Below are 1,153,433 nucleotides of genomic sequence, written 5' to 3'. Positions count from 1 at the left end.
GATGGAAAGACTGAAGCAAGGTATCTGTTGACAACAGAGCTAAGAGAGCAAGATGAACTGGGGTTGGAATTAGCTGCACAAGTAGGATGGGAATGGGAGCCAGGGACAGGAAGGAACAGAGTATTGAAGTGAGCAAGCACAGGAGAGGAACTGTGGACAGGCAATGGGATCACTTGTTTCTGGGGCATGATTAAGGCTGGGTCACAGGGAATGATGAGACTGGTGGATGTGAAGAACAAAACGAGGGAAGGAAGACAAATGTGGTAAGAAAGTGGTTATAGAGAATGACCTGGGAATAAGAAGTAAAAGTGTCAAAGCGGAAATGGATAGGAGGACCGGAATTGAACAGAAAGCTCAGGAAAGCTTAACTAGGCCTATTGACCAGTATGAAAAAACGTGCAGACCATAAATCAAAGAGCAAACTGTCAGAGAGAAACTGTATCTAGTGAGGTAAGAGGCTAAACAAGTTTGAAGCCTAGAAGGCAAGACAAACAAGAAGGCAAGAATAGGGACCAGAGAGGCTGGGGCATAAATAATGTAGAGGGCAGAAGGCAGAGCAGGCCAAAACATGAAGAGGAATGGGCAGACCAACCACAACCAGCAAAGGGCATTTCATAGTGACTTTCCTACAGCATATGGAAAGAACTGTATTATTGTAGGGGATCCCAATGGATTTCCAATTTGAAGACATATGTTCACAGGAGAGCACGGTACATGAGAATTCTTTGACACGAGAGACATGGAAGTCAGAATGAGGCAATTCCGGTTTGGATTTGCTTATGATGTGTGAAGATCGAAGACTGGAAGCTGATGGTTGCTTAGGGACATTTTTCATCATCTAACTGCACTCACTACACCAGAGACAGTATCGACGGTAGTGCATACACTTGACATTTGAGAAGAGCTAATACCTCAGGGTGGTAAGAAACGTGAGGAAAACTAGGAGTAAAAATTTGCAAAGACATCAAGAAAGGTGTGTAAGAACACTGAGGTCAAGTGGTGAAGTGGTCAAGCGGTCAAGCTTTCACAATTAAGGGTAGATTTGCCTGACAACTTAGTTTGTTTGCAAGGCAGAGAGGAGTCATCTCTTAAGGAGACAAAATGCAAACAGAAGGGCAAGAGAGACCAAACAAACAGTATTATAACTTAACAAATTTTAACAAAAACAACGTAGGTTCAAAGAGCGGGGGAAACAGCAGACTGAAAGGGTCAAGAATGATTTATTTAATATAGTAGAAGGAAAAAAGATTTGGCATCAACCTATTATTGGTAGAATGGGGTTGCCAACATTGTTAATGATGCAGAAGCACTCAGTGCATACTTTTGTTCTACTTGGAAAGAAGTTAGGCAACATGTCAGCATCAGATGAAGATGTGAAAGTTCAATCTACAAATACCTGAAGGGTATATCAAATGACTCCTAGAGAGGTTAATATTTTAAAATTAGCTGGTTCAGATAACTAGCATGCAAGAGTTGTAAAAAATTTGCTGAGAGAATTTCTTTGCCACTATTATTTCTGGCAAATATTCATATATGAAGGAAATCCTAGAAGGCTCCAGAAGATCCTATATGATATAAGACAAATCACTGAAATTGATAGATGAGTGGATAGATGAGATTGCCTACTATAGTCTTTAATGCAGCATTACGAAGCTTCCATATGCAGGTGGAATCCCGTGTGTGAAGCACAGGAAACCCAGGAGTCCCACAGGGGGTCACCTTGAAGAATGGACCCCTCTCATCTCCCTGTGTAATTGACCATCTATAAATGGGAATAATTCCACCTCCTTATCTCCAAAAGGTGTTATGAAACTGAAACTCACTGGGACAACATTGGTAAGTACACTAGAATCATAGAATGATTTGAGTTGGAAGGGACTTTAAAGATCACCTAGTTCCAACCTCCCTGACGTGGGCAGGGACACCTTCCACCAGACCAATTTGCTCTGAGCCCTGTCCAACCTGGCCTTGAACACTTTCAGGGATGGGACATCCACAACCTCTCTTGGGCAACCTGTTCCAGTGCCTCATCCATCACCCTCACTGTAAAGAATTTCTTCCTAATATCTAATCTAAACCTTCTGTCTTTCAGTTTGAAGACATCGCCCCTCTTCAACTTTCCTGAAGGTACTGGAATACTGCTCTGAGATCTCTCTAGGCCTTCTCTTCTCCAGGCTGAACAGCCCCAGCTCTCTCAGCTTGTCTTCACAGGACAGAAGAGCCTTCAGGAAAGTGAATCAGTCCATATTCACACTGGGGGCTGAACAGTGTTTGGTGAACAAGGCATGGGGTCTTGTGTTGAGTACAGACCCAGTATAAATAGCTGCTCATTAATTGAGCACCACCTGTTCCATGAGCTGGATGAGGCAGGGGCTCTGTGGGACAAACAGTGCAGAATTATGCTCATGTAATTAAAGACTGCTTCAACGTGTGTATGCACAGAGGGGCCAAACTGAAGCTCTGCAAGCCAGCTCAGCACTGGCCTTTTCTAGCTTTCAGTGCTTGATTTTGCCACCCTTAGTAATGACCTTTCACTGTAGCTTGTGTAATGTCATGGTGTACCCTTCGGTAAAGGACCGAAGCTGATGGGGCACTGTGGAACTCAGTGGAACTGCTTTTAATTGCCTCTGAGACATCACTGATGTGAAGCAAGACAAAGGGTGGTAGCAGGAGTAGACAAAAGTAACTATGAGACCTCTCATATTCCAGAAGACATCCAGCAAGAATGTGGGAAGGAAAAAAGATAGAAGAAATGCCAAATGCAATGCTTGTGTGCAAATGCAAACAAACCCTTCTTTGTCTCCCTAAACCCTCAAACTTCGGGGAAGTTTGCCTTCTGATCACGGTTCCAGCTTTGTGACTCAAGCATCACTCTCCAGTTCTGCAGTGTATCTTCCCATTTATCTCTAACTAAGACAATTTCTGAGTCCTATATGAGTCATCAGTGTGTTTTATATAGAAACCAAAGAAGGTTCTTCCAGTCTCTCAGTGAGATATGCCGTGCTGCCAGGGAAGCACTTTTGGTTGTTCTGACAAGCAATTGTGACTGCTTTGAATTGCCAGATATACTGTCTGAAGAGCAAAAGGATCATTTGCCATCTAAATCCAGAAGGGTTTATAATGCAATCTTTGTGTCGCCTGAATGCATTGATCCCACCTTGCAATCACTGATATTAGGCTTTGCAGACTGGCCAGATCCCAGGGGGTATAATTTTCAGGCTGGCTAACTCACAGGGTTCGAGCGATGCCACTCAGGGGCTCAGAGCCAGCGGAGCAGAGGGGGCAGCGTGCAACACACAGGAAGGGGTCTGAGTCAGGGCTCCTGAGAGCAAGGAGACCTGCCTCCTCCCTCCTTCCTGCTTCTGGAAACCACTCCTTGCAAGCCAGGTCCATTCGCTGACAGCCACCTACCCTGCAGTTAGGTCCTGTCCTTTCTCAGCTGAGACAGGAGGGACAGGTGGCCCATGCCGGAAGCAGTGGCTGCGGCACAGGAGCAAGGGGGGGTTCCTGGTCCAGAGCCCAGAGCTGCCATGTGACAAACAGGAGGCCAGGTATTAACAGGTGGGTGAGAAGACAGGGGCTGGCTGCCTGCTTGGGGAAGCGGCCCTTTTAAAACCAAGGCGGCAAGGATCACGGGGAGAGCATGCACGGTGGGGAGGGCATATTTTGAAGAGGAGGAGGAAGGAGCTGTTTTGGAATTGGGTGTAAAGCCATTTGTTTGGAGGGATGCCAGGGTAGCAGTAGGTGCCCAGAACAAACGCGCGCAGCCATCCCAGCACTCAGAGCCTGCATGCTCGTCCTTCGCAGTACCTAAGTAGGTCAGCCCGTTTCTTCAACCTTTCCTCTTCCCTTTCTCACTTGCTCTCTTTGTGGGAGGTGGCGGTGGCGGTAGCAGAGGGGCTACACCCGTTTTCACTGATCTCCAACACTGTCTACGTGTGAACAAGAGAAGCGGGGAGAAGCTAAAGCTGCTTTCTTATTAACAGCTGGTGACAGTCCCTTTACACAGTGCGTGTCGCATTTCTTAGCTGAGGTAGAAAGGAATGAAAGAGGAAGGCAGTTATTTAAAGTTTAACATTACAGACGAATTACAAGGATATTCTGAGGCTCACAGTCCCCCTCAGCAATCCTGCGAGCCCCAAGGCTGGCCTCGCCACACCTTTGCAAGTGACTATTTTAAGCAAGTGTGCTCATCGGGTTCAGGAGGACAACTGCTCCAAGTAATTCTGGGATGCAGGTTTCGCACCACAGGATGCCAGCGGGATCCAGTGAAGGTTATGGACTGTCTAGCCTGAACTCCATCTGTGCCCTGAAGTTTCCTCTTGCTGGGCACCGCTGAAGGACCAGAAGCAGCCAGTAGGAAGCAGTAGGCACAGGGGCTCTTGGGGAATTTAAGCCATCTGAATGTGGCACTCAGTTTTTGAAGACAACATTTTTTTAAATGCTGTGAACATATTGCACCCAATTATAACTGCATTATGTACTCCATGCCGTGCTATGAGTGCATGCCTCTTCTTAGCTATGGAGGGGCAAATCTGACACATATACAACAAGTGCCCTGTTTTCTCCTATGTAGCTTCTCCCAGGCTGTGTGTCACGATAGTATTTGCATGCCTCCCAGTAGGGCACTGAACTGTGTGGCTAACATCTGCCACGTGTTGTTTGTTCTGTCCTCCTCTCCCACAGAAGGAGGTGAGCGTAGTGGAGCATCTTGTTTTTGCAGTGCATTTGTTTGGCTTTTGCTTTCCCTGCATGGAGAGCTACGCATTTGCATTAGTGAAAAGTAGAGGGCACAGAAATGTGTCCTGCAATTGGAAATTCCTTTATTTTGGTAAGAGGAATTATGGCTAATTAAGTCAAATTAAAAAGGGAAGGGAGACTTGATTTTCTTTATTCTCAGCATACTCTGTTTGACAAATGGGTCTTAACCACAGATGACAGTATTAGCTTCAGCCTTTCAGACAAGGAAATCTTGGCTGCTATTCCCTCTGCCCATTTATCTATGATAATTTAAAGACACATGTCCCTCCTTCCTGGACAAACACTCTTCAACTCTTTTTTTTTTTTTCCATCTAACAGTAAAATCTCTTTAGGTATGTTTTTTTTCCTCTTCTTTAAATGCGTAGCCTTCTACATGATAGTCTCCGTGGATCTTGCCAAACAATAATGCTGGCTCTGGACACAGCTCTATTTCATGGCAGTTTGGGTCTGCACCTGATTTAGTGGCACGGACACTTCTAAAGCCTAGGACCATGACCTATATGTGCTTCTATCTCCAGAGTTTTATTTTAAATATTTTCACCTTTGAGTTATGCCGGGGTTTATTAATAATCCCTAATCAAGCAAATAACTAGTATTATTCTAACAACAGTTCTGGTATTCTAGGGGGCACTGGAACTGACATTTCAGAACTGGAGGGTTTTTGAGCCCAAAGGTAATGTCCTATGCACTGGGTTGTGTGTTTTTTCAGCTCTTACAGGCTGACAGATTTTTATTCAAGCCAACTTTACTTTTCTTGCTATCAGTATAAAAAAAAAATGTATCCGTGTCACTGATTTACACTTTTTTTTTTTGTATTTTGAGAAGACCTTACTTTAAAGGGTCAGAGTGATAATTTCTTTGCTTTAAATTCTAGTAGAATGCTCTGTTTCTTATAATCTTTGCCACTGCCTTCCAGGCGCTCTGTCTCATCCTACACTTGCTGCCTTGCTGTTACGATGAAAAACAACGCAGGTTCACAAAAGCATTACAGGAAGCAAATGCTGGCCTTTAATCCTGGAGGTGTGCCAGCCCAGCTGTATCAAAGTTGAGCCTTCTCTGACCTCTGTCACTGAGGTGGGTCAAGATCGAGCCTGAACTGACGAGGCTAGGACTCAGAGTGCTTCGGGGACATGTGCTGGTAAGGTCTGTGCCACCTCTCTGAAACCCAGCATAGCATGTAGCATTTCTCTGCACTCAGCACCCATTAAAAACTCCATCCCTGGACTTTACATGAACATAAGACTGCAGTTTCCTCTCTACGCTGATCTTAAATGATAAAGTGATTTTTAGAGGAGGAAAAAGTCACAGTAAGAGTGAATATGCTGAATACCAGGACAGGGCAGTATGAAGCCCATCCTATATTTTACCAGGGGCTGATGGAGGAGCGGCCACTGAGCCCAGCCACAGGCATGATGCGAGATGTGCTTCTGCACTGGCCCAGTGCCTTTGGGACAGACTTTCACTACTGGACACCCCTCTGGGTACAGCTGGGCACAACCCTGGCTGCAATGCACTGCACAGGCTCTTCTTGGCTGCCCAGCCCAGCCCTGAGTATCACTGTGCGCAGCTGTGAATCGGCGCCGTGTTCGGACGGGCTAGATGGTGTCCACTCCTCCCTGCCCTCCCCTACAACACTTGTTTGTCTTAAGTTGAGACTTTTTCCCCTTAGGCTGCCACAGATTTTCCACCTCAGGGGCCAACCAACAGCAAGTGAGGGAGGTTCATTAGTGGCCACGAGGGCTGCCGTCTCTCCCAGTGCCAGGCCTTTCTGGTGAGGGAGGTGGGCGGCAGCTTTGCGTAAAATGCCAAACAACCGTCCTTGTTTTCCTTGGTTGTCAGGGTAGGAATTGACATTGTCCCCAGCGGAGCACAAGGACTCCCCGTGACATGGCAGGGACAATGGGAAGGTATGTTTTCTTGACCCGCTTCAGGAAATCCTGTGCGTCTTGCCAGGGAACGCAGCATTTTCCTGCCCTGTCCACGGCTGGGCTGTGGCGCTGGGAGCCCACGGCAGCCTGCTTGGACCTGCCGTGCTTTGACCCTCTCCTAAATTCTAACAGAATTGGCTTGACTCGGTGCTCAGGCAGATCTGTGCCTGGTGCTGGGTGCTGGGTGGGCAGTCCAGGGTTGGCAGAGGACAGTGCTGAAAACAACACTGAGCTTTGCAGCTATTACCTGAGACCAGCCCTAGGAGCCATGCTGTCTCTCCTGGCTGGAGCGAAGCCGATGATTTCCAGTCGGCGTTACTGCTGCTGTTGATTAACTGATTTCGGTTGTTGTTTTTTTTTTAAAAGAAACAATTCAGAAAGTGACGCATTATTTCTGCCTGTGGACAGAGAGAACAGCTGAAACGTGGGAGTCCAGACTACAGCTGTGTGACTACAGCTTTTTTAAAAAAGAAAAAAACACGACACGTATTTTAGTGAATAAAAACTACTGATTCCCTCTGCTGGTGTTTTGGACCTTATTTACTTCCCAAGATTGCGGTGGTGGTAGTTGTAGTTACCAGATTGTCTGTGAAAGGAAAAGTAAGACAAGTAGGAGAAGCCATGACTTCTTCACAACTGGAGGGTGTTTAAACCACAGCAGTCACCCTGTTTGGCCCCCTTCCCCTGCTCCACCCATACATCTCCTATCCTCTTGGTCATCACTTAGAATCCTGTCATGCAAAGCAGCTTAGCTGCCACAGATGATTGCATCCATTGGGGTAATGGTGTCATTGCTAGGAAATAAATATTCACCTGGATAAATTAGCCTCAGAAGGGCTTCTGCAGCCATTTGAAAAATCCACCCATTTCAAGACCTATCAAATGTTTAGGGAACGTGGGAAAAATGGAACAAAACAAATTTTTTCCTATGGTGGCCACACACAGAGACAATGACATTAAGATTGAGTGATATCCATCACAGAAAATGATTAGCCAAAACTCCAAATAACCCATTTACTGGCAAGTCTGGGGGTGGCATTTTTATGTTTCTCTTTTTTTACCCTAATTCCTTTCCAGGCATCTATGAACATCTATGACCATGAACTTGATGCCCCCTGTATGCAAAATTCATGTTGTGAGGAGAAGCTTGCGTTTGTTAGAGAGTCCATTTGCAAAAGCTAATACAGCTGGCTGGAAGTCTCCCTCTACCTTTTCTCTTTTTCTTTTCCCTTTTGGAAGAGATGCAGGAAGAGCAACATCTGGAAACATTTGTACCAGAATTGTGTGATTCCTTGCGCTTCCAAAATAACCTCTCTTGCACTAATGCCTGTAATGGGTAATGCCATTAGAGCATGAGGGACACCTCCTTGCCTACATGCTGTCTCCCAGCAGCAGTGCAACACGGCAACTACCACAAGCATAATCTTACCATTAATCTGCGAATCAGGGACACATGCAGACACAGGCTGCTAGAGAAGGAGAGTGCATGTTAGCAGGACCTCATGTAACAGCTCCACAAAAAAGGTTTTGATACAGAATCTGCTAGTGGACCTCAACATGGGAAACTTTTACCCTGCTCAGATGGGGCTGGCTTCTGGTCCCATGATCAGAACACAAGGAAATGTGTGCTGCCATTCTGGACATCAGCAGCTAGAGAGTGAGAGAACACAGGAGTCAGGACTTTCTCAAGCATTTTTACTGGTGTGGTGTACAAGAGCACATCCTCTGACACAGCATCTAACCATCTACTTTTCCACCTGTCCTTCCTACTGACTCCGCACTCATCCCTGTACCCAGGAGATGAAGCACCTCTGGGAAGAAATGTTTGCACAGAGAACATACAAATACATTGGAGTAGAGTTAGAAATGCCTGAGAGATTTGTTATCTGGCTTTTTGTCCCCCATCTGGTGAATCTTCCCTCTCTACACTTCCTCACTTGCTCTCATTCCTCATCTGTGATTTGTTTCCCTCCTCACTGTGTGCCTTTGTTCATACCTCCCTGCACTTGCCCTCTCTTCCCCTTTTCAGCTTTTCTGCCTACTTCTGTAGTCCTGTAGCCTCTTCCAAATGTTTTGAAAATTAATATAAACCTGCAATATCAACAGGAAAAGAAACAAACAGTTGCAATAAGTAACTCTTCTTGGGAGCCGTCTGACCAGTGAGTCATTCCCAGGGTTTTTGAAACGACAGCAGGCATCTCCTGTCTTTGCTGTTTCTGCCGTTGTGTTCCTCACAGCAATGCTTACCAGCCAGTGGAGAATGGGGCCCCCTTATGCTTGGTGCTGCATAAATCATTCTTTAGCCTGGGGGAAAAGGGAAAAAAAAAAACCCTAAAGAAGATGAATGCGTGATTCAAGGATTTACTGCTCAGATTGCTTTGGGGTGTCTTTTATTCCTCAACCTTTCCTGCATTTCTCTCCCATGCTGCCTCTCCTGCTGGCCTAGCCCTTCACCCCATCCCATCACTCTCTCTTATGTCTGGCTGCCCCCATCTGATTTACCTTCCATTTCACTTTGTCCCCTCCTTTGTCCACAGGCATGCTTCTGTTGCTGTCACTTACTCCGTCTCCCGTGTGGCCAGATCCCCTGATTGCCTTCTCCATTCTGCAATACTGGGTAGCTTTCATCACCTTGCTGGTGGAATCAAGAGATGCAAAATATTCAGTGTGAGGTAGACACTGAATGTTAAAACTTGGCAAAGTTATAGAAAACTGAAAACAGGCTCTCATAGCAGAAAGTGTCAGGTACCACCAGCTCCAGCTAAATTAAATTCTGTCCCTGTAGTGTGTATGCACAGAGACATTTATATTCATATTTTTAACAGCCTTCTAAACTCTGCATTTCACTGACAACCCTTCATGAAGCTATCATTCCTTTTTTAAACACCTGAACTTTAAAATGTCACATATAGCATTTAAAAGGACAGGCAAATAACCAAGGAAACAATCCTAGCATGCATTTTGCTTCCCCTCCTTATGGTTGATCTAAAGTCCATGGAAATCAGTGGCAGCCTTTCCGTCTAGTTCAGCAGAGTTCAAGCAGGTGAGTTGTTTCCTCCTAAAATTTCAGACAAAAAAGACCCCACACAAACGTGAGTTTTTTGAGTTTCCTTTTACTTGTATATCTAGCAAGACTGATGTGCTGTCAAATGATCTTTTCAGTGCTAAATATACACCATTAACTACTAATAAAAAAAAAATCCAGGCTTTAAACATTCATCTCTTTTTGGCATCTGCACAGAGCATTCCACTTGATCTCACAAGATGTATGGTTTGCACTAGGATTGCAGTCACAGTTTTCTTGTTAAAGCTGTCAACCATTCCAGTGTCTATCTTTACAATGCAATTCAAACCTCAGTTAGGAAAACAGGCGGTTTTGCTTGAACTGTGATATTAAGATCCTTTACCAGACCTCTTCTGTATCCATTTGCAGGCTACACCTCCTGTTAAACTAGGTTGCAATGTGAAAACAAGAGAGGGAAGAAGCTGATCCGTTCTGTTTGAGACACTTCCTCTCAGTGGCAGAGATACTGTGGACATCTAATGCTTCCTTAAACATGCTATTTTTTGGAAAAAAGCATTTTGTTAGAACCACTTGCAAGGCAAAACTTCCTTGTCTCATCTTGTTAGAGTTACAAAGGTAACTCTAGGACAGAGCATTGTGTTTTGACTCTCTTAAAAATTCTCCTGAACATTAGATGACTTGCCATAGCATTGCATTGATATCCAACTGGACTCATTAGCAGAAATTTGTTAGTGGCATGGGGAGGCGGAATCAAGTTGATCATTGTTTTCTTGTGAAAACTGATCATCTTCTAAAGGTGAATGCCTAGAGCATTTCTGACAAGCCAGTGTAAATCTTCAGTCAATATTGCATGAAGTGACTTAAAAGTAATAACACAAAGTAAAGAGAGAATATAGGTATGGGATAAACATATGTCTTCTAATGCTTAGGCGCAATGGGGAGCCCCCTTATCTGCTTCCATAATGCGCCTTATTGTGCTTAAGTAATGGGTATTAGAAGCCAAGCAGTATGTTACATCTCCTCCTACATGGTACATTCCCATACTGCCTAGATACATACAAATCCTGCATGTCACATGTCATTACATTTTCTGAGACTATATCTCCATCCATGCTAAAAATACACAGAGAGAAAGAGAGAGAACTTCAGCGTAAGCAACAGATACTTATGCACAGACCCTTGGCAATACCAAAGACTGAGAGATTTATACATGTGTTTATTATTCATCATTGTTTGAAGAAGCACACTTGTGAAGATAACCAGCCCTGGGGGTTTTCATAGCAAGTGGCTGCTAGGTGCTTATTCCCATCCCTTTCCAAGCTGGATACACTCAAGTGAAGCCCTCTCCACCTGCCTTTTAACCTACATGGTGGCCTGCTTTTTTTCTGAAATGCTTAGTTACAGAGCCATTCCCGTAAAAATAACTCCAGAGCCGTCCATAAATACTCTCACTCAGAAATTCCAAGCAGTGAACAAATCTGTGAAACTCGTGACCTGCTGGTGTCCTGCTCCCCTGCTATCAAAATACAGAGCCCTAAGCCTGCTGTGAGGGTGAGCCATCTTCCAGTAACCTCTGCACTGCGACCTCTCCTCTCTGCCAGAGAGGGTCCCCCCTGCCCAGCCACCCACTAGCAGCGTGGGGTAACCTCCAGGAGTCCATGTTGCAGCAGGGATGCGAGACAGATCTTTTGGACCAGACCCCACTCCCCTCCCCCAAAAACCCAGGAAAATCACTAGTGGCCTAAAACCTCGCTTTTGAACCTTCATCGCTGGCCCTCTGGGGTTGGATTTGGTCTTACATATAAGAAACAGGGGAGGAGCAGCAGTCCCCTGGTGACATGTGCCAGGCAGGAACATGGCACATGCTCGAAGTACCCCCAGTGTCCCGGGCTTTTGCACTTCTGCGTGAACAGCCGAATGGGCATACCCCTCCTACTCGGCTGCAGCAGATGGAATAGTGAGGCAGGCTGTGTGTCTGCAGGGCTGGGCAGCAGAGCTGTGCTCTCGAGCTCCAACTAATGAAGCTGATTTGATGAGCTGATTATTCTTGTGTATTAGTGCATCGCTGACATGGTGCTCCATGCTGTACCAGACACAGAAGGAAGGGTACAACATGGGCCCCCTACCGAGCTTTCTACCTAGGCGAATGGAGCAGACAATCCAGAAAGACAGGGTTCTGGATGATGAGGAGGAGACGGAGCCCCTCTTTGTAACAGAGCACTGCAGCTTTCTGAGCTGGAATGTAGCAGCATTCCTAATTTAGATACTCCGTTTGAATTTTAAGTGGAAGTGAACAAAACATTTGAAAAGCTGTCCCTGTTCTCTCAGCAGAGAGATTTCGAGAATTTTCTGGGTTTGAGGAAGAAATACTGGCACAGAACCGGTCAGAGTTTTCCCAGGTAGAGATGTGATTCCTGGAAGCAAGTGCATGTTTTATAGATGTGATGAATGTAAACAAAGAAGGGGTTGGTTATCAGGGGGTCATTCATGATGGAAGGGATAATGATGAATAGGTGTTATGACAACAACTGTTCTGCAGCTGTAGCTCTCTTCTCTGCCACAAAGTGCCAAAACCTCACCAGCTTTCTCCTGGGACCTTCTAATGACAGTAAACAAGGCTTGACAGTGTCCAACACAGAAGGTACATGACTGTTGACCTCCTCATAGCAGGAGAAAATTGGCTAAATAACATCAAGATGTGGAATTGCAAGTACCTGTTAGGTCTCTTTGTTTTTGCAGACAGCAAAACATCCCTCAGAAAACATTATTCCTGGTTTACATAAGCTATTAATTCTGCTAATAATGTTTCTGCCTATGCAATTTCACCAGTTTTAGCCCAATATTCCTTCCTCAAAATGCAGAAAATTACCCTTTGGAAACACAAGGATGGCTTTTTATATGTTTTTGTTCATTTCTACTCCAAATTGAACAAGAACAAGCCCCAGCAGATTTTTTTTTTTCAGGCAGAGTGGCAGTTCTGCTCTTGCTGAATCATCTGTGACAATGATTAGGCAAGAATACAAAAATAAACATTTCTTGGCAGCCAGGCTCCAATCTCCCCTACAAAGTATCAAACTCACCATTTAGAGATCAGAGGCAGAGTTTGAACAATACTGCACTAGGTGAGTTGATCTGTGTTTGGCACAGTGAACAAGTTGTACTGAACGAGGGGAAGCTCAGCAGAGTCCAGAGAAGGGACCAGCTAAACATTGTTGATCAGGTCCTTGAACAGAGGCGACTGTGTAGTCTCCTCCACGGTATCTGGATGCAAGCAGAGTAAACAGGAGAGATTTGCTTGAGGGTGAGGCTGAATGCATACAGAGGTCTGCTGGAAAGCAAAGCTGACATAATGATAAGTGTTGCTCATAATATTTATGTATTCGTATATATTTGAATATCTTTTCCAGATTCCCTTGCTTCAAGTGCCTTGTTCATGTGAGTCCCACGCTTCACCCGATTTGGGCGGTTTCTGCTTGTCAGCTCCTCATCTCTGTCATTCCTCATTACAACAGTCACCTATGAGAATAGGTAGAGAAACAAAAGGCCAGATGCACAGCTGCACAGATGAGTGGAGCACACTGTAACAAAAGAGAGCAACTCTCTTTGGACATAACTAACATGTGTGAACTTGCTTGCTTGTTTGTAATCCCATTTCTTGTTGTCTGTTTTCACAGCTATGCTGAATTTAAACATACAGCGTTTTCCAATCATGTGTCCTCTTCTCCGTAAGGCCCACTTAATCTATATGTTGAAGCATTAAGAATGGGGACTCAGGGAGGAGGAAGGATGAAGAGGAAGGAGGAGTGAGGGTTAGGGCAAAGAACTTCAAGCCAAAGTTATTGAGTTCTTTTCTCAGTTCTACCAGAAATTTTTCTGCACACTGTTGGACATGCCACTTCACCAACATGTGCCTCAACTGGGAAATCTGTCAAATGATGACACCCCACAGCACCCATGATGAGGTCTTGCTGGGTGTCTTGATGCACGTTTGTGGGTTTCTGTGATCCCACTTAGGCTAGCACCATAGATAAGCTTTTAACTAACCACACAGACAAGGAAGCATAGGCTCTGAGACCTGAAAACATCAGTCTGAGGATTCCCACCTGGCTATTGTCAATGCTATTGCCAGGTGTATTCTTTCTGTGAGGTTACTCTTCTCGTTTCTACACAATAGCAAATATCCCCCAAGGTGTGAAAGATGACTGCTATTTACCTGCACATTTCCACTGCAAACCAAAGTACTCATTGACTAAAATTTCAGAGACATCATGGCATGGTGCAAGGAGTGGTGATTTCAAGGACCAAGAGGAAGGGAAAATTCCAGTTTCCTGCACTATTCTCAATCACTTCTACAGCCTTTGTAGATTCAGTGGCTTTATAGCTGGAAAGCTGTGTTGCACGGAAAGGCTGAGTTTCCTACCCAGTGTCTATAAATCAGAACCTTGTTCATGGCAGAGAACCAGCGGACACTGCCTCCCTACCTTGTGCCTTGGAAAGCTGAGATAAGAATGAGGCGCCCAAGCAGGAGACAATACTTGCTGTCCAGGGACCCCTCAGCTCTCTAATGAGATGGGATTGGGTTGGGCATGCAGTCAGTCTTCATAACTTCATGGTGCAGGCCTTTCTGGCTCTCTTACTTTCAGAAGCAGAAGTCTGGATTTCACAGACAGTCCTCTGGCTCAAGAGCTCTGCTGCCACTCCTGAGCTATTGGCCCAGCACAGGAGCTATACAGGGGAGTTACAGAGGCAGAGGATGCCTCTCCCGCAGAGCCACCGTCACCACTGCCTATGATATGATCCAGCAGCTCCTATTCCACTCAGCTTCTGCTAGATATTTTGTGATTGTCCGTCTCATGAAGATTTTAATTGAAACTTCCTGAGCCAGGGAAGTTGGCTGCCTGCTCCATATCTGTGCATTTGTGACAGGGCAGGACAGACACTTTTCAAGGCTGGACAGAAGGAGATAGATAGATAGCTCCAGGAGACACTCTTATCCAAGGCTTATTGAACTGTCTTATTAAATTGTTGCCCTCCAACCTATCTGTCCATTGCCTTCATAGGTTACCTAAGGTATGTCTCAGGGAGGTGCCTCAGGCCACCTCCCAAAGCTTTGGTAAGATAAAAGCAGACCTGAATGTGCAATGCCCTCCACAGTAGTGGTTAATAAGCTGGGTGTACTGTGCCTGTCTCCTTGTGCCTTCAGCTATGTACCTCTGTTTGCTGTGGATCACTCTTCCCCTCCTTCTCCCTCTCGAGCTCCTGTTTTTCATCCTGTCTTTCAGGGATGAATACCTAACTCCCCTTTTTTTTTAAGGAGGTTATACAACACCTAGAGCAACACCCACACATGCAATGTTCTCTGGTCCATGCTGGAGACCTCTCAGTGCTCCTGCAGTCCCTTAAATCTGACCATCCAGAAGTACCAACAGCTCGCTCTGAGTCAGCTTCCTCTACCATCATGTGCATGCCAATTAGCCATATTTTTTTCTGCACAGGCCACAGAGAATAACATGAGTGCTTATTTTCTGAGCCATACTATAGCTGTCTTCTTGGTAAAACATAGACGGTTACAAAAAATAATCATGCTCACTTTAATTGACTACTGAAGGAATGCCTAATGGATAAATTAGGCATATCTTGGCTGTGAAGATGGCACCTTTCAGCGACATCCCCTGATGAAAGCTTTTGGAGTGATGACCTGATATGGTGGCATGTTAATGTGAACAGCTTCTCTCAGTTACACATTTTATGACAGGATCTGAAGAGTGACAGATTAAGAATATATTAGTTATCAACTGCTTTTCAGATGAGTTTCTTAATACAATAAAGCCTTAAAGGCAAGCTGGTACAATGCTGTGAAATCTGCAGATATTTATGAAACAGTGAACAAACCTAAAAGGCTGCATTTTTTGAACATGATTCGGTAATTTTCTATCAGAGCTACAAAACAGAAAAGATTTACATTTGGATCATTGTTTTGAAAACTTGTTGCTTACCCAAATCTTGAGCCAAATTGTTTCTGGCATGGAAGTTGGGTGGGAGAAAATTCTCCTACACCCTGTTTGCGCTCCCTGTGCCCTGCACTGGAGGTGAGGTGTTGGTGAGAGTTGCCAAGAAAATGAGTGGCAGCATTTGAGGATGGAGAGGCAGAAACCTAAGCAGGACACCTGGGAGGTGCTCTGATCCAGCACATGCACCTCCCTGTCAGGGTGAACCAACATACCAGGAACGTATTCATGCCTCATGTTTACATCATCTTCTTCATTCTTCAAAACCCCAAGTTTTGTCATAAATGCACAGCCAAGCCCTAGAAAAGTTTGCTCTGATACCCTAATTCTAAATATTGGGGTTTTTTTCTAGGAAAAGAGGATAAACACAATGGAAAATGGAGGAGACTACTACCCCACTACAGCGTAAGTGGGGTAGAAGCTTGTGTAAGAGAAGATTAACTGTGTCTAGGAAGGGGCCAGAGTAAATCCAGCGTAAATCCTCAGAAAATTAAGCATATGCAAGGAGTAGCAGGCAGTGACTATGGGAAAACCTGTCAGAACAAAGTAGCAGTCTTCCACCCTCTCCTACCTACAGATGCAGCCAAACACACAAGAATGGGGTTGGGGGTTGTTCATAAATAGTCTGGCTGCTGTTTGTCAGAGGCAACTGTTGAAATGTCTCTGCACAATTGCTACTTTAGCATGTGCTAAAAATGACAATGGCGTCCAGTCGCAATGGCCCCGCTGAGAACTGTCGTTCCAAGTCACAGTCATAAAACTATTGGTGGGTGGTCTTCATCTCCGCTTGTCCTCATTATCATTTCATTGTGTTGCTGTGGCCCAGTGCACCATGGCACTCCCTGCATTTTAAAGCATTTCATTGATGGGGCAGTTTGACATTCATATTTATATGTCCTTGTTGTATTGCAGTGGTTTCTTCTATTCTTGGGATCCAAGCCTTTTGTGAAATGGTGCGAGGAAGATCTGTATTCAAACGTTGGACCAATGAATTGGGTATTGTCAGGAAATAACAGAAAGTATTGAGGATTTAAACATCCTGGATCTTACCCTGCTGCTGTGGAACCTAACAGAAAGGTTTTTCTTGCCAGGGACTGAAAGCAGGGCTGTGGAAGAGGTCAGATGGGCGGCACATACCTGGTTTGGGGTTCAAGAGCAAACTCACGGGGTTACAATGTTAACAAGGCAGTCTGCTCTCTCTGCTCCTCTGAATTGAGAACAAAGCTCCCATTGACTCCAAAATCAGAAAGTCCAAACCCTAATAATATCTCTTTTATTTCCTAATTCTTGTTTAATACGCAAGTCAAAAGCTAAGCAAAGCCTATTTGCAGCTCAGTGACTGGGCAAAGCTCAAGCTGTAAAAGCAAAATGTTTGCCAAACCTGTGGAAAACAAAAACAAGAGACAGCTTACACAGTAGAAAAGGGGTAAAGAAAGCAACAAAAACCCCAAAGAAACTACTGAAACCTGAAGATTTACTTCAATTGTTTCACTTGTGCTCTTGGCTGGTGGCTCCTCTGCTTCAGGAATCCAGGCCCAGCAGAGACTCAATGCATGCTGGGTTGCCTTGCCCTAGCTGGGAAGCAGAGTAAAATGGGGACGCATAGGAAGCACATAGGGCTTCTGCCATTTTGCGGGGCCAACACACACATGGTTGGCTTGCTGTGCGGCAAATACCCCAGTTCTGCATACATCGGGCCGCACTACACGGCTCTTCCCACTTTCCAAGTTTTGCTTGTTCCAGGCACATAAAGGAGCAGATGCTGCTCATGTGTGCATGTGTTGTTGCCCAGTGAGGAGCTGAGGATGTGTCTTGGCAAATGGCAAGAGCCTTAAGTTTGCAGGTAAAACACCACGGAAGGGAAATGAAAAAGATAGACCCAACTATAAATGTAAGGAGGGGTTTAAACACTCTACAGATGACTATTCAAAGCAGGGCAAAGCACGGCTTGCAAATCAAACTAAAGAATGAATAAAATATCTGACATGGGCTTTTTCCAAATCTTCCCCCCACCAAAAAGCTACCTGTGCACAAGAAACCAAGAGGATGCTTTTAGCCTCAAGACCATTCTGCTCCAAAAGTTCCTCTTCCTGAGTATGGTTTTTACATCTTACCACCTTCTGAAACCATTATCAAGAATGCCAAAATTGTTAGAAGAACCCACAGCCCTAGAGGATCTTAATTTCTTTGTTTACCTAGAGAATAGGATAATGCAGAAAAAACGTGTGCAGGCATCTCACATTGCTCTTCCAACTTGCCCCAGCCCTTATCTGCAAGCTTTCAAAGCAGGATTCATCTCCCGTGCTCATTCAGTCCTTTGCCTCAGCTGTTAGTGCCAAAAATGAGAGCAAGGAGAGCCAAGTGGGATGACAGCTTTTGTACTGTGCTCTTTGGCCCACTAGAAACTGGACAGTGAGACAGCAATAAAGATGCCTTGCTCAACCATTGTGCCTAAATCCACAACAAGCCACCAGCAAAAATAACTGAATCCTGTACTTTTTCGCTTTTATAACAATGACCTGAGATGGGAGAGGTGGCTCTGGACATGCAGCATGGTCTAGCAGGCATCTCTGTGGAGCATCTCTGACATGTTCTAAACTTAGGACAGGACATCTCTGCCTGACCCTCCTCTGCCAGACAGCAGTCACGCACAACAGAGCTAGCAATAGTAATACTATTGTTTAAATATTATTTGCCATGGTTGTAGCACTTCTGTTGGTGAATGATTGATGGACCAGCTGGAACTGCATTGAGCATATTCGTGAAGTTTTTGGTATATTTTTACTTTTGGCTGTCTGTGGTTTAGACTCATGATTTTCATCTTGTGCCTTATTTATGAGCTGTTTGAGTTGACGGTTTCTTATTTGCCAGTCACCCCTCATAATATTGAGTTGATCACCTAAACCACACAGTACCCTTTCTGTTTCTCTCTGGGTAGGTGAAACTTGTCAAAGAGAACAGTAAACAAGGAAATACCACAAACTCATAAACATTCATGTTTTTTATGTGAAGAAGGGCATTACAAAGAGCAACTAACCACTCCAACAATAGTCAATCCTAACTTCCGTAAGGAAATACCCAGAAGACGCAGTATGGAGTGAGAATTCAAATGGCATTTAAACAAATATTCCCCAGGCCTGTTTTTCAGCACTTAACCGGCTCTGTTATTTGGATTCTCAATCTTTGGTCATGTTGGAGTCTTTTTTTTGAGGTAATATCAGCTTTTATTCTTAATGCTAGTGTGTGCTTTCCTTACGAATTCTGTTACTAGTCATGCAGGAGAGGGGAGAGGTTCACATTAAGGAGACTAACCGATTACTTGGTTATTATTTTGATCTGTGATGTATGCTCTTAGCAGCCAAAAAAAGAAATTAACTTTAGACAAGGTTCTGACCTACATGTAAAAATGAGACCTGACATTTGAAACTTATTAAGCGCTTTAATTTAAAAGGCAAGTAATTTCATCAAATGCAGGTAGCTTCCTCCCTTACTTGGAACTGCACGGATGCTTAAGCCTTCCACCAGACCAAGAGCATCACTCATTTTAAAGGTGAATTGCTTCCCTTCCCCAAATAACCTGCAAAAGAGAATCTGTAACAATTTTGTTGTGATTTAACTTTTATACATTCTGCCTTGATGCATTTAAGAAAGACTGCAAGAACATAAGATTGTAAGAAAGATTGTGACAAAGGATTGTGAAAAGATGAATCTTGAAGAGACTTCACAAGAAAGATTGCTATAAATCATATGCAGAGACTGCCTATAGACTACAGGGTAGTGTGGAAAGGAAAGAATCTTTTTTCCTAAGTACAGAAAAGATAGGTTTAAAAACGGAAGCAAGGGACACCAGAAACACTGTTGCTTTGAATGTTGCGTTATGTTTAGCTGGATTTCATGTAACATCATGTGTCACTGACATGAGTCCTTCAGCATACATTCATAGGCATAAAATTTTGTGCACTGGCATTTTACATTGCATATAGCAAAGAGAAAAGTAGAAATAGCCTTTTGAAAAAGTGTTGCTGGGTTTTTTTACTCTAGTTTTCTTCTATCGTTATCGGTACTGGAACTTCTGCCTGTGGATCCTGCTGTAATTAGGAGAGGTTTTGCTGTGCATTGTCCCCAGTGCCTGGCTGGCTGCTCAGAGCTCACTTAGAAGCACTCAGCAGGGAAGCAGGGTCATGTTGGGAATCAGCACAGACAGCTGTGACCCAGCATTGCCCAATATCTGGCCTTACTTAAAGGGCCCAGTTGTAGACAGGGGAAATGCCCTGTTCCCCAAGCACCGTCACCTGTATTGCCGTATGTACACCCTGACAGGGTGCCAGCAAACACCTCACACTCCCCTGCTCCCTCCAGCCCCATCCCACCCACTTCTCTGGGATGCCTGGTCTTTGCATATCCCCTGACTCAGCAGAAATGTTGCTCCCCAAAAGAATCAAGGTGCCTTAAAGGCACCCATCCCAAGATGACTGAAAGCAGCCGTCCCTGGTCCGGCTGTGCATGTGGAGGCGCAAGCACCGAAGTCTGGTGTCCAGGAAGGTTCCTTCCAAAATGCTAGGAGTCACATCGTGTTTTGAAGGCTTAATTTGGTAATTGGGCAGACCCCCCTGGCCATCTGTGCTGAGCAGTATCCACACTCGCTGGCTGGGCAGAGGCACTTGGCTCCCCCCTGACAACAGCCTGACACCTCCGATTAGGGAGCACAGCCTTCCCACACCCTGCTAATCCCCCCATACTCTCCAGGAGAGGTGGCTCCTGCCAGAGGGGCGCTTAGGTTCCCAAATCCGGGCCAAAGGGTGGCCAGACTGGGTCTCACTAGCAACACCTCTAGCACGGCAGGAGCTGATAGCAGGTGCTGAAGCAGGAGATGGGTACAGTGCTTCCCTGCTGCACCTCTCCCAGCCTTTGGGGGTCTGCAGTTCAGACGGGCAGCAAGGTTTTGTTCACAGCCACAGCTCCCTCGATGTCCACCAAGTCTCTGATTTCAAAGTTTTTCTTCCAGGCCTAGGCACTGTTCCTGTAAGTGGCTCTGAAACTGTATTGAACCTCAGCATCCAGAAACATCAGCAAGAAGCATTTTTTTTGCCGTACTGAGGTTTTTGAATGTATGCTTGATGTTAGACTGTTGCGTCTTCAAAACGGTCCCCTGGAAGGAAGGGAAAGTGAGTGTGGGAATGCCTAGGTAGTCTGAAAAAACCTTTGGTGTTGTTTTGATACAAGTGGCCGCATTGCATTTCATTCTGGGAGGAATATTCATGGCTAAGCTCTAAGCCTCTGATTTATAATGGAAATACTGATAGATCCAGATCCATTTGCAGATGCTATTATAATGTTTCATCCTGGGGAGGGGGAAGGGAGACAGCCTCCTTCCCTTTTCATTTTAAATATCAGTACACTCTGATATTGGTTTCATGAAGCATTTGGATGGGTCCTTATTCACAAATGAATAAAAATGAGTAAAGTCCTTAGAATCAAAGGTAAGCCAAAACTGGCACCCATAAGCACAAGGCAACCCAGAGAGCCCATCTGCAGCCAAACCATGCAGCAGACCCAGACACAGCTTAAAGGCTGGCAACAAGACCGCCTGCAGAATCTGCCAAGGAGCCAGATGCTGTTGCTTCCCAAGCTTGGCATGAGGGTTCCTGATTGCCATCCAACAAAGAGGAAAAAGAGGAATGATATAATGTGGTGGGATAAAACACATCCCACCTCAACCTCCTTTATTGCTCATTGAAAAAAAATTGTGGAAGATACTACTGGAAATGTATCATTGTTTTCAGAAATACATACATTAGCCACAACAATGGCCTTGCCAAATGGGAAAAGTAGGAGCTATTTAAATGTATGTGCCATTTAAAAAAAAATTAAATCTTCATATGCTGTTTTGGGTATGGATGTCTTTGTGTCTTTTGTTAACTGTTACAGTGATAACCACTAAAATGAATACAAGTGTGGCAAAAAGCTTCCAGTTTTTTACAGTAATATTTCAAAATCCCTTGTCTCGGCACAGCTGTCTCAATCAGATAGACCACAGTGATGGCTATTGAATGTAAAGAAGTCAGGTTTGTAAAATGAGGTGCAGAGAAATAAAAAATGAAACTGTAAATAAAGATATGTGATGAGAAAGACATTATGAAAGAAAAAATATATCAGGGCATTATACTGATAAGGGCTCTGCCTCTTCCATGGTTGCACAAGTCTGTTGATGCAAGTTGATTTCATTGGCATCACACCTGAGAAAAACTGGAGTAACATTGGGGAGGATTTGGCCCAGGCAATATAAAAAGAAGTTATGGGTCGTGTGGCTGTGCACCTGAGGATACATAAAGCCATGAGGGCACCATCAAGTATTGCAGTAATGTAAAAATGTAATGTAAAATAATATGTTGCAGGTATGTAAAGAAATAGGAAGCAGTAAAAAAGTTATGTACAAGAAGAAATAAGAAAATGCTCATAGTTACCTGAACAATAACAGCTGTTGTCATTACTCTTATCATCATCATATCATATTTTGGAAAATAGCAGGTGTTTCCATAAATTATGTTTCAGGGCAGCTCAAACATATTTACAAATTCAAGTCATTTTTGCCAGAGACTTTCAGCTGAAAGAAGTACATCAGAACATGGTAGACAAACCAGTCCCATCATTTTCATTGCTAGCTGTTTTAGTATAGTCAAAAGATTCAGGCATCTGTTAAAAAGGGGAAGGCTTCCTATAAAATCAAGGGCGAGGGATCCACTTTCATTAAATAGCACAGTGGATAGTCTAGTCACTGAGGACAAGGAGACTCAGCTTCAATGAAACGTGTAGGGTTTCACATTTCCCGCGTCAGAGTGTTGTCTGAACAGGGCTGTGGTGCAGCTTCACATCTCTTCTGGGCACGGGAGAACACTGGATATTAGAGTCCTCCACATTAACGAAACTACTCTGGCTGCTGCAATACTGGCTCACTTCTCTCCCATTCTGTCTTCCCAGCTTTTACATCCCTTAGTTTTAATTAATATTTTTTATTGTAGATGTTTTATTGCAATTTTTTTGGCTTAGGAAGACATTTTATTTTCTTTACCTGAATCATATAATTTTTAGATTTTCTATTTTAATTCTTGTCTTGTCTGGTTTAGACTAAGTAATTTTAATGCTTTATCAAATACAATTATTTATACTTTCAATAAACACATTCAATAAACCCATTAGGTGCAATCCTTCTTACAACATTTTCAACAGAACAGACTTGGTGAAATATGGGGTATGGAAACATGTTTATTGTAAAGAAAGAATATACAATAGTGACAAATATACTGTAAAGTGTTACATGCTAAGGGATATGAAGTTGTTCTTGGTGCAGCCATCTAAGTTTCATGTTTATATTTACAGACCACTATATGTGATTAATCTATTGTATGTGTAAAATCCCAGCTGTTAAAAATTTTACTGACAACCATGTTTGTACACTGGGAGTTGAAGAAATGTGATACCATGACAAGTTGTATCTCAAATGGTTTCTCTCACCTTTGCAAGCCACTGGGAGATGTTTCCCTTTCTGGACTCGGATATTTAAGATTAGTAATAAGGAAGGTTTCGGTTTGAAAGGATGCTACATGTTTTTATACCTGATCACTCCAGAGTATATGGCCTAAAAAGTATATATTACAATACATTTGCTTCTTGTTCAATGTAACTTTCTTCCTAGGGGACAGCTATTGCCTGCTGAAACAGTATCATATCATAATATCATATCGGAGAATTAATTACAGTATTACTGAAAACACAGGCACTAATGAGTACAGAAGACTATAAACAGCATTGCCCAAGATTTTCTATTGTAAATTCATCCTTTGTTATATTCTAACTTGGTTGAACATTCAACATTTGAGGTAAAATTTTCCATGATGCTTGGCTGTCTAAGGCTGATATTTACAGTTCTTGTTTTCCTAAGTTTTACAAAAAAAAAAAAGAAGAAAAAAGGAAAATCGAAAAACACTCCTTCCTTAAATAGGGTCCTATTCTCCTGTGAAATGAGTTATGAGTTCTTACATTAATAGACTAGCTTAGGACTTCTTTGATGGAAGAAACAGGAAAAAATATCAGTTCTCTGGGATTTGATACCAATACGGTGTATCAACAAAATGCTGCCGAGTCTGACCATGTTACAGCTTTGAAGAAATCAGATTGGTATTGTCTGGCAGAGATGGACTAAAGGCAAGCACCGAAATTCTCTGGGCAGACCTGAGCAGATGTCACTTTGGGGTGGTGCGCCTATCTCCTGTTCCCTCACCCTTGCTGCTGCCCGCAAGATCTCCCCTTCCCAATTTGGAGACTGGGGTTCACCTCCCCAGGCTCCAGCACTGCACTGAAATGGTAGGAAATTTTCTTCCTGAGGGTGCTGAGGCTGCACAGTGAAAAGAGTGGCCTTCACGACAAGATGCTCTGCGCTCCTCCAGCTGCCTCAACCACGACGTGAGGCTCATGCCAAGAGCCCTGCTGTTGCGCTGAACAGTGGGCTGGGGGTCACAGAACACCCTGTCCGACTCTTGTAGCCGGGAAGAAGCTGCAAGGAGGGTCGTACAGATCCTGGAGCCGATCCCCAGCCTCCGTGAGACAGTCTGCTGCTTCGGCACAGCAAGTGTGCCGGGTGCCGGCGCAGGTCCCTCCGCCGAGGACTTCTTGGCCATTGGGGTGTCTCCAGCCGGTGGAGCACCTGGAGAGCTGGCGGCCGGCGGCAGCAGCTGTGGCAGAGGGGGGCTGGCGAGCCAGCAGGCTGGGCAGCGAGCGGCGGGGAGCACCCCGAGGGGCCCCGTCCCTGCGAGCAGAGGGAAAAGCAGGCTCTGAGTTATTAACAGCTTCCCTGGAAGCCGCGCCGGGGCCGGGGCCAGGACAGGCAGCCAGCCAGCCAGCATCCCGGGAGGCTTCCTCGGCTGTCTTCGCCCACCTCTTTTGCTCCATCCAGTGGTGACGAGCCATCTTGGAGCCTCCAGGCTTTGAGAATGAAGCCGAGGGGGACGGGGCGCCTGAGGCCCCCTGCCTGAGTTTCCTGTAGCCCTCAAAGCAGATGCCTTCACCTGCTCCCACTCCTCCCTGGGTACCAGAGTGCCGGGAACGCACACGGCCCCACTGTGCAGCCGTCACCCCCACAAAGAACGGCGGGCTTAGAGCTCCAGCACCTCTCTGGCTGCAGGATACCATCGCTGCCTTATAGTCCTGGCTTTTTGTTTGACCAGCTGCCTGTCCAAGTTCTCCCTGGAGTGGGGGCAGGGAGGAAGGGGCGGCTGATTTCTCTGTCGCTTCTGGGATGAGGCAGGGCACCAGAAGCCGAGGACAGGAGGGGCCCCTTCACTTCAGTGTGAATCCAAGGGGGAGCTCTGGCTGCTGGAGTGAGCCCTTGGCCCCAAGTTTACAGCAGTGTCCAAGGTGAAGCCTGCAGGGCTCCTCGACTACAGCCAGAGCAGCTCTTCAGGTGCTCAAGGTTCTCATCACCGAGGGCAGCATTTGGCCTTGTGTCATCTGTAATTTTCTTTTTTTTTTTCCATTCTTCTCTCTCTTTTCTTTTTGGTGCCTTTGACTTTCATGTCTAGTTTGTCAACCTGTATTTTCACAATAATCTATATGTTGCCTAAAAGAAACGTACTTTGTCTCAGCAGCAGGGACCCAGCAGTGAAGAGTGAGAACCTTCATCACCCCCTCCCCATTCTGTCCTCTCTTACCAGGGGCGTTTTGATGCCACAGGATAAAAATAAATAAACGCAAGTACTTCCACTTCCTCAGAGCAGAGCTGATATGGCAGTAGCTCACTGGATGAGAGCAGCTCAGACCTGAAACGCTTTCTTCTCTGTTGGGATCACAGCTTGAGCGTAGGCTTGTTGTGTCGGAATGGGCCTACTGTACCCAAACATCTGAGCTTGCTCCAGCTCCTAGAGGAACATTTTATACTCATTATACATGCAGCAGAATTTCAAAATATGTCCCTGGGACCAGAATGCAGGAGGAGGACATTAAAGGTTAGGAGGTAGTAGGGGAAAAGCAAAAGGAATGAGTAATCTGGAGTTGCCTCAATAACCCTTAGAGACTTAGCCAAAATTAACCATATCAAGATGTCGTGAAAAGGGGAGACGAGATACTTGACGTACTGGTTACAAAGAGAGGGTTTTATTGCTAGGTACCTTTATGAAGTAAAAAGCAAAGGATCAGCTCCACATCCTAGGTTTCAAAATGTTATGATCTAAGTGCAGAATTCATCACTGCCACCACTAAGAGATCATACATCCTGGAGTGTCATGAGCCATCCGTGATTTGTGTCATTGCAGAGGATGATAAATCACTGCTAAAGACATAACAAGCAGCATCATCGCTGCAACACAATAGATCATGATGCATCAAGATCTTTGCTAAAATATTATTTACAGTTAGCAGGGGCTTGGAATGGCAAAGCAGAAGCTGATATTAATCTTCCTTGCATTGTGCCTTTGTGCACGCTAAGGGCCCTTCCCTGCCCTGGGAAAAACGGGATCTGTAACATTCACTGATGCAATAGCCACTGGTTGTACACACTGGGGCTGAGAGGAATTGAGTGTATATATACATATATATATTTATATATATACTTATGGAGAAAAGGAGTGGTGGCAAGAGCAAGTGAAGTCCCATTCTTCAGAGCATTGAGAACACTGTGCTTACGCTGTTCAGAACCCATCTGTAAATGCAGACATGTAAAGGTCCCTGTTCCTTACAGTAATGCTGGGGAGAGAAGCAACTTACACGTTTTCAAAAAAGCTCTAAAGGTCTGGAAGAGTCTGAGGAATTCTTCCAGCTCTCATCCTATTCAGCATATGCAAAGGCTTAATCAAATTAAGCTTTTCTCCTAAAACTATTGTGGGAATTACTTTAAGGGAGGTGCTAAATTAAAAACAACACTGCTGACACAATCAATGTTTTGGGGGTTTTGCCTTAAAAATAAAATTGTTCAAAAATCCCATATTCCCTTGCCCCCCCCAACCCCCAAAGAAAACCAAACCCAGACAATTCAAACTTCTGAAAACTACTACCAGCTATTTTTATAGAAGACTCTCTGGAAACAGACTTTCACTCTGTCAATCCAGACAAGTGTTTCTGAGGCACTGGGGACTGTGCGTTATTTCTCTTTCTTATGCAGGACATTGCTGATTTAGGTCACATCAACAGGACTAACAGTTCCTTTTAAAGAAACGCTGAGATGGGTAGAAAGTTGTTTAAAAAAAAGAAAATACTTCCTGATGGAAGGAAATGTGCATTTCCAAGCTGTTGATGACCTTTTTGACAACAAAAAAATCCATAATGCTTTACAAGAGTCTGCCCAGCTCCAGCCTTACCCTGTCAGTGCAGGAATTTTATCCCCCTCCTGCCATCCTAAAGACAAAAGACACAAGTAAAGTGCCTTTCAATTTTATATCAGTTACTCATCCTGTGTTTGCTTCATGATGTGAAGCTGAACCCTCCCACAGACTTTAATTGAGTTAAATCATTGCCAGAACCTTTTAGGCTCCCTCTCGTGCACCCTTCAGTGTGTGCATCTCTGATGAGACATGTGAACAGAGACATGCTCCCAGGACATCTGGGCAGCAAGCCACCTACCTGTGGGCTCCAAATATTTCCATGAACTATATTTCACTTGAACATTTCTTTCCTGTTTAGACAATCACCAAAGTTGAGGAGGAGAATAGGGAGGAGCCATGAGCAATTTACTGGAATATATACAGGCATTCCCCAGATTTCCCATCCTCCTCCTTAATTGGATATTATCCCTCATTAATGACTCTGTGAGAGCCTGTAGAGTACTAATTGTCTGCAGTTCCTCTCTCTTTCCCTCCCCTCTCCCCTCACAGAGATTAGTCTTTTGTTCAAGTTCATGAAGTTTAATTTCTGTTCCTCTCACAGAGATGGGCAGCACATCCAACCTTTGTTCCACCAGAGCCCTCAGAACCTGGTGTCACCTCCCTGGGATGGTGTTTTAGAATAAGGGGAAGACCCAGACCCTCCTGCCTCCTTCATTATCAGTCACCAAAGCCCAGCTATGCCAATGGTCTCACTGTGGTCCAGAATAGCTGTGAGGCTGTTGCCACCTTGTGCACCCACAAAGTTCTTGTTACACATCTTGGGCAGGTTGAAACCTAGAAGGAGAGTCAGAAGTCATAGAAGCCTTTCAAAAAAAGCAGAGGTTGGGTGAACATTTGCTGCATGTCACCTCCATTTATCTTTCGAGGGGCTTGTGTTCTTTCAAAGTGAAACAGCTAATCCCAGAAGAACAAACAAACAAACAAAACTTAATTTAAGTGCCTATTAATCAAGGGCTGATGTGAATAAGGAATGGTTTTGAATGGCTAAATTATTTTGCATTGCTGACTGCCTTGGTAAGCTTCTGGTCAGTTTTTGGCATTTTTCTGACTGCTATCTTGCTAGGATATTTTCGGTCCATATATTTAAAGGATGAAACTCAGAAAGGCTTCCACTGGCACTAACAAATCTCCTGACATGATTTTGGGTGTGATAGCCTGTTTTGACTTCCAGTCTACTTGGTCGGGGCCAGGGAGCGTTCCTGCTATTGTCTTCCTCGTTGCTCTGGAGATGCTGGTCCCCGAGGATTGTCCTTGTTAGCACACAACACTGCAGCCATCGGGCTGTGACCCCCAGCGCCTGGGGGAACCCCGCCAGGTCCGGCCATTCCCGCAGCCCTGTCCAGGCATGGCAGGCACTCAGGGAGATGGGGAGCCTCTCTCTTAGATGTTATCTAGGATTTCTGCCATACTTTTGAAGCACAGCCCTCCTGTCCTTGTTGCTTTTTATGATGGGGTTGCTGGAGCCAAAGCCTGGGCTGTGTGGGCAGACAGGGGGACTTCAGCTGGTGTCTTCAGCAGAATTAAAGCATCACTGCCTGCTTTCTGCTGTCCTGGGGACCTGCTAGCACAAATCACAGATACACTGCCTATGCTTCCTTTTTCCCTCTCCTATAACTCTCCTACTACTACAGCCACAGGCTGACTTGCTACTGCCTGCAGCCAGCACAGAGCAGTACAGACCTTGGCAGTACGCAGAGAATATGACAGCGTCTTTTAACCACTGCTACCCAGGGAAGTCTCACTTTCCAACAAGCATCAGATGACTTGAAGGCAATTCTTCAGGAAGACCCTCTATAACAGGAAATTGCTACTTGAAAAAAGAGCAAACCTTAAAAAAAAAAAACAACACACAGAATTTAGCTTTCTGCTAGCAAAACCGAACAGGTGAAGGTGACGGTAAGCTATTTGTCACAGAAACTACAGGCTCTCCAGCCACTGAGTCAGCCTGAACTGGTTCATTGTCCAGGTCATCCCAGGACACTGACAAGGTGATGGCAAATGATCTGGCTCCCATCCGGAGGCCTCACGTTTCAGGCTAGTCTGTCTGTCAGGGAGGTCCTGCCGGTGCCTCATGGCTATCCATCCATTCCACCTCAGCCAAGGTCAGCCCTGCCCAGGCTGCAGGTTCAACCTGCCACTTGGCCCCTGGTTTCCAGCCCCAGCACGGCTCCCGCCCCAGCTGCCAGGTCTGTGCTGCACCCCTAGTGTCGAACAGCTCTCATGGGTCTTCCTCCTCACCTTCCAGCCCCTGGCCACAGGGTAACACTACAACCAGAGCACTTGCAGATGCCTGGGCTTCGTCCCACGCTTCCTGGGATCTGTTTGCTCCCCAAACTCTCATTCTTAGGACAGCGACACCTGGGCTGACCGTTCTACTTTTGCCTGATTCAGCTGTGGAGACAGCTTATTTTTCTGAAGATGACAGACGGAAAGGCAGACCTTCTTCTGAAATACACCGGTGCTGCCTCGGTTCCAGGGGTTTGGGACACGTGGAGCAGGAGTGTTAGTGTTCCCCACTCTCATCCTGAGAAATATAGGACAACAGAGACTACACAGTGGTTAGAAACTCTGCTATAAGGTCTGACCCATTTTTGTCCTCTAAAAGCAATCTAACATCTGCTCTCGGTATTTCTGTGTGCCATTTCAGAAATATATTTGGAAGAGCACTGCTAATTCATGCCCTGTCTACTTTCAAATTCAAAGAGGCTGTATTATTGCAGCCCCTAGTTTATATATGCTTGGGGATGGATCTTTATATAAACTCAAACTTCCACAGAATATTATCTTGGGCATAAATTCAGTAGCAAAATGGATTTGTACCTGGCACTTAAATTGCAGCTCCGTCCAGCTGTCCTGCGGATCCTGCTGCAACGAAGTGGGAAAATATGTTTGTTGCTCTGTGCTGAGGCAGCTTTTTAGAGGCTCTTGGGACTTTACTTCTGCAGGCAGTGATGAGAAAGGGCTTGGAAAGACATTCCCCACAGCTCTCCAGTCAGTGTAGGGAGCAAGCAAGCCAGACCTATCAGCTTACTGAGGTAAGGGAAGGAGAAGCAATGGAGATCACAGAGGTTGCAGCTCCCAGGTTCCCTGTGCTTCAGTGTCAAGACCCAGAAATGATGAACAGAAATCCCTGTGGTTATTCATCAAGGGAGCCCCTTCAGCACTGCACAGTCAAGAAGAGGCAGAAGGGCTTAGTTCCATGTATGAGGTGGTCTTTCATGCCCTGAAAGAAGAGAGCAAAATCCCTGTGTATCCTCTGTGCCAGTCTGAGATCTGGGAGACCTGATGGTTCCCAGAGGTCCAGGCCATTGCTAAAACTCTTCCCTTGTTCCTGAGCAAGAAGCTTTTGTTCTGCAGATATTATCTGCCAATAAATATTCCTCTCATTTGAGACCCATCAAAAATGCTGGCTCCACTTATTTTAGAGTCCATCTTTGACCTTTACTGCTGTGAAATACTTCTAGTGATATTCCACCAGAGGCTATAAAACATCTGGCCTGACTGCACACCAAATAGCTGGAATTTTCTAACCATTTCAGTCTGTGGCATTGACCCCAAATGACAATTTATCTGCACCATTTCTGAGTCCCCTGGAAACCCATGTGGCCTGAGATGTCGGGAGAAACTCGATCCATCAAGTAAACCCAGCCCATGCCTGGGTAAATGAAGAAGATCTGATTTTGAAGGAAGAGCCCTGGTCTCACACAGCATCACGCAGCAGCCTTCAAGGCAAGGTACCGAGACTAAAGGATGTCTGCTCTTGCACACACCCTTCCTGCACCCAGTGTCACCACTGGGTGGCAAAACAATAGGAAAAGTCAGGAGAGAGGTAGATGGCCAGGCAGGGTGACACCAGTTCCCCCTCAGAGCCTGGGTTTCACCACCATTGTGGCTGTGCTTCTGCACTTCCAAACCCTGCAGGGGCCCTGAGCAGCACAGAAAGGAGCCAGGTGCAGCAGTTATTTACTTGGACAAACAAAAGCAGTGACTTTGGCAGGCCTGGGAACAGAGGCAAGGAGAAGACACCTGCGTGTTGGCAGGTGGGCTCAGCTGCTGAGGTGCTGCACTTGCTGCAGCTGCAAAAAGCACAGCAATGCCTCAGCTCAGGGTACCCACGAAATTTGCAATCAGCAGATGATGCCTTGCCCTACACCCTCGGTTTCTGACTCTGTCCCTTTCCCTGTCTCTTCTCCACAAACCATGGGGCTTCTGGCTGGTGAGGCTGGAGAGGACAGGACATAATTTTGATGTAATTTTCTTGGAGAGCAAACAGCACTTGACCTTGTGTCTCTTTTGGTGGGGCGCCAGGAAGGTCAGCTGCCCAGCAGCATTTTTGGTGGTGGCAACCATAGAGGTGAGGCATCTTCAAACTCACATCTAATTCCCTGTGTTTTCTGCTGCAGATGAATAGACAAAAGACCTCCCGGGCAGGAAGGGGGGCCTTGCTCCACTAGAATTTGGATTTTTCACTGTCAGCCAAGCAGAGGATCCAAACTCCAACAATGAGCTCCCTGCTCCAGACGAAACACATTTATAACCTCTCCAAGCTGGGCTCTGGCAGGGCGATACAAACTGTGAGCTCCACAAGCTAATGACCTTGAAAGTATCCATTTATCTTGGCCTTTCCCCCCAGCTTGAGATGCCACAGAAAATGTGAGACTTGCTTTCTTCTTCTTTCCTTTATTTTTTTCTTTTACTTTTTGAGCAAGAGGGATGAACATTCAGGGAATGCCAACAACATGGAAATTGCTCAGTTTCACCTCTCTGGCTGGAGCTCAGTGCTGAGACCCCAGTGGAAATCAAGAGTGAGGGGCAATTGGTCCTCCTGTCCCTTGTATTCTGAGAAGGGAGTCTGTCGGGAAGGGAAATCCTGCCCTGCCTCCACTCCTCCACTACCTTATTGCTCTGCACTGCCTGTTTCTTCATTAATCTTCATTAATAGACAATATTTACAAACATCAAAACTAAATCCTTTGAGCCCATTGCTCTTACTCACTAAAGGTAGCTCATAGCTTGGTGCGATGTGACAGCCTGAACTGCATTAAAATCCAGACAACAGGTTAGAAATGTTCCTGAAACAAATGGAGCTGGTGCACCATAAATGTTATTTCCTCAGGGAGAGCAGTGACTCCCTGGAGTGTTTTATTTTTCAAAGTCAGTGTCTGTTTTCTATGCATTGCCACTGTATGGAAGCCATTGCTTGCCACAGCAGGGTGCTCCCTTTTCTATGGGTTATACAACTTAGGTGTAAAATAATCCCACATCATTTCCTTTGGTGTTCAGTACAGACAGCTTAAAGGGAAAAGGGAAGTCACACAAAGCAGCTGACAATGGACACAGGCAGAAGCTGCTACTAAGAAACATCTTTCTACTTAAAATAAAAAAAAATTACTTGCCAAGATGGTTTCTGATTGCTGCAGGTTTTAGTCCTCTTATAGATATAGTGGGATCCAACCACTTTATTTGCAGATATCCTGCAGTGTACAGCTGGATCTAGCTGCTGCTCTGCAGATGCTCTAGCACCTGAGGGCTGGGATCTGCCACTCACCTTTGTTCTCAGTCAGTATGGTGGGCTGTCTGCTGAGACCAGCATTTGGGCTCCAGAGAGAATTTTCTGGCTGCTGCCTTTGAAACAAGCACCAGCTCATGTTTCCATTTTAGGCATACATGTAATGTACATCTTTGCTTATTGGGCACACTGCAGTGCAATCCAGCCTCAGGAATTCTTGGCGTCCCTCTGGATTGTGATGACTTTATAAGAGGTAGTGTTGTACTGAAGGGGTCCATGGTAGTCATCTCCTGTCTCACTGCCAGCAGGATGGAGACTTACATGAAGACTTACAGAATAGAATTATTATTCTACGCACACCCTGAGCTGCCTGCCCAGTGCCATCACTGGAGATGTGCTGGAGGACCAAACGTACCAAGGACATAAGACTCAGTGCGACTCTGCACTGCAGGTGAAGGCTTCCTATGGCTCTATGGGTCAGATCTGTCCTTTTTGGTGGGTCAGGGAGGTTGAGCCAACGCCTTGTACTTCCTCTGTTCCACCTCCTCAAGTGTCTGGCTCTCCAGATGCTAAGCAAACACCCTTGATCAGTGGATAAGGCCTCAGTTCAGACAGATACTTCAGCATCAGCTTTAAGCAAGCTATTAAAAGTTTGTCAGTATTCAGGGGACTGGCACAACCAGATCGTATTTAGCTTGAATACAGCTATCGGAGTCAGGCCGCTTTAAAAATACCTTTATGATATGCAGGGTTAACTATTTCTTTAAAAATAAAAATCTCATCACAGAAAAAGAAATGCCAAAGCCTTTTCGAAGCTCCTTAACACAGTGAATAAGAAATCAGAGTTGATTTACATAACAGAGATATACATACGTATGTATACGTGCGTGTACATTTGCATGAAAAGCATTTGCAGGGAGTTCTAAAAATAGAAGACAGAGGTTTTCAGGCAAGTAAATCTTTACATGTTTTTATGTTTTATTGTTTCCCTTCAATTAATATTTTAAATTAAGACCCAGTCCTCCTGCCTTCTACAATTGTAAGCCAGTGAACTACGGACTTTCCTACAAACACCTCCCTCTAATTCCTCCATTGAAGGAACGACCAAGAACACCAAAATGAAGGTCAGTAAAGGAGAGATGCCTTTGTATCCAGTCTTGCAGTTCTCCTAAAATAAAATTCACCCCTTAATTTGGAGGGCAATTTTCCTTCAAGGAAGGTAGGAAAATTGTTCCCTGTGAAATACTCACTATTTTACAATGAAAATGTTTGGAGCTTTGAGGTATCCAAGCAAAAATGGGATGAGGTTGGAAACCAGCTCTTGTGAACTGTGTGCTCCAACTACTTGAAACAATGCTTAACCTAAAGCTTAGGCATACCCTTACTGACTCAGGTGGAGTGGCTCTCCTATCTCACACTAAGTGTATATGCTTAACTGCTCCTCTGGGTCAGGGCCCCAATTAGCACACCAAGATCTAATTTTATTCTCAGTTACAGCTGCATAAGACTATATTAAGCAAACCACTTTATACCAGTAACAAAAATTAGATTAAGCTTTGGCTCAGGATAGAAAGGGAGAACACGACACAGAAAAAGGTATCTTGTTCTTGGATGTTGCTGCCTCTGTTACATATGTTTGTACTCTGATAGCTCTTTGTCCTCTTAAAACATCTCTGCTCCAACCTCGTCTCATTCAGACCAGTCTAATTTCTTCTGTAGATCAGCCTCTCAGCAGAAAGTGTTTGCGAGCCAGCAAGATAATGCTGTGCCCAAGGATCCCCCAATTTCTAAACCAAAGCCTGCTAGCTAAAATCTACACAAATCCATAGGTAAAATGCATGTCCATGTGTTAAACCTTCACCTGTGTCCTTGAGTAACTACATGCTGATGTCACTGTAATCTCTTATTTCTTCATCCTTCTCCATCAAGCCCTTTAGACCTTGATCTTGGTGCTTCAGGCACCAGTTCACGTTACTCAGAAGTAAAGCCCACTGACTTCAGCTTAGCTTAAGTGTGTTCTTATAGTTCCTGCTTAGGGAAGCACCCTTTTTAGATGAGCTACACTAAATTATCCAGAATTACACTAAATTATCCACTTACAGATAAATACGTGCTTTGGTGTTTTCCTGAACAAAATGAACATAAACATGAACTCAAGACCAGCTTGAAAGATCAGCCCTTAAATTGTGTGTACCCTGGTACAGGCAACTGCCTTCTGCATGCCAGCTTCAAAACACCTCACACGCTGCTGGATCTGTGAACATCAGCTAGTGCTAAAGTATTTAGTTTGTCTGTTATCTGCACCTGTAAAAATCAGAGATAAATCCAGGACAAATCAGTAACGGGAAGGGAGAGGCTGGCCAGTTCAGTGATCCCAGCTTTCCTGCTTGCTGGAAGCCATGGCAGGACTGGAAGATCCCCTCAGCATAGCAAGGCCACAAGGTTTGACCCCAGAAGTCTTGGGGTTGGTTTTGGTCAAGCATCCAGGATATGATCTGTGTGGCGCAGTGTCAAACAGATCCCGGTGACTCTCAGTGGCTGAGAGGTGACAAATGACAAAGTCAAACCCAGATGTGGTTTACCCCGATCTGTAGCAGAAGCCACTCTGATTTTTAAAAAGACAATTTTGTCTTTATACAAGGGAAGTAGGAAAAAGCAGCATGAACAGAGGCACACTTCAAGTTGAACAAAGCAGAGCTCTTGTCTGAAGCACTGGCAGGAGCCCAGCATCTCTCAGGGGCAGGCACTGGGGTCAGTCTTGTCTGGCTGTCCCTGCCAGGGAAGGACAAGGAGCTTTAAATTTTATTAAATGTGGTTAATTATTTTTTTTTTCAATTAGTGGCTTACCTTTTTTTTTTTTTTTGAAATTGGTGTAGTGGTTGTGCTATGCAATATAAGCCAGAGGGTTTGTAGAATTACTGGTAGGACAGCGTCGATATGGCAAGCCAAAAGTTTGAAGAAAATTCATGCATGCAGGCTCCTAAATATGGATCTACATGGTTATTTTCATCCAGAGTCTTGCACATCCATAGTTCTGGGTTAGAAAACATAAGCCCCAGGTGAAATGCATTTGGAGGATCTCTGCCATCTGATGTGAATGAAGACCCCTGTCACAAAGTCATCTGTATGACCTACTTGCTTCTTGCCGCTAAGGAATTGTCCAGGACTCATGTAACAACTTCAAACTCAGGCACATTCCTCGAGCTGTGTGAGGAAGCTTGCACATTGCCTGACCACATTATATCTGCCTCTAGGCAGTGTTATCACTCCTTCCCTTCCATATGCTTAAGCAGAATTTTTACAAAAATAAATGAAATACATATGTACATTATGCAAAGAGTGTTCTTGAGCCGTGCTATATTTGGTTTTGCATGATACGTATCCAGCGTGTAGACCATTGGCACTCGTTTTTTAACTGTTAGAGATAAGCAGAGTCACAGTAAGCTATAAAAGAGTGTAAAATATGCAGGGCCTGATTCTCCGGCTCGCGGAGGCCCCTTTACATCACGCTGGCACTGCACTGGAGTCTAAAAGCAAGTGCACATGTGACTGGAATCCACTTTCAGGCCCTTTTATACTGCCAAAAGAGCTTAAAGTTGCCTGAATTCAAATGAGATTCAGATGCTTGTAGTACAAGCCGGTAGCCATCATTAAAATCTTCATTAATACTGCTGCTCCTCTGCCCCCCCAGCAGTGGGGTGACCAGCAGCAGTCACCCCTGGACATGAGGAGCTACTGAAGGATTGGGGAGCACTGTCCATCCCGGCGGGGAATGGGGGCATTCCTGGGACCAGGCACGGCAAGATGGATCCAGTGGGTGCCACCACAGGCAGGAGGATGTGGAGGCAGACAAACGGGGGGGGGGGGGGGGGGTGGGGGGGGGGGTGGGCAGCTGAACAGGGAGGAGTATTTGGGGCTGAGCATCCCGCTTCTCTCAGCTGGTTCCCTGCCCAAACAGGAATCCACATTACCCAAGTCTCCCTTTTCATAGCTGTTTTTTCTCCCAACAAAAAGCTGACATAGAACAAGCTGTATGTACAAGTGCAGGTACACCCGCCCTTGGTTTTAATCATTCAGCGCCAGCCAAAGAGGGAGGGACAGGAAGGCTCTGCCACCTTTCCGCTTTCCCTACGGCAGCCGCCTCCACCTTGGCCCAGGTTGGATCCAGCCACCCACCGTGCAGGCTCTGGCTCTGAGTGCCTTGCCCCCGGGCCCAGACTCAGCTGCTTCTGCATCCAGAAGGGAAACCAGAGCTGCTGGCTCGTGACTGGCGCTCAGATCACCAGTTCATGACTCTCTCCTGTGAAAAAAAAAAAAAGTTAGTTTGCATTTAAAGTGTTGGGGAAACGGATTTTTTTTCTTTTTTTTTTTTCCTTTTCCAATCCCAAAAATCACATGGCCAGACTATTTTAAACATTCCTGGCTATTCCCCCATGCACCAGCTCCCTTGGCTGGCACTGGGGTATTCTCGAAGCTTGGGTAGGAGAGTAAACTCTGCATGTATAATTTATCCATTGTAAAGGATGCAAAATCTACTGGGAACAGGAGGGGATAAGAAAGAGCGAAGACACTTGTGGATGCCAAGAATTCCAAGTGCCAGACCTTGCTAGCGCTCTTCCAAAATGGAGGGTCCTACACGGCTCCCGTTTAGCTAGAGCTGAGCCTAGCCTTGCCTGCTGTGTTGAGATTTGGCAGGCTGCAGCTCGCCATTGTTGCGAGCTCTCATCCAGGCGGCGGTGCCAAGCCTTCCCTCCGGCTGCAGCCCTTCCAGTGTTGTGCGCTAATCCCCTAGTATCTGCCTCTCCCAGATCTGGCGGGGGCACCCTTTGGAGCTGGGAAGGGAGAGGAGAGAACCCTCTCTGCAGAGACCCCTCTCCCAGCAAGCTTCATGAAGAAGCCCAATTTGTTAACCTTAACAAATTGCCACTATTCAACATAGCAGAGACATTACAAAAAAGCGGGAAATCCGCTCACCCCGTGCTCCAGAGCTGGGTGGGTCAGCGCCAGCTCTCTCATTGGGGAAAGCAAGGGATCACGCAGCAAAGTTTAACTTCTCACGCTATTTTTAGTTTCCAGTTTCTCCCCTGTTAGCCCGCCTACATCGTGAAAGTTCACAGGAGACACAGGTCACTCGCTCTGCCCAGCAGTCCCTCGGACTGCGTTGAAGTAGTGATGGATGAGCCGATGAGGGCTGCTCATCCTAGCGTTCCCAACAAGACTAGGTCAGCAGCTCTGCACTACCAGGCAGACCCACAGCACTTGAGCCCCTCTCCCCTTCAGCACCTGCACCTGGGACAAGCACAGGAGCCAGCAGCCCCTTCCCCTTGGTAGAAGCACTCCGGGTCCATGAAGCTCTCCTGCAGGGCAGGAGCGAGGGAGGCCACAGCCCCCAGGCACCCACAGCGGGGCCACCCTGCAGCCCCCAGTCCACAGCTGAGGCCAGCCCTCTCTGGGGCTCAGCCTTCATAGCCAGGGGAGTTCCAATGCCATGGCTGTGCCGTTGCTGTAGCTATGTAGGTTTTCATTTTTAACACCATTTAACACTGGGGTTGAACAGTATTTTGCAAAATGTGAATTTTGCAAAAGCAAGACCTAAGCTCCAGATGCTGTCCCCCCACCCTGGCTGCCATCCAAAAGAAATCCCTGAGGGAGGGGATGCAGCAAGCCTCCTCTGCACTGGAGCAGAACTACTTTGCCCTTCTGCCAAGCCTTCTGCTTATTCCTGCAGAGAGGTCTGAGCTTGGCCCTCTTTGCAAGCCACAACAGGGTCTTGCCTATGGTGTGGGAAAGAATGGGCTGCCCGGCATCCCAACACAAGGAAGCAAAGGGCCAGTCATGGGTGCCACACTGTTGCAGTGGCTCCAACCCTGAGTGGGGATAACCAACATCTGGCTACATTAGAACAGCTTTGGGAGCTGATGACGAGCCCCCAGGAAAGAGACTCCTATGCACCATCAAAACCCTTGACCAGAATGGAAACTGCCCATGTGAGTGATTTTCATAGAAAAGGGCTCCTTTTGGAAAAGGGGTATTATCTCAGAACAGGCTGTGCCAATCTGCATCCATAGATGTTTGAAATTATAAGACCAGACTGCTGCTGGTCTGACCACGGAGGCTGGTCAACACAGGGAGCAGCTCCGAGCCATCAGTGGCTTCCCTCCTGGAGAGGCAGGGAAGCAGTGCAACCTCTCTGTCCTATCAGGAGTAAAAAATGCCTTTTTCATCCAATATGATCGTCACCTCCCTTCAGCAAAGCATCTGTTTTTTCTAGCACCACCGTCAAGATTCCCCAACTAGGTGTGAAGGGGTGGCTTTGGCCACAGCTGTGCTCCATAGGCCTGCCTGTCAGCATGTGCCTGGGTGTTTTAGACAGTTCACAGCAATCTGTGCTGAAAATGAAGCCGTGCTGCACCCCCTCACCCCTGCACACGCGGCCCAAGATTTATCTCCATGTCTCCATCCCTGCCAAGTTGCTGGTGCCAGGGTGCTTCGCCCTGCCCCCAGACCGTGAGGAGGGGACTCCGCTTCACAGGGTACTAAGAAGAGCAGGGGACCCCCTGCTCCAAGCCACTCACTGCAGGGCCACCCTCCAGCCTTGCTGTTCTTACCACGCCACTGGGAAAGCCTTCCCGCAGGTTTCTGCTTAGTTGCTTCAAAGAGCTTTACCTTAATGTCCCCTGGTAGCACTTACTGTGGGAGTCAGTATTTCTGGCCTATGCACGTCTGTCCTATGCTTACTGGGAAAGCAGGGCAAGGCAAGAAAATGATTCTTTATTGTCCTATGTCAGTCTGGTAATCGGCAGTAAATCTATGAAAGAAGCAAAGCAGCACCTCTGATGCTAAACTCTTCAGTAACTTGCTTTAGTCCAGCTTCCATCAGGACAGAAAGAGGAGCTTAGCAATCAAAAAAGAACCTGTTCCATGAAGAAAAACAAACAAAAGCAATCTGAAGCAGTCAAATAGCCCTCTGGAAGGAAGGCAGTCTGTATCCTTCAGGAAGGGCAAAGCGCTATCACATACAGCCCGACTGAACCCTTAATTGCAGGCTGTCAGGTACCATACATCTCCAAACTTTCTGAAGTGCAGGGAGTGGTGTGATGGGAATAGATAACACACAAACATCGCAGACTGGGCAGCACAATGGAAAGACAATGTGTAAGTGCTCGGCTCAGCACTGGAATATTCCTGTGTTTTCAGGCTGAGAGGCCGTAGCATGCAGGATGTCAGCAGAGCAAAATGATCGTGCAGAAGGTGTACTGGGTTCACAGCTAAGGCAAGTTAATTTCATCTAATGGTTAGGAGCCAACTAACTAAAGTTCCCTTATAATTCCCATTAATAGCTTATAAGAAATCAAAAAGCTCCAACAGCCTCTTTAAAAAGAGAAGGACTAACCAATGAAATGACAAATTAGACCAGTCTAGAGAAATGTGCCTTTGCTTGCTGACTCAATGGAAGCCAATTGAGCATCTTCTTGAGCAGAAAACAGATAATAAACGTCATCTTGAGAGATTCTCCCAGATGTTGGTTAAAGTTGAGTCTGTAGCAGAAGCTACTGAAATCTCTGTCGTAACTGTTTATGGTACAAGCTGCATTTCAGAAAAAGAAACTGCACTGGGGGTCCCATGAATGTAATGACTCACAGTAAAAGCAGTTAGTGAGCACAGAGAGGGGAACAGCTCCCAAAGGGCTGCCTCTAAATGGTATGCAGCCCCAGGCTGGTGAGGGCAGCAACCCCTTTTGTGGGGTTAGCTGACCTAGGGAAATTTGTCACATTGTGAAAGGTCTGTGGGGTTCTGTGCAGGCAAGATGGGGGGCAAGCAGGATGGACAGCCCTCCAAAGCAGGGATCCCCCGCTGTCACCAGGGACCCTCTCCAGCGGGTCTATGACAGCCTGGCTTGACAAAATATACAATGAGGAACGGAGGGTAGGACTTGTTCTGGGCAGGGGGTGTGTGTTTTTTGTAGCCCATCACAGGGGACAGGCATGGAGATGGTGTGATTACAGCAACAGCTTCCAGGGAAGGCTTTGTCCAAAGTCCTCATCACCCTGCAGAGCTCTGTGCTGCCCTGGAGCCCTGAGGAGACGGAGCCAACATGGAGCTGGAAAACCAGGCATACTCGTCATTGTCATCTTCTTGGGATGCAAATATAGCGTATTCATTCCCAAATGTACAAGAGGAATATTTACTGATTGCAAAGCCTTTTTGTATAATGTTTGACTGACAGTTTATAATTTCCATTTAGCGACACACTGTTATTCAGATTGCCTGTCTACTAATATGCTTTAAAAAACTCCACATTAATTGCCCTTAACTGTAACTTTGTATAATGGTAAGCCATTATTTTTTATTTTACCCTTCCTATGCTGTTCCTTGCTTCTAGACAATATTCATTGCAACTCACTTCCCATTCTACTGCAGGTGTATGGAAGTCCATGTAACACAAACACTGAGACTCCCAGACACATCATGATCAATGTGCAAGTGACAGAAGTTGGAAGGAAGCCATGAAGCCTACCTCTCCTGTTGGCCATTCCTGAAGGCCACTGGTGCGCTCATCCAGTGTCCAGGGAACACTCCACAGCATCTTGTCCCTTACTAGTGGATTTTCATCTTCATTTATTTGCACATGCATTCGTATGTAGGCACACTTCACACATAACCCTCACAAACACATATTTCTTTATAAATGTATACATATAACTTCAGTTAGTTTTATTCCCTTCTAATCAGCTTGGACAAAACATCTCAGTCCTTTGAGTTTAGGAATTTGGGCATTTAAGAGAATATCTTTCAGCAAGAACAATTAACATTTTTCTTGTTCTCTGTGCCAGGTTATTCAGCCCATAATCACTACCAATGTAAGCACCAAATGTCCCTAATTAGTACTGGGTTTTAACTTTTCTTCTTGCACCAAAAAAAAAATGAGGTCATGATAATTTTGTACATAACTGCCAAATTATGGCACTCAATGCAGGACCTCTCTGGGAGCAGCAGGCAGCAAAGCCACCTGACTTAGGAGATGGTCTTTTCCAATGCTCAGACTGCCCACCTCCATGACAGATGTAGCAGGAGAGCACCTGTGGAGACGTCCCCCATGCTCAGGGTTCTGCTCAGCCATGGCCATGCCCAGTCAGTTCAGCAGTGCCTGTGGGGCTGCCAGTGGTCACTCGATTTTCAAGGCAGCAGCTGTCACGTCAAGCCCTGGAACCCTCCATGTCCTCACTAGCAGGGCAATCTAGCCCCAAGGATCTTTGTGAGAAGGGTTTTGCTGCCTTTCTCCCACCCCCCAGCGTGGCTGCCTCCCTCACTGTGCTCCAAGTGAGGAGTGAGACTCCTCTCCCCTTTCATCCCTTGGCCACAAATATCTGTGGGCCGCTGGGCAGCTGGCAGGCACTGGACGGACACCTGTGTGCCAGATCCGTCCAGCTGTGCCTGTGACACACCATCCATCTGCAGCACTTCTCACGTGCTGCCGCCAGTTGCTTTCCCTGGGGCCAGCTGGGAAAGGAGCCGGGGCCAGTGTGAGGGAGGGAGTAACAGTGAAATTTTCAAATAATGCTTTACCTCCAAACTGATTTCCTCCTGTCGTCTTCTTGCAAGGGACAGGGCTTGCAGCTACTGTGACCTGAGGGTGCCTAGCCCAGTAGGGCCAGGTGTTGCTTAGATGCTTGCTCCAGGGCCTGGGGCTGGGAGCATCCCAGTGTCATAGTGCTGGGACATCCCTGGGGGCTCCTTCCAGGTTGACAAGGGCTTCTCACACAGATAATATAGCTGAGATCATTGGTGCAGTTACCCGATCTTTGCATGGCTTAGGCACTTGAGGGGTCTGCTGTACACTTTGTTTTCCCTCCCTTGACCCAGGACAGTCGATGCCAGCAGCAGAACTTTCCCTGACTTTGCAGGGACCGGGGCTGGGCTCTGGGCAGGCAGCAAGGGAGAAGCAGACCATAGATCTTCTGAACTAATTTTTACGTCTATCACACACTGGAAACCGAGACCTACATGATTTTCTCATTTTCAAAGTCTCCATCTATAGCAACAGCTTTGCAGGAAATTAAACAGTACTTGAGCAGGAGTGTGCTCATGGAGATTTGATGCAAAAACTTTTTGTGATGCGGTTGAAGGCATGGGGGAACCACCTTAGCTGCTCTTCTCCAGTTGCTAACCATCTCCCCAGAGGCTCCTCAGCAACTCTGAGCCTGCCACCCCAGCTGTCCAGCCTCACATCTGTGCGCCCTGCCACACCAGATAAAAACAAGGTAAATGTATAAAAGACCTGACTGAAAAATAAACTTCTAAAAAATACACCTCAAGAAATACCAGCCAGGGAAGAGGTTAACCTTGGTTAGCATGAGACATGGCATTCCCAGAGTGAGGCCCAACCACAGGCAAAGATGGCCAACCTCCTGCATTGTGGATCCCTGACCCACCACCTGGCACACACAGGGCCACTCTATTGGCACTTGGCTCCCAGGGTGGCCACTCTCTGAATGTGCACCTCTCACTTAGGCACATGTCCAGGCGGCCACAAAGGACCCTGCAGAGAAAGCAGGATACTCCCGGAAAAGTGCAAGATGTGGATACCTTGGTGGGAGCCAGGCGAGCAGTCACAGCACGTACTGGCAGTGGCATCATGGCCTTGCTTAACCCCTCTCGAGCAAAGGCTGGATGGTAATTAAAGGGATGTCGGGTGCCAGTGAAGCTGGCAAAGTTGCTGCTGATCTGCATCAGTTCAGTGGTGGAAGACTTCACAAAGAAAACACCCATCACTGCATTTGTTGCAGCAGAGGGGTTCACCCATTGCTGCTATGACCTATCGTCCCATTGCTCACCACACACCAGGGGACAGCAAGGCACCCGCAGGCACGAGGGCCCTGGGAAGGACAGCTGGGAGCAGCCAGAGCAGTACGTAGAAGCTGTTTTTCCCCTAAGGGGAAGCTTCAAATCCCCAGTGCTTTTCCACAAACTCATCCACCACCCAAAAACTCCGCATCCTGCTTCTGCTTTTACTTTGCAATCAAAAGGCAGGAAAATTCTCCCGCTACTCTCCCTGCCCTGAATGGAAAAGTTCCTTCCCCCATGTTCTCTGCTATACTGCCCAAATTACTTTTGCATTTTTCCTTTTCTTTAAATACTTGTCCCAGTTGACTCGTGTGGGTCAAACAAGAGCCCACTGGTGCCCACGTCATTACGCTCCCAGATCAGCACATCCTTCTCCTCATCATCATGCAGAGCATAATTTTCACCTGTTATTGAAAATTCAATATTGGGAGTTTTTAATTCCAAAGATTTTGATTTTTCAATAAAAAAGTGAAAATTAATCTCGGCAGGATTGCAGCAGAAATGTTGCAAATGAGCTGCTCACATAAGGCAGAGAGGGAAGAAAAACACGGAGAAAGAGAAGGACAGAGTGAAGGAGAAGAACACACAGAGAAAGCCCATCCAGAAAAGAGCTTAAATAATTCAGGTGAAAAATACGACCCGTAGCAGAGATGTAGTTTTTTGGGCTGCCATGCACAATCCAATGGAAAGTACTGCTGCTCTGCCCACTGCCCCATCAGTTGGTTGGACCGCATCCCACTGCAGCATCCCTGATTGCCCTGCTTACTTCAGTGCTCATGTGCCTACAGATCAGTTTAGGCCACTCGTGTATCAGGGCCCCCCAGATTTTGTAGCCATTCTATCACATCTCTGTAAGTCTTTGTCAATGTCGTCCTTATTAAATTGAATGGGACTTTTCTATCAGGGTTAATTGGATGGTTAAAACAACAGAAAAGTGGTGTTTAAAAAAAAAAGAATCTAATAACCAAACTTAACTATGAGCCTGTTTTCCCTATTGTTTCTAATAACATAGCCATATTAAATATTAACAGATTGCTTTTTGATCTTCTGTGTAGTTGGAAATCTCAGTGGATGAAGGGGATGGTGTTAGTCCTTCATTAGCCATGAGGATATGTTGTCTCCTAGATCCAGTGCTTTACTTGGAGACCTGTCTCCTACCTACATCTAAATCTGAACTCTCTCAGCTTTGCGTGGACAAGCATGAATCAGCTTGCACATAGCAAGGTTAAAACACAGCTTCCCTTCTTTTGCCTCTCCCTTTTGCAGATGGATCCCTCTTTCTGATAGCTCTGCACAACCCCATCCCTCCACCCAGACACCCACCCATCCCTCCATCCACCCCTCCATTCATCCTTCCATCCATCTCTCCTCACTATCTCTCCACAGAGTCACCTGGGCAGCGGCTCCTGTGGGTGCCTCCCCCGGGCTCACATCCAAGTTTGCTCTCTGCTGCTTGCAGATTCTTTCTGCATAACATCTCTGAGATATGGCCTTCCTTACCCATCTGTACAGCTAAAACTCTTGTCAAGACTCTCAGCATTTCACATCTCAATTACTGTAAAATCCTTCTCCTTGCTTGGCAAATGCAGCTTCATCCAGCGCTTCCTACTCCATCTCCCTGCCCAGCCACTACCATATCCGCCAACCACAGCTTAAAATCATTTATGCTCAAAAGGATCACACACAAACACCTCTTGTGATTTATTTTTCTTGCTGGCAATCGCAAAACAACAGTGAAGGCACATCCAGGCTCCCACCTGGATGTTATATTAGAGGTACAGCCCTTGACATTGGGAATGGTGAGCAGGAGCTCGCTTACACATCTCACCATCATGCTGAGATCAAATAAAGCACCTGGGGCTGAACTCAGCCATGAAGTATCACTGCCTTTAGTTCCCCTGGCAATGCTCGAGGGCACCGGCTCTAGCTCAGAAACCCCACGTCCTGCAGTGGCATGTGCCATCCCCCAGTGCTGCCCTGTCTCCAAACCAACACAAGCTTATGCCTTTTGCCGTACTGGTGTGTTTAATACTTACACAAATCCTTCTGCTGTTGCTGTGTAGATTCTCCTTTTTTTTCTCCCTCATCCTCTCTTTGCTGAGCTGCTTTTCTTCTTCCTTCTCCTGCTTCTTCTTTCTTCCCCTTCATCTCCCCTCCACCTTGCGAGGAAGCATGGAGCTGGCTCTCTCATTTCACTCCTATTTATTCTCAGGTCTGTGTGGCTTTTACTTGGTGTTCTCTGTTATGAAGACAGCACACTGAGAGTTTAAACAAATTTGGCTTTAGGTGCTTTAATGAAAAATTAACGGGTTTAATACTGGCTTCACCATCAAAAGAAGAACATTAATGTTTAATATTTAAACAATGCATCTTCACAATAATTCCATCACATTTCACACAGAGAACCCCCAGTAAATGCCTGGGGTAAGGCAATAAAAATACCAAACTGTAACACTATTTACTATTTTAACCATGTCCTTCACAGTTTATACAACACTTCTTTACAAAGAGAATTGAATCATTTTTTAATGACAATTCCCCCTGTCCTCTGCCACTGCAATAGGTAAAAATATTAGATTTCAGATCATAATCCCGGCTGCTTAAGCCTTTTCAAGACTGAGGATATGAAAGTGTTATGCAAACTAGTTGGCCTTTAAATGCATCTTTAGGAAAAAAAAATGCAACAACATCTCACTGAAGAATGATTGAGTTGACATTTCATCTTCAGCACATACTGTCCAAGTACAGGTCTCAAAGAAAAGCTTCAAATGATAGAGTGGCTTCAGCATCCATAAATTTGTGATGTCTCCCCAAATTACTGTACTAAAGGGATTTCTTGCCTTAAAATGGAATTCTGCCTTTCACTGTGGCCAGAGCATCACTCCACATGGGTTCGGATTCCCCATGCTCAGGAGCACCTTCCCTGGAAAGCGCAAATCCATCATGAGCGCCAGCACTTTGGAGCAGATGTTGATGGTGACACCTGGCCTCAGGAGGAGCTGTGGGCTTGTTCACTCTCCATTTTTCCTTCAGCCGAGGGCCAAGACTTCCGTATGCTCATTATTTATGCATAACCTTTTGACTACGCAGTGCTCTCCCTAATACAACATAAACAACTTGAAAAAAACCCCACCTCACAAAGGAGGAAACATCAATTACCTTGCATTGCCTGGATTGGCTTCAAGATCCTTTTGCACGTAAAATGAGAATGATTTCTTAAACTGAGAGTATTTAACTGGAGAAAAGCTTCTCACTTCAGTAAATATCCATCTATAAAAAAGCATGATCCAGTTGGATAGCAAGAAAACAAATCACATACACTATAATAGAAAGGAAAGAAACTACAATGCTTCCAGATGCATATTACAGGAAAATAATTAAATAGCAGCCTTAGTAAGAGACATCATGTTTGAAGTAGATGAAGAAGAAAATTCTGTTGACATGAACCCAGAAATAAAGCAGAGGAGGAAAGCACTTAAATATAAAAAGTAATCAAAGAAGTTACTTGTCTGCCTTGATGGTGCTTCCAGAAAGTTTCTGAGTCATCTGTCCATGAAGTTTTCCTGCTTTCAAATCTAAATTCTGTAGCATAACAACTATTAGACAGGAAAAGATGGACAGTGAAACAGGATGCAGACAAGGCTTCTCAAGCCAAAACAAGAAACATCTCCTTACAATCCTGATTAAAATGTCTCAGTGCTACCCAGTGCACATAAGAAGGTAAAGATATCATTAGAAAAAACACTGGAATAAGACTTCCTCAGCCACAGAGCTGGGACCCCTGCTTGCACAAAATCCCTGTTATCCCATATGCCATGAGGTCATACGTTAAGGTGTTTTGATTCCCCAGGTAATAAAACGTTAAGATCAAGAATGTTCTTCTAAGAGCTGCCATGTCCAAACAGTCGTGGATTATGTGTACTGAAGGTTAATGCTGCTTTTAATCATCTGTCTTCCTGAAGCAGCTTGGACAACTGTTCATATGAAGCCTAACAGCTTCCAGGTGTCACACCCAAAGTCCTGATGTCCCCACACAGCCAAAGTCTTCTTACTGATGGCTACCACATGCCCTCAGTCTGTGAGGCTGTGAGCAATCTAACAGAAGAGCCAACACCCTCCAGTCCTGTTCCTTGCAGTGTTACCCTTTACCCAACTGCCCTTCTGGTTCTGCAGCCTTCTGTGATACCCTTAAAACTGGGAGCACTTCTTCCTGCTCTTCTCCCTGTGAATTGTGCCCTCCGCTCCCAGTGGAGCCAGTTTCCCTCCCCCAGGCAGGCTGATGGGCTTTGGCTGGGGGCCATTTTGGCGGGATGCGAGGAAGCACCCTGCTCAGATTGCAATCAAGTGGAGAACATGCCGTCCTGTAATTATGCAGTTGTGCATGGCGCAGTGCAGAGAGTCCTGCAATTCAAACTGCAGCTGTAATTCATATCACAAGCAAAATGAGTATATTTCTGAAGGGGAAACAGTGACACACATGCCCTGTCTTAACTACGGCTAATTCCACTTTTCTTGGCTATAATTTACTCCCCTGGCAATCACTGCCCCATCTGTGAGGTCTTCAGCAAGAGGAAAACCTCATATCGAGGACCTCAGAAGAGCAATGTGGGGACACATTGTGATGCTCAAGAAACTTGCTTCCATGCTGAATGGCAGTTTCGTAACAGGTTCAGATTCTCGATGGTCTGTATCACATTCAGCAGCAGCATTCCATGTGCAAGATAAAGCCTTTTAACTCAGCTTTATCACTTGTTTCCAGAAATTTTCACTTGTGGCAAGTACTAGGAGAGGGAGATGCTGCTTCCCTGCAGGGGCAGGTGATACCTGCTAGTTTAGGACGGTTTCCATTAGCATACAGGGCCAGGAAAATGTCAAACTAGGAAGGAGAAGAGGAATGGCCTCAGATGCACTCGCTGAACTACTCCGGTAGGAAAAGCATTTACTTCATTCAGTTGCTTGTCACAGCTTTTTTGTGTTGGTGCCATACACAAATATGCACTCAGAGCCAATTTTTGCACACCCTTGCAGTCCCTTCGCCTTGGGTACAGGAACCTGGACCTGCTGTCGGTGTGCAATGCAAATAAACAGGGTTTAATCCAAGAACTTTTTACTGTTTTGTAAGTTTGCAAAGAGCTTCACATGAAAGCCTACATTGTTTTGAAGTGCTAGACATTTTCCTGCTCTAAAGTTTCTAACAGGGAACTTCTGCTTGGTTTTGGATTCAGGTCTTGTCGGTTCCTTGGCTGCCAAAATGACTTTTGTGAGGCAGATAAAACTTGGAATAGATCTGGTTCAACCTTTGCAGCCAGCTCCTACGCCTAAGAAGTTTCTGAAACAAAACCCAGAGTCTCTGCGGGAAGAAAAAAAAAAAAATCCACCTCCACTTTCGATTGCGGTTCGGTTCTCAGCCGGGTTTTATGGTTTGGTCTTGTCGCTGCCCTAAAATCGGTCAGTGAAACCGCCTTTTACGTTGGCCATCGCTTTAATCCTTTTTCCCTTCAGAGGTGCGAGCCCCTCGCAGCGCGGGCAGGGCGTGCGCGTCGCTAACAAAAGAGCGAGCGGCGGCCGGGGCTGGCCGGGAGCCGCTCCGGCGGGCACAGCCGTCCCGGCACGGGGCATCCGCGTGTGCCGCTGGGAAAATTACCTGCGTAACATGGCAGAAAAGAAAAAGAAATAAAAAGACAAAGGCGAGCTAATGCCCGGGGTGCTAACTTTTTCTGAAAGCCCTGTTCACCCCCCCGGCCCCTCTCCCCGGTCCCTGCTGGCCGCGCTCTGGCCGTGACTCCGAGCGGGCCGCTCGACGCGGCAGGAGCGGGCCGCCCTGCGGGGCTGGCGGGCGGCGGAGCGGCGGCCCTGCCCCGGGGGCGGAGGGGAAGGGGAAGGCGGCGGCGGGGCTCCCGGGAGCCGCCGTTCCCCGGCGCCCGCCCGCTCTCCGCCCGGCGCAGTCCCGCCGCCGCTGCCGCCGCAACCGTGAGCGGCGAGGGACCCCTGGCGGCCGCCGCCCGCCCCGCGCCGCCGCTCCGCTGCCCCCGCCCCGCCACCTCCGCCCGCCCCGCTCCGCCCCGGGGTCCGGACAGCAGCCGGGGCAGTCGGGGTCATCCCTGCGCGGCGGGATTCGGGGCGTCGGCGGCCCCGTGAGGCGGGAAGGAGCCCTCGCGTCCCCCTGCGACGGGGTGCAGGTTCCCCCCCCGCCCTCGCGTTGGGCCCTTCGCCCTCGACGGGAAACGTCAAACAAAAATAAATAAGCGTGAGCGGGTGTTGGCGTTGGTGTCAGTCCCCGGGGATGTCTCCCAGCCTCGCAGAGCCGAACCCTCAGCGCCGCCCTCGGGCGAGGGGCAGCCTGGGCCGTTCCCCCCCCCGGGCTGCGCGTCCACACCCAGCTCCTTCCGGGGGGCGCGGAGGGCGTAGGGGATGCGCATTCCTGAGCCGCGCCGCGCCTTGCCCTGGACAGGCGGCGGGAGAGTTTGTGGTTGGGCGGCCTCCGGCACTTTGCAAAACTTTTAAGACTCAGCCCATGCCCAAAAATACAAAAAATACAAAGCGTATGTGCAAGTACAAATAAATATTTAATAAAAATAAATATTATACATAAATATTAAACAGACTTTTGTATGGGAGCAGCTCTGGAGGCCTCTCGGCTTTTTCCTCTGTGCTTTGGTAGCATCTTGTGTGGTCATGGGCTTCCCTATCCACACCTCTGTCTCTGCCCCTGCTCCCTGCTGCATCTCCCTCCCTGGCCTTGTATCCTTTGAGGAAAACCCAAAAGTGTCCTTAAAGACTAGAAAGGTTGCATTTGTGTAACTGCACATGAACTGCAGAGACAATGCTGCGGCAACCACCCCACTCCCTCTCTCTGGCACATACCTCGCTCTGTTGTGCAGGCACAAGCACCTCACTTTTCCCAAAGCTCAGCTGAAGACTCGGCCACAGCTGTCCTCAGCGTGGGGGTTGATACCACCTTCACACTGAGCCTCCACCAGTAAGCAGCCACAACTTATCAGGAACGGTTGATGGCATTGCATTTGTCTGCTTCAGAAATGAAAAGATGGAGGGAGGACACGGTAATGAGGAAAAAAAGAGGCAGTTTTTCATTCTGACTGGAAGCAGAGAGGGGAGCGCCACTCACAGACGTCTGCAAAGGAGGGTATCATCGGGAGAGGTGCTGCTTCTTGGCTCAGCAAGCAGGCATTTACTGTGTTCACCCTTTTTCTCAGAAAGGGCTTTTGAACCTTTTGACCTGGGAAGCAAATGTGCTGGTGCTCTTTGTGCGTGTTTCCCTGCCTTCCACAAGGATTAGCAGCAGTGTTTGGGCACCCACACACCTATGGACAGCACCTGAGTGAACGAGGTTTACTGGTTATCTCGGGGGACCACAAAGTGTGTGCATTTTCAGATTTGGGAGTCCAAGGAAAGCAGTGGCCTGGCCCAAGTCCCCAGTCGCCTCAGCAAAATAGACATCAGAGCTGCAGAACCAGCAACAACCACAATGCCAGAGCCAGAGCCACTGTACAGGCCGATGCTCAGCATCCCAAGCCTCAGGGCTCTGGCATTCAGCATCCTTTGAGCAGGCACCATCCCACTGCCCCTTCTACTCTCCCCACAGTCTAGAACTGGCCTCTGCTCCCTCTACCCAAAATCATTGCCCCTTTTTCTCAGCCTGCAGGCAACCAATGTTTGCCCTCCAAGGAAACCATCCGCAAGCAGCTGTTGAGTACACGGTGACAGCACCACACCTATTTCTGGGTGTTTATGCACTCTTTTACTGCTCTTGTCCTTCCCCTGCTGAAACACTCAACACTTCAGTAAAGCTATTTATGATTCCTGCTCTTTGTCTCCTCTTGTTTGAGCTCCCAGACTGAGATGCTGATGTACAAATACATGGATAATGTTGTATTCATTGTTTTGTGTGAAAGAGGACAAGAAAAATTCACCTACAATACAAAGTGGCGTCAATCTGTTTTCCCACCATACAAGGTAATGTCTGTCTTGCCCTGCGCTTTTTTTGGAAGCCTGGATGGATGACATGGGAGCTTGTCAGATTGAGACAGAGGAGGGGAAAAAAGCAGGTGAAAATTGATTTGCAAGGAAGTCACTTAATCATATTTTTGTACTTTTGGTTGTGCCTTGAGCTTTTGTTTATATCTGCATATATTTGAGAGATGCTTGAGACACATGACAGCCCTGTTGATGCATCAATTAAGGGTCACAATGACAAGTGCCATGCTCTCTGAGATGCCCAATGAGCTCTCCAAGACAAGAATCAATGTTTCTGGAAAACAAACCTCAGAGGGAAAACAAATGTCTTGACCAGGATATCTTATTTCATTTTATCTAGAAAAATAAATGCTTTGTCCTAGCAGCTATATATCATGAACAATGAAACAAGTGTGTCCTTTTATTTCTTTCCACAGAAAGTTTCTTCCAAAACAAGCAAAGAAAAGCTGAAAGAACTGAGTATAGAGGAGGAGAAGCAGAGTTGCGCATGCCACTGCCATTGCACCCCAATCAATCTTCCCACGATTATACAGAAAGATGCAGACATGCACACATGGCCACCTTTGAGCCAAGTACATCCTGAGTTATGCAGAGCCCCTGTGTCCTCCCTGCCATGGAAGTTGTGCTAGACCCACAGTGCTCATAGCCTGGAAGACATCATCTTAAACACAAGGCAGTGTGATGCCCTCTGGGGCTGAAAGCTGCTGGAGGCTCTTTGGGGATGGGGACATGTCAGCTGTCCTGAGATAATGTCCACCAGTTCCTATGAGGTGGTCTCCCAGGATCAGCAGCAGAGAGGCAGAGGGACCATGTGCAGGGACAAGCTTGTGGTGAGGCCTGTAGACCGTTCCCAAATCAACAGTGCCAAAAACTGTGAGGCCCCATCAGCTGAGTTGTGGAGGAGGCAAAAGCAAGGAGGCAGAAGTACAGGAGAGGTATGGAATCCAGGAGAGGAGGAAACAGCTGAGGGTACTGCAAGAGAATGCAACTAAGACATGATCTCCACAGTGACATCATGACCCAAGAAGTTTGCATGGGAGACTGAGTGACCTAGGAGAAGAAAATAAGTCACTCAAGGGCTGATCCATGCAAAGTTACCAATGCTGGCTCCATCCCTGAGCTGCCAGGGAACGTGCATAAGGGAAGCATTGCAAAGTAGCTGCTTGCCACCTGTCTCCCAGTATTGGAGAGACAGGCTGGAGAGCTGTGTGGACCACTCTGCTCCAGCACAGACTTCTTCTGGCTAGGTATCACACCACCTTACAAACGCCAGGACCAGGGTCAGGAGGAGCAGGGAAACGCTATTGCTGGAGACGAACAGAGCCAGACTGCAGGGGAGATGGCAGTGGGTGAGGTTCAGCTTGCATCGTGAGGGAGTGCTGGGCTTCTTGTTAGCTCCACGTTTTCCTTTCCTCTCCCTGCTGGTGTGAGAAAACGCACGCTGCATTTGTTCGGCTGCCAGGAATATGGCAGCTCAAGCACCATCTTGTTAGCTTTGCTGTGTGTCTTTTCCCACAGCATTGCTTTAAATAATGAAGGGAGTCATGATCCACCAGCTGGATTAGACGTTATGAACTTATCTGGCTCAAATCCAATGGTGATATATTTGGCCTCATTATTTTATGCACAAATGCCACAAAACAGCACAAGATTTTTTTTTTCTTTTCCTAAATACTCTTTTTCTTTTAGCACTGACATTTCTCTTATTTGCATTAAGATTTGCAATGAACAGTCTGTGCCAGACCAAATTTGTCAGATACTTCTGCTTTTATGGCTGGTTTGTTCCAGGAAATCAGGGTTGGAATTGTATCCCCTGACCTCAGGGATGGGCCAACGAGTGCTCCCAGGGTGGGGAACATCTTCTCGCCTTCAGGGACCGGCTGTGTGAGGAAATGGGGGAACTGGTGCCTTGGCCAGGACATCAGTTCAGGAAAATTGAAATCGAGTTCCTCATGTGTTGTGGCTTTTAGCAAGCATCTGAGCTGTAGTTTCCCTAGCTGTATGGGGAATATGATAACATTCAGCCTGCTTTATAAAGTACTGAGAGGCTTACAAGACTTTTATTAAATGGAGATCTAGATGGAAGTGATGGGAGGTGCTGTTACATGAACTTCACTTATGCTCTTGCTATTTCCAGTGCAGGTACCCAACAGTATGCATTCAGAGTGATAGATGCAATGGGGCAGGGAAGCAGACACGCTTGCTGTGGAGTGCAAGATTTCCCCCTGCAGTGGGAATCAGCCTCCCTGTCACTCGGGAGACAGAGACTGGGAAAGTTTTGCACAAGAGGACAGAAAACTGCCTGCAAAAGCCAGAGATACAAGAAGATCAGAGGTCAGGGATGGATAAGAAATGCTTTGAGCATAGAAAGATTAGAGGGCAAAAGCCTTCACTGCGGATACTTTGATCTTGCAGCAGTACAGATCCTACAGAGTTTGGCCCTGCCTAAAAAGCATGAAATTGCCTCAGACCAGGGTCTCGTGTCCTTTGCTATTCCAGCAAAGTAAAATAAAAAATTCACAAAGAGATGTGAGCCACCTGGGATAGGAATGCCCATCAGCTTCTAAATTATGATTTCTCAGTGATTAAAGTGCAAGAAATGAGGGTGTTGTGTGGGATGCTTTACCTAGCCATCCTGGCATGATCACGCTGTGTTACAATTCAATTCAGCCTTCAGGCAATGCACTCCTGCTCTGCTTCCGGAACCAGACAATGTCTGCTCTGAGCATTTCATCTGACAATCCAGAGAGAAAGGAAGATTAGAGAAGCAGAAATGTACAACATTTTGGGGGAGGGAAGTCTTTTTTCCCCCCATTTATTTTCTGTTTCATATAGTGTTAGTTCAGTATGTGCCGTTGCGCTGACTCTGCTATTTGAAGTAGTTTCTGTAAAGTCAAGACCAAGTTTGGGAGAATCTGGAAATAACGTAAACACACTGAATCTGAAAAGCAAAATCAGACTCTCCTCATTTTGTTTTTCATTAAGCAGAGAAAGGGAAGAGTGTGCTCCATGTATTCAGCCATTCAAGTGCTATGTACTCGGATACCGTCTGGGTGAGCCGAAGCATCGCTCTGCAAATATTGACAGTCTCTTCATTCAAGCAAGAGCTCTCAGAGTCTAATTTTAAGTGCTCATTTTGTGTATTCCTCAATAAAAGTCAGGCAATTAGGGGAAGAACAAGCCTGAGTGTGGTTGGTGTCTTTTCCAGACATTTCTACCCTATGCCACGAAGCTCCTACTCAACGATTCATCTGCATCATTGCTGTTGTCAAAGCTGAGCCTAATCCCCAACAGTTCAGCTCCTACATGGATGTTTAAATCTTTCATATGAATCCAATGATTTAAGGTGAATTTTAAAAGGTGAAGTTTAAAAGTGCATTCAAAATTTTTTAAATTTATTTTTGGCTAATATTTCAGTCTTTAGCAGACTCAGGGACATTTTACAGCCACATAAAAATGCCTGGAGGGCTGAAGATTTCTTCTCGAGGCAGTAAGCACTGTTCCCAGGCACTTCACAAGCTGAAATGACAGGTTTGGATCTCCTGAATTCACAGTGGAAATATTCCCAGCTCTGGGACAATATGCAGTAACTATTTGATTGCCTACAGTTTAATAACATAACTCAGGGCAGGAAGGAGATACTGCCTCTTTCTTGCAATTTAGTCAGGAAGTAGGATTTAGAAAGCTGGAGTGTATTTCCACCTGCGCACACACCCACACCCACGCAGACCCCTCCCTGAATGTGCTCGGGATGTGGGTGTTAGTCCTGCAAAAAGCACCACTGGATGTTTAATGGCCACAGGTGGCTGGGATTTTAACTACACATCATTTGCAGACAGTTCAATAAAAGAAAGGCTAGTGAGCTTTCTCTGCTGGGACAGTCCCTAATCCCATGGCTCCCGATGTAAATCGCAGGCCATCTGTGCATTAAGATGGCCCTCTCTCTTTTCCTGGGTTACAGAAATGAGATACAATAATTGGATCCTTTGAGCTGAAAGGACATAGGGCTAGTGCTTACTCCTTAATGCAATTATATGAGGCGACGGGCAGAGGTTTCAGCAGCATTTTAAAACCGCCAGATAATCAATACAGAGGCCAAGTAGGAGTGGTGGGGTTTCCAGCTAAACAGATAAGGTGTCGCATCACGTTTGACCTATTTCCCAGCATAAGCATCACTTCTGCCCCAGTTGTCTTTTAAAAGATATCAGTGGATACTGCTACCACTGCAGAACAAGTGGTAAACATCGCAGTCTTTCAACAAGGTGTTAAATGGGCTCCATCAAAGGTTAAATTAGCAACCCCCAGTGCAATTCTTTTGTAATATTTCTTTAACATTGAAAACAAAAATGAATGGCCCAATGGTTCAGGGCAGGCTTGTGGCTTTCACATACCCATAGGTACACCCAGCCAGCATCAAGTGTATTTAGGTCCTTGTCAGGCAGCCTCATCCCTGAGGTAGAATGGGGCAGCATCTCCCATTCCCACCTTCCTGCAGTCAGTCCCAAATGCCACAAGACTCATGCCAGTATCCTGCGAGTGTTGTATTTGGAGGTATTAGGCCACTAGGTTAACAAAGGGGTGGGCACTGAAGAACTGGCTGGGTGTATCTGGGGAGAAGGCAAAAGCAGCCATAAGGATATTTTTCAGGCTGCCCCAGTACCTGAATGGCTGGCACTCTATGACTGCCCCCAGATTTTTTATGTTTCAGTGTACAGAAATACACGGATGATAGATGGTTCTTGTTCCCAGTGAGGGCACAGATGAAATCTGGGTGAAATCCAAGTGCATGCAAAAGCAGGACCATCCCTGACAAGGCACAATGTGCTTTTCACCACTGCAACTCCATGCATAAATAATTTCCTCCTCAGCAAGTTGATCTTACACTGTGCTTCCAAGATCCCTTGCTGCAGGGCAAAGTTAAGGCCTCAGCCAAGATATTTAGAAATGAAGGCAGCAATTTGTATCCCTCCTTTAACATGCAGAGCCAGCACCTTGCATGCTAGGTTGAAATATGAATGACATGGTTTAGATCCTCCTCTGTCATTTAGTGGACTCTGCTCCCTGTGCTACTGGCCAGGAGCAAGGACATTTTGGATATATGCTATTTCAGCTCTATACCAGATTCATAGCTAGCAGGGCTGGAAGTGCCTCAAGAGGACTGAAGAGTGGTGAAGATGGCAGGAGAGAGCTCCACCTGCTTTTGAGTTTGTGCACCTCTCCATCATCTTCTCCCATGCTGAATGAGTTTCAGTCCCTGGATGGAGATGCTGATGGGAAAATCAGATTCAGTTTGAAATTAATTACAAATAGGTACTGCTGGGCAGATGAATGTCTGAAGCTTGGATCCCTGCAACCACATGTCCTGCTCCCAGATTACCTCACGTCTAATGTGCTCTCTTTAGCAATTTCTCCATTTTGTGCTGCAGAAGGCAGAGATCTGCAGCTTCAGTGCTTGTAAATCCCCTTTTCCTCATGGCACCTGGCTAACACTGCTCCTGAGCTCCTGCAGGTCTGGGTTTGTATTTTCTTCTCAGGTGCTTGTTTAGACAAAGGAACTGAACTGCAGGGGCTGAACATCTTTGAGAACATCACCTTCACCAAGCTGGACAGAAAGTTTGGGAGTCATCTGGAGGGAGCTAACAGAATGATTGCCTAGGCCTTGTTTCTACATGAAACAAGATTAAAGAAAAGCCCAACAGACCCAAATTTATAGAGCCCTCTTTCAACCTTAGTAGTGTCCTTTGCCTGTAATCCCCAATACAACCAGTTGGTGCTCTCACCCTTCCTCTTTCCTCCTCACAAAAGTGTGCCAGACACCAAGACCTCACTCTCTGACCTCTGTCTCTTGGCACTGAAATAGTCTCGGTATTTAGACTTCCTTCCCAGCCATCGTGTGTCCCCAAGGGGGACCATAGTCTTATTTTACAGTTATAGACTAATTTGATCTTGTTTTCAAGTTGCTTCCACCCAGCAAGGGTGCTTTCCCCTTGCTGCCACGAACAGAAAGCCAAACAAGTTTCTCTGAGGTGAGAGCTGACTTCTTGCACCCTTTGTTTGCTCCTGCTTCTGCCTCACTGATCCCCCTCCAGCGTGGAGCTACTATCCTAGCATCTTTCCTTTCTGTGATAAGAGCAGCATATGTCTGGATCATATATCTGGATCAAAAATCCAAGTTGTATCTTTATGAATCGCCAAGAAAAGAATACTCCTTGATCCAACCCATGTGTTGCTTCTCCCCCCTGGTGCCAGAGCATATGATTTGAACAAGGCACCCAGCTTACCTCTTCTGGGGAGAGCTCTGCACAAAGTTACACTTGTGCACGAGAGCTTTCAGCCGTGCAGTGCTGCTCCTCTTCCTCTCTTTAAATGTTAGATCCAGGCTGTCACTCTCCTTCACTTTTTTTGCTATTGCAGGTCAGCCCGTCTTGCAGTGGTGGGGGCTCGTCCCTGGCGTTAGGGGAGGGGGAGGCAGCAGCATCTCCAGGTGTGCCTGGCTGACAGCTGGTGCAGAGCTGTGGGACCGGGACCATTCTGCCTCTGGGTGAGCCTCTAAGAGCAGTTTTCCCAGAGCCCCTGTTTGTGTTAAACCACTTACTCTGTTATCTTCCAGAGGGAAATTATTTTGTTTTTTCCACAGATGAAGAACATTAATGCCATTAAAATAATAAGAGATTTAGAGCATCCCTTTGTTTATACAGTGACATGCCACAGTGACAGGCACAATGTAAATAGCTAAACACTGAGATAACCAAACACTTAGACTGATGTAAAAACCCCAGCATTTTTCCCATTCCAAATTCTTTAGAGTAATCTGATTTGACTTCCAGCACAATGCATACTTAATGATGCCTGAATAATGACTAGGCAAGGAATTAACTCCCACAGTGGGTTAATGCACTCACTTTCACCCAGAAGACCTAGGCTCAAATCCCAAATAAATCAAATAGATTTGGTGATCTCATTCCAATTCCTCATGGTCCTTTGTTCACACTCTGCAATTTGATAGAGCCGGCGGCCCCTGCCTGCCTCCTGCAGAGAGGGGCCAGCCTTTGGGGAACAGAGATGGTGTGGGCTGGGGGCGGGGGGAGCATAGCAAAAACCAGCACGTCCCTCTAATCCAGGGATCTCAGCTGCTGAAACAACAGGGGTAGGGGTGGGGAGGGCTTTCACAGATCGACAGCGTTGCCACACCACCTCCTGGGTGTTGGACATTCACTGCTGTCAAACACCTTGATGTCAAAAAACAGCATTTTTAACTGCATGACAGATGCTCGAATATAAACTGCCTAAGTGTGACCAACCGCAGGTTTGTCTCTCCAGGTTTATGCGCGGGAGAGCAAACATAATTCACTTGGCCTCTGGCAGGGTCGAGGGAGGTCTTCAGTAGGTGACTGTGCTGACAGCATTTATGCGTCCTATGAAGGTGGTAGTGCCAGCAGGGTGGGATGAAACCATGCACCTATCAAACAGGGAACATGGAGAAAAAAAATCTTTTTTCTGCTGTCTGATATTTTCTGCATTACTTTTGTGATTGTTGCTAGGGTCACTTGGATGACAATGGGAACCTTTGAGAGGCATTTCCAAATCCTGTTACAGAAAGCTAGACTCCTGGCACCCATATTGGAGCCTGCAGATTATACTGGTGAAAGCTGAAGTTCTCCACAGCTATGAAAATTACATCGCTCCTGCCTCGGTGCTCCACTTTGGTTAAAAAAATTGAAAGGCTTCTTTGTCTTCTTCTATTGTTTTTTATTTAATTTCTTCTGCTAAGACTGTACCCAAATCACAACCAGTAACACTACAGACAAATGCCAAGGAAATAACTGAGTCAGAATATTCTATTATTTTACCTTTCCAAATGTGGGGTGCAAAACAAGAAGGTCGATGAAACAAAGTGCACGTATCCATGCAAATGTAACTAGTATTAAAAACACCATGCAGGTAGTGCTTCATCCCAAAGAAGACAGAAAGAGAAACATTAAAAGTTTTCCATGAAGACTGAGTCATCATGTAAATCTACAAGGACCAAGTGCTTTTTAAAATGTTAATATGGACAAGTTTTAAGGAGTGTGTTTAACTGTGTTTTTCTTTTCCTCAAAGTGCCATTGACTGCAACCCAGAGGCCCACAAAGTGATGTGAAGATAGCTTGTGACAGCTGAGTAGCAATGGTTGGTGAAATTCTGGTCACACCAGCATCCATGAGAGCACATGCCATCATTTAAATAGTGACAGGATGTCATCCCATCTTTTCAAATTCCTGATGCTCATATCAATAATGAAGTCTTTGTGATGATGCACATTACTAAAATACTCAGAAAATAGTTTAGGTTTCAGTTAGGAACCCAGAGGAATGTTGCTGGTACCAAGCAGGATATCCTTCCTGTGCTGACTTGACAGAAAGAAGCTTTATTTCACATGTGAAACATATGGGACAAATCAATGCAGCTGAATTATGGAGCCCACATGATGTCTACCAACTTCAGCAGGCACAGTCCTCAGCCTTTGTAGCATCAATCCTATTTATTTGCAGTGGCAGAGGGGGCTCACGGCTCTTTCCAAGCTGCGGCTCAGCAATTAGTGCCTTCTGGGCTTAGCTCAGTATTTGTGAGCTGTACCTGAGGCACAGATGCTGCTGAGGTGTGTAAGCTGAAGCACGGAGCGATAACGTGGCCCCTGAGCATGACCTCTGGAAGGAGTTACTGCTGGAGAGCAGAGCTGGAAGGCAGTCCCAGCCCTCTTCCTACCCACTGAGCACCAATGCTTCTTGCCTTAGAAGAGCTGGGAAATTCACGCTGTCTCTCAAGGTATGGAAAACCACACCCACCCTGTCACAGCTCCCTACCCTAAACCAGCACAGCCAGTCACCAAGTCCTGGTTACAGGCAGGAAGCAGGAGCAGGAAACCACTGAGGTGGGCTGGAATGGTGGTGAAACCCAGGTACCCAAGTGAATCCACAAACACCCTGACCTTCTTGGTACTCACTAAGGAAAACTTAGCAACACTGGAAGTCCACAGCAGCTCCCAGGAAATGACTCCTGTAATCCAGGGAAGGCTGCAGCAGCAGAGGGAGCAGACGTTTTGAAAATATCACATAGACCTGCAGCAGCCAGACAGGGAGAGTGCAGCCAGAGAAAGGGCAGAGGGGGGACAGACAGGCAGCGTGTGCTACCTCCACCCCTTCCCTCGCTTTGCTCCTGCCAGCCAAGAGTGATGAAGTCATGAAAGTGGATGGTGAAAGACCAAGCAAAATTAATCTCAGTACACTCAGCACACACAACAGGGGCTTGTGCTCTCACATAGGCCGGGAGTCAGGAGTGAGACACTCTTGAAAACGTTTCTCTGTGAGGAGGGCTTTGCAGCGCTGGGCAACGCTGAGCCCTGCAGCTCGAGGTAAACCCCCTGGGCGGTACGTTTGTGGCAGGGTCTGCTAAAGCTCTCTGCTTCCCCAAGGGATTTCCAGAGGCCACCATGGGCAGGTAGGCCGGCAGCCAGTGAGCCTTTCCCTTCGCCCCGTGCCTCCTGGGACAGGCATCGCGGCCCCGGGAGCCACACACGCCGCACTGTTTGTGCTCGCGCTGTTTACACACACGAATTTAAAGCATCTCCCCCGGTTTCTCCGCAAATTGCTGCATTCAGATGAAGTGGCAGCTGCTGTAATTAAGACACAGTTAATTACATATCCCCTTAATTGCAATGATAGGATTTTGCCAATTTGGTAAATAAGAATTGTTAGGTTTCTTCCGGCAAGTGCAGCCTCAGCACGGCTCAGATGCGGCTCCCTTTGTCTCCCGGCAAGTGACGAGCTGACCGGCACTGGGCCGGGACGGTGCCAAAGGTGCTCACTTTCGGCTGCCCAGCAAATTTCAGTTCTCGAGCTGCCTGTCTAAAAAGCCTTTGCAGAGGGCAGCATCTGAAGGGAAACGTTTAGCCTGAGTTTCAATGCAAGTGTAGTGTTGGGAAACTTAGGGGGCAGGGGGGTAAGTTGAAAGGAGAGGAAAACGTTCTCAGTCCTTTCCTTTTATTTAAGAAATGAGTTGATAATTGAAATGAGTTGGGTTCCTTACAATAAGGAATGAAATCTCTCAGTCCCCTGCTACTGGGCACAGACCACGGCTGTCGCAACCTTTTAAATTCCAGCTCTGCCCTCTAGAATGACTATAAAAAAAACTTTGCAGGTTTCTTTATTTACTGTATCTATTTTTCTCCCTTACTGACTGTGCTGAATTTGGAAGTTGCTCTTCTAAATAGCCAACCAAGCAAAGCCCATGACCAGCTCAAGCCAGTGCCCTCTGTCCCATTAGTTTCTAGCTCTCGTCTCCTATGCAGCCCCACCAGTGGCAGGCTGCTCTTCCAGGGACAAGTCTCCGCCTGCACCAAGATTACCACGTTGACACAATTTTGCCTGAAGGGAGAAAACAGGAAGACAGAAGGGTTGCAAAATGCCAGGGCTGAATCTGACCATCACTGCTTGTTTCTGAATGAGAGTGAACTGGACTCCCACAGGGATGGCCAAAGCCTGGAGTGAGCAGAGTGGTCAATGTGAAGAAAATCCATCTTTCCATTCTGCTCTGGAAGCAGCTTGATACTAATGAGATTATGTCCTTTTTGGAATTTCTTTTTGGTGCTTCAGTAGACAGAGCTGTCATCCATATTAATGAATGAATTGCGGTTGACTGAACAAGTATGTTCAGAGTACTCTCACACAAAAAAAAGTGGCACAAAAATCATCTATTTACAGCCAATTTTCTAAGGTCACTCTAAACTTAATATTTTTTAAGTAACTTAATAAGTTATGATTAGCTAGGAATTAGTGAAAATACTGTTTGTATTTGCCTCCCACTTCTTTATCCAACAGGCAAACTCAAGCTTTCTTCTCATGGGAAGCAGCAAGTACCACCTCCAGGTGAGCAAGGCAAACTGGTTTGGCACAAGACTCAGCAACCACAAACTGAAGATCAGGTTATTTTCTTAACAGCATTAGCAAGCTGTTGGTATCAGCTCGAATTGTGACATATTCAGACTTGTAGGATGTTTGCAGAAACAAAGAAAGGAATGTGGTCTAGATAAAACTGCTTTGGGGTAGGTGCAGACTTGATCAGGGGGAAAAAAAAATCACACCCTGGAAAATGGTTCATCATCAAACCAGTGAAATGTTTTCAGTGAACGGGCTCCGCTTTCATATAATTTAAAATTTTGATTGGTGAAGTCAGCAATGGGATAAAGAGTGTCCTCAGTAAATGTGCAGGTGATGCAAAGCTGAGAGCAACTGAAAGTACAACAGAAAACACACTGAGAGTTCAAAATTACTTTAACATTGGAGAAAGGGTCTGAGAAAGATAGGCTGCAATGCAGTAAGGCTGTGGACAAGTTTCTACACCTAAACAAAAAAATATCAATAAAGCAAACGGAAAATGGACCAGAATATGAATCAGCAAAGCTATGACATTAAAAAGCTGGGAAACATCATACTAGAATCCATAATTAAGTTTCCTAAAGCAAGATACATGTCATCCATCCCTTTCACTCAGCACAGCAAACATCAGCGAAAAAACTGTGACCATTTTCAGGTCCCAACTCCTCAGTCACAGAGAAAAATAAACCAAAGAGACAGCCTTGGAGATCTCTAAAAATTATGTCCAAGCAGAGCTTCAGAGAACTGGTCAGCCTGGGGAAAAAACGGGGACACAGCAAATACCCAAAACATTGCTGCAGAAAAAGAGGGAATGATCTGTCCTCCCTATCCATAGCAAACAGACCACCAAACAGCAAGCTTGAACTGCAGCAGGAGGGATCTTAGTGGCTGGTAGCAGAAACTTTCTAAGAGTGAAACACCAGAGCAGATCACCACAGAGGCTGTGAAGCCTCAGGTTAGGCAAGTGCCTGTCTGTATCACTGAAGGCAGAGACCATCCGCTCATACCAGACCCTCATGGTCCCTCCTGGCTCCAGGAGTCTGTGTTTCAGAAGCAAAGCTCTTCCTTCTTCCCTGCCCCACCTCATTTTTCCTGGTCTCCCTATTTCAGTGCTGAGATGTAGGTCGTAGCTCAAGTGACAGAACGGTGCATAAAAAAATCTACTCAAATTACGCCTACATTTCTAATTCCAGAAAGTTTAAAGAAAGCTTTACCTTCTGTCTACAGCAAGTAAGATGTACTGGAGAGCATGTCCAATAAGACATCAGAAAAAGATTTACCCTTTAAGACCAACCCTGGACTCCCTCCTGTACCAGATCATATTTTTTGTTTCTTCTCCCTTTGACTTTCTTCTTTAAAATTCACCAGTTAGGAGATGTTCCTACACGCAGACCTAGGAGTAACTTGAAGAGAATGCAACCTGAGGATTAGCAGACACTACAGTCTAATTTACCAAAGTGCAGCAGCACTCCGGATGGTGGCTTGGGTGTGCAGGGGCACAAGGTTCCAAGTGATTTGTTGATAGATTAATTTTTCCCCTCTCCTGTCCAGCTCTTAAGTCTCCCAAGACACCACTCCATTTTATTGCGTATAGTCAACTGCAACATTGCTAGTAAATTGGCTCAAACAGCACTCCAAAACACACTCACACAAGGCTGACACTGGTGGGACTGCTCCCCTTGCCCCTTCCCAAGTCAATAAGGAAAGTAGGAACTATCACAAAAAACAGGCCTAGAGAGGCAGAGGGACTTGCTCACACCATCTTAGCAAGGGAAAGGGAGCTCAGGCAGACAGCCCCTGTGACTGTGCCTGCAAGCTTTGCCTTTCCTGATCTTCATTCCATAATTTATCGAAGTCTGTAACCTCACTGCATGAACCGTGAAAGGTAAGCTAACACTGCAGCCTTGGTCTTCGTCCAGTCTGTAAGTGGGAATACCACGTAGTTAAACTTTACTGGTATGAGCTTTCTTGGTTTTCAAAAGCAGTATGGATTTCACATTGGAAAAATAAATTTTTTTCAGTGTGTTAAAAGTTACACAGGGTTCAAAAGCAAGATTAGGCTATTTTTTAAATGGATTATTACTATTTAGCACAAGCAAGTAGATTACAGATGGTCCTGCAATTTTAACTCTGTGGCTGGAGCATTTGGACATGCTGCCTTGCCTCCACAGGCTCCCTGCAGGTCCCTACATGAACCATTTATCCTCTGCCTTAAGCCTCTCTCCTATGAGGCTGTCTGTTAAATCCAAAGCCATTCACTCAGAGCATGATGAGGTTTTTTAATACAGCATGTTTCAAAAGCTTCTGAAACTTGTAACTAAAGTTTTATGTGCAAAGTTAAAAGAGAAAGATGTAACCTAAACATTCCAATGGCAAATTTCAAAACTATTTCAGGGTGTATGTCCAGGGCGAAGGATAAATTCTGACATGAGGGCCCTTGAAGTGTCCTCCAGGAGACAGACAAGCTACTCAGGGTTTGGGAGAAACCTTGTCAATTCTGTGGTAGACATGGTTGCTACTGGCACTCTCTCAGGTAGCTGGGTTGGCAACCTGAATACAGAATTCCTGCTGGAGAAAGGAAGATGCAACATCCCCCACTTCCCAAAGACGAGGGATGAAGAACGCTTCCCGCTGAAGCCATGCCAGGGTAAAACTGGAGAAGAAGAATCACCCCCGGGGACGAGTTGGGGAGAGGAGAGGAATCTCTGTTGGTGCTGCTGACTATGATGAGGACAACAGTTATGCAGAACTGGCTGACAGGGATATGGAAATGTTGGTAAATATAACAGTGATTCTCAACAGCTCATATTGTGTGTGAGTGTTGGAGTTGTCACTTTTGTATGTTGTATAGCTACATTTTCCAAGATTGACTGAAATTATCTAAAGCATGAAAATACATTCTTTTGTAGACTGAATTAGATAAGGAGGTTTTACATCATGCTCTACAACTAAGTGGAAGATGCAATGGTCTTAGTTTCAGGAAAAAAAAAATCTAACTGTGCATGTATTCAAGGAGTTTCTAAGATGGCTGTGTCATGACACTATTCAAAATAATAGTCTGACTAAGATCTCTGGTGAGAACCAATTTTAACACCAAACTCCTGGAGCTGCAATATTAATTCACACTCCAGTGAAGTAGTTGCCATGGAGTGGCCAAAACATAAATCACCAACTTTGATGGGCAACAAAGCACAGAAAACATCTACTTTGTTTTCCAAATACTGGTGAGTCAGTGTTTTATATACAGCAGCCAAATTTCATTCTTCAGGAGGTAGAATAAATTATTACTTAATTGTGACAAACAAGCAGACCATATCAGAGCACGGATATAATGAATCAGTCTGCAAAGAAATTCTGCCTTTAGTCACAGAGCAGCACGCTGTTGTCCTGACATAAAATATTCTTTAAAAAGTTAACTGGCTCCTGCATTTGTTTCTACTCTATGACCTGCCACTGATATTGTGCAACTCATTCTAGAAACTCCCATAGCTCTGCAAAATTTAACATTTTGTAGAATCTTTACTATTACATGCAGAAATTGTTTCTTTTCTTCCTGAGGGATCCCTAATAGGCATGCTATCCCACAGGGATTTTGCTACCAAAATGGAGATTAATACATTCAAGCCATGTAAGCAACTTCTTTCAGGTCTATCAGCAGCTCCCTAGAAAAAACCCCAACCAACAAACCAAAAACCCCCAAACATTTAACATCATTGTCTGTAGGAATCTGGCATGTTATACTCTGCAAAGAAACTAAGGGAGTTTATAGATCCTGCACCGATCTTGCCACCAGCCTCTTGAACCACAGAGCACACAGCATGTGCACAGGTCAGGCTATCAGTCAGTTGTATAAAAAAAATCTGCTCAAGACTCTTAGCATTTCAGAAGGGTACTGGTTTTTTTTTTTGGGGGGGGAGGGAGGCAGGGGGGAGAACAATTGCCCAGCTCTTAGTTCTTAAATTAAGAAAACAGTGCCTTCATCTGCACAAACTCATATTTCTTCAAGAGAGGCAAAATTTTGCGTTGTTATCAATGCCATCCCCTTATTCATTTGTAAGCTCTGTACTGGGACAAAAATATTTTTTTTCCATAACTGCCACACAAAATAAATTATTTTTCCACAGCTTGGGTGGGATTCCTGCTCTCTGGCCTCCTCCTTATACCTTCACTAACTTCTTTTTGCTTGATTCATCAGCTCAGCTGTTCATCCTGGAAAGGATATCCAATGTCTATCCCGCACAACTAGGATGGGTCCACAAGGCACCTGCATCCAGAGGAGCTCCAGGGTAAGTTTGAGCATCAAAGTAAACCCACTAGACCTGTGGAATAAGCTTTCCCCTTTTATGCCTATTGTGGACAATGCTGCAACAACTTCTATGATTTTTTTATTACTTTGGTCTACAAGAGGAACAAGAGAATCCAGGCAGAGTAAACCAAAACTACACCCAAAAGTTTTAGGCCATAACAAGAGTGCTCCATGACTTTATCATGTATATAAGAATCTAGAATGGAAATCATTGTAAAAAAAATCTGGACTTCTTCCCACCATGAAAATTTGTTGTACTGCATATTAACTTCAAAAATGTTTAATTAAAAAAAAAAATAGCAGAACGCCACTGGCTATTTCTGTTGGGAAGTCAAGCCTTTGGAAATTCTAGTGATATTAAACTAATACAGTTAGTTGCTTGACTGCAAGAGGCACAACCCTTATCAAGCTAATTACAAGTCAGAGCCAATTGAACAATACTGAATTATTAAGGTCTTACTGTACATTCTCAGGCTGTTAATATCTATTAGATTACAGCTGCATTATACTGAGTGCTCATTTCAGCAGGAGATTAGAAAGTACATTTATAATGCTGGCTACTCTTTGGGTGGATCATGGTATTTACATACCATATGTCAGCATGAGATTACAGAATGATTTATGCTTTTTGCCCAGACCTTTCAGTAAACTGCAACTGGTTCCAGTAAACTACAAAGCTGAAATCCCATTCCAACCTGACTCTGACAATTCAGCTCTCAGGGAAAGATCACTAGCAACTGGTACAATCAAACTTCATAAAAAGCCACATTTGATTTACCCTATCTAAACTCAATTAAGTGATCCATGCTGGTTTTCCTGTCGGAAGGGATACACAAGATGAACTAGGGAGGTCTGCCTCACTGTAAATGAACTAGTCCTAACATGCACAAAAAAAGTTAACAGTCAACTCACTTTTTGAAAAAAAGAGCTGCCCCCAAAGCCATACCAACTACCAACACTCAGGTATCCCAGTTCCCTCTGTAACAATGCAGAGTGCATCCAATGAACAAGGAAAATTATTTGTACTTTGCAGTTGTTATCTAAAAATAGTTACTCAAACACACTGTAGATAAGGCTAGTAGCGTGCATCAAAAGAGCTAAAGACTAAGTACCTGGATGTATGCACAAATTGATTAATCACTTAAAAAATCTAACCTAGTGAAAGAAAATATATTACTTTGATAAATTGATTTAGTGGTTCTAAAGTGACAGTGAAGATCATCAGGATTTAACTCAACTTTATCTGTTTAAAGTTGAATGGAACATATTTGAATGTGTATCTATTGCAAGGTATTTTAAAGGTGATACGTCAGATAAGTTGTAACACTCAGCCCAACAAAAAATGGTGTAAAACTTTAAGTCTCTTCAAATTATGCATCACCTGTGTGTACATGTGCATGCACAGCAGTCTGTACTTTACCTTCAGTAGGTAAAGCTGTCACGCACCAAAAAGAAGTGTGCTTGATTACCGTAACAGCAGGTTTACTAAGTTTCACTGTTTCAGAGACTGGGAACAGTATGGGCAGGAGAAAACTCACCAGATTGAGTTGTCACTTTCATTCCCAGCTACTTTGGCTTTTACTTTTTCTAAACCAGTCAAACCCTCAATTATGGTTCATTAAGGGAGCTGGCCATGACGTCAAAAGCAAACTATCATCTTCTATTAGGATGTAGACTTCCAGGATGATGATAGACAAAAGCAGCTGTCATGCAGGACATCAACATTATCTATCTGCCACTTTATCTGAAGGTTTTGTCCATTAGCTGCATGCCAAAACCCAATTACATGTGGAACACAAATGGAAAGGCTAAGCAGCAGAAGTATCCCTCGCTTTCCTTCCTATCTAGTTAGTAAAGGAGGCTCACTAAACTGTAGGGACTTAAGGGCTATTAATGCTGCAGTAAAGCATAAGCCGGGGAGAATCAGCCTTGTAAATATTTCAGTGGCAGCAAGAACAGAATGAGATCAAAATACCCTGTCTGTCATCAGCCTTGTTGGGTCTAACAGGTATCCATTCCTCCTGAAAACATCCCATTAGCGGGAGGGGATGCTTGGAGGAGAATCAATTTCAACTACTATCCTATGCTGCCATCCTCTCCCCTTACATGCCAACAACAGAAGAGACTTCAGAGATGGAGCATACAGGATGGGCCTAAGAAATATACAAGCATGAATGTTTTTCTTTTTATTACAGCTCACTACTAGCCTGTGACAGACAACTGAAAGCCTTTTGCCACTAAGTGTGGCATTCCTTTCAGACCAAAGGGTTCTTGACTAATGAAGGGGGGCTGGGGTGGAAACAAAGCAAAACACTGGATTTTATCTAGAGGAAAAAAACCACGTGCGTCTTCAAAGCTATTTAACTTTGCCCCTGCTGAACACGCTGCTGGTGGCAGAGTATTAGGCTACTGGTCTCTTCTTCCTTCTTGCTTCCACAGTTGAACATGAAGCTTGAAACAATCTCTGAAACTTTTAATATTTGTTTCCACAACAGTCAGGTTGGTGATAACACATCACAGCCTTTCCCACTACGTGCAAATGAAATAAAAGGTAGAAAAGGCCCCATTGGGGGAGGGGGAAATTCTTTAACAGAAGGAAAGTGTTTGTGCACCAGGTCCAAGAATTTACTCCAGGAAAACTTGGGCAAAACTAGCATGCAGGGACAACGTGATAGCTTTACAGATGCCAAGCTTAACCACCTGAAACTGGAAAAGAAAAATTCTTCGCTCCAGGTCATAAGAGTAAATATACATCAACAGATCCTGGACCACACATATCCTAGACCAGTACTGGTAGGAGGACATTTTCAACTTTCCAGGCCTGCACCTGCGTGGAAGAACCACAGAAAAATCTCAGCTGAAATTAAAAGAAAGCAAAAGAACATAAATCACTATTGCATCCAAGACAATTCTGTTTTGTTTCTTTCAAAATACTGCACAAATACTTTGTATCATTGTACGCTGTAGCTGTTTGCTTAGAAATATTGCTGCATCTGGGAATATGAATTCCTCCACTGAAAAACAACAGTAGTTTGTACAGTGGAGTAACAACAATGGAAGAACTGAAACATGCCCTGAACTTGAAGGTCTCTGCTTCGAAGAAATGGAACAAAGCTACATAGCTGTGCTTTATTTATTACTTACTGCAGAAGGAAATGCATGCCCTCATTTATCTATTTCCTTACTTCTTGAACCAGTTAGACCCCTAGTCCTTGGACAGTAGTTTCACTGATAGCAGAAATCCCTTTGGTGCCTCCTACAGCTACAAGAAAACAAGAATACTCAGTAATTATTACCTATTGTTCACATTGCAAGGTCGATTCTCTCCACTGCCTAGAAAATAGCAATTTTTTTTTTCTTCTAAATACACTGGAATTTATGTTTCACACAATTATATCCCTCCTTCTCTCCATCAGGAGATTAGAATGATATTTTTAATTCAAGATGTCCTTCAGCTAGAAAGGGATGCTATGGTTCCTTCCTGGACTGTGAGGCTGACAGCAAAACTAGACCCTCTTGCCCTCCGAGAAAAAACAAACGTCAAGTTATTTGATTTTAACGCAGAGGACAATCATCTTTACATGCAATGCTGATGCACGGGGGTGGTATCCTACTCCTTCTACACATTACTCAAGTAAAATATACACCCTGCTAACTGCTCTGTCACATGCAAGCAACTCAGTAGAAAATGTTCCTTAAATATCAGTAGTTTTATCCTTCAACCCTCCTGTCTTTCCTCTTACGATAAGCAATTTTATTTCGTGTCTATTTGAATATAAACATTGTGCTGAACAGCTCAACAGCAGATCCAGTCCAACAAATCTATTCCATTTCAGACAGTATATGGTTACTCCAGACAAACCAAAAGGCCTTGTATCTTTTATTTTGTATTAGAAATTTCTTATATTCATCTGCATGGCTGAAATCTACTAAACTAAATCTAAAATATTGCCCTACCCTGATACAAACTTGGTTTTAGGAAACAAAGTAAGTTTTATTTTAAAGTGAAAAGAAGCATACGAATACCATAGTATAATGTGTAAAAACAGTCATTGTCAAGAAATCTGGAAAGGGAATATGCAGCTATTGGGTTGTTGCAAAAAGTAATCAGATTCTTTGGAATATATAGTAATGGTTATAAATTTAAATAGTTCTAGAACATTTTCTCATTACTCAACAATAAAAAGCCAAAATATATCAGATATCTTGAGGTGAACACTTGTTATTTACTCTACATCTAAAGCAAATACATGGAATACTTTAAATGTTATTTCTAAAGCATCTTCAACTTATAATCACAAAGTGTCTGCACTTTGGCAATTCTCCAGAGAAACATCTTCTATTGACTCTAAAGAAAGGAATTTAAAAGGCCACCAAAATGTTAGACTTCTCACCAAATATAAATATAACCTCATTTAATTAGGGAAACAGTTTAAGATCTGCGCCTTGGAAGCAGAGAAGCACAGTTAATAAAATGCCAGAAAAAAAAAGTAACATTATAAAACATTTAACTCAAAATCAGAATAGTTCTTTAATAATCGCAAATGAACTTTTTACAATATCAATTTTCTAACTTTCTGGGCACACTTCCTGGTAAACACTTGAGTATCCTCTGTGAGTTACAAAGAGTAAGTTTTCTGTGTTATACAGATAAAAAAACCTGGACATTCTTAACAACTTGGCATCACATCTTTTAAAAAACAGATCACACAATAATTTAGACAGCATTTATAGCATTATAAAATCGGACTCCCCCTCTTTAATTACTCACAAGAGCAGTCATTTAGAATACAACAGCCTTAGGAATACAAATAATGAGGATGTAAAACTATCTGTGCAAAACTGCATTATTTTTACTGTCTAAAATTTCAGGGAAGTAACACCGCCAAAAGCAGAGAGAGGATAACAAAGACAAACAGTCATGAAAGCAATGCTACCTTAGATTTTCAAACAGGAATTACATTATGAAGTAAGTATTTGGTAAAGAAAAAAAATCTGATGGCACCTTGAACAACGACGACAAGTGTCCTGGAAATTGCAGTTGAACAAGAATTGATACACGTTCATGTTAAAGTCTCTTTCAGGAGTAGCAATTGATTTGGGGGTATCAACTCTAGCATTTCTTTCCATGCAAAAATCTATCTTTCCAACATCTTTGCTTTGCGGGCTACTAATGCATTTAAGAATGAGCAGTCTTTTGAGGAGTGTGCTTTCTTCCATGCATCTGAAATCTTTAAAACAGCTGGATCATTGATTCCCTGGATTTCCCTACTCCAATCCATTTAACTGCAGGAGAGAAAAGCAAACTTTTATTGTAAGTAATACAAAGCAAGAGCGGATTGTATCTTAAGATGCGCACTTAAGATCTTAAGTACCACAGTCTGAATAAAAACACAGCATATACTATTTGCACATTAAGAAATTATAATGATGTCTGTTGTTCTCAAAGAAAGAACACACTGGTAACTTAGAAAAGCAGGTACAGTCTTGAAGTTGCCATAATAAATGAACTGCTTTTCCAGATAAAAAGACAAATAGAAACTGTTAAAAAAGTAAAGATTTGCATCATCTCCTAATTCCCAGCTTTGGTTGGAACCACAGGATCATCTTTATTAGGGAGTATTAGAGAAATTTATTAGTTTAGGAACTCTTACTGTCACATAAAATTAATCATGTTAATTAATAACCAGTAGTCCCACTGACTTCATAAAGTAGTAAAACTAAATTCCTTTGATAACCAATCTGAAAGACACTTAAGCAAGTTATAAAACAACCAAAAAATCTCAGTTGAACAAGAACTATAGTATAAGCCAAAGAAAGAAGTATGTTAAAGCTTCTGAAAATTTTCAGTTCAACAACAAAATAGATGGATAAAAAGAAGTAAAACCATCATCACAGGTGTCACCAGGTACATCACAATTATGACATCTACAAACTAGTTTTCAGTATTTTGCATGTTCATTAATACAAATACCAGACAGGTTTCATGGAGCAGGAATAAACCAAACCAGCAAGAAAATCTGTTTTACTTACCAGGAACACCCAACTCCATTTCTATAAAGCGAACATAATTTTGTGCATTTACAGGCAGCTCGTCAAACGCCCTTGCATTTGATATGTCCGTATCCCATCCTGGGAGTGTCTCATACTGAACCTCTACTTTATTTAAGACCTCCTGGTTGGCTGAGAAGCAAAGAGAAACAAAAATGTTATTTTATATATTCTCTATTATGAAACACATAACTATAAAGCTTTTTATTCTTTTCTTAGACAAAGAGGTTTGCTCATAAGATAATACAGGCATTGAAGGTGTCGGTTTTTTGTTAATATAAGCATAGGGAAAAAATCCAATAACTATCAGGACTTAGACTTTAGAAATTCCAGTGCTCAGTCACATGCATTTATTTTGCTTAAACCACAATCTTTTCAGTTCAGAAAACAACTTTTTGGGGAAAATAATTCCCAAAAATGTTGATTTTTTTCTGAACAAATACCAAGGTCCAGCTTCCCCTTCATAAGGGAATTGTGAATGCAAAATTAAGCACCAGCTTGTAAGGCAGTTAAAACACATTTTAAAATGGCACAGGAGTGTACTTTTACTAAACACAGTCATAGGATGTAGTTTATACTTAAGAGAATTCTGATGCCCACAGACCCTTTGCCCCAAAACTCTACAATGGATTTGTCAACCAGTGTGGAGTCCCACAGGATGTATGAACATAACTGTTCCAATTGCTTCTCAGAATAGAAACAATAAGCACATTCCATTTTGTCCTTCATTTGCTACAATGTTGTCCGTTAACTCTGAACCCTGTGATGATTTCAAGTACTGAAAAAGATGCTAAGCATATTGTTCTGGAATTCAATCACTCCAGTAACTATCTGAACATTAGCCTTGGAATGACACAGGACAGCAAAAAAAAAAAAAAGCCTTAAGCCTGAAAATGGTCAAAATACATTGATTAAAAAAATGGGAGGTGGGTGGCACACATTCATTCTTGCCTTTCTAAAAAAGACAGGGGCCTGCCAGAGGCACTGTAATTAATATTACATGGGCTCCCTGTCTTACATCAAGTTGCTCTTGCAAAGACATCTAGTCAGCCTAGGGGAGGGTTTTAGGTGCAAGAGGCACAGTAGAGGTACAAATACGAAGCCATAACTAATCCCCTCCAGCATGTGCGTAGCCAACAAACCCAGACTCAGCATATTGAACAATTTGTCCTGGTGCAGGCAGTAGTTCAACAGCAGCAAGGTTGTAAGGACAGCCTTTATGAACCACACATTTTGAGTAAGATAGAAAGAAACTCTGCTCTACTGTCCTCAAAACAGCGAAGAAATGTGCCATTTTTGGACTGAGGTGTTCACAGGTTAAAGGCAAACGATCCTGACTCAATACTTGTGGTAATCCAAACAGACAGACAGGCACATTAAGTGTGTTGGGCTGGGGAGGCCAAGAGTAAGCACTTTCTTAACTGCCAGCAGTAACAACTGAGGTGTTGTCTGCTGTCCAGGGGATCTGTAAAACAGAGTAGATATACTCAAAGTGCAAAACCACAAACTAATCTCCAGGCAGTGCAGATGGTCGCTAACCTCTCTTTCTGAAAAGGGAAAGTGACTGAACACCTCATCTGGGACGTCCACAGGCATTTGTACTTTGAAGCCTCTCTGATGAGGTTAGAGGGAGAAAGCTGAAAGCAACTGGAATTGAATGGTCTCATTTTGACTACCATCTTCCATTAGTCTGTATTAGCTCAATTCCTTACTTTCCCATAAGAGAGAAGAAAAAGAAGGGATACATTTCTTGATGTTTCAAATGATTCTTTAATTTTGTTCCAGCAGGTGTGATAAAAGATGTGTGGTAAATATAAGTCATAAACTGAGCTCAATGTAGTAACAGTAACAGATGTAGTCACCATCTAGATTTCTCTCAACTCTTCACTAAGGGGATTTGTCTTTTAGGGTTTCTAGAATATTCCTTAACAGCTTAATTAGATAACAGACAGACCAAATATACAATGATATAATTTGGAGAGTGATGTGATGTTACTTCCAACTCAGAAATAATAGCTTAAGGTTGGGACCTGGCACCACTGTAAGAGAAAGATCCTCCAGCAATTTCCAGAAACTGAACATGAAAACAGTCATATAGATCAAACAAAGGTGCATCTAGAATAGTGTCCCAGTTTTTTGATCTACAGCAGAAGCCCAGGGAAAAAGCACAAGGAAAAAAAAGCAAGCAAGAAGTTTCTCCAAAATAATCTCCCAATTTCCCAATTCCTTTTAAACTCATCAGCTCAGAGCTACCAGAGTTCTATCTTCCATGAACTCCTATGACTGGCCAGCTCCACAGCAAAAGACTACAACCTCAATAATACCAACCCAGGTCAGCTGTAAATTTATAAGACATTTAAAGTTCTTTTTCAAGAAGCCATTATAAAATGCCCATAGAAAGTTAAGCTAAAAAAAAACCCTGAGTGAGACTCGTATGATTCTCTGATCCAGGTGGAAAGAGGAACAATATATGAAATATGGCATGCTTTTCCTGAGATGGTGGGTACTGTGTGTGCTTCTAATTTAGAGACAGTCATTTCACAAGAAGGGTAAATCACGAACATCTCCAAGAGAGTGGGAGGGTAGGAAGGGGAGAGAGAAAGAAATAGTATGCCAGTGAGAGATTCCCAGACTAGAGCTCTTCTAAATTAAATTCAAATGTCAGTGGCAAGTTTGGAAAAAAAAAAAAAAAAGAAGAAAAAAAAGAAAAAAAAAGCACACAGCATGCAGAGATGCAGACATCAGAAACAGTCTAATGGTCTGCAAATCAAAGTGGGAAGAAAGTTACCTTTTGTTTTTTGTGCCAGGGGCAGGGGTAACCTGCAGCATATGTGCTGAAAATGCTGCCAAATGTTGAGGAGTATAGCAAAGAGAGGTGTGGAACACAGAGGCAGTGTGAGAGACAGCATCTTCCAGCTTACCAGAAGTTCAGCTCAAACTCCTTCCTGACACTTTAAGGAAGACAGCATGTCAACAGCTTCTACTAAATTTCTACCAGAATTCTTAATTGTTCATACAGTAAAGAAAAACACAGTTAGGCAGATGAGCCACATTATGCTGCTAAGACCAAAAGGTCAGCTACCTGTTACCTGGGCACATACAAAGGGGGCGAAGTCTTCCTCCTCAGGAGGTGTATGTAACCAGATTCTGGTTCTGAGACACACAATGAATAAAAAAAAAAGTACTGGACAACATGGCCACATGCTTATGTCATCTTTAATGATGACAGAGAGGAGAAGGTCCAGACCAGAGAAGGTCCTCCTGGCTTGAGCAAAAGACAGGCCAAATAGCCTCAGGTTAAATGACAAGGCTACAGGAAAAGCATCTACTGAGTAGTTCTCAATTCAAATATGCAATCTCCATTATGTTCAAAGGCCATTTAAAGCATATACAAATGTCCTTAATGTTTTGATATGGGTATCAATTGGGATTATCTGAGTCTTAAAAAGGGAAAAGCATTCCCTGGTTTAGTGCAAGATGAGTACTAATTTCCTGAATAAAAGTGCATGACATGTCTTTCAGCATGCATTCAGACTAACTGGCACTTTTGTTTGAAGATACTGAAAGGCAAATCAGAGAATTCCCACAAGCACATGGAGAAACAAAAGATTTTTTTTTTAATTCCTTATGAATTCCTCTACCAGGTATGTGCTATTTTCAAGGACTACTGGCAGATCATCACTTACTCCTTTATAAGTAATTAGGTCTTTGTACTTCATAAATCCTGCTGTGAGTTGTATCCAATTACTACAGTTGATCTCACCCACAAAAAGTTCTCTGTTGATGATACCATATGAAAAACTGTAACCTGTGACCAGCATCTACGCACACATTAGAAAAATAAAAAAGCCCTGTCTTCCGTACTGTCTAATGTTCTTCCTTTTTTCTGGAGTATCTCTACTACTGCAAACTGAACAAGATGCATTATCTCTAAAAACACTGGCTCGTGGTAGTTGAATATTTTAACATGCAGGTACACTGATGAAGTAAAAAAGACCACTAAAATGACCACTGTCCCCCTCAGGAGCTACAGTTTCTATCATGCATTAGAAAATAGACTTGCTTTCACCTAAACTAATTGTTCGTTTCCTCCTCCACCCCTTTTCCCTCTTTTCCACTTCATAGGTGTAATGGGTTTTTGGCTGCTCTGTGAACCATTTAAGGAAGTGAATTGTTATAAAAGTAACACACAGAGAGAAAAATGTGGCTTTCCAACAACACCATGTCTCTCATGTGGTTCACAACATGCTTAAATGAGACCTGGCCTACTAAAAATGGGGATCAATACAATAGTGGGAACAAGATAACTGGGTTTAAGAGTATGAATCAAGCTTCTAATTTAGCTTGAAGGTGATTCGGGCTGTATAAAAGAAAAGGGATAAAGTAGTAACAACATTTCTGTTTTAGAAGCTTTATATAGCACTTTGCATCTTTCTAGCAGACAAATGACAGTATTTGGGTACAGGTGTCTTCAGGGTACGGGTACAGGTGTGGTAACAGATGTCCCTGCTGCATCTGGGAAGACACTAATGGTTAGATACTGAAGTAACACATTACTGTCCTAAGTTCTACAAGTAAAATGCACTTAAAGTATCAGATTATATTTCACCAAAATCTAAAATTGTTAAACAAGAAATCTTACCAGGAAAATGAGGTATGATTTCACCATCTAGTTTGTATGCAACGCCAACTTTGATTTCTGGAAATACATCCAAAATATCCAATTTGGTAAGTGCCAATCTACAAAGAAACATTACTCAGGTTAAACAAGTTCAACAACTCATGAATCTTATCACATTGTAAACAACAACAACAAAAAAATCAAATATAACACTGATTTCTGCAAATTGCAATTAATCTCATGTGGCACTAATCTACTATCTGGTCTGACTTCAAAAAAATCCCCAAAAAACAACAACCACCCAAACAAAACAATAAAACGAAAAGCCTTAAACATCCTTTTTGTTGCATCCTTAGATCTAGTACTACAAGAAAATGGCAAAAATCAAAAAACAGGTATTCTCTAGTTGAAGTGATTGTTCTATAGCTTAAAGTGTTATAATTCTAATGATAATATATAATTTATATTTTTAATGAGCATGTTGCCAATATCCATTTGAGTCTCAATATCCATTTGAGACTGTTTCACTTCATGATGCCTGTTGCTGTCTGTTCCTGTTCTCTGCCAAATATTCCTGTCCTACAGCGAAGGCAGCAAAATAATCAAACACTGGCTCTGCAAATACCTGGCTGCATCTTATTTTAAATTAACAATCAACAAATCAGTACTAACAGTCTGAATGTTACTAATTAGCATATGTACAATTTACAGTAATCTGCAGCATTTCATGATTTTATGTCAGTTTGCCAACAAAGCTGTCAAAAATACTCACGCAGTAAATCCATTAATCATGTAGGCGTATCGGAGTGAGACGAGGTCCAGCCAGCCACATCTTCTCTTTCTACCAGTGGTAACACCAAACTCTTTACCTCTCAGTTGCAGCAATTCTCCAATTTCCTAACAAAGAGTAAGACTATCACATAAGTGTGTTGGTTTTTTTGCTTTGCAACACATCATGCAGGTGATTACTTAACAACATTTTATAATATATAGTAAATTACCTTAAAAAATTTTCACAGTGCTGTCTGTTGAGATGAAAACAGAAATACAGAACGCTCTTCCTAATTCAAGAGAATGCCTTTTACGCAAACTTCTCAAAATTTGTTCCTGCTCTAGCCTTCTATTCCACAGAAAGGTTTAAGAAACTTACAACCATATTTGGCAGCCCTGTAACCTAAGTATAGAATCAGAAGACTGAGACATCCAAACACAGTCATCTACTTGCATTTAACCATTAACTCTGATTTAACATAAGAGAGACAAGTTATTTCATCCAGTCACAGGTCACATCTAGGGCTATAATACTCACATTATCTTGTTCTGTAGGAAAGGCACCAATTCCAACTCTTGTTGTATATGCTTTCACAACTCCATACACTTCCCCAACATTCTGTGGTGGCATGCCCAGACCAGTACACACACCTCCAACTGTGCAGTTTGATGAAGTCACAAAAGGATATGTACCTATTAAAAAATAAACTCAATGGTTTTAGAAACTTATTAAAACTTGGGTTTAAGGTGTTGGGTTTTTTTTAAAGATCTAACCTGGTGATAAATAGTACTTGCATTGCACTTACCTAGGTTTTACAACACTAAAAACTAGAACACACAATAAATGTATTTTGCAGTCAAGAACACATTCAACGAGCTCTTAGATTTGTATGTACAGTGTCCACCTCTACTGAAAAAGGTAGAAATCTTACCACTTACTTCAACTGGTACAGAGGGGAAAGTTGACTACATAACAATTCTGAATGATCATACAAGTAAAAAATTGGAGTAAGACACCAGAAAACCATGCCTTGCTATCTTATATAAGATATACTCACCAACAGAACAATGCAAAAATTTAAGTGGAGACTTAAGAAAATAGTATTAAAAGGTTAGAGAATACAGGTTTGCCATTTTTAATACTGGGCGAAAAAATAAAATACAATCTCTACATACTGGTCAGCACACTATAAGGATAAGAAATTGCAATAAACCCCAGAGTTCTGGCAAGAACAACTTTGCTTCCATAATCAAATGAAAAAAAGTAATTTAAAACAGAAGACTCCTGGAAGGTAGTCTAGTTAATTAGTGGTAAAAGTTTGTTTCTAGTTAAATAGTTATCCCTCATTTAAAATGCAGCCTGGACCGCAAAGATAAGAGTTAAACATCTCAAAATCCTTAGGTTTATACCTTTTCTCTCTTTTTTTTTTTTTTCAATCATGGAAAATGAAACAGAGCATGACAGTCCTTAGCTGAATTGTGAACAAATACTTCAGTCTCATAATAACTGCACATAATCAAGAAACTTCTACCTCAAGCATCAGACTTTTTTTTTCTCTTTTGATAAGAGTCAGAGATGGGTAAGAGGGGAACAACCAAGATAAAAAGAACTGAGAGCAACAGAATTCTTTCAGCACTACAGACAACTCTAAAAAGTCAAAATCCTTCAGAGGCTGTTCAGTGACATTTTGCAGATTAGCTTCAGGTATCTCTAGCTTCTTTTGCTTAACTCAAAATAGCTCAAGAGGAAAACCCAGGTTTACAGGTGATATGTAACAGCAGTTCGCAAGCATTAGTCTTTATCTTTCTTAGAACACAAAGTAGTTGAGGTTTTCTTTACTGACAGGTAAATATAGCAAGTAGAGGTCAAAAACAGAGTCAATGAGACAATTCTTACTCACTTTTACCTCCCAGCCTAATATATTTACATTGTGTTAAAACACTCAGTGTTTAAAACAGGAGACCACATATCCCCAGACCTGCACCCCCACCCCCAGACAAATGCACACGTGAGCTTCATTACAGGCTCCAGAAAAGTGTGATGGACTGCAAGGCTGGGGATTTACCAACTTCACTGACAACTCACTTCAGGATTAAGACTTTTATGCAACCAGGCACAGAAAAAGCCTCATTCAGAATGCTTAATGATCAAATTTGGCATTGTCAAACCTTTTGACTATGGTTCGTCTACTGTAAACCCAAGTGTCCAATCTACTGATGGTGTCTACCTAAGGAGAGCAGATATTCTGTGTGTGGGTCTCACGGCACAGGCACGGAAAAAAAAATAAATCTAAGTGACCCAAGCAACTCTGTAAATATCACGGACATACCTGAGGAGTTTCAGATTATTTGCATCTCCTATTTATATGAAATCCAAAATCCTCACCACTTACAAAAAACAACCACCTAGAGTTTTCTGTAAATACCTCAGTTTTGCATCAAAGATTTCCCTGTGACAAGCATATTTGAAGAATTCTCTCCTCTTTGTTTTTTTTACTTGTTAAAAAAGGATGTGTCCTTCTAATATGCAGATAATCATCGGAAAACTTGGTGCGCTTACACTTAGAGTGACTGGTCTAAGACATATCTTTTCCTCTTAAAGGAAGAGGCTTTCAAATTCAGTATGTTTGAAAATGCCCAGTGTCAGAACTCCTGTAAGTTGAAAGCAGAGTGCACGTCAGTTTTATATTTGTTTGACAGCACTCCTTACAGGCTTCAATTCAGGCTTTAGCATCTTTCTAACAATAAAAACGATACAGTTACAAGGCTAGTGAGACTGAAGAAAAATGTGACAAAATGCAGGAGTCAGTCATAGAAGCTATGATATATATATAGAGAGATATATATACACACACACACACACACACACACACACACAGAGGTATAATAAATTACCTGTTCTTACAATATAATGACAACCAAACAAAATCATGTAATAAAACATAAGAAGCTGCTTCTATCTAGAAGCTTCTAATTTTATTAGCAAAATCACAGTGTTTTAAGAAAAACTGCACCATTTTTAATATCAAATTGATTGGGATAACCTTTTCACTCTTGCCTCATTAGCAATTATCGACACCTTTCCTGACATTGTGAAACAGTGGAAAACTAAGTGTTATATAAAGACTTTAAAAAAAAAGCAAGCTGATTTTCCAAAAGTCAAGTATCGTGCGTATACACTTTGCCTCTTAAAGTTCTCCATGGCTATTCTCAAGTGTTTTCCACAGATGTATACAACTGTGAGTTATTACAGACACTGAAGTAATAGGTACACTCTAAGAAAAGCCACCTGATCTTTACTGTTATTCAAATAATTACTTTTGGGAGAGTCTAAAGCTTTTTGAAATATTTTAAATAACACACCCACTCATCCATCCCTCATTATTTGCTAGTCATACAGAGCACTGTTCTTCCAAAATACAAAACACTTCTGCCATAAAAGCAACTAAGCATGGGAGAGTTTATATTTAGTGTTTTTCTTTCACAACGTAAGTGTATAGCAACATGTGTCTCAGAAAGGTCATACCTACCAAAATCTATGTCCAGCAGTGCTGCATTTGCACCTTCTACTAAGATCTTCTTTGGTGGTCCATGTAAAGCCTCATACATGAAATAAACACCATCCCTTACCATTGGTTTTACTTTTTCCATGTAGCCCTGAATAATACAAAAGACTATTGTATAGTATAATTTCATTACGATAAAGACAGCTAGAGTAGAATTGCTATTGTTCCCTCATAACAATGCTCATATTCCTTCTGAAAAGGAAAAGCAAACAAAGAAATCTAAATATGACATAATATGTGAACAAGGGAAGGAAGAACATGAGACTCAGATTTACACAATGGACATGTACGCTCTTCATAGGAGGAAAGAAAGAAAAAAGGGGTGGGAAGGGGAGTAGAGAAATAAAATCCAAACTTCTGGAATATTTTAGAAATATTCAAGCATGACTATAATCACTATAGTTTACTGTGTTTGGTATTTCATTTCCGATTGTTCAAAATTCTCCCCAAAAACCAGGGAATTTCACTTCTGGTCGTCTGAAGCCAACAAATGCACACAATTGTAAATTGTAATTCGTAAGTAAAAGAAAAAAGTTACATATTGGAATTAAGGGTCAAATGCTTGAATGCCAATGAGCAGCTAGATGCAAGAAGCCAGTAATTTTCAGATTATCACTTGGTACACAGTCTTTTTCCCCATTAGAACACGTGGAAGTTCTCATTCTAACAATTTACTTCACATGAAATATAACACTTTGTCTTTCAGAACTGAATGAAGCATATTAGCATAACACAAGTAATTTTCCTCAAGCTACAAATACATGTTGTGTTTCCACCCTAACGATGAGTTTTAGATATTCTGTAATCCTAATGTGTATTAAGTAAACTATAAAGCATTATGAAGTACTCGACTAACAGGTTTCTAGGTCTACACACTGATAAAAATACTACAACTCAACATGTGCAACAGGCATTATTTAAGTAAGAAAAACAGAAGTGCTAAGAACTCCCATATATTCTATTCTAGAGCTGTAGAAATGAGTTTAGTGCCAACTAAGGGTACAAGAAGGATGATTTCTTCGGCCTGATTTTCTGAAAAAATTAAACATGTAATAACTCCCTGTTCCACACATACCTCAATGGTTTTAAACAATGTGTCACATTTGGTTGAAGTTTTCTAAAGGTAAAAAAAAAATCTCATATAGTTTTAAGTTTCTATAAAAATTAACAAAAAGGTTGAGTGTAAGGGTAAGACACCTCACAGTTTTTTCAAATAAGAACTTGGATGAGTGCAAAAAGAAGTTAACACTAGTGAGAAATCTCTCAACTGTCCCAATTGCAGGGAAAACACCAAATCAGAAACTGTAATTAACCACAAGACTAGTTTGCTGATAATCATGCTTCATTAGTTTTGCTGCTATCAACTTACATTTTTTATATTGCTAGACATAGGTTGTTTTTCTTTTCTTAAGGCTTGTTACTTAGAATAACAATTTACTTCAGTTCTTAAGTTTCTGACACAAGGAATTAATATTCTGCTTTACAATGAAACATACTTTCCCCAACTACAATCCGGGTTTTTTTAATCCTAGACAGTATGTTTGAGCCAGGGGAATTAAGTAAAAAATCGTTCTCCATATGCAAGCCTTTTTCTTAAAATTTACAATATTTCTCTTGAAACCAAGTATTGAAATGTTGCATAAAGTGGTGTAAAAAGTGTCCTTAAGGATAGCAGACTCTTCAAAATGGATACATAACGATTTTCCATGATATGTATTCTGTTTTAACTCCTCACACAAGTACAAGCATCAGTCACCAAGGGATTTACGTATCAGTAGCTGCACACAGTGATCACATAATTCAAGAGACAGAAGCAGGCTTACCTTGAGCTTTTCCAATTCCCCTTCAATATCTATCTTTAAGGTAGGATATATTGCTTTGTACTGATTGGCTAACACTTTGAACCTGGAAGGCAAAAATGCTGCATTAAGGTTTTTGTTTGTTTGCTTGTTTGTTTTCCGCCTTAACCCCCCAAAACCTTAGGTTTTACTGGTTACATATCTGCAATAATTTGGTAATTTAACAATTTAAAATAATAAGTCATGCTAAGAATTGACTATATTATTTGATAAAATTATAAAGTTATTTTTATATTTAAAAATAATTTTAATTTAAAAATAAAATTAGGAGGAACCAGATGTAATTGCTTACACAGGGTACTACCCAGAAACTGAAAACTAGGCTTACAACTGTGTATTAAAATACAGAAGTTACCTCTCAGAAAATTCATCAAAATCAGAAACAAGATCACACATCCTGAGTCCACTTCGAGCTGCCTTTGAAGAATATACTGGACCAATTCCTTTTTTGGTAGTTCCCAAACTTGCAAAAGATAATAACAGGAGTTATTCTTGATATAAAACTAAGGTTTTTCCTGAAAGGCAATACATCCTTAGCATTAAATAAAATGCTGTTAATTGTGAGCATTTAACCTTGTTTTAAGCATTTAAAACAAGATACTTCCAGTATGCAATCTAGTTTCAGACTATCACTGTTTATACATGCAAATATGTTAATCTTACACATACTTCTGGTTTTAAACCAGTATCTTTTCATACTTAAGTGAATTCTTAAATATTTATTTGTACACAATTCCCAACTTTCATACTTAAAGAACCAAATGCAAAGAAAACATCCTTCAGTACTAAGAACTGAAACTAATTAAACACCTTCTAAAACATTGTCCTGAAGACCTAAAGAAGTTCTCCATAAAGCAACAGCAAAACCAGTACAGATTTCAAGTCTGTATATAAGAAATATTTCATTTCATTCTAAATACATGAGTTGGAGCCAGAAAAACAGAAAGCACTGCCAAGCATCCAAGAGTGGCAATGATACTCTAAATGCTGTGTATGTTAAGGGTTTAGGAATGGATTTTCCACTGTAGCTGATTCTGAAAACCTGAATTCCTTCTCCCCCTTATCTGCCCACTCTCCCTGAAAACCCTTTTTCAGCTTAAGTCAGTGATATCATAATATATAAATTGCTTGCACTGAATTTACTGTGAGAGAAGTACAACTAGTTCAGAAAGTGTATTCTGCCAGAGTCTTGCTAGACAGCTTTCAAAATGGAGCCAACCTGCACTTGTCACAGGCAGATTATCAAATATCTTCCCCATCACTCTCAACAGATTAAGGAACTTAATAAGAAGTGCAATGGCTGCAGCATTTTCAGAAATCTGCTGTATATTGCTAAGCTTAGCTTTACACTGAGTTTTAACTGTTTTGGTTTGTTTTTTCTGACCAGACACACAACCTTATTTTCTTCCATTATAAATTCTGCATACACAGAGTGACCCATATTTCTTCCAACTGCCTTGAAGGTACTATACCATGCCTCAGTTCAAGAGGGTCTCCATTTCAAGTAGGAGGCACAGGTCACATCTAGATTTTATGTTAAAAAGTATCAATTGATATGTGAGTGAGCAGGAATACAGCTCATTATTCATTTTAGTTAGGTCCTTAGTAGTTTGTATTACATTCAACACAATAATTTTGTAAAAAATACCCGTAATTCTTTCAACTAGACTCAAACCCAAGTATTCTCGGGGAGTGATGTTTACCTCCAGTCCAAAAAACCAGACATTCTAATCAACTTTGCATTACACAGTATCATTTAACCAGGCCACGATATTGTGGATTAAATAACTCTAGCCTCCACCCCAATTCATACCCTCCACAGAGAATCTTTTTAAGGAGGAGTAGTTTCCATTTATTTTGTTTCATTAAGACGTATCAATTAATAAAAAAGTTAAGCTGTCAGAAGACTGTATTTACAGAAGTCATAACAATTGTATAAGCAGAAGATACTGTATTAGATCACCTTTTCTATAACCTTTCTGCAACGAAAACTACATGAGCCTTACTTGTGAATGGTTTTGAGCTACATCTGAACAGGTAAAAGCATTCAGTTAAAATAAAAAGTAAAACTTACCTCTTACAATGTTCAAAGTGTTAGACACACAAGAATTTAAACACCAGATATGCTATGCAGTCAAATCCACATTAAGACATAACAGCAGGCTATTTCAATTCCTCACCCCCAATAAACAGGAGACAATCTTTTGATAATCCATGATAGCCTGTTCTTAGCCAGACTGCAGTACTACTCTCCCCACTACAGTCATATAGACAGCCTTAAAATTTAGGAGGCAATAGAGAGTAGTTTTAACAAGTTTGAAAACTGTATGATTGTTGCAGAAGAACTTCACAGAAAGAAGAAATACAGAATTTTTAAAAGTGACTTGAGTTTTTTAGCTTTGAATGCAGCTTTTTTTTCCTGTGTTTAAAGAAAAACCTAATTGGGCTTTCCCTGACAATCAATAACACTAACCAACAAAGTAGTGCCTTCTCTCAAGTAGCTCATTGACCCACAGTATTTTTAATTGCAAATATTGCCATACAGCAATTTTGGCTTTCACTCCATCAATACTCAAGAACAGCTGATACACACATACTGACTCATTAAAAAAAGTATATTCTTCCATATACATATATACGTGTGTGTGTGTTCTTCCTGTTTGCTTTTTAATTCCTAAAATAACAGGTAAGGAGACAGCTGGTACAGCAAAGTCAAGAGTGAAAATGACCCAGTGTAAAAACAACTGACAATTATCACTCCATAGCAGCCCGTGTGAAGTAAGATACACTCAAACCAGACACTCTCTTAAAGGTTATTGTCGTAGAGGATACCTTTTACAGGTAAGGATGTTGGAACTACTTTTCATCCACACAATATCTCTTTTTGCAAGTTTGTCTAAGTTCACAGGTATCTGAGAAGTTTATAGTGCTACCGTTACTTTCCAGCTGTAGACAGGTCACTGTTAATTCTGCCAGCTTTTTCCCCAACCCCAAGAACTTGGGAGCTACTTAGAAAGCACAAGTTAAAAACATAGCAGATAGTTTCTGAAAGCTTCAACAGCTTCAGAAAATCAGTAGCAGCCTGTAGTAGACAATGTGAACATTTACTTGCACTTCTAACAATAAAGCATTATGAGATACTAAATTAGTTATACGAGAGACCTTTCAGTTATTTGGAGATGACAGAAGTGTCCTTGAATCTTCATAACAAGAAATATATTTTTACAGAAACTAATACCTCCAGTAAATAAAATATTTGGAAGCGGGAACTCTTTTTATAAGGCAAATTAAGAATTAGGAACTTTTTCGTAAGACAAAATATCAAGATAAAACTCTTTAATTAAGAATATAATCTTTCACTAGCCCCTGGAAGACAAAAGTGTAAGAAATGATCCCTGCATTTTCCACACTGAAGAGTTATATGGATAATTAATATTTTTTTAACTCAAACAATAATGGATATTCAATGCATTAAGTCATGTTTGCACTAAGTCATCCCACATTTGACAAAATAAAACTACCTACTTCTTTCCTGCTTGTTCCTGCCTCTGTTGTTCTTGGATGCCATCAGCAGCTTGGTGGAAATCAAACACTAAGAAAATAAGTAAGTTGAAAATTTGTGTGAAACAAATTACTATATCATTATTGATTTCTTCAAATCAACTCCAGTCTATTTTTTTATCAATGTGGAAAAATAATATACACAATGAAGAGAGGCAAATAAAATGAGAAGAGTTTTTTTCCTCCTCTTTTACAAGTTACATTTTTTCACATGGAAGAGTTCTAAGGTTTTTGAGATACTTTCTTTAAAGTGTTTATTTTGTAGAATACTTGCAGACTGAGTAGACACATCCCACAGAATAACTAAGCCATTTCTGCTTTGTAGTAGCCCAAAAAATTATATGGATTAAAAAAAAACATGCAGTAGAAAAAAAATCCTGGAAACAGATTGCAGTAAAAAAAGGTCATACTGGTGAAATTTAGGTGGGAATTTAAAGTGAACATTCTCACTTATTCTAAAGACTTCTTAAACCATTTTACTTTTATGTTTTAGACAACATCAATTAAAACACATTTGGAAATAACAAAAGCTCCCACCAACATCTGTTATGATAACAGAGGTCATCTTCATAAGACCTGATTTTTTTTTAATGCATTACATTGTTATTAATTACAAATATTATGATAAGTGTTTCTTGCATCAAGTCTTTGTCTACCATAAAAGCCAAAAAAATCCCAACCAAAATCCCAAATCTTACAAGACTCATGTCAAACACAAACATCTGTGCACAGTATACAAATGAACAGAAGCTAGCTTAGTTTTCTTAAGTGCTATCCTCCTGAAAGTCAAAAACTAATGTACACATTACACAGGAAAGACTGAAAACTTACAAGAAACAGATTCATTTAATAAGTACTCTAGTCTCCCTGCAAGTGTGGTTTTCCTGTTTGCCTTATTAATTTGTTTTTGTGTTTATTTCCACACATTCCCGTATTGTAAAGGATTATGTTATGCCCAGCAGCTTGAACCTATCTTTGGTTGATCCTTTGTTATAAACTAATTATTCACAGATCAATAACAGCCCTTTTAGAGAAGACATTTTTATCTTGACAACAGATCTTCAGATTGCCATCAAAACTTTCCAAACAGAGGCATTCTGAAAGTTCATTTCTGTTAAGAGGCTGAATGATTATGAGTGACAGTCAGTTACTAATCCTTTTTACTCACAGTTTGTGTAGTGATAAAAACTTTCCAGTATTGCCATTGTAATATAATCACCACAGAAAAAAGTTTTTCTAATAATCAAGCAAGTTCCAAGTAATTCACCTACAGTGAATTCTACCATCAGAAAAGATATTGGTAACTTAGATACAGTTACTAACTATTCCAAACTCATTAGTTACTCCAAAGTAAAAACATTTACAGTGAAATAACATGTTCACTCACTAAGTTACTCCAGCGTTGTTTAAGAAAACAACACAAAAAAAAAACCAAAGAAAGCAAAACCAAAAGCAAAACCTTTTTTCGGTGTTATAAGCTTTTATCTCATACAGTCCTCAACAGTTTGCATCTTCAGAAAATTACTACCAGAGCAGCAATAATGTTAAAATATCCAAAGAACTAATTTAAAGGATGAATCCACATAATAAAGATGTGTTAGGAGTGGTACAGGAAGAGTCTCTGAAGCTCTGCATTAGTGGATTGGACTCTAAACACTATTTTACTCCAGGCTCTGAACTGCAGTGCTGTTTGGAGCATAGCCTGGAATCAGTGCTCGACTGATGAGCGCCTTGTGAGGAAGGCAGTCATTCTCTCCATCCCTACAGAGTCCTTACCATAAAATCTCCTTTCAGAAGCATGTGGCAATTTCCTTGGTAGGGAGATCACTAGTTTGAAGTCAAACCTGGTCATGTGGTTTCCCAACAAAAAAGTTGCTGTAAGCAACACTGTATTTGCACCAAAAGGGTAAATGAATCCTTCAGTCAATTAACTTCTGAATGCTTTTTGACTGCTCTATGCTTCTAATCTTTGACTTACAAAGTGAACCTGCTTTCCTGACTAGGTGATGCTTATGGAATAGGATTAAAGAGTCACTAGAATATAAAACTGGGAGAGTCCTGAGTGAGGAACAGTTTTTTCTAGGACCTTCAATAAACCAAAGCAGGCCACAGAGACTTAATCCAAAGAAAAGTACAGACCTATGTAAAGAGATGGCTAAAAAGGGTCACACTTTTACTGCCACAGAAAGTTCAGAGAAACCAGAGATTAATTAAAAAAAAAAAATCAACAGAAAACCAAACCCCAAACAGGAACTTACCAATATGAGCCCTGTCTGAAATTATTAGTCTTTTCTCCCAGCCTTCTAGCCCTTAAAAGACAAAATTAAATAGTTCAAATTATGTTTTGTATAGCGTTTTTGTCTTCTGATGTATAAAGTATAAATGCTTTTCATGTTTAGTCTTCAGTCAATCTATTTAAAGACTGAGCAATCACATTGCAGAGTGAAAAAAAAAAGTAATTTCAGTAATTAAAACCTGGCATCAACCTGTAAAGCTGAGAAAATCAGGCTTATTCTGAAGAAGAATTCAAGCTATTCTACTAATTCCTCAATTCTAGCAAACAATTAGTAGCTTTTTTGATTTTGAATAATCTAGAGCACTGCTTTACCTCATTTACAGTAGACTGCTGCCAAGCGCAGCAATAGACATAACACAAAGTATCCAAAAACTGAGTTCTGAATCAAGAAGTGATTACCACAGCACTTGTTTACATTAACAAGGTCAAAGTGTACACCAATATTGTAAGAGATAAAACAACTATGAACAGATTAACACACTTGAAGTTGTTTCACTTCTTAAATTCACTTTTTTAAGCAAAGAAAAATGTCTGTAGATAATTTATATTTAGAATATATTCTGACACTGTACAGAGACTTCTTTTATCTGTCTTCCCATGAGGGCCATGAAACTTCTAGCAAGACTCCTGTCAGTATGCAGCAGCTAAAGGGAGTTATGGAAAAATACATTGTATATCACCTCAACAGAGGCATCCTCCATCTAAATTTTTTGAAGAATGCCCCACAAACTATTTTAAAGGTAGTATCTTAAAATTTTCTCACCTTTGCCTTTCTTTAAGTTTTTTTCAGCTTCTTCAAAGAGTCCTGGCAAATGAATTACAACGCCATTTCCTGAAGAAAACCATTACATTACATTAATTTAATGCACTGTTGAGGATGGGAAAAAATATTTCAAACAGCTCAAAAACACTTCATGTTTTGCGTGCAGAGTATTTTACTTAAGTTTTTAAACTTTCAAGATAACACAATTTTTTTTCTTAGGAATTTGTCCAGAAGACAGATTTACTCCTTTCTACAGGCACTGAATCTTTTTAATAAACTCAACTAAACTTTCAATTTAAAGGAGAACAGTAACAAAATCGTGGGACAGTCTGAAATGCAACTTCCTCTTATCTAAAATTAACTTCCTGCTTTATACTTCACTGTATAACTCTCTTGTTTTTAAAAGCTTAGCACATTTCTATGATCATTATAAACACTAGCATCCCCTCAGGCTGTGTTCCTTCTGCAACAGAGACGAGATATTTTGTATATAGATCTGGGGTTGTTAACAAACTAGCAAAAATAACTGAGGAAAAAGATCTGTCCAAAGCAAGCTCACCTTCCTACAGCCATCACATTGCTCAGAAAAAGACTACTACCTCATACAATGAACCAGCATCACTGAGTGCCTAAGGAGGAGCATTCCCATATGGCAAAACTGAACCATCTTAAGATCATGGCAAACTCAGTAGATTGAAAGCTACCAGTGTAACATCTACGTAAAAAAGGGACCTGCCCTTCAAAACTATTTGTATATCACCTAATTTCACAAAGATAAAAGCATTCTAAGCATAAAAATACTTCTTCACTATAGCCTTCATGGTGCAGTCCTAATCAATGGGAATACTTTATTATAATACTCCAATTATTTTGCCCTTGCCATTTTTTGAATCCATAAGCTCTTTCACTGGAATCCTAAGTTGTTTTTTTTTCCCCAAAAAGAGACTTTAAACACATCCTTTTTTACTGCTTTCAAGCAATAATCTCCTTAAGAAACATAACACAGTAACATATCAAAAAAGAACAGAAGTACTATCTGCCTCAGCCCTCAAAACTAGAAACAGTTAACAATCCCAAACTCCCCTTCATCAGCAGGAATCTACTTCCATGCCCATTGACTCAGTTTCTATAGAAGTATTAGGAAAGGCAAGTTGATCCAAAACTATGCCATTAGCAAGTCACAATATAACAGCTGAAAAGAGGCAATTAACCACCAAATCCCATCAAGTACAGAGCTAGTGATGACAGAGTATACAGTCACTACACCTGCACTGTCTATGAATTGAGTAACTTGTGAGAGAGACTCTGGAGCTACTGTTTAGCAAACAGTCAGTACTGTCAATGACCACTTGCTCGTGGCACATGTACCAAGCTGACAGGCAAGACTACAGTCTCAAAGCAATGAGGGACAGGAAGAGCATGGCAATAGAGTCCTAACTTGGACAAGTAGACTGTGTAAGGGACAGGAGTTGTGGATATCAAAAAAGCAAGATGAAAGTGTTGTGAGGTCATAGCCTTTAGTGACCCAGAGATCCACCTTCTTAGTGAAACAGCACTCAAGCACATATACAGTTATAATGCTGTGTACACATTTTATATTTATCTTCATTTTTAAAAGGAAATTGTATGGGCTATGTAGCATTATTAAGGTTGGTCATACAAGCAATCCAAAGAAAAAAAAAAAACAACAACCACATGCAGGATTGGAAACAGGATTCCAAGACAAGGAGGGGAGTAAGTAGTTTTGTAGGGACAACAGACTGAATCCCCTTTCATGAAGAAAACAGATCATAGATCCTGACATCACCTAGTACTGCCACTGCCCTGAAGTTCTAATGTACTCTCCTGAGAGGACTTCTTGGTAAGAACTCTACAGTGATGAAGTCTTTTGGAGTCAACACTCATTTCACAATTCAATGGATAGAAGAGGAAAGATCTATGTTTCAAAAAGTACCAGTAGGTCCTTAGCAGGTCTAAAGATTTAAACAGAGAGGAGGTAATGGGAGAATAAAATAAATAATTGGTAGAGAAAATAAGAGGGAGTGGGAGAATGAAGATATCCTGGGCAGCTAGTTGTTTGTATCGATAGACAAGAACAAAGCTGAACTATCTAAGACAATACAAGAAGTTTCCATAATCCAAACTTCACAAATGAGTTAGGGCAGCATTAGGATGATAGTGGAACAGTTCAAGCCTATGAAAAACGGAAGAAAAAGAATCCTTATCCTCTATGTCCTCAGATACATTATTTTAATGTCAGAAGACTGTAACTACAGTACTCTATCTTTTAGAGATGTCCACTTACCAATGAATGCAGTGACTCTTGGATTGATGATCCCACTTGGCAGAAGGTGAAAGTCATACTCCACAGCATCCACAACAACAGTATGCCCTGCATTATTGCCTCCCTGAGTGGGAGGGAGAGAGGAGAGAAAAAAAAGTGTTAATAGTTTCTGACACTAAAGGCAAATGAACATAGTATAAAGATGGAATAAACTTGTTCCAGCTCCAATTCCACATTTTCATTTCTGTTACTGATAAAAGATCTTTCAGAGATTTCCTTTTCTCAGGAAGTCAGCCAAACTTTTTCTGTCAAACCGGACAATTTCAACATCAGTATTATCTGCCATATAGACTTTGCACAGTGTTTTGGTTCATCAAAGGTACAAAAGCTTGGAATAAGATTAAAATGTTTCTAAAAATTATTGGACAGAAGCATGAATATTCTAGAACATGTAGTCATTTCTGAAAGCCATCATCAGTTTCATTAGCTTCCTGTTACAGTTACGGAAAGTGTTGAAAGTGGAACTGCAACCTTAGCAAAGTAAAAAAAAACAAATCCCCAACTAAACTCTATAAAACCATCCAGTCATTGGGAAAGATAAGTCTAGCTGTTTGGCAACATGCAGGCTTGTTGTTCTGAATTTTGGCTTCAGTCTTTTGAGTGCTTTTGTATGAACAGTAACCAGCAAAGTTAACTGGTTCATTCTATACCTACTGTGTGATGAGAGAGGTTCTGTAACAGTACAAGTAATTGTTACCTTAAGTGTTTTGTTTATGGAGAGAATCTAGAAGCAACTATGACTTTGTGGTTTTGTAAGTTACCAGAAACCATTTACATCAAACTAACACTTAACATTTCTAGGTCTTTTCATTACGACAGAGAAAGTATTAAGTGTGAAATATGTCTAAAATACCAAAAGAAGCTTGTGACCAAGTCTTAAAGAGGGTCAAGAAAGGCTTATGAAACTAAAAAGATTACAAAACAGTTACCAAATATCCCCAGATCTTGTTTATTGTACTTCTGAAAATAAGCTTATACTCTCTTGTGACCCTGTCATTTGTGCAAGTTAAGGTTACATACAAAATGGTTCTGTCTGTCATAACCACAGGAACATCCTTTACAGGCACCTTGCACCAGAAATAAACAAACTGTTTCAAAGAAAGGAAACCTGAAAGACTTTTAAACTAAGCTGCTTTTCAGCACAAGACAAACTGAAGAAAAGCATTATATGATAAGAAGACAAATTATATGAAGTATTAATCCATGGAACTCTAAATCTGAAATATTCCAGAATATTGTCTCACATAAGATCTTTTCTAAGCAATGAACTCAACAGCTACTCACTACTTCTACAATGTTTACAAAGCACAAATCCAATACATAAAGCCGTATCTGACAATACAAATAGATAATAGTTGTAGATATCAAACATTTGTGCCAGTACATAAACACACATGTCATAGGTTTTTTCCATGTAGTGAACATTATCTGGAAGCAGCTGTAAAGATTTCTGGATGTAGAATTTCACTGCAAGTGATCTGACTCAAGCAGAGAATGACAAATTTTTGATTCATGACATGTGAAACATACTGAATGCAAACAAAAACCAGGCCTTTCAAGTTTATTCTTTTAAGAAAATAATAAATGTTCAGGAGTAATCCTCCTCCTCTTGCTTCCATTTTTTTCTACTCAGTGGTAGCTCTAAGAGAGATTATTTCACAATCTACCACTCTACAAATGTATCTTTCATTTCAAAGGATGTTAGCTAGCTACATTAGCAGGTAGACCATTTACAACTATTTTTGAAATGCAGTGCTGATATTCCTCAGCTACTACAAGTTACTCCAAAACTAGATATTATTCTGAGAACTCTAAGTCATATAGTAGTTTTTCTAAGTAACAAGAGACGTTGGTTTTCTACTCAGTGTTTGAAAATCTAAGCAAAACCTTTCCTGGTGAAGAACAGTTATGCACTAAAGTAGCATTTATAGTTAAGTACATCTGCTGAATGTGGTAGTTACCTTCTTCCACATCAGATTCCTTCAAACTGTTCCTTTCTATTAGATCCACTGTTATTATCAGTCTAGTTAATATCAGTTTAACATGAACACCGAAGCACTTTAGACAAAAATTCAGCAGATAGGTCTAAGTACAACACTGAACTACTGAGGTACTAGTAATTTACAAATGGGAAGACAAGTCCAAAGTCTCCCACTGCAGCATAAATAAACTGGACTAACCCATAAGCAATACTAAGATTAGTAAATTCATTTGAAATTCTCTACAAGCTGAATGAGTTAATGTTTTGTTTCTCAATCTAAAAAAAAAATGGCTCTCTAGTGTCAGGAATGTCAAATAAAGAAAAAATGGTCATTGTAGAGATTAGATCATGATCAACAATAAATTCTTAGTATCAAAGTCTGCCAAGCTACTGGTGCCATTCAGATATGGTAACTTAAAGTTCAGCAGTCACATGTGCTTGAATAAGGTGTACAGCATGCAGCCTCTGACTCTGCTAATCACGAGAACATAGCTCCTGACTTTTGGTGGTGTCAAGATTTCTTCTTTGCACTGCTGAGTGATGCAAACTTGTGTTGGTTCCATGCTCACTGAAAAATACCCCACTGTTAACAGAATAAAAATGGCATTTTACCTTTTAAACCTTGAACTACTCACACAAAAGCATTCATGATTCATCTAGAAGGTAGTTGTATTTACTTCTGCATGTTTACTGTGAGCATTCTACTTTAAGAGATTTTGCAGAGACTAATGTAGAAAATGTGCGATGAATCACCTTCTGAACACACTCTTAGGCCATACTAATACCTTAAGGTTTCCAAAAGCTTATTTTCAGACTAGACTCAAATTTGAATCTCAGAATTTAGTTGTTTATAATATTATGATGCCAACAACAGGAAAAGATTCAATCCCAAAAGTGCTATTGATAGCAGCTATCTGGTAGAATACTAAGTCAGTCCACGCCCTGCTTTGGATGTCATTCTGGCAAAATGTGCCATTTTGAAAAATATTTTTAATTTTAAATGCTACTTTAGGAGACCATTAAAATAACAGCATGTCATGAACTCAGTTTTAAAAATTCTTCTGCTGATTTACAAGTAAGCGCTACCCTAACCACAGAAGTGCAAGCCTATGAATTGTAATATATTAAAATAATGGTTCACACTGCACACTTTACAGTGAACTTGCAGTGAAATGTACACATGTTGGTGCTCAGACATTGCCTCAACATGGGTTTGGTAAACAATTCTAATAACAGAAATTTGAACTCCAGAGTTCTACTAGTGGTCAGGTGAAGGGGAGGTTGTTGTTAGGTTATGAGGTTTGACTTTGTTTTGGGTTGTTTTTTCACTCCTCCAGAAAACTGATGTTAATGCAGGCAACTATTGCCTCTGAGGATAACTCCAGCTGTAAATTGATGAAGTTGCTCCCAGCTTCTTTGCTTTCCATCTGGATTCCTCACTTCTTCTCCCTCAAACTAAACTAAATGGGACCAGTTAGGTCATTCAAACTAACTTTGATTCAACTGTTTAAACATTATTAATGGAGAACTAACTGTGGAATTTATTTTCACTATTAGTTAAACAAAGTTCATGCTCAAATGATCTTCAATACCTTGCATAAAGCTTTTGCCAGAGGGAAATTAAGACATACAAGTAGTTTCTGAGGCTGGCATACTCCTTAGTTAACTAAATAAAATGATCAGTTTACCACATCTCAGTAACTTATAGGTACCCAAGCAACAGAAGTTCTCTCCCATAAATGGGAGAGAAAAACTGAAACACCTGTGTGCAAACAACAGAGAGGAAAAGTGTGCAGCAAGACCAAAAGATGCTGTTGCTCAGTCTGGAATATACACATACACGTAGCAGTGGCTCCTTCTGCCTTTTGCCCTGCACAACGACTTCCTTCAGCTGAGCCAACACCCGTGCATGGCCAAAATACTCACTCATGAGGGCCAAGGCAACTCTGCATTCAGCTTCAAATAGATGGATTGCACAAAAGGATAGAGAGGAAATGATGACTTCTTATATCTGAGAGGTACAAGAAGGCCCCAGTAGCACTCTGAACAAAGAGCTTATTTACTAGGATGCTTTCTTCCCATTCTGCAGAATGGTAGCAGAATTCAGAATGCAGGCTGTGAAGGACATCAGGCAGCCTAGACTTTGCCAGAGGAAGAGAAATAATATTGTGCAGGTATAGAAAAACCAGAAAAACTAATTAAGAAGTAAAGGGAATCAATACAATGAAATAGCATGATATAGTCAGCAATGCCTAACAGACTCGACTTTGCTTGCATGGTACTGCAATGCAATATTTTATTCCAAAATTATGCAAAAGACACTTTCTGAAGGACAGCAAAGACACAAATACCTCATAAAAAACACAAGCAGAGAAGCCCTTTTGAGGGGAAAAAAAAAAAGCCCAAAAAACCTCACAAAACAGTTCAGGACAGGCCACATAGGTAGGACCAGAAGAGAGCCTTCCAGGTCAAAACATAGACCCACTGAACCTGCCTCATAAATTTTTGTGTTCTCTCCCTCTGCTTCCACTGTTTCCATGCTCAGATATAGCTGTTTTAAGAGTGGTCTAAGCCCACTGACCTAATACATGAAGGAAAAAAACCCCACCAAAACAAAGCAACCACCACACACACAGAAGACCCACTCGTGTCTTCCCAAAAACATGTTTGTGAAAATTTTCCTTTTTCACTGCTGCATCTCACAGGATGTTACAATACCAGACACAGCATTGTAAACTCTCAGATCACCTGACAGAAAAGGAGAATCAAGATTTTGTACCCAAGTAAGACTGTCTCAAGTCTCTTAAGAACCTTTTTCTTCTCTGCAAAACCTCCTGCCTCTGTCAGTTTAAACACTTACTAGGAAAAACATGTATAATTAAAAAAAATAAATTCATAATACTCTAACATTAATCAGTGAAATTCTTGATTTCCATCCAACCAACAACTGTGCATATTATTTTCTTAAATACAGAATTACCAAAGAGGAAGATAAATGTTGTGTTCATTTCTAATTATAACCCCATGCACATCATTCAAGTTCAGTTACACACAGCAGAATCCCCACACACTGCAAGCTTCTCATTTCAATAGGCACAATCTAGAATATCCCAACATTTTGTTATTTTAAATCTTTTCATTCTGGAATTCATGCCAGAAGGTATTTGCTAGTTACCTGAACATTTTCTTAGCACAGCATAATCCCAGAACATACCGAGGACACCAAATCAAAGAAACACAAGAGAAAAGCAGATGCTTATTGCCCCAGAGGCTGTAACATCTAATATTCAAATTGTGTGAACTGACAGTATATTGTTGGAAAGTATTAGAAAAAATATTAGAAAAAAAAATCAGTTTTTAATATTACACCAGCGCTAGGAACTTAATGAAGTTAATGTGCATAATGCTTAACTTGTGCTTATTTAACAATGAAATCTCTCTAGATTAGGTTATTACTAGGCTATTTAGGTAAAATATAAACAGACTTCTCCCTTTAAGTTCTAATACAGCTCACTTAGAAGAGAGCGACTTTTAAAAAAAAAAAAAAAAAAGCCAAACCATTCTCTTTAGGTTTTCCTTACATTAGAAAATAGTCTCCAGGACTGGAGCTCATTTCATCACAGAAAATTAGTAGGTAGGACAAGAACCAAATTCTCCATCTAGCACAAAGCAGCAACCAAAACAAGACCACTAAGAGCCAGTAACAACACACTATACCTCCTATCTAGATGCTAACACAGCCACTACTTGTGAAGTCCCAAGCACATTTTGCTTCAATTACAGCACCATTTATTTGTGCATCTCTATCAAGGTACAGAACTGCAGTTTAAGCACACTTTGAGGTTTCCAAAATTGGATTTTCTGCTTCAGCAACCTTCTTATCACTAAAAAGTTAAAAGCATTGTTTGTGTGACCCTTCTCCTTTTCTTCAGTTATTTTTTTCCTGTATTTCTCAGCACAGTATTTGGAACAGTTCTTTCCTTTCCCAAAGGATTTTTTGGGACCAAAAGAATCTGCACTGTTCAGCAGCCCAAGATGTACCAAATTATAATGTTAATTGTGTCTCTAATTCAATTTCTACAACTGTTCAAACTGCCAGGAGCATGAACCTTTTAACAGAAAGTAATATAAATACAAGCTGTCCTTCCTTAACTTTTGACTCTACCTTGGAGTCAATACCTAGGACCACTGCTGCTGCTCAAGACTTTGAAACACACCAAAGACAGGGTAGTTGGTCTCATCATTGGACCCAGTCCTCCAGTTTTTCAAGATTCCCAATTGCAGCCTACACTGTTGCCAGCAATGCTGAAGGAAGACTGCCACCAGGTGACACAACACTTGTGCTGGTAACACGGAAAACACGACCTTGCTCAAAGTGAAAGGAAAACCAAACACCTATTTTTTTCCCCACAACAATATCAGTTCAACAATTCATGAAAATAGGAAGTTGGGCATCTTAGAAATAGCTGCTCTAATCATAGTCTTCATGCAAAAAGAAACAAACCAAAACAGAATAGGAAAAACACCTCAGCCATGAAAGCTTCCTAGTACTATTGAAGAGTTGCTGGTTTGGTTGGGGGGCTGTTTGTTTTTAAAGCTTCTGCACATATCCAGCTGAGAAGGGTGCCAGTTGGATTGGAAAGTAAATATTTCTTTTCATTTATCTGAGGACACAGCATGAAAGTCACCATGAATAACAAGTGTGAACTATGCCATGTGTCCCAACATGACATGAACATGTTGGAGCAAGTCCGGAGTTGGGCCATGAAGATGATCAGTTTTGCCAAATCTCTCCTGTGAACACAGGGTTGAGAGAGCAGTGCTTGTTCAGCCTGGAGAAGAGAATGCTTTGGGTGACATTACTAAAGCCTCCCACTACCTGCAGGAGACCTACAAGAGAGCTGGAGAGGGACTTCTGACAAGACCACGTAGCAATAGGACAAGAGGGAATGGTTTACACTGAAAGGGGGTAGGTTAGATTAGGTATTAGGAAGAAAACTCGTTACTGTGAGGGTGGTGAGGCACTGGAACAGTGTGCCCAGAGAACTGGTGGATGCCCCATCCCTGGAAGTGTCTAAGACCAGGCTGGGGCTCTGAGCAACTAGTCTAGTGGAAAGCTTGTCCCTGACAATGGCAGGGGAGTTGGAACTAGATAGTCTTTAAGGTTCCCTTCCAACTCAAACCATTCTATGTTTCTATGATTTCAGTACATGGATTTAGTTTAGGGACTTCTTAGTTGAGCTCTGATGGAGAACAACTAAAAATCCTATTAAGAGACAGCAGCTTTTTTTCTTCTTACATAATCCTGACACTATTGAATTATAGTATTATTTTAGAGTCTTTCAAGTAGAATATTGAAAGTAAGATCAGGTGCATGAGCTTTACCAGTCTATAATATTTTAAGCAAAACCTGTTTGTAGGATAACCAATACATAAGCTGTTTTAAAAGGCATTATTCCAGCTGTACTGGTACAGTATGCTTAAATTGCTTTCGTGAAAAAGCATATGATCCCTACCGGTAGCTGGTAATCTTGAATATCCACGCTATTCAACATGTAGAAAAGCTAAGTATACAGGACATATGACAGAAAGGTGCACACCTAAGAAACCAATTCATCAACTAGTACTGTTAGAGTGACAGCAATCCTTGTAAAACAATCCCGTATTTACCTGATTTTCTAGAAGCCTAATTCCAATAAACATTCCCTATGAAACACTACTTTTGAAATGTTTTACAGTGATAAGCTGCTCAGATCTATTTTTTTAAGAAAAAAAAGGTTTTTTCCTTCAGCTTGCTAAAGAATATTAAGTAGCCCTTAAAATCCTTCTCAGTGTAAGCACCACACCCAAGAATCTGCATATTCACTTTAGATAGGTTGATCAGTACTACACACAAGAACCTATTCTAAACACACCTATCCTGGCAAATGTGAACAGAATCAGTGACACACACACAGAGGTGTTATTAGATAGCAAAGGCAGCTGGAAGTATTGCTCATCTGGGGGCTGTTTGATAAACATTCTTTGGAAACACCCTTTTGCAATAGTTTTGAGTGTCTGAAAATAGTAATTTGGAAGGGAAAAAGTCAGCTAGCTATCTGCTAGCTGACATTGGACTAGACACAAGCTTGAAACATCAATAAATCAAACAAGTGACTCCCACTAGCCAAAACCACTATCAAAGTGCTGGAAGGCAACACTTGCCACAAACACCATGCTTTGCACCTGACACAAGTACACCAGGTAACACAACACTGTGCCATGGTCCAGATGGTACTACTGGAAAACTTACAGAAGACTACCAATAATATCGAAGAGGACACATTTAAACACACTGATTGAACAGTGTTTCTAATAGGACATCTATGGTAATTTTAAGGTCAATTATGTCAGCACTTCCCCCATCTATGCATAATTACTTACTGCCTCTTGCCTTCTATAGCTTTTAACTATCATAACAGTCACCTAAAGTATTTTGGATAAAGAACAGAATAGAGCTAGCAACAATATTCATGCAAGTACCTGACTACAGTTTTATGATTTTTTTTTTCCTTAGAGCTCTGAACAGTGAAACAATTTTTAAAAGTGTAACTCTTAGAAAGTATATTTTGGACCCAGACTGGTAAACTCTAATCCTTAAGTTGTTCATACATTCAAGTCTTCTCCCTTTGAACTCTCCCACAGCACAAGAGAACTTTAACTTGTTATATTCTGTCCATGCACAACAGCTTTCAAATCACATATAAAGCACGGGAGAAGGAGCATTGATATAATATTTAACAGCAATTTTCTTCTGGAATTGCAGTGCTGTACTAGTGAGAGCCCCTAGGGAACATTCATGTATTGAGCTGATTCACTAGATAAGTAAGAAGCACCTTTTTTTCTGGAGTTATGGCAGAGTTTTGACAATTAATGAAGTAATTTGGCAAACAGTGATGACTTATGTTGGTCTTCAGGAAAGTTGTATTGATGACTACTCATCAGCCTTTTTCAAAGTGACCTCTAATGACAGGATTAAAGAGAGATGCTCTTTTTAAACAGAAAGATTATTTTCTTGCTGAATTTAAATAGTACAATAAAGTTTATCAGCTAAGACTTCAAGTTCACAGTGCGCAGCCAGCACTACCAAAACTGAGCTAAGGTAACTAGGCGTTACAAACTCTGGTTTATTCTATATGCCTGCTAACTTAGAAGCTTATCTAAAGCTAAGTGAAGCCAACAATTGAGGAAACATGGAATCTCCAAAAAGACTTTGAAAATGATACAAAGCCCTGCTCAAGTGCTTACACAGGGACCAGAACCTTTTTCCTCTGGTAAGTCTGATCAAAGAAGTTCCTTGCTCCTGCGTTTGCAGCCAATCTCACTGGTTTGCCTGAAAAGTATGCAAAGGACTTGACCAATCAAGGGATAAGGATCTGCAGTTCTTCCATTTTCCTGGCACATGGAACTGTTCCAGAAAAAATGTGCATATTTAATATATCCATTTTTCACTTAATATCAAATTCATTCTAACTTAAAACTTTGGGGGTTTTCCATTCTCTTTTAGAAAAAAAATGCCAACAGTCTAATAGGAAACATGAATGTACCAACTTAGATTTTCAGCAAAACCAAAAAGGAAAGCAGAGTTGCTTGTTCCTAAAATGAAAGCAAAAATACAACTCCTCATTATAAGAAAGAAAAAAAAGACACTCCTTGCTTTCTAAAACCTTTGTGTAGAGCACAAAGAGCAAGACTAAATGTGTGCCACGTGTGCTAGCCAAGGAAGCGTACACTCCCGTGTGACGCACACGCACATACGTAAGTACAACACGCAAGTAAGAAATCACTGCACGTGAAACTAAGATGGAGGAACAATAGTGTATCTTTCTCCATTTTAGATCTACGTAAGTTGACTTACGTTTTTTATTTTCAGAGCATGTCTCCATTAGTCAAGGGCAGACTAGACGTTAGTGTAACAACTAGAACGGTTAAATTCATTTTAGACACATCAAGACAGCAGTTCAAACCCCGCTGCCTCACCTACAGCCAGCAGTACTCCTGTAACTGCTAAGACTGGTTTGCATTACTGCAACTTTACCTGGCAGTGGACGTGCATAGGGAAAAAAACATTTGAGGAAAGCAGACTGGAATTACAATTAACAGCATATTGTGAATGGTTTTCTATACTGGTACTAAATATGAAAGTATTTAAAGCAGCTCTGAAATACTGACATGTGCATGTAAGAGAACCATCAACCCAAAAAGTCTATGATGACAATCACTGCCTTTTCTTATGACATGATCATGCCAAGTTGTCTATCTCAAAAATACGATGCCTCAGGGAAGAGCAAAGAAGTCTTTCAAGTTATTTCCTCCAGAATAAAAATTAGTTGTCTACTTTAAAGAGATGTTATCTCATGCAACGTTTAGGAAGAAGCCATACACTCCTTTCAACTCTCCCCATCAGATGTGTGTGTGCATAATTTTTTCTACAGTTTACTTTTATTGCTACCACATTCCAGCATTCAGTTTTAGCTCAGGGCAACCACTGTTGTTTCTGAGCTAGCTGTCCAAGTGACTGCCAAGTTGGACAAGAAGCAAGTCGATGCTGCTTTGGCATCATACGGTTGTAAACATTTTCTTTTAACTCTTAGACGAAAAGTCAAAAATACTTCGAGAAAGCTGGATACTACCATTACTTACAAGAAACACACGAAAGGTTGCTTCTTGTCACAATCAGATTCTGTGAATGCTGAGCACATCTTTAAAAAGTTCATCAGTCTAGGGAAAAGACACATCTGAACCCCTGTGACACACCCCAACTAGGTACAGTTTTGCAATTTCTAGGCTATTTGCTCTCATTTCAATACATAGTGTCAAAAACCTATTTTGAACTTAAGACTGCAAACAATCCCCCTTTCAAAAATGCATAAATAACTAAAAAGAACTAAAAAAAAAAAAAATCAAGGTTTTGATAACCAATTCATTCTCTCACATCACAGATCTTGTGATTAATTTCTTTCTCCCCCCTCCAACCCCAATTAATTAACAGCTATCGAACTCTACTCTACTCTGAATAACATATTCCTGAATTTCAGTACGAAAAACATCCAGCAGCTAGCCATTTTCTCATTTAACAAATCCATTCATGTTTGCAAGACCTAAACCTAGTTCAAGGAGCCATTATGTCACAGACTTTATGAAGGTGTCTGAAACTTTGGCTAGACGTCAGAAATTTTTGAGCATGTAGTACAAGTATTGCTGAATCAGAACAAGATCAAGAGTATAGTCTGAGGCAGCACATGACAGAATAAACACATTATTTTACACATTCACCTGTGGTCTAACAAATAAAACATTAAGTTTAGTCTATTAATCTCAAAAAACTCCATCCATTTTTCTGTAGTGACAGAATTAGCTCTGATGAACTGCTATTGAAAGACAATATTCAGGAAGACTCTTTAGAGTTAGTTTTGACTTCGTTTTATCTCACTTGCAAAACTTTATATTGTTGCAATGCCTGCATATGTTAGGTAGGCAACAGGAGTAATTATTCAAGTCCAGAATAAAGACCAATTTATGCCAAGAGATAGAAGAGATCAAGTGAGGCAGGCAGATCAGGAACAAGAAAAATGTTCAAAGCATAGATATGTCCAGCGCTACATTGCTTCAGTGCACAAAACCCCACCAGTGTTTCCTACAGTCATAAGAATATTCAAGAAAGGACAACAAAACCAAAAAGTGACTTTGGGAATACTTACAGAGAACACCTTGCAAATGTGTGAGGTAGTACAGTAGAAAGAGAAAAAGCATTTGAAATCTTAATTAATAAGCTGCTACAGAGTACTGCATCTTAACCAACCAAACACACACATTAAGCTTTTGTAGTAACAGTAAGATTGAAAGACCAATAAGAAATCAATAGATCAAGGTGTAATTTGCTCTTTAGTGCTCTTAAGGCTGCCTTTGTTTATGGCACAAACTTTATGAAATGTAAAATCAGATTTCAACTGTATTCTCTTTAAAATAATGCAGACTTTGTGTGATTTTTACAATAACAAGAGATCACCTGTCAGTGATGCTCTAAAGCAGGTCTGTAAAGCATATGACTCACTGATGGAGTAGGCCAAAGAACTCATTTTAGTGACCTCTCTTTCCTCACCAGAGCACATCACTGGCACACTGCCAACCACTACAAGGTCCAAAAGTGCACCCAGCACTGAAAAAAAGAAAGCTCTAGCTAAGCATCACTTACTGAATGCCTGAGCAGCTAAGAAAAAGCACTAATAGCTATAGCTATTGATTCTGCTATTCCTAATTCTGCATGGCTTGCCTAGGCTTTAGACTAAAACATTTTTTAAAATGAGAATATTTAGAAAACCAGTGGGCTTGGTGAATGGAAGATAAAAAAATTCTAGTTCAAAATAAAAAGTGGCCATATACAGATTAGTAATATGGAGGTATCAGGCGGCATTGGTGTAAGGACTTCAGTCAGCAGTTGTCAGCTGGTCGATGGTAACTACTTAACCCCAAGGATCTGCACACTGAAGACTTCTCTAGATCGTGCACTGCAGTTGCCACATATCAAGTGATCAGCAGTGGCGTTGCTAAACACACTGTTGTTGGGGCAGGAGGAAGAGGAAAACGGAATACAAAGACTTCACACACTGCAATTCCCACACATTAGCAGTTCAGGAGTAGGAATCCTGTGACTGCACAGCAGGCAGACCACACTGAAACTAGATGAGAAGATCTGGTAAGAAGCTGCAAATCTGTTTACAAGTAGCAACAAGATGCACAACAGAACTGAAGAAGCAGGAAAATGGGATTCTTTAGCATAGGGAACACGGCATAGAAATGATGTGGAGGCTTAGAAATCTTACCTCTGTGAATTATATTTTCTGAATAAATCAGCTCCCTCCAACAGTAAGAATAGGAAGTGAGCAAAAATTTGCCGATGAAATGAATGAATGAGAACAGATTCACCAGTGCAGACATTACATATTTTGCTGTATGGCATACATTGGTAGATTGGGTGGAGGGGTGGTGTTAATGCAAGAGACACAAAGCGTATTTTGTTACTGTATTTGATAAAATTATTATCTAAAATAATTTGCTTGCATTAATTTGCCACTTCCATCATTCCCACAAATGAATAAAACTTGGTAATTAATTTCCCAATTTGGTTGCATTCTGCAATGGTAGGAAGTCCCTTAAACAGAACAAGAAGCTTTTTCCTTTAACTCTCCATTACCTGGGGAATTGACAAAAATACAATGTATACTTTTCAAAACTGCCATGTTTGATGATAGCAAAGGCTAGCTGCTTACTAAGAGGAAACAATGTCAACCAAAACACACAAACCTACAATTTCTCTGGCAACTATCTGTGAATCTCAAACCAGTTCTTGTTCTATTTTATTGTCTAGACTACGATTTATGTGATAGCAGGTAAACAGACTTTGTTCTTTAAGTCACTGAAAACAAGATGTAAGTTTAAGGGCAAACGTCTCACCAATGCGTTTGTTTTATCAACAGCACCATTTTACCAGATACCTCCTAGAGGTAAATCAAGACCAGTTCAACTTTTACAGTAGAAGAACAAGTACGTGTTATGTGGACATGTTTGTTTAAACTGCATCTGAACCCTTGGCGCTAGCAACATTTTCACAAAACTATCACAGTTGCCAGCTTTAGCAACAACATGTGGCCCCTTGGATGTATTTTAATTTTAGCTTAGCCTCTTCAAACAATTGGATTTGAAAACATAATACTAATTCTGATAAATGCAAAGCTGTCTCCTGAAAAGAAAATACCATTCTCTTGCTCTGAGCACAAGACTCCTTTCCACAAACTCTAAATCAAAGATAAAATACTTAGGAGGGTAGTGTTTAAAAGAAGTAAGTAAGCAGTCATATTGCAACTTATTTCCTGACACACTTATTCAGCTAACTGTGCCTAAGTAAGTACCTGGTTCCAAATGATGGCCAATCAAACAAGTCACTGGAATCATCAGCACACCTGCTACGTAGGAGTCAAGAAGGCATGGCCATAGATTTGAGAGTACAAATGCTTGGAATGCCTTTATAGGCATTGTAAAATTAAGCGATAAGTTGTTTCTCATTTCTGGGGCAGGACATTTTTTATGCTCTGCATCTGCCCAGAACAAGGGTCAACCCCATAGTGTTTCACTGCAAGTATAACCCAAGTTTCTAAGACATCTTAGACCTGCTATAACAACTTCCCTAGTCCTCCAACAGATGTACTAATAAATTTTCCACAAGAACACGTTGGAAATATTTGATGTCATCCCCAGGCATTCTAGCAACTCTGGCGTGATGAACAGAAAGAACCATCGTGGAATACGTAAGAGTACAGTGTTGAAATAAGGATCAGAAGCTCCAGTTACGGAAAGCTGATATTAGCAGGGGCCAGACCAAGTGTGTTGTGACTTTTCTTTCTGGACTTGTACCACTACAAAAAGCACAAGGGTCACACTCTAATTTACCAGCAGTAACGAAAGCATCGCAAATATGCTCACATACATAACAAGATTATGTAATAATATTAAATTATTTAATAACTTAATAATACATTTACTTAATAGCTCAGTACCACTGAAAGAAAATATTCCTATTTTCCCCTCTCATTCTGAGAAATTGTTCTTTGTGCTTACCCTGTCCTGGGCTCTCCTATTCACCCAGGCCCTCCAAGCCAATGAAGTTCAGTTTTATTTTCTAAAACTGCAGCAAGTAAATCCAACAGAATATAGTTTCCTGCCACTCCGATGAGTTTAATCAACTTACAGAACTGTTCAAGTGCCAGAGTCAGGGCATGGGAGGAGACTTGGGGAGCACAGCCATCAACAGGAAAGGGAAGAAAGGAGGAAGAAAAACTCCTTACTTCATCAGAAGCAACAAGCTGTTAGAAATGGCAGAACTGGCCAGGAAATTCAAGCCTGAGATAACACCACAATTTTTCCCTTTTCTTGATCCTTTACCGAGTGGATTCAAAACAAGTAACAAATACATTAAGACATGTGCACACAGAAATTCATGGTTTGCCTCTCTGTCTCTCCTCCAAAACTTCCTAGCATTAAACATACACACTCATCTAGGTGCCCTTCAAGTTTCAAGAACAAAGTCGTAAAGGACAAACTGAGTCACTCTGTTCTATGACCCACAAAGCCAGGCAGTCGTGCCACAGCACCAAATCAGATTATTTAAAAAAAACATGATCTAAGGGAGAAAAAAAATTCATTTGTGAAAACATTATTTAAAAATATGTTTGTTTACTTCAAAATTAAATTCTGTGAAGTTCAAGGTATTGATTTGTCAGCTTTGCAAGGACTTGTTTTTGAAAACACCGGTTTATGTGCAGTTCTCATTGGGAAACACAAACCTTCCTCACTCTCCGGGGAATGGTATGCTCTTCCAAAATACGTTTATTTAAGACCAAATTTAAACAGTGCATTCAACAAAAGCACATACATAACAATACTTACAAGAAGCCTGCACATGTTGTAGGCATTTTATGCTACTGCATCTCTTAACTTTAAGAAAACACCGTGCATGGCTTTAGCTCATTGTGTTGTACTCTACAGCACTACTGAACTAGAGATGTTAAGAAAAACATCTCCTCAGATCTGCGTTGTTTTAACGTAGGCATTTAAGAGTACTGTGCTTGCAGGCTAGACTCGTCTGGTTGTTTGTTTTTCTCTTTTGCTGGAATAAGGCCTCTACACAGAGAAGAAAAATTATAAATAAATAAACAAACGGCTAAACATAACATTCCATTGACATAACAATCTTGAAAGCAAGGGCAGGCGAGTCCTCTAGCAGCTCGTTTTAGCCGAAGAGCCCGAGTTGCGGCGGACTACAGGGATCCCCCCACGTGCATCCTGCAACTCGCTCTCGCCTCCGCGCAGCTCCCGGCGCTGCGGCCCGGGAGGGTTCCCGCCGACACAGCCGGGAAGGGGATCCCGGCCCCGCGGCGATGCTGCGGGAGCAGCCGAGCGCGGCCCCATCGCGGCGGCCCCCCAACATGAAGAGTGGGAAGCCTGAGAGGGAGGGAGGACCCGATCCCGGGCGCGTTCCTCCTGCCAGGGGCCAGCTCTGGGCGACGAGGAGGGCGCCTTCCTCCTCCTCCCCCGGCGCCGGGACAAAGAAGGCGCGGGAGGGCTGCGGGGCAGCGGAGCCTTTCCCGGTGAGAGCCCCACAGCCCCCGCCGATTCCGGCCCTGCGCCTCCCCGGTCCCTGGGGGGAGAACCCTGGCGGGCACAAGCGCCCGGCGGGGCCGCCCGCCTCAAGGTGACACCCGCGGCCTCCTCCGAGCCCCCGGCCGCCTCCTCCTCCTCCTCACCTGGCACCTGCAGACGATGTCGGCGTCCTGCGCCAGCAGATCCACCACCTTGCCCTTGCCCTCGTCGCCCCACTGTGCGCCCAGCACGACGGTGACCCTGTTGCCGGGGCGGCGGGCGGCGCACTCGCCGTTGGGGATGGCGGGGCCGCCGTGCTCCGCCATGGCTCGCGCTGCCCGCTCCGGCGCCGCTCCAGGCACATGCGGCAGCGCGCGGCGGCTCCGCTCCCCCCGCCTCCGCCTCCTCCTTCCCCTCCCCGCCGGGCGGGCGGGCGGTGCCGCCGCTCCCGCGTCCAGGTGGTGCCGCCGCCTACTGGCTCGGCCTGCCCCGCAGCTCCCCGCCAGCCCGACCCCTGCCCTCAGCCGGAGCTCCCCTCGCACTCCCGTGAAAAACCGGAGCCGCCGCCGCCGCTGCCCCCGGACGCCGTTTTTCTCCTGCCACTCCCTCCGCGCCTCGCGGCCGCGACTACATTACCCAGCGTGCCGCGCGGCCTCCCCGCGGGAAGGTCCGCAGGGAGGCGAGCGCAGTGCACGCTGGGGCGCGTAGTCCCCTTTCTGCCACCTGCGGCAGGACGGCGCCCCGGCGGTTGCCCCATGCGGCCCCGCGGCGGCAGAGGCTGAGCCGGGCGGGGGGGAGGGGTCGGGGGCGGCCATGCCAGGGCGGCCGGGACGGAATAGAGGCGGCGCCCAGCAGGGGTGGAAGGAGGGGGCCGGGGGCGCAGATGTTGTGCGTGTTCCCCAGAGGTGGCTCCCGTTACCCCTCGGGTTTCAGCTGCCGCGGGACCCGCGGCCCCTGTCGCTGGTGTCAGCCCTGCGTGTGTGTGTGTGCGCAGCGTGTCAGAGCATCGCCCGCCTGGTTAGTGTTGCTGGATTAATGATCACAGGAGTGTAAATTACAGTTTGGGGAGCCAGGGGGTGAATGTAAGAGGCCATTTTCTCCGGAGACATCGGAACATGGCCCCAAGCCTATTCATGAGACAAAAAAAAAAAAAAAAAAAAAAAAAAGGAAAAACCCATAGCAGAGAAAAGCTTTCATCATGTGTACTTAGAAGTGGAACTGACGTCTCAGTGGCTGTTTTCATTCTTTCCTGCTTCACAGAACCAACAACCCTGGGGGAAGATTTTTTTTTCTTGGTAAAGTAGCTATTAAAAAGACATAAAAATCTGAATGATGTAATTATTGCTAAGACAGTTATTCAAAGACCTGAGTCACTGAACAGTCACAGTCTGCAGCTGTCTGGCAGGCTGTAGTGCTTGATTTTAGTTGGTTCTTTGCTCCTTCAGATTTACTCCAACCAAGAAGTTGGGGATCTATAAAAGACACTGGAGAAAAGTTTAACTGTGTCTTGTAAAGCTAGGGAGACATATAACAGATAATTAAATACAAAGTTGTCAGCATTTTTTTAAACAACTGAAAATATCTAAATCCTGGATGTCAGTGCCAAGAGATGCTATGACCAACAAGTCAGTTCAGAACAAAAATGTTGAACAATTGCGAATTATGGGAGGCAATGGTGTGTATACACTTCAAAGAGCGTAGTTCCTTAAAGGTACCTTAATAGTCCATATTTTGTCTGCTTATCCAATATAGACATGGTTTCTGTATCACTGCACAGAGCTTGTGGGAGTCACTAAAAGCCACAAGGAGCTGCTTAAATCAGTTTCTCCAGTCTTGTTGACACAATGGCAAACTTTGTTTTACTGCACTCACTTCTGAGGCCATCATCTCACCACTCCCCAAACAATGGTCAAGATTCATGTTTTAGGATATGATTTTCCAGTATAGCTGAATCATATTAACACCTCGCTGTTGCCAATACAAATATTCCCTTGCATCTCAAAATAAATTTGAGCCTCTCATAGTGTCCTAGTAATGTGGTATTAGTGTAATGCCACTTTCCAAAGAGTCTCAGGCACAGGAATCCATTCTTCTGCTATTTTTTAGTGTAGAAGAGCTCTAAGATTATGTCTTGGTATGGTTTCTTGATAGGGAAGAAAGCTATAAATACTTCACTTCCAGAAAACCTGTAAGTGTTAATCTTAATGAAGATCGAGTTAATCAATACTGACTGGTACTGTCAAGTTCAGAATTTTTCTTTAATATATGGTATTATGTGCGTCCACCATCCACCCCCTTTTCCTTGCAAACTACATGGACGCTTTCATTCTAATACTAAAAGATACTAAATACTCTTTACTGACACAACTCACTAACTGTATTTATAATATAGTTCTAAAACATGGTAACTTGACCAAAGCATGAACACAATTGGTGTCTAATGCCCCTTACCAAAAACAGGCATTGCACTTGTGATTCATTCACTATAGGCAAGAAAACCACCAAGAGCATGCAGTGGTACTGTACTGGGTTTTCCCTCTAACATACATGGACTATATTAACTTTTTTTGCTACTTGGGCAAGCTGAATCTGCTCTGTGAGAGGTCAGGTGGGTATTTAGAGGTGGCACAAAATAGCAAGAGTTTATATTCGAGGAATGAAGGAATGTGAATGCCTTTTCTGGCATTAGCAAGATGGTATATAGGATTGACTTTGTAAAACTGAACCTATGGTAGAAGTGTACACTGATAAAGTTTGGTTTGTATTGTCTTTGGGATTCTTCAATGCTATTGACTGGGTATGAAAAACTAGAGAGTTACATTTATCACAAATTCACTCTAATATGGGTACATTCAGGCTTTTCATGTGACTGCATTTCTCGCCTTCCAGTAAATTACAAGAGACTCAGGAATTTTTTATAAATGCTGCACAGAAGCAGTATGAGACATGTATTTCATTCAGATGTGTCAAAGATACATGTAGAATTGTTACATCTATATGTTTTCAATTATACTGACAAAGTATCCCACATGTTCTGACTGTGCATTTAAAAAATTATGTACAAAGTAGTTTAGAGGAGAATTTAGGTAAGATCTCCAGTAAATCAAAAGTAAGCATGAACAAAGAGAAAATGCTGTAACAAGCAAGAAGGCCAGCTGGACCTTTAGCTAATGGCTGATGGGTCGTAGTGGGCTATTTCTTTCTCCTTAATAGTACTTCTTAATTGTGTTGAAGGACTACTGAATGATGTTAACACTTTTTTGATACTGTTTCTTCTACTGTAAGCAATTTCTGAGTTTCAGGAAAAGTATAGATTGAAGAAATAACCGTTGGCAGTGAAAATGTCAGGGCATGTGGTCTATGGTAGGAGTTTTCTGTTAAAATTGGTTCTGCCTGTGACAGTGATGTATTACACAGATATTTTACACTGAGGTCTTATCTGCACCAGAACAGTGGTTGCAGAAAAGTAGTCTGTGGGCCATGGTTAGCTAATCTGCATATGTCCTACAGAACTGTGTTAAACAATAAAATTTTGAAGTTTTTCACTAATCTCATTAAAATATTTAATAAAATGTAAGTCAGTTTTACTTCCTGATTATTTACAGCATCTTTAGAGCATTTTCCTCATTTAGTTTGATGCTAAGATGTAGAGTGACTCACAAAAATATATTAGGTATTGATAGTGTCATAGTCAAAAGAAGTCTAAGGATCACTGTGCCAGACATGGTTGGCATCTGTAGCACTTCAAAGTCTCCAGAATGCTGTCAGCTTGGCTTAGGAGGAAGAGAAATCATTCTGCAGTTAGGACATACATAATTTTATTTGGACAGTATGCTAATGTAATTGAACTCTGCTTGTTGCTTGTTATTATTGTTTTTGAATTCATTCTCCAGTTAAAATTTCCCTTAATTATTTTTGTTACCTTTTTATCATTGTTAATATTTTTTATCATTATAAAAATAAGATTAAGAACATTATAACGTAATGGTTTTATATGTTGCCACAAATTATTTGGACACACTAGCAAGTATTTTCAACCTTTTGGTTAGGTGTATCTAGAATATGAAAGAACTTCATTTATTGAATGGGAATTTCCTGATGTATGTACTGCACAAGATAATTGCTGTCTTTACAGAGCAGAAATGAAATGGAGAATTCTGTATGTATGATACTGTAATTTAAATATATATGTCAAATAGCTTTTAATATGTTAAATATTAAAATGGACAGATATGTTACAAGTTAGCTTTTATTACAGTGTTCCCCCCTGATTTTCATTGCTTTTTGTGATTTGAGCAGCAGCTTATCCTTCAGGACAGGTGTAAATAAGTTCCCTGTTCCTTGATGTTACATGTTAAGTGTGTACAAAGACACCGTGTTCTGTCTCTCTCTTAGTCTCTAACAGCATCAGCCACTGAAAGTTTAATAGAATGGATATGTGATACATATTGGGTGATTTTTTTTTTTCAGGACTTTTTAGATTTATAAATTTCTCAGAATATGTCTCTCTGAATCAGAGAGAATGAAGTACTATGTAAGAGAAACAAACAAACAAAAAAATCCCTAATGAAGTTATAAATCCTTTTTGTTGTTTTTATTCACTAAAACAGGATGTCAAACATCAAACAATATTTAACAAAGAAAGATCTTGAATTCGCCTTTTTCCTAGGCCTTTTTTGGTCAGAATAGGTCCCTTATCTAGGTCATTGCAAAGTGTCAGCTCAAGGCAAGGGAGCACAGTAGCCCCATTTTACACAGTCTTAATCTGTTTGAAAACAGCACCCTGAGTTCAGAACTTCTTGAAAGTGCAACTAGGGCTGTGGGTGAGAGCTACTGCATCAACAAAAATTCTATTTAGTTGTTAAATACAGGTTAGAATAAAGACTTTTATCTCTGTTAACCTGTAACCCATATACCTAAGATCTGATAAAGCCTTAATTTCTTTTGCTACTAGGTTTTGGGACATTGTAGTATGATACTAAACTGGTGAATGGGGTGAAGGGTGACCTTAAAGGTGGGTGATCGAGATGTGTCAGCTTTCAGAATGACCCATACCACATTCTTAGAGAGCTCAGGGGCTGGGAAATGCGCCCTGCCAGTTGTCTGTCATTGAGAGACTTGTTTATATACCTGTTGAGAGAGTCATCTTGTAGTTCCCCAGACTGTCACTGATATTGTACAGTAGTTAGGTTGTCTCATATATATGTAAAAAAAACTTGAGCCAAAAGCTTAGTGAATATTTTATGTGCTTTTAGGCTCAAGTTTCTCTCACATTCTTCTTTCTTTTTCCTTTTTTTCTTTTTTTTTTTTTTTTAATTTGGTCCAGTGTGCTTGTAAATAATGCTATAATCATTCAATCTTAGAGGTGTAGATTATCTGTCACTGAAACGCTGAACTGTAGATGTATGCTCTGTTTAATAAAAATGTGAGTTTTTTCTCAGAGGACTCCAAAGTCCTAAATTTTCAAGATTTAATCTAAATACAATCTCTTATCTCACATTAACTAGGGTTAAACATTTGTCATTTGTGTGGTGTTTATTTTTTTAAATTTTAGTTCACCAAAACCAACACTGAACTGTTCATTTGCTGGGCAAAACCACAGGTAAAGTCTAAGGTAAGCTGTGTAAATACATTGTGAGAAAACTAATTGTGTTATTTTCATTGTATACTCATGATAGTTTGGATGCAGATGTCTCTGATAGCATCCATTGCCTGTAATGAAATGGAGCTCCAGAATTGAATATGCTATTTACAAAATAACCCATCTTTATTGCTAAAGGCTGTGAAGGAAAACTGCCAAGTAAGAACAGTTTAACTAGGGTAGAGGTGGTTTATTGAATCAATGAATCTGAGATTTCTGATAGGCTCAGGTTTTTCAGCTGTCTTACAGGAGTTTTTGTAATGACCACTGAGTGGTTTCATACCTCTTTCTGTACTTTCTAGTATGATTAAAGCTTAAAAACAGTATGGGACACTGTTAACAGATTTTAATCTTACATTAAATGAGAGGTAAGAAACCACTAAGCAGACATTGTTGCTATTAAGTAACAATGAATGTAAGAATATGAGAAACCTCTCTTAATTTCATATTTTCTCTTACCAGATGTGATTGCTGAAACTTATTTCAGGAACATCAAAACTAATTGTTGCCTATTTGTTTGTGTTCTCTAACTCTCTGAGTTTCCAAGCATGCTCTTCTGTTTGTAAATACTCTCACTGAACACAGTGACAATTGGATTATTCATAAATCAAAGCTCTTTCTACAAGTAATAAAGCATCATATAGATGTGTGTATTGATACAAGTAAAACATAAACCAACAGCACCAGGAAAAACAGTGTATCAAAGCAAAACATACTTTCAATCAGCTTCACAAACGGGTAAGGTTTTTTTCATTGTAAATACTTTTTTTGGAAATATATAATACTAACAGAGATAATATTTAATGATCTATGTGATTAATTAAAAATCTGACTGTTTGGAATTTAGGATTTTTGGATAATGTTGGATATTGTGTATCTATATACAAGTCAAATTGAGAACTCCTTTGTTTGCATATTGAATTAAAATCCATAGAAGGTAAAAAGAGGAGCTTTCTGTACTCTGGTAGAGGTCTAAAAATGAATGTGAATTCAGATGTAGCACTGAACAAAACCACAGCTCGCCATTGCCCAGGGTAAATCAGTGTTTCAAGACAGAATTGCAGAAGGCAGCTCATGAGCAATAGATTACAGAGAACAGACAAACTTGGGAGTCAGAGTAAAGCTGCAGCTAAAAAACATCTGCTCAAACAAATAGGAATTAAAAAATAATTGAACAGAGGCTGCCACTTGTGTGGAGGGTGAGAGAATGTTCTTGAAGTGTGCTAGATAGGACAAGAAAAAATGAGTAGTGAAGTGTAAGAGCACGTATTTTAGCACAGCAAGACCTGACAGGAACCCTGGTGGTTGTCAGTCTAGGAAGCCCTACCGGAGTTATGATCACCTTATACTCAGAAGCACAAGGAAGAAGGAAAGAAAAAGTCTGATAGTTGCAAGACTACTGAAAAACGTTCTATAGATTTTCCGAATAAACCCAGTAGTTTTTAGGTGAAAACAGTAACTTGTATTCTGCTCCTATTATCCATGGAGTCTGACAGTATTTGGCTTGCTTCATTCATTGCGGAGGAAAACATTTATAATGCTAGTCAGGAGTATTTTTAATGGCATGCTTTTGCTTATGAAATATGTATACAAAGTCCTCTTTCTCTAAACATAATAGAAGTAAATAGCAGTAGCTGTATTTTTCGTGGGTTTTGAGTCCCTCTTATAACTCCTGTGAATACAAAGCATCATGTGCTTGTTCTCAAAGCCATATAAGTGTTCAGTTTATTTGTATAGTAGGCTAGTAAGATCCTTACTTTTTTCTGTTAACCCCATGGTAACCTTCTTGCATGTCTTCTGTTTGATTAGGGTTAATATTTCCTGAGAATGTCTTCCTACATTTACTAGATATTACTGCAGAAAGGAGCACTTAATTGCCTTTTTAAATTTTGTTTTGCTGGAAGGAATGTGCCAACTACAGTTACCAAACTTAAACAAAACATGATTGACAAGAAGGCCTTGATTGACAAGAAGACAGCCTTAATAGTAGCAATCTCTCTCATCCTAGAAGAACTATAGATCAAACTTTTTTTCTTCTAATTCAGTCACAGTAGTTAAAATTACTTGTGTCTTTTTTTGAGAACTGCAGATTTAGTTTTGTAGTAACATGGATTTTTTCCAGCAAATTTGAAGACAATCTGTAGTTACAGAATCACAGAATCACAGAATAGTTAGAGTTGGAAGAGACCTCTGGAGATCATCCAGTCCAATTGCCCTGCCAAGGTAGGGTCACCTAGAGTAGGTTACACAGGAATCCAGGTGGGGTTTGAGTGTTTCCAAAGATGGAGATTCCACAACCTCCCTGGGCAGCCTGTTCCAGTGCTTTGCCACCCTCAATGTAAAGACATTATTCCTTGTTTTGAGGTAAAATTTCTTGTGTTTTAGTTTATGGCCATTGCTCCTTGTCCTGTCACTGAGCATCACTGAAAAGAGTCTGGCAGCATCCTCTTAGCACCTGCCTTTGAGATATTTATACATAGTGATGAGGTTTCCTCTCAGTCTGCTCTTCTCTAGACTAAACAGGAGCAGCTCCCACAGTCTCTCCTCACAAGAGAGATGCTCCAGACCTCTAATCATCTTTGTGGCCCTCCAGTGGACCCTCTCCAATTAGTCCTTGTCTTTCTTGTACTGAGGAGCCCAGAACTGGACCCAGTACTCCAGATGTGGCCTCACTAGGGCCGAGTAGAGGGGCAGGATCACCTCCCTCAACCTTCTGGTCACACTCTTCCTGATGCACCCCAAGATACCATTGGCCCTCTTGGCTGCAAGGGCACACTGCTGGCTCATGGTCAACTTGTCATACACTAGGACTCCAAGGTTCTTCTCTATAGAGCTGCTCCCTAGTAGGTCAGCCCCCATCCTGTACTGGTACTTGAGGTTATTCCCCCCCCCCCCAGCAGCTGCAGGACCCTGCACTTGCCTTGTTGAACCTCATGAGGTTTCTCTCTGCCCAACTCTCCAGCCTATCACGGTCCCGTTGAATGGCAGCACAGCCTGCAGGTGTATCAGTGACTACCCCGAGTTTCATATCATCAGCAAACTGGCTGAGGGTGCAGGTCATTGATAAACAAGGGTTTCAGAGTTTATAAGACTGTAAGAGTTATAAGACACTTATAAGTGTTTATCAAACTGGAGACAGTATTGATCTCTGGGGAATGCCACTGACTACAGGCCTCTATCTGGATTCTACTCCACTGACCATGACCCTCTGAACTCTGCCACAGCTCTTTAACATTCTGCTTGAATGGTGATTAAAACACGCTTCATATTCTAAATTCTGATCACTGTCTACAGCTTCTTTTTCCTGCTTTAACTGATGGGTCAATTCTTGACCTCCTTGCAAGGCAGTGGCTGTTTTAGTGTTGACTTCATCAGATTTAACATTTCATCCAGGATGTTTAATGGGGTTTGATTTCATGCAAACGTAATTCTATTGTATTTCTGACATCCAAGATACAAGTCTCCCTGCCTTTCCCTCACCCGTGGACGTTGCCCACTCCAGCTGCAGCAAGAGTGCAGGAAGACTTGGAGGCCCTAATTTTAACACAAGAAGCACTTTGCTCTCTGTCATGTCATTACAGAAAGGGATGTGTCTCCTTTATTGGAGAAGAGAGTCTTCTCATATAGGGCACAACACAGGGTCTCCATTGCACACTCTGATACAACAGATGTACTTCCTTGCAAGCTGATCTTTTTAATCCGATAACTTTAAAGAAGTAGTCACGCTTTCTTTAAGTAATACATATTTTTGGTCAGAGAGAAATTATAAAAAAAGCCTACGATAGATGCTTAGAGTATGTTTTAAAATGAGAAACATCAGCAAATATGGACCTCTCTTTAAATATTAAAATATTTATGCAGTGGAACAACCAAAGCCAGTATGTTAAAAACATTGTTTTAGACAGTGTATATATATCTCATACAAGCAGATTGATTTAAATTGTGTCAAATACTTTTATTCAATAGCAAGCTTTTTAATGATAATTTAAAGTCATACATAATTTAGTATTTTTCTAGAACAGATCCACTCTCCATCAGTGAAAGCAAGGTAAATTTAAATCTGAATGTGTTCTTTGGCCTTATATCTTAATTTAGCTCCTCCATTTTTTTTTATTTTTATGGAAAACAATTTTGACACAAACTCAGGCTGATTATGGGAGACTTTGGCAGGCAAACCTATTATTAATTTCTTTGAATTTCTGTACTTGTTTGAAATTTTTAAAATGTGTGTGGCATACAATGATTTTGATTAAACATTCCATTGGTACAGTAAACTAATATCGTTTTGCTTATAAAATTCCTTATTTTATAGCATCTGCCAAATTTAATATAAAGAGATGATAACATACATTCTTTCCTGCCTCACCCCCTCTTTGAGAGAGTGTGATCGTGTGGGGAAATATGAAAGCTTTAAATAATTTTAAAAAGTGCCCTTGCTAACAAACTGAATTCATAAGTAGTTTGCAGTCTGCTAAAAATGATTGAACTTCACAGCTGTGGAGGCAAGCCTTATATTCTCCCTGTGCAAGTTCTTCTACTCAGCCACCTCTGAGCAAGCAGCTGTATGATTACTCAGCTTGCCCTATTCTAAGGATGGATTGCAAGTCTTGGCATTTTGATTTCAGTAGATGAATAGGAAACTGCAAGGTGCAAACTGTAGGATGTAAACTTGCAGCATGTCAGCTGTTTTCTGATAATTGCCTCTGTGCACATCCTTACACTGCTATACTTTGTGGTAAATGTGGTGAGTCTATCTCACTGAATGTTTATTCCTCTTGCACATACCCTGAGATGGAAATATCAGGTATTTGTCTTCTTCCTGACTGAAACAGCACTATGTCAGCGATGTGCCAGTCATGGAAGCATACATGATGCATGTTGAAATAACAGCTTTGTAACATTTCTGTGACAAAAAATTCAACAGTGACTAACCTCTCCTCCCCTGCTGCAGCAGAACAAGCTGTATATAGCTGCATGGCCCACAAGAATGGAGAAAGACTGAGGAAGGACTTCTGAGAGAAGTGTGATGTCATCAGAGGATAAAAAATTCTTCTGCATAAATTCTTACTCTTTCCCCCTTTATTTCTGAGACAGAAGGTGCTGCTTCCCTCAAAGAATCACAGAATCTCAGAATGGGTCAGGCTGGAAGGGACCACAGTGGGTCATATGGTTCCAACCTCCCTGCTCAAGCAGGGTCATCCTAGAGCACATGGCACAGGATTGTGTCCAGAAGGTATCTCTAGTCAGGGAGACTCCACAACCTCTCTGGACAATCTGTTCCTGTGCACGGTTATCTGCACAGTAAAAAAGTTCTTCCTCATGTTCAGGTGGAACTTCCCATGCATCAGTTTCTGCCCATTGCCTCTTGTCCTATTGCTTGGCACCACTGAGCAGAGCTTGGCTCCATCCTCTTGGCACCCTCCCACCAGATACTTACAGACATTGAGGTTCCCACTCAGTCATCTCTTCTCAAGACTGAACAGGCCCAGCTTCCTCAGCCTTTCCTCATAAGAGAGATAATCCAGTCCTTTAATCATCTTTGTTACCCTCTGCTGGACCCACTCCAGGAGCTCCATGTCTCTATTGTACTGGGAAGCACTGAACTGGACACAGTACTCCAGGTGCAGCCTCACAAGGGCTGAGTAGAGGGGCTGGATCACCTCCCTCAACCTGCTGGTAATGCTCTTCCTAATGCACCCCAGGATAACATTGGCCTTGTTGGCCACCAGGGCACACTGCTGGCTCAGGGACAGCTTGTTGTCCACCAGGATCCTCAGGTCCTTCTCTGCAGAGCTGCTTTCCATCAGGTCAGCACTCAGCCTGTACTGGTGCATGGGGTTATTCTTCCCCAGGTGCAGGCCCCTGCATTTGCCTTTGTTGAATTTCAGAAGGTTCCTCTCTGCCCATCTTTCCAACCTGTCAGGGTCCTTCTGGAGGGCTGCACAGCACTCTGGGATATCAGCCACTGCTACCAGCTCTGTCAGCAAATTCACAGAGGAGACACTTTGTCTCTTCGTCCAAGACACTGATGAATAAGGTATACAGTACTGGGCCCAGTACTGAACCTTGGGGGACACCACTAGTGACAGGCCTCCAACTAGACCCTTTGCCACTGATTTTGATCCTCTGGGATCTGCCATTCAGCCAGTTCTCAATCCACCTCACTGTCCACTCATTCAGTCCACACTTCCTGAGTTTGCCCATGAGGATGTTGTGAGAGACTGTGTTTAAAGCCTTGATGAAGCTGAGGTAGACTAATATCCTCTTCTTTCCCCTCATCCATCCAGGTAGTTGTTTCATTGTAGAAGGTAATAAGGTTGGTCAAGCATTTAGTGAATCCTTTAGTGAATCCATGCTGACTACTCCCGGTCACCTTTTTGTCATCCCTATGGATAGAAGTTGCCTCTAGAATGGGGTGCTCCATCAGCTTTCCAGGGATGAGGTGACTGAGTCAGTTGTTGTTGCCTGTTCAAATCAAAAAGAAATAAAGAGTACAAGAATAGCTTGCAGCACTTGCATTACCTAATTCAATATTGTTACACTATCTTATGTGTACACTATCTTGTCACAAGAGGAAATACTATCACAGAGATAAATTAGTATTTCTTTAAAAACCATCAATTTGTGTCTCTTTTTTACTTGTTAGAAGTTAATTTTGTGGCTATATGATCCTGAAAGTATAGATGCTTCCAAACTGATCACACTGCAATTATTCCATCACAAGTATGTTGAAATGATGCCACTTAAGAAATAAATGCATGTCTTGTGAAAATTTACCAGTTGAAAGTGAAAATGTCTTATTGAAATATACTGCCTGTGTACATCTTTACTTATTTTTCTTTTACTGTATTACGAAAAATAAATTTGCAGGGGTTTCTTTTCTGTTAATACTGCAGTAATAACACAGGTATAATGAGTGAGGTGAAGCCTATTATCTATTTCATAGGGATAGAATAATTATTAAGTTTTAGTGATTCAGTGTGACAGTCAAACAGAAGTCTCTCCTCAGATTTACTCATGCACCTGCATGGCAAACTGTTGGAAAAACATTTAAGCAAAAGCATTGTGGAAGTCATGATATGTGATAAACAGGGATGTCAATTTGATTGTTTAATTTAGACCTAAAATGTGACAACCTGTTGTACAAACTGATCTATAGAGATTGATCTCTGGACTGAATGGATTGAAGAGATTATCCCCCATGGATTAGTTGTAGGGATTAATATATACAATAAATTTTGTTAGGAATGGGTTTCTGACCTAAACAGTTGGCAGAAAGTAAGTAGTCTTGGCACAGTATCTGTCACAAGGTATGCATTCATGCCATGACAATTTATTTCAATTTTTCTTTATTCTTAAGCTGCCATAATTTATATTTTGGGGGGAGGTTTTTTGGGGTTTTTTTAACCTTTGTTACTATCTGAAAAAAAATATTAATAGTATTTCGAAGTCGTTTTTGTTGCCTTTACTAGATGTTAGGAAAGTGCTTTTGTTTTCTGTCTGCTGCTATGGAAAGAATGCAGTGAAAACTGCACTTGTCTGTGAGTGTTGGGTATTCTGAAATTATTAGACTGAGTAAATATGATTTCAATAGTATGTCATTGTTTGAAAATTTATTTTATAATATCAAAGCTGATTCCAACTTAAGAATTTCAAAAAAGAAATGTAATATACTGCCTTAAGATAGCTGGACAAAAATATAATTAATAATAACCTTTATTTTAATATATTAAACAGAGTTCTGAGATACTCTGCAGGCTGTTTTGGAACTTGAGACAGGAACCTGTTGTTCATACCTATTTGACAAAACAAAAAGTACAATACTCATGAGCCATTTTTCCTTTTCTTTGAAGACAGGTTCAAGACAGCAGATGACAAGCTGTCATCTACACGTTTAGCTGCCCTTTCGCCACAGTACTTAAACTAAAGTTGGCCTTTCTGTCAGTCCTAAAAAAACTCATTGCATGTAATTGCTCACTTCTTTTATATAGAAGCTCATGGAGTAGAAAGCAAGATAAAAAAATCACTAAATCACCACATTTTTTTACTGTAATGAATGATCTTTAAATCTTAATTGACAAGTTCTAGGTATCAGCTGAACGTTCAATATATCCTCCCATTCAGGTGTGCCATTCCTAGTGTTCAGGACCAGTGTGAGATATTATGTCAAACACCTCATCCTCATTTAGAAAAACATCTTGGATATCCACTTTTCTTCACCCCTTCCTAGACTTCTAAGTGAGAGTTGCACAGTTTCAATTTAAGTGCTGATATTTCAGGCACAATTTCAAAAAAGAAGTAAGGTATCTCAGGCAGAACATCATTCAGGTTCATTTAAACTGATCCCAGTGTCTCTGCTAGCTTGTTTTGTATAAAGTTCAGGTATTTGTGCAAAGTATCACATCTTAAACAATTTCTTTTGTCTACTGCTGAAGGCTTCAGTATTTTCTGTGAATCTACAGTTAATTATACCCTTGATGAACAGTAGAAGGGCAATGGCAGTAGTAATATGGTTCTAAACATATGTGATAAAATAATACCCAAAGTGTTAATCCTTTAAATGCTCTCATATTACAATCGTGTTTTGACTGGGAGTTTGCATATTCTCTATAGGACATGGGATAGCAAGGAAGTGGTTGGTAGGTGAGGGAAAAGCAAAAGGGACCTTGCAGTCTTCTCATACTACAGCCTCCACCATGAGGTGATATTCACAGGAGCTTTTTTCTTAAGAGCAGCATAGGATTCCAAAGGATGAATGAGTTTCTTTTCACAAGCAACTATGGTTAATAAATACTAGAACTAATATAAGAACTCTTATACTGTTAGTTGCTCTACTTTTATCACTGCTTATGGTATTTTAGTGCAATTACTTCCTTGCCAAGAGTACGTACTATTCACCATATTTTGCAGCATGCCATGAAAACACAACAGGTCAGCAGTGACAAAAATTCAGTTTTTATTTGATTGTGATTTTATGAGAAAATAGAAGAAGCCAATAACCAACAGTGATGTGAACATACCAGCAGTTATGTGTAGCAAAGGTATTTGTTACAAATTATGCTATCTGTAAAATTTTATCCTACATAGGTCTCCAGTGAAGCGAATCCAAATCCATCAAAGTTAATTTTTGTCATAGGGTAGTGACAGTGACTCTGGTTTTACATTTTACAAGGGGTTCTCAACTGCAGATGTTTCCTGCAGCATATTTGCCATCTGACCCTTACCCATTTTATACAGTCTCTTAATGCCAATTATAAAAACTTCACTACTATTTTGTGACTTCACCTTCGTTTTATTAAAGAGTTTAGCCTCAGCATGTAATTAGTACTATGTATTATACTGCAAGAAATGGGTATGGCTTTTAATGGAGTAAATAGTACTGTTTATGTAGGTTTGGTTTCCTCTCCATCGGCCACTATCTATTGTACCTTTCTATTTTATCACTAGATGGCAACATAGCAACACTCCATATCAAAAGTTACTCTAATCAGAGATGGGCTTTTTCTATCCCATTTTTCACAGCAGAGCTTAAATAATTCACCCCACCCCTTGAAATGGGAACATATGCATTCTGGCAATTTCAATAAATTGCTTCTTAATGGTGTGAGTTCTAGTATTACTTACTAACTGATGCTCTTTTAGACAACCGAAGTGAAGAATACTCAAGTAAAGAGAAAATAAAATTACTTTATTTACAAAATCTTTTTTTTCTACCAAATGAGGAAGACAGTCCATTGATTCATCTAAATCACCTCATATATGCTTGATTATTTTGTGGAAACACCTTTTATTGAAGCTAGTGGCACTTAGGCTCACATCTACAATAGCAGAATTTGCATAATTTTTGACTTTCCAAATATTTCATTTATTAAGATAAGTCTGGAAGTTAATATATCTGTTAACAGAAACGGCAGAAATGAGTTTGGAGTGAAACAACTTGTATCCAATAATCATATGCAAGAGACACCTTACCATCCCTCTTGAGAGCACTGAGCCCATAGACTAATTCAAATTCTAGTCAGACTGGACAGGATGATTATCACTAGAAAAGGTATGAAAACTGAAATTTCAAGCTCAATTTCTCCGGAAATATATTTTCCAGTGAAATGAGAGAAAAAGAAACAAAACCAATCAACTGAGCTACCAGCTTATTTTGCTTTTGGAACCTTAAACAGACTAAACAGTTTTGCTTCGATACATCAAAATACAGAAGGGCTGACAGAAATTTAAAAATCAAACAATTCAGCTCAGTATTAAGCTTTCTAGTTTTGGCCTCTGGAGTAAACGTGATGCAGGATAGAACCTAGTCCTACTCTGACAAACTTTTTTGAGTTTTGAGTTCTCTGAGAAAGCTGAGTTTCAGAGAAGACTTAAGAAGCTGAAGAGCCTCTCACTGTTTACCAAGGCAGCAACATCCAAGAACAAGATACCTTTTTCTGTGTCGTGTTCTCCCTTTCTATCCCGAGCCAAAGCTTAATCTAATTTTTGTTACTGGTATAAAGTGGTTTGCTTAATATGGTCTAATGCAGCTGTAACAGAATAAAATTAGATCTTGGTGTGCTAACTGGGGCCCTGACCCAGAGGAGCAGTTAAGCATACACTTATGTTTTACAACAGCACATTTGGTTATAAAATTTTGGAACTTCCTATACATATGATATATTCAAAACTTAGACAGAAATAAAAGTACCCCCAGATGCTTTGACCCAAGGGCTAAATAACAATGTAACTGTTGTGACCTAAGAAAAAATGGAATCATATTTTTAATAAATGGTACTTTTTAATAAGTCATAAGCTAATAGTTTTTTTTAACTTGGAGTAGAACACAAGCTTCCTGAAAGTGAAATAACTGGAATACAATCAAGATACTGGTGTTCATCTGTCTATCCAGTGCAGGTAGGCCATCTGTAGTTCTCATTTGACACTTTAAGATGTGGATGGTCTTCATTGAATATCTGGATAAACCTATTTTAGATCTACTTTTCATTGATGGTGGTTTTGGAATTAAAAATGACCAGACAGCAACAAGTTTATTTAAAGAACATTTTGACATAAGGTCATTGTGCTGTCTGTTGTTCTCATTGCATGAGCTCATGCAGCCATATGAAATCATTTTTAGGATCACAGCTTAAATTTGTAAATGCATTTCAGTGAAGCGCTTCTAATTACATTAGCTGCAAATGTATCCCAAACCATCTTGATTTCTTAATGTACATCCTTGATACAAACTTTAAGAGAAGTTACTATTCACCTAATCGTGTCATTTTTTTAACAGACTGGAAAAAAAGTATTTGGTAGCATGGACATCTTCTTGGATATTTTGAAACATTTAATAAAATAGGAGATACAGCAAACTTAGAGAAGTTCTTCAATTTTCCATGCTGCTTCTTTATCTATAGAGGCTGCTATCTATGACTCTGTCCCATCTGAATTTATGTTGCTGCTGATCTGCAGAGGCTGCAGCTCCTCCAGATTTTTTTTTTCTGCCTGTTTATAATGAAGACAGACAATTTTGGGGCTTAAGAAATTTTTACTTACCCGTTCCTTGCAGATCTGTTTTGGGTATGACATGCATAAATACAGAATTATCATCTGGGATGATGTGATCATTTTCTACATTTACAAAAACAACACAGCTAATGGATATTTTCAAGTATTTAGATTAAAACCTTCTCCATCAGAAATGTTTCATGGGATCACTATTCATCAGATTAAGTATATAATATTTTAAGTACTTATTATTTTTTTCTTAAGTGATAAAGTAATAGAAATTTCAGGTAGGAGATCACTGAAACTACCTTTTTATGAATGACAGCAGCAGAATAACACTTATTTCATTGGTGTGTTAAGACTGAAAATTCTTACTTTTGGATGAACAGATACCATGAAGAGGGTTAGCAAACTAGAGTTATGTATTCTTCAGATATTGTAAACTTGCATTTGTATAAGTATGATTCTAATAAGAAAATTATGGTTTTCAGGGTCAGCACTTGTTACAGGAAGATAATTTTTTTTCTCAAATTCCATTTGACTAGAAATTTAATGGCATGATAGCTTTGATTTTTCTCAAGTGGAGGTGACTAAAATGGAATGACAACTTTTTCAGTACATCAAAGAGAGATTATTTTGCAACTTTCTTTAAGGCACAAATTTTCAGATTAGAATCACAGCATCATATTGAAAATACCTGGAATTCCCAAGTAGAACACAACTGTTATTAAGGAAAGTCCTTTTGTTCATTATTCCAGCTTCAGAAAACCACATAAAGTCTTTTCCCAAAGTAGTTGCTCCACTTTAGTTGACTGTTAAAGGAGAATTCAGCAGGTGCCATTCACTCAACAGAATGTCTTTTTGGCTGCTTGAGCCACCTGGTAACTGTACAAAAGACCAATCTGAGTCCATCCCTGTGAAGTTCAGAGTTCAGTGGAGCGGTTCCGAACATTACCACAGCCATGTCCTACAAAATTGTTCATGAAACTTGAGAGATCTTACTCTACGGTTTTGAGCTGCTGTTCTATTAAAAAATCCTTCAGACAGCACAGGATCATATGGAAAAAAACTCTCAGACAAAACCAGCCAGTTCCAAAGGCCACAATAAATGTCCATTATGACAAGGCTTGCAAGATGAAGCTATCAGGCTTACTGGACACTCAGTTTTACCTACTGATGCATCTTATGTGACACAGAGGATCAATCCTGACAAGGTAGCCTGGTGATGGCTTGAGAGACAAGCTTATCCTTGCACATACAGCAGCAGCTGAGGCACTACATACAAAGGGCAAGAAGCATCCAGGCAGAGTATGGCAGAACCACCAGCCCAACCATTCCACGGTGCAGGCAGCCAGGCCAAGGGTATTGGCAAGAAAATTTTCAAAAAGGACTTGATAGATATTTCTGCTGAGAATAACCTCTGATACCATAGAAATGCATACTGACAGTGCCATGAGAGGAGGTCAAGTACTGAAGCCATTTTCTTCTTAGTCCTTTTTAAACAGAAGTCAGGCTTGAAGGCTCACAAAAGACTACCTGAGTACCCTTTCCATACTGATTCAGTAAGGAGAAGCATGAGAAGGAAACCGCTTAATTGATCTTCCAGTGCTCTCTGTTGAGAGAGTTTCTGCCACATGGCCACTGCAGCTTCCCTAGCCTGACTAGAGCTGACTCACAGAAGTCTTGTGTTACTACCCCTGGCATAGGCAAGAGAATTCTCTGTCCAAATGGAAAGACAGCTTGAGTCTTTGACCTTTTTTCTTGATCGACTGTGGGATGTTTAAAAATAGAAGTGCACTTTAATATACTGTAGCTATAAACAGATCTACAGGACTCAAAATCAGGTCCAGCACCGTACCCTACATGAGATAATGATTGAGCTCAAATGCAAAACCAAAATGTACAGTAGATGGAAGCAGGGCAAGCTACCAAGGACATGCAGGGACAGACTTGGGAAAATCTAAGCTTGGCTGGAATTTAAACGAGCAAGGAATATGAAGGAATAACAAAGTGTGCTTTTGTAGGTGCATCAATAGCATAATGGAAAAGGTGAGCCCACTGCTAGGTCAGGCTGGAGATCTACTGACCAAGGATAAAGAAAAGGCTGGAGTATTTACTGCCTTCCTCCTTCCATCAGTCTCTATTGACAAATGCTGTTTGCAGTCTTTGCAGGTCTCCATTCACATTAGTAAATTTAGTGGGAGAGTTACTACACATAGTATCAATGGATCTAAGTAGGGACTCCTTAGATAAGCTGGACATGCACAGTTCACAGGATCAGACTGGATACCTTTATGAATGCTGAAAGATCTGACAGTTGTCATTGCAAGGCCAGTCTTTGTTGTCTTTGAATAGTAGTGACAATCAGGGGAAAAAGGCAAACATCTCAGCCATCTGAAGAAGGAGAAAAGGAAGACAAGGGAGAACTATGGGCCAATCAGCCTAACCTCAGTTCTTAGGAGCATTATTGATTAATCGTCCTGGAAGGCACTTCCAGTCACAGAAAGAAGGAGAAAGTGATTCTAAACAGTCAGCACCATTTTACCAGGAACAAATCATGCTTGACAAACCTGCTCACTTTCAGCAAGAGGATGACTGACTTGGGCAAGGGTGTAACACAGACGTCATTTACCTTAGCAAAGCATTTGGTATAGAGTGAATAACTGGTACACAAGATTGGTGGAAAACTGGTTGACCACATAGGGTCATCACTTCAAAATCCAGCCGGCAGAGGTGGTCTGATAAGTTCCACATCTCCATCAGTGGGATGAAATGCACCCTCAGCAAAGTAATGAATAATACAAAATTGGAGGCAGCAGCTGACAACCTGGAGATACCTCCTCATAACTTTGGAACTAGTTAGTGTATTTTTACCACCCCTTTCAGATTATACTAGATTAAGAGAGCCACAGCTAGTTTTCAGAAGGTAATAGGCCATAACAAGTACCCAATACAGGGCCTGGAAAATGTATATACATCTGTGCCAGAAACACAGTCAATGAAAATAAATACACCATTACTGGATTTGAGTAGTGTTTGAGCCATGTGGTTAGGGACAGGAAGATAAAAGTTAAAAAGGGGTCTATTCAGCCATTAATCAAAAAAATATTACTGATAATAATGATGATGGATTGTCACTATTAATTTCTGCTACATTTTCTATTTTGCTTGGCTCAGTCATTGGCTTCACCAGAAGTGTCCCTCCAAGAAAAGACGATCTGATAGAAACCTTCAACAGGGTTTTGGAGCAAACATCTGATTCCTGTGAAAAATTAATACTCGAAACTGTTGCATCCAGAGTAAAAGTTGGAGCAGTATTGCCTCAGGATGCTGACTGACAGAAGGGCAGTCTTCAGTATCTGAGTCACAAAACTTCACTGCTCTGACATTCATTCAGAGTTGGGTTAAGAGCTTCCCTCTGTCAGAACAGCCTGTTCTACAGTAGGAGTTACACTTGCTGCTCACAACTTTCCTAAACTAGATATTGGAGCTTATGGTGATTTGGTTTGCTCATTCACCTCTGAATAAAGGTGGTCACCTCAACCAGTGTGGAAAAAAAAAATATCAAGGCACTAATGGTTGCTTTTCTTCCATGTGAAAGAGTCTTGAACTCGTTCAAAATTTCAACCATATCTGAATTTCATTAGCATTAGGAAATCTCTGTTGTTTCCTAAACTCCCTGTAGTTTCAGGGCTGAGATGGACAGCAGACAGATCTTAATCTGAGCAGGACCAAATTATTTAGACTGTTAATGCTCTGTTTGTCCTAAAATAAGTTTAATAAAGCTCCATAAATAAATAAATGTCTAGGGTTCTCATAATTACTGTATTTTATATTCACAAGTTTATGAAAATTTTCTTAAAATATTATAAAAGCTGTGGAAATCTGACACAAAGAATACATGAGCATTTAAAATAATTTGTTACTGATTTATTTTTCATGATTCATATTCCATCTATTTCTGTACAGTTTGTACCAAGACAGAAATCAGGGAAAAAAATCAGAAATCAACTTTGAAATTTCACCTTCAGTGGAAACAGTCTGTTCCCACTGAACATTAAGTCGGTCTTCCCTTAAGAGAGGATGGTCCCATGGGCTGTTGCATAGATGAGAGCCCTCCAGTTCCTTCTGTAGCATTTGTGCATCTTTGTTCCACCTTAGCTACACCTCTGCCAAGTGCAAGAGGCATACAGGAGCTGCAGAGCAACTTCTGTGTGGGGTGCCTTAGGCTTCTCTAACTTCTCTCTTATGGCTGAAAATTGGTGCTACTCTAATCATGATTCTTTCTACACCTTTGAAAACTAAACAGACAATGACATTTTCCATAAAGACAAGAAACCAGACTGCTCTTTGAGCATATTTCTCCCATAGAAGGATAGGAAAATGTCATGGCATAAAGTAAATGTAGCACAGATTGGTAGACAATGATTTTGGTTTGTGGTGTTCTCTGAGCAGAAGATTTTCTGTGTTCCCATTAAGGGCTCAGGCAGCTTGTCATTCAGTTTTACAATGCAGAAGTCCCTGGGTTCGCCACATTATACTTTTGTGGTGACAGTGCCCATGACTGATCTCTGCCCCTTTACCAAACTGCCAGATTGATGTTTGTGAGCATCTTGGAGTATCGCCATACCATACTTCCTCACTCTCCAAACTACTCAGATATGTGCAAACTGCTAAAACACAAACCACGTACAGCGTAACTTTCTGCAGTATTCACTCACGCTTAACATTACTTCTGACACATAGCTAATCACAGTCTTTTTGCTCAAAAGAAGGATTTTCCTGTTTTTTGCAGATAACTGCATGAAAAGATAAACTGCATCACCGAGGAAGTCAGAGCTGTAATATTGTGTTACTCCGCTATGTATTAAGTCTAGTATTTAAATGCAAAAATTAAATTTTTAAGTCAAATAAATGACACTTTGGGGGTTTATTCTTCACCTTTCATAGAACATGAATTTTCTCTCTCCTGGCTAGAAGTTATGTATTCCTCTCCTCCTTCACGGTGCCTCTTTTAGACAGAAATCAGGAGAGAAAGAAGACCAAGTGACTCACTACAAGTCATTCCAACACTCTGTATTTCTGTCTTGCAGCTAATGAATACTGTTAGTTGAAAATGGAGTCCCTGCCTTCTCAGATTTAAGATACAATCATATTTTCGTCAGTATTCCCTGACATGAAAGCAGCTTTTCCCCACAAAACTTTTTGGTTTAATAACTACCAGATTGTTTCCTAGCTTTCAGCCAAAGGAGCAAAGAACATGACCCAAAGGAGTTATAGATCTGTCCACATGTTTACGGTTTTACCAGCAAAGTAAGGCATTACTGCCAAGTCCTCACATGGCTAAGGTGAACCTCAGTTTCACACACCAGTCTCTCAGGTGCCTGAATTACATATTCTGACAATCAGTAGCCAAACCTGTGGGAAGTTTTTGCAACAATATTAATTTCGTCTAACCAAAGATCACTCCCCAAAGCAGGAATTGCTTTTTCTAACTGCCTACATCAGCTATGCTGTAGTACTCGAAGGATAAGCTGTTCTGCACACAAAATGGAGCTCAGCAGCCAAGTGAAATCTTAGCTAAGAAAGAGGGGCTAACCATCTAAAAGTCTGCAGCCAGAAATGATAGTGAAAGCCAGGATACCCCCTGGGGTGGTACATCCTCCTTCCTGCAGCACCTTCATCTCAAAGGCACAACCACAGCCTGCTGTGAACAGCACCTTTTTTAAAGTGCTATAAAGCGGCAGTAGTAGTCTTTATAAAACTGAATCTGCTGGGAGAGAGAAGGCATCTTTTCTCCTGCTTTAACCAAATGAATTTTTGTTTTGCCGTTGCTTGAAAAGGTTATAGGTTGAGGTTGCCTTACCACCAGGTTGTAAGGCAAGGTTACCCTCGAAAGTGTCTGCAGCCTTAGGAGCGGCCACGCATTCACCAGAATCCACACGCGGATTATCCGCCCATCCACGCGGTTCAAACGTTCCTGCTGTCGAGCCAGTTAAAATTCCCGTTCTTCCCTGAACTCAAACGTAAAATGGCGGTGCCGGGGGACGCTCCGCACGCGGCCACAACACGGACTGGGAACGGAGTAATCCTGCCGCTAGAAGTACAAGCCTTAACCGCGCGTGTGGCATTTGCGGCACGGGACGGGGTGGCCGGGCACAGTCACAGTCCCGCGGCCGTGAGGCGGTGCCGGGGCGGGCTCGGCTGCGATGCAGGGCGGATCGCGTTCCCGCTGGGACTCTGCCGCCACCCCGAACACCTCCCAGGACGGAGACGGGACAAATGGGGGTTTCCACAACCCGGGCTGGGCTCCCGCCGCGCGGGGGGGGCCGTGGCGGCGCCGGGCACGCCGGGACCGCATTCCCGCGCTGCGCGCCGGGAGCTGTAGGCGCCGCCGTCCCGCTCCGCGCGGGCGCTGGGGGCGGGCTGGAGCGGCTCCATCTTGCGCCCATTGGCGGGGCTGTCCGGCCGTCCCGCGGCCCCGGCGCCGCCGCCAGAGCCAGGCAGGGCGCGACCTGCCGCCCGCGCCTCTCCTTCACTCCCTTCCTTCCCTCCTCCCCTCCCGCCGCCGGCACCGCCATCGCCACCGGGGTGGGGCCCGCGCCCGCTGCCCCCCGGCCCCCGCCGCCGGCCGCGGGCTGAGCGCGTCTCCCGGGGGCGCGGCCCGGTCCCTCCGCGGCGGCGGCTCCATGGTGCCCGCCGCCCGCCCCCGCCCCGCAGCAACAGGCAGGACGAGGAGGAAGCGGCCCCCGGGGGTCCGCACGGCCCCGCCGCCGGCCTGAGCGCCGCCGCCGCCGCAGCGGGAGCTCCGAGCGGGCGGGGGGCGCCCGCGGGCCGCCGGCGATGGCGAACCAGCTGGTGATCTTGAACGTCTACGACATGGTGAGCCAGGGCTCGGCACGGCCCGGGGGCGACGGGACGGGCGGGGGTCCCGGCCGCATCCCGGGAGGGCGGCGGCGGGGAGAGCCCTGTCCTGTCCTATTCTGTCTTGTCCTGCCCTGCGGGGGGCAGGGGCGGCCGGGAAACTTTTCCTGCCCTTCCCCTGCCTGTCCCCGCGGGAGCGGGCTCTGTGGGCGGCGGAGCGGGAGAAAGAACGAATCCGGGAAGGGGGGTCGCGGGCGGTGATTTGGGAGGTCTGTCGATTTCTACAGATCTTTCGTGACCTGCGACCAAAGTTTGCCGGGATGGGTCTTCCAGTGGCAGGTGGATCCGCTCCCTGTCGCAGGGCAAACTTCCCCTGCCATGAGCGTCCCCGAGCTGTGTCGCTCCCCTTGCTATTGCCCCAAAGCTCAGGAGCGGGGAGGCCCTGCCTTTCTGCTCACGAAAACCATAAAAGTGTCTAATTTTCCAGCAGGATAGTAGTTGGGGATAACCACTGTCTCTGTAGGGATAAGAGCTTTTTAGTGCGGTGTCAGTAAGGTGACTTTTTTCTGGATCAGAATTTTTGGACGGTTTTGGTATGGCTGCGATTTGGTAGAAATAAAGGAGTCGTTCCAGCTTGATTTGCAGCCCTATGAGCTCACCTTCCCTCCCTCCTGGGTAATCTTTCTGTGACATCTACAGCAACTGTTGTATTGTCTTATGTTCAGCTGGAAGCTGCTCAAATGCCATGGTAACAAATGAAGTGTAAGTACCTGCATGGAACAGGAGGTGCGGATAAATAATATTAAGAAAATATTATCCCTTAATGCGTTTCAGCTGCTGGAAATTAGAACGAGTGGCATTAGTTCTCTGACCAAGTTTTGAGTCTACTGGTAGAGGGACAGTAAGATCAACAACTAGCTTCAGGTGACAGTGTTTGTGTTACTTAGCTTGTTTTGGATAGGCTTTCCTACCACCATTTTAAAGTGAACCTTTGGTGTTTTGAAAGGGTGAAGGTATATAGTGTAGAGTCAGTGACTGCTGGAAGTAAGAAAATACAGCTTATTAGCTTGAGAGCAGTCATGTTCAAACGCTAAAATGTTTGATAGCAATCAATAGGCAGCTATCTGGCCTGAAATCAAATCTATTTATGATATTATAGGAACTAGCCTGATCCTTGTCATCATTATTTCACCCCAATACTTCTCATAAAAATCAGCATCCCTCTCAAAGGAGTTTTTTGGGCTTTTTTTTTTTTTTGTCCACTCCTGTGTTTGAGTTCTGTATCCAGTGAATATAACCTGTTACTTTGACTTTGGTTTGCCGCCTTTGTAGAGAATAAGGGGCGACTGGAGACAGGATCAGTCTGCTCACTGTGATTTTTCTGAGGAGGCGGGGGAGAAAGAGGTCTTTGCTCACCTGGTTGAGCTCATATGTGGTGCTGATATTAGGAAGAAGTCACTGTGTGCCTTACACGAGACTTGAGGAGGGAAGGATGCTCTGTCACGTGCATATATATGACTTCTCTGGATTACAGTGCAAAAATACACATTATAGAATCTCTTTTAGCATGAAAAGAGATGGTTTTACATATATTAACTTTAAATGTTTGTACAGAGAAAGAAGTAGGACTTCAGTTTTGGGACTCTTACGTAAGAGAGTGTCTTTAAAGTCAAGGCTTGACGCACTTCTGACTCACCAAGATGGAGACCTAGTGTTCCGTGTTCCCGCGAAGACTTGCTTAGCTCTGCAAAGTGTCAACTGGGCCCAGTTCACAGGCAGGCTGTGAAAACTTTACAGAAATGGATTGTCTCCTGTATAAATGCCTGCCTGGAAAGTAGGGTCATGGCCTCTGTGAGAAACTCTGTTCTCACTATAAAGGTAGCATTGGTGGGGTGTGACTTCAGCATGCTGTTTCTTTTTTTCTTGTGGTAGTCTGCTCTTTCATTCACATGGTTCTCCTTCATCTCTTACTCCTTAGATTTCTTTGCTGCAACCCATATCCTGCTTTCTTTTTCCTCCAGAGTTGAATTGCTGTGATCAGTTTTACTCCAGCCAACCTGGGAAGGCTGGCAGTTGACACAAAGGGAAGGGACGTAAAAAAGCAACGGGAAAGGTGTGCTCGTGAAAACTAGTGTCATACTTTTCCTTAGGATGTGTTGGGGACCGATCGTTCTCCGATTGCGATTGCTGAAGCTCTGCCTCCATTGAGAAATTACATAGACTCTAAAGCTATGTAACTGTGGAAGGAACTTATTCTCCAAAAAAGCAACCAAGTACATTTATTTGCAGATGTTTGATTTGCATGTAGGGAGTTACTTTTTTTTGCATTAGTCCACAGTTTTAGTATTGGTTAAACCTGTACATCAGCACAAATTATACATAGTATAAGCTGAGGCCATAAAGGAAAGTGTTTCTATTTACTGCTTCAGTCCTGTTTGTTGTTTTATAGCAATGTCTACATTACTTGACCATTAGAGAAACAGATTTCCTTTAAATGTGTAAGAAAAACCCAGGTTCCTGTGACGTCTGAAAGATACCGTCAGTGTACATCCTGCCTCAAACTCTTTTTTTAAGTGATGTCTCAGTCCATTTTAAACTTGTTTGAAGCAGGAATTTAAACCAAAGCCTTACGTTCGTGTGCATAGCAGTCGTTTCAGCCTGCTGAAATCAATGGTACTCCGTTATTTGGGGGCACTGAGAGCGGGTGGAAGAAGGGAAGTGTCTTCTCTAAAGGCTATTTTGAAGTTCTGCTTGTTCATCAAATCCTACCAACCGTGTACTTAAGACATTAGCAGGTTTGCTATTTGCTCCTGACATTCTGTGTCACTTGGAAGTGGATTTGGGGGTTTTCTGTAGTTTAGGTTTGGGATTGGGTTTTTTTGTTTCTCTTTTGGAACAAGAGACCACTGTTACTCACCTGGTTGACAGAATCAAGAATACTGTAATAATTGTAAAGCCGTATGAACAGCTTTATTTTAACCTGAATACTAACTGCAGCTTCATTTCCCAAGCAGCTGCTTAGGTATGCAGGGTGACCTTGCTACTGCTGGATCTCCTTACATCACTGAGTCGGTTGGTTTTGGAGCATATACCCTTCCAATGTCCTTATCACTTGAAAAAACAAAAATCTTTGATAAAAACAAAGAGGGAAGAGGGTTGAGTGTATTGTACAAGAAAGTGGACTTTCAAAGTACTGGTGATTTTATGGAGGGAGAAAAGCTTAAGGCCGCATTTACATCGTGCAGTTCATACCTTTGAAAATCTTTTATGATCATTAAAAGAGTAGGGTGAAGACTTTGATATATTGTGTTTTGAGAATTGGAGTACTTTATAGTTTCATTTTAACTAACTTCTGTTTTTAGGAGTCTAGTTTTTTTGTGCCCAAAGAAGTATCCTATTTTTTCCCCTTATCAAATAAGGTGATAACAAGCTAAAGTATTAACATAAGTGAAAGCTCTGAAGAAAGTACTGTAGATATTTTTGAAGCACTGGGATTAGTGTTTTTCTTTCATTGCAGTGACATGACTTTATTGTGTGCATAGAAAAACACTTCTCTAATATTTTCACTATGATAGTTGCATTAAACCTGAAATCCTGTTTTACAAGACTGACATATTGCAAAATATTGAGGATTTGGAATTGAAGCATTCTACTGTGGCAAAATTCATATCAAGACCAAAGGGAATCCAGTTTGTGTAATGGAAGCAAGGATATAGCGTTTGGGATGAGTTTGGGATTACAGAATTTATGGCATGTTACTGAACCAGTGATTTATATAGATGTCATTTGATTTACAGTCTTTATTTTGTGAGTTATGTATAATCTTTTCAGCTGTAGCCAAATTCAGCCCACTTTGTTGCATTTGTCCTGCATTTCTTCAGTGAGATAAGGCATTGTGTTCAATGAGAAAATATGACCAACCTTCCAATAGCTCATCCAGATTAAGTAATAATTAGATATAATTACTGTTCCTAAGGGGAAAGTAATTCTGCCTCATTGAAATTCTTTTATCTTCAATTAACCTACTCTGTTCTTACTGGAAACACAAAGCGAAGTGCCAGCTTACTTCAGGCTCTTCTTCCAAAGCTCTGCTAACTTTTGTTTCATCTGCCACCAGTGCTCAGTTTTTGTAGTCTACTGAGCCCAGTGGTGGCACCAGTAAGGAGGAGTGTGTACTTGAATAGCACGTGCTGAATACCTTGTTGGAGAACCTTTCCTTCCTGTTCATCTGCTTCTGTGCAGATCGAAGAGAAGGGTTGGTGACTCACTTTTCTGTCCTCTCCCTATACTTTGTGTCAGGTTTCACGGGTTGTGGGTGGGCAGAAGCATGAATAATTTTTTCCTCATTTTTTCTGTCTAGTAACCAACTAGACTTTATTCTTCTACTGCTTGTGGGGTATCTTGTCTAACTTTTGTTCCATTTTCAGAGAGCAGCCATAACCTTGCTTGTCATTAGCAGATCCAATAGGTACATGATGTGTAGGTTGTTTGGAATTCAAAGGCCAAATTCTGAGTTTCTGGCCAAAAGTGTCCAGGAGAGGGAAAGACCTAAAGTACCAGGACCCTGTCTAGCTCAGTTCTAGATTAGGTTCATTTGGATACACCTCATTAGGCAAACATACTTTCTTCCAGTGCTGACAAACTGTATGCTGACTGTGCCTACGGTTCTAACTATAAATATATACCTAAGACTATTTTGGAATGGTCAGCTGGTAAACTGTGGGATAGGAATGGCTTCAGAACTGAAACAGGTTTATGTTGCAGTAGCTTTTCTGTTTTCCAGGGGATTTTGATTTCACCTCATGGCCAGAATCCATTGTTTTATGGTCACAAACCCATGAAGCTGGATGAGTAGTCTTAGCATCATTCTCCTTTCTTCTCCTCTTTGTTTTCTCTCTGTTTTATGTCTTTCTACGCAGAGTAAATCTCCATATATTTCTGGATGTAGCTTGTTCATATGAGACTAGCTCTTTGCTCTTTCCTGGGGAGTGGAAGGAAAGAACTGCTAAGCCCTTTAAATAGACTAAGGTGATGATTTAGTGTAGTCATCCATACCCCACTAGCTAACACAGCAATGCATTGACAAAGGCAGAGATTAAAGCAAAGGGTAAAGTTTAGTCTTAAGCAAAATTTATCCACAGATCACAATGAGCTTTAAATGAATATATGGCACAAAACCTGTCTTCTGTTAATTCATGTTGACAAAATTTCTCACAGACTGGCCTGTCTATTTGTAACTATTGGCACGACATTCTCTTTTTGCCATTGAACTTGTCTTAATTTTCATGAATATCTTGTCAATCCAAGGTTTAGTGTATCATTTTTATTGGAAGCCAACGAGCTTTCAGAAATGCGTGTTATACGCCATAATGTTTGCCATGGCACTGTAAATTACGCAGTAACTCCAGCTAGCACTTCCTAAAAAAATGTGACATCTGCAACCTTTTACATCTTTATCATCAGTTGTACTGTTTTCATAGTGACTTCGCATCAGAAAACACTGATTGTCTCAACAGGTTGTGCAGAGAAGATAGCTTCATTTTTCTGTTTGCTAAACCAGTATTACTTTACCGGCGGTAACACCTCATCCCATATCTGCCTGCCAGTTGATGTTTTGAAGTCTGCTCTGTAAAAGTTTGCAGCGATGCTCTCTGAGGAAAAAAAATCCTGTTACTGGAGTAATTGACAAAATAATACTTTTCTTGTATTTTCCAGAGGTTTTTCTTTCTAGTCAACTTCAGTTTTAAGGGCACAACTGAGACTTTTTTTTTTTTTTAAAGACTTTGTTTGACCTTCTTTTAATTAGGTGTCACTTGAAAATTTTTAATGCTTGGAGACTGATATTTTGAGGGTGGTGATGTAGACAAGGAAAGAGTAATTCTGAGATTTTTGTTTTCCAGAATTCCTTGCATCTTTAAGGACTTGAGGGTAGTAGCTTCCGATAGACACTGGTTGCTGGTGCAGCTTTTGTAAAAAGAAAAGACAAAGCACTAAGGGAAATTTCTCTTCTTTCCTATTTTTTCCCTTTTTTCCCCCCTTTTTTATCACTTCCTGGATTCCTTTTGAAATGCATCTATTTTCTGTTGGCGACAACACGAGTGATATATTGGAAACAGGTGTTAGACCTATGCAAAAGACTTAAACCTGATATGGGAGACCCATGCATCAGCAGCCTGGAGAGAGCTTTGTCTCTTGTATGGTGACCACTGTTTAAGTATTCAAAGACAAAATATAATAAGGTCATTTCAGTCCATCTTACAGATCTCTGAGTATGTCTCGTGCTCGTCTGCTTATAAGCAAGTGTGATCATTGCTATAAGTGACAGTCAGTGTGTGTATATTACAGCCTTACATTGTGATGTGATTTTTTAAAAAATGTGCTCCTTCAAGATTACTGTAATTGATTCTAGAATGTGTTCCACCTAATGGAAAACTTTACAACCTACAACTTGTTGACAAATAGAAAGTTGATCTGGATTTCTTCTGGGTACAGACTCCTTGCTTGACCGACATTGCCAGCACGAAAACACTGGCATAGGACCTAATGGAATTAATTCACTGTGTACAGTTGGGGAATTTTAAAGACATGTTCTGTTCTCATAAAATGAGTTGTGCAGTTTCATTTTGTGGTAGGGTTTAATGCTTTTCATGTGGGGGACAAATACATGTCAGTCTGCTATGAGAAGACAAATCTGTATTGCAAACTAACTAGAGTTGTTCTTGTTTTCTTCTTTCCTTTTAGTATTGGATGAATGAATATACTTCTTCCCTTGGAATTGGAGTTTTTCATTCAGGTATAGAGGTATATGGCCGAGGTATGTACAAAAAAAGCACAACTTACTCTTTGTTTCGGGAATTCTGTTATTTAAAACCATTTTTCAGGTAGTGAGGGAAGTCTGGCTCCTGAAACCCATTTATCTCTTTTCTCATCTATTCTGCCTCTGGAAAAAATCTTGGACAGGAATAATCTGGTAGCCATCATGCATTCTTTTGTATAAAGCTATGCAGCTATGAAAAAGTGTGCAATTTATTCAGCCAGGCATAGAAATCTTTACTTTAGGTTTGAAAACACTTGTTGCAAAAACAAATGTACACTTCATGTAAGCATGGTTGAATCGTATTCTGCCAGCACTTAGTGCAAGGAGTTAATTTTTAGGTACAGAAACGAGAGGCACCCAAGAGTGCATGATGCTCAGGAAAAAGTCTATTCTTTATTGGTTGGTTGGTCTGCTTTAAGGAGACTGTTTCTTTAAAAGACATCTCGTTCATGCTGTTCATAAAAGATACCCTAGTGATAATACAGAAATACATTTCAATTTTGCTAAATAGGTTGTGCTGTGGGACTGCAGCTTCTTGATCTGTTCAGGCCACTTAAAACCTGCACTGCTGCCAGAAGGTGTTTCTGAGGAAGCTGTAGCACAGGCTCAGGTCTGAGGTGTTTCTGCACAGCAGTATAATGACGCTTGGAGGTGATGGTGTTGCTGAAAGTGGTCCATTTAAAGAAGAAAAATCTACTTCAGTTCTTTTTTTGGGAGGTGAGGGGAAGCAGCAAAAGGCATGGCATGCACTCCGAAGACCACACTGCTCAAAGTTATCCTAAACTATGTTTCAGCTACTATAATGGTCACATTGTAACTGGGTTTGCAAGTGTTACCAGAGCAACAAATTGACAATACTATGATTATTGTAAAAACTGGTTTTTTGATTTGTTTTAATCCGAACCAGAAACACCTGACTCTTAATAGTGCTGTGCCTGAAACCCAGTTTTTGAGCTGTGCCAAATACGTGTACCTCCCTTCCTGTTGGGATTATAACAGCTTTCTCATACAGCAGGTCATGCCCCTGCTAGAACAATGACTTGCATTTTTCAAAGTACATCAAACTTTTTATTCATTAACGTGTTGTAAAAAAGATTATCCCCAAAACTGAGTGCTAGACTTGCATGATGTGTTACGAGTTTTGAGGAAAGGAAGCGTGAAGTCATGCTTAAAGCCTTTTATTGCAGTCTGGGCACGGCGTGCTGTGTTATCTGACAGACACAGATGGAAGCTCAGCATACCATGATATTCTCATGTATTCTGAGTGCTTGTGCCAGCAGATGCTATGTGCAGACTTCAGATGCGTGCACTGGTTTACTTTGTTGTTATAGTAAAAAAACTCGTGACAGTTGAACCTTTGCAAATCAAGACATTTAAGAACCTCTTATGCCACTACTTGCTGCCACACTTAGAGCTGTGTAGTGCACACTGAATAGAAGTGCCATCAGACCTTTGAGGATACTATACTTTGAATCCCCAATTTAGACATATCAAAGTGGACCTTTAAAGACATGTATAAAGCATGTATAAAGAACATTGATAGGATTTACAATTTAACTTGTAAATCCTCACTTATACAATGAAAATTATATACTTACTGTAAAGTTATTCAAATTAAATCCATACACTGTAGGAAATTTCCTGTCAGTTTTTACTCAGGCTGACTAGTAACCTAACAAAACTATTCATTTCCAGCTCCTTTCATTTGTAATAATAAGATGTCTGGTTCCTAGCTTTAGATCCACGTGAAGTTGTCTTTGGTCAGTGAGCCCTGCTGTTCTTTGCTGTCATCATATGCTGGTTTTGTTAAATCTGAACTTTCTCTTTTAGAATTTGCCTACGGTGGTCATCCATACCCTTTTTCTGGAATATTTGAAATTTCACCGGGAAATGCTTCTGAGCTAGGAGAAACATTTAAATTTAAGTAAGAAAGATATCTATTTTCTTGTTTTCTGAGAAGTCATATGAAAAAGACAATTTGTTGGATTTATTTTTGAGGATAGAGGAATTGTACAAGGATTTCTGACTTTCTGAGAAATTCATGTGTTTACTTAGAAATGAAAGATGGACAGAGGTAATGAGACAGTGAAGTGTCTACAGCAAAGAACATTTTTTTTAGTATACCATTAAATTTCTTAAATTCATAGAAATTTTATGGACTTGTGGCTAACTTTTATTATTCATGCAGCGTATACAATGCAGTAACTTTTTCAAGGTGAATAATAGGCAAGGAAACATAATCTCTCATGATTAAGATGAAAGTGGTGCCGTAAAATGGAATAGAAAGAATTTATGTTGTTCTAGGAGGACCGAAAGATCTCACCACCCACAATGGGGTGACTTTTGAGCAGTGTATGAACAATAATCCACCTGTATCATGGGAGCCTGATCACTTACTCTCTGTTTCTCTTCTAGAGAGGCTGTGGTTCTAGGCAGTACTGACTTTATGGAAGATGACATAGAAAAAATAGTAGAAGAGCTTGGAAAAGAATTCAAAGGAAATGCTTATCATCTAATGCACAAAAACTGCAATCACTTTTCTTCAGCTTTATCTGAGGTAAACAAACATGAAGATCTAGAAAGGTGCTTCCCAGGTGGCTACAGAGTATCATCTTCCTTTGGAATGTTTGGTCTAATTTCCAACTTCTTATCTCTGATACCTTGGGCAAATGTCACCATTTTTCAGATTGTATTTGTGTTTATGTCCAAAGTACAAGATTTTGCTGTCAAAAATGCTAAATATTGTTCTCATACATAGCTTGTATTCAAGCAGGGGTGCATTCCTAAGTGAGAGACCTAGTAAATGAACTAACAGGATTTCAAAATCATTTCAGTTGCTTCAGAGATTGCTACTGAGGATAGTATTTTGGTCAGTATTTCCCCACAGAAACATCACACTGAAAATAATTTTTAAAGTTATGAGCTACTGTTAAAGAATAACACATTCATTGAAGTTACAACAGACAGTGTTAATCTTCTGCTTGAGAGGCTTTTGTCAAGGTATTGCTCTGCCAGCATCTGTGTCCTGGTCATGTAGATACTTGAGTCATGCAAAGTATCTGACTGAGGAGTCAAATGGGCTTTCCTTTCTTCCCTTTGCAATGTGATCAGTTTGCCAATATGATTGAATGCCTGATCATTCACACGTGTATCAACACAAGGGAAGGGGTCAGGAAAAAGTATCCTAGGACAAAGAGGTGAATGGAAATTTGATTTTTATTGATAGTTGGCAATCTGTGCTTGCCAGAATTTATGATGTTTCACTGAAACACTCCCAAACAAGAATGGCTATTTTTTCTGTAGTGAGCTTTCACAGATTTTAATTTTTTTTTCCCCCAAATAGTTAATGCACTTACTGTATAGCCTGTGTTTTGTGTAGACTGATCTTCCAGTGGTACTGGAAAATTTTATTGAGATGATGATTCGTGTGCAATGCTGGTACAAGTAAGTAGGGTGAGACACTAATGAAGCTGCAGTTGGTGTGAAATCTGGCCTATATGGACAGGGTTTTGCTATACTCTTCAGCTGCATGGTCATATTGTCTCTGTTTTAGTGTTTGTCCTATTTAGTGTTCAAATTGACTATAGAAGTGGGTATAATTACAAGGTAAATTGCTGCTTAGTTACAGCAGAGTAATGCTCCCATTCTCCAAATTTGCACTGGAGTGAGTAATACCAGAAGTGAATGTGGAGGCAGTTAAGTAAAATGGCTCATTCCTTGAATAGTGACAACAGAATTATTTAATGACTGATGTGCAGTACAAATAAGTATTTAATGCTGCATTGTATATTTTTGAGGAGTTGAAACCAGCTATGCAGTGTATATCCTCTCTTGTTCCAGTGAACCTAAGTGTGTGTGCTTGTTTTGTAAGATAGTGACATCTCATGAAAGTCATCAGAGGCCATCCCACTAAAAAGCCTCAGCTGTATGTGTAACTCCACACAGCTATGGTATTTTTGGTCGTTTGATTTCAGGGTGCTTTTTTGTAATAGTGAAGTTTCTCCTGCAATTTCTGTTTCTGAGGAATTAGCAGTGAATGGAATACATACCTTAACTAATTTCTGTCCCTTTCGTAGAAGTTATGCAAGAAGAGTGAGGCTTTCCAGGACTTCTAAGAGAAGCACAGAACCATGTGTCCAAATTTCACAGTGGAAAATAAGTCTCCTTGTGGGACTTAGGATGCTGCTTTTACTGATGGAGAAAACTTGTCTTAGTGCATCTAACTTGGGTGCTTCTTGAGTGGCATTTGTGATAAATAAACTGTAAGGCTACTGCAGGTTTTGGTTTTCATTTAGCACGCTGCAGTTTTGTTACTGCTGAATCCAGAAAACAAATTAATCCTTTCTTTTTCCTTCCCCCATAGATTCTCTGTGGAAAAGAGATTCCACGATGGGTGAATCGTCTTGCCTACTTCAGCTCTTGTATACCCTTTCTGCAGAGCTGCCTGCCGAAGGAGTGGCTAACTCCTGCAGCTCTCCAGTCTAGTGTTAGCCAGGAGCTACACGATGAGCTGGAGGAAGCTGAGGATGCAGCAGCATCAGCTTCCTTGGCAAGCTCAGCATCTGGGTCTAGAACTGGACGCCACACCAAATTATAAGTCCTCCTCCAAAGTAACAAATGGTTTGAAATACTTCAGTTTAATCTCTCCAGCAACTGACTTCCTGACAGAACATGAGAGCTGACTCTAGAACATTGTTTTTATATGCAAAAAAAAAAAAAAAAAGCTCTCAGCAACCCATGTTTCAGCTCAGGATTATTTATGTAGTGAGAAGAATTGCTGGGAGAAAAGGGAAGGATTTTGTGTGAAGCCACCCTTTTCATTTTCACCTGATGTTTGGTAGACCTGGATTAACTTAACATCTTGTATAAAGCGGAACTTAAATTATTTGTTTACAGTATTGTGTACTGCTGTTTACAAGTCCTGTAAGGACTCCTGCCACCATGGAAGAAGAAAGAATTTGAGTTTGATTTAACTGTTGGTGTAACTCAAAACAGTGGTGTGATGCCCTGGATGAACTCTCCCCTTTGTTTTCAAGATTTAAGGCAGGTGAACGTTAAATTGAGAAATGCCAGAAACTGCTGAATACTATATATATGAACAGGGTATTGTGCACTTAAAGTGGCTGATGTAAGCAGGTAGTTTCCAGGATGTAGGGAGACTGGTTCCGTCTAAGATCTGTTCCTAGAAGTATGACCTCTACATTAATGAAACTGTGGATTTTTGCACATATGAAGGGAAATTTCTATTTCATTACAATGCACATCAATCCTTCTTTTCTAACTCAGCCATGTAGTTTACATCTGATCTCCCATCTTTATTTACAGTTTACTTCAATCAGGATTTAGACGTGTGAAAATCATCTGTTAGAAGCATGAAAAATTTTTCGCTGTTTGCTTTACTTGATTTCAAACTTGTATCTACAAGTTAGTACTTGTATTCCTTTTTTGTTTGTTTCATATAGTTTGGAATCGTGTAAAACAAGCCATTTGTGTTTGGGGAATGGCCTTGCTTCCTGCTGCTGATTTTGCTTCATTTGAGTTTGTAAACATTCATGTCTTTTTTTTTTTGAGCTATGAAGTGCTGCCCAGTTGTGCATATCTGCACAAATGATAGAGAAATCCTAATTTATTTTCCCACTGTCTCTATCTGTGGCATTAACTTTTTTTGTCAGATGTAATGAAGAAAAACCTGAAAACTGCTTATGCACCTGCGTGTTTACACAGCAGAACCCACTAATCTGCACACATAATTATATCTGAAGGTAAGAGATATTATTTTCTAAAACACAGAAGTATGTTTGCTGGTAGATTATAATTAGAGCTAAATTATAATTAGTGATCGGAATATATAATGGAATGCCTTATTCTTGTTCACTTACCAAGAGAATTAATGGTTCTTCCAGTCATTAGTGTAAATTAGTGAGGTTCTATTGTGTGCATAAGGCTACAGTAGCACAAACATGAGGGAGGTGAGCTTGTGTATTTTCTAAGAGTTGCTGCCTTAAACCAAAAACATACCATCCCTAAACTGATCAGCTCACAAAGTGTGCATTACTAGAAATATAAATGATTCTTACAAGCTTTATTTTCAGTCTGTTGCTGGGTTTAGTTTTTCCACTAAGTGAAATACTGACTCTACAGTTTCTGCTGTTTAAAAGGAAAAAAAAGTCCTCTAGGGAGGCAGGAATGCTTCATGTTACAAATGCTCCTAGCCATGGGAAGTTGGTGCCATTGAACCCTACAGGAAGGTGCAATAGGCTGTATCCTAGTAAGAATTCTTATGATGGCTTACTGCGACTCGTGTTAGAAACAAGTTTCTCTGCTGGCAGCTGAGTTGAATCCTTTGTCAGACAGACTTTGTTTCCACTTATCTTCTGTGATGCCATGTAGGTACAGAGAGAGAAACGCTCAGTTCTGGGGGGGGGAATCACATGAGACTCTTTGTGGAAAGAGTGAGGTAATAGTAGGAGTCTCCTTAACTGTATTTTGGTACGGATTTTAATAATCTCTTCTACCACATGGGAAAATGCATAAGACTGATGAGTCTGCCACTGACTTCGTTCTCTGATCTCCAGAAGCTGGACATACTTACCCTCCCTGTTGAGTGCTTTTCACTTGGATCTCTGAATTTGAGTTCTCCTTTCCTTTTTTTTCCCTGTAGTGAAAATGAATATGGTGGTCTCCAGTCAACTCTCAAGCATTACAGAACTGAATCTTGCACTACACACAGCTAAGACAACAGGCTGCAGACAGGTTATTTTGTCTCTGCTGTGCAGCTGTGGTAGTAATGTGACTAAGTCTCTTGGCCAAGGCAGGTCCTTTATTTCAGCTCAGGGTTGAGGCCACTGATCTAGCAATGTACTGTAGCTTTTCCTAGGCTTTAGGAAAAATAAATAGAATGAATTTTCATTGCTACCTTTTATGTACCAAAATCAGCTTTTTAGGCTTCTGATACATCCAGAGTGCTAGGTCACAAATCTCTACACTTTCATTAACACACACAATTACAGCATGTACAATGCAAGAACGTGACAGATCACAGCACAGTTTTTATTTAGAAGTAAAACTAAGACTATTTTTTATAAAGCAGACTGGAAAGTTTGTAACAAAAACATTCATTTTATTGGTAGCTGTACAGGTGAAAATACTGTCTCATGCTCCATAATGAGTTTTGTGTTTGTTTCAAAACCATCCATTTGTAAATCCTGTGAGGAAACTGACACCTGAACCCTGAAGGCTGTTGGGTATTGTATCGAAGCGAGCGGTACTGCAACTCCAGTCATGTGCTGTCAGCTCAGCTTCTGCTGGATGCCTCCAAAAAGTCGCCCTGCCAGTGGTTACTCTGATTTGTTAGCAATAGAGCAAGTTACCTTTCACCAGCATTACTACCAAGCAGGGATTACTTTAGTCTACTAATGATCACACTGTGCTAAGACTAGAACACTCCAAAATGCTGTGAGAAAGCTGGACACCTGTGGAATCTTTTCCATCAAAACGGGTAGAAAAATCACCACTTCAGGGTTCTGCTCTGTTTACTTTCTCATTCTTGTTTAGTTTCCCGTGAGATAGTACTTTTGATACTTATTACATTGTTTAACTCGGTCATTTTATTTAAATGCCATTTTCTGTTCAGCAAGCCAAAAAAATCCAATGTACTGTTAGTGTGCACCAATAACTCCAGAGTGGCTTGGTAAAAAAAGCATAGTTGCATTACTTCTAAAACTGACAATGCAATTCTGATCACTATTGATAGATGATAATTTTCACTGTTGGAAGTTGCTTACAAGCTGAATATTCACTGATGCATTTTTTGTAAACTTGTATTCAAGTTTACTGTACTACATAGTATTTGTATAAAATTCGAAGAATTTTGACTTTTGTTACCTGTACATGGCAACAATTTGTCTAGCATCTTAAACTTAAATCCATCAGTTTATTAAAAATACTTTTATAAAAAAAAAAAAGACAGTTGGCTCTGTGTGTTACTCCCCTTGTACCTACCTGTTTTGGCAGTGCCACCCAAGCTGATATTTGGTTTAGAAAGATGGTTTTGAAGGACAGTAAAACTATCCAGGGGTTTCCTATAGTTAAGCTGTAGGCTGTTACACTGATGTGAGCATCAGGTGCTGTGGTTTGGTTTGTCTGAGGTGTTATTAACAGCCACTAGTTTCCATTAGACTAAATTCAAAATGTGTTTAGATTTGGTGTACTAACTACATCTGTTGGGGTATCCAGACACCCCACTGTCCTTGGGATACGTTGCAGGTACTATGTGCCACATTCTACAGCTTTGCTTGAAAGCCCAGCTCTGTGGTCTGGATTTGCAGTGGTCTGAGGAGCCACAAGGCACGTGGGGTCTGTAATGTCTGTGCCCTGCCAGTTCCTTTGAGCAGAGCAGAAGTACCCAGAGTTCAGGCAAGTACCAATGGCAACACCAGCCTCAGCCATGGCTGCCTGTGCTGTGCCTGCTCCTGTGGCAGCAGCACCACTGGTGCACAGCCCAGTGCTGACCCAGACTGGAGAAACTCCCCTGGCTTTGAATTAAAAAGCTGCCAAGCTATTTCCTGGACAGGGCCGCTCAGCAGTTGGGTTGCAGCCTGACAGAACCTGTGGGGTGGTGGCACCTCCGTTTAAAGCTGTGGTTGCTCTGGGCAGCAGAGCTGGCCTGCTCCTTGCAGCCACACTGGCTGTGGGGTGCTGTGGAGCAGCTGCATGGTGAGCTAACTGGCACAGCCTGTTCCCCAAACCTTCCCAAGCTCTGGCTCAGTGTTTGCCAGCACCCAGAGGTGTTGGCACTGGAATTTGCAAAGGGCAGGTGAGTGCATGTGTTTTAACAGGAGAGAGACTTCTCTGCACATTGAAGGCACTGATAAATGGGAATGCTCTCCAAGCTGGTGCTGCTCCTACCTCTCTTGCCCCACAGCTGAGTGTAGTGGGTTGACCCTGGCTGGATACCAGGTACACATTAAAGCCATTCTCTCACTCTCCCTCTGCAACTGGACAGAGGAGAGAGAAAAAAAAAAACAGCTAAGGATTCATGAGTTGAGATAAGAGCTGGGAGAGGTCATTGACTGATTACCTTCACAGGCAAAACAGACTCAAAGTGGGGATAGTACTTAAATTTATTACTAAGAGGATAAGAGCCAAAGAGTGAGAAATAAAACAATCTTCAAAACACCTTCCCCCCACCCTTCGTTCCATGTTCTCCCTCCTCTCCCCAGCAGTGCAGGGGGACGGGAATGGGGGTTACGGTCAGTTGTTTCTGCCGCTGCTCAGAGAGAGGAGTCCTTCCCCTGCTCCCTTGGGATCCCTCCCACGGGAGACAGTCCTTGATGCACCTCTCCAGCGTGAGTCCATCCCTCAGGCAGCAGTTCTTCCCAAACTGCTGTCCTGTGGGTCTCTTCTCCATGGGGTGCAGTCCTTCATGAATGAGCTGTACTGATGTGGGTCCTCTACAGGGGCCACATTTATCACACAGGAAAAACCTGCTCCAGTGTGAGCTTCCCTCTCCATGGGCTGCAGGTTTCTGGCAGGACCCTGCTCCATTTTGGGCCTCCCACGGGGTCACAGCATCCTTTGGGCATCCAGCTGCTCCAGCCAGGGCTTCTCCATGGGCTGCAGGTGGGTCTCTGCACCCCGATGGTTCTCCATGTGCTGCAGGGGCACAGCTGCTCCACCATGGTCTGTACCACCGATGCAGGGGCCACAGCACCTGGAGCACCTCCTGCCCCTCCCTCTGCACTGACCTTGGTGTCTACATTGTTGTTCACGTGTTCTCACTCCACTCTTCTCTGGCTGGAATTCCTTCTGCACAACAACCTTCTGTTCTTAAATATGTTATCACAGAGGTGTTACTATTACTCCTGATTGGCTTGGCCTTGGCCAGCGGTAGGAAGTCCATCCTGGAGCCGGCTGGCATTGGCTCCACGGGACAGGGCAAGCTTCTAGCAGCTTCTAACAGAAGCCACCCCAGTAAGCCCCCTTGCTACCAAAACCCATCCACAGAAACCCCCTACACTGGGAAAGGGATGTGTTTTGCTGTGGTTTGCGTGCTGAGCCTGGCATCGCTGTGTGCATGGCTAATGAAGATTGGCTAGAGCATGACCTGTTGGAGAAGCTGCCCAGACACAGGTGTGTTCCCTTTTCTGACTGCTAAAAGGGACCCTAATCACTAACAAAGATGCAAGGGAGTTTGAGGAACTTGTAACCTATTGAAAGGAAACTTGACAAGAGTTCATCAAATAAAACTAATGTGACTTCCAGGTAAACTCATTTCTGGCATCCAATGGCCAAGAGTGCCTATCCACTTCTAGGAAGGTGATCAATATACAAAAATACATACTGCATTATCATAACTCTAACTGTTAATTGTTGAGTGACTGAATTTAACTGAACTGCTCTTGAAGAAAATAGAAATGTTTCAAATGAAAATTTTCTAAAAGTTTCTTCAGGCATGCAGAAGTACATGACAGATTTGTCATTGGAACAGCTTCTCAACAGGCAAACGTGTTTTTTGTGGCTGAAGGCACCTTAGTTTTATCACATCCCCAAAATAAATATATTCTTCCACAGTACTTCATATAGTGCAATGAAAATGGCTAGTGGACAGTTCTGACTTGCTCTGATACCCTGTGGTTTGATCTAAATCAGATCATAAGAAAACCCTTCAAACTTGTCAATGTAACAACTTGTCAGGGAGGCCATGGCAGTTCTTTGGAAAAGCAGCTGTGCTCCACTGGCAACTCCCGTTCCTGTTGGGCTAGAGTAGGAATCCTGTATTTCTCCCATGATCTGGTCTAGTAAAATCAGGGTGCAGCAAACTAAAAATAGGATCTGGCCATAAAGAAATGCTAGATCTTGCACTGGTGTGGTTTTAGCTTGCTTGGGGATGACAGGGCTGCATCTATCTCCATGTCTCCTTAGAAAGGGACATGGCTCACACCAGAGTGGCTCTCCATCCCTGTCCATCTCTGAGCAGCAGCCTGGGACAAGTAGTACTAAGGTAACACCGCTCCTTTTGCAGGTGGAAGATGGGTGGCCAGCAGTCCTCATAGTCTTTGCAAAGTGGTGTCTTGATCCTGAAATCCTGAAAGCAGAAAGTCTGCTGCACTTGCTGGTTACCTGGTGTGCTGCTTCTAGCCTGTGTGGTTGTGTGAAAGGAGTCTCCTGAATGAGGCAAAGGTGAAGGAGAGGGGCTTCATGCATGCCCCGCAGGAGCTGTTCATGGGTTTCAACTCATGATTTCCTTTTAAGCAGCCTTTCTTAACTCTTTATCCCCTTTCACCTTTACACAGCCTGAAACAAGGCACCCAAATACTGGAATTCAAGAAGCCAGGACTGTGTTGCTGAACTGTTCCTGCTGGGGGCTCACCATAGCTTGAGTGGAGAGGTAGGAAGGGGTTCAAGCCATCTCAGATGAGAGAAGCCTTTCCTGCATCCATGATGCCAGCCTTGTCTTCTGCCTCAGGTGACTGGGGTAGTAGCAGGGTGGAGTTAAAATGCACCTTTTGTGGAGTTCCGGTGTGGTCCCAGTGGGGCTGATGGTCAATATGGGCCCTCCTTTGCAGTGAGGTAAGTGAATCAGACACCCCCTGGCCAAACAGGGCACAGACAGGTTTTTATCAGGCTCCAGTGAAATGTGTCCAGATTCCCACAGCAGCAAGAGGTAAGGGCAGAGGAGACCCAGTGTTCCCAGTGAGTGCCTGAGTGACATGGTGAATGCGGTTTCAGCTGGCTCCCTCATGTTTCCCAGATCTGAACGGTCAATACTGTTAGCTCAAGCAGAGCCAGAGCTTTCCTCACAGAATAAGAATAAAGCCCCATTAAACCCACCTAATGACAACACAAATCACGTTGAACAGAAAATGTCTTGTGTTCCTTACTCGGGCTTTGGAGGTTTGTGGGGTTTGTTCTGGTTTTCCCACTCCTAATTTGCCTGTGGGAAACGCTGCCTTCCCCCAGCCTTCCCAGTGCCAGCACACAATAGCTACTTGTTTTTTGCCTGGAAGGAATTGCTGAGCCTTTAAATAGCTGGAATTGAGTTTATTTTAATTCTGTACTTCAGCTCATTCATTACTCAGTTCTAGCATCCTAAAAGTGAAGATTTCCAAAAGAATTAGAATTTGCCTCCTTTTTTTCTTTACCTCAAAAAGGTGCTCTGCATCTTAAATTCCCTGCACCGGCCCTGCGTTTATCTCTCTAACTAATCCTGCAGCAAAGTGTCAGCTTCCAACAAATTAATTTACATGCCATTAAGCAAACATCAACAGAGTAGTGAGGACCAGCAAGAGCTGATGGCAGTGTAGCTGGCTCAAATACAACTGTAAAGGTCAATTGTTTTTTATGTCAGAGAGACTCGGAAAGTTTAGTAAAAGCACTGAACAAGAAATGATGATAGTAAGGGTGACAGGCTGAGTGGAGGCTGCTTGGGCTGGCTCTTCCCTCCAGCACTTTGGAGCCGAGGGCAGAGGAACACCTCAGGGAGTGCCCAGCTTTTGAGGATGCTCTCATCTCTGCAGTTGCTTTCTATAAGCTGCTTTGCCCTTCTAGGAGCCTTGTGGCTTCTGTGGATTTTAAAAGGTTTAAAGGAAAGACAAGCTCTATGGCCTAAAGCGCTGCCTCTGCTCCACGACTCCCTGCACAAATGCTCCCCCAGTGAAATGCCACACCAAGACATGCACCCAGGGATGCCACACTCGCCCCGTGCTTTTGGAGAGTATGGATGAGCATGGCATGGGAACCTGCAATGCATCCTTCAGAAAGAAAGGCAGCCTCTAGCACCTCTCCAGGTTGCATTGAGCTTCAAAGATGTAATCATTAGTGCTAATATTGCTGAGATTGTCTTCAAATTAGGGGGGAAAAAAGGCTTTTATACTAGCATGTCATTATTTATTGATAATAAACTAATACTGCATAATTAAACTAAGTACAAATGGGAATTCATTCAGAGCTAGACTATGCATCTTCCCAGTCCTGGCCTGTAACATGACCTATATGTATAGTACATCTGGAGCAATTAGCTTCTGACAGTCATCTTTTTCTCCCTCACTCTGTCCACAAATGTTGAACTTCTGAAATGGTCTCTGAGGATCTGCTTTTTTTAGGGTTACTCAGGTAACACTACTGGTCATAAACTTCCCTGACTGTGTCATGAGCAAATCTATACTACTTCCTCCATATCTTCTGGAGAGGTTTACTGAGAATGTCTTGAAGCAGCAGCAACCCCCCCCCCAGAAATGGGCTCTTGTTTAATGTCCACCAGAGGCAGCCTTTGCAGCGTATTCCTGGTAGTGTGGAAAAGCTCGCTCCCTCCTCACAGGCTCTGAGGTGATTTTCTGGCCCAGGACAACAGTTGTCTTTAAGCCATGTCTGCAAACAGGAGGAAAGTGCTGCAGTAGGTTACTTTTCAGCTGATCACCTTCAAATATTTTAATATTTCAGTTTTATAGGAAAGAACCCTCACCCTAAAAGCGCACTTCTGGTGACTGCTGCCTTGACTTTGAGAAGCCAGTCTGTGAAAAACATTAGAAACTCCATATCCATTGGCAGCTGGTGAGGCCAAAGTACTCTATCAACAGCTCTTGTAGTTTTTCAACTGTGGAAGCCTGTTCTGTTGACATCATTCTTCCATGATGACCTTGGAATAAGGAAACCTTTGCCCTCCTGTCTGAGAAGCCCACATAAGCTCTCTTGGTGCTCCTTTCCCAATGGCAACAGCAACTTGCTTTCGGGACAAGAGCCACAGGACACATTGTCTGCAAGGTTGCTGCTATTGGGGTGCTGCAGGGGACACAGAGCATGCCCTGCAAAGGGAACCAGGCCAGTGCCACACAGCACTGAGCCACTCAGATGAGCAGGATGGGCTCCCAGAGACACAGCAAAGGATTTCAAGGGTTCCGTCTTGGTTCCTCCCTCCCCACGGCATCACTTTACTCACTTCAGAAGCTGCCTCAACACAATTGTTCTAGTTTTAAGTGACTTTCCAGGCCAAGGGCAAAAGCTGCTTTTAAAATTAAAATGTTTTTAAGTAATATACTCCATGCTGGTGCCTGCAGTGTTTGAAGAAACAAAACAACCAAAAGCTGCAACTGAGCCTGGGTCAGACAAGTTCCCTCTCTCTGCCCAAACACACAGACAAAACTGGTAGTTATTGAAGAGTGTGACATAGGTTTGTGGCTCCTTAAGGAACACCACAGGTAATGGAACCTTCGCCTGGAAAGCAGATATTTCTGGTAGTAGTTAGGAAGAATTCCAAGAATATTTATAAATTAGGTGCCATGCATATAGGGCTGATAATCAAAAATATACATCTTTTACAAGTTAACCTATAGGAATATTCTAGAAGCAGTGGAATAAATAGGTCAACAAAATATGTTGAGGTCCAAAAAGGAAGGGGCACATGCATGTTCAAAGCTAACCATGAGTCCTTCCGTCACTGCTGGGGCCTGGGAATGATACAGGGGTGCGAGGGTGTGTGAAGACATCTACAGACCCTTCCTCCCTCTGTCCTCCTCCCCTGGTTACAGGACAAGCTGCCCTGAGAGGCAGGATGAGGTGGGATGAGGAGGATGGGCAGCAGCCCATCTGCATTCAGGCTGCTGCTGGTGCAACAAGCTGAAGCCTTTGCACCTGGTCTTGTACACCTCACGGCAATGAGCAACGGATGTGCCCGTGCAAACGGAGGGAAGCCCGGCCACAGGGGCCAGGGAAGGACAATCAGGTCAGCTGTCTTCTTTACTATACACGCTGCCAGTCGTTTCTTGGTTTCCATGGAAACCAGCTGCTGCAGAAATGATGTTATGGAAATTACTTCTGAGATTTAAAGCTCACAGATTTGCTTTGCTGTAACGAGTGCAGAGGGACTTGCCCTGCACGTGGTGTAAAAGCGGTTTCAGAGGAGTTGCAGGTACCCTGGAGACAACCTGCTGGCAGTGAATGCACCTTCTGCCCTGTGCCACTGAGAGCCCATGCAGCCCCAAATCCTAGGCAGGAGGAGGAGGAGGAGGTGGAGAAGGAAAAAACAGAAACTTCCAGATCCCACTAGCTCCCTGCTGTTGGGAACAGCTCACGCCAGCACAAGAGGCAGCACTACTGCCATCTCTGAAGGCTGAAATCTATTGTTTGCCCTGCAAAGGCCAAGCCAGCAGATGCAGCACGTGGCGAGATGTCCAAGAGGCTGCAAGGAGACTGTGCTTCAGCACCTTCAGTGGAAACAGTAAAGGCAGCAATGGTGGCTTAGAGACAAGTGCAGCCACTGTGAGGCTGCCCATCCCTCTTACCCAGATACTGAGCAGGGAACACTTTGTTCAGTGTTTGCTTTCATATTTGACATGGCCACTGAATGGTTAAAAATCAGTCTTGTATGAAGACAAAGTTTGGATAGGCCAACTTATGTAAGTTGCTCTCAGAAATACATGTATTATTGAATAAACCAAGGTCATGCCTCACTGAGAAGCTCTGTAGCAACAAAGCGAGCCAGTCTTTGATGGAATAATTGGCAGAAAAACACGCAGAACTTAAAAAGCTTAACTCTCCCTCCATATTATTAATTACTCAATCAAGTTTCCTTTGGAAGGAGTCCATGAAAATATAAAGAGGCATTTAACCTAACAAGAGAAACACCACAGCCCAAGTTAGGCAGTGTGGCGGAGGCCTGGGGTTGATGCTCAGGACTGGTGGTGTGAAGACAAGCTGTGCTCTCCACCACAACAGCAACTCGCATCTCCTGTGGAAGGTGGCAGAACAGACCCCCTTGTGCCTGCTCAACGTAATGCAGTGCTTGCACCTGCAGGTAATACCTTCAGCAGGAGGACAGCCTTCCTAGTGGATACTAATCAGGCAAATCACAGAAAACATCTGGAAACAGGTGACAACAGGGTGGAATTCACTTCAAGCATGAATTTTGATGTTTCTAGGAGCTGACCCAACATTTTACAAAAATGTTGTCAATAATACAGAAATGCTGAAGGCAGCGAAATCAGACATCAAATATTTTTGTTCAAGTCCTGCAAATGACAGCTGATCATAGCACTAACCAACAAGTGTTTGTTGTTGAAAAGTCTCCATGTTCCTCGGTGCAGGGAGAGCCACATGATCCTGGTACCTTACTGTGAATATTTTTCTGCATCTCTGCTGCAAAATCCACTAAAAATGACAATGCCAGGTTACCCATGACTCCATTTCTGGAGAGACTGCCTCAGAGAGACTCTACAAAAACTGAGGATGTAAAATTAGAAATCCTGGGAGCAATGTGTACTGTGTTGTGGAGTGTTGCATCTTCTTATGCAGTGTTAATACTGGGGAGTATTAACACTAAGTACTGTAGCCACGTAACCGAAGACATAAAGAACTTCACAGTAAGACAAATAAGCAATCAGATGCCTCTTAATTTTGAAGCAGAACTTGATGGTCTGTAGTGCATCAAAGGAGGAACAAGCCCCTCAGAAGACAGGTGTGGTATTTTATGGAAGAAGCGTGTAGCTCACAAATGCTGGTAACTGCAGCATTTGAAGATACACAGCATGAACAGGCACCACAGACTCAATTTTACATGTAAGCTTAGCCTACCAATAAAGTGTTTAAAATAGCATAAAGGTCACTCCATAGAAGAGGACAGCAAAAGAATAATGCAAAAGAATAATGTAAAAGACAGTGATTAAATGTAGAGAGAGGAGCTGTGCTTGCATTCTTCAGACTCAAGCTGCTGGACTGTCAGGGCACTGTTCAGTTGCCTACACGCTGGCATTGGGTCCCTCTTGGTTTAGTACATAAGGTACTTTTCCAGCTGATTTAAATCTGTTATGGGAATAACAAAGCACATATACATGAAAGGAACCTGTTTGGCACAGACAGGATTTGCAGGATTGAGCTCTCTGTCATGTAGCCTTTCCCAGATTTCCTTCTCAACCTTCCTCCCAGCTCATGTCAGAAGAGGCTCAGATGTTCTTTGGAGCCTTGCCAGGGAGAGCAGAGGGTAATGTGAGGGAATCAGCTTTCCAGCCTACTACCTTTCTTCCTGGATGAGCAATTTGTGTCAAAGCACTCCACCTCCTCTGAACACTACTCACCCACGTGGGCATGTTCCCTGGTGGAACAGATCAGTTGTTTTCCTGATGAGCTTGCAAAGTGCATGGCTTCGTGATCCAGCTGGTCCAGCCATGGCTTAGCACTTATAAGCTTCTAGGAAAAGCATAGTGCCAGGTTGTTGTCTAAATGGTTAGGATCAGAACAGAGTCATGAGGTAGATCCCATAGGTCCCATAAAGGTTTGTATCAGTTTGGCCTGGCTCTCCCGCCAAGTCCAAGCTGTCTCCTCCCCCCTCCTGCTCTCCTCAAGCGAGAAAAAAAACCAAACGAACCACAGGGAAAAAAACCTGAAAGAAGTTTGAACGAAATGGGATTATATCAAATATATATATATATAACATATATTTACAGTTACATATACAATTTGAATATATTATACACAACAGGGAGCTCCCGAGGGGGAAAAAGGGAAAAGGGAGGGGGAAAGCAGGGATAAAAAGAAACCTAAAAACAAATATCTCCCAAATATACCTGTTAATAGACAGCTAATGAATGAATAAATATAAAACCGAATTAAATACTTCCCTGAGCGGGCCAGCAGAGCTGTGCAAGGCAGCAGCCAACTCCCCCCACACCTCCCGGAGAGACTGGAGATAATGGCAGGCTGGAGCAGGCAGGCTTTGGCCTATACAAGCAAAACTGTCTGCGAGAGGGACCTGTCGTCTTCAGCCACCGGAAGAGAGAAGAGAGCGGACTCTCTTATCTGCGCCTTTTTATATATTGTGTTACGGAAAGGAATGATATGGAATACTTCCTTAGATTCCTGACCCCATTGCTAAGGACGGCCTAAAAGTTGAAGAAACCAACCCACTACAAGGTTTTGGACAGCAACCAGAGAAGCCAGGTTTTGTATCAAACCAAGGATCTAAGGAGGAAGCTTGGTCAGAAGGTAAGGCGATGTTGAGAAGTCAAGGCAGGAGCCTAGACTGAAAACTAGAGGGACTCAAGGAAACTGTAGAGGAAAGCCTTGTATCTATCTGCCTTCTAAGGGCCCACTGAGTAAAGGATGGATGTGTTTTCGGAATCCCTTTCATTATGTCTTACAATGTAGTTTAGAGAGTTGTGTTGTCAGACTTAGCTGTTTTTCTAGTCTAATAAAACAGCCTTGAACAGGATGTGAAGAAAAGTGGAGAACAGCAGCGCATGGTCAGCCCAGCTCAGCACACTGGGTGCCTCATCCCCGCAGAGACAGCAACCCTGCCAGCTTCGGGGTACCAATCCATACATCCCTGTTTGCTCTCAAAGCCTTTAGTTGCCACTGAGATAGTCAAACCCTCAGATCAGGAAATGAATGCTCATGTCTGACTCCCAGATTGTTCAGCTGGTCTTTCTTGCCTCTGTTCAGCCAAACACATGAACTTTCAAACCAGTTTTCAGACTAGAATTTGCCTGACCCACAGTTGTGATTGGAGTGGAGACTCTGAGTTTCAAAACTGGTTCCCATAGCAGCATGGGAAGTATGGGAAAATCACACATCAGCCTTGTAAAGAGCAACTTGTACAACTTGTTAACTGAGAATTTGACAAATATAATATTTCACACTAATAACTGAACTCTCTCCCAAATCAATATTCTCTCACAACACCAAAGTACTCTTTCAGCTCACTGATAGTGTTGTGCAGACACTGTCCTATAGAAGTGAGACTTGAGTATCCTCAGCAATGGGAGAAGAAACCAGGGCTGGCAGATACACACCCAGAACTGCTGCAGCAAGTTGAGCAAATGACACAGATGAAGTCTGTATATCCTGATGACTGATAAAACAATACAGGCATTTTGGTTTTTTAAAACTGACTCATGCATTCAGTTTCTCTGTCTAAGGGCAATATGTATATGAGAACTTCACTTCCAGGAACTAGGAGAATTTTCCCTCTGATGGGAATTCCTTGGTCAGTAACTGCTGGCAAGCAGCCTGGGGAATTTCGAATGTGGTTGTAAAAGTTTCTGAAGCAGGAAGAGTCTTTGAAAAAGGTAGTAAAACTGAGTATTTCTGAACTATCAACTAAGCCTGGACTAGGTGTGCTATCTTCTAACCATGGAAGATCAATGACAAGATCTGTAAGAGGGGCTTGGCACAGCTGGCATAGAGTGGGAATGGTACAGCGGTACCAAGAAGTCTTTGTGGTGTTTGGACACTTTCACTGACCCACTTCTGTAACTATACATCTGATCTCTGCCTAGAGCTGCACACTTTACTAGTATTTGTATTCTTTGGGGGACCTGGAAGGGGGCAGAGAACATGGCCCAAGGGTTGCTGATGGCCTCTCCTGACCCTGGATGAACAGGTATCCAGAACTCTCCCAGGGTGAAAATACCTGCATACCTTGGTGCTTTTTCCTGCAGAAGGCAAAGTCTGTGGGACAAAAGGCCTATCAGGATCCTACGGGGAGGGAGCATGGGGTATGTGTGGTCATGAAGCTGTCAGTGCAAGGATAGGTAATCTCTCCTGAGAGCTGAAATGGGGCAGAGGCAGAAAGCTATTGATCATGGAGGAGAAGGAGGAAGTTTCCTTGCTGAGAAGATTCCTTCAAACTTTCCGGGGCAGGAGCCATCAGCTCCACCTCCTGCCTCTCTAACCTTTATAAATTTTCCCATCTGTGGCTGTTGCTTGCAGTGCTTTTATTAAGTTTCCCTCCAACCTGTTTTTTCACAAAAGTTATACTAACAACCTCAATAAATTTGAAGTTATCAGTAAGCTTTAAGATTTTATGAGGTTATTGTTCTGGTAAAATATCAGGGAATGTGTGTTAAATGGATTCTAGAAACTTTCCAGAAACTGAGCTGGTTTAATTATGAGAAAATTAGATTTAACCAACACTTACATAAATTTGCAGATTCCGGAAAACTTTTATCTGATGGGCCTTTAGAAATTAGCTATAATCAATCCATATGCCATTCTTCGTAACTACAGACTAAAATTGTCTAGGAATGTGAAATTAAGTGAAAAAGCAGCACATTTGTGGATCATATTAGCACTTTTCTCAACTGAAGTCCGCACGATTTTGTTAATTACCTGTCTTAGCTCTGTATCTGAAATCACAGTCACACAGTGACAGGTTCTTAGCATTGTTGTTAGCAGACACACCCCTAGTAACTAAGGAGCTGATGGTTACTGAGGTTTAAATAAAATCAAAGTGCTTTAATTCTATTCCTCTGACTGCACAGCAGCTTTACATTTTTTGAAGAAAAACCTAATAAGTGAAATGGTGAAGGTTTGGGGACCATTCCATGATTTGACTTAAAAATAACAGTGTAATGCCTGAGGTTCTTCTTAGGGATTGGTCTTTCGCCATGACTTGTCTGAGCAACTAATTATGCCAGTTATAGATAAGATTTTGAAGAAACCTCTAATATGTTCCAAATCTGAGGCTTGCCTGTAGTTAAGTTGGGGGGAAAAAAAGCAAAAAACCAGAAGTCTGAACAGCATTAGTCTTTTAGTACTTATTACAAGCATTTGAAAAAGATGGGGGATTTAAGAAAAACTGCTGTCTTGCAATGATCACCTTGAGTCATGAGTTTGAAATACCCACATAGGAGACAAAAAAAATGTAAAAAGGAAACCATAAACTACAGGAGTGTACTTCTTGTTCACAAGCACAAGAATGAAGAGGGAATTGGATGGAACGGACGCTATTATTCAGAATTATGCTATTGTAAGCCCAAGTTAGTGCTCTGAAGGACCATTCATCACAATAAGCACTCCTTTCCTTTCCTCACCTGAGAAATGTCCCCTCTCTGAAGCACCAGATTTTGTGACGCTTGTTGTTGAAAATTCTTGACAACACAGACTTCCCCAGGACTGGAAGAATAACTCACCAGCCACCTCTGACCGACGTTAGGCTTATTTTAGCTTTAGCAGACCAGAAAAAACAATCTATCAGACATCTATTATATCCAGCTATCTAAGAATTTTAAACAGTTTATAAGTGAGGCAATTAAGCATGTGTTTAGCTTCTGCACTTGTTCCTGCAGAGGTACTGAGAAGGCGCAAGTCAGACATACTGAGAAAATAGAACTACCAGCATGGGAAAGTGTGTGGGAAAATAAAACCATTAGTGTAAAGAAAGAAACCCTTCTGCACAGTTCAGTGGCCACTGAACAGATGCCCATGTTCAGGAGGTCTGAAACTCAAAAAAAATTTAGGGAGCCGCTAGCTGTCTCACTGGTCAGGACAACAGCAGCAGGCTCTGCACTAGGGAGACTTCTGAAGGGTTCCCAAGCAGCACCACTGGGCACATGGAGGGGGACATCAAGAGTTCAGTGCAGAGGATGCTCACAAATCCTCCTGGTCTACTCAGGAACAATTCCCCCAGCAACCCAAAAAGCTCCAGTTGTCCTACTATTTTCCAAAACCTCAGAATTCAGCTTCTGCACTACACGTACCCTCCCTCCCGCCAAATTCTGCTTGGCTGTCTTGCATCAGGTGTTCTATAGAGTTAATGCATAGATGTGATTTTAGCCCAGCACCCAATTCTTTAGGCAGGAAATGAGGATCCTCCAAAATCAAAATATGACAGAAGGTTGTAGCCCTTGGTAGCCAGTCACCAACAGACTGACTCAACCTTCAGGCCAGGTCACAGTGAGGCATCAGGAAAAGAGTGAAAAATACTGGATCCAAAAACATTAAGCAACGAGATATGAGGTATTTTTAATCTCTGCTTCTTCTCAAAAAGCAGCAGAAACCACACCAGGTACAGAAATATTTATATGCTAAACTAACACTCTCAGTGTGCAAGACATGAAGTCATTCCTGTCATGAACGAGAAAAACCTTGAATTCTTGCCAGGGAATCTGGACACCACAGCGGGACTTTAGGTGCCTGCAAATCTGGAACAACTGTTTGGAAATAATACATTGTGTTTGACTTTGAACTCTCAAATCTCAGCCTTGCAGACTGCCTGTTTCTTGTGAGATCCTTCTGAAGCCATGAGCAAATTATTTTCCTTTACCCCTTGCCAAAGGTGTGCTATTTTGTGTAGGAGATCCTGCCCTAGCAGACTGAAACCAGCCTTTGTAGCACAATGAAGCAACATAGGCTGACTTCTCTGAATATTTCCATGTATTTTGGACAGTGGCTGTCTCAGGACTATACTATAACTTCCAGTGCAACAAAACACCTTGCATCTGGCAGGGTACTAGCGGACAGTCTGTTGCCAGATCATGTGAGGTGGAAATAAGTCAGTGAAATCCACTTTAAACCTGATTACAAAATTAAAATCAAACCTACAAACTCCTTACCCTCCCCCACTTTCCAAAGAGAAAAAAAAAAAGAGAGGAAAAAAAATTGAAAAAACCCCCAAACAAAATATAATGAGATCTACCTGATGCATCATAATTTTTTCAAGTTGATACAAGGCATGGCTTCTGAACATCCTCTCCAGCTGTCTGGTTTGAGTGTCTACTTTGACATGCTCTGCTCCTTGAATGTGACTCCTCTCTCCCTCTGTGCTGCTAATTATACACCTTCTTGGACAGCACATTGCATACAAAACATTACCGAAGTGGCTCCTGGCACACCATTTCTTTCCTCTCTTACCCTTCAGTTCAGTGATATCATTGTATTATGTCACTGTCTGTGTTACAAATGAACCAGTTGTCCAGACTATAGTACATTAAAGCAATGAGAAGGTTTTTTCCCTTCACTGGGCTTTAGCCTAATCTTGGCAAAAATGCAAGAACTGCAGCCAGTAATGCAAGAAAGTTAATTTATCTAGTGTTGGATATATAGAGAAAAGTGTAATAATAGGAGAAACACACCTTCTGATATCTCCTCAGAACACCCCTGCAGCCTCCAGTGACTTGTGCCAAGGGAATTCTTATGTCTGAGAGGGTGCCTGAGCATTTAATAACCTTCAATATATTTTTTCACTATGAATTTTCTAATTTTGTTGTGCTATTTAAACACCTTATTTCTAAATAAATTTCTTAGTGGTGCAACCCTCTCCAGTTTGTTATGAATTCTTGGAAACCATGTCCCAAAAGAAACACTTATCATACAAATATCTTGCTAACTCTAGTCTCCAGTTTTGCCTCGGGAGTTAATAAAGATTAAGCCTGACGCATTCATATGACAGACATGGAACATGAGGTGCAGAGTTCATAATAAATCCCCTCCACACTGTTCATGATAGAAACCTCAGGACAGCTACTGTATTTTGAAAAATTAAGATGTGAAATGGAAGGGGAGGTTTAAAAGGAAAATTAGATGAACATGTTAGGAACAAATCAGGCCTAAGGAAAATAGCTCTGAGGCAAAAAGGGAGTCCCTTCCACTCCTGTTTCTATGACCCTATGGTTACTAGCTCATTATTCAAATTTGTTTCAGAAACGGTATAAATCTCCTAACGTCTTCAGTTTCAAAAGAAAAGTTCCGTATCTTACAAAGTTGCAACTTAAAAAAAAGGACCAAAAATGCCAGAAATAAATAGTACCATCATCTGCTTGAAGTGGATTATAGTGAAATACAAGAAAACTTAAGTGTCCATCAGTATTTGCCACTAATGCATTCAAGACATGCCTTATAGACAAAGTAATTTACATTATATGAAAAAAAAGGGTTATCTAAGAAAAACTCTGTTCTATTTTTAGTCAGAATCATCCTTAAGTCCAGTTGATACTAATAAGTCAGGAAATTTTAAATGTAGCTCTACATCTAACTGTATAACTCAATTATAACCCCCACGTTTTATATAAGTCTTCTTTTATAATATAAATCCCTCTTCCTTTATGAATCAAGTGCCTAAATAACATCAACAGATTAGGAGATCTGGCAGAAAAAAAATAAAGCTATTAGGAGCCTGCCCTTGTTTCCTTAGCTTTCAGAGGAATACATTGAATTAAAATCTCTTATGTGTTGCAGATGAAAAGATCATCTGTACAGGCAGATAGGAATAAGTTAGGCAAAGTCAACCTACAGAAACAATCAGTGAAACCAATCCGGAATAAAACTGCCATGCAGTTGAAATGTAATTTGCATTAACATTAATACTTGGGGGAAAAAAAGTAATTTTTTTAATTCAATTGCATGAGTGTGGTTGATGACTGCCTTGGCAACAGCAGCCAGCTCACACTCCTTGTGCCTGCCCTGTCCCCACACGGGTGGTTACTCTGACACAACCTACTGCACAGTATCTCTGCAGCCATCATAATAACCATTTACCCCCACAAAACAACCACAGACACACAGAATCATAGAGTACTTTGCGTTGGAAGGGAATTCTAAAGATCATCTAATCCACTCCCCCACAATAAGCAGGGTCATCTTCAACTAGATCAGGTTGCTCAGAGCCTCACCCAATCTGATGCTGAATGTTTCTAGGAATGGGGCAATTACCAACTCTCTGAGCAACCTGTTCCAGTGTCTCACCACTCTTAGAGTGAAGAATTTCTTCCTAATATCCAATCTAAATGTACCCTCATTCAGTCTAAAGCCATTACCCTTTGTCCTATTGCAACAGGCCCTGCTAAAAAATTCCCCTCCAGCTCTCTTGTAGGCTCCCTCTAAGTACTGGAAGGTGCTATAAGATATCCTCAGAGCCTTCTCTCCTACCAGCTGAGTAACCCCAGCTCTCTCAGCCTGTCTCCACAGAAGAGGTGCTCCAGACCTCTGATCATCTTCATGGCCCTCCTTTGGGCCCCCTCCAACAGGCCTCTATCTTCCCTGTGCTGAGGATCCCAGAGTGGGGTCTCAAGAGACCAGAGTAGATTAGAACTCAACCATGCGGCTTGATACAGTCCGGGACACAGTTGGCTTTCTGGGCTGCAAAGTACTCCTTGCTTTCAAGGTTTACAAAATGGCACGTGGTCAGCACAAGCTACTCTTGACCGGTATTTAAGTAGCTTCAGGGTGACTATGAAGACAGATAAAAAGTCCCACTGGACATCTCCAAAATTTGCCTTGAGGCGTGCCTCAACTACCGATGGCCTGCTACTTAAGAAACATCTTCAACAGAGCAATTTCTTGAGGCACTTGATCTAAACTCGCACTTGCTCTCAAAAAAAAACCCCAACAAACCTGTTTCTCCCCTCACCATGGCCAGGAAGAAGCTTTTTGTGTAGTGTTAACTTTCAGCTTCTCAGGCAGCAGGGCTGGTGGTACAAAAGAGAAGACAGGATTCACAGCAAAGAAGAGGAAGGCCTGGACTACATCTGGTGTCAGCAGTCCCTCTCAGAACAGTTTAAATTGCATGTGGAGCTGAAAGGATATCTATGGATACCAACAGACAGAGCAGCCTTCACTGGTCATTAACAACTGCTACAGACAGACCAGGAGGACCTTTGCAAACTACCCAGGCAGAGCAGCCCTCAGGAGATGCTGAATTCACCATGAAGGTTAGTTATCTGAAAGGTCTGTGGTGGCCATCAACCTAAATGTGGTTATTATCCCCAACCTAATAAATGTATTTCTTAGGACAGGCTGTCACAGCTTTTGCATGTACTTGCTTTTCCACAAGGCTACATAAACAGCTTATGGTATAGGAATAACTTACATGACCAAGAGGTGCTAAAGGTAGGAAATTCCACATTTGCCTGATGGCTTCCTCCTCCTTGGGAGTGTAGCCCAAAGTTGTTTCAGAAGTGACAAGATACATACCTACTAGTATGTAGGTTCAGACATCTCAATAAAGTTTTCTGTGTGATGAAGGAAATAAGCACTGGTGAAGTCAGCGAGCCAGGTTTCTGTCAGCTGCTTCATGTCCTGTACACCGTGGTCTCTTTCCTGCTGCTGGACTGACAAGTGTTTTGCCTGGCCCAACCTTTAAACACAGGCGTGAAGGGTGACAGAACAAAGACTGGAGTCAAAGACCCATCCAAACCATTCCCAAGCTGTCAATTTCAGGATGGACAGGCATACAGCTAAGGATGCTACACTTTATTGATCACTGCAAATAAAAATAAGAACTGCATAAATATAGGAAAAGTTCAAACTGCGGAGAGCAAGTGGCAATCAGCGTCCTATGATTGATAGAATTGAGCATGTATAGGCAGGTTTTGCCAAGGGTATCCAGCTCCAAGAGGAGAAAGAAGAATATTTTTGTATATCTATTGTGTCTTTTAGGTTCAGAAAGCCAAGGCGACAATTCCAAATTTGCATATACAAGATGCCCAGCTTCCAGAAACAGCACAGGTCCCTGTTAGTGGAGGAAGCCATGCAGGGCTCCTGCTCAACCACTGTCCCTGTAGGCACACTGGCAGGTACAATGTTGGGATATGCCTTTGCTGGACCAGGTGTACCAAAGTCTTAAGCCAAGGCTGGTCCAGCCCTTGCAGCAAGTCACGTTGGCAAGGCAGCAGGCATATCCAGCAGCTCTCACATTCCCTGTGCTATCACCCTCTAAATGCAACATGCCCCCACAACCTCATCCTGCTTTATCAACTTACGGACTAAAACCTGCATTTCAGCTAGCTAGAACTATCTATCCGCACTTTTATTTGAATCCAGGATGTGAAAAGAACATCCTATTTCCAGAGTCTCCAGTGGACATCAGGGTAAAAGCAGCAGAAGTATGAGGCCCGCACTTCAAGACCCCTGCCCTCCTCATGTGCCAGAGGACACCAGCCCCTGCCCTCCGCACACGCAGACATCTCAGGCCCCTAGGGACACAAGGGAATGATGGCTGCATGCTTCAGGCTATCCCAAAGTGTCCTATCCGTGGTCCCTCTGCTCTTAAGCTAAGGAGGCTCCAGCTCCAGCATCTTCACTGACCCCAAGCACTGACAAGCAGCCCTCTGTGTACTTCTAACTCCACAAAGGGCAATAGTTATTAATTTTAGAGCGGCTTCTGAATCAGGTGAAGCAGAATTGTGAGGTGCAGCAGTAAAGCAGAGTACTGACTGAATACCAAAAAGAGAGGGAGAAAATTGAATATGTTTATTGGCAATGGATATTTTAGTGTAATTTGTGTGATTTGAATTCTTGGAAAAGGGATACATAACATACAGGGAAAGCCACACACTTCCTAGCCTATTCTTGACTATCAGTCAGAAGATGCTCTGTTTGTGTTCTCTGCTCTCCAGCACCTTAATGCTAAAACCAATTTCCTCTTTCAAAGAAAAAAACATCCTTCCACTCTTTTCCTTCAAAATATGAACTGCTGCAGGCCAGGTCACCTCATCAGCAGTAAAAGCAGTGTCTGTTTCTCACCACTGTGGCCTTGTTAATCTCAGACATACCAACACGTTCTTGCGATTCCTTGTTATGTTCCTCAATGTTTGTCACTGCTTAATTTTTAAACCAACTAAGATAAATCCAGGCATTACAGACTTTTCCAATGAGAGATTATGCCAATAATTTGTTTTTCACATACTACTGCAAATGTCCTGTGTTTGCAGCACTACACACATAATATACATTAGCTTTAAACAGGCCAAGCTACTAACAATTCAAGTGACTCCTACTGATCTTTTTAAAATGGATAGTAAATGTATTGAATCAGTGTGTTTCGTGAATTCAGAGCACTGCCTGCAAAATCTACAAAGATGACAAAACAGTGCTAGATTGGGACTGTTGGGAAGGATTGAGACTTGTTTCTAATCCATCTGGGATTTAAAATAGCTCATGCAAATGTACAGTAGCACTTTTCAGCTAGTGATACATGAAAATTGATTATGTGTGAAAGTACATTGTTTCCAAAATCCTGCAAACATGTAAGTAATGAGATAAAATTCAAATTGACATAAATTTCAGCGTGTGAAAAAGACTGTTTTATTTAGCATAGGATTAAAAATCCCCAAATACATAATAATATTTAACAAGGTCTGAAGACATCTCATGCCTCCTAGGTCAAGACACACTATTTTTGAAATCAAAGAGCAATATTACACATCTCTCATCCTTGTAATACTTCATCGCTAAGATGGAAAAGATCTTAAATTGAACCTACCCTGGAATTCACTTCTTGGCATGTAGAGACTTGTTTTCTTGTGGCAAAATGTATTTTTACAGTATCTTGCAGAACTGTAACTCTGTCCTAAGTCACTTGTTTCTATTTACCTCTTCACATCCTTACTGCAGATACAATTACATACCTAAGAGGTAATTTCCACCATGTTCAAGTGATTTAACACAGATTTCACCCCTTCCGAACCCACTGGGGTTTTGCTTGAAGTAGATGTACATGGCCTCACAAGAGGCCATTTTCCACAGCACTTTCTCTTCAAACAACTCTTCCTCCACTTTCCGCTTCCCGCTGCCACTGGGGTACTTTTCTCTCAGCCGCACAGGCCATCGTCCCTTTCCAGCACTCTGAGTTGCGGAGACGGATAATCAACTCTCCCCTATCTGCCTTTGGGGGGTGTATCCCCGCATCCTTCAGGCTACCTACACCCCGCGAGGGATCCCATCACCTCCTTCTCCCACTAGGTGCTACCCACTGAGCGTGTTTACGTCCCCCACCCCTGTGATTTCTCTTTTGGCTTTTAACAACGCGGCTCAGCCGGACTCCGGCAGGGCCTCTCTTCCAGCATTTGTGGTACACCCGAGCACAGTCTCCTGTAGCCCCGGGTGCCCGCCGGCAGCCAAGAATCGGGAGCCAGGATCCAGGCGCTACACACAATCTCCGCTCGCCCGCGCCCTACGGAGGCGCGCGCCTGGAGCGGGAGGGAGCGGGAAGGAAAGAGGAGGAGAGGGGCGGGATGAGCCCGGCGCTCCGCCTCCCGCCCGCGTGCCCGCGCGCGCGCCCCCCGCTCCGTGACCCATTTCGCCGAACAAAGGGTTTTCGCTGGAATCTCTCTCGGCGCCGGGACCTAAAATGGCGCCGGCGCGGCCGCCCCCGCCCCTTCCGCGGGCGCCATAGAGACGGGGCGGGCGGAGCGGCCGCTCCTTGGTGCCGCTCTCCACGCGGGCGCGGCCCCGGCTCGCTGGTGCGGGCGGGAAGGCGCTGCCGCGTCATGGCGGGCGAGGGCGACTCTGAGCCGAGGAAGGTAATGGAGAGGGGGGGCGGAGAGGGGCGAGAAGGAGGAGGAGGAGGATGAGGAGAAGGAGAATGAGGAAGGGCTGCGCGGGCACCCGTGTCTCCGCGGGAGTCCCGCGCTGGGGACATGGGAGGTTGTCGCAGAGCAGCCGTGACCCTCACACCCGCTGTTTTATCTCCAGGGGAAATAATTAGGGAACAATACACGGAAACCCATGGCAGAACTGAGGCTCTGTAGGGCCGAGTCGGTGGGGTGAGGGGTTGTATGTGTTTGTTTTCCCCCGGACCCCCCCCGTGGGAGTTTCTCTCTGTGGGCGAAACGCCATCGTGACACTCGAACCTCCTTAACGCCGGTGATTACAGTGGTTAGAGGCGTAACAAATGATTTCCAGTTCGGCAACAGGTGAAATGCTATTTTAAAAGAGTGCATCATGCTGCTCGGATGTAGCAGGGATACCTCCTTGGCCAACAACAGCAGCATATCCAGTGACTTCTTCCATGTGAGAGTACTTGAAATTGCTGTTTAGGAGATTCGACCAACAGACCACATCCTTTCTGTCTGGCGTGTACATAGGGATTATGTGGAAACAGCTGATAGTTTTCCACAGGGAACGTGGATAAAACTACCATACTTGCATACAAATCCGGCTGTTGTCAGATGCTTGTCATCCCTATTACCACAGTTTTGTGATGACTTGTCTCAGAGATGTCAGCCCTCCACGAACAGTTGATTGTAGTTCTCCATCTTTAAAATCCACTTTGACACAGAATACCTTTAAAAAAATAAACCATTCATCTTTGATGAATTTAGATACAGTTGCACACACGGCACTTAATGCTCTAAGGATTTAAACACAACAGAACGAAGATGTATTCTTGCACCATCACTGACAAAAGAATGATAGCAGAAAGATATTCAGATGTTACTGTGGTGCAGCCACCTTGACCCTGATTCATATCATCTTTAGGCTTCTTTTTTTCAATGCAGTTTCTCACTCCTGCTTGTGGTGCGAGCCTGCATTTGCAAGGATGTTTGTCAGGTGGGAAATAGAAATTACATGCAGAAGCCAGAGTAGGCGTCTCTGAAATGAAAACCATACTTTTCAGTTCACAGTTGACTTTGTGAATGCCACATGTAATTGCCATTTGAGTGAAATAAAAGGTCAGTTTATAGATAGGAGACAGCATATGTAGTAGTTTGATTTTTTTTTTACCAGTAGGTTAATTAAGAAAATTACTCGTTATGTATAGAAGAATTTCTGTGCCCAGCCCCTGTCTGTCCATAGGGTTAGGTTAAAATTTACTGGTTTATAAACATTTTCATTCGCTGTTCAGTACAAGGTTCTCTATTATATGCTCATTCTCTAGTAATTTCACTTTTTTTTAAAGCACATTTGCCTTTTCATACACTAAAATGACATGGCATAACTAACTGTGTACTTGATTGTAACCTTATTTGTGTGTTGTGATGTAACAAAAATCCTGCATTCTTAAGGGTTTTCTCCCTTCCTTTTTTGGGGAATGTAAAGGGGGAAAATTAAGTAGTCATTTTATAATATTCGGTAGAAAGGATGGATCAACAGGTTTGTAGAAAATTATGTTGCATAAGTTAGTAGTTAATTCTTCCAAAACCATTCCTGATACAGCTGTGCTTGTTGTTCACTTTTCCTCAGCAGTAAATCCTCAACTGTATTTGGAAATACAGTCTATTTGACTACTAAAGTAACAAGTCAGTTTTAGAATGGAGTTGGCATCATAGACTTCTACAAAAGTGATTTTTTTAAGTTTATGGTGTGTTTTTTGTTGTGTCTTACAGTCCTTTAAACTCTTGGGATTTCTTGATGTTCAAAGTGTCCCATGTGCACGAGAATCTGTGCTCTATGGCTCCCTGGGGTCTTTAGTTGTGGGTCTTGGACATTTTTTAGCAACTAGTAAGTACTTATTCCTTCTGGTTATATATTTATTTGCAAGAGAAAAAATTCCTATTTGCTGTTAAGTGTTATTAATAATGGGCAGTGATCCAAGGCTTTTTTTCCTCTAACTTTTTGGAGGATTTTTGTTTTTTTTTTTTTTAGGTAGAGTTAGAAGATCTTGTGACTTTGCAGTTGGTGGCTTTATTTCCACAATGTTAGGATACTGGTATGTAAAATGCTTCTTCAGTTTTAACAGACATGTGTTGGCTGAACTGTACCACATGATCCCCATGTTTGTTTTCAGAAACAGTATTTCACACTGCTTTTGAAACTCCATCAAAAAACTTACCTAGCAAAGCATCCTCTTCTTTCTCCCCAAGATATTTCTCTTTTTAAAGGGAAGCAGTTCAATGTGAGTGAATTTTTATGTTCATATATTTTTTAAAAACTTGCTATTGTTTCTTGAATCCTAAGAGCTCAAGCCACCCAGTTATTTCCATTTTTCTTAATTCTTTCTTTTTCTCCTTTGCATACCCCGTCCTTCTGTCCTAATTCCAAAGGCAGCATGCTGAATTTTACTAGCATTTTTATATGTGACTACAACGTTTCAACTGGCTGAATAAGTCTGATTTGATACTGTGACTCATATAAGGCAGGGAATCATGTTTTCTTTTCACCCCCCCCCCCCCCCCCAGGTTTTACTGCAGGTACAATTTGGCTCAACAAAGGATCCGGCAAAGAATGCTTAAAGAAGGAATGAAAAACAGAATGTTGTTTGAAGGCAGTTATCTTGATCCAGAAAAAACCCAAACTGGCAATGAAAGAAGCGATTCATAGGCTGCTGTGGAGGAGTTGTGGTCTAATACAGCTTTGGGAGAAGGTGGTCCAAAGATGTCAGTCTGCCTTGTAAACATGTGAGGTGTCTAAAACTGACAAATCATGGTTTTCCTGGCAAATCTGAGCAAGAAATTCATAGTGAATCTTTTAAGTCTGTACAAGCCTTGCTTTGTTTCATGTCTGTATGAATGTATGTGTGTGACTGTGCACATAGTTAGGAATGACTTCCTGTGAAACATCTGGGAACTGATGTGTTCTGTTACAGAGAGGATTAATGGCAGTGATTTGGGACTGCTTTTAACTTCCATTGTAAACAGAGTGGTTCATTTTAGCACAGCTGTAATTACATCTCATTTAAATACAGGAAAATATTTTCATCAGCTGTTCAGTAAGTGTATCTTCAGTGCTACTGTTAACAGTGCTGTTAGTAAAACACAAGTATTTAAACAGTAGACGAAGGCTTTGCTTGTGCAAGATGGGTGAGATCAGCGGCCTTTGTAAGATTTCAGCTGCAGGATAACCAGATAACTTATACACACTGTGAAGTTGAAGGATTTCCATGTTTGTTCTGTCTGTATGAAACTAAGAATAAAATCTGAATAAAATTCAGAAGCAATCTAAATTATGTAAATAAGTAATTTTTTTACTTGATTGAAAATCTTGCTATTTAAGACAATCCCTACAGTTGTGGAATAATTATTTACATTATTTGTAAGTACCAATGGTCAGTAGTTTGTTCTTATGGTTTTTTTTAAAGGCGTGTTCTGCTTAACTATTTCACTGTACATTTTATGGTTAAAAGGAATATGACTGTAATTTCAAGGAAACCATCTTATTTGGAAATACAGTTTTAGGTCTAATTGAATATTGTTAAAAAGATGAGTGATGACATCATGTTCCTTGCTTGCTTCTGTCTGCAGGATTGACACACTGTATTTATTTTTTCATAAAATGATTTATAGCCTATAATACTGTAAGAATTTTTTGATCTAAAGGCATTCACTGAGCAAAAATGGTCCTTTCCCCCCATTCTGCACTTAATCTGAGAGAGTTTGTGATCTGTTGCTGACTCAGGTTGGTGGGGGAAGGTTTGAGACTCCAGATGTAAACAGCAGTATTACTCTACTTATTTATTTGGAAAATATATGCAAGAGCACTAAGCAAACATGCTATTTACACTGAAAAAATTAAACTTTTACCCTCTGTGGATTGGCCTCATACAAGAAGAAAACAAACCTGCGAAATCTAATTCTTTTTTCCTCCGTCTATTCCTCCTGTTTCTTCTGGAGGAAAAAATAAAGATACATTTTATTGAGGACATTAATTCCAGTATTTTATATAAAGTGTTCAGAAGACTTCAGTTAGTGCAATGAAACACTTCCTGTCCTCACTGCAAAATCTGAACTCAGAAGTGAATTGGTAGCTAATTCAGGAAAGTGTTTCCCCTGGGTCTGTGCTGGGCAGGGGGCCAAGGGGGAGGGAGGCTCCTTCCCTTTGGGATGGGAGGTGTTGCCTCATAAAGCCCTTAGAGCAGCAGTGGGAAACTGAGCGAGCCGTGAAGCAGGTCTTAGCAAGCTCCTGTTTTAATACATGGTTGAGTTCTCTCCTATCTGACATGAGAAAAGAAAGTGCAACCTAAGCAGGGGGTCTTTTGGCTGTGAGGTCATAGTTCAGCTTGGGGGAGTTTAGGCAACAAAAGCACAGGGATGAAAATTTACTCTTTGGCAAAGAGCAGTAGTAGAGAAAGAAGAGAATGGTGTTCTGTGCTGATGGGAAAGGAGGGAGCACGTGCATCATGGCATCCTTCAAAACACACAAGTACTGTGACTGATTAGGAGAAAAGATAAGCATTATGATACTGTGTAAATCAAAAAATCTGGGGAAAACTGCAGCATTTAATCCTCTCTGGTGTTAATTGGTGTTGGTTTAAGTTACTGCATTTAAGGATATTAGCTCAATAGCAGCTTAACTACAGTATTAGCAATTCTGGCCAGTAACTGTGAAATGCTAGATGTATTTGCATTGTGTAGATAACCAATGTAATAGTTCTGCTTCACTGTGCAGAATGTAAAATGAGCCTGCCAGATGTTGACAGAAAAATGGGGAAAGAGGCAATATGCAGAGGCAGCCTGGCCAACATGTTTGAGCTTCAGGCCGTACTAAAACTTGAGGTGGAATTGAGCTAACTAAAAGTCGGGGCCTTTGCTGAATAGGAAAGGGTGGAGATATAAGACAAGGAAGCTGTGAGCAGGACTCGGTGTGAAAGGAGGGGCCTGCAACAGGAGAGGGAAGAATGCTTATGGCTAAACATGCAGGGGAAAATGTCTCGCATAATTCCTGAAAGTGCTGGCTAGGCTGCTTCCCTGCCAGCTGTGGAAAGTGAATTGAAAGTGACTGATGGGTTATCACATTGAAAAAGGTGAGGGATTGGATAAAAAAAAAATCTCAAAGCTATTAGTTGTCATAAATTAGGATACATGGATAAGAAAATAAAAATTGCAGCAACTTTATAGAAGTAATTTTAACATTTGAAGACAATTACATAACTGTTTTTTAAAAATTAGTGAGCTGTATTGTTGCTCATCCCTTACTGCTAATTTCTGAAATCTGAGTTGTTGGTGGAAATAAATACTAAGCCTCTGTATTTTATTTTCAGACTTGATCTCTAAGTGTTGCTGCTAATGACATGTGATAGTTTTTGCTTTCTGGATGTTCAGAATATTCCTTAAATTAAAACTTACCAGGCAGTTACTAGAAAGGAAGAGAAATAGTGATTTTGAAGATGCTTATTTTCAGCCCTCTGAATGAGCCATGAGAAGGGAGAGAATGAAGTACAGCAGCTTGAAACTGTAGAGCTGTTAAAATCCTGTTCCTTTTACTGACAGTTACGTCAGTTGGTCACTGCACAGTGACTGACAAGCACACTTAGTTTTTATCCCTGAAGTTAGTAAAATCCTTCCTTAAAGCAGCCTACAACACCAGCAAAATAAAGAAATGCGTTTATGGCCCCCGTAGCTTCTCCACACCTTGTCTCTTCCTGTTCCTTGGAGTGGTGATACTCTTGGGAAAAGGTGTGTGCCAGCCTCCTCCGGCAGGAGCGCACACTCGGGACACTTGCGCAAGGGCACCCACCGTGTGTCCTCCAGGTCCTTCAGGAAGGAAAGTCCCTGTTGAGGCAACAGGGTGAAACGTGGCAATCCAAGGTTAATTGCCAACCCCACTGCCAGAGATGCACGTGAGCAGATTGACTCTGCTCTTCAGTGCCTCTCACTGAAGCAAAGGTCTTGCCTCAGCCATCGACAGCTGCAACAGGCTCAAAACTCAGGAACTCTTTTGACGGTGACAGCAGAGGCAATTACAGCTTGTTACATCCCAAACTCATAATTTAGGTCTTTACTCAGGCAGTGATTTTGGAGAGGTGTTGGCCCTCACTGCATTTTGCAGGCTTCCAGGCTATTCTGTGTGTGTCACACAGACCCAAGTCCTCGGGTGCTGCAAAGGAAAGGTCATCTCCTGTCACTGAGTCTGGCTTTTGGTAGGTTGTTTTTTTTTTAAGGCCTGGAGGAAGCACGTTTGTTGTTTCTGGTGTAAGCAACCCAGGTAACAATGAAGTACTGTGTGAATGCAGTTGTAATGAGCTCCCAAGCGAAAGATTTTCTCCAACTTAGTAGACTAATTCCCATACTTCTCTAATTCCTGTTCAGGCATTTAGATCAAGAGCTAAGTGGTTACCAGTGAAAGTTTTTGCTGTGTTCCATTTAAAGTTTGAAACAAATACGTTGTTCTTGCCTTGAAAAAGTGATCAAACCAAAAGTTTTACAGTATATTCAGATATCAGGAAGATGATCCTTTGATGTTTTTTTGTTTTCCTAATTGAAGTACCAAGAATTTATTAAGTATCAGAAATGGAGCTGAGTTTTAATTAAGGTGACTCAAGGCCTTGGAATATATATATCCTTCTTACACTTAAAATGAAAATATTACACTATAAGCAAGTACGGCTGCTAAACCTTCAAATGGGGGCGGGGCAGCAGGCTGATGAGGGGTAGAACTTTGGATGAGACAATTTGAGGAATACTCAGACCTTTGTGGCTAACAGCACCCTGCCTAAGACTGTTCGTAGGCTCCCACTTTTTCACATACTCTGTTTCTTCTCTGCTTAGGTTCATAGTTTGCCTGAGAGCCATCCAGCAGAGAGCCTGTTCCTGCAGGAATAGGTCACGGCATCCTTATGTCTGCTTGTTTTAAAGATTAAGAGCAGTTTGTTCTGAGGCTATTTTAATCCTTCCAGCTTCTGTCATCTATCATGAGCAAGGCTGCGTCAGAATCTTCAACTTTCCTGAACATGCCAGGAGCCCACTGGCACTACCTAAAATGTACTGTGGGAGCAAACAATTACCACTGCAGGGATCCTTTTCTTTAGGCTGGCCACATCTCCAAAAATATCCAGCCTGTATATTGTGCTTATCTGTTTAACAGAACCAAAGGTTCCCCCTCTTCCTGCTCTGGAGAGAAGGAAACACATGCTTTGCTTGTTGTTTAAACTTGTTTATTTTGTCAAATGCTCTAAAATAGAGCAGCAGGTGTGCTCTTGGCCAATGTGAGTTTTCTCCCTGGAAAACAGATCCTCATCTCCTGCTGATGGCAAATGGTTTGTGATCAACTCTGGTGGTCACGGTGTGCATTTATCCATGACACACCTTGGCCTTCAGTCCTGCATATGCAGTCACATATGTGACAGGTCTTTGGAGTTCACTTACAAGCTTTATGACTCTGGCTTATATTCCTGCTTTCTGTCATCCAGGTCAAGGGTTCTTACCACCTTTACCTTTGCCAGGTGGCAAAAAACAGTGAGAAAAATCTTCCACCACCTCATCCCTGTGACACTGCACAGATGCTGTGGAAACAGGATGAGAGATCCACCCAGCCCATCTGCCTGTTGCTTCTTGATCTGAACAAATTCACAGTCCGGGTGCCCACAATTCCCGCCAACAGAGCATTTAGGGTATGTTACTCATGTGATTAAAGGGAAGTTAACATCCACTTCCCGGTCAGAAAACATTCAGGCTCTGGCTGAGATAGGAGCAATATTGCTGAAGATGAAAAGAAAATAACAGGTTTATTACTGGGCAGATACATTAACACAAAAGGCTGTTGCTCCTTCACAGAGCAAGTACAGAGGAAAAAAGCCAGCCAACAGCCTGTTCTTCGAAATAGAGGGGGTAGTACCCTGTTCAGGTCCCCCAAAGAAATCTGGAACTACCAGTGATTGTTACATGCTGGGCTTATAGTGCTTTCATCCAAGATATAAAGCCCTTGAGGGTTGCCCTGAGGCAGCACTGAGGAGGCCATGACAGAACTTGTTTGACTCGGTTTCTTAGCTCTGATAGTAGTATCCCAGTGCCATCTTCTTCAGTAACTGCCGACTAAGACTCCCAAATGGATGAAAAAAGCAAAAGCTCAGCCTTTTCTTCCTACACCTCACACAGTCTCCTTGAACCACTAGAGGGGGTAGAAGGCTTCCTACCCCCACTAACAAGCACAATGGTTCTCCCCTTCCTAAAAGCCAGTCACCATTTATTTCTACTCACCATTTTCTGTATCACCATTCATCCTTCTGCTAGGGACACCATGTCTCAGTCTGTACATCTCTTGTCACCCACACCTGCACTCTCAAGATCTTCTAAGAGATGTACATCAAGAGCATCTAAGTGGGTCACAGAGTGGCCACCTACCAGATGGTCAGGAAGCCGCTCCCTCAGAGCAATGTTCTGTTCCAGCAGAGCGAAGGATAATATGACAGTGAACTGTCATAAATTTGGAGGAGTTCAGTTACTGATACATCAGCAACACTGTCCATCTACTGGTGGCCTCCAGAGGGATTCACACCAATTGGAACACTGAAGACACAGCCACCATTCAAGGAGGAGCCCATCCACTCTCTGCCTTCCCCCATCAGCCCTTCAGTTGCTTACAGCAGTGTAATTTTCATTGGTTTGTTCTGGAACTAGAGGATACTTGTACCTGCTAGATAATACACCTTTCAAGGCAGTAAGCACCTATAAAGGCAAGATCACTCCTGAAAACTTCTCTTCATTGTCTGTACTAGAATCTGCTGAAAGAAACGGTTGGAGCATCTCGTTTCCCTTCCACGGGTGTTTCCGTGAAGGAAAAAATAAAAAAGGACTGGCTGGCTAGTTGCCAGGCTGTGGAGGCACATAAATATCCCATGGCTGTGCCAACACAGTGCTGAAGCAGCAGCAGCAGCCCCCTCCCATGAATGTCCAGGAGCCTCTGGGGAGATGTTGATCTTCAGGAAGTGTCTCCCAGCCTCCACCACTGCCAAACAGACTGTGGAGTTTTCTCAGTGCTGAGCAGGGCTGGGCTCAGCATGCAGCCCTTCTGACTGGAACACTGGATCACAATGATTCCTTCCACCTCCTCCTTTCCTTTGGAGGAAGCAGCTCCTATCGCAGCCACATACTGGAACCAGCCAGTCATCTTGAGCGTCAGCAGCCGGTGTGGCACTCGGCGGCCCCTGCTCCACACAGGAGATACCTTTTGTAAAAAAAAGGGGCAGGCACGTTCATGCAAAAGGTATGATTGAAGGAATGTCCTGAGCCTGGAATCCAGATGTGTTTTTTGATATTTTAGTGTTGTGTTCACTGATGCATAAGTACTGAAATTGTTCTTATTGCACTATTTTGGCTGCTTTCTCCGAGGTCTCCCAAAGTAAACGGGGAGAATACATGAGACATTTACTTTGCACAAGTAATTTAAAACTAATGTTTCTTTGTGATTTGCTTGAATTACTGTTTATCTATTTAATAAGTTAGATTTTAAATATTGCTGTTATTGTTATAGTTATTTTTACATAGTAGCTGCTTGCATAATAGAGTGTCCACTAGAGGCTGGGAAGCAGCAAGCTGAATAGCCGCCCTGCTGAAAAGGATAGGACTTACAGTGGATGCCAAGTTGAACATGGGCCAGGGGAGTGTTCTCTCTGCAAATAAGTCAAGCTGCAGTCTGGGCTCCATCAGGAGGTACGTGGCCAACAAATCAAGGGACGCGCTTATCTGCCAGCATGTGACACTGAGGTGGCAGTGTATCCAATATTGCTGTCCAGCTTTGGGCCTCTCACCTAACAAGGATGCTGAAAAACTATAGAGGCTCCAATGATGGGCTCCTGAGGTATGTCCAGGGAGCTCAACTGCCTACCCTCTGGAAAAACAGTGGAAGGAGTTGGACGTAGTCCAAGGAGGAGGCGGCTGTGGGGTGACCTAGTAACAGCCTAATATTGTCTGCAGGACAGTTACAAAGATGGAGCCAAACACCTCCTGATAGCTGCAGGTGACGTGGCAGGGGCAGCAGCCACAAACTCCAGCTTGGGAGCTCGAGGCCAGGCAGCAGGACAAGCTGCTTTACTCCAAGGGCAGTGCACTGGGCTGCCCAGAGAGGTTATGCAGTTTCCACCCTTGCAGGTTTTCAAGCTTCATCTAGACAAAGCCACAGCTGACCTGAGCACTAGTGCCAGTCCTGCTGCAAGCAGGAGGATGGACTGCATGTCCAGAAACAAAATTTCTACAATGCTACAACAACCTACAGAGAGACAGAAAAAAAACCCAAGGCAGAAAAAAACCAGTTTGGTATAGAGGGCAACCTCTGAGACAGTAACATCCTGTTTTGCTTGTTCCCTCCGATGCAATGCTCCCAGGCTGGGCTGGAGGCCCACAGGTGCTCCAACAGCAGCAGGGAGGATGCAGTGGAGAAGACATAGTATGCACAATGTGGGGGTGCCAGGCTTTGGGGTACGTAGCTCTGCTGCTCGCAACCTGCACATGATGCTGCAGGTGGACTCACCTCTGCTAGCTCAACTTTTCTGAACGTTGTTCCTCAGCATGATGTGAGCAAACCCCAAGTGTCATTTGTTTCAGAAAAATTATTGCAGTAAATCCCTCCTTCTAGGCTTACTCATTTCTTCTCCCCCATCTCTTACTACTTTCTTACCACAAAGACAGAAGTTCTTTTATAATACAAGGTTTATCTTACCTGCTTGCTCAACAGCCCCAAAGAGCTGAAAGTTCAGCAGAGCCCAAATATAGCTCTAGCTGTGTCTGAGTAGGTTACATGGAAACTACGAAGAGAGAATCAGACCTTTCATGTATCTCCCACTTTGTAAACAATCAGTGGTACTTTAGGCATGCATTTACATCCAGAGAGATCTTCAATAGTATTCTGAGCCTTTTTATTTTGCAGCTGTCTTGGGCATCAGCACCATTTCAGAACTTGTGGTCTGTTAAGTGCCAGCACAGACCTCCCTACATCTAAGGCAAACAAGTATTTGTTAAAACCTGGGGGAAAACCTCCAGAGCACAGAGTGGCAGAGGAGTTAACATAGGCTAATGTGACATAAATGAAGGCCACACTCAGACCAGATAACACATACTTGCATTTATATGCCACAGCAGTCACCAGAGGTGTCCTACTAAGCAGCCATCTGATCCTAGCAAAGCGGGAATTAACACTGAGAAAAACAAGTACCCTTTCGATCCTTGCATGCTAACCAGGCAGAAGATCTCCGCATCATTAGTGTAAGTTGGATCTGCCCTGGACTACCAAGTTGTAAAAATTTTGAGCATGAAAAAGTTTGAGGGAAAAATTGGCTGAATTGTCTTACCCATACTTTTGACTTCAGTAACTTCTAGGACCAAAATTACTCTGCAGATCAAAGATTGTCAACCAAACCGGAAGAGGGAACAAAAAACTTGGTCTAAAGTAACACCTGTATATCGAGTCACCCATACAAGTAATTGTAGTTCTAGGTTTTTTACACTTGCCTTTGTTTTTCTACTTCTGGTGTTGACAACGTATTAAGTATTTAGCATCTTTTTTAAGCCACAGTTGAGTTTTTTTAAGCTACAACATAACAACCAATTCATCGCTGAATCTTCCTGCTGCTCCCAGTACTGGCAGAAAGACAAACTAAAGCAAGAGTTGCATCCAGATTAATTGCTGGCCTAGTCCCGATTTCAGCCAGTTCCCTGCAAGGGCTGGCTCTGGAGAGGCCTGCTGCACTGGGGGAGATGGCTCGTGCCTTGCAAAGGAGAAAACCTGCACAACACTAACCACTAATCTGCCATTGTTAAGTGTAGGTGTCCTTCTCCCCTCCACCTGCACGGGGCAGGGGGCTTTGCCAAGGATGAGAACAGTGCATGACTGAGAGAGGTGCTACTTTAAGTTCACCACAGCCAGTTTGTTAACACCTGACTTACAAAGCTGCTCCTGTGTTTCTGCTTTCCCCTCAGCAGCTTTTTCTGACATCCTGGAGCTTTCCTCATCCTCCACAGCGCTTTGGGCCGAATCATCTCCAGCAGTACTTGCTCCTCCCTTGGTAGTTCAGAAATACAGTATATGCACACTTCTTTGCTTGGGAGAGCCCAGCCCCTGGCAGTTAAACATCTGCAGGAGTCTCAAAGTACTTCACCTCTAACTCAGTTTGATTTCTTGTGGTTTAGTCTGAGGTTGCCCTTTTAGAAAGCACTGACCTAGCTTTTCAAAAGGCCATGAACAAGGAAACTTCCTAATCTTAAAAGATGACTTCATCACCTATTCCTAATTAAAAACATCACTCTAGTGTTGCGAGAAATTAAGAAAAATACCCGAACTAGTGGCTTACACCATGAATATTTTTTTAAATGCAAGTGGCTTGGACTGTACGTGGCATTGCCAGAACACTGGTTCATTCTGCTATCTGAAAAATTGGGCACAATGTCTAAAAATGTCTTCACTGATTAAGAGTTATCCCGCAGTAGGCACAGAAAGGAACTTGCGTACAGGCAAGTTTACACTGAGCTCCTACACACGTGGCAGCACTGCCAAGTACTCCCTGTGCAGCACAGGAAGCAGTGCAGCACTGGAAGGGCCAGCTCACGACAGCAGGGCCGGGGTTTGGGGGTGGAGATTGCGTACGGCACCCCAGAACCAAAGCCTGGCCTGGCTGTCCCACAGCTAAGAGTGCATTTATAAAGTCCTTTGACCCAGGACAGAGCTTCTTGCCAAGACTGTTGCATGTCAGGGAAGCACCTCCCTGTACACAGTGTGTATCCTAGCAACTGTTACTAGCAAAGGCAGAAATACAACTGGAGTTTATGTTTTGTTGTTAAATGGGCGCTTCCTCCCAGGATACCCAGCACAGACCTGCCTTCAGTCTGCAGCCAGACGTGCGTGGCCCCCTCACGTGATGCAGGGCAGCTACAACCTGTTCTAGGATGAGAGATGTCGGCAGATTCAGCAGACAGGGCTGCAGCGAGAGAACCACCAGCAGCAGTGCTCCTGCTGCCAGGAGCTGCACAGGCATCATAAGCCATGCTTCTACTGCCACAGAGCCAGGCCCAAGGTTCTCCAGCTTTGTACTCCATTAGGAAAAACCCATCTCAGAAAAAAGCAAACCCAGTTTGCCCTCCAATATGAAAAACACCCAAAAACACAACCCCAAAACCCAGCTGGTATGTCAGTGTCTGTGCAGCTGCTGCCAGCAGCACAGCTGCTGTAATCCAGGTACTTTTCTGCATGTAAACAAGCCCTTGTAAGCTGCAAGAATATGACAGATGGCTCGTCCCTCTTGTTTTGGCAACGTTTGGCTGTGCCTTCCTCACCTTTCTGTAGCCATCAGCCAAGTCTGATATTGTCCTTTTTAAATGCAAACCACAATTTTTTTAATAGTACTGATTTTCTAGGTAATGGTTTTTCTGTAAAAGCAGTTTTCACATGGCAAAACAGATCCCTTTGCTATGAATAATCACAGCTATACTGATGAAGGCTCTCTGGGCAGACCCAGGCTGAACACACAGCCTCACTCAAGTGCTGGTCTCCACTCTACTGTGACAAATCATGAGCAGGATGTGCTTGGGACGTTTCTGTGCCCTCTCTGAACTACACATGCCCAAGTGGTGAATGTGCTAAAGCTTTTTGGAATTCAGTGCTGAAGTTACCAAAACAGCTTTTGTCACACAGGAGCATTTTTAACGGAAACAAGAAAGTCCTCTTTTGAGACACTTGATGTGTGGCAAAGACTTGAACACAAAACATCCCAGACTTTTGAATTGAAATACAAGCTTTACAACCACATAGTAAGTGTAGGCTCTTATATTTAAGACTATATCATTTTATAGAGTACCAAAATAAGCAAAGGATCAGCACTCCATACAAAATGTTAGTTCTCATGAAGAGGGTAGAAGGGTGATGGACTTTAATTACACTAAACTTTTTTTTTTTCAAGTCTAAAGAAAATTCCATTTCAGCAGAACACATTTGGGTTTCAATTCCCCAAATTTCTAGTTCATTAAATAGCGTTTCTTTAAAGACAATTTACATTTTTTTCATTCAAAGTAAAGGGATGATTTAAAGCAATATTAACAAGGAGGTGGTGCTGTTAATGTTTAATGTCAATATGCATCTGCTATAAAGGCTAGAAGAGCAACACAACTTTATCTTTACTTCTGAAGACTACTAGAAATTGACTAACATTTGAGAGAAGTTTGCAGCACACTACACGGACTCCAGCTCTAGGCTGCTGCCAGGGAGCCTCTGCTAGTCTGTACGCTGCCACAAGGACTCGGCCAGCACAGCCCAACGCCCCAGTGCCGGCAGTGCCACGTGTTCTCACACGTGTATGCCGAGTCCCACTGACAACGGTGACATCTCTCCCCTGTCTCATGGCATTAAAACACAAGTCAGCAGCTAACATCGCCACTACAATTTTACAGAAGCGTAAAGCTGAACATAATAGCAATTAAAACAAATTGAAGCTCTCTGTTAAAACTTCATGACAAGCCTCTTTCCCATCCTACTCCCTTGTCCAGTCCCTTCCCTAATGTCTATTTTACAATAAAGAGGTTAAGTGGATTTACATGATGCAAGCCAACTCAAAGACTTTTGCCCTATACATATAACCATGTTAAACTGTGAAATTATACATGTGATAGATCTCTAACAGAGCGACTACCAGTTTAGATTTTAAAGAAACACAAGTATTTGAGCATGTACACAGCAATGAGTTTTAAAACTGTCCAACATCGTCACTTTCATACATTCTCTTCCTCTTTATAGCCTTAAAGGGATTTTAGACCTTGATGGTGACAATCCCAAACAAGAGTAAAATGAATTTATTTTATTGCAAACAAACGTCTAGAGTTAAACTTCTCCACCCACCTTCTTTAAAGAGAAAAGGAATCAGCAGGCTAAGGAGATACACCCATTTGAAAATTGACATGATTAAAAATTAAGATATAAAATGGGTGACTCACAGTTTCATTAGCTTACAAAATGGTGGAGTAACTACTACAAGCACACTAGGTATACAGTATTTTGTGGGGAAAGTTATACAGACACACAGCTAACTTCATATAGATCCCATTAGACAACTGGATTTACAACAAGTTTTGTTTAATAAGAAATGGGCAAAGCCAGCTTCTTTTCAGAATCAAAATGCAGAACAAATGGAAAAGAAATTATGGTGTTGTACCTTCACAAGTTTGAGCCTCCACAAATAAAGCAACCGAGTTTTACAACTTTAAGAGCTTCTACATACACTCCACCTTCACTATTTAGCCCCAGGTTTCTGCTTTGCCCCCAACATCCTAAAGAGTTCCAAGTGTTACAAAAAAGTCCTAGTTATTGCCAGAAACTTTTACCTCCCCCTCCTCCCCTCCCAACCCAAAAGCTTCATAGAGAAGATGGAGTGTAATATGGAGCTTTACATAATCTCACGGTATTTGAGGGCTACTGAGAAGCCTCCGTACGAATCTGGTTGCTAACACTGCTATCGTATTGTGACATGACTCACGACTGTTTCTTAGAAATTGGGGGATGGGGAAAAAGGAGAAAATTCTTTAATAAAAAGACACCAGGTACAAAGCAACGTTTTACTTTTGTTGTGGTAAAAAAAAAGTCACATTTTACAGATAAAATGCAGAACCCTGAAATACTGACACATTCTCTTATCGTGCACAATGCTGAGGTTCTCTTACGAATCACTTTAAAACTGCAATTAAAAATGTACAAAAAAAGAAAAGAAAAAAATCAACCCACAAAGCTTCTAAAAAAGGAACCCGCAGGCACTTCCTCTTGTGGAATGTTTAAAAAGTTAGCCTACTAAAGAAAACAGTCGACTTCTTGTGAAGGTTTTGGAGAAATATGTATCAGTTCATTTATTTGGGTATTCAATAATATCCTTGGTGATAATGCTGACTCCATGGCTTCTGACCCCAGAATTGCTGCAATAAAGAATAAATAGTTAGTTTTAATCTGCAATTGCAAAATGGATACATTTCTTACAGAAAAAAAAAGTACTTAACAAACATCTAGTTCCTCTGGAACTTGAGAAGAGTAAAATCCTCTCCAATAGCAGCAAGTTTCTGAACAACTGAAGGCAGTTATGAGCTCACCTCACAGCAGTAATGTGATGCCAAACACTACATACCATTAAGGCTGTTAAGCCACAGCTGATATTTGATATATCAAGACCATCAAGACAGATTAAGTTTTGCACAGGAAACTATTTATAGTGATATTACCTAGCATTAGAAAATTTTAATATCCAGTTTTGATAACACACCTAATTATTTCAGTCAGCATTTTGAAATATTCAAGTTAAAAAACTCAGTAAAAAGATAAAGTTGGGACTACTTACACCCTGCTGCCACTGGTTGTAGCCCTGAGATTGGTTTTTGTAGCCACGATTATTTCCCCTTCCTCTGAAGTTCTGCAAGAGGACAACAGCTTTTAACAAGTTCATCTATATGTGTTTTTCAGAAGTGTACTAATACCAATCTTTATTACCACCAAAACACCACACACCACATCGAAGCTTTCAAATTCAAGGTATCAGTCTCGGGTTAAAACAAAACAAAAAAAACTACACAAAACAAAACCCTCCCTGAAAAACACTAGAATATCAAAAGCCTCCTCTCTCATAAGCAACTCCTTTTTAACAAGGGGCAAGAGCATCAGAATTAATAAGCCAGCTCAAACTGTCGTTGCCAGTGGTCTGGAAAGCTGGCTAATCCAGTTTTGCCTCACCCTATTTTCAGCTGCTAAACTGCACCAGGACAACTAAAAATACAAGAGCTTGTCTATTTTCAGTTAGGAAAGGCTGTAGTTGCTACAAGGGTATGTTATCTGATCAGACAAAAGGATATGGGTCACACAACTGAAAATAGAAGAGCTAACCCACAGAACTTCAAATAGAAGTTATGGTACGACAAAGGGACATTGATACTAGTAGATAAAACATTTCATTTCTCCTGTTTGTCAGTATTATGCAAACTTGAGCCATGTTTACTGGCTTGGGCTCCATCTGCTGGCTTTTCAGTAATCCAATTTTTTTTTCATGAATTCCACTGATACTCCACCAGGTAAGACCTAGGCTAGCACCTTTACCAGTTGCGTTTGATACCAGACACCAAGACAAAGACTGTGCAGAGTCATTTCCATAAAGTTCCTTAAATATTTGATAAAGATACACCTTGACCCTAAAGCCAAACAACAGTTACTACTATTGTCAGGAGAGGGGGGGACACGTGACAAACAAAAAATCCCAAACACAAGCCTTCACATACATGCCCTAGAAATCTTCGTTTTTATCAAGACAGAGGTACAGCCTTAACATGGAACCCCCACATCCACATCAGCACTTCTTACACAGCATTCAGAGCCCTGCACACATGCACTAAACTGGAAAAGCCTTGCAGTGTGGCAGTGGTGTAGCACCACAACCTAGTGTGCAGCTGTTCACAGCCACCGAACCTTTCAACCAACCTCATCCAAAGTACTGTAGTTCACCCAGTCAACCCCCCTCCCCACCCAAGCATCACCTGGTTGTAGTTCCCCCTGTTGGGCATTCCACCTCTGTTATAGTTTCCTCTGTTTGAGTAGCCACCTCTGCTTGGAAAGACAGGGCCGCGAGGATATGGGTAGCCAATCGCCCCGCTGCTGCCACCGCCACCACCGCCACCTCCACCACCTCGCTGAGGCATGTTGCCTCCCCTTCTGTTGTATCCACCACGATTGCCAGGGACTGCAGGGAGAGAGTTACTTCAGGTCTTACATATTTCCTACTTGAAAATCAACAGTGCAATCCAGGATTTTGACAATTTTCTCATTTAAGCTGGACAATTAACTCTGCACTAGAACGTTTAAACTTGCTGAAATTGAAAGCAAGGTTCCCACTAAATAATAACTGCAATGCAAGTACTACACCCTTTTCCCCCCTCAGTAGCAGCAACCTCCAGAATTCACAGCCTTATTTTTAGGCTCACCTCCTCCTCTGAAGTTGCCCCGCATGTTGAATCCTCCACGTCCTCTCTGACCCCTATTAAACTGATTTTTATTGCTCTTCTTGTTCTTCTTTGAGCCAGTGTTCTGTTTCTTTTCTGGCGGAAGAGCTTTCTTACTTTCTTCTTTATACTGTTCCAAAAGCTTCTGAGCTTCTTCTTTTTGCAACTCTACATAGATTATTTCATCAAAACATTCTGCTACCTCTGGCAGTGTGAAGTTCCCTATAATTGCAAAAACACTGAGTATTCAGCATCTACATTCAGCCACAGTCAAAGCCGCAATTTAACCACCTTTCTCCCATTCTTCCTCCCACCCCCTGCATTCCCTCAAGCACAGGGACAAAATTACATAATTTGAGCATTTAGGAAATATAACAGTGACAAAAGAAATAAACAGGTCTTCATGGAGTTACCAGTACTGTTCCAAACCTCAAAAACATTCTGCCTGTATCTTTTTTTTTCTTTTATAAGCCTCCACTCAGAATACCAGTTTCTGCCAAATATATCACTCATATAGGGCACTTTATGCCAAGACAGCTTTGTGCATCTGCATGAAGCGTATCAGCATAACTGAGTAGTGTTAAGGACTGCAGCAGAGGGAACACAATGTAGTGTTATCCTACCAAGTTACAATAGTCTTCCAGTTTTGTTTAAGTACAACTGTTTAAGATAAAGTGATTTTTTTTTAGACTTCACGTTTACTTAATCCTTTAAACAGATAGTCAGCATCCTAAAACACAGTATAGGATTATGTTCCATGCCTTTCATTTTGAGAACTGCATGCTCTGGAAGATCTTTTCCCTCCACCTCTGCCTTCTTTTGTGTTCTTTGCTTGTAGTCTTCATCTTTTGGGCAAACAACAACTGCTTTGCGCTGGAAGCCTGCAAACAGGCACATTTTTCTCCTCTGCGCAGCTGCAGACACATTTGTCTGAAAAAAATGCAGTAACTTACTACACGTAGCTGTCATTGTAAGAGTTAAGGAAGTCAACTTATGGTGTATAGACTTCACCTCTACAAGAGCTTGCAATGAAGTTTACAAATAACTGGACATAAAGATGCTGCACAATGCAAAGTTACGAACTCATATCCACGTGTTAAAACACTATTCCTCCCACATCCCATAAATCCAGAGAAGTTCAGACAAGCATTTGTAGTAATATCTCAACTTTGAGTCCCCTGAGTAGTAAGTAAGTGAAACTGCTATTATAATGTAACTTTAATCCCAGTTAATTACTATATTACAGCCTATAACAGATTTCCTTAACCGTTTTTCACTGAAGTTTCTACCTGATCCAAAATGAAATTCCGCTTCTTACGAGCTGCAATCTCAATAAACTTCCCAAGACACTGTGGAGCTCTCTGCAACAGTGTGTTAAGTTTCCCAGTGTCTGCCATCTGACGCTTAAAACCTGCAACCTATGGAGAGATTTTCCAGAGTTAAAGTGATACACGTGGCTGACATTTTCTTTGCTAAATGTTCTCCACCTCAATTCATGGATTGTTCAATTGAAGGCTATAGCTGCAAACTCGTAACTGAAATTCTCAAGCCTCCGTAAGACACAGAGTTTTACAAACAAAGACTCTAGGTGAATCAATACAGTTCAGTTACTGTATATACTCATCGCAATACTAATTCCAGCTAAACATTCTATTCTGAGAACAGTAACACAGAGAAATAGAAATACGTTAAAGAGTCAACAACAGCTGACTATTTTTTATACACTACCACAAAAAGCTTTAGAATTCTGCTGTGCCACATACAAATGAGCAGCTCAGCAAGGTAAAAAGACTTTTAACAGTCACTAGCTAACACGTAGCCAGTTTCTTTGACACAAAAGAATCCCACAGCAGCCAGACACCTTGGATTTACACCAAGTTTTTAATATATTAAGAAATCAAATGTCATATTTTCACTTACCATCATTTTGTCCATAATAGTATTTGTCCCAAGAATGTTGTATTTCCCGGGATTTGCTGCTGCATGTTTGGTAACCCATGTAGTCTTGCCAGCCCCAGGCAAACCAATCATCATCACCACCTATGACGACAAGTTCTATACTTGAGATACTAGTTCAAAGATTTTTTTAAGTATGTAACTTAGCCCAGAAAGCCTAATGAATACTGAGAGGGAATGTAGGAGTGTCAGGGGGTGGTGGTGGTAGTGAACAGTCATGGGATACCAAGTATTAAAGCTCCCAAACAACGTCAGAGTGTGGTGTAATAGTCTGCTTAAGTCTACCACTGCCATCCATCTATCTCAACAACTTCGAGATTATCAAGAAGAAACTTACCTCACAATCTTTCTTTTGCTCAGGTCCCTTTGGTCCTCGGACCCTATCCTCCAGGGGGACCTTCTGGATGAAGGTATACTCTTCAGGAACAGGAAAGTAAGGTTCCTCCTTCTGACCAAAGTTAAATTCAACTGCACAGTTATGGCAGAGAACATGTGGAAAGAGTGGTCGCCCATCAAGAACTTCCTTGCTTATTTTGAATGCAACACCAAGCTCTTGTCCATTCTTGGAATACGAGAGTTCCACTTCATCACCATCAAAATTCTGGTTTTCAGACAAAACATCAGGTTAGATACAATTACCTCACTCTATGAAATTATATTAGTCACTTCACTATACTCACTATATTCATTTAACTCCTGTAACACTGCTATATCATAAACGAACTAAAATTTTCTCTTACAATGAGTTACTGCCAATGATCATCTTGTTTAAGATCTGATTTTTTGTTAAAGGCTTTAAAGACATTTGTTTATGAATAAGAAATCACGTTGGCAGCAGCCACTGTTGATAATAGCTGCTTGCTTCTAGTATCTCCCTATGTTAAACAACTTGTCTTGCTCCCATGATTTTAAGTATTTGTTTTACTGCTTATCACATCAAAGAAGTCTAAAAATATTCTCTTTTGAGGAAAAACATCCTTGAATAAGTGAAAACTTACAGCAAAACATCCAATCACATCATTTTCATCAAACTTCTCACCAAAGTCTTCAGTCTCGCAATTGCAAGTCTTTATTCCTTTTAGAGAATACCCATAAGAAAATTCTTCTTCCCCTGAAGAAATAATTTAAACTAATTAAAAAACAGGCATTCCCACCTAACCCTTTAGAAATAAATCACTTTACAGCTACTTATGTAAGCTGCCGTTCAGAATATTTTTATTAATGCCAAAACAAGCTATGACCTTAAGCAGTTACACAAGCTCATTTTTCTATTCAAGAATACTCTCACTTGAGATGGAACGGCAGCATTTCCTCATCCCAGTTTTAAGAGCCTTATGCTGCTGGTTCCAGATTCATCCTGACAATAAAGCTGAACTGCCAGATAAAGACACGAGCAAGTATTTTTAAAATCTGAAGACCTCACATTATGCACTGGTATACCTGCTGTAACATAGTCAGAGAGGCTTTCTGAATTTAGTCTCCAGTAGCACTTACCCCTCCCATTTTAAAGGGAGTTTAGCAGACAGTCAGCCTATGCGACAGCTGAGGATGAAGCTGCAAGGAACAAGCTAACAGGAAGTGTCAAACATAAGCACTCAGGTGGAACTTAACTACTTAACTAGAAAGCTGTTGCTGATGTCAGAACATACCAACTCATACACATTTACCACAAAGATGTGTTTCAGCAACAAGTACGAGCTGTCAGTGTTATTATGACCATTTGCCATATATCTAATGAAGTTGTACTTTTTTCTTTCCAACTACTTTCAGAAATTAGGATTTCCCCCCCAAGCCAAAAGAACGATAATGGAGTTATCCATGAATTTTTTTTCACTGGTTAAATCTTACACTATGTCCCACCCTTGAAGAAAAAAGAGAAGGGGAAGAGAGAAGGGTTGCCCCCTGTTCCCATTTATGCCACTACATAAAAAGGAGAAATCTTTATCTTGTTAGGTATTCCATAATGTTCTCCACAAGCCATACTTGACCACTGGAAGAACTAGCTCTGAAATTATGTACTCCTTACAAGCCTGAATACTTAATGGCTTAATTTGAGTCATTTACAGGACATGGTGTGAGGAACTTTATTACTAGGACCAAATAAAGACTTTTCAGAACACACAGATTACAGTCACTAAGCTTCTCCCACCTGCTTCAGAAAAATATGATTTAAAACTTCAGCCATATTCAGCATACACAATTCAAAAGCAATCAAACATTTAAGCCTTACCAAGCAACATTCCACTTGTGTTCAGTGACCAGCCAACTCGCACTTCATGTATGTCAATATCTTTTGTATACAGGTGTTTAACAGGAATCTTTTCTGTAACCTATTTTTAAATTATTCGGCAAAAGGTAAGTGATATTTATTAGACACTAACAAGATGGAAGCACAAAAGGTAGCATTTGGAACCTTTACACATTGGTTGAATCTTGCTAAGTCTAAGTAATCACCTTCTGCAAAAATAAAACATTGTGAAACCACAAGACTACATAGTTTTATCTCCTGACCTAGCAATGAAGATCGAAGATACCGTATATCTTGATCACTTTGTCAAAGCAGTCCCCCTCAGTGGCCAAAAGCCTTAAGTCCTTATGACACTGTATTAATATCACAAACAAGATGTATACATATTTAAAAAAAACCAAAAGAGCTGCCATAAAATTGGGATTAACAGTAAATTACTTTGCTAAGAAAATATGCAATGGATAAAAAAAATTGCTTTATACAGACTGAGGCAAATATTACACTCATCCCTCTTCACTGTAAGCAGACTTCCTGGGCAAACTGCCATCTTCCTAACAACATAACCAGATTTAAACAAAAAAACCCCAACATACAAAAAACCCCCAACAAACCACCTAAAAGCACTGGAATCTGTAGGCAACCAGCTATTTTTTAATTGCATTTACTAACTTCACCAAATTCGAGTGAAAAAACCATCAGTATCCTACCAGCTTCCACAATTATTTAAGTCAGGTCAAACTGATTTGAAAGCGAACAGGGCAATAGTGACATTAATTTCACTTCAGTGGCCTCCCAAAGTTAAAGAAAGAAATCACTCCATGCAATAGCAAGGAGAACGGGATCACTACCCAGTTCTCATGGAAAAAGTTACATGTCAAAGAACTAGAGGAAGAGAACAGAGTAAGAGAACACAGGCACATCATGTGCAAAGACGCCTTTAACATAGTTTTAAGTAAAAAAAAAAATAATTCAAGCTTTGTGCTCTTGTTACTCTTCTATCCACAAGTTGGAGAAATCAATTTATTACAAGGCTGATTGCTCTTTGCTGTTCTTAGCCTTCAGGAGAACTTTTGTTCTCAAAATTTAACTACCTGCTAAATACTCACATTCAATGCATCAAGTCAGAGTTAATCATGCTGAAAGGGACCTCTGGAGGTCATCCAGCCCAAGTCTCTACCTAGAGCAGGTCAAACTCAAAGACTAAGTGGAAACAGAAAGGACTGCTGGGATAATTTATATCTCCTTTTTAAAAAAGAAATCAAGCTCTCTGTACTCTTCAAAAAGTCAAAGCAAACTTCTGACTAGAGAGTATAAAAGCTCTTCAAGGGTTGATGCATGAGCTGCCAAATAGAATTCTTGGTTAAGAAATGAGACCAAACGTCTCATTCAGATAAAACGAAGGGTTTTGTGGTTTTGGGGGGGGGGGCTTTGTTTGTTTGGGTTTTTTTTGTTGTTAAATGGAAGTTCTTATTAAAGAGGCAACAATTTTGCAAACTGAGCCATCTTTTATCAAGAACATTTCACAGGCACATAAGACAAGGCCTTCCCAGGCCTTGTTCACATGACGTAGGTTCAACTTAGTCCAAAATATGTGACTAGTATAAACAATATTATATTTAAGCATGCAAAACAGTCTCCTGTAAGCATCAGTTTAACTCACCTTCATCTCAAAGCAGACTTTGCCTTTAGAAACTCCATAGGAAGCTCTCCCTCCAGCCCAAAGGAAAGCAAAGCTTTCCATGGTCAGAGAGGAAGCACTAAACCGGTCTCTTGAGATTTTAAAATGCAGGTCACAGTTATCTGTTAACATAAAAATCATTCTGTTTACTCTGATTACAAAATAACACACAGGTGTCCAATTGTATGCATTAAAGGTGACGTCAGCTTTCACAGGTGATATTCAAGACAAACTGCCAGCAAGTACTCATCGGCTTTCAGAAAAGCAACTCGCAACTGAACATGTGCCTAGATGGAGGCGCAGGCTGAAGCTCAGCATAAAGTCTTAAAAAAACTAGCTAACAAGAGCAATTTTTCAAGGTGTTATCTTCACTTTTGTCACCCATTTCCCCTCTATTTTTTCCATCTGCTTAAAAGCCCCTGAATTTCACCTTATCTACCTACTTGAGTCTTCTCTGTTGGTTACCTATTTCGGCCAGTATAGAGCAATCTGCATCATGCTCTTGGCAGTATGTGCTGTTGTACTACACATTTTGAAGTATTCTTAATGCTCACCCCCAAAATTAAGGGCTGCTAAGAAGTAAAAATGAATGTTTGAGTACTGAAAATAGTCTCTGGTTAATACAATAAACTAGCGAGTCCCATTAGATTAAGCCAATTAAAATACAAGTGTTTAATTCAAACGCTCTCTGTGCTTAGCCTGAGAACCTACTTCAGACCAAAAACAAGACCTACACTATGAATTCACCTATCACTCTAAGAGCTTAAGTGGAATCTTGGTTTTACAGGCATCTTCAGAGCTGAACACCATCAAATTGCTAATTAATCTTTTAATAGGTTTCAGAATGGCAATGCCAAATGGTAAGACAGGGTGCAGCACAGAGCACTTTAATTCCCCAGAACAAGGAATCCATAGATGAAGCTCCAAACCTATTTGACAGTTACAAGAAAGAAGCTAAAGGAGCAAACAGCAAGTTCTGCTCTAGTGTAAAACCTGCACGCTGCCTGAGCACACCAAATGCAGTCTGCCCTGTATTACTGGCAACTGTCACGCACAAGATTTTTGCATACAACCATCCCCAACTGCAACAGTGTTTTCAAAGTGTTTTCTCATGAGTACTTCTAACTTTTATTTGTTGTGTGACAACCAGATAAAATCACACAGAAGAAACCCACCTTTGCATGTTATTTATAGAACAGGAAATGACAACAGAATTTCAAATTACAGCTTCCTTTTAAGACATGGGAAATAAAAGGTACTTAAGAGTGGCTAAACCTCTTATATGTCTGGATCACTATGGTCCAGAAAAGAGAATACCTATTCAGTCTTTAAGCTATGTTTGAATCTTATCTCTAAACAGTCTGTTAACACTTTAAGTCACAAAGTTTGTCCAGTAAGAAAACTTTTCACTAGGAATTATTATTATTACTAGAAATAGTAATAATTAACAGCAGCCATTTACTCAGTCATTGGGAATATCCAAAGCTCCCATAGAGGTGGCTACTCACCAGGTTAGCAGCTAGAAACTTGAGATTTAGTTACCAAAATATCAAGGATGGCATATTCAGTAGTTTATGTGGTTGTAAACTAATACTGCCTTCCATTTCAAAGCATTTGTTGTGGGAAAAAAACCATCTGGAACTACCAACAAATATGCTAGATAATGCCAGAAGTTAAGCTTTTCTTCCATGGCACTTTAAGAATCCAACAAGTTCAAGCACTACTTATTCCAGTTTTCTAATATTGCACTAAGTTCTTATACTTACCCTCAAGAACACAAATGTCAACTTTGCTCTTATGGTACATCCCAGTAATAGTAATGTTTATAATCTGTCTCAAAAAAACCCATTTGGAGGTACTTGTCAAAGTCTACGCTCTGCCGACGAATTCCGTCTTCCCACTTACACAAATCACCACCCAACCCCATAAACTCCCAGGCTGCATAAATGGGTCACTTTTCAGGAGGCCTTACCAGATTTTGTTCAATTTCTCAGAAGATGTGAAAGAACACTCCACTGCTTGGTAAATATATATAGCGCAAGTTATGCAGGAAGATCACTTCACCAACCATACTACTGTAATCACTTACACGACTGACTCTCTAAGCTTTCTGAAGCAGCAGTGCTGGACAACTATTTTCTCAAGCTGTTTTTAGGGTGTTCTATGTTCACTCTACATTTGGCCACCCAAGCTTCCTTACTGTGTAAGGGTTTTGGTTAAGATTTCTTCACAGAATTCTGTCATCACAGACTTTGTAGGAAAACAAGCTTCCTGCTGCTAATATACCTGCGTATCCTTCTGATCTCTGTATATTGAAAATGGGTAGAAACAACAAAATTTCTTTTTTTTTTTTTAGTTACCTGATAATGAAAGTCAACAAATGTATTCTCCCCGCATTTCAGAAAGTGTGGCATTAAGATTAAAAATATAACACCACATCTTTCCAGAGCAAAGGAAAGCATGTTTACTCACAAGTATCAAGACAAACCACTGTGTCATCAAAATGTTCATCTTCTTCTTCAACAGGTGGTTGAGGGGACTTGGCCCTGATAAAACAAAGACCAAACAAAAGATAATAAAGCTACACATATTTTCACAATGTTAAAATAGACACTCCTGTACTTTATTCCTCCTCATTCACAAAATGCTACCCAGCATCAAGTCTTTTTACCTGCTATACTTATTTTCCTCAATGTATTCAAAATATCCTCGGCCATGGTCCTCACGTGGTCTTTTCACTCCCCTCTTCTTCTCACCAGGTTTTTGTTCCATTTTACCATCTCCTGCAACAAAATGAATGATTCATTTTAATTATTTTAAGTTTTAATTTAATTAGGAATAAAATCTGAGGGCTGTAAGCTTGTAAATTGCAAGAACCTACAGCCTGAGAAAAACAATAATATGCTAAAAAGGAGATTTGCTTTTTTTTTTTTTTTTTTTTTTTAAGATAAAACCCCGTATCTCGAATTTTCTCGGGAGACTCAGAACTTGTCGTGAGTCAGAAGTAATTTAGAAGACGGAAGAGGCCACTACACCACGCAGCAGCCGGTACGGCCGTCGGTGTTAAGATCCCCACGGAAAAGCCAGAAAAATAAAATAAGAAAAAAATAAAAGGACCAAAAAAAAACCTGGACCCGCCGCGACGCCGCACCCCCATCCTCCCCCCCGCGGGGACAGCGGGACATTCCCGGCCGCTCGCAAGGGCACGGCACGATCCGCACGACTGCGCCTCCTCTCGGCGGGCCGCAGGCGGGAGCCCCAGGGCAGGAATTCCTCCTCCTCCTCCCGCCTCCATTGTACCGCCGGGCCTTCCCAGCGCCATCCCGTGCGCCCAGCCCGGAAGTGACGTCACGCGCGCCGCGCGCCCCTCGGCGCACAATGCACAGCGCGCCCCAGCGGCCCCTCCGCCGCCCCTCCCCCCCCGGCCCCTCCCCCCGCCCGGCCCCCCCCGCCGGGGCCGCACGAGGCGCGGGGCCTCCAACGTCCTCCCGCGCGCGCCCCGGAAGCCGCCCCCCCCTCACACCCCCCCCCCCTGCGGGCAGCCCCCGCCATGGCGGGCGGGGGATGGGATTAATGGCTCCCCCCTCGTCCCCACCGCGCTCACTCACCCCCGGCGCCCTGAGCCCCAGGGCGGCCGCTGCCGCCTTCCGCTTTCTTCTGCTGCTGCTGCTGTTGCTTGGCGGGGCCCGCCGGGCCGGAGGCGGCGGCCGCGGCGGGCCCCGAGGCGCCCCCGGCGCTCTTGCCCGGGGCCTCCTTGGCGGCGGCGCCGCGCGGCGGGAGGAGCGGTGGGGGCTGCTGCGGCTGCTGGGACTGCGGCGGCTGCTGGTCGCCGTGCCCGTTGGCGTCTCCGGCCACGGCCTCCTCCTCGTCGGCCAGCTCGTCCTCCCCCTCCTGGAATCCCTGATCGTCGCCGTTCTCATCCTCCTCCTCCTCCTCTTCCTCCTCCTCGCCGCCCGCCTCCTCCTCCATGGGGCCGCCCCCGGCCCCCGCCCGCTCGCCGTTCTCTTCGCCCAGCTCCATGGCGTCGCCATCAGCGGCCTCCAGCCCTTCCTCGTCGTCGTCCTCCATGGCGGAGGCCGCGGCCTGGCCAGGGCCTCCCCCCTGGCGGAGCTGCGCGGCGCCCCCGCCGCTCTCGGCCGCCTCCCCCTCCACGCTGCCGTTGCCGGGCTCGGCCGCGCCGCTGGCGGGGCCGCCCCCGCCGGCCTCCTCCTGGTCAAGCGCGGCCTGGAGCCGCTCCATGAGCTCGGCCTTGAGGCCCTTGTCGGAGAGGCGCCGCTTTTTCAGCTCCTCCTTCAGCTCCGACACCTTCAGCTTCTTCACGTTCACGGGCGAGCAGCTCATGGCGGCGGCGCTGGCGGCTCGGTCCCTGGGCGGCGCGCGGGCGGCGGCGGTCAGGGACGGGCGGGCGACTCTGGCTGTGCCTGCGGTGTATGGGTGCCCCGGCGGGCGGTGGGAGCGGGCGGGAGGCGCGGGGGGCCTGTGCGGCTGCGGCGGCTGCGGGAGCTGCGGAGCGGGACCCGCCTGGCGCCAAATCCTTTCACCGCGAGCTCGCGAGGGAGACGCGCCTCGCGGGGCCGCGCACGCACCGCCGCCGCGCGCGCGCCGCCCCGCCCCGCCCCCGCGCACGTAGGCCCTCCCGCGCTACCGTAACCACCCTGTTACCGTAAATGCCCGGCCGAGCGCAGCGGGGCCCGCCGCCCTTCTGGCGTATTCCTGCCCGGCAGCGGATTCACCGACACGCAGCTCCGGCACACTGACCCCGCTCGGGGCTGGGAGCCATCCCCGCGCCAGCTCCCGCTCGCTGACATGAGGCCACGGCCCGACCGAAACGCCCCCGCGTTCGAGCCGCAGCCTCGCAGCGCTCTGCCCTGCCTCCCCTCGGTCCCCGGCGCCCCTCTCGGGCCTAGCCCCGCACGGTTTATTGCGTAAAGGCTTCGAAGAGGAGCACTGCCGCCCGAAATAGTTCCCCTGGCACAGCCCTGCTAACGCGGTTATGTAAGGGCAGGAGCGGAGCGAGCAATCCGCGTCCCCGCAGCACCGGGAGGAAGCAGGAGCAGGGCTGATCCTAAAGCAGAGCCCTGCGATAACACAGGTTCTCGAGTGCCTCAACTGGGGCTCGGCACAGAGCCCACCCACCAAACAAAACCGCTCAGCTTTCCCTCCTGTCCCCCACCCCTCTCTGCACAGTATTAACTGGGGGCTTTCCCCAGCCATCCAAGTTGTACGGTGGTTGAATTTTGGATTTTTCCAATTCGGTCAGAACTAACAAGAACGAACAGCAGAGAGAATTTTGTATGAACGCGAAGGCAGAACTGATCTACGACTCAGCTTCCTTAGGGAGCAGGAATAAAAAACTAATTTTCCCTTGCAGGAAAAGGAAAGCAAGTCAAACCATCGGTATGAGGCGCAACAGAAGGGAAGGTGGGTTTGGCACGAAGTTGCCTTGTGTTGGTGCAGATGGCGTGGCCTCCTGAATTAGAACAAATTACTTTTACCTGCCCCGAGAGGAAGGGAGGAGAAACAAGGAAGTCACCCTGTTTTAACTGCACAAGGAAAGGGCTCTATCAAGCACATACAGGCACACACTGCTCTGTCCTCAGTCAGGCTACGTCTACTGGGAGGAAACACGACTCAGTCAGCAAGGTTAGCTCAACAGCCCAGCACTACAGAACAGCTTGTTGGAACACAGACAGGACGAGATGCAATATGTACAGATGACAAAAAGGTTGCCAGAACCTTTCCCTTACTATAAATGCAAGTTAGTAGATTTTATCTCAGTCCAGTAGGGCAGAGTCATCTCAACAGGGGAAGAAGAAAAGGGTAAGAGTGCATCAGTGCAAGGGAGAGGTCAGTGTGTGAGGAAACTGCTCTACTATAAACCATTACCTTTGTTCATTTCTTCATGAAAGAACTCTCTTAGCTAGTCTGCTGAGGAATTCTTGATATATACTCTTCTGCCAAGGTGGCAACAAAAGTAAACAGAGATCACCTAGTTAATATTGCAAGATTACTGACTAAAACTTACAGATAGCTCTGCATTAATTTAGATGTCATCTGCCTACTATATCTGAACCTCAGATGGAGCCCTACATTTAGACCTTGATCTGGCATAGGCCTCTTCACATGTTCAGCCATGTTTCTGGGAGAGCTTAATCAACCCGTCTGCAAACTTTATAGACTGATAGACTGTTTTAGGCCACCTCTGGATCCCTAAGCCTTGCCTTTAATTAGCACATCTGCACACATTCACAGCACCTGTGTATAAGAAAATGCCTAATTCAGAATCACTCCAGAGCTGCAGTCCTAACATATAATCCCATTTCTAAACAATGTCATGTCTCCCTACTTTAGTAACATGCTCATACTGCTTTATACTCCTGTTACCATGGAGAAACAAAACAGCTAACAGCTTTGAGGCACATGGAGAGATTTCTTACCCTAAAGCATTCAAGCCTGTTTATAAAGGCACAAGTATATAAAGTAAAAATCATATTCCTCCCCCTGCCCCCTAGAAATTTAGCACTACTAACCTTTTTTTTTAAGTTACTACAGCTATCTATTTATTAAACCACTTAGAAGGCTACACATATTATTTTTAAAGGAGATTAATTCATACCATCATAGTACAGCTAATGCTTATTATCTAACCACACACTTAATTAACTACCAAACAAGTGTAGCAGGACTGTGTTTTCAGACTACAGTTATGTTACCTATTATTACAGAAGTGAGAAATTTCAGTTGATTTTCAGATGTCAGGTGATTCAACTGTAAATAATAAATTGTAAATAAGTAGTTGCAAATAATCATAAAGCTAATAAAATACACATATAACTGAAATAGAAGTGTAACCTTAATGACTGCCTCTCAGTATAAAAAAACCCCCCATATTTCTTACATATCTGTGCCTGGGAAAAAATTCTAAGATACTCCCCTGTCCTCTTTGAATCCTGTGTTTCAGGAGTTTGCCTTTTCCTTATTTACACTTTGAAGGGGATAAATGAGTTAGAGGGATATGCTCTGCTAATTGCTCTACCCTGTCTTAATTCAGATAGTAAGTAGATGCTTCAACTCTGCTTTTCATAGACCATGCAGATAAATAGATGCCAGCCATGTCAAAAATGAGTGTTTGGTAATGCGAACTCCTGATACGAGAAAGTTCTAGAAGAAAGCATATTAAACTTTAATTTGCAAAGCTGCTACTTGTATGATGATGGCCACATGAAAAACAAAACATCATTGCTGATAACCACAAGTACTCCTCCATTAAAATTGTCTTTTCTTTTGTCTCAAAATATATTTAAAAAAATCTTCCCTTTCATTTTAATTAGAAGTGACATCTCCCCATATATAACAGGTGCAATCCTGTGCACTTTTTACCATCAGATAACATTTTCCTCCTAACTGTCTTGTTTTCTAACCTAAACTGTTCTTCTCTCCAAACCAGTCTCCCCTCTCAAATGTAATTTGGGATCCTCCCTCTGGGACTTGACTTTTCAACAGATCCCTTGCTCTGGTTTCCCTCCCTTCTTTGGACTTTAATTAGTTATCTCCTCATCTTTAATGTTTTTCCCATTATGCACCCTTAGTCCTTCCAAATCTCTCTCCTCCTCCAGTTTGCCAAGAGCAGTCACAAAGGGGTAACAAAAAGAAGAGCAGGCTTTAAGGAGGGCACTGAACAGTCTCAAGAGTCCATCCCACCTGGGTTTTGAACCTTTCCATACACTGTCAGTGTTGCAGGAGAACCCAGGCATTTATCTTTCCCTGTTCCATCCTCTTACAGCCTTGTCCGTCCCTTTGTGGCTCTTCTTCTCATGCTTTACCCTATGTCTAACCATCACTGAACCACGTTCTTGGTCTCTTCTGCCTGTCCTTAATCCATCTACCCTCAATTAATATTGCCTTCAGAGTTCCACATTCAACATACCATTACTTTAAAAGAGAATATCATTCTTGCAATCCTCTGCTGCCTTTTATGATAGCAAGCAGCATGTGGAGCAAGTCTTTTTCTTTCTCCTTTTTCATCTCTCCTTGCCAAATCTTCATTAATCATTATTATAGCCAGTCAGAAATTTTCAGACACTTTTAAAGTGCTAATTTGTCACAAGTGAGGTTGCATGACAAAGGTCAGTTCTGATAATTTCTTAGCCCAAATAACCCCCTGTCTATATATCTCCATAGGCAGGCTCTGTCTGTAGAGCATATTTTTAGGCTATCTACCTATCTGCCAGGAGGTTGGCAGTTTGTTTTGGAGAAATACCACTACCCTTGCCCTGTGCTCCTCTTTCCCCGACACGCACTGTTGCTCACTATCAGAGTCAGGATGCTGATCTAGACTGACCTTGCCTTGCACTATCTATAATCTCTCCATGATATTTTAATATCAAAGGAGTTCAATTAATCTCAGAAATGAGGTGGTCATATGTCACAATAAGGCCTATTATTTGCAGAGGAACTAGATCAGTTAGGTCCTCAGCATGCTTTCAGACCTAAAGGTAGTTAGTGCCTGATTACAAGTAGATCTAACAGTGTTCAAGGGACTGAAATTCACCTTTCTGGCACTGGTTTGGTTAGCCATTTCTCCTCAGTAGCATCTTTCTTTTACTGCACTTTCTGCCATATACCTTTTGGGCCTCCATGTGGGCTGTCAGTCTAGAGTCAGTACACAAGTCCCTTTTAAGATCCTGATGCTATTTTGTTTTTCCTTTGCTGGCTGAAGTATTTGAACAATCCCACCAAGCAAAAGTACTGCAAAGCTGCACTGGGACATCACAAATCAGCCACAACCCATGTTTGTCACTGTTTAAAGGGCAAGCACTCACTAACCCCATAGCAACAAGAATCCCTCTTTCCCCATTTTCAAGAAGTAACTTTTCTTACTTAAAAAAAAAAAAAAGCCAAAACCCAAGCCCATGAGTTTCTGAGAAACAGTTTCTCAATTCAGAGCATTCTAAGACCTACAGCTTCTAAGTCTGGCCTTGGAAAAAAAGGCTGCATTCTCCAACATAAAAGCCAGGATTCATTTGGCTTTATTCAGAACCATACAAAAGTTTACTGACTACACAAGCCTTGAGTGTTACATATGAACTAGTTAATAAGAAGATATTCAGCTCCACAAATCAGACATCTGCAGTTCCTTTAGATTTTTTTTGTAACTTGCCACATATACACATTCACTAGAGTGGAGCTGTGAGCTCTGGAAATTTAGACAGACTAAACTCCTCTGCACAGCAGTCAGTCTGTGAAAGAGGAGGTAGCATTGTAAATCAGCTTCCAAAAAATACAGTTTTCTTGTGAGAAGACAATGTGAAACAACCATTTCAAGAGAGTATCAATAAATCTCTCTAAGGGACTATTAAAACAATCATAAGTAGGTTTTAAGGTCGACTGTCAGCTCCAGTGTACCTTTCTGCTCATATATGAAGACACATATGGTCAATATATGTAACTAAACTGAAACAATCATGGAAGACAGATGCAAAAAGTGTAGGCGACAGGACAATTCACAACAGGCAGCCAATAGACCAGCTCTTGCCTAATGCAACTTTTCTGTTCAATCTGACTTCAAAAAAAACAATGCCCACTAATCCAGATTACTATCTTTTTGGGTGCTGCCTGTTCTGGTACTCTACACCCTCTGTAGTACACACAGTACACACCTATCATAATTTTACTCTTTAAACCTCTTCAATACAATTTTCTCCTTCCCCTCTTGAGATGTTTTGGTCAAAGAGGAGTAGCAGCCACACACTTTTTGTGGCACCAGAGCACTGCCAGCTCTTAGGCCATTTCATCTGTCCCCCCAGTTCACAAAGAATGGCTTCTACAGATTGGGAGGGCTGTGCTAAACAAAATCCCATAAGCACCCTAGAACTTATAAGAATATTGTATGCTAACAAAAGGTACCACTGTGGTCCAATTGCATACCTTAAGTCTATGATGGGCAAAACTGAGTAAGCAAACTATTTCCTAATATTCATTAATCCATGAATTGTTCGCTTATTTGTTTTGAAGTTCTACAGCATCAAGAGAACTACATGCAGAGAGAAGCAGTAACTCAAACTTCTCCCCAGCACTACTTTCTATATAGGAAACATGTCTAGCACATTAGGAAAAAAAAAAAAGAAACAAAGGGAAAAAAAAGCTAGGTGCCATGTAGCTTTCCCTGTTTAGGCACTGCTCTGGCAATCCTACAAGGCGGCTGTTAGAAAATCCTAAGGTCTGCTAAGCAGACTCCAAAGCACCAAAAAATAACTTGGAAAGTACAAAACTGCCTTTCCCCACAGTCTTGGTCTTTGGAAGCAGTATCCCAAAGTCCAGCTACTTTTCTGTTAAGCCCCAGAAGAAGTCAGCTCAGAGAAGAAAACAAAAACCTCTCCACACAGTGAGTGAGAGAAGGAAACGGAGCCTTTTTGTTTCTGCCCACTCACCTCCCATCACACATGCACGGGCTCAGGAACAACTACGCACCAGGGAACAGCAGCTCAAGCATTAGCAACACTTAAACACTGTACATGATATCATGTTTAAATCAAGAAATATAGACAAGCAGGAGAAATAAAGAGATGAGAAGTTTGGTCAGTTGATTCTTTTTAGGAAACTGCATTTTATCTAATTGAGTTAACCTCATTGTAGAATGCCCCCTGGAAAGAAAGTACTTTTGTCATAGACTGCTCTTTAATCCACTCTGCTGGAGCAAATTTGCTCAGCCTTTCTTTTTTTTTTTTCAAACTGAGAAGAACCAGCATCATTTCATATGACAGACTTACGGACAACAGAAACTCTTTTGGCGACACAGTAGAGTAACTGCTAGCAAACAACTACAAGTAATTTCCTAGAAAAGCATCAAAAAACTCAGTCGGTCCCCTGCAAACTCTCTAAGAACAATTATTTGACAATAAGCATCAGACAAAAAGCATCATCACCTAACCTTGCTGTCCAGCATCCATAGGCTAAGGATAGTCCCGGGAGTAGACCCTGGCCAGAAGGCAGGCAGCCTTTCCAGCACGTACTATAAACCACAACCAGGTATCCCATAAGGTCACGCTGCTTTAAAGGAACAGTGCCAGCAAAATCATGGGGAGGAAAAGGGTCAAAAGTTTTCTAGAGCCTTTCTGCTAATCCAAGAGTTAACAAGCTCCTAAAGTATCCAACTGAATTTTTCTGATAGGAACATAAAGCAACCTATCCTTTTAAATAACATCAAGCCATCATGTTTTGTGTAGCGTCCTGAATTATCTGTATTTGCAATACAGGTCTCTCAATTCTACAGCGTTTCCTACGTCCCAGGACCCACGTGACTCTGCTGAGTTCATTACAGGGTCAGGGCCTCAATGAGATTCTGGATTTTATGAATTCTTTTTCATACAAAAGAAAACAGAACTGCCTGGCAGTTTCTCTGTGAGACAAGGCATCTGCACTTGTTTCTCCTACTCTGCACACCAGCAAAGTAAGAGGTCCTCAACAGCAAAACTTAAGAAAGTTAGAAGCAAGGTGAGCACAGCATGCCAGTCTTAACAGGGAACTGTTTTAACAATACTGTTATAATAGACAGGATAGTGTTTCTTACATAAAATAAGAGCTGGTTGCTGTTTCACAACAGTGAGCTTGTCTATCATTTACAACTTGAAGAACTTATAACCAAAAGTATTATTAAAAAGGACTGAAAACAGGCATGCACTTCAAGCACAAATCTAACACCTTCAAAACAGAGAAGAATCATTGTCCACAATATCTAGAAAGTTTTTTTTAATCACCAGTATGTTCCACATGGGAAAGTCTCAGATGCTTTAGTTATGGATAGCACTGTGAAATCATAATATACTTACAAAAAAAAGGCAATTTAGAGTAAAAGAAAAGAAAACAAAACAAAAACCTGACAAAACACTTGAAAAATGAGCAATTACATGAGAAAATAGTGTTATAGCTGTTCAGCTTTAAAGGAAATTAATGCAGAGCATTCAGATGGCAAATCTTTAAATGAATGCTTAAAACCAGCTTTTTTCCTTTATCCTCTATTTCTTCTCTGAAGCTGGTCTCATCACAAAAGCCAACATGTTTTTCTCAGTAGATAGCAAGTATGCTCTCTCCAGCTTCTAGATATTAGCACTTTTATTCTTGATTTCCAAGTGACAATGTAAGTGATTAATTCTGTGCAATTATTTGTGATCACAAAGTTGACAGAAAAAAGGGCTCTTACAGGCTAGATTTGTCTGTGAAATCTTGTGCTTAATATAAAACCAGCTCTTATCTGCCGCAATCCACCAGGCTACTGAAGGATGTGGGGAGGACGGAAAAAAGGATTTGATGATGGCTCTCTTAAAAGCAGATCTTCCCAACCATTGGATTGCTGCTAATGGCACTGTCCCCTTCAGAACCAACCACACCTTATGCAGATGAAATGCCAGGCCTGGAGCTTTGAGTGATCTGTGAATTTATGGAGCTCATCCCCATCCCTGCCTCCTTTTTAACTCTGATATTACTGAAGATTGTCTCTACTGAGAAAAAGAGATGGGTATTTACTTCTTTCAAAGTCTCAGAGATTCTCATCTATGTTTCTCATTTCTCAAATCTATGGGGAAGCCAATAGCTTTGGGCTGATAACTTTATGCATTCATATTTCATGGCAATGAATATAGGTTGGAAAGTGATAAAAACAGAGCTCTGAAAATCAGCTTCTTGCTTCTCCTACTGAATCAAAGTAATCCCACAAAGACAAAACACTCTTTTATTACTTTCTGTGTCATATTTACTGAAGAGGTCTTCAGTTTTCAGTTAATTTGGAAGACTGGACTTCTGAAAATATACTCAAAAAATTGGCTGCTAGAGGTGTTTAGGAGAACAAGAGGTTCTCAGACTTGTCAAATTTTAGATCAGAAGAATCATGTATATCTCCATGGTTACCAGATCAGTTTGTGAGCATCCTGGCAGATATCTGGTAGCCATTTTGGAAGGTTTCATAGATACATTGCTTAGTGAAAAGACTACTGTAGCCATGCAGGCTTGCTGAGGAGACCAAGGGAGGTTGGACCAGATGACCCCATTGGTGGTCTCTTCCAGCCTTAACCGTTCTGTGATTCTGCAAAGGCTGTATGTATTTGACCATCAGTTAGAACGGAGAACATGTTGCTGCACCACCTCATTATCTGACCTTGTTAAACTTGATGGTGTCAGGGCTAGAGATCAACAAAGTGGTCGGTTTAGTGTCTTGTGATCTGGCGATCATGGGTCTGTCTACACGTCTGTGAAGCCTGAACTTCTAGCATGCAAATATTTCACTATGGGAGCAGGAAAAGTGGTGGTGGTGCCACTGAAGGGAAGGCTTTGTTGCGGGTGGGAATAGAAGATTTAGACAAAGTTATTAAAAAGCAAGGCCTTGCCAGTGAGTCTTGAGGTACAGAAAGGACTCCCTTGCTTTCTAAATTCCTTCTCAGAGAAGGGTTTAGGTGCGGTTAAACCCAATCTTAGCCTTGGACTGTGTTAAGGGTTTAAATTTAAAGGAATTATAGAGGTCTGATTGAACCACTTTTGTCCTGCTGTTTTTAATGATTGGCAAAATGAAAATATTTATATAAAATGAATAATTATTTTATATAAATGATCAGACAAAAGATCTTAATCAGAATTATTTACTACACAATATAAACACTAAAAATCTACTAGTACAGTATAATATAGCATAAAGTAGTATAGTGCACTGTAACAAAGCAATTATTGAAGCAGTTATATTAAAGCTGGCAAAAAGAAAGAATTATTAAGTAGAGAGCTGATGTAACTCACCCATACCAACGCTTGTAGGGAGATCACTTTCTCTCAACCTCGAGGAGTATCCTCAGGAGGCATCCTCAGCCCAAGGGAGGAATCTCCACACACACCCCCCAAGAAGGGTTATGTCAGAAGAACCTGACTGCAGGAGAGGGGACTGAACTTCTATAGTATAAAGTGATTGACTGCTAGTCACACCTTTACAGGCCATCTGTCAGCTTATCTGGATGCTAGCTGGCAGTGGAAGGTAAGGTCACCAAGAGACAACAGTAGTGCCTCAAATCATCGCAGCAACATTTTGTCTTCAGGCTTCCAGAACTTGCAGTTTAGTTAAAAACTATTCTCCTTCTTGGACTCTGTGTGGTTGAGTTAATGTGAACTGACAGTAACTATAGCTCTCTAGGTGACAAAGATGTATACAGCAATGCCAATAAATACTGTTGTATAGTGAAAGTATATATAAACCAGATAAAAAAGTGTGTTCTGTTTTAATGATATACTTCAATAAACAATTAGAGGAAAAGAACTATCTCACACTGTGATATCACTTTTAGGTTTATTTTCATAGCCATCCTGTTCCTGAGGGTAAATCCTGGTGCCAGTGACATAGAACTGAGAAGAAGTTACCTATCTAGGATTTACAGATCCTCAATTTCAGGTGGACTATTAAACTTATATTTCCACTTTGTTAAATTCAATTAGCCAGTAAAACTTATGCATATATTAGGTATTAGTACATTTTCACTGTCCTGCATAATCTTAGCCATAGCTCTTTCCTATGCTGCTAAAGTTTATTTGTTGGAATAATCTTACACACTGATCTGCGTATGATCAATGTGTCTAACCAGCAGCTGATCAGCAACCATACGTTAGGCAGTTGTCACTCCCCATCTTATTCTGTGCAAGTATTTATGTGGCTATTCAGAAAATGAGAATTCGTTTCATGGAGAAAAAGCCCATTAGTACTTTGTTGCCTATTTGTTTTTCCTGGGTTATTTTTCATGTTGTTTGTCATTTCCCTGGTGTGGTTCATTGCATAGTTTCATAAATTCATAAGTGATACAGCTCTGAATGTCCATACTGAAGACAATTTAAATGGCTTTATCGAGATATTTAAGTGCCTCTTCTTGTTAAGTCTCCTTTATTTGCATCTATCTACAGTATTGATTAGAATCAGTTTAGTATGCTGCAGTTTTCCCTGCTCCTTAGGGCTCTGCATGTGATAACTGCTTGTCTTTCTGTCCCATAAGGCTAATGTCCTTATCATGTTTTCCTTTGCAAACACTCACCTATGCCTTGCAGGTACCAACTAGCCATTTCACTCCAATAGACCAAATAATGTAACATAATAAAGCTAAATCTGTTTGTAAGTGGTGACCACTGTACTCTGTTGAAGGGATGCAATTTCTGTTTCAGAGCTGAAAAAGGGATTATATGTCCAAAACCACTGGTGGTTGGTTTGTTTGTTTTTATCCCTCCAGTTAGTCTAATAAATGATTAAGTTTCTTCTTCCAAGCCCTGCTTTTGCTTCCTCAGTGGGCCTCTGTGAGAATGGAGCATGACTGGAAGACAGTTCAAGAAGGCAGCCATATGAGTTGGGAGAAGGCGAGCCAGTGATGGAACAAAAGCCCCTTCTTGGAGGATTGTGCCAAAAGTCTCAGGCTGCTCCTTGGTGGCAGTTCTGTGTTTCCTCAGCCCCTGTGGATTGTTCTTTCACTGCCTCTTCTGCTACACTAGCCCAGCTCACAACCTGGTAACCACAACCACAAAGAAAGAGTATTTTTTAGCTGAATCAGCTTCCTACTCAGATCCTTTCATGGCCATGCCTTGGGGCGTGGCAGAGAAGGTGATACAAAAGGAGGGGTGATGCCTCTGCTTGCCCTGGCACAGTGCCTCTGAAAACTCGACCAATCCAAAGTATTTGTTAGTTTGCTCTTAGTTTGAGTTACTGTGTCTAAATGGTGCAGTAGACCCTTCCTATTTCTAGATTTATGCCATATCTAAATAGTTGCAGTGGCAAAATTTACAAGAGGAGGAGCAGTTTTGATAGCTTATTTTTTCAGTTCCCAAGAATGAAGAATACAGCAAAATGTCAACTCTTCCTGGTAAAATTGGCTGAACTTCAGCTTTTGACAGTGTAACAGTCTATTGTGATATGAATATTTTACATTCATAGCCAACATGCAGTCTCTGAGAACAGATTTGATATTCATTAATACAGCTATGTATCTTCTGGCCACAGTGCATCAAAGTCCCCTATCCGTCACAAGGGAGTCAAACAGAAGCTCAATTTCTTTCTTATTCTGAAGGTAGAGAAAATATTTCTGGGATGTGTCTTAGTTCTCTTCCTTTTTTCCCCTCTTAAAGTAACAAAGTATATTTTTATTTCAAAGTAACTTTCATTTTACAATAGTAAGTCTATATAGGAAAGTCTACAAAACATACCCTGTATAGTATCTCTAGTTAGATCAGAGATAACTTTTTTAAAGTATGGAAATCAATTTTAATAACTGCAAAGTTAAAGCTTATATTTCAGTAAAAAATAAAATTCGTGAACCTGGAAAAACAAGCTAGCCATGCAATTAGCCCTTTAAATAAACACTGAGATGAATGAGAATTGAGGTGATACTTATGCTATAAAACTAGTCTTCATCCTGTGCCACTTGTGTCAATGGAGATGAATAAATTGTGAATCAAATTAAAATCAGTCCCCCAGACCTTAACCTTATTCCCACTGAAATTCTGAAGTTAACATGAGCAGGTAGTGGGGTAAGACTTGTAAAGTAAAATTCTGAACACATTAATGGGACTTGTTATGGAATATGGTTTTCTCCCTTACTGTTCTACTGTAGATTTAAAAGGGTAGTGCTACATCAGTTCTCCAAACATTATCTTCACAAGCAGATGGCGTAGAATTTTTTTTAATAAATGAAAATTTGCATTCTGAAGAAAGCAGAATAATCAGAGGTGGTTAAACTGATGGACTCTCTATAGCCAGGTTCATTTTAGTTTTGTTTATTACTAACTTAGTGAGTACAGCAACATCTCTATGCCCAAATAATCTTGACAGATGATGTAAAAGAAAGTAATTTTACTTATGAGCCAGAAGGATTTTCCTGAGTATTAAAAAGTACTGTGTCATGCCTCATGTAAAGTGGTTAAGTGCCATATATGATCATTCAGATGTATAACCTCAGTTCCTTTTCTCATCCTGTGTCATGGCCGACAGCTCTGTAAAATTTGCTTTGGGCCAACTTACCCATGCTATGGCCTTTATACCCTTAAATTTCATGTTATAACATAACGAACAACAAAGTAGGAGCTTTTTTTTAAAGCTTAGCTTCAAAATATTGGTAACATAAATGTAATTCAAGCAGTCAATCACTTTATACTATAGAAATCCAGTCCCTTCTCCTGCAGTCGGGTTCTTCTGACATAACCCTTCTTGGGGGGTGTGTGTGGAGATTCCTCCCTTGGGCTGAGGATGCCTCCTGAGGATACTCCTCGAGGTTGAGAGAAAATGATCTCCCTACAAGCGTTGGTATGGGTGAGCTACATCAGCTCTCTACTTAATAATTCTTTCTTTTTGCCAGCTTTAATATAACTGCTTCAATAATTGCTTTGTTACAGTGCACTATACTACTTTATGCTATATTATATTCTACTAGTAGATTTTTAGTGTTTATATTGTGTAGTAAATAATTCTGATTAAGATCTTTTGTCTGTTCAACTGTTTGTTAATTTGTCATAATAAATTCATTTATATAAATATATCTGTTTTGCCAGTCATTAAAACCTGCAGGACAAAGTGGTTTAATGATACCTCTATAATTCCTTTAAATTTAAACCCTTAACACAGTCCGAGGCTGAGATAGGATTCAGCCTCACCTAGACTCCTCTCTCAGGAGTTTAGAAAGCAAGGGGAGTCCTTGCTGTACCTTAAGACTCATCGGCAAGGCTTTGCTTTTTAATAACTTTGTCTAAGCCTTCCACTCCCCCCCATGGCACTATTCAATCACAATTGTCTAATTATCAGTCTGAAATCTTTGATTTTGTGTTTTCCTCATGTATTTCTATTTTTACACAGCTTCTAGATAGCCACCTTATTAGAGGGCCTCGCTTAAATATTAAGCAATTATCAAATAATCTTTTGCTTTTTTAAGAATACCAAGATGAGCCTTCTGGGACATGTCAAATGTTCATCTCTTTGAGAATCCTTTCTTCTAGTGACGCCTAAAGAAGGTGCTCAGTGGAGAATCAGGCAAATGAGTATCTTCAGTACTCTGTCTCTCAGTCTCCTACAAATGGTTTGTGATTCAAGGATTTCCCAAGCTAGGGACATTATAGAGTATTTCCATGTGTTCAGTGCCACTCGGGTTTTTCTTCTTTTCTTCCTAAGTCCTTTAGTCATTTGATAGTATGTTATTTGGGATTTTCTTTGGCATGGTATTGAAACATGCAAAGAACTTTTTCAAAAGAAACAGAGAAGGCAAGAATGGAGTTTTCGTCGATGTTGCCAACATCATTGCTTTTGTCTCTTGAAAGAGGGATTCCACTGACCTTGTCTCGGTACTCCAAAAGTCCCTCATTCCTGAATGTCAGGCGGCTGGCTGATGCCTTCTAGGCTCCAGAGGAACACAGGCATCTTGGATATAGAATCAAAGGTCTTCATTTGAGGAAGCAGGCTTTCTTTACTGGTACGGGGCCTGTGAACTTGGCTCGGTGCTCAGTGGTGAGCCCTGGCTGCCTGTGGAGCATGGGAAGAAGTACTCATGGCAACCCATGTTGCTAGGCAGATGGATGATTGTGTTTTGTTCCTGCTACCGTGTTCTCAGGGATCCTGGCTTCACTTCTAGATATAATTAATGGTAATAAAGTCTGAAGGTTAAAATATATGGATCCCTAGGGCCATTTTTGTGCCTGGGTGGGATGGGGAACAGCATCCTGACACTTACATATAAAAGAGAGAGCTTTTTTCTGCTGCAGCTCTTTAGGCGTAGTCCCAGAGGCCAAGCACTGCCAGCAACTCCTTGACATTGAAGAATATTGCTGCAGTAAAAAATGCTTTTTTTTTCTAGTAACTCATTTTTAATGTATGTTCAGTCACTTTTCCTCAAGTGTAGCTTTGTTGAAGCTGGACAGGAGGAGCAAAAGATCCAAAAGATCATAGCTGTACATGATAGATATTTACCAGGACAGTTCCAAAGCAATCCCATGGACTGAGAAGGGTTTGAGACGCTGCTATTATAAGCAGACTTCAAACCTGATTTTTCCCCTTTCTTCCTTCTGTGTTTTACTTATGGACTTAGCCAGTCGCTGAGCCTTCTACCTGTAAAAGAATATCTTACCCTTCTTGCCTTCCTCTCTATTTCTCCCTCTCTCCTAATTGCACGGTCCAACTTCCTGGATGTGCTGATTGAGATGCTTGTCAAACCCTTTTCTGAATTTCTTAATATGGCAGAACACTATTCACTTTTTGATGGATTGTTTTTTTAGTACTTTAGTGACTCATATCTGCTCTCAGTGAGTGGCAGAACCAGCACAAGGTAGAAGGAGGTTGTGCAGCCAGCAATAGGGAAGGAAGAGCAAGACTTGGATCTTCCCCTTTCAGCATTGGTATATTCCATATGTGTCAGAGAATCATATGCTGACATTTTATTTAAGAGATCAGATTTTTTGCTTCTAGTTTTTTGACCTATAGAAAAAGTAAAGGAACTCCCTTGCCAATTTATGTGCTTTTTGCTATTCTGTAGGTGAGAACAGGAAAACTTATTTTTTTACCAAGAACCCAAAGTTTTGGCAGATAAGGTTAATATAAACATACCAGCAGCCCAGAGGAGGTCAGTGGTAGAGAAGATAATGGTGGGCATGCTTATATGTCTGAATCTTCCCACTCCGTTAGGCTTCTCTTCATCTGGTCCAAACACAGGATCAAAGCCTACTGTTACAAACAGAACAAGTCAGAGGAGAAGCTGTCTTCCCTCCCACACATCAAGGAATGAGGTAGCTGCTCTCAGTGTAATTTACCTAAATTCTGTAGGGAAAGATACAGCATAGGCAAGGAATAATGGAGTCTTTTTCTCATTTTTATCTGGTTGATGTGTATCATTTGGGCGAACAGACGTTTAGATAATACTCTGTTTTGAAGAGTCTGTTTCTGAGTGACACAAATCTCTGCTAATCCCAGAGAAAGAGTGGAATGAAGGTGCCAAATGCACTTGGTCCATTCATGTCACATTGGTTAGAAAGGGTACTGTGACATGGAAATGCCTGCTGAGTGGTATGGCTATACCCATTTAGCTGCAGAGGAGTTACAGGTAGAGTCCTGTCACAGAATTACAGTTATCCACCTGCTTTCTCTGAGAAGAGCAAATGAATATGCTTCTTTGTGCCTTCAGTTACATGGTCCCCAAGGACCCACAGAAGGAGTCCTACAGTGAAGGTCTTCATTCAGCAAGTGTTTGGTGCAAAGATGTGTCCAAATGCTGCAGCCCTGAAGCCACGGGGGGACACTGTTTTGTAGGATATTACTACACCTCCGTGAACTGCTTTGTCTTTTACGTCACTTCTCCCATTTTAGAGCTGGTTTTTATTGCTGAATAACATTTCTGAACACATGCATGGAAAATATGCAAAATGTGTGATAGGACCCTGATAGCTCACAGGAATCTATGTGATTAAATTAGGTTCAAAAGTAAGGGTACCTTATGTCTATCAGACTTCAGTGGATCCAGGCTTTGTATCAGTAATGCTGGATGCTTCCATATTTTCCCTGAGATATTTTCTGACATTTTTTAAATGAAAAGTTACAATTTTAAAAGGGTATGTTCTCTTCAGAGAAGCTCTGTAAAGATCTTGCATGCAGCAGCTGATATTTCAAGCTGTTGAATTAGTAGTTCTGGGTTTCCTTTTGTACTTGTCTGTGCCAAAATGTGATTAGTTGTTTCAGCCCACTCATACCCTTGGTTTGAGATATCTGTGCATTAAGTTAGAAGGGAAACAGCCATGTGGTTCAGGTCCAATATTTGATCTGCATTATAATTGTTAACACTTTTTTGCTACATAGATTTTTTCAAGACATGTTGCCAGGAAATTTTAAAGCAGTGAGTTCTTGTTTTGAAGTGCTTTCTCATTCCATATTTTGTTCTGCTCCTGAAGACAGCCAAGATATCAGAGCTCTGTGTGTCAGGAGTTGGGAGAAGGAGAAACAGGTGCTGACACTTGGCTGCAAGCTACTGGAAGCAAAAGGAAACTCCACGCTGGAGCAAACAATGCAAAGGAAGCACTTTGATTTACAGTAATTGTCCTGAGTGGAATCTCAACACAGACAGGACAGCTCAAAATACTGTTAGCTGAAATTAATATGAGCTCTGAGTCACTGCAGATTCTTCACCTAACTTAACAAGTACAAACATCCAGGATTTGAGCAATACCTTTATACACTCAGAACCACACTCTCCCCAAGGAGCTATAGTAGCAGCTCCCGAGGGCCGGAGTTGGCTGCTGCAACGGGACATAGATGTTGTGGTGTAAATGATGTGTCATCTCTGTAGCATATTTCACCATTTTCCCTTTCTTCATCAGCTTTTGCCCACTGCTTTCATTAGCATCTCTCTTGGAGGAAACAAAGGAATAGCGAGGAAAGCCAAGTGCAAGCCCTGGTGAAATTGCTGGGAAGATATCATAGGTGGACGCCTGAGTGGAGTTCCTGCCTTTTCACGTCACAGTTGCAGTGACTCACTTCAATTCAAAGGCTACTATAAACACACAATAATCTCAATAAATTTGCACAATAAGCAATATTTGTATGTATTTTAAAGCTGAAAGCTGTTCATATTCTGGGCATAGATTTATGATGAAAACCTGAATAACTAGAACAGGATTTTTTAAAGCTTTGTTTAGGGATATGTAGTAAACACTTGAATCAGTGTAGCATTCGTAGAAGAGCTGTAAGTGTGCTGTGATTAATTAGGTGATCTGGAAAATTACATAAGAAATGTAATGCTGGGTACAATCTTCAAGAACATGAAATTCTGCATTTGGGGTAGGAGAGGGAAGAGATAAGAAAACTCCATCCTTGCCAAAACAATGTATTTCACACTTTACTTCAGTTTCAAACATGTGATTGATCCACCACCACATACCTACAACCATGAAAGACAAAAGTTTTCTGTGTGGAGGGGTTGAGGGAATAAGAAATGGGACCCCTGTGAGACTGAAAGATAAGAGTCTTTCATTCTGCTGCCACTGCATCCTCTAAATTCGGCTGCCATGCTGTTCTCAAAAAAATTTCTGTTACCAATTTGAGAGGAAACAAATCTGTGCTCCTCCTGTGGTCAAATGTAATTTGAAATATTTAGTTACTTTAATAAACTGCTCAAGTCAGTAGATAACCTTTCTGAGGGATCAGCTTTGTTAGAGAGCATAATCAGCTGTTTTCCCAGCAGAGTAAAGATGTATTCTCTTGGGCATCTATTATACCATCTTTATTCAGAGCCACATTCAATAAAAATGCAAAAAAAAGTGGCTGAAAGGCAAATAACAAATGCTAAAATGTTTTAAAAAAGGGGTTTTTTTTTTAAAGCAGAGAAGGCCTCTCTAAGTTCAATGTGTTTTTTGAAATTTCAAGCTTCCATGAATACGGGGAACACTGTAACTGAGAGGTGGAAATGAATGTGTGAGGAGCAGTCATCCACACGGGCTTTGCAAAAATTTAATATCTGACAAACAAGCACCTGCTGTGGTGAGGACGAGGTTTAGTCCTAGGAATTCCATAAATGTTTATTTTCTAGGAATATATGATTGCATCTTGCCAAAATACTAATATTTATATTTTTTTCTATTTTCACAGTTGTTTTTGAGTCAGAAGAACCAGGCATCACAACCCTGTCTGCTAAAACACACAGCTAAATTTAAACTACACAGTTTTATTTAATATCACTAAGACAGAATATTTTAGCTGTTTCGGTGCGATGGTATTTAGAATAAAATGTTCTTTCACTTTCTAAAGCTGAGATACACAGAAATCTCTGCAATTGCTGGGAAAACTCTTTAAGAGAAATGTAGTCCTCTGAAGTGTCAGATTTAAGCGGCAGGTTTAACTTGATTCCTGCCTGGAAGGGCAGTGGGGTGCAGTGGGGGTCAGACATGAGGTTTGGGCACGTTCTCCATCTCTCTAGCACAGCGGGGAGCGACGCCCTACACCCCGTTGGTGTGTGCAGGAGAGGGCCCGCCCGGGCCCGGCCAGGCCCGCGTCGCCATGGCGACAGCGCCGGCAGCTGCCATGGCGGAGAAGGAGAGCGCCGAGGGTAAGGCTGGGCCGGGGCCTGGCCGGGCCGGGCCAACCCAGGGCCTCCCGCCGGGCGGAGTGTGCAGGCGGGCAGCGCGGGGGACGGGCCGCCGCCGGGCGGTACCGAGAGACGCCTGCCCGCCTCGGGCCTCCGGCGGCGGGGTAGGCGGCGGCTGCGGGGTCAGCCCTGCCCGGGGCTGGTGCAAGAGTGGCTCAGGGACACGCACTGAGCGACACAGGCACAGATACGCACACACACACACACGCACACATATATATAGGAGTGTGTATATTGAAGTCTTCAACATCTTCACGAGGGGAAGCAGAGGAGCAAGCACTGGTCTCTTCATTTTTGTGACCAGTGACAGGACTCGAGGAAACGGCCTGAAGCTGTGCCAGGGGAGGCTGAGGTTAGGTACTGAGGAAAAGGTGCTTCACCCAGAGGGTGGTTGGGCACTGGAACAGGCTCCCCAGGGAAGTGGTCACAGCACCAAGCACGACAGAGTTCAAGAAGCATTTGGACAATGCTCTCATTGACACGGTGAGATTCTTGGGGTGTCCTGCGCAGGGCCAGGAGTTGGACTCAATGATCCTGATGGGTCCCTCCCAACTCAGCATATTCTGTGATTCTGTGGTTCTATGATTCTATATGTGTATATATATGTGTGTATGTATATATATTTGCATATATCTGTGTGCATGTATGCACATATGTACATGTATGTGAAAGCACGCACACGTGCATATTTACACACACACAGTGAAATACACCTCCTGCCCCCTGTCCCATTCAGGATGGTCACAGCAGTGCCTCCACCTCAGGGCGAGCAGCTGCTCCCCAGCACTCCCTGCCACAGGGGATGCCGCCAGCTGCCCATGGCCAATGTCACCTGTGGCCAATGCCACGCGCGGGCAATGGCCACAGGCACTGGCAGCCTTATGGTTGTGTTGCTGCCACTCAACTGAGCGGCTGAACCCACTGCTGGAGTCACTTGGTCGTCTCCTCTTGCAGTCATTTCTGGATGCATCAGACTCTCTCTGCCAGAAAAAAAAAAGTAATCTGTGCTGCTGATAGCACTGTGGCTTATTTTTAGAGGCAAGCATGTTCTACTTTAGGGAGTGTTGCCAGAAATTATATTTTACAGGCTAAAGGTAATTCCTTCTTCAAGGATATTCAAGTACCATTTCAAGGAAAACGTATTTTCTGCAAAGCTCACAATGTTGTGACTTCTGAAATCCACCCCTTCTTTAAGTAAACTTGGTGTGTTGCAGTAGTTTGCAAATTCTGAGCATTGTATTTGAAATTATTTAAACAATGGATTATTTCATTTTATTTAGGAAACAAATAATATATTCCACAAGGAAGTCCAATATAAATAGTTGCTGTGGATAGTGCTAGGTGAGTAATTTGATTTTGGTAGAAGTATTTCTAGCTGCACTTTGACACATAGATACCTTGCGGACATTAAAAAATAAGGCCGATGTAGCTTCATTGAGGACTGTTCTAAAAGTGGTTGTTTTTAATATTGGTTGTCCTTTTTGTTTAGTCTTGTGAAAGCATATTTTTTGCATCTTGCGAGTGTTGCAAATGAAACTGAGGTGCAGTGCTGGCAGAGGTGAATAGAGATGTAGGACAGCAGCCTAGATGTCTGCCGGACCGTCTGAGAAGAGAGAATGTGGTGTTCTGGCAGGATAACAGTAGTATTGGGAAGTTCTAGCTCCATATGTTTTGGGCACCCATATGTGTTATACTGAGATTTTGCACCATTTTGGTAATCCACAGCCAGAAACTCTTGGAGAAGAAAGATCATGGGTTTTTGACTGCTCAAATAATGAATTTAAATGCCTTTTTTTGTAGCTTCAAAGTGAGAATACTTTGTAAGAAGTTTAATTATTGTATTACTTAAGACAGATCTCTTGAGTTTTTTTACACTTCATGTTTTTTAAGATCCTGTAAAACACTATTCCCAGAAGAGTATCAGATGTCGTCTTCTAGAGGAAAATTGTACTGTCATCCTAAATGCCCTTGATCCGTAAACTCCATCCCTGGCCCTGCCAATGGTTCATGGAAAGTGACATTTAGTTTCTTTTCCATAGAATGAAGAAAATAACTTGTATCACGAGGAAAAGTCACTCATGAGAATCACAACAGTGTCTGCTGTTAGGCAAACCAGTTGCTTATTGCCCTATAAAGGTGCCTCATTATTATAAAGACAGGTGAGGTGAGCTAAAAGTCTCATTAGCGGAAGCAATCCCCTGAGAATAAGTCACTTACACCATTTCAGACTTGCTATTAGCTTTCTTGCTGAGAGCAGTTAGAGGGTTAATTAGGATTCCCCGACTCCGGATTCACACATTGATTATGCTTTCTTCTGACAAGTATTCCACATCTGTGCAAACTGCAGCTTTTACTTTATTATGCTTCAAACTAATAACATTAGTTGCATTGTCAAATAATTAGTCCTTAGAGTATTCCTCTCGGTTCTTTGTGGAACTGCAGTTCCACCAGCTTTCATGGAAGGGTTTCCCTTAGGTCCTATTATCTTCCAAATTCTGTCTTCTTCAAAGTCAAAATGCCTACTTAAATGTTTTACAGATGTACATGATGTACACAAGGAAAAATGGTGAAAGGCCAGATCCTTCTACCTATTGAACATGTTATTCACATGAGTATTACCCTCTAACTTAAGCAAATGTTGTGAATAAAATCTTGTATGTGCATTAAGTTTTAATGGGATCATGCCCATACTATCTGTAGCTATGTGTTTTATGTATGAATTTATATCCCTACATTTGTGCTTTCAACTATATTTAATGGTTTTTTTCATACTCATCTGATCATGCTAGACTATTTGCTTAATCTTTCATTTTTGTACATTTGTCCCTATCTTCCCTTCTATCATTCTGTTCCTTTCCCTTTTTCTGTTACTTAATTCAGTCTGTCTGTTCTTCCATTTACTCTCAGATACTGTCTTTGTAATTTGACACAACATGTCAGATTTTCTAAGTTTTAATACCTTTGATCTCAATACTGATGTTACCAGAACCTGAAAGCAAAATGCCAGACTGGTAGTGCCTCAAGTAGAACTAGACAGAAGACATGTTTTTTTCCATATGGGATTTAAGAAAGTACATAACGGAGAGAATACTCAGTGTTCCTGTATCATTATGGAAATGTTACATAATTGATTGGTATTAGAGTTTTTGGTAAGACCATATTCTTTGTGCCAGATAGTGCATATTTAAAATGCAACTAAAAAGTCATGAATTTTAATCCAAAAGGGAGTATATTAAATAATCTGAGTTCCTGTTTCATCCACTTACGCCCATATGAAACCAAATAACTAGTTCTGGATAACAGATGTCCTTCAGAAAGTTACCCTATTTGGATGTGAAGACTTATGAAGAATAACCTTCTGCAATGATGGTTTTCTCTGGTAAATGATTAGTAGTTGTTCTGGGTAGTTTGAGTTACAGATGCCACATGTAATTGGGCCTCACAAAGCCTCTTCCTACCACATATGAAGACGCACAGTCAAGTGGATGTTATAAGTGGAAATGGGAAAGAGTTTTCACCCCAATTTTATTATGTAAATACAGTAACAGTGTGTTCAGTCATACCTATATGTCTGCACTTTACCTGCCCAGGTTGGCTGCCTGGCATGCTGATGAAATCAGGAGTTTACTGGAGATAACAATTGGTAAGAGCTAGCTACATATCCCATTCAACTACTACCTTCTTGCAAAGAAGCAGAGTTGCCACTACATCACCTGCCACGCTGAGTCTTCTGGAATTAACATCTAAACCTTCCCTTTCCATGTCACCTGGCTCTGCCTGCCTTTTGATCCTGATAGAGATACTGAAAGTGTGCTATCACTACTTGTTCTGTTTTAATAAAGTTTCAAGTCAAAGCTTAGAGAGCCTAGGAGCTGCCATGAGCACTGTAGGCAGTCGTAACCATTAATTCTGCTTGGAGCACACTTAATTAACATGAGAGTTTCAAATCTGACACAGAAAAGCACTTAAGCCTTGTAAGGCTTTGGGGAATCCTGCTGAATGGGATAACATGATGCACATGACACTTAAGCACATGAGTACATTTAAGGGTCTTGCTATACTGAGGATTTTAAAATATGTTTTTGAGAGTTTCACAAATGAGCATCAGCATTTGAAAGGTACAAAAGCTATAAATTAAACACGATAAACCTTCAGGCTAGAGGAGTCTATCAGACAGATTATCTCAATTTAAAAAGTGACAGTGTTTCATTTATGGGAAAATATACAAAATTAGTATGAGATGTTAAAAATAAGTGGCTTTCATCGTGCTCAAGCAAGCAATATTTCAGCTCTAGAAGAAATCTGAATATATGAGATCACTTAGGAAATCAGCATGCAGTTTTATCACAGTGGAATTTACAGATGAACACTATGAATATTTTTATATTCTCTTGTTGACATTGCTGTAGGAAATTATGTGAGAATAAAAGTTTATAGCCTTTATTAGACTGTAATGCAGTTTAAGATGCACCCTGGCATCAATCTGATTTACGTTTTAATATTTATACTTATTTGAGAATGAAACAAAAAATAAATTTTGTCCATCTCACATGGACAAACACAGGTTGTAGATCTGATCCTCTTGGCTCTACTCCCCCAGCAAAAATTGATCTCGAATGTAGAATAGGTAATTGCAGATTGACATGTTTCTTGTTTCCATGGTGCATTAGACGACAGAAGTTTTTCAGTTTGGCTCTACTTCTAGATGATTTATTGACTAAAAATTGGCTGGTGTGCAGGCAAAGGCTTTAAACTTTTTTGTCATTTAAACAATACCAACCAGCAGATACACAGGGCTGACATGGAGCTTGAGAACCCCCACAAATTAGCTTTCCAACAATAGTTAACATGTTATTAAGAATTTCCATGTCTACATACTAATTACTCTGAGATCTGAGGGGCTGGGAGGTTTTTTTGCAGTTTAGGAGTACCTGTATTTTGTGTGAACAGATACTGCTTCGTTGCTATTGGCAATAAAATTTGTTGGGCTGGAGGTTGTGGAAGGGAAATGGTCTTTTGGGTAACAGAGATCTGGCATGAACCTGTTGTCAGGCCCGGTGTTTAGCCCCTAGGTGGGAGGTGGCCATGCAGACAGTGGTGCTGGTCACACCAGTGCTCTGTCCTGGCCAAATCCTGCCATGGGGTTTGGCTGCTGCAGCTGTTTCTGCCTTGAGATTATGGCTGAGGTGGGGGGGCAGAAGCTGAGAATATCTCCTACACATCCTGTGAGGTGTCCTGAGAGAAGAAGGGGTGTGGCAGCAACATCCCAGCCCAGCCTGCTTGGAGGTAGGCCTTGTACTAAACGTGGCAGTGACGTGGGGAAGGGAATGGGACAGTCAGTGGAGGGGCTCAGAGTTGTGCAGAGGTGGCCAGAGAAGCAGAGCTCACAGATACCTGATGCGAGGGTAAAAGCTAGTGGCACGATGAAGGGCTAGAGTTCCCAAACCTACCTCTGACCCCCACTGCTTTTGAGGTTGGATTAGGTGCTACCTGATGGGTCTCAGAAGATATTTTTATAAATGGTCTTCAGTTGTAAATGTCCATCTTTAAGAAAGTACAGACTACCAAATTTTCAAAAATGACAGCCTGCCTCAAATGATTACAGAAATGTTGTTAATTCATTGTTAAATATATATGTCTTAAATTTGTCAGTTGAAATGCTGTTCAAATTCAGAATATTGCTCTTAGGAAAACAAAAATAAAATTGGAGGTTCATAGTCATTCACAGTATGTAAAGAAAGTGATTTAGGACTGTAAATGATACTTTCAAGACAGCTCCTTAAAAAGGAGCAGCTGCAGCAAACCTCTGTAATCCTTGCCGCTTTGTTTCACTCTAACAGTCTTCCTTGGCGTGGTCAACTACAGAGCAGTGCAGATAGAATTGCAACCAGTTTGGAAACTATTTTTCTAACCCATTTAGCACCCTATGAGGCAAATTGAAGGGCTTGTGATATATTACATAATAACAGCATGTATTAAAAGTCATACTTAAAACCCTCATTCTCCTGTTATATTGTAGATTCAAAAGAAGAAAGTTTACAAACTGTTGTATTCTAGCAGCGGCACTGTGGTACTGCAGATAAACTTCATAATAGCTTATGTTTAAAATACATTAGTTCTCAGAGCACTAGTATCCAGTTGATTCTGGTCTCTGGTTGCGGACCACTTGAGCAGTCCATGTGCAGAGGCAGTTCAGTAGGCATATTCAATTTACGAGATGTTTGCTGCTGCCACATGTGCAATCGGGTGTCCCTTGTCAGTGACAAGTGACAGGGTGCCCTGTTTGGGCTGTCCCATGTCCTTGGCAGAGTGAGCTGCTGTTCAGGGGCCACAGCAGCTTGTGCATTGATGCATTTTGGTGGAGCGTGGGGTGGTGCATAGGTGGAGTAGGCTGTGGGTGTCCGAGTTGTCCTTTGTGGCTCTCCCATCTGCTTCTGGGGCCAGCACTATGGAGAGTCCAGGAGAAACAGAGACAAATGCCTTCTGCGACCACACAGCACGGCAGCAGGGGTTGTGTTCTGCCAGTGTCACAGCCTATGTAAGCTTTTCATTTTCAGCAGCAGCTGGAGGTATAGCGAGACTTGGCATCACCAGGAGAGCTACATATCCTTGCAGGGCAGTTTGGTGGTGGTGATGAAAGAGAATATAAGTATGGGCTAGACATAGCTCTTTCATTATATCTCAGGTGTGGCTGAGACGAAAGAAAGATATAGAACAAATTGCAACAGTGTAGATGACTGTTTTTGCCAGCTCTGAGCTGCCCCAGGGGTGCTGGGCTGATGCCACTGCCAGAGTTGGGATTTCAGGGATGTATGTACAAGACATCCCCGATGGAGATTTATTTAGAGTTTTTGTCTGCCTTATGAAAAGGGACACTGCATGTGGCTGGTATTAACTTTAAAAAAGGTGTCACAATTATTTTCTGCAGGCTAAAAAATATTGAGTGCTGGCATTTCTTCTCTGAAGGAAGGATAACATCCTGACTTTCCTCAAGAGAGGTATAAGATATTTAAATGTATATTACCTGTGAATCACAGGCATACAGGAAGCAATCCAGATCTGTCCATAAATCAGACTTCTTGCTTTCTTTTCTTTGGATGACTGGAAGCACATCTCCACATCATCTGATCAGAAGAGAAGACCTTTGTATCAAAAGGAAAGGATTTCCCCCATCATTCTGTAAGTTAGCGCAGAGCGTGTTGTTTCACTGCCCTCAGTGTCAGTTGCACGTGATGGCAAGTGTTTGGCAACTTGTCTGTGGTCACCAGCTAGCAGAAGGAGAGCTTTGTTGTTAGAGTTGGACCTGTGCAAATGATTAGAGTGAGGGATATTAGTCAGACCTTGCTGCTTTGGCTCATGAAGCTCCAGGTTTTGTGAAGTCAATCTCAGTCACCAGTGGAGTAGCTGCAAAATGATGATGTGCTTGTCTGGCTGAAATTCAGGTAATAATTGAGACCAGTTAGGTTCAATTTGGATTCTTCCTGAGAGTCCTTATTGCATGCTGCTTCCAAAATAATAATCTACAACAGTTGTGAAGCCTGTGGAACTAAAGCAGCATGGGCTATGGCCAACTACTTGGGAAGACAGGCAGGGCCAAATCCCGAGACCTGCAGTTGGACATTTCCTGCTATGCCCCAATTATTGCTCTAAAAATGTTACAGCTACTCCTGACATAAAATGTTTCACATCTTATCAAATGATAATGTGCATTGTTGTGATCCAGGACTCAATAGCTTTCTCTGTCCTGTAATACTACTGTAACTTTCCTATCCCAGGGTCTTAAGGCCCGTCTCATCCAACACTTCCCTCCAAGAAATGCAAAAAGGAAAAATGGATTTCAGGGAAAAAAAAATATGTTTCAACACTTGACCAAATATGAGAGACAAAAAAGAAGAAACTGGCTCTTCTTCAAGGATTCTACAACAACAAATGCAGAAAGTGTGGGCTAACAGACTCCTGTGAATGCTGGGAAGAGAGAAACCCCCATGGTCAGCATAGATGCTGTTGTATTTTGAAGGATGCTCAGGAGGGACTGACAAGCGTTTCTGCTGTAAGTAGCAATGACTCCATATTCTTTCAAGCTCTAAAAGATTATCCCTACTTTTTATCTGAGGTTTGAGTGTATGCAGGGCAAAGCCCATATGCATTCCTTGTGTTTCCCGGTGTTATGTATTCTCCAGAGGGTATAGACAATGAGATGTATGTTACTGTTCACAGCATAACTCTGCACTATTTAAAATGGGGGTGGGGTGACAGTGTGTCAAGGCACAAGGAGTAAGGTGCTTAAGAAGATCAGGTCAGGGCATTAGCCCTCACTATTGAGTGTTTCAGAGCTCAGAAAGACTTTGTACTCATGGTGATAAAAATCTGTAAGCTGCAGCTATAGGGAAAGGTGCAAGCCTGAGCTATGAAGTCACACAGCAGCAGCGAGGTGCTTGTCACTGGACACTGGCCCCCAATGGCCAAGGGACCATGGGAGATGACAGGAGGAGCTCAGGGCTGTGACAAGGTGGAGCAGCAGCAGAGCAACAGTAAGTTGGAGCAGGAGGAGGGCTGGGTGCCAAGTATTTGCTTGCACACTTCCCTGCTACTTAAAGGTAGTAATTGTAGTAATCTTCCTGCCCAGCCATCCTGGCTGGTCAAAACAGAGAGCAGAAAATGTACCTGTGCTGCTGCCTGTGTGGAAATCCAATTTGCTTTGCTATTTTCTGATGGAAGAGTCTCTGCCTGTTACCACCAATGAAGTAGTGGATGATGACCTCCACTGGACTATTTTCCTTGCAGATATAAAAGGAATGCTGTAGCATGGCTTACAAATTACTAGAAAACGCGTCAGAATTTTAAATGGAATTATTCAAATTACAGTTTTCTTTTTTGATTCTTTTCCCCCTGGACATGCTGCTAGGTCCAGAACACTTAATCAGCAGGAGTATCTAGTGCTGTAGCCAAGTCCTGGCCAAGTCTGCAGACTTTGAAGACCTTCCACTTCCCACCTCAGCAAGCTGCTGATATGGGCTACTGCCTGGACTTGCGGCAGCTCAGGAATCCCTGCCAGAGTCTTACCAGCTGGCCAGCCACTGCACCTCCATTTCTCCTCTTTGGTGGACGCAGACCAAATCCAAAAGTGATAAGTCATTCTGTGAAGTGAAAGTAGGAAGGACTCCTTCCATACCATCCCTCAAAAAAAAAAAAAAAAAAAAAAAAAAAAAAAAGAAAAATTGAAAAATTGATCACTCATCAACTGCAGTGCTTCAGATTTGAGAAAATTTAAGTCTTATCTGAGTACAGCCAGGTAGTATTCCTTGATCATTTCCCAGGATTTCAGGCTTTTCTGCTGATGCTTATGAAGGCTGATGTTTCAGTATCTATAGATATATATGCAGATATAGCATATCTCCACAGATTGTGTACTGTAAAAGCATCTGGGCATATTTTGTTGAGCTTCTTCTAGGATGCATGAGGTGCTATCACTGACATGGATTGATACGCACCTGTGTTGCATCATTCAGACGAGCTGCCTACAAAGGAATGATTTTTCCCTAACAAACCATGTGATTGTAGCATTTTGCCTCAGTATGTCCCAGAACTGAGCTTGCCCTCACCAACAAGGTCCTCAGGAACAATTTAAGCAGGAGGAAGGAAGGAATTTCTTGCCTCTGGGGTCATCATCATGGCTGGGCCTCTGGGGTAGGGGAGAGACTAATCACACACATCACACGAAGAGATCTGGAGATTATGATGACAAAAGCACGAAGCTGAGAAAGAAGGTTCAGCAGAGCAAATGGGTGCTATCTCAGAGGGAACAGCAAAGTGAGCAGAGCTGAGGTGGTGTCGGTCACCCTTGCCTTCCTGCATTTCTGTGTAAAGGAGATCCACGAGATAACAGGAGGGGCAGATTCGTATTCCCTACCACATTCTCAGCATGTGCTGCTACCTTTTTTTTTTCAGTGGCACCAGACTTGCAGTCTGTCTTTCATATCTCTTCCTTAGGAGCAAACACTCCATGTGCCCAGCCCTGAAGAGCATTTAGTGGAATTTTAGGGACTGTAAGAAACACTGTATCCCATTAGCAGGATTCTTGCTGGTTGCCAATCCCACTCAGCCGCTCCTAACATTTAACATTGCCTTCACTTGCAAGTTCTACTTGGCTATAAATAGTTTCAGTAAGTTTAGAGAAAGTTTAGTTTGCGTTTTGGGTGTAGGAGGTCCTTACGCCTTTTATTTCTTTGATAAATTGCAACCTTCCATTCTGGGGACTTCCTGAAAGAATTGGGTGGAACCAGGGAAGTTAATGCTTCAGTTTCAGGAGCCTGGGCACAGGGAGGCTGTCAGGGTTGTAGTATAGGAACTGATGCAGGAAAAAATGGTTTATTGGTCCCCTCCAACATATGGACAATTTTGTCTTGCAGCAAGCATCTGTTAATGAATTTGCAGAGGTAGCAAGGCTATTCCTTGTAATTTGCCCTTCTCCATTCCCATCGGCAAATGCCTTATCTGCAGCAAGCCCAGACAGTGGTTGTAGTTCCACTGTGGGTTCATGCTGACATACTTTGCCATCTGCATCCCCTGGCTTTGAGAAATACAGTGCAAGCTCAGGACAGAGCAAGCAAACAGCAGCTCTTAATATAGCAGCTCTTCAAGCTGTTATATCATAATGACTCGAGGCAGACAGGTATGAGTTACCAGGTGAGCTTACTGAGTGATCTCTCTATACTAGTGTGGGGGCTGTCTGCCCAGCACAGACCAGGATAAATAATGGCATCTTGCAGGAGCACCCAGAAGTGACAGCATTAAAATGGGCTTGATGACCTACGAGAATGTGTACCATGAGGGAAAGAAATGTTTTTCCATTGATGAAGAACTGTGTTTGATCCAGAAGGGAGGTCAGCAGTCAAGACTGCCCATGACTCCAGCACTTTTTGTGAGAGATGAATGGGACAAGAACTTTGTGAATGGTGGATAGTCCCTTTCAAATCAATGACATTTTAATATGAACTGTGTTTTGAGGTAGTGTGAACTATGGGTTTAAACACCTTTGGAAATAGAGGGTGGGGAAAGACATTAACTATTTATGCCTTCTTTTCCAGCTTGCCATGGCATCCTCCGTGGCCTATTTTGTTCTGTGTTACAGCAATTAGAAGCTTGTCTGCTTATCAAGGCAGCAATAGTTTCTATACTTTGTTTCTCTACAGTTGAAGTAGTTTGCTAATTGCCACATCAGTTTTGTTAGTTTTTGTTCCCACATGTATTGAGACATCTGCATCTGTGGCAGATTAGAATGCCATGGCATTTAAAATAACACCTACTGAACAGTCAAAACCTGGGATAATATTAAGTATATCTTGTTTCATTAGGTGAAGTTACTGGCAAATTGTAACTTCAGTAGTTACTGCCAACTGACTACCACAAACTAGATATATTTTGCAAATTGGAATATTATTGCATTTTTCAACTTTGAAGTTAAAATGCACAGTTGCTATATTATATTTTATAAGTCTTTAATGAATTTGTCAATTTCTAATGGAACTAAACAAGATATTTCCATTGTGGTTGTTCTGAATTCTTTTTACTTTTTAATGCTCTCAAAATTCTATAAAATAGTATCATTTTCACAACCAAAGCTGGAATCAAGATAGTGCTTAATTTTTTATGTCACTTTATTATATGTTTTGCCCATGTTACAACTGTCTTTTGTAAAGAAGATAAAAAGGAAAAATTGTATTTAATATTTTTGTGTCAGAATTTGAAGTAGCTTTTGCAGTTGACTTTTCCACAGCCATCATGAAACTGACAGTCTGTGTTTTATATCAGACATCAAATTAATTACCTGATTTTTCTAAACTCTATTTGCTGCTGGTGATTTTGTTCTCATGGTTATTCACATTAGGTGCCACGGGGCTGTGCAAAGATTGTTCTGATTGCTCCACTCTGAAAGCTCCATTCTATGTATCTATTTTTAGATATAGTCCCTTTATTTTTATTCTCTATTAGTTTCCCACGAGGCAGTTACTGTGATGGAAACACCCAGATAACTTTTCAGCTCTCACATGTACTGCCATTAGGAAAAGAGGTATGACAGTAGGGTGAGGTTATGCTTTTAGTCCAAGGTTGCTCGCATACGTGATGATGATGAGTGTAGGGTTTTAGTTTTGTTGATTCACAGTGATGATGGGGTTTGCTTGCTTATCTAGATACTACATAGAGTCATAGAATCATAGAATCATAGAATCATAGAATCAGCTGGGTTGGAAAAGACCTCCGAGATCATCAAGTCCAACCCTTGATCCAACACCACCGTGGTTACTAGACCATGGCACTAAGTGCCACATCCAGTCTCATCTTAAAAACCTCCAGGGACGGTGAATCCACCACTTTCCTGGGCAGCCCATTCCAATGTTTGATTACTCTCTCCATAAAAAATTTCTTCCTAATATCCAACCTAAATTTCCTCTGGTACAGCTTAAGACCGTGCCCTCTTCTACTGCTGGTTACCTGGGAGAAGAGACCAACCCCCACCTGGCTACAACCTCCTTTCAGGTAGCTGTAGAGAGTGATGAGGTCTCCCCTGAGCCTCCTCTACTCCAGGCTGAACAGCCCCAGCTCCCTCAGCCTCTCCTCACAGGACTTGTGCTGGAGTCCCTTCACCAGCCTTGTTGCTCTTCTCTGGACCTACTCCAGCACCTCAATATCTTTCCCGAACTGAGGGGCCCAGAACTGGACACAGTACTCCAGGTGTGGCCTCACCAGCGCTGAGTACAGGGGAAGAATCACTGCCCTGGACCTGTTGGCCACACTGTTCCTGATACAGGCCAGGATGCCATTGGCCTTCTTGGCCACCTGGGCACACCGCTGGCTCATGTTCAGCTTCCTGTCAATCCAAACTCCCAGGTCCATCCATGGTGTATGGTGTGACAAACATAAGCAATAGGGAACAATGACATGGCCAGTTCTCAACAATTCTGAAAAACATGAACAAAAAAGCTTTTGCTGTTCTTGAGATTTCATTTTTGTCTCTTTGAAAATGCATGCAAGTGACCTCTACATAAACCAGTTAAGCTTTTTTATTCTTCTACACCAACAGACTAAAATTCAGATTGCCTGAGTATTATTATATTAACATGGGATGCTTCTTATCTAGGAGAGAAAGCATTATCCCTCTCCTGAGTCTGCAGGCCATAGCTTGCATCCCCAAACTGGAGTAGGTACTACTGTCAGTGAAGACTGGTCATTTCTTGGGAAGTGACGTTTACCAAATTTCATGAAGCTACATGTTTTATCTCTTCATGCAATCTGAGTGGCTAAACTCAGGTGACACATTTCCCATTGGTGCCATCAATACTTTGCATCAATTTGTTTTCTTTGTGTTGCAGTTCAGGAATAGGTTTATCCCTTCTTTGGATGACTCGAGCTGCTTTATAAACGTCTTGTTTTTCTTCAAAATATTCTTGATTTGTCTTTCTAGAATGCAGAGTCTTCAACGATCACATATCTTAAATTATTTCATTATGTGTCACAAGACGCAGAGAAACAACATTGCATATTCTGCAAGCTTACAGCTTAATCATATTGTTAATTTCTTTTCTGATACCCAATACATTAATATAATACATGCTATAGGAGGTACAGAGTAACGAGGGAAAAATATTTGTCTTACCTCAAAATTTTTAGAGTAGGACATACAGTTGCTGGTTCAGCACATTATACTGACTGTACGTTAAGCTTCCTCTGGAACTAAAAAGTTCACTAGAAAAAAATCTAATGCATGCCTTTTCCTCTACAGAGCAGAAAGGTCTTGCCAATAAGATTCAAATGGCCTCAGAATGGTTTTCTCCATGTTCCTTTGCCTCAGTAATTTCCTTAAAATAGAATTAGTTAAATGCTGTAAGGTTTTCTTCTTTGAGGTGCAGCAAACTTTCTGAATTATTTTTAAGTCAGTCAAGCTCCCCACATTTAACATGAAGGCAATGCAAGTGTTTGTGGCAGAAAAATTTAGGGAGTTGTATACTTTGCTTTGGATCTAGGAAAGAGAACAGTGGCATGGGAACACCTTACGCTGATACCATCACCAAGAATTCGTTATGACACAACATTGGCTTTCCCTTTTTGTTCTGGAAACACAACACCTTGATAAAACTGATGAGCTTATTTGAAAGTATTTGAGATTTCACCTTTACAGGTGGTGCTGAGTATTGTGACAGCTCTTTAATATCTTGACCTAGGTAATAGTCCAGTTAGAACTTGCTTAAAATTCTGGTTAGATCTCGTAACAGCTGATTAATAACCTCAGAGTTTGAATTGTGAAGTCTTTACTGTTTTTTTTTTTCTTCTTCAAACATCAAAACCAAATCTCTTTTAGTTTTTAGTTCATCTCTTTTATCCTAAAAGGAGTGGTCATAGGGGCCTTATGGAAGAATGTTAGAGCAGTGTGAGGAGGGTGGTTAAAAAGAGTAACTTGGATCCATGAGCAGAAAGAGAAGGTTTACTGAAGTTGAGTGCAGATTGCAGGAGGCTTTAAGACTCTGATTTTTTTGTATGGCTGACTGCATAGAAACATCCCCTTTTGTGTCCATTGTCTTCTTAAAAATGTTCCTTTTACATCATGGCAGTCTTTGTATTTCACTCCCAGTTCAACTGACAGGACCAAGGTCACTGGCCACTTTTTTTTGTTGAAATAATGGTTAGTAGAAAAGAGAAGAAGTGGTACTGTAGTATATAGCCACTGATATGATTCTGTACTTTGTGCTGATAAGCCCCAGTTAGTGGATGGGAGATCTACAAATGAGCTGTTGCTAACAGCACTTTAAGTAAAACTGGAACAACAACATGCAAATGACTCTAAACTACCTGCCACTGAATTGGAGTTACCTGGTTGTGTCCCTTATCCTTTCAGACTGACTGGTTCCAGAAGTCAGCCCCATGTGAGAAAGGGTTCCTGTCAGCAGAGACCTCAGGGGTTTCCTCACACCTTCTTGTAACCATAATATAGTACTATGAAGAGAGGATGGAGTAATTAGTGAGGTGTCCACATACACAGAGGAATTTAAATATAAAATTGACTATATTTATTAAAATATGCTTAGATTAATGTTTATAAAGACTAAATGTGTCAGGTGTGTGAGCAGTAACACTAAGTAATAAAATCAAGTCCACTGGTGCTTCTACAAATCAACCCTTAATTTTACTCTTTACATAGCACGAGAGAGTTCCAGTAAATGGTTAATAGGTTCATCAGGTGGCACAGGGACTAAATGTTTTCCTGTGAGCAGCAGACAGATGCTGCTCCCCAGCATGTTAAGTGGTTGTTTAATGTTGGGCTACCTGTTCTTAAGATAAGTCTTTTTTTTCTGCACATAATTTCTCTTCAGTGAAAGGAAAGGTTAGCTTTTTGAACCATCAGAGCAACTGGCCCAGAAAAGGAAAGACAGCAAGATCATAACAGTTAAATGAGTGGTAGAATCTAGCAAATTGCATCAACTAGAAATCCCCTTTTAAAATCCTCATTACTCAAGAGTCTGGCAGAGCCACATCCAGTTAATGGCTTCTGTTCCCTACAAAGACTTAAGTGTAGTCTTTGAGGAAGAAATGTCACAACCGAGGTAGGTGTGCTGCTTAAGGGCTGGCTGCAAGTGGGCCTCAGAGTGCTGGGAAATAGTGTGCACAAGCTGAAGAGGAGCAATTCAATCTGAAAGAACAAGAATTGATTTGGGAGTCCCAGATCCCTGTCAGTCTTACTTAACTGACAGTGTCTAGAGCTTTATCTAGTTCACACTAAACAAAGTGGGAAAATAGCAAAGGATAATACAGGAAAGAAAACTGATAGTGAATACACTTTCAGTTAATGCGTCTGAGGAATAGATTTTAAGACATTTTGTCTTCTTTTTGCATATGTGGTAGGAAGATATGTTAGAATGAGGCAACAATGACAAAGATCTGAAGCATTTCAGCAGCATAGAATTGGAAATAATATATCATCTCTACAGGACTCATTTGAGGAAGGTATTTGTAGGTATTAGAATACTTTGTAGCATGGTATGTTTCAATATTTATTTATTTAAACAATTAGAAGTAGTCCAATAATTTTATCTTTGATATTGTTTTTCTTGTTAGTAGAATAGGTGAGTGAAGTATTTTAATCAATCATGGTGTAGGTATTTCTGTCCTGAAAAATAGATAAAACATTGTTTCACAGGGCAACATGTAACTTTCATTGATCTACCCATGGTGCAGAGTCTCCTTGTATAGAAAAATTTCAGTACATTAGAGCATCTGCTGAGTTAACTGCATATCTTATTTCTTGTGCCCTTCTTGAAGGTATAATTTTAAAACATTACCCTTTTCTTATCCGAAAACTGGAATCCATCTTCTTTTCCCTCCCAAAGGGAGGTTTAGAGTGAATCATAGAAGTCTTCAGATAACTAGCTTTGCCATCCTGAACTAAGCTGAACATATTTGCCTTTCATTCCTAGAGGGAAGATGAGAGATTTAGGCAGTAGCTTATTAGGTGTTTACTCATCTCACCAAGAGTTTTTGAGAGGAATACAGTATACTATGTTTTCTTCCATGGATATGGCTCTTGAATCAACAACTTTCTCTGAGTTCTTGGAAGAAATATAGATTATCTGGTACCTAGATTAAATCATCAAGTTCATTTCATTTCAGGACCTTTGTTTGTCAGGCCTCTTGAAACAGGTAAGATTAATGTACCCTGTTTTCATGAATAAAAGCTTGAAAAGGCTGGATGCTTACATAGTTTCAGTACTTAAAATCTTTCCCTGACTTCCCTTGCCTAATTTTTATTTCTACAGAAGGCTTACACATCAAGACTGGAATATACAGCTATAAATTTTCCTCCAGCATTTCTCTGTTTCAAATCATAGTATACAGTTGAAGGGCCTGGTCTCAAGAACTAAACTCCAAGTCTACACTGAAGGCTAGATCCGAGACTCTTTGAAGTCACTAGAAAAAACCCTTAAAATTTAGTAGTTCGAGAGTCTTTAGGGACTTCTCTACAAGGAATTAGGTCCACTTGGATTGAACTGTGGGGTTTTTTTAAAGAATTCGGTTTGCATTCTTACTGGCACTTAGGCACAGAAAACATAGGCATTACTGTCAAGCTGTGAAAAGAACACAGTTTGTCCTGCAGCAGGGACTGGACAGGGCTCTTCCTCAGTGAGCTCCAGTCTCCAATCCATTGTACAAGTACCTGCCTATGCTTCCATCAGGGGAATAAAGTCCAAGGGACAAATACAGGATATATTCATGCCTCTCTTCTCTTTACGTATTCTTTGGGGAGTTCAGTGCCAAACACAGATGGAAAGCAGCAGGCAGCTGTAGCTTTAGAAGGGGATGCACCTCTCTTCTACATGAAGAAGAGGTTCCTTGTAGCTGGTTCAATCCAGTGCTGTACTGAACTGTTTGCAGCCTGTGGTGGGATGACCTTGGCAAGCTGCCTCTCTCTGCCTCTCTCTGCTTTCCTCAACAGCACAGAGGAAGAAAATATGATGAAAAAGCTCATGGGTCAAGATAAAGAGAGGAAGATCACAAAGCCAGTGTATCATTCAGCTATGGTCAGTTCTGACACCCTTTGCCAGCAGAAAGATATTTCTGTCATGAGGGCAAGAAATCAAATGAAAAAATTGATTGCACACTACAGCCCCAGGGATTCCCTACTATTGGGATTGTAGAAAACTAGGTATGAATTTTTTATGCCTGTAGAAAAAAAGGTCCAGTGGCTTAATGTTGGTCAGAGCTGCTCATCAGAACTTAACACCACATCAGCTAAAGAAGAAAATAAATTGTCTACTAGAGGAGAGCTGTGTTTTACTTATTATGTTGAAAATACAGAAGAGAAGTATGAAAACGAGAAAACAAGTGTCCCTCATACCAGTCTAATTCTGGCTGTCACACAGATTTTCCTTGTGGCATTGCTGTGGAGGCTGGGGGGCTAACTCAAAAAGTGCTGCCTCATGAGCTGGTTTGCCAGTTGGAGTTTGGGGGTGTATTTAGCCACAGGAACCAAAAGTTCAGCTCCACATGACTTTGCTTCCCATATTCTCTCACTTGGAGTCAAATATTCATAAATGGCTAACCAGTTCACTCTTTATACACCCCGGGTTTCTTACCAAGGAGTTTTTCTTTTGAGATAGACCCTTTCCTCTCTTTACATTATTTCTTCAGAATTTATTTCCTGGTACTTAGCTTGCCCCAAGAATGCAATTTCTGGCTTATACAAGATATATCTGTGATAACTGGTGGTTCTTCTTCCCCTGCTCCTTGAGATTGAGATATGAAAAGGAAATGCAGCAAATTACTCCTTCCCCTTTGCTGAGATTGTCTTCTTTTCCAAACTGGTACAATAAATTATTTACCATGAGCTGTATTCACTGTGCACATATCTTAGCCATCTCTTTATCCCTGGTTCTCAGCTTTTCATGCATTATGACTAACTCAGTGGACATAAGAGCACTTATGTTTCCCTGGATGCAGGAACCTGGATGAAGTGACTCAGCCCTGTCTCAGAGCAAGCCTGGGCCCATGTTTGCCTTTCTCCTTCCACTGACACCATGGCATCCAGGAAGGGCTCAGGCTTGTGGTCCAGAGGGAGCTGTGGCACACTCTGGGCAGGGTCCACACCTAGGCAGCCTTCTGATCATGCAGTTCAGGCACACCATTTTCACCAGACTTGATATGCCTGCAGAGCCATAGCAAGGCCATATTACTAATACAAAATGAGAGATTCTGCATTTACAGTGGTTTTTTTTTCAGAATAACTTCTGCTTTTTCAGAGTACCTTTCCTGTCTGCCCCTTTATCAGTTTTGGTGCTTCTACTGTTGCAAGTCTCAAATTGGAAATAAATCAGTTGCAACAGCACAGTGAACCTTTCTTTTTCTTATGTTTCTCTTTGCAGATGGCATAGTACCTGAAATTGAGAAAAGGATTAGAGAAGCTTTTGAGGTGTTTGACCGGGAAAGCAATAAAACTGTGGATGCCAGGTTTGTAAATATATTCACAAAGAAATATTACAGGATCAAATACAGAGATAAATAACTCCCTAAGCTGGCATCTGCTTTACCAGAAAATGTCATTGAAATAGTCCTTTTGGCCCTGTTTGGACAAGTATGTCTATGGTGGGTTGACCTTGGCTGGACACCAGGTGCCCACCAAAGCCACTCCGTCACTCCTCTCCTCAGTGGGACACGGGACAGAAAATATAACAAATGGCTTGTGGGTCAAGATAAGGGCAGGGATCACTCACCAATTACTGTCACAGGAAAAAGAGACTCGACTTGGGGAAATCAGTTTAATTTATTACCAATCAAATCAGAGTAGTAAACCCAAATCTTAAAAGCAGCTTTCCACCCACCTCTTTACTTCCTAGGCTTAACTTTATTCCTGATTTTCTCCCTCCCCTCCGCAGTGGTGCAGGGAGACAGGGAATGGGGGTCAGTTCATCACATGTTGTAGCTGCCAATCCTTCCTTCTCAGGGAGAGGACCCCTCACACTCTTCACCTGCTTCAGCAGTGGGGTCCCTCCCACAGGAGACAGTCCTCCATGAACTTCTTCAATGTGAGTCCTTCCAACGAACTGCAATTCTTCATGAACTGCTCGAGCATGGGTCCCTTTCCATGGATTGCAGTCCTTTGGGAACAGGCTGCTCCAGTGTGGGTCCCCCACAGAGTCACAAGTCCTGTCAACAAACCTGCTCCAGCGTGGGTTCCTCTTCTCCACGGGGCCACAGGTCCTGCCTCCCTAAACCAGCATCTGCTTTTCCAGAAAATGTAATTGGCCCTTTTGTAGGACTAATGTAATTAGTCCTTTTGGCCTTGATTGGATAAGTTTGTCTTTGCTGGTTTAATAGACATTTTGTATTGTTCACTGGTTGAAATTGGCTTGAGAGAGGAATGCTGGGACTGGTGGTGCAATAGGGCAAGAGGAAGCTGCAGCTAGACAAGAGGTCTGAGGCCACAATTAGTGCTAGTAAATAAATCCCTGCTCTGATAGCTCATTGGCACTACAGGACCTGGATCCTTATGAAACTCCTTGCTTTTAGGGTATTTCAGCACATCAAGGGGTGTCCCTGCCAGTGTGTGTGTCACAGTTACCTGCACTCAGTAGGTGTCTTCAATAGAAATGCATCCTTCCTCTGGGGCAATGTGGGAGGTGGATGTTGCTTTGGCAGGGAGGTGGTTTTAGGAGACTTGGGAGAAACTTGCCTATAATTTATTTATGAATAATAATAATAATGATAACAACAACAGTAATATAAAAATTAACATAAAGATGATCATACTTGATTGCACCAAAAGTCTATTTAGCCCAGTACCTTCAGTTGAGCTACCAGTAGTTTCCTAGGGGAGGAATGTAAGGAATTAAATAAATATTCAGTATTTCTTGTTGATTTTGTACATCTGGTACATTATGATTTGAGTGACCTCTGGTTTATTTTTTTCTATCCTGTGATAAATAGCAAACATTTGTTCTTTATTAATTTTCTCGTTAATGATTTCATACCTGTCACATTTGTCCTCCATCACAGTAATTTAAGGCTGAAGAGTCTGGATGTGTTTAATCTCTTAGGAGATGCTATTCCATAGCTCTGGCCATTCTTTTTTTGTGCTTCTTCGTGTTCAGCTTTCTCCTTTTTGAAATGGAATGACCAGAACTGGGGAAGTAGAGTGCACAGGTGGGAGTCTGGAAGGAGAACTGCATGCACTATACCTTTAGCATGCACCATACCTTTAGCATGCACCATTATGGAAAAACATACAAAATATATGTCTGAGCAAGGGGGTAGAAGTTCAGTGGAAGATAAAAACATGGACTGTTAGACTGACCAAAGCATAACTGGCTACAAGATGCAGAGCTAAAGGATGTCAAATTTAAACAATAATCTTAATTCTGGTATTTTTTAAAGTTTGAATATTTGGCAATGCTACTTAAACTTCATTTTAATATAAGCATTCCTAGACATAACTATGGCATTTATTATAAAATACATAAATTACATGTTTATGTCTCACAGAGCAGGTTGTTATAAGCTGTTGTCATAAAAGCTTACTGGAGTAATTTTTCATATTTCCAATTACTACATTTAAAAGAATATCACCAGAGCTTTTAATTATAAACCAATTATTGAGCATAAACACTACAAAGGAGTGTGAGAACTGGTGAAATTGTTGTCATTAAACATTCTTCATGAAGCCAAATTGGAAAATATCTTTAAATGTTTCAAACATCTTTTCTACATTCTAGAGCAGAGCTGAGAGAGATGCAAAATATTTATGTGATGGTTTTAGGAATGCATGCTTACTAGTGCCTCTAAATTTAAGAAATTGCCAGTACTTCATAGAAGTAATGATTTTTCTGCTATACAAGATAGGGGGAATTTCAGGATATGTCTCCACACTCAGTATAATTGCTGTTCCCTTTTCCATAGGGCTCTTTAGGGAAGAATGATCTTACATCTCTTGGCCCATGCCCAGGGAGGTGCCTGATCCCAGAAGTGGAATTGCCCCAGTGCCCCCCAGATGCCCTGCTCCTGGATGGGCCCTGGCTGCCTGGCCCCCATGCAGAACCTCCACCACTACCATCCCCAGCCCTGGGGAGCCCCTAGCCCTCACTGCATCATGACATACTCACTGCTTATTTGTTTGCCCATTTATATCTGCAGTCTTTGCTAAATAGTTGTAAAATTTTCTACATTCCTCACTCTATTATATCATGGATATACAGCTTGATAAAATGTTACAACAATGAAATGATACAAATAGGCTTTTAAAAAATGTGTTCGTTCGGACAGGAGACGTCCAAAAGTCTATTTAACATAGTAAATGCACAATTTCACATTAATTTTTATCATAGTACAGTTACAGACAATAAACAACAGTTTATTGTCTAATTATTCCTAGGTTCATATTGCAGGGCTGTATCACAATAATGGGATTATTAATAACCGATTATCTTGTATCAGAAGGTGGCAGCACAGCACAATTCTTAACCACTGTTGTAGACGTATGAATATTATTGCCTGAAATATCAGATACCCATGAAGAACATGGAAAATTACACTGGCTTGACAGGCTAACATTGGCATTGCATGACTCCTAATGCAAATTCAAATTAGTAAGAAATTAAGAATGAGGAAGATACTATTGTTTCATGCTGCTTACAACATACTGTTGGTCAAGGACTTTTGTGATTTTGCAAATCTTGCCATTGAAAGTGTTATATGTAGGGCAAAAACAATGACCAAAATTTTATTGTCTCTGTGTTACAAAACGTGTATGATCATGAATTTGATTTTAGGTGTTGTTTTTCTATTCTAGAAACTAAACAGGAATCACAGCTTCTGAACTAAGTGAGAGGAAGTGGCTGGGAGCAAAATACACTTTCCTATCAGGGTTCTTTAAACTCTGTGTTATTACCAAATGGAACCTGACTTTTTTCACCACAGTCACTTCAGACAACATCCTCATGTTGGCACGCATGCGGACTGCCAGATACAGCACCAGGAACGCCAGATTTTGCAGGCTCTTCTAGGGCCTGGCTTACCTTAGTCACATCACAGTTTTGCTGGCTGTGAGTGAGGTGAGGCAGGAGGGTGATGGCAGCTTTACCATCTCTGGCATCTGTGAGAGTAGAAATAGTGTGGGACAGGAATGAGGCAGGATTTGTGTTGGGTGTTCCTCCAGGGGAGGCAGGGAATACTTAGAAATATCTTTTAGGTGGAAAAGGTGAGGGAGTGCAGGAGTGAGAACAACAGATGCAGTATATACATACTAGAAATAGGATGGATGGACAAGGATTATGCCTAAATGACTGACCTCCCTGACACCAATGGCCATTTGCATCCACAGAGGCAGAGTTTCACTGAGTCATTTAAGTAGATGGCTTCATTTCATAACTGGATGTGTGGGATTGGGTTTTGTTTTGTAACTAGTTTTGTCCAGCCTTTTCCTCTCTTTTGTCTATTGTAGTGCTTCTCACATGTTTTCAATCAGAATGGGAACTCCTTGGGACCTGTCTGAGGAGGTCAAAGACTTACAATTTTGCATGTGCTTGGTGTGCTACATTCAGGGCCTTACTGTTATAAGATTTTACAAAGGTCACTGCTCCTTGTATCTACCATTTTTATTAGGCAATCTGATTTTTCCACCAAATGGATTAGGATTAGGATTCACTACTGGTCAAGATGAAGAAACCACAGAGGTTTGGATTATGGGAACCACCAGCACTGTGAATAGATATTCAAATGTACTTAAATTTGTGTTGTTGAATTGGAATGTAAATCACAAGCAATAGTGATGCTTCTGTTATTCTGTTTTTAATCGTACTGTGAATCTCACTAAAGCTTTTTTACAGCTTTACAGTACTTTTGTTTCTAATCTGTGATGTTTTTTATCTTAAATTATTTTGAGGCATTGCCAGTTTGTTCAGAATTTTTTTAGAGCCTCAGAACAGCTGCACCAGGTTCAGCAGTAGATGCAAGCTATGAATATATTTGCAACATAAACAGAGTGGGGATAAGCCACCTTGTTGTTCTGTTTGACTGTTTCAGAGCACAGTAGGGACATAGCAGGGCTGTCTCCTTCCTGACTTTTTGTAATTGTTTTTTAATGCAGTTAGAATTTGTATCTTTATAGCATTTAATGTACACATGTATTTTGTTTGTTTCCAAGTGATTTGTTTCCAGTATGTTTCCAAGTGATTTGTTAACTATATAGATGTAGACTTTACTGAAATAAAGCTTAACAATTAGAGAACAGTAATTGAAAATTAACTTTCACACAGTACATTGCAACACAGTGGTAAAGAATTTTTGGGGAAAGTCACAAGAACAATTGCACTCTTTCAAAGAGCTCCAGAGTATTTAATGTCTGTAAAAATAGACATTGGTTACTGAAACATCATCTTGAAAGTCCACATGCATATGCTTGTGCATACTTTTGGGCTTGTACATGCATATTCCTCCTACAGGCAAACTCTTAACTGGATTCTCCACAGACACTCTTGTATTGCAGACTTATAGACAAAGATGTTCTTTCTTTCTTTCAGAGATATTGGTTGCATTGTCAGGTCACTGGGTTGCTTCCCAAGTGAGGCAGAACTACGTGAACTGCTTGCAAAGGTAAATGCTTAGATCTTTTGTATTTTTTGCAGTCTTAAACTTGCACAAATTTGGCCCTTCTGCCTTGCTGAGTGGGAAACCCAAGTTCTTTTCCCAGATGTTGGAAGTGTCATGGAAGTGTTTCAATCAGACAGGCAATCTCTCAGGTTGCCCTGAAGCAAACCTTTAGGCTGATGAAGTAGCAATGCTGATGGGTTAAAATGAGGAGTCTTTGACTCTATTACCCCAAAGGATCACTGTGACACTGTGCTAAGGTGGAGGAGCATTTATAGAAAATGGACGAAAATTGGTTTTGACTGATGAAAAAGAATTTCAGGAGAATCAGGAGAGTTTAAGGCCTGCCTCCGCCTTCCAAAGAGATTGGACTTTGGTTTTTTACCCATTTTGAACATTACTGAAAATTTGAGATGAGTAATACATAAGAAGGTACAATGCAATGCAGCCACAAGGCAGATGATTCTTGAGATATAATACTGTAACCTGTATGCAAATGTCGATTATAAAGATATTAAAGTACAAATACTGCAAAAATAAAGAGTATATTCAAGAGTAATGGTTAACCTTAAAGAACACTGAACTGGAAATCAAATAGCAAGAAACAGTGCCTGTAAGTGAAATCTTGGCATAGGTTTAGTACTAGAAGAACACTGTCTTCTTGTAGAACCCTTCATATATTATGATAATCACAAATACATCTTAGTTTATATAAGATACCATTATGATTGACTATGGTAATACCATTTCATCTTAACCTAGATAAAGTAAAAATTGTGTCTGTTAGCTGGTTTGTAACTAAGCTATTTCCCCAGTATTGTTGCCCATTGTAAATGGTGATTTGTCTCTCTTTTTCACTACTTGTGCCTCTCAGTCATCTGATCTTCCTATTAGCCTTATTGTAGTTAAACTAGTGTATGCTGCCATGAAATTATTCATATCTGTAAAATCATCATTCATATAATTATGTTATCTCTATAAATTATCATTACTGTCTCCTATATTGCCTTATACTCAGTGTTATACTTAATATCATATCTTTAGGCCTACTTACAAGTTTAAGATTAAATGATAAGCCTAGAGATGGTGAGAGCTAATCTAAGGATCATTTCAATGTCTGGAGTTCCGTACACCGCTCTGCCTGGATCACTCTGGAAGATGTTTTTCTTTCTTTGTGACTCAAGTCCCCCAGTGTTGTGTGGACAGAAATAGTATGGGTGTGACAGTAGAGATACAAAACATAATGGGTGCTACAATACAATTGTTATGGGAGCTATGGATGAACCCAAAGGAAAGGAATAGAGCAAAGCTCACAGTGAACATGCAAATACTGTTATTGTGAAAAAAGGAGAAATTACAGAAAAAAGGAAAACAATAATGAGGAATGAGGTGTAGAACAGGAGTGAACATGGAAAGAGTAAAAGGATACATATACTTGCAAAACCCAATACTTAATGATTTAGGCAAAGTTAATATATTCAATTTATCCACGTATCAATCCATTGTTAGAAATAGGATTAATTTTAACTGTTCAGGATGTTTCTGGGCCTGTAGAGCCTCTGAAAGGGAAGCTGTTTCTTTCATCCTCAGAGGAAACTGAGGTTGCTGATCACCTCCCAGGACTAGGTTTTGCTAGGTATTTTTACATCTTTTCAATCAAGCAAGCACTAATACACATGATTCTATAGTGGTAAAAGGTACCATTTGATATAGCACGAACAGCTTCATTTCCTTGCTAAAGATCCCTTCACTAGGCTCACCAAACAGAAGAGAAAATGTGTTTTTACAAGCCAATTTCCACTCTAAAGCAAGAGGTGATGGCTGTCTTCCCTTAGTGCCCAAGCCCCTTCAAAAGCACTGTAGAAGAGCATGCAGCAGCAGTTGCAGCTCTCCATTTAAGCAAATGGATGTATCAGGAACCACCCCAGCTCTGACCCAACTCCCAGGAGGAAGATTCCATACTAAGTGTTTCCTGGCTCAGTTAGAAGATTTCAAATCAGTGCCTACTTAAGCTTTCCTTCGATCTGAGCTGTGTCTTGGAGAGCCTAGCAAGGTGTTGGCTGCTGTCATGTGAGACCTCAAGGCATGCATCCAATTTCAACACAGACAGGAACAGGCTAGCTCCATTAACAGGGCTCCTTTTGAGAGAAAAACTTGAAATTTTAAGGGAAGGGATGCACCCTGATGACACGGAGCAGTTTTTACCATGTTTCTTATCTCTTGTGGAAGTATGGGAATGCAGTGAGAATGCTGCTAGAAGTCCCTGATGTTTTGGGATTAATCTGTTAATTTGTTTGGGAGGCAAAGGGAAGATTTTCTGTGTATGGCATTTTATGGGCTGCCTTATGACTCTTTTGGACTGCCCTGACTCCGTCTGCCTGCCTCTCTGGTCCTGATGACTCTCTTTGGCTATGAAATATGTAGAGGCAACAAATTCCATCCTTGAGGTGTACTAGACTGGGGCTATGTCCAAGCTAGCCCATTAAATATGCCCAGAAACATCCTTGGGTGTTGAAGCCAGCTGGCACAGAGCAGTTTGTGTCTATCCTGGTAAATCTTTTATACAGAGTGGCAGCACAAAGTATCCTTCCGGGGAAAAGCCCTTAAGGCCCAGCCAGGATCTGCTTAGGGGAATATTGGGTGGCACAGGCTGAAGTCATGCCAGGGAATGTGCTCATGGTTTGCTGTAATGGGTGGTCACATTACACTGCTTGGGAATGTTCCAGATCCTGATAGACTTTACTGGTATGAATTCGGTCTGAACGTTTAAACCTCTGCTGAGTTATTGTGGAAGATAAGATCAATTACACGGTGTTCGGTTACTTTGCGAGAATGGTTTTGAAGCACAAGAGGGCAATCTTGAGTTGTTGGAAGTGTCTATAATAGCGGGCCTGTGTTTTCCCTGGGATGTTATTTCTTCCTCGAATTTCCTTCTGTTTGATCACAAGCATTTCACTCAGATGTTATGGTGCCCTGTGACATTAAAGACTTGATATAAATATTCAAAGTCTAACTCTGTAGTTTTAATGCAAGGACTACCCCAACTTTCTGTTTTTCTGTATCAGTTTGCTAATGAGTCATATACCCTGCGATACTTAAGTTTTATTTTTAGTTAGTAGAAGAAGAAGAAGATGAAGAAGCAACCAGATTCATTCATATGGAAAAATTTCTTCCAGTGATGACAAAAGTACTACTTGACAGAAGGTAATGGAAAGTGAATTTTATGTATCTGTAGTTTATTCCATATCGACAGGGTTGATTCTGAGTAAATATATCTGCAGAAATTTTATATAAGTGGAAGAAGTACAGATTTTATTTGTAATTTAAGATCAGTTTACATTAGCTAGATATTGTTTCAAAATTACTTTGTCTACATAAAATTGTGTTTTATTGATGATATAAATAATACCAGTTTATAATCATGACTTGTGATAACATGTAGCTTTTGTGTTTTTAATGGGAATCAGAATTAACTTGCTATTCAACATGTTTTGTGTATCTCTAAAATGTTTTGTATGCAAATTAAGGTCATAACTATTACTTTCTCTGAACATATGGGTCACAGTTACTGAGAAGCACAGTCTGTTACAGTGTATTTTAAATAAGTTGTGTAAACCAGCTTCATATTCATGTCTCAAAGTGACAGCCAGGTACAGCTGAACGTATACAACTAGCACTCTAAAAGACTGCTGATCTAAAAGTCCCAAACAAAACCACTGTTCATTATACTAAGGTGCATGGAAGTCTTTGCATGTACACAGGAACTTGTGCTATTTTGACATTTCCACTAAAGCAAGATTACTTACAGCAAGATTATTTTCCTTTTAAAGATGGTAGTCAAGGCTTCTGAAAAACTCCGTCTTGTCCAATACCGAGAAGTTATTTTGCACACAGAGAGCCTTTGGTAGGAGGGTGTTCTAGACATGAAATATCTGTGGCTCCACACTGATGTTCAGCCTTTCACACAGTGATGCCTTGCTGCTCTGGGCTCTCTTCTACTCCTCCACAACCTCTCCACACAAACATACACACGCACAAAAACCCACAAAACCCTACATGCTTTCCCCAGGCTAGTTCAGGCTTGTCAAGACCCAGTTTATCTTTTGGGGCACTCTGTCCACGGTTCACTTATCCAAGGGTACATGAGATTTGGATCATAAAAACCAAGACTACTTCTTAGAACATTTGATTTTTAGATAGTAAAAGACTGAGGCGGGTCTGGACAAAGCAATCAAGCAGTTAGAATCTCCCTGGATTCAGCTCCTTCTGTTTAGTATTCTGGGGGGTTGGTGAGAGTCTGTTGGGATATGGAAGCTCTCCTTTGCTACACAGAGCTTCTTTTCCATCTCTGAAATCAAGCACGCATATGCATGCACACATGTGCCCAGTTCTCCCATCTCTCTGAAATTGTTAGTGACAGACCTTTTCTTTTAAAGCTACCAGCCTCCTTTGCTCATCATCAGCTCATTAGACTGCCCAAGTCCCACAGGTGATCTGTTGCCTAGCTACCAGTGTACCTGGACAAAACTTTGTTTTCTTGGTTTGGCCATCTTCTGTGCAGTGCATTGGCTATGTGAGTGATTCAGCTGTTACTGACTCCTGCTAACCCACTCAGCCAGCCCAGACATGCAGAAGCCATTCATCTGGCTCCTCAGCACAAGGGAAGTTAAACAGTAGTACAACAAAAGACAAAAGAGTTAAATACATGGACAGTTCCAAAAAGTCAGGCTCCAATTAAATGTTTGATAGAAAAACTTAATAAATTGTCATAGAAAGTTTTCCTTTTCCTCATGTTTTGTTCTTTCAGAACACTGGCAAACAGTAACTTAACTTTTCTGATTCAATGGTTTCAGCTACTGGCCTATTCGAGAAGATGTTCTTCTACATGCATTTGAGGTCTGTAACTAAATATTCAAGTACCTAATTGTTTGGAAGAAGTTGCTGCTTCTTGATACAATATGATTAAAACCACAAGTTTTATTCTTTTTCTTTAAAGGCTTTGGATGAGAATAAATGTGGATATATTACTAAAGAGGACCTGGTCAAATATTTGACTGAAGAAGGTAACATGACTTCTGTAATATTGGTATTTAAGTAAAAAGCATTACAATTATATATGGCACCTTGAGGTCCTTAGTCTGTGTGCCAAAACCTGTGGTTTTTGTCTTCAAACAATACTGTTAATATGATGAGTGGCTGCAGACGAGGACATTTCACTGGTGAATAATGCAGGGAAAAACATTTATCTGCCTGCTTACAGACATTATAAGATAGAGATGATGATGATGATGATTAATTCAATCATACCAGGATATGTTATGATTCTGTGCACATCTCTGTGCTTACTAAGGATGCGACTCTTTTTCTGTCCTCCTGTAAAACTGTAGCTTAGATTTCCAGATGTTTCAGGTAGTTTCAGTGCTCATTCATTCCTACATTATCTCCATCTTAATTCTAGAGCCGTACACAAACCGAAAGATTCAAGGGCAAGATTTAAGTTGTACATCCTGTAATCCTCAATATCCCTTGAAGAGCCTGCTTTTCTTGCATGGCTGACTCATGCATGCCTGCCTCAAGTACAAAACCTCAGATGGTAACCTAGTTCTCAAAGAGGGATGATGTGGGCCAGAAGCTCCTACAAGAGAAAAACCAGAAGTCTTTCATGATGTAAATACAAGTGCAAGGATAGCCAAATGACAGATAATAATAATATACACATTAGAAAAATTCCTTCTGACAAAAATGGTTGTTTCAAAATCCCTGTGGCAGAGAGGAATAGGCTGTTTTGGAGTCTGTGAACTAGAAGATCAGAAGATCCAGGTCCTTTGCCTGTTTTCCCTTAGACTGGCTCACTTGGTGTGCAGGACTTACATTGGCAAAAGTGAAGGAATCAGATCCTTAGTTTTCCTCCTTTTCTTCTCTGTGTGAGAACCAAAAGGAGATTCTTTGAAGGGAAAAGCAGTATAATTTGCTAATCCTGGAAAGAATACTTACCAAAACAAAATGTTATTCTCTGCTGTCTTTCAGGTGAGCCCTTTACTGAGGAAGAAATGGAGGAAATGCTCTCCATTGCTCTAGATCCAGAAACAGATACTCTTCACTACAGAGACTACCTTTCAAAGTTGGTAGTAGATGAAGCTAAGATCTTCCCCTTTCATGTTTGAGATGCCTTTTGGTAACAAGAGTGAGCTTGGCACATAGTTGAAATATGTATTTTAAAGTATAACAAATCTCAGCTTGTGACTTGCTGCTTATAATTAAAATAAAATCTGTGAAGTTATATTTCCTTGGGTTTCCTTGTGTATGTATATATATATATATATATATATATTCACACCTGGAAAAAGAGCTCTTGACAGAAATACTGTGTAAGGTCTGGAAAAGAAATCATGGAATTTGGTTGGAAAATAACAGGACAAATATTGTTAATGGAGTCAAGAAATTGCTTTACAATTGCTTTTGAAAAACTAACGGAAAATGAGACCCATGGAAGCAGGTAACAAGTGGGTGAGTATCTTAAGATGACTAATACTAGTAAGATAAAGCTTTTATATTTAAATGTAATCCTTGTTTGTGTTTAGCTAGTCAGGCACCAGGTAGGGTACACCTTTTGAAATAATATAATAGATCAAATAAGCTGTCTATTTCTAGTGGTTTTCAAATATTTTTGTTTTGTTTACCATAAGCAATTGAACTGGACCGGTTAGTTCCATTTTATATTACTAACCTACTGACATATGCTTCCATATTTTTTCCTTCCATTTTAAACACGCAGGTAAGACTTCAGCCATTGCCATAGTCAAGTTTAGAGACGAATTAATCCTTGAGAACATTTCTGTTGCTATAGGCAATAAACAGTTCCCCTTTCATAACCAGTTTGAAAGTCAGTAATTTCAAGTCTTCAGAACTTAGGATCACAGGACAGGAATTTGATTTTCATAAACCGATGAAGCACTATTTTTTGAAAGATGTACTGTAGAATAGGTGTCTCAGCTTTCCTTGCTAGCAGACCACAACAGACCTCACAGCTCTTCTCATTTCTAGTTTAATCATTTTCTTGACTGTTACTGTACTGCTCATCCTTAACTTGAGGTCAAGTTCCTTCCCCTCGAGTTCTTGCCTTGTACATCATCTTCTAACAAGTGGCCAGCAGTTGCCCTCAATTGACGAGGTCTCAGTTTCTAGAAGATTTGGTGGTCTGGTCCTCAAGGGCACCATCTTGCACTTTGTACTCCACACCTTCCACCCCATTTGTTTTTCTGCTCTCTATCAAGTTTACTTTCCTCCTGTACTGTGTCCTACCACCTCTCTGTCTTAACTGCATATCCCAGCTCTGTGTCATCCACAGACCCACAGCTGATGAAATCTGGGGAAGACTGACACACAGAGGCACTGAGTGCCTTACCCCTGTCATGCCCTTCTAGTGGCAGAGCTGAGAACAGAGACAGGACTCCTCCTCATGTCAGGGCTTTTGCTTTACCCGTTTGTTTCCCTTGAGCTGGAAGCTCAGACAAGCTGTTTTCATGTACAGCTGCAATGGAGCTGCTGTGCTTCACGAAGAAGAGATTGGCGTGATCTAAATGTGGTGATAGAAGCAGTCTGAAACAGACCATTTGTTAATTCAGTTTTTGCTTCTCTAACCCAAGTTGTCTTTCACTGATATTTTCTTAAACAGCAGGGCAATGAAGAGTTAATGCAGGTAGACAACATTTGCCTAGTTCTAAGCTGGGTTTCCATCTGGGAAACACTGCTGCACTGGTCCAAAGACTCTGCAGTGCACTCTGATTAACACATTTACTGTGTGTTTCACTTCATCGTCAGAAAGAATGAAAAACAAAGGCAGTCATTGGTGTTATACTGGTTGAAGATACAAGTTTTTGAAGATTAAAGCAAGAGCAATGAAGACCCGTTAAGAAAAACATTTATTAGCCTTATTCAGGCTCTCTTAGAAAGCTGAAAATATTTTCCCTAGGTGAATTCTTCTTCCATTTGATATACAGCGTGTTATAATGGATTTCTGACCCAACTGGTGGGAGTACAAGTTTCATTCATATTCTGCAGTCTTTGAGTCCTTGTCAGCCTCATCTGTGATGTCAAGCAGGAAGATGCTAATTTTGGGATGTCATCTCCTAGCTCCCAGTGCTCCACAGAGACCACAATTTGTTTCTAGTAGTGCTGCCCCAGAGGCCACCTCAGCTGATGCTGTGTCAAATCAGGATGTCCATCTACAACAGTTACAATTCATAGTGCAGATAGGTTCTTAACACACATCCTTTTATGATATATATATTTTTTTAACCTACAGTCCTCAAATGCAAGGGAAGAGGGTATTCTGGCAAATGATTGTGTCTGAATTTATCATCTAGCATCTCCTCCAGCCTCGTCTTCTTATATCTGTCCTCAAGAAAGATATGTGCAAACAGGACAGACAAAAACAAGTTGCAGTCTTCCCTTTGGGCATAAGCAAGCAAATTCCATTGCCTAGAGAGTTTCCAAACTGGGGGTGAAAGAATTGTCAAGAATCAATCTCAGACTCTAGGATCCTAAAAGCTGAGTGCTCCCTGCCAGCTAGGATCACATAGCAGTGATCTGACCAGCTCATGAAGGGACTGCCCTATGGGGCACCCCAGAGGCAGCTGCACAGTGGCCACTCATGATTATCCCCCTGCCTGTGTCTTTCATGACTTGCCAGCCCATGCTGTGCCCACCCATTTCCCCATGGTGGTGGTAGGCTGCATAAGGGGACTCTTCAAAGCTCCCTGGGGTGGGTTCTCTGAGTGCCCTGCATCTCTGTGCTCCCTGGGGATGAGCAGGGACCCATACGCTAGGGGAAAGTAGAGGAGACTTAGGGAACCATTTTGCTGTAGCTAAAATGGCTCTTTGTTTCTGTATTTGAAGGGAAAAATATGTTACTTTGTCCTCTTCTTCGAGGTGGACAAATTGAACTGCTGAGTGGTCTTGAGCTATCTCTTGCTACATGCCTCTCCTTGCTGGCTGTTTTGCCTCTTCCCTCAAGATCAGGAACGAAGATAAGGAATTGGATCATAAGGAGAAGTCTAGGGAGGAACCAGCCTAGCACCTGGACTAAATCCACACAGGGAAGTAGAGCCAAGGCTTTGAAGAAACTGGGGAAGTCAGAGGGTTTTTGACCTTGTTGAAGGAGGAAGAGGGAAGGGAACTCATTATCCAGATGTAAAAAAGAAAACAAAATTAAAAGGAAAAGAAGAAATCAAAGAAGCAAACACTGGAAACCATCTACAAGTACAACTGAATCAGCAGACTGTTTACATCACTGCTGTGAGTTGTAGGCTGGACTAGACTTTACTTGTTTAAAACTTTAAGTAGGTTCAGCTGTGTCAGAGCTGGTATATAGTGGATAGTGGAGACCTTCTCCTCCATCTTACTGATGCTGGGGAGAAATTCATCCAGCTGCTAAACTTGTACTTGGGAGTCCCATTGCTTGTATTCCAGGTAATACATTGCTTTTTATGTTTCCTTCATCAGCTTTGAAGTTGCTTCTCCAAAACAGTTGTCTGTCTGCTAGTGACAGTCCCATATACATGCACACCTAAAGACTTCAGTATTTTACCACTGCATTGCGTACCAACATGGTATTTACAGTTCTTTTAGACTCTCCACTGACTGTGGGCACAAGCAGAAGTTGCAGGACTTCCACCACCAAAATGCTAAAGGGCCAGCATGAGAGCTGGGACTCCAGGAAAAGAACTGGGCTGTTCACCTGTGCATCTCCATTCATGTTATCACAGAGGTAAGAGCCTCTAAAATGTTCAGGCTCTTACCTCTATTCAGGGAATAAGAATTTGCTGTATTTTTCCCCTTCTTTCTGTTGTTTCAGTCTATCTTTTCTCCTGGTTCTCTTATATGTTGTTTCATTAATCCAGTTGCATGATAGCCTGTGAGGACTGAAAATGCAAGAGAGTTTTGCTCTGCTCCACACTGCTGATGCCCTGCTGCTTTGACAGCTGCCCGTATCCCATGCCTGGATCTAGACTTGTTGCCACTGAAATCAGCACTGGCAAAACACTCATCACAGGTAAGGGGGAGAAGTGGCTGGGGATGTTGGAGTTGAGCCAAGGCTGTGATAGGCATGGGAAGGTATGATTTTTTAAAGTCCTGTAATACACTGTTATAACTGTGTGAAAGGGGTAGTGTAGTCTTGACAATAAGGCACGAGGTTGGCAGGTTCATTCTAGACTTTGTGAGAGGTATTGGTAAGTCACATAGTCTTTCCCTAGCTGAACTTTCCGTCTAAAAAGTCAGTGTAATTATAAGGAATGGGAGACAGGGAGTATCTGTCTTGCCTACTTGGACTGTTGACTTTTTGTATTGCTAAATCTGATGTTTGCACAGTGTCTGGTACTATGATGTTCTGATCGAAATCAATGCCTACAGACCTCCCTGTCACATAATTAATAAAGGTCTCAGCCTTCAAGTCTTTTGTTCCAGACTGTACATTCAGCTCACAACTTCTAAACAGGTCAGTCTACTGCAAGTATGTTTGTTTTTCATTGAACACCACTCTGTTTCATAGCGTCTCATGGCATGATAGGTTTGACTATAAAACTAACTACTGAAACATCTGGTCTTATTATTGGAGATTTTTTTTGGCAGGTCAGTACTAGGCATGGGGACTATGGTGATTTAAAAGCTCAATAAAGAGGTAGGTTGAAACAAAGCAGATTCTCCCATTCAACCTATTTTGAATCCCTGGGGCTACTATTATGCTTAGTGTAGTTCTGAAAGCCAAGAAAGTGTTACTCATTATGCTCAAAAGATTGATCACAGTATTTATGTCCTGAGGCTCAAATCCTGAAGTCCTTATTCAGACAGAACTCCCATTGACTTCAAAGGGAGTTCTGTCTGCAGAAGAGCTTCAGAAATAGTGATGCACTGGCTCACAAGGCACTGTAAAAACTTGTTAGTGTTTTTAATGAAGCCTCATCTGTGGAGGATCTAACAGAGATATGCAACCAGCAAGCAACTTGTGTCATTGAAATGCCCAAAACTGTAAAACTATGGCCACAAGGAGTTAATTGTTGTCTATAGCAATGCAAGCAAGAGTCAGTGAGAGTCAGCAGTCAGAACTTCTACATATTGTTCCGAGCACAGAAAGTAAAATCTAGGGATGCTACTGCATGGAAATGTAAAATCACCTCTTCCTGCTGTTACCCATCCTAAGATGGCCTTATGTTGTCAGCCATGTCTTCCCCTAGACACCACCCTAGTGATGAAAATAACCAGATTGCAGTTCTAAGGTTTTCTACAGGTGTGATTTTGGAGCTGATAATGCAAGAATTTGAAGCTCTCGGAGATCTTCCATATTTGCAAGTGATCCCAGTTTTCTGCATTACAATAAATTTTACAGTAATGGAATGTTAAGGATGTATTATGGTCCAGATGGAAAGTAGCAAAGACTGAAATTTAGCTTCATTTTCATCCATAGTAACGCAGCCAAGAAAAACTCAGTAGTGCAACTTTAAGGACAACTTCCTTGGAACACCTTTTTGCATGGTGAAGTTGTACTCAGTATTGCAGAGACAAAACTAAAAAAAAACCCTGCTGTAGCCACTTTTGGTCTGAAGTTGTTGCCTTGAGAAGCAATGCCATTCTTCAGAGCTCCCCAAATACAGAGGGGCATGGAAATTCAGCTCAAATTTAATGGAAAACTGAGAACCTGTCTCTAGTTCTTTGGGCATTGTCAAGGTTGTAGTTTGTTATGCTAAATATGATGTTCTACTGTCTTCAAGATCAGTAGGGGAGAACTTTTTGTAGGAATTTGTATAACTAGGAGTGGGAAGAAGACCACTCTAAATACAGGGCCCTTGACTTGACTGATTCCAACAAAGAGAAAAGGAAAGAAAGAAGGAAAGAACAAAAGAAGGCAAGAAAAAAGGCAAGAGGGAAGGAAAGAAGGAAAGAGGGAAAGAAAGAAAAGAAGAGCGAGAGAGAGAAAGAGAGAAAGGAAGAGAGACAGAGAAAGAAAGAGAAAGAGAAAGAGAAAGAGAGAGAGAGAGAGAGAGAAAGAGAAGGAGAGAAAGAAAGAAAAAGAGAAAGAAAGAGAAAGAGAGAAAGAAAGAGAAAGAGAGAGAAAGAGAAGGAGAGAAAGAAAGAAAAAGAGAAAGAAAGAGAAAGAGAGAAAGAAAGAGAAAGAGAGAGAAAGAGAAGGAGAGAAAGAAAGAAAAAGAGAAAGAAAGAGAAAGAGAGAAAGAGAGAGAAAGAGAGAGAAAGAGAAAGAGAGAAAGAAAGAGAAAGAGGGAAAGGGAAAGAAAGAGAAAGAGAAAGAGAGGGAAAGGGAAAGAAAGAGAAAGAGAAAGAAAGAAAAAGAGAAAGAAAGAGAGAGAAAGAGAAAGAAAGAAAAAGAGAAAGAAAGAGAGAGAAAGAGAAAGAAAGAAAGAAACAGAGAAACATAGAGAGAGACAGAGAAAGAAAGATAGAAAGAAAGAGAAAGAGAGGTAAAGGGAAAGAAAGAGAAAGAGAAAGAGAAAGAAAGAAAAAGAGAAAGAAAGGGAAAGAAAGAAAAAGAGAAAGAAAGGGAAAGAAAGAGAAAGAGAAAGAGAGAAAGAAAGAAAAAGAGAAAGAAAGGGAAAGAAAGAGAAAGAGAAAGAGAGATAGAAAGAAAAAGAGAAAGAAAGAGAAAGAGAGAGAAAGAAAGAAAAAGAGAAAGAAAGAGAAAGAAAGAGAAAGAGAGAGAAAGAAAGAAAAAGAGAAAGAAAGAGAAAGAGAGAGAAAGAGAAAAAGAGAAAGAAAGAGAAAGAGAGAGAAAGAGAAAGAGAGAAAGAAAGAAAAAGAGAAAAAGAGAAAGAAAGAGATAGAAAAAAGAGAGCAAAAGAAAAAGAAAGAAAGAAAAAAATAAGAGCTCCACCAGAGCCACAGTTTGTTGACTTTCAAATGTTGTAAGACATGTCTATTTGCTTAGGATAGCTATTATTCAGTTTACAGAGGCTGGCCTGAGCCTGAGGTTCAGCTGTGTGAATGCAGTTTGTTTTCATTGCTAGTCTCCTCTGGCACCTCCTCATTGGGAGGCACAATGCAGTTCTGCTCTCTTTCACCTTTTATTACAGTAGCCCTCTGAAGCTCAAATCAGGAAGAGTGTGTGCTCTAAAAAAACCCCAACTATCTAATCTAAGAACATCTATCATGAGAAGCAGGGGACACACAGCAAAAAACCAGTTACATACTCTTTTTATAGCTATTTAATTACAGTGTTTTACAGTTTATATAAATAAGCTGTGAGTTTCCTCTGCTGTTCTTTTGCCAAGACAGGTTTCTTTTTGATGTGATGCCAGAGTACATATCCTGAAAGCATCTGTAGAAATGCACTGGAAACAGAAGTAAAAGAAAGAAAGAATGTAAGCATTAGTTTTACAGGAATGTGAAAAAAGAGGTTCTTCCTCTTATTTTCTATTAGCATGTGCAGTTGGGTTTTCAGGAAGGTGTTCTCACAAAAATCTTGTGGCTCCCGTGGGTAGAACTGAGTGGCCATGAAGAAGGGCAGTACGTGGAAATGTGTCCTTTGGTTTTTCTCATATAAAGGGCTGAAACTTCTTTTTCCATCTTTAAAACCATAAAGGGATGCAATGTCTTTTGGCAATATGAAATGTGCTTGTTGGTGACATCTCTGCTTTCCTCTTCAGAAATGTACCACCTCTTCAGCATAATATAGTGGATTAGTTGGAGCAGGGCATCTTTCCTCATAACTTAGTCTTTAAAACAGCTAAATGAACACCACAGACAGTAACAGACACTGCAGAGCTTAAAAAAAAAAAAAGGTAAGAGATAAATCTCTTCATATGGATTTTTCTAATTGCCAAGGGTGTGTGTTCTATCTGGCAGAGATGATTTAGCAATACCCACCAAGAGGATGAGTTCAAGTGTCAGAAAGGAGTAATGATAACTCTTCTTTTGGATGGGTTGTCAGAATTTTAACAAGCACCATAAACTTTCTCTGTAGCATCCTTATTTCAGAATCTGGCCACTTGGAGTTGAGGGGAAAGGACAATTTAAATGTTCTGAGAATAGTCTATACCTACAGATATTAGTGCCTAATTGTGGAAGAACACAGTCCCTATGTAAGCCATGCTAGCTGGCCTTCAATAGCCAGAAACTGTTGCTCCCATGGGAGGCAATGTCAGCTGGAAACATACACCTCTAAGATGAAGAGAAAGTCTTTTCTGTTTCCTCGGTTTAACACAGAAGTTGAATATCATTGCTCACTCCCTGCCTGTTCTCACTGGAGAAGTAAAGGCTTTACAGTGATACAGTCACAAGGGGAAATGCTGAACAATAAACTGCAGACATTTGGGACAAACATAGAGTTACAAAAGATTACCTACAGGTAGAGATGTTGAACCCATACACCTTTTACATGCAATGTTCATACCGAAGATAGCTAATGTCAATTGTGCTATTATATGCTTACAAAAAGGTGAGCTCAGGAAACACATTTGAGTTCACAGAAAAAATACACAAATCAAGATGGGAAGTAAAGTCTCATTCAGTGACCAAGGCTTGCCAAACTCGGTTCCTACAAAATGGGAAGAACCAAAAACTGCATTCAAAGACTGAGACACACAGTGAAACAGTGGCTGCCTGGGCTAATATGACAAATTCAGGAGATAAATAACCATGGAAACCTCAGTAAAAGGAATACATCTTCAATGAAATTAAGAAGAGAGAGGAAGAAATGGTAACTGGAGAATCCTTCAGAGGCAAAAGTACATGTATTTCCTTCCCCAGAGATGCTTGTGGTACAAACAGGTTTTACTTTTAAACAATGTATGTTTAAAAGACTTTGTAATTTCTCTTTTATAGAGTTGCCACATTTCTGCATGTATGAAGGCCTTTATTTTAAAAGCTCTTGGACAAACTCATACTCAGTTTTCATTTAAACAAGAAATAAGAAATAATCTACCTTCCTCACTTCTGTCAATAGCTTCAAAAATAATAAACCCCATCTAAAAGTAAGTAGCTCTGGAAGACTACAGCATGCCTTTGTAATTCATATTTAATGTGTGCTGTACTGTCCCTTGTTGGAAGCCAGATTCTGATTGGTGCTGTTCAAATATGATTTTTATTTCTATACTCAGTGTACCTCATATATGCATTTCTATACTCTATATACCTCATAGACTCAGTGAGGTCTATGAGGTACACTGTTAGAAACTGCATGTAAATAATGGTGGGGAAAAGACCAGCTCTCTGCATCAGCTATTGAATATGGCTCAGGGAGCAAGAGAAGAAACAATGCATTCACTACTGCTAAAATTTAACTATGTAACTTACCTTTCGGCAATAAAAATTCATAACAAGGACAATAAAAATGGCAACAGAGGAACATTTTCCCCCTTTCTCTATTGTTGTTTGTCTAGCACTCATGTGCACCGAGCCAAGACCAGCAAGTTCACTTTCCTTTTGTTATGCTCTGAACCAGATATAAACTGTAAGGTAAAACTCTTGCACTAAACTTCTGCTCTGTTGATGAAATCTTTAAGCCTTACAATATTTGTTTAAGAACAACAGATAAAATTCTGTTTGCAGGGCATTTTTCAGGTAGTGGGTGGATTAAATAAATTTGTTCAGAAATGACTGCCTTCAGCCCCTGCTGATCAATGAGTGTTCCTCTGAACAGCGACATTTACAAACCATTGCTGTTCCCCATCTGGGGAGAAAGCCTTGCTCTGTGCCTTTATTGTCCCATGTCAAAGAAATGACATTAATGACAAGCTAAGTTGCAGAAAGTCACAAGTGTCTCACTTAGGATTGTAAAAATAGAATAAACTCTCCACATTCATTCCCGCGTTACTACCAATAACATCATTAATCTACTACAACAATCCATAAGGGGATGGCTTTACATCCATTAAGTGTCCATCTCACAGAGATGGTACAGTTTTTCATTATCCTTGCCCCTCATACTGAGGGTATTTACCTCATACCTTGGCACAGAGGTGCCTCTGGGAGATGCCAGGGAGGGGTCTCAAAATTCCCATCTCCCAGCTCTTCGTCAGAGGGGCTCACAATTTACTTGATTATATATAGTCAGCAAAATCTGTATCTTCTGTGTTCCCATCATAGACTCTATTTTCATATAAATCTGAAGTCAACTGGTTATGTCCCCATATAGGGTCACCGTATGTTGAGAAGAAATCTGTCTCTTTGAAAAGTGTGTATAACTGGGCTACATGTACTGTGTCTGATTTGTACAATTAAGTTCTTTCTGGCCCATTGATACCTGTACAGTTAAATGCATAATTAGGCTGTTCTGAAGGGACCTGTACACAATGCAATAGAGGAAAAGTACCTATACAATTTCAGTTGTATGTCTAATCAACATCAATGTGCACAAGTGCAAATTACAGGAACCATAAGGTGTTTAGCTTGGAGCCCAATCTAATGTGTTGTTGTAAAGTCTGTGCCTTGGAGTTTACTAGAGGCAAACCAGGGGAACACAGTTAACCTATCCAATTTCATGGTATTGTGTAGATCTCTTGCTGTTCTAGAAACTGCAACTCTTAGTATTTCCTTTGAGTTCTCTGTGCCTATTTTGATACTTGGAACATGTCAGACATATGCTGCTGGGGAACAAATAGTGCCAAACTGCTTTCTCATTTTCTCCTACCTGTCCTCACACCATTGCATCCAAAAACCATAATTATTTCCTACACTGAAAGTTCAGGGAGCAAGCTGAGCTGCCTTCAGCAGTACTTAGATGGGTCAAAAGTTCATGGAAGAGCATACTTTGATTGCCACCTTCCTCCTCCTGGAGAGAATGCCTCATTCTGCAGTGTTCTGGTGGTGTCAAGCAGCATACTTTGGATGCCTGCTACTTACAGAAATCTGTAGATAGGCCATGCACTGCTACATGCACAGATTAGAAATTGTTTCCATTTTTGCAGAACAGTCCTTCAACTACTCATTAATTTGGGCTCCATGTTCTGCTTTCTTCCATGGTCTGTATTTGCCAATCTGGTCCATGGGTCAAAGGAAGTTATTTCTTTGTTAGCAGAGTTTGTTAAGATGGATTCTTCCCCTTACTGACATCTTCAAGACCCTGAAGAGAAGTCGAGACTGAGAAGGTAGCCTGGAACCTTTCTTGGAACAGATGTGATGTCAAAGTGCACCAGCAAACAAGTCTCATTAAGATGACTCATCCTGGCACCAACTACTTGGCAGGTATCATGAATAAGAGAATGCAGGCCCTGTTAAAATTTAAAGAACTTCTTAACCTGGTTGAAGAAGGCATGCAGAAGAATTTTAGGATTAGTCTTGTGCTTCATGAAAAAAAAGTCTTTGTAGTTGTGATGTATGCAGGTTATTCTCATTTATCAAGACAAGAGCTATATGGTTCCTGCATTTTAAGGATTGCTATTATCAGTATTCCATGTGGCTAAATCTTGAAGAGCAATCATGAATATACAGGATGTTGAGTTTAGTCAGAAAACTAAATTCTTTTATGTTATCCACTAAAAACCACCTCCTTGGCCTGCTTGGTCAAAGGAATGAGTTGACCATTATTCAAGACTGGTTTTACAGGACCATTGCTGGTAATGCTTATGAGACATATAAAATAAATATCTATAGATAAGTATCTATAATGATTTCTTGCTTCACTTGCTAAAGTTTTCGTATCTCCTTAGTAAGTCTGAATGCAACTCCAGTGACTAATTAACACCAGTTTTGTTTCACTAGTATGCTATAAAGAGCAACAAGTGTCCAGGCAGGCAGGCAGCCTTTAAACAGTTCAGCTTAGGAGGAGACACGGTTATTTTTCTTTCAACACAGAAAATGGTAAACACATACACACTCAACCTTTGCCAGACTCCTGAATGTTATCAGGACCTTCACCTGAAGAAGCATACAAGATTGTAGCCTTCATTTTATTGCTATTTACATGGCAATTAGTAATCCTAAAGTCACCACATGGCCATGGCTGCCCATTCTTTTCCAGATGGACTTGAATTATATGTAGCAATTTTTTTCTGCCTAGTTTCTCAGAGACTCATGCAACAAAGATTCTTCAACTCATGTGGACCCCCCATTTACTAGTTAGAATCTGAGCAGCTTCCTAAAACACTTCCTTAAAAGGTTCTAACCTTCCTTTTGAAGTCTATGAAAAATTGTGTCCAGTCAAGCATGTGAAAGAATGTGAAGAACTGGACAAACCTGACATATACAGGAGAAAAGGTAAGTCAACTCATCTATACTTGCTAGACAAATATGTTTGCATTCCCGATAGTTCTGAGAACCACCTTCATGAGATATCAAGGTGAGATCAGGGTGACTGACAGGAGAACCCACGCAGGTTCTCCAAATGCTGTGTGGCATCTAATAGGAGAGTTTCAACTTTAGACATTTTGACAATACTCTTACTGGTCCCTCTGGAGCTTTCTCCATACTTTTTAGCAACAAAAATGTTTTCTCTGTGATAAATTCTCAGCTTGAAGCCAGATAAGATGAAAATTCTTTGAATGATACAACCTTACACATATTTCTCCCTAGAGAGTGATCCTTGCATCAGCTGTCATCCCTACCCTGAGGCAGAGTGCAGCTTTTTTGAGGAAAAAAAAGTCGGAACTGCTGAACTTCTTTTTCTGTTTTAAGCAGGCCTAACATGCTACAGGAACACTCAGTTTTTCTTAAGATCTTCCACTCAACGGTACTGGTTCATTTATTTATTTGTGTGCAAACAACCCTAAAAGAACACACCTCCCAGGTTTGCAGTGTCTCCTCCAACTAGCAAAGCATCATTCTCACACAGACTAAAGTGTAAATAACATGGGAGCAACAACACCAGCCTCCCACTGCCAACAAGAACACAGATCAATACAAAATCACCAGATCCTTTGGGATCCAAAAGGCACCCTGTCCTCAGGTTGCCTCCCCAGCCCCACTTTGTTCCCGTTAGCGGACAACAACAGCTGCTCCAAGCAGTGTGGAAGGGCTCCTGTACACATTCACAAACACAGAGATTTGCCACCTCCAGGGCACAGATTCCAGCTATTTTGCACCAAAACTTTGTTTCAGTTTGCAGTCTCATTAAAGAAGTAACTGTGTGAACATACTGGCACTCAAGGCTTCTCAGTAAAATAATTAATTTAATTAATAATTATTTAATTATTAATTATAATTATTTTAATTATTATATAATTTATTTAATTATTTAATTATTATTAATTTAAACAATAATTACAATTATTAACAAGTGCCCTCACCTAGCAATGTTCATCCCAGAATATTAGTCCATACTTTCAGATGGGACCAGCCTCAGCTGTCACTGCAGCCCACCCCATTTTTCTAATACCTGACTGCTGCCCAAAACTCCTTGGCCACAGAATGACAGTGTCACTCACGTACAGCACCAGACACTTTCCAGGTTCTCACCCTGCCTGTACTAGGAGATTTGGATCAAATCCATTACTCTAAATTGATATCATTGCATTACTGCAGATCAGGCATCATGTAATAGATACACTGGTTAATATGCTCAATAAGGCTAATTTCATGGGTGAACATATCTTCAATATGGACAAGACTAAACAACCAAATTAAAATGTAGGCGATCATAAATACTTTAAAGCCCTATCTATGCATACAGGGACATCCTGATGGGTCTGAAGAGAGGGAAACCTCTGGGAAAGAGGCAGTGGGGAGCAGTGCCGTCAGACTAAGAGTGCTAACCTTATCCTCCACCAGCACAGTTGTTTGTAAAGTATTCATCTTTCTTCAGTGCAGTAATGTGTGCTGGTTTTGCCTGGGGTAGAGTTAATTTTCTTCATAGTAGCTGGTATGGGACTATATTTTTGTTTGTGATGAAAATATTGTTGATGACAATGTTGCAGTTGCTGCTGACCTGTACCAAGGTACAGGTGCACAGAACCAGGCTTACACAGAACCAAGGCCTTTTCTGCTTTTCACACCACCCTACCAATGGGTGGGCTGGGGGTGCACAAGAATTTGGGAGGGGTCACAACCAGGACAGCTGACCCCAACTGGCCTAAGGGGTGTCCCATACCATACCTGTCACATTCAGCATAAAAGGTGGGGGAAGGTTGCCAAGGGCCCCACTGCACAGGGTGGGTGATGCTGGGCATCAGTTGGTTGGTGGTGAGCAATTGTTTTCATTTGCATCACTTGTCTTCCCTTTTATTTTTTTCTTTTTTTCCTTTTCATTAGAAATTTGTATTATTGCCACATTTTATTTTATCTCAATTATTAAACTGTTCTTATCTCAACCCATGAGTTTTCTCACTTTTGCGTTTCCAATTCTCTTCCCCATGCTGCTGGGGATGGAGTGAGCAAGTGGCCATGCGATGCTTGGTTGTCAGATGGGGTTAAACCACGACGGGCTGTTAGGTTAAGCTGGCTTTTTCAAATGGATGCATCTTTATGTCTGAACACTGCTGCCAGCTTAAAGCTGGCGCTCTCCAGTTCAACTTGCACCTGCTCGCACGGGTGGAAGCTAAGTGGGTGTAACTAGTAAAAGGGGCTTTAAATTCATATAAATAACCATCCAGGTCATGCTGATTTCATTAAGGCAATTCAACTTCATTTAAAACTGGTAAAACTACCACAAGCAGACAAACCCTGTCTACAGAATAGCAGACCTACTTCTGCTGGATTTGGTGACATGCGGTAATGCATTCCACACTGCCAAAGCTTTCCGGCAGGAAGAAATGCCCATCAGTTTCTGCCAGTCCACCTCTGAAGCTGTGTTTGTGTTGGTAGCTTCCAAGGCACTGGATTGTTTTCTCTCTGTCATGGTGTTTAACAGAATAGTTATGGATCAGAAAAGAGCTACATCATTAAGGCAGCGGGTGGGGATATGCTGCTGAGCACAGCTGCCCCTTGCTTGTGTTGCTTCCAGGGACAGAGCACAGCTTGAAGGGGCAGACAGAGACTTTCCTAGAGCTGTGAGTATGCATGCCCTGAAACTGGGTAGCAATACTTTACCCCAGCCTGCCTGGGCCTACAGACAGGCTTCCAGAGTCAGTTCGCCACACTGACATCTGTGCTCAGAGACAAGACTGCTCATTTGTTTAAACCTGAAAGAAGTTCCTGTGCAAACCATGCTCACATGGGGCACGGGCTTCATGGTGTCCCTCTGAGGAACAGGTATGCCTTACTCATCCCATGCTCTCCAGAGCTGTGCTGCCAGATCTGAACATCCCTTGATGGGCAAACACAGAAACTGAACTCATTTGGGTCTAGTCATGAATCCTCTTGGACTTTCCCACTTGGTTATTCATGCAGTCAGAGCAGGAGAGCATGAATATGCTAGAGAAAAACTCATTGCAGTGGACAGGGAAGGGCAAAAAGAGCAGCTCTGTACCTTTCTAAGCCACTGACTTGCATCCATAGGAGATGCAAGGTCTATCCATGGCTCTGCCTCCCCAGCTGCCAGTGAGCAGATGAAGAGAGGGATACAGGAACCAAACTGTCTCTCTCAAGGCAATGTGAAACTAGGGGCAGGTAACAAAGAAGTTTGAGGGAAATGGTAGGCAGATAAGCCAGTCAGCAGCTCTCTGTAGTTGCTTCATAAAGAATACAATCAGTGTGGAATGATGTACAGCAAAGAGAAAAATTCCAAAGAATTTTTTGGAAATCTGCATGCTCTAAAGTTCACTTTTAACCCTAATTGGTGATAAAAGAAATGTATGAAATGTTTGAAAAGGAGTTGAAAAAGGGTTACAGATGAAGCAGATGCTCACAGATCTGGAGTGCCTACTGTTATAAGAATCTCAGGAAGATACTGCGGTGAGACCTCTGACGTAGTACATACATTATCATGAATGTAATTCTTTGTTACTTGAGCAATGAGTTGAATTAGCTCACCTCAGGTGAGCTGAGGGGCAGAAAAGAAATGCCTGCTGCCTTCTATATCATGTTTTGTTCAAGGCATTTACACATTCAAGGCTATGATAAACTATTGCCTATGATGCCAGATCAGTTGTTGCTCTGCACTGCTATAAATTACTCCTGCAAAAAGAAAGGATGCAGCATAAAAATGCGATGACATAAATGCTTCACTGTTTGTTTCTCAGGGCTGCCTGTTCACTTTGCTGCGTTGTCTCCGCTTAGCTCCTTCCACACCATCTGCACTGCTCGCCTGTGTCCCTGGCTCCTAGGGTGAAGCAGGCGCACACGCTGGCTTTGTGCTTGCTATCCTCCAGCAGCCACTTCTCCTGTTTTCTAGCTTTGGCACATGCTGGCCTATGTTCCTCCTGTTAATGCTGTTATTTGCTAATACCATTAATACCATCTTCTCCCCTTTTCTATCCAAAGATGATTACTGAGAATAATTCTTTTGGAAGACAAGCTTTTCCTCTGCCTCTGAGGTTCTTTGAAGAACATTTAAAGGAAAGCCTTTGCCCTCTAATATCTCCAGCCATGTCTTTGTGCTCAGGTAAAAGTGCTAGCAGTATTCCAGAGCCAGGCCCTGGCAGTTCAGGAGGCCCACAGGGGCAAGCAAGGTTTCTAGACAGGAAGCAACCTGTATCTTTCCCCACTAGAGCCTGTGACTGGCTGTTGGTACTCCAATAATTTCTTGCTCTGTTGCTGTTCCATGTAATATCTGCACTGCTAGGGCTTGGTGCTTTGGGATTCACAGGTATTCCCCCCTTTGTTCATTTTTCAGGCTTGTCTTTAGTTCTGGAGTTGCAATAAATGCTCATTGTGCCTGAGAAACAGAAAATGAGATTCTGTCAAATTTCAGTATTTGAATTTATGAACTTAACCAAAATTGGCTGCAGAGTTGTCATTGCAATGAATCCTGCCTGCAAACTTCTTCATGCAACCCTGCTGTGTAAGCATACGTATGTGTGTGACACCGCATCCTTTAGTACTTATGAAAAACATACCAATATTGTATAAATAAGTAGACATTGATTTTTGCTAAGAACGTAAAGATTTATGGAAGGCTGTGCTGTGTGGCAGAAACTACGACAGCAGTTTCTAGAAAAATCTATAAAATATTTTACATTTGAGATATAGAAAAAAATGCCATTAAAAATCAATCCAAATAGACAGGTCCCTTTATGGAAAATGGTAATGGGCAAGGGTAAGTTTTAAAGCAACTGGTTTACAACAAATGAAACTCTTTGTCCAAATTTGAACACAAATGGCTTCCTTTTAGATTCTGGAGATTTTCAAGGAGGATCTCAGTGGAGCAAGAAGAGTACGGGCTAAACACCTGCACAATGGCCCTGAAGCAAAAAATATAAAGTAAGCAAATAGAGAGATGTACCCCTGTCAGGCAGACAGTAAAACTGTGCTGTTGTTTCAAGGTGGAAAAATTACATTCAAAGTTGACTGATTCAGGTCTGCTGGTGACAGCAATAAGTAGAAGCTGTAATAAGGACCACGTAGAGAGTTCCCTGTCCATGATACACCATCCAGGCCTAGGGATTGTGGCAGTGACTGAGAAGTACATGTATTCCAGTGTCAGTCCACTTTTACACTGACACACAAGGTAAATCTTGGGACTGATTTAGAAATTGTGCTACAGCAAACACCTCAGCAGCCAGCTCATACAGAGGAAATGCCCAGCCTTAATTCTCCATGACATCATGCTTAACAACTGTCAAGAGTAAGTAGAAAAACACAGTCCAGAAGCATAGTATATCCCAGATACTCTGGATGGAACATAATCTACAGTACCAGAAATACAAATGCAGTCCATATAGTTGATTTCCTGCTATACTGCATGTATTCATAAACTCTGCAGAATACTTGGGCTGTGGCTTTGTGCGTTTCTACTCATGTGTGGGCTATACAAAAGGATAAGGGACTTAACATGCTTGATGTGCTAGAGCTTTTTGCTGAAAAGGTCCTATACTTTGGGCAAGGGGAAGAGAACAAGAACTGGAATGGTTTTAGAGAAGAAACATATCAAACAGGGAAAGTTCTGGTGATTTGTTTGCAGCTCTTAATGATTAGCTGCTTCTATCTTTACAATTAATTCTTTGTCGGTATTACTAGGAATGCCTTCAATTTCCTCCCTGTCTCCCAACGGACTCCAGCTCATTAATATGCAGCTCTAAGCAAGTATTGAAGCTGTCGTGCATTTCAAATCTCCCCAAGGAAGCTTTTTAAAATTGTAAGTAAGACCTGATACTGAGACTTATTAGCACCAAACCTGGGAAAAAAGCTTCTGTGCAGGCAGCAATGACTCTTCAAGTTACAGTTGCTGTCACCTTTTTTTATCCTGAAATTTATTATAAATGTGAATACCTCAAAGGATTTCTTTGATGCAGCCAACATTTCCAACTCTCAGAAACTGCTGCTTGTGGATAGAACTGGGCTTGTGCCAGCATCTCAGATTTGAGTGCTGAAGCTGAACTTCTAGGTCAGATTTAATTGCACCCACACTGAGAAATACTCAGAAGAAATCCAGTGAAGGCAGCAGAGGGATAGTACACCATGTCAAATGCACTGCGGTGGGATAGAGAAACTGGAAGTTTGTATACTTGCTAAAAGGCAGGTCATAACACTCCACAGATGTGTCAGATTTAGATCAAGATCAAAGTCCAGCTGCAATGTTTTGAGACCAGCTTTCGCTCAAACCTCTGATACTTAAGCTTGCATCCAAGATTTGGATCTTGTCCACTTACTTATGTCTGAACAGCTCCATTTTTTCAGCTCTGTCTTGAATTAAGAAGAACAATCAGTCTAACTTCTAAACTGCTAACGTAAATGATTTGCCAGGACTAAGATGAAGGCAGACTCTCACGACTACAGTTACAATAACAGAAAGAATGTGTAAACTTGAAATTGAGAGGTAGCTGTGGAGCTGCCTGCCATTGGCATGTTGGTGATTTTGCTAACTAATCATCTTTCATTAGTGACACGTGGAGCGTGAGGTTGTGGTAAGAGGAAACCAAACCAACTTCCACATAAGGGAGCCTAAAGAGAGGGAGAAGGCCATTCTTCAACACTTCTCAGAGAGAAAGGTGTTATTCCAGAGAAAGGGTTCTTAGCAGAGCTTTTTGGTAGAGTGATACTATAGTGTCCCAAACATTGTCCAGCACAAAATTACTGGAAAGATTTTAGCAGCAAAATACCTCAAACTGGAATTTGGAATGTCCCTCAGCTTCCGAAAGTGTTCACAACTCAATAAAGCCTTTCTTGAATGACCCAAAATATCAGTAAATACTGACACCTGTCAGGAGGGAGAGCTGATCCAACAGAGCTATTGCCCAATAAAGCTGCAAAACTGCAAGTTGTGAGAGGTGCTCTTCCAATGCACCTTCTTAACAGTTCCCCCAAACCTGAGACATGAAGAAACGCAGGTTTGCTACTGAGACTCTTCAGGCTCAAACGACAATTTCATCATGTCCTGAGGTCCCAATTTCCTGATTAGAGGTGTTCTTCTTCCTCACCAGTCCTGACCCTACTTCTCCACTTCCAACCCAACTTAGCCATCAGCTACGGGCCGAGAAAGCCACCCTCCTCTAGAACCTGCTCTGTGTATAGGATCCACTCCTTTCCTAGTGGGCTTACTCCATCTGCTCCAGCAGCCCTTCAGCCACGCTGCTGGCAGGCACCCAGGTTGCCGCTGCCTCCCGAAGGCCTGGGTGTGAACCCATCTCCTTTGGGATGCTTGCTGCAGCCCTCACTCAGCCGGGCGGCCCCACATCTCCTAAACGGAGTTCCGCCTCGGAAAAGGCACGCTCTGACAGCCCTTCGCAGCCGTGCCGAGGGGAGCCCCGGCTCGGCGGACACTCCCCTGAAGGAGGGGCCCGGTGCCGCCCACCCCTCCCCGCCCGTCTCCTCACGGCCGCCGGCAGAGGGCGCGCGCCGCCCGCCAACGCCGCGGGGCCGCGCCCCGCCCCGCCCCGCCCCGCCCGGCTGCGGGGGCTCCCGGGGACCGGCGGGCGGCACCGTTCCGGACCGGGATCTTGCCGTCGGAGCCAGGAAGGAGCGCAGCCACTCAGCCCGCCTCGGCTCCCGCGGGGCGGTGCCCGCCCTCCGCGCTCCCCCAGCCCGGCAGCCGGGGGCCGCAGAGCCGCCGTGCGCCCCTGCCCCGCCAGCCCCGCGGTCAGCGCTGCCGCGCCGGGGTCCGCCCGCTGCCCCGACCCCCGGGTCTGTGGGGAGAGCGGAGGCCGGGGTGCCGGCCGACAGAGCCTCCCGATCCCGCCCGGACCCAGCGCGCGGGTTGGAAGGGTCAGCCCGCTCCTGCCCGCAGGATTGCCCGCGGGCACGGCGCTGCGCGCGGGGCGACGGTCCCTGGCAGCACACGTGGTTAGGCAGGCATAGCTGGCAGCTGGGGAATTGAAGGTCTGCCGAAAAACAAAGGAAATCTGCCAGCTCGCCACCAGAACTGCCGAAGGAGCAGTTCCACACTGCAGTGTGAGCGGCCCCCCGTCAGCGCCGTGGGGCCAGCGGAGGCTGTACAGCTCTGCACTGCTGCGGGCTCGTACGGCATTTCCCTGCCTTACCTTGTCATCCCTATCACGTCTGCTTACAGAACAAACCACGGGATCTCTGCATGCGGATTTATGTGAAACCTATTCACATGCAACAGCAGCTGGGGTGCACCTCCTTTTGTTTGCCCGTTTGTTCAGCTTTTTGGGGTCACCTACGTAAACGCACAAGGCACTACCCATGTAGCCTGACTATCTTGGATGGCATCACTTTTGTCAGCTTTAGATTAAAGCTTTCCTAACCGGATCAGGAATGGCTGTTCCACTCTTAGGGTGATAACACAGTGAAGTTAAAACACAGCAGAGCATCTTACGTGTCTTTACTATTGTCAGAGTATCTGTGAAGACAGACAAGGACTGGGAGATTCCTTGCTCAGTGATGCTGGTTTTGTTTCCTCACAGCTGTTATGGCCCAGGTACACTAGGGATGCAGGAAGGACGCATTTATATGGAAGTAACAATAGGAGGTTGGAAAGGTGGATGCAAGTCCCCTGTGTGTTCTGCCCTCTCATCTGCATCAACCTATCCATGTTATGACCCTATCAGGGGATCTGGCATTTAGCTCTTTATTGCCTCCATTTCTGATAAAATGAGCAACTTCTTTTGAGAAGGAAGATTTATTAGAGATGATTTTACTATCTACAGGATTTGAAATAAAAAAGGATATGTAACTAGATACACATGACCATCAAATAGAAATCATAATTAGAAGGGGAAGATTAATAGGGACACGAGTCTGTAGAATTTCATTGTTAAGAGATCAATTTATTATGCCCTTGACTGCAAGTTAAATTAATAACATTTAAAATTACAACAAGGAAAAGAGATGCCAGTGACTGTCATAAATACAGCTTGCTTTTCTTTCCTAGTTATTTAGGGAGGATTGGGAACACTTGTGAATAAAGCCTGAATAGAGGCAACTAACCAATAACTGCGGTGAAAGCAACAAGGTTTTCCCCCGCACCCGCCCGCCTTTGCAAGAACAGGGGGAAATCACAGATGTCAATCAAGAAATACTGCAAAATAAAATGGACCCTCCCGTCAGCCGAGGCACCGCACAGAGCAGCGGTGAGGCTCTAGCAGTCTGCTCACAGCCGCTAGCCCTGCAGCTCCGCCGCTGACCGGGGAGCGCACGGGGCTCCGCAGCCCGGGTCTTCCCTTCCCTCCCTTGCAAAACTGTCAGGCACAAATGGGCAGGAGGATATTGGTTGCAAGGGACGCGGAGGCTCCTCCCAGAGACTGGATCCCGATATTTTCGGAGGATTTCTTTTAACTCACTTACAAACCTGGGTGAAGGGAACAAGTTGCCGATATAGCGGAGGCGGAGAAAGCGGCTCCTACTCCTTCTTTCGCCTTCCTAGTGCTACCTTAGATGCTTCGCTTCACTTGCGGATAAGAGCTTGGCTGCCTGCCGGGGGATAGTTCCTGCTCTGGATGTTGCCGTTTCTGTGAAAACAAGGGTTGTAAGGGAATGAGAAGGAAGACAATGAAGAAAAACCGACCTGGAGAAAACCCTAGTCCCAAGCGTTTTTCTGAGAACTGACGGGTGTTTTGGGGCTGAGTGATTCCGTCGGAGGCGGAGGAGGGAGCAAGCCTGCCCGCTCCGCGGGGGACTTCCCAGGACCGGCTATTCCCTTCGGATGCGGAGTGGGAAACCTGTAGGAAATTCTCCCGCCTCCCTACGAAGCCACCATGAATTCAGTGGCTGGAAATAAGGAGAGGATTGCGGTCACGGCTCGGAGCAGAAAATACGGGGTAAGTTGTCGGCGGAGGGGCGGCTCGGAGCGGTGGCCACCGCCGTGCTGGGGCTCCCGCGCCTGTCGCCCGCTGGCTGCCGGCCATCGCCCTCCGGCCCCGCGCAAGTTCCGCGGTGCGGGGCGGCAGAGGCTCCGGGCGGGGGAGGCGCGGGGACCGCCGCAGGCGCGGAGCGTCCGAGCGAAACTTGGCGGCGCCGCTGGGCCTCCCTGCCTGACCCGCTGCTCCTTCTCCCGCTCCAGGTGACCGACCCCTGCTCCCCCACCAAGCCCGCCGCTCCCTTCTCCCCCGAGAGCTGGTACCGGAAGGCGTATGAGGAGTCCCGGGCGGGCAGTCGCCCGGCGCCGGAGGGAGCCGGCTCTGCCCTGGGCTCCTCCGGCACCCCGTCCCCAGGCTCCGGCACATCCTCGCCGGGCTCCTTCAGTGGCTCGCCGGGACCCGCCTCGCCCGGCATCGGCACCAGCTCCCCCGGCTCGCTGGGCGGCTCGCCGGGCTTCGGAACCGGCTCGCCGGGCTCCGGCAGCGGCGGCGGCTCCTCGCCGGGCTCGGACCGCGGCGTCTGGTGCGAGCACTGCAACGCCCGCCTGGCGGAGCTGAAGAGGCAAGCGCTGAAGCTCCTCATCCCCGGGCCCGTCAGCAGCAAGGTGAGCGCAGGGCCGAGGGGAGCGGGGCATCCCTGTGCCCGGAGCAGCCTCCAGCAGCCGCTGGGGCTGTCGGCCATCTGGGCTCCCCTCTAACGGTGTCACCGCTGAGCGCTTTGGGTTTATTTGTGTTCTCCCCTTCTTGGTCTTGTTCCCTTTTCCCATCCCTTCCTACTGCTTCGTGTGGAGCAGGGTGCCTCTGACTCCGGAGGGCTGCCAGGCTTCCGGGGGCATCTGTGGTAGTCCCTGCAGCTCGTTTCTTACCTCCCTCTTTCATTGCACTGTATTGGTTCTGTGGTATTTCCTGCGTGCTTGTTTTTTTTCCTAGTGGGGGGTAAGGGAGTCATTGGCCCCTTCCCTTTCTGCTGTCTTTGATCCCTACAGGATGGATTTACAAAATACCCTGAGACTCGGCAGCCAACTTAGTGGTGAGGTGTATATGTATGGTCTGGTGCCAGTGGCCTCTACTTCCACTGAGGGAGAGACCCTCCTGTAGCTCTGGGTTCAGATGAGGCAGTGAAATGCTATGTGAGCCCAAAGGTCACCCAGGGAGGCTGTGGCAGACCATGGCATTGAACCCAGCTCTCCCAGGTGTCATTAAAAGAAGGATAACTTGCTGATGCTTCTCTGTTATAGAGAAGTGCTAAATTTTTATTTTTTTTTTCATTCTTAAGAGGACTTGAAAATACTTGAAGCTGCTGGACACTGAGCACTGGGTTTAATAATCCTGTCTAAAGAGGATGTAAGCATTTCTGATATTTGGCACCAGGTTTTAAGAACTGGCTGATCCTGAATAGAGCTGGAAGTCTGCTTTCTGCCTCTGTTGGGGAATTTGGTACCTCCAAAGGCATACTTTGAAATTCCTCGGGGTTTTTTTGGCACTGATTTTTGGTTTCCCTGTTTGTTACATAGAAAGATTAAGGCTAACAGCCCTAAACGAGTGACCAGCAGCCCTTGGCTGACCTCATGCTACCAAAATAGTAAGCACAGCGTTCCTCCATAGCAACCCTGTGAGTGTTGCATTGTGAATGGGTCTACAGCTGCTGGAATGTAGTACAATACAATTTTGTTTGCCCTGTTGGGTCCAGGTACTATCAAATGGTAATATTTACTCTTCCACTTCAAAGAGTTTTCATTAGTGGTTACAATAAAGAGGTATCGTGGAAAAGAGCCGACTGCTGAGAAAGGATCCCTGGTATTTGCTGTTGTGTTGTACTCTCCATTATTTATTTATGTGCTTTTGAGAGGGAGTTGGTGCTCTCATGAACAAAAGACTCAAGGACTGGTTACCTTGTCTCAAGAGCTGACTTCACTGGATTATTCATGAAAAGGGAAAGGTAGAACCACCAAAATTAATAGTAAATTTAACCATTAATACATGGTTGATCAACTGTAAAGTGTCCCTGTACCAAAATCTTCACAAATTTCAGGCTGTGTGATTTGGCAGTGATTACCAGCTGTGAATGTGGGTGGGAAATTACTGATACCCATATGGGAGCCACCAGAATAACAGAGATTAGGGGTGGAGGGGAGGATAAAACTAACATAAAGTCACAGTGTTTAAATAGAAATTTTGTGGTCATGCAAGGGTTTGCACAGTGTTCCCTTGTAGCAGTAGTGGTTGACATAGCCTTCCTGAGATGTTATCCTTGTATTACTATTGTTATTTGTTCTGTTGTTAGCTAAGTTTAGCTGATGCTGTTGTACAGGCTAGTCTTCGTTTGTATCAGTAGTAAGCCTTCTGTATTTTAGCCACTCTAACCTATTTTTTTTTTTTATTCTTACACCTCTTCTCCAAACCTTCCAGTTCTATAGGAGTGCCACTTACAAAACTATTGCTATCCAACCTGTGCACTTAGAGGCAAGGAAGGAGGCACAAGTAAGGTGGTCTTTGTGGGCTGTGGTGACCCTCTGCCCTATTTGCTATGCTCAGTTGTACTTGCAGGCTCAGTTCTGTTGAGATACTCCAGCCTTTTGCATACAGTTCTTTTCTGTGCACGGGTGCTACTGGCTCTGACTGTTTGCTGAAGTATCCCTTTCTCTCATCCTTTCTGGCTTATTTGTGACTCCTCAGAACCTTCTCGCCTTGTGGTTTTTTTTTTTGCCTTCAGCGGGTGTTGCCCAGCAGGGTGAAGCTTTGGCCTAGGTGATGTGAGATACAAACATCATGGCTAGTGCCATTGATTTCTTTGGACCAGCTGTGTTGGTCTTGCAAGTTTGTTTTTGCATTGGGTAGCTTTTTCAGTGTCTGCTTTGGGGAAAGTAAGGCACTGGCATGGGCTTGGCCAGTTTAACCAGGGCCTGTGAGCTGCCTTTGCAGGTGTGTGCCACAGGGCAAGATGTAGAGGGTCTCTCAAGAATGTGAAAATGTGTCTGTGTCTGGGGAGAACTTGGTTTGGTTTGGGTTGAGGCAGGAGTCTACTGCACTGTGTTTAATGGAGCTGGCATTTTTTAGGGTCCTGTGAGGTGTGCTCTTGATTGCTGCTATGGAAATAGGTTTTTTGAGTGTAGAATGGATCCTGCCACTTAGTTAAGTGGAAGAAGGAGCAGATCACATTCCTAATTCTGAGTATTCCTTCAGAACTTGCAAAGTGTCTTACAACTCAAGACTGTGGTGCCTATGGGACACAGTTAATTGGCAATATGCCTTTATTAGAACAATTAAATGAAGCATTTAAAATGTATCTGCCATCATCTAGTCACTCAGATCTGACTTACATGTTTTGTTTTGTTGCTGTTGAAGACAGCCTAGAAATAGTATTAGCTGTATCAATACATTCTGTGGCACCTGTTCCACATTTATACTGTATTTAGAAATACATATGATCTGGGGTATTGTGTACTGCAGAACAAGCAGAATATGAGAGTTTATTTTTTTATATGTTTTAACATATATCTAGTAGCAGACATTGAAACCTACAGTAACTATCCAAATGTGAACCTCCATTGATGTTTTCTATGTATGTAATCACATAAAGGTTTGTGTATATCTGTAAACTTCAACAGTATACTTAATTGATTCATACACAGACCAGGCTTTATGCATGAAGTTATGTACTGAAGCTTTTCATTTGACTGAAAAAAGGCCACACTTAACCTAGAGCAAACTGCTTCTGACTAGCTGATTGTTAATGCTGAGGTGTTGAGCTTCCAGTTTTAAATAGAAACATTCTCTCCTAATATGTCAACAGGATGAAAACTTGATTTTTTTTTTTTTTTTTGGGTGAGGCACAAAGGTGAAGAATATATAATTATGGTTGTGCTAACTTATTTTAACCATTTAAAATGCCAGGTTCCCTGCCAATAGCAAAAAGAAAAGTACTAAAAGCTTATTGTTTCTTTTTCCTCCTCTTGTGACACAGATGTGACTTACTGATGTTCAGCAATTATGTGCATATAAGGGGTTATGTTTTATGAGAATTAAACCTTATTCTAGCCCCCATGTGGAGCAGGCCTATGGGAAATAACTGGCACAGGTGGTTGGTATAGTTGTACACTGAGGGTGTATTGGAGCATTTGGTGACAGTTGCTGGTGGGGTTTATGTTACATTTGCATGATGAGAAAGATTGTCTCAAAAATTACTAATACTTTTTTTTTTTTTTAATTTAATGTTTTTCTTAGGCTATATTTTCAGAAGGGCACCAGACAAAATTCTAGCATAGGAGTTTATGGCATCATATTCCCTATCTATCAGAATTGATGTGAAATGTGTTTACCTTGAATTCAGTCCTGTGATATCACCTGTCTTCAATGAACACTAACCTTGCAGGCGTCTAACAACTGAGGAGTTACTATATTGATGTGTATCCAATTATATTGTGTATAAATAATCAGTGGAATGCTAATAAGAATACTCTTCAGCTGATGGTTATAAATTTGTTAGTACAGGATTCCAAAAATGCTGGATAGAGCATATAAACAAAGGTAATTTGAATGTGTAGATATGAATAGCTGCTTAGGTGTGTTGTGATTGCATTTGTAAGTAAGGATACTATTTTAAATGGTAGATGGATAGCACTGATGTTGTTGGGTGGCTTATATTGTGGACTGTCCCATAGCTAAAAAGTCTGTGCTTCTGAATATAAGAATTGGGTAAATTCTGAGCACAGTATGTGTCTGTGACAAAGGAAGGAAAGGGCTTGCACTCAGTGTAAAGTTTTGGGTTTTTTCACCAATTTACTGACGCTGTCTCATTTTTTGCTTGCATATTGTTGAATTACCTCTTCTTTCAGAAGTGCTCAATGGTCAAAGACTTGACTAATAATTATTAATAATGAAGAAAGCCCCAAAGCTGATCTTATGAAAAATAGGTTCCCGTAAGCTTGTAGCTACTTCAAAAACATTCCCAGTAGAGACAGGACAGTAATGAACCCTTCCTCAAAGCTTAGTGAGTGGCAGAATAATGGAATTTCATTTCTGTCCAGACCTTTTAATTTGTGAACAAGCACGGCCCGTCTGTATGGTGACTTAATTCATTGTGCAAAAAATCTCAGGCACCTAATCATTTCATCCCAACTCATTGTAATGCAGATAGGATTATTGCATTAGAAATGTGATTTTAAATGGCCTGAGGCAGTAATTTGTCAGCATTTGGAAGGATTAACTCCATTAAAGTTTAGGCAACAACAACCATTCTTTTGTGTTGCATCACAGGTCACAATACCAAACATTTAGCATAACTCATCTGTGAATCTTCTTACAATTGTATGCTTCCTGGCAAGTTGGGAAGCCATGAGCTACTGCACTTGTGCTGGAATTACAGCTGCTTGCAGAGCTCCAGAGGAGACAAACGGATATGCCTTCACCTCTCATGAATTAATGTAAACCCTTTTCTAGGAGCAGCTGGAAGTCTTGCTGCTGCAGTCCCCAGTGTCAACATGTGAAATAGTTATATAATTTCTTTCAAGCTTGTAAATGTTTTGGAGGTCATAGTGAAGATACTGTATATTAAAGACTGCTCTTTAGAAAGCTGTCAAAACTGTTAGCTCTGTAGCTTTCTCTGTGGGATGAAAAACACTTGCCATTACTAAGTGCCCTGGAAATTAGAAACTGGCCTGTGATCACAGATTATATTTAGTGAATTGAAACTATAGTATTTCCTGTCAGAAAAGAAAATACTTTTAGACCATAGACACAGGTGTTGAAGGTGGAGAGGGAAGTATTGATGTTTTAACTGAAGTAAATCTCTAGGGAGCAGATTTCTTTTTTTGCGAAGACTTGCCTGTGCATCTGAAAACATTGTGTTCAGAAACAGAGTCAATACTGAGTCTGTAACTGGCCTCTTCATGCCAGGCTGTTATTAAATAACAATGTGTCTTCAAGGTGCTTTATGCATGAAATCTGCACAGATCTCAAAAATACCCTTGTATCTTTAGAGAGTCTTATATTTCCTTAGAAGTAAATGTAACATCCGTAAATATATTGTATAATAAGCACAGCATTTTGGCATATAGTTTTGGAAGGGGAGAAGGAAGAAAGGTAGTCCATCTGAGTTACCCAGACAGTGTTTGAAAAAGTGTCAAAGATTACCAGTGTGGGCCATCGGCATGTAATGGGAGTCATGCCTGCATCAGCAGATTATTAGAACATTGCAGTGCTGTGTATGTAGGGCTGAAAGACATAGCAGTTTTGCCACATCAGCAGCACATAGCCTTTGACATCATATAATTGGGGTGCTTCCAAGCACTGAACTTGGAGCCCGCCACCACAATAAACTTGACTGTCATGCTCTACATAATGATGTAGTAGGAACCGTAGCATTCTGTGACTTGTGGTCTGCACGTCAAAAGCGTGAGAGATGTTCTAAGCTAAATTGCTAGCTTAGATCTTAAAGTGTCATGCTGTAGCTTGAGAGGCATAGATGTTATTAAAATGGAGAAACACAAGCATATGTCTTCCCCTCCTGCCACTGAATAAATAATTCCTAGCCCACAGTATTTGTTGTTGAAGCTGCAATTCAAGAACTATCCCCGATTGGAGAAAATTAGATTATATGTTTACTTTGAACTAAGCAAGCTGTAGCTTGTAACAACACCCTGATAAACAAAGTAGGAGCAGAAAGCTCTAGAAGTGTCTTTTACAGTGTGTCCCATTGTACCAAATTTTGGTGACACTGATGGAAGTCACAATGAAAGTATTACTCTTCTAGAAAGCAGTGGTGAAGTAATAACCTCAAGCAATCTGCTGCAGTCCCACACAGAAACACTGGTTCAGCTGGTACATTTGAAAGCTACTGGAAACTTCAGCTTGTACATTTGAAAGACGCGGTAATGTTTCATCCGACACTTTCCCTTAACACAGAGTGATCATTGGAGCTAGGTTGTTTTAGATGATCATACCATTGCTGCATCCTTTATTTGTAGGTTTATAGAACTCAAATCCCAGTGGCTTCTGTTGTTCATCTTTATTTTCAATTGCTTTCTATGCAGCCTTCCTACATTAAACCAGGTTTAAAATGCCCCCAAACATGTACTGAGCATTATGAAGCTGTTAAGAGCTGTGTTTGTCTCTAGTTTTGAAACCTGAAATATATAATCAGACTTGGTACAGATCAGACTCTGTACAGCTGTAAAATCTTGTAGTATCTACAGCCAGAATATGCATTTGCTTATGCTTCTTTTTCCTCCACTCTCCTCTTATGTAATTTTACAGCACAGCTTAGTAACGTTTTGATGGGATTGTGTTTGAGGCTTCTTCAAGTAAAATCAGACCTATGCAAGACACTTAATAGAGGAAAGTTGATTGGATCATTCTGAGCTTGACATGAAGGTTGTTCAAAAGATCCTGCATGAAATATCAAATATTGAAAAATTCTTTCCTTTGTATAACACGAACTATTGCTTGTTACTTATAAAAATAGTAAAGTAGTGCGGAGGGGGAGAGAGAGAAGTAGTCTGGATATGAACCTTGTCAGTCTATTGCCTTACATGAAATTGACCTTAGTGAGGGCATTTTGGACTTCAGTGAAACCAGTAGGATTTCATTTAGGCCACAGCTCTTGTGTATCATATGCCTCCAACCAGGGAATACTTGTATGCATTCAAAGCAGCAGACATGCTGCTCAGGCTGAGCAGGGCTAAGATATCCTGGCTCCCTCTGGCCTTCCCATGTGCCTTTTCTTTCTCTTCTCCATATGAAGGTCATAAGTTAGCATCACGGCAGGTCTCCTGTGTGAATACATGGTGGTTGCTCCCTGCTTTAGTTCTTATAAAAATGATAGATAGTTCAAACACTTTCAATAGCACTGCTTTCTAAACTCAGATCCTTTTGATCAGGATTATTACAACAGCAGATGCGAGGAGCCAGTGATTTCTGAGAAAGGTACTGATGTGAGCAGTGCAATGCATCCAACTGTAGCTTCTGCTAGGGATTACTTTTTAATTACTTTACAAAATAGAAAGTAAAGGAAAATATGATACCAGCTATACAAAAGAATCAGTCTTAAGGAATTGGTGTGTTCAATTTCAGCTCAGATTTATTGTTATGGTATCAGAATTCAATTTATTTTAATTGAAATAATACAGTGTAGTAAGGCTGTTAAAAGCTACTTACCATTCCAGCACTGGTGTACTTCTTAAAAATTATTTTAATCCTCAACTGTGTTTATTGTTATTGTCTGTTATAATTTAACCCCAGCCAGCAACCAAGCACAGCACATCCCCTCACTCACTTCCCCCACCTGCAAGATCAGGGAGACAATTGGGAGGGTAAAAGCTAGAAAACTCATGGGTTGAAATAAAGATAGTTTAAAAGCAAAAGCTGTGCATGCAAGCAAAGCAAAACAAGGAATTAATTCACTGCTTCCAGTGGATAGGCAGGTGTTCAGCCATCTCCAGGAAAGCAGGGCCCCATCGTTTGCAAATGTTACTTGGAAAGAAAAATGCCATTGCTCCAAACATCTCCTTCTTTCCCCCGCTTTATGTACTGAGCATGATGTCATAGGGTATGGAATATCCCTTTGGTCAGTTTAGGTCACCTGTCCCAGCTGTGTCTCCTCCCTGCCTGCTCACCATTGTGGCAGTATGAGAAAAGGCCTTGGCTCTCTGTAAGCCCTGCTCAGCAATGACAAAAACGTCTCTGTATTATCAACCCTGTGTTCAGTGCAAATCCAAAACATAGCCCCATGGTAGCCACTGGGAAGAAAATTAATACTGCCCCAGCCAAAACCAACCCATTCATACTAAGACCTTCTGTTCAGTCTGTATTATTAAATCACATAGTATATGTTGATCTTGAATTTCTTATATAACTTAAAACATTTTGTGTTTTCTGGGAGGAAAAAAAATATTTCAGTCTGATGAAACTTTCAGACTGGTTTCCTCTTCTCACCTTCCTTCTGAAACTGTATTTGGTAGCAATCTTTGGGTTAAAAAAGTTAAATTGCCAAGGAAGATTGCTCAAGAGATCTGAGGAAACTGATGGGATATTAAACTGACCTTTGTTTACAATTCATGATGAAAACAAAAGACTTTGCTCAGAAGGAACTGGATGCTTCTAGAGTCACATAAGTAAAACATTTGCTGATATAAGATTTTTGCATATTTAAAGTTGTCATGCCTTCCTATTAAACAAATAAGGGCTGAGTCTGCTCGCTTTGTTGCCCTACAAGTAGGAGAACTTAACATGTAGGCCCTATGGTGTCTGTTTTGTTAGTGCCTAGTCAATGATCTTATTCAATGGATTTGTCCACTTGGGAAAAGAGGGTCAAATGCCTTTGAAAAATTATTTTATTCCAGTAAAAAAGTACTGCAAGCTGAATTGAATGTGGATCTGGAAAACACTTTAAATTTCTTGCTGGTGATATGTGTTGAAGGAACTGTATGCTGAAGGTGGGATATCTTTATCTAGTGCAATATGACTTATGTAAAGCATCCATCCAGCTCTGGTGTCTGTAGGAAAATCTTAAACTGGGAATACAGTCTGTTTAAGTGCTCTGGCTTCCAAATAACCTTCAAGTGTAACTTGCTTTATATGTCCTTATTTCTTACAAATGTATTTTGATCTGTAGATTTTCTATGATCTATTAATAGCAAACCTCTACTCTAACTTACATTTCCCCATGCCTCCTAAGTCATAAATACTTTGATGTGATCATTTATTTGCACCTGAGTATTCACAACAGCTTCTCTATTCCATGGCCTTGCACTGGAACAAAATTCTACTCATATGAATGTTTGGGGAAAAGTAAATGAAAGGAGACTTTGACATCCACCACAGTAAATATTTTCTTTCTCTGAAGAAAAAGTGAAGTTTCACAGTGGTTTGGGGGTTTCAACTTTGTTCAGAACTATCTGAACAGAATCTGCCCCAGCAGTGCAAATGATTTTCCCCAAGTCGTGCATGCTTCATTCCCTTTCTCCTTACCACCCTCAAAATTGACTGAAGATAAATCAGGACTCAAGATGCAACTCCTCAATTTCTCTGGACCTCTGCGACATTCTGTTGGGAATTGCCCATTCGTTTTACTGCAGGTGTACTTGAAGATATGAAAGAGATTCCTGCAGTGCTGAAGATGGTGGTTGCTCTGAAGCCCTTTGTTAAAAGTGGGGCAGAACTTGGCCTTTACGTATTTCTCTCCCGGCTCCTCTGAGACTCACTTGGGCAAACTCCTGTCTTATCAAAGCTAAACTCAGACTTAGTTATGCTAAAGTTATTCAGGAAAGGGGACTTTTGCCTGCTAACTGATTGTCTGAATGATTGCATGGTACTATTTCATTTGGACAGTTTTATTTTTCTGTGCCTCTTGGCTAAATAAACCTCTGACCTGTTGAGTGCCAAATGCTGAAAGAATTGCCCATTTACTCCATCCACCTGATGGACTCCAGCAGAAAGCCTAGTGGGCAATAAGGCAGTCTTGGCCTTCAGCAGGCGCTGAACATCGAGAATAGAAGTCATTACTCTTCATTTCTCTATTAGTTTCACTGCTCATTTAATAGAGCCAGGCAAAGAAAACATTAATATCCTATTCAGCAGCCAAATGCACCAAAGTGTGAGTTGTGACTTGTGTGTTTTCCTCTTTTCTAATGGTATCATTAAAATTTAACAAGTCCTTTAAATCATTTTAGTATTCCCAGGGTTACTATGCTGAAATTGGTGGCAGCATTCCCACAGGAAGAGTAAACAGGGGCTGAGGCTGTGTGGCTGGCATTTGTTGCTCAGAGGGAGGTGTTGGGTCGGGACAAGCCCTGGCACCAGAAAGGAGAAATCAAGCCTTTGGAGACAGGGGGCATTTACAGTACACGTACATATCCTTTGCTATTTACCTCTCCCTTTTCACTCTCTCCTTGCTTTTCTCTCCCCATTAGCACTAAAGCTGTCATTTCAGCTCATACCCCTTAGATGTCTAATGAAAATTCTTGACAATAAGCCTGCATACATGTGAACTTAGCAGGAAGGCACACAAGTGTACTAGTCAGTGTGAGTGTCAGATTTAAGAGATTGTTAGACCATAGATGGCTTTTACTGGAGGTCGAGAAGGCTAACAAAGTGGGAGATGCAATTAAAATGGTATTTGTTAGAAAGGAATAGCTAGCTGTCTGGGCAGACTGAACGTGGGGAAATGATGGGTAGCTGGAAGGACATTAATGATGGCTTTGTAAGCAGTTCTGCAGCATGGGTGGTAAGCCTAAATCCAGAGCTGTTCTTTTAGTATACCTAATAAGACTTCCTTTTTTTTTCCTGTGTGTCAAGTCCATTTTGAATAATGGATTTGACAGAAGTTCTGTGGATTTTGGTTTAGGTTTAGAGGTGAGTGAAAGATTGGTTTAGATTTAGAGGTAGGTGAGGTAAGAGAAGAAACTAGCTTTTGGAAGCATTCTCAACACCTTGAAAACAAGGCTTCGCAGGATTTTGCAGAATTGGTTTTTGTAAAGTCATTGATTCATTGCTCTTGCAAAGTGGCTGTTTGGTGAGGACTATGAGATGGGGCAGGCAACTCATCAAAATGCTTTCTTGTTTTAAATGAACAGTTGGGATCTGATTCTTGTAAGCTCTTGACAAGAGCTCTGATATTAAATAGTAATAATAATAATAAAATCTTCTCAGAATTACTTTTGCCACAGCAATCATCTTTAATTGTTAGAGGTATTTGATCACATCTCTCCTTTATAATTTTTTTTTGACTGATGGGCAGGTGGGTATTTGGCTTCAACATCATGGTTAACAACTTCCAAAGTTGCAAGGCACTTACAGCAGGTTGACCAATACATTTTGGTGTCCTGAAAGACATAAGCAGCTGTGCATATAGAAAAGGCCCATTACAAGGAGAAATGTGGGGCTTTGAGAGGAAGAAGACATGCTATGGAGACAGAAATGCAGTGGGGAATGAAGTGTGCCTTGGTTCATCCAGGCAGCGAAGCTACAGTGCTTTTATGGGAAAGGTGACACACTGGGGAAGCAGGGAGAAATGGGTGATAAACCTGGGTTCTGTAAAAGCCTGAGCTCACTTTAAAGTTTTGAAGAACAGATTCATATGAAGGTTGTGTTTTGTTTTTCTTTATAAAGGCTATCCCTGTAATTTTTCATCTCTCAATCTTTGTCTCTCTTAAAATAGAAACCAGCAAGCAGCTAGAAGTGTAGAAAGCAGTTAAACTGAAATTGTCCTTGGTTTAAGGCACTTCAGTATTTTTCATTCTGAAATTTATTTTTTTCCAAAGACTGAGGTACTGGTACATCCTCTGATCTAAAGGTGTAACAAAGTTTTCTTTCTTACATCTAATTAATTTGTTTCTCTTTTTACCAGTCATGAAGACATATGTTCTATGCTGTCCATTTGAGATCTGGTATAAAATAGGGATTCAACCCACTGCACTAGCAATTTTACCTAGCACGGCAAATAAATGACATGTGTTTTAGTGCATTAGCAATAGTTATGAATTCAGTCTGGCTTTTCCTTTCTCTGTTCTTGTCTCTGAAGGAAAAAAAAATGTTTGATTTCTAGATTAATTTGAATTCTTATAGTGTTAAGCTTACTAATTCTGTAGTATTATTATACTAGACATTTTAAGGCCACACTATTAAGTAGCAGTACTTGTTTCAAATACTTTAAAAGCAGAATAGAAAAGACTTAAGGTGTGAGAGAAAAGCTAAAGGTGGGGGGATATACATGAGGGCTGAATGCACAGGCACTGATGGCTCTAAATGAAGCACTTTACAGACTGAAGTGCTTTAAATTGCCATCCTTCTTTGTCAGTCCTAGTTACTTAGTTCTTCCTAGCCTGTTCTACCACTGTCTTGCCTGTTTAATATTCCACTTCAGTATAACAAGAGATGAAACATCCAAGATGCCTGTATCCTCCAGGAGTCAGCACTACTGATGTATTTGTGTTAGCTGTTTATAAGCAATGTGCCAAGCAGGGCTATAAAGAGGAGAGGGAGCAGGGGAAGGGAAACTGTTGTGACTTGTCTTAATTTCGTGGTTTTTTTATCAGTGAAGGAAATAAATTCTGTCGCTTTCCTACTCCAAATGCACGTGCTCTGGATAATACAAATTGTTTCAATAAGCACACACTGCTAAGGCCTAGATAAGGGCCTATATTTCTGTGCCTGAAATATCAAGGACCAGTGTGTGCTCTGTGGAAAGCTGGTGTGGAATCATGCTGCTGAGGAAGCTGTGTGTAGTAATGTGCATGGGTGACACTGATAAATGGCTCCTCTAAGCAGGCATCTGCAGCAAATTGTCAGATTGAGACTTCCCAGCATACCCTAGACCTCGACATGAATGAAATCTCTGTTGCACCATTATTTACTCACCTCCATATGAAATGAGAGGATAGGATTTATTGCTTTAGTGCAGCTTTTATATGAATTTACTCTCTTTATGTATGCATGTGTGTATATATTTCTTTTCTCTCACTTTCTGCAGCGATGGCTGCAGAACTCCCAGTGTTTTCTCACTGATTAGACAAACAACATTTTGAAGCAGCAATTGAAACAGGATAAAATGGTTTTCAGGGTAAAGGATGGGTGTTTTATTTCTAGAAACCTAAAATGAATGTTCTATGTATTCTGTTTTTTTGGCTAGACACATGTATAATTAAAGGTAGGTAAGCATGGTTGGCTTTTCATTGTTTTATTTTGTTGTGGCTGTTCTAGTAGAGGTTGTGGTGACTGGGAAAGAAAAGGGAAAAGTCTTATTTTCCTTTTTGAAGAATCATGATTGTGGTCTTCAAAAGGCAGTGAGACAGACTGCAAATCTATTTTGCATTGAAGTAGAGCCTCATCTTTTCCTTGTTACCACTGGACATTACTGATGCATGAAAAGAATCAGACTTGCTCCTTGTCTTCCTTCAACATGTTGTTTGGCTATTCATTTTTTCCTTTTTTGAGGTGATTTTCTAGAATAACTCGTCACTGAAACTGAAACTCTGGTTATTTAAGCTTTGATGGAAAAGTCTCTTGAGATCGGGGTAGAATTTTTGGCCAACCTAGAAAAAGGAACACTGCATAAAGATCCTGATAAGTTCCCCACTCTTCTTAATTCCAGCCAATATGTCAAACCTGAACTCTGAACCTGAAACTTGGGCTCTGAACTGCTGTGAGTTTATCTACAAGGATATAAAATGGTAACCTCTGACAGAACAGCAGAAAGGGAACACAAGTGTGTCAGAGCAGAAAGACTTATCATGCACACAAAATTTAGCTACTGCATTACACTAACAACCACCTTACCTGAAGTTTGCCTTTATTGGCATTGTGAATGTATCTGACAGGGAGGTGAGAATCTGTGTCTTGTCCCACCACCATGCTGTGGTGTTGATGGATGTCTGCGGCTGCCTGCTCCACCCTTCTGCTGCAGCTCTCTTAAATTGTTGCTTCATTATCAGAGCCCTTAGCTTCTTGCTGTCTTAGCCTTTGCCCTCAGACTATTTCTGCGTGTCTTGCTGGCTTTTAGTAAAAATGTTTAATATTTGCAGGTAATGTGGAATGGGACTTTCCACACAGAAGTTTCCACAAGAAAAGACCTTTTTTAATCACTTGGTGGAAGAGGACAGATGGTCTTAGAGTAGAGAAGTGGTTTCTAACACGAAGATGCTCATGGAAGTCACAGGGCTTCACAGAGCTGCAAATATTCACACCAGTGTGCCCATTCCTGGAGTACATGCGTAGATCTCATCTCAGTAAAATATTTGCTTTTTCTGTCTTTACAGCTGAGGAGAAGAGATACAGAGTAACTTGGTGAATTAATTAGTTGCACAGAACAGAGGTCAGGGTTTTTACATGCTTGTGCTCTTGTTGAGAAGGCTTTTCCCTTTCTTGCTAGTGTTGACCATCCTATTCTGCAGCAGCTCTTGTATGCTGGCTCAGTGTTGGCTCTTCTGACTCTGTACAGAGAGGAAGAAGGGAGGTGCAGTTTGCATTTCAAAGCTGTCGGCCTTAGAGGGATTGGAATATGGCAGTTGAATATGTGGTAACTAATTACCTAGTTATGACAAAAAGTCTTTCGGAAAGACCTTGACTTCTGATTCTCTGATTGGTACCAGGAGCTGACTGTTCGTTTAACAGAAAAAAAAAAAAAAGGGAAAAAAATTGCTAATGGGTTTGGTGTGGGGTTTTTTTGTGATTTTTCAGGAATGTGTTTATTAATTCTCTTTCTTTTTCTTCCTACCTTGGACAGTTCATATCTATGAATAATTTAATTGTCCTTGGCCGTCTGCTGTTGTGAATGGCACGCTGTTAGGCATTCTGTATTCATGTAGCATTTGTTAATGTTTGTTTTGTATTCTGTCTGCTTTTCTGCCTTTCCAGAGATCAAATGTATGATGCAAGGCTTGACAACATATAAATGCTATTAAACTGGATCTGAAAGAACAGAAAAGGAGGCCTTTGTCATTTCATTAGTTAGAACATTAATTGGAATAGATTGTTCAGTGTTTTTCTTGCCAGTTGTGAAGTAAATGTTTATGTGAAAGCATTTTTCTGCTTTTTGAAAAGTTTGTCTTGAGAATATGTCTTGAATTTACAAGTAACTATTTGTACTGGCTTACATGATATCTCAAATATGTTCCCTCTGTTTTCTTGCCCTAGACATTCTTTTATACTGTCCTTACTCACAAGTTTTAAACTGCAGAAATTCTAGTTTCGAGGTTTTAATTCTTTTTGCATTGAGGATTGTATTGTTTTAACTGCTTTTGTCATGATGCTTGTTAAGCAAAAAAAACCCACAAAGATCTGTAAATTTTTTTCTGTTTGCGTCTTTTCTGATCCAAACGTAAGCATCTTTATTAGTATTTATTAGTTCTTGTCAGTAACTCTTAACAAGCTTCAGGTTGAGACCTGGAGGACAGTAGGCAGAAAGCACATTCCAAGCTACTTTGTTGTCTACAGTTTTACCAGGTGAGTGGGAAACCAGGTTAATGTTTTATTGCAATTATAGAAAGTGATCTCGTCCTTTTTGGAGAAAGCTTCATCTTTCAGAAAAAAACATGCTAAAAAGAAGAAATAATAGCATTTTTTCTCATGGGTAATTCACTTAATGACTACTTTCCTGCTGTCTGTTATATTAATAGTAACTTTTTAATGTAACATTGAAATTTTTCATCATCCACAATTAAAGAGTGTTTGAATGTATGTTGCTGCTCTGACAGCCTCTGCTTTTGTAACTGTTTTGCCCAAGGTCCTCACAGTTCCTCAAAGCTCTATCTTCATATATTTCCTATGGTGCCTACCAGAGTGACACTACATGTTGCTGGGCTTCATAAAAATGTTACATAGCCCTATAGGCAGCAGAGGGTCTTTTAAAGTGCTTCTGATGCTGGGTGCATCTAATGTAGAGGGATAACTTCCTATAAAAAGTTCACCCCACTGCTGCTGGACACCTGGTAAGCAAGTATGCGATTGTTTTGCTTGTTCTTTAAGTCCAGTCCTATAGCTCTTGTTAATGGCTGTCAGCCAAGTGGCTGTGTGCTCTGGGGCTGGGTGTCAGTGCTGCAGTGTCTCCTGAGGCAGTCGTGTTTGAAACCACCATTCTCAGTGTGGGCAGTGCTGGGTGTGCTGCCTCTTTGTCTGTGGAATGTCTTGTTAGGCTGCCTTTAATTTGAACCATCTGTGGCAACCTGCACGCTCTGTTATAATACTGTTTTTATGTCAGACCTCCAGTGGCATGCTGTGAGAGTGCTGGAGACCAGCATGGGAATTAAGGTAGAAAATCCACGGGAAACATATTGCAGTGCATGTACAATTAACTGGAAAATAATTGTGTTCATTGTGAACTGTACATCCTGCACCAGACTCCATCTTTGTTTTTACTCTGTCAACTGGAGTGACTCTAATGAAATTACAGGGTGTAAAACAAGGATGAAATGTATATGTAATTGTTCCAGTGCTTGTTAAAGGCCTCCCTTCTGTTGGGTGAAGCAATATTGGACTTTGCCCTTCCCTTTATCATTGCCTGTTGAAGAACCCTTTAAGGTAGTCTGAGGCTTGTTAGAGCACCCAAAACATGGAGTTGCTAATTGGCTACAGCCCTGTCCTTTCTTTACATACTGCTGTTTCTCTTCCTGTAGCTAGCAAACATACTGTACACCTCTTCCCTTTAAAAAACTTCTGTGCTGTTTTAGCCTCTCTACCCCATTTTCTGCTCTGTTTTGATAATTTTCTTTTCCCTAACTAATGACTCACCTGGACAGGATTGCTACTGGCTCTGTGATTATAGCAATTAACTCTAACCCTAAGGAAATGTCTTGCTGTGTTTCCTAGCAGTCAGGATCTATGGGAGCTGGTAAAACAGAATGGATCAGACTTCATTTTTCTTTCATTTTAATCTTGCTACTGATTTACAAGGAAAACAACTTACTGTGAAGGATCTTGTCAACTTTTGGGCTGGCTAAGTTATTCAAAAATTTGTTGACTTGATTTTTTCAGAGTCGCTGTGATTTCCTTACAACTTCTAGCAAACTGCAATGGCTTTGGTTGTTCTGTAAACAGGGCTTCTTAAGCCTGGTTTAAAGGAATTGAGAACTGCAACTAGAAACACTGTCATAACAATTTTTTCTTCGACATGTAAGACTTGATTTTACAGTGGTGTTTAGCCAAGCCTTAGTATTGTCTTTCACTTGATGGTATAGAATAATGAAAATCCAGTTTCAAGTGAAGTTAGGACCTTGGGAATACATTATTGTCTTTAGCAAGCTTGCTCACACATTAATAACTAAAACCAGATGTGTAAGCAAGAGTTTTGAATATTGGACAAAATGGGAACGAGCAGTGTTTATATAGGTGTCTAAAAGCAGGCCTAACTCTGGGTACCAGGTGTTATCAAAGAGCACCTCTCAACTCACATCAGAAGTAATAATGTGAACAAGCCATCTGAATTGGGGCAACATGGCACAATTAAATCTTTATAGGGCTAATCTCAGCCTGCTGAATTGGTTGCATGAGGGGAAACAGATCTGCTTACAAACAAACGTAGAGCTATTAAACCTGCAATTTGTTTTTGTACCCCCATTGCCCCTTTTAATCATTCTTTTGCCAAATGTCAGCACAGATGGAAAATTCAAACCAAGCTCACAGAGCCAATTCTATGGAATTGTAAAGGTGTGTAGTACACCAGTGCAGCTCCCCTAGGCTGGAGAGCTGCCAAGCTTGACAGCAGATGTTTTAGGGTTGAAAGAGACTTCTGAAAGTTACTTAGTCCAGCCTCCACTTCAAAGCAGGGTGGACATCAGTGTTAAATCAGCTTGTTCTGGGGCTCATGCAGTGAAATGATGAGCATCTCTAAGGCCAGAGATTGCACAACCTCTTGGGCCCCTGTTGCCCTTGCTTCTGCTGTCCTGTCCTCTCAAGTGCCCATTCTTACCCTGTCTCATGCCAGCAATTACTTATCTGATCTTTTGGTGAACTCGTTAGGGAACTAACCTGGCAAAAATCACCCCTTTCCCAAACCCCTCATACTAGCAAAAAGGAAACTTAATGCATTAAAAGTTACACAGTAAATCAGAACTTGTTTCACCTATGTTCTTCTTCAGTCTGGAGGTATTTGTGTTTTCTAGAGCCAAATCTACACCCAGCTGAGTGATTAAGACAGGAACTGCTTAACTGACATCAGTATATTTGTAAACACTATGATTCTACATACAGCCACAGGCAAGTGATTTTTTTCCCCCACAATATATGACTGTGCAATGAAAAAAATGTGCTTGTAACTAGAGGGGAACAATCCAGCCTTTTCATATACTGCAGTCTTAGTTATTACACATCTGTTAGCACTTCTCATGGTATTTTGTTGGGTTACTTTTTTTTTTGGGTGACATAAAGGTGGTCAGAAGTGCCAATTTAAATGACAATGCCTACCCTTAGAAATCAGTGTGAAGGCAGTGAATTTTCTATGGTAATGCAAGTAGATAGACAAGTGCAGTATTGACAGTAACAGTCTAAATATAGTGTTTCATGCTCTACTTATGTGTGGCCATGGGTGACCACTTGCAGTGACAAATAGTGGATTATATATCACCTAATCGAAGAAAGTGTATAAGAAGGGGAAAAAGTGCTTGAAATCCGTAAATACATCTTACAGACACATCGATGTTCCCCCATACTGAAAAGATGTGATTTAACTCTGCTGAGACAGAGGTGTTTGTGCTACCGGTGTCAGTCCAATGCAGAAGGCTTCTTTTCTGCAGCTGTACAATATGAAGACCTTTACCTTGAGCTGCTTTTCCTAAGTGGCAAAACAGTCTGCTGCAGGTGTCTCTGCCTTTGGGAGGGAGTGTGACAACAAGTACATGGGGCTTGTCTAGGTTCTGTGTTTCTGATCACCACGGGCAACGAGCCGTTAAGCTTCTCTGGGACATGTACCTCAGGTCTTCAGGGCTTCAGCGTTTGTGCTGTTAATTCACTTTCTCTTCATTCAGCTGTGCTGAAAAAAGAGAACTAAATGCAAATCCCCTGGCTATGACTGCTGATCATACTTTGGGATTTAATACAAATAAAGGGCTGCTTCTACCTGTTAGAAGTATTTCAACAAATTCAAGGAATCCTAGGAGTAAACATTGATCTATTTCACTTGCCTCATCCACTGCCTTTTTGTGAACATTTCTGTCCCGTATACCCAGTAACTCTGCCTCAGCGTTTTTTGGAATTACAGCTATTTTGAGAAGCTTACAAACATTCTTAGTAAAAAGAAAACCATACCTCGAATGGTCAAATTTTAAAGAGGTAGTGGGACTGACCTCAGACCTGGGTGCCAGATACCAAGTGTATTTATATTTATCCTTTTGAATTCAGGTGATTCTGAGGTTGATCTGCGCTTGTCCATTTCAAGGTGCAAATCCAGAGACTCACTCACTGTAGCTGTCTCATGGGCCAAAAGAATAACTACAGACTGGCAAGGTAGAAATGAGCTCTGGCAATGGCTTTCCATCTCTGAATGGAGATATGTATGCCTGCCGTGGTGGGAGCACTGATGTGGTAGAGGAATAAGGATTCTAGATAACCATTTTCTAGCTGGGCAGATGCTCTAGGGGCTGGTTGCCTGGGTTTACTGGCAGAAATGACTAATGTTGTTTTGATTCCACAAGTGGCTTCACTGTGGAAGCTTGGTGAGCATGTGTGACGGGAAAAGAAAAGGCCGGGGAAGAGCGGGGGAAAAATCCACTCCATTTTTTTTTCATTGCAGTCAGTTTCTAATGTCTTTTGAGCTGCCTACTTGTACCAATGAAAATCATACTTCATAGGAACCTTTCCGTGTTCAGACAGTTTAATTATTCAAAATGCATGAAGACTTTTTAAAATATCTGGACAGCGTTCTAGTAGTAAACACATTAGTTCAGTTTTGAAAATGCACTCAAGTAATTCACAAGTATTAATGAATTATCCTCCAGCCTTCCACCTGCCTGAGGGATATATGACTAGAGATCAAAGGCATGGAGGAGTGAAATGACTTGTCACAGTCACAGGGAGCCTGACAGTGTGATTCCCAGGACCTGTGTTTTAATGACAAAAAGCAATGTGTCACAGTGAATAGCTGCTAAACTTCTGTGTGGAAGCTGAAAATCTCTTACAGAAGCATAGACAAATCATATGGCCTTGAACAAGCTGTGTTATCTACAAATTATTTTTACCTTTGTTTCTTAGCTCCTTTGTCTCTCTACTAAGACTGTAAATTCTAATTGGGAAAGGCCTCTGTCTTTGTACAGTACATGGCATAAGGGATCTTGGTGTTTTTTTAGCTGTTGCCTCTAAGACCTACCAAAATACAACACATAAAAAAATAAATGTAGAAAGAGATTTTCTGTGTTATATTCTTTCAGGCTTTACTTTCTTTGATGTATTTCTTTGCATTGCTACTTTAGCACTGTGGCTGTCCATAGTGCTCTAAATTGCCATAAATCTTTATATTCTACATACCTGCATACACAATTACTTTCTCCTGTCTAGTTGCTGCTGTTACACAAATTAAATGCTCAAACAGCAGTGTCTTTCACCCTCTCTCATTTACCTTCCTCTTATTTTGAATCATGGAAGAACCAGGTAGATTTAGTTTTGCTACTCCTGCTCCTGTTTTTCTTTTTTTTAATACACTGCATATAAATACACTGACAAATTTAAATTAGCTGCAACAGTAACTTACTGTTGAACCAGAAACTGACTCCATCTTACTGTATCCTGTAAAAAAAAAAAAAAAAAAGCATGTGATAGTATCACAAACACATCCTCTCTCTAAAAGCTCTGTAGTTTTCAGCAGCCTGGTTGCCTGTGTAATGCTTACTGACACTCAGAATTTTGTCTTCTAATTGTAGCAGGGGAAAATACCACCTCTGTCAGAGTCAGTGGTGGGTCAGTGGAGAACAAAGGCAGCAATCAATCCAAGACCTAATTAAAGGCAGTAGTGCCAGGAAATGATAGGGAATTCAACAGCCTGACGCTCAGACTTCCCTAATTGGACTGGTGTTCTTTATAACTGCCCTGTGCCCCACTCCATATTGCCCCAGCTATGATAGCAGTATCTCACTCTGTGTTTAGTGTTTTGCTTTGCTCTGGAGTTCAAGGTGGTGATGGATAAAGGATCAATTAGCAGGGATTGTTGTAGGTTTATACTCTTTCACTTCACTGTTTTTGGTAAAAGCTTGGTTTCTCAGTGATGGTTATAGGCCAGTCAATACTCTATCACAATTGATAAAATGAGATGGCATAGCTAAGAGAGGAACACAATGAGGCTGCTGCTGTTCTCATATTCTTTAAATGAGAGAGCAAGTAAGGGAAATGGTGCTTTTGGATGGAGAAGGTGACTTTGGTTCATTAGCTATTTCATTTGAAATGTCATGTTTTCTACTTCATGAGATTAAAAGAAACTCCCTCTGAAGAACTTCAGGTCAAAAGTTGAGCATAAAAGCCAATATTTGTGACCAAGAAACAAAAATGTTTTCTGCATCCTGTAAGTATATGATAAAGTGCAACAGTTGCTGCAGGAATCTGAGGAAAAATCTTAAAATAATTTCTGAGTTCTCCATAAGTGTAAATACAATAAATACATGTTCACATAAGCTGTGCAATATGTTCTAGTTAAATTATGTTTAGCTAAAATTCTGTCAATCCTGCAGAACATCTTAAGTATAAAAAAGAAGTCCCAATGGAATCTTCAGTAGCTTTGCAGAGAAATATGTTTTGAGCATCAGACTAGTTTGTACTGCAGAAATTCTGTCCCCACACTTCATATTTTCCTGTCTATTGGAGGTTTCTGTACAATAGTGAGAAATAGTTAATTGTTTCTTTCATGCTGAGAAAAAACTGCTTGGGAATGAAGCAGAATTAATGTCTGGAAAAAATGTGAAGATCTAGCTTTTTTTTCCCCCTGGACATGAATATCTACAAATGGGGACAGGGAGAGGATTGTAGGTAATAAATTGCAGCATGACAAACAGTTGATATATAGTTGATACCACCAAGCAGGATTTGATTCTGAATTTTTGCAATTGTATCACTCTTGTGATTCCTTTGTCAGCGATATAATAAGATGTCATAGCACAAGCTAGTCAACTCTGAGTAATTTCATGGACTTCAACAGAATGTTGCCCATGTAACATATACTAACGTATTTTTGAAGGGCTGGGCTGCAGGCTAGGCTGTGGTGTTAGTGTGTTCCTGATAGCAGGGTGGTGGGACAGAAGCCTTCCCTGTGCCAGCTCCCTGCCAGTATCGGTGAAACATGTGCCCATTCAGTTTGCTTAGTAATGTAAATGCCATGTGTAGTGGAGACAGAGATGTTTCCATGTAAAGATGACTTAAAATATTTTTGTTTTCTTTTCAAAGAAATTGCAGGAGTTATAACCACATCTGTCTAGTTACTCACTGGCATAATTAATGACTCTTATTCCCAGGTATTTTTCAACTGAGAGTTGGATGTCACTAAGTAAAGGTATTCACTGTGAAGTGGAAAGACCATCATAAAACAGTGTTTAAAATATAGAGAAATGCAAGCTACAGTATTTGTGTTAATAATGATTTTTTTTCATCCTAGAGCCATGTAAATGTTTCAAGAAGAATTTAATTTTGTGCATAGGTGAAACAGATCTGAGGTAACTAGATGGTCTCTGACACAAATGAAGCCAGGTCTCTAGTCTTTTTACCATGTCTGCCACACCTGACTGCAGAATAAGCTCTAGATGAAATTGTACTGAAGGAAGCACTGAGCAACCCTCTTCTCCATTGTTGACCCTTCTAAACAGTTTTAAATTATGCAAATCTTAATGCAACAGAGCAATTTTTTTTTCTGTATCAACAAATTTGAGCAGAGTTGTTCTCTGGTACCTAATGACAGTAATGAAACGTAATCCAAGTTTGGACTTCAAACCATTTGAAGAATAACCAATAAACACAACTAATGAGTGGGCTTCCTGTGTATATATTAGAAACAGTGTTTCTTTGTATGTTACTTTAAAAACTTGGAAATGTCTCCTTTGCCTGTTATAAGAGGTGTGGAAAACTCTTCACAGACTTGCCTGTCTCCTAAATTGCCCCGACTCCTGCAAATTATGTACCTTGCAGGGAAGTATTATTAATTCCAGTGTACTGGCCTGTGGCACAGTCCAAATCTGTTTATAATCTTTCAGCACTCTGATATTGCCTACGCTTCTAACAAGAAGGATCAGAGGCATGCAGAGGGGGAGAGATGGACCCACATTTCAGTGTGATAAGTACTTAAAAAAAAAAAAAGAGCAGCAACTGCTCTCTGTTAAATATCTGCTGTTTAACTCTGTCTAGTGGCATAGGAGTTTTATAATTTTTCACAAATAAAAAAACAGTTGAATAAACATATCTACACAGCAAGTTCCCAAGAGATGGAGTGCAGCCTTTTTTTGATCTGCATGGTATTCTCGTGGACTAAGATCACGAACCTCCTCTCAAAAAAAAAAAAAAAAAAAAAAAAAAAAAAAAAAAAAAACAGGGGGAGAGGAAGGCAACACTAAACCATAATGAAATAATAATATTGTATCCCAGGCTGTCAAAGACTAGTACCATTATTTATCTTCTTAGATTGATGAGTTTATTATTATGGTTTTTTGGTGCTCTAATAGGTTGTCATGTACTGGGACTTAATAGCTGCATATTATATGTGAGTGTTTCTATATTTTGTGTATTATATATGATATTTAACTACAGATTTAGCTGAGTAGCAAATTTCTTTGAGAAGAAAGACCAGCCAAAATCAGGACTCTTTCTAGTTGGCAGGTCAATAATACAGCTCTGCTTCTATCTGGCAAGATAAGTTTCCCCTGCCTCATTCTGGTTTTCTGTTGTGCAGTGTGTAGTAGATGGATTTGAATCAAAGTTTGGCTGATGTACAGTATAGAATGTCTGTTTAAATTCTCCAAAACTTGGTGCAGAGAATAATGCTGACTACAGTAAAACAGGATGAGTAGTTTTTTGGATAGACTTTAGAGGATTTGTCAACCTCAAATGGAGAATTTTCTCTGGCTTTTGAGCTGATAGAGCACTTCAGTCACAACTGAGTTTCTCCAATACAGAAGTTCAAAGGCATCCATACTACAATTAATCTGTGTTATTACTTGCAAACTTTACATGTGAATTAAATCAGAAAGCTTTCTGATGGAGTCATGGTTTTTCATCATCGATTTGCATCTGAGTCATGCACAGTATTTGATATCTGCTATGTTCTGTGGAATTAGGAAGACTTACTTTTGCAAGGAGTCCATACTGCTTTTTGTGGTTGCAAAGTCACCAGTTGCACTTCAAAATGCACTTTGACTATTCACATAAAAGGTTTGGGTTGTAGTTGAGTTTTTTGTGGGCTAGTGGCTATTCATCCCCATTTTGACTCTGAGTGGAAGTGGGCAAGTGAAAAGTTTTCGGTAGCAGAATTTGTCAGCTGAAGTGCAGCACAGGACCAAGGCCTTTGCATGCCAGCACTTGACCTCGTACTGGACTTAGATGCTTGGAATGGCATTCACAGAGGGCTATTAACTTATGCCTACCTTCTTTTGAAATCTTCTATTTGAATTGGCATCACTGCCAAATTTGTATCTTCTTTCTTGTGTGTTCAGATTTCCACTGCAATGCCTCCTAACCCATAGCTATTACTGAGCTTTTAAACTCATCTCATTGCAATAATGTTTCTCCTTTCAGTTGTGTTTGCCATTAAAAATGAGTATTTGCTGACACCTACACAACATTCAAAGCTGAGGTTCACTGGTGTGAGCTATGAACACTTGCTGTCTATCAGACACAGCAGGGCATTAATTAAAGGGAAATGACAGACTCCTTAACAATGTTGTTATACTTTGAAGGCCAAGCTTAATGTTGTCTGGTGTCTTACATGAGATTGTTGTGTTCATAATAGGGCAGGTTAGGAGAATAAAAAATACAGCTCATTGAAATTGTTTACGGAAGTTTGTACACAATATCATGTTCTTGCTTCATTAGTACTGGTTGAGTTGTCTCCTGCTTTGTTTTACCTTTTCATGCCTCTGGGGCCGACTCCATCATGTTGGCTGTTGTATTTCATTATTTACTTCTCATGTTAAATACTATCTGTGGAAAACAACGTCCTATTATGGTGTGCACTGTGTACACAAAAGAAAAAACTGCTCTCTGCTCTTAAATGATAGCAACAACACTTAAACTAACCAGAATGTCTGAGGGTGTTGCTCTGAGTATTTATTCTCTTGCTTGTGACATGGGAGTACTGATTAGTGATGTTACTCTAGTAGTTACTCACCCAGATAGTTTTCTCCCTATGTTTCCAGAGTGTGCAAGAGGACCTGTAGAAGGATTTTAAGACCGAGGCAATGAGATGGAAATGAAAGTTTCACAGACTTGCCATGTAACTTTCTGCACATTCCACTGCCTGACTTTCACTGCCTGAAATACCACAAGCAAAGGACCTGTTACATAAGGGCCACAGGAAACTTAAACTGTTTTATGTTTTCTGCAGAAATCTTCAGGTGAAATTTGTTGCAAAACTTTTATATTCTGTGGTTAAACTGTATTATCACTCTAACTTATCACCACAATTGTAATAGCATAAATGGATTTGATGATTAAGTTACCATGAATAATTTGACATGGTAATAAAAAAATTAATTCTAAGCTGTGAACTGTAAACACAGCTGTTTATTCTGGTTTTATTGTAGAAACAAATGAGGGATAAAATGCTGTTATATTGATATAAACTTCCCCCAAGTCTCTGAACTTTCAACTGGTAAGGCACTGGAGAGAAAGAAAACGTTTCTTCAAACATATTTGCTCCTTTTTCTTTTCCTCTAGGCAGCTGTTTTCACTACCATAGGGAGGTTCTACTCTGCAAGGGTTATTTACTACCTGGATCATTACAGTGCTGTAACTTTTAGGATGTTTCTACCTAGAGGCAAGAGGAGGTAACTTTGCTAAATGGCCTATAATTCTAGTTCTTGCATCTTTCACCCTACCCTGTATTTAATGCTCTCCTCTGTAGACACAGGTGGGGAGAAGCTTTTGGCCTGAGAAACCAAAAGTAATGAAATGCTCTCACAGGTTGTTACTTTGCTTTCAGATTAGCTAACACTGTCAACACAATCAAACCCTTGTGTTTGTGTGGTGGCAGCATTTTTCTGACAGTTGTTTTTCAGTAGTCAGTGTGTGTGGCTATAGCTCTGATCCTACAAGCAATTGAACTGGCAGAGTAATTCTGTGCCCATGTGTCTGGAAAGGTTGGTAATGGTTCCTGGATGTAGGCAAGCGGTTTTTATGGTGTAAGTGCAATGGCCAACTTGACATGCCAGCAGGCACTTTTATCTTGCCTTCCTCCTTCCCTCCTCTGGTGCCCAGAACTTACACAGCATGGTGTGCTTCTCCTGTAGCATTCCACAGTTTTTGCTAGTTTTGCTGGCTGTGGGTTAACTGTAATGTATGGGCTTCCCCATTAAGCACTGGGAGGCTGATCTATGTCCACATATGTGTCAATTTGATACCCTGTGTTCTGGCATATCTCTTGTCATTTGGTATGTCAATAACACATACATCAGATGATGTATGTGTTACTCCTATGATGCTGATGCACAGCCCCCTCTCCTGCTTCTTGCTTTTGTGTGGACCAGTACAAGTGCACTTCACCTGAATTCTGTAGTCTATGGTCATAGTCTTTTAAAATCCATGGTAGGATGACTGTGTGTTGAAATCCTTGAGTTGTGAATCAGAATGCTTTGTCTAGACTCAGGCACGGCTTGGTTCTTAATCCTCTGTGGTCACTTGGGCTAGAGCAAGATGAATGCAAAAGGGTGGAAATGGTTATTCATGTTTTGTTTAACACAGCTTGGTCCTAGTGAAAATGTGTAATGTGCAAGGCAGCAGGGAGCACAGGGTGCTCTCAACTTAAGTCCATTCTGACATCAGTGGCATCATGTAATCACATTAGATTTTAATATTCAGATTTGCTGGATTTACTGTTATTTTCTTTCAAATGCCTATGAAATCAAGCCTTTTTTTTTTTGGCCTGAAATCAGTGCTGTTCTGAGCTTAACACCTAGTCTGCTGTTTGAGTAGGGTCTGAAGAAATTCTTAAGGCTTCAAATAAGTTTTGCTTGAAGGAGGATATCAGTATTTAGTCCGGTGGATATAGCTGTAAAAGAAATACTTTAAAGGAAAGGACACGGATGGGTTGCCTTTGCCCATGCTGTTTGAAAGGCTATTTCGCATGCAAAGAGCATTAAGTGCTTTACTGACGTTATTGTGTGGGTAGTAGTAGAGGGGAATTACACAAACGGGTGGAAGTGAGTTTTGACTTGACTTGCTGGGAATCACTAATCAGGTGTTGAGTGAGGGACTAAATATTAACACCTTTCAGGACACTAAGCACCTATAAACTCTGCAGTAAATTCCTGTAAGGGTACTTGGCATGGAGAAAGCAGAAGCAATTTGTTAGAAGGGTAGGCATGTATTTGAAAAGGGTTGGTTGATTTGAGAGGTAATTCCTAATTGGGCACAATGATGAGCTAAATTTCTGATTCAAATGCAGCTGTATGTCAGTAATAATACTGAACAAATGCTGTTTTCTGAATGTTTGAAAGGAGTAGGTTATCAAATTAGGTATGTATCACACTTCCATCTAGCAAGCCTCTCAGTGGTGGGCTGATCCTAGCTTGAGGTAAGCCCCTAATGACAGATTTGCTCTTGCCTCCAGCAGGATGGTGATGAGGGCAAAAGCAAGGGGAAAACCCTTGTGGGTTGAGATAGAGTTTAAGAAGAAAAAAAAGGATCCCCCTGCCCCTCACCTTCACCCTGAAAAACAAGCGATGTAAAAACAGTCGCCACCACCAGACCGCTGCCCAGCTACTTTAGGAAACCTTCTTCCCCTGGTTTTGTTGCTGAGCATGATGTTATCTGTTCTGGAATATCCTTTTGGTTAGTTGGGGTCAGCTGTCCCATGACTGTGTCCCTTCCCAACCTCTTATCCACGCTCAGCCTGCACACTGGGATGGCAGAGTGAGAAACAGAGAATGCCTTGGGACTGCATAGCAATAGTGGAAATGTTGGGGTGTTATCAACACTGTTGTGATCAGCCATCTAAAATACATATAGGCTGCTGTGAAGAAAATTATCTCCACCCCAGCTAAATCCAGTACACCCTCCCAGTTGACAGGTTGAAGACTGGATTTCAGAACACAGTAACTTGATGGTTTAGCCAAAGCCTATGTTGAGAAGGACTTCAACAGTCAAGATTGCTAGCGTGTCCACAGCAATGTGATGTTAAAACCTCAATTCTCCCTTTTTTTGAATGACTGTTTTTGTCTGGTTTTATTTAAGTTACTGAAAACAAAGAGGAAATTATATGAAATGCCTAAACAGATGTAGGAGATGGAGAGGAAAGGATGCAAGGCTCTATATGTTGTAGGAATAGTTTGTTGGGCTTTTTGTTGTTGTAGTGTGTTTGGTTTTTTTTTTCTTGGTAAAGTTTTTTATTTGAGGCTGCTTGTAGGTACAGATTATGGATACCCAATTTGTACAGAAAGGAAAGGTAGAAAGCATATCTCCTATCACTATTATCTCCCCTTTCAAATACTAGTTTGTGACTTACCCTTTACTTTTTCCTTCAAGTCTGGTAATTCAAGTAGCTCCCATCACATTTCTAACCCTGCTGTTGAATGACAACTGAAGAACTTGGTACAGACGGGTATCTTGATCTGTCCACCTGCTCAGGTAGCACTGCTTGTTGAAAAAATAAGGCATGTGAACATCTGTATTTGGAAGCACAGTTTTATTTTTATCGCCAAAGCTATGTGAACAAGTAGAAGTAAAAAAACAAGGCCAAATTCCATACTCAGTTAACTACTTATCCCAAGCTGCTGAAAGCATCTATTTTGGGTGAAGTTCTAGATACACTCTCACTCCAGTCCTAAGTTTGAAAAATATCTGAATAACAAAATTATAATTGTCATTCTTCCTCATGACAGAGAGCTAGCTGCAATTACACAGAAAATACTGAGTGTGCCTGTGGGCTTTTTTTGGCATGCAAAATAAACCTAAGCTGTGGCCTGCCTTTAAAAACATCAAGTGCTGTTACTGGAGAGCCTATATTCTTTAGAATGAGCAAGAGGGCGTAGGAAAGGAAGAAAAGGGTCAAATTGCCTACAGCAAGTCTTGTCTTTAGGTAGTGATGGACTGGCAGGTTGTCAAAACACAGACGGATGCTTCTGTAATGTATGAACAACATGGCACCAGAATGAATGAGCAGTGTTCTGCTTTTCCAGCCTCCTTCCACCCCTGTCGAGTTATTAGCTGCATTGCATAATTTGTGTATGTGAAACATTTTATAAAGTCAGTATGGTGCTTGTCAAACTACCTGTCATTATCCCCCTTGTAAGGCAGTTCCTCTGTCTGCTCCTGCTTTGGTCTGTTCCCTTCCCTTAGGGAGGTACAGCACAGCTGACTTGGATTTCAGTTTCAGTGGCTGCCTAAAATTGTCCCTTCTGAAAGGCATTGTTTGACTTTTAGTGGGGGTGTTGTTTGTAGACAAATCTATTGGTAAACTAAGACTTAGGCACCTTCAGACCAGTGAGAGAAAGTTGGTCACATTTTCTTTACTTGAATGACTCTATTAACTTCATTGAGTTAATTGAGTGATGACAGGAGAGATGAATCCCTCCCTCGATTTTGTACATCCCTTTTAATTTTGTTGTTTATTTTTCTATCTTAGATTTTTCAGTTATCTTACAAAAGTGCTGTACATTTTTGCTTAAAATATGTATATTTTATGCTTTGGGTAGTCTTACTAAGAAATCCTATTTTTTTTTTTTAAGTATTTAAACTCATGCTTACAAAGACTTGTAAGAAAAAAGCAGTTCATCACTTACAATTTATAAGACCAGATTTTTATCTCAGGAAATTAATAAGTGACAGTTGAGGAAAACTCCCCAAATCCTTTCATATGTCAGAATGTATAGATGGGGAGTGAATGGGTGGCAAAGGCTGGAAAGTTTCACTGCTGAAGAGAAAGTTAGATGCAGAAGATAAGTTTTCAGGCAATGTTTGCTGATTGTTCTAGGATTTCACTTACAATTGTATTGTAAAAAATAAAAGATACAGCAATACACACAAACAGAGTGTAGGAAAAACTCAAGCCCCAAACAAATGTTCACCAAATTTTCCTAATTACCTCCATCTTTATACTCTGACAGGTTTTGGGGAGTTAAAAATGTCATAAGCACTGGAGGATAGCCCCTGTCAGTAATGTGGACAAGCCACCATGTATGCCACTTATATGCAGGAGATGGTGAAGTACCCAGCTGTTCTCATTTGAGTTTGTGCTTATTTCTGTTATGGCTACTTCTGCCTAAGTAGGCATAGCTCCCTGCAAAAAAAAAAAAGGTTGCAGGTCTGCTTCAGCTGAGGAGATTCTGACATTGCAGTGTGTTAAAATCACAGAAATAGTTGGGCTGTCACCAACCCTATGCCTGTAAGACAGATGTGTGCCAGCAACAGGCAAGGAGGAGGTAGGATGTGAAGGTGTGTGAGGTCAGAGGGAGGGATAGGCTATGGGAATCTTCAGGGAGGATGAAGGAACTGATGGACTTGTGATGTAGGTTGTCTGGAAATGTGAACCATAGAGCCAGGTTATGTGTGGGGAAAAAACATTGGATTTGGATGCAGGTTATGGGAGAGGAGACAGGACATCCAGGTGCTATAGGATGTTTTCAGCTGTAGGTTCTATGTGGTGGTCTCTGCCCAGATTGCTGTGTCCCAGACTGAGCTCTGGCTCTGTTTGCTGTAGGAAAAATAGAGAAGCACTGTTTGTTGCACAGCCTCCATGGTAATCAAGGAAAAACGGTATTTGATCTTGTTGGGTCACTAGGTGTGCTGGGTTGTAGGAGGGCTTGTTGCTTGTGTCCCTCTAAACGTGCCATTACAGGGACTGTGCAGCTGGGGCTACCCGTGCTGCTGCAGAATCAGTGTTTTACTTGCCTGCTGTAGAACAGGTTGTCAAGTTAGTTCACAAATGGGTGTGAAGTGCTGTGTATTATGAACCAAACCAGAAGATTAATCTTGAGAGTAAAACCTAGTTGCAATAAACATCTTAAGTGAAAACAAAGCCTGGAACATGTTTTCTAGACCAGTCAAAATCAGTTTATGAAAGTAACCCATTACTCTGTTTGTAAGTGCTGCCCTTGGTCTTTCAAGAACATTTACTGGTCTTCTCTAGCAGCAAGGTAATCTCTGAACTAGTGTGTGACATTTCTGTGTTGGTGTGGTACAGCTTCAGATCTCTCCTATAGGGAGAATGGTTTTCTTGGCAATCTGTGATACAATTCTGTGTTGAAGCATGCAGGGAGAGACTATTTTCGGCCAGTGATAAAATGACAATGATTACACATAATTGCTGAAAACAATTTTGAATTTTATTAATGAGATACTCCAAACAACATCTTGTAGACTATTGTCTCAGTTAACAGCCAATTCCTAAGAGTTAAGTGTTGTGTAATTTATATTTATTTCCCCTATTGATATTGAAATGACACTTGCTGTCCATAATTACCCATCCTCCAGATACAAGTTGTTGCTTTTCAGTTGCTATTTCCCTTAAAAGAAGTGGAAATAAACACACAATTTAGAGTCATATTGATTAGTTTCATCCAGGGTATAAGTAGAGTTTCTATCGTGCATCTGTTCCTCTACATTTTGGGAAGGCTAGCTGCAGGCACCAAGAATAATTCTAATAAAAATTTAAGTACTAAAGCTGATCACAGGGAAGTGGTTTTTTAAAATGGCATGAAATAGTGGTGGGAATCTTTCTGGTCCTAGTTCTGCAAGGATTTCTATTTTGTGCTATCATTAAGACTAAAGAAAAATAAATAAAGCATGAGCAGGAAAGAAAATGAAGGGAACAATGTTAGCAGAGAGAAAAATTTTAAGTTGACATGTCAATTTATGGTGTGGTTTGGCTCTCTCCTGGGAGGGATAAGCAAGTAGGAGTGACAGGTACAGTGAGGTGATTGTTGGAATCTGATAATTTGTATAAATCTGATAATTTGTATATGAAGTAAAGTGAAGAACGTGTAACTCCCAAAAATCTGTTCAGGAATAAAAGATTTTGTTGTATGTCCTCCATATAAGGAACAATTTCTTCCCAAACTTTGATGTTACTCTTAACTTTTAGGGTGAGCAGAGGGATAACTGCTGCTGATTCTTCACATGTGCCGAGATTTTGGATAGTGGGGCTCATTGGCACTCCCCACCCCTCTTTTTCTTCCCTTCTATCTTCCTTGCAGCGAAGTTATGGATGTACTGTCCTCAATGTAGCTTACTCTTAATTAGTATGAGAAAGTTCCTTGGTGATACTGAAATCAGCTCAGCTGAGTGTATACTCCTATGAGCTAGTCCTGCTTTGGGAAGAAAGTTGGATCTGAGGCTTCTTGAGATCCCCTTCAGTCTGAGGGGTTCTGTGATCCTATTCTGTGATTTGTGCATGTTTTACCCTCCTGTTCTAGCCATATCGAATCCAATGTAAGGAACAGGATTTACTGCCTAGTTATATGTAATGCTTACCTTCTTTAGTAGCAAGTTTATTTTAGGTTGAAGTTGTAGTAGTCATCTGGGATCAAAACATTAGGAAAAGCAGTTCTCCTCCAACAGAACAATAGAGAAGGCTTTTATGTGCATAATTTCTTCCCATAAATATTTTCAAATATTACAGGTTTGAGGAAATATAGTCTATTGCAGGAAAATGGAAGGAAGGTGAACTATTCCACTCTTTTTTGGTTTGTTCATCAATGCTCTTTGTTTCAGGATAGAGAAGACACGGAGGTAAACTTAGTGCTTTGGGTTTAACTCTCTTCCCACTTGTGACAGGTTTAATAGAAATGCATATGATTGATTTCTAGTTTGGTTTGGTCTCCCTTGCATCAATTGCTGATGTACCTGGGGAGGTATTACTGCTCGTTTCCTGCAGGTGGTGTTAAGTGTTGTAGAATGTTTTATCTGACTGCAGGGGACCAAGAAGAGGAATTTCAATTAAGCAAATTAATTTTTCTTTTATGAAATCCTAATGCTAACAGATACCTATCCAGTGCTAGAGGAACTTCCATCCACTGACTTGATAATACCCTCTACAGGGAAAGAGCATGCAGGAAACTTCAGATGGATCTGTCTCAATTGCTGAACCTTCTTCAGATTCTTGTGTATCTTGGTAACTAAAGTTGTGTATACTTCTACAAAAAACATACAAGTCTAAATGCTACCAGAGGGAATAGTATATGGAATAATCCAATTACTTGCTTAATCAAATTCAAAGATATTTTTTCAGAGGGTATGCTGTAATCTTCTCGTTCCCTGACCTCTGTGGGAACCGATATCTTAGTTGCTGTGGAATTCACAAGATGGGTAATAAAGGTTGAGGAAAAAGAACGGAAGACAGTCTTTCTCACTTTCTTCAATGATGTACAAATGGCATGTGTCACTGTGCACTTCTGGTGAACAGCACAGTCTGGTAGACAGTTGAATTTCTTGCTTATATGATGAATTACAGGAATGTTTCCACAGATGCTACCTGATGCAATTAAGAATGGAAGGTACATGTCTCTCTCCCCTTTCTTTTCACTCTTCATTTGCTGCTGCTAGCTTTGCTTTTGTGCTGACTTGCTCAGGAGGAGCAGAAATATGGGATTCAGAAATGTGTTACTCAAAATAAAAGCATTCAGTGTAATTGTTACATCTTTGAAGATGATGATAAAAGATCATCAGCTGATCATTATGAACAAAATAAATTTGTTGATGAATTTCTCATTAGTGAAGTCTCCCAGCAGTGAGTCTAACAACTCTTACCTTCTCCTTGAAACAGGACCTCAAGAGTACACCTTGAACGAAAAAAAAATGTCGTTCTTGTAGGGGGCTGAACTGGTGGAAAGAATGAAGCATAAAAAGCTTGTAAGAGATTAGTTAATCAAACTTTGAACTTATTAATTTAATCATAGTTTCCTTCAGGTTTTTCAGAAAGCTGCAGTAACCGTTAAAATGAAGGATTTCTTTCAACTTTGCAGGTAGCAACACTGGAAATACTTCAGTTGGTTCGGTCAGTTTTGAAGAAACAATGCTATTAAACAGGCTTGTAATCAAACAGGCCTGCAAAGAGTAATCATTGGGTAAGAAATTATAGTCTCTTTCAAGCACAGGGAATATCTAATTAATCCCTGAAGCTATGGGTGGGCTAGAAAACACCTACTGTGATGTCTGGAAGATGACACCTTAGGTGTAAATGGGCAGGAGAGAAGGGATATTAATCCTTTATTATAAAAAAAAATTAAAACAAAATAAAACAAAAAATTCGGAGAAAAAAGACCTCAAACAAAATACAAACCATAGTATTTATTTTTCTCCAAGTTCACTGTAGAATTTGCATTCATATTTCTTCTGTAAGGGTCTGTCTGTATCAGTTTTTGAGGAGTGAATCAGTCCCAAATGCTAACAATCACAGCGTAAATATCTGTCTATCAAGCAGGCCTTGGATTATTTTTATTTTAGGCATTCAAGACTGCACATAGCAAGCATGCAGTTGTTGTACTTGCAGGGGAAAATGGTAGTCTTATGCACAAGGCACCTCTCTGATGCACTTACCTTAATGTGAAGCGTGAGTTGGAGCCTTCCAATTTGGAATAGTTTTGACTCCTAGAGATATGTATGCTTGCCTTGACTGCCCCCCTTTTTTTTGCCTCCCCCCAAAATCTCTATTAAAAGCATCCTCAGGAGGTCTGCAGGGCTTGTGTCACATCGGAGTTAACTGATTTGTAAAACATGAGTCTATGCATTTCCACAGAAGATCTTAGTTTTTCTGTTTCAAACAATAACTTTTAGTCGTCCACTATAACGTCTTCTTGCCAAAGTTGAAAAGTATTGCACTATTAAAAATAGAAACATCTTATTTGCAAGATAATTTCAGCTGTGTTTGTGCTTGGATGTGAACGTGAGGTGAACCAGAAATATGGAGGAATTAAGTTCCTTTTGGGAAGGTATGTACTACTCGTTCTGTGGTGCACACATTACTTTTTTCCGTGTCTCTTTGTGTAGTGTTTAAAACAGTTTCTTGGGTGTTTGGATTTGTAAATTAAGCCAGTCCCAGGGATGGTATGAATCTGAAGTGAAGTAGGAAGGTGAATAAAGGAATTGGGATTCAGGGGAATATATTCTCCTTAATCTTTGTACTGTCTCACACATACACTTCTGACAAACAAGATTTTCCCCCACATAATCCTGATGTACTGTTTTGTTTGGGAGAAAAAATGATGACCTGCTTACAAGTATTAGTGTCCTGATATTTCTTTTAATTTTGAAATAGTTTCATGGTCTATAAAATTTAAAAGGTTGGCACTGAGTAGGAGGTACAGCATCTGAAAACAAAAATCCAGCCCTGGATAGAGACCCTATCAACATCTACCATTTCAAGAGTGGACTAGACCCAAGAACTGAAAAAGTTGCATCATAAGTGCTAAGACACCACCTGTGGCCTGCAGATACTGTATTGGAGCAGTGTAAAAGGGTTTAATTTCCAAAAGCTGTAGTTACACTTTTTCTTTTTACTGTATAGTCAATATTTTTTCCTTATTTTATAAACTATTGAGGATTCGTCTATGGTTTCATGCAGTCTGCAGGTTCAGTGAAGGATGGCGATTACTATCATGAAGTAATGTGTCCCTTTCCTAAAATCCTGAATTGCAGATCTTAAGGAGACTAAATCTGTAGAGAAATTGATAGTTTGTAGATTGCTTCTTGCTTTACTTATTGACACAGCATTACCTATTTTTCTTATAGCTATGAAGTTACGTGCAGGGTACATTTTCCTCCCTTGTTCCTCTGATTTGCTGCTCCAAGGAAGATATGGGACCTTGAAAAAGGGATTTGATTACATGAGTGGAGGAGAATCTGACCTTCAGATGTTTCACCCTCCACAACTGAGAGAGGGGAGATAACAGTTTAAGCATCTACTTGAGGGAAGAGAGATGTGCAAATCTTGCTTAGGGAGGCAAAACTCTTGTGCTCAATTACTGTTTTATTTGAACGAAGCTTGATGGTTTTCCCCTGCTGTTTCATTCAGGAACAGTAACTGATGTGGCAGAGAGAGTAATAAGAAAGAAATCCTTACAAAAGCTTTCCAGAAGCTGACATTTCATTCTGGGACTTTTTTGTCTGGTAGCAGCTGGTTTGCCAGCTTGCAATCTTGAGATCTGGGTGTTGCAGCAACTTTCTTCTTTCCAAAACCCATCCTTTTATTCTACCTCATCTCCTCTAGCAGGTGATGTGTTTCTTTATGTACAAGGGTGCTTAAGGTTGCTGCTAATGGCTGAGGAGTGAGACATTTCTGGGGTGCTAGCTGTTGTCTACACATACATGATGCTTGGAATGAAACTTTGTGACCTCAACTTGAAGTGGTCCTTAATCTCTGTGAGGTAATCTTCTTTGTCTCAGGTCACTATGTGAAAATAAGCACATGAAATATGGTTTTGCAGGCATACTCTTATGTGCCCCTCAGAGTTGTTTTGATGCCAGTTTCAACCACTTTATGATAGTTAATGTCTAAGTGTCTCTGGAGACTTGAAACCCTCGTAGTTTCAAAAGTGTAATGGAACTCTTTATGTCTGAGTGTTTCTGTTCTGCCTGATAGCAGCTCTCTCAACATGTGTTTGGGCCTAGGCTGTTAATCTAGTTGTCAATACAAGGATCAGCTATTATTAAATTTACTCAAACTTATAATCAAGCTTTTATAATAAACCATGACTCAGAACTTAGGTTATTGTTTCCATTGGCTGTCAGAGTGATTTCCAAACTTGAGCCTATCAAACATCGTGTTTCTCAGACATCAGCTTGAAGAACAGCATCAAACCAGCAGGATAAGAGTGCTAGGAAGTGTTAGACTCTTTCTTCTTGAAATACTGCAAGACTACTGCTCAAACACTTATAACTCTTCTTGAATCTGAGGGCTTTCTTTTTCCATTTACTGGATCATTCACTTTTAGTTGGAGAAAAAATGAAATGTCTTTATTTGGAAACAGAGAAATTGTTGCATGTTAGCCCTGGCCTTTAAGGTGCCTGTAACGCTTTTCTTGGACTGATAAGTTCCACAAAATCTGCAAGTGAGGACAGTCTTTTGTAAAATCACTGTTAAAAATATCATGAAGTATCAAGACTGTGAGTAAACCTTCTAGTGCCTTGCTTCACACTTTCCTAGCCTGATAGTGAATGACCAAGAATGATTGATCAAAAAAATTTTTCAGCCAGCTGTGTGCTTCTGTAGCTGTAATTGGATATAAACTGTACTTCCATAGTCCATGAATGAAATATGTGGTATAACTCAATTATATTCAGGTAGTTAAGTGGTACATCTACTCCTTCTCTGCCATAATTTAAGTCACATATTGACTTGACGGTATTTGCTTTCTATTGACTGTTGTTATTCCCTACATGATTCTAGGTTAAGTTTTCTTCTTTTACTTCAGCATTGTTAAGGGTATCAAAGCTATATGGACCATGCTGTCTCATCTCTTCCTTTCTACAGCAAGTAATTTGGTTTGTCCTTTCAGGATTTTCTCTATTCTGTATGAATTCTTAGAAATTAGTTTGTACTTTAAGTGTTCTTGGTACATCTCATTAAACCATGCCAGCCTAAATATATGCTCTGTACCTATGTTAATTTATCTTCTTTCTATTTTTTTTCCTATTTTACTATCCTAGTTCCTAATTTCTATTAAATATAATGTGAAGCCTAAGGTTAAAGTCATTGTCTGTGCTGTGCCATTGGGTATTTCTTCACATTCTCTATTGGTTAACAGAAGACTTTCCTACAGTAATGGATTTGTCTTTTCTGCATCCTTTCACTTCTAACTAACAATCAAACATCCTTATTGTAATTTTTTTATTTCCCTTGGTAGGTGCGACTTATAATCAGCCTGTGCATTAGCCTTTCTGACTTTTGCATCTCTCTGCTTGTACTCTTTATACTCACCCTTAACAATGTATCTTTGTTTGCGTTTTTGTACGACTCCTCCTTTGACTACTAAGATCCTGAAAGAGTTCTTGATGAAACCTTATTGAACTCCTGTTATATATCTTGACTTTCATCCCCAGAAGAACATTTTGCTATTGAGTTTTTTAATGCTACTCTCCTATAGAAAAGAGCAGCTTTTCATTTTTCCCCTTTGAGTTGCTTCCTATGGGATCACAAACTCCCTCACCTCTCCCCCCCCATTCATACTCATTGTTGCAGAATCACTTCAATCTAAAATGCCTTTTATGCTTAGTCTGGCAACTAGAGGCATTTGTTGCAAAGGGGGTTACAAATGTGATCACTAATTTTGATATAATTGACAAACTAGGGTGACTAGAGGCTGAAGGAAACTTGAGCCCAGAAGGGTTTATGTTACTCAAAATCAGATTAAGTATCTAGAAGGAGCAAATTCTCATGCATCAAGGGACAAACGAACCCCTAAATGAATTGGTATAGAAGAGATAGATGGACCATTACTATGATCAGATACAGCTATTCCTGTACTTTGCTGATAACGTGAGGGGTGACAGATTGGTGTATGGTCTGTCAGAAAGAGGGGAGAAAACAATTTCTTCTTCCACTGTCTGTCAACATGTGTGTATTTTGGGGATAAGGATTAAATAATCATAATACACATCAGCATTGCCACTGGTCGTGATAGGGAATTATTTAGGTATGTGAGCTGTGTATGGGACCAGATACCAGTATCTCTAATGGTGGTGTCCATGGAGAGGAATTTCTTTCAAGGCTAGTGGAATTATTTTAAATCTACCCTTGTGAGAATTCATTTGCTTAGAAACTAAATACATACAGCTGTATCTAGAAAATATGTGTGAGGACAGATAACTGAAAATGCAGTAATTTTCAGTTGTTTCAGTTGCAGTTGTTCTGTGTTTGCCAGCAGGATTGGCTTCATGCTTATTGTCCGTTCTATGATATTTGTGTCACAGATACCTGTAGGCACATGGCTACTTCAGCACAGAGTTGAGCTTCCTCAGTTGTTCCCATGTCTGTGTTTGACAAGCACATGGCAAATAAGGATGGCAGCTTCAGCTATAATGTTGATCTGAAGTTCATGATTTTATCAAACCTTTTTCTGCTGAAAAAAAGTACCAACTGTCCTTCAGCTGCTTATTGGTTTGTGGTTTTGATTTTATCATGTTTAAATCATGTTCCCAAATAACTTTTTTTTTTTTTTTTTTTGTGTGGGAGGGATGGGGCTTTTTGTCTTTTTTTCTTTGCTTTTTTGAAATGTCACTTGGTATAAAGTATGTCACAAACTTTGGAAACTAGGAAATCACTTTCCACAGAAACACTTTTTTGGTTTTGTTTGAGGATTTCTGTTTGATTTCTTTATCAAAGAAAAATGATTTTCCCATGTTAAGCACATTGCTGCAGATGAAGGGGTGTTATGGGTCTTAAGCATGGTCTACTGTGAGGAAGACAGACCACCCATTTTCAAAACATTCCAGAGAACAAAAGACGTTCATGCTGACAGATGATGTGTTCTCTCATTGTAACATCAAACTATTAAGTAAAACTGTCCCTCAAGGCAAAGCATTTCATTTATTATCCTTTGAATGAGTATCATGTTTATTAAGATGTCTAAGTGGCTGAATCCAGATTGTACTGCAGGCAAGGAAAATTGATTTATCACAGTGCTTTCTTATTGGATGTTTTATATTTAGTGTAAGTGCCTTTAGTTTTAGACTAAGGAGGATATTTTGAAATACCAAGTCCTGCTCCAGAATAAGCAATTTATTGTTTTTAAACTCTTTCACTCTAGAATTTGTGGTGTTGCCTGATGAGAATGTGGCAGTGGATGCTTTCAGGAGTGAGCAAGGCACATAAGCAGCATGTGCACACCTGTCTTAATTGGAGCTCTTATATTGAGTAAGGAAAAAACTTGGCATTCTTATGCAGATGTTGGATCGTCTTTTGGGGAATGAAAATAGATGTGGTCATGCTGAACTCTGCTTATATAATCTCAGTAGGGGTCATCTAGTCGATGTGGACTGTAATTTCAAGACCTGACGTTAGCTTTCATGTCTGGAACTGTTTACCCGAGTTGTCAGAAGAGATGAAGGGGGGGAAAGGGTAAACTGAAGAAGGCAAAGAAAGAAATTCTGTAAGGCATGGAAGTGTTTGAGAAATTATGTGCTTGCGAGTTACTGTGGAGGTGGGAGGCAAAAATGTTCTCAGTGTTTGCATTTACATCTATACATGGGATCTTGATCTGGCAGAAGGGACTAAAGCTCAGGGGCACACAAGAGTTAGTGGTTACAGTTAAGAATCAAAAGAAAGTAAAATCCCAGCACCAGATGGTCTAACCTTGTGCAGTGCTACTCAGTCATCTTGTGGGGACACATGGTGCTGATTAAGCTTAAAACTGCAAATAATGATATAAATTAGCTGGCTAGTTGTAGACTGTTTATGATTCCTAGCTTAGCAAGATTTTGTTACCTCATCTGAAAAACATCAACTCAGACAATCACGTCTAAAGCTTTCAGGAAAGGGTTTAAGGAAAGCCAGTGGTAACATTGCTAACGATTTCTTTCCCCATTCCCAGATGCTTCCAATCTTCCCCATTTTCTCTCTCCCTTAACAGAGGAGAGTTACTGTCACATATACTGTAGCTCTTGGCATGCTGGAACTGCTCATGGGTTTTCATTCTGTCTGTGGACTTGGTCTCTGTCCTTTGCACTCTTTGAGTTTGTTTTGGGCATGGCTTTGTGACTGAACTATGCCACTGAGATTGAGTAGTAAAACCTTCTCTGACAGGGTGTGAAGCTGAGAAAGCAACAGTGATGCTGAACCTTGTTTCCTCCATCTGTGAAAAGCTGAAGAAAAGGTGGAATGAAATATTACTTGTCTTGTTTCACAAGGATTGCAAGCTGCCCAAGGAAGGGGTGATCTTTAGCTGAGTGTTTGAAGAGTACACAGCACACCCACCTCCTACTTTAGCTGATTTCTCTAAACCATGGTACAAGTGATGATGATAGTTTGTATCCCTTGGTTCTAGAATAGCAACAGGGATTAGCTATGAAGGGATGAGATTCAGAAATTCCTGTTTTCTGATGACTAATAGAACCACCTCAAATATTGTTGTAAGAGCTTTCTAAAACTTGAACCCAAGTCGACACTATAGCTGTCCTGGATGCTATATGTTGGAATCCATTAATTCTGACCTGTATGTGCTGGGTATCTTGCTGTGTAATCCTCCTAGACACCTGAGCAAACAGAGATAAAGCCTGAATCATCTGACTGACCAGGTATATGTCCACAGCAATTGTGTGGAAATCAGGAACACACTGGTTAGAGAACACTAGTAGGCTACAGCTTTGCTTCCCATTCAAGATGTTTCTCTGTAGCACGTGTGTATTTTATCTTTCTCATTTGTACCTTTTAGGAGGGAGGGAGAGGGGGAGAGCAATAATCTGCAGAGCCTTCCAATCCAATTTATTTTTTCTCCTCCCATTTTAAAAGTCTTGTTTCCCCACTAGATGCAGACACAGCCTTGTGGTCTAACTACAAAATAGATTGTAGTCAATTCTGCCATCTGCTGATGATCTCTTCTGGCTGCTTGCCAGCATGCTTATGATGTGTGGCTAAATCCAAATCGGTTGAGGACATTAGTAGGATTCGGCTTGTGCTATAAGAAAAAAAGAGGCAAAATGCGTCCTGGTGTTTGATAAAACAATTATTTTTTGTGCTACTAGAATTATTCTTCATATTCTAAATCAGCATTCACAGACAAGAACTATATATGTTTCTGTTACAGCTTTATTAACTATGTTGTATTAATCTCTTAATTACTGCTGATTGCAAAAAGTAGAAACTAGCCAGTATTTTGAATTTGAATGTCCTCGATTGCTGTGGAATATAGGCAGTAAGATGGGAATTTCACTTCTAAGAGAGTTAAACTTTACCTGTGTTGGTATTGGGACATACCACACTTGCTTCTGTTGTAGTTTGGGCACAGCTAAAATTTCATTGATGTATTATTTGTCTGCTGATGATTTGTCGAGGGGGCCTTCCATAAATAGGGGATCTCACAGTGTTTGTGGTTTCGTGGGAAAAATTAAAGAACAGAGTGGAACTGTATCCAGCTGTTGATTTTTATCTGCATTCCTGGTACTTGCCTTGCCCTGGGTCTCCAGTGAATTTTTGAGTGTCTCAGCATCAAAAGCTACCTCTTGGGCCAATCTCTTCCTAACCATCGAACCACAAAGGCAACAAAATTGAAAGCAAACCTACCATGAGCCTGCAGCACATAACTTACAGAACATGCTGTGAAGTTACAACACTGAAACAATCTCTGAAGATACGCCTCCTTTATTTATTTTTATATTAATTTTTCCTATAAATTAAACTATTACTGTGGCTGCAGCAGTCAGGATGTAAATGCTCTAGACAGGCTGGTCACTGGAGGAGGGGGAAGTGACATCTGATATATTGCGCATCAGGCTGCATTTTAAGTGTTTTGTATCTTCCTCAAGAAGACACAGTTGTTTAGAGCAGAAATTCTAGCTGGGCCGTGTTTCTGGTATAACGTTGCTTATTGGTACTTCTAATGCTATATTTTAACTCATTTTTAGTGGCTGAATATGTGTAGAACATAGAGTTAGCAAAGGAATGATTTTAAAACACACGCTGGCAAGGGTATGAAAACGATTTCAAATAAGCTGGAAGTATGGTGATATTTTAATAAACTGTACCCAAAGAATATGCTTGTTGAGGAATTTGTCCATGAGATCTGCTTAGAAAGTGATACCTTTTAGTCCTGAATTCCCATGTTTTGTATGTCTTGCTGCCATGTTATTCTTTAAAGTATTGCTGATATCTGCAGGTAACACCTGTCTCGGGACAGTGGTAGCTTAGAGATACTTCTCAGTGCTTTTCTTGTCTTTTTTTTACACACTGCTGTTTCCCAGCACAGGCACCTGGAAACTCAACAACAGACTTGTAAGATTTTCTTTCCTCAGGATTCCTCTACAAACTACTGTGGCTTGACCTTACTTTCTACTGGGCATGCCTTAGGTGAAGCTACCAAAAATAAGTGTAGAAGCAGAAAGAAGCCTATAGGAAGATCTGAGTAAGCATCAGATAATGACAAAATAATTGGATATTTTAGCCTCCAATCCTGGAAGTACTTAAGTGTCTGCTTTATTTTATGCACCATGACTAACTGTATGAAAAGCAGTGGGACTGCAGAGACTCTAATGCTGTGCAAGGGACAGATGTTACATAGTTTCAATCTGCAGTATAATTTTGATCTGTTAAATGGTATTTACTCTGCAAAAAGGCTCTCCACCTTCTTGCATCACACTATGCTGATACCTTTGTGTTTTAACTGAAATTCAGAAAGCACCTGATAGTTGAGGAAGTACAAAGAGGGAGAGCATTTTTCACCCACTTTCCAAATACCTTTTGTGCTTATTGCTTTTTAGTTCTAGATACTCCCCTTCTTCCTGCTCCTTGACTGGAGAAGCAGAAAGTTACCCATTTATTAACAACATTTCAAATTCTCAGTCAAAAAGACCAGCTGTAAGTTGGGGTGAGGAAGGGAGGGGAGAGAGTGAGTGGGTATGAACTGAAGAGGTTCTTGGACTCTGCAGTAATTCAAGTTCTGGCTTGGATTATTGCCAGCCACTGAGGGTACTGCCAGTGCTGTGGGAGGAGGAAAGGGATAGGTATAGGGATTTATTTAGCAGTTAATTCAAGTGGATTGTAAGCTTTTGAATGGTGAGCAATCAGCCCAGTAGGGGAGCTCTTCCACTGTGTCTTGTGATGTGTGCTTGCTATTAAGTGTTTATAACAGAATGAAAGCATGTTGTGTTAAAACACTGGGTACTTAACAAGCAGCATGCCTCTTGGCTAACCTAACAGACATCCTGTGTTTGGTTGGAGAAGTATAAGAGGTCAGCATGGCCTTTCTTAAATAATGTCGTTTAAATTCTTGTTGACCTCCATCCTCTTATGAAATAACTGAAAAGTCAAACTCAAAAATTCAGCAGCTTTTCTTAAAACTTTAAGTGGTTCACTGACAAAGACATTGAGAAAGAGGGCATCAGTGTCTCCTTACCATGCCTGAATGCCAGCCAGTATGCATATGTTCTTACTTGAACAAATGTCTAAATGGAATAGGTGACATAGACAAAGTGATCGAGTGCACCCTCAGCAAATTTGCAGATTACACCAAACTGAGTGGTGTGGTTGACATACCTGAAGAATGGGATGCCATCCAGAGGGAGTTGAACAAGCTCAAGAAGTGGAGCCATGGGAATTTCATGTGGTTTAACAAGAGCAAGTGGAAGGTGCTGCACCTGGGTCGCAGCAGCCCCTGGTATCAGTACAGACTGAGGGATGAACAGATTGAGAGCTGCCCTGCTGAGAGGGACTTGGGGGGGTGCTGGTGGATGAGAGGATGGACATGAGCCGGCAGTGTGCACTGGCAGCCCAGAAAGCCAGTTGTGTCCTGGATTGCATCCAAAGCAGTGTGAGCAACAGGTCAAGGGAGGTGATTCTCCCCCTCTACTCTGCTCTTGTGAGACCCCATGTGGAGTGCTGCATCCAGCTCTGGGGTCCCCAGCACAGGAAGGATATCAGCCTGTTGGAGCGAGTTCAGAGGAGGGCCAACAAGTTGATTGGAGGAATGAGGCACCTCTGTGATGAGGAAAGGCTGAGAGAATTGTGATTGTTCAGCCTGGAAAAGAGAAGGCTTAGGAGTCACCTAATTACAGCCTTCTAGTACCTGAAGAGAGCCTACAAGAAAGATAGAGAGTCTATTTACAAGGGCGTGTAGTGACAGAATAAGGGGTAATGAATTTAAACTGAAAGAGTGTAGGTTAAATTAGATAGTAGGAGAAAATTCTTCACTGTGAGGGCGGTGAGGCACTGGAACAGGTTGCCGAGAGAAGTAGTGGATGCCCCATACCTGAAAGCATTCAAGGCCAGGTTGGATGGGACTCCAAGCAATCTAGTCTAGTGGAAGCTGTTCCTGTCCATGGCAGGGGGCTTGGAACTAGATAATCTTTAAGGTCCCTTCCAACCCAAACCATTCTATGATTGTATGATTTTTTAAAGTGGTCTTTAAATAACTGGGATTTCTACCTTTTATTTATTTCTGTTTTCAAGTTCAAACTTTTAAGTTTGCCCTATTCTCTTTTGTGTCTGTACTCTTCATTTGTGTCAGGAATATTAAGCTTATGATCTGTCTTATCAAAGCCAAGCTTAGAAATGCATGATCTGGGATGGCAAGAGGATGTATTAACTGAGGGTAATAAATCTTAGCCAAGGGTGCTTTATCTAAAATTTTAGTCGTATGGTTGTGTTAAATGAATGTAAATAAAATACTTGTAAAGTAGTCTGACATAAAACATGACAGATGTCTATGGCTGTCAGGATGGGTGGTGGCAAGATGTCTTTGGGATACAGGAGACTTGCAATGTGCTCTATGAAGTATTTTTGTGTCAGAGTGAGTGCATGAGGTGCTATGTAATCGTATATCCCCAAAGGTGGTTGATATATAAGTTTGGAAAGACAGAGTAACAGGAAGACTTCTCTGACTAAGAACTGAAAAAGTACAGCACTAGATGTGATTAAAGAGGTGAAAAATAGCATTTTTGCTGATTTATTTGTTTTGTCCAGCTACATCTTGTGAACTCCTTCCTGCTACAAGGAAGCTGTACAAAGGAAAAAATAGTGGTCGACCCATCATGAATCTCCTGTGCTCAGATGGGGAGTTTAAAAATATTTTTCTAGGCTTTCCTTCAGCTGGCTGTAGGCACAAAGCAATTCTTTAGCTCTAAGACTGGTGTTTAACGACTGTGGAGAGGAAAGGGGCAGAGTTCCTGGGAAAAAGGAAAGATCTGTTTCTGCAGAGGAGTTGACCCAGTGCAAGCTGGTCTTACAGCTGTGCAGCTGCCAGGACTTGTGTGTGTTGTGAGGGAGGAAAGAGAGGCTGGTGTCTCCTGACTCAAGATGGCAGATTTCCCTTCTGCTGTGGGAACTGGCTGGCAAGTCCTGAAAAAGTGCAAGTTCCTGCCCACAGGGGCACCCTCTGTTCTGAGACCAGAATCTCTGTTACCTGGTGCATGTAAGAATTAATTGCATTTGTCCCAAATCTTTGGAAAGCACTTCTCCTGCTTCAGTGAATATTGTGTGAAATCTGCTTTGGTTTATATCAGATATATAAGGGAATGGCTTTCTCTTGCAGTCCTTTATTTTGTTCCCCATGCAGCAAATGTTGTGTTTCTACTAAATGCTAACAGCTGCTGATAATAGACAGGTACCAAGCCTTCCACTGGTGCCTGTGCAATGTGAAGGTGTGTTCAAGGTTGCCATACCAAAGCAACAACCATATAGTGAAATACTTACCTCCTTCCAGCTGTGTTTTTTTTTTAAATACCTATTTTTGCCTTCAGAATGTTTCCATCATATTGAATTGAATGTTTTATAGAATTTTAAAAGAGGAAAAAAAAAAGTCTGTTTCAATACAGCTTTCCAAACAGTAGGTACCAAGCCCACTCCACCTTCTTTTATCTGTAATATTCAAATACCTTCTGCAAGTCATTGGTACCACTCATGTCTTTGCACTCTTTAACCTCTGGAGAGGTTATTATTAAAAGTCTTTTCAGTAAACACGGCAGCAGCTGTGAAAGTATGTTTTCCTTACAGGTAAATGAATATTTACCTGCAAGAACGTCAGTCCAGCATTTTAGAGCCAGAAGAGTCCTGGGTGTTAATAGTAAGACTTGTGAAATATGCAGCCAATCTCTGAAATAATTCCAGATCAAGGCTGAACATATTGAATACAACAGTGTTTGTGCTGGAGCTGGATCAAAGCTCTATTTTCTTCTGTTTTAAATAGCTGAAGAACAAACAGGTTAGTGACTAGAGATTAACATTCATTTTAGTAATTTCAGGTCTGCTTGATTAGGAGTGGGCTTCTTTCCAGGCTTCACCTGTTTCATGTTAGGCTACCAAACTCCATGCTGTGCGGGTTCTGCAACCGAGTTTTCAGAAGCAAGAGTCAGTGTTCAGCAAATACAATTCTGTAGATTCACTGGCAGGAAAATATGCTTTAAAACAAGCCAATGTACTTAAAAACTTACAGCTGATCTCTTGCTGTACTGAAGAACTGGCTCCTTCTTTTTATTTCTTGGTTCTTTGCTGATTCAAGATATTTTACTACTTAGTGATTTACTTTCTTTAACAACCTTTAGTAGGAAACTTTCCTGACAGTGTTTTTTAGCAATAGAAATAAATGAGAAATTACTTGCAACTCATTTACTATTTGCATGCTGAGGAACTTGAATAGGTGGTAATAAAAGCCTTGCATGGTCTGTATTGACTGGTATGTTATGCTGTGTGACTTCCTGTATTCTTCCTCCCGCTACAGAACAAATGGTAATGGGGTCCAGAAAACAGAGCAAAATGTTTTCTTGTGTGAGTGGAGGCTTCCACATTGGACACTGCTAGCAGAAGGTATTCCTGTGTTTGTTATCTATCTTATCTGAGGTGTTTGTTCAGGGCAGTTGTGCAGTGCAGCCTCCTGCTGCTGAGGCTCAGGATGAGCCTGTTGGTAGAACGGATGCTGTGAAAGTTTTGTGGTGCCTATAGCTCACCTATCACACACGCACACACAGAGAACATTCTGGGTTGGTGTGGATAATGCCACACAGAGTCAGGATCAAAACTGGGACTAGGAGCTGGGGTAGTGCATGAAACCTGCAGTGGTCCTCGAGGTAAAGCTTTGTGCATTGAGTTTTGTTTGGCTGTTAGTAAGGAATGGAAATAGGACGTGTGGTAGTTCAAACTGCACACAGTGCCTCCATTGTAAAGTTCCTTCTATATTAAATATTGGATTTATCTGGACTTTTTATTACCTAAATCTTTCTGGCATTGGCTGCCCTTTCAGAGTGATTGCTCTCCTAATCAAATCCCAGGACCACTATAGTACCAATTCATGTATCTGGTGGGGGTTTTTATTCTTTTCTTTTTTTTTGTCCCCTTTTTTTTTCCCCCTTCAGCTTTTCATTTCTTAGAGAAAAAAACCCCTGTCAAGCAACAAATTAAAGTAAACCACAGTTGGGTTTGACCCTTGAAGCAAACCTGGCGTACCTTCTACCTTTGAGAAACCTACATGTTCTGCAGAAGTCTAGGATATAGATTTATTTTTTATCAGTAAGATCTAGTGTGGTATTGGAACCTCTTGGTGCTAAATATAGATCTCAATTATCAGTTGGTTATTGATTATATAGGAAAAGATTTAGCTCCTCCTGTGTTAGGAACATTGGTATTGACTACTGAGCAGAACCATTGTTCTGATGTGATGATTTTATTTAAAAAAAACCAAAACCAACAAACAAACAAACAAACAAAAAACAAAACAGCACAAAACCAGTCTTTATCCTTAAGTCATCCTCTGTTACTAGATACAGCACTATGGCACATCAGGAGAACTAGTTAATATTCCAAAGACTTGCCTGTTGGCATTTGAAAAAGTAAACCACTCTGCAACAGTTACTGTATATCTAGATTTCCTTTTTCTAAAGTTAATGAGATAGTTTGGCTTTCATTATTAGATACAGGAAAAAGTTATAATTGAAGTGATAGAGTGACTTTTTTAATGGATTTTCTTTTACTGCTGTGGTTCTATATAGGTTTTTAGAAACAAGAAGAGGAATAATGTAAGTCAGCTGTAAGTACCAGGTTGTAATTTGGTGGTAAATGCCAGTGATGGATATTTTTCCTTACACATACTCTATACTTGAAAAAAATCCTGAAGATAAGTTTAACTTTCTGAAGGGAAGTGTAGGGATCTGAGAGCTGATTTACAGGGCAGCCATAAAATACTTGAGTTTGTTGGGTTTAAGTATACTCACAGTTTTTCAGAGATATCTGTGAGGTGGTGGCAATGCCTTATATGGAAAAGATCTAGCTAATTAAGAATGTGACCCATGGCAATCCATAAGATATTCATATTTGTTTAGGAGAGTTGCTGTTTGTAATGTCTCAAAGAAGAGATCACAAGAAGAAAGTAAAAAAAAAAATGTTGAAGGTCGGGTTTTGTCTGAGTTGTACCTGTGAGTTTTAGGTATATTTTTTAACATCGGAGAGCACACTGAAGGCATCATGTGGTTTACAGACAATACAAATACTCAGTTGTATGGAACTATCTGTTTGATAATTAGGTACAGTTTTGTTCTTGTCAGTACCTACTGTTCCTGACATAATGGCTGAGATGTGAGAAACAAGATAATAAAAAGTTGATTTAAAGTCAGTTATTTGAAACTACACTCTATTTTCTTCCATAAAGTTCAAGAGTTCAGAGCATTTTTGAGAAAAGTGTGATACAAGCAGGAGATGTTGTAAAGAAACGCATTAAGAAATACTAAACCTTAAAAAAGTTGCTAAACTGGTGGTTTCAGAGTCTCTTTTGCAGTTTTCTGATGGTAGCTGGAAACATTTGTCAAGATTTGATTTCTGTTATTCCTGCTTTAGTGGCTCAAAGTCCTTGAACAACTTACTGTTTGTGTTTTCTTTTCCTAAACAGGATGTCCATAAATGACCATTTATTGCACGTCCCCTGGCTTGTGCTTTTCCAGGTTGCTTTGACTTCTGTTTCCAAGCTCTGAATCCCTGTTTTGTGTGTACCAGGAGAGTTTTATTTTGCACTTTTGTTTGAGTCTTAACCTTACATTCAGTATTCATGTGGGCAGCTTGACTGGGCCTCCAAACTGATTTTTGGAAGTAAGGTTCCATTGGAAATACATTGAGCTGATTAGAATGTGTCTGAATTCCCCTGCTTGGGATAGCAAACCTGAGAGAGTCAAAATAATTCTTGGCAGAAGAAGCCTGTAGATGTGCTCTGAGTGCATGATAGGAAAATTGCTTAAACCTCAGTAACGTATTCTACTGAGTTGCTATTATAATGGCTTTGGTAGATTTAACCTTGAAATTTTGTGTCTGAGAATGTAAGGCTAATTTGTAGGACTGAGAGAGACTTCAATGACCCCTATCTTAACTCAGCTGTCAAAAAGACAAATTAACCCCTTTCCAAAATCTTTCTTATCATTCATCACTTCTGATATAGTCTGAGAGCTCAGCTACTCACTTTCAGTTGCCCACAAAAACGCTGCTTGTGTATGATAAGATGACATTTGTTAAATCATTTTGGGACATGAAAGCTTAGAGAGGTAAGCTAATTTTGGTAATCTCTTGGTTAGTTTTCTTCCCTTATTCCCAAAATTACAAGTCACCTACAATACATGGTTTACTTAAAAAGTTACAGTAGTTTTTAGCATGAATGAAATATATGTCAAATTAAGTTAAATTTACTCTTTGAATATTGCAAGCCTATACCTATTCCTTCAGAGCCTAAGTCTAGTAATAGATCTAGGAGTAGAGATAACTTGTAAAGTTCCATAGCTAGTTGAATGTCCAGCATTGGTCACTGCAGGCTCTCGTAGGTTAGTTTTTTGTGTCTGAAGTGGGGAAAAATAATTCCATTGTATGTAACTTTTCCTACTTCCTCTGTTTCTCCTGTATTGGAAAAGAGCTGCATTCAAGAACGGTTCTTATTTTGGGGCTGAGTACTGCTTAGGTTTCTCATGGAGCAGAAGTGGGTGGAGGTGGTTTGTTTTGTTGCTTTGGTATTTTTGTGGTTTTCAATTGTTGACATTTTTTAGTACTGCAAAAATTTACATTGTCAGATTAAATTCTGACAGAGTATTAGAGTTTAATTCAGATCTCCCTGTTACTATGCACCGCTTCTTAGTCTTTGTACATTTTAATAGTGTATGTGAAGGTATATTTGTTTCCTTGCTTCTCTGGTAAGGAGGCAAGCTGGGAGTTGCTTTGTTCTTTACTGTAGTCTTTGACTGATTCTGAGCTAACAGACAGGGAAGCTGGAAGAAGCAAAGTTGATGTGGAGAGTTTTGTCACATCAAAACCAGTGTAAGAAGAAAACAAAGTCTTGGAAACTTGCATCTGAGTATATTTGCTTCTAAGCTGAGTAGTAAGAGTATGGTTTGAGCAAATTACTTGCTATGATCGTGCATTGCTGTCTTGATACATTGGAACAGAAGCTTGGAAAAACAGTTTAGAAGAAAAGTGAGGTTTACAAAGCTTAGAAAGGTGTCAGGAAAAATTATTCTAAGAGCAGTTCAAAGAAAAAAGCAAAATGCAAAGAATCAAATATTACTGAATTATAATGCTGTAATTTTTAGCTTTTTCCACAGACTACATTTTAGTCTTCATGTATAAATGTTAGTGTAGCAGTCTTAATATTATTTATGCAGACAGCTTTTCAGTCACCCAAGTTGATTTCATTATCATGGGATAACATTCACGGTTCGTTCCACTCACTCCCAAATATTCCTTTTTAAAGTTCCACTTAGCCTTACAGGTAAACTTCAGTGTTTCATACCTGTTGCATGCTTCGGGCTGTACTGATTTCTTTGGATCTGCTTGAACAGATAAGTACTTGGCTGCTTAGGAGCTACTGTGGGTAAATCCAGAGCATTTGGTGTTTCGGGCTTCAGACCTCAGCCTTCCTCTGATGTACTTACTGGGATATGGATACGCAGTTTTGAAATCAATAAGCATTCTGTGTGTTGTTTAAAAAACCAAAAAGTGAGAGTTCCTACTCTTAAGTTTGAGAACATTTCAGAAAAAACCCTGAGCTGCTCTATTTTAGGGGGTGTGGTGTGTTCTCAGAGACTATCGGCACAGTAAAGGTGCAAACCCACTGTGTTAAAAGACTGACAGGAGAAAATGGACAATCTACAGAACTTGTGTGGGACAGAACTTCTTCCCTGGCTCTGTTATTGAAGGTCACAGGTTGTTTTTCAAGCACTTTTGCGCAGTGTCCTATCTTGTAACATGAATGAGAGAATAAATAACGTCAAGACTGCTGAACTGGTGACTTATTTCCTTCTCCATAGTTCCAAGTAGTTGCTTTTGGGTTTGTTTTTATTTTTCATTGTTTCCCTTCTTTAATATTTGAATACATGAGCGTGTTCTGTTTATTAACTCTTGAATCTGGAAAATACCTGATGTCATGGAGGCCCCAACTTGTTGCTGACAAAAGTTTAAGAATAAAGGAGAAATATTCTGGGCTGTTATTGATGGAGACTTATCTCAGGAAATTGTTACTGGAAGAAGTTTTAAAGTACACAAATCTTTCCACGGCTTGATGTCATGATGACAAGTACAAAAGTCACCAAGCCTTCAAGAATAAAAAGACTGACATAATGAATACCAATGTCCATAATATGGCACTTTGATTTTAAAAAATATCATTAAAATGTTGGTGTTTCTCAGTGTGAGGAGGAGGGGTGGGGGATAGTGTTTAGATTTTTTGGATGTTTGGTACATTGTCTCTAAAATAGCTCTTACCACCTTCTGGTAGTGTCATGTTGACGCCACACAAACTCCAACAAATGCGATTCTCCCCTGCAGCCACCCTGCTGCTCTCCCAGAGCTTGCTGAGATTTTGGGAAGGATGAGTAGCCATTGGTGGTTCCTTTTCTGGCAAATGGCAGGGCTGAAGGGAATCGTCTTCGGGCAGTCTTCCCTGTCCTTTTTCCCCTGGCCTGCTCTGCTGGGCAGAAAAGAATACTCTCTCCTTCTGCAAAAAGGAAAAAATGCACTTCCCAAAGCCTTGACAAACAGTGGAATTCTACTGGATCAAAGTGTCTCTATCGACTTAATGTTTTTAATGTACTGTTTTTGGAGGGTTTTTTGAGGGAAGAGTTAATGTATTTGAATAAATAAAACAGCTTTAAAAATCATAGGACAACTTTGCCAAAGAAGTGTGACAGCAGCTAGAAACACTGATGTGCTTTGCAGTTACATCAGAGACTGTTCCTGGTCAGTGGCTTGCTCTGGTTCCATAATTAGGAGGCTATTAACTGATTGTATAGTACCTTTTAAGGATTATCTGTCTCTAGTGTAACTTTCATTAAAAAACCCAAACCAAAACAATCCCCAAACAAAAAAACCGCCACACCCACAAGTAATACCTTTTCTGTTTCCCAAAGAAACAATTGTGTTCTATAATTGAACCATTTTAATTTGACTGGTACTGTAAAAAATATTTTTTCTGCTTTTTTTTCTCTCCACTTCCCTAGCTGATAAGCAATGTAATGAATGTAGCCAAGACAGTTTGACCAGGTTTGCTTGAGCAGTGAGATGATTAGTTAGTAAGTAGGTGGGCTAGAGAGTTAGAAAGCTACTATAGGAATGGGCAAGGACCTGAAGAATACCAAAGCAAATCTGTGCTTATTAACCTCAGGTGAGAGAAAGAGAAATCAGTTTCTAAAGGTTCCCTTTTAGGCTCTAGGTTTGGTTTTGCCTCTTACTCACTGGAGATGATAGTTAACCCAGTCTTAAAAGGATAGAAGTCATAAGATCTAGCAGAGAAATGGTGTTTGTATGAGTGTGGACACTTTGTTCTGTCGTGCCTGGGAACTAGTGGAAGTCTCTGCATGCTCTCCCCTATTGGGCCATCTCCCATATTGCCCCATGGCTTCTTTAGCGCCTGAATAAACCTGGTGCTTTAGAGTGTCTCAAGACAATTGGGCATTAGTAGTCTGTTCAGTGATTCCAACCCACAGAGATAATTTAATGGAACAAGAGAAATCAAAATGGCCATATTTCCCTTGGCATATAAATTCTGAACCTGAATTTCTCATCAACTCATAAGCATTGGTGTGTGTACATGTAGGGTACTCTGTGTGTGTCTTTCTCTATATGTGGGTTTACAAAATTATCAAATGGATAAGAACAAGAATAATATATGTATTTGTAGTCCGAGCAGAATTATACACAAATGGAAGATCTGGGGATTTTTTTTTCCCCATTTGTTTGTCATTAATGGGTGTTTTCAAGAGAATACTGTGTTCTAGTGAAAACCTAAGAGTTGTTTTTTTCATATGCATTCATATAATCCACTCAAGCTATTCCCTATTCACCTCATCCAACTCTGTTCCCTCCTTCCATTTAGGAAATTCAGTGTTCTCCGAAGCCCAGATAGGGGATATCAATCATGTTCAATATTAGGTTACTTGCAGAAGAGAGTCATTACCTTTAATGTGTAATAACTGTGCCATGAAGATAATACAATAAAATCTTAGAAATGTAATTTAGAAAGGCTTCCTGCTCAAGCTAAAAAAAAAAATATGTTATAATCCCATCCTTAGGGTCACAGAAAATCTTGTTTATTTTATTCCTTCTACTTCGTTTGTGCCTTTTGGGGCTTCTTGCAGAGTAATGCATCATCTGCCTAGGATGGTTCTCAGTGTGGGTCTGCTGCATTCAGCTATTTCTATAGAAACACCCAAGGTGTTTTAGTGTAACTGCTGTGCTAAGGGCTGTGCAGCACAGAGAGCAACTGTTGTGTTGGATTGGGATCATAATGGTCCTGCTAAAAATCCTCACAATTTCATGGATTACAGGGAATAGGACTACACTGTACTTTTAACATAGGTATGAATGGTGCCCAAACGGAGATACTGGAAACTTGGAAAAATAAGCAAGTTTTTTGTGGTCAAATGTGCCCCCCAGGAAACGAATGGCTGCTTTTTTGGAGTGACTTCAGCGAGAGCAAGGGTCAGGATGTGGAGCTGCTGTTACTGCTTTTGTACCTTTTACTTTGGCTTTGTTCTCCAGCACTGACACATTAGTGTGCCTGGCTGTCCCTCTGAAAAGGAGCAAAATAGTGTCAACTTTAGAAAATAGAAGAGTAATGAGGAGATAAATAGCAAGAGAACTTCTCTATCTTGGGAAGAGCCATGTAACCTAGTTATTAAGTTATTAAACAACCAGTCTTTTGTGAGAGATTCCCAGCTCTGACTGGATTTCTTAGGACCCATTTAAGGCAGTGGTTCAAAGATTTTTTATTATTAATTTTTTTTAACCCAGCAGTGGCAATGGCAGATCCAAACTCTGGTTTTGGACTTTGTGTTTTTCCACTTCTAGAGATGATGTGGCTGGTAGATGTCCTTGGCTGAGAGGGTCATTACTTTTTTTTCCCCTCAGCGTCTTGAATTAAAATTCTGACTCAGCTGCCAGAATTCTTCTCCCTTCATTTACTTTACTGGAAAATATTTACCTTGTCAAATTTTTTTCAAAATGTTCATTTTAGTTTTATTTCACATTTTTTTCTCTCTTTTGGGTACCTTCCCACGAGGCTATATGTTGTTCTACTTACTATAATCCAAATTTCAGCAACTAACAGTTTCTGCTAATTTGATAAATTCAGTTTTCCATGTTGGAGTTTTCAACAAGGAGAGTGCTTCCACAAACTATTCTCTCTAGAATTAAAGATGATGGTCTACAGTTAGCACATGTCTTTGCTGTCATATATTTTGTTGTTAAACTCTTAATGGGGTTCTTACTATTTTCTGTTGGAATATGCTTCCTCCTGCTGTTGTCTCTAGTTGTACATATCTTGGAGAGCAAAGCAGCCTTATTAGGTAAAGATGACCTTCTCTGGATTTACTCCTTTATTGCCTTTAGGTGCATGCCTATAGATAAGCAAGCAACCATGCGAAGTAATAAAATCAGTCAACTGAACTCAAGTCCCTTTGGATCTGAAATTATAACTAAGCAGCTGATGGAGTTTACAGTACTGGTTCTCTGTATTACTAGCAGAGGTATTGATCAATGTTTGAGAGGGAAATCTAAACAAGAACCAGAGTATTACTGGAAAAACTTCACTGAGGATTTTACTCCAGAGGAGGACAGCTAAACAAGCTTCTTACCCACTCCTACATGAAAGTTTTGGTCAGGTTGTGCAGTACCAAGGGGCCTCAGGTTGGTCCCAGTGGGAAGAAGTGGGCTATTAGTAAAGCTTCTAACAGTGTTTTGCCACTTCAGCTCACTTAATATTTAACTCTGAAATGTGATGTTTCAGTAGGCAATATTAGGAATTATGCTTCTTTAACAGTCCTACGTCAGTACAGTTGTACAAGTTTGTAGTTTCATTGGATAATTCTTTATATAAATAGTTTGAAGGAAAACTGAATGAACTCAAATTTTCTCTCTGTGGGAGATGTCTCTTTTCCCCAAAGCTCTGAAAAAATAGCTATCAATGAAAAGCAGAGGCAGCTGAATATACAGAAAGCTGTATCTTCTTTCTTAATTGTATTTCTTCCCACATGTACAGCCAAACCTCAAAATGAACTTGCCTTAACTACTCTCATGTTGCGTTGATGTTGTGTTGTCTCTGGACACTGATATAATCCAGTAAATGTGCTCTCTGCTTAAGTGAAACTCTAATTTGAAAATCATATCCATAGCAGTTCTCAGAAATCCTATCTGAAATTACTAAGCATGATTGCTCATGCTGGAAGTGCTTTAAAGAATCCGTCCAGTCAGATACCAGAAGCTATTTCAAGTGGCTTTTCTAGCCAATCTTTGTTACAAAGCATGGCTCAGAATTAAAGTCCCTGTACATCAAATATAGTCAACACACTGATTATTCTGTAGAGTAGGAATCTTGAAAAAGCACTATGGAGTAAATTCTAAAAGGGAATCATGGTTGATATACCCTAGAAAAATGTGAAGTAGATTTGTCAAATTATATCTGTTGTGAATTAGTGTCCTGGCTTGAATTAATAAGAGAAAATTATCTGGAGACGATTTTTTGGATGAAACTTGTTGAGGCAATGTCATTTAATCTATTAAATATCTTTTTCCTAATACTGCACCTGTTGCTAGTCAGCACTAGTTAGATGTGTCTTATTTTTCTACCCTTAAAACTTTCTCCGAGACTCCAAGAATCAAACTTTGTTTCTCCCTGTAATAAGATAAATGTTGCATAAATAAAATAAATGCTACCTATGTATATGCTTGTGGTAGGCCATCAGACTTTGCTTAACTGGAAACTGCATCTGAGTAAGAACACTAGTCTTTGGAAAGATGTTGGCATGTGATGAGTCCCGACCCAGTACTGATGGAGTGCGTGTGTGGATGGACAAATCAAGATAACTGTATTTTGCTGTAAATTAAACAGGGCTATGACTAAGCTGGCATTTCCTTAAAAGTTCTAAAGAATTTTGTCTCATGTGCTTGGTTATATTTGTTGCTTTTACTTTTCATGAAACCAAGGCACCGTAGCCTTAGTTATAAATTGTTTCGGTTTGTCCTGGGCTTTGCCGGTGTGCCAGTTGGAGAAGAAGATGCCATTGAGTGTATCCTGCAGCCGTTTGGACTCGAATTGATTTGAAAGATAAAAATCTTAAAATTTGCCAACCAGCTGATGTAACTCATCTTTTTCAGGTTAAGTCTCTGCTGAGCTGGTTGCAGATCCTGGTGATTGAGTGGCTGGTACTCAGGTCCCCTGCATTCCTGTTTGCTTCTATGTGAAGCAAAAAGCCTTCAGTGAAGCTTCAAGTTGGTTGGAGGTGGTGTGAAAAAGTTTAACCTAAGAGTAAATCATGCATTCAACTATGCAACTTTCTGCATCCTGATTTCTGGCTCATAGTATCTTTTTGTGGAAGTATTCTATAAACTGTGAGTTCACCAAGAGGATTGAACATAATCACAGATAGCAAATGAATATTAGCACTGCAATTTAGGAGTAATATCTCTCACTTCAGTACTTCTCTTTTTGAGAGTTCTGTAGCGAGAGAAAGTGTTGGAATAGCCTTGAATTGTAGTGGAAACTGGGGATCTTTGCTCTACTGACACCCATTTTAGCTCTGACTATAATTACAGCTAGGAAAGAAGGTAGAGGTAACCAGTTTAGATCTTAAACCATTCGGAAACAGAATGAGATTAACTGTGCTTTGTTAAAGAATGCCAGTCTGGAGATTTACCACTTTATGTGTTGTTGGAGAATTTCCCCACTTTAATTTGATTATTAGTTTTTTGTGTTTTCCGTTTTTAAAATTGAAAAACTTGTTACGAAAATTATTTTTATGGCAAATAACTTTGCTTCAAGTTACTGCCTTTTACTATAAGACTGCATAGTAGTGGATAGTGTCCCTTTTCTTAAGTTTATTTTTTGTGGGATTTTACTTGCTGTGTATAAACCCACAGAACAAAACCAAGACTCATTTAAAACTAGATAGCCCTTGTCTTTGTGTATGTGTGTCTGTGAGGTTTTGTGGTTTCCTCTGAAATGGAAACTGGACTTAGGAGTGTATGCTCTATTTCTATAACTTGGCAGCAGAGTGTCATGCAGGAGACCCTGTGAAACTGGGAAATAATTTTTTTCTCTGAAGGGAGAGGAGATCTAGGACTCCAACTCTTGTGTTCTTCGAATAGCAGTCTGCTTTTGTTTTGCTTTGAGAAAATGATTCTGTGGTCTATTTACTGTGACCAGAATCTCAAGCAAGGAGAGATAGAGAACTGGTAAACCCATCCATGCGGGGCTCCCAAACACAGTTTATTTGGTTTTGTGATTAAAAAAGAAAGACATTAAAATCCTAAAATTACACTTGCTTAAATGGATAGCTTTTACTTTAAACTCTTAATGGAACTGCAATGAGTTAAGGAAAGCTAATTTATTTCCATAGTTTAACCTTGTCTCTGTACCTTATGGTTTCTTTTAACTTTGGATTTTGTTGTGATAGTTTTGCACAATGCTAGTTTAAAATCTGCGCTGGGGATAATGGAAATAGAGGCATCAGTAGTGTCAGGAGATGTGGGCACAACGTAACTCAGCATTTCTTTGGCTACCTTAGCTTGATCTGGTTGCCTGATTTTTATGTTGTTAGGTATCTGTGACTAGACTTCTGTCAAATACATATACACACACAAAGTAGTTCTGCTAAGCTGAGTTTATTATTTTTATGCAAGTCTATGTAACATATTAGTTCATTGCCTTAAGATCACAGGAGATGTTAAACATATGGTGCATGCTTAGTATGACAGGGTAGTGTTAACAAATTCTTCTTTTGTGTTTGCTAGGTTTAAATTGACACTGGTTCCTGAGCTGTGGCTCACAGCATATTTGTTAGTGGTTAGAGGGGAGCAGTAGTGTTCTGTGGCACTGACTGTCTCCATCTGCCATTCACATTAAGAGAAAACCACACACATGATGCCCTTGCCTTGTGTCATTCTGTGGTTCCTATAATTTCTGGACTATCACATAATTATGGCTTGGAGAGATGTAGACTTTGTGGTAGGCACTGTGCCTTCTACTTCCTTCTGGTAAGCCATGCACTGAAAGTGGTTTGGAAGCCTTGAATTGTTGCATTTTATGTTTCTTAAAAAAAAAATATATAAAAAAAAATCCTGTGAGTTTCATCACAAGATTTATTTGAGCTGTTAACTGCTGTGATGAAGGTGATCCCTGAAGTCTTCAGCACAAGCTTGATAACAGATGACTTTGTCAGAGTGGTATATTGAATCTGTTACAAGCAAAAGATATACGACTTGGTCAGATCATGTTTGTCTTGGTTTTCTGTTCTCTTGTAGTGGAAATTCTGCTGCACAGCCCTTCAGCTGATTGTTAAATAAGGACAGATAATCCAGAAGTATGTGCCACATATCCACTACTGTTCAACAAACATTAGACTTAACTTTTTCTAATTTGAATCTAAATTTTCATTTAAGTCTATTGACAAAGGAGTTCTTAAATGAGAGACAGAAAAAGACTTGCCATGTAGTTGATGCTGCTTTTCATAAACCCTGTGGTCCCTTTGAGCTGATTGATCTATTTCTTCCAAAGAACGGGACATGGACTGGTCCTATGCTCCTTGCTTTCTGTTTCTCAGTGGTGACTGTCTTGTATTGGGCTTGGAGTGGGCACTGCTTTGGCCCTTAGTTGTATATAAAATATGACAAAACAAGAAAGAAATACTAATTTTGTATTCATCTTGGAAAAGTATTGTTTTCTTTGTCTGACTAGTCCAGGGGAAAACAACAGGATAGTGTTTGTGAGCCAGGCAAATTGGGTTTGTTCTTTGAATTTCTAACAGAAATACTTATAACTTGAACAAAACCAATTAAAGTATCTGACCTGCTTATGGATCCATCATGTTTTTTTAGTACTTGATGAAGTAAAGCTTGGAGAAAACAGATGGAAAGTATCATGAGAACTGGAATGAATTAGCTTTTGGTAGAAACCAAAATATGATTTGATCTAGTAGCCTTTCTTTTCTATTATTTTAACTCTCACTATTGCATTCAGGGAACAAAATGAGTCTTCCTGTGGGTTATTCATCACCTGTAATTTTCCATAACTGTTTCTCAAAGTCTTCTGGAGTAACTGTATTTGTTTCACATATCAAAGGAAGTGAGAACAAATCCTGTTATGGTGTTCTTTTCCATCAGGTTAGCTGAGTTTTTTCATTTTAGAATAAACTTACGGAGGGGGATGGGCAAAAAGTTAAAGTAATATCCTATCAGCAATTGTTTGCATCTTAAATATTCAAAATAAAATTACACCTTGCAAAGACAAAGTAAGAGATATCTTAGAGAAGATGAACTATGAAAGACATCCCACAAATATTACGTGCATGTAAATATGCTCCATGTGAGTGTTACCATTAGTGGGCTCAGGCAAAGAACCTTGTCAGTATAATAGTGTGTAGGCCCTCACTCTGGTCCTTAACCCGTCCATTATAGAAGGAATTCTATTGTTTCTGTAGCCATTGGAGGGCAAACTGGTCATGCACAACCCTTCTGGCTCTTGACTACCTGGAGACTGCTGATTTCCTTCCCCCCTTCCCTATACATTCACAAATACGAAGAGGTGTTTTTCTTTTTTGTTTGGTTTTTTGGTTGTTTTTGTTTTTTTTTTTTTTTTTAGCAAACTTTTTGTGGGACAACCTCCATGGGCAAAATGTTTTCCTGGAGTCTGAGGTGCAACATCATCTGAGAAAATAAGAAGAGATCCCAGAGAGTAAAATGTGTTGTCAGGGTATTTGGATAAGCGTGTTCACTCACCTTGCCTGAGCGAGCCCATCACTGGACTTAGGAGAAAGGTTGCCCTTTTAGAGCCATTTTGTATGAGGAGATAAAACTCTGTGGGCAAGTGAGCAACTGAATGTATTGCTTGGTGGTTGAGGTATTCTCCATAAGAGTATGCTGATAGGAAACAGCCTATGGCTTACACAAACATCCAGACTGGCGGGTGGGGACACAGAAGACAGAAGCAAAATACTGTATTTCATAGGCATGCATAAAAAAAATGAAAATATTCTGATTCTTCAAACTCTGCAGAGATATTCTCATTCCATCTGCTTAGCAGTGGCACAAAGGCATTCTCTACACTAGCAGGCCAGATTTTGGTGTCTGAAACTTTGTAGTTTTGGCAATGGCGTTCGCTGTGGAACCTGCTGCTCTGTAACTTGAGTTGCAAGCTCTGCTTTTCTGCATTTGTCCTCCAAGTGCATGTCTTGCCTAGAAAAGTGTTTGATAGGCTTTTTTGCTGGGTGCCTTACAGATGCTAATTGCAAAATCTCTCAGCAGGAAGCTGTGAAAGAAGAGGTTTCAAAAAGGATGCATGTTGCATCAGCAGACAAGTAAGGTTAGAATTTCACCATTAACTGAACTCTTTGGTCATTGGTAGCAATGTGAATTTTATCACCATCTTGGATTTGCTGTGTCCTCTTGGAAGTCCCGTTCTTGAGAAGCACAGCAGCCTAGATTTGTCTCTGGTCACTCTTGTACTGTTCTGTGGTTTTGAGAGAAGTCAAAGCGCTGGAGCAGAACATGTAAAGCAGATATAGAGGCATAATTTTAAAGGAACTATTGCTGCATAATGAGGTGTATGGAGAATGGTGGTGGTGGGGATGAAATCACAGTTTAACTCTGGGAATCTTGTTGGCTTTTCCCAATGATTTGACAGCTGCCTGTTGTCCAAAAACTGAGGCAAGACCGTTTGCCTCTGGAAGTCAAGGCATGTCCACAGGTGGCTGGGCTGCATTCTACATGTGGTAGAGAACAGACTCTGTGAACTCTCTCTGGGTGCTGCTTGCAAAGTACCTATTTACCTCAAAGTTGATGGTAATTCACCTCTGTTTCTAAAAGTGAAAGTCTTTTGCCACTCTAGGTTTATGAGAAGAAACCTCAGAGACTGGCTTTCAGTTAAATCAAAAAAACCCCCTATTTTACAGCTAATCTTTCTGTTTCAGTGTCGTGTTTTTGGACCCATTTTTTCTCCCACTTGACAGACAATCAGTAGCTGCCAGATGCTAATAAAATTGTAAGGGATGGAGATGCTGAAATGGCATCCCTTTGGTACAACTAGTGTATTCCAGGGGCAGCCATAAATGCAATCTATGAGAAGCAGGGAGCCATTTCACTCTAGCACAGATGGTTTAGTGTAGCTGGAAGAGAGAGGGGGAGAGGATAAACCCCACCTGAGGGCTGACAGGGGAACTGTGGGCATTGCAGCCCTGCATTTGGGATACAGGATAGACAACATCAGAGAGATGTGACCTGCCACAAATAATGCACCAAGGTGGGATTTACAGCTCTGTATTTTTCTGCCTGGGTGTATGATGCTCAATGTAAACAGAAGCTTACTGAACTGCAGAAGACAATGTGTTGCTTGGCTGTGCTGTGTGCTTAGATTTAATAGAAAAACATAAAAATTCCAACCCTCCAAAAAACACCACCACTAAGAAACTCCTCTTTTAGTCCATGTGCCAGGAATAAGAGCCAGGCATGAAAGCTGCTTGGCACCAAGGATTGAAGGGTTTTAGTCTCTACCCAACCTGTACATTTTGAAGTTTCTTTAATGTCTTCTGTACTCTCTAAGATAATCACTACGCTAACTTTGTTAAAATAGAAACAAAACAAAAGGAAAATTGGCACAATGGCTCTTTTTAACAGGATCATAAGAAGCAAGAACACTTTGTTTCTGGCCCTGAAAACACTCTTTTTATCCTGTTTCTCTGCTCACTCACAGAGGACAAACTAAAGAACATCTACCAGGCTCTGAGCACCCTTCCCAGGTCTAATTCCTGAAACCTGTGGAGGTATCCTTCTGAGACAGAGCCTGATTGTTCTGCAGAAGTTGCTTCCAAAGTCGGGTGCTAAGTCTCCACCGCTGCTGGTGAAGACAACTTAGAAAAAAATAAGCTTTTACTACTGAATGATAGAGACCAGGCTGATGGTTTTTCTTTTCTATCCCTACGTCCATACCCCATTTTCCCAAAATATTTGCTGTTGTTATCACTACCTTGTGCTGGAATTTGTGAACAATTTGGGTGGCTTTCAGCCCACTGTGGTAGCTATTGCTGAAGCCAAAAGGAATGACTTGAGAAGAGGTGCAATAATAGGAGAGACTGGTATTTTTCCAGTGGGAACTATTTTTCTACTTCTTTCTTTTGCCCTCTTCGATACTTTCCTCTTATTTTTGTCACCTAGAGACCTATATCTTTAAAGCCACATGAACAGCCACTAAACTCCAGTAGCAATAGCTACGTTTTATTTAAGCTGCATCCTAACCCTGTAAATCTCATAAAACAGGCATGTTATATTACCTTTGTGTACTGCTGGATGCCGCATTTCAGCTGAAGGTAACTGTGAAGAAAGCAGAGCAGTGGACCAACTTTTGGATAAGTGGACCAACCGTGTGGATAAGTTTGCCAACAAGGTGGACACGTTGGCTGGTTGAAAGAGTCTATTTTTATTATTTAATTTTAACTTCTGTTTTTTAAGCGTCTGGGGCAGTGTATCAAGTACTAAAGTAGCAGAGCAACCGTTATGGCCAAACTCAACTAACTTGCCAAGCTAAGAGTCGGAGGGTTCATTTGTTCAGCCGTGGAAGTGTTTTGCTTCCTGATCTCCATCCTCTTGGGTTTTTTGGGTAGCTGAACTCTGCTGCTGAGGAGCTCAGGGCTGCAGGTATCTTGGTGCTCAATAGCAGAGGGAAACTCTGAAAAGAAGCGTGGGGGATGTGTGAGACTTTGGGCTACTGAGCTGGCAGTAAAACTTTCCCTTTGGAAAGTGATGCAGGTTGCTTCTTTCTGACTTGTAGTACCTCTTCTTTACCCTTCTCAGCACCATTTAGGTTGCCCTGGTGCCACATTTGAAGAAACGGGGGAGATAAAAATTTTAACTTCCTACCTTTTCTGATCATGCTATCTGTCCATAAAGAGCTGAAGACAAGTGGAATCTTGATTCTTGATGTTATGTGTCACTCTTCTGCTCCTTAATGCTGTTGTTCCTGCTCTAGTGTGGCAAAGATGATAGGCTTAGGTCGTATATGTGTCTCAAAGTACACTGCTTGTATGCCTTTAGGTAAATATGCCATTGCATATAGACAATTTCAGTTGTAATTCCTCTTCATCAGGTGTTTAGTGGTGGTCCAATATTCAGTAGCGTACGTGTTTGTGTTCTCCCCAGTACGTAGGATTCCCATGTTATTTCTCATCTGAGCATTAGCTAGACTTTCTCTGTTTCTAAATCAGATAAGTAGCTGTAGTTTGTCCAGCTGTAGGCAGCAGTGGGTTGTAGGCTGTATATAAAGATGCTTTTTAAATGCTGTTTTTCCCTTTTCTAAATGTATTCCACTGTGAAGTGGAATTATTGAAGAGCTGCATATAGTCTGAGAAATTACACCTGAACTGTAGAAATAAAATGTATAAGAGATGTAGGGCAAACTTTAGGAGTACAGTAGGCCACACGTTGAGTACTGTGTCCAATTCTGGGTCCTTCACTACAAGAAGGGCATTTGAGATACTGGAGCGTGTCCAGAGAAGGGAAACAGAGCTGGTGAAGGGTCTGTAGCACAAGTCTTATGAGGAGTGGCTGAGGAAGCTGTGGGTGTTTAGCCTGGAGAAAAGAAGGCTTGGGAAAAATCTTATCACTCTGTACAACTACCTGAAAGGAGGGAGTGGTCTCTCCTAGTAAGAGATGACAGGGCAAGAGGAAATGGCCTCAGATTGTACCAGTGAAGGTCTAGGTCGGATATTAGAAAAAATTTATTGATGGAAAAGTTTGTCAAGTATTGGAGCAGGCTGCCCAGGGAAGTAGTTGAGTTGCCATCCCTGAAGGTATTTAAAAGACATGTAGATGTGGCACTTAGGGGCATGGTTTAGTGGTGGACTTGGCAGCCATGGGTTAACAGTTGGACTCCACAAGTGATCTTAAAAATCTTTTCTAACCTAAATGATTCTATGATTCTTAACTCTCCTCTAATCTGTATCAGCACTGTAGCTATCAGAAACATGTTTGGTGAGGGCAAGTAGGTAATTAGTGAATTTCAGATCAGAATTCTAGTCTTTCTTTCTTTTTTTTTTATAAGTAGATGCTGAAGTCTCAATGATTGTAAGGGCCTGTCCTGTGAGTGATGCTAAAGCTGAAGCAGTTTCATTGTACTGAATAACCACGATAAATTGTTAATCCTCTGCTCTTGAGAACAGGAGTGAGAGAGTGATCCATTCAGGAAGATATATTGCTTTCAAGGATAAGCCCAAAGAAAATCAATCCACAGCCAGCAGAAAAGACCACTTCCATTTTGGTTGGAACAGTTTATTGCAGAAGTTTTAGCCACTCTGGTCTAGAAATTGCTGTAAATTTTCAATTTTACAGTGTTTTTTTTTTTTTTTTTAAATACACTAGTACTGTTTGCTTTGCTGGTTTTGATTATTGTGAGGGTTTTTGTTCTATGGAAAGGTTTGTGTGTGGATTTTGTTTGCTTTATTTTTCTTCTTTTATGCTCCTATGTATCATCTATATTGTTTGGTATTGTGCTTTCACATCTCAGGGAACCATTAAATTTCATACATCAGATTTGCTGTGAGACTATTGGTCATTTCAGAATTCAGAAATTTATATCTAATTTTAACATATTTACTCTTTTTGCAGTATTTCTTTCCTTTTAGTAAATTAAATGGCTGTAATGTTAATGAACAGCAAATTAAGAAAGGACAAAGAACAGAAACGCTCAGTTTCCTGGTTGTTCAGTATTAACAGAATAATCTTGAAGGCATTCTCCTCGCTTAGCTGAAAACAATTGATGACTTTTTATAGGATTTGGAATATAAGGATTTGGTTCCTGAGTCTGCACAGGCTCTCAGTTTAATCTCTGTTCTCTGAATGTTTCTTGACTGTAAATACACCTGCCACAGCAGTGGCAGATTCATCCTCTCATGAGAGAGACAGTATTCCTTTTCCTGTACCTGTCATTACTTGGATCAGAGGGGCAGGAATGCCTGACTCTGCTTTATTTACCAATATTTTACCAAAGGGAAGTCCAACGTTGATATTCAACTTGTGGGCTAATGAAAAAAAAATTACAAGTGTGGAGTTTTTCTGCCATCTCAGGGGTGCTGCAATGCTTCTGTTGGTTATTTCAAACACTTTAAAGGGTGTATTTTTTGGAATAGTCATCTGGTCATTTACAAACTAGGTGAATGAGCCAGGCAATAAACCATACTGTTAGCTTTTGTTGTTTTGAGTAGTTGATGGAGTTATTATTTAGTGCATAAATTGATCTAATGGATGAGAGCTAACAAATAGAAATCACATTTCTGTGGTAATTAAGCTAAGAGTAAGTTGCCTGTTTGTGATTTGTGTTTGACAGTACTGTATGATTCTTCAGAATGCACACGGATGCTGTGTGTGATGATCTTGAGAGCCCCTTTATCTTGGTGATGTTTTCCAAAGTGAAAAAATGGTCTGACAGTTGTGAGGTAAGAGTTTAAACTGAAACAAACTGACACGGTCTGTAGACTTTATCTTGTGCTAGACTGATTCATTAAGTTCAAATCATACTCCTTTTAAAACTGCCTGTGGAAGAGAGAGGTGTAGTATTTCTTATATACTGTGTTGTTTTGTTAAGTTTTCTCCTGTGAAATAAAGTATTTTTTTTCCTTTTCCTTGTATTACTTTTGACCTTTCCTCTGCAGAGATGCCATATGGAGTCATATGGAATCCCCACACTTCTGACAGAATATGAGCAGGGCTGGTCAAAGCAAAGTCTTTGGGCTTTCCTCTCCTTGTGTTTAAGGAAACACAAACAATATGCTCGTACTAGAAGAAATCAGTCCCAGGTATTTGTCTTTTAGTAGCACTAATTAAATCATATCTCCAAAGTAGCTGGACTTGTCGTTCAGGGGTCCCTAAATGAGAGATCCTGACCTTAACACAGATTCCAGGTCAGAAGACTAATGCTTTCTCTGCTGAACTTTTTATGTGATGGATGAGCCTTTTCTTGGTCAATAAAGTTTCACCTTGCTGACTGTTTTGATTTTCTTTTCCATTTGCTTCAACTTCCTGCATCTATTCCATTTGCACTGGCTTATTGTTTTCCCCTCACCATCTTAAGTTTCTGGTCTTATATTAACAGCTTGCTTTGTAAGATACTATAAATCTTATGCTGATTAGAGAAAATAGGGGATCTCATCAGTTCATTAAGGGAATCTTGATAGGGGGGAAAAAATAATGTACTCCCTCCAGTCACATAAGTGCTAGTTGATCTGCCACATGGGCAGGATCTGGCTTTTGAGTGCGGTATAATAGCTTCTAGTGTAGTATGGTCTCCCTCTGTTTCCTGATGGCTAGGCTTTGGTCATTTGGCAGATAAAGTGATGATCTGTATGGCAATATACAGAAGAAGGACTTGCCGTGTACCCTTGCTAATCTGTGGGTTTGTGAGACACTTAACTTTATGGAGATCAAAGCAGAGAACAAATTTTTTTTTCTTAATTATGAGTGCTAGTCCAGTAGACTAGCACTAGTTAATTAGTCTGTACTGCATGGAACATAGTTTGGAAGGCATAAATCTGTATCTTTAGCTTTTATGTATATACCTTAAAGATTTAAGTTAGGCTTTAAAGGTGAAATGGATATGCCTGAAGAAGTGTGTGATGCACAAAGCCTTCAGTTTGACATATTTCTACTATTGCAGAAACGTTTCTTCTACTGCTGAAACATAAGAGTACCTTGGCAATGCAATCTGTCCTCCCCACTTAGCAATGACTTACAGTGAAATACAGTGTCAAACTTGAAGTGCTCAGTGAGTGGGCTTAGCATAACTAAACTGTTAATTAAAATTCTGGAACAGAAACTGAAGATCCAAGGCTATTCAAGAGTGAAACTACAAAACCTGCTTATTTCTGATTGAAATACAGCCCTCGTGCACCCAGCTTCAGGATGAGTCTTAGTAAAATTCATTGCAAATCTCCCTGTAGCTTGTTTCACGAACAAAGTAATTTCTTTGATTTGGTTTTCTCTGGTGAGTGTATTGTGATTTGTGTGGTTGACGTCTGTTGGTCTAAACACCTGGTATGTCAAAAGAAGCATTTGTACTCTATTTCATGTGCTTCTCCATCTGGGGAGAAGATGAAAACTAACAGTTTAATTTTAGAGCTGAAAGATGATTGCATGCTGCTGTGGTGAGTGTAGTAGAATTTAGGCAGAGCAAAATGTCCAAATATCCACTTTCATAATGTCTGCTCACTAGTGTTTGTGTTTTACTTAAATCAACACCCTTCATCTCTTAATGTTTCTGCACCATACCTAAAAGATAAATTATCTGTTGAATCTTCCTTATGTGCACAGCTAAATGGGCAGGATGTTGGTTAGAAGCTCTGTTAAAAAAATTAAAATCTTGAGCAGCAGCTCTTTTAAAGTTACTCAACTTTTCAAACTATGCCTCAATCAAGAGGTCGATATTCATGAGCTGTGTAGAAGTGGATGCTGAGGAAACAAATAAGTATCTGGATGGTAGTAATTTGCTCAGGTTTTTGACCAAAGATTTCTTATGTAAGGAGAACCTGGTAAAAGACAGGAAATTTGCTTTTCTGTTTGTTCCTTTTAAAAAGGGAAAATAAAATGCTCCAAGGAGCAAATTTTTCCTAATTTAAACTTCTCTAATTTTAAATGAGAACACTATTTTCTCCATTTTGCAGAGAAAATGAAAAATTAGTTTATTCTCAGCATGCAGTGATCTTCTAGCATTTCCCTCGAGGTAGCTGTTGTATGCTACATTTGCTGATAATCATTTGAAGTTTCATATACGAAGACATTCTGTGTTTTGTGGAAAGGTTTCTTTAATTCACAGAAGGCTGGAAAGAAAGTAAAGTTGTTCAATGTCTATGCAGTACTTATAGAAGTGTGGAGGAGAAAAGAAAAGCTTTGGGACTCTATGAGGGGGAAAGATGGAAAGAGGCAGTCCTGAAATTTGGTACTAATGGAATTAGAGTGATCAAGACCAGCCCCTGAGTGTTTTAAAGGATATAGAGAACTTTAAAGAGCTAAAGATCTGCTCTTGTTTTCTGACTGCAGTGAAAGTTGTTTTTCATTCAAGGCAAAAAATTGGATACCTTCTTGCTCTTGGAAGATTTAGTTTCTTTTGGTTAGTATTTTACATTAAAAAACCCTAATGTGTTTCAAATTAGGGTAATTTGAGGTTTTGGATAGCAGCTCTCCAATAAACATAATCAAGAAAAGATGTTCCATGGAGTGAGTTGTATAATATCTGGATTTGTAACTGTGTTTTTCTTCCCTGTCTTCCTCACCAACCAATACCAGAATAGTTTACATTTATGACCCAACCAATACCAGAATAGTTTACATTTATTTTTAGCTTTATAGGGTTTCTATTTTATTTTTTCTGGTCACTTACATATTGCAGTAGTATCTTGACTTCTGAAAAGTTTCTGGTGGCTGGAAACCCTGGGGAGCTCTGAGGGGCAGAAGAGTGTTGGGGGGGTGGCAGTGAAGGGAGAGGGGGGGTGGTTCAGTGTGCCCAGCTGTTTGTCTGCATGGTGCCTCTGTGGTCTCCAAGAGCAGAACTGAGAGGGTGGTATACCAAATATCTTCTGAACACTGCATTGTGTACTAGTATCAAGGCCCAGTGGTTCAAGTCAGGGAGCTCCACAGCTGAAAACATGGTCTGTGGCATGGGTACCCAGACACCATGTTTGTTGGCCAAACTTTATTGCGGCTCAGTGACCCCATTCCCCCCATGGGATTTTTCTGCACGTAGGACTGCTGTGATACCACTTAAAGTTATTATCTTGGCTGTTTCTTATACTATTTACTTCTGTTTTCAGACTTGTTTTAATATGGAATGAACAGACCTTTGTGGAAGACAAAGGGACAAAATTTCTGTAAGTCACTGCATGTTATGAGTCATTATGGCTGAAATATGTCCCTCCTTGTGGAAGTGCTTTACAGCCTTATTTGGCTACATGAGGAATCACCAGGTTGCAGACTACTGATTTTACCCTAAAAAATACTTTCTGTTTTAGACAGTGACTTAGGCAACATGTTTCATGTATTTATCTCATGAGCAATGTACTAAAGCTGTAAATGAAATGTGACACAGGAATTACTTTATGGAAATGAGACATAAAGGCATTTTAATACATTTAATTAAGAATAGACTTAAGGCAGTGTCCCAAATCTGTCAGCAGGACGATAGTTGCTTCCCACCCAGGTAGAGTATGCACCACAGGGCTGCGCTGCACCGGTTTGCCCATTTTCTCCTGTTTTGGAGTGTGCCACAATGTATTTGACAGTAGACTTGATCATATGTGTTCCGAGCCCAGTTTGTACATACAATAGGTGATTTCTGCTGTGTCACTGTAAAGGAAGCCTAAGGATTTCCTCATCTGAGGAAGTAAGGGAGAGTGACTTTCAATAGTGGTGGTTGCTGTGGTGAGTAGACATGGTGAGTAAACATAATGAGCACGTATAAAGATGGGGAATCTTTAGCAATCATGTCCCAAATGGTGATTTGAACTCTGGATGGGTTTTGCCCCTTGCGTAATTTGCTATATCTGCTCTGCCAGGTACCACAGCCCACACAGATCTGGATTGCTCCAAAAGACATGAGGAAAAGTGTCAGGAGCTTCTCATCTGAACATCAGGAAACCCTTTCACCATGCAGGTGCCTGAGCACTGGCTCAGGTTGCCCAGAGATGTTGTGGAGTCCCCACCTTGGAGGTACTCGAAAGCTGTCTAGACCTGGTTCTGGGCAGCCTGTTCTAAATGGTCTGACTTGAGCAGGAAGGTTATATGAGATCACCTCCAGAGGTCCCTTTCAGCCTCAGCTGTGATTCTATTGCTTTGATTCTCTCACTCAAGATTCTACAAGTACTCTTGGATGAGCCAGAACTGGGAACTCAGGCAAGGAGAATATAGATACTCATGGTTCTGCATTTTCTGTTTGGGGCTGATGTTGTCAAGGAGTCATCAGAATTATTTATTCATTGCACTGCAAATTCCTTCCTTGAAGTTAAAAACACTTCTAAATGTGATTGAGAGGAATAACTTCTGCTGTCTCCAAGACTCTGAGATGCATTTTTGTATTGTCTTTGCTGACTTTGTATATTATTAAATAGCAAAGGAGATTTTCTGTGCAGATTTTTTAAAAACATAGACAGGAGGAAACTAGCATAACAGAGTTCAGGATAGAGACATTTTGGTGCTTATTTATGTGTAAGAGGACTGGGAGCACCTTATGCATCTGATATGTCTGATATAGCCAAGAATAAATGTGAAAGCAATTGCATACAAAGCCTGCCCCTGGGAACAGGGGCAGGAGATTGGGTGGGAAATGAGAGGTTTACATCTGTTGTGGAGGATGGTACAGAATGTTCTAGCTATGCAGGTATAACTCTCCCTAGAAATAAAATGAACTTAAAAAGTAGTAGGGTATTCAATGCTTATTTAAAAAAAAAAGCCATAAAAAGTCTGAATGTATATATGCATGTCAGATTTCATTAGTTATATTTGCACTGGATACCAAGTGATGGCTCTGTAATCCTTCCCTTTCCACGTCCCTTAAGTTTTACATAATAAATTAGAAAATTCTATAGATGTGGATGCCAGAAAAGGTCTCTGGTGGAATTTTGTAAGCATGCCAGAAAACATTCTGTGGATAGTAACATGGGAGAGTAAGTTAAATTACAATACTAAATGCAGGGTTTAGTTGAGAACACGAAAAGCATTTAAAATTAGGGGAGGGAGGGGGAGTTGAACTTCCCAGTAACTTCAGACTGCCAATCCCTTTGGTAATCAGTGGAGTCCTCAGTGGGGACTCTGTAAGCGTTAATAAAACAAAAAGATTCCAGTGTTCTAGTGTCAGTTCTGGAAAAGCCTTGAAGACCTTACATATAGTTTGTGTAGTGTTGATGATAAAATAATTTCAGACAGAAACTGTAAGCTGGAGCCACAGTTCTCATTTTAATATCAAACTGTACAAATGGTTGCAAAAATAGGTAAAATGCTTGTAATTAAAAATGTCAATTTGATTGTGCAATGCAACTATATTTCCGTCTGCAAAATTGGAGTATGGGTAACAAAAAATCCCCTCCACTTTAAGCATACTAAGTGAAGCCACTGTGTGCTTCCAAAGTGATCTGTTGGCATGTAGGAATCAGGGCCTTACATACAGCTCCCAGTTTGCAAATGCAGTTTGTTTTTTCTATGGAACACACCTCTTATTCCTGCTAGCTTGATTAGCATTCTAGGATTTTTCTGCCTATGTTACTCTGCTCATCGGAAAAAGTAAATACAAAGTAAGAGGGCATTATTGTAGGGCAGTCTCTATCCTTTGCCCAGGTCCTGAGTAGAAGGGCTGACAATGGAGGATTTGTTCCATTTTTGTAGTATATTGATCACTTAGTGATTACTCTTTTTTGTTTTTTGTTCCTCTCTTCCCTGTGCCCCTGCCCTGCATGACAGGCACCAAGTACATGACACCCCTGTGCCAAAAAGGGCACTTGTCATTCTGGTGAGTGGTGCTGCTGCTTACAGCCTTAGTGTAAAACAGCCCATGCATGATGGTGTCCAACAAGGCCTGGAGAAACTCAGGTTCCCTGCTCAAGTTAAGATGGGTTTCTACCAGATGAGGGGATTAAGGCCACAACATTAAGAAATGCAGAGGAGGGAATTCTCTCACCAGCTCCCAGCTCTGCAGGCTATCCCCATCTTTCCTGTTGCAGCCTTTGTAGTTGGCTTGCTCCTTAGGAGCTGCCACACCTCAGTTGCATGGAGAAGGAGAGGTGATGGCAGCACTGACTTCACCTGACCCAGCACTCCTCCACGTCTGCTGTGGTGAGCTGGATTTCGGGACCATGAGTAACATGACGACATGTTTTCAGCTGCTCAGCAGCTCACCATCTGCATGAAGAATAGACAGTTGTCTTACTTGGCCATGTGTGAAGGTCGACAGTGTGGATTGTTAGGAGATGGAGGTTTTAAACCCCAGAAGGCTGCTCTGCCAAGTGGTGTGGGGTAAGGGGGTGCAGCCATGCTGCTGCGTGGAGAGAATGGTGCAATTGGGGAGGATCTAATGAGTGAATCCTGGTAGAACAGCTTTGGAGGTGTAGAACCGCAAGATACAACCCTATGTTTGGCAGATTTTCTTTGAGAGGTTACGTTGTTCGCTGCCAGGTGTCACTTGCTCAAGTATCCCTGTTGCTCCTCGTGGCTTATCTAAGGGTTGCAGTCACTGAGGTCCAGGATGCTGATACTGCTATGGGAGCTGCCGGCAAAGGACAAGCACAATCCTTCATATTGCTGTACTTTGTGAACCTAGCCTAAACCCACAGTGGCACCATTAATCACTGCTGACCTGCTCAGACTGCTTCAGCTCTCCAACTCTCACTCTATCTCCATCTCAGTGCAACTCTTCTGCTACACCACTAGAAACAGCACGATTTGGTGCTAATTCCAGGACATTATGCTCCTTAGCCCCTGCTCCATCTGCTTCAGAGAAAAAAAGAGCAATCTCTGACAGGAACTGTCCAGGTCTGCCTGGATCAGAAGTAGTAAAGATGTGTATGAAGTGTAAATAGAGAGTAATAATAAATTTAAATAAATGAGACCCAGGCTCTGGAAATGAAATTAAGGAAAATAAGGTAACGCAATGGTAGGAGAGCTTTCTATCTCACAGCTGTTTTCTTTCATTATATGTAGCTTTCAGCTATTCAGAGAAAAATAAATCTAAGCCAGTAAAATAACAACTCCTTTTTTTTCCCCATTGCTTACCCTGTTTTCCTTGAAGCATCTTTCCAGGGTGATGTTGACACTATTCTTTTTGTTTGTTTGTTTAGGGATTTTTTTTTTGTTTAAAATCTAAATCCAGATGTTCTCTTGTCTCTCAATAAATAACAGAAATTAGATTTATTTTTTTTCCAGTCTGCATGAATTATGCAGGTATGTAGATTTCATAATGTGTTTACTTAATCAGTGGTTGCTGAAATTCTTAAAAGGCGTTTTAAGAGGCCACTGGATTACTCTACTGATCGTAAATAATTTTTTTTGAGAAGGTATTTCTACATTTTCTTAAATTTAGTTTGATTTCTGGATCTATAGACCTGAATCAGTAGTGGAGAAACCTGGAGCTTGAGTTTAGAGGGTTACTCTGTAGATTAATTGCAGGAGGTGTCCTTGGGTAGAGGGGAGAGGGTGAGTAGCCTTATTCAATGTATTTCAAGAGCAGTGTCATAGTGGCAATGATTGTCTCTATAACTATTAACTTCGTTCTTTCAGATGAGATTCCCGTATTCCTGTTGATTATGGTGTGACTGGGTTGACCAGGAGTCTTGTATTAGTCTGAAGTCAGGATCAGTGTCTTGTGTTTTTAATTTTTACAAAGGTTGGAAATCCATTCTCCTTCCCACTGGTTAGAAAGCTTTTCATCTGACACTGTAGCTTGAGGTACATTGTATTTTGGTTTAAGGACAGCTAATGTTACCAGCCCCTACTGGAAGTTTTTCTCCCTCTTCCTTTCTTTTTTTTTTTTGTATGTGTGTGTATGTGGCTCACTTGGGGACTATTTGGAAAAAGATTTGTAATCTTAGCCTTCATCAGACCACACAAGTCAGGAGGCTGATCCCCTCTTGGGCTTGTCAGCAGTCAGCTTAATCAGGAGAGAACATGAGCTGTGGTTTGAGTGGGGGAGGTATGTTTTTAGCCCACACTTGTAGATCAGTGTCATGGGGGGCCAGCAATACTGTGCTGTTTAGCAGTGAGGGCTCATTATGTGCCTGTCCCCTGTGGTCCCACAGCAAGGGCTTGAGGCTTCTGTTCACAGTGAATGGATGTGGGGAGGGGAGTGCTTGGCCTCCTTTAGCTCTGAATGCCTTCATTGAGACCTTGGTGAGAACTCTTTCCAGCTGAGCCCTGTTGCATCCTTCACCATTTGAATTGCTTGGGAGCTTGTGAGGGTGTGGAGGATGGGATGTAGGCTATGGAGGCTGTAACAGCCTGAGGTTGCACAGTGTGAGTAATTTTGAACAAACCCAATAGTTCTGAACTGAAACAACATCTACTTTTTGAGTTTGGGATACTCTTTTTTAATAAGTGACAACAACAAGAGGTTATTTGCTGTACTCCAAAAATCCCACAGTGTCACAAATCTGACCGTAAAGATACGTATAGAAATAGAGCATTTCCCAGCCTGTAGAAGTGCAGTGGTAAATGTTAGAACATGTTGCATGCTCCTGGCTGCAAGTATTCAGAAGCAGCAGTGTTCTCAGGGGGCTGACCAAGGCCCATGGAATCACATTGTACTCTATACCAACTTCATTTGGCTTTGGGTCCATGAAGGTTTCTTCTATACCCCACATCATCAGATTCCTGGCAGCCAAGTAGCCTGTCATGCTGCTGGACCCCAGCCAGTACTTTCCCTCAGAGCAGCCTTGCATCATGCAGTGTGTAAGCTTGAGTCAGTGCTGGTGTAGTAGGTGCCTTCTGGATCACCTGGCGTGGAAGCAGCCCAAAGCAGGTTCTGCAAAAGCCATAGTGAGTGGAGTTGGAGCTCTCCTCATGTAAAGCCACACTCAGCAGCCCAACAGGGAGTTGGATCTCTCCTCATGTAAAGCCACGCTCAGCAGCCCAACAGCTTCCATCCTGACCATGGCTTCCTATCTTCCCCACACATCTTCCTGCACTCACCAGTCCCTCATACCCAGACTCTGTCACCTACCCTTCCCACAAAATACCAAACCCTGTGCAATCACTGCCTCAGCAGATGCAGGCAGAATCTGCTGAATTGGAGCCGAAACATATGCTGAAGTATATACATTAGCTTATAATTTGTGTAGAAAGTCACACACTGACACAGTGTAATGAAATTTAGCAGGTATGTTTGCAGTGGACTTGAGAGAAAAAGGCTGCGTCATAACACACGTTCTACCATGTGTGTTGGCATAGTTAAACAGTTCAGCTACCCCAGGGCTGGAGTAAAGAGCTTTGCCTGGCAAAAAGGTGTCCTGTGCACAGCAGTTTATCCTTGTGATGTATGTGAGAGAGTTGTGATGGAGTAATTCAGTTCCCACTGAAAGTTGTCAGATTCCTGTTACTTTCATTAGTTTCTTCAGGATTTTGGTTTTTTTCTTTCTTTCCCTTTGCATACTGCAAATATTTATGCTGTGCTAACCAAACATAAGCTGATCTTGCAACTGAAGTGGAAATCTGCAAACAACTTTGCTCATGAAATTATTCCCAACTGAAAAGCTGAGGTGTGCTCCTGCCTCTTGCCCTTTATCCCAGGTGGAATAAATGTTCTTTCATGGCTGCTCTAATGCGTTTAGATTTGGCTGCACAGCAGTTGGGGGCACTCAGCACCTTCTAAGACAGATTTTTACTTTTCTGGTGCATTTTTGTTTGTTTTCATATGTCTGTAATATTTTTCTGCAAGCATAACAATGGTATCAATATATCTAGACTATTGTGCATGAGAAATGTGTATAATGTAATGAGATCAGAAGTGAGAGAATTTTAGAGGGAGCAGTGTACTTACATATACAAATTTCACTTCCAAAGAAAAGCCTTTGATATGTTATATCTCAATTTAGGTGTTCTAGGGATCACAGGCAATGATTATAAGTGATTCCATGTGCACAAAAGAAATTAAGCAAAACCATAATTAGACAATTTGATAATTAGATCATTAACAAGCTCTTAAATAACTGTGTGATGGAAACAGCTATAAATACAAAACTATATCTGGTTACTGTCTGGTATTTTGTCAAAGCTTCAAAGCTGAGGAGCTTTGACAAGCAAACATAACTCATGCTGAGATAATGTAAAACTGTTAGGAAAAATGTCAATGGGTTGTGCTGGGATTTTCCTTAGTTCACAGTATTAATAAAAACAAACCCATGTGCTAATAAAAACCAATGAATAATGTCTTGCACACCTGAAGTCGTAAGTATGGTATCAATTAACCTGAAGCTGGGATTAGTGCACAGAGTGAGGTGGGGCGTGACAGCTGAGGGGCAGGAGAAGGGTCAAAGGGTATCTGCTGGGTTTGGGAGTTGTGCACCTGATAAGCCTGGTGAGCCTGAGGCTGGAATCCAAAAGCCTGTGCAAACCAGAAAAGAGCATGGACATTGTATTGCTGTCAGGAAAAAATAGGATGGCGATGCTTTTCCCTCTCTGAGGTAAAAAGGGGGTTTCCAAGAGGCTGAGTCACTGAAATGTAGGTTTGATCTTGGACACCATTGGAGTTTGCAGAATCCTGATGCAGAAGCAAGCACAGCAGCCCTTGTGTGGGTGAGTGAGAAGGAGGTGATAAATGATAACAGGCCAAATGTTACTGAGAGAGAAAGATTTAACAGATCGAAGTGAGACTGTGAGAGCCTGTATGGTTACACAGCAGGGGATGTTAACTGCCTGTGGAGCAAGTGACTGTCAGCACCTGGTATGTGGCTACTATTTAAAGCAGCAGCTTGCTACAGGCCTGGTATGTGTCAAGGAGGATATTTCAGACAGGTGCTGTCAAACCTCAGAGTTGCTTACAGGGTACAGTTATGCAACTTTTGTCCATCCAAAACAACATAAAGTCTTTTAGGAAAGCAGGGTGGCATACAACCTATTAATAGGAATGTTGTGACCTTCCTTCTAGGTCAGCAATTGAGTATCTTTGCTGACCCCATTAGGAGACCTTCAAATTACTTGTATCAGAAATTAGGGGAAAAAAAAATTCTTTCATAGATCTTTGCCTTGATTTCTCCTCTTTCCCTCCTTCATCCCCTTCCAGTCTCATCATCAACTTCAAGTAGATATTTTGTCTTCTTCTTCTGCAGCCTAAAGAGTTGTGCAGTCATCTAGGACTGTTCTCAACAGTCTTGACTAACCCTCCAACTTTCTCAATGCTCATTTGCTTGATCCTGGGTGCATTCCCTAAAGAAGGCATGTATCAGCTCTGTGGGCATTGAGGTGTATGTTTACTTAAGTCAAGAAAAAAGCTTACAGAAATCCCCAGTCAATACTAGTGTGAGATGTGACTGTCGCTGAGTGGTAAGAGCAGGTTTGTATGCAGCTTGGAATGCTCTGCATGTACAAGGATTTGAGAATTAGTGCAGAGAGGAGACTCATTTCTGTTTCCAAATTACATGTTTGTAACAAGTTATTTATCTAATGAAAAATGGAAACATAAAGAAGAGACAAATACATTTCAGTTTTTCATGTGCCTGTGACTGTGGATGTGCATGGGAGGGACTTCATTATTGCCGTGAAGTGACTATTGTCTTTGTGATCTACTTTCCCAGTGGTTAGGAACAATATGAATTCTCTTGTTTCCTAGACGGCACACAGAAAAGCTCCATCTGATTTGAAGAATTTTATTTGCTAAGATTGAGATTACTTGGGTTGCCTGGTGTTTTGCATTCAAGGACATGAAAGAAGGTCAATTTAAAGTGTGAATTTCAAATGGCCCTGACAAACTTCAGCTCTTCAGGTTTTAACTGACCGTAATTAGTTCTGTACTAAGGTTTGCAATGTTCTAATTCTGGTCAGTCTTTGACCTTCCCAACTCCTCTCCAGTCAAGCTGAGAACCATGGAAATCTGATATGTCAGAAAAGAAACTGGAGAAGAGAGCCTGAAAGACTGTTGCTTGAGGAGAGGATATCTAAGATGAATGAAAGGTAGCTTTGCTGCACCACGTTGGAACATTAGAGTGAAGTGGAGAAAATGACAGAATTCTGTCCAAAAGTCAAGTGATTCAAAACAGACAGAAGGACACAGTAACCCAAAATTAAAAGGAAGACTGGTTGTGCAAAGGCAAAGCTCTTTACCCTTTGCAAAAGCCACCATTAACCTGTATCATTCTATTGACTTTTTTTACTTTTTTCCCCTCCAAAACAGTGATCTTGAATGAAATTTAAAGATACTAATGCCTCTTAGAGTGGAGAGAAAAGCATAAGAGTGAGCCTTCAGAAATGGTTTAACAAAGTAGGATACAGAAGTAAGCTGCAGAGATCAAAAGTTTCTGATTCTATGATGCATGTCAATTGTAGACATGTTGAAGCTGAACAAATTTGACAAAAAAGTAACATATTCAGTAGTTCTTTTGAGAATGTTAAGTTATGAAATAAAATCCACGATAATCTTTCTAATGATTGTTTGGCTAAAATAAAAGATTTTCATGTTTGAAAAGCAGTTACAAGAGGTTTCAGTTTGCTATAAACGTCTTTTTAAATCAGGGGAACAGTAAGTATATAGGTGTCACAAATACTATCCTGACCTTTGCATCTGTGATGTTTAGTTACCGTACTTCAAGTATGACAGTTTTTGAGAAATCACTGGTTGCTGTGTCAATAGTAGCTCTGTGCTGGCATTTGTCAAAGAACTGTAATGCTCTTCTCTCAGGAAAAGCAAGCTAAACTTTGAAAATGTGGAGGTGTGTCAGAACAAGAATTGCTACTGTAACCCGGTTGCTCAAAGAGGAGGTTCAAGTGTTCTGTCGATTTAGTGTTTATCAAAGCTTGGAATAATGGGAAGGTTTGAAAGGATCAAAGAAGAAATAATATTATTCTAGTATTTTAATGTGTCTGGCCCACGTAATCATAGGTCTGTCATGTTTATCCCAGATGGGTTTGAAAGGATGGGGAACGGGGTATCAACTGTACAGAACAATGTCTTTGTGAATGGTAATCAGCAGGATTTTATGAAAAAAGGGTATCATATTTGCCACTATGGCGAGGAGCGAGAGTAACATTTGGTTGATAAAGCAAACAGTTTGCAAGCTCACGAAAGCATCTAATCCTAACCTAGTAGCTAAGTCAAATTTATATCTGGACCCCAGCTGAGTGAAGAGGCATCAATAGCCACCAACTTCCGTGAGGTGACTGGAAACTTGACCAAAAATGCATCTGTAGTACATCTGCGTTCCATGCATGACACAAAACTGCTTATAGCAGGGAATGATGCGGGGAAGTACCAGGGGGTCAAGGTGAACAGTCAGTTGAACACAAGCTCATAGTGTGCTCTGGTGGCTGAGAAAGCAAATGCAATCCTTCCACAGTAGAAAGCAAGGAAGAGAGAATAGAGCTGCTGCGTTTTCCAGCATAAGGGATGAGGTTTCTGCAATTCTAAGTTGTATCCATTCTTTGTTCTCAAAGGGATGCTGGAAAATGCTGCCCTTTCAGCAACAGCTGAGTTTGTCTGCCACATAGCTGTAGAAGAAGCTTCCCTCCAGGAGACCCTGTGCGTGCTGTGGCCAGAGATTTAGTCTGGGCTGCAGGGCTCTAGACAACTGCATAGCAGAGTTCATTGGGCAAGACTTGGATTAGCACCACTGAGTGTGTATTTAGATTTTCCTGCTGCTATTTCATCTCTTCTTCTCAACCCAATTAAAAATCTGGCTGCTGTCTAGCTATCGAATGCTAACACAAACACCTGTGTGCCAGATGTATATAGCTGTAAGTCCGTCAGTGCTGATCCATCACCAGAGCCAAGAGCCATAAGCCAATTCATGGAGCAATTAGAAAACGCTGCTTATTTTTTTCCCCTTTTTCTGTTCTTCCTCCCTATTTTTAATCCTCCTATTTTCTCAGGGTTTTCTCTCTTCTGCTTCCTGCTGCTGCAAGTTTGTAAGGTGAGCCCTGCTCAGACTTTCTGTCTCTTTCAGATAAGAAAACAGCCTAAACCAAAGGAACACATTTTTTTGGCCACAGAGTGGCTGGTTTATACTGACAAGTGTTACATTATAAAAGTCCAAATGTCAGTTGTACGTGCCAGCTCAAGAAGAACGCCTTGAAATACTAATGTTGTGAGTGCTACCCTGGGCAGGATTCAGACTTGATTTTTGAGTTCCCCGTCTTTCTGAAAAGAACTAGTCCCCCAGATGTGTTTTGGAGATACCAACTGTAGGACAGTGTGCATTTTTGAAAGTGAAGACTCAAGTCAGCAGTAGAAAGTTCAAGGGACAAGAATGGTAATAGTTAAAGAGGGGGGATATAATAAGACTACAGAGATTTTACTGATAAGACAGTCTTTTTACATGGGCTTGCTGGAAACTAATATAAAAACTAATATAAAAAGCCTCTCTTATTCTACTATGCTTTCCTCATGATCTCTGTTTCTCCTTTCAGGGAAGTTCCCTACTTACAGCTCTCCAGTTTAGGATTGCCTCCTCTCTACTGTCCCCAGTGTGCAGTGACAGTGATTATGGGGGGATGTTCCTGCTGGGGAAAGGAGAGAGTTTTAGAAGGACAAGAGGGAAATATGTTCTTTTCTAGCAGAAGAGATAAGATAGTTTTATTTGCTCGGCTGGGAGTGATAATAGATGGCTTATGTGAAGAAGACATATTGGGTGTGAGGGATGACTTCTGTGGCAAGGAGGGTAAAGCAGTGTGGTTTTGCCCAGAGAAGGTGCCAGTTGCTATGTACAGAGCAATAGAGCAAGGGAGGCCAGTTTGTTGCCCCGTTGGTCTTGCTTACGTGCAACTTCGGCTTTTACTTACCAAAACACTGCTTGTGCTAGCAGAGATCCTACCAACTTGGATAATTCAGAGGATTCAGTCTTTCAATCTATGAGGGTTACTTACCAAAGCTAACTGATTTTTATCCAAGGGTTCCTGGCTCAGTTTGATGGTACAGTACTACTAATTTACAGTCACTGTTTGTATCCTGTCATGCTTTCTTTAAGCAAAACTCCCATTGACTTCTGTATATTTGAAGATACTTTTGCTTTAATGGAAGTGGTGCCATCATAACAGTGAGGAGCTGTTTTTCAACTGTTGGGGCTCTGGAATGATGAAAACAACAAACCTCTAAAATGTAGCCTAGAAAATTATAGGATACGTTTAAGTTAGGATGCAGAGTTTTGGAAAATAGACCAAGTGCCTCTGGAAAACAAATTACAAGTGTAATCTCTTTATTGAGCTCGAAAGTATACCCTCAAGAGAGAAAGGAGAATGGAGGAGATTTTTTTGTTTAAATTTCCCCCTACCTACATTTTTCCTAAATAGTAATCAACTATGGACTAGCAGGATTGTGTTTAGAGTAGACATGTTTGCACAATCATAGAATAACATGGTTTTTTTTATCAGGTTAAGACTTCCCTCCTACTTAAGTTTCTTAAGTTGTTCTACTCTTTGCCTGTGGAGAGGGAGAATCTGGAAAACATACTTCTTCCTGGGAAGAACTCTGATTGATGCTTTCCCTTTTTCTCCTCACCTTGTGTGATGGATTACATACCAGCAATCATTACTGCCTGGACCATTTCAGAAACAAGAGAACTGCACGAGTCTTTTGTGAGCATCTTCAAGTGGAAGCTGACCTCTGTGATTTAGTTAGTATTGACTCTTTGTTTTTCTGTAAAGAGCGGTGAGTAATATTGGTGTTGAAGAACACAATATGTTCAAAAACATCTTGAGATCCATTGTACATTTGAGTTTTCTCTGAGGTAATGGTGTAGGGTTACAATGTCTAATTTGCATAAGCTGTTGTTGGCCAAATCAAATACAGTTGTGTATGAAATTTTAGAGAGTATGTCCTTTATTAGTTTCTGCCTGCTGTATGCTTGCAAAAGAGTAGAATGTGTACAAGGTGTTTGTATACGAATCTATGATCAACTAGTATCCATATAACATGTAAAAGTGCAAATTGTTCATCTTATTTCTTGCCTGTCTCTCTGTCCAGCAGTTGAGCTCATCCTGCTTTCGTCGTGTCTCCTTGTGAGCTTTGTGTAAATGTATGTGTGAAACAGGTGGTGCTTCATACTGGAAGTGGTTGTTTGCTTTCTCTCCTGAGGAAGATGTCCTCTAAGCTTTGTCATCTGCTTTCTTAGCAGTGGAGTTAAAACATCATGAGAACTATATAGCAAGGCACAGTTTTATGAAGGGAGATGAAAGAGAGGAGGATGCTTCTGCAGTCCCTTACATGATCATACAGTAATGCTGTTCCTCCTCCCCCATGAAATTAGGACTACATTTACTCTGGTAGAGCTGTCTGTGTAAGAAACATTTCAGTGTTTCTTAACTAGTGACTGTTTGCTGGGTACAGGAATTCCTTAGCCTACCTTGCGTCTCTAAAATGCAATATTTTGTTCCCTCTTCTGTATTTCCCATGTGGGTTTTTAGTTCAGTAACAAAGATAAGGAATTAGTTACTATCTGGTTACAGTGGAGAAGATGAGGAACTAAACGTATCTGGAATTGGTGTTTACTTGACCTTGAAAACTCAAAGGTAAGGTGAAAAGCCTTCTTGCAGTGTAGATCAGCGCGCACTCTGTTTAGTTCGCTGCTTGCCTTGTGCATTTATGCCATGGTCTGTGCTATGTCTGATCTCCTGAAGCTTTCAGACCTCTCACATGCCTTCATTTGTTTATTGTAGGAACAGGAGTTTACAGTAATGATGTTTATACTAAAGATGGGTAAACCATTACAGCAAGAAGAGAAACCATCGTGAACCTTTGCCCTGAACTCAAACCAAACTCTTTTGTGATTTTTAAAGTTCTGTTTCAGTTTTCAGTGTCACTGTACTTTGTTCCATCAGGACTAGAAATGAGTGCCAAAACATAAATGGCATTTCCAGTGTCAACCTCAGATTTCACAAGCAAATCTGCTCTTTTGCCAGGGAGTGCAGAGCTTCTTAGACCTCACAAATTTTGGTAGTGAATATAACCTTTTTCAACTTCTGCTACTCAGTGCAGCTAGCTCAAATTGCTTATCTAGTGAGGCTTGCCTGTCACTGTTTTGTATGGGACAAGATACTGTTTATTGAACCATTAAGCATTCCTAGGGGAATGTGTGCGTAAACTCTCTAGGCTCTATCAGTTTTGTTTTGAGAACAAAATGTGACTAATGTGCTTCTGGCACCTGTGTTCCTCCAAATTTATTTGCTGTCCTGTAGGCTTTTCTGTTTCATATCCCAGACTTGGATCCAGGTAGAACTGTCTATCTAGTAGAATCTGATATATTAGTAAGGCCAATCTTTGGAGTAACCAATTCAGGTTTTGCTTGTTTCTCCTTTCTGCTCCTGAGGAGGAACAGTCTTTCATCTTCCCTTCCTCCCTCTCTCTCTCTGTTTATTGTTGTATCAGAGAATGATCTGATGTTTGTTTTAACACTGAGATGAAGCTGAATTCACTGCTGTCCAGTACTCTTTAAAGTTGGTGCGCTACTTGAATATTTATATCATGCTGACATTTGCTTATGTTAAAGAAGGCATTATTTCCTTGGAATATTTATCATAGTATCCTGAAATTTCCATGTTAAACTGCTGCTGGATCTCAATGTTGTATATAATTACCTGTGTCCAAGCCCAATTGCCTTAGGAAGTTAACTTTCAAAGAGCAACAGCTACCTTTGTGACACTTGCTAGCTGAAGGAAGAGCTGGCAAGGATTTTTCCTCGACTGATGTGGAGCAGCCTGGAAAGAAGACACACACCTCACTTCAGCTGTATAGGCAGCTTTGTCTAACTCATTATGGGAAAAGTAGAGAGTCATTTCCCTGCACACCTGACATCACAGAGTGAGTGCCTATATCCGATGTGATCTGTTGACCTAGTTATGGTCTGGGATGGAAAATATGATTTGACATCTTTTGCATCCTGTTTTTTCCCCCTGATTTCCACCAGTCCCTTTCCCAAAGGTTAAGGGGGAAGGGTTGTTACAGAATCCAGTTCCTGCCTTCCTGACACACTTTGAAGCTCTGACCCCCTTTGTGCATAGAATAGAAATGACCAGCTTGAGGCTTGATCAGATCTCAGCCTCCTGTTGTTTCCCATCAGCTTATATGACTCTCCCGGGCTTCTGGGGCTGGAACTACTCTTCTGCTGCTGTGCATAAAGAGGCACCGTGATTTATGAATCAATTAATCACTGCATGCTGAGGAGCTGTTCACGGTAGTTAAACAGTGAAAATAAAATGCTCAAGTATATTATAAAGATGGATCATAATGAATATGACCCTCTACCAATGAATTCTCTCCCTCCCTATATTATACCCCCTACCCACTTTTCCAGCACAGCCACACTATCAAGACATGAAATTTGTCTATCTCGATTGCACAGGGTTCATCAAATTACTTAATTACTTGATAAGGGTACTGCCTATTTGTGGGATTTTTTTCCCCCTCACACACACATGCATTCTTTCAGTCTGATTTCAGTTTGCTGCTAAAGCTATTAGAACCACAAAGATGGAGAGAATAAAAAAGATTCTGATACTACTGATTAAATCTTTTTGAGTAGTCATAAGAAAATCCACCAGTAAGTCTCCAAAAATTAAGGAGGGGCAGGTGAAGTCTGCCCCACTTGGTCTGTAAAACTACAGAAATGTGGTGTGAAAATTCCAAGAAATATTTCCATCAAATCACTGTCACCTTTTTGCTCTGTGTACCACACACATCATTGCTGTGAGTTTCTGAAACTGCGTGATACTGTAAGAATTAGGCAAATTTGGTGCTAAGCCTCTGTTAAGACTGCTGTTAGGCTTCAGAACTTATTGAAGCACTTTGCAATTTGGACCAGCATTCAGATCAGGGTGGCACATTGCTCTGTGGGGAGCACCACTGGTGTTCAAATACCTACCTGTGAGATAAGACTATGAGGCAAAAGGCTTTAAACTTGATTATGTGGTTTTGCACCAACACTATGCTTTCCGAGGAGAAAATTAGTCTTTACAGATTATTAACTCTATACATGTTGTATTTTATAAATAAAATTATTACTTTATTTTACATTATCAGCAGATACCCGAAATAGTGGTAGAACATTTCAGTAACAGAAAAGTGATTTGTTTTCATTTGGATTTTTTTAGGGTTTTTTTTGGGATGGATGGGATTTGGCTGAAAAGTGTATTCTTGGTAAATGACTTTATCAACTATCCATCTGTTTTGAATTCTGAAAAGGATTTTGGGAGAGTGATAATACTTCTGTTTTTTCATTTTGTTTCTTTACAGCAGTCTTTGAAATGTGACATTTTTGTTGCAGAGTATTTCCTGGGTTTTCTAAGTACCAAAAGCTGGCATTGATGAGCAGATGGACTTATGAACCTTGCTACAAGTCCACTGGCTATAGTGGAGTTGCTCTTAATCTCACCTGTGTAACTAAGAGTAGATTTCATTCAAGCCAGAAACTAGGTGCAGTGGTGTGAAACAAGTTAATTCCATTTCTCTGCTATGCATTGAAACTTGCAGTGGAATTATAATATTTGCTACTTATCAGTAAAAGTAAAAGAATTTTTTTCTTTCCAACACAATCTAGTTTCTCAGATTTGTTCAGCTCTGCTGCTGGCATATGTTGACTGTATCTAATGGCCTTTGTTTGCATTCGAAGCTTATCTCATAAACTGGCTTTTGAAATACAGTAATAGTGTTTCACTGTGGTGACCATGGTTAAACATTTCTCTTCTGTCCTCTCCTTACCCTTCTCTGTTTGATTTTTAGGACCTGGGTTTCTCTTCAGTGATTCATGAGAAGCTCCAAGTTCCCAATACCATTCGTAAGGCATGGAACGAGAAGGACAACAGATGTGATGTTTGTGCCACACACCTGAACCAGTTGAAGCAAGAGGCCATTCAGATGGTGCTGACCTTAGAGCAAGCTGCCAACTCAGAACATTACGATGCCTCGCCAGGCTCTCCCCCACCTCTCTCCAATATCCCCACGTTAGTGAGTCCCCGGCACATGGGCAGCCTGCAGCCCAGGGACTGGGCGTACATGCCTTCTCCTTATGCTACATCTAACTATACAGGCTTTGTTGCCAACAAACACAGTGGAAAACCCAACAGTTTAGGAATCGGCAACGGGGTGGAGAAAAAAAATGGCTCTCCTGGACACCAAGCTAAGGTCAGCTTTCAAATGGCCACCAGCCCCAGCAACGGTAATGTTCTCAACTCTGTGGCCATCCAGGCCCATCAGTACCTTGACGGCACTTGGTCTTTGTCAAGAACGAATGGAGTCACTCTATATCCCTACCAAGTAAGTATTTTCAAATAACAGAACATGTTTGTTTCCCTCCCATTAAAGCTTGCATGGGCATACTAACACGGTTTGCTCCTGTAGGGTAGAAGTGGAATCATTTGAATAGGGAGCACCAGAACAAGGAGTGATATAAACTTCTGTTTCCCTGATAGGGGATTGAGTTGGAGGAGACACAGACCAAAAGCAGAGCTAATTAGAACACCTTTTATAAATTCAACTGTTATTAAGAGCAGAACCAAGCTGTTGTTTTTAGTAGCAGATAACTAATACATTATAAGCAATTATTTGCTCATGCAGTTACTTTCTCTCAGAATACTTGGTTGGAGCAACAGCTGGGAACCAATCACATATGTTTACTCGCAAGTGGAAGGTGGCACTAATGCACCAGTGACTTCTGAGTTGGAATTCAGGAAGGATCCAGGAGGTCTTTTATTTCATCATATGTGTATCTTGATCCTTTGACTACATATAGCAGGCACTAACTTCATCAACGTGTTCTAAGTTGCCTGCATTCTTGATGCTAGTGTGCTTGGTGGCCTTCTGCAGGTTCAGCTGATTCTTGGTGTTTTGATTTTTATCAATTCTCATGGATTCAGGATGTCCAGTAACCTTCAGATCTTAGAAATTCAGGGAGATTTTCAAGTACTTCTCAGCACGGTCTTTTCCTTCTCTTTGGCCTGCTGTTTTCTGGTACGCCACAGCCATAAATACCTGTAGAATCCATCTGTACCAGATGGCACAGAAGAAGCTTTTGTACGACAGGAGGTTGGCTTTCTGATGTGCTTAACTGTAGCTGGTGGGATTTTCAGAGTGCTCAAGCACTTGCAGACTGGGACATAAGCCTGTTCTTCCTGTGTTCTCACAGTCATCCCTGTTGGCTTCCTTAGGCCTGTAAATAACTTTGAAAGTTGGTCTTTCTATTAAGTTATGAACATAGTGCAAGATAGATCCCTAAATTAATATTTAACTTTTGTTAGTATAAGTAATTGATATTACAGCCAGAAAAATGTGAAGTTATTCATAAGCATTAAGATATTGTCATGCACCAAAGCAAACTAGGTAAAACCAGAAGTTATTTTATCTACAGTTATTTTATCTGGAAAATATGTGACTTTATGATTTTGTGATTTATGCTCTAGTGAACCTAAATCACATTTGAGTAGGTCAGTATGTGGTCATATTTTTGATCTAAGAAAAAAAATCTGATCTAAGTTTGAACTAAGAAAAAAAAACCTAAACAAAGAATGTACATTAACAAATCTGAATAACTATTGTTTGTATTAGGAAAATTAATTCAGTTTTATTGCATTCACAATCTCTTAGATTTATCTATGAAAATGTGGGTTTTGTTTACTTTTTTATAATTTTTGCATTTCTAGATGATTCATTTTGACTTAAAAATATTCACTAAGGAGAATCTAATATTCAAAATTGTCCAGACTGATTCTGTAGTTTGGCTCCAGTTAAATTAAGGACTCTTCCCTACCCTTCCCTTTCAATAAGCATGAAATAAAAAATATTACCTGCCCTTCAGACCCCCCCCTGCCAAAGAACTCCAAAAAAAGGACACAAAACCCAAACTAACCCCTCAGAAAACAGCAAAACAAACAAACAAAAAAATCTGACAAACCCAAACAAACCTAGCAGTGTTGGTCTTTGATAGAAGGTGTTTATTGTTTCATTGTTTTCTTTAAGATTTTAGTTTCAAATGTTGAAATTCTCACTATACTCAAATTGTCACATTTAATTCTCCAGTTCAGAAATAGTAATAAAGACTTTCATCTTTAAACACATTAAAAAGAATTTAGTGTTTGTTTAGTGTTGTTTAGTGTCTGTATTCTGTATCAGACCGAGAATCAGTCAAGTAAGAAGAAATGCTTTTAAATGTAATTTACTTGTAGTTTCAAATATTGGGAAGATGCAAGCTTTGCTTTTTTTCTGCTTTTGTGTGCAGAAACCAATCTTACTTGCTACACATTTTAGATTTCTGTCCCACATAATTATATTTTTGTTATGCACTTACAGTTACAAAACTCTGCTGGGGAAGAGCACTAGGAAATTGAATCTGTTATCTCATCTTAATTAGAACCCTTCTTGATTTGAAGGTGAATTAAAAAAAGTGTTGCTAGCTAGTTACTTGTGAATGTCTATATATTAATTAAGTTTTCTTGCTTTCCCTTAAGAATAGTGATTAGAAAAACCTTACTGTGCATTAGCTAAGAGGAACAGAAGATAATTTCTTGGGATAAAAAGCCTCGTGCTTCACACAAAGAAGTGCAGTACTCTTTTACATCATAATCTTGTTAAGTAGTTGTTCAGGGAGAAGTCAGTCTCATGGCTCTAGACTTAATGGCACCTGTGGTAGACACCTCCCATTGTAAATTAGCTTTTGTTAGACAGTCTAGATAACTTGGAAGAAATGGTTGAGTACCTTGAAAACTGACTGTGATTTCTTCCTTAAAGTATCATCAAGAAGAGAAAATACTAGTTTGAAAGTGATGTTCTTTTGCTCAGAATTGACTCACTGCAATTTTAGGCATCAAAAATATTCCTAAAATTGTGAGTTGTATGATGTTATTCCTTTCCTAGCATCTTCCTTCCAGACTGCCTAAAATTAGAACCTTGTTATGGGGAATTAATTACATTTTTTGTTTCAGTTCCAGTAGAAAAACAATTTAAAAAAATAAAGGGATTATTGTGATATTGTAAGGCTCAGCTGCTACAGTAGTGTAAGACAAGTCTTAAATGACGTGCCACTATTCAATTAATTTTGCAGAAAGAACACTTATTACCAGGGTAAGTAAAACAAATGTGAATTTATATATTATCAGTTTTAGTAATGTATTATATGTTTAAAATCAGAAAAGTAGAAGAAGTAGCGCTGTCTTTAACTGGAGATGCATGTCGGATGTAAAAGAAAATTTCTAATAATTTCATGGATGCATAATTTGAACTAGTCAATGGATTCTCCTAAGAATTTTGGAGAAGTTGCTACTAACAATTTTGTAGGCAAAACTGATCCTACCTGGAGATTAGGAGATGATGTAGATGAGCCCATCAGTCCCCACTGTCCCTGTTTTATGTGATTCCATATTTAGTCACCCCTTGAAACACAAACAAAAATCTGGTTCTAAAGATCTGTGATGTCTCCTAGGCCTGACAAAAAGGGGGCTGAATCAAATTTCGCTTATAAGTGGTCCTTTGGAAAAAACAGGGAATCAGCTGCAGGGAAATGGAATTATTGATCCTTTAGCAAAGAGGCCTGTTAAAGCCCTTCTATGAATACTGGAATTCTGAAGTGTTTACCTGGTCAGGGTAAAACTGACACCTTGCTGTTTAATACATGGAAAAAAAAACCTAGCCAAAATTCATTAGAATTTGATTGAGAGTCTGAAAACTGTGCTCTTTCAGTGCTTGTCGGCAGGTAGCATTTGTATACCCTGTAGATCAGACTGTGTTTTAACACTTGTAAAGGCCTCTGTTGATCTCCCTATCATTCAGAGGGATTTCAGTCCTTCCCTGCTCTGAGAAAACTAATTTAGATTGGTGAGGTTTTACCTGAAAAGGGCTGCAATTATTTGTGCAGCTGCTGATGTGAATTACAGGATACCATAGTGTTAAGTACACTTCTGTTCCTTACCAATTATTACATAACACTTCTAAAGAAAAAGAAACCTTTGGGCATGGGGTTCTAATATAAGAGCCAAAAGTCCAAATTCCTTAATGAAATGATTGCTTCTTGTAATTTTTATAGAGAATGCGATATTAAATTGAATGCGTAACATTTTCATTACTTTATAATCCCAAGCTGATAAAGTAGCTAAAGCAAAAACGCCACATTGGAGAATAAGATTTGAGTCCTCAGGAGTTCAGACTGATTTAGGATTTGCTTTCAAAGGGAAAGGACTTGAAAATAGTGTCTAGATTAAGCTGGTTACACTTTATCTGGAGTCAAAGCGATCCAGTATTTTACTAAAATATTAAATTAACTGCATGATTGTCGTGTGTTGGTGTGAGCTGTAGAACATAAAATGGTGGGCACATTTCCTTGGTATTCCAGTTGCCCTCCTGGATCTGCGTAAGAATCTTTTCATGACTTTATGCAGATAATTTCAAAAGGCAAACCAAAGGAAATTTAGCACAGCACGTGTGGTAGATTTGAGTGACAGGAAGGTAAGAGTAAGCCTGAGAACTGGAGAAGGTCAACTGTTTCAGGAACAATTTAGGCCACAAAAGGGAACGATGTAGCAGTTGATGTGGGTGAGCATTCCTTACTCCTGCCCTTGAGGATGTGAAGTTTGATTTTGGTAAGGAAAAAGGTAGTGTATGTAAGGATTTGAGTAGGACCATTGTGAACATAACGATATTCATGGAAAAAGTGTTCCTTTCTCCCCTGCAGTTAAAAAGACTCTATTGACTAAAAGTTTGGAAAATGAGATCTTAAACTACTGAGAGCCTCTTGGCCTGGGGCATAATGATCTCAAGCCTATTCAGAATTATCAAAGGCTTTGTTTGTGTACAATTGATGAAAGCCTACAGAATGTATGTGTTTTCTGTTTTCTCTTCATATATAACGTGTGTTTAGAAGAACACTGTTCTGTGAGAAAGTACCAGCTTGTTCTGGAGCTTTGCTGTGATGAATGATTTGTTTGGAGTTTACTTAGGTCATGACTGTCTCATAACACATCAATTCATTCAGAAACAGGCTTTTGAAAAGAAACTGGTAATGATTAGAGTTGGACACAAGATGGAGAATTCAGATACAGAGCCAACACCTATGTGGGGGGTATTCCCATCCAGGATTTTGATTCCAAGCTTTTTTTTCCCAAGTCTTTGCTGTCTAATTTATTTCTCTTCCATTTGCTGCTGCTTCTGTTGCTTCTTCAAGTGTTCAGCAGGATAAAGATAAAATTGATTGCTACATCAGTGCCAGGGTAGTTTAAGTGCCTTCTGAAGCATATAATGCAAGGTAGAGAAATGAAGTTACTTGCTCCATCTGCAGACTAACAGTGTCTTCTCTTAGTTATTCCATGCTTCCTAGAGCTGGACTGTTTTACCAAGGCATCTTAGAAACAAAAGATTTGTATGTTGACCTTTCTAGTACCATGTTTTTATGCAACCACACACGATACACTGAGATACCTAATGCTGGAAGTATTTTGCCTTTTTGCAGTTAGGTTTTGGTTCAGAATTTTTTGAACGGCTCATGTTTCAATAGCAGTTCAGTTGCTGTATGTATGAGAACCACTTCTGAGTGTGGTGACTACCTAAACATAGTCAAAAACTTTTTGTTCCTATTACTGTGAGCTAATGAATGATGATGCTGAGCAAATGTGTGCAAATTCTTGCACTGATTTTTTTTTTTTTTTTATTCTGTGACCTGGGCTCTTAACAACAAAGTGACTCCATAGTGAGACTATACACTGAAAGTGTGGGAATTTTATTTACAAAGATTGTTTACCTGGACCAAGAAGCAGAATGTCAAACAAGTTCATTGGCACTGAAATTATATCCTCGCTTAATTATCTCTGTTGCCCTCTTCCCCCATGCATTAGTTGTTATCTCTGAAGTAGCTCTCCTCTGACTAAAAGCCTTTTTCAACCAAATCACTCATAATTAGATATGACCCTACCAAAGTCAGTGTATGTCATCAGCTGACATTTTGCCATGATTGTTTGATCATTCAATTTGTATATTACAGGAGTTAGCTATTTGTATTTCATTCCTCCTGTCCACCCCCTCAACTAACAGCCCAGTTGTATACTGATTTTCTAATATCATAAAGAGGGGAAACTGAAGTCTATGTGAACTGTAGGAGAGGTTTGGTTTGGTTTTTTTTTTTGCATTGCATGGGTGTGATTTGATCCCTTACGTCATTTTTATGCATGGCTTAATGACCTTAGCATCATTACTTTTCCCCTTCATGATACTGGGGTGACTAAGGGAAGAAAGAGGTAAAGGGTATCCCATGGGCTGAAAAGAGCTAAATAGGCTTATCCTGTGAGTATGAAAACCCCATGACTCAATTGTGATGTGAGGAAGAAATCTGGACTATTATAGGAGCGAGTTAATCCTGTAAATTAGCAAAAGCCAGAAGATCACAATTAGTGAGGATTTGGAGTCTTGGTTTCCTTCCCTGCTCTGTAGCTTAAGGATTTTGTCCACATGTGAGACTAGTTTCTTTTCTGAAATAATAGCTGTGCTGATTGCTTGCATCATTGAACAAAAATATAAACTGAGAGGAGAAGTGATGTTTTAACAGTCAGAAAAATGATGTAGAGATGGAATGGAGCGGGGGGGGGGGAAGACAAACTGATACACTGACACAAATTTGTACTTTTGTTTCCTATGATATAAACAAGGTGCAAGAGTAACTAGAGATAAAAATAGTCAGCTCCTGCTTTCATAGTTCAAGAACATAGAGAGCTAAGACAGCCAATTTAGAAGTAAGAGAAAATATGCTGTTTATGCAATGTACAGTTTTTTGGGACTTATTGCTGTAGAGATAGTACTGAGGCCAAGAGCTTAGGAAAATTCATAAAGGGATTATGTGTTTATGTGGTCAATAAAAAAGTCCCTTCTTTCTGATATTAGCATAAAAAGTAGTAGGAGATAAATTTCTATATAGCATAAGGCAGTTGGTACCTTATATTCTATGGAGAAGGCTTCTTTAAGTACATCCAATATATAGCTAAGGAATAGAATTTCTGAAACTGCCACTGAAGCTTTCTGGCATAGGTGTTACTGGGTTCACTGGGAGGAGGATACTCAGTACTTAGAGACTCTTTGTCCCTGTGTTCTGAAAGTGGGTGACTGGTGCTATGTTTTGGATGGAAGCCTATGATAAACAAATTGGCAAAAAGTGCTTTTCCAACAGTTTCTACAACATTTCTGGAGTTCGACGTAAGTGTGGTATGTTTCAGAATTTTGTTGTTGTTGTTATTATTTCTTACTTAAGTTTTGAAGAAAAGATTCTAAAAAATCTCTTGGATTGAATCATTCATATGAGTAACATTCTGGTCTTTAATTCTGCATAAATATACAGTCCTTGTGGCTGATGCTCCTCCTGTGTCTTACTACTGTTCAACATCTGTTGCAAGAAGAGAGGAAAAAGAAATGTACTAAACCAAGGGTAACTCATTCTAGCTGAGATGGGAAGGAGGGGATGACAAAAGAATTAACAAGCAATTTTTTTAGGAGTTTCTCTTTAAATTCCTAAGGGATACCACTCAAAGAAGACATAAATCAGTGTACTGTCTCATTGACTAAGACATTTGTTTCTCACATTGTTTTGCATAAATGGGATATGGAACTAAGATTAGATTTAGACATGTCATCATACTTTTTTGATTTTTGTGTAATTCTGTTCTAACCTTTGATTTCTCCTTAGAAAAAATTCGAGCCTTTAAAAATGAAGAACTGTGTTACTATGCAAAAAATAAATTTACAAAGCCTTTACTTTGATACTATGCTGCACTTATAGGAAGTAAGGAATAAATTGCTAGAGACTCATCTCACTCTGAAATGTGATTCCACACAGCTATCATGTGGAACCATTGTTTTCTTTTCCCTAAAGTGCTCCTGAAACGGTGTCAGAAAGGGAACATCAACTCGTCTGTTGAGACTGCTCTCTTTAATTCAGTGGATTTGAGTTAAAGTGATTGGTTCTTCCCTTATATTCCGGAGCATTGTGCACTTGAGAGGTGGGTGTTGTCAGATAGAATACATTTGGGGCCAGACGTTCTTCTGTCTCACTCTGGGATAATTGCTTTGCGGTTGACACGGCTACTTTGGTATAGTACAGATAAGAATGAGATCAATGTCAGCCCTATAAGATCTGATCATCCAGAGTGTGAGAATGGCTGTGGTGATTGGAGTAAATGTAGTGTCTTGCTTTCATAGTGGGCTTCACTCCCTTTTGGGTTGGTGAATGGGGAAGCTTTCTTTTACTATACTCTTATGGTCTGACCTGACACTGAAGAGTCTTTTGGAACTACTCTTCTTGACAAATGAAAGCAGAAACCTGATTGTCCAGCATCTTTTGAACTTTGAACGGGCCTAGATGTGTCTTATGAAGAATAAGGAAGGATTACATCTCTGCAGGGGTGAGAAAAAGCCCCTCTCAGCTAATGAAAACATCTTTTAGATCTGAAAACTGCTCTGAGAAGAAATGAAATTACATTTCACCTTTCACTCCCACCTAATCTCTCAAGTTGAATTCAGAACTGCTCCAAGGGTTGAAGGGAAAGGAACAGTAGTGAGCTTTCATCTTCCATAGGGTTTGTTGGTGCTCATGATGGTTAGTGTTGCTAGCAAATCTCAGCAGAAACATCTGTAGCTCTTCCTTGTATGACAGCACTAGAGTCACCATCACTTATGTCATTAAGGTGTCTGAGGACTTGGGTTCTGTACACCAGGAAAGCCTCAGGTCTCTCTGGTAGATGTGAACGTCAGGTGACTAAGCTGCAACCAGTGCAAGGTTATAGTTGTATGGATGGGTGTGCAAGTGAAGTGTTTCTATTGTGACAGCTCTTTGAATCAAATACTGCCAAGCTTTACTTCAAAGTGATACTTTTTAAACTGTATATGTGTTTATTAAATATCTGGCTAAATTTATGTACAGGTGTTTGGCTAATGGGAAAGGCAGGAAAAGAACTGAAGGTTGGAACTATGCTTGATGAAATCACTTCTGTTTCCCTTACTTCACTGTAGCTGCATGCTTGGTGTCACTGGATAATCATAAAGTACACTTGCATTGTGAATCCTGAAATTTTACATCTTTTACTACCCTATATATTACTTTCCAAGAAAGTCAAGACTATTAGTATAAGCAGAGTTTAGGCCTAGTTTTGAAAAAAAATTCTATTTTAAAGCATGTAGAGTGATACATTATTTTCTGTAAGAGAAAGAGAGTTGATAGGTAGGGTTTGTTATTACTTTCTTTCCTGACAGGTTTTAGGCTGCTGGAGCTAGGCAGTGTTGCTGGATTTAAGCAAAAATCATAAGCACAATCATCTCTGTGTTTTATTCTTGTGTATTTTCTCAGTTACTGCAGTGCAACATAGAAGATGGAAAATTAATTCAAGCGCTATTAGAGAAATTGTACAGAACGTATCAGAAGAATATATAGTAATGAGATACTATCAGTGCTTAATTGATCAGACTCTATGATCCCTGAAGACTTTGTATGAAGTTTGTTGCCAGCGTGCAGGAGGTAAAAACAGATGTAACGTGATCCTCAGTTGTGCATACAGATATATTATGGCAGTGATCAGAGACAGGACTGACAGGGAAATTCACTCAGAAAGCTTTGTCTGCATATGGATCAGCTTCTGTGAAAGTCATTGTGAAAAGTCTTGCAATGTAAGAGATTGCAATGTTGTGGAGATTTCTGATTTTTTTTGCTTTGAAGTAATGTAAACAAAAAATATCATCATTTGTCCTGGACAGCAAATAATATAACCAGATACTGTTCAAATGACTTAGGAGAACACCACAGTGAAGGATTTCTGACCACCAGGCTTCCCTGATAAATTATAAGAGCATCAGAGGGTGTCCTAAGCTTACCTATTTTACTTTACTTTTAGATGTAAGTGCTAAATGAGGGATCAAGTTGTTTTCATGTAGCTAAGTGCTTCAGAGGGAAAAATCTCATTCTCATGTTACTGGCTTTTCATTTTTTCTGTCCTTAGTCAGTCATCAGAAGGGTTTTTGCATCTGTAATCCTAAATGATGGGATATGCTGTTTTCAGCCAGGATTCAGTAGTGATGCTTATGATCTCCTAACTGTTGTCTTGCAGTTCAGAACCTTTGTAAAGATACATTTAAACATTGCCAGAGCTCAACTTACCAAGATTTATATATAAGTATTTATATAAAAGTAGATGAAATGCAGACACTTGACCTGGGTTAGATGAAGATTTCTGGAAAGAGGCTTGAGACAGGGGTTATGTATGTGCAGGTTATGTAGATTATGAGATTTGTCCAAGCTAAGTGATGTGAGTTTCTGTGCTTCCTTTTCCATTCACTGCTCAATTACTTTAATCACATATTATGAATATTTGCTGCTTCTCCCTGCCACCTCAATTCTTTGTCTCTGAAGCAGGGAGAGTCACCATTGGTGCAAGGGGCCATTACTTCTGTGTCCTCTACACATTTTATGATTCAATGAATATGAATAATAAAATACCTTATTCCTCCTATGTTCTCCAGTAAAGGTGATTTCAAGTGTGCCAGTGGAGGATTATTATGGCTTGGTTTCCTTTTGAGTATAAGAGAGTGGGAGGGCACCTATTAATTATAAAAGCTTAATAGAAATTCTGGAAAACAGCTGTTTGCTCCTCAGTATCCCATTCTATCTGCTGGAAAATTTTATATAATTCATGATAAAAAAAAATCTTTATTGATGGTACTGCTGCTAGTATCCTTGTGTCCAGTTTGAATAAACTGAGTAGAAATTTTCTCTTTATAATTTTTTGGAGAATCTGTAGTAGATGATACCACAGAAAGCCAAAGGACCTATCAGTAGCCAAACTATACTAGAGCAAGAGAATGGTTTGGGCTTAGGTGATTAGAGAATTTGCTTCCAAGACTTTTTAAATGTTGCATGGGCATGAAGTGGGGAAAAATGAAATTACCAGGAAAGATATAATATACATTCAGCTGAACTGTATAATATTTTGCAGACTTTAAAGTCCATTTCTGTAAAATGATCAAAAATGCTTGGAGGGAGGAAACAAATTTTATTGTGCTGCTTTTTACGTGTTAAGAACTAGATGTACAGGAAAGTGGAAGGATATACCTGAGATGGCTGCTATGCAGTTTGTAAAGAGTTGAGAAAATAACCTTTTTTTCTATTACACTCAGAATAAAAGGGCCATCTTGTCATTTCATATGTCACGGTTAGATTATTCTGTGCCTGCCTGAAAGAATCAATATCAGAGTGAATTATGAAACAGAGAAATTTTAGGGGTCCAGAACAATTTGGAAAAATGTTAGTAACAGAAGGGACTGACTAAAAATATCTTGCTGGTTGATAGTTTTTTATCTTCAAATACAGTTTGAGCTGGAATTTTTATCAGCCGCACAGAGTTCATACACTTTGCCTTTTACAACAAGCTGCTACTGTGCTTTCTGAGAAGAAAAGAAACTTGCAAATAAGGACTTTGCTTTAAAGGGATTCACTTGAAAGCATGCCCTTGGGAAAGAAAAAGACTGTAGAAGTTTCAAATTGACCTCTGAAGTTTTTAGGTTTTAGCATCTTTGAAACATATTCTTTCAAAAAGCTCCTGAGTCCAGGATATGTATTTCTTGTTGTTTATTCTGCCTTAATTTCTGCCTTAATAAATGTAGTTCCAGCAAATATTAAAATCCTGTCATTCTCCTACAATGCACTGTTTTCAGCAAGGGAACCTAACGTAATGCTTTTCTGCTGGAAAATTGAACTTTTTTAACAATAATATTTTTTTTTTTCCTGGAGTTTTGTAATTATCTGTTCCTATTGGATAAGACTGAGCCCTGTGTGAATGAAACCCACTGTCTCTAGGGGACACTCTGTAGGGATGGATGTTTTGGAGTTCCAGTCCTCTGGGTTGGTTGCAGAGCTAATCTGCACCTGTTATACATGGCTCCTGTTCCTGTGGCCATTGTGAGCACAGCTACTTAGTGGTGGAAAGTATTTGGAGAATTATCCCAGAATTTTTTTGTTTGATGCATAAATAATAGGGAGAATTTAATGGTTTAATGCATATATACATTAATTCCACTTCTGACTTTTTGGGGCATCCTTGGTTTGTTTCTTTATTTGTGCATGCATGTATTTATGAATATACATGCACAAATAGATCCTCCACCTAATTTCCTCAAAGAAGGAATCCTCTACTGCTTTTCCAAAAGAAATTGCTGGTAGAGTTCAGTGTAGGTTCTGATCTGAAATCAAGTTCACTCCACTGGTGATAGAGCATCATCATGCTTTTTCCTTTTAGTGACTGCATGCCATTTTGAAAGTGAGTACCCAGGGTGGGAGTGTTTCAGGCCCTCTTTAGAATACGCAGTAAGCATCAGTTCTATAAATGTTTCCGGCTTAGTTCTGTATTACCCTGCATGTGGAATAGTGCTCTACATGTTTTTTTGAGCTAGTTCATGCCCATCTTGTATTCCTTTTGTCCTACTGTTCAAGATGCCTTAGTAAATGCCTATAAAATACATTGTGAAGGGACCTTTTTCTTCAGTTATACGGATTACAGCACTGTACTTCCACTGACCTGTAGACATTGATCCTTCTTTTGACATATCCCCATGGAGCAGCATGTTAGTCCATGATGCTCTATTAAAAAATAATAGAATAAAGAGTTCCTTTCAAAAATTGATTTAAAAGTAGCTTCTGACTCTTTTACATTGCAAACCCATTAAACAAGTTGGAGGGAAAAGATTCAAAACATTTCATGTGCAAATAAAAATTCTCTGAAGATAACAATGAGATATTTATTACAGTTCAGAATGGTTTACTAGAGTTCAGGCATCATTTCAGATGATGCACCGTTTTGTTGTTGTTATACTTGGGCTTCATTAAATGCAATTAATTAAATCTATTGTAGATCTGTTTTATTCCCAAGTGTCCAGTTAATGTAATCTTACTGTTTGCTTATTAAAAATATCAACCAATTATTCTTCCACTTATTTTAATCACTGTTCATTTTTAAACCTTGGTGAAATGCATTTTGTCCATTAAATTTATTGAGCAAACTCCTTGGGGTAGTGACTTTTTGTGTCCTCTGTAGAAGAAACTTTATATTCTTTGTCACTGTGTTTAACTCAAAAAAAGATAAAAGAAAAAGAAGAAAAATAAGTAAAGCAATGCCATTTGAAGTTTATTTAGACTGACTTAAATGAGAAAGAAATAAATGTATCTATAAGACTTGAACTGTCAAACAGTAATAAAAATTAGCAAATGTTGGTAGTAAAAATTGGGAAATAATAAGCCTACAAGGATACAAAAATTAAGAAAATTAGGAGCATCTTAGACAATTCACGAAGTATGAGCCTACGGGAGATTAATGTAGTACATAGACAGTAATTTGTAACAAAAGCTGGAAGAACATTCTATGTATGTACTGTGAATAAGTTTTGCTGTGAAAGTATGCATAAAGTGTAACTATGAGTAAAGAGTAAATAATTGACTGTATTTGCTGTGTGCACTGCATTCCATAGTTGAATGCATTAGGTAGTAAGATGCATAAGACTTTGCATATGACTGTCTTGTATTTGTCTCTGCCGTTTTCCTAGACAGGAAATCATACAAGATCATTAAAGCTGTATGGAGTCTACCCTTGGTTTGGTCTGAGTTCTGTTTTAGTGGAAAATAATCCCTGATGAATCAGGTTATAATATGTCCACTCAAAATTCTCATGATAGGCTATACTGATGAAATTTGAAAGAATATCATCTCTTGAGGGGAATGATTGTTAGTGCTGCAGGTTATGGATGTTCAGTTGTCTCCTCTCCTGCCTTTTCAGAAAGAGCTGTAGTGCACAGTCAGACTAAAGCCTGTGCTCCTTCCTGTCTATAATTAATTTTCCAGAGCTGTGCAATTTTGAGAATACCCATGTCTGTAGTTTGGATCACTGATTTTTTTTTTTTTTAATGCCCTCCAAGAAAAGTAAAGGAGTTCTATCTCAGCATTGTCTAAAAAGATGCATCTAAAGTCACTGGTGAGAAGAAAATATTGTTCTTCATCTGACCTTATTTAGCTGGTCAATGGAGATGGGGACTGGTATTAATTACTCAGTCTGCAAGTGAATGAACATGAAATTCCGGCTGAGAATGGACAGTTAGCATGTTTAAAGTTCTCAGTGTACAAGGGCCCTAAGGGGGAATGCAGGAACTTCATCTTTGTACTGTAGAGCCGTCACAGTGAAGACAGATTATGATGGTTCCTGCAAACCAAAATGCAAGTTGCATATACTGGGGAAAAATCACTGTGTGCATTTGAATTAAATGGTAGGTCAGCTTCAGATAAGTGTTAAGTTAGATCCTGGAAAACTGTGCTCAGCTTGTGTCCCTTCAAGGCTTGCAAATCAAACAAGGCCAGCTGCAACAAATAATTTGGATGGAAAACATGATAGAAGTTGTAGCAAATGAGAGGAGACAAAAACATGATTTGCTTGGAAAATAGAGTTAGTCTAGGAGCATATGTAAAAAGCTGAGGCAGTTTGGTGCGGTGTATGAAAGATCCATCCCATTCAGCAGAGTACACTAGCAAGAATGTGGTGTGGTGGCCACAATTTGATCCTTTGTGCCACTGAAAGGGAACTGCAACAGAGAGAGGCCCATTTAGTGACAATTTTCAATATGCACCAGCAGTGCTTAATTTGTTTAGTTGAGGATGTGCTCCTCCTCTTTTTTGCTTTCATTAGCTGAGAGGGCTGTAAATCTAGAGTAAACAGAAGACAGTGTAACATAACTGAGCACCTTGTTGGCCTATGGAATTCACCCCAGGAAGTGGCCTCCAAGTCAAATTCTTATAGCTGAGTGATTTTTATGATTGTTAATAACAGCTGTAGCTATGCAAACTAAGGTTATAGGGCAACCAAATATATGACTGAAGGCATTCACCTTCAGGGCAGGAGAGAACTATTTCTGTCCAGCTCTGCCCTCATTTGAAGGCTCTTCTAGCACCTTTTGAATTCTTTTCATGTATTCCTGTGAAAAATTATGATTCTTGCTATGGTTTTAAATTATTTTTATTATTAACATGAAAGTAAGACATGCTCATGTATCGTGACAGGGCTTAGAAAGACCAACCTTGTTAACTTTATAGAGGTCTCTCCTTATGATGCGTAACTTCTATAAGGGACTATTTATGTAGGGGCAGAAAAGGGGAAGGCAGCTACACAAAGCTAAAGGGCAGTGCAGTTTAGCATGACTTACATTGTGAGGTGGTGGCTCAGGTTTGTGGAATTCACTGCAAAGGTGGAAGTCTTCAGCATGAAACTTGAGGCTAAATGTTGGTTCTCTGTGGGAAGAGAGGAACATGATATTGCTATGCTTTTTGACTTGAGGTGTTGGTTGTTGTCAAGGTCTTGCAAAGTATTTGCATGGAAAAGCAACTTCTGAAGAGTGTTGACTTCTGAAGAATATCAACATCTGCTTGTAGGGATGAAATAAGAGGGATTCCTAGGAAATGCAAGGCTCACGGTTCTGAGGCTTTTCTAGCTGGAATTCAGCCCCCTGAAAGTGCCTTTCTTGCAACACTACTCTGTTGGTATTCCTCATGTTTCCACATCTCCACATCTTCAGTGCATTTTTGGACCAAGTAATAGCCAATCCCTTGTATTTACATTTAGCCCCACTGTAACTTCTGAGCAGCTCTGCATTCAAGCTTGCATAATGGCTCCTGTTCTGGCTATCCTACCCTAATCTGTGTCTTAGGACTCAGACACATGATCAGCATGATAACTTCTTAGGAAGCTTATTAATACACAGTAACTGTGAATGCATGTTCATACTTTATAGCAAATTCAAGACAGTTTGATTTGGTTTCTTTGACTTAGCTCTAGAAAAGTGATTTTAAGATAAAACCGTGTGTTTGCTATAGGCAAAGCGTGTGCATGGGGACAGCTGTTATGACTTAGCTCAGGAACTTATTCCAGTACCTGAGCCCTCCTAACCTCACAGAATGTCAGTTAGTTAGGATTAGGAGAAAAAACTGACTCTTAGACAGCACTACAGATGATGGTTTAACCTTAATGCAACTTGAGTGATTTTAATTTCATTGTAAGCATTTAAGCTGATAACTTCATTTTAAGAATTAAATTTCATGCAGAGGACTGAATACTCTGCAGTTCTGAATGCTTCCTGGGGAATCAAGCCCAAACAGAGGAAACAGAAAAGATGCTTTCTTTTTCAGAAATGAGGTAAATTGCTCTTTTTAAGATAAGAGATTTTACCTGAATGTGGGTAATATGTGGGAAGATGTGTTTTAGCATTGGTAAAACTGAACTGAAATGGAAGGGAACGATGCACCAACTTGATGACTAGACGCTAAGATCTGAACACAGTATTTTCTTTTTTAAAGCTTTCTTTGCAGGCTGCAGTGAAATTTAAATGTATTTTCAGAAGAGTTGAAGGTACTTGGAGACTTTCACCTGTATTGAGAAATGCAAATTTTACAAAGCACTCAGATCTACGTCTTAACTTTTATTCCACTAAAGATGGATTAGGATTTACAAGACTCTCCTTAGAGTCCTTTCATACACTCCATTGTTAATATTTCAGTGAGGCAGCAAAAGAGAAAACTGCGTAACAACATTATTGGTATCAGAAGTTGGCTTGTATTTAGTCAGTTTTTAAAACGACACATCTATGGGAAGATGATTTAGGAAAACATATGGAAAAGGATATTACAGAAAAAAATCTTCAAGCTTAGAATATTTGATGAGTTGAGAAAGATTTCTCAGTCTCTCTCATATTTCCCAGGCTTCTATATTGCTACTTCCAAAATATGCCTGGTTTCTAAATGACTCTTCTCTGCAAGAAGCTCTTTTGTATTTGTTCAAAAGTTCATGCCTCATGCTAGGTTCAGGTCCTCTGGTCTCTCCCTTTATAAAGGTACGCTACTGATAGTCTTATGATCTAACACACAGAGAAAACAATTTGTATTGTTGTGGTATCTGCCTGCACTAATTAAACCTGTGGCAGCAGTTTATAGAAAAGCTGATATTCATAATTTCTTTCTGACGAGGAAGTCACTGGAATGGTAATAGTTTCCAAATAGATTCAAGGCATTTTCCAGACTCTAGGGGATCAAACCCATGCACCTTTCTGTGGGCAGCTTGGTAAGATGCACATCAGATATGTACTGATTTTATCCCCCCAAAAGGTCTGATCTTGAGGTGATTATGTGTGTGGACTGAATTTGCACTATGCCACATTCTTATGTGGTAATCATTGCGGGAATCTCTTAGACTGTCAGATTTTTTTTGATACTGGAAATGAAGTAGTTCTCTCTCCTCGTATATTCATGGTAGAATTTGACCATATGTGTTTTAAATAAAGACTAATGATCTGGTTCACACATTTATGTGTGGAGAAACTAATTGTATTTTTCATTCCTTACTCTCTTGCTAGCTACAGAAAGAAGTTCCTTTCTGGGTCAATAATGCCATTTAAGTTAAGCTCACATGCTGACACACTCTGGTAGCTTCTAGAGCTGTTCTTGTCAACTGACAAGGGAAAGGTCAGTGGCTCACAGATTTTTGTTTGTGATAGGGAAACACCTACAGTAAGATTTGAACTTCTTGTGATGTCTTGACATTGCTGGCAGTTAATAACTGATCAGAGAAATGAAAGTTTGTTTTCATAACAAATGCATTACTCCTGCACACAGTGAACCAGAGAGACTTGTGCCTCAGCTTTAAAAGTGCAGTCACTTCATGTAGCTGCTGCCCCATGTGTACAGACAGCAGTCAGACATACTCATCTTTTGTAGTCTACACACACTCTTCATTGTTGCACTAGTTATTTTAGCACAATTAGCCTGGCTGCTGAGGACTCAAAAGGTAGCTGATGCAACAAGGGATTACAGTGTAAATGCTGAATCTGGATGTATGAAATCAACTTTAACTGAGTCACACAAAAGAAAGGCCTTTTCTCTTGTAAAATGTTACTAATCTGATAGCAAACAAGTCATAGTAGAAAAAGATCCAATTAATTTCCAGCTGCACAGCTTTATAATGCAGCAAGACAATTAAGAGAATTAACTACTTCATAAAAACAGATTTAAAAAAATCTTCTGAAAGCTAAAGTCAGCCTCAGCTTTCCCACAAATTGCCACGTTATTGTCATCTTCTTGACAAGAAAGGAAGCAGTTTTATTGTGTTGCTGCACAGTGTCTTTTTTCATTGTTAAAATGCTTAGAGACACAAAATTGAGAACAGGACCTCTCTTTGCTAGCTGATGTTCCTCCTTTTCATTTGCAGAGTCAGTGTGGGAATATGCCAACTGGGAAACCTTACATTGCTATTCTGTCATCAGAGGCTTGGCTGGTGGAGCTTTGTGAACAAGAGACGTATGTGGGCCTAGCTGATGGTGTTTTATTGCTCTACTGACAAGGGATGGCTCACAGCCTTGCAGGGGTCTGCCTATGGGCATTCTGCTTTTCTGAGGGACCTCTGGGGTGAGGAGAGTGAGCAGATTTGCACGCCAGGATTGCTATCCAGCCTGTAGCTTCCTTGGAGAGGAATAGGAAAGGGTGGCATAATCCTGAGGGGACATCAGAAAACATTGAAGGTTTTCAGAGTGGTAGTTCTGATAGCTATTGCAGTTTTGGAATAAGATAGAGGCCTTCCTTACCTTTCAGAAAATAGTTTGACAGTTAGGTAGTAGCCAATAGATAAAATTTGCAGGCTGGGTCACTCAGACTAAAGGAGCACTACAGACTAGAATCTTCAACTTCTCTACAAGGGTTGAGTTAACTTGAGGTTAGATATTTGCTGTTCTGAATGCTTCAGATCATGAAATTTCCCCTCCTCTAATATTTTTTTCCTTTTGTTTACTTTTCTGCTTAATAAATATATAAAAAACAAAATGAGGAAGCAAGAAGAAGGCTTGATCGATACGATTTCAGATTCTATACTGATTCCTTTTGGTGTAGGTACAGGATGGGTCAATGAGGGGAGAGCAGTGGGTGTCATCTACCTTGACTTTACAAGGCTTTTGACACTGTTTCGCATAACATCCTCATAGGTAAGCTCAGGAAATGTGGGTTAGATGAATGGAAAGTGAGATGAATTGAGAACTGAATGGCAGAGCTCACAGGGTCATGATCGGTGGAGTAGAGTCCAGTTGGAGGTCTGTAGCAAGTGATGTTCCCCAGGGACCAATACTGGATCCAGTCTTATTTAACTTGTTTATCGGTGACCTGGATGAAGGATAGAATGCACCCTCGGTGAGTTTGCTGATGATATGAAACTGGGGGAAGTGGCTGATACACCTGCAGGCTGTGCTGCCATTCAGTGGGACCTTGATAGGCAGGAGAGTTGAGCAGAGAGATACTTGATGAGGTTCATCAAGAGCAAGTGCAGGGTCCTGCACCCAAGGGGGGAATAACCTCAAGTGCCAGTACAGGATGGGGGCTGAACCACTGGAGAGCAGCTCTGCTGTGAATGACCTCAGAGTCTTGATGGATGACAAGTTGACCATGAGCCAGCAGTGTGCCCTTGCAGCCAGGAGAGCCAATGGTATCCTGGGGTGCATCAGGAAGAGTGTGGTCAGCAGGTTGAGGGAGGTGATCCTGCCCCTCTATTTGGCCCTAGTGAGGCCACATCTGGAGTACTGGGTTCAGTTCTCCTCAGTAAAAGAAAGACAAGGATCTACTGGAGAGGGTCCAATGGAGGACCACAAAGATGATTAAGCATCTGAAGCATCTCTCTTGTGAGGAGAGACTGTGGGAGCTACTCCTGTTTAGTCTAGAGAAGACTGAGAGGGGATCTCATTGATGCATATACATATCTCAAAGGCAGGTGCTAAGAGGACAGTACCAGACCCTTTTTGGTGGTGCCCAGTGACAGGATGAGGAAAAATAAACTAAAACATAGAAATTTTACCTCAAAACAAGGAAGAACTTATTTAAATTGAGAGTGGCAGAGCACTGGAACAAGGCTGCCCAGGGAGGTTGTGGAGTCTTCCCCCGTGGAGACATTCAAAACCCACCTGAATATGTTCCTGTGTCCTGATGACCCTGCCGTGGTAAGGGCATTGGACTGGATGATCTCCAGAGGTCCCTTCCACCCCTAACAGTTCTGTGATTCTGTGATATTAGCTACTTCCCTGGACTACTTAGTTCAGAAGGGCACTGCCAAATTGAGAAAACTGAATTCATTGTTAAACCAGATCAAAATGAGTCTGTATGTGTCATGTCTCAGTGGTGGAGGTTTCTTGGGAGTGAGCATCAACTAGTATTTACCAAGTTGTGGTCTGTGTGGGATTTAGCTAATTAAGCGAATTGTCATAGGCTTAGTAGAGCAGATTTTCCTGTTTTATAACAAATTTCATTGTTGCTAATGCAATTCTTATTTGATACTCTTTCTGAGGGGAGTGTGCTCAAGAAGTAACTTGCAGATTTTTTGGGCATTACTGTTTCCCTGTATAGTTCTGGTTTTGCTTGTTTTGCTTTGCTTTTCATTTCAAAAGCTAGGGCAAAAAGGTGCACAGAGTGAATGAGTGAAAGTGCTCTTCCTCATGAGGAAGTTGTAGACTGTGATGAGGTGTCCCCTCAGTCTCCTCTTCTCCAGGCTGAACAGTGACCTCAGCCACTTCTCGTATGGCATCCTCTCAAGGCCCTTCACCATCTTCGTTGCCTTCCTTTGGACATCCTCTAATAACTTGATATCTTTCCCATATTTTGGTACCCAAAACTGCACACAATATTCAAGGTGAGGTCGCCCCAGTGCAGAGCAGAGCGGGACAATCCCCTTCCTTGGCCAGCTGACGATGCTTTGCCTGATGCCCCACAGGACACGTTTGGCCCTCCTGGCTGCCAGGGCACAGCTGGATCATATTCAACTTGCCATTGACCAGGACCCCCAGGTCCCTTTCCACGGCACTGCTTTCCAGCATCTCATTCTCCAGTCTGGATGTACATCCAGGGTTGCCCCATCCCAGGTGCAGAATCTGGCACTTCCCCATGTTGAACTTCACACAGTTGGTGGTTGCTTCTCTCTTTGCAGGGCCTCTCTGACTTCAGGGGAGTCAACAGCTCCTCCCAATCTAATGTCCCCAGCAAATGTACTTATTATTCCTTCGAGTCCTGCATCCAAGTTGTTTATGAAGATGTTAAAGAGAACTGGCTCTAAAATGGAGCCCTGTGGAACCTCACTAGTGACAGGTCACCGGCCTGATGTTACCCCATTAACTATTACCCTTTGTGTCTGACCCAAGAGCCAGGTGCTCACCCATCGCATGATGTGTTATCCAGCTGTGTGCTGGACACTTTGTCCAGATGGATCCCGTGAGAGACAGTATCAAAATCTTTACTGAAATCCAAAAAGATTACATCAACTGGCTTCCTTTGATCAACCACGTGGGTTACCTTGTCAAAAAAGGAAATTCAGTTTGACAAGAAGGACTTTCCCCTCACAGAGCCACACTGGCTGTGATTGATGACTGTGTTGTCCTTCAGGTGTTTTTCAATAACTCCCAGTATAATCTTCTCTGTGTTTTTACCAGGCAGTGAAGTGAGACTGTCAGGCTTGTAGTTACCAGGGTCATTCCTCTTATCCTTCTTGAAAATTGGGACAGCGTTTGCCAGTTTCCAGTCAATCAGGACCTCTCCAGATTTCCAAGACTCATTTCCAAAGATTGTTGTGCGAGGTCTCATGATGACATCATCCAGCTCTTTGAATAGTACTCCTGCATGAATCCTGTCAGGCCCCATACACTTATAGGAATCCAGCTGGAAAAAAACCATCTCTTTTGTATGGCAGAGCTCTTAGAAGTAAGAATTGGAAGAAAATGTCTTACAGTAGAGAACTCCACCATTATTTGGATGTCCAATTAGACTCTAAGTAGTTGATCTTGAGACATTGTCATTTATGGCAAAGTATTTCATTTAATGGGCTTTTGAGTGTAATATGGAACTAAATATATCATAGCAGCTTTGATGGGAGGATATATCCATGTGTGTGAAAATTTGGATTTCATCTGTCCTGAGGAGTGCACTCAATCTGTAATAACAACAACAACTACAACAATTATCTGTTTTGTAGAGGGATATGGGAGGGGGCTGCAACAGTCAAAGGTCATCCTTCTTTTGGACAGCAGAAAGCTGAAGGTTGCAATTAAGCTCTATGTGCTGTCATGGTAACTAAGTTATGTTTCGATAGAAGTAGTTTATACTAAATACATTTTGACTATTTCTTGTTAAATACAAAGCACGATCAGCATTTTTGCCATGCCAGTGATTCTGCCTTTGCAAAACCTCACTCTAAGATACATTGTTTTGTGTTTAGACACAATCTGTGCTGTTACAGCAGCCCGTTCTGCTAGAAATATTTCAGACTTTGTTAATTTGCTTGAAGTAGGAGCAGGGCACGCCTGAAGATCATCCGTAGAGCTTCAGTATTCACAATGAATAGCAAGTTGCCTTCGCTAAGCAGCATTCAGTATGTCTACCTTCAAGAAGGAGTCTGAACAGAGCAGACTTTATGCATGTCCTTTTTCAGCCTCTTGCTCATAGAACACATTCTTTTGACAAGGAAAGGACTATCAGGATCTTATGTCTTGCTCTGGTTCACACAGAGTCTGTATCAGCAGTTGCAGAGATCTCTAGCTATAGAGAAGCTTAGTATTTTACTATGAGAGAAAAAGGTCATAGTCAAATGGCAAGATGCTATATAAGTTACAGGAACTTGCTACTGTTTCAAAATTATTTTCCCCAAAGGTGGATTTTGTCCTGAATAATTCCTTAAATATTTCCTCTGTTGTAGTGAGTGTTTTTTGAGAGATGAAGGCTATGTCCTTGGTATTCCGTGGTGTATTAAAAGATGACTGACTTAGTAAATCACCACTTTCAAGTTGCTCTGATTGAATGGTGTAATTGTTCCCTTTTGCCCTGTGAAGGATGCGTTAATAATTTGATAGTTGTGTGGGCAGCACAATATTCCTCTTTACCTCTTCATCCTTAAAATCCCACTTCAGTTTACTGGTAGTTCAGTAAACCCTCTACCAGATTTACCACAAAGTATTTGAAGCTGTATTTAACAATTATATTTGAAATTGACTGTTTATTATTTTCGTTTCTTTTTTTCATATGTTAACCTCTCCCAACAACATGCTAAAATGATGGAAACAAAATATAGTAAATGTCAAATTATCCACTGTTCTCTTTTTAGTTTTTGGTACCGAGTACAGTGAATCCCAGCTGCTACCTTGTCCTTTGAATGCTACCAAACATAAATTTATGCTGCACTTTTTTTTATTACTGCACAGAGATTAATGCAGAACTTCCATGTTAGGCAGAAGTGATGAACAATATTACCAAGGGAGCTCAGACAAAATAGCCAAATTGTAGAAAGGGAGCCTGCTTCTTATTGATAAATTCCCTTGTTGAGGGATGCATTCTCCAGGTGAGGTAGAACTCCAATATTTCCTTCATTAACCTCCCTTCTGAAGAGACTCAAGAAGTATTATCTCCTGCTGTGTTTGTTTTCTGATGCTGCTTCCTATAGGCAAGTTACTGTAATTCCACTGTCAGTTTTAGCAGCTGGGAAGCTGGTAACTTACTGAAGACTTCAGATTTTCATCTCATTCTACAATCCACTGCACTGTCACATCAGATAGCGAACACTTAAACACTAAAGAAAGTGGAAGAATTCTTTCAGTTTTCAAAATTAATTTCTAAATTAGATACTTGCCTCAACCTTTAAGAATTAGTAGGTAAAGCCCAAGAAAAACAGCATTGCTTAGTTCTCAGGAAAGTTTTCTGTGTCAGAAGAAAGACACGTGAATGATGTATTGTAAATTGCATCTCCTAGTGCTAGTTTCATCACTCCCATAGACCAGAAACCAGGCTTCTTGAGCCAAACAGGAAGAATAAATTTATCTTGTTATGACTGAGAGTAAACTGAAGAGCCAAAAGGAGTTGAACAGAAGGTAAAAAATTAATATCTTAGAACAACCAGAATACTTGATTGTGTGTAATGGAAAACTTGGTATTAAGCTGTTAAGCTTATGTTATAAACAGGTTTATAAGAATTTATGATTTTTTTTGTGTGCTAAGGCTTTGAGACATCTATCTTTTAGTGCTTCCCTCAACTCATCTTTAAAAGGGGAGTCTTTAAGAAGAGCCTTGTTCTTGGTTAATGTAGACATGTGCTGTCTAAAATAACCAAGGAAGTAATTACATCAGTATTTATTGGGCAGAAAATTCAGTGCTGCTCTGAATAAAGAGTGGATTGCCAAAGAAGGCATTCAAGAGTGTTTGTGCATTTATGAAAGAGAGCTTTCTACCTTCACTTTCTTCTTCCTGGTGAACTTCTCTCCTGAGGTTAGGAACTCTGGACTCTGAGAATTGCTTTATAGTGAATTTGAATTTTTGAATTTAGCTTTGACGTGGATATCTTTCACACATTTCTGTGCATTCAGTTCATTCATCAGTTACTGATGTTAAGTAGATTTTGGGGATGTCCTGAATGCTTCACTACCTCCAGAGCAATGGATATTTCACATCTTTCATAAATGCTAACTTCCATTTGTACAGTAATTTCAGTTGGAAGTCCTCAGTTAGGAGCTTTAGAAACCACTAATGAGCGTGGCTGTAAAATGCCCTTATGTAAATATAATTAACCTCATACTGCATGATGGCAAGTCTTATGCACAGAGAGACTCTGTAATTGGAATAGGAAGAGAATCTAGCCTGGCTGACACCTGTAGTTTAACTGCAGAGCCATCTTTTTCCTATGAATTAGGGAATTTAAATCATGATTTATCTCTAGCTCTTGCTGTATACTGTCAGCAACCAGTGAAAGAGGAAGTTAATGGATGCCTTGCATTTATGAGACAGGAGAAAAAAATGGAGCCTTGGGAGGGATATCTGTCTTGTCCCACATGCACTTAGAAGGTTTTTATTGAGGCATGAAAGGTTGTGTTGTTTCATTCTTTGTCTTTTTGTTCCTTATCCAGGCACTGATGTGCTGCCAGCAATTCTATGAAGGAATTTTTCCTATGTCCTATTAACTGATCTTAAACCTCTTGTGTATGCTATGTGGGTACTCACAGAAGAGAAGGGAAAGAGAATTTAAGAATCAAGTCTTTTCCCCCTTAAATACTGAAACAGCATCTAGTAAGAGAGATGGTGACACTAAAGAGGCAGATTTACTTGAATTGTGCTTGCCAGGCATGCATTAGTGTGGAAAAAGAGAAAGGTAAAAAAGAAAAAATGAGTTTGTTAATGCTCAAAGTGTAATTTTCAACTATGTCTTTGGCAGTGGGACAGGGAAAACCAAATTCTCTAAGAACTTTGGAAATGTCTGTTATGTGAGTGTTTTTCCCTAAATACTTTATATATTTTGGGTGATTTACTTGAGTTTGTATATGTGTGAACTTCAGTGAGTGACGTCAGAAGAGAAAGGGATAATTTGTTACTGTGACTGAAGGACAGAATAAATGAGATGGTAATATTGCTTCCAAAGACCACTTTTCAGTTTGGTTTAACAATTTGAGTGATTTCTACTCTCTCCAATGTATGAGGGAAAAGAAAGTAAATGTAAAATAACTGACTTAAAGCCAGTAGTCTCTGGTTATATGAATTGTCTGGATTTCTTTCTGCCCCTCTGCCTTATGTATATGTATTGAAATCTGGGAATAAATGAGGATTTATTAGTCAAATATTGTGGGCACACATCAAGTGAGGTACTTAGCCCATGGATTGGCACACTTGTAGAAATTTGTGCAGTATGAACAATACTCTGAAAAGTACTGGATGCCAACACGGTTCACAGCACCAGCTTTACCTTTCATCACCACTGGCTGCATGACCAAAGGGATATAAGGAAAAGACAGCAACAGTGACTTGAACTCGTTCAGACAAAAGCTGTTGTTCTGTTAGAGGCTATGAGTGTTGCAATATCACAAGGTACTTCTATGGTCTTTTACCTTTGTACCACCAAGTGGTGTTGCAGACTTCCCAGATGAGGAATTGGAGAATGTTTGAAATTCAAGAAAATATTTCAGCTTTCATTTCTCCTGGAGACATTTCACTGTTAAAAAAAATCCCACATTGGCAGAAAGTAATAAAGTACTAAAACTGGAGATATTCCTACATTAGGAAATCCTGGACTGTGGCTTAAGCCAGATTTTATTTTATCTTGATTTTTCTACATCTTATGTTAGGTAAAACAAAGTATGTTCCCATTTCAGTATCACTGTTGACTATGAAGTATCCCTGCTGAGGAAAAGAGTAAATCAAAGGAGCTCAAGGACAGACAGTATATACATTTAGAGTTTAGTTCTGAGCAACTTCATGCTGAGAAACAGATTTTTTTTTTGGACAGGAAGTGTACCAGCATCTGTAAGGAAACCAGACAGTGGTGCTGGACCTCCGGATCAAGAAGGTGTTTAACTAGTCCAACACGCTGTGTTATGAGTGTCCATCCAGGGCACCTCTAGGAGGGCTCTCAGGAATGCTGCTTTTCGCAGATGGTACATCAATGTCAATGTCAAGAAGTAGCTTCCTGTGTTCTGCAACAAAGCAAAGTGGTGTGAATGAACAAGAAGGAGAGCTGCTGCTTGTCCAGCAGGCTCTGGTGGTCAGTACCATACAGATGTTTCACAGCTTGCAATTTGAGCAGCTGACCATCCCCTGTAGTACTTGGACTGTTGTGCTGGACACACAACAAAGTAGCAAGAGTACTGAAAAGCCTACATTTATATAGAAACAACCCCATTCAGCATCTGCTCATAGTACATGCAATTACTAAAATAAGTATTATTTATCTCTTTTCTCTCAGTCCTATGGATAGTGTGGTACTTCACAAATACAGAATTTGTAAATGTGTTTGATCATTTCCAGCTTCTTCTTCAGTTCCTTTGCATTTTGCTGTAAGAAAATGTGACCTAAATAACAGGCTTTATAAGATCCTCATCCCTATTTATTAAAAAAGCATTAACATTCCATTGGCTGACTAATATTCACTTCTCTCTGAGAGCATAGGTGAGGAGCAGCAGTTTATATTTTTATATCTTTGTAAAACAATCTCATATTTCTTAGGTAAGTGACTATTTTGGAGTGCTTGTGTATAAGAACTAGTTATCCAATAAACTCAGGAACCAAGCATCTAAACAGATTCTGAGGAAGCTTGAGAGTAATACTTTACAGGAATGTGCACAATCAGTTTGAGGCATTTTATTGCTCTGTGCTGGTCACATTAGTAGGACTTGTGGATGTGGACATGGGACACCTCAAAGTCTCTGTAATCACAGAAACCATGTAACCAACATGACATAGGCTTTTATGCTCATGTCACGTTGATTGTTTTCTGATTGTTCCAAATACCAAGATACACAAATCCTTTCCTGTTTTGCAGTTGACTCAAATGCCTCTCAAGCTTCACCGTCTTAAAACTTCAGGGGGTCTGCTGACACCAATAGAAATGTACTGCACCACCTGTGGAAATTCATATTTGGAGCTGTAAACCTTTATTTGGCAGAATATGGAGAGGTTATGATTGCAGTTGACATAAGTCAACTCATCAATTTCTTAACTGCTGTTCAGTTGCCATGGGAGTAGCACTTCCTAGTGACACTGTCAACAATGGTAATTAATTAATGATAATCCATTCTGATTTCAGATATATGAATCAGATGAACTAAAATGAGGTTAGGTTTATATGTATACTCTGCTCTGAAGAGCGGGCTTTTAAAATCTGTCTGTTTAGCAGTTGATGAATTTGGTTTCAGGATAATTTGAGGGGACAGGGCAGAATCTTGTGCTAGTTCATTGCAAATATAAATAGCTGAGTTAGCAAAAATTATGCAGTATTTAAGGAATAATTGCTTAGTGAAATCAAGTGTGTTGGATGCCCCAAGTGGACATACATAGGGTAGCAGAACACTGGTCTGCCTGCACGCTGGAAATATGGAGGTATCCTGGCAGATAGCCTGAATTCCTGCATTCTAACAGTAGTATGAGATGATTTAAGTCCAGAATTTCATCTGTAGCCTTCTGAGAGCACTGCTTATTCAGTGTAGTGAATCCTGAATCCTGTAAATTAGAAGGGCTCAGCATGGGATTAACATGATGGGGGCACTTGCAGCAATTTTACTGGTTCCTCATGAAAATAGAGAGGCTAGTTTAGTATTCCTGCTCTTGAAGTATTACAGTCAATTGGTCTAAAAGTATGCAATTAAGGATAAACACTTAGATTATCTTCTTAGCCATCGTAGAATGGATAGAAATTCTCTATGAGAGAAACAGAGGTCGTGTGATAGTTGGTTTAAAAAATGTTGCCATATCACGTCTTTTTCCCCTCCCAAACACAAATCAGTTCTTCAACTTTGCTTTTAATAACTGAAATGTTTAACAGCTGAAATAAAGCAAGTCTGAGCGGAAAAAGAACTACAGGATTATTTCAAGTACTTTTCTTGACATGCCACACGAAGATGTTCTGTTGTTATTGTGGTGATAAGTAGAGGCATGAAAACTGAAATTGAACTGGTTAGAGACTACCTCTTGCAAACTTTTTGCAGGGAGAAGAAAGTTATGCCTTAGATGATTGCTAGCAATAATTTGAGAGGGCTCTTTTAAGGCATATTTAGCAATTCTGTGACACACATTGGTGAACAAAAGCTATTTGTCATTGAAACGAGGGAAGGAAGAAAGAGAATTTTTTAGGAATTGCATGAAGTACAGTAGATGACATTACTTCATTGTAAATTCATCCAGAATAAGTCAGGAAACTGAAATCAAAGTTTTGAGGAGGTGCTTCGGTAGAGCTGATCCAACTTTCTCTGAAGTCAAAGGATCTTTCAATTGATCTGAGGAGAGCTGGGTCAGGTCAGTTTGAACTCTGGTTCTTTTTCAGACAATGAAAAGCTGAGATGAGGCTTCCTAACAGGGGAAAAAAATGTTAAATGGACCGTCAAAAGAATGAAATCATGAGGTGTTTAAAATCTTTCAGTAAAGCCAATGAAAGTAAGTAGTAATGGTCCCAATTTTCCAGAGAGATGATAAATTGTCTAAGATCCCATGGGACTTCTTCCTATGCTGTGTATTGGGTTTGCTGAAGAAAGGTCAACAAAAATGCTTAATATGCTAGTGCTGGGTTATTTTACAAAGGCCTGAAGTAAAATATAAATATCTTGCACATACCAAAGCTGTCTCTCTTGTACCATAAGGTAAAACCAGGCAAGGATTATGGTTTACTCTTTCTTTTCTGTATGAGTGGAAACCCACAGACATTATTGACATTTATTGATGGGATAAATTTATCCTATTAGTTTTAATGCAGACAAGGTTAGAGCTGAGCTAAGGTACTGTAGATTAGCGTGAAAGAATAAGCTTGTTCACAGAGCAGCAAAGAGATAGTGAGTGAAATGCCTCTCTTACTCCATCTGCAATCTGGAGGTACTTCTGGATTAGGAGGGGTCAGCTAGTGAGCTTTAGCTGATGACACTTCTGTTTTTTTCTGTTTTCAGATATCTCAGCTTATGACAGAGACTAGTCGAGAGGGCCTGACTGAAGCAGCATTGAACCGCTACAATGCAGATAAACCCTCCCTGTACAGCTTCCCTGCTTCCCAGGGCACATATGTTGCCAGTGAAGTATCCACAGGCACCTCAGTGGCAGCATCATTTTTTGCCAGGTAAGAGAGATTTCTCAGATTTTCCTTCTCTGGAAACATAACTTCTTTCAAAGGAGGTGACTCTGTAGTGAAGAAATGGGATTGACAGACTACAGCACGCATGTCAAAAACATGGCTACAGGTACAGACCTATCACAGACTTTCAGGAATTACCACGAAAATATTGTTCAATCCACCTGTATGCATTTATCTGTAAAATGGGGGTAATACTTCTACTCTCTTCTGTAAAACATCTCTTTATGCTTGATTTGGGGTAAAATGGGACTGTGCTCCCCAAATAATATTTTAGCGACATTTTTAGGGCGGTGTATCCCTGAATGAGAAGGGCCCAGCCAGGTAATTTTCTGAGATAGGCAATTAATTGTAGAGCTAACTGGATGTGGGTAGTTCTATTTGGTAGCAATCTTCAGACTTCTTTGTTGAATTTTCCTTCCATATTGGGAAATTATCAAGATTTCCACTTTCAGGCTGAAAAATTAAGGTTTCTGATTTCAGCTCCTGCCCCTGTCATGTCATAAAATTGACCTGAGAGTCTAAATTCAGCCTTGGAATACCCTTTCTGTTTAATATTCAGAAAATGTTAAAAAAAAATATTGAGGTAAAATTTCATTAAAAAATCCTACAGCTATCTTTATTAATTTGTTAGCAAAAATGTTTTGTTAAATTGGCATAGCAGCTAATAAGTGAAATATCAATTATCAGCAATGGAAATATTTTTTTGTGCAGAAATACACTCTTTGCAGAACATAATCTTGTTAGCCCAGTTGAATCCTTATGTAACAAAAGACGTTGAAATAATCCTTGTCTTTTAATGCTTTTTATTAATTAACAGATTGACTTGGGAAGAGTTGTGAAAGTAATGAAATACCAAGAGAATAAGCTATTATTATAGCACTTCCAAACCAATCCAGTGAGAGATCTTGATTTCAAAACATGGAGTGAACTTTGAGTGAATGCCTCAAGCATTTTCAGATTAGTTTCCTTCCTCTGAGAGAGCCAAATTATTAGTAATTCCATATGATTCTATTTTATTTTAAAGGTAAATGGAAAATTTATAAAGTTGTTGGACTCCATAAATCTGGAAAGAATATTTGCATCTCCTATTTTTCCTCACCAACATGAGGGCAACATATGTTCAATCAGTGTCACACAGCAAGGGAGTCATGTGAAAGGATTAAGAGTAGAATTTTAGAAGATCCAGTTGTTTGGGGCAACTCTGCCATTCTTTTCTTTGCAGATGTGGTGCTGCAATAGCACGTGAATGATGAGAGTGGTTTGCTGCCCTTTTCTGTTTAACTGCGGGCAATTTAAATTAAAATTGCTGAACGTACACACATGGTAATATCTAACTGTGTGTGCAGATTGGGATTAGCACATATTTTAGCGTGAATTGATTTATGAAGATGGCTTAACTCATTTGTTCTTCATTGTTTCACTGTTTATGCTGAGGGAATTCATTTACTCAGTATACTTTGCTGAAATGTAGGAAACTAATTAAATTTATTCGAAATCCCTGGTGTAAATCACATTATTTTAAGTAGAACTCTGTTAGCTTCTAGCTGATGATGTGAATTCTTGGGTATGCTTGGCCCTGCAGAGATCTCATGTTTAGGTTGTTTATTCTTAAACTCTACTTAGCAAGACAAAACCACCTGGTTTAGTTTGAGGTATTGCACAATTAGTGTAATATTACTTGTATAAGTCAGTTTTGTCCTGGACTTCAAGTTACATCATCTGCTGGCAATTTAAGCAAATTCAAGTCAGTTGTTCACTGCTTGACCTTTTAACAAGAAAATCCACAATTTGTTTTCAAAATGTGAATAATTATTTTTTGTTTTGCATCTTATGTGTCTATTTGCATTTTTTAAAGTTGGGGTAAGAAGCATAAGAACCCTCATGTATGTGTATTATAAAACATAAGGTAGAAGGCAATGGTTGTCTAACTCACTAAGATGCTGCCCCGTTTACAAGATGCAACAGTCCTTTGTACCAGGCCTATGAATTCCAAACTTTTGCTTTTTCTGATGGTTAGTGGCACATGGAGTGGTGACTAACCAACCATGTCCGTTTTTTTTGAGTTTGTGTCACATACAATGTTTACACAGTCAGTAAGTGAGAAATTATTACAAAGCCAGAGAAATTTGCTAACGCGAAGCTGAAGTTCGAAGTAGAAGAGTGGAACATATTCTTCTGAAATTTGAATAGTGTCCCACAGTATTTCACTCTAGGTTCCCTAACAAGCAAAGCAAACCTCAAATGAGGCTCACATAAAAGTCATCCATCATGAGGAAAAAACCCAATTAACTAAAATACCCTGGTACAGAGGAAATGTCAAGGCATTCATGGGAAGTTTTGGTTGTAATTACTTGAGAAACATCAGGCGTGGAATACTGGGAGCTTATAATTTTTCTGTTCTCAGGCATTACTAGTCCAACAGTGATAGTCACTTGATTGGCCTACAGCTGGCATTGAGCCATGAAGAAGCGTCCTGAGGCCATAGTGACTCTCAGGTTTTATAAAAAATAGGAGACTTATCAGGTATCTCAATAATTGACTGTTATATTTCATGATCTACAGCTGACAGATTTCCAAACCAGCTAAAAGGGCTGCAACTCTTGTGAATTGTCATTTGTTGGGATGTTGCTGCAAAGGAACTTATGACACATCAGGATTCCTGGGGAACAGCATGTGAATGTTTTAAAGGAACAAACACTGAAAAATGTCCAAAGTGCTCAGCTGGTAGGCTTATGAATATTAGATGATACAGGTATGAATAATGAATTTCTAATGGTGATTCTGACACAGAAACTGAATCCAATTAGTTGTGCTTTTAATGACAAGCACCAAATTTGCCTTTCTCTTCAGGGCTATCACTCATTTTTGTCTCAGATACGGTTCAATCATGCTGATTTAGCATCAACTTGCTTCTTAGTGGTACACATTTGTGATGAGAATAATGCACTTAGTGAATGTGCAATAACGTTAAGATTCTTTACAGAAAAAGAATAATTTAAAGAGCATTTTCAAATTTTTTTGCGTGAATTAACTTTTGCCTCCAGTTTGGGTCTTTGTCACAAGGAGCACTGTATCTTTGGGCCATTACAGTCTAAGGTGTTCTAGCCTCTTGCCTTATGTCCTTCAAGCATGATGTAGGAGTGTGCCGCCCCCAATCAGGGGATCAGTATATGGTGGTGCTGATGCTGCCAAAGAGCTGAGGGAGGGACCTTCTTTTGCTTCTCTCCCTGTTAGACAAGTTAGACTCTGTGAAGCTCTAACAGGCCAAGGGACATAGCACTGAATCTTATTCCTATCTAGGCTGGTTTCTACATAGAGAAAACTTCTGGGACTCTGACTTCAGCTTTGGCCTGACTACTCTGTAAACAAACCTGCTCTTCTGAATAAAACTCTTGTGACTGGGCTGTAGAGTTTCAGTAGTCTCTCAAAGGGTGATAGCATGATGCAGAAACTAGAAGTCAGAGCTGGACCAGAGCCTTTCAGTTGTCCTTTACAATACCTAAGAGTTTTTGAGATCTTGGTACTGTTTTCCTTGTTTGCCCCATCACAGCAAGCTTGTTTTCTTGGAGAGGAGGAACTTTTATTGCATCAGGACAAGTGAGAAACATAAAGCCCATTTCACTTGGAGTGTAAAAGAAAGGTAATTTTTTGAGAAGGAGATATTTTTGAAGGTTAGTCTTGAAAGTTGTTTCCTGTTGCTAGTCAGGAAGTGTAACAGTATATTTTGAACAAAAGCCTGCCTCAATCTGAAATCAGATATGGTCATATTTGGATTAATTGAGCCTAATGGGAATATAGATAATCTTGAAAGTAGCCTGAAAAATCTGTTCTAGGGATCATTTTCCATGTCTTTATAGAGCTAAACACTAAGCAGGGCCACACAATGCTACTGTTGTAGATGTAGCAAGGCATGTTTTTAGAACAAAATGCAGAAATTTCCAGATTTTTTAAAAATTTCTTATTTTAAGACAAAATAGGAATATAGAAACTTAGTTTCATGTATAACTGACGTGCAGCTACTCAGCATGGGATAAGTGCTACTTACAGTTACCTGCATTCTTGGAAAAACTGTAGGTGACCCTTTCCACGCTCATTCCCCATCCCTGTGGGGTTTGGCAGCTGGAGAAGGAGGAGGTGAGGCAGTGCCTTACTGCCAAGGGGTACTGTGAATGTGTTCAAAATGCTGCTGAACGTTCCATAGATTTCCCTTCCCCTCCTGAGAATTCTTTTTGAATATTTTTTAAAATTCTCATGCATCTTACATGAGTTACAAAGCTTACATGAGGATGGCATTTGTGGGGCCTCATTTTAAAGCTGCTGTGCTGTTTTGATGACTTAACTCTCCAGAGACTGGAATCTCATCTCTCCCTGGTTTTTGCATATATGTGGTAAACTTCAGTTCATCGTACAACTTGTGTTGTTTGCTGGTTTTCCTTATAGGTACTGTATCATGTGACTTGTGTTGAAATTTGAAGTAAGGAGCTAGTCTGTACAATCTTTCTGTGTGTGTCTGTTTTAAAGCCCTAAGGAATCCAGGAACACCAGGGCTTTAATTCATTAAAGACTGTGTATTGTTTTAAATCAGCCATTCCATCTTAACATCCTGGCTTCAGTTTTTCAGAGGTCCAGGGGGAGTTCACAAAACTGAACTTTTCCTGTCATTGCAACAGAGGATTTGTCAGAATATACACAGGGACAACAGGTAAGAAACAGAGGCAGCAGCTAGTAGAGAAAGAAGAGGGTTGGAGAGGATATCCTTGAACCACAGAGTCCAGCTTTGGCTTGGGAAGCTCCACAGGAGAAACATTTGACTTGTGTCAGTACTCTGGCTGTAGCTACTGGTGTAGCTGAAGCGTGACACCAGCAGATGTGAGAGCCAGGTCAGGAATCTGCTGTTGATATTCCTATAAGTGGTGCAGGCGCACAGCAGGCTGTGCAGGTACACCCAGGGCATTGGTGCTGCTGAGGCCTGAGAGACCTGTGAACATTGTCACAGAGTGAAAGCTGCTTGTCTGTGCCTTTATGAAGAAAGTTCTGTTGAAATTTTGAATGTTTTTGTCTCAAGAGCAAATGACTTGGCTGACTGTTTCTTCATGCTGGAGAGTGGTAGACCCAACTACTCTTTCAAGCCATGCACTAGTTCCCTAGTTTGGGCACTGCTTGGGAAGTTCTTGATGTTAAATAGTCATCACCTCAACATCCTTAAGAGAAAATTATTTTCTGAGACTTAGGTGAAAACAATTTGGTTTCTTGCCATCTAAACTAGGCAAAATCTAACAGGATTTTCTTTCATTAGCTGAACAAACTAAATTTAAAAGTTAAATTGTGGTCACTCCTTTGGACATTTTGAAGAGCCACATATTAATAACTGTAATCCGAATTTCTGCTCTTTTCCCTCATCATCATGATATACTGAATAAGAAATACATAAAAAGAATGTTAAGATAAAAGATCCACAGACTGTCTTTCCATAGGAGTGCTGGCAGAAAGTTTTAAAACCTCTGTAAATAATTTTCACAAGTATTTCTACCTTCAAAGCCGGTCTTGGGCTGACTAGTGGGGGAAATTTTAATCACAATGATCTCAGTCATCCTGAAAGACCATGAAAAGTCTTTTTGGAGTTTGAGTGCACAACTCCAACGTGCTGACTTTTAATACTTGCTCAACATTCCTTAGAAATGTAGGAGATCCATGCTCATAATCATTGCTTCTGTGTGCTCCCTGTTGCTGTGAGAGCCCTAACTAACAGGCTGTTTCTACTTTCTGTTATCGGTGTTATTTCACATATATAAATTAAACGCCAGTGAAAAGGGAATTGTGACTCTCCTTAAGTGAAAGGAGGCTGGCAGTTGGGGCATAAAGAATACTCTTTTTCTATGATTCAGTGTAAACAAAATGAAAATATTGTGGTGAGAAAGACTATGAGAGTTACATGCAAGAATAGCCAGTGTGTAGTAGTGGGGGCAATGATCTGATTAGGACTTAAGTGCCACATTTGGAAGAGGGAAAGCAGAGGTATTTGAATGATCTCTAATTTTGCGTGGTAGCTCTATCTTGGGTCCCAAGCAATTTCCAGTGATCATTTTTTTTTCCAAAGCTGACACATTCCCCATGACACTTTTGTTTGAATCAGTTCATGTCATTTGATTATAGAAAAAAAAAGTTTAACAAGCTTCCAGACTAGGTCCATTTCTAACACAAATTGTCTAAGGTACATATCTGAAACCATGGTGTTTGAATCTTTGCATACTTGTATATGGCCATTATTTAAACAAAAGCTTATGAAAATATACACACTCCTGGGACCTAGGTTGGAAATCTAGTTGTGATATGTTTAAGTTGGCACTGGGGTGTAAACAAAAATAATTTGAACCTTCATGCCAACTAGATCCACTACATGTTGGCTGCAGATTATTAGCTTTCATTCACAGCTTAAAATACAGATAATGGACCTTGATTTTTAAACAGGGTTTTGTGAGTGGTCCGTGGAGCTATAAAAAGAAATAAACTAAAGCTACCCTAGATTACCATAGAATACTATACTTGCAGGGGCGTGCCATCTGCTTAGCCTCAAAGCATGTTCCTAGTATCAAAGTAATCCACTTAAGGTAAACAACTCTGTACATTTGAAGTTAACAAATATAATTTTCCAGTCTAAGCATGTTTTAAAAATATAATTATTTAGAAGAAACTGAAAGAAAAATTACTATCCAGAACAATTTATTTAGCATTGAACAGAGAAATTAAAATTCCAGTCCATGAAAGGTATGTTACTTTGATGTTTTGTCTTTATTGAAAATATGCTACACCTGCTGCTGTGCACTGCACAAGGTGAGTGTTTTCTGACCTGCACTTGCCCCACATATGGTATGTTTTGTATTGATGGAAATGGCAATCACTGAATGATGTTGTTATTGAAGTGGTCATCAAGATTTGCAGTTTCTTGTGTAACTGACCTTTCACAGTTCGGAGAAAACTTGCCCTTTTTCTCCCTTTCTCTTTGGAAAGTTTTGAGATTTGTTGCTTCTCTGTGATGCAATGAATATCCGGTTCTGTAAAGCAAAGGACATATACCACGAAATTTTTTTCTGCTAAGAGATTACCTTAAAATGCATGTCTTGTCTCCTAAGTGAATTTCATTATATTATTTCTTTCTAATATGTATTGCTTGGAAATTAGAATCCCAGAGTTTTTCTCATTCCTGTAAGAATCTGTGGTGTTTAGTTATAACTTTTTGTTTGAATAAATGTGTGAGTATTTTCCACCATTTTAATTTTTACTTTCTAATGTACACAAATTTTAACTTGTGTTTGGAATTAATTTTCTCTATTAATTTTTATATGATCAGTTGTATTCAATTTTTAAATTAAAAAAATTAATCTGGGAATACATTTGTATGTGCTCTTCCCTCCTTTTTCCCTGTCTGCTTATTTTCTCAAGTACAATTCATGAAAACGCATGATAACTGAGGACCCGTTTACCTTGTAAACAAACACCGACCACCTCTCTGAGATCCTAGAGTCAATAGCTGATTGAATTACAGTGAAAAGGGGCAGTAATGCAAACACCTACTTAATCTAGTTCATGCAATGTAAAAGCTTTGTAGAAGCTCTTAAGTGTTATGTAGCCTCTGTCAAGGCAGAAAGAGGTAACCAAGACACTTCCTATCTTCAGTAGTTAGCAATGGCCTTTGTCTGATGTTTCTGAGATGTTACCTTACCTTAAAATTTGCCCTCTCCATTTGTACCCCATCGATTGCTGCTATTACAGATAAGAAACTTCAGACCTGTAAATAACCGTGCTGGGCCCATTCTTGCTGCGACTCTCATGTCTTAGGTGCTGTGTACCAATAAATGCTTCACATTGCAGGAAAGAGTATAGGATGATGATGATATGGCACTGAAGCTCTGATTATTTTAATGGTTTGCTAAGGAAGGAGGGAATTTTTCGTGGATTAGTATTCATAATTCTCCTAGGTGATTTCAAGCATTCAGTACAAAAGTAGCTAGGTGTATGGAAGCTGAACTCCTGCTGCTCTCCATACACTATGCTAAAATAGAGGTAACTTTTTTCTACTTCTTGTCACATCCTGCTGATTTCAATAGGTTGCAAAGGGGGAGGCTAATTAAGCGTAGGTTTTTCCTTTAATTTCTAACAGGTTTTCTGGAGTGCCAGAATACTTGCTACGTGAACATCCACTCCCTGCATTGATTTAAGAAAACTTAAAAGGAACTGAGGCTATTTCCTTCCTTCAGCACGGCCTTTCTCTGAAACCTGACATATACATTGAGAAAAATTGCTAGCAGCATATGCAGAAATCCCTCAGCACCTGTTACCAAAGATTCCTGGTGGTCAATCTTGCTTTTTACTCTTAGGGCAGTGGAAATAAAAATGGTCAGCATTAATCTTCTGACTTCTAGTATAGTTGTGACTGCCAACTGTAATATAGGCAACCTCATGTTGATTTACTATTTTGCATATTTCTTGCTTCCCTTAAACCTTGACATGAGAGTTCTGATTTATAGTGTCTCTATCTTGACTTGTGGAGAGAGAAAGATGAATTGATGTAGTTTCACTGTCTAGAGCAGAAAATTATATGCACTACCAGTTGTTTTTTCCCTATGTTTTTAAAAACATCAAACTAACCTTGACTCAAAGAGATCATAAATCCATAGTAACAAGATTTTTCCTAAACACCTGGAAGTTCAGAGTGGCAAACTTTTATTCTGATTACTGCTTTCCTGTTGCAAATACTGTTACAATGCTACCCCAGCAGTCTTGAAATTCCAGCTCTGCTTTACCTTGTCTGTAACCCTGCCTGGTCAGTGTTTTCTTGAGAGCAATCTGTTCAGTGCTGCATAACTGGCTTTTCCTTACAATTACCAAGGAATACAGGCCATTTTAGTATTTTCCTTGCTCATTGACTAAAAACTCCCAAAAGAAAATATGCTGAAATGTTAAAGTATTTGTTTATTGCCAAATAATTTAATATTAGGTAGACAACTGCCAGTTGAGCTTGTATACATTCATGCCTGTGATGTGCTTATAAGATTTAGGACCACAGTGCACCCATATACATGACTAAGTGTATCATACCAAATAGAGATTTAGAATCTCTTTACTCAGCTGTAAATTGAACATGATGCCCATCTTACAGCTGCTATCCATTGGCATATTTCAGTCAAACTTTTGGTCTCTTCTGAGTTACTCAAGTTTGGGAATACATGAATGCATTGCATGCAGGAGAGGGACTCCAGAGCTTTCTACCACACATCTTGATTTGACAGTACTAGTTGCCTTTCAGGAAACAGACCTGTTAAAGGATAAACCAAGAAATGAATGTACACATTCATAAATAATTACAGGAACATTGCGAATAATGGAGACAATTTTCCCTGTGAATACATTTCTTGAGATTTTGTGAATTTGAGGTGTAGCTTTAGAGATTTTGCTATGATTGGGGAATTCTAGAAGCTTTTTCCTCTAGTGTATTTTCTGTTGTTTAATAAAGAATTTTCAGCAATTTCTTCAATCAAAGCGTTGTCAGGGTCTGCCCCTTCTATGCAGCTGTCTATTTTCAGGAGATGAACAAACACTTAATTTCTTTTATGTCTCTGTTCTTCTGGTCAAAATTGGGCAATGGATTCAAATCTCCTTTTAGGGTATAGTCAGGGATTCAGGTAGATTGTATATCAGTTCATTTTTTTTTTAATAACCAGGCTAAAAAACTACTGCTGATAATTAGTGATGAGATCTTTGGTTTTATTATTCTAAGAGTCATGAGAGGAAGGAACCAAGCTAGTTACTCTATTGTGAAAATTACAGCAATAATCTCTCTGAATCTAAGAATGCTGAATAAGTGAAAACTGGAAATCTAGGCAAAGACAGAAAATGCAACATTAGCGGAAATTATAGTTGTTTCTTTTCCGAATACCTCTTTGTATGCAAATAAAGGGAAAAATCAGAGAGCCTTTCATTAGAAAGGAAAAAGTATGCTGAGATAAATTGGACAGCATTGTGTCTCCTGTTCAAGCCATCTGTAAGCAGGCCGAGTTCCTAACCTGTCCAGGATGAGCATATCAACACTGTATGAATGTTCAAAGTTGCCTATTTATGCTTTTGCTTTTTATTATGGAGAAACAAATTAATGTGAGTCTAAGCTTTCTCATTGCAATAGCTATTCCTTTTCCATCTTATATCATGTTTGTCCTTAACTACAGCAGCATCAACCTTTTATTAAGACAGAACTACTTTAATGAGTTATGTTATGTCGTGGAAATATCAGAGTAGTTGTGCAAGGTGAAAGACATTTGAGTTATGTCCAACAATTTATTTCTGAAATGTACAAGACAGCACTGTTCAGAGATTCCCAAGGGCCTCATGACCTCCTGTTGAGGTTCTGCAGAGATACAGAATGCCATAGAACACTAACTGGAAAAATACTGTTAAACCTTTCAGGTGATGTTGCGAAGACTGCTGGTAAGAGATTGCTTAGTCATTTGTACCAGCAACAGGTGTTACATCAGTGTCAAATGTAATGTCATGAGACCAATAGCAAAGAATGTAGACCATGCTTACAGAATAGGGACCAATGGACTAAAAAGGGCTTATTGGAAAAGATCTGCATGTCATGATTAATTAGTTCCATATGGGCTCACATTGGGACACTTTTGCCAGGAGGGCTAATGCAGCTCTTGAATATCTGTAAGAATAAGAACATATGAAGAGAATCTGGGAAGTTACTTTATTTCTACATTGGGAATAGATATGGCCACTGCTAGAATACTCTGTATAATTCTGATGTCCACAGTCAAGAAAGATATTGAAAAAATGGGGAAGCCTCTGAGAAGAGGCACTAAGATGATTAAAAGTTTGGAAACCATGCCTTCCAACAGCTTGACTTTAGTTTATCAAACAGATTTAGAGAGAGATGCGTTGACAGTGTGCAGGGAACCTCTGCAGGGAACAGAAACGTGATACTAGAGGACTTCAGTCTAGCAGACGAAAGCATGTCAGGATGTAATGGCAGGAAGTTGAATTTAGACAGACTCTGAATCGTAATGAAACGTGCATGTTTTGGAAAGGGCAATGACCTGCTGAAATGAACAAGACTAGAAAGAGTTGTCTTTTAGAGTCTGTTTTTTAAATTAGAACTGATATTTGAAAAAAAAAAAGGCTGAAGTTAATTGCACTTTGGGGGACTTTAAGAGATTTAACGTAGGAAAGATCCGTTGCTTTCGCTATATGGGAAGCTACATTAGAGAATCATAATCGTCTGAACAATCTGGTAAGACATACTCATTTGTGTGTGAAGGTGCAACAACAAGGAAAACTATTTCTTCTGCTCTTTTATACAGCAATGCTGTAACAAAGCTTGAGAAAAAATTGCCATTGAAGAAAGGAGTAAACAATTATTTTTCTTAATTTATTTAGGAGTGATTAAAAATTAAGTATTCTAATTGTTGGGGGGGGGTGATGAACTTCAGAGGGTTTTGCTTGCCTGTTTCTGTTAAACCATCATTATCTGTCATTTTAATTTTTGCCTTTTCATGCAGCAAGATGTGAACACCTTTATTTTTTTCATAGTTTCTTTGGGCACACATCTGTTGTAGTGGTGCGTTGTTTTCCTGTTCTTTTGGAATTCCATCCATTGCTTGTCGGTTACAAAAAGTACATCAATGTATATATCATTAGGGAAAAAAGGAAAAAAAAAAAGACGCCTTCCTAAAGTTATAAATGCTTTACTTGTCCTTTGCTTCTTGAGTTGAGGATGTCAATCAACAAAAGTGATGGATGTTTCACTCCTGACACAAGTAGATGAGTAAAAATCATGAAGAGTGGGAAAAGAACATCGTAATATTTTGACAAATAAATGAAGAGTAGAATTTTGCAGCAAAAGCTGAAATAAAAACATATTGTATCTGGAGGCAAACGCTTTGGGGCAAATGTCTGTGCTTGAAAATTATTGAACTGATTAAAACAATGGGGAAAAAAAATCAAACAAAAAGCCCCTACCAAAAAAATCCCAGCTGTTCCACTTGATGGCTCATAAAATCTGAATAAAATCCTTCAAGGGCTTTTTTTATAGGAAGATACTATTTTTTGTATGCATAGTTATGGTAGCATCTGGTTCCCATCTCTGGGAATTCAGAGAATCCACAGGCACCGACACGCTGTCTGCTGCCGAGAAGCTCTACAACAGAGATAAACGCTTCAGACAAGTGCGCAGTATGTAATGTATGTAATTGTCTGCAAGCTGGAAAGATGTCGGGGTCTGCTGGAAGGAGGCAAAATCTGAATCAGTAAATTTTGATTAACATAGGCAAAAGGAGCAGCCCTTGCATCAAATTTCCTTTGTTCACCTGTGAAGAGTGGACTGATTAGCTAACAACACCTGAGTCAATAAGATTAATCAATCAGAGAAGGTAAGCAAGGAATGCCTAAGGCAAAAGGAATCAGGGAGTTTCCACAGAAGCTGTATACTTTACAGAGTGATCAAACAATGGGATCAGTAAACTAATTGTCCACAAATATGAGCAGGAAATATGAAGAGCCTTTTATGAATAATCACATTTACTTTATTATGAATGACAAAGGAAAGCTGAATCTGTCTCAGTTGTTTCTGGCTCATCACATTTGTCCTTCTAATGCTTTATCCTCTCTATAAACAGGATCTGTGTGTAAGCAGTAATCACACAACTATGTGAAATTATCTTACCTCATGGTGAGAGTTTGTTACACATTGTTGACATCTAGTATCATAGAAAGCAAAATCTTCAGGATGCCTTCAATGTGGGCACAGACACAGCACTGATTTTTTGGTTTATATTGTGCTTGGCACATTGTTTTTGCTTAATGGGTAGTAGGAATGAGAAAATAGAACATATAAAGATTTTGCTTCTCTTATGGCTGGTGACTCCTCAAGAGGAGTCTAACCAATATGACTTAGAGTACTTGAATGAAGCTTGCCTTCATTCCAGGACACAGCTTATATCTATATATACACAGAAGAGGTAATAGCAGATATCCTTTGTGCCTCAGGGAACCATCCTTGTACTGTGTGAATATGCCTGACTTGTGTACTAACTGTGGTTAGGGTACTTCTCCAGGAAACTGGAGAACTGGGTTCTAGGTGTCCCTGAACCTGAAAAGAGTAAAAGATGACAGCTCATGCAACCTAAAAGAATGTCTTTAAATGGTACGCAAGGATGGAGTAGGTGCTTTTTCTTGTCTCTGACAATAATGTCATCTGAGGATGCTTTGCTGCAGAGGAAGGAGTGTGGGATCCACAGGGCCACCAGCAGTGAGTGAGAAGGAACAAGCTCTTGCTTAGATGGGCAGGTACTGTAGCTACCATTCTCTTCCTCCAGCAGCCACATCTAAAAGAAAAGGGAGTTGCCAGCTATTATGTGTGACTTTGTGACTACACCCAGGAAGAAATTTGGGGCTGTGACTTGCTTTTCCACACAGATGGCTAATTCTGTGCTACAAAAGTGCTGTGGTCTAGGAAGGAGACATTGTTTCAGAAATGTCTGTCTTCAGTGCTTCCTATATGTTTGCAGCATGCAAAGCCGGAGTGATGTTAAGCCAAGCACCTCAATCTTCCTATATTCTGTGTCTAGAAGTTAGGTACCTATCTGAGGCTTTAACTGTCCCATTAATAGAGTTGCTAAGAAATTGCCATGCATAAGGATGGCTTGGATCTAGGCTGAAGTTTACACCCAGATCTGAAGGGTATGTACAGGTTCAAAGTTTCAGATTTAACTTGCATTAAAAATGACAAGAACATTGTGAATATGAAACAATATATTCCTCAAGTAAAAATATTCAGGTTTACAAGAGCAGTGAGATGGGAATAATTCAGAAGCCTAGGTCCCATTTTCTAGAACTATTGATGTGCTTATTAGTCCAGTGACGACCACTGGAATCTAGATTCTTGCACATCTAGGTATCTTGCAAAATTGCACCTGTGAAGCAATTACAACTTTTTCAGTACTTCCAGGAGGCAGATCTTATAGCTGTGTTCTGGTTCAGATTTATCTCTGGTTCTACCATAAAGTACTATTCTTGAATTTTGGAAATTTTGTTTAATTCCTAACAAATAGTACACTTAAACCCCAAACACATTATACATTATGTTAGCTCCAAGGGACAATATCCTAAATGAAAACAGATCCTTTTCTTTTTCTTCATGCCAGTTCTTTGTTTAGCAGTATGGCAATTGCACATACATATTCCAGATGTTCATGGAAACAAAATTCCTCTTTAATTTACAGCAGAAATTGGTTTTGTCCCTTGCTGGCTTTGTATTTGTCAAACACACAAATGTTTAAAACCTTATACTCAAATACTTACAGTATTTTCATACTTCTTAAAAGCTAAGCTAATGTTTGTAAAATCACAGAATAATTCAGATTGGGGAAACACCTGGGGTCTTTTAGTCCAATTCTCTGTTCAGAGCAGGTCCGGTTACATCAGATTGCTCAGGGTTGCGTTTCACAGAGTTTTGAATATTACTGGATGGACCTTTTACAGCTTCTGAGGGCAGATTCTAGTGGCTGGCCATGCTCATGGTGGAAAAAAATGCTCTTTATGTATAATTTGATTTCCCCGTGTTACAGTTTGTGTCCTTTGCCTCCCCTTCTGTCCTTTTACACCTCCAAGAAGGAGTCCAACCCTATATTCTCTATACCCTCTCATCAGTCATAGACAGCACAAAGAGCTCTCCTTCACCTACTCAGGACTGAGTAAATCCTGTTGTCATGGCATCTCCTCCCACATTACGTGCTCCAGCCCCTGACCATGCTTGGTGTTCATCTTAGTGGACAAAAGGATCATTGTCTTATTGGAGGGAAGATCATGGAGATAAGCCTTCAGTGAGGTACTGTTCTAGAAATACAAACTGCTTATATGGGAGCTCTGGGTATTGTGCAGTTTATTTTTTTTGTTGGGAGTGGTCTTGGAGATCATGCTCAAAATATGAACTTTGATATTTGGGTTTTAATTTCTGACCCCGACTGTATCTTCCATTGCTTTTACCGAAGTAATACATAGTCAGGAGAGGCTGAACTGCTTAAATATTTGGAAAGATGTGTGATTTCAGATATAGTAACTCCTATAGCTAGTGTTTTCTTTGCTCTTCTAGTAGTCAATATGGGCAATACCGTGGAACACCCATGGCAGATCATTCATATTTGCTTTGCAAAGTTCTTGGCTGGAAGTCAAACAGCCCTGACAGCTGAGCCTCTGTTTCACATACTCAGGAAGTATTAAATATTGATGTTTCTTGGAAAAAGCCATCATCACAGATTGAGCCAATTTGGCCACCACATGATTGTGTAGGCCGCAAAAGAATTTTTATCTGGAGAGCTTTTCTGTGCAGACTGCTGGTGTGGGCTATGGGCGATGAGGGCTTAGCCAACGCCATGGTCTTGTCAGGTGCTGCAGGGCTGGGGGCTCCCCATAAGGGTGACAGGACTGGGCAGCCAGGGCCTGTTCTACCATCCAGCCAGGAGCAGCCCAGGGGCACCGGAGCAGCCCTGGGCATTGGGCTCCTCCCTGGGTATAGGCTGAGGTCGGGCAGCGATGTGGACCCATGGGAAGGCTTGGCTCAGTGGGACCCATGGCAGGCCTGGGCTGTGGGGAGCTGGAGCCCACACCTGCAGTGGATGTGAGGCTAGAAAGGACTGCAAAACACCAGTGCAAGCTGTGAAAATGTTTCTTCTGTGTCAGCTGGTTCATTTGGGCCACAGCGCTGGGGGAGCTAAAGTTTAGCAAAGCCTAGGATTAGGATTAGAAGGTGTAAGCCCAGAGCTGCATCTGTCATGGGGCTGTGAAGGGGCTGCAAAATCATGGAGCAGTCTGCACAAAGATTTTTCTCTCAGTGATTTGCAGAGAAATTTGGCTGAGGATCACATTGATACAGACGATGGGAGGAATTGCTGCAAAACTTGCCATACTGTAAGCATCTACCACATTCTGAGCACATCCCAATCTTGTGTTTGTAGCCCAGGAGAAACACACCAGGAAATAGACCTGTCTGAACTGCAATTTTTTGCTGTGGTGCTCAGTTTGTTCAGTACTCTTTATTTTTTACACTGGAATGAGCATATTCTCAAACTTTTTTTACTCCCTCTCTGGAGAGTCATCAGATATGAATACAGAAGTGACATTCATTTCCATGAACCTTTTTGCATTGGCAACGAACTAGCACTGCTTTGGTTTTCTTATTGCGTCAGCTGCTACTGAAAGGGGGAATAGAGAAGAGTCAGAAAATTCAGCCCAGGCACAATTCATTTTGCATACAAGCCACAGAAAAACAGCAGCAAGTGCTAATTATGTTTTTTAAGTTGAGCTCTAATTGTTTAGTGTCTGTTTGCAAACAGCAAATTCCCTCCACACCAACATAGTTGAACACACAAAGATGATACTGGAGCATTCAAATACATACTTGTCTATAAATTGTCTTCAGGCTTTCCTCCTTAGTATGGGTATCAGAATAGGAGTTTGTTTAGCTTGCTTGGTGAGTCTTTCTTGACTGGTTGAATCTGCTGAATTTTAGCCCACATTTTCTGCCGTGGCAAGCACAGGAAAGAAGAGTTTTAAAAATCCTTGTAAGCAATCAGAGGATGTGGTATTTTGTGTTACCTTATATAAGCTAGATCCTGGGGATTCAAGGGCAAAAGAATTCTTGAGCCTCTGACTCCTTCCTTTGTGCTTTAATAGGCAGAGAATTGTTTTTTTCCCTTGGTGTTTCTGCACCGCTTTCAATACATTGACTTGAAGTTCATAGTGCTTGTAGTGATATGGCCAACAGCATTTCATTAGAGGCCAATACAGATGTCTAACAGTTTGCTTTTGACCTGCAGCTTCTACAGTGAAGTTCTTTGCTGTATTTTTCAGACTTCTCTACCATTTTGAAAACACACTGTTGCTCACGGAGATTCAGTTATGCGCTCCACAAAACAGAGCAGCATATTGAAATTAATAAAGATTAATTAATAAAGAATTAAAAGAAGGCAATATAATTAATGCCAATCAACATGAACCTGTGGAAAATAGCTCTTGTCAAAATGACTTGTAATCTCATCAAAAAGAAATATCAAGTAGAGTTGATTAAATATAATTGCATTGATGTGAAATTTGGTAGTTGATGACTCTTAAGTCTACCGGGTGTGTAAAGACAGGCAATGGCTAGGAAATAAAGAAATGCCTGGAGTTGAAATAAGATCTTTACTCTGATGACAGTTAAATGTTGCAGATTGAAGGCTGGTAAAAGCTTATTAATTATGATTTCTGTAAATGTGCATTGCAGATCTGTGGCCTGTTATATAAGAGAGCATCCATGGTGACCATGATGCTCTTTTCTGGGTATATAAACCAAGAGATCTCAAAATGGGAAGGCGCTGAATTGTAGGCTGGGGAGAGTCAGAGGATGTTGAGCACATCTTGCAGCAGCAGCAAGGAGGTCGTGAGTTAGAGATGGGGCCAGGAGAAAGACCTGAGCTGAGAAGCTATACACTTACACTTAGAGAACCAGCGAAGCAGCTTATATGCTTTTCAGTGAATAGTTATTTATGTTAAAATTTATGAAATTTGTAGTTTGTAAAATTGTTTCTCAAAATGTCTCTTAGTTGCATGAATTTTCAGTTTTAAAATTATGGCTCTCTCTTCCACCTACTGTCACGATGCACAGCACTTGATATTTGACCATCTGACTTTTTTATTTTTCCTTTTTGAGTTAAGTTATTTGTGTAGAAAGTTTCTGCTGAATATGAACAAGGGACATACCAGTTGCACTAAAAATAGGAAAAATCATACAGCTAAATATTTGGTTGCTGCCACTTCTTATTTAAGTAACATCAACAGATATTGTACTGCTTTGGATAAGGTAACCTTAGCTCAGGGCTTCATCTTCTTTCTGGAGTAAGTCTTTATTTGTGGAGAAAGAAGGCTTTAACTCACAGAAACTTTTTAAAAGAACACTCTATGAGGCTATAGCTGATAATTAACTGGATGCCGGACAAGACAGTTTAGTAATACAATAAGAAGAACTCAGACTAATTAACTCCATATTCCTATTAAAATCAAATTTATTTTCTGTCTCTCTTTTTCTTTTTGGCATTTGGATTATGAATTGTACACAATGTCATGGGCCACTGGACAGTCATCTGAGTGCAGCTTGCTCTGAATAAATGATACTGAACAGCATTAGGCAAGCCTTGTTCCTTTATAGACATAATTTTTAATTTAAATTTTGTTTGAAATAAAAACAAGGAAATAAAAATAATTAAAATTATTAAGAGGTATTTCAGTTGGCATAATCTGTCAGTAAGAAAGAGAGAAAATCTATCTGCCACAGAGTTCTCTGGCACCATTTGTCCTCAAAGCCTTTGCATTATGATCTTGATTGACAACTGGAGGGAAGGAGTTGCCTGATTAGTAATATCAAATCAACACTTTTATTCTCAAAGTGGTTCTGAATAGTATTAGTGGAGCATCTTTCTCAGATATATGTTAACCAATGTTTTCTTAATGCATGGTTTTCATCATGTATATTTAATACTGTTCATACAATTCTCTTAACTGTTGTTCTGCTCCTCCTAAGTGTCCCTGAACCAGTGGCTGTGGTAGCACTCACTTTCTATACTTTAGGTTACCTCCAACACTGCCTTACTAGGGCTAGTTGCTAATGAGCATCGTTTGCTGGTTCATTTGTACAAGGTCATTCTTAATTTCCTTGTGGTTTTAGTGTAACCTCAGCATTGAGGAATCTCAGCACTAACATCCCTAGGGTGTTTTTTTTGTCTGGGAGGAAAAAAATGGAATGTGTACATATTTAAATATAAATAGTACTTTGATTAGCATTTAGCTGATGTGTCATCTTACCAGCTTGCTATTTATTTATTCCTCTTTTAATTGTTGAAATATGACATTTTACCAGTTCATGGCTCTTCACTACATCTCTGGGTCCTCCCTGTATACATTTTAGTTCTGCAGATAAGTATTTAAAAATGCCATGGATTTATTGCTGTCTGTCTACCTGTGGGCTAGTGTACGGTAAATGGAGTACTATCAGCATATGATTATATAGTTCTGTCCTTGTTGTTAATACATTAATTGTGCATCATTGTTCTGCTAAGTGACAGACCCCTATCTGACTTCAGCTTTTTCTGTAGGCTAATTAGGCAGCACTCTCTGTTTCAACGTGGCTTTCAGCAGAGCCTCCCTTGCAGCTGCAAGGACAGTGAGCAGCAAGAAATCATGACCAGAACTGCTGAATAGTTGAACATGGTTTCCTTTTTAAAAATGTAGCCTCTTGGAACTGCGACTGAAAATATTATCAGTCCCATTTTAAGTTCCATTAGCATTACAGAGGTCATAGAGCCATGGGAGAGAGAGTTTCTTTGGCCCACATATGCAGGTTTTTCTTCAGGAAGCATGGAGCCGTGTGTGTACCCTTAGTGTGAAAGCAGGAGGCACAAGGCTGCTCACCTATACCAGGGCTCCCTTTGGCGCTGAACAAGTGAGTCAGAAAGGGCACAGTTTTCTTTCAGCTTCAGCATTTTAGATTGGCAATGGAAGAACAATAGTCTTGTGAATTTGAAAACAGAGTTAATTTGCTCAGGGTAATTAGAGGACAGTGAAGAAGGAACCTCATGCTGCCTCTTTTAGCAACATTTCAGAGTGGAAACAGCTAGAAGGTTCAGGGTTTACCACTATGAATGATATGCAAAGAAATTAATTGGTGCTTGAAACCCCTGGCTAACTTGTCCGTTTATTGCACAGGATATTTATTTGGAGGTTATTTACTGGCCTGCCTTCTCCAGCCATTTCAGTGCCAACTCAGAAATCACTTATGTAACCATTTTTCAAAGAGAATAGGAAACCACTTTTGGAAATTCAGTTCCTAAACAGTATTTCAAGTAGATGAGTGAGACTTGCTGAGTCTTCTAGTTCTGTCAGGGTCAGGAAACTAATTAATAACTCTGTTGCAAGTGACATATCAACTGGAGAAAATGGCACTGAGAAGCTGCTTACAGGTTAAATATTTCTTATCCTTAAACATCATGACAAACGTGCAGGAACATAAAGTAATCAGGCTCAGTTATCACTACTGTGTGAGAAATAGAAATGAGATTTCTGGAGTAAAGAGAAAGGCAGCTGAAGGGTAATACTTAAACCTGTTTTTATTGCATCTGAAGAAAAAGCTGCAATTATACCTTAAAAAGCCAAAAATTTTCAGTTTATTTAACAGCAGAAACTGATTCATGCTTCTTTTCATGTCCCATGGTGGTGCGTATGTTGTGTGCATTCATTGTAATGTTTAGTCTGGGACGTTTGATCTTTAAAGCTAAAAAGACCATGTACAAGACAGTGAAAGTCTTGTGAAGACTTTGTGAAGTCACTTTACAGAAAAATAGCTAATTCCCTTGACAAAGAAATGGACGTGTTTCACTGTATATATAATGTCTATTTGAAACCCCCCCCCAACAAACAAACTGTGAAAAACATGTCATATTTGTAAGGATGAGAAGTGTCTGGAATGGAATGTCTGAAGTAGCGATTCGAGTTTTCAAAGAATAGGCATAAAATGGAAAAAGAAGTCCAACATGCAGCTATTTTGTGCTGTTTTCTATCCATAGATGGTGATGGAATACTTCCACAATGTGCCACTGCTGGCACACCACCCCATTTCAGCCTCTATTGAAATAATTAAAAGAAGCATTTGATTCCTTGTCAAGTGATGGTTTGGAAAGAATCTTCTCTGTATCCAGAGTGTGTCCAAAGATTGGTTTTAAATGCCTACAGAAAACACACAAATTTATGAAGGGCGAAGCCATAAACAATAAAAACCGTGGGTTTTTTCAGAGTCTTTTAAAGATGGAAAGCAATTGCAGAATAGTGAGTTGTAAGTACAAAGTCCTGTGGTTTTTTCTCTTTGTCATGGCTGCTGTTTTAGCACTGAGCTATGTTAGCAGAAAACTATTGGCTAGGTTTAATTAGGTCTGCTGGTGAGCAGGATTTGAACAAAGCCAGTGCTAGAGAAGAGGGGAAACTACAAAGCTGATGTCAAGGGAAGAATAATGCTTAAAATCTGCAGTGAGAGGTGCTGGGAGCAGTTGTCTGTCATGAAATGCCCAGTGTTGGGTGGCTCATAAGCATGATGACAAACATGGCACCATCTGCCTATGGCCAGGTGGGTTGCTATGGATTAACTCTGCTAGGGAGGCTCCTTGGATAGAGGGCTAGCTACTGCTGCCTGTCATAGGAATGCCTTGGTTGTGTTGGCCATCAGGGAAGCATTTTCTCTCTGAGAGCATAGGTTGACTATGATCCAGAAGTACCCATTAAGGACAAGAATACTGTTAATTCACTAAAAGATAAATAGCAAGAAAAGAGATAAAACAGCAAAAGGTCTCTGTGTTCTTTCTGAGACCTCCTTTCCTTGTAAATCTTTTAAAGTTAGCAGCTTATCCTCCTACTCATAGGACACAGTCTGTTGCACTGTTCACATGATGATATTAGGATCTTGCTTAGGCACCTGCTGCCATTTGTCTCTAGCTTTCTCTATAGATTGAAGTCTTTCATGCATTGGTTTCCACTGCATCATACAGTCCGGATTTTCTGAGGAAAGGAGCCTTCATCTGAGGAGACTGGCATTTCTTCAGTAGGTAGCTCCTCTTTTCTCTTGTTTTACTAAAGAGCCTGATGTTCTTTCCGATGGCATCTTATATTTGGTGGGGTTTTTTCCTGCTTCTGGCACCTTACAGCTTCCCCTGATTTAATTCTGTAGGGTCAGATTAGTTGCTGTCTTGATCTACCTCCAGTATAAAACTGATATGCAAAAAATGACTAGTGATCTGTTCTCTGCAGGACAGCTATGGAGTAATAGTGTACTCTGTACAAAACAGAAGGTGACTTTAAAGACTGAGCAGAGGGCTCTTGATAGCTGAAGTCTGAACTCTTTTATCACTCTACTTTTGGATGCTTTAACCACATAACCCAACTAATTTTAATACAGTTCTTTTAAAAAAATGAAATGTGCTGTACTATATATTTGCTACCTCTCAATGACAGCTGTCAGATTCCCAAGGCAATTCGACAGTGACAATAAATCATTCTATCAGCCTGCTGCAAGGTGGTGCCATTAGATCTGTGTTACTGGAATTATACATGATCTAAAGTACTTGAATTTCTGTGTGAGCTCACGTTTCTAGTTTCTATTGAACAGATGAGACCAGGGCTATGTACATACTGTCTCTGTGCATGTCTTATCTTGTGACTCTTAACAGTTTCGCACTGGTGTATCTGTTCCTGGTGTTCCTATTTTCTGTGTAGCATAAGCATGTATCAGAGGTAGAGGAATAAAAGCCTATTGCTTTTATTATATTTTTTTAGTGACTCAGACTCTGCATGACTCAGGCACTACATATTTCATACACCTCAGGCTACTAAGGCATGGACTTTAAATGAAGCACTTGTTGGAGTTTGTAGTTGGGCTTTAAAATGTTGAGCATGTTACTGCAGTGATTTCTGGGCCAGGATCTTTCAATAGGAAAGGTGTTTCTTTCAGGGAGGAGCACCAAGTGAAAAAGTACGTCAAGCAATGGCTTCACAAATTGATAAATTTGATTTAAAGCACTCAGAACCAGATGAAAAACAGCAGGTAAATGGTGCAAATCAGTGAAATGACATCAAGCCATTCTGCCATTTCATGTTTGTTTAAGGCTACTTGAAGGGCTAATTTGCCTTTATGGGCCATTTTAACTAGATTGAGTATAATCTGTCCTCCCAGCATTCACAGAAATACCAGCATGAACTCTCTAGACAGTGATTTAGGTAGGTCAAGAGAAATATAATTTGTACTTTTATCCCAGTTAGAGAAAATTGTGCTGCTGAGTAAATGGGGAATATGCAAACATTGTAGAACCATGACTTTAATCTTTAAAAATTAGAGAAAGAAGAAAATATGGAGGCTCAATGATGAAATACATTGTAGAAAAAAATAATTTGAGGAGCTGACTCAAACTTTTGCCTTTTTCACTTGTTCCCAGTTGGGACTGCATGCTGTCCTGCTGATACACAACCACACAAGAAGCTGGATGTGTAGCAAAGCCCAGGCTAATACATCTGCTGGTCTTATTAACATGGGCTCTGCAGTGGCACCACAGGAGGCAGCAGGAGGGATGCAGGTGTAAAAAGATGCTGATGAATCAACAACATGACTCCTGTGGAATGAGGAAACATCTGTGAAGCTTTTCTGGAAAAAAAAAAAGTGAGAAAACCAATACAGTCATGGATATTTGCTGACATTATGAACTTTCACACACCATTTTGTTTTTTCTTTGGTGTGGGTCACGGTCTGCTGCTATCACAGTGGGTGCTTAACAAGTCCTAGTAAAAGAGAACTGTGTTTGTGGAAGCTGCTGTGCAGATTTGGTAGGAAGTTAGGATGGAGAAGCAGAACAACCAGTATTCTGAGACATAGCAATAGACAAAAACAAAGTGAAGATAAATATATTTTTTCTTTTTGATGTGGTGTGAATCTTTGTACTGGGGAGCTCAGCTGTTAAATGCCTTTCATTTTAATTCCAGGATGTCTACTTTTGACCATGATGGCTTCAGAACAATCTCTATAATATGCTGTAGGACACAGTGTCTGCAAAGGCCGTGCTAAGAAATCGGTAATCCTCTATGAATTGCAGTCCTACAGTGTTACTGGTTAGCACACCACTCTTGCTTCACTTTTTTTCCTTTGTAATATATGCTTCACTGGATTTTGAAAAAATGCTGCAAAAAGCTCTGAAGATGGATAACACAATTCCTTTTTCACAACACCACAAGCCTGCATTATGAATGCAAGAGGCAATGAAGTATTCCAACAGGAAACATGTTTAGTGGATAGATGGACAAGAGGTCTGTTCAAATGTATTTCTAACAGTTGTCCAGAAGAAGGAGGATCGTAATGCCAAAGTACTGAGTCTGTTATTGCCATAATTACCCTACAGGTCCCTCTACTTTGGGTTGTTCACAGTGTCTGTTTTACTCAGCAGCCTCATAATAAGCCACATTAGTTCTGAATAAAACTATGAGAAAGTGCCTGTACTGCCACATAGACTTTATGGTACTCAGCCTTTTATGTTCATCAGAGGCAGCTTGTGTGGGCTAGGCCAGAACCTCACGGAGACATTACTGAAGGTTGGGTTGGCAGTTTCAAACACCAGAACCAAAACTGTCAGATGCTAGTTTTTGCTATTATTAGGCTATAGTAATTTTATTCACAGTTTATTTAAAACATAACTTAAAGACTACAGTTTGATTTCCAGAGACTAAAATGAGAATGCTTGATCATTTTGTCAAATTACATGAACGTGTTGATTATTAATATACGTGGAACAGAGATGTAGACATAGAAAAATATACTTGCACACTAACTAACTTATTCCCTTCTGAGTTCTTTTTGGTGAGAAATTAAAGGAGATATAATGAAGTCTTGGAGTGGAAATCAAAGAAATGTCACCCTGTATGATTGGGTGTAATGGCACCAAGGGAGCCTGAAAGTATTGTCTCAATTTATCATTTCCAAGACAAGCACCTTGCATCTGAAAGCAGGAAAGCCTTCAGAAACATTCTTTCAATAGCTCCATTTCTGCATTTATAATTCTCATAGTATATTTGAACTCTTGGCTTTTAAAACAGCCTTTTGGTTGCATTGACTCTCTTCTGGTCAAACATACTTTTCCAGCTAGAAAAGGAAACTAAAAATTTCCTTCCCTATTCTCCTCCACTCTCCACCAAATAAAAACCACTGACCAGAAATGTTCATTCTTCCTTAAGAGTTTTGTCTGATTGAGACCTATAGAATAAGGATCAGCATGAATGCCTCTGGATTACTGCCTACTCAGTATTTTTTATGCTAATATACTTCATGTCTCATGTCTTCCTTTTCATTGGTGATTTTCCATCCATAACATTTTTAAATTCTTCATTCATTTATTTTATACTTAATTTCCTATCAGCTACTAAGGTGCAAAAAGTGAGCTTTTAATCACAATCACAAGATTGGCTTTTCCCTCTGCTTCTCTTCTGCCTTCGCTTGCACTGCTCTGTATAAAAACCCACCAAAATATGAAGCTAAAATGAGTTATTTTTCTAGAACACTTTCCAGTGCTCTTGCGCACATTCTCCTCTTGCATTGCTTCTGGGAAGAGCTGGGGTATTTGTTTCATTGATTAAAAAGTCCTGTAGAATTTGGTGGAGGGCTATATCCTATTCATAGCCCTCTTAAAGCAGCTCATGGGATTTATTAGGGTAATGCCTATCTGCTATAGAATTCAGTCAGCTACATAAATATTTTTTTGAACTCTCCTATGACCCATATGATGTTTAGAGTAATTTCTATGGAGTTTGTTTAATTTCTTTCAAACTTTATTGGTTTCATCCTTATTATACTTGATGGGAATTTCCCATGAGAAGAGGATAAAAAACCCAATGAAGTATGAGTTGAAAAAAATACCCTCTAGTTGTATACATTCTTTGTAGAAGAGATGTGGAACTGTGTCCTTAATTGGTAACATAATAAATTGATGTATGTGCCTGCATTCTCTTAGGCTTATACTGTATTTGGGGAAAAAATGTGAAATTACAAATGTTTTTCAAAATATGAAAAGTTTACTAAAGGATTGAGTGAAAATATTTCTTAAAGAATAAAAAAATCCTTAATGTAACACTGAGATGCCTGCACTATTTTTCTCTACTTTCTGAGCTTCAGATTTGCATCATGATATTAAATATGCCGTAGTATAGATAATATATACTTTGTAAGATAAAACTTTATATCACAGTAAGTGAAAGGCAAGATAGCGATACAGATTGTAGTACTGTATGATCAGTATCAATTACTGTTTCCTACACTTTTCAATATAAATGTAAATATAGAGAGTACCTGTTCTAAAAGCAGTGAATTTTGTTGTCTGTTGCACTTTCCTCTGAAATTCTGAAAATACGGCAGCAGTGTCCTATCCAGTTTGAAACTATCATTAACTTTTTAAATTTAGTCAGAGCTTTGAATCGTGGATGGAAGCACAAAGGACAGATTTATCATACGGCCCACCATCCCTTAATACAAATACATTTTGTCTCCTGTACTAGTAGTTTATATTTCACCTTTGTTGTACATTCAAGTAATATATAACCAAGCTATGGCTCTGGAGCTGGAAGTGCAGTATTTTCTGTTAAAATATTTCGCATATATTTATGCATTCCAGACAGGGGTACCTGTGATGCAATAGTGCTTTTCATTGATTTAGGATAGATACCACTAATATAAAAGCACAGTTTCTTCAGCTCTGCTTTCTTTTTAAGAGACCTAATCTAGGGGTGTTGTTACTTACTTTACATCTTGGCCACTGTGCAAAGCCATCCATTAGACTGTGCACATGAGCTGAAGTAGAGGTTAGTATGCACATAATAACTGGTTTGAACTGTAAGCGAGCACAGCTTTCCCATATCAGGTTTAGAATTTCCAAGGCAAACCCCAGCACCAAAGACTCCTTAGAGTTGTCAGGGTAATTAATGGTTTTTGATACCATATAGGGACATATCTAGTAGAGGAAAACACATGAACTTCACCTGTCTATGTGTGCTTTCTCTTTATGTCAAGACTGCAAAAAACCCAATTCTTATACAACACATAGGTAGTGTTTTCATGTAATTTACACTCCCTTCATGTTATAAGGTTGCACTTTGTGGCCAGATAATTTGGGAGGGAAATGAGGAAATTTACAGAACACTTAACTCATAAAACTTTACCAAATCTACAGGTTTAGAAAAACCTGATTAAGATTTCAGAACACAGAAGATACTGATGCAGTAAAAACACAGAAGACAATTTTGTATACATCCTATATGGAACAGCCAAGCACAGAAAGATCAGCAGATCAATTCACATACCTTTTCAAACAAAGAAGGTGGCTTTTGAACAAAGAGAAATGCAGTGATTTCAAGCCTGCCAATATTTTACATGGGGCAAATGGGAGACTAAAATGAAAATATGTCTGTATCTTTGGTCGTTGAAGTTCTTTTTGCCTTGGTCTTTCTCTTTTCACAGGATTTTGTTTCTGCCACCTACATCTTACCCTCAGTACTGTGGTGCCACTCAGGATGTGTGTCATATTGCACTACTTGCATTTTCAACCTCATTATTCTCGTGTGATTGGAGAAGCCAGAAATTGAATTGGAAACCTTAAGGGCCTCTAAAGTGAAAAGCCAGAGATGTTCAGGTTAACACTGTCAGCTTTGTATGCTTAATTAGAAGTTCAGTAGCAGATTGTCTTTTACTTTAGCAGTCTTGAAACCACTAGAAATGAAACTATGATGAAGAGGAGCATGTGGCAAACAGTCTGTGAACCATAACTAAGGCCTGTTTATCTGGGGCAACCACTGGAGAGAATGAGAAGAGAGAATTGCTATTGCTGGTGTTATGCTGTGTGAATGATTTTAAGTTGGTACTTCTGTGGAGCTGTTGAAATGAGCTTGTAAGGGAGAAGGAAATAGTTTTCAAGACATTATGCTTTTTCATTTCCTTTTTCCTTAAAGCAAAGTATTTAAAGATGGGACAGAAACAACAGAAGTCCAGTGCAGAGCCAGTGCCCAGATACATAAACTGGGATCAAGGTGAATCATGTTTCATGACTGTGAATGGGATTGAGTGATTTTCCTCACAATGGGGATGCTATGTCTCTTTGGAGCCCTTGTTTTAAAAACCAGCTCCCCAGACCACCCAGTACCACATTTGTAGCTAGCAGCTAGTGAGCTTCATCTTACCTGTTCAGATATGTTCTTATTCCTTTAGAACAAAAACAAATCCCAAAGCCCCAAAACCAACCAAGCAAAAAAACCAACAAAACCCAAACCATCCTGGATGTCAATTGTGAGAATGAAGGAGTACAGTCTGTTGGGGCTTGACGCGATGGACCCTTCCCAAGCCTTGGTGAGCTGGTCATCCCACTGTTCATGCAGAGGCTTGTAGGCAGGCTGGCTCTGTTAGCTCTGATAACCACAGAATTTGCATTTTCACCCTCAGCTGCCAATTTACTCCAGTGCTTTTACATCAGATAAAGTATTTAAATAATGATAACTGACAGGTGAGGAGCAATGACTAAGAAGGCTGTAATGGCTTATGTAGGAAGATTTTAAGATGTTTAAGGAAAGCAGATTTTAGTTAAAATCATTAACAAGTAGATGCATAGAGGGTGTACTGCCAGATATTTTCATCATGTTTTTTTAGTGTCATTTCTGTCTATGGTAGATCTCTAGTGTATATTAGCAAGAGCAGGAAATTCCTATTTAGTTTCCTTTAGCACAGACTGTTATATATTGAAACAATTCTGAACAACAGGAAAAGGTTTTTCAAAATAGTGATTGACAAGAGTTGGGTATGTGATTTGGAATTAAATTCTGTTCCTAGTGCTAACATTGCTACTAGCTTAATGGGAGCATTTCAATATAGAAATATATAGAGAAAATAAGATGTTTCTTCTTCTGAATAGAGCAGTGCAGGTGGACAAAAGTCCTGTGGCAATGTTCTGTAAGTAGATATTGTGTAATTGTGTTAGACAATGTGATAAGCAATGCCTGATTTATTCTTATTGCTGCTTATTTTTAAAAAATTGGCCTTTCACCCAAGTAAAGTGAATTGACCTTGGAGCTTCAGAGATCTAAACTTATTATTTTTTCCCCGTTGTTTAAATCCATTAGATTTAAACAAGAAAACTTACTAGATTCATGAAATCCTTCTCTGTATGCCTCTGTTCCAAGAGAAAACTTTCCCTACAAATGTAGTAAGAATATTAGCTGAAGCCTGTTGACTCGCAGAGAGATTTGCTTGTTCCCTTTGCTTGTACCAATGTGAAGAAGTCTGAGAAGACGACAACATACCGAGCAGTCAAAAGTTTGCATCCAAAGATTTATCACGTCTTGCTGGTGCCTGAGTAGCAACGATGCCCGTTCTCTTTTGCAGGCACCTCTATAGCTTGATGTAGCGTCTCCTCTCACGTGACTAAACATGTTTCTATCCCGAGATCAGCCTGTACATTTCATCCATCATTTTACAATGCTGACCTGTGCCTTGTTCATGCAATGGATATACATCAGGCCATGCGACAGGGAGAGGCAGCAGAGCCCTTGTGGGGAAGAGAGTGGACAGGAGTTGTCTGATGATGCTAAAACAATTTGTCTTAATAGAGCCCACTCCCTGCCCCCGGCTGAAGGCCCTGTGAGAAAACAAGGGTGGCAGGAAATCATCTGTAGGTGGATGAAATGTCTTGACATCTTGGTCCTTGCCTGCAGTTTGTAGGTGTGGTGTGCGCTCTTACTCTGGGGCTTGTTCCTTTCTTAGGCTTTTTGAGCTTTCTGGATTGGTGGCAATGGTGTGATGGTGATAGTGCTGATGATGCCAATGAGAGAAAGATCATTTTTTTCCTGAACTCCTAATACTGTGAAAGGTAAATTCAACAGAAGTAATGTGAATGCATCTGATCTACTACCTGTTAACATATTGAATGTCTTGAGCGTGTTGGCAGTGCTTTTGGTATTATTGACAGCAGCTTCATTATTACCAACTGACTTGATTTTCTTTTAGAACCCCCAGAAAAATATCCAAGAGTACCTTGTGGTTTATGTCATCCTCAAACTCCATCACAGTAGAGACAGGCTGCTGCCCAGTTCTGGGATAATGCTGAATTAGAAAGGCTAAGTTGTTACATTTTGAATCATCTGTGAGCTCATGAAGGTACAAAAACATGCTCTAGCCCCAAGTGATAGAGTAGGTAATTGCTTCATGCTTTATAAGTGCGTCGAGTGGATGCCAAAGATGTTAGCTTTGCTGGCACGCCTCTTCCTTTATTTTTTTTTTAATTATTAATTTTTTTTTTTGTTTCTGTATAATATGCACACAGCTGGGACTACTAGCCGTTTTCCGTAGTCTTAGCTGTGAAAGCAAGCTCCTTAATGAAACTTGAAATTAAATTCTTCCCTTTCCATTGGCAAGTTTTTAAATTTTTCCATTTAATTAAAAAAGATCCCACATGTGAAGAGGGAAACGTTCTCCACACAAATGCATTCAATCTGTTTTGTTGTGGACCATATGTAGATGACTCAACATTTTTTTGAATGTAATTTCTTGTTAAAATTATGAGATTTTTATCATATGAAATACCTTAGGCAAATATTTGAGCATGTTTTAATGCATGTATTGTGCGTTTTCTGGTTCATGCCCAGTAAAACTGGATTTACAGTCATCTTGTGTATTACAGCATATACTATTTGTGCTTGTTGGTAATGTCATCTTTGGTTTTCATGCATATTAATTAACTACCTGGGAACATATGTATCTCATCAATGTTCCAAGTATCTGTACAGAGTTAAAGAATGAAGCTCAGTGCAGTGAATAATTTTTTTCCCCTAACATATTTAAATAATATATTGTATCTTAAAAAAAGGTGTGGGCTCATAGCAGTACTTGCTGAGTGAGTTTCCGTGGCCTGTGTTATGCAGGAGGTCAGACAGGATTGTAGGATGATGCTTTTGACTTTAATACAAAAAAATAGCTTCTTCAGAAACTTACTCAAGTCTTTTATTTCGCAAAATTTCATAAATTAGGGTTGTATTATTGCATCCCACTGTTTTCATAAAAGCTTTAAAAAGGCAGATTCAAACACAGACTGTGCTTTGAAAGGAGTATTTGTGTGCTTTTTATACATTTGGCAGTTGCCATGGTTAGTTAGTGTCAGCACAACACAGCTTACAATATAATGAGCTATTTTTGAGAAAATTAATTAGCTGAAGAGCATGAGTTAGTGCATATGAGCTTGTGCATATGCACGCACACAAGCATATGCCAGCACATAGACATTTACACTGGTACATGCTCCTGACCCAAACATCCAGTTGAACTGGCCTGTTACTTCATGCATACATGTTTTGGAAGGAATAATATTGCTTGCTGTATTTGGAAACTGTCTTACAGTAAGAGAGAGGTATTATGTAGCTCATGAATGCTTTTACCAGCATTTGATGTAATTCTGTGTTATAGTTGATTCCCCATTACACAAGATAAAAGGGGAACTGAAATACCCTGAAAAACCCGAATAATGCAGTACTAAGGGGAGATAGGTGAGTGACCATTACTCACAGCCAACTCCTCCACAATTTGGACAGCTTTGTGTGGGAGTTACTAAGCCAATGCTGACTTCTGTGGAGCAGGTAGAAGGCCAGGGTTATTGCTCCGCCAGAGTATCCATCTGTGCTGCTCTTCATAGCAGCTCAGATTGTTTCCAAAAACTTAGAGATCTAGGAAGTATTGCCTGAATGGCTCATGTGGAGGCATGTCAACTTGAGTCTGGCTTTTGAGCTCCAGGTGTCCTTCTGTGACTGATTCCAGCAGCAGCAGATGTATTGTGCTTCAAGGGAACTTGTGGTTGGTGTCATGAGTTTAGTGAAGCTTCAGGGCTTCTAGCTTAGGTGGGTCTGGCATGGCAGGGCAGAAGGGTACTGTGAGAGTCTCTGTATCAGTGCTACTGTTGATCTGTGATGGTTAAATTGTCCTGAAATACTGAAAGATTGACTGAATTTACAGAGTGGTTATTAGGCACTAGAAGGTTTGGATTTTAAAAGCCCATTTTATTACTTCAGCTAAAGGAATTAGTCTATTAATGGTGTATAAGAGTTAGGTTTTGATACTTTTTGAATTCAGCTACTGAAAGGAGGGATGTGATCTTGTGCATTAAAGCAAGCATAGTACATAAAAGATTGCAAAATGGCCTTTTTGTAGCATGCCTTTATTTCCAGAGCAGCTGTGAGCAGGACTTGTCTGAAAAGCAATGCATGTAAATGTTTTTGATGAAAATTTAAAACATTTTATTGCTGTCTAAAATTTAGATTAGGTTTTATATTTTCTATTAAGTTTTTTTGAAGTAGTAACCCTTACTATCTCTTCTGTAAATAAAGAAAAAAAAACAACAAGAAATGAAGCCTATAAAAAGAAAGATTTGCAAAAAAACCTGATACTGGACACTAGCTGGAACTTTGCCTCATCAGAATAGTGATTTCTTCCTTAATCTTTTATGTGGGTTAAGTTCTATACCTGGACTAGGTATTATTGATGGTGAAAGCTGTGTTTGCCTTCCATGAAGGAAAAATTTCTAGTAGAAAATCCCAACCACTTATATTTCCTTAAAATAAAATTTTGAGTTAGATATTTTCCACAAGCATTGTTTGTGACCAACCATGCTCACAAAAGACATTGGAAAAATAATTGGTCCTTCCAGGAAGAATTTCTCTGGCATTCCCTGACTGCAAGGAAAGCTGGTGGCATTGTAACAAATAGTGCAGGGAAGGGGTAAAGAGCCCTATTTTTAGTCTCTCTCAAGCCCTTCAGAGGCGTGTAGATGTTATGTCCTTAATACTTTAGATATTCCCAGCACACACAGGCTGGGAACATGCCCTCAGTGAGTGCTGAAGATCCTAGCAGAATTGTTCCAAGGCTACAGATTGATCTGAAATGAAATTTCAGATAATTTCTCCATATGCATGTTATGGATCATTCCACTGTATCAGTTAATTGTGGTCTAGCGATGTAATTGGAATTCTGGAAATATAAATTAGTGTCATCCTCAAAAAGAACCAGAGCTAAGTGACATGTTTTATTGGTTATTCCATTTAGATGTAATGTAATTTCAGATGCTTGTAAGATTATAACATTGAGGCCTAATATGATAGATTCTGTAAGTGTGTAGACTGGGTGCTTGATAAAAATTAATATTGAGGTAGGCCTTTCTTATTATTATTTTGGTCTGAGGCAGGAAAGATCCTATCAGACTGATGTCTCAATATTCTCCAAAATTCTGGTGTTACTACTTCACCAATCATTTAAACAAATCAAAGGGTATTTTAAAATTTAAAAAATTAGGAGTAATATAAGGATTTAAATAAATGTTGTGGGGTTTTCCACTTTTTCTTACCATGGCTTGTAGTCTGTGAGCTCTCAGTCTCCACTGGAATAAATCCCCATGTAGTTAACATAAGTAACAGAATTTGTCAATACTGCTTTAGATTCCAACTCCAGTTAATGAAGTGGATAATTATTTAATGAAAAATATATATATAAGAGAAGTGAACAAGTAAATAATGATGTACATTCCTCCAGTTAGTTTCCTTAGTACCCTTCTTTATAGTACATGTGTTTGTTCTGTTGATCAAGCACAATATGAGAAGAGGAATAATTGGAAACGAGAGAAAAGGGGACCTGGGAGCACTGCAAAGGTGACTGGGAGAGCCAAGGATGGGGAAATGAGTTCAGTATTTTCTTTGAGTGGTTTCTGTCAAACTGAGTTCTGCTTAGAGACCTGCAGTACTCCTGACAGCTCCAAGGATTCTGCTCATTCTCATCCTAAATTGGTTTCTGCAGTTACAAATCCAAGAGGAAAAGTAAAGCTACTAATTGAATGTAAAGGCTTTCTGACTTGGCTCACAGCTTACTCCAGGGCTGCTGTGTGTCTGCTTGCAGGCCATAAGTAAGAATGAGCTTTGTGTTTACAAACAGTGCATTTTTGGTTGAGACTGCCCATTTAGGAGAAAAAAATTAAAAATTTACTGTCGTGATATATTTGAAAAATTAAATTGCCCATCAAGGCAACACTGAGTTTTTACCACAGTAGGTTATACTACAGTCTAAACTCACTATGCATGCTTCATAGGCACACTGTCAATGGAAAAAATGCAGAGCTGTTTTTGATCTTAAGAGCAGCAACTATTTTCTTCTTCTAAGATTTATGTCTTGAAGCTTTGAACAGTGCAGGTAGTATTTCCAAAGTTAAAACAGTTGGCTTGAAAGAACAAGATAACACTCCAGAAGTGTGAAAAAGAAGAAAAAACGAGAAAAGACATTAGTGATGAAATCACCCTCATCTCCCACAGCCTGCTCTTTCCTTCTGGACCTTGTGACTGTAACATGGACAGGCACGGGCCCAAGCAGTGACAAGTTTGGGTTTAAGAACTTAAAGCACCAGATTATAGGGGTATACAAGCACGTCTTAAGCAATTTTGAAAAACCTCACCACTTCCATATTTACTGCCAGCCTCTTTTTACCTCTTGTAAATCTGAAGTTGAGGGTTGTGTTTTCTTTTTGTATCTTTACAGTCAGTGGGGTACACAATAGGGCAACAGAAAAGTGTTAGTAGTTGCAACGAAACCTTTAGCTATGATGGGAATGGTCATGTGTCTGGGCTCTTTGCTTCTAGCAAGAGGTGGATGAACCAGGAAGAGGACATAAGAGAGAAGGAGCATATCTAAAAAATAAAATCTCCAAGGATACACTGAAAGAAATAGAGCTATTTAAGAAGACTGAGAAATCATTTAATAATGGTCTAAAAAAGTAGTAGAGAATGTCTCCTCCATAGTTGTGGTGAATGGGACAAATTACAGTAAGGATATTTCAGACAGGATATTTGAAAAACTTCCTGTATTGTAAAGATAATGGAGCACTGTGGTAGATGACCTAGGAAAGTTGTGGAGTTACCATCAAAGGATATCTTTAAGAGCAGAATGGGCAAGCATCTGTCAAAAGTGGCTTAGGTACAGTCAGCTGTGGTAGGAAAACTTGGATCTGTTAGTACATAGAAGATTACACTTTTTGAGGCAGGCTTTCCGAATACAAAAATAAATAAATAGGTTCTATCTGGTGACACTGTTATTCATGGAAAGAAGTGACCAGAATACAAAGATATAACTTGTGCTTATTGCAGATTTAATTTGACTTTGAGTGGTTTTACACTGTGGCTGTCTACAAAGAATGATCTTGATAGTGCAGATAATTGCACGTGGAATTTTCTTCAAATTTTTGGCAAATCTTTTCATTCACTGTGAGTGGATTTTGCTGCTGAAAGGTTTTTCCATGTGCAAAGAGCATTCACGATGGAAGATTTCTGTGGGAAGGAATTTCTGCAGAGGGTTGCTCTGGTTGTCTGTTGTGGGAAAGCTCTGTGCAGAAAAGTGTTTTCTGACTGTGGATGCAATATGCATTATAACTTCAGCAGATAAATTGTTCTGGATCAGGCAGATAATGGCAGCTCCATTGGACAGCAGGGTACTCAGTGATGAATTGCATTTTGACACATTTTCAGTGCTCCTTCATGATTTCTTTTACAGTCAGTTGCCTCTATTTGCCTCTACTGTGATTTATCATTCACATCCCAGCACTTCTTACCCTTATTCTCTTCATGTATTCTGGTTGCCTCCTTGCCTTTTGTATGTCCCCAGTGTAGTAGGCTCTGTGTCACTGGCATATCAGGTGCTATAATGTCTCCTTCTCCCTACATTTCCTCTGAATACTCCTTGATTCCTATGTTAGCATGTGCAGTCCGAGCCCCAACAGGACTGGACCAGACTGTTGAAAAACATGTTCTCTATAGCTAGTTCTGATGTTTTGAAGTTACAGTGCTCACTAGAAAGTTCATTGGTTAGTTGTCAATGGCCCAGGAATAGAAGTACTAACTAGGATAAAAATCAGGGATTATGTATATTCCTGTTCCTAGCGGGTGTGCTTATGAATAAATATTTGGTTGTCTAATCATGAAAACGAAATATTTTGCTTCTTGAGACGTGGGCATACATTTGATTAAGGAGCCAATATGAAAGAAAAAATTCATTTTGAATCAGAAAATGAGAACAGATTTTTGGAAAACATGTTTTGGAAAAGTGATTACAAAGGGCAGCAGATACTTAGAGCTGCTTCTAAATTTGAAGATGTGAAGAAAACCTGCATGTGCAACTAAGAACAGAAGTGATAGCCTTGTGATTTTCTGCAAGTCTCTGGAGGACGCCATATCAGTTGTATGTTGTACTATTAAACTTACTTGTATGTGTTGTGGTTTAACCCCAGCCAGCAACCAGGCCCCATGCAGCTACTCGCTCGCTCCCCCACCAGTGAGATCAGGGAGAGAATGGGAAGGGTAGAAGCCAGAAAACTTATGGATTGAGATAAAGACAGTATAATAGGAAAAGCAAAAACTGTGTGCACGAGCAAAACAAAGCAAGGAATTAATTCACTGTTTCCCATGGGCAGGCAGGTGTTCCTGCATCTCCCGGAGAGCAGCGCCCCATCACGTATAACAGTTGCTCAGGAAGACAAACACCATCACTCCAAATGTCTCCTGCTTTCTTCTTCTCCCCACTCTGCCCCCTCTTTCATATACTGAGCATGATGTCATATGGTATGGAATATCCCTTTGGTCAGTTTGGGTCACCTGGCTGTGTCTCCTCCCAACCTCTCATGCACTCCCAGCCTCCTCACCAGTGTGGCAGTATGAAAAGCAGAAGACGCCTTGGCTCTGTGTAAGCCCTGCTCAGTAATAACAAAAACATTTCTATATTATCAACCAAGTGTTCAGCACAAAGCCAAGACACAGTGCCATACTAGCCACTCTGAAGAAAATTAACTCTACTCCAGCCAAAACCTGCACAGTACTTAATGAAGGATATTCTTACTAAGCCAGCTGCTGAAATCCTTAATTTATGGGGAAGCTGAACTCCTACAGGCATCAGCTTAGAGTAGAGACCAAACAGACTCTCAGTGTGTTTTAGAGGAGTTTATCTCTCTCCACACACTGTATAGAGGCTAGAGATACTATTTGGACAGCTAAATCACATTCATGTGGTTCAGCATTATGTGTACACCTAATTGTTTTGTATGCGCTTCTCCTCACTGGAGGTGACATAAATGTGAATTTATGTGCAGACGTGTGGAGACAAAAGGAGGTTACTGATTCAGCATTTGGCTGTCTAATTATTCGTTGCTGCTGTCAGAACTACCTTTCTAAAAGGAACCTAACTGTGACTTTTGCTCTTGGGCTTCTTTCTTGGTTAGAGCATATTTGTGCTGCCTGAGGGGTGCCCAAGGCCCTCCTCTAGTTATATATTATATATATATATATATATATATATATATATATATATATATATATATATAACAGCACTTTTATCCTTTTAAGCTCAGACAGTTTAGTGAATTGTGTAGGTCTGGTGAATTTACTAATAGACCAACCAACATAGAAGCTAGAGTCAATATAGTCATGGAGTGTATCTTCTGTTTTAAATGAAAGGCATTCCCAAATGAAAATTATATCCATTTTAATGAAAAACTCTCAAATAATGTCCTCCACAGACTGTAGTTAGAATAGCTACCTCTAAACAGTGTCTCCACTGATTGCTACTACATTACTTGTTGTAAGATTGCTTTCTTTTCCTACAGTCTTTTCAGAATGCAAATGAATTTAGGTTATTATAATCATTTGCCTCAGATCCTGCCAATTAAAAAAGAAGAAAGATGGAATAGAAGTATTGTTTTGCAAGTGACAATTAGATATCTTGCACTGCCTTAGGTTGCATTTCTGTTTGTTTTCCTTCCTAATTTCCTTTGAATACAGTTCCGTGTTTTTCTTTCTTTTCACCTCTTTTATCTTCTGTGAGGATTGTCAGCAGAAAATTTTCATCTAATTATTCAAGGCTCATGTTCATGCTATGGAATGTCTTTCTCACCACAAAGCCCTTTGATAGGTTCCCCATGGTATTTCTGGCTGACATCTTCCTAGTCGTGGAGTTTTCGTATTCACATCCTGGTCATGTTATTGAGCAGAATGTATAAAACAGCCTCTTTCACTAAAAGGTCTTCAAGATCCGTACGTGCTAGTTTTTAAGTGGCTTGACTGGTGAACATGAAATGCTGCCACCCACACCCTCATGCAACATGGAATGTTGTAGGTCTGCTATGGACTACAGTTTAGAACAGTATGTCTGAGGAGCCAGACGATGGTCACACTGTTATAGCACTGTCCTGACTTATTAGACATTGCTGTGGTCATGCCTTCCAAATCAGAGCTATGCTCATATGAAGCAAAAACCACTTCAGCTAATGAAGCAAAGGATGCATCATTGCAGTAGGCAGAGCCAAAGTAGTATCAAATGGTTAAAGGGTTTCTGCAGAACAGGATGTGTGCTGGTACGTCATCAAGTGGCAGTGAGTTGGTGTGATGTTGCAGAACACAAATAACTTCTAGATCAAGTTCACAGTTGTTTAGTTTACTATCTTCTTTATAATGAGCAATCTGTAGCTTCTGAGGAAATGCAAGAAATTGTGTGGGGGCCAGGCATGAACACATCTTATGACTTCTAGTACAGCACTGTGTGGTTCATTTGATCTGGATTCTTGAGTAAGTAGCAATTCATTCATCATCAGTTTGACCAAGTGTTGCACAGCATTTTCCTGGCCAACACCAGTGGCTGCACACTGTTGTTTTTTCCCTAACAGATAAGGGTAGGGGAAGAAATACCCTGCAGAAATGAAGGAAATATTGTGAGTGCAAGTCCTCAGCTAGGTTGGAATGGCATTTCATCAGCAGTCTGGATTTAGTATCAAGGTTTGACATTATAGTACCTCAACTACAGAGGACATATTAGGCTGTGAACAGCATTAAACTGCCTTTCTCCTTCCTGTTTCTTCAGGTTTAACCTTCTTTATTTAGTATTCTTGTGCACGTAGATTTTTAGCAAAAAAATTGACCAAAATTTTGATACAAATGGTGATTAAAAAACTGCTAACTTCAGACAGAACAAAATCTTAATTTTGGAAAAACATATTTTTTTTTCCCAACAACAACAAAGCCCTTTTTCAAAAGGACTTCTACAACTTAGCCAACTGCAATAGAACAACTGCTTTTATATATTACAGTTTGCCACATCATACTTATAGACAACTCCAGTTTAATTGGATAAAAATTTTGTACTCATGGAAGGTAGGATATAAAAAAGCCATAGGAGATTTTTTTTACAGACAGAGACTAGTACATGAAGGTAAAACGTGGCATGGATCTGAAGGTAAATCAGAGGTTAGTGCGCACAGGCATAGGATATGTCACTGATGTTTGGACTTCATAACAAAAATGACCAGAACAGTCAGGTTTCTGCTAGAGAAAGAATATTATGCCAACAGAGGAGAATATTTCGTTGATCTTTTGAGACACTATTTAAATAGTGATGAGAACATTAAGAATGTCTTTGGAAAACTGAGTTCTTCACTGATATAGTCAAGGCTTCTCTGAGCTGTATAACGTTTCTGGCATACTCTGAAGTTGCAGCACCTGGTAAAGAATATGTTGACCTGTCAGTTAAATTTGGATCTAGTAAATTTATCTTTAGATAGAGCTTAATCATTTCATCCTAGTCAGAGACTGTTATTTTAGTAGCTATGGACATCTGTGCGCAAGATATAGCTCCTATACTCTTAGCCAAAGCTGCTCTGAAAGAGTGGAAGTTGTTTTTCTGATAAATGTTTTCCATTAACCACCAGGGCTGCTCAGCAGATGAGTATTTATGTCACCATCTCTCTTCTTGTCATGCCTTGTGATTTACCTTCTCTTGCTGTTTATATTGCAGAGGTCTCTGAGTATCATTTATGTAGGTGTGGGCTAAGGCTGTGGGAGAAGTGGGGCAGGATGCTCCTTTGCTTTCACACAAAGGCAAAGGAGAGAAGTCAGTTCACATTCTGTGCTCCCTCTTTACTTCTCCAAGGCTACAAAACATCCCAATCCTCAAGGGTGGAGAAAGGGATAAGAATTTGTTCTTTACTCACTCTCTCAATATATGCTGTAGCCACTGAGAAGGATTGATTCTGTGGGAGATAAGATGTACCCTATAAATAGGTGCTGTACCTGTTCCCCAGTCTTTGCCTCTATACCCATCTTTCAAGTCAGTGTGACTCAGTCATCTACTTAGCATTTAAGGGCTTTTAGTGGTGTAAACCAAAGCCACTGATACCAGCAGTGAATCCATATTGTTTTGGTGAGGCAGTGCTTCACTGAATACATAAAATCAATTTTTTTCTTAAATACTGGCTCATTATTAAGAGCATTAGCTACAACAGGGCACTTTTTTAAAAGTCAAGGGTTTTTTTACAGCCAAAATGTACAGAAAGCACCCATGGTGACAGAATCATTGAAATTCTAAAAATAAAGCAGAGCAGTTGTGCAACATAATTATACCTACCTTGTTCTTGGAACTGAACTATGCAGCACTGAAAATACCATACTTGGACAGAAAATTGATTCCTAAATATCAGTCTCTGAATTCTCAAATGTGTTGGCTTGAGCACAATATGGTGTTAATAGTATTTAAGCCAGATTTTAGGTATTTAGATACTTAACATTCAGTAGCTTTAGATACTATTGAAACTATGTAGAAACCATTCAAAACTGGGCCCTTTTATTACTGCAAAAGTGAACATTGTACTAAACCTTGAAAGCGAGAGCAATAAATTAAAAAAAAAACTTAATAGAAGCTAACACAGTTTGAGGTGCAGGTGAAAGCCAACTCTTAATCCTATTTATGGGCTTTGCTCCAGCTGGGCTAGTTGTGTGGGTGAGGGAAGCCAGATTTGGCATTGGGAAGCAATAACACCGAAGAAGACATAGGGATGAAGCGATGCAGTATGCAAGAGCTAAACTACAGTCTATATTTCCAGGAACACTGGGATGAGGAGAGGAGAGTTCCTCCTTACAGTGTCATGATGCAGAAGCATGGGCTACAATGTTGTGAGAGAGACTGAGAAACCAGGGAGTTCAGAGAAAGGGATTAACAGTAATTAATGATCCTAATAAAAAGGACTAAGTGTGTATAGTTTGGCTAAGTGGTGACTAATATAGCCCGAGGGATAGAACAGCCCACAAATTTTTGAGGGATGAAACTCCCCCAAAGAGAGAGAGAAGAAGAATTATTTAGCATAAAGGATGAATTGCAACTATAAGTAAATGGAGAAAACAAGACAAAGAAAAACTTAATCTCAATATTGGGAACAATTTCTTGAATGAGAGTTCAGTTATTACTCCCTGGAATAGTCATCCCAAAGAAGTGTGGGAGCCTGACTTTTCCCTGTATTAAACACTTGGCTGGAAAAATACCACACACACAACTGGAGCAAACTTAATCTTAGTGTGTGAGAATAGAGAAGGTCTAAAGGTCCACTACCCTTATGCTGTCTAAGGCAATAACACGTACATGGACCTTCTTCCCTGTTTGGGAGCTTTTTCTCTGATAAATCAGTTCAAATTTCAAACTATATTGGCAGATGTACCTCTGTAGATGCAGCTGCCCTGGGCAGGAGGAAGCCCTTGTGCCATGGGAGGCCAGGCTCTGGCTGTCTGGGGAGCAGCTGTGCAGGAGAAGACCCAGGGTCCTGCTGGGCACTGAGCCTGCAGTGTGTCCAGCAGCGAGGGATAGCATCGGTGTCCTGGGCTATACTGGCAGGAGCAGAGCTATGGATCAAAGGAAATGATTATCTCTCTCAGCTCAGCACTTGTTAGGCACCATGTCCAGCTGGGGGGGCATCCCCAGTGCAAGAGAGATGAACAAGTTGAAGGGAGTTAATCAGAGGCCACCAAGGCCCTGGTTTGAGCAGGAGGATGTACTAGAGACCACCCATCCAACCTGAATTGTCCTATGTAGTATCAGTCTTGTTTTGCTATAGACTGATGCATACCAGATAACCTTTAGAAGTTTTTATAAAAAGAGTTTATTTCAGTTTATTCCACAGAAAGTATGAGATTATGTCCAAGTTTAGCAAAAAGATGAAGGACATTTTGCTTTGAACAGAACTTGTTCTGTTGGGCTGCACTGCTACACTTTTTTACCTGGAAAAAAAGGGAGCCTCAGAGAAATTGTAAACAGCAGTGAATCCTTGAGACAGTTCTGTCTAAGCCACAGTTGTGTGTGAGGAGTGTGTCACTTCCCCGTTGTCCCTTAGTGACATATTTCTGACACTGCTTTCAGTCGCATCCCCTTCGTGCTGGTGCTGCTTGTGGCAATGCCTTTCTTTGGAGTGGACTGCAAAGAAAGTGTGCTTGCTGTGCCGTACTGTATGCAGTGTGGTACTACTGGGAGCTTATGTAAATGCCATCACTGGAGGTTCTTCCAGCCATAGGGAGATGGTGCAGCGTTTCTCAGAGTGTCTCTTTGCTGATAGGGAGGGCATGCTTTGCTTGCTCTGACATTCTGCCTCTTGTGCAAACATTAATACCTAAGCCATCTGAGTTTATAATGCTTTAACATCTGAATTTTATGCAGGTGTAAACAATTAATGAGTTTGCAAGGTAATGAAAAATCAGGCCTTAGGTCCTCAGAAGCAGACTCCATTGTTATTTGAATAAGGAGACATGGAACAGTGATTTTAAAATCTCAGGAGAGTTTTTGCAAACATGCTTAAATCAAACTGCAGTTAAAGAAATGAAATTGAAAGCTACGTTATGGCAGTGGCTGGGAGAAAGATCAAAGAAAGGACCATGGTGGCACAGAAAAAGAGAGAGGGGACAAAGGGAATCACTCCTCATTATGCTTCTGGCTACCCCTCGATGTCATGTAACAGTTTACTGACCTCTCTTCCCCTTTCTTATGCTTGTTGTGCCACTGTAACTCTTTGTGGGTCAGTGCTGTAAACTGGGTCAGTGGTAGGCTAAAAATGCATCCCTTCAAGGGTGTACTTGCTCTCCTGACATGATAAACCATGACCAGCAGAGCAGCAGAGGCAAATGCAGTTCATCTTGGCTGTTACATGTGAGCCTTGGCCTTTGCACTGAAGTAATTGGATGTGCCCTTTCCATCAGCTGTTCCAATAGCCAAGGACTCCATGTATACAAGAGAGATATGTGCTACTGCTCTTTATGTTTATGTGTACTTTGCTATGTAAACTATATTTAGCTCATTGCATTACAGAGGTAAAAATTACATTCTGTGCATGTGTTAAACAGTGTTAAAGGCTTAACCTGTTCAGCCCTCTGCAAGGGAATTCTTGAGTTACACGTTAAATAGAGTCCCAGCAGGTGTTTGCATCTCTCTTTGCCTCTCCCAGTTACACACATGCTGTGTGTTTTGCTCTTTCACAGCCACTCTTAAACATTGAATAACATGGAAGAGAGAAACTGAGACAGCTTCTTTCAGAAAGCTGCAGGGAGAAGTTTGTAACATGCTATTCAAAACCTCCTACATATGAGAAATGTTTTGCTGGAGCAGGTACTGTGTGGGGTAGGAAGTTAGCATGACATTCAGTCAAGATACCTTCTCAGATAAAATCTGTTAGGTGGTGGTAGTGTTTACCCAGGGAATCGTGACTCTTCCATTCCTTCTGGCTTTGTAGCATCTCTGTGGATTTGGGGATCTTTATGGCTTTCTGTCTTCACCTCCATGCTGTTGCACTTCTGTGAGGGAAGCTACAGCTCTAACCAGGAACATCTGAACAAAATGTTTTATTATCAGACACAAAGAAAAGTTTCTTACATTTGATTTTCTGGCCATAATGTAGTAATGATAATGATGAAGTGGCAGGCAATATAAATAATATGATTATAGTTATTTGGATGGGGAACTGGAGGAGTTTTATTACCTTCTTTGCTTCTTTCATAAGTTTCAATATGCCCATTTAAAAAGTATAACCAAAACAATATGTTTCCTTGGTTTATAGATTAGTCACTATGAAAAGTTCCTAGCAATGAGATATACAGATTTTTTTCATGAAGGGAAAGCTTAATATTACATATGAAAAACGTGCCTAAATGGGTCTTTCTCTTTTTGAGTCAGCATACCAAGAACTAAATGGATAAAACCCAGTAAACATTACACTAACCTTTAGTAATATTCAGTTATTGTAATTTGCTATATTTATTTCTATTTTTATTAGCTGACCTAAATTTCATCCTTTCATCTTTTTTTTCTCCCATTTTAGCAGTCATTTATGGATTAAGAGGCTTTTAGTTTTGTATCTAATTGGGATAAAGAGTGGGACAAATTTCAAGCTTTCCCTGAACCAGCTGTTGTGAAATCATACAGAAGTATTTGGAACAAGGCTAGCTTAGATTTCCTGAAAATTTGCCCCATATGTGTTATGCACAGTTGCATGTTAGTGCCTAAATTGTTTTTTTTTCTTGAGGTTTGCAAAGTTTCTCTGTGGCATTGCTTTTCTGGATAATAAACCTGCACAGCCTTAGGAGAAGCAAATAGTGGCTGTTTGGGGCAAACCTATGTAGTGTCCACACAATCCCTTCTTTAACTCTTTAATTATATTCAATCTGATACACACAATTTTATTTCTCTTTCATGTATACTAAAGTTTTAAAAAAGTACACGTATGTGTTTTTTTTTTTTTAAGGCTCTGAAGTGTTTCACCAGTGTTCTTAAAATTCTAGTACATCCTTTCATCCTAAACACTGTTTATGACCAAAGCTACTAGCCAAATTCTAACTCATAACCTAGAAATGAAGAAACTGAGGACTGCATCCTACCCTCTGTTACACATCTGTGCTCGTAGAGAGGAAAGATAGAGGAGGTGTGTTAGCTCTCTGCACCAGCAGCTCTGGGTGCTACTGTGGCACTCACAGGTTAAGCTGGGGTAGTGATTAATGAGCCAGCTGGTCCACCACAACCTTGAGGGACACTTCTAGTGCTGCAGCTAGATTGTACATAGATAGCTGATGCTTCACTCATTAGCTCTTGGACAGAAAAGTGCTTCTTTACCTTCCTGAAAGTGTATACTCCTGCACTGAAGAATTCAAGCCAGTGTGAGTGCTTGCCACCTGTAGATACCACACACTGACTGCCAATCTCAACTCTGAGCTTGCCATTTGCAAAGATAGACCTCTTTTCCCCATAGCTTTGGAATGATTTAGATATTATGCAGGCTTAATCTCTATGGCACTTTCTTCCTCTAATTCAACCTGCAAGGATTTATATAACCAAAATTATTACAGACTAATTAAAACTAACAGTCTTCAAGTGGTCTCACATACTTCTTTATACTTCCTTTGCTTATGGCAATGTGACAGACGGTGTTCAAGCATCCAGAATAACTGTGCTTGCTTCCTGTTATATAAGATGACTCCTTAAAATAGACTGCTTAGAGATTTTTTGAGTTGGTGGGTTTTTTTTACTTCTCTCCCAGCCAGCTTCCCAATATCACAGCATCGTCTTCATATAAGCCAGTGTGACTGCCCTTCTGCTTCTGCTATAATCTTATTTAGCCTTGGAAAAGAACATACAAATAAGCTTTGTTTTTGCCATTCCATGTTTTTCTGTGACATCAGAGAGAGAAGGGGAGATGGCATGGTCACATGCCTTATATTTATACTCCTTTAATTACCAAATGTCTTACTCTTGAAGTTCTCATGATAGTGAGTTTATCTGCAGCAAAGGCAGCCAACCTCTCTGCTTATGAGCCAGTTTTACTCACAGCCAGGTGTTCAATTCAGTTGTGCTTGAAAAAATTCTGCATCTTGCTTGGTAAATAATGATTGCGTAATCATGTCTTGCACTCCTAACACACACAGTGGTAACTCCAGTTTGGCTGGCTACCCCACCAGCTAACTTTTCTGGGAGCCTCCTAACAGCTGTACTGACAAGCTCCATGCATGAGCTGGTTGTCTTGTGTTCTAACTTTAGGGCTTCTTGTAATTTCCTTCTTCAAGAAAATGAGTATTTTTTGCTTCTTTTTTTTTTTTTTCAGCAGCAATACAGGGCATACTTCGTGGTATTGGATCAGGCCCACAGACAGGAATTGCTTTCATAATTTGAAAAATGCCTGTTCCTGAAATTTGTCCAGCCCCTTAAAGGTCCCATTAGTCTCAGTGAGAGCTAAAAGTGTGCAGCGAACACTGTAGGAGGTGGTTGGGGTCTTGCAAAATTGAACTTGCAGAGCAAATTTATCATACATTCAGAAACAAGTGACCCAAGATTGGCCTCTGTGAGCTTCAAAGCATGATCATATCTCCGAAGAGTCATTGAAACTGCCCCTTAGATTATTGATTCGAATTTAATGTGATAAGAGTGTGTCCCCTTGAAGTGTTAGATGTGTGAAATACAACCATTCAAAAAGGCCCCACAGATACACTGTTTCTCCTGGTACAAAATGCTGTCTAATTGTGTCACATAGTCCACGGGTCTTCTTTCCAGATCTTCATTTTCAGAGGTAGGTATCTAGAAAAGAAGGTAAGCCCAAAGGGGAGTATAAGTGCATTCTAACCAGGGGAACAGAATGGCAAATGAAAGTCTAACTCGGTGCAGTGGGGAGGAGCTAATCATAGAGCAAGGACTACAACATTACTCCCAAATGGGCATCAGCCTGTTGGTGACGAGCCAAATGCATTTCATCCTCCTGCTGTGTTTTCAGTGTTACCTGTTTGAATGAATCGTTGTGGCAGTAATCAGATAAAGTGAAAACATGGCACATATGTAAAATAGCTACAGGAGCACATAATAAAATGAAAGAAAAAAAGGAGTACTGACTCCTGATGAGTCAGTACTGATGACTGAAAAGGAGAGATCTGTAGCCACTTGCTTTGTCTGGCATGGACTTGTGCTGTCCCAGCTCAGGTGTGAAGCAGTGTGGTGGTGTTGGCCCAAGCTAACAAGGCCCAGAATTGGTTCCCTGTTCTGTACTCCACAGTGCTTCTCTTCTTTGGTTTGTTCATGCAGGACTGGTGTGGGTGTTGATCTGTACAGGGGAAAATGAACTTTCTATGTTGCGTGTGTGTGTTCATATATACACAAAGCACACACACACATATATATATATATAAAATACATATATATATATAAAGCAACAATTTTTGTTATGAGTCATATTTCTTTTTGCCAACATAATTGTATCAGTATCATCACTCTTGAGTAACTGCAATTTTATCATTAAGTGGTACTCTGCATTATATTCCCATATTCCTCATGCTGCTTAGGAATAAACTGACCAGAATAAATACTTTCACACTAAGAAGGCTATTTGCTATAACCATGCTACTGTAATTACAGTGGGATAGCTTCTTTTTAGACAGGGGCAAAAAAATCTGTATTTATATAGCATAAGTTAAGGCTTGTCTGTCTGTATCAGCTTCACAGTGCTTCTGCACTGTGGGCACAGTGTATACCTGTTGCTTTCCTGCTGAAGCACCATATCAGGGAGAAGAATAAGATTCATATTTAGAAATTTAGTGTTTCTTGCGGTGTAAAAACATTGTGTTATCAGCTACTTGAAGCTAAAATACTTTACCCCTCTCTTGTCCCCCAATATTTGTAGTCTTCTGAGTTGTAACATTCAGTCTTGAATGACTACTTGAGTGGAGCTGCTTCAGTGATGCAAGTTTATGGTGATGTTGCAAGTGTACAAAACAGAAGATATACTAAAAATAACCTCAGTTCTGAGAGTGTGAAAGGCTGTGTGGCTGTGTACAAAGCTGTGCAGAGCCCCACTCTTTATTGGAGTCTAATGGGTTCTGTTAAAACCAAAGGACTGGTTTTACACTCTGTGGCTCAGTGAGAGGGTGCAGGGTGGGTTTTTTGGTTGTGAGAAATGAAAGTGCTATGATATGCTGATATCTTCTGAAAGCCTTTTAGGGAGGACTGATTGCAACCTACATTTGCTGGGTACTAGTTCACAGAACAATCAGGGTGGGAGGATGAGGGGAGGATCTGCTTGAGGTTCCTCAGAGAGTACTGCACAGATTTGTTTTAAGCCCAGAAGGCCTAAACTGATAAAGTTAGACAGCTTAAATAAGTCCCAAATGGATAAATACCCTGCAGATAAAATGAAGTTTTCATTTTGTTCTGAAGTTTCAACAGGAATATGTTTTACTCCAAAGGAATGGAGAGTTCTTTAATAAAAGGAGGCAACCCCAGACATGACAGATCAGTTGGTCAGCTTAATTTTAACTACGTTACTCACTCAATAAGGTTTCCATCTTCTCTAGTTTAAATCAGATAAAAGCATTTCAAGTGAGAGCAGAGTCTCATGATGTTGGAAACTGAATGCAAAGTTTTGTTTCCTACTGGTTTATGGTTATTTAAAATATAAATATTACCAATATACTGAATGTGTCAGGATGATCAAATTTCCAGAATGGAAAATAGGGGCTTCTCTTGCTGCAAACACAGAGTGAGGGACCATTTGGACTCCTTGTGCCTTGCTGCAGGCAGCTGTAGTAGGGCAGAAGAAACAAATTAATCTCTCTGTTATCTTCTTCTCTGGAAAGTGAAGTATACTCAAATTTTTCTGTATGCAGAATGTGCTCTCTTCTTCTCCTGTCCTCTGTCTGGTATAAAAGAAATATAGTAAAAAAATACAATTTTTGTCCTATTATTGGCCAGAGGGGCTGGGGGTGGCGAGGGATGTGCAAAGAGCAGCTGTTTGTTACACAGAAGAGAGATGGTAGGATCTGACTACAGGCTATCCTATGTCTTACTTCCCATGTTTATAAACTTTTTCTGTATAGCAAATAGGACAACAGGATGAAATCTATTGTAGAACCATATAAACGCACTTTGGCAATTGTAGTAATTTCTGAGGTAGGTGTGCATAGAAAGAAGTACTGGAAATGGTTTCCAAGTTCAAAAGAAAACTGTCAATAATCCTAACTTGACTTTCTGGTTTCCTGACAATGGGATATTTATCATAAAGTGGGCAGATGAACCAATTTTCCAAGCCTTCTCATCAAAGAAAATACTTCACAAAGCAGTGATTGTGCTGTGATGGAGGCAAGGCAGTGACTTGATCTGTGTCAGGGAGCTACATTACTAAAAATGAGGTCTCTTGGAAGAATAATTCTGTTCCTGGGTTTTTTTTAAGTATTCTCTGAATTGTTGGTAGAGGTAATGTTTAGTCTACTGTTTGCTTCGGTGATGAGGACCAGGATCTTTAGAAGAACACACTGTACCAAGATGTTTTAACATGGGGGATGTACCTTTCGATAGGATTGCACCAAACAGTAGGTGCTGTGGGTCAGGAACCAATGAGTCACTGGAGAGGGAAGAACCAGAAGCCCCCAGCAGAGAGAGAGCTGATTCAGCTTTCAGTAGGCCAGCTGTCCAGGAAGCAAAGCTTTAGATGCAGACAACTCTGGGAAGGCTTCAGGTATTCACTGAGCATGATTTGTCTTATGAAAAACAAGAAACAGAAAGTTTATCATGCTCCTAACCATTGACTATAGAGAATAGTGGAGAAAGACAATAGGATGACAAAAGGAGAGCTCAGAGTTATGGCTGAATCTGCCCGCTTGGGAAATGAGCTTTCATTCTGACTGCACCAAGTGAAACATTCATGCCTAGCTCTCATTAGAGCAAACAACAATATTTTGGCCTGCAGATGATAAAAAATATAGCATAGAAAAGCCTATATCCAAAAAGAAATAGGAGGACTATAAAAGGGAGCAATTATAAGAGGGAAAAGATTTTTCTGGGTAATATTGCTCCTTGTATTTGTAATACTTACCATGGACCCATGAGATTCAGAGACTTCAGTCCCTTTGGTGTTCTGACAAGACTCTTTCTAATTCCTCTGATATCCCTTCCCACTGCACCTCTTAGTCTCAGCTGTATTTTATCAGTATTGAACATGAGTTACTGACACTTTTTCAGGTGTAACAGATGTGTGAATATGGGTGCTATCAACAAACCTCAAAAGAGATTGATATCCAAGTAAAATCAAACAGTAAATACATTTTCCTGTTTTCTTTATATGACAGGATGTGTTTAAAAAAACATTTTTGCATAAAATTTTGAGCCACTTTAAATAACTTATTTTTCCACCTTTAGAGGTATTTTCAGGAATTTACTTTCTCTAAGAAACAAAAATACATGTCAAATACTTGTTCAATATAGCAGTATACCCAACTGTCTGAGAAGTGCCCTCAGAACTGAAAATTAATTGGCTTTCACTGAAATTTGTACAGGTAATTAGCAAAAAGCTGCTGATTAAATTCTTTACATTTCTTATAAATTCTGCTTGTTGGTGCCTGTGCCACACATCTGTACAGTTCTTTTTTTTTACTGGCAATAGCTTACTACTCTGTGTGGTGTATTTAATTTCATGGGGTTTTTTTTTCGTTTCACTTTACTGGAAATAGAAAAAAGAGAACAAAAGGTTTGTTTTAAAAATATCAGTAATTACCAACACTAATAGTGTTTTCCAGTTTTATAATTTTTCATATTAATTCATTTTGCAGTATGATTAAAGTAGGTTAAATATTAAGGTCAGCTCCCAAAGGAGGTGGGGTCCGAGCCAGCAGAATGCTGAGCATTCCTGCAAGAGGCTGGGTGCATGGGACTTTCCCTGCAAATGGTAGGATATGAGGACATTTAGTATTGAGTAGAATTACTTTCATCTGCTATCAGTAGATAGGGATAGAAGGTCTTATCACAAAACATTGAAGGGGACTTGGGTGAAATTTGTGTCAAATTTGTTTCTCAGCAAAATACGTGGATTTCATTCAGAATAAATTCATCAGCCTCTGCTGATTAGCTAATGTCCCTCCCAGAAAGGCAACAATAATCAAGAAATTTTTTAATGTGTTTTGGTTAGAGCCTTGCAAAAAGAAGCAGCCATTAACTTTTTCAGTATGAAATTGTAGTTTGACAGTTCTCCAATTATATTTAAATTAATATTCTCAAAATTAAAGCCTTAATTTTGGATTTCATGAATTTCTGAGACTGATGCCAAGTGAGTTTGTTGAAAAATTTCAGAGAAAATACATTTTGAAAGAAAAAATAAAGCATATATTTTATTGCTTTCAGAATTGCAGCAATATTTCTTTCATTGCATCATTGGATCAATGAGGGCTGAAGTGACCTCAGGATGTTTCTAATCCAATTTCCTACTCAAAACAGGTTCAGTTCTGAAGTCAGACACATTGTTCACACCCTTATCCATTTGAGTCTTAAACTTTCCCAAGCAAAAAAAAAGCACCATGTTGTTTGGCTGCCCTCAGGATATAAAGGCCTTTCCTTTTACCCTGTCCAGACTTCTCTCATTTCAACATATGTCCTTTAGCTCTTTTTCTCCTTCCATACCCTGGTATAGAGTGTAACTCCATTATCTTGGTACCCTCCTTTTAGGTACCGGGGGGGGGATGCCGAGTTAGACATCTCCAAAAGCATCATAACTATTTGTGTGAATTTGCTGAGATGATCTAGATTAAATTATCATTTCCCACCATTTGTGAAATTCTTTGTGCTTCAGCCTATTTCCATGAAGGTGGGATCATAAAATTTCTTTCTTTTGTTTTGTCTACTTTGCTTATTAGCTCTTAGGACTGGATTGATTTTAGGATGTGTGCAGTCTGTTATGAGAAGAACCTCATTCTTGGACTGTATCATATTATACGTAGTAATGGCTATAGTCTCCAGTAGTTGAAAACAACTTGTCTCAAAGAATTATCACTATCTCATGGTGGTGGCTTAAATAAGTACAAGACAAGACTAACAGGAACTCTTAGAGGAAATAGTTTTTACTATGACAGGAGATTGCTTGTCAGAGCTGGGCTGAAGTGCATTGAATTTCAGTGCATCTGCATTGTCAGAATAGTTTACCATTTGTACACTGGTGTTATTTTAAATGTGCTGACCTCAAAAATATTGATGAGGTAAAATCCTCTGTAAAACATACCTGCCTTTTAACCTTTTTATGGTTCTGCCAACTGGAAAGTTAAACAATGACAAAATGGACTGTGAATCTGTGTGCTGGCTGCTTTTCCTCCTGGTGTTATGAGAGGTTTTTGCTGAATGGGACAGAGATGAAGCAAAATAGCTTTCCGCACAGTATGTGGTCAGCTTTAGCATCCAAGGTAATAGAATAACCGTAATCATATAAGCTCCATAAAACTTACAGCTAAAGAATTTTCTTTATGTGATTTTAAGGACTGTTATTAAATGGCCAGTGGTTTGTGGGCCTCTCATTGCAAAGCTTCTGTTAGTCATGTTTTTGAACTGTCATGAATGCTCATGGAAAGAGTCAGCTAGGGGCTGACTAATGGTCCTGTCCCACAGTTTGGCATTTGCTACGTTATCTCAGACATAGGGAAAATCTGCCAGCTATTCCTGGTGGAGCTTTTATGAGAAGGCAGTGTAACTGTACATCTAAAGCCCTAATATTTTACAGCTAACACTTGAAGACCGACAGATCTGCATATGTTTCTTGTTTTACACAACAACAGTACTAATACAAAACAGTGCACATCTCCTTTCTTATTGCTTAGTGGCAATGCCAGTGTCTTGCTATATAAATCTTTATTATATATAGGCAATACTTCTTAACATCCAAAGCTTGAGCTGGATGGAACCTATTTCTGACCTTGCCTTGAAAGATACTAGAACCCTTGCCCTCAGCTCTGTGAGCCTGAAATTAAGGCTACTCTGGTTTGTGGTTGTAGTGCTCTTGCCTATGCAGTTTTCACACATGAACTTGAAAATGCATTGTCAAGTAACCATGGCAGTAATTGGTAAGTTCTTACATTTGAATTGATTTGAGTTAGAGTAAATATAGCTGGTTTTCTTCCCCTATTAAGCTAGTGCTAAACATCTGATTTTATTTTACCCAAGTATAATGGTTCAGCTTGCTTCATGTATTAAGCATGCAGTGACACATGTCCAATTGATCCTCAGAGCTTTCCAAGAATAGGATAATGTAGTGAGAACTGTGATCTGTCTGACTACTGTTTTTTATAAAAGCGTATTTCATAAAACCATTTTTAGAGAGAAAAATAAGGTAGGTTAGTAATAAAAAACAACCTTTACCCATTCTTAAAAAAATTGACTAGTAGTTTCTCTTCTGTTTTTGAATGCTGAACATTTTTTTAGAGTTGGGTTCTTCTGCTGATCTCCAAAATCACTCTTTTTTTCTCTAAAGGTGCAGACTGATTATATGTGTCTACAGCCAATAACACAGAAGGAGGGGTGAATCTGGTCATTTTTATAGTGTGTGTAGTGACCTGAGTCAGTAATGCCTGAAATTTAGAAACCATACTAAGAGGAGAAGATAATGATGTGACAAAAGAAAGGAAAGAAATCAGGAATGATCTTTCTCTAGCTAAATATATCAAGATATTGAGTCAAGAAGTAGTTTTCTTGATGGGTAGTATTGAGGGACAAGGGTATGATCTTGTAAAAATTCCAAATGTGATGGTTCATTTGAGTTGTTACTTTTTTTGCCAACATTACCTTGATGCATGAGTGCTAATTAACGATCCTGTTGCCAAAGGCAGAAGGACATCTGTCACTGAATCAGGATTTTCCAGGAACTTTTAGGTTAGATAAGAAGATCTTTACTGGAATACAGTGATTCCTGATGAAGAGAATCTTGTGAATCAAACAATAATGACACGAGAAGGGGTTTGTTTCATATCTTGTAATACCCTTCTCTAAAACTGGGAGTTTCGCTCAAGTAACAGCTGCGTAGAATATGAGTCCTCTGTCCTACAATGTGTACGTACATAGAATTTTGAGCTTTTGATTAAGCTATTGGTCTTCAAACATATTCATTACCTTTGTTTTGGTGCAGTCTAGGACCAGCTCTGTTGCTAGTGAATTTACACAAATTTCAAGTTTATGTAAGAGCGTGTCTGAGCTCTTAATTTTACCACATTTGCCTGTGTGCAGCAAGCCACAGTTTTTGTAAGACCTGTCCTGAATAAAGTCTGAAACCCTATCTTGAATGTTTTAGAATCAAATAAATTGAAAATAATGAGTTTCTGGACAGTTACAGTACAGTTCCTGGGGAGACTGCAGTTGCTAAGGCACTGTGGCCAAAATATCCTTACTACCACCCAAGACGTGAAAGATTACAGCCTGGGACAGCTTTATTGTTGCTATGAAATTGGATGCATGCATAAAAATAAAAAGAACAATAAGGGGCAAGTGTTTACTGGGCATTAGAGAGATGTTTATTATACCTTATACAGCATAAGCAGAAAGCTCAAATTATCTCCAGATTTTAAAGGCATTGTAAAATAATTAAACACAAATACTAAGAATCTTACTGGAAGTACAAATCTAGGAAGTGTTCCTCTGAGGATTCTTATTTCATTCTTCACATATCTTGCTAGGCTGCAACACCACAGCCCTGGGTTTGGCCACACAGAGAATTAAAGTGGAGTAAAGTTGCCCTGATTCTTGTTTATAGCTTGCAACTTCCTGTTGCAAGGCAGGGAATGAGGACTGAGAAGTGACATGGCAAGCCAGCTGCAGAGTTTGTTGCTCTGTCTTTTTGCTTTCACTCTGGATGAGAAAAACTGTTCCATATAGAGGTATGAGGAGAAGCTCTTGGAGGTTGTTCTCGCTCTGCCATGGAGCATGCTTCCCAGATGGTAGCCCTGGTTTGCAGCAGATGGTGGAGAGGCAACGTGGCCCCTTTCAGCAGAGCATAGCTGTTAGCTTGTTGGTTAAAGAACCTGTAAAGCATCTCTCTTTTCTTTGCTTTAGAAGATGCAAAGAAAGGCATGGCGCAAAGGAAACCATGGCTCCTCGCCAGTTCATTGCCCTCCAAACAGAAATATGAGATTTGTATGAAACCACATTTTGTACCACATGCCTCAGATTTTAAGGCTGGGAAAGTGCTTGCCATAGTAATTCAAGTATATTAGCCATGTCAAATAAGTATGATTTAGAGCACTTTTGGCACAAGCCCATTCAGGAGGTTAAAATCGTAGTGGCCAAGCCAAAATAAGTGAAGAAAAAAAAAAAGAAAAAAAAAAAAAAAGAAGAAAGGGAGGGAAAGGAAGTGTGCAGCCTGGGCCATGGCAGGTGTGGGGTTTCCCCTCTTGGTAGTAGTACTCAGGTCAACTTGGTTGTAATGTCACATTAGTAAGCCTGTGTCACCTATAGAGGTGACTGGGAGAAAAAAGAATAATTTTTTGTGATGATTCAGAGAAGGTAGATTAGATCCCTATAACTAGAAAATGTGAACATCCCATTAAGTGCCCTGTGTCTAGTTTTTATAGTCAGCATGTAGCTGACGTAATTCAGTAGTGAAAGATCATAGAGAAGGCAGTATTGAATGACCCTGTGTAACTGAAAATCAAGACTAGCTTTTCTCCCAGAAAACAAGTCTGCGTAGTTGTAAATTTGCTGTATCCTATTGTTTTTTACCTTTCAGCTACATGAGGACCTATGTATGATATGATATGATATCATGACTCATTTTATAGAAACATAATTACCCAAAGCAGAAAATACACTGTGAAACCATTTGCAAACCTTTGAGTTGGAAATAATCAAAACTAATGACAATCTTCCAGTATACCTTTGTTTGACATTCTGTCACTTAAATAAAATACTATACAGACTACGTTTTACTTTGTAGCTGATAGCCAAGAGTTTCTACTTTTTCTGCAGGAAGAATTATGTCTGGGGTTTAAAAAAACCCAAACAAACGAGAACATAAATAGGGTTTTCAATTTGAGGGTGAGGCTGGGTATCTTTCACTTTTAGGTGGCCAACTTGACACCATACGATATGCGCCTTTCATGCTGGGTATCCAACACTTCTGGCCATAAATATCGGTGTATTTTATAACTGGTGATATAGCTGCGAAGACTCATTTCCAAACTAAACTTGCATCGATTTTCCAACCTAGCATTAAGATACAGCAGGCAAGGCAGTTTTGGATAAGTAAAGGTCATGTTTTAGTTGTTAGGGAATATCATTAACCTCCTTCGGGCTTGTCAAACCAGAACATCCTCTGGTAAGCCATTCCTTGCACAGATAAAGTTCATTCCTTACTCTTCGAATGGTGTTCCCAGCCAAGAGTATTTGTGTTACAAAATGAAATGCATACCTCCAAATAAAAAAGAAAAATAGATTTTTAGTTTTAATTAAAATTGTAAATATTTGCATTACATTTAGCTAATCCATGGCTGTTCAGCCTCCATAGCTTGAGAACGATTTTCTCTGTGGAAAATATGATATGAAAATGAGCATATTTCAGTTTCTATTTTGACACAGAAACTAATATGCTAGCTCAGTGGCTCCTGTGATCTGGAATTTTGTTTCCAGTGTTAATAAGTATTGAATGCCTTGTAGTGGAGTATGAATATCCAGTAAGGAATAATTATACAGAGATACACACCTAAGGAAATCTTTTCAGATGTCAGTGATGAAGGAGCAAGTCAGTCAGTGTTACTTATGAATGATGATCTTTGCTGACACAACTGTGAATAATATTTTAAGTATTCACTTAATGTTTCACCTCCCTCTGAATCTAATGAACCTAGTGGCCTTAGTGACCTCTACTTTGACAGTGGGTCCTGAAGTTTTAACTTTGCCTTGGATGATGTGTTGCTGAAAAAATATTTTCTTTTATGAAGCTAAAGAGGTGTCCCTTGAATTTTATTAGCATTAATTTAGAAACCCTGAATTTTCAACTGTTCCTCCCACGGAGTTTCCTTATACATATTATACTATAGGAAATTACCTAATGAGTTCTCTAAGCAAGGTATTTACAGAGCTTTCCATAATGGTTTTTATTTTGTCTTAAGAGTTTCATCAACTTCATTCTTATATTTCTTATAAGTAGTATGAATAACTTAGCAGAGTTATTTCCATCAAGCCTAGAAATGCCTTTATTATGTGTTAAAAATTATTTAATCCATTTATGCTCATTTGTCTCTCTAGACAAGTTTCCAAAGAGCATACTTTGTCCCCTTACATCTCAGAATGACCTCTAAGCTGGTTTACTTCCATTTCTTCAGTGAATTCCATTGAGGACCTTCAGCTTTCATAAAGTTCCTATCAATCATGAATTGGTTTCCAGTGTAGGGGACTTAGCTCTACAATCAGTGTATTTGAAAATCCCAGCCTGGTCGTGAATTTTTAAGGGAAAAAATATATCAACATTTCTGCACAGGTGGGAGGCAAAAAGTATTCTGACTGCCCAAAGATATACCTTATTAGACTTCTATTTTAAAAAACAAAAAGCAGAGAATGTCCTTTCAAAGAATGATCTCGATTTTTGCTATGGATTAGGTGGATTTTCAAAGCAGTTCCCCTTTGCTGCCAGCAATCTATTAGTTTTATTTGGATTGAACTTTAATCTGCTTTCTAATGTTCCTCCTGCAATTTCAGCTCTTGATCTTGTGATTATTTCGTCTGCCAGAAATCTTGTAAGCTTTCAAAAAGTCTCCAGATGCTTGTTTACATCCAGAAAAAATAGTCCAAAATATCTGAAGGTGTTAATCCAAAGTATATTAGCTAAACTGGATTAAACTTGCATTATTTTGGAAAGTAATTCAGTGAAATGACATTAAAGACGGTTCTGTTGTGAATGAATGTGTCCACACAGTGATCTAATACAGTTTAAATTGCGCACTTCAAAAATTTAATTTGGGTCAAGTTCCTTGTGTGTCTCTGGGAACACAATCCCTACCACAGCCATGCCGCATACACAGTGGGGAAGTGGTTTACGATGCACTGGAGCTCACTGCACACCCCTGCATAGTTCATGGCTGATGTCACTGGGCTCAAGTGGGAGCTGATATGACTTTGAGTATGATCAGCTTTTTGTCTGTACATAAAGCCATGCTGCCATCATTGCCATTACCATTATGTAATGGTGTGCAGAGTCTCGAGTGGAAATCAGAGTCCTATTATACTAGATACTAAATGAAAAAAAAAAATAGTTGGCTCCTGTACAAAGAGCAGAGCCTAAACAGCTGCTGGCTGAGCTGGGCAGGCTGTGAGCTGCAGCAGCATCAGGTCTCCCAAGTCCAGCCTGGTGCTTTGCCCGAGATATCTAGTGATGCAGAGAGGGTACATGGGAGAGCCAGGCCTCTGACTCCCTGAAAAAGTAAAATATGAGAATTTCTAACCTCCTGTACTGGATCACAGAGCCAAATCAGCATCAGCTGGCGTGACCAGCTGTGTTCAGAGCAATGCTAGCCACCCAAGCTGAATTATTTTGCTCATGCAAATGTGCTCATAAGGAAGCCACACTCTATGTATTTGTGTCATGTTGCAGCCTACATCTGGTTAAAATATTCTTCTCTTCCCAGCTGAGTGCTCTGGGAATTACTTGATGCTTATTGCCTTTTTGATCCCCTTCAAAATTCAGTCAAGTCTGATAGGACTTGTAATGATTTTCTAACCTGCCATGCATTGATTTTCCTCTCCCTGGGGAAAACCAGAAAACCCCATGAAGTTCTGGGAAATAGTTTATTGTTTTTCATATATTTTACCAATTGCAGGCCAAAAATCTAATGAAAATTCAGGTTATTTCACCTGAATGCAGTCTGAAAGGTTGTAACTGTCAAACTAGAATATAGTTCCAAGATCTTGAAAAGGCCAGGTACCTTCAACAACATTTTTTCTTTAAGAAAATGCCAGTTATGGGCTTGGTTGGGTCAAAAAGTGGTTTGTATTACATTGTCAGCTTTGTAAAAGGAACAGCAAAGTCTGGAGAAGCATTTTGTAGAAGAGGAATAATAGCTCTGTCAGTCAATTCAGAAAACAGCTTTTAGTAAATGTATTTTCACCCAAAGTGAGTCAGTGAGACCAGATGGATGACCACAGTAAGTGAAGCCACTGCTTCACTTTATTTAAAACTGGACTAATGAGCTTGACCACAAGGGTAAATTTTTCAGTATGTTTGGCCAACATTTATGTTTTCAATTGTTGCACATAGTAGAAGATTTTCCTTGAAATAATTTCACAGTGAAACTAAGGCACACAGAAGATCTTGACTTAACATGGACAACTTCACAGAAGTGTTAGTGATGGACAGTGTGGAAGCTGAAATAATTGAATTCTCTCAAACCATTGAAATGTTGCTAGGAACAGGAAAAATTTTTTTGACCAACATATTTTGATTATGTTTTCCTTGAAAAACAAGCAGAGGCTTAAAAGAGAGGGCTAGATTATGAGCATCAGTGTCTAGGGCAGAGTGAAGGGGAAGGACAAGGAGGTGGTACAGAAACTTCTGAGTTCTAATTTTGTGTCAGGTGAATTAAAATCTCCTAGTGTTTTCCTTTTATTAGAAACTAATCTGTCTGAAACTGCTTTTAACTTGCCATAGGCTAAAAGAATATATACTAGTGGTGCACGCAGTGTGCATGTGACCAGCTGACATATGGTAATTTCATGCCCAGCAGTAATTTGTTCATGTGCTTGAGACACATGATACAAACACAAGTTACTTGCATACTGGAATATGTGTTTGTATATATATATATAAGATTCAATCTTTTTCCCTAACTCCTTGGGATAAAATGATGCAATTACTTTTGTAAGTTCAGAGTTGGATAATATATACTGATACCAGTGTAAGGGAACTAAGGCTTCTTAAAACTTAGGAGGATTTAGAATTATTGGTCTTGACTGTCACACTTCAGCAAAGTGAGGAGCTCTACTGTCAGTAGAGACTACTTTTATACCTATCTTAAGTCCCAATTTGTCTGCCAAAGCAAACAACCTGAAACTGTTGTATCTATCTCTCCATTGAAATGGTGCTCCCATTGACCTGCTCTGTTTAAAGTGGTCATTTTACAAAAAGGAAGCCACGGAACAGCATGATTAATTTTAACATTATCCATGGGCAGTGCAGAATGCACAAGTGTTGGACCAAAGCAGCTGCAACAAAGAGTGAACGTTGAATTATCTCTCAAAATAAAACATTTTAAAAACGAAAGTACTGAATGCTTCTGTTCCAGAAAAGCTTAGTTTTTTAATCAAAGTCTATACAAACTTCGGCGTTCTTATGTAAGAATAACCTACTATTAAAAACAGTCTTCACTGTTTTCCCTGCTTAGTGGTTAATGCAGCTGGAGTTTGTATGATTAAACTATTAAACTATGGCATTAAATTATTAATAACGAATGAGAAACAAGAATTATAAAACTGTTGGGATTGATGAGGTCAAAACTGAGAGCCTGTACAAACAGTAACCTGAAAAATACCTTTATTCATTCTTGTTGATGAGTTTGAGGATGCTTTACCTTACTCTTGTTTTTCCTGCAGAGCTGCTCAGAAATTGAACCTGTCTTCCAAAAAGAAGAAGCACAGGCCTTCTGCATCGTCCATTCCTGAATCTCCTCTCTTCTCTACCTGCTTCAGCAGTATTCTTCAGACTTCCCCACCACCCGCACCGCCATGTTTGTTGAGGGCAGTCAGCAAAGTGAAAGACACCCCTGGTTTGGGCAAGGTAAGCCTTGCAAATATCACTAAAACACTTGTTTTCTTTGGAAGATTTTATCCTTGTTCAAAATATTAAGGGAATTGGAAGACCATGTCCTTTCTCAGTTGGATTTACTGCAGTTGGTCCCTGAACACATATACAAAGGCCTAATAAGCTGAGTCACTTAGTGCAAATGAATTTCTAATGAAGTTGACTTGAACACAGACAGAGCTAATTGTGTAGCAGTAATACACTTCAAGACCCAGCTACATTAATGTACCTGCACTGAGACCACAGTGGGGAGGTAATATCCATTCTGCCAGGGTTTCAGGAGCATTTGGTCTCCATAACTGTGTTTAAACTGCATCGCAGTTGCTTGCTGTCGCACGTTTTGTGTTCCTGATCCCCTTGCTTTCCAGACTGATGTCTTGGCTGGAGACACTTTAATTTGCTTCTGGCTCATGTTTCTTGGCTTTCCTCCAGTATATATACCTGAACAAAACCTATGCTGATAAGGATAAATTGCTCCTCTTTCTTTCTGTCACGTTATTTTCTCACTGTCTGCATAATCATTCCCTCTTAAAATGCTGTTTAGGTGCACACTTATGCTGAGGCGATGGAGGAGGTAGCTGTGTAGTTTGCTGTTGCTTTGTAGTTTGTCAGAGAGGCCCTTCCTTTTTCCCTGTTGTAGTTGAAGAGCGTGGCATATTACATCTGGGAATACATGCAGGCAGTTGCTGAGGACAACAGTTTGTTTTAATCAAGGTAGTTTCTTATGCAAGCATCTGTGTGCGTGGCTTTTCCATATTCATTGAATACTAAGCGGTGACAATGAATTTGGTGAAAGTTTTTGTTTAGAGGAGAAATTATAATGTATGACCTAGGAGTGCTGAGGACGGGCTCCAGAATTTTCACTGCTGATTTTGGATACTCCCTTTCTTACACTGTGCAGTTCCAGGGTTTTCTTTCAAAGAACAATGGCATTGCTTTCCTGGCTGCTGTAATGCCTGTTTGAAAAGAGATTCCCTCCGCATGGGGCTCCCTTTCTTTCCTCTGGCCTGGTAGGTGGGAAGAAATGCAGAAATCTGTCGTGATCTTATAAAAGTTTAATAGTGATGCATACTCTGACTAGCAGGGGGAGGAGGAGTAAACTTGAACCTGTTCATTGTTGTAAGAAGTTGCTGTAGAATAGATTTAAAATGGAAACCATCCTTTCAGGAGTCTCACTTTTCTGTGCCTAGGACAGATTACATCTGAATAGAAAGTTCATTGAGGAATAATGAAAGGTGTGTGCTTGAAAACAAGGGGCTAATCTCCCACGTTAAACTTTTCTGGACTATCAGTCCGGGAGACCACAGAGACATAAACATAGCTCTGTCTAAACATTCCAAGCTTGATCTGAGCTGTTCTTGTTCCTCTCATCCCTGGTTTCCACTGGAGAGGGCTTGGAAAACAGTTTTACAGTATGCCCAAACAGACCTGTGATTTGCTTCTTCATCAAGATCATGTACCAGAACAGGCTCCAGGCTTTCCAGCTGCGTGAGTAAAACTGAAATTTTGCAGCCCAAATCGTGAAGATGGATATTTCTTTTCACTTTAGACTTGCCATTCTGAAGCTATCAGGCTACATGATACATAGCTAAGAGGTTTTAGCATACTACTGCTTCAAAGTAGTAACCCCAATCAGGTTATTTCATGTAGTCAAAATAGACAAAATTAATTTTTTTCCACAATTCCATTAGCAAAAATATGTTTAACCTGCAGTTCCTGGAAGCCAGTTTCATTTTTCACCTCTTTGGTTTCTTATAGAAGTCACCCTATAATTGTGACCTGAAGCTTTTATACTTTCATCAAAGTTTCCCATCAGTTTACCTCTGTACCACAGTTTTCATTTTGATATGTCAGAAATAGGTGCGAGGCACAATAAGTAAATACCTGCGGGATAACAATATAATTTATCTGTCAGACTGGGAAAACTTCAGATGAGGTAATGGAATTTCCAGCTTATTTGCTTTTAATTTTCATTGTTATTTATACATATTCTGTTCAGTTTGGTTGGGATATGTTTTGATAGGAGAGTGCTAAAAAACTGTTACTTTTCTCAGCATTTTGTCTCTCTTCTGTAAGGGTATAAATTTACAGAATATGGACCCGTGTGTAGGTAGTGGGTTCAGGGAAACTAAATGTTATTTTCGATCACTTACAGTTTTTCCTTTGTATTTAAATAGCATTTTACCAGCAATCTCAATTTGATAAAACTCTGTTTCACTTTGGATTTAAGGGGGCTGGGCAATTTCTAATATGACGGTTTGTTACTGGAAGGTCTGGTTCACTAGAACTGAAACGGTAGCCTTTACCAAGGATTCTGGATTTCTGAGACTCCAGGGGCAGCTGTGCATAGGCTGCCTGGAAGGCAGGCTCACTGCTACAGGGCTGTGAGCCCTCGCACAGACTCTGCGTATCACTGGCTTGGTGTCAGCCTGAGAGCTGTCTGTGTGCCAGGGGAGGTGGGTATCTGAGACATGAAGATAGGAAGTCAGATACTTCAAAGCTTAGTGTTTGAGGTTAAATTTCATTTCACAGTTTTCTAAAATTAACTTGCAAGATAACAGCTGCTATTTTCACTTGTACTAGAAATTTCAAAGATTCTACTTCTCACTGCAAATTAATGACAATGATTTATTTAAAATTATAGAATTGCTCATCTGTTATATGTAGGCATAAATTTTTTTTTAGTTAAAATAGGAAGATCTGCTTGTCAGCAATATATTTAAAAGTTAATTTGCAGCTCAGTTAGTACAGATATGGGTACAACTAAAGAGTCTAAACTGACAAAGAGAATTAGAGATTATATATTCAGGTTGCATGCTTCACACCTTTTCTTACAAAATGCCTTGCAAATCAAAACTGTACCAGCCCGGACTTTAGAAGAAGTATTATTTGAAATCTAGAGTTCAGCTTCACAGAAACAGGAAGATGATATTAATAATGAAATGGTGGGACTGCGCAATCAGCATTTTACTTTGATGTTAGATACACCACTGAGCCTAGCAGAAAATACAGCAGTGTCAAATGGAAATAAAGTATTAGAGGACAAGATTCTTTGTTGCACTGATTTTCAGATGATGATGTTAAATAAAAGGGTGCGACCATGCTGCAAATATATTAACAGTGGTGCTTGTATGGGTCATAATGTATGCATGTGCTTTAGGTTTGCATTTGCTGTCAGAGGAATATGATCTTGAGTAGTAGTGTGGTATCCCCACACCTGCTTCTTGAGAGCGGAGATTGCCCTTTGGGCTGAGTGACAGTCCTGCTCCATATACTGCCACAGCTTCCTTGTCACTTCTGCTCTGTCTGCTGTCTTTGAGTCATCATATTCTGAGTGGTAGATTGCTTTTACTGGGTTTACAGAGAGTACTACTCTTATGGATGGTTGTACATGATGTTTCCCCAAGTCCCATAGTTTTCCTGAAGACACTCCTTAAGTCTGTTTTGTCCTTCCTCACAATAAGCCAAAAACAGAGAAAAAAGGCTTTCTGTGCATAAAGAACAAATTATTCCATGCCTGCATGAAATGGCCATGTAGGGCCATTCTAGTAAGGTTTGCTCCCCAGTCTACTTCCCTCCTTCCTCCCCTGTACAACCTTTGTCTAAACCAATACTTTTGATGAAAATCTGAAATGTTCTTTCTGTGAAAGATGATGTTTTGCTGATTTCCACATGAAAAACGGCTGAAATGAAAAATTTTCTGCCAGCCTTAAATAAATAGGTTGTTTTCAGGTGGCACAGAGTTTAGGATGAATGGATGTGGTTTCTGTGCTTTCTTTCATTTATTATTTTTCTGTGTAGTCTTATAAACCTTTGTCACTGAGAGGTATTTGCTATGTTTGGGCAGAGATTAGTTTACTTTTCCTTATAATTTTTTTGCTGTGAATTTTATTAGTTAGTACTTGTTAATCTCAAAATAAAATAACAATTCTCGGGCGTTAAAATAATCCCTATGCAAAAGGTTTCTACTAGGGAGAAGCAAGTCACCACTGAACTTTCTTCAAGTAGTCTTTTCAACCTATTAATAAAAGTGACTGTAATTTGTGATTCTATTTACTTTTTATTTTTCTGTAGCAACAGGACTCCTGTTTGCAGACCCTAGCTCTGTTTCGCTAAATTACATATAAATTCAGATTTAAAAAAAATCCTGTTTCTGTCTAGAGCACTTATGATTTCGCTGTAGGGAGGAAGACCAGACAGTCAGAGAGAAGAAACAATTAGGTATTATCGGTTATCTTGATAGTGGTGTCCTCAACCCATCAGGAGTCTAATATTAGATACCCCTTATCAAGCTGTTGTATGTGCTGTAGAAGAGGAGATTATTAAAGTCTTTGAAGGGGAATAATAGGTTATGCTGCAGATGCTTCTGAGAAGCCCTTTCCAAGTGTGTAAGACAGGGTAGGAAGCAGCACAGAGAGGGGTTTTTGAGAGTCTAGTGAGTGAGAGAGCGATGCGTGAGCTGGTCTCCTGGCATCAAGCACAGGGCTGAGCATGGAGTCTGGCTGGGAGGGGTCATGAATGGGAACCAAGCCATGGCCAAATGCCAAGAGTGGCAGTAAGAGGTTAGTAGAAGATTGGCAGCATGATAGAAACTCCTGAGTCAATGTACCTTTCTCCCAAGGACCTGTGTCATGTAGTAAAGAGGGTTCAGTGCATGGCTGAAAAATCTAATCTTCCATTACAGCACAATATGTGATTGAAATAAGCCCGAAATCTACTATTCAGTTTATGGTATTCTGCAGCTTAGCTTTTCTTCACATTGGTTTTGCATAATAATCTATATGGAAGCATCAGAAAGATTTTTGTCTACCCTGAAAGTACCATACCAGCACAGGATTTCCAGAGCACTCAGTTTTGTCATTCCTTTTTGTGAATGTCACTGGGAGCTGGTACCTACTTCCCCAAGCCCAGTGAAGGTTCCACCTTTAATTGCTAGCTGGTGACTATATTGTTTGGTGAGGGAGAACACATTTGTGTGGGGAGAAGTGTGATACTTCCCATATCTTTGCAAGCAGGAGGTCCACAAAGGCAGAATACCACTGATGACTAAAGAGCAGTCTTATGCCTTTGGCCTTAAAAGGCAGTGGTAGTATCATTGTTAAAATTCAAAAGGTGGCCTTATATGGTGCTTTGTAGATTGATCATATAATATGTTACTATCCTTTTGATTCAAGTGGCTATTCAAGATGCAATGTTTATGCAAATTTTTTCCAGATAGAGGTTGTGAAGGGAATAGATAATAGAATCATTTAGGTTGGAGAAGGCCTTTGAGATCACTGAGTCCAACTATTAACCTAACATTGCCAAGTCCACCACTAAATTGTGTATTACGAACAGGACGATTCAGTTCTTTTACAAGGAAATACAAAATCTTTACTACCAACAGAGAAAAGCAAGCAAAGGGAATTTTCCTTCTAACTTCACCAGGCCCTTTCAGCTAGGACTTCAATGTCTCATTCCTTCCTTGGTTTAAGGGCATTTCTTTGTCTTAAAGTGTTTGTTCAGATTTTTCTTCTCTCTGTTGCTTTTTCTGTCCCTTGTGCTGTTTATTGTTTACATGTACCCTTGCCAAAAGTAACAGTGAAGAAAGCTCTAATGGCCAAGCAGTTCAGTTTCTGAATAGATTCACAACTGTCTTTTGGCTGGGACAAAATTGTATGCCGATACTTTGGGTTCACAAACTGCTAGTATTTCAGCTGTCCACTGCCTTAAAATAGTTTTTGTTGACTTTTCACTAAGTAGGGAAACAGTTGTTGCACTGGCCTTGACATGCTTTAATCCAAGCTGTATAACAGCACAATACGTGTGTTAATAATGAGTATTATATTGACTATGACCTGTATGAATCATGATGTGAATAGTCTTTGTCAAAAGATGTTTTCAACAGCTATGCCAACTCTTTGTTTCAGTGCAGCAGGAAGCAAAGAGACATTCTTTAAATTATGTAATTTGCAAAGTTAATTTGAAGGGAAGAAAATTGATGCACAGCTTGATGAAGTCCAAAAGGTACAGGAAACCTCCTTTTCTACTACCAGAGTTTGCATTTTGAGCTGCTGATTGATGGATGTTAGGACTTTTTTTTTTGCAACATTATGGTATATGTTTAGGAGGCATCTACGAAAACCTGTGTTATGGTCAGCAAAAATACAAACAGAACTTGAAAAATATGTTGTTATTTTACTTCACTGCCATCCACCTTCAAGGTTTTTCAGAGAGAATCAGAAGAGGTTCTCTTTCCTTTGTAAAGCAGAGATTCTCTCTCCTTCATCCTTCAGGTGTATAGGGGGAAAAGTTAATAGTTAGATGATAAATGTGATTTAAAACCCTTTATCACAGAAAACAGTTTCTGAGGTGAGGGCTGCTTTTTTTTCCCAAAGTTACCATGGCTACTGAAAGATGGTAGGGTGATCCCTTGAGGCATTTAAAGGAGACATATGTGTTCGTCTTTGTTGTCAACATGATTGTTGTACAAATTAGTTAGTTCCACTTGGAATGAAATCCAGATGGCCTTTTGCCCTCCAGACAGAGTTGCTCAGAACTGAGATTTTTCTCACGAAATGTACTGTTTGGATCTGGTGGAGGATTTCGTACTCTTTGCCTAGATTCCAGCTTGATGAGATTTTCTGGGAGGAGTTTTAATACCTCAAGCTGCTTTAAGTAAATTATGAAATTAATAGAAGCTGGAAGAATTGCTGTAAACAATAACCTCTTACCTTCGTCAATCATATTTTCTATGAACACTTAGTTTTCCTTTTGCTAAAGTAAAGATTATTCTGGATGTGCAAGTAGCAACCCAGGCATGCCAGGACCCTGTTGGATTGTATTTTTGTTGACTGTGAAGCAAGGCATATTTTAAAGACATCTCGGTGCAGTCATGTTTCCATGATTTAGAGAATAGCCATAACTGCTGTTCCTTCTCTATGAAGTCCAGAAGCTGCTACTTCATGGGAGTTAGGAGCACATATCAACAAAACCACTAAAGGAAAACCTGTCCCATTGCCTAAACTTTATACCACGTAAGAGAGAATTCCTGTGTGCAGAAGCAGGGCTGCTTTTCTGCCATATAATCTAGCCAGCCCCTTTAGGAGGGGGAGATTAGGTCTTGCCCCTACCTATTAATGAACAATTTAAGGGATGTGGGTCCATTTTGACCCAGCTGCAAGCTTTAAAAGCTTAGAAAGTGGCTCCACAGTTCCTGTCCTGACAAGCTGTCTTTCCTGATAATGGGATTCCTAAAGTGAGTTGGCAAGAAGCTGACCCCAGAGAGGGGAATTCACAGCATGTGGATGCTAGTGTAGTGGTTTTCTGGAGCATTGCAGGTGCAGGCAAGTAAATGAAGGTTGACACCAAGGAATAGGCTCACATCTGAAATGGGAAATTTAAAGAATACTGCTTCTTTCCTTACATCTGACTCCACAAAACAGAACAGTTTTTCTACATGGCATTAGGAGTGCTCCACTGATGTAGACACTGTGTGAGCAAACATGATACTAAGGTATCTTTCTCTTCTGTTAATTCCTTTACCTCTGCTGATTTTCCAAAATACAAACATCTTTCAAACTAGTAGACATCGTCCTCTTCACCAGAGGGGGGAGGGCGGTGTGAAAACAGCAGCACAGAAAGTGAGATTTTCTAGCGAGTAACATACAATCCTTAATTGAAACTCTTGGCTTTGGAAAAAAAGATCTCTTTCCGTATGTAATAGACAAAACCTTGCATCCTAATCTGAGTACCAGCTCCTGGTAATAGCAAATATAGACAAGAGACTAGTGTTCATTAAATTCCTTTTTTTGCCTCAAAGAATACCACAAATGATGTTTTTCCCTTTAGTGGCATCTTCCCATGTGTATTCAGCATTGTACTGATGAGCTTGTGAGCACAAGAGGTGGCTAGAGATTTCCAGGTGTAATTGAACTAGACAGAAAAAATATGAAAAAGGCTGTACCTCGACTCACGTTGGTAGCACTTTTTATTTCTGTGTTAGAAGAATCAATATTTTCTGTGTTTCTTTTATAGTGTATTTCACCCAGGAAAAGACCTGCAAAGTCTAGTTTTGTACCATTTACCCTAGTCTGTTTTGATGATTTCTTCTGTAAACATTAATGATCAAAAGAAAATTAGCTTGCTCAAATCACTTCAGGCTGGTGGTACTAGGGTTTGTATGTTCCTAAGTGACTTTACTTGTCTAGTACCCTCTGCATTGTCATATGATTTTATGCCTAGCAATCTGTAAGTTTTATGCTAGTTGACTTTTATTGATTCAAGTCATTTAGTGGAATGAATGACCATAATTTGTAGGCATCTAGTTAGCTGTGGGCCCATACGGGTCAATTATTTGATTATTTTCATGTTGATAGGCTAATGAAGCTACAGAAATCTTTACTCTTGCTCACCTCGTAAGCATGCTTTAAACATGTTCTCATGTTGTTGAAATAGTATGACAGTACAGTGGCCACATATTTTAAAGTCTCTTAAACATTGTATGAAAATAATTAGATTTTTCTAGAATATAAAAACATTGGTTTTAACACTGATCTCCTCCAAGTTTTTCTGAGCTATTGTATTTTTATTTACTTTGTTTTCCTATTTAGGTTGTACTGCTGGTTGATATTTTGATAGTTTTAGTTTTAATCACTTCCATTTCCTTTTTAAATCTTTCAGTAGTATTTACTGAAATGACCCTTTCTTCCCTGCCCTCTCCCCCATACGTCTCACCCCATTAATTTTTAAATTCATGAAGAAGAGGTTAATATAAATCAGGAAAATCAAGGTGAAAGAAACTGAAAATTACAAAAGTATTTCTCAGACAATGCTGAAGAAGGAATTTAAATGCTGGATAGTTTGCTAAACATGGGAGCATGGTAAGATTTCTGAGATCTTAAGCAAGTACCAGGCACTGCACTTGGAGCACTCAGCTGTAGACATTATTACAATTTTTTTCTTTAAAACTTCTTAAAGCTTTTCTCCTCCCAGCCTTTTTCTTTTGTGTTTCACTTCTCTCAGCACATGTCGAAGAGCAGTGGTGCAGGCGGGATGGTGACACTGTGGGAGGCTCCACTATAGCACTGCTGTAACATCATGGGATAATGATTTGTCTGAGCCTCTTGGTTCAACCTCAAGGTTATCCCACTTTTTTTAATCCTAAAGGTCTGAGCTTTACCTCATTTCTCTGGTGCAACATCGACTTAAATAGATAACTAGCTCCGCTGAGGAAGAGGCAACATGGACTGTATTTTAATACTGAGAAAACCATCTCCTCTTATTCAGTCTCCCCCTTTTTTGCCTTTTCCTTTAGGATTCACACCCATTTTTGGAAATATCTATTGACATTTATACATTTTTTGTGCTTTTATGAGAAGCATGTATCTCCATGCTTTGAGTCATTATCTCCTTGTGTTTCTCTTCACTCTTTAGTGCCACTATTATTGCCACCTTAGGACACGATTCATATTGGTAGCTTAGGTGACCTGATCACTATCCTTCTGATCTAGGCTGGTGATATGTATTCCTCTCATGGAGGAATGGAGACAAGTGTTACGTATATTATAATGGGCTGACTTGCCTACCAGATGTTCCTTTATTTCTTAGTTGATTACAGAGGCAGCTGCCTTAGAATGAGATATCTGTGTTTTGGCTGGCTCAAATAAGGTGAAAAACAGCTACTGTGAGATACATTAACAAGGTGCTTGCAGAAAGTTCTGGATGCATTCTTCTCCTCCAGGTGGAAGTCTACATCCTCTGCTTTCCAGTCTATGAAACATAGAGGTTCACTATACAGCACCTGGGTCTGGTTGAGCAACCTGCATGCAACTGAGCAGGTTGCATAAAGCAGCCAGACCTTCATGAAAAAGGACCAAGCAGACTTTTTCACATTTGGTCTTGGGCAAACCAAAGGAAAGTTGAACTGACCTTTGTTGAGTCAAGGACTAGAGATGTTCAGCTGTACTTCTGTTGGGATGGATCTATAAAGATGGTCATAATGTGCACACCTGTTAGATTAGAGCCTCTGGCCCTCTCATTGTTCTATAATGTGACCTGTGAATTGCTTCCAGTAGGACTCCTTCCCAGAAGTGTAGGCAGTGTGACTTGGGCTTTCTTTGCTGGATCTGGATTCCCGATACCCAAATGCCATTTCCTTTTCCAAATATAAGTAGACTTTTTCCTCTATATTGTTGATAATGTGATTAGCAGTTAAATTATCTTTCATCAGATAGTGAGATATGAAATGTCAGATATGAAAAGTAATACTTCAATATTCCTATTTTAATTTATGAAAGAATCTTTCTATGTAGTAAAGGTAAAACCAAAGTTTGATGAAATCATTGACCTGTTTGATATTAAAAATCAGGAGGTATTTCAATACATTTTTAAGTCTTGTGACTCTTAAAGTCTTTTGTAGCACTCAGAAGCAAGAAACAGAGTGGGTGCACCTGTGATGGGTGGATGGAAACGTGTATGTGTAATTCTCACTTTATTTCGTGTGTACATTTGCATCTAGAAACATATAGGTGCATATATATATATATTCATCTCCCTTTCCCCCCCAGCACAGGGGAAATATATAGGAAAAAGCTATACATGGAGTTTCTGAGCAAGTTGTCGGAAAAAAATGTAAGGCTAGCAGGCTTTTATTTGTGAACTAGCAGTTTGGTTTGTTTTTTTTTTTTTTGGGGGGGGAAATCAACATTCCCTGAAGACATTGCCATTAAACTCACAGATTTTAATCCAGAGTAATATAATTTTTCTTGTTTAGCCCAATCCTCCTATGCAATGTATTATCTTTTTTCCTCCTGTGTGATGGTTGAAAATGCTTATACAAATAGCAGCATTTTACATTAAATTCTCTAGGTATGTCTGAGGCTCTGTTGCATTTCTGTAGATCACAACTGCCTTCATCCCTGTTAATTAATGTTGGATTTTTCCACAGATCTGTTCAATATACAATGTTTGTACTGAAGGGAGACGTAGGAAAAATTTTGGTGTGTATTAAAATGCCAGGAGGAAAGCTGTACAATAACCTTTACAGCATCACATACCCCACTGCAGAAAAATAGATGTTCAAAACCTTAAAAACTCTTGAGCCTTTCTTCCCTGCCCCCTTTTCCCACAGAAAATATGACATATGTATTTCAAACTGTATGGTATGAGCATAATTATCTTTGCTTTAATGTCTTGCCCCCTTCTTTCCACCATTCAGTACTGATGGAGTTTTATCCAAATGCAAATCTTCATCTGCAATAGGAATCTCTTCTTGACTAGCTTGTCTGTAGCCCCCGAGCCCAGGTTCTGGAAGTAGTGTGGCTAGAAAAGCTGCACCACCCCCAGTAAAGTATCTTAAGCTAGAAAAGCTACCCACTCCCAACAAAATACCTTAAACACTGCTTTTTTGTCAACTGAGAGGAGTAGTTCTAAGGTATGTGCTGGCACCAGCTCTTACAGAGGCACTGGGGCCGTTTGTCGCCTGACCACACACAAGGAGAAGGCACGCACCCTGACTCAGAACAGCGTGTGCAGATGTGGTAAGCACAAGGAGGCCCAGGCTGCTTTTGGGAAATGGAATACTGACACAGAGGAGGAAACAGGATTCCCCCAGGGCCTTGTACACTGTGAGCAGTGGGAATCATGAATCTCTGCAGATGGGAGGGAGTTATTCATCATAAAGACTATTATGCCGTGCAAGGCATTGCTGAAACAGAACACCACCAAGCTATTTCCTATCTTATCAGGGTGTATTAATAATGCAGTAGTAATAATAGAAGTACAAATTAAAAATAACTGGATGGGCAGATAAGCAGAGTTCTTGAGATTAAGGATATTGGGAATTGCTTCAAACAGTTAATTGCAGAGCAGCACATAGAGGGAAATTTGCCTTTATTATTTTCTTATTCTTCATCTTATCTCTGCCAGCATTATTTCTAGGGCTTTCACATGGACACTAGTAGGCAGAATATTTCCTCAAGAATTCAGACTGTTCTTTTTTATCTCCAAAGAAATTAAGTATCTTTTGCTAATCCATCTAATTCAGTAGGGGCTAATAATGCTGAATAAAAGGAGTATTCTGATTATTAGCCTTCCTGTACATAAATCTCTTATCATTTTCTCCTTCCACTTGCATCCCACAATACAAAGGCAGGCAAGACATTACAAGTGTCAAATATTCAGGCTTCAGGACAAATTGATGCAGACAATTCCCTAGAGGTTTGTAAGCTCCTTCTGGATTGCAGTTGCATGAAATCCCCAGAGTCCCTGAACCTCTTAAGTTGTAATAGCTGGCTTGGGCAAAGAGAAATACAAGTATGTGGTTCTCTGGCACTGGATGACTGTGTTGCCCCCAAGTCCTTTCTTTCACTACCTATGTCTGTCAGTCACTGACCTGGCAGGGTTTTACCTGATTTGGGAGCCTCTGCAGTGTTCCTTTCCACAGAATTAAAGTAAAACTTCAGAACTAGTCTTTGGTCCCCTGCTGGGTACCAAAACATGCCTTACATAGAGCATTAAACTGCTGTCACTTTGATTTCAAGTTGTATTTGCTAAGCAATTTTCAGGACACTCAAATTGTGTTCTCAATGAAATAGATACTGAAGCAATGCACAGTCATTTCACACAGCTCCATCCAAGCAACACTAGCCCACTGAGAGATAAAGCTATCAAGGGAAGACCATTTGATTGAACATCCAATACACTGATGGAGCAGAAGCTTAGCAAAGAACTGCAGCACAACTATTACTCCACTGTTTTTCTGGAAAGCAACATAATTTGTGAGACTAGCAATATTAGAGCTTGGTGTCAAAGATGGTAAATCGTGTCATCTTGCTTTTAACATGGTTTTAGTAGTCCCAAAAGCTTCTCCATGTAATACTGCTATTACTGAAGAACTTAATCTACTGTACAGAATAGTTCCTCGCAACTGGTTGCCACAGGAATATCCTACATGACTTGTCAGATTAAAAGCTTAAATATTGATTTCTTCAGTAACAGGAGAAAAAGAAAGCCCTTTGGAAGGGATGGCATGAGTCAAAACTCAGGCTGGGGTGGAAAGAGGTGGAGGGTGTCAAAGACAAAAGGGTGTATTATTTGCACACTGATCCTGAACTTCCTTTGCGTGCCATTAGAATGATAAGCGCTCAGCACAGTTTGATGGTTAACTTCTGAAACAGTGGTGCACTGCTGATTGGTGCACCAATTCATTCAGGTTGTACCTCCACTAAGGTAAATGGTGTAGATTAGAGCATCAAGGATGAACATAGCAGCAGGTAAGTTCACCAGCTTCATGCTGATGAAAAAGTGAAAGTAAGTAAACTACACTGGCCAAGTGAGAAGTGGACAAACCCCATTTACTTGTGCTTACACTTGACAGAAGCACTGTGTGGAACATTTTAATCTTGTGAACTAGATGACTGAAACACTCTGAGCACATGAATTCATATGGATGGTGAAACTATCAGAGTTCATAGGCATTTTTACACAATCTGCCCAAAATCTGTGTCCATGATGCTCATTAATTATGATAGCTACTGTCCTGCTATTAAGCCTATCAATCCAAATCTAGATTATTTTCCTTTTGTTTCCTCCCCAGAAATTATTCACAAATGTTTTCCGTCTACCTATCCATGTCTCTGACGTACATCTTCTTGTCCCTAACTCCCACTGATGTCTCTTGTTTGTCTCAGTTTTGCTGTTGCACCTCCGTTAGCTGGGATGATCTTCTCACCATTTCTGCACCCTTGAGCGCAGGGCTCTGTACTGAACCTGTGATCATTCTACCTGTGTCTTTTCTAGTCTGAGCACTGCATCTTAAATGTCTACATTTCTTCTCATTCAGGAAGGCTTTTCTTTTTTCCTCCTATGTGACTTACATATGCATCAGTAAATGGTTTGCTTTTTTTGTTGCGTGTGAAGGGAGACAAAGGGGTTACAGGAAATTAAAGTATAAAAATTGGAAATGCTTTTTTTCATATGTCCGGTCTCCATTCACTAAATTCTCAGGCAATATTCTCAAAACAATGGTTCATGAGACAATCCTTGTTTTAAGGTGTCTCAGGGCTGGACTCTGGAGACTTGGTCAGGGGACTAATCGGATCTGCAAAGAGTACCACAGAGGCAGGCTATTAACATTTTCTTGCAGATTTCCCAGTTACTGTCTAGACAGAAAATATTCAAGGTGGGGGCATGCCTTGCACTTGTTTCCATCCCCCCCCGCACCCTGTCTGCCTCCCCTTGCTCTTTCGAAGAAGCTTTGTAAAAGCTGAAAACACCTTTGAGGCTCTAAGAGTTTTCATAGGAAGCCTTTTTCATCTCAGTGTGTTTTTAGTGGTTTTCTGGGGTTTATTGTGTGTTACACAATGATTTATATCAATCTATTTCTCCTATAGGGTAGTCCTAGAGCATACGAAAACGTAGTTAGAGAGGATATGTTCTAGCTAGCAAGAGAGTCTAAGGTATCAGACTCTGGACAACAGTCAACTTTCCTTTCTCAGCAAGTTACAATTTACCTCTCCTAATGACCCTTCCACTTCAGTTTAACTTGCTCCTCCACTAGTCTAATTCTTTTTTTTCCCTTTATTTTTGAGATTCTTTTACTACTGTAAGATAGAAGGCTATTCACCAAAATCTCTTGCCCCCCTTGGAAATCTTTTAAAATTACACTACTGCGTTGTACCCCCAGTATAAAATTGCACTAATGCAGGTATCCCCAGAAATGCCAAGACAGTGAAAAGAATTCAAAAAAGGTTTATTTAGAAGGCCAGAACACAAAAACCTTACAGTGCGGTTTGCGCACTGGACCTCAGGGAGCAAAAGGCAAGTTCCCGCCTCCTTAAGGCCCTTTTTATCCTCTGTTTCTCCCCTGCCTTCCTCGGTGTATGTCTGTTAGAGCTATCTCTCTCTCTTCTCACATACCAGAGAGCAAGACTGAGAACTTCTCTTGCTCTGCAGGGAAAGAAAGCATTGAAACTGCCTGTGATAAAGAATTACCATTTAGGCAGAAAGCCTTCATAGCGAAAATCGAGTTCTAACTTTCCATTACAAATTCTTCCGGAATTGTATCTATTCCTACATTACTGAAGTAAACATGTCCATTACTTACTCCAAGATCAAATGATCTGATAAGATGGATAAAGCAAAGCTGTGGTAACATGGTCTCTCCCTCCCTTGCTCATGGCACCTTAATCCTACAGCACTGCTACCCATCCAAACCCCTTGATCATCTCCTTGCAAAAGTATTAGCGTCTTCCTCCTAACTGGCAGAGGCAAATGCACTGAGCCTTACATTGCAACGTGCTTACTTGTTTTGAAGTAAATTATTCAAGCCCAAATTTGTAATGGTTGTTCAAAGTCCAGCTGATAAGAAACTCAAACTGTGAGCAGTTAAAGGTTGGTAATTGATTTTGATACTTTCTGGAGACTTGACCTTTCATACTACATAGAACTATGTTTTAGCAAATTGTGGAAATACAACAAATCACTAAGATCTGTATCAGAAGCTGAATTGAGTATTTGTCATGTAAATGTTACTATCTGAAGTGAATTTCTTTGAAACTAGATATCAAAACAGATTTCTGAATGAAAGGCAAAAGGATGTAAGGCTCTGTAAGACTGACTGCTTTCTGAAACAATATGAACCAAATTCAGCTATGACTCTCACAAGCAGAGTACAAATACTGAATTAGAGTTGTTTCCTGAACACTGCATTTCTGCTGTTGAGATTTTAAGAATGGAAATATAAATTGCACCTTGCTTTTGACTGGCCGCGCAAGCCTTGGGAGATGTTTGCAGATCTGCTGCCCTTGTGCCCACCCAGTCACACCACACATGAGAGCAACACATGCAATGATTGGAGTATAAGGATTATTTAGGACAGCAGTCACTGCACAGTGTGCAGAAGTCCCTCTGACAACTGCCCTTTACTGTGTGGAGATGTGCAGGAATTCTGTTCTTTCCATTCTCAGAGGGATGTTATGCTGGAGAAATTGAATTTTCAAAGAGACAATGAGAGCCTGTTTAATTTTAGTGGTTTTTATTACATCCCAAAATAGAAGCCAAATGGAGAGATACTTTCTTAAAAGGAGAGTTTTAGGACCTGATATTTTTAAAATCCAGACAGCTAGAGATTCAGAGCAGTGGAGGGAAGGCTGTTGGTGGTCTCTCAGTGAATAGACAAATAGATCAGGAAAACCAGTATGAGCTGGCAGCCTTAACTGAGAGCCCAAGATTAAGCAGGCACACACCCCAAACAATTCTCTTGCCCCTTGAAATGGCCGTAGTCAAATACAGCTAAGGTATGTGAGTAGGTAAACTGATCTGGATACACCTTATGCAGTACCTGGTCTGTTTAGAGAAAAGAATTGTCAACATGGTAATTTCCTAGTTTTTAAGTCACTTCATGTAAAAAAAAACCAAACCAAAAATAAATCGTGATTTATGTATGTTGGGCAGGCTGTCCCAGCAATCATGCCTTCGGTTCACATCCCAGCCTGTGCATGCAGAGTCAAACAAAACCACCTCTGTCATGTAGCTATGCCTTTTAATTTGTACAAACCAAATAGCTGCCACAGACCACATCACATCCAAGAGTGCGCAGGAGCTGGTGGAAAGATGAAGAGGATTGTAGACTGACAAGAAGAGATTCGTATTAAATGAGATTTAGTTTGCATTTTATACTATTTAGTTGAGCTTGAAAGTAAAGGCTGTTGCAGCCTCATAGTATAAAAATGCTTTTGCTTGTGCTTTTTCCCCCCCATTAAGAAGACAATTTGTCTGTGTTTTACTGATCTTAGAGATAAGACAGATCAGGAAAAAAGTGAATCTTCCTGTCAATTCAGACTGAAAAAAAATCCCTGTGTTACTCCTAGTTCCATCTAGACATGCCTTTGTCATCATGGTTCAGATCTGGTCTCTTTGAAAAATTTCTTTTGAACAGATGTTAAAAATGTCACAAAAGAATGAAGGAAGAAAAGTAAGAATGAACTCGAAATTCTTGGACCTTGCCTGACTGAGAACTTGGCCTTCACAGAAAAGTATATGATGTGGTAGATAAATCAGTATAGCAGATGAAGCTATAATTTTTATATTTTGTAAATTTCTGTATTTTGTCAGTTATACTCATCTGACCCTTATCCTTGTGGATCTGTAAGGATGTTACTTGTAATTCATGGGTTTTCTTGCCTTTGAATTACCAGTACAAGCAGATGAGAAGATACTAAAAAACCTAGGAATGTAGTGCAATTTTGTATAAATCAGATACAGAATACAGTTCAGAGATTAAAGCAATGTATTCTGATTATGAAGAGTTCCTTTGAAATAATTCTTCCTTTTCTTTGACGGTGTGAGTTGTTTTCATCTGTAGTTAATACAGCAGATGATGACGTGCAGAGTGAAGATAGACTAACTGAAGGAGGCTGACAAGGGCAGTATCAAAAGTGTAAATGGAGGTGCACAAGAACCAGTGTACTGTGCTCATCTTCTTTCTTTTGTTGGTGTTTTCAGCTACACCATATCACAAATGCTCAATTTTTTGAGGGTTTAATTTTCTTTTTTTTGGTCATAGAGAGGTTACAAGGATGCTTCTGATGTATTTACATTGATTCTGCTTTAAGCCTCTGAATATTGTTCTCACAGGACATTCATTGCTATATGCTTCTGACAGACAAAGAGAAATAATTTCCAACTGAGAAATTAGGTGCTTCTAAGGACTAGCCTTTTAGAACAGTGTCTGCAGTCAGAAAGACTAATCGTCCAAATGATAGACATGCATGGTTGACTTTCCTCTTTATGCAGCCGTGATTGAGACACGATGAGCATGCTGCTGGTCTTTGCAATAGATAATTTTGTTAGAACAATGTCCTTTGGGAAAGGCTTTTATACAGCAAGGATGACAAGTGTGGCAAATTGCTTACAAATCCTAGACCTAGAGGCTTTTCTTTCTGAAAACTGCCAACCCACAGTACAGCAGTGCTACAAAGCTGTAATTCGATAGCTGTTTATTCTGCTGTAAAAAATTTTCACTTTCTTCCTAAACTTTTTGCTTATTTTCTCAGAATACTTGTTTTCACAGGTCCAATAGGTTTGGAAAGTCTAGAGTACACAAAACCAAAACAGGACCAAGTACAGATTGCTTGTTCTTATACCAATAACAAGAGAAGTCATCACCTCCTGATGAAGTGAAATAGGTCACTATCTTCTTTCCATTCAATTTATGATATAGAAATTTTGTCTGTGATAACTGCAGCCTCGTGTCCTATAGTTTTTTTTCCTTTTTATCTTTTCTATTTCTGGTGTTAAGCAACAGCAGCGGACGAAAATATTCTATCCCATTGCATTTCTTACATACTTTATAGTAGCTGCACCACAAGTGTGTATTTTGAGATGTGCTGGTTTTCTCGTCTGTGTATCTTCTGATGTATTTCACGGTGACAAGGGATCTTGTTTTAATTGCTTACAGTCTCATAAGCAGAAATGGTCTCTGCAGTGAAATGAAGAGGTAGGACATCATTACCACAATGGGTGACAGATCCGATAGGATTTATAATTTAATTTTAGATCGTTAATGACTGTGATATTTAACTCTTCCAGCCTGCCCTTTTGCTAACTGTGTCTAGTCTTCTGGACTGCAATGCCACTCTTACAGAGCCCCTGACTACAGGTTGCACCTCATTGCCTGATGTCTTTGTTTCCAAAATATGATCCATTCATGTTATTTTCCTTATTGTTACTTTTTCATCCTCCCACATTTGTCTCAGGGCTGTCTTCTGTATTATCTCCTTATTTTTTGAACTTGTCTTTTCCTTTTGCAGCAGTCAGTGTCTTCACTCCCATCCAGCTTCTCCCAGCTGTTCTGCTGACCTTATTCTGTTATAAAAGTGGAGGAAGATGCCTGACACACAGCTGGAGACAAGATTGAGAAGATCAGGGCAGAGTTCTGTGACATCAGCTCTGCTGATGGATGCTTATTTACATCTGCAAAAGATCTAGTCCCTAAAATCTTAGGAACTTGTACCTCTGATATATCATGTCTTATTTTGTTTATAGGTAAAAGAAGCAGAACTTAGTTTAACTCTGGTTATGTGAAGAGGCATACAAAAGAACTGTAATTTGTCCACATGCCAATACTTCAATATCGAATATCTGTATTAGCTGATACTTGAGACATTGCGTGCTAGAAACAGCATTTCAACAGAATTACCAGAGACAGAAGGTTCACGTTCTCTTCCCTCCTGCTCACCTAATGTTGCTGCTTGCTGTGTGGGCCAGGATGGGGCTACCAGCTCCCCCTTACCCTCCCTTCCTGACCTTTCTCTGCCGCCTTCTAATGTGAGGATCTACTACTATTTCTCCCATAATGCTTTTTATTTCTGTTGATGCCATGAGCTTTATTGTACCTTTAGGAAGTATTTGTATGTTATGAATTATATTTCACTCCCATACTGGTTTCTCTTTTCATTAACAAGCTTTACAAAAATCTCTGCATTGGGCAGTTACTTATAATTTGATCCTTTTGTTTTCTTCACAGAGAGGATAAGGTAAATGATGGATTGCATTAATAAAAAAATGTGTATTACTACATGTAAACTGGTCCCTTATGGTATAATATACCACTCTTCAGTCTGTATCAACAATATGTTGAACAAGGCATTCATTTAGAAAAGGAGAAAAATATCACCTAACCTGAAAGTTCAAGTCTAGAGTTAGTACAAAGTGAGGGTTAGTGAAACATACAATCACTTCTTTGTCTAAACAGTGTACCAAGAAGAAAAGGACCAGAAAAGACCCACCTGGAATGTGGAAACTTTGGGACTGTAAATGAAGAACCCCATTTTCACTTTAACAAAGAGTGAGGTTAGAGGTGTGCTTGTTATTTATTAGTATGTTCACCCAGAAAACAACTCAAAAACTGAATAGTCTGATCTGGTTTATGCAGATCATGTGGGACATGACAGAATTCTCATGCTTTCCCATTGAACAAAACTGTAGTTGTTGTATCAGGATGCACACTAGTAATCCTAGAGAATAATCCAATCAAATTCTGGCCTCTCTTAGCCCACCCCTCCACCAAGAGAACTGTTGTCATGTGGAATTAAAGTACTCCTGAAATGACTTACCGTGGCTGTTACATCATGTTCCTATTTGCAACTCTCTGGAGGTTATCAATACAGTTAATTAGTGTCATGGATATTCTAGAAGTTAACATCTCAAATCGAAGTATATTTATAATAGTGGTTTAGAAGTCAGAGAGTTAGAAATGTATACATGTTAAAAAAGAAAACCCTCACCATTCAGCCAAAAAATTAACACTGGATTTTCTGTCATTAAACTGACATTTACTGCTGTAAATAATAGTGACTGCTAAAATCTTTTGGCTTCCCCAGTGTACAAATCAACAAAACATGGATTAACTGGTTTCCTCTGATGTGGTTTACATTAATCCCATATCCTCTGATAACAGGAGAAGGCCTTTAATTAGAACGTTTTGGTTTCTCTTCTGTGTATGCTGTGGCTTCTTAGAAAACACTCTTTAGCTTTATGGAGTTTGAAGTCAAGTAAACTTTAAAAATCTACTACCTGAATGATACCTGGGGACATCTGTGTGGGGTTTTTGCTGGGACCCTGGGGTTGGATGCTTGTACCTTGGATGAGAATTAGCTTGAACATTACCAGAAACAAGATAGACAGATTGCTCCTTCCCTTTCCGCAAACTGGAAAGTCTGCAGATGAATGGTACTGTACCATATTCTCAGTCCTACATTTTCTTCATTTCACACAGGAATGATGTGAGGGATAACAAGGGCTCTAGACAATACCTGGCCTTCCTTGTGTGTTTGCACTATCTTTTGTTCTTGGTTACAAGAGCTGCAGAGTTGCTCTTGTGTGCTCTCAGTGGCTCTCCCAGCAGCCACTGTTTTTACTTGAGAGTTTTTGGAGTGGGGCACACTCCTGCAGCATTTCCTTTGCTCATGGCATGCCTTTGTCACAGTGATCCCATCTGTGTCTGTTCAGCGGGAATACAGATTTCCCAGGTGTGCTGCTCTACCTTGGGAGCCCCTTACACTGTGAGTACTATGTGAATATTGAATTCAGCAGCTCAATGACTTTGTTGTGCTGCTGTGGAGAAATACAGAAACCAAATTGCTCTATGAGGCTGATAGGCAGACAGACCGGCAGCAGTCATCTGAGTTGAATGGTTTCATTTTCATGTTTTAACAAAAACCAAGATGAAAGTTATTAAGGGCAGCAGTAGAAGAAGCCAGGTTCTTTGGCAGTCTCTGCACTTTCACCTTTCCCTTGATATCATTATGGTCTTTAAACAGCTACCAATTGACTCACTGGTAATGTCACCTTTGCTCTCTTCTGCCCCTTTTGGTCTTCACATTTATAACAAAATTATTAGGGGTTGGAGGGAAAGAGGTGGGGAGAGAAGGAAGCGGCTGAACAAGAGATGCAGTAGTGAGTTACTTTATTAGAATGCAGGCAGTCTGGTGGCTGAATAGCTTAACTGAAATTTTTGTGTAACAAAGCAGAAAACTTCCTATCAACATGAATGCTTGAAATACCTCTGAGTTCTTGCTAAGGATGGGGAGGTATTTAGCTTAGAAGTCTTATTAGCTTCTTATTAGCTTCTTAGGAGATATTTAGCTTATTAATCTTTAGAACTAACATATTCTCAATAACCTTAGAAGATAACTCTTACACAGCTTGTGTTTGGGTTCTTTTTAGGATTTTCAGTGTGTGTGATTAGCTGAACCCTTCAAAGGTTGGTGTTCCCAGAAAACCAGGCTTCCTCCTCTTTAGCCATTCTGTAGACTTTCTCCACTTTGTGGGAATCACCAGTTGGTCAGGGAGCACCTCAGCATGATTGCAAGGCCAGAGACATGTCAAACAGTTTTAAAGGGATTTAAGATTTAAGCAGGGTTGTCGAGTCTTCTGTGATGCATATAAGATGGACAGCAGCTGAACCTCATATCAAGCTCCCCTAAGGCCAAGGCTGCATCTCCCAGTTTTGGAGTCAGGTGATGTGTCCTTCTCACTTTCTGACATGCTGGCTGATATGCTAACTAGCTGTGCATGGTATGTTGGGCCAAGGAGTAGGAGAAGTGCATCTGGAGCAGTACATGTTTCACAGACCAGCTTTGGGGCTCTTCCACCATGTGAGTGGATGCGCAGCTGTCCCATGAACACGACATGCTGTTATGTGACTCGACACATGGAGTTGCATCTGCTGGAAAAGGAAAATGATGAATCTAATCAGACATCTGGTTTTGACTCCCTCAACAGACGTTTTACACCCTCAAGAAGTGTATCATACTCATGGGGGTTTTCTCTTGACTACCTAAGCATACACTTAGAGTCTTTCACCACATACACCAGTCTTCTACATCATTGTGAAATTGGCTTTACTGCAGAACAGTAATGACTTGAGCAGCTGGGAATCAGAGAAAGGAGGAAGAGCGAGAAAAGGAAGTTATATCTCTGTTTTAATGAACACAGACATTTTTAAAGACTTTTCCGGGCAGAGAAATATTTATTTGATACACAGTAATTTGGCAGTATAAACAATTATCTCAGATGAACTCATGCTAAAAAATTACTTCTCCATTTTTTACTTTTTTCTTTTTAAAATACATTTGGAACATTTTGAGAAGACTGTGTATAAAAGTATTGAAACTCACAGCTTGGGAGAGAGAACATTGATTTTATCATTTGTGTAAACACATACATGCACAGACAGAAGCCAAGTCACTAAAATAGTCTGTAACAAATGGATCTCATCCAGAAAAGTCTATGTAATTAGATTAGCCTTTGGCCTGGAAAACACTTCATAAAGTTCCGTTAATACAATGTGAGAGAGCTAGTAAAATAAAGAGGAATTTATCATGGGCTGAAATGGGAAAAAACCCCTATTCTTTTTTAATTTCACAGCAATGAATCCACTGGACAAATATATTTATTGATTGGTCACAATAAGGGTTTTAGACTAGGAATGCTCAATCAACAATCTCTGTATTTTTTGGAGCAGTATTTTAAAAATTTTTACAGCTCTCAGATGAGACAGATTTCCCTTCCATCATGCGCTGAAAAATTGATCTTTAGTGGCAGTTGTTGTTGTTTTTATCTTTCCCATCAGTTTGTTCATTGTTTTTTCAATTATCTTTTTTTCTAAATGAGACTAGAAAAGCAGATGACATATAGGAACAGGTTATGGACCAGGTCCAAATGACCTCAGGAAAACAGAGTTGGAGCTGTGGCATAACACGTGTGAGACAGCAGAAGCTTTGGCAGAGCACAGCGAGGCCCCACCTCTTCCTATTCCTCTAAAGGGAACAGGAATTTTATCACTGGCTTCAGTGGCAGCCTAATTGGGTCTCTGAAGACTTTTGAGAAATCCCCCTTGATATCTCATTACTGTTCCCTGTGGGGTCAATAGAAAAATGTGTATCTTCTGTCAGTGCAAAAGATGGCTCCACATGGAACTGTTTTCCCCTACAAATTATGTATTATAGCACTTCTTTTGTCACCATGTGGCTGAAGAAAGTACAGCCTTGTCCATGAAATGCAACATGAGTTTGTTACGAATGCATGGTAGGTTAATGCAATGGTCTATCTCTAGACATCTGGGTTCACATCCTTGCTCAGACCTTGTGTAAAAACAAGTCCATAGTCCCAGAAGACTCCTTAGCACACCTCATTCACAGTACTCCTGCATTGTCTTGGCAGGTTTCCATCTCTATGTAGAAAAGGCTTAGGACTGGAATAGCAGTAGAGCTTTTCCAGGTGAGAAATGAAGAGTGGTGATAGAGAACTGCTAGAAAATTGCTCAGGCTCTGCCTATGGTGGATGAATGGAAATACCACCAATACCATGCAGCATTCTTGGTGCTCGTTTGGACATTTCCACAGTGTCATTTGTTTCAGGTAGATACAGTTCAGCACCTTTATGCCTTCCCTGTTGTGGTGGGTTGACCTTGTCCAGTTGCAGAGGGGAGTGATAAAGTGGTTTTGGTGGGTACCTGGCATCCAGTCTAGGTTAGACCACCACATCTGTGTGACAGAATGATATTGTAAGGAAGGTGAGATCCTGCAAGTCCTGTGGCTACTTAACACTTACTCTTTCAGTAATTTAGGGAGTAATTTTGAAATTTGAGGATACATTGAGTAATGCATTACTTAAAAAAAAAATCAGTAGAATTTATCAGGAAAGAGTCATATATAGCCTTATTAAGTGTTGGATTTATTGATTGTCAGATGCCGACGTCAGAGAGACTACCTTTTCTCCTTAAGATATTTGAGTTTCTGGCAAAGTAATAATAGTAAGGCATGTAGAATTTAATTGTATATGAATGTATAATAGCATGAAGGGAATCCTATTCTTGAAGGCATTGAGCACAGGTGGAGCTGCAAGGACATAAGTAGATCCATACAAACTCATGTACATGCCTATCCGTAGTTGGCAAAGATTAGGTCAGTGGCCTGTACAGTCCAGTGTCCTGCCACCTCTATCAAAACCATTGACTGGTGGTTTAAAGGATGTCTTGAACTAAGTTGTAAGCTGTGAAGCAGCATGGGCTGGGAAAAGGAGAAGAAGGATTCTTTCCAAATGCTTGTGGACAATTAGGTGACAGGATGGGAGGAGGTTTGATTATTTGAAGCATTCACTTGGGACCATAACTACCATAACAGAATAAATTCTGTTAAGGCCATGCCATCATCCAGGCACTTAAAAAAAAAAAATCCAGTTACACTGCTTATCTTAATAGCTTTATACAGTAGTGAATACTGCATATTGGAGGGAAAAGCTTGGTATTATCGTTCCTAGAGTTACTTACACTGCTTGAGGATTCAAAGTGACCTTCTTATTTTAGTGTTTCTTGTGGATGGTAGAACTAGAAAAGCCAGCTTCATCTTCCTGTTCTTCACAAACATTTGCCTTAGTAAAGTCCCTGGTATTTCAACAGCAAAGTTCCCAATGTATGGAGGGTAGCTGAACCTCAACATAGGGACGATGTTATAATTGGGGGAATTCTATTACTGGCTGTATTGAGGGAGAAAATGTTCTAAGTGTTTGACCACATGTAGACTTTCTTCCTCCTCTTCACTGAGGGCATCAGCAGGGTTAAAGTAATCATCCACATCAAACTGTGGGAGAGATATTCAGTCCTTGGGGCAATGGTGGTCTCCAGCCAGCGCTTCTCTTTCTCTTCTGAGGACGATGTTGGTGGAGAAGACTTGAAGGCTAAGTCCAGCCCCTGATCCCCAGCCCCAGATATACTCCCCTTTCCAGAGAGTTTGACCATTGTTCTTAATAGTTTACTCTGCTGTGAGACCCTCACTTTACAGGGTTACTCTATGATCTTCCTTTCTTACTTTTTATTCGTTCTAGTGAAACCTTTCCAGCCTGAAAAGATTCCATTAATCTTCAAGAGTTCAATTGACTTAAAGAGGTCAAACTACTATGATTAGCTAATCTCTCTAAAAGATCATGTGTGGATAAACTCAGTGGACCAGGATTTCAACTTGTATGTTTTGGATTGTCTGTGCACAAATACTGACAAATCTTTTTTTTAAAAATAAATATCTACTCATGATTTTTCTTCAGACAATTTCTGTATACTTCTCCTCTATATTTTTATTTTTGTGCAGAAACTATTTGAAAAAGGTTAATTATAAAGATTTCTACATGCTTTTCTAGGTTTGTATGTGAAAAGAGTTCTTACTTTTTCTTTGGAAAAATGTAGATTCAGAATAGTATGCCATGTATGCCTACAGACACTTGAAGGTTTTCTTCACAAAAATGTGTTGACTTTTAAGCTGGATTTTGGGGTGTTCTTTTTGGGGTTCTTTTTAGAACTTGTTCTGTTTCATGTTAAGATAATGAATTTTTCTTTCTTTTTTTTTTTTTAATTGGAAATGTGGTGTGTGAGTATAGACTTTGCCCTGACTGTACATCTCTAGAGGGAGTAATGAAGTGTAGATTAACTCTGCAAAATATATGTTACACTAGTTCAAAAAGATAATAAAATTCTGTGATTAAAAGTCTTTATAGATATCAATTTGATCAATCTTACTTTTGTATGGAGTTTTATGGAGTCTAATGTAAGGATTTAAAAAATAATTTGTTGTTGTTGTTGTTCTACTGGTGCTTTCTTAACTCTTTCAGCACTCAAGTGTTTAATATGTTCCCAGTTAGTAGGTCTCATTCTACTAAAGTAATAACTTAGTTATTTTATGTCATTTTTTGTATTAGTACCTATATTTCAAGATAGCTGCTCTCTGTCAGGTTATGCTAAAAAGGAGCTAAAATTTTTTTCAATCAGACTTTGTTGAGTTGGTTTGCTTGGTTTATTTTTTTCTTTTCCCTAAAAAACAAATTTGTGGTGCCAGCACTCGATCGGTATTGGAGTATTTTTATTTCATAATGGTTTTTGTTTATGTAATACATCATATAAGCTACATTTGCAGAGTATTTTTAAAGTCAGAGAAGAAAACACTTTTTACTTACCAGCATGGACTTTTTAAAGGAATCTAAAATTATTTCAGTATTTCTCAGAAAATTTTAGTCTTACTTATGTTAAACTATCAAAGTTTCTATCCTGGCAAAATAGAAATTCTGAGTGTTGGGTCTTTAAAGATGTAATTGAAAGTTGCCAAGTTAAAATGTAATTGATTTCCTGTAACTAAAAGAGCTTCAATTTTATATGTTGCAACAAGACACAAATTTACAATTTACATATATGTGAGAGTCTTTCTGTTACTCAGGGGAAAAAAAAAAGGCATTTTAAAAAATATGCTGCCTGATCTGAGTTTGGAATTTTAACTTCAGGAAGTAAAAGATATGTTGTAAAGGTTCAGCAAGACAGGCTTTGAGTTAATCCCTTCCTTTTGAGGGAGAGGGGACTATGTTTTAATGCTCTTTAAAAGTTTTGGCAACAGTGAGTGACTGTTGCCAGAACTGAGTGGCTTGGTCCAGCTGTATCTGTATGGTCTATAGGGACTGAACTCCATAATCCTAACCCTTTGCCTACAGTGTCTATGGCTTCTTGTATGATCTGAGGTTTGTTTCAGTCTTCAGAAATAATTAAAGGTGATTAAAATATATCCAGATAAGAAGTTTTGGGTTCAAGTGTCTTTTTGAGGCTCTTGTTAATATAGCAGTCTAGATGTAATCTGTTGGTTATTGGAAGTTCCTGTGTTAGGGCTATAGAAAATATTAGCCTCCTGAACCAGCAAATAAACCACCTCTTTCTAATGGAAATCACCAGAGAGCCATGGTAGCTGATTCATAAAGCAGATCCCATGTAACATAATCAGGCATTGGTGTACTTTGTTAATGGTAACAACTTTTCTACCAGGTGAGCTAGTAGGAGGAACTCTGAGATACTCTTATCTGGAAGTCATGGCTGATTAATGGCATTTTCTTCCTCATGCCTTTGTCCATCTGGTTACTTGCAATATTTCAAAATACATTTTAGAGGATGTTGCAGTCTGTGGATGTTCATGCAGTTAGAGACATAGTAAATTAGGCTTACTGTGCATGTCAGTGAGCTATACAGAAAAGATTTGAACCACAGACCACAATAGTTTGGAAAGAGTTATTATAATCTGTCAAGTCAATAATTCACATTTTAGAAAAACCCACAGTATAAATTTACAGTTAGGATTCATTTTATAATCTATCAGGCCATTAATCAGGGCTTTGTAAGGTCTTCTAATGCAGTTTTATATAATCTGTATGTTTATGTTTTGACGTGATGAATTGTAACAGCTTAATTAAAATAATATTAAGAGGTTTACTGAATCCTACAGTATCCGAGGACATCCTAAGATAGTGACTCCATTGAAAATGTGCCTTGTGCTATCCTACTCAGAGAACAGGGTATATGTCCTGAAGCACCTTCAAATAGACCACATTTCTTGAAACATCTATATGGATGGGTAGAAATTAATGATAGAATGAATTTCTTTTACATTGCGTTCATTACATTACCTTTTTTACAATTTCCTTTTCATATGCAATGTTCACCTTACCAAAACTTGTATTGAATATTTGCTCATGTGCATTCATATGCAGTCAAGGAAGACGTGCAGCATTTAATAGAAATACAGGAAGAGCAGTGGTATAGACAAAGTTGTATGCGAACCATGACATATTAGCATTTATTAGATTTTATCTTATGAAATAATCTGAATCAAAATCCAGATGTAAATATACCCAAAGTTGAGATGCACCCTGTCTAAAGATCTGTAGCCCAATTTTTTATTTGTATAGCAAAAACACTATGTAAGAATGAAAGATACTTTACTATTAAAGAGGTAAGCACAGAGGTGCATGGTTTGCAGCACTCACAGATGAATGTTGCTAGGAGGGCAGTCCTTAAAAAAAAATGAAGGACTAAGGTACAGCTATAATAATGGACAAGTGATAAAGACAGCTTTAGATGTGCAATTAAAAACCTGCATTGTTCATTTTTCATCGTAACAGTTGTCATAATGCCTATGACTGTACCTGAAGCTTCCCAACTGGTCAAATTTGTGCTCCATTCTATCTAAATGTGGTACAGTCATACCAGGAACTGTTTGGAAGGTTTTATGTACTGAAAGAGGTGAGGGAAAACCAAGTTGATCCAAGTTACAGCTTTGGCTCCACTAGTGAAAGTCTGAATATTGTTGTGGTTGGCATGACTGATTTGGATTCTGGCCCAACTCTGGCCGCACTGGCTTTCTGTGCTTCTCACAATTCATACTGATGTATATGACCAGTCTGCACTCAAGCAGTCTCACTTATTTCAAGACATACCCGTTTCAGGTTTAGTGGTGTAAAACCATCCTTCACCAGACAGACAGGTGGTAGATCTGTCTCTTTCCCTACCCCACAGTGCTGATTTAGGATCACGTTTAGATTTGAAGTTTGAATATTTCACCAAGGTTCTTTCTGTTCTGCACATTAAAAATTACTCTGTAAGTGTAATTTTTTGTGGTATCTTCTTCCTTTATCATTCTGATATATTTTACCTTACTTATTTGTTCTGCCTATGCTCTAATCTACTGTGGGAAGACGCTTCTTAAAAAAAATACTCCTCACCTCCCATTTTTCTCCTTCATTAATCTCTCTATTTTGTGATGAGTGATAAAACCTTAGAAGGCCTCAAAGAATGTTTCTTTTCTGATACTGAGCTTGAGTAGTGACAAGCATGGAGGATGAATTATCTTAAAATGAAAGATCTGTTTGTTGCTCAAGAGAAGGCTAGTTGCTTCAATCATTTGGGAAACCTGTGCAAGGATTGCTACTTTCATAGCCGTTGTCTGGCATGCAGTTTCATCAATGACAAATAGCAGTGTCACCATAGAAATTGTCATAGTAGGTGGAAAAGCACTGTTTAGAGAAACAGGTTAATGGGTGTAATAGCTAGGATATCTCCATAGTATCAAGAGACATGCGGGCTCTCTGCAGGAATTGTTACCCACCAAAGGCACCTAGGTGACCAAAGTGGAAATCCTCAGATTTTAGAGGAGATGAAGCAGCCAGCTCTGTCACCCACCTGTGAGAGAGAGGTGCGGGTGTAAAACTGTGGCCTGCTCAACCTCATCAAGGTTCTTCGCTTGTTCTTATTTATCACTCCTTCTGCCTGCATTAGAAAAGAGAAATAAAATGGTCAGTGTAGTTCAGTCTAGCTAGATGTGAAGCCTTCTTAAGCAGATCCTAACTGATCAAGAGCCTGGTCTTTAGCAAGTAAGCTTACATGGCTGATGCAGTCCCCATCCTGGTGCATTCCAGGTACAATGGAAGGAACCTTGCTTGGATGTATAGTCCAGGATGAGATTATTCTTAGCTGTTTAAATAACATGCCTTGAAAACTGATCACACTGGACTCAGGATTTGACAACTTTAGCAGTTAAAATTAAGGGTTTTAAGCCATGTGGGACTAAAGCAAGCTTCATTAAACCTCTATTTTCATCACCTTACTCATATTTGTCAGTGATCATTATAACCCTTAACGATTGCTACTCTGTATATCACTGGATGAAAATTAGCTGGAACTGGAGTTGCCTTGTGCTTGTTAGACCATTTATTAAGAAAAGTAAAAGCTTTCCCAAACAGTCAAAACTACTTGCTCCTTTGATACATGCTTCATCTAGATACGAGGAAAAGTGCTTACCATTGTCTTGGTTTGTAATGTTTGTCTGATTACCTTGCTAATCTGAGGTTTTGAAACCCAAATACAAATGCATTTTTGCATTCGTACTAAGCAGCTCAGCCTGTCTAGAGTTACAGTGAGGATTGTTTTATAGGTGCACCTAGAAACCAAGATAAAATAATCCTGTATAACTAGCAGCTTAGGGACAAAGTACTATTATGGCAAAGTTTTACTTTAACAAAGCTCGGGTAATGGCCGTTGCATTTATACTCAATAAGTCCTTATTTTGTGTTTTGGTCATCGAAAAATATAATTATACTCAATACAAAAACCATATTTTCAGGACTCGAAAAAGTATGTTTTTATAATTCTTGTGGACAGCAGCTGGAGGCTATCAGCCTGAACCCTTGATAAATGATTTTGACATTTCCTGCAGGCACTCCTCATGAAAAAAAGCTTTTTATTTATTCTCAAGTGTTGAATTCTGCATTATTGATCAGGTGCCATTCATTAAAGGCTGCTACTTGCTAGAAGAATTACACAGTCCCTAAATTACACACAGCATAATGACTTATTCTGTTGACAAACCGCAGTGTTAAAGGAATCTTAAGGTTGCATGGTTAAGTCCTCAGAAGTCAGGAAATGGCAGTTGAGGTGGAAGATGGGAATTTTGCCTGAATTAGATTGCAGAATTACAACTGAGGGCATGTACAAAGATTACTAACAAGCATTGGATATTTGTTCTAGGGCAAGTGGTTGGTTATCCCGTCTATTCACAAATACTGCTGTTATTTATTGCAATGTTTAACAAAGCAGTGAGCAGTAGATGAAATCATTAGTGGTAGGGGTCACTAGGTAGATGGCACTTTGTTGACTGCTACTCATTGCTATAGAGTAGCATTCATCAAGGAAGAGTGTCACAATGTTATACTGTATACTAAAGCTGAGGGTAAAAGAAGTTTGTGACATGAGACAAGTTCCACTTGTCAAAGTACTATTTGCATTTAGTTCCCATCTGGGCTACTGTTTAGTTTTCTTTCTGTCTTTTTTGTTCATCTGTCTCGCTGATTTGCTTCTGTTATTTAGCTAGTTATGTTTAGTAAAAAAAAAACACAGGAAAGCATTACATCTGGTATCTTGGTTTTGTGATCAGTCGGGCCAGGAGCAGTGCTAAGCATACCATACCATCCTATCCTCCTTGCCTACATACCTGGATTTCTTCCCATGGGAGCACAGGATGCAGTGGAGTTGAGCTGTACTGTACCTGGAGTGAGATGTGTGCCCAGGATCCAGTATTGCGGAGTAATACTCAGACATCATTTGCACCAACAGTGTAGACTTAGCTAATATGTCTGGGTTTTTCCAAGTAGGTAAGAGCATCCTTGTGCCACCAGAGGCTGTGTTTGCTGATCCCCAGCTTCTAGGAACAAATTTCCTCAGACATATGACTTCCTTGAATTTGATTTCCTTCAGGGGTAAGAGTCAGGCTCTAGTACCTTCTAGAGGCTATTGAAAATCCCGGCACAATGTTCGCTACTGGTCAGAAAACAATTGAATGTTAGGACTGGGGAAGGCGTTAAAAAAACCCAAAATCTGAGTAGCACAAGCAATGAGCCTCGACAACAGGTTTTAGAAGAGCTCGGAGAGGCAACTTCATGTACATATGTACCCAGGGGAGACCTTTGTGCAGCACTTCTCACTCCACCTCCAAAAGGAGTGACACCATCCCACAAATGGAACTATGAATATGCCCAAGCCAAATAATGTCCTGAATGGGCTGTAGATTTGATTTAGACTACAAGTTGACTCATTGGAGCCTGTGGCTCTCTCCTGATAGTATGTGTTCCTCTCAGTTTGTGTCTCAGTAAGATGCAAGTGTTATGTGAGCCATACAGCTATCAGCAAAGCACTGTTTGGGAAGGAGCTGGGGGATGGCAGTGCAGTTCACCACAGTGGGAGGCTCACAGGGCAGACCGTTGGATCACTGTTGGAGATGGAATATTATAGAGTTAGGTGAAGCTTCAGATGCATCTTATATGATCTTGTGTTCTATTCTCGTTCCAGGCACAATAAATAATTCTGTTTGTTTCAGAGGAATGCAGAATCAAGTCCAACATAAAAATCTGTTGCATGGATTTCTGTTAAAGCTCAAAAAAAAAAAGCATTTTTAGTTAGAGATAATAATATATAGCATTACAAATGGATCCCATTTATTATGACTGGCTGCTTGGGCTCTGAAATTATTGTGCCTCCCTGTACCACTCCCAAAGATAAAAGCACGAAAGTAGTATTAAATAGGATACAACATGAAAGAAAAAGTAAATTTAATATCAATTTTATGCCCTTGTAAACATTGCAGCCTACAGTTATGGGATAAGAAAAGGGAGAACGAGAGTAAAGTTTAGGTAAAGTTTAGGTAAAACATGCTTTTCCTGGATCTTTGGTGATTGATTTACTCTTAGGCTTTATTTCTGCAGTGGAAAAATGAGAATAATTGTAAGTATGTGTCTTGATTCCATCAGAAGATTTTGCAAAGCTCTGAGGGATCTTCAGATAAAAGGTCTATATAAATATAGACTATATCATTGCTTGGATCCAGGTTTTATCATTTCCTCCTTTGTCAAATTTCATTTGGTTTGTGGTTGTTCCTAACTAAGGTCAAATCCTCATCCTGTATACTTGCAGGTAAATAAAGAATTCTTGCTGAATTCAGTGGTATTGTAATGTATTACATTTCTCATTAAAGCATCTAACTCTAATCCTTGAAGTTTCTGCTGATTGTTTCATGCAATGTATGGTACTGGAGGCTGCTTATACTCCACTTCTGGAGACTGGATTTCTCCTCTGAATACCCAAGCACTTGTTAATTATCTCACCTATATTGCCTAATATAATAATTGTACCTCCTTTCATTTATATAGGCTCTCTTTCCCAATGGGACTCTTTGCTTTCTTTGGGATATTTTTTCCTCACTATGAAGTCTCAAATCTTTTTCCTAGTCAGAACTATCCCTTTTATTTACCGTCTGCCATTAGCAACTGCCACTCCAAAGTTTTACATCTTTTTCCACACTTATATACATTAAACTGCAATTTTTCACTTCTGGCTTTGCTTAAATAATGTAAATTCTTCTTGTCTGATTGTATTGCTACTTGTTATTTATGGTGCTATGGCATACACTTTTATGTGCAGACTGGGGAATCTTCTTTTGTATGCAGTCACGGAGATCATCTTTATAAATAATGGAAAAGCTTACAATTGTGATTATACATCTCTTTGCAATACCTGTATATCCTTTGTTTCTCTAGCATGAAAAGACATCTATCTCAAAGACACACGTAAGGAAAATTTTGTCTTTTATTTGCATTCTTTCAATACAAATTCTTGTTTCCTTAGATAAAAAAACTGATAGCCTTGTTCATCTGGGAATTCCTCTTCTCCAGAGAACATATAATGTGAAGCCCTCAGTGCCACACTTTCTTTAATTAGCGATGAGATGACCTGCCGCTTATACTTAACAAGCTGCATCCTCTACACCTCTTTCACAGCCTCACAAAAAGGGAAACTGGGGCTCTTAGAAATAATATAGCAGACATAATTTTCAAGGCATGAGCTTGAGATATTGCTATACTGATACTGCTTCTGCTTTCTATCAACGCCAGTCCTTGTGGCAGATGAGGCAGTACAGTCATGTTTTGCTGGAAGGGCAGGTTTCTAAGAGGAAACTTTAACAGGCAAAGCCAAGTTCTTGTCAGTCTTTCTGCACAGCAGGAGGATATGAGCATGGCCTATGAGAAATAGGCAAGTGACTCAGCATTACCATCTACCTCCTTCCTGGGGCTCTGATGGTAGCCTTGTGTAGGCAGCAAGAATGACAGCAGCCTTGTCATCAATCATGAGACCATGGAAGTTCCTTTAGGGAGGCTCGTCTCCCTGGTGCCACAAATGGGTTTGATGGGTTTGGCTGATCTGATCTGTAGGATCTGTAGATATCAAGCTGGGTCGAAATAGAACGGAGCAACATATGACACATTACATGCTTGGGATGCCACTACTGCACAACCTTTGTTTCCTGTGTTTAACATAAAGAATGGAAAACATGGCTAAGCTGTGCAGTGGTCTGTGACTGGGACCATTCTGTGATTTAACCTGGCAGGCAGTTTAGCCCTACACCGCCTCTTGCTCACTCCCTTCCACTGGGATGTGCAAGAGAATTGGAAGGGTAAAAGTGAAAACTTGTGGGTTGAGATAAAGACAGTTTACTAGAAAGAGCAAAAGCTGCATGAACAAGCAAAGCAAAATAAGGAATTCATCCATTACTTCCCATGGGCATGCAGGTGCTCAGCCATCTCCAGGAGAGCAGGGCTTCATCACATATAATGGAAAGACAAGCACCATATCTCTGAATGTGTCCCTCTTTCTCCTTCTTTCCCCAGATTTATATGCTGAACATGATGCCATATGGTGTGGAATATCCCCTTGGCCAGTTGGGGTCAGCTGTCCTGGCTGTCTCCCCTCCCCAGTTCTTGTGTACCCCCAGCCTACTTGTTTGCAGGGTGGTACAAGAAGCAGTAAAGGCCTTGATTCTGTGTAAGCACTGCTCAGCAATAACTAAAATATCCCTGTGTCATCAACACTATTGTAATTACAAATTCAAAACACAGCCTCATATCAGCTACTATGAAGCTACTATGAAACCCAGTACAGACTCAAACATAAATTAAACAGGAACAGGAAATGTTTCTGGGCGCTGGCACTTAATCATCGTACTCCTGAATTGTTAACAAGGACCCTGGCATGGTGTTGGGCTACTAGACTCTCCCAAACAATTCCAGGCATGGTTTTTAAATTAGCATGGGCAAGGGACCATCTTGGCAGACCATTGGATATGGCCACACCATAGCAGAGGATGAAATTACAGGGAAGGATGCCATTTCTCCATTTCGTGCCAGGGATCAGTTCTTTCCTTGTTTAATTTACTAGATAGATATTTTATTCTTTAGACCCTTTTGAAAAAGTCGTATTAAATAGAAAAAAAGGAAGAGGGGAAACTGTCTACTTTAAACAGTCACTGAAGTGAAGCAAAATGTGTGTTTGATTTTGAAAGGTAAAGAGGTGTGGCACCAAGGAAAAGGTGAGATCTTGAAATTCCTAGTGGTCAACTGTACTTATACGAAGCACAGAAAAATACATTCCTATTAGAGTGGGAGAAGCAAGGCAAATCTTTGCAGTAGTCCGCTGGTGACTTAAGTAAGCATCTGCTGACTGTACTAGTAGGCTTATGCTTACATATCTGCAGATCCACTACAGGGAAGACAAAATTTGCCAGCTGATCCCATGTTGTTCATGCTGGGATTGTTGAAGGCTGTTTTGATTTGTTGAGTTCTTATGAAAATACCCCTCTCAGTGATTTAAAATATATTTTCTCTCTCTCTAAAAAAAAAAAAAAAAGTGCTGGAATTTCATCCTGGCACATGGGCTGAGTCAGGCTGTGTTGACCCCATCGTAGTTGCTGCAGGTATGCTTCTGTTGATCCATGTGCAGATATGTGGAGAGCGTCAGAAGCTGGGAAAAATCCTTCTCCTGTTTGAGGGAACGCACAGGCTGCTCAGTTACGCAGTTCTGAAATGCAGACTTCCCTCAAAGAGGTCATAAAGAAGCAAAAGGAAAACCAAGAACCCACAGTCTGTATGGGGGGGAGCCTTAGGGAAAGATTGTTTCCATGACAGCATGATCCTCATGTTTTCTTTTTTTTTTTTTTTTTTTTTTCCGGTTTGGGTTTATTTTTTTGTGGTTTGGGGTTTTTTTATTATTATTTTTTATTTTTAATCTTTTTTAAGGGTAGAAGAAGGTTGCAGTGGTCTATGTTAATTTCGAATCTAGTAAATGCTGAGGTAGCAATGCGATGGCTGGGCTGATGTATGTGCTGGTTTCAGACTGTTGGTGCTCAGCGTTGTCTTTTGACTGTAACAAACCATACTGACAAAACTCACAGCTACTGCTGACATGAACAAGACAGGAGGTCACTGAGCCATGCCCTGTGACCTTGAGTATATTCCACACAAGATTTTATTGAATTCAGTATTGAAGTTGCATCATCCAACTGGAAAAGGGTACAATCATGATAAGTGCAAGTTTTTAGAATAACATGATTGTTTGGGTACAGTACACTGCCACTACTTCCCATTATTGCTACAAGTGCAAATTAGTTTAACTGCTGTATGGGATGGGGTTGATGAGCCGGTAAAGTTTTAGCAATTACACAAGATAGAAACAGAGAGACAGTCATAAAAAAAAAGAGGAGACCTGCACACCCAGGTTGCTATTGCTTTTTCAATTGTTTTCACTGCTTTTCCAAAGCATTAGTAGCAGTAACAGCGATTGCCGCGAAGAGCAAGAGTGATCACGCCTATGTATTTTCTAAATTTGTGCTAAAGCAAAGCACTGAAACCTAGGAGAGTTACCTTCGTGAAAATAGAAAGAGAGGACAATAAGACCTATTTACACATGCTTCCTGAGCAGCTTCCTGAACTGGCATAATTTACCCGAGTTTGTTTGTTGTTTTCTTTTTTCCAAATGTGACCAGATTTCCATTAAAGCAACATCTACTCATCTAATCCCATATTTGTCGCATTCTGGGTCAGTCTGTTTAGCATGACCTCCTAGATTTCATGTTTGCATGATCAGTTAATTGTCTCAAAATCTGTAAGAAAAATCCTTTAAAATATTTAAGAGATGGTTTCCATATTCTCTGGGAACCATAGAAAGGTTTGAAGCTTTGCATCCATCATGCAAAAGCGTGTATGTGCATAAGCGTATGGGACGTTACAGATTTTTTTGTGCTGTAGTACTTTGTGGCTGGCTACAGCAAAAATGCACGCCTGCCACCATTATTTACAACTGTAACAGTGAGAAATTACAAAACCTACTCTTCATTAACCTCCAATAAGGCTGTTCCTGCAGCCAGTGATTGCCATTACATTGATGGAGTGCTGATACAGCTCAATAGCCCTGGCTGGCCTGTCTCAACTGCGACTGCACTGCAGCTCCTGCCTCCCACCACTACCCAGCACACATCCAGCAGAAGCTGCTCAAATGATTGATGAGAAAAGCAGCTCATAAAGGCAAGCACAATGCCTGAAGCAACAGCTGTCTAGCCCTGTCCCTGCAGTAATTAGATAAATGAACCCCAAATGAGATCTTACAGGCAAGAGTAGAAGGAAGTGATAATATCCCCAGTGTTATCTCTGATTGCTTGTGTTGCCTCATTCCAGTCTCTGTTTGTAGCTATTTGTGTGTGATACAGTTTTGACACAGCTTACCTCTCCCACCTTCCCTGCTCATTTTGCTGTCTGTCCTCCAGACAGACCCCTGTGGGCACAGGAGACATGGCAGTATCAGTGGCTGGACTCTGCTTTCTTTTTTTTTTCCTACGGCACCAGTTCTACTTTGCAGAGTGTGCTGAACCTTTGTCCTTCTCCACAGAGTATGAACATAACAAAAGGTCCATGACAGGTCACAAATTGAGTTCATCTGGGGAAAATCCTACAATTAGCAAATTCCTTGTTCAAGGAATAGTGGATGTGTATATAGGGATGCATTAGGGAAAAAAAGGAGAAAGCAAGGGAGCATAGTTCAGGCAACTGAAGTTGTCATAGAGTTACTTAAAAGGTCTATGCTTATTTTTACAGTACAGTAGCACAATGATAATACAGCAATTCCCCTAAATCTTCCCTTGGTGCTTCTGAATGGTACCCATGAAGGAACCCTTCAGTGCCAATAATTGCCATTTAGAGAGAAACTTATAAAAAAATACTGATTTTTATATATGTTCAGAAAATGTATATGGTTTTAAAAATGGTGTATATAATTTAAATACACACACGTATGTGTAAAATAAATGCACAGACAAAAATACAAAAATTCTCAGTTGTGGAAACCTAGACAGTATAGCTCTGTTCACTTTTATTTGTGGCATTGCACACCATGAGTAATATTGTGGAATTCAATGACTGTAGAACTCATGCAAGAACAAACCATGTCTTTGAAGGCAGGTGAAGTAAATGGGGATGCTGTTGGATTAATAGTTGTCCAATGAAATCCTGTAAGCTCATAAGAGAAAACACATTAAAAATGTTAAAATGCATGAGCTGAATTAAGAAATGAAGCTATATCCTAGAAAGGCACAATAATGATGCAGAGCAAGTGACCTTTTATTCTCTCTCTCCTCTCCTAAGGTAGGTAATTCTTGTTGAGTTCAGGCAGATTTGCATGGCTGACCAAATCAGACCAAAATTAGGCCCAGGTTGTTTTTTTTTACCAAGAGCCCACGTCTCAAGAGATTGCCTTTGTGTTTCTGCATAGTAACAGTCAGAGGTACATCTAAGGCTGGGCGCTGCCAAGACCTGGTCACTGGAATTCAAATAAGAATTTCTGGCAGACTGAGTGGTCCTATTAATTGCAAGTGGTATCTCTTAGACACTTCAATTACATAAGATTAGTGGGAAACTGTAACATTGGACTAAAGGAGTAATGACACATAGGAGGTAAAGCAGAAAACCTGCTTTCTTCTTTTTAAGGAGAAGTTCAATTTACAGTTTATTTAAATATAAATTGCAAGCATAAAGTGTTAGAGTTCTTAAACTTCACTCTTCAGTTAGTTTCAAATTAACCATACTGTATTTCTGCCCTCCCCAGAGCAGCACTGTGATCTGCTGTCTGTTCCTTAAATTGAGCTGAAGTCTTTTAAGTCCATTAAGTTCCTTTGCAATCCCCACAGCTGACTGAGTTACATTTGCCTAACCTCATGCTGTCTCCCCTGTGGTGTGGATTTTCAGGGTCCAGCGCAGACTCTGAGCCTCCTCCCCTTAACTCTGGCTGTAAATTGCAATGAAGGACTGTGAAATGGCAGACTGTGAAATGGGAGGCCTTGGTCTCCCATTGTTTCTACTGCTGTGGCTTAGTTGATTTACTCTTGTCATAACTACTGTTGGGAAGTGCCTTGCTTGAATCCTTGGGTTTAGTTTACAAGCACTATTATGTTTTATAATGGAGTGTCTACCTAATGGCTACTGCCAGTCCTTTGAGGCCAGGCAAGGACTGTATGAATATATCAGCGTGCCTTGCAGTGGAGTAAACTGTGACTGCCCATTTTACAGGTGAGTAGTGTGAAACAGAGATTGAACCACCAACTCACAATCATACTGCATTTGAGGCACAGCTGTCAGAAGAGGTCCTACCTCCCCAGTCTCAGCCTGATTCCCAGACCAGAAGCCTGCCTGTCTTGTCAGAAGTTACATCTGGCTCAGATGTTTTAAGATGTGTTTTGGTCTGCCTATTTTAGTGTGCCATAATTGCATATGCAATTCTGAATCCCAATATGTATTTCTCAGGGCTGAAGTTTGCCTGTATTTTGCCTGCCTGTTGGGTTTTTGTTATAGTCACAGCTTCCGTGGCATATAGGCAACATACATTTTGCACAGATGGGATCTAATTGTCTTCTCAATTAATGTAATGTAAATCAGGAGAAATTTGAAAGAATTGCACTGGTGTGAAACTGGCCTAGAATAATACCCTAAGTATCTACAAATTACCAGATGAGTTCAAATAATCTGTTGTTACTACGTGTGTTCAATGTCCATCACACTCATGTGCTTAACTTTATTTTTGCTAGAGACTGTCACACAGATTTGTGTGTGTGTGTCTGCTGCTGAATTTGGTCCAAGAAGAGCATTTTTTTTTTTTCATACAGCAAAAATAGAAACTTTAGGCAGCCTAGAATGTAGGGACTTGCATCTCAGGTAAGCATTTAAGATGCTTGTGGTGCTGTAGAGAAATCAAGAAGCATTTGTGCAGTGCAACTCTTCTTATCTGTTATAAAACAGAACATTCAAATTAAGTGCTAGAAATGCCTGTTTCTCTCTATTGCCTACAAAGGGCTCAGACAACTGGCTCAGATGGAGACAGCTCCAACAGGCTGGTCTAAATGGAGGTGAGCCAAATTACCCATGATATGGTTTGCCAAGATGCACAGACATCTTCATGATGAGTAAGAAGTGGTCCAGATATGAGGATACCCACATGTAATCAATAGGATATTCCTCTGCCCTAGCATACATGAACATGGTCTTTTTCAACCTAAATTATTCTGAGATTCCACGTAGAGGTGGCACTTAGGGACATGGTATAGTGGTGGACTTGTCAGTCATTGGTTAACAGTTGAACTTGATGATCTTATGGGTGTTTGCCAACCTATGTGATTCTATGACTACATGAACCATTAGGTCTCAAAACAAAAATCCCCAATGCACAGGACATTGAAAGGTTCATGGCAATAGAAGTATTTTTCTTGAGAAATGTTTATATTTGCCAGAGTTGAGGAGCCAAATGGTCAGAGAATGTATGCTGTTAGACAGCTCCTGGAACTTCAGAGTTGAGCTCTTTTTTTTATAGTGGTTCATTCAGTTTATCTGATGCTAGTAAATTTTTAGGATTTCAGTTAAATTGGTCTTTTATTCCAGGGAAAGAGGAAACATTGGAAGCTGTTGGAAATTAGGGGGATTTGCAGTATTACCTCAGTAAGAAGTGGCAGGTATTAATCTGACTTTGTGTGTAAAGGTTTAAATCTGGACCCAAGCTAGTGATATTATACCATAACATAATGGGTGTAGCTGTAGTTAAGACTGAATGCCCATATAGTTTGAGGCCAGAAAGAACTCTTAGACTGCCTGTATATGAAGGCTTGCTAAATTTTACACACTATCTATTCTCCAATCCCCCAAATAACTTAACACAGTTAGCTCTCCTTTGCACACGAGGATCAAGGATTAGAAGTACATGGATTCACAGCAGCTAAAAATACACATAAACTTAAAGGGAAAGAATTTTCTTAAGCAGAGCAAGTATTTTATTTAACATAGTTGAAGAATAACATTTATGGTTTTTTCCAGCAGATCAGTCTAACGCTCTTGATATTGGTATCTGTTTAAAAATGTGGGACACAGTAGAAAAAAGCCAAAGGCACACAAAGTTGAAAATAGGAAAATAGCCCAAGACTGATACTGTCCTTTGTTTTCTTGATGCTCTAGGATTTACAGCTGTACTCCCTCCCTTTCCTGCTAACTTGACCAGTGCCTCCCTTCTGAGCTTCCAAGAGACCTAGGGCTGAAACAAACATTCAGACCTCGCCCATTTCATGTGGAATGACCAGGGTTGTTGGCTGACACTCGCATGTCAAACGGGGGTGGGTTTGATGCAAGTGGCATATGATTAAGGAGCATTAAGATAAAATTCAGTCTAGTTGCTATGAAAGTCAGTCTGCTCTAGGACAGAGCTGGCAGAGAGAGAGCGGTGATGTTTGCCCTGTAAGGTTCAGGAGCTTACGTGTCTGCAGGTGGTGAATTTGTGGGGAGAACTAAAGCCAGACTGATTGTCCTGTTTTCCTTACATCTAAATTGCTTATGAACTGGGCTAAGGATGCAGCATAACCTCATTAAATCTATGAAGATTTATTTTTGTCTCAAGAATAACATTTTATTATGTAGCTATTTAATGAACTGTGAACTAACAGGTTTTAACAAATATTTTAGCACCTATTACATCCACTCCCTTGACAATAATTTCAAAATCTGACCATTAAAACAGGACTCTTTTCACAACTCTTTGATGATGACACTTAGAATCGAGCACTTCATCTTTGCTTTTGAATTAAAATTGTAAAGGTAATTGTAAATTACAGATATTTTAGGTGCTTTTATTGATCAGACTTTTTGTAGAAACTACAGCAGTTCTGATAGCTTAGCAGTCTAGATTACCTTTCAGCTTTCTTAATTGGGCCACTAGGGTATGGTTAATTTTCAATTTATATTGAGAGTAAGACAAGGTGATGTAATACCTCATCGTTGTACTTGAGTGACACCGACACTAAAACACAGTGATGTGCGTCATCATTCCAAATACACAAGTAGATAGAGATGAGTTCTGGCTTTATTTACTCTATATTTTAGGACAAATTCTGCTTCATAATTCCTGTGTGTTCACTAACTTCCACTGAGACACTAGCTAAAACAAGCAAGTATGAATTGGTTGAGTGTAGTTGGAAAATTTGTTCAATGTATCAGTCTGGAGCAGGCAACAGACTAATGAAATTTGCTCATCTATTTGTGTGTTTGCTGACAGGTCAAAGTCATGGTGCGCATTTCTTCCACACTTGCCAGAGACACATCTGAATCCAGCTCTTTCTTAAAAGTTGACCCTCGTAAGAAGCAAATCACACTCTATGACCCTTTGGCCTGCGGAGGTCAGAATGCTTTCCAGAAAAGGGGAAACCAGGTTCCACCCAAGATGTTTGCTTTTGATGCAGTTTTCTCCCAAGATGCATCACAGGTAGGCAACGTATGATCCGAATAGTTATCGAAATAGTAGTCTGCACCAGAGCCAAATTAATTTCTGCTGCAGCAGTAGTACCTTCAGGGCTGAATTTGGTATGCCATCATTATCAATAATGAAATCAGTTTATTAAATTTTAACTTGATAATTGTGTGTTTTCTTTATTCTTTACTGTAAATAATTTGTCCTAAAATTATACATGCAATAAATGTGCTAAATGGTACCTTGTAGGAAAATCCTCAATATCAACAAGCATATTATAAAATCTTATTATTTGGTGTATACAGAGATCTGATCAGAGCTGCAGTTCTCTAATACAGTCCTTTATTCATTAAGGGGTCAAGGGTTATTTTTATAGTGTTCTATTTTATAGTTTACAATAAGAAGCTGGGGATTTTAATCTACAAATCTTTATTCATGTGTATATATGCAGATTTCTTTTTATTAGACTTCTTTGGTTTGATGAACTATGTTACCCAAATGTCATGAGGACAGCAGAAAAATAAAGTAGCATTGCAAGGTATAATTAGAAAACCACCCTGTAAGGCTATTTCTGCACTGATAAACTAAACAGAGCTGAGACACAGGACCAGCTAAAGTACTGTCATATAACTGTCATTAGGCCAGTCCCTCACTTGATTCTGGTCCCAGCAGCTAGCACCTCCCAGACTAATGCCTGGATGCAGTTCAAGGGGCTGGCCTGTGAACAGTCCCTTACTTGTCCCATTTTATTTTATATTGTAGAAATAGTTTAGAAATGGCCATGAACTAGGTGAATTTATGTGATTTATTATCAAATGTGAAGTGCTTCCCATCAAGGCCTAAACTGTGAATTCTGATTTAGTTTCATCCACTATTGATAGGCAGTTGCTGCAGAAGCACTGTAAACCATTCAGCCTTCTGGAACCTTAAATCCAAGAATGCCCAGGGTAAATTTCAGTGTTGTACTTCTTAAAATACTGTTACAGTCTTCAGAATGGAGTCTACTGCTGCAAAACGCTGAGAAGACTCATAGTAATGTAGTCATCCAGCTAGTACCAAAGAGGCTGTTTGTTCCCCTGATATTCTTTACCAACATGCTAGTGTAATTGAACTCAATCCATAATTTGGTAAATAATAGATCCTGTAAAAATTCCTCAGTATTGGATTGATTATTAATCAAAACTGTATTTTAAAATCCCCTAAATAGGCAGGTCTAAGAGGCCAACCACATCCCCTTACAATAAATGCATTTTTTTTAACCCCACAAAGGATGTTGATGGTTCAGCGAATGAAACTTACTTGACAGAGAACAAAAGTCCTGCTTCATGTGCTTACACAAGTAATGTCATTCCCATCGACAGCACAGGTCACACGAATGAGACAAGCAGGATTAGACTTTTTGATACTTCAGCATGTTAACTGGAGCACAGATGACATTACTACCATTTTCCAGTGAAAATTGTTATTTTCCTTATTATTGATAATGCTTTTCTTTTTCTTTCTTTCTTTTTTTTTTCCTCTTTTTCTTTTTTTCTTTTTTCTTATTTAAATACCTGTGACAGGCTGAAGTATGTGCTGGGACTGTGGCTGAGGTGATCCAGTCTGTGGTCAATGGGGCAGATGGCTGCGTGTTCTGCTTTGGTCATGCCAAGCTTGGTTAGTATTGTTAAATTTCCCTACTCAAGCGGCAAAATGAATATTTTAACCCAAGATTGCTAGTATATTATATCAGGGAAAAGAAACTTTCATTTGTCTGTGTATATTAATTGTATTTGAAAGTAGTACACTGTGCATGATCTGTACTACACCTTCACCTCTTGCTTACACATCTTTCAATATTGTATAAATATTGGACAATTGTTAACGAATGATCCAACAGTGATTTACAGTTTTACAAATGTGCTTGGTATTGGAGATGGTTTGCCAAAATACCACTTTTATCAAGCTGTGTAAAGGCTGTTAGTATTCACTTAAATACTTGATGTTTGTGATGACACTATTCAAGTGTTGTGACTGGACACTCAAATAGTTTGATTTATATTCTATTCCCTAATGAAACAGTTCACTCATTACTAACCTGTTCCTGCAGTGTCTCCAGCAAGTCTTATTCTAATGGTTAACTGAATGTTACCAATGGATCAGAACTAGCACTTTGCAAACACTTCAATAGAATTTCAGGTATTCATGGAAGGAAAATAAAAAGGAGAATTGTCATCATTAACACACTATTCTTTTGAAATAATTGTATTTCAAGAGTAATCATATGTTTTGCTCATGCTTATCTAGTTGTATTTTGAAAGTACTGTCTCTTGAATGAAGAGAGTTTTATTGTCTGCGTGCAATGATCTCCATTCTTTGCTGTCTCAAAGAAACAGTCATATACATATAACTTAAAAGGATAATTCATTTTTTTGGGTGGTAAAGAAGATCAAGTTGTATCAGGCCACAATTATGCCAAATTATAGGCAACAAAAACTGGAGACTACTGAATGTTGCAATGCCACCAGCTCTGGTATAATGACTGTAGCAGGTCACTGGTTCAGCTACACCACAAGGCCCCTCTGAACAAGGCAGGAGCAAGAGTAGGATGAGCTCTTAGGTATTTAACCCCCTTTGACTTGCCACACACAAGATGACAAGTGAGATGGAAAAGGAAACCACCAGATAACAGTTTCGCAAGTGCTACATGTTCTTTAGAGAGGTATTCTAGCTAGGGCTCTGCTGGAGTACCAGTTGAGTCTCTGCAGTTACATTGTTAATTGCACCACCACCATTCCACAAGCTATTGATAGACCAGACCTTGACACAGACGTGTGCATTCCACATAAGATTCAATGTAAGAAATGAAACAAGGTAAAGAAGCCAGGAGTACTTGCCTGAAAGGATTTATACCTTTATAATTTGGCTTATCAATTTAGGAGCTTTAGAAAACTTATCTAAAAGCATTATATGTGGTGACACCTAAAGCAGTATAAGATTGTACTCTATGTCTGTTCTTAAATAGCAAACTTTTACAACAAAGACAAGCCAAAGCTGTAGCTGCAGAGTCAAATAATACCAAATGAGGGGGTGGTTTTGACCCAGATGAAATAGTTTTTATTGTGGACCCACTTCTGCACCAAATGATCACATATACCTGTTGTGCTGGGTTTTTTTTCCTTTTCTGTTTAAAGTTACATCTGTATGATTCTGGGACTAAGTTTATGTCAATCCCACCCCCCAGCATATGAAATGCAATATAGTGCTTTGAAGTAAAATGGTATTGAAAGAATACTACACTTAGAGTATCTAAAGCAGGGATTTTTAGAGACCATGGGACTCCTGCTCTACTCAATTCTCTCCACAATTCACCCACACCTATCAGAGGCTGCAGTGTTGCATGGTAGCGTCCTGCAGCACCTTGCCTGGGGAATGGGACACGTCAGGGGAATGCATGAGGTAATGATTTTTGAAAGCAGCTCAAGATTTCATCTGCATTCTCCATGTGCTAATTTGTCTGCCTGCCTATCTTTTCCCTTTGCTGGCTGTGCTTGTTGTAGTGAAGTTGTTTTCAGGAGGTTGTGCAGGATAATCTCTCTTGGCAGAAGACTGTGAAGGTTCTGGGAATAATGTTTTATTTTCTGCATCCCCCTATTCCTGACAGGGAAGTCATACACCATGATTGGGAAGGATGATTCCATGCAAAACCTTGGCATAATTCCTTGTGCCATCTCATGGCTCTTCAAGTTGATTAATGAACGGAAAGAGAAGACAGGAGCCCGCTTCTCAGTCCGAATTTCTGCAGTGGAAGTGTGGGGGAAAGAAGAAAATCTGAGAGACCTGTTGTCAGAAGTGGCTACAGGCAGCCTGCAAGATGGCCAGTCCCCAGGTGTCTACCTTTGTGAAGACCCCATTTGTGGCATGCAGGTGAATCCAAAGTTCATTTTACATTGAAACAAGCAACATGACTTTTTTTTTTCTTTAGCTATTGAAGTGGTTCAAATTCAAGAACTACCCAAGGCATTAAGTTTATAGACTTGAAAGTGTTTACTTTAAAACATGCAAGAACTTTATGACCTGCAGCTGCAGGGCCATCTGCTCTCCTGGCCTAAATATTTGTACCTCTGGTATAACTGATATTGAGCAGGGGCTTGTGTTTGCAATAAAATTTGAAAACATTCAGTACAAACAAAAATTCACCTCATTCTTTAAAAAAAAAAGTGTGATCTCTCTTTTGTAAAACAACAAACTAAAATATTTACAGTATTGCACAAATAGCTGTAGGCCATTAATATGGCTGTTTATTTCTTTATAAACTATATTATTTATAGCATTTGCATTAGCAATGTTGCAGGAAACATTAATCACTACTTATTAATTACTGCCAAGAAGTAAATTCCTGATCTGGGCAAGTCAAGAATAACTGAAACTCTTCTCAGGTTCAGAGGTTTAGCAGGAATGAGTAACTGGCTCATGTATTTCTGGATAGCCATGAGAAATTCTCAGCAGCCCTATCTTTTTGCCTCGCTTGCTTTGAGGGAAAAAAAGGTCTATTCTTTCATTTTGCTGTCTGTGAGGGAGTAAATATGCTTTCTGTATGAGTAGATGAAGAGGGAGCAAACAAGCATGATAGAGCTTGAATATGTTCTTTCAACCTGAAAGGCAAAGGCTGATTCCATCAAGAACCTAGAGAGCCCTACCTATCTAAGGATGGGGAGGGGAGAAGGGGGGAACAGACCCACAGGGTCATCTACACTATATCCAGCTCCAAGCATCTAGAGATCATTATTCAATCTACACAAGTCATGAACTGTGAGATTTTAAAAAGAAGTAATAAATTTTGTGTCTTATCTCTTTGTGGTTTAAGCTTTTTAGGCATACTTAGGTCATATTTTTCATTGTTTTCCATTCTACCTAAGGACTACAAAGTTGCATCTTGATTTTGAATAACAGTTAGGGTTCTCTTTTTCTCTTAACTCCTGACTTTGGTGTTTTATGAAATACTTACACTATCTCAAGAGATCTCACTCTCTGGTATCCACTAATGGGTGCAGTCTAGTGAATATGAGATGAGAGACTTGAGTCTTCACAGTTCCCATTGGGGTGGAAGATGGGTCAGTTAAGATCTGAATTAGCATATGTACATTACTTGTGTTACATAACTGTGTGACATCTACCATCTCCTTAGAGCTTAATTCTTTACCAAGGTATTTAGCACAATAGCAATAACAGTAAATATCCCATTATTGTGGCTTATTTTCATATAGATACAGACAACAGCTATATACAAAATTAATTATTCTAGATCAATGAAGAAGAAGTATCTCCATGAGACATCTATGTATCTCTGCAGTGTAAAATACTGAGTTAAATTGCAAGTGAAAGAAGCCTTTTTATGTGTTCTTAAAAGACATAGCGACATTCTGGAGTCATATGTCCTACACCTGAATTCTCAAAATCCTCGAATGAAGGGAGGTTATTATATTATAGCCATACAGATATGCAGAATCAGCAGCGTATATAGCAAATGAATGATCACCATATGTCATACTGTCTGTCACTGGACCTTTCCAAGTATGCACATTGTTGCTTACATTGTGAGATCAGCCCACAGACTGACTTGCCTTCTGCTTGCCTTGTTAACTCCTTCCTGCCCCCTTCCCTCTTTCTTGAGAATACTTAGCCTTCAGCTGTGTCACCCCATCCCATACACAGCCTCAGCTTTATCCCTCCTCGGGCTGATTAATGGTCACAAAGAGAAGACAGAAGTACCGTCTTTAGGAGAATTTTACTTCTAGCTATATTATATAGCAGGGGAGCAAACCCCAAGAAAGGGAGTTCCTTGCTGTTTTTACACCAGACAAAACAAGCTCATCCTATGGGCTGTGAGCCAGTTCTGCATACTACCGAAACTAATGCTATCAGATTGCGCAGTCACGTGTCCCTTCACAGACAAACTAATCTTAGGTGACATGAAACATGCATGCATTCCTAATGTATGGGAGGGTTAATAATATCTGCCCTCCTAAGCTGTCTGTCACTTTGGGGAGTTAAGAGCAGGCTGGTGACTGGGATTGAGGTCCAGCAAATGTGAATGTATGTACATTACCTTCCTTGTTCCATTTAATGGATTGCCCTGGCTTATTAGCAAGTGCATAAGCTTTTGGTAAGAAGGGGTAAGGAAAGGGCTTCTCTTCTGTGCTGCTGCCGGTATGCCACGAGACTAAGCACAATTTTCAGTCCTATTATTTCCTAGATTTATCTGGGACCATATATCTGTGGACTGCTCCCTTCTAACACATTCTGAAGGGTAATATAGCCCTGCCACTGCCACTCTTCACCAGCTATTGAGTTTTGGATTGACATGTTTTCCGCAATTTTTTTTCCTACTTCTAGCCATCAGGGCTCCCGGAGGGCATGTTATTGCCACTGCTAGTGTCAGTACAGTCTCATTGCTTTGGCACCTCCTCCTTTTTGGTCCCAGCAGAAAGCAGCATATCCACAGTATATGTTGACTGGTGTAAGTTGTCTTGGTGGTGTTGACTTGTGTGGGAGTTTCTAAATGATTTCTCCCTTGTGTTAACTGCAGCTTCAGAATCAGAGTGAGCTCCGTGCCCCTACGGCAGAGAAGGCTGCCTTCTTCCTGGATGCTGCCATTGCCTCACGCCGCAGCAGCCAGCGGGACTGCGACGAGGAGGATCACCGCAACTCCCACATGCTCTTCACTCTGCACATCTACCAGTATCGCATGGAGAAGAGCGGCAAAGGCGGAAGTGAGCTGTCCTCTTGCTACTTTCTCTCTCCTCCAGGCCTCTCTGGAAACTGGCTTTACTTGGGCCTTTAAACAATATTCTTTAGTGGTGAAAATCAGCAGAGTTTTTCATTCAGCATTGGGTGGGGCCATTCATACCAGCAGACCATTCATGTGCCAGGTGAAGACCCACCAAAGGCCGTTGAAGGCCACTGGGAATTATTACCATCACATTACCATCAGTTTAATTGCTGTTGTAGAGATACTGACAATTCTCAGCACTGTGTGGGCCTCTCCATCCGAAAAAAAGAAGATGCTTCTCAAATTGTCTTTTATTATTATCTTTACAGATAGTGTTGAGGTAATGGATTAAAATATTGTGGTGACGAGAATTCCTTGCCACCTTTATGTTAACTGTTCCTCTTTAGCACCTGAATAGGGCAGTGTGTGTGGAAGTTCATGTTGGCAATACAGAAACTGGGAAGTTGATGTTGGCAATCCATAAACTATACCTTTTCTTGGAAGTACGTGTTATTTTAGTTGCTGGCCAAACTATGTGTGCACAGAGGACTCTTGTGGTTCTTTGTAAAGGCTCCAGACTTTTCAGGTAGACTTGCTCCCTCTCTTTGTTATAGATGCTTTTACTGGCTTGTGTCTTTACTTCCATCTCCCACTTGTCCATGAGGAAAAGATACTTCTGTGTCTACTTATATATTGCTATAATTTTCGAGGCTTTCATTTGGCTCACACCATTTATATTTTTTTATTATACTTGTCTTCTGTTTCAAGACTCCCAAATTGTTTATGACTACAGATATACAGGGAGTGGGTTTTTTTTAGTGAGTTACGATGATAAAAGATTTGTATAGTATGAGGCACCCCTGCTGAAAAAGAAAACTTTCATGTTAAAATTCTTTTTTCAAATAATGTTTTTTTACAGGAAAAAAAGTTTGTTCAAAAGACACCAGAGACATCTGCTTCTTTAAATTTGTGGACTTAAGCAATTATGCAGAAACAGCATATGTGTCAGCTCCTGGCTCTGCATAGGTTGTCTGTAATAAGGAATAGATTGCAAGCTATGATGTTTAGTGGGTGATCACCACTGCAGTATTAATATCTAATGTTTGAATGAAGAAGAAAGAGAGAAAACCAGAAAGTTGCGCTAAACGGAAATACGGCTTGCATGTGTTTAAGTAATAACCCCGGTGGAATTGGCAGGCAGAAATCTCAGTTAACTAAAGGTATATTAATTAACCACCCTGCAGTGGAAAGGAAGACTGTGAATACTCAAACAGATTGGTTTATAGAAATAAAATGGCTGATTTTGAGGGAATAATTATTGCAATTATTTAATACTTAATGCTTTTTATTGCATGAAAGTACGTGTACATACAGTCCTTTGCTACTATTTTCAAATGCCATTAGTAAAAGGGAAAATACTATTTTCCTGTGGCTATAATTTCAAAAAAAGAAGACATGATCCTGTTGGATTAGAATATTGTATGCTTTGCCCACTGCCTCTAGTTATATCTTTGTCTAGTGGCCATACCACCTCTTGTCTTCAAGTTCCCATATCTGAGTGGCCTTACAAGCCAGGCAGGGTCAGATCTGACTGATAATTGAATGAGGAGGGAATTCCAGCTGCTCAGAAAGGGCGCCTAGTGATTATCACTGTCTCCTGCTGTAATGAAGGACTTCTCAGAAAAAACCCATGAAGATAGTAGAGATATAACAGGATTAAAAAAGGATAGGAAGAAAGAAAAGAAAAGAAAAAAACCCAACAAACCAAAAAAACCCCTCAGCTTCTGAAGGGTAAGAGATTAAAGGGCTGACTAACATGTGATTTTGGTAAAAAATTACTGTTAGAATAAGGCATTGGTACTGTACTTACCTCCTTGTTAGATTCATTACTAGGAATGTCGTGAAGCAGGCCTAGCACCATTGAAATAAATGACATTGTGGCAGAACTGGCACAGTCATTTTTCAGCTGTCAGCTCTGCAAAGTCTCTATGGCCATAGACAAAACCAAGTGTTACAATGTTTCACTTCTTTTCTCTATAGTTGTCAGGCACATTAGTGGAGAACTTGCCTAACAAATAACTTCATTTCCAAACAAGTGGATCTACAATCTTAAAAATGTTACTTCAGCATGTAAATTAAATTAAAAGGAAAGATCTAGTAATTTATCTTATTCTGCATTTCCTCAACCTGTGTAATAGGAATATATGTGGAAACAATATGACTGAGCTTTTGAAAGTTAGTGATTTCATTCATTTTCTTTTGTTTCTCTGATATCTGGTAATCTTAGCAACAGAAATACTCATTTTGTATGATTCAGTAATGTCACCTGCAGTCATTTTCAGTAGCAACAAAATGCGTTTCTTTGTTTTTCTAATGAAATGATTGGGAGACACTCAAAAAAGGTAATTTCAGTCTTCTGAGGGCAACAATCTTAGAGGACTCAAGGACTCTTAAGTTTAAGATTTTTAAGGACTCTTAAAGGGGAGACAAAAGTCCCCCATGAGAAGTTCAGAGGTGCAGAAGCCTGACTGGTTCCCCAAGGAAGCCTAACTTTGTGTGGCAAATGCAGGAGCCTGTAGTGTGTGTGGATACTACTTCCTTGTGAGAGAATACATAGAAGTCCAGTATGTGAAGAAGGTGTTGCCAAACACCTGATGTAGCTGAAGAACTGACAGGACTTAAAAGCAGCAGAAGTCATTGTATTTTAACATTTATTGACAGAGATACTGGATACACTTTTGGAATGTTATTCTCAAATACCATAGCATAAATCACTTTCACAGAAAGAGTATTCTCTGTTCTTTTGTCTTCTCTCTTCTTTCTTCCTTCTTTCTTTTTTTCCCTCTGCTTGCTTTATTTTCATATCTTCTCTTTTTCTCTTAATTTGTTTTTTTCTTTTATAATGAAAATCTACTTGTAGTTTTATTGTTATTAATTTTTAACTAGTCATCAACTATAACTGAAACAGAATTATAAAATTATACATAACACATTTTAGAGAAACTCTTCCTTTTTTTCAATAGAAAGTTTTCTGTCATGCAAGATACCAGGTAAATAGGGCTTAGCAGTGAGCCCTGTGTCTTGCAGTGCTAGCAAAATGAAATCTCTTTTTTCAGTGTAGATTAATATGTTTTATATTATAGTTACTAGTTATATATAGCTTTAGTAGCTGTATGTTTTCTATATTTATATACATTTTCATAGTACACTTTCTGAATCTGAAAAATTACATGATTGTGAATCACCTTTTTGTCAATATGTAGAAGTTTTACAAATGTCTTCATCACTTTTTTATGTAATCCTTCTACCTCTTACAGCACCAATGTGTCTGCCACGGCCTGGTACCACAGCTACTGAATGCAGGGCCGTTGAAAAAGGATGTTTGTGATTGATAAGACATTTATAAAGCAATTAAATACATCCATAAAATCCTTTCTAAGGTTCCCATCATCTAGTTGCTCCCATTGCCATCTTTGCTTGTGAAAGATGTCCCTGCTCAGTGCTAATACTTCTTTTTACCAAATGTGTAACTTGAGATGCTGTGTCAAAATGCCTGTGACTTTGTTTGCATAAACTCAGATGTGAAAGTATTTTCACTGCTGTTTAAGGTAGGTTTGTGCCCTTGAATACTGCTCTTACCTTTTGAGTTAAGATCCTAGAAATATAACTGCCTTTTCCTACATATTGTTTCTAAACTAACCCCTGAGAATAGGAAAGAGTGTTCAAAGATGGCTTGCAAAAAACTCAGCTAGGAAATTGTCTTGCGAGAGTAGAGAGCTCGAAGCACTTCTTTAAAGTCTACTTAGTCCCCATTCTGGATTCATAAGGAACCACAGGTTTTTAAAGAGAGCAAATGTCTATTAATCTCGATGTTTCAATGGTAGCATCTTCTTACTCTAAAGGTAGTGTGTTGATACAGAATAAACAAAAAAAACCCATAAAGATCTAGTGCCAGTCTTACAGAAACTGTTTTCAGAACAGAGGATCTACTTCACAATCACTCCAGCATGGCAAACTTTTTCTTAGCTGAAAGGATAACATAAAAGTATGTAGACTTAAAGCAAAGTTGAACATCCCACAGATACCACAGGTTCTTCTTAAGATACAGGATTCAGGATGGGAAAAATAAGAGAAGGATCCTTGCTCACTAAGCAGCAGTTCCCAGCCTGCAGTATTCCAGACAGAGGAACAGTAGTGACAGAGACAGAAACAGAACCAACTCAGGTACAGGCTAATAAAACTATATTTAAAAAAATACAGTCACTTTGGTGACTCTCACAGAGTTAAACCTAGAGGAGAGGGTGAGTACTGAAAGCCTTGGCAATTTTTACACAAGTCTGGAGTAGACAGCAATGTACAGCAATAAAGACTGACAGTGAGTTAACAGGACTCCTCCAGTTTGTGTCTGCTAACATGAATTAGGGAAGGTTTCTGTGTTGTTTCCTCTTCACAAGTCTTGGTGAGTTTTCTGCCTGCATGGGAAGCTGCTCTTGGAGACATATACTAACTCTTTGCTTTCTTTGTTTATGGCAGTGTCTGGAGGTCGCAGCCGTTTGCACCTTATTGACCTGGGCAGCTGCGTGAAAGTACTCAGCAAAAACCGGGAGGGAAGCTCTGGCCTCTGTCTCTCATTGCCAGCGCTGGGCAATGTCATCCTCGCCCTTGTCAATGGAAGCAAACACATCCCATACAAGTAAGTGGTATTCTGGGTCGCACCTAATTGGAGGATGCTTGAAAGCAATTTGCCTGTCTGGGCCTGAGGCAGATTTGGGTAAGGAGGAAAACAGCCTGCTGGGGTCAATGCAGCTCTCTTGAGCTACAGTAAGACCTGCCTGAGCTTCAGTGACACCTGATCTAACCTTACATCTGTATTTGAAATGTGAGAGCATTTCATGTTTGTTCCAAGGAGAGAAACATTGCTACCGTAACGCAGAACTATAGAGAAAATTATTTTGCTGTCCATTGTGTGGAATTTACATTCTTGAAAATATATGTCACAATGAGTATGCATGTTGGTCATGAGATTCCTTCTGTGACCCAAGGTTACTTTGCATTTTTTTTATATGGTTTGAATCTCAGTGTCAGCCTTTCACCTGCAAAAAAGAAGTAGGCCCTATTTGTCACACTAGACAAGTGGCCTTTGCTACTGCAGGCAACTTCTAGGGAATGAGAGGAATTGCTTGCCTTGTAGGTATGCTTTGTACTCATTTCTCTTCATCATTGCTTCACCCCATTTGTCATGTGTGCAGGTCTGAGAGGAAGCTTGGATTCATTACCCAAGCCAGGTACTCACACGGCTTTCCTATTGAGAATTTCTGATTTTGTGGACGGTATTGCTTTTCTCTAGCCTAGAGCTTAAGGAATAGCAACTAGCATCGTGGGAATGGCTTACAGTAGCAACTTGTAATCAAACTGCCAGTGAATGTCACCATTCATGAAGGACATGTATATGACATCGGGAGTTAGGAACGACACGATGACATGGAAAATGAAATAAGTCATTCACAGAGCAGTATTTCAGTCCATAGATTTTACCCTTTTTATAATTTTAAAGGCTACAAACGTGATTATTTTCTCATGTTCATTCAAGATTGCTTGTCTTCATTTTGGAAAATAAAAATGCATTGAGGTTGGTTATAATTTTATTTCTCTTCTAACATTTATTTAAAAAAATTATTTAGAAGTCTGGACTTAAGACATGCTTTCTGGAAATATTCCCATTCCTAGAGCTCAGTAAGACTGGAATTCAGTTGAGGGCCAATGACATTTCTTTGTATAAACATTCATTAAATGTTTTGTGAAACATGCACCTAGTCATAGTGTAAAAATACCTTGAATTTTGCACTTCACAAAGTGTAACTCAAACTATACTTATCAAAAATCTGTTTTCCTTCCTGTTGAACTTTATGGATGAAAGGGAAGGTCAACTATAGGAATAGAAAAAAAGATGTTAATGATGCTCCCTAGGCTAGAACTAAACATACAAGGAGTAGTTACCAAATACAACAATTGTCTTTCTGGGAATGATTGACTAGGAGAAAAGCATTACCAAACATTTCTTCTACTTGCTACATGTCCAATCTCTCACACAGAGGTGCCAGCACAGTTTCTCATCCATGTCTGTACTGCTGAAGCTCTCTTCATGCCACAATCTCCTCTTCAATTCACTCCTTTAAAAACAGATATTATAGAGTATAGAGAAGTGATCGGTCATCTGTAAATCAGAGGCAATGTCTTGTTTCTATGGAGGACTTTTAAAATGTAATCTGAAAAAAAAATACTGGCCTATTTGGATCAAATTTTGTCTTCTTGTTGAATAGAATCCAGAAAGCACTTTTCCCCATATGCTATCTATTCATGAACCATGGAAATAGAAGTTTTGGTGGCTGGGTGAGCATAAACACTTTTTGCTTAGTAATCTGGCAGAACAGGTGTGTGCTGCTCCTTGGTGACAATGAGAGGAAGGGGGATGCAGGTGTGTGTGCTGCATTGTAGAAGAGTAGAAGAGTCTGAGTATCCCATAGACAGACGTGATGTGTTCAGTGGCATCTCTTGTTTAGAGCAATGACTAAGCTATCTAGCTGAGATAATTTCTCTTTCTCTAGGGGTGTTTGCTTTCATTGTTAAGGATAAAATAAAATTTTTGTTCACTGCCTTTGTTGAGTGGGACCAAATGAAAACAATGGAAGTGTTTTCTTACGTGACAGCTCTGCACAATGTGTGTGGTCTCAGCAAATTTCCATAGACCAGTAGACAAAATGCATCTTTTCTTTATCTGAGATAATTAACAGCCATTAAGTGTTTTATGGCAGCCTGTCAGTAGGCACTGCATTGCTTCCTGAGAGCCCAGAAACTCACAAAATTCATAGATTTTTTTCTTACTGCAGAAATTTGGTTCTCTAAACTCTAAGAGGCTGCAGGCTCTTAAACTCCCTTCAGTGCTGTATCCAGCTCTATCTCCGCAGGTAGTAGTTGTAGTTATAGGGAAAAGCTTGTTCAGATTCATAGCTGGTATAAGCAGATGCTACTGCATTGCCTTCAGTGGTCTGTGTGTTTGTGCCAGGGATGAATTTGCCTCTCTGCCTGCAGTCTCTATGCATACTGTTGTTTAGCACGTTGCTTTTCTTTTATTGTTACCCATAAAACTAAGCCTTGGAAGCCATTAAGTTGGAATCTTTCTCTCTTGGGAACACCTCCGCACCACCACCCCTTTTTTGGGAATAGTAACACATATTGACACTAGCTTTAGCAGGAACTTGTCTACTGAAGTTGTAAGAAAGTAATACAGAAATTCTCAGACATCAAACAACATGGTTTGATGTGGTTTGGGATCTTGTCCTGCATTCATGTTAAATTCCACATGGGTCTGAAGAATGTGCAAGAATCCCTATAATGGGCAAATACTTGCAGCTAAGGAACAAGGACCAGGCCATGATTTCTGGGAGTTTGTATCTTCCATATATGTACTTATAATCTCTTTCTAATGTCTCAGTGGGTTATCTGTTTGCCACTATTATGTCCCGTCCTATTTTGAACCTTAGTAAGCACATAATTCTGTCATGGTATGAACCAATACATTCTTCCAGCTCAGCATGTTATATAAAAATAGAATTTTTAATTTGACTTAAATACATTGCCATTTTATGTCACCAGTTTCTTTGGTCTTGAGTTATGAACAAATCCTTCAGAAGACTGGGCAAGAATTATTTTCTCCATAGGAATGTCAAATATCTTCATAAAAATTGGAAAGGGGCAATTGCAAGCCCTAGGAGGAGCAAGGGAGTAAACTCCTGCCCTGACCTAGTATAATAGGGTTTAGATTTGCTACAGAAGGGTTTTGCTGAGCTACAGTATTTGTTAGTGCCATTTTATGTTTTTAAGAGAATTTGAGTTTTGCATTAGCACTGCATTGTCTGCCTCTGATTTCCAAGATGAATGTGTTTTAAACCCTCGAATGAACATCCATTTGCACAAACTCCAGATACTGTTTTCTATAGCTCACAATTCAAAAATTACTCGAGTTGCTAGGCAACATGGGTGGTGATAATTCATGGTAATGCTGTTTTGAAAATAGTAATTTTTATACATTTTAATGACTGTGAGAATGTAAGAAAACTCTATGGGAAAGCGAAAGGCTGTATGAATTTCTTTTTCAGAAATTGTTGCTTGTTTTATTTAATAGGCTTCTCTCTTACTGTGCTCTCCCAATGTGCTAGTGTTTCCAGAGGCATCCTATGTTTTGAACTACGTGCTTATCCAAGGAGGAAGTCTTGTCTGTAACATAAATGGGTGTGAGTTAAAAGCATGAATTTTATGCTTGGCACTTCTGCTTCTCTGTCATATGGTTGCAGTTCCTCCCAGATCTTACATACTGGTATTGTTTTTTTCAATCCTATATGCATAAAATAAAATTATATAAGTGAGTGATGCAAGGTTGCACAAGAGGCTTCATGGCAGAGCCACCATGTTTTAAGATCTAATATGGTGCTTAAACCATAGGCTAATCCATTTTTTCTTTCTGCATGACCTTTGGAAAATAATTTAGTTATGTATTTACTTATTTATTCCCATTTATAAAACTGAATTAGAAAACATTCAAGTAGGACTTCTTAAAGGGCATTCAGAGTTGGCAAAAAGCATTATATAATTTTGAACTGTTGCTAGGACTGTGTTACCTTATTTTCCCCCTTTTTTAGAGTTAATGACTCACATAAATGGCCCTAATGGGATACAAAATCTGGTGTTTTTTTGGTCAAGGGTAGAATATTATTGCTTTTAAGTAAAGAGAAAAGGAAAAATGTTGGATTATAGCATTGTGGTATACTAGCCTAAAGAATGAACTGTATATCAGATATTTTCTTTAAATTGTTAGTTAATTATTGGAATAAAAATGAAAATGAGGATTGGAAGGATCCAGTAATTCAGATTCTTAGTTAAATGGGTGTATCTGCAGTTGTTTCATCTTTGTAAAAAGCTGTGTGTGAAAATTGGGATCCTAGGCATCTTTTGCTTATGTGTCTTGCCTTTTCATTTGTAGCATGAGTTATATTATTTTTCTCAGAAGAAATGTTAGTGGAAACTTTTCAGGAAGAGATAAGAAAAGCTAAAACCCAGTTGACAATTCAGTTCCTGTACAATAACTAGTACTAGTACTGGAGATTTTATCCTTATTTATGAGCTTGTAGTAAGTCCTAGTTTTGTGGAATTCACACAGCAATGTCTGCTTACTAGGCCTAAGAATTCAGTGGCACACTTGAACTATATGGCCAGTGAGCAATCTATTTAATGATTACTTCAGCACATAAACCTAAAATAATATTTGTTGGTTTTCACTGAGAAATTTAAAACACGTTTATTTTCCACTGTTACACCTATGTCTTTTGCTCCTCTTCAATGAGAACATGATACCAAGACCACAGAAAGCCTAAGAAAAAAATCTGGTGTGCCCTTTGGAATCTCTAATATTTCTGTGTTAATTTAGTATTGAATATATTAGAAGTAGATGAAGAACTGTTTTGCTGTTTTACTTGAGGGAATGTGAGAGCAAAAGAAGGGGGAAAAAAAAGAACAAAAGTGAGGACATGAGAGACAGCTGAAACAGAATCACAGGGCTGGGAAATAGCCTGAAATTAATGGAAGAGCTCTGAAAGACACTGAAGTTTTGTGCAAAGGAGACAACAATCCACAGAGAAGAACTCAGAAGTAAACAAGGAAGAAGAAATGAGCCTATTTAAAAAAGATGAATAAGCCTGAGAAACATCCCTGAATGATCTGGTTGTAGGAGAGCAGTCAATAGATATTTTGTTGAATGTGAAACAGTTCCTAGCTATCAAACCCACGAGCTGCTCAAGGACAAAAAAAAATTCCGTGAAGTTGGCAGCCAGGTCATATGGACAAGAGCCTTGGCTAACAGACACCGAAGCCACTGGAGCAATGCCATCTTACACCAGCTGAGGCCCTGGCCTTAGGTGCATGCTCTTTGGCACTGGGCAGAGGGTTTTGGCGATATGTAAGTGCAATGCAGTTGCCTGCAAGAGCACTGAAACACTGTCAGCATGGACATAATGAGTACTTGGAGCATCTGGCGATAACTTCCACCTTTGGGGTCTTTCTGTATTCTGACAATTTTACTAGGTTGAATTTCTGACAATTCCCTCCTTTATTTCAGGGAACTATGTAAAATAGATGGAATAAGGGATGCACAGTCTGTAAATGTAGGAAAACTTCTTGTGTTTTATTAGGGTAATTTAATCTGCAACTCAGGAGTACGACAATGACAGATTTATTGCCCCAGCAATCACTGTTGTAGAGTTCATCAACAATGCACTTTATTATAGAATAGTTTTTAGAGCTGATAGTGCAGATTTGAGCTTTATCTGCACACATCTTACAGTATTATGTTTCATCATCAAATTAATGAGAGACAGTATAAAAAATCCTCAAGGAAAGCTTCAGTGGAGCTACAATTCCCCAGCTTTGTTTTTTCAAATGAGTCCTGCTAGCCTGGCAGGACTATATAATGTGATAATAATTGGAGCAGAGGTGTTTGTGTGTATGTGTAGTGGGTGTGAGTATGTTGCATGCACTAAGCCTGAACACCTGTTACACCAGGTTTACAACAGACCTCAACTGACAGCCTCCATTCTGCACAAGTATTCAAGTGAGAAGAATCAGGCCTCACAAACTAGGTCTTTTAATGCTCTTTGAACATCTCAACAAATTACTACTTTACAGATACTGTAACAAGCAAATAATGATGGACTGCAAAATGAAATGAGAAGGGAAGTGCTTGTGGTTTATAGTCAGACTTAATAGCAATTACTAATTGCATTTAAATAGCCATTCCTATGAGCAGCAGATAACTGCATCGTGGAAGGACACTACTTTGGTCCCGGGCCAGCACAGACGTGACTGGTAATGAACAAGCAATCCAAGAGCGTGCAGTTATTCCTGAAATATAGCTTGAATGGAACCCAAATAGGTCATTGTGGTGCTTTCATTTTTCACAAATTAAACTGTACTTAATTCATTAAAATGTCATTTTGAACCTACAGTCAGGGTATCCAGCAGTTTATCCTCACCTGTTCTACCACTGGTTCAGGCTCAATTGAACATTAATACATTTTCTCTTGTGGAAATGTGGTGATAATTCATTTCATGTATAATTGAACAATTTTTAAATAGTCATATCCTTGGAATAACTATCTCTTGTACAAGGCAGCAAATTATCAAAAAGCATGTAATAATTTTTATTAGACTCACTTCACATTTTTGGTTGTCTCCAGTTTCATGAACAATTGCATATGGATATGATGTGTGAAATTAACTTTCATTTTCCTACTGATCCTTCTTTCCTTGCACAAAACCAGTGTGACTCAGGGCAAAAGATGTCCCACTGCAACTGAAATAGCTGTTCTTTGTATAGTGCAAGTATGTAGCCCCTTGTTTGGAGTTGGGCATCTCATCACTAAGAAAAGGTTGCAGACTGCAGAGAATTTAAAAGAGAAGCAAGAGGAATTATGAATGGTCTGAGATGAGAGAGTTACTCACCTGGAAGAACACTGCAATGGAAAAAAAGCTTCATAGCTTGCAGGAAAAAGGAGACCTCTGAGAGGGGAGATGACAACTACTCTGTAGTACTTCAAGGATGTGAATACACACAGGAGGAGGGAATTGTTTCTGATGAGAAAAGTGGCAGAATGATTTCTTAAGTAATGAGGTGGAGGAATATAAAATTTAAAGTATGCCAATAGGGATTCCTGTAAGTCAGTGGAATAACTACTGAAGAGCTGAAGTGAGCACTTCCTTGGTAGAATGATTTAAAAGCAAAATAAATGTATAACTAACAAATATTAATGAACAATTATATAATAAACTGTTTAAGATGAGTTAGGGACTAGGCTTATGCAATTTCAGTTCAGAGTTCTGGATCCAAATCTTTGTCAATTTTCAATAGTTGTACTTCCATTTTGATTATTTGTCTACATCCTTGATTGTAAAGTGTTTGCACATGGCTGGCAGATACACAAATAAACAATAAAATATGTTCTAGAGTGTCTGCTAGAATCAACTCTGCTTTTAGAAGCCTGAAAACCAGCAGTTTTATAGATTATTACACTTGTATGACATCAAAGAAATCCAGAAAGTCTCAGAAATATCTTTCTCAAGATGCCGCTAGGTTGTCCAGTCCATTCTTGTGACAGATGATTTAACTCTGTTAACCACTTTTTTTTCTTCATAATTTAGTTGCACATTTTTTTGATGTCTCTTTCTCTTTGAATTGCAAAACCAAGTTCTGCCAGTGCTTGATCCAAAACTCAATGTAAATCAATGGAAATCTTTTTATTGGGATTTGGCTTAAACCCACAGATTAGAAAACATGCTTATATCTAATTAGATGAGATAATCCTCAAATCCTTGCTAAGGGATATTTCATGTTCAGTGTTTGATGATTAACAGCTTATTTGTTGAAAGAGGCAGTATGTGGTTATGTGTTACCTAATGTTGAGTTTGTTTGGGATTGCAAGGGATGTAATTGATGGAATTGGTGAATGGGAAGACTGCAAAAGTACAAGCATCTATTGTTTGGTTGCAGATGGGTTTGTGACCATGAATTTGGAGCTCAAAAAATTTATACAGAAACTTGCCACTGAAATGGGGATTTGTGACTACTGAAGTGCCACAAGCAGGATTACTGGATTTTCCTCTTCAATGTATATAAATAGTATTTGTGACCTTAACTTAAAAATAAACAAAACCTTTGTTTACATTTTCTGGGCAAATAGTTGAACAATTTTTCTTGAAACTCTTTCTTTTCTTGGACTCTTTTTGACATCACCCCCTTGATGGAGGGACAGGCCCCAGAAGCTTTTAAGGGAATTCTATGGTTGCAAGTGGAGTATATTTCAGCCAGTTTGCTTCAAGAGTATTTGAATAGCATTACAACTGCAAGATATTTTTTTCCATACAAACTTTTATTGAAGTTCTTGTTTTCATAGCATGTTTAAGAGTAAAGCAATGAAGATAATCCTCTTGTGCTCTTCAGATACCAGATTCTGCTGGATGATCAAAGTTTTCTGGCTGGTGGTTGCCTCCAGGTCTATACACAATGAACAGATGTGAAGGGGATTTTTTAAAATATGCATTGACTTTTTAGAGTTAAGCAGGCTGGTTAGAACTATCTTCTGAAATATGAAAATTACTTCTCTCTCCTGCTGCAGGATGAACTTGTTAGATTATTTTAATTTTTAAAATGTTGTTTGTTTATGAATGCCATCCAGGTGACACGCTTTCTAGCAATATCTGAAAAGACTCAGTAAAATGAATGTCAGACAACAGGTTTGACTGTTTTAGCTGTATTTTCTTTCAACTATGTTTTGTCTTATCATTCTATTAGAAAAACTGTTCTACCTGCCATATTTAAAATTATTTTCCAATGAGTTATTTTTGAGAGATGGTGGGAGTTACTAGATTGTTTCTCTCCCTACTCCTTAGTTCATGCTCTTGGTCATAAATAAAGCTTCACTCACTTAGAAAATCAGTGACAAAGTGTACATTCATACTGTTGGAAATATCAGCCCTTCTGGTTCCCTCTGGTACAGCTGGTTCCGGATAGCAGAGAGCTGAGTAACAGAATGATGGTGGCGGCTGTTTTGGGTGGCAACTATGGAGATACAGTCTTCAATCCCTATAAATAGAACAAAAAAGTTGGGAGTGGTAATAGACATGAAGGGATTTTGGAGTTTGGAAAAGGACACATTACACTCTGCAGGAGTAGGTACTCTCAGTGAAGTCCTTCTCCTGCTGGCCTTGCTGTAGGCAACTTGGACAGCCTGCAGCTTTCCCTGGTGTCCTGCCTGCCTTAAGTGGGAGTGCCAGGGGGCAGAGGTCTCACATGGCTTCCATGTTGTGTATGCCAGTCCCTTTGGGCAGCTCAGACTGCACCAGGCACCTGCACTGCTCAGCTCAGAGACACATGGAAAACAAAGGAGGGGAGCCACTTACAAGGTGAGCTGTTAAAAGCACATCATCCTCTCTGTGCAAGTGGGACCTGAAACTCCTTGGAGCAGTCTTTTGAGGAATGAACACAATTTTCATGTCTGCCTCCAGCTTTAAACAGGTTAGAAGAATCTTTTGTGCTCCTAGACTGTGTTTCCTCTCTCTTGCAAACAACAGTTTTCACAGGCTCCATGTGAAGTGTTTTGAAGTTACCTGCCTATGCAGGAGGACAGGAATTAGATGCAGCATCCAGATCTGCTACCCAGTTGGCATGTATGCATAACAAAAAAAAATGTTTTCAAAGGTCAGAAACTTCAAAAAACTTCACTTTTTCCGAGAGAGAGAGAGTATTCTTGGAGTTCTGTGTTCTCAGTCAGGTCATGCCAACATGCACCTCCTGAATTCTGATCATCTCTCTCATGTGTGGACATTGGGGTGGTGGAGGACAGTTCTTTGGATGTCAAAGGGAACTGAGAGTAACAGCTGTAGTTGCAATAGATTACAGGGACATATAAACTGCTGGGGAGAGGCTGATGACAGATAAAGGCTGAATAAGATTTGACTCTCAAAATAGATATCTGTGAAAGAGAACAAGTTGGCACCCTACCACACTGTGCTCCAGTGAGATTTGTGAAATGCTTCTGTTTTTTCTGTTAATGTTGAGGCTGCTTACTGTGGAATGTGTTTTATAGAAAAAGTGAGGGTGTGCTTTGGTAACCTTTAGGATCTTTTCATCATACAGAATACAAAACAAGCCTGTTAAGCTGGTAACAGATTTTCTTTTCTCTTGTTAGGTGACTGCTACCATTTTGGATGGCTGTGTGCTGTGCATTGTCATTATAATAAGTTTTTATTGGCTTTTATTGGTTTTGAGCTGCTCTTGTTTGAAGTCTGTCGTGACTGAAACAGGGCACAGTCCTTTGTGGGCTCCTTTGCCCAGAATCCTTCGTGTGTGTGTTAGACATAAATATCAAGTAGGTCACACAACTAGTAAAGTTCTTGGTGTCTGTTTGCAGCTGCCATGTCTGTTCTCCTCATCTCAGTGAAGGGAGCCTCATGGTGATGAGGGTGTTGTTTGCAGGAAGACTCTGGCTGCTGTGAATCTGAATGTACATGCTCCCAGGGACTGTCACCTGTCTTCCCAGCAGGGTCAGGAATAGTCCAAGCAGGGACATATTGCTTCTGCGGCACTGTAGCAGAACTCATTTGGTCTCAGATGGTATCACAATCACATCTGTTAGGTGTACTCTGAAAATTGAAATGGATTTTTTCATACTCCCAAGAAAATTCATAGTTTCTCTGAACACACTACTATATCACACCATGCAAAAGATAGCATAACAAATTTTTAATTTGGTTGGCTAGGTTCCATCCATCAATGGTGCTTCTCTGTGAAGCAATACCTGATCCTTTTAAGGAATCTGAGCATCACACTAATAGCTGTTCCAATACCTAATCAGAGAGCAGGCTGTTACAGGCTGTGTATGAAATTATAGGGAGTTAATGTTCAACTCTAACAGAAGTAGCCTGGATATGTGAGAGTCGTTTTGACTAGCAATTACTCATCTATTTTATGCAATAAACAGCTATGTTATCTCTCTATGGAAACTAACCTTAAGTTAAGAACTCAAATAACTTTCTTAATAATTTTGTGTTTGTATTCGTATAGATATAAAACCAATAACTGTAGAGCTCAAATCAGTCCAGCAGTTTAATTACCTAGGTAGCCTCATCTCCTTGGATGGCAAGATTGATGGAGAGATAGAGAACAGGTTAGCAAAGGCATACAGTGCCTTTGGAAAGCTTCATAAAAGAGTTTGGCGAAATAAACACCTGAAAAAAAGCACCAAGATCAGTGTTTACAGAGCCATAGTGCTGTCTACTCTCTTATATGGATCTGAATCATGGGTCATCTACCACCATCACCTGCAACTCTTAGAACGCTTCCATCAACGCTGTCTCCGTTCAATCCTAAACATCCACTGGTCAGATTATGTGACCAATACATCTGTTCTAGAACAAGCAGCAGTCACAAGTATTGAGGCCATATTACTGAGAACACAGCTGCATTGGGCAGGGCACGTCTCAAGGATGAAGGACCACCACCTCCCTAAGATCTTACTTTGTGGCAAACTTGCTACCGGCTGCCGCAAGAGAGGAGCCCCAAAGAGAAGATACAAGGACTCCCTGAAACAACATCTCAGCCTTGGCCATACTGATCAACATAACTGGTCTACTCTGGCCTCCAACCGGGAGGTCTGGAGACACACTATCTTCTACGCTGCTGATGCTTTCAAGAAAGCACACAGATTCACTCTTGAGGAGAAAAGACAACACAGAAAGAATCGTGCTTTGCAGAATGTACCTCCTAAGGAGTCTTTCTGCTGTGCCTTTTGCAAATGGACTTGTCTATCTCGTATTGGCCTTTTTAGCCACCAACGCACTTGCAACAAACGTGGGTAGAGTCCTTCACAAATCTTCATTCGCGAAGCCCAGCCATGATGATGATGCTTTATGATAAGTATTACCAGTGTGTTGCTTCCTCTTACTTCATCTCTCAGAAATATAAAATACCAAATATTTCCTACTAATGTCCAATCTGTAATCCATGTTACTTGATGAATTCTGTATTCTTCTCTGTGTATTAACCATTAACTGGGCCACTAACTGGAGCTTCACATAAGTTCGTTTCTAAGACTGCATAATTTGAAAGTGGGGCCCTCTGGTGGTCTAGTGGTTAGGATGCGGCGCTTTCACCGCCGCGGCCCAGGTTCGATTCCCGGTCAGAGAAGAAGTCCCCCGGGCAGATGGAGCTCGTTAGCCCTGTAAGGCCATCCATCTAAGAGAAGGTCACTCTAAACAAACCTACGTCCTGAGGACCTCACTGCCACCGTCCAAGCTTGCTCGGCCCCGGCAGATGAACCTCAGGATTAAAGGGTGGGCTCAGCTCAGCGCACACTGTGTCTCACCTAAAAAATCCACTGCGCAGGCTCGAAGGGTAAAGACCCTTCCCAAATCTTCATTCGCGAAGACTGGCCATACTAATTTGAAAGTAAAATTCCCTTGTGCCAGAAGCGAGCTAGTAAATTTTACCAATGATTATTCTCAGAAATACAAAGGGACTTATCTAACGAGTAGTTAAGTATTTTATGATGACATTGTGAGTTATATGCTACCCATATGATCTTTCACTGCATTTTTCAATGCATGAATGTGGGAGTAAATTATCCTTGGTTAATCTCATAATATGCAGTAGAACTATATGTACAATCCTTTTTCTTTCTGCCTCCTTTCTTATAGGGAATGAACATCTCCCAACCCTATGGTCTGATTATGTTCATATTGAAACATTTCTGGCACTTAAATCTGAAAACCATTGCATATTTATGTAGAGAAAATTCTTTTGGTAGATCTAAAAATCTGGGCAGAGCAACAGATCTTCAGTTCTCTTGCTGTGCAGGTTCTGAGAAGGGGAGTCATGAGGGGTTCTTTCTCCTTTCACCCACAATAGGAAGAAAAATTCTCTACTGCCATGTTTAGGAAAAAAAGGTCCAGCTTCTGACATATCAAAGGCTTATTGTTTTGAGGTCAGGGCTAGATCAGTGTTAAAAACTTGCTCAGCACACTGTGTTCTGCCATTATCCGAGTTTTGAATTGTACAAGTATAGATCAGCAATGGATATGTTTGAGTGGTTGTTTTACAGATATAATTTTTTTGAGGCATTAGTGTGAATTTTGTTCATGTCTATTTTTGCCTGATTCAGAGCTGGAATCTGTAAACACAGGGCATAATATTTTTACTGTTGCTTGAATAGCACAGTCTTCAGAAAAGAAACTCCATCACAATCAGAATGCAGAAAATGAGATAACCTCTAAATGTGGTCTTTTTCTGTTTTTCAAATTTTTTGTCATTGCTCTCAATCTGTTTATATTAATTATTAAATATGGAATTTTTATATCCCATGATGCCCTTAATTTACACAAGCTCAACAGAATGTGGATCAGATACATTTTCCTACCTGATCCTACCTGCATCTTTCCATCTTTAATCTTTTCACTCACTAACAAGTGGTAACATTATGAAACATAGGGTTCTTTTCCTTCTATATCTCCAATATATCTAAGAAGTAACTTTGATTTATCATATAATTCTAGAAAATAACTATGAAGCACTTATTGTCACTGCTGCTGTATCTTTAGTTTCTGAAATACTTTCATAATCTCAAGCAGGTGAGGGAGAAGGTGGCAAGTGTAACTGCAAGCCACATTTCTGATTCAGGGACATTCCGGGCCCAGCCCCTCATGTTGAATATTCTGGAGGCTTAACCGGCAGCAGGCACCCCAGGTTGCTTGTTGGGCCACTTTGATGCCTAACATCTCCACAGGACACGGCGCAAAATGCTATGACGCCATCTCTGACATGTCCCCTCTACTAGCATTGGTCACACCCTTGGCAATCCCCCATGGTATCATTGTAGAAAACCCACAGGAAATAGTGTCTTGACTGCTGTCTCAGTGACTGTACTCCTAAACATCCTTTGATACTAAATATGATGCTCTTCTACATGGTGGAGAAGGTCTAGAGGTGTGCGAAGGTTTCATCCTTTTCTGTTTCCTTTCAGATTTGCCAAGTCTGAAATTGAATGATGTGTTCTGCTGTGCTAATTGATTAAGTGGCATCTATCATAACATAAAGAGATCAAACAGAATTGTTTTTTCTCCCGTGTTACCATTTAGAGCTCTCAATTCTTCGCGGATCATTAGCGTATAATTTTCAGATGAGCTAGCCAGTAGGTCCCTAAATAAAAATTAGTAGAAAAGATTAGCTAGGAAAGCTAGACTGGTAATGAGCTGTTGCACTATACTAATATGATGCGTTTATAGTTCTTATTTAGCCTTAATCAGTGATAAGGGCAAGTTGTCAGCATTTGATAGCTAATTGGTATTCCTTGGAATTACATCGCAACAAAACCACTGAAATGAAAATAAAGCTTTTCTTGATATATGACAAGTTAAGGGTTAACTATAAATACTTGGGTCAAATACACCTCTTAGCTACACTATATGCAAATCAGTGCACTGAGGGAAGGTTCATTGGTCATCAAAACTTCTTTGGTCCCTTTTGGTTAATTATAATTTTATTTAAACTGGTACAGGACTGGCTTTGTAAACAGAACCAGGCCTTTAAGCCATTTGCTATGTATTTAATATGTCATGTGACACGCAAAAACCCCATAAACCTGAACTACTGCAAAATATTAACAATGCAATGACAATTTGAACTCTTATAGCAGTCCATTTCTTAATGATTTTGTTTACTCTGTGTTCATTTGGGAACTGCTGTCCTCCCACAGAATTAATTGGATAAAAAAATAATAACATGGATCTGAAAAATTATAAGGCAGGAATAATCTAAGCCACGGGATATGAAAGACTTGAAAGCCTGGCTAACTTGACATCTGTGAGCTGAAATTTTTGTCATTGCACAGCTATAATTAGGTGACTCTAATCACTCTCATAATTGCTAATACGGGAAATGTCCTGTCTGTCCTCAGTAGCTGGTGGTGGGAATGACTGCTACGCACAACGTTGTGCTTCCTAACTGTAAAGCCAGACAAACTCTGCGAGCAGAATTTTCTCTGACACGCATGCTCCAAGAGAATTTTAGCTATCTCTTAAGAGGCCAAAGTATATGTGATCATGCAGTCTCACTGCTAGTCATCCAAATACATTTTCAATTGGCCATTTAATTGGACATTTCCAATCAGATTTAACGCAGGGACAGGCCTTTAGGTATCTGAGGTCTGTGCAAGACTCTTGAGACTGAGAGAGGGATGAGGCAGAAACAGGCTGGGCCATGAAGGTGTGAAAACAGTAGTTACCTGTGCCACTGGTGCTGGCTTGCCAAACAGCTGAGCTGAATGTTAGCCAGCCAGCATGCACAGGCCAAGAAGCAGAGAGAAAGGAGCTGCATCTGAAGGAGGTGAGTTAGCTGGGATGTAGCGGGGGGGGGGGTGTCGTAGGAACTATGCAGAAGAGGGGACAGCCAAAGTATAGAAAATGGAGTAACGCAGCACACAAAACTAGTCTTCATTACTTCCTCTATTCAAAGAACAACTTGTTCATTTTTCCAGATCCTCACCATTTGAAATGCAATTAGATGAATGTATTTTCCTACTGAATGAAATTCATGCAGTCAACAAACCTCTCTCATGATTTGCTTATCAGTGTGTATGGAAGAGGAGGAGGAAGAATAAAGAGAAGAAAGAATTTTAAGTGAGTTCACTGCTAGATCATCTGAATTAAGACATCAATTTTTGCTAGTGAAATAGCTGCAAAAGTTAACATTAAGATGTTAAGAAAGTCCTGCTGCAATAATAATTCAGTATTAGCATTCAGATGTGAGAAGAACGAATCCTGAAGGCCTGAGTTAAAACTCACTTAAGAGTAAATCGAGACAACAAGTATTGCCTTCTCAGATGGTGAACTTTGAAATATCTTCACTGTTCCCAAAACTGGGAAATCTGGAACAGCTGTCTGTGCAGTTAAATTCAACCCTCCTTTCAAAATGGGCATACATTTGGGTACAACTCTCTGGATACAGCCCTCACCCTCTCTTCTATGCAGAAGTGGTACCTAATGTCTAGGTAAAAGAAGTGTAATTTAATCTGTCTAGATCTAAGTAAATACCTGAATTGGTGACCCCTGAGAATTTATTAAGCTGAGAAGACAAGGGTCCGTAAGATGCATCAGATAGTGAAGACTGAAGAGACACTAGCTAGCATTGAAGTGGGAGCTATCAGACTAGAGTGAAGGCCATCGGGAAAGTTCTTCATGGACCAGTTTTGGGAGAGATTTTATTTTACTTGATGTTATTATCAGCAGCCTTGGCACACAAAGGAGGAGCATGCTAATCATAGCGACTGGTTACAGAAAGCTGAGAGCCATCATCTGTAAAAAGACATATGAGAACATGAGGCGAGAACAGCTATGAGGGCTACAGTAACACAAAGGGCACTAATGCAAGGGAGTTCCCTGATGGATTGCTAACAATTTCTGATGCAATCTGGGAGCTCATCAGCTAGAAAGTGGGTGGGGGTGTGTGCTTATTTAGGCACATTGGTTATGATCACAGGTGTCCATAACTGAGCTAACAGTAACAAGGTGATGAAATCTGAGGAGGCATTAGGAATGACAGCAGAAAAATAATAAGAGTTATGCAAGAGGCTAGCAATTCGCCTCTTGGGTACAGCTTTAGTATATTCATCTCATATAGATGAAGGATGAATTCAGACTGAAACAAGAACAAGAAAGTCTGACAAGGGGAGCTTTTCACATGAGAGAACATGAAATTAACTTAGCTTGCATGTCCAAATAGAGTTAAGGAAAAGAGAGCACGTTTCTGTACGTGTGGAGGAGCATTCCCATTCCCATTGCAAGAGCAATGGAAACCAAAGAGCATGGGCAGATAGGGAAGTAGCTGGCTTCCAGCATGCCACTGTGAAATGGAAGTGTGTGTGGGCAGTGCTAGGTTTTAAGGATGGGTTTTCTAAATGCTTAAGGAAGATTATATGATTCTCTGTACTGGATAGGGGCAGGAGCTAATAATTCAGTTTCTTCTGACCCCAGGCATCACCCATGCTTTGGTGATAGCCCAAGGGGATTAGGCTCACAGGACCAAGCAATGCATTTCTCTTTCCTCTTTTTCCCTCTGTGGTGGTTGTCTATGCTCTGTCTTTACCAGAATGACTGTCTTTGCTCTTGGCCTCTCTCTCACATTGACAAGGGTTAATTGGATGCTGAGGAACTCTTTGCTCTGTCCCTAGGAGAACACAGCAGGCATGCAGAGGGGATGCAGGAAGGAGGCTGCAGAGTCAGGCTGTAAATCTCTGTAACATAAGAACGTAAGAATGACCGTACTGATTCAAGTCAAATGTCCTTATAATATCCTGTCTCTGTCTAAATTCAACAGCAGATGCCAAGGATGAAGTGTAAGACTTAATCAAAAAGTATTCAAGCGTCAACTGTTTTCAGCTGTGGGAGTTCATTGGCTTTGTAAACAGAAGTAGGACCTTCCAGGCACATTGTAAATGATTCCAGTTTGAGGCTTTCTGAAGACTGTTGGGTTGAAGGTTGAAAAGAGCTTTTTATGAAAGACTGGCTCAGCTTATCTTTGAAATTTTATGTTAGTGCTTCTTGAATTTTGAACAGCTAACTTTAATAGATATCTTTTTATAATTTAAAACTAAATCCATACAAACATTAGTATTGGATATTGTTTTCTGTCACTCACAACTCTGTTCTGACTAACAATCTTGTGGAGAGGCAGCTGTTAACATGGAAAAACTCAAATTTATAGTTGTTTTTCTGAACACAATAGATACAATATTGAACTCTAAAGAATGTTCTGGTTACCTCAGGTAAAACTGCAAACTATGTAATAATTGCTAAATGGCAAATTTAAGAGAGTTCCTTTTCTTTTCTGCCAAAGGCTAGAAGAAGATCTCTGAAGTGTTAAGAGATATAAGAGCCTATTGAAAAGCTTGTCTACTCAATGGTATTATAGTGGACAAAGTAAATATAAGAATCCATTTAAAAGGGGAGTGAAACTTCACATAACATGAAAAATGAATGTGTCTCATTAATATTTTAAATTGCTGCATGGGTGAAGATAAATATATTTGATACAGCTTATCTCCTCTTGGTTTAAATAGCAAATATATACATTAAAATATTTATACATCAATTTTACCACTTTTACTTACAATACGTAGTACTTGCCTGAGTCTGGGGTCCCTCAGGTTTTATTTAGGCTCATGTGTGTATGAAGTACGGTGGAGCATGAGAGATGTTAAAGAATCATACATTTACTTTCCTTATGCCTGTGTTTATAGATGACAGAATTCCCACTGCCCTACACCAGCTGCTAGATTTGGACCTGTTCTGCCAAAACTGTCAGAAACCTGCCTGTGGTTCTGCAGTTTAATTTCAATGCCATGTATTTGACTTGAGAAGAGACTGGTTTAGTCTTTGTCTTGTGTATCCTGTCACTAAATCTGTAAAAGCCCAGTTCAAACTCTGAAGCATATGGGAGCCTTTCTGGAGATTTCAGTGACTGCTGGGTTTGGACCACAGTGCCATGGGTTTCAGTTAATAAAATCTCAGTTCTGGGGCTTGTTTTTGGACATCACTAAACCCAGGCACAGGTAGAGAATTTTCATCTGTGATCTTTAATTGCCATGCAGGTCACCATCATCACTGCTGTTGCTCAGCCTGTCCAATCACATCTCTAAATCAGCCAGTAGTGTGAGCAGCTCAGCCTATCTGTGGATGAAAGTTTTGTCTGTCTGACGGCCATTCATTTTATGTCAAAGGACTTCTTGGTCTCTCTCCAGTTCCTAACAAGGTCACTCTACCCATATTGATTACTGGCAGTACCAATATAGATGCCAAGGACTTGCAGGCCAGAGAGCATTCTGTTCATTAGATTCTGCAAACATCATTGCAGGTATCTAAGAAACTTATTTTGATCCTAAAATTATATATCGAGTGGTAAAGTGAGTTCTTGAGGCACAACCAGCTTTTTAGTCCCTTTTGTTTTTTAAAGAAACAGGTGTAGTGGAGAAACTCAGCTTTCTTACTCTTCTTGAAAGAGAAAGAATGTGTAAAGTTAAACAGCGAAGTCCATACTTAGCCCCTGTTACTTACCCACATTTTTGAAAAGACAGTCATGCATGTTGCCTAGGGTCTGTGTGTATTACCTGTACATGCCAGTATAGTATTCCTTAATATAAGTCACGGGTTTTTAATTTGTAGATGGTTTGGAGCTGAGCAACTGAGGCCAATGTGTCCCCAGCTGTTAAGTGGGGACATCACATATAAAAAAATCCTCCATTTTGGAACTTGCTTCGCCTGCTTAATTCCCATCCTAGGTTAGCAGATCGCTGGGCTGCTGCAAAGTCCATCTTCCTTGCCGAAGGATTGCTTCTTTTATCAGGTTTTATCAGTTTCATGCTTTGTGAAGCAGACTTGGGAGCTGTATGTGAAAAGGAACTTTAAAAGGTATTAAACTGATTACCAGAGAGAGAAGAATGACTTGGGGCTTCCGACTGTATATTTTGCTTTAATGCTGATAGTTTAATATTTTCACTGCTTTACTTTTGGTTTTGACAGCTTATAGTCAGGACCCACGTTCATGTAAGTGCATATTTTTTGGTCTGTTGATCTAAATGAGCAGTTCTAGGAGCATCAGCATCCCGAAAATAAGGTTTGTAACAACTTGCCTCTCAGTTTGACATCCAAAAGGGTATAAAAGCTGGCCAGAAGTTTTCCTACTTTTTAGATTTTCTCTCATCTGTCTGGTTTCTCTGGTGTGTTCAACAGTGGAGTTTAAAGAGTTTCAGTCTGGTTTCTGTGGAAGCACAAATAAGATTTCTCTCCATCCACCGAACCATCAATTCTCACAGTGTTTACAGAGGCTTACTAACTTTGAGCTTTTTATATTATTTTCTCAAAGTTTCTTCAAATTGGCCAGCATTCTAGAAGTTTATTGCTGGAGGTGATAAGGCAAGCTTGTGTGCAGGTACATAGGCAGTGTGAACTCTTAAACCTACTCTTTGGGAATATATCTAGTGAGTGGCATAGAGGAATTAGAATTTTTCGTATCATTACTGACAGCAAAAATCTGCTTTCTTCTTTCTTTTTTTCCTTTCCACGCAGGAGTGTGTGTGCTTTCACTGCCCTCTGCTACAATGCTGAAGGGTATAGGAGGTTGGCATGTAAAATCTTACTTATCAAAATGTGAATTATTTCACTGAGTGACCTTCCCAGTTTCCTGGAGATGTCATCTGTTTACACTAGTAGCAGTGCCAACTGGAGTGGTTTCTAAAACTGAACAGCAGTCAATTTATTTTCAGGTACCACTCCATTTGGGATTGCAATTAGAATAACTAGAGCTGCTCTCCAGCACAGGAAACTGGGAAGGTCATGCTGCCAAATTGTTGGCATCTTGATGAAGGAGTGTAAACTACTGCTGTTGCTACTGCAGATCAAATGAGCCTAACCAGAATGAAGTAATTATGAAATCCTCCCAAAAGATCATGAATATTCATGGCTCAATTACAAACATTTGAAGTTAATTTTCGTTTGAGGAAATAACCCTGGTATTCCACTCTCGGTACATATGAATCATAACACTCCTTGCAGGCAAAGGGCAAAGCTGTTTCTTGCTGCTCAGGCTCATGGGTGCCGCTGTGTGCACAGCAGTGGCTGCCTCTGGCCGGGCGGCACAGCAGTGCTCCGTGTGGCAGCCAGCTGCCTTTCTGTCCCACCACCAATTTACCAGTGTGTTCACCAGGCAGCAGTCGAAATGATCACCAATCTGCGTGGGGTGAGGGTAACACATGACTCATGCCAGTCTGGTAGGTAGATGCTTATCTGCACTGAAAGGGGAGTTGAAGTTACTGCTGCCCTACCCTCTTGGCAGGGGCTGTCACCCATGGGGGCTCTTCAGCACGTGTGAACCCCAATGATGAGACTGGCAGCAGCTCAGCTGCAGGGAGCTGAGGCCTTCTGAAAAACAAGCCCTTTGCTTGGCCTCTTGAATGCAGAGTCGAGAGCCTTGCTTTAATCTCCCCACTGCTTGGCCCCATTAAGGCAGCGGGAGCTGGGGGCATCAGTGCTGGAAGGAAAGATGTTGAGCAAGGGGAATGGGACCTTCTCTTCATTGTAATGGAGTGGTGCTCTGCTCTGCTCCTGCCAATTTTAGCCACTAGAAGGGCTAGTATGAAAGTGGTTTCCATAACGTGTCCCCAGGGACATGTCAGGGAGTGTTTCCTCATGCTTTTTCTTGCTATGTGCCTTATAGGCACAGGCACTGTCCAACAACATCCCAACCTTTCCCTTCCCAGTGCTCCTGCTGCACTGCCAGGGAGCAGGCAGCCCAGAGGAGAGGCAAGCAAGCTCTCAAGCTGCTCCAGTTGCTATTCCATAGCAGATATACCGTTGTCTTCTCATATAAAGAAACCAAACCATACAGATAGGCTGAGGCAAACTTGTGGTTGCTGTAATGCTTCCAAGTAAGGGAAACAAAGGGGGGCATGGGAGAGAGAGGGCTTTTTCCTTCCTTTTATGAGTGTACCTTGGTAGAAGTTAACACATGCAGGGTTCTTAAATTTAAGATCTGGATCATTATAGGTTTTAACTATATGATTTTTTTCTCCTATAAATCGTAGTTTACCTATTGCTCACATTTTCTTAACGAGTGGCATTGACAGTTTTGGGGTATCTGGCTTTAGCTCCAAGATAGAGTTGCTGAGCCTAATTAGCTCCCTGGATTAATTGAGCTTTGGTTTTTCAGCTAGAATTTATTAGGAGCTGGCACTGTAATGAGACAGACCAGTAGGATCCTTTTCTTTTTTATTATCTTTGAACTTTGCATGTTTTTAATGGTTGCTTGTGAATGGCATTTGGTTCTGTGCTGGGAGTTGGAGTATAGAGGAGAGAGGGATCATTTCATTTTCAATGTAGACTTCTCTCTGAAACCATTACTGGTCTCCAGTAGAGCTGCCCTCCCAACCACCTCCCCCCTCCCACCGCACAACTTGCTCTTGCAAGTGCTGCGCTGCATGACTTTAAACTACATTTTGATTTCTTAGCTCTCATTTGAGTAATACATTGACCTGTAGATAAGGATTTATGTCTTCAGTTTGGTATTGCCAAAATGCAAAATGCAAGTGAACCAAACCACATAAATTCATGAAGCTCAGGAAAAGACTGCAAGGAACTTTTTTCTCATTGAGTTATTGAGTTATTTAAATGAAGGCCAAGTGGCTTCAGCTCCATTGCTGGCACAAGGCAGAAAGGAGAAGATGGAGGAGACATCTTTCTCTGTGCATCTTCAGGGCTAGCATAGTGGTGTGCAGCTCAGAGCTGGGCTGGCAATGTCAGAAACCATACACTCTTTGGTATGTAAAGGTAAAAGTGAAGTTGTTGTGTGATAGCAGTAGCTTTATTGTGAGAGTTCTACTATGGATAAATTTGAATTGCTGAGATGAGGCAGCAAAAGGACCTTCAAGAAGTAGGGTACTTTTATGTCATCTTTGAATAACAGGGTGCTCCTTGTCTGTTTTGTGGCCTGTTTAAGTTTCATCAGCTTTGGATCAAATTTTGTACAAAAGTTACAGCTCTTGAATGAGCCCCTTTCATGGTGAGAGGGAGAAGAGGCCAGACTTGGGAGAAGAGGCCAACCCCCACCTGGCTACAAGCTCCTTTCAGGTGGTTTTAGAGAGCAATAAGGTCTCCCCTGAGCCTCATTTTCTCCAGGCTAAACAACCCCAGCTCCCTCAGCTGCTCCTCATAAGACTTGTGCTCCTGACCCTTCACCAGCTCCATTCCTCTCTGGACATGCTCCAGCACCTCAATGTCTTTCTTGTAGTGAGGGCCCCAAAAACTGAGCTGATTTGAGTTGCAGCCTCACCAGTGGGACTCTGTCCTTCTCTCATTGATTTTATTTTCTCTCTTTGGTGAAAAGAAAACAAAAAGACGCTATTTTGTGCATCTGCCATATGCTCATGTGTTGAACATGTCAAAACCACAAGGATTGTTCTTCAATATGAAATTTCCTCTTAAAAGACAACAATTGTAGGGGGAATCCCCCTACATTTTATATGCATTTTGTGATAGTACAATTTAAATGTAAAACCCGTGCTTGGCTGCAGCAATACCTTTTTCCTGCTCTTGACCTCTTGACTGCTGCAGTGTCACATCCCTTCCAGATGTGGTTGTGATTTTCCCAGTACATAAACCTGAGCACAGTATCCCCTCAGCATAGTCCTTTTAGCTGGCTCTCCCTTCCCCTGTGCAGTGAACACAATGTTCTGGGTTGTACTAGTGTACTTAATACAAGATAACTAACTGCAGTTGCAGTGGAAATTTCCACTTTGCTTTATTTTCCCTTTAAGGCTAGTGAGCTTCCACCTGGAACAAGTTCATTATCTCCCCAATGCCTTCTTTCACCAGGTGAAGGATTCCCCAGGTTAAAGGTTCAACACGTTACTCATCTTTCTTCAACTGCCTTGCTTCGTTCTGCTAACAAAGCCAGGCTTACATGGCTGAACCACCAAGGGCTTTATGACTCCACCTAGCCTCATTTTGCCTGTGCCTACATACATTGCTCCCATTTCCTCTCTCCCGCTATCAAAATTATTAACAGAAAGGAAAGACATAACTAAGCAAACTATACTGGGTCGTTGTGAACTCAGCTGCTACACACCTGTAACATCTGCTGTTGGGTTTGTTCCTTTTGAGCTATAAACTCTCTGTAGAGATTATTCCCATGCAATAAGAGCCAAAACCAAATATAGTCTTTGTGTGATTCCCTTGTCATGTAAGCATTTATTACTGTGAATAAAGCAGTGCATCAGCTCAAAGGAGCAGACTTCACGATCAAAAATAACTGCCATAGTTACTGAGATTTTTCCTTTGACATACCTCTATAAATAATTAGATTACAAGACACCTGAGGGCATACATCATCTGATGCTGTAACAATAACACCTTGAGCGAGTTGACAACTCTCTCCTTTTGGCCAAGTGCCTAGGAAGACACTAAGGCATATGATTAATAGAGAACACAAACATAGCCTTGCACTTCCTAAAGCTTAACTATACTATTGTATTGTGTCTCTTGTGGAATGTTATTATTCCTATTCCTAATGGTGCTGCTGTAGTTGTTGAATAGCCAAAATCCTCAGAGCAGCAGAGTGAGAGGAAAGGGAAGACAAAAAAAACGTTAAGGTGGTCTTGGGAAAGACCTAAACAAAGCATATAATACAATTGGCTAAATAATTCCACAGAAAAATAATTATTCTAACATTTCAACTGGATATTCCTCTCCAGCATTGCCTTCTTTTTATGGAACAATTCTGTGTTTGCGTCTCCCATACACAGAATGAAATGCTGGGCAATGAAAACTCCTGTGAATTTCCTGAGCGTAATATTTATTCTTACTGCTTCATTTTCTATTCATGAATTCTATTTTGCAGCCCTAAACAAAAGCAATTACCATTTGCCTCTTTTCTGTGTAGCTTACTTTGAACACATTGCTTGCATGGATTCTTGTCAAGCTGGAGGACCTGGCAGAGGAAAATCCAGGAAGGCACTGCCCATGTTACAACCCCGCACCCTGGTCTACACCTCAGCTGGGCAGTGTGATTCATGTAGCCATGTCAAATTATGGTAGAATTATGGGATTCCTCTGCTGTGTATAAGGAGCAATTAAGGGGACTTCAGAGGGTAGAGGGGCCTTGGAGGTCAGGCGACAACAGTGAAGGATGTTAGTGGGAGGAAGAGGGGAAGAAAGAGGAGATTGATACTGGAAGAGTGTCTAGCAGTGATGCTGGAGAATGGCAAAGTCTGGTGTAGCTGGTTAGACCACTGCAGGATGAAACTGAGCTCTTCCAGGCTGTTTAGGGGAGGAATTAGGGGTGAGTGTCATGATATGGGAGTAAGAACAAGCAAGAAGATTAGATGAGGAAACCCCAGGATAGACATTGGTAGCAGAGAATAGGATTGTTTGATGAGAGAAGAGCATGTCAAAAAGGACATGAACACTTTAGAGCACAGCTTTCCTACAGCACCGCAAAGGATTGTGATACTCCTGAGTCTCACTGCTTTTCTATAGGCAGCAAATACTAGCAAAACCCCATGGTAAATTGTGAGTCATGTTCTCCTTCTTTGCTTCTTGCCCAAACAAAAGGTGGCAGCCAGCGGCTGCTGCTACCACCAGCTAGTTCAGCAACTGAGGCTATTTAACATATAGGAATGTTCCAGGCTTGATGGAGTCTCATTGAAGTGTAACCACAAATTCACATGAAATTAAATAAAATACAAATAATAAGAGCATTTGGATTTTGAAATCAATTGCTACAGGGGCAGGAAATGTCAAAATTAATAGGCTATACATTGTGTTGTCTGTTCAGGATTCCCCCCAAGTATCATCTTTTTCAAGGCAGATAAACGACTTGCTTTACGTATGAATTGAGACTGTACAGCAATGTGGTCATTGTGAATAAAACCTTCCCTGATTTGTAACAGAAACTGGAAGGCATATGGAGACTGGGATTGAGGACTGTGGAAGTGAAGGAAGGTCTTCTGAAGGGAACCAGTACTACGTTCAGAACTAGCTCTGCCAATGTGTTCCTAAAATTTTTAGATGGGCTACTAATTGTATGTTCCTGGTTTTTTTGAGTACCCAGACTGAGAACCATCTGACCCATTTTACGTTCAAGAGAAGTCAAAGTTAGCTGAACGTGAAAGACTATGCAATGATCAATATTCTGAAAGATTGGTGCTTTACACCAAACACTTGTACTTAGTGAAATCTTCAGTGCTTCAGGTATGATCAGAGGATTATGCACCTTGCCTCAGAGGCCTTAATCAGATACTGCATTGATGAACTCCACATGGAAAAGAAAAAATAATAAAGAGCCTTTGAAGAAATCAGTCGTTCTGGGTTCTGAGATGAGTATGTATAGTCATAACAGTAGATAATGGACAAATCTGTCCATTGCAAGGCAAGGACTGAATGAAAGACTAAATAATTTATAGTTCAGTGAGCACTGTTTTTCCTGTGCAGGGATTGAGGTAGGAGTCTAGTGTAAAAATAGTATCCAGTCATGAAATTATGGATTTTGACTTAACAGCACTGTAAGTCCTTCAGCAGCTTTTGTAATGTGAGAGGGTGGAAATAACAGAGGAGAAAAAGGGGCAGAACGGAGAAGCAAGAAGCCCTCATATGGAGGGCTGTTACTCCATGGAATTAACTGAAGATTTCTGCCTGGCAATCTTCTGTGCCACACCTGCAGACATACTTCATAGAGACATCTAAGTTTAGTTTCCTGCCCACAGAGGTCCTGCTTCTGGACTTTTCCAGAGTTAAAACTTTGAATACTTTCTTTTGGAATTTTACCTGTGTGGCATGTATGAATAATATTTAGTAGCATTTTCCTGTAGCCGTGATTATCTAAGGAGCTAGGCAAGAAAAGGTGTAAGAGTAATGTATTTTATTAGACCAAGTGATGTAATAAGAAAAAAATAAGGCGACTTTTAAATACTGAAAAAACTGCATAATTGACTTACCAGTATACAGGCGTTGAAGTCTGAAGTGTGGTATCCTGACCACATCTTCATTTTTCTCTGTGTACTGCATCCTCATATTCATGATAGGTTATGGGGAATTTCCTAAACTATAAAAAAATTAGTTGATGGGATAGAAATTTATTTAAAATGAAGACAGGTATATTAAATGGTGTCATCGTGCTGCTCTGGCATATAATTTTTATTGCTTTTGGAGCAGAATAGAAATAGACCATTGGCATTTCTGAAGTTTCATCTGCTATAAAAACATTGGTGCATTTCACTATGCTGCTATGAGAAATCTGGGACGTTCTGCTAGCCAGCCTCTGCTTAATACAATGAGTAACATGCATGCAGGAGCAGCAGACCTTCTGTGAGCTTCAAAATTTCTGTGTCACTTAGTTTGCAGAGCCGGAGGATCAATAAAGGTCTTGTTTCTCAAAGCCCTTCCAGTGCAGAAGTGCAGACCTTCTCTTTGTAAAACTTCTGCTTTCACAGGAAATTTTGCATTTGCAAATACCAGCTCATGAATCACCTAATGAAACAATTCAGAGCCTTCCATTTTTTTCAGGCAGAAATGCTAAGTCAGCACTCAGAAGAACAAAGCATCTATTTTGTGTCTCACACTGTCTGTCAAGCACATTTCAGTGAGACATCCAAAATATTTTACCAATATTTTAATTGAAGAGGATAGAGTGAGTTCAGAATTAAGCCACACATTTTTGTGTTTTATATTCTCTTTTATTTTCTTTCATTCCTTCCAAAGTTAGTAGATGGTATTGTGAGAGATCAGTGAACCTTGAACAGCTGAACTTGTCTTATGACAATGTCCAGAATTGACAAAAATCTGTGTTTCATAACTTTCTTCCCCTTTATTTTATTTTATTTTTAAGTGTACAGTAGTGACACGAGGCTAATTATTTTTTCGGGGTGCAGAGTGAAGTTGATAGTCAAGATACCGGCTGCTGAATGAACAAACTCTGAAATTAGAAATCAGTGTTGGCTGGGCTTTTTACTGCTAGGTCTCATGCTTTAATCATTGACAAATCTGCCCTTTAGTTCCCATCTGATATATGTCAGAGGATCATTTGAATTATATAATAGGTATTTCCTCTGCATTATTCTTCTTGCCAGTGTGTGTTTCAGTACAGGCAGATGGCACAGATTATTTTATATTCCTAACGCATATACCTCTAGGAGAGCCACACCTCAGTTTGCTGATGCTGGCTGCATGGGCTATATGTTCTCAGGAGACCAACATGTTTAGAATGTATTCTTTTGCCCTTTCCTCTGTCGTCTCATGTTTTGCTATGATAGAAGCATTGGCAAATGAAAGGCTTGTTATTGATTTCTGTGCAGATGTTAATAATTTCCATGTTACTCTGCATTGGAGTGGCAGCAACTGATGTACAAAATTTGACATTTTAATTATTCCAGGATGGAAAGGAGGGACACTAACTTGAGATACAGCAGCTTATTAACTCTGGATCTGTGGATTTAAAGCAGCCTTAGGTCACAAGTGAAATGAGTGAGGCTGTCTCAGTGTAGTCTGTATGGATATTTGTTTGCTTCTCAAAAGACACCTGATGCCTTCACTGTATCTGGAGCAGATGGAAGCAGAAATCCCAAAACAAAAAAATGTTTCACTTCCAGTATTGCTAGCCAAGCTGAAATTGTAAGTACTAGAAATCTCAGGAGATGCACGATTTATGAGCTCTCCAGAGTTATTGCTAGATACATCAAAATATGCAACCCAAATGCTGCTGTTTATTAATCAAAAAGAGAGGTCCTAGAGTTTTGGTGTTTGTCCATCAGTCCCATCCGGTAGACATAGGTTCAGTTCCCAGCAGTTACAGCTTTATGAAGAGTTCCTGTGAGTTGGAAATGTCAAGTGAATGACCAAGGGCACACATGCACCACAGGTGATTAGCAGATATTGAACAGTGAGCCCCAAAAATCTGATCCGCAGCCACTGAAGGTGTTGCTATCATTGCCACAATGAAAGCAATTTCTTTACCAATAGATAAATATCAAACTGTCGCTGTCTTTGTTTTCAGCTGTACGTAACTATCACCCACAACTTTTAGCATAGGAGAGGCTGTCTTCAAGAGGATACCATTTCCCAAGTAACCATCCAGTTGACCTGTACATCATGTAGATAAATGTCAATTTAAAAATTGTATATTTTGCATTTCTGACTACAGGATTAGAGGACCACCACAGAATTATTTTATATGCATCATCATGCTGTTAAAATTCATATTCTCAGTCCAGTCACAGACAGCCCCACAATAAGGCATCAGCATTTCAAAAACTATCCGATGCTGAACAATAGAGTAAGTGGCAAGAAGAGAAAATTTGATTTCCGCCTCAGTGGAAGAAAAGATCTAATATGAAAGAACAATTGTGTGAAGTCTGAAAGCTTGATTGTTTTGTATTTCACCAGCAGCATCCAAAATTGACTTCAGTGATTTAACTACTATTAACCTTGAGTTATCCAGTGCCCTGGAAGGCAAGAAAAAATTTGTGTTCTCTAATCTAATCCACTACCCTCTTTGTCCTCCAGAGCTGGGCCAGGGTCTGCCTGCACACTCTGCACTTCCAAAGGGCAGCAGTTTGATGTGTGCTGCTTTAGCTTCTTAGCAGTCTCCAGTGCTGGTCTGCGTCTCTGTTTTGGCAGTGGTAACATTGCAGGTAGGACTGAGACCAGAAAAAGACAGAGGGCAGGAACTGGGACAAGAAGTTTGAATTGTAGTCCAGCGTCTTTCAGCATGCTCAGCTGCAAAAGCAGCATAGCCTAAACCTGAGGAAGGCAACTAATTAGGATTCCATTAAAAAGAGGAGAAAATATCCTGCCAAGACCCAAGTTGCATCATGGTGGCTGAAATGAAACCTTGCTCGCTAATGTAGCCTTAATTCATTTTATTTTACAGAGACAGCAAGCTCACCATGTTGCTTCGAGAGTCCTTGGGGAATATGAACTGCCGCACCACAATGATAGCTCACATTTCAGCTACTGCAGGGAACTATGCTGAGACACTGTCCACCATCCAGATTGCATCACGGGTCCTCAGGATGAAGAAAAAGAAAACTAAGGTAAGACAGTGTATAACTCCCTTGTGATGGTGGAGGAGGGAGGAAAAAGGATCCTGAAGGTTCCTTAATAGGGTAGAGCAAAATGTAAAAAAGCAGTAATCAATTCCAAAGTGTATGGGTTGTATATACCCTGTCCTAGGCAAGTGTCACAGAGCACATATCAGAGACTAGGGCGGGTAAATGGATCAGCTTCAAAGACAGAGGAGTTAGTTCAGACATATCTGCTGTAGCAGGTTTGTAAGCTGCCCTCATTTAATGATATAACTGTCAGAGAGCATTTATTTTCCATTATGCTCTTAGTGCTAATGAAATAATAAGGAATGAAACTGCTGTAGAGTTAAAGGAAATTGAGATTAATTAAGAATTAGATTCTCTATGCTTCTCAGAGAGAGCAGTAGCAAAATAAATGCAAAACAGTGTGTCCGTTGCCAGCATTGGTGCCCTTTTTATTCCTACTGCTTCTAAATAAGGGTGGTAGATTTTCCAAGAAACAGAGTGAGAATGGGCTGTACCTGTTTTCATGTTTTAGAGTCCTGGTTCCTTCTATGAAGCTTATGATGTGAATTGAGCAGAACAAGTGAATGTTATGTGTTTCACTTACATTGACTACCTAGAGATTGACAAAAGATTTTTTGTCAATTGACCGAAGAGAGGAAAGTGAAGGGATTCGGTCCACACACCATCACAGCGCTCTGTCTCCAGAGACCTCTGAGTGCATGTTATACAATTCCACACACTATAAGTAGGACCAAAGAGGGTTATATGTAATGAGTTTTCTTGATCCTCTTCACACACACACACACACACACACACACACACACAAAATCAGCAAAGGGTTTGCCAAAGATCTGATTTCTTTGGACAGGCTCAACTAAGGGAGGGGTCCTAATTAATTTTTTTAGCACTTTTTTTTGGAAGTCTCATGATTTTGAGTGGGACTCAGAGTTGAAGTATTGGGCTCTCCATTGAACAATAGCTGCGTGTTTGCTGTAGGACTGTGGATAAGCAGCTTCAAAGCTCTGTGCCTTAGTTTAGAGATCCCAGTTTAGATGTGACTGTGACCTTTTTGTGTATGCAGTTTGTGCAAGGAGCAGCTTGCAATGCTGAAATATCACAGACTCTCTTTCTCTCATATTGCAGTACACATCAAGTTCTTCTGGAGGAGAAAGCTCTTGTGAGGAGGGCAGGATGCGAAGGCCAACACAGCTCAGACCTTTCCATTCTAGAAACACTGTTGACCCAGACTTTCCTATTTTGCATTTATCAAGTGATCCTGATTATTCGTCCAGCAGTGAGCAGTCATGTGATACGGTGATTTATGTTGGTCCCAACGGCACTGCCCTTTCTGATAAGGAACTGACAGATAATGAGGGTCCCCCTGACTTTGTTCCCATAGTTCCTGCTCTGCAAAAGACCAAAAATGAGGGCAGGTTGGAGGAAATTAGTGAATCAGGGCCCAGCACATCTGAAAGAGACTGCCTGAAGTGCAACACCTTTGCAGAGCTGCAGGAGAGGCTGGATTGCATAGATGGCAGTGAAGAGATTGACAAATTTCCCTTTGAAGAGATGCCTGCTCAATTTAGCTCAGACCAGATGTCTAAGTGCTCTGTCTCAAGCCAGCTGGCAGAACTTAGCCACTTACCAGAGTCAGATAAGGAAGATACGATGCCAGAATGTCAGCATCCTGATAGAGAAGCCAAGGAAAATATAAATGCAACACCCAGCAAAACTAAGAGAAATCACTCCCCTGTTCCTTCTGGAGCTCTTACTAATCTTTCAACTCCTTCTTCTCCCAGGAGTGTAACAGGCAGCTCTAGTAAAGAGCTTAGCTCTTGTCAGTTAGCACACAGCACCAGCTTGCAGAGCAGCAGAGAAGGGCTCAACACCTGTGGATTTGTGGAAGGCAAGCCTCGGCCAATGGGTTCACCCCGACTTGGCATTGCAAGCCTCTCAAAGACATCTGAGTATAAGCCACCAACTTCTCCTTCCCAGAGGTGCAAGGTCTATACACAGAAAGGAGTCCTGCCCAGCTCCACTCCCCCACCAGCTCCCCTGAGTAAGGATGCTGGGATGACATCTAGTGAATCTTTATTACAACCAGAAATTCGAACCCCACCTGTAGGCATGAGCCCTCAGATTATGAAGAAGTCAGTGTCCTCCAGCAATGGAGATTTTGAAGAGACTGTTCTCAGTGAAGATCAGCAGCAAAGCATTTCTCCAGAATCCAAGAAGGAGATTCTGAGCACCACCATGGTGACTGTTCAGCAACCTTTGGAGCTGAATGGAGAGGACGAGTTGGTGTTCACCCTTGTAGAAGAGCTAACCATTAGTGGGGTCCTTGACAATGGGCGCCCAACCAGCATCATCAGTTTTAACAGTGATTGCTCAGTGCAGGCTTTGGCCTCTGGGTCTAGACCAGTCAGTATTATCAGCAGCATATCTGAAGATCTTGAATGTTACTCCAGTGCAACTCCTGTGTCTGAAGTCAGCATCACACAGTTCCTTCCACTTCCAAAGTTGAGTCTAGATGACAAATCCCAAGATGATGGCAGCAGGCGCTCATCCATCAGCTCATGGTTGAGTGAAATGAGCACAGGGAGTGATGGTGAACAGTCGTGCCATAGCTTCATAGCCCAGGCATGCTATGGGCATGGGGAAGCTATGGCAGAACCCCCTGTCTCCGAGTTTGCAAGCACCATACAAAGTGCCAGCATGATTTGTGTAAGTGATAAACAGAAGTCAGTGACTGACAACATGCTTATACTGTCGGAAATGGGGGAGGAAGCTTTTGGCAAAGTGCCACCCATCAAAGGCTGTAAAATATCAGCTCTAGGAAAAACTACTGTCACAATCAAAAACACCACAAGCCTTAGCAGCTGTGAAGGCTACATCCCAATGAAGACAAACATTACTGTGTACCCATGTATTGCTGTTAATCCCTTCAAAGCACAAGACACTGATGATGCTGTACTGGCAGTAACTGTAGACCCAAAGGTTACTCATCCCCATGGCAGGAAAGAATCTAGTGCTAAGAAGGATATCAAATTTGAAGACCCTTGGCTGAAGAGAGAAGAAGATGTTAAAAAGGACAACTCTGAGAGCAGTGATGGGCCAAGGCCTGACACGGCTGTGGTTTCAGCCAAGCCTGAGCACAGCACAAAGCAGTCCTCAGTGGACAGGTTTAGCACCAGCAGTGGGGACGCTTCTATTTCACCAGGATCTGACAGTCTAAAAAGGATTGTGGATGGGTGTGAGGTGGCAGCATCCAGCTCTGCAACCCAAAGTCCTGTTCATTCCAGTGATGTCTTGAAGAATTTTAACCTCCCTAGAGGCCTCCCGAAGGCAAGCAAGGTGGAGGAGTCTGAGAGTCATCTCCATCCTACGGCCACTGATAGCAGTGGAGTCAGTTCTCCTGCCCTCCCCCTGTTTTCCAAGGCTAGTCTTGACAAGAAAATGGTATCTCCCAAACACTGCATCCTCACTCGTCCCAAAGGGACCCCTCCTCTGCCACCAGTGAGAAAGTCAAGCTTGGATCAGAAGAACAGAGCCAGCCCCCAGCACAGTGCCGCCAGCAGCACCACGAGCAGTCCCTCCAACCAGCCTGTATCCTTCCTGGCCAGCTTCCCTGAGGAGCTGAATGCCAAACAAAAGGGCCCTGGCATTGACAGCAGTGTCAACAACAGCAGCAGCAAGCTCTTCAGTGCCAAACTGGAGCAGCTCGCCAGCAGGACCAACTCCCTTGGGAGGTCCACAGGAAGCCACTATGAGTGTTTGTCACTGGAAAGAGCAGAAAGCCTGTCATCTGTGAGCTCCAAGATGAGCCCTGGCAGAGACACCACAATGCCCAGGGCTGGAAGGAGCCTCAGCCGCAGTGCCATGTCCTCACCCACCAACTCGGGCCTCTCCCAGTCAGCAGGTGCCTCCCCAAAAGCCAGCCAGTCAAAGATCTCTGCAGTCAGCAAGCTCCTGCTGGCAAGTCCCAAGGCCCGCAGCCTGTCTGCCTCTGCCACCAAAACGCTCAGCTTCTCCACCAAATCTCTGCCTCAGTCCGTAGGGCAGAGCTCCAGTTTGCCCCCAAGTGGGAAGAACATGTCCTGGTCAATGCAGTCCCTCAGCAGAAGCCGGGGCTCCAGCCTTGCTTCCAAATTGCCTCTTCGGGCTGTCAATGGGCGGATTTCAGAGCTGCTCCAAGGGAGCGCCAGTGCCAGAGGCTTACAGCTGCAGGGAAGCTCAGAGGCAGATGAGCGTGGGGGCCTTCCCGGAGATGAGAAGCCAGCTGTTCACATGCTGCCTTCACCTTACAGCAAGATCACCCCTCCTCGGAAACCTCACCGCTGCAGCAGTGGCCATGGGAGTGACAACAGCAGTGTCCTGAGTGGGGAGCTGCCCCCTGCCATGGGGAAAACAGCCCTCTTCTACCACAGCGGGGGGAGCAGCGGCTATGAGAGCATGATGAGAGACAGCGAGGCGACAGGGAGTGCCTCGTCAGCTCAAGACTCCATGAGTGAGAACAGTAGCTCTGCGAGCGGCAGGTGCCGAAGTCTCAAAAATCCAAAGAAACGATCAAATGCAGGTAAGCTTGTGGTGATGTGAAAGAGGGATGCAGATCAAAGCAGGTAACTAGTAATATGGTGGGTAGACTAGCTCTAAAGGTAAGCTGGTTAAATACCATTCTTAGCTGAGAAGAGAGGACAGGGTAAGTTTCCTAGGCTCTGCCTTGCTTTGGTTTGGAACATGCACAAATCCTTTGTAGTTTCATTGCCTTGGCAGTGGAGTCTCTCCCTCACCTGTTTCACTTAGGTTTACTTCAGATGAACAAAAATTGGCTAGTAATGCCAATGACAGCCACATTCAAGTATTTATTTATACAAATATACTTGTGATTTGATTCCTGAAAGATGCCTTTGTTAGGCCATGAAATGTAATTGTTACTCTTAAGCACTTTGGACACAGACTTCCTTCTTATTATGCACATTTCACCAGCCCAAGACCAGAGTCTTGCCAAATAGCTATATCTGTTGTGAGCCCAGTTTTTCTCCTTGTGTGCTCTGGATACCCAAAGGTGCAAGATGCCTGACATCTGAAACTGCTGAATTCTTTCTTCTTACATAGAAGATGGAACGAATTGTACCCATGTGCCTTGAAAGATGTTATCCTGTGTCTGAAATTCTTGCTTTTTAAGTTTTGACTTGAGACTCCTTTTCCCACTAATTTATTGATAAAAAATAACAGATTATATTAAGAACAATATATCAGAACCACTGCACTGAAGGACTTGCAACTGAAACCTTTTCAGTGATCACGGTACAAATCAGAAAGACTTCACCTTTGTTCAGATGTAATCCTCAGTAGCTTTCACACTACATCAGGACTTTTTTATTAGATGGCAAGAGCCTCCTGTGTAATACTAAGAGTCTGTGCAGTTGCAACTTGTACATATTCCCACTGGAATGAGTTTCATAAAGTTGCAGAACAGGGATAGGGAGCATTCATGAGCTGGTCACCTCACCTTTTTCCTGGACGTTGTTTTCCCAACCTGTAGTGCAAGTCCTGCCTAACCTACTTTTGAAAAAAATGCATGTTGACATTGGAAGTGGAGTACACAGGTATGTGGAGTATCAGTGACTAGTCCTACAGTAGCTCTGGCTGTCCAAAATTTGTTTTCCTAAGTCACCAGCCATTCCACTTGCTACAATACTCACCTCATTTGCAGTGAACAAACTGAGTAATGCATAACTCTTTCTTTATGCGCTTGACTGTGGTGGCAGGAAGAACATGTTCAACACAGATGTGAATGCTATAGATACCGCTTTTAAAACAATATCCATAAATGCATGGCTGATTGTACCTGTTCAGAGTATGCACCTGAAAGTGATCACTCTGCATACTGCAAACCCAGATGAAGTGATTAAATAATCTTCCTGAAGTTAATTTTGCATCCTGTGAGAAAATCTCTTTCCTATCCCTTCAGTTTAAGTGGTAATAATTTGATTTTCCTCTTTCTGAGGAGCTCTTCCTCTAAAAGCTCCTTTCAAATATAAACTTGCAAGAAAAATAGAGATGATTTGTGTGTTGTGGAAAAGGAAAACAAAGCTGTCCACAGTGATGGAATTTGTGTGTGCATGCTGACAACTGGATTGTGCCTTGTGGAGAAGCTGCCCATGTAACATAGACTTTTTCCACAGGTCATTTAGATGCAAAAATTTATCAAGTTGTGTGAAAACAGGCAGCTGTGCAGATGAAGGAACAGATTAGACACTAGAGAACAATGTCTCTCACCCCCCCACTCTTTCCCTAGGGGAGATATTTTATAAAAATACTCTGAGAAAAGCTTTAGGCAGAGCGTCTGAATTCTTTAGACTCAAGAGTTCCTCCCAAAAGTAAATCAGTAGAAGACCAGGATTTGTTTACTCTGATGCTCGTAAAACTATATCATTTCACTTCCCTCTGCTTTGATAGCACATTGGAGGCTGGACAAGGCTGGAGATATGAGTGGGAAAAGCATTTACCTCTGTGTTGTAATGACAGATGAGCTTCAGATGTGTGTGTTGTATTTTATACCAGGGCTGTATTTTGGCTCACAACTTTGGCTTTTGATAACCCGTGTGCAGGACTGAACATTGTGTTTGTGGCCAAAAGAAGGGAGTTTTGGAGGAGAGAACTATTTGAGACTCAGGTTTCAGGTTGTTCTTGTAGCAGTCAGGACACACCAGATGAGAAGAGACTTTTCCAGCTTGAGCCTACATGGCAGAACATTGGCACTGGTTTGTTGCGCAGTACAGACATGCAAAGTTAGCAAGTGAGGGGGCAAGCAAGAACCTTTCCTCAGAAGGAACCATGAGGAGTCCTAGCTTTGCTGCTTTTCTACTGCTGTATAAGATCTAACCTGTCTTTTCCACCAAGTACAGCTTTTTTTTTTTTGTTGGCCAAGAGCTTCATCTCTTTATTCTAATTTCTGGTGTGGGTTTGTTCCTCTTTCCTTTGTCAGCAATGTTGCAGTTATCTACCTGATACTGGACCTGAATGGGGGTGGAGGGCTTTCAGTGGAGAGCCTGTGTCCTTGGAAGTTGCCTGCCCCAGTGGACTTGGCATAGCCTAGCACATCACCCTCCCTCAAAGTAATTTACAAAGCTTCTCTCTTAATTCATCATGTCATCTGATGTGGAGAGATTCTGAGCGTATCGTCTCGGAACTTTGCTTTTACATGTGATTGCCTATATCAGCAAGTAATTCCTGTATTGTTTTGAATGACCTGTATTTGTGTAAAAGTACAAGGGGTTTCATAGAAACTAAAAAAAAAAAAAAATTGTCACCATCCCTATCTAGTAGCAAACCACTGCCCAGAAATTAATCAAGTTTCACTTTCTTTTAGCCCAGATCCAGTTTGCATTTGGTCCTTCAGCAGTGAAATCATAATTCTGTTTTGATGTGTTTGATAATAGTATAATTTTTCACATGTCAGCCGATTTATGATGGCATAAACCCAGGATTATTACTTCAATGCAGGAGAACATGAAGGAGGAGTTGAGATATAAGGGAGAATAGAGCTGTTCACAAATGTATTTTTATTGCATAATAAAAAATTGTAAAGTTTTGCAATCTTTCATCCTCTGTAATATCTCCGTTCTTATAAGCATGAATGTTCTCTCTTAAGGAAAAGTTTTTAATGAAAAAGATAGCATACAAAGATTCTGAGCTCTTATAAGACAGATATTATTTTAATACAAAATGTCAAGAGCATTGGACCTTTCCTGATTTGCGGTCACAGATCCACTGTGCTGTAATGGATATGGCACTATAGATATGCTCATTTCAGGTCAGGCAACCTTGTCCACTTTATTTATGATTATTATTAACAGAAATGCTAGCTGTCAGACACGATCAACATGAATCAGCCCAAGGCCCCTGTAAAAGGAGCTCTAAAGAGTCTTTAAGAGAATCACCAGCAGATCTCACAATTACTTTTGAAGTTCTGACACATTGGAGAGACATCATTTTTTCTTGAGATTAAGATCGTGTCTTTCAGTGCTCTTAAGTGCTCTATTTGTATGTGTAGGTGCTTCTGCCCTGAATGTCACACATGAAGCATCAGAGCTATATTGACAGCTTTTGAAGGATACAGCTAATTAATATCCTTCACTGTTAGCCTTAGGTTAAATTTTGTGCTCTGCCTGAGTACCTGTACAGTTCACAGACAGCCCAGTACAAAACTGTGTATGTACAAAATTAGAAGAAAATAGAAAAAATGTATTTAACCTCTTGAATTCTGGTGCCCATTGAAAAATCATGTGTTTACATCATGAAGCACATAAGCCTTTCCCCTGAAGCTAACCTATCCATTTAATCAACATTCCCATCTTTGTATCATCCAATATTGGTTCTATAACATCATGTCAGCTTATATTGGCCCAAAGTGAGTGTTTATGGCAGAAACAGAGCTATTTAGCCCTGATCTACAGTTGTATATTTCAAAGCTTTGTACAGCTACTCTTTAATCCACCCTGCAGTCCAAGTATTATTCCAGACCTCGTTTTACAGATAGAGAAAAGAAGGTGGAGAATTTTACTGCCTTGCCCAATGCCCTCAACCAAGGCAGAGCCAGATCCAGGGTTAAATTACAAGCACCCATGACTCCTAACCTCAACTATAACTGACTTTGCCATACATCCTCCCCTGCCATTGCTGAGCACTGGAGAGGAGAGTTTCATTTATTTTCTTTTTACGGCAGACCCTTCCTCCCTCTCTGCCCACAATCATATGCGCAACTATGTTTTCTTTGATTTTTTTGCTCACTCCATTACCCTTTCCTTGTAAGAAACAATTGGCATCTCAGCCATATCTCTGTTTCTGGCTCCAGTCTCCCGTCTCTTGGGTAGACAGGGCTGTCTTGAGCAGGGCACTGAAGTGTGGGGGCATAGTTTGTACCATTATCAGTATTATTTTTTAATTCCTCAGGAATTCCAATTTCAATGTCCCTGTGCTACTCCATGGAAAGGCAATAATAAGAGTACTTTTATAATACATATTCCTGTATGTGATCAGGAAGTGCATTCTGGTTGAACTCCATTTTGCAAAAGCCATATTTGTCTCCTGGGGATGCAACAGATATGAGAGGCAGGCAGGCAGGCAAGGTGGCAGATTAGGACTTGCAAGATCTATGTTGTATTCTCTGGTGTGCTGCTGGTTCACTGTATCACCTTGGGCAACTTGTGTAATTTTTGTGTTCTCTGGTTACCAGCTCATAAAAGTAGGTAATGGTGGAATAAAAAAAGTGGCAGCAGAGTCTTTAGATCAAAAGTGTTATCTACCTGCTTTTTGCTCTTCTGATTTGATTTTTAGCATCTTTTCCTGAGTTTAGTTTTGATGTATGGGGGCATTACTTTAAGATAATTCTCAATGCAAACATGACTGGATAATTTCAGAGATGCAGCTTTGGTGTTAGCTCCATGTCTTGCCCACTGTGAGCTAACAGCAAAGCAAGAGCCCAGGCTCTAATGAGGTTTACCCAGTAAAGGCAGGTCCTGTTTGCATTCTCATGTAATGTGCATAAATGCCTTGTTTCTACCTTTTGCCGCCCTCTCCTACAGATGTTATTTACAGGTTCTGGTCCCTTACAGTGTTTCAGTGCTGTCTATAATGAAACCTTCCCTGGGAACAGCAGAACAGGAGGGTCTCTGAGATGATTATCATAATTAGGCATTTTCATGAAGACATACAGATCTTTCTGAGGCTGTTTTCTTTCCTGTTCCCTTTGGGAACAGGGTTGGGTGCCTAGGAGAGTTTCCATCCTATGTACATCGAGTTAGACCTGTGAGCTGCAGTCTGTCACTGCTTGCAGCACTCCACTGAGATGGGATGGACCTGTGCTAAGGAGTGTGTCTTCTTTAGTTTCTCCAGTTGAGGCTTTTTGGAACTGAGTCTGAGCCAGGAGCTTTACTGGCGGCAGGGCTTGTGCCAACAAGGTGAAACACTCAGGGCAGTGATCTGTGGCCTGAGCAGGCCTGAGAAACAGGAAGTGTGCAACAATCATAACATGTCGGTGGGACCACTGCCTTTCAGTTGGCATGCACAGACCCACTCATGAGAGCAAAGATGCAGACTTGGGCATGAGAGGAAGATGTGAGAAGGAAGGAGAGAGTTTGAAGACATGAGACTTTGGGCATAAAGTCCTTCCCTGTAAAGCATTTTCAAGTTGGGTCAGTCAGAGCCAGTTCATCCTTTTCCTGAATGTTAAGTATCAGTAAACACCAGAAGGGAAGAACCTAAGAGAGGCCATTGAAAATCAGGCCAAGTAGAAACACGACTGGGAAAAATTAAGGTTTTCAGACGCTGACTTCCTGAAGTTTAAACCTGTGCCCTGAGTTGGAGCCTATCTGACTATAGACAATTAAAGATTCCTGCTGCAGCATTTGATGGCATTCACAGTAAAGTTTGATGACTCCTTGAGGCTCTTTCTCAGTACTAACTTTCAACACGAAAGTAGAGCAAATTGCTACATGATTTTAAACACTTTAATAAAAAGACAGAATGTTAAGACGTGACAATAGTTATCTACAATTAGAGACCTTTTCTCTCTTACCAGTGTACTCTAGCTTTCACTGGTGGAATGGTTTTAAAGATGGAGATTTAGAGGTTCCTGGAAAGCCCTGAAAATTCTATACTTGAACATATCCACTCTCTGGAAGCACTTAGCCCTGTCTATGAAAGCAGCAGAAAAAGCCAGAGGCTGAATCCACAGACTGTAAATTATGAAAGTCCGTCTCCAACCAACATTGCAAAGCATCACATTTTGAAACATGGCCAAAATGATAATGATAAAACAAAACACCAACAAAGAGAGTCTGAGCTTTTCTTGTTGAATCCAAGTGAAAAGGAATTTGGTTCATGTTTAGACTGCCTAAGGCACAGTGTGGGGAGCTGAAAATTGCCCTTTGTATAAGAAAGCTGTAGGGCATTTCCAGCATTTCTACTTTAACTGCTTACAAGTGATAGTAGCTAATTGATATCCTGCATTATACGTTTACTGTGTCAAAGGATGTTTAGAATTATATGGGAAAATGCCGTTTGCATGCGGGTGACCACTTTATGCATATGACTTGCTGGCTGGACAGCCCTGGGGGGAGCAAAGGGAGGGGAAGTGCGGGCTTTGGCTCCAATTTTTTTTTTTGTTCATTAAAACAACAGCATTGATTTTCCCAGGTCAAAGCCAGGCCATTTCATGCAGCAAATCTGTGTTGAAAGGGATCAGAGTAATCATTTTTTACACGCTTGACTACTGCATGCCAGCACTGAGCTTTCAGCCACATGAACATAGGAATGATTTAATAGAGGAAGTGGCAGCAGGCTATTGTGCACGGTGAAGGCTCCATGTAACATGCATGACTGAGTCGCACACCATTAGGCTGGGTGTAAATAAAACCTGCTCCTGACACTGCCACAGAATTAGCTCACTGGAATGCCTCCACCACTGTCCTGTTGGGAGCAAATGCTCTGGCTTTAGAGCCCCTTCCCCCTCCAGCCTCTGCCTTTGCTGCCCAAGCGACTGGTGCAGCTATTTAGTGCAGTACTGTAGTAATAATAAGCAGCTTCTTAAATAATGCCACAATGCTGACAAATACCTCTTAAACCAAAATCCAGCCCGAAGTGAGATAAATGTTTATAAGAGACTCTGGTTGTTTCTTGCTAGGAATTGTGGGTGATGTGCATCTTCCGTGGAGCATCTCCCAGATTACTTGTCAACCTGCCATGTTGCAGGAGGACTGCTTCCTGATCTGGTTTCAGCAGTGCTCATTCACCAGCTCTAAACTGCCCTGAAAAGCTGCTCCTTTTAAAACAAGACAGTAATTCAGAAAGCAAGGTTAAGAAATTAAATGGGTAGATAGAAAAAAAATTAGGAGTTTGCTGTACAACAGCGTGTTCCTTATACCAGTACAGAAGCAGCATATCTAGTATAGGTATGGATGGAATACTACAAAAAAGGGCTGCTTTATTCCTGTATACAGGCAGCAGCGATTTCTTGCCTCAGGTGTCCTTGTATTTCTTATGAATTCACAACAGTGGGATTGCGTAAAAGTCAATACAGAATATGGCCTGAATTATTTTACAATGACGTGGGCATAGAAAATTTTCTTCTGAACAGTGTATCCTGTCAGTATTTCCTATTCTGCATGCACCTATTGGGTGCAACATGGTCCTTCCTATGAAATCTGTGTAATCTGAGTTGTCGGGATGACTGAATGCTATTTAGATTTTCTGGAAATACACACCTGGATTCTTTGATCTTTGGAGTACTAACCTCAAGATGGGCACTCTAAATATTTATGGTGAAGTCCCCACACCCTTCAGAGGGGCTTTCCACTGGAAAACACTGGCAGTGTCTGCAGTAATCAGGAGGGGACCTGTGCAAACTGTGTGAAAATCTGAGGAGTGAATGTGCTGGCTATGTGCTCTGCACTAGGCAAAGTGCACTATAAAATAAACTAGGATAATGGAGGTCAAAGGATTGGGAGGAGTTGGTTCAGTCATGGACAATTGCCCATAAGGGCAGATCTCATTAGGAAATGAGAATGAGAGACAAAGTCAGCATCATGTTTTCAACTCAAACAAAACAGGAGTCCTGTTGTCAGACAGTGAGGAGCAGCAGGAGGAACAGGACAGATAATCTTTGCTGGTAAACAAACAATTTGATGCTACAATTGACATTGATGCTATTGCTATTGGAGGCACAATATTTCTTGGAAATTAAGGTACACAAGGAATGGTGGGAGCTTAGGGGTACTTCTCTAGTTAGCCAGGACTGGTTTTAGTAATTGCCTTGGACTGTCTGGTGAGAAAAAAACAAAATGCTGAAAAGCAAGTTCTGTACAGAAAGGCAATTTTACATCCCATAACATTAAGTGCTGCATGGAATAGCTTTGGCTGCACATCCTGCCTTTGAGCACACACTATAAACTTCTGAAATGATGTTATATCAAGTTACAGTTTCATTTTCTGTTTGAAACAACTTGAAATTTCTAGGACAGCCATTGTTTTGAATCCCATTCAGATGTATCCTGCTTTGAAGAGATATGCATCACACTGCTTTTCATTAAAATTTTGTATTTGCAGTTTTTACCTTTACCTTTTTCACAGAGAAGATGCTCAGTGTGGAGTGTGTGCTTGGAAAGCAATCTAAGGGGAACACTTTAAAATATACAGTACTTAAGCAAAACCAGACTTTTTAAAGCTTCTGCCCTGGTAAACACTTACTTTTTTGAGCACACAGCCTTATGCATGTTGGCAATTTTGCTGAGGTCAGTGTGTCTTCTTATCCTTACAGTTACCCTTGGTCTGTATTTCTCATACTTTAAGGCTTCTCTGAGCTTGTCTTTTCTGAAGCATGTTCCTTAAGTGCCACTCTTCAGTCAGATCTGCTTTCACACCACACACCTTCACTGCTCTGCTAGTCTCTGTACCTTAAATGTAACCTGGCCAAACCTTAACTTATAGCTCAAGGTAGAGCAACAGATCTATTGCAAAAGCAAATCTTGTATCCTGCACATTTTGAGGGCTATTTCATAGCATGGTTATTCACACTCCAGATAGGTTCAGAAGTGTGGATAAATTCAAACTAAGTGAAAAACATATCCTTCAAGATTACATGTTGCTTTACATGCTGCATGGTCATAAATGAACATGTGGTTATTCTGCCCTTGGTTCATCTTACTGGATTTATTTAAGATTGATTTTTGGTATAAATTTCTTTTTTGAATGGAGAAATTAATCCCATTTACATGGCAAGAGGGTCAGCCAGTTTGCTGAGGGGCAGAGGTGGGGCAGAGGTGTGAGGGACATGCTGAGAGCTGCTCCTGTTGAGCTCCCTGGCTGTCCAGAGAGCAGTGTGATATAATTTCTACAAAGCATTTTATTCATTATACAGTCAAAATTGATGAGATCCTAGCTCCATCAAGTGCTCCCAATAAATTTGGGACTTCAAATGTGTATTTTCTATATAAAGGGAAAACTGTATTAATTTTAACAATTTAATTGTTGTGTCTGTGTGTTGTTACGGATGAACAAGCTGTCAGCTGCTTTGTGACACTCATCCTGAAGCTTTGCTTTGGCTGTACTGATCCCAATTAAGGTAACATCAGAAAAAAATCAGAGGCTAAATGGAGATGTCAGTGGCAGGAGTCTCTTGTCAAAAGACAGTTATTTTCTGTACCTGGGCTAATCAAAAGCCTATTAATTAGTGGATGTTTAGAACAAACTAGATCTTGTTTTGCCTTACTGGAAAGATGAAGATCTTTCATTTCATTTCCCTTAAAAGCACTCTAAACCTCAGATAAATCATCCTGAGTCAGCATTCAAGGCTCAGATAAAAAGACATCTCTCTTTCTCTTTCCTCTCTGCATCTCACACAGTTGTACCCACTTGGAGACCTGTGTCCCAAAGGAACCCCTGGGCAGACAGTGGGGAGTTGGGTAGCCTGTGGTGGCTCTGCCCTGTTGCATTGCCTCAGTGCACCAAGAGCCAGCAGCTCTTTTGTTGTAATAAACCATTGGAAATCCAGGCGTGAGCTCTGACCAGAAAAATACAATGAGTTAATGTCTCCTGCCATACTGTAGTCCCCTCTGCCTCTCCACCAAGGGGTAAGCAAGTGCTGTTAAATGAGGCCTCAGGTTGGATCCCTCCTTCTAGACCCCAGGCTTCTGTTTCTCATTGAGTCAAACATATATGGATGGGAACTAAATGCAAAAATATTTACCCTCATCCCTGTACTTCATACCCCAGTGACATCTGTTTTGCTTTGCTCTAAGTAGGAGCATGATGCTGTTCTCATAGCAAGGTGCGTTGGAGCCATCCACCTGCATTCCCAGAGAGTCTCAGACCTGGGCTTTGTCTCTGGGCAGAGATGCAGTTTTTCCAGTGGGGTGCTTTAAAAGTGCCTCATTGCACAAGAAGGTGATGTTAACAGCCACAGTGAGGAAAAGGGGAAGAAAATCAAACATCACAGAAAAAGGCACTACCTTAGTCATAATTCAACCATGCGTGGAAAGCTGGGCAGAAGGAGTTTCCACTCTGCTCAGCTGCTTCCTGGAAATACTAGACCTAGTCTGTAGGCATGTCAAGAGAGGAGGTGTGACCACCAATGTGGAACAGAAAATAAAAAGAATTAACAGCACTCAGTGCATTAAACAGGAGGTCAGATCTGATGCTTGTAGATATTGCGGGGTCTAAAAGTTGAGAAACAGCAAAGAGATTACTTTTACACTCAGATAAAATTTGAAAGACTGCTCCTGTGGGACACCAAAACCCTAAAAAATATTTTAAAATGTATTTAATACCTGAATCCTTTTGCTCTTGACTATACTCAGTGCCCTTCCCATCTAAGCAAGTGAAGGATTTGTTCCCCAGGAGGGCCTGAGCCTGTTGCAGGATCTATTCCTACATGTAACGAAATTTAATAGTCTCACTTCCCTTCAAGTATGCAGCTGCTCCCACCATTTGGTTACCTTTCTCTAGCATTGCTGGCAAGAGTCACCCTTAGCGTTACAGTTTGTTGAGGTCTTCCCAAACTGTATTTCTCTCATTGTTTTCAGTTTTTATCTATGGTAATGGGTCAGGTCTTGCTTTTCCTTTTATCAAGATCTGACTCTTCTCTTGATCAGGCAGTTTAATCTAGAGATTAACTGAAATGTATTCAAGGTAAGTGAATACTGACATTGTCTTCCAGTGACTGGTACTACAGATCTAAAATAACTGGTATTTGTTCTGGCATGAAGATTTTGCTGGGCTGCAGTTTGAGTAGTAAATACAACTATTATAGGTGTCACGGGATGGGCGGTCCAGATCTCAGGCTGTTTGGTATAAAACAGCCTTGTAGAGCTCCCTGACTACACAGAGCTCTCTGTCCATCAGCTTTGGCTGTGCTCTTCTTTTCTTGCATCCAATTATCTCAGATGAATTCAACTAAAAACTCTGTAGACTACACTTTACAGATAGACAGCAAGATAGACCATTCTCATCTATTTTAGAGCTAATATTTACAGGTTAATTATGGGTCTTTAACTGCTGGTTTCTAGCACAGACTGCTGCACTCAGAAATCATGGGATAAGATGTGATAGTTCACAAAATCAGCAGAGAAACAGACTACCATGAATGAAACTCGACAATGGTTTGTTAGTGGCAAATTCAGAAACTAGGTAATCAATAGATATTTGGAGGTTTTTGTTTTGGGTGGGTTTTGTTTGGTGTTCTTTTTTTTTGGCTTTCATTGAAGCACCAAGTTGACAGACATGTTGAATCTATCTGCATTCAAGTCTCAATAAATGTAATGCGGGATATTCCTATAAATGGTTTTATCTTGTTTTTAAAATAAAATCTGCATAATCATTCTGCATCTCTTCCCTTCTGGCATCACTTTTATTCTTGCAGCCAAGAGTCAGTTAATAGTTTCATTCAAACTTGCTGGCTCCAGCTTTTGTTTTTGGCTTCTCCCATCCCTTCTATTCCTACTGCCTCCTAGGGGAGACATTGCAGGAATTGTCAGCCGCAAATTTTTTTTTTTTTTTTTTGTAAACCCATCCATCGCTCTGATTGTGCTAAACCAAGCAAGGAAATGCAGCCAGTTGTTTTTCTTTTTTGTGTGTCTGTTTGTTCTTTCTTCCAACAAACCTCATGTTCAGCTTTCTTACCCCTGCTGTTAGGCCAGTGACGTACATTTTCTTCCTTGCTTTACCTTAGGCCCTGACTTGGCAACTCACATGGCAGATGCCTTTTTCAGTGCTCTCATCCACTGCACTGGTATTATAAAGCAGGATGGGTGTGCCTGAGCACTGGTATTGAAGCAGGCACAGTGACTAACCTGCCTGCCAGCCTGTTCTTGCTTCTGTCTGGCCCATCATCAGTGCCGCAGAAAGTGTGTAAATGGGAAATGTTTTAGAAGAATATTCTACTGAATGGAGACAAGGCTAATGTGAGTCTGGTGGCAACCACCAAGCTTGGATGTACTTACTGCAAGCATTTTTGTCCTCTCTACTGGCTTTGCTGCTTTAGTCAGCCTACAGTGTTATTATGCAAAGAACTAGATGGTGGTATTCTGGCACTCAACTCTAGGATAGTGAAAGAGCTTGGGTATCACAGCGCTTTTTGTACTGTGATTAAAAAAAACTAAACCCACACCTCTCCTGGAGGTGGTCTTTGCAGAGGCTGGCTAATGCTTGTCCTTCAGCTGTAAGAGTCAGTATCAGTAAAGAGATAGGAAAACAAAGCTGTTCCAGCCTGCTGCTCTGATCCTTCGTTGGCACACCTGTACACACCGAGACCTAAGCAAAGGGGAACAGACACAGGCTCTGTAAACTTTAGGGTACTTATGCCCTCTGAGTATCAAATCCTGGAGTCAGATACCAAAGAATACATGAGGATCTGACTCATGGGGAGTGGGTACAGCACATTGCAGCTACAGCTCCCATGGCTTCCCTGGGTTTTCTGTCCGTTTTCTTCTGTGCGCAAAAAGGCTAAACATATATAATTTGTAGATTTCTCTGCAGATGGGGCAGAAAGGAGAGGCAGTAATGCTGCTAACATGCTATGGCACTTTCTGCATTCGCAGGTTCACAGAGACGGAGGCTTATTCCGGCTTTATCACTGGATACCACTTCCCCAGCAAGGAAGCCTGCCAACAGCCCCGGGGTCCGCTGGGTGGATGGGCCACTGCGAAGTGGGCAGAGGGGCCTGGGGGAGCCCTTTGAGATCAAAGTCTATGAGATAGATGATGTGGAGAGGCTCCAGCGACGGCGAGGTGGGGACAGCAAGGTGAGTGCAATCTGTGTAATCTCCTGGAGTGTGTAAATTGTAAAGGTCAGCTCTTGATATGGAAGATTGGGAGGAGTATCTGAAGTTGAGTAACTGTGAATACAGGCTTTATTATTATTTTAAGGCACTTTTCCTTCCTACCTCTTACCACTTGTTTAGGCAGTTTGTGATGTTGTTCTCAGACATGGTTTTGTTTGGAGAAACTTTCCGCGGTGGGTTTTCCACTGCACTTCACCCACACAGCAGATTTGTTAATAGAGAAAAAAGTGGAATAGTGTTGAGACCTTCACACAGGCTTGAAGGAGGATAGTTCTATTACTGGAATTGCTTCCAGACTGGCAAGGGTAGCACAGCCTTCACTGTGGAGTCACTTGCTGCATGTCTCAGAAGTCACATGAGGCCAGGCTTCTTGTCTGCAGACAGCACTGCACCCTGTGCTGTCACTGTGCTCCATATCTTTACAGAAAATATATCATCTTTATTAATGATTGTGGATTACTAGAGCTTTTCGTAACACACTGCCTTTGTTTAAGGATATTTTAAATTGCTACCAGTTTTCTATTTTAAAATATGACTACTGTATTTCTTATGTGCCAAGCACAAGGGTGTATTTAGGCTTTTAATACAGCAAGCAATGGATTTTCTTATCCCAAAAGCTCAGGGTTTTTTTAGCCAAACTCTGGTGATAAAAAGCAGAAATGTTTTACCGCAGTTAATCTAATTTCAAGATGCTGCCTGTTATTAATTATTATGGTTTATTATTAACTACCATTGCGAAGTCTCCAAAGCTCACTGATGGAAAACATCAAAACCAAACAAAAGCAATAAAAATAAAAAAGATGATGGATTTCATGCATATGCTTCCAGAATAAATGGCTCATTGTCAGTATTATTGATTGGAAGATCATTTCACTGAATGGATCTGAATATTTCTTCTCCTCTTCATCTATTCCTTCCTTGCTTCTTTTTCCTGTTTGGCAGGAGGTGATATGTTTTAATGCCAAGCTGAAAATCCTGGAGCATCGCCAGCAGAGAATTGCTGAGGTCAAGGCCAAGTATGAATGGTTAATGAGAGAACTGGAGGTGACAAAACAGTACCTGATGCTGGATCCTAATAAATGGCTTAGTGAATGTAAGGGCATCCTTTTTTTGCCTGGACTCATAGGTTTCCTTTGGTTTATATAATGGGGGTGGGTGGAGGAGAGCAGAAATGTGTGGTAAGAGAGTGAGATGTGAGCTACTATGTTTGTGAACTAAAATGAACCAACATATAACCTAAGAGCAAGTTTTAGACTGATTGTATTTCTAGAACTTGTTCCTATAATTCTTATTAAATGTTTACAGGAGAACTGAACAATCCTTTCTGCCTGAGAGCTGAATGTTGAAATGGTACAGCATTCTAGTGGTGGATATTGCCATTGGTAGATTAACATTCACGCGTTTCAGTCCACAGCTCCTGAAAATGAGATTTTTTTTTTTGGCCTCAGATCACTCAAACGTATAAGCAATATTATAAATCTGCTCTTCTACCACAAAATAACACTGTGAAGCAAACTTTTCCCTTGGCACCAGTGGGCTTACATGAAAAATGAATTTGGCCCATTTTTTATAACTATATATGTAAAGTTCAGAGAGCTTAAAGATCATTCACATTCAAATGAAGAAGGGCCTCAGCACCTCAAAGGAGAAAAACATAAAGAGTGCTGTGGTAGTTATACAACAGTTTTTAGTCTGAGCAAGCAGACAAGTTCATATCAAAAAGTTCTAGAAAAAAAGCCACAATATGCAATTTATCTAGGATAACGGCAGGTAGCAAAAGGAGGCTGGCTGGTGTGTTCGCTTACAGCATCCTAACTCTTCCTTTGACAGTTGCCTTAAGTTGACCCTAGATTGGTACATCCTTCAAAACAACCACAGTATAGGTTTCAGGAACACTATTAAGGAAAAGAAGTAAAAAAAGACTGTTTTAAAGAGAGCAAAGAATTTGCTATACAGTGCTGTTCACTTAGAGTGTGATGCCTTTGCTTCTGATTCCAGGGTGGTAAATGCAGAAAGCCTCAAGGATTGCAAAGACCTCAGGGACTAGATAAGATGAGAAATGCTGGCCCAGACAATATATCTCACACTTGGCTTCCGTGGCAGCTGCTGTTGGCTGGTCTCTGGCAGCATATGGGCACATGGAGCTTTTGATGTGTATGCCTTCCCTTGCCATGCTTGAGTGGTCTAGTGAGAATCACATGGAACAGAGAAAGGTGGGAGGAACAAAGAGGCTAGGGATTGGTTTCTAGTTCCAAGTTCTGAATTCAACAAAGGAGTTGTCCTCCCAGGACAGAGCAGCTATTTAAAGCTTCTTCTGGTCAGGAGAATGTGTGAGAAAGTCAGTACATGCTTAGTGCTCAACATTTGCTTAAGGGTGATGGAGTGTGGCAAAAGCCATCTGCAGCTCTGGTGAGGATGGCAGAGCATATTGCTCAAGAAAGCATCCTATGCAGCTTAGAAGTATTTTTCACAATGGGTGAGCCATTGTGCCATTTTAATAGCCATTAAGCAGAAAAGGCAACTTTTAATGACAATGGCAAGGCAGAGGTAATAATGTTGTATATTGATGGGTCTGAAGACTTGAATTAGTTCTGACTCTCCCAACAACAATCACTGGGGTTTTTTTTTTGCTTTTCCTATCTGTATGGTTTTTTCCCCCACAGTTGATCTGGAGCAGGTATTTGAGCTGGATTCTCTGGAGTACCTGGAGGCTCTGGAATGTGTGACAGAGCGTTTGGAAAACCGTGTCAACTTCTGCAAGGCCCATCTTATGATGATCACCTGTTTTGACATCACCTCTAGGCGCCGATAAAGTATGAACCTCAAGAGAATTTCAATGTGCATCTCTACCATCCTCCTTTTCCCTTCCAAGTTGCATCCCAAAGACAAAAGAATGAGGATGAAGGTTGGAGTCAAGTCTCAACTGTGTGTATGAGAGATTTGCTATACTATACAGAGGTCTAGTATTAGAAAAAAACGGGACAAGCATGAAAAATGGAGATATAAGGTTGTTGATTCTCTTAGCCTAAAAGAGCACTTTGAGGAACCTTTAAGGATATGTCTGTAAATAAGAACTGCTGGCAGAAGACACTTCTTTCCCTGCATTAGCTGAGGAAGGAGAAAAGGTGGTTGTAGGACTTCCACTGAGAGGTTCATTAAAAGAAAACCTATCCAGAAAAACTGTTTAAGTGCCTTGCAAATCTTTATTATCCAAACATTTATGTTCATACTTTATTGTGTACAGATGGTGCTAGTCAAGAAAAGAAAAAGGAAAAAAAACAAATACACTTTTGAAATGTATTTACAGCTTGTTTTTCTCTTGGTGTTTTCTCCTATTTCAGATTTGCTGTTTCTAGGTAACTTGTGTTTGTAGAGATATTTCCTAATCAGTACAACATATGAATAAATGTTAACTGTCTTTTCTTGTTACCAGAGTAAGGCCACTCAAAGAGAAATTCAGCTTTCCCAGATGACACAAAAGTATTTCTAGCAGAGAGTAAAATTTGCTTATATGTCTTCTGTACTCTCTTATATGCTGGAGAACACAGTAATTTTCCCACCCTGTAGATTTTGCAATGTATGAGAGAGGAGAAGTGACATTACTGTGAAGTAAATATCTTTTCAGTTTGATCCAACCCCCCCAACTTGTTTTCTTTTTCATATTTTTTTGCTTTGTACTGGCTGGAGTTATGAATGAGGAGGTACTTTTATCCTAACCCCTTTTTCTGGTGCTAATAACTTGCTGAAAAATTACTCTTTAGGCTAAATGTCCCAACAGTTATCAGTCCAAAAATTAGTGATTTCTTTCTTCAAGCTCTGACTGATAAAATTTACCTTCACCTCTTTATGACATATATCACTGCAAAACATGTTTTGGCAGCTTTGGATCCCTGGCCCAGTGTGTCCATAGTCACAGACATACCTGAGAAGCAGGTATATGTGGAAGTATATGTGGAAATAAAGTAAATGAGTAGATATAGCACTTCAAGTATGTTGGCTATGGCATCTGCTTCACTAATCCTCCAGTACGTGAAGCCATGGCAAAATTCACATTGACGTCAAAAGGACAGGGGCCTGTGCCTCAATGCACATCCAAATGTTTTACTAGTTTGCCTTTTTATCTACAAAAGAGTATGTGGGAAGGAAAATCCTTTGTGTTTTTATAAACAAATGTGCAAAATCTGCATTTTAATTACATATGAGCATGAAGAATTATTTTGTTGAATTAGGTTTCTTATTCCTCTGTATTGAAATAAGCCTATACACAGAAATTCCTGTTTCACATACACTTGTGCTACACTCCTGTTGCTTATGAGGAAATAAGAGCCTCATTTAATATATACTCAAAATGCATCTACTACTGTACTTACGTGCAACTTTTCTTTTGCCTGCAACATCACATTAATGCTATCTTACAATATCCCAAGCAACAAGTTCCAGTGGAAAAACAATACTGATAGATTTTCTCGTGGTTAGGTGGAAAAAAAAAGCTTTTTTAAAAAATAGAAATAAAATTTTTATAGTTTTATTTTCATTTAGTAATAACAAATCTTATTAATTCTATTACCCTTGTCACTGGATTTTGTAGAAGATTCTTCTTACAATCTATAAAATTACTTGGAGGGCAAAAAAGGTCCTACATGTAAGTCAGTTTCTACTCTCTTCCACACCAATTTCCTATCATGAAACTTTTATTCCAAGTAAGAATTAAAGACATATCCCCTTCTCTGTCAAAGGGAAAAACCACCACCACCACCAAAACCTCAAAACCAAACCAAACCAAAAAAAACCAGCTGCTGAGAGCCAAGGAAATCACCCCTACACACAGTCTGGGACTTATACAGGAGTGGTGATGTTTCTATAAATCAAGTGGACACATTTCAGAGGTATTGTAAAATATCTATTTCATGTAATATTCCTCATCATCATTAACTCAATTATTCATTGACTCTAGATTCGGTACTTCTGTAGATTGGGACGCATAGAAAGCAGCATGTCTACCTAGCTATTACTTAAAACAGTAAGAGCATATGTTCACTCTGTTTACCATGATAGACCAAAATTGATTCCTGAAACCAAATGGATTATACCAAGGATGAATTCTGCGTACTGAAAATTATGTACTAATTAGCAGAATCATAGTACTTACAAATATTTTATTTCTGAGGACCTGACTGAAGTGACCATTAACACTCCCATTATATACTGGTATTCATATCCTAAAATCCATACTCATCTTCTCTTTCTTGACTTTCTGTCATTGCAATTCAGAATTTGCCACTATGTTTTTAAGAATTGTGATGGCTTAATGGAAAAAGAGGAATGAAAAATTTGCAGAGATTTGAACACTATAAAATGTTTTCTTCTCAAAAGTAGCTTTTTACTTCACAATTTATATTATTATATTTCAAATATCTGCAAAAGAGGTAATTAAAAGCATCAAGACCTTATTATGCAATGGATCTTAGTCTGCAGTAGTCAGCATTTTACGGAAGACCCATACACTTCTGCAAGTCATCCAGGAAGTCCCATTATTTAAGGAATTGCCAGCATAATGCTGGTTTTATGTTAATTTTTTAAAAGGCATCATGTTGCCTAAAATACACAAGGAACAACATGAATGTAATGCTTAATCATTTGCACATTCAGAAATCAATCTTATTTCCCTGGGACAGCTTTAGTAGCGAACAGCAGTGTTAATGTAATTAGGTTTGAAGGTTAATTCTTTGTTTGCATGTGTGACAGGAGATCACAGCTCTTCATTGTCGGGTTGTGTGACAGCTGCAGAACAACACTACTGCTCCGTATTCCCACCACTGTTCTCCAGCACGGGCAGCTGTGGGGCAGCTTGAGGCTTATTCTGGGAACTGCTCGTCTTTGCATATGTGCGCCTTATTCATACAAGGGACAGAAGTTGCTTTATAGCAACAAATTCAAGTGTAGCTTTAGACTAGAGACTTTGGCTGCAATATGGATTCAGACATCCTTCTGGTCTGTGTGAGCTCTTGCAGCAGGCAGAAAGCCATGGGTCACAACCCTGCTGGCTCCAGGTGCTGCGTCCCTTTGTGTCCTAGAGGATATGGGAGAGCCCTAATGGTGTGTTTATCATAATGACACAAGTCTTTTCTCTAGGCATGCATGCCTTGTATTTGCCTCAAACTGATTCCTTGTCAATTCATTCAGATCTGAGCAATCTGAAGTATTACTTTATAGAGAGACAAGGAAGCAAACCAGTACTTGGGCTCTCCTTTCTTAGGTCTTTACTGGGCCTCTTCTCATCTCACCTGTGCTTGTAAAACTGAAGCACAATTGTGTTAAGAGTCAGGAGAGTTACAACAGTGTAACCTTCCCATAGCGAGGAAAAGGAAAATTCATCCACCTGTCTTTTTTTTTTTTTTTTAGTATTTACTCTGCTGTTATATTGTAGCAAAATATTCTCCTCTTACATATTTGATATCCTCTCATTTTGCATAAGGGCCACACACAGAGCTATTGCTGAACATCTGCTGACTTTGATCCAGTCTTGGAGTACCCACTGCCATAAAACATAACTTCTGAAATGTGCAGGTACATAAAACAGTAAGTGGTAACAAGCAATGGCATGATCCTCTGGCATGAAGCAAGCTAAGTGAGAGTTGCAGATAATGTGCAGAAAAGGATGAAAGATATAGAGGCTGAAAACTGGGAGTGATACTGGGAATAATGCTCACCAAGTCTCATGCTTGCTCACAGGATAGGCTCAGTCCATCTTGAAGTATGGGAGATTTAATTTTTTTTTTTCATTTGTCTCGATACTATGGTATGTCTTAAAAATGGGGACTATTATCTGTGGCATGGAATTCAAATGTGATGACAGCTGAAGAATACAGACTCTTTTACAAACATTACCTTTTATAAATGTGATTTTGTTGCATCTTTCTTATGAACTAAAAATAATTGTAAAAACAAAGGGTATATATATACAGAGAAGTATATATGCAAGCAGTCTGAGACAGTCCCCACACACATTATTGTGGGGAGGTGGCATAGCTGTTCACAAATGGTAACACCACCACTCCCCCTTCCTCCTCCAAGGAGTGCCTACAAAACCTTTCTCCTTGCATTCACCAGAATGAAGGTGACTCACGCCACACTACAGAGAAAACTTATGCTTGAAACACTTTTAAGGCCTGCTTTAAAAAGTCCTTTCTTCCCCACCTTCTTCAATCTACAAAGCCAATTGCTGCAGCTCCCATCTAGAGGCCTGTAATAGTATTCCAAATGAATTACTCTATATTTCAGGGTGTCATGGATTTAAGGCAAGATATTTTACAATCTCAGCTGTTAAGTACAACAAATTCTGCATATGTGTGAGGAATACAGCATAGTTACATCAAGTGAGAACCTGGACTCTTGGTGGTCTATGAGATCAAGCTTTCTGTCTAGTCCTAATAGCTTTAAAATTATAACTTGAAGCTTCTTCACTGCAGAAGGAAATCCCATTCTTATAAAACAGAGGCTGAATGACCCTCTGATGCCAGTTCATATGATGGGAGGGATGGTTGCACAGCATCAGGGATGCAGCAGCTCTCTGCAGAGATCAAAGCATTGGTATTGTTAAACACTGATAGGAGTGGATGATGACCATATGGAGAGGCACTTTTTCTCAATTCCGCAGATGGGTGGCATACCTTGCTTAATCCTGATGTCCTCATGGTCTTTGATTTGTTACTCCACAGGCTTTTGCATTGGCAGCACACAGCAGTTTCTGAAAACACAAGGCTGGACATTGCTAGCTATCATAAGATTTGAAACAGGTTTCCAAATAACTATAGCAAACAAAACTGTGAATGATTTGTCAGTGCAAAGTTAATAATCTCTCTCTCTCTCTCGCATTTATTGTGTGCTCATCCCAGGGTTATCAGAGTTTCCATACCTGCTCTTGCAAATAATAAACCATTTTATTATTGTCTTTATCTTTCTTCTTTCTGCTTCTCAAGCAACCTTTTGAAAAAAAAAAAAAAGAAAAAAAGAAGAAAAATCTGTTTCCCCTGAAAACATAGCACTCTTTTACTAACCCAATTGAAGTCAATATGGATTTTGCCACCAACTTCATAAACAGCAGTCTCATGCTCACTTATGCAACATTTTGAAGCTCACAAAGAGCATGACAATTCTGCAAAGAATGGAGGTACTGAAAGTGAAATAGTAGCATTCAGCCATAGTATTTCAAACTACCTTCAAATGCTCCTGGACAGGAAATAAAACACAACCCAAATTTTACTTTGAGTGGTCCTACTTAAGTATTGAGCGAACTTTATAATAATGGTAATAAATTGGTGCTTGAGGCAGTTTCAGCTATATTACATATTCTCTATATAATATAGATATGGATGTATTCACCCTCTATATTGTATATGTATGTGTGTGAGTATTTACATGTAGCACACATACATATATGTTTTATGTATGCATAGATACTAACTTTTCTACGTTTTACTTCTTTCCCTCCCATAGCTGAAACTGCTGGTTACTAACATCCACATCATATTCTATGTATGAAGGATATAATTTATTTGTAAACTCAGGATGTTCTTGTTTTATAGAGTTGCTTGTATTTTATAATTTATTTACACATGATGGTTGGAAATGCTTATCTAAGTGCTATGCATTGCAGTGTATGTTTGCTAAATCCATTTCACTCTGTCTGTGGCTATGTTCTTTCTCATTTTAATAGTGGTATAAAATAGGGCTAAGGAGGAGAGAAACTGATAGATATAGAACTTATGCTGGTCCCACCAGTGGGCAATTCCAGAAGAGGCTGTATCAGTGGTAGATATATATATTTTATCAACTAAATTTTATGGGGAAAAAAAAGAAAGAACAGCATGAGGATAAGTTCAAAATGTGGAAATTCACAGCCATTTTCAAGTTGGTCAACAAATGCATTGAGCCTTTTGCCATTAAAATTGTAAAGTTTATTGTTTGCTGGCTAAAAAATATCCTTTTTGTGGTATCTGAGGTGTGAAACATTGTCAAAAATATGATGTCTGGAAAAAAAAATTCAAACTATAGTGGCATTAAATGTTTACTTTTATCTTACCAATATATCTGATTCTTCCTCCTGACTATTTCACTTTGAATGAGAAACTTTCATTACATTTCCTACCATGAAATGGCAGATAAGAAGGTGCTTTTAACCCACAGGAGGACATGCAATTATAATAGTGAGAGTAAGCAAGATTAAACCTGAAAATAAAATGACCGAAGGGGTTCTACCAAGCAAGTATTGCTGAGAAGAAAATTTGCCAGAAAACAATCAGGAATTGCACGGTTCAATAGCAATGACAGAAATATTACAAGCATCAGAGCACCATTAACTTCTTCCCTGCTGCTGTCCAGAAACAGACAGAAAACATGGTCACCGGCCTGAATTAATCAGGCTTTTACATAAGCTGGTTATGCATATGTGCCTCCCCACATCAGCAGGGATTGGTCTGTGTGTGTGTGAGCAATGGAAAAATCTGAGACCAAACAAATTATGTGTTCTTAGGCATTTCTTGTAATCTCTAGGAATTCTGTCAGATTTCCCTTGGCCACCATGCAGGTACGTAACACAACATAGGAGTTATAAAGAGTTTGTGTCTTGTGTCAAGACATGCTTCTTTCTCAGCCAGGCAATAGTGGCAGGTCCAGCTGACTCCTGAGCTGCTGCTAAGGTGTACACAATATCTTCTTGCCTTCAGCTCACATTTGTGTCATTCCCTGTTGTTTATTAAGAGGGCGCCTCACTTAGAGGACTTAGATGTAAATATGCTCTCTCTCTATGGGCAAATATCATGTGCCCACTATCACCTGGGTAAGCCCAGATAAGGACACTGGTCTCTTCCGATTGGAAGGAAACAGCAAACCTTACTTCTTGTAGGGAAGGGGGTGAAAAAAAAAGGAAATAATTTAAAATCTCTTTTAAGACAATAATCTGTGCTGGCAGATGATTCCCTCATATCCCCTACTTTAGGGGGGGCATATTAGGGTGCTAGGCATCTAAATGTTTGTTTAACAGTTTGGTAAGAATTTAGTATAGTCCTTCTATCTTATTCTACAGCTCAGTGGCAGAGCTAGCAGTCACAGAGGAGAGATGCAGTCATTTATGGTGACCAGTTGTTACAAACGAAAAGTATTGAAGTGGCTACAGAGGCAAAGGCTGATGGTGGGAGGAGAGAATCTTGTCCTCCCCCCTCCACAGCAAGCCCTGTGACTGCAGTACTACCTTAGCTGTTGCCCCTGGGCCAGTGAATTTGCATGTTGTGCCACTCCACAGTAGCTGTAAATGAAGATAAACAGCCATTTCTTTTGTCTGTGGGCTGCTCAGGATAGCTCTGTTTTGCTCTAAAGAGCTAAAAGGCTTATTGCCTACTTTTGAGGTAATTTATCTTCATTGCTGTTATCATGCAGCCACATCAGTAGTAAGAAACCCAAAGCGCCTTACAGTGACAAAAGCAGAAAAATGGGTTAGTGCAAGTCCTAACCTGTGTCTAAGACAGAACTGATGATGAGGCACTCTAGATGAGCTGGAAACAAAATCAATTCACTCATGATCTGATCTTGAGCCTTACAGGCCTCACTTAAGGTTTGGGGCAAGACAGCAAGGAAAGGTTTCACTCGTGGAGGGAGATCAGGGGCTCACATCTATCAAAAGGCTGAGGCCTGCTTGAAATCGTTGGTGCCTCTTGTAAACCAATGCCCTATCCATGACCAGGTCTTGTCTTTGAAACCATAAACTTGCTGGACTAAAAATCAGGGGAGGGTTTAGCATGGAAATCTGACAGGCTTCCTTATGGGGTCCTGAATAGGCTCCCCAACTACTGGAAAACCAGGAGAAGAGGAAGTTCTCACTAAAGGATGTTCCTCTCCCACATCCATCTGCAAAACAGGGTCCCAGGACCTCCCCCTCACTTTGGCTGCTAGAAGTAGCTGCCTGGAAGCTGCTGAGGAGGGATGAGGGTAAGAAAATTCAGTTCCCAGTCGCTGAGATGAACACAAAGTTAATGTTTAGTTCCTCTAGAAAAGGCCATCTGTGGATTTTACGTTTTATGATATGTTAGTAGTCTTGACAGTTGCCAATCTGGCAGTTTTGGAGTCTGGCATCTGCTATTTAACCACTGAGCAATGCTTTGCTGGCTGTGACCACGTGAATGCTCTACAATGCTCAAAGACCACTTTCATAATCTCCAAAAACAAGTAGGTAGCCTGGAGGTCCTGTCTACTCCCAAGAACAATTCTGGCAAATGCTGACCTGGGAGAAGCTTCAAGACAGCCAAAACCGGTCCCTCCCCAATGCATGCTTGTCTGGGGAGAAAACCTGCATTCATTTTCATATACGTTTATATGTGTCTCTTCTGTGGACACTTATAGCATAGGTTTGGCACCCATGCTTTGCGTCAGATTGCGGCTCATGCCAACCAACTGGCAGCCAAACCTATTCAGCAGTGTGTGTCTGGCACATATCCATATTTCCATTTCTATCTTCTAGAGACTGAAGTGCTGCCAAACGCATCAGTACTGTGTGTGGGACTCAGGGCTTGCTGCAGAGAGAAAGTCTCACACCTCCAGTGCTGGGGGACCTTTGTCACTCACTTTAAAAAGGAGCAGGGTCTGTCCTTATCCCTTTCTCATTCCTGCTCATCTTCATTCTCTGAATGACAAGAAACCAGGGAGATGGGAGAAAACCTTGACATTTTCCTACATTTAGTTTTTCAATACATGAATTGCTCATTGTAGCTACAATAAGGAAGAGGTGGGGGGGTACAAAAGCCACCCCACTCGCTGGGCTGTGCTCTGCAGACTACTCCATAGCAGTGCTGTTGGATGCTCTGTGACATTTCAGCACTGCCCCTCAGAAACTGCCCCTTGGAGCTTGCTTGAAACAAGAGCTCAGAGTGGTGCAAAGGAGTAGCAGTGCTCCTACCCACCTTGTCTTTCAGGGTCTGTCCATGCTGAGCAGCCCAGCTCGCTCCCATTTCTGTGCTTTACTTGGATGCCCAGGGACACAACTGTAAAGAGAGTCATGGCAGCTGCCTGATTTTATTTAAGAGCAAGCTGCCTGCTGCTAAAGCGGGTTTGAGGGAAACCTCGCAATACCCAACAAGCGGCACCGGGGGAGTCAAGCAAGACACAGTAACTGTAACCGCATTTTCTCCTAGTTTCCAAGGATAATGGAAGGCATGGCAATTGCCTAATAAAGGGAAAGACAACAGCTGGCTCCTGGCCCTGGGGCTAGTGACTCTTGCAGCCCTGGGGGCTGGTGTAGCTCTGAGTTTCCAGAGGCTCAAAGAATATTTCTGAAGGTTATATGTGAAGCCATTAAGATGTTGTGAAATCCACATAAAAGCTTCTGGACAGCCTCTAAGCCTTGGCATTGCAGAGTTTGCATCCATTGGACTCTCTTTTTTCTGCTGTCAAGGTTGAAACAATGGGAGCACCCATTGCAGTCTGCTTGACAATCAGCATTGCAGTGGCATGAAGGGGTCTACAGAGCAGGTCAGTCACAGGAACAAACACTATCTGCATACTAAATAAACCTGTAGCCTAGTAAGAGGGCTTTGCACCTGAAATCTGTCATGGGGATTGCAATTATTGTGAGGGTACTGGGGCACTGAAATACTCCTACAGTGAAAAAATTGTTCTGAAACTGGTGCCTCTACCCAGTAAAATCACCTAGTCACCAATGATTTGTTCTATGAAAAACTTATTTATTGCTCCTCTAAACAATGCCTGGCTTGCTTTTATGTCCTGTTAGTAGCTTGCTTTCCCAATTTTTCCATATATTTGAAACTTATAATGGCCCAAGAGACGTTTCCCAGTTCTTTTTGGCAGGTTAGTGAAGCCATCAAAGTCAAGGCATGTGAGCCTCCCTAGGAGCTCATTGCAAAGCTATCCATAGTTTCTTATTAAGGTGCTTTTAAGGCTGAGCTGGCCCTTTTCACCACTGTACATCACACAGGCACTAGGACAGTGATGTTGCTTAAACACAGCCCCCAAGACACATCCAGTACAATGTGATTACAGACTTCTCCTCCAGTCTTAACTGAGAACAGTGCTGCTGGAGCATGGACAAAGCAGCACTATGCGACAGAGAAGGAGGACTGAGAGGAGATAAAAGGAATGGCAGAACCCACCTAGGTTCATGGAGACAGGAGGCCATTCACAGATGTGTCAGCAATTTAAGAACAGAGTGATACCAAGTGAATTGCAGAGAAGATGATCATAATGATGCATCTCTTGCCCCTACAAAGACACAGGACATACAATGTCACCACCTGGCCAGAGACCTGGGGGAGAGACACAATTTAATTTTGGGATTCATTTCTTTGACTCACTGAAAGTAGAAACCCCACTGAGGCTAGGGGAAAAAAACAAACAACCCAAACCCCTATAACCTAATAGTTATGTCAAAGCCAGCTATGAAGATTTAGGATGTTATTTCCCCTTCTCAAACAGGTACTTTAAGTAAAGGACCCTTATACTAAGCCATTTTGACCTCTTCATAAGCTCTCCCCATAAAGTGTGGAGGCTATTATACTACCTTATCTTGCTAGGATTGTAAACCTTTGAGCTCTAAATTCTATGACCCTAGAAATTCCTCCCAAGAAATATGGAGTAGAATTTTTTTTTTTTAAGCATACAGTGAAGTAACTTGTAATTAAACCCAAAATATCAATGTATTTCAGATGGTAAAGATGTAAGCCCCTTTCAGTAAGGAATCCTACACCTGACCACATCCTGGAAGCTTTGGTTGGCTGCAGGACCATGCTGGCTGATCAGGAGCTGGCCTGCTGGCTGCGAGAAAGTTCAAATGGGGCCTGAGGTATACAGCAGGGCTGGGTAAAGGCTAGCACAGGGACACTGGTGCAAAACGTGGCTTCTTCTGCCTGAGGCAATGCAGGATTTCCATAATTTTCATCTGGCAGGCTGTGTAAGCTTTTTCATGGGAGTTGCTGATGGTAGAGGGCATTCCAGCCTAATGATAACAAGATTCTCTTTTCTTGGCTGCCTTTTGTAGACCTCCTCCATGGGCTTGCCCAGGTGGCAAAGCCCTGCTCCACAAACTGGTGGTGACAGCTGAGCCTGAACCACTGCATCCTCCCTTGCAGGGCTGGGAGGAAAGGCAGGTGGTGCCAGAACATGCCTGGCTTAGCCGATATCAGAGCAGAAGGCACAAAATAGCCATGATCCAAAGCCAACATAGGAGATGGGGACTTGTCCTGCTTAACTGTTGCTCTCTGACACTTGCCAAGAGTGAAGCAGCAAGCTAAACATTTCCATGCCAATTCAGAAATTATTATTTTGTGTTTTGGGTTTTTTTTTTATAGAGATTTTTGCTCTCTGTTCTCTCCCTCCTCCCCCCTCAACAGGAGTTGGACACTTGATATCTTTTTACAAGGGTAAAACCTCCACAGTTTTAAGAGCAATGGCCCCTGATGAGAGAGTGCATCACTCTCTCAGAGCAGGAAATAATGTAGGCAGTGAGGAAAGTGCTGGTTTCTCTGCGGTGCAGAGCAGGGAAAAGGGAAGCTCTCTAAGGCTTGCTGCAGTGAGAGGTGAACAGCCTCAAAAAACACCCCAAGGCACCTTTGTCCTATACAGAGGAAAATGCAATATGCTCTGGATTTGGCTTTGGCACATTGCTGCATTGCCCACGTGTAAAGGAAAGGTGTTGCTGAAGGCATCACATCAGATGGGAATAAAATCCTTGCCTTTGCCTCCCTCAGCTCATCATTTGGCTCTGGTCTGAACTGGGATACCTACTCATCTAAGTGACTGCCTGACAGGTATTGGTCAAGAGGCAAGAGGTCCAGGTTAAAGCCCATTTGGGCCACAGGCTAGATTTGAGCAAGTCTGAAGGGCTTCAGAGCTCTAAACCCATGCCAATTCTGCAGCTCTGCAAACACCAGCCAAGCAAACCAGCCTTTTTCCAACTCACAAGCAGGACAAGTTTATTCCTTGCTCCCATCACCCAATAACCATCACCATGTGATTTAGCAGAAGATTTCAAAAGGCTCTTTCACACTTGAGGAGATGTTGGTCTATTTATGAGCTTCTCCTCTACCTTGGAGGGACATGTATTGCCAAGGCTTTAGATTTTAATGGTAAAACAGACAGTTTTATGGCATGGGTGTCACATTACATAGACTACAGAAAGTGCTTTGGGGCTCCCGTGAAATGAATTTGGACAATGCCCATCTGAAGGATTTTTATCCATTTTCCCATTTGCCAGACATAAACAAGGCAGCATCCTTGCCTGGTGGCTGGCAAGCTGCTTCATCCCAGACTTGGGATCATTATTCCTCTGGTCTTTGCAGAAAACACAAATTATATAACAGTCCCCACAGAAAACATGTGGTAATGGGGGAAAAAAGAAGGCTTTATATAACCTCATTATTCTGCCTTTTAAAAGTATCATTATTTACTGGTTTGTTCAACCATAGATGTTCAGAAATTAACATTCCCAACTCATTCATATTCCTGATAGCATGATAGGGAACATCACTCCCCAGTAATGGTATTCTGATTGCAATCCTATGTAGACTATAATCTGGGTACAAACATTAATGACATTAAAAAGAATAGAAATCCAGCCATTGCCAGTACCTCATTGAAGATTTTCTCCATGGAGCTTGACATGACTTTCAAGGAGACTGAAGTACAACAAGGGCCCTTGCATCCAAATGGGGGAGCACAAGGAGCAGAAGCAAACCCCCAGCAGTGACTGCTCTGTTTCTTGCAGTCCCCATCATCTTCGCAACTCCAGTTCCCAGATCACCAGCTGTCCCTCAGATATATGGCTACTGCTATAGGTATGGAGTGCGGAGAGCAATTCCTCCCTGCACTGGTGTGGTGCCTGAAACTCTCTTCCAAGATCACAACAGCTTTTCCATTCTTCACTGTGGGCTCCCGCAGTGTGCTGCTGCTGGTGGGAGGGCTGGCAGCCCCATGGCTTTAGGATGCATCACTTTGAGTGTTCCCAGCTCAGCAAGGGACAGCTCAAGGAGGATCAGGCCAGACCTCTCCTTTACCTGTTTCATCATAGGATGCTCAGCACCACACCCAGCATCCAGTGCAATAGGAAGACAACACAAAAAATGCTTCATTAAAAAGAGCTTCATTAAAAATAAACAGGCAAGAACAGCACAGAGCAGAGCACAAGGCTTGGGGGAGGGGAAGAGTTGAGCTCTGCTAATTTTCTCATCAGACACCCTCCTCTATTACCGTCTCACAGCTCCTGCTCTGAAAGTCAAGTGGAATTGTCAAGAGGAATCACCTGTGATTTAAAGAGCAGTTTTCCTCCAAGAGGTATGTAAAATTGCCACCTTCCTATTTGGAGCCTCTGGGGACTGGGAATCAGAGCTGCTGAATTGGAGGGGCGGAGGAAGAAAGCACCACACTTTACTCTTGTCAGCACTCAGCTGAAAGGGAGATGGGGGAGTAGGCTCCTTAGCTCCAGGTAAGGGGACCAGCAAATGCTGCCTGCCTGAGCCCAAGAGATGGAGGGGAACTTTAAGCATGGAAGAGTTTGCATGATTATTCTCTTCCTCCTGTCCTGGGGGCAAGGAAATCAGAAGAAGAGGTCATACTCTGTCTTGATTTTGGTATCTTTGGAGTTAAAATGGACTCAGGCAGGATGCTTCAGACTTGCCTTCTTGCCATAAGCCCCATCAGAATTTGGTTAACAAGGAGCCGGAGCATCTGAGGCTGCTGAAAAACTTGTGTGTATGTGCATTTCTGTGTGTGCCTGTGTATGTGCCTGTCTCTATGGCTATATAGAGATATATTTAAAAGAAGGTTAATTGGTCTCCTAGGAACTATAAAGAACCTGTTAGGTTCCTCTGTGTTAGCAGTGACTATATGAAGCCTAATTACTAAGCCTGAGTTATTCTTCTTTTATTTTGGAGGGGGGAAGGAATCTCTAAGGTCCTTATTAAAACCTACAAAAAGTCTAAGAATGATGGAATTAGAATTGATTTGTCCATGTTGATCACAAGTGCAGAGCAAATAAAAACATTGAACTTTGCCCATGAAATTCTAATAGGGGTCATATAGGCCTGGCTTATACATCACTATTGTGGGGATAAACAACCACTGTGCTGAATAGCAAGAATTGAAGACCAAAGGATTTCACATGAGGTGCACTCCTTATGCTTAGGACAGGGAAAATGCACGCTTGGATTTTCTTGTAGGGAACATTTTACAAAACAGCCATACCAAATGTATTTTCAGGCTGATTAAATTTGTAAAATCAGAAATGAAAGAGGAAAAGGACTTTTTTGGGAAAAAATGTACAATGATAGGAAAAAGAAAATAGTAATCTAAAAAAGAAGAAAAAAGAAAAGGAAAAGAAGAACTTTAACATGGCTTTGGTCTGAAATGCACAAAAGCACTTGCTTTGGATTTTTTTACTGTTCTCCAGACTTTGTTGAAGCTCTGTGAATGGAAACCAAAGCTTTTCTATGTGGAGAAGGCACAGTGTAGGCACTCTCTTCCTCTCTCTTCCTCTCTCTTCCTCTTCCTCTTCCTTTTCCTTCCTTTTTCAACAGTGAGAAACTATTTCCCAAGGATGCACAATGACAAGACCCAAGTGTGGATGTCTAACCCTGTCTGATTTGCCCAAGGTCAGGTACAGTTTCTGGTGCAGCAGGGAAGCCAAGCCAGAACTCTATGTCCGTAACTTTAAGACCTTTCTTCTTCTCCTTGACTTATGGGAGATTTAATTCTGATTTAGGAAAAAAAATCCTCATAATTGGCACAACCTCTGTGAAAAATAGAACTCTGTTCATTAGGAGCTTTGCAGTGGCCAGGGACTATTTGGAATATACTGCACGGAAAACAGCCTCTGTATTTCACAAATGTGCTATGTAAAAAAATAACAAGCCTAAGAAAAGCTCGCTTAAAAAAACTAACCATCAGAGAATTGGGTTACAGTGAGAAGCAGAAAAAGAGCTGAGTAGTGGACAAGTTTTGTTGGCATAAACCCATGCACAATAGACTTCACACACAGGTTGATAGACTCAAAGAAGTCAAAGCTCTAAAAAATTAGTTTACTGCATTGTCTTGCTTTCTACCACTGCTACTGCTAAGAGTCCGGAGAGTTTTTACTTCTGACATCAGGTCAGCACCCCTCGAGGGGCAGAGATACAGAGAATTATGCCATGCTCAAAGAAATAGCACAGTTTAGTGAAGTTTTTTGTTTGTTTGTTTGTTTGTTTTAATGAGACAAATGTTTCATTTGACTGTAATCAGTTATTCTTAGCAAAACTGTATAATCCCCCATGGGTTTTTTTCCTGTGTCCTGGTACTGCTTTTTGTCCAAACACATACTACCATGCAATTCTGCTCCCTCTAAGCCCAATCTAACATTGTTTTTACTGGACTAATTTAAGGGATAGTGACAAAACAAAAGTAACTCAAAATGTATTCCTAAAACTTGAGGTGAACCCAAATTACCATTGCTTTCCAACAGGCATTGAAAAAGCCTCCAATCTATGGGAAGCAAGCAGCAAGACTGCCAGCATTACAGATAATGTTACAGTCTGGCTCTTTCTGACTTTAGCATCTCTATCTTACCAAAGTAATACCATCACCTGAAAAATTTGACAGATATTATTCGCGAAAACTGAAACATGATGTCTGTGCAAAGATAAGATTACTTGATTTGAAATGAGTGCTTATCTAATGTTCCCTCCTCGCTGGCACGCTTGCTTGCTACTGCACTTTCAAACAATGTACATAGGTAAATATACAGTCACAGGCCAGCATTCTGTGCAGAAAATATGCTGGAGTGGGACCACCGGGAGACAAAATTTGCCCACAACAAGCTCCCTTGCAGCACTGTCAGCCCTGCTGGTGGTATTAGTGCATGGGACTCTCCAAGGGAAACTGCTCAATAAATGATTGAAACCAACCAGAAAACATGACTCTTGCCTTGACCAAGCTGAAAGAAGTGTAAGATTGGCATCAACAGTAATGAACATAAAGCGTGGTCTATGGCCCCACACTAGGGAGCTTTTACAGAGCAGCCCAGAGAAGGCCAGGCAGGGCAGGCAATGCAGTGGTGCTCTTGAGCCACAAACCAACCTGGTGCTGATTTGTTTCTTTGCATTGCTCAGTGGGCTGTGGATGGATTTACAACAGCCCTGCACTCACGGTAGCCCACTTGCTGTTGTTATGCTCTACAGCCGACATAGCATGTTCCTTCTCTGTTTCCTGTTCCACCAGCTGTTGGAAGTGTTTAATTCATACCTTTTATTTAAGCGTTTTCTTAGACCTTAGAGAAGACCACTGCTGGAGAGAAAATCCCAGTGTAGGTACGCGCTTCAACTTGATGTAAGGTGGCTGGTCTCATCTGACATCAGGTAACTCTACCTCTCCCCTAGCACCCATCTTTCCATGCTATTGTGCTTGGAGCGTTGAGGTGTCCTTGTACCAGAAGCCCCAGGAAACAGCGCTCCAGTTCATATGCACAGATGTGTCCGCACACATGAGAGCTGGCAGGCCGTCTCCCAGTACATGCTGCATAAACTAACGCATCATCTTACCTCACATTCTGAAGTCCTTTCCATTTGCAAATCTTAGTACTAGATATGTAATCACAACATAACATAAGCACCATCTTTATGAAAAAAAATCACATAAATTCTAATATGCATGTGCCCCTTTAAAACCAGAAAATAGCTCTTGAAGACTGAGTCCCCCTCACATTTTCTGGTTGTCCATCAGTGATGCCAGTACTTTGTCAGAAATCCCAATAAATGCAAAGGTCTGACCTTTTCCCCCAGACAATTTCCTTTTCCTAATAGCAGGAAGACCCAACCAAGCAGTGAATTTCTGTGAGGATTACTGCACTTCTTGGGTGGCTGATATGACTTGGCCTCTGGCACCAAGCCATGCTACGTACTCCAGAAATGTACTGCATTTCGTAGGTTATTGCTTGCATATTACTGCCGGGCAAGTGAATGCTCCATACACTGGAACAAATTCAAATGCCTTGAAAGGAGATATCTTCCTCAGCATTGTGCTGTGGCTGTAAATTACGCCCAGAGCGTTCATTTTCTTTTTAAATGTGTTCTCATCGTGTAATAATTAATGGTGTCAAGTTACTGGTGTGAAAAAAGCCTGACTTCACAACAACGATGGATTAATGAAGTACCAGTCATGGCTGGAGTAGCAGCAATAAATTGTTAGAGACGAGCAACACACCTGAAGCAATACTTTCCAAGTCCTTAAATTATTTAGGTTTCAATGTTCCTCATAAATATTTGGCTTTTGTTAATATTTGTTTCTGTGTTAAAAATGGAAGGTGAGAACTGTGTCAAGAAAAACTCTCTTGCAGATAGCATGGAGAAATGGGGTGCCTGTGCTTTCCAAGACATCCTTCTCTTCCCTGTGGATGACAGCTTTCATCTATAAGTCTCTGGGCTTCACTATTTGGGGTAGTGACATTCAAACCCCACAGACTCAGAAAGGTCTAGAAATCATACCACTGAGCTCATAGGCCCCAATCTCTCTGTTTTTAAAAGTCATATGAAATAAAAAGCCTTTGAAGGAGGCATAGCGGGGAGAAAGCAGAGTAAGCAATTTCCACATATACACTTTTGATAAAATTTTTTATTCAATCCATTTTAATATTAAATATAACATATGAAATGCAAAAAGAAGAGGGACAGAGCCCTGAAGATACATTGGGAGGGATGAAAATCTCATTTAGAACATTGGGAAACTTATTTGATGTCAAAGCGCACTGAATCGGGCTTCTGGAAACCATATCTAAGGTCAAGGCAAAGGGAAAAAGTATATTCTCTGCAATTATAAGTTGTCTGACATGAGATTCTTAATTGCTGGCATAAACTGATATAAAAATCGACTGCTGATATCAATGGAATTAGATCAGTTTGTAACTGATGAAGACTCTGTATGCATTTCCCAATACTTATTATCAATTAAATTAGGTGTTGTAAATTGATAATAAGGTATTGTCAATTAGATTGATGATAGGAGCAAAAAATCCTCTGAAAATTACAGGAATTCCTCCAAACATCAACTCAATTCAAATTATACAGCAAAACTAATAAATCTTAAACTTTTTGGTACAGCAAAACAGGTCTTAGGGAAAAGACACTAACATCATCAAGAAGCTTTGCAATGAAATAAAAATAATGTGATTTTCTTTCTCCTTGAATCTTTTGTTTTCCAGACTAGGGATTATTTTCACTGTATTCTCACCATAGCCTCACACTCTTCCTTTAACTCCATCAAGGTTTTCATCAGGCTGTGATCCGTGCCGTGGGTCACCTTCATAATATTATAGGCCTTGAGGAAAGAACAGAAAGGGACATGTTAGTCGTTGTGCAGACCATGCAAAGGGGTTGGACCCTGCAGCAGGGTGGTCATGTGAGTACTGGACCTCAAGTGGTTGGCAACTTGGGGCTTGAATGCACAGCATAGTCAAAATAGGAGTGAAGCATCCCAAAGTGTATGATGATTTGTCCCTGACAAAGGAGGAGGCACTGACACATTATTCTTAGGTGTTAAAACCCACAAATACATTGCACAGATGAATGTTTGGAATAACAGAGGAAGATACTTTTGCACTGAGGCATGAAGGCCACTTAAAGATTGGTCAAGTGTAGCACCCAAGGTTTCAATACACTATTTAAAAGATGACAGTGATGTTCATGATGTTAGTAGCCACAAAGTCCTGTAAATAGAAATGGACTAATGCTTAACCAATGGAATAAAGTGCTTTAACTCTATCAGGAGGAACTATACATAGCATCAAACAAATCAGTACGTTAATAGTTTCAGTGTAAAAAGGCATGCAGGGTAATGGGTCTTTGCTGCTATTCCCAGAGATTAGTTTCTCTGTGTGTTTGTCATCTTCTATTACTGGGCCAATTTACACTTGCTCATATTGCCTGTAGTTTTGCTGATTCCCTGCCACACATATGACTGAAATGCTCTTTGCCCAGCTCATGTTGAGATCATCACTTTTCATATGACATTTCTGCTTCTTCCTTCTATTAAATTCCTCCTGCAAGGAGGGAAATACCAGATGGAAATTGATTCAGCACTTCTGAAGGTAGAACAAGGGAGCTAGGAGTGTACTGGCAAGAGAAAAGACATCACAGATTTTTCGTCATCCCAAACTGAAAAATTGCCAAAAACTGAATACAGCCTGTGTTTCAAAGGGTTCCTTGTCCAGTCAGCTGATGAAATTCAGCTAAATCAACTTTGCATTGCAGATGGAATATCTTTTTGGAAAGAAAGTTAAGGAAGGGGCTTCATTTAAACTGGAAAGATAAAAATAAAAATAAATATATTCTTTGGTGGGAGAAATGAAAGCCTACTTCTAAATTCTAGAGACTGGCAAGCATATGGAAATTCTAGCACAGTTTATTTTTGCTTCAAATTAGCTAATTCTTAAAATTCTTAAAAGAAGAGGGAGGCAGCAAAAGATTGAAAGAACAAGTTGAAATAGCAGTCAAAACAAATCAGAGTAAGTAAGGAGCTCTAAAAAGAGTCAAATATATACTGAGCTACCAGAGTGCTCTACTACTAAATGATAAAGTACTCAGTTAAGCACAACAATGAAACACTTTCAGCACTATCAGAAACGCATAAGAAATGTGAATGAAACCAGAAATCCTCATTTTTTCTGTACTTTTATGTTAATTGAAATTCAAAGCCGGTCCTGTTTTTCCAAAATGTTTGTAAGTTATAGTTATACTTCCTGAAAAAAAAATGAAAAAAGTTGTACAAGAGCTTTTTTTTTTTTTTTTTTAATAAATAATTGAAAAAGTAGTCTGAAAAGCAAGAAAAAGAGTCAGTCCTTCCAGGGATGGAGAAAGATGAATACTTGCATGATATAGGAAATTCTCTCTGGTGCAGAGCAGAATTGCTTCAGAAGGGATCCCGTGTGTGTTGTAGTACAGTAACATGGAGCTGTGGCCAGGATAACTAGGAAGGGGCAGGATAACGCTTGATCAAAGTAGCCAGGGAAATTGGCCATGGATCCTGACACACTTGGTGCACAGTGCTTGCATGCCCTGTCCCAGAAAGGTGATGGATTTTTTGTGAATGCTGTATGCAAAGAGCTGTGCACCTGGACATATCTGAGTGACAGGGCAGCTGACCTTGATCTTCAGTCCCCCTACAGGACAGAGGTCAGGCTCATAGTGATGGACTTGGACCCTGACATCCTGATGCCCAGCCAGAGATGTCCATAGGGATATGCCTCTATTAAAAGGCGAAAATCCTTAATATCAACCCTAATTTTCAGGTAATGCTACCCTTGCTGACTTATCTCTTGCCTCCAGCATTTCCTTTCCGTTTCTTTTCTTTCCTCAGTATGGCAGAAAAAAACACTCAGTCTTTATTCTTTTGTTTCCTTGGAGAAAATCATTCTTATGCAATGTACTGTCTCACACACTGCAGTACAAGTCAGAACCAGCCGCATCAAAGTTAGAACAGCAATGATTTGTGTAATCCGTAAATTCAGCTGGTATTAGACTATGTAGTTGTTTTCGCAGAGGTCAGTGCAAAACCGGGAATAATTTCAGCTCCAATGCAAGGAGTTGTTTTACTGGATAGAAGCAGGAATGTGTGGGCTCTTTGACCACTCCCCTGTCCTCATAGCTAGCCAGCAGAGTCAAGGCTGAGCAGATTCATGTGGTCTGTGTGGTCTTCCTCTCAGCTAAAAGAGCAAATCTAATTATGAAAAACTACAGTAATTGCAAGACGGCAACACAGGCCACAGTGTCATCAGGCACATACTGTCTCCCTGAAGAATATAAAACTCATTAGATTAGAGGTGTAGCTGTTGCTCCATGAATGCAAATGAGATGCAGTGCAGGCATTTGTGCCTGATTTGCATGGGGATGGGACAGGATGCCTATTGCCATAGCTGTGGAGAACCGTGAGCAGATGCAGGATGGCACAGCTCTGTCACGAGGAAAGCAGAAAGCAAATGGCCACATGCCAGAATGGCAGGAAGTGTAGCCTAGTGTTTCACAGAGGGTATCTGAGGTTTTCCAACTTGACTGAAGGGGAAAAGTTGTTAAAACAGGCATAGGAATACCAAAAATTATCACTATCAATAACAGCTTGTAAACAATTCAGCCTTTGAAGTAAACACCTAGAGAAAGGGTATTTCTTCAGTGTTGCTGTGAAATCTGGGAAGGATTTTACCTCAATTCCTGAGCTTTTTGCCTCCACAACAGGGATTACCATAAGAAAGGAAACGATATTGTGCCTATTGCAGGCATTCACAAGAAAAGACAGCCATGCCCATCAGCTCATAGTGGGAGAAAAGTACTCCTGAGACCATGCCAGCCAAGTGCAGGGTCTGCAGGGGAAACTGGATGGTCAGTGTCCTACACATGTGTATCCTCCTGCCTGCCCCCATCCCCACCTGGAATCGCTCAGCAGATGGGCACCACAGCCGTGCGCAGGAAGGCAGCTACCACCACCACAGCCCAGAGGAGGGAGCAGCAGCCAAGACATCGTGCTGCAGCACCCATTGTCTTGCTTTGACCAATGAAGTCATCTTCTTGAATCCGAGCCTTCCCCTCTGCATCCTGCCTGTCACTCCTAGCCAAGTCCAGTTCAATCCAGGCTATGGGTAACCCAACAAGTTTGCTTATAGTGCTGTGAAGGTAACAAATGACACCAAACAAATAGTTATGATAATAAGTGCACCTTAGGGCAAATCTGTACACTTGTTAGGGGCTCCCATGAGCTCCAGAGATGCAGCTGCATTCTGAGCTCCTGCAGGAGCGCTGCTTCCCCATCAAGAAGATTTTATCTTCACAAGACAGCTTGTGGCAACTTTTGTTATTGGAGCTTTACAGTCATATCAGGATCTTTAAATTATGTTTTTCAGGCTGGGCTCCAACTCTGGTCACTTCCTGATAAAAATTTTCCTGATCTATAATTCCATTTGTCCTCTCACCATTTTTCATGGCTAGGCTTCGCGAACGAAGGTTTGGGAAGGGCTCTACCCACGTCTGTTGCAACCTCCCACCATTATATCTTTCATATATGTATGTATACAAATTTAAAAACAATATGTTGGTTGTACAATAAACCAAGGGCTACCTTCAGGTTTTATTCTAGTGGAGTATTGCCTCTCTGTAACACTTCTATTTCCAAACTCTGGCAAATTAGATTTAGATTCTGTAGAGCCTAATATACAGTTAGGGGTGGGTTTCTTTCTAATGGGCAACATAATGCTCTCCACATTATTTAAGGCTTCTTTGGGGATGCAGGGTAGAGAGCTAAACCCAAAGGGAACTAAGAGCAAGGTGATTATGACAGTGACTAACTTTTGGGTGGCACAGAGAGCAGCAGTAAGGACTGGGCTGGAGAGCTGTGTGTTAAGATCCACTGGTCTTGAACCGTACATCTGCTGCAGAGAGGTTGTCAATCCCCAGCAGCTCTGAGGCTGTGCCTGATTAAACAGGATTTGTATGAGGCGAATTTCACTCAGATTGACTCAATTCCTCTGCACCCTTCCACATCCTTCTCCTTAATGCTGCACTGAAATTAGTCGGACGAGGGTTCCAACAGAGTGCTGCTATTCAGTGTAAGAGTGTATTAAGAAGAGTAATGAAGCAGAGAAGGTAATCGAGTTTCTGCTCTGAGCATGTGGCATGCTCTGTTGACACATCTAATCACAAAGGGACAAACTGTGTTCTCATCTAACTCTAGGACATTATCTAAGTTATATTAGGAATCACATCCTTTACTCACAACAAACTGGGAATTATATCTTCCTCTAATTTGTTCCAGTGTAGACAGCAAGGCAGTGAATCAGCTGCAGAGCTCATCCAAAGAAGTGTTCTGTTCTATGTTTACAAGTTACATGGAGAAACACGATGACAAGAAGCTTTTCCTCCTCTCAGCTGTGCTCCCAGAGAGTGGCATTTCAGTCTCTCCTTGTCTCACACATGTGGGTGAAAAGGGGGAGGCTGAATAGGGAATAGGTGAAACCACAACAGGATTCATCACCTCAGTTGCAAAGCACTTACTGTGTCCTTGTGGACCACTAATGGCTTGGAGACCACAGAGGTGCACTGAGGTATGGCACAGAATGGCAAGCAGGACCTTAATCTCCCTTTGTAGAGAAAGAGGAGATCGCAGCTTGAAAAAAGATTTCTTTGTTAGGCATTGCTCAGTATTCAAAGCATCACACAGTAGCAATCTGGCTGGCAATGGGCAACTTTTTAACTAAAAAATTATGAACATAAAAACATTCTTCCCTAAAAACATATTAATTCCCATCACAATGTCCACCTTCACTGAAAAGCAGCATTCAGATGTCTGGGAATTTACTCCATTTTAATTTAATGCAGTATCATATCAGATATATGTTGATATATTATGGCAGTATGAATGCAAACAGAAGCTCCTCTGACTGGGGTCTCATTCCACCACTAAAAAGAAAAGTCAGAATGTTTGGAAACTAAATATTATGGTGGAAAGAGCAAAGCAGATTACTTGGTATAAGACAGATATATGACATACTTCTGAATAATGCATGGCAAATAGAATTGGTTACTCTTCCATCTGCTTTATAATGATCAGAATTGGCCACAATTTAAGTAAAATATATGAAGTGGAGATTTAAGTTATACCAAGACTTAACAAGAGTGGCATCATAATAAATATTAATTTATTACTTCAACATGTGAAAATTATCAGTTATTCAGCTTGCATCATTAATCAAATGTTAAAACCAAAGAGAGATGGGGCTTGAAAAAAAAGTAAGTACAAAATACTAAGTTACCTAGAGAGTCATGATTGATATCAACTTTAGAGGGGATCCGGGTAGGAGTAAAAAAGCACCTCTCCCCCACCCCCCTTGCAGACACCCATCCCCTTTTTTCCAAGCCGTTGCCCTCTTTGCCACAAGACTAGCTCTTCATATCATGGCTTGGCTTCGCGAACGAAGATTTGGGAAGGCACTATCCACTTTTGCTACAAGCACGCTGGTGGCTTATGAGGCCAATACTTGACAGACATATCCGATTGCAAAAGGCGCAGCAGAAGGACTCCTTAGATGGTGTAATCTGCAAGACACTGTTCTTTCTGCGTTGCCTTTTTTCCTCGAGAGTGATCCTGCGTGTGTTCTCGAAGGAGACAGCTGCATTATAGATGGTGTGTCTCCAGGCCTCCCGACTGGAGGCCAGAGTAGACCAGTTATGGTGATCAATATGGCCAAGGCTGAGATGTTGTTTCAGGGAGTCCTTGTATCTTTTCTTCGGGGCTCCTCTCATGCGGCAGCCAGTGGCAAGTTCACCATAGAGCAGGATCTTAGGGAGGCGGTGGTCCTTCATCCTCGAGACGTGCCCTGCCCATCACAGTTGCGTTCTCAGTAACATGGCCTCAATACTAGTGACAGCTGCTTGCTCTAGTACAGATGTATTGGTCACATAATCAGACCAGCGGATGTTAAGGATTGTACGGAGGCAGCGCTGATGGAAGCGTTCTAGGAGACGCAGGTAGTGGCGGTAGATGACCCATGATTCGGAACCATATAGGAGAGTAGACAACACTATGGCTTTGTAAACACTGATCTTGGTGCTTTTCTTCAAGTGTTTATTACGCCATACTCTTTTGTGGAGTTTTCCAAAGGCACTGTATGCCTTTGCTAACCTGTTGTCTATCTCTCCGTCGATCTTACCATCTGAGGAGATGAGGCTACCAAGGTAGTTAAACTGTTGGACTGATTTGAGCTCTGATTGGCCAGTGGTGATGTGGGGATGATGGAAGACTTCCTGAGGTGCAGGTTGATGGAGGACCTCTGTCTTCTTTAAGCTGACTTCCAGCCCAAAGAGCTCAGCAGCATCTGCAAAGCAGGATGTTAAACGCTGCAGGGCTGCTTCTGCGTGGGCAACAAGGGCGGCGTCATCAGCATAAAGCAGTTCCCGGACAAGATGGTTTAAGGTCTTGGTGTGGGCCTTCAGTCGCCTTAGGTTGAATAGACTTCCATCAGTACGATATGGAATGTAGATGCCGTCCTGATCATCGAGGTCTGCTGTGGCCCTTTGGAGCACCATGCTAAAGAAGATGGTGAATAGGGTAGGAGCGAGAACGCAGCCTTGTTTCACACCATTCTTAATTAAAAAGGGCTCAGAAAGTGTGTTGCCATATCTGACTTGGCCGTGCTGATCCTCATGGAGTGAGATGATCATTTTAAGGAACTTGGGGGGACAACCTAAACGTTCCAACTCTTCATATAGTATAGACGTTAATCACAGGGAACATAGAACCAAATTCTGCACTTCTTTCTGACACTGGTGCCAGTCCTGGGGCCCGCTGCTGCCCAGCAGATACAGGCAAGTATCTGGGCCAGGTGGCTTTCTGCAGCACCTGGCAAAGGCAGTGAGGAGCTGTGTCAGGCATTGGAGGTGAGCTGAGAGAGCTGAGATGGTGAATCAAATTGAGCACGTACTGTCTTCAGGCCAAACGGACCACAAGACAATCAATAATACAAGAGAAGAAGCGTAAGACCTCTTTGAGGGAAACAGGAGGCAGCACATCTTACAGAAGGGGAAAAGCACCCCAGCAGTGATTGAAAGCTTGAGACGGGAAGCAAGTAAGAGCCTACATCCTGAGGACATGTTGCACATGGAAGGGGATTATTCAATATATTTAAGATGATACTAACATCAATATAACAGCAGGACAAAAAGAAGCCTGAGGTACATGGAAATTAATATAAAAGTCAGCTCAAGTCCAAGAGGGATGGCTTAAAGCGGAAATGTAACTAACAAAGCACCAGCTGCAAAACTAGATCAAAAGTGATGAATGATATAAGAAATAGGAAGGATCAAGAAGCATGCCTGTTGATTTGAGTGTGGCTCACAATAAAATACATGCTCTAAAGATAAAGTTCTCCAACCTGAAATCACAGACCCTGATTGCGAATAAGGAGGAAGAAACTGCAGCTCTGCACTTGTTCTTGTACTTTCAGTGCTCCCAGATTCACTTTGCCATGGAAAGAAGGAACATATGAGGCAGTGAGATAATTTTATTTCTTCAGATCTAATAGTAATTTTTCATCCAGGCACTTTTGAGCTATCAAACTGCAATTAGCAGTGACTGATACTGGAGGATATCAACGCCTGAAACGCTGAGCAGCAGTGACCCACCATCACACTCAGCTGCAGCCTGGGGAAACATCACTGATGAAAGCAGCAGTGAGGAGTATCTAAAGGCATGAGGTAGAGCCAGAGCAGAAGGGGGGGTCACATGGTATTTTCAGGGGAAGCAAGGGAGGAGAGCAGAGAAAAAACAATTCACAATACTGACCTGTTTCAAGGTCTCCAGTGCCTGAGGAAACATGTCTTGACTGTACTGCAGTTTGCCCACTCGCAGCAGCTGGACAGCCCTCAGAGGATGGAAACCGGGATAGTATAGTCTATAGAGAAAAAGAAGGAAAATATGTTACTATCAGCTTTCACCTTCACAGTCACTGCCTCTGCTAAGTACTATGAGGGTGGGACTGTAAAGTCATCGTGAATGTTAATAAGGTACAAAGAGAAAATTAGCTGCAATACTGCAAAGCATGAAATACTGAAGGGAATTAGAAAATTATTACTCTCCATCCCAGAGGAATGCCTTTAATATTATCCTGTTAAAAAGTGACGGGAGTAGGATTATTGAATTCGCTACTGTTGGATAATACAATAGCATTTACTGTACTTAGTGTTGCAAACAGAGGTTCTTCACAATCTCGGGTCTCTAGAGAGGCATAATTTTAAGAGGAAGCTTCATCTGGGAACCCAGTCCTGGATCCTCCAAGATGAAGGAGTGGTACTACAGGGACACCACTGTTTCTGAGGTTTTGCTTGCTGCTCTCTGTTGCAGAAAGTACTGGTTCTGCACATTCAAGGAAACGTCTCAGACTTGACTTGTACATGTAGACAAGGTATCTGCTAGTGTGAGAATACACTCCCATTCTTACTTGATTAATTTCAGAGAAGCAGAAGTTCTGCTAAAAAAAACCCAAACCAAAACAGAACAATCTCTTTTTTTTTTCTAGGCAGTAGAAAAAAAAAGGAGATGGAGAGCAATATCATCATTAATTCCTCTCAAGATGTTCTTGAAATGTCCATGCTTTCATGGTGGCCGCTCCACATTTTCAAATTCCACTGGCCTTTGGCCCATCACACCTGGATCTCACCCCAGTCCTGTGTCCTGGATGTGGAGAGCATGGCATCTTGGGCCAGCAACTTGAGGATTGCAGAAAGCCCTGGATGTAACTTGCCTGGAACTGGTCATCAGGAAACATGAGGTGAAGGGACACACTTGGAAGTTAAGTCACCTGCAAAAGACTTTACATCTTTTTTGACTAACTATCACAGAATTGTTAGGGTTGGAAAAGATCTCTGGAGGTCATCTAGTCCAAGCCCTCTGCCAAGGCAGGCTCATCTAGAGCAGGTTACACAGGAATGCGTGCAGGTGGGTTTTGTACATCTCCAAAGAGGAAGAGACTCCACAAGCTCCCTGGGCAGCCTGTTCCAGTACTCTGCCACCCTCAATGTAAGGAAGTTCTTCCTAATGTAAGGAAGTTCTTCATCATGTTGAGGTGGAACTTCTTGTGTTTTATTTTATGGCCATTGCTCCTTGTCCTGTTGCTGGGCACCACCTAAAAGAGTCAGGCACCATCCTCTTGGCACCTGCCTTTGAGATATAAATTTATAAGTGTTGATGAGATCAGGCTTCTCTTCTCTAGACTAAAAAGGAGCAGCTCCCACAGGAGAGAGATACTCCAGACCTCTAATCATCTTTGTGGCCCTCCATTGGACCCTCTACAGTAGATCCTCGTCTTTCTTGGACTGAGAACTGGATACGGTACTCCAGATGTGGCCTCACTGGGGCCGAGTAGAGGGGCAGGATCACCTCCCTCAACCTGCTGGTCACACTCCTCCCGATGCACCCCAGGATACCACTGGCTCTCCTGGCTGCAAGGGCACACTGCTGGCTCATGGTCAACCTGTCATACACCAGGACTCCAAAGTTCTTCTCCACAGAATTGCTCTCCAATGGTTCAGCCCCCATCCTGTACTGGTACTTGAGGTTATTCCTACCCCCCCCCAGCTGCAGGACCCTGCACTTGCCTTGTTGAACCTCATGAGGTTTCTCTCTGCCCAACTCTCCAGCCTATCACAGTCCCACTGAATGGCAGCACAGCCTGCAGGTGTATCAGTGACTACCCCGAGTTTCATATCATCAGCAAACTGGCTGAGGGTGCATTCCATCCTTCATCCATGTTGCTGATAAACAAGTTGAATAAGACTGGACCCAGCATTGATCCCTGGGGAACACCACTGACTACAGACTATGCAAATGAAAGAATAAAAGCCTTAAGCATGACACACCAAAGACAAACATCCTACTTGATCAAAGAGCATTTTATTTCCTCAAGTACACCAGCAGTGTGCTTGAGGAGTATCTAAAATATACAAAGTGTGTCACAATTTCAGGAGGAATAGTCAATAAGCTTTCTGAAATATACTTTATGAAGAATATTTTTTGGTGTGTTTACACCAAACCGATGATCATCAGAGTTCAGGGTAACTGCTAATGAATGATATCACTGCAGTCAGAAAGACACTTAAATTTGCATGAATATGATTAAATACACGCTAAAACACTAAATGATGGAAATTTGTACAATGTACAGGAATCTTCTGATAAGTGTGCATGCAAATTAATAAGTTATCTTATTTTACACTTATGAAAATGCAAACACAATTAAATACTGTTTAAATGGCAGCATATCTGGCTGTCCTTATAAATCTCAAATTAAGATGTTCAAACATAATGAAAAACGTTTTCACACCCAAAACCCCCCTATTCCACTGGTCCCACGCAGTTTCAGTGAAGACATGGAGAAATACATGGGAAGCATGCATACATGGGAAGCATGCCTGGCAGGATCTCAGCAGCAACAGCTTTTGATCTGCCAAAGCCTCTCATGAAACAGCAGAAGCCAATGAGAATAATCCATCCTGAATTGCCATAAGCACCTCCTGCTCAGACCCCTTGTGGATTGCAGTTCAAAAAGGCTGGAGAGCCAGCAGACAAGAAAGAAGAAAAATGATAGCACTTATCTCAGCCCAAAATGACCACTCAGGAACTTCAAGGGTCTGGTCAAACAAACACTAGAAAATTATCAGTAGGTTTATTTTTAGATTTTGTTTCTGGTTATCATATCAGCATTGTGCTATCTGCTACTAGTGAAATAGGGAGAAAATGCAACTAAGAGATTTTGGGGTGAATTAGTGAAGAGTAATAGAAATTCCAGCACAAGTGGAAGTAATGAGCATATGCACGACTTTGTAAAAATCGAAAAGAAAATGTCTCTGTGATTGCACCCTTCTACCCTCACCTGTGTCTACTGTAAAGGAAGGAGTAAAAAAGGTCATTTCCTCTCCTCTGGGCCACCAAAATGTCAGGTTGCTTGGGGAAGGATCATGGCCATAGGAGAAGGTGCCAGGGAGACAAAGATATCTGCATGAGAGGATAGCAGGCCCCATTAGACTGTCCCTGCTATATCCTGATAGCCACTGTTCCTTCACGGTCCCTTTACATCTCTTTCATTCCACACCTTTCATCCTACCAACCATATTTTTAATCTCCCTTTCCTCACTGTTCTGAATAACCAGCCTCATCATAATACCAATACAAACAAGGAATGTGGGTCCTGCCTCGCCTGCAGCCAAATGAGGGATGGCAGCTCATGTAGGAAAATACAGGCTGTGCTTTAGTTCAGCAACCCAGTGCCTGCTAAACTTCAGACAGATACATTAGAATTCAGAATATGCTCCTCCAGCAGACATGTTTCTTTCTATAGATCATTCACCTGCAGTCAACAAAGATCTAGGATTGTGGTATGTGCAATACCAGAGAAAACAGGCAGCAATTAAGCAATGTTAGGTACTCGGCCCAAACTACCAGCCATAAACTAGGGCAAGTGAAAACTTAAGATGAGGGCAGAGAAGGAGTAAAATGTGTGACATGAAGAGCCCTGTGTTCATAAATATTTACAAAGCTATTTTACTGAGCTGATTTATGTTCTGATCTTATGCATGTACATAGTTACATTTTGCAAGCCTTAAAATTGACATTTGAAACAACTGTTTATTATCATATTCTGGAATAAATTTATTAAACTATTGGAACACCTTTTATGGAAGCACATCCATTGAGTTTACTAGAGAAATCCAGGCAGCTTGCAGCTCTTCTGGGAGATGTGCAAGCAGGAAAAATGCTGCTGGCTTCCAGACATCCCCGGGATTCAATATTATTCATAATACACCGGCAAGACAGAAAGAACTAAGAAATAGTGTCAGGTACTTGTGAGCCAACTTGTTATCCTCATGCATTGCTCTGAACAAAACAAAGTGGATAGATTAAGAATAAGGAAGACATTTACCAGCCAAGGAACTGTAACTAAAGACTGTCAACAAGAGGCTAAGATAACTATAGAGAAATACATGCTGTAAAACATGTTACAGCTTGGGAAGAGTAGGATTTCAATCTGAAAAGGGTTTTATGAGATTTACCAAGGCCTGAGGGACAGAAAGGGGAAGAATAGTAACATCCTGAAAGCTGAAATAAAGATAGTTCTTTGGAGTGATGTTTCCTGGCCCTTGGCACTGGTCAATGCCCAGTAGATCACTTGCAAAGAGAGATTAAACAAAATACAACAACTAACAAATAAAGCTGCACTGCAAACAAGAGAACTGGAGGAGGCTGAGAAAGATCTGTACATTTTGTATCACATCCTCTCCTTATATAAGACAGAACAACTTCGTTCCCATCTATACCCAACAGCATCCATGCTGGCCTGTTCCTCCAGCCTGCTCTTCTGCCCATCAACTGGTCCCCTCAGTTTGGTATCATCTGCAAACCCCACAGAAGTGCCTTCTGTTGCCTCCTCCAGGTCACTGATACAGTTGTTACATAGGACGAGCCCCAGGACAGACCCCTGAGGTACCCCACTCTTATTGGCATCCAAAGAGCATACAATCCAAGAACCATGTCCTCTCACCCCGGCCATCCAACCAATCTTTCACCTATCTAGCTCCCTGCTCACCTAGACTGTAGTATCCTAACTTGCATGGTAACTCCCTGCTCTTCTCAACCTTGCAAAGATTATAATGAGCAAGCTGGCCAGCTCTCTCGATGCCTTTTCTAGAGGTAACTATCAGCTCTGATGGATCTGTAGGAGTCACATGCTATCAGGCAATCCCTGGCTTAAACCTTATTCTGGGATCTGCCTGGAAGACTTCATAGGTGTACTGTGATGCAAGGAAGGCACTGTCTAGCTTGCTATTTAAAACTGTAAATGCAAGCCAGTCTTCAGGTAGCTCGCATCAGTGTTTCACTGTTCCGGGCATCAGCAGTTCCTGCATTTCATTCACAAAATATGAGGGTACCAATTTTTACTCGGCAAAGAAATGGACCGTACTTTGTAAAACAGTAGCTGCTTCTAATACCCCATGAAATGATTGCTCCTATTTGTAATTCAGCCTCAAAGTTTGCATTGATTAACCCCCAGGGCAGTCACTGATAATATATTTTATGAAGAAAAATATATTTTTCTTCATTCTATGTATTATCTCTGAATCTCTCCAAGCAATCCCTTGTGTTCTTACATAAAGGACAGTGTATAAAACACAACCCTTGATGAAATTTAGCCAGTTCCTTCTATTTCTTAATACTGCAGTTCCATTAACTCCACTCAACTTATCTCCGATTACAGAGTAAAAAATCAGAGATTTTGTGTTCTCTTGTAAATTAAAGACTAGTATTAAAAAAATAAGACTCTGCAAAATCACTGCCATTTCTGATGACTCATATTTTAAAATAAATAGACACCTACCATTCCTTGTAAACCAGTTTGTGCGGCTAACATTTACACTGTTGTAATTAGAAGCAGGCGGGATTTATAAAACCTGAAGTAAGGGTTTGAAATGGGAATGTTACAAGGTTTTTTAATATGGTGACATGTAAAAAGTGATGCTGTACATAACTGTAAATTGGTTTGCAGTACCTTTTAGTGCAAGTAAATATGACAGCATAAAAGACATAGAGCAGTTTTAGCAGCCGCAGCAACAGAGAAGGGATTAAGAGGCTCCTGGGCTTCAGCAAAGGTGGTGAGCAGAATGCAAAGAGGACAGCATTAGCCTCACAACAGAAATGTACACCACAAATACAGCACCCAATAAGTTCAATCTTTTCTTCTTTCTCTGACTTGTTCTTGATTTCTGAACTGCTCAGTGTTTAAGTACATTCATTAAAGCTGTTCACTGAACTGCAGCCTAGGAATTGGTTTTATGTTGTCTAGTTATTTGCTTTTTAATTAGTCAGTGATGTGAGACTGGTCATCTAATTCACATATTACTTCTACTCCTTGGCTGGGATGATCAATGGGCTCTGAATATGGGAATTACGAGAAATATTTTTATGACAAATTTAAGGCCAAATAATTATTTGCTCTAAAATGAAACATTTGGTACCTATCAACATTTCCAGGGATGAACCAGTTATTTTATGAATAGTCAAAGAAATCACATGTCTCAGGAACATAAGACAGGTAAACTAACTGTACTCATTTAGTACAGTTTACATATCTAATGCCAAAGGTGCTGTAGATGTTCAGTCTGATCTCCTAAACAGAATTTCACCTAGCAATTCATGCTCCAAATCCAGAAATTTGAGGCCGAAGTAGTGCTTAAGAATAAATGTTCTATTTATAGAAAAAAAATCTTAAGTAGTTTTACACGTAATTTGCTCAATATTTTTTTAATGAGTCCAAGTCCTGTGCAAGGGTTTTGCCTGGAAAGAACAAGGCTACAGGGTTATTTTTTGAGAACTGGGAATGTATCACTGATACTAGACTGACTGTTTTGCATGCTATGTATTAGAAGTGTGGTTGGAACTTTTAATTTTTAAGGGCAATACACCTATATAAACCTGTGTAACATCTTTAGGGGTCCCTGTGAAAGCCTTCCTAAAAAATACTGGCCTGGCTTTCACACTACTTTTGTATTTTTTTCTTGGGATAATAATGATGTTAACCTGTTATTCTTTCTGGCTTCTCTTTCTTCTCTCTTCTCTCTTCACAGATGACCAGGTAAGTTTAAATCAGTTCAGTACTTCACAACTTCCCTTATACCTTCTGCAGCAGCCATACCATTTTTGGAGTAGAAGACTTAAACCTTTGACTATGGCAGACCTGATATACTCCAGCTGCCCTGAAATGTTTATTGTCCATTTTATATTCCCATCACAGTGTCTCATGGAGATGATCAAAGCATCAGTGAACAGTTTAATGCTGGCATTCAGTCTTTCCTATTTTTTCCCAGATTTGACTTCTCTCACCTGGATTTTGGGAACAGCTCCTCTGCACTAGCAGGGAGGTTTTTCTGGAGCTAACTGCTAGTGCACATCCCTAAAGCATTATAAGAAAGCTTTGCCAGAAATGAGAAAATGTTATTAGTAGAAATTTTATGCTGCAAAGTCTCTTACAAACTAAAGCAGAAGTTACTTTCTGCAATTACTACACAAAACTATTAATTACCCTCAAGTGACTTCTTCTGGTTTAACTAAATAAAGCAGAAAGTTGGCATCATTTTCTGAGCCAGCTGGGGCAATATCAGTAGAGATGTGCAGACCAAACACCTCTGATCCGAATTCATTTGGAAATCTCCATACTCTTATAAATATATCCTGACTGTACATTTTTGCAGTCTACCTAACATATGCTGTCTCTCTCTGAATTGTTTTGTATTGGCAAAATTCTTGGTTATACCCACTATTGAGATTTTCACCAATGACCACAGCTCATGTACGAGCTTCACCATGCTAAGCAGTAAAGTGTACGGCAAGACAGCCTTTGTTCTGCACAGATAAGATATGGAGGCCAAGGCAAATGAAATGGTTTGTCCAGTGTTACAAGGTTAAATCTCTAGGAAAGCCAAAAGTTAAACCTAGATCTCACTGTAATTTTAGGATGGCTGTTGGTTCATTCAGAGTCTGGTTCTTGTGTCTGTGCTGTCTTGCCTACATTTCTGGCTCTAACAATCCAAACGAAAGTAAATGTAGTTTTATAGGCTTAACAGGCTTGCTGTAATTTGCAAACAAAATATTGAAACAGTAACCTTAATTCGGAATTTTTGGTGCCAGACTGCCACCTTATTTTTCTGTTTCTTTTTTTTTTCTATTCTGCTGTCACTCAAGAAATGTCCTGTTATTTCAGTGAAATAACTGCCTTTGGAAACAGTTCAGGATTTAGATCTGTGAAATAATGGCTCAAAATATTTTTCATCACATCTGCATCTCATACTGTTCTGTTGCTATTTGTTTCAGTAATTTAACTGATGTGATCAAATAAGCAATCATACTTCTTAATTGACTGAATTCTCAACAAATGTTAGCTATCCACTGCAGAAATTATTTCTCTCTGGCTCCTGATCATTCTGCCATATTCCTTATGATGATAATTTATGTCACATTAAAGTGGATATTGTTCCAGCTGTTGGCTCTGCCAAGATTTGAATGAAATGAAATGAAAAAAGTGTGTAAGGATAAAACTCTTCATCTGTCTAACTCACCCACTTAAAATGTTAACTCTGTCTGTTTTAACTGTCCACTGCAATGTTCTCTCCTCTTCTGTTATTATGAGATGTTAAAGAAAGAAAGGGTGCTCAATTTGGAATGGAAGTAGGAAAAGATTTTATATATTGTCTCTGTGTCCTGGCTGAGCTTCAAAACATCTTATAGCTCTTAGGGCTTTTTTGTTATGAGTTCACCACCTTTACAGATAAAGATGGCAGTATGGACTGTCCCTGCAGATAAGGACATACCCTCTCAGTCCTCCAGAAGAGTAAGAGATTAAGATCAACAGTTTAATTCAAAGGATTTATAAAAAGATTTTAAAAGACATACAGAGTACATTGGAAAAATGCCAGAAATCTCAAGAGGTATAGGAAAGACAGCAAAGGAACAATGGGAAAGCTAATTAAAGAGAACGTGCATGGGAAGAGAAGCAAAAAAATGAAGGAAAGTGTACACCAGAGACACTAATTTGTGACAAAGATCTTGGTGTCACCTTCTCATCCAGCAGTAAACCTATGACCAGCTGCTGATGTTATGAAAAATAGCTTACCTTCTGTATCTCATACTCTGAGAATACAAAACTGTAGGTACAAGAAATGCAAGTTTAGACTGGTTTCCTTACAGCAAATTACAGACCTACAGGTTCTCGTGATCTCAATTCTTCAGCCACAGAATTAGAGAGTGACAGGAAAATGAAAATCACTGCTGGATCCCTATGCAAGTCACATATAACTTTCCTCTAATTGATTCCCTCTGCTATGATATGAGCATTCCAATATCAAAGCCACACATATTTAATTACTACTAGTCTCAGCAAACCTTGGAGAAGCTGTGTGTGTGTGTGCTTGCACAAACTGCAGAAGGAAGGATGCAACTGGCAGTACTGACATCTTTAGTGCAAAACGTCTTCTCCCCACTCACCAGTAACTGAGATCACCTCAGAAGTCTGTCGTAATACAAAAGACTGCTAACATGCAAGTTGGACCCCTGATTTAAGCAACAGTATCAAACTTCCTTGTTTCCTTTTCTATTGCATCTCCAGATAATTATACTGAGAAACTGTCAGGTGCAGCGCAATGACTCTCTCTTTTTAGAGAGATGATTACAAATATCAGCTTCAGACAGGACAGATGAAATCAGAGAGGCATAGTCATTTTTCTCATGACAGCTGTGGGACAGGGAAGAATCAAAACAGTATGGTCTTTAACTGGCATTCTGTCACTTTTGACTCCCGAAGACCAGAGAGTTATTGTTTGTTTTGGTTTTATGTTTGTTTTTTTTTTCATTTTGTTTTGTGTTGTGTTTGTTGTTTGGTTTTTTTTGGTACACATAGGTCAGTGTTTTAATAGGCATTTATATACACACTGATGGGTTCTGAAGTACCATGCAGCTTTGGGAAATGGATCTTGGTTTTAGAATGGGTATTTCTTTAAGAACATTAGTTTGGTGAACATTACAGTCAGAAAAGCAAAACAAATATTAGGATATTTTTAGGAAAAGAGAGAAATGCTGTAAAAATACATACCAATCCTACATCTTGGGTATTGTATGGAATTCAGATCCTGTCTACTCAAAAGAGTCCAGTAGAAAAGTACAGACAAGGGTGATGAGGACAGTTAGAGGCAGTGCAATGAAAGAGTAGATAAAGAGTCCAGGGCAAGTCTGCATAAGAAATTATTGTGGAAGGACTTGATGGATGTACAAATCACAGTCAGTGTGGAAAAGGCAAATGTCTCTCGTAACACCCAGAAGACCAAACCAACAACTGACAGATTCAGAACAAAAACAGTGTTCTGTCTCACTCAGACACTGGTTGAATTATCAGCCCAGTACCTTGAGGTACAGTTGATTTCTGATCAAAAACACATGAATAAGCAAGTCGTGTTCATATTTTCTTCCTCCCTGACTACATCACTTGGCATGTTATACTCCTCCTATGATCATAAAATGTTCCCTGTCTGCTATTTCCAGAAGATAAGCTTCTAGTTTAGGACAGATGGAACTGCGGAAGGACTCAGGAATATCCCTCTTTTTTGGTATCTCCTCAAACCTGCCTCTTGCTTACCCAGTTTCTTATCCATCTTATAATTTTTGTGCACATGACCTACGAGAATGATGGTGACTTTGTAATGTTCCATTACATTCTTCATTGGAGCTTAGCTCTGTGTTATTTTCCTGCATTTAGATTATACTGTCTTATCAAAAATACAGTCTTGCACACTCCATTTCTAGCAAATCTACGCTGGTTTTTTACAGCACTTTCCACTCTTTTCACTTTTTCTTCCTTCATAATTTGCCCTAAATCTTTGAGGTGATAGCCCTCTAGATCCCCCTTCTAAGATACTATGGGTCTTTTTCTTCAATTGTTTACTGCCACCTCTGATGTGAGGATGTTCTTTGAGCATCATTTTTGCTTTGGAAATTTACCATGTCCATAGCTAATAGTGAAGTTATTTGAATGCAGAAAGGAATTTACTCTGCATCCAATTAACATGATGGTCCTTTTTTCTTTGTGTAATCTTGTGCCTTTGTGGTTCCCTGAGTAACAGTTCCCTGCTTCCTGTTTGCACTTACAATCACAGTGACATTTTGTTCCCAATAGAATTTCAAGTTAATACCAATATGGGGTTACTTTAAAGAGCAAGACCAGGGATCTCTCCTTTGCCCCACAGTCTTCACATTAGCAAGAGGTTGTTTCACTGTCATTCCAACAGCAGATATCTGATACAGCTCAACATTTACAGGCTTCTGATTTAGATGAGTAGCTGTTAAACCTAGTGATACAAATCTCACTGTCCTGCTAATGTCTGGATGGCTCATCAGTTCATTTTTGACCACACAGCGACCTTACAGGCTCATCTCTCTAACAACTTCTTATTTTTTTTGCTCTCCCACCGTGTTGTCACCTCTTAAGATTTGTCATGCCTGTGCTTGACCAGCTGCCATTTCAATTTGTCTTTCTTTTGGGATACTTACTGTCAAAAATAATAGCAACAATAACAGTTGAATTAGCATTTACAAAATTTAGTGACATTTTTGTGCAAAACTTGTTACCAGCATGTCTGAACAGGAACTCCATTGACTGATGTCAGATATCTCATTTAGACAACTAGCCTTACTCATTCTCATGTCTCAGCTTTTCCATCTGTAAGATGAGAATACTGGTCTATTTATTCAGTGGAGCTGATGTGATGGCTAAATTCTATGTGTTTGTGAAGAGCTTTGAGAGTTCAATAGAAAGATTCTGTAGAAGTTCAAAATATTACCAGTAGTTCTGAAAAGAACACCAAATCCTTGGGAAGCTACACGGTTAAAACATGACAGCTAAACAAAACCATCTGGATGAACTGGAGAACATGTAACTTCCATCCAGTTGCTCAGCTGGATAGAAAAGGCATGTAAATTGCTCCAGAGCTTCCTAGGAAATAAAACAATCTGGAAGAAAGGGGAGGGGGAAAATAGCTTTCTTTACAGAAAAAAAGAGACCAGCTATGAACTTTATGAATAGCAATCATGAGCAATAATCTCTCCCAGGCTCTAAAGTGCTGCCTGAAATGCTAGCTGAATATGAAGGAGAGATTTTTTCAGGTAATACTACAATGTCTCTTCACAGCATGGAAAACAGTGTGCAATACTTCAAATGACCAAGGCATGCGTGAATTCTCTGTTAGTAATTAAAAGTAGCATGTTCACTGAGCAAGCATTTTTCAAGGAAAGCCAGGTTTGCTGTACACCTTGATTAATGGCTACATTGTACTTTCACAGAACAGGCAGGAGGTAAAAATTTTTTAAGAGAACATCTCAATCCACCATTTTGTAATTATATGTTATTGTCCTGAAAGATTTTGAGGCTTTTCAAAATTATATCTAGCTACAGTTATGTGGCCCAGCCACTCAGAGCTTGTTTAGAGATATTTGAGATAGGGGTATGAAAGATACTCTCCAATAGGCACTTTGCATCAAATTTCCTCAGTATGAGGTTTTGGATTGCATTTCTAGATTAGGTCATTAGAGGTCCATGTCTTGACATGATGAGGATGTATTTCTGTAGGCAAAATAAGGGATGAACGATTCATTTAAGCTAAAGTTCATTGCATTCAGGGACCTAATGAATAAATCTCCTGTATAAGAACAGATACAAAGAGTTCCCAGACTGAAAATATAGGGTACAATACACAGGAACCCAGTGTTGGGGATGAAAACCACCAACTTCGAGAGGAATGGGAACGGTTCCAGACGTGGAGGAGAGTCTATGAATCCTGAAAGACTGCTTATCCCCAGATGGACATTTATAGCCTGAAAAAGCTATACCGGAATGGACATTTGCAGCCCTCAGAGACTGCTCCTGAACTGGACTGTTTCCCTTGTTACCCCCGGTTGTTTGCAGTTTCCCCCGGTTCGCTGTTATAGAGTTATCTATATGTCTGTACCCCCAGTTGTTGTTTAAAAATCAAATCCTCCATGTTGTCTCCCTCCTTCCCTTACAGTTTTCCCGCCCAAAGTTGTTTACTCCCTAGCTTTCCCGCTCCTCTGCCTGTGATTGGTTGCAGTTTGCCGCAGTGCAGAAGTAGCTCTTATTGGCCCTTTCCCCGGATACCCGAAGTCTCCACCCTACCTCATTATACCGACCAATCCCAGTTGCTTCTTACCTGTCAATCCTTCTCTCCTCCCCTTGCCTGAGCCCAACCCCTAACTTACCCTATAAAAGTTCGTGTTGTCCCACAATAAATTGGCATTGCACCCCTCACCTCGACTGTGCCCGAGTCCTTCTTTGCAGTGCCCTTTCCCTTTCCCAACCCACGAGCTGTGGCAAGTGGCGCCCAACGTGGGGCATAGTCGAGGTCTCTTATATTAAGAGAACTCCTGTGCCTGCACTTGGGCTCGGCGAAATCTTCAGGAGAGAAGATCGCACCGCCAGCTCTCCCTTGTGAAGCGGACGGCTGAGGACACCAGGAGTCCGACGAGCCGCGCACCAACGGAAGGTGAGCCACGAGGGACACCCTAACTCCTCACCCATCACCCATCCCCAGCAACTAAAATTAAAAAAGGGAGGAATTACCACCGGAGAGCGTAGAAAGACCAATTAACAACATGGGACTCATGCTCTCCACCTCCCAAAAATTCGTATATAGACGCCTTAAGGATTTCATCATCGAGCACGGTCACCCTCTAGATAAGAAGTCAGCAAAAGCCCTCGCCAAATGGCTGGATAGCCACCACCATCATGTTAATGATGATACCACTTTTGATGAGTGGCAGAATATAGGCTTCCAGCTGTGGCGAGAGGGCGAGAGAGGTGACCGGCTCGCCAAAAAGGCGCAAATAGCCTGGAGGCTTGTTCTGATGGTGCTACAGCACCAGATGATGAGCAAGAAGAGCGGCAGTAACATCAAAGAGGCCGACTCCTCCAAGATTGCACAGAAAAATCAAGAGAGCACAGACAAGGACACTATCTACACGGACACGGACACTCTCAATACCGATCAGGACATTAAAGAACCCGGGAAGAAGGGAGGGAGAAGAAGGAAACACCAAAGCACACAAAATGGCGGGCAGGAGTCAGAGGAAGAACACCAAAATGGCGGGAGGGCGCGAAGAAGGGGATCGCGGCGACCTGATAGCGACGAGGAGGCGGGGCCCCTGATAGCGCGGGAGAAGTCGAAGCGGGAAAAGCGGAGGCGGGATTCTAGAGTAACACCCACTGCGCCGCCTCCGCCCCCATACTCCCGCGCGCGGAGCCCCTCCTCGGACCGGTCCTCTTCCGCGTCCGACTCCGCCACTTCCGACTCCTCCCCTGAGCCGTCTCCCTCCCGGAAGCCACGGGGTTCAGTGGGCGGGGCCAGGGCGAAAGCCAGGCCCAACATCCGGCAAGATGGCTGCGCCCATAAGGCCCAAGCCACCGAGGCCTACCCCGCCTGCCGGCATACCAACACTGACTGTCACTGGGCACCATGCCTCCCGGAGGAGCCGTCCACCGCTCCAGACATTTGGAAAACCTTCCGGGAGGACGCAGCGAGTGCCCAGGACGTTGAATTTCTGAAAGCCTTCCCAATCTATTATGAGGAGGGGAAACCCCCTGAATGGCGCCCCATCTCATACCCGATGTTAAAGGACATAAAGAAAGCCATCGTCGAGTATGGGTTGGGCGCCCCATTCACTATCGGACTCATGGAATCGTTTTTCCTCGCGTATACTCTAATACCCTTTGATATACGGGCGATCATGGGAGGCCTGCTGACCACCGTGCAGGCCTCCGTGTTCGAGGCGGAGTGGAGGAAAAGAATCATAGCTTTCGTGAACGACAAAATGGATAGGAGAGGTCTTCCCCCCAGGCAGGCAGTAGACATGCTTTCTGGGGAAGGTGGGTACACGCGAAGAGGGGATCAAATAAAATTAGACCCTAAATTATTAGATATTACTAAAGAATTGGCATTAGAAGCCCTGAAGAAGGTGGCCGACGCATATGTGCCGACCCCCTCCTTCACCATGATTAACCAGGGCATAAAAGAATCTTTCACTGATTTTATAACCAGGCTAAAAGAGGCTATTGCCAGGCAAGTCCCGCAAAAAGAGTGCCAAGAAATTCTCTTTAGTAAATTGGTAATCGAAAAGGCCAACGAGGACTGCCAAAGAGCTCTAAAAATGCTCAAGAATCCCACTCTTCTAGAGATGATAGAAGCGTGTAAAAACATTGGTTCCCAATCCCATAAAGCACGCCTGCTGGCTGCCGCCTTTACAGGGCCAAACCACTGCTTTGAGTGTGGGGAGAAGGGGCACTTTAAAAAACATTGCCCTCGCCTGTCCGTGTCCACACCAAATCTACCTAAAACCGTGTGCAAGAGGTGTGGAAAGGGGCGGCACTGGACAGCCAGTTGCCGCTCCCTTACGGACATAAATGGCGAACCTCTCCCTCCATCCCGTTCGCGAAACCTAAAAAGACGGGTCACCTTTTCCTCCCTCCCAGACATCAGGCATTTTGACTCGGAACAGTCGGGAAACGAAGAGCAGAGCGCCCGGGGGAGCGCGATGACACAAGTAACCCCCCAACTGCGCTCTGCTCTGCGCACGGCTTCACAGCCAGACCTCCGACCGTAAGATCAGTTCCGAGTCAAAATGCTCTGTTTCAGTGGACAATCCTGTATACCGACCACTCCACTGTACAATTAACATCCCCCGAACACCTTTTAAAAGTTGTACCATCCGCCCATGTAGATTCTAACTTAACTTATTTAATCGTGACACATCTTTCGGCAATGGATAAGGGGATCAGCATAGTGCCTACCCTCCTGTCTGGGCTGAGTGATAATAACATCGCAGTCAGTCTAACTGTCCATCTTCCTCCCATCCAGCTGGAGGCGCGCTCCCCGGTGGCCAAGATGGTCTCCACCGAAGATCTGCTGTGCGTCCGATCACCGGACGAAGAGCAGAGGGAAGAAGACCAGAAAGAGGTTCTCTGGACCACTACAGTCCAATCCTCTCGCCCTCTGCTCACATGTCTCATTTATTATTCGCAGCCGAGACAACCGCAGCAGATCAAAGTGAGAGGCCTCTTGGACACGGGAGCAGACGTCACCATCCTAGCCTCCAGCGATTGGCCGCACGAGTGGCCTGCCCAGGCGGCGTTCGTGCGGGTCAGTGGAGTGGGAGGAAGCCAGCAGCCGGTCAGGAGCAGGGAGGCACTTACCATCTACGGGCCAGAAGGTAGGCCAGCTACTCTCCAACCATATATACTGAACATTCCAATCACATTATGGGGACGGGACGTCATGGAACAGTGGGAGCTCACCTTAAGCTCCCCATTCCATGATCAAAATTTTTAGGTGGGGTCACTGAAGTGTTGCAGCTCCCCAGACTGAGCTGGAAAACTGAAACACCAGTCTGGGTTGATCAGTGGCCCCTACCTACCAAAAAGCTGCAAATCCTGAATGAATTAGTAAATCAAGAATTGACCAAAGGACACCTGGAGTCTTCCACCAGTCCCTGGAACACTCCAGTGTTCGTCATTCAAAAATCCTCAGGTTCCTGGAGATTTCTCCAGGACCTGCGCAAAGTCAATGAAGTCCTAGAACCAATGGGAGCCCTCCAGCAGGGAATGCCATCTCCATCCATGCTCCCTGCTGAATGGCCCCTAGTGGTCATTGATATAAAGGACTGCTTTTTTCACATATTTCTCGATCCGGCTGATTCGGTCAAATTCGCTTTCTCAGTCCCAGCAGTCAATGCTTGTGAACCCCACCGCAGGTATCAGTGGCGAGTGCTTCCTCAGGGGATGAAAAATTCCCCAACACTCTGCCAAATGTTCGTGGCAGAGGTGTTGAGGCCAATTCGGCAGAAATTTCCACAGTCAATCATCTTCCATTATATGGATGATGTATTGATCTGTGCGAGGACTCAATTGGCAGTTGAGAGAACTCTAAATTCTACTATCCTGGCACTAAAAGACAAAGGATTGGAAATATCCCCTGAAAAGGTTCAAAAGGAAACACCCTGGAGGTACCTCGGACTCAAAATTACAGAAAAAACCATTAAACCACAGTCAATTGAAATTGACGGCCGAGTCCGAACTTTAAATGACCTCCAAAAGCTGCTAGGAGCCATCAATTGGGTCAGGCCTGTGCTGGGGATCACAACTAGTGATCTGCACCCACTCTTTGAGCTGCTCAGAGGAGACGCTGACCTATCTTCTCCCCGCTCTTTAACATCCGAAGCAAAAAAGACCCTATCCATTGTCGAAAGAAAAATTTCAGAGAGGCAATCATGCAGGAGGTTGGAGGGGCTGCCATCCTCCTTGGTAATCATCAGAGAGCAAAGACAACCCCTAGCCCTGCTAGGTCAATTCACCGATAATAATAAGGGCTTCTGTTTATGGGAGTGGATATTCCTCCCTCACCAATTCGGCAAGACTATCACCACTCTTTCTGAAATGATTGGCAAAGTCATCTTCAAAGGCCGCACTAGATGTCTAGAACTCAGTGGGGAAGAACCAGATTCTATCTACCTCCCACTGACTTCTGAACATCTGGATCAACTGCTGCAAACCTCCACCGATTTTCAGATAGCCATTGGGGGTTACCCGGGAGAAATTCGGCTACATCTCCCGGCGTGCCCATTCATCCAGAGATTAATCCAAATCCCTCTCAAATTAAAAATTGTACAATCAAAATTGCCAATAAAGGATGCAAAGACAATTTTTACTGATGGCTCAGGGAGAACCGGCAATGCTGTAATTGTTTGGCAACAAAATGGCAATTGGCAACAAGACATACAGAGAGTGCAAGGTTCCCCTCAGATTGTGGAACTTTCAGCAGTTGTGCGGGCTTTCAAAATTTTCAGTGGTGAACCAATTAACATTGTCTCAGATTCGGCCTATGTAGTTGGTGTGGTCAAAAGAATCGAAAATTCATATCTAAAAGAAGTTTCAAATGAGAATTTGTTTAAGTTATTAACCCAATTGGCATATTTGATTCAGGTCCGAAAATTCGACTTTTTCATTGTCCACACCAGGTCACACACTACTCTGCCAGGTCCTGTGGCGGAGGGAAACCAACGTGCCGACCATCTGGCAGGTATGGTAGTCACCCCAAATTTATACCAGCAAGCTAAGTTGTCACACGAATTTTTTCATCAGAATGCGCGATCGCTACACAAACAATTTGGTCTCAAAATTTCTCAAGCCAAAGAAATTCTAAAAACGTGTCCTGATTGTCAAAATTTCACGCCACTCACCCCTGAAGGTACTAACCCCAGAGGTTTGGCGGCGCTAGAAATTTGGCAGTCAGATGTCACACACATTCCTGAATTCGGAAAATTAAAATTCGTCCATGTTTCAATTGATACTTTTTCAAAAATGATTGTAGCCACCGCGCATCCTGGTGAGAAGAGTCGTGATGTTAAAAGACATTTCCTGTCTGCATTCGCAAGGATGGGAGTCCCGAAACAAGTGAAAACTGACAACGGACCATCCTATGTGTCTGCAGACACGAAAAAGTTCTTCGAAGAATGGGGGGTGCACCATACCACCGGGATCCCTCACAATCCCACAGGACAGGGCATAGTAGAGCGTGCCCACCAAAATATTAAGAATCTGCTTAAAAAACAAAAAAGGGGGAGTATGGGCCTGACTCCCCAAGAACGATTGGATAAAGTGATGTATGTTTTAAATTTTTTGAACCTGCTGGAGGAATATAACACTCACGTAAACAGAAGTCCAGCACAGAAACATTTCATAGCAGATCCGAACTCACCGGTGCTATCTCCGCTGAAAGCTACAATCATGTATAGGGACCCACTCACAGAAAAATGGGCGGGCCCTTTCCCCTTGATCACCTGGGGGAAGGGCTACGCTTGTATTGCAGGTCCAGAAGGACCAAAGTGGGTCCCAGCCAGAAGGATTAAAATCACGCAAAGACAAGAATCAAGAGAAGCGGAATCATGAGACCGACAATCATCCTCCTCCACGCCATCACCATCATCATCGTTACCAGGACCGTTCCTCTCGCCGCGCCCATCCCACTGAGGCCCTGGATGGACCAGCCCAAGGAGAACTTATGGGTAACGCTAGCCAAGGCAACGGGCACGGACACCCTGTGTCTGTCCTTGGCTAGCGCGGGTAGTCCATTCAGGACATGCCTAGTGGGAGTCCCCATAACACCAGGGGACTGGGGTGCATTCATCTCCCAAACAAGAGCCCGTGGGGCGATGCCCCTCAACTCCCCCAATCTGGCCCAGGCGATCGCGGCACTTTCTTTTATTGATATCCCCTTTCAAGAAATTGATTTGTTAGGTTCTCTCCCTACTCTTGCCTGTATTATGTTTCACCGGTATACCCAACCCATTTTGTTTACTCCTTTTAATGTTACTCCCTCAAAACCCCTGTACCAAGGGACCGCCTCGCCGTGGTGTAATGGGTCTGTTGTTACCACCATACCCACAGAGCATGTTCCTCGGAACATGCGTCTGCCCAAGGGGTACTTCCTGCTGTGTGGAGATCGGGCATGGCCTGGTATTCGGGCCTACCCGGAAGGGGGTCCCTGCACAGTAGGGAAGTTGGCCCTTTACAACCCGGCGAAGTTTCAGATGACAGATTTAGCAATCCTACCAAGAATCCAAATTAAAAGGTCCCTCAAAGACAAAAATGAATTGGCTGTTCCAAAACTGAGAAACCGAATTCGGCGCCAGGGGTGGTTTCCGAACGTCCAGAGACAGGTGGATGGGTGGAGGCTCCCTCCGGAGCCCAAACCGCAGCCACCCAAGCCTCAGACCACCCCTTCCAAAGTTAAACCAAATTTAAATCAGTCTCCAGTTGTGTACGCCATACCACATGCGGGTGCTGGAATTGTGACGATGCCACCTCCTCTACCCTTCCCGGCGGACTGCGACTCCAGCATCCACATCTGGTCGCGGATGAAGAACTTCTGGGCGTCCTTCCCTATCCCTGGGATCGGAACCGCACACGCTCTGTCACTTTTGACGCACCTTGGTTGCTGGCTGACCAAGGAGGCGAATGCCACCACCCAGGCGATAGAAGGTCTTTTAGCAGACACCCAGAAGTTGAAAGAAGTAAGTCTCCAAAACAGAGCGGCCATCGACTTCCTGCTCTTGGCGCACGGGCACGGGTGCCAGGAGTTCGAAGGGATGTGTTGCATGAATTTCTCGGATCATGCTCAATCGATTCACGAAAGCATCAGCCAGCTCAAGAGCCTGATTCGAGATATTCACAAAGACAAAGAAGGAGACTTAGGAGACTTATTTGATTGGCTTAATTTACCGACGTTACCCAATTGGTCTAAAAAAATTATAATAATGTGTATCCTAGCCCTTTCTGTTCTCTTTTTGTTGTGTATTTGTTTACCCTGTCTTATCGTTTGTATTCGCAAGTCCCTGATTTCAACTATAAGTGCCAACGTCGCCGCGGCCTCAAAAAACAAAGAAGGGGGAGATGTTGGGGATGAAAACCACCAACTTCGAGAGGAATGGGAACGGTTCCAGACGTGGAGGAGAGTCTATGAATCCTGAAAGACTGCTTATCCCCAGATGGACATTTATAGCCTGAAAAAGCTATACCGGAATGGACATTTGCAGCCCTCAGAGACTGCTCCTGAACTGGACTGTTTCCCTTGTTACCCCCGGTTGTTTGCAGTTTCCCCCGGTTCGCTGTTATAGAGTTATCTATATGTCTGTACCCCCAGTTGTTGTTTAAAAATCAAATCCTCCATGTTGTCTCCCTCCTTCCCTTACAGTTTTCCCGCCCAAAGTTGTTTACTCCCTAGCTTTCCCGCTCCTCTGCCTGTGATTGGTTGCAGTTTGCCGCAGTGCAGAAGTAGCTCTTATTGGCCCTTTCCCCGGATACCCGAAGTCTCCACCCTACCTCATTATACCGACCAATCCCAGTTGCTTCTTACCTGTCAATCCTTCTCTCCTCCCCTTGCCTGAGCCCAACCCCTAACTTACCCTATAAAAGTTCGTGTTGTCCCACAATAAATTGGCATTGCACCCCTCACCTCGACTGTGCCCGAGTCCTTCTTTGCAGTGCCCTTTCCCTTTCCCAACCCACGAGCTGTGGCAACCCAGTTCCCAAATAATTAGCTGTTTTTATTTCCACTTAGTGGCTACTACATAAAAATACATGATGGGGCTGTTGGAAGGATGTTTTCTTCAGTCACGAGAACTTCAGCCCTTATGAGAAGAACCACAGAAGGGTGGCCACTTCTTGAAGCCAGTTCACAAGTGAAGTGGCTGAACATGACACTGAATATGAATTTGAGCCCACTAGAAAAAAAAATGAAAAAGAAAAAAGAAAAAAGAAAAAACCATACAAAAAACCCTATGGAAGCTGCACAGGAAATCTTGTGGAGTTGCTTGATAGAGACCTGATTAGTCAAGCCCTTACAATGACACTTGCTCAGGCACCAGTGGAGACACAGGTATTTAATGTCCAACCTCCTTTGCCGAGGCCATGGGCAGACATCCCATGGTGCAGAACACTTCTGACAAGAAACCTCTGAAACAATCCAGCAAAAGTTTACCTTGCACCCCATTCACTGTGGGCAGCATAGGCACAAAACAAGAGCTACAACTGCCCTATCATGCCTAAAGTGCATGAGTAAATGGCTTGTAACAGTCTAAAATTATGAAACAGTAAGCAACCATATTCTCTCTCAGCCGATTGTGTGAAGGCATTTACCACATTGATTTATGGATGAGTGGGGATGGAGGAGGAGAAATGAGAAAAAGAAACATATGTGGACTCTACCAAGTACTGTTTTTTCTCTCAAATGTTAGTTGGGTCCCACTGAGCTATAGAAAGACTCTGTAACTCTTGGTCCACAGCTCCCAGTAGAGGATTTCTGTGCAATGAGACAAGGTACACAGTTCTAGCTCAAATAACAGCCAGTGCATGGGGAAGAGCTCCAGCAAGCTGTTGTGCCAGTGCAGCAGAGCTGTCAGGGTAATCAATTCATGGGTCCTGCACTACTATTGTATCCTGTGTACCAGGTTATATCTCTTTGTTGGCTAAAGCACTCTGGCACAGTATTTACTATTGGTTTCCCATTACAGGTACCAGCTGTGTCTGAGGCAGAACTCCAGTCTATCTCACAACTAATTATTTCAAACACTAAGAAGAAATTCTTTTTCTCCCTCTTCAGAGGTGCTTGACTCCTGGTTCTTTTTTTGTTTTGTTTTCTTCTTCTAGTTTTTTCATCTTTCTTTCATGGTTTCTCTACCCTTACCCTTAAATTTTCTTTTTTCAGTACCCTCTATTCTACCAAGTTGCTTTTCTTCCCCTCTAACCAACTCTTATGATGTTTTTATTCATATTTTTAATATTTTTTTCACTCCAGGGTCCTCTCTACCTACATATAACTAAGGCAGTAGGTCCTGGGGAGGCTGATTGCTCATTTGGATGTGCAACATGCAAGATATACGTCTTTGAAGCAACTGCTAGACTACTAATAGCTGTTTCAAGGTAAACTCTCTTTGCACTCTGAAAATCACATGTAAAGACATGCAATGGTGTACTGTTCATAAAGGCTTGGGAAACTACCCATTGATCTATGATATGTCCATTAATCTCTGCAGCCTAAAGGGCATCTTTCTAAATTGGTACAGGAGCCAGCCATGAGAAGAAATCTGTCAATACCCTTTTGCGAGGCACAGGAAAACCACACACTGAGTCTTTGCTATTAAATGTGAATCCATAGAATGAGGCAGGCACCAAAATCTAAAATGCCACTTACTTGCCTCAAGCAAAAATAAAATGTCATGGCTCCTTCTGATTGCAAAGTAGAACAGTTTGATTGTCAATTTGTGATTTCTCTGAAATATGGCTTAGATAACTCTTGGCTTTCACAGCATCCATTCTGAGGATGCTTGTATCACTTCCAGTTTGTATTTCCTGCTGGACCAGATGTATCTTAATAGAGTGCTGAAAAAGGCCTCTGCTTGGTGACAGCTTCTCTCCCAGAAAAATGGAGATCTTTCCTGGAACCACCTTGCATTGCAGATGCACATCATGGCACTGCAAGCTTTTGTAATAAAAAGGACTTCATGCTCTCACTCGTGTATGTATTTTCTTTCTTTCTCTGCTCATGCTGGTACATCAAATAATGTGTCCGCTTCCTCCCATTTTTAAGAAAGACCAGTTCTTAGAAAGGGCTCTGCTAATTTCTTACTGGCCTTTGACAGACTTTTTTGAGAAAAACTATGATATACCTTATCACAGTCCTTGATATTTAGTTTACATTGTCCCTTATCAGAGGCAGCTGATGAGAGTTGTACTTTCATATTAAAAGGTATCAGTTCTAGCCCTTACTTGGTTGGTGCCATCAACTGCCATTCTTAACCTTGAATCAACAGATCTGCTCTCATCCAGATCTGCTATGAACAGGCAACAGGGTAGTCAATGGTTAAGTTCCTGCTTTGAACAGCTTGCCCATATATGCATTTTACCTCTCTCAGGCATCTTAAAGCTGAATGACCTCTGCTTTGGTGTTTGGTTTTGAGATCTAACATCCCTTCCCCTCAGAAAGCACCTGGATTATAGTTGCAATTTTTTTGGTATAAATTTCATTTTAAGCTAAAAGATAATAATTACATGAAAAAGAAAGTCAAAGTTATGCATTTCTAGATGCAATCTTTCTAGATTCAGTCTTTTTAACAGTGCATTTCCAGAATAGATGTGAGAATGAAGCCAATTTCTGAACACAGACTTATTTACCTACAACACAGCAGAAGGCCTGTATAGTTTACCTATGCAAATGATCATTTTTATATGTCACTCTAAAGTTCAAATAATGCTAACCATGCAAGTAAGTTTTGCAAAATACATAGCTTTTTCATTCCTGTCTTGAGAGATGATACAGTAGTTTGTTTAAAATTGCAGAGTATTACCTTCTCTGTGACACTTGTTTATGAATAGTGGTGAGCCAAGAGGAAAATTTTGCTGTGCATGGATGTACACTGACAGCATGAACACTACCATGTAGTAAAAGTATTTCCACTGTGACATAAGTAGATTTAAAATGAATGCATGCAGATATGCAGATTACCTAAAAGATGAGCCCAGACAGATGAAATATACCCGTTCCACAATTTTTTTGATTCCTACATGATAGAGTACAGATCAGGTCATTTAATACAGTGTCATACAATAGTATACAACACACAAGATGTAACAGTTTAAGCCAGTTTCAGGTGGAGAAATACCTATATCAGAAAACAGCCATTGAACAAGGCTATCTTCCCCTCAACAGAGAAGCAATAAATGAAGAGATTACTGGGTTAGAGAGTACAGGAATGTTTTGTTTTGTCTCCACTCCAGAACACGTACACTCATCTCTTCTTTTTCTCTCTACCTTACAGATAGAGATTCAAAAACTCAAAAGAAAATTTATACATAAAGTGTTTGGTGAAACCTCAGATCTATATTTGCCAGTGTACATGAGACTATCCCAATAATCCCTCAGTTGACTTGATTTGAAATTACGACTGCAACATGAAACAGTTCTCAAGTTACAATTTCAAATTTTCAGCATTTGTAATATGGGGGCAAGCACACTGATTTTCAGGAGCAGTTTGGAAATAATGGCAATTGTTGGACAGACATAATTCTTCTGCATAAGACTAGAATTAGACAGCTTGTCTACCTATAGACTTTCAAGGTTAATTTGAATTCGTTAATAGTGTGAATTTTAAAGTAATCACTTCAGCCATGTTGTAGATTCTGTCATTGAAAAATAACATCGAATTATTTCATATTTAGTTTAATTCATTTCCAAAGCAAACTCAACCAGACTGCATTAAATTGAGAAAAACACAGGTATTTGAAAAGACTAATTAAAGCACTTTAAAATCTATTTGGGTTATTTACCCTTGAGGCAGAAGCATTGGTTAAACAATGGTATACTTAAAAAACCAAAGCTCTTCTTTCTTTAGAACATTGGTCCAAAACATACGTAAAGATTAAATCCTATGATGATGATCATGTAATTGTCCTCTCCTCAGAATAAAATTTGATATTTTTTACATGACTTGCTCAAACCAAACAGGAGGTAGCTAGAAATTTGGCTAATGTGGAGAAAAAAAAAAAGATTTATCCTTTAAGATACTAGACAAAAAGGGGCAAGGGGCAAACGAGATACAAGAATATATTTTGCCTTTTTAGGTTAATAAACTGGTTGTGCTAAATTTTGATCCAAAATTGATGGTACAATAACTATAAATTATGATGTATTAGTCGGAAATGGCATATTGTGTTTAATGTGCTAGCAAATACTGAACTACCAACAAACACACAATCAGTTGCTATAGTAATTCTAATCTCCATCTCTGCATCAAGAATTTTTAAGGGATGTTGTACAAGTTTCGAGCTGGCTTCCTGCCAAGTCCCCCGAAACTCGACAACAAGAACCCGCCTCCCAGAGAGGGAAAAAGGGAAAAAAAAAAAAAAAAAACAAAAACCAAGCAGCCAAAGCTATAGCAAAATATATATATATATATATATGCATGTACTTTACATATGAGACAGATACACAAAAGGAGAATACCACACACCGGGGGGGGGGGGGGAAAGGGGGGGGAAAGGGAGAAGGACAAAAAGGGGCAAGGACCGAACAAGTCAAACGGCCAGCCGAAGGCAAACTAGCAAAAATCTCACCACTTCCCTTCGAACAGGCAGGATGACCAGACACGGTCCTCGGCTCTCCCCTCACGCGTGGCAGATAACGGCAGTCACTATAGGCCTCGGCTCCAGATAAGCCCGACCGAAACAGGGATCCACCGTTCTCGAACCTCGCCGGAGAGGAAGAGAGCGAGATCCCTCCCGCTGGCTTTATTTATACCTCAAGTTACGTAAAGGAATAGCATGGAATACTTCCGTGATCACTTTTCTAGTTCCTTCCTGGCTACAAGTTGGTCTCCAGGAAGGCCTAGAGTGAAACCACCACAGATGTGATGAATTCTGTCCTTTAAAAAATGTGTACTTTCCCATAATCGTGTTTAGTGGATTTTCTGCACAATCCTCATGTGCATACTGCACAGATCACACAGCGCCTCATCAGATCCAAATATCTGATTTGAATTTTTATAGAACACTGACCTTTCCAACATACGTTTAATTTGTGTTTATATCTAATATATATCTTGTGATCTCAAATATTCCACTCTGCTTGTGTTTAAATAGAAGGTAGCATGAAAGCAGTTTACTAGGAAAAAAAGGAAGCTGATCAAAAAGAATAAAAGATTTTTAAAGGAAAGTACAATAGTTAATTACTTCAAGCCTAAAAACTGGGAGCAATTCTCCCACGTGTATAAGGGCCAGTACAGGTCCTGTACATCAATTAAGCCCACTTAAAGCACATTTTGAAGGCTTAGACAGGATTTCTATGGTGCATAAGCCTGGGGCTGTCTGTCTGCATGTGAATTTTATTCCCTATGAATATACCTGTCAAGATAGCTGAAATCCGAACATTAAGGAGGTTGTTAGCAAATCAAAATCTAAATGTGCAGACATTGCCACCTCAATTGTATTTGTCACTCTTCCCTTTCTCACAGCAAAACAAAGTGGTTACATGCACAAAGCAAGTGCAAGAAATAGTGGCCACAGTACTACATTTTCTCAGTTAAACTGCTTTTAAGAGGAAGATGGATGGTACTCTGAAGAAAAAGATTGTTTCTCTCTCTTGCTCTCTTTAAAAGAAGAGCTTTTAGTGGTACTCAATAAAACTTGTTTCTATGTCAGGAAACAGAACAGAACAAATACTGCACTAAGCTCGCAAGCCTTCGATTACCTGTTTTGTTCACATAAATATATAAGACTTAAAATGCATGATTAAATTGTATTATATATGGATTTGGAACTTAATCCCTGATGAGCAACTATTTAGGGTTCATGGATTCTTAGTAATTACAGGTTTCTCCATTCCTTTACATTTCTGCATCAGTCATCATTTCTAAGGAAGGTAGAATCCGGAAATCTGGAATCTCTACTTACTCCCAGAATTTACCAGAAAACAGTTTTGTTGTTTTTTATTTGAGACATTAAAAATTTTGACAAGTATTCAACTACTTGGATCCACATTAAATTATGAAATAAAGGAAAAACTATGGGAATAATTGTGTTTGTAATTCCCGGAGAAAAGTCAAAGATACTTCATGGGGGGAATTTGCACTGAAAGCACAGAGAATTCAGGCTTTGCATTCTATTTCAACTTGTCCCATCAGATCCTATATGACCTATTTATGACATCAGATTTGAGAAAATTTTTTATTTTCAATTTAATTTCTGGGCTTTTTGTGTCTCCTTACATTTCGCTTCATGCCAAATTGTCAAAATTGTCACTGCCTCATTTAAATCCCTCAAGAAATGACATGTTCTGCCGTACCTGAAGAAAGCAGAATTGGTACTTTTTCTCACCCTAAGAATTCTCTAGTATACATTGTTACTGGATTATTTTAGGAAACATTGCATTCTGTCTATCTATCTTTCAGCCTCTGAGGTCACTTAATGCCTTTGTGGTGTACACTGCACTGCACCTTCTAAGCGTTTGAGCACTAATTCCATCTCTTATTTGGGCAAGCATTTAAAGTAAGTGCTTAAGCATCCACTTAGTTGACTTACATGGGCTTTATTTATACATGCATCTAAATTCTTTTCAGAGCTTCCTAGAGTTGGTTCTAAAGAGTTAACAAATAACCAGTTCTGTTACTACATTTGAACATGACTTCAGAAAACTCTTACATGACAGTAAGTGTAGGATTTATCCCAACAGTGTATTCACGCTGTCAGCTCACAGGCCATCTAACCTGGATGGGAAGCCTAATCTTCCCAGGTCCCCAGTTTAGGCAGTGCACTGTCAAGGACTGACTCCTTGAGAAGGAAACTCAGAACATCAAGCTCACTGCTGAATATTGCCCAGCATTAATAACTCAAGATCACCTCACGATCTCAGTTTTCTGTCACGTTGGCTCAGATTTCTAACTGTGGTAAAATTTGTGCCACATTTTGCTTCTCCAAATTGAAATGAGGATACAGAAGGATTGATTTTGCTTGTCATTTAGTAATATTTGACAAATACGGAAAGCGTCGGTACAGTGCATTTATACAGGAACAACACACTTCCAAAGAGAGAAGCCATCTACACAGCAAACTCCTATAAGTATGTTGGATGTGCAAACTTCATCAATGAACACATTTACTAAATGCTGTAGAAGTAAATGTCTAAAAGTACAATTCTCAAAGGGCCCCAGTTTCTAATTTCTTTGGAAAACAGACACAATCTACACCATGAAAAATTTAATGGCACTTTAATTATCAGTCAGTTGAATAGAATGAGATGTGTGTGCCTTCATTTTTTAATACCTTCTTCCCTTTCCAGCAAATTGTGGAAAGAAATAATAGATGCCTTGAGTATTCTTCCTTTCTGTTTCTACCAAAATTTAAAAAAAAAAAAAAAAAAAGGAGATTCAAATTCTTTGGGACGCTAGCAATAATGAATATGGATACACAAATGCAGCTGCAGCATTCACATCAGTGGTAAGGTAATGCAAAAATTTGCCCCTTTGTTTGGGTTCTGCTACATAAACTGCTATAAAGCTCTTGGCTGTCTGACTCAAGGTTGCTTCTTTGTTTTATAAGGTCAGAGCTTTAGCATTTGAAAAATATTTTGTATTTTGCAATATTGACCACATTTCCCTCTACAGAGATGTTGCAATAATTCAGGAATAGCAAAGAATATTACATATATAGAGAAACCTTTATGAATAACAGCATTCCAACATTTTGAAGGATTTCATTAAATGGGTGTATAGTTAATGAAAAATGTTAAGCTGGATACAGTGCAGTCTAGGCTGTGTTTTATACCACACATCACATACATATGGTGGCATCTGAACAGTAGAAAAATGGACATTATATTGGCAAAGTCTCTGTAATGCTTATATCTTCTCAGAACTGAAAACCAGCTTACATTATAAAGAGTTTCTGTTTAGCATTATGGGGAAATGCGCAAACCAGCATGTCTTCATTTTGGCCTCAATGGCTTTTGTTCATGCTGATCTCCAGCACAGGAGAGCTTCCTAAACATCAAAGTATGCCTGAATTATTTAATTCAATATATACTATTATATTTAGTACATAGCATTGAGGAATTAGCAAGAATGGTAAGTGTGTGATAGGGAGAAACCTTTTTGTCTATCCATGCTCACTGAAAGGCGATGGAAGTAAAAGATATTTTCAAAGCTTTGTGTTCCTTACCATAATAATATGTTTGACTACAGGACACTCTATATTATATAGAATTATATATATTATACAATGATAGCATTTTAAACATCTTGTTGTGATGAAGAGCAGAAATGAAAACCAGGAAAATGGTACATGCTTAACTATGGATAAAGCACCTATTAAAGCACAGTTATCCAACTTGATAATTCATAAATAAGGAACATTGATTGGAAGTAAGTAATTTTGAGTGACATCTTGCATGTTTATATATGTTTAAGCCCTCTAGTTTCTCTTGCAATTCTTATCATGATGAAAGAGTACAAAATAAAAGAAATCTGCTATGATACCCTTTTTTTTTTTGCTGACAAGTGTGAAATGTGAGCTTTTTAATATTAGAATATTATTTTTTATAATATTTTTTAAAGTAAGAACCTGGAAAGCCTTGATGTTTCAGTGGCATTTTAAAATCTGACTAGAGGTTACACGGAGGTTAATATTAGTCACCGCTTTCTTATTGTTATGCTGCTTTATTCCCACAGGTTTTCCATAAACAGCATGAATTTGCATAGGCAATATAACATTGAAGGAAGAGATTAGAGCATGGATAGCTGACAAACTGCTAAATGAAAAGTCAGAAACATTAGCTGTTGTAGCATGAATGTTTTTTAGAGGATTTGCATTGGAGAATAATATTCTTCAGGAGCACTTGCTCTATTTCCACTGTCCATGATGACTAATCACAAAAGCAGTGGTATTAAATCAGTTAGCAGAGTTGAAACCCAGCAAAATGTGTCAAATGTAGATGAGTTTAACCTTGCAGTATTCACGGAATGGAAACTATACCCTGGGGCACATTAGAGAAATACATGGATAGTAATTATCTAAAAGGAGATAACCAATGTGGATTTAGAAAGGCAAGAGCCTCCCTAACTAATCTACTTGACCTTTATCATGAAGCTAAAGGCAAGGCTGATAATAGGCTCTGCAAATAAAAGGAGTGTGTTTATATTTTCAGGAGGTCATGTGGGCATACACAACAAATAGATGAAAGGGGTGAAAAGAAAATAGCTTTATAAAAAACCTCTGAAAACTCATAAGAAAGCATGTACTGCAAGGGAATGCATTTAACCGTCCATCAACCACTGAGGGACACACAATTGCAACACTGTGGGAGCATTTGTTGCACCATCCTCATGGTAAGTTTGCCCAGAAATGCAAATGGTAATCAGAGACGGTAGTTCCATGGGAGCTGCTGGTCCTTTTAAATGTAACTAAAGGGAAAGTTACATAGTATCAACAAGAAACTTAGTATAGCTAAAAAAATGAATTGACAGATCAAGAAGCTATAGTACATAAATCCCTTTCTACACTCAGCTTTTATTTTTCAATTTTTTTTTCTTTTTTTCGAGATAGCATATGAACCTAGGGAAGGTAATGCTGAAAAGGGTAACAAAGGTAAAGCTACTTTCCAAAAAAAGGTCTTTCTTGAAACTGTTTTTCTGATTCATGACAGTCTGCAGATGCTTTGTGCGGGGAATGCTTGGGCCATAGTGAAAGTCTATCTTCTGACAGCCACTTCCAATTCCCACAAAAATTAATGACATTTGGACAATGTTCTCACTGTTTCATTTTCCTCTAACCAGGTGAGAAGATGCTCATCTGTCCATTTGGAATGGAGCAGCCATTCTAGTGAACTGACTATTTTCCACTTTCCTGCACTGCCTGAGCAGGGGATGTGGTTCCTCTCTACATTCTTGGAAGAAGAAAAAGGTCCTCTGATACCTTGGTTGGAGAAATGACTGCGTATGGAAGGAGGACTTTGTGTGACAGAAACAATCTCTTCCTTGGAGAAAAAAGAAGTTAAGTTCTAAGCTCTTCATCCTTTTTTCATGGGAGCTACTGGAAGAAGGACTATTTTTGTCTCCTGTTGTAAATGGAGAGGTCAACAGTTATGACACACATTTGCATCATCTGAAGTTGCTGAAGTAATGGGGAATAAAGGAGAAGAAATTAAGAAACACATGTCCCATGCACCCACACTGCCACTGCCTTCCCCCTCTACATTTTTCATCAAGGAACAGAGAAAGGAGTCAAAAAATAGAGTCAAAGAAGCAGTAAGGAGTATAAAAAGAATTCTGGAGAGGAAAGAACTTGATCCAAAACACCTCCCTATCTCATCTACTGAGATAAAGAGAAAAAGAAGAACCTTAACCAAGGGAGGTTGGTTAGGAGATACTGCCTCTAACACCAAACATTCACAGATCTTTAAAGCCCAGAATGGAAATGTATCACAGTCTTTCCTGGAGTATTTTCTACATTCCCCTGTCTTTTCTACTGAGTAGACAATGGCCACTGTCAGCTCTCCTCCAGAGTGCCATGAATACTGATGCCTTAAGCCCCTAAGGGTTTTTTATTTTTCTAATACTTGTAAGCCTTGTAAGTTTTATAAGTAGTGGAAGTAGACTCTAAAAGCAGCATCCCTTTCCCTGTAGCTCCCTTGTTTACACATTCCTTAACCCTCTTACCCCATTCTATGCTCCCTATATCACTCCTACCCCTGAATACAGCAGAAATGTTTAGTCTTTTGTCAAGGCAAGGCCTAGATTTTTGGCAGAACAGCGTATAAGGGCCTAAACCACAAAACACGGTCAAAAACTGGGTGACTATGTACCCTTTGTGCTCTGAAGAAGATGAAGATGGGATGAACAGAGGGTCCCAAAATACACCCCAGACCCATTTTCAGGGGGTGGACCCGGGGTGGTCCAGAGTAAAGGCCACAGGGTGGACACATTTGGGACTGGATGGATGGTATTATAAAATGTAACATCTGGGGCACAGCGGGCGCGTGCGTCTTGTAACATCTACTACCTTGGCATAATACACCCTTTCTTATCTCACCCCTAATTAACTGCTCCGGGAGATTTTTTCAGCACCTAAATCCCACGGCAACAATACACTTGCACAGTTCCAGTTCCCTCTTCTTAGGTAGATAGGCTACAAAAATATACACAAGTCAGCAAACTTGCACAGCAGTGGGTGCAACCAGTGAATCAACTCCTCAGGTCTAATACCAGGTTTTGCATGCTCAACTGGAGACTTGTTTACCATCCTGATCTCACCCAGAAGTTCATGAAGAGATTCTGAACATCTGAATTTTTACTTTAATCACTGTTGCTAATGGTACTGCTGGATCCAGCACAAATATTACATCACTCTTTTCTTTTTTTCAGAATGAATGGTTTAGATGGAGTATTTTGGGTAGCTCTAAGAAGTCAGGAAGCACTCAGAAAGTGCGAAGTACCAGGGCTGGGAACACAGAAGAGAGGTAAACTAGAACATTAATTAGAGCATACAGATTTTCTACAGATAGCATTCATTTGTTGTCACCCAGAAAAAAAATCATTTTGCAGATATTTAAAGCATTTGACCATCTAAACAGCATCTGGAAATGTACACATTGCTTTTTTTTTTTCCTCCATCATTTCAGAAGAGTGCTAGAAGCAGCACAAAATATCCTGTTCTTTGCATTGAAGTGGAACATACTTGTCTGCATTTTAACTGAATTTATCAGGTCCTTGATTTTGTTTCACAGTCAATGACAACTTGAATTCTACTATAATAAATATTCATAGCATGCATATTCCAGTCATATGTGTGAATTGGTAAAGTTAAAACTTGGTTTCCATAATTAAAGCCATTAGTAAGGATTCCAAGATGGCTTTGTGCTTGTGCAGAAATTTGCAAAAGAGTTATCTCCATCTTTTAACACCAACATTTGGTTGGAAATGCCTCAGTGCTCAGCTAGTATGGCAGCAAGCCTCTTCACTTGAGGGATAAAAACTAAGCATTGAGTTTTAAAGGTTCACCATACAGCCATATAGTAAAATATTCTAAAATAGTCTAAAAAACTCTTATTTGAAGAATTCCACTAAAAATAAATCTGAGAAAGCTGTACATATGCTCATGGCTCTTCTGAAGGCACAGGAGGAAGTAATTTTGGGAAACAAATTTGTTGTTATCTTTTGCTTTCTCAGCTCTACTAATAATTTGTTCTGTTCAGGCCCAATATCAGTGACAGGGGCCAGTAACCTCTGGTTGAGTTGAATTATGTTGTGTGGGAGTGGCACATTCAGATGCTGAAAAATCATTACTGGGAACTACAAAATGCAAGACTGTGATATATCTTAATGTAGCAATTCCCAGAATGTGATACCTCGAGGATTGCTTTGGGTTATGCAAGGTTCTCCCCTTGACTTAAATATCTCAGTTTTAAATGGTGGGAAAGCATCTGCAGCAGGACATCATCTGCATAGTGGAAGTGGTGACAGTATTTCTGGGAAAATACAGGAGGAAAATCCTGTGCTGCTGCTTGTCATTTGTAGCTTGCCTTCTAAGAGAAAAAGGTTGGCATCTGGAAAAGGAAACACATGCCTACAGCTGAGTTGGCAGGGCTGGGAAGGTATCCTGAGATGTGTAGGAATGTGAGGAAATAGGAAGATAGTATTTGATGTTATGTGAGATAGGGAAATGTGAGTCCAATGCCATGTGGGAAAGAGAGTAACTCCTGGAGATTTGACAGCTGCCAAAATTGCCTTTGCAAAAAGAAGTTGATGCTCCACTGCAATCAGTAGACTGATTAGCTAAAGCTATCTAATCAGCACTAGGGTACTTTACAAACTGAGATGTTCAATTGTCATTGCTCAACTACACTAATAGGAGAAACAACCACACCCCCCCGCTGTACATTTTCCCTGCTGTACTTTCTCTCAAGCTGCCCTTCATACCTGGAAGAACCTTCCTACATGCATCCATAAAACTCCTTTGTTAGGTATCAACAAATCCCTCATTGAAACTCCTCCTTGTCACAGTTTCTGGATAATGCCTAGATTATGTGGGAACTGGGAACATGTCACTCACGCCCACCAGTAGTCAAACCATCTAAGGCTGGAAAGAACTGATGTCCTAGTCATACTCTGTCCTTGTTAGCTTGTTCTTCCTTGACCTGCTGGCTTTATCTTCTGTGACAGCTAGGGAAAAGAATCCCTTTTTTACCCTGATAACAAGATGGAGCCATCATCTGTCTGCCTGTTCTCCTCTAGTAACTTTTGAATCCATTGGTCAATTTTAGTTAAATTTGGCACTGAAGTAGAAATCTCAAAGGTGTTTTAGTAATCTAAAAAATGAAGACAGCAGAAGATAAAGCTACCAATACTACATTCCCTAGGGTAAAAAAGTGTGAGCTTTGCCCTGAGATAGATACAATGCAATGCATGCAGGAGAAATGTTATAAATTCTCCACTCTGGGAAACTCTGGTTTGTGCACTATAAAATCCATTATGCCCACATTGAATTCTAGAGAATATCTGATGTGTAATAGGCACTACATGAACACTGCAACATAGCTATCATTCAGTCAATCAGCATAAAAAGTCAGTCAGTCAGAGAGAAAAATGTAATGGAAAACAACTTTCTTAGTTCTGGAGGCCAGTTAACAACTCAGTTTTTGAGCACTGGCATGATAGTATTTTTTCCTTTAGAGCTAACATGCCACTGCCTGGAGCTTTGTACAGCCAGAAGTTATCCCAGTGCTGATCACAGTCGACAGCAAACTTTTCTGTATGCTTGGATAGCACTTCAGGAAAGCAAACATTTAAATGTAAAGAAGAAAACCAGATCTCTCAAGTGACTGTTATTAGCAAGCTATCTTCAGGAAGAGAATAAACCAGACAACATTCTACAAAGTAGGTCTGTTTAATTTATTTTTTTTTATGAAATAATGCAGTATTCTTATTAGATAGAGAAGGCTGGATATATCTTACATAAGTATCCCTTGACTCTGGTCACTGCTATGATTTGTATCAGCAAAAAGTTAAAGGTCAGTGATAGCTTGGACAAAAGGCTTGCAGAGATTGGTGTTAGGGATGAAACAGGACAACATGCAGTGACACAGAAGGCAGATCATGTACAAAATCGCGGATATTTTCACACTGGAGATGGAACAATGGTGGCAGCTATTAAAAAAAAGAAGTACATAAATCAGGGCTTACTCCTTCAGATTGTGATGAGCTATCCCCAACATTTCCACAAATAACAAATTACCAGCATCAGTCAGAGGCTGGATTTATTCTCACTAACTACACACTGACTTCATTTTTCTATTACTCCAAGTTAAATAGCATCATTACCTCTGGCCCCTCTGATCCACCAACCTATCTTTGTTTTATTGTTAAAAATATTTTCAACTAAAAAGTCTGAAGTCACTGAAAAACAAAAGCTGTAAAAGAGTAAAGAAAAAGATGGCAGTCATGCAAATATCTATCTTCACAACAATGGATACAAAATCTTGGGATGTTTTGGCCCTATACATACTCCCTGTAAAAAAAAAGTTTCTGAGAAATGTTAAGTACATAAATACCAGCTTCTTAAGGACTGTCACAATTTGTGACAATGCGGTGTGCTTTTCAAGAAGATGAAAGTATTGTAGCTGGAGAGTTTCAAAAGTCATGATTGTAAGTTCACCTTTTATTTCCATGAACTTGCATTCAGTAGTTTTCATTACGGATGTAAAGTTAAAGGGTAATAACTAAAAAACCCTCAGCCTGATAATAGTGGCTTTTTAATTATCCAACATTCTTTGCTCATCATAAGAAGGTGCATTACACAGTGAAGAGCACTCTAATGATACCTCATGAAATCTTCTCTGGTTTCTAAGTCACTGTTTTGTCTGAGTTACATGATAAAAGAATTTGTAATCTCCATCAGACTGTGAAAAGCAGGTATCTTCAACTACTGAGAAAAAAGTAAGATTGCAAAATGTGGCTACACTGAAATTAAAGAGCAGATGATGCTTCATTGAACTCAGGGGGAAATAGAAACATCTGTCAACACATTGCAACAAAAACTCCTACAGTGAACAAAAGTCATACGTGCGGCTCTCTTCCAGAGGAGTTTGCTAATTTAAAAATTATGTATGTGAAAGGAGTCAGGTCTTGAATTTATGAAAGTGTACTAACCCATAAAGAATTGAGGAAAAGAAACACACTACAGGAATCACACACACAGGATTCATGCATCGGATGACAAGTGTATGAGTGTGTGACTGACTGCACTTCCAGGCACATGAGAGGAAGACCTGTCACTGCATTGCTCCTGAATAATGAATCATCTAGCAATAAATTATTCCAGCTAACTTTTCCCGGAGATCCTTATTGTCAGGTGCAATAGACACAGAGAGGTCAGAAGACCAAGTTTCCTACCCAGCATGTGAGACTTGACATCTCTGAAGGTACTGGGGACACTTGCATATGACTCATCCATAAGCCATCTACAGCTGACTGACCCAGAACTAGCACAAGAGATGAAACTCTAGCCTTAAGGAAGCCAAGAGAACTTTTCCAATAAGTACAACAGTGCCAAGTATTGCGCTTGATGGCTTTGAATTTTTTCCAAGAACATTAACCAAAGACTGTGTTGACTTTGATGTATAAAGGAATGCAGACTTGACAAAACCTCTCAACCTCATCCAGGCAGTGTACTAAGAATGGCTGTGTATGCAATGACTTTTTCTTCCACTTAAACTTCAAGTAACACTGAAGCTGCAGACAGGATTCAAGATTTTCCTTGTTTTTAAAATTTTTTGTCCTATTTTTACCCTGGTAATTTTTTTTTGCTCTATACATTAAAAATAAAACAAAATAATTATAACATACCAAATCAAAAATTCTTAGCACAAAAAGCAGGCAGGAAAGCAAATGTTTTCACTGATACTGAGCAAATTCTAAAGCATTCATTGAGATGCAGTATCACAGAGCACTATGCGTGTAAAATGTAGATGTTGAGCTCTGATGTCATCATTTCTAAGAGAAATATGGGCCTCAGCAGAAACAAATACACTGGCTGCTATTTATGCCTCTTTCCTGTTCCCTGCACCTTCTCCCCTTCCCCAATGGTGGTAAGAAGGGGCTTAGCTTCTGCCCATAGCAGTGCCACTGAGGTGAGCAGCAGTTGTAGGAGCCCCTAAATTTATCAAACTCCTTGTGATTCATGGTTGTTCTATGCTACCATAATAAGATAGATGTGAAGTTTTTTCACCTCCACCAGGATATCAAAAACTGCTTTTTGTTATGCGGACATTTTGGTGTCTACTAATACATTCGAACATGAGCTTAACTTCTCTCTTTATAGGCACTCTCTGTGTGGCCTCTTATTTCCTATAGACTTGTGGGAACTTCATACGCTTGACATCTCTGTCTTTATGCAAATTGCTAGGTAGCACCAACAAGCAAAGACACAGACAACACAATCACAGAAGCCTCATTGACACTGAAATGTCTTTAATTTCTTAGAGGTTGCTGCAAGACCGAGCTCTTACTGGGGCAACGCACGGCAATCTTTCAGCACGTCCCTGACCCTTGCCATTCCGCTCTCCAGTGCTCTGGGTGGAAAGAAGATGCATGACACGCTATTGCTAGGAAAAATTGAGGGTTTGGCTCTGTTTTTTTTTCTGCAGTTATACAGGTTTTCCCATGATTTGTGTAGTCAAGATTCACCTAGGTTTGAAAAGGTACGACATTTATTGAGCCTTTTAAAAGCATGCTAAAGATGTGTCCTCTCACCAACAGCAAACTAGCCCAATAGGACATCATATACCATATCCTGAAGAACATATAAAATGTAGTTTTAAAGTTAATTGAATACTCCAGCAAACATAATTCACTAGTAGAATTATATTTCCATTTTTAATATTATTTCTTACTCCACTCGCTCCAGGCAAATTTCTCGCAATCAGATGAAACAAGATCTTTGCTACAGGTATAGAAATCCTGCACTACACAGAAGGCAAGACAGTAGAAATCCATATCCTTTTTTAATTTTGGGAGGCATATTGATTTGCTTGCTTTCAAAAAATGAAAAAACCCCAAGCTTCTGAAAATCTAGCCTTTCTTCACTTATTAAGCTGATTTAGTTCAGTATGATACAATAGGATAAATGTCAATGGAGGTTGCCTGAAAATTCCATGCCAATGTTTAACTTGGTGCAAATTTTGGAACAGAAATTGTCACTGTCATAATGGCACACAGCTTAAAATCCTTGGAGTAGTGACTACGGTGAAGCTTTGACGTGGGGTTTATTATTTCTTCAGATTAGCAAATGGTGGAGATTAGAAAGTCACCTTCAAGGATATAAATGTAATGTCTTCCTTACATACATACCCTAGTGGAATTCAACTTACAACTACATCCATTGTCTGCAGAGTTTTACAGTATGCTTCAACAGATATGTAGGATGTTTAACATTTTTTTAATTAAATGTTACAGGTTTTTATATAATTTCCATACAACTCTACCTCATTTTTAGAGATGCTAGAATTTTAAGACATGCCTGCTATGGACTTAATTTTCCACTGAACTGTAATGAGACTCCAGTGTCTTATTCTTTATGTTTTTGTAGAATCCTTAATCTTTTTTTTTCAGTTCCTTAGGATAAATCCTCAATGATTCAGTGATTTTTATCCACCTCATTATTTTAGAAGAGAAGCATGTCTTTCAAACAAAAGTTCCTTCTTGATGAATTTCTGTGCACCAATTAATGTTGGGTTCCTCACATTTAGCTACCAGCACCTTACTGGAAATTCAAGCATATGTGGCCTGTGTTTATTTGGGTTAAAACAAGTAAGCATCAAACAAATCTGATAGAAGCTGCATGCTTGCACAAATCAATCTATTTTACAGGTTCCATCTGCTCTTAAGTGCTTCCCAGAGAACAAACACTGTGTCACTTTACCACATATTTCCATTGCACTATCCCAAACACACTTAAGCTGCTGACAGATTAATGCTTAGTTCACTTGTGGCGTACATTCTTGGGTTCTTACACATGTTCTTATAAGGAAATGGAACTCACTAAGCACTTAATCACAAGTTGGGGTAGTGTTATGGTCTTGAATACAACACACCAACTCTGTTTGAGGAACAGGCTAAGGCATCTCTATATAAGTCGTCTCTGTCACTGGTACTGCCAAAGACTCTGGAAATCAAATTACTTTTGTCAACCTCAGTTAAACGAAAGCAAGTAGAAATTTGCCAAAGGGTAGCCCTGTGGGCTAGGGATGAGCCACCTGAGGAGTGTGCAGAAATGGTCTAAGGATTGTGCCCTTTACTGGAAGCCAACTTGTATGGCTTAAGTGTATATTGGCTTGAAGTCATTACAAAGAAATATTGATAAAATGACTGCAAAGACAGGGAATAAGAAACAGATACAAAAAACAATAGCAAAAATTACATGTATGTAGAAACATACAACCCAACTTTCTAAATATATCAGCAATTCAGTTAATTGTGAATTTACCCGGTTAGGAAGCAGTGACAGCAAGAGGAACTCATATGAGTGTATGCAAAATGTGAACATACACTATGAATATCGGCATCTGTGCTTGAGAGAAAGGTGAAGTTTCATGGAAAATCCTTTGCATCCTTACTTGATGTAAACCAAGTTCAAATGGTTCAGAGCAGTCAACAACTTCACCTGGTTTTATGCTTAAATAAAGGACACAAAAAGGAAGGGATAAATAGCAGAGAAATTGTAAGTAAATTTTCTTCTATATTCAACCTGGTAAATATTTATCCAGTTCTGATCTTTGAAATAGATTTTACAGAAGAAAACTTAGCACTTCACTCCCTAAGCAGACCGATCCCCCATTATGTACATCACACCATTATCACCAACAGTGAATCTTAGAATCATAAAAGTTGGAAAAGACCTCTAAGATCACCGAGTCAAACCGTTAACCCAGAACTACCGTGTTCATCAATAAACCATATCCACAAGTGCTACATCCACACACCTTTTGAATACTTCCATGGACAGTTATTCCATTGCTTCCCTGGGCAGCCTATTGCAATGTCTGATCACCCTTTCAGTGAAGAAATTTTTCCTAATATCCTATCTAAACCTCCCTGGCACAACTTGACGTCCATTTCTCTTGTCCTACCCCTGTTACCTGGAAGAAAAGACTGACCCCCAGTGAAGGGCTTTTGCCATTGAATTGTATGTTGCTGAGTGCCATGGTGAAATTGGAATCCACAAGCCACCTCTGATTTCCACAGAGATGTGTCCTTTTGATTTATGAGCAACTTTGTTGTTACTCTTCCCTTGCTTAGCTTAGCAGGGTCTGAGTACAACTCACTGTGGGTTTTTCTTAGTGTCACTGGATGCAGTAAATGCTCTCTACCCTGGTGTTTTTCAAATGCAAAGATCAAGCACAGTGAAAGTCCTCACCCCTGCAAATGGGATGAGAAAAATCCTGTCCTGCTGCAATACTTGGAGTTGTTCTTTGATGGACACAGTTTAACACATCAAAGGATAACCACTGTATTTTCTTGTTTTCTTCAAGTATCAGAAGACAGGAGTACCTCCCTGGCACAATGCTGGTCTCAGAGCAAGGGAGGGGGTTGAAAACACGGAGTACTTAATGAAATTAACAATTTCAGTTAAAGTCAATACACTTTTTATTTGTATCAGAGATTATATCAATGCTCTCTTACATGGAAAAGACCTTCCCCCCACCTCTGTTTTTCTCTCTACGGGCACAAGCAACCTTGCACAATTTGATAGCATCTCTTGATAAATATCCAGCATTGGTAGAGCTCATTTGCACTGCAAACTTGCCAGCAAGACAATACACAGATGAACTGAATCCAGACAGGTAGCAAGAGATAAAGCTTGAGTATGCATTCAGGACGTTATCTTACTGTAAGCATGTAAACCTGTTTTTCATCTCAAAATTCTGAGATGTTGAATTGGTAGAGGTAATATTACCCAACTTGGTTACACATTTTGAAATCCCTTAAAAAATAAAAGGCCTTGTGACAGTGCAGTACTGAGACAAATATCTAAGATAACTTATCTTTACCTATTGTCACGAGAGCAAGCAACTAATTAGTAGGACATTCCCCTGGTCATAAGTTACTTTGTGGGATTTTTTGGCAAGATTGGAGAAGTTACAATGTGTTTCATAGGACACAATGTCTATGTTTCAGAACACCTCAAATTGCAATATGCAGAAATTTCCCATTCTCCCTCAGCAAGGTCTCCAGTTGTATTTACATACACATTTTAAAAACAGCTACTTTGTGCTGCTGTCTAAAGCAAAGTTTTCCACAAAATGCTTTGGTAAATCTTGCACATTCCCCATATGTTGAGAAAATTAACATGCTAAATATTTTTTCCTTTTTATGACTGTATATACGGGGTCTTTTGTTTTGCAGCAATGTAGGATCTAATTCCATTTTTTTAAAGTCTGCCAAGCACACTATTGCATGAAAATATTTTCTTTTCTCTTTCTCTTTTCTAGTTCATCAACAATGATTCGAGTAGAAAGACCTGGTTCAGGATGCTTCTACTTGTTGGTTGTCGCTTTTGCCAGTTTTCAGAAGACTTCTGAAGCGCTGGCCAGCCTTGAAAGTACATTAAATCCTTGGTGTGCATCATTCAACATACCTGAATTAATATGAAATGAATTCATGATGTTGTTGTAATGAACACACTTCGATTCCAGAACTTTACCTTTCCTTCTGGCAGCCCATCAGCCATATCTTCCAAGAGCACACTGCATGGCTAGAAAAAGCTGATTTTTCCTTTAGCAAAGTTTTTTTAAACTGTGGCAGTATCCTTTTTTCTTTGCACTCTCTCTTTTTTATTCTTTGTGAGAATGGGGAGAAGTTTAAAAAAAAGGCTTTTCCTACCTAATTTTGATATTTCTAGGCTTCTTGTCATTGTTCTTTGGTTGCCTATACCCTATACCTATACTCTTCCTTTACTGGTCGTGTGTGCCTTGAATACCTCAGTTTTCCTCCAAGATGACTTAATTTTGTTGTAAATTACATATTTTTTATTATTAATTAGTAGAATTGCACCATTTTCCGAGGGTGAGTTTTTCCTCTTTGATATATTTATCTTGCTCTCCCTTTTGTCAGTTTTTGTGGCCCTTTTTGTGACAGCTTCTTTCTGTTTCTCTGAGCCTTTTTTTCTTAGCAGTGCTATAGCCTGCCTTTTGTTAGCCTTCCAGCATTTCTAATCAGTTACTGTCTTTTTTCAGCTGTCTACAAACAATCATCTGCTTTTTGTTTCTTCCTTCTTACTTTCATCTTCAAATTCACCACAGTAAAGGTGATTCAGGCTTCTGTGTCTTGCCTGATGATGAAATGACAAACTGAACCTGAGGAAAGAGGTTCCAGTATACTCAGGGGAAGATAAGGACATCTGGGAGAGGAGAAGCACTGAATCACCTGCTTAACCATGGAACTGGTTTGTCTGAAGGCTAACATCTCAGGATTAGATAAAAACAGACAGTGTTTGGGATTCTGGCCTAAAGCAGCTAGAATTTCTAATAGAAAACTAGAGTAGAAAGGAAGGAAGAAGCACCTTCGGTTGCAGCCAAGGGAATACATGCAGAAGGATTTTACTGGTGAACGTAGGGTCACAACACAACATGAACTCTCACTCAAAATTGCATAATTCAATATTAGATGTTGTACAGATAAGTAAGGAGAAGATTAGCCATTGACTAAATTTCTGAAGGCCAGGAACTGTTGTATTTATGAGGTAGCACAACCAATGCTTATGTAGCAGTCAATATTCTCAGCATTTCCTTGAGTAGCCCCCTGCGGCACAATTCTACTGGTAATTATATGAGGCAGAGTGCTATCCTAATGTGGCTGTGTCATTTCTCATACCAAGATCAGATAATTTAGAATTAGTTTAGATAATTTAGAATTAGTTTTGATACTTCCAATGTTCCCCATATAGAAGGACTGGATTTTATGGTTTTATGGGGTTAAGGAAAACTGACTAACAAACCCTGACCAAGGCAAGACAAATATAGCTCATAGAGATTTGATATGCTGGATAAGAGTATGCATGAATCTGTACAACCAAGGTAACATTATGCACAAGCTCAGTAAATACAAGAACTGAAAAGAAAGATATTTCTGTTTTTCAGGAACATCTGAGTAATGCATTCCTAATAAGATCTTCCATTACATTTTAGCCCTTTAATGGGTAAATTCAAGATCTGGTGAGTTTGTAGGCTACCATCACATCAGTAAATGTGTGGTCTCTAGGATTTGCTCACTGCAGTAACTTACCTTTTCCTCTCATCTGCATATTCTTTCTTTTCCCATCCTTTCATGCCAATATCTGTCTGGGAAATTTCAGCTTTACTCAGCGTCACCTATTTTACTACAGAGCTTCTCTGATCTTCACTCTCTGGTTTTCCTGGTGGATGGATCATCTCACTTGGAATTTATTAATTCCCTGGTACAGTTCTTATTTGACAATACTTCAATTTTCAGGGTCTGCATGCCCCTTTCAAAGCAACGTCTTTACATCACTCGCTCTCCCTTGGCCAATCTCATTGAGTCACCCTTTAAACAAACTCTATATTATTCAATTTCTTTGCTCTCCTTATTTCCTGCTTCTTTCCTCTTCTCTTCCTCATGGCTATGTTTTTTCTTTTCAGTAACTTTTCTGATTTTTCAATAGGAAAAACAATACTGCTTTTTAACCTTTCTCAGATTTTATCTCTAATGTCGCTTAGACTATTTTCTTGCTTAAATACCCCAACTCTCCTTTTTCACTACTGTTCACATCCCCACCACAAGAAACTCTTAATTGATTTCCTCCTTAAAAGTACTGCCAAGTCTCCACTCTATGACTCCTCAACTCAAACTGACAATTTATTCAAACAAAGAAATAGATATTTTCTGACTAAAATCAGATTCTTCCTAATTCTCCCCTCAGAAAATGCATTGTTCCTTACAACTTCTCTGCTTCTTTTTCCTGCATGACCTCTCTCTTTTTTCTCTTTCATCAGAGATAGAATTGTAAGTTTGTCCTTCTTTTTTGTCTCACTTTTCACCCTAACTTTTGTCTCTAGCATAGCTTTTGCAAAGCAATACTCAGTTATAGTCAAAGGAATGGAAAACTCCACATATGCTTCTTATGTCTCTATTCTTTAACTGCTAATTGTTCCCTTGACATCACTCCCCAGTCCTATTTTAGTTCAGGTTCTAAACAAACCTTTGTTTAGAATCTGTATGTCATCAACTCCACCCTTTTCTTCTTAGCAAAATTCATACAGACACTGTGAATTCCCCAAAATTGTTCTCAAAATCATTCCAGCTGAATAACTAATGTTGCATTTTTTTCACAGCACACAGGTCTTTGTAGTATCCATTCATGCACTGGGAGGCTATTATACGAGAGCTTTGTATTTTCTTAGTATATGTTTAACACTCGCTTCAATTTTATTCATGTGTGTCCTTTAATTAGTGTGTAATAGCAAGCAGACTAATGAAAACAGCTCAGGTAAGGTCTGCATAAGTCAAATTGCAAGCATGCATGTATGAAAAGGAAAAAAAAGGATCCCTTTATTACAAGACAAAGACACCAATTATTACTGCTTCTGTTAAAAAAATTCAAACCAACAAAAATGAAAGCCAAACTGAATCTTTCAGTTCTGGTAGGCAGATAGACTAGGACTAAAACCCTTATTTGAGATAAAGCCTGAACTGAATGGTAAACATCTTAATCTGAAAGAGATCCTACAGTGAAGAAAAAGAAAATAAATCTCTACAGATAAAGTTATCATTGGTAAGAACACAGTTCTTTTAAGAAGTGCCTAAAAACACCCTGGAAATGCTATGTGAGAGATGGAGAAATAGCACTTGTAGTTGTGTCAGAGAAAAATGAAACTCTGGGAAACTTAGTAATTTAGTTCACTAACATCACTAGGAGATCACTATCTGTAAAATTCAGATTCAAATAGCTCCTGGCATAAGTGAAAGGTGAAACTAAAACTAAACCTGAAACTAGAAGCTCAAACTGAAGATAGTAAGCACCATTATAGAAATATAGAGTGACCAGATGAACACTGACAGAAAAAATATTGCAGCGATGGAGATATTTAAGAAAATCTTAGTCTACCTAAGAAATGCGATATAAACTGAATTAACACTGATGTTGCTGAACTTCTACTCATGTGTGATAGAGTATATTTGGCAAACTAGTGTCATCAAAATCATACCTGAAAAAGAGCTGGCATGACTGGAGAGAATAGTAAGAAATTCTACCCATACACACGCTATGTGAAAATGAGGAAAGGTGCATTTATGGGAGTGTGTGTTTGCAGAAGTCATTGAGGATTATGCAGGTCAGCATCACTTTGGGGAACAAGACATAGCTGTGATGGAAAGATGCAAGAAAAACAGCTAGGAAAGAACCAAAGAATCCAAGGTGGTGGTGCTATGCAGACAAACAGTAAACCAGAAAATCCATTTCTTATGTTGGAAATGGATTGATTAGGATGTAGATAACTTAGGCACCAGACCAGTCATAAAACCTTTCTTTTTCATTTTTGGAAAAGGCTGTTGGGACTGAAGGGGAAGGAAGAGGGGAGGAATGGAAGACCTAAGTGGGCTGCTGAAGTGTTTTAAGGGATTCCTAAATATATTGCCCAGTGACAGACATTCTCCCTGTTTATCTATAAAATAGGTACACTGAAGCCAAAAGTTGTGCAAATATTGCTAGAAACATCTGTCTTTTGGAAGAATTATCAACAACGAACCCGAGACAATACACTCCCTAATTTATACTGGGTTTTCCTCTTCTTTTGACATATTTTTCTCTAACCATGAGCGTTTTCTAAAACCCCAGCAAAGTGAAGAAGGTAGATTTTATTCTTTCTATTCTTTGTTTCATTCTTTCTTTGAATTGCTTTCTCCACCTTCACATTTTTCTCTCCCTCTATCCCAGAGGTAAGATTTATGTTTACAACTGATGGTTTATGATTAAGACTCTGAACTTTGGTCACTGAATTAGTACTGTCTGTAGGTTCAGAAATCTGCCAGCCAGGCACGAGTCCTCAGGGGACCTCCCACAACCAGGGTGCCGACTGGCGCCGAATCTCGGCTGTAACCCTTAAGCAGTAGCATCCCCCAGTGGCCCTAGTTATCACTGCAGTGATAACTTTTTTAGATAATTTTAGGTACTCTAACTTTCAATGTAAATTCAATTCAAGTGCCTCCGAACTAGCCAGGACTCAGGAGTCTGTTAAACTCAGTAAAGAACCATATATACTTGATGAAAAAAATTATTTTCAGTCACTGAATATACCATGTGTGTATTGCAAAACACATAGCTGTAAAAGCAGGAATTTTTTTTTTTTTTAAATGCATTCAAAAAGGGGGCAAAATCGGATCAAAAGAAAATCAACTTCTTTGTTGGAGAGCCTTCTTGAAGAAGAGAAAATAGGTTTAGATTTTGTTCCAAGAATATTAGGTTCTAGAGCTATTTTTGACTTTTTTACAAGATCAGGACTCATGGAAGGGATACTTTAGCAACCTTCAATTTTTAATCTGCCTTTTGATTGAAGTTCACATATTTAGAAAATATACTCCATCATATATATTGAATTAAAATTCTAAATCAAAAATCCCTGGTTGGTGTTTAATTCACTCAATGAAAATGCAACCCTATTCTCAGAAAATACTCAACAAGAACATCCCACATCCCAGCCTCTATTCTTCAACCCAGCCCTTTACAAAACAATCCAAAACTGCGCTCACTGGGATTGCTTTCCCTGTTCCCTAAAAGAACTCAGTTGTTGATGAAAGGTGAAGTAATTGGTACTTCAAATTGTCACTGGAAGAGACTAGGAGAAGGTAGAAGGGCACACAAATGATGCACAGGTAACACAAATATGGGATGCTCGCTCCTACCCAGCTCCCTCCCACTCCAGAAGCAGAACAGACACATCAGCACAGTCCCTGTATCAGTGCTGACTCAGCAGAGAGAGGATGGAGGAGGAAGGATGTGCAAGGCTGCCAGAGGAAGAGCCAGAACAGCACTTCTGCACAACTCTTCTGTATGGGATGAAAAGAAGGAATTTTCTCTTGTTAATGTTGGAACCCTCCAGTAACTTCTAATGCTGCAGCAGTGGAGATGAAGGGTTGTTAATTAAAACAACCCATATGAAAATCAGTGGGACTTCTACATTAGCTTGAAGTTCAGCAGGGGATTATAAGCAGTGCAGAGCAGAAAACAATGAACATTTGTCCTCTCTGTATCAGAATCTCACCAGACCTGACGCCACAAGAGCCCAAAGAGGTGACATGGCTTTACCCAGTAGGTAAATCCAGTAGGTCTATGGCATCACGTAGTTACTTCTTTCCTCCTATTACTCTTGTCACAATAGCTGAGTACCTCGAGTAGAGTTTTATAACAGATGCATAATTCCATTCTCTGGCTGCAGTGTGAAGCACAGAATACTTGAGACAAGCGGAAAAAAAACCCCCAAGCCTAATCCCCAGAACATATGTGCCTTCTCAGTAATTTAAGGGCTAATTGCTGGGGTCCTTCCTCTGAGGTAACCTAAGGGAAATCTGTCTTTCTCAGTATCTCTGAATCTGATCCTTCATGAGCAGCAGTCAGCCCAGTGTGAATGTGCTAACTGAGATATGACAAACCCATGTAACAACTCTTGCTGATATTCTGTTATTCTGTGGTTAAGGCTCATGAGGATTTTTGAAAGGAAGTTTATTTTTGCAAGCTGCTGAGTGCTGACTATGACGTGGGGCAGCTTTCACTTAGGCAAATGTCTTAACTTTTGTTAAGGCTCTTGGGCAGATAGGCTATTACTGCGACATTTACAAGTAAAGCCTGACTTGGCTTAGGCTATTCAGTGAAAAGAGATGTAGGTTTTAACAAATAATAGACAGCTATTTTTCAGCACAAAGAGAGAGGGCAGCTTTTCATTTTGGCAGACACTACCTCTCCCCTTCTTTTGGAAGTTCTAAAAACATTGCTAACAGTCCTAAACAATGCTCCTCATAGGTTATTGTCACTACCTAAAACATAGGGGCTGGTATTCAGCATGACAAATCAGTTTTATGTAGTTTAGTCATCTATCTCTGCCAGTTGCATGAAGTGGATGATTCTGAAAAAGTCAGCAACTATCATAATGAAAATATACATTACGATACAATGTGTCACACAGCATTGAAAATTAATCCTGCTGCTAAAGAAATAGAAAATGCACAATAAACACATTACCTGAAATTAAAAGTGGTTTTGACCAAATCTCCAGAGCCTTTAAAGTTGTAACAATGATTTCCTATTTATATGGACTGTGTGAATTCTCAGGTGATTCCCTGTGGAGAGTTGTATGAATACTTTTTCCAGAGCTGAGGAAAGGAAAATAGGTAGCTATAATGGAACTACAGGAGCAGCCAAGCAGTAGATTGATTCAACAGGAGAAATTCAATGTATCCCAAAAGATTTCCTAGGATTTGCTCTCCTGCTGCTTAGGGCACAATTTGTTGTAATGAGAAACTGAGGATTTTGTTTCAGGTGTCAAAGCTTGTAGTGATGACTTGAAGGTATAAAGAAAAAGCAACAACTGAAAATCACTCTTAAATAATGCTTTTGGATGAGAATAGAACAAGGACAAGCTCTTCAAGGTGCAAAAAAGGTCAAATATCTCACGTAAATAACATTCCTTAAGAGATACTAATTGGATGCACAGTTGAACCCTTTCCTTCATCTCCAAACTGCTGCATTAAACAGCTTGAAAACTACAGTACACTTCCACAAGCAAAACAAAGAAAGCTTTATTAAATTATCTGGTAAAATTGCACTCAGTCTCACTGTAATCTCTGCTCTCAGTAATGTCTGCAGAAAAAAATACTCAGTTTTCAGTTGTGAAGAACTGAGCTAACTGAGTTATAAAAAAACCCAAACCAAATGAAAAACAGTAGGTTCGGGTTTTTTATTTAATAAGGGAACATTTAAACAGGCAGACTATTCTGTTCGTCTGGAGCATGCCACATGGTAGAAAGCTGGCAGGAAGCATGTTCTGCTGCAGTACTACACAAGCCATGTTTAAAAGGTTAAGTGGGACATGCTCGACATGAATTTCACCCTGCAGAAATGCGAAAATTTGTAGGTATTCATGTCCTCCTCTGTGAAAAGGAATAATCTTTATGAACACAGTGTTACTCTACCACTGTGATGTACCACAGCCTATGCAGGTTTTATTGATAATCACTTTTTAGTGAAAGCTCTGAAACACTATGTTGTTTTTCAAGTGGAGCTCAGAGTTTTATTCAGAAACAGACTGCCACATGGAATTTCCTCAGGCAAAATGCTGAATGATGATGGCATCCCCCTTTGAATAGGGAAAACATACAAAATCCAAAATGTTCATATTCACAGAAGAACATATTGTTCAGCACTAGCATGCTCCTCACACTTTGTTCTGAAACATTACATGGTGTAGCACCGGAGGAGAAATGGATGCTCCAAAAAATACCTTACCAAGAATGAACATTCACGTGTGAATGACATTACATTTGGACATTTGGGACAGGCTTACGCTTAGTTACAAACAATGCAACTATCTAGAACCCAAAGATTTGAGTCTTAAAAGTTTTTACAACACAGACCAAAGCAGATAGCACCTGCCCTTTCTCTAGTAGATGACCAAAGTTGCATTACAGCTCCAGGCTCCAATCAATTTCAAACCTACCACATGATGTATGATCTCCTAGACTATCCCTCCTTAGCAACAAATGACTATCAGACTCAGAAAACCTCCCAGCAGGTAGCATAGGAATAGGTACTGACTAGGAGAAAAGAAAAGTAAATCCTTCACCACTTTGGTTCCTTCCCAAAATAAGGATCAGGAGCTTTTTAATTTCCAGTTGAAATTGCATTCTGCAAGCCTTTTTTTTTATCCTTTCTGTAAATTCTATGTATAGAGTATGCAGAAAATATACACTGTTTCAACCTGCTACCTGTCCCTCAGGTCTGACCTATCTCAGCATAAAACACTGATACCCTCATGTCAATGGAGTCTGAACCAGAAAGTCAGTTTCTGATCAGGAATGGGGGAGCATCTGAACACATAAAACAGCAAGGAGCTAATAATCAGTTATTATTATAGTTCCTGTTATCATTCTATTTCCTCACAGCCTGACTGTGAAAGCAGAATGGGAGTTCTGCCTCATTCATTAACCTAGAAAGCAATGTACACAAGAAATGTACACAAGAAATAAAAAGAGTAAGAAGAATCGAGATGAAGTACAGTCTTTGTTTTTAAGGAGACAGTTAGCTCTCCCCCATCTTTGGAACCAGCTGAACCAATTACACCTCTTACCTGTATGGTTCCAGAGTTCTGAGGCCATAACACAATGCTTCTTCCCAGGATTCAAGGTTAATACAGGCATCCATGGCACAGTCAAGCATTTTCAGCTGATAGATATTTGTATCTGGTAGGTGACCCATGTTACTGCTCAAGAGATCCTGGCATCTTGCCAGAACATGCTTCCACTCTGTTATTGGCCTTAGTTAAAGAAATATATTTAATCAAACAAAAATACAAGTTCTAAATGCTGTTTAGGAAGGTGTAAGAGTTACAAAGCATTAAAATAGAAAAGCTGCCATCATTTCAGACTCTGCTACAATTCTTGAAAGCACACTTGAACGCCAAAGTAGTAGCTTAGGTAACTATGTTTTGCTTACATCTAGCAAAACAATTTCTAAAGAAGGCAGTATTTTAGCAAAAAATGGTAAAAGAAAGATGACAAATTGCAAGGACATTTTCATACACAATAAAAATTCAAATAACTTTTATTTAGGTGCTGAAACATTATTTACTTAAGATACTCCTCCAAATCTTACAGCCAAGGGCAAGAGCCCATGGAAATGCTTCTTAAAAAATGTTTCAGTGGTTAAAAAAAGAAAATTATGTTTTTATATATTAAATAATGATACATTCTTTTAAGCTGACCAAGATTTTTTTTAAATTCTCATTAAATTAGAACCTTTTCTTGAAATTAAATAATTTTCTTTCTCCTTGAAACAATTATAAAGAGCATTGTGGATTTTTTTCATGTACAGCTGCATGTTTCATGCATGAGAAAGAAAAACATCATAGTTTTTATGTCTGACTAATTGAAGACTAATGAACTAGGCAGTACAGAAGATTTTCACCTCCAACGTCACATGAAGATTTTTTTTGTGAGTTTGGAATAGAGGAAAAGTAACCTGGGGCTTGCATTCACTTTATTTGGATATTCCTTACTACAAAACACTTATTTCCATTACATTCTACACTGATTCAACTTCTGTGTGGACCAGATTCTTCTCTCTCTGACCACACCTAAGCTGAACACTTTAAGAATTTTCAGTTTTAAAATGAGTACTGTCATCTGTGACTGCACTCATGGGAGTCCCAGAATGCAAGCAGTCTAAACACCAAAAAGACACCACACACATCAGTAAGAACAAACGAAATAAAGAAAAAATTAGACTTATAGTAAGAGAAGTAATAACATTGATTGTATCATAGTCCTTTCCATACAATCAGTTCAAGGAAGTCCGGCAGCTATCTTCACAACATTACTGAAAGTACTATTCACACTAATCCAAGGATGAGTTTAAAGTGTACAATGTGAACCTGTGATGAAGTAATTAGTCCTTCTTGAACATGGGAATATTTACCTACTTAAATTTAAGAATGTGACCACTACATGGCTGGGCCAGGATTTATAGCATGGTTGTTACAAGGTTAAACTAATTATTTGTGAATTGCTCTCATGCCCTTGGATTGAAAGAACCATATAAGGGAAGGAATGTGTTATTATAATTGCACCTTAACCTTTATATCTCTGGCAAACATCCATGTATTCTTTACAACTGATTAAGGGCAGACAAACAGAAGAGTGGGGGATATTATTTCCACTTAATACAATTTTTGTAGAAAGTACAAAGCACTGACATTCTTGAAAGATTACCGTTTTAGCTGATGCATAGTCTGTCTGCTCTTACTTCTTGTTATTCTGCTTTGTTCACTGACTAGCATCTAATAACAGATGTGCTTTATAACAAAACCTGTTGGGACCAAATTTGTAGGTATGTAAATTACAACTTAGAAAACTCTCTGTCAGCTGCAACAGGACAAAAGAGAAGCTGCCTATCCTGTATCTGCCCAAGACTGGAGGAGGACTGCCTCAAGCAGACTCTCTCTAACTGTAGATTTAGCATTACAACAATTTATCAGTTATAATCAGTAAGTCAGACTGTGGGAGTCACAAACTTTTTCAACTGTAGAAACTGTTGGTTTAATTTGTTAAAAAAATAACATTTGCAGAAAATGATAAGTATGTGCCTCAGTCAGCCAGGAAGGTTTTCTACTCATTATTGGCAAGTGGGCAAAAGTCAAGTTCCCTCTTCAGGTACTGCACTTGCCAATGTATGTTAATTAGCACCAGTATTGTGGTGCAATGGAAGGGAAGATGACATATTTCAAATAGCCCATGATTGAGAACAGAAGCTGAACAGACAACAAGAACAGATTTTTTTCAACCAGTCCTGATACCTTTTACTAGGATGTATTTGATTAATTTTTAAGTATCAGTTAAATCAGTAATCTTAATTAAAGACCTTAGTAAATTTAATTAGGTGCAATTCTCCTGCAATTAAATATAAGAACATTAAATAGGACCAGTATTGTGACTCCATAGTTTTGGTATAAAAAATATTGCAACTTTAGGTTGCATACCTATAATTTAACTTTCACGTTAAAACATAGCCCCTCAAATATAAGTGAATGCCTGAAGGTCTATTTCAGTATTGTCTGTCTCAATCCAGTGACAACAGAGGAACTTTAGACAGACTAGAAACTATACAAAAATTAAAGTAAGATGAGATGAGTGTTTCTCCTTTGCCAATGAATGAATCTCTCTGGATTAGAAAGAAACAAACTCAGTTGTGTAGGTTTTTTTCTTTTTTGCACAATAAGAATTGTAATCACTTGCTTCCAGCCTGGAATAACACTATGCAAACCTGCTTTTCATGCTGCCAAAAAGGAGTACTGGAAGATTAAATTCTCTCTAGGTTGAGAGAAAGCCCATGTTTCTAAAATGGTAAGACATCCTGCCACAATAAGCCAAGTTCACAGTCAGAAAAATTCCACTGATTAGACCAAGATAAGAGAGAGATCAATATACCCATAGTATTCCAGTAAAAATCTCCATCTCTCTTCTGCTCATCTTTTCTTGGTTGTTGCTTTTCACTAATTTCTTTAATTGGATTGAATATCTACATGACAGCCATTAGGCTCCAGTTCTGTTTATTAGTGCAAGATCATCTCATTCAATTTGCTTAATTATAAATTATTATTATAACTTATTATAATGATTCTATAATGTCTGCTGTGAAAATAATTTAGCAACCTTTTTTCTATTTAAAAGTGGATTTATATGAAGCAGTGGGCTGCAATGGCAGAAATCCAAACTTGAATGAAAATATCCCTTTACATCCTAGGTAGCTACTATCCCTTCCATGAAGCAGTTCCAGTCCAGGTAATCAGAGACTATATTAATACAATTATGAATAGTACCCATTTTAAACATCAAATGAATTAAAAACATTAAAATAAAAAGAATGAAAATGTAAGTAAATTAATCTCAAGAGATGAATTGCATACTAAGGGGCTTTCTAGACTATTTTCACAACTGAATGACAAACTGTGGCATGTCACTGAAAGGATACCTTCTTTTGATTTCGGATATCTCACTTTATTTACAGCGTCTTTGACTTCTTTCCAGGCATGCTCTTCACCGGCCAGTTTCTCAGAATCCTGGTTAATTGAAACAAATGCATTTAATGAGAAAAACAGTAAAATGAGAATATGTAGTAATGATGAAAAACAGGGTAAAAAGATTTCACTGCTAAAAGCTATTTGTAGAGACTGTATTGCTATTTTTTGTAAAAACTCAAAAAATCATTTCACCTGGCAATCATACTCATCCTGTGTTTGGAAGTAAATGAGATGATCTAAAGAAAAATGAATGTAAACTTGGAAACATTAAATTCTCAAATGAGATATTAAGTTTGCAACAAAAACTATGATCAACCAGAAAACAGAAATAATAGCATGTGATTTTTACTATTAAAACACATTGAGAAGATCAAATTCTTTCAAGGGCCTTCTATCTAATACTTCACAGACCCTCAGGCATACGGTATAAAAGATTTAGCAAATAATTTTGATTAACTATGTGGTGATTATAGAGTTTTTACAAAGAGTGGAAGGCTACTTTCATCCGTTACAGTTATGAACATGAGCTTACACAAGAAGTCAACGACTCAGAAAAAGCTGAACTTTGGTTTAATAACTCACTGCTATTTCTTCCCTATTCCATTGGATTCTACAAACAGCTATATTTTCCCATTGCTTTGTCATAAAGAAAGCAAAAATGATTAATGGTTACAGCAGTAAGGAGAAAGTTTCCCTTTTCAACTCTTTAGCAGTGACTAACTGCATCTTAGGTAAACCACTCAGAACAAATTTATTAAAGCATCTATAGACACAGTTATGCATCTTAAGAGATTTCCAAAAACATCTAGATATTCGATTTCCATTGCTATAGCATTTAAATACCTCTAAAATCTGGCCTTTAAGACACTGAAGTTCATTACCTATCTTTCCTTATGAAAGGCCCTACTACTTCCAAAAAAGTTTTTTAAAGTGCAAAGTCTTGCAGGAATATTTCAGAAATACAGTTCGAAAAAGATCAGCCCTCAGCAGGGGTGGAGGCCTGCAGATGAACAGAGAAGGTGTATTAAAACCAAGCACTTTGTAACCAACAGATGCTCACTGGGCATCAGAGAAGTACTTCCACTGAAACTCCTGTAATCTGTAACTACCTAGAATTGCATAATTTTCTTATCCCACTGTTCCTTTTTCAGAACAGAAAATATTTACAGTGAGAATCAGCAGTTAGTTTCGGATTTAATTTGCAGTTTTGTCTTTCCATCTGCTTCATGAAACAGCAGACCTCTGTGTATTCCTGGGATGATTAAATCAAGATTAAACTGAGATTGTTCTCAGCTGCCCTACCATTCTGTAGAGCCTTACAAGGAGGGTGGTATGACCTCACTGCATTTTGAACATGTACTTCCCCTACAATCAGTTCTCTGATCAAAATAATCATCTGGAAATAATTTTGTGCAGAGATGAATTTGCCACCAGAAGCCATAAGGTTAGGACAAACAAGCTCATACTGTAGAAATTTTGTCACTGGAGTTAATGTACCTACCCAGCCCTCTAACAGCTTTGCAAAAGATGTATGCTGAATCTCCTAGCATCAATGTAACCTCTACAAATTTCTATGAGACTACATCTACTTCTTAACATAGCCTGTTAACCTGTAGCAATCTCTCTAAAATGTCTTTGTGGATCAACTGCTGCTCACTGATTGATCAAAAAACCAAAAAAATCTAGCCTGTAAGATGCTAATAATGATGTCTGTGAAATTTTAGGTTTAAGGAGCTACCAAAACAGAAAAATTGTCTTAGGCTATCTTTTCTCACTGGCCCAGGCATCATTCTCAGTGTTTCTTTAATATGGTGTAAGCCTAAAACCTCGGAAACATGGGAATTGAGAGAGATTTGTAAGTGAAAGAAGGAAAAAAGCTATGCACCAAGGCCAATAACTGATGCATCATCAGGGCTCACTTCGCACACAGCAAGACTGATGGATGAATCAGACTAAAGTGTTCACTCACATGGGATTAATCTTCCTCTGTCTAGTGCAGCCTTTCAAAATGCTTTCCATTGTCTTCTAGCATTTCACTGACAACACAAAGCAGTGCAAGGCTGGGGTTTCCTCTAACCTTTAAACTAGTGCACAGGGTTAAGTCCACGCTGGCTTCATATCCAGGTAGAGAATACAGTGTGTCTGTTGGACCAGTAATCCCCCAGCCCTCTCTGGATTCACAGTCTTTATCCCTTTTGTAAGAGAGTTTAGGATGGAGGGAATCTCTGGGGAGGATTTAAGTCACAGGTTTCAATGAGATGTTTCCTGTGTTCTCAAGATGAGGCATTTTGGGGATTGGCTGACGTAAGAACAAGGAAAAACAAGGCTAGCTGGGCACTTCACACCTCTGTTCTTCATCAGATTTCCATCCATGAAAGAAGTCCAGTCCTTTCCTAAGCACTAGTTCAAGATATGGAAGCTGCTTCCAAATAGGCAGCCAAGTAGGGGCTGCAAAACAACTAGGAGAGCCTGTCACCAGGAACGCTTCTGCCTTGCAGCCTAATAAGCTCTTTCCAAGTAAGCTGTTTCTCTGCCTTGGACAGCATCTTGGAAGTCACGGCTATGTGATATGATTAAGCCAGCTAAGAATACAAAGTTGCCTTGGAGTTGGAATTATGAAAATAATTGAAGTGATAATTAGTTACACTGAACTGTTTAATTTAATTTAACAGCATGACGTTAACAACTACGGGATATACAGCTTTCCATGGAGTAACACCTATTCAAAGTATCACTTTTCAGAACATGTTCCCAGTCAAACCTCCAGGTGTGCAGACACAATAAAGGAATCACAGAATCACAGAGTATGCTGAGTTGGAAGGGACCCACAAGGATCATCAAGTTGAACCCTTAGCCCTGCACAGGACCATCCCCAAGAGTCACACCATGTACCTGGAAGACGGGGTTTTTTCATCTATAGAAACGAAGAACACCAGCTGAAGAAAAGGAAAAGGCTTTTGAAAAAGAAGGAGGAGTTAGCAACTTTTGCCTGATTATTTTCCTTATTTCTAATACTGACAGGAAACACAAGGGTTCGATCCTCAGAACAACAAAATATTTTTGTTTTGGTCCAAAAAATAATTAGACCAGAAAATTTAGTCACAAAAATGCATGACAACCTTATGACAGCTGAAACCGGCATGCTTTACGGTTCAGCTTTTGCATATAGAAATGTGCTGGAGAAAACCAAGACTAGAAGCGTTGAAAACTCTTGGGGAAAGCAGAAAAGACAGCTGCATCACATGCTCTTCTATGGCAAGAAGACACTGCAATACTCTTAACACAGGTACAAGCCATTCGAGGCAGAAGCACCACTGAATCTGCTAACTGAATCCATAGTTCAGGGCACAAAGAAGACAAAAATTACTTATTTTGAACAATTATTCTGGATGGGAAAGGGTTCTAGTACCTGCTTTCCCCTTACTCCAAGCATCTGCAGAGAAAACTTGTTCATTAAAAGGTGAATTAAGACGCAACAACATCATTTCAATTTCATTCCTCCATTCTTCCAATACTATGGCAGGTGCTGCTACAGCTTTCTTGATAAAATACATCTGGGGATTTATCTCTTTACACTGAAGCTTTCTGGAAATCTCTGTGGACTACCTATCCCTGATTAATTAGATCTGTGCTTCTAATGCTCTAGACGAAAAAATTTCCAATTATATTCAGTTCTTCTTGTAAAACAGGCCATAAGCTGAACTTCACACCTGACACTTTTCACCTTCACATCTTCTTGAATTTACAGTACATAAAACATGAAGGCCCACCTACATAATTCCACCAGAGAAAATTCTGCCTTTGAAATCTTTTTGGCTCTTCAAGGTGGGCAAATGCCAAATATTTTGTAAAGCAAAATCTTCCTGCCATAAAGAATCATACTTCCTCCCCCAAATTTCACTACTGAGAAAGTTTGCTCTATAAAGGATTCAATAATGAGATTAATTTTTTAAAAAAATATTTGCTTGAATAGCATAATTTCTATAGATTTTGGATCAGAACAACATTAGTTGTTGTTTTTCTTTAGAATACTTCCGGCTTTCATATCCAATGATTCTCCACAGTTTTAAGGTTGTAGCTACTCATTGAAAACTTCTTTCAGGAGCCTGAGAATGGACATGATCAGCTCTGCCCAGTGCATCCTGTAAATGCTCATAAAAATAGTTTGTCATAAAATATACCACTAAATGTCAATATTTGCTTTAAATATTACCATTTTGGTTCTGTTAGTGACACTTGTAAAAATGGAATTATAGCCACTCATAACAAAGAATTAACGAAGGAGAGAGAAATAAGAAAACTGGAGGGTATTTGATGAGGATTGTAATCTATTTAAAGAATGATCAAATATAAAATGTTCTGCCATTCTCATTTGAAGTGATAGGAAGATTTATTACAAAAGCATCATCTCCTGAAACAAGTACAGACATCAGCCACCACAGAAATAAGCATTTGAAATAATCATCTGTTCCATTCTCTACTATTCTTTTCCCATTTTCTTTCTAAGAATTAGTTCTTTCCCTACCTCTTCTGCTATTTAAGTGTCCTGAACATATGCTATCTTTAATGGAACTCTCCTTAAAAAGGAGTATAATCTTCAAAGTACAGATAAATGTTTCCTTTCTGCTCCTTTACACTGCTACTCCTTCCCAGACTACTCTTCTGTTTCTTATACTTCCTAAGAGTGTTCCCTGTCCATTAATTTCAGGCACCACTGCTTTTATACACTGTTTTAGCAATCACTGTTCTTTCCTATCCCAGTATTTAAAATCCAGACTGCTAAAAGATTCCCACATGGACAGCATGTCCTCTGAGAGAAGGTATCCCTCATACCAAAACAAGCACAAGCCAACCAGTAAGCATCACTGCCCTCTCTGCCCAAATGTGCTCCCACAACCCCAGGACTGCTCATCTGTAATGCACTGCATCTCCAAAACTCTCATGAACATTGGAAAGATTGATTAAGGGCTAGTTGTTCTTTCACACTTAGGCTACAGGATAGAAAATAAAAAATGGATTTTCTGTCCTCTCTACAAAATTCATCTTTCTCCTTCTCCCAGAAGGAAAGAAACAAGAGAGAAACAAGCCAAAGATCGTCCACAGTGAGGAACCATGAAGCCGTCCTCGCCTCCCTCCACAGAAGGGAGAAGGGGTGACTGGGAACTCCAAACAGTAAGCAACCCCTATATCTCTTTTTCTCCTTTCGAGCATTCCTCCTACTACAAATACGTCCAAGGGCATCTTCACTCTGTGTCTGTTTTCAGTATTCAGGTATCCAGTCCCACATAGGTAGAAATAAGCAAAGCTTTGTAGGAGGTATTGGAGTTCCAGGTTGCCCTGAGAGAAGTAAAAATAAGGACTAAAGTTTTCCCTGACCAGTATCTTCTCTTAACCACCAGCAAATGTCAGTTTTACAAGGGTAAAAACCTTTAAATCATAGTTCAAATTGAAATTAGCAGTCTAATATTGGGTATGATACTTTTGCAAGAGAGAAAAACCACATCAAATAATAATGTTAGCTTTTTCTGGACACAAAATCTATTACTATATAATGATAATCCTGTGAGAACAGAAAGCAATAACTCTGTTCTTGTTCTCTTTTTTGTGGAAGTTTTAAAAATATCTTCAAAAAGGAAAGTTTTCTGAACTTCAATATTTTAACTCTTTAAAAGCTACAGATACCTCAAATACCTGAATATTTCATAGAAATTGCTGATCATTGCTTATGATTTGCTTAATTTCTAAAAACTTAAGTGGCAACTACAGATGTTAATCTGACAAAACAATTCTGACCAACTTGACAGGTTCAAATCAAAAGAGGTTTTCTTAGTTTTTTTTCCAAGAAAGTGTCGAGGAGCTTAAACACATTTAAATAAGGGCACGACATTTTAGAGCAGTTCTCTGATACATTATGCTCTGAAAGCATAAATAACAAATTTCTATTTCTGGTTCTATCTAAAAGTTCAGCAACTACTGAATGTATGTTTCTAGTAAACTCAGTAACTCATTTTCTTATACTAGGCAGCAAAAGAAAAACATTAAATGAGTAAAGACATTGCAGATCTTCTGAACTTTCAGAAAGATGAAGAAAATGTTAGAAAATGTGATACGGAAGCTGTTATATTGTAGCTAGACTAAATTTCTGACTTGAGTGCTTCAGAAGAGGGTATAAGGGCTTGATGGGCAATCACAGGGGCACAAAGCTACAGGCACAGAAAGAGAAAGGACACTTGAGTGCTTTCCTGAAATATCTGAGGTCATTTCCTATGAAACATTTTCTGGATAAAGTTTAAACTCCAAATCTAAGACTCCTCATCTCTTATTATGAGAGCTGTGGCTTACAGAAGCCTATAGCTTCAGTTGAGGATTCACTCACCTTCACTCTTGTGACTGTACTTTGTTAAGAACCACATATATGTGAAAACCTCAGTGCACAGAGCCCTGTCATGATTCCAGATTTACATATGACTTCTGAAGTTTTAAAAGTTCCCCTGCCCTGTTCCATGAAAAATAATGCCAGGTCCAAAAATGCCAGTTCAACTACTCTTTCCAAACCACATAAGATGGTCCTCACCAGGAGCTGAGTTGTCAGAAAAGAAGACCTTGTGTTTTCTGTCATACGGCTCTGAAGAGGGCGCGTGGGACACGGCACATTCCAAAGCTACTCTGTTTGCAGAGAAAAACAACGCTGTATTCCCTGTGAGGCTATTGGGAGGGGGTGAACCCAACTTTTGAACAAACTCAATTTGTACTTTCTGGTTTTGAATTCTGAAAGTAAAATAGGACACACTGCAGTTGGATGCCATATTGCATCTGTGACGTACATTGCTCAGTATTAGGCAGGCTGTGTTACCTCACATAATTGATATCATCTCTTCATGGGCTACTGATTCTGGTGTCTGGAAGTGCATAAGAATGGCACAGGCTAATAATACTCTAAATCATGTAGGTATTGGAAAATTTAACAGTTGTTCACACCATTCATGTTTAAGTGCTCTACTTAGGCATTGAAATCAAGATGAAGGTTTCCCCAGACCCTGCATACAAATAGTGCAAAAAGGCAAGCACTTTCACAGGGTATGAATAACCTTTCCTTAACATTATCCAACTTGGTTACACCATTATAATATTTACCCAGAAATTTGAAAAAGATATCAAAAACAGCTGTGGGAAATTTATTAAAATGAGATGCCTTCAATAAATAGATAATTAAGATCAGCAAGTCTATTTTAAGAAGTCATTTTAATTTAATAAAATTAAATGAGACTAAGATAAGTTTATCCCAATAACATCTTAGATTTAATTAAGACTTAAAGTATAAGGTAAGAGGAGCAACCAGACAAACAATTCTCCACCTCTTTGGCTGTAAGTCCATTATCTGTCAGGTTCACAAGCTCAGATTTACACTGTAGCTGTCTGGGGTTCTGCTGAAATAAATCATAGCTCGAGATCCCCTTTTCAGATGTTGAACATGTGTTCTATCTTTGTATTTACCAGGCAATTCCAGTTACTCTGTATTATTTACCTGTCCTAATAAATGTTTATTATTCTCTCAGTCTTTTTCATCCATTAACTTTACTGGCAATGATTTTGAAATTACTTCCACTTCATTCATGAAAATGCTGGGTACACTAGAAACAGGGTTATTATGGACACACTTTGAAACTATCTGGTAAGCATTATATATAACTGATGATTATGATGATTTAATGTTTAAGTATGTTGTCAGAAAAATCTTTAGAGTACATCTATATTTAGAGTGTATATATATAAATTCCTGTAGTAAGAGAAAATACACTGAAAAAGCTCAAAGTTTTCATTAGTCTTGAACATCACAGCCCAATGGAACTTCTTTGAGACCAATAATGATCAGAGATCAAGTCTTGTTATTATTAGAGCTTTTCTGTTTTACATCTACTCTTTGTGATAAAAATCTCAGCAAATAACATTACAGACAGTATTTTCTCTCTCAAAAAGCAATATAAAAGGATGCTAGGCTACTTAGGAAGAAAATGAGATAGTATCTAAAGAGATCTGTCAAAATATAAATACACAGGGCTAAGCAGCTAAACTACATCATATCATCTTGCTACCTGGAGCCTCTTCAAATGAAAGGCACATGTATTTAACACATTCTGAAATCATTTCAGTTAAGTGTTGGTCATCCTGATTGCTGGCCAAAACATTTTCCATATGTATTTTTACAGTTAGGTCCCTTAAATACTACTACTCTTTTTGATGATAAAGGAGGCAAAATTACACAAGGGCTATCCTTGTGTCCCACACAGCTCAGGTTCCTGGGGATGAGTGACACTTTGCAAGCCCAGGACCTCAATGCCTACTCCCAGTCAAGATGATGGAAGCTGCATGAGCAACAGGACTGAGCTTTGTGTCTGTAACAGCACTGCCTTTATAAACCTCCCTTTTCAGGAGCTTAAAGCTGACAGCACAATTCCCATCCAAGCTGCAGAGGCTACAAGCAGAAATAAAAATTGATTGGACGATGGGAAAAGCAATAAATAAAAGTTCACTATTTATCAACTCATAAAAGCCAGAGGAAGGGAGGAAAAGCAAAGGAAACTACTTACAGTTTAGCATAAATGAAACAGGGCCTTATGCCAGATCACCAAAAAATTCCTGTCACGTTTGTAATTCCATTGTAATTTCCAGCATCAGTCCAAAAATAAACCCTGTGGGTAATTCACTTACCTGGGGAAGGATACTGTTCAACCTAATCCCTAGCAACTGTGAAGCTGGTATTTTGCAGACCGTCTTAGTCATCACACATTTTTTAAAGCAATCTCTAGGTCTCTCTTACCACACAAACTGTCAGTTATATGGCAAATCTGCTTTATTTCTTAATTCTGCAACCTGTGGAGACATACAGTGTCACTGAGTGCATTTAGTGGCTCCAAATAGACATGTAGGTCCAAAATCCTCAGAATATTTAGGTATTCACAATGCATAATCCAATCCACATTCATTAGTGCATTGAAATATGCACTTAATTTTAAAAGTATGTATAAATCCCATTAAAGTTAATACTTATGCAAATGACTAAACACTTAACACTAAGTAGAAGTGTAGTTATTTGTGTATCAAAGTTCAGTTTATGCTTCTGCGATTTGAAGAATTTGTGCCCATTGAATTATTGGTTCTAACTGAAGAGATACTGACATCAAGTTAGATATTTATTTTTCAACACTAATATCAAAACAATTTAATATCTTAATGCATAATATATCTCATGATAAAATTCTAGTTATAGTAACTATGTTTTTTAACACACTGTAATGTAAAAAACCAGTATTTACTTCAGCATATGCTTTCTGAATGAAAGAGTACAAAATACAGGAATTTGATTGTGTAGCAAAGTACATGCAACATGATTAAGATCATACACTGTTGATCAGCCTACTCTATACCTTAAAATATTTAGTACATCTCAAAAGTTAAAAGCGGCAATTGCTAGAGCACTGATACGAACTGTTTGCCTAACTCACCAGCACGTTTCTTGAATATTCAGTGTCAATACTCAAATCCACACTCTCCAGTCTCCAAGTTTTTTAAAGTCATGAATAAAAAAGGTTGAATTAATTTTTTACAACTGCAGCTCTTCCTCTAGAATTTTGCCAACAAATTTGACTGCCTACTATATGAGTATTAGTTTAATATAATCAAAGAAGAGGTTTGCAAATAGCTTTAGAAGATATTATACAGTGTTTTAGTAACTTCAAGAACTTCTACTTTAGAGAATTATTATTGACTATCCTCTTACTAAAACCAATTTAAACCAGTAAAGGTTCTTCCAGCGTTTAAGGGAAGCAGTTAGAAGCATTCTATAAGGCAAATGTGTGCTTGAAACAGTTTCCATACCTTTCTAGCACTCTATTGTTCTGATTCAATAATGTGGACATTTTAGTCATTGCCACAAAAAATAGAAAGAGAGTGGAAAGGACATTCTCTAAAATGTCATAATGTCACGGAAGCTATTATAAGATCCTTGAATATTTCTCAGGGCCTTTATTTACTGTTTGGATAGCTATCATGCAGCTGGTTCCTGCTGTCTGCCAGTGTTAGGAGTATTTACATACCTCAACAATCAATGGTGATCAGCCAAGGTGATTCAAAGCAAAGGGAGGTAGCCTACATCACAAACCATATACTGAAAGTTAGACTTCTTGACTTACCTGAGAGCAACTGTTAAAGGGATCTGATGCAACAACATAATTTGGTGATATATAATCTATATTGGATTTCTAATTTTCAAAAACAGTTCACAGCAGTAGTAATTTTTCCTGTCTCCCGATAAATACTCTCCCCTAAGTACTTCACTCACTGATTAAAACCAAACTGTTCTCCTAACATATTTTTCCCAGTCAAATGAATGAGTGCTGCCCCTCTGACAAGCATGCTATCTCAAACCTTTCTTTTTAAAATATCTTTTGCAGGTCAGGGTTTGGGGTAGGGGAGAAGCAGGTCACTTCATATGGATCCCTACCTTCATTAACCAACTACAGTTTACTAGTAACTGAACTTCACAGTATCTTTCTCCACTATATCATATGCCTATAGATTTAAACTACTGTATTCTTAGGCAGTAGCTGGAATTAAGTCAAAAGGTTTCAAAACTCAGAAGGATTTCTTTTAAGTGATGCAAACTGAACAGAAAGTTATACACTAGAAATACTCTGAGAGTAAAAATTGTCTAGATATTGTCAAAGGAAGTGCAGGAGCTTTAGTTTATATCCAACAGTTGTCAGCACTGACTAAGATAAAGATTCATACCATAAGCAATATGACACAGCAACATATGTTTCTTAATGACAGTGTTCAGATAAATCTTGGGCAGAACTGTGATACACTGTTTCACTACAGCCCCCAGTTCAAATCGCTTTTTATGGCAAAATTGACAGCTTTCATAAAATTCCCTGAGCAATCCTGTGGAAAATAGCAGGACATCCTACAATGGGTCATCAAATTACAAAGTCCTCTGCTGTAACATGTGGCTGGAGTAAATACAGCCTTTTCGAGCCTGATTTTCAAGTCTTTTAGAGAAAAGAAAGTTCCTACTCATGTCTTAGAATAAAGCTCACAAATACAAAATTTGTAACTACAGCTTTATGGCACTGTTGTGATATTAACTGAACTAGTAGCAAGAAACATATGACACTGCTTATCATAGCAATTTTTCAATCCAAAGCATTCAGTCTGCAGTTTTACAGTCTCAAAAGTTATAGGCTTCCTTGTTATTCAAATGAGTTCATTCTTGCTTTAATAGGCCTCAGAGGATATTAGTTGGGCCTGCCACTGGTTTAAGCACTGAAGAGCATGATTCTGTCTTTCTCAACCTATGATGCTTCCTACGAATTCAGCCAGAGCCTCAAACTTTGAATTATTACACTGTCAAAAAGAAATTAGAATGAATTCATGATACCTGATGAACTTGCCACAGGGTCCTAAATCAGTCAATCAACCTTTGAAAAAGAAAATGAAAAATAAAATTTGGCTTGCAAAGAGTGTTTGAAAGTTTAGAGGCAGCTGATAGGAAAGCCATCTTTCTTAATTTAATAAGCCTAGAGTGAAAGATGCATTTCCACAATGTGGCATGGAAAATGACAATGTGAGTCTTTGCACTAAATTTCATACTGAGATATACTAAAGAATAATTAATCTTTTTAATATAACTTGTATAATGGGCATTTCAGCATCTGTTTTATGGCAAGAGATATGAAATAGGGCTACACGTTACTTAACAGAGATCACAAAACAAAGAGCAGCAAAAGAAAACAACCACTATCAGATATTGCATGTGTAATATATTGCTCACTAAATAGGCATATCTTTAAAATTGTCCCTGTATGTTCCACACATGTACCTATGCACATATACATATATGCACACAATATTGCTTTTCCCACTAAAACCTATGCTTGTCCAGTGTAGATACATGTCCACTTCATCACAAAAAGCAATTACAGTGAAATGGGTCACAGAATACACTGTTCTTCCAAGACAGACAGGCTAAGGAGATAATTTAGTTCAAAGCTTTAATGATGGGCAGATTACCAGGTTAAAATCTGGACTACTAGATTAAACTTTCCCCCAGATTTTTTTAACCTATCTTGGACCCATATGAAGTAAAACCATGATCATACTTCAGGGTCATATGTGCACAAGTCTGCTTAACACAACCATTCATGATTCCTCTCCTCTCCTCTCCTCTGATTGGAATTATCAGAAAACTAGGACAACAAACACAGCAATGAAGCTAATTTTACCAAGCATTTACACCTACTGTATATGTAGAATTTCATCCTAGTGATTTCCAGGCATTGAATGGACAGTAACTGATATCAGAAAAAATATACTCTAAGAAAGTTAAGATTTACTAGCACAATTTTTTGGCTAAGGAAAATAAAACAAAAAGAAGAAAAACTGCTCAATATCATAAAGTATATAGTATACAATTAGGATGGCACTAAGAGCCAGAAATTTGGAGTATGAAGAAAGTATATTCAGAATTTGAAGAGAAAGACACAGAATGCAGTGATATGAAGGAGCATAATAGGAACTACAGTTGAAAAACTTTTATTCAGAATGAAAAAGGTTCCTCTGGACTAGTTTTGAGTGACATCTTCAGTAGGGAATGAGTTTGGAGATAATAAAAACTTTTCCCGAAATTACTTGAAGATGGTATATTCTGAAAAATTTCAGTGAGCTAATAAAATAGTGTCCTATTTCAAGTTAGTCACAATTTTGCTGATAAACAGTAGAGTCCTTTGCCATCTTGTTTTCTTCCTCTATGTTGACATGACTCAGATTGTTTGTTGACTTCACTGCTGTTATTATTTGTAAAACTGGCAATATCAGAAAGAGCTACACTGCTTTAGGTTTGTAGACTGTACAGAGTAAAAAGAATACTCATCCCAAAGATGAGAAAAAACATTGAAATGGAGCAAAATATATATCATGCCAGCAAAGGCTGAAGTAATGGTCAACCCATATAGTGTTAATGTCCTGCTTTGGACCTATAAAGGTAAATGGTAAAATTCTTTCCTTGTTAGAAAGGTATTTAGCTTACATACAGATAATGAATGAGAGAAAGGTATTTCCACTCACTTTCTTTTCCTTTTTCTTTAAAATTCATAGCCTATTACTTAAAATACACACTTGGAAAGACAAAGATCTAAGCTCCCAATTTCTACTTCATTTGGAGAAGGAATTTAGAAAAAAGATACATTGTGCTTTCTGTATCCTGGACTCACCTGAAACTCACCTATCACTTGAAGCACTAACAGAATTGTGGGGTCCCCTACCCCTTGAGGTCTGCCCTTACACTGAGGATAAACTCTCATTCTGACTCTGATGAAGATATTATTTTGTCCAAAGTGGAAGACCTTCAATAGGAGAGATTCTTGTATCCAGAAAACAGAATACCAGTCAGTCCAGAAAAATGCAATTTAAAGTTGCAACATCTTTTTTTTCCCCTTTTAAATGACTGAAATTGGATCTAAATTAAAATCCACCATATTTCAAGTAAATTACTTAATTAATGAGATTTTAAAAGATCAAACATATTGCAGAGCAGAAAAAAGAGACTGAAAAAAGTGACTGATGCTAGAAATCGCCTTGACAGGCTGAAACATACAAAAACCTCAGTGAAAGAGAATTCAGAGATTCAAGCTCAGATAATGCAACAACTGGCTTCAATATTAGGGAAAAAACGTGAACTGGGTCTCCAAAATCAGTGCAGGAAAAGGTGTTTGGAAAGTGGTCTGTCTGATCTAATTAAATTTTTTAATTACTACTGTTTCTAACTTGCTAATGCAGAGCAAGACCTTTCTTATTTCTATTAATAATTCAGAAGAGGCCAAATAGTGACTGCTATAGGAAGGACGCTATTTGAAAAAAAAAATCATAACAGTAATAGCTACTTCTAACAACAGTCCCAAGGAAGCTGGACATTAATAAAGGGGGAACACTGCCATCCAGGCACTTAAAAGTAGCTACAACAGCCTAAAACAATGATGAGAGTAGACTATGTTCCCTTGGCAAAACAGTGTTTCTGCTTAAAACATCTGCCAGAAGATTTACATTTCCTCTTAAATGGCTGGATCTGAGATTCTGAGCAGAATGAGATTCTGCTCCCCTCAGATGAGAAGAAAGCCAGACTCCCAGGAGAGTACCACACTCTAACTTCTACCTTTGCTTCAAATATGAACTTGTTGGGCCAAACTGATATAGGTTTCCCTATCAAGGATCTCCTGAACAGGCAAGGAGTTTGCATACAGTTTTCAATTCATGTCTATTTATAACAACAGCTGCATCTTTTCCATGACCTTGACAACCCAAGTGAGCTCCAGCTGACTGCTGCCAAGGAGTGACCAGAGCACACTGAGGCAGTCCCAAAACAACTGAGATAGGCAAGTTGCTATGGAAAAATGATCACAGTCCATTTGTCACTGTCTTTGGAAAGGACCTTTAGTGGAAAAGAATTAAAATGCTGAAAGACAGAGGGAGCCTCAGAAGTCTTGTAAGAAATGCTAAGACACTGAAGAGGTGGTGGCTTTGTTAATGAATGAGAGATCCCAGAAATTAGAAGCAGTTGCCTTGGGTTTTGCTGTCATTTTTGGCACTACAAAAATAAAATCCCTCTGTCCTTGGCTGTTTGGAAATCCATCCCAAGAGGGTAAGATCCTCTGAAAGGGAACAGAAAAGTGCCAAGATTGATGGTTGGATTTCAGGAATCAATCCAGGGTTTACGTCACTACGAAATGTCTTGCCAGAAGGAAGGAACTGTTAATCAGACAACCTCCTATGGAAAGAATCAGTACTGTGTCCCAGTGGGCTGCTATTTACTGATGCTTGTACTTGATGCTTTTGTAGGCACTGGTTATACTAACACTGGGCTAAAAGAATAGGTGGGTGAAATATTTTTGATCTCTGGCTTGATGTCATTTTGTAGTTTGCTTCAAAGGCAATTCAAAGGCTAGTGGCAAAACAGTAAAAAAGATGAGGAATAGACATTACAATCAACTATTGCAAACTCTATATTTTATTAGGAAATTATTAAACCATAATTTTATTGGAATAAAGTCCTGATCTTTTTTTTTCTTAACTTCGTGAGTTAGTACTTAGAAAGTTCCTTAGAATCATGACTAAAGATACAGATGCTACTAGTTAATTTTTTGTTTTGATCAAGGGGTTTTATGTTCAGTTAGTTGTATAAACAGACTTATTTTCAACAATCCCATTTAATCCTTGCTTCCCAGGCCTTGTCTTTTGAATTAATTTGGAGATCTCATCTTTCATATCGTACTTGGAAAACTTACTGAGACTGTAAATGTCTGAAAATAAATAAATATTGGGGAAACTGGGACACAAACTTCTGGAATTTGGCAATTCAGCAATTTAAAAAGACACTTCTTAACATATAATTTTGTGTTCCCTGTGTCCTAAATATATGATCCCTGAGGGAGGGGTGATATTTTTGTACTAACACCAGTACAGTGATCTTGCATGAAGCCTTTACATGCTAATTCAAAACAACAGTCAATAATAATATTCTTCATGTAACAATGTCTATGTAATTTAAGCATATATTCTTCAAAGGTATTGCTGACATCAAACATGAACATCAAAGGTAAAAGTGTCATATCCTAGTGTATTCTTGGCCATATTGAAGTATCTTTCAGAAAACCTGGTGAGGCAAATCAGTCATGGACATATGCCATAGCAACAAATTCATTCAACTTACGTAGAGGTTCATTTACACTGATGAAATTCCTAAGCTACAGTTGTGTTGTTTTCTCAGCTTGTAACAGAATGTCAAAACTTCTAGTAGGATCAGGAACTTAGTCAGTGGGTTTTTTTAATAATAGAGCTGGTGGATGTATGCAATAACAGCTAAAGAATTGCAAGTGACATTTTTATGTAGAGGTAGATAGCTTGGCTGCTGTTCAGGTGACCTAATTTTGAAAGTCCTTGAGTTGGAAACTGGACTTATGATGGTCTCTACCAAACTCAGGATGCAATATAAGTAAGTACTACGCAAAGCAATAAACTGATTAAAGGAATAAAATACTTACCGGCATCTTGTTATTATTAACTTTGGCAACTATCAAACACTGACCAAGCATAACAATTATTCAGACTCAAACTCATTGCTTTTGATCTTGTAATAAATAAAAGCTTTCAAAAAACCAAGATAGACTAAAATATTAAATCCTGGATCCAAAAGAGAAAGACAACTCATAACAAAGTGATTCTATAAGCACAAATGTCCCTGAAATCCTTGGCTGAAAATGTAGAACATGAACAATACCCTGGCTCATGACTGTGGAAAAAACTGTCTTCATTTAAAATGTTTGTCATCAATGTAATCCCATCTTTAATTATAATTAATGCAAGGGACTTTTATATGCTGGAATGGTAACACGTTGCAAAGAATTTAGCTTTTAAAAAGGCACACACTTCTTAATTACAGTGGAGATTGATCTTAACATGGAGTGAAGAATAACACGTAAAGCTGTCAGAGATACAATGAACTGAAGACATTACAGTAGCTATAACTTGAAGTACAGACAGTCAGGAAGTACTCTATGAGTGACTTTTAGAAAGCCATGTTTATTTCCCTCTATTAATTGCTAGGATTTTTTTCCAACTTTGGCCAAAAGTGTTGTTTAGATTTGTAGCTATTGGCATTTAATTTGTCAGGAACTGAACTGCCAAAAGCTTCATCTCAATCTAATCTTAACCAGTTTACAGTGATGTAAGCACTTGCCAGGCTTCTTGACCAGCTGACAGAAGACACTGGCCACCATTTTGGTTAAGTCCTCTTAGAATTAAAATACAGCTGATATTGAGACCTAGGCACCAAAAGCTATTCAGGATACCCAGCTCCAGCTAGTGCCGCTGTTTGCCTCTATATATTCTCATCCTTGTGACATCTATGCACCTGGGTTATTTCAGGGCTGTGCTCACAGAGAGGAAGATAAAAAACTACTACTGTATAGCAAACAGAGATTAGCTTTGAAGTCCTTTCATCAGCAGTGACCAACGAGGAACGTTTTCTCTCATTTTGCATGCAATGCAATTGCGACTGTACAGCCATGGAACTCTATTTGGTCTAGGGCTGTGTCTGCTCACACTGACTGCCAGTGTGTATCAGTTGATGCTAAACTTCAATTAATTTTGCTTCAGCAAGGGTCCTTGTGGTTGTGCTGCAGCCTTTTTCAGGATACTTGAAAATGTAGCCTTTCCCATTTTACAGTCTCAGATATTGACAATTGTGCAAGGGAACTTTGTACACTTAAGCAGTGGTTAGAGAAGATTGTTATGCTATATCTAGCTAAGAAGACCAAGTAACTATGAATTTCAGTCCTTGCTGATGTTGGAGTGAATTTTGCTTTTTTTTTATATAGCTGTAACATGAAATATTACAGTAAATAAGAAATAAAAAATATTTCTTCACAAGTAAGTTGCATCTTAAATCATGTCAGAAGCCTGAAATATTATAAAAAGCCCTAGAATGGCAAAAGAGCACTTTGACACACTACTCTTGTTTGTATGCATACCTAAAATGTGTGACTGTATTATGATGTAACCACTATCTGAGTTTAATCAATTTTAGCACAAATAACAGTGAAGAAGCAGTGACACTGACTGTAAGATATATTTGTCTACAGCAGCAGCCAGAGACAAATGCTTGAAGTGATCTGCATAAACAAATTTTAATGACAATCTGGGTGTCGGCATGCTGAAACCTACATAGTTGCAACTGCACTATGCTTATCCATGTAAGCTAGCACAGAAATGTAATCACGTGATTCTTGATTTTGTGTTTATATACCCTTCATGGAGCAGAATAATTTATCTCACCAAACTTCAACTGTTTAAAGTGTGGGCATTTACTTGAAGGCATGCCTTTAACCTCTTATATCCACTCCAGTTTTCATAGATTTCTACTGAAAGACAGTATGAATGATCTGCTTGTCTTTTCTTTGGGTATGGAGGGAGGTATAAAGCACATATATAAACCTCAAAACATTCCGCTTCAAGAAATTATTCTCATTTAAACAAATCCATCACATAAAGCTAAAAGACCTTAGAAAATACAGCATCTTTCTTTATTATCCTTTGGGCATCAGAATACTCAGCAGACATATAAATTACCAACTTCATCCTGAATTTGTGGAAACTGAGCAAACCAGAGCTTCACAGAACATTCACAAAAATGACCACCAATACAGACAGACTGATCTCGTTTCCAGTCAAAAACCTGTTCAGCTCCAGTTGAAATGGTAGCTTCTCACTAATTATGAAAAATAAGAGTAGGATCTTAGAAAATACAAAGGTTGTTTTTGAATAAAATGAATGCCCAAAGTCACTTATAGTCAGTAACTGACTTGAGAACAGAAACTTAATACCGCCCTCCTTTTTCACACAGGCATATAACAATAAATGAACAAGTCTTTAAAAATATAGCAGGAAACATAAATTTCATTGATAATAATCTTGCAAAGTATTTTTATAAATATGAATAAAATAAGCATGCATGTAACCAAGTTCAAATAGATATAAGGTTTACATGCTCGTCATATAAATTGTAATCCCACAGGATTCTCAGGATTGCTTTTAAAACATTACAAAGGATGCAGCATAAAAGCTACAATGGAAATTACCTGATTTAAAGTTGTACTGTAAATTGCTGTGTGCATCTCAGGAGCTTTCACTGGTCCCTAGTACATGCTCAGCAGCTCACAGGCACACTCAGCAAGACTGGAGTAACAAGAAGCTATGAACTCTGTACATGTTTGTTAGTGTTGTTTCAAAAAGTATTCTACGTTTTCTGATGAGATGACTACAACTGAAAAAAATCCCAGCACCCAAGAACTTAATTGAATGCATAAAGCATTTCCGCAATTTGCATTTTTACCTTTAAGAAAGATATACAAGACAAATTGCTGTTGACTAAACCATCTTTTTTCGCAAAGCAACGTTGTAGTATGGGATTTTACTGTTAGCTGATTATATTTATTGATTCACAATGTTGAATCTGCCACTCCTGATGACCTAAAGTTGCAGATGTTGCCTATTCTGCTGAAAATGACTTTCCTTTTCAAAAATTTTCTAAGATGTCTTGGAAATTTGTCTCAGTATTAGGGGTATTTCAGCAGGGATGCTATTGAATAATTTTATCAACTGATGACTTTTAAGCATCTAAATTCAGCCATTACGTAGTTTAAAACCCCAGGATTTCAACCTTGGTACCTGCAGTGTTACTTGCCTCTCAGCTTACCAACAGTGACTGAAATCAATGGAAAAAATAAAAGTCAAAGTTTCCAAGTTAGTCATGTAGGGATTTCATAAAAACAATTTTTCGTCACAGAGAAATGAAATGTAATACTGTGAGGACTGCTGCAGATAATGTCTAATCACTCTAGACTGAAGCTGAGGATAAAGATGTCTTCTTCATAGACAACAACAGACAAAGGTGCCATGAGGCTCCTAGATTTTCACAGACCTCTCTACAAGGTACCAATGAGGCAACTACAGAATTTCAGACTGCAGTAACACAGAGCTTTCCAAACATTTTGCAATATTATTCCCAAGGAAATTTTGCAAATGGGCAAAAAACCCCTACAGAATCTGAATACAAATCACAGTCATATTTTCAAAAAGAAAAAAAAAAGTATTAATTTTAACCTATGTATGAGACTATTGCTTTCATTAATATATGCACATATAATTTCACTACAATATTTTTTTATGTTTTATGTTGATTTTTACAATGACATGCACACCAGCTTGGGGATATTGTTTCTTAAAACATTCCACATGCTGAATGGTCTTTATACCACTTGTCTACCCTTTCACAAACTGCTCAGTGATCCTTAAAGACTCTTTAGTCTGCTTATTTTTCTTAATCATCATTGCATCTGTGAGGATGCCATTTACCCAAAACTAATCCAAGATTTCATGGCACTTGAGTGACCATCTTTAAAAGAAAGACAAAAGGAGGTCTTCACTTCACTGCCTCTGAGTAGAATTGCAGCAGTCTTTACCAGGCACAGAATGCCAACACAGACAGGAAGTAATTTAGCATTATGTCATAAGCCTGAAACTTTTCTGTGTTCTCTTTTTTGAACTGCTTACTGATGAATCAAAGCATAAGTTACAGTTTAAACTTTGGGGTTTCCTTTTTTTTTTTTTTCTGTACAGCAATGCTCCTTGGAATTACATTTTCACCTTTCTTACCATTTCTAATCAAGCAGGAACACATTTAGCTATGGCATGTGACTTATCCCAAACAGGCATTTGTGAAAATAAGAACAAGTGTACATATAAGTGTACAAAAGAGACGAAGTACATAAACTGCTAAGAAGCCAGCCTCATTCTGCATATTCCATTTGATCATTCATGAGGCTCTGAGCCAAAATTATTCCATCAAGCCTGTATAACTGTGAAGCAACCCAGAATATAATTAAACCAGTCTAGGCTGAACCCTGGTAAAAGGTCACACTACAACTACTGACCTGCTACTCCAAGAACTTGTGATGTAAGTGAGCATAAAAACTACAGTCACCCAAGGAGGTTCACCATTCTAAGAACTGCTGACTAAGTCTGGTAATTCTTGAAAATTACTGAGGCAGGCGTTTGTCAGAATTAATTCAATATTATTATGAGGATAAGCACAGCCTTCCTGTATTATCAGACAATTGGCTTCAGTTAAAGTTCTAAGATTATTCTTTTGAATAGAAAACCAAAAAAAATTCTTTCAGCTTAAAGCCATGAATCTCAAAGTGATCTGAACCACATATTGGAACTGAAAGTAGCTCCTAGCTTTATGAACAATGCATATTTTAGCAAGAAATTCTTATCATGTTGCCAGCATTTCCTGCTTTTCCTTCCTTCACAGTTGTCTTCCATAGCAACATAAACAGCACTGAGAGCAGAGGTCATTTTCTCCTCTAATCTGGCCATTCAATTAGTAGCAAAAGATAAGTATTACATAAAGGAAGGGAAGGTGCTGACAGGTCTAGGAAAACTCTGTTCATTGGCAAGGAATTTTTTTACTCAACTTACCTTCTCCTGATTCTGGCAGAGAAGACAATCACATTCAAAGCAATACTGGCGCACCAGTTGCTTTTGGCGTTCGCTAGTAGGCATCAGTGATTCAATATAGCTGATGGTGAGCTGCATGCAGTACATAAAAAAACAGAGTTGGTATATTTTACAAAAATTCCCTTTTCAGTGTATGTATAGCTAAGGCAACATTTTTTGGAAATAACATTTTTTCCAGCACAAAATGCAATGTTAATAGACTATTCCCTAGAAGAAATTGCCTCCTTTTACAAAGAGTGGGGAAAAAAAGGACAAAAATAATTTCCACAGAAGAACACTTCTGCACATTTCAAGATCAATATTCTTTGAAATTATTAATCCCCCCAAATTATCACTATTTCAACTTCTCATTCTAATTTGGAAGAAAAAGAAAAAAGAAAGGAGAGCAAGAAAGGAGAGCAAAGAAAGTCAGTATTTGAATTCTATGTGAATGAAATCTCATTTTCTGTCTAACTTCAAAGTTTAAATGTGTATTTACCACTACTGTTATACAACATTCCACTATCTCCAAAAATTTTTTCTCAAGAAGTCCCTACTTTCTTATATGTTTGAGCCTAAGGAGAATTTCCCCTATGTCATACCCATATTCAGTATGTCTGGGATGTTTCCCTTGTGACCAAGGAAGCACAAAAGCATTGCAGTCTAAGTTATTGAAACTACTGACAAGAAGATTTATTAAAATGATAAAAAAAATTTGTGCCTACATTTGTGCCATTTTCAACTCCTCATGCTGTACAGAGTGAATTCCAGTGAACTACAGAGAAGTCTGTAGTTTGTTCACTTTGATGCCAGAAGGAATTTTACAGGGCTAACCATTTGTAGAGTTCTTGAAATGTTTAAAGTGCTGCACAGGCACAAACTAATGACAAGGAAAAGAGTATAACAAAAAAACCCAGTCCAGTTCAGACCAGCATGCAGTCAAATATGCTATTGAGTGATTACACTATGTGCCCAACACACTTTGAAACATTATAGAGAGGTCAGAGCTAAAAAAAAATCAGGTCATTATTTCATCCTGAGCCTAGACACTTCAACTAATTGGTAGAATTTTCACATGGTTCTCAGTTAAATCATGAGAGTCCACTCAAAGAAATTACAGGAAAACCTGACCAATTTGTAGCAATGACTACGAAATCCATTATCAGAACCTGCATTTTGTGAATTAGCGAGCATTCTAATTGAATGAGCAATTAAGAAGCAACTAAAACAATGCCTGCTTTCTTTCTTGCTTGCTATTACAGTGTAATTTGATTACATACTGAAGGAGGACTGTATTAAAAGAAGTCTAGTGAGATGGAAAAATTAAGTATTTAAAATTATCATAAGCAGAAAGCCTGCGGAAAAAAATAAATATGGTCTCATAATTGAAGATTAATAATATAATTAATGAAAGAGACAAATAAAGTTCCATAATTAATCAAAAGTTAGAAAGTGTGAGAACTTTTAGGTTTGCATTCTATATAATGTTGTTCTGTCCCAGCTTGTGCATGTCTGAGCCAAGAGAGGATTAGTTTCACCACTACTGGCTTACAGCAGAAGAGAATTATAGACTTCCCTCTGATCTTTCTACAGTGAATGGATGGAAATTGTGCTGCCTATTTATTTTCCACTCTTTTCTCCCAAGCTTGATATCTTCTGCCCCATTATCACCAACGCCCCTTTTATTCTTTCTCTTCTCTACCCCTCAACATGAGTATCATTTTCCTGTCTTATTCTCAACACCTGATTATCTAAACTTGTTTTCCATCCCTCAATTCTAGCTCCTTAAATAGCCATTCTTGGTACAATGGGATGACTTCATCATTGTGCCAGTCTCAGATCTGTCCTTATGCCTCATCTAACACCTTTTCCCCACATCTGATCACCTAAACTCTTACTCTCCCAAGTTAAAAGTCCTTGTTGCCCTACTCTGTTTTCCCAAACATCTTCAGTGATCCCAAAAACTTTCTCCTTGCTTCTTTCTACAGCTGGTTCTAATCTGCAACTTCCCTAGTGTGGCAAGAAAGATGTCTCCCTTCCTTTCCACAAAGCATTTTCCAGCCAAGCTGCTCATCCTTCAGACATTCCAAACCCAATTTCCCACTCCCATCACAAGCCTCCTGATCATCATGCCTCCTTACAACTCGCAAGTGTTTTCTGTCAAAATCATTCCACACAGGCTGTTCCCTGTCTCTTATCCTCTGCATAAACATCTCTGGTTCTGACCCATGTCCTACTGGGCTTTAGGTTCAGGTGGCATCCAGAAGTAAAAGGGATTTGATCAAGTTCAGACACAGTGCGAGACAGTAGAAATCTTCTGGGAGAAATAATTCATGTGAGATTAGTCTATTCTTTGCCAAAATATTTAAGACAATGCTTTAAACCCTATCATTACTATTGAAACCATCATTAGGCTGGGTTTAGTTCTAATGCTGCAAAACAAACACAGAGCCAATATCAAATATACTTTATCTATCATCAGCCTACAGGCTTCATCCCTTTCTCTTTTTATATTTTTGGCGCTTTTTTCTTTCTTTTTTTCATTTATGTTGCAGAAACCTTGGAAGTAGAAACAAGTTTGAAACAAGTAATTTCATTTTCAGAGGTTATCAAACAGTTGTGGATATGAATAGTCACATAACAACCTGCTCTGGATTAGAGCATTATGACTGGGCATAAGGAAGAAGACAAGAGGTTTTTAGCACTTTAACAACTTAAGAGTTTCTCTTGCTGTCAGAGGACCGAGTTTAAATTTCCAGTCCTATCAGCTGAAATCCATAAGTTATAGCTCGCAGCTTAAGTGGGAAAATATAATTAGAATATTTAGAAACATGACCAACCTAACAGTGACTAAGCTTACACTAACCATTTAATTGTTTAAAAATAAGAATTCTGTATTCAAGTCTCTCTCTTAGACTTGTTTTAATTTTGGATCACTTCATTAGAGGCAAGGTTCATTTAACTTGTACATAGTTGGGAAATGTGCACATTTATCAAAGGTTGTCTTAATGGTGTTTGCATGTGGGATGTATGCTATTAATTAAAACATTATTTCAGCTGACCAAAGCTTGACTCTTTATTGCATCGCTTATGAAGAATGCAGTAAATCTTTTGCCCCCGAGCTGAAGAATATATATTAAAAAACATTTATGAAGGCATGAGACTTATTGACTCTCAAGACATTCAGCACTCTCTGAGCCCTGCTTCTCACTCTGACACAGAAATTCTTTAACCATGGGTATGATGGTTAGTTTCTTACGTTCCTCATCTGCCAAATGAGGTGGACACAATTTTCCAGTACTGCTGTGCTGCAGCGGACTTAATTTATGGGTTTTTTTTTTATGTAACAGACTATAAGCTACAAAATTTCTAGACAGAAAATTCTGCAGAAATTTAAAATTAATTATTTTAATGCAAACAGCAGGGGAAAAAAAGCGAATCTTGTTTTTGCCATCATAGGTCTCAGGGTCTTAGAGAGGGTTTTGTACAGAAGTCTGTTAATAACACGGAGTTATAGACTGTTATGGGTAACAGTCTATGCTCTTTCTGCTTTGGTATAGAAGATCAAAATGCCTTCTAACTCAACAAAAAATTTGTTTTTTAAAAATGTAATGTGACAAACTGTAATGTGGTAAACATACACCGATATAAAACTTCTCATAGAATTTCAATAACAAAAACATTATATAATTTGGTTGAAATCTATCTTGAAAATAGATTTAATTGATCATCTGAAATTATGATCTGTGTTTAGTATTAATTTAGAAAAAAAAATGCTCTGCAAGGGTACAGTCAGTTATGTGATTTTCTGAAGAAAGATAGAAATTTGTTGTAACTGAACTCTGAAGCTGATGAGAAGCCAAGCACTCATTTTGGAGCAGAATTGCACCTCAGCCAATCCATTCTGTCTCTCTGCAAGACTAATTGCTTTGAAGGCATACAACTTTTTATAGGAGAAGAGGAAAAACCAGCTTGTGCCTGCCTGCAAAACACCAGGTAGCCTCAGCAATTAACAAAAAGTCAATTGAAATTACAGCACACATCTTGATGCTGTTTCAAGTGGTTACTTAAGGGTAGGGAAAGGATGAAGACCTCTTCAGAGCAGGCTACTTGTCTTTTTGACAAAACTGGTTGATGGGCTACCTTAGCACTAAAGGAGCCCTCATAATCTCTAGGTGAATAATTTTTGCTTTCTTATGATCCTTCCCTATATCTTACCTTTCTTTGTGACACTTAAATTTCATTTCTGTGAAGCAGAAAGTGCAAGAAAAGGAAAACTTTGTATGCTGTCAAATTAAAATCACCTAAAGCTATCAGAACTGTGATAGCACTACAGAGAAGTTGTGAAGGCCCCATCTCTGGAAGAGTTCAAGGCCAGGTTGGATGGAGCTCTGAGCAACCTGATGTAGTGAAAGGTGTCCCTGCCTACAGCAGGGTGGTTGGAATCAGATGATTTCTGAGGTACCTTCTAACCCAAGCCATTCTATGATTATCTTGATGGGCAAAAATTTGTTATAATTAGTTTTGAGCTGCTGGAAGCAAGTTTCAGAATTCAGAAAGTACTGCAGTCTTCAGTAGGGATGTATAGAAAAAAGTGCCCACAAAAATCTATCAGTTTTTTTCCCCTTCACATTATTAGACTCAATTACACTCAAAAACCTGCTATAAAATAGAGTCTACAGAGCCTTAGTGGCCCTTATAGCCACCTTGACCCCACATCTATGCATGGAGATCAACAGTTGCTCCCAAGCCTTCTTCTCCTTTCACTTCTTTTGTCCTCTCCTGTTTCGTGATGCCACTTTCAGGGCAGAAGACATTTAAATGTAGCTGATCAAGCACCAGATTTTGGGGTACTAGCATAGGCCCATACTGCCTTATATGAATTATAACAGAGTCAGAGTAAGGACAGGTAAGTTAAAAAAAGAAAGGTTACCAAGCTTGAAGGAAATTTCCTATCAGAGCCAAGTTTTCACTTTAAAAATTCTACATTCAATGACCATTTTAAATGTCATTTAAATAAGCTATATTATGACAGAAATGAAAGCCTTTATTCTGAGTATCACCTAAAGCATTCATTGGCAAAAGCCCATGGGAACAGTGTGTTTTTGTTTTAAATGGTAACTTTCTGCCCTCAAAAAGCATAAAACATCATTAGCATAAAAATCAAATAATATACTTAAATATAAATCTGGTTTTCAAAGCAAAATTTAAGGACCACATACTTCTTACTATTTCTGCAACACACTGACTTCTTAAAGCTTTCACCTGGGAAACCATGCAATTACACATGAATCCCTTCTTTCAGTGCCTTCAAAAAAAAAGTAACATTCATGACTCATTATTTTGTAGCACTTCAGGACTGTCAACACTGTCTTTGCCACAGAAAAAAGGCCTAGATTGCTACGGTATGATTTTTGGGAGTGATTAGTTTTCCAAATATACAACACCACCAAATTTAGCAGTTTCATTCTATAAGGATACAGGCAATTAAAGCACACAAAATACCACATTTGCCTGTCAAAAACATGCAAAGCTGAAGAAATTTGCCTAGGCATGAGATTAAAACTGAAATGAAACAACTTCAATCAGAATATAAAAACTTTTTGAGGTTCTCATAATTTTGCATGCTTTTTATCACTGACTTGATAAATATAATTACTGCGTATAGTTTGAGTACTCTGAAGTGTGGTTGGGGCCTAAATGTTACTCCTGAATAAATCTGCACTACACTGCAGCAACTACATCCAATGTAATAACTTCTAGTTTACAACCAAAGTAATATCTAGTGGTTCCTCCCTCTTTATATGACTGTGCGACGACCACAGCAGCCCACGAGCTCAGCTCCCTTTGTTTCTGTTTTCCCCTGTGACTATAGGTGTTCAACAACTCCTTAACGTGTACACTGCTGTAGTGTACTCTGACAGAAAGCACTACAAATGTGCAAAAATATTTTTACTTCTCACTGGCCTAGTGAACATATCATATTGCAGTGGCTGATACTTTCAGGGCAACAGTCCAGAGGCACTATCAAGTTTGTTCTTGTATGGATAGTAAGGCCATAGTCCTCTTCTACTAATCTGAGCTTGACTTGCTACTTAGCTTCTTACTACTAATAAATTTTGGTGCTTACTTACTTTCTATTAATTATTATATAGGGAATCTCATTCTGTCTGAGTCTGGTGTAATGGGATAAGACAAATTTTCTAGTGATTATATCTAAGTTTTCTTGTTGCCTCGTGGCTTGAAATAACGTTCATCTTACCATCTCAAGGCACCCAATCTGTTCAGAAAACCCAATCAGATTTCTCCCTAATATATTTTCTCTCCCATTAGCTCAGATTCTGATGTCTATAATAGAAGTTAAAACTCAGCATGTAACAGGTGATGTAGTTTTATGTACGTATGTGTGTAAATTCAATACATGGCTATTAATAAAACTCAGCTCACCCTACCTCAGGCAAGCAGTAAGGCAGTGTGGAAAGAAGTACCAAAGTTACCATGCAGAACACAAAAGGAAAAGTGGTAGCAGTAGTGTATGAGGAAAAGTAATTGTTGAAAATAATATTGAACTGCTGACTTGTATATATCCTCAAAATAATTTTATTTCCCTCCCTCTTCTCATAACAGATCTAAGCTAATACTGACTTTGCAGCTTTACTTTGTCACTTAAACCTTAAGCCATTTTTTTTCCATAGACACATCCTTATTTAAAGAGTCACGTACCTCAGACTGAGACTTTTATTTCGAGGTAAGTCAAGGGGACATCTGCTTTAACATAGTATGTAGGTTTACATGTTCCTTAAGGCAAGTATTCCTTTTGCTACCAAACCCATAAGGAACAGTTGCAACAAAGACACTAGAACATGAGTTCTTTGGAAAATTCTGACTTTATTTTACCACCTCAATGGTGGCAAAGTTTTTTAGAAAATACAATATGCCCACATAAGGTGCAGTCATTTTAAAGCTTATATTAACAGAACTGCAAAGTCACCACAAACAAACTAGTCCTAGCTGTCCTGCTTTGTAATTTACATATATTTCCTGACTGCCTTACAAGGAACTAGTAAATTACACCATATCTGTTTCACCACTAATTTTAATCTAGAGATTTCTGGGGGCTACAGACCACTAACACAAAGTCTAAAATTCGGGTCACAGCTTCACAGCCATAGTACAGTCTGCACATCATACCTGCACAGAATTCTACTTCACTTCTCACTCCAGAACCACCCAGGGCCACATCAGAGCCTCTCCACTCGGTAAAAGCTGCTTGTCACAAAGAATTGCCTTGTGAAATTTACTTAGAAAAATATACCCAGGTACAAAATAAGATAGCTTCAGAATTTTAAGCTTTAATAATTAAGCCAAAGGCATCCTGGAAGACATTAAAATCTACAGTATTTTTAAATAAACAACCCATCTTAGTGAACTGGGAAGCCAAGAGGAAAGTTATGGTTTATGGATAAAATAGAAGAAATATATATTTGGCTTAAACAAGAATGACAGACTAAAAGATGTCTACAGTTAATAGCTCCACAAATATATATTGCATTCTAAAATATTTCTCTTAGCAAAAATGTAAGTACGCGAAAACATTTCTGCTGGTTCTTAACAAGATTTTACCCCAAAAAAATATTTTATCATTTACTTATTTTCATGGCCTACTATATGTGAGAAAAGATACATTAAAAAAAAGAAAAACTTCATAAGGAGGAAAAGAGATACTACTTCTAAATTAGAATATATATGCTTTTCATATTCTTGGGGTTTTAAACACAGGCGTGAACTGTATTCACCTTAGGTCACAATTTTGAAATGACCAACAGCTGGGACTGTGTAGGTCATTGGTGCATTTAAAGTTACATATATACCCACATCTTTGCAGGTCTTACTAAGCACATTCAATACTGCATTATTGCAAAACACATTTACTTTGAAATTATTTCCTAGACACAAATTATTATTTTCAAATTAGTACAAATGCCATCATAAAGTTGAGAATAGCTTAGATCAAATCAGAAATCTCTTGAAAAGGATATTTTGAAGTCTTTCCTAGTGAAATGGACAAGAAAACAAACCATGTTTTGCTGCTCGCGCTGTCAATGAAAGGTTTACTACAACTGCATGGTTGCAGGCAGACAAATGCTTGTTGTTGCAATGACTTAGTGAACACTGCATTCCACTCAGAAATATTCTAAGTGTTCTGTCAGGGTAAAGACATCTAAAAACAAACAAAATGAAGTGCCTAGAGGAGGAAAGGAGGAACAAGAATTTATCAAGACTGCTAGTGATTTATGAGAAGTAATGATTATGGGGCCCAGGCAGTGTGAAGAGATTATTCTATTTATCATTTTCCCCCCTGATAGCTATGTGCTAGAAAGCGGCATCAATATATCATCAAAATATTAAGCTGGTGGCCCTGCAGTCTGGAATTTATTTAGGGAGATGTCATTGTTGCAGGTGTCTGTGACGGAAGGGAGGACAAGTTAATTACCTCTTCACCAATCTGGATCTCTCGGACAGAGCGAAGTAAAAGCTGGTATCCTTCAAAAACGATCACGCAGTTTGGGTCACAGCTGTGGTTCAGTAAAGACATGCTGTGAGGGGTGGTAGAGGGGGAAAGAGAGAAAAAAAACAGAGTAGTCTCCATTGTCATTTCCCTTCAATAATTTAAAAGCATCTAACATGATTACACATGAACCATCAGGCAATTAAGCTATGAAACAAATAAAATCCCTGGTAAATCAACTGCTCTTGGTTAGGGGAGGAAAATTAATACTTAGAAGATTTATATTTATTGCTAATAGGAGCCATGCCTGAATCTCCTAATATGTTTCTGCCTTCTGTGTCATCAGGCAGGAGGGAGGCAATGGCCTCCCAGGAACTCACCTAGAGGCCTGACTCAGGGGACAGGGCAAGTGGAGAACAAGGTTATCTGGACAGTTCAGAGCGAAAACTCAGCCTTTGGGCTGAATTATATTTCTGTTGCTTCTGCTCAGTCTCAGGGCATTAACCTTATCACTTACCTGACTGTCATTGGAACCACAGCTCAACAGGGCCAACAATCAACCTGTATTTCATATCAGGAGAAAATGGAGTATACTATGTCCCAAAGCCAAAGAATTTGGTGTATAGAACTGAAAGAAGAAACATGGCCATTGCCCCTGTTTTACACATATTTTCGTCCAGCCTCTATTCTTGTGGCATGCGACAGCTGAAGCAGCACAGACCTTAAGGGAGCTGCTGCCACCCTCAAGAGACACACATGCTGTACAAACACGCCCTTTCCTCTTCTTGAAGGATGCTGTTAAGAACAACATGTCACTATATACTGTGAGTCACGTGTTGCATTAGCTGAGAAACAACTGCCTTTGCCAGACCAATCTCAGTTCCATAGCAGAAGTGGGGCTGATTGTTCTTCCCCTATGGGAATGACCCATTGAAAGAATGATTCTGGCATCATCAGCCTGGAAGAATTTTTGGCTTATGCAGCTCCTGGCTGCGTTTATTTGCTTTCCTTGTCTGCCTGATTCAACAACTCAAAATCCCAACTGTTGGTAAAATACAGGATGTTCCCAAGGGTCAGAGACCTGCACTAAACTATGTTTATTCAGTTTTTGACTCTTAAAGAAGGTATCAACAGGACCCTGACTCTTCTGTTATCCCTTCTGGCCTAATAAAATATCTGTGGTTAACCTCCACAAGAATCCAGTGATGTATGCTAGGAGAGAGTATCCATGACACTTACTGTGAGATCATTGGGCATACTCTCCCAAAGCTGCTGGCAAGGTGATGTAAAGCAGGGCCATAGGATTTTACAGATATTTTAAAATATGTTGTGATGTTGAAGCCATCAAGCCATACAACAATGTACAACCTCTCAATGAGGCTAAACAAAGCACTTTTAATTAAATTTCATCTCATGGAAACATTAGTGGGTTTGATGACAATTTCCTCTGGAAGCATATGAATTCATCAGGATAGGACATTTGCCCAGGATTTGCAAACTACAGATTTAAGTTCACAGTTTTCCCAGCTCAGAGTGGTTTGCTACAGCAAATCTCAAACTGCTCTGAAGTGACTTGAGAAAGAGTCTCTTGCATCCCTTGGCAATGTATTATGATTGAAAATAGACAGACACTTTATTCACAGCTAGGGGCTTTTTTCAACCAAAAGCAAACATTTCTCTATTAATAATGCTCCAAAATAATATTTCATTTTTCTCAAATGTGAAAAGTATTTGTTTGCATTCCGCTATGAAATCAAATGTTTTGCACTTTCCATAACGCCAATTACCATGTCCTCCTAACCAACTTTCCCTTAACCTTACCATAAGGCAGGCCTCAAGATATTGTTTCCTTAGTCAAATCTTGCATGTGTGACATTAGTAGGAAAAGAATCAACAGTGAGAGGCCCACTGAGGTACTGACAAAATGGTCCAACCATTCATTAACAAAAAATTTAGATAGTAAAATGTCATTTTAAATTATACATACTAATTTTCCATGTTAATGATTACAGGTAACTAATTCTATGAAGATAAAACCTTAACTGGGACATACTTCTTACATAATACAAATAAGAAATTCAAATTCATCTCCCAAGAGACTTATCTTTTCACCTTACTGATTTGTTTGTTTGTTGTTGTAATTTACTAAAACATACTCAATCTTTTCATTTTAATTGCCAATTCTGAAGGCTCTCTGCTGCAAAATATCTGTATTCTAAAGCATCACTGAACAGGTTTCCTTTAACTAGTTCCAGTTACATATTTTTGATGTCAGCATTTATTCTTACTTAGAAAAGACTACCACATCCATAAAAATAAAATATAAAGATGTACCTTATTTAAACCGTTTTAATGCTGTAATCAGGGCTATTAAGAATGTTTTCAACTAGATCATATTTTTTATTCTCCTTTAATTTATTTCCATTTCCCAGTTTCTTGTTTAGACATGTTACCTTCTGCTTTGATGGCCCTTACAGTTACCTTGAAAAAAAGGGAAAAAAAACTAACATAGATTTTGCCTGTGAATGAAACAGTGTCCACAGTACCTGGGATACAGGCCAACACCAACATCCTGCATCTCTCCATTACTGATGGTGAAACAGTTACAGGTCACCTGTAAAAACAAAGGAAAAAATCCAGGATTACTAGAATCATTTGGAAACCCCACACGCAAGTGAAAAAAAACCTTCCAAAATAAAACGAAGGGGCAATTGGTAAATTGGATGGAAAACATTCAAGCCCAACACTGGTGCTCTTTCATTTTAGAGCAATCACATCTGGGACACACTCTCCTGTAAAACTGCTGTCAATTAGAAACAGAAATATAAGTATCCTGCAAAAATGTGGGGTTAAACACATGCAGAGACCCTACTTTCCTGTCCAGAGAACAAAAAAAAAGCCACCCTACACAGAGCCTGAGAAGCTCAGCCCAGAAACAACACAACAGATGACAGTGACTACTGATGAAAGGAGTGGCTGTTTCCATGCAGGGACTCTGCTGACATCAGGCTGTCGCAGCACCTTTTAATGAGTAGCAGCGAAGCCCAAAGAATATATACGGGACAGTTTTGAAGTAAATAGCAGCTCTGGTTGGGGCAATCTGATATGGATACAAATAAATGCAAAGACTGTGCAATAACATATCTTTCACATTATGGGAATTTTGGTTTGCATGTAAAAGATCCCACAACAAAGCATGTTCAAATTGCCATTCAAGAGAAATACAACCTTTCTTTTAATCTCAAATATTCAGCTTGTAAGTGTATTCTTCCTTCATACAATCATACAAAGATAAAGTAGTTCTAGAAAAGGGAGGAGAAGTATGGAAGATACCTGCAAGTAGATATAATTCTACCCCAAACTATCAGACTGAAGTTTCTTGGTGTTCAAGACACATCAACACTTAGCAAATTATTAGAAAGTATCATTTTCATGGGCTTAAACAAAAAACAGAGCCCACTTGTGAATGTATTTTTCAAACATTTGATTTTTTGGGGGAAGAGTTAGTTTGGGGTTTTTTTTAAATTCATTTTTTAGATATGTTAGTCAGTTATCAATGACGTACTAATAAAATATTTTATCTAGAAAAATGCTGCATGATAATTCATATTCAACAAAAGCCTCAGGTCTCTTCTGCATAACATGAGATTATTAATATCATTAATTCTCATTAGAACAGAAAATGAGTAAGAGTATGATTTGGCAGACATGGAAATGAGATTTGAAAGTTGCAGTTTTATCCATAGAGTAATTGTCCAGAACAGTAAATGCACACCTATGTTTTAAAGAGGTTTGCTGAACAATTTAATAGTATAACTTATCCTATAAATTGACAAATTATTATTTATGAGACCATTAACCATAAGGTGCAAATGAAATCCTCTCTCAAAATTTCTCATACATTCTGACAGCTACATTAATTTAAATAAATGTACATGCAGTAGGGCATGTGTTTTTTGTAAACGGTTAGACAATACTTTGATTAGTCAATTATTTATGTAACCCACTCAAATGTTCTCAATCAATTACCAAAAGCACAGATCTTAATTATTTCTTTCTTGCTAGCATTGGATATAAAGTGCCAGGCAACTTCTGAGCAAAGGTTAGTCCATTTCAAGTGGCAATTATCCCGGCTCTAAAAATATTGACTTGATTTTGGTACTTATTGAAAAAATAATGCCTTCCAGGTAAAATAGAAAGCCAGTTTTTGTGACCCTTAGCTCTCTCTAACGGATTATGAAGTAACAGAGGTCAAACATCTCTTGGAACTAAATGAACTCCTCTTTCTTGAAAATCTCTTATTATTACCATAAAACATTTATATTAATAATATTGAATTTTGATTACTGTAGAGTTATAGAGACTATTTCATCATTTTCTATTAAAGGTATTACATGTAAAGTTTTAAAGAAGTCACAATAGTTTTACTTCGTCCTTTTCAGAATCATGCATTAGTTTTTTATACAAGGACATAGGTGAAGAAAAATGTGAGCGGAATAAATTAGATGAGATTCAGACATCAAGAGCCTCTTTCAAGAATAGTTCACTGTGAGGTACCTTTTTAACCTCTCTTAGATATTTTCACAGTATGCAGGTGCATCTCAATATCCCAGTGAGTAGTGAAATGCCATCCAGTTTCTAATTATTTGCAGTTTCAAATACAAGACTGGGAATCCAAAGTATACAGAGCCAGATCTAAAATGGTTTTTAATACATAAACACAGGCAGAAGCCTAATTGGTCTCATGAATTTTGAGCTACATGATTTTGCACACAATCTTACTACAGGTGCTCTGAGGTTTATTTAACCTCCTAAGAGACAATATTTCCTCACTTTTAAACTGAGGTATGAAAAAACCCAACAGTGGTAGATGTACAATGTGTGCTACAGATAATAACCTTAGCCATGGTTTCTTTTTTGTGCTCAGCAAGTAGAGAGAGAGAAACTGAGATTACGGTGATGAGCGGAGGGAGATCTCACAATTTACAGTGTGAGAAATTCTGATTTAATAGCAATCCTTCACAGACAGTTACCAGCTTGCAACAGGTATAAAATATGAAATATCCATAGTCTGTCACTGGAGGATGTGGTTGGTTTTTTGTTTTCTTTTACATTTGTTACAAAGTCTCTAAAAATCTACTGAATCACCTCTACATTTCTATTTACATAAACTTTTAGGAGGTTTCAAATCTCAAAGTTAAAGATCAGTCCTACTAATGGGAGTTATGCAATTTCAACACAAGAGTTGATGTTGTAAATCACACTTCCAAGAAAGAAAAGGAAGAAGGTGCTTTTTTTTTTTTTTTTTCAGAATGCCCAAAGAAAAATCAGTTTTCAGAGGTAGCTCAAATAACAGCTAAATCTAGAGTATCTTATGTTGCTTCAGGAAAGTATGGGTAAACTGCTTGTTCATGAGGCGATTGTTTCCAGATCAAAAACTACTGGGACTGGAAGTTGACTAATTCTGTTTCTAAGGGAACAAACAAACAAACAAACAAACAAACCCCCCACAAAACAATAACAAAAAACCACCACTACCACAACAAAACACAACAACAAAAACAAACAAAAAACCCAAACAAAACCCCAAACAAACAAACAAAACCCACAAAAAACCAGAACAAGGCAAAGCAAACAATATTTTTCTCCTGTGTTATAGATTTCTTTCAGGTTTCATGGTCGCCTTGTGCCATCTTTTTCCTGTTCTAGCTGGTCAACCTTATTCCTTGTATTACAACCAGGTTCTGATTTTGTGTGATCACAGATTTTCAAATAAGAAAAATAAACAATTGTTGGTAATTGAGCGCTTCAATAAATATGTTCTTCCATCCAAAGGCATGTCCTTGTCATCTTAAGTCCTGCAGAACCAGTTATCGTAGTAATTTAATTTGTGTTTGTCTGTCCTGATTCCTCTAAAAATTCCTCCCTACCCAGCTACAAAGCACTAAAACTTTAGTTTTACACATAGAAACAGAACAGAGTACTCACAGTTTGTTACACCCACAAATAAAGAAAATTGCCACGTATTTCAGAACTTCAAAGTGCAAAGATAAATTCCTTTCCTCTTCTAAAATTTCTGAAATAACACATCTTTCAGCATGAGAATCAAGGGAAAATTCTCAAGGGAGAGTCACAAACTTTTCAAACATCTACAATGCAAAACTTAGAAGTATCCTAGAGCTCTGAGGCTTATCATCATAGCTTGATCAGCCATAGAGTTCACTAACAGTTTAAAGAATCAATTCACAGTGTTTAAGTTAGCTCCATGGCAATAAATCCTGCAAGTTTATTTAAAAGGAACTACTATTTCAAACAACAAACATTACTATATAAACTGATTGATTTAAATAAAAAGATTTATTCTTTTGAGAGGTTGAGCATATTTTAGAGAGGCATCCTGTACTCGGTAAGGTAACCCAAGTAGAAGACATAATCTTTCCTAGACTGGTAAACACACTATGAGTAAACCAATTTTTCTGACTGGCCAGTACTCTCAGGCATACCTTATCATCAAACAAAAATTATTGCAATCTGTTAAATTTGATTTCCTCTCTGAGTGACTAATGAAAACTCTGTAAATTTAGCCCATAAAGAGGTCACTGTTCTCAAGATGTCTGGAACTACTGTCTGAGCAATCTCTGTCTGTGCCAGACTCACAGTCTAGTGGACAGCCATGAAGATTTATTTCGGTGTTTGGATTTGACAGAGTATGAAGTCTTGTTTGGCAACATAATGAGTTGAATTTGCTTTCAGTTCAGACCTCATTCATATTGCTTTATACTAAGGATTTGCCTTTGGGTTAAATAAAGCAGAGTTAGACTTGATAGCAGGACATTCCAGATTTGGAATTTTGGACACTAAGACAATGAAACACATCAATAAGGGAGTAAGGGAAAGAAAACAAATCACTATTGGCTAACACTTGCTGCACTGATCAAATTACAAACATCAGGGCTAATAATCAATCATTTTGTCTCTAAGTGTTCCTGCATGTTACTGCAATGCAGTGAGGCAGCTCTTATAATACATGTAAGAAACCCTCACAAGAAGGACTACCAAAGGGTTATTGCACTGATAGAGTCAATATAATTTTCAGCTTTGATATACAATGACTCCAGTCATCTCAGTAAATGGTGTGTTACAGTTGGTGTATTCTAACCCACCACCAGGAAGAAAGCCATAAGTAACACTTTTTTCCCCTAATTTATGAACTCAATGTAATGTAAATTAAAGTTATATAAAAAGCTCCTTCATGGATTATTAAGTTTCTCATTCATGCCACAGCTGGTTTGGTATGGTTGGTCACTGCCAAATATTTAACAAAAGATACTGCAACCAGTTCTCAAAAGGCTCCTTGAGAGACTCAAACATTTTTCCAGGAGGAAGAGCTGAGCAATAAATGCTATATGAGGGGCACATTAACTCAAATGACCAAGGCATACCCCAGAGACCTTCTAGCACCACTACATCCCAGTACAGCTCTGCACTGATAGCTCTTTCCCACTCGAGGATGAACAGATACCAGGCACAGATGGTTGATAGACCTCAAATCTGCTAATGACTTCATTTGGCACATGGAGCACTAGATTAACAGTGCTAAACCATAAATGCACAGTATGCCACGGCAGTGACAGATCTGTCAAATCCCTGTTTTGAGTGTATCTCACTCAACTGCTCGTGCTCACTTTTCACTCAACTGCTCGTGCTTACAGCCCATGACACCCAGGCTTCCCGTTCAGGAAGAGCTTCTCGCTCTGAAACCTCAGCTCTGTCCATGGTGGAAAGGCATCTGCTAACCTGAACACTGTGCTGAAAGGAGCCCTGTTACAAGGCACATTTGAAAACTAGATATTTGTGGCCTGTACATACATGCTTACATGTTTTTACTAAATCAGGAACTTTGAATCCAATTCTACATTACATTCAACTTGGGACCTACTTACTAGCTTCCATGGGAGCCAGAGAACCAAAACTAGATGAAAGAGACATCTGAAAGAAGAAAATAACTGATGGGGGAAAAAAAAAAAGATTCTTTTGTTCCAGACAGAAATCAAAACATATTAGAAGAGTTTAGGGAAAGTTTTCTTACTTAGATTTTCAAACTAAGTAAAGCAGACAAGTAGTTAACTCTTCATGGTATTTACTCAGAAGCCAAACCATGCTGCAATACCATGAAGTTTGGAGAATTTCTTTCAGTCCTTGACTGAATTTGCAAATATTTAATTTTACTTCAAAAAATTCCTATTAATCTCTTGCGCCAAAACATCAATGTTTTGGCTGAATTACAATTACTTACAGTGAACATGTGCATTTCAAATGGTTTTCTTAGTTCTTCATCTTATGTCTTTGGACATCTTTCTTCATATTTAAGTATTTCAGGCTTTTTTTTGCTATCCTAGCACATAAAAGTTTCTGATGAGTGTACAGGACACAGGTATCCATTGCAGATAGGCTGTCACTGTGAACAAGGCAGTAGACCAGAAATTTGGCCTGACATTAACAGATGATTTAATGCAAGTGTGCTTCAGGCATCCCTTTACAGTACTCAGCTAAGTGGTGCAATTTTGATTGGAATGGAATGAAAATAGGTCATAGCAAATTACCTTCGCTTTTCTTAACCCCACACATACTTCTCCAATCTTTCAAATAAAAGTACTTAGCTACACAGCTAAATATATTTGATTACTTAGAATTTCAATGCCATCATTACTAGGACAAATGTCATGTTTTGACCAAAGGTCCTATGGTCACCTTTTCTTTTTTTTTTTAAGAATGTGTGTGCAACATGTAGTTACAAAGCTGAGACTTGGAAAGATGAAGCTCAAAACACACAAACTTTTTGCACTCTTTGGGTAAAATGAAATATCTTGAAGTTTTGTAGAACTCTCATTAAAAGTTTTGGGCAACCTGTCCTAAGCTTTTGACAAGTTTCTCCTCTGACGACAGTTAGCAAGTCCCATGTTCCCCTTGGTGAAATTCTAGCTTTTACCCAGCCCTGTAAATGTCATTATTATTCCTGCTTTTTGGAACAGAACTGAAATGCATCTATTTCTGGAGCAGAACTGGAGAGTGGGAGCTGCAAAGTCACTAATGGATCATATTACTGTATGCTTGAAGCATTTGGCATTATTAATTGGAGTGGAGTAAGAGCATGACATCCTTCTCTTCATCCTCATTTTCCTACTGCTAAGTCCACTGCTGTAAAATGGGGCAGAGTTATTAACTTGATTTCAACAGCCACTGTGTGCCCACCTATTGAAAACATACTGTTTGTTTACTGAATGAGATCAAACTTCATGGGTATTCGGGAGTGATTAACTGACTCTCTCTTTATCTTGCCTATTTTGTTACAGATAGATGTTTATATGCTTTGTAATGGTATATTAAAAAAATAAATGTGGACTTAATTTTTATACCAGCAACCATAGCTGAATTTCACCTAATTTTTCATACTACATAGGCAAAAGCAAAACATTAATGAATTAGTCTTATATAACCTCAGCTAATGATACAGGTGGAAAAAAAGTATTATATGTCACCTCCTTCTGTTACTCAGATGATTTCCTCATACCAAACTCATAACTGCTAGGCAGTCCAAGGTAGGTGAGAAGAAATCTAACCTAAATGTTTCAGGGTTTGATGACTTCATTATCACAGATGCAATGTAATTGCTATTCATCTGGAGGTGCTTCTTGAGCTAGACCTTCAAGTATATTTACCTCTTGAAGTTCATTGAACATAAGTCTTTGGATTTGGTCTGTTGGGCTTACTGGATTTTTGCCTCTCTTTCCCTTTCTCTTAACTCTTTATTGCCCAACAACATCTTTTCTACTGGGGTGGTGGCAGGGAGGGGTTTGAGGATGAGGGGGAAGATGAAAATTTGGGGAAAACTTTTCTCATACCATCACTTTAAAATTGTTTCCATGAGGAAATTTCTGCAAGCACAAAAGCTGAGAATGTTTGAAGAGAAGAATATTTCAAAAAAGGTAGGAAAAATGAAACTTCTCTTCCAAAATGTGATGTCATGAAATGAGTACTTTTAACTCTTAAAATCTTAAACAAATGTAAATAAAAGGCTTGGATTTGAAACTTCTTCTGAAAATGGCAACAAAAACCTTTACACTTGAATTAGAAATGTGGAAAGCATTTTTTTTTAGAAAACAATCCACATTTTTTCTAATTTTTTTTTCTATGTAGCACATGGTTTTTGAACCAGTGCTAGTCTTACTTTGCTACTTGAGTTACAAGCTAAAACAGAGATGACTGGGGAGTTTTAGAACTGAACCTAAGACATTTTTTTTTCCTTAGTCTCATGAAAAGAAATACACAGAAACTCTTCATGGAAGCATATGACGCTGAAAGCCTGCATGTGTCCATGATCACTGACAAGCAAGGCTAACTAAAACCTGCCTTGTTTTGTATTAGCCAGACAAAATTACAGGCTCTTGAAATGTTTGCACATGGAGGCCCAAAAGAACCCTGATATCATTTCCAGTTCCTTCCATTTTTCTTATGTTTTTTTCCTATAGATAAACTACTAATATTTTTCTCTTTTTGACATACAGTTTTATCAAAAGGAGAAAGTATTGTTCCTTTTATCATATCAATAAAGCAGAAAAATAATTATAAAAAGGTTTTAAGTTATTTAGATACCATTTATTTTCCAGCTTATTCCTGTAATTCAATCTGGGTGACACTACTACTAAAAATCAGTGGGTCAGACATATACTTTTGTAAACCCATCACCTTTAGTGATACAACCCTTCTCTCCCCATTAAAGGCATTTGGAATTCAGTAAGGCAATAGAAAACATGCAGTATGTTCCTCTAGATAGTTGGCAGATCAAATATCTGCTGTGAGCTGGTCTTTTAAATTAGGTGCAAAAACATTGAAAGTTATATGAGCTGTTCACAAAATGCCAAAGTTACATTTAACAAATAAAATACTATCCTTTAAAGTTTTTAAGCGCTTGATTAGCATATGCCTGCACAATGCTTTTTAACTCACTCTTATGTCTTCCTTCAGTGGAAAGCATATGAACAGTGCTGTCAGATATGACGACTGATGCTACTGTACCATAGCAGGTGTTCTGTATGAGGCAGGCTAGAGCTGCCCAGGATAGTGAAAAGGAGTGGCATATCAGTTGATATTCATCAGATATATTAAGTCCAGGTAGCAATTAGAAGCTTAACAGGAGAAAATAAAACTGTGAAACAAAAAGCTCACTACCTATTCAGTTCAGAAACACTGAAATACCCAGCTGATTGCCCTAATGAAAGGTCTTTGAGGAAAAAAAGGGTAACGGCCTATTAAAGGCATTGAAGAGATGGTTAAATCCAGACCACAGTTCTAGACCTCTTTCTGACTGAAAGGGAAAACTGATTGTACTCTAAGCATGTGTCCTGGCATGCAGGAGTGAGTAGGACCACATCAGAAAATAGCAGGACGTGATTGATAAGGCAGAATATATAAGTCAAACTCAATATAAGTACAAAATAGAAAAGTATTACATTTAACTCTTGATGTGATGCATAGAACAAATCAAAGCTAAAGCAGTAAATTTAAGGCCTGTATAACTCAAGTACTCAGTATTCAATGAGTTCTTAGGTTTCTACAGGTTGTGTGCATTCTTAGTATCTCTGAAAAATCAACTCCCCAAGGGTTTCCAGCCATCATTTATTTTAAATCTCTCTATTTTTGGGCTATTTCAAACATTGCTCTGATCAGAAAACAGTTGAAATAATTCAATTTTCAGAATTCCATAACACTGGACATGTTTAGTCTCAACACAGTACCTCATTTCCAGTTACAATGAGGTACAACTTTCATGCTGATGCCACTCATTTTCTCATTCCCCCAGTGCAAGTCCATCATTCCTGGACTATCTTTTTTGATGAAAAACCATAGTCTGTCGATGATGTCTAACAATACAAAGACAATTTGCTAGAATTTTTGCTGTATTTGACCATACTGGAAAGTGGCAGGAGTAAAGTCAGAAGAAAAACCAATCCTGCTCTACTCCTTTGCACCACTGGGTGCACGTGGCATCCAGGATCTAAACCACAGCATTGCAGAGCTGCATTTCCCATTGGTAGGCCATGGTGGGAGATTTTGCTTAAAAGTCTTTGGACGCTACAACCTGCTCCAATTAGAAATGACTGGATAGTTGGTATTGAGGTATAGGAAACTCCTTTCACATTTTGTTTGGATTCCTTTATGACTTTTGAAAGTACTAGTAGAAAATAACTGCTTTTTATGCCAAGGAAAGGAACCATGGACATGTATTGGGCATTTACATGGGAACAAAGACTTGTGGACCCCACAATGTATGTACCACAGAAACTAGTAGAGGAAAGGTCACCATCCCATCCATCAGAATTCCTTAGCAGAAGGCCATTACTTCAACAAAACAGAAAACTCCCAGTACATTGTTCTATCTACAGCTGAATAGAATGCATTTTCCTTTGAAATACTATTTTTCTTTATTGTACCAGATTAGACATTGCCATTATACACATTTTCTGAATCGTTACTATACACTATCACTATTTAGTAACCCACAATACTTGAAGGCAGCATTAAGCAGCACTTTTATTTGAGTAAGAGCCACAGAGAAAAGAAAATACAGGAATTTACTCCAAAATAAGCTCACAAGTTAATATCTAACAGAGAACTCCTAGGTAAGGAACATTGAGCAATGAGTTGACAAAAGAACTGTAAAATAGATACATACACAGTAGCTTTTATTCACACAGCTAGAACTAGAGCTTGCAGAAAAAGTCAGGAAAAAGCTGAACTCCCGTGTATGCTTCCTACTTAATGAACTCTCTTAGGGTATACAGACTGTAAATTGGTGAGAAAATGGTCAAGGAATTCCATCATTTGATCTTTCACTTGTAGCGGGGAAAAAAAAGTATTTAATTTTGAAAAGTCTCTACTAGATATCTTGGAAATAAAGGAAGGTTATACAAACACTACATTGAGCTCACAGTTCAAATGCTTGTGGGTAGCTAACTAAAGTTCACAGACCTGTATGTAATTGCTGTCTACAGGAAATACTTGTGTTAGCAAAAGAATTTTCTCCTTGCTCCTTCACCTTTGCCCTTCCACAAACTCTGCAGCAAAGAAACCTCCTAAGAGCATTTCTTTAATGAACAGGGCTTTCCCCACCTCTACCAGATGAACTAAATCTAACAGTCAGGGACAGAATCTGTCAACTTCTCAGAAACATACTCTTACTAACTATTAATTGATAAAGGGTATACTTTTATACAAATAGGTGTGAAACAAAATGATCCACTCCCTGTACATTTGTCTTTGTCTAAACTCTATATGGGTTTTTATGAAGCTTGCAACATGACTAAAAGCACAAAATTTGCACTTATTGTAATCCAAATTGGCAGTGACTTTAATGGCATCAGATGAGTTAGACAAAATAACAATTAGGTTAGAAGAAAGTTCATAAATTGAACTTGAATTAAAATTTCTGTAAGCACTGAAATTGGGTGATCTAATTCCACGTGGTTAAAATTCTATACATTTCAAAGAAAACAAATCCTTGCCACTAAAGGTCTGCAAACTTTGGTTTGCTAGATTCTTAACCTAAGCTCTTCACCATGAATATCTCACTTAACATTAAATAATAAAATAAAAAGCCAGAAGATTTTTCTTAAAAAAAACCCAGACAGCAGATGTGATATCATTAAATGGCTTGACTAGTGAAACTTGAAAGCTGAGCAAACATTTTTAAAAACAACATGCAATTTTGTTTCATTTCCCCCCCTTGCTTTAGATATCTTGAAAGGCACTGAAACTTTGCATTTATGAAAAATGTCTGTGTTTTCCCAGCACTCAAATGATATACTACCATTTAAAAAGTGCCAGTTAATGCACTTTTCCATGTGAAAGTGACACTTTTGCCTATAAACAAGTATCAAAGTTTCTTTATAGGAAAAGTTGTATCATCCTCATATATGCAAGACCAGGAAAGTAATTACCAGTAGTGTACTCTGGAAAGCTGATGCTTTAATTTAATTTTCTTTATCTTACAATTTTTAAGTTAATTCAATTGTTTTCTTAACCTTAGTTCATGATTTCAGAAACTTCAGGAACATGACCTCTATATTTCAAAGTCCCATGAAGCTCTCTTATAATCATCACATAATCATCACATAATTAAAGAAAGTGCAAAATTGGATCAGAAATATGAATCAAAATGCACGAGGATATTCAAATCTACTGTTGCATTTCTCCTATAGTTTATCACACTGACTCCCTTCCGTATAGTTTTACCCAAACATCCTGGCAAAAACCTATATGTCAAAACACATTCTTCCTTGAGGAATTATGACTTTTAAAATTGAATATTCTGGCTATTATTTAGAAATACATTTCCCCTTTATTTACAACTTGTCTCTAATCTGATTTGGCTGCATATGAAAACTTTTCCTTTAAATTATTATATTTTCATGAATAGAATGAGGTAAAAGTACAAAGTAATTCCAAAACCCTAAGGAGTCTTTCATGATACAATAAGAATTTAAAACAAAAATTATAAAATCACGCTACATAAATTTTCATTGTTAGCTTTTTTTATGAGAGCCATATGAGAACAAACAGAATACATTCACACCTTTTTTCACCAATGTGGAAATAATTCTCTTTTTTACTTGTTATGACAGAAAAGAGTAATTTGTTCCAATAATTCCTATTTAAGTTACAGTTAAAATGTATTTTTTAAGTGTTTTATATACTGTGCTACTTTTGGCACATCTAAAATATAAATCAGCTGTGTGAAACTGTAAAATTGTTACCTTTAGGTCATATAACAGGAATTTAAAATACTGAGCTTTCAAATACAAAATACTTCCACTGTTTTGGTTTTTTTTTTCAATCCTAATGAAAATGCAAAACATTTTGAAAGTTTGAATCATGATCTAGCCTTTGTGATCAGTCTTTCCAGACTGAGTCCAGCTGTCTTCCCATGGACAGTCAGTAACATCATCTCCCTGGAGATGCTGCCCCTTTTTACTGGCAAGGCTCTTACTAGCCACGAATGAAGCACTTCTCTTAAACTTCAATGTTTTATTTTTTTGACATTTTACACTCACTGTGATACCACTGCACCCAAGAATCTATTGAGCTATTACTACTTGATGGATCATTTAAATTTGTTGTACAGATTGTGTAAGACATTGAAACCAAATATGTGAAAATTATCCCTTAGGATAAAATTTAGACTTCTAAATCTGTTTCACAAACTGCATCACCAAACCTCAAATTACATGTCCATGATTTTTAACAAAGAAGTTAAGAAGCAGGAGAATGAAAAGTAACAAACACTGTAAAATGACAGAATTTAGTAAAGAGAAATAAAATAGAATGCAAAACTACAGGAGATGATGTATTCAAAACCAAGTTTAAACAGATAACTTGCTTCTTAATTAGCACCTATAAACAGTTTGTGGATAGAGTAGAGTTTGGAGGAGAGAATCTTGAAAAAAATACCAGTTAAGGCCAACGGTGCTTAATTTCCTCCACCAGCAGTTCAAAGGTGTTACAATACACAGGCCGCAATGGAATTTAGGTAGAGTTTTATTGTTAAAATTATTACACCTCTTAATTCCCTCAGCAGTTCTAAGCAGCAATCCAGACATAGTACCTGCCCAGAAGCATCTGCTGGTATGCTCTTAAAGGTGTCAGTGTGGCAATCAATGGCCAGCAGTGGTTTTTGCCTCTGCACATAAATTCAGCCCCATGAAGCTGAAGCTTCACCTGTTTGTGGATCTCAGATCCCTGCCTCCAAGCCACACTCGCCAACTGAAAAAATCTGCATCCTAGTAACTAAGGACACCTTTATCTGCAGGACAACTGGGGCTACATAAATCATATGCCTTGCCTTGCTAAGGCATAAATACACTGGGGTACATCCACCGACACCTTCTCACCTGATCAGCATCTACCCATGGATAACATACTTTCAACTGTCCTATTGCAGGAAGGAAGAAATCAATGAGTAGTGACACCTTGAACAAATAATTATTCCCTCCTGCTGCTTTATGAGTAAAAAGTTTCAGATTGTCAAAAAGTTTCAGATTGACTACATACAAACAAGTCAGTCACATGAAAATGGAGAAATAAATCTCCATGTGTTGTGCTTGTTTGAGAAAGAGGCCCTACTTACTCTAGCACTTACACAGAACTTTGTTTTCAGCTGAGTGTTCTCACTAACCTCAAAAGGGTGGCTCGCACATTACTGCTGCCATTTCTTACCTGCTTCAGTACGCCACCCTGCAACCAAAGCCCCATGAATGGTTCATCCATTTGCTTTAGTATTGCTATTACTATAACTATTCTAGTTATAACTAGTTGTGGGTTATTCTGTCTAAAGTCCCTTCAATGAGACTAATACAAGAAAGGCAATGTTAACTTTAAACTTATATTTTATTGAATATGCATACAATTTTCATACAAAATCTGACCATTGGGAGGATTTGTAATGCAGAAAGGTCAGCAGCAGGCCCAAGATCTGTGCATGAGATGGGAAGAAGACAATTACAACTGTGTGGGGTGACTTTTTCATATATTGCTTATTGTTAAATGTGTCACTGAGTAATACTTGACAATATTTAATGAAATGAATGCAGAAGTCTTTTACCAGAGGAAACGTTAAAGGGAGAAACAAGTGAAGCACACTCGATCCTGATAACTGAATGATGATCTCTTTGTACCACAATACTTCCCTAAGACTGGACAACAACAGCAAAGGGCAGGAAAGCTGACCACCCTCTAGGAGGACTGTATTAGTACCAGCATGTGGGAAGATAGCAGCAGGGATGTTTTAGTCAAAACAAAAACGATTGAATTTCTATATAAAAGCCATTATTTAAAAAGCCTTATTTATACAAATCTGACAAATCTATTCCAAGACATACAAAAAGACAGTTGCAAAATAAAGTTCACTAATATTTACTTATTCAGGCTTCTCTTTGCCAGATCTGTGTGCATGATATGAACATACTCTCATGCCACTTCCTGTGTTTGCCTGAAAAAAGAGATGATATTTAACAATAAGGTCTTCCGCAGAAGTTTAGCCATAAGGCCACACATTTTGCAAACCAAGTATCCATAGTAACTAACTGCACAATAATTGAACTTAGGTATTATCAGTTTCAAAATTATTCAAAAGCAAAAATGCTACATATCTGAATCAATAAACATCTGAGCCTGTACATCCCCTTCATTTCCACAAGGAAAAATATTTAGCCTAATTATATAGCTCAGCAAATAATTTTGAAGAAATCATTTACCCTCCAAAAATAGCTTCTGTCTTTATTTTTGGAATCCCTGAAAGCAGATTATAAATCTGTCAAAATTAATTCAAAATCAGCTCAAATCTTTCTTTCTTGTTGTTGCTATTTTTGAACTCAATGAGCCAACCATGAACTAGGTAGTAAAAATTTACATTCAAATACTAAAACTGTGACAGTTGTTGAGTCTGCAGACACATTAGCTGACTCAAAATATGAAATTTTTTAGTTTATTGTACCTTATTGTTATTACATTGCAACATAGGTACTAAATGTAAATCATAATCCCAAAGATAAGCTGGAAGAAGCCCTGCCCTAGTACAGTATCAATTAATGAACAATGAATCTTGGAAAATATTGATTCTTTATTTTGCAGCCCACACGAAAATTGTCAGCGAGACCATGCTGAGAATTATTATTTTGGGAATAAACTTTTCTTCTCCCAGTATGATCTCATTACTATTTTTGTTGCTATCTTTTTGTCTCAAATTTGGGAAGTTAAATAATGGAGCATATCATCAGTAGTGAGAAAACGAAAATGTAATGCTTACGGAGATCCTTTCCCCACTGCAGCTTCTCACAAAGCTTCTTTCCTGCTTCTCACTTTGGCAATTCAGTTTTGTGACTACAGGCTAAAACCAGAGTTGAACAGGCCTGAAACACTATTATTTGCCCGTATATCTGTAGTTTTATATTTTTATTTACTCAAGGACATCAAACAATGCATAGACATTAATTAGTTAAGTGTTATAACAGCCCTGTGAAGATTAGAAATGCAGAACTGAATTATAAATATGTTGAACGTAACACCAATGCCACAAAGCACCTCAGCAGTAGTTTGGCATTCAAAGGAATTATTTTTATTCTTTGACTGTATCCAAAAGGTTTACAGTTAGAAAGAAAAAGCCCTTAATGTTATTTGAAAAATAACAGAAGCATAAAATCCACAACTGAAATAGGATTCCTGGCTTTACACTTCCCTGTGGCACATGTTGATGGTGCAGTGCTGTACACACAGCTGCAGGCACAGCGTTGGTCATGTTATGCCACTGAAGGGGCCATGTATTATTTCATGTCTTCTGTCTCGGCTGTGTGATGCTGTGAAATTAGCCAGTAGTTCCAACGCACTTCTCTGGTGCATGTTCTGTCTGCATTTGCCTTTCTCCACTCATGCAAATTACTGCATGACCATTAACTGCCATTACATGGCACAGAAAACACAAAAGTGGGAAACACAAAGAGGAGAGAAAGAAATCTCCACAGCCCAAAACCTATTAAGCACAAGAGTGCTTTTAAAAGCTCAGCCACAAACCAGAAGGGACACTCCTGAAGAACTGGAGACAAGAGCAACCAAACAGTACAAAAAAGACAAGGAGCAACTGGAGAGGGTCCAGCAGAGGGCCATAAAGACAATTAAGGGTCTGGAGCATCTATTTTATGAGGAAACACTGCAGGAGCTGGCCCTGTTTAATCTAGATAAGAGAAGACTGAGAGGAGATTTCATCAATACATATAAATATCTCAAAGGTCAGTGCCAAGAGGATGGTGCCAGACTCTTTCACAGCAACAGAATGAGGAGCAAGGGCCATAAGCTAAAACACAAGAAGTTTCACCTCAACATGAGGAAGAACTTCTTTACATTGAGGGTGGTAGAGCACTGGAACAGGCTGCCCAGGGAGGTTGTGGAGTCACCCTCTCTGGAGACATTCAAAACCCACCCGGACACGATCCTGCATAATCTGCTTTATGTGACCCTGCCTTGGCAGGGAGGTTGGACTAGATGGAAGTTATGTGATATCCAGAGGTCCCTTCCAACCCTAAATATTCTGCGATATTTGATACACAAACTAGCACGGAGAGGTTGCACAGCCTACCTCACCCCCTTGCTGCAGGGCATTTGCCATCCCTATACGACAGCCTGCCTTGGCAGGGGTCATGTTGCCTCTCAATGCCCACAGCACTGACAGTGAACGAGTGGCTGCTGTGGGAAACAGCTCACCTGGGCCCTAGCAGGCAAGGGGAACAAGCGGCAGCAGTGTGGGGCTGCCATGTCTGCACCCTCAAACATATGTGACTGTTCCAGGACAGGATGGCACCCAGCACTAAACTTATCAGACCCCAAATTCAATAATAAACCCAGCACAGCTGTGCTTTTTGTGTGCCCTGCTAGCATTCACATTCTTCAAAGGTTTGTAACTTGGGGGCTGAAAAGCTCTGACTCAGCTTCTGCCTCCTAGTGACCTGAGAACATCACCTGCCCTGTGGAGTGTGGGCTTTCCAGGAAGGACCCTCATATCAGGACACTCACCAGGAACCCCTGAGGCTGTTTAAGGCCTCCCTGGGGCAGTCAGAGCACAAAGGTGGTAAAGTTTCCTGCTAGTGCCCAGTGGGCACCAGCAAGTCCTGGCTGCCTGTCCATGCCCTGAGCCCTCAGGGAACCCCCTGCACCAATCCTGCACAGGGCCAGTTTACATGACTTGCTTTCTTCAGTAAACCGAGACATGGCAAAATACTGCTAAGACAAGATTACAATACTTAAGACATAATCACAACAGAAACATAATTATTCTCACCCTCCATGATGGAGGAAGACTCCAAACAAAAAAACTGCAGAACGCGGCTCTAGCAGAAAACAAATGCATAAGTGGATGCCCCTACAATAGGTGTGAAAAGAAAACCACAGAGATTCTGGAAGAATTTAAACGATTTTCTTTCACTGAAAGAAGAAAATGTGACACGATCTGAAAGGCCATCTTCCCCCTTCCCCTTTTTCCATGAGGAAATAGCCCTCAATAGTCAAACTTTTGCTGTGACACAAGAAAAACAATTCATCACTGACTGTGTATTTTCCAAAATTATACTCTTCTCTGTATATTGATAGCACGTGCAGTTTCTGGCTCCTATACAAGCTATGTGTAATGAATTTTAGAAATAAACTTTTTTTTTGTGTGTGTGTCCCATGAGCATGTGGGAAAATAATGCATGTATGTAGGAAAACATTCACTGGTATTCATTTTCAGTGGACAGATACTATGAACTGTTTTTCTTGGAGTCATTGAAAGTGCACAATGAAATCTGTGCTATTTGCCACTTTAAGAGGAGCAGGTTTGGATGAACAGTAACTCATTTCCTTCTGTTTTAACAGAAGGCCCCAACTACAGAGTCTTAATTCCAATTTATATGGAACTTTGTTAAAAACTGTGAGAAAAATTTTGGTTCCAGATCATGCACCTATTTGCTCAAGTTTACATTGTATCTCAAAAATAATTTAAACAAATATCTGGTTCTCTGAAATATTCGTATATGCTGTTACAGGTATGCATACTGCATATACTCTTCTGTGAATAATGCCAAAAGTACAAGGCTTTTTCAGGAAAATAAGGGCAATTTTTGTCACACAAATGATAGTCTCACTGGAAATACAAGTTTTTCCCTTCTAGTATCAGTCTATAAGCCTCCATAACATCACCAAGTAAAAGAAAAATGCAAATTCTTGCATGATTCATGCTGCTTTCAAGAACTCTTCTTCAGTCTTCATGCAAGACAGTTCAAAGAACTCTGCAGATGCCATGAATTTAGGAATGCAAAAGAATTTACATTAGCAGCCCAGAAACTTCATTCTCAAACAAGCAAGATTTTAACATAAGTATAGTGGTTTGTGTTAGATAGCACAGGGTACCTGATCATAGGTTTTACAAAGACAATATCTCCTCTGGAGATTATAACCAAAAGCAGCTGTGGCTCAGACAAATCAGAGGAGAATATCCTTCATGGGAAGGAGAAAATGGGTTTGACATAGAACACTAAGCATAATACGTAAACTAGATTCAACTGATGGTTTGTCAGTAAATGCCATGTTTCAGAATCCGATTATTTTATAGAAATGCCAGTCTCATACTATTCATGCTGTGATACAGGTGAGCACTTTCAACTTATGCAATAACCCCTATGAGGTCTGTGGAGTTTTCTGAATTATTTTCCAGAAATTTCCTAATTGTAAGATTTTTGAATGAAGTCTCATTCTCAATTGTCATGAGTCAGGCACTTGGATCTCAACCAGACATATCACTACAAAGCACATCCAACATCACAAATAAAGACACTATTCTAAAACTACAATAAATGTTTCTAATAGTGTCGCTAAACAGTCTGCATATCATATTACTGGGCTAATTTGATTTCTCAATTCAACAAATTGGAAGATGCCTATGCTAATGCCATGCTTGTAACAATTAGGCCCATTCAACTTCTGAGACCCAATAGGTGCTTGCAGTACTGGACCAGTTCCTTAGCTATGCATATCAGCACAGTTCAAGCAGATTTCACATGGTACTAACACAATTTATAACAGTGAAGAATCTATTCTAAAACAGTGATGAAAATGTAATATAATTAGGGAGGAAGTTGGTTGCTTTCTTTGTAATGTTAAATATTCTACCTAGGCCCAATTCATTTGCTGAATTCTTTTAGTCTCATTTCTTTTTAACAGGAACGTCTTTTAAGGTTAGAATGAATTAAACATTATCACAAGAAAGCAAATGGCAATAAGTACATTAATTGATACTGACAGCAGTTGCACAATAGTATCCTTTTTTACCGTACAGCAATACATTTGTCAAAATGTGAATTCTTTGCTCTGAGAACATGAAAACATAAAATCAACCAACTCTTATATGGACTCTAAGAAATATGAGCAAATTGATCAAATAAAAATGTAGATTTATCACAGAAGTCCTTGACCTCCAAGACAGCTTTTCAAACCAGTTAAGTTTCTTTATTGAAGTAGAACAATTTTCTTATGTTTATCTCAGACTGTGTGGGTGGATGAATGAAATCAAGCGTCTGTGAATCACTCACTAAGATATGATGTCTCTGTTCTCAGGCTCTAGCAGCATATCTTGGTTTAAACCAACATGCCTGATGAATGATACATTTTTCACCATCATTTTTAATATTCAAAAGAATGTGCATAATTATTTTCTAAAAATACACCAGATACAATCTCTGTCTAGGTTTTTAAACTGTCTAGCTGGAGCCCTACTTTGGCAGCACTCATTGTAGGATCTGAGCACTTCCCGACTATCAGTCTGTACTCTGTACTCTGGAAGCCTGTCCCAAAATCTCCCTCAACAGCACGTCTGTTTACTGTCCCATTCTGATAATTTCCTTCTTCTGAGGGTAACCCTGGCTATGAAGAGCTTCACTGATACTCAAGAAAACAATGTGCCTGTGTCAACCAATAATATGTAAGACTACATTGAATAAAGGAATACTAAGTGATCATTACAAGGCTCATGCCTTGCCTTTCCTTCTAAACTGTGCCAAAATTATATCTATATAGAGCCATTTAGCAGGGAATAGCAACACTAACAAGACTTCGAAGAAAATTGTACGTTAGTTACTGAATATAAAGATGTCAACATCTAACACTGTTTACTTCAGTAAACACAGCAAACTCAAAGGCAACAAAGAGGGTACAGAGGCCACACTGTATTCAAGGACAGAGTGTTCAATGATCATGCCAGAGCAACCATGCTGGCTGGTGTGCTGCCATGCACCTGCACTGGAAACAAAATCTAAAACCAGCAGCAGCCTCCAGTGCCACAGACACACCCCTGAACAGAATTCATTTTCTGAAACATCTGAGTCAAGTGTGTGACCTTGCATTGACACTGTTAGATGAATAAGTTTTAGATAGCTTATGAGCAACTTCAGACTTCATAGTGAAAAAACCCAAAACCACAAAGCATTTAGAAGCATGGATTAAAGGTATGGTCAGACAATCAGGCACTGCATAGTGACTTAAATTAGCATTAAATTAGTTAGAGTTTACCTGTCATGAAAGAGAGGCGTGCAGCAATCAGTTACTGCATCTCAGCTCAAGGGTGGTTACTTCTTAAGACATGCTAACTTAAAAATTTACAATCATCATCTCACAATTCTAATTTACATGACATTGCTTCAGCAAATAGATTACGCAGGTTGCAAATGACCTGCAGGGATATTACTGTATTAGTTAAAATTGTAACAATGTAAATTAGGACAGGCTCTTGTCTATACACTCAGTCACAAATCATTATTCTAGTGGTGTCAAATGTAGAATACCTAACGTACAAATATGGCTTTCACAAACTGTGGCACATCAGTAAAAATACACCAGCTACTGCCTTCCTGGATTTTTTTTTTTTTTTTTTTGCAGTGTCACATAAGAAGATAAAACAAAATGTAGCAAATCCAGGAAGAGAGTGATAAAGACTGAGTGAGAAACTGTCTCACAAACAACATGGTGTTATTTGGCTGCAATGCCCACTATTTCTTACAGTAAAATAACTGAGAATTTGAGCACCAATTTTCAAACCTTTGACTTGCAGCATACTTCCTCTGTGGCTTTGGTCAAATCACTTAGCCTCTCTGTGACCCAGAGCTCCGCATTTAATAGAAATTGTTTGATCCTACTCTACAGCTCTGTATCCCAGTTTTCTTTGTATTCTCCCTGGCCTTTGAGGCTTACAATACCATTTTGTAAGAATGTGATGCAACAACAACAAAAAGCTTTGTTCCTGTTTCCTACAACTTGCCCTAATGTCACACCCTGTTTTCTGCAGTGAATAAGCCCAGAGTCAAGCTACAGCCAAATCACTTGGAATGTAAAATCTGTTCATCTGTCATAAACCCAAACAAGCTACACATCAGTGTTTCAGACATATCTGAACTGTTAACCAGAATTAACTGACTTCCATTAGACTGTCTCGTATAGTTGACAGACAGATGCCAATTTCTCAAACATAGTTATGCAAAAATGTGCTTAGAATCATAGAATCAGCAGGGTTGGAAAAGACCTCTGAGATCATCAAGTACAACCCTTGCTCCACGACCGCCGTGGTTACTAGAAAATGGTACTAAGTGCCACATCCAGTCTCATCCTAAAAACCTCCAGGGACGAAGAATCCACCACTTCCCTGGGCAGCCCATTCCAATGCCTGATTACCCTCTCTGTAAAGAATTTCTTCCTAATATCCAACCTAAATTTCCCCTGGCACAGCTTAAGACCATGCCATCTTGTCTTACTGATAGTTGCCTGGGAGAAGAGACCAACCCCCACCTGGCTACAACCTCCTTTCAGGTAGTTGTAGAGAGTGATGAGGTCTCCCCTGAGCCTCCTCTTCTCCAGGCTGAACAGCCCCAGCTCCCTCAGCCTCTCCTCACAGGACTTGTGCTCGAGTCCCTTCACCAGCCTTGTTGCTCTTCTCTGGACCTGCTCCAGCACCTCAATGTCCTTCCTGAACTGAGAGGCCCAGAACTGGACGCAGTACTTGAGATGTGGCCTCACCAGTGCTGAGTACAGGGGAAGAATCAATTCCCTGGACCTGCTGGCCACACTGATGCAGGCCAGGATGTCATTGGCCTTCTTGGCCACCTGAACACACTGCTTGCTTGTGTTCAGCTTCCTGCCAATCCAGCCTCCCAGGTCCCTTTCTGCCTGGCTGCTCTCCAGCCACTCTATGCCCAGCCTGTAGTGCTGCATGGAGTTGTTGTGGTCAAAGTGCAGGACCCGGCACTTGGCCTTGTTGAACCTCATCCCATTGGAATCAGCGCAGCTCTCCAGCCTGTCCAGGTCCCTCTGCAGAGCCCTCCTGCCTTCCAGCTGATCGACACTCCCCCCCAGCTTAGTGTCATCTGCAAATTTGCTAATGATGGACTCAATTCTCTCATCTAAATCATCAATAAAGATATTAAACAGAACTGGACCCAATACTGATCCCTGGGGGACACCACTAGTGACCAGACAGCTGGATGCAGGACCGTTCACCACCACTCTCTGGGCCTGGCCCTCCAGCCAGTTCCTAACCCAGCACAGAGTGCCCCTGTCCAAGCCTTGGGCTTCTACATGAAAAAGATATCCTGAGGTCTTTCTTGAACTATTTTGGATAATTCTAGCTTCTATTTTTCTATTTATAAGAACCATGACCTTCTGTAATTTGCTTAATCAACTGTGATTTCCAATTATTCTAGGGAAGAGAACAGCAAGTTTTCTTAAATGTAGCTTTAAGGTAGCAGCATCTTGAGTGACAGACAAAATTACTACACTTATGCTTATTGCAAATGAAGTACTTATCAGTGAAAGATTGTTTTAACTCAATTATACTTCCATCCAAGAGGAAAAGAAAAAGTATAAATATAAAAAATTAAGTGCCTAAAGACTGGCTGCTCATGGGAAGAATGGCAGGAGAGAAAGTTCTCTCATAAGAGGCCCTGAATACTTCCTGCAATTTTACTTCCTTGAAACCTACTGAAATGAGAAATTCCCTTGCCCTTAACATCACAGCAATTTAATCATGAAACATTGTCATCACTAAGTGAACAGATCTAAATTTTTTTACTGTATGTGGTAATGTGTGGGTAAGAAGTGATGAATATTCTTTAAAGAAATTGCTTATTAGTGTGTCTCAAACATACCCCAAGAAAACTTTCATGTATTGAGAAGTAAATTCTGTCTTTAAGAATACTTTTGTCCTTGGTCTTTAATGCCACCAGAAAAAGTTAGGAAGAGGATAGTAACATCTGCTGTCATAGGCAGATGCCCAGTACTGCCATGACTAAGGTCATTCTGTCTTTAGCATCTGTCCAATAACACTCAAAACTATCATGTGTTGGCATTAGAAGGACAAACTCTATACTTGGTCTCTGCACAGGCTGAAAAGAGTCACCAAAAAATGTTAGTTTGTTCATCAGCACTAAACTAGGTAAAACCTATTGGCTGTCCTGTAACCTGCAGTACAGAAAAACAACACTATTTCTCCACTGTCAGCATTAAAACAGTGGAGAAACAGATTCCCCATGTCCAGCACATTAGTTCAAGTTGTAAGACACAAGCATTGACACAGAGCTCACGACATTCAGTGGAAAAACTCCCACTGAGTTTGAAGTGTTTTGATCCAGTGTTTTTCTGTATAAGCCTGGGAGTAGTTGATTTGCAGAAAATGAAGAAATAGAATACGTTTTCATATTATGTATTTGGTTCTTTGGCTCTCTAAAAAAAGGAATTTTTTCCCCTCCATTCCTAAGGACTTTTCCTCTAAGTTTTGTTTATAATCATTATATTTAAATAGCAACCACTTTTGTAAAAACCAGATTATAATCTGTGAAATTACTAAAGAGTAACTAAAGAGCATTTCCACTACTGCTGGTAGAACAAACATATATACACCAAAAAATCATGAACAAAGAATTCTGGATTGAAATCATCTTCAGCAGTACTCTAGGGTAGTATTAAAATTTCCTGCTGAACTAAGCAAAATAAATATTCTGTTGTCTGCATATTCCTCATTACCATCCTTACTGAAGATCATTTTTTGCTAGTCCAGTAAGTCATTCAAAGGCATTCTAGAAAAAAACCCCAATAGTAAGATGATCACAACTGTTTTCAAGATAACTATCAATGTTTTCATAGGAGTGATATAAGACCCTGTAGGAATTTATAGTGCCTAATTGATTACAATCAGAAATCACCACACCCAATCCCTCTGATCTCTGAGGACCAGCTGGAATGCAAGAGGGTTTATTTTCTGCTAAATTTCTACAATATTAATGCAACAGGTCCATCTCTGCCATCACTTTCTACTCACTACAGTATCAACTACTGAAAATAGCATAACCATACATCATGCATTTGCTCTCCACAAAAGTTACAAGCAGACTTCCAGGTGCTGCTACCTGTTCAGCATCACAGGGAAATTTTAGTTTTATAAATGTTCATGACTGATGAAGTTCAAACTTACCTTTCTATTTTACAGCATTGATTCCAAGTTTTAGACTCCTTTCAATTGACTGTACATGGTAAGACAGTCACCAAGGGAAGAAAAGAAAAATCAATCAATAGAAAAAATGTTTACAAATTGCATACTGGAGATGAAATCATGCTGATCTTCTGAATCATGCTGTACTACCTTCTCAGTCTTGTACCATTTACTTTCCATCTGAATTTTAATTGACTGTGTTAGGACTTCTGAGACTCATTTCTACACTAGGAATAACCCTAGCAGCTTGTGGACTGTCCTTCGCCAGCCATCTCAGCTAACTGGCTGTGGCACAAAATGCTCTTGCTCTTCCTCAGGTCACATATTTATGACCATTTCCTCCTGTGAAGAATAGGTCCTCAAAGACTAAACTGCATTTTTTTTGGTGGCATGGATACATTGAGAGAAATAATGTGAGGAATAGGTGTTCAGTTGTCGTATCACCTTGACAGGAAATTGTAAGTGCTGCAGGCAGTTAAAATGAAGGATGTACTTATTATCGAATTATTATTAATTCAGCCTATCTGATAAAAGCACCTGTTCTGGAAAAATATGTCTGTATTTCATTCAACTCCATCAGAAGAATAAAGGATGTTAACTGGATGACTCACACAGGCAAATGTATATCCTGAAGCATTAAGCACTGACATTTAACTGCACAGTATTTTTGTTGGTTCATTGAAAATGTCCCTCAGTAACTCAGAGTTTAAAGACACAGAACTTCCAGATGACTATATACTTAATAGGGGAATCAGATCACAGGCACCAGAGAGCATAGAACCCTACGGTCTGTTTGCCTCTGCAGTAACTGCCTCGTGGTGCATGCACCCTGGGCAGAAATGAAGCATCCACCCAGAACCACCACAGCATTGGGATGAGGAAGAGAGCAGGAAGAGTAAATGCAAGAAAACCTGCGGTTTGAGACAAAGACCATTTAATAACCATATCCTGACCCCTCCACCAAATCAGGAGTTCCTTTTGTTGAGAAAGATGTTATATGGCATGCAACATCCCTTTGGCTGATTTGGGTCAGATGTCCCAGCTGTGTCCCCAGCCTACTCAGAGAGGGCAAAGTGTGAAAAAGAGATAGGTTTGGGGCTGTTCCAGCACTGCTCAGCAATAGCAAAAACATGGGTATGTTTCTAACACTATTTTAGTCACAATTCCAAAACACAGTGCCACAGGGGCCGCTATGAAGAAAGTTAACTCCACTTCAGCCAAAGCTAGTACAGTCCAGTACATCTGTAACTATTCTGTTTGCTGACAAACTTAAGAAAAATCACTGTCCTCTGCTCCCCGGTGCTCACTACTCTTCCATAGTTACTTTTACTCAAACTAAAATGGACCACAGCTGAACTCTACAAACTTGACATCTCTGTTGGTCTCCCATGCTATTCCTGACTGCTTAGTAAAGCAAGGATATAACTATTGCCATAATTATTTTCCTTTCCCATATAAGATGGAGCTCACACCTACACTGCTGTAGATGATCTTCCATATCTGTGGGAGCTAATATACACTAAGGCTGCATAATTGAAACAAATGATGCTTTTTTATTTCTCTGTCTTTCCTTCTAGCAGATTGAAAACATGTCTTCAACTTTCAAAATCCAGAACAAAAATTCTTTGCAAATATATTTTTCTGTCATTGTTTTCAAGCATCAAAAACCACATGATCATTTCCTACTTTAATTGCCTCATTGAAAGCTTTCAATGATTATCAAGTTACTCTTATCTCTTAGAGCTCTGTTTATTATGCTTAAGTTAAGGGCCCCAAATTATTTTTCTTCAGAAATAGCAGGTGAATCTATCTGACTCTTATTCACTCAGCAAGCAAATATGACCTTCTACTGAGCTGTGAAAGCTTTAGATTTCAGGTCCTTCATTCTGTCCATAAAAGGCCAAAAGTTCATATGATAACGTTTTTCAGTTAACATTTCATGCATTAGAAAGCCCCAAACTAACAGAAGTCCAGCCAGTGATCTGTGTCAAGCTACAGTATGCACAGCATGCTTGAAATCCAATGTCTTCATATATTTCTGTCCCATATTCAGTTGGCAACGCATGAAGATCTGGGCTGCTCAAGGGATGTGCAGCACAGCAAGACTAACATATGAGGCATACAAGTATATTAGTTAGAGTATAGAGATGGAATTGCAAGAGCAGGTTGAAGCAATTAAAAAACATTTTGCTAAAAATTCTGGCCACATCAAAACCAGAAAGTTTAAATCAATTGGTTGCAATCTATTTTATCAAAAATCTCAGACTCAAGATATACTGAGTGTATGATCATGTTAGCAGAGGCAGTTCTGGAAAAGTTTTGAAGGACATGGATAAATTCTCCTTTATTTGCACTCTTATATCCAGAGCATATATCTGTCCAAAAGATTATGTTTAATTCAGCCTTAAATCATTGGGCTTAATGAATTGAAATCCTGTGGTCTGTGTTTCACGAAAAGAAAGACTGAATTACCAGACTAAGCATTGTGATTTTCAGAATGAGAAAAAGAAAACCTTGATCTCTTTTCTAGCTATGACTATCACCTCAAAATTAAATCTGTAAAATTCAGTTTCAGCCTTTTAGTATGTATCTTCATGCTACTGTCTAGTACAATTCTAGCCACTTCACTACAATTTCTTCTTATAAGAGATCTGTGCTTTTTAATAAACAGCCTAGAAAGTCTGCCTGGGTTAAACTCCGCTATACATTCATCAAAGCTTCTTTCTTTATTTCCTTTACCTTTGCCACATACAATGTCTCAAGTAATGAATATTAAAAATGCACATTTGACATAAGAATGTATGTCCTTTACACTTAGAGAGATAGATGTAACAGAAAAGGTTTGTAGGAAAAAAGTAGTATCTTTCATAAGAGTGACTGATGTTAAGAGGAAGTAACAGGTAAACAACTTTTGATCTTTTTTCCAATTATATCAGATGGTATAACAAAAACCTACCTCAGACTACAAGCCTCAATCCTCTCTTTTGAGATTCATGGCTCCAACACAGTTCCTAAAAATGTGCTGTGAGGAGAGGCTGAGGGAGCTGGGGCTGTTGAGGCTGGAGAAGAGGAGGCTCAGGGGAGACCTTCTGACTCTCTGCAACTCCCTGCCAGGAGGTTGTAGCCAGGTGGGGGTGGAGCTCTTCTGCCAGGAAGCAGCAGTAGGACAAGAGGGCTGGGTCTTCAGCTGTGCCAGGGGAGGTTTAGGTTGGATGTATGGCCAGTCTTCGCGAACGAAGATTTGGGAAGGGTCTTTGCCCTTCGAGCCTGCGCAGTGGATTTTTTAGGTGAGACACAGTGTGCGCTGAGCTGAGCCCACCCTTTAATCCTGAGGTTCATCTGCCGGGGCCGAGCAAGCTTGGACGGTGGCAGTGAGGTCCTCAGGACGTAGGTTTGTTTAGAGTGACCTTCTCTTAGATGGATGGCCTTACAGGGCTAACGAGCTCCATCTACCCGGGGGACTTTTTCTCTGACCGGGAATCGAACCCGGGCCGCGGCAGTGAAAGCGCCGCATCCTAACCACTAGACCACCAGAGGGCCCCTTTAGGTTGGATATTAGGAAGTAATCAGGCATTGGAATGGGCTGGCCAGGGAGGGGGTGGAGTCACCATCCCTGGAGGTGTTGAAGGTGAGACTGGATGTGGCATCAGTGCCATGATCATAGCACTGTACGGAAATCACAGTTCAATGCTGCAGTGACAGTCTCGTATTCTCCCACTGTTAGTGACATATACAACTTACACTGTGTTGTAGAAGTAACCTGAGCCAAATTCTGCTCTTGCTTAGGACACACAGTGAGCTTTTATTCACTTTGTTATGATCTATGTAATAGTATTACAGAGCGGAATTTCACATTTTTAATATATTTCTGGACATTTTTAGTAATGTATTCGTTAACTTACATAATGACAGATCAAATTTACTTTCAAAAGGACTCTGCTCTTCTGAGGCATACTTTAGTTTTCTGATTTTCTAGCTCATACATAAAGACTTTAGAGACTTTATTAAGACCTCTTCAAAATCTTGATACATCATTTAAGAAGTATAAAACCATCTATCATAATCTTCTATCCAAAAGTATTTTAAAATTCTGTACACAAGACATGTCACGTGTTCATTGCTTGATGCTGTATTTGTTAAATGAGAAGATTTTGGAGCAGCACATCAACTAATGTTGCACATGCTCCTTTATTGAATAGAACTGTCACACTGCACATCTGACCTGGCTAGGTGGACACACTGCCCTCATGGGGAAAGCATTATCCTTATTTCTGTTCCTTCCTTCCATCTCTCCATTATTTGCAGACTTTTAATGGATTGCATCATAACTCCTCTCCTCTTCCTCACAAGAAATAACATGAGCCAAATTATACCTTCAAGAAGCTGTGTCCTCACTTACTCCTCTGAAAAGACTGTATGTCTTTCATCTGACATATTTGGGTATTACTCTTTTTCTTGGAAATACCCACTCAGGTATGGCAGTACGCCCAGACATAGTAAAAAGGATGGCCATTTAGGAAGTAATTTTCAGTACGAAGCTAGTATTTGCATTATTAATATGCAATATAGAATTTATACTCAAAATTCCCAGTGAACTAGAATTGGTAAGCCTAGTAACACACATATTTACAATGAGTACTTCTCATGAAGTGTACGATTTATAGAGTTGGATAGCAATTGTGGAGATGCTGTAAACAGGAAAAAGCCAGCCAAGCTAGAAAGAATGTGCTAATTAAAGGATACGAGTGAAATGCAAGTGAAAACCAGCCAGATAAGGAGAAGGGAAAATCCTGGCCCCAAACAGGAAGGAAGGAAGGAAGGAGGGAGCGTACCCCTTGCTAGATTTGCATATCATATCCCAGGGCTCAGCCGCAGCTAGCAGGAGAGGGAAACACTGATCCTTCACATCTCTATTTAGTACAGGTCCCCAGGCAGCTTTCCTATTGAAAAAGATCTAGGAAGGAAGTTGAAAAGAAGGATGACAAAAGGAACAAAAGAGAAAGTGAGGGAGCAGAGCTCAGAGCAGAAGCTGCTCCAAGGGAAGGGCGGCTTCTCAGCAGCTCACTCCACAGATACAATCCAAGGACGTCCAAAGTCATTCCAGTCAAAATTAAGACACAGTGACTAAGAGGGCAAGCTTAGAGGCCGAGTAGTGGCATCACTGTATTCCCGGTGGGTTAAGTATTTAGGCAAGGCAAAGTTTGTATTTTGCACTAAAGATAATGCCTTTCATCAGAACAACTGATAATACAGTATGGAGGGGGCAAAAGGACTACTTTTTGGCTATACAAGTCCTTCTTCAAGTGAGGTGCTCAGGCATGACACTTAAGGGCAGCGTGTGAGGGAGGACAGTGCCATCAGCTCCAGGACTTCAGTGAGATGTTTCAAAAAAACCACAGATTTAAATCACAGGTATACCTGATCTTCTTTTATTCTCCTTTGTGTAACATTTTTTCTTATTCTGTAATGCAATGTCAAACACACATTTGACTCATTATTTTCTTTTGACTTTCCCTAGCAATATGAGCAATTTCCAGATAAACTTATGGATTTCTTGGTAAAACAACCACGCTGCTAACCCTAATTGCAAGTATAATCTTATTTTCAACACTTATTTTATGATTGTGAGGATGTGAAATGTGTCCTTCCCTCAAATTGTGAATGGCACCTCAGGGAATGGCAGGGACACATGGGGGTAAGGAAGAAGGCTTTAGCAAAACTTCATGTGCCTTCCATCAGCGACAGGTTCTGGGAAGATGGCCTCTACCTATCGCAATAACCATAGATGTAAGAACAGGTGTAGAATTTGATGGCATAATCCAAAGTCCCCCAAAGTCCACAATGAACCTGCTGACTTAGGGGACGCCGAGTCAGGTCCTTAAATCAGATCTCGTGCAGGAAGCTACAGACAAATCCATGAAGCAAAACAGACTGACATTGCAGTTAGATCTGAAACAATTCTAATGATTTCCCTGGGTTTAAGTTGCTAGTGTTCTTTGTTATTCAGTTAGCTGGCTTTTCTCAAATGCAGTCTGCCAACAGTGGAAATGAAGCATAAAGAGAAAACACTTAAAATAATTAATAATCATTATGGGCTCGGTTTAATTTAACATGGTCTCAAACATTATCTGTAGTCTTGGAATACTTCTCTGAGGTTTACTGGAAATTTATGAACCATGGGAAAAAAATACTGATAATGGCAGGAACAGACAAAAGCAAGAGTGTTTTAAAACTGCAGAACCTTAAGGGGTTGTTGGTTTTGATTTACTTTAAAAAACTAAATCAGAGTTTTTTTCTTATTTTGTCCAAACTCTGAAGCATAAACAGAATAACAGACAGAAAAAAATATAAATAAATAATTCTTATGGCTTCTTAGAGCTCTACAAAGATCTAAATTACTGGAGGTCTTAAAAGCCAGTTCTTCAGTAAAGGGAGTAAACAAATTAAACCAACATTCTGCTATTCTCCTCTGATATCTGTATTGTTAAATGGTTCCAAATAACATAAAAGAGAAAATTTTCAACTGTTGAGGATCAGAAGGGTTTTTCAGAGTTTCAGTTTAATTAGCTTAAAGCTAAGAATATGTCCCATAAACTAATACCAAGCTCTTAGTCTATCTTTTCACATTTTTGCCATTAATCATTTCTGTTATGCCAGTGGGAAAACAAAGATACAAGCCCTAATCAGTGCTCCCAAGTGTTTGTTAATGAACTCTGAGGGGACCAAACAGCCATAACTGTTTTTCATAACTGGAAACCTTCCTTGTAAAGAGGTTCGTTGTCTGCATATCACATCTTTATATAGCTTAATGATGCTTTTATCACTTCATTGCTTTTGTTACTTTTTCATGTGGGAAATGTTTTGATTAGATGGAATATACCTTCAGAGATTCTTCCTTATCTTTCACAATAGCTATTTCTGCATTTACAGCAATAATGCAATCTCCATAATCCTGAATTTGTAGAATTTTCTCATTATTTATCATAGTATCTTCACTAGCAGTTATCATCTTCTAACACACATAGCCAGCTTAGCAATTATAATGACTGTATTATTACCACTTAACAGTGAGTTGTAAAGTTTGTGGCTAAACAGAAAAACTAAATTTCAGAATCTAAATTTCCATAACAGAGTCCATCATTGTGGCAACACTAGGAACACTCTTTAGTAAATCTTCGCTATTCATCTGGACCTGTGACGACCATGGTGTTTCTGGACCAAGATTTTGATTTATATGTTTCCCAAGAATGCTCTAAGCAAGCAAAGAGGCAGACTTTCTCTAGCAGGTGTCTAATATAGTCCACTTGAGGGTCTTTAAAGGTACATCTACAAAGTCATTGGATTGCAACTCACACAGGCACATCTAAGCAAGTGAAATAATTTCAGCAATAATATTCAATTCAATCCAAATATCAACCAAAGCAGCTGAATTGTGATACTGGCCAGCTGGCTGTGTGCAGGTGAGCTTCTACAGCCTATATTGCGGTGTGTGCTATGACTGTTATGCTGCTGGAATCCACCTGGGCAAGTTTACAGGTGCAGTGCACATGCCTCAGCTAACTGCTGAGACAACTTTATGTTATGCATGCACAGGGTGAGTCTAGGATGCTTACTCAGCCACCTCAGATGACTGGAAGGAGCAGGTAGGACTCTCTCAAGGCAGGAGGACTCCCTGACAGAATACAGATGTGATCAGATAACATGCTTGTGTTTCTCTTTCCCAAAAAGAAGTACCTGCCTAGCATATATTGTAGCTGTCAGCTGGATCTAAACACCTGTGCAGACCTGTCTGTCACATAAAAACATTCTTTTCCTAGCATACTAGTTTCCAAATGACATATTATGCTCACTCTTTGTCAGACTGGGTGTGAACGAATTACACTGCTTTGACTTTCCACCAACGCAGCCCTCTGCTAAGAATCCTGCAAACAGCCACCACGCTGAATTCAGTACTACTTGTATCTTATGTGGCATTTTTACAAATACAATCATTACCTGTAAATCTACTGAGAAATGACTCAGATTAGACCTAGGTCAAAACCTGAAGTAGAGTAACTGAACTCTGGTACAGGAAATTAATTTCAGAGATCAAGCGATTCAAAATATTCCAGGCTAAACAGCTTGGTTTCTTCCTGTTTAACTGTCATGCCAAATTGTAATCACTAATCTGCTCCTCAGCATAATCTAGAAAATATAGAGCATACCATGCAGTTCTTAAGCTTTCAATTTATTTTTAAACAAAAAGCAAATGTGTGTGTACATAAAAATCTGGTTCGATATCTTGAGATGAAATTGTGGGTCCATTTAATTCAGTGGAAGATTTGTCATTGACTTATACACTCAATAACGTCAAAAGGCACTTTTTCACATAAAAGACTAAACTTTCAGAATAAGCGTGAAGGGACTGGCTTTGAAACTAAAATCAGGTTTTCTTATTACTTTTGTTCAAGTCCCTTCAAAAGAAAGGAGAAATCAATATTGGTTAATACAATGTTTATATTTCTGTCATCCTGTTTTAAATCTAAAGTGAAAGGGGTTGTTTTAACATTGCAAATGCTTCTTTCCTCCACAGAACTGTAGATCAAGGTTTGACATAGGAAAAGCATAACTCTATAGGGAAGCTGAAAATTATTTAAAGTATTTTTCCATCATCTTTGAACACATGGAGTTCATTGTATAGATTTATTACTATTAATTCATGATGTGTGCACTCACACATTTTTTTTATTTTTGTGTCCTATTCTTTATTGTTGCATCTGTGCCAACTCCTCCTTTTTCTTGGGAACTATGCCTCACATCAAATCCCTGCTCAGTCAACATGTGCATCAGTCCAAGAGGTAGGGCAGCAGTGAGGGCAGTAGGACACACTGATTGCTAGGTGTAACTGATTTTCACAATCAACAATATCTTTCTCTGATGGATAACAACCTTTGCTGAGAAGAGATGTTTCTTGGGAGTGGTCAGAGTAATGAGCCCTTGGAGAGGAGGAAGGCATGACCTTCTTTTGCCTGCACACAACATTCCCTGAATAAACCCTCAAAACTCCCCACCTGTTCTTGGGAAGAATGAAGACTGAATTGAGGCTAATCCTAAAGAGCCCATTGAAAAACAAGTGAAATTGCCAACACTCTCTTTCCCCCTCCTTTTGGACTTAGTGCTTTCTCTAAGGTTTTTTGTGCAAATGCATCCAAGTACTGAATTTATGCACTGCTTAAAGAATACTAGGCAATATGATAGAAACTAGGCAACATGACCAGGGAGGATTTTTGATCACATAAAGCAGGAGTATGATTCAATAAAAAAAAAAGAGGTAAAACTTACCCTTAAATATATTAAACTCAAAATTAACACACACCAAATTTTGAGTTAAATTATGGAATGAGTCATATATAAAATAAATAGAAAACCAGGTTTGCACTTGCAGTGACAGCTGTGCACAGCTATGGTCTTACTTTTTTATTTTAATCCTCTATTTAAAAAAATCTTTATTATTATTAATCAATTCTATTTTAAAACTTATGAATGTATCCTCTGGAACCCCTGGGATTATATTACTGGTAACTACCACTAATATATATAGTAAATAATGAACATAAACGTCCTTTTTCTAATGTGCACATCCACCCAGCTTGTCTGCTGGTATAAAGTGAATGCACTGCTCTACTGATTCAGTACAACATGGCTGATTGATACCAGCTGGGGATCTAGCCTTTCTTGTTTCTGTGAACTCAAACAGTATCTCATGGAACTGTACAGATCTCTTACACAGGTATGTAACAGAAAATGTACAAAACTCCAAGATGGCTGAAAATTTCCTCAGAGTACTGATACTTCCTTCCTATTCATTTCACTTGGGAGACAGAAAAAACTCTCTGATGATTTGACTTCTTCAAAAAGAAAAAAAATTCTGTACTGATATCTGTTAATCAGGTCAAAATGCAGGAGCAAACTTATTGTTATGATCCTCAGAAAACTGAAAATGTTTAATATTTCCTTACCCAAAGGCCTGAGGATAAATTCTGAAACAACCGTTCCCTGACTTACATCAGAAAATCTCCATACCCATTTGATTTACACACCACTGCCTAGTGAAGAACTAGTACATGTTTCCTTACATTACATCTACAAATTGTATCACCATTTTTAGGATATAAATCATCTAATGTTTCAGCAGATGGTATGTCAAGGCTCCAGGTCATCTGTATGACCACAAAGATAAGTATGTAAAAACTGTCGGTATTTAAAAAACTTACATAAAATCAATTTCTTGCTAAGAAAGATTAGACATTGCATGGACATGCAGGTGTACAGATTCCTGATGAGACAATATCAATACTTCAGGCATGCTACCAATTATTATTCAAACACAATCCCTGAAATGGATTTTCTTCTTGCAGAACAATAGAATGTTTCCAGAAATTAAGAAAGTGCACAATGTTGTAAGGTAGCAGGAAGAAAATATTAAACTACCTTATTTTGTCCATTAAAAAAGGAGACATTTATCATAAAAGCTACATTAAAAAATAGAGAAAATCACGTCATCTTCAAACATTGAGTCTTGTAGAGGTTTAGCTATGATAGGTGGATATTTTTGCCTCTTGATATGAGATTTATGAGAAATGCTGGGTTTGGCAGTCTGTTATAACATGTCACAGTGCTACTAAATGCAAGTCAGAAGTTCTGTATAATTCATCAGCATTCTTTCTTGATTGGAAACTATGCAGCCACCTGTCCATGCTGTTAATCAAAAATAGAAGACAAGGTGCTCATTCAAAAAGTACTGGACTGACAAGCATTTGGCAGAGATGAATACCAGCAAATCAAAACACAAGTACCGAACAAGAGCAATGAAACTACAGATGATCTACTGGACAAACTACTGATGTAAAGTGCTGGGACTTACGGAAACCTTGTTTCTGCATCAGATAACCAGTGACTTGCATCAGTCTCAGGAAAATCCCTTTTTTCTGGGACACTGAGTTGTGCAGAAATCATGCAGAAAGCCAAATTGTTGGTGCATCAGTTGTTACAATACTCACACAAATTACATAAAAACAAGAACTACCAGAGAAAAATCTTTAGCATTTAAAGGAAATCACTGTCTAGAGTAACATATAATTTGCACATTTCACAATTCTCATTAGTGAATGCAGTGCTAAGTTCCAAGAATTCACCTTCTACATTTCTCATCCTTAATTCTATCAAAAAATAAAAGCAGTCTGATTTTACTAATAACGCATCCTACTTTCACCAAACATACATTTCTAATACCAAGAAATAACAAGTCAACATTGTTCTTTTATACAGACATCTGCATGAAGTTGCTGAAGGTACGATCACTTCTTTTTTTTCTTCTCAGTTCATGCTATAGACCAGCTGGATGTAACCATTCTCCTTTTGCATTTCTTTGCTTTGAAAACTCTAAACAGTGAAATGTGGATTCGTTCTATACAGTGTGTTACAATACTGATGTCTGTTTAAGACTGGACATTTTTCATAGACAACAAACTGCCAAAGGCTATCATTGTGATCACTGACATTTCACATACTTATCCAGGTCCAAAGACAGGCTCTGATAGTTAGATTAGACCATTTGCTATGTTCTTTAGACATATGAAAAACACATGTATCCCCAAAAGTGTAGCTAGTTTAGCTGTAATACAATTTTTCTTCAAGTAATGTAAAACTTTAAAGAGATAGAGAGTCACCACTTACTTTCAGTACACTCAGTTACTAGCACATAAAAGAGACCTGCTTTCACTGAGCAATTTATATGCTTAAAATGTGAAGCTTTGAAAAAGTGGATTTGTTGATAGAAATCCAGTCAGTAACAGTGAGTAAAGTGAAGTATTGTAAGGCTGTTTTCTAATATAAATTATGCCACACGTGTGGCAGGCCAGTTTTCTATCCAGAATTTGTACAGGCAGTTGAAAACAGTGTGAAGGAGTATCATGCTCTGGAGTTGCTCTGTTTTGAAAACCAGTAAGTTTTCAAAATCCGTACACATCCTTTTAAGCCTTAAAATGATTATATACCAAGTTCACAGCCATAGCTGCTTTTTTTTTCCTGAAAGAAGAGCACAGGAAGAATAAAACCTCTGGTGGACTCCTAGCTGAAACTTCAACTATGAATCACTTATATAGTATCTGTACAGACTTCCCTTGAAAATCATTCCCCCATAGTTTGCATAACACTCTCATACTGTGCTTACTTGTATATATGTAATGTATGAGCATATATCTTCAATACATTAACTTATTAATTAAAATTTCAAGGTTCACAGTTGTTGTTTTTCGATCTCTTGGTAGAGGGTTGGTAAAAAAGAGACTGAAAATAATCCTATGTGAGGAAAGCAAAAAGGAAATACCAGTGAACAGGGCCTCCTGTTATTACAGAGGAGACCAGATAAGCTGGATAGCTAGGACTGCAATTTTCTACCCTGAAAAAAGCCCAACATCATCACTACGTACACTCTTCTAGTTTTCTAGGAACAATTTAATGGCCTTCATCTGGAGGTTTAGACTGGACATTAGGAAACATTTTTAGCAGGGAGGGTGGTCAAACACTGAGGCTTCCTAGAGAGGTGGTCGACGCCCCAGGCCTGTCATTTCAACAATGCCCTTAAAAACTTGCTTCAACTTGGTCAGTCAGGCAGTTCAACTAGATGAACATTGCAGGTCCCTTTCAAATGAAATAATCTATTCTGTCCTACCTTATTCTATCACATCTCTTCTCTAACAAGTAGTAAGAAAGCAGGGGATGTAGCTCAGGTTCTAGGGTTTTTTAAAATTTATTCATGTTAAAATCTTTTGAGGGAGTCACAGCTGATGAAATTTTGCCAGTATCACACCAAAAACCTTAAGCTTCACAGTACGAAATCCCGTACAGTGGGAATCCTCCTAAGATAAGTATTTACAACTAAAAAAGGCTGTTGAATGAAAGTTTTAGTGTTCTTTCTTTCGTCAGCAGTTATGCAGATCACCTTCTGCTCTACCAGAAATATTGATTTATATTAGTCACGAAAACTTCATGACTTGTAGGCATGAAAGAAAATCAATACAGTATTGTTCTTGTTGGTTTTTTGCTAGCCAGCACATTTGCGTGATGGAAGAGGGCACACAATGAAGCCCTGCGGTAAGTCTGTAGGTAAACAGATGAGAAATGTGAGAGCAAAAATGTTGGTAATGAACAGAAAGTAAATCTCTTAACAGCCCTAACACAAATATGTCTTGAATGCTGATTTTATTCTTTCATCTCAGAAGCCTATATTTAGCATTCAGTGTAAGAGTACAGCTTTAGGAACCACATTTCCACTAGGCATTTGGTACCTCTGCAGCTTATTATTCAGATGTTACACAAAGGCAGATCTCCTCTTGTACTCTCCATACACAAAAATTGCCACAATGAAGCTTAGTTATTCAATTCTAACAGTGCATTTCATTCATACATACTTCTCTGTGAGCCGGACACAGCACTGTTGTGTGACTTCATGACCAATGTAACAATGTGCTCTTTAAAATATAACCCTCAATGTTCTCAAACATACCTGTGTCAGAAAAGTCAGGATACTGGATGAACTGGTACTGATGTGACATGAAAACTAAAGCATGGATGCAAGCTGAATCACATAGCTAATAGAATGAGACTAACAAAGAATGAAATACATTCATCTGTGCTATGTGAGGTACTAACTCCTTAGACTGCTCTGTTTCCTGAAATGCACGAGACCAGTGGAGTTAGTGGAGATATTCCTGTTTATGTTTACCATTAATTTTCAAATAGAAGTTTTTCTACTGAATTGTGGTTCACTGCTCACAAATTTAACCTACTTCTTCTTTAAAAAAAAGTATTATTACTCTGCATGATTCTATAATAGAGTGTGAAATAAAGAAGATTATAAAAAGCCACTGAATTCACTTTCTTAGAGTGTCCCAACATTCCCTTTGCACATAAGCAAGTTTGGGCAAGTCAGTTTTCTTTTCATATTGCACCAGGAAGGCAACACTAGGTGTCACAACCTTAACTGCAGTTTTACATGCTAGGAAATTAACTACTTGGTTTGTAATTTGCAGCTGTAATAAATGACAGCAGAATCTAATTCTTACTACCAGAAGACAACATAACAAAAGTACTAATATACATTAGTAGCATTTCAAAAAGATCATAGTATGGTTGAAGTTTTTTTAAAACTAACTTTCAGTATTTATGAATGCATGTGAACTTCAGCCATAACAGTCTCTATGTAGTTTTAAAGGCTGTCAATTTGTCTTTAAACACAACAATATGAAAGAGGAACCAAAATTATAATCACAAAATGAATATCTACTTAAATTTTTCTCTCATGTAGAACAAACTCCACGAATAAACTATTTGCAGTAGTACATTCCTCTCCCGACAAAATGTTAAGATTTACAAGGAAAGAAACAGATAAAATTTTCTAGTTCTCTTCTAGAAACCCAGGAAAGAACAGTTATATTGTGTTTTCCCTGTCTTAGTGAAGCTGGAGGAACTCTCCAGAGCATATGAATAAAAATATAAAAATAAAAATATAATAAAAATTGTGAATTTGGAGAAGTGTTATTCTTTCTGTTGAGGTCTGGTTTTCTCCTGTGAAGTTACTTACCATAGTGCAGATACACAACAAGAAACACATAACTAAATTGTAACTGATTACTGTACCAATTATTTTTCTCAATTTCACTTTAAATCATCATTTTCTACTAATTTTTGCTATTTAAAGACTGAATTATCTCAAAATTTTATTGGAATTCAAACAGTTGGCAAAAGTCCTAAAGTAGTAATGCTAATACAGGCATTAGGGGGCGGGGAGAAAGCAACAAGAAGGAAGATTTAACAAAATATTTGGAAATTTAAAACTTAATTTTACTCTGCAAGTTCAAAGAAGGTGGGTATGTATTTTGTAGAATTCAGTAAGTGGAAAAATTTATCTGCTAACATTATTTCTCTTTCTGCCCACATAGAAACTATATATTATGTGAGAAATCACTGAAAAATATTTTATTATCTAAAAGCAAACCCACATCATGCAGCCTAAGGAAAAATTGTGATTTATAAAAAAAAAAATAAAAAAATTTTATAAATCAAAATGCTTTACAGAATGTTATGTTCTGATTTTTTTTTATATATATCGAAAATTTCAGGGTTTTTTTTTCTTGTACTATCAATTCAAACAGAAGTATTTTGACATTAAAGCCTCAAAACATTTAATGCCAGTGCTGGAATATATTTCCCTGAGTCCCTTTATAATGCTACTTTTCAAGAATAATAAGTCAAATTCAGTGTAAAACCTGCAATCCTCGAGCATTGGAGAATTATGGGAGCTGTAGTTCCAGTTGACTATCACCTCATCTTCTCCTGTCACCTACAAAGTCTGTGGTTAGACTCTCACTCTTTTGCCGAATTCAGAAATATCTCTGTGCATGAGGAGACCTGGGGAGCAGGCAGCACAGGAGGAGTGAAGGATGAGGGAACACCACACCTGAACACAGCACCACGGGTGCACCAGGGTGGCATGCACCAGCCACGTTGACCTCACGCTCACCTGAAATGAGACTTTGCAATTCAGCAAACTGAAATGTTTTCATTTTGTTTAATTCCAACCAAAGACAGAAGGTTTCCTTTAGATTTCTATGGCAGAATATTTGCATCTGAAGGCATTGAGAAGGAGCTGAGGTTATTGTGTTTGATGACCACAGGATACAAGAAAACAGGCTTTCCAGAGGAGTACAACTCGTAGAATTCACCAGTCATGTGTTTCCTAGCATGCAGGGCCAATCCCTCAAGAACTAAGCTGCACACAGCAGCAATAAATCCTTCTTCACAACTAAATTCTATGCCTATGTAATTTGATCCAGTTCTACTGCAGTTAATAAAGCGGCAGAAATTTATAGCAGCAGATAATTTGGCCCAGAAAGAACGAACTGATAATCAGCAAGAACAAGGGTTAGTACGACAATCTCAGCCAGCTTCAGCCTTGGTATTAAGTACAGAATATCTCCATTTATCTCATTTGTTCTTGTCATAAACATCTTTAGAAGAGTTCTACCTAATGCATAACAATTTATTTCCTCAAATTACTACATTGTGCATCAGAGCAATTTCAACATCTATTTCCTTTCAACAATTGAGATAATTATGTTTCAGGACTTAGAACAAGCTTACATAAAGTTGCTTTACTCTATTAGTTATGTGACAGTTACTGTATTACTCATGAGTAACCAGAGCCTGTCACATTGCAAAATTTCATGAATAATGTGTCATATATTATGCATGCATGTATAGTTCAGCATTGTCAAATATAGCCAAACAATTAATAAAACAAACGAAGAATGCATAATTGAAGTGCTAAATCTGAGAACTCAGAACTGAAATGACTAGCAGAGGATTAGTCATCTGCCAGGAAAATATCCATTGCAAAGTAATCCAAATGCACTCAACCAACCCACAGTCTTTTTTAAAAATTAAGTATTGCTATTAGAAATTGATTATACTTTTTAATAGCAATAAATCCCCATGAAATTAGTTATTGCTTACCACAGCCGTATCATTAACCTTTTGAAGAAAATTTAGCAAATTGCTAGCTAATGCTAATGACCAATTTTGAAAGGGATTACTCCTTAATTAAATTATATCATATACAGTAGTAGTCATAAGATAAGATCATTTTGATGCCAACTGCATCTTAACGTGAACAGTTTATATTGGAATGAAATACATTAATCCAAAATCAGTAGCTCATGTAATTATAAGGAGCATGAGGACTACGTAGATCTGTTATTTTTGTATGACCAGGAAGAAAACCCCATCTTTGGTTTACATTAAAATGATTATGCTCTCTTAAAAAAATGCCTAAACCATGGACAACTCATCCCAAGGAGCTATCTATTCTCAGACTTCTGCAGTGTGTTTTCTCAATTGTCTACCTCATGTGACCCAACTACCATGACATAAGGGAGCATAGGAAAGCCTTATTTTCAAGACAGACATTTACTATTTAGGAGTGCTTGAGTTACTGAGTTTTTACAAAGGGCCACTAACTTATTACAAAACCAAGAACAACAAAGCAAATAATCTCTTCAAAACCTGTCCATTCTATATAACATGTTATGAACCACTGTAGCTACAGTATTAAATGCAAATCTCAGTCTGGTCAACACATGCAAGATTGCTTAAACAGATTGGTGTTGGTCTTCTCTGTGGTTGAAATGGAATAAAATGAAAAATGATTGACACAGTTCCACTCTTTCTTATTCCAGAGGAGCTGCTGGATGTGCTTTGAACCCCAAATCAGGCAGAACACAGAGGAAGTGCCTTTTAGGATTTCAGGTAGTGAAACACTAGCAAAAGTAGGTCTCTTACAAGAAGCAGGGACTTACTAGCACCTCCAAAAACTAAGGACCTCCTGCCACAACAGAAGTGCAAGAGAAAAGGAGGAAGGTCATAGACCACTGTCACACCAACTCCAGCAATCAAAGCCATTTTCTCAAGTTCAAATAAATCAAGCAGTCTCCAGAATCTTCTGTATACTCTATATCATGCAGTTAGGTCCTGAACATGAGCACAGGATGTCTATGTTTATGTTTGTAGCAGCAGAGTCCACAGAAATTGGGTAGAAATCAGATCTCCCAAGCAGTAAATGGGGCTGATTAGCAAAACGTAGTGATGTCCTACAACAAGTGCACCTCACTGTGGCCATTTCAGCCTGCACCATTGGCCAGTGGCTGCCACATCGCTGCCAGCACAGTGGTTTCCAGCAAGTCACTTCTTCCTTGGTAGAGCTGAAGAGCTGGTTTTACAGTAGGGGAGGAGCTCACTCTCTCCTGCAGATAACCAGGTACTACTCCCTAAACCATAAGATCTAATATGGAGGCACAAGTGGTATTTACTCCAAACCTGATTTTAGGCTCATTTAAGATTGAACCGCAGTACAAAGGACAAAATATTTGTCATATATAAGTTCGTTAAAATAAAACAAAACAAATGGCACAGAAAATCTCATGTAATCCCCTGGTTAATAAAAACTGCTAAAGGGCTTACATACTTGAAGTATTACGGCTGCGACTTGAAAATCATCTTTGTTCACATTTCCTACTTATTTTTGTGCATGGTTAAGACAAGTAAAATCTCAAACCAGAGGGCTAACTATTCCCAAACACGCAGAAGTTTGGACCCAGATCTGAACTTTGTGGTTGGACTTGCCTTCCTACTGGCTGAAGTCGAAGCCTCCATTACCAAGCACCCCAAACTGTGATAAGGATGGGAACACGTGTGGGAAACTTTGCTTACGCACATATAACTTCACACTTGTCATCACTCCCCTCTTCACAGTCTTGGCTGCAAAACTGAGTGAAGCCCAGTGGTGCCTCAATCCTTTCCTCCCCCTCTTTATATTCATCTTTTTCTCCCCACTTTGAAATATATTTTCATACAATGCCAACTGAAAGCCCTCAAAGCTGGAATGCTTAATGTCACTTTGACTATGCAAGGGAGGCAAACTTTTATTGGAAACATTCCTTCCCTTGCTATTAATTTTTTGCTGCTCCCACGCTGTTGTTGGCAGCTTTAGATCCATATCAGAAGGAAAGCATGTAAAATGTATGCAGTTAGGCAGTGGTCCTGTAAGGCACTTCATGTGCACAAATATCTGCAGCTGTGCACTGCTTCTGATCTGTAGGAGACTACATATGGGCACTGAGATCAGAACACATCAAATCCCTGTTATTAAATGCATGTGTCTTTAAAGCAATGAGTCTTAATTCCTGTTACGAGAGTCCAATAATAATAAGAAAGATAAATTATATTTGCCCCCAGCAGAAGGGAAATTATGATCTCCTTCTCTCTGTTCAGGTCATACGAGCTCGGAAATGCAAGAACATAAAAGACTAATAAGGCCTATAGCAAGATGTCTTAAAAAATCCTGAAGTACAATTAGCATTCAAATAATATTTACAGTTTTTTTCTCTCTATAGCCAAAGTTCTTGTATGGCTTCACACTCCTGGAAGGCAGCAAGAATTGTTAGCTAGAAGCCAAAACCAGGTGCATTCAGATTCCTACCTGATATACATTTTTAACAGTAAAAATGAGGAGCTGAGAACAAATTAACATGCATGTTTTTCATCTCTGAGCACATTCATATTGAGTTTAGCTGTCTTAAAGCAATCCTTATAAACCAAGGAGCACAGAGCACAATACAGGAGAAGCTAAGTGATAATTAAGGAATTGCTACATGCAGCTGAGACTAGCAGATGCAAATGTCCACTTTGTCTTCACGCCCTGAAATCTTATACTGCAAATGAAGTAAAAATAAGAAGTAGATTTATGGAAAAGCCAATGAATAGCCATGCTTTCTTGCAGCTATTATTTTTCTTTCTTATATATACATTGAGACATAACTCCATGCTGACCATTGAAATACATGCCTAAGAGGTACAGCATTTTTGCTATGAATTTAGGAAATGTAAGACAAGAGACCTGGGAAGGCTTACAGTAATAATGCTCAGGAAATATGGTATTTCAGTCATGAAATTTTGCAACCAACATAAATTCTTACAGGTACATACTTCAGCAGACTTCTGGAGAGCTACCACTTGTACAAATACTTACAAAATGAAACAGTGATACACCTCAAAAGGTATAGACGTTAGTAGAACTGTATCTTGCAGCCTTGCTCATGCAGAAATCCCTACCAATATCTGAAAAAAATTTTACTGGTACACATAATTTAGGACATAATGTTCTTTTTCTGGACTCTGCTTACCAAGTTACAGATAAAATCAAGTCCATAAATGTATGTGTTTCTGCCCTGCTTTTATTGTCAGATTCTCATTACATGTGCAAATCTACAGTCGGTCATTCATCCACAGTTGTGCATAAGGTGTTTCAGGACATCTCTTCAGCCTGAGCACTGTCTCTAGAGGAATCACTTGTGCTTGTGGGTGTTGCAACTCAAAAAACTCACGGCTATTATCTACAAGAAATATTCAATGAAATGCATGGAATAGGTTGGTGATCCCTACCCTAGTTGACCTCTGGGCTTATAGTGAATATATAGATGCAACAGGACATGCATCCCAGCACAAGCTGATATATTTGTAATTTTACTTGCAGTAGGAACAAATCTTGACTTTTAGTCAAGTAGGGAATTTAGGAGGGAAATAAAAAGATTTTAATTATTTTTAATTACTTTTAAATACTTAATTCTACATATATAATACTCAATTAAGTTAGCTTAGGCAACAGCTAGTTTGAGAAGGCTGGAGATTTTTCAGGGGTATTTCTGTTTTATTTCCCAATACTGCAACTTCCTCGGGAAATGGTCACAGCACCAAGTCTGTCTGAGTTCAAGAATCGTTTGGACAATGCTCTCAGGTGCATGGTGTGACTCTTGGGGTGTCCTGTACAGGGCCAGGAGTTGGACTCCATGAAACTGATTGGTTCCTTCCAATTCAGCACATTCTATGACTCTGTGATTCCACAAATTCTCCTATGAATCAGACGAGAATTTCAGTTGATAATATATCAAAATGTTCTCCTCACAAGGCAGTCTCCAATTAACTCATAGGTGATATAACACAAGTGTTTTTCCTAAAGCTGATTTCAGGAATATTTTGTCACCTGAAGTGAGGCAGAGACAGGTTTCAAATTCACATTGATCACCCCCCCTTCAAATAGCGACATTTCAATTCCTATATCCCTCTGGTGTGCAACTGATAGGCCTGGGCAATTCATCTGTGCTTTCCTGCATTGCTCATCTGCTGTTACCAGCTGTTCTTACATTGAAAACCAACTCTTGTTTGCAACTAGTCATGTAAAATACAACTTAAAAAAACGTATCAGTAACAGTGAAGATGGTAATATGAAAATGTTAAATGCCAGACTGTTTTTGACTTTGGTGTTTCATGTTTGATGAACAAGCTGGAATTTCCAAGTTGAGGAAGCGGTAATTAGCGTGCTGGCTGTCTCAAATACACATCCATCCCTGTTAACAGGAAGGTCTTGCTATCTGTTCAGAGGTAGTAATAGACTGCATTATTTATCCTTATAACATGTAAAGCCATATTGCGAAGATAAAATATGCAACTTGTGACAAACCCATAAACGCCAAAGTTCTCTTGGTGGGAAGTGCCCTGTTCACATCAAATGAGCTTTTATTTTTCTTAGGTTCAGAAACCAGATGATGACTCATCAAGTATTGGCAAAGCTCTTTGAAGGCAGTAAGAGAGTGGTGAGTGGAACAGAGACATAGGAGATGTCTTGAAAATGCCGCAATGAAAGTGGAAGCATTTTTATTTGGCTTATATACCTAAATTTTCTAATACAAACTGTTAGCAGCTGTCTGTCAAAGAATAAAAATACGACAATATTTACAACCTCTTGCATTGTTCCTCTACCTTCTCAGAAAGCATGAATACCCCACTTTTACCTCCATGTTTAACAATCAGTGATATTACAGTCATATTTAATACATTTTTACCTTACAGCAGTAAAAAAAAACCTCACTGAGGAATTATGAAGTCAACTTTAGTGGTCAAATTGAGGATTTGGTTTCAGTTCAAACAGTCTTTTCTTGGGACCTGTTAGTTCAGTCATTACATTTACAAAACTAAACAAAAGCCCCAAAAACCTCTTAATCTTACTGGACATTTACAGTTCTTCCCAATTTTTACTATAACTTTTGTTATCAGTATAGTCAGTAGACTGAAGGAATTCCACGTCTGACAATTTTGTCTGAACAGTAAAGATCAAATTGTGCTCACATATATCTTCTAGTATGAATCTTTAGACAAGGACTACGGAAAAAAGAAATAGAAGTTATACAAGAAAAAAAAGTATGAAAAATTATAAACAAAGGGTTGTCTTAATTCTGCTTATTTTCTGATGTACCTTTGTGTACAAAATTCACCGTCATACACTCCTTTTCCTCACTTTTGCTGAAACATATGAAAAAAAAATTGTGCCTGCCTTGTTTGAGAGAGCTGGTGCATATTAAGACAAAATCTATGGGTCATCTGAAAATGGAGTTTTATAATAGAACATATTGCTATACAAACTATAGTAAAATAAGAGGAAGCAAAACTTGCTACAAGCAAATTTCATCATTTCATAATGTGGTGCATCTGTATAAAACACCAGCTGGAACAACTCTGCAGGCTTTATAACCTTCTGTTAGTGGTTCTCAACACGCTGAATTACCTGCAATATATGAGCACAAACAGAAATGGCCACATCAGACAGGCAAGTGAATGCGTTTCTCCCTTTTCTCCTGTCCCTAGCTAATGTCTCATCATAAAAACCTCTTCAGCTATCACCGATAATGTGCCCTATCTCTTGTCTTCATCTCAAATGCAACCTCAGAATTACTGTAAGGAAATAACCATGGCCAGCTTGGCTATGAGCTAAGGGCAGACAGAGAAACTGGCAAAAGCAGTAGTGCAAAGGGCTGACCTTCAAAACAGCAGTTTGCAAAACATATGTGGCTGCCACAAAATAATATCAAGTAACCTTTCCGGTGCTGCTACTCTTAGATTCCCACTGAGGCTAATCAATATTGCCCTGCAGCACCAGAGAGGCATTTCCATACCTTCATGAAGGTTCCTGGTTTAAAGTAATTCAGCATAATAATACCGCAAGTTTCAAAATAGATCAGCGTGCTTCATGGAGGTGGCAAGAAAGCAAAAGCCAAGCCCAGCCAGACTCCCCAAAGTGCCCCTCCAGCAGACGACCCCATTGGCTGCCTGGGACAGAGGGCATGGCCCCGTCCTGCAAAAACCCTTGAGGACAGCAGCACTTTCCAGGCCAACCGCAGGAAATGAAGTTGACAGGGTCAGTAAATTTGCTACTTCTATGAAAGTAGTCAGGCTTCCCTCCACCCAGCTTGTCTATAGCTTTGTGGGGAAAAGATTTTGTTTTGTAAATAAGGTTTTGTTTCATAAATAATGGCCTATGCCCATTAGGCATCCTGGAGCTCACCATAACCGCCCTGGTGCTGAGGGTTTCTTTTCCTCATATATACCTGGAAATTAGCCTGCAGAGTCCTGCACTCCCTCAAATTGCAGAAAACCCTCTGCAATATTACCTAGACCAAAGAGGCTTGGGTAACCAGCGCAGCTTCAGCCACAGCCCTACTCATTCATCCCCAACAGGCTAATGACTGCAGCTCAGAGCATGAAGCACACACAATAAAGAAAGAGCTCAAAGACAACTTTTTCCCTCCACACTGCTCATTAACTCTCCCTGGTGGTTCTTGGGCCGTGCAGCTCTCTGGCTCACAGCAGGAACTTCAGTCCAGTGTCTTATGACAGATACGCTCCAGTGGCTAAGGCAGCCCCTCTAATGCACCAGCAATCTCACTCACAAACCCCTTGCAGCGTTTTAAAAATTAAAAAATAACCTGATTTGTCATGCATCTGATATAGTTCTTCCATACAAAAGCCCGCATGCAAATACGGAAAGGGACATTTTAAATGTTCCTTTGTCCATTATTTAATCCCTCCATACTTTGTGCTTATACTTTGTGAGGCACAGAATGATCTGTTGCTCATTTAAGAGCTTAAAATCCATACCAGTTTCTCATAAGTAAAACCAACACACTGCTGTACTAAAGCGAGATCTACTGCTTTAGTAGATCTAAAACACAATTATCCATCAGTTGAGTATACATCAATGGGACAACACGTGATTAGACAACAGTGGGGAATCCTAATGATTCCCTGTGAGAATTGGGGCAGTGCAAGCCTCTCATTTTCTGCTCCATGATGTGTAGATGAAAAGTACACTGGAAAGAATACAAAATGAATGGCAGTATTTCTGTGCACATCCTAACTTTATTTTCACAGGAATGTGGAAATCTAACAAAAGAGCAAGACTACAATTATCAGATGGAAGACAAAACAACTACTGACTGTAATGTCTTACTTAAAAGCACAATGACTTGTCCACATCTTAAGCCCTCATGTTTTCAAAGGACTGATAGTTGCAAAGCGGCTCGCAGGCACACACAGTCAATCCCCAAGAATTTGGGGGTTCACCAACATCCATAGGCAGGTGGCAGATACACTGTGCCACAGCTCTAGGCATGCTTCACCTGATCTACATGGAGGCTTACTCTGCAGTGATGCTGCTCCTCTCACAGAGCACTGCAGTCAAATGAATACCTCCCTCACAGGACCAGACATAGTGCAACTGCACGCCGCAAGGATGCTGATCAATTTTCATTTGTGTTTGTTTCATTCCCTATCACCCAGGTAGGGGAGAGTTCCCACCATGCATAGGAGTTTCTTTAATCTTCTGAAGAAGAAAATAATTTTAAAATGAGCTATAAGACATGATTACACACTCCGTTCATTTCAGCCCAGGACACATTAACGTCCCAAGAGAGATCTGAATGTTACTAAAGGCTGTCAAATTAACAGAAATATAATGACAAAGAGAGTGATGCTATGTTAGTGCAGTAATTGTTTGATTTGTTTGACATATTTTAAAAGGATTCTGTGGCTCTCTCTCCCATGGTTCTTTCACAATCAGTACTTTACATGCTGTGACCCATAGAAACTCCTCAACAGAGATGTTCAGAATGCTTTGCAGTTTTAGGAAATTTAGTAATGCATACACCACAGTACAAATCTAGCCATTGCACAGAGAACAGTATAGTGGGAAATTAGGTAAGACCTTTGTCAAGCACATGCAATTTTAGCAAATACCTCCTATCTAGTGTGTACTATCAGTAACTGGGCTTTTTGACTGCTCTGAGTCCCTTGTGTCACACACTAAAATAAAGAACTATGCTTCCCTTGATCCCTGGGCAGCCAATTTTGTGGAGCACATGCCAACATTATGAATGGCATTTTCCATAGTAGATTAACCTCATAGTTCAACTTGTCCAGTACTAAGTGACTAATATTATCCATATGGTATTTTCAAATATTACTTATTTTGCCAGTCTCAATACAACCTAATATGGTTTACTTTCTTGGCAACAGATGTGAATTGAACAGGACTCCCAGGGAGTGAGAGCTCCCTAAACCGTAGCTCAGTTTTCTCTTAACTTCATCTTCTCCCAAAACTTTCCCCTCTCACTACTCAACTGCTATGGAATTATTAAGCTACTTTCTTTCTTTATTTTTTTTCTACAATACAATTCAGTAGAAATTAGTATGTTTTGAAGACTCTTTGAAGGAATTAAATAATTGATTTAGCCTGAAACTTATTTAATGCGATGCTGGGTGATGATCCACACCGAAGGAGTAACAGTAATGTACTTTTAACACTGTTCTAAACCAAAATCATCAAGGGACTGGGAGAGAACAGACTAGAACATTTCTATCTTCCTAGCATGCATGAACATCTACTGTTGTTGGAAGCTTCTGAGACCTGCAGGTCTGGCTGAAAGCCATCTTTCCCTCCAATGCTCTGGTTCTGTGGTGAAATAGCTCAGGTAATCAGAAGAATCTGATAGCATATCTATCTTTCTAGTATTTGCACTCATGCAACTTGAGCAGTTAATGATACCAAGCAGTGTACCAAAACCAATGTGCTTTGGCAAACATCACTTAGCATACATCTGTTGCAAGCTTTACACATGTAAAGTGAATAGTTCCCTTTTACTCTGAGGAAGTAATAAAGCCTTTGAGCCACAGCCATTAAAATTACTCATATATTGAGATAGTTATAAGATGAAATACAAAGGCTGCTATCCCATATTTCGGATGACCTTCTCAATCCTAAAGTGCCCATGACTATGTGATGTTGTTTGCTCCCTGTCCCGAGTTATTCCCTGTACATTCAATTAGCTAAAATAATTTCTTTATCACAAACTGTCTAAAAGACCTATTTAGAAACAACAGCAATCATTAAACAAAACTCATTTACAGGAGAGCTGAAGGCATTTCTAATACTCATATGAGATTTAAAAATAGAAGAACACTTCAGAGTGCTTAAACTGCAGACAAAAATTCTATCCAATATGATACGAAACACACAAGATTTACCAAATATGAAATGTAATGTGCACAGGTTGTTCAAAAGATGCCTTAATTTGCATGAATGAACATTGCAAAAAACATAACTTATCATCACAGTTAGGCTCAGCTTTGAAAATTGCTGTTCAGTCATGAACCTCAAATAGTCAATTCACAAGGCCATCTTTCCATTTTACTCCATAATGCTGGAAAAATAGTGTGTTGTTTATAGAGCTGGAAGGATTTGCTCTATTATAAAACACAACAGGAGAGTAATTTATTTATTATCATTATTTAGCATGTGCATGATCATAGATAAATAGCAATCCACTCAAGAATTTAAGGCCTCCTCTGAAATATTTTTACAATCCTCTTACAACCAATAAACCCTTGAGTCAAGACTGGGTTTTCTTTTCAGTAATTATTTTTCCTAAATCTATTAGCAAGCTCTTATTACCTTTACACTAAATGCAATTAAAACCCCAGTACCATGCACATAGGAAGGGCATATGCCTGGATACGGGGATCCTTTTTCTCAGGCTGAGTCAGCAAGAGCTGTACCTTCACATTGAGTTTTACTGGTTCCATACAGCAATTCAATGAAGTCCCAAAATAAAATATAAAAAATTATGTTTGGTTTATGTTTAAAAGGTTTCCCTGGCATTTAGGAGCTCATATAAACACAACACTGTGTAGTTAACACCGAGTCTCTAGACATCTGAGGTGTGCTATGCTGCGTCCTTTGGATCAAATTGTCTTGATGAGAAAATATGCACCGGGAGAGATTCAAGCCCACCCATTTTTATGTAACTATAGTTTATGGATGTAAAGATGAGCCTTTAAGACGCTTTCAGAAGAAGAGTACAAGGAAATATATACTGAAAATATTCAATGTCATTCAAGTTTACCAACAAAACCCCAAAATCTTTGTTAAAAAAAAAAAAAAAAGAGGAGAGAAGAAATGAGAACTGCACAGTTCTTTGCAAGTAGCAGTTCTGTAAATAAATTTAGGCACAAGAGTAGGTACATGCTGTGTGATAGGGGATCTAGTTCCCTGCCAAGTCTGAATTTTCATCAGAAGTTGCATATCTCCATTTGATGCAGAGAGCCAAAACAAGAGCTTGGACTCCACAGTTGCTTTGAAATTGAGATGAACTACTGCCAGGACACTGAGTGATAGTGCAAACCTTGTAAAAGAATGATTCTTAATGATTCATGTTTAATATATGATGGTTATTGATCCAGTTATTGAATGTGCTTTACAGTGAATTGTAGTATTCCTGAAAAAAAAAGACAACAGTGAGAAATAAATGGATTTCTAGCCTTTTTCTACCACTTTCACATATGTGTGTGTGTGTATATATATAAGGTATAATACTTAGATCAGTGTCTCCAACTTTTGTCAAACAAAAGAAATGTCAAAGTAGTAATATCATATTTTTCCTATTAATAAAACAAGAGGATGCTATCAACTTTCAGGAGAGGGAATGCCTCATCATGTTCCCCCTTCCTCTCCAAACTCACTGAACAGTAAATATTTCAAAGGGTTCAATCTTGCTCATTCACTGTTTTTCTCAGCTTTGCATAGCTTCTTTGAAGCAGCTGTCCTCAAAGGATCAGATACTGTGTTTTCTAATCCTGTTTCAACTTCTCAGCAAGACTTCTGAGTTCTATTAAAGATTAGGTAACATTTTTCTGTGCTGAGGCCTTCTAGGCATCTGAACAAAGAATGAGCCCCCAAATACACTAAGCAAATGTGACATTGCTGCTGGCCATGAAACTCCTTAAAGGAGATAATTTCCATTAACAAGATAATTACAAAAAATACATTATTTAAACCAGCCCTTATCATTTCATTTGCATCAAAAAACATATGTACATAACAAACTTCTACAACAAAGTAAATAGGAAACAACTGGGATTTTAGGGATTGTGCTATACCTGAAAAATGTTCAAAAAAGGGTAAAGTGTATTGTGTGATGGAAAAACAAATGTTCCTGCACATTCCTTCCTTTAAATGCTGCAAAGATTTCAAACAGCCCACTCTCAGGGAGGAAGTGTGGGGACTGAATCCTACCCTAATAGTCCTGTAGGGAAGTATTTTCTCTATATATGTACTATTTTGGGCAATTTCAAGTACATGTGTACATGTATGTGCACAAATTTACAGGCATGGGCACATTTATGAGAGCAAGACCACAATGTTATAAACTATCACATCTCACAAGTCTGGCTTCAAGTTTCAACTGGGCTGATAGTGCTTCTTAGTTAAATTATTCTTTAACTGTTTCTGTGAAATACTTGGTGAAAAACAGGAACGAGATTTTATCGTCTGAAATTAAGTAGAATGAATTCAGGTAGCAGTTTGGATTACTAATATCATGCATATATGGCGAATTTCTTCTCTAAACACACTCTCCCGACCCCTCCTGTAGTTAAAGGATTTTACAGGTGAACTGACAACTCAGGCTGCCGAGTTCATACCCATACAAAGGCTCCTGGCCAGAAGCTGTCAGGATGGGGCTGTAACAGTAAGGATAAGATCCAAGGTGAAAAAAAAGACATGCTGCTGACCTTTAACTGTTCCTTTGAGATGTGATGCCATATGGAACTCACAGGTGGGGTGTGTGCTGACACCTGGGGAGTTTTTATCCTAGCAGTAATGCAGAGGACATGCTGCCAGCTGCCCTCCCTTCATGAGGTGAGAAAAGGGCAGAGAGGGGTCCTTTCTCTCAGCCAAAGAGTTCAGAGATGAGATCAAACCCTTCAACAGCGGAACTGTACCAGAAGAAAAGGTTGCGAATGTACGCACTAACGGCGTATTTCAAAGTTGAAGAGATACAAGTGAGTATCCTGCCCTTCTCCTTTGAATGCTTGTACATACAGTCGTTCTCTGAATGGCTTCAGCTAGGACCCTGTGACTACAGACAGGGGAGGTGTAGCAGTTTACAAAGCCATGACATGAACAAAAACCTAAGCACAGCCACTGCCAAGTGCAGCATTGATCCTAAAATACCAAGAGTGACACACATGTCACAACTGCAGCTGGCGCTCCAGGTAGCTGTTCTGTCAACTACTCAGAGTTGGAGCAATGAAGAAACCTCAAGTCCAGCTGGCTGGCCTTCAGGGAAGTGAAGAATCCCAATCTGCAATTTGAGAATGTTCCTTACGTTGTAAGAATTTCACTGTGAAGGATTTTTTTTTTTTTTTGAGTAGAATAGGGCCCTGTTTGACATTTCTGTTGTAGACACACAAAGATGAGAGGTCATCTAAAGAGTTGTGTTCTACCAACACAGAAAAACAGAAATTGTCAGCAGTTCTGGTGCTGATAAGTTTCTCTTGAAGACCCATTTTGTCTGGTTTTGGAGCCTAGCTGACGAGAGCACAACTTCCTGGGTTACTAGGAACCTGTGCCAGAGAGTAGCCCTGGAGCCAAGGGTGGTTTTAATTAGGTTTGTTTTTCTTTATAGCTGATTCTAGGACTGCTGAAGAGGGAAAATGTGCAATTCTCTCTATGAAAATATATCAAGCAGTTGGAGATACTCCATTTCTTTCTAGCTCTTCATTTAAGTGCCATGCAGGATATTTAATTGTGATATTTTCTTCTTCCAGACAGGAAAGACAACTGGATAGTGCTATTAGAGACCAAAAATTCTCTACCACAGCCCTCGATTCCAAGGATGATCATAACCACACACTTTCTGGACCAAAGTCAGAAGCTACAGTATGAGACTAAAGAATGAGAGAGAGAAACCCAGGACCAAAGTTATAAAGTAAAAGTATATAACAGTACAAGTTCTCACAAGCATTAAAAGAGAAGGTAAAGCATATGCAAATTAAAAATTTAAAGGGTTGTGATGCATTTAAACAGTGGGGAGAAAACAGAAAGTGTAACACAGACAACAAACGAGAGGCAAGTGAGATAGGAATGAGCTCCTGTGTTCTTACTCTCATGTGAATCACATAATGTGAGTGTTGTTACTGTTATGTGAACCACACAGTGTAGAAAACCCAGATTACATGCTACAGGTACTACAGAGCTAAATAAATAATTATCTGAACAGCAACCCTTGAATGTATGTGCCCAAGATGTGAACACAAGAACATATATGAACCAACTGGATCAGTGATTCAGTCACTGGAAAGAAATCCGGGACTTCTGCACACTTGGTATGGTAATATTGTCTTATTTCTTACTTCTCACTGCCTGTTTGCAAGCCACCATGGAACTGACACAATGTGAAACATCAGAAGTTTCATAGATGATGAGATGGTTTTATAGCATTTATTGTCTGGCTATGAAACACAAGGAGATCAGAGGTAGAGTTTTACAGATCAAAGACACAAGAAAGCCGCTAATCGGGGCTTTTTTCATCAGAAAGTCACACACTCATACAGAATTAGCATGAGTAATTAATAATCCAGGCTAGGGTTAGTCAAGTAAATTATAGACATACATCCCAGAGAGCAGTTCAATCTCCCTAGATAAATAGCATTTTCTAGATCTGTCAAAATATGTCAAATTTCAGGATATGTTCCACCTCTAAGGCAAGGTACACTATGGTGAGCAGAAGTTTACTCTAAATATCGAGCAGTGCCATCAACACATTTGACAGCTTTAGCTATCTCCCTAGACTTGGTTCCTAACAGCAGCAGTGTCTCATGAAAGCTTATAGCTCATCCTAGTCTTTGGTAGACTTTTATGAAGCTTCTTTAAACCTAGAAAAGGTCAGTTCTGGAAACAAGCTCTATAACCATTATGCAACAGTGCCTTTGACTTTAGCTCTTGAAAAATAAGGCCTGTGACAGTCATAAATATGTGATGACCTTCTCTTAGTCTTTTTTCTCTAATAGGATTTGCACATGGTGGCACAGCTTAGCCTTATACGGGCAGATCCATCACACCTTATGACAAACCTATCATACACACCCAACAACTTGAGATGGTAGAATTTATTATATGCATTGGGGCTAAATATTTTCCCCTCTAATTTCTCATTACTTATTCTCTTTTAGCAGAGATGAGTATTCCAGTATGTCCTCACTTCAGAAGTTTATCTCTTTTAAAACTGCCGTTGTATGCTTCCCATCAAGCATAATGGCCACACAGGTCTGGCTGACTGAAATAGCTGAAATGTGAAACATTTGATTACATATTTAAACAACATATTTGGACCCTAACTTTATTAAATTAATCATTCTAAACTGAAGTGAAGAGTTTTGAAGTATGCCTACAGATATAATTAACAATGCCAATAATAAGGAAGCTCAACCTCAAAATGGGAAAATAAGTCCTATTCAAATTTTACAAAGTTCTTCCTCTGTCCTCTACTTCAAATGTCACATTTAGTGCAAGGGACTGTTCTTGCTATGTATGTGGTATGCCCAGCACCCGTAAAATCTCTCTCTAATCCTCTAAGTTAAGAGCTCTTTGGGTGAACAAATGGGGTTAACTTCCAACTGATATAAGAGCAGATCTTCTGTGACTTCAGCATGAATACTGTAATTCACAGAATCACAGAATATTGTGAGCTAGAAGGAATCACGGAGTCCAACTCATAAGTGAATGGCCCCTATGGGGATCAAACCCACAACCTTGCCGTTATTAGTACTGTGCTCTAACCCACTGAGCTAAACAACAGTCTTAGACCATTTACCATAATTAAGATGAGGTTTCAGAAAGGAAAAATTGGAGGAAGATATGCCATTAAATACTGATCAAAGAGCATTGATTACATACTTCATCCTGTACGAAATGAAGATTTACTGTCTGTGGAAGGGAATTTTTTGACCACATGGTGTTCAAAACTCTCCCTAACTCCTTGAAGAAGCTCAAGGAGGAGCTCAGTTCTGAAGTTGCTAATTCCTAGTCTATCCAGCATGCTTCCTTTTCCCAGCTGAAGATAAAAGAAGACTTATTTGAAGCAAAATGAACTCGTCCATTTTAAAGTGCAATATTCCAAAAGATCGAGAGATCACACGAGATCCTAGTTGAAAGAACAAGTGTTATTAAAAATAGCACAACATACTTAAAACAAAAGATTATTTCCAAACTCTAAGTTGGCAGAGAAAAACATAACATTCCACATGCAGAGAGGTTAGACAAGTATTTCAAATAAATACAAATAAAACATCAGTTGAGCTTGGGTAAATGCAGTGCCAGGTATATGAAGACAGTCTGGCATTTTATAGATTATAAGCCTCCCTTTTCCAGTACTAAAGATCTGGTTTTAGAAGCCTTTATCTAACGTTAGTAGTTCAAAATATTGCATTATTGTGGGAGGAGGAAGGAGACATGAGGAACAAGGGAGGGACCAACAGGGAAATTCCACACCCATACTTTATTGTGAAAAAATACAACTTTGTGAAATGCAAATCTGGCTGCCAGATAATGTAGCAGCTGGTTTTATTTGTTTAAATAAAAAGTTTTACTAAAGTTGCATCTGATCTAGAATTTAAACAGGCTAAAGATTTTCCAATACTATGCTTTTATTCTGCTGAATGTTTTGATACACAAAAAGGGGAACTACTTGAAATATTTATTCACTATCCAGTCAATTTTTAGAAAAGGAAGATCTAAAAGCGTATCTGGCAGCCTGTTTCAGTGCAGAAACACTCAAGTACTTGTCATCTGGCATCAGCAAACCAAGTAATGCTGAGTCCCTTCTACTTTTTATTCCTTCAAAGGATTAAGTACAGAGATTACCGGTAACATCTTTCAAATACAGGCTCACATATTCATGAATAACAACAAGAAAATCTAAATCAGTACTTAACATGTAATTTTATGCTGCATTTTCAAGAGTAGCATGCTAGCAGCTATAATAGTACAGAGACAGGAGTCATTCTATAAGCTGATTCTGAAATTCTGCATACATATATATTTGGGGAGTTTCAGGAGTTCTATTATTTAGGTTTGCAGAAAAAGGTCAGATGGGTTTCTAGGTTATTATTTCAAAAGATAATTAAGATTGCAGACAACTTCAATCTTTTTTATAGTACCATAGACTATAAAGTTATGTTAAGAAAAATATTTCAAATATAATAGCAAGAAGCAATACAAGATCATTTTAGAATAAGGTATTAAACAAAGATAATTTAGGTTTAGTGCTATTATAGATGTGTGCTAGAACCCTTCTTTTGCTCAGCTTTGGCACCCAAAACTGATGAAGACTTGTGAGCACCCAGGCTTTGATTGGATGATGGAGTACAGTAGAAGAAAGAAGGAGCCTTGCTATGATCCTGCCTTCTCAATGCAGAGTTCAGGAGCCAGAACAACTCTCTGCAAGTCCACCACCATCTATAACCCAATTCCTAGCTGCTGTGTCCTGGAAAACTTTTGCAATGTACAAGTCACCTTGCATCCCAGTGAGGTTTCCCACTGGCTGCAAAAACATGTTCTGTAATATAGAATGTACAGTTACCAGAATAATTTTATTTTTACGTTCTGTAAATTAAAATACAAAATTCAGAAAGAAATGCTCTCAATAGCAGAAAAAATGAAATACACATATTTCTATAAACATTCTGATTCTGAAGAATCTGCATATCTCAGTGTAATGGATGATGACGGAAAGAAACCCATACCTGATTTTGAATGAAAACTATAGGAAGTAGGGCCAGGGCAATATAAATGCTTTCAAATCATTCATCCAACTACATCAAATCAGAGTGAGATAAATGAAAACCAGAAGCTTTGCAGATATCATTCACACAGAACATAAAAGGAATAAATGCACTTATTCCTTTCGTGATGCACTGTGCATGGTTGAAAAAAAGTCGATGGTCTGATTAATAAGAACTTCTATACACTTACCAAAATAATACAAACAGTATGTGTTGGCTTCAAACACTTACGCAGTTGTATAAATCCAGGAAATTTGACCATAATTTGTTCCACTGTACTGCAATAATGCTTTTGATATGCATCTGCCTCTGACAGATCCTAATATGTATTGATGCAATACATGTTTGTGAAAATTATCATGGGATAAACTGAAATGTTAGCACCTCAGCTAAACTGCTGTGCCTGCCTTAAGTTTTGAATTGTCCACAGTGAAGCTGCCAACTTATTTTAAAGCTTTTCTACAATTAGACCCCAAGTTCTTAATTTTAGTTTGAGCTGACATCAAAATTCTTATAATAAACACTGAAATAGCTGGAATCAGAGTGGCTGCAAAATAGTAATGGACTGAGTATTGAATCCGTGTTATAAAACCTGGATTCACTTCCCAGAATTACCTCAGTTCTTGGATTACCTTCAGCAAGCTTCCTCACCTTCCTGCACCTCGCTTTGTTTTCTTTCCCAGTTCCCTTGGCTGTTGCCATTGTATATTCCAGGTGGAGACCCTTTCACATAATGTGTTTGGGCAGTTCTAGCACAGGGTAGCACTACTGCAAATCCAAGCCCCTAGATGCTACTGTAGAATTAATCAGAATGTAAAAATAAAAGCTTAGATGTTTTCTGAATGTCACTGTTTCCATTCTGGGTACTTTGACTACTACTATCCAATAAATCTGTTGCAAAGACTAAATACTGTTAATCCCTTAATCAAAATTTTTTTCAATTATTAACATGAAATTTGCACAGGAAGCAATTTTAATATCTCTAAATACTTGTTTACTTACTATGATCTCATGAACTATTATGAAAAATTAATGGTGTGAGCTGAACTGATATTAAAAATTTTTGTAGGCATTTCTGTTCTCTTTAAGTTTTCTTTTTAAACATGTCTTCATCAGTATCAGTGACTTTTTTGAGGGAAAGGGGAAGAGAACTGCATTTGCTTATGTATATCTGCTCATATAGTTATCCTCTCTGAATCACTTGTCTTGGCTCAATATTTTAAACCAGAAAGCAGTCCTTTCTTAAACAAGAAACATTCTCCTCAAAGTGAGCTCAGATCTGTGTTTCTCGTCTCATTTCCTGTCTTTCTGTTTTTTAATCAAAATATATGAAGTCATTGCTTAAAATCGGTATTCAGTCATATGAATATTATGGAACTGGGAGAATATAGATGTTTAGCAGTAGAGAAGAATGTCAGAGTTTAAACCCCACTGATCTCATTCCTTATCAGAGCCATTGGATCATATTCACATGATCTTCAGGGGATCTCACATAAAGACTGTGAACTACAGGTAGCCCCCTATACCCTCCCAGCAGCATGAATTTGCTATCCTATTATATAAACATCTAAAAAAATAAATCTTTATTCTGCAAAGTGTTGAATGGTCTTACTATAATTTCAACAAAATTGTGAGCACGTAGTTCAGGGCTCAGCTGAAACAGCATTAGAGTGCTCTGCATGTGTCTCACTAAATCTAAAGGACACTGAATTGCAAACATCCTCTTATACGTAAATACACACACACAGAAAGAGCAGGAAAAAGATTTCCCTCTTTTGAATAAAGGTATTTATGATATTTTGCTATTATATAAACTCCAGAAAATTCTAAATATGAGAACTCCTAACTGATACTGAGTAATTGCAACTCCAAAACTGACAACAGTTAATATTTATTTCTAAATCTAAATATTTTATCTCAATTTAATGTTCCCTGTTATCCTGCCTCTCTGGGGATAAGAAAGAAATATGATCCTCATGAGATAAACACACTTTTACCTGTTGTAGTAGACAACCCTGCATAAGCACTCCCAGGGAAGACTGACAGCGCTCTTTCAACCCATATTCCTTTCACGAGATGTCAACTTGCTAGTTCTGATGGGTTGATGTTGGCTGGATGCCTGGTGCCCACCACTCTATCACTTGCCTCCTCAGCTGGACAGGGGAAAGCAAATATAATTAAAAGCTCATGGGTCAAGATAAGGACAGGAGGAGATCACTCACCAGTTACCATTATGGGCAAAACAGATGAGACATAGGGAAACTAGTTTAATTTATTACCAATCACATCACACTAGGAAAATGAGAAATGGTGCTACATCCACTCGCCAGCCAATCACTAGTGGGGTTCCCCAGGGCTCAGTACTGGGGCCAGTCTTGTTTAATATCTTTACTGGTGATCTGGACAAGGGGATCCAGTGTAAGTTCACAGAAGACACTAAGTTGGGTGGGAGTGTTTACCTGTTGGAGGGTAGGAGGGCTCTGCAGAGGGATCTGGACAGGGTGGATTGATGGGCAGAGGCCAGTGTTATGAGGTTCAGTAGGGCCAAGTGTCAGGTCCCGTACTTGGGTCACAAAAACTGCCGGCAGTGCTACAGGCTGGGGGAGGAGTGGCTGGAAAATGGCCCAGCAGAAAAGGACTTGGGGATACTGGTTGACACTGGCTGAACACAGGCCAGCAGTGTGCCCAGGTGGCCAAGAAGGCCAAGGGCATCCTGACTTGTATCAAAAATAATGTGGTCAGCAGGATCAGGAAAATTATTATCCCTCTGTACTCGGCACTGGTGAGGCTGCACCTCGAGTACTCTGTGTCCAGTTCCGGGACCCCCAGTTGAAGAAGGACATTGATGTGCTGGAGCATGTCCAGAGAAGAGAAATGAAGCTGGTGAAGACCTACAGAGCAAGTCCCATGAGGAATGGCAGAGGGAGTTGGCATTGTTTAGCCTGGAGAAAAGCAGGCTCAGGGGAGACCTTATCGCACTCTACAACTATCTTGCAGCAAGGTGGGGGTCAGTCTCTTCTCCCAGGCAACTAGTGACAGGACAATAGGACATAGGAGATAGCCCCAAGCTGTTCCAGGGGAGGTTCAGATTGGGCATCAGGAAGAATTTTTTCACTGAAAGGGTGGTTAAGTACTGGGATAGGCTGTCCAGAGAGGTGGTGGAGTCACTATCACTGCAGGTATTCAAGAAATGACTGGATGTGGCACTTAGTGCTATGGTTTAGTGGCACGGTGGTGCTTGATCAAAGGTTGGACTTTGTGATCTTGGAGGTCTTGTCCAACCTTAATGATTCTATGATTATAAATAAAACTAAATCTTAAAAACACCTTTCCCCCCCTCCTCTTCTTTTCAGGCTCAAATTCACTCCTGATTTTCTCTACCTCCTTGCCCACCAAGGAGACAGGGAATGCTCAGTTCATTACACATTGTCTCTGCCACTCCTTCCTCCTCAGGAGGACTCCTCACATTCTTTCCCTGCTTCAGCATGGGTCCCTCCCACAGGGTGCAGTCCTTCAGGAACAGGCTGTTTCAGCATGGGTGCCCCACAAGTCCTGCCAGTAAACCTGCCCCAGATTGGGCTCCTCTTTCCACGGGTCCAGAGGTGCTGCCAGGAGCCTGCTCTAGTGCAGGGTCATAGCCATGTGCTGCAGGGGAATCTCTGCAGACCTTAGTGTCTGCAGGGCTGCTTTCTCTCATTCCTCTCTCTGGCTGAAGTTGCACAGCTTTTTCCCCCTTTCCCCTACTTCTTAATTTTGTTATACCAGAGGCACTACTGCCATCACTGATGAGCTTGGCCTTGGCCAGTGGTGGGTTCTTCTTGGAGCCGGCTGGCACTGACTCCGTTGGACATGGGGGGAGCTTCTAGCAGCTTCTCATAGAAGCCACCCCTGTAGCCCACCCAATACCACAACCTGCCCACACAAACCAAACACACTAGTTTACATATTATATTACAAGACTTGACACAAATTTTGTTACTGCAGAAATATCAAACTGCTCTTTCCCATTGTGATGCATCAGCTTTACAGAAGTGACAGTCTGAGAATGTGGTGCTCTCATTTTTCTAAAAGAGCTGGGCTTCCCAACAAGACTGTGCACTTTCTACATTAGAGGACCTCTAGGGAATACCCGAATACCCTAGGGATCTGGTTCCCGTAACACCCTCAGAAAGGTATGCCATCTTGCATTATAGAAGTTGCTCTCTACCAGAAAGAATGTCATAATATCATTACCAAGCAAAAGAACATTTCAGTTTCTTTAAGGCAAAATGAAAGAAATTGAGTCAGTCACAGTCTCATTTTCTGCAATGCTTCATGTAACTGAGAAATCTTTACAAGAAGAAAATATAGATATAAGTATTTCTTCTGCATGGAACCACCCACTCAAATGCTAAGAAAAAAAACATTCCTTTCTTTAGTAACATAATATGTAAACATAAACATCACCAGCAGTACTCAATGAGTTAATTAATGTATAATATGCATACTATGAATACTATATACTATTGCATTTTCTGATTTGTTTTTCTACTTGCAATCATAATATTGCATGAGTTTAATTTTTTTTTTATTTAATGTTCTCTAAGCACCCACCACTCTAGCTCAGGTTATTTCCTAAAATCTCTCTTGTAATCTGCAAGGCCAGACAAGGACAGTACTTTCAGATATTGAACCACTGCCATCTGAAGATTTTCCAGCCATGAGGATTAGCTAGTTTTCCTCTCATGAACATGTCCTTCAGTTATCAGATTGCTTTTGCCACCTTTCCATTTCCTCTCAGTAAATGAAAATTACATGCATCTCTATTTTAATGAGAAAAAAAAAATAGAAATCGAAGATCTCATGTCAGAAACCCAGTGGTTCAAGTAAGACTGTTATCCTTCCATCTTCCTACTCTTAATACTTACTTCTCTTTTTCCCTGTGTTCATTAAACTTTCCTGTCTATTGTAATATGGATCGAAGTCCACTCAGAATTACACAACTCTAATACAAAATGATCTACAAAGAACTTCATAATGTTGCTTAATTTGCCTATCTTTAGGATAAGTTGCCCAAGATACAGAGATACCATTCACATATCAGCTTTCCTAATGACTGGAAGCCAATTCTTAGATTAGCCCATCAGAAAGAATATTCATCAAGGCTAATTTAATCAGGTGTGGCTTATGTGTCTAAACAGCCTTCAGTGAATGGAGAGAAAAACATTCACCAGCAAAGCCTAATCTGATTGTTCTGAGTCCCTCTGTGGAGGAGAAATGCCTTCTCCTCCACTGAGTATAGATAGAGCTGATGGAGATCATCCTTACTGAGCTAATATCAGGGTTCACAGAGATCTCCTTCAAGTTTATCTGCTCATCTCCATTTTTTCAGACTTGACTGTCAAAGAACAAAACTACTGCCAAAGTTCAAGGTTCTGGAGGTCTTAAGAAATCCTTAAATAGTCTCCATACCTCCAGAATGTATACATTTGGCCAGTTCTATCTGAAATTGAGAATCATGCATGGAAATGTCACATTCCAGATATCAAAATCTCACTGCAGTGGGACGGCCCAGGAGATCAAAATAAAACTATAACTAAAAGCTTAGATATAAACACAGAGTTTACAAAGTAAGCTAAAATCTGAGCACCTAGGAAAAAAAATCATATACTCATTTTTTGCTATGCAGGTGACAAGCACAGAACTTTATGGGATATAAACAGAGGTCTGCGCTGTTGGACGTTTACGTGTATGTATGTCAGTAAAAATTAAGGGGGGTGTGTGTGTATTGACCACATCCACCCATGCAAGTGAGTTCAAAAATACATTTGATGACATAAAAACAGTGTCAGTGAATACATATTTATGACTTTATGGTGGATTTCTGCACTTTATAAATTTCTGAAGCAATTAAAGAGCCCAGAAAGGAAGTTGATGCTGTGATGTTGATCGTATTATCATCCCGGGCATCTGCACTGTCCAGCAGGAAGAGGCAGGCCCTTGACAACAAGCAGCAGTGTCACTTCTTTCCAGCACACGGTTTTTGGGAATGGGTATGGGGAGCGTATCAAAAATACAGATGTGTATAGGGAAAAATAAAATACATATAGGGAATTGGGAGGAATGGACACCAATATTTATGTAATAAAAGATTACTGTTTACTCTTTGTTACTTCCTTAGTCCATGATACTCTGATATTTGAGGGCACCACAGTCTTGTAAAGCATTGACCTTCACAACGACTCCACACGGGTGAGAAGTACACAGGGGAGATAGGTGTGAGTGGACAAGAATAAAGGAGGAGGGAGTCTGATACAGCCTGGGAGATGGCACAAAGAAGTTTGGCCAGCTGACCAACCTGAGACAAGAACTGAGGAGCCACAGCATGTGGCTTTCTTCAGCTCCTGAAGAAAGAACCAGGGACTCAGTCAAGTAAGATTTCCAAGTTAAGGCGTGGGAGAACAGAAGGAAAGGACTAAAGATCACTCCAAATCCTAAGTGAAGCACAACCTGATTTTATTAATATCTCTTTCCACAGCAATAATTATCAACTGAACTAGATTTTCCTATGGCCTGTGGAGAGGGAATTCTCTACAATTAGGAAGAATATATAAAATTTAGTTTCCTTATTTGAAAGTATATAACATCTAATTTCCTTATTGCAATATACCATACAACTATGTTCAGAAACACCGAAATAGGAAAACATTGGCCATAAACTGTTCTTTTCAAAACATACCACCAGGTAAAGCATGGTATTAAAGTTAATTTTAACATAATCTGAGATAGGATCAGAATAAGGATCACATTTCCCATATTGTGTCTATTTTCAGGATTAAATTTTTCAAAATGAAAATGTTTACTTTTTCTAAATTGAAAAGCAGCATGCATGGCAAATTACATTCTGGTCAAAACTGCCCATTGATCAAACATTTCAGGGTTTTCCTGGACATACAGAGCTCTCACTGCAATGATTCAGGCAGAATATAAATTTTTACCTTGAACCAAACAGAGGACTTAATACTTACTAGTGAAGGATTACTTTCAAATTCTTCTTTTAACTCATTTCTTATTTTCAGACACATTTTCTCTGAGCTTTAAGAATGAATGTAGGCTAAAACTGGCTAGATAAATCAACGGCATCAGACATTTTGCATCAGAGCAAATATTGATCCATAAAGAGTTATTTCTGAAGTTTATTAGAAATGGAAAACTTCCATGTGTTCTTTTTTGTAGCTCGTTCCCCTATTCCGATGCAAACTGAAGTTTCATTTATGATATTTACAATTTGGTCTATATTTAATCTGGAAAAATATTCAGAAGAAGCACATAAAACTAACATGCATTTAGGAATTTCAGAAGAAGCACATAAAACTAACATGCATTTAGGAATTCTAGAGTATAAAACTGCGCTTTTAAACTACAAATACCCACTTCAATACTTGCAGATAAAACAGTAGGCTATTTTATGATTTATATTTAACTTGTTCTTCAGAGAAACCAAAGTAAAAAATTTTAAAAATTTGGGAATAACAATTCCACCATAACTTTAAGGATCTGATCTTCCAAGAAAATCCACAATCAACTGAATATGTGACCATTAATGCCCATTCCTGATTTCAAGGATAATTAAAAGCACAGCAAATTCTTACAGGATTTGTGTACTCTGTTGTACTTTGTGAGAATTCCGTAAAATTAATAATTTTCAGCTTAGAAAGACATGACATTATGTAGCTGAGCTGGAAGCCATCTTCTTTGTATATTATTTAAACACATTCAAAAGGATGTAACATGGAATTTAGATTCTAGCCTGGCAACATTTCTCAGCTGTTTTATACATAGTTTGCTGCTAATAACTAGACAGGATGCAAAACACTAATCAAAATCAAAAGGTGGTTCTAGGATAAATACATTTCCTCGCCAAGACAGGAACAGAGAGTTTGTGCAAATCTAAGACAGAGTTCAGTTTTGTTTAAGAACTGTTGCTTTGTCAATGCTTTTAAACATGAGCAGTGTCCACAATGCAGACTGTAAATTAAATTACCAGTTTAGCTTTCAAGCAGAGTCTACCGTCACAAGTCTGTTCTACCTCCCATATGTTCCAAACTTCAAAGATTTTTCAAATATCTGTTTTGGTCCCAATGACATTCTATTGAGAACAGGCACAAACAAAATTTGTGGAAGACAAAGGTAATGAAATTACAGTATATGTCACTTTGATCCATTTTCTTCAGTGTGCCACACAAACCAGAGCCAGAAATGAACATCTGAAGATAAACATACACTGTTGAAGCACTGTTCATTCTTAGCATTTCCTGTACTGAGACTCAGCCTTGAGTGGGCTATGTAGATAAATGAACGCCACAAAAAGCACAGATAGATCTGCTCACAAGATGCTTAACACTGCCTGTGGGATAAACATTCATACAAGTCAAGACTCCACTGAGTATATATAAATTAAATATATCATTTGGAAATACAATTAAAAACACATTTCACAAACTTAGAGCTGATCTGAGTAAGTGCAGATCAAACAGAGTACAATCTCGTAAAGTTACAGAACCCATTGACACTGCAGCAGTATCTGTGGACACCCAGATTTCATGCCACATACTTATTCTACCTGTTGTACAGTGAACTGAGTGAAAACATAGATGAAGGCACAGGTCGATGCTGGCTTTTGCTGAAGTGGTGTGCAGTGGCAGTCTACCTGGGTGAAATAACACTGGAGAGCCACTTCCTCCCTTCCTGCTTCCAGCAGGGAAGTGATACCGCCCTAAAGCAGAGGTACACTAACCCATCCAAAGAGAGGCACTTGAGTCACTAAAGGACCTGCAAGAAAAAGAGATAGCCACTTGTCTTCCCTCAAGCTGACTGGTTAGTGAGAGGGAAGATCATTCACTCCCAACATTTGTATCCTTCATGTCAGCTTCAGCAGATCATTTTATCTTCTTTCTCCAGCAGCATAGATTAAAAAAATTTACCAGTGATGCCATGGCAGACATGAAAGTTGATTGAGATTGGATCACTGTGACCCCCAAATCAGTTATTCTCCAAAAGCTCAAAAGCAGAATACTTTTTCACAGTTTCAAAAAATCTGACTGTGATTTACTGTCCTTTCAATATGAACAGTAGAATGTACTGACAAATTGGCAGTGTTTTTTCAAACAACAAATGGAAATCTAGAAATCTCTTTCCTTATATCAAGACCAAGAGCAAACCAAAACTGCCTGAACTGTTCCTCGGACACAGATCAAATCTAATATCCCTAAAGCCATCTCTCAAAGTTGGCTACATTAGGTAATGACTATAAACAAGTAGATAACAACTGCTCAATAGATATGTTCTCACTGACATCAGTAGATCTGCTTATGGGAGCAAGTGCAACTTGCTAGCATGTGAGCTAGGACAGTAGAGGGTGCATTGCCAATCTTGCTTTAGAAATACACAGCAGTCAATGAACAGGATTCACCTTGCATAAGGGAAAATCACAGTTGCTACAGAAATAGCACTTGACTTGAAGAAACCCTAACAGGCAACCTCTCCAGTTTGTTCCTAGGACAAGATGGTTATGAGGATGAAGCACCTAGATAGCCAAAGGCATATTTTTTACATTTTCTTCTCAGCTGCATTGTCACAGCACAGACTATAAGCACAGTCAATAAGGTCTGAATGAACATTGCAAAAGGAATTAGATCAGTCAGGAAACTGAAAATTAGACGGATCACACAGGAGGTCCACAGAGAGCAAGATCGACTATGGTCAACATCCAGCAAGAAAATTTTCACACATCTTTCAGTCTCACGCCTTCATAGTGGCAAAAGACTGAGTCCTCCAGTATGCCCATCTCCTACTTTGCTGAAAACAGGTGTTCTAGCACCAGAAAATCTAGAGGAAAATTGTTGTCTTGTCATGTCATCTCTACAGATCTTGAACACCATTAAGTCACACTTGCAGCTTTGGAGGCATTCTTTATCCACAGAAATGTCTAACAAAATGGGACACATGCTATATGTATTTTCCAGTCACCAGCAGGCAAGCACTGACTTATGCACCAGCAAGGTGCATCTCTTTTCCCCACAGCAAGCTCAGTGATCTTAATCTGGCTAGTCATATTGGAAGCATCTACTTTAAACAATCTATTTAGTTTAAGATATGATAAGGAGGCGGTTAGTGCATAGTCTCAGTGTAGAAGAGATTCTTTGCTTTTTCTTAAGACAAACTCATAACAATTCACATAAGTGGAAGCAGAAGCTAGCTAAATTCAGGATAGAAGTTTAATTGCTGCAACACCACACTGAAATGCAGAGGCTTTGTCATTGCCTGATGCCTTAAAATCAAAGCTAGCTTGTGTTATAACTCAGACACACATTCATAGGCCTGACATAGTAACTATTGTTGCAGCTTATTATCCAAATTGTAAAGGTTATCACTGAAGATTTTGGCTCTACCTCTGAACATTTTATTCTGTGATGCTAGTCATTTTACCTTCACTGTGTCAGAAGAAAAGGTAAAATGAATCAGTCTGGATGTCAGCTTAAGTCACCAGCCTAAACATGTAAAAAGGACTAAAAATATAGAAACTCTTCATTTTAAGAGATTTTTGCTAGGACAGTTTTAAGTCTGTTTTTACAATGGGGGTAGGATGTTTTGTTTGGTTGGTTTTTTTAAGAGGAAAATTATGACCCACTTTTTAGAATCTAATTGTATTATTAAAAAGCAAATAATTCAAATAAAATAATTTACTGGAGTGACAATCATTACAAGAAAGCAGTTGTCTTGCCTGTTTACCACAAGCCAGGAAAAACCTGGCTTGTTTGAGAAGAAAGAGTGGAAAGTAACCGTCAAAATGCTTTTAAAATTATTCCAGCTCTGTCACAGAGGCTGTGTCCTCTTAGATGGCTCAGTTCACAAGATGTGAATAGAAAGCAAAGAGACTTTCCTCCTCAAAAAAATTTAATATCAACTAATAAGCACAAGTGAAATTGATGGAAAATATTGATAAATTAGATAAAAAATATTTACTATAAGCTCCCTATTAAAATGAAGAATGTGAAAAAATAGTTAACCTGGCCACAGGTGGTAACAATCTCTCTTTTCTTTCTGCAAGTATTTCTGATATAATTCTATGATAATATAGGCTGAAATTAAGGCCTATTTTTAAGTGATAGGGCATGGCCAAAATATCTTTGAAAGTACTTGGAATACATCAAAAAGGCTTTCTAGTTTGATTAGCATCTGTAAATTCTCTTTGTTTGATTTTATATTGAGGGTAAGACTGTGGCAAAAGTAAAAGCAAGAATTGCCTAAGACCATTTGTAGAAACGAAGGAGTGTCAAGAGAGAATCCTTCAACCTCCTCTGTCTCAGTTTTCCTCTTCCAACCAGCACCTAAAAAATATCAGTGCTTTCACATTCTCCTAATATTAATTTTCTTGTCTAGAACATTTGCTAAACTCTTTAGTCTTTACAACAGTTTTTCTGGAAATTACTTTCTGAAATTATTCTACTTAAACAAATAGAAACCAGCCATCTACTCAGGACTAAAAATCATTGGATACACAGACACATGACACGGTAAGCAAAGATCTACAGAAAAAAATATTGTGAGCAATCCTGCACACAAGGCATTTAACAAAACCACAAGGATAGAGCCATGAGGAATGCGGCTGTGCTGGTTTTGGCTGGAGTAAAGTTAGTTTTCTTCAGAGTGGCTAGTATTGGGCTATGCTTTGGATTTGTGCTGAACACAGTGTTGATAATACAAAAATGTTTTTGTTATTGCTGAGCAGGGCTTACACTGAGCTAAGACGTTTTCTGCTTTTCATACTGTAGTACTGGTGAGGAAGTTGGGGGTGTATGAGAGGTTGGGAGGAGACACAGCCAGGACAGGTGACCCAAATTGACCAAAGGGATATTCCAGACCATATGATATCATGCTCAGTATATAAAGTAGGGGGAAGAAGAAGGAAGAAAGGGAATGTTTAGAGCGATGGCATTTTTCTTTCCAAGTAACCATTTCATGTGATGGGGCCTAGCTTTTCTGGAGATGACTGAACACCTTCCTGCCCACAGGAACTTGTTTTGCTTTGCTTGTGTGCACAGCTTTTGCTTTTCCTATTAAACTGCCTTCATCTCAACCCATAAGTTTTCTCACTTTTACCCCTCCAGTTCTCTCCCTGATCCTCTTAGTGGGGGAGTGAGTGAGCAGCTGCGTGGGGCTTGGTTGCTGGCTGGGGTTAAACCATGGCAGTGGCTAAGTGAAAGCCTCAGGAACGAGCATATGAGGAGCACAAATTGCACTTCCTCCAAATACTCTCCTATATCCAAACAGTTATAGCCACAGCTTTTCTTAAGCCAATCATGCTTTCATTCATTTATTAATTCTCGAGAGAATGCTCTCAGGAATTTGTGTGATGTTTTAATATGCACAATGTCCTGTGGCAAGGACTTTCACTGATTAACAACAAATCACATAGAGAACTGGTTTCTTTCTTTTGGTTTGAATTTATCACCTGTAAATTTAAGGAAGAATCCTTTACCAATATTCAGTAGCTATAACATTCTTAGGAAGGATAAATACCACTAAGTTTAACTTCCTCCTCTTTCCTCAACTAGTTTTGGCTGAATTAAACCAATAGCAAAACAACCCAAATCAAACACTCATCCCAAATTTGCTTCCTGCAGGATCCTTGAAGCATTATCCCCTTGCTCAGGGTTTCCCACCTTCCCCCAAAAAAGGTATCATAAGCTCCACTAGCCACAGGGACCCAAGCAGGACTCAGACAGCTCTTTCTGGGACACTTCTGGCACCTATCAAGGCAGTGGCACCCTTCCTGTCACAATCACAATCTTTTTCTCAGAGACAAATTCAGTGAATAAGTGTTAGGAATAGCTTGCTTTGCACTAATAAAATAGCTGTACCTTAAGTACATTAAAGAGAGGTGGTCACCTTTACTCCAGTCACATGGATCAGGAAGGCAAAATCTGCTCCACTGACAGATCCTGCTTTGTCTTTTGCCAGGTTTGAATGCTGTGCTGTTATTTATTTAACTTTGGTACTTACAATGTAAACAGATAGACAATTCTGGTTACATATGTCTTTTACTGGGTTAAAGAAAATTAGAAGCAGATGGTAGCAATACTAAGTGTACTTGTAAAAAACAAGCACTCTCTGTTCTAAGAGTCTGGTTCAGAACTATCTGACATGGAGGAAGGAGCTTTCACCAGTCTGAAGGGGCTCTGCGCCATGCTGTGGGCTCTTGGGATGGAGTTCAAAGCAGTCAGCCATGGGTGAATGGCCTTGTCCGCCCCTTAGCACATACAGGAAGCATGGTCCTGGGTGATGTGGCCTGTGCACTTGCAGTATTGGGAGGCAGGGAGAGAGGGGACACATCCATACCTGCGCACCTCTGGGGTCTGAGGTGGTTGCGTCCCTCAGGAGGCAGTGTGTTGATGAGTTGTGCAAGTGCAAAGTATAGACAGGACTCTTCACCCTTCACAGAAATCAGCATCCCTGCAGGTGTGGAGCTGGATGACAATCTTGCTAGTACAGTGAGAAGAAAACACAAGAGATGGCTCCCCAACCTTTGAATGCTACTGACAAACTTCCACAGCTACATAGCCCAAAATCAACAGACTTCAGTATCGATTCCGGTAACATTTCAGCAGAAGCCTCCATGAGGTTTGTAATGATCCTACTAACAAAAGTCACTTTGGCAGCCTTCTTTCATTCTGCAGTTACACCTAACTCCTGGATTTCTTTCAGCAAAGAAGTGAGAAAGACCTTAACAAAATAAGGGTGTTCACAAAGTACTACATTTCCATCCATCAGAAAGCAAAGGCATAGATAAGGTGTGATTCCCACTAAATCAAAACCTACAATTAAAGAAATTGTTGTCTGCGCTCCATAGTCAAGTTGTGTTTACACAGCAATTTTATCTAGCTTGTCATCTTATCAGCTTTCAGAACTTCATATATTTCAGAGAATTCATTGTGTAGTTACATTATGCTGTCTCCTCAATTATTTCTGTTAGATATCATTAATAGGTCATATTATAAAGAATATTAGAGTTGTTTTTCTGGCTAATGACTAAGTAAAAATTCTTTATGTGACTGAACACCTTAATGTTTAAAAGCATTTTGATTGCATCTAGAAACATTCCAAAAATTAACTTGAAAACAGATGTTTTAGTTGCATACTGCCTATACAAATTTTTCTAGAATTTAGAATCAATTTTAATTAGCATTTACACTTCAAATGAAATGTTCCATAATCCAATCTCATTCTCTTAAAAACCATTGAAGTTATTGAGGGAACATAAGCTACTATTTTTTTCACTTGATCTAGGAGTGGGTTTTTTCAGTTACGTAATAGTATAGATATTTTCCATTCAAAGATGGGAAAATTGATGAAAAGTAATTAACAGCAAAAATTAAGTTTGCTATCACCCTGAAATGAAATGACTATCTCAAGATGCTAATTAGCTGACAAAGTACAAGGAAAGACTGTCTGACAAGGGTATTTAATAAAAGAAGAAAAGAACCAAGTTCTATTTCGTACAATCATCCAATTTTTATGTGCTGCATGCCTCTGGCTCCCCTATTCGAGATCTCTGTTTAAGGATGGGGTGGCTGTTTCTTTCCTCGTCAGGAGCAGATAAAGAAGGACCAAAGAGTAACGTCAATCTCATTTCTAAGTCAAATTCAGTCAGCTACGGGCATAACTCACAATATAAAGTAGTGATGATGCAAATCATAGTCTGAGCTTTGTTTCTTTTTCCCCTCACAGATATGACCTATACGTCAGCCTGAATTCAGGGTTTCTTCTCCATATGCCAAATTATGCAAGCCTTTGCATTTTCTTTGAGCTTCCTGACACACCTCTACAGAAAAAAATGCTGCTCCCCCCTCCAAAAGGCAGGTTGTCAGGAGCAGTGGTTTTCATTATTTCTATGCACGATCTAAAGCACAGCAACAAACGTGGCAGGTGGATGTTCTGTGCTCCCCCTACAAGGAAGGGAGCAAAACCAAGACACTAGTTCAACAGTCTTTGGGACCTTCCTAATCCTTACAGGAACTATGGGAATTAACTGCAAGGAAAAAAAAAAAAAAGGCAGCCAAGTCCACAGGAAGGGGTCAGAATTGATGTGCAGAATTGATGCATTTTGTTTGAATTTGCCACAGATATGGCTGGTCTAGTCAAATATATGCAGTTTCTTCAGTAATTAACTTAAGTAAAATAGATAATGGGCATAAATGCAGAGAGAGAAAAGAAAACATTTGCTATATTTCTGGGCCACTTCTTTCCCCCTATAATCCTATATTCCTAAAACTCTGAGGGTACAAATGGAACCAGTGCAGCTGCCAAGACACAACTGAGGGGTAATGGTATCTACTGGACTTCAAGAGCAAAAGACAAGAGCAAACACAGGCAATGCAGTCTCAAAATCTCCTACTGACAGGAGAGAAAAAGTCCCATTTCCTACAGGGTCCTTCCTTGTTTATGTCTAGGAGTTTATCTGAGACTAAAGAGTACTATCTTCTCTGTCACTTTTACAATGTTTTGTACCTTTCTCTTTTCCCACTCGTGGTTTCTTTTTTTCAATAAATTACATATGTTGGTAATAGAAAACACAAGCTACACAATGTGGATTCCCAAATCCTTGAAGTTAATTAGTACTTCACTGAAGAGCCATTTAAGAAAAATGGACTTTTATTACTATGACTAATCAGAGCAATGCTGTTTACAGTAAGGGTATACTGTGGATGCCTCTACACTGCTTTTGCAATATACAAGAAAAATTGGCAGCAAATGGCATATATTGGCTTGTATCCATCCTGTTCCAGGTTGGTTATATTTACCCTGCTCTGTAGTAGGCAGGCCCCAGTGGATATGTGGAAAATATGTCAATATATCTGTGTTCAGCAGCCAGGGTTTCCTCTAAAAGGGAACAACTCGGTTTTGTGCCAAGAGGAGGCCAGAAGACAACTGACACCAGACAATCACAGAGCTGGGGCCACAGTGCAAAACAGAGGCTGAGCCAAAACGAGAGCATAAACATATCCATGAAATGCGTGTCACACACTCACACGTGTAAATCACTTTAGAAGATTTTGGAAGGACATCAATAACTGCAAAAATAATTTGCAATCTAATCACTGTGTGGGCATTTACCGCTACAGCCCACAGTACCCAGGGTCATGGTAAGGGAATTAGAGAGATATGAAGCCTTTCCATCTGCTTTCATTTTGCTTACTTTCTATGACAGCAATATTTTGTGCACACTGAGTTTTACTGTCCTCTCTCCACATGTGTTCCTGCAGTCCTGTGGGTGTTTTATCCAGAGGTAGAAAAGAAAACCAAGAGAGTGGGAAGATGAACAGCATCACATTAGGCAAAGCTATTATTTCTTTTTTGATTGGTTTCAAATCAGCAGTATTTCACTGTGTCTCTTTTTAAATTAATATTTTTCCATGACAGGCTTTATTCATTGTGATTTAAATACTTCTTCACAATATTTAAGACATTTTATACAACACAAATGTCTCCCTGTGTCTCTGCTCTTTGTTTAAATTCAACCAAAGAATCAGCAGAGCAGTTGACAAGGCTGCATATATCAAGTAAACCTGCAAGAACCCTGTTCTCACTGGACCACTATGTAAACTGATGTTTACTTTGGCACTGGTTGTTATGGTATGTCTCTGCTAACATAAACTACGAACTGTGATCAATAAATGGACAACAAAGTTCTTTCATAGAAGCCATCCATCTGTTACTTGCTGTTAAGGTATTGATTTGTATTCTGCACGTGTAGCCACGTTACCACAAAATATACATAATACAACGATGCAATTACTGAAACTAGGAGCTAAATATTCATTTGTCTCATATGTGGGGCAAGCAGAAATAATGGACTCATGACATTCATACACAAGCAATATTATTACTTCTATTACTTCTTCATTTTGATGCCAAGGAAAATACAACGACATAAAACATACCTAGCAATATCTTGGGAACAACAAAAGGTTTCAAAAGTTATAGTATTGTAATAACTCCCCTTTCAGAAAACGGATTAGACAATCTTAATAGGAAGTTCAGAATTTCAACAACAACAAAAAATCCTCTGCCTCGTTTAATGAGATCGTTTAATGAAGAGCATTCAATTACAGTTTTATGAAGACTTCCTCACGTCCCCTTAATTGTTCTTTCCCATTCTAATTAACCTCTTGAATGCCAATCTAGTTTTCTTTCTGGCATGTCCATTACTATGCCTTTTAAGTGTGCTATTACCCACAGTAATAGCACGATGTATAGCACATCCTCCACATCATGCATGATCCCTCCAATGGACATCCTGCAAATGGCATGTTCCAGGCATGTGCACAGTCCAGCCTGGTGTCTGCTGAGTTATCACACACATACACTTTGTGAAGGACTATATGCTTTACTCTCTGGTCTTAGCAGAGCTTATTAACCTAACTCTGGAAATGGAAAGAGTAACAATTCATCATATTAATTAATATATTTTACAGATCAGTTAGTAAAAGGAAGATCCGCCAAAGATTGTGCGCTTTTCTCTCTCCCATAATGAACTGAAAATCCTCTCAGATAAATTCTGCAGCTTCTTGTCACTCTTGCATGACAAAAATGAGCCTTATTCCAAACTTCCTTTCAGGGACAAGATTTTGCTAATATTTCTGATGAAGTAATTTGTTCGATAGCAGGGAGACAAAATATATTTAAAAAGAGACCAAAGATTTTATTATATTTAGGATATGACTAGTTGAGATAGATGCCAGCAAATCTAGATCACTTAGAGAATAACAAGAATAAAGCTTTGTTAATATTTGTTTTCTTCTTTGCAAGATAAACTACTACAAGCTTAACCTACTACTCTACAACACTGTGTTCTCTACAATGTAACACATAAATATTACAGCCAGACACAAAAATTATATGCAGTATGTCTTTTCCTTTAGTTCCCACTTGAGGCAGGGCAAAGACTGCACAGACATAAGAAAATAATTCAGTAAGGGAAACTTGTCTCATAACAGACAGAGTCTAAAACATTTGCACTATAAAGAGTAAATTGCCATAAGCAATCCTGGATTAAGCTACATAAAATCAAGGAGAAGAATTAAGACTGAAAATTCAGAGATTTCTGCACAGGCAGAGGAAAGAAGTAGTCAGGGACATATAAACAATCTTGCCACGTGTTTAGTTCTTCACATGCCTTCTCTGTTTCTTGTCAAGTGCTCCCATAGCAGGAAGATCTCTGTACTCATAAATACATCCCTGACCATGACTTATCTTCTTGTCATTCAGACTTCCTTGAACTCAGAGTTAAATTTCTCTAGAAGAAAGTTTACAGGCAACTACATCTCCTTCACATTATATACCATTTGTGGACAGGTTTTTTTTTGTAAGAGCATATTAGTAGGGTACAAACCAAAGAAAGTAAAAAGGATGGCTGAAAAGCCCAATAGTTTCCTGAAATCTCATTAAAAACTCAATGTGTTTTAAACAGAAGCTACAAGACATGGGGAAATCTTATCTGTAAGTCAATCAGGAACAAGCATCAGATGTCAACCCTATGTGTCTGTCAACTCTGGGAAGAACAGCTTCCTCAAATATTGCTTTTGGCCCCGCACAGTTTTACTGCCTTTAGAGTATTAATTACCATAATTAATCAAAAAACAAGTTTCCTGAAACAGCAGCCTGACTGCTTATTTTGTTATATTCTTGTTTATCCCTATGATGGACATTTCTTACATGGGAAGCCTCAGAATAAGCCTCCATCAAATAATGTTCTTGCAACTCCTATGCTTAAATGAAGACATCAGCAGTGTCTGTGTCCAGTATCCACCTCCATTATCTTCTTTTAAATAAACCACTGTCAGACCACACCTCTGACAGTCACTAATTCTTCAAAGCACGACTGTCAGTGAAAGTGGCACTGGCCCCATTGACAAGCAACACACCACAGACACAAACAGTGGGCTGGAACTCATGGTGGCTTTTTGACAGCTCCCAGGTATCTAGATGGTTGGAGGGTCAGAGCTGGGCAAAAAGCGGTCCTTAAGAGCAGCACAGAGTCTACAGGGAACTGGGAGTACAATAAAAGCATAAAGGTAGAGCAAATGCAACCGTACAAATATAGTACCTGCTTGCACATATCTGCATCTCTTAGACTTTAACATTTAACAAAAGAGCATGCCTCAAATAATTGCTGCTCCTAAGACTGAGAGCTTGGGAGCCCTCAGTCATGTAATAAGTTTCTTCTAACTGAATTAAAATTCATCAGGACACATACCTCAAGATAGGTTAAAAAGAACCCTACTCCCTCTCCTTCCAACTTTTATTTTTTAGGTCATTGATGACTGCTATAGACAAATATAATCTAATTAAAAGTCCAGAAATGCCTTCTAAGTCTCTAGGTTAGACTTTACAGAAGCAGTTTTTATTTTCTTCCCTCAAAATAGATGCTAATAGTACGTGGGCATTTTGTACTATGGGGAATAATGCAACAGACTTAAAAATAGACTGATTGCATAGAACCGACACAAACAAATTACAGCTGCTATCAGAAAACAAGTATGTTGTGTAGGTTTAGAAATGCTTTCATCTCATAATATCTTCAGTAAAATGTGTAGATTATGCCTTTGTTTTTGCTGTAAAATGGTTTCAGTTAAGACCAGACTAACTATTTATGAGACCAAGTTCTTCTTTCCCATGACTCCTGTCATTTCAAACAGTTCCTGATTTGCTCCTTTAAATATCTTTCACTGTATATCATATAAAATAACTAACTTGTGTGGCACAGATTTACACCTGAGTGATGAATCAAGACTTTCTCCGCTTTAAGGAGAAAGGGCTTAGGTCTGCCATAGCTTTATTGTAACAGGTTACTATTGTAACGCTGTTAATACTCTGAGATTTTTAATAATAGATGCAACTCACAGCAGAGTTTTGCTTTTTTTCTTCTGCCATCATTTAAGAATCCTTTATAGAAACATGATTTATTTTTCTGATGCAGAAATACACAGGCTGACCATGATACATTGAAAAATCATCATAAGTGCTGTGATTAAGGAGTCGATATGTCATGACTACCTTTTAAGAAACTTATTGTCTCTTGAGTGAGATACAAACCATGATCATTCTAAACACGCAAAAGAAATGGGGGGGGTTGAGACTGTTTCTAAAGTGAAGAAGCTATCTATATAGTCATACATACACTACTGAAGACAAAATCAAATATTTTCAGACTTCAGAGAAAGCTTCTACTTAATTTTTTTCATGCACAGTTAGGATAGAAAAATCTGAATCTTGTGCAAATTTGGATACTGAATGCGTTTAACCTCAGATAAATACAGCACCTGGTTTTAAGTGTGCAGTTTTATAGCTCAGCAAGATTGCTTTGCTCTTAGTGACAGTGAAAAAGTCACACTGTCACAGTCTTACCAAAACTTTTAGGTTTCAGTGTTAAGATAATGCTCTGCCAACTTCTAAATTATATTGGAACAATCCACAGAGGGATTTGAAGAAGGAAATAAGGAAAATCAGAACTAAACTGGGCAAATAGCAAATAAAACCAAAAATGATCATGCCAAACCATTAAGATAATGAACTTCTGCGATCTCTTCTGTACTGCAGAGGCAGACTGGAATCAAAAAACATTACCAAATTCTATGAAGTCGTGAGTATGATTCTTAAAATGTAGCCAAAACCCAGTCAACGGGGAAGATCAAAAACTACACGTGTATTTCCTTCTGAGGGAATTATTGGTATTATTAAAAAGAACAAAACCCGAACATCAGAAGCAGTCTTGTGGTAACAAAGTTTCTTTCTGTACTTCATAAATTTTAAGGACTATTCATAAAACCTGAAATCTAAATAAATCAGAGTTGAGCGCAAATGAATATTCCTCCATATTATATTACACAATCATGATCTTGGGTATGGGACGTGTGAAAAATTAGAAAGTTTCAGTAAAACCTTATAAAATGTCCTTTAAGACTTTTTGTAAACCCTCCCAGTACAAACGCAGATGACTTTCACCAGCTGTCCCAGTGTAAAAGAGTCACTGGAAGGCATGCAAACCTCACCAGAAAGTGTGGGCATTTGGTCCCAGTATCATTCTAAGATCAGAAGGAAGTCTCACTGAAAGCCACTTCTCTCCATTTTTTAATCCAATCCTCAATCCATCAGCAGAATTTATGAAGGAAACATTACTTAATAAATGCAGACTTGCTTCTTTTCAAATACATATGGAAATGAGATTGCAAAACATATTTAGCATCCAACCATGAATAATGAGTTCAAAGTCAAACAAAAGTGCATGGCATGATTTACACTTACAAAGCCTTCAAGTTCTTCCAGACCAGCAGCATTGCAGGAAAGATCCTAATCTGTGATTTCAGAGACTAATCCAAGTTCTGAAAGTAATTCACTGGCATTTGGATACTATCTGAGTTACTTAGGTGTGAACTTCTACCAGCCCAGTGAACCCGTGGTGGAAGGTCTTGCAGTGGGACAGTAGTTTCCCCAGGGCACAGAGGTAGCTGTGCCCTCTACAGAAAAGGTACTATCAAACAACACTACCACCACCTTCAGTAACCTCCTGTTGTTCTTAGGTCTCTCTCAAAATCACAGGGCTTCAACGATAGACATAGCAGAGACTCAAGCAAGGATAATGATACTTTTCTCCTCTCAAGACTCTGTTCTGTTCCCAGAAAAGGCAGTTTACATTTTGCCCAGCTCCTGCTTCCAGACAGATCAGCATTCACTAGGTACATCTGTTACAACTTTGATGTGACTGGGATGTATCAAACCTACACAACTCATTCCCTTAAAAGATGCTCTTAACAGACTGAGATGTTTGCTTTTAAAGTGATCTGACTGAAATTGAAGTGCTTTGCTTCATCCCAAAGTAAATCAAAATATTTCAGCAGAAGTGAATGGGTTCCCATGTGAAAATTTGATTTTAATGGAATTTCCCTTTTCACTGTAGATAGGCACAGGGTTCCCAATAAAATACAAACTTCACAATCACTGGCAGTGAAAAAGCTGTCTGTTAGTCTTATTTTAAGAAACAACACTGAGAAATGGGAACTCAAGTCTAAAAATTAACAACGCATGTAAGAAAACAACAAAAATACTGCACTTTTCAATAATGCAAACATGAAATAATGAATACATACAACTAAAAGGAATAGAAACTGCTATCTCAGCAACACATGTTGCATATGAGAGGGAGGGCTTAGCTTAAGCTTGGTTCCAAAATTCTGGTCCATCCTGAACGTACATAAGGGACAAAGCTAAGATATCAGTAGGCAACACCATTTCTCCTAGCTCACCCACAAAAAACAGAGAAGTGGGATGGCAACCTGGCTGTGATCTTCCCAAGATATACTCCAAAGACTTTTGTAGAAATAAAGGTTTCCCTGCTCCTCTCAAGTTAAAAAAAAACCCAAAACAAATAAGCAGTGAAATGGATGACATCTATTCAAAACTTACAAATTTTCAAGCCTTCAACACAGGCACTGATATTTTGTGTAAAGCTTGTATTTTAGAACTTCAGATGTCCTCTGGCAGGTCCTCTTTTTCACTTATGTTTTGTCTGAAGTAAATTCTATTTAATCTTGTTGCAGAAATAACAGTAATTTTAAGCATAATGTTTACTGCTAAGTACTTTTGATAGTACTAGTTTCCAGAGGCTTTTCTTTGGGACATGACTTTTCTCTGAGGCATCTGTTGGCAGAAGGGAGAGCAAATGGCAAGCATACCTGCAGGCACTTCATGCAGGGAGCTAGCAGGCATTCTGTTATGAATCCAGCCGACTACAATAGCTCCTCAGACTAGATGCACCTTCTTCTGCCATACTTGCTTGTAATTTTGTTCCCCTGCCAACTTGTTAAAAACCATCCAAAGCTAATCAAACTTTTTTGTTTGTTTTTGGCTGCTTCCTTATCAAAACTTTACAAAACTTAAATTTCAGTCTCATGAGCCCTGCAGCTGTAAATTAATTGAATAAAATTTACAAACATTATGCACTGATAAAGCACTTCCAAGGCTTTTTCCCTATTCAGTTGACTTAGCTGCTTGGCATGACAGTTTTGCTTGACATCAGTTCAGAGCCTCTGGAAACCTTCCTAATCCCAATTTCCAGGCCTTGTGCCTATTCATGGAACCATGTTAACCCAACTCCAGAAAATTAATAAATCTCCAATGGTTTTAAGCCCTTAGAAACATCCCTTGGTACGTATTCCACCTTCTTTATATTGCAGGTATCTTGTTGCACAGAGTAATTCTTACTTGAAAGACCTAAGTAGAAACCAACCTAGTCCCCAAAGTTATTAACATTTAATAAAATATTTCATTTAAGATTATTGAGGGTCAAAGCATAATTGCATTTACTGCATCATTCTGAAGTAATCTGTTTATGTTTTAGTGCAATATTTCCATATCAGTGTTCAAACTAAATCTTTTCAACAAAACCACTGGATGACTTCCTGTATACCAAAGAGCAAAAAATCTCTTCTGTCCACATAGTAATCCATGAAAACCCTCATTCTCACAATTTCTGCTAACATTTTTTACTAGATGACTAGACTTCTCTGAGACACATCATATTGACAGCAATCTAAAGATGATTTCTTACATTCTGTGCTGAAGTGGGAGTACAAACTATACATATATTTCATGAAATATTTGACTGCAGGGTAAAGGAGTTTTCTTATATCTTTATCTGTTTTGTGTTTTGAAAACAACTGTTAAGCAATAATCCGTAGGGACTACAATCCTTATGGGCTATGCTTAAAATGAAATCCAAGCAACATCGCTGAGTCATACTTACTGAAGCTCAGAAGTAAAACACACAGAAGTAAATATCCAGGCTGTAAATAAATTGTTACATATAGGCATGAAAAAAATGGCTATGTTGGCCCATAATATATATGTATATAGGTCAATAAAGTTTTGACAGGGATTAATTAATCCCAGTAACTTTATCTCACCCCAAGCTTCCTTTCATTTCTATGTATGTGGACAATTAACTACAAATGACATGATGCTAAAATGATGCTAAACCCCAAAAATACTCTTTTAAATGGTCAAAAGGTTTTTGAAAAGTATCAGGTGCTTAAGGAAGGGAGGACCAACTATTCCCAATACACCAGAAGAAAGCTTCATAAAACCTTCATGCATGCAACAAAGAAATGTAATTCAAAACAAATTCCACAACATAAATAAAGTATTGGAATCTATCCAGCCATATAACAGATGGAGAGAATACAAAATGTTGTTCATGTTTTGGCAGACTAATAATTTTAACAGAATCAGATCATCATTTGCATCAGACCTCTAAATCTACAGATGTGATGATGGAATGAAACTCCAAGAAAACTTTGTAAATATATTTCAGAAGTCAGATCAGAACTATTGAATAACACAAAGAAACATGAAAGAGCAATGTTTTTTTAGCTCATCCTATTCATAGTTCAGTCGAGTGCTATAACTGGCTAATATTTATTGGGCAATATTTAAGCAATAAAAAACAAAATAATTGGGGAACAAAAGAAAAAGCATTTTCAAAGGCTTGGAGTTCTTTCAGTGCCCTTTTCCCACAGCGGGAAAACAGAATTTAGGCACATTACTACCATTTTTGCTTTGAAAAGCTTCCACATGAATCAGCTCTGCCCTTAAGACTAAGTATTTAAAATGCCTTAGACTAATTTTAGGAAGGAAAAAAAAATCTATATACACTTAGAGCAATTGGTACAATAACACCCTTGGTGGGAGTGACATGGGACACAAAGTGTCACTTAACAAGGGACAACAGTGCCAGAGCTTCTGTGGGGAATATTGCACCAATGTCACTCAGCTGATCCTTGGAAAAATAAAGCAAGTCTCACCAAACAAGGAGAAAAGAACAACAACAAAAAAAAAGATAATTGAAAGTGGGGCAATTTTCAAAATCCAGTATTTAAGTCAATTTGATGTTCAAACCCCAACTTTTTAGCTGTCCTTTCTAGTTAGTATAAACTGCCTTCCTGACTCCTGGAAAAATATTAATCATGTGCCTAATATTTCATTTATACCATTCTAATCTTTATCTATCATGACACAGTCAAATAGCTAAATCCACCTTAGCCAACACTTACTGTACTAAGGAAGCTGAAATACAAGTTTCTTCCTCCTGATAGCATAGGGGGAAGTATTAGGCAACTCCAGAAATGTTTGCCTTTATTATTATCTATTTAATATTATTGCCATTTCTAGAAGTACACCCTTGATGGCATACAGGCATTTTATATAAAGAGTATATATTGTAGACACGGCACTGATAGAAGCAGATAGGGTAGCCTAGGTAATGATAAATCCTAAAACCTCTCTATGAATTATATCTGAAGCACAGTGAGAAGGCACGAGATTAAAAAAAACCTTCCTGCAAGCAGTAAAGCAGGTTTTTAAAAGTTAATGGTTTTGAGCTTGTGTTTTGTTTTGAACCAATCATTTACAAGGGTTATGCTCCATTGCGTATCATCTCGGCATCATTTGAAGAGCAATCCTTTTCATTCTCTTATCACCTAGGCACCCAATCTTAATTCCTCACACCAATATTTCAATAGCAAGAAGGTAGGTAAGCTTATAAAACACCTGAATTGAAGCGCAGGAACTCTGTTGTCATTCCCATGTGAGTACTGGGGAACATACTGAGGCAGGCTATACTTTTTGTATATCATCTCCTTGCAAGTCACTTGATTTATACTCAAAAATCCTGCCAAATCAACTCTTTACACCTAATATCACGGTCTGTATACCATGTTATATTAGCTACTTGGCAGGTTCTGTTGCTCATTTATCAATATGCTTAGGAAATAAGGGTTGAATTTCTTTCTGCTTTTTTACTAGTGATACTGATAAGCTCTAAGAATACTGGAAGAGCTCCAAAGCAGATAAATTACATAGTTGCTTCAATACACATAAGAGTAAAAAAGAGTGCAAATCTAAGAATTCATAAAGTCTATGAGAGATGCAGAAGACCTCTGTTAAGTACAGTTAGTTTTGGGTTTTTTAATGGACCCTATTTTTTAAATATAGTGACGGTCCTGCATAACAATGTAACATGAAACTCAGGGCAACACTAAAGCTTACAAAAAAGATAGATATGTGAAATAAGCAGCAGATATGTCCCTTCAGAAGTAACTTTTAGTGAAATGCGATTAAAAACGTAGAATGGCAGAAATTATAAAGCAAATGGTTTTGCACACTATAAGAACTCTCAGACTCTAATAATTGTATTTTTTCCATACATGGTTCTTACATAAGTTTTCTCTGGTGTTTTATCATTATTATTTATTTACAACATATGGTTGCCCCTTTGCAAATGAGTAATGATTTGAAGGAACTGACCATAGGTTACAAGCTCTTCTGGAAGAGAAGATACTCCTTATCTTCTCCTAGTTTCTTTTTACTCACAACGTGTGCACAGACTGAAATAATTTAAAGAGGATGCTGCAAACAGTTGCTGAACCATGCAGGGACAATTCCAACAGCAGCCCAGATAAAATCACTTTGTCCAGGCAGGTGGTCAGAAACCACTCTTTCAGCTTGTGATATATCATTCTGACCTCAGTAAAGTGCCTTTCTGCATCATTTTCACATGACCCTGTGTCAAAGACAGGTCCCAGCAGGTATGAATGTTAACTTGAAACACAGCAGTCATTTTCCTTTCTCCTTTTCCAGTTTAGCTCCCTTGTTCTGAGGACAAAATATATAATATAGTGCAAAAATGGCACATTTTAAAAATATTTCAGGACAATGACAGAGTTGTAAAGCTGAGACGTCACTGTCCAAGTCTTAAATGTAATAAGCCAAATGAGTTAGAAAGACAATCACCCTCTGTTGCTCTGATGGAAGACTAAGAGAGGAGCTGGTGAGCCAGGAGCAGGTAGCACGTATAGACCCAGGGATGCTGCTAGAAAATGAGCAGTGATGAGTGCATAACTCATGGGTGAGAGTCTGAAAGCTTTTCAGATGATCAGAAATTGAGTCACTGTACTGATAAGAGTGCAAAATTTCATCTAATGATGGGTAGTTTTTCTCTAAATTATTCAGAGAGCAATGCACTGAAATTGTTATATTTAAATGAATGCCTTTGGAGGCATTTCCCACATGAAATAGAGACATAAGGCATTTAACTTACATAACTATGAAAGAGGTAAAATTACACTAAAGCTGAAGACGAGGTTAAAAAAAAAGATGAAAGAAAATGTATAAGGATGGTTTAATTTTTTTATCTGTCTGAAGAAAAGAAAAAAATAAAAGAGAAAACAGATAAACGTACTTAGAGCAGCACTGTAAGCCCAGAGTAGTTCCAGTCATGCAACTCAATCTGCTGTGACCTTCAGCGTCACCTATGCACCTTTAGAAATTATGCTGCAGGTACCTAATACATGTTTTATTCACCATCTTTTGGCCATCCAAGCATCACAAAGAGATCTGGCCTTCAAAGAGTGGAAAATAACATTCATTTCAGATTTTAAAATGACTTATCAGTGAAATAAAGACCTGGACAGTTTCAAGTAACTAAATCAGAAATGAGCTCTGTCTTTGTAATGACTAGGGAGTAGGAGGACAGACTGCCTATATCCACCCTGAAGTGTCTTCATCCATTCCGCAATATACTGTTTGTGAAGATAATATGATCAACAGCATCTCATACTCAGTTAAAAATCAAGTAAGAAAGGCAACATACTATTATATAACTGTAAATACTCCCTGAGGTTTGCATAGATAAGGATCAAGGTCTTTTGCAATTCTGCTGACAGATTATCACCCATTTAATTATTGAGGTCTGTACAAATTATGGAAAGACATGCAAATGTAATTAGGAAGGCTAGTCTTTTAATGAACTAACAAGAAGTGCTACAGGTAGTTAGACACTCTCTCATTGCTATCAGCAACACTAGAAGCATTCTCATTAAAAAGTTAGTTTGCAAAGCTGATTTTTTTTCAGGTGATGAAAAATGCATGTAGAAACCTAATACAAGTTAAGTTATGATTTTCAGCTCTCTCTTTATGCCAGAAAAATAGTAGGCAGTGCTCTGCTTCATTAGTCCCTCAAATGTGAAGCTAAAGTCATGGCTTCACACCGACATACAGGAACAGTGAAAGGAGAGTACTCAAAGAGCCAGACAAAACTTTACGCTAAGATCTATTAAAAAAAAAAAAAAAGCCCACATGTGACAATACCACTGCACATCTTCCAAAGTTCAGGCTGTAGTCAAACAGATGGGAATGTTACATTTCACACAGCCCAATTATGAACTAGAATATCCACAGTGTTAAACCTTGCTTGAGCAGGTTAAGTTAAATTATTGGACTGTAGAGGTACCATCCCAATTCTTTGGGACTTTATGCACTCAAAATCTGCACACTCATGTTTACTTCAGCCTTTAAAAGGATGCCTTAATCCCTCTCCTGGGTTTCTGCATAACAAAACAGTCTGGGAGAAAATTTTCTTGAGAGTAGAGGTTAAAGAGCAGCTATGTGATAGAAACTAATCTGCTCTCATCAGACCGCAGCAGCATTTAAAAGGAACCACGGAACCAAGGAGTGTGTTAAAGCCTGTATAATGACACTAGTTTTATATGACTCTTTGAAGAATAATTCTGGGGGTTTTTTTATTTTTCTTAAAACAAAGATGTTGGAATCATCAGATTGTTCTGTAACAATGTTATTGAAGGAAACTCAAACTTGTTTCAGGACATTAATGGGTTCAAATAAACAAAGCTGACTGATACTTCCAAAACATAATTAACATAACTGTGGAATCTCCGTGTCTGAAGATATCTCACCTGGGCAAGTCCCTGAGTAACCTGATCTCCTTGGCCCTGATTTGAGAGGGGTAGGATCAGAGGCCTACTCCTCTGATCCAGAGGTCCCCTTTGATCCTGAAATACTCTACAACTGTCTGAGATAGGTACAAATGCAATGCAGCCCAACACACTCAGACAAGTTTCTCTATGTAAATACACAACACAGCTTGCATTATGATAACAGATGAACTAAAAAGAATGGAATAATTTTTGTGACAAGGTTTAACACGGTACAACCTTATGTGAATGACATTTTCACAAAGGTTCCTGAGTTTATAAATTTTAGAATGCCTTTTCCATTACATTCAGCATGAATGCTGAATACCAAGGTTGAATTTTGTAAGCAGGGGATGTTCCATTCTAAAATCAAATCCAGTTAAGAGTTACAAGCAATATTGACAACTTTTGTTTTTCAGTACCATCAGTACCTGCTAATACTTGCTTCCTTTCACAGAAGGATCAATTCTAATTCTGTTGCGTCAAATTAAAAACAAACTGATGCATGGAAATGAAAAAAAATATTCAGCTATCTGAATTTGAATTAATGAAAAGGGGAAAATAAACAATTATTGATTCAGTTCCATAATACTAAGAACTTGCCAGAGCTACCAGTGACCCAGAGATATAAGCATAAATGGTCATAATAGAAGCAAATCAATAATCAGCCTCCTAGTTTCCTATCAAACCTTGGTTTTTATTTTGATGTTGTCACTTTTATACTGTGAAGGTAGCTATGCATTTACATGATACATTATATACAATTCAGCTCAGCGTCTTTAAAAATTCATTCCACTTGCCACATACCCTGGTTTTAACCATTATTTTTAGCAGCCACCTGCTATTCCCTGTACAAGTCCTGGACCTAACAAACTAGTGAGGCAGGTAACCTTTTGCTTCTGCTCAGATGTAAAGAATGTCTCAGCACACAAACGCAACCACTGCTGGACAAGCAAAGCTTTGATACCTCAAGATCTCCAACAGCAACACTCAGAACCTGCAAGATGAACATCTGAATAGGAAAAATGCATTAAATCTGAAATCTTTATTAATCTCTTGTTCCTCACCGAGCCAATGTAAAACATTACCAAGTATGTGATAAAACTACAGGATTAGAGTCATCATCACACTCCCAAACTCTCAGCCACACCATGTAGTTTTCAGCAAACAGCTTGAGCTCAAACACAGTCTCCTAACAAATACAGAATAACCCTGTGACCTTCACCTGACTCAAGATGATGAGGACACTTCATAGTGTGTGCACAGTATTCACAGAAGAAAGGGTTGCAGGTTTCTTTCAGCTATTGGCAATTTTAAATCATTTATTTTAAAATGTGTAGGGTGAAATCTTAAAATTCACATTTTAATCTGAAGGAGATACCTAGAAATTCAAAACCAATATTTCTAGCGAGTCTTCAACTTGGCTAACTCTATAGAACAAATGGACCATTTCTGTGATGAATGGAATTTAGGTGGAGACACAAAGCAATCCAATATTCATATACCCTGGCATTTGCTGATACGTATTTCTCCCTTCTTCATCTGTGTCCTAAGAGTTTCTTCTTGCAAATGATTCACAAAAAGCAGCAACCAAACACTGTTTTTATGTCAGGCAGGATGAACTATCAAGAATCAAAAACTGAAATTCCTCTGCTCCTGCTCTCACCAACGTGTACAGTGTTATTCCCAGAAATAAATAACTAACCGTGCCTGCAAGTGGAAATCAGTTCAGCAATTTAAGAACATCATCACTTAACTCCCTCCAAACTCTTGCCGATGAGTGTAATGTTTGCTGATTGTTTTGAGTCACTCAATTAGAATAATCTCAATAGTAGAAATCAAATAGTAAATGTTTTGGGGATCTGATAATTTAATTACCATTTGTAACTCAGGCTATTGATTTGTTATTTGTACAGTTTTACTAGGTCATGAATGAATGTAAGGCCACTGTGAACCTGAATGTAAGGCCACTGTGAACCTGATGCTGTTAACATCTAGCATATTACAGAACAAAAGTTCAGTTGAACATTAGGTTTAGATGCCTTATCTCCTAGAATAACTTAGTTTAATCTTCTAATTTCTGAAATAAAAAAACATCACTTATATTATTCATTTAACAACTTACAGAGTTTTCAATAAAATCACAACTGGAACTTAAATTTGATCCTCAGATGAAGTAAAAGAGAGAAAAGACAGCTCTTAAAATAGTTCATAGAAAAATTCTGAAGTATCCTTTTACTACTCATGTTATATATACCTTGCACCAACTACTTGTAGGAAATGACAGGTATTAAAAATACATTTTAAACCTACAATTGATTTTGAAATACCTTAGTTGTTAAAGGAAGTAATTGTATTTCCTAGTAATCTATAAATTGACTATGGCTTTAAAAAGTCTGCCTTAAGTCATCACAAGTACTAAAGAAAATTGCTAAACATGAGATAATTTTCAATAAAAATCATGCATTATCATGAACTTATTAACCTACTTAAAGACAAATGTACAGGTCCTAGCATTATTAATTTCAATGGCAAAATGCCTATTGAATTTAACAGCATCAAGGTTTGAGCCAGTATTTTTCTCCATCTAAAAATGCTAAATATAATAGAAATTCTGAGACTCTGGAAGGACTCTGAAACAAACTTGAAAACAGTAAAAAACAGTTTTCAGTGACAAATTCAAATGAGACTACCTCGGGAAAATTAAATGGAAACAACAAAAGAGCATATCTTTTGGGTTTTTTATATAATTAAAATCTCTAAATTGAAAACTGAATTTAAAATGAGAGCAGAAAAAAAAGGCAATGATTAACTATTCATTGCATGCAGGGAGCAGCCCCTTAAATAAAGCTTTCATAAACAAACTGAACTAACTTCCTACACTAAATTAAGTTATTGTTATTTGTAAATACAATATTTATATAAATGCAGGAAAATAAAGTAACATCATCAAATTAAAAAGGAATTTAAAAAATTAATTTGGTAATTACTATAGCTCCACAGGAAGAAAAAAAAGAAAAAAGCAAATAAAAGTGGAAAAAACCCTAGTATAACTGTAAAGAAGTTTGAAACCACAATGTACTGATCTTCCCACACTGACACACAGATTCAATTACTGTATCTGCATACGATATTATTCTCCAGTCACAGCAACAGCCACCAGCTCACATCTCTGGCAAAGTTACACAAATGTAACCTGAGCAGGAAGATTCACAGTTTGAGCTTGGGACAATGTAATTGTCCACAGAGAACCCAAAGGGTGACTATACTCAGGAGTTGTGTAAATTACGCCAAAGATATGGATGAACCTAAACCAGAAGACAAGCTACCTTTCCACCAAGGACTCTTCACACTGCAGTGAGGACATGGAAAAATTGCCTACATGCCTCTAAGAAAAATGCCCAGTTTCTAGCTTCTTGGTCAACTGTAAGACTCATGAAATATTCCCTTGAACTATTTTCATTACTGAGCAGTAACTGATGTTCAGCAACTACATTAGATGCCTCTAATCAGCTGATACAATCATCATGTCTATTCTACTAATGGTGTCTCAGATCAAACCCTCATAGCACCTCAGAAAGATAGGGAAAGAAAAGGGAAGTTGTTGCCAGGGAAGTTGTTGCCAGGATTAATTCAGAGCAGCTTAAACATACAATTACCCAGCAGTACTGGCTGTCTTAGTTCTCACATAAGGAAAAAGATGAGGTTCAAATTAAAAATATCCTTTGAGAAAGGAATCATAAGAATAAATCAATAAATAAGATTTTAACATACACAGGGGAAAAAATGGATTCACTTCCCCATAATAATTACAGTAATGTACACATACCCCTCGCTAGTATTCTATATAATTTAAAAAAAAAAAAAAAATCACTTCCAAGGGGGAAATGGAAGTATTTTGAATCTCTCTTGATAAAGAGATACAGAAATGCTAGCTCAGACTCAAGCAGAAAGATCTTTTCCAGCTGTACTAAGAAGCCACTTGAGCAACCATTATCATGAGGATTCCTTTTTACTGCTCATTTCCAGGCAATGAAATCTGTGGCTAATGTGGCTGCCCCACAACAGCTGCTAATACTCAAGAGACACTTCTGATATTCTAGTTTCCAGCACTGCATCACAATACTGAGGGAAGCACAGGTAAAAGCAGGACACTGTCAAAGAAACACACTTACCTGCACAACCCCTATAAACTATCCAGTTCAGGTACACTTTAAGGACATTTACTTTTGAGGTTAATAAAACTTGTCTTACAGGACACCACAGTCAGTAAAGCAAATGACTACCAATGACACTAGAAATAGACTGCTTTTTGTACTTAGTAATACTTTTTACAGTTTATGTCATGACATAAAGCCCTAAGATTTTTACATACCTTCAAGTGCCTTTTAATAGTCTTTATAATCAGTTCTGCGCCAGCAGGAAAGATGTGAGTTCTAAAGGGCACCTAGCGCTGGACACGTGCATTCATAAATGTGTTGTACCATATTTCACCATCCTGTTTCTAAAGACTCAAAAAAGATCTGGATTCAGAATCAAAAACAGTGTACCTCCATAATATTAGGAAGTCTAATAGCTGTCCCTTAAAATCCCTTTACCTAGCCAGAGCCAAAAGGAGGTTGGGAAGTACAAAGCACAGAGTCATTTATGCTATGGGTTGTTATGAAACAGCACTTTAAAGGGAAGCTTCATTCTGCTACGTTTGGAAACAATATTGTCAATATTATTTTTGGTTCAGTGGGATGAAAAAATCTGAGGACAGGACTTAACCTTACCAAAGGATGTGTTTGTGTTTATCCAAAACAAATGGTTCACTCTAAGGTATCCCAAAATTTTTGATAAGGTATCAAGCTGGTCCTTTTTAGGGCCAACATCTTGCCCCATGTATACTGGTATAAGGCAAATATTTTGTGGAGAGTCAGTAACAGAGACCACAGATCTGCCCTTTACTGAACACGTCACTTCCATTGTAAACATCTATTTTCAGAGGCTTACCAGAAGTGACTAATGTTTGCAAATATTGATATTTGGAACACAAGAGAGCAATATTCAAAAGAAGCTAGTTTGTTTTGCATTTGTTTGTTTGTAGGGAATCAATAAACTTTTAGCTGAATGCAGTATACCTGTGTTGAATTAGAAATATATAAATTTATACATTAGAATATGAAAATCAAAATAGTAGTTACCAAACTCAAATATTAACATCATATAATTATATATTATTTCAATTAATGATATCAATCTCACTAACAAATCCACAAAGTAAGCCTTTTTAGCATCCCAAAATAAAAAGAAACTGCTGTGACACTGACAGCAGTGCCACAAGGCTGTCAGTATGAAAACAGCCTATCATGGCCTGCCAGCAAGCAGACAGCAGTCTACATGGTCTCTTCATGGTCAGGAGTACCCTTTGGCTGTCTGCACAAGCCAAGGGAAAACACTTCTATTTTCACCTTAGCACTCAAGGCACCACCTGTGACCACAAAACCTTTCAGGTGAAGGAGCACTGAGCTCCAGCCATCTATCTCTTGCCCATGTAAGGTTAAACAGTGCCAATATTTTCCTGTTATTACAGCTCCTCCTGCTTGCTCCCCTTTTCTTTGTTTGAACCTTGTCTGTCAAGAACCTGTTATTATCAGTGGCAACTTGCCATTGTTTTCCTCAATAGATTTATGTAGCGCTAAGGAGCTGTAGGCAAAGGTATCACTGCAAGAAACCCTTTAAACTGAATGCTTTCTTGAACAAATAAAGGTCCATTCTACTTCCTTCTCTAAAGCAAGGTAGGAGGCTACATTTTCTTTAAAAAACCCACTACAATCCAAACTAACATAATAAGGGTTGTTTCTGCTGATTTCAGTAGTCAGGCAAGACATAGCATGTCCGTTGGGTTTCACATCTTTGCCATGTGCAATGAAACCAGATTCTCTCAAAGATAATTACTGCCATCTGGTTCAACTTGCAGTTCTTCTACCATAATAAAATTCTCACATTAGGTTTTTTTTAAAAAAACCGCACAAACAAAATGTTTAAAGTACTGGACAGCAACTGCACTGACTATTCAAATCATGTAAGTATAAATTATAATAGTTTCTAACATGGTCCTGTAGGACTAGTCATAAATTTGTACTTCTAGGAGGGAATCGGGGTTGTAATTTTTTAAATTTTCTTTAACATTATTCTAGAGCCTTATAATGGTCTCCATTATTGTGGCTTGATATAATGGCAGCAAAGAAGTGCCTACACAGTATGCTATAATTCTTGGAATTATAAAAGCATTCCATGCTAAGCATTCATGTTAATTTGCACATTGAACACATGAAGAAATCTAGAGAAATTTAAGGGGGAAGTGAACCAGATTTGTTCATTCTTCTGACAAGGTTAAGGAAAGACCATGGTCTTTAACTGACTCACATCACAAAATGCACCCCTGCATAACAGATCTTCTTCAGCTGAGTTTACTGGACTGAGGCAATAACCTGAGTCAAATCATGTCTTTCACACAAGGCCAAAAGCTGCCTTAGATGTCCAGGTGGACCCAGTGATCACCAGGGGAAGTGAACATGGGGCTGTCGCTGGGCTCAGTTTCATGGGCTCTTTCAGAAACCCTCAAAAATCCTCCTCTGCATTTTTGTAGACCTCCCTCTTCCCTCCAGTTCTATTATCATGCTCCTAATGTTCAACAATCATTTTTTCACTTACAAAGCACCAGTTCTTAACTTACAAAAAATAACACTTTATTTCAGAATAATTGCTATACTACTGCAGCATCCATCATCTAGCTCATAAACTGAGAGCCAGAGCCACTTGGTCATTAGTTAATGGGTTCAAATAATGAGAGTTAAACAACAAAAACCCACACCACCACAACAAATACATTAGATTAAAGCAACTTTTCATGTTTTGCGAGTTTTCTTCTCTGACTTATATTACAATTTGCAAATATAAAGAGTCTGGCTTGGGGCTAGTAAGCAAGACAAACAGTATCTAAAAAAAACCAAATCAAAGATTCATTCCTTTTTCCCACTACAAAATCCTAATAGACTATGTTTTTATCTTGGTACAGAAATTCAGCCAGTGTCCCTTACTCAGACTAAAATTGTCAAGTACCACCTGAAGTAATAGAAACTTTCACAAATATGTGAAAACTACTTAATATGTCTGATAAAGATTCGGGAAGACCAAATATAATGACTTCTTCCCATAAAAGAGTCTTGGAGTCTAACCTGAAAGTACTTTCTTAACACACATCCCATTGCTTTGTCACAAACCAACACTTCTTGTTCAAAAGAACAATGAATTATATCTAAAACTACAGAGTGATAGAATGTTCATATTAGTCAAATAAAGAGAACAGAAAATGTTGTGCTTTGAAGAAAAACAAGTATTATAAAATTTTATACATAAGCTTAAATATATCTACATTGTCTCTGGATAAGAATAAAATACCAACTTTTGCTTTACTGCTAACTAAATCTTTCCTTCTCTTTAGAAGAGTAGGAGTATAATGTTATATATAATGAAGAGTTTTTCTCCTAAAAGCATTGCTAAGTATATTAGGAGGCTATCAAAGTAAAAACATCAGGATGGACTTTATCAGTAGGCTTTTATAGATGACCTCCATTCAAATAGGAAGTTAACAACTTGGCAAACTTTTTAGGCAGCACTGAGCTAGGGAGAGTGGCTGACATGATGAGTGACAGAGCCTCAGTCAAGAAGGACTTCAATAAATTTGAGGGTTAACCAACAGAAATGTCATGACTTTTAACAGGGAAAAACACAGAATCCTGCAAGCAGAGGGGAATGACACCATACACTGCTTGATACCTTACCAAGCAGCAGCCCTTAAAAATGTGCCTGTGATGTTAGAGTAGACACCAGGCTGCAACAGTGAGCCCCAACGCTTCTGTTCAGATGCGTCACAGAGCAAGTGTCGGCTCCTTTGGGACAAAATGTTGTCAGTACAGAACAGAGGAACTCTGGGGACAAAATGTTGTCAGTGCAGAACAGAGGAAAATAGAGAGTCTCATCTCCATAGCACCTCAGCGAGCCCCTGTGGCTCGGGCAGGGGGCAGAAACACATTAAGGCATTAGTTTCCCAAAATATACATTTCTTTGTTCATTAAAACAGATATGGAAGATTTGTTAGGAGTGTAGAGGGAGCAGGTTAGATCAAGGCTTGATTCACTTCCAAGCTGATGCAGATATCCTCATAATCCATTCTGCAGAGATAAAATCATTTCTACCAAACAGGTAGAGAGGTGAAACTGGAATCCTATAAATGTCACACCCAAAATGTCAGCTCAGAAATAGAGAATGAAAACAGACACATTAAACAAGTCTTTCCAACAGATCAAATCCCCAACAGCAGCTTGCAAAGAACATGATACATTTTGTTCTCATGTACAGTAGTATAAAACTGCTGTACACATTACTGCAGCGGTTTCCTCCACTATCTTATGATCACCACAGGAATCAAAATCCATTTGGAGAGTTATAGGGAAATGTTGAGGCTCATGCAAACAAGCAAGACCAAGCATTACCATAAATGCCTGCAATATATAAACACAATTACAGTTTGGAAGTTAAAGAACTGAATTAAGAGTGCTATCTCGTCAGAGAAAAATGATTAAAGGCAGTGGGGATAGAAAGTGAGATTATATCTAATTAGTTCACCAAAAAAGAAGCAACTCTAAAAGAAGCAATTCCAAAGCTGATTAATTAATTAAAATTAGAATAATATTTGCTATGTAAATGTAAATCACTATATTTAAATTAAGGGTAGCTCACTTTGACTGTAATAGTCATCTTTGGGAAAGGACCGTAGATTATTAGGTACAGAAAAATACCTTTCACAGCATATGCCACAAGTTTTTCCATTTCTTTTCCCCATCATACTTATCATGTATATTTAATAATGAAGTAATAGTCTGATTCCTCCTGGGGTTCATTTCATACAGATGCTATATTTTTGAAAGAATGAGAAAATGTCTTAGCACCTCTAAGATAGTCCTTAAAAAAAATTACCATTATGAAAAAAAATTTATAAAGAGAGAAGAAAATGACCTTTCTAAAGGAAGTTTAAAAGTTGATTGCCTTCAAAAATTCAATTTTTCCTTTACCAAAAGAAACATGAGTAATGGAGTAAGTTAAAAGGGGAAATATATCTCGGGTATGTTAAAATCTAAAGCACTATGTCAGACTACAGCATCTTGAGGTGATACTTTTACATATACACACATTTTACAGGCATCCCAGGGTACTTCAAAGAGATCAGACAAACGAATCAGGGTCAGGTGTCATGACAGAGTCCAGAACCAGCACCTCCGAAGCTCCAAGTCACAGCTGGGTTCCCAAGCTGAATTATGCACTTTTATGCATATTTGGAAATTCAGGTCAATTTACTGCTCAAGTATGCCAAATTCACATCTCTGAAATCCCCAATCCTTTTTTTAATGACAGAATGAGCTGGGGCAAGGAATAGCTCAAAATTCTCTTGGAATTATTGACTGAATTCAGTTACTTTGCAGAGTCTACTGGCAGATGTAGATAATGTTTCAGAATTAAAAATAACAACTATAAATAAAACTATTCAGAAAAAAATAGTATATGAGACTCACAGACCCTGATCCCACAAACACACCACCAAATATAACCGTTGGAAATAATGTTAGAAAAGTTTATGAGATTATTTATTTTGCTAAATATAACAGTTGGTAGAAATAATCTGGAAGCTCCAGATTCTTCTTGGTGTAGCCTGATAAAGAATATCTCCATACTACCATGGAAAGACCATTCAATGCTGTTTGCCTCAAGCCAGAATAGCAGCTTCAGTGGGGTTAGAAAAATATTAATTAAGGTAGCCTTTCCATTTTCAAAATTAGAATTGCTACAATCATATCTTCCCATTTTCTCAAAAGTTTCATATTTTTTCTTAATATTTTACTAAAAATTTTCATTGACCATCAAACATGATTTCTTACTTAGAAGTATACTTTTGGACAATATGCACACCTGAGACATTATTTCAAAGACATTTTTGTAAGAGGCATCATGAGAATTGTTACACAAAAGAGGAAAACTAGTCTATTTTAAATCCAATGAAACAACAGTTTTCACCTTTTCAAAAACTTCATGAAAATCTGTTCCTTGGGGTTTTTTTAACCAGCCTAAAGAATTTATAAGAATCTTCTCAGTGACAATTAATTTATTAGAAGTTCCAACTAAACCAAAAATGAATAGCATCACACAAACATTCCCTTTTTATCTTCATTTCTTTCACTGGGTTTCCTTGGCTGAACAGTGCCCTTACCAGCTTTAGGTCACTTCTGCCAGTTGTGTTTGCAATGAGCCACAGAGACCCCACCTGTGATGCTTGAACCTGTCCCAGCTCTGCAAGCTGAATGTTGGGGGATCTTTTCAAAATTATTGTTTGAAAATAAAAATTATCTTTACTCCTTTATATTCTTGATGATTAGATACTGTATAAATACACAAAAAGAATTGTGAACATTTGATTCAAAGACTCATTCAGATTCACATTCTTATACGTAAATAGACTAGAAGGTCAGATACATGTCTACACACATACAGAAACATCAATGCACGTTTATATAAATACACATATTACCCTGGGTATGTGGCAATCATCTGCACATATACACAATAGATAGTCAATGCAAATGTGAAACTGCAAATGCACATATTGTTTCTTAATACGCATCCTTCCATCAATTATTTTAAATATAAATTAATGCTAAGGAGTTAAAATATTTGATACACACACTAACAGTCTCTAGGATTAACATCAAATTTGATGGGAGGATAATAGTCATAACAACTCTCACCAGCAGTAGCCTCTTTCTGTCAACATCCAAAGGGTAAAGAAAACTAATCTGAGCCCAAGTTTCTTTCTATGTTCTACAGATAGTCATCTCTGGCATCAGCAGACTGAGTCCAGGCTTCACATTGATTTTCTTTTTTTCTAATGTATACAGTGAAATTGAAGACATATGCATTTCTGCTAAATAAGGTTCTGCCTTAGCTAATAGCAAACTGTGACAATGGTCTGCAAAGAATTGGGGAAAGAGAAGAGGCCTTTTAAAAAAACTTGCCAACAGCAGTTGTAAATTCATAACTGTCAATAAAATTGCTGAGGTTTTTATATGCACATTAACAACATGCTTCAGTGTAAAATAGGATTCTTAATTCTTTTCACAGGGCATTAAATCATATTTAAGATTAAAAAAAATCCTCGATCAGCTACTGACAGGTCCCCTCCCTGTCAAAACCACTCTGCTCCCCTGTTTTTGTACTTCACAAACTTCAACAGCAAGCTAACTGCAAAACAATCTTCTAAAAGTAAAATACAAAACAACAGGGTGCAGCTATACAGTATATGTTGTTCTTCATTTACCCCAAGCATGATTCCAGGAGCCTAATATGTTTTCTTGTAACCCCAGTGAGATGTATTTCAAAAGGAAAGTAAGCCACAAGCAGAAGATGGTGCAGGACAGGGCTTCAGGTTCCTTCAGCTGCATGGGAAAATGTTTTATATTTAATGCATACTTCATAAGAGACCATCCTACAGTCTCTGAGAATGGAATGATTAATTTGTAACATGGTTCTCAGCGTTCTGTTAGGACTCACCCAAGAAACCAGCAATACCTGGGCCTCCAGAGAACCATGTTACCAAATGATTCTCAATTCCCAAATCCCACTGGGCACCAAGGGCACCCTGTTAGCCCTGCTTATATTTCATCCTATCCGTCAGAAGTAACACAGAATGTATTCAACACAATCTGGCTGTCTGAGTTTGTCTTGTTCCTTAAAAGATTAATAAAACTAAGTGACATTGCCAACAACTTGTCCACCCAATTCTAAGTTCACTGACAATGCGAACTAGTTAAGGCGCTAGGGCAGCACAGGAGCTGTGAGTATCAGACCCGTGATCATTGCTAAAAAAAACTGTTAAAGCCAAAAAAACTCTGTCATTAGGGCAGTATATTACTTGCATTTATTTTACATTATAATTAATTATTTCTTCATAACTGTGGGACTACCTTTTGGTAGGAATTTGACTGTGACCTGCAGTCTCTTTATCAGAATTCTGTAAGAGGCAAGACCACAATAACTTTGTGACACAGCCAACTAGCATTACGTAAATTCAGTGGCCTAAAAGCTTCATCTAACTTGGCATCTAGTTACAAAATAAAACCAGATAAACATCCCCAAACAACTCTGGCAAAGCCCCTTTGACATCTGCATGACCACAGGCTGATCAACTACCATCCACTACCAGATTAAAAACATGAACAGATCATACAGTGACACTCAAGGGTTAGATTGATGTCATGCACAGGCACAGTCCCCACACCAGGCACAGGCAGATGTTCCAGCAGCAGCAGTGCCCACTTGGAAACACTGTCTCTGATACTGCCCCAGAGGAAGGCTCGGGTTCCAGCAGGAGAGTGAGGGAGCCTGAGTCAGCCTGACCAAAGGGATTGCTGGCACCCTGTCCATCTGCTGCCATGCATAGTGTTTGCCAGCCTGCTGCTCTGTGCCCACCCCTCTGCTCTCAGGGCTCACATCAGCATTTGCACCCAGACCTAGGGGGTTTCTGAAATGTGACCCTGGGGCGCTCATCTTGCACCACACCCCTCCTACCCAACACAGCATGCTGGCACAGTACATGAGAGATAAAGCAGCATGCATTTGGTTTCCCAACCTTCTCCAGAGAAAATGACATCTTGAGTGACCCATCATTACTGAATGGGTTTTAATGAAATGCTAGAACTATACACAACTACACAACATATGTGGCTGCAAGTGATTAATTACATTTCTGAAGAACCTAATAAGAGACTCTCATATTTAAAATATTTTATGGTAACCATTAATTTTTTTTCTCTAATTATCAGAGTAGCGATGGAGTAATGCACCCTTCACCTCAAATTTCCTTTTTTTTTCATTCCCTTTATCTTATAGCTTTGTTTATGCTGATTGTTGGTTCTGTGCAACAACCAATCTTATTTCTCTTTTTTAATTTATAAGTATAAAATACATCAAGGATGAAATCAAACAAAAAACTTTAATTTCATCAGAAATAAATTTTTTCCTGGATATATCTGCCCTAGGAAATTCACACTGTTTTATTTTCACATTTCCAAAGCGAATGAATTTTAGTACTGTGGCTCTCTCAGGGGTCCGTCTTCTGATGCTGAAAATTATAAGCAGAAATACACCATCTTTGAGGAGCATCTAATGTTGAGCACTGAAAATTGGTAGTAGTGCCCAAACACAGAACAACTGGCAATTCAGATCTACGTACACTACCTTCAGGAAGCTATATTCTGATACCACCCAAAATAGAAATACGATTTTTCACCATGACAACCTGTTTGACAAGTATGGACAGCCCTGTGCTCTAAATAGTACTCTACATAGAAATCAATTAAACCAGTATTTAAGAAACAGCTTTGCTTTTCTGCACTGGACCATGAGCAACTTTGAAAACAGTTATTGACCTTCTCAGTCACGTGGCCTAAAACCACTGGTCAGCAGAAGAATTTCAGTACCAGCTCGTAACTACTGAAGGAACATCGTTCATGCTGATATGAAGTTTTATATTGATCAAATGTAACAAAATCACATTAATCTTTCAGTAATTTTAATACACTGCAAAAGACTACGAAGCACATTGCTGCTTGCTGTTACCATAGAAGAGCTGACCTGTCTGAATACTCCTTCATGGTCAATCTGAATGCTACTTTCCAATGCTAAACTATTATTAAACCTTTATTTCATACAGATGAAAATCGATCAAAGCAGGAACAGAAAAAACAAACTCTGAGGATACTAATCCCTATACCCCTAAATGCATTTTTACCTTTCCCAAATTAGAGAAAACACTCCACACTCTCCAAGCACATACGATTGATATAGATATTATGACATGTAACCAATTTCAGGAAAAAAGCAATTATTTTAGGCATTCTTAAAATTATTTTCAATTTTACAACAGGTTTGTGGATCTCTGCTTTTAGCTGCTGACGTGGAGTCACGACACCTGGCTCAGCAGACGGTTGTGCACGCACTGCAGAACTACAGGCACTGGCTTGGCTTGTTAATTTGCACATGAGGGTGCTGCTGGCTGGAAGAAGACAGGCAGCTCAAGAACAATTAGTTTGTCTTTTACCACTCCTGTTGCTGGTCGCTGCAGCCAAAGCATTTAAAATGCCATCTATTTGCTGCCATCTACAAGTATCAGGATAGAACTAGATAAGCACAGATACCTATGATAAATATGTTTGCCTCTGCAAGCCTGATGGGAGGATGAAAGCCTCATTTTTTGGGAAAATTAACATGATGAGTTCTGCTGTTCAACTCACACATTGAAATAGTGTGCTCTCAAGAATGAGGAGCATAATGATGCTTTATTGCTTGAGAAAGGCACATGCCCCCAGAGAATTTGTGTCATCATACACCAGGAGTAAGGCTAATGGAGCCGGCTTTAGGCTCTAATAATAGAGGTGGAAAAGAGGAGATGAAAAAACACCATGATAAAAGATGCTTTTGTTACTTGTTGAGATTAATCTGAATAAAAATGTGTTCACAGTTATAATTTCTTCTACAACTGGAAAAACTGTTAGTAGGAATAACATGATTTTACTTTCCAATGTCACTATAATTCTTATTCCTATCAAAGGAGGCTGAAAAAATTGCCAAGTTATTTCATTAGGAAATGCAGCTAATTTACAGGCACGGTAATTTTCCCCCTACAAAATTGTATAATGAGCCTTAAACTCACCTAATAAAGGGTCTCTTCTCTGAGTGATTATACTTAATTTACACAGGAATTAGTGGTGACCGGACCTCCTTTCAGAATAGCTTTAAAAGAGCTGCATTACAAAAACAACATCAACAGCCTTGAAAAACAGTTGATGGAGTAAAAATACTTCTCTTTGCAGCACTGCATACATATAGTTGTCTTCAAAAATATCTTTTATAGGATAAGCACATAACTTTTAAACCAGGTATCAGAATCCAGCAAATCTATAACGCTGATTTTATGATAAATAACTTGCTTAGGCATTATGCTGATAGAATGTATAGAAAAGCCTAAAGAAACAGATGGACAGAAATGTGAGGGAGCAATATTTTCATGTTCAAAAACTGCTCTCATGTATGCAATGCTAATTATTTGTCTAATAATTATTTTTTATTATTATTATTATCATCATCATTTTATTGTGGGGTTTCACAGGTTAGTCTGTCTAAAGAATGGACACTTTGTTTTATAGACACTTCCTGGCAAATGTGGTCCAATTTTCATGCAGTTATGTAGTACCTAGAAAACCCCAGCATCTTCAAAATTCAGGTATTTTTAGATATTTACATAGAAACTAGACATTAGAAGTCATTCCCAATAGCAGCTTGTTTGTGGTCTCACTAAGTTAGTAGATATGCCATATAAATAGATAGTGTTTGTCTCTTATCGAATTATTAAAAAAAAATTAAAATACTTATTCCTCATACCAAGAGTAGCTGGTCCTGAGGCTGTGAAAGCAGGAAAAATGCATTTGGAAGTTTTAGTTAAGAAAAAACCCTGTTCTTCCTTTGGGAAGTCCTAGTAATCTTTTCACTGTACCACAGAAGGGAGATACATAATATTTCGGGTCTGGAAGGGGCCATTAAATCATGTAGCCTGTCCTCCTCTATCACGGTATTTCATAAGTTTACAGATAATATAGTATCAGTGCCATCTGTGAAAGCGATCAACAAAATCTAAGTCAAAATATCATGAGTCAGCAACACTGACCAAGACTCTGCTATCACAGCAGCATGATTGACTTAAAAGTAGTAGTAGTAAAAATGAATCACTGAAATACAATCCTCGGGAACTTAGCACATCCATCGTGACTGGGGCACCAGTGTTTCCTCCGATCAAAATCGGGATGAAGCAGCGTTTTTGGCACATCATTACCATCTGCTGGACAGGAGGGAGAATGCAGCTCGGAAACCAGATCGAGTAATGGACACCCAGGTAGAAAAGGGGCTGCCAGGTTTACCAGGAAATCATATACAGCCTTCTTCCCTACATCCTTGCTTCACCTTCACACTCCACACACTCACCCTAACACGGTCTGACCTCCCTCTGAAGTTTAGAAGAAAACCAGTCCAAAGGTGTGAAATGGATCTGGTAATTAATGCATAACCCAGCATCATGCCATGAACAGAGCCTGAGTCTGAGGTCTGCCAGGAGTACAACGAACCAGAGTATGAGGCTTCTCTGGCAAGTGACACGTGCTATCTAGTTCCCAGCAGCTTTGAAAGAAGGAAACCCTTAGTTCAGGTTCCTGATGCAGAGTTACAAAGGCTTTCTGGAGATGTTTGAAGCACCTCTCTTCTCTCCCACTACCTGGAAATCATTTGCACACTTTGGAATGAAATTCAACACTTAGGGTAGGTGCAGGAGAGCAACAAGACCAAAGCATTCAAGAATGATGATGGTTTTCTCTGACAGAGAAGTCTCTACTTCATTGTACGAATTCCAATGTGGAAGCTCATCACAGGAACAGGATTTATATTTTTGTTATAGCTACATAAGACAGTGACTAACACCCCCCCAGGACTTCAAGTATATATGCTGAATTGTTTCCTTCCAAAAAGAGCTAAATTATTTTCGGACTGAGCTTAATCACAGCTTACCATCTCAGCAGGAGCATCTCCACTGAAACTGGCTTGTTTGCCTCTTTCTAAGATCCTGTGATCTTTATCATCAAAAAGTATGCCAAATTGCCTGTGTTAGTTACTCACGGGCCTGAATCACGCTGCATGGGATCACGGGCATGGCCAGCATACCAGGAATACCAGCATCCCTGCTCACAATCAGATTGTGCTTCCTAGCTGAAGGATGAGATCCTGCTCTTTCTCATATTTCAGGATGATCTGGATATAGAGGAGAGCACCCACACAGCAGCAGTGCCAGGGCCCAGGCAGCCCCCTTGCTCTAAGTGGAACATAGACATCACATAAGTTGCTTCTAGTTTGTAACTTGACATTTTCAGCTTCAAAGTCAAGTCAGCAAAGTGACTGCTGTTATGAAAGCATTACAAAGCAAATAGAAAAGAATAAAAGCTTTGAAAAAAAGGATAATGGGAACAGAAATTCCTCCACAAGCTATTAGTATGAATTCATCTCAACAAACTATTTTGATGATCACTACAATTTAGCAGCACCTGATTGCTCAGTGACATTATCTTGGCAGTATCAACTCAGGCTGTAAGCAAGCACCCAACATCATGAAAGTCACCACAGAAGTCTGTGTTAATTTGCAACATTGTGAAAAGAGCCTGCAGACAGGAAAAATTATGAAAGTCACAAAAAGAGGGACACATTCTCATAAACCCAGATGTGGTCCCTCAGATCTTCCTCCTGAGGCACACTGACAAAACAGGGCAGTGAAACTGCAACTTGTGCTGTTCTATAAATGGTCTACACTCCTCTACCCTGGAAACTGGGAACTTTAAACAATATCAGATTGAAAATCTTTCACTTTAAGGAAACCAGTCAATGTATTTCTGCCTGATGCAAGTTTTAACATTTAAAGAATTTAAAAATGTGTTTGTTTTAAAGGATGTGAAAGAAGTAGTAGGAAACAACCAAAATAATGTTAGTTACCTGATACATTTCAACAACTACAATACTACAAAATCTTCAATAAATTCCTTCAATTTTTATAAGTCAAACACCCAAGTAATTATCCTCTGACATGAAAGAGGGATTTTTCATTTTTAGATGGTAGAAATTAGTTTCTTGCTGTCTTGCTATCTTCCCTTTTCCCAAGCTTTTAGAAAGTCTAGTGAAAGTGAGAGCATACCTTTTACACTTTAAAGCACCTAAAGCACCTAAATTTTTACCTTACATATTCCAACAAGGAAGTTAGCATAAAATTTTGAGAAGCTCAACAAGACATAAGTGTATCAGGGAAACTCATTGAGAACAGAAAGTCTAAGATTCATCTCTCAGACAGCCATTGTTCTTATTCTTTCCTTCACTGATGGAACTATAGTAATGAAAGAGTTATAAAATTGTGACTATGACAGTTGCATGTTAAGATGGAGTCAAACAGAGAGGAACTGATATTTTATTATTATTTTAATAAATACATAATCTGGCTGCTTTACTTAGATAAGACATGAAATGGGATGCATTGGTTCCAATGTAATTATTTCTATTGCTTATGGTTTTTGGTGCTATATGAGAGTAAATCCCTGCCATCTAAAGCCAATAGCAGAGCTAATCTTGACTGCCTATAAAAGTGAAGTTACTATACAACTACTCAGACAAAGGGAAGAGGACCCATTATTTCAACTGACGTTCAGTCTTTTATATATCTTGTTACAATGTTGACGATACTCTTAGGAAGATGTAAGGGCTGCTTTCTGACTGGAGTCTGTATTGTTTCAGTATAAACAGTACAAGAGCAAATCAAGTACCAAAGGAAAAACAGCAAAGATAAACAGTGCATGAAATACTGTAGTGAAACAAAAAGTGATCATGGCTGCATCTTGCTGCCCGTGGAAATGAGGACAGACTTCCCTTTCCCATACTGTCAGAGTCAGAAAGCATGGCAGGGGAAGGTGCACAGCAGTGCCCACCCAAACCACAGTCAACAGACTAGCAGAAGGTGATCTTACTGTTAAGGCTATCTTTAATAAATAGGCTCATCCAGAATAAGAGGAAAAAAACACTTCTAGAGAGTACAAATCTTGATTAGTTTCCTTGAAGAAATAATTTATTCTCAACTGCTTCAGCATAGTAACTCCCAAATACAAGCAAAAAAGAAAAATTCTCTCTAGAAATATTGTCATAAACTACATAGTACTCACTAGTCACCTTTCTAGGAACTTTCATGCATGTAAGGCATTGCCTTTGAGACCATTTGCAACAATAACAACAAACACAGTTGAAGACACAAGAAATTTCCCTCATACAAGAAAAGTTTAAAACATTAATTTTATCTCAGTCTAAATAACCAGTCTGTGGAAAATTTGCACCTCAAGAATAAGGAATATTGTTTTGAAGAGATGCATCATATTTTTCAGATATAATCTTATGATACATTCCAGTTCTTTAACCAGAAAGATCAATGTTTTTGCTGTATGGTCTGTTTATATGATATACTCCATTTCTGCTGGGTAGTGGAAAATATGCTAGGAAATATGTACAATCTTAGGACAACATATTGAAAGTTATGCAAAAAGTATATTAAAAAAAGGCAAAATAAAATATGTTCAAATCAGTCAGCACCAGAGCTAGTTTTTCTTTTTACCTCTGCTGTTCAGAGGTAGCCTTTTTAGCCAAAAAACCTGATAGTGGTTTTAATTGGGGTAGCCAAAGCAAGTTCAATGAGTCCTTCTAGATTTTCTTAATTCCAGGCCTAACATGAGGCACTAGAGCTAGGAAATCACCTCTTGGAACCCTATCCCGCAGTGGGACCATGAGCTGAGTCTGCCAGGAAAAACTGTAAGTGCAAGACCCACCTCCCCAGCTCTGAGTGGACAGAATAATGAACACATAAATGAAAAGCATCCATTTGTCCTTCTTATTTGACTATACCAGCCCTGTAACCTGTCTTCTAAAAATTAAATTATGGAAACACAGCGATGTAACCAATTTAGCACACAGGAGGTAAAATGGTGATGCAAGGTGATAATGGAGTCTCAAAGGGCAGAAGGAATTCAGAGTTGACCTCTGCAGAGAATATGTCATTCCATGTCCAGACAGTTTTATCTTAAGGCATATCTTATTTCTCTGTCAGCCAGTGTTTAAATGGCACACACATCTACTTTTGTGTGTGCATGTACAAATACGAGTTAAAAAAATCCCAGGGAAAAACGTGATAGTTGATATAGAGCAATAATCCTCTGGCAAAATATTTTACAAAAGATGACAGAAAGCAGGCAGTACAACTAAACCTTTGTAGAAGAAGCCATGGGAAAATGAGAAAACATAGTCCAAGAAAATCAGATAATTAAGGCACTGGTATAACAAACACAGTTGAATGACTAGAATTTAAAATAAACATAGACTAGATCATAAACTTACAAGTGTTGTCAACCTTACAAGTAAGGTTGAAAGAAAAATCTTCTGTGACTAAGGATGATGAATTTGTGTGATCAGTTACAAAGAACAATATGCATTCAAAATAAAAACATCTCCAGGACAAAAAATGAGACCTGTAAAGAGAAGAAAGGAAAAAATGTTAAAAAATACCCAAAAACCAAACCACAAAAAAAAAAAAAAAAAGCCAAAACCAAGGCAAGAATTCTGTGGAGTGTAACAATAACAAAAAAAATCTTCTACAAAGTTAGAACTATGGAGAGGAAAAACACAGTCATTTTCTAAGAGGATCAAAAGCTCAAATAGCATCTGTGTCAAGTGCTGAGAGTCTATCGGTCTTACCACAAGAAAAATGTGCCATCTACACTTATTAAATTCCAAACACTGCAGTGCAAAGACATAACACCTTTCACAGTATATTAACAGCATAACAACTGCCTCTGGAGAGGCTGAGAAGCTGAAAAAGCTAAAAATGAACAATTGAATTTTAAAGTTTACTTGGGCAGCAACAAAGTAACATATTAAGACTTTAAACTAATGAGACAAGTGATGTTTACTAGAAAAACTGGATTTATTTTATAACACCTGTGCCCCCACATGGGATGGCAAGCCCTGTTAGAGCCCTGACAGTGACCCAGGATATATCTTTTCACCATACTCTGCAAGTATGGTCTCTTCACCACTCTTGGGTGATCTCCAAATGCCCATTGCAACCATTCTGTGATTCTTTCCCCAGCTGAACAATAAGGACGATGGCACTGGCATATTATAGGAAGCACACTGAGTTCTATTCATTTTACTAGATAGGTAAGAACTCAAGCCAAAGACAGAATAAGCAGAAGACTCTAAGGTATCCTGTAGCAAAAAAATTTAAAGGGACACCAAGGTTTATATACTTCATTTGTGTGTGACTTTCATTTAGTTAAAACAACTTCCAAGATTACTAAAGCTGAAAGGAGTTGAGACTAAAAAAGAAACTCCCATTTGTTAATTGTGTTTAAAGTAAATATTGTTAGCTCAATTTCCTTGAAATGTTGCCTTGAGTATTTATATTTACTTCTTACTGCAACAGATGAATAACACTTTGAGGAGAAAAACATAAACCCATGACATCTGCAAACATTCTGGGCATTGACTAGCATCTGAAACGAATTTTACTGTATGACTAACTCCCTACTTTGTATATTGTCTTTAAAGAACAAAACAGGAGTTCAATTTTAGTTTTGCTAATTACAAAATACACTTACCGGAAATTGTTGACTATCAGGTGCTAAGTGCTACTTACCTACAAAAAGAAATCAAAAAGATTAGTTACTTAACAGCACAATACACTGCATAGGAGAGCAGATATAATTTAGGTGGCTTGTCATTCCTATTTTGAATACCAGAGTTAGATGGAAGAATGGAGTGAACCAAGGATTTAGAAAACAAAATAAAACAAAAATTAAAAACTGCAGCTTGAATACTGAGGATGTAAGTGTAAAACTCAGTTTCAGTAAAAGTGCTTTATGTCTTGAACTTCACTGTCCCCAACATGATGGGAAAATCGCTGAAACAAAAACGTGTTTGCTCTGACTCTCAGAATTGCTTCTATCACACATAAGATGAACACCCGTAACATGAGATACAAGCCCTTTATGAGGTACAGTCTCCACCATGTTTCTTTTCCAGACTAACTTCACAGGAATCATGAACCAATATTGTTTATATTACACAGAATTTCACAACTTCAATGAATTCATTAGCAAACTCCACTAAGGCCTGTACACACTTACTGAGAGTTGGATAACATTGCTGTGTCTTATCCTCATTTTGCTTCTAAAAAACTTTTTTCCTTCTGAAAATTATAAATGTAGCATCTGTTACTATCTCTCTATCAAAGGTGACAAAACTACAAGGCTGCAAGTAATTAATAGCAGTGTCTTTAATCAAACAGTGATAGAAATGTTGGTTGGAAGGAGCCTCTGGATGTCATCTAGTCCAAATTCCTTTACTGGGAATGTATAAAATTAGATAAATTCTTTAGTTTAGTGTTCTTTGAAACAGAAATATCAACCAAGGAGTTAAATAAAGGAACAACTCATATTGCATTGATGAAATATTATAATTTAACAGTTCTCACTATATATTACAGTCAGACACTGCATATTTTTATAGGAGACATTCTATTATTGATATACTTAGAGATACAAAGGATTGGAGTTAATAAAGTTAACAGCTTGACCATTCAAATCCCAATTTTGCAGGAAATTGCCTGAATACACTTTGGCATGCAGTATCTTTGGCACCGTTATACCAAACAATTTCATGTTTTATTTATTTCTTAAATCACAAAATGTATATGAAGATGCCAATTTTTTAATACATAGTCCAGTCTATATCAAATTCATCTTTTTACTACATATACACAATGTCCGAATCCTATATTCATAAACCCATCTTGCACTTATACTGGGGTTCTGGAAGTTTCCATAAAAGAGAAGAGTGACAAGTGGACAAGAAGTTCATTTACAAATATAATCTATTACAATCCACTACGGTGATGATGTCTTTTGCTTTGAAGAATTAAAAATAGAACACAAATTTGAACGATAAAACTTGAAAAAACCAAAAGATATATTTTTTTAAGAAAAATAAATAAATAAAAATACCTGGGATTAAGACAAAAGGAGCAGTGAAGCCTTAAAAAGGCAAGATGTTTTCTCTTATAGTTTTGCCATTGCTTACACCATAATCCTTGTTAAGTGCATTTCATCTCAGCTCAAAATTTGAAACAGGTCTCTTGCAGTTGAAATAAATCCAGAAACAGCTCATATGCATATTCCTCTTTTAAGCCAAGTTTGTTAATCAATCATGCTAAAGAGTAGCGAAGAACAACAATCTTTAGGTTCCTGACTATCAGCCCAAAAGTTATTTTTCATATCTAGAATTCCCCATGTGATGTAAGGAAATTCATACACCACACTATTCACAACATTATGACATGCTATAATTATCTCCATGGATGCCAGAAACAATTTTGACCACTGTGATATGCTGGGTACTATCCAACAGAAACAAAACCAGTATAGGTTTTAAAGTATATGGGTACAAGTGCACTATACTCTGACAAAAACTTGAAGAAAGCCAAGGGCAGCTGGGGCTGGGAAAGGATAATGCCAATTTAGTCTTTAAGACTGACAGCGCTGTTTGGGATAAGGAAAGCTATGCAAATGTTATTCAGCAAGGGAAAATCACTGTAGAAGTAATATATTAAAAATAAATATGGGACTTGAGGGTATGTTTAGTGTAAAGCAAGCCAGATACTTTCCTAAAAAAGTGGCCTTTGTGCTCTTTTGAAACTATTACCATAATTTTTTCTCCCCTTGAGCTAAGTTCCTAAGCAGACTTTAAAATAGTTGTAAACAGTAATTAGTATTCAGAAACCCATTTCAGCCTGAAGAATAGAAATGTGCCCTGGGACAACTCTACCCCCAGCACCAACTCTGGGCAAACAGCTTTCCAAGGCCTTGCACTGTCATGGTTCCAGGAGCACAACACAACACTATTGCCCACTCCTACATCAGTGAATCCCTAGGAAAGCCCAAGAAAGGTGCCAACAAGTGCCACTGAAGGCTCTGGGTGGCACAGACACACAGGTCTCCCATCCTGGTGACAGGGAGTGACAAGCATTGCTTGAGTCTTCAGGAATCTGGAAAAATCTGAACACAGTTGGAGGGAAAGAAAAGCCACTAGGAAAAGCTTCTCCAATTAAAGTGAACTCTGGGACAAATGTAATTTCCCAGGAGATCCAGCTCTAGTGTTTGCACAAGTCTATTTCTTTCATGCTGCTTGTAATAATAATTTTGGACCAAGGTGCTCTGCTTTAAGGAAGAACCAAGACTCTTCAAATCTTACACATCTTCTCCAACAGAAAGCTGACTGATAGTTCTGCATCTGCTCCCACTCAACACAAGCAATCAAGTACACATGATTTGGCCCTCACAGCCTTCCCAGACCTGCCTTTTCCTAGCACTTCATGTCTTGTTCTTCTCTTTGCACACTGGACAAGTTCTGCTTCAAGCTGGCCACCAAAAGAAGGCCAGGATTCGGCCTCAAGAATTTTTAAATACAAAAATTCCATTGATGCAACAGTTTCTGCCTTCATACAATGACAACAAAAAGGCACCAACAGTGCAATCTGATGTCATGCCCCTGAGGATTACTTGATGACTGGGTTGAATCCTACCGTGCACATTTTCCTCTAGGAAGCAGAAATATAATACTCTCAATGATTTATAGAGAGCTGTCGAAAAGCCTTTGCCAACCTCAGGAAACCAGGAAAAGTTATGGTTTTACTGGGTTTGGAAAAGGAGGAAAACACACCAGACACTGTAGATGTTGTTCTTGGTTTGCTTTTTTGAAGCCATTAATTGATCAAATGGCTATCTTGTCATGTAAATACCTGATATAGCTGAATGAGCCTAAAGATGCAGGGATGTGCTTTCAGTCAACAAGCTGCAATTCATTTGTCAGTTGTAAGAAATTAAGAGTGCTTACACACATTTTGCACAGGCACAGCAAACCTGCACTGCTACAGATTTCTAAACTCACAAAGGAAGGTCTCCAGCTTCCAAGTTTTTATACATCCATGTTATTCATATTAACAATGTCAATGTTCACTGGGGTAAAAAAGAAAAGGATTGTTTCTGTTTGCACGATAACCTATATCTGCAGAAAAACTCTCCCTATAAAGGGCAAGGTGTGTCCCTATAGCTCTCCTTCAAAATTCCTACTATCTTTTACTGTAATCTCAATAGAAATCTTCAATATTTGGGATTTGCCAAAAATCTCTTTATTAAAACTAACACTCCTTGGAGCCCAGAAGAGATCCCATGAGCTGGTTTCTCCCACCTATGCTCAGATAAAAGGATTTACTCCTCTGGACAACAAATAAAAATACTTTAATGTTAACTTCTGTTTTAGTATATACCTTTGTAAAGCATATGTTATTTCTCTGATAGGACTGTATTTCTGCTTCACAAACACTCCTCCACCTGCCCTCCATACATGCTATAACTGATCTACTTGGCTATATCTAAGTTTAATATACATTAATAAATTTTATTGCCTAAAAAGTTTATTCACTTCCTAAACATAGTGCTCCATCTTTCAAAGGTATTTAAGAAGCACCTACTTTCAAACATGTTACACACTAATTGAAAGCATGTTGAAGTCAGAATTTGCATCAAGTTTTTGGTGCTCAAAGAAAGCAGGTTTTTACCATATTTCATTGCATTCAAAGGCATTTAATTCTCTTCTGGAACTATATCTTAAACATGATTTTCCAGAAATAATAATTAAAAAATCTGGAACTAACTGGTTCCTAAAGCAGAAATTTTAATGAACTTGCATCCATTAAGTGGATCCACTGTTTTGGTATGAGTCAAAACTTTATTTCTTATCAAAGAACAACAATCACATCGTTCTCTTGATCCATAAAATGTGAACAGTAACTGCTATCCATGTATTGGTAATGGGTAAAAAAAGGCTTATATCAAACCTAACGAATTTCAGAACCAACAGTATTAAAAATAAAAAATTGTAAATTAAATTTAGATCTTGGTGTACTCTCATTATACCTTAACACCTACTACAACAATGCACTTCAGTTCTTTTCTAAAAATCCTTACATCTCTCTAAGTTATGGGGCAAAATAATAGAATTCTTACTCAAACAGATCATTAACTAAGTTTTGCTGGACCAAGGACCACAGATTTTGAGCTTAAATTCAGAAGGGAACCTGGACAGGGAAATTCCTCCTGCAATTGATCTTTAAATAGTACCTTGATTTCTGTTACAGGTCTGATTTAATCTGGGTAGGTTCTCAAGTGTATTGCAACAATTATTTCTGAAGACACAAACTCAGTTGATTAGCTTTAGAAAATCTTCACCTTTTCCCTTAAACAAGTTCTCCACATTCATGTTGAAAGTTACTGGTGTCAAGATGCAGCACAGGTGATTGCCTTGCCTTCAGCTTTTCCCAGCATGACAATGCAACAGCTTCAGATTTCATTTTCAATACCTCTCCTTACTCCAATCATCAAACACTCATTCATGTAACCAGCTCAAAAATGACTTAGAAACAACCACAGTAATAGCTGTGATCATACATGCAATTATGTACTACAAGAAATTGATGAAAGTTTTGTTCTGGAAGCTGGAAAATTTGTATGGATTTATCCCATCTATGCTTTGGATAAAGTCATTATCCCAACAAATAATCTCAGAAGCTTGATGGTCAGTGAGGTTGAAGGTCTGTGCTTGTGGTAAAAGGTGACATTTGAAATGCAGCAGATATGCCATTATTTTTAGCTTTGCACATTAATAAAAACTCCCAGTGACACAAAATACAATAATGCTGACCTTTGCTAGGCAACACCTGATCTAAACCAACACAAAGGGGGCTCATACAACCACTCTGCAGTTCCATTAATTCAGTTCCTATGGATCAATCAAAGACTTTTTGTCTAAAAACTTAGAGACACTGCAGTCACTGCCAGTGACTGACCTTGATGAAAACATCAGTTGATTATCTGTCAGACATCCCCTTTTTGACAGGCAGTTTATGGGTTTTTTTCAGCAGCATATGGCTTTCCAAACCATTGATTATTCCATTTCTCACCAGCACTGCTATTTTCTTATGCCTATTTCTGATATTTAAATACTGGAATAGAAACTATTCTATTGATAACCTCCTTAATACTTTCCAGCTCCAAAATCACCCTCTTAAATATCCTTTAATATTTCCATTCTTTCCTTTCATTTGGACTCCCATGTCATTCATTGCTTTTTATCTATTTGTTTATTGGTATTTCTGCATTCTGCCTAAGCCCTCTCACTGTTAGGTCTGACACATTCAACACTAACCTATTATTTTCCAGTGAAATATCTGTTTCATTAGTACTCTAATGTTACTCTATCCCATTTATGGTCACTAAATACATAACAGTTTTTAAATTAAATACAAAACATAGAAATGCTGCAACAATGGAAAATTTCAAATTATGACTTCATAATCACAAACACTAGGACCAGTTTTCAGGCAGAATTTACTTTAGTTTAGTTTGCTTCACCAGAAAGCTATCCAAAGCAAAACCCTCAAGTGGATTAACAAGCAGAACATAAATTTTCACTTTCATGATTTGGCTTAAATTTCTTGAAAAGGCACATAATTATGCCAAAAAACCCCATACAACTGAAAAAAACCCCAGCCAACATTCTAAGAAAATGGTTATTTTTTTAGTCATGGAAAAATACTCTGACTGAGTTTGAAAGCACAGAGACCCAGCATACACATTGAGTACACATCATTCCATCTCCTTCACAAATGTTTCTTCCTATGGGCGTACACATTTTCATCTTGCCCTTCCTCAGCAGAAATACATATACAAAGATCATGCCCTGTCAACCGACACACCAGCAAAGTCCATGGCCTAATGTGGGCTCGCTGCACTGCAAACATGACCTTTCCATGATGTGTCAATCCTTACCGCATGCATTCAAGATGCAGGCACTGGGGAGCACCTGGGATTTGCCAAGCAAACTGCAGACACACTGTTACTCCTGTCCATGTGCTCGGAAAATAACAGGGCACAATAGGAGTAACCAAAACGCTACCATATATACTGAAATGTCAGGCAAATTCCTCCTGAACACAATGTCTACCCTGAAAAACACAAATGGCATATTGAGAAAAAGGCCACTGCCACAGACTCCATGCCAAAGTCAGTTTGGGTTTTTTTCTGTTTTACATATTTTTCCAACTGCTTCTTCTGAAGGCTGCTCCAAGGGCTCACCATTTTCATGTTTAAAACCTTTTTCTAATTAACAGACTTCTTCTATCCCTTCCCATTATACTTATTAGTGGTAATGAACAAAAGAGCAGTAAGACGCCTTTCAAAGACTTCACTTCTCTGAACAGTCAAACTCTCTTAGTCCTCCCTATTCCCCATAATCAATCATTTTCATAGCCCTGCTTTGTACCTGCTCAATTTCGATTTCATCCATTTTTAACAGGACTTGAGCTACTTTTAAAAACCATCTCTGGCAATTCCTGAGCCAGTAAATTCTAAGTGCATTTGCCTTTTTTGTCAGCATCTCACTAGTGGTCGGTGTTGGTGTTTCACGGTACGGCTGCTGCTGCTGATGACACACCAGTATATACTGGTCAGCTATTTTCAGACTGGTAGGAATCTCTAGAAGTGGGGACTCACACTCTATAAACAGTTCTTGTTATCTGTTCCCAGACACTGCAATTCAGTTTTGTTGATTTTTTTTTTTTAAGACAAGGTGGTCAAATACTGGATCAGGTTGCCCAGAGAAGTTGTAGATCTCCCTCCTTGGAGGCATTCAAGACTTGACACAGCCCTGATGCAGCAATCTGATCTAATCAGACCTGCTTTGAACAGCTTGTACTAGATGACTCCCTGGAGGTCCCTTTCAACCTAAATTATTCTAGAGTTCTTTTATTTTAGTGACTTGAGCAGCCAGTTTCTTACGACAGATGAACCATTGTTATCATTATACACAAGGTACTTCTTACACATATTTTGCAAGATTTAAGCAGCAATTTCATTTTATCCTCATTTTTCCTAACTGTGACAATAAAGATGTGTTTTTCATTTGCTGTAGGCTTTTTGTTTATTTCTTAAGGTCTGTTTTGGAAGTGGTTATTCACCCAAGTAGATCTGGAGTCCTTCTTTACCCTTCTTTCCAAGACAGATAAGAATCCAGGTTTTTCTACAGGTTTTGCATCTCTGACCTGTGGAATTCTAGTCTGGCCTTATATTCAGTTCTTGAGCTCATCACTGTAGCTATCTATGAACGAGGCTCCTTAAAGTCGATGTTAAGTTAGAAGATAAAACAACTTACAGACCTACTTTTGATCATTCAATCAATAGATTTAAGTAGCATTACAGAGAGGTCTTTCCCAGATATCATTTTGGCATGCCTAAGTCTAGTCCAAAAGAGCACAATCCCCTGCTGGCACAGGGAATATTAAGCAAAGAAACCTCTTATATATCCAGAAACAGCTTTGTATATTCGGTTCAACCACCATTCTCCAATATATATTTAACAAGTAATACAGCGTGGCTATTGTGCATGTCATCGTGTGGCTGTGAATCAGAGTCATATTCAAGGAATAAAAAATCACAATTCATTTTGCAGTATTTATGATGCAATGTATGAACACAGGTGTTTGCCAAGCAATGATGAATGATGAGACTAAAAGCTAGACATCTGCACTGAATAACGTGAATAATTCAACTCCTGTTTGCTCTTCAGGAGCACAGAGGACCTACACCTTTAAGGTGCAAATGCTTAACTGTATCAGCTGTCAGGTGCATGTCTCCCCCTAACAATCTGCAGGATAGAGATTTCAGTTATTTCTGCTCAATTAATCACATTTTAGCCAGTGTGGAACTCTATAGTCCACTATAGTCCAGTAACAGCATAATAACATTAACACACACACCCCTTTCACTTTAACCTCTCAGGCCAAGAATCGAACCACTCCTGAAGGCAAAAGAGCCTGGTCTGGCTACAGAGTCAATAAACTCTCTGGTTTCACAAGATGTGGCCAGTTTGCCTACAAAGGTTGTTCCCTGAGCACAGCTGGGTATCATACAGAGATACCACCAATAAAGACTACCTCAGCTTGTAATCAGTACTGCGGGAATTAGCACCAGCTGGTAGGAGGCTGGTATTTTCTCACATTTCTCTGAGTACACTTTCAACTACTGGGAGAGCTGGCTCTCATATTATGCTTTCTGCTGTAATCCTAAACTCTCTGGACCCCTTCAGTACATTACTTGACTTCATTCTAGTCTGCTAATTTTACCTGCTCCAGCTCTTGCAAATCCTGAAAATGTGCACTTCTTAATATCTGCAATAAAGCTCTTTGAAATCATTTGCCAAAATAGATGTACCTATTTCTAGCTTGAAGCAAAAGGGTAACCAGCATTTTAAAATAAAAATAAAAAAAATAGCACAAGGCAGGCACTGTTTTCCTGCTAACAAATGTATCAGACAATGTAGGAGACATGCACTTTTGAAATGCAGGTGGGCTTTTATTCCTGGCAGTGTAGTGAGAGAGGTAGTTCCATATGTGGCGAAAACGACACCCCCCAGCACAGAGGAAGCCTGGAGCAAACTGGCACCATCTAGAAAGCTGGAAGAGAGCCAAACAAATTATGGCCCAGTGTCATGGTTTGAGATAGCCCCAAAATCCAATTCCCTAGCTCCATTCCCCCTCCCACATCTCAACCCAATGTGAGATGGGTTTTTCCAGACAAAACACACCAGACTCAAAGTGGGGGAAAGGGAATATATTACAATGACTGTAATATCATAATACATTATACACACGATTACAACTATCTCTACCACTTACAATGGATCAGATCTCTTCTCCCCTCCAAATAAAAGTCCAGGAGGGAAAGAAGGACAGACCCCTTCCAGTCTCTCAGGGCAGCAGCTTCTTCTAAGGCAGCAGGTTCTCCTCATGTCATGCATGCAGCTGATAGCTGGATCTCTGCCAGCACTCACGAGGGAGGTATCCAAGCTCCCTCGGCCCCTTGACGCAGGCAAAGGGGTCTTCTGTGGGCTTCGTAACCCCAGACAAGGTCGTTTCACCACGTCATATCACGAAGACACAGGGGGTCTTCGTGACGGTCTGGTATCTCCAGGAGATTCAAGCTCCTTGCAGGGCCTCTGTGCCCTGCTGTCTCAGGCTGCGAGCTTCTTTGTAGCTTGCAGCAAGGGAGGGCCCCCAAGGTCAACCTCCCACACCGTCCTGGCTGAGCTCTCAGGACAACCAAGCTTCTTAGCTCCTTTACTCCATTTAGGGCTTCTAAATCAGTAAGAGTCCACCCCCTCCATCTTGGAGGGATCTCAAAGAAAGTTTAGGGGAGTTTTGCAGTTCTTACCCCCAAACCTTCTCTCTGTAGAACTTAGTTCTGTTCTCTGCTGCTGTTCTTTCTCTCTCAGCTTGCAGAAGTTCTGTCTGCTTTGCTACATGTTTGTTTGCTGCTCTCTTATCTTTTGGCTCCGTGCCGCCGCTTTTTCTCCGGTCAGTGCTGGTCTGCTGCTGCTTTCAGTATCTCTTCTGCGGCTCAGAGTGGGGAAGGATCTCCTAGCTTATAGCTACAGACACATAGTCCAGCTTAACACTGTTCCAAGTCTCTGTAGCCCCCCACTGGGGCTGGGGGGGGGGGGCAGAGGCCCCCCCCAGAGGGCTCCTGCCCTCTCCTCGTGGCTTTCACAACATGGCCACTTCTTCTAACCACCAAAACTACAACTCTTCTCTTCCGGTCTGGTTGTGATATGTTTACATTTTTGCAGGAGCGCCTATTGGGCAGAATTTCAAAACTTCCAGGGGTTTCCACCCCTTGGGGGCTACCACTTTCTTAGCCTCTGGGGGAAAACAAGATCCAAACCACTACACCCAGGTTCTTTGGAGCCCTGTATGAAATCAAAGGTGCTCCTCCCTTTGGTGGGAACGGCACAGGAAAAGGATGATTGTGAGAAGGGAAATGATGGGTATAGCTTTCATTGCGCATGCAAAAGGGTGTAGATTACAATCCCTTGAGCATATAGAGGCAAAGCAAGGTTCACAATGCCTTATTATATTAAGCCACATTATGAAAACGACTGTTTACATTGGTTCATTAATGTTTGTACAAGGCTATGAACATGCAAGGTGGTAACTATCAGCACAAGCATCAGCCTGGTATCTCAACTTGGACACATTCATGAGTGTTGTAACAACAGAAAATACATTTTGATCATAACAATTACTGCCCATGGAACATGGTGTTTAGCATATTGTCTCTCTACATCATTTCTGACATTTCTGTCAGAAAGTGATATCATCATTGTAAATTGTTATACGGAGCAATTTATTCTTCCAAAAGACAAAATGTGTGCGATCATTAATAAATTAACAAATTCAACCCACTAACCTAGTACATTTGGTACTGCAAGGCTATTTAGGTTCTGTGTTGTTAAAACATCTTTAGTCAGACTTAGTACAATGCCTTATGCTGTATTGCCTGGTGAAAGGGAGGTTATTTCTCAGCTTTCTAATTTTTCTTCTATTTTTTTTTAAATCTTTCATAACTGTAGCAGAACTCAAATCAACATGAGGTTTTAGAATTAATTTGGAGAACTATTGCCCAAGTTGAATATCTCAGCATCTCTGAAAGTCAGTTTTGTTTGAACACCAGCTACAGCAGTTAACACTATAAACAGAAGAAATGCCTATCCTCATCTCTGCTGGATGAAAGACTGAAAGCAAGGGGGATTGCAAATAAATCTCTCCCCCAACCTCTGTGCCCTTGCAGGGCAGGCCCTATCATCCAGACAGGCTTTTGGCTGAGCAACACCTACTCATTTCCTGGATCAAAGCAAATTCTACCAAGTCTTTCTTGGCGCCCTTTCATATACCTCTCTGCCATCCCGAGAGGTTATGTGTGTCTCTCTGGCTCTCTCAGCAGCGGTCCGGCTGTGGACACAGTACTCAGCATGCGCATTTGTCCGCTCTGCTCCAGCAGTCCCTCCTCCATAAGCTTCCCCAGTGGTGCTGAGGGAAAAGGCAGCCTGCCCTGTGCCCCAAAGGCACCTACTGAAGGTGGACGCACAGGCTGGAGCAGGCTTCCCCTCTCCTTCTTAGCTACCGCCTGTGAAAGGGCATGTGGCAGGTAGGAAACTGTTAAACTTCAAGCAGGTTAATAACAAAAACCACTTCAAGACTGGTGTTGGGACCAATCCCACTTAATACTAGCATTAACGACTGACGTGAAAATATAAAAACAAACAAATAAATTCACTGAGACCTAAAAGACTGGAGGCCCTGTCAATAGAAGGAGGACCAGGGACTTACGTAGCAAGAGCTGGATTGATTATCTGGAGGGGTAATAGAAGCTGAATGAAATTTCATAGCAGTGTGCAAAGTCAGAAGCTTTGTAACTAATAATAAGACTTTCTGCTATAAACTATGAGGTTGTCAACTGGAGGGACTATGTAGGAAGCAGTACCTTTGTACAATATGGGATGTCTGCAAACCATCAGCTATGAAAAGAGTAAACTCATCAAGTGATGTATACTCAGAAGAGTAAAGCAAGACTAGTTTTCATGGTAAATGACCCTTTAAGAGCTCATCCTTTGAAATACTATGTACAATGCCAGCAATGTTCCAGAAAGAGTCCTTCCAATCAGAACATGCCGAGAAATAGGCTTCAAAATTAGCAAGATAACATTCTGATGCAACAGGACTAAACAACCTCACTTTTTACTCTAGCAAGACCAGGACAGGAAGGATGGGATTCCCTTCTGGTCATTTACCAGGCAAACTAAACAGTCAAAAAGGGACTTAAAGCTAAAAGACACACAGGTGTAAATTTTAGAAGAACATAAAAATAAATGAAGCAGCAAATTTCTGGAGGTGCCTCCCCATCTGAGTCCCAACATCTTAGATGAGGTTTGGAAAGTCCATAGGAAGGTGAAGGTCAGGAGAAATAATGATGAAACGGGAACTGATTTACAGTAGGAAAACTACTACCTATAAGCTACATATTGGCACTAGATTGTTATCCAACACTTTCCTTTGTGTTTCTCTGCAGCAAACTTCCACAAAAATTGTTTACCTTTTTTTAGCATTTCTGAATAGCAGTGGCAAAGTTTTTCCCCTCTATGTCTTGCAAATGTGCCAATAGCTTTTTACTTTTCACGCTAACACTATAATGTTGCATCTCTCAAACAGCTGAAGGTACACCTGACAGCCTGTCTCCTGCTGTACCCCACAGAACCTCTTTGCAACACGGAAAAGTAGGATGTGCCCATTCTGCCTTGCTCCAGCTGCCTCCCCTCAGCTGACTGTTGTTATTTTTGTGATTTCTAAAACAGTATGGTGCACCCCTTCAAACTGGACTGTCTGTCACAGTTCCCTAGCCTACAATGAGCCCCCTGTAACAAATACATCATTGGCACTGCCCCCTCCACCCAGATGCTGCTGCAGATCCACCCCTTCCCATTAAACAACACTGCTTATTGTAGAGTGGCACTGACCTTGGCCTTGCACCGCAGTAACTGCTGATGGGTTATTCTCAGAGAGAAAAAGCATGCAAAATACAAATCAGGCTGTTAGAAAGACTAACCCCTGTGAAAGACAAAATCTGCAACAAGAAAAATAAGGCTTGAAACAATTGTATAAATAAGGCATCAGCAAGATTTTGAGGAAAGAGTTAAAGCAAGTAAAGAAAGTAAAAGAAAAGAACTTTCCTCATCTCAAATTCTAAAAGCTCCAGAGACACACAAGGCTCCTTGGAGCTCTACCTGTGCCTGAAAGTGATTTCAGGAAGTTAGAAACATCTCATCAATGGTGGTAAGGAAAGTGGAAATTTATTCCATGTTTTCCTTGAAAAGACTCACACATTACAGAAACAGCTGCTGGGAAAGGATGGCCAACAGCTCAGAGCTCCAGTTTGGATGATTAGCAGAAAGAGCAGAAAAGGAGCTAAATTGAATGGGCAGAAAATTAAGGGCTTCCCTCAGGGGGATGTGTCCACAGTCCCATGATAATCAAACAGCAAAGTAACTTCTTGAGAGAGATGTTTGCGGCTGCAAATGTTAATTTTAACAGATTAGGTTTGGTAAATGTTGAAATAGAAAAAAACAAGAACATTCTCATAAATGTTCAATGTTTCTATGCCTCTAAACCAGAATATCACAGAATGCTAATTTTGCCAAGCAGAATGACAGAAAATTCCAAAATGTTCAGCTCTCCTGGGGAATGGAAATTCCAGTTTCCAGTCAGTTTTTTCAGGTGTCACTGACGAAATTAGGCCTTAGACTGTCACTCACACCTAAGTTTGCTTTAAGTGGTCTCACAGTATTTCTGCATTTCACCAAGAAAATTTATGAATTTATTATGTAACTAACAGCAGCCACTGACCTCTTCTATTGCACCTTACCAGGACGGCTTTATTCTACAGGCTGGATACAAATGGTCCCTTCTTAAATGTTAGATGTCAACTGCTAAGCCATGAATGTAAATAAACAGACATTTGTAGACCACAACAGTGGTCTACATGATCAGTTCCTCCTGACACTATATCTATTACTTAGACTTCACTTTTCTAACATCATCAAATTCAAGCCCAGTGCTCAAAGCTGCATCTAGTCTGTAATTAAAACAAGCAAAAGTTTGATTTCTTTGGTTCTCTCTGTTAAAGCAGTAAAGATCTTTTTCACCTACTCTAGGAGAACCACTTAAAAATTCCAAAGGCCTTAAAAACTGCAAGATAAATGAACTCCAAAAAAAAGTTCAAGAGGAACAATTTCCTCACTCTTTAAGGTTTCCATGTTAGAATCAGTCTCTCACAATGACTGTACATTAGAAAACTGAAATTGTTGCCAACGTGAACGCTACACTTAGATCACAATATGAATTAATGAGCTTGCTTTTCACCTTCATCTCCCCCTTCTTCAACGATTTCCTCCCCCTCCCAAATAAATGAGACGTGTTCCTAATAAAGTGCTTGAAAGGAAAGCTGGGAAATTTAATAATAAAAAGCTCTCTGAAATTAAGTTTCTGGCAGTGCTTTAAAAAAGAAAATGTTATTACTTGGTCCTTTGCTTTTCCCCAAAGCAAATTTCAGTCCTTTGAGGACCGCACAAATATAAAGCAGATAATTTACAAACCTTTTATTCGGCAATTTGCCTGGTCCAAATAAGCAATTATAATAGGAATTGACAACTGAGTATTTAAAGATTCTCGTATAGGAAGAGAAACTGCACATTGCAGAAGAAGAAAGTCTCTGTCTAAACTATCAAATTCTAGACTTTCAATAAGGCACAAACTGTTGAACATGTTATTTTCATAAGAAATAGAAGGGAGCATTAAAAACTGAAAATCCATTGCTAATTGCTGGAGTTCTTATCATATAATAAATTTCCTGATCTCAGTGCTTTTGCATTTGCTGCACTGAAGATGACAAGGAGGAAAATACTGAAGTTGCCTTAGACTATTCAAGTCCAGAACCACAAATGAGAAAATATTTGGTGAAGCAAACCCAGACTTTTGCCTCTGCTCATGTCTTATCAAAAAGAGTTATCAAAATACTCTTGACAATTTAAAAAACTAAAAAATGTCAATCAAATTGTGAACACTTAAACAGGAAAAAAATGCAAGGCAAATTCTCTAGATTTGCATCAGCTACAGTGTCTTAACTCTTTCTTACATCGCTCTCAAAGAACAGTGTATGAAAATTAAGCTCCAGAAAATTCTCTAGAAATTTTCCTTTTGCATTGGGTCAGAATTGTGCTATAATGCAATACAGAATTCTGTAGAATTATTTATCAAGGGACCTAAAGGCTAACCTACAGGGTTCTGATATTGACATACATATCATGGTTACCTTCCTTGTAAAATAAAAAAGGGCCAAGAAATTGGATTTGGAGTTTCAAGCTGAAAACTTGTTAGGTCTTGTGCAAGTTTAAATTTGGACAGATTAAAATTTTGAAATCTATGCAAATAACACCTTTACAGGTGTATTTATGCATTTAAGTATTTATGCATTTACAGGCAGGAAGCCTGTAAAACTATTGATTTTTGACTGAGAAAAGTGGGAAAGATGTATACATGTATCAGAACCAATTGCAATTTGTATTTTGTCTATCCAACAACAGCAAAGCATTCAGATGAATCAAAGGTAAAAATTCTGAGCCATTTTTCACATGCTGAGAAAATTCTATTGGAGATTGTGTTTTAAATTGGTCAGGATTTTCAACAGCTACGAGTAACTTCTAAACAGCTTCTTACAGATTTGAATGAAGAAACAATGGATGAATAGTTATTCTTCAATCACTGCTTTAAATAAAATTAAATGTTGAGACTATACAAGTGAAAATTTGAAACAGAAAGAGAAGTTATGTATGCCAGAATTTAGGATTTAAATTCAAGCATCACTTCAACATTAACTACCAGATCACTAATTTGATGCAATCATTAATGCAAAACTACCTGTTTTATTCTTTTAACTTAACTGTAAATCTTCTAATCACATTCTATACACAAAGTTTAGCAATGAAATGTGTGTAGCTAATGTTCCTAAAACATTCCATATAATCTTGGTCCTATCATGATTTATCTCTCACATACAGAGTTGTGAAAAATACACATAAAACATTTTATCTGTGGAAGTGTCTCCAAGAGTAATGTTAAATGAAGAAATCTATGAAGGCTTACAGAAACCTCTTTTTCTCCCACAGGAAATGTCACAATCTGCTGAATAACTCCCAAGAATAAGGTTTTTGCATATAGATTTCTGATTCAGCTGCAAATGAATTGCTATGATGTTTCTGGACAACTCCCTGTGCTCTCAGAACTAGAGGAGGCTTAGAAACAAAACCTCATCTCCACATTAGGCATGTTAAGTGTAAGATAGTTAAAAAAAATCAACTTCTCTCTCATGAGAGCAACACAGAAAGGTGTTCCTGTGTCACCATTACTGGTATATTTAAGGCTGTGGAGGGGCTGGAGGCATCCAGACCTTACTTGCTCCTACAACACCTCTTTCAGCAAGATCTACTAGCACAGGCTCTTGGCCATCTCCTATCTCACAAACAACATAAAGCATTTTCAAAATCTCGTGTCTTTTAAACAGCACAGAAGACACACACTTCTCTGTTCTAGCTTAACTAAAGCAGCTCCCCCTAATAAAAGGTCAGGTTATGCTTTTAAAGGGTTAAATTCTGCCACATAATAAAATCAGGTTTTGCCCTGGAAAAGTGGAGCTAAAGCTGGGGTTTTTTCCTCATGAATGGGAATTGTATATTTATACCAAGAGCAAAAAGAGCTCAGTGAAAACTGACAAAGTGTGGATAATCCTTGGATGAATTAGAAAAGCCAGAATCCATAAGCAACTCTGTGTAAGAAGGACTCCCAAGTGGAGAATCTCATCCTGAATGATACTACTTTTCAGAGGTGAAAAGGGAGCAGAGAGAGAGATTATCCCTCTACATCTTCTTCATGCCTGGTGTAAAATAAAGTGGGTTTCCCCCACAAAAAAAAAAAAAACCAGATCAAACCATGTAACTTATGGATTCACTAATGAGCTGAGCCACCTATGCTGGGAGCACAGCTTCTCTGCTCCTGAAAAGGAATCGTTCATGGCTTTTAGCATCCAGGGGAAACATACAGTTTTCATGCACCTTTCCAGAGAGACAGCTAACAGGGACATTCAGCTTTATTCAGCTAAAATGTCAGAAAGTGGCCTTCTCTAGTTTTATGGTGAATTCTGAAGTAAATAACCAAATAAAAATATATCATACAGTGGATTCCACATTTCTGAAGCCTGCTCCTGGTATGCTTCACAAGACTGACAAGGTGGCTTTAGCTGAGAAGAGCCAGATCTGACCTTTCATCAACAAGATGCATTTCATCTGAGAAGGCATGCCACTCTGACAACACAGAAGTCTGGGAGAAGTGGTTCTTGCTCTTATAGCATCATTTGAAAAATTGTCAACAGAAAACAAGCAAGGCAATGTACTGAGGATATGGAAACAGCCACCAGGATACAGCTTTGATGCTGCTGCCTCTGAAGCAGGAGGTACACCACGCTGTGCATCCCAGTCCCAAAGAGGACAGCAGCTTCCTGAGTCTTTGTGTGTCTTAGTGCCACTGCAAGGGGATGGCTCTCCACAGCTCAGCAGCCCTCCAACTACTGTACCCTTCCTTTCACTGCTACTGTCTTACAGGTGTTGCCTAAAAGAAAATTCAGGGAGAAAAAAACTCCGAGATAACTTAGTTTTGAAGGTGAGATAAGGAAAGGATTTAATTTGGGCCTAGGCATAAAGTTACAAGACGCGCACGCCTCTCTGTTACAGATGTTCCAATTTGTAATACTCTCTGTCCAATCCCAGATTTTATCCACCCCCTGGCTTTTGCCCTGGTCCACCCTTGGTCCTGCCCCTTGGGAATTGGGGCTGGGGTCTTGGAGACCCTTTTCTTCATCAATCTTCATCTTCTTCAGGGTACAGGGGGCATATAGTCACCCAGTTCTTGACTGTACTCTTGCGGTTCAAGCCAGGATTAGATGTCCTCAAACAGAAGAGGCCTATCTTAAAGAGAGACTAAACATTTCTACTGGAATTTCAAGGGTATTTGATATGAGAACCATGGAATGGGGTAATAGGGTGGGGGAATGTGTGTAGTTACTATGCTAAGGGTAAGGGAATAAGTGCTGCTGCTTCTAAATCTATTTCTGCTACATATCATGGCTAGGCTTTGCGAATGAAGATTTGAGAAAGGCTCTATCCACATTTGCTACAAGCGCACTGGTGACGAAAAAAGGCCGATACGAGATAGGCAAGTCCGGTTGCAAAAGGCACAGCAGAAGGACTCCTTGGATGGTATCGGCAAGTTCTGCTATATAACTACTTATAAAACTTATAAAAATTAGAAAAATAAAAAAAAAAAATAGATGGACCTTAAGGCATCACAGGACTATTTTTAAACTGCAGACCTCAAAATAATCTGGGAAGTTAAATGCTCTGAAAAGTGAGTGCAAATAACTTCCAGTTCTCAGTCAGCTGTACCACCACAGCTCCTCTGCCTTCTGCAATGGAACAGATATCACGCAGGCAGAACAACAAAGGATGTTGGGGTGTTATTTTATTTTTTCCTCCCAGGAGAAAGGATGACAGAGGTAACAGACACTACTTGGCAGTATTTTTATTCTGACTGTACACTTTCCTCTCTCTTTTGGCTTGTGGGATTTCACTTCTGACTGAGGTCTCGCACGCTTCCCCACATTGGGGACAGCACATGTGAGCCCCTCTGGCAAAAACGACTCTCCCCTTCAACACTCATGCCCCTCACTCATCTCAGTAGGGCCCTCCTCTCCAGCACCACTTTTCCTCCCCATCCCCACCCTGCAGCAGAAGCAGTCCAGCGCAAGCCCTTCATCTGTTCTGCAATAAAAATCAGTGCTGCTCATGCTGCTGCTAAGTCACTAGGCAGCTTTACCTGGGAGCTTTTATACTACACTGATTGGAGTTTTCATTGCCTTCCTGGCTGCTCAGACACCAGCACCTCAGAGGATTATACTTCTGCTCATTCAAGCAATTATAGTGGATTTCTGAATAAGCAGAAATGTAATACCTCAGGGTGGAAGACAAGATTTTTAAACAGAAAGTTACTTCACTTGACTTCTCTGAGATGGATGGTATAGCCATTTGTCAATCCCTGCACTGATATTTACAGGGCAAATCACCTCTCTGGGATCTTTGGGAGAGACCTGCAGCAACTACCAGAGAATGGCTGAAGTCAAACACTCCTAAAGCCACTTTGGTTATTCAGACTTCGGAAATCTTTGGGCTGGACAGTTCAAGAGGCAGACCTTAATCCAAAGTCCAGGCCCAAAGTAAAGGTGCAAAAAAACTCTTGGTTCCTTGGAGTTCAGTGTTCAAAACATGCTAAAACATCCTAGTTGTGGTACCAGTGTTGATGGACACATACAACTCAGAAAATTGTAATCTCTTCATTAGATACAGTCCTACAGCAACTGAAGCTTTTCTCATATGCATTTCAGTCAATATTATACCCACATATAACGTAAGGCTACTGTTTCAGAACTGCATCAGTCTTGTACATTAATCAGCATAAATATTTCTGCCCATAGAGTTTGCTTATTATTACCCTGAATCTCCTCACAATTTTCCTATTGCTCCACATGGCTATATACTTGCCTTTATAAATCTCTTGCTTCCTACTGTAGATGTAGGAACATTCTTTCCTGTAAACTTTCCTGTAAATAATCCTTGTAGACAAAACCAAATAAAAATTTTAAAAAAGAGGCAAAAGTAGCAGTGAAATACTTTCTGTCACTACAAATAGCTTGAGCAATGGGCTAGAGTAATTTCTCCCAGAGGATAGGAGATGCCCCTCTGATTAGATTTCAGTGGAGTAGGAAGTAGACAATTAGATGATGAGACAGCATCTCCCACTGTGGACAGACTATTTGAAGTGTTTAAACTGTTTTTTAAACATAGTTAAATGACAAAGAGATTTGGGGTTCAGTTTTTAAATCAATCTACTTAACTTTTAAATGCAACTGAATTTCATTCAGTCCATTGCTTAGAAAACATTTTTGTCTTAATACACTCCATAAAACAGTGATAAGCACAATTTCCCATTTATTAGTGTTGATTTATAATTACTCATCTTTATCTTAAACTCCTCCCTTCCTTCCAATGAGTAAATTTTCTTTATAATTATGTGAACATCTTCTATATTAAGGAGTATCTACACACAAACTATTTTGTTCTCAAAACATAAATAAGAATAATAGCCGTGGTCTTGTGAAGATCACTACAGGTATCTTGAATCTGTTGAAGGCTGAAGCAAAAGCCATAATGTGTATCCCTCTTAAATCCTATAGAAGCTGTCAAAACTTTTATTCTTTAGCTCAGCTGACTTAACAAAAACCCCACTAAAACAAACAAACAAACAAAACAAAACAAGAAAACCCCACACATTCTTTTATTATTAATTCTCTTCTGTGCATATAACCCAAGATGGCATTCTGTCAGACAGAGACAGCTGGCAGCAAAGTTGCCCATCTCTGTTTTGCAGATATTTGTAGTTGCCAGCTATTTGGAAGAGTCCCCAGTCTTGTCTCACAGCAAGTCAGTTTGTGTACCCAGCTGTCATCAAGCCATAGCCATTATGGCAAACTGCAAAAGACTCTGAAGAAGGCACGGATTTTCAAAGAAAGACAGACAAAAAAAGAAAAGAAAAAAAAAGAAACTGGACTGTGTAAGTGTAAGACAAAAAGTTTAAGGTACTCAGAATGAAAATCGCTGCAAGAATTCTTTCTCTACCTCTGGAATTCAGAATATAGTTTGGGATCATCTCTCCTTTCAGTAGAAGTTACCAACATGCAGCTGGGGAAAGCTGACTAATCTGATCCTCCAGATCACATTAAGAGAATTTATAGCATGTCCTTGAGCTCTTACCTGATTCAAGACAGATGACTTTTAAATAATAACTTCTTTAGGACACTCAAAACTTCACATGACCATGAACCAGCAAAAATAATTTTGAAGTAATGCACTTTTGAGGGAACAGCTTCAACTGATCTTATACTCTGCTGAGCTCCTAATTAGCTTTTACTGTGCTAGCACACAGTAAGGGGATGTAGAAATTAGTATAGACTTATCGATTAATCAGGCTATTTGGCAAGAGTTGGAGTGATGAAAATGTAAATTCTGCACCCTGGAGAGCACACCCAGTAGTGAGCTCTAAGGGAGCCCCAGCCCCTCTGCCACCAAGGGAGGGATTCAGGCACACCAGTCAGCACCAGCTTTACCACCACCAAGCCAAACCACCAAAACTCCTCATAGGGACAGTAGAGAAATTTATAGTGGGACTTCAGCACCAGCTGTGCCAATGTGTGTGCACAGAAACATTCAGTAGAAACAGGTACCACGGCATCATGGATTTAATAACCACTTTATGCATTAGTGGCAAAGCCATAAATAATTCGAGCAGCCCTTCACTACAATGTTACTATCAAAGCAGGGGATAAGAATTACACAGCCACTGAAGGGACAGGAGTCTCTAGAAATCACTGGAAACAGAATGCAGAAAGCCATGAGAACCACAGTGCTGATAGATAATGAAGAGAAAATTCAAAGTGAAAACAAAATTCAAATTCCTGTCCTCACACTTGGCCATGTTTTGAGGCACAGCTGCTGATGCACACTTGCAACACAGGGGAAGATTATTTTTAAACAAGAAACTTCCCAAACTACACAACTGCTACTAGCAATTTTCACTATTTTGCATTGTATAAATCAGAATTACAGATCAGATTTGCCATTCCTTAAATCCTCCCTACATTGATGCTCATTTTTAGAGATCATGGAGCAGGGAGGATTTCTTCTATCCAGGGAAACCTATTCCATAAATCTCCCTTTGCCCACCAGTCTCAAACAATGCTGCACACCCACCTGGCCTTTCCCTTCTTCCCCACTTCCTCCCCTTTTCACACAACAAAAAGTCCAAAATGTGTCATGAGAACTAATTTTGATAACTGAACTTTTAAACCATTTGTAGAACTAAAGCCAGACTGTCCAGTGTGCCCCACAAAACCTTTCTGCAATCATTTCTTCTGCTCCCTCATCCAAGCTATAGATAGGATTCTAAGACAGATTGTAGGTATTTTCTTTTTATACATGAACTACTACTGGTGTTTAAATGGCACAACATGTTCTTTCTATCACAGGTGATGTTTTAGCTGCTCTAGTTGTTTCCTGGTCTTGTTTTTTCAGACCATAATGCCCCTGTGGTACTTCACAAGCGACTCTGCAGTTTCAGATTAATTTTGCACATGCCTCCTGCAAAGGCAGTCACAGGCAGTACACGCAGGGTGCCCAAAACAGAACTACACTGCAGCACTCCCACACAGCAAGGGAAAAAGACCAGATGCATCTCTAATTTCCAGTCTGCAACTGAAGTATCTTGTTTAATTTTGTACTATTACATCATTTTCATTACACTGTGCATCTTTAAACTTTATGGGATCCTAACACCATTCTGGCTCCAGAAATCTTAAAGGATTACTAATTGCTGCTGTGATACTACCTTGCCCAGGTTGAAGAGAGCACTGTTTTTCAAGTTTTCTAATTGATCACACTCAGGAAAGATATAATCATAGTTACCAAAAGATATAAAATGACACAAAATTAGTCATTCCTCAGTCATTGACTGCTTGACATTTACAAAATTGGCCCAATTTAAAAGGAAAAAAAAATTACCTTGAGGGTATCTAAGCTCACAGAGTTATTAGCCTGAGGCTCACTGAAGAATGGTAATACATTCATTAATTCCTAACACAGCAAAATAGTCAAAGCGCAGAACGCAGTCTCAAAATCCTCTGCACCCCATTTCAATTTAAACTGCTTATTGCTTATCAGCTGCCTAACTGCCCAGCCTGCAACACACTGCCTGCTTCGAAACCCAAAGGTGGACTAGGGCAATACACAGCTTCACCTTAACCTGCCCTGGCTGTAAGCTGTGCCAGGAGCAATCCTGTTACTGGAATCTCTTGACAAATTCACAGAAAGGCTCCAGGAAACATCCTGGATTCATTTCAAAGAACAGACAGCATAAAGGAGGACTGCCCCAGCGCAGGACTTCTCAGCTGTTGTACATCTGTGTCTGCACTTTTGATGCCAGACCAAGATCTAATTTGCCTGCTTCACAAAAGGTTGTAGAGAAACAGCAGATGCAGTAACATGCTTAAGCAATCAAAAAAAAAATATTTTTTTCACAGATTTTTGCTGAGATTTCTGGGGTTTGGCTACTGATTCATAACAGTTTGGACATTTTCAAGCTATCCTCTGGATCATAAAGGTAAAAAATTTGCATCAAGCAAGAAACATAAATAAAGTTTGTGGAACTTGTCTGTCAATGGGCAGGAGATGATCCTTAGCTCTATATTTTATTACTACTATGCAGGCATCAACCACACACATTTCTATCATAGCTCTTGAGCACGTGTCCTGCATGGCTCACCCAAGGCACAGGTCCAGGAAACTGGGCACTAAATATCTGAGATCTCTCAATAAACACAGAATTGGCAACAATGACACTTTACTGCAGCTGACTGACACTTGTAACCCCAGAGACTGAGCGAAAATTGATGAAAACACCAGACTGGTGAGCAGGGCACAAAGCAAACATTTTATTCGGCCAGCCTCTGTGGAAGGGCAAAAACATAAACCAATAAATGAAAAGATCTCCACTTGATGACAAGTTACTCCCTGGCCCTGAACCAGTCCAAAAGCTAGGCATAATTACAGAAAACAGATTGGCAAAAGTTTGCTTATTGTTTTGGCAAAATGCTTAAAATGGTATCAGATCATGTTTTCTTCCTGATATTCATTAATGCTCTACCTGCCTCAAAAACTGAATAAGCAAATAAGATAATGATCCTCAGAGGGAGTTCACAGAACTGAAGTGGTGGTGCCCCTTCCCTCATCAAAATACAAGATTTCACCTGCTTTAATAAAACCTTCACTATGATAGTATAGCGCTTCCATGGCATTCCCAGGTATACACTAAAAACCATGTCCTAAACACTATTTATATATAGTTCCAGAGTAAGAATCAATTGTGAAAAATTAAAATTGAATAAAATTAAAAAAAAAATAAAAACTTGCAGCAAATCTGCTCGCTGCCTGTACACAGCCAGATCTGCTAGTTGAAGAGCAAACCAAACTTTTTCCTTCTATCAGCAAAGCTGAAACAGCTCTCTTAAACTGTGGATGAAGTTTTTCTGCCGCTTTTCATAACAACTTTTTAACTAAATGCTGGCTGAGCCCACTTGCTTGACTTGAGGTCACACCAGAAGAGCCATTCTGCTTGCCATGAGCTGGTTGCATGGAAACGACATGGCACCGGGATGCCCACATACAATAGCCACCACTTCCCGTCCCTGTTGGGCATACACCTGGCTCTGCTTGCTGCGCATGTTGCAGGAGTGACATGCTTTAAGCTGGATGAGGATTTCAGCAGTCACGTGTGCCCGATTTTGTTCTGGCTAAGTCACAAATCAAATCTCTGGCAAGCCCAGATATCAAAACTTTGTGTTGAAATTTTGGCTGGCCCTCAAAGGAACAAGGAGCTTAGAGTGCCACGAGTCCCTGTTTGAGACTTGATAGATATTTTAAAGCAGTTCTAAGTTTCAAAAATTCTTTACAGAAACCTTTTTTTCTAAGGTATTTCAAACACCAGCTTAATAGAGAATCTAAAAAAAGCAGAAAGCTCTCTGCTGGTTTAAATAATTCTTAAAAATTACAAGATTGTATTAGGCATGTCTGCCACAAAATTAATGGATCCACAGTAGTAGTTACACTCTAAATTAAAAAAATCCTTAATTACCCACAGATTTTCAGTACATTCAACAGTATGTATTCAAAAATAAACTGAGTTCAGACTAAACTTTCTATCATAGCCTTTGTTTGGGAAAAAAAAAATAAAAAAAAGAAGAGCAATTGAGTAAAGAGATTGGCAGTGAAATATAACATACTGCAATTGTTCATCTTATGATCAGACATTACTTGTTAAGAATATACTCATTTAAGAGGGCAGCACTTTTTCAGCTGCCAAGAATATGCGCACACAAAAGGAAACACTGAATGCTTAGGTGAATTTAATGACTCATCTCTAGTCTCAGACAGTGACAATCTCCAAGAACATCTACCTTGGTCATTTCCATGCCATAAGAAAACTAATTAGAGAGGAGTCTGGCTGAACTCTAAATCCGTATTTTTCTTCATTTGGATGTTTGAACAAGTTCTCAGTTACAGCTTTGCTTGTTTTCCATCAGAATTAAAATATCAATGCTAAAAGTTATAGTTTCTCTCACACAGAAAGGCTTTTCCACACTCTGATCCAGGTGATCTGGCAGACATCTTTACCTACCTGCAATTCAGAGCTACCACATGACTTCCATTGAAATGTTAAATCAGAGCGATGCAAAATTAGCTCACTGCTATCTTTTTCTAGATGAGGACTAAGGTCCCCAAAAGAGAATGTGATCTCATTACACAAGTCCCATGTCTACAAGATTTTCTGAATGAATTATTACTGATTAAGGTGTGATTTAGCATGTAAACTGCCAGAGGCATCTGAAAAGCCCTGTTGTCAGCTGATGGATAATTTTCTTCAATATTCAAAACAAAATTAAGCTTAAGTTCAGGTGGGCAGCAAAGATGCTTTCTTCACATGAAGAAATGTTTTATTACATCTCTTCTCTCTACCATATTACTGCTTCATAGAGTAGTTAATAACTCATTTTTCACAAAGCTGTCTATAATTTGATAGTCTAAGTACATCCAAAGGTTCCCCTCACCCTTCTCCTATCCCTTTCATTCTCGTCCCCCTACAATTCCTGAGCAATCATATTTCAACTGGAGACTATCACAACACCTTGCCTATACTCTCTTTTCAGCTGAAAATCACTGTTTTGCAATTTCTTCAGCCAGTGCTCCATCTTGTAGAGGACTGGCTAGCAGGGCGAGGGCATATGGACGTGGCTAAGGCTATGGACGAGCTGTCAGAGTATAGAACACGGCCTGTCTAGGCCCGTGGGAAGATCTGAGACAGCAAGGCCATGCCAAGGCCTCGGTGTTTTTGTGCCTGCTAGTTGGATGGTAAACAGGAACGGAGCAACAGCAACTAAGAGCCACCTGTGTAAACATGAGAGGGGAGTAAGGGGTGGGATCAACATCTGAGCCAGAACCAATGGTGAGCTCGGCTTTTGCAATATGCATGAGCTAATTGCAAGGCCTATATTAAGTTGCTAACACTTGTCAATAAACGAAGTTGGCTGATTCTCACATTGAGGGTCGCTGACTTTCCTCGTCGCGACACCATCTCACATTCCTGACCTGTCAGGGTATGGGCAGCCCAAAACCACATGACACCAGCAACATGCAGCTGCAAGGCTGCATGGAGCATATGCATGTGTGTGGAGGGAGATAGGAATTAATCAAATACTTTGGAAATGAATTACAGTATTCCACAAGCTGTTGTGATAATATGAGCAAATGACAGGCATGTATAACTAGCTCACAGAAAAGGCACTGGATTTTCTATTAACCACTTCAGATGTTCTCCAGTGGTAGCAGAAGAGAAAACCTCTGCTAGGGAGAAAATAATTTAAGCTGCAAGTCTACCTCCAACAAACAACATCGTTACATATTCCTATACATAGCAAGCAGAGCACATTTCCATGGCACTCAGGCAATGTCTCTCAATGTGCATTTTTGGGACTGTGCTAGTGCCACGACTGCAAAACTGGGCTGCTGTTCTCAGGTACTACAGAAGAAAAACTGTGGGCAATGTCTCATCTGAAGGGACCATGCCATTTTGTTGCCTAAATCAGGAGTTAGCATGGCATTCAAAAGCACAAGTTCAATTTCTTGTATTGATCAAAAAAAAAGATTAATTGTACATTGGGATGACTGAACATACTGTGCATGTAAGGATAAAATACATTAAAAACCAGCTCATCAATTAATTTTCCAAATTAGATTTACAGAAATAAACTGTCTTTAGATTATCTTCAATCAGGATACATGAAAGCTGTAAAATCTTTTTGTAGCAGAAATTCAGGTTACTAAATCCTCCAAAAAAAGCCTGTCATTGCTGGCTTTGTATTATAGTTGTTAGCTTTTGGCCATGGCAGACTTGAAACACAGTAGACAGCTTTGATTTCTAAAAATCCCATTGTTACAGTAACCTCTTTTTGAATGTATCAGCATATTTTAATATACAATAATTCCACCTAATTACTCAGAGAGCCCTGGCACAGATTCTGAGAGGGCAGCTGCAGCAAACTCGTATCCTCATGCCCAGAGGCGATGCAGGACACATCAAACAGAGTACACACACCTGCACATTCAACAGCTTCATCATTCAAACCATGGCACAGACACATGGAGTATGAGAACCAAAGCAGAACTGTAGAGGCCCAAGACAGCTCATTATCAAAACGATCATTTCTTTAAAAGATAGCTCTTTCCAGCAGAACAATATGGACTATGAAATGGACAACAGACTTCCAAAACTCAGAGACTCTACAGCTCTGGTAATGTATTTTCCCAAGAATTAATATCCCTCCTTTCTTAACGTATGAAAATGGCAGCTGCTACCAAATGCTTTCAGTACTGAAATTTCAAGTCAGCATTTCAGGCAATCTTTAATAATTTCTGGTGTATATAAAATATTGCATTAGTGTCCCTGTCTGTTTTCTTAAGAGAAATAGGGTATAAAGAGTACCACAATTAAATAGGTCCCTCAGCTGAAAAAGAACTGTGTTCTTTAAGCAGTTGTATGCATTTTGCTTAGTCTTTTAAGTCTAAACAAGTTTTTATTCCTAGTGTGAATCATCCTAAAACAAAGCATTTTGTGTGACCTAATGAGATTAATGAACAGCAAATTCCAGTAGTACTTATTAAATAAGAATTATTAAAGAAAAAAAACCTTTCTTGAATCAGACATCTCCTTTAGCACTAGGAATTCTAATTTTCCCTGCTTATGCAGATGTTTCTCGCCTAAATTTCCATCCTAGCATGGCAGCAGCCAGCAGGTGCTCTCCTGTCTGGAGTATGTTGCTTTCAATGCAGCCTCTAGTGAAATACACACCCTAAATCTGACACAAATAGAGTCCTGAGAATATAAGGAGTCATAAAGGAGATTTGATGGGCTTTAACTGCAGCTGACTGCTACACAAGGAGCATACTCTGCAATAACATGCACCTCGTATGGATCCTATTTGCTTCCCCATGATAAAGCAGCAACTTAAGCTGCAAAAATTACTGCCATCCATCTCACCCCATGCATTCACATGCTTGGAAAGCGTAAGAGAATATGCAGCTACGTGTTTTGCAAACAAAATATTTCTCCTAAGTTAAAAAAGAGAATAACGCATATCACAAGAAATGATCAGGCAATGCACAGGGGCCTGGCATGAGTCCAGCCCAGCAAAAACAATCAAACCTGCTTCACACTGAACTCTCCTGCCTTGCAGGCCAGAATCAGATCCACAGTGCAAAGGTCCAACAACTCTGAAGTCAAAAGGGAAGAATTTGTTCCTCAACTCAAGATTTGCTTTTTTATATGCTACAAAGGCCTATTTTTGTTACTTTTCGTGTGGGCTGACAGTATTTGTTCTGTCCTCCCACAGGATCTCACTGATCTCACAGTGTGTTTATATGAAGCTTGATGCGTGATGACCATGTGGACATATAATACAGATTTATAAATATACACATATATATGTATATATGTAGGTTAACAGAACTTAAATAAACTCCAGTCCCCTGAAAGCAGCACATACCCATGAGAAAATTCTGTGTTCTGCAACACAGCACTTGTGAGTTTAAAGACTGTTTTCTTAAATTTTTCTTTTGATTTCAGGAATATTTCTTTGAAATACTTCCTTGAAATATGAGACATTTGAATCATGTATGTCAAATTTCCTTTTTCTATATTTCCAATTCTTGACACACTTCTATTACATTTCAACATACATGATACCCCTTTAAATACGATAGTTCCTTCACTCATTTGTTGTTTTATCTTTAATGTTGTCATCAAATTTTCATTTTCTGACTCTGGTTCTTTATCTACTTTGCTGCAGAGAGATCATAATCCCACATTATCAATCTCACAGTAATACTGAGGAATTTATTGTTGATGATGTAACAGGAAAGCCTAATTATTTTAATAAAGATACACTTGAATCAATATTTGTAGGACATTAACTCAGCAGAACTCTTACAGTCCCAACCTCTATGACTGAGGGTAACATGGCAGTGTAACCTGTTCCAGTAAATCTACAAGCAGGAACAGATTCCAAAATTTTGCCGTAATAGCCAAACACTAGAGTCTCTGCATACTGCTTTGTGAAACAGAATTGGGTCACTGAGACATCACAGAAATTCAGAGGTCCAGGGACTGGCAGCTATGTTTTCATTTGTTAAGTGGGATAGAAATTTAAAGGTAGTTTTGCCTTCAACAACTGACAAAATTAAAGAAATAAAAGAACACTTCAAACAAGACACAGTTTTCCATTCTAATGGCTTGTCTGTACATTTTTTTCAAAATTAAAAGCATGCACACAACACCTACTTTTATGTGTCTCCATTTATTGTTTTCTTGTATTACAGGAACAATTCCTATATACGTTTCCATCAACAGTTTCATCAAAGTTTCTCAAACACTAACTGTATGAAGAAGGTTATTATTCCCATTTTACAAATGAGAAGACCGTGGAACTAACATTACATGTGATCCCACATCTCAAGAAAACGGATTTATATGCCTGCCATATGGGCACTGCCCAAGGCCGCCAACAGTGGACATCCACTCTTGATGCTCCTGGCTCCAAGCTCTGCCTGTGCCTGGCCAGCTCAGGGACCATGGGATGGCACACTCTGCCTGGCTAGTACAGAGAAGGCTTGCTCATGCAAATCCTGAGACCCCACACAGACCTATGTGTACTTTGTGGAAAAGAAAGGATTATCTGTTTCATCAACAGACAAACTGCAGGAGTAAGTAGCAAAGGCCAGTCCTGCTTAATATCTTTATCAATTATCTGGATGAAGGGATCAAGGGCACCCTCAGGAAGTTTGCAGATGACATTAGGTTGGGTGGAGGGTAGGAGGGCTCTGTAGAGAGATCTGGACAGGCTGGATCAGTGGGCTGAGGCCAACGGGATGAGGTTCAACAAGGCCAAGTGCCAGGTCCTGCACTGGGGTCACAACACCAGGCAGCGCTACAGGCTGGGGGCGGAGTAGCTGCAGAGCAGCTCAGCGGAAGAGGATCTGGGTGTGCTGGTTGACAGCAGCTGAACATAAACCAGCAGTGTGCCCAGGTGGCAAAGAAGGCTAATGGCATCCTGGCCTGTATCAGCCATTGTGTGGCCAGCAGAAACAGGGAAGTGGTTGTTCCCCTGTACTTGGCACTGGTGAGGCCATTCCTGGAGTGCTGTGTCCAGTTCTGAGCCCTTCACTGCAAGAAGGACATTGAAGTGCTGGAGTGAGTCCAGAGATGGGCAATGGAGCTGGTGAAGGGTCTAGAGAATAAGTCATGTGAGGAGCAGCTGAGAGAGCTGGGGTTGTTTAGCCTGGAGAAAAGGAGGCTCAGGGGGGACCTTGTCACTCTCTACAACTACCTGAAAGGAGGTTGTAGCCAGGTGGGGGTTGGTCTCTTCTCCTGCCCATGCAGGCAACTAGCAACAGGGCAAGAGGAAATGGCCTCAAGCTACACTAGAGGAGGTTCAGGTTGGACATCAGCAAGAATTTTTTCATTGAAATGGCGGTTAAGCATTGGAACAGCCTGCCCAGAGAAGTGGTAGAGCCACCATCCCTGGAAGTGTTCAGGAAATGACTTGATGTGACACTTAGTTCTATGGTTTAGTTGATATGGTGGTGTTCGGTCAAAGGTTGGACTTGATAACCTTGGAGGTCTTTTCCGACCTTAATGATTCTATGATTCTAACAGTGGAAAGTAAGGAAATGATCCATTTCACAACTAAATACTCTTTTGGTGGAATTCCCAGAAAAGGGAGAAACCATGGGGAAACAGTGGAGAAATGTTAAGTCAAGAGCCTGAAGTGTCAGCACAAGCAAGACCTGAAGCAGTTCACGAAGCCACTTTTGAAAGGTTCAGAACCTGGGCATAGCATCAAAAAATGGAATATCAAGTAATGTAATGAAGGAGAAATTTTTTACTGCTTTTTTATTCTGTGGATGCAGAGACACATGAAGCAAAGAAATCTACAGAATAATAAGACTAAGTGATCTGTGAGAAGAGAGAAAAAAACCCCACAAAAATAGAATCAGACTTCAATACCCTGACAGCTTATACATTGATATACACAGGAAAAACTTGGCAGACAGAGCTACCATGGCTTCCTCAGGATTACTGAGGGACCTGGCAAATGGGCAGGAATATCACCAGGACAGGTTGTTCCTGCCAGCAGGCATAGTGATTCAGCACAGGATGTCAATTAAAATCTTTATATTACATTTTCTATCATCATAGCAGGCCAGAATTGATAGCCAACATTTAGGACTAAAAAAATGTTTTAAATTATTCTGAATTAACTGAGAGGTACTGTTTATAAAAGATTTATTAAAACCCTTTAAACAGAAAATTGAGAGAGGAAAAACAATGGAAAAGGATATATTCAACTTTAACTTGCCCACTACCTCTTTTGGTTTTGGAAATATATACCATTTGAGTTGTGCTTGTATGCTGATACTACATATCAGACATTCTGGAGTGTAAATAATTCTTAGTAGTGGTTCCCTTCAAGGATACCAATAAGTGTCCTCAGATACTGGAGGGGCTGAGAGACTTTGAACTCTATACTCATCATCCCCACCTCAGACCTCAAAGCTTACTGCCCAGTTCCCTTGGTGCAGGAGCACAGGAGATAACACCATGGTCCAGTGTCTGAAAAAAGAAAAGGTAGCTCCTAAAAAGTAAGACTACCTTGAAAAAGATGTCTCCCAAAGGCAGAAATATCAGCAAGATCAGGCTCAGCAAGCACAGACAAGCCTCCCAAGGCCAAAGCAACAAGGAGCCACCACTCCTGGTCCCCATATTTGGGCAGGACTAACCCCAAGCTGGCAAAGGCAATAGGAAGAGGCATTTTCCCCCCAGGGATGACAGGGAACTTTCAAAAGCAGCTCCGGATTATTATGGGTGGGCTGTGTTTTCTTAGTCCTCAAGAAGGGTACAAACACTGGTATGATCCCTGCAAGGAGAGAGAGGAGGATGGAAGCGGAAAAGATAAAATAATTGCCAAAAAAATATCTCCTGGGTCCTTTTCTCCACAGGTATACATAGCAGCATTGCAGGGTACAGGAGCTATAAACTGTCTGAACCTAGAAAATTAATACTGTTGAACATTTACATTTAATAACTGGAGAAAAGAAATGGCAGAGTGACTGCCAACACTCACTGGGTTGTTTTAAATTGCTTTTCACCAGCACTATCAGTTGAACAGACCTGTGCCAAGACACCAGGAAAAGACATTAGTATAACAGTATGTTTATACACTTCAGAGCAGTACTGGAAGGTATTACAATAGGGATTGACAACAATATGGAGAAATTCAGAAGAAAGGAAAGGAAAAAATATGTGGATGGATTCAGTAGACTGAGTGGAAATACAAAGTTCACGAGGAAACAGCTTTACAGTACACAACTGCACCGATTAGCAAGTTAGATAATATCTAAACAAAATACCCAGCATTGAGATTAACGACCATAAAAACATCCTAATGGAAAGACGGAGTTTCATTGAAACATAACATAGATTGTAAACAATTATAAAATAAGTTAATCTTTGAGGATACCAAAAAGTATCTCTACATACTGAAAGGGCCAAAAGACTTTGATGTCTTTCCAATTTCTACCCTATAATTCACAGTTTTAGACTGTCATGGAGTTGCAAAGTTTTCAGGAAGCATCAGTGACAACCTTGAAAGTCACAGTAAGATGAACAGAAATGATACGGTAAAAAGAAAAGAACATTCTTCATTCTTTTTTTACCTTCATTTTCTTAACTTCAACTTCAGCTTTTCACAATGTGTACTAAGAATCAGTATTTACACATCAAAAAGCACCTAAACTATCTCAAATTTCAAAGTGCTTAGATTTTAAAACCAATGGTATTTTTACAAACTAGCAGTGTTCAGTTGCAAGATGCCACCTCTTTTGGGGAGCAAAATTGAGTGGGAAAAGGGTATCTATGGTTTTGTTATTCAAATGACTTCCTGTGGGACAAGAAAACAACAGGAAGAACTGTAGAAGAATCTGTTCAGAAATTAGTTTAGTGTCATGAATAAAGTTTGTGGAGTTCAACGACCTTCTCTAACCAGTCCTGAAAATAGAACGTCAGAACCAGCCCTCCTTCAATAAAAAAACCTGTAATTTCTGCAAATTCTACCTTCTTGTTATTTTCTTTATCAATAAAGGAAACAATACAAAGAAAATCATTTGGGACTTCCCATGCAGACCAGAATGAGTTCAGAAGGCAAACTGAATTAAAGCTGTAAGAAAACTCCAGATCAAATCAGATGAACTATTCACAATTTCAGTTTTGCAAGACTGACACCTCTCTAGTGCTAAGTTTAAGGCTCTAGAGAGAAAACAGTATCCAGTCTTACAAAGCCATCCAACATGCTGCACTAAATGTTAAATAGAATATTTAATACAAGTGTTAAAAAGAAGCAGGAAGAAATACGAGTAGACAGTGTTGGACAATAACCAGCTTAATCCATAGTGAAATAACGTACTGCAACAAGATATTGGAAATCAGTTACAGAAGTGAAATAAATCTAGCTCATTTCTACTGACACCTCATTATAGAAGTACTTTATAGAAAACTGACAGTACACAATACAGTGTACAAAAAAAAGGAAATAAAGTCCCAACTGACACACAAAAAAAGGAAGCAGAAAGACACAATACCTAATTTCTTAAGCCCTTAAAATATATTTCTGACTTTTTCCAGTCTGTTCAGAATTTTATTCAGCTTTTAAACAGACCTTTAACATTCAGGTCTTTGTTAGCACATATGTCTTTTACTATGTGTCAGCACTTTTGGTATGTAAAAATCACTCTACATTATGTTTTACCATGTATTTCACAGTTCTTTCTTCCCTGCACCACAAATAGAACTGTGTTTTTGAAAACTCTCTAGACACTTGCAATCTATTTTCTGCAAAGAGTTACTCTCAAATTAGGCAGCACTCTCTCTTGAACATGTAATAAATACGAGAATGTTAGGACATACTCAGAAGTTATTTATGCCCAATACTTTCTTTTTATCTGGTAAGTAAATCATTCTTCACCTGAAAGTACATAAAGGTAATTACATTGGCTTGTGCTGAAAGCAGAAAAACAGCACATAAGATAATAAACAGCAGAAAGAGGGTATTTAAATAGGCATGGAAAGTATGCTTTTTACATTAAAGAACTTAATAAGAGAAATATGATCCCATTTTAGCAGAACCTACAGGATGGTAGGATGGCAATGGTGTGGTCTGTCCAAAGACTTAGGATCTTACGTTGACCAAACAACATAACAAAATAATAAATTTTCAACCATACAGTGAAAAAAACAGATGTCAGTCAAAAAAATATAAGAAACTGCACCTAAACAGCCACAGCAGTTCCTTAAATAAGAACAGGAAGATGATTAAAGACTGAACAGAGAGCTATGACCAAACAATGTCCTTCTTGATTAATCTGGCATCATTTCAAATAAATTCTACTGACCACAGTACATTACTCAGTAGGGGTATTCCAGTTTTAGTACATCATAAATGACTTCTGAATTAGTATTTTAACCATGTACATTACAACTGGACTCTGCAATCAATGGGAACATCTGGCTTGCACAATAAAAATACAATATTTTCTTCTTCTCCCTGAGCCCCAAACTGACCCTAAATACTTCTGCCTCCCTCACAAATGTCAATGAAATACAAAGATCAAAACTAATTTCATCACTGTGGTCCTGTGCCTCTGTGAAACAGCCCCTGCTGGGAGAGAGCAGATAGGTCTGTGGTCTGTGCTGCTGGGTCACAACCTCACTTTGCAAACTGAGGAGCTGGCTCAGGGCTCATGACGTTTGTCCCGACCCTGCTCTAGAAGAGTCCATGTACCATCAGAGTATCCTGAACAGGGTATCCCCAGGTCCACGAGGCTGCACCAGGAGAGACAAACGCCTGCAGAAAAGCACCCTGTGCTGTGAGCAGTCCCTCATGGCACTGCTTGGACTTAGTACCATGCAAATGCTTTATTTATATGACTTTTGCCAATGACTGACACTTTGGCTAGACATGGATAACTCTGGCATCTTTTCTCCAGTGCAGCACTTGTATGTCAGCCTCTCTTTCACTCTTCCCAACTAGGATTTCCTGGAAATTTTCTCTTTTTCTAACAGTACTGTTTTGGTCCTGGAATGAATATTAGGAAGTAAGCACAGGCCTACCTACACCACTTCTTTCCATAACCCATAGAAATTCAGGTTTATGGGAGTTCTAAACAATTATAACTACAGCAGCTTAGACGATGATGTAATGTAGAAGTAGCTGTGCTATTACAGGAATTTGAAAGATACCAAGAGAGGAAAGCAGGAGGAGGGTAGATGGAGTACTTTCAGGATTTATTAGATGTTGCCACTGTAATGCCCTTTCTTTGAAAAAATAGCATGTGGTACCATTCCCTGCTGACTCTAAAGCACAGTGACTATGAGTATGGCTCACAATTATGGCAAACTTTGAAACCTTTCAGTCAAGGAATAGAGCTGCTAATGCCAAACAAAATAGCTGATTTACACATGGGAAAAGAGGCTATAATATAAGAAATACATTTTCTTTCCTCTCATTTATAACAATAGTGGGGGAATTAACTACAGGGGATTCTTAGCATATTTACAAGACACTACAGGAGGCTTTTAGCATATTTACAAGCAACAATGGCATAATTTTACATGCAGAAGTTTAAATATTGTAAATTCTGCTCTGTCTTTAGCTTCCGTGATTTAAGGAGTCTGTATCTACACCTCAAGTTGATATAGCTCCATGCTCTACTAACTCGTCATGCTCACAGAGATCTTGATATGAATTCTCTAAAAGCAGCAGGGCATTTTGGTTTGGAGTCTCTTTTATTTTATTTTGTGCTCTATTTAAAAGGGTGAAAGAAAAAAAGCTTTGCTAGTGCTTCAAAATAATACGGATTGTTATTTTTAGACTTTTTGTTTGCAACAATAAAATGTGCTGACACTAAAGATGCGCGCAGTAGCTTCAGACAGCTGAGTCCTGTAAGCTGCTGGGCCCGACCTCTTTTACAGGGCAAGAATAAGAAATCAATGTATTTTCTATTCTGCTCTTTGGTTGGGAAAGGATGCCTGGATGGGGGTAGAAGGAACAGGATATATGACAGCAATGATCAGTGCCTGCTACAAACTAATGTGAGTTCAAAAACAAAACTGGGCCTGGGACTAATGGTAATCTGTTTTATTTCCATTCTCCAGTACTGGGGGAGCCCAGGCTTACTGGACACAATCATGCTCTGTGCTATTTGTTTTGCAGCCAAACAGAGGTGAGGCTGAGGGCTGCTCAGATGGCAAGATTAGCTAAAGCTGCCTCTTTGGCCACGTTCATCTTACATTTTATTATTTGAAATATAAAACCTAGATTATATAAATACAGATTCCACCACTCCCAAACCTTCTGCTTAAGAAATGTAAGCGTTTATGTAAAAATCATGTCCTTGATCTAAGGATAAGGCACTGTACAGTGTGTGAGCACACTGACATATAGAACTCATCCTTTAGACAGACTGAAGGACCAAGCCTGATAGTTTCCCCCATAGGAACACCACCTACAGGAGTTGCGGCTGTCAGCAGCATATGGTCCCTGACATATCACAGGCTACAATCTTTTATAACCTTGATCTATGACATGTGACTGCAGCCTGTGGATAAAAATCAGTTTCATTCCTCCTCTTTCAATGCATTTTAACACATTTACTTACAGCAAGACTTGCACAATCCTAAAAGGAAAGACGAGACAGAAGACAGATTCATTTCCCCTGAATTTAGGAATGCAACTGAGGGACTTAGTATAGAAATGTCACCCAGACCTCTCCCTAGACAGGTACTCAAGAGTAACGCAGAGTCACAAGTGTAACTCAGCCCACCCACAATCAGCTTCAATAAGAAAAAAAGCCATAATTACCAATTGCTTGAATTCAACAGTAATTACCACTAACCAAAACAAAATATTGTAATAGATTTTTTGTAGACATTATTGGCTTTTACTACTTTATAATGCATTTACATTTTTAATGAAATTCTGGATATCCATGCATAAAATTTTTAAAAGTGATGTTACATCTCAGATGCAGTGAGATACCACAGAAGACAAGACCTGAAGTAATTATTGTTCACCTCTGACAGAAAGTGATGAAAAAGAAAGGAGAGGTTCATGGGTTAGAAACACTGGAGTTTAACACAGACCCATTTTCTGGTCTTCTTTGAAAACCTACTTGAACAAGACACTGCTTGTGACAAAACCCAAGGGCAATGCACACCAGATCAGCCTTCCATGTGAGCTGGAAGCAGCCTGTCTGCCCAGTCACAGCCCTCCAGCTGCATCCTTCCAGCATCTTTAACAGGAAACCCAATATTTCCCTGAGGGACAGGCTATTGTTAATTCCACCTTATATTACTCATAACAATACTGTAAAAATGATGGGCCAAACTCTGCCATTACTTAATTTTAAATACACCCATTTCATTAAATTAAGGCAGAATCCAGATATGGCCCCATATGTTTAGATGATCTGTTTGGGTCTTTGGCTATATATAGGAAGGAGAGGTTTAGTACCTAACCTTTTGGCACTAAGTAGATGCTTGGGTTTCCTGATTAAAATGAGGCAGGTATCTAACACAGATACGCTGATTTCACTGTGGAAGTCTCAATTAAAGAGCCTGAGCTAACCGAGACCTGAGATTCCATGGCATGTGAGACTTCTGGTCCAACACATGGAGTCATGAACATTTGCACCCCTACTGAAAGTAATTGTGGTTGTAAAATAGGATTTTGCCTGTAAAAATCAAGATACTGATTTTTTTTTTTGTATGCCTGATGCAATTGCTGCTGCTGTTGCATCATGGTGGGAGCTGCATTTCTTCATGCCATTATTTCCTTGTCACTGCTCTACTTTCCTTTCTTCTTACATATAAGACTGAGTGTGTGCTGATCCACAAACCCAAGTAACTTGGAGCTCATAAAAACCGGACCCTTTGCAGTGCCTGAACTACCTTTATAAATTACTTGGATTTAGACCCTGTTGCAAAGAAACAAGACTGCCAAGTATTAAGTTAATAATTAATTAGCTGAGTTTAAAAGTAGTCACTCAACTTAATAAATTATAACTGGTGAAAACTGAGCCAAAGTTCACCTCTAATAAGAGATGTATTACACCGCCATAAATGTAACTGTTCAATACAATTCGAGATGTGCCAGTTAAGTATCCCTGAGTAGATAAATTCAGTTATCTGGATTATTTACTACTGTAGTATGCATCACTTTGGTACTATCTATATTCCTTGCCTTTACTGTGTATACATCTCATATTCAATGAAAACCCATATTTATGAAATTATTAAGTGATACAGGACCTCTAAGGCCTCTTAGTATAATACTTTGATAGCATATGGTCTGACATATAAATATTTTGTTCTATGATTTATTTATATGCTGCAAACTAAAAATATTTAAAAAGCTGTCTTTTAGATTGTAAATAATAGACTATAAGAATCTGGCATTATTGTCATTTTATTCAGGAAACTACTATTATACACAGCCTTGTCTCAGACAAGTCATTCCACTTCTGTGGCTTTTCCATTTTCTATTTCTACATCTAGGGGAGTTTAGAGTCCAGTGAAAAGGGATTCATCCTGGTCTATTTCACTTTATTTTATTTTTTTTTTAGTGTACAAACCACCTTGACTCAACTTCCATTCTTATTGCTATTTTTATAGTGCAAAGTTTGCTGCCTACTCTATCAATCCTCACATGGATAGGTGATTTTTACTCACAATTTGTGTTGGTATTTGAAAAAGTGGCACAAGATTTACTTGGATATATATTGTATGCCAGCCTGAGCCTCAAGGGAGGATTTCCTTATCTCAAAAATTTTACAGTTTCAAGAAAACTACCTATAGAACATCACACACAACCATAGGATGCACAGTGCCCCTCAGTTCATCCCTTCAGAAAACAGAGAAGCCGACAGAGGTAACATGGTGAATTTTCAGACACAGTAGTACATTGGAAATCAGCCCAAACCAAAGCTGTCTCCTTGCAGTCTCCATGAAGGTATTTTTCAGTATATGCTGTAGCACTGGAGACAGTGCATTTGTTTGCAAAGTGCTATCAAGAATCATATTTGCAACAAGTAAAACTTGAGATATATTGATATTCTAATACATTGCAAAATGACTTCTGAAACTCATTTTCTGAGGTTTTTTTATGACTGTTGAAAGCTAGCAGCAAACTTCTAAGATATAAAAAATACTTTCTTAACTTGTTGCAAATGCCTATTGATACCTTTCCACAAAGAATGCTGCATTTTAAGATTAATTTTAAGGTATTCAAATTATATTCAAATTTCTGTAGGGGAGAGTATTGAATTGTACTAACAGTTTTCCTGTCCTGGGGGAATATGTCCAGACTCTTCTTCATTTTACATCAGGAAGATCACATAAAGTAGAAAAATAGAAAACAATAGACTGAATACTAAACAGTGTAATAGCACATATGCATTATTTACAAAACAAAAGGTATAAGTATTAAAAAGTTGAAATCAGCTCCCATATTAAAGAAAATTATATTCGAGGCAAGATTGCATGACTCCAATACTAATCTTTTAGGACATTTTGAATTCAAATTCTATTCAGTAAGAAGCACTGTAGATTGTGGCACATTTATGAACAGTAGTCAAAAGCATATTTTCAATTTTATCTTTAATACAGTTGGAATGGGTTAAAATCAACTTAAATTAACAAGATGGAAAAAAGAGTAAAGGCTTGCAGAATCAAATTCTTTTGTTTCTAAAACCTTATTATCAAAATATGAAACAAAAAATTACCACTAAATGAAACATATCTTGTGAACAAGACCATCACTGGTTTACAACATTTGGACCTGTCACATTGCTTTCTGAGCAGGCACTCTCGAAACCATGTGAAATCACCAGTGGACAGGAGAGAATTAGAGTTTCCACACACAGAGTTTGATTCACTATGTTTTTGCATCACAAGAGCATTGCTTCAGTCATTCAAAATGTTTGACCAACTCTGTCTCTTACAGAAGTCACAGAGGAGAAGGAATCTTTGACACCTCAGAGGATGAGGCTAAACCTTTGCTTTAGTAAGCTGCTAAAAATGAAGTAACATAATATCACTGAGTGGGGACAAGGGCACTTGGTTTCTGTTATAGAGACAATGCAAAGTGCTTTCTTGACTCTTCCTGGCAGCACACCAGAAAAAAAAAGAGAAACAAACCAAGAACCCTGAGAAGGAAATACCAAAGGTCAGGTTAGCACCTGTCCTCTCCAGCTTTGTGAGGCAGCTCAGGTGCCCTCTTCAAAGCACTCAACCCACTGCCCATTGCACTTTTTTCTCCAAATTTCACTAAATGAAGCTTTTTAAAAGAAGACCAACACAAAAGAATAGTATTTAAAGAGCTAGCACTGAAGTATTTACTATCTTTTCTGTCGCACTAATTATCATCCTTTGATATGCTTTATTTAAGCAAGGAAAACTTTTGTAAAGGTAGTAGAATAGACAAGTCTCTATTTTCAAACACTGCTATTCCTAAATGCTTATGGTATAAAAGGCCTGACATGCAATCTATCCTGGGAAAGTGACAGACAACAATCTTCATCATACTAAAATTTTGTTCATTATTGCATAAACTAGTAAATATCAGGTACCTCTGTTCAAAGAAAACACATAATTAAAAAATCCATTCTAGCTTCCTAGTACTCCAAAAGTCTTCTTAACATAACCATAATGTGCCTCCACAAGAGAGAAGCTACAGATGGTTTCATGCTACAATTTGCTCACGCCTTTACCATCTACTACTAGGAAAATTGTGTCATTTTCTGCCTACTCATGCAGCGTCCCAGCCTTGTGAAGATTAGACACAGAGATCAACAAAAGCTAAACCAACATTGGTGACAATACTATATGTTATTTGCTCATTAAAAAAAACCAAATACCACAAAGCTTACACCAAATAACATATTGCTGACCATCTTCACCCGTAAGTAGAACCTCTGGAGGTACCATGGGGAAGGGATGAGCAGCGGAGTCCTGGAAGAAGTGAAGTGCAAGGGAGTAGCACCAAGGCAGCATCTTCCCTTTCTTCCTCCCCAGGGCCACAGCATAACAGCAGTGAGTTCTCCATGTGCCTTGAAAGCAACTAGAACTGACTCGTGATGAAGTTCTTCAGCTAAAAACGAGCAGGGACCCTGTCCTCATGCTGGAGCTGGGCATCCCCAGGGAGAGCTCAGGACGAGCCATGTGGCACTAACAGCCTCAGCTCCGCAGAGGTTTGCATATTACAACATTTTCTTTAACACACACGGCAACTTCAAAAGACTCTCTGTTTTAGAGAGTGAGCTTTTCATTCTGCAGTGAATAAAAATAACTTTCACTACTGTTTCAACAAAGTAGAAACTATAAAAGAAATTGTTACTTTTGGATGCCATGATATTCTATTTATGGATATAATTGTACATTTTCTTTCCAACTCTTTTATAGCATCATTTTATAATGCATTCCAACAAGTGTGAGAATGCCCCTTACTAAATGAATTTTCGGATTTTGGGTTTTTACTGTTCAAAATGGGGAAAAATCTGCTTGTTCAAAATTAAGCTTTAAAAAATAAAATATAAAAAACTGAAAAATCAGTACTCCATATTTTAAAAAAATCATGATTGATGTAGTAATTTCTACTTTTTTTTCCTGAAGAGCTGATGAAAATCAGTAGCTTTACAAAAAGGATGCCTCTATTTCATGGACATCTGGTGTTCAAGAAAACATGAGACATCCTGTGCTACATGCATACAAGGTAATAGATCAGAAACTGAAAACACTCATATTTGTGTATGAAGTCCATATATTACTAGAGAGACATAAAGGCTATTTATATTAAGTTAACATACATGTTGCATAACAGCTAGTTACTTAGATGAAAAACATTCTGGTCTCTCTTCAGTCCATAGGATCAAAAAGGTTTTCCTAATTAATAAATAAAACCATAACAATTTTGAGGAAATGTGTGCTAATGTGTAAATCTTTCACTTCCTAAAGACGAAAGTTTTAAGTAGTAAATAAATGTATTACTCCTAGTCATATTAATGTAATAATTGAAAATTACTAAAATGAAAGAAGACTTGTCCTAATGTGCACATTACTCATTTGTTTGAAGCTGTAAAGCATTTCATCCTTCCCTCCCCTCTTAATGCATATTGCACAACATAAGCATTGCTCCTTCAGTGGAGGACTTTTAAATCAAACTCTTCTGGAAGTTTCTTCTTCTTTCTTTTCTTAAAATCTTGCTCAATTTTGGAAACCAAGCAGAATTATATGATACCAGAACATCTACAAAACTAGGGGAAAAAACCCACCAAATTAGACCCCGCAAAGAAACCTCTCTGATTGCCTACTGTCACAAGCTAACTGGAAATTCCATGCGTTTGGTTCGCATCCGACAAACATGCAGTGCCCAGTGACTGCTTAACATAAATGCTTTAACTCCTCAACAGTACACAGCACAGCACATGCGCTGAATAAATTACACAAAATAAACCCCAGCTGTGACACTTTTACTATGTTCCTAACACTTTGTCATACATGGGGCAGGAGACAGAAGGAGCAAAGAGACCTCACCAGGATGTTCTTCTGAGATATCTGAAGCCAGACCTGTTCAAACGCCTGGCAGGAAGAACAGCTCCTCGTGATGTAGTTTCACAAGCTGAAGAATCTTCCAGGTCCTAAGAAAACTTAAGTATACATCTACATCTAACTTAAACAAAACAATAGTAAGTGAAATTCTACAGTGTTGCCCACCATTACTACACTGAAGTATTACGTTATCAGAGTTCTAATATAAAGTATACCTCACTAAACACACACCAGGCACACATGTACATCTAGAGAGCCACTTTTTTTTTTTTTTTTTTTTTTTGGTGAGGCTTTATGGCCTCTAAGAAGCACTTGTTTCTACTGTCGAAAGGCATTCAATGTGCTCTACCTGCGTTTATTTGACCTGAAGTGTAGCACTCCTGAGGCTGCAGCACTACCTTAAGGCCTGGAATTTACCAACCCACCCCATGCAGGATGTTTCAAATAATACTAGCTACATTTTTGGCAACTCTACAGAGACCCTTATTTTTACATAGCATTTTCACATCCCATGGAATCATCAAGGTTAGAAAAGGTACTGTCTGTCATGACTTTCTGTTATTTATGCTTTCTGCTATTTCCCCTCCTTCATTTTAGATTTTGGTCTAGCATCTCTTCTTGAACCAATGTTCATATAACTGGATATTTTAGTACACATTTCATTTGCTTGCAGGTGGCAGGGGAGTGCGGGTCAGGAAGAGCAGCATTTTTGTTGTTAAAGACACAGATATATCCATTTCCAGAGCATTCTCTTCCCCTCTCCTATCCCCCTTCCCTTCCTTCCCTTCCCTTCCCTTCCCTTCCCTTCCCTTCCCTTCCCTTCCCTTCCCTTCCCTTCCCTTCCCAAACCTTCCCTTCCCTTCCCAAACCTTCCCTTCCCTTCCCTTCCCAACCTTCCCTTCCCAAACCTTCCCTTCCCTTCCCTTCCCTTCCCTTCCCTTCCAAACCTTCCCTTCCCTTCCCTTCCCTTCCCTTCCCTTCCCTTCCTTCCTTCCCTTCCCTTCCCAAACCTTCCCTTCCTTCCCAAACCTTCCCTTCCCAAACCTTCCCTTCCCAAACCTTCCCAAACCTTCCTTCCCAAACCTTCCTTCCCAAACCTTCCAAACCTTCCCTTCCCTTCCCAAACCTTCCCAACCTTCCCTTTCCCTTCCCTTCCCTTCCCTTCCCTTCCCTTCCCTTCCCTTCCCTTCCCTTCCCTTCCCTTCCCTTCCCTTCCCTTCCCTTCCCTTCCCTTCCCTTCCCTTCCCAAACCTTCCCAAACCTTCCCAAACCTTCCCTTCCTTCCCTTCCCTTCCCAAACCTTCCCTTCCCTTCCCTCCCTTCCCTTCCCTTCCCTTCCCAAACCTTCCCTTCCCAAACCTTCCCAAACCTTACCTTCCCTTCCCTTCCCTTCCCTTCCCTTCCCTTCCCTTCCCTTCCCTTCCCAAACCTTCCCTTCCCAAACCTTCCCTTCCCAAACCTTCCCTTCCCAAACCTTCCCTTCCCAAACCTTCCCTTCCCAAACCTTCCTTCCCAAAACCTTCCCTTCCCAAACCTTCCCAAACCTTCCCTTCCCTTCCCAAACCTTCCCTTCCCTTCCCAAACCTTCCCTTCCCTTCCCTTCCCAAACCTTCCCTTCCCTTCCCAAACCTTCCCTTCCCTTCCCTTCCCAAACCTTCCCTTCCCTTCCCAAACCTTACCTTCCCTTCCCTTCCCTTCCCTTCCCTTCCCTTCCCAAACCTTCCCTTCCCTTCCCTTCCCAAACCTTCCCTTCCCAAACCTTCCCTTCCCAAACCTTCCCTTCCCAAACCTTCCCTTCCCAAACCTTCCCTTCCCAAACCTTCCCAAACCTTCCCTTCCCTTCCCAAACCTTCCCTTCCCTTCCCAAACCTTCCCTTCCCAAACCTTCCCAAACCTTCCCAAACCTTCCCAAACCTTCCCAAACCTTCCCAAACCTTCCCTTCCCAAACCTTCCCTTCCCTTCCCAAACCTTCCCTTCCCAAACCTTCCCTTCCCTTCCCTTCCCAAACCTTCCCTTCCCTTCCCAAACCTTCCCACACCTTCCCAAACCTTCCCTTCCCTTCCCAAACCTTCCCTTCCCTTCCCTTCCCAAACCTTCCCTTCCCTTCCCTTCCCTTCCCTTCCCTTCCCTTCCCAAACCTTCCCTTCCCTTCCCTTCCCTTCCCTTCCCTTCCCTTCCCTTCCCTTCCCTTCCCAAACCTTCCCTTCCCTTCCCTTCCCTTCCCTTCCCAAACCTTCCCTTCCCTTCCCTTCCCTTCCCAAACCTTCCCAAACCTTCCCAAACCTTCCCAAACCTTCCCTTCCCTTCCCTTCCCAAACCTTCCCTTCCCTTCCCTTCCCAAACCTTCCCAAACCTTCCCTTCCCTTCCCAAACCTTCCCAAACCTTCCCAAACCTTCCCTTCCCAAACCTTCCCAAACCTTCCCTTCCCTTCCCTTCCCTTCCCTTCCCTTCCCTTCCCTTCCCAAACCTTCCCTTCCCTTCCCAAACCTTCCCAAACCTTCCCAAACCTTCCCTTCCCAAACCTTCCCAAACCTTCCCAAACCTTCCCTTCCCTTCCCTTCCCTTCCCTTCCCAAACCTTCCCAAACCTTCCCAAACCTTCCCTTCCCAAACCTTCCCTTCCCTTCCCTTCCTTTCCCTTCCCTTCCCTTCCCCTCCCTTCCCTTCCCTTCCCCTCCCCTTCCCTCTTTCTTTTTCTTTTCATAATTGCCTCCTGCCACCAGCTCATTCCATTCAATTCAGCATATTAGCAACAAAAGACAGGAGCAAGTATCCTTTCCCTCTCAAAAAACATGGCATTCTAACATGTGTTCTAATGGACAATTTAGAGATGCTATGTGAACAATTACTGACCTTTTTCTCATGGAACTTGTTAAAGAAAATAATTTGTGCAGAGAAACCTTTTCTGAGGTATCAAGATCATTCATGATGATGTGTGTACAGTGCCGTGTATTTAATTGACACTCCTACATTTTAAATTTACTGCAGAATGGCTTGTTTTTCAAAGTGTTCATTATTCATACAGAATACCTCACACTGCATCACAGAACCTGAAAATCTAGATTAATTGCCATATTAGAAATCGTGCTTAGTATGAAACAAGGGTTGTTGTCCTGGAAAAACAAAAAGTTTCCTTAGGCTTTCAGCGCACATTTTTGGTACTAGAGCATCTACCTCAGTGTACCATGTATTTTCCTAGGCTTGTCCTGAAAATCCTATATTCTTTAGCCACCATAGGACCAATGTCAGAAACAAACTTGCTTCCTCAACATCATGTCACTTCACCAGAAACTCCAAAGTCATCACCTGATGTCAGCAGTACAAGCTTTAATGGCACCTAAATACACTGACAGCGGTTTTATGAGAAAGAAAAAAAGATTATAAGTGAACGCTTCTCAGCCAGACCTACCTTGTCTGACTCTGTTTCACATCAAAGCTAAAAAATGCACAAAAACCTCATCACTGTTTCAGGTAATCAAATTCTGTGGCTTGATGGGGTGTGTGTGCACACACTGACCTCCACAATGTCACGACTTTCAGGTTACTCATTGATTTCCAGGAATCAGAAATGTGATGCAAATAAGGAATTGCTAGTCAATTAGCTCTTATCACAAGCTCACAGTCTGTGGCAACGGTATGACACGCAGTTCTGCATAACAATTGAAAACGAGCTTTTTCTAGCCAGGTAACTGTCCTCAAAGGCAAGATGTGTCCCCTTTCCCAAGAATAGATGTAGTCAGCAACATGATTAATGCCTTTGTGCATGGTACAAGACTGCTTTTAACAGTTGTCAGCAATTTCAGAGGGTATGAGCAGTCCCTTCCCACTTATCCTACACATGTGATACCAATGTAATCATGGTTTCAGCCTGCACACAGAAGGAAAGCTTTTCTTTTTCTCCCTATTACTCTTTAATTCCATCACTGCCAGCTAACTGTAATGAAACTATTTAGAACTTCCTTAAAATGCTGATCATTTACCATATGTTCATTTAATTTTTAAGAGACAGCTATATTGTGCAAGTTGCACTTCTTTGCCTACCAATATATGTCATTAAAATGAATATTCATGTGGCACTTCCAGTGGCTTTGCTTAGTATCAAACCTACTGCAGTCATTAAAAGTCTTGTCAACATAGCCCACCAGTGCCTCTGGCACTTGTAAATGATGAACTTTAACTCTCTGTCTGCAAGTGCTAATCTAAGCATAAAATAGAAAAAAAAAATTACTGGCATCAATTATCAAAGTTCATCAGTTTCATCAGTAAAGTGGGATTTTTACAGTACCTCCATCATGCTTTTAGCTTTATTACAAATCACTTATAAGTTACTCTTGCCTGGTCCAAACAAACACAAAGCCACTTTAAATACATTATAATTTCTCTTTCTCGATTTCACGAAATCCCCATTATCAGCAAGCAAATATTCTTATTCATTCCAGAAATACTACTACTTATTTTCTTAAATCACAGAATGGCTAGGTTTGGAAGGGACCTTAAAGACTAACTAGTTCCAACCCCCCTGCCATGGGCAGGGACATCTTTCACTAGACCAGGTTGCTCAAACCTCCGTCTAATCTGGTCTTGAACACTTACAGGGATGGGGCATCCACAGCTTCTCTTGGCAAACTATTCCAGTGCCTCACCACCCTGATAGTAAAGAATTTCTTCCTCAGATCCAATCTAAACCTACCCTCTTTCTGTTTAAAGCCATTCCCCTTTGTCCTATCACTACAGGTCCTTAGAAAAAGTCTCTCTTCATCTTTCTTGTAGATTCCCTTTATGTACTGGAAGGCCACAATGATGTCTTCTCAAGGCCTTCTCTTCTCCAGGCTGAACAATCCCAGTTCTCTAAGCTTTTCCTCATAGGATAGGTGCTCCATCCCTTTAATCATCTTGTTGGCCCTCCTCTGGACTCGCTCCAACAGGCCAACGGCCTTCCTGTGCAGGGGACCTCAGAGTTGGATGCAGCACTCCAGACGGGGTCTCATCAAAGAGGAGTAAGGGGTAGAATTCCCTCCCTTGTCCTGTTGGCCACGCTGCTTTTGATGCAGCCCAGGACACATTTAGCTTTCTGGGCTGTGAGTGCACATTGCCAGCTCATGTCCAGCCTCTCATCCACCAGTACCCTCAAGTCCTTCTCAGCAGGGCTGCTCTCAGTCTCAGGCGAGGTGCTGCAGAACTTGTGTGTGAAATAAAGGCTCAGTTGCCTTCCCTTTTGTGGAAATCCCCCAGTGCAAAGGCCAAGCGAGCACCAGTTTGTGTGTGGGAAAAGTGAGAACCAATAGCTAATTAAGGGTCTCTTGATCCAGATTGGTCTCCCCTGGATTGTCCTTGCACAATCAGCGTACAGGGTAGAACACTTTAAGATCATGTGGAATTAAAAGGCGCTGCCACTCCACACCCACCACATTTGGGGTGTCAAGGCAGCCATGGAGGGTGACACAGGAAGGGAGGGAGGGATTATGTTTCGCCTGCCTGGTGTGAGCAGCCATAGAGGGGGCCTGGTTAAAGGGAGGAAAATTACTGACCAAAAGAAAATGCCTCCTGAAAAGTACTGACAAGAAAAATGCCTGCCAACCCAGGAGCTGTGAGCCTTGAAAACATCCTTGACAAGCACAGCTGGCTGCCTTGGAGTATATGTAGGTACCTAGAAACCTGAGACATCCTCAGGTAACACTGATTGGTGAAAAAACAAGGAACAGTAACAGTATCTTACCATCTGAAAAGGTGAAAAATAGTCTGGCAAAGAAGCTCTCTTCAAGAACTTCTTGTACCTTTCCTTTTCCTGATTTTTGTTCAAGTTTTCCATAAGCTCCTGGACTCCCACCTGGGACAATCAACTGACTGCAGAACTTGTGATACAGATCATCTTTCATAGAATCATAATAGTTTGGGTTTGAAAGGACCTTTAAAAGTTATGTATTCCAAACTCCCCACACAACAACAGGGCTGTCTTCAACTAGACCAGGTTGCTCAGAGCCCCATCCAACCTGACCTTAAACGTGTCCGGGGCATCCACAGTTCTCTGGAAAACAATCTCTGCATTTGTCTAAACAATACAAAGAATATGTAATATTTGCCATATCCTTAAAAACATGGAGTTTCTCTTCTTTTTTTTTTTTTATATATATGCCAGATTCCCTTTAGTCTATGTATAAGAGTTGAGCCAGGTTTTTAAAAATATGAGTTCTTGCTCAGTTTTTTGGGAATGCAGCCTTAGTGTAACACTTGTGTGAAATCCAAGGACCTTTGAAAATCTGGCCTTCATGCATGCCAGTGCCAGATATACAATGTGTTTAATATACATCTCTGCTTAGCGTTCAGCACCTAAAAACCAGGACATGCAATCTTCCAAAAGGCTGGCAGTAACTGTCCAAGACAGTCATTTACCAGAATAAAAAGGGATATAACTCAAAGTAGGCAACTAGGAATTGCTCTGAATTTCCAGCAGTCTGTTTTACACAATGCTGGTGTAAATGTCTTTACTTTTCATTTTGGTCATTGTATCACTGAACAACCAAACAGATGGTACATGAACAGTATGCAAAACATTTAATCATGCCAGTACAGTAATACCAGCTGTTCTGGCCTGCTGACCTTGGTGTAGTTTAGATAACATCGAAAGAATTTTATTCTCTTTTTTCCCTCCTGAGACCTCCTTTGGTCTCACCTCTATAAAACAGAAGCTAAAGCTAAGAAGTTAGACTTATATGCTGTTAATGGAAGAAGAATTCTACACATTTTACTTTGCCACATATAAATTTAGTACTAAAGATAGAAAATAATGCAACCTGTAAAGGTGTTGCCTCCACAGCCTTATTATCCTCCCCAGGTCTATGGCCAAATCTGTGTATGGCACATAATTCTGACCATAATTTGGCTACAAATTTGGCTACAGGCCAAAGCTACCAAACTCTCACAAAAACAACTATCTTAAAAAATATTTGACCATTTCAAGTTAGTTGGGGAATCTTTTCAGTGAGGGCACACCACACCACCAATCTGGATTTAGCAAAGTGGTCTCAGTAAAGATAGGAAAAAATCTTCCAGGGCCACCTGGCCATTAGAAGACTGTTTCCCCTATATTTCAAGAAATCTCTAATACCTCTATTTGAGCTTTTTTTATAAGAATGAACAAAAGGTACTTTTAACATCCCCCTTTGCCCAGGTTCTCCGTCACTGAGCCAATAAGCCATCACTAAGTTATCTGAATTACTTTTTAAACTAATAGAGCAGCACACATTCCTGCATATGAGAACAATGAGAGCTTTTGGCAATGATCCTGTTCACTAATTATAATATCTTACACTTTTGCACTGCCTTTCATCTCCTTGGGTTCCAGAGTGCTTCACTAAACAGAAGGCTCTGTCCACAACTGTTCCCTCCCAGTCATGTCACACTTGCTTGCAGAACGTGTGAACTCCAACCCGCTTCACAGGTGTTTGCCTCACACATACAAGCAAAAATGCTACTGTTGGCACTACACTGAATTAATTCCATTAATATAGAAAGCATAGGAACAATACATTTAGGTCAAGGAATCTGGCCTGATTCAACGAAACCTCATTGAAATGGGAAAATGTTTCCATCACACAAACCTACAGTACCTTAGAAGCAATGCCAGCAGCCAAGAGATATCTCCTAAATTTCTCCTGAAAGTAGTGATGTGTTTACAGTTACACATTAAAATTCCTGCCACAGGTGAAAATACTCACATTGTATAGTTTATTACAGCTACATTTGACCATGAAGGTGTTACTCAAAACCAAAGACCACATGCCGGTACTCCTTATGGTTGTGGGGTCTCCTCACTCCACAAGCTGATCACACAAAGTGTAAACTATCACCATGCTGTCTCTGAAGGGTAAAAATCTGCTTTTCCAACCAGGAAAACCATGGATAGCCTACGTCTGGGTACCACCTGTTGACAACAGCAGTAACAAGTGAGCTTAACTACATGTACTGAAGTAAGAACACTCCCAACAAAAACAACTCCAGCTGAGAAAGCCCCCACCACATAGCCATGCAGACTTCACGCACCTCCCTGCAGCTCTTCACTTCTGACCAACAAAAGCTGGGAAGATGGAGCAACTCCCACGGTCGAGGTCTTGGCAGAAAAATAGTGCCTCTCCCTCTGCAATGCCCCACCACCAGAATCACAGCTGGGCTCAGCATGAGGCCATTTTCTCCCAGACTTTTTGCTATTAAATAGAAGGGCTTGTTATTTGTTTTGTGCTAACAACTGCTAAGTGCTCTTTTTACCTCTACAAAGTACTGCCATCCCTTAGTCCCCAGGACTTGCTGTTGAGTGCAGAGCTGTACAGTCTGTCAGGGAAACCTGTGATTTTGTCCTTTTTGCTGGCTGAGTTGTGAGCAGGGCTGTAATGGGAGCTCTGATGGTCGTAATTCGTGACAAGCCACTCCATTGAAGTCGCTGCGTTGTTTCATCCATTTAGAATAAAAGGCAAGGAAAAATGTCAGTAGTGCTCCAGCAGCTGCTTCAGCTCCTTTTAGACATTTGCTAAGTGAATGTGTACATAATCACATGCTGAAAAGGAAAAGGCACTTTGATGGCAGGGGAGATGCAGTGATCTGCAGGAGGTGGTTCCGGCACCAGCCACAGCCACTCAGGTCACAGGTCCAGCAGCACAAGCACATGCTCCTTACACATCTCTTAGAGACACAACAGGAGTTTGAATCTCATCAGAGTTCCACTGGTTTTAACCCAGACAAACTTCAAAGTTTTCTTGATTTACACACATATGAGATCAAAATAAGCCCCCCACCATCTTCAGCTCATTGTAAACAAAGAAACTCTTGAAAGTCTGGCCCCAAGCCTTTGAGGGGAGGCAATATATCTGAAACCTTCACAGAATTTTTTATTTTAAATAATTACCAGTTAGTTTTGTATTTCTCATTTAAAAACTTTCCCTCCAAGTAACTACAGTGCTAAAAGAAACATGGTAAAAAGTGTGACAAGACAGAGTAAATTTAATTTCTGCAAGCGAAAAGTATGAAACAATTACAGAAAGAGGAATCACACTCTGCTGAGACACCTCACTTCCAGTGCTCTAAGGAGCTAACTGGGAAAGAATACAATTTGCACAATGTTAAATTAGCAGCATACATTTATGCTAATCATACCCAGCTGCAAGCATCTCACTTTATTTCATGTGCTTAGTACAATGAAGTGGTATAAAAAAGTAAAGATAAGCTTGTGTTGCAAAACTTAAAGGCAAATCCAAACTTCCTCAAACTTGAAGCTTGTTCTTAGCTTGGGGTCTTTGGAGGATTTCAGGCAGAGCAGTCCCTAGAGTCTCCCTCTCTAGCTTTCCCCATATTGACCCACTACCAGCTTACCTCTGCAAAGACCTGCTGACTTACTGTTCTCAAAACATAATTTTCATCTTGTAGACTTTTCATCAGCTTTCATTAAGCTCCAGATCAAACACAAGTGGTTTTAAAATTGTTTAAAGCCTAAGTTGCCACCATCAGCCACTGAGTGCAGTTAAGCACAGCAAAGCATCTAAACTGACTGGAGCTGGCAGGCCTCATTGTAATAAAAAAATCAAAATAAGGGGTTTCTAAAATAATTTCCCCAAAATGCAGGGTTACTCATGACTAGAGTTTGGGTTATAGCAAGTCTATACACTATGGAAATATAGAAATATAGTAACTGCTGACCAGAACAGATGCTTTCTGGTTAGTTGCCTCACAGGTGTTTAGGAGATACTTTTCAGTGCAGGTAAACAAACACTTTAGATTAATTTTGAGTATTTTGTTGAGGCAAAAAAAGATATCTATAAATCTCCACATTAGCAAATCCAGATCATTTGCAGACGCATATTCCACTCCAGACTCAGCAGGAAGAAAGCAAGTCACACATAAATAAAAGCAGAAGTTGAGATTCAGGCTTTAAACTAAAAAAATATTACTTAAGGGAGTCAGCAAAATCTAAGATATGATTTTAGAGTCAGGTGACAGTAACAAAAATTATAATGACTTTAAGTGAGTGCTTTATGATTTTCTATGTCAAAATAAATGAAGATTTAATGCAAAATATTTGCAAGTGAGAGAAGTGAGACCTTTTTCTTATTTTGCGCACATATATATTAGTATGTAAGAAAGCTCATATCAAAAAACATGCTATTTTGGTATGGGTACTGCATGAGTATGCATTGTCTGGTGATACAAACACAAAACAGATTAGAAAAATCAATACTCAATTCCTTTTCTAGATTTTTATCCACTGTAGTACACGAAAGCAATTTAGGTCCTGGCTGCACTGCATCCTTACTTCAGCATTTCTTAGATGAGTATATTTGTCATTCCTTCTGACAAACAATGGATAACAGGTGGCAAATCAAGATTCTTTTATATTTAGTACAGTTTAAAAATTTTAGCAAAACAGATAACTTTTTTTTGAAAATAAAATATATTTAGTTTCTGATGCTAAGAGAGGCAAGAGTCAAAAAGAGCATCAGCTTTTATTAACCATGACCAAACCCACTTGTATCCGAGGAGTCCATGGGCTTTCTAAAATGCTGTTGCTAGAAAATGAAAAAGGCTGGTACCATGATTAGCTGACTGTTCCACAACTTTGAATAATCACTGTGTGTTCAAGAACACTACGTATGAAGAGCATCATCCTCTGACAGTAATGTTGACTAGTTTGCACAATAAAGCTATAGATACAAGAGAGAAACAGAGTTTTCTGCTGGTCTCCCAGGTTTCTCTGCAATCCCAGGTGGAGTCTGAAAACCTTTAGCAGCAAGAACCAAGTGCAGAGTAATCTGCTGTCAGATTATTTTAATACCGAGCTTAGATGTGAAATGTTCAGCCTTCTCCCCTTGGCCATGGACAGCAAATTCATTCTGCCAGCAGCAGATCTACTTTTGGATGCAACTGTCTCTGGTTACTCTTTCCTATAATTTTCTTTTTTTTTCCCGGTAATACATCCAGCTTAGCATGGGAATAGCAGTCTGACATTTGACACTGTAAGGAAGATTATCTGACCAGGCTTTAGGTCAACTAAGAGTATTTTTTTCCTAGCAAAGACTTTTTTATTTTTTTCGACTTTAAACTGTGTTTCTTTTCTATTCTAGTGTCAACTACACCAACTGCCTACATTATATCGATATAACCAAGCATTTGCTTTTGCCTGTATTAAGGACGCTGATTTTTCATTCTTGCCCCACATGAATGTGTTCCTGTCCTCCTCTGCTTTCAGTATTCAGTAGGTTATGTATGAAATTTACATATTAATGTCTGTTTTTCAGAAAATCCTGAAGTTGCAGTACAATGGAAAGAAAATGAGTCACAGCTCTAAGAGAAGGAATCCCCATCGAACAAACATACAAATTGGCTGGTACTGAAAATAAACAGTAAGTTGAAACACATCAGTAGTCATACTGTAGCATCTGCCTAGTGTGTTTTCATACACTGATTCAGATGAGAACAATAACAAAAAGGAGGACTGTGCATCAGAATCAGTGAAAAGTTAAAACCAGAAGGAAGTTATACAGGATGTGGTTTATAGCCACTAATTCAGGACACAGGAAAACAAAGATGATGTTTAGTACAGCATTTAGGAGACATGCAGATATCTCTAAAACCAAGTTGTCATGTGTCTTAAGGCACTCTGAATGCAGAATACAGTATTATTTGTTCTGGACCTTGAGCAACGTAAGGATGAGGACTCACACCCTGCTCTAACTGGATGCATTATTCCTATCCCTTATTGGTTTGGGCACACACACACACACTAAAACCTGAGAAAAGTTTACCTGTAGTTGGAGGAAATTTCAGGTCTGTCTTGCTACCCAGTAGTACAATGGTAATGAATTTACAGTATCTCTGAACTTTAAACAAAGCACATGAAAATTACAGCCACTAGTGAAAAAGCAGATTACAAAAAAGTTTTTCTTAACGGATGGGGAACTGAATAAAAGCAATCTGAAGATGAATATAGATCTTTTAAACATAAAGTATCACAGACTGATGAGACGATTTTTCATTAAGAATAAGACCAATAAAAGTAAGGTGACAAAAGTTATGATTTCAACATTGTTCATTCAGTGAAGTAAAAAATGAGGAATTTCAGGAACAGAAATATGTGTACCCACTCCTGACACACGAGGTAGTACATTAGCATAGTAGCTACTGTCCAAAACTTACGGATCACCTTCTTCTGTTCCTAAACCACAGTCACACTCCTTGTCCTCTATATTGAACTGAATGATTGCAGTTGCTGCCTCAGCATTTCTTCACTTTTTTGAAATCCCAAAAAGACACACCTAGTTTGGAAGAATTATTCAGATTTCCTCTCCACACCCATAACAAGTAGATCATCTGCTCAAAACACAAGAATAGAGCTACAATACCATTATTTCTGCAGTATTTGTACTTTAAAGACATCTATGCTCTACAAACTCAATTGAGAACTCTAACATATTGCATACAAGGCCTCCAACAGCTGTCAAATGGTAATGACTTTGACAGACTGGGAAAGGTTAGCTTTTGTCTTTTTAGTATATTATCTCATTCTCACCTGAAATAAAGTACAGAAAACAGCGAATTTCTGCAAAATTCCTTTCCTTTTCTCATGGTGAAGTCATCTGTACCTGTCAACACTCTTGAAACACTAAATAAGAATTCACCTTAGAAATTACTGGAAATCTTTTCAAAATATCCTAATCGTAATTCACATGTGCAATATTCATTATTATTAATGTAAAATACATGTATAAAGGAAGAAGATTATATATCTTGAGACCAAGTATTGCACTGCTCCATGAAACCAAAAAGGAAGCTATTGGCATTCATACCAAGCAACTGAAGTACGAACATTTCTTTTACACCATACTGAAACTACACTAAAGCATTCTTCACTGTTCATTTAATGAAGTTTTAATAGTTGGAATTACAGAAACTGAGATCTGAAAGGACCTCTCAGACACAATGGAGTTACTCCCTTAAGTTTCATGACTAAAACATATTCAAAGCCAATTTAAAGAAAAGATCGCTCATAAATATAAATGTGTATTTTTATTATTTTTTTAAAATACACATTAATTTTTCCATTCTACCTCAGAGGCTCTTTCCTATGTTTCTTCTGGGGAGGAAAAAGAAAGAAATGTACAACACAGAAAAGCAATATAAGGTCATGTCCATTAAAATTGTTTGTGATTAGTACAACACTTAAATCCCACCTGATGAACTGATTAACTGGAAATAAACAAAAGATGGATATTATGCTTCACAACAGAAACTAGAAGAACTCTTGTAAGGGTTAAACAGTGAGGTCAAGAATGTTATGAATAGAGATACATTGCAAGTCCTGCTTCATAAATATTTGTGCATTTATGTTTATAAAACATCTGCACTGCTAGTTCTCATGAAAGCATAATGATGACTTGATTGGCGAGTTAATAATCAGCATGCTTTTGCCCATACATGGGTCCTTAGAAAACTAAATTTTCTGTTTGCAAAGCTGCAGCTGTACTGAAATCTCATTCCTTCTTAGAGCATGCACTTCTCTTCGGAGTATATAGATGGTATTATTTTGTAAACTTATTTAAGAGGTCAAATCCATTCCTCTGGAGCTGTATAAGCTTTGAAAATACCTATCACAGTACAAAATTTCCACTTCAAAATATCTGAATTCTCAGGGAAAGCCGTTTTGTTTAGAGTTTACTTTAAAATAACAAACAATCAAAAACAAACAAACAAGCCCAAAAACCAAAACAAACCCCCTTCTGCAGCTGTTTTTGCAAAACATTGCTAGCATTATAAGAAACATGATGAAACTCAAATAATTATAACGGGCATATGTGTTTTCTCTGTCTGTCGGACTTCAGCCTGAAAACTCCCCACTACTTTCACCAATGCAGCAGCTCAGACCTGTTTATGGGGTTCTCTACATAGAGCTCTTATCATATAACTTGTCTACATGGTACTGAGAACATCAATTGTCCCTCAGCCCTACAACATATAATTACTCAAGTGACAGCAAGGTTGGGAAGAAAGTTTGCCATACACTCGTTAATTAAGGAAACAAAACTGGAACACCTGCAGCTAAAACCATTTGGTGACTTCTGCCTCCAGCTCTCCCTCAGCACTCAGTCCTCCCATTCCCTTCTGGGCTGTGGAAACAGGCACTTCTCAGAGTAACTAAGGATGCCCTGCTTATGTCACTCCTGAGATACCCCACTTTTCCACCTGCAGCCACAACAGGATACATGCTGTGTTACAGACCATAAACCCAAACCAGCAGGTCCAGATTAATTTCTTCTGAAGACATCATTATTTCATTTAAGCTGTGCAGAGAAAAGTAGAAAGGAACCTTTTGTCTCCAATCTCTCTCTTTCCCCAATGGAAGAGGCAGATCTTCCCTTCTATATACAGGGGTTAAAACCAAAAAGTCTACTCACAACCTGTGAAACAAAAAAAAAAGAGACAAACTGAAGACTATCACAGATCATATTGCTTTGTACTCGGTATCAATTCCGGTGATTTAACCTCATATTCCCTAGATTACAGTTCAAATATTTGCTTAAAAATCATGTGTGATGACAAACTCCTTTCACTTTTTATGTCTTTGCCTCATTCACATCCCACATGCCAAAAGCCAGCACAACATACAGTACCCCACAGAATAGGAAGACAATGTTATTTTCACCACTCCCCAATGCCAACAATCTTCTGAAAGAAGAGCTTTTGCATCCATTTGGCCTTCTGAGATCTTCCAGAAGGAAATCACCACAGGCTGAATATGAATTTTCAATTGACATCCAAACAGATTCCTCTCTCACTCTTTGTCTGGGATAAAATATACTTAATTTTGAATTGTAAAAGTAAATAACATAAGTAAGCACATACTGGGAGTTAAGTATAAATGACAAAAAGATATGTTACACCACTGTTCACACAAAAGAATAGATCAGATTTCTTTAAACATTCTGGATATTGTCTTTCTAAGCACTGATGCAATCCTTTGACTAAGAATGATGTTTCCTGTAAAACAAATACCACAAAATCATGCTACATAGCTTGTTGGACTGTATTACTCTGAGAAAAAATATGTCTTGCAATGCTACATGGGGCTGAGAAGACGTGGGTTCTGCTTTCAACCCTGTTGCTGCCTAACAGCAGCTTTTCATTGGAAAGTCTAAATTTTCTGTGCACCATTTCCACACATGCAGAACAGGAATGATGACATTTTTCTTTACAAAGGACTTTGTAATCAACAGGTGAAAACATACTAATACAAGCTTATTTTATCCAATGTGTCAAGCTTTCTCCATGCAATCTCATTTGTATTATTCATGCTTGAAGGATGCAAGAGAAAGATACTTTAGCACTACGATGCTAAAATTGTTCTCCTTTGCTATTCCCTGCTGCTGCTGTAATATATTTTGTGGCCAGACTTCAGTATGGCTGGTGTTAAACAAACAGGAATGGTACCTACATCTGCTCAGAGAAGGGTTGCCTAGCAACTGCAATCAAAGGGTGTTTTACCCTCACTGATCTACTGTAAATTAATAGGAATCTCTCTACAATATTCGAACACTTTATGTTTTAGTGGCTACATAAACGGTTTATTATTATTATTATTTCGTAGCTAATGTGTTTCATTTCATGATCTGATTCAGTCAAAAAACAGAGCAGTTAGAAAAGGTCAAATTATGAAGCACAAAAAGGTTCAGAGACTCGTTCGATGTAGAAATATTCTTTGACAGCTCATTGCATTTATTTACTATACCCGTTCCTTCTGCCATTTCAGAATCTATTTCAGCTGCCCCACAGGAGCCTGAAGCCATTAGCCTGAATTATCATTCTGAATGCAAATTTCACAAGGTACACCAAATCATGAAGGTTTTAATTCCTTTAGTTACTGAGACGCTTTCCCTTTAAAGAGGTTATAGGTCTGTTATTTGTTTGCATATTAACAGCAATGATTTTCAGTATGCCTGACATTACAGTGTTCATGTATCATATATGTAATAGCTGAATACTAGAAAATGTGCTGCAGAGTGTATGTCAACACACAGGAAAGAAATTAGTATCTGAGATATTAAACAGGCTATGCAAGCAAGGGAACAAATCAATCAAACACGGAATAAAGAAAGCTGGTAGATCCTATTCATCATGTTTTAGCAAGTTGCATTTCAAACCATATTGAAATAGGAGTAGAATTTTGATTTTAAAAGCTTTTACTGAAGACACTGAACCAAAGAAGGTGGGACTTACTGGTGAACATTAAACGTGTCATATTCTCCTCATGACAAAATAACTACCTTTCGTAGCAGGAATGATCAAACAGGTTGGTAGAACCCAGATGGGCCTATATACCCTCCTTTCTTCCTTTACATCCAGACATATTTTTACCAGGTCTTTATCTGAGCCTGCTAACGTCCTAGTCTACAGCCAGCCTCTAAAATGTCCTCCATTTAATGCAGCTGCCCTTTGTTCTCCATCTTCTACACCAGACACACTGTCCACATGTATTTCAATGGTATACATTAATTGCTAAAAGGAAAATGGCTTTGCTATTTGCTAGACACAGGCATTTCCCCAGATAGCAGCTAGTGGAGCAGCATGTTAAACAAACATCCTGATGGAACAAAACCATGCATGAAGAAGCAACAGATATATATACTTGTAGTTAAACAGCACTCTCTCATAACAGTCCAGACAGAGCCAGGAAATAACAAAATGACTAAGCTTCTGTTTATTTTGTCCATAACTATAATAAAGGTGAGGAATTAAAAGTACTTTGCTTAAAGAACCCTCCACACCTCTCCTCCTCCCTCATATCAGTGCCCTGTGCTCCATGCAGTCCAATATCAAAAGCAACTCTAGCAAAAACAACTTCTCAGTTTTTCTGTTGTGCCTCTGATTAAAGGGTGAACCCAGGTCAGGAGCTCACACAAGCCCAGCAACACAGTAGGATGCAACATGGACTTTTGATACTTCAGAAACTACTGGAGGCTTGAGCCACGTAGTGACTTCAATTCAGCACTGTCTGTGCTTATATCAGTTTTCATAGTCTAAAAATATGCACTATATTTGTGCAGTTACCTCAGAAGAATGGAGGCATATTCTGTAAGAATAACAGCTAACAAACATCAACATGTTTAAGAACTAAAGATCCAGAAATCTGGTGCAAGATTATTTAGTAATTGCACAACTCTCTTGAAAATTTACTTTAAAATCACATCTAAACTCTTTAGAGATAGGGGCTTGTTTGTTTGTTTAAAGAGGCATGTTAAATTACTGTATTTTTGATCCACGAAAAGTATCTGTGGTAAATGCTGACAAAACTCAGCTTGCAAATACATTTCTTGGGAGTTGACTTTTCCAGCCTGGAAAGTCCTAAGCCAGGGATTCTCTAGAATCGAAACTGCTCCATAATTTCAATCCTTTTTCCAGATACCTAATTCAGATCTACCACACCTTCATGAATGGAGAGGGAAGAAGGCTCCAAATGTGAGAGCGCCACTGACCTACAAACTGGTATGATGTTTCCTCCTCTGTTTTTCAATTTCTTTTCCAATAATTTCTACTTCTCCTTTTCAGGTTTTGATGCATTCCCCTCCCTTGTGCATCATTTAATATTTCTCTATACTGAATTAGATCCAGCATTAATCACCACAGTATGCAAGCTCTTTCCTGTATAATTTACGAATATGTTGTGCTGCATGCATTCATACTGGACTTCACTAATTCTCCCTCTCCTTCAACTGAACTACTACACCTTCTCAGTTTTATCTTTCAGTCAATAGATTATTCTCTTACTACATGGGAATTTAATATCTTTGAGAGCCTTTAATGAGAGATTTCCCTTGCACACACTTGCAGAGACCATGAAGGAATTGCACTGATTTCTGAAGCATGACTTCTCTTTACAAACTCTGTGTTGCCTCTTCTCCACATGGCCTTTAAATTCCCATAAATTATGGGCCACATGCCTATAATTTTCACTCTTTACTACAGTTTCTATTCACTTCCTCTGAAATACTGGTTTGTAATTTACCTTGGAGCTTCTAATTTTATTATTTTTTTTAACTAGCATGTCATTAGCCTCTTGAAGTCACAAGGTAACAAAGTGGTTTTAAACAGCTGGTTGTACACTAAATGGTTTGGCTACTTCTTCACATTTGTAGTACTGATGCCCTGATAATTTTGCCTATCGGATGCACACCTTCACCTATCAGCTGTTCAAATTGAAACCAGTCTTTCCCATACATGAGAATGAGTTGGAGCTAATGCCTTCTAGTATGCTGTTAAAAATCATAAAGAAAATTTTGCACAGAACAGCCCCACAGCTGCTAAATTTATCTTATTTATGTAGTTCTTTAATATAGACATATAGACAAACATGAGTTGCATAAAAGCTCAGAACTGGTGGAGAGTCTTCTACTGAGATAAAACTAATAAGAAATTAATTATGGCAAAGACACAAGGTAGCACTAATATTTTGGAAAGACACTTTTTGTTCTTTGATCTAACATAAAAGACTATCAAAAGCACATGTCACGCAAGCAGCTGAAACAGAATTCTACAAGCATTAATTCCCAAAAAAGTTAGCAAATATTTACTTGTCTCTGTAGCCAGCCCTACCAGACTCTGTCTCCTTCCCCAGAGTAGGACTGTAACCTGGAGTAAGTCTGTGAAGGACACAAGGAAGGAGTGAGCAGGCACTGAGCCTTCACTCTGTGAGCAGATGGGTAAGGACAGACACACTGGCTTTTACTCCACCAAAACAGTCATCCATCACAGCTGGGATGGTCAGAGAGAGATAAAAATGTAAGACTAGTGTAGGCCAAGGACAAACTACTACATATGCACACAGCAAGAGAAAACTGGACAAAGTCATACCTTGGAGGGTGCCTTGATGACAACATGGCTTCTGAAGGCTTTTACTGGTCTAGTCACACCTAGTAGCTGTACTGACTCAGAGCTGCACTCAGAAACTAAATCTAGGTCTCCCTTTGCAAGAAATATGTTCAGAGACCTAAGGCTATTTAATGAGTACTAATTTGTTCATGAAGCTGACAGGTGAATTTCCTCTTCAGTCTACATTATATTGCATGTTACTTTTGTTGGTTTCTGGGGAAAAAAGTGGGGAAAAAGGCAGCCCCAATTCAAAAACAAAAAAAACCCTCATGATGAGATTGACATGAAAGAAACTTGTTTCTCATCAGTAATTGCTTCCCCCTGGGTTTGACAATGTTTAAAAACGAAAGCTTTTCCTTCATGTATGACTTGACCTATCATGAATTATAGCTGCTGCTACCAATCCACTTCTCCCTGCACACAAGGCTTGCTATCTTAATTTTATACTGTAATTAAATATTTTATGATGGCGTGTAATTTATTATTCTTCACCTGCAGCTCTCCTGGTGTTTAGACATCTCCACATATTAGCAAGCAATTAAAAAACTGTTATTAAGAGTATTATTACCCTAAGAGCTTGTTTGATGTGAGTGAAACACAGGGATGAACTGCTTGACTGCAAGGAACAGGGATGTGGGGTTTTTAGTGGTTTTTCTTTTTTTTTTTTAATTTGTGCATTATCTAGCACCTTGCCATCTTTGTTCACAATCAAAGATCTTAAGCAGTCTAGGACGATATAAAAAAATGAATGATGAGCCAAATTTATCACTAATCTCATTTGACCACTATAAAACTACCAAACAGTGAACCAAAGTATTAAAACAGAAGAATATGTATAATTTTGCCATTTTACTTTTTTATTAATGTTTTGCTCTTAAAAAAAATCAAAATAAGCCACATTTTTCCACCCAAAACCAACTTCAAAGATAGGTAAGGCCTGCTGCACTAGGAGGAAAGCTGAGATCAAACAGAAGAGCAATGCCATATTTCAGATATTCAAACCTGTCTGTCTGTATAACTCTTCCAAAACTTCAAGGTTGGAATTTTTTTTTCCTTATTCCTCTTCTCTATATTCATGTCCACTGATAATATCACAGCATCACTCAGTGCAGCACCTGAATATCAGTGAGTTGGTACCAGTTGAGAATTTGGTCAAGGAGATAAATAAAGGAATTCAATCACAGACTCAACTCAGTGTGCTTCAGAGCTGGTAATTAAAATTCTCTCAACTACAATCCTAGTTCGCCACACTTAACATACTTGACAACCTTTTGACAGTCAGCATGCCCTTTTGCATCTTGCTCTGTTACTTCTCGTGATCTTTTGCAGGAGATGGGCCACAGTTAGCACCCCACATCTCCCTCCTCTGCCCCCCCAAACAGCAGTGGAGGCAACAGGGACTGCCTGCACCTTCATCAGTGGGAAGCCAAGGATCAGACAACCCTCTAGCATTTCTCAGTCAGGAAGGGCACCAGAGCTCAGAGGACCACTCAGTGAGGTGGGAAAAACAAAGAGGGAATGGGTGAAGAGCAGACCCCAATGGGCATGGGAACAGGAAAAGTAGGCAGAAATGAGAGGAGATCCATTTTGTTTAGTGTTTCGCTTAAAATATCATTGATGAACGAAAGCATCCACTGAAAGGAATTTGTGTACAGCCAGGATTTCTTTTTAGAGAGAAGATGCTTTCAATGCCCTCTCATGATCACCCTGTGCTGTGGGGTGTTCGCAGCCCTGGTGCAGTGGGGACAGACAGAGAGCATCCAGTCCCTACTATCTCTTCACGAGGGACAGACCAAGCCTCAAGCAAAGTTCTAACATGGCTTCAGGTATGCACAAGAGGACAAGCCAGCAGCTCTTCTCCCCAAAATTATTTGCTGATGCAACAAACCAAGTTTAAAAATACATTAATATCTAGATCAACAATAAATTCTTTAGAGGCTCCGCATGCAAAGCACCTGTAACCATCAATAAGTGTTTTGCTTTATTATAGACAATACAATTTGACTTTATGTGCACAGTGTACTAATGAAAAATAAATGATCCACTGCATAATGATTACTGCATACTAACATAGCCATATTTGGTTGCTAAAGCTTTTGTTATCCAAAAAGTCAGAGGTCTTCCCATTTTGTTAAGCCATGTCAAAAAGGAATTACCTTGGCAAAGGTCACTAACTTGGGGTTGAAGTACATCTAGAAGCCAGGATCTGCAAACCCCTTATTTCTCACTGTTAATTTAAACCTAATCTGTTTGTTTTTAAAGACTTGATTCAGGCCCTCAGATACGCTGGACTATAAATACATTGAAAATAACAAATTTTGCAAAGGCCATTTTATAGCATTTATTTTATCAGCTTCAGTTAAAATACATAAATGAAAATACGCATTTTGTGTCCAAAATGTAAATGAATGTAGCTCATGTAGTGGAATGTTTTTGAGACACTAATTAGTGTTCCTGACAAATGGTGAATTTTCAGCAATTTAAGGTACTGAAAATATTTTCATTTATTCTCTATCCTTACTACTCCCTTTTTCAGACACAAAGCTATGTATATTTATGTCTATTTTTTCCCCTCAACAGAAGAAATAAATTAGCAACATCGGGAAAATGGGATTTTACAATGAGTTAGCATTTATCACACTAAACCACTAAGACGTCTTGCTCAGCTGGAACCGTGCACATTCCCAGATGGTGTATTGGATTATAATTTCACAAAACGAGTTTGCTCTCTCAACAGTTTCTCTTGCAATTTCCTCTGAAAAGTCATCTAAATACTTCCACAGTCTCTGTTCCTACTCCCTGTGGAGTCTTCCATATCTTTTCTCTATGGCCTTATTTTATTTTGCTATTATGGAACAATTATATGTAGGAATTATTCTACTGAGGTACTTCTATGGCATTCTTTTTTTATTATTATTTCATGATAATATTTATATTAAGCTCTTTACAGGTTGGCTTTTTTAAAAATTTTTTTCCAATACCTTTCACATCATTCATTTTCCCTGCACTCATTATCTTTAATAACCAATCTAAGACTTGTCAGAGTTTTTCATGGTCTGTTCCGAAGGACAATGAAAAGTAAAAATTTTTCTATGTTGACACTTAGGTGATCCAAGATTTAATCAACAGTAGCAATATATTATATCTCAGGTTATTCAACACTGATAAATAAACCAGCTGTGAAGAAGAAAAAAGCCTTTGCCAGAGGAGAACTGGAGAAACCCTAGAAAGACCATTGCATTTCTCTCGTATGGTGAGACCGACTCAGTGGCCTACAGCATGGCGTCAGGTGGTGACCCTGGACTTTTTGGATATTGGTGCTGAGTGCCAGCCCCAAGCAGCAGCCTCTCCTGCTGCACAGATGGGAGATGGTGACAGATCCACTTTGCTTTCACTGTGTACATGCTGCTCACAGCCATTTGTTGTGCTGGCAGCCGGGGGATGAGGAGGAGGCAAAAACAATGAGAGGCCAGAGGTGGTTCATGTTTACCCACAGTCACCAGAGGATGACTAGCACCAACTGGATTCATGAAATCAAGTGATGGAGGCACCATGTTAACCTTTCTGAACAAAAATTTCTCCTCAGGGGCATCATCTGCAGAAGTCTCCACACGAAGCTCATGAGGCAGAGAGAAATACGCTGATGTGTACCATTTCAGAGATGAAACAGCACATGTGCTTCTTCACCTAACCTGGGCTCACACAATCTTAATGCTTCTATGATTCTATGGTAAGTATATCAAGAGAAAGGAACAATTTTACAGCTAAATTAGCAGGTTACATTGCTCAGAGAATAATACCCCCTTACAAAAGGGGGTATTTTACTTGGCTTTAGAGCTAGTCAGCGGCATTATATAATCCAACATTCAAGGATTTACATTACCCTCCCTTTGTTCTCAAATGAAGGCTTATAGCTGATTTATTGATTTTGTTTGTACAAATGGAAGGAAGCTCAGGGGTACTTTTGGTGGTGGGACATTGCAGCTATAATTAGGTTACCATCTCCTGCTAAATTGGAACATGGCTTGGTTTATAAAAACCTGATACTTTTTGCACATTTCAAAAGTTTAAAAATGCATTGTTTACTGTGCACATACGTTCAATATATCTCAACAGCAGATCAAGTTCACACAATTAACACAGCAGTTACAGTGTTTCAGTGACACCTTTGCTACTGCAGACCTACTAAAATAGCCCATTTTTTGTAATTTGCATAGATGCCGAAACAAAACATAATTTCTGAGAAGCATCACTCTTGTTCCCAAGAGATAAGTAATGAAACCAATGCAGCCATGTACTCTCAAAATAATTCTGCTAAGTGAATGCAAGCAAATTTGATATCCAGCTAAGCATCTTATTTGGCTATAATCACTGTGAGAATGCCTATTGCTTCTAGCCACATAGGGTATGTCCGAGTTGCTCAGTCAAACATCATTACTTGTTAATGACAGAAAAACTCATACACAGAAGTTTGCTTGGGCTTTACTCTCAACCTTGTGGAACACTTGAGGTGGTTTAGTACGCATGACGTATCAAAGAAAAAAAAATAATTTAAGAATCTACAATCTTAACAAAAGTGAACCAGTAACCAACAATTATTGTTCCACTATAATTTCTGTTGTCCACAACATACCTTCCTGGATATGAAAATGAGAAAATAAGGTGGCAACATTTAAATTAATACACTATATACATATTCACAATGTGCTGCTCTTACAAAATCCTGCAAACAGCTCAGCTATTTCAGCTGTCATTGGAACCGACACACTGATCAAAGCACTTGGAAAGCAACAGTGTTTTGAAGAGGAGCTGTGCTTTCTGTTTTACCAGAACTCTGGTGACTAATCTGTAAAACTATTCATGCATTTCTCCATCATTTACTCTTTTCAACATTTTACTCTCTTTACTTAATACAACAGGTTAACTTCAGAAAAAGTCTAATGGAGAAAATAATTAAAAGATGTTTAAAATTCACAAATTTGGAGTTTAGTAAAAATTAGTAAATTTATGGATCAGTAAATGGATAAATTTACCTTTTCATTAATAAGTGTAGTTCCTTGGGATTTTTGATTTTCCTCATGCATTTCATGTGTCCTAGATGACAGATTTCACTAGCAATGGTTCAACCCATGAAAGCTGCATATTGGAGCTAATATGTATGTATACATTTATACACCTATATATACATATAAGATACATACCTATGGCTATTCACACACACACATATATGCACACATTCCTATATATATACAACTATATATATATTTACATACATACACACAGCCTTTCAGAGACCCAGATGTACTAGAACATTGAAACAAAGCACAAGAGGAGACAGGATATATATGAATTAGTCAATCTGAAGATCAGCCACTGACTTAGCAAGTAACTTCTATTTCTTTGGCAGTTTGTGAACATGTGCTGTCCTTGGATGTGAGTCATATGTGAGACTATATCATACACACATACAAAATAACACATCATTTACAAATTACAGAAGACATTTCACATCCAAGCATTTCTGGATCACGACTGAATCCAAAACATTAATATTATAGAGAAGTTCATTGGAGAGACAATTTGACAGACTAGAAGATATCTTTCCCAAGATACTTTACCAAATTATCCTGTGTTATTTGCTAAATGGACAGAGCAGTATTGCTTGTGTCCCAGACAAATTTCTTGCAAAACCAAGAAGTGAGAAGGACAAACCTTCAGACTGTGGTTATCATAGTCATCTCAAATGGCTAAAGATACAGCTTTACCCCAGCAGTTCAAGCCCCACCTTTCATTTTAGAGACGCATAGCAGTGCTGGTTTCGGCCAAGATAGAATCAATTTCCTTCATAGCAGCTGGTATGGGGTTGTGTTTTGGATTTGTGCCAAAGACAGAGTCGATGACGCAGGGACGTTTTAGTCACTCCTTATCAGCCCTTACATAGCATCCAGGCCTTTTCTGCTTCTCACCCCACCCCACCAGTGAGTAGGTTGGGGGTGCAAAAGAAGTGAGGAAGGGATACAGCTGACCCAAGGTATATTCCATATCATACAGCATCATGCTCAGTATATAAAGCTGAGTGAAGAAGGAGGTAGTGGGGACATTCAGCACGATGTCTTCCCAAGTCACTCATACACAGGATGGAACCCAGTTATTCTGGAGATAATTGTACTCCTGCCTGCCCATAGGAAGTGATGAATGAATTCCCTGTTTTGCTTTTTTTGTGTGCATGGTTTTTGCTTTACCTATTATTACTGTTTTTATCTCAATCCCCAAGTTTTCTCACTTTTACTCTTTCAATTGTCTTTCCAATCCCACAGGTAAGGGAGTGAAAATGAGTGGCTGGCTGCATGATCTTTAGATGCTGCCCAGGGTTAAACCACAACAACAGCAGAGCCGATTGGGAAGACATATTTCTCAAACACAAAAGAAACAAGAATAACAAGAATAACCAATGCTGGTTATTGATTTTGGGTTTTGGTGCAGCCAAAGCTCTTTCAACTGCCTCAAAGTACTCCATAACCTGGAACTGGGAAATACAGCTGGGGCTTCAAAGACCAGACCATGAAGCCCTGCTCTGCTTGACTGATGGGGACACAGCCAGTCATGTCTAACCCTACTGCTCTGTCTTTAACCATGCCAGTTTCTCCAGTGATGGTCTCTACCTGAAGACCTTGAAGGAACATTAGGTTATAATGCAAAGGACGGGGGAGGTGGATCATAAACGGTAAAAGAGTTTTGATTCCTGAAAGATAGAAATTCCTGTCTAGCCTATAGACTTCAGGCACAAGATGATGCTGCACAGAACACTGATCACCCCACCAGAGGCAACTTATTTTTTTTCAGTTCACCCTGAATCGAGTAGAGCAAATAGGTACATTCAGACACAGCACTGCAGAAGAAACCCATATCAGCATTTTGATGTTCACCAAAGTAATGAGTTAAGAGAGTTAAGAGTTCAGAGAAAGAGCATTTTCTGGTATTACCTTTCCTTAATCATTAATCAGAAACAACGGTTGGTCAGAAAGCTGATTCTCACACAACTTTGGCTGCACATAGATAGCAAGCACACTTTTTCTCTCACTATTTCACTTAAATAGTACTTTTTCTTTCCTCTCCAGCCCTTTCTCAACCCCCACCCACCCCTCAACACACATACACAAATTTTGTTCTTCTCTATACAATTCTTCCTGCTAGGAAACATTCGATTACATCTTTCTTCATGTTCAGAGTTTTCTTTAAATTCTGTTTGGATTTTTTTGGCTCTTGATTCTTGAAGTTGCCATTTCTGCGTATCATTAATTCAGAGATGCTTGAACAACCTTACTTGATTGAATGTGTATTATGTTACCTCTCACTTTCCTCTGTTATCTTACATGTTGTCAAATCAGACTTCAAATTATTTTTACTCTTTCGGAATGGTTAATTTTTCACTGAAAGTTACACAGATCGGCAACTATTTTAAGGCTTGAAAACCTGCCAGCAATTGCAGTGGCATAAAGCTGATCCCTGAAGCCCACACAACCAGACAACACCAAAACCAGAACACAACACTGAATGTAAACTATACTAATTTTTATGGATGGTAGAGTTAAAATGAAAATTTTCCACATTATTAAAAAACCTTCAATCACTGTAAGAATGTACTTCTGTATCTATAAATGTGCAAAACTGCACATTTTAAATCCACAAAGAGTAACAAGAGAGAAGCAAACCAACTTAAATAACAGTGGTTTATTTATCTATGTATTTTAAGACAAGCACACTACTCATGGGAGGAGTAGGGTAACCATCCTTTAAACTTCTACATGTATTTATCTATAAAATGAATCAAATATAAGCACCACTCTTGAAAAAGAAATGTCACCTACAGAAGTGGGAAGTGGGTCACTTTCCATGTCCTCTAGGTTGACAGCAGAATGGCCAGTGACTAATAAATCCTCTGTTAACCATCTGTTACTCATCTACTGAAACTGGGACAAGAAATACCCAGCCTTTCCCAGAAGCTACCAGAAAACCATCCCTGCACTGTGGCCATCTCCAGTTACTGGCATACATTGATTCTGCAGCCTGATGCTGTTACTGCTGCTATAAGGGTGCGATGTGGTCCCACCTACAGAATAGCCCAGGACAGAACCGAGATCAAAAGAAATCAAATTTACATCTACAGCCACCATGGACAAACATAACAATACACATAAAAGAATTTACCTATGTATACAAAGTCATACAGCACCCAGCCAAGTCTGGCACTGGTCTAAATCACCTGCTGCCTTCCTCTCTCTCCTTCTAAATGCCCTCCAAAGTTTTCATCAATTTTTCAGAACTCTTGAAACAAACCACCAGAGACCCTGAAAAATGTACATTGAGAATTATGACTTATTGGTTTGCAGAGGATGAAAAAAACAGTGCTTATAAGGATAAAACAAGACAACCATCTAAATCAGACTTTCAACAGAAAGCATTGCCATAAAATGGTCCATTCTTCAAGGCCCGCAGGGAGAAGTATTTGATTTCCTGAAGAATCATTTACAGAGAGACACAAACATTTGATTCCAAATCCATAAATAATTAAATAAGTTAATAATTAAATATACGACCCAAACTTGTCTGAAAACAAAATTTAGAAACTGTTGCAAGCACTTTTTTAATGACACTGACTTTCCTAAGCACAGTACAGACTTCTCTCAACAGTGAAAATGGAGTATGTGATGTTCCATAAGCAGACTCAGAAAAGACTGGGTGCTGAGGCACAGATTTCTGGGAGACTGCTCATTTTACCAGGACTTTGTTGCATAGTCTAGTAGTCAATACCACCAAGTGCCATCTCCATACAATATATACCAGTAGAATAAAATGGAAAGAGAGTTCAGGCAAACTGTAAGAACAAACCCTGCTATTATTCAAATCACATCAAATAAACAATTTCATGATTTTATAACAATTTTTTTTTTCACATATGATTCTCTTTCCTTTTCTCCACTTCCTTTCTACAAATTTAGAGAATGGTCATGTTTGCAGAATGTCTACTACAGAATTTTGAGGAAATCCTGACATTGATTTGAGACACATGAAATTGTGTGTTCATACATGGACACATGACCAGCCTTGGAGATCTATAAAGATCCTTCTTGGCATAAGTGTCCTACCAACCAATTACAGTCCATGAGTAAAGAAGAAAGGAATAAGAAAGTTAAGGGAACACACCAGAACATGTCAGTCATTTATGATTAGCAATGACAATACACTCCAGGACCAGGTTTTACACAGCAGATAGCAAAATAAGCAGTAGATAGCATAGAGAGAGGGGTCATGAGAAAAAGCAGTGTACTATGGAGGAAGTCAGGCATGGGACAAAGAACTAAGAAAATTTCAACAGGAATTAATGTGAACTCTTCTACTGCTCTCATTCAAATCAGTACAGGAAATTTCCACTGGCCTTGCAACTAGATGACCAGTAATTACTACCTGGACTGAGAAAGATTCTCCACTGTTTTAATAGTTGAAAGAGAACTGGTTGGCAACCTCCATATAAACAGTTTTCTAACAAGAGAAAGGTTTTCAGATGTAGGATGTCTGAGGAGGAGGGAGAGAGGACAGCTCAGCATATACACATTTTTTTGTTCATTCATTTATTCTATTTTCTCTCTGGTGACCTCTCCTTTATTTTCGTGAGCTGTAAGGAAGAAATCATCATCAATGGCATAATGCATGTTATTATTCACTAGCATTGTTTTTCTTATGTTAACCTATCCTATCTTGTTGACTTTCACATTTCTGTCAGAGAGACTCACTATATTTAAATATATATATAAATTGCCATGACAGCTTTCCTTTAAAAGAAAACTGCTACTACAGCTCACAAAAAATTATCATTAAAACAATTTTCTTCTACAGTATGTCTTTGAAGCCACCATGCTTTTGCTAAGTATTATTAGCTAAGTTAAAATAACACCTGAAGTGTTTCTTCTTAAATCTAAATATTTTATTTCACAGCAACATCTGTTGTAAAATATATTTTACTTTGTTCACTCATGAGTCTCCCCCATATTCATTCATATCATCATTGACAGTAGATTTCCATTGATAACCCAGAATGGCAAGACACCACGATCACTTGATTTAGTATTACAATTGAATAATTCGGCAGTGCAAAAGCATTGAGAATGTCATGAATTACTAATACTTTCATACCACTAATAATCTATACATAGAATAAAAGTCAAAATTAATTTGGTGTTGAAGAAATATTAAATTTTTTCAAGTTAAATCTTACATATTATTTTATTTCCACTTTACAATAGGCTTTGGAAATAGTTTTGTAAACATGAAATCAACGCAAAATGCTTTCTTCCTCTCTTCCTGTTATTCTGCTTCATCTTCTCTCATTCACCAGAGCCAAACCCTCTATGACTCTGCCAGCAGCTTTTCCCGTCTCACATATGTCTGTCTACCCCTATAGAAAACCCAAAACACCAGTCCCACAGCAACTGTTCTCTCTCTCTCTCTCAAGACAAGAACCTACATAAGAGAATTATCTTCTGCTTCAATGTACAGACACACAATGCAAGTGCTGAAGTAACTTCAGTCCTCGCTTTTTGGGATTCTCCAACACAACAGCAATATTATTTTACCACACAGTCTAAATGACTAATGGCACTCAGTCAGGAAAGTCCTCTTGGAGAACACTGGAGAGTTAGGAATAAGCTATAATAATATATTTCATAGGCATTTTTCATAAGCATCTCTGGTCTACTGGACATTTCAGTGTTTTTCAAACCTCAGAAATCTTCCAAGACTTCATTTCACAATCACTAAAGTATATTTCAGGACTTGTTACACTACTAGCGCCGAAGAAAAACAAAAACAAAAACAAAAACCAAAAACCCAAACAAACAAACAAAAAAAAAAAACCAACAGAGGATAAGAAGAAAAAATTACAGAAAAAAAATAAAATCTCATTTTAATTCAGATAAATGTCAGTACTATTACTATTGCCATGCAACCCGAAATGTCTAAAATAATCACTGGACAATGAAACCTGGAAGACAAGGGGGAAAACTGCTTGCCTACCAACATTTTGCTGCCCCTGTTTCACCTCCCTTGATGATAAGAAGCCTTTAGCTTACTGTCCTGAGATCTGAATGGAAATTTCTTTTCTGATGAATCCCAACATCAGTAAAATAAAGGAGAAAATTGTAGAACCGGGTTCTATATCTGTACTGATTGTCAATGGTCTTAGACACAGATAGCATATACCTCTAAACTCTTCTGTCTGAGAAAGTTACTATTGCATCACATTTCCATACGCAGAGTTTAAGAGACTTTACGGTAAGATTTGGCAAGTTTTCCATATAACATGTTCTGAATTAATGGCACAACACTTTTTAAAGGAGACAAAATCCATTTCATTTTTCAACTTTCCTGACAAAAGCTGTCTTTTCTAACTTAAGTACTTCATTCAATGATCAGGAACTACATTGCCATTAGCTAAGTTTCACATAAGAGCAGATAGATCAGAGGCACAGATATCACATACCTCATAATTTACCATTACTGTCTGAAATTCCCACCAATTCATACTCTTTCTCCAGACCAGTAAACAAAAAACAAAACAAACCTAACCAAACCAAACCAAACAAACAAAAAAAACAAACACAAAAAACCCAAACAAAACAAAAACCAACCAACCAACCAAAAAAACCACACACAAAAAAAGAAATCATACTTACCTGCTATAATGAATGACAGTGAATGCATAAAGACACTAGAAAGCTAAGGTGCATCCATGAAAAGAACAGCATTTCTTTTCCTTTCTAAGAACATAAACACTTCTTTCTAAATATTCTTGTCTAAAAGTGGAAGTTTTAGGCTCCATGCAATTTTTATACAAAAAATATTCCATGAAAAATGTGATCCTGTAAGCAGAAATTCTAATTTATGTAGCAGATGCCTGTCTACATTTAATGCCATGTACATTTAATGGCCAGTCAGCCCAATCCTGCTTTGGCTATCTCTAAGGGCAAAAGAGATTCCCACTAAAAATTCTCAGACTTGGAGAAAGCTCTGACCTGTGCACAGGGTTTAGCAAGGTCTGCTGTCTCTGAAACAGCTACAGATGGGTCAATCCTCAAGAGACTTGCTCTTGCTGTTCTCTTCTGATGAAGCAATCCTTTGCATCTCCTCTGATTTTTATCACTCAAAATACAGCTCTCATCAATAACCAAAGGAAAGAGACATCTAACTTTTTTCCGTGCTTGGTTTTTTTCTCCAAACACAAGGCTAGAATATGAGGATTTAATCCAGTAAGGTTTAATGGTGAAGAAGGCAACATCATGTAATCCCTCTTGGTAAAAGTTAGCAAAATACTAGGAAAAAGAGACAAGAAAATTCTTGAGGGGGTTGGAGGAGTAGGCTCTTTACAGAGAGACACTGAATGATCTTTAAAATATAATCTGAACCATGAAGACAAACAAAGCCAGTCAATAATATACATATTCCACATCACCACCATCACCATTTACTCACACTCAGGCTAAACTTCTGTATGCAGTTCTGATCCAGTCAGCCCAACATCACATTGATGTCAATGGTGCTACTCTGATTACATTTTTATTATGTAAATTAAGGGTGCAAATTTTGCCTTAAAGAAGTACTAGATACTATGTTGTTTCTGTAAAACATATGGTTTGTTTGTGGTGCGTCTTTTTTTTTTTTCCTTTTTTCCTCCTTAGAAATCTCCTTAACAATCTTTCTTTCTCACAGGGTAGAATCTGGAAAGGTTTCCTTTTCACAGAGATTAAACTGTCTCCTATAAATATTGTTTCTACTACATCTACATGATCTAAGGTAATGGCTGTAATAGAAAAGACAATGAAAAATAATGGATGAGCTCATTTGAAATACGGGAGGCTTTGTCTTACTGGTAATAGCCAGAGAATGCCATAAAATAAAAGAATCCCTTAAAAATGCCAGTCCACAAAAGTAGTCAATAGACATCATGATAAGCACTTGCTAATCAATAGTGATAAGTCAGTGCAATTTAGTTTACAGAAGCTTCTTCAACAACTGTTTTTGTAATACCTAACTCACTAGTATAAACATATCAGGCTGATGCAGTAAATAAGAAAGCTCTTTAGTGGATAACATGGTAAAAAATACAGTATCTAGAAAAATCCACTAGTTTTAGACGACTTGTACCTGCTCATTAAAAGCAAGGCTTCCCTAAATAGAAAAGAAGTGGTAGCAGAAAAAATGTATAAAATTGAAAATTGTGATTAGTAAATATGAAATTCATAAACTCATGAGATTGCTATGCTGTACAAAAAAAAAAATCAATTTCAAATAATCATCTGGAATATCCAGAAAACTGGCAGTATATCCTATGCATATTTTATTGCTCATATTTAACCATTACATGAAGTATTCAAGTTTTATTCAATGTATACTACAGAGAATACACACTTTGCCTGGAAAAGGCCTCCCTGCTGCCTACCAAAGCCTTACTTTTATATAAAGGGGGAGGACATAAGGAGAATCGACACTTCTTGTCAAAAGCAACTGAACACTGCAGCACTCTGACATGCTTTCAGAGAATGCAGGAAAACATCAGCTCGTGGAGAAAGGGGACATCTGAGTAACCACAGCTTTGATTTCTCTAATAAAGAGGTAGGAATAAAATAAGGAAGAGTTATTTACTAGACATTTGCTTCAAATAAATTTAACTGAAATGGAAACACACTCAGGTTGACCTTTTTTTCAGGCAGATTCAAATACTTTTACAGCAGAAACCTTATCTGTGTATGCAGACTTCAACAATAAAAAAACTTCTTTGTTAGATATAACTTAGGCTGCAAGAACATGTTCCTTTTTTGCCTTTGACAAATGTAGTTGTTCCTTACTCCTACCCATTCCCACATGGTACTGTAAAGGATCCTAGCCCCATCACTGTGGCCATGCCACCTGTTTCTTTGGGTTTTGTTCTCTCCACTCACACAACCTCTTTGACCACCAAGATGCTCTCTGGTCTATTCTTATTTCTCTCTACATTCCTGATGTTTTGTTTCCCGGTTTGTTAAGGATAACAGTGAGGTCCATTGCCTATTTGTTACATTTTCAATCTGCACTTTCCTATGTACATCAAGGAGCAGCATTTCACTTTCTAGGGCTTTGCTATCACTGTGTAACATGCTGACCAGTGCTGTGTCTCACTGCACTCTCCAAATGAGGGGATGAGCCTCATGTATCTACAGCTGTTCCCCTCCTCCCAGGCCCACTTCAAATAATATTTTTATTTCTTTTATTTCTTGTTTCTCATCTTTTAGGTGGATTCTAAGCTTCTAAACCAAGAAAGCTCTTTTTAAAGCCTCCTCCCTTTAAAGTATCTAACCAAATTCAAGGTCTCAGGGCCAGCTGGAGGCAGGGATTTCAGCTTGTTGTTGCTGATTTAAGATACTTAGTTCTATCACAAAACCAGGCAAGTTTTAACACCTGCATAACTTCACTGTGAAAACAGAATACCTATGATTTCTCAGACACATAGTAAGTTAGGAAGTGGTTTGCTGTAGTGCTCATTCTAAAAAAGTTAATTAGTTCTTTATTTTCAACATGGATCTTTGGGACAAACAAGGACACAGATTGTAGACATAGAAGGCACCACCTATTCTCCAAAGTAACGGCTACAGTCAACCCTTGTGATATGCCTAAGCCTCCAGCACTGACAGAGAGGCCTGCCTGTGCCATACAGTTATGAGAGAGATAGTTCTTTGACAAGTTTATGAGCAACATTAGCATCCCTGCCCTCTGTGGATAAGAAACACTTAACCAATTTGCCTTGCCCCCTAAAGCAACAGCAAAAAATATGCACATGAAGCTCCTTCAAATAAAATAAGGTCCCTAAAAATCCACCTGCCTCTCTAGAAAAGCTGAAAGAGCAAATCACATTACTGATTAGTTGCCTGAAGCAAGATTACTCAACTAAACTGAGAGCCATGTAGGATGCATTGTGCATCTTAAACAACTTTGGAGACCAGCAGACATGATGCAGACACAGGACCTGACAGAAACCAGCAATTGGAGGCCAGATGGGACACTCAAGGCTTTCTCAAGTAGTGATGCAAATTTAGGCTCAACATCTGGCCCCTAAGATACTATTCAAAGTTTCAAGTACTGCAACAAGAAGAAATTAAGAACCTCGGAAGTAAAAGAAGGCCTCTAAAAAAGGCTGTCATCCTTCACCTCCTACACAGCAGGAAAGCATTGTTAGAAAGAGATCTTAACATCGATGGGTTCCTGTACTCTTCATCTGGCTGCTCTGGTCACAGGAATTCAGGTTTGTTTGATGTTTTAATGGCTTTAACAGTGTAGCAACATGTCAGATACTGAGCCCACTGTATAATCTTAACAGAACTCCTGAACCACACAAATATGAACACTATCACAACCACAAGTTATTTTTTCTTTTATTTCATTGCCACACCCTCCTAGATATCTTGTAAAATTAGATATTGAGGAACAGAGACCATGATATGTGACATTTCTTGGTCTCTCAATCCCTGCAAGTATGTGTATGTTGGGTGAAGTAGAGAGGGAGATAAGGGAATTCTTCAGATGCATTATAAATTATGCTGGAGTAAAAAGGCAAGGATGAAAGTAAATTCTGCCAAAACTTAAACAGATGTGTAAAGATACCATTTAAAATATTCTAGTGATAATATCTTCCATATTTTGATACTCCCCAGTTAACTGAAGAGATGACTCTTTTATGTCATAGTTGACAATTGAAGGTGCTTTGTGAATGACAATTTTGTGAAAAAACATGAATTATACCTGAAACACAATATACTCCAAATGTAAAAAATATTCACTGGCTTTTCACTGCTGGCAATTACATTTTTTTAAGAGAATTCTAAAATCAAGTCCTATAATTCCTTATTACAGGAGAGAAAGTCAATCAAGAAGTGTTTATCCTACTCCTTTGTTTGGGGGAGGGATATTGCACAGTGGTGTTGACTGGCTTTTAGTCAATTCAATATAACTTTACTATGGTAACAGTTGCATCACTTCATATCACGCAGTCTCAGATAAAAAAATTAAACCAGTACCTCCTTCTTTTATTCCTGCACTTTGATCTTCTTGGAAGTGAACTTAAAAAGCTCTGCTTCCTAGATTTCTATGCCAGTGAGCCTGTGCCTATAAAACTGATTGAGCAGATTTTTCCTATTTACAATTAATGTAGTAAAAGCATTTTGCTTTGAAAGCTCCTTTGTGCTACATGGTACATCCAGTACTTAGGGGGTTAATGCATGAAATGGATCACTGGGTTGAAAATAAAAATCACTGTTAAAAAAATGTGGTACCAGGAGAATTAGGCACAACATAATATTGTAACCACTGAGAATTCTCAACAGTAAAATAAAGCCTTATACTCCCAGCATTTTCATTAGTTTTCCAGTAGTGCTGGACGCAGTGTGAATTACAATGAGCTAGAAAGCCGTGGTTGCTCTCTTTAAAGAACATTCACTGTATAGGGGGAAGTCATTTCTTCAAATCATACTGTGCTGGTTATTGGTTTGTATATGCTGGTATGCATTTTAGCACTTAGAAATTATATTTCACTCCATTACTGGATGCTGCATATAGCCTGACAAACAATATGTGTTTAGCAGCTCTCAAAATGAATCTCATTGTAAGGTAAATATTTGTTTAGAAGTGGGCACAGTGATATAAATCTGCAGAATCTGCACCAAATCTTTCACTGGGAGGATGTTTTTTAAGTCTGGACAGGAGGTGCTGTGTTTTCATTAAAACAACTGCAGAAGATAACATTATGATGACTGAAAGCCAAAACAGGACAAAATCGAGGTTGATATGAGCCTCTACCACAGAATGTTGCTTTGTTGGTAGTTAGCTGTTCATCAGGAAAAAAACCAAACAAACAAAGAAACCCCAAGCAAAACTGAAATTAACTCATTTGGGCAAGCAGAGCATGTATTTGTTGTGATTTAATCCCGCCCAGTCTAAACCAGTATTAAAATAACACTAATCATCTTGGAAATGACAAAACAAGCTTAGGCATACAGAACTACTAACTTTTCCAAAACACTACTGTATAGCTCTTTAAGAATTAAGCATACCATCTGCATTTGAAGGAAGATTAGAGTTGATTCAGGCCTCAGCTTGAACTTCCCAAATACTTATTTGGGGAATCTATAAGTATGGGTCAAAAAAAAAAAAAAAAGTGCTCTCTGACCATTTGCCAGATCTCTATTTCCAGCTGTCTCACATTATCAAGAAGAGCAAGCAAGCTCAGACCAAGCTGCACAACCACTGGAAAACCTGATCCTCTCACTCTTAAGAAACCCAACCAGCCTAGACAAAATTGTACAGAGCCTGTAATATGCTCTATATTGCAATATGCTCTATATTGCAATATGTTCCACCACTGGGAGGACTCTGGTATGAATTCAGTTACACACACCATATGCAGAAGTTTGTAGCAATCAACCTTTCTCACAGCCTAACTTTGTTCAAGCCTAGTCTCGGAAAGCCTGAAAAAGTGCTGAAAACTAATGGCTTACTTCCTAAACAATTACCTATATAAGCAATATGGACATTTCAACATCTTCCATACACCGTGAATTTCAATGTAATTCACAGAAACACTGAGGTCTGCTGGAGAACTTCTAGTCCATCTCCCCCTGCTCAGAGTTGCCTGTGACAGGCTGCCCAGGATCATGCCCCATCAGGTTTTGAATATCTCCACAGACGGAGACTTTACATCATCTACAGGCAGTCTCTTCCAGTATATAATCACCCTAAGAGAGAAAAAGGTTTTTAGCTCATTCAGATGGAATTTTGTGGGTTTTTTCATTTGTGTCCATTGCCTCTTGTAACATGAGTGGGCACTGCTGAGAAGAGTATGACTCCACCTTCTTCATTCTCTCCAATTAGGCATTTAAACACAGTCATAAGGTTGCCCCTGAGCCTCATTTCCAGGTTCAACAATATCAGCTCAGTCAGCTTCTTGTCCTCTGACCAGTGCTCAAATCCCTTAATTATCTTTCTGGCCCTACACTGGGTCCAAACCAGTAAGTCCATATCCTCCATTGACATGGAAGCCCAGATCTGGACAAAGTACTGCAGATGTGGCCTCGCTGGTTCTGCACAGGGAGGAAAGATTACCTCCCACAACCTGTTAGCAACATGACATAATGAAGATCAGGATGCTGTTGGCCTCCTTTGCCATGAGGGTGCATTGGTGGTCCATGGTCAGTTTGCTGTGCACCAGGATCTCAAGGTCCATTTCTACAGGACTGCTTTCCAGCCCATCATTCCCCAGATGAACAATGCTTGAGATTGTTCATCTCCAAGGACAGGACTGTGCATTTGCTTTTGCTGAACTTCATGCAACTCCTGTTGGCCCACTCCTCCACTTTGTAAAGGTCCCTCTGAATGGCAACACAGCCATCTGATGTCTCAGCCACTGCTCCCAGTTCCATATCACCTGCAAACTTGCTCTCTCCCCCTCTTCCTTCAGTCATGTACACTAAAACGAGTAGTAGAGATTTCTGTGTGAGCAGTGCCAGCCTGGCTCTGGACACAGATGCAGGGCCGTGTCTGAGCTGCTCAGCTCCAGAGCAAGGCCTTCCCCGCTCAGACATAGCATTGCACCAGCTGGCCATCCAGCTCCTGGTCCTGCACAAAACCACACAGCTCACTGTGGCACAGGAGTGCACACACAGCTTCTTGACCTACAGTGTGAGACAAAGACTTCTGACATTTTTTTAACTTTTTGCCTCACTGTTCATACACTGTCTAGTCAGGCATACTCTAGTTTAAGTAGAGGCACAACAGTTTTTGGATTTTTATTTACAAATTTTAACATTACATTCTGCTGTCTCATTATACACCTTCTTTTGATGTGCCACTGCCTCATCCTCAATAAAAGTGAGGTGGCTTTTTGTTTGCTTTTTAAGGAATTGATTAAAAAATTATTTTTTTTTCTGCACTACTTAAAAGAAAAGACTTGTCTTTAACCAGCTATGCTAATAACAGAAGACTCCAGATGATGCAATTAACAAGCATTAAAGCCTTTTTCCTTAACAAAAAATCTGATATTGTTCTCTTGAGGATTCTTTTTTCTTTTAATCCCCCAAATGTAAACAGCTTTACAAAGTCATTAAGATGAAATATTTACTGAAGAAAAATAAATAAATTTCAACAAGTAATAATCATATTTGATGCTGTTTTCTGTTTTAGAGCACGTACATATAGATACCAAAATTTTGTTGGATTTCAGTGGCAATGGAAGGTTGGGAATGCAAGGTGTAGAACATTTGCTGTTTTCAGAGGGATAACCAAAGTCATGCAGCCTCTCTGAACAAGGGACAAGCAAGGATGGGTGAGGCAGGGAACAGATACTATATGATCTATCATATTATATAGTATGATATTTGATATCACAGTAATATGGGTATCAGTTGCGCAGTACACAGCAACACCTCTAGACTCCAAGGCAGTCCACAACATTGCTTACAATCATTAAGGAATCAGGATCTCTGTCTTTGTCCCACCTGAAAGTCCAATCATAATGTTCAATCCTTGCAAATCAATTTAGTCCCATTACAGGATAGCAAAGGACAAGACCACCAGTTAAATCAATGTTGGCTTCATATCATGATATAAAAGTCATCACATCATCAATAAAGATTCACCACATAATAAAATAAAGATCTGATGCAGTTAAATCACCGGGTTTACTACACCGGATCTTTATTTCATGAGAAAGAATCATGGAAATGAAGCTATTGCTCCTACACAGACTGTCTGGACTGAACAAGGAGGAGATGACTCATCCATGATGTTTGTCACACCTCTCAGAAGCTGGAAAGCCCAAGGCACTCCCTGGTCAGATCACAGTACAAAGCCTGGTTTCTGAGGCCTTCACTCACATGGATTCACTGGCATCTCTGGTGTTATCAGTCCACATCCCAGCCTTTTCCTCCACTGGGTACTCCCCAACCAAAATATTGCTATTGAGGAAGCTCATGTAAATATAACTTTGAGAACTTCATCTTCCTGGCATAGTCACTGATGGCTTTAAAACACTTCCGGCTAAGAAGGCAGTAACATGGACAGACTGAAAACCCTTGTCTTCCTTACAAATCTGGATAAAATCAGCCAAACAACTGCAACAAAATAAGGGCAGAGGAGGTAGCCATAGCTGACGTGTTAATAAAAAAGTCTCTTTGAGAATAGATATCCAACATACATAAGAAAGCAGTCCTGATGAACTAACAATACACTATATTTTACTTCTGTTGCTCTCCACACCTCAGAAAAAGAATTTTAAGACCTCATCCTACAACTCTCTTCTCAGAAGTAAGGCAGTGTTTTGGTACGACTGAGCTCCATCAAACAGGCCAAGAGAGCATCACTTTTTCCTTGAAACCCCTGAAGACTGCAGGGCAGAAACACAGCAATGTCACAAGTGTCATATTTCAAATGCATATTTAAAAGTTTGACTGTCAGGAGGGCAATGCTACACTGAATTTTTCAGGACAGGTGTTGAAACATGCTGCATTCTCATAGAGAATCACAGCAGGATTTTGTAACTGTATTGGGTTTGTGTGGCCAGGTTTTGATAGCAGGGAGCCTACAAAGACAGCTTCTGTGAGAAGCTGGTAGAAGCTTCCCCTGTGTCTGAGAGAACCAATGCCGGCCAGCTCCAAGACACATCTGCCATTGGCCAAGGCTGAGCCCAAATGCAACGGTGGAAGCACCTCTGGGATGACAGAGTTGAGAAGGGGAGGAAAAACCTGTGCAATTGCAGCCAGACAGAGCAGTAAGAATGTCTGAAGGGGTTCTGCAGGCAACAAGGTCAGTGAAGGAAGAGGGGGAGGTGGTGCTCCAAGCACCAGAGTAGAGATTTCCCTACATCCTGTTGTGAAGACCATGATGAGGCAGGCTGTCCTTCTGCAGCACCTAGAGGTCCATGGTGGGGCATATATCCATGGAGGACCCCATGCAAGAGCAGGTAGATGCCAGAAGGAGTCTGTGACCCCTTGAAAGGGACCTATACTGGAGCACTTCATGAAGAACTGCACTCGGTGGAAAGGACTCATGTTGGAGAAGTTCATGGAGGACTGTCTCCTGTGGGAGCGATCCCACACTGGAGCAGGTGAAGAGTTGAAGGAGGAAGGAGTGATAATGCGTGATGAACTGACTGCAACCTCCGTTCCCCATCCCACTGCGCCATTGCAGGGCAGAGAGCAGGTAGAGAAAATTAGGAGTGGAGTTGAGCCTGGGAAGAAGGGTGGGGGTAAGATGTTCTTAAGATTTGGTTTTATTTCTCATTACCCTTCTCTGGTAATAAACTGATTTCCACAGGTGGAGTCTGTTTTGCCAGTTAAAATAATCAGTGAGTGATCTCTCCCCGGCTTTATCTCAACCCATGAGCCTTTTGTTATATTTTCTCTCCCTGGTCCAGGTGGGGAGGGGCATGACAGAGCAACTTGGTGGGTACCTGGTGTCCAGCCAAGGTCAACATCACAGTAATATGGGTATCAGTTGCACAGTACACAGCAACACCTCCAGACTCCAAGGCAATCCACAACATTGCTTACAATCATTAACAATGAGGAATCAGGATCTCTGTCCCTGAAAGTCCAATCATAATGTTCAATCTTTGCAAATCAAACTTGAGCCCAGTCTTAAGCAGCATGGATTGACTTTTTTGTGTGTTATCTTACCCTATTGCAGAAAAAAAGTAGTATATAGATTAGTTTACCAAATGTTGCATTTAGTGAACCACTCAAAAGGTTTCTTCTGTCAATTACAAAAGATACTCATTAACTGCATCTAACATGGAAAACTTTTCATTTCCAATTAAAAAACATTGCTTAGGACTTCATGAGTTTTTCAACAAATATTAGGAATAAAAAATAATGCATATTAAGGTAATCTGTTAAGAGTACTTATGTTTTTCCAGGTGTTTAGTGTGATTGGAGTAGTATGCATTTGCATAACTTTTGGATTTTCTAGACATTAAGAGAGAAGAAAACAGAAAGCAAAGCCTGTGATTTATCAAGTGGGTTTTCAGGAAGGAAGAGTAATTTGCCTTTACAAGTCATCTGTACAGTTCACCATGTAAATAATTCTCTGTTCAAGACAACAGAATCATATTTTACTTGTGGGTTTAACATACATAGCACAGTCCCACCTCAGTTCTTTCCACCACCAGAGGACTCATTAAGAATTACCAATTAAGACAACAGCTAATCTAACAGGCAGAATAATGAAAGGACATTTACACCTTAAAAGCTTGTTTTCCTTCCTTTAATTTTCAGCTCATTTCAGCAAGGAGTGGTCAACATATTAGTATACAGTTTATGGATGTTTCTACCACAAGGCTTCTAGTGAAGACAAATTGTGATCACCTTCCTATGGCACCTCACTAAATCTCCTGAGTCTTTATTTATTTATATGGAATCCATCACTGCAAAGTCTACGAGCACAAACAGATTAAATATGCTCCCTGCATGCACTCAGGCTGCTGTCGCTGACATTGCCCAGGAAAGCAACTGCAGATTCTATTTTCTCTTTTATCCCTTCAAACCTGAGCACAGCAGGGAATGTGTGAACTGAGATTTCCTTCCTGAGACTAAGCCACACTATTTACTGAGCGTCGATCACAGACCAACTGACGGATGCTTCAGCTGTGGAGAACACACCAAAGCTTTAAACCTTAATTTTCTTAACACCCTGATACACAAAACCCCGAAAAGCTGCCTGGAAAAGAAAATTTTAGCTAAAAAGAGTTCACTGTTTGTAAACTGCAAATATATAGTTGGGTTTTTCCCCAAAATACAAACATCTGCTTTCTCCTGTAATTTCCTTGGCATAGGTGCCCTCTACCAAAGCGCTTGTAATTGAGGCATTTCACTTTAATGGCCTGAGACTCAGCAGTGTAGTTTCAATGCTGCCAACCCAGCATCACTGTGACACAAACAGAGTAGCCCAGGAGATCATGAGTCCACGGAGGAAAGACGAAAAGATGACTTTCCATGGAATTCTTCTGCACAGAGTATAAATTAGCATATTGATAAAGAAGTGGGGTCACAGACTCCTATCCATCACATTTTTCTGGTACAGGGAAATTCAAAGATATGTTGTTCCAGGTATGATAAATTGTCTTCCGTGAGCATTTAGTTTTCACAGATAAACACAAAAAAAAATCTCATCCCTTTCAATAACCTGGCAAGAAATTGCCTAATAATTAGGTAGTGCGATTTATAGTTTAATAGCCTGTGGGATTTAGGACTTCTACCTTCTCTGAGACTGTCACACCTGTGCCCTTTTAGCATTACATAGTAGCCTAGTGTTCTCATTAGAGTCCGGAGATTAATATTAATGATACAGATTCTTACTGGAGGCACACTAGTTACATGACTTTAATTTAAATTTTATAGTGAATTAAATTTTATAGTGAGAATTTACCTTTATTACTATTATTTTTTAAGAGCTTTTAGTTTCTTAGTCATCTCAAATGATATCAGAAATAATTCAATCTTGACTAAAGCCAGGAGGATAGTAATCAGAATATCAGAATCAATATTAAAGCGATATTTCCAAGTCTGTAATTCTTATCTCTTTGACAACAGATGAGTTAGTTTTGAATCAGGTACACAAGCCTTGAATAAGTAAATAATTTGTAAATATAGGGGTTGAGGAAGCATACTACTTAGGATTATCAGAATTCCTAATTCAGACAGACTTGTAAGAGGATTGTGATTACACAGTAAACATTATTTTTCCTGTTATCTGCGACAAGGAGATAAAATCTAGCTTTGCAGAATGGGTTTTCTGACTGTCTCATAAGGAAGGAATTACGATGCAATTCAAGATTTAAAATTTCAGTCACTTTTCAGGGATTCTCCAGGAACTCAATATAATACAGCAAAATTTGTTCTACTGAGAAGTCCACTGCTGAATATCAGTGTGCTAATGATGCACGTACAGTAATGCTTCGATTGCTGAATCCAAATACATGGATCAAGCACATGGAGACATTTTAATACTGCCTCTGTGGCAAAATTAAAGTGATCTTTTTCTTGAGAATTGGGTGGGTTTTTAGTCACAGGATATGCAAAAACAGGCTTGCACAGCCCTAACAGATCTTCTACAAGTAACTCCCAAAATTTCTGGTCTACTTTAGCTTTATTTGACAACGGAAGAGTGGTCTGGAAGACATCACACTTTAGCAAGTTACAGGAAAATTAGAGGCTGGGTAAAATGATAAATATAAAAATTGTCTTTCTTTTAAGGAACATCAGCACACTGACCCAGTGCTCTGGCTGGACATGCTGCCTCTTACTCAGGTGATCTGGAAGAGAACTAAAATGCAATAAATGAAGCACAGAGCAGGTTAAGAGCTAATTCTCAAAAACTTAAAAAAAAAAATAATTTTTTTTTAAACTTTTAAGATTTTTTTGCAGACAAAAGCTGAGCTTCCAGAGAACATAACAAAATTTATGGGACAGCTTAATTCTGCAGCTGTGCACTGACACTTTCGAAATATAGCAGCTCACTGTCCTATTGAAAGTTGTTCTAAGCTGAATTATTCTCAAAGCGAATACATCACAGGTGATGCCAGCCTGGCATTTCCCAGATCCTTCATGTGCTCAACCATTTCAATAAAAAACCAAACAACTAACTCTGAAAAATGCCTAAACAGGCTCTGAGAACACTTCTTCTATCTCTATAGAAAGTTCACTAAAGTAGCTCCTTAACACAATTAAGGCTCCTAGATTTGGGGAAGACTTATAATTTGCATTTTTATTTATTTTTTAATAATGACCTAAACTCAATTTTTTCCTCCTGCATAGGCTTCTATGCTTTGCAAAAATTAGAATATGTCACACGTATTTAAAAGTCTAGAGTAATTTTGCAGAGCTTCATTATTGGCCAAAGGTGACAGGATACAGCAGCAGACATGGTACTTGCTCTGAATGTAGGTTATTGCACTACCAGTGTAGCTATACTGGACTGTTTTGCATTATATGCCCCAGTGGAACCACAATGAAAAATTAGCTTTCCACATTACAAATTACCTTGTTCTCAGCTACAGCAGGTAATGGTATTTCAAGGTGCACTTACTGCATAGGAGAGGAGGGAGGAAAAAAAATTAGGTATTTAGCCTGTATGCCTCACAAACTCGCTCTTTCCCTGTATTCCATGATAGCATTTGTAAATAATTCATATTTGCTCTCTTACTTCGCAAAATAGTAAAACTAAGATCTAAGAAGCAGTTTAATTTTAAAGTTTTGTTTACTACATATTTTACCGCACACCCCAGAGAGGCTCAGAGACAGCACAGCAGCTAGGGCTGGCTTTCCTTGGGAAGTGCATGAGGGTGCAAGGGGACAGCATTGCAGCCTGATCACTGAGAGGTTTTGAAGAAGAACCTTCCAAAAAGCTACCCACAGCCACATGAGAGTCTGTGCCTTCCAGGGACAGACCCAGGTCCAAGGCTGCAGGCACCATGCTCCTTTCTGCAGTCAGCCTCTGTCCCATGGAGCAACAGCCTAAGAGCAACCTGTAGTTGTCAACAAGGGCTAAATAAGCTTAATCCCCTTAACTCTTCCTTTGTAACCAACTGTTATTTGTTGCATATCACTTTTATTATGACTGCTATTAAAAGCATTTTCCTGTCTGCTTTGCTTCAGACCATTAGAGTTTGAAATCCTTTTCAAGGTAAGTGGCCAAAGAGGGAGGCACAAATCCCGATGCATCCCTGTCTGTGAACTCATCACACATCCTCATCTTGCACGGCAAAGCAAGGCAAAATCTTCCCAAAACTAGTGTGCTTTTATCTCATATTCACTGCACTGAACATTCATATTCTAGCCATAATCCTTCATTACCTGCAGGCCTTTTCTTCATAAATATTTTAGATAGGATTTATACATACGTTAGTAAATACTTGTTCCTGGTTACATAAAGAAGTGCAAAAATTAACTATAATCCTCACACCATCATCCATGCTTTTGTTTATTAATATTACTTCTGGCAGTTTAACATTCAGTCCTCATTTGTCTCAAAATACAGAGCAGCCTAAAAGTTTTTGTTTCTGAGACACTATAAAAGACACCGTAAAATATATTTGCAAAGTTTTTCTCTGTTAGAAAAAAAAAAAAAATCCCATCCATTTCTATTTCAGGCTGAGCAGAGAATGGATTGAGAGTATCCCTGAAGAGAAAGACTTGGGGATGTTGGTTGACAAGAAGCTCAACGTGACCTGGCAACGTGCAATCACAGCCCAGAAAGCCAACTGTGTCCTGGGTTGCATCAAAAGAAGTGTGGCCAATAGGTTGAGGAAGGGGATTCTCCCCCTCTACTTTGCTCTCATGAGACCCCACCTAGAGTACTGCATCCAGTTCTGGGGCTCCCAACATAAGAATGACACAGACCTGTTGGAGAGAGCTCAGAGGCAGGCCAGAGAGATGTCAGAGAGCTGAAGCCCTTCTATGAAGAGAGGCTGAGAGAGTTGGGGTTGTTCAGCCTGGAGAAGAGAAGGTTCCAGGGAGACTTTAGCATCTTCCAGTACCTAAAGGGGACCTATAGAAAGCTAGAGAGGGACTGTTTACAAGGTCATGTAATGACAGGACAAAGAGCAATGGCTTTACACGGAAAGAGGACTGGTTTAAATTAGGCATTAGGAAGAAATTCTTTACTATGAGAGAGGTGAGACACTGGAACAGGTTGTCCAGAGAAGCTGCAGTGTCCCATCCCTGGCCAGTTTGGATGGAGCTTTGAGCAACCTGGTCTAGTGGAAAGGATCCCTGCCCTTAGAATTGGGATTGGAACTAGATGATCTTTAAGGTCCCTTCACACCCAAAACATGTTATGTTTTAATTCTCCCACAGAAAAACCATTTGTCCACTTAAAATAGGACAATTACTTTTTCTTCACTCTCATTTACAATTCAATTGTGATAGCTTTAAGGAAACCTGAGGGATGAAACAGAATCATAGAATCAGTAGAGTTGGAAAAGACCTCTGAGATCATCAAGTCCAATCCCTGGTCCACTACCGCTGTGGTTACTAGACAATGGCACTCAGTGCCACATCCAGTCTCATCTTAAAAACCTCCAGGGATGGAGAATCCACCACCTCACTGGGTAGCCCACTCCAATGCCTGATTACCCTCTCTGTAAAGAATTTCTTCCTAATATCTAACCTAAACTTCCCCTGGCACAGCTTAAGACCATGCCCTCTTGTCTTACTGATAGTTGCCTCTTACTGGGAGAAGAGACAAACTCCCATCTGGCTACAACCTCCTTTCAGGGAGTTGTAGAGAGTGATGAGGTCTTCCCTGAGCCTCCTCTCTTCCAGGCTAAAAACCCCCAGCTCTCTCAGCTTCTCCTCATAGGACTTGTGTTCAAGTCCCTTCACCAGCCTCGTTGCTCTTCTCTGGACCTGCTCCAGCACCTCAATATCCTTCCTGAACTGAGGGGCCAAGAACTGGACACAGTACTCAAGGTTTGGCCTCACCAGCGCTGGGTACAGGGGAACAATCACTTCCCTCGAGCTGTTGGCCACACTGTTCCTGATACAGGCCAGGATGCCATTGGCCTTCGTGGCCACCTGGCCAATACAATGCTTGTATTCAAGCATAAATTAAGGGTTTAGTCTTCCCATTATCAAGTGACAAGCATTTGCATAATCAGGGAGATTAATCCTAAATTCACATTTTTGTTTTGTCTAACCAACTCCCAGCTATAGTTCTTCAAACAAAACAAAACAAAACAAAAAACAGACACACACAAAAAAAAAGCCCAACACAAAACCACAAAAAAACCCCACAAGAAACCCCAACAAAACCGATATGATTTTGGTACTCTGGTAAATAAACTAGAAAGTGCATCCTCCTCTCAGGTTTGTTACACCCAAAGTCCCATAACATCCTCTCTTTAAAGATAACGGGCAGACAGCTAGCCTTGTCTCTTGCCCACTTGTCATATACCATGACTAAATTACCACATGCTAAATTTGTCTAAAATCCCTAGACACTGCTGAAGGCTTTGTCTCCTCTACCTCCACGCCCTGAAGGTGCAGGGGCTGAAGGAGCACAACTCAGCGCAGGAGTGGTACATTGAGAACACAGAAAGAATGGTGTAGTTGTGTGGGATGGGAGCAGGGAGGTTGGGATAACAAAGACAAGGTTAGCCAGTGTTATGGGATGAGCTTTGGCAGGACATGAATGATAAAAAATAGGAGAAAAACAGAACTGCACAAGCAGAAAAAAATTACTAAAATCCCAAAGACAGAATTAGGGGAACAAAAAATTATCAAAAGCCTGAAAACAGACTGTAAAGGAAAAGAACACATAGCCTTCAATATTTTAATGTTGCATTTGCATTTTAAGAGGGAAATGGGAGAGCACAAAATATGAGACATATGAAGATGTAGAGTAAAAGGATAATGGAGAAGAAAAAGCACAGCAGCAGTGAGAAAAAAACCAAACCCAACAGCTTCTAATGGTCACAGGTAGACAGGTTTAGAAGTTTCCTCATTTAAAGAAAATACTGAGGCACTAAAAGCTCTTTGCTTTGCATGCTGACAGTTGTTTGGTATCAACATGGTATAAAACTACCAACTCTTCAAATATGCTGCAGTATCACACAAGTTTTCGGGACTTTATTTTGATTCATATATGGTTTTTGAGACATATGTGTTAATAGAAGCAGGCGTGGATAAGTCTCACAAATGTTTGTGTCATGCCTGGTAGCATTAAAAATGCACAAAGAGGCAGATTCGGCAGTTTCTTTCCTGAAGCCAGAGAAAAAACCCTTTTTGTCCCATATTTCCAAAACCCTGTAGCAGCTCCCTGGCCCCACAGAGCTCCAGACGGCATCCGAAGCCAGGAAATACAAGTTGGTTGTAGAAATAAGCATGGACATAGCACCTTCACAACCAACAAGTCAATTAGAAAAGCCAGGGAAGCCACCCAGGAGCTGACTTATACTAGCAGAGGAACTGGCAATGTGGCCAACACCCTGTGGCATGAGCAAGGAGCAGCTGATATTTGTGCTCCAACACCTTGGACACTACACTTCTGATTAGCAGAAAGTTGTCACTATTAAAAACAAAATAAATATATTTCATCCTAAAACCCTGATACTGGGTATATTTATGTTCAGAGTTGTAGAAAAGTAGTTCTCTGTAACTACCTTAGAATAAATATATTTTATCTTTTTTTTTTCCCTTTAATTTTTCTTTTCTCCACTCTGCTTTTTCTCACAGAAAGCAGTATTTGCTTATAGAAAAATATAAATCAGACTTTTCATTCCAAGATTCTGGCAGCTGGGTAGGAATGAAGGCACTCAATGTTTGAAACAGGAAAAGAATCTGTAGGACTGGCCAAGTATAAATCAGGGAAGGGGAACCCAGGGTGGGCTGCAGTTTTGCTCTGGCATTCTACACTTAGACAACATGCTAATGTGCAAAGAATGAACTTTCTTAATGTGGCTGTGCTGATCCATCCTACCTCTGACTCTGCTGTGGATGGGACCAGGAGGTCAATACTGCACCAGGGCAGTGCAGCACTAAGAATGATTTCTGCCATACTGAGACAAAGACTTTTAGAATATCTCCTAGTCATTAAACAGACCATAAAGCAACACAGTCTACAGTTTCTGGCTTAGCGTTACTGTGTGCATTTCACTAAGAAATTATGCTACATGCAACAGCCAAACTTATAAATCAAATCTTGGTGGTATTAACAAACGTAAGAAATTAAAATTTTTAAAAGCTCAGGAAATTGTAACTGCTGGAAATTCAGACTTGTGGTTACAAAGAACCACAGATCTAACTCTGACTGGAATTGAGGCCATAAGGAGACAAACAGAATAAAAGAATATTTATAGCATTGTTAAAAAAAAGTCATTGTAATCTAACGTACATTCAACAAAACACTAAAACTTACTTTCTCACAGTAATTTTTTTGTTGGAAATTAAACTGAAGGTATTCAGACACTTTATATTTACCTAGTTTTTCTAATTTAGTACCTTCTGTGGCTGACTCCAAAATCCCTCATTTCCTAATTTCCAATTATCGCAGAACAACTGTACTAGTACCATTTTTTGCTCTTGGTATTTATCCTTCGCTTCAAGGACATTCCAAAGTGATTTTTTTTCTTTAAAGATTTTATTTTTCTTTAAATAAACAACCCACATAAATAAAGTATTTCTCTTAAATTTAAAAATGAAGAAATACTAGGAGCTTTTTACAGGTAAGGAAGTACTCAGGTTCCTTTTTTTAATCCATCCATATCTGTAAGACTAAATCATATTAAATATTAAATGTAGCTATATTATTTAGCACTGATGTTTGTCTGAAACCATCAATTAACATAATCTTGTTCAGCTACTCTACAGAGGATCAATCCTTCATTGCAATTTGACTTTGTAAAAGAGTAGAGTTCCGGTTTGCAACAGAATTACACAAGATGGTATCTCTTTGCCATAAATACAGTAAGGGCTAGAAACAGAACCCATAACTCACAAAGGTTGATGAATGTCTCTCGGCATCACTGAAAATGTTAAACTTTCTTCACTTCTGACTAGTATTGCTCAGCCATAACAAAGAATGATGTTAATAGAGCTTTATTGAAACATATAGGAACTCAAAAATGCACAGCAGCTGTTGCAGCATAATGCTATCTAAATGTAAACAGTAATACTGTAATAAAAGAGAAAATGAAAAAATTGCTGAAACATTTGCAATGGCAGCCTTATTTAGGATTATAGATTACAGATCAGGCTGCTCATTAGGAGTGCACAGTCTCACCATTCTGGGAGGGCTTGAGCTTCCTGAGCTTCTGAGAGCAAACTCAGCTTTCAGTACTGTGTTAAGCAAAAGTTATCCTATGATGCTGGCTTATCTTTTCTAATTTATCTAGGATAATGGCTCAACAGATTCTGATGTCTGTCTTCCCCCACTGATGGTCTCAAAAAAGTACCAAACAAAATCAACAAAAAACCTCTGAGAAAAACCTCAACTCTACCAACAACACAGCTCCACAAAAGCTTTGTAAGACTTTTCAGCTCTCCCTGAAGCAGAGCAATTGTATAGCAGCCCAGAAGGAAAAACCTTTACCAAAACAAATCAATAGATGTGAATAACAAATAGAATCATCTACATAGAATGATTGGACTGTACTGATATGGATACATTTTCTTTTCCAAGTAAAGAGGGCTCTTGTCAATCAACTTAAGATGACACTCCTCCATTGTGGTGCTCATGCCCATGTCACTACACAGTAAAAGACAAAGCTTTTTAAATCACAGAATCACAGAATTGTTAGGGTTGCAAGAGACATCTGGAGATCATCTAGTCGAACCCCCCTTCCAAGACAGGGTCACCAAAAGCAGGTTACAAAGGAACCTGTCCAGGTGGGTTTTGAATGTCTTCAGAGAGGATGACTCCATTACCTCCTTGGGCAGCCAGGGAGTCTGCCATGCTCAACATAAAGAAGTACTTCCTCATATTGAGGTGAAACTTCTTGTGGTTTAGCTTATGGCCATTGCTCCTCATCCTGTCACTGAGCACCACCAAAAAGAGATTTTATAGAAATATTACATTCAAACCTTGCCAATTTTAGTTGGATCCACAGCATACTACAGTAACAACCACATCTCAGTGCTGTCAAGCAGGAGTACATGACAAAAATCTCAAATGTCATCTTTACACAGTAGTAATGTCACTTTGTCGGCAGCCTTGGACAAATAGTCAGGGACGGAGATCTTGTCACAACACAGCAAAGAATACACAAGACTCTAACAACATACCAATATGAGGTATTAATGAATACACTCTGCCATAAAACATAAAATTTCTCATTTTGATTCATCTCTCATGTTCTTGTGCTTGCCCTAAAGAAACCAGGAGTCTCATGAGAATTTCTCACCTCCTCTAAACCCTACTGCCTAAGCCCCGATTTCCTGGTGCGGGATACAAGTCTCCATGACCAAGTTTAGAAAACTGTGCTCATCTCTCTCCATACCTCAAGAGCCACAACAGAGACACACAAGCATGTTGGCAACTTAAGATGTCAGAAGATTAATTCTCCCAAGAAAAGCAACACCCCTCTTGTCTCATCTTCATGATTCACTGTGGTTTAAAAATTTTCAAACAGTCAAATCATTGCATATCAACTCCTCTTTCAAAACAGTAAAGTAGCTCTAAAATACCAGGACACTTGAGAGTTATGCCAGCCCAGCTGTTATCAATAGCATACGTAGATAGCATTTCCATGGCAGAACTGGTACGCCAAGTAAAAAATGTAAAAGAAACGCTACAATATACAAAGAACCTCTCCCCCATATTTGCCTGAATTTTCTAGAATTTTTTATGATATGTGAGGAAAGTAGGTACTTCACAATATCATCTACCAAAGTACAAGCAATAGGCAAAGTGACAGAAGAGAGTGGAAAAGCTCTTCTTGATAGCTTATGGCACTCTGTGTCTAGCATGCATGGCCAAGCTCTTTGCCTGTTTCTAACCAAGTTTATCTCCATGCCACAATGGACAATGCTGTCATTGTCCTGATTACACAAATTTGTAGTCCAAGCATAACCACCTTTTAAAATCTGTATCCTTCAGATTACATATCCAAATTGTCACTTAGACTAAAATAATATTTCAAAGACTTTAGTCTCGCATGAAGAACAGAAACCAAATTTTTTTTTACATAATTGTGTAGTTTTATAGTACCCATGCAAGATTTGCATAACAACTTACAAAAACCATACAGGCCATGGTGGCATCAAGGAAAACCATGTATTTGTATCACCCTCTAGAAGGTGGCTGTCTTTGCATACCACAGCATGATTCACTGTAGTCAGGAGTATGGCAAAGAAAAAATAGGAGTGTAACAAGGGCATCAGGGAAAGCAGTAGAACTAAAAAAATATTTAAGATAAAGTTCCCTTAACATTATCAAAAAAACCCCAATAGAAACTACATCATTGATTATAACTGGAATTGGAGAACTGCTATTCTTGACAATCTTTAGAAAAATGCTCTGAAGTGATTTACCAATGAAGCTTAAATCAGCCACATGAAAAAGCAATTATTTGATAACTACCCTGAAATAGCTAACACACAGTCAACAATATAACATTAAAAATAAGCAAAATTCATAACCAATTCAGAATACTAAATCAATTTGACAGAGGCAGTATTCAATTTTTTTTTTAAATACTGAAAATCATTGCAATCTTTGGAGCAAATTTATAATATTTTCATCTTCTGTGTATCACAGTATTAATGTTTTAATTTATAACTGATTCTAAAATGCATGGACAAAAGCAGTATCTCAAATATAATAAATGTTTTAAAACACATTCTGCTAGTAATCCACCATTTGATCTTGATATGGCAAATAAATCAACTTACAGAAAGAGTTTCTATTTTCTCCCATCAAAGCTATATAATCTTCAAAGAAAGACATTCACTAAATTGGGGAAGGTCATCAATCTGCAAGTTTTAATAAATGTGTATCAATCTCAGAAGCTATGAAAATTAGAAAAGAAGTCAGGAAAATTTCATAATACTGAGGAGAAATTATAGCAAAAAAATGAGTTAGTAACACATGAGCTGACCTTAAGAAATATACGTAAGTGATCCCTTTTCCTCTTCACAGGTTATATACCACTTTTCTTCTCTGGAAACTGCAGCAGAGATTGAATCTATAAAAGAACCTAATTAATGACACAGCAGCAATATTTTTTGCAGCTGTCACTTAAAAGGAAACTTATTGGATGTGGATACATGCCTCCAATCTAAAAAGTTAACGGGGTGATGCACACATACAGCATTGAGTTGTGCTTTGAACCACTGCAAATGTACCTGTGCATTTGTGCTTATCTGCTTTGTCCTTGGATGTAAACTGATCTATGATTTGCAAACAATATTTTCTGGGTGCACTCCATAATAGAAAAAGGAGGTGGAACATGCAAATGAAACTCTAATATGGCTACTGATGCCACTCAGAAAGTTCAGGAAAATATTTCACTTTCAGACAGTTGTGCTGAAAGATATTTTTCTTATTCTTTTTTCAACTACCAGAAATATCAACAGCAAAGCAGAATCTTAACTGCTTTTTCACATTTCTTCTGTCCCTGCAGCTTATTCTTCATCTAAATTCACAACTGTAGTTTGGGATATCACTGTTAATTGCTTCAGAGACATGGAATGTCAAAAAGTAGGTGGTTTTGAATTGATGCAGAAAATTAAGCATGGGAAACAGAGCAATTCCTGAAGTCCAAATTCATTAACTGACATTGTTTAAAGCAATTCTTTCTCTCCTGTTTTCTAAACTTTAAAAATTACCATGCAATACAGCAATTACATATGGGAAATTATAATGTTTAGGCTAAAATTTTCCATTTTATTTGCCTATTTCATACTTTGGAATTGAGAGGGAGAAAGCTGTCAGCTTTATTCTCTTCCTACTTTTAGCCCTCTCACACATTTCACCACTGAAACTAGTCAACAGATTTGGTGCACGGTGAATTCTGTCTGCTTTTCCAATTTCAATTTGATTGGATGTAGGAAGAGGCACAGCAGTACCTTTTCGGCTCGCATAATATGTGCTTTAGTTTTCCCACTGTTAGTGACCTAGAATAGGGGGAAAAATGGAAATAGATAAAGTAAAAGTAACAGTAATATTCACAGATAAAGTTACTACAGTGTGCAGGACCAGAGAATACAATACTGTGCTTCAGAGCACAGTAAATGCACTAGTAAAACAAAAGCAAAATATACTCCATGTTGATGAATGCAAAATAAGTGAGAAAAATAACTGTCCAAATTACCACATCAAGAAAGCTGGCAACACAGAGAGTAATGGTCAAGAAAAAAAAAAAATCTGCTTATCAGCAGCTGTAGTTAAAAAACTATGAGAATGTGTAAGGAATACTATGGCAAAGCATGTGGATTAAAATACGAGGGATATTACTAAATTACTGGATTAAAGAGGAGAGCGAAGATAATCTCTTTAAGTCATATGTATGAAAAAGAAATCATGACTCTTACCTTTGGAAAGAAATCATAAAAGCACATGATGTTGCAAATGGTCTAGAAACCAGCCATGAGCTGCTCATAATGTAAGAACTAAGAAATTCTCAATTGAAGAGAACATTCAAAAGAGAATAAACTCAAAATGAATAAATCAAATACTCTTCGCAAATTACGTGTTTAAAACTCACTTTCACCAAAAAGTAAGTGAAAAAACATTACCAGATTTCAAGGCAGGAATGGATATTCAGGCATTTGTAGTAATATCCTTATGATTTCTACTTAATTTATAGCAGACATGTTAATCTGAAAATAAGTCTAAATTTCTGCCTATTAAAACCTCATCCATTCTTGTAACAATGAGTCACTTTTGGAATTTGGTGACTGCTGTACATAGTTGCCATATCTAAATTAACTGGTTTTTGCTAAGATTCAAACAGACACCCACTTCCACGCTCCCTGTAGGACCTCCAACAGCTTAGAGGTATAAGGCAAAAGAAAAGATGGCAAAAAAACCAATTTCTTACCTTTAGCAGAAGCAACAGAAAACTTTTCTTCAAACTGTCTTCATAAATCTCAGCACAGCTAGCTATGTTATCTGTTTCATGCTTTCAAAGCACAAACACTTTTTAATACGTTTATTAGAGATGGCATTACAAAGCTAAGTGATCAGAGATGAAGTTGAGAGGGCATCAGTTCATACTGGAAAAACCAGCCTGCACACCCTCACTGTGTAGTTTAGGAATAGGAGCTCATTAACAATGAAGTGCCAGAGTATGTTTATGGACAGCTACCACAGAGCAGTTAACAACACCTACTTTGTTCACATGTCTAAATCCTTACACTCTCACAGCTTGGAACAACTCAGTGAGGTTTGACGTTTGTTGTTAGTTTTTTGTCTTTTCCATCCTTTTTAAGATGAAACTCAATTTGATATTTCAAATTCAAAAAAATTATGAGAAAATGAAGATAGTTTCATTACCTGACATACCTCTGTACTGAATTAAGCTGCAATAGAAAAGTTGAATCCAGGCTACTGCACATCATCCGCCTTCAAATGTACCAGTTTGAAATTAGTACTAAAATTCTTTGTTAAGATGAGGAAAATTAACTTGGTCTGAATAAAAACAGTACAATGTAGTTCATGCTGATTTAGCTCATGTCAACCTTAAACAAGTCCAGATGTGTTCAAGTAAGATTTTTCACTAGATTAACTAAACCAACTTTTAGCTAAATTGAACAACTTCTGTGCTTGTTTTTTCTTTAATAAAATGAACAGATGAGAAGTTGGCACCTTCAGCTTTGTCAGAATGATGATCTTAATGTAATAGTTCTAAAAGAATTCAAAAGGAAAAGAAAGTCAATATTTTCTAGTGCTTATACCTGGAAAACCTGTGAACAGGCATAAAGCAGAGATAAGAATGAACTAAACAGCCTTCAGTTTACTGGATCAATAATGCTTTAGTGTGTTCTCTTATTAACCAGCATACAGGTCATTCTTTCTAGCAATCCCTTTGATTTTTCTCTAGTCTGCAAATGCTGCTGCATAAAGAATACTAGATTATATTTATATTCTTTGTTATTAGTTTGTATATCTTCTCACATATTTGTATAGCTGGGTAAAGGATGGATCAAACCAATAGATTTCTCCCATTAATTTAATCCAGTACTGGAAATATCTAATTTATATAATCAACATAGTGACACTGCTCTAAGACAGATTTGACTTTGCTTTGTTTATCTTGGTAGGAAATATGGCCAAATGCTGAAAAACACAAGGTCATCCAAATTACTGCTAGTAAGAAAACAGTGTCCTATTGATTATCTTCAGAAGACCTCCTCTAATGCAATTTAGATACTCCTCCAGCACAACAAAATGTCCTCTTTTCCCGTAATGCCTATGCCTTTTTCACCATCACATGTTTTACATACACAGAAAAACTGAGAACACTTTGTTCTTGCCTTAGAAATAAAACTATTATAAAACCAATTGTTTAAAAAACATCAAGGGCAAAATGAGAAACTAAAGTGAAGAAGACCACATTGCATGTACAGCTTCATATTAATGAAGTCATTTTTCTTACCAGTTTAGGTAGGACAGGGGGAATAAATCTACTCTTAAGAGGGCAAAAAGATATTCAAAGCACAGATTTTTATAAAGGTTTTTCCTTTCAATAAGAAATTTACCCCAAAATTTGTGACGTCTGTCAGCTTCTCTTTCGTAGCTGCTACATAAGATAATTTTGGATACTATCACTTCTGTCTCACTTCAAATTACACTTCAAAAAGTGGCTACCTGAATTATATGGGCTGGTATGCAGAATGCCAGGATAGTAATTTATTTCATTTTAAAAATGCTAAGTTTTAATCATCATCTTAAAGTGGACTGGAGAACCAAGTCAAATCAATTTGACTTTCATATATTTTATTAAGGTTACTTTAAGAGCATCAGAAGCCATAATAAAAGACTGTTTTACAGACAATATAGATAGATAGATATGATTCTGCACAGCAGGGCCCAAAACATAGCTGCTTAAACCATTAGGTCCAAAAGTATCCTAAATATAGTGTCAAAAATGCATGCTAAAAGTCTTCAGCCACTAGACAACCTTCCTGAGTACCTATTTTTGCCCACCTTTGGCTTGACCTTAGTGAAAATATGAGCTTCTCTGACTCAAATCACAGTTGAAAAACCCAGGACCTCAATGAGTTCCCAGCTCCTCTTGATACCATACCTGCTCTGAAATGAAGAGTGAACTGCTCACTGAAAGTTATGTCAAGTACCAATAGAGTTAACCAAGATTAATTCTGAATGCTGAAGGTCCATGTATGTTGCTTTGTTTTGGAGAAGATGAATTCAAAAGTCAGGATGCTTTAACAAAACCTGCCAATCACAGAGCAGAACAATTGCTGAAAATCCTGTTTGAAACCCACTATTTGTAAGCATCCATCTTCATTGCTTCTAAATGCTCTCCTACCCAGTGGGCCTTCTTATTCTCTTTCTGTTGTCCTCCCCTTAAACAGGTATTGTTGAAGTTTATTTGATGGGAGAAGCTATAGACGTGATGGAATGCAAATATCCAGCACCACTGCTCTCCTCACACACAGGAAGTTGTTTCTCACATGTATTATCCTATTCTAGTTTGAAGGACCATTTAACAATATTGAGCAATGCAAAGACAAATACCCTCAGCATTCTGATCTACTAGGTTTCCTTTAGCCCATTTCATTCCATATTTTCATCAGCAAGTATATTCCTTGCATTTTTGAGGGAAGCTCACAGTGCATAAAAACAAGAAAAACATTCTCTGTGTACTAAGAATCTTCTTAACCACACTAGAATTGCTTTCTTGCTTTCTGAGCTCCCTGTTAAGATTAATTCCCTGGCTTCTGGCTGAAACATAACTGATGAAGATTGCAAAAAGAAGCTCTAATAGCCACAAAAGTCACATGTTGCTACTGCTGCCTTGTAGGTCCTCTGATTTATAAAAGCACAGACCAGCTCCTGCCTCAGTCATTGGAAGAAACTGAATTCAAACACCTGAAATAAACCATCTTTAAGTTGCAAAGGGGTCAAGTGTGTAATGGTTGTTGGGGACCTGGGACTTTTGTGCTTTGAATGTGCATAATAGCATCTTGTGTTTTCTTGCACTATCACTATCCTAGGTACTTTCACATGGAAATGCTTCCTCATCAAGGTTTGCACTGACACACCAAACTCCTGAGAATCTTTTGACCTTCAGAGTGCTTTGCAGGTGTCTGGTTTCTCAGACCAGCTACCTTATTAGAGCCGATTTCAAAACAAGCAGAAGAAATTCCCACACACCACCTCTCATCCTGTGGGACATTTAATGCACTGGGGGCTTACATACATTTTAAAGTAATATTTCCACTTACAGACGTAGTGGTTTCCTGTTCTTTGTTACTATATGTTATTAGCCTCAAAGTATGCAATTATCAAGTGATTGCATCAGAAAACATGATGATTATAGCAAATTATTTCCATAACATTGAGAGTTTTGCCAATTTTGCAACGTATTGTCCTCTTGAGTCATTTCCCACATTTTACAGGCACCATACCATATGCCTGACATACGTTCTACAAAGCAAAAAGCTCTGCAACAGAGGCATCTAGGGGCATCTGCAGCCTAGGGGCATCTCTAGGTTATGTACCAAGTGATGAGACACTGAAGGTAATAGCAGCGTTTGGAACAGGAATTCAAGAGTCGTGGCAGTTTTGGTGCTCCTTCTCACTTTGTCTCTGCAGAAAATATAGCAGTCCTTCTCTAACACTCTACCACACAACACAGGCAGACTCAGGCCTATTTGGGGTCCATAACTAGAAGTACAAGAGATATTCATTCAGAAGTCTTGTTGCTGGATTTTTTATAATCAAAGACATGCTAGTTCAGTACACAATGCACTCTATGTAAAGAGTTAAAATCTAAATACTCTCTATGGGATAAAACCTTACTTATTCAAAGGAAGACCAGCAGTCAAGAAAAGGAAGGGTTTGTCCTTTGTGGAGGATAAAATGCAGAGTCACAAATGGTTCTGAGCAAGCAATCCTGTTTCTAAGACCTAAGCAAAGATGAAGACACAGTATGTGAGGACAGACCTTGAAAGACCGATGCCCAGTATGCTTATGAGAGTGCAAGAGCATAACTGAGGAAGGAAGTGATGAAAAACTGGGGGAGAGAAGCCAGTTAAATTTTTTGTGTTCAAGGGTTCAACCGAGTAGAAAGAATAATGATTTAAGACCTATGTCCAAGACTTGTAGATCCATCTCTGGGGAACTAGATTGGCAAGAAAAGTATTCTTTTCTTGTGCGTCCAGGGGAAAAAACACAGGTGGCAACACAGACAAGCAAACACATGGAATGACAAAAGGAGACAAAGCTTTGAATTGTAGCAACTTAAAAGGGACAAGTGAGAGAGGCAGCAGCTCCCAGCTGCTTTTTGAACTAAGATTTATTAACACACCTACTCTCTAAATTGAGGAAGGAAAATGGAACTCAACACTTGTAACATACTTGCAAGCATTAGCAATCTTACAATCAGCAGTTTTTCATCAGTTGGCCAAAGGTAACTTTATAATGGAAAGGCAGTGAAGAATTGCATAATTGCCAATGTAGCTTTTAAAAAGCAATAGACTTTGTCTCCAAACATTCAAAATTAATTTATTCCTTGTTTTATCAAACTTCATACAAGATCATTTTAAGGAATATTAAACTCTGATGGGAAAATATTGTCCTTCAAAGTATTTAAAAGTGCAGTGAATAAAACTGTATTCTAATTCATGACCACTTTCTAGAGAAACATGGCCAAGTCACTAAGATCTTTTCGTAATGTAAACATGGACAGAGGTATCTAATATTTGTACCTGAAATCCCAAAGTTTGGTAAATCTTGGACCAGCTTTAGATACCAGACAAAGACAAAATCATCACAGAAAATCTCTGAGAAATTATGACAAATAGAAGCAGAAGATAGGTCCTCACTCTGAATTTCCATGTAATCTAATTGCATATATTTCAGTAATGCATAAAGTCATATCCACCTCAGTTACATAATCTGCAGAGTGTGGTAGGATGGAAATAAAAGTACAGAGAAAAGGAGGAGGAGGAGGATACAGCTTCCAAAGAAAAGGAGATTTTAAAAATACTCACGACAAATTAAAAACTGTTATATTTGTTGCTGCTGCTACAGTCACAAAATTTTCCAATAACGTGATGTTATTACAATCTTTCAATCTTGAAATGTATGATGTTATTTCATTCTTGACTGTGCAACAAATTTGAACCAAAAAAACAAATTTTGAATGTTCCCAATGCTATGTTTCCTCCTATACTTTATACTTAAAACACAGTACCTTGTAACCCTGGCCTCAGTTGCATCATTAAATTGCATGAATTATATAACTAAAACTAATATTTGATGTAATTTGAACTCTACTTGTGAAAGAGTGACCAAATGCAAACTAAGAATTTCTACAGGTGTCACTATTGAAGTAACAAAAAAGTTAAATCCTTCTAAAAGATATATGCTATCATTTACTTCTTCCTGGAATGCAGGAGTTTAAAAATCGATTCACCTAGGGAGTTATTCTATACACGCAGGATGTATCAAAGTAGCAAACACTGCAAACAGAAGACAAAGCTAGATATCTGTAGAAAAAGCAACTATATGAAAAACAAAGCTAACAGTAACTCTCCTTATCAAATGCCTGTTTCTTGTTTTTCTCTATTTTATCCTCTTACCTTCCGATTTCGTATGTTAGACATGTTTACCTTAGTGAATAACTATGGCCATGTGTGATCTCAGGCAAACATTAGAAATTCAAAAGCCCACCCGTGGTTCAAAAGAAGTCAGTGCAGGTTTCTTCATGGGAGGAAGGAAGGTAGGAGGGATGTAAAGCTTCAAGTGGTGGGTAACCTTTATGCATATACCAGTACTTCTGCCTTTGAAGAACCTGACCTGAAGACTTTCATGTACCTATATAAGGTTCAAATGTTTCAGTTTAAACATGAAACATCACAGAAATCAGTCTTTTTTCATATCCTATTGCTTCTGTGCTTTTTTGTAATGAAGATGCACTTTTTTTGCAAAGTGGCAAATACAACACTCACATACTTTTCAAGGACAAAATACTGAAAATATTGTGGGGAAATCAGCAAAATTCCAGCAAAGGTTATTTGTTCATTGATTTTTAAGAAAAGGATTCAAACCCAAATCCAGTAGAAACAGCAAAAATGGTTTTAGTGACTCTCCGCCAAGTGATATACATTGTTTATTTAGTCTGATTATACGAAGTTTCACATTTGTTCTAGTTCCTCAAGTGTAGTCCTGCTATTTCAATTTCCATTGGTACTAAACTGACCTCTGCTGGCATGATTTGAAGTTGTTGAAAACACCTGGATATTTAAAAAGATTTATAAGGATGGAAACAGTTTTTTAATGGCACCCAAAAGTGTGCTAATACACCTCCTTGTACAAATCTTTGTAGCATAAGGAACTCAAAAAATTAGTTTCTGAAATGACCCAAAAAGGAGAAACGAGAGTATGGGGAGGAAAAATGAAAGCAGATATATAAGATTATGTGGCCATTCAGCAAGTCGGTGTATGAGATAACACTTTCTCCCCAACCTTAAAACCATAACAACTCTTCATAACAAAATTATGTCACATGAAAAATATTTAACAATATATTAATATAGTCATGTGTTTTTGAAGCTGAATTATGTGAGGGTTAAGATACTTGACTTTTGGGGGGTTTAGTATGCTAACAGCAAGTGCTGAAACTGATGGTTTTTCTTGGAGATTATTTTTTCTCTCTGTTAGGTTAGTTTTTCCCAGAGAATGCTCACATAAGGATGTTGTAGAGTAATAAAATTCCTTCACATGGATACCATGACAAAATTTTCTCAGAAATATTAAGTTGAAGGGAAAGCTGTTTTTCTGGGCTTGGCCCACAATTCAGTATGTCATTCCAATAAAACTTATTCATCAGGAGAAAGGTCATGCAAAAGTTGGAAAAGTGCTCTCATCTTTTCCTACAGGTCTTGAAAGTGCTTCTTATAGGGTCTGATTGCACTTCTCCACTTCTGCCAAATTTCCTTTACTGCTATTCCCCATCTGCTAAATGACAGCCTCTGGGATGGACAAAAAAGGGAGCCTCATTTTACTCAAGATCTCCTCTCACCCACACATGTATATGTGCAAATAGGTTAGTCCACACATCCTTTTTTAAAGCTAATAAAAATAAATGGCATCTAATTCATTCTGTAAGTCCATAATGAACATCACCACTGTGATAAAACAAATATGATGTGTGTGTGCTTCATATGTGTTTTGGCACTGAAAATTCTCAGACACAGAAACTGAATCCACAAACAGCAGAACTCACAAATGTCTCCTTAGTTTTTGTTCACATCCCTCTCTGCTTCAATTATTTTGTGTCTATTACTATACTGTGATGGCCATATCCTTAGGGAAAACACTAAGGGGTCTCTTTCCTTCTCACCTACATATCATATTCCCTTAAGAAACAAAGTCAGAAATTGATGTGATATAAAAATAAGGACTGCAAAAGAAGGGAAAATGAAGTAAGTTACAGAAGAGAAGAGCTAGAAAGTAATGTGGTTTTTTTATTTTTTCTTAGGACAGAATAACTAGAGTGTCGTGACAGTGAAAAGAAACTGAAAACAGTGAAATAACAGCACTAGGAAATAGGGTCAAAATCCACCATACTTTTTAGAGTACCTTTTTTCTTGATCCTGTCAAAAAATCACTCAGTCATTTTACTCACACAATCAATACTTCAGTCCTTTCAAACAGTTGCAGCCATAGCATGCAAAGTTATATATGTTTGGAAAGAAAATACTGAGAACAGTAAGAATGGGGGATGAAGTTTAATTTAAAAGACAATACAAACTAACAATCTCCTAAGACATGTTTGGGAAAACTAAAAATAGAAGAAGCTTTATCCCACCAATTGTTATAGACATATGTGCACACACATCCCCAGTAACCGATAAGCAAGCTGTTCTATATATGTTTGACTGTCACATGCGCACGTGTGGAAAATATAATCACAAAAAACTTCAAGAATATATGTGAAACATCTGGATAGCTGGGATTGATGAAGCGTCATTTGTGGACATGCACATATTTTAGATAATGTAAAGCAGGTATCAACAGTCCTGATAACCAACAATTGCCCAGGCATTTATAACAATCCCAGATGGAGGCCACCAAATATGATCACAACCCTGCAAATTAATTTTAAAAAGTGTTTAGTCAGGCCTTGTACTTTTGCTGCTACTTTTAGGTTATGACATGGGTTTGGACATTCTGAAATATTGTCTGCTTTTATTTAGCCTTTAAGAATAATAAGGTTGACAACAGTGAATTAATACACACAGAAGGAAACGTTATGATGAAATTATTAAGATTATCTAAAAGCCTTACCTTAAATGAGGATTTTTTTTTTTAATTTTTATCTTTTAATTTTAAGATTATATGAATGTTATTAAGGCTGTGTGTTAGTGCATACACAGGAAAAACAATCTGTGCTCTTTAGTCAGGAGAGAAACATCTTAAAAAATGGGAAAAATGTTACTTCAGGTATGGAACTGAGGTTCTCCCTATGTCCATGGGATATATTTCCCCCCACAGCTAGCAGTGATTATGTGCATCCCTTCCCTCCCTTCCTACAGCACTGAAATCAAAACAAAGCTTCAGATATAACTATTTAAAGAAAAGGGGAAAAAAACTCTAGCAATTTTTTTCTGGCTAAACAGCTATTCCCATCCACCACTTTGCAAGTTGCCCCAGACAAAATCTGTCATTTGTTCACAAAGTGTGCAGAAGTACTGAAAACATCAGAGAGGCTCAGATTTACATTCTGTTTTGATGAAGTGACACGACCCAAGAACTGCCCCTTGACTAGACCAGGCTGCCTAAGAAAACTCTTCTAGGAATTATACAAAGAGGCAAATGCCTTTCATGCATACTCTAGAGGTTTTTTTGCAATATCATAATCCAAACTAATGAAGGATAGTGACAAAACCTATGACCTCCTTAAACTGTCTAATACAAGCTTGCTGCTGTCACTTACCAGATGTAAATTTCTTCCGATGATGTGCCAACCTCATTTCAACAAGGCAAATATATTATATTTCTAAGCATTCAAGTGGAACTGTATGTAGTGTGCTACAAGAAAACGAGTTAAGACTCTAAAGTAAACTGCTGCATCTCAAGGAAAAAAAAAGCCAAAGCAGAGGGACTGCATATTGCAAAATACACTACAAAAAAAAAAAAAACATCCCCCACACCAAAACTCAATTCCTACTAAACTCTTGAACAAGCAAAAAATTAAAGACAGTGACCCAACAAGTAAGAGGTGAGTCAGTAAGAATTCTAGCTTGCATTATTGATTTTTCAATATACTCAGCAAATACATTTCTGTCTTTTTTTCATCTGAAATATACAGCAAAACACCGAACATTTTAAAGACACAAAAAACATTACAGTAAAAACAGTTTAATATCTTTCATCTCCTACTTTGTCATCTTGAATCTTGTATTAATCACCCACTAATGAAAAAAAGTTAAAAGACTAAATACATACTAAAAACATAGGCCCATATGAAAGAGTGCAACCGAAATTACATAAGTAGAATAATTCCTTGTGACATGAAGTGCTATTTCAGCTGGTTAGCTCAGAAAGCAAGTACTCTCACCTATTCGCTCAGTTGCATCTGAGCATAAGCACCTTGCTGAAATAGATAAACTCTATTTCTCAAAAGGATAATTTATGTTCTGAAAGCAAACACAAGCTTAGTTGCCTATATTCTGACTCACAAGCCAGGCACTGAGCCCCAGCTAACCAGTCATACTCAGGGCACAGCTCAGGTTCACTTTCATTCTAATGGTGCTGGTCTCAGAGCCCACTGTTTGACTACCTGAGAGCTTTACAGGAGTACATGCAAAGCTGCCTGCAAAACACTGTACCAAAATGCTCAATCATCTCTACAGAAAGGTTAATTTTGCTTAAGGTATCAAGGAAACTTAAGTCAATTAAGGTTATTTTAAATAAAGGCAAAGCACGTAGAGTACTCTCCACTACATGTTTGGAAGAGCACTATTTGCAAACTGTCTATTTTACACAGTTTTTTAATAAACAATGCTGTTTGTCTCTACCTCTGAATACATACAAAATACAGTTATCATACAAAATTTGTTCTGTAAATGGTATTCACTTGTACACAGCAGTGGTGAAAACCTAATTTGTGGCTTGCATTTAGCCAGAAGTAGTAGACCACATGTTTGGAGGCCATTAGAAGTGTAGGAGGCCCACTGCATCTGGTTCTTTTTATGATCTCGGTTTTGATGCTTATTTATATGTGGAATTTAGCTCAGTTTCAGATAAGGTAATTACCTAAATGAAGATGAATAAATAATAATTCTTCAAAAACTGTAGCAATCTTCTTTACAGATGATTAGAAAGGTAGATGAATGTTGAGAAACTTGGAATACTACCACAATAAAAATATGTAAACTTTTTGCTGAGTTGATAAGAGTTGATAAAACAGCTTAGTCAACACAAATGCCCATATGTCTAGACCACTGAGTACAACCACAATTTGCAAATACAGCATGAGTAATCTATCTTATTACAAACTGAGCAGACATAAAAAAAATTTGACCAGAAATAACATGCCACACTTTTTAAAAGTCAACACAAGTACTCAACTGAGTAAGGTATCAGGATTTGGGTTTTTTTATGGATGCACAGATCTTGTTTCAAAAAGTCTTTTTCAGCTTTCTCAGAACTACAGTTTCATGTGTTGATCTGTTATGATGACTGCCACATCTCCTTTCAATACCAAAGATTAAGTCTTCAACAGACCAAATCTAATAAGAGAATCAGGTTCAGGGGGGTTCCTTTTGTTTTCTTTCTAATGGAAAAGGCTGATCTGTGAAATCATAATGTTGCCTGTGGAAGTTTATTTAGTTTCCACAAGCACGTCAGTCTGGTATTCACAAACTATAAGCAGAAAGGATGAAAAAGACACGTTAGTATATGCAAATTTGAGGACAGCATTTCAAAATATTCAGTCAACTGGCACATAGAAATTGCTAACATAGATTTTTAGACTGCATGTCATGGATAAATAACTGCTTTCTTGCAGTTCAAACAGTATATCAACAATATAACTATCAAGCCAATTTTAAGAAATCTGTAGGTTTTCTTATCTTTTGCTTAATAGAAAAAGGATACTTTGGGAATGGATAAAGGAAAAGTTTTTCAGCAACTATAGATCTGAGGCCACTGAAGCTATGAGCTACCCTCAGAGGCTCATTATTCTTCCATATCAGTCATCTGTTTTGGCTGAAATTTTCCAAGTAGACTGTCAGATTTAGGTATTCTTTTTTTGGGAAATAATTAGGAGACTGGAAGGGGGGAGAAGTGAAATATTTAGGCAATAGTATTTGAAAAATTTTGGGGGTTGACAGAAATATATTATTTTGACCATAAAGGAAAAAAATAATCTTGTAATTATTTTGCTGGGTTACTGTAACACTTCTACATCTTAAAGCAATGACTGAATCTGTTAAATGTGTCTAAAAATAATTAACAGGAAATCAAACTTATAAGACTTGGAAGAAACATCAGAATAAATTATTTCGGTACCAACTTGTTAGAGCTGAACAATCTTCTAGTTTTGCTCCAAATACACATTAAACCTTTCAACTCCTATACACGATTGAAAATGTATTTGCCACTTTTGGTAACTGGCTTTTCACGTGACCTTCCTTAATTTACTTACCTTCTAGCGTTTGACAACATAGAAGTATGTTGATATATTAGTGCAAAAGAGCTGTTGCATTTGTTTCAGTGAATTCATACAGATCAGGATTATTGTTAACATCCAAGCAATACTGAAAATGCACAAGAGATCACGTGTTTCAGTTTATACTCCTACTACACCTCATTGCTGAAAGATGGGTGAATCCAATCACAAAGTCTAGGTACTCTATACTGGCAAAAAATGGACTGAAGGAAACTCAATCTTTTGTTAAAACCGTGAACCCTGTAGATGCAAAATATATTTCGAATTTTTCCCTACCACAATGACTTTTCCAAGAATGGAAATATATCCAAGACATATTAGCATAACTATTGATTAAAGATACAATGCAGAAACTGTAGAAAAGCAAAGTTATCTCTATTATGTTGCCAAAATTGTTTTTACCTTCTGTAAATATACTCTTTATTTTAACTGTAATAAAAATGTTAAGCTTTTTTTATCTGAGAGTTTTTAATGTCACAGACTCTTAGTGTTAACAAGAAAATAGTTATATTCTTGCCAAGAGAAATCAGACAAAAATATCACCAAAGAGCCCAACAAAGCAGCTGACAGATATAAACCTCAGACATTGTCATTATGAGAACACTGACAGGATTTAAATATACAGCAGCAGACCCTGAGGTCACAATACCCACTCTACCTGTAAAATTAAAAGATTTTGACCTTGACACCAAGGCAGGATAAAGCCACCAGCCCCAGACGGTTGGATTCCCTGGGCAGCAAAGATAAATTGTGAAACAATCAAGAGGCATGCCAAATAGGGGAAGGAGGAAAGGACACGAGGGATCTGAATTCATAAAGGCAGAACAAAGATGAAGCTCAAAAAAAGCACAGAGATTTAAAAAATGGTTCTCCTTACATATTTTACAAGCAAAGTTCATTTTTGCACTTTAAGATGTATTTTTTAGCTTTAAGTTTTTCCCAGCCTTCTAATAGACTTTTTTAAGGATTTGCAATAGCATTTCTAAATGCATCAAGGCGTTGCATTTTTAGAATTCAAACCATGGTGACAGAACAGACACTACATAGCAAGTAAATTGAGTGTGTAAGTAAATTGAGTTTGGAAAAGGATGGCCTAACACAGAAATCTACTAAGCAATCCTACCACTTCCATGTGAAACCACCAAGGAACATCTGTTTTATTTTTACGATCTCTCTTATTAGAGCTACATATTTCTCCTCAGCCCTTGTCACCTTCTCAGTTTTGTCACCTCATCTAGTATCCTTTTTTGTTTCCTGCCTTTTATTTTCTAACACCCTTATCATAACCTGTAACCTGGATAGCTCTTCTTACCACTCATTTTTTGCACCGTATGCTCTGCTTTTTCTTTTCTCTCCTTAGCCTGTTTGCTATTTTGTGTTTCCCCTACAACAGTCACCTATAACTTAAATGATCTCTTTTTTATCTGGGAAGCAACCCTTTCAAATACTTAGTCAATACTTTTCTCTTTGGCTGGCTCTCTGTTACTGGTCTTCACTTCAATGTGATCTCCTCCTGCTTTGCTGCCTGACCTTAAAAAAAATTCTTGCAGCTAAACTCAAAATGTACTACAAATATTGTGGCTCATACAATCTGTTTGAAGACCAGCCAGGGTTGCAGCACCTCAGCAAATGCGACACTTGTGATCTTCCTGTGTACTGAAATTGCTTTGCTGTGCAAAATTCCAGGTTCCATTTTATAATAACACATAGTCCTTCCTTATTTTCTTCCAAACTCTCTCCTGACACAAGAATGTGCACACAAGCCTTGTGACATGTTGAATACACAGACTCGTTTTCAACCCCCAGATATGAGGTGGGAATGAAAAAAAGGTGGGAAAAGGGATTGAAAAAGGTCAGCTAAAGTCCACTGTAGGCAGATTCAAAAAAATCCCAAAACCTGAAGAGCAAAAGGCAAGTTAAAAAAACAAACAAACAAACAAACAAACAAACAAAACAAACCTCACAATTTATTTTTGCATTTATTTCTCAAATTGTAATTAGTTCACTTCTAACCCCGTGCTATAATATTTTATACTTGGGTTTGTCAAAATATACAAGGAAGCATCTAGTTCTGTGCCACTGCGAACTCCTTTGAATGAGAAGAAACTACAGGTATGCTGAGGTAACTGATCTGTATTCCTTCTGTCTGATGATAGTTGTGAAGCAAACAGCTACCAAAAGAGGCCAAGCTCCCACTTCCTTTAAAAGCAAAGCAAAGCACAGCTCCTGATTCCTTTCTCTTTCCTACACCTGAGGAAGCTCCTTCTCTTCCTGCTTAATTAGTGAAGAAAGAGGTGTTTAAGTGGAATATAACAAGTAGGCATGCAGGAGCAACTTTCAGCTGAATCTGCAGTGACAGAGGAAAGAAAAGCACTGACATCACCAAACAGCCCTTCTTTACTACACACTTGTTGGTACTTGGAAGGAAATCATTAGGCTTCTTGTTTTACTGTGTTCTATCCATTTTTCTCTTCACTACGTATTTTATATGCAAGATTATGCAAACATACCAACATATCAATTTTTATAAGATCCTATGGTCTACTAGGGTCTATCCAGGCTTTGCAACTGCTTACATATACTTTCAACATCACCCAAAACAGAAGAGCCATGAACTGACTTAACCACACTATAGCTTCAATTCTTGTAAATTGTTATATGATGTAAACAGTGATTGAGGAATCTGCAATAGCTTCGGTTACTATAATCCATGGAGAGTGTCTATGATTTTCAATACAAGATTATATTTGGACATAGAATTAAAGTTTTAAATGCAAAAACTCAGAAAAACTAGTCAGAAAATCCTGAAAAGGGGTGAGGCAGAAGAGAAATACATTTTTTTGTTGACCTGAGAAGCTTAGAAAAATGTCTTTTAGTTTGAAAAGCACATAACACAATGTGAGGGAAGAGGCCACCCAATTCTATCCCATGAGGAACTTCTCCTTTCCTTTAGTGGATTCGCCCCATACCAAGAACTCAAGCTTAATATTGGTGACTTGACAAAAAGCTAATGTTACTGTGGAGTCATGCTAACAAGTCAAAGACTCTGTGCTGGAAAGGATGAATTCCTGAGTCTTTCTTATAGTCCTGGTAAATTACTCTGAACAGTCTTCATATCTCTCAGTGTCCATTACTAGTTTCAAGATAATTGATAATTTTCTGAGCAATCAGGGTGCAACATTAGAATGTGAAAAAACAACTTTCTTCCATTCATTATAGCAAAGTATGTAAATACCATTCCTAAAAAGTTACAGAATAAAAAACAAAGGTGCACCATCCCAATTTTGCTAATCATTATTTCAGTGTTCCTGCATCTGAGAAATTTAGGAAGTAAAATTCATTACATCTCAGGATGACTGTATATTGAAATAAGCCATCAGTGTCTCAGACTGCTGGTCCAGTAATTTTATGATAGATAGATAGATAAATTAATGTCATTCTAGCAAGACAGGGGTGATGAGCAGCAGCTTCATAACCGATGACCCTTTGCTATCAGACCAATTACAAGAAATGCTGAACCAGTAGCATGACAGTAGCTAAGGTGCTCCAGGCATGTGAGACAACAAATCCCTTCTCTCTTCTCAGCTGGAGAAGTGCAGCCGAGGCTCATTAACAGTTGATAAAATGAAGATTCATCAAGCAAAAGAAATCTCACTTCATCATAGGCAATTGTTTCTGTTAAAATAGAGTTAAATGTATTATATTGTTTGGGTAGTTCCTGGAAAATGCAAGGCAGTATCATAATGCAAACATTATTTTGTAAAGTTCTTAATGTATCATTTTGTTTTAAAATGCATGCTTCAAGCCTTAGCTTTTATGGCCACTGAAATATAGTGCCTTTTACAAATACAACAGCATATAACACTCTACTACAAAAAATCCTAGAGGCAGAACTTATCAGAACAAGTAATTGTGAGGAAAAAGGCTGATTTTATCATTATCTTTTCATTGTAAGAGGTAAAGGGTTGCATTGCCTATTTTGTGTTTGCCAGCAAATTGACATTTAATATTTTGCTAATTCTTTCTCCATCAGATAAGTTTCTTGGCAAAAAAAAGTGATACTTTCTCATCTTTAAATGTCAAAAATTCATTTACTTTTTGGCTTGCAAACAGCGCAGATCCATAAAATCCAACCACAGAGGGTTACACAATCTCTCTAGGATTAATTATGCTTTTAATTAAATTAAAAGATTCCTGCCTACGTGACCTCTGTATCAGTCCCATATGCACATTATCTCTTCTCAAGCTTGTCTCGGAGGGCAACAGACTCCCCATTACAGAACTAGATCATTTTGCCTTTTGTTGCATTTGCCAAGAGGATGTTTGGAATTTAATTGCTGTCCTTATTTATGAATTATAACTTCAAGAACAGTTGTTTGCATGACAAATATTCTATGAATTTGAATTTTTATTGCAATAATTATTGTAGGAGAAGAAAAGAAACACAGTAGATTTTTGGTTTGTACTCAATTTTTGAAGACAAGTACAATCTGCCTTATAATTAAATTTTACATGCCTGAAACCATCTATTGTATCTGAATACTAAATACTGTACACATCTAATTTAAAACATCCAAAAACATCTGCATATATATTTTATGCACAAACTTTTTGAGAGGCTAAATATTCCTGGGAGGCATGAGCAAGCCAAATAGATTGGGGAAAGAAAAAAAAAAAAAAAGGGAAAAAAAAGCAGATATCCAGTGGATACCAAAGCAGAGACAAACTGCAGTGGCATGCAGCACTGCATACACAGCAGATTAAAAAAAAAAAATCACAAAAAACCCCACAAAGAACCACACACACACATAAAACTCACCACAAACCAAAAAACAGAAACAAAAAACCACAAAACAAGCCACAAATATCGTTCATTAATCATCTTTTGCTGTAAAGGCTGAATAAAATAAACAAATCCACAAAACTGAATTACGTATGGTCTGATTAAAAAGGAAAGCGCACGGTGGAAGATAAAAGCTGTAAACAACGTAATGGGGTCCTTACGTGAAAGCATGTTTGTAACACAATTCTAGACAACATCCCTTTCCTTTTTTCTTTCTGAGCAGTCACAGCACCAGCATTAGTTTCTTCCAAGCCTGTCACAAAACATGAGGGACTGGAAATCAAACAACTGCATGCTGATGAAACAGAAGATAGATTCCTGACAAGTAGTAATCTTTCAGATTAGCAGTGTTTCTTAAAAGAAAACAAATGGGAATAGGTCAATTCTTTCCACCACACACCACCTTTTCTTAACACAGCCTAATTCACATTTAGTTTTGGCTCGATACACTTAGTTTTATCATAGGCAACTGAATAGGAAAGTGGGAAGTGGCATCCATCTCTTACTAAAAACTAAAAAGCACATCATATTAGCTCTCTGTAGAGGTCAGCAAGGCATTGGCTCATAATAAATTAACCACTGGGAAGTGTACTAACAGTATCAAGGACAAGGAGTGATCCTCTGGGCTGGCCATCACCTCCCTTTTCATGGGAGGGCACCCAAATCCATGGAAAATCTGCAGGTCCAGCACCACCAGCAGCACCAATGTAGGCTTCCACATGCAGCGACCAAGAGTTGGACGGTGCAGCCTCATCCACAGATTGCAGTAAAGAGACATGCAATGAGACCCTTAAATTTAATTTTCAAGATTAGGCATTGCATTGGTTAAAAATTAGGTTGGTACCAGGATGGATGAAGTCCCTCACCAGTTTTTAACTTATCCAGGCAATTTCTAGTGGTAGTGGGAGTGTTCAAGTAGCAGTAAGGTCAAGCAAGTTATTAAAGAAGCCTTACTAGGGTCAGAAGGACGATGCGCAGAACTACAGGCCTGTCAGCCTAACATCGGTTCCAAGCAAGGTTATGGAAGAGATCATCCTGACTGTGATCGCACAGCAGATTAGATATTAGAAAAAAAAAAATTCTGTTAGGATGGTCAGGCATTGGGATAGGTTGCCCAGGGAATTGGTACAGTCACCATCCCTGGAGGTGTTTAAGAGGCATCTGGATCCGGTACTGGCTGACATGATTTAGTTGGTTTAAGAGCTGCAGTGGTAGTGCTGGGTGGACAGTTGAACTTAATAATCTTAAAGGTCTCTTCCAATCTTTTATGATTCCATGATTATTGTGGAATACCTGGTCTGTAAAGCAATATCTAATTAGAAGGAAAAAAAAAAAAAAAGGAAGCCAAGGCAGAGACCCTGACACATGAACCCAACCCCCTCTAGACAAGCCCAAACATTCAGGTAACTGCATGTACTCTTTTGGACACTAACAAGCTCATGAGCCCCTTAAGGACAATCAACAGATATTACAAACAGAACAGACAGTTGTCACAAAATGATGCTCTACAGACAAAATACGGAAAACTAAAGATCTTAAGAGGATTGATACTGAAACACAGAAGATAAAGTAAATTTCTCGTACCTAAGATTTCTTAATTTTAAAATTAATTTTAAGATGGAATGCAAAGTATCGCTTCTTGGCAAGATGATTTTTGGTAATATATTCAATATTCCTCATTTCAAATTCTTACTTAGAACTTTTAACAACCTTCTTCATCCAAGCTGTCAAAGCCCAACAGCTTCCCCTGCAATGGCTATTCCTATCCTACCAAGTCACTCATGCTTGTGCTGAACAGTTGTCTAACAGAGTGGCATTTGCCCCTTATGTCATTAATTACCTCTGCATTTTGACTGAAATATTTTGCATTTTTTGTCTAATATGTCTATCACTTCATCATGAAGATGCTGCCTCCATATTGAAAAACAACTTGAATGAGCACCAAAAGACCAAACATCTCCTCCCTCCTCTCTAACTGACTTGTTCTACTCTATGGGAGAGGGCAACTAATCAGGTGTTTTCCAGGATGACAATCACTATCCTGCAATTCTTTTACTGGAAGACCTTATCAGTTAGACACAGGACAGTGATGTGTCCTAGAGGCACTGGGACTTTAGTCATTGAGTTCAATGCTCAAGGACTTCCTACTTATCCTCCTGACACTGGGAGGTATTCAGGAAAGATCCTGCCAATCTTTACAGCATGTATCACACAGACAGGCAGCAAGGAAGACAAAACTTCAAGAAATGTGATTCATCCTGCTACACATTTTTAGTTGAGGTTTACTGCCAGATGAGATCTTTTCATGGACCCAGTACTCAGTGCAAACTATGCTGTAACAGACTCTCTTATATGAACTACTGTCAAAGCTAAGAGGAAGTCAGAAAGTTCTTCTGTAATTATATTTTTTCAATTCAAAGGTCATTTCAATACTGCAGTGCCACCTGTTCATGCTGTAATGAAGCTTTTTTTTACCACTGCATATCTTAAAATTAATGTTATTATAGGAAAAAACAAATACATGAAAAACAGTTGAAAACATAATTTTAAAATGCTGAGATAATTTTTTTAAATAATTGTAAGGAGCTGTTTTATAGAAAAATATAAACTAGTTTTAAATTGAATTGAAAACTGTTGATTTGGGGTTTAATTCAGAAATTCAGCCTTTCCTAAACTTGAAGAACAAAATTCAGCTTCCCATTGTGCCTGAGCTGATCTCAGACTGCAGTAGTAAGGAGGTAGGGAAGGGATTCTGCATGGATTACTCCAGCAGAACTTTAAATAAATACATATATGAAAGGATGAAAGGAAGTATACTAATTTTTAGCCCAGGAAAAAAACAGAAAAAAATCACTCTGTGACTTCTTATGGCCATCTGGACATCTAACAGCAGTAACTGAAACCCAAAGAGAACAAGATATATCTTGGCAACCAGAGAAAGAGGCTTTCAATATGGGGCAGAGGGAGAATAATACCACACCTCCTATTATTCATCCAAATGATTTTCCGTCCCAATGGCACCTTCTGCCAATTTTCAAAAACATAGCTTGTCTTTAGACAAACCTCTGACTTCTGAAAACAATGGCATGATTTGGAAGGCAACATAAAAGCTAGGAAATTGAGAGTTAAATATTTTTTGTGTATTAACAGTAGCCAATCCTTTTCCTTCATAAGGTTTCCAGATGCCCCCTGATGGATTGTCATCACCGTGCAAATGTCATTTGATTCTGATCTATTTTGGTAAACAATAAAAACAGTTTGTTGGAAGTCATCCTAACCTTATCAGAATGCACTGTATATCTACTACTACACTAGAAGATTTCTTAAAGCAAAGTCTAAAAATATTTTCAAAAAGAAGACTTCCCAGTCCAAATCTGAGGTTTTTCTCCTTTGTTATCACAAGAGCAGCCCTTCTTTACTTTGTAATATCTCAGACTATAATTAAGTTTCATATTATAGCTAAAAGAAGACCAAGTAAACACATGGCTTTTTAACATAAGGGAGGCATAAAGAGAGTAGCACCAGAAAAAGCAAACATATTACGGAGTTGGTTTTCCTTTTTTCTTTCTGCCTTCTTTTTTAACATCCCCAACAGGGTGAATTATCCCAATAACCTGCTATATAAACCTCAGCGGTTTCTCATAATTCACCTGTGAATACTTTTCTTAACCTCATCATTTAAAGGTCTTCCTTCAAATCTACTTGATAAGGAAATGACAATTCAAAAACAGAAAAGAGGGAAATAAATGGTTGAAGTGTAATGCATACACTTATTCTCATGTACTTGTACAGCTACAGTTTGCTGTTCGACCAAGTTTTATTTCTAGGGTAAGTATTACCATTTTTAAAATTACTTCTGTCTGTTAAGACAGAAGAAACCTAGTCTTACTTCTAACATGCTCATGAAATTTCACCCAGAAGCAGCATTCAACCATAGCAGAGCCAAATTACTAAAGTTCTCATTACATTCCAGCTGGTGCAGAGTCATGGTTGATATATGAGTCCGTCACTCTCAGCATTGATTTGCAGAGCTCTCTGAATGTCTCTGAGCAGTACAACCCCCTTAAAGCATTTTTCCCCTTTTTTCTACAATACATCATAACTCAAAATTTCAAGTCTTATTTAAATGACTTTGTGACATTTAAAAGATTCATCAGGCAAATCACTGGTTTAGTTATGCATATTTTTGCCTTTTAGGAAAAAAAAAAAAAAACAAACCAAGTCATAGCAACTAAAAGAAAAATAGAGAAACAGCTGATCCAGCAATATAAATCTCTCATGACTACCATAATGAGGAACGTTAAATAAAAATATTACAGATATATTTTGCTGAAGTGTATAGGTTAGGCAGAGACTTTCCTGTGTCCCATTGTAGACATCGCTCATGTAAGCAGTATGGGGTTCACGGCCAATGAATCTTTCACTGAATTCTTCATACTCTCTAGCTCTCCCCTCTGAGTAGACATATACAGAGTAATTGCATCATGTGCAGGTAAAACACACACAAAAAGAATAAGCCTCCTATTTCTTTTAAGCTCCAGCACTTCTTAATAGTATACACACATAAATACAACATACTAAACCATAAAATCATTTCTTGACAAAATCATAGCATGTAAATTCATGTAATTATCGACTTAGTAAAAGTTCCTTACTGAGAGAAACTGCCTCAGTTTAATTCTACCTAAAACAAATTAAGGAGAATATTCTTCATGGGAGGTAAGGAAACTGCCCTTTCAGCATGTTTACCAAACTTGTATGCGCCTGCACTACATCTTCAGTAGGTAATCAAATAAAAGCATGCCTGTCAAAGGCCAGATGTATTCAGCCAACAAACTGCTCTACTCAAGAAGGGAGGTAGCTAGTGTTTTCATTTTCTTTTCCCTATAAAGTATTGGGAAAAAAAATCAGAAAAAAAAAATCAGAACAAACTATCAATATAAATGTTTGCCAGCACTGATTATCACAGCTGACACGTGAGGGTGCGCTAACAAGAAAGGCCCTAGGCAAACATACAAATTAAACTATAGAGTCTCCACATATATTATTGTTTATAGTCATTTCCATATATGACTTTGCTTACAAGACACCATTCCTTTACAATTTTTGGCTACTAACAAAGAGAAGGATGGGGAACAATTCTTGCCAGCCCATGAGAAGAACTGGCCCAATGGCAAGATGGAACTACCTTATCGAAATAACATTTACTACTAATTTTAGTATGTCTAAATCTAAATTTAATTCTTGTTATGAGTGAAAGTATCTGCAATTCAAATTCTTCCTAAAGCAAGTTTAGGATAGGACCAAAGTCTTACTTAAACAACTTTCTACTTCACCTGTCTCACCTTAAATAGCTCTATGATTTTTTTCCCTGAAATAAAGCACAATAAAGCTTAACATTTTTTTCACTTACTTCCAAAAGCTCCCTTTCTCCAGCCAAAAACTATCTCAAATCCTAGTTACTGTACAGCAAGCATCAGCTTTTTCCCCACCACTTCAAAATTGCTGAAAAAACATGTTTCATTTAAAGGAATCTGATTTAATAAGAATGAATCTCAATAACCAGGGCACTATAATTCACTCAGAAATATCAGTATGGTCAATAAGACTTTTACCAAGAGACATTTAGAAGCAGATCCTGAAATAATTTGGTTTTCATAATGTAGAATTCCTGAGAAATTATTTTAAAACCACAAAGAATGCTCTATTATATGAACCGAACGCAAATGTGTGAGATAAGTTAATTTACTGAAAGGTTACTCACAAATTAATTATAGCAGAAAGCACTAGAAAATAAATACACTAAAACTAAATACAACAGTAGTTCTGAACCACCAAGACGCAGTCATGCCTGGACTACTAATTATGATGACACCTTCAAGACTACTTTTGTATTTATTACTTTTACAGACTTTGAGACTTCTAAATTCAGTGACTTGCTTTTCTGCCTCACACAGATGAGACTTACTTTCCCCAGGTTTGTTTTAGCTGGTTCAGAACCTAAACCACCCTTCTCTTTTTGGTTAGTTGAATGCTAATGTTGTGGCAAAGATGCAACTATGTGGTTAAGGATGGCAAGAAAGGGAAAACAAAGTGTCCCCACTTCAGTTTTACTTAAATGCTTCATGGCTAGCTCAGTTTAGCACAGTACAACCACACTTCTGCTCATTTCCATCTCTGGCATAGGTAGCTGGAGTCCAGTCACATAAAATTCACCCATTAACACCTTCTTTCTCATCAGCCTGGCCTTACTAAGATTATGATTCAAAAATTCATAGTTTAATAAGAATTCAGATACAAATATACTGTACTGCTAATTTAGGGTCAGCTACGCTACCTCAACAAGTCAAGGCAACAACCAGGCCAGATGCTTGCTTACACAGCACAAATGCAGTACAGGGCAACAGTCCAATATATTGTGGGGTCCTTAAGAGTCAGCAGAATAGAAACTAAGTAGATTAAGTTAACTGTAGAATAAAAATTAGAGTAGTTTTTCCAGGACACACATCAACAAACTTTCGGCACTTTGTGAATGTACAGGCACCCATGAAAAAAGTGACACCCACTACAGTGATTTGAGTACAGGTTCATCTGGAAATATACACTGATAATTAATTCCTTGTGAGAAAAAGCTGGTTTAGTCCTCTAACAAAATAATTGAAAACTGTCAATTCCACTCTGATATTATTTTTGGATAGTGATCTAATGTTTAATTATATTCATTTGCTAGCTGACTGGCACTTTTTATAATATCTGCCTTCACCTGAAACCTCTTGAGATTCTTTTATTACAGTGAATGCTCTAGAAATCTAATAGAAAAATGTGCTTTTCAACCGAGTTTCACTTTGTTGTTTGAGATTTAGAAACAAGATAGTGAGTGTGGACTATAACTTGCTGTCTCTGCTATACCAAAATCATTGATTGTGTTTGCTAGGAACACACAAATCAATACAGAACCTACAGACTCTAATAGACTAGAAATATCAAAGTATACTTTTTATTCATAACAGGAAATAAGCTAATTCAGGTAGCTCAAGGACCACTTTTTTTTTCGTAATAGAAAGAACTTTAGTGGCAGGGAGAACACATTCTTTCAATTGTTTACCAAGGACTGATTTCAATAGCCTATTTTTCTCCTAGAAATGTCACTTTATGGTGTTTTTGCATGACGGGCTGCACTGTATGCTTCAGAATATCCAAGTTTGGCAACAGCATATTATCTGAAGCACCAACAAGAAAAGGAATGAGATTATGGGAAGATAAATAATTAGAAATAAAATAATAATATGTATGAAGAAGCTGGCATGGGTCCTTTCTGTAGGTCCTTACGGAGAATGGAATAAAAATGCTAGAAGGTAAGGAAGACTGAAGCAACAGCTGTGGGGGAAAGGGTCTTATTTTACCTCTTCCCCACTTTAAGGAGAAAATGCAGATGAAAGAGGTCTCTGTCCAGAGGGAAGAGGTGGTAAAGACAAGAAAGTTGTTGCAGCTTTTCGAGTGAATTTTCAATAGTTTGGAAAATGTACAGAACCTTCAGTTTCTCCTTTTTAAACCAAAAAATCCTCAACCACAAATACAGTTACATTTAAGAACCCTGTAAGGAATTCAAATACAGTGCAATAGTGACATCTACTTTATTTTCAAATTTCCTTTTCTTTCTTCAATTGTTTAATTCAACTATATCACTCAATGAAATCAGAAAGTTACAGAAAAAACTTGTTTTGCTGAGGTAACATAAAATTCAAGCTATTATTATTCTAATTGTTTTCTTTATAGCAATCATATGCTGCTTCTCAATTATACCACGTTTTCCTACGTGCCTTCTCATAAAATGCATTTACATTAACTCATACATCAAACAAATCATTTAAATGTTACTAAGTGATGTCAACTGATAGCACACAGGAGCACTACAAGATAGGCCTGCATTTTTATGTATGACTATAAACATTTGATACAATATGTGATCTGTGGTTAAATACATATTGCCTTTCCTCATAAAAAAATTGAAAAAAAGATTAAAGGAATAAAGTTGAAAGTATGTAATCAGGAAATATTTAATGAAAAATACAAACATTATTGGGCAAAAGATATCTGGGGGGATGTTTATTTTTGGGTGTGCTTTTTTTTGAGGTCACATTTGTACCATTTTCAGATTTCCAAAGGGCGGGGGGAATTGTTTTTACTATGACAAAAGTTCCCACTGGTAAATACTGACTTCTAGAAAAGTTAAGAAATGTCATTCTATCATTGCATTCATGCCAATTATTTCATTTTGTCTTTTGTTTCCTGTTTGCGAGTATTTGGGGAGGGAGGTACATATACTATGTATACATACAGTATTTGGACAAAAACTCTGTCTCCTTTACAGATTTACAGGGGTCAGGATAAGGTTATAAAGCTATTACCTCATACATTTAATATAAAACTGTTCTATAGGATTTTCCTCAAAATTTAAATTAAAACATAATACCAAAACCAAAAGTTAAACAGCATTCCTGTGTGACAACATCAACTAAGCACAAGTGTTATGGTTTAGATAAGTTGTAAATTCATAACTAAAGACTATACTTTCAACAGCTACAATATTATAATTTGATTAGACACTTTTCTAAAAGAAATATCCTCATGTTTCATTAAAGAAATTCACAAGTTCACTTTGACTATAAATAGTAAACTGCTTACTTCCTTACTTACTAGTGTGGAAACTGGTAATATAGGGGAGACAATAGCTGGAATTGCTCTTTTGTAAAATGTCTGAGATATCTGTGTCTACACACAATGTCCAGCCAGTACTCTACTCTGCCTTGGCCAAAGGAATAGTACGACTGAGTAGTAAGGCTAATTCAGTATTTCCCATTTTCAGGCATCAAGTTCCATCTCTATAATCTACAATAAAGCAGTACATTAGTACGCATGTGATCAGCACAGTAAAACCCCATCATAACTCAAAATTTGAAATACTTGGCCAAATCCCACAGCAAGTATAAACCAGCATATTAAGCGTTTTTGTCCTCCAGTTCTTTGTTGTGACTGCTGACCACATTTTAAGCATACACAATTCTTCACACCCTACCTCCTAAAACATAATTTCTTAGAGCACTCTTTCACCAGAAAATCCGGGGCAGGGAGGAGTTCCTCTCTGTAATTTAAGAAACAAAAAGCAGAACTCTGTAATATGTCACAAAAAACCACACCAAACACATGTTCATAATACACGTTCAACTGGTCATGTCTTATGAGGATCTGATGAACTTAAGGCAGAATATCAGTACTGGAGCATTTGCAATCACTGATTCAGAAGGACAAACTGAGTTGACCTGAATCTGTATAACGCACCAACACTTTAAAATAAACATTAAGTAGTGGAAATCATAAAAGAATAAATTTTTGACATATAAACAATTTCCAGCAGAGGGGGAACGTATTTGCTTTTGCAAATTCCCATGAGCTAGCTACAGAAAATTTCAGCCCTCCTCCCCAAGAGAACAGTGCGGGTTTTATGCCCCTCTCCAATTCAATAAAAAGACATAACTGGTATGTTTGAAAGGAATTTTGGTCAGGCACAGTTTTACTACACTTATGTCATATAATTCTTTGTTCAATCAGACTGACTTGTGAAATAACTGACAGTTGCAATCATTTCTTCAAGCTTGAAGCACATGAATCAGACCTACATCTTTCACTGGAGCTACTGACCCCATGCATGAATACAGCCAGAAGCTGGACCAGATGCAGAAGGCTGAGGCTGCTGAGGCAAAACTGAACTAACACCAGAAAATTGTGGAAATCAATCAGAACAGTGGGGAGTTACTGCAATGCTTTTGCTTGGCAGTACTAACAAAATGTAATAAAAGTACAGAGCCTTGCTCTGAGGTAGAGCAATCAAGATGCAGTGCCATGGCTTCTGTGAAGACAAACTTAGTAGGAGCAGTGGCCAGGTGAAAATGATGCAGAGAATATTGTCCCTGTTACCGAGCTAGTGAAATGGATTCGTAACAGGACAGAAGGAAACCTTTCCCCTCCATGAAGTACATATATGGTTGGTCTTTTACAATAACTCATAAGTAATTTTAAAGAGAAATCCCAGAAAAAGCCTAAGTTTCAACCAAGTGATAAATGTGCACATCACTGTTCCAGGGAAGAACTAAACTCCATTTCTTTTCATGCAGGATCACACCTAAGGGTCTCATTAATTCTTGAGACACTCTCATTCAAACGGATAGTCGTAAATTTTAAGTGCTACTTTTTTGCTTCTTCTATTCCTCCAAAGAAATATGTAAGAAAAGACAGTACCGGCTATGTTCATTGCCATGTTTACCCAAGACTGTCACATCAGAAACAAATTACTCTAACATAATCCAGCCAGACCACACGAAACCAGCTAAAAGCTGAAGGCAGTGCAGAAAAGAGTTGCTTTTTTAACTTTCCTATGCTGGCAACACAATAGAATTTCTCTGTAGATCAGCCTCTAGTTACATATTGCTTTTCAGATGGTATTTGCTGTTTAAAGCTCTAAACAGGGTACCATTTGTTTACTGGCAAATATCCAGCTAACACTCTACTTAACATTCTTTAACAAAAAAGCATTAATGATCAGGTGTTTTCTATGAAAAGCCCCTGATTCCAGAGTTGACTTCTCAGTAGAAGGCAGAGCCTGCCAACTTTACCAGCAGCAAGCTTGCTTTTTTTTCTCCTTACATGGGAGGGAATGGTGGCCACAAGGATTATTATGAAAATTGATTAAGTATCCTTGAATGAGAATGCCAAGATTTTCCTTGGGATGTGATGTGAAGATGTAGTTTATTTTTCAAAAGGTGTCTGCAATTTTTGCCTGTTAGATTTTAAAGAGAATAATTTCAAACATATATCCCTCAATGATGTTTCCTTCACTTCTAAGAAACATTTCCATTTCTATCAGATCAAAAGGCTACTTTTTAAAACTGACTGCATAAAATGACTGTACAGACATAGATTTATGATAACAGAGAATTTTCTCAATTTGATTATCATGAAGGACATAAAAAGATTACTTACCTCCAAATATGACCTCAGCAAAAATTTAGTCAGTAAGCCACAGAAAACCAAGGATACTGTATTTTTTGAGCTTACCCTATCTCCGTCTGATAGTCTTGGGTCTACCAAGAAATTCTGCATATTTATTTCTTCCTGTGTTGCCAAGACTTGCAAGTTTTAAATAAGTTTTTGTATAATTATTAAATATCTTTTTATCAAGCAGTTTTGTGACTTCCTAATATGAAAGACTTACATTTGCACAAATCCAAGATTTGCTCTCACAATAACCAGAAAATTAGTTATTTACATATTTTGAAGCGTTTTAGCTGTTTTCATTTACTGGAAGTGAACATTTGACTTCATTCCAAGCAAAACATTGTAGACAACATCTTTATCTAGTTATGCAAGTAAATAACAAGCTAGTCTTACCTGAAGATTTACAATGAAATTGTGCACAGGGAAAAATCTTTTTATTAAAATGTTAATGTAATTTTAAAACTAATGTCTAGATCAAGACTATCCACAGTATTGCTATGACTACAGACAGAAATGTTTTTTTGCAGTTCTCTACTGTAAGAAATCACCAACTTCCTGCTCTAACCCCAAGCATACCTACCTTGATGGCCCTCAGTTTAGGAAGGATATTAAGGTGCTAGATTGTGTCTAAAGAAGGGCAACAAGGCTGGTGAAGAGACTGGAGCACAAGCCCTATGAGGAGAGGCTGAGGGAGCTGGGATTGTTTAGCCTGGAGAAAAGGAGGCTCAGGAGAGGCCTCATCACTCTCTACAACTCCCTGAAAGGAGGTTGTAGCCAGGTGGGTATCAGTCTCTTCTCTCAGGTAACCAGCAGTAGGACAAGAGGGCACAGTCTTAAGAGGAGAGGTTTAGGTTAGACATTAGGAAGAAATTCTTTGCGGAGATGTTCTGGTGGATTCACCATCCCTGGAGGTATTTAAGAAGAGAACGGATGTGGCACTTAGTGCCATGGTCTAGTTGACAAGGTGGTGGTGGGTCGTAGGTTGGACTCAATGATCTCAGAGGTCTTTTCCAACCTAGCTGATTCTGTGTGAGTTCTGTGTGAATTCTGTGTGAAAAAAGCTGGACACAAGTGCGCTCACACACACACACACACAATGTCTGCTTTTCATCAATATCCACTTTTCTCATGAGTACCCAAACAGAAATCATTAAATCCTAGAGAACAGATAAGAAGGAACATATCCTGGCTACTTCTGCTATGGCACACGTGACATTTTGGTAAAGAATTGTCAAAAGAATATGAAGTTCCCAATTCTTTCTCAAGAAGCTATTACGTAACTTTAGCTTCAGAGTGAGTAGCGTACAGCTTCTGACCCCTATGTCCTTTTTATAGAGAAAGGTAACAGAAGCATTGTCAAACTTGAATAAAGACAGTAGCATGAAAGGTCTTCCAAGCATTATGAAAACCCTTAACTGTAATAAGATATACTACTGTGGTAATCTGTTAGATGGAGGGAAAAAAACATTGTCTGTCATATCAGCTTTTAAAACAGAAATGTTTTTTACACACTGACTGGTTTAAATAATTCCTTTTACTATAAAACTCTTTTCCTTTCTTCAACTTTGAAATAGATGAAAACATATCAGCTCCTGTCTCTCTTTCACCACACAAATAGAATAATAAAGATTTTAGTCCTTACTCTGTAAAAATTCCTGTAAGTTTGTCACTGTAAGCCCATAAGCAATTTCTGTTACAGTAAGAGTGGTTTTGGTCAACTGAGGATGCAATTCACAAGATAACAATACAATGAAATAAATATTTTCTGTATTGAAATAAAAAGTTTGGCTCTATCCCATGCCTTACCAGGTCATACCAAACACGTAAACTCATAAAAACCCCCCATATAATTAGTTTATCAAGAATCTGTTTTCCAAAAGGTCATAGAATCACAGAATCATTTAGGTTGGAAAAGACCTTCATAAAGTCCAACCACAAACTCAGCATTGCGAAGTCCATGTCCCTAAGCACCACATATCCCTAAGCACTACATATCTTTTGAATACCTCCAGGGATGGTGACTCCACCGCTTCCCTAGGCAGGCTGTTTGAAGGTTTGATGACCCTTTCCATGAAAAGAGTTTTCCTAGTAGCCAATCTGAACCTCCCCTTGTGCAACTTGATGCCTTTTCCTCTTGTCCTATCGCTTGTTACTTGGAAGAGACTGACGCTCAGCTCAGGTCTCCCCTGCAACTCCTTCTCTACAGACTAAATCAGTCAAGACTGATGTGGTAAGATTTTACTTTCATCTGTATATTGTCTCTATTTTGTATTTGACAGTGACATTATTATCAGGACAAAGTGCTGAACTTTTTCTTTTAAAATACTGATTGAATATCATCTTTTGCCCATTTTTCAAAAAATTCACTACTTAAACACCTGGCAGTGAGCATTAGTATTGCTGACACTGTTTTGTCCTGTTAAATCAGAGTTGTCAGGTTATGATGATAAAAAGATACCATGGTATTAAAATAAAGCGTATATTAAAAAAACCCAAACCAAACTAAAACCCCACAACATATTTTTGTATCAAATAAACTAAAAAAAATCCACAAAAAATAGCAATCATGTTATGTATTATTCTCTTTTTATAAATATAACAATAACTGCCAATATTTTCGCCAACTGCTCTGTATTGTCATCAAAAGACCAGTTTACTATGGCACACATTTATGTGATTCCCATGAAAGGACAAAAGTAATATATTTGTTCACTTTTCCACATAAAAATCAAATGCAAATAATTTCCACCTCTTGACTATAAAATCCACTGCCCCCTGCTAGCGGCCACTATATTGTGTTTCTGGTAAAAAGTATAGAGCTGAAGTTCCTAACACTATCCACTGAAATCAGCAAAGCTGTTTGAATTTATTTCAGTTAAATATTTTTGACATGGTATGGAGAGAGCATATGAGCGTACAAAAATGACCAGTGCACATTATAAGGATAAAGATTTACAGTGATTGCTACAATTTCATTGCACCATTAAATATCCATCCTGTTTAATAATGTGATCTATTTAAAAGAGTTTGAAGTATCTGAAACACATATAATTTAATTTCACTCTCTTAGGGAGTTTTAATTCTTATTCCTATGAACGTGAGTTCCAATACAAGTAGGTATATCAAAATTCTCACCTTAAGTTCATCTTCCCCCTAAATCCAGTGCCAGAGCTTAATCACTTAAGTGCTGCTCACCTTCTTCCAGCACAATAATAAAACGCAACTTTATGAATCATATACCCAAATTATTTTTAAAAATAAAAAAGTGAAGAACTCTTACACTGAAATTGAGAAGAACTATTGGCTATTTTACTTGCAGGCATTTTTTGTAACAAGACTCAGTAGGTCTCAATTCTGGTTTCCAATCAAGATTAAAAATTAAATATTATGTAACATTTCACTTTCTGGTCCACAAGACACTGATAGAAGAGGTGTAAAATTACGAAAGAAGTGAGCAGCCCAAAGTAGGTGTGCCAATACAGTCAAAAAATGGTGTTAAGGTTGTGTCTTGTAAGCAAAGCAAGGTTTGGATCAGGAATCAGTGAAACAATGTAGCCATTACAAGTCAGATCACATTGTTTTTCTCACTAACAAAAAAAAATAATTCTTCCTGTCTTTTAAAGGGTGTTCGAAAAAACATGAGGATTTCCAGAGATAGGTTGGAAGACAGATGATCAGGTTTCTGTTTTGATAGAACAGGATTTACAAATCATCATTTAAGAACAGCTATTTCAGGTCTAAACGAAGGTCAATGTGCAGCACAGTATCCTGTAACTGACCAGCCCACACCAGATTCTTTGTGTAGCGAATGCACAGATATAGAGGGATCTTTCCACCAATATATCCCTCCCAGTACCCATCAACCTCTGCCTTAGGAATTTTCTGAGCCAAAGACTATATTCATTTTAAAAATGACAGCGACTTTTTTTCCAAATCTGCAGGCCAGCAGTCACACTGGCCTAAAACATGACAAATCTGATGTTATCATCTTCCCTCAGGCCTTACCTTTTGATCTCCAACTTCTTACACATAACAGTACTACAGCAACACAGCACTAGAAACACAGGATGAAAGGGCTCCCACAGCTCCACCCAACCTACCAAAGACTGATGAAGTAGAAATATCATATCAGAGCAACCAGATGGCACTTCTGACGAGGGGAAAATACTCCAAAGTCCAAGGTAACAGCTGTCAAGGCAAACCTGCCAACCCATAACTTGTCTGTAGCTACCCAGCATCTTGGATCCCATGCATATGGACCAAAAATAAATAAAAGTCATCAAATAAAACATTTACTTGTCCATTTATATTCCTTCTCCTCCCCTTTTTCTGTCTCCTTTTTTTCCAAAACAGGGAAAGTGAGGATGGGGATTCAGCTACAAGAATGAGTTGCCCTTTATTCTGCACTATGTCAATCCAAAATATTTTATGTAAAAGCTATTTAAAAGGTTCTATAGCATTTCAGAATATCATAAATCTCTTTGTCTGTTTGGTATAGCAACCAAACCAGGGAAAATCTCTGAATTCAAAACAGTAAGTGTTTTACTGCGTTTATAAAGAACTTCATAAGATCCAAAGCTTGTTTACTGTGAAATGCTACATAAAACATAACTGTGACTGGAACTCTGGCCTTTTTCTCATTGATCTGATATCTCCCTACCTAAAGTTAACCGAAAAATAGGAAAAGGCCATCAGCCCTCTTACTTCTGCCTTTCTTGCTCCTTTTTTGCAAGTATGTCAAGCATTTTTGGGGGTTTTTTTTGCTCTCGCCTTAAGAATAGTTAGTATTTTCCCAACTGAAATAGAAAAAAAAAAAAGGGTTGAGACAAACACAGAAGAGTTTATTTTTTTCAGGTTCAAGTTTGGAAAACACCAATCTTTTAAATTATAATGGCATTTAAAAAAAAAAAAAGTAAATCATTGCATTAATATGCTTAGATCACAATATACTGACCGACCCAGTTCAGCTTAACTTATATGATGTTAACAGGCTGTTAGAGACACCAGAGGCTTTGATTTGAACTAGTCCTACCCCTTTCAAACTGTGCAGTAAAAGAACAAGAACAAATAGAGCCTCCATCAACAAAGCAGTTTCTGGAAGCCACATTCAAGCACCAGTCATGTTATTCAAAACAATCCAAATTGGCCTGCAAGAGGTTGATATAGTCCTCTTTTAACAAAGATAAATGAGCTTGAAAACTAATCTATCAAAATAGATTGTGTTTAGTCAAAAAAGAAAAAGCCACTATCAGCAACAACATGTCTTTAAAGAAAGCCAAAAAGTCTGCCAGCTCTTAAGTCATGCACAGTAACCTACTGTATCTGGATTTCCAAGGGCAATCCCAATCCTATAATTACCCAGCAGTCACAACTAGTTTTCTGAACAAAGCTGAACCTACACAGGAATAACAATTATAATAATGTTGTGTTGAGATTATTCTTCACTGTGTTTTCTAAAGTTAAAACAAGAAAAATTCAGAGAAATACTGAATGCCAAAAGGGATAAAAACATGAATTCAATCCTAGGTCATGTCACACATGATCAACATTTCCTATTTTCTAGCTTAGCTTCCACTGAAAGTCAGTGATACATTTTAAATTATAAGAAAGAGTCCCATTAAGACTTAAATTACTTCTGTAACAAAACACTATTAAAAGGGCAGAAATAAATCCACTGCATCCATAAAATTCATGAGGGATTTTGCTGAAAATTTCTATATTATGTCATGTCTGGAAATAACTGTTAACACTGTCTTCACAAAAGCAGTAGGCTAATACCTAATCATGGCAAAAATACACTGATTATTTTTTATCTGCATGTACTGATTTCTTGACACATGCAGGGTAGCATTTATTCAAAACATAGAAAGCAGTTACAAATGACACTAACTTTATTTACTTTATGGATTTTCTGGCAATCCAGCAACACTACAAGAAGGGAAAAAATGCTTTAGTGAAATGTCTATTTTATTTTGCACTATATAGGAAGTTCATGCTCAAATAATTTTCGGATTGCCTCTTTTACTCTTTCAAACCTTCCTAGCCCATAGGAGATACACATGCCTAAAGATCTGTTCTGTTTGCAACAATGCTTTCCTGCAGCCAGCAATTTCCACAGCATGCAGTTCTGCAAGGGTGGCATTACCAGGCTCATTCAGTCAGACCAAAAGTCATTTAGATCCAAAGAGAGAGGCAGATCTTTCCTAAAAGAGCAGGAATACCGAAGCTGCTAATGAAGTTTTAAGTATCATAATGGTTCTCTTTCTCATCAGTGCATTTCAGTTGGAAAAAAAAAACAAACCAACATTGATTTAAAGTCCTTGGGAACTCTTCTGTAATAAACCTACAACTCAAAAAAATTACAGTATCATTATCCTAGCCTTGAATCTACATGTGTAGATAGAATCTACATATAAGATAGAACTGGAAAACTAAAAAAATTACTTCAAAAAGCCTAATTACTGTCATTGACAGTCAATTTTCAATTCTCCATTTGCCTGGATATAGGTAAAAACTAAATATTTTTTGTTATTTAAATCCAACAATCTTTTTCAGTTTAGGTACTGCCAGTTCCTTATATTCAAGTGAGTTCCAGAAATCCCCAAAAGCACTCATTTATTAAAAGAATTTTATTCAAAGTATCTTGATGTGATCCAAAAAGTTATTTACCTTAGACAGGTAGGCTGTTGGCAACAACTGCTGAAGCTTAAAATATGAGACATCAGACAAGGATTTTGTCTCACCTCAGAAGACATAAAATGTAATTGCTTCTTTTAACTTACCAACTATTAGAAATACATCTGAAATAATTTTTCATGGGTAAAGTCCATTAATACAAATAACTGCATAACCAAATGCTGTTTACAGGATACCTTTTATATCACATGGTAGTTGTGAATGGATGACCCCTAGCTCAACATTTTTAACAGTGTATTTTCTATTCCCTATGTTTTTGCACAAAAGCCTTCAAATTTATTTCCCAATTATTCAGTCACAGAACCACAAAGCCCTCAAAAATGAAATATGCAAGAGTTAATCTGGGCAATGTTTCAACCTCAGAATGAAGCAGCAAATGAGTACATATTCTTCTGCTGCTTTTTCTTTCTCAAAAGAAGGTATCAATGATAGCTTCCTTGGCAAAAAGGTATAAACACATAACATCACTGATTCAAACAGCTTATCAAGGACAGATGTCTCAAGAGAGCATCAAAGCAGCCTTCTGCATTTCCAAGTATGTCTTACTTTACCACAAATAAAACTATCCCCATAGCCAGGAAATTCAGTGGAATTCTCAAAGTAAAGACATGATTTGTTTTCCAGGGCATCTTTCTATAGTTTCATTACAGGTTCCCTCACAGTTTGAAGAAAGGAGCAGAAACATTTGTCACAGTCATATGGAAGCATCAGAAAGTAAGTGTTTTCATGGGAGATATTTTTAAAGTAGTTTCCATCCTAACTTCCAAAGTACTGTAGTACACCTTTAAGATGCTGAGTGCCTTAACTTATAACAAACACATCAATAATATTTTTAGAGTTATTTCAGCATGGTCTGGCATAAAATCAAGCTTCATGACAGTTAAAAAGGTGTTCTCCTAGGGATTCAAAGATCATAGGTTCATATATACTCTTCTGTATAACCTACACGTACAGAAGTCTTGCATGATGTATAAGACTCCAGTTTCATTTTCCCTGGCAAATGCATCCTACATCAAGTAAAATCCCAATAAATCCTTAATTTTTACCTTTCTTTTGCATAACAACACATGCCAGTTAGGTATGTGAAACAGTTTATTGAACAGATTATTGAAAACTTTTTACAGCATATGACTAGAGTGTAATATTAGTAACACTATAATAATAGCTGTGCTAATTCTTCGTTCGCGAAGCCTAGCCATGAATAATAGCAGTGCTAATTAATTCATCCTAACATATAGCAAAACAGTATGTGCAACACTGCTAGCATTAACCATCATTCCATAGTGTACATTGAACATACTCACATAGTGCTGAACATAATTCAAATATAACATCTCCCAGAACACAGAAGAGTTAAGGCAAATATGTGGAGGTAGACTGACTTACCAAGACAGAATGACATGTGAGAGAATGCAGGCAGCTTCTGGCAACAAGTCAGTGGGGGAAAAATTCCAGTTTAGTTCCCTGTTTGCTCTTAAGTAGCAATGAGTACATTCAGATCTTGTCCCAACTCCCATGAAATCAATAATGAGACTCTGAATGGCTTAATTTACTAGAATCTCACCACACAAGGCTCAACATGTGAATGGATACCAAGGGTCAGAATGGATACCAAGTCAAACAGCACATATATGCCTGGGCACATGATCCCAGTACAAACTAATCTGCAATCTGGACCAGAACAGTAGATAATCATCACTATGAAAAATTATCTTTCAGCTTTAAAAATCTTTCAGGCATTCTGGATTTTAAGATCTACTGTTTTTCTTTTTATTTAGGCCTAGTTATAAAATTAGTGTTACTGAGAGAAAAGCAAAGTTGACTATTTAAACAAAGCTAGTTACAGTTTTCAAAAAGGCCAAGTGAAGGTCATTTCAAAAAGATCAAATGAAGACATTGTAGGATCCCATAGTCAGATCTTTTACTGTATCTTTTTTTTCTGAGAACTCAGCTTTACTTGGAGCAATAAATCAAAGTCACTGTGCCTTACTATTCCAAATTCCACAATTAATCATTACATGTATTTAATCAACGCCATTTCCTTTCATGAGCTAGAACAGCCACCTGCCATCCCTCTTGAAGGGCCTCCAAATTCACCATGCAATTTTGATTCTAAAGAGTGGTAAGAGCATTCTTATACTCAGGGCTTTTAATTTGCTCAGTGATGAGTACTTTTGTTAGTAGCACTGTAATGACAGGTGGATGAAGCAAATTTGTTGGTCTAAAAGAGTTGTTCCTTTTTGTGCCATGAAGAACTAAGACAATTAACATCTCCCTACTGAAATGGAAGAAGATGTACAACAACTACACACTGGAAAGGTGGGACATAAGAGAAAACTTAACAAACTGCAGCTAGACATCTTAATTCATATTATTACATGAAAATAAATCATTAAATAAGATCCAAGGAGATTCCTAATTACTAACAATACTAATTACAGAATTATCATCAGACAATTGAGAATTCCCTACTTAAAACTAGCTCAACTAACTACCAATTGCCACAGAAGGACAGCATGTAACACACTCCTCCGTTCATGCCTTGGAAAGCTGATTGTGTGAGCTCTGGAGTAAAACAGCTAAGAGAAGGCAGTAGATAAATACAAATTACTGTTATTACATGCTTGCCTGACCCAACAAGCTTGGTGTAACAAGCTTTATCCTATATCTGCCTATGTACCATTTCTCCCCTCCACCACAGCAATGTAAAAATGCAGTCGAAAGAAATCTCCTCAAATTTCACACTGACAATAAAACTCCAGTCAACTGGGTATCAGCAAGACAGTGATTAAAAGCATATTGTGACATATATTCACAACTCCCCATTTCCCCTTCTGTGTACCGGTTAATGCTAGCAAAATAACTTATAGAAAATACGATGAACTACACAAAACATTACGGAGCATCCAAAGGAGGGCAATGAAGATGGTAAAGGGCCTTGAGGGAAAGCCATATGAGGAGTGGCTGAGGTCACTTGGTCTGTTCAGCCTGAAGACTGAGGGGAGACCTCATTGCAGTCACAACTTCCTAGTGAGGGGAAGAGGAGGGGAAGGCACTGATCTCTTCTCTGTGGTGACCAGTGACAGGACCTGAGGGAACGGCCTGAAGTTGTGTCAGGGGAGGTTTAGGTTGGATATTAGAAAGAGGTTCTTCACCCAGAGGGTGGTTGGGCATTGGAACAGGCTCCCCCGGGAAGTGGTCACAGTACCAAGCCTGAGAGAGTTCAAGAAGCATTTGGATGATATTCTCAGGCACACGGGGTGTGACTCTTGGAGATGGTCTTGTGCAGGGCCAAGAGTTGGACTTGATGATCCTTGTGCGCCCCTTCCAACTCAGAATATTCTGTGATTCTGTAAAATGAGTAGGAACCCACCAGCCCACTGTCCTCTCATCATCTTCATTTCTCACACTTAGATGCATTTAAATTTCTACAAATATCTGTATTCTCATCCCAAAAATTCAAGAGATGCTCTAGCAGCAAACAGTGGTGCTTAAATGTTGTCTCAAGGTTAACTAGAAGTTCCCTTATAAGTGGGCTTGTTTTTCTCTTTCTGTGCCTTTCTCATGAGCTTCACATTTCTCTCATCTGTCTCATCTAGAAATTGAGTGATCAGAAAATTGAATTTGCAGATTTAATTTCTTGTGAATCTATAACATTTAGATGTTGTAGTAGTAAAAAGAGTTACTAGAAATCATATAATTGTGGACATTCTAAATGAGACAGGTTGGTTTGTTTATATGAGTGACAGGTTTGCCAGCATAACTTATTGTTTTTCTGTTGTTTGCAGCACAATGCCTTGATTTGCAGATATAGACTTTCAAAGAAATATAGCTGGCAGCAACATCTTGGAAAGTAGATAAGTATATGTTTACTCTTCTTCCAAACAGTAGGCTACTTCATGGTCAAAAAATCTCTCGCTGTTCTGAACACTCACAGCTCTTTCAATTCACTTTCCCAGCAAAGCTGTACCAATGGATCAGAGTTTCTTCCAGAATGTACAAGCTACTAGACTCATCTCTATTTATTTGCAGTGTTTCTCTACATTTACACAATTTGTGTGGTTCTGGATATGTTATCTCTCTGGTCTTGTACCCACATACAGATTTGCTTTTATCTTTCTGACACAAGAGCATGCACTGTAATTCATTATCTACTGATACCACCTGCAACAGCAAGGGTCAATGTGAGACATCAGCACTTTACCTAAGTTCAGATGCTTCCAGAAAGATGTAAGCTTGCAAATAAAAACAATTAATGTTGTACAAAATCCTGCTGTTAGAGTGCTCTGCTTCCAGGTTCTTATATTCTCTAAATTTGTGCCATGAAAAGATATTACAAAAAAGTTAAATAAAATACAAGAAGGATAACCTTTAATATCTTCATCAAGCCAAGAAGTTTGTTAGTGAACTGTGTAAGTCAAAGTTAGCCAGGAAAAGATATCTTTCAAAATCACAGTTAACACAATTACCCCAAATTGCTTCTATGTTTTTATACTTTATGGTTCATGCATGCTGAAGATTAAGGTACAGATCTTGCTGTGATTCTCAGCAGCCACTGTTAATTCATGTTAAGTATACTCTTTTGATAGGAGACTAAGTTATAAAACTTATTCCTGTTTTAACTAACACATATAAGGATATTGAGACAACAAGCTGAATTCTCCTCTTGGTCATTCCTGCCATCACTCAGCTGTGGAGTCAGCCTAGTTACATCACCCAGGTGATTGTACAAATTTTGGTCCCGAGCATCACTGCTGGCAAACTGACAGAATTAGGGCAAACTGGTAAAGTACTGTACTAAGCTTTACCACTGGAACTTTTCAGAATTGTGGCTTTTCAATCAAATGAACTGAAACTTACATTAAAAATTACTAGCTGACTGTCTGGTATGTCTAGAAAGTTAGTTTAATGAAAAAAACCTGCTACGGAATGAGAAACATAATGATCTTGTATAATTAAGGTAGCAAATTATGTTGGACTCATACCTGTCATTGATTGAAATCCACTAGAAAAATTCCAAAACTATCATTATATTCTTACAAGCTGTTTTTTCAGCTACTATATAACTTTTTATAAAACTATAGACATACTTCACTTTTTAATACCCTAAACAATAGTCACACATGCAACATTAATTATAAAATCTAGGGAAATGAAATCTCTCATTTAGAGAGATGTTCGGTTCAGATTTATGCAATTTAAATTATCATCTGGACAACGGATATTGTCTTAAGTCAAAAAACCCAAATACATAAAAATATAATGAAGTTAGGTGTTTAAAAGCAAAATAAGTGATTCTATGCTGTCGCAAGAGCTTCTCACTATCAGCCACTCATGGAATTTTACCTCATACTCTATAAAGAATAAAGCCAAACATGACTCTTTCGAAAGATTAGACAGGACAAATGCAAATGGTGCAAGTTGCTGCTTAAAAACAGATTTTTTTAATTTGAGTAAAGGCTTAAAGTCTGCAATTACTACAAAATGAAAAACATGTCAGCGTTATTTAGCATACATAATTTCTGCATAGCAAAGAAAACTGACGTTACGGACAACAAACAGTGTGTTCACCCTTCTTTACTATCTTCTCAGACTACAGGCCCAAACCATGAGAGTAATTTTCACCCATATCAGTGAATGAATGTTGACAAAGCAGTAAGCTGGCACTTCACCATTTCTACCTTAACTAGCAGCAACACATAACTACATCCTATCTATTTACGTGATGAGTGTAGGCAACTCTGACTTAAATGACCTTCTGAGGCATAGAAATATCCATCAATTGAGTGGGCATCCAATCCAGCTTCCTCTGAAAGTTCAATGATACCTTGGCCTTGATGGTCATGGAAAAAGAAAGAAGATGCATTTTCTACTTGTGAGTACAGGCAAAGCACAAGGTTTGTTGATGGACTGAAGAATATTCTTGTGGAGTGGGAGATGGAAGAAAGCTTTAATAATGCAGGTTTTTATTTTAAATTAGAAAAATACTCTCAGATTTCCAAAAGTGATTATAAAAATGTTAATAACAGCCCACAATTACTCTAAATTCAGAAAGGAGATATGTTCAAATCCATTCATCTGCAGTATCTATGACATCAGGGACACATTTGAGCAAACACATTTAAAATTTCAAAAAGCCCATAACCAGCACAGAAAGTTTCAGAGGATTCGTAAGAAGAAATACAATTTATTGGTGGTTATAGATATGAAAAAAATATTTATATAATCAAGAGTAAAGGAAGAGAAAAGGAATTAAATCACTAAGGCAAATTAGGTGATCTCCTAAAAGAAATACTCCTGGGTCTGACTCTGCCAGTCAATCAACATCTAACTTAGCTGAAGACAGCATGGGAACTTCCAGTGTAGGCATGTAGGGAGAGGCAAGCAAGAAAGTTGTCAGTTGTAGAGTTCTTGCACCTTGCTTGAAGTATCTGCTGCCAGCCACTATTACAGAATAGCTATAAGCACTGTCATGCCAAGGAACTATTTAAGTTAGCCTTTGTCAGCTTCAGGTTGCTATTGTACAACCACGCTGTGACGGCTGCTCACCAAAACAGTATCATAGCCTAATTGTTTCTTTCTCCATCTTATTTCTACACAAACTTCAGAGTAGTTTTAATCAAATAGAATATGCCAAAAATATTTTAACATCACAATTACAGTTGGAACAAAAAGATACATACTGGGGAATAGAGAGATGACACACTTCTGAGGACTGAATTTCATGGAGGCAGGTATCATTTAATTGACATCCACTGAAATGCCTGCATATGACAGAAGTTGTCTCATCTTCTATGGATACTTGAACTGTAACAGCTATTTAGCTCTATAGCATAGCTTAGACAGACAACGTTATCCTAATTTCCAGAGGGACTCTGAAGCAGCTCAGATAATTGCAAGCCAACAATAACACCATAAATACATGGTTCCCCATCCTATATTCAAAGAGAATGGTATTTTTCAACCGACTATCAATCTACTCCAACGCCATTCTGGAAGTAAAACAATTTTTTGCCTTTTCATCTATTAAACATGTTAAACAAGTCTCAGAGCTGATTAATAATCCTTCCACACAAAATTCTAGCTCTGCTCAAAGCCAAAACAAACAAGCAAAAAATGCTTTAAGCAACCCCACTACAGATCATCCTAAAGACAAGGATAGAACAGTTTGCTGCCAACAGCATTACAAGCAGTTATCAGGTTTATCCTCCTCAATTAGATGCTTTTAAAATTGCTGATAATGGTTTCCATTTACTACTCAGATCTTTACTAAACATCTCCATGACCTTGTTTCATGCTGGCTTTGCCTAAAAATAGGAGATGCCTCAACCCCACATATTTTTGTACATGTACTCCAATTACTAAAACCACTAAAGCTTTTTATCATTACTGCTTCCAGTTCACTCCATAAGGGTGTCAGAAAACAGACTGATGTATATCACGTGCCAGAGACCACTGACTTTTTAAACACTGTGTTTTGTGGTTATGCTGTGAGCAGCATTAGGCAAAGTAAGGGTAATTAAGTTCCTGGCCACCTGGATCTTTTTCAGTTCTGCACTAAAACAAACTAAAAGAAAACCCAAAAAAATAAAAACAAAACAAAACAAAGTTGCAAAATAGCCTACACTTCCCTGACATTAATTTCTCCAGAGTCTTTTCTGTCATCTTACTTCCAACTTAGCATGACAGAAAAAGGTCAACTAAACAAGAAGTATACACACACTTTCCTCACACACGCTCTCCCTACTCTGGCCCACTCAAGGAGGTAACTTTTCTAGATTATGCTTTTCAATCTGTGCTGAATTAACTTCCTTTAGAATTAGTCTTCTCACTACCCCACCCCCTTCAAGAGCAGAACTTTCTTTCCTACCGCACACAACCAAATTATTACAAATTCTACCCAACCATTCCTTGTTTTAAAACTCTTCTACCTCATTTTCTGTATCCAGTACTTGTTATACTAGAGGAAGTTTGTAAAACAGATGGTGCACACTGCAACCAAATGAGGGGACCCAAATGATACCATAAATTTAGTCTGAAGTATCGAAGTCTTACGATCTCACTTTCACTGCAACAAACTTTGTTAGCAAAAGTTTATATTTTAATTGTCATCACACTGCTCTAATTTAAAACCAGACAGAATGCTTGAAGCCCTGTTTCATGGTCTGGTATAATATCCTTTTGCTCTTCAAGGTAACTTTTGTGACTAAAAATTAAGATAATTGCTATGGTAAATTATCTCTCCAAATTATAATTCAATGATGAAATAACATGACATCACTAAACCTGAAAAATCACATTTGACAGAAATAACTTCCTGTAAAGATTCAACACCTTCATTTGGAGAAGTAAAGAGAGAGAGGTCTTATCAGACTGTTTATCAGTCTTATTCCAGGGTACTGTTGCAATATTTCTTCCCATTTTATTGAAATGTTTACTATTTTTTCTCTAATATCTATTTGCATCATTGCTTCCAAAGCTGATGCACAGGGGCTGTCACTTTGTCTGCAATCCTGACTTCAAGAAAAAACACCAAGCTAACCAAATGCCACGAGAAACTTAGTGAGAATCCTAGCAGCAGTATAGATCTATTTCTGAACAATTAAAAAGATACAACTTAAGACATAGCCTCTTACTCACAACTGTATATATTCCAATTGTCTTTATACTTGCTTATTGTTATATTGTGGAAACAAGCAGCAGACTGTGACTGCTACACTATGTGGTAAGGGCAGATGTGATTTGCTTCTGATTGCTTTACAGAACTCTTATGAAAAGGCAGCTATAGTATCACTTCCTATTAGCCTTAATTTTCTTATAATTACTTGTCTGCTACACAAGAAAACTAAAAATCTTATTCAAGTTCTTCTTGAGCCCTATCGGTAGCACTACGCAAGTGAAAAGCATTACTACTCTTTCACAAACATGCTGAAATGACAGGTAGAGGTAAATGAAAAACAAGAAGGTCAACTTCAGATTTTCTGCATACTCCTACACTTTCAAGAGTAGCAAAATTGATGTGAGATAACCCTGTGGTCCAAGACCAAGGAAAAGAATTATGAAATAGCCTCAAGACTTTCGCTACCTTTCTTTGCTAAAACAACAGCTCCTGACCTTTTTCACCTCCGAGTACTTAAAAAAATATCACCCTTCCTCAAAAGAGCTAAAATGCAGAATGAAAGTTATGACACAGATTAGTCTGCATCATGGACTTTTCTAGTGCTATTCTCAACTCCAGAGGTTAAACAGGCTTCTGCAAGGCTGTTTAACAAATCCAAGAGAGCCATTTTGTCAGGAAGCATGAGCAGGCACCTGAATCTTTATAATGTCTCAGTTACTGGAGCATCACCAAAAAAGTGAGTTTAAAATCCTGAAGTCCAAGTATGTAAACAATAAAATCCAATATTCAAATAAATTTTGTCCATTTGCTATGCTGCACAGACTAGTGCTTAGTTTTATCCTAATACATTCAATTTTTCCCATTTCCTTCGGGTTTGCCTCCTGCAGAGGCTGATCTTAGTTTATTTTCCTCTTGCTAGATAAGACAGCAACTCAGAATTGACAATAAATGTTAGGAAGGTGACCACTGATGTCTTCTGAGTACAAATATGAAGGTCTACAATAACGAGGTTTGTTATCTTCCTGTGGAACACACTGGAAAGAGAGTACAGAAAAATTCTCCTGAAATTATTTTGGCAGTAACTGAGCACAATATTTATGATCACTGCAAGTCAGTTCTTAACAGCAGCAGGCATGAAGCTTTTAATGGCTTAAAACCACACACACAGAGTACAGGAGAGAGAATTCACCATGTCCATATTCCCACCAACCAAAACTCTATCCACAGAAACACTAAATCAACAGAACTTTAGGCAAAAAGACAATCACAAATCTCATGAAATAGACTTAACAATGGCAATAGTCAGAGAAAAAGGTTCTGATACAGTTTGATGAGGAGAAACATCCTCCTACAACTTTAAAATAAAACCAAGAATCAAGAAGACTGACAAACATAAGTGTATGTTGAGCACCAAGGCTTATCCATTTTTGCAAAATAGTTTCTTGGGCCACGACTTAAAAATATATATCAGTACTGGCCTGGTCTTCAATTTACCATGAACACACAAATTTGCATGAGGCAGGGTAGCAGCGTCCATTAGCTTTGAATTACACAAAGAACAAGAACAGATTAAACATGCACTTGCTTTTGTAATCTCCAGGAAAAGAACTTCATGGCCTCCTAATCAAAGGGAAACTTAACAAGTGGATCCAGAGTTAATCAGATTAGGAGACCTGGCATCAGAAAGCAACCTTCACCTGTGTGTATTTAACAATTCTTAACCTGCTCATAACTTTACTCTTAACTTTATCGTAATTTTTTTTTTTTACTTTCTTGTCACAAATCACTTTTAATTTCCCTGCTAACATGGATTACTAAATTAACCAGTGAATCCTAAGAAAGAGTCAGCTACTGAAAAAAGTACTGAAGAATATCTTGACCAGGCAGATATATCTTTTATTCCAAGGTCTTCTCAGAGAATGCATGCTATCTGATGCCTAAAAGATCTAAGGGATCAATGTGAAGATCAAACATACTTTATCCGATTATATCATTAAGTGAGACTTTCCTTCAACTTGCACTTAAAAAGACACCCAAATAAATTACCATAATTTAGAATTCAGACTTTACAAAGGTCAAGTGACACTGCTCAACTTCTAGTTCTCTTCTATCTATGCAAATACTTAGCAAAATCTTTTAACACTAAAATTTCTTTTAATTGGTACTAATACCTTTTATGTTGAAAAGAAACTCTTTCAAAGCATTGAGTGGAATAAACAGTAAGTATCAAAAATTTAAAAGAACAAATAAAATATATCTAAACTTTGATAGGAGGAATAAACAAAGGATTTTAAAGAGACCAGGGCACTTTGTCTCTTGAGGAATGTACCTCTGCAGTTTACAGAGCCTCCCTACTTCTTCTTAAGTTAAAAATAAATTCAATTACACCAAGCCTAAATGAACAACTAGTCTTTTGGTTGAAATTGTTTGTGGGCACACAGAGACTAGCATACAGCATCAAACTTATATCTCTTCTTCACTTTAATGTCAACTTCACAAACCTCAAAAACATAAGATGGAAAATATATATATATATATTTATATAAAAGTTGCACGTATGTTTCTAATGTATACGGATAATTTTTTTTCATGCTATCATAGACTTACAGCTCTGCACTTAGCCTTGTTTTTACTGTGTCTTTGATCTGTGTCAATTCTTAATTGAGGACTATTTCACTCACACATAGGTGTGTGACCTCTCCTGGGAACTGAATGAAAGCAGCACATCTACTTTCAAAGTAAAATCTGTTCATAAGAAAAAGTGTCAAGATCAGAAATGTAGGAACAATTAAAAATTTCAGAAATCTAAAAATTCTCTGTCTAGTCCCTATCACCCCTTGTGCAGTTAAGATACTATCCAGAAGGTAAAATTTTGCACAATAGAAAAATTAGGAAGACTGCTATTTCAGGAGTTAAGTCACATCTCTGCTCTACGGGGTTTCCAGCATCCTTTCTCTAAAATTTTATCAACAGTTAAATCAAAATATCCTTTAGAAAACTTTTCCCTTCCAAAAAAAAAAAAATCTTTTTTAAGATTATTAAACTGCTCTAGAAGTCTGCTATGTAACAGTTCATTAACTGTCACTGGATTTTGTCTTACTATTATTTAATGACAGAGGTTACTATTCTTATAAATGCAAGGACCTGAAATTAGATCTTTAAAATGGCTATGATTCTATCAAACATCAGAATCTCTTCTTTTTTCTCACTAATTGGAAACTTTCAATGCATTTCAAAATGCTCAAAAAGTTAATTCTGACACAGTATGAGTAGTTCCAATTCTACGTCTACACTTGGTCTAAAAAAACCATCATCTTAGGCCTGATTCCAGTCAGTAGAGTCACTCACAGTTTTACAGTCAACATGGTAAGTACAGAATTTATTCAATGTCTTAAAGTAGTTCACATGGTTCTGTCTGCTATTATGAAAAGAACCATAAATATATACAAAAACTTGAATTCTTTATCCGGCATCCATTAAATATCTCAAAGGATTTCAGGCCACCTCCTCACACATGTAAGTAAAAGCTGAAGGATAAAAGTAAGGACTGATTTTATCTCAAGGTTATGGAAACATCATTAAACCATAAAACCATGCTGTCAAAAATTTATCTTGACATTAGAAAATGTCTCAGTGGAGTTAAAGCTTTAACACATAATTAGCTGCAGATAATTCTGTTTAATACTGAGGATCAGAATTTTAAAACAGTCACAACCTTGATAAATGGCATGATAAATAAACTGGTTTCCAAAAAGTGATCCGATAACAAGAATGAGAAAATTCAACTCCAGCTCAAAGGACAGTTGATACAAAAGCAAATTGTCAAGTAAGAACAGGGCAACACTGTCATAAAGGAAGGTACATTACCCTTCTGAAACACCTCCCCACCCAGTACAGCTTTTTTTCTTTTTTTTTCCCCCCACAGGTCTCATGCAAACTTAAAAACCATTGGGGTGAAATTCTTTTCCCACAGAAAGAAATGGCCAAATTTTCTTTGATTTTCAGTGGGCAGTTTCTACAAGTTTGTGCTCATGGGGGCTCTCTCCCTATTAAGCATAATAAGCAAGTGAATAAAACTATAATTAATCTTCACAAAGACAAGAGCAGTGGCCAGCAGAGAAAGAAGACTGTTTAAAAGAGCTTCCGAGAAGCTCTTTTGACCTAAATTAGTTGGAGATTTTCCAAGAAGTATCTGGAATTTAGTCATCTCACTGCAGGACCATTTTTCTCTTTTGTCTGGCAGTCTGCTTATTTTCCTTCTTGAGGATTCAGCATCAAACAGAATAAAAAAAATGACCTTTGACTGGATCTTTTTGTGGCATGCAATGAAAGAACTGATCCAAAAAAGTTCAATGTTCGAATAAGCACCTACTGAACTTGAAAGGAATGCTGGAAGAGGTTGAGAAAACAAGATTACATCTTGAAGTCATGTATCTGTAGTATTTCTTTATTCTATGACCACACAGATAAGTCATCACAGCTGGTCTTTTTTAGTTATACTAGAGAGAAGAGACCACAAAAGTCTTATCAGAGATTTTACAGTTCCAAAGCCTTAAATTTTACCTGCTGAGAATAAGCATCTTTATTCAGCTTAAGAAAAAAAAAAAAAAAATCCTACAAGAATGTCAGAAAATGCCTGCTGCTACCTCACTGGGATAGGGGGAAATTAAATCCATATTTTAATATAATATCACACTTCATAGCACCTCATCTAACACCAAATTGGAAAGCCTGTAAAATGCCACGTGGAAAATTAGAGTGGTAACAAAGTCTTCCAGAAAGAACTGTACTTGACTGAACTCTGAATGAGATACTAATTTTACTCCCATGTAAAGCACATGGATATATGTAGTCAACTGCTCCTTTCTGCCAACCAACTCACCTGTTCAGGTCAGATCCTTCTACCAACACAAGACAGTAAAACAGTTGCAATGAAGACTAGTTGCAACTTCTAATCACCAATAAAATAAAAAATATCCAGAAGAACATCACAGTTGATTATATTTTTCTTACTTCTTCTGTTCATAGCAAAAAAAAAAAAAAAAAATCCCATAACTGTGCAAAAAGGTTTTTAAAAATGTAAAAAAATCAGATATAGTATTTTTACTTCATTTCTTTAAAAGAGCTTTTTTCTTTTATTTGTATCGGAAGAAAAAAATGTAATAGTTTGGTTTATTTAATAAAAGAACACATAAAACAAGTACAACATGCATAACTTACTCCTATGGTAGAATTTATCAATCCATTAGAATGAAAAAAAATTAATGGAGTTAAAACTGAGTATTCCCCATAAAAATTATTTCTGCGCCATTATTCAGATTTAGCATTTTGAATTGAAAGCAATGAATACATACGGCAAAGCCAACAATATTTATTTAGTAACATTACATTTTACATATCGTGAAAACTAATTTCAAATACTTTACATGTAGTCTTCAAGCATAGATAATCCACAACGCCCCTCAAGAAAGCAGTTTGTGGGATACAAAAACCTGTCACAAACACCTGTTAGCATATACTACTAAATGACAAAATGAGATGTAAATATGTCTGCAACTACAAGATATTTCACCTTGCAGAAAAATTCCAGGCTGAAGAGTGATGTTATATGTTCTTTATTACTGTGAAAAAATTACTTTGGTTGATTGACTCAATTTTATTTGAACTTGCTTGGGTTTTTAGGCACCCTTTCTTTTTTTCCCCAAGAGCTTTAGCATGACAATTTTAAAAAAGGAAAAGAAATAATATCCTCTGGCTATTGCTTTAATTTTGAAGTGTTACAATTATATAAAGTTATACTTTTGCTTAAATACCAACTGAATAAAAAAATAAATAGTTTGATTTCACTTTGTCATATATCACATTCTGGATGTATCTACTAAACTCCCACTCCAATATAGGACAAGAACACAAGGAAAGCATAATTTATGAGTTGTCAAGCATGATTTTAACACTTACTTTTGTGAAGATCTGAAAAAAGTCAATTGCAGGTGGCAATTGAGACTCATCCTGGATCTCAGTTTTCAAATACAGTTGCAACGTCTCTGCAAGGTGCCTGAGGCCATCTTTCATTTCTTCACTTAACCGTTCAATATCTTGAGGAGAAAGGAAAAAAGTACACCATGTCATAAACAGAACATTTCACCAACATTTTGAAAATGTCCAATAGCAGCCATACAGTCTAGACATTTCCAGTCCCAAAATTAATCTTGACAGAGGGCAATTTTGACAGAGGACAGACATTTCTTTTTTTTTGTGACAGTTACCTATCAACACACAGCAGAGTTTATCACATTGCTACTGCCAAATCATATGAATATGATGGCAAGTTGAAGTTCAAAAGCCAATAAATAAAGTAGATGTGTAAGCAGATGTAAGACACATAAAAAATCAGGCATCTGGGTTTGTAACATTAACCACATTAAAAAATATGCTTGAAAGTTTATGCAGTAGTACTTGTTTTATTCTATATTCTTCACAGATGTGTCAGAAACACTTCATGCTAGCAGATGAAACTGAAAAGTATTTTAGAGACAAAAGGAGTTTTGTACACTGCAGCTGGTAAAAAATGAATATGGAAGAATATTAAGTAAATATAATTTTATTATAAAGCACCACTATTCATGTTTTACAGATAGAAATCCTGAAGTAGAAAGATACACAGTGCTTTATTTTCGACTGAAGCATTATGCATGCATCAGTCCCCTGATAACATGGAAAGTGAAACTCTGCTGCTGCCCTAGTAAGTTACCACCTGATTACCTGCTTCACATTTTCTTTCTCCTGTCAGTTAGTACAATATAAATTAGATCTAAACGCAGAATGTGAACGTGAACAGATTCAAGCACCAGTCTATAACAAAAGGTAGAGATTTATTATGCACTATGAATCAATTTTATCTCTGTATAATAGTGAATTGTTATTTTATTATAAATATGTATCCTTAAGGGAATGGAAATAACCTTTTACCAAGAAAGGTTCTTTCATGTACTTTAGATCCAAACTTGTGTGTCTCCTGGAAGGACAATTCAAGATCTGTGTTCCCCTTTAAAGCTAACTGCTTAGTCACTTAATTAAAAAGATGATTCAATTAAAGTAGAGGTCACTTGGTTTATTCAACAGGAGTCTGGTGTGTATACTTGGGTTTCCATAGTCTATCCCATCTGCCATCCCTCTGCTTGAAGGTGTTTTGTCAGTTGCAGCTTGGTTATCGCAGTTGCCATTTCACACACAAGTGAGCTGCTTTAACAGTCTCCTATGAACTACTACTGGCAGAGCATCAAATGCTGGCTTACTGAAATGGCAAGTACCAATGGTTAGCTACCAGCCAGGAGTCTTCCAGTGGAACCAGCTACAATTTCATTCTAGTCTGGTATGGGTATCCTTATTTGCAAACTCTTCAGTTCTGTTTAGATTTTCTCTGGAGTCACTGAGTGTCACTCTGCTTAGCTGAAATGATGCAATCCTACCAGTCCACTGTGTTATGGCAAATACACCCCTTTTCATGCACATATTGAATTGGAAAAGCACCTATATCTCCTGTATATTGTTTTCATTTCAGTGTAAAGTAACACCTTCCAAGATCTGCTCCCATTCCAATGGTCAGTCACCGCTGCTGACGTGTTACCTACAAGCCATATCTGGGATGACTCTGCAATGTGCTGAACAAGCAGTGACTACAGAGAAATCTTAAGGGTAGTATGTCTCTACTTGGGTTAGGGAAGGAGAGACATGCTCTCCCAGTGCAATCGTATTCAACTCCTCACAAAGGTCAAACCAGTTAGTACTAAGAATGCTGAGATATGCCCTTCCACACCCGGCACAAAGATGATTTAACCAAATTATCTGCCTTTTTATAGCTGCCCATAGCACCACCCATCTGCATCTTAACAGCGTGGACATTGCAAGCATGAATGAATGTAAATATTAGAAATCCAGACATGTATATTCTTAACAATGTACAGAAAATCTCTGGTCTAGAAAAACATAGTATCTATGAGGACTGTGTCTTCAAGAAAAGCAGGAAATTTCTAGATGACTGAAAAATCAAGTTTAAAAAATATAAAAGAAAAATCATAAACACATACTTGCATTTCTTATATAATATTCATTTGAAACCAATTGCTTTTTTCTTCAAATGTAATTATCAAGACATTGACTCACATTAAACTATCTGACACACACTGCAAAATATATTATAACAAAGAGAGGAAGTCATGGTATGTTTCACTATTAGCAATAAACACCTCTAGAATGGAGAAGAGGAATGGTATAAGCAGCATGTTATAAATGGACATTGCAGCTTAGGATAGATGTGAACATGAATACCAAAACCAACTGGAACTTCTGGAGAACTGACCAGAGATGGGAACAGAAATGCAATTATCCACATGGAATCTGTCCAGGACATAAGAGCTAATGATCCAGCAAAAATCCCATGGCATCCTTAATGGTAATGATCAAGACATGGTTTTCACAGCACATAAGAAGACAAGGCCAAAAGTAAAATGACATGAAATTTGTGAATCTTTTCATTTTCTAAGAAAACTTTTTCAATTACTTAAGATCCCTGGTGTGGGAGACAAAATGCTACAAAAGGCCAGTGGAAAGTCTTCTAAATAAGGTATGGGGATTTAATTATGCAACTCTGATACTGATACAAGTAGCAGAATATCTACCCATAGTAAGGCACACAAACTCTTTTCTGCATACTGAATCTTGGTAAGTAAAAACAATGATAATTTCTGAATTACTGTAACATGTAGGGAGCCTGTAGGTAAGGAAGGAATTGTCTTAAAATAGGTAAGAGCTAGCAAAAGTAACAATGCACACAGATACCCCTCCTACTTAATCTGAGTTTCAGGGTATGCAACGAATTTGAAGGAACTCTGGAGATGGGAACAGAACTTTATAAAGGGCTTAATGCCTCCATATAATTTGTTGGGGTTTCATATATTACATATTTCATCAGATAATTATTCAACAAGTGTATAAGACTTCATATGCTTCTGTTCCGTTTATGTCTCACACACTAAAAATCAATCCCCTGTATAAAGTAATGTTAAAAAGTAATAGTGTAAAGCACATTGAGACAGCATAATGACAATAATAATTTGCAAACATTCTGGACTTCCAGGTGGGGGAGCGGGGAAAAAAAAAAAAAAAGGAAAATAAAGGAGTATCAATTAGAATTCTGTCATATTTCTGAATAGTGTTGAAACACTATCTTACATTACAAAGATTCTTCCTAAGAATTTTTTTGCTTCAGACTATTATAGCCTGTATTTTTAGTTCATGTGATTCCGTCCAAAGACATCTTTTCCCCTATATACTTAGGCCTCTAATAAAAATGCATTTTTTTCTACAGATTCTACCACATAGGGAAATAAAGGAAATCTTTATCAACACCATCCACAAATCATACAGTAAATGGAAAAAGTGTTATTAAATAGCAGCTTTTCAAGGATATAGAGACAGCAAAAAGTGTCACAGCTACAAGTTGTCACAGCAACACAAAACACTTTTGGACTGTTTTAACTGCAAAACCATAGAGACCATCTATTCACTCTAAAAGGGAATCCAGGAAAACAACAAAAGTAAAGAATCTGCCAAAATCTTTACCTAAGATTATGCATAGGCCATTTGTACTGTATTCTGTTAAGTAGCAACTTCAGTTAATGTCTAGGAGTCCTGAACACTTTGTGCTGTGGAGTTAAGTAGATTACACAGAAATTGTTGTTAAAACTCCTAGAGTAAATACAGATGGAACACTCTCATCTGCCTCCTCCTAAACTAATTGGCTATGGACCTGTCATTGCTCTATCAGTGAGATGATAATCACTCTATCCCTATCACAGGCCATATCAGGATTTCCTTTAGAATGAGAATTTTAGCAGAAATTCTAGTCATTCAACAGATTTTTGTACCATTTCTCTCCAGAAACTTATCACACTATTCCCTTGTCTCCAGTCAACTCAAGGAAAGCTGAGATCATCTCCTGAAGGCTACTGTGAAACCTCAGTTTGTATGTAATGATCAGGTACACAAAAATCTTTGCCTACACTAGAGACAACTGCTATACAAGTGATCAGTATTTAATTTTTAAAGGGAAACTCTTCCCTCCAGCTCCTCCTGGGCCACTCTGCAAGCAGACATTGGTACAGTAAAGATTTCTTTCCTTGGACCCCAGCAGTACCATGAAGCATAAAAGCCCACAAGTCTTCATCATTTTAACTTCATTTGAAGCGTCTGTTCTCCATAAAAACCTTGTTACACAATTTGAGAATATCCACTGCAGAAAATCATGATGTTTGAAATAATTGAAATGTAACCCATTTTAATTTGCTACCTTAAGTTCTTTTGCCCTTGCAGTTTGGAAGAAGGCAGCAGAATGTCAGGAGGTACAGAAGTAAAAATATAATACTCTGTATTGCAATTTTTATGTTTATGTGGGTTTTATTTTTAACTAACTATACCAATAGATCAAGCTGGTTTATAGCCAAAGCTTTGGAAAATACTAAAAACATATAGAGGTAATCAAAACATTCACATTACTCTACAGAAAATCCCTCTAAACAGATGCAAGAATGAACCAAGGATGCATTTCTCCCTTTCTAAGTCTTTAACCTTTAAGATGCCACAAAATCTGGAAAAAATGTTTTCTATATCAGCTTTAGCTCTGCTGAGAGATTGTAATAAGCATCCTTTCCTACCCAAGCAGTTGAAACTTGTGAAACGACAAAAGTAATACCTGCAAAATTTAATCTTTTTTTCCTCCATCGAAAAGTCATGCAGAAGAAAGACATATACATATCCCTTGTAAATTTTACATTTCTTTCCTTTTTCTGGAAGTTCTTTTGAAGCTTTATGCAATAGTACATAAGTATTAAAAAAGTAAAACTCAATGTAAAAATGTATGTATTTTTGTATATGTATGCAAAAATATTGACACTGTATGTAGTGAGGCACACATCAGTTAAATTAAAAATGAACAGGCAAGATGTGCACTGTAAAATGAGAAAAAAATATTTAAACAAAAAATCATGTGGAAGTTTTGCTGGAAGAAGGTACATATGTTTTTCCCTTGATCTTAGAAGAAAACTGTTCTTCCCCACAGAGGTTTTAGCAAGTTTTGTCTTTGATTCTGTTATTCTACAGAGCAAACCTTCAGAAGGCAAGCTGCAAGAAAATCACATGGCCATTCTGTAAAGTAGACTTTGGAAGTATTTCCTGAAATATGGCTGGCAATTACTTACTTGACTGAAGATCGGCAACAGAGTAGAGTCTCTCAGAAAGGCATACTGACTGTCTGAGCTGTAGAGAAAACCAGATAATTAACACTAACATACCATAGTTTATCTTGAAAACACTCTAAAAGATTGATTATTCCATGTGATATATCCATAAGATAATATAGGTAAGGTTAACAGCATCAACATAAATGCAGTACTTTGCATAACTATCCTAAAAAAAATAATTTTTTTTGTTGTTATAATTTCTACTAATTTTAATTTTTTTTTAGCACTTTGACAGCTGACCTTTAGTAATTTACTTTGGCCCTTCACAGTATAATTGAAAGCAATTTATGAGGTTTACAGTTTCAGATTTCATGTGACTATAATTAATGCACAGTATTACTAGGTACATATTTGCCCTTTAAAAACCATCATGCACAAGCTCTTCCCAACAATGTATGATGTGAAATCATATTTTATCACCTCAGACCACAACAAATGCACACATTTTTATCCAGGACACAGAGCATCATGGAAGGCTTAGCAAAAAAATTAGCAAATCCCTTTTGATTTACAATCCCACACAGTCATAAGCCGCTTAACCTAACAGAAAATTTAGTCCACATAAAGTAATCAAACTGTGGGAATGTCAAACACCCAGGACTTTGAAGAGACTTTAAGAAAAAAAAAGTCATTGAGATTAAGAGAACCCAACACGGAAAGCATGGCCTTATGCCCTCTAAAGAAAGGGCTAACAGCGCTTCTGTCCTTACCATTCATTCAAAAAAGGCTGAATGAGGTTCCCCATGAAGTTAATAGAAATGCACCAATAACTCCAGTAGTACTGAAGGAAAAACAAAGTCTCCCTATGCCTTCCCTACAGGTATAAATAAGTTTGGAATGCTACCACACAGTCATAGGAAAAGAAAGTCAATAAACAGCTCCCTTGAGCTTAATTATGTCCAGTTTGGTATCTCTTGATCCTTTCAGCATTTCTGCAAATTAGTCAGCAATCTTGTAACGCACTATGCAGTCCAATTTTGTTCAGCAGTCCCAGTCACTTCAGCCTTCTAGTTCTTAATCACATTAAAAATGTAGAGTGAGAAACTATTTATCTGAATCTGCTGCACTGAATTATCTAAAAGAATGTCACTTACTAGTTTAAAAACAATCCTTCCAGCAAGTCTGACAGAGTCTGGAGGAATATTCGGCTTGATGCTCTTAAGACATCTGCATTCCTGCTTGTGGTCCAGCCAAGCTTCTTTCTATTAGGATTTTTTAAAAAAGAAAAAAAAAAAAGAAAAAAGTGCATGTTATTATACATAACATTGTATCCTATTTTATATATATACATATATATTTTATTTATATATGCACACAAACATGCTCAAAGCTGAAAGTCAGCTCCAAAGGACCATGAAGGGAACCTTCCTCAGTACAGTGACCCTGGTAGCCTCCAACACAGCAACCCTGGATGCCAACTGCAGAAGACACAGCAGCACATATGCTTTGGTAGCATAGTCCAAGAACGCAGCTAAAACATGAGTGTCGTGGAAACCAACAGTCTGGGTTAACCAAGCCCATCATGCCGTCTCCTCCTCAAATGTAATTAACTGTGCAACTGATACTATGGACACTGGAGCTACAGCAGTGCAGGTTCAGGACACAGCATTATCACCATTAGGCTACCTCTGAATTTAAGAAAATCTAAGACAAACATAAACAAAAAACTGCACAGTTAAGTTCCTAGGCCATTTCCTCGCCAATACAAACCTTACTTAGTCTGCTTCATACTGACGTCTGACACCACTGTACCATATACAAACATTGCGTCTGACACCATTAGTACACAAAAGGAGCAATTGAAGATAGAATGAAAACTGCACAGAAACCTAGAAGAAACACCTTCATTTCAGCCCCATGTTCCTGCTACCACAAATAATTTTCCTTACCTTTATGCACCATGCTATAAATTGCATCATCAGCTTAGTTTGCATTGATATCACCATTCCAGCTAGCTGAAACTTTTATTAGATAAAAAAAAAGTGGGCTCTGATTCTCATTTTGCTGTGGCAAGAAGCAGTAACAGTATGTAGCTGCATACTTCACAAGACAGGAGAGAACTAGAAAGGATACTAGCCAACATACACAACACTCCAGGTACATGTTCCCTCAGCAATTAAGACTGCAGAGACCTTTGGAGTATATTCACACCACTAAATGCAGCTGCTTTAAATCAATGGTCAAGTTTTACGCACTTTCAATGCTGAAAAAACTGTCCCCAAGGATCTCTGAGCTAACGAGGCATTAATGTCCAGGGCTGGAAGGACTTGTGACGATATTTTCACAATTCAGACCAGGAGTAGTCACTGAATCCAAAAAAGAAGATGGAACCAAAAATATTTTAGTTGCATATACTACCTGAACCTGCAATTTTTGTTTCATGGCCCACTTTAATTAAGGTAGCACACAGAGACTAACATTTCCATAGCAGAGAAGAGACAGGATGACAAGATAGAGGAAAGCTGCTATATATTGAAATATGTCTTTTTTTCCCCTTATTCATTGTTTCCTCCAGATCAGTGTAGAAGAGCAACAAGAATGAGTCATCAGCTAAAGAAACATCGTTGAAGAGACCATTTCTGACCATCTTTTTTCCTTGTCTTCCCTCTTTACATGCAGAAAATTCTGTTTATAATTTACAAAAACTCCAAGTCCATCCCATTAACATACTGCATATTTACACATTTTATTTGCATATTCACAGTTTATGTTTGAAGCCACACAGCTGCTTCAAATAGTTTTAAGAGCAAATTGAAAGAACAGGGCACAATGAAAATTTGCTACAATGACAAGAACTCAGAATAACCAAGGGCTTCTGAAGGTGTCACTTTCTCACAGATATGCAGTAAGGGGAAAAAAAATGAACTCAGAAAAACAGTTTCCATTAGGTAACTGTCACGGAGAAAATGATAAAATGTCTAATATAAAGAGATTACATGTTCAGCAATTAAAAAAAAGGAAAAAAAAAAGAGAAAATGGCAGACATGTGCAAGGGCACATCACACCTGTGGATGCTGACATTCTAACTATAAAGATTCCATAGGCAATCACACAATTTTCTTCTTAAGCTGCATAGAAGAGGGGGAATTGTTTCAAGTAACTAGGTTTCAGCACGAGTAGCATTTATTCTATTTCATTCCAGAATTTTTTTCCCTGTGTGGTTTACACATAATAAATAAATTGGACTTTTTATTTCTTTCAGATACATATGAGATTTGTGATTTCATTTCATTTACCCATAACTCTACAAGGGGAAAAAATGACACCAAGAAGGCATTAATCCAAATACAGTTAGTGTCCTGTGCTGTCTGACAAATATAAGTTAAGTATTTAGTGCTGAACAGAATTATCCTTGTCTAGAAGAAACAAGGTCATGCTTGTAAATGTCCAGACATCATTCTGTGTAATATAATTACACTGGCATTTTTATCCCACTTAAACTAAAAATGTTCTATGGAGTAAGCCTTTATCTGTCAAAATTTTTCCTCTACATAAATGTCGAACGGAATTTTAAACATGCTAGAGGTGACATCAAAATGATTAATAGCTTACCCAACCAATAAAGCCCTCCTGAGATGAAATATGCTGTACCACATAGCATCATATGCCATGTTTCTTTGAGATGTGTTCCCACGTGATAAGAACAATTCAAATACATGCCTTCCATGAAACAGCACTTCGGCCAAAACTGATGTCAAAAAGGAATTAGTCTGACTCCTCTGCAGAAGGAGCTGGAATGGTGACTGCCATTCTCTTCCTCCCAACTGGTCAGGGAGAGAGGGGAAAGCTCCAGATGCATTAAGCATAATGAAATTCAACAGTATTTCTTCTCACTACCACTACAACAATGATACAAATTACAGAACTTGAAACCATGAAGATTTGTGACCCCGGAGAGACTTAATTTAAGAGTCAGTCTCTAACAGTAATTATTGGATGGGCTTATGTTAGTCCCACAGTTCTTTGTGGGAGGTTTTTCTTAATTCTGTGTATCCTGGATTTCAGTCAAGGTTTTTATATTCCAGATCCAGCATGAGTGTAAATACTGTAATGCAGAGGTATGGTCACCTGGTGTGACCCTTCTCCTCCATGCCAGGGAAGGTCTTCCAATTTTGCAATAGATTTTTTTTTTGCCCTATTAGAAATGAACACTACCAGAAGGAGGCAAAGAAAGGCAAAGTGACCAGTGTAGGTCAATACACAGCCCTCCTCCTCCAGCCTTGACTACACTCAGCAACTCGGAACGAATATCCCTCCTTTTATTTCCTCCCAATGCATTGTCTCTCATTCAAGCTCAATACATCCCAAGTGCAAATCCTCAGGCTTTACCCGGGTGAAAAGGGTCAGCACTCACATAGCTTAGGAGATAGTGCAGCACAAGCTGTTTGCTGGTGGCAGATTGAAACTGCCCACTGAACCAGCACTACACAAACTCTAATGCGTCACTGGACAACCCAGGCACAGGATCCCCTCCTGCTGGCTCAGGGCACAAGCAAAAAGACCACTCGCATATGCCTGCAACACCTTGCATATTTTTAGCTAAGCTATTTTGCCAATGTGCATCCATTCTTTCACAGACATATGCTACCCCAGTCTCCCCACAGTGCCTAAGCCTAAGAAAGATCCTAAACCAATGTTTATGAAAAAAAGGTTTCCCTTGTCCCCTATGTAGGATGAAAAAAATTGATTGCTTCCTGCAGATTCATGTACCAACGAAAAGCAGCTAATTAAGAAGAGCTCATGAAGAAAAAAAATCAAAGGAGAATATTTTTCCATCGGAAGGTTTTGGTTTGGTAAAAGGAAATAATCTTTAATTTACAAAGGATTGTTCATATTTTTACAGAATGTCTTCTTTTTTACTGAGACATTTCACTTTTATTACATTATTTCAACAATGTTGGATAACATTGTTGAAATCACAGTCTGAATTCTGCCTGAAATGACCCTCCAATTTGTATGGGATTATCATCGATATCACTGGTCCCCAATCTAAGGGATGCATCATATTAATAAACATTGCCCGGGGAGATCACGGCATTATGAGGATTATGAAGAGCAGGAGACATGGTAATTCTGCATTTGAAGAGACACCCAAGTGAAATCAGCTTGCTTCGACTGGCCTGAAAAATAATGGTAATGTTTGAAATTTGGAAAAACTCACTTGTAATTTTCAATACTGACATTATGGAGATTTGTAAAAACTGGATATTCTGATTTCTACTTTTTTTTTCCAGGACTCCTAGCTCTGCATACATATCCCCTTAAAGGATAATTATTCTCACAGGAAGTCTCAGAAAGAGAAACATTTCAAAACTATTTCTTCTCCTTAAGGTTAGCCTGAAGAAAGTTTTTTGTACCACGTGACATTTTAAAACAAATGAAGATGCTTACAAGATATTTGCAAGTTAAAAAAATGGCTCTTTTTAGTACATCCTGACATAGAAATCCCCTGCTGGATTTACTTTGAAGTTTCCTTTACAAAGTCTATGTTTATCCTAAACCTAGTTCAGCTACTGAGATTAACCTTTGTTTTTAAGTCAGATTTTTACATTAATTCTGATTTCCTTTAATGTGTTAACCACAAAACTCCAAAAAACTAGCAGATTTTAAGCCTAAGTGTTTTGATTTGCAGTATTCATTTAACACACACCAAAAAATAAATCATTCTGCAACTAAGTGTAAACTGTAAATGCAACTGCATAACTTGCATTTCAAAATTATCTGTATTTATAATACTAAAATAGTCCTGTTCTGTGAACATTCACTTTTTTAAATGTGCCGACTGCAGTTTCATTCAATACCCTGCTGTTTATTTGTTGATCAATTAGTTAATTAGAAGTACACGTATTAATGAATTGCACTAAAGCTACAGAGGCTAAGCAGGGCACAGTGCATTTGGTTTAGCTTTGCTAACACCTGCTATAAAACCAGAGCTGCACAATAGTTTAGCTACCTTATCAGAATAAATAGGAATTGGAGGACAGTTCTCAAGAGAAAGAGATCTGGCTGGTCTCAGTTTTATCTTGATCATCTGTCCTGGGTCAGCAATCCCAATAAATTCACTGTTTTGACTGAAAAATAACTTTTTTTTCTGTTATCTCAATTGCTACCTAATATCACAGGATATTATATAACATTAATTCAATATTTATTTATATTGACAGTTCAAGACATTATGTAATCAAAAATACACAGCATTTTAAGTGCAGATTACTTTTAACAGCAGTAGCCTGTCTCACTGAAATCATACCTACAGCTGTGGATGGCTTCAAGCTCACAAACCCCAGAGCTAGAAGCATAAAGCAAAAATACCCAGGACGCCTTCAGGCTGTCCCTTTTGAATCCTTGAAGCACATTCACATAGCTGTGTTCTCCAAGGAGGAAGCCCCATTTCCTACATTCATTGCCTATACACCTTGCAGATTTGCTTGTGCAGGTCAGTGCCAGCACAGTCTCATTTCACATTAGAGACCTGTCAACAGAAGCTTTACCAATGACTCTCCTGGAAGATATTTGTTTTAAACGTACCTTGAAAATACTCTGGTCTTTTATATTCTTTACAGCCATGTTTTCCTTATGATCTCCCATAATAAATCTACCTGTGGCATTATTATTGATGCTACAGTAAGCACCTAATGTATGTTGCACACACATGCCATATGATGAATCAAAACGACATATCTTCCTCCTTTCCCTCTCCATATGTTTTAATCCCCAAAAGAAGGGGTTTCTGGCATGTTGAGAATACTACAGATTATACTAAGGCAGAATTGTTTATAGAAGTACATGATACGTGAAAAAATCAGCCCTGAGGAGAAACACTTCGGGATGTTGGTTGACAAGACACTCAACATGACCCAGCAATGTGCAATTGCAGCCCAGAAAGCCAACTGTATCCTGGGCTGCATCAAAAGCAGCGTGACCAGAAGGTTGAGGGTGAGACCCCACTTGGAGTGCTGCATACAGCTCTGGGGGCCCCAACATAAGAAGGTCAAACATCATACATTTCAACTTAATTTTTGTCTATTGCACTGATTTTAATCTTATATTTGTAACTATAAAAATATTCAAATAAAACGAGGTGGCATGTTTACACATCCAGTCCAAAACTACGAAGAACAAATTGCAGTGCGGAGGTATGACAACATGCAAACCGCAGGCAGACCCTGTAAATATGGTGTTCAACTGCCTGTTTTCTTAAACCCTTCGTAGCTGTTATTTTTCATCTTACCTGACAAGATTTACCACAGTATTTAGCAACCTTGCACTGAGAGCATCTGTGCAGATGTTCATTCCTGTTTAGGAAAAAAAAAGAAAAAATATCATAAATACAAATGGAGTTTTGTATTTATCCTTCTCACATAACTAGCAAATTCCAAATATTCCAATGCAAGAAATATACATGAAAAACAAAAATAGTCTAAAATGCACTGTTATGCAAGAAGAAATTGTGTATAATTGTGTTCAAAGCTATCTTCATAATCCTTTATTCATGTCACTCAACACCTCTGGGGCCACGTTGGACCAACAGTAAAGTTATAAAATATGCTTTTGTCATATAGCTATAACTCTGAGGAGTTTGATTTTGTAGATAAAATTACAATTAGAGCTGTGCAATACAGGTAGCTAATCTGTTTACTGAGTCTTAAGCAAGCAAATGTCACTATCTGTCTTAAACAAGACCTTGCTGTGAATCTGCAGTAGTGACATGAAATTTTATCTTTATAACAGAGTCTGAAGTTGACACATCAGCAGAAATTTCTGTTCTGAGAAAATACTGCTGGACAGTGGATAGTGAGAACAAAATAAAAATTCATGGGGGGAGGATAAAAATCCAATGAAAACCAGAAGGAGAACTATCAGACCTGTACATCACAATCTAAAGGCTAAAAGCACCTTCTGACCATAGTACTGTTTTCTGATGGTGTCTTAATTTACAGTTATATGAGTTAAGAAAATGTCACTGAAGTTCTGCAAATTTTGACAGCAAGTAACCATTAAATGTGAAAGCACAGACAGAGCAAGTCTTGCACCTCAAAAATATAAGCTCAAGTAAAGATATTTACTTCCGATAAGTAGAAATGAGATAGATTTTGGGGCTTCTCTCCTCTCTTATTTTCTTGTAAAAGATAGTGAACATGAGACATTATTCTGGTAACACTGCCAAGTGTTCGCTTTGATACCTTAACATGCAAGGTTACTTACATGTATTATCACCATTCACTAGGCTGGAAAAACAGTATATGGGGTTTTGTCATTGTTAAAACTGAAGGCAGAAGATTCACATTATAGACACAACAACTATCTGGAGTTTATGGACAACACAACCCTTACTATTTCCCCTCACAATTGCTCATGGTCACCCCTCGACCTTGGTGAAGCACAGTATCTCACTAGGTGCCTCTATTATCTTATGAGAAGCACATGGCTGAACGCAGCTCAGTTACACCCAAGAAACTGTCACCGTGAGCTACTCCTCAGTAGTCCCTTCTCCATTCTTCTACAAGGCAAGGAGAGAAGTGTTAGCCATGCCACTGTCCCCCTCTAAAGGCAATTTTAGTAATGCAGTCTTTGAATTGCTGTAGTGCTTTACATTTAGCTGCCTCAAATCTTACTATATGGATTAATTCAGCTTTCCAATTTAATTGGGAGATAATTAAGCATCTAGCACAGCCCATTTCAAACTGAAGGAACAAGTTTAAACAATCAGATGAAGGACCTTTCTCTGCAAGATCCCTGGTACATCAATACCAGGTGTGATTTTTTCACTTGCACTTCCAACTGATGCAACTAAAAGAAGGTGTAATTCACTGTCTTTGCTGTCATCAACAGAAAACTCCACTGCTGTTGTCAGCAATCTAGAGGCTGAATACTATATACTCAGATTCCCCACCCAACTGCTTTAAAACATGACCTTTATTTCTTCTTTTACTTACACTGCTCAGTTGTTCCCAAATTTTAATTTTATGGGTGACTTCAAAAAGGTATAACCCTATCCAAAGGCCACATCCAAAACAGGCAGTACCAATATGCCCACAATGCCCAAATATGCCCAAACTTCAGTCTAGAACTTCTGGATAAACAATGTAGCCCACTTCAGCTGCGACACCAAAATTATCAAGAGTAGAGGCAGAACACCAGAAATACCACAGAGCATCCTCTAGCGCAAACTAACCTCTCCTTTTCCTTAAGTCCCACAAGTGGGAAAGGTATTTCAATGATATATCAAATTTTTGCTACGTTTGAATTATTAAAAATAAGAGTTTATGCACGATCTTAGAACTCTTACAAGCATTTGAGGAGTTCAGATAGCTGCATTGGTCAAAGATTGAGAATAGCATTATGAACAGGTCCTTACAATCAAGTAACAATCTTTTGTACTGCATAAAAATCCTTATTGTGTTGCACAATGTTTTGTAGGCATTCATACTAACTACCAGGAGAACAGTAATTTATAAATATTTCAGATGAAAGTACACGTTTTGCTACCGCATTCTTTACCTTCCTACCTGCAAAGCAGCCCTGGAGACTGCAAAAACTAGCAACTGCCATAAACAGAATCTAAAATCTTATATATGCTCAATAGGTTTTTGACTTTAAGGTGCAATGCCTAAGGATGACTCGGAGTTAGAAACAAGTGTGAAATCTTCATTTTGTCAGCTGGGGAGAACTGCTTCATTTTCAAGGTTGAGCAATGACACAACTTTAACTACCTTATGATAGAGGAATGTATATTTCTCAGTTTAGATTAGAAGCTCATATCAGAGTAATTTGGGGAAAAACCACACTTCAGTAAAATAATTACTGTAAACAAAAAAAAACCCCAAACTAAACAAAACAAATAAATGAGGAAGCAAAACAAAAAAAAGGGGGGGAAGGGGAAATTCAGCCAAAGAGAAGTGCTGTTTCATTGATTTGGATATCAGAAGTAGTTCAAGTATGAATAAATGCTTGTAAACTATGCAGAGAAATTCTTTCACACTGAGACAAGTTCTAACACATCTTTCAATACCAAGCAGCATTTCATATCAAGGACATAAAGGAATCATTTATAAAAAATTCACATCTTTTTCTAGATATTTCACATTTAACATGATACATTAAAATTTTTCTGAACCTACACCTTTCACATTGACTTTCAAAACTGAAAGATGACATTACAAGAATTTTAAATTGTTTAGCTATCACTTTTTTACCTTCAGAGTCTGCCAGTGAACCATTCACACCATTGCAGGCAATGTTACCAATAAAAATCTGCCTACCAACCTAGAACAGAAAAAGACAGCCAAGCAGCTAGAACTGTGGTTTGCTGTCCAGCTCCCCATATGCACAGCTGCAGCCCTCAAGATGGTCACTCTGCAGTGTGCAGAGCTCCCTTCTACAAGTCTGTTTTACCTGGCTGTGCAGAGTGTCAGAGAAGTCACAAAGGAGCTTTTGGCCTCTCTCTTTCTAGATAATTCCTTTGTACTCGATATTCTACACCCAGCAGCCCCTATGAAACCTTTCTTTATCATTATATAGTATTATCTGAATAACTAAGTGCTGACCTTACTGCAGAATGACTGAGCAAAACAATTTTGAAGGCAGACCTTTCTTTTGTCCCAAATGCTATTCATCAAAACACAGAAAACAGAGTTTGGAGTTAAGTAACAGAGCATATGCAATTTTAGTCCCATACACATTAAAGTACCAAAAAGTCTCAGTAGCAATGGCTAAAATACAGATTTTCAAAGCAGAGTAATTATAACTTTCTGGAGCCCGAATTTAAATGAATGAATGCCCACAACTATCGGAGAAGTCTCTCCTACAGTTTTCCCATTCTTCCATCAGAGGGCTAGATCTAACAACCTTAATATACTGCAAGCATACCTTGCTTGATATATCTCATGGTATTTTTCCAAGAGATGACAGGACTTACTGGAATCATTGGTGTTAAGTCACCAACACATCTTCAATCTTGCTTTTGTAAAACAATTAGTAGATGTCACCAAAAAGCACCAAACTCCTTCAGGAACCATGAACTTTCAATACTTTACAGGATTATTTCCTTCATGTTCTTTGTCCCTAAGGGTTAATTATGCTGCGGTAACAAACACATGCACACACAGAAATCTAAGGATCATCACTTAATTTTTTGTTAAACTGACACTATCAGTCAGATTATCTGAATAAGCTGACTCCCTCCTGGTGTCATATAATGAATGAATTATCCATTCATCTTTGTGGCTTCTTTGAATGACAAGCAGATGTCGAATGCCTGTCAGAGAGCTGAACAGTAAAGCTACTAATAAAATCATTGCTTTCCCTTCCAATCCTTCTCCCCCTTCCTGGACTAAAAAAGCTCCTTTGGATTTATAACATCTATGAATCTTGCTACATGATGTTTTAAATGTAAAACAGCATGATCTAAAACACTGATTCTCAAATTCTTTATATTCAGATTCACGTATTCATACATAGAGGGCCTGTGTATTTTTGAACATTTTAAGAAGTGAGACAATATCCCTAGTTTATTCCTGTCCTTCTCAATATTTATGTCATAAGCTTTATTGAAAGAACTTTAAAGTCACTGTTAAATACTTCCATGCATTTCTTATTACCTGTAAACTTCATCTGAAGATAGCGTCAGGTTCCTCACAAGTTATCTACTGCATCTCACCTAATGTGACTAATCTCATGGATGAGAAAGTGCACAAAATTTGATCCAATACTTTAATCTCTGAAAAAGTTTCTGCTGCAATATAAAAGGAAAGAAAGATGCAGCAACTGAAAATAACTTATTATTTTTCAAATACAGTGTAAACAAGATTTTCCAAATCACCACAATCCCTTATGAAACGACAAGCACAACTGAGGATCTCAGTCTGTACTAAAAAAAAAAAAAAAAACCAAAAACAAAAACAAAAACACAAAAACCCACAAACATACACACAGACAAACAAAACCACAACCACCAAAAAAAAAAACAAAATCAAAACTCACATGAATAAAGTAAGCAGGTTGTCAGTTACCCTCTAGTGTGGTGTTAGCAGTCAGGTTAGCGTGGCGTTACGGTCAGGTTGAGAATCTGTACCCTCAGGAATTTGGATATTACTAAATATTTTCATCATTACTGTCTAGAAACACCATTCATAGAATTAGCTCTCACAATGTGTACTAAGAAGGCAAAAACCAAACATGAATGTAGAGGTGGGTAGAGGAATTCCCAAGGGACTGATACAGAGAGGGGACAAAAGAAAAATCTGAGACAGGAAAAAAACTAGCAAGACAGCTCAACTGGAAGTGCCCTAGTAGGCATACCCTCCCCAGCAAAATAGTTTCATCTTTTGTTTTTTAACACATTTAAAAACCTAAGAAGAAGGTGCCAAGTCTGAATCATAGAGTGAAGAGGTCGACAAGGGTTTGCCTGGACTTTCAGGCCCTATCAGAGCCACACCTGCAGTCTCATAACTTAAAAAATATCAGCCCTTATAAAAACATCACAAAATACTTCTGCTTGGTAGGAAGTAGACTAATATATTTTAAAATACCACAACAAAAGCCAACCAAATAAAATTAGACTACTTAATTTATAATGGAAATATGCATCTACAATTCTGTGCTGATTGCAGACACTTGACTTTCAGCCCTACTCACAAGATAAGTGTCAGATATAACAGAACATTTGATTATCAGATCGCATTCAACACACCTTTCTATGTAGTATATTCACACTTCTGTTTCCATAGCTTGCAGAAAAAGGACTACTCCACACAAATATCCTAATGCATTTTTGTTGATATTATTTTCAGCTAATAATCCATCCTATAATACATGTAACAAAAGAGCAGCTCTTTCAGATGCGCATCATAGTGAACTAATTTTCTGAACAAATTTTTAGACCTTTGTAATTCAGTCAAACCTGTCAAGGGCATAAAGTCTACCTGGATTTTCTCGAGCATGTGCATTCGAGACCTGTCACAAGGTGAAAGCAATCAATACTTACAATAAGCAACAGTAATTCATTATTTTATCTATATGCTTCTATTTTCTAATAATAAAAATAAAGTTGTGAGCAGCAAAGAGCCATTTTACATCTGGTAGATTTCAGAGCAGAGGGGTCATGTTAAATGCATTTACAGCTTTCTTTCCTCATCCCTCTCCCAGCAGAAAAATAATGTGGTGCAGCGACACAGCTGGCGCCCAGCTGACCCACATGGGCACCGGGCACTGTCAGGGACAAAGACAAACAGTGCTGAGGGCCAGGCAGCAATAACCCCAGGGCACACGCCTCTGCAACATCCCAAATCCAAGCCCTTGGCAAGCAACAACTCTCTGCAGCCAGATAACCATGCCCACAGCCGGGGTTCCCAGCGCCTCTGGTGCCCTGAGTGCCCACTTGGAGCAGCTTGGCAGCTCATGGCTTCCCCCCTTCTCCTTTGCCAGGGGTCCTCGATCTGCTCTGCAATTGAGCATGAGTTGGCAGAGGAGAAGCCATCTTTCATAAGCCCCAAGGCCCACAGCCTCTGAAATAAGGCTGACAGGGTTTTCTGCCCTAAGGTTATTGTGTACACTGCTCTCAGATCCCACATTGGATCTGGGCGAATAAGAGCAAGCCAGGTAAGAACTCTATGTTCCTAAAAGTCATGAAAAAATCTCACATATTGTCCACTTGGATGCTTCATTATGTGAAGTATATGAATTAATCTTTTTTAACCTAACAGCAGCACTGGGAAGAAGTAGCTTTCTGGGACGTAGTAAGAATGACAAAAAACTAGAGTTAAAAGATAGCAACTACAGCTAATCATTAATGATCAGAGTCACTTATTTAAGCAAGAACTAAGAACTTCTATATAACGTAAACACACCTACTTTATTTCCAAATATAATGATCATCTACTTCATACTTCAACATAGAAGAGATATTGCACTGTCGAGGCTAAAAAAAAAAAGAGGGGGAGAGAAAACATAAATAACCAAAGGACCTACCCTGTGATGACAGCTCAGTTAAGGCAATTTCCACTCCAAAGCACACCACCTAAATAAAAATTTAGGCATTCGGGATGACTTCACATAACTTAAATCTTGGCTTCTGAAGTCTTACACGTCGTCCTGAATGCCCACATTCGCTGCTGTTTTCTGTAATTCTTGTTACAATGAGCCATTTATTTAACCCCCAAAACATTTCTGCATACATTCTACAAGGAAAAATCAGAATTCAAATAGACGAGGAGAGAAATGATCCTTCTGCTTAAATGGGTATCAGTTCTGTTCAAATCTTACAAATATTTTTACAAATGTATTCTCCGTATTTGGTTTTAGAATATACACTCAACAGGTGTATGAGTCATGTGACTTCAGCCACATGAGGTTCTGGATCTTATTTTTCTCTGGTCTTGCGTGTTACGTATATTTCCCATCATTCTTTTTGTGTCTTGATTTTTCTTCTGAGAAAATATCTGGTCTGTGAATTGTGAAAAACATTTTCTAAATAAAACTTGTAAGGTCTACAGTCATTTCCTCATTGCAGTATGATCCGACACTTATCCGGAATTTTAGCTTTTTCTTCTTCTTTGGAGCTTGCAGGAGCCAAGCTAAGGCTGGAAAAAACAACAAAAGGCATTCATGGGCAGATTTTCATTTACTTCTATGTAGAATCTGGTCTTTGTGTTCACTCAGTGATTTAAGTATTGCTGAATTCTGATAAGAAATATTTATTTTTCAAAACTTCTTTGCACTATTTTGAAAAAGATCGATTTTTTTAAAATATCCAACATTCACAGAATGGTGCAAGATTCCTTGCTGAAACTGAAAAGTATCTAGAGCCACAAAGAGATGATGCTCCCATGGTTAAACTGGGGAAAAAAAAAAACAAAAAAAACCACCACATTGATTTTCCCGAAATAGAGCCACTAAAAGTGTAGTATTATTCTGATACAACCAATAACAGAATTATACAAGCTGGTAAATAATAAAAAGCTTCAGATGCAGTGCTTTCCAATAAAATTTGTTACGGAACTTACAAGAAATACTTAAAAATATGGCCCTCAAACAGGCATGAAATTTAATCTTACCTGTGAATTCTACTTCTTCAGTCAACATTTACTTCTTATCCTAATCTATGCAAGGAAATACAAGATAATCTCTTTACTGAAAACCAAAAAAAAAAATTTACCTCAGAAGTAATTTCTGAGTACAAGGCTCTTTAACTTGTTCGGGAGAAGCGCTCAGCATCTCCCAAAACAGTGATTTTTTTTGTTCTAGAAGACCGACTAGCTTTGGAATAAAATACCTTTTTCATTTATATCTGTGTATATACGAACCCACACAGCACACACAGACACGACACTATCAACATGCACGATGAATAGAACAACCATCATAATTGAAATGAATGGTTATGTGAAAATACTACAATTATCCCCCCCAACCAAACTCACAGCTGTTCCCCACTGAGAGCACTGAAGCAGAAACACAGCAGAAGTTTGCTCCAAGAGCATCAGGTAACTACTAGAAATTGTCTCCAGCATCTACTTGCCCTGCAAAGCTACTTTGACACAATTTCCCTCAAATTAAGGCCATCTCCAGTGTTTGCCTACAGTGGGCATAAAACATGCCTCCAGCAATTTCAGGCTTAAACAGATTATTTTCAGTCACCCAGTACATTCATTTCACCTTGGGATTTTAATCAAAGAAGAAAGCCAAATACTGAGGAAGACCAGATTATATTTCACAATATGAAAGGTCATATCTGTAACTTAGAAAGCTGTAAAAAAAAAAAAAAGCTACAGGCAACATTTTTAAACGCTCATTTCTGGAACATGTGGTTAAAATCCAGCAAAGCCAAGTATAACAAAACATCCCATCTTTCACTTTTCCCTATAAAAATGATAAATTTGTTCATTAATCTGCTGCATGTGCAAGTAGCTTTTTCTTCAACCCATAGGTCAACATTCCACCAAAACAAAGCTGTTACTCTAAAATACCATACTGATGTAAATATTTACATCCTGCTAGTATTACCCCCTGGATCATATGGATGCATGATTTTCAGTGAAAACAAGCTCCTCTGACCCTCTCAGAGAAGAATATTTTCATGAGCTTTTTTCTTTCTTAGTTCCTTCCCTTCTTTACCACATTCACATCTTTTAGAGGTCCTGCAATACCTATTTATTTGCTTTTCTTTTTTCCGAATATGAACATCTGCACCCAAAAGTCCCTTCATTCCCTATGGAACACATTTGGAAAGTGATGAACAAAAAATAAAATATTTCAGGCAACAAACTTGGACAGAACAGTAATAGAGATAAGCTCAAAATAAATTGCAGTACATTTTGCCCTGTAGATTTAGAATTGGGAAAGGATATACATCAAGTGAACTTCACATTTTCAATCTGCTCAGCCCTTACGGTCAGATCACACCCAGGTAAGATTCAAATGCAGGTAACTGGAACAGAATAGTCAGTTATGCTTACTTATAAGATGAAGAACCTACAAAACTAGAAAACAGGAGTAAAACACAGGAAAAATGTGTTTCTATCAAACAGCAGAAAGGGCTGAGGCCATAGAGAAACCGATTCATGAATATACTGGCACAGAACTCAGAGAAACAGCTTATTTCCCCTTTGCTCAGGTGCAATCTGATATCATGAGGTCTTGACAAGAACACTTCGGATAGCTTGCATGGACTGGATGCTCGTAAAATCCCGCTGAAGACTTTTGTACAGGAAGAATGTGAAAATGTTCTTGACATCAATAACTCTGCTTCCTGCCTCCATCCAGCCCTCCAGAGCAGGACGGTTTTTTGCTGTAATTGTTCCTCTTGGGAAGGTATTTCATACTAGCACAGGAATAGCAATGCTACATAGAAATTATTCAAAAAATGCAGAATATACATATAGATATAATATTTATTACTGACTCCTATAAGGCGGTTAAAACAAAATTGTTATTTTCATTACAGCTGCTTTAAACCATTAGTAACGGAAAGAAAGATCTTCAAGCAGGACTAAGCATATAATAGCTAAACATTGAAGTTAAGCCTTAGAACTGACCTAAAGTCCATCTATAGTGCCAGACTGCCTGAAAGAAATCTATTAAAAAATGTAGTCACAAAACTTTTCACGGCTCAAAGTATAAAGTCCTTAATGATTCACTGGAGCCTCCATCTTGTTCTCAAAGATCTCTGTAATGTTTAATAAACCCGTTTGCACTGAAACTCCTGCAAACACACCCAAACTCAGCTCAGGCACTACAGGCAGAGTGCCTGCAGGAAAGCACAGGCAGGGCATGGTGCTGCCCAAGAAGGCAGTGAGCACTCAAGCATCTCAAAGAGCAAAGGGCCGTGTCCCTGCACCTCTGGCAGAGCACCGCCCAAACGGTGGAAAGCAAATGAGAGTACGTGAGCTAATAAGCAGTCCCATTGCTCTGTGTGCAGTGCAGACACAAGTTGCTTTCAAGGACTCTGCCAAGTATGCCACTGGAACAGGCATGGAAATACCAAGGCTGAAGTGTGTGGCCATATTTGTTCACCTCTTGCTTGCTTCCTCCCACACTTTGCTGGTGTCAATGCCCCTACAGAAGCAGGACAAGGCCCCAAACACATTTCTTGCTCAATATTCCAAATTTAAGAGTCACAGACATGGTGAAGTCAGCCAAGGTGCTGTGACTGCTGATCTGAAAAAGCCTCCACAGGACCAGAGCCTCCCCACTCCAAAATAAACAGCCAAGGGAAGTCATAAATCAGTTCCACATCACTAATACTTACTCTCTGTACTCTGGTGACATCTGATGGCTAAAAGCGTAATAGATGTTTCTTCAGTTTCAAAGAGCAGTTATCCAAGTTTCTCTTTTCCTTTTTTTCTTTAGTAGTGAAGCAAAAAAAGTCACAAGTGCCTCTTTAGTTATAGCGACAGCTCTGTATTTTCAGAAAAAAGGTAATTATAATTTAACAGCTAAGAGCAGAAGTTTTAGTTTGCCTCAGACTACTTCCTACCCTACATATCTACTAGTAAGTAAGCAAAACGTATACACCCTTCAAGGTTCTCAAATTTGTCCACTTGCAGCAGAAAGGTCTTTTTAAAGAAATTGGCCTGATTCAGAAGTGTATTTTGTGACCCCATGTCATCACTAGCTTCAGAACAAGCTCTCCTGCTGAAGAATTAACATTTTGACCAGGAAGGCATTGATCTCTAGGAGTAACCCTGAAAATTTCCATAGCACTAACTGACATGCTTGAAGAAATGCACATGCTTAGGCATGCCTGTAAATGGCAGCCCTCTCTCACAAAATGGTTCTGCTATTAGTATTGTTACATTTCTAACTATAGTCAATACCTTCATAAAAGATACTTACTCAAATTAAGGAAGCGTCCAAATAATTTAATGTCTCCCCGACACTACTCGCTATTTTAGAGAGGAAGCACAGATAATGCCAGCAAAACAATGTGAATACCTTGTGGTGGAACTGTAAAAATGGAGATAAAACTTGAACTACTTTTGTTCAATCTTAATTTTTTAATAAAAATTCCCATGTATTAAGTGAAAACTTCTCCATTTCTAGCTCAGTTTATCAAGCAATATAACAATGATGTTGCATTAACATGAGAAATAACCAAGTGTTTTTTTAAAAATCTAAAGCTAATATTTTAATTAAGAAATTGATTTCTTAATTAAGTCATGGGAATTTCAACATGCAACATGCTTCCCCACACGTAACTACTGGTTCTCATGTTTCTCTTACAACATTCCATAGTAAATGTTAAAAGAAGAGGAGCTGCCAAGCCATAATGTCTTTTATAAGATAAGAGACTGTCATCTACCTTCCTGCTGATTTGTCCCAATCATAATACAACAGTGCACACATTTCCATTTCAGAAATTGCCATTGGTATTGAAGAAGCTTCAAAGAGGGATAGACACAGTAAGGAGGTTTAAACTAATAAGGAGAACCATAAATTTATATGGATTGGTCATGGATTTTGCACAATTATCTAGTTAAAACTGGTTTTTATGTTCCAGAAAATATTATTTTTACATCACTATAAGTCTTCAGTTAAATCTCATTTTCTCCATGGCCAAGAAACATGGGCCTTTAATCATCATATCACAGCTTTAGCAATGGGTCAAGAGTGAAATCAGATTATTTGTTTCAGTTGAACAACCACGGACTGAGACTTTGCAGAGCACAGTACAGAAAATGAGAAATATGTTATTCCTTACTTGCAAAGGAGCAAAGCGAAGTTTTATTGTGATAGGCAATTGCTGGGAGAGAGCTTTGTTAATGTATGTCAGTGATGATATGGCTTATAGATATCAGTAAAAGTTAAATAATCAACAGCAATGCTCTGCTTTGCAGAATAGAAGAAATGCTTGCAGTACATGTTTGAGAAACATGAGCCTCTGGTAATTTCTGAAGTCAACCATGCCTCAAATCAATGAGCTGAAAAAGCCTTTTGGGGAGAAATGATCCATCACAACCCCACTGTTTTATAAAAACTTCACTTTCATCAATATTGCAAAATAAAAAGATTTTTTCAAGTGTGTATATATCCTTACCCTTATATATACAATCTCTATTGGCATTTTATTGCTATTCAGAATTTTTCTTCTCATATTTGCTATTTCCTCCAGTGTCTCCCAAAAACATTACACTCTCATTCATCACCTTTCCTGAACATGCACCACACTCCTGCAGTAACATAATGAAACTCAGAAGACCTTCCTCATCACCTTGGGCACCTGCCCCCTTTGACAGCTCTGTTGGTACACACAGGTGGTTCATTCACATTAGAAAGGCCAGTACAGTATCAGAATGATCTAAATAAACCCCATATTTAGCTTATTTTACGGCTTGAATTCTGGATTCCAGTCAAACTTCACATCCAAATTGGTTATTTTGCCTTTATAAATGGAGGGAGAGCCAGGTATCCTTCTACTGTGCGTGCTTCACTCAAAAACATTACAGCATGCCAACAACTTTAAGTAGCTTATGTTAAGTCCCCACTGTTGTTTCATGATGGCAATAGGTCCTTAAGCTAAAACTGATTTTAGTATTTGTTATGAAATCATCAATGTGTGTTAGCTGTACATCAGAAGTGCAGAAATCCTCCACAGGACAGCTGAAAGACCAGGTGACTTGCAGAGGCAAACATCCGACTTCTGGTTCCTCAGGCTGTGCAGGAGGAACTACTTGCCGAAGTAGCTAATTTTTAAGGTGTGGTCAAAAAAAGCAAAACTGAAATTGTCAACATGAACAGTAGGAAATTCAGGTGTAGTTTTGAGTTTAGGGATTTTTGTTTTGTTTCATTTTAATCAAGAGACTGGCTCCTCTGTTTGCTTAGACTGGGGTTATTCTTAACTAGTAAGTGGATTGAAGCCTCTGATTAATTTCACATAGATTATTAAAACAGTTAAAAGTACCCAAATTACACCTACAATTTTAGCTGAAAGAACTCTACATGAAAAGACTCCACTTCTCCTTCTGGTGGACTCCTCAAAACCAGAATGCACCATCTAAAAAAGTGATCAGTTGGGTTCACTGAAATGTGGCAAAGGGAACACAGCTCTATCAACTACAAAAGAGTTCCACTACTAAAATATTTTCCTGAAGAATACAAGCACTTTTGCATTTATAAGTGTTAATGTAAAACAAAAATGATAAAAGCATTTTAATACAGGAAGGATAAAACTAATAACAAAAAGGTGAAGAAAACCTTTAACCCGCCACAATGCAGCTCCTATTACCATGGCAAAATTCAACTTTAAAGACAGTGAGATTTCTTCACAGCTGCAAACATGAAACAAAATTCTATTCAGTCAAGGAACCACTCAGATTTCAAATCAGAAATCTAACCTCTAGATGATCCACACTGATTTGGGTTATTTATCTTAAAAGTAAATTCTATTTTGAAAATGACATGTAGTGCATATTCTTCTGGTATGATGGCTTTCATATCATAGGTTGATGAACAGGGTGGTGAACAGGTTATGTTTAAAGAACCTATGTTTGTTCAGGGCTGTCAATTAGAAAAATTACCTATTTTAATCAAGCTGTGTTCTTACTTCAAAATAATTCTTATTTTCTTCTTAAAAGCAGATTGCATTTACAGTCTGCTATTACATTGGTATTTCAGCTGTTCTGGAAAAACCTCACCCAGCAGGGTTGAGTCATGGCATCTCCTCTGCTGTGCACTAGTCAGGCTAAGCACATGCTGGTTACGTGACAATTAATAAAATGGGTTACTTTCACATTTTGTAGAAATTTCTAATTTCTTCACAACAGAAACTGTCACAAAACTTGAAAAGCTTTCCTTTATGTTAGATAGACAGACAGATGTATGCCAGGTGTTTCCAAACTAAGACACATTAAACTGGGAGGTTATATAGAAGACACTGACATAGAACATTTGTTGCATCGGGACCATGTGTTTGCACTTCATATAAGTCTACTTTTTCACCTAATTAATAAAAAGTTCCAGCATGATACGAGCTCTTTGCACGGTTGAAGACGAGCCCTTGTGCAGGAGATTGAAAAGAAAAAAAAAACAAAAAAAAACCAAACCACACAAAACACCCCCAAATTCTTAGGCTCTGACAACTGTATTCTTTAACGAAACAAAAAAAAAAAAAACCAAAACCAAAAACAAAAGCAAACAAACAACAACCTACAAGTTCAGGTTTTAGACAAAAAAAAAAAGCCAAAGAACAAAACAGAAACTCAAACATGATAAGGCAAGGACTGATGGATCAACCAGACACACAGTATTCTTAAATTATTTTTCTGCATTCCTTGTCCTAAACTATGGGTGAGGTGAACAGCAGCAGTGTCTCAACCCAATGAGAGACAGCAGAAATTCCTCAACCTATCTGAATGGAAAGGGAAACTGCAAGGTTCGTATTTGCAAAGACTTTTAAGAATCTTGGGTGGAAATCTGGATTAGAGCATATTTGGTATTAATCATTCTAAAATTCATGAACCTTGAAAATGTTTGTGAACATTTTAAGCTAAAATATTAAGTTCAGCTAAAATAATTTGTGTTGGCAGTGTTTAAGACAGAATTACAAACAGATGTTTTATGTCTGTCTGAGGAACTAAGGAATTTGGGGACAAAAGTCTCTTGAACAATTAATAATATTGCCAAAATCAATAAATATGCAGTCATCTGCTAAAACTAAGTATATATAAACACATAACCTCAACCAAAGTATATATCCTCTGAAAATATGAAACAGATTAACATCAGTTAGGTAATGCCAAAACAGTTGTTTTAAGACACTAAAAGAACATGCTACAACTCTATTTTAGAGTGAAATTATTATATTCTTAATAGTGCCACCACATACTAAAACAAATACATTTGAGAAAAAAAAAAAAAAACCACTGAGACTTGGACTCCATAAAATATTTGAGAATAAATTATTCTGAAAATCAGAGCCTTAGCTAAGTATAAAAACAGACTATCAATTTATTAGCATTTTTACATAGCCTTAGAGGGTGCTTTTATTTTCACAGGGACATTGACTTTGGAAAAAAAAAATTAGACTTTAAAAAAAAAAAAGTGCAAATATTTTAGAATGCTGGCAAGTAAAAAGAAATCCTAAATTAAGTACATCATTACATTTAATTTGTGTAGTATTAAAATAACATATTCAGTGTACCGTAAACTAATTGCAAACAGACAAATTGGCAGAATAAAGCATCCTACCATCCTATAATCCTTATAATGTTTAACCGGAATTCTTATAAAGACATAAACCAAAAAATCAGCTTAAGACCATTTTTGTACTGAATTTGTATATTTGAAAAAGGAGTTACTCAGTCTTGGATCTCTCCTACTCTTACAATTTTCTAATTCTGTGTAATTACCAAGAAATACAAAAACTCTCATAGCTATGACTTGAAGAAACCAATTAAGTTTCCAAATACTTATTGGATTTAAACTGTTCCAGCACATTTTCTAAGATGAGAAAAATTCTGTCTACAAAAGCATACTCAGAATGTACACATCAAAAACATTTACACGTTAGCATTTTCTAGTGGAAAACATGTTTGTTAGATGAGTGGACAGCTGCAGGTAAAAATACTGGATAAAGCCAACTAAGTAAATGAAAGGAGGAAAACCACCTATTCTGGAAATGATAACTGGTGTTTTCTCCAATGCTGACTGCTGAGTCCAAAAGACAAAACCTACATAGTACAATATCATCACCTTGCTGAGCAACAGACTTCTCTTGCACCACTGAAGTCTTTAACAAAGTTTTCACCGACCTTGCTACTGCCAGATGAAGGCAGCAGTCAAAAAACAAGTTATACAATTTGGTCCGTTTCTTCCAGCAAGGATTGCTCTCCTCTGACCAGTGACAAAGTAAATTAGCATTGACATCAAAACCATAACATCTAGGTTTCAGGTCAGACCAGAGTAGATTGACTGTCCACTAATACACCAAAAAAAACCAAAACCAAAACCAAACAAACAAAAACCAAAACAAACAAAAGCAACCACCTTACACTTTCTGATGCAGTTAGTTGGAGCAAACGGGGCAATTATGAGCTGCAGCCCCTTGTGCTATGACCCAGCTGAAACCTGCAGTCAAACCAGCAAATCTAAAGTTTCATGCAGCTGCAGTACTCTCCAGTCAGTCACTGTGAAGCACAGCCACACATTCAGCTCTACATTTTGTAACAAAAGCATTTGAAAACCTTAATTTGGGAAAAAAGTCTTATACAAAAACTTCAGCACTAATGGAAAGCTGTTTTAGTGTTCACTATTCATAAATAAACCATCTACATAATATAGCCAGGAATTAGTCCATCCTCCAAATTTAAGACTCACTGATATGTTTGTCAATAACAACTAAAGCTGCAAGCATGACTGATTCAGGAACTGGGAGAACAAATGAAAAGAGAAAAGTAGGTATCAGTTAGACCAGCCTAAGGGGAGTTTTCTTAAGATTTTCAATTCAAATTAACAGAGAAGTTTCATGGGAACCATTCTCATGACCCCTTGTAACTCCAAGGAGAAGGCAGTATGCACTGTGGAACTATGCTTAGACCACATCTCGGTGTAGAAGATCACAGAATCATAAAACCAATTAGGTTGTGCAAAACCTCCAGAAGTCACCATGTTCCACCTCCTGCTCAAAGCAGGGCTGACTTCAAAGGCTGATCAGGAGGAACACACCTGTTCTGCTCAAATGTAAGCGCCAATGAAAATCCTGCAATCATCAACCCTGCTGGTCTTGCTATACATCTATATATATACATTTATTTGTACTCGTGGTGAGCAGCTACCAACATGAGCTGGTTCACCAATTCCCTTTGGTGACATCCAGGAGCCACTGACATGCAAACTGCCATCCTGGAATCCAGGAGCAAGGGTGAGTACAGAGAAACAGAGCAGATCACTCGTGCGAGAGCTACTTGTAGAGGTCATTATTTAGCATCAATAAGCATAGATCACATACATCACTAGAAAATCCAGTTCTTTCAAACTGTCTGAAGACTCTACAGAAACATTATCAAGTATACATGACACATTTTCACAGTTTCTTTCCACACAACAAAAGAAAAAATTTTGCTAAAAAAACCCATGAAAAGCAAACATGAATAAACAAAAAACTATCATAAAAAAGGCAGCAAAGGAAAAAGATTACTTTACATATCCACACATTTAAGAATTATATTGTTGAGGAAAAACAGATAGAAAAAGTGGTAATTAAAAGTACATCCAATGATCACTATGAAAAAATCAATGTACCTCTTTATTAAAAACAAAAATTCAGAATCTATAAATTGCATAATTTTTTGTTACATAGCCAGGAAGCTTACTACATTTAGGATACAAATGTAACATTCTTGCAATTATCTAGCATTCAATAACTACACAAACCCTGTTAAAGAGATAAAGCAGTTCATCAACAATTTTTCAAATCCATTTCAAAGAGGATGGGACATCCATATACAATAACCCAGTGAGTTTGTGGCAGAGATTCCTCCATTCAACGTACCAAAAAAGGAAAGGAAAGGTTATACAGGTAAATAAATATATTAATATCTATATAAATATATATAGATATATTAATATCCACAACTGTCTCCTGTATTTTACTACACAAACATATCCCAATAATCACAAACATAATCCAATAATGTATGAATCAATGCTTTCTTCATGTTCAAGATGTAAAACTCTGAAGACAAATTATAATTATAGAAATCTTTACCACAATATATAATTTTAAGACTATCTATTTACAGTAACAAGCAGAGGGCAAACATATCCTTAACTACAGAGGCTCGAGTGTTAGTGATGGCTTAAATACAAGATGCAACCTCAAAAGCTACATTCTGCATTAATGGTTATCTTTTCTGACACATATTTGCAAGTATGCAAGACAGCTTTTCTGCCCAAATCCTCCTCCATCCCTCACTTTGCAGGGGTGAGGGGGAATTCTTTATTTTCTCCCCTCTCACTTGCAGGTTCAATTGAAGCATAAACAAACAGGTATCAATGAATTTCAATCACTTCATTGTTTTGAGTTCTGTGCAAACTGGTTATTTTCCACAAAGCTGGCACTGGATCAGTGTCATGAATTCTTGAAAATGTTTAGGTACTGTGACATCGGTATCAATTCTGAACTCGTATTAACAGTAGGAATTTAACCTTTATTTGTTTGGAGAGCAACAAAACAGAGAATAAAATAGGAAACACAGTAAAAGTGTCAAGCAGAATGCAAGGAATGAGGCAAAGCAGACAAGAAAACCAAGCAACTGTAAAAAATCCAAGTTCAGAAGAGCCCACGGGCAGTGTTTCAGGGGAAGAGCCACAGCTGTTGGTCACCCATCCTGGCAGCAGACCAATGTTTGCAGAAAAAAGTGAACTGGCCAGACTCAGAGCGACACCGTCTTCAGCCCTCTGCCTTTCCACCACTGTTTAGTCTGCAAATACCAGCAGAAATATGCACAACAGCACAGGTGGACATATGCACCCTGTTTGCCAAGGACATACTGCCTTGGTAATTTGGAGATACAATTTGGAGCACCCCAATTTCTCTTGAACCACTCTGCTGCCACAAAATTCTTTTGTATGCTGGAGGCTTCCATGAGCTCAAACACCAACAGTATCACCAAGACCTGCCAGTGGCACTGGCATTACACAGTAGGCAGCCTCATTAAATTTAGTGCTACTTGGGGGACTGCTTTAAAGGAAGACAAAGCAACCTGTGAAGGTTTGATACTTACAAACTCTAGAATAAACACGAGCCAGAATAGTAACACAGACTCACAGATCGGCTTTTTAGGCATTTCATCTCATCTCCATTTGTATGTTACCCCATGATGTATTTTAATAAAATTTGGCAAGAAAATCTTCCAATAAAATAACAGTTGAGCTGTGTTTGCATGCCCCACAGGAGTCACACAAAGAACTGATGCTCTCACTAATGTATATAAATTACTGCCTGAAGGTTGCACAGATGCTCCACTGGGCATCTGCACAGATGATGTGGTCATTTTGAAAAGCCCTTTTCCAATCTGTTACAGAATACCTGTTTCTAGTTTTCTGACTTGGGGAATAAGCTTCACCATCGAATGGCTTACTGATAATTGCCTCATGTTCAATCTGTTACGAATAAAATGCATAGCTGCCTCACTTTGAGGAACAGTTGCACATAAAGCAGTTGGAGAACTGACAGTAGCATTTAGGTAGATGATAAACTTGGCAATTTAATACATTTTAGAGTGTACACTTCGGTTCTTCCACACAAGTCACGTGGCTTTTAATAACTGATAAATTTTCCCCTCCAACATAGCTCCAACCATACTGCCTGTGAGCACTAATTATGGACAATCAATGTTAGCCCATACTCCTTGCTAAATGATTTACAAAGAACAAATAATAAAAGCCTCTTGCAAATGGAAACAGATTACCTTATTATCACAGATTCTGGGTCTGCATTCAACCATTTGCTATCAATGATACCAAGAATTAATTCATAATAAAATTTCTTTGCTCTCTCTAGTCAAATAGAAGAGAGAAGTGGGTATTTACTGCTTATGCATACAGGGTTGAATGCAAGAGTTCTCAAAGATAACCTTAATTTAGCAGCCAGATTACTAATAATCATAAACAATATAAAGAAAATTTTAAATTTAAGATCACAGGGACAGAGAATTATTCCACATATCACTGCTATCTCCACATTATTCCATTTGTGTACAACAATTTACCATGACCCAGGAGCCAAAAATGTCCCCTATAACAGGCAAAGCAGCAATAATACAGAAGAATTGATTTCACACACTGCTACACTACACCTTGTCATTTAATTTTTCAGATGGTCCACCACTCTTACCTTAAAATTTGGGTTGGGAAAAAAAGGAGTGTCTTCAAACAACCCTGGTACATATGTCATTTTTACTGCTTCCTACACCACTCATTTCAACAGTGTATTTGTTACCATTTCTGGAAATACCATTTAAGTAGCACTGGGTATCAAAAAGCTGTCTGGAAGGTGCCATGAAACAAGATGTCCCACAGCCCATGGCAAGTGAGCACAAAGGAGACTGACATGAAGGGGCACCAGCCTGCACAGAGGTCACAGCTCAGACCTATGAGCACCTCCATAAAAAAGAGATAGGCACATGGAAAGAAAAGAGAAAGGGAGAGGAGCGGCACCATCCTGGTGCAGCAAAATACTGCCAACCCTTCTGCGGCCACTCAATGAACAAACAGAAACTGGCCTCAGGTAGAAGAACTGACCTTCACTCCTGTGGTTTTGAAAGGGTATTTGGCTTTTTATTGTGCACACAATTCCAACATCTTTCCCATCTGTCCATGTGCTCACATACACCTCAGTGTTTGCAGGCAAGGTCCTCCTCAGGGGTAGGGTTCAGCAGTGCTACTCTCAGGCGGGAGAACGATAGTTCAGCTGCCTTAACTATGAAACAGATTGCCCTGACAGTCTATTTTTATTCTGCAGAGGTTTTGTTTCACTTTAATAATCTTTGATTTTTTTTTTTTAATGTACAGTTTTCTTCAAATGTATGTATATATTTGGATTTCACAGAAGCTGGTGATGAGTCAACAACTGCAGGTGACAAAACCCAAATTTCTGTCAGAAGAAGAAATGTTGGTAATTTGACTATTTTGTAGAGGATAGGAATAATTTGCAACTAAAGTGAGCTTTGAATGCAACTAAATTAAGCACTCAGCTGCTATATAAGAACTGTATCAGAATAATTACATCCTACTCCAAAAAGGAGAGAAAATTATTATTTGAACATATACCCGGATGTGTATCTCACTGAAGTTACTTTGTTTCATGGAATATTTTTTAATATTTAATATTTTAACATATGCACGTACCAGAATCTCTCAAATATTTACCATCCAACCATGCTTGGCCAGAAATACTTTATATATGCAAAAGCTATAAAAACAATTTAAAAGGTAATCTGTTGAAGCTTCCTTTGGAAATGGCACACAATTTCCAGTTTTTCTGCCTATTTCCCAATCTAAACATGAGACAGACAATATGGGTTAGAAACATAAACATTGAATAAAACGCATTATCATCACACTTGTAAATTTAGATTAAACAAGTGCAACAGGAGTTATACTGTACAGAATAAAAGCTTTGTATTATACTCTATTTTTGCCCTAAAGATTATTAACACAGTAATGTTCTCATCACGAAAGTATTGTAATTTGTAAACACTAATTACAGGCATAAATAGCTAAGGCAAATACCCCCAAAATAAACTGGCAATTATTTTTAATAATTTAAAAAATTACAAGAGATATTAGTTCAAGGGATATGCCTATTAATTATAACCTGAATATTTTTCCTTGCTTCCCAAAACCGAGTAAGTCATAGGATAATTTTTGTTCAAAAATAAACACTCACACAGACATGACTATGCATGGCCTTTTTTCTTCTTCATCTTTTTTCTAGGGGCCATGTGGCAGCAGCCCACCTAACCAATTAAAATAAAGATTCAAAATGACATTTGGTAAACTCATAATTTGGGGGTTTTATAAAACAGTGATAATATCAAGAACAAACACTGAGTATGAACTAAACCCTGGAAAGCAAACGTAAAGTCTCTGATAATCGATACCTAACTAGTGTTTTGGGGGAATTACCTGTGAACTCAAAATCACCTTGAAGCTTATAAACGTCTTGTAAGATTGTTTGTACTATCAAACCTATCTAATAAGGGCAAAGTGCATGGTGACCACTGTCAAACTAATTGTCCAATCAAGAATCAGTGAGTAAAAGGCATTAGCTCTGCTATGCTCCATTGCACACAGTTACATCTTTGATAACTGCCCCGTGGGAGTTTATGGATCCTACATGACCCCTGTCGAAACTCAATTGACTTCTTCCCTGCAAATTCTATTAGAACTGGTCCCTGCATCACTGCCTGCAATAATCAAGAGCAGAGAGACTGATTTATGTATAGGCATTTTGTTTTAGCCTAACTCAATAAAATATAAAATAGATGAGGTTCTGAGATGGCTGTTTAAAAAGAAAAAAAAAAAAAAAAGAGGTTCTAAATCTCTAGTTTAAAAACTGGAAAAGGAGAAAAAAAGTTTTGTGTAAATATTGCTCTTTCAGAAAGTACCATTATCCAGCCAAAAAAAAAATCATTAACAACTAATATAGCATGCAAACGTAACTGTTCTGAAGTTTACCTATAGCAAAAAGCATTACTATCACTGAATTTAGAAGTTCCTAATAGGAGCAAAAGTGATTATTTCATTAAGAAAGCATATGCTATTTATTAGCAACTTTAAATATCTGGGTTAACTCTTTTTCAGAGACTTGGAAACTTCAAGGAAAGAGCCTATAATCCTTCATTTTCTTAAAATTGTTGACTTTCCTCAGCTATAAATATTTAGCACCATTCAACTCTTCAGCTTAGCTTATATTTTTAAGATGTTGAACCTGACCAGCAACCTAAAATCTTCATAACATATAACATAGAACACTGGTACAACAAAAGCACTAATTGAATTTCAGGTATTTCTTTTTCATGATTACCATTTTACTCCTGAATTTCTACAGTTTAAATCCTCCTACAAAAAAGGATCTGAGTAGCTTTATGTATAGAAATTACTCTCATTATTATGAAAGTTCTATTAAAATCTGTTGAAAATAATTATCAAATGACGAGAAGTACACACACAGAGAAAAAAGCAGATAAATTTAATTAGCCAAATGTCATACTGTAATACACAGGACAATGAAAGTAAGAAACACATCAGCTATGAGTTATTTCATAGAAATAAGAGAACAATTGAACATAACCATACTAAAAGTTCAGGAGGTTATAATGAAGATTGTAAAAGTCAGGATGGGACCATTCTCAGGAATGTTTATGCATATGGAAAATAGAAGGACAATATAACACAAAGCACAGGAAATAATCAGATTACATCAAAACCAAAAACATTTAACCATTGCTAGTTTACATGAACTTCTGAAACAATTTGAAGCCATGTAAAGATAGTAAGATTTCAAAGAGTAAGATACTTTAAACACTTGAACTAGACACCAACTTAGAACCTCTGGAAGAGTTAAGCGAAGGGAATACTTTGAAAACTACGAACCACATGAATGATGTACCTACAATGCATAGGTTAGAAAACATGCAAATACAACAGAACTGACATCACTATCATAACAGCAGGATTGTTTTAATTGATAAGCCCTTCCATTAAATGCATTAGCTACACTCTAATTTTAATCAGAGAGCAATCAATCTCCCTGAGATTATAGAAAAATCCACCATTCATTAACCATGTGATTACCTTTACCATCATCACCCTGACCACTAAAAGTCAAAATGCATCCCACAACAAGGCTTGTTTCACTGTAGCTTTATGAATCCAAAACTTACTTGTCTAAATCCTACAGTAAAGGTAGAAAAAACTTGCATATTTGCATATCTTCTAATTGTTTTAAGTATCATCAATAGACCATTCTTAAAAAAATACCCTCAACAGTTATCTACCATACTTTAAAACCAACCAAACAAAAAAATACAACTTCGATTCTCGTTTTAAATCTGCCTCAGAGAGCATATTTATTAATTGCACTTATAAAATACACTGCTACCAAGCCTCTGTCACACAAAATATTTAATATCTATACAAAACTTACTACCTCAATCAAAATAAAAAATAAAATACATCTCCTAAAACAAGCTAAAACCATATAGCAGAAAAAGTATACAGTGTCTGCATACGACCAGCACTACTATCTTTAAAAGAGTATACAAATATTTCAGACTGTGTACGAATCTTGGAATTTCATCCATTTATTTGATAGAGCTTACACAATGATGGCAGTAGTTGTGGGATGTCTAGAAAGAGTCTTTCAAACTTTCTCATTTATAGTCTATTTTGTATTTTACATACTCTAAAGACTGATTACAAGTTTAAATCTGCTTTTGATGGAAAAAATGCTGCTTCAGTGAAAGAATTCTAGATATTTCACATCAATTAAAGTCAATCATTATGTTCTCACAAAGACAGTTTTCTTTAATTAAAGAAATTACAGGAATATTCAATCTGAATAAATTTATTGCCTGGGACTAAATACATTACGCGGGATTAATGCAGTTAACTTGAAACAGAATTATGGGGTTTTTCCTACTATTATAAGTATACCCTTGAAAGTGTCTCCATTTGTAGTCATAGAAGGTTTTTCATCAGAAACCACAAACAGTTTGAAGTCTGTTTTCTAACGTAGTGCTATATTTGAAATATCAGTTGCACAACAAAGGAAATTCTAATATTTGGATACCAAAGTTTACTCTGGAAAACTAAAGCCATTCTTTCTAAAACAGAAAATACCTGTGGGACTCCAAACCCCATCAGCCATCACTCACTGCTACAAGGGCCACAGATATGCAACCCAGCGACTACCGCCTCAGAAGCTGCATCACTGTATGAGCACATGACAAATGATTTGGCATCTGAGGGATGAAAACCCTAAAATTTAACAATTAGAAGTGAACTTCCTAAGAGCACCAAAAGGTTAATTGCAACTTTAAAAGAAATGTTATTCTTGGCATAGTCACACTTTTGGTCACAACGTTATTAGAGTTCTGAGCTTTATTCCACCAAAACTACTTCACTCTTTGTCTTTTATCCCTTTTGGAACCAAACCAATTCAGTTTTCAAGCTCAAAATGCACACCTTAGCCATAGATCTAAAGTTCATATCTACCAGTTTGTCTTATCTTCAGTTTCCAGAACATTCTGAGTTTTGAGCAAACCTGAAAATGCACACATATATTTGTATGCATTTAAAAGTTATTGATTTTGCTCAGAAGCAAACTTCTAACATAAATACCTAATTAAAATTTAATAATTCAAACAAAGTTTGAAACCTAATCTTTATTTTCAATGGTTTGTTACATAAACCCAATATCAAATAATAATTGGAAACCATAATCCAGCAATTTATTGCAATTCTGCACCAGCAGAAGCACCTGAACACCCCATTAAGTGCTTTACTGCAGGCACCCAGTGAGCAGTGTAGCATCATTGCTGACCCCTTACCAAAACAATACCCTGCTGATTTCTCATGAGGAAACCCACTTACTCATAACAGGAAAACAAGAAAGAGTGAGCTTGCTCCTCACATGGTTTTGAAATCAAAATTGTCTCCTCTAGTGGGATAGTTCCCATAGTTCAGATCAGCATAAACACTGCATGTGATAGACTATGAATACAGATGACTTGCAGCTATAAACATGTCTAGGAGGGCTCCCTGTAATCTTTGAATAAATTTGCACATATTGTCATTGATTTGGTTTGTTCTATAGAAGAGGACAACCATAGCATCATCTTGGATAATAATTCTACTATGTTTAAAATAAGACATGCATGAATTACCACAAAAATTTATATAAAAATTACCATAAAAATTCATAACTGACGCTTGGAAAATGTGATCCATGTAACACCAGATACAGTTAAGGAAGTTGTAAAATAAGCACAAATTAACAAACAGACCCAGGACAATTTGCATATGATGCAGCTTAGATCCAACATCTAACTGAAGTAAACTCCAAGAAACAAAGCACGGTTTGCTCTGGGTTGGTTTTTAACACTAGCAACACAAAGTTTCTGAATAAAAGGGGAGAGCTTGGGACTTTTAACCACACTGCACCTGATGGAAACAGGTAGTAGAATGAGCAGAACACAGCCATCAGTCTCATCCTGCCTTTGGGCCACCAGCTGCTGCCAGGCTGCAAAGTTGCAGCCATGATGCTCATCCTAGTTCTGTAGCTCCAGCTAGTTACCACTCAATCAATGAAACAGTTCTCCTTAGACCTCCCTGCTACCATTTCCTTTGTGTCATTTCTGCAATCACCTACAGCAATGCATATTTTTCCCAGTTTTACTCTTGAAGGTCAGCTGAAACTTCCCATTCCAGGATACTACAGCTGGGCTGCTGAGGAGAATGGGTTGGTATGCACAGTCTACCTTAACTTCATCAATTGCTCTACTTCCAAACATTTCTGGATGCAGTTACAGGCAACTGGAAATCGGTGCAGTGCGCCAAGACAGATGCAGTGTTCACACTGTTCTTCTGAAAGACAAGCAGCAGAATTAGCTTTCCCCTGTCAGGCACCCAATCCTGAAATAACACAGCACAGTGGAATGGCACATGGCTGAAGAACAAGCTGCAGTCCTGCAACTTCCAAACGAGATATTAGTGGGGTGTGGAGGGGAGGGAGGTTTGTGCCTCTCTAAGGCACCCCTTTAAAGGGCACATGAAAGAGAAGGATGCAATAGTACAGCGTCAGTAATGCGTTCTGCCTTTTTGGGTCTCTTTTGCGTTTTGTTTCAGTTTTTTAAATAGCATGTGATCTGGGGTGCCACTAGGCAGCATTTTAGGGGGGACATTACGACATCTCCACATAGGGTAAGATTCTATTGCTTACTAAAATTGATCCACTCTCTTGATAATCAGAAAACAAGCTCAACTACCCTCTACAGAGGCAATAACAGCATTACCCATAACATGATTCCTCCCTTAGCTTTCAGTTCTTGAGCTCACCCTTCTGTGGATTACTGCTCCATAAAAAACCATTACCTTAAGATGCCAGGCACATTCTCTTTTAAAACTATATTTCATTTTGCTCACAAACGTGATTGTTCTTGCATTATTTTAACCTAGTTTCCACTACACATACAAAATGTAACTAATTACAGTGGAGCAATACTCTCCCCCTTACAACTTACTGCTTAGCAACACACCTCCCTCACCAGAATTGTTACAAGGTTTTTTTGTAATATTGTTAACACAAGACAGCTGAAGAATACATGATGTCAAGTCATCTCATTTCACTGCGCAAACTACTCTGAGGACAAATAGTCCGGAATTGCAAAACCAAAGCTAAATAAAAGCTCTGTCCTTCTCTATGGCATACTAACAATTTATTATTTTCTTTTCATCTGATATGTATAACAACCATGAAGAAAAAACATCTTTTAACTAGAAATGACACTGAATTGACTCTGGCAGAAGTTAAGACACAACTCCTGTAACATTCAATTCCCTTAAAATCCCTACTCATATAAGGTATCTGTCAGCAGAAAGAAAAACAGCTGGTAAAGCCTTTTTTTATCAAATAAATCTTACCTCACACAAGTGTGTCACATGATCACCTAACTGCTCCACTATACTCTGTATGCTTTAAATTAATTCTGAGCCAGCAAAACCATTTCACAGAAAATTCTATGATCACAGGAATGATCACATAAAGACGAATAATGTAAAACATGCTCAGTTATTCACAGCAGCCACAGCTGATATATATGGATTTTGTGCACAGCCTGTTACAACTGAACATGGAAGACTACAATACCACCTCATATTTTCTTAATAAAAGCCACAATTCTGTTTTTTTGAAGTCTCAGGTCACTTGTTATTCATTCCATATAGCAACAGCATATGTAAATTTTATATCCCATATCATATATTCAAAATGGAGGGAGGTTTTTTAAAGTAGAATCAGCATAGCTTTTTCAGAGCCTGATTCAACCTTCATAATATCAGTTCTTCATAGTAATTTTGTTTCTCATTAGCAAATTCATTTCTTAGCTGGTAGAATAATCATCAAATGCATCAAGCATCAATAGCCAGAACAAGCAAGTAATTACGTCTTAGATAAGTACAGAGTTTTAGATTATAGCCAGTATCTACAGAAGTAGCTTTAAACACTTCAGCACTGTAAGAGGCTGGTTCCCAATTTAAAACCTCAAAAACTGAGTATCTTCTAGTCACAGAGTGATCCATATTCATAGCTCACATTCTACTAGACAGTTCCCAATAAAACAGATCAATCATTTGAAGATAACTTTGCATTTTAACGTTGAATATGCCTCCTCATCTGCCAGAAAGATAACCATATTAGTATCCTCCTGGACAAAATGTCCAGCACACAGCTAGATAAACACATCATGTGGTGAGTGAGCAATTGGCTCATGGGTTGAACGCAGAGGGTAACAGTGAATGGGGTGAAATTAGACTGGCGACCTGTCACTAGTGGGGTTCCACAGGGCTCCATCTTCAGCCCTGTGCTCTTCAACATCCTCATAAATGATCTGGATGCAAGACTGGAGGGGATACTAAGCAAGTTTGCAGATGACACAAAACTAGGAGGAGCTGTTGAATCCCTCAAAGGCAGGGAGGCCCTGCAGGGAGACTTCAACAAATCAGAGAACTGGGCAATCACCAACCATATGAAGTTCAAGAAGGGAAAGTGTCGGATTCTGCACCTGGGATGGGGCAACCAGATGTACATGCAGACTGGGGAATAAGATGCTGGAAAGCAGTGCCGTGGAATGGAACCTGGGGGTCCTGGTTGATGGCAAGTTGAATATGAGTCAGCAGTGCCCCGGCAGCCAGGAGGGCCAACTGTGTCCTGGGGGGCATCAGGCAAAGCATCGCCAGCTGGTTGAGGGAGGGGATTGTCCCGCTCTGCTCTGCACTGTGAGGCTTTACCTTGAATATTGTGTGCAGTTCTGATCACTGCAATATAAGAAAGATATTAAGCTATTCGAGAGCATCCAAAGGAGGGCAATGAAGATGGTGAAGGGCCTTGAGGGGAAGCTGTATGAGGAGCGGCTGAGGGCACTTGGTCTGTTCAGCCTGGAGAAGAGGAGACTGAGGGGAGACCTCATTGCTGTCTACAACTTCCTTGTGAGGGGAAGAGAGACAGACACCGATCTCTTCTCTGTGGTGACCAGTGACAGGACCTGAGGGAATGGCTTGAAATTGCATCAGGGGAGCTTTAGGTTGGATAAACCACCAGAGGGTGGTTGGGTGCTGGAACAGGTTCCCCTGGAAAGTGGTCACAGCACCAAGCCTGAGAGAGTTCAAGAAGTGTTTGGATGATACTCTCAGGCATGTGGTGTGATTCTTGGGGATGGTCTTGTGCACAGCTGAGTTGGACTCTATGATCCTTGTGGGTCCCTTCCAACTTGGCATATTCTGTGATTCTGTGATAAGTATTGAGGATACATCCAGGGGAGAACCTGCAGATTAAAGCCAGTGTGTCTGAATACAAGGAACTAACCCCAGCTTACACAATCAGGATGATTGGACTCCCTCCTCATCCTTCTGTTTTGAAACTTCTGCTTCTTTCCCAGTTGGGTTGTGTTTTTTTGAGTAATCCTGCAGAGTTAATCTCCAGAAAAACGTCATCCATCCAGTGTCGTAGGATGGTATCAAACATGAGGAAGGAGCAAAGGTATTTAAACATAAGTGCATCAACAATAACGAAGACAAATTTATCAAAATCTTCACTTGCTATCAGAAAAGAAAAAAAAGGGGAGGCATATCTGAAGATATAAATCGTCTCTTCTATTACTGAAAACTTCTCAGCATTAGGCTGTTTAATACACCAACACTCAGAGAAACAGTCTAAATAATGTCTTTTGGTACCAAGAGGGATTCACATTTTGTATCAAAAATGTTATACAGAATAGTTCACAAAAGCGGGGGAGGGGGGGAGAAACACCACTAAAGAAAAAAAAGGCAAAAAAAGTACTCATTTCTTGTACATACACTGTATACAAATCAGGCTTTAAAATTAAGTCTTGATTTTCTAAACAAAATTCAAATTCACAGTCTAAGTTTTAACCAGACGTAACTTTAGCAAATTAATTATTTAAAAATCCTACAGTCCTGAAAAATTTTGCAGGCTTACTCTTTTAGGTCTTCTGCAAATAATAGAGGAAGAATTCAAGAGGGAAAAAAAACCAACATTAAAGGGGTTAAATAAAAAAGCAACTCCAAAATATATGGAGATCTAAAGCATTCATTTTTCTTGTGCTAGGCACGTGAAATGCACATTTCACTAGTGCTGAACAGATGTTCTGAGTTCTCATGTACTCTTGAATTTTCTAATTCACCACAGTGTTTTACAGAAATGAAATGGCAAGAGTAAGCATTCATTTCCTGAAACTTGTGTTCAAATACTGATTAGGTTACAAATGAAATGAAACAGCTCGATCCTACAAGATGACCCATCTGCACCGTATGTCTAATGTCTATTCACTTCAACTGGACTGGGTACACCTAAACACCTCCTAAAGTCAAACGTTATGTTCACTGAGAAAAGAGAGCTACAAACCTAACACTCACTGAGAAATCCGTTTGCAACTGCAAAAACATCAATCTAATTTAAAATTTCAGATTAGCTGAAGCACATGGAAGGCACCAATCAAAATTAGTGCTGAAGAGCACCAGTTCCTATTCTATTGGAAAGAGATACACAAGTGTAGTCCAACTGTCTAGAAAACAAAAACAAACTATCATGAAGTCAGAGATAATTTAATTTTGGTGGTTTTCACTCGGCTTTTCTTGCTGCTGGCCATTTTGCAAGTGGATAGACAGACTTAATTTGTAATTTCTCCTTTTTTTTTTTAACTTATCTACACAAATAGATAAATTCAACATCTGTCAAGAAAGATGAAGTTGTCTAAATGTAAGTTTCTACAGCCTAACTAAACACAGTTTCTGTGTCTGGCATTGATCTTTTCAATGAGCATATTTTCAGTGAAACTGAGCATGCAATTAAAAAACCTGAGGTCACTACTCACTCTCTTTAGATATATTAGCTTTTCAAAGGTTTAGAATTTAAAGGAGCTTATGGAGAATGTAAGTCAAATGCAACTAACAATTGTTGTTCAGGTAAAAAGAAAAGCAAACCGAATAGTGGTTTTGTCTGATACAGGGAAGTAATTTTTTCCTGGATAATTCTTGTGTTAGGCTAATTCTAGAAACAAACTGAAGTTATTGTAAGTTATGTTTTCTCCAGACATATTTTTAAGTCTCCACATTAAAAAAAACAAACAAAACAAAAAAACTAACACAACACAAAAAAACCAAAACAAGAAAAAAAAAAAAAACAACACACACACCCACACCCACACACCACCAAACACCACCACCACTCCCAATCAAAAATACATCCACATACCAATTAGGCATTTTCCTGCTTACATGAGCAATTCTGTATTTTAGTAAGGCTTTTTTTTTTAATTTCAGCATAATTTCTCATTATAAAAAAAAATTCCATTCTTTGTGTTTTTCTTACTTTACTCAAGCTTTTGCTGACTACCTTCTCACATTAAAACCAAACAAACAACCTCAACCAAAAGAAACAGACAGAAAACAACCTCTCTTCACATGTAAAACATTAAGTGTTGGAAAATAATCATACCAAAAAGCCAGTCGTAAAATAAAAGCATGCCTCCTCCTATTCTCACACCACATGAATCAGCAGACACTACCATATTTTCTGTGGTGAAATTTCCTTTTTCCTTTCATAAATCTAATATAGTTTCAGATGAATGTATTGTAAAGCAGTACAAAAAAAGAATGTTTTTAATCATGCCTATCACAATCACGTTCATTCATTTCTTCAAACTACATTGATCCTCTTGGATGTTCAATCCCTGGGCTGCTGCTACCTGTGCTCAAAACATCATCTTGGAAAATTTCTTCATCTTTTTGGAAAACAACTTTCTTTACATGACAAACCAGGACACATCAGCCCTCCCTATGGAAACATTCTGGCCCTGGAGTGCCCCAAAAAAGAAAGCTGCAGGTAGTCTTGGTCACTGGTGAAGCCCTGACAGTTGCTGCAGAATTCAAGCAGTGAAAGGAAACCACAGTTCCTGAAGATAGTTATGGCCAGGATCTGCTTGTAGCATGTAATCCACAAACAACATGGAGCACCAGGCCTCCACACAGAGCATGCAGCAACACCTACCTTAGCACCACCTACATCCCACTCTTTGGGTGCTTAAAGCAAAGCACGAGAGCAGCAGCTGCACTGACATCCCCCAACCCCACAGCATAATTAAGAGGCTCACAGTCCTTCAGCCTGAGGAGGAGGGACATTCGCTTTCAAATAAGTCTACCGCTGAAACAGGCTGAGGAATTAGGCTGCATCACTGGAAAACATCACTCTTCATGGACAGTTCTGCAGGAACTGCAATCACATCAACATACAGTGGTTATGCTTATGGTACACATTTGAGAGTCAACTTTCTGTCGACTAGGCTTTGTCAACACACACTTATGCAAAATATGAAAAAAAACCCCTAATAAAAAGCAAGAAAAAATTGTCCAAATGGTTTTAATTTTTTTCTGTAACCACTATGACATTTTTAAAATGGAATAAAATATAATTTTTATATGAAGAGTTCCTCCAAAAGCCTGATATTGAAGCCAATACGGTAAAATTCATTAAGTAACAGATCTATTTGATGGTCTACTACCACCATATTACCTTGCAGTACAGAGTGCCAGTAGTAACTACTGCTCTAATATAACTTGCTTCCTCAAATGCAAACCATATTTATGTGTTAAATACATCCTCAGTAACTTTAAAAAAAAAAAAAATCAAGAAGATGGAATTAATGCATTTTTTAAATTAATTTAATCTAAAATTGGTTGGGAAATGATTTTGCAGAAATAAGAAATAGATTAAAGACTGTTAAAACATAATTTATTTATTTCAGCTACAAGGTAAGTTTAAGAGAACATAATTCTTCCATTTAAAATTCATCCAGAAATTTTTATTGCATAAGCAGCACATATATGCATAAAAAGAAAACACACCTGAACACAAAAAAATGCACTTTTGGAAATTACAAATTCTAGGAGCCACACAAGCTGAAAAAAAATAAAACCTTTTCCTGTCTTTATTAGAAATTCTGATAGAAGATAATTGCAGGAACGAGTCCACAGAGATTTTTTTGTTCCTTACTGTGAACTCATATCCCCAACAGCAGTAAACAAGATGTACACATGTCAAGGACAGACTTTATTTCATAGGTACAAACCTGGGAAAAATTGGAGGTCATTCATTTTCACCAATCAGAATGCATACTACAGACTCATGAAAAGATAAAACATCTGCTCTACTAAAAGCTACTAAAAATTTGTGGCAAAATTGGAAGCATTTCAAAGCTGAGAAAAGTTTTGCTTGCAGAATGGGGCAGGATGGTAGAGGAAGAAAAAATTTCTGTTCTGGATTCCTGGGGGAAAGCACAGCCTGGAATGACATTCTTAAACCTACAACCACCAATTAAACATTGTCTTAAGGCAAAAATTCTACACAATGAGCTTATGCATGCATTGCAGTTTGTAGCTAAGTTATTATCTGCAATAAACTGATAACTATTCATTAACTTCTAAGCATAAGAGACAACTGGCAAGCTATTTCATGCCTCAAAGAATTTACAGCAAAAGGGAGAGAGGTAAACACACAGCGCAGGTGACTTTGTATCTGGAAAATAAAATGAACATTTAAAAATGCCGTTACCTTCCAGCTGTAAAATAGATCAACACTGACATGTCCCAACAAATGCAGATTTTAAAACCAATACTGAATTTTTATGTGCTATAAGCAGAAAAGCAATTCAATTAATAACAAACAGCTATTAGGACTTTTTAATGGAAATTAATTTTATTATTAAGGCCTATAAGAAAAAGTACCAAATACGTGCTTTGCAAGCAGCCCTAACTACAAGGGTCATAAAATAGTATGTGTACTGACAGTTACGGCCTGTAAGACTCCATGGGGGAAGGTTAAAAAGAAGATATGAAAATTAAAAATTAATAAGTCTACAATACAGTTGTTCTGAACAGACGTATTCCTGAAGTCACAACTACCAAGGCAATCTCTAAAGGCAAGATCTTTGGCTCCATAATCATTTCTGAAGCACTTGGGAGTTCTGTGAATTATTTCATCTGCCTCAAAGCAGATTAGGGGAAGGAACACTGCAGAAGTGACTGGAGCCCTACATCAGCTCCCCCCAGCAGAAAGCCAAACACTCTATTCTGTGCACACCAAACACTGACATTGCTGAGAGTTACCTGTTCAAAGACAAAATATGTCCTTTAATAATTCAACTCCTCCTGAGACTCAGAAACAAGATAAGAGGCTAAAAACAACTTTGAAGCAGGATATTCAGAATTGCAGGTACCATCCATGTTATCACATGGACTGTGATACTTGTGTGCTCTTCTACCACCAGGCAGCATATCCAGCCTTGCACCAGGATGCAAACAGCCACAGGCTCTCCAGCCATGTGTTTAGCACTGGTGCTTTCATCTCACTGTTCTCCTGACCAAATACAAAGACAAAACTTTCTATTGTCCAGCTCAAAATCCAGTACCCTCCACACCAGTTTGCTTACAAGATGCCTACAGACCTCTTCAGTTAAAAAATCCTATCCACTTAAAACATTTCTACCCTCTCCTTAAGATGCTTTCCAACTTCAGGAAATTCAAATCTTGTACAGAAAATATGAATGTCTTCCCAGTTCTGTATTTTCCTCTTCATTCTTTTAAATGTTCCCACAAATCACAGAGAGGGCCACAGCCTTGTAACTTTCCAGGGAAAACTAGGACTGCAGGTCTCACCTTCCCAAACCTCCCTGAGATTTTTATACATACATGCAAAAATCAGAAAGCATATTTCATAACTCTTCATACAAAACATACATTGTTAACTTCAGCTTCCATCTGCTAAATTCTTTGATTTGGTAATTGATTTATATCACAGTATCTTCCACAGAAGACCAGTACTTTAAAAAAACTGTCATGTTCTTCCTTTATGATCAGTTTTTTCCAGAAAGATTTAATATCCCTTCTTCTAAGAGCGGCTCGCCAGGTTACGTGTCCTGAGTCCATCTCAGGTAAACAATTTTTCACACTGACATTTTCTTTACTCTGTTGTAATTCACATTCCACTGGCCCCTTTTCTGCTCCTTGTATGGTATCAGTTAAGCTGCTTTTTTTCACACATACACTTTTTTCTTGGCCCAAGGACAAGCAAGTTTCACAGCTTTTGAAAAAGTTTTGCATGGCAAAGCTTTCAGCTCTGACAGAATTAGGATGTATTTTAGGAAATTTAAAAATCCATGTTAATTCTAAGTATACGTATAAACCTGTTGGTGTTGAACTTTTTCCTAGTAGTACTATTAAATTTATAGCAGATATGCATTCTGCTGCCAATAATCACTTTTAAGATGTTCCATTGGGTTAAGGTCAAATATTGTCCTTAAGGTGATATAAAAACACATAATTAAAATATTTTCTATTTTACATGCTATCAACAAATGCTAAATATATGGGTGAATCCAATAAACTTCAAATCTCTCTCAAATAGGTAATCAAGGAAAGACCTTATTCAATTTAATAGACAGAAGGACTCTAATCCTCCAATTATGTATCTGAACTACATCTGTTGTGCTCCTCATACATGCATTAAAATATACACGTACATGAGCAAGACAAATTAAAAAGAGGTGAGCACTACCATTTTTTTATTAGATTGATCCCTTGCCCCAAGTTGTGTTCAAAGACTGTCCAAAGGCTTCATCTGGTGGCAGAAAGGCAGAAAAATGACAACTGGTCCTTACGAGTGAGAAACCTTACAACAGTCTCTTCAGATAAAAACATAAGTAAAGTGACAAGTATTATTGCAAAGGGAATTTCTAGAAAGGCATTGAATACCACCAGAAGGGTAAATGTTCCCTGAAATACTGAATAAAACAAGTACCATCAAAATAAAATCTTGACAAATACAATAACTTCCTAGTCAATGAAAAATTAGTTGAATACCTAATTCAGCACACACATACCACATTCCACACATTTATTTATTATCCTAAATTCCATAAGAGGCATTAATTCAGCACAAGTGAATCCAGCCCGTGTCATATTTTATATACATGCAACAGGATTCTCATGTCAGTCCACTTTTCAGTAGAAAGGTGAATCCAGTAAAACAACCCTGCACCAAAATTTTCATGAAGTCTTTAGGGGGGTCTAATTGTTTTGCATACAACGCTCAGCAAGTCTGCACTCCTTATGAAGTTTCAGTAAAAACCTAATTTAAGTAGTTTTGGCTCATCAGAACACAGAATAAAGCACTAACCACATAAAACAGTCAGTGTAATTTAATCAAAGTGACTGCCAAAGCAGCAAAGGCTATTAAATGGCAGCAAAACCCATATATAAGCAATATACAGATCGACCACAAGTCTAGTAAAATACTAGGTATCCATTAGAAGTGGAAAGATTAACTTGTTTCAGCAATTAGGTTGCTAACTAAGAGCCTTTTTAACTTTCCCACTGTTATTTATGCCTGATCTGTCACTCTTCTTAGTGCTCATCAGCACAATTCACCTACTGTCTTAGCCACAGAAAAGGACATTTTTAGAGTAAGAGATACTATCATCTGTTTATTTTGTGGAATAAAACCAAAACTTTTAAAAGCCCAAAAAAACATAATACTGCAAAAGATTTTATCAAAGATAAAATACATTTCGTTGCTTTATCTGTTTTACACTTGATATCACACATATCTTGTGTGGATTACTGCATAGCCTCTTTTTCCTGGGGCAAAGACTTCAGATAAATCAATCATCACATGTTGAGTTTCATGTAGTGTTTCAAGAAATTGTTTCTATGGCTATTCCATCTGTTGTACAGTTATTTTAACTACTAAGATTGTTTTAATATGACAAGAGGATAAAATTCGTAAATAGTTGAGTAGCCAGTCTCATTTGCTAAAACAACACAGACACTCATGAACCTAAATCTCTGAAGTGGTTTTCTGTCCCACTACAATTTTTCTTCTTAATCTTTCAGTCTGTTTTTGCTTTTTGAGAAATCTGGAATAAGATACTTTCAACAGCTGGAGGACTTAAGAGTCAATGCACCACAGAAATCAAAGCCAACTACACAAAGGACAGACTCACATCAACTTTCACTCAATGCTTAAAATAACTGTATCCAGAGTTTGATCAAAAAAACTCAATCTTTTTTTTCAGAGGAAATTAAACTGTATGCACTAGTCTGGCACAAGCTTTTTCATTCCATACAATATTCAATAAAGATTTCTAACACAATGATCTGCAAAGTGGTACTTGAATTTATTTCTCACAGACAAGGTACCTAGAAATGGAGGAGGTAAAATTTAAGAGATATACTTTTATACACAGCAAGTCTTCCTTGGTACACCACTTATCTCAGAAGGAGTTGCAAGCTCTGTTTCTGTGATGGAAAACAGCAGTCAGGTCACAGCAAGAAGAGGTGTTATAGTTTATCTTGCCAGGGAGAAGTAGTACTTAAAACAAAGAAACAGCAACAACAACAAAAACACCCAAAGACAATAGTCCAGTTTGAACCTTTATATTACAGTGAGTTGCTTTCAAGCTTTTCTTGACAAATAAATAAAAACCAGTTTCTGTCCAAAGCCCAAAATACACTGAACAAAGATTTTACATACATAGGAAACAGACATCGTTTATTTTGTCCTCAACATTTCCTGAGACAAGTCTCTCCTCTTTGAGGACAATGCTTCACCAAACATCTTGTCTTAACTTCTCTCTCTCAATTCTACCTTCCCACTACCAAGAATGCCATCACCACAGAAGCTGTCTTTTCAGGTCATCAGTGCACACTCCTAGCAGTTGAATGAGCCATTTGAATTAAATTGTATGAATGAGCCATATTTGTGTGAATTGTAAGATAGGGTTTATAGCTGATAAGACTGTTTTCACTCCCTCTTGTTTCTTGATGATGATCTTTTATTCATTTTCTGCATTTCTACATCACAACCACTCCTAATCATAGCCTCACAAGTAGTTCTCCTCAACACACTTGCTGGCTTTTTTCCTTTGAATGCTTAAACCTGATTACATAGGCAGCACACAAACTCTACATGAACGCCTGGGGGAAGCCCTCCCTAAGTGAAGTCAGAAGTTGTGTTTCCTACCTACTGACTCCAGGATCAGGTACTCAGAACTCAAGAAGATAATTTAAAAGAATATTCAGTCTTCAATTTCACTTAGGCTTGAGCAACCAAGCTAATAGCATAACAAGCCCTAAGGTGAAGGCAGCTAGTAGCTAAGATGATAAACAGGAAAGCTAAATATTGCACGAATAGGGGATTATAGCTTGAGTCAGCATAGGAATTACTGGTGTTCAACCAATTGTGTCACTTGGTGTCAACACTACAATCATCAGGACGGCTCTGGGAATGATACAAAACTTAACCTTGGCCTCTAAAGAAAAATCTCCCATGCAGCCACAGAGGTGCTGTGAGAATTGTGACTGCAGGAATTAAGTGCAGATCTCAAAATAAGTAAAATCAATGTCAAATATTAAGTCAGAAAAGTCAAGACATTCCTTCTGTAACCAAGAACTCAATCAAAGAGAAAACATTTTCTTTGTAGTAAGAAACACTTGCAAATCCCTTCCAACTCAGGATATTCTATGATTCTACGACAAATGTCTGCAGTGAAGCAAATGCTAGGAAATACTTCTGGGGAAGTAAAATATGGCCGAAACACAACTTGGTAAAGGAATGAAGGTAGGGCCTGATGGTCCAGGTCTAGGCTGGACAAGGCAAAAAATTATCATCCTCCACAGTAACAAGCCAGTCAATCCTACATACCTGAAAGCCCTACTTCTCCTAAAGACACCCATAAGACCTCAGCAATCCCCCTAACTGCCCTTTTAAGTCTTCATTTTTAGCTAGAGCAGACTAAAGGCCAGCTACTACCAGAAGGCGCAGCCCTGACCATGCGACCTTGACCCACCCCTTCAATGGCACTTCAGCTCCTTTCTTCCCCCAGCAATAAGTTGATTCAAGCGCATTAAGATTGTTATATTTTGATGAAGTATGTTTTCTGCCAGTTTACCTCTCTGCATCAGTATATCATGGGTCATATAAGAAGTAAAGTGCCGAAGGAGAAGCAGAAGGTGCATGTAGGAAGGAGAGCAAGGACTTGGGAGAGCAGTAAGACTACCTGCCCTTTCAGCAGCTCCTAGCTGACACATTGGGTAAGTTGTCATGCAGATCCATACCCCACTTCCAAACATGAAGAGGTGTGGCAGAGAGACATGCAGAAAATTCTACTGGCCTCCCCCATATAATTTTGGATAATTCAAAACAGCTGTTGCAACTGGTTCTGAAGAAGACGAGATTCTTCAAGGGAAAACAGTATCATTCTATACACGATACAGCCAAAAGCACAGTGGCTTTTGAGTATAGCCACAATGGAAGCAATCACTAACAGTTAATGAATTCCAATGCCTATGGACAAGACATCATTAACACTTTCTAAACAATTTAAACAATAAATGCAGTGTAAAACTTTGAACAACTTACACATAATTAAAAACTCTCTATGGGAGATATCTGAAACTAATTGTGTCACTACATTAGCTAGAAATTACCCTTATTTTAAAAACTCATGTTTTCCCTTGTAGTGCTAATTATAATTTTGTACTCACACAATTACAATTCACCCTAAGAAAATGCATACTAAAGACAGTCCAATTCACAAACTTGTTTTCATGGTTTTATCAATAACCACAAGCAAAGAATATTTATGCAGAGCATATTAATATTTTTAAACATTAATATTATAGACTGCACTATGAGGAACAAAAATATAATATCAGGTGTGTACTGCAGTACACAGTAAAGCCTAAATTGAGTAGAATCTTCAAGATCACTACAACTTAAATTGTCAGTCACAGTTTGACAGGACAACATTTTTCACATAATACCTTTCAAATTACAGAGCAATATGAGCATGGAAATTGTAAACACAAAATCACAACAAGGTAATAGCTTTAGGGCTCTTTAAAGCATGGCTAAACTTAAATTTTCATTTTCCATAAATGACAGGTATGGCAATAAAAACTCTTAACCTGGAAGAATTTACTCTTAACAGTGCCTCTCCCTTTTCTGTTTTTCCTGTTATTAACAGGAGCAGAGCCAGGTTGGCAGCTGAAGAAATGAACAACAGTCTCAAGACCACAAGACAGTGGAGTAAGGGAAGAAAGAGATAAGCAGTGACCCAGACCTTACCTGAAGAAAACCAGAGCATTCAAAGCAGTAAGGAGGCACTGAGCGAAGACTGAAATATTGTGCAATGGGAAGAAGGGTTTATAGCAAACAGAATCTCAATTACACTCCCAAAACAAGTCTCCAAGATAACCAAACTCTTGGTCGAAAACACCTACCAAGGGATATTCCTAACAGCAACACAGGAAAGTCCTGACCACTCTAAAGAGTGCTATGAGGGAGATAAACCAAATCAATGGGCAGATTAAGACAACTTATTATGAATGCTATCCTGAATTCCAGAGTTCCCTTTTCCCTACCTTCAATCTGATTCTGAACAGAAGGAAAGGGAGATGGAGTGTGCAAGTGGAATTTCTGCTACAGGCCTTCCCTAAATGAGATACTGCAGGAAAGCAGAGTCTATGGTCTATTTTCTTCACTCTTGCAGATTTTCCTGGCAGCATGGGACAGCAGCCTGAAAACCACTTCTATGGCTCCCGCTGGCATGAGGGTAGAAAAAAGCATTTCTGTTCTGCTTTTTGTAAAGTACTTCAACACTCTGGTGGTAAGATGACGTGGCGGAGTGAAAGTCTCTTCTCAGAAAAATGCTACCTTTTCTTAGGCTATTAGTCATTCAGCTACAGATAGAAACGTTTCTGTTGGTGGTGATGTGCGATTTCTGAGGTCTTGAGAAACATTCTCACAAATTTACACAGAACCTGAAATTATGATATTTCGTATAGCACGTCTCACATACAATTTTGTTTCACTTCCTTTGCTCCTATTTCACACTAAATCACTTACATTAAGAGACAGTGCTGCAATTGCACTCCTATCTGTCAGAATACTACACCAAGTTACAGCATATAATTCCCAGGATTATCCTACCTTGGAAGCACAAAACATACCTGCTCCTAATACTCATCCTGTTTCCACACTGCAATGGAACACTAATAAGATATTTTTTTATATTCCTGTACTTCATAGGAGGTTATACAGCTTGAAAACTACTGAAAATCTGTCTAGGACTTTGACTCTCGCTGAAGGAACATGAAACATGCTATACTTCTCATATCTTAAAAATGTTATTGACTTACTGACATGGCACCAAGTCATGCTTTAATTCATTTGTGTGGCAAGTTTTATGTGGCAAGAATTATTTTTTTATATATGTTTGAGGAATTTTTAAAACCTTGCTATTCCATTGTATAAACAATCATGAAACTACAATACTCTAGAGGGGAAAAAAAAAAACCTTTCTATACAAGCAAACTATAAAACATGGATTTTGTTTTCTATCTCAAAAAAATATAATAATTATCTTCATTTTATGAGAGTTGATGGAAAGTTAAAAAAAAAAAAAATCAAAGCATGTATCATCAAGTACTAGTTTTCCATATTTTAGAATTCCAGTAGAACAAAATACAAGCACCTAGAGCAACAAAACAGGATATTTTCAAGAAACTAGCATAGGTTTAAAGCTATTTCTGTATTAGCCAACAACAGAAGTATTTTTCAGATATAAATGAGGAGATCGTGTAGATTTGATAACCCCATGCATTACTGGAAGTCTCATAGAGGCTAACCTTCAATTCACAAAAAGAAAGAGCATCCCTTAGCTCGCATCTAATCACCCAGCAAAACTGGAAGCAGCAGAACTCCAGTGTTCTGATATGAGAGAGATGTTCTCTTTGGTGCTTAAGGAAGCATTTTAGGTTTACTGGTGAATGACAGCACCTTCACGGAGAAACTTCCATCGTTACAGAGCCAAAATAAGGAGCTCCTCTCCTCTCTCGACCTCCCTATCGCAGTGTGAAAGGGGTACACTTGAAGACTAGTTGTCCTCAGGCAGAACCACACTACTCCAAGCCAGGGTCACAGTGGTACGAAGGATCACACAATCACAACCATTCCCCTTGACATATGCTCTTTCTGAATCAAACCCTGCTTCTCTCTACTTAAAAAATTCTATACCATGGTTACAACTTAACAGTATTTTTGTACCTTCAGGATGCCATTAACTTAGGTACTCCATACTTTAACAGTGGTACGCCAACTGTTATGATAATGATAATAACAAGTGTAACATTATTATTAATTACTATTTAAAACAATAATGATAAATTAACTAGCACCTAATTTAAGAGTGTGTTGATGCTGAAGACACAGTCCTGAATGTAAAGGTGTTTCCATTTAGCTATTTTTAAGTCAGATGAAATCAAGTAAGGAGCATACAATCGCTGGCCTGTGTTTAGCACTTTGTAATCACCCAACTATTTGGTCAATTCTTGGTTATATTTCCCATACTGCAATAATGTCTGCTGCCACATCTAGCTTACCACCACTCCCAGTCTAAATGGTTTTCCTCTTTCTAAATATGTTTAGAAAACTTGTAGTCATTCAAAACCACATTCCTACTTCCTCTTAATCTGTTACCAGAGTCTGAACCTCTGACCTTACCCAAATAAGAAACACTTATGACTTTTATTTTGTAGTCCATACATAATGTTGTTCATTACCTATTCTCAAATATTCACTTTTCTTAAGTGTTTCTTTCCTTTAAAGGTATAAGTGGTGTAGCATTTTGAAATATGCTAGCGTGACCTCTTTTTCCTACTTTCTCTGAGACTCAGATTCTAGAAAGTTTGTTGGTTTGCTCCTAAGTATCAATCAGGACTTAAATTTTCTTGCAGCGGATTCCTGTAACTACAACCCATCACAAAAATGTTCTGTGAAAAGCAAGGCATAATTGACTTTCACCTCATTTTGACTCCCATCTATAACAGACTGGATATATTTTCAAGTCAAAATCTGAAAGTCAGACCAAGTAGTAGCATCACTACCATGTAGCTTGAAGAAAACTCAATCAGTGGGGATTAATGGCCAATAGAACACTGAGTATGCAGAAGAAGAGAACTGCCAGGCACTAAGATGCTACTTCTGCATTCACTTATCAGACAAAGCACATCTTTACAGGCCATGTAAAGATATAACAAGCTGAGCAAACTGAGCAACACCACAGGTAAAGCAAACAGCCTGATAAATCAGCATATGCAAGCACACTTTGCAATGTTAAACTGTCCACCATTAAAAGTCAATACTGATTTAGGACTATTTTGTTACATCAAGAAGTAACTCACTATATCCAGATTTTAATGGAACTTCTAATCTGATCAACTATACAAAAGCCAATTCTAATACACTATAATTTTTTTTTTAAAAGTGAAATTAAAAATAGTACCAATTAAAGGCAGAAAAACGGATAAGTCTTTCCTTTAACCTTAAAATTTTGCCTAGAAAGTTGAGAATATCACTATTTCCTGATTTATTCTGGAATCTTCCACAATCTCATGTAACATTAACAGAAGAGCTCTAAACATATCATTAACTCCAATGTTTGCAGTTAATCTGCTTTTTTAAGGAAATGAAAAAAAAAATTCAATCACACTCAGGTGACTATGCAAACTGCAAGCCTGGTTTTCTGACCCAGGGAAGACAATAGAGACTACAATCAAGAATGAAATCATTAATCACCTGGATTAATAAAATCTACAAACACAGAGCAAGCACAGCTCCGGCAAAAGGACAGCCTACTTTTCTAACTTGCCCAAATTCTATGAAAGTGTCAACTCACAAACAAATAAAAGGAGCCCACTGAACATAATGTAATTGTGAAAAGGCTTAATCAAGCTAAATTGTCAAGGACTGGAAGAAAGGTCATTTTATAGCCTGAGAGCTGGGTAAAGGATAGAGAAGAAAAACTAAGGTATCATAGTTGCTTTCCAGAACAGAGAAGGGTGATGGAAGCCTCTGGGGATCACTGGCAGTTAGATTTATTCACCGCTTTTATCAGTTTACAACAGAACGGAAAGTACAGCCGAATCCCCTAAATTTGTAAACAGAACAGCTTGCTTTACCCTTCAGTACTGCTACATAAACCTGTACTGAGCTGTACTGCCATTGACCCCACGTTAAAGAGGTATTAAAGCATGGAAGAAGCTGCATGGAAAATTTTTAGTTAATAGGAGAGGAAGAATCTTTTCTGTTGCTTTCCCCAGTAAATTGTCGGGAAAAGATGCTGGCCATTCAAATCTTGTCAGACTTCCACAAAGCAAAAACAGCATGTTTCCAGAAAGGCACTAACCCTAAAACTACAGATATCCTTGCAAAAAATGTACCATCATGCAACACAACGTTATGTGTTCTCTCAAGGTACTGCTTCCATAGAAATACAGTCAAAAACCACTCTTCTTCTTTATCAAAATTCGTATTTCAGAGCAAATCTTTACTTCAGGATAGTATTTGCTTAATTGCTAAAGGAATATAATTCAAACAGCTGTGCTATCATATTAAATCAGCTATAGTAGAGAATTTTAGCCCAGCCTCGTATAGAAAAACAACATGAACCTCTTCATTGGAAAATATATTTTCTATTTATATACATTTGAAGAAGAAATCACAGAAAGGGAGAAAGTTACAAAAATCTACCATCTGATCTGCATATAACATAAATCTAGTAACACTGACCAAAACTTTTAAATTCACTATGAAAACAGTTCCAATAAGGTAAGGAAGGGTTGTTAGTTTTTCTACCATTAGATGCATTAACTATATATATATATATATATATATATATATATACACATATATATAAACATTTCAGTATTTTAAATCCATAATAACATTCACTTTAACTGAGGTATGACTAAGCATAACTTCTGCACTATCTGAGCTTTCCTCTCTGAAACAGAGCAGCAAACTGCCCCCAACAGCCATCCTTACCCTGCTTTGATACCTCAGACCCTTGCTGTAAGACTCAGCCAAGGTCATAGAGGAAGTCAGCACTGTAATAAGCCTGTGACCCCAAATCCTGGTGAGACCTTGCTGCCTCTCAGCAAGTTGTCCAGAAAGAAAATATTCTGCACATCATTACCTGTCTTCTGCCTCACCCAGCACTTGTCACACAGTCAAAAGCTGCATCAAACAACATTTACTACTACATGCTGACAAACAAAAGCAAGTTTAGAATTACACTTCACAGGGTAAAGCCTCAAACATTAATTGCATATATAATAAGATTGCTAACATGCTAAATCAATGTCAAGAATGAGATTTTTTTTTTTTATTTGCGTTCCTGTACTGCCACCTAAAGATCAGATTGAAAAACAGGAACAGAAGCGGACAAGACTTTTATCAGTAGTCCTGAAAATGAGCAGTAATGATTTTTCTGATACCTTGTTTTGAACGAAGATCACTCCAGATTCAACCAGATCAAAACCAGATTCATGAAAAAGTTCGATTCCACATTCCAGTTTAGCAATACTTCACCGTTTTTCTAATTTCCATCCATTACAAAAAAAACCCAAACCCTGAGATCTGTGTATGGATCATGTATGGATTTATTTACTCACTAATTTAACGAAGTCCATTCAATAAAAAGCCACTGCCTTTAAGAAAGTCCCTTTGGACAGTCTTATCTATAAACTCTGTCTGGCCACAGTATATTTTACAAAGGAAGACTATTGGTGGAAAAATATTTTTAACTTCCTTATTTAACTTTTTAAATTTAATTATATCACCATTGAGGAAAAAAAAGAATGGATAACCTTTCACAATATAACAAGTTGGTAACACTACTATTTCTCCCAACAAAATATGCCCTGGTTATGCATCTACATCCAAACACTTCAGATTTGTTTTTATTCCACCTGTTGCTGCACTCAACCCACCTTCCAAAGTCTGCAGCCTCTCACAACTTCAAATTGAAAAGATACAGGCAGTCGCCACCCCGAAGGACTCTGATGTCACCAGTCAAACTTCATAAATATATTAGCTAAAAATCTGGTTTTGACTTTGGTGTTTGCTTGGGGTTTGTTTGAGCATGATGAGATGAGATGCAAGCGTGACCTGGAATACATCGTCAAACTTTTCTCTAAGAAAACGAGGACACATTATCTTAAACCAGAAGCTAAGGCGTCCTGAGAGAAAAAGGACACAGAGCAAATCACAGCGACTGTTTCAACAAACAAAACTTAAAGTATTTTAAAAATAAAATAAACCAGAAATAAAACAAACAAACAAAAAGCTAGCAGTATTGGACTTTCTCCTCTTTTCTTCATTTCTTGCCAATTATATATGGGTTTGGATTACCTACCAATATGTTTCAGGTCTTAATACACAGATCTACAAACAACTCGTCACAATGTGGCTTGCTGGGAAATTGCTAAAGGTTAGAAAACAGGTTTGCTTGTTTGTTTCTAAACAAACACAGAAAGGTTACGTGAGTTTCTCAGTTTCCACCCGTAAGGATGTGGGGGAAGACGGAAGGCGTTTATTTAACGCATGTCTCAAAACCACGTGCTCCTTAAACGGGATAAATCTGCGCGGTCGACAGGAAGCTCAATGCCTATTTTATGAAGGCTGGTGCCTCGTCACCTCTGCGAAAGCCCAGGGCAGAGTTCCGTTTTGTCCCCGCCGGGCTCAGGAACACCTAAGGGAAAACTGGAGCCTCCAGGTACCGCCAGCTCAACGGGAAAACGCCGCGGCGCAGCGGCAACGCATCGAGCCACGCCGGCACTGCCGGCTCCGACCAGCCCGGGAAACTCCCCCCAAATTCCGGGCGTCCGGGAAGAGGCGAATGCGCAAAAAAGCCTTTTAAAAAAAAAAGCCCCGACTTAAAGGAGCGGCTGGAAGCAGCAAGTCGCGCCCCTCAGCCCCGGCGGCACCTGGCTGCCGAGACCCGGCACAGCCTCCTCGTCCCCAGGAGAGAGACCCCCATCCCGCACGGCACAGCCGGCTCCTCTCCTGGGAATATACCCCCCCCATCCCACGCCGCACTGCCCAGCCGGGCACTGCCCCGCCCCAGCGGAAGGGGCGGTGCTGCCCGGGAAGGGCGGCCGTGCTGTCCCGCGGGTACCTGCGCAAGCAGCGTTCGCATAGGCTGCCCAGCTGCTCCTTAGTGAGGACGTAGGCGAAGGGCTCGGCGCGGTAGAGCAGCTCGCCGGGCCGCACCCGCCGGCGGGAGCGGAGGCCGCTACCCTTGCCCGGGCTTGGGAACCGCTCCAGCGCCGCCGACTCCATCCTGCCGCGCGCGCCGCCACGGGGAGAGGGGAGCGCGGGCGGCCCCGCCCGCCGGCACGTGACGCGGTGCTGCCACCGCCATCTTAAGTCAGGGCCAAAGGCGGGTGGGACTGCAGAGGTTGGGCTGAGGTTGTTCGTACTCCTGTGTCGTGGCACAGGACTGGGCAGGACAGCTGCGCTGAAAGGCCGTGGGGCAGAGGGCAGCCCTTTGACCGAAGAGGGGGTTAATAATACATTTAACAGAATCCCAGAATGGGTAAGGTTGGAGGGGACCACAGTGGGTCCTCTGGTCTAACCTCCCTGCTCAAGTAAGGTCAGCATAGACCACATTGCACAGGTTTGTGTACAGACAGTTCTTGAATATCTCCCGTGAGGGAGACTCCACAACCTCTCTGGACAATCTGTTCCAGTGCTCAGTCACCCACACAGTAAAGAAGTTCATCCTCGTGTTCAGGTGGAACTTCCTGTGCATCAACTTCTGCCTGTTGCCTCTTGTCCTATTGCTTGGCCCCACTGAGAAGAGCCTGGCTCCATCCTCTTGGCACTCTCCCTTCAGATATTTATACACATTAGTGAGGTCCCCTCTTACTCATTTCTTCTCAAGGCTGAACAAGCCCAGCTCTCTTAGCCTTTCTTCATAAGAGAATTTCGATTAACACATCACCCTGTGATGCTAACTGCAGTGGTTGTCAGTGTTTCCATGGCCAACTACAAACAGTATTCTGGAGTTCCTTCAGTTGCTGTAGGACTTTGTGGCTTGGTTGGTTTGTTTTTAAAGGGAATGAGGGGAAGTCATGAAATGTATAATTGTAAATCTTGTTAAGCACAATACAGGAAGCCCTTGTAATGCAGACACCTCACAGCTGCTGCAGGTCAGCCTCAGAAGGAACCTGAAGCGATAGGAAGTCCCAGCAGCCACATTATCCTTGTCCAGCACCACTCCTGATTCATTCCTGTACCTGTCCAGTTTCAATGCTGACATGGAACTGCAAAAAAACACAAATGAGGACACTTGGAGGTTGCATCCCCGCAACCTTTGTATGTAATGGAGGGAACTTCTCCAGGTCCTACTCAGCCCCAGCCCAGGCCCATGTCCTCCAAGGGGCTGCAGGCAATCAGAGAGCCCCTCAAGCCAGGTAGCTGATGAGTGTTAATGCAACAACTCTTCTTCATCCTTCAAGGTACTGCAAAGGGAAAATCATACTATTTTTGTATTGACACACAAGAGTTTCTCAGTGAGTTTTCTTCACTGATGCAACATTGAAACCAGCATAAAAGAGTCAGATCTGAGGCAGGGGCTTCATCATGTGTATACCCATTTGTTGCAAATGATACTCCTTTCAGTTCATTATCTTGATCAAAATATTGAACAGTTTGGTTCACAAAGGAAGAGAGATGAAAATGATTCTGTCAAAAAACACCCCAAAATAGGATATTTTATTTATGAACTAGCATCTGGATATATTTCTGGATCTCGTTGTGATCTGAATACAAAGAAGTATGGCTGGGCCAGAAACTGCTGGGTACCTAATCTCTGGCGGTGTTTGTCACTGACAATGCACCCCATACACCAAATTACTTCCTGGCAGAGCCATTGGTTAGAGGGACCAGGTAAACGACAAGGGGAAAAGAAAAACACTTGCTGGATTAACTAAGACAGCTAATCTGAAATGTTGATGCTCAAAGCCCATGAGATGATAAATTCTTTCTCTGTGGGTTTACATAGCTTTTGTTCATTTATGAGATTACACGCTGTGATGCAAATTTACTTAGTCTGGTTTTCCTCATTATACCTATAGAGGGAGCTAGGGCTTGTGTTTTGGAAAAGGCAGTTGAGTCATCTTGTCAAAGCACAACGAGAAGACGACCTAACAGTTCTGCAAAACAGGTGTGCATTGCTAAAACACACTCAAGTTTTGTTCTCAGTAATGATTATTTCAGTTTGCAATTGTTTTCCTCCAAGTTGCAACAAAGTAATCAGGAATGACAGTATAAATATCCAAAATACTGCTATTGGGAAGAATCAAGTCACAAGATTTTCACAGAAAAATTTATTTTAGCATTCACTTAAATGCTGCAGTGATGTAATTCATTACCAAAAGAACTGACAGCAATCTGGCTGTCAGTGAAATCATTATGCACATTACTGTGTTTATCTTTAGCCCTCCTAGCAAATTTTTAAAAAGTGTTCAATTACAGTGGTGGTGTGAAATTCTCAAGAATTATCCTTAACAGGTATTAAAATATTAGATGATTAGCTCTGTATTTGGCTTGTATGCTTTACTCCTTCACCTATGTGATCTTCTGCATTTCCCTGTCTATGCTGTTTTATCGAGTTTCTAAGCAGACATTGCCCAAAACCTGTGACAAAAACAAACCCAGTAATAACAGAAGGTAACATCTATACCTATTAATGCATAAATTTAAGAAATGAATAGTCAAACAATATGCAAAAAGCATAAACTTAAAGTCCTACCTGTGAACTGCAAAAGGTGCACTCAGGGAAGAGCTAATATGAATATACATTACCAGAAGTAATTTTCATTATTTTCTCAGTTTTCCATGTCAGGTTTTCTCACTCACATGTCCCATAACACAACAAGTTCTTGCAAAGTACAGAAACATATCTGAGGGAATGACAGTCTACTGTCTCTCTCACACACAAACAAAATTAAAACCACAACCTTGAAGAGCCCAGCTACTCTAGCAAAACCAAAGTATGAATAGCTGAAGGGACTTCCATCAGTTTGGCATAAGTAAAATAAGCCACAGAAGCCCAAGATCAGCTTTTAGCTGACATCACATTTCAAGTGATGCAAAAGCGTAATTGTAGTAATAGAGTTTTTTTAGTATGGGTAAGCTTTTAACACGTCATAAACATTTTCATTGCAGTGTTGGATATTTTGACTTCTGCACGAAGAGCTGATTCTGGATATCAACATCTACATGGTATAGGCTGGTCTGCCTAGGAGGGCCATTCAACACAGTCTTTAAGCAATGGTGATCAGTGGAATGCCCAGTTTGGATGTTTTTGGAAATATCAATGAGAATTTTCTGAGAAGCATAATGATACTCAGGCTATATATTCCAATAAGTGGTTATTTAGCCCCTGACTATATGTAGTTGAAGTTATTTCCTGTTATCAGTATGGTGGTTTTATATGACCGAGTCATACACTAGACCTAAACAGGTCAGACTTCTCAACAGCTATTTGAAGTGCATGACACATTCTGGACAGAAGCAGCTCTCAAGGCATGTAATGAGGGCAGTTTTGTGGGAAATACCACTTAATTGTGGCTGATGCTGCTGAATTAGTCATACTTCCTTGCAACCAGGAAACACTGTAGTGGAAGTTTAGCTCTTCTATCTCAAGACAGCATGTTTTACAACATGAATTTAGAGAAACAATTGCAATAATGAAATAATTCACATTCTGCTCTTTAGTTATAAATGTGCTATAGCCATTCCAAACAACACAGAATGGGAATTTTTCTGGGAGCAAAATATGTCTCAAAACACAAAATGTTAAATTTTGGATTGTATAAAATCTGTGTTACTAATGGGCTAGAATAGCTATCAAGTGACTTAGAATAGCTATCAAATAATGAGTTGAAATCTTGTAAGCACAGAGAAATCTTTTATGAGCACGTGTCTCTTGAAGAGGTCTCTTCACTTTCAGTTTTGGTGTGCTAATAAAAAGTTGATTCTAGAATGTAAAATTAAAAATCACTGCAGAAGCATTTTAAGCACAAAGTCATAATAAATTTCACTCACAGCAACAGATTTTATCTGTTGATTTTTTTTTACTATGAACTTTACAAAACCATTCTACTGTTATTTGTGTCTTCCCTGCCTCAATTTCCTTCAAACGACAGAAGCACGCTTACACAGCTCTTAGCTGTTTCGCCTATTTGGGGTCTTATCAATAGAATCAACTACATCAAGGGTTGAAGACTTGCTTACATTATGAGTAATTGACTGTTTCATTTGGTGTTTCTTAACTACTCTTAATTTCCCTTGGGCTTCATATGTTTGCTGCATGTTGCATTCTATCAGCTGGGGACAGCCAGCGTTCCTAGTTTTAGCAGTGACGTTAAAACAGCCCACACAGGGAAAGACGCAGTAGCTGTTGAGAAAGGATACAGTGTGAGTGAATAAACATCTCCCACTGACTTCTTGTTCTTTCTGGAAAAGTTGCTTGTTATTTCTATTTTCTCAATGTTTACAGAAGAAAGGTACAGGTTTGCTAATTAAAGGCTTGCAAAGCTCAGGTTGGAATTTTCAATATGCAGCCCCACAGATTGCGTTCAGCCTGACAAAACAATTAATTCAACATGTTTCTTAGGAAGCCTCAGGTTCTTCCTGTCGCACTTGAATGTCTTAAACTACACCACACAATCTGTTTCTCCAGTTTTATGTTGATATTTCTATCAACATTATCATTATTACCTGCAAGGCTGAGCTCTAATTATTAAAATGCTCAATGCTGAACAGGTCTAGTAGCCAGTATATACACATTCCACCTTAACAACCCCTTACAACCACATCTACTACGTTAATTACTACAAGGTCACAAACCCTTCCTCTGGATCAAAAGTGAACTGACTATAGAATTCAACTTGACTGATCTTCTAATTCCAAATTTCTTATTGGCAAAATTTCTTATTAACTGGGCACCATAAGGACCAAGTTTACTTCTGTTTCTATTTGTGTTTGTTATGATTTTAATATAGTTAATAGTAATGTCATGTAATTTACTTCCACAGGCAGATGGATGGTACAAATGATGAGCACCATTGGAAAAGACTTAGCATCTCTAAAGTTATCATCAACATAGAAACTATAATATATGGGTGCTTTAATATGGGATGCCAAAAGATATTTTTGGCAGCTCCTCTATGAAACAGTATTGGAAGAGCAGGTGCAACACTTAAAAAAAAAGTGTTTTACCGAGTAGCTGTGTCATGTGTGGTTCACGTTTCAGAGGTTTGTGTATTACATTGGTCTTGGGAGAAAAGGGAAAATAAAAAAAGCAACCACAACCCCGCAGTTTGGAAATAATTGAAAGGACTAGGTATACTGTGGACCTTCCCTGAAGTATGCGTGTGAATGTTGTAATCTCCATCTCATGCAAGATCACAGATTTGAAGACAGAAAAACATAGGAAAAAATAAATTTGCCCCAAAGTTTTCAGCTAATCAGTGTAATTTAAAAAAATCTATTACTTTATATCTTAAATAGATATATCTTAAACATATCTTAAGTATCTTATATTTAAGATATTCAGAACAACTGAATTGTGCAACATTTTCAAATGTCGGTGCCTATTTCAAAATACTATTTCTGATTTACTGTATCTGGCACAGTAACTCACAAATTAGTGCACTTTCAGAAATGGGAAACTTTGCTCTCCCACCCACCATGATAGAAAACGGTTCCTGTAAACCTTACCATGAAGATCATCTCTTCTGAGAAAGTCTATCATGTTAAATCTTGAGTGAAATTGCAGTTTTTTCTTTGAAAAGCATTTTTGAGGGTTATTGAACTGTACATGTTAACCTGAATTTATATACTGTTTTCCTAGTTTCAAGTTCTGCCCTTGTATTTATGTGACTCAAAAGTAACTGAAGAGATGGCTGCCTCAATTTTCCATAAACATACAGAGGAATATGGCAAAGAGAGTTACGCAAAGGAAAGGAATACAAGTAGTAGAAGGTTGGTTAAAATTTATAACAAGAATGTATGACAAACCTTTATATACAATTTAAAACTTGAAAGTGAAGTGAAAGTTTACAGTCAACATTATTCTACAAAAGCTGTAATCCTGCAACAGTAGAAAGTACCGAGTGCATAGCATCAATTAATCAAATCCATAGACCTAATTAATTTTCACTACCCATGTATTTATTCACGTACAACAGTAATTTTCACTTTTTCCATCTCTTCCATGAATACCAAAACCATTTTTATAATGACGTTTCTCCACTTCTGTTGGGAGAACAAAGCTTGTGTGAACAATTTTTTCTGCATTTCTGTAGGCCTTGCCTTGGCATGGCTGGGTGCAGACAGTAGAAACTGCTGCATAGTTAAAACGGCTTTAGCCTCTGAAGCTAGAACAAAGGAGGATCAGTGCCAAGGTTAAGGAGGAGTCTTGAAAGGTAAACGTGTGCCCTCAGCTCATATGGACACCTGTTATAGTCCAATTAGCACTGGACAACAGAGTATGTTTCTTTTATGTATCCAATACTGTAGAAGAGGTGATCAGGCGTTGGGGTCTAGTAACAGTATATAACGAGTATCCTTTTGTAACAAAGAGGACATTTTGTCGATCATATTGGTCTGTGAACAATCTGTTCCAAGCCCCTCTGCTGACACACTTCACATTTGTGTTCAGGGCTAAACATTGCTTACACTTAGCCTTAATGGCAGATTTCTGGCGACCATTAAATCTCCTCATTTTAAGTCCACAGTTATGCAATATTCCTTCCACTTACAGACTCCTGCTGTTACAGTGGGAGTCTCTGCATTGGCTCAGTAAATGCTGCTTTCCAACAGCATCAAAATAAAACAAGTTTTTTTCAGTTCATGTTTGAAATGTTATCAGCACACAGTTAAAGATGTTTATTTAGACAGTGGTGGTCTTACATTTTATGCCTTGAATACTTCTCCTAGTATGTTGGTATAAGACATCTTTCTGCAACAACAGCAAGATAATTTGATTCAAAGTGTGTGGGGGTGATCAGCCTAGGAGACAAGCACTCTCACAGAACAGTAGGTAAGACAGTTACCATCTAATGAGACTGAAAAAGGTGGAATTGCTTCTGTTAATGCAAGTTTGCCATTCATAGTCAATTTACAATGCAAGTTATCCAAAACAGAGACATGAACAGAAAGCAAGCCTAAAATCTTCATGGCTTACACTGTAACACCAGCAACACTCAGACTGCAAATTAAGCCTCAGCCTTTCCAGGAGTTTCATCATAACATTAGAAAAGCTTACCAGCAGCTTCAAGATAGCTGTGGCCTACCTAGCAGAGGTAACTGAGGCTGCTCAGTTTTCCATCTGCAGAAGACCACGATGAATGCTTGTCACATCTGTACTTCACACTCTGCTTAAGAAATACAATTCTGTGTTTGCAGTGTTTTGGGCACTGCTGTTTTCCAAAGTCTGAAAATAGCTCAGCCTTCACCAAAGGCATTTTATTAACTTGTACTTCGCTAAAGAGGCGTAGTTTTGGCCACAGTGCTTCCCAGAGAGTACAGTATAGAGCACAGAACCAGTACAGCCTCTCAGCCTTATCGGACAACAGAACAGTTACATGGTAAGATAGGAAGAGAAATTAGGAACAGGTTGTGTTATGGAGTACTATGGCTAAAAAGAGAATTTTAACAGCATGTGGGTTTGAAGTAAATTTTTTGTACATGTATTACACATTAAACAAAAACATGGGCAACGGTTTCAAATAAGATGATTTTATTTTCATTTTTCCAAATTGTTTATACAGCACTGAATATTCTGGTGACCTTCAGACCTAAAATAATCCCCATACACATATAGCTGTTTGTGTATTGAAATCCAGTACAGATTGTCCTGTGTTATTTTCAAAAGAAAGAACTGTTACAACTTTTCCCCACAGATATTACAACCTTTACTTAAAGCAACTCCCAGTTACTGTTTTATCATGCAGTCATTACCCTGTCTTATAGTAACACACCACTAATTATTTATTAATATTTTGTTGACTTGAGACTGCAAGGTTTTTAGATAACGAGACAATATAGCAGACTCAGTGGTTGTAGAGACCTATGTTTTTTTGTAATCTGTCCAAAAGGCATTCAAATCACTAAGAACTAAAATACAAACCAGACAAATAATCATTATTTGGTCTGTTAACTTTTCAAATGTTGTAAATATACAGCAGTGTAACAAAAAGTTCCATTTAAGTTGTACATCCAAAAGCAGCAAGTGACTAATAAGTTCCCAGAAAAGTTGCAAAGTTTGTCCATTCCAGATAGGATTGTGCTCAAATAACTGCAAATCCATTACTTTCATCCTGTACAGAAGGGCTCTTGTTACTTGCTGAATTTATTTTCCTGTTTGGACAGGAAATCATCTAGCTAATTGTATCTGTGATTTTATTTAAACCGTTTCTCATCGAAGTAATCTTTCAGAAGCTAAGGTGATCTTCCAAAAGCTTTAGTTTTATAAGTTTATGGTCCTTACACTTTCCAAGACTTCATCATAGAACCAGGTTTCAGTAAACATACTAGAATTTTGTAAAGCCTCAAAAAGACGCCTGTAGTCTTCTGGATACAAGTCACGCATTACAGCATTTTCTGGAATTTCTAGCGCTTTCAGTAATTTGCCACCATTGTCCAAGCTCCATGAACTGAAACAAACAAACAAAGTCTTAATGGAGCATTCCTTTCTGTGAAAAATTAGAAAGCAAGAAACATTATCTGAAGGTCCATTTCACTCTTACACAACTTCTAGAAGTTAACCTCTTTTTACAACATAAGTTATTTTCAATTCATACTGCAAACAGGAAGAAACATCTGCTAATAAGACACATAAATACCAAATAAAGCCCCCAGCAGACATAGACAATACCAAACCACATAAGTCTCTTCATTACAGGGTGGGTGGCCTCCTCATTACAGAATGGGTGCCTGCCCTCCCTCCCTCATCTACCTGAAATGCGTAAGTCAGTAACAGGCATTACAGCATAAAAAGGGGTTATTCTTCAGTGCCTGGGAAATTAAAGCCAAGGTAATCCTCAAGAAGATGACTCAGTATAGCATGAATTAGTGACTTACACCTCCCAGGTATTTTCTTCTATATATAAACAGATGTATCCACTCTCTCTCCATCTACATCATTGCTATGTATGAAAGCTAGACCTTTATAAATGTGCACATACATTAAACTATTTCCCAGACAGGAAAAGGGTGTATAAATACACAGAAGATTCAATTAGAAGCCTTCAACTTCCTGGCTGAAGGACTGAGTTGAAATGAGGGACACCACTGAGCTTCAAGAGAGAAATCCATTAAGGCTCTTTGCACTTTCTTTGCTAAGAGAGTTACTGGAATTTAGTAGCTTTTTTTTCTCTCCTCTTTCTGGAAATTAACTTTCATAAGCTATTATCAGCAAGTGAGAAGTATATTCATTATTTTCATCAGCAAGTAGAAGTCAATGCTTTCCAGACTGTAAACATCTTCCATTTTTGGGAAACAGAAATCTACTGATCATAAACCAAACATGAATAGCTCCAGTGTAATACCAAAAAAAATAATTAGTTTCATAATTAGTAAATAAGTCTAAAGCCTAATTTTTTAATTAGATAACAGCCATTTGAGGACATCCCCATTCCACCTTCAATAACCTTCAGCTGTTTTCATTACCATGACTTTGATGTCTGTTATAAACTGAAACTTTTTCAGCTTTTAATTCCTATACCTGCAAAAGTCTTGGCGGCTTTATTATTATGTCTGTAAAGTAAGTGAAAATTTCTTGCAGATACACGACCTCACCCCCATTGGAGGTACAGAGAATTACTGCACATAGACATCCCAAATCTTCGTTCGTGAAGCCTAGCCATGATGATGACATTCTAAATACTTGTTGACCTTTCTGTCAAACCTCAAGTTTTTATTATCTGTAAATACGGGCCAGGAACAGTCCCCAAAATACTGTATTGTGGGCTGCACAAATGAAATCTTCTGTTCTACATGTAGATAATTAATTTTAAAAAAAGCACAGTATTTCATCTGCAAATAAATACCTCTTTGAGAACATATATTAATATTTTCCTATATTTCTGTGAAAAAAGTATAAAAACTGTAATTCTTTCTTACTTACTTTAGTCTATCACTAAGTCTAGATGTAGGTTTAGCAAGACACTGTTTCACCATGAAAATAAAGGTAGTTGCATTTGTGGGCTTCAAGCCTCCTGTAAACAGATTTTGCTGAGGAGTCAGTCGTACCAAACATAAATGGTCATTTGGCAGCCACTGCAAGAAAAACAAAATAAATCACTGAAAAGATGATAGACAGTGTCTGTCTTTAGCTAAGAGTTTCATTTTCATCACCACTAACATTTCTTATTAGAAGCCTTAACTTGATGATTTCATTGGAAGATAAGGCTTTACCTCTGCTGTGCCCCAAACAGGAAAGGAAATAGAAAACAAAAGAAACATACTATCGCTTAGGTTTGTTTTTACATTTTAAGACTGAACTTTCTTAGTTGAAATAGACAATACAGGCTTGATGTGAGCTTTCAAGCTATTATAGGGCCTATAGTATTCCTATACTATGCAAGGCATCAGATCACTTCAACTACCTGCCTTCTGTATATAAAGATGGAATTGAGTGTAACGCTAAGACAATATTGCAACTCGAAAATTTTATGAAATTGGGATGGAGTCTTTAACTGAAATGAATGTACTTCTGTATTAGCAGCAATGGATATATTGTCCAGTAGGTCTCACATTTGTACTTCTCCTAAAGCTATCACAATACATCTTGCATAATCCACCTGATATGCCTCTCTACAGTTTTTCAGCAACACAGCTAAGCACGTAAGGCACACCCAGTCACTTACATTCACTTATATCTTAAAGAAACATTGCAAACAACACTCAAAACATAGCAGTTTTCTGGGGAGGGTGAAACCAAATATTAAGTAAACATGCTTTTATATTATCAGAATTAAATAGGGATATTCTTCTTTTACACAAAGGAACATCATTACTTCTTTAAAAGAGAAAAGTGAACAAGTTTACACAAGGTACTTTTGCACTTCTCAAATTTAAGCTTTGATACTCATGCTTTTCAGCAATTAGCTATCACATGAAATCTATAATGGAGATATGAGTTACTATTTTAATCAAAACCAGCAGGATACTGATTGTGTTATTAACTGTGGTAACAGTTGTTTTGTTTAAGCAAGTAGATGTTTCCCTGTCAGTAACTTTTTCTGAAAAATACCTCTTAACATTCCTTTATGCTATTTATTCACCATATTTTTTCCATCATAGACACTAAAGATAATAGTTTATTTCAGTTTCTAAGTGCATAGCAATTCTTCACTCACTTTTTGATGAATCTACATGCTGCTTGTAAATTTTAATTAGAACACTTCTTAAAAATACATTTATAAATGTTGCTATAAAGTTATTTTAACCTTTAATAAAAAGTGGTTTAACTACATCTTTAAAAGAAGAAAAGTGTACACTACAATCTTACCTTAGATTTTGGTATTGCCAGGCTCCCATTTTTCAAATCAGTTGCAAATGATGACCAAGGTTCCTATGGGAGGAAGCAAATATGTTACAGAATTAAAGCATTTTGTTATAATAGAATAGACTATTTCAGTTGGCAGGGACCTACAACAATCATCTAGTCCAACTGCCTGAGCAATTCAGGGCTGACGAAGTTAAAGCATGTTGTTAAGGGCACCGTCCAAATATCTCTTGGGGCATCGACCACCTCTCTAGGAAGCCTGTTCCAGTATTTGACCACCCTCTCGCTAAGGAAATGCTTCCTAATGTCCAGTCTAAACCTTCCCTGGCACAGCTTTGAACCATTCCAATGTGTCCTATCACTGGTTACTAGGGATAAGAGCTCAGTATCTCCCTTTAGCCTCTCTCTCCTCAGGAAATTGTAGAGAGTAATGAGGTCACCCCTCCTCAGCTTCCTTTGCTCCAAAAAAGCCAAACCCAAAGGCCTCAGCTGCTCCTCATATAACACTCCTTCCAGCCCTTTCACTGGCTTTGTTGCCATCCTCTGGATGCATTCAGAGATCTTTACAACCTTCTTAAGTTGTGGGACCTAGAACTGCCCAAATATTCAAGGTAAGGCTGCACCAACTCTAAATTCAGTGGAACAATTACTGACCAGCAGATGATGCCATGTTTGATGCACCCCAGGATGCAGTTTGCCCTACTGGCTGCCAGGGAACACACTGATGACTCGTACTGAACTGCTGCCAACCAGCACCCCCAAGTTCCTTTCTGCAGGGCTGCTCTCCAGCCACTCCTCTCCCAATTACTACTTGTACTCAGTGTTACTCTGTGCTAGGTGCAGAATCCAGCATTTTTACTTGTTTCATTTCATCCTGTTAATCATTGCCCAATGCTTCAATCTGCTTAGACACCTCTGCAAGGCATCTTGTCCCTCAAGAGAGTAAACAGCACCTCCCAGTGTGGCGCCATCAGGAAATCTGCTAATGGTTCATTCAACTCCTGCATCCAGATTGTTGGCAAATATATTGAACAATATATTGGCTCTCAGATTGAACCAGTGGTCAGCCAGGTGTAGCCCCATTCAGTGCATCCCTCTGAGCTCTGCCCTTCAGCCAGTTCATCACCCAGCACACCATGAACTCTCTCATCCTACAGCTGGACAACTTCTCCAGAAAGGTACTGTGAGGGGCAGTGTCAAAAGCCTCACTGAAATCCAGAAAAAGGACACCCACCACCTTCCCTTCATCCACTGGGCAGGTGACCTTATCACAGAAGGGTGTCAAATGAGTTAAACAGGACCTTCCTTTGTGAATCCATGTTGACTGTGCCTGATGATTGCATTATTTTTCAAATGCCTATCAATAGGACCCAGCAGAATCTTCTCCACAATTTTTCCAGGTACTGAGGTTAGATTGCCAGGTCTGTAGTTCACTGGCTCTTCCCTCACACCCTTTTTGTAGACTGGAAAACACCGGCCAGCTGCCAGTCAGCAGGAACCTCCCTAGACTCCCGAGACCTTTGGTAGCTAACTGAGAGAGGTCCTGCCATAGTTTCCACTTGCTCCTCAGTAGTCTGGATTGAATCCCATCAGGCCCCATGGACTTGTGAACATTCAGCTGATACAGCTGGTCCCTTACAATTTCAGTGTCTGCAAATGGAAAGTCACTGTTCCCACATCCGTGGTCCTCCAGCTCAGGGGACCAGGCAGTTCAAGGTGTATCAGTATTACTAAAGACTGAGGCAAAAAACACATTAAATGCCTCTACTTTTTCTACATCCCTGTTAGTCAGATGACCATCTTCAAAGAGTATCATTCTTCAACTCCTTAATATATACCCCATGATATAAGGTATTTGGAAGACAATAGATAATGAAACTTAATTTTAGATTAGAAAAACACTTAAAACTATGAAGGTAGGTTCCTAGAAAAACAGAGTACAAAGAAAGGCAAATCTGAAAACCATAAACTAAGTGAAAGTTGATGGCCATGCGTTCATGTGGAGGTGGGGGAAAAACATAAACAATTTTTAAAACTAAATCATATTATGTTTGACAAGGTAAGATAAGTACTGACTAGCAGGAGAAGCAGGTATGCTTGGAACATGAAAGCACCAGGACTCAAAAAAAAAATTTCTACTGAATACAGCTTAGGAAGTCCAAAGCATATAGGATGGCAAAAATTCAGAGGACAGTGGCTTGCAATAAAAATACTGACATCATAGTGAATCACGATGCTGCTTAATGGAGAGTTTTACACAAAACATGAGTGTTTCAGCTTTTTACATCAATGCTTTCTACAAAAGTTTTCAACAGTTCTCCAACTAATTTAAACATTAAATTAGCTTCCAATTAGTTTAGGATAGTAAACCACTATAAACTCTTTTCTAAAATCATGTCCATAGCATTAGGCCACATCAGCTGGTACAAAACACTTACCTTGTGCAGTAGCTCAATTTCACATCCTATTTGCGCAAGTACAGTAAGTGCTTGATAAGCCCATGCTTCCCCAGGCTTTGCTCTTAATACCTAAAAAATGGCAGAGAAAAAGTTTTTTGTTGCAAAAACTAAGACTGTTTCTTTATCTAAGCAAAATCCTCATTCAAATACATATAAATACAAGTAGTAAGAAACTCGGTTAAGTCAAAGAAATTCAGTTAAGTCTAAAATTCCAAAGTAGAGTTACATTAGGCCTCGAATACATACTTTGTGATATTTTAGTACATCTTGTCAGAAGACCCAACTAGAAGACATTATAACAGGCTAAGTATTTCTTCCCAGCAGTTATCTGGATAACTGAACTATGTATGAATCTCCAGCACATAGTTTCTGGTCCCTTTTAAGGCAGAGAAGTTTCACACACAAGAGAAGCAGGGATCATATTACATATAAAAACCGTAACTTTGTCAGAGTTATCAGCTTGCACTGACAAAGTAATATTCCCAAGAAGACATGCAAGCAGAATAAGTAAAACATCAGGTGACCTCACTGAACATTAAGCAACTTGCTCAGTCATCATCCTGATCAATATTACAGATCAAACAACTCTCAGGCCAGGAAACAAAGAAAAGCTTGTGATTATTCTCAAACAGGGCCAGGAAAGAAGTAGATTGTAGCAGGGAGATTTAACTTGTCATAATAGATTTACACAGCCTTGTCATATAATAAGAAAACAAACCAAAACAACCAACAAAAAGGAACCAACAATGCCCACTAAAAGAAGGTTCCTATAGCTTTTACTACACAACTCTCATTTAACAGGGTTCACAATAAAGCCATAAAACTTAATTTAAAAAAAAAAAAAACACAGCGACTGCATAAAAAGAATGAGCTGCCCCTGTATTTACTCAAAAATCATGGCCATTAAAAACATGCCATGCAAGTTGGTATTTCAGTGGTGTCCAACTTGTCATTTCACAGAATATACTTAAGACTTTTAATTTTTTTTCAGTGAGGTGTTAGACACAGCACAGATTGTGTAAGCAGACCTCAAAGGCTTGCAAGTAATTAAAGGTTTATGGCTCTGTATGAACCTCCCAGTTTCTCGGAAAAAAAGGTATCCTTGAAGTATAAGTACAGTTCTAGAGCTTCCAGACAGCGTAAATTAGGAACATTAGAAAACCCAGAAAACAGCTCTGTGCCTTAGTGTACAGAATATTAATAAAAAGGTGTGTAAATCATTACATTTTGGCTCAGTTCTTTTCAGTACTGCATACAAAAGCAACTCAACAGGACAAGTGCATCTCATTGATTATGGTATTTAGTAACTTGGAATCCTCTACCCGAATCCTTTTCACTTGCATTTTGAATTCAGTCTTCGTTGACTATTACATGCAACTAGTAAACAATTTTGTTGCAAAAGCATGTTACAGAATTTAAGCACCTCACAATTTACAATGGAAAGCAGCTAGTCTGCTGCTGCATATTCTTCTCAAGGACCAGTCTTCATATTTGTAAGATTTGTGGTTATATGACAAGAGAATGTTTCTTGATAGTGCTGTCACTGCATAAAGAGAACCAGTGGGAAACACACAAGACTTAAAAATTCTGGTAGAAAAAAAATTCACTAGCAAAAACATTAAGCATACAATATAAATGGGTTTGTGTTCTGTGAAGCACTACATCTTCATTAACTGTAAAATACCTTGCACATACCATGTATTCTTTTTCACTTATAAAGAGGTTGAGTTCTACTCTTCCGTATCTGTATATGGAATTGCATTCATACAGGCCAAAAAGAAGCCTCCAAAGTCTGTTTCTTTCCAATGTGTGTGGCATGATTCCAAAAATTCTCAGAGGTACATCTGTTTCAATAACATGTAAAGGTATTTTTAAAATTTTGCAATACATATTAGACAATCTCATTAATTCTAATGTCTAAACTACAAATAATTAGGAGAAGAAAGTCTGTGAGCTCATGTTGTTCAAGAATGAATACAATTCAAGCCTTAGTCAAAGTTAAGCCCAGTTTAGTTCATGTTAGACTAAACCTTTAACAGACAAGAAAATACTTGATATCCCATATTGCCACATGGGGTATTTTTTGAAGCTATCATGAGTCTAAGAAAAGCTGAAATGTAGAAAATAGTATCCATTATGATACTGTCATGAGTATGAGCACATATATTAAACAGAACATATACCTCAAGCAAATCCCAAAGATTTTGCCAAACTGCCTATGCACCCTCCAAATGTATTTGTAACATGTGTGATCATATACCTGCCCTCCAAGGAACTGCTGCTACACCCATGGTTTCAAAAAGCTTGTCAGAGCACACGGCAGGTGGTTTCAGTGTTCCACTCACCAAAGGATCCAGTCTGCAGAAGTCACCATAAATGACCTTTAATTGTCCATCCAGGCTATTCTCTAGGGACTAAATAAAATCAGCTTCAGTTGAAGAAATCTGGATATAGTAACTGGTCTCACAAAACATCCCACCCAAAGAAAAAATATGTTCAAGCATTACTTAAAATTGTTACCCAGTCAACAAGAGTCAAATCTCAGAGCTGCTTCTTACAGCTGATAAAAAGAATTGCCTCCTTCATTGTGCTGGGCATTTTGACATTTTTTATGCTGTGCAACTTGAGTGCCATTAAAACAATTCTTAAATTACTACGATGTTCTGCAATGTTTTCCCTTATAAAAACCCTAAACTATACTCAACTAAACAAACCACTTCATTTAATGATTTACAACTAGAATTCTTCACATATGCAGAGAGAATGCCTTTTATACACATTTTAAGTCAGAGGGTGAGTTGTTGGTTCCAAACCAGCACTATAACACCATCCTTCTAGTACAGCTTCTGCAGCTCAGTGTCTGACCCCCTTAGAATCCATGAAAAGCCCAGGTGAGCAGGAGAGGACAACACATATGTCTTAATATGTAAGTGTCAATTAAGATAAGCAGAATAACTAAGAGTATTTTTACAGATTTCTTAAAGCTACATATGGACCTCTTATTTAAACATACACAAATACAATGACTCTGATTAATATTACTTTCAAATTTATGCATGAAACTATTCATAGAAAGACTATGTATGAACTTGAATTCCTGCATACACAAAACGTCAAATCAACTAATTAAAAAATATTCTACATATGCAACGTATAATACCAAACAATACTTACTGTTATTAGGCATTATGTCAGATGTTACAAGTAACAATTACTGTCTAATTCCTTTTTGATCCAACAGCTATTACAAATTGTAAGTTAATTTCTTATTTTCCCTTTAATTAGGTTTTAGAAATATGCAACTGAATCAAAAGTGTACCTGTAAGTTTGGAAGATAAGCTAAGTTACTTTCCAGAGCTACCACTCTAATACCTGCATTGAGCAGAGTTTGAGTCAAGATTCCAGGACCTGAAGTGGGAAAATAAAATAAAAAAAAAATTAAAAATTTTAAAAGTGCATTTCTATTTCTAAGTAATGTCCTTTAGTGATTTTCTCAACACGACACTTGGGACATTTCGCCTTCAATACATGAGAGCTTGTATTTGTTTAAACACACTTCAAAACAAGAGTTAGAAAAACCATTTACAGGCAGCCTGCCTGAGAATGCTCATTGAATTACACTAAGCATGGAATTACAATGAGATACTTAGGAACACTGGAGATAACGTTTCAAATACTTCTACTTTTTCTTCTGCCAACTGAAATATACTTTGAAATCGTACCCACATTATCTCTACAGATAAAATAACACTCTGCAGAAATAAAAAAAATACAAACCAACCACAGACATTAAGTAACTGCAAAGGGCTACCTGTCTTGGGTGTGCTTTTACTGACAAAGTCCACTTACAAAACCACAATATTTATTACCTGACAGACACATCTCTGCTTACTCTATAGCACAGTTTGAACAGCAGCGACCCGCCAGGGCGGCGGGCTGGGACAACCCCCTGCACGGATCCTGTCCCGGGCAGCGCCCTAACGCAAGGAAGCCGCCACCCCGGCCCGAAATCACGGGAGAGGCCAGGCCCCGTGTCCTTCTCTGAGCACCACCATCCCTTCGGGGGGCTGGTACCGCCGGTGGCGAGGGCGGCAGCCCGCCCTGACCCCGCAAGGTCACCGTGGCGCCGAGCAGCGCCGCGCCTCGGCGGAGCCCCCCGCCGGGAGCACGGCCGGAGCCCCGGAATAGCTCACCGGGCGCGAACTCGAGCAGGAGGGGCTGGGGGCCGGCCCCTCGCTGCAGGCATTGCTGCACGGTGCGCGCCAGCCGCGGGCAGGCGATGTAGCGGCGCACCGGCACGCCGCCCCGCTTCTCCCGCTGCACCACCTGCGCCTCCTCCGTCGCCGCCTCCGCTACCCGCAGGCCCCGGCACTGCCGCCCCGCCGCCCAGCACGGCGACAGCCCGCACAGCAGCGGCCGCAGCGCCGCTGCCAGGAGCCGGCCGCAGCCCGCGGCGCCCGGCGGGGCCTGTCCCGCCAGCATTGCCCGCCGCCCGCGCCGCGCCGCCAGCACCGGGTGCGCGATCGCCGCGGCAACCGGAGCGTCACTTCCTCCGCTGCCCGGCCTCGCCAGCGCGCTTCCGCCCCGCCGGCGAGAGCTCTCCTCCCTCCTTCCCTCCCTCCCTGTTTATGGTGCCCGCCCCGCACCGCCGCCAGCCTGCGGCAGCGCGGCGACACCAGCTCCCGCGCCTCCACGCCATGCCGGGCGGCGGGTCCCGGCCGCCCGAGCCGCCGCGGAGCTGAGGTGAGCTGACAGCGGCTCGTCCGCAGGAGGGGAAGGGGAGATGCTTCCCCCGGTGCCGCGCGCTGCCGCCGCCTCCTGCTCGTCCCGGCGCCGCCGGGAGCTCCAGGGTCGGGCCGGGGCCGCCGGGTGGGCAGCGGGAATGTGCCGGTCCCGGTGCCGGTCCCGGTGCCAGTCCCGGTGGGGCTAAGCGCCCTGCCTGCCCGAGCCGGCATGGGCGGGCGCCGGCGCTGCGGCTCCTTCCCCCGGCGCCGTGTCCCTGGAGCAGAGCAGGCGGAGGGCTGAGGCGGGTGGCGGTGGCTCGGGAGGGGGAGGCTGGGGCCGGCCAGAAACGCTGTGCCGGTCGCCCCGTGCAGCGATGTGTGCGCTCGGTGTGCGGGTGAAGTCCCAGGAGCTACGTGTTTAGTTTGAGGTTTGCCAGGGTGTTTCACGAGAGACTTTGATCTCTGCGTCTTCAGCTAAATAGTCACTTCGGGACTCGGGTGTTTGTATCGCCCTGCCGCCCTCAGCAGGTGCAGGATCCAGCTCTGGCGGAGCTCCGGTATCAGTCCCTGTTGGTTCGTTTCTGCTCGATACCGTGTTGCAATCGCGCTTTAGGTCAAACCAGTAATTCAATAGGAGGGACGTTGTCCTTTCAGCAATGTCTCTAATGCCCTAACGAGACATAACTTTTAAGAACATCTTCAAAACGTTATCAAGTTCTACAAAACTGGAGTTCGTCCTTCAGGGATACCTGTGCTAAAACCTGTCAGTGGCAGGTGAGTGGCCACAGTGCGATGGTGAAAGGGAGAGAGAATCCTCCCAAACGTGTTTTCCTGCTCCCTGTCTAATTTGTGCAGAAGGCAAGAGAGATCTAGCAATCACACTGTATACTGGTCTTCAAATTAATGGTTCAAAAGTAGACTTTATGTTTGAATTTCTGAAAATTGCCTTATTTCTTATATCTCATTTCTCTGGTTGTGAAGTGAGAGATTAACACGTGCTTACTTACCAAACAAAGTCATTTTGTTTGACATATCTCTCTTAAACAGAAACTGGGACAGAAAACTGTGGCTTTGTTTTTCTCTTTTTGGCAGATCTGCATGTGGCATGAAGAGGGGTTGGGCTGAATTTAGAAAAGAATGTAAATGCCTTGTCAAATGCACGAGTTCTTCATAACTGAAATTTACATCCTCTGCTTTTTTACATTGAGTGCTGTAATAGTTTTCCCTGTGCCTTAAGGGAAATGGACAGACTGTTCAGCTGGATGATGGGATAGACCTCAATCCATTTTTAAACTGGACTTTATGTCTTTAATAGCTTTTTCCCTCTCTTACTAATTAGTCTGATAATTCAGTAATCTGTAGGACTTCTAGAACATCAAGCATAATTTGATTTTCTTAGAGTAAGTGTTTAGTCATGTCCTAATTCAGCATTCCTTATCAGAGCTTATGACAGCTATGGCCACAAAAAAATTAGGTATAGTTTTAAGCTTAATTAATTAATTTTGGAAATTTTTTGTTGCCAGTCAGAGCACTCAGGAGTGCTTTGAATGGAGTATTCAGACTAATTGAGATTATTCAGAGGAGTGTTTTGGAGGAGTCAAAGGCAAAATGCCCTGGCAATTCTTCATACACTAGAAATGACACACTTTTCCTCATATTTTTATTTACTTTAGCTTAGCAATTGCCTGGATTGAACTACAGATCTCTATAGGCTAAACTTACGTTTTGGATTTCTTTCCGCCTACTAGAACTGCCAGATATATACTGAATCTTGCATGTGTAAAGGACTACCTCTTTATGACTTGGTCATTATCTTTGAAAAACTATTGAAACCCTAGGAAAATGGTAAGTTGTGTACATTTTTTGTTTAGAAAATACAATGCAGAAAGTTGCTGAATACGTTAAAGTGTATCACAAGGACATTTGAACAGTTATTTTTATGTTAATGGCTGATCGTGCCATATATTTTCTAGTTTAATCCAGCTATCTGTACATGAAAATATTTGAATTTACAGTCTTACCTCATAGAGCCTTATGTCTTTATAATTTACATTCATTGTTGGGTGTGCTGAAATTATTGTTTCCTCCTAATTATTGTTTTCTGAAATAAATCAGAGGTAATCAAAAGGGCTACCTGTTTGTTTGGATTCCAGTCTATGCTTGCACCAAAAGAGCTCCTTAGTTGTATGGGTCAAAAAGATAGTAAGGAGATATTTTTCTTTTCAGTGGTTCTAAATACTTTGTGGATTTACCTTTATTTGGCTCAATTTAAAGCTTAGTTTTCAAGTTAATATTAAAGCACTAGTTTTTTAGTATTATTTTGCTATGTATTAACCACTTAGCCATAGCAAATATTTGCAAATAGTAAAAGGAGTGGTAGGAGATTTCTTCAAAAGTGCTGTAAACACTGCACACTCAGGAAAATAGTCTCTATAAATAATTATTTTTTAAAAATCAATCAGAGAGTATATTCACTTTTTTGCCATATTTTCTTGTCATCACTGTCCCCCACTCCAAACCCATACATGCACAAAGGAAATCTCCCAAGAACCGAAGTAGCACTTAATCCTACGCCTCAATCCTACACCTGGTTTGAGATCTAGTGAATTTGCAACCTGTGGGTTGTATTGGACATCTTCCTTTGAAGTGAAAGTCAGTCTTTATAATGAGGTAAGCAATTTTGTGTTTAGAGCCATTATGGACTATAAACCTTAACTTATTGCTTTCCTACATGTCATCTGTTGACAACTAAAAATGGCTTGATGCTTGGATGGGGACAGGGGCCAGGGAGTGGGGGGAGGCTTTTTGCTGTTTGGCCAAGCTATTAGTAGTAAGGGAAATAAGAATCCAAGGTTCCTTGGAAGCCTGCCTGCTCCATGTGACAGTGTAGCTTCCAGCCTAACGCTGAAAACCTGATTAATAGGGAGTTACTGTCCATTACAAGTCAGTTAGATCAATTGTGCAGATCACTGGAGGGTGAGGGCCTAGGTGCCAATTAAGTGAAACAATCAAGTTAGTTCTCCTTTGAGATAATTTCTGAGCGCTAGGTGTATGGTCATGTATGTTAATGTAAGGATATTTGAAAAAAAAGTTAAACCACTCCTCCTTTGCTATTTTTCGCATGTAATAACATGCTGTTTAGTAGGAAAGCATTTTCATACCAGGTGGAGATTGACTTTGCAGCCTTACAAACACTGCAGCAAAGTTCAGAGCTGACAAAAGAGCCATTCAGCACAAAAATAAACATTTTTAAATGAGCAGATGCCTTGAATTCTGTCCCTACCAATGCTAAAAACACTGTCCATGTTTTATTCCCCTTATAATGAACACTAAGCAGCAATATTTTTGACATTTTCAGCGGAGAGGCAAAGGGTTCTGTAGTGTGAAGATGGTTGCATAAGCTGTGTATTGTAAGGCATTTTGGCAGGGATACAAACTTTTTCACTCTGTGCTTTATCTGTTCTGTGTATACAGAGAAATTCAGTCCCTAGGGCTATCAGTCTGGCATCTTTCATCACCACTAAATTTACTGCAAATGTTTTTTGTGTGCAAGCAGAAAAAAAAGTCCCATTAAACCTTTGCAGACAGGAGCGAAAACATTCAAATAGGTGCTTTTTCTGTTTCTTTCTCCCAGAATTCCTCTTCATTTGATTCTGATGAGCATATTCTGCTGACTCAAATTCACTCAGCATGTTTTTGTCATAAGTCTTTATTCTGAACGTTTTTGCAGTGTTACCTTGCTAAAGAGCTTGACATGCTAAAGATTTTCGTAGTATTTTTTACTTATTAATCTACTTGCGGTATAACTGTGATGTCTTTGAAAATGTCTGGCTAACTGATAAGGAAAGGGTAGAGGGTTTAGTGATGTTAGTGTCAAATATTTCTGTAGACAAATTTTAGCGTGCTGTGTGCTTGCTTTTCAGAAACAGAGTTGCTTAGGAGTGTGAAGTTTTTTGTACTGTTTTTCCAATACACTGTTCCACCTCTCCCAACTGAATTGCTAATGCATGGCCTTAGAATGTGAGCTTTAACACTGCTTTTCTCTGTCTGTGTCATTAATTTAATTTTCTTGTTGTATGTTGTTTGGAACATTAATATTACACTGCAGAGCAAATTCAGATTAGTTCAAAATAACTTTGTTTTTAAAAAAAAAATAACCCAGACTTAATTTTAGTATTTGTTTTATCTTTGTTATATGAGCATGTTAGGAAGATTTTTAGGTTTACTTGGTGAATATGGTATTGAAATCACATGGACATTCATAATATCCACTGGAGGTGCTTTCCTAATGGTTTAAATTTGGAATTTTGTGTGCTTTTAGGCTGAAAGGGAGGGCATGATGGTCTTTATCAGGTTAGACCAACATTTCAGCTGGACCTACATCACAGTCCAGGTGGTGTTCATTCTGTTACAGTGTTACAGTTGACTAATGGCAAAATAAACAAACTGGGGTGCATCTGTCCTGAACTTACAAGTTTGTAAATTGTTTGGTAATAGTTTGGCACCTTCCTTGGCTCAGATTCATGTGTTTACAAAATAAAGCAACATGCACAGTGCAGAGCTTACACATTTGGTCCCAGGGGAATTTTATGACAGTTGGCATATAAAATTATCCTTTATCCAATATTGTTTTGGTAGCTGCTTAGTTTCTTATCTGGATTTCTCTTTTTCTCATGGAAGACTGTTAAAGTCTACTATTTTAACACTGAAATATGACATCATTAACACAAGGAGAAATAATAATCACTCAATGTCTCTATAGGCTGTAAAACTCCTGTCTTGATGTCATTGAAACTATCTTACTTTGGGTTTCAATTGAAAATAGTTTTTACCATCTTACAGTATTAATGCTAGGTTTTGTTAATGTTTGTGGTATTTGGGATTTTGTAATGAAGAGTTCTTTAATGGAAACTACTTAAAGTGGCCTTGATAATAGGAGTTTTCTGAAAAACCGATCTAAAACAAATTAGATCTCTGTTTACAGGCTCAGGTATTGCAAGCATATATTCAAATTCTGAAAGAGAAACTGATAACCATCTGCTTCAGAAAACCTCTCCACAATCTATTAATCAAAAATATGTGTAAATTGTGAGAGACAGCTCATATAGCCCGGCATTTATTTACACAATTAGAACTGAAATGAATTTACCTTAATAACTTCCTGTTGGAAAGCAGAGAGTTGAAACAGCACTTCAGGCTAAATTCACCACTGGGTTTAAGTTGTTTCAGCTTCATTAACTTCAGTCAAGTTACACCAGTGATTAATTTTTGGGGGGTTGTGATTTGCTTAACTTAGGTCTCTTCCGGTTTATATGTGGTTGAGTTCTCGCTCATCCGTTCAAGGGCAAAAAAAAAAAGTCGGTGTGACTGACTTCATGGAGGAGGTTCAGAGCAAAGAAGGGATTTGATCTCGGTCATTTGTATCTGACACTGAATAATGTAGAAATTAGACCATCCTTCCCTTCAGAAATATAAAACAGACTGATGCAAGATTTTGGAAGAGCTCCTGGATATTCTGATTTTCTAATGGTGACAATTATTGAAACTCCAACAATTAGCTCTGTTCTTAACCTTCTGGATGGACTTGATAACAAAGGGACTGCAGGTATGTAATACTTATGGACAGGAATAATTTATAATATTTAATAACTTTTATGGATAGCTTTCCATTTTATTTGTGATTACTTCTGGCCTTGGTGTGATTTAGGACCTCACTGAATATTTTGACAATGCTAGTTTTCTTTGTATTGATGGGGGCTATAAAACTTGCTCATCCCTCATCAATACGTAAAAATTACGGAATTCAATGTCATTATGAAATTCAACTGTCAGAAAGTCTTTAACACTTATTTCTTCAGTGGGACAGCTTTTAGATAACTGCCTCATTCTTCTTGCATCTCCATTTCAAGGCACTCTGTTCTGTCATCTCTGCCTTTTCATACATGTTTAAAGTTTTTTCACGAGATCATGAGAGATTTTATATCATTGTATGTTTTTTAGCAACCTCTTACGAGGTGGTAGAATCTGTCAGCTTTCTCAGGTCCTTGTAAAGATTTGGATAAAAGTGAGTTGAGCTGATTAGTTCTCACAAATATAGTCTGTGTGGATTTGCAGGACTTTTTAATTTTTTTTTCCTGTAAGAAAAATTGTACCTACCCTAGAAAACATGCATAAATTTGTCTTGTAGGAAGTCTTTAATTCTTGTTATGCTTTGTAATCAAACTTGTGCATGTGTTCTGTAGCATGACAAAAATCTGGGCATTCTTCAATTAGAAGGAAAATACAAAAATCAAAAAAAGGCAAATTGCTACTTCTCATAAGACTTAAAAGGAGATTCATGCATCCCAAGGCAAGACCAGTTACTCATAGGTTATTCCTGACCAATGTTTGCCTAAACTGTTTATAAAAGAGCTGCGGGGATGAGAGTTCTCCATTCTCCTAAAGCAGTCTATTCTACTGCTTTTCTAGCCCTGCCCAAGATACATTCTAGTGTTTTGTTGCAGACAAAACCAGAAAATGAACACATTGAATGGTGAGGTCACCTTTTGTTCTAGTGAAGCTTGAAAGCCAAAACTTTTCGGGCATTTGGGGTCTGATCACTGTGTATTTTGAATGCTGACAAAGAGTTTGTTTGTGTGAAGTTTTTGACAGAACTCTGTCATATGTTCTACTAAAAGCTGCTATTTCTTCCCAGACAAACCTCTTGTATTTGGCTGCTGACTGAAACATGTTTTTATAGTAATGTTAAATGTGGAATAGTAGATTATGCCTGGCAGTATATGTTTATCATTGTTTATTAAAGCTGTGAATAAGCAGTATGACTAGGAAGCTTAGAAGTTGAAAATAGCATGTGGAACTTCCTCTCTAAACCTCACTATTCCTGCTGTTTATAGATATGAAGATCATCATGCTTTTAAATGCCACTGACACTTGAGAAATGCTGGAAAGTGCCAAACCACCAAACAGTTCATGCTCAGATATTTTTGTAAATTCAGTGAAATTAGATAAACCATTCCTGTGTCTGGATACTTCTTGGAGGACAGCAGACTTAACACATATGAAGAAATAGACCTCCTAACCTGTATATCTGACAGCGAAGCAGAAAACATGTATAAAGATATTTTATTTTTTTTTACCTCTAGTTCATTTTTTTCAAAGCCAAACATAGGGCCAACTGAACAGTTAGGAGGATTTAATGAGATTCTCTCAGAGCGAGCCTATCCAGTAATGGGATTGTATGGAAGACTATCTTGTGAAACAATAAACTACTAATGAGTCCATGCTGTAAGACAGCACAAGAACGTATTTTTTTTTTCTGCGGAGATGTCAGGTTGGATAATGGAAGCATACAAATATTTTTATTTTCCTTTCTTTAGCAACAGCAGCATTCTAACTATTGTATTGCACATAAAACACAATGCAGAGCAGAATTCTGCTAGCTGTAAGTGGTCTGGCTTTGTGAGATGATTAGAGCTGGATGAAATGCCGACCACCTTTGTCTGCTGTCTCTTTCCTTCTGCAACAAATTCTGTGATGCTCAAGTACATCTTCAGCAACTAGTACTTTTCTTGGTTGTGGTGAGGCAAGGGCACTCTGGTGATAATATTCTAGGTTTCTTTAGGTATATCTTGGTTTCCACATCAGCCAAAGAAGCAAACAGTTGTAGAGAAATTGCACATGCACTTCTCTAAAGAACACATGGGCTTTTTGTTTATTAGCTCCCATAACAGCATAGTAGGCATTGTCCTTTTTCTTTGCAAGCTAATGAACTTGTAATGCTATGTTGCATGTAGTTTTTACATAGTGTCATGTAGCTACTGTGTCATTTACAGTTTCCCCTCCATTGCTGAATCTTCATTTTGGTAGTAAATATAATTAGTCATAAAATATGGTCAATCTTCTTCCCTCTAGGTGGACATTAATGGGCAGTAATAAGAATTTGTAGTACATGTTTTGATTGTGTATGGCCATGATAGTTTTTACATCGGTTTGTATTAATTTGTAGAAGATTATTTATCAATATGAAAGGAGATACTAACATTTAAATATGCTCTTGTAATGTATCTTCACACCAGCTATCAGAAAGATCAACAGATTTTATTGTTTTTAAAATTTATTTGTTTTAAGAAATATGTGGCATAGGTTTAGTCATTCTTTAAATTTTAATAATTTTAGTGTTTCCGCAGTTTTACTTTTTTTTTTTAATGGTCGAAGCAAGAGCTCTGTAAACATAATGATTTTTAAAAATACTTGTTTCGTTTTCACAGAATCGGTTTGCTTTTTTGTTTTCTCTAGGACTTGTAAAGCTGCTTATATTGAAATAAAAAAGAGGGAGGAAATTACATAACCACTGCAACAATAAAGAAAATTGAAATCCTAGGTACTATTTTTTACTTGTCCTTGAACCTGAGACTTGCTTGATTTCTTTTTTAAAAGGATGGGGATTCCACAACATCTCTAGACAACCTGTTTGGTTGTTTATGTAGCAACCTTTTCTAGACTGAATAGTTGTTGCCATATGTAGTGTTGTCCCTTCCTCTCTAAAACTCTTACCTTGCTGTGATCCAGGTTCTCTTCTTTGTGTCCAGCTTCTTCCATGTATATTGTGCACAAAACAAAAATACATGATTGTAATTCATTAGTGTCTAGTAGGACACAATGAATTCTCTTGTGCTGTGTAACACGTGCTGTATTATAGCTCAGGAGAAAAAAACCACTTGGACTCTTGGTCAGTTTTTGGTTTGGTATCTCTTTATGGAATGCTTTTCATCAGAACAAAACAACTGGTTAATCCCTATTTCACATAGGTGTGCTTCATTTATTCCAAAAGATACAGGATATTCTGTTTGTCATAATGAATTTCATGTTACTCCTTCTGGAGCACTTATTGCTACGATTAATTTTGAATTAAATACTCAAAAATGCTTATGACTGCTTCTAACTGCAGATTTGATACAGCTATTGTGTTTTATCATTAAAGTTAATTAAAAGATTGCATAGAATAAACACTGGGAACCAATCTGGAATGCCTGTTCATTTTGAATAGCACAGTGTAGGTGATATAATGGGGAAAACTGACTTTCAAAGAATTAAAAGTCTTAAGTGCCTTTAATTAACATAGAATAATTAAGTGGCATGAGAATGACAGAGGGAAAATAGTGGTTTTGGCAGAGGAGCTATATGAAGGCAGTCAAATGGGATAAAAAACCAATTTGATGTAAACATTTTGAATGTTAGAAGACACGATGTTGTGACCTTGGTCTGTTCTCCAAGATACTTCTGAGATCAGTATCTGCTGTGTGCTCAGTAAACATTCACAAAACCCACCAGCTTTACAGGAAAGAGGAGCTGTATTAGTACGAAAGTTTAGGGGGGGTGGTGGTTTTGCTCGTGGTTTTGTTTTGTTCTGTTTTTAATGCTCTCTTCAAGTTTCATCTGTGCCAGGTCAGGAATGATCCCAGTTCTTACTAATTTATTTTTTTTTTAATTCAAAACACAATCCAAACAGCTGTATTTAAGGTTATATTTCCATAGTAAGGATAGATGGAAAAAAGGCTTTGTACACACACAAAAGTGAGTAACTAAGAAAGTTGTTGGGATTCCATTAAGTTGTATGAATTACATGAAAGAGACCACTGATGACCTTGGGCTTTTTAAAATAGAAATTGACGTAAAATAGAAGCGAGGGTCATGATATTTATCTAATGTACATATTGTTTGTCCTAAAGCAAACAAACATAAAACTAAATCCTTTAATACACACTTTGTCTTTTAGCAGCTTGGCAAATATTTTCCATTTTATTTTTCGTTTATGCTATAATCAGCATGATTACATGTGCCAATTATACGATTCTGTGTGGCAATTGGAACTGAAGCACTTTCATTCACTGGCAGCTTTTAACAGAGGTCAGCACAGTTTTAATCAGTGTTAGCTTTTGTTTCAGTTTTGGACAACCAATGAAAGGAAGAAAGATGGGTCTAGGAAGAAACAAACCTTTTTTTTTGATTAGCATGTTGGTTTGTGTGTACAATTCATTTCAATAGCAAATCAGTAAATACAGGAACTACATGTTAATCATCTGTTAAATATAGTTCAAATCATGATGGATTTTAATTCCATTTTTGTTTATAAGTAAATGTTCTGTGTTTCTAGACAGAGCTAAAGTTTGTTCTCACAGGATTTAGCTTCACTTTGATACCTGCCTGGTGCCTTGGTGAACTAGAAAGGAACTGCAAATAGAAGCATTGAAAACCAGGCAGGAAAAAAGTTTCATCTGGGAGGTGGAAAAATGCTTTTAAAAGATCAAGGCCATGACTGTTCTAAATTCTTTAAACTAGCTCTTTTTGGATTTTCATTCTCTAAGGAGTCCTAAAGGTTGTAGAAAGGAATGGATTTTCAGCACTACTTTTATTTGCAGAAATACTGAGTTTCAAGCAATAACCAAGAAATTTGGTACTCTCCAGCCTCTCAGCTAGTGAGGGACTATCATTTTAGCCAGATGTTCAAAGGAAATGAGTTAACATTTTGTATCAAAATGTTAGCTTCCTCTATAGAAAATGTCACTTGTCAAAAGCATCTTTTCTCATTTTGCACAATCTAATAGGAAACACCTTGTTCAACTGCATTCATATTTCTGTTTCCCTGTGCTGGTTGTTGAACAGATAAACTGTTGTCTACAGATAGAAGCAAGACAGTGGTGATAGGACATCCTGATTTTTAGTTATTGCTGTTAAAACTAATTCCTTGTTGGCTTTGGGCGTCTTACTTCAGTCTTTTGTTTAATGCATCATTTAATCTATGAGCTGGTGAGGACAGCAGTAGTTATTATTTCATATGGTAGTAAGAGTAAGAAGTGAACCTTTCAAGTTGAACATCGTATTTGGAATTTATTTTTAGTGCGTTAGAACAGTTATCATTAAATCAATATAACTAAAGTGTGGGTGTCTGTAAAAATGTCTTCTAGTTCTGATTCTTTCTGATCTGATTGAACTTCTGTCCTCCCCTTAACCTTTCATTTGGTCTTTAACTATCTTTGAGAGAAAATGGCTTGGCTAAGGAGCATCCTCCTAACAAACAGATGCATTCACCAGATACATATCTTCTCTAGAGTTCCCTTCTTTGTCTTTCTGGTGTTCAAGGAAAACCAATTATATGGCTGCCAAAGGAAAATACAACGTGCATCTCTAATATACAATTCATTATTCTTCTAGACTAGGATAGAATATTTCCTTTGGAAGTGACCTACAGTGATCACCAGTCCAACTGCCTGAGCAATTCAGGGCTGACCAAAAGTTAAAGGCTGCTGTAAAGGGCGTTGTCCAAATGCCTTTTAAACAGGCTTGGGGCACTGACTGCCTCTTTAGGAAGCCTTTTCCAGCGTTTGACCACACTCTCAGTAAAGAAATGCTTCCTCATGTCCAGTCTAAACCTGCCCTCATGCACCTTATATGTTATAGGATAGACAGTATTTTTTGTTAGACTGGTATGTCTGAAATAGTTAGCAAGTTCTTCAGGTTGGAAGCAGAGATGAAGTTGTCCTGGGTGGTGCTGACTTTTGTTTTTGTGTTGTCCAGCTGGTGATGGCTTTTTGCCCTCTACATGCTTCCCTGGAACTCCCCACTCTCTGTGTATTCTAGACTGTACTTTGTATAATTGTCTGTGAGGATGTCTCTTGTAGACAGAGATAAGAAGCTGAATAACCCCCCTGTAATCCAGGAGGAAACAGCAGCCTGCTGAGCCACTTGGATCCTCACAAGTCTATGGGAACAGATGGGATCCATCCCAGGGTGATGAGGGAGCTGGTGGAAGAGCTTGCCAAGCCACTCTCCATCATCTGCCAACAGTTCTGGCTCACTGGGGAGGTCCCAGATGATTGGAAGTTGGCGAATGTCACACCAGTCCACAAAAAGGGCCAGAAGGAGGACCCGGGAAACTACAGGCCTGTCAGCCTGACCTCAGTGCCTGGCAAGGTTATGGAGCAGATAAGTCTAAGTGCAGTCACACAGCACTTACAGGATGGACAGGGGATCAGACCCAGCCAGCACGGGTTTAGGAAGGGCAGGTCCTGTCTGACCAACCTGATCTCCTTTTATGACCAGGTGATCTGCCTGGCAGAGGAGGGGAAGGCTGTGGATGTGTCTACCTGGACTTCAGCAAAGCCTTTGACACTGTCTCCCATAGCATTCCCTGAAAAAACTGGCAGCCCACAGCTTGTGCAGGGGCACTCTGTGCTGGATTAGGAACTGGCTGGAGGGCCGGGCCCAGAGAGTGGTGGTGAACGGTGCTGCATCCAGTTGGCAGCCGGTCACTAGTGGTGTCTCCCCCGGGATCAGTGTTGGGCCCAGTTCTGTTTAATATCTTTATTGATGATTTAGATGAGGGGATTGAGTCCACCATCAGCAAATTTGCAGATGACACTAAGCTGGGGGGGAGTGTCGATCAGCTGGAAGGCAGGAGGGCTCTGCAGAGGGACCTGGACAGGCTGGAGAGTTGGGCTGATTCCAGTGGGATGAGGTTCAACAAGGCCAAATGCCGGGTCCTGCAATTTGGTCACAGCAACCCCAATGCAGCACTACAGGCTGGGGACAGAGTGGCTGGAGAGCAGCCAGACGGAGAGAGACCTGGGGGTTCTAATCAACAGGAAGCTGAACATGAGGCAGCAGTGTGCCCAGGTGGCCAAGAAGGCCAATGGCATCCTGGCCTGCATCAGGAACAGTGTGGCCAACAGGTCCAGGGAAGTGATTCTTCCCCTTTACTCTGCACTGGTGAGGCCACACCTGGAGTACTGTGTCTAGTACTGGGCCCCTCAGTTCAGGAAGGACATTGAGGTGCTGGAGCAGGTCCAGAGAAGAGCAACAAGGCTGAGGAGAGGCTGAGGGAGCTGGGGCTGTTCAGCCTGGAGTAGAGGAGGCTCAGGGGAGACCTCATCACTCTCAACAACTCCCTGAAAGGAGGTTGTAGCCAGGTGGGGGTTGGTCTCTTCTCCCAGGCAACCAGGAGTAAGACAAGAAGGCATGGTCTTAAGCTGTGCCAAGGGAGATTTAGGTTGGATATTAGGAAGAAATTCTTTACAGAGAGGGTAATCAGGCATTGGAATGGGCTGCCCAGGGAAGTGGTGGATTCTCCATCCCTGGAGGTTTTTAAGATGAGACTGGATGTGGCACTGAGTGCCATTGTCTAGTAACCGCAGTGGTGTTGGATCAAGGGTTGTACTTGATGATCTCAGAGGTCCCTTCCAACCCAGCTGATTCTATGATTCTATGATTCTATGATGTTATTGGAGACAGTGTCAAAAGCCTTACCAAAGTCAAGGTAAACAGCATCCATTATTCTCCCCTCCTCTGCTGAGCAAGCCACTTTTCTGTAGAAGCCCGTCAAGTTGGTTAAGCATCACTTACCCATCATAAATCCATGCTGAGTACTCTTGATGTCCTTCGTGTGTTTGAAAATGGTTTCTGGGATAACTTGCTGTGTCACCTTCAAAGGACTGAGGTGAAGTAGAGCAGTGTGTAGCTCTCTGAATCCTCCTTCTTGTCCCTTTCTAAGATAGGAGTGATGTTTCTTTTTTTTTTTCCTCCCAGTCATTTTAGCAACTATTAAGATGGTAGATAAATAATTTGGGGAAAATCTTTTTAGTAATCTTTATCAGAGACATGTTTCTATGTATGAAGGAAAACCTACTTATTCTTTAGGACTTTTTTTCAATTTTTCTACAATTTAAATTCTTCTAGCAAGTAAAATGAAACATTATCTTGCGTATTTAGCAAGTGTGTATTTCATTTGCTTCAGTCATGTATACCAGGTCATAAGAGTTAAGAAAGACTGGTGAAGACAGGTATCCTGAAATGTTTTTTCATGTAAAGGAAAGCATAGGAAGCTGCTGTAGGAGGCTTATTTAAGCTCTTCTATAATACAGAAGCGCTTGCTGATTACTGGCTTCACTATTTAAAACAAGTGAGATAAATCTAGTGAGATGTACATAATGGAGCTGTGTTTCATGTATGTAATTGCTGAGTTGAAGCAGCAGTATTGCCGTGCTTCTAAAGGCTAAAGATAGGAACTGATACAATAACACTCCTATACAAGTAACATGTAGCTCTTCTGCTAAGTTACCCTTTTTTGTTCATGAATGTGTTTAGTTGCAGCATTGATTATAGTTGCATGTTCACAAAAAGGGAAAATTGACTCCTGCTGAGAGTAGGTGGGGGATTAGGTTTTTTATTATCAAACCATCTGCTTCTGTGTATACTGAAGACATGTTGAATGTTTTCTTGAAAATAGTGTGACAATTTGAGTCAATAAACAGGTTTACTTGCATTTAATTCTTGAAACAGAGTTAATCTATCTGCAAGTTTGATCTGATAACCATCACTGGCAGAATTAAATGTTGTTCTACTTTTATTCCTCCCTGGTTTATTTTTATTTCAGGCAACCTGTGATCTTATGTGACAAGAATGCTTTCGTTTTAGCCATGGATTTAAAATGGGGGGGAGGGGGCAATAGGGTGGCTTCTGTTTATCTTTTTGTTTTTCTCATTACCTCAGCTGTAACACTCTGAGCATTGCTGTAAATATCAGCTGTACTATTGAATAGGTAACTGGAACCAATTATAACTGGGTAGAAATATGACTTTATAAGGTTTTTTTGTATGCAATACAAAAATATTTATATCCTTTGCTTTAAGATTTTAAATGACTCAGTGCATTACTGTATGAAAGAAATTCTCCACACTTTTAAACTGTATCACTTGGCTAATGTGATTCCTTATTGGTTGGCATTGGATGAGGTTGTTTATCTATTATATATATTATAAGTGCTTCTTGTGGTTCTATATTTTAGGTTTAAAAATATCTGGAGAGAGATTAAGGGGTTCAACAAGTAACGCTCTAATGGATGACAGCGAATTTCCACCAAATGATCTGCAAATAGACTCAAAGGACACTCTTACTGCTAACTGTAGGGTAGAAAGTTTGGCATCTCATTTGTTTCCTTCAGCTGACGAAAATGAAAATCAACTTGACAGTGATGGAAATGAAGTTCTGACCAGTAGCAGCATTGCTATGGGACGACAGGATAAAGGTGAACAGGATAACATCAATAATAATGAGAATATGGACAGTGGAGACTGTACCCCAAGCTGTACAGAAAGTGAGACTGAGAGGAGATCTGTAAATGTCCATATGGACCCTCAGCTGGAGGAAAAGCCTATTACGGAAAAACAGTCAGGTGGAAAAAGAAGTCCAAGAAGCAAAAGAATCTCCAGTAAAAAGTCTAAAGGTACTTTATTTAAAAAGTTCTTGTTCTGTTTACTTAAAAAATAACACTGTAGTTTAAATCTGTGAGTTAATAAGAAAATTATATTTTAGTTGTCATACTACTTTTTTTTAGCATTTCACTAAAGGTTTGGTTTTACTTTTTTTCCCAGAAGTGCTAAAAGTTTTTAGTCAGCTTCAGATGTAGATGTTTTCGCCTTCTGTATTTAAATAGTGGCTATGTAGAAAGTTTAACACATCAAGTAAACAGGAGTAGAGGGAGGTACATGGTTTCAATATGGAAATTGGACTTACTTCCAAATCAAAATAGACAGAATTCAAGTAATATGGTTTTATTCATTTGAACATTGTGATCAAGTGCAAGATTTTTGTGTCTTGATCCAGTGTCAAGATTTGAAATTTTGTTACGAGTACCAAATAGTTTGATCCTGGCCTGCTGTTGTCAAAATTTACTTACATTTTTCAAAGCTTAACAGATAGTCCTAGGATGTGTGTTTTGGGTAATGAACTGTTAAAAAATGTGTTCCTACCAATTTTTGATGTTACTTTTTCGTTAGAGATTTTGGATACGAATTGGATAAGGAAACTGTGATGTTTATTATATGTCCTTAAGTGAGATTCTTCTTCCCTTTTTGAAGGAGTAGGATTTCTTGTAACACAGTGTGTCATTATATTAGGTTTTTCCCATCCATCCTAAAGGTTATGTGTCATAGTGCTGTAAATATGTTGATTAAAATCAGCATGTTTCATGCATAGGTTTCTTTGAAAGCTACTTGGAAAAACTGATTCGTGCCTACTTTTTTTCCCCCATGCATTTTAAAATAGATTACAATTTTCCTTATAAATGGCAAGTCTTTTGTAACCTAATCTGGAAACTGATTATGATTTTAACAGATGATAAAATAGGTAAAGATGGGAAAAGAAGGAAGCCTTGCATTCCATATCTTGTACATACAGACAAAATCTGGAAAAGAAAAATTATATTTTCTCGTGGAGATAAGAGCATTTTGAAATCTGTCATAACAGGGAGAATAATTTCTCAATACCTTTCTGCACCATTTAATAAGTATTTATTTAATCTGTAGATTTAAGGTTTAATAATAGCATAAAATATTTAAAATGAGATTAGCAGAAGTAATTGAGAATCAATCATCTGTATGATGGGAATAACAAAAAACAAGTTGATGAAAAGTTATACATGTGTGTGGACAGAGGTATCTGATGCACAGTGAGAGGAAGAAAAGGAAAAAACCTCACCTGAACACTGAAAGTTAAACTTTGCTTGTAGTCTCTCTCCATTAATTTGTATTCTTGTTGGTAAATGCAATGAACTGATGCAGAAATACCACAAAATGAGCTGTCCAAAGTAGAATGAAGTTTTAAGACAAAAAACAGATTTCTGAAATAATAGAAAATTCCATGGAAAAATCCAGCAATGTAAAATACCACAAAATACCTGCCTGCAAAATTATTTAGAGTTTTGTTGAATTGTTATGAATAAACTCTTACTACTTTATTAATAAAGGACCTTGATTGTTGTAGAGGAAGATCAAAATATAAAATTACTTTGTATCTCCCATTGTTTATGGGCTGATATACATTTAGCTTTTTAGATACTCTCCTCTGATGGTTCTTCTGTTTTCACACAATGCAGTGACTGTGTCATGATTTTTTGATGTTGCAAATGTCTTTATTTTAGTGACAATCTTCCATTTCATTTACAATACCAGCTTTTTTAAATGATTCTGAGTATCCCTCTATGTAAAAGAACCAAAATAGCTTTGGTTCTAGTACTAGTTTTGGTACTAGTTGGTACATGTCTTTGTACTAACTCAGACTTAAAGGAGAGAATAATCAAAGTAGAGGGGAAGATCCCTGAGTGAGTGAGAGCAGAGCACCAGACATGCAAGCTGGAGTCTCAAACTAAGTTATTGCATTGCATGTATTATGGTTCAACATTTCCTCTGACAGTGGCCAATAGGGGATGTGTAGGTGAGAGTATAAGGGCAAGGCAGAGATGTAGTGATTTGTTCTCATGTTCTGCTTGACATCTACAATCTACAATTATTCATTCAGGACTTTACCAAGTGGGAATTGATAGACTGTAATACCTTAGAGTGAATTTGTCACCTGACTTACAGTTGGTTTCTTGCATCCATTTTGGTGTCCTAGAGTAAGTAGTTCAAAGATTTACATTTATTTATAGTTTGAAGAAGCACATCCTTTTAGCTCTCTTGATGCTGCAACAGAATTATTAGAGTAAATTGACAAGTCTGTAGCTTCTACATCCCATTTTTTCTCACATTCTCTTGTATCCTAATTATAGTTTTGAATATATACTGTGATTATCTATGTTTAAGGAGGACTGGTGATCGAAGAACTGATGTAAATTTAAATTGATGAATTTAAACTCTGGTGATTATTCATACTGTGATTCCTTGTAATGAACCGTACTATCTTAAGTGCAGTAGAGATAGTGATTCATGAAGCGACATCTGCTTCAATGTATTTTTGCAAATGTGGACTTGAAATTATCCCTGTTCTCTGAAAATAAGGTCATCTTTTTTCAAAACATCGGTCCTGGCTTAACTAGTAACTTAATATTGTAAAATCAGCGTGTAATTCCTTAACGTACTATAGCGTGGTAACTTGCACTGAATCTTTTTTCCCCAAGTTAAATTCTGCAACATACACTTTTCCTATAAATTATTCAAACTTATTTCTTGAAGCAGCTTGAAGGTGGAGGAAGGATGGAAGGAAGTGGTGTGGTTGGGATGGATTTGGTGTTGAAGCAAATGAAATATATAAGTTAGTCAAATTATGTGAAAATTCAAGCAATGATATTTTCTTTAGGGTTCTGTGCCACACTAAACGAAATTTGGGGCTTGCTCAATTAAAGCTATATCTTTAACACCAACACTTTCGTCTTAAAATCTCTTCTCTTAAAAATGAATGGTTTTTAAATACTTGTTGATGGGGTTTTTTTTTAAATAGTTCTTGAATGAATCAGTCTGAACCAGCTTTCTGATACTGAGTACCAAAGAATGTTTAAAAAAAGAGGTTGCCATATGTTTTCTGTACTAGAAACTTCTGTTACTGGTGACTTGAGCTAATGCTTCTGAATGTGAAAATTAAAATTCAATTGAAAAACAGAGGATAATATCCATAATTATATTTTGATAGGAAATGCCTCATACTTGTACCTCTGACTGATTTTCAGGCGGGTGGCAAGGACACCTTAATTTCATATACTTGCAATACTGATAAATAAAAAAAATCTGAGGCATACTGAAGTATATGTTTGTCATTTTTATTCACAAAATTGGACCTTTTTGCAAAGATGGGGCTGCTTCTGTGAACTCTTGGGGAAAATATAAGAAAGTTTGCTTCTCCTCATGTCTTAGGAAACATTGGCACACTCAGCTGGGCATAGAAGATGTCAGTTGAAACATCTGTGAGCCTGGCAGAGCAAAAACTTGAACCCAGCTCTCTGTCTCGTGCCTAGTGAATGCTCTGGCCACTGGTACCTTCTGTGTATTTTCACATGTATTTTCATAAAAGTTTTGCTTCCATTCTACTATGGAGTAAATATCAATGCTTTATAAAGTGAGGAAGTTAGTCCTTCCTTATTAAAAAATCAGTAATATATGTAAGATACCAGTCTTTAGTAAAAAAAAAAAAAAATTAATCTGCTTTAGTTTGCATGATTCCAGGAAAAAGTAGCATTGTTTTCAAGAAGAGGGAGAAAAAATAAATAGGGATCTTAGCCCATCACACCTTTATGGTGAAATAACATTATTAAGTGTTATAATAAAAGTTCTTTGTTATAGTGCTACTAAGGCACAAATGTTGTCTTGTATAAAATATCATACAAGGTAGAATTAACTTGAATGACTGTAAGGTCTTGTTTTCAGAATCAGGGAAGTAATTTGAGGGCAAAATTTGATTCCAAGTGAGTGACAGCTCAACTATAGATACAGTTTATAAACTATGTGTTAGCAACAGTATCATCATAACATTGTAATTAAGGTTTTTCATTACAGTTGCTATTGAGCATGTTTCAGTCAATGTTCATGTTTTGATATGACAGGTGATTGTTAACTGCTTAATGAAGTGCAGTTTGAAGTGACATTTGGTTTCTTTATTTGTTTTTCTGAGATGTTTTGAGTTCATGTTCAGCACATGATCATGTGTTGAACAGGAGGCTATATTTTTAAAGACAGCCCTAATTCCATCTCCAGAAGTATTTCCTGACTTGTATCTTGCATCTAGTTTTGTCTCTTGTTGCTTCTGGCCCACAGGAAGCCCAAATAAATACCGGAAAATCAGAGATGTGCATTAATATTGAAAAAGCAACATTAAGTTACACCCATATTTTTTCTGGCAGGAAGCCCTGTGAAAATAGCCACCCACAGAGATTATAAGTGCTCCTGACCTGGGTAGTTTACTTAGTAAAGAGTTTTAAATAACCAAAAGTAAAACAGTGGAGCCTTCAGTGGACAAACTAATGCCTTTCTACTGCCCTAAATCTTAAACTTGAATCATCACTATAGAGTCTCAGTTGCAGTAAACACAGGGGGGTCTGAAACCCAGTACCCAAGCTGTAGACGCAAAGTGTGGTGGTTACTTGAAACAGTGCCCCCACCTGTCCTGCTTTTAAATGATAACATGATTTTCAGAAAACGGATATAGCTGGGGAACAATAACATACTCATCATAACTTGAGTTTATAAAAGCTTATTGTGCACATTTCTGTGGCCAACTTCTCTAAATTGTTTTTAAAAATAATGGGATTTTTTTAAAAGTGCAGTTCCATGTAAGTGTGTCAAATTCAATATTGTTTACTGGGGAAAAAAAGTGTTCATTCATTGGTGGAATCAGCTATAGTTTTCTGGTTGCTCATAGACTGTGTTGTAGGAACCTTATAGGTATTCCCTGATCTTCGTGAGAAACTGATCCAGTCAGTATGTGGGTAGTTGATTTCTCCCACCACTACTGTCACTACTACTACTCTACACTTCTTCCTTAATCTCATTTAACATTTTCTCATAACTATCTTATTAATGATCAGAAATACACTACAAATATTACATTTCTATCAATAAAATATGGGATGTGCACCCAGAAAATTTTTCCTGTAATATTTTTATCCTTCATATATCCTCCACTTGCTTGCTTGACTTTTTTGACTTCTATAAAATTAAAGACAGGCAAGAGTGAACTGCCAGGAAATGTACCACTGAGAGCCGAGTTTTCTGTCTAGCGAGAAGTTCTGGAATCTAAATTCAGTTTAGATGTCATTGTTACCAACATAAATCAGCTCTACTGACTCCTTCCCTGGACTCTCAAACAAACTGTCCAACTGTCTAGGGGGGGTCTTCCTTTTCACTCAGCTGGACAGTCCCCCTGGACATCTCTTCCCCCCCAGTAGAATCCCCCACTATCATCATCTGCTTCTTTCTATCCTTTAAGTTCTTGTCACTGTGTTATCATCAGAACAGGAACTGGTCAAATTTTCCTTTCTTCCATGCATTTGTCCATCCTCAGGACACCTCCTTATACAAGGTCCTTGGCAGGAGTAAAGACACAAACTGAGAACCTCATTCACACTGTCCTCACCTATCTGCCTTTTGCCCTTTTTGAGCAAAACTCTGTTATAAACAACTCTACTTTCTGTCTCTGCTGTACTACAATTGAGTCTTAATGTAGAAATTTGACTACTTGGATCTGAGTTTTGATTTTTTTAGCTAAAGGTGCAACACTAGTCACAACACGATATCTTTTTATATCATCCTGGTCTCTTATTAATAACTCTGTGGAACACTTTAGTCTAAGTGTTTTGGTTTGGCTTTTTTCACCCTTAAGTTAAAGCAGGGTCCCAGTTAGAAGTGTACAAAAATATCTGATGTATGTTACTGTGTTCTTTCAGGTAGGTGAGCTGACAGTGAGACAGACCTGTCACAATTAATTTTGACAGGGACAGTATTTTGTTTACTTGCAGGGATGTTATTTAAGATGCTAGGTTTTTATTATTGGCTTCTATATTGAAATTTCCTAAAAAAACCAAAAAAACAACTAACTTGTATTTTTTTGAATCCTAACCCAAGTACTTGTCCTTTTTAAAGGAGTTTCTACAGCGGGAACCGCAGCAATCAAGGAGGAAAATACTCCTATTACAGATACAGATTCTGTGCTGGCTGAAGGGGCTGTTGAAGCAAAGGAGAACTTTCACCCAAAGGAACAAAACCAAATGTTGCAATCTCTTTTCTCTTTGCTCCGTGAAGAGGTTGAGCAGATGGATTCAAAGATACTGCCCCTATGTCTACATCAGGTACTTCCTGTGATTATGGGTTACTGCATCAAATTTTGTTTTTATTTGAGACTTTATTCGTAAGGAAAAAAGGCAATAAATGCGACAAATACCATGGACTGGATATTTTGATGTATAACAGATGGTCAAGGCAAATATCTCCTTAAGGTCTTGTAATATTTGTTAAATTATAAATTGCCTTGTAAGTATATTCTGCAGTTAAAAGAAACTCTTAAGGATGGGTTTTCTAATTCCCTAAATGATGAAATTCTAGTTTGGCAGGAATTTAGGAAAATCACTCTTCAGTATAAATTAAATATGTTTGGTAAGATGCTGGTATAGGTACAAGAGAGCAAATATGTAAATAACATTTTAAACCTGGAGTTGTTTTTACTGTTGCAGACTTCTTTCATGCATGAATGCTAGGATTCCAAGTGTATAACTTTATATAAGCACAGTTGCCAAACCTGTAAGATCAAAGGGAAAACAGCGTGGTTTGAAAAGCAATCTTTTTATTAACTGGCCAGTGTGTAGGGTTTTTTTCTGGAGGTTATGATGCAGAAGAATTATGTGGATAGGACTTAATGCAGTATTAATTCGTAGCATAGTTGTGTCAGACTAAGAGTGGACTGGAAGAGTTTTCGTTTGGCTGTGATGTCTAATATGGGCAATATGTAGATATTACACATGCCTGATTTGACTTAGTTGGATTATCTTTATTTTGGAAAATTGGATGATTTTTATATTTTAAATTGCTAAACTGCAATAACACTCCTGCATTCTTATTCTCTTTGATACAAATAAGTGATTAGATTTGAGAAAGAGGTTTCTCTTCAGTTGTTGCGTGTTATAGATAATTTACATTTGACAAAGAATTTTAAATTATTTTTTTCTAATCTGTGCTTCAGCAAAGGTATTTGATACTGTTCCTTAACTTATGTGAAACTTAGCTTTTGGGTTAACAATTTGTACTTTTAGACACTTTGAATTTGGTGGTCATTCATGAGTCAGTACAAAGGGCATTTTTGGAAAACAACACAGGGCAAAAACTTCAGAACACTTACAGACACCGAGTGTCATCGAACGTGATGGAGATGAAATCTTGTTTGTTGGTTTTAGGTGACTAAGCCACACCCTAAGGGTAACAACATTTTGAAAGTCATACAGGAACTGTGACAGAATCTGCATTTCCAGATTCAAACATGTACTCAAGCATCATCTTTTTTTTTCCCTAAGAAATACCAAGCATTTTGAATGGATTGTTTGAAAGCAAGCTAGCAGAACTTACAAGGATCGTAACATGTTTTTTAATTGTGGGGAGGGCAGAGGAGGAAAGGATTTTAAATTTAGCATTCACATAAAGTGAATCTATTAAGAATTTTTTTTCCTTTTCTAGTGAATTAACCTGTCATCTTCAGTCTTTTTTTTTTTAGATTGTTAATACAACCTGCTAGTAACTTTTTTTATGCCAAGTCTAGCAAATACTCTATCACATTCTGTTTTTATTCTGTATGATAAAATTCAATGTAAAATCAAGAGCTGTATTGGATGTTCTGGAGTATTAGCAATCTGTGGTGTTAGTGGGAAGCCTGTATTGAGTATTGAAAGGCTGTGGGATATTAGGGACTGTTCTAAGGTTTAACTTTTAATTAAAATAGGATGTGATTTTTTTTTCCTGTCTTGAATGGGATTAATTTGATTTGTTTAGCATTTGTTACAGAATCTAATTTATATATAAAACATAGAAAAAGAGCTTTGACAGCTCCAAAAATCCTTAGAAGACTACTGTGGAATGCAGACAAAATGTACAAATAAAGAATCTTAGAAATCACTTAGCAATTCTCGTTTGAAGGTACCAGGCTCAGAATGGTCTACTGGTTAGTAATGAAGCTGAGAGGCAGGAAAATACAATTTGTAACCTAGATTCCTCTATCAAGTTACTGTATTTTTTGAGCAATCACCTTTAGACTTTTACAAAAGTGCCTGCTTGTTAAGCTCTTCATATTATGATTATCTAAATTGATGTCCCAAAGATTTTGAGACTGAATTTTTGTGTGCTCCCACGGAAGTCATTGGAGTATCATCTATGAGGTGCCTCAACCAGAACGTTCTGGTCTCAGGGTGCCTGCAATTTCTGGACACATTTTGCTAGCATGGCCCTTGCCTCACCATGCATGGCAAGTAGGAAGATTGCCAACATTCACTGTCCTGGAAGACTGATTAGTTGCTTATAAAGATGACCGATAGTGTAGAGTTCTGTAGAATATTTTTACTTCTGAAGTTTATATTTTTTGTATTTCATTGCATGCCCAAACAAAGCTGTCAGTATTCCTCAGCTTCCTGTGAAAGCCTGCACAGTTTTCTAGCAAGCACAAATAAGTTGTTGTTGCAATTCTCAAAAATTATTTGTCTAGAGGGAGGAATTGGAAGAAAAAGGTTTCAGTTACTACGTTAGCTTTTCCATAGAGTGTTACATCTTTTCCTTTCCAGAAATCAGCTCTAACTTTTCTGTGATACTCCCCACCAGTGTCAAAGTGAAATTCTGATTAAAAATATATTAATTTTCTGACTGCCTGTGGATGCTTGCTTTCTCTGAGCTGGTTGCATGAACTTAGTGACATGAGGTAGAGGATCTTCAAGTTTTTTTTCACACAGTAGAGCAGCTTCAGGAAAGGAGGTGGCACAAGACTGCTGCAGTGGTATTGTCTGGCTCCTGTGGATAGGCTAGAAGTAATACAGAAAAAAGTTCAGAACTTGAGTCCTTTTATGTTTATCTCATGAATTTCAAATATTCCTATTTTACGCAGAATTTGAAATATTTGTTGTAATTATCTATTGTAAAAAGGATATAAACAGGAAACTCATTGTTATGTTTCTGATGTGGTGATAGGCAATATTTTTAGTGTCTTTTATCCGAAGACTGTTCTTTTCTCATCGATCAGGAAACCTCCATTTTTCCATTTTAACACATTTCAGTGTAATGCTCAGGAGAGCACAGCAATGATCTTAGTTTGGTCAAAGATAAGGAAGTGACAGAATACAAACTCTTGAACTCATCTCACTAAACACAGTACTTTTGTGCTATGTCATTTTAAAGCTTTTTAATATGATAACTAGAAATGTTTCTGAAATAATTTTTCTTGTTGTAGCAACATAAAACTCACTAACATTGGAGCAAACCCATTTATGTGAGAGGACTTAATATTTCTTTGTTTTTTGATACTCTTTTAAAACATTTTTCCTAGAATAAGAATACATGTATTTTGTCTGAGCATTCCAATGTTACCCAAACTAAATATGAACCTGCAAACCAGATGTTTAAAACTATGATAAAAAATTCACATAATATCCTTAGCACTCTCATGAAAATTATAGATTTCCTAATTTATTTTTTTTATCTTTGCAGATAGCCGAGACCTATTTTCAAGAGGAGGAATGTATCCTTTTACTTGTAGAAATTGTTATACAGTACTAAAATAACGTGGCATGATAACGCATAAAAGACAAATGCTTTACTGTTGACTCACATGTTTGGTAAAAGTTTTAATGGTTAAACCTCTGATAATTACTCTGATATATTTCAGTAATTTTGGGAGAGAATAATCATATTAACCATTAAAGTTAAATTACAGTTTTATAAAAAGTGGACTGGGATTTCCTCTTTGCTTTTAAGGGAAAATGATCAGGCTATAAAAAGAAGAAGCAAGAGTGGTAAGCCCTTAAGGTATATGTGATTCATTAAGGTCCAGCATAAATTACAGAATTTGTACATACAGATTATTTCTTTATTATGCAGTTTGTTACATACAAAATATGACAAATAGGCAATTGTAATGGCTAAATAACAAGACATAAGAAACCTAGCAAATTATCTTAGCCTGTAGTACAAAACCAGAGAACTAACTGTTGCAGTATTATAAGAGCAATATTTAAATACAGTATCCATCGCTGTCTTAGAAGACTACACTTTTGTCTTGGTCATCCTAATTCTAAAGCATCCATCAGAAAATCCAAAATGCACTGCTCAAGATAAAGGCATGGAAAAATTCTGTTGTAAATTATGGCAATGCTGGGGGAAATACAGTAAATTTAAAATTTAAAAAGCATGATAGAAAGACAGTTCCTCTTTCATCAAAGTTGCTTTAATTGAAGGACATTGTATTTAAAGCTGATCAAAAGAAATATTTTTTAATGCAATGTACACTTGGTGTGTGGAATTCAACACCACTATATAATACATATTTATGAAGGATATCTCCTCTGTACTTGCAGCCATCAGTTTCCTGAGGTTAATAAAGAACTTACTTGATCATGTTGCACTGTATTAATTATCCATGACAAACATTTTAATTCATCCAGCATGGAACTTCATATTAACAATAATTCAGGGTTTGTTGCTGTGATCCTCTAAGGCTATCTCTCTGATCTGTAATTCTACTTCTAATAACAGATTTCTTGAAGGCAAGGAATATTCTCTCCATTAATATTGTTGTTCATAAGCCATGCTATTTATATGTTGCATGAGGCTAACAAGAATAACAAGTACTGGTTGTGTTTTTGTAATAATTACTCCACTATTTTAATTAGCATGAATAATGGAAAGTGTTTTTTCTGTGTGACAAAGAACATCATTCACTGTACCTCTATCCTCATTGTATTGTAGAATTTCATTTTGAATAGCTGGTAAAATGGCTTTAAAGACCACAACTAACAACTTAGGCTTGGTGGAGCTAGAATTATCCTGAGTATTATAAAACATGTGACTATCAGTATACCTTTGTGAATATATTGATAACCCTAAGGGAGGGGAAAGACTTCTTCATACAGAAGAAAAGTAAGCAGAATCTTCAGGAAGACAAAAGGTAAACTCAGCAGTGCAACAGTGTTGTATACAATGGTTGAAAAGGGGGCAGCTATTTTTCGGAAGTTTAAGGTGGAGAAATTTTTTTTAATATTTTCTCCAGCTGGTCAGTAGAGAGGAGCTATATTTTCAGCTAGACATGGTTATTGGCATATAATTGTATTTCTTGAGATATACTTGCTGGTATTTGTGTAATTTTGCTTTTCGTTTCCCAGAGATTTCATTTTTTTGGTAAGAGTTATCAGCATAATAACATTTCATTTGTTTCTTTCTAGAAAAATAATTTGTTGGTCTTAGGGCATGTGGGGAGAAGTAGCTGCTGAAAAGAATAGGATTTTCGTTTTTGGAACTTTTCTCAACTTATTTTACTTCTTACCTGCTGTTTTCATGTCTGCTGCTTTTTTCTTTCTTGCACAGATATCTAGATTCTAGCCATTATTCATTTTGATTCACTTATTTCAAATTTCAAGTGCATAATGACTTCCCTTTCAAATATGGTGCTAAATATAAATAAATCATAACACATCCACAGATGTGTCCATTTTTCTTTAACCTTCCATTCAGATGAGAAGGCAATGAAGTTCATTCAGCTTGAACGACTGTATCATGAGCGGCTGCTTGCAAATCTTTCTTCCATACAGGAGCAGTGGGGTGAGTACCAGCTAAACTAATATCGTAGAAGAAAGAGTTAATTTAGTCTGTACTTCTAAACAAGAGAGTATACATATTTAAAAAGTTGCATAGCAAAAGCAGCATTTCTATCAGAATTTCTTTGAGCTTGTTACAAGAAAAACATTCCTGCTTTAGATTTGTTTGCACATATTTTATGGTAAAGGTGCAAATAGTTTGTAATTCTTTATTTTATTAATTAAGACTTTGATCCACAGTTGTTTTGAGCTTATTTTTGGGTTCGGGTTGGTGAGTCTGATGTGATAAAAATAAAGTGTGTTGTGAAAGAATAGGATGCCATTTTGCGTATTCTGAAACAAGATTGTAGAGCATACACAGAAAAGTTGTCAATATTTCTCAATTAATTAGTTTCCACTATATGTTTTATGTTAAGCAAATACTACTTTTATAATATTTTGAGTAACAATTATTTTTATTTCATTTAGAAAGAAAATGGAAAACAGCAGTTCCTAGTCCCGTTACAACACTGAGGAATTCTGCTAAAGAACTGAGCGGCCAAGAGCTGGAAAAGCTTACTAGAGTTTGCTCTTTGCATCTACAGTAAGTATTAGAACATATTATTACTTTCCAAGTACTAATATGTTAGTGCAGCTGTTGTCTCCTTGCTGGTATAGGTGTTTTAAAATAGTGTCAAAATAAAAGTTGTGTCGCGCTGACTTGAATTTAGTTATAAAGTCGTGGTTCTTTTTGATATATAACTAAAATATTTTTGTTGCCATCAATTGTTTTAATATGGTTTGAGGAATCTATGGGGACTAGATCTTAAATGCTTTCAGCAAATCACTAGTTTTCCGGAAATGGAGTTTTGAGTTTTAGTAGTTCAGCCAAGGTAAAAAAATCTGAATAGTGTTAATTTAGGAAGAGAGGCTGTAGAACTGATGATAGGTGTTCCTGATGATGGGTGTTCTTGTCTAATACCTACTGTTCTAATCACTGTTTTCAAATGCAATTGCCTAGCATCTCTGCCTTCAGTACCCTTATTAACCCAGTGCTTTTCCCTCGATTTTATTCTCAATTTTCCCACATTTTAGGACAATTCCTTAATGCTATAAGTACTTCTTGTTATCTTCTATGTTAATTTCATATAGGTTGCATTAACATTATGAAGCAACGATTCTGTACAGTATTCTGAAAAGTTGTGAAATCTTAGTTCATACCTGCTTTGCCTGATGCATCAGCCTTCTGAATTAGCATATCCCAGTATAACAAAGTTGTGGCAGTGCCTAGGGTGCATTTCTGGATAGTAACATGGGATTATACCTGTCAGGAAGGAGAAGATCTATTATGTCATGGGTGAATGCCCTACCACCTAGATATTGATTTTAAGGGACAAATGGAAAAAATTATACGAGCTGCCACTGAAAAATGATCAGCCAATGACCATAAGGAAACTAACCACATTCAAAGGTTGTGAAAAGACCTGCCAGTGACAAGAGAGATGCTCTCAATCAGATGGGGAGAGAAAGCGTTTTCAAGTACATTTGCACTGACGGAGTCATTCTGGATATAACAAAAGCCAAAATGCTCCTGTTTTTCATAGAGAGTATGATTTGGCTATCACATTTTTTATTCTGGGTGATGATGGTGAAGTTTGAAAACACCCAGGCTGATTGCCAGAACCCAGGCAGGGATGTAATGTTGTTTATTTGTAGCCTGAATGCCTTTGGGTGGGAGCCCCTTGGAAGCGCACTCCTGAGCTTCCGCAGGAAGACAAGGCAGGTCGAGCACCATGGTTGCATGTTTACACCCCCAGTGGGCTGCCACTGAGAGATTGCACTCAGAGTGCCTGCAGGCTTCCTCAGCCTACATTTCCTTACACGTGACTTTGCAAACCCACAGAAAGATTTAAGATTCAAGTCTGTTGCGATTTATAAGCTGCAATAAGCAGCACCTCCCTATAGTCACCTGGAATGTCACCTTGTTGAGAATAACTCTGCTTTCTCCTTCATTTCAGTTATGAAATATCATTCTGTGTTCTGAGAAACTCTGAAATTTGATAAAAATTAAGACTTGTGTTCATTTGCAATGATTAGTGTTCTGTACTTAATATTACTACTCTTTGAAACTCTCTAGGCAAAAGCCTGATTGCTTTTATTGTTTCATATGGGGGTTTTTTCCTAAGCTTTAAACTCAATTTATTTTTTAATTAAAATTACACTTTAATATTGAATGAATAACATGCAGGTCTTGAAAAATATGAACATTTTGTTTTCGTAACTGAAAGTAATTTTTCTGATAGTCAGCATTTACAGCTACATACTGGACACGTTTATTCTTTAAAGATAGTTTCGAGTGTCCCTTATTTGAAGTTTAAATGGTAAAAATTTAAAAGTCAATGTACCTTTTAAAAGTTTTTGTTAGGGTATGAACATCAGTACTTTTCCCTTGTATCTCTCTTATTTTTTTCAGTAGATTTAAATAAAATGCTCTGCATTTTATCTTCATTGCTATATGAAAGACTGCAAGATAGACTGTGTGTGATAGATCACAGTGTGCATGAATCTCCACACAGTTTGCCAAGTCCACACTGACTGTTAGCAGTGCTGATCCACCTCTGAATCTGAGTGGAATCAGTGGGAGCTGCTGTACCTTACAGTACCCAGAAATTGTGTCCCAGTCTGTGGAGAGGGAAGTATGTTTTGTGGGGATTTTTTTCCATTCTTCAATCTCTGCTATAGTGATCAGTATTTTTAATAGTATATTAAATATACTATCTGTATAAATAGATATCAAGTCCTGACATGATTTTTAAAGTTGGTAGAGTTCCTTCTGAGCATAAACTTTTACAGGGATTTACATTTCCTGATACGTTGTGGTAAATTTTATTCTGACTTCTTCTCAATTAGGTGGAGCAATGTTAGGGTGAGTTGGTCTTCTGATGATATTCACACAAGTAGAGATGTATGCTAGCATGCTAACACTGTCTTAATGTAAGAAAAATTCTGTGCTAATTTTAGAACAGAGTAAAAAGTTTATAAGATTTCAATTACATTTATTATTAAGAAAGTTGCTACTAGGTTAATTTATTCTTTTTTCTTTATTCCTGCAGGCCACAGTCATCCAAAAATAAGGTAAGCAGCTGTTTAATTGAATTCTGCTTTGTCAAAGATTGGTAATAAATATATTTCAAAAAATTATTAGATAAAATCTTTCAAGTTTTGAAGCTGTTTAACATTTGAATGTCTCAAAAAGTCCCAGCATTCCTGTTTAATTCCAAAAAATTACAGGAAATACTATCATATTTTACAGTTATTAGCTGCAGAAAATACATGGGAAAGCGGTTGTTTGCCTCAGTTAATGGAATCCAAAAATGTAAAGGAAAGAGAAGCTGCTGCTTTTAAATCAGGTATGTGTGTATGTATTTACATGTGCATACATTTTTTGGAAATGTTACACTATAATGATAAATTCCTATAAATGCAGTGAAGCTATTTCATTTGAATCTACAGCATTTATTGGATTTCCACAAATGCATTAAGCTGCACAATGGATGTGCTATGCAATTTTAATTAGTTATTGATATTCAGAATTTGTAAAGTAATTCTAACCTCCATCAAAAAAGTCTTAAATGTGCATGCATTTATAGCAACTTACATAAGCTACAAAATTGTATAAAACTAGAGATAAGATGCATAATTTGTGTGTGTAAAATACAAGGTAAACAATCTGATAATAAATATTCTGAGGTGTGGCAATTCAATATAGTAAACAGTATTAGTAACTATTTTAAGTTACATGCAATGTACAGATTTTGAGATGCATTCTTCTGAAACAGCACAGAAAATGATGAAGCTTTTGGGGTCTCTTGAAGAGAAAAACATACTTTGGTTCATTGTTTTCAGTACACACTTTTATGTCAGCCTCATTTTCCTTTTTCTGCCTTCGGGCAGTGGCTGTTTTGTTTGAGTAATTTTTTAGAATCTTTGGGTTCTTATGAAACATTTATAAATTAATAAATTGTTAAAATGGAGACAGAATGGGAAAGAATATTGGTAGATTACCAGGCTGTGCTTTATCTCTCCTCTCTTTGAGCAAAAAGTTTCTTTTTTTTTTTTTGCCACATTCCAGTTGTCAAATATTGGCCTAAACTAAGTTTCCTTAAAACCAGCTAGAATTTGTCATAAGGTAATGATTGGCCTAAGTGATCCTAGAAGGTCCCTTTCAACTTAAACTATCCTACAAGTGTGTGTCAACCAGGATGTTCAGGAGAATCAGAAATGGACGAAGACACAGAGTCACAATTCTCTACATGTATGGATCTTCCTCATCTCCATCCTCTTTTACCATGACCTCTATACTGCCTTTACTGCCTTTTCTCTATCTTTATTCTTGCAACATAACTAATCATAGAACATTGAAAACATGAAACAAACATGTTCTGCAGCTCAGAAAGCAAATCGAAAGAACTCAGTGCTTTTTATTTTTGGATGGTTGGAAATTCCCATGGAAAAAAATTAGGTGATTACAATTTTTCCATTAATTTTGTTCCAAGTGGGAACAAAAACTTTCTGAAGAGCAGAATTTCTGAACATTTGAAACTTCTGAATTCAGGAGCATTTTGTTTCAAAGTTGAAATATTGTAGTACAACGTATTGACCTAACGTGGAAGTAATTAATGGTGTAAATGGATTTTTTCATGCCTTTCTCTTAATGTAAATCTTAATGTCAAAATGTCATCAAAATCTTTGGGTTCCTCTGAAATCCTGGTAAATTAATGAAGCTATGCCATCCAATAGAAAGCAGTTCTGCTGAGAATTTTTCAGCAGTGCTAAATACTTTCAATACAAAGATAGGAATATTTCAACACTAACTCAAGTTTAAATGGTTGAGATTTGCAAAAGATGCTTTTCAGAAGATTAGCAGGTTCTTGAGGAAGCAATGACTTCTCTCCCCGACAGGTCTCATCAGCTGTTCAGGCAACACGCGGCCATGAACAGAAGCAACCCCTCACAGTGACAATCCATCCGTAGCACAGGGGTGAATGCTTTTTGTTCCAGTTAGAAGGATTTGAGTAGGGAAGCCATCAGTATGAACCAGTAGAGAAATTTGAAAAAAGTGGTTCATAACTCTGAAATAATATTCAGGCTGCGTCTGAGTGATTCAGCTCAGGACTGGAAGCAATATGGCCGTTTGGGGCTGGTTCTGGATTTTGCCTGAAGCCCAGCAGAATCCTATACTATAATAACCATACAGTTCCTGATACTCAACCTGTTCAGCAGTAGCCTAAATGCAAGGGCCTTCTCGTGGAAAACTTAGAATGCTTGACTTCTGCTTTTTGGGTGTTTTTTTCCTCTACAAAAAAAATGAAAAATGGAAAGTAAATATGTGAGCTTTTACTTCTTTTAGAAATGTATCTGCCAATCTGAAGGCAGAACTGCTTAACTGGGCTGCTTGTAATAGAATCTGACTTACAGTAAGACATGAAAAGGAAACTCTCAAGTGGTTTGAGGACTAACCTTCATATGAATTCATAGTCAATAAGAATTTATGTAGCAATTATCAATGAGAATACATATAATACATTGTAGAGGTAGCTATATTACATTGTAAAGATTATTGCACTGTACTATGGCAGCATCTTTGAAGTAAAATAAAACTTCTTTAGTAATCTAAAGCAAAAATTACTCCATTAACTTGCTGAAGACATTTGGGAACTTAGTTTGAGGCTCTGTAGGCAGTTGATCCTAAGAATTCACAATTCCTGTATCGTGGGGATACAGTGACCGAGAAACAGCTTTATAAGTAGTCAGCCAATCAAGGTTCCCAGGACAGTCACTGAATTAGTTTTCTGCCCTTCTGAGCAAAGATTGTGAATGGTCTGTTCTACTACATTTTCCTTTCTGACTGATTTTCACTCTGAGTCTTCCAGCAGAGAGAACTGGGCCCTTACAGCTACGTGTGTGTATATTAAAAGATGAGGTTTGATACATCGTATACCCATGAATTTCTTCCATTTCTGACTGAAAGCCTTAATAGCCTTAGTGTAAACTAAAGATAAATTAATGTGTTTCATGAAAACTTTTCTAATGAAATACTGAATTTAATAGAATTTAATAAACCCCTTAACATAAGTTTGCAGTGTGTACATATAGACCTGTTTCCAAGATGGGGAGGAATTCCTTATACCCTGTTTTCTTTCAGGTCCTATGGGATTTGTTATCAGTTGGCAAGAATTGCAGAGATGGAGAAGTGTGAATTCTCCACTGGTAGATTACTGTAGATCAGTACTCTGTCTGCTAGATTGTCTTGGATTAACAGGATAAAGTGGTGGCTGTGGGTTTCTGGGATGAACAAAGCAAATGTTTATTTTAAAGCAACTCAGGGGAAAAAGCATTTCTTAAATTACCATAAGTTCTTTTGTTGCTAAAAAATTTTTGGTAGACACTTTGTTGTATTTCTATCAGTCAGCTAAAAATTACTGCCACGGGTGGGTATGTCTTCAATTAACTTAGTAAGCAAAGGCATCTTTTCTAATTAAGTATTCAAGTATTTGTCTTAACTTGCCTTTAGTTCGCAGTGGGAAGGGGTTGTCTGAAGTAGGTGTAAAAAAAATACTGAACACTGCTGAAAACTTGATGTGGAATGTAACAATGATCGTTGCATCTCAGTTCCTGTACATCTGTGGTTAGATAACAGTGCTAGGATCATTTATTACTTTCTTAGGAATAGAGCCCTGAGCTCAAGGGGCCACCTTTCACAGTAAAGATTTTGATTTAATTTCCAATTCCATTTAATCTTTGTTACAGTTGGGGCTGCCAACAAAGATGCCTGTTGTAATGGGATGTATCCACTAGGAAAAATTGACAGATGGTAACAAAATCTTGTACCAATAATCCAGGCTGTGTTTGAACTCATGACCTATATGTGAAGGGCTCAGTATCCCGTTACAAATCCCTTGAGCTGTCAACTCATCTGTGTCTGATTTTCAAAAAGTCCCTGTGTCACACCTATTTCTTCTTTCAGTGCTTTACAGAAGTTAGGTTCCTTGTACCCTTTCTATCTGTTAACATCATTCTGGTATTTTTTCCATGTTTTGGTTTGCTTGGATATTCTCTTTTTCAGTTTCCAAGCCTGTCTTTTCTGTACTACCTTGTATTTCATTATCCATTTTAAGGGGGATAGTTTGGAATTTAATAAAATTGTTCAATACAATGAATTAATGCAAATATTTGTTTTAATGAATGTGACCCTATTTCATGTAACAAGTTCAGGAAATTCCTCAGATTTTAAGTGAGGTTTTAACAAGTGAGGAAAGATAAAATTTGCATAGAGATCTTCAGTTATTCTTGTAAGAACTCATACAGTTAATAAGTGCATTGTTTGATATTTTCCTTAATCTGACCATAAAACCTTTCTGCTCTTTGCTATGAACAAAAAATGCAAACAAGTGTTTTCTAGAGGTATTAATTTGTTCTTTGAGGTTATTACTATTACTGTAACAGTAGTCCTATTATAACATAGTCGTAACTTAGTTTTTATTCAAGTATGGAATAAAAGGCAGTTTCTGTCATAGCTAGCTTACTTTGTTATTCTAATTCTTAACATCCCTTTCTCTCTTCATAAGCCTAGAATGGAGTTTGGCTTTGAGCTTCTTGTAATGGCTAGTATCTAGTGATTTTATTGACAACTTGGGCTAACCATTTACTCCTTCATCAGCAGATCATGCCAGTAGTAGATGAATTCACAAGCTATGCAAAATTCCTCATGTTTCTCTCTGAAATTTTAGATAAGAAAAAATAATTTTCATATGTATTGTAAATGTGAATACAGAAATAAGCTGAAACAAATTGCATTTTTAATATGTAAACTAACTTATGTATCCAAAAAGCGGCATTTTTTATGCTATCCTTTATGGGACATTAAATAATGGATATTTCATTTAGCATTAACCAAAGGAGCTAGTGACCTGCAAATTTAATATTTATTAAATTAGCATTATTTCAGCTTCTTTAAAGGAAATTCACATATCTCCCTGTGCAACAGATACACCAGCATCAAAATAGTTTTCTGTAATTAAGTGCATTTGTCTGAATTCCAGACCTTCATGAGATGCACTCACATAAAATATCCTTTAGAAGAAAAGGGGCTGTTCAGAAAGATATTTACATACATGTAGGGAGTAACTCTTGTCAGAAGGGCAGTGAGTCATGTGCTTTGCCTGCAAGAATGGTTGCAGATACATTTTTTTTTCTTCTGAAACAGGAGTCAGAGACTACTAATAAAAGTTATTCTGACTGGTGCATAAAATACCTAGCCTTTATGGGAGTGCATTTTGAAGCATTAGGTTACAATGTTATCAAATCACAGTATACTCTTTCCCCCCTGGGCTGATGCTTTGAATCATTTAAAAACTCTGAAACTGTTTTTCCTATTGCACTTAGGTACTGAAACTTGTCCTGGCATTGGACCAAAGAAAGAAGATAAACAGCTGAGCACTGTTTCCCCAGATGAAAACAAAACTGAGAGACAGATAGAGGCAGGAAGTCTTTGGGTAGCTGCAGGAAAGGACCACATGGAGGAGCAGCACTGCAGTGCTGAATCAACATTGAAGCCACACACCCAGTCCACAGGGACAGTGGGCAGGCCTTCTTTGGGCTGTTTATCATCTGGGGATGCTGGTAAAAATAACAATTTGCAGCTGAGAGAAAGACAGCTCTCAAAGGATGCAGAAGAAACAGAAGGGGCTGGGGAGCCTGGAGTGAAACTCCCTCTTGAGCCAATGGTAGATGCTTCAGTTTTAACAGATGGTGACTATATGCCTACTGATTTGGTTCCTTCTGATAAAGATGTGCAAGCTGATAGAAATCTGCTCAGATCAAAACATGCTGCTGGCTCTTCAGAAATTGCTAGTGCCCAGCTTGAAAATAGTGATTTAAAACAGCAACAGATACAGCCTGATGACGATGATGAAAAGTCTTCACAGGACAGAACTGCATCAGATGTATGCTCTGGGTGCCGTAAAGTATCTGAGCATGAGAGTACTGCCCATTCACAGGTGTGCAAGGAAATACAGAGAGCAGCAGGACAGGAGGAGAAGGTAAATAATGAAGAACAAGAAGATTTTTTTCTCAGATTTTTAAATGGTAACATAATAGACACTGAGGAATCAATCTTAGAAAACCAAGAGGACTCAGACACTGTTCCAGATATTTCACCTGAACGAGCATCTTATAACTCACTGGAAGCTTTATCACTAGATGACAGCTTTTCTTCTCTTGATGAACTTGCAAGAAGGATAGAGATTGCTGAGGTAAAGATTATGAATTCTATAAAATCTTTCATGTTTGTCTCAAAATATTTTAGATATTTCCAACTTCAAAATGTGTTAAATATTCCTTAATATATCACTTTCAAATCTGAAATCTATACATATTTAATTGTTCTGAGTTATTCAGAGAAAAAAGTTTGGTTTTGCCTGTTTGTCTCCTTCTTGACCAGCACCACACAGTGTTTCTAAAAATTAGATTGATTTTTACATGTGAGTATGAACAGCTGGTGTTTTTTAACTTTTTTATTCTGACAGAGACTGTTAGGAGGTGTTCTCATAATTCCTGTTAAATCAAGTTTCATGTCAGAGATGTACATAATGCCGATGATGTAATGTGGTTCATTTCTATTCAAAAAACAAAATTTTCTTTTTTATGCCTATTCTGTAGAAGTGAGAACTACATATGTATAAATTCTGCATATGACTGTATGGGCTTCTAATTTTGCCAAGTTTAGATAGCTTTGTTGTTCAATCAAAGCTAAGAAAGCTTCTGATCCTGAACCCACCTTTCTGAAGCACTGCTGATAGGCCACAACAAGAGTGAGTGCTTCATAAGCTAGGTTGCTCTTCTGAAAATAGAGATTTATTGCTTTGGGACTTTTTTGGAAAGTGCATAACGACATCTTTGCTTTATTTCTTTTCTGATTTTGCGTCCATGGGACCTTAAGAGCAATTTAAAAATAGTCACAATAGGATTAATTTAGGATTTATCTATGTGAAACAGAACAGTACACCTCTGTTAAAATGCTGAACTTTCAGTGAGCTCAAAAGAAATCTAATGCTGAGGGATGATGTTTAAATTACTCTTCTGTTATACATGTGTATGGGCTTAGCAAAAGACTTAATTTAATTGTCTCTGTGACCAATGATGATGCTTTACAGGGAATCTAGTTTCATTTCTAGTTTGCTCTTCTGATGCTGGGACTGCCAGTACTCTGATGGCAGAGTTGAGTCTCTGCAGAGGAAAAAGTACCTTGAGTTTTTCCACAGTACTTTTTCTGGCCATATAAGGCTTAATGTTGGCTGCACTGATGGGAGTCCATTTGAATCATTCTTAACAAAAAGCCTGAGTTGTGTGTGAGGCAATGGGTTTAAACTGGAAAAGAGAAGAAGGATTAACTTCAGTAACAGTTAAAGTTTGTAATATGCAGCACCTGGGGTTCTTCTGCAATACATGAAATTTTTAGATGCAGCAGGGTGAGTTAAGGACAGCATACCAGCTTGTACTGTTTCATTATACTCTTATATTTTGTTTCCAATTAATCTTACCACCCATCACTAGCCTGGGGGTTTCATTTCAGAAGTGGTGAGCACCTACAGCTTTCCTGGGAGACACATTAAAAGAGTTTGCCACCCCTGAGAAAGCAGCATTGTTAACTTGTGTTCATTGATTTTGTTTTAGTGCTAAAATAAGATCGCACTGATGTCTTGACAAGCAGACTGATCTTTGTAACCAGCTGTAAGACTTCTTCCTTTCTTGTCCTTTTGAAGCCTTTGAAATTGCATCATTCAGACTATGGCAACCTAAGAAGACAACAGTGTTTTCATACAGTAACTGTTGATGAAATATTTAGAAAATGCATTGGTAGCCTCATGAATGAAATGAGTCACATGAAATGTACCAATGTGGCAGTAAAAAAGAAAAAAAAATCAATTTGACTGTGATAAAACTTGTCATGGAGTGAATATTTACAAACCTGCCACAAAGAAATTAGAATGGAAGGCAGAAGTAAAGATAATTTTGAAATAACCTAGATACAAAAATCATATGGTAGAACAAAATTTCATTAATGTTCTTCAATGGGCATGTAATACTAATTTATTGATAATGGGAAAGGTAAATACTTGTGCATGTATTTACAGTTAGGAAGTCTTGTTTGACCCCATATTGAGATCCAAGAATCATCTCCTCTAGTTTTCTAATTTAGATACTTTGTCACTTGCTTTTAGTCTGTCATTTACAATAACTCGTTCCAAGAGTTGAAAAACCACCAAATTCTGACTCTGACTTTAAATAATTGCAAAAGTCAAATAGTACTTTGCATATTGTACAGTCCCTTATACTGCGTATTTCATCACTAATACAAACTATGTACAACGTGCAAATGATGGAAAATCACTGTCATTTTATAGAAACAAGATTCATACAGCTAACAAGGAACTTTAAAGCACAGTCAGCAGTTGGTAGCAACAGATATCAGAAGTGTATAGCCTCTTCTTAGATATCTTTGCAATCATTTCTATGAGCATGAAATGACACAGCAGCAGTGAAACAAATTGTGACCTTAATAATGTAAGTTTCATTTTGCTGTATAAAGTAAAAGTTTATAACGCAAACTTTTTATGTGAGTGACAGTTAGGGAAACGAGTAAAATCCTACTGCTTTTTCTGATTAGAAAATTATAATTTGAAATTTATTTTTACGAAGCAAAGATAAAGAGATTGTCAACCACAACATACAGCTTTTGGTTGGCACTGTTTATACACCAAGAAATGAAGTCTCCACCTGTCTGTACTGGGTTTGGAGAAAATGTTTTGGATTCCCTGTTCTCTTTTATAGCTTGGGTCCTGTAGTTTTGAGTTTGCAAGAACTACACTTCCGCTTGAAATGCTTACATGGTTTCTGAGCTATTTGTTGCTGTGTAAAGGAGCCCCGGTACTTTCATGGCAAGTGTGTCAGCAGAAAAAATAGTTAAAATCTGTTACTGTGGTATGAATACTGAATCTGCTAAGTTAACTCCTTTTCAACTCAAATTATTCACGTATTAAATTTATTTTGTTAGCAAAAGGGTTTGTCTACTGGTTTTATTGTAACCCAGGGTAGTCTTGGTTTTTATCAGTTTGTCATACAGTTGTGGATTACTGCTTTAAAAAAAAAATCTGATTTTGCTAGTAATGAAACTGTAGTCCTTTGCCAAGTAACTGAATAAGGAATACAGTCCACAGGAGAATACACAAACAAAACAGCTTCTTGAGTAGTTCTCTGCGTTCAGACCAAAATACTTTATACAGTGAACTTTTTTTTCTAGTTCCCAGTTTGCAGTGCTTCCCTTTTGGGGTTTTTATTTATATCTATATGGTACAAATAATTCTAATAGTGAGGTGCAATCTGTTTTCTCTAAGAGCTTGAAGCACAAGGCCTTACTAGTTTTGTCTAGTATGTTTATAAATATATAAATGTATACATCATATTTTTTGAAAATATGTACAGTGTAAGAAGCTTTTTAATATTTTATTAGCAAATGCTGTTTTAAACAGAGAAGAGACAGGTAGTTTAAATAAAGCTTATTTTTTCTAATTTTGTAACCTGGTTATTGAACTTTGTCCAAAAAGTGTAAAACTTTTCATTGAAGCAGAATTACTTTCTGTTAATGGTGGTAAAAAGCAAAAAGCTAAAATATTTAACAGAGTTTCAATTAACCAACAGTCATTACTGCTTTCCTCTTTACTGTTGGTCAAAATGCCATCACACACCCATATGCCATTTTCAGCTTTCTGTACAGTAATTATAAAAGTCAGAAGATTTTGTGAAGGCCAGCAGAGCTGAGAGAGTAAGCTCAGTTACACAGATGCTCCAAGACCATCTTTTGTTAATTATCTAGCTTAGAATTAAGAAAATATCTTGTGTTTCAATAGGTCCTTTATGCAGCTCTTTCATGTAAGAGATGTTTTCAGTGCAGTCTTGTGCAAGCCTACATTTTTCCTCCTGTAGTTCAAGTCAAGAAGAGGCTTGATTTGTGGTCAACTGTATTAACCACAGTTCCCTTGTTAACTTCAATTTACATAATATATTCTGTCTTTTTAAATTCCTCCTGCCTCCTAAAGACTGGGATTTAAAACTTCATCTCGTGTGGCAGCTAAGTCCCTCTCCTTGGATGTTTAATTAATGGGAGATGGATCTAATATAATCACTTTGTATATTGCAGAACAAAACAAAAAACCTTAATTACATGACTCATGAAATTCAAAGGCAGATGAAGTATATTTATGGCATGAAGCTGAGTCAGAGGAGGTTTAGGTTAGATATGAGGAAAAAGTGCTTCACCCAGAGGGTGGTCAGGCACTGGAACAGGCTCCCCAGGGAAGTGGCCACAGCACCAACCCTGACAGAGTACAAGAAGTGTTTGGACAATACTCTCAGTCACATAGTGAGACTCTTGGGGATGGTCCTGTGCAAGGCCAAGAGCTGGAATTTGATGATCCTTGTGGGTACCTTCCAACTAAGAATATTCTATGATTCTATTCTAGGTATGAAGTACATATGTAAAGGGGCCATTTTTCAAAATACAGCCTATAGTTTTTGCTGGGGTAGGAGAGTAACACTAACTATACTCTGTTTATTGAAAAATCAAAAGCACTTACTCCCCCTTTTTAAGCAAAAGAAAATGTTCAGAATAGAGGAACCTGCGCTGTGTCAATTAGTTCTTTATACACTTAAGGTAAATCCTGAAACATAGCCATGTAGGCTGACAGGAAAAGTAAATGAACCTCATTGTAGCAAGGCTTTCCTCCACAAGCCTTTTATGTAACTGTAATCACTGAAACACATTTCCACATAATCCTGTCAAGGATAGTCCTCTGGTTTTAAGCTTGGAGAAGACCGAGTTTGTGACACAGTAATTCAGAAACTACCATGAGCCAACCGACAAAATGAAGTGCCTTAGTTTGAAATGATGACTAGGCCGCCACTTCTAGTCTTAGGGCAGACCAGTATGAATGCCCTGCTGTCCCTGGGTGACATTCCCACCTAGTGCAGTCCGAACCACTTGGGAACAAGCGTGCCAGGCGACAGCTAGCCTGCTGTGTGGGTGGTGTGGGAGGAGCCATTGATCCTCTTTATGAAAGTAATGATGTAAGCAGAAGCTTAAAATAATCTACTCTTCTAAAGGACATCATTTCATCTCCACCCTCCCAAATAAATAAGTCAAATTAAAGCACTCCTACATGATCCCCCTTCATTGTCACAACAAAGAAGTTTAAGTGTTGCTTTTCCTGCTGGCCTCTTAAATTTTTGTAGTGGTTCTGCAAGGCTAATTTGACATTACCAGTAGAAGCCTCAGCTCAGTGTGCTTGTCTGTTGTGATGAGATTCTTGCAGACCATTATTTTTGGTTCATTCGTGCCAAATACTGGTCCTGTGTATGTTGACTGACTTTATTTCTGCCACCTCCACACTTTCACTAAATATTCATTAAATAATCCATTCAAACTCTTGAGAAGATAATCAAAAAGGAAAGTGGGTATCAAAAGTGGTAGTGTGGCAGAGATCAATTTTATCCTCTCAGTTGGAATTTTGGGAAAAATTATTAGGCATGTAGGCATACACCCACGGTATCCAGCTCTGTAAGTTGTGCAAGGTAACCTCATCTGTCCATTTGAGGGCTACAAAGTACTGCCAGACTACAGACTTCTATGTGTAATTGCCGAATTTATCAGTTAAAATGTTGCAAATGCCAAAGTTGGTGCCTGTTGGATTGTGCTCTGTCTCTTTGCTTTGTTCAGTCCACCATCTCTCTTACTACAGCAGGCATTATATAAACTCATAGCATGAAGCATGTTTACGGGCATAAGTTATGAAGTCACTTTTTTTCAGTTTTTCTACAGCTCTTGGAATTGCAATGCAAATAAGTTTTTATGGGTGCTCTTCTAACTTAATTCTGTTACAGGTAGAGTTAAGCAGTCAGTTGTCTGCAACTACGGTGTTACTTGGAAAGTTGGGGTTTTTTGAGTATTTGTGAAAATTGCAGGTGTTTGGGGTCATCTCCTTATAGAGGAGTTGCAAACAGTTGTAAATGTGATGTTTCATCTGTAGCACAAATGAATACGTATTACTTTTCAATTTAACAAATGTTATTGCTGATCTACAGAATGAGTTTTAAAAAGCCCTACTAAGTTCTAGGAAGAAATTATTAAGTCTTTTTTTAAGGTAAAGATGCTCACAAGATAAAAAAAGAGCATGTCTAAACATGCTTCTTATTTTAATTTCTGTTTATTTCTAGCCCACCGGGAACTACTTGCTTAGGAAAGCATTTGTCTCCTGATACTTCACCTACTTTCATTTCTCTAATAACTAGGAAGTTACAGACTGCTCATTCATGCCAGTATGGCTTAGCATATACTCTTGCAACTAGTCCAAATGCTATAGCAAACAAAAGAGAAGTTATGGCTTATTGACTTGTTGACTGTATCGCTGTTTGTGCAAGCTGTTTGGATGACCAGCCTGTAGGGAAGGATTTTTGAACTGCTGCTGTATCCAGAGAGCTTATTACAATGTGGAGCTGGAATCTATCCAGAGCATTGAAGCTTTCTTTTTCCCTGTTGTTCTCTCTGTTTGGTTTTGTAGCCCCACTGTAGCTGCTTGTCCACTCTGGGGAACCAATTGCAGTGCTGGAAAATTAATCTTGCAATAAGTATTTGATGGTCTCTGCAGGATTATATCTTTGGAGAGGCAGCAGCAGTGTGTCATTGACTTCTTATTGCCCTCTGATGATAGTGTTTTTGACAAAATCTGCCTCATCACTCCCCAACCCATGCGAGCTTACAAAGGAACTGTTGCAGCGAACACAAAGGATGATCCAAATAGTAAATGTGTGCATATTTAACTTTGGTAACACTTAAGGGCAAACAGTGTCAGTGAACAGTGGAATGATACTGCAGCTGTCCTGTATGTTAAGTAATTGATGTTTTCAAGAGGGAGGTTTCACAAGTGCTGCAATGTTTAAGGAAAGTAGAGTGGAAAACATTTATTAACCGTTTAGCTCATTTCTTCCCTAAGTCATTGTTAAATAGAGCTCATGCTTCAATTTCTTACATCTGTTGTACCACTCGCTGACTCTCCTGATAGATTGCTCCAGCGGAAGGATTGGTGTCTATACTAAAGAAGAGAGATGACAGGGACGGTAAAACAATTTCTCAAGTCCAGCAAAGACAAACAAAGAGAAGAGTGCGATTCCAAGAAATGGAAGACACATTGGATCAAGGTAATTTAAAGCTGTTAATTCATGGATTGCACTCTTGAGGTGCAAATGGCGTCGATCTTTTTATTCACAAGAGCAAAGCAGGCATTCATTGAACATACTGTCTTGGTTTCTTTCAACTTAATTAATAAGTAAAGGTGATTGATCAACAATTATTAATCTCTACCAGGTTTGGGTAACAAGACTACAGAAGGATACAATAAACACACTTCCATTTTAAAGCTTGTCTGAGAATGAAGTCCCAGTTTTTTTCATCTGACTGAATGATTTGCAAGTGGCAGCTAATGGAAGTTCTTTCATTAATGTTTATTGCTTAGAGGGTGGGAGGTGTAAGCTTTCTCTGTAAATCCATTTACCGTGTGGGTAAAGAGGGATGCAGAAGAAACAGTGTGTTGTCCTTCTTCCACCAGTAGCTTTCCAATCCTTTCTAGTAGACCAGGACTTTAACCTTGCTTTATAATTTAATATCCATACATATTTGCTAGCCATCATTAAATTTGGCTTTACACCCTACCACATTTTTGATGGGCTAAATAGCCTCATGAGAAATACAGTATGTTATTTTGTTCTGCTTTTCTTGGAGTTTAAGTTCTCTATTATTCAAACTAAAGAGATATTAAGAAAAATACTTTTGGTTGCTAATGATAGTACTTTCTATATCTACCATGTATGCCAGCCACTAAATGGTATTAATTAGTGTTTAATAGTGCATTAAGCATGTCTAAAACATTCACAGCCTAAAAGAGAGCGTATCCCATCTTTTTCTTGAAATTATTTTAAAAGTATTTGTGTTTTAAATAAAATTTCAATTAGAGTTTCTTCTATGATTTTTTCCCCAAGGATTTAGTGATTCAAAAGGAAAGTTGTTTTATACTACTATTGCTATTATTTCAAATCTGATTTCAAACACGCACAAAAAAGCACATGAATCTTTCTTCTTTTTTTCTTCTTTTGCACTGTTTCTTCTCCCTGATGTAGAGTGAAGGGAGTTCAGAAATTTTCGTAGAGCCACGTCAATATAACAGAAGATGCAGATGTTGTTTTTATGTGCAGACTACCAAAGTAATCTGACGCCAAAGTAAAATTATAAGTGAGGTTGTGAGGATGTAGCAGCATCTCTGCAACCTCTGTACTGCTCTTACTCTGTAATAAACAATCATGGAAAGAGGTAGCAGAGAATAACTGAAATGTAAAATAACCCTTCACATTACCCTGAAGGTTTTGTCTCTGTCCTTACAGCCAAAATGTGAGAGGAAACACAAGCAGTTCATGGTAGCACAGTCAGTGTCATTACAAATTAAGCAAGAGTGTTTCTATTTGTTTTAGTTTCAAAGCTTTCATTTCATGTCAACTATTTCCATGAAGGAAGGCTTTGGCTGTGTGGCATTCTCATAGGTGAGCGCATTTTGCTTCTGTGTGGAATGCGTCCACAAGTGATATGAGCAAGGACAGGTACACAGACTGCAGAAATGAAGCTATATAATTAGGTTTCTGAAAAGGCTGAGAAACATACAATTACTGCTCTGTACTTTGGTCATTTTGACACATGAGCATTATTAAGTGGGTTTACCTCCTGACCCATTTGTGGTAAAAACTTTTCTCAGGTTTTCTTGCATGTGTTTGTATTGCTTTGTATATCATCCTTTTTCACCTTTTCTGCTCTTATTTACAGATGAAGTATCTGGTGGCTCCTGTATTTTGCTGATTCTGCTGTGCATAGCAACTGTTTTCCTTAGCATTGGAGGAACTGCACTGTACTGTACCTTTGGTGACATGGAATCCCCTGTGTGTACTGATTTTGCTGCCAACATGGATTTCTATTATACACAGATATTGCAGCGTATGGAAGAACTTAAACACTGGATAGCCTTCTCATAGTTGAAATGAGCAGGAACAGCACATCAAGAGCTCACCAATGGTTACTGGAGAGGGTAGAAAAAAATTGTGATTTCAAGTTCTCTAACAGTTGCCACCTGCGGGTGATGTGTATTTGTTGATATACTTTCACTTTTACTTAGAAATCAAGAAAATTTTAGTTTAGCAATCAGGTGGCAAAATGTTCACATCTGTTCACAATTGTAGCAGTGTGGTATGGGAGCATACCCTTTTGAGAGTAGGCAAGTCACTTTTCATCAACTTGAGCAAGTGAAGAAGAAAGAAGAAAATTAACTATCTTCTATATTCTCTCCCATTGCCACACATTGTGTAAGCAATCTCTGGAAGCTTAGCAAAAGGACAGCTTTAATTTACAGCTGTTTGTGCAAAGGTGTTGCCTCCAGCTATCATGCAATAAGTCTGTGTTTTATGGAAACATTATTTTTCTTCTAAGTCTTACTGTTTTTCTCCATTTTTTTTCTCCTGGTGAGCCATGTAATTATTTGGTGGAGTGAGAAGACTGCAGTAGCATTCATGGAGCCCTCATTTGGTGATTACCAGGCTGACCCTGTATCTATAGCTTGCAGTGAATATCATGAGTGGGATAAATCTGCTGGCAGATTTCACTGAATTTCCTGGACCTCTACTCTCAGTATTGTATGGGTTGATTTAGAAATGGAGGGTTAAAAAAGAAATCATTAGTTTCACTAAACACAGAAACAAAAGTAGGATGTTTAGTAAATTATTCATATTAAATAGTCAAGTGTCTTTGGCCAATTTTAAAGCACCTGGTAGAAGGTGTGGGGCTAACTGGCTTTTCTGTCCAGCCATGTCACTGACTTTGAGTAATCACTTTGTGCCTCAATTTCTCCTCCATAAATGGGGAATAATGATCCTTGCCTTTGTCTATGAATATTTATTGCAATTAGGGCTCATGTCTGATTCCTCCCAAATGAGTGCACAGAATCTCAGAACCGTGTGGCTGCAGCCTCTCTCAATGAATGAATGTTATGTAAAGAGCGACTGATCCAACAGAAGAGATTCAGAGGCTCACCACAGATGTGGTGAGTATGTTAGTGGTCTAGGTCACTTGTTCCAGCAGATAAAGCACATTTGAATCTATTTGCCCTGCAATTCTGAGACCTGTACTGTAAAATCTGATCTTTTTCTATTAGCTATACAAACAAATTTAGATCAATACAAGGAGTCATTTTAAATGGGTATTTCTATTGCTTGGTGCTCAGCCCTCCCTGTGTGGTGGTATGTGAAAGAAACACTGACAGGACAGTGAAGGTGAGAATTAGATACACAGGCCTTTGACCTACACTCTGGTCAAAATGTGGCAATTCTCCTTGCACAGAGCAAAGTGGTCTAGCCCTGCTGAAGTGTGAAACAATTCCTTTACACCTCAGGAAACAGCATTTTTGAGGGATCCGCTTCACTCCACTCCATGATTTCATGCTTACTAACATTGTATGATGCAGTGTGTTCAGGTTTAGGATATTGTTTTGTAAAATGCTACGAAGTGAAATCTTCAAAATGCTACTCAGAACTATAACGTTAAATGATCATGCTTTCTGGCATTTGCAAGTAAATTGTCCCTCTAGTGAGCTTGATTGTTCCTAACGCACTGTTACACTTAACGGGTTTTTAAAGTGAAATTTAAAATCATGTTTTTTCTAGAATAAACTGCATGTATGATTTCTCTTTTTGTTTTCACTGTGAAGGCTTAGTTTATTTATACCCTACGGAGCCTCGCGTGCAGCTTTATATTAAGCTAGCAAATTTAAAATGCCCAAAGTAATGAAAACTTTTGCTTTCAGAATGAACTTGAGAACAGTAGTTTGATATATTTTTTTGTTTGTTGTCCTCAGAGTATTATAATGCTGGGCTATCTAAAGGAGAAAGGGAAAGACACACTTGTATTTTAAAGTGTTACTGGCTGGTTCAGTTTATTATTTGAATTCTGGGTTTATTTGTTTATTTATTTAGTTCATCTTTTAAAGAGAATCTTAATTTTCTTTTTTGGTAATTTACTCACAGAGTAATTAAAACGCATGCATTCAGTTAAAATATGTATTTATAGTGATTGTGTAATTAGAATGTATTTTGGGTTCTGTAACTTTGCGTTGTTTCAGGATATTAAGTTTATTCCTAAGGAGACAACTGTTGATTTCAGGTTAAAAAAATTTTTTAAACTTTTTGTGCATTTCATCACCAAAAAGATCAAGAAGTATATATAGATCTATTTATTTGAAAATTTATCAGACATGGAGGCCAAGGATCCTCTACTTCTAGGTTCATTTAATTAAAACTATTTTAAAATAATTATTTTATTTAAAACTCTAAAGCTATTTAAAGTCAAAGCAATTTTTAATAAGGATTTCAGTTTCAAATCAGTGGTCCAAATCCTGGTATGTTCGCTTTGTGCTATATTCCTTGCGCAGTCACTAATATCAGCAGAACTGCCTCTGAGAAGATCATGAGGAGGTTGGGCACCACTTTACCAACATGTGCCCCTTGAAAAATGAGTGACCAGGTGTTCTGTGTAACTTAGCTACCTTATACTTGTAACTTGGAGAACCTCTCCAACCTTCCCAACCTATGCCAAGGTACCACACCTGCAAAGTCTCTCAGGATTTGGAGGAGCAGAAATGGCACACACACATAGGCTGTCCAGCTCCTTATCTGAGCTGCTCACTTCTCAGTTGCAACCAAGTATCCAGTTTCTGTTGGCATTCCTTTATAAAAAGCTGATGATATAAATTGTTGGTTCGTGTGACAATTCTGTTGGAGCAAATAGATTGCATGGTTTGTAGTACATTATCAAACTTGTAGTTACCAACACAACAAAATTTGCTTTGCATTGGAACTCCAAAGAGTGTGTGGGTAGGCCTGATATTGGCCTTCCTATATACTCTGTCCTTTAGACTACTGGTGACATTGCTTCCACCTGGGTGACCTGAGGGGTTAGGATCTTACAGTCAAGTAAATCCAAGTGAAAAGGAATAGTGGATTTGAGCAGTTATTCCTCTTTTCTGAGTATTTTGAGGTAAAATAATAGCAAACAACAGCTGAGATTTTTTAAGGAGGAAGAAAATAGAGGAAAAAGACTTCTCCCTCACGCATACTTGGTGCATTTAAAAGCCTTTTGTGTACAACTTCTTATTTGTTCTGTTTCCTTCCCTGACACTGTCTTCATGCTGCTCTGCTTGGCAGTAGGAGAAACATACTATGCTGGCATAAAACCATTTGTAGTTGGTAGGAAAATTCGGAGAATGGTTCTGTACTTGACAGTAGTTAAAAGTAATTTCTTAAAATATGACTGGATTTTAGGCTGCTAGTACCTTCAGAGAAGTTGTGGCCACTTAATCACCTGCAGCATTCTACTAGAAACCCCCAACTTCCTGTTTAGTCTTTGACCATAATTTTTTTGAAGAGATTCTTGTGATAAAGAAAAAACAATAAGACTTTTGATGTAGATTCAGCATATGCTGCCAAAAAAGAGCTTTTTGACAACAGAAGTAAAGCACTCACCCCAAATAGCCTAGACTACACCAAAAAAAAGCACTGTGATGTAGCATAACCACACTATACTACAGGCTTGTTTTCAAGATTAGTGTAAGAAAGCAGAGATTCCATAGCCCAGATATGCCAGCAGAAGTCTGTGATCTAGACACAGCCTGTGTTTTAAATTTTTTTCATTATCTTTGCTTTCATACTTGGAAAATGCATAGCCCTGGTGACAAGCAGTAAGAAGTAGTATAACAAAAAGGGAAACTTTTGTTTAGGGTTTTCAGTAGTAAAGGGCAAGTTTGAACTATCACATAAGCAGAGTACATTGGAAGTCCAGATTCTTGTGTAACTGGGTACTGTTCCACTTAATAACTTAAAGGGATGTTACCCTCCTAAAGGAATGTTTGCTTGCTTTGTACTGTAATGTAAAACCAAGAACATCTGAAAGGAATCAAAACTATTTGTAACAAATTTAATTTAAGCTTCCTTTAGCAAAAGGAGTAAGTAATTGTCTTTGAAATCATCACCCAAGCTTGTAATTTAAATACTGTAGCAAAAAAAATAAAAACTGTCCCAAAGAAAATACATTAACCTTTTTGGATACTGTGATTACTAAATGTCTAGAAAGACTGAGAAGGTTTTCTGTGAAATTGAAGTAAATGAGCAGTACCTCCAGTAAAAATTTAATGGTCAAGCCTAAACCAGAATGGAAAATGAGGATAAAACATGTAAGGTTTGGTCTGGTTTTTGGTGTAGTTTTCCTGGGTTGGTTGATTTGTCTTTGTTTCAATAGTTAAATGAAAACCTAGCTTCCTCACAGAGCCTTGTTCCTCTAGACAGGTGGGTTTCAAGTACTAAAATGTTGCCTTACTGCATCATCATAAAAACAAATGGACAGGTGGTAAGTTTCAGAATTCCTAGTAAGTAGGGGGTGACCTGGATGGTGGTTACAGGACATCCTGCCCTCTGAGCTCAATTAAATAAATAAAAACCCAAAGGGTTGCAACGCAACCCAACCCAGAAGCCTGTGATTTGAACAGGAGCATGCCAGTGTTACATTCTGCAACACTCCTCCACCTGCTTTTATTCCTTCGGTCTCCCTCCCCCTTTACCATTTCTTTCCCAGTATGGAATAGCATGTGTTTAATCATTCACAGGACCATAAGGTAATTGAGTTAGGAAGGGACCTCAGAAAGTCTCTAGTCCAACCTTCTACACAAGGCAGGGTCAACTGAGATCAAACCAAACTGCTCAGGGCTTTATCCAATCGGGTCTTGAAACCCTCCAAGGATGGAGATTGTACAACCTCCCTGGGCGTATTCTTCTGCTTGGCTGTCCTCAGAGTGAAAAAGTTCTTCTTTATACCCTGTCTAATCTCTCTATATGTTGTCTCTCATTCTCCTGATACACACTGCTGTGAGAGAGCTTCTTAGTAACATCTTCATAAAAGCAATCCCTTCTCCAGGCTATACACTGTGTTTTCTAACACTGTCCCTCTGATCCTTCTCACTTTCTTGTCCACAGATTCTTCTTTCCTAACAGGGATCCAGTGTTCTTCTATTAGAATAGGGATCCTCTATGCTTCTCCCTTACACTCTCAAATTCAATATTAAGTTTTAGAAATCAGCAGTGAGGCCACAGGCAAAACTGAAATAGCAAGTACAACTACTATTCATTAAAAACTATTAATGACTATCACTGGTTCATTAGTGTATAGCAGGGATTTCAGAATTTCTGCTGATTCTTGTACTACTCTTAAATAGCTGGTATTTAAAGGATCACATGCTGACATCCATGTGCCTTAATGAAATCATCTAAATATTTTTCTCTAAAACAGCTACCCAAGGAAGCCTAAAATATTTAACTATTAAGTCCTTTTTTAAAAATGAAGTTTTTATACTTTGAGGTTTTTTTAAGACTCCTTTATATTATTTGTGATTCGTATTACTTTGAATTAAATCTCATGGTAACTCTTGTTTGTCATAACATGACCCCAGGGTTTACTGCATTCAGTAATGTCCAAAAATTGTGGTTATCTCTTGAAGAAAGTGATGATGGGGAGTACATGCATTCTCTGACAGTTGTTACAGAATTGATACCAGTGAATTTCAGCAAAAATTGTGCACTTGGGTTCATCTTGAAGTTTTAATATGCCAAATATTCTAAAATAAAAAATGTAGAGACAGCACTGAAGCACATCCAACATTTCTAAGGCATGTCCAATACTAGACCAAAGTCCTCCATTAATCTAAAATTGTTAAGCTGCTCTTTTTTGGAAACAAGTTTGAATTCATCTTCACATGACAACAGATCCATCAGCTTTCTCCCTCTGCTTTTTGCCAAGGAACTGTCTGGCAAAGTGTCATCTTTTAGCCAAGTTGGGCCCCTGATGTAGGACTCATTTGTTAGGCTGTTGGGAAGTTTCCAGTAGCACTTCTGACAAGTGACAGTTAATGATTGTGTCCCATTTCATTGCCTGGCAGTGAAAATGAGTTTAAGCCCCACCATTGTGCTTTCATAGTCTGATCAAATTTAAAGCTGTTACCAAAAACAACTTTCAGAGTGAGAGCTGTATGTTTTTCAGAAAGTGCCATGTGCCAAGTACTGTGATGAGAAAACTTGACCAGTTTTCCCAATTTTGCTAAAACATGTCCAGATTCTACAACTGCTGTTTGCAATGCATGGAAGCTCATGCAATGGTTCCAGTAGTGCACTCCTTAAGCTGGCCAGAAGTCATTCTGTTCTCCTGAGCTGGCAGCCTTGCACGAGAAGGTAGTGCCTGGATCAGAAGTGCTGAAAGCATATATGTGCTAGAAGTTGAGCAGCATGAGGATATTGTTACTTCCATGTAAACCTTTCATCTAAAAATGTACTTTCTTTTAAAAAAACCCTTTCATCTAGGAACCATTCATCAGGGGTTTTTCATATCTTTTTCTTAGAGAAAGACAGCATTAAGCCAATTCCTCTGTTTCTTCCCCAGAAGTAGGAATTAATGGTTTTTATGGCAGAGAAAATATACATCTTGCCACGTGATGCTGAGAATCCTCATGCTTGTACAGCTTTTCTGCCAGAATTTCTAATGAAATTGGTAGATGGTCTCTGAGGCTATGAGAGTAGCAAGAATATTTTCACACTACTTTTCCTGAGCTAGCTGAATTCAGTGCACTATAGAAAGGACTTGCAGCAAAAAAAAGGGAGTGGAACATTTGAATCACTAAGGATCTATACAGTCAGTTTCAGCAATATCAGTACAGTCAATATAAGTATCTACCATCAGAGAAGCTGGCAAGCTTGGTTCAAAAAGACTCACCATAAATAATAGAAAAGGTTATATTTGAAAAGAGTTATAAAAAAAAAAATTTTACTGAGGTTTCTCACTGACTTCTCGAAGATTGAGACTTTTATGTAGAAGTTAGTAAATTAAATAAGGGGAAACAACTTCTCAAGGTTGTAAAAAGGTAAATACCAAGTATCTTATGGCTAAAAAGGCTGCAGAAATTGTATCATAACAACCTTAGATCAAATATGAAAATTTTTTTTTCTTAAAGGTTAAAAAATATTTCTGATAATGAAACCCCCCATCAGTGACAGGGTTTATTTCATGAGATTTTACAGAAATGGAAAAAAAAAGCACAATTGTTTAATGACATCAGGGAAGAAAAAGGACTAAGGGTTAAAATATTGCTGAATTCTTTGTAGGACTCCTTAGGAGGAATTAAAGTGGTTTGTACAAGGTCATGTAGCAGGAAGAAGCAGAGTAGGACCAGAGCTTATAAATCCTATCTTCTGATCTTTTGTCTGTTACCAGTTCCCTCTAGGACAACACAAATTAGGGAAGATAAATGAGTACCTTTTGGTCATAGTATTTTTTAAGACTTTAAGATATTTTTATATTCTCATAAATTTTGTGGTGATCTTAAAGAATCAATTTTATTCAAGGGATGAATTTCCTCTCTAGTATGCAGCACTAAGTCTAAATGCCATTTTAGCATATTTTTAGTACTTGATATCATCATAGCCATGGTAGCTGGTTGCTATTTATGTGTATTAAAGCAAATGGTATCAACAGACCACATGGGAACACAAAGTATAATAGCAACTCCTATTACCAGAAAATGAGGCTCAAGCTGTCTGTAGTCACTTCATGTTTCACCATCTAACCCTTACTACTCATGCTCTGTTAAGTACCAGGAAAGTAACAATGCTCAGCAGAATGAGCCCTGCTGAGAATCCTAATCAGGCCACAATCTTGCAACTCTGCTGGGCTTCACACAATACCTATCCCTGTGCCAAGAGTGAGGAAACAAAGCGATGTGGAAAGAAGTCGCAGTCACTCGACCCTGCCTCCCAGAAGAAATAAAGTTCTTGTGAGGCACAGAAATGTTTTGACCATGAACTGGATGTTGTCATCACTGTCTGCAAATGTGAAAGATGAAAATAATTTCAAATGTTCTTGGTGTCCCTCAAAATGCCTTTAATAACCCTTTTTTCATTTCAATTTTTGTATTGCTGAAAGCTTTCTCTTAGTTGAAGGCAAAGAAGAAAATTACACAATGTTTTGGGTTGGGTTTTTTTTTTTGGCATGTACTCTCTCTTATATTTTTCTATAAATACAGCATTACTTTTCTGAGTCAATTCACTGGGTAATAGCCCATGGTTTACCTGCGAAGGCAAAATAGATGGCCATTAGCAATAAATGACTCATGTATTATAAAACAGCTCCATTAAAAGGAACCATCCCCACTGTCTCATGTGGTAGGATGATGAAACTATTTTCAGGGAATTAGCTGAATTTTGCAATGCAGAGCAAGCCTTGCACAGCCCACCCACACTGCCAGCTCAGTCTGGCAGTTTGTTCGTCTTTGTACTGGGACTTTTCACAGCTACCATTGTCCCGGTACAGAGCAGCCAGGGAGGCAAGTATTCTTCCCTTTGCTCCTTTGACCACAGAGATGACCAGCAGCTGCAGATCTCTCAAAGCCAAATGGAACAGTAAAGTCATCTGTAAAGACATCTGGAGTTTCAGTCATGAAACTCCAAAACTGCAGATCAAATGTTCTTCTTCAGGATCTGAGCCTGAAGTTGGTTTGCCTACAGTTCAGCATAGAAGAGACTGTACACTATGTCCTGTGGTCCTTTCAGGAGTATTTCAAAGTAATTGCTATCCCAAGCGCTCCCAAAAATGTTATAAGAATCTAAACCTGCTGAATAGAAATAGAAATATGTAGTATGAGGACTGAAGGCTTTAGGATCCCTGAACAGGAACGTCATAGCAACTCTGAAAATACTTGCAGAAAGTTCTGAATGGAAAGAACGCTGCTGAGACTGCCTCAGGATTTCAATATCACTCAAATAGGATCAAGAAGGGCAGACTTCAAATAGTTTCTTAAGGAAAAAATGCTACATTCTGTGGCACTTACCATCACAGAGCACTTGGCATCACAATCATGAATTCAAATATGGTTTAACAGCTTACACTAGGACACAGACAGGGCAAGTTTAAAACTATTTTTTTCTGTCTCTGCTCTGAACTGCAGTGTAACATAGAAGATCACTTTCTTTCCAGGTCTGCCCCTATATTCTTTTCTATTTTATTTTCCTCAAATCTTTATTTCTGCCCCTGAACGACATCCCTTTTAACTAATTGGTTCAGTGTTTTTTTGATACGGCCAGAGAAGAAAAAGGCTGTGGCTGAAAAAGGCTGAAGTAGGCTTGAAGCAATTGAGAGAGAGGGTTGATTAAGTGATAAGAATACAAAACTGGAATTTGGGAGAGTTTAATTTAATTGTTAGCTCTCCCACAAATTTTCTATATGGTCCTAAGCACATCACATAATTCTCCTGTATTTCAGTACCCTGTCCATGTAACGGGGACAATTCTCCTTTAATGCTCCCTTTGGTTTATGTAGCAATACGCATTCTAATGATCCTTATAGTGAGTGGAGTCATGGTAATTTCAGAAGTAAAACACTTTAAGCAGTATCAGGAACTCGCTGATGAATATGATAGCTGCTTCAGAGCTGCTATAGGACAGAAGTATTGAAAAATAGGGAGATACACTTTAGTATTCCTGCCAGTTTTTGTGCTGTGCCATCAGGTGAAGAAATTGCAACAGGTTTTAATTTTTTGGGGGGATGGCTTTAGCATCATAATGACTATACTGTGAGATTTTACAGCTATTTTTAAGCTAGGTGTAAAACTGGGTTTGCATCCTAGCATTGTCATATGGGAGTAAGGGGTAAAGCCAGTTACTTGATGGACTTCAGACTCTGGTATCTGCGGAGCACAGACTTGTTGGTCCTTCCCACTTTATACTATTAATGGTCTTAATATGATCAATGGTCTCTGGGATGTGTGGAGGGGGGGTGTGTGGGCAGAAACAGACTGGAAAATAATGATCAGGCTGTTTTTTAAAGTGTTCATAATAAAAGCTTTAAGAGAGAATCTGAAAGTCTGTCCCCCATACTATTCGCATTTATAGCAATTAAGCTTTTTGCTACTTTGTGACTCACTGGAGTGTCAGGATTAGTTGGGATTTAGTGATTTAGATAAATTTAGTGATTTAGATTCTCGAGTTCACTGAGAAATTGCTCATCACAAGCTATTCACTGGAAATCTTGAAAATAATGTGGGGAGGCTCACATAAAGGAAGAAATGAGCCAAATGAAGTTACACCTTCTGGTACAAACACAACCTAGAAATTCCCTAGGGCAGCCACCTCCAGAAGCATCCTTCTGTCACAGGTATTAGCTATGGAAACTGCCCTTGACTGCAGAGAAATTTGTGCGTCTTTCCTGGTGGTTCTGTGGGTTTTTTCCCTTTTAGAAGAGACTTCCTTGTAGGTTTTTGTGCAGAAGGTAGAGGTTATAGCTTTTGCCCATTTTCTTCCAAAAATGTACCCGGGTGGTGGCAGAGAAGAGTGATGTTATCATAATCTCTTACAGAAATAGAAAAAGATAATGATCACCGCAGGTAGCACTCATTTTTTAGTGCTATTGGTACATTCCTGTGGACACATTTTTCAAATCCGTGCGTATCCTATTCTTTTCAGTTGATTCTGGGAGTACTAAATAGAGAGAAGCCACCATTTAATGCTATCTATCCCTATGTCACACAGGAAAACCAGAAATGGGCATTAGATGAATAATCTTATCAGCACCTATTAAAATTCATTGTTAGCCTTTGTGGGCTGGGGTACTTAGCACATCTCACCGAGGTGCGGCTTTCCAGCAGTCATGATTTCCGAGGCACACATGAGTAAATGGTAAAAAAATCTTTAGGAAGGGGAGGGGAAAGGTAGGTCATGTAATTAGATGAAAATAGGTCACATGACTGGGATTTTCCTTGTGATGAAATACTCATTGCTGCCAATTTATTCAAATTGGGGAGGGAGAGAGGAGCCAGGGATGTAACTATTGTCCTTTCTTCAGGCTATTGCTTGTTTCTCATTGTCTCTCGACCTCAAATATCTCATTCTACCAAAAAAAAAATTCACAGACTCTTGCTGCTGCTTCTGTTACTGTGAGAAGCAGTGTTTTTTTAATTACTGATAGACTATGCTGGAAATGTCACCAGAACTGCATATGGTCATTACAGTAAGTTACTTGCTTCCTTTTGAGTTTTTCTCCTTTGGAAGAAGAATTTTATTTAGGTGTACTGCAAATTTCCAGTGTAACTACCTTTGAATTTCAAAATCACTTCAAACCAGCCCATGGCCCATGCATGATATCTGTATTTGGCTCAAATTGCACTAGTTTAATGTGAATTGTAGAGCAGCCTTCTCTTAAATTATGCAAAATTGTTGGCAGAGATCAAGTCTTCTATCTTTGTAAGGCAATTTCCCAATGTTTACAAGAAAGTCTTCAAACACTGTAGTTAAATTAGTGCTAATCCATCACTCCAAATGAATAGTTTCTTAAACAGAACCTGATGTGGAGGAGGCATTTCAACTAAGACCTGAATCCTCTCATTGAGTAAGGAAGGCAAAAGGAATACTGAATAGCTTCCCAGTGACTACATGAACAGGAATCCTAGAAACAATAGGATATGTTAATGTAATTAAAGACAACATCATAATACATAAGTACCAAAAGCCCAAATCACAAAGTCCAAGCAGTCTTATTTCTGGGATTTGAGGCATTGACTTTACAATCTGAATAAACTGTGCTCTTCAGAGAAGCAGCAACAGAGCTGCATTACTTCAAAATATGTATCTCCATCAAAATCAGAACACTCTGTTAGGCTATTTTCTTCCAGAACAAAATCATAGCAAAATGGAAGAAGGCTTTTGATAGTCTTGCAACATCATTTCTAGCTAGAACAAAGCCAGAACTGTATACTCTCACAAGTGTTCTTGCACAGATATTCTTGTACAGAGTTGTCATTGATCTTTGAATCTTGGAGGTATGTATTTTATTACTATTGTAATTAGCATTTAAAACACAGTATGTGTCATACTACTTGGCAATGCACAGGTCCTGGTATCATGAGGGTTCTGTATGTGCTTTACTTCTAGTATATGTCTGTATCTCCCCAAACTAGGGGCACTGAGTACACAGACAGACCTCTTTCCATCCCCTAGATATGCTGTACTTGCCTACAGGGAATAGCAATGTAAAGGCAGCCTGGCTCCCCAGACTTCTGCCCCATACTTTGACAGGACATGCCTGGGGTGTAAGGGTGCTTAATTTCCCTCCCTCTCTTTCTGCGAACCCCACAGAGGAATTGGATTTCAAGTACATTTGACACATACCTAAAATTACTAAAATGCTTTGAGACATTCTCGACTTTAAAAAAATAAAAAGTGTTAAAAAAGTGAAAAAGATCTTACTGTTATGATTTGACACCAATAGGATTAATTTCAAGCTACCTATCTCATATTTTTTCAATAAAAGACATACTAAAAGAATCCCATAACTGTCTGCTACCACTTCCGGTTGTTTCTATATCTTACTATCCTGGTGTAAATTTTATTTCTTTGCTTCTTCTAACACTGCACTTCATAAACTGGAAAGCACCATGACTTTTTCCTTTTCATGACACTGCCTAATTCCTTTTCATGACACTGCATCCTGATATTACTGGTTTTTTCCTTCCTGGTTAACAAGAGAGTCTGGAAATATATTTTAATGGCAGATTTTATTTTCCTGCCATTTATCTTTTTCATGCTGGCTGGGTAATTTAATTTGTTGTTGACCTAGTTGCAGTTATGAAAAATTAGACTATTCATTATCACAGAAGCTTCATCTTTTGGCCCTTAAAATAATTAGACTTTTAAAAAATATATGCTATAGATTATTAATAAATATTGCAATATTTTTCTTATTGAGGTTCTTGTTTCACGTGAAAACATTTTCTTTGTACACAGCCTTGATAATTATTCTTTTTTAATTGTAAGGTGTAATTACCACCAGGAAGGGTGACACTCAAATTTAGTCATGAACTAGTATTTGATCAGCACAGCACATGATGTGGTTGTCGCAGACACCGTGGCTTCATTGCATGAATGTTTCCCTCCAGCGATATTGAGGCAGAAGCAGCCGCTGTAATTAGAGGTTGGAAACCCATGTTGTGTAATTGGTTCTGCTACACTGCACAGAATGAGTGACCCTTTTAAAAAGAAGACAGAAAAGCAGGTTAAAAAGCAGGTGATCCGAGTGATTCTTGCTAGCTCCCTGCTGGTCCTGCCATCCCCTGTAGGTGACTGATTCTCGCTTGCTTACTCTCACTTTGGCAATTCTGGGAGAAGCAATCAGTTCTCTCAAAGCTTTTTGGCAATTTTTTCTGACTTCTGACAGGTTTTGGGGAGGAACTGAATCTAACTGACCTTGGAGAAAAGGTTGCAGCTGTGAGGGTGATGACTACGACTTTTTTTGGTTCCACCTAGAATGGGAATTTGTCCTAGTTCCATCAGTGAATGACTCATTTCCTGGACGGCTAAGTCAACATAAACCTCTGGTGTAGGTAAGGAAAATGCAATTGTTGCTAATTATAATTTCCAGTGGACCTAAGGTAAGTTCTTTTTTTTGACTACAGTTTAGATTTGGATGCAGGTCCAAGGTTTTGCTGCTTGGCCAGAAATTTGATGGAATCTTGGACAAATTCCCAAAGTGCCTCCAGGCACTCCAGGTTTCTAGGGTGGCAGGTTCCACAGAGCAACATTCCTGTAGCTGCTCCATGATTGATGCTGAAGTCTGTAATAATATGGTCACTATAAATGTTTCTGCTGTTTCCCATTCTAAGCATGGATTTAGAAACAGTCCATGGAGACCTTTGTGCCACCCATATCCACCAGACTCCTTTGCCATTCTGTTTCCATCTGCCATAGGGAATTATATGAGTGAGGGAGAGATGCAGCTCCATTTAATAGTGAAGCTAGCTCAGCTTGGGAGAAAGCAAAAGGGCCCAGGGGAATGGGAGAGAATAAAACTGAAAATATTACAGCCACAGCTTTTGGATTTGAATGAGGGAGAAACTCCTCACGGGCCTTAGTTGTAAGGGTCATTTAGGGATATCCTCTATGCAGTCCAGAATCCTTACCTGCTGCTAAGCCATTATACAATATGTTAGTTAAGATTTCAGGCATTTTATAGAATCAGTTTTTTCTAGGAGACTGATAATCAGAGCTAAGGGCCTCCTCTGTTGTGTTTTCAAGCCTTTGTGTTTTACCTCAGATCCAACAGTGGTTTTGTAGTCTCAGCTAATGGGTCTGTATTCTTACCATAGTCTGCATTTTTTAATATAAAAACTTCTGTCCCTTGTGGCTATGGAGAAAGAAATATTTTAAGAAGATTGAAGCCTCAGAAACTGAAAGTAAAATATAAAAACCTCATCTTCACTAGATTGTTTTTATTAACTATTCATTGTACTCAAATATTTCAGGGTCAGTAATATTGTCTGTTACAGTGTACACAGATACTAGTTGTTTATATACATAAAACAGTGTTAAATCAATCTCTTAGCCAGCAAAACAGATATTGCAAAGACTAAGAGGTTATTAAGATGTTTTGCAACCAACCCTAACCCCAAAGTCTTTGTGAGTGTTCCTCCATTGGAGGATCTGAGGAAGATAAATGCCATGCACAAAGGACGGCTTCTTAGTTATTTGCAAGCAAGAAATTGTGCTTCCAATTTATGAAAGATATTGTGCAGAATCAAAATGAGTTCTTGGTAATATGCTGCCACATCAAGCGGAGGAGATGTCCTCTCCCTTCTTGTCCATCAGTAAAATGCAGGTAAGTGTAAGGTTACAGATCATAATCCTGTGGTCCATGTTTTTTCTGCACATTTGGCACTTTAAGATGTGTCAGAGGCAATGCAAGGAGGAAGTAAGTTAGAAGACACATGTGGAGGCTGGAGGCAGAGGGAGTGAGCTCTGGGCACAGCTTGAGGGTTTCTAGGAACTGGAGGAAGACAGAGGGAAAAGCTAGAGACAATCTTGTTCAAGGAAGAGGCCAGATGTAACAGTGCTCCTCATAGTGTTTAGTCTAGTTTTGTGTACATCCCCAGTCTTAGTTTTGGCAGAAATTATTTTCACTTTCCTTCCTTCACTCTTCTCCACTGTTCCTTCAAGAGAGAGAAAATGGGGTGTGTATGGGTTGATGATTTGAGAGAAGAGAGTATCGAGAACTCCTATGAAAAGAAAATTACACGTAGTTTCTGAGAATGCTGATAAGCAGAAACCTCAAATCCAAACAAGCATCCAGATTTTTATTTCAAAACAAACGCTGACCTTTGTGCAGCACGCACTTTCTAGGCTGCTGCTTGAAAAAACTTCTACGCACCTTGTCGTTCTTCGGGTTTTTCCTATTCCCTCCCTGCTTACATCTAAAGAAATAACATCCACTGTGCAGTCCTGACCCCGGGGACGGGGAGCCATCCCCAGCCGGATGGAGCGGCACGTGCCGGGGGACAGACCCGCGTGACCCGCCCAGGCCCCACGCGGGTGGGCAGTGCCACATACTGGTCCCGAGGGTTCGGCTCCGCCCGGCACCTGCCTCTGACTGGGAACCTGATGGAATCACACAATAGCCTCACCTGGAAGGGACCCACAAGGATCATCAAGTCCAACTCTTGGCCCTGCACAGGACCATCCCCAGAGTCACACCGTGTGCCTGAGAGTATTGTGCAAACACTTCTTGAACTCTGTCAGGCTTGGTGCTGTGACCACTTCCCTGGAGAGCCTGTTCCAGTGCCCAACCACCCTCTGGGTGAAGAACCTTTTTCTGATATTCAACCTAAACGTCCCCTGTTGCAACTTCAGGCCAATCCCTCAGGTCCTGTCACTGGTCACTACAGAGAAGAGATTCCTCTTCCCCTCACAAGGAAGTTGTAGACTGCCATGACGTCTCCCCTCAGTCTCCTCTTCACCAGGCTGAACAAAACAAGTGACTTCTGCTCCCCATACAGCTTCCCCTCAAGGCCCTTCAACATCTTTGTAGCCTTCCTTTGGATGATCTTTAATAGCTTTATATCTTTCTTATATTATGGCACCAAAACCACAGTTCTCGAGCAGTCATTGCCTGTTTTCAGGTGACTTCCATACTTAGATCCTAATTAGTTATTTTTAAGCTAAAATGTCCTAGTTTCAGTTTCAGCCTTCACTTCACTTGTTATTTATTCCTCTAAAGGAGATTATTAATTCTTTAAAAAAGTAGAATTCCAGTGTGTCGTGAAAAAAAAATTATGGATTAAGAAGCGCAACCAGAGTTCTTAATATTTACTATGGATATGAAATCATTCTAGCACCAATGAGAAAGTGTTCATTAGAAATAACCTTTCTTTACTGCAGCAGGTATTGCTGTTAGGTACATAATGAAATATAAGTGCACTCTGCCTCCAGGCCCATTAAGTAGCTTTTGGTGGTGCTACATCAGCACTTGCTTTGTTTTAGTGATGTGTTGTTTTTTAACAAGGCTCTGGCATGCTGCCATTAACTTGGTTTTATGCCTCTTTGCTTTCATAGCCACATACCAGATGGTTTCAGCATTATATTCTTCCTCTGATATGAAATCTGATCACGGTTCTCCAAATTACCTTCATTCCACATGCTATATATTTTGTTATGTATCACAGTGCATTCAGCTTAAACCAAACCTAGAAAATTTTGAGTATCATAGGAAGCATGTAGTACTGGTCAATGGGGCTGTTACTGTCTTTGGAAGCCTCAACTACCACTGGATTTGCAGGACAGGGTAGAGCAACCGCTTTGAAAAAGTCAAACATTTTAGTGCATGATCAAATGGTGAACTAGCCTGGGAGGTGGGGAGACAGTGCAGTTGTTTCTACTGCCACAGCCTTTAGGTGCTTCTCCTTCTGCTGAGATCTTTTGTAAAAACTAGCAAGCAAAACTCCTGTTGGTGAGTCTGTGATGAGCCTGATGTGGTGAGCAGGGAAATATTGCTGCTCAGTAATGTCAAAAGCAGAGCTCCAGTTCTTTATTCTCTTTCTCATTTGGGCAAATTAACTTCCTCTACGGCACTCATCCTTGGCAGATGGGGTAACACTTCTCGTTCTGCTCTGATTAACTTCATACCCGTTCCTAAATGTGTATCTGGATTTAAGAACTCTGGAAATGAATTCTCAGTGAGGCAGGGCAGTGTGAGGACAGGAACTATGAGGGAACTACTTCTCTTATGCACCCAGAAAAGAGTTGGACTGTAAAAATTGTTAGTGGCACATATCTAGGAGACAGGGATTTTTTTTTTTTTTTTGTGAAACAGCAATCTTGAAAAAAGATGAATATATATATAGCAGAAGCTAATTTGTGGTTGTGGCTGAAGGATGCAGTAAAATGCAGTCCCATGAGCATAGCAGAAATTATAAGACAGAGAACAGCAGCAGCAGAAAACAGTAATGTTGGTGTCCACAGCTTGTCTAGACAAGAGGTTACAACCAACACAAGGGGTCCCACAGTTCTCTGCTATTTAAGCTCATTGCATACAAAAATGCCTCTTCCATTCCTCATTCCAGGAGGAAATAATGAAACTGGCAGGCTGAGAACATACATGTCTCAGGCTGCATGTTCCATGAGAATTAATTTTGTCTATTTTAGATTTAAAAAAAAAATTAAAAATTGAACTATTTTAAACATTTTCCAAAGTTTATAAATGGGATGTTATTGTAGGAGAACCCAAATCCTGACACTTAAATGAATTGCATAATCTCCTCTTTAGGCTTACAGTAGGCATGTTTTAGAGTTCATATCTCATGTAGGAAATTGAACAGTCTGAATTTAAAGAAAAAGTTAGTGATTCACCCATTTGCTTATTCAGTAAGATAGCGGGTAAAACTGATCCATATGCCAGCCTTATTTCTGACAGTTGTTTTGCACTTGTGATGTCAAAAGCCCTCTACTACCCTCCCTTCTGTGTTTTAGAAAATATTTGTGTTACCTGCAGTAGGAACTTATACAAGCCTGTTGCTTTTTGTTTTTCAAGTGTTCTGGAAACAGTTTAGTTTCAATTTGTCTCCAACATCATTAAAACTGAATTTGTTCTTTTTTACTTTTCTAGAAACTTCTGAAAAGAAGAACTTAGCTTTGTGCGGCAGAATTGATGTGAACTATTACCATACAGGTGCAAAGATCGTTTGCCAGTTTATTTGTTTTGAAAGTGTTTGCTTTTGAATTTAGCTAGTCAATCAATAGGTATATGATAGCAGGTAGTGATCTTTGGGCATAGAAAACCAACTTAACTCACTAGAGGGAGCCCAGACACAGTTTCTGAGCTGAGCAAGGAACTACGACAACTCACCTTTTAACTTGCCGTGTGTTTTGATGGTAAATCTCTCCAGCTGATTAACTTACAGTTCCTGTGTGGGCAACTACATAGCCTGCATTATAAAAAGTCCACTGAGCTTTCAAGTGCAGATAATTTGCAAATCAATACTGAACTGGGCAGGGAGATCTCAAACTTTAATTTGTTTTTTAGCACTGGTAGATATTACCACAATATTTTTTCCCAGACCATAAAATGGGTCAAAGGAGGTTAGTTTCACCTTCTGTCTGCCTCTTCCCTCCTAGTGCGTTCTTTTCCCTTCATTAGGTCCTCAGATCCATGTACTGACACCCTTCTGCTGCACAAAAGGGTGCTGCTCCTACGAACTGCCATATCTCCCTCAGACTCTCTACTCTCCTGTATAACACACTTCATTCAGAGCCCAACCTTTCACCTCTGCCCCCAACCTAATCCACTCACCAACCTGCAATATGTTTCACTAATACCCTGTGCTTTATCTTTTGCTTTCTCCTTATCTTTCCTTGTTCCACCATCATGAGCTGCAAGTGTAGGTTCAGGCACCACTTGTGTTGCTGCTGGAGGTATTCTGGGGGGAGTGGTTAAATGCATTATGTACAGCAGCGAGGTTCTGTTGACTGGCCATAATTGCTGTTGTGAAAGTGTTTACCTAATGTTTCAGAAGTGATTAAGGAGTAAAGACCTTCATCAATGCACTTGCCTTGTGGTTAGGCATTATCTGCCATCAGGCAGTTCTCCCCACCTCACGAAGTCGGTGCTCAGGTGGAGGCGTTTGTTCTTATTCAGACACAAGTCAGCACGAGACAGACTTGGGATGCGCTGCTGCCACGATGTTAGCTCTTCTTTTCTTTAGGAAACACTAGTAAGAACGTTTGTCTGCCACACCTTCAAGAGCGTTTTTGCTGGAGAACACTGAAATACTAATATGAGTTAGAAAAATCATCCAAAACACTTCGGACAGTCTTCGGCACCTGCTAAAGGGCAGGTGCTACAGGAGGAGGTCAAAAAAGATCAGATTGGGGCCTTTTATGCTTATTGCCCTGCACATGTTCAGCGAGATAGTGAAAGTGCTTAATAAGGGCAATTCATTATTTCATATGAGTTGAACAAGCTTCAGTAGGTGACAAATAAGACATTATTACTCAAGTAAAGCATTAAATAACTGATTATCACTCCAAGTTAGACACCTTGACGATATCCCGGAAATTCAGAAAAGTGGGAGGTAATTGTCTGTGTTGTTAAGTGAGACTCTGTCCTCAGTGAGTCACAAACTGATGCAGGTCTCTACACAGGCCTTGCAAAGACTTACCTGTTGTGTTGGAAATGTCTCAAGAACATGGCAAAATGTGCTGCAATGTAGATATTCTCCATGTTGTAGGACCATTTTGTTCTTTACTATTTCTCAAATTTCAGTTACTGACCCTGCATGCTGCTGAGCAGGCCAGTTCTACTAAATGAGGGGAATTTGCTGTCTCTGCATTACATTCTGTGTTTTTGTTCTTTCCATCCTCACAGTAAATGCTACATGGTCTGGCTGCTCAACTCAGGATTAAACTCAGTCGTGAGGCAAGGCAATGGTCTGAAAGTTAAACTTTTGCTTTCTACAGAATGAACAAAAGGATGTAGTTGGTAATTCTTGTGGCAAATCTCAGAAAGCCTCCTTGATGAGATGTATTTGTGAGCAGAAGATTTCAAAAAATGGGCCCCATTACAACATTACAGACAATAAAGATCTGTTTGGATCTTTGCTATGAGGAAGATGGAAGCCATCTTGCCTTTGTCCACGTTACAGACAGATCTAAGTTCAATTGCAGCTGTCCTATGATAAGCTCAGTTAGGGGCTATTGAATAGCTACACGGGAGACACAGAAGTAGCAGGTTTTAAGTGTGGCTCCTCACCCTAATTTCAGCATAGGAATACGTCTGCAGGGTGTGGTGGCTGAGAGCACAGGACATTTGGGATTCTGCTCTCACCCCCAAAACTCTGCAGCAACTCTCCTGCACAAAACATCCACACAGAGCTGCACTAAACTAAACTCTCTTCTCTCACTTTCTTTCACGGGAACAGGAAGGAGGGAAGAAAAGTTCTACCACTGCACCATTTCTTCTCCCCTTATCAGTGATTCCCTTCCCTTCAATCTCTGACAGTTCGTGAGGGTGTAGCATTGTGGTGGTGCAACATCAGGCCCCTTACCCCTCTCTGCTACTTTACGATCTCAGGAACACTTGTTAGGCCTCAGCCTTCATTAATGCTTCGTGCACAGTTGGCTCCCCTTGAGTTTATCAGAAACACTGCCTGCTCCCAGGAACTTCTATTGCCTATCGAGCTCCTGTTTTCTAACAAATAGCCCTGAAAACCTTTTTTGTCTGAATAACAGCCAAAGTGGAACAATATTATTATTAGACTTTTCAAGGAAAATTCCTGTAACTTCCAGCCTGGATTGTGGCCAGGATGGAAATTTACTGATGACCAGAGTCAATCATCTCGCAACCCTATAAACAGTGCCCTGAGTGAGATCCTTTGAGCTCTTCTGAGCTGCAGTGGGCTACACTAGCATCTCCCTCTGAGTGGGACATCTCTAAAGCTTGACAACTCTCAAGTTTGTGATACTCAGAGGACCACTGATGACAGGCCCTGGGCTGATACTCTCCATTCCTTAAAGCTCAACCCTTTTAGCTGTTGAAAGATGCAAAGGTATCTGATGTGAATACTTCACTGAAATCAAGGGGAATTTTTCACAGGTATACCTTTGTACATAATTCTTTGTGTCTGTGTGTGTGCCTATGTGAAGTGATTTAAATATGCTACAGCAAATGTATTATGAATGTTCCCATCTTAGATTCATAGTTAAATTTAGATTCATAATTAAATTATTGTTGTGCTTATAGCAAATCCTATTGGATAATTTTGTTAAATGTTAAATTAGTCAATTATTAGATTGTGCTAAATTCCTTAGTCATAAATCATTGATCAAGTCTGAGGCTAAGTTTGGCAAGGAGATTCCCTCTGAACCTCATGACTCAACATGAGGGTCTCCCTTACCCTTTTGCACCCTTACCAATATCCATCCCCAGTCTCCATGTAAATCATGTTAGATTTGGTTCTAATCTGATTTTCCTTTGTGTGCTTTATCTATGCAATCGGTGGTAGAGTGAACCTTGCCACTGAACTTTATCATGCTTTTGCAAATTTATATGAAACTTTCTTTTGCTGATACCTTTGCCAGTGATTCTGCAAATGACCCAGACTGACAAACATTAGTGAGAGAGGGTGGCTTCAGGAGAAGTTACGATTGCTCAAAGGTTTTAAAACTGCTATAGGATTAGACAAAATAACTATGTGCTCTGCTTGCAGAATGAGAGAGAAATATTTGCACTCAGCTGCTACAGCTTCTGGGATGAAGATCAGAGTTTGTGAAGGACCGTCCTTCCTAGCCCTTAACATAAAGGAAACAAGTGCAGTGGATAGCTGGCCTCACACAAGAGCTGTTCAAGATAGTACTGGGTAAAAATAAGCCTTTGGAGGTCAAAAGATGGAATATATTACCATTTCAAAGACAGCTACAAGGCTTTTGAGAACAGTAACACCTGTGTAGTTCAGCTGTGATTTATAAACGTGACAAAAATAAGTGGTTGTGATTTTGCCAATGTGTAAAGCAGATAATCTGATAGTCCTTCTTTGTCTGTGAACAGACAGTATATAACCTGAGGGAAGAAAAGTGCTTGTGGATATGCTGCATGAACACTGACAGACCGTTCACATGCACTTTACAGAGGCACCTGGGTGTGGGGTTGGGCCTTGACTGACTTCCAAGAAGTTCTGTAGGCAACAAAAGCCAGTAGAGTACAGAGAATAATGTTGAGGAACTGAACGTTTTTGCCTGCAAGCAGTTTTAGCTAATTAGAGTTTACAGACATTCTTCCTTTATAATGACCATGCTTAAGTAAGATACAAAGAATATTTCAAGGACTGTTAGACTCTGTTGTTATATTCAAAACATACTTGAGGGAGAGGTAGCTAGACAATTTTACAATTCAGTCTAGTACTGAAGATTGCAGACACTAAAGAACGGGTGATCTATCTAGCCATCCACTTACTCTTGCTGCAGCATGTGGCTTCCTCACAGTTAACGTTCTGGTGCTTTGTCCCAAAATCCCATGGTCAGACAACCTGTCCATCGGCACCCATCAGCTGGTCTTGTTCTCCTGTCAGGTCCTCCCTTGCTGGGAGCAATGGGTTGTGCTGGTCACTCTATCAGCCACTGTCAGTTTGCTCAGGTGGGCACTTGTCCTTCATCCCTAAAAGTAACATCCTCAGATATTTGTGAAGTGTTATCATGCCTCTGTAGCTATTTTCAGTTTAATAATATATACCTTGAACTTCGGATTTTTCCTGGAAGGTATATCCATTCCTATTCCTGGGTAATTCATTATTTCCTGGATGATTTTCATGAAATTGTCTTCAATTTGCCAGTCTGTTCATTGTAGCAAAGTGGCTGAACTGGAACACAATGTTTTAAAATACACTTTCAAATGGAAATACATTTTTATATCCTTCTATGCAATCTGATGCTCTACATTGCTAATGTCTCCCACATTTTTCATTCCTTGGGGAAAACATTTATCCTTTTTTCTTTTAGCTTAGTGTATTCCATGTTTTAACTTCTCCAGTATAGATTAGTTTGCATTTTCTGAATATTTTCACTTTTAATTTCTTACTTGTCTTTAAATTATTTCTCTGCAACTATGGCAGAAAATTTCAAATCTTTAATTATTGTCATCAAAATGACTTCTGAGCTGAGAGGTAGGGCAGAGCCCTGCAGCACCCAGCAAGAGAACTGTGGCATTTAACTCTATGCCTTCATTTACTGTGCGGCCACTTTTATTATAGAGCATTCTAATGCAACGTTGGTTGTTACTCAGTGTCATCAGAGAAAATGTGTTCTTCCTCTGCACTTTCTTTTTGTCTGTCTAAACTGACAAAACTATACATTTATCAGTCCTTTCATACCTGCATTTCAAGTTCAGTGTGAGAAGTGACAACTGCAGTAAGTGTTGAAAGAGCCTGAACTCCAGGCAATCAAAAGCTTTGTATTTCTATGGGTTAATGGTGTACTTCTTTTCTTTATTCAAGAAATTGTATGAAGTTGTGAATGAATGGAAATGTGTATAGAGCTTATTAAAAAATAAAAGGATGGGATCTGCGAGTGCCATAGGCTGCCATCTGTTGTTTTATATCTCCCAATTTAGAAATAAACAAAACAGGTGGAAATAACTTTGTTCATTTGTTATTATTATTGTTAAATGGCTGAATATATATTCACTTGAATAGATATATGTATACAGTATACATATTCCATATGTGTATGTATACATACCGATTAAGATGGTGCTGCACTTAATTCACAACAACTCAATGCAACACTATGGGCTTGGGGCAGAGTGGCTGGAAAGCTGCCCAGTGGAAAAGGACCTGGGGGTGTTGGTCAATAGTGACTGAACATGAGCCAGCAGTGTGCCCAGGCAGCCAAGAAGGCCAAAGGCTTCCTGGCTTGTATCAGGAATGGTGTGGCCAGCAGGACTAGGGAAGTGTACTCGGCACTGGTGAGGCCCTACCTTGAGTACTGTGTCCAGTTCTGGGCCCCTCACTACAAGAAGGACACTGAGGTGCTGGAGTGTGTCCAGAAGGGCAACGGAGCTGGTGAAGGGTCTGGATGCAAGTGTAATGAGGAGCTGCTGAGGGAGCTGGGGTTGTTTATCCTGGAGAACAGGAGGCTCAGGAGGAACCATATTGCTCTCTACAACTGCCTGAAAGGAGGTTGTAGCCAGGTGGGGATCAACCTTTTCTCCCAGGTTGAGACAGGATGAAATGGCCTCAAGTTGTGCCAGAGGAGGGTTAGATTGGATATTAGAAAGAATTTCTTTGTGGAAAGAGTGGTCAAGCGTTGGAACAGGCTGCCCAGGGAAGTGGTGGAGTCACCATCCATGGAAACATTTAAAAAGTGTGTAAATGTGGTGGTTAGGGACATGGTTTAGTGGTGGACTTGGCAGTGTCAGATTCACATTTGGACTCGGTGACCTTAAGGATCTTTTCCAACCTACATGATTCTATGATTCAAGGTTGGGTTTTTTTTTTTTCAAGAAGGTTAGATGATATTTTAATTTTAAAATTAAATTAAAATAAAAGAAATAAAGCATTACTAAACTGCCATATTTTACAAGCAGCTATCTGTTGGGTTGTCTGCAGTCTTTTAAGCTTTCTGAGCATTTCAAGCTCCTCCTTTTTGTCTCAGTCTAAATGGTTTGGTTTATTGCCAGTTCTAAGTATAGGCTGGCTTTTTGGAGCCTATTGTCTCTAGATTATAAAGTAATATTCTGCATAAATTAAGAATAAGATACATCATGGCACTAAAAACTGTGGGCTTTGTTCCAGAAACTTTTGTTCTCACGGTCTTAGAGTACTGAGGTGCATAGATGCCTGCCTTTTTTTTTTGTTAATCCCTTATATACTCACCCACATAACTCTTCATACCCTGCAGTGAATTATCTGTGCATCGTTAATCAACCTTATTTCCCAACACCTCTACTTACTCTTATGCTCTATTTTTCTTGAGTTCCATACTAACTTTTGCAATGATGCAAGCCAACTATCTTATTTCATCCTTTGAGGTACAAGACAACTACCATGTTGTGTTTAAAAAAATTGCCTTCATGCAACATTGTGTGATTGACATCGTATTGCACTCTTTCTGCTACCTTATTATTATTATTTTAATGAAAAAGTAGTAATGGAACATCTACATTTCCACTCTAATTAACAAAAAGTATCCTAAACTTATGAGTATAAAAAACTTTACCACAAAGATTGGTGTCCAAGAAAAATATGAAATACATGAAAGAAATATAGATATGAAGGATTTTATCTAAACAACTGCTGCATGAAATGAAGGGGCATATAGGTGTTCTTATAAATGCTTACACAGATTCCTTAGATCCTGTTAGAGGCTCTAGGTGGAACAGGAGAAGCTAGCAAAGGGAGGCATGCCCCTTTTTATTTAAGGAATTTGAAAAGATATGGTGAATTCACGCACAGATGTGGGGGTGTGTGCACATGTTCACTTGTATGCTTTTCTGTGCCAAAGAAAATTGGCAGAGACCTCTAGTAATTGAAGCTATATTAGACTGAGTTAGTCTAGCTAAAGCAGGCTTTAAAGAAATGAAATCTGGAGGTATCTGTATGCAGATACACATGGAAAAAACCAAAAGACCTTCAAATCTGAAAAACAAGTTTTTAAAAGAAACAGCAGTATCTTTATTTTTGGTGAGCTTCTAAAGCTGATTCAGGTTGGAACTTTCTTTGCAGAACTGCACTTGGCAGCAGATCTGACACTTCTTGTCTTCCTATTGGATGAGGGAAAACTGTAAATCATCCCACTGCTTTCCCACAGAATAATTTTTGCAATCCTGCATTGGTGGCACTAACTAGGAAGACAGGTTAACCTTTGCCTTTAGTCAAGACTGCTCTAAGCCTTCCATTTAAAATCAGAGCCTTGACATTGCCTCGATGTTTGCTATTTTGAAATCTACTTGTTAGTTACACAGTCAGGAATGTAAACTGTCTTAAGAGACTTTGATTTTTGTTCTTTTTTAACCCAGAGAGCTGGAGCAAAACTGGAGATGTCTGCATACAGAATTCTTCAACTTGCCAAAGAGGGAGCTCTCTCTCAAAAAAAAAAAAAAAAAAAAGTTGGAGCTACCATAATGATCTTTTATGTAAGCCAAAAAAAGAAAAAACAACCAAGAAAACCAAACCAAATCAAATCACAACACCCAACAACAACAAAAAACCAAACCCAAACAAACCCCAAGTTTGCCTCATGTTTTGATACCTCTCTAGTTGTTTCTCAGGTATCCTTCTGCAATTTTTAAAGCCTGATTTCTTGCTTGTGCAAGCTACAATTTACAAGAGTTATCTTGTTCTTGCAATGTGTTTTAAAGAACAGAGATGACACTGAAAGAGTAAGTGAAATTTTGAGAGTTGTGAATTAATAAACAGGGTAGGTCTGTCCAAGCTGGTGAAATGTTTCAGTCATCAAGAGGAGACAGGGCACTCAGCACTGCATACAAGCCTGTGCTTGCCAAGCCACTGGCCGGCCTATCAATACAATGAAGGTCTTATCAAATACATGTGGCCCGAGGAAGCTTGTGCAGTCCTGATTCTTTACAAATGGTTGAGTCAGAATCATACGTTTATAAATTGCCTTGTTTCCTGGGAGTGACAGGGGATAATATGGAAGAGGGAGAGTAGGTAAGAGAGGCAAGCATCTGGAGCAAAGGGATGCAGAAAGCAGTCTGAGGATCCCAGCCAGACCTGCAAACTATGTCAAAATCCCTCAGTAAATTTGCAGACTTCTTACAGCCTCCTGTGACTGAATAATTTTAAATATTAATGCAAAGTCTGAAGAAAAAAATATTTTTGTTAACTTCAAATTGGGGGAAAAATATATATTGTTTATTGTTGCAATGTTTTACAAAAGAGAAAGGAGAATGGAAGACCAAAGAAAACAAACTTTACTTCAACAATTGGTGGCAGAAGAAAAAAACTGAGAATAAGAAGAAAGTAGCTCAGAGGAGTTCAACACTCTTGTGAGCACAGATGGAAATTATCCCTGAATGTAGGAAGGAGTGGAAGGTAGAAGAGATCAGCTTGACTAATGAGATGTTCAGTGACCTCAAAGACAAGAAACTGGTTTTGCAGGGTTGATCTGTAAATCAGATCAACAAAATTATCTGAATTAAAAAGGAACACAAAACCCGTCTTTGTCCTTCCCTCCCCCACTCTTTGTTTTTTGTTAGACTGATTTGTTTCACTGCCACAGCTGATGGTGTAGGCCTACAAACAACTGCATCAGCACTACTCAAGGAGTTGATATTGATGCTTAGAGGAGAGGATATACTGCCTTGGAGATGAGACGTTTAACACGTATTCAGAAAGGTCATTACTCTTCAGGACAGATCTGAGATGGGAAAAGACTAGTTAGGTAGCAGTAATTTGAAAAAGCCTCCGAGGTGGAACAGATCTTGAGATTCAAGTGCAGCAACAATGACATTTGCAAAAAGAAAAAAAAAAAGGCTAATATTTGAGGCATGTAGAAACAGTGGTAAACTCCACCCTATCAACTAACCTTCTCAATCAATTTAGCACTGACAATGTGAATGTGGGGTCTAATAGTGGACACTAGACCCCACAGAAAAATGTAAAACAGTTGGAGAAAGTTCAGAAAAGAACAGGAAAAATGTATGTATGAAGTGGCCTGTATGGAAAAATCAAAAAAACTCTTTTTAGTGTAGGGAAGACTGAGGAGATGCATGGCAGTTTCCAGCTGTGCAGCATCTTTGTATATACTCCTCCAAGATTAAATCTTTTGCCAAGATGTCCTCAAGAAACAGGATAAATAGTATGGGGCTAAAACTACAGGTCTGAAGATCTAGCTTATTGTCTCTAGCCACATGTATAAGAAATGCAGGTGGAGACTGCCTGAGGAACAGTGTGAAATCATCTATCACTGGAGGTTTTAAAACAGGTTTGACAGGCCTCTGTTGAGAAGAGTTTAGATACAGTAGATGCTGCCTGGGAAAAAGGGCCAGAGAGTAGGATTCACGAGGCTGTTCCCACTTGACTTGCTGCGAGCCTCTGGAATCAAGGTGAGTAGCCTGGCCATGGAAAGCACAGAAAACACAGCCATACCTCACCACTCGGTGCAGTCTTGGATGCTCCATACCAAAGTGCCTCTGCAGGGCCACTGCTTCTCCCCACCACAGCAGAAACTTCACATTTTTTGTTGTTCTGCTTTTGTTGTTGAGTAAACCATAAATATTTGCTGCAATTTTGGGGAAAACAGTGTGTTTCATTTTACTTCTAGGTAATTAAAGTTTTCTTTTCTATTAATTGCAGACCATCTGCATTACCTGTGCTGAAAAGCCTATAGTAGTAGCTCATGGCAATGAGCCATGCTCATTGTGAGAGAATATGTCTGCTGTGGGACCAATGATGGTGATCCAGAGGAGGGCCACCAAGTTGATCAGGGGGATGGAGCACCTCTCCTCTGAGGAAAGGCTGAGAGAATTTAGATTGTTCAGCCTGTAAAAGAGAAGGGTTCAAGGTGACCTAATTATGGACTTCCAGTACTTGAAGGGAACTTAAAGGAAAGATGGGGCAAGACTATTTACAAGAGCATGTAGTGACAGGACAAGGGCAAGTGGGTTCAAATTGAAAGATGGTAGGCTTAGATTAGATTTTAGGAAAAAATTCTTTACTGTGAGGGTGGTAAGACACTGGAACAGGTTGCCCAGAGAAGCTGTGGATGCCCCATCCCTGAAGGTGTTCAAGGCCAAGATGGATGGGGCTCTGAGCAACCTGGTCTAGTTGAAGGTGCCCCTGCCCACGGCGGAAGGCTTGGAACTAGATGATCCTCTAGGTCCCTTCCAACCTGAACCATTCTCTGATTCCACGGTGGCTTCTCCCAACAAATGATGTTGCTTACACCGCCGGGCTCCAAGCCCTCTCGGCCGTACCCTGACACGCTTCTATTCGCTTATGGTATGTCACCTCCCCCGAGAGGCAGCACCACCGCCTCTGCCCCAGCTGCCGCAACGCGACCAAAGGCGCTTTCTCCCCCGGCCGGGGCCGAGATTGCGGGCGGGGCGGGGCTGAGCCCGCGGGGGCGGGCGGGGCGGGGCGCGGAGGTGCTGTGCTGTGAGCGCCGTGATCGCGGCCATCCCGGCGCTGCCCGTAGTGCGGCGGCTGCTTTCGCCATGGCTGCCGGTAGCGGCACGAAGGCGGCCGAGCGGCTCTACGACATGGTGGTGTTCGGCGCCTCGGGCTTCACCGGACAGTTCGTGGTGGAAGAGGTGGCGCGGGCGGCGGCGGCGGCGGCCGCCGGCGAGGGTCCGCTGTGCCGCGGCCCCCTGCGCTGGGCCGTGGCCGGGCGGAGCCGCGAGAAGCTGCGGGCGGTGCTGGAGCGGGCGGCCGAGCGACTGGGTACGGGCCGCGGCCGGGCCGGAGGCGCAGCGCCGGGGCAGGGGGGCAGCGGGTCGGGCCCGGAGCCGCCCGCGGGCGGGTGTGCGGGGAGGGGCTGCGGGGCGAGCCCTGGCGCTGGGGCGCGGAGGTGGGGCGAGCCCCGGGGAGGGCGGTGAGGGTGACCGCGGTCTCCGGTGCGCAGGGAAGGCGACGCTCGGGGCAGAGGTCGACGTGCTGCTGTGCGATGTGGGCGACGCGGTCTCGCTGGCCGCCATGGCGAAGCAGACCCGGGTGGTGCTGAACTGCGTGGGCCCGGTGAGTGCGGGGTGCGGGCGGGGCCGCGCCGGGGCTCGGGCGGCCGCGTTCCCCGCCCCTCCTCGGGGCGCGGGGGGCCGCCCGCGGGCTACGCGGCTCCTTGAACCCGAACCCGAAGGACAGCCGCCTACTGCAGTGGCCGCAGCGTGTCCCACTGCAATGGCTGGTGGCGCGATGCGCTCACTCAAATACAGCGGGGTTCGGTTTAGGTCTTCCGTAGGAAGCGTAAGAAACTGATGGCAAAGTCGGCCCAACGTTTCAGGTTGGGCCAGAGTGTTTCGAGTGGCACTAGGGTTAAAAGTAGAGCAGGAAGAGGGGCCCACAGGCTTGCTGCTGTAAGCCCTTGGCTCTTTTAAAATTTCCAGCGGCAGTATTTCCAGTACATTTAGAGGGCATCAAAGTATGGGAGGTGGAAGTTGGGTCATGCCAATGTCTTTGAAATTAAGAGTGTTTAAGCAGAGAATATGTTGATAATAAAGCGCAAAAAACATAGAGTGAGACTAGCAGCAGTATTCAATTGGTCTTGGTGATCTGATTTTATGTGAGAAATCAGGTGTGCAGCAAACTCCATTATCAGCGATGGAGTTTGTCAGGCTGTTCCTTTTCTCCACACCCCCACGAAATAAAAGTGCTATTACATTTTTAGCCCCACTTAGCAAAATCAATAGCTACCAAATTCACTTTTATTGTAGAGGTGTGCATTAGATAAAGCATGTTGGGTAAGTTCTGGTGTGTAGGTTTTCTTTTGTTATGTGTGGTGTTTTTTCCTTCTATAGTATAGATTCTTTGGAGAGCCTGTGGTTGAAGCTTGTGTTGAAAATGGTGCAAGCTGCATTGACATCAGTGGAGAGCCCCAGGTATGTGACAGTAAAAACCACTACCTTACATAAAGGATCTACGAAAGGAGTGTTCATTTAGTGTGCTTCGTGTTTCTGCTAATGTTTCTGAACATGAACACAAATTCTGCCTCTTCATCTACAATTACTGTAGAAGATGCAGTAAGTCTTTTAAGGTGCACTAATGTGTGTTGGTTTTATAGTTTCCTTGCTTGTAAGACTAGAGCCTTTTAGGTTCTCTCTGGAAATCCCAAGTTGCTGAATTCTGTTTTAAGCCTCAGTTGTGATTCTGCATAGGAATTCTATACATTTCTTTGCACTGCTGTGAAACTTTGATGCTTGACCAGGACTTATATATATATATATATCTTAAAGGTACATGTAGGTGGTCTGAAGCATGTAGGGTGCTATAATGTGACAGTAAAGCACTGATGGCTAATATTGCATATGGCCAAGAATGGATTTCTGCCTAAAATATGTGTTCTGACTGTGTTTTAGTTCCTCGAGGGAATGTACCTGAAATACAACGAAAAAGCTGCGGAAAAGGGGGTATATGTCGTTGGAAGCTGTGGCTTTGACTCCATACCAGCTGATATGGGAGTACTGTACACCAGAGACAAGTTGAAAGGTGACTTGAATAAATACCTCCTTATGGTGAAAAGGAAATGTAGATTATGCTTTCATCTGGTTTCCTAAAGCAGCAGTGCTTCTGTGGAAACTCTTTCAGTGACTCTTTTTGCCTGCCTTTGTCAGGTGACCAGTTTCAACCAAATGTAGTAGAGAGAAATTTCAAAGTAAGTCGTATTCCCATATTGGAGAAGATTGGTAGAGTAGGGATTCAAGGTCATGTTGCTCACTGAGAAGACAGAACCTTCAGCTATGAGCTGTTCAGCCAGTGTGTGAGCTTCTCTAGGCAAGCCTCAGCACACTGCAACTTGTGCAGAGGATCTTGTAGGGAAAAGACAGTGCAGGGGGGGACAGCTGTGGGAAAGGGTCCACAGACCTCAGGTTTCCTAAGTTTTCTTTTTCGGCTGCAAACTCTTAGAAGCTGTTGTGTAAGTAGCAAGACAGTGCCATGCAGTGCTTTTTGCTTTAATAGCAGCTGAAAGAGGACAAATATATTTGAGAAAAGATATGAAAGGATTTAATTCTCTGTAAATAATACTTGATCCTGGTTTCAAATGAGGATACTCTGTTCCTCAGGTCTGACTTTCAGTTGGGAGGGCCGATAGGAGTATCCAAATGTTTTGCTTTTATGGACTATGAAAAAGACTGTTAAATGGGGTTGGTTTGTATTGAAGTGTATTGTGAACTTTCATTTGAAGAAACCTCAAGTGGGATCTGACTGGAGGGAGAAGCAAGGCATGGAAATGAGTATCTAGTTGCTCATGAGGTTGTAATTTCATGTTTGAAACCTGTTTTGAATAAAGATGTCTTTTATATTTTCTTATTTTGACTATGGCATTACCACCTGTTTATCCAGTTGCTTGTTATATGGAAATTTACCCATACAAGTAGTTTTACAGTCTCATAAGGAACTGAGCAAAGTGAAAGAAAACAGAATTTGGAGGCACTGTTTTGTTCTGCTGCTCATCACAACTAAGCATTCTTTCCAAAACACAAGCTATGCTAAAATGAATGTTTTAGGATATTTTGTTTTGTTTTAGGCTACTTGGTTTTTTGGGGGGTTATGGGTTGTTTTATTTTGGTGGGGGGTTTTTTGTAATTCAGGTGTACCAAATTTTTAGTCCATCTTTGCTTTCACAACCAACATCGTCCTTTATTTTGAAACTTGGAGGAAAATGAAATGTGGCTCTTAATATTCCTTCCTTTTTGTACCCCAATGAATTTTTTACATTATCTCATTAACTAGGTGAGACAAATGAAAAACATTTAATGAGTGCAGGTAGTATTAGTGACCGTTATTGAAGTACTTTACACAAGAAATTTAATACTTGCTTTCTCAAATAGCTGTGCATCTTATGTTATTTGGCTTTGAGATAAAGATGTAACTCTGCCTTTTCGGCTGATAATGTCAGTGGCCTGCTATTTGAGTCTACCAGAGCGTAGTGTGGTCTTGCAAACTAATGGCTGAATGTGCCAAGTAATATTTTCTCCTCTCTTTTGACAGGTACCTTAACTGCTGTTGAAAGTTTCCTGTCGGTAAAATCTGGGCCTGAGGTTAGTTGGTTTCTGCCTTCTTGGAACTCAGAGGTTTTTGTGATAACATCAGAGTAGCCCATCAGAATAACTGTTGCTACATTAATACAGTCCAAAGAGCAAGCTGGCAGTTATTTGAGTCAAAGAACTTTATTCTTTAGGTGCTAATTAAAGTTTCCCAAGCAAACACGATTTTGTAAGGTCTGTTTTCAGAGGGTGTCTACCTAGAGTTTGTTGTGGTAAGCTGTTTCAAGAATTATTTTGGTTTTGCAGAGATGTGGGAAGGATTCTTACACAAGTAAAACTATAACAAGATCCATAGTGTGTTGCCAGTAATCCTAGTGTTTGTCTTTGGGTTTTTTATTTGTTGGGGGGCAAGTTGTTTCAGTATACTTAATGCATCTAATCATGATACAGGTAGGTAGTAATTGTAATAATGTGAAATATATGTAATAATTCTAATGTCATTGTTAAAACAATGCAATGATGATCCAAGCCAGTCTTGGTGCCCAGCAACCAAACATGCTATTTCTGGCCTAATCACCCATCTTATTAGATAGGGCCTAAGTCACAGTCTGTTCTTATAAACATCTGGAGGAGTGGAGGAAGCCCTTGGAATGGGAGAATAATATCCATCTATTAATGAACAGGGAATAGTAGTGAATGAGTATGTTTGTTTAAATCTGTATGTTGGGTAGAAAGATGGTTTACCTATGTGTGGTGTAACTTCTAAGTGTTGGTAAGAAGAGATATTGATAATGGGAATTAACTACAGTGGGATGGTTAGAAGAGATACAGATACGTATTAAGTATGTGGGGCCCGAGCATGTTGTGGGTCATATGGAATGAGGGATGGAGGCTGCATGGGGTGTGGCTGAGTTCATTTCCCCATAGAAGCCATCACTGTGCTGTGCTTCCTGTGGTAGCTGCAGAGGTGTTGATAACACACCAGTGTTTTGGCTACTGCTGAGCACTGCTCCCACGGTGCTAAGGCTGTCTCTGCAACATTCTCCCCCTCATCCAGTAGTCTGGGGTAGGCAAGATCCTGGGAGGGGGCATAGTCAGGACAGCTGACTAAAGGGGTATTTCATGTCATGCAAGTTCGTTCAGCAATAAAAGCTAAAGGAGGAAGGGTGGGAGGCATTTGTTACTACGACACCTGTGTTGCGGAGCAAGCACTCTGCATACTGAAGCTCTGCCTCCCAGGAAGTAGCTGGACATCACCTGCTGATGGAAAGTAGAGAAGAAGTCTTTTGTTTTCCTTTGCTTCCATGCACAGCTTTTGCTTTATTAAGTTGCTTTGTCTTCACACACAAGGGATTTTTCCGTCTTATTTTCTCCTCCTTAGCTAGGAAGAGAGTGAGCACCTGGCATCCAGCCAAGGTCATCCCACTCCACTATAATGCATGTAATCATAACACATATATGTAATAATTGTAATATGTGTAATAGTTATAGTATCATTGTTAAAATAATACATGAAACCTTTAAATACTGAACTAATTACTGTTTTGGGTGTGTCGCCAGGGTGTTTGTGTACACGATGGGACCTGGAAGTCAGCTGTCTATGGCCTTGCGGATGAAGACAACCTGAGGAAGCTTCGAAAAAAGATAGGATATGCCCCTGTTCCAATAGTTGGTGCAAAGCTTAAAAAAAGGTATAAGTGTAAGATGTGAAACATGCTGTCTTCTAACAGTTCCAGTATTTATGATACAGATTGCTAACATAGTATTAAATACTGAAAGGATGCATTTAGGACTTCAGTATAATATGAACACATAGATGCTCATCTAGTAGAATTGAAGATAAGTTCAACTTTACTGATTTGTTCATATCTTAATGAAGAGAGAACATGTCTCAGCATGTACTAGGTTTCAAAGTTCACTTGTTCTAAGACTTTTAGTGACGTGGCAAACTCTTGATTTCAGAAGTGATTAGTAGAATGGGGGAAAAAAAAAGGAGAAGACTATTATATTGATTATCAAATTCATCCTTGATACAGTGCATGGAATTTTGAGTGAGCCAGGGATAAATTTGGCATTGTTTGCTTTCACTGAAAAGAGATAATGTCATAAAAATGCTTGAGAGAAAGCTGATAATGGTAAGGCCAGTATGATCAGTTTCTTTCAGTTTGCACAAACATTGGAACATTTTTTTAATGACTTTATTTTTTTTCCATTTGCAGAGGATTTTTGTTTTACAATCAGGAATTCAAAGAGTACTCTATTCCATTCATGGGATCTGATGGTTCTGTTGTGAAACGGACTCAGCGTTATCTGCACACAGAATTGCAGGAAACACCTGTAAGTTACTGTTATTTGTGTATTATGTCTTCTGGGTGCACTGGCCTGTTCCATGCTGCTTTATACTGTGGCTGATGAGCCTGCCTTTGGCTGCCAGTATGATACTTATGAGAGTGTCTTGTAGGGTTGCCCTGCTCTCTGATTTCTGGATATGTATTTGTAGGGAATGGAAACCATGAGTCACAGTCACATTTGAAAGGTTGCATTAAATGCATTAATTTGTTTCTGTGCCGAGGCTTTTCTTGTTGTACCAGTAGAGCTTCTAAAAGGATCATAATTTTAGCCTGCGTAGCTGTAGCTAGGTCAGCATATAGTGTAGTAAATTCTCTGGTAAAGAATTCATATGCTTCTCATTTATATCTTAAGACTTTGATGCTTGGGTCTCCAGGTGCAGAGTAAAGGCAGTGTGAAATGATGGTGGTGGAAAAGATGTTTAATGTTTGTGTTTCCTGGTTTCCTGAGAGAACACCAGCACCAATAGTCTGTATAACTGCTGTGCAGAATCACACGCATCAGTTAAGAGATGAGAGTGAGATAGTGCTTTAAAAATATCCTTGGAAGCTACTAATGAGAAGGGCTTGCCATTGCTATTTCAGTTTATCTTACAGAAAAGGATAAAGAGAAGGAAAGGAGGATCTAGGAAAGAAGGCTGAAATCAGATACGAAAAACATATCTTTCTGTAAAGTTGTCCATTCTTATTTACCATGCCTGCTCCCTCACCACTCTGTAGTTATATTATCTTCTCAGAATGAATGGCAAAGTGAAGAATGCTTCAGAGAGTTACTTAGAACTAAGACATTTGTTTAAGGCCCTATTATAAACTGCTATCTGTTCTATGAGACAACTGCATCTTAATTTGAGGTAGATTAATTTTTTTTAAATTGAAATTTAATGCATTTTAATGCAAAAAATTTAATGTAAATCTTATCAGTGAAAATATGTTTTTGCTTCAGGTCCAGTATGGTGCTTATGTAAATGTAGGTGGTCTTGGCTCTGTTATCAAGCTGATGTTCGCTGGCATGTTATTTCTTCTTCTGGTGAAGTTTAACTTTGGAAGAAAACTTCTGACAAAAGTAAGTTTTCAAAACACAAAATAACTTAGTGTTTGGAGATTTTTTTTTCTCTCTAGTTTACTGTTGGTCTTTTTTTTGTCTTTTTTTTTTTTTCCCCCCTCCCCTCTCATCATGTAGTACCCAGAATTTTTCTCTGCTGGACGTTTCACAAAGAAAGGACCAACCCAGAAACAGGTAAGTGACTGTTTTCCATTACAGTTGTTCAATACATTTGTTATGGTAATAGTGGAGTAGTAAATTAGAATCAACTGCTTAGTCTCAGAGAAGTAATTTCTAAATGAATCAAAGAATATTCTGAGTTGGAAGGGACCCACTAGGATCATCAAAGTCCAACACAGGCCCTGCACAGGACAGCCCCAAGAGTCACACCATGTGCCTGAGAGCATTGTCCAAACGCTTCTTGAACTCTGCCAGGCTTGGTGCTGTGACCACTTCCCTGGGGAGCCTGTTCCAGTGCCCAACCACCTTCTAGGTGAAGAATCTTTTTCCAACCTAAACCTCCCTTGATGCAACTTCAGGCCATTTCCTCAGGTCCTGGTCATCACAGAGGAGAGATCAGTGTCTGCCCCTCTGCTTCCCTGCATGAGAAGGATGAAGACAGCAATGAGGTCTCCACTCAGTCTTTTCTTCCCCAGGCTGAACAGACCAAGTGACTTCATCTGCTCCTCATACAGCTTCCCCTCTAGGCCCAAATGCACGTTTTGTGTGCCTGTTGAGATAGTTATAGAATATTTACATAATCATGCCTTCTGTTATTAGATATCAGAGTACGTGTAACTCCTATGAGGAATAAATGGATAATATTGCTGGGCCTGATGTATTTACATGGGTGGCTCAGAGCACTCTATCAAAGGTGATGACTGAGGGAGACCGATTAGCAAAAACCTAGGACTGAAAGCACTGAGAGAATACAGACTTCAGAAAAAGAATAGTTCCAACAAAGTGGAAGCAATTAAAAATTGAGAAGAGATTATACCTTTTAAGCAATAACTGAAAATTAAGTGCTCTCATGTTTAAATGGATTATAGTATTTGGCAGAATTCTGTATATAGACTTTGGATACTTATATTTACTACTTGTGTTTGCCTGATATCAGTGAGTTACTGTTTTGGTGACCGTGCTTGTCTTGTTCACTACAGATGGATGGAACCTCTTTTACAATGACTTTTTTTGGTGAGGGTTACAGTGAGGGGCAAGATCCCCAGAGTGGCAAACCAAATGTGAAGATCTGCACTGAAGTGAAAGGACCAGGTATGTATGTTAGTAGCAGCTAACTGCTTTTGCCTGCTCCAAAATAGGTTTATGATTCCACTGCTGTCTCTTTCACCCTTTAGAAGGACTTGCAACATGAACAAAGTCACAGGCTTTACAGTGTATTACTAGATACTAGAATTCATTGTGACTTGGTTTTTGAAATGGCCGGTTCATTTGCATTCTCGTCATTATCTTTCTCTGACTTTCCCTGTTCCAATTCTCATGTTTGCCGAGTAGAGCCATTGAAGGGAGAGGGCTTTAAGGATAGTTTTCAGTTGTTATAGCCTGGACTTACTACTTGTTTTTTTCCAGTTCCCTGGGAGTGAACTTAACCAAGTCTGGTGTGGTATAATTTCTAGCTATAGCATACTTCTCTTCAGGTCATTCCTTGAGGGGAGATGACATCCTACGTGGTTTGCAGAGAGCAAGAATCTATGTTCAGAAAGGAGTTAATGTAGCACAGCTTCTTTAAATAACTAGAGATGTAGCTGAATTCAAGCATCTCACAACAAAGGTCTGAATTTAGGCACAGAATGGAGTAAGTTCTTGCTGTATCAGAGAGCCCTCTCTCACCATGATGTAGACACTCAATGATTGTGGTGTGGTTATAGGCCTATATGTGAAGCAGTATTTGTCTGGATTAGATCTTAAGGACTTCACCAGCTACTTGGGCTGATTACTAGATAAAAAACGCTGTTCTTAGATGGGGAAGGCCGTTTCATTGCCAAAGAGATTATTCTTCTGAATGCCGTAGGGAAGAACAAAATTACATTCTACATTTCAACACACTGTATGTCATTTGGGGTTTTTGTTTTGTTTTGTTTGCCAGAGCCTGGATATGTTGCTACACCTATTGCAATGGTTCAAGCAGCTGTATCTCTTCTGGAGGATGCACCTTCTCTGCCTAAACGGTAAGTACTTTCCCATTCTGAGTAGCTTGCTCTTCCTTAAAGCTACTGTGTGCAAATGTTTCTGTTTGAAAATATGCGTATCAACCCTGTGGATTTCTGTGTTACCTCACCCAACTGGCTGTGCAAGGGAGATGCTTCACCACAGGCTGATTTAAAGCCACTTGGTCTTTCCCAGTCTTTCAGTTTGAAAGGATGTAGTCATAGGCTTTTAGTCAGGCTTTTGCATCAGTGTCTGTATGTTCAGTTAAATGGAATGGTTTCTGTTGGGTTTGCTGGATGCAGAAATGAATCTATAATTATAACCACCTTGCCAAATTTCTTATCCACTCTGTTGTGGGACAAAGTGGCTTTTTCTTTCTTAATCATGGAAGCACATCTTTAACTTCACAAAAAGGTGTCCCTCAATCACTGTGCCACTAATGTTTTTCTCTTTTCACTAACAGGGGTGGTGTATATTCTCCGGGAGCTGCCTTCTCCAAAACAAAACTGATTGATCGCCTCAACAGACGTGGTGTTGAGTTCTCTGTTATTAGCAAGCCTGAAGTCTGAAGACAAAACATGACTATGAATTAACACCTTTACTGGGTCTAACTCCAATAAAACTCATTTGGCTGCAAAAGCCTAATTGTAAAATAGTTTCACTGTGCAATTGTTTGCAGCAGAAACAGAAGAAAATTTGAGTTAAATGTATAATACTATTTGCTATAGTGAGAAAATCTCTAAAGGGTGGGTATTAAGTTTTAATTCACAGACATATTAAATTGGTAACTTCTTGGGTACTAGTTCTAGAATTTTAATGTCGTTCATCTAAGTTTTTCAGGTTCCTACTTAGTGGACCAGCTGTAGTGTCTGCTTCATAAGTAACCATAGCCGCCTCACTTCACCCCTTCTGCAACTATGTAAAGCAGGGAGGCCTGGGATAACAAGTGCCTTAGCAGATGGAACCACTAGTTACTCCTTGTGTTTGGCATGTCTTTAATATAATTTTCAATTAATCTTTATTTAATAACTGTTCTTAGTGCAGATCTGTGTGTTAGGGTTTCTATACTTAGGTAAGTAGTAATAAACTGTAGTGTGCTTTTGCACATTGTAATGATGGAGGCTTGTTCTGTTCATCATTTTGGAAGCTGTTTGACCTGATGCAATCCAGGTTCTAGGTGCACTGGCCTATTTCATACTACTTGATACTGTAACTGATGGGTCTGCTTTTTGCTGCTAGCTTAATTATGACAGTGTCATGTTCGGTTATCCTGCTCTCTGGATATGGATTGGTAGGGAATGGAAGCCTTGAGTTACAGAAATATTGAAAGGTAGCCTTCTTGATTTTTGGGAGTGATAAATACATTAAATTATTTTTCTCTGCAGAGGTGCCTTTTTTTTTAATCTTGTAAAAACTCTGAAAATTGGTCTGAGATATATAAAGGTCTCTATCTCAGCTGCATCACATTCACTATTTTTATTATCAGGCAAACCACATAAAAACTGATGCTTTATAGTATCATAGCTGTATTGAAGATTGCCTTCTGGATGTAGTTCACCATATAATGGTGGTTTAGGTGCTGCTTCTTCAGCTTTTATGCCTTCACTGCGCTGTCTTCAATAACCTAAAGTTAAAAAATGCCTGTTAATACTTTATTCCTTACAAAACAAACTTCACACTGATGAAGATGGTGAAAAGCTACTTTTTCTTTCAGATCACTACCACATTGAAAGTTAGAAACATACAATGTACTCTCTACTAAAGATGAAAATTCATTCATTTAAGGGGCAGAGATCAGAGCAGTCAGTGTATGCAATTCACAGGCTCCCTTTCTGGTATTTCCGTTCAGGACTAACGATGTGCCACCGCTCATGGACAGTGGACAGTTTTACAGGACAAGGTGTGTATGCAACTGGCACTGATCATCACAGTGCAGTGCCTTCTGCACTACTCCACACCCACACAGAGTGACCCACTCTGTGTCTGGCAGGGTAAAACACAATTATGTCCCCGGAGTTTAAAGTTTTGGTCGTGACAACAAAAAGGGTATTTTTCAAATTAATTTCCTGAAGAAACAAGAATATGGCATCTTCTTGTCTGCAGTGCTATCTCCTATCCCAGTAATTTTTGCAATTTCTACACTGCTCTTCCAAAAGGCACACAACATGTTATTCCACAGGGCAGCATTTCCAGTTGCTGTGTCCAGCAGGGCAACTCAGCAAAGCAATAGCCACAGCTTATTTCTTCACTAATTAATCAGCTGTGCACAACATGAAAGGAAGTGACTGCTATAAAATTACCTACACATCTTCATGTAGAAGTGTTCAGGCCTTAGCAAGTTGGCTCAGAAATGTTTTACAGTATTGAAAGGGTTTAAAAGGAGGAGGAAGAAGCTAGTTCAAGGATATGGGTGATATTTTGTAACAAGAGAAAGGTCACAACGATTTTGTTCAGGTAGGCAAATGCAAAAAGATTAAGTCAGGTTTTATTGCCTTGCATGGTATCAATTTGATGGCAGTGAATAGAAATGCAGCTTAACACAAACAACTGATAACTAAAATTACTGCAAAAAGTGATCACTGAATTTGACAGACACTTGGCTGATATTGCTTAGTATTGATATTCACGTAACTGTATTAAAAATCTGAAGCATGCAGATGAGACTTCTAGAAATGCATGTCAAACTACACAGAGCTACTGAGCACTTAACTAAGACGGTTAAGCTACAAATCGCATCTTTTAAATAGCTAACTGTAGATTGAAAAGTCCAAGTTTAATTTACCTTGTCCTATGCAATAAAAATAGGTGTATTTCTCAAAGCTATGGGACAAACTGATGTTAACTGAGAACTAAACTTCCTTCTTCAAGACTGTTCCCAACTTACTGTTTCCAGTATGGTTTTGGTTTGGTTTGGTTGATAGCAGCTTTTTAAAATACAAACCTTAGCCACAAGAGGAGTCTCCAGTAAATTCAGCTTTGATGCTCCTGGAGAATTCTTTTGTGAAATAGAGCAATGTGTCTTTGATTTCAGTGGGCTGGATACCACAAAAGAAGTAGAAGATCTGCACGGTGTCTGCCAGCTTTCATCCTGTGCCGCAGAACAGGAAGGAACAGGACGAACCACCAAATCCAGCAGTCTGTTAGGACACACAACTTAAACTATGAATGTAAATATATAAATGAAAAAAATGCTATGTTCATCTGAGATGATACAGAACAAAAACATTCAATGATCAACAAATGCAGGTGAAGCCTCACTGCTGGGGTGATGGATCAGGGTCACAAACAAGTGACAGACACTTTTGGGATGTCAAAGTCTATACACCAACAGCTTGATGGTAGTCAAGGTTTTAGTCTCAGCTATCTTAAACTCTGTAAGCACATTTACCATAGTGTAAATACATGTATTTGCATAAGTAAGATTGTCATACCAAAACAGTTTCTCTAAATATTAGTTCTGATTGATTCATAAATGTTATATATTGTATGTGCAAAAGAAGTGAAACAAAGCTTTATTCACATGTACCTTCACACCAAAACCCTAACATAATTCAAATTTCTCTTTCATTCTCTCTTCCCCCAAAAATGTAGCTCAAGACTAAACTTTGTGAAAAGGCTGCTTACCTGTAATATTGTGAGATACTTGTTTTCTGCTCATTTCCCAACCACACTTCTCTAAATTTGGACAATACTTTACCAATGAAAGCTGCTCGTGTGTGCACATTTCCTGCATTAGCCTGTCGTGTTACTGCTGATAATGCCTTTGGCCTTGGGACTGTAAAGCAAGAGGGAAAAAATACCAGCCTTGTGTACTCAAGGTGATGGCTGGTTGTCCATAATTCCCCCCTCTAAAAGTTACCTTCTCTTAAGACCGATGAAGGCACACGGTAAGGTTTGGTTCTCTCTACAGCCAGCTTCCTTTGAACTGTAGGAAGGATTTTACTATATTGGTCTAGTAGAGAATTTCTGGCAACTGCTCTCTCTCTCAAGCGAGGATCACGATCATTCTGATAAATGAGTAAAGCAAGAAGTTATTTACAAGAAGTTTATTGCATGGAACTATCTCTGCTCTTCCTAATTAGGGCCTAAATTTGCTCTACAGATACAGTAAAATATGTCCACTGCAGAGAACTGCAGCAAGTTCTATCCAGCCGCACACCAGTTTCAACCAATAGTTGAAAAGTGCAAGGAAGATTGAAATAACGGCAGAACCTGCAACTCCCAGTTAAAACTACTCTGGCACTCTATAGAGCTTTATTCTTATATACTTCGTATCACCTGCAATTTTCAAGTGGCTTACAGAACAGCAGGTTTCCCCTGGTTTTTCTGAAATACTAATGTCCAAGACAACTGAAGACACAGGTCAACTGCAAATTATGTTGGACAAAATTATGGGAAAATTAAAACAAGTTAGAAAAAGCTGCTTACAAAAACCTTCTGGTTGGAACACAGTTTTCACATGCAGGACCTAAATATTCCAAGACCACCTTATAAGTTTGATTTTTCAGGAAAACTATGGTTCCAGAAAACAGCAAATGTATTAAAGATCCCCAACGGAAGTTCACATAACACAAAATTTCATCTTAATATTTTCAGAAACATGAGTAAGAATTTACATCATAAAAATAACATGAAAGCTGTGGAATCACAGAGCTTGCACTTTAGTTAGAGAAAATAAAAAAAAACAAAACCAAACCACTAACCAAAACCCACTGTGTATATTTTACCTGTGGAGTATCTAGACTACTCTCAGCTTGAAAAATAAAATTGTGTACGAGACAGGATATACAACATACATTTCATTCCACAGAAATGAGTGACACAAACGTCTTCCATAATCTAAGCCATACATAGCAAAAGGATCTGAGAAACTGAAGGAACAGATGGACTGGTAAGAAAAGATACATATTTATTCCTCAGATGCAAACAAACCATTTTAAGTGGAGTCAACCATGGTCTGTAACGTTTGATTTATAATTTCACACAGCAGCTTTGCCATAGTAAAATTATTCCTAGTCTTTCAAAAAACGATACAATAAACAAAGCAGACCTTTTACTGAGGACTATCAAAACTGGAGAACCACAACTACAGAGACTTGCACACTCAACAGGACTTCTACCCTTACCATAAGGTTAACCTTCATTGACTGATTCAGCTGTAGTGCAGGGATATAGTTGGCACGCTGCAGATGGTGGACTAGAAGGAATTCATGATTCTGAACACCAGCATTGGTCTGTAAAAACTTCTCCAGACACTCCTGTGAGAAATAACACATTACAAAAACCTATTAGGATTCTGCCTCTTCTCTTGACAAACAGACCATTCAGACTTTTTTTGTCTTCTCCAAACTCACTTTTTCAGTGTCTGTGAACGGCAGCTTCAGTAAATCTTCCATTAGCCCCATCTCCTGACAGATTTCATACATGTGCTTTAACAGCTCTTCTACATTTAATTTAGTGGTATGTTGCTGCAACAGACCCCAAGCCTCCACCATGCACCTGTAGTTAATTTGGGGGAGATGGAAAGGAATGGGAACAGTATAACCAAAAAGATGCCCCAAAGTCATTGTATTCATTCAAAGATTAAAGGAAATGTAGAGGATCACAATTTGTATTATCTGTTCTCACCCTTTCCCAGGATCTGAATGCCAAAACGGTGGGATAGATTTCCTTACCTATTGGACAACAACACCGTGAGGAAAAGCCGCACTTCGCTGCTGCTTGACATGGATGGCTTCATCATCTGCATGTACCTGAGGGCTCGCCTGTGCTCTCCCTGGCACATGAGGGACTGAATAATTCTCCTGTGTTGCCACGGCACAGTTTTGATTGTAGCTGGGTGGAAGAGCAGGGCCAGTGAATTCTGCACAAGTCAGAGATCACGTTTATCAGGCTATATACATGCACACGTGCCACACATACAGTCCACACTTCCTTAAGCAAGGCTGCAGGTGGGTTCAACACACTTAGACGTCTAATGAAATATTTGATCCAGGACGTGTCAATAAAAATTCCAGTATTTGCAGAGAAAAAATTCAGTTAGCCATACAGAACAAAGCAAATGTTTTAAAAGGAGGAATTCAGACTTTTCTAAGTTAACAAATCTTTGTGCACAAACATTCCTTTTTACAAATATATTACTAAATAAGAAGTTACTCTACAAACAAATTGATTCTATTGATGTGGTGACAGGCAAAGAACAACCTCCAGCATCAGGAAGAACAGGAATTAGTTTGAAAAGTCACTTCTGCAGTCTTCCACCTCAAATCTTGCTGATACCCTCATAGGTTTCACATTTAAAGTACCCAAAACATCTTAGAGAAAATGCTTAACTGCTCTGCTGAAAACCTCCAACAATAGATAGCTTTGAAAATTCGAATATCAAGCATTATTAAAGTTGACTATTCCTTTGTTTTAAGTAATTTCCTGTCAAAGCAGTTAAAGTAAAATTTCAAATCATAACGTACTGCTCCACATGTCAGAGCAGTGTAACAAAAATGCTTCTAATGTTTCTGTATCTCCTAATATCTACGCACCAATTTTTCAAAAATAATTTTATTAATTACAGCTCTGCACTGCAATGTGTATCTAAGTAAACTGTTACATACTTACTTCATAATCACTGTGATCTAGAAGCCAAAACCCTTGAATAAGCTTAACGAGACCCCAAGGGATAGCAAAGGCAGTTAGAAAAGAGTCAATTACACTTTCTGTTTTATTCGGAGAGGTATGCATGATATCCAACAGCAAGTAAATTGTCTGAGAGTGAGTACTTAACTAAGGGAAATAAATTGGTAAGACCAAAAATTTATCACACTACATTTATCAAAACAATGAGAATATAAAAATGGTAGGAAGCAGAACATACTAACATATTAGTCTTGCTATTTTAAGCTATTATAACCTGAAGGTAGTCAGGTCCTAATCACAAATTGCATTCTGAGTAAACAGCCAGAAAGAAACACTTCTGGATTTCTGTAAGGCAATCAAAAAAGCCAAATTTGGGCATTTAAATCCTGCTGTTATAAACTCAGGTTCCTGCTTTAGTCAGTGGAGCTAGCAGCTGAACGTCCAGTAATTAATTATTAATTATTTTGTATACTCTGGAAACGAGGAAAAATAACTATGTAAATTATAGTGCCCTTAAAATAAAACTTAGCACTGAATAATTGAAACTAGATTTAAAATGGCATGTGGATCCTACATTTGAAGTGTAATTTTCCCCTTCTGACATCAGTTGTTAGGGACATATTCTAATTAAAGACAGTGTGGGAGTACAACAGTATTTAAACTCCTTGCTCTCTAGGCTCCCCTTTTGGTTTACCTGACAAACAACAAAAGCAGGTCTGCATGTTCCAGCAGCTTAAAAATTAGGTTTCTGCCCAATGACAGTTCTCTTCTCCCTCTTTATTATTCTGTGTGCCTGCAACTTTCAACACAACAAAAGCAAGCACAGTTAGCTGAGCTGGAAAATGGATGATTTTGGCAAAATCACGTACTGGAAAACCACTGTTAGAAATCCTTTGGCTCTGAAGCAGCACATTTTAGTGCACCGTTCTAACATACAATCATTTGCTACAGATATGGGTACTTAAAATTTAAAAACTGGTAAATTTTGAGAAAAACTAAGGGAGGTTTTTAACTTGAGCTTTTTTTAGGGAACCTGTTTTCTCATATCAGAAAAGATTTTGCAATAAAACATTTTAAAAAAACCACCAAGAAATCAGAAAAGATCCAAACAAGAAAGAAATAAAGCAATGCTTCTGTCTAGGACTCAATTCTATACTAAATATGTTCACTCACATTGTGTTTGAAGCATAAATTTAAAAACGTTGTTAAACATATAAATGACAAACACATAAGAACAGTTCTGTGCTTATTCTGAAAGTGCAATGACAAAAACTAGAAAGGATACAATTGCATGTTTGTCGCTTTCTTCAATACTTTCCAGCAAATAGAGATCCAGCAGTGCCTGAAATGAAAGATTAAAAGGGTTTCTATTGCTCCTGTCTTTCAAAATCATTGGCTTTGGGGAACTGCTGCTGGTGGTGGTGCTTTCAGTGAACAGAACACTCACATGTAAACTAGCAGGTGGGTATTTCCCAGTTCCTCCTTCATCTCTCTGCCACAACTTCTCAACTTGGTCTCCTAACTGGGAAACCATTCCATCAATCATCAAGCAGTCAGAATCCCATTTTCCTCTGCAACAAAAAGGAGCAAGGATTTGGACAGAATAAACCACTAAGTCCAGCCTCTCAGTGTAACAGACTTCCACCAGTCAAAACAAAAAACCTCCTTCCTATGAGTCAAAGAAAGGAACACACCCACACAGGCATGACTATGGCTTGAAATGCACATGGCAGATATTTCTGTGTTGAAGGAAAGATGGTCTTTAGGTTACAAGAATTAGTAAAGGAGTCTAAAGTAGAAATCCAAGAGAAAAGTTGCAATGACCGTTTATAGGTTTTCTTTGCTGTTGTATTATGTGTAAAACCAAGGAAGCATAGGCAAAGGGTTTTAAGTGGAAACAAAACCCACTGTCCTACAGTCTAAGAGAGGAAGCTTTTCTAGAGCTTTCCTGCAAGTCTTACCTTGATAAACGCTCAAGTTTCTGTCGGTGACCAGTATAGTAGCTCTGAATCAAATGATAATTGTAGAAAGGTCTAGACAAACACACGTGGTCATCTACAGGCAATAAAGTGAAAGCAAGTTAAAGTAAGACCATTTCTTTAAGTGGTAAGTTTTTCTCAACTAAAACTTCTCATTAAAAGACAGAAGATCAGACAAGCATTAATAAGCCTTCAACTCTCAAAGAAGCCAATCCTGTTTTTGCCTTTGCAAGGAGAGAACTAAGACAGAAGATTTGACTACTACCTCTTTGTCTGAAGATCCATTTCAAGTGTACAGCTAATGTGGTATTCAGAGTATGTAGTGTAAGCTCAAGTTCACTATTAAACAAGCAATAGTTCACTATTAAACAAGCAATAGTTTTTTGAATCAAAGGGAATGGTTTTTTGAATGTGACGTTAACATTCATAAGACAATTAAGGCTGATAATAGAATTTATAGTCTATTTAAATTAAGAGCATTTCAAAGTGTATTTTCATCTCGAGCAACAAATAAAAGGTTCAGAAAATACAGGTAATGCTTCTGCTGTAAAAACAAGTGTTCCAGTATTACAGTTTAGGCTTACCTAGATCCTCAGGAGAGAGACTGGATCGACAGAACCAGATGACCACTTGTGCATACAAAGAAATGAGGCTAGTTACCAGCTGCTTATTTGTCAAGTCTGTAAAACCAGAAAAAAAGGAATGAGATGATAAAACTTGAACTATTAGATACAGTAACAAAGAAGACATCTGTTTTTCACGCAGCAGAGATTTTTACTATAGCAAAGGGATGATTGTCTTTTCCCCTCAAGATGCCAACAACAATTTCTAATAACAGAAGCTAAAGAAATTCACACTACTTACAAGTTACTCACTTCAGCTTCCTTTATATTTTCTAGCCATTTGCACACAGCTATAAATTGCTAGCTAAGACTTAAGAATATTTTTCAGCATTACCACACCCAGTTGCTTACAAAGCTTATTGCTGCAGCAATGTAGCCTCCTCTACCCACTCACATCAACTCCACAACCAGTCACTCCCCTGGTGGGGAAGCACCTTAAATCATAGTCCCAACTTCTCAGATTCAAGCCCCTCCTCCCACCTCAATCTGACTCCCTCCCAACCATCCAAAACAACAAAAGCTCATGTCTCCACAGTTACAACCCAAGCATCCTTCCAGATCTTCATCAAACAGACCGAAGATTTAGCAGCGCTATCACCAACCTTTCTCAGTAAGCTCTCGTGCTTCTGTTAGAAAACAGTTTAAGACTGTACTAAGGCTGCTCAAGAGCAACTGGCAGTGCTGAAGGGACTGTAATGTCTGTGGGTCAATGAAGTTGCAGGAGCCGTCAAACAGCGGAACACCTTGTCAAGAATAAATATTAAATCATTAGTCTACAGAGCAATTGCAGAGTTCCAAAGGACACCTAAAGAACCATGCACAGTATCATATACTGGCAGATCACTGAATAAGATCCTTTAGGAAGAATTATTTTAGATTTCAAAAATGACAACAGGAGTACTCACATATTTGGTCCAGTTCATCTTTTGTACAGATTACTTTGTTCCACGTCCACTCAAGAACAAACCGTAAATTAACAGCAGAACTTGGCTGCTCTTTAAAAAGAGAAAGCAAAAAAGAAATAAATACACAATGTCAAACTAAAACATACAGAATACAAAAATAATGTAAGGAGCATTACCTTCACAAGTCCAGTGTTTAATGCATCCAGTCAGAAGTTCTAAAGAACCTGTCTGGACAGCAGCTGACAATACTGCTTCCAACTGCTCCTCCTAAACAGAACAGACCAAATTAAATGAGAACCTCACATACTTCTGATACCTTTTCAACCATCCACAGAAGTGTTTATTTCAACTGGATACTCATTCAGACATCACAAAGTCAACTAGTGCACATGCAACTAATTCCACATTCTTCTTAATTCTAGCCCTGGCTGGACTGCCTGCTGCTCTGAAGAACACAGCAAAATTTTCCTCTGACATTTCAACTTACTGCAGGCTAATTCTAATCTGCATTTGCATGCCTCTGTGTTTTAGTCTCCATTTATTGAGTTCCAATGAACTATTTTCAGGAACATCTTGTGCTAATATCCCTCCTGCACTTTGCGCACACGTTTGCCATCAGGAACACGTGAAGGGGACAGAACTAATACAACTGTGTCTGCATGGAAACAGTGAAGCTCAGGTCAACCAGATTCCAGGATTATCACAACATGAAGCAGCTTTGACACCCAAAACATAAAATCATAATTTGTTAAAGTGCCAGAAGAGAAGTGAAACATTTCAATTCTAAGGGGCTGTTCAAATACTGCAGTATAACATCATGGCAATCCTTGAACAGGACAATGCACAGGTGTGCACACATCTGAGGAATCAGGTAACAGCTTATTTCAGATGGTGTTCGGACACTTCTTTCAGGTGAAATGATCCTGCATAATATTTCACATTTTTCTTTTTATTTTCCTCTATGTTTGTTGTTTTGGTTTTCTTAAATTCAAGAACATGTTTGCTTTCTAGACAGATTATTACATTCAAGGAGATTTCTACACATTAGAAAACATTTTTTTCTGAAAATGGGTTTGAAACTAAATACTACTTACAGTGGCAAAGAAACCTCCAAACCAAGCTTCTTGACCCTTATTCTGAAATTTATCTTTCTAGCATTTAAAAGCAATCCCCACTTGAACGCATAACAAGTCTCCAACAATATAGTCACAATTCAGCAAAGGTCATCACAAAGTTTTTTGCTTTCCCAAGTTATTTCCATCCAGAATTAATACCAGAACATCTAATGGGAACATAAGAGCCCTCATCGGGCTCGCAAAATAAGTGTTCTATGGGCTGGGTCAGCTTCTAAAGAGGGTTGTTCCCAGTCAAACTCAGTGGTTTGGATCTAACAATACTTTTACTTTTGCTAACTAAAGTCAACAATGCCCTTCAATGCAACTTGCAAAACACATAAAAATCAGATTATCATGTCTTGTAGCCTCGTCCATCCCGTCAAAAAAGATGGATGTATTTTCCCCTGGATTCCCCAACGTACACTCACCTGACTCAAACCGGATGGCTGGACATCAACCAGTCTTGGAGTTAGCAAGCCACCTATGAGACATCTGCTGTAGCTGTCATGAATGGCTTCACTTGTTAACGGGCCAGATTTCTTCAAAGACTTCAAGGTCTGAAACATCAGTCAAAAACCACTGATTAAGACAGTATTAATAGTCAATCATTAAGGTTTTGTCTTAAAAACAGCAGCCAAACTAACAGTTCCGGTTTATAAAAAATATCCTGTAGAGGAAGATATGAAAATATCAGCCATTGCAAAGCTGAAGGAAGGATTTTCTAGCTTCTCTGTCACTACACAGGCCCTGCTTTTTCCCTGACCACTGACACAAATTATATTCTGCAGAAAATAAACCTAACACACAACTTTAAATCACACTTTGGAAGATCCCTTCTATGCTTGTTTGTGCAGAAGCTGATTCATGTTGAAATATTTAGCGAGTTGGAACTTAATTTGAAAGGATTTGTCACAAGTTGTGCAGTGGTTCAGAAGTTATAATTTGGTCAATGTGGGGAGAAAAAAAATATTAATTTCTTCTTCAACTGTTAAATAATTTTTCCTTTTTTCCATTCTGTCTTCCTTTCTCAAGTTAATCAGGGATCAAAACCTAACTCCAGACTGTGCAGATAGTTTGACTGATGGGCAATGAAGTAACTGCTTTCCCCAATTTCCACAACACTTTTGTTCTTGCTCCAACAGCAATGTTAAATTCCTTTCTAGGCATTCAATCCCTACTTGTGCTTCCCTGAATCAGTACTATTTGCATAAAACTGACAGGACATAACTGCAGTTGTGCAGTTGTGGACAGACAGGATGAACATGAAATGATCTCCAACCCTCAAGGCAGTACAAACTTACAAAAGGTTCATTTCATTCTCAATATAGATACAGTAAAAAAGTCACCTCCTTCTGGAAGCTGGTGCAAGTCATGTGAACGACTCCTGAGTTCAGCAAGCACGTAACATCTGCAGAAACAATGAGTGTTCAACAGCCTTCAATACTCCCACTCTATGACCTGTTTCTGTTCTTTAAATAGTGAGATCTGGAAGGACATACCCTGAGTGCCTCTTTTCTTCATCAGATCACTTAAAAACTTCCTTAAAAAAATTATTTCTGTCTGTAGAAACTTTATCTGTAGAGCTACCGAGGTGCTGTGCTTTGTACCTCAATCCAAAGTCATTTTATCTTATGACCATCAGCCCTTCACAGGTTACATTACAAAAGCACCAAAACCCAAAACTCAGCAGACTGTCAGATATGTTTCACAATACTGAAGACCTTGTTAGCACAAGGTAACCAGGTTTGTGAGGGTTTGGGGTTTTTGTTTGTTTTGCTTTTGGCATGACAAATGAGAACAAGAAAGATAACCACTAAGTGGCATTTGACCTCAACTGAAGCTTGTCACTATTCAAAGCAGTGAAATACCTACCAAAGTTATAGGTGCTCGGATTAAAAAACTGCTCAGGTGGTGGGTAAGAAGGAGGAACTCCCCGACTTAAACTCCGCTCATGTACCAGAATATCCAAAATGAGGTTTGGAGAAGTCATGCTTATTACAGCATCCAGTGACCACAACGCAAAATAGGGGCAAGCATGAAGGAATCCTTCTGGCCTTAAAGAAAACAAGTGCATCAGCTAAACATCAACTTTCAAAGGACTTACTTTTGGGGATACTGAAAGCAGTCTAATGAAAACCTACCTCAGTGAGTCTGGCATTTGAGCATGATACCAGCGATTGATGTCAAATACACCCAAATAAGTAGACGGTTTTCCCTGACCATATGTATTCACTTGCCAACTGAAGATTGATACACTGGTGTCAGGAGAGATTACTGTCAAAAACAAGACACTGTTTCTTATTGTAGAAAATACAAAATACTTGTTGTTTTTAAAACACCACTTTCTATTTTAGCTTAATTCTGTTATTTCACTCAGGAAACACAATACTTCACTAAGAATGAGAAAAATAATTTACAGAATATCAAACATCTCAGTGATAGGTTTCAGTCATACTGTCTCTTTTGCTTGTTCAAATTGTATTTGTTCTAAACCAAATCAAATACATAACTTAATTAAGTTTTGCATGCTAGATTAATAGTTTAGGGGGAAAATAGGCTAGGAGCACACACATAGCTACTTTTAAAAAGCATACATTTATTTATCTTATACAGTTGTATCACTCAGCTAGCATGAATAATTTCCAGATTTGACTCAATTACAAGTTTAAAGGGTAACTCCTCTCCATCATAATCAGAATGAAATAACAGCATTATCACACTAAATAAATAAATAAATAAATATTATAATTAAAAACACAAAGAGGAAATTGGAATAAAGATTTTTACATTAAACATTCATAGTGTTCTATTTTGGTTCTCTCAATAGGTGGAATGCTCTGTCTTCCCTGGGGAGAATGCCCTCTCTAGACACAAAACAAACTATGTGAATATCATTTACCCTAATAGAGTAAGGAACAAAAGCAGACAGTATGTTTGGCAAAATGTTTCTCTGTTCTCTGTTGAATTCACAGTTACTATTTAGGGATCCTCACAGACTTTGCTATGTCTCATTAAGAACTTCAGTGCCATTTCCATTTTGTTAGCTGCTGAAACTGCCTTTGAATATAACAATTACTTTCACAATTCAGAAGACAGTTTCACTGCTAGCCTCAACACACATCCAACACAAGCTCATGTGTCCCCAGAACATAATTTGAGCAGGTTCTCAACAAAATAGAAACCACCAGAAAACTCACAGGTATTTTGCCATGCCTTTCGATTTGATAAAAACGAGACAGAAAAGGATTTTCTTCTTGTTGTTATGTTGGGGGCTTGGGTTTTTTTAGGGGTGTGGGGTGGATAATATTCAGCAAGCTGTCATCCAGGACTGCTTGATCCTTTTTACCAGGCAGATTTACAGACACTCATCCCCAAGCCTGTAGTGTTGCAAGGGGTTCTTGAACCTCATAAAATTGGTCTTGGCTCATCAATCCAGCCTGTCCAGCTCCCTCTGCAGAGCCTTCCTACCCTCCAGCAGATCAACACTCCCGTCCAAGGTGGTCCCAAACACCTTGAGGGTGCACTCAACCCCCTCGTCAAAATCATTGATAAAGATATTCCATAGGACTGACCTCAATACTGAGCCCTGGGAAACACCACTAGTGATCGGCTGCCAACTGGATGCAGCCATAGGCTTGAATGGGGAAAAAAACCCTCAGGTAACATTCCTGAGCAGTAGAGAGAATGATCTTACTGCTCAAAGATGACAGCTGGCTGAATAAACTGACTGACCAGCATTATACAGATGACCCCACTATACATTCCTCTAGCATGTCAGCAAGAGTAAAATAAAACCTATTTTTCCCTTAAAGAATGATATTCAGAGGACTAAAAAAGTCCCACATAACTTAAGTATCCAATTTCTTTTAAATAAGCGCAACAAGCTTGGCTAGACAGCGGGTACAGAACAGCATTCATTGCTTAGATTCCCAAACCATGCAGTTTAGAATAATGAATCATGGACATCAGAACAAACCTTCATTAACGCTGTCCTCTTTGTCAACATGGTTGCGAAATTTTTCTATGGTCTGAAAGCTGAGGAATTTAGTATTGCTGATCTGCCCTCTCAAGGGAAAGATTCCACCAGTGAGATCTAAACTGTACAGTTTAACACAGTATTTAAAATCCTGGGGGAAAAAAATTGAAGAAGAGAGAAAAGGTCATTTTGAGATAAAAACATACATTATACCTAAATACGAAACAATGTAAATATCTAATATAATATGTAAATTGTACTGTATATTTCCTATTAATAGAAACTACATCTGACATGCAAGAAAATTAAGTGTCAAATCATAATGGGCAAGTTTGGCTGTAAAGAAAAAAAAAGAAAATATTTTACACATTTTCAAAATTTAGCATTTCCCTAATATTAGTCAGATCTAAACATGTTCTGCAGAATTCTTTGCAACTTCGAGTGTCTTTACAAACCTGAATATATACCTACAAAGAGATATCTGAAATAATGTAACACATGGACGCAATGGTCTTTGATCTGTGTCTTGATTATAGAACCTGACATTACAGCAGCTAAAGTTCTGTCAAGAGATATTATCGATAGACACATCACTGGAGTGAACATGCATCTCTCTCTAGTAACTGAGAACCTTTTACAGATTTAACAATCTTCTTTCAAACTTCATAAACTCTTACCAGCTCCTCCTCTAATCTTGTAGGAGACTAATGTGTGAAATATCCCTCAGTTCCTTATGAAGAGGACATGGAGTGCACATGGACAATGTGTTTAGGATCACAAATTACTACAGAGTAAACAACCTCTTTGAGATACACAGAAATGGACACACAGAAAGGATTGTCTCGAACCTCTGATATCACCATTTCCTAAGAAAACATTAACTGAAATACTGTCTTTCCAAATACACCATTCATTCAAATTGTCTACCATACAACATGTGAATACTGTACTTCCGAGGGTTGAAAGTCCAACATTAACTACACCCACTGCAGCTTTCTCAGGTTACAAACACAATGACAATATTTAATCGCTTTGTGTGCTTTTTTTTGAAAAATGAGGAAGGAACTTTCCTATACATAAGGAGAAAGGGACAAAATTTAAATTCATTCAAAAAATTCAAAATGCGCAGTCCCTATAGAGTACAACAGTTGAAGAATCACCTCAGTTTTATTCCATACCTAATGAGAAAATGTAAGACAAAGTATCAAAGTAGGAGGAAAGACTTGCTCTGAATTAAGATTACTTTTCCACCAAAAAGATCTCGGAAAAGTTTCAAGCACACTTCTGAACAGAATTAAATATTGTACAGGTGCCTCTCATAGACGTTTGACAACTGAGACCTCACCTATCTTTTAAACACAGCATCTCTGAAACCAGTTCTAAAAGTTTACGGAGACTCTTTGACCACTGTTCATTGAATTTACATATTTTGCTGGCTTTAAGAGTAGACTTCAGGGGCAACCCAACCAAAAAGTAAAACAGTTATATTGACAGCTACTGAGTTTCAGGATCAACGCTTAACAGACACTTGTAGGTACGTGTTATTTGAAGTTCAGTTTGGTTACACAAAGCTATTTGAAGTCCTGTCTTCTCTTCCTACATGCCATTCATGTGACATTTACATTAAAAATAATTTCATCGTAAGAGTTGTTTCCTCTTCAGGAATTGAATGTAGTTTGCAGATGAATCTAGTTGGAACACACAGCTCTGTAGCATAAAATTGTATGACTTGTTTTTGAAAAGTACGGACAAAAGCCATGTCCAAGAAAACTCACTAAAAGACTTTTTCTTTTCTTCAGTTCCTCTCTGAACTGTAATATTAGCCTGTAAATATTAGCCTGACCATCTCAACTGATACTCAGAGAAAATCGACCTTTTCATGTCTCACACACAGGCATGTCTTACCTCATACATGACTTGTCCAGATGCCAGGCATTTTCTGTCACCAAATGCTAACTGCAACAGATGTAAACTCAGAGCATTCCCTTCACTGAAAAGGGTATAAATTAGGAAATTTGATTACAAAGCTGCTTTACAATCCTCATTATCATTTTAATAGGTTTAGGCTGAAACTTACTCAAGAACATGCTCTTGCTGAAAAGAAAAATACCACTTCCCAAAACATGATAGTTGGTCACATTTAGCCATTAAAACATAAAGAAGAAAATTTTGACACTAACAGCTTCCATACCATTGGAAAGCTCTAATATGTTGTATGGACCTAAAATTTTTGGAAATAGCTCTTAACAGTGAAGTGTTCTCCATCAGAACTGCTTTGAAACCAAACTTAAGACTGCCACTCTTTGAATAGCTGGGCCTGATTAAATAGCTTGTTGAGGCTGAGAGAGAGAGAGGTATCCTTCTCCCCTTCCCACCAAAGTTCTATTCCCTCTCTTGCATGCACTGCACCCTTCCACACTCTGACTTGATTCCTTAGCCCAGTGGGAAACCATTGATTGGTCTGCTCAACACTGTTTGTTTGCTGCCAGGGAAGCCAAACAGGTTCACAAAGACTCCAAAGACTGCTGAAGCCATCACAAGGCAACCAGCAATACTGTCACCTCCCTCCCTTGGGGACAGCTGTATGTGAACAAGTATTAAAAAAAAAATGCTAAAATGGTAATTTTTATTCACCTTTGTTGTGTAGACTGAACAGCCCACAAGTAGCAACAATTGCGAAGATCACTCTCAGGTTCTTGAAAAGTAAGAGCACAGACAGGAATCCTTCCTCCTGCAAGCCTAGTGTAGTGCCTACGGGTTTGAAAAAAGAAAAAATTGATTCATGTGCATACTTGCCTTGGAATGGGTTAATCCCCTATTTCCATCAAGACTGAAATGTAGAAAAGGATGTGTTATCAAGCACAGATTACCTATTGATTTTTCATGTCTCACTTGTTTAATCCTGGATACTTTGAAGAATATTATCACAAAAATCACATTATTCACATAATGAAGCCTTTCAGTGTATGCCGTAATTGCAATAACTCATTCTGAAAAATACATTCTAAAACCTGTTTCATCAAACTACACATGTTACCAGATTTCACTGAATACTACTGGATAGAACAAACTGACTTATAAAAATCATATCCCTACTGTCTGACATGACTGAAAGCAACATGCTTTCCACAATTCCTCAACTCACAAACACAATAAGGAAAGCAATCTTAGTCCACTGCAGAGAAGGTGCTACACTCCACCCATGTAAGACCTAATATTTATTTCAAAAGAGGATTTCTGAACATTGCAAGGTTATACTCAACATTTCAGTCACAGAAAAAGATCTCTTGAAGTTAACATACTTTCTGAAGCAAAAAATTGAGACCACTGCACCTCCAACCATGGCCAAGTGGAAAGCAATACTTACGCCCTCTTCAAAGTTCTCATATTTCCCAGTGACAGGTAGCCATCGGAAAAACCCACAACGAGCTGATTGCTTCTGCTTATGTAGCTCAGGGTTGACACTGCTATTCCTGAAGGACTTCGTAATTGAAAACAGAGATGCCTCCCTTCTCTGGTCACAGTTTCTCTTCTTTGTGGAACTTCAGCAGGAATTCTAGTGACAACTTCTAGATCTATATACATAAAAGCAGGCAAGAAATGAGCATGTTATGTCATTTCAGCTGCATTTTAGACTCATGTGACAACATGTATAAACTAATTCTACCATCCCAGGCAAAATACCCATTTCTGCAAAACCTTTTTTGCTGTTTCTGTATCTATTCAAAGAACAGAAGAAGCCTGCCATTGGACAGGTACTCTCACTCCTATTTCAAAGCTGGGTACAAGTGTAACTTTTGTAGACAAATTCTTCTTGGACTCTATAAATCAGGAGTATGGGCCTCAGATGAATCTACCTGAAGGGACATCAACACCTGAAGCCACTCTTGAAATATGCAATCTGAATACACAATGTACAGCGTTCAATCAGTGCAAGACTTGTCCATAAGTCAGATTTATTTCAAATCCTAAAGTCTGCCCCAAGTCCATTAGTGAAAACAGAACACTCCCAAGAAACACCTCTGATACAACTCCCTATCAGGCAGGTGCACTGACTCAAATGGTAAAATTCCTATATCCCACTGGCAAGTATCACAGTGACAAAGGGATCTGGGTAGGAAGAGGCATTTACAGCACCAGGAGAAGTTTTAAGCCACTGCCATTTTTGATCAGGTCAGGACCATAGGATGTCAAACTGCCATCTGCAATCTGTAGGTAGAAATGTCAGTAATGTCAGTAGTGAGCCTGCACTCTGGTATCTTCAGAGTGGGACGCAAGTTGGTTTTTTACAAGACACAAATTTTCTTACTACTAAATTCAAGTTTAAAAACTGCAGGCTTACCTGATGCTTCTACTTCATTCTGACTGCAAGATAAATCATCCAAACAAAGGTCAACCAGAAGTACACGACCAACATCTGTAGCCACTGCTGCCACTCCAAAAAGCCATCGCAGACTCTGGTGTAGGTGCCGAGTGCTCACACTGGCTCCTCCATCATTGCTTATGGGTTCTATTGCAGTTACCTACAGGAAAACTACAAGTTAATATTGAAGCTGTTTGACAAGGTAAACAGCAATTACTCAGAAGTGAAGACAGCACTTAGCACATTAGAAACAAGAAAGTAAATACAGAATCATAAGACTTAAAATCAAAGCATTTCTTCCAACGATATCAAGAAAAAGGAAATTTATAAAAAGAAAGCTCTGTACAAAAAAGCTTCCTTTCCCCAAAAAAGTACATACTCTGCCTGGAAGAACAACTGCTTTAACCACTCGGGAGATTCCAAGGTCGTACAGACACAGAACACTTCCCTCGGCTTCTTCCAACCCAACCAGGAGTCCAGTTCTCTTCTGCCATGAAAACTCCTTCACCACGCGAACAGTGGGAGGTTGCTCATTGACTCCGCTGAAACGATACGCAGAGAGCCGCTCCCCTGTCACAGAGCTCACGACCTCCAGCTGAGGACCACACGCCAGCCACGCCAGGCCACTTCTGCCTGTAAGAGAGAAGAAAGCTGACCAAACAAAGCCCAGGCAGAAGGAGGAAACAACGGAAAAGTCACTGTCACAGAGAGCAAGACCGACTTACCTACTTCTGGACAATTAGTTAAAATCACCCATTCCAATCCTCAGGTAGTACCTCTTACAATTAACAACCTCAGTATTTTGCATTTGTACTTGTCATTCCTGTGCTCAACAACATTGACTGTCTGGGATAAAGACGACAATAGAGTGACCTCCAGTCTTTCTGCCCTATTTGGCTTGGGTTCGCTACAAAACACCATCGAATGCATACAGGAACACAAGTTGTAAAGCATACTTCAAATATAACCCACCTAAATCAATTCATTTCCAATTTATTAATTTTACTTCACACATGACTACTCTGGGAAGGGATTTGGACATCAACAGGAAATTATCTTCAAGTGGACACTGCATGCACAAATCTAAACTTCTGCAAGTGCTGATCACAGAAAGAATTTAACACGTGTTGCTTCTCTGAAGAACTTCAAGCTCAAAGGAAGGATTAACTCCAGTACCACACTTACAGTCACATAGGTAAGATTCTACCTGGTCTTAACAGAAGCTCAGACACCCAGAGAGACATCCAGCTCGACTTTCAGGTTGCCTAGAAAGTCAACTACCTAATCTGCTTAGCTGCTTTCAGCAACTCTCACTGGGTCCTCATCTGCATCCTATTAAATACTTTGGAAATATGTGGGCAGCGCTTAACAGAGCTGTCCTCTCCCTCTCTCCTTTTACTCAGACTAGAGAAGAAAAAGCAGACTGTTCTGCCTCTGGAACATTGTAGAAGAACTATTTCTGCCTGGGATGTTATGACGGAGATAGAGCTTGAGCTGGTACAAAGAAATGCGGCCCAAAACGACACTACTGCTTTTTTCAAAACTGCCTTTTATTCCATTCAAAACTGCCTTCTATTCCATTCAAAACTGAGGAGGACTCATTGGCTCAGGATGGTCATGGCATATATCACTTTAATAGCACAAGACTGGTGCAGGCTTTTGCAATTTCAATGCTTAACTCTATTAGTGGTTTAATATTAGCATTTCCAGTTGTTAAAACATCCTGTTTGTTCTATGAGAACCCGATGCATTTTAACAGAACCAGCCTGATGCTATGACCCTGTGCTTCAGGCAGTAAGAACTTTAAACCAAGACCAAATCTAAAGGAAAATGCTCACCTCCAGAAAACTTCCCACACAGCCCAGAGTCTAGGGTGGTCTCAGCTTCCTTAAGTGCCTCAACAGTCCCCTCTGGAAACTGCAGCAGACTGCTCGTTACCTGAGCTGTTAGGTCTCGCATTCTTCACTGAAAATAAAGAAAAAAAGGCAAAAATAGTCTCATGTGAGCCATAAATACTTTTGAGAATGACCCAAGTTTCATCAGTATGCAGTGAAAAATCTCATATACATCACCTGTAGCTTTTTTGCTTAAAAAAATTAAACTCAGCACAGTTTTTTTTTTACAGCAGAGTAAAGGGAGAATCCTTTATTTTTCTGATGCCTATGAGATCACCAACAAAAAGTGACACAGAGGTATGGACAATATCAATAACAGGGAAGAAAACAACACAGAAAGTTCAAGTCTACTCACACAAGTTAGCAAGATGTAATTCCAGAAAAATTATGTATTAAAAAACTTCTCCGTAAGAGGTATAATTTTCCATTTGTCCTCTCCCTTGATTTAACACTTTAATATTTGTTGTCAATTGTCTTCTAGTAGATATCACACATCATTCATGTCTTATTTACATTTTGTACTGCTGGTATTTTCAAGCAAAACAGACTTTCATAGGTCATCAATTGCAGGTACTTTTCCATACACTCAGGAGGTAGCACTTCAAAACACTGGGGTTTTTCTGTACTGAGATCCTCATATTCCTTATTCCTTCCCTTCCTTCCTATTGCCTTTCCTTATCATATCTTTGCAGTATTCGACAAAAATTTCTAGGCTTTGAGGGGGCATGCACCACGACCAGAAGGTTATTCTATACCACCTCATTTCCTTGCTGGAGGTGGGGAGAAAGGGAATCTCTTCCAGGGAGAAGAGCTCTCTTCCAGTCAGGGTGGTGTGGCGGGAGTCAGTTGGCTCAGGCTCTACAATGAAAATTTTCCATGTAAATCACTCTTTTTTGTACACTTTTGTTATTAATATAGTTCCTGTTACTGCTTGTTTTCTTATCTCATTGCTGTTTCCAGCAAATTGTTCTTATCTCAGCCTGTGATTTTACCTTTTGTGCCTCCAGTTCTCCTCTCCAGGACACCGGGGAAGAGGGGGGAATAGTAGCGGTGTGTGGTTTCAGTGAGAGAGTTAAATTGGAGAATACCATTACCAAACCACAACACACTATCAGACAGTTTCACACCTCTGTAAGTGCCCCACAAGAGTTCATGTTTCAGAATGTCAAGACAGATTTTTTGATGGAAAAACTGAAGAATGGAACTGATTTACAGCATTAAATAGGTGGTTAAATATGAGATATTCCAGATACACTAAAGTAATTGTGTTTTACAAGTTGTCTGGCTTATTGTAAAAGCTTCTGGAAAAGATTCAATTCTCTTGTTCAAACAGCACTACTTTCTTCATACCATCTCAAGATACTACACATAGGTCACTGTGCCTGAGTTGTGCTCCTGTATCTGCTGCTGGCATGACAACAAGCACGTGAAGCACAGGAAGGGTAACTCAGGGGCCTGCACTAAGCACAGGTCAACATTTTAAGAAAAAGGATGGCAAAGCCACTATTGCAGGATGCTGCTGCAGCCAGGCCTGACCACTCTGCCAGCATTCACTGCTAGCACAGAGCAAGTTCCAAATGGGACAACTTAGTTGCAGTAGTTTGGCTGCGTTTCCTGTTTGATACTTGCCATCAGTTCCAAGTGACAACTTCTGCACTGCATCCAGGGGCTCCACAGAGTAAAGAGTCCCACAATTTCACCAGCATTCTGACTTTAACTGGAAGGATTTAATGGATATATTTTAGAAGTAACCCATAACACCAAATACTAAGGCAGGTACATCTGGTTGGTGAATAGCATCTCTGAAAGGTTTCTCTCTGTGTCCATTGCCTCTGAGTTTCTCACTGGGCACCACTGGAATGTTCCTGCTTCCATCTGCTTTACACTCCCCCTTCAGGCATTTAAATGCATTGATGAGATCCCCTCTGAGCCTTCTCTTCTCCAGGATGAACAGTTCCAGCCTCTCCTCAGAGAAGAGGTGCTGCAATCCCCTCTAACCACCTCTGTGGCCCTTTGCCACACTCCTTCCACTACCTTCATCTCTCTATTACACTGGGGAGCCCACACCTGGACACAGCATTCCAGCTGTGGCCTCACCAGTGCCGGACTAGAGGAATTTCACCTCCCTTCACCTCGTGGCAATACTCCTCCTCACACAGCCCAGCAGACCATCAGCCTTCTTTACTGCAGGGACAGCAAAGTGCTGGCTCACCACCAGTGGGTGTCCACCAGGACTCCCGGGGCCTTTTCTGCCAAGCTCTTTCCAGTTGGGCAGCCCCCAGCACATATTGGAGCCTGGGGTTGTTCCTCCCCTGGTGCAGGACTTTGCACTTCCCCTTGTTCAATTGCAGGAGGTTCCTGTCAGCCCGTTTCTCCAGCCTGACAGAGTCCCTCTGGGTGCCAGCACGACCCACTGGTCTATCACCACTCTTCCCAGTTTTGTATCATCACTCAGCTTGCTGAGAGCACAGTCTGCCCCTTGGTCCATATCATTAATGAAAACACTGAACAATGACCACCACCACCCCACCCCAAAATTGTCTATCAGAATTCTACAGTCAGGTGTTTTTCCCTCAAGTGCAGCAGAGAGATGCTTTTACAGAGTTTGCACAGGTGCTTCACAAGCTCTCCAAGAAGCAAAAAAGGAGAAAGTAATTTAGCACTCTATCCCAATAGCACCCAACGGCTAAGATCCTGTATCTGATGCAGACCAAAGATTTGATTTCCCTTTAAATGAGAAAATAAGCAAAAGCAACACAGATCAGAATTGATCACTAGAGCAAATTTACCAAGCTATCTCCTATGGTTCTTGCCTAACACAACTCTAGTTTCATTCAAGAGTTGCAGCCTGTCTAACATGGCTAAGTTACCAAAAGTTCCTGAAGTCAGTTCTGAAATGATGCTTGTCTTCACATTCCTTGGCTTACTTGGACAGAGACACGTAGGTTCCAAGTGTCTCAATACAGAGCACACCAGTACACTATCTCACTGCTTGCCCCTCCCAGCATGAATTCTAGAATCTTCAATGGCCTTCTGGAATGACTGGCAGTCGTCTTGTCCAGCCCCTGCTGCTCAAGCAGGGTCATCTAGAGCAGGCTACCCAGGACTGTGTCCAGATAGCTTTGGAACATGTAGTTCTCAAATACAACCAGCAATCTGACAAGCTCAACTGCAGAAAAGTTTGCATTCCATGCAACAGGCCCAGGTGCTTGGTGACTCTCTCTTACCAATTTGAGGATTCTGTTCTCTCACCCACACAAGTAAAACAATGTCACACCACCAAAGTCAACACTATTTCTCTAAAACTGTATCCAACACCTTATTAGCCAGAAGACACAGAATTAATAGAAACCTGATCATGCTAATTTCACTGACTTGAAAAAGCCAATCCAGGCATATCGATACAGGAAAGAGCTGAGGTAGCATGTGAATGAGGAGCTGTCCTCTGCAGCACAGGATACAGAGCTGTGCCCAAACGTGTGGGACAGCTGCCAGCCAAGGCTGACCCCGTCACCCAGACCGACGGGCCCTGCAAAGGCACCTGAACGGCCACGCTTGGCCCTACACCCCACATGGAGTGCAGCAGTCCCGACACAACCAAGTCCCTAAATCTCTCCTAATTTCCCCTGACATGATCAGGAAACAATTGTTAAACCTGAAAAACTGACCCCGACCTTTCTATCGGCAGAAGCTCCAGACTTGGAGTCACGCTTTATTAAGGAACACTTAAAACACAGGGAGCACTTTCGTTTAAGCCAGTAACTCTGCTTGCTTCGTGCAAAGACCCCGAGACCCCCACAAACCGCACTGGATTCCTGTGAAGCTGTGCCCTCCCCATTACAAACCCATCCCTTGTCCTGCAATCACCACTCTGCACACAGAGAGCACTTCCCGCCTCCTCCATTTGGATGGTTCACAAAGAGCAGCTGGGAGGGGAGCTGCGTAGGCCCCTTCAGCGAAGGTGTGCATTGAAAGCCTTATTAATCAAGTTATCAGACCCCTTAACTCCCAGAGCAGCAAATCGCACACTCCTTGGCTCTTACACACCACGGTCTCCTGCTGAAGTGCTTCCGCCTGGCTAAACAGCCGCCATGTTGTTGCCATGCACACTCACGGTGCCCGCTCAGCCTCGCTGCTTTCACAAACAGTGTATAATGTATTACCTGCATAAGGGTACGTGCAATATGAAAGCATAGGCTACATTATGGTGTTCAGATCACAGGAGGGCCCCAGTGCCAGCAGCCGGTGGGAATTGCTGAAAATTATGCAGAAGCAGCAGTTAACAGAACTTACATAACGATGAGTGGAAGGCTGGGAGCTTGGTAACAAGTCAAACCAGCCCAACACAGCTTATTCAGAAGCATGTTGCTCAGCTTACATAACCAGGGCTAACAATTCCATATGTAACACTTTCTGAGGAATATGTATATCCCTGGTTAATAGATACGTGTATCATCTTGAGCCAGGCATGCACATCAGGCAGAGTTATCCGCCCCGCATGTCCAACTGCATAATAAGGTAACGTCTACTTCTTAATACTACATGGGTTTTAAAGAGTTTTATTCCTGAATTTTGATGACAGGATCACAGGTCATCGTGTGAGCCAGCAACTAAAGTCAGGTCATGGGGGACAGAGGCCCGTCTGTGTCTGCAGTGTCAGCAAGTGGGGCAATGAGGGTCTCAGTGCCAGGAGCTGGGCTGGAGACCACTGGGATAAGGGCACATGTATCCAAGCTGCCAGCAAGGGAAGGGTGGTTGTATTTTCCCCTAGCCATATCACAGAATCACAGGGTCAACTAGGGTGGAAAAGACCTCTGAAGTCTTACATTGAGTCCATGTAAACTGCTTGCAGACTTCAGGGTGGGCTAGCCAGTGAGTAGGAGGAAAAACCAGGAAAAACCAGTCTCTGGGAAGATTGTTTCAGGCAGAGGGCAGGGATGCAGCCCAGGGTGGGGGCACAGACAATTGCTGGGCTTGAAGCTGTGCTGAGCTTCTGGGTCTCTGTAAACGCAGGTGTGTGTGGGAACCGATAGGCAAGGGAGGGGGATTTTGGTGAGTTGCCACAGTGGTGGATGGGAGGTGCCAAAGGCACAGCCCTGTCCCTAAGAACCTATGTAGCCAGACTTGTTGGTGTCATGCACGTGCATGGCGCATGCTCAGCCTCACTACTGGTCAAACTTGTCAAGAGAAGAAAGCAGCAGCCACATCCATGGGACTCGGACAGAAACACCTCCAAGGTGTGGAGTGCATCCGGGCAGGCTCCTGTGACCAGGAAGGAAGATGCCCTGGGTTAGCAGATTTGTAACATCCCATCACTACTTGGGCAGGCACTGACATCAGATGTTAACCTTCAGAATAGTAAATTCATTAACTTTAAAAAAAAAACACCAAAACCCAAGCTGTTCTGTACCAGCTTAAAGGTTGAGAATTAAAAGTAAAAATAAAGATTCCCTCTATCAAAGATCTGTCTTAAATAGGAGTAACTTAGATTCAAATAGGGTTATGCATTTCCATGTTGATAATGCGAGCGAGATGGGAAGGAGTGAGTTTTCACTGTTGTGTTTATCACAGGGACGCACAGTGGATGATGTCAAAGGAAAACAGCAACATGTTCACAAATTGTATCCTTAAATTATTTCTGCGGGCACAGAGCTGGGGAGGCTGGTTAGGGAAAACAAAGTGCTCTTTCTTGAGGGAAGTAACACAGGAGTAATTCACAAGCAGCCATCAGTCACCAGGGTGGTATTGTTGTAGACAGAAGGCACTACTGCACAGGAGTGAAGCTTTCTGCTTACAGCAGTGCTAGAATCCACTGGACTACAAACACAGAAGGATGGTGATGGAGCAGGAGCACCCAGCAGCTACAAAAACTGTACTAAGACTTAAAAAAAAAAGACTTCTAGTGCATAAAGAGGTACGGCACAATAAAGTTTCTGTCCTGTATAAAGCTGTACAGAAGAAAGCATCAATTTTCTTTACTGAGGTGGTGGAAAGACTTTCTCATGAATACCCTGTGCAAGAGTGAAGTTAGGAAGCATAAAGAATATTAAAGATCAGTGTTTGAACAGTTGTTTTAAAACGGGTTACTAAAACCTGACATTTTTGGTTCTAATGTTAGGGATCAATTAATTACACCCTTGACAAATTGTTTTAGGGTTTATCTGTAAATCTAGCTGTAATACATCAACTTCTAATTCAACACTATTTTATAGGATCCACAATGGCTTTACTCTAAGTTGCTCCATATACTCAGTTTCTATTTTTCCCAATTTGAAATTAACTGTGTCTTTTATAGCACAATCTGGAAAATTCCTGGAAATAAATGATGCTTTGTGCTACTCCCACGTGGTACTGCTTGGTCTTTTCCTGATGTCAGGTGACTTTGAAGAGCTCTTTACACGCAACAGGCGCTGGGCCGCTGCTTGCACCATAACCAATCATCAAATAGCTCTTCTCTGGGCTGGTCTGACTGTGCACCAGCAGAGCAGCATTATAACCTGACCAGGTGTTCTCCAGCACTCCATGCCCAAAACCACAAAAGGCCCCTCTCTAAAAAAAAAAAAAAGCAAACCACCAAGTGCATCCTCTTCATAGACATGCAAGCACTGCTGTCCAGTAGGAGTGTCCCCACTAAGAGTTTAAATTAGGAATCAAGATTTGCAAACGTGCTTGAAAGTAGCACTGAGTTACAGGATGTCAGAAATGTAGATAACATCTAGGTAACATTTCAAACCAGTAAACAGGTAAACAGCAGACATTTGCATTGAATGTTAATAAGGAGATATTAAAAAACAGTCTACAACAGTATGTTAGCTAAAACTGACTTCAGTTGGTTCTTTGAGTAAAATCTTACCTGGCCTGTGTGACTGTTGGATCCTGCTGAGATGAGCACACCATTCTTGTCCTTTAGGAAAGACACCACGGTCAGAAGCCCCAAAAGGTCAGATCAAAAGTAAAGATTTTCCTGTACCCTGGATTCCTGAGGTCGCATATGCTTGTGCTGTTCATTTTTACAGAAATCACACACCTACTTCCTGCATCCTTCTGTTATTAAAATCCCAATTATAGTATCAAAATACAAGCCATCAGTCATTCATTAATAATTCATGTTTTAGCCCGGATTTAAACCAAGTTCTGCAGAATGCACAACACATCAATGACTGCTGTGGGATAAGCCTGCTCTTGAACCATGACAGACAAGGAGTAACTGACCTGAATGAATGGACACATTATTCAGCAAATAACCACAACTTGCATCTTTGCCTCTGCCTCACACATACTGGTCACCCACACAGCCCAGAAAATGCATTTTATTTTAGGATAGCTTTAATTCAAAAGGAACCACAGTACATTTATCTCCAAGCATATCAAACAGACTCATTATCTTGACTACTTCGATGAAAAAAGCATTCCTAGAATGGTAACCCAGAAGTTTTGCACAGAAGACAAAAGTACAAACAAAAGAAGAAATAAATGCTACCCTATTACCTAAAACTCTGTCATTTTAGAATTTTCAGATTGGTCTAAACTAATCAGTTACAAGCATTGCTTAACTATTCAAGAGAACCTGTGGAATGGTTTCTGCCTGTAGCTTCTCTTTTCCCACCAGAAATCAACAACTATCAGCTATTTATGATTATTTACATGGGAAGTAATCACATGGGAAGTGACAAAATTGCAGCAAATAAAAAAAATATTGTGCTAACAACCCTGAGAGTAGTCTTCCATGAGAGGAAGTTCTGATAGGAGATTACATTAGTTATCTGTGCCCTTGTTTGCACATTGGGCATGTACAAATATTAAGGCTAATAAGCGAAGCCAACGTGAATCAATTAGCACTTTATGCACCAAGTAGCTATCAAAAGTAAAACAGATTCACTTTAACTCTCCTTTGTGTTATAACCTGGAAAGACTACTTTCATCAGCCTTAACTTCTAAATATTTGAAGAAAAAAGGTCTTAGGAATATTTGTGTTTAACTCTCTGAGGTAATGCAGGCAACCATTTCCACTGAAACATTTCTTCTCTTGATAGAATACCTTCTAACAACAGCCCTTAATCTTTTTCATTCTCCCTTCACTAATACCTCCTGCTGTGTGTTTCCTGGAAATAAAATCTGCCATTACACCTAATTTTATTCTTTCTGAGAGGTGGGATTCTGCTATCCCAAGGCCGTCAACGTTCCATTGGAATTTTCTCATCTTACAGCCCCAAAGGAACAGATGCACAATTTGGCTTCAGCTTTTAGCCATCTGACATTAGATCAAAGGAGATGCATCAAAACACTCTTGAGGAATTCTAGCATTTCTTTAGCGAAGAAAAATACACACCCTTCAAGCAATTACTTGCCTATAGAAAACAATGCTCTATTTAGTGATGAGCTGTCTTGAGTAGCTACTGTGAAATCCTCAGTTTGCAAGAAAACTGCCACTCTATGCCCCTCTGCATGCATCCGCCACAGTGCATCACCTCTTCCTTTCACAGGCCCCTCACACCCTTCTCTGGCACTATGAATATTATCTTCCTCTCAGAGACACATGCAAACATCTGCAAATCATCTTTTCCACTCACCCTATACATACTTGTAGCAAGCCTACACAAAAAGCACTCACATAAAATCTGTTTTCTCCACTTCATTAGAAACCCATCCTTGAGTTGCCATCTTAACACTGTTAGCTAGCTTTTCCCTTTCTCAGGCTCATACTAGAAATTCAGTGTCTGTTTTTGCTTCCATTTCCTCCTATGTCCTTCAAATTTCTGAACTCTCATTCCTTGTTACACATTATGCTCACACTCCTTTTTAAACTGCTCCTTGGGGAAAGTGGTGAGCACTGGAGAACAACGCATTGAATCCAAATTAACAAAAAAAAAAGGGGGAAAAAAGGAGTAAAACATTTTAACATATAATTGAGTTAACATTCCTTCAAACTAAAAAATTACTAGAAAATTACAAACCTTTAGGAAGTTATTAAACCTAATGCCACTTGTCTTTTTATTGCTATTGCTTACTTTCTTCCTAAGTACAGCCAAATGAGAATTTAGCTGATGCAAAGAAAGAGGTTAAACATTATTTAGCTAATATTATGTTTTCATCTGTTCTAATTGATTTTATACAAAAAATATACATATATGTAAGTATATATGACAGAAACATGTTAAAACCCTATTAAGTAATCTTCACTAGGATTATATCAGAAAATTCCATTTAACAGGAACTGGAGTATTTTATAAATACTCTTGTGTACTACACAAAACATAATCTGATTTGCAATCTATATTCTCTTTCAGTTTTGAAAGTTTGACTTTTTACCTTATTTTCTGAGCTATTCACTGCATTTCTGTACAATGTAGATTAAAAAAAAATATTGCTAGAACTTCCCTCTCTTCTCCTCTGACCATATTTATACTGTCATTCAAGTACAGAATACTCAGAAAATAATTACTAACCTGACTGAAAGGTCTCATCCAAACTGCCACTTTCACACTTGAAACATCTGACATTTTTTAAAGTTTTCATTCAGTTATGAATATTCCTCCAAGGAGAAAAATACTCAAGTGCATGTAGGTCATTCTCTAGAATGACCTGTTCTGATAGAAAAATCATGGCCCCAGAACAATCTTCTTTTACAAGCTTAGTCTATTATTAATACATTCATTCACTATGTACAAGCTATTAGTTAATAAATAAATTATGTCTTAGAGTAACTGTAGTAGTTTTTACTAATTGAAAAGTTTAATATCAGGTTCCACCATTCTGTAGTCTTCAAAGTTGCATCCATATATAAATTAACATACAGAAAAATAATCCATTGTCTAAAAGACTGCACATCAAAATAGTGTACTTCCATGTCTGCTTTTAAAAGAATAGGTTTGTGACTTTATTTATACAAATTGAAGCTTTATAGGGACATTTACTCCTTAACCAAAGACTGTTAATGAAATAATTATTCAAAAATATGGTTTGTAACTAAGATTTCTGTACATTTTTGTACCTTTTTCAGACTATTATATTAGCTTTACCATCAAGTTTTCAGTGCTGTGATATGCAGGCCTCAAATACTGCAAAATATGTTTACAGACAGTAAGTATTTCAATTATAGTAGCATTCATATTAACATTATGAAAATAATTTTGGCTCAAATTTCAAAGTATGTGGGTAGTATCCCTTCAAATTTGATATGCTATTGTAAGCATCACACCATCTATACAGTTAATTTTTTGCTGACAACAAACTGTAAGAAACAGCAAAACATCTGAGGTGAGATCTAGTTTTATGAACTAAAGAGCAGCTCTCCCAAAGTTTAAGACAAATACAAAAAAATATTGCACAGTTTAAAACACAATTGTTTACATTCTGACTTCAGTACAGTACAACTTAACCGTGAACATAAGGAATTACCAGTTTGTATTGCGAGCCCAATTATTTGTACCTGAAGGTCAAACATAATTTCTAAAATTTAAACTAGTATGTTTAAAATGTTTACTTGTTATAGGAATTCTAAACAAACCTTTCAAAAGCTTTTGGAATTACTTTTGAGGGTCTGTAACTCCCACAAACCAACATTAAAAGTTCTGAGCAATACAGGTCATTCAACCCAATATTCCCTCAAAAAGCTATCAGACAGTAAGCACATTGTGAAGTATACATTTTTATTTAACATTCCTAAAATAAGTTGTATTTACATATTATATAAATGTATGAAGTCTTAATATAAAATAGAAAACTGCATTGACTGAGGAAATCACACTCCATATGGAGTTACTTACTGAAGACCACTTTTTATGAAATTTTACAATAATTTATATAAATTATCTCTTCCAAATTAGATGATTTTTCTTCTTTTTACTAATTCACACAATTTTGATGACTTTACAAACAGTGGTGTACATTATAAACTTTAAAAAAACAGTTACAGCATCTTCCGGCGCAAAACTGGCTTTGGAAAATTAGACAGTCTTTTTTTGTTCTTTCTTAGAGTCTTCCCTGCTGCATCTGTGGTTTCTTTCTGTTTGCTTTTTGTTCCATCTACTGGACTTGCAAAAGGAGAGATGAATTTTACTTCCACAGGTGGAGGTGACCAAGAACGTTCTTTTGTGGTTCTGAAAAGAAAGGTAAGTATCAAATCAATTTTTTAAGACCAACAGTACTTAGAAGAGGAAAAAAAAATACCACGGAATTACAAAATTAATGCCGAAGAAATATTCACTGGCTTCTTTGTAGACAGAATTAAAAGGTACCTAAGTAAGTTTCATTTTGCTTTAATTCCTTACCAGACTGTCCCAAGCATTCTTGGTCACTATTCGTAAGAGCTTTTAGAGTTCCCTGTCCCAGCTTTTAAGAGGCAAATTGTCCTCAAATAGTCTTCCAGAAGGAATCAGGAAACATGTCCAGAAACAAAAAGTTCCATTCACTTATTGACTGGTTCCTTCCTGCCTTGTATGGGGAACTAAAGACCGTAAGAGTGTGGTTTCATAAGGTGAATTAAGACAATTAATTAAGAGTGAATTAAGAGCATGACATTATTGCAATGATTAGTATCCAGGGGCCCTTTCCTATCCCCTCCCTCTTCCATTTCCATCAGAAAACCAAACCCTTAAATGGGGAAAAAGGTGCCTATTACACCAGCAAGCTGGACAGGCTCATAAAGTGAGAGGAGAACTGCACACACAAGTGAGGAAGAAGTAGTTAGGTGCTTAACAGCTGAATCACTGTGACAATAAAGAAATGCAAATAACTATTTAAAAATAATTTCATACTTGCTTCCTTTCTTAATTTTTGATTTTGTAGTTCTAGCTCTCTTCAATTTTTGCTTTCCCCCAGATTCTATGGATTTGGTATCCTCTTCCTCTTTAGTTGGAAGCTCCTATGTTAAGGCAACAAAAATGTTACTCAGGAACAAGTTCGTATACTTCTACAGAACAAAAATGAACATTTATTTCATTAAGAAGTCATTATAATGTTATTTCCAAAAGTATTAGTTACGCTCTGCAAAAACAAACTTTCTGCCTCAAATTATTTTACCATCCTAAAAGTTCAAATTCTGAAATTAAAAGATAACATACCAAGTAAGTTTAAGGAAAGTCACTGTGCCTTCAAAAGTTTTTATCAATTCCTGACTTACATTGATTCAAAACTGATTTTTCTAGCTAGTTTTCATGAAGAAAAAAAATTGTTTAGCTGATTCAATTAAAGCTCTCTTTTTAGATAAGTTTCCAAGGAATAAGGCAAAACATTGCAAAGTATGATCTCAAAAAGTGGTACAGAGCAAAAATCAAGAACATCAGACAACTAGAGTTTTTACTTACTGGTTCTTTCACAATTCGGGAAATGCTAGATATATCTTTTCTTCTTGACCTCAAAAGAGGGGGTGAAAAGACAAACTGAGAAGACAAATCCGGGTCTAAATCCTTAAACTGCACAGGATGGTCTGCTTTTCCAGCTAAAATGACAATGCATTGTCAGCATGCACATACATTATACACGAAGGACAGTAATGTTAAATTACAGCTGATAAAAAAGAGCACAATAGCTTCCCGAAACAAAAGATCCAATCAGGTTTATAAACTCTCCATGCAAAGGTATTTTTCTGCCAGTAACTGCCCTTTGGGATCCATTCTTTTACAGCAAATTGTGAAACAAAACTAAGTCAGTGTAGTGATTTTATCTGCACTTATATAATCAAAGACATTATGCTCAAAAGGCATCAACAGCCCTTACACATCTCAAAAAAATTTATCATGTACTCTAATTAAGATACTCCTATGCACACTAATTTTGCTGACAAAGTATATGCCCATGAAAAATAATCACATAATTTAACAGCTGTACAGTTTATTGCAAGATGCAATTTGAACGTCAAAACTGAACAGAATTTGGAAGCATGCCTCCTTTATTTCACTGCTGGGAGGAAGGGATGGCACAGCAATCACATATTCACCCCTGGTTTTCAAAACTGATAGAAAAAAAAATTCAGCTTAAATTTCATTTCAGTGCTCAGATCAGCCTCATAACCTCTTAGTTCCACTAGAACTAACCACGTAGTCACGTAGAGTTCAGTCAAAAAAAGGATTGCCTCTTGCCAAATTTTTTTTTTTTTGCATGCTTACATTCTTTACAATTCTTAAAACCATCCTCACAGTTTGTATTCTGTGGTTTAAAGAAGAGGAATGTGTCCTATTTTGTGTACAAACATAGCGCACCTACCTTCAAATTTCTTTGTCAGCTTTGTGAGAGGAGGAGAGAAATGAAAAGACTCATTTTCCTCAACAGTCAGTTTCTGATGCACGGCAGTTTTGCGGGATCTGGTTCTTGTAACACGATCTGTTAGAGTTCTCAGTGTCTGATCATGTCCTGACGGGTTTATGTCTTCAAGCAGCAAAGGACTGCCATCAGGTCCCTGTGGAAGGGCCTCCTCCGACACTGATCGCCTCTTTCTGCCCCGACGCCCTGTCCTTACTGTAGTCCTGGGTGTGGCTGGCTCCTCGCTTGGCTGTGCAGGTGTTTGCTCATGAGTATCCGTTTTTTCTGGTTTCTCATGTGGCACTCTTCTAGTTCTTTTCCTAGGAGTACCAAGGATTTCTACTTTCCCACCTGAATTTATGTCTTCCTGAGTAGAGGTAGACTCTGTGTCTGCCATAAGATTTTGTGCCCCCTTCCTAGCACTTCTTCTAGGAGTGGCAGGAAGTTTAAATTCTGTCTGAGGAAGCGATGATTTAGACAGATCAAGATCAGAATTTTCTGAAACGTCTGAAGAACTCATCTTTCTTCTTCTGCCTCTTTTAGTTGGCACACGTAAAAGGAGTTGGTCACTAGGCTGCACCTCTTGATCCTGAACAGTATTTTCAGTTAACTGTGAATTAAAGCTTTTCAGTTTTCTTGCACTTCTACTGGGACTGACAGCTGGTTTTATCTTACGATCAGGGTCAGTCTCACCAGTTTTTTGACCTCCAGCTGAACCTTTTCCTCCTCTAATCCTTTTGGAAGTAGAAGAGGTAATAATGCTACCTTCAGCAAGAGACATTTCCTCATTAGCCTCTTCTGAGAGTTCAGATGCAGCTTCCTTTGCTCTTCTTAATCTTCTTCTTGGAGTAACAGCTATGGACTGCATAGTGTCAGATGAGGTTTGTCCATCAGAATGGCTGCTTTCTGTTTTTTCTAAATGAGTCAGTTTAGGTTTCCTACCTCTCCTAGGAGTCACAGGCACTGCAGGTATTTGCTCCTCTTGAAGAGCTTCCTCTGCTTGAAGACTGGAAGTCTCAGATGCTTCTTTTGTTCGCCTGGTACTTCTCCGAGGAGACAGTCCAAATGGAACTGGTGTGCCTGTCTTCAGTAGTTGCTGAGGGTCTGCTGACAGAATATTTAAACTTCTACTCAGTTGTCCCCTTGTGCGTGTTCTTGGAGCAATGGCATACTCTACTTGATGTCTGCTGCTTTCCTCTTCCACTCTTTCTGGCACAGGTGTTAAGAAAGCTTTTGCCTTCTGGAATCTAGTTACCTTTTTACCTATAGTTTCATGAATAGATTGTTCTACAACTTCAGATGTAAATTCTTTACTTCTTGTGTCTTTGATTACATCCAGTAAGTTCTCAGCAATAGCAACCTTAATGGGTTCAGGCACATATGGGAATGACTCTGCAGTATTTTGAGATTCCTGATCACCAGTTACAGTGGACACTGAGTTTGTAACATGTTCTTGGCTTTCAGTATTTCCTAAATTGGTCACAGGTTTTTCCTCCATTGTTGTGCCTTCTGGTTTACAAGCATCTACTAATGTAGGGTCTCCCATCTCTGCTTCACCTTCTTCTCCTTCCAAAACTAAGCTAAAACTACTCTGAGACAGAAAAAGGTCTCCATCTCCCTCAGCTGCATCACATTCACTATCTTTATTATCAGGTAAATCACATGCAAACTGTTGCTCTATATTTTCATAGCTATAATGAAGACTGCCCGATGGATCTAGTTCACTATATGGTGATGTTTCAGGTGGTGGTTCTGAAGTATCTTCAATAACCTGAAGTTAAAAAATGTCTGTTAATGCTTTATTCCTTATCAGACAGACTAACTTCACACTGAGCTAGATGAAACTGAAGACAGTGAAAAGCCGCTTTTTCTTTCAGATCACCACTGAATGTAAAGTTAGAAACACACAATGTACTCTCTGCTAAAGATGAAAGTTCATACAGGCAGAGATCAGAGCAGTCAGTGTATGCAATTCACAGGCTCCCTTTCTGGTATTTCCGTTCAGGACTAACAATGTGCCACCACCCATGGACAGTTTTACAAGACAAGGTGTGTATGCAACTGGCACTGATCATCACATTGCAGTGCCTTCTGCACTACTCCACACCCACACAGAGTGATCCATTCTGTGTCTGACAGGGTAAAACACAATTATGTCCCCGGAGTTCAAAGTTTTGGTCATGATAAGTGTAACTGCAACACTTAGTCAGACTGGCCAGGTATCACATGCAGAAAGTCAACACTGCACTTGAAGGAGTCACTTGGATTGCACGAGATAACACATTCTAAATACCTCCATCTCATGAAGAAATATCTTGACACCAAAATGAGCTCATTACTGGGAATTCTGTTTGTGTTAAGAAGGAACAAATAGTGAAGGATCTAAACAGCTAAATCATTCTAAAAGTGAGTTTGGTTCCCACATAATGTTGTCATTTGGTAAATGGCTCTCCATATCAAGAAGCTTTCTTATTGTTTTTAACATTAAAACTATTTCTTTTTAAGTCAAACAAAAAATGCTTGAATTTCAGTAAACCAAATGAATGCAGGGTTATTTTGAAAAACAGTTCAGGCATTTATTTTGTACTAATATAGCCCTCAAAGGCCTATGTCTTGACAGGTTCTATTCTATGTTACAGAAACAGAAAATGCAAAAGTGAAAAAAAGCACATGCCCTTATGTAATGAGGCTTTAACTCATGTCAAGCAGCTAAAGAAACTGAGACATTTTTGTGTGCCTTCTAATTGCCAGTAAAACAGATCTGTCCTCAATTTGAAAACTCTTTTCTATTTTGTAGAAAATGGGAAATTAATTTACTTACATGAATTTCCTCAGTTTTAGGAAGACTATTAGAAACAGGGACTTTTTCAACTTCAGCTGTTTCAAGGTTACATTCTTCAGGTAAATCCACACACTTCCCCTCAAGGCGATTTTCTGAATGCATACTGACCACATCCTCACTGCCAAGGATACTTATCACAGCTGGAAGAGATTTATGTAATTTTAACTTAACTGTTATATAAACGACACAAGTTTAATCAGCACGAAATAACAGAGGGAGCAGGAGCCAACAAAACAGTTCTCCATCCTGCCACATGTATTGGGCTTTCTCCAAAAACTAGAAGCCAAAACTATTGAGCTGATTTGGGCTGGGATAGAGTTAATTTTCTTCATAGTAGCTGGTATTGCTGTGTTCTGGATGTGAGAGAGTGTTGATGACATAGGGATGTTTTTAGTTACTGCTGAGCAGTGCTTACACAGAGCCAAGGCCTCTTCTACTTCTCACCCCACCCCATCGGTAAGTGGGTTGGGGGTGTAAAACAAGTTCGTGGGGGGGGGATACAGTCAGGACAGCTGACCCCAACTGACCTAAGGGATATCCCATACCACATGGCATCGTGCTCAGCATAAAAGGCAGGGGAAAGAGGAAGGAAGCAGGTAGTATTTGGAGTTATGGCACTTGTCTTCCCATTACACACAGTGGAGCCTTGCTTTCCTGTAGATGGCTGAACATCTGACTGAAGAGAGGAACTGGTGAATTAATTCCTTGTTTTGCCTTGCTTGCATGCAAGATTTTGCTTTCCCTATTAAACTGTCTTTATCTTAACCCACAAATTTTCTCACCTCTAGCTTTTCAATTCTCTCCCCCATTCCTCTCCGGGGTAAATGTGTGAGCAGCTGTTTGGGCCTTTGTTAACAACTGTGTTTAAACCACAACAACTATATACCTGTTAAAGGATGCAGCCCCACAGTAAGAAAGAGGAAGAAGAAAATCAGCTGTCAAGTCCACAGGCAAAAAAAGAGAGGAAAAGGTGGCCGGAAAGGCATGCTGGTAGACAGTTTCTTCAGTCCGAGTACTGAGGATGCATCAACTTTTAAAATAGTAACTCAGTAGATCCCATGGCACACAAATTAGTAGTGGTGTACAACATTAAAATAAATACTGATCTCTCCTTATAATACTTTAAGTTCTACCAGCATTCTCAGCACCTTGATCAAGAGCAGAATGATTCACTATGCACCTTCTACAAGGGCTTTCTTTAGGGAGGGTATTGTCTCTATAGTTTAATGAAAGTTGACAGTAATATGCTACTGTGCTACTTCAATCTGAGACATGTGTAGTGGTATCACAAACTACACATTTTACTTCAGGAGTTCTGCTACCTTAACTCACAGAACACCTCCAACATACTGTACATACATTCACTGTCTGTCTCCGGGAACTCAGAGAGCTGTGGATTTGCTGCAACTGCTACGGCTTTTTCTTCTGATGAAGAGGTCATTTCAGACTCCTGGTAGTTTCTTTCACTTCATGAACAGAAAGAAAGGAATTAATCATAAATCTTGAAAACAAACCTTGAAGAGCTTTACAAGTTCTTTCTCACTGTAAAATCTTCAAGTTTCAAGCCAGAAAAAGCTCAAGAAAAATTAGAAATTCCTTTATCAACATATTTACATTCAATTTGTGACTCATTTTACTGAACAAATCAAGTACTTCCCATTCTTCCCAGCTACCTAACACTAGATAATAACATAACAACAGAGGTGTGTTAAAGAATAATATAGTACTTCTCTTCTGTAGAAAGAGGGCAACTACTATAACAGAGGTTCAGAACGAACTGAACACAAGTCTGTACCAGTGTAAGTTAACATTTGAAATTAAAGGTTATTTCATTGCCAACGTTGTCTTTATCACTAAGCACCTCCAGCTTTTAAAGTACCTGGTGAGAAAACTGCTTCCCTTTCCATAAACAAACAAATGCTAATTGAGCACACACAGAAAACAGAAATTAAGTGTATAAAATATTGCCAGAAAGCACTCAAACTCCAAAATAAACTCGCTGAAGTTACAGGAATCTCAGGATTAATTTTTAACTATGTAATTTTCAGACAAAAGTAGGGCTTATGTTCACAGTATCTGCTTAGTAAGCCTCAAACAGCAATAAAGTTTATATAGTCTGTTGAGTGAAGTCTTTATCGTCATACTTTAGTCTGCAACAATTTGAGAAATGAGGCTCAAACCGACAGCTAGTCAATGTGCATTAAATTCATGCCAAATTACTTTTCCTCACAGACAGAATGGAATAGACAGGCCCCTATATACAAGAACACAGAAAAGAACCAATCCCAAGTCAAAATCACAGTTTTCAAACACAGAAAAGCCAGTGAAACCAAAGATGTATCTATTTCATAAGCTCACCCTTCATTTGTAGTCCCAAAAGTAGTGGCCTCAGCAGCTTTAAACATCAATTTATCATCCTCGGGAAGTGTAAGACATTCAGTATTTGATTCTTCCACAAATCCTACAAAAAATGAACAGATGGATTACTTCCTTGTTGTACTTAACATAATTTTTAAAGTGATCCTTAATGCATTTCATCTAGGATAGTGATTTAACAAACTAATGCAGAAGGTCTGAATTCTTCTTTCCAGTACAACAAGAAGCCTGATGCTTAATTTCAGTCCTGAAAACAAAATGACCACTGATAATTCTGTTTACAAACTAAACTTGCCATGTTACTAATACATAAAAACTTCAGAAAATATCTCTCCTTCTTAAAATTGGGTAGGAAGTTTTCTTTTCCTTTGGATATTTATCTCATTCCAGTACTACTTCTTTCTTTCCTAACTCCATTTCTCCTCTTTACAAGAATCCAAAGACAAAGTTTCTTTATAAGATTATTGTTTAGTGATTAGTACCTTACTAGTTTTAATGAAAAGTATCTTTGATTTCTTGTCCAAATCTAAGACTGTTAAAATAGGACAGCCAAATGTTTTGACCTATCTTACTAAAAATATTCAGATCTGGTGAATCCTTTTTACCAATGTACACAGAGTCTGTATTTGAGCATTCCTGTTATTGAATAAGAAAAGGAGCTGAGGAACTTCAACAGCAACAATCACTCCTCAGAATCTTCCAGAACCATCTCAGACTGAATCAGCATGCATATGATGCACTGATACTGGAGTACCCTCTCACTGTTATGAGCCATTTCAAGACCTCAGGCACAGAACTCCTGACGCTTGCATGTCCCAGGAAAACTTTTTTATAAAGGGTTCAGCAGACTCAGCTGTTTATCAAATACTGACTGTAGCTGTTTTCATATCTTCTCCCTGTTCCTGAACTACTTTCATTCCCAGCTCTTCATCACTGCGCACCAGCTAGTGAGCTACACCTCTTCTAATCTGCCAGCTGACCTGCTAATATGAGCACATCCTCTGCAGCTGGACTGGCATCAATGAGTTGAATTGAGCTGAATTATCAAAGATCAACTGAAATAGGTTTGGAAAAGGCTGTATAAGCTCTTGAGCCAGCAAAATGATCAACCACAGCTGTAATGAGTAGCAGATACACAAGCAGACTCACTTCCAGAAGAAAACTATTTAACTGAGCACTAATAAGGTGGTTAAAAGAAAAAAAAATAGTCAAAGTATGCCATACACTAAACTTGCTGTAAAAAAACCTGCTGACTACAGAAGTACCCCTAAAAGACAACCAGAAGCCCAAGCTTTCAACTTGTCTCCTTGTCAAAACTCCCACAAATCACTGCTGCCTTTCAGCTGCAACTACACACAAAAAATGCCAGTCAAGGAAAGTACACGTTCATAATGTCCAGGATACCTAAAAAATTACTTAAAACATAATGGTAATTTTTAAAACCTAGGACAAGGAAATGCCTTGTGAACATTCATCATTAACTGCTGCACTCATCAGCATCTTAATCTTCTAAAGACATTTGAAAGACATTTGAAAAATTCAGAAATTTAGATTATCATATGATGAAACACACCAGCTTCTTTTCTTGGTTCCGCAGGATCTGGTTGATCCATCTGGAAAGGTTTATCTTCAATCATTTCACTGTCTCCTTCCTTCTCCAATTCCTGAACATCAGCAGTTTCTTCAGTGGAGGAATTAGCTGGTTTAGCAGCTATAAAGATGACATCATCTTCAAAATCACCAGGTGATTTTGCATCATGATACTCCAAAGTAGTTTGGTCTGATCTGACAGAGAAGTTACTATTTTCTTTGCTGACATCCATTTTTTCCAAATTACCTCCAGATATGTTTTCTGAAGACTCCTGCAATTCAGCATGATTGTCCCCTGCATTGCTCAGAGTAAACAGAGTTGTTTTACCTCTACTTTCAGACCAAGCATCCTCTACCGTGTCATCATGATGCTCAGATGAAGCTCCAAATAGTGCTTTATCATCTTCTGTTACCTAAAAAAAAAGCTCAGATCAGTAACATGAGCATGCTTTCTGTCAAAGCAAAACAAAAAACCTCCCAAATATATACTGATATTTTTAAGTTACACATGTCCCCTTAAAAGGCAATACAAAATTAATTCTCACTCTAGCACTATCTTAAATTTAAAGCTGAGTGTAAAAATTAATCACACTTTTGACTGCTTATTGAGTTTCCACAACACTAAAGAATTAAGATAAAGTCAGTCTTATAAGTGCTTACTTATAATGTCATCTCAAGGTTGTTCATTGGGTTCAGCAGTGTGTTTTCAACAAGACAGCTTTGCCTAATAAAATCATTACTCAAGACTTGTCTCTGTTATGCTTTCCTTCCCAACACATATGCACTACTAAAATATGCTAGTGTTCACTATGCCTGTAACACAGAACAAGTAAATTAATCTGGCTACAGTGCCACTATTAGTAAGAACTTCATACAGGAGAGAGCACCTCTTGTTACAGTTCAGTAGCTCTTTAAAACAGACAATAAAAGACAATCAACCCGATTGAGACAATTTGTTAGGACATGGACAGAAAGCTCATACATGTACATCCTAGAACATGCCCCCTTTTCTATCCCTGATTTTGGTACATTATGTTAGCAACTGCATGACTGGCTGAACCATGGAATCCAGCTACAGAACAACTATAGGAGCAGAAGGGGACACTGTCAGATGGACCAACTTCAGTAGAAAACCACACGGATGCTATCCATGGTGCAAGGCAAGAAGCAAACATGAGAACTTTAGGGCTAGAGAACAGACAACACTACAGTTCTCTTCACAGGGGGTTCTTTTTTACCATAATTGAAGTAAACCCAGCCTTGCAAAATGACAGGCAGGAAGTCAATGCAGCTTATGACTTTTGTTGCTTGCCAAGATGTTTAATTCACAAAATTTAACAAACCCAAACAAATGGCTCAATCTATATTCCTTACCTTCCTGCCGCACCACCATTTGAAAAGGTACAGTTGGAAGCTGAATTAGCAGTTTGAACAAGCACAGGTCCTAACAACCCCTGAGTAAAAACCACCAAGGTCCCTGACATTTATTATGAATAACAATAATAAACCTGGAGGCACGTGAACAGAAGGTCTAACATAACAACCTTTTTTTGACCAAATTCTGCCATTATAATTCACAATCCAAATTCTCAGTATAAAGACTACTGGCAAACTTTAAAGCAAATCACAGCATTTAACTGCAAAAATCTCTAACTGCAGCCCAGCTTACCCCAACAGTCCATTTTGCATTAGAATTCTCTTCCCTGAAAGTTATTCTAGGTTCCTTTGCTCGTAGTGGAGGAGTAACTGATCGTCCTGGAGATGCAGAAGGAGTTGCTAGGGGTGTAGTGCGAAGGCTGGACCTGAGAATAGACTGAGGAGTAAACCCAGGAAACCCAGAAGAAGATGTGGCCAAAACTTTAGCTCTCTAGGAAAAGAAATAAAAACATTTAATTTTAAAACAGTTAAATCTTCAAAACACAAAACTGCAGTTGTCAAAAGTATGAGCTTAAATTACAAACTGGGTTTATAGCAGTAGAGGGGAGAAAGTTTTGCCTCTGCACTGTTTTTTCCAAAGGTACAAAAATTTTAAAGATAAAGCCCCATGCTTCTTATGTTTCTTTTGGTTTGTTTTTTTTAATGCCAACAAAAAAAAAAAAAGATATTTTTCAAATTAATTTCTGGAAGAAACAAGAATATGGCACCTAGCTGTCTGCAATGTTATATTCTATCCCAGTAAATTTGCAATTTCTACACTACTTTTCCAAAAGGCACACAACTTCAACTGTTATTCTACATGGCAGCATTTCCAGTTGCTGTGTCCAACATGGCAACTCAGCAAAGCAACAGTCACATCTTATTACTTCACTAATTAATCAGCTATGCATGATATGAAGTGACACTGCTGTAAAAGCACCTACACATCTTCATGTAGAAATGTTCAGGTTTCTTAGCTCAGCTCAGAAATATTTTACAGTATTGAAAGGGTTTAAAAAGCAGGAGGAAGAAGCTGGTTCAATTGTATGGGTGATATTTCATAACAAGAAAAAGATTATAATTCAGACATTAATTGTCCCAGGGAATAAACACAATATTTCTCAAAGCGATGGGACAAGGTGACCACCGCAATTAACTGAGAATTAAATTCCCTCTTCAAGACTGTTTCCAACTTACTGCTTCCAGAAAGACTGTATACAATAACCCCCTGCATACTGAAAATATCTTGCAATTTTAATCCAGCAGTGTTCCTGTTAAATACTTTGATGGCTAAATTTTAAACAAAGCTCACAAGCTTTCCTTTTGGTTGGTTGCTACCAGTTTTTTAAAATACAAACCTTTACCACAAGAGGAGTCTCCAGTAAATTCAGCTCTGATCCTCTTGGAAAATTCTTTTGAGAGATGGAGTGATGTGTACTTGATTGCAGTGGGCTGGATACCACAAAAGAAGTAGAAGCTCTGCACGGTGTCTGCCAGCTTTCACCCTGTGCCGCAGAACAGGAAGGAACAGGACGAACCACCAAATCCAGCAATCTGTTAAGACACACAACTTAAGCTATGAACATAAATGAAAAAAATCATGCTGTGTTCATCTGAGATGAAACAGAACAAAAACATTTGATGAACAACAAATACAGTTGCAGCCTCACTTCTGGGATGACGCATTAGGCCCACAAACAAATGACAGGTACTTTAGGGTGTTTTTTAATTATTTCTTTACATTTCATACCTAATTTCCTAAATCCCTGCCTCTGATATACAATTTGTGCAACAATTTTAAGTTGCACAAATGCTCTAATTCTCAGTTCAGGAGCAAACTCATCTACATTTCAGTGCAGGGACCACTTCACATTTTCCACTTAACTGTGTCACTAAGCCGACCTTTTCTTTAAGAGATATAAAGCTAAATGCAATAGAACATTTGGTAAACACAAAAAGTACACACACACACACACATAAGAAACACCTTTTTGAAACATACAGTCTCTAGATCTTCTATACCTGGAACATTTTTGAGAAAACTTTGTAACAGGTGTCCCAAGAAATGCATCGGGCAACTCTGTACCAGGGAGAGGATGTGCAATGACTGCTGGTTCTGTAGCTCTAGGACTAGAAGAAAAAGGAAAATGTAACTGATTTTCATTCCCTCAAAGTCCAGACATACCATAATTCCAGTTTATTTGACGATATCAGTTGTACGACAATCACCTGACAACTACGAGCCTCTTTTCTGCTCTTCATAATTCTGCTTATTTTTAAATAAAAAAGGCAGAAACTGGGCAGGAAATGGTAAAAGATTACTATGTGATCACACAAACAAGTCTATCACTTGATTGTGATAACAGTTTGAGCTTCAGCTATCTTAAACACTGTAAACACATTTACCACAATGTAAATACATATATTTGTATAGATAAGACTATCATAGCAGAAAAGCTATTATTTATGATTGATTCTTAAATATGTGGTATATGGAAAAACGTAAACCAAAGCTTTATTCACATGCACCTTTCCACCAAAACACTAACAACACTAATAGAACTCTTGCTCTTTCTCTCCCCCTCCCTCCCTGTCCAAACATGTAGCTCAAGACTAAACTTTGTGAAAGGGCTGCTTACCTATGATATTGTGAAATGTTTGTTTTTTGTTCATTTCCTAACCATACTTCTCCAATTTTGGACAGTACTTTACTGATGAAAGTTGCTCGTGTGTGAACATTTCCTGCATTAGCCTGTCGTGTTACTGTTGATAATGGTTTTGGCCTTGACACTGTAAAGCAAGAGAAAAAATGTCAGCCTTGTGTAATCAAAGTGATGGCTAGTTGTCCATAATATTTCCTCCCTCTAAAAATTACCTTCTCTTAAGACTGATGAAGGCAAACGGTAAGGCTTGGCTCTCTCTACAGCCAGCTTCCTTTGAACTCTAGGAAGGATCTTGCCATATTGGTCTAACAGAGAATTTCTGGCAACTGCTCTCTCTCTCAAGCGAGGATCACGATCATTCTGACAAACAAAATGTATAAATCAAGCAGTTAACTATTTACAAAAAGTTTATTGCATGAAACTATCTCTGCTCTTCCTAATTAGGGTCTAAATGTGCTCTACAGATACAGTGAAATATGTCCACTGCACAGAATCGCAGCAAGTTTCCTATCCAGTGGCACAGACCAATTTCATCTGGTAGTTCTAGCAAAGCCCAACGAACTCTAATTAAAAAAAACAACCAAACAACAAAACCAAAACAAACCCAACAAAACAAAAACCAAAACCAACAAATAAAACCCCAACAAAACAAAGCAAACAAACAAAAAAAAAAACCACCAAAAAAACCAACAAACCCCAAACCCCACCAACTAAAACCCCACCATTCATATTTCACCTGTGGAGCATCCACATTGCTCTCAGCTACAAAAACAAGACAGGACATAAAACATACACTACAATCCACAGAAACAAGTGACATAAACAACTTCTGCAGTCTAAACAATACACAACATAGGGATCTGAGGAACTGAAGCAACAGATGGGCTGGTAAGAAAAGATACATATTTATTCCTCAGATGCAAACAAACTATTTCAAGTGGAGTCAACCATGACCTGTAACATTTAATTTACAACTTCACAAAGCAGCTTTGCAGTAGTTTAGGTTCAGTTTAGCTTTTCAGTAGTTCAGCTTTTAGATTTAGCTGTAACTTGATGTGTAGGAATTTATTCATAGTCTTTCAAAGAATGATACAAGAAATATAGCAGGCTTTAGACTGAGGACTATCAAAACTGGTTAGTCACACGAAGAGAAACTCATGCACACTCGACAGGACTTCTACCCTTACCATAGGGTTAACCTTCATTGACTGATTCAGCTGTAGTGCAGGGATATAGTTGGCACGCTGCAGATGGTGGACTAGAAGGAATTCATGATTCTGAACACCAGCATTGGTCTGTAAAAACTTCTCCAGACACTCCTGTGAGAAATAACACATTACAAAAACCTATTAGGATTCTGCCTCTTCTCTTGACAAACAGACCATTCAGACTTTTTTTGTCTTCTCCAAACTCACTTTTTCAGTGTCTGTGAACGGCAGCTTCAGTAAATCTTCCATTAGCCCCATCTCCTGACAGATTTCATACATGTGCTTTAACAGCTCTTCTACATTTAATTTAGTGGTATGTTGCTGCAACAGACCCCAAGCCTCCACCATGCACCTGTAGTTAATTTGGGGGAGATGGAAAGGAATGGGAACAGCATAAGCAAAAAGATGCCCCAAAGTCATTGTATTCATTCAAAGATTAAAGGAAATGTAGAGGATCACGATTTGTATTATCTGTTCTCACCCTTTCCCAGGATCTGAATGCCAAAACGGTGGGATAGATTTCCTTACCTATTGGACAACAACACCGTGAGGAAAAGCCGCACTTCGCTGCTGCTTGACATGGATGGCTTCATCATCTGCATGTACCTGAGGGCTCGCCTGTGCTCTCCCTGGCACATGAGGGACTGAATAATTCTCCTGTGTTGCCACGGCACAGTTTTGATTGTAGCTGGGTGGAAGAGCAGGGCCAGTGAATTCTGCACAAGTCAGAGATCACGTTTATCAGGCTATATACACGCACACGTGCCACACATACAGTCCACACTTCCTTAAGCAAGGCTGCAGGTGGGTTCAACACACTTAGACGTCTAATGAAATATTTGATCCAGGACGTGTCAATAAAAATTCTTACGTATTTGCAGAGAAAAAATTCAGTTAGCCATACAGAACAAAGCAAATGTTTTAAAAGAACTCAGACTTTTCTAAGTTAACAAATCTTTGTGCACAAACATTCCTTTTTACAAATATATTACTAAATAAGAAGTTACTCTACAAACAAATTGATTCTATTGATGTGGTGACAGGCAAAGAACAACCTCCAGCATCAGGAAGAACAGGAATTAGTTTGAAAAGTCACTTCTGCAATCTTCCATCTCAAATCCTGCTGCTATCATCATAGGTATCATACTTAAAGTACCCAAAACACTGTTTTTGAGAAAGTGCTCAGCTGGTCTGCTGAAAACCCCCTATGATGGCTAGCTTTGAAAATTCAAATATCAAGCATTATTAAAGTTGACTACTCCTTTGTTTTAATTAAATCCCTGCCAAAGCAGTTAAAGTGAAATTTCAAATCATAACTTACTGCTCCACATGTCAGAGGAGTGTTACAAAAATGCTTCTAATGTTTCTGTATCTCCTAATATCTAAGCACCAATTTTTCAAAAATAATTTTATCAATTACAGCTCTGCACTGCAATGTGTATCTAAGTAAACTGTTACATACTTACCTCATAATCATTGTGATCTAGAAGCCAAAACCCTTGAATAAGCTTAACGAGACCCCAAGGGATAGCAAAGGCAGTTGGAAAGGAGTCGATGGAAGTTTCTGTTCTATTTGGAAAGGAATGCATGATATCCAACAGCAAGTAAATTGTCTGAGAGTGAGTACCCTAATTAAGGCAAATAAATTGGTAAGACCAAAAATTTATGACATTACATTTAGCAAAACAATGAGAATATAAAAATGGTGGGAAGTAAAAAGTACTAACATGTTAGTCTTGCCATTTTATGCTACTGTAACCTGTTATATAGAGAAGTCAAGTCCAAACCACAAAATCTTGTTATGAATGATCAGCCAGAAAGAAACACTCTTGCATTTCTGTAAGGCAGTCAAAAAGGTGATCATTAGATATTTAAATATTTAAATACTGCTGTTATAGTCTCAGGACCCTGCTTCAGTCAATGGAGCTACCAATTGGACACTTGACTGTCAAATGCTTAATTATTAATTCTACAGCTGTTTTGTTTTCTTCATTTCCAGCATAAATTATGGTGTCCTTACAGTACAACTTAGCACTCACTGAGTGATTCAAACTGGATTTAAAATGGCATGCGGATCCCTCGCTTAGAAGTGTCATTTTCCCTTTCTGACATCAATTGTTAGGGTCATAAGACAGCTCTCTAGGTTCCCCTCTCAGGTCTCCATGATCTAGTAGCTTAAAAATTAGGTTTCTGCCCAATGACTGTTCCGTTCTCCCTCTTTATTATTCTGTGTGCCTGCAACTTTCAACACAACAAAAACAAGCACAGTTGTGTTTCTAGTTGGGCTAGAAAATGGATGATTTTTGGCAAAATCACGTACTGGAAAACCACTTAGAAATCCTTTGGCTCTGAAGCAGCACATTTTAGTGCACCATTCTAACACACAATCATTTGCTACAGATATGGGTACTTAAAATTTAAAAACTGGTAAATTTTGAGAAAAACTCGGGGTGGTTTTTAACTTGAACTTCTTTTAGGGAACCTCTTTTCTGATATCAGAAAAGATTTTGCAATAAAACATTTAAAAAAAACCACCAAGAAATCAGAAAAGATCCAAACAAGAAAGAAATAAAGCAATGCTTCTGTCTAGGACTCAATTCTATACTAAATATGTTCACTCACATTGTGTTTGAAGCATAAATTTAAAAACGTTGTTAAACATATAAATGACAAACACATAAGAACAGTTCTGTGCCTATTCTGAAGGTGCAATGACAAAAACTAGAAAGGATACAATTGCATGTTTGTCGCTTTCTTCAACACTTTCCAGCAAATAGAGATCCAGCAGTGCCTGAAATGAAAGATTAAAAGGGTTTCTATTGCTCCTGTCTTTCAAAATCATTGGCTTTGGGGAACTGCTGCTGCTGGTGGTGCTTTCAGTGAACAGAACACTCACATGTAAACTAGCAGGTGGGTATTTCCCAGTTCCTCCTTCATCTCTCTGCCACAACTTCTCAACTTGGTCTCCTAACTGGGAAACCATTCCATCAATCATCAAGCAGTCAGAATCCCATTTTCCTCTGCAACAAAAAGGAGCAAGGATTTGGACAGAATAAACCACTAAGTCCAGCCTCTCAGTGTAACAGATTTCCACCAGTCAAAACAAAAAACAACCCTTCCTATGAGTCAAAGAAAGGAACACACCCACACAGGCATGACTATGACTTGAAATGCACATGGCAGATATTTCTGTGTTGAAGGAAAGATGGTCTTTAGGTTACAAGAATTAGTAAAGGAGTCTAAAGTAGAAATCCAAGAGAAAAGTTGCAATGACTGTTTATAGGTTTTCTTTGCTGTTGTATTATGTGTAAAACCAAGGAAGCATAGGCAAAGGGTTTTAAGTGGAAACAAAACCCACTCTCCTACAGTCTAAGAGAGGAAGCTTTTCTAGAGCTTTCCTGCAAGTCTTACCTTGATAAACGCTCAAGTTTCTGTCGGTGACCAGTATAGTAGCTCTGAATCAAAGGATAATTGTAGAAAGGTCTAGACAAATGCATATGATCATCTACAGGCAATAACATAAATGCAGGTTAAAGAGGTATTTCAACTAAGACTTCTGACAAAAAAAGACAGAAGATTATACAAGCATCAAGAAGCCTCTGCCATCAAAAATCTTCAAGAAGAAATGAAACCCTCCAACACTAGCTTTTAAGTGTTAGTGAGCCATGCATTACTTTATTCTGGTAAGAGATATGTAGCAAATCATTCCAGCTACATATATCCCTTCCAAGACTTTCATGTACTTATATGTTTTAGGAAAAGAAGAAATTAACATTCATTGGTTCTAAATTACACAATTCTCTGCGTTAATTAGTATTGTATCTTTTATTGGTCATTGATCTCTTGCGCTTAGTGCTAATTTAGTCTGCATTCTATGTTCCTCTTATCACTCTTCCTCAGACAGAGAGATTCCAACTCTCAGACTGTAATGTCTTTGTTAATCTCATCTGTATCTTCTGGTTACTCCGATATGTCTTTGAAGGACCATAAATTTAAGATCCCACATGTCCAATCTTCAACTACCTCAGGCTTTATTTATTGAATCTTATCAGAAACTGAGAAACTCAAAGTTTCGGTTGTTAAAAGTTGATACTGACAAGAGTCTGTGAAAAGAAACCTAGTCACACACTGCCATTAAGTCAAAAAATTTATTAAAGCTGTATCATTTCTAACACCTCCGACTCTCAAATCATGCAATACTATTTCTGCCTTTTGCTAAAAGAGAACTAAGACAGAAGGTCTGAATACTTCTTCCTGTCTCAAGATCCACTTCAAGTTTACTGCTGATGCAGCATTCAGAGCATGAAGTGAAAGCTCAAGTTCACTATTAGATAAATGATTATCAAAGGGAACAGTTTTTTGAACATCTCATGTTAGCATTTTTAAGGTAGTAAGCAATTAAGGTTGGCAATAGAATTTATAATCTATTTAAATTAAGAGCATTTCCAACGTGTATGCTCACCTCGAGCAATAAACAAAAGTTTCAAAACATGCAGCTAGTGCTTCTACTGTAAAAAAAGTATTCTGGTATTACAGTTTAGGCTTACCTAAACCCTCAGGAAGGAGACTGGATCGACAGAACCAGATGACCACTTGTGCATACAAAGAAATGAGGCTAGTTACCAGCTGCTTATTTGTCAAGTCTGTAAAACCTGAAAAAAAGGCATGAGATGATTTTTGTATTGCAATTCATCTCATTTTTACAAAAGTCCCTTCATCAGGCCGAACAAAAAGTATAAAGAAACACAGTGGAAATCTGTTTTTGCATTTGTCCCTCTGGATTACTCTCCTATTTGAAGGAAAATCTCACCATCGCACCAGAACAAAAAACAAACTCTACAAAGAACCAGATTCATTAAAGATTAAAATAAAAAAAATAAAGCCTGAACTATTAGATACAGTAACAAAGAAGACATCTGTTTTTCATGCAGCAGAGATTTTTACTATAGCAAAGGGATGATTGTCTTTTCCCCTCAAGATGCCAACAACAATTTCTAATAACAGAAGCTAAAGAAATTCACACTACTTACAAGTTACTCACTTCAGCTTCCTTTATATTTTCTAGCCATTTGCACACAGCTATAAATTGCTAGCTAAGACTTAAGAATATTTTTCAGCATTACCACACCCAGTTGCTTACAAAGCTTATTGCTGCAGCAATGTAGCCTCCTCTACCCACTCACATCAACTCTACAACCAGCCACTCCCCTGAACTCAAAGCACCTTAAATCATAGTCCCAACTTCTCAGATTGATTCAAGCCCCTCCTCCCACCTCAATCTGACTCCCTCCCAACCATCCAAAACAACAAAAGCTCATGTCTCCACAGTTACAACCCAAGCATCCTTCCAGATCTTCATCAAACAGACCGAAGATTTAGCAGCGCTATCACCAACCTTTCTCAGTAAGCTCTCGTGCTTCTGTTAGAAAACAGTTTAAGACTGTACTAAGGCTGCTCAAGAGCAACTGGCAGTGCTGAAGGGACTGTAATGTCTGTGGGTCAATGAAGTTGCAGGAGCCGTCAAACAGCGGAACACCTTGTCAAGAATAAATATTAAATCATTAGTCTACAGAGCAATTGCAGAGTTTCAAAGGACACTTAAAGAACCATGCACAGTATCATATACTGGCAGATCACTGAATAAGATCCTTTAGGAAGAATTATTTTAGATTTCAAAAATGACAACAGGAGTACTCACATATTTGGTCCAGTTCATCTTTTGTACAGATTACTTTGTTCCACGTCCACTCAAGAACAAACCGTAAATTAACAGCAGAACTTGGCTGCTCTTTAAAAAGAGAAAGCAAAAAAGAAATAAATACACAATGTCAAACTAAAACATACAGAACACAGAAATAATGTAAGGAGCATTACCTTCACAAGTCCAGTGTTTAATGCATCCAGTCAGAAGTTCTAAAGAACCTGTCTGGACAGCAGCTGACAATACTGCTTCCAACTGCTCCTCCTAAACAGAACAGACCAAATTAAATGAGAACCTCACATACTTCTGATACCTTTTCAACCATCCACAGAAGTGTTTATTTCAACTGGATACTCATTCAGACATCACAAAGTCAACTAGTGCACATGCAACTAATTCCACATTCTTCTTCTTAATTCTAGCCCTGGCTGGACTGCCTGTTGCTCTGAAGAACACAGCAAAATTTTCCTCTGACATTTCAACTTACTGCAGGCTAATTCTAATCTGCATTTGCATGCCTCTGTGTTTTAGTCTCCATTTATTGAGTTCCAATGAACTATTTTCAGGAACATCTTGTGCTAATATCCCTCCTGCACTTTGCGCACACGTTTGCCATCAGGAACACGTGAAGGGGACAGAACTAATACAACTGTGTCTGCATGGAAACAGTGAAGCTCAGGTCAACCAGATTCCAGGATTATCACAACATGAAGTAGCTTTGACACCCAAAACATTAAATCATAATTTGTTAAAGTGCCAGAAGAGAAGTGAAACATTTCAATTCTAAGGGGCTGTTCAAATACTGCAGTATAACATCATGGCAATCCTTGAGAAGGACAATGCACAGGCATACACACACATGGGAAATAAGGTAGCAGCTTATTTCAGGTGGTGTTCAGACACTTCTTTCAGGTGAAATGATCCTGCATTAAATTTTACTTTTTTTTCCCTTCTATTTTTTAAAATAAATTCAAAAGTATGTTTGCCTTCTAAGTAAAATCATTACATTTAAAGAAATTTCTTCACTTCAGAAAACACATGATACTTTCACTTTTTCTGGAAACAGGTTTCAGACAAAGAAACACACTAGTACTACTTACAAACAAAACTCGAAACCAAGCTTCTTGACCCTAATTCTGAAATTTATCTTTCTAGCATTTAAAAGCAATCCCCACTTGAATGCTTAACAAGTCTCCGAACAATACAGTCACAATTCAGCAAAGGTCATCATAAATTTTTTTGCTTTCCCAAGTTATTTCCAAACCAGAGTTCACACCAGAACATCTAATCAGAGCATAAGAGACTTCATCAGGCTTGCAAAATAAGTGTTCTGTGGGCTGGGTCAGCTTGCCAAGAAATTTATTTTAGCTACCACACTGTGCTGAAGTGCTATTTGCCGTAACACATTTGCACCGAGTGGTGAAGAATCCCATAGACAGGAAGATAAGGGCAGGGGGAAGACTGCTCTCCCCCTCCTACTGCTCACTGCTATGAGTATGATGAGTAGCTGACCATTTAGCTTTGACCCAGTCTCAGGAAAGACAGGCTATTCATCACAAAGGTTCCTTCTCTCATGAAACTCTTCAGATGAGAGAAAAAGATTATTGCACTGCAAATGGAAAACCACGGTACGTGACAGAGGGGTGTGAAGTCACTATGATCGGACATAAAGGTGATGAAGGTGTTGCAGCAACAAGAGGGCAGTCTGAGAGAGGAAATCGGTCTACCATAGCTCAAGGCCAAGGCTACAGAGGTGAAGATTAGTTTTGAGAGGGTACAGAAAAGCCTACTGATGAAGGGAAAATGAGGGGAAGTGGTGATGAAATTGTCAGAGCCGACGATAGTAATTGGTTAGCACAGTCCACTTTCTTGGAAGCAAATGATCACGCCTAGTGCAGCAAGCTGATGTTTGCAATAGCACGACCTGAGGGAGACACCCCATCGCCAGCTACTGCACTGAACCCACTGCTCTGAGACACTGATGGGAATGAAGGTTGTTCCAAGGGAAAGATGCTTCCCAATGCACATTTCCTTATGTACACCTGGGGCACGACATTAAGAGATGGGTCCCTAAAGACAGACCTCTTAGGGCTGTTCCCAGTTGAACTCAGTAGCTCAGATCTAACAACACTTTTACTTTTGCTAACTGAAGTCAACACCTGCCTTTCAATGCAACTTGCAAAACACAAAAATCAGATGTTCATGTAGCCTCTACAGTCCTGTCAGAAAAGACGGACATACTTTCTCCTGGATTTCCCAGTGTACACTCACCTGACTCAAACTGGATGGTTGGACATCAACCAGTCTTGGAGACAGCAAGCCAGCTACAAGACACCTAGTGTAGCTGTCATGAATGGCTTCACTTATTAAAGGACCAGATTTCTTCAAGAACTTCAAGGTCTGAAACATCAATCAAAAACACAGGTTAAGACAGCATTCAATCACTAAGGTTCTGGATAATCACTAACAGAAATAATATTAACTTTTACTTAAATTGTCAGAAAGCTGCATCAGTAGTAGGTTATAGGTTAGCAATTTGAGTAAGCATTGCTATGCAGAGTCTGAAAGACAGCAGCCAAACTAATAGTTTCAGTTTATAAAAAAACATCCTGTAGAATACCAGTCCTTGCAATGCTGAAGGAAGGATATTCTAGTTTCTCTGTCAATACACATGCCTTGTTTTTCCCTGAACACTGACAAAAATTACATTCTACAGAAGCTAAAACTAACACGTCAAATCACTCTTTGAAAGACTCTTTTTGTGCTTGTTTGTGTGGAAGCTGATTTAGAAGGAAATATTTAGTGAGCTGAAACTTAATTCAAAAGGACTGGTCACAAGCTGTGCAGTGACTCAGAAGTTATAATTTGGCCAAGCTGGGGAGAAAAAACATTAATTGCTTCTTCAACAGTTAAATAATTTTTCCTTTTTTCCATTCTGTCCTCCTTTCTCAAGGTAATCAGGGATCAAAACCTAACTCCAGACTGTGCATAGTTTGACTGATGGGTAATCAAGAAGTAACTGCTTTCCCCAATCTCCACGACACTTTTGTTCTTGCTCCAACAGCAACATTGCATTCCTTTCTAGGCATTCAATCTCTGCTCGTGCTTCCCTGAAACAGTACTATCTGCATAAAACTGGCAGGATATGATTGCAGTTATGCATGTGGACAGACAGGATGAGCATAAAACAGCCTCTGGTTCACAAAGCAGTGCAGGAGAAAACTTGGAGAAGGTACGTCTCCTGACATTCTCAGTATAGATACAGTAAAGAAAGTCACCTCTTTCTGAAAGCCAGTGCAAGTCATGTGAACGACTCCTGAGTTCAGCAAGCACGTAACATCTGCAGAAAAAAAGAAATGCTTGACAACCTTCAATACTCTCATCACTTACAAACTTCCTTAAAAAATTATTTGTCTGTAGAAACTTTGTCTGTAGAGCTACCGAGGTGCTGTGCTTTGTACCTCAATCCAAAGTCATTTCATCTAATGACCATCAGCCCTTCACAGGCTACGTTACAAAAGCACCAAAACCCAAAACTCAGCAGACTGTCAGATATGTTTCACAATACTGAAGACCTTGTTAGTACAAGGTAACCAGGTCTGTGAGGGTTTGGGGTTTTTGTTTGTTTTGCTTTTGGCATGACAAATGAGAACAAGAAAGATAACCACTAAGTGGCATTTGACCTCAACTGAAGCTTGTCACTATTCAAAGCAGTGAAATACCTACCAAAGTTATAGGTGCTCGGATTAAAAAACTGCTCAGGTGGTGGGTAAGAAGGAGGAACTCCCCGACTTAAACTCCGCTCGTGTACCAGAATATCCAAAATGAGGTTTGGAGAAGTCATGCTTATTACAGCATCCAGTGACCACAATGCAAAATAGGGGCAATCATGAAGGAATTCTTCTGGCCTTAAAGAAAACAAGTGCATCAGCTAAACATCAACTTTCAAAGGACTTACTTGTGAGGATATTGAAAGCAGTCTAATGAAAACCTACCTCAGTGAGTCTGGCATTTGAGCATGATACCAGCGATTGATGTCAAATACACCCAAATAAGTAGACGGTTTTCCCTGACCATATGTATTCACTTGCCAACTGAAGATTGATACACTGGTGTCAGGAGAGATTACTGTCAAAAACAAGACACTGTTTCTTATTGTAGAAAATACAAAATACTTGTTGTTTTTAAAACACCACTTTCTATTTTAGCTTAATTCTGTTATTTCACTCAGGAAACACAATACTTCACTAAGAATGAGAAAAATAATTTACAGAATATCAAACACTCAGTGATAGGTTTCAGTCATATTGTCTCTTTTTCTTGTTCAAATAGTATCAATTCTAAGCCAAACCAAATACACAATTATTAGCTAATTACAGTTTTTCATCTGTATCATCAATAAGGATATTAAACAGAACTGGCTCCAATACTAAGCCCTGGGGAACAACACTAGTGACCAGCTGCCAACTGGATGCAGCCATAGGTTTGATCAGGAAAAAAAGAAAAACAGGAAACATTCCTAAGCAACAGAAAGAACAATCTTACTGTTCAAAGACAACAACTGGCTGACAAAGAACAAACTGCCTGGCCAGCATTATGCAGATGACCCAACCACACATCCTTCTAGCATATCAGCAAACATAAAATAAAACCTATTTTTTTCCCTTAAAGAATGATGTTCAGAGGAATAAAGGAGTCCCACATAACTTAAGCAAACAACTCTTCTTTTTAAATACGCCCTAAAAGCTTGGCTAGACAGATATTGAAGACTATGGGTACAGAACAGCATTCATTGCTTAGATTCCCAAACCATGCAGTTTAGAACAACCAAACATGGACATCAGAACAAACCTTCATTAACGCTGTCCTCTCTGTCAACATGGTTGCGAAATTTTTCTATGGTCTGACAGCTGAGTAATTTAGTATTGCTGGTCTGCCCTCTCAAGGGAAAGATCCCACCAGTGAGATCTAAACTGTACCTTTCATCACAGTACTCCAAACCCTGGGGGGGGAAAAAAAATCATTAGATCCACTATGAAAGAATGTAAGTATCTAATATAATATGCATATTATACACTATTTATTTCCCATGAGCTTACTTCTGATGGAAATAAAAATTACATTTGACATGCGAGAGAATTAAGTGTCAAACTGTAACAGGTAAGTTTGGCTGTTTGAATATTTTTTAAAATTAGCATTTCCTTAGCCAAACTTTGCTCTGAAGTATGTACAGTCCATTTCATTTTATCCAGGAATTTTGGAAGTAACAGACACATGCAGGGTAGATAAGAAAAACCAAAACCATCTCTTTGAAAAAGTAATATGAAGCCTAAGCAAAGAATCTCATCTTTATTATAGAATGACTAACCACTAAAATCAATTTTAACAAAAGATGCTGTCCTGAACAAGAAGTCCACCATTCCAAAAGACAGTTCCACAAGATAAAGCACTATTGTTTCATAAACCTGTTCAGGCATTCATTTTAACGGCTAGAAATTTCAGCTTTCATTCATATGTGAAGAGCCAGTCCCACACAAAGTTGGTGCAGAGGGGAAGGAGAAAATAACATCAAACAATTCCTGCCAAAGACAAGTTTTTAAGCAAAACCACATTTTTTAAAATTTTCCACACTGGGGCAAGCAAATCTAAGTTAAGAAACTCCATTGCATGGAAGATATTAAGTAATGATGTTCTCGACCAGTTAAATAAGACAGTTTTCAAAAGAGATGCACTGGTCAGACTCTGAGGTGAATGGAAAGACTGTACACAAGCATTGTGTAGGACAAAGGTAAAGACATGATCCATGACCATGAGTTGGTGCACGAGATACAGCAGCTGCTGAGATGGTATAAAAAACATCTTTGAAAGTCTAATTTAAACATATCTTTCAGTTATTACTTGAGCAAACTTAAACAAGTCTTGAAGGCAATAGACACACAAGTTTGACACACGTTTATAAAACCACAGTGTCACGTATTCCAGAAGTTCCACTTGTGATTTTTTACCATAATCAAAGTCAAAGCTGTATGGTTTCATAGCCTCAAGCCTGATTCCTGGTATCAGTAAAGCACTGATGTAGCAGACAGGTGTTTCAAGCTCCTGTGACCTCTGTTCAGGAGCAACACTAGATTGATTTCTCCTTGTTTACTCAAGCCCACCCTGGTAAATGGGAACAACTCTTAAATTTTATACCACTGAAGGCAGACAAGAAACTTGATTCCACCATGCAGGCAGACAGTCATGTCATACTGACCAATCCATGACCACAAGGAAGTATTCTGAGACTAAGTATCCACTGAAGAGCACAGATCCTGTCCTGATGTGTCTTTTGGGGAGGGGTTAGTAGTTGTTTGAGGGGGGTATATTGTCAGTAGTTGTTATCAGGTCTCAGCATGAAGCTACAAGTATAAGTGGCACATCTGGAAGCCAGCTGAAGAACCTGTCTTTTCTCCTCAGAGGGTCCATATGTTCAGGTCTCTCTTCAACAGCCTTCTAAGAATGGTTCCTGTTGCAATCTTCCAACACGCTCATCACAGGGAAGCAGAAACAGCAGGGGAGTAAAAGATCACAAATTCAGGGAATGGTGCCTGACACTGCTTATAAGCCTGTCAATGGCTGCATAGTCTGTAGGATTCAAAGTCTTACATTAACTACACAAGTTTTCCAGTTCACAAACACAATGACATTTTTTAATCGCTTTGTGTGGGTTTTTTTTTAAAGAGTGTCAACTGGAATTTCTAGCAGATCCATTTTTAAAGGCTGATGAAATATTTCAACCATCTGAGGTAAAAGCTGGCATTTTTCACATTTTGTTCAGAGAAACAAGACAATCAAGACAAAAACCTGCCAAATAGTTAAAGGTCCCACTTTTTAACATTAAAGTGTTCAGAGAAGAGAAAGTAGTCATGAGAAAAAGAGACAATTTCTTTTCTTTACAATGCAGCACACAATAAAAGTTACTGTGTTTGTCACTGCTAAGACTGTAGCTGAAAATAACTTTTAAAAGAGGTTAAAACAAAGCAGAAATTAGAAGTGAATCTTGAAAAAGATTAAAGAAACTTTCTCCTATCAACCTGCCAAAGAGCTTAGAGCACTACAAGAGAAGCAGCAGTAAACCGCAATGAAAGTCCTTTTAAAATAAAATTAAAAAAAACCCACAAAAAACAAATCAGGGTGTTCTGTTTATCTAGAGCACTGTATATTTTTGTCATTAAAAAATTGCACAGAGATGACATCCATATTTAGAACATGTTGAACCACTTGAAGATATTTCTACTTTGTCACCATGATAGACGAAGAATTTTAAAGAAACATCACCTCCAAACACCTAACCTTTATCTGTTCAAAAGCAACACTTACAAATAAGGAAGGAACTTTCCTATACATAAGAAGAAAGGACAAAATTTAAACTCATTCAAAAATTCAAAATGTTTCGTCCCTATAAAAACAAGAGTACCACAGTCCAACAATCACCTCAATTTCATTCCATACCTAATGAGAGTATGCAAGATAAAGTACAAAATGGGAGGAAAGACTTGCTCTGAATTAAGATTACTTTCCCACCAAAAAGGTCTTGGAAAAGTTTCAAGCACACTTCTGAACAGAATTAAACATTGTACAGGTGCCTCTCATAGACGTTTGACATCTGAGACCTCACCTATCTTTTAAACACATCATCTCTGGAACCAGTTCTAAAAATATATGGAGACTCTTTGACCAAATCATAACACTGTTCACTGAATTTACATCTTTTGCTGGCTTTAAGAGTAGACTGCATAGGTGACCCCACAAAAAGGCTGAAGAGAGTTATCTTTACAGCTGCTAAGTTTCAGGATCAATGCTTAAGAGACACTGTAGGTACACGTTATTTGAAGTCCAGCTGACAGAGCTCAAAACAAGACTATAAAATGGAGAACAGAAAAGAACAGACATACACGACCCTATTTTAAGAAAGGGAGACAGAGAGAAGTTTCTTCATTTCTACAGTTTGGTTACACAAAGCTATTCAAAGCCCTGTCTTCTCTTCCTACATGCCATTCATATGATGTTTAAATTCATATGATGTATCTTCATCAATGACAAAAACAGTGAGATCAAGTGCACCCTAAGAAAGTTTGCAGATGACACAAACCTGAGCAGTGCAGTTGACACAATAGTTGAGAAGAGCAGGATGCTATTCAGAGGTACCTGGACAAGCTTAAGAAGTGGGCCCAGGTAAATGCACTGTAAGTCAGCAAGAACAAGAGCAAGGTGCTGCACCTCAGTTGGGGCAATCCCAGACACAAGCAGACTGCGAGAAGAACTCATTGAGAGCAGCCCTGCCAAGAAGGACCTAGGGGTGTTGGTGGACAAGAAGCTGGACGTGAGCCAGCAATGTGTGCTTGCAGCCCAGAAGTCCAACACCATCCTGGCAGACCTCAGTGCAGCCTTTCTGCACTTAAAAGGAGCTTATGAAAAAGAGAGAGACTGACATTTTACAAGAATAGATAGTGATAGGACAGGGGGAAGGGATTTTCAACTAAAAGAGGAGATTTAAACTAGATGTTAGGAAGAAATTCTTTATGGGAAGGGTGGTGAGGACCTGGAACAGGCTGCTCAGAGATGTTTTAGATGTCCAATCCCTGGAAGTGTTCAAGGCCAGAACAGATGGGGCTGTAAGTGACCTGATCTAGCGGGTGGCATCCATAACCATGGCGGAGGGGTGGAATTAGATATCTTTAAGGTCTTGCAACCAAAACAATTCTATGGTTCCACAACTCTAGGAATTGTTCTGAAAAGTATGAAGTAAGGCCATGTCCGAGAAGATTCACCAAAAGACTTTCATTTCTTTAGTCCTCTCTGATCTTTCATGGTAAATATTAGCCTGACCAACTTAACTGATGCTCAGGGAAAATTACTATTTTCATCTTCTCACACATAGGCATGTCTTACCTCATACAAGACTTGTCCAGATGCCAGACGTTTCCTGTCACCAAATGCTAACTGCAACAGATGTAAACTCACAACATCACCTTCACTGAAAAAGGTATAAATTAAGAAATTTGATTACAAAGCTGCTTTACAGTCCTCATTATCATTTTATTAGATCTAGGCTGAAACTTACTCAATAGCATGCTCTTGCTGAAAAGAAAAACACTATTTCCCAAGACTTGATAATTGGTCACATTTAACTGCTAAAAATTGAGGAAATTTTTAGCTTCAGGAGCAAATGCTAACTATACCATCGGAAAGCTTTAATATGTTGTATGGACAAAAAAAATTGCTGGTAATAACTCCTAACAGTAAAGTGTTCTCCATCAAAAGTGCTCTGAAGTCAAATTTAAGAAGACTGCCACTCTCTGAACAGCTGGGCAGATTAAGTACCTTGCTGATGATGTTTACTGCTCTGCATCTGCAGCCTAAATCATTTTACATGGAATTTAATGTAGTAGTGGGAATATCAAACAAATCCTGAAGAAGTCATCAAGAAACAAGGGAAATCATTTAAGACTGAAAGCACAAATATATAATCACTGTTGCTTTGCCTTCTTTCACAACGTAGGAATGACTAGATCCCTCTTTAGGAGTGTAAAATCCTGAAGAAAACTGCACTGTAAGCTTAACACCTTTCATACCTGAATCTCCTGCACAGCTAAATAAACCAAATATATACACATATATCAAGTGTATGTAAACAAATATTTTAAAAAAAAGTGGCTTATGGTAACTTTTTATTCACCTCTGCTGTGTAGATTGAACTGCCCACAAGTAGCAACAATTGCGAGGATCATTCTCAGGCTCTTGAAAAGTAACGGCATAGATAGGAATTCTTCCTCCTTCAAGCTGAGAGTAGTGCCTAGAGTATAAAAAAAAAAAAAAAGAGAAAAAGATAAAGAAGAAAGGTGAGCTTGCTGGCCCTGTTCGTAGAAGGGTAGAAGCATCTGAGAAAAAAGTACCTTACATGTTTACCCTCAAAGTACGGAAGGTCATACTTCCATCTTGAACAACTGACAAGTGACAAGCGACTACTTCTTAAACATTTTTCTTCCCGACTTCTGAATCTTAGTTGTACCTTCACAATTTCTTCTAGCCACCTAATTATGCCTCCACTGTCCATTTATGCATTCAGTAATTTCTGGTGAGTCACTGTAGATTTGCTTAAGTAAAGCCCTATCTGAATTGGGTCCAATATTTCAACTAGAAGATATAAAATAATCTCTTAATTTTTCTACTGCTTATAAATTTAGTTCTCCCTTATTCTGATCTCCAAGTCTTCCAAACAAACTTTCATTCACATGCATCCTTTTCTTGGAATGTGTCAATGACCTATTTCCATCAAGGCTGAAATGTAGGAAAGAACATATTTTCAGGCACAGATCAGCTATTGAATCATCATGTTTCACTAGCTTCATCATGTGCACTTTAAAGAATATTATCACCAAAATCACATTATTCACATAATGAAGCCTTTCAGTGTATGCCCTAATTGCAGTAACTCGTTCTAAAAAACACTTTCTAAAACCTGTTTCATCGAAATACACACTACCTGGTTTTAACTAAATACTACTGGTTTGAACCAACTTTAAAAAAATCAGATCTATCACATCCCTACTGCATGACTTCCTGAAGCAAAAAATTGAGACCACTGCACCTCCAACCATGGCAAATTGGAAATAAGTACTTACTCCCTCTTCAACGTTTTCATGTTCCATAATGACAGGTAGCCATCAGAAAAACCCACAACGAGCTGATTGCTTCTGCTTATGTAGCTCAGGGTTGACACTGCTACTCCTGAAGGACTTCGTAACTGAAAACAGAGATGCCTCCCTTCTCTGGTCACAGCTTCTCTTCTTTGTGGAACTTCAGCAGGAATTCTAGTGACAACTTCTAGATCTACATATATAAAAGCAGGCAAGAAATGAGCATGTTATGCCATTTCAGTTGCATTTTAGACTCATGTGACAATATGTATAAACTAATTCTACCATCCCAGGCAAAATACCCATTTCTGCAAAACCTTTTTTGCTGTTTCTGCATCTATTCAAAGAACAGAAGAAGCCTGTCATTGGACAGGTACTCTCACTCCTATTTCAAAGCTGGGTACAAGTGTAACTTTTGTAGACAAATTCTTCTTGGACTCTATAAATCAGGAGTATGGGCCTCAGATGAATCTACCTGAAGGGACATCAACACCTGAAGCCACTCTTGAAATAGCCAAAACAGTCTGTGCAATCTGAATACACAACTTACAGGGTTCATTCATCCAAATGTAGGATTTTTGATAAGTTGGATTTATCTTAAAATGCAAGCCTAAAGTTTGCCCCTAGTCCATTAATGGAAAAGGGAGAACACTCCCAAGAAATATGGTACTTCTGACATAACCTTCTTTCAGGCAGGTGCACTGACTCAAATGGTAAAATTCCTATATCCCACTGGCAAGTATCACAGTGACAAAGGGATCTGGGTAGGAAGAGGCATTTACAGCACCAGGAGAAGTTTTAAGCCACTGCCGTTTTTGATCGGGTCAGGACCATAGGATGTCAAACTGCCATCTGCAATCTGTAGGTAGAAATGTCAGTAATGTCAGTAGTGAGCCTGCACTCTGGTATCTTCAGAGTGGGACGCAAGCTGGTTTTTTACAAGACACAAATTTTCTTACTACTAAATTCAAGTTTAAAAACTGCAGGCTTACCTGATGCTTCTACTTCATTCTGACTGCAAGATAAATCATCCAAACAAAGGTCAACCAGAAGTACATGACCAACATCTGTAGCCACTGCTGCCACTCCAAAAAGCCATCGCAGACTCTGGTGTAGGTGCCGAGTGCTCACACTGGCTCCTCCATCATTGCTTATGGGTTCTATTGCAGTTACCTACAGGAAAACTAGAAGTTAATATTGAAGTTGTTTGACAAGGTAAACAGCAATTACTCAGAAGTGAAGACAGCATTTAGCACATTAGAAACAAGAAAGTAAATACAGGATCACAAGACTTGAAAACAAAGCATTGCTTCCAATTATATCGAGGAAAAAGAAAACTAATAAAAAGAAAATCTTCTCCCCTTAAATGGTGCATTCTGTCTCTAAAGCTCACCAATTTCCATTTCCTACTTAGAAATAAGTAAGTCTAAGAAAGCACACAAAATTGGTTACATGCAAAATGTTTTATCATATCTAGGCGATTTAAGTAAGACAGACACAGCTAAATCCACTTCTCCCACTGCTCACAGACCATCAGCACTGTGAGACAGTCCAGGCCTTCTTTGCCAAACAGGCAATGGGATAAATCAGGGCTGCAAGTCAGAAAAGGCAGTGGCCAAAGGGCACAATGGACACACCATTTCCATGGGAATCAAACATTCTTAGAAAGGGTTGAAGGGAGCCCCTGGCTTAGCAGAAATTACACTTATCCTCACTTAGACTGAAAATACCCAACAGACAAAGACAAATTTTAAACGCACACCAGCAACTGTTGTGGATGTCCATGAAATCTGTAAAAGCCAACCTAAACCAGCCTGTACTCTCTGCTCTCTGATGTGCCAAGCAGTCTGCACACTCTTCCAGGAAAAGGTTAACAGACCTTTCAGCACCCGCAGCACACCCCAGGACAACACTGGCTGTTCTAGCAGAGACACGAGCACGTGAAGGCTCCTGCACTAAAGCTGAACAACAGAAGAACATGGGTTGTTGCTCAGCCTCTTACAAAACACTACACCATGAAAACAGGCAGCCTTACCTCAACAACAAACGTTTACAGGAAAAGAAGTGAGCATCACAAGGTAGCCCATCTTTTTATGCAGATTCTTTTACCCCTAGAAGAGGGGAAAAATATCCACATCCCTAAGCCCCCTAAAGTTTTCTTCTCTCCTGTATCAAGCACGTGCTATGACTGCACTGCCTGGCAATCTACTATGGAATTCACCTTTCATCTTAGGACAAGCACTCCAACCTTAGAGTACCTACACCCATTTGGGCAACTCTGTTTTCTTTCAGAATTCCTGTGATTCAAATGAAATTTCCAATCCTCTCTGCTGCTCAAAGGACTAGCAAAAGCATTTTGGTTATTTGAATTCTTGCTGCTCCAAGTCTTGACTGTGATGAGGAAAGCAGGAACTGCAATACACATCTTACTGCAGAATTAGCCAAAGTTCAAGCATTGCTGCTTCTAACTTCTTTTTTCTTTTAAGATTTTTTTTTTGTTGTACAACTGGCTCCAAATGAATCTTTTTCACTTTTGCATAGTCTTCCAAAAATGTGTCCTGGTTACTTCAATTTTCCATGTACAAACTCCTGAAATGACATTTTTCCACTGCGCTGTCCATTGCTTTTTCCTATTCTCCTAGAGTACTGCCAGCTCATTCTGGGAATGAACAAAGAAAACTTTTCTCAGCTCACGGTATTTGAATGCTGCCCTTCTGCCTCATACAAACCAGGAAAATTTGGGAAAATACCATTCGACAGTTCTGACACATACAATCACTATAAACCAATTTAATGTAATTTGTGTTTCTAACTCAGATTTGCTGTTACCAGAATCCAATTCAAATCAGACTCATCAAAATTTTCAGTTTTCTGCTGCATTTCACATGTATATCCAGAAGGCAATAAGAGATGCTCACATACACACAAAAATATGCTAAAATTAATTTTAAGGTCCTGAGTTTGACTTTTTTAATCGATTTCTTTACTCCGAATGACTAAACATCCACTGTTACACCAGAAGGCAGTCATGCAGTCACCATAAACAACCTGCATTAATAAAAAATTACTTGGGCAAAGTTACCCTAAGGTAGTGTTAACCTGCACAATTTAACTGTCCACAGAGCTTATGCCCACACAGAAAACAGTCCCAAAAACATGGTGCTCATTAAAGCCTTAAAACAGTAATGACAAAACTTCAGAAAGTGATGTTAAGAAAAGATCTGAATTTTACTTTTAAAAATAATCAACCTGAAAATCAGAGAAACATTCAGACAGATCAACCCCCCAAATTACACATTACATAATATGTAAATATGAGTTGCAGAAAGAATTCAAAACATAAAGAAAGCAGCCAAATACAGCTTTTATCTACTTGATTTTGCTTACCCTTCCTCCCACTCACAGCCTGAAAGTCAACATTCCAACTAGCAATACATGTGTCCTCTCTATCATAACTTAACTAACGCAATAACAGAGACGTAGAAAGCAGAATGAAAGCAACAGATCATACTTGTAATCAAGAGCTTTCAGGGCATATGAGCAAAACTTTCAGGTCAGCTTTGGCTTTATTCCAAAATTCATACCCTTCATCACGCAACAGCCAACACTCCCTACAGGGCTTCACCATTTTTGCTATATCAAAACTCTTCATAGACATGGACTCGATATGCAACATGACCCTTACTTCTTAATCTTTCCTTCTGCTATTCCCAGTTTACTTGGACAGAAGTAAAAGCTAGCACACCAACGTCACTTATCACCACACAATTTACTTATCGATTACATGCTTATGCCAGCACCCAGCCTGCCTCTGCATCTCAAACCCTAACATGTACCGAGCCGAGAGTGGTACCGAGTACCAACATAGTAGAGCACTCCCCTAACTCTTATCTTTAGAACTTACCACAACACAAATGCTTACTACTAGCAATCACACTTCCACCTGTACCCTAGCAAGTCAAACCAAACAATGTTACAGAAAGCTAAGCAATAAATATTTATTTGTTGCAGATTCTAAGATGACAAAACCACAATGAATCTTGATGTTCTGATAACTGACACTTCTTTCCACTTAAGATAATGCAACTTGGGGTCATTACATCATTTGAGTTTACAGGTTAGAGAAGGTAAAAATTAGTAATGTTACACCAGTGTATCCCATCTATACAAACACTAGATTAAATATGCAGATTTAAGGACTGCAGATTGAAAGTAATCTACCAACAATCTGACAGATAACTAACTAAAAGCTCTTTTTTCCAATCTTAAATCAACAGAAAAATCTGTCCTCTTCCCTTGTCACCTGCTTTCTAGTCCAAGATTCATGGGAATGTGTCAAAGTCATTTACAGGACAACGATGTAAGTCTGAGATACTTTAAAAACAGTATTTCTGACACAAATTAGCCATTTTAGAAAAGAGATATCACAGACACTTTAAAGAGTGGAGTTTTCTTCTTTTTTGCTCTGACAAAAAAAAGTTTTCAATGCCTTTTTGTAGAAGTGGAGAATTAAGTCACTATGTGCTCTACAATATGTTTTAATATGAGTAAACTCAAAAGACAATGGTACTGCTAAGCCCAAGATTTTACTTCAGTGTATATGCTCTCTTGACTGGGTGCTCTGAAGTGATAATATAGAAAACGTAAGTCCCACAAAGAGACACTCCAGAGCTTTTCCCAAAACAGGATGGTGGAGAAGTTAACAACACACACAAGCTTCCTTTCCCCAAAAAAGTACATACCCGGCCTGGAAGAACAACTGCTTTAACCACTCGGGAGATTCCAAGGTCGTACAGACACAGAACACTTCCCTCGGCTTCTTCCAACCCAACCAGGAGTCCAGTTCTCTTCTGCCATGAAAACTCCTTCACCACGCGAACAGTGGGAGGCTGCTCATTGACTCCGCTGAAACGATACGCAGAGAGCCGCTCCCCTGTCACAGAGTTCACGACCTCCAGCTGAGGACCACACGCCAGCCACGCCAGGCCACTTCTGCCTGTAAGAGAGAAGAAAGCTGACCAAACAAAGCCCAGGCAGAAGGAGGAAACAACGGAAAAGTCACTGTCACAGAGAGCAAGACCGACTTACCTACTTCTGGACAATTAGTTAAAATCACCCATTCCAATCCTCAGGCAGTACCTCTTACAATTAACAACCTCGGTATTTTGCATTTGTACTTGTCATTCCTGTGCTCAACAACTTTGACTGTCTGGGATAAAGACGACAATAGAGTGACCTCCAGTCTTTCTGCCCTATTTGGCTTGGGTTCGCTACAAAACACCATCGAATGCATACAGGAACACAAGTTGTAAAGCATACTTCAAATATAACCCACCTAAACCAATTCATTTCCAATTTATTAATTTTACTTCACACATGACTACTCTGGGAAGGGATTTGGACATCAACAGGAAATTATCTTCAAGTGGACACTGCATGCACAAATCTAAACTTCTGCAAGTGCTGATCACAGAAAGAATTTAACACGTGTTGCTTCTCTGAAGAACTTCAAGCTCAAAGGAAGGATTAACTCCAGTACCGCACTTACAGTCACATAGGTAAGATTCTACCTGGTCTTAACAGAAGCTCAGACACCCAGAGAGACATCCAGCTCGACTTTCAGGTTGCCTAGAAAGTCAACTACCTAATCTGCTTAGCTGCTTTCAGCAACTCTCACTGGGTCCTCATCTGCATCCTATTAAATACTTTGGAAATATGTGGGCAGCGCTTAACAGAGCTGTCCTCTCCCTCTCTCCTTTTACTCAGACTAGAGAAGAAAAAGCAGACTGTTCTGCCTCTGGAACATTGTAGAAGAACTATTTCTGCCTGGGATGTTATGACGGAGATAGAGCTTGAGCTGGTACAAAGAAATGCGGCCCAAAACGACACTACTGCTTTTTTCAAAACTGCCTTTTATTCCATTCAAAACTGCCTTCTATTCCACTCAAAACTGAGGAGGACTCATTGGCTCAGGATGGTCATGGCATATATCACTTTAATAGCACAAGATTGGTGCAGGCTTTTGCAATTTCAATGCTTAACTCTATTAATGGTTTAATATTAGCATTTCCAGTTGCTAAAATATCCTGTTTGTTCTATGAGAACCCGATGCATTTTAACAGAACCAGCCTGATGCTATGACCCTGTGCTTCAGGCAGTAAGAACTTTAAACCAAGACCAAATCTAAAGGAAAATGCTCACCTCCAGAAAACTTCCCACACAGTCCAGAATCTAGGGTGATCTCATCTTCCCCAAGCGCCTCAACAGTCACCTCTGGAAACTGCAGCAGACTGCTCGTTACCTGAGCTGTTAGGTCTCGCATTCTTCACTGAAAATAAAGAAAAAAAAAAAAAAAGGTAAGATGAGTCTCATGTGAGCCATAAATATTTTTGAGAATGACCCAAGTGTCATCAGTATGCAGTGAAAAATCTCCTACACATCACCTGTAGCTCTCTTGTTAAAAAAAAAAAGGGAACTTATGGCAGTTTTTCTTCTCACAGCAGAGCAATAGGAGAAAACTTGGTTTTTTTGATGCCTATGAGATCACCAACAAAAAGTGACACAGAGGTATGGACAATATAAATAACAGGGAAGAAAACAACACAAAAAGTTCAAGTCCACTCACACAGGTTAGTGAGATGCCATTTCAGCAAAATTATGCATTAAAAAACTTCTCAGTAAGAGGTATAACTTTCCTTTTGTTCTCTCCCTTGATTTAACACTTTAATATTTGTTGTCAATTGTCTTCTAGTAGATATCACACATCATTTATGTCCTTGTTCACTTGCTGCATGTTTATTTGGAACATCCAGGAATACAAAGTTCTTGACTGTCTTCATTCTCAAATTCTTCCAGAAAATGTACTGCTGATATTTTCAAGCAATACCGACTTGCACAGCTCATGAATTAGAGAGTACTTTTCCATACATTCAGGAGATAAACGTTAACATAGTTCTTCAAAACACCGGGGTTTTCCTGTACTGAAGTTCTCCTTTTCCTTATTCATGTCCCTTCTTTCCAATTGCCTTTCTTTATCACATCTCTGCAGTACTTGACAAAAATTTCTAGGTCTCTCACAGTTTCACACCTCTGTAGGTGCCCCACAAGAGTTCATGTTTTAGAATGTCAAGACAGATTTTTTGGTGGAAAAACTGAAGAATGGAACTGATTTACAGCATTAAATAGGTGGTTAAATATGAGATATTCCAGACACACTAAAGTAATTGTGTTTTACAAGTTGTCTGGTTTATGGTAAAGGCCTCTGGAAAAGATTCAATTCTCTTGGTCCAACAGCACTGCTTTCTTCATACCATCTCAAGATACTACACATAGGTCACTGTGCCTGAGTTGTGCTCCTGTATCTGCTGCTGGCATGACAACAACGAGCATGTGAAGCACAGGAAGGGTAACTCAGGGGCCTGCACTAAGCACAGGTCAACATTTTAAGAAAAAGGATGGCAAAGCCACTATTGCAGGATGCTGCTGCAGCCAGGCCTGACCACTCTGCCAGCATTCACTGCTAGCACAGAGCAAGTTCCAAATGGGACAACTTAGTTGCAGTAGTTTGGCTGCGTTTCCTGTTTGATACTTGCCATCAGTTCCAAGTGACAACTTCTGCACTGCATCCAGGGGCTCCAGAGAGTAAAGAGTTCCACAATTTCACCAGCATTCTGACTTTAACTGGAAGGATTTAATGGATATGTTGTAGAAGTAACCCATAACACCAAATACTAAGGCAGGTACATCTGGTTGGTGAATAGCATCTCTGAAAGGTTTCTCTGTGTGTCCATTGCCTTTGAGGTTCTCACTGGGCACCACTGGAATGTTCCTGCTTCCATCTGCTTTACACTCCCCCTTCAGGCATTTAAATGCATTGATGAGATCCCCTCTGAGCCTTCTCCAGGATGAACAGTTCCAGCCTCTCCTCAGAGAAGAGGTGCTCCAATCCCCTCTAACCACCTCTGTGGCCCTTCGCCACACTCCTTCCACTATCTTCATCTCTCTATTACACTGGGGAGCCCACACCTGGACACAGCATTCCAGCTGTGGCCTCACCAGTGCCAGACTAGAGGAATTTCACCTCCCTCCACCTCCTGGCAATGCTCCTCCTCACACAGCCCAGCAGACCATCAGCCTTCTTTACTGCAGGGACAGCAAAGTGCTGGCTCACCACCAGTGGGTGTCCACCAGGACTCCCGGGGCCTTTTCTGCCAAGCTCTTTCCAGTTGGGCAGCCCCCAGCACATATTGGAGCCTGGGGTTGTTCCTCCCCTGGTGCAGGACTTTGCACTTCCCCTTGTTCAATTGCAGGAGGTTCCTGTCAGCCCGTTTCTCCAGCCTGACAGAGTCCCTCTGGGTGCCAGCAAGACCCACTGGTCTATCACCACTCTTCCCAGTTTTGTATCATCAGTCAGCTTGCTGAGAGCACAGTCTGCCCCTTGGTCCACATCATTAACGAAAACACTGAACAATCACCCTGAATCTGCCCAGAGTTGCCTATTTTAAAATTCAATTGGTCAATCCTGCTTTAAGGGAGAACACTGACTCTGACAACAAATATTAAGGAGTGTCAGAAAAGAGTCCAAAATTTTAAAATTATTGTAATGAATAAAAAAATCTTTTTTTTTTGTAAATAAGCATGGAGATGCCTGTGTGGTAAGTATTTTACAATTATTAATACAATATATCACAGTAATAGCAATTTTAAGAAAAGAGTGAACAAATATATTCTAGTAGGGAAGGTAGCAGCATGCAAGGGAACTTCTCAGCTGAGTGCTACCCATGAGTCATCCTGAGGGACCCTGCCCGGGCCACTGCTACTTGCCAAGAGCATAGAACCTTGTGTGGCCAAACTGGAAACCAAATTTAAAGATACTCTATTAGGGAGATTGGAGTTTAAAGCAAACCACTCATCGTTCCAAACTTCCCACTATCTCAGAGAGAATTCTTCTCTGATGGAAAGCTCATACTTTGACACAGTGTAGTCCTGTCCTCAGTCCAAATCAAACATCCTTATCAGTCCAAGCACATCAGTAAGAACCATCAAATAAGTAACACTCCAACATCTGGACCATTCATGTAACAAATGAATGTTTGCTCTCAAGCTCAGGGTGGTGCAGGTTTCCTCCAGTAAGCCAATGGTCATTTTAAACAATTCCTTTTTTCTAGAAATCTGGCGTGGCGATATGGAACAAGGATGATAAACTTCATAATAAATTATGAACAAGATATAGCGACCTGTCTATTAAGATGTTTTGCTTGAATCGCTCTGCTAAGTTAAATCATGGATTATTGGGAAATCAAAACAGAGGGAAAATAGTTATAGCTAGGTTAAAGGCATGAAGCCTCTTCTTTAAAAGATATACCCAAAGCAACTGCATTTCTGCTCTCTTTGAAAACAATTAATACAGTCACATTCCTATTTCTGTTAGAAATCAGATTAGGATGAAATGTCACAGGCTTACTCCATTCTTCAGGAACAAACCAAAATCCAACCTCCCAGCAGTATCCTACAGCAAAGTGGTCAGTGTGCAAAATGACCATTCTTCTTCACCCTAGGTACTTATGACTTCCAAACATCACAAACTATTTCCAAAGAAAGGAGTGTGATAGATTTTTGGATTAAAAAGCTCCAGGGAAAAAAGAAAGAGAAAAAGAGAAATTGCATGTTCAAGCACAATCACATACAGCCAAGACAGAGTTCTAAAATGCCACTTTTGACTGATGGTAGTACATGAAAATCAGTCTGAAAGGCCAACAATGTTATGGGCTTACTGAAGAAAAAGCTAAAAATATGGTCAGTCAGAGCTGAAGACATGATTTCAGAGGACATGATGACCTCACTGACACCCAAAGAGAGGCCTTGCTGCCATCTCTCATCTCTCTATCTGCTCCTTTGTTTTACTACTGTATTATGGAAGACATTTCCAGCATATCACACTGCTATTCCATCACACAGCTCACGCTCTCAGCACAAATTCCAGAATCACAACAGAGAAAGACCTGCCAGAATCACCAGAGGTCATCTGTTCCAACCTCCCTGCTCAAGCAGGGTCACCTAGAGCAGGCTGCCCAGCAGCCTATCCAGATAGATCTGGAATATCTAATTCTCAAATAAGATTTTACAACCAGCAATCTGACAAGCTCAACTGCAGAAACGTTTGCATTCCATGCAACAGGCCCTGGTGCTTGGTGACTCTCTCTTACCAATTTGAGGATTCTGTTCTCTCACCCACACAAGCAAAACAATGTCACACCACCAAAGTCAACACTATTTCTCTAAAACTGTATCCAACACCTTACTAGCCAGAAGACACAGAATTAATAGAAGACTGATCATGCTAATTTCACTGACTTGAAAAAGCCAATCCAGGCATATCGATACAGGAAAGAGAGCTGAGGCAGCATGTGGATGAGGAGCTGTCCTCCGCAGCACAGGATACAGAGCTGTGCCCAAACGTGTGGGACAGCTGCCAGCCAAGGCTGACACCGTCACCCAGACCGACGGGCCCTGCAAAGGCACCTGAACGGCCACGCTTGGCCCTACACCCCACATGGAGTGCAGCAGTCCCGACACAACCAAGTCCCTAAATCTCTCCTAATTTTCCCTAACGTGATCAGGAAGCAATTGTTAAACCTGAAAGAGTGACTCCGACCCTTCTATCGGCAGAAGTTCCAGACCTGGAGTCACGCTTTATTAAGGAAGACACTGAGCACTTTCGTTTAAGCCAGCAACTTTGCTACGCGACGCTGTGCTTCATGCAAAGGGACCCCCACAAATCGCAGTGGATTCCTGTGAAGCTGTGCCCTCCCCATTACACCCATCCCTCATCCCGCAGTCGCAGCTCCGCGCACAGAAGAGCATTTCCCGCCTCCTCATGGAATACAAGTCGGGGGGGGGGGGAGGGAAGGTGGAATTAAAAGAAAAGACAAACCCTCCAAGAACGTGACCGAAGGAGCGAGAGCAGAGGGCGTGCGCAGCTGGTCGGGCAAGAGGCAAAGCTCCCAGCGGCAGCCGCCGCATCCCCCACGCCCCCCAGCCCAGCGGAGGCTGCCGGCCGCGGAGCCTCCCTCCCATGTGCGCTGCCCAGGCCGCGCTGCCCAGGCCTCCCCCGCCGCCGGGAGCCGGCACACGTGCGGCGGGCACGGCGCCGCAGCCCGGGGGTCACTTACATAAGGGACGGGAGGCCGGGCCCGCCCGAGGCCCCCGCGGGCCCGCGCTGCGCCAGGGCCGGTGCCGGCCTGGGCCGCTCGGGAGCGCCCGGTACCGGCTGGGACAGGGGAAAGGGAAGAAAGGGACGAACGAAGGCGGGCGGGCGGGGGTCGCCGCCGCCTCCTCCTGCCCTAGCCGCCTTCCCAGCGCAGCCCAGCCCAGCGCAGCCCAGCCCATCCCGCTCTCCCGGTACGTGCCGGCGTTGGCGGCGGCATCTCCCCGCTCCCGCAGCGCCGACAACGGCCCGGCCCGGCCCGGCCCCACGCGGCCCCCGCGCGCCCCCACACCCACCTCGCTCGCTCACCCGCCGCGCGGGGGGCGGGACGGGCTGGAGGGGGGGTCGAAGATCTCGCGAGACCTGCCGCGAGCCTCCGCGGGAATTTTCAAATACGCGGGACACGGCCCCGGGCGGTGGCGACGGCCGCCTCCGGACTACCAGTCCCGGCGTGCCGCGCGCCAGCAGCTTCCGCTTTCGCCCCGCCCCCTCCTGGGCTCCTTTCTCGCGGGGCACGCCGGGACCTGTAGTTCCTGGGCCGGCAGAACCACGCGCCCTGCGGAGCCCATTCCCGGCCCACGGCCCCTCACCTCGTGGGGAAGGGTCTGCTCCCATGCCCCGCCAACGGGGAAACTGCCGCCCCTGCCTATCTGTGTCCCTCTCATTGCAGGAGCCGCTCACTCTATTCTCCCCATTCCTCCCCCCGCCTCCCTCGGTCTATGTATATTTCATAGAATCACAGAATCAGAGGATGGTTTGAGTTGGAAGGGACCTTAAAGATCATCCAGTTCTAACTGCTGTCAGGGGACAGGAACAGCTTCCACTACACCAGGTTGCTCAATGCCCCTTCCAACCTGACCTCGAAAACTTCCAGGGATGAGGCATCCACAACTTCTCTGGGCAAACTGTGCCAGTGCCTCACTACCTACCACAGCAGAGAACTTCCTCCTAATAGCTAATCGAAATCTATCCGTTTGGATTCGTTCCTCCTTGTCCTGTCACTACGTGGAAAAAAACCCTCTCTGTCTTTCTTGTAGGCTCCATTCAGGTACTGGAAGGCTGCAATTAGGTCACCCATTTAAAGGGATTTAAAAGGGGTAGGCTATTAACCACAGTTTT

At 39.5% G+C, this 1,153,433-nt stretch overlaps 12 protein-coding genes and 2 long non-coding RNA genes across 29 annotated transcripts; 6 read left to right on the top strand and 8 right to left on the bottom strand.

Annotated features, from left to right (window-relative positions):
* Positions 1-70,637: 70,637 nt before the first annotated feature.
* Positions 70,638-109,250, bottom strand: ADSS2 (adenylosuccinate synthase 2). The gene is made up of 13 exons (XM_032682558.1): positions 108,812-109,250; positions 92,453-92,555; positions 90,148-90,216; positions 89,347-89,397; positions 87,053-87,119; positions 83,883-83,990; positions 83,492-83,573; positions 81,633-81,759; positions 78,641-78,795; positions 78,104-78,228; positions 77,353-77,450; positions 72,693-72,842; positions 70,638-71,945 (listed from the first exon to the last, which is right to left on the bottom strand). Exons 1-13 carry the CDS (start codon positions 108,971-108,973, stop codon positions 71,893-71,895), a joined length of 1,350 nt encoding a protein of 449 aa, XP_032538449.1. The 5' UTR covers positions 108,974-109,250; the 3' UTR covers positions 70,638-71,892.
* Positions 109,251-132,505: 23,255 nt separating this feature from the next.
* DESI2 (desumoylating isopeptidase 2) lies at positions 132,506-147,419 on the top strand. Of its 3 annotated transcripts, none has more exons than XM_032681489.1 (5): positions 132,506-132,660; positions 139,384-139,456; positions 141,290-141,383; positions 141,875-142,016; positions 143,823-147,419. In XM_032681489.1, the coding sequence occupies exons 1-5, from the start codon at positions 132,622-132,624 to the stop codon at positions 144,054-144,056; spliced, it is 582 nt and encodes a 193-aa protein (XP_032537380.1). In that variant the 5' UTR covers positions 132,506-132,621; the 3' UTR covers positions 144,057-147,419. The 3 variants fall into 3 exon arrangements, with proteins under 3 accessions (XP_032537380.1, XP_032537381.1, XP_032537382.1); XM_032681490.1 differs by lacking the exon at positions 132,506-132,660 and adding an exon at positions 133,343-133,428; XM_032681491.1 differs by lacking the exon at positions 132,506-132,660 and adding an exon at positions 133,377-133,404.
* Positions 147,420-152,159: 4,740 nt separating this feature from the next.
* On the bottom strand, positions 152,160-157,319 carry LOC116783719. Of its 2 annotated transcripts, none has more exons than XR_004355803.1 (3): positions 157,200-157,319; positions 156,526-156,666; positions 152,160-152,827 (listed from the first exon to the last, which is right to left on the bottom strand). It is a non-coding gene; the product is annotated as an uncharacterized LOC116783719 (long non-coding RNA). The 2 variants fall into 2 exon arrangements; XR_004355802.1 differs by lacking the exon at positions 152,160-152,827 and adding an exon at positions 155,946-156,253 and having other exon boundaries at positions 156,466-156,666.
* Positions 157,320-168,234: 10,915 nt separating this feature from the next.
* LOC116783717 (cytochrome c oxidase assembly protein COX20, mitochondrial) lies at positions 168,235-171,827 on the top strand. Of its 2 annotated transcripts, none has more exons than XM_032681487.1 (4): positions 168,235-168,465; positions 170,272-170,386; positions 170,507-170,594; positions 171,064-171,827. In XM_032681487.1, the coding sequence occupies exons 1-4, from the start codon at positions 168,433-168,435 to the stop codon at positions 171,203-171,205; spliced, it is 378 nt and encodes a 125-aa protein (XP_032537378.1). In that variant the 5' UTR covers positions 168,235-168,432; the 3' UTR covers positions 171,206-171,827. The 2 variants fall into 2 exon arrangements, with proteins under 2 accessions (XP_032537378.1, XP_032537379.1); XM_032681488.1 differs by having other exon boundaries at positions 168,250-168,465; positions 170,531-170,594.
* Positions 171,828-182,628: 10,801 nt separating this feature from the next.
* On the bottom strand, positions 182,629-196,985 carry HNRNPU (heterogeneous nuclear ribonucleoprotein U). Of its 2 annotated transcripts, XM_032681519.1 has the most exons (15): positions 196,153-196,985; positions 196,031-196,110; positions 195,094-195,205; positions 194,895-194,968; positions 192,405-192,544; positions 190,727-190,826; positions 189,495-189,607; positions 188,834-189,097; positions 188,461-188,580; positions 187,830-187,958; positions 187,302-187,470; positions 186,523-186,762; positions 186,079-186,281; positions 184,896-184,967; positions 182,629-184,479 (listed from the first exon to the last, which is right to left on the bottom strand). In XM_032681519.1, exons 1-15 carry the CDS (start codon positions 196,761-196,763, stop codon positions 184,426-184,428), a joined length of 2,481 nt encoding a protein of 826 aa, XP_032537410.1. In that variant the 5' UTR covers positions 196,764-196,985; the 3' UTR covers positions 182,629-184,425. The 2 variants fall into 2 exon arrangements, with proteins under 2 accessions (XP_032537410.1, XP_032537409.1); XM_032681518.1 differs by having other exon boundaries at positions 196,031-196,985.
* An 18,413-nt stretch (positions 196,986-215,398) lies between these two features.
* On the top strand, positions 215,399-245,938 carry EFCAB2 (EF-hand calcium binding domain 2). The gene is made up of 7 exons (XM_032684204.1): positions 215,399-215,494; positions 234,442-234,526; positions 239,590-239,662; positions 242,769-242,860; positions 244,510-244,552; positions 244,653-244,719; positions 245,684-245,938. The coding sequence occupies exons 1-7, from the start codon at positions 215,446-215,448 to the stop codon at positions 245,818-245,820; spliced, it is 546 nt and encodes a 181-aa protein (XP_032540095.1). The 5' UTR covers positions 215,399-215,445; the 3' UTR covers positions 245,821-245,938.
* Positions 245,939-266,841: 20,903 nt separating this feature from the next.
* On the bottom strand, positions 266,842-268,328 carry LOC116784716. Its single transcript, XR_004356218.1, has 2 exons — positions 268,155-268,328; positions 266,842-267,543 (listed from the first exon to the last, which is right to left on the bottom strand). It is a non-coding gene; the product is annotated as an uncharacterized LOC116784716 (long non-coding RNA).
* KIF26B (kinesin family member 26B) lies at positions 267,296-555,374 on the top strand. The gene is made up of 15 exons (XM_032683581.1): positions 267,296-267,852; positions 268,095-268,496; positions 355,011-355,544; positions 384,738-384,904; positions 444,774-444,957; positions 487,280-487,486; positions 489,034-489,127; positions 491,115-491,377; positions 494,040-494,223; positions 498,756-498,915; positions 528,289-528,451; positions 529,592-533,024; positions 546,046-546,248; positions 547,230-547,380; positions 548,951-555,374. Exons 1-15 carry the CDS (start codon positions 267,790-267,792, stop codon positions 549,097-549,099), a joined length of 6,357 nt encoding a protein of 2,118 aa, XP_032539472.1. The 5' UTR covers positions 267,296-267,789; the 3' UTR covers positions 549,100-555,374.
* Positions 555,375-566,912: 11,538 nt separating this feature from the next.
* Positions 566,913-976,118, bottom strand: SMYD3 (SET and MYND domain containing 3). 2 transcript variants are annotated; one of them, XM_032682896.1, is made up of 12 exons: positions 975,939-976,118; positions 928,859-928,922; positions 922,722-922,829; positions 921,586-921,643; positions 916,289-916,425; positions 661,502-661,569; positions 658,941-659,043; positions 650,429-650,539; positions 629,290-629,377; positions 625,892-626,066; positions 575,634-575,742; positions 566,913-567,629 (listed from the first exon to the last, which is right to left on the bottom strand). In XM_032682896.1, the coding sequence occupies exons 1-12, from the start codon at positions 976,100-976,102 to the stop codon at positions 567,528-567,530; spliced, it is 1,287 nt and encodes a 428-aa protein (XP_032538787.1). In that variant the 5' UTR covers positions 976,103-976,118; the 3' UTR covers positions 566,913-567,527. The 2 variants fall into 2 exon arrangements, with proteins under 2 accessions (XP_032538787.1, XP_032538788.1); XM_032682897.1 differs by lacking the exon at positions 975,939-976,118 and adding an exon at positions 939,374-939,408.
* A 7,436-nt stretch (positions 976,119-983,554) lies between these two features.
* Positions 983,555-994,288, bottom strand: TFB2M (transcription factor B2, mitochondrial). Its single transcript, XM_032682898.1, has 8 exons — positions 994,000-994,288; positions 993,126-993,214; positions 992,067-992,220; positions 991,502-991,650; positions 989,786-989,875; positions 987,351-987,413; positions 985,965-986,116; positions 983,555-984,492 (listed from the first exon to the last, which is right to left on the bottom strand). Exons 1-8 carry the CDS (start codon positions 994,286-994,288, stop codon positions 984,306-984,308), a joined length of 1,173 nt encoding a protein of 390 aa, XP_032538789.1. The 3' UTR covers positions 983,555-984,305.
* Positions 994,289-994,462: 174 nt separating this feature from the next.
* Positions 994,463-1,043,890, top strand: CNST (consortin, connexin sorting protein). 5 transcript variants are annotated; one of them, XM_032682737.1, is made up of 12 exons: positions 994,463-994,549; positions 996,279-996,375; positions 1,009,370-1,009,807; positions 1,015,929-1,016,134; positions 1,019,520-1,019,550; positions 1,021,539-1,021,625; positions 1,022,090-1,022,204; positions 1,024,714-1,024,735; positions 1,024,914-1,025,010; positions 1,030,046-1,030,914; positions 1,037,776-1,037,911; positions 1,039,581-1,039,786. In XM_032682737.1, the coding sequence occupies exons 3-12, from the start codon at positions 1,009,420-1,009,422 to the stop codon at positions 1,039,784-1,039,786; spliced, it is 2,157 nt and encodes a 718-aa protein (XP_032538628.1). In that variant the 5' UTR covers positions 994,463-994,549; positions 996,279-996,375; positions 1,009,370-1,009,419. The 5 variants fall into 5 exon arrangements, with proteins under 5 accessions (XP_032538628.1, XP_032538630.1, XP_032538627.1 ...); XM_032682739.1 differs by lacking the exon at positions 996,279-996,375; XM_032682736.1 differs by lacking the exons at positions 994,463-994,549; positions 996,279-996,375 and adding an exon at positions 999,867-1,000,135 and having other exon boundaries at positions 1,039,581-1,043,890.
* Positions 1,043,891-1,068,805: 24,915 nt separating this feature from the next.
* SCCPDH (saccharopine dehydrogenase (putative)) lies at positions 1,068,806-1,079,292 on the top strand. Its single transcript, XM_032681288.1, has 12 exons — positions 1,068,806-1,069,095; positions 1,069,277-1,069,389; positions 1,070,166-1,070,246; positions 1,070,724-1,070,853; positions 1,072,357-1,072,406; positions 1,073,913-1,074,043; positions 1,074,572-1,074,689; positions 1,075,644-1,075,763; positions 1,075,881-1,075,937; positions 1,076,903-1,077,014; positions 1,077,847-1,077,928; positions 1,078,372-1,079,292. The coding sequence occupies exons 1-12, from the start codon at positions 1,068,870-1,068,872 to the stop codon at positions 1,078,475-1,078,477; spliced, it is 1,326 nt and encodes a 441-aa protein (XP_032537179.1). The 5' UTR covers positions 1,068,806-1,068,869; the 3' UTR covers positions 1,078,478-1,079,292.
* A 2,236-nt stretch (positions 1,079,293-1,081,528) lies between these two features.
* LOC116783628 (protein ELYS-like) lies at positions 1,081,529-1,103,691 on the bottom strand. Its single transcript, XM_032681289.1, has 25 exons — positions 1,103,558-1,103,691; positions 1,099,338-1,099,464; positions 1,097,879-1,098,132; positions 1,097,479-1,097,659; positions 1,096,504-1,096,711; positions 1,095,771-1,095,887; positions 1,095,042-1,095,126; positions 1,093,137-1,093,287; positions 1,091,302-1,091,434; positions 1,091,033-1,091,214; positions 1,090,507-1,090,568; positions 1,089,589-1,089,717; positions 1,088,222-1,088,312; positions 1,088,046-1,088,135; positions 1,087,743-1,087,883; positions 1,087,102-1,087,197; positions 1,086,500-1,086,593; positions 1,085,986-1,086,109; positions 1,085,824-1,085,880; positions 1,084,521-1,084,667; positions 1,083,584-1,083,771; positions 1,083,263-1,083,407; positions 1,083,035-1,083,166; positions 1,081,768-1,081,915; positions 1,081,529-1,081,683 (listed from the first exon to the last, which is right to left on the bottom strand). The coding sequence occupies exons 2-25, from the start codon at positions 1,099,456-1,099,458 to the stop codon at positions 1,081,529-1,081,531; spliced, it is 3,231 nt and encodes a 1,076-aa protein (XP_032537180.1). The 5' UTR covers positions 1,099,459-1,099,464; positions 1,103,558-1,103,691.
* A 3,007-nt stretch (positions 1,103,692-1,106,698) lies between these two features.
* Positions 1,106,699-1,152,685, bottom strand: AHCTF1 (AT-hook containing transcription factor 1). Of its 6 annotated transcripts, none has more exons than XM_032681283.1 (36): positions 1,152,611-1,152,685; positions 1,147,310-1,147,436; positions 1,145,851-1,146,104; positions 1,142,101-1,142,281; positions 1,141,094-1,141,301; positions 1,140,148-1,140,264; positions 1,139,361-1,139,445; positions 1,135,281-1,135,431; positions 1,134,425-1,134,557; positions 1,134,156-1,134,337; positions 1,133,708-1,133,769; positions 1,132,695-1,132,829; positions 1,130,603-1,130,693; positions 1,130,427-1,130,516; positions 1,130,124-1,130,264; positions 1,129,276-1,129,380; positions 1,128,140-1,128,233; positions 1,127,625-1,127,748; positions 1,127,463-1,127,519; positions 1,126,195-1,126,341; positions 1,125,257-1,125,444; positions 1,124,936-1,125,080; positions 1,124,708-1,124,839; positions 1,123,733-1,123,880; positions 1,123,497-1,123,647; positions 1,122,880-1,122,987; positions 1,122,216-1,122,411; positions 1,121,111-1,121,308; positions 1,119,425-1,119,854; positions 1,117,834-1,117,936; positions 1,116,835-1,116,941; positions 1,115,455-1,115,615; positions 1,112,598-1,114,404; positions 1,111,700-1,111,833; positions 1,111,151-1,111,257; positions 1,106,699-1,110,493 (listed from the first exon to the last, which is right to left on the bottom strand). In XM_032681283.1, the coding sequence occupies exons 2-36, from the start codon at positions 1,147,428-1,147,430 to the stop codon at positions 1,110,304-1,110,306; spliced, it is 6,783 nt and encodes a 2,260-aa protein (XP_032537174.1). In that variant the 5' UTR covers positions 1,147,431-1,147,436; positions 1,152,611-1,152,685; the 3' UTR covers positions 1,106,699-1,110,303. The 6 variants fall into 6 exon arrangements, with proteins under 6 accessions (XP_032537174.1, XP_032537172.1, XP_032537178.1 ...); XM_032681281.1 differs by lacking the exon at positions 1,152,611-1,152,685 and adding an exon at positions 1,152,517-1,152,593; XM_032681287.1 differs by lacking the exon at positions 1,152,611-1,152,685 and adding an exon at positions 1,152,517-1,152,593 and having other exon boundaries at positions 1,129,276-1,129,371.
* Between the last annotated feature and the right edge of the window lie 748 nt (positions 1,152,686-1,153,433).

The sequence above is a fragment of the Chiroxiphia lanceolata genome, chromosome 3 (genome assembly GCF_009829145.1).
Source record: "Chiroxiphia lanceolata isolate bChiLan1 chromosome 3, bChiLan1.pri, whole genome shotgun sequence".
Classification (NCBI taxonomy): Eukaryota; Metazoa; Chordata; class Aves; order Passeriformes; family Pipridae; genus Chiroxiphia; species Chiroxiphia lanceolata.
The sequence above is the reverse complement of the archived record's forward strand: the minus strand, read 5'-3'. Positions and strand labels throughout refer to the sequence as shown.

Coding starts and splice junctions, on each gene's coding strand:
- CNST (XM_032682736.1), top strand. CDS start 1,000,015: ATGCAAGATTTTGGAAGAGCTCCTGGATATTCTGATTTTCTAATGGTG. Junction 1,016,135..1,019,519: donor TGCCCCTATGTCTACATCAG/GTACTTCCTGTG, acceptor TTATCTTTGCAG/ATAGCCGAGACCTATTTTCA. Junction 1,030,915..1,037,775: donor GAAGGATAGAGATTGCTGAG/GTAAAGATTATG, acceptor CTCTCCTGATAG/ATTGCTCCAGCGGAAGGATT.
- LOC116783628 (XM_032681289.1), bottom strand. CDS start 1,099,458: ATGCGAGACCTAACAGCTCAGGTAACGAGCAGTCTGCTGCAGTTTCCA. Junction 1,091,435..1,093,136: donor AGAGGACAGCGTTAATGAAG/GTTTGTTCTGAT, acceptor TGTTTTTGACAG/TAATCTCTCCTGACACCAGT. Junction 1,090,569..1,091,032: donor TCCGAGCACCTATAACTTTG/GTAGGTATTTCA, acceptor TTGTTTCTGCAG/ATGTTACGTGCTTGCTGAAC.
- EFCAB2 (XM_032684204.1), top strand. CDS start 215,446: ATGGCGACAGCGCCGGCAGCTGCCATGGCGGAGAAGGAGAGCGCCGAG. Junction 239,663..242,768: donor TACGTGAACTGCTTGCAAAG/GTAAATGCTTAG, acceptor TTTTATTTTTAG/TTAGTAGAAGAAGAAGAAGA. Junction 244,553..244,652: donor TTCTTCTACATGCATTTGAG/GTCTGTAACTAA, acceptor TTTTCTTTAAAG/GCTTTGGATGAGAATAAATG.
- AHCTF1 (XM_032681283.1), bottom strand. CDS start 1,147,430: ATGCGAGACCTAACAGCTCAGGTAACGAGCAGTCTGCTGCAGTTTCCA. Junction 1,123,648..1,123,732: donor TTCATCAGTCTTAAGAGAAG/GTAATTTTTAGA, acceptor CTTGCTTTACAG/TGTCAAGGCCAAAACCATTA. Junction 1,117,937..1,119,424: donor GGAACCAAGAAAAGAAGCTG/GTGTGTTTCATC, acceptor CATTTTTTGTAG/GATTTGTGGAAGAATCAAAT.
- SCCPDH (XM_032681288.1), top strand. CDS start 1,068,870: ATGGCTGCCGGTAGCGGCACGAAGGCGGCCGAGCGGCTCTACGACATG. Junction 1,074,044..1,074,571: donor GGTGCAAAGCTTAAAAAAAG/GTATAAGTGTAA, acceptor TTCCATTTGCAG/AGGATTTTTGTTTTACAATC. Junction 1,075,764..1,075,880: donor GAAGAAAACTTCTGACAAAA/GTAAGTTTTCAA, acceptor CTCATCATGTAG/TACCCAGAATTTTTCTCTGC.
- ADSS2 (XM_032682558.1), bottom strand. CDS start 108,973: ATGGCGGAGCACGGCGGCCCCGCCATCCCCAACGGCGAGTGCGCCGCC. Junction 89,398..90,147: donor AAACTTAAAGAAAGGCAAAG/GTGAGAAAATTT, acceptor TTGTCTTTTAAG/GGCTAGAAGGCTGGGAGAAA. Junction 87,120..89,346: donor TTCAGACAGGGCTCATATTG/GTAAGTTCCTGT, acceptor TTATTTTCTTAG/TGTTTGATTTCCACCAAGCT.
- LOC116783717 (XM_032681487.1), top strand. CDS start 168,433: ATGGCGGGCGAGGGCGACTCTGAGCCGAGGAAG. Junction 170,387..170,506: donor TGGACATTTTTTAGCAACTA/GTAAGTACTTAT, acceptor AACTTTTTGGAG/GATTTTTGTTTTTTTTTTTT. Junction 170,595..171,063: donor TCCACAATGTTAGGATACTG/GTATGTAAAATG, acceptor CCCCCCCCCCAG/GTTTTACTGCAGGTACAATT.
- HNRNPU (XM_032681518.1), bottom strand. CDS start 196,763: ATGAGCTGCTCGCCCGTGAACGTGAAGAAGCTGAAGGTGTCGGAGCTG. Junction 194,969..195,093: donor GAGGAAAATAAGTATAGCAG/GTAAAAAGACTT, acceptor TTGTTTTATCAG/GGCCAAGTCCCCTCAACCAC. Junction 188,581..188,833: donor AGCAAAAGAAAGATTGTGAG/GTAAGTTTCTTC, acceptor TTGTCGTCATAG/GTGGTGATGATGATTGGTTT.
- KIF26B (XM_032683581.1), top strand. CDS start 267,790: ATGAATTCAGTGGCTGGAAATAAGGAGAGGATTGCGGTCACGGCTCGG. Junction 355,545..384,737: donor TCACTCTATATCCCTACCAA/GTAAGTATTTTC, acceptor TTCTGTTTTCAG/ATATCTCAGCTTATGACAGA. Junction 489,128..491,114: donor CTTTGGTCATGCCAAGCTTG/GTTAGTATTGTT, acceptor TATTCCTGACAG/GGAAGTCATACACCATGATT.
- TFB2M (XM_032682898.1), bottom strand. CDS start 994,288: ATGCTGGCGGGACAGGCCCCGCCGGGCGCCGCGGGCTGCGGCCGGCTC. Junction 992,221..993,125: donor CTTATCTTCCAAACTTACAG/GTACACTTTTGA, acceptor GATTTTATTTAG/TCCCTAGAGAATAGCCTGGA. Junction 991,651..992,066: donor AGCAGTTCCTTGGAGGGCAG/GTATATGATCAC, acceptor TTATTGAAACAG/ATGTACCTCTGAGAATTTTT.
- SMYD3 (XM_032682896.1), bottom strand. CDS start 976,102: ATGGAGTCGGCGGCGCTGGAGCGGTTCCCAAGCCCGGGCAAGGGTAGC. Junction 922,830..928,858: donor ACTGTGGTAAATCTTGTCAG/GTAAGATGAAAA, acceptor AAATCCTAATAG/AAAGAAGCTTGGCTGGACCA. Junction 659,044..661,501: donor GGTGTTGGCCTGTATCCCAG/GTACTGTGGACA, acceptor CACCCCTCACAG/CATGTCTTTACTGAACCACA.
- DESI2 (XM_032681489.1), top strand. CDS start 132,622: ATGGCGAACCAGCTGGTGATCTTGAACGTCTACGACATG. Junction 139,457..141,289: donor TATAGAGGTATATGGCCGAG/GTATGTACAAAA, acceptor TTTCTCTTTTAG/AATTTGCCTACGGTGGTCAT. Junction 142,017..143,822: donor TTTCTTCAGCTTTATCTGAG/GTAAACAAACAT, acceptor CTTCCCCCATAG/ATTCTCTGTGGAAAAGAGAT.